General features: G+C 37.6%; 49 protein-coding genes, 1 long non-coding RNA gene and 2 pseudogenes across 87 annotated transcripts; 24 read left to right on the top strand and 28 right to left on the bottom strand.

Moving 5' to 3' along the window:
• Window positions 1-2,365: 2,365 nt before the first annotated feature.
• On the top strand, window positions 2,366-3,561 carry fgfbp1a (fibroblast growth factor binding protein 1a). Its single transcript, XM_079391167.1, has one exon. The coding sequence runs from the start codon at window positions 2,472-2,474 to the stop codon at window positions 3,072-3,074; it is 603 nt and encodes a 200-aa protein (XP_079247293.1). The 5' UTR covers window positions 2,366-2,471; the 3' UTR covers window positions 3,075-3,561.
• Window positions 3,562-6,818: 3,257 nt separating this feature from the next.
• Window positions 6,819-14,500, bottom strand: LOC306853471 (annexin A5-like). Of its 2 annotated transcripts, XM_079390912.1 has the most exons (13): window positions 14,436-14,500; window positions 14,182-14,216; window positions 11,309-11,393; window positions 10,994-11,088; window positions 10,494-10,607; window positions 10,245-10,335; window positions 9,347-9,426; window positions 8,684-8,734; window positions 7,975-8,068; window positions 7,794-7,889; window positions 7,569-7,627; window positions 7,238-7,360; window positions 6,819-7,166 (listed from the first exon to the last, which is right to left on the bottom strand). In XM_079390912.1, exons 2-13 carry the CDS (start codon window positions 14,182-14,184, stop codon window positions 7,107-7,109), a joined length of 951 nt encoding a protein of 316 aa, XP_079247038.1. In that variant the 5' UTR covers window positions 14,185-14,216; window positions 14,436-14,500; the 3' UTR covers window positions 6,819-7,106. The 2 variants fall into 2 exon arrangements, with proteins under 2 accessions (XP_079247038.1, XP_079247037.1); XM_079390911.1 differs by having other exon boundaries at window positions 6,832-7,360.
• Window positions 14,501-19,536: 5,036 nt separating this feature from the next.
• On the top strand, window positions 19,537-27,623 carry bbs7 (Bardet-Biedl syndrome 7). Of its 2 annotated transcripts, none has more exons than XM_079390053.1 (19): window positions 19,537-20,232; window positions 20,433-20,498; window positions 20,998-21,060; window positions 21,401-21,576; window positions 21,714-21,900; window positions 22,065-22,137; window positions 22,231-22,347; window positions 22,425-22,555; window positions 22,668-22,752; window positions 22,837-22,939; window positions 23,058-23,250; window positions 24,037-24,111; window positions 24,206-24,271; window positions 24,374-24,513; window positions 24,595-24,759; window positions 24,864-24,973; window positions 25,240-25,343; window positions 25,427-25,550; window positions 27,258-27,623. In XM_079390053.1, exons 1-19 carry the CDS (start codon window positions 20,197-20,199, stop codon window positions 27,389-27,391), a joined length of 2,148 nt encoding a protein of 715 aa, XP_079246179.1. In that variant the 5' UTR covers window positions 19,537-20,196; the 3' UTR covers window positions 27,392-27,623. The 2 variants fall into 2 exon arrangements, with proteins under 2 accessions (XP_079246179.1, XP_079246180.1); XM_079390054.1 differs by having other exon boundaries at window positions 19,710-20,232; window positions 21,423-21,576.
• Window positions 27,624-28,133: 510 nt separating this feature from the next.
• Window positions 28,134-32,025, top strand: ccna2 (cyclin A2). The gene is made up of 9 exons (XM_079390205.1): window positions 28,134-28,410; window positions 28,528-28,767; window positions 29,900-30,131; window positions 30,227-30,333; window positions 30,547-30,770; window positions 30,864-31,068; window positions 31,171-31,284; window positions 31,431-31,564; window positions 31,637-32,025. Exons 2-9 carry the CDS (start codon window positions 28,558-28,560, stop codon window positions 31,686-31,688), a joined length of 1,278 nt encoding a protein of 425 aa, XP_079246331.1. The 5' UTR covers window positions 28,134-28,410; window positions 28,528-28,557; the 3' UTR covers window positions 31,689-32,025.
• Window positions 32,026-32,727: 702 nt separating this feature from the next.
• tmem33 (transmembrane protein 33) lies at window positions 32,728-41,350 on the bottom strand. Its single transcript, XM_079390061.1, has 8 exons — window positions 40,435-41,350; window positions 39,657-39,730; window positions 39,454-39,548; window positions 38,730-38,917; window positions 38,566-38,633; window positions 38,342-38,475; window positions 34,569-34,652; window positions 32,728-33,973 (listed from the first exon to the last, which is right to left on the bottom strand). The coding sequence occupies exons 2-8, from the start codon at window positions 39,702-39,704 to the stop codon at window positions 33,844-33,846; spliced, it is 747 nt and encodes a 248-aa protein (XP_079246187.1). The 5' UTR covers window positions 39,705-39,730; window positions 40,435-41,350; the 3' UTR covers window positions 32,728-33,843.
• LOC306852942 (uncharacterized protein) lies at window positions 40,989-46,550 on the top strand. Of its 2 annotated transcripts, XM_079390059.1 has the most exons (5): window positions 40,989-41,162; window positions 41,481-41,568; window positions 41,656-42,794; window positions 43,738-45,145; window positions 45,816-46,550. In XM_079390059.1, exons 2-5 carry the CDS (start codon window positions 41,481-41,483, stop codon window positions 46,193-46,195), a joined length of 3,015 nt encoding a protein of 1,004 aa, XP_079246185.1. In that variant the 5' UTR covers window positions 40,989-41,162; the 3' UTR covers window positions 46,196-46,550. The 2 variants fall into 2 exon arrangements, with proteins under 2 accessions (XP_079246185.1, XP_079246186.1); XM_079390060.1 differs by lacking the exon at window positions 41,481-41,568 and having other exon boundaries at window positions 41,015-41,162; window positions 41,635-42,794.
• Window positions 46,551-47,830: 1,280 nt separating this feature from the next.
• On the bottom strand, window positions 47,831-49,937 carry LOC306852945 (beta-crystallin A1-like; the record flags this gene model as incomplete). The annotated part of the gene is made up of 5 exons (XM_079390063.1): window positions 47,831-48,331; window positions 48,418-48,560; window positions 49,315-49,456; window positions 49,571-49,689; window positions 49,863-49,937. The coding sequence occupies 5 exons, from the start codon at window positions 49,935-49,937 to the stop codon at window positions 48,184-48,186; spliced, it is 627 nt and encodes a 208-aa protein (XP_079246189.1). The 3' UTR covers window positions 47,831-48,183.
• A 2,091-nt stretch (window positions 49,938-52,028) lies between these two features.
• LOC306852847 (beta-crystallin B1-like) lies at window positions 52,029-53,811 on the top strand (the record flags this gene model as incomplete). The annotated part of the gene is made up of 5 exons (XM_079389958.1): window positions 52,029-52,121; window positions 52,207-52,325; window positions 52,410-52,542; window positions 52,620-52,762; window positions 53,640-53,811. 5 exons carry the CDS (start codon window positions 52,029-52,031, stop codon window positions 53,809-53,811), a joined length of 660 nt encoding a protein of 219 aa, XP_079246084.1.
• Window positions 53,812-69,284: 15,473 nt separating this feature from the next.
• mgst2 (microsomal glutathione S-transferase 2) lies at window positions 69,285-75,739 on the bottom strand. Its single transcript, XM_079390819.1, has 5 exons — window positions 75,029-75,739; window positions 72,837-72,936; window positions 72,576-72,646; window positions 72,353-72,434; window positions 69,285-70,976 (listed from the first exon to the last, which is right to left on the bottom strand). The coding sequence occupies exons 1-5, from the start codon at window positions 75,087-75,089 to the stop codon at window positions 70,865-70,867; spliced, it is 426 nt and encodes a 141-aa protein (XP_079246945.1). The 5' UTR covers window positions 75,090-75,739; the 3' UTR covers window positions 69,285-70,864.
• On the top strand, window positions 75,507-80,070 carry setd7 (SET domain containing 7, histone lysine methyltransferase). Of its 2 annotated transcripts, XM_079390816.1 has the most exons (9): window positions 75,507-75,836; window positions 76,538-76,667; window positions 77,322-77,523; window positions 77,868-78,057; window positions 78,185-78,266; window positions 78,471-78,588; window positions 78,706-78,863; window positions 79,021-79,202; window positions 79,322-80,070. In XM_079390816.1, the coding sequence occupies exons 1-9, from the start codon at window positions 75,797-75,799 to the stop codon at window positions 79,336-79,338; spliced, it is 1,119 nt and encodes a 372-aa protein (XP_079246942.1). In that variant the 5' UTR covers window positions 75,507-75,796; the 3' UTR covers window positions 79,339-80,070. The 2 variants fall into 2 exon arrangements, with proteins under 2 accessions (XP_079246942.1, XP_079246941.1); XM_079390815.1 differs by having other exon boundaries at window positions 75,681-75,836; window positions 79,021-79,334.
• A 100-nt stretch (window positions 80,071-80,170) lies between these two features.
• On the top strand, window positions 80,171-82,446 carry LOC306853423 (uncharacterized protein). Its single transcript, XM_079390817.1, has 7 exons — window positions 80,171-80,328; window positions 80,591-80,762; window positions 81,198-81,257; window positions 81,350-81,481; window positions 81,571-81,717; window positions 81,818-81,878; window positions 82,036-82,446. Exons 1-7 carry the CDS (start codon window positions 80,258-80,260, stop codon window positions 82,140-82,142), a joined length of 750 nt encoding a protein of 249 aa, XP_079246943.1. The 5' UTR covers window positions 80,171-80,257; the 3' UTR covers window positions 82,143-82,446.
• A 184-nt stretch (window positions 82,447-82,630) lies between these two features.
• Window positions 82,631-87,258, bottom strand: rab33ba (RAB33B, member RAS oncogene family a). Its single transcript, XM_079390818.1, has 2 exons — window positions 86,780-87,258; window positions 82,631-85,558 (listed from the first exon to the last, which is right to left on the bottom strand). Exons 1-2 carry the CDS (start codon window positions 87,005-87,007, stop codon window positions 85,067-85,069), a joined length of 720 nt encoding a protein of 239 aa, XP_079246944.1. The 5' UTR covers window positions 87,008-87,258; the 3' UTR covers window positions 82,631-85,066.
• A 601-nt stretch (window positions 87,259-87,859) lies between these two features.
• On the top strand, window positions 87,860-95,231 carry LOC306853323 (annotated as a pseudogene). Its single transcript has 14 exons — window positions 87,860-87,898; window positions 88,051-88,269; window positions 88,455-88,542; window positions 88,676-88,752; window positions 89,354-89,450; window positions 89,544-89,603; window positions 89,693-89,822; window positions 89,896-90,094; window positions 92,476-92,541; window positions 92,644-92,736; window positions 92,826-92,841; window positions 92,963-93,030; window positions 93,101-93,231; window positions 95,054-95,231. The product of its transcript is annotated as an uncharacterized misc_RNA (transcript).
• naa15a (N-alpha-acetyltransferase 15, NatA auxiliary subunit a) lies at window positions 94,883-107,666 on the bottom strand. Its single transcript, XM_079390802.1, has 20 exons — window positions 107,389-107,666; window positions 105,219-105,303; window positions 105,017-105,121; window positions 104,322-104,479; window positions 104,017-104,151; window positions 103,735-103,888; window positions 102,634-102,753; window positions 102,457-102,552; window positions 102,267-102,373; window positions 102,094-102,166; window positions 101,841-102,010; window positions 101,570-101,722; window positions 99,932-100,060; window positions 99,488-99,701; window positions 99,204-99,397; window positions 98,221-98,329; window positions 98,047-98,145; window positions 97,826-97,969; window positions 97,139-97,236; window positions 94,883-97,044 (listed from the first exon to the last, which is right to left on the bottom strand). Exons 1-20 carry the CDS (start codon window positions 107,440-107,442, stop codon window positions 96,838-96,840), a joined length of 2,604 nt encoding a protein of 867 aa, XP_079246928.1. The 5' UTR covers window positions 107,443-107,666; the 3' UTR covers window positions 94,883-96,837.
• Window positions 107,667-108,029: 363 nt separating this feature from the next.
• Window positions 108,030-109,147, top strand: ndufc1 (NADH:ubiquinone oxidoreductase subunit C1). Of its 2 annotated transcripts, XM_079390803.1 has the most exons (4): window positions 108,030-108,147; window positions 108,683-108,786; window positions 108,871-108,943; window positions 109,049-109,147. In XM_079390803.1, the coding sequence occupies exons 1-3, from the start codon at window positions 108,102-108,104 to the stop codon at window positions 108,928-108,930; spliced, it is 210 nt and encodes a 69-aa protein (XP_079246929.1). In that variant the 5' UTR covers window positions 108,030-108,101; the 3' UTR covers window positions 108,931-108,943; window positions 109,049-109,147. The 2 variants fall into 2 exon arrangements, with proteins under 2 accessions (XP_079246929.1, XP_079246930.1); XM_079390804.1 differs by lacking the exon at window positions 109,049-109,147 and having other exon boundaries at window positions 108,044-108,147; window positions 108,871-109,011.
• A 1,428-nt stretch (window positions 109,148-110,575) lies between these two features.
• Window positions 110,576-123,068, top strand: LOC306852985 (protein MGARP-like). Of its 7 annotated transcripts, none has more exons than XM_079390123.1 (8): window positions 110,604-110,747; window positions 113,923-114,023; window positions 114,113-114,218; window positions 115,018-115,035; window positions 117,596-117,931; window positions 119,812-120,843; window positions 121,084-121,134; window positions 121,481-123,068. In XM_079390123.1, exons 1-7 carry the CDS (start codon window positions 110,666-110,668, stop codon window positions 121,101-121,103), a joined length of 1,695 nt encoding a protein of 564 aa, XP_079246249.1. In that variant the 5' UTR covers window positions 110,604-110,665; the 3' UTR covers window positions 121,104-121,134; window positions 121,481-123,068. The 7 variants fall into 7 exon arrangements, 5 of the variants coding, with proteins under 5 accessions (XP_079246251.1, XP_079246249.1, XP_079246248.1 ...); XM_079390122.1 differs by having other exon boundaries at window positions 119,812-120,836; window positions 121,481-123,066; XR_013782693.1 differs by lacking the exon at window positions 115,018-115,035 and having other exon boundaries at window positions 110,603-110,747; window positions 114,113-114,234; window positions 121,481-123,067.
• Window positions 123,069-123,455: 387 nt separating this feature from the next.
• Window positions 123,456-130,597, top strand: LOC306853518 (ETS-related transcription factor Elf-2-like). 4 transcript variants are annotated; one of them, XM_079390997.1, is made up of 9 exons: window positions 123,456-123,757; window positions 124,596-124,742; window positions 124,854-125,049; window positions 126,918-127,010; window positions 127,140-127,250; window positions 127,461-127,544; window positions 127,622-127,814; window positions 127,914-128,201; window positions 128,712-130,597. In XM_079390997.1, exons 2-9 carry the CDS (start codon window positions 124,668-124,670, stop codon window positions 129,253-129,255), a joined length of 1,584 nt encoding a protein of 527 aa, XP_079247123.1. In that variant the 5' UTR covers window positions 123,456-123,757; window positions 124,596-124,667; the 3' UTR covers window positions 129,256-130,597. The 4 variants fall into 4 exon arrangements, with proteins under 4 accessions (XP_079247123.1, XP_079247124.1, XP_079247125.1 ...); XM_079390998.1 differs by having other exon boundaries at window positions 127,464-127,544; XM_079390999.1 differs by lacking the exons at window positions 123,456-123,757; window positions 124,596-124,742; window positions 124,854-125,049 and adding an exon at window positions 125,835-125,902.
• A 544-nt stretch (window positions 130,598-131,141) lies between these two features.
• nocta (nocturnin a) lies at window positions 131,142-139,461 on the bottom strand. Of its 3 annotated transcripts, XM_079391293.1 has the most exons (4): window positions 138,838-139,182; window positions 135,979-136,323; window positions 133,529-133,786; window positions 131,142-132,442 (listed from the first exon to the last, which is right to left on the bottom strand). In XM_079391293.1, exons 2-4 carry the CDS (start codon window positions 136,016-136,018, stop codon window positions 131,556-131,558), a joined length of 1,185 nt encoding a protein of 394 aa, XP_079247419.1. In that variant the 5' UTR covers window positions 136,019-136,323; window positions 138,838-139,182; the 3' UTR covers window positions 131,142-131,555. The 3 variants fall into 3 exon arrangements, with proteins under 3 accessions (XP_079247419.1, XP_079247418.1, XP_079247420.1); XM_079391292.1 differs by lacking the exon at window positions 135,979-136,323 and having other exon boundaries at window positions 138,838-139,461; XM_079391294.1 differs by lacking the exon at window positions 138,838-139,182 and having other exon boundaries at window positions 135,864-136,167.
• A 1,173-nt stretch (window positions 139,462-140,634) lies between these two features.
• On the bottom strand, window positions 140,635-142,260 carry LOC306853696 (uncharacterized protein). The gene is made up of 3 exons (XM_079391295.1): window positions 142,130-142,260; window positions 141,619-141,878; window positions 140,635-141,307 (listed from the first exon to the last, which is right to left on the bottom strand). Exons 2-3 carry the CDS (start codon window positions 141,863-141,865, stop codon window positions 140,673-140,675), a joined length of 882 nt encoding a protein of 293 aa, XP_079247421.1. The 5' UTR covers window positions 141,866-141,878; window positions 142,130-142,260; the 3' UTR covers window positions 140,635-140,672.
• A 280-nt stretch (window positions 142,261-142,540) lies between these two features.
• Window positions 142,541-149,956, bottom strand: LOC306853694 (pre-mRNA-splicing factor SLU7). Of its 4 annotated transcripts, none has more exons than XM_079391291.1 (16): window positions 149,870-149,956; window positions 149,316-149,488; window positions 149,003-149,156; window positions 148,831-148,911; window positions 147,796-147,960; window positions 147,531-147,599; window positions 147,387-147,422; window positions 147,121-147,246; window positions 146,805-146,902; window positions 144,801-144,868; window positions 144,551-144,690; window positions 144,293-144,454; window positions 144,098-144,202; window positions 143,848-143,922; window positions 143,638-143,751; window positions 142,541-143,152 (listed from the first exon to the last, which is right to left on the bottom strand). In XM_079391291.1, the coding sequence occupies exons 2-16, from the start codon at window positions 149,471-149,473 to the stop codon at window positions 142,973-142,975; spliced, it is 1,731 nt and encodes a 576-aa protein (XP_079247417.1). In that variant the 5' UTR covers window positions 149,474-149,488; window positions 149,870-149,956; the 3' UTR covers window positions 142,541-142,972. The 4 variants fall into 4 exon arrangements, with proteins under 4 accessions (XP_079247417.1, XP_079247415.1, XP_079247416.1 ...); XM_079391289.1 differs by having other exon boundaries at window positions 149,776-149,906; XM_079391290.1 differs by having other exon boundaries at window positions 149,684-149,898.
• A 506-nt stretch (window positions 149,957-150,462) lies between these two features.
• LOC306853527 (fermitin family homolog 3-like) lies at window positions 150,463-718,844 on the bottom strand. The gene is made up of 16 exons (XM_079391016.1): window positions 718,258-718,844; window positions 156,516-156,780; window positions 155,621-155,854; window positions 155,408-155,524; window positions 154,912-155,080; window positions 154,725-154,827; window positions 154,537-154,644; window positions 154,266-154,394; window positions 154,070-154,116; window positions 153,808-153,932; window positions 153,331-153,437; window positions 152,812-153,027; window positions 152,573-152,697; window positions 152,286-152,427; window positions 150,752-152,118; window positions 150,463-150,593 (listed from the first exon to the last, which is right to left on the bottom strand). Exons 2-15 carry the CDS (start codon window positions 156,637-156,639, stop codon window positions 151,939-151,941), a joined length of 1,926 nt encoding a protein of 641 aa, XP_079247142.1. The 5' UTR covers window positions 156,640-156,780; window positions 718,258-718,844; the 3' UTR covers window positions 150,463-150,593; window positions 150,752-151,938.
• On the top strand, window positions 158,553-211,950 carry LOC306853531 (ADP-ribose glycohydrolase MACROD1-like). 3 transcript variants are annotated; one of them, XR_013782746.1, is made up of 11 exons: window positions 158,553-159,204; window positions 160,300-160,392; window positions 160,602-160,712; window positions 188,394-188,423; window positions 194,461-194,577; window positions 204,559-204,680; window positions 205,783-205,829; window positions 206,308-206,338; window positions 208,367-208,440; window positions 210,473-210,554; window positions 211,300-211,819. XR_013782746.1 is itself a non-coding variant. In XM_079391020.1 (10 exons), exons 1-10 carry the CDS (start codon window positions 158,817-158,819, stop codon window positions 211,323-211,325), a joined length of 1,074 nt encoding a protein of 357 aa, XP_079247146.1. In that variant the 5' UTR covers window positions 158,553-158,816; the 3' UTR covers window positions 211,326-211,950. The 3 variants fall into 3 exon arrangements, 2 of the variants coding, with proteins under 2 accessions (XP_079247146.1, XP_079247147.1); XM_079391020.1 differs by lacking the exon at window positions 205,783-205,829 and having other exon boundaries at window positions 211,300-211,950; XM_079391021.1 differs by lacking the exons at window positions 188,394-188,423; window positions 205,783-205,829 and having other exon boundaries at window positions 158,636-159,204; window positions 211,300-211,950.
• On the bottom strand, window positions 166,855-183,933 carry LOC306853219 (leucine-rich repeat transmembrane protein FLRT1-like). 2 transcript variants are annotated; one of them, XM_079390471.1, is made up of 4 exons: window positions 183,790-183,918; window positions 182,717-182,785; window positions 173,924-174,355; window positions 166,868-171,347 (listed from the first exon to the last, which is right to left on the bottom strand). In XM_079390471.1, the coding sequence occupies exon 4, from the start codon at window positions 171,215-171,217 to the stop codon at window positions 169,070-169,072; it is 2,148 nt and encodes a 715-aa protein (XP_079246597.1). In that variant the 5' UTR covers window positions 171,218-171,347; window positions 173,924-174,355; window positions 182,717-182,785; window positions 183,790-183,918; the 3' UTR covers window positions 166,868-169,069. The 2 variants fall into 2 exon arrangements, with proteins under 2 accessions (XP_079246596.1, XP_079246597.1); XM_079390470.1 differs by lacking the exon at window positions 182,717-182,785 and having other exon boundaries at window positions 166,855-171,347; window positions 183,790-183,933.
• Window positions 219,499-243,923, bottom strand: LOC306853375 (uncharacterized protein). Of its 2 annotated transcripts, none has more exons than XM_079390729.1 (29): window positions 243,612-243,923; window positions 242,870-243,018; window positions 242,608-242,716; window positions 236,032-236,101; window positions 235,841-235,899; window positions 235,613-235,696; window positions 235,380-235,520; window positions 235,108-235,250; window positions 234,008-234,089; window positions 233,745-233,903; window positions 232,612-232,758; window positions 232,223-232,403; window positions 231,348-231,463; window positions 231,159-231,248; window positions 230,429-231,043; window positions 229,852-230,031; window positions 228,566-228,906; window positions 227,861-227,987; window positions 227,093-227,491; window positions 226,756-226,917; window positions 226,208-226,485; window positions 225,347-225,490; window positions 224,558-224,744; window positions 223,707-223,852; window positions 223,454-223,567; window positions 223,131-223,276; window positions 221,479-221,775; window positions 221,292-221,357; window positions 219,499-220,792 (listed from the first exon to the last, which is right to left on the bottom strand). In XM_079390729.1, exons 1-29 carry the CDS (start codon window positions 243,675-243,677, stop codon window positions 220,740-220,742), a joined length of 4,851 nt encoding a protein of 1,616 aa, XP_079246855.1. In that variant the 5' UTR covers window positions 243,678-243,923; the 3' UTR covers window positions 219,499-220,739. The 2 variants fall into 2 exon arrangements, with proteins under 2 accessions (XP_079246855.1, XP_079246856.1); XM_079390730.1 differs by having other exon boundaries at window positions 243,605-243,905.
• Window positions 244,997-250,693, bottom strand: LOC306853557 (RDS/peripherin-like protein xRDS35). The gene is made up of 6 exons (XM_079391058.1): window positions 250,572-250,693; window positions 250,118-250,289; window positions 248,821-249,096; window positions 248,017-248,171; window positions 247,438-247,684; window positions 244,997-245,643 (listed from the first exon to the last, which is right to left on the bottom strand). The coding sequence occupies exons 2-6, from the start codon at window positions 250,265-250,267 to the stop codon at window positions 245,413-245,415; spliced, it is 1,059 nt and encodes a 352-aa protein (XP_079247184.1). The 5' UTR covers window positions 250,268-250,289; window positions 250,572-250,693; the 3' UTR covers window positions 244,997-245,412.
• On the top strand, window positions 263,542-266,869 carry LOC306853533. Of its 2 annotated transcripts, none has more exons than XR_013782747.1 (3): window positions 263,542-263,595; window positions 264,298-264,346; window positions 264,605-266,869. It is a non-coding gene; the product is annotated as an uncharacterized lncRNA (long non-coding RNA). The 2 variants fall into 2 exon arrangements; XR_013782748.1 differs by having other exon boundaries at window positions 263,557-263,601; window positions 264,605-266,868.
• Window positions 268,783-271,393, top strand: LOC306853530 (uncharacterized protein). Its single transcript, XM_079391019.1, has 2 exons — window positions 268,783-270,299; window positions 270,534-271,393. Exons 1-2 carry the CDS (start codon window positions 269,952-269,954, stop codon window positions 271,275-271,277), a joined length of 1,092 nt encoding a protein of 363 aa, XP_079247145.1. The 5' UTR covers window positions 268,783-269,951; the 3' UTR covers window positions 271,278-271,393.
• LOC306853529 (uncharacterized protein) lies at window positions 271,387-275,047 on the bottom strand. The gene is made up of 4 exons (XM_079391018.1): window positions 274,882-275,047; window positions 273,092-273,286; window positions 272,843-272,928; window positions 271,387-272,610 (listed from the first exon to the last, which is right to left on the bottom strand). The coding sequence occupies exons 1-4, from the start codon at window positions 274,957-274,959 to the stop codon at window positions 271,755-271,757; spliced, it is 1,215 nt and encodes a 404-aa protein (XP_079247144.1). The 5' UTR covers window positions 274,960-275,047; the 3' UTR covers window positions 271,387-271,754.
• On the top strand, window positions 282,005-296,677 carry LOC306852976 (N-terminal kinase-like protein). Its single transcript, XM_079390112.1, has 18 exons — window positions 282,005-282,172; window positions 282,988-283,128; window positions 283,412-283,534; window positions 283,619-283,839; window positions 283,990-284,080; window positions 284,187-284,342; window positions 288,070-288,228; window positions 288,347-288,454; window positions 288,552-288,665; window positions 288,789-288,944; window positions 289,036-289,224; window positions 289,340-289,415; window positions 289,541-289,735; window positions 291,907-292,025; window positions 292,157-292,237; window positions 294,332-294,677; window positions 294,802-294,873; window positions 295,758-296,677. The coding sequence occupies exons 1-18, from the start codon at window positions 282,065-282,067 to the stop codon at window positions 295,880-295,882; spliced, it is 2,580 nt and encodes an 859-aa protein (XP_079246238.1). The 5' UTR covers window positions 282,005-282,064; the 3' UTR covers window positions 295,883-296,677.
• LOC306853230 (phospholipase A and acyltransferase 3-like) lies at window positions 297,739-299,826 on the bottom strand. Of its 3 annotated transcripts, none has more exons than XM_079390486.1 (5): window positions 299,727-299,826; window positions 299,356-299,403; window positions 298,835-298,943; window positions 298,453-298,721; window positions 297,739-298,262 (listed from the first exon to the last, which is right to left on the bottom strand). In XM_079390486.1, exons 2-5 carry the CDS (start codon window positions 299,368-299,370, stop codon window positions 298,143-298,145), a joined length of 513 nt encoding a protein of 170 aa, XP_079246612.1. In that variant the 5' UTR covers window positions 299,371-299,403; window positions 299,727-299,826; the 3' UTR covers window positions 297,739-298,142. The 3 variants fall into 3 exon arrangements, with proteins under 3 accessions (XP_079246612.1, XP_079246613.1, XP_079246611.1); XM_079390487.1 differs by lacking the exon at window positions 299,727-299,826 and adding an exon at window positions 299,484-299,720; XM_079390485.1 differs by lacking the exon at window positions 299,727-299,826 and adding an exon at window positions 299,488-299,528.
• Window positions 303,483-307,363, bottom strand: LOC306853432 (uncharacterized protein). Its single transcript, XM_079390832.1, has 2 exons — window positions 307,248-307,363; window positions 303,483-306,340 (listed from the first exon to the last, which is right to left on the bottom strand). The coding sequence occupies exon 2, from the start codon at window positions 305,320-305,322 to the stop codon at window positions 304,402-304,404; it is 921 nt and encodes a 306-aa protein (XP_079246958.1). The 5' UTR covers window positions 305,323-306,340; window positions 307,248-307,363; the 3' UTR covers window positions 303,483-304,401.
• On the bottom strand, window positions 311,044-313,074 carry LOC306853276 (phospholipase A and acyltransferase 3-like). The gene is made up of 5 exons (XM_079390561.1): window positions 313,009-313,074; window positions 312,675-312,706; window positions 312,209-312,317; window positions 311,827-312,095; window positions 311,044-311,623 (listed from the first exon to the last, which is right to left on the bottom strand). Exons 2-5 carry the CDS (start codon window positions 312,681-312,683, stop codon window positions 311,504-311,506), a joined length of 507 nt encoding a protein of 168 aa, XP_079246687.1. The 5' UTR covers window positions 312,684-312,706; window positions 313,009-313,074; the 3' UTR covers window positions 311,044-311,503.
• On the top strand, window positions 313,493-327,911 carry LOC306853534 (neutral alpha-glucosidase AB-like). 4 transcript variants are annotated; one of them, XM_079391026.1, is made up of 25 exons: window positions 313,504-313,746; window positions 318,307-318,396; window positions 319,377-319,478; window positions 319,693-319,801; window positions 320,016-320,143; window positions 320,313-320,492; window positions 321,089-321,161; window positions 321,423-321,504; window positions 322,043-322,139; window positions 322,224-322,404; window positions 322,498-322,651; window positions 322,739-322,974; window positions 323,071-323,197; window positions 323,531-323,610; window positions 324,154-324,294; window positions 324,457-324,553; window positions 324,665-324,766; window positions 325,046-325,289; window positions 325,420-325,484; window positions 325,586-325,662; window positions 325,932-326,006; window positions 326,086-326,199; window positions 326,292-326,404; window positions 326,512-326,612; window positions 326,730-327,911. In XM_079391026.1, the coding sequence occupies exons 2-25, from the start codon at window positions 318,374-318,376 to the stop codon at window positions 326,834-326,836; spliced, it is 2,808 nt and encodes a 935-aa protein (XP_079247152.1). In that variant the 5' UTR covers window positions 313,504-313,746; window positions 318,307-318,373; the 3' UTR covers window positions 326,837-327,911. The 4 variants fall into 4 exon arrangements, with proteins under 4 accessions (XP_079247150.1, XP_079247152.1, XP_079247151.1 ...); XM_079391025.1 differs by lacking the exon at window positions 318,307-318,396; XM_079391027.1 differs by lacking the exon at window positions 313,504-313,746 and having other exon boundaries at window positions 318,247-318,396.
• LOC306853153 (pre-mRNA-processing factor 39-like) lies at window positions 328,568-335,341 on the top strand. The gene is made up of 14 exons (XM_079390355.1): window positions 328,568-328,648; window positions 329,092-329,330; window positions 329,421-329,546; window positions 329,717-329,835; window positions 331,732-331,899; window positions 332,255-332,438; window positions 332,533-332,637; window positions 333,059-333,286; window positions 333,367-333,493; window positions 333,633-333,904; window positions 334,091-334,275; window positions 334,411-334,482; window positions 334,566-334,734; window positions 334,864-335,341. The coding sequence occupies exons 1-14, from the start codon at window positions 328,591-328,593 to the stop codon at window positions 334,936-334,938; spliced, it is 2,127 nt and encodes a 708-aa protein (XP_079246481.1). The 5' UTR covers window positions 328,568-328,590; the 3' UTR covers window positions 334,939-335,341.
• Window positions 337,077-340,265, bottom strand: LOC306853245 (UBX domain-containing protein 1-like). Its single transcript, XM_079390506.1, has 10 exons — window positions 340,194-340,265; window positions 339,628-339,690; window positions 339,493-339,546; window positions 339,239-339,351; window positions 339,054-339,129; window positions 338,772-338,963; window positions 338,163-338,214; window positions 337,942-338,064; window positions 337,607-337,784; window positions 337,077-337,455 (listed from the first exon to the last, which is right to left on the bottom strand). The coding sequence occupies exons 2-10, from the start codon at window positions 339,684-339,686 to the stop codon at window positions 337,415-337,417; spliced, it is 888 nt and encodes a 295-aa protein (XP_079246632.1). The 5' UTR covers window positions 339,687-339,690; window positions 340,194-340,265; the 3' UTR covers window positions 337,077-337,414.
• Window positions 343,413-353,417, top strand: LOC306853347 (EH domain-containing protein 1-like). Its single transcript, XM_079390657.1, has 5 exons — window positions 343,413-344,260; window positions 347,313-347,410; window positions 349,948-350,360; window positions 352,014-352,178; window positions 352,271-353,417. The coding sequence occupies exons 1-5, from the start codon at window positions 343,863-343,865 to the stop codon at window positions 352,796-352,798; spliced, it is 1,602 nt and encodes a 533-aa protein (XP_079246783.1). The 5' UTR covers window positions 343,413-343,862; the 3' UTR covers window positions 352,799-353,417.
• LOC306853167 (microtubule-associated protein 1 light chain 3 gamma-like) lies at window positions 354,829-356,680 on the bottom strand. The gene is made up of 4 exons (XM_079390374.1): window positions 356,538-356,680; window positions 356,053-356,108; window positions 355,857-355,963; window positions 354,829-355,593 (listed from the first exon to the last, which is right to left on the bottom strand). Exons 1-4 carry the CDS (start codon window positions 356,593-356,595, stop codon window positions 355,434-355,436), a joined length of 381 nt encoding a protein of 126 aa, XP_079246500.1. The 5' UTR covers window positions 356,596-356,680; the 3' UTR covers window positions 354,829-355,433.
• Window positions 358,950-369,278, top strand: LOC306852958 (uncharacterized protein). Its single transcript, XM_079390080.1, has 4 exons — window positions 358,950-359,590; window positions 364,598-364,766; window positions 365,861-366,064; window positions 366,619-369,278. Exons 1-4 carry the CDS (start codon window positions 359,345-359,347, stop codon window positions 368,964-368,966), a joined length of 2,967 nt encoding a protein of 988 aa, XP_079246206.1. The 5' UTR covers window positions 358,950-359,344; the 3' UTR covers window positions 368,967-369,278.
• Window positions 369,519-375,018, bottom strand: LOC306853009 (tetratricopeptide repeat protein 9C-like). Of its 2 annotated transcripts, none has more exons than XM_079390162.1 (4): window positions 374,881-375,018; window positions 372,102-372,426; window positions 371,040-371,222; window positions 369,519-370,024 (listed from the first exon to the last, which is right to left on the bottom strand). In XM_079390162.1, the coding sequence occupies exons 1-4, from the start codon at window positions 374,890-374,892 to the stop codon at window positions 369,876-369,878; spliced, it is 669 nt and encodes a 222-aa protein (XP_079246288.1). In that variant the 5' UTR covers window positions 374,893-375,018; the 3' UTR covers window positions 369,519-369,875. The 2 variants fall into 2 exon arrangements, with proteins under 2 accessions (XP_079246288.1, XP_079246287.1); XM_079390161.1 differs by lacking the exon at window positions 374,881-375,018 and adding an exon at window positions 372,967-373,112.
• LOC306853008 (transmembrane protein 179-like) lies at window positions 373,774-376,530 on the top strand. The gene is made up of 4 exons (XM_079390160.1): window positions 373,774-374,285; window positions 374,904-375,041; window positions 375,292-375,370; window positions 375,461-376,530. Exons 1-4 carry the CDS (start codon window positions 373,963-373,965, stop codon window positions 375,665-375,667), a joined length of 747 nt encoding a protein of 248 aa, XP_079246286.1. The 5' UTR covers window positions 373,774-373,962; the 3' UTR covers window positions 375,668-376,530.
• Window positions 376,686-386,039, bottom strand: LOC306852938 (sideroflexin-5-like). Of its 2 annotated transcripts, none has more exons than XM_079390052.1 (14): window positions 385,846-386,039; window positions 383,547-383,615; window positions 383,256-383,333; window positions 383,149-383,175; window positions 383,017-383,071; window positions 382,109-382,134; window positions 381,794-381,847; window positions 381,519-381,575; window positions 381,196-381,261; window positions 380,867-380,957; window positions 379,248-379,363; window positions 378,971-379,056; window positions 377,474-377,591; window positions 376,686-377,309 (listed from the first exon to the last, which is right to left on the bottom strand). In XM_079390052.1, the coding sequence occupies exons 1-14, from the start codon at window positions 385,900-385,902 to the stop codon at window positions 377,232-377,234; spliced, it is 978 nt and encodes a 325-aa protein (XP_079246178.1). In that variant the 5' UTR covers window positions 385,903-386,039; the 3' UTR covers window positions 376,686-377,231. The 2 variants fall into 2 exon arrangements, with proteins under 2 accessions (XP_079246178.1, XP_079246177.1); XM_079390051.1 differs by having other exon boundaries at window positions 376,727-377,309; window positions 381,794-381,880.
• LOC306853725 (uncharacterized protein) lies at window positions 387,473-401,008 on the bottom strand. The gene is made up of 6 exons (XM_079391354.1): window positions 400,349-401,008; window positions 396,312-396,817; window positions 395,369-395,921; window positions 391,448-393,646; window positions 390,276-390,420; window positions 387,473-389,249 (listed from the first exon to the last, which is right to left on the bottom strand). Exons 1-6 carry the CDS (start codon window positions 400,708-400,710, stop codon window positions 388,989-388,991), a joined length of 4,026 nt encoding a protein of 1,341 aa, XP_079247480.1. The 5' UTR covers window positions 400,711-401,008; the 3' UTR covers window positions 387,473-388,988.
• On the bottom strand, window positions 405,062-413,062 carry LOC306852987 (BEN domain-containing protein 4-like). The gene is made up of 5 exons (XM_079390128.1): window positions 412,345-413,062; window positions 409,460-410,020; window positions 408,716-408,807; window positions 408,106-408,346; window positions 405,062-407,963 (listed from the first exon to the last, which is right to left on the bottom strand). The coding sequence occupies exons 1-5, from the start codon at window positions 412,790-412,792 to the stop codon at window positions 407,722-407,724; spliced, it is 1,584 nt and encodes a 527-aa protein (XP_079246254.1). The 5' UTR covers window positions 412,793-413,062; the 3' UTR covers window positions 405,062-407,721.
• On the top strand, window positions 415,050-418,835 carry LOC306853513 (protein shisa-3 homolog). The gene is made up of 2 exons (XM_079390991.1): window positions 415,050-415,789; window positions 417,392-418,835. Exons 1-2 carry the CDS (start codon window positions 415,516-415,518, stop codon window positions 417,976-417,978), a joined length of 861 nt encoding a protein of 286 aa, XP_079247117.1. The 5' UTR covers window positions 415,050-415,515; the 3' UTR covers window positions 417,979-418,835.
• On the bottom strand, window positions 419,532-575,035 carry LOC306853511 (phospholipid-transporting ATPase IA). 4 transcript variants are annotated; one of them, XM_079390986.1, is made up of 37 exons: window positions 574,717-575,035; window positions 534,340-534,454; window positions 525,303-525,402; window positions 522,328-522,426; window positions 514,300-514,345; window positions 513,873-513,913; window positions 511,805-511,878; window positions 507,013-507,082; window positions 506,783-506,910; window positions 506,253-506,364; window positions 506,007-506,172; window positions 501,602-501,729; window positions 501,159-501,236; window positions 500,411-500,499; window positions 493,754-493,798; window positions 487,380-487,452; window positions 486,196-486,301; window positions 484,974-485,056; window positions 481,057-481,106; window positions 480,739-480,808; window positions 479,740-479,824; window positions 479,102-479,241; window positions 474,322-474,460; window positions 468,283-468,347; window positions 461,359-461,531; window positions 458,395-458,578; window positions 454,536-454,646; window positions 447,548-447,622; window positions 445,162-445,284; window positions 440,313-440,391; window positions 438,312-438,373; window positions 437,929-437,985; window positions 436,793-436,900; window positions 428,905-428,993; window positions 426,016-426,108; window positions 425,651-425,742; window positions 419,532-422,778 (listed from the first exon to the last, which is right to left on the bottom strand). In XM_079390986.1, the coding sequence occupies exons 1-37, from the start codon at window positions 574,763-574,765 to the stop codon at window positions 422,681-422,683; spliced, it is 3,495 nt and encodes a 1,164-aa protein (XP_079247112.1). In that variant the 5' UTR covers window positions 574,766-575,035; the 3' UTR covers window positions 419,532-422,680. The 4 variants fall into 4 exon arrangements, with proteins under 4 accessions (XP_079247112.1, XP_079247113.1, XP_079247114.1 ...); XM_079390987.1 differs by lacking the exon at window positions 511,805-511,878 and adding an exon at window positions 512,669-512,742; XM_079390988.1 differs by lacking the exon at window positions 493,754-493,798.
• LOC306852998 (glutaredoxin domain-containing cysteine-rich protein 1-like) lies at window positions 580,444-585,112 on the top strand (the record flags this gene model as incomplete). Its single annotated transcript, XM_079390140.1, has 4 exons — window positions 580,444-580,845; window positions 583,613-583,852; window positions 583,966-584,031; window positions 584,933-585,112. 4 exons carry the CDS (start codon window positions 580,444-580,446, stop codon window positions 585,110-585,112), a joined length of 888 nt encoding a protein of 295 aa, XP_079246266.1.
• LOC306852844 (proton-coupled zinc antiporter SLC30A9, mitochondrial) lies at window positions 587,506-598,160 on the bottom strand. Of its 2 annotated transcripts, XM_079389954.1 has the most exons (20): window positions 598,063-598,144; window positions 597,790-597,902; window positions 597,219-597,374; window positions 596,867-597,058; window positions 596,577-596,624; window positions 596,367-596,466; window positions 596,178-596,270; window positions 595,813-595,895; window positions 595,653-595,711; window positions 595,342-595,409; window positions 594,603-594,705; window positions 594,402-594,457; window positions 594,187-594,322; window positions 593,517-593,556; window positions 593,347-593,418; window positions 593,124-593,231; window positions 591,726-591,891; window positions 591,319-591,448; window positions 590,980-591,093; window positions 587,506-589,873 (listed from the first exon to the last, which is right to left on the bottom strand). In XM_079389954.1, exons 2-20 carry the CDS (start codon window positions 597,806-597,808, stop codon window positions 589,829-589,831), a joined length of 1,788 nt encoding a protein of 595 aa, XP_079246080.1. In that variant the 5' UTR covers window positions 597,809-597,902; window positions 598,063-598,144; the 3' UTR covers window positions 587,506-589,828. The 2 variants fall into 2 exon arrangements, with proteins under 2 accessions (XP_079246080.1, XP_079246081.1); XM_079389955.1 differs by lacking the exon at window positions 597,790-597,902 and having other exon boundaries at window positions 598,063-598,160.
• Window positions 599,212-601,554, bottom strand: LOC306853324 (annotated as a pseudogene). Its single transcript has 7 exons — window positions 601,455-601,554; window positions 601,075-601,250; window positions 600,869-600,990; window positions 600,179-600,289; window positions 599,941-600,042; window positions 599,801-599,852; window positions 599,212-599,240 (listed from the first exon to the last, which is right to left on the bottom strand). The product of its transcript is annotated as an uncharacterized misc_RNA (transcript).
• On the top strand, window positions 603,650-607,025 carry LOC306852936 (glyoxylate reductase/hydroxypyruvate reductase-like). The gene is made up of 9 exons (XM_079390049.1): window positions 603,650-603,872; window positions 604,241-604,371; window positions 604,461-604,533; window positions 604,660-604,776; window positions 605,205-605,293; window positions 605,890-605,991; window positions 606,077-606,212; window positions 606,347-606,477; window positions 606,598-607,025. Exons 1-9 carry the CDS (start codon window positions 603,790-603,792, stop codon window positions 606,717-606,719), a joined length of 984 nt encoding a protein of 327 aa, XP_079246175.1. The 5' UTR covers window positions 603,650-603,789; the 3' UTR covers window positions 606,720-607,025.
• Window positions 606,990-608,126, bottom strand: LOC306853363 (mitochondrial import receptor subunit TOM5 homolog). The gene is made up of 2 exons (XM_079390701.1): window positions 607,911-608,126; window positions 606,990-607,592 (listed from the first exon to the last, which is right to left on the bottom strand). The coding sequence occupies exons 1-2, from the start codon at window positions 608,029-608,031 to the stop codon at window positions 607,558-607,560; spliced, it is 156 nt and encodes a 51-aa protein (XP_079246827.1). The 5' UTR covers window positions 608,032-608,126; the 3' UTR covers window positions 606,990-607,557.
• On the top strand, window positions 608,321-610,597 carry LOC306852857 (uncharacterized protein). Its single transcript, XM_079389977.1, has 4 exons — window positions 608,321-608,741; window positions 609,294-609,485; window positions 609,628-609,710; window positions 609,814-610,597. Exons 1-4 carry the CDS (start codon window positions 608,573-608,575, stop codon window positions 609,850-609,852), a joined length of 483 nt encoding a protein of 160 aa, XP_079246103.1. The 5' UTR covers window positions 608,321-608,572; the 3' UTR covers window positions 609,853-610,597.
• On the bottom strand, window positions 707,497-720,938 carry LOC306853528 (leucine-rich repeat and immunoglobulin-like domain-containing nogo receptor-interacting protein 2; the record flags this gene model as incomplete). Its single annotated transcript, XM_079391017.1, has 2 exons — window positions 720,934-720,938; window positions 707,497-709,356 (listed from the first exon to the last, which is right to left on the bottom strand). The coding sequence occupies exon 2, from the start codon at window positions 709,342-709,344 to the stop codon at window positions 707,497-707,499; it is 1,848 nt and encodes a 615-aa protein (XP_079247143.1). The 5' UTR covers window positions 709,345-709,356; window positions 720,934-720,938.
• Between the last annotated feature and the right edge of the window lie 423,216 nt (window positions 720,939-1,144,154).

Raw genomic sequence — 1,144,154 nt, forward strand, 5'->3', positions numbered from 1 at the left:
TGTCTGTGGTCTTGCTGGCATCTCAGTCTTTAGGTTTTCTTATCATCTTATGAATTTAACTTAATCATTCATTTTTGGGAATATTTAAACTTTCGTAGTCTCTGTTAGGTTCATTAAAATGTCTCCATCAATTTCATTCTCTGTTAAAACAACAGGAGTAATGAAATTATAGTTATAAAGGCAGTTATAAAGCATATACAAACAGTATTATTTTTTGTAAAGACTGGCCTAGGGACTGCAGATAAAAAGTAGGTATTGTTTCTAATTCTGGCATATTCACATGGTGTATTTTTATACAACAATGTTCATGAATATGCATGGTCCCTATTAAATAAACTAATAAATACATTTTAATTCAACATACTACCTTGATAGGGACAATGGCGTCTCTTTTGAGAATTGATGCTCCCTGCTTGTCGTCCAGGTTCAGTTGCGGCACGTGACCAAGCAATCAGTGTAGCTCACAGCGCCCTCTGTTGGTGGAAATAATCAATACACGAGTGCTCTGGTAACTAGCAGGCTAAAATCTTAAAAGAAATATCTTGAAATAAAACATCTGAGAAAAGGTTTTCAGGTGTAGTAACCATGGTATACGTGGACCGGTAAATATTAATATTGTCGCCACATTAACATCGTGTGTGCTTAATTTTTCTGCAATTCTGTGGCCCGTCGTCATTTATTTATTATGAAACACAAGTATGACATTACGTAGGTGTTATTTTCATAGCGTTTCAAAAAGATCATAGTTTATTTGAAAAGTGTTGTTGTCTTACCTTGACATCACCTTGCCTTGACATCACAATTAGTAACTGAATAAGAATCAATTCATTAATGCTGAGTATGTGAATTAGTAATTTACCAATTTAACAAGCAAATGGTGTTCTAACTGTACTCAGTCTAGCCTTTACAGTGCATCTTAGAAAAGGTTCATGAAAGAACTTTAACTATGCTAGGTTCTAATATGAACCTTTTACAACAACAAAGATTCTAAAAATAACTGCCAACTAACCAGTGGATCATTATAGAACCTTTAAGTTCAACTTTGAAACTTTTTGATAGCTAGAAGTTCATATTTGCACTTTAAAGTTATTTTTTTGAACTTTGGTTCAGTCTCTACTAAGAGTGTGGGTCAGCCTTTCTGAAAGCTGTAGAGCCACAGGTCACTTCAGACTGTAATATATCAATTGTAATATATGAGTTACATTTTATAGTGGAGTAGGGAACATTTTGTTTTGTTTTGTGTTTGTTCTGAATAATTTTTTGTTTTTTTCACCTTTTCTTTTTGTGTGGGAGCGATTTGCATGAGTGTGACAGTAGAGGGCGCTATTGTGTTAGCAAAGTCTTCGTACCTGAGAAAGGTCTTTCAAGTGCAGGGCGTTTACCATACAAAATTTTATGGTAACCATAGTCCAACAAAATACTGTATTCAGTTGCTGAATATGTTAATCTGTGTATTTTATTGCTGTTTAAAAATTTTAATTCATAAAAACATTGTTACAGTACAGTACAGTAGTAAGTGTAGGGCAGGCAATATGTTGGCTAAAATTACATTAGTTAGGCCTATACAAAATTTAGACTATTAACATACAGATAATTTTATCATGTGAGAGTTAATAAAAATACATATAGGCCTATAGTTTCTGTTACAAGATGCTGTCTGCTGCAATTGTAAATAGTGTTTGATTCGATTATCGTTCTTTTGAGTCGGATCTTTTCGATCGGTTGAAAGAGTTCATCGGTCTGAACAATTCTCGAGTCAACAACTCATGACTCGAATCGAGAACCTGTCGCCGTGGCGGAGAAGAGAACCGTTTCTTTAGTGCATGGTTATTTATTTTCATTTTTTAAAAATACAGCTGCATTTCTAGCTGTTGTATGCCGTTCTGTCTGGTATATTTGGTCATTGTTGCATTTTTGTATGCAGGGGCGCAGATGGGATTTTTTAACTGGGGGTGACCAAGCTGTCAGCAGTGCCATCTGCGCGCCTGATTGTATGTCTTTACATCGAAAAAGTAGCATTTACCCATCGTCTATTGTCCTATTTCCTGTTCTCTGAGTCCGAATGTTCAAAAGAACCGATTCGCTGAAATGAATTTTGGGTCGGGACTTTAGGCTACATGTATTATAGTTATTATAGTCCTCAAGTTGTAACAGTTTGGCAGAACATTCACATGAAAGCTATGGAGTTTATTTTGTACTATGCTGATGAGTTATGATCTATAAATAAACCAAGACATGCCATCAAAAGTCATCGCTTGCCAAATTAATATCCCAGAACAAGACACGTGCAAGAATGTGAATTGTGAGGGAGGTGCGTGCGCGAGATGCTCTATAAATGGCAGTCACGAACTTCAGGTGCAAAACCAAAGATTTCGCAGCTCTCTTGTGTTGTTTTCGGAAAAACCATTTGTGACCACAAATGTCACGTCCAGTTCTTCCTGCAGTTGTTTGACAGTAATTCTGGTGAGGACATGAAACGCGTGACAGACATTGCTCTCGTTCTGATCTTCGCCTGTATCGTGCAGCATTTCGCACAGGTGAACAGCCTGAGAGATAGAGGAAGGAGAGCGCAGACAGATGGGAAGGGGAAGAGAACAGGTCAGCGGAATGAAAGTGGCCTGAAAGGGAGATTCTCGCTGAAGGACGGAACTCGGTGTTCGTGGCGCGCGGTGCGCGGCGATGATGCGTTTGTATTGGGAGTCACGTGTAAAAACGGGGCAAAGACTTTCGGCTGCGAATATGTAGCGAAGCCCACAGCATGTCAACAATACGCATCCAATACCAAAGCCTACTGGAAACAGATCTCCCGTTCTCTGAAAAAGCAGAGGAGACTGTGTGGCGACTCTACGGCGATGGTCAAAGCCGGTATGTGCCGGAGCGCGCCCGCGGAAGCGCACTTCAGACTGAAGGACACGCGGCCCTCCTCCAGAGCCCCGTTACCGACAACCGCGGGGAATAATCACTGTCCTGAGAGGATCGAGAGGCTGAGAGTGGCCGAAGAAAAATGCAGCAGCGCCTGGTCTTCACTGTGTACATTCGTCTTCTTGATGCTTGAGAATGATGAATGCTCGTGATTGACTTTGAAAATACTTTTTCAAGGCAATTTTTATATTATATTAATTTCTGAATTAAATTAATATCTTGCACAGTTATTTTTTCCTTTTTTGTGATTCATTATTAGCACTTTAAATGAACTTTACATAAATATGGCCATCATCCCAAAAAAAAAACAACAAGTTCATACCAAGATACGCATAGCCACCATACATAGCCTACCATGACACAGTGTAGGCTATTTACATTTTTGTTTGCGTAATATGAAAGCAATATGTTAACAGATATTGGAGAGAGAAAAAAATCAGTGGTTCTTCTGAAACTGTCCGCACAAGAAAATAAAACCTGAGATCACCTGTGGGGAGATGGGCTCCACAAGATAAAATGTCTAAAGAAACATACTAAATAATGTCTTGTTAAACAATGTCTAAATAATAAACAAAAATGTGTAAATGTTTTTTTTTTTTTTTTTTTTTTAAATATCAAAATTCAATAAAGTCCCCACCATGACAGAAAAAAACTAAATGTGTATTTGTATGTTTGTGTCGAGACACATGGTTGAAATGGAAATGAAATGGATATTGGTGTTTGTAATTGTACTGAGTTATCTCTGGAACAAAATGGCTTTTTTTTTTAGTTTTTTTTATTATCATTATTTTATTTTCTCTATTTGCCTATCTCTTATCTTTACTTGAATAGGAATGTTCATCACAGTTTGGAAAGGTTGTTCCAAGCATGGAAACTGGCAAGTGTAGAACTTGATGCTTTGCTCTTACCTAATCCTATTGATGGAGGTATTTAAATCAGTGTGTGTGTGTGTGTGTGTGTGTGTGGGAGAGAGAGAGAGAGAGAGAGAGAGAGAGAGAGAGAGTAAAATTCTATGTGCAAAGTAGGGTTATTATTGTTTACCATAATCATAAAAAATATATTTAAAAACGAAATAAAATTGAAGTAAAATAAATGATAACTGGAAATAAAAAATAAACTAAAATAATTAAAATTTTATAATCTAAAACTAATAAATGAACATTTAATTTACAGTATATAAATTTAAAATACATATAAAAAATTAATTTAGCTGCATCTTGTAGCTTTATCTCAGGTGAAGAGTGGTTGTTTGTTCTTGCGTGTATTTTCAAGTATAGAAACACTGAATGACTTTAGTGGTTTAAACCCAGATTAATTACTCCAACAGGGATCATTTCATTCCAGTTGAAACCATGTGCTTCTTTCCTACGAGTCATTACAAGAATTCTTGGAAATGGTTATTCTGCAAATTCCAATGGGTGATCAAATGCATAGAGCCCATGTTAACTGAAAGTTTAGAGCTGTACAGATGTCAAGACAACATGAACATTAAAAGCCTAAATTAGGCTTAATATTATCGCTAGCTATGATTTTTATGATTGTTTGGCATAATTACTGTTATTGCACCTGGAAATGCTTCATTTTGTTATATTACAGTTTGCTTTTACAGTTTTACTGTTTCTTACGAACGAACCCATCTGAATATGTTCTATGAAAGCAATAAATTACTGTTTTGAAGCTTCACATATAAACATATTTCAGGATGTGGCTCTCTCTACAACACAAGTGGTCAGTCATGAACCAAACCATTCAATCACTCAAAACTGATTTTAGCATCTTGTGGGTTTTTGGTCATACCAGAAATTAAATACACTCACACATGTTGTGGCCTCTCCTTTCCAAAAACAACATTCCCATCAAAATTATGAACACATTCAGAATCCATTATTGCAGTTTGTTGATGTTTTCAATCTGTCATTTAGAGAAAATCAACAGAAACATTTCTGGACTTCTAACTTGCAAGAACGATAACTCAAGAAATAAGACAGTTTTAATATAGATAGAGGTAAAAATTGTAAAGTTTGCGCACATAAAAGAGCAGAGGGAAAATCTAGTGGAGTACAAATGCACCCAAAGCTGCATGGTTTTGCCCAGGGATAAGCCTACAACGGGTATTCACATGAAGAATTAATTTGCCTGTATATAGTTCCCATATAAATACTTGTTGCGTGACATTTAAGAATGAAAGAATAACAATTACTTAGATTTCAGTTCTTTGCTCTTTTCATCTATTAATGAAGGTGTGGTGCTTACTTAAGTGTAGGATGCCATGCCAAGCGCTTTCTTCTCCCACTGAGATTAATTCAAACAATGCTCTCATGTAACCTCTCAAGGGGATCCTTTACTTCCTGGTGGGACCTGTAGAGTGTGGTTTCATGAAGGGTTAACATATGGCCTGATTGCACACCCAGACATTCTGAATACTGATTGGCTAAAATAATGACCTTAATAAATTCCATCCTGGAAATAATGGAGTCCTCAGTATAGAAATTAGGGGCTTTGTGCTGAAAATGCCAGCTTTGGGATTTAGTAAAGAGATTTAGAGCTTGTATCCACACACGCACATTCCACATAGCACACATAATAAAAGAATGCGATCTTATAAGAGTCTCAACATCATTGTAGCTCATACTGAGTTGAGACTGTACACTGCACAAGTAAAACAAAACATATAACAGTCACCTCAACTAATATAAATAAAATAATAAATCTTATTTTAATACCTCAGGAATGCATTTATTATCAGGTTGTGTATGAAAGGTTTCAGTCTTGCTGAAGTAAAATATCTGAGGCAAACCAATTGACCCCACATAATATCATCAAGCCTAATGAAAGACTTAAAAGACTAGATTTCCCAGTGGGCAATTGATGTAGAAAAGACATTAAACTGACGTCAAAAAACAGGTCAAATATGCAAATCACACTGACGTCAAAACCTTGACATGATGTTGATTTGATGTAAATTGAATGTCCACCACACTGGCCTATCATTAAACCAGTTTCAGTGTGAAAAGGATTTCAGGATTAACTTCCTATTGTCACTGGAAGAAATTGCCATCCAAACTGAATTTAAAATGATTTTACAGTATCTTGATAAAATCTTGACTAATATTTGATGTCAAATTGATATCAAGGTGTCCCCTGGATTAAGTGAAAATTACTTATTACATTTCCAAAACACGCGCTACAAAATAAGAAGTATGGAACATTTTTGTAAAAAAGCTGTCATACTTTGTGTTCAGATTATGAAATCAAATAAAAAGTTACATGTTTGTTTTGTTGTGTGTGCGTGTGTGTGTGTGTGCGCACATTTTTGTGACAAATGAGGACATAAATTTGTATAATGACACATGTATGACCGGTATTACAAGGTGAAGGTGACTTTTCAGGACATTGACCCATGTCCCCACTTTTCAAAACGCTTATAAATCATAGAGAGTGAGGTTTTTTGGGGGAAAGTTGAAATGCAGAAAGTCTCCTGTGAGGGCTAAGTTTAGGTGTAGGGTAGGTATAGGGCAATAGCACATACAGTTTGTACAGTATAAAAACCATTACGCCTATGGGATGTCCCCACTTTTCACAAAAACAAACGTGTTTTTGTGTGTGTGTGTGAGCCTGTTCCCATGGAAGGGTCATTTATCTTGTTAACTCTCTTGCTTATCCATTCACTAATTTCCATTTGTCTGAATGAAGCTGTTGTAAGTTTAACTTTAGCAGAAAAATATTTTAGAATGATAATATTAATTCAGGAGGAAATCATCTCAAGAAAAACTGCACTAAATGGGTCAAAATATGCTGAGGGAGAATATAAGATTTGTTAGAGCAATACTGCCATCTAGTGTAAAAAATTATTATTTTGGTCAACAGAAACAAAACGAGGAACTGCATATGACTTTACAAAACATCAATATGGTCCATAACATTTTATTTTCAAAGACTTCACATGATTTTGAAACAATACATCAACCAAAACAATTCATTAACCAGTCTGAAACCATTCTGTTAAAGAATAAGTCCACAAACATCACACCAAAACCATTACAGAATACCCTCATATTCGCCAACACTAAAACTACTTAGTCAAACCATAAAACATAAAAGACATAAAAATAAACACAAGTGCACAAGAAAGCTGAAGATAATATAAGGACTTAAACTGATGTAAATAATTAGCACTTTTATTTCTAATCATTACCACCACACAAGTAGAGGAGGGCCTTCTGGTAATCTCCTTCAGTGTCCCCCTAAAATAAGGGCAAAAACAATGCTTAGATTTATTGGTGTTTGTGACAAAGTGTGTGTTTGCATAACTTGCCTGTATGGTGCTGTAGAGTGAGTCTCCATACTTCTTCTTGTAATTCGCTCTGACATCCAACATATCCCGTTCACTTCTGGACACCATGATCCTTATGAGAGTCTCATCATCAGTGCCAGCATGCTGTAAATCAACAAAACAATAATGTGTGAAATCAGTTTTTTCATTATCATTCAGACCAACACATTCATTTAATAAACAGGCCACGAGTTGTTTTTATTTTTCCACTTGGACTGTCAGCATTTGATAATCCAAAATGAGCAGCAAATTATCCAATTCATGATCAAGAGGAAAAAACAGATGAGAATCTTAATGAAATAAGCCTTCATACCCGCATAGACTCTCGAACGGATTCGGCAAAATAAGCAGGCACACTTTTTGCGCACTTAACTAAAGGGGGGAGAGAGAGAAACATCAGTTTTACACTTCAGTTAAAGGGATAGTGTCATTATTTACAAACTTATTTAGTATGCTGTTAATCTATTATATCAGTTAATCATCATAGAGTGATGGTTCAGTCCGTCCAGATAGCAAATTACAACAGGGATTTCCGTACCCACAGCCAGCAGCAGTGCTTCCAGGTTCCCAGTGCACTCATCTTTTATGCTCTCTTCAATGTCACAGCCGGCAATCTTTTTGTAGGCATCAAACACTGAAATAGGGACACCGAAGCCATTAGATGGCCCTTCAAGGCAGTTCTGAACACATCAAAAGGCTTTGAACACACAAGCGTGCACCTTTTCTCAGGTGTTCGGCGCTCCTGTTGCCGAGTATGTTGATGAACTTGTCCTCGTCCGTGCCGAATTTCTCCTCTCCAGCAGCAAACAGCTCCTGAAACACGATCAATGAACAAGGTTCGCAACTTAAACCTGAGGATCCAGTTACGTCTTTTCCATGTTTACATCAACATACAGCTAGTTGTGAATCACAAAAGGAGATATTAAGCACAATGTCCAAGCATCTGTGTTAAGTGGATAGCGATTTACACTACCAAGGTCCCGAAAGGAAAAGATAGCACCATAAAAGCTCAAACAAAACATATTGTTTTAGAAGACTTGTAATAAAGTGAATAAGTCATAGACTACTTTTATGATACTTTTATGGAGCTTTTTGTCTTTTTTGGAGCATAACTCAACATCCACTTTACATGGAAAATAGATGCTTTGATATTCTACCTAGCGTCTCCTTTAGTGTTTCACAGGGGAAAAAAGACTATATTAAATTAATAAATAAATGCAAAATGAAAATTACACTTTTTTTTGAGGAACACAGTGCTTTAACATTGTTTTAACTGTTCCTAGACATTTTTCTTTATTCAACAGAATAAGTCATACAATTTTGGAATGGTGTGAAGAGTAAATGTTTTATATTAAGGGTAAACTGTCTCTTTAAGAAATTCATAGTACTTTATCAAGGTGCTTAATCACTCATGACTATGAACTTTACCTTTGCATCTTTCTCCACTCTGCTCTCATCCACTCCCTCCTCCCTGTTTCCCTGAGTGTAGGAACAGAAACATAACCAAGGTCAGAGAACGTCACAGAAACATCAGCCCTTCTCCATCACCGCAAATATGCTGAGAGAGGGCGTAGAATTTTCCCTAACCTGGTAAACTCCAATATTGAATTACCCACACTTTACCCCTGAGAACCATTTAATCTTCTCAACAACATTAACTCAAGAGCTGTTTTAATTACTTAAGGATGACTTCACTGGTGCTCGTGTTATCATTCCAAGAGGAAGCTGCTCTGTTTCATCTCTCAACCTTTTTTAGTATCCTCTCCCATCTCTTGCCCTAATCATCACATTGACTGAAGTTGTACTGGTAATATAGTAATGACAGATATATCATGACAATAGTTATTTTTCCTATAACATATATTAGAACATGTACATTTCTGATAATCCAGTGAATTAAATATTAAAAAAATTAAAAGTACTAAATAATTTATTTGACTTTTTACCTCATTTGATTACTTCGTTTATTTTAAATGCTGCACAAAATCAAAGATGATTATAATTATTCATTCATACTTCATTCTACTTTTTTATGCACTCTTACTTGTGCTCCTTTATTTTTGATTTCCTTTTAAACTGCCATTTCTTTACCTGTGCAAGGATCACCAGCAGCCTCTGGTAATGTCCTGAAGTATCACCCATGATGTCTTTTTCCAGCTTGCTTCCATATTCTAGGTCAAGACACATGAGACGGGATCTATTGACAGTTCACACTTATCTTGACAATTGCTGCTTATTGGGCCAATTGGATTAGTTTAATGGGAAGGGATCAGTTTTAACAGTGATGCCTTGCAGAGATTTGTACTCCATATGGCCTGTTTGTTTGCAATATGGCGACTTTGAAGAAGGGAAACCCACAGTTTTACAAAAAACTGACCCTTACCAATTGAAATTAATTGTTTGGAGTGTTCAAAGTAAATATAAATAGACACGGGGCCTCATTTATAAAATGTTGTGCAGAAACCATCTTAAAATTGATCCTTCAATCATGTCTCAAATAAGCATACAGGTGATTCATAAAATGAACGTACGTACAGAAAACGCACGTACGCATCTCTTTCAGATGTGAAATCTCTGAATCGTAAATGATCTTGAACTTGCACGCAAATAAATGGTTTCAGCTCTCTGCTTGTAAACGACTCCTAATGTCATTAACATGTAAAAGATCGCCAGTCATCATCCAAATTCTTTCATTTAGAACAGTGAGCTGCAAGAACAGCGTACATTTCCAAAAACCTGCAGTACTCGAACAAGAAAAAGAGCGTACATCTGCTCAGACCCTGACGTGGCGCTAAGCGTTTTTCCACGTCAAAGACAGTTTTTACAAATATGAGCGCTGGCGTGGATTTAAACGTACGCACACTCTTAAGATCAAATCTGAGCGTACGCACACTTTATAAATGAGGCCCATGATCATGTATCAACCTTGCTTGCAATAGTGGGATATTTTCATGTCAGCTGTACCCTGTGCCTGCATGATAAATGTTACCTTTCTTATAAGCTTTGGCGATATTTTTCATTTCATCACATGTCCTGGATGCCAGGATCTCAATTAAAACTCCATCCTCTGTACCCACTCCCTGTAAGAAAATAAACAATTAAAAAGATAACCATCCTGAGATGAGATAGGCTCAAGTTTATCATAATGGAAAAGCATTTTCATAACAATGTGTTTTTTATTCTTTCTTTTTCTAGTTTTTAATTATATCCCATAGACGATGGAAATGTTTGATGTCACCTTGATGGCCTTATGGAGTTCATGTGCATCATATAATATGGATGGATACATGAGGGCCACGATGAGATCCTCTAACTTCCCACCAAGCTCTGACCGTAGGTCTTTCACTAGATCCTGAGAACATGAGTCAAGAGACAGAAGAAAATATATTGCCCATTAAACTGAAGATGTGAAACTCATTAGCATTTTAACATTGTTTTAGACGTTCATCATGACGGCACTGAATTATATCAACATCAATAAGAGGTTGTGTGCAAAACAACAGCTCAAAATGAATATATTGATGTATTGCTATTGATGCACAGCAGTGCTTCTAAGTAATTGAATGGAAAAACAATCATGTTTAAATACCTTTTGTCTTCATTTTGAACAGCATTTTTATTGTGTTATCAATTTCAGAAGAAGATGTACTTAAAGTTAAAAGACATTTTTTACATAATTTAGATTCAACAAACTATTTATTCCTGGTCTGACACTAGATAATAATGTAATTTGCTCACCTTGCTAAAAGCCTTTTTATAGGCTGCTTTTATTTCCTGTCTCTGGGCATTACTGCGAGCTGCCAGTAACATGAGGATGACATCTTCATCAGTGCCTGAAAATAAAGGATTATAGAAGAGGGTGAAAGTAAGATATAGTGTAAGAGTGAGCTGAAGATGTTTTTCTTTAGTCCACTGATCAGTATAATTTGCTAACAGCAATTACTATAGTTACCACTATGTTCTGGCTAATTATGATTGCTAATTATGGAAGAAAAAACATCTAGATCTTAACAAAGAGAGGTGAACTCTCTTAAAGGTCTGACTGAAACTTACCGATCCCTTTCATGGCCTTGCGCAAAACTTCTGCATCATGCTTTGCATTAAAGTTCACAAAGGGTTTCACACTTCCTCGGGTTGCCTGAAGAAAATACAAAACCAAAATGAACCAAAATCATAATATAATATAAAGTAGGCCCTTACTGGTTGCCAGATATATTCTCACATAAGAAAAGTCGGCAGCATTATAAAGTATGCAGGGCAAAATATTTGTTTTATATTGAACCAAAAGCACAAAACCAGGTTTTGGTATTTGCAGACTGAATAGGAAAATGTCAAACAAAAATAATTAACATGCATAATCATTCAAAGCACTAAAAAACATGTGGAGCAGGTGAATTCTGAATGGATTATTCAGCGCAGGTGTTTGAGAATATGAGAAACATCAACCTCATTTATTAAACTCATTACCATGTGTAAATATTGAATATATATTTAGCAGACAGATATGAACCAATGACAGTGGAAACTGTTTGCAATAATTGTGCTCTCAGTCTAGATGACCTTTCAAAGGCTGAAAGCATCCATTTCCACATTTCTTGTTTACATTGCGATTGTATCTTTCTGGTAACCCTTTAAAACCTCTGTAAACACTATATACACACAGAGTAACTGTAATCAATACATGACTGATTAAAGATAGACCAAGATTGCGGTTCAGGTTAATGGCAGTGCTGCGGTGAAGAATGAGATAAGGTATAGGGTTTGGGTTTAGGGTTCAAGTTCAGGTTGAAAGTTAGGGATCAGTTAACCCCGAGAGCTTTGGTCAAATTTGATACCAAAAGCAGTAGCATTAATCTTTCCTTGCTCTTATGATTTCTATAATAAAGTGCTATGACAACACACATACAGGTGCATCTCAATAAATAAGAATGTTGTGAAAAAGTTCACTTTTTCTTGTAAGTTATTTCAAAAAGTGAAACTTTCATATATTTTACATTCATTGCATGTAAAGTAAAACATTTCAAAAGTTTTTTGTTTTAATTTTGATGATTAGAGCTTACAGCTGAAGAAAGTCAAAAATCAGTATCTCAAAATATTAGAATATTTACATTTGAGTTTCAATTAATGACCATCCATACAGTATAAATTCCGGGTATCTCTTGTTCTTTGAAACCACAATAATGGAGAAGACTGCTGACTCGGCAATGGTCCAGAAGATGAACATTGACGCCCTCCACAAAGAGGGTAAGTCACAGAGGGTCATTCCTGAAAGGTGTGGCTGTTTACAGAGTGCTGTATCAAAGCATATTAAATGCAAAGTTGACTGGAAGGAATAATTTGGGTAGGAAAGGGTACACAAGCAACAGGGATGACTGCAAGCTTGAGAATATTGTCAAGCAAAGCTGATTCAAACACTGAGGAGTGGACTGAAGCTGGAGTCAGTGCATCAAGAGTCACCACGCTCAGACATCTTCAGGACATGGGCTATCAAGCCACTTCTGAACCAGGAACAACGTCAGAAGCATCTTACCTGGGCTGTGGAGAAAATGAACTGGACTGTTGCTCAGTGGTCCAAAGTGGTCCTCTTTTGAGATGAAAGTAAATTTAAAAAAAGATCCCAGAGTCTGGAGAAAGAGTGGAGAGGCACAGAATCCATGTTGCTTGAAGTCCAGTGTGAAGTTTCCACAGTCAGTGATGATTTGGGCTGCCATGTCATCTGCTGGTGTTGGTCCACTGTTTTTTCTGAAGTCCACAGTCAATGCAGCCATCTACCAGGACATTTTAGAGCACTTCATGCTTTCTTCTGCTGACAAGCTTTATGGAGATGCTGATTTCATTTTCCAGCAGGACTTGGCACCTGCCAACACTGCCAAAGGTACCAAAAGCTGGTTCAATGACCATGGTGTTACTGTGCTTGATTGGCCAGCAAATTTGCCTGACCTGAACCCCATAGAGAATCTAGAGACACCAGACCCAACAATGCAGATGACCTGAAGGCCGCTATCAAAGCAACCTGGGCTTCCATTACACCTCAGCAGTGCCACAAACTGATCACCTCCATGCCACGCCGAATTGAGGCAGTAATTAAAGCAAACGTGCATATACAGTAAATGAACATACTTTCCAGTAGGCCAACAATTTTTTTATTGGTCTTATGAAGTATTCTAATTTGTTGAGATAGTGAATTGGTGGGCTTTTGTTAAATGTCAGCCTAAATCATCACAATTAAAAGAACCAAAGACTTAAACTACTTCAGTCTGTGTGCATTTAATTTATTTAAAATATGAGTTTCACAATTTGAGTTGAATTACTGAAATAAATTAACTTTTCTACGACATTCTAATTTATTGAGATGCACCTGTATATCTTAAAATTATGTCACCTTGAAAAAGAGCCTGTGTCATAGCATTAAACTTTTAAGAAACAACACACGATATGCCAGCCCAAGCATGGCTAATCCTTGTAGATGTACTACAGTATAAACTATGGGTGTTTGCTTGGTCCAGTTCGGTGGGTTTCCTCAGTCTGATCTGATATCATCTGCTGTAATCCAATCATCCATCACCTTCACCATCATGGTGACTTAACGGTCACCATGCCAACATAGATCTATAACTTAACCCTTGAATTCTAATTTATGGGAATTCATTTATGTGGAAACTGCCCCTGTTATTTATTTATTTTTTGTTTATTTATTTATTTATTATACTAATGATTTTTGCCGTTACAATAATACTTGTATTTGTATACTTCTAGTTAAACCATTAGTTAAACTGATTTAAAACAAACGTTTTAAGCTTAGAGTTAAGCCAGCAAAACATGACACAAGTCAAAGACCCAAATTTGCCCAATAAAACTCATCATAAACTAAAATATTAATATTAATATTAATACAAATAATTATACAAATGCAGCTCAACTCTTACCATTTGTACAGGTACAGGCAGCACTGTGTGCAGATCTGGAAAAGAAAAAAAAAAGAGTACATAAAGTTATCATTATCAGACCAGTTCAGCAGTAACTGAAACTCATTACGTTGTGATGCGAAATTGCACGTTCTAGAATCCACAGTAGCTAAATGACTTTAAGACTGTACATAAATTATTCCTGTCATTTACTCACTTAAGCTACCCCGTTACAATACGTTATCTATTCAGGACAGCAAACATACGTAGCCTACCTGTTGCTGTATGCAGTCACCTGTGCGCGAGAGGTCAGACTTCTGGCGCGTGTCAACAGTCGGAGAAGTTGTAGTAGCTGGATGAAGGACACGCCCTCAAAACCAGCTGTCAATCATATTGACTGACGTGGAGAACAGAGTAAAACGAAGACGATGGATGTAGCTGTAGGCTTTATATTCGGTGTCCTTGTGTTGGTGAATTTATATTTCTAATCGTTTAGTAGTCAAAATGGTTTAAATTATTGTTATTCAAAATAAGTAAATAGTTATAGAGAATACCATGAGATGCGTAGATCTGTTTGAAACTCTTTTACAGCAAAACTCCAAATGTCCACATGTTGCCAAATTTGGGCACTTTTATCTATGTTTTATATAGCCCTACAGTGCCCTCCATAAGTATTGGAACGGTAAAGACAAAATTGCTCTGTTGGCTGTGGAGTCAAGACATTTACAAATATGATTAAAAGATGAATACGAGACCAAACTACAGAATGTCACATTTTATTATTAGCCGTTTCAACACATACATGTTTGACCAAATAAAAAGAACAGCACTTTTAGAGTTCATACCACTCATTGATGTGAGCATAAGTATTGGGACAGTTGAACATAAGGCAGATATAAAAGATTAAAAGCTATTATTTAGTTGCAGATCCCTTGCACACAATCACAGCAGTGAGTCTGTGACCCATAGACATCACCAGACTCTTGGTCTCATCCTTTGAAATACTTTCCTCAGCCTTTAATGCAGCCAGTTCCAAATTGTTGTTTGTTTTGGGGAGTTTCTGCCTTTACTCTCCTCTTCAGCTGGTGAAATTCATGTTCAATTTGACTTGGGCAATCTAAGACTTTCCATTTCTTTGCCCTTATACATTCCTTGACTGAACTGGCAGGGTGTTTTGGGTCATTGTCCTGATGCAATATGAAGCACTTCCTAATGAATCTGGTGGCATTTTCTTGACTATTGGTAGGCAAGATGGTTTTGTACCCTTCCAAATTCATTCTGCTACTGTCATCATACATTAAGTCATCAGTAAAGTTGAGGGGGCCTGTTCCAGAGGCAGCCATGCATGCCCATGCCATGACACCACCTCCGCCATGCTTTACAGATGAGGCTGTATGCTTGGGATCATTTGCAGTTCCCTTTTTTTCTCTACATTTTTGCTTTCCTGTCACTTAGATAAAGGTTCATCTTTGTCTCATCGGTCCATAAACACAGTTCCAAAACTCTTCTGGCTCACCTTTGTGCTTTTTTGCAGACTCTAATCTTGCCTTTCTATTTTTGGTGCTGGTCACAGGTTTGCATCTTGCTGTGTAGCATCTGTAATTCTGTGTCAAAGTCTCCTGAGGACAGTAGATTGTCAGAGCATCACCCCAGCTTTCTGGAAGTTGTTGGTGATTTTACAGACATGTCTTTTAGGGTTCATTTTCACAGCTTTTATGATTTGTCTGTCATCAACTGCTGTTGTTTTCTCAGCCGATCAGGTCGTTGTTGGTTGCTAGTGTCGCTGGTGGTTTCCAAACTCTTGATTTCTCTATGCCCTTTGTTTTTGCTATAGCTCTGATTGACTTCCTCTTTTCTTTTAGCATCCAAATTGCTTGCTTTTCTCTCAAAGTCAGCTCCCTCATCTTCATCCTGGTTTGTGTGTGTCATCATCGAATGCAAGATTCAGAAGTAATGAATATAACTGATACGACACATTCCCTGCTTTTAATATCTGAAGAATTAATGCAACAGGACACAGCTGATCACTTAGAAAGACCTGTGAGGCAACTGTTCCAATACTTATGCTCACATCAGATGAGATGAAACTCTAAAAGTGCTGAACATCTTGCTGGTAAAACATCTGTGTGTTGAATCACCCAATAATAAAATGTGACATCTTGTATGTGTTCCAATGTGTTTGGAGGGCATGACTCCTATGTTTTGGATAATTTCATAGCTATCAAAATAGTTAAGGCTATGTAATAAAATAGCAATAAACAAATATGTAATTTTTGCATACTTTGACAAAATTATAGCTAGTGTACTTTAATGCAACTGTATAAGTTGTTTGTGTGCAAAAATAAATATATTATAAATGTTTTCTTTAGATGAAGTTCAGGTGATGTTTGCTCAGCTTTGAACATAATCAATAGTTTGAATATTATTAATTATAGAAGCATCAGGCTTTGACAGAAGTAATAACCAGAACACGGAGAACCTCTCTCCGAATACTGATTGATGGGCAATAAAGTGTATTGCTTTGGCCTTCCTTAAAGAATTATGTTTTGTTTAGAGCCTTGATATGCTTATTTTATTTATGTGATTTATACACCACTTCAACACAGCAAAATAAAACTTATTTTTCTGTTTTAAGGTAATGCGTAAATAAACCATGCTCATTGCTTGCCAGGCAAGAGAGAGCCAAGAATATTAAGATTAATAATAATTATCAATCAAGTACTAATGTGTCAGTGGCTGAAGTGCACTAAAGTTCACTAAACTACATGTAAGGACCCCTCATCAAATAGAAGAACCCTGCTGTTTGTTTTGCTAAATTGCTCGAGTATGTAGTGTGGTGTGAATTAAATTTTCTCACTTGCCTCAGGCACATAAACACACACAACGTGAATGGTTTAATAAAAGCAACAGAGTTGACTTCATTGTTATTCAAGGCTGATGATGTTTTACTAGCCCAGTGACATAATGCTGGAGAGAAGAGTGAATGCCGAGTTCTTGTTATTGTTGGCATTTAAGAACAGACTCTCACGTGTTCTTTATACAGAATAACATATTAATTCTCCACTGAATCATGTGATCTGACGAGTGTTTATGAGTCAGAGCTCGTTGTCAATCATGTAATCGTATCTCTTGCCCTTCCATATATATAAAAAGGAGAGAAATATTTTTCTACACATGAAATATGAAAGCAAATAGACATAATTATGACGATATATTTTCTGTATGTGTATTGTATGCAGCTCATGGTATTTTTTTATAGCAATAAAGAATGTTTATGACTAATATTAGCAGTGTAGCGTTATTAAACATACAAACAGTGCATGTGTCTGCTTATTATAGAATCAAAATCAACTATAAATCACAATCAGAAGTCATTACAAGCATTCGATGATGGTTTAAAGTGGGTAAGCAAATACATTAATAAATTAAGTACATTTTCAAGTGTAGCTTGATGCTAATTGTACTTCTAATTATATTTTAGGATGTAGCCTATTCTTGTAAGCATTATATATATCTTGTGTTTCTGGTGTAGAACCAAACTTTGTTTATCATAATTTAGATGTTAAATCCGTATACACGGATACATATCTGAGGAAAAATGTATTGTTGGCCTTTTAGTGTGCCAAAGAAAAGACAATAAAGGACTACTAAAAGAAAGGCAAGAAAGCAGAGTAAAAAAAAGGCACACTTTTTTTGTTATCAGCGTACTTTACACCACAAACATTATGTCTGAACATTAAACATTGACTGTGACAGGTCTCCATTGTTAGTTAGCAATTCCTAAAGGAATTCAAGGTTGCATTATCTTTTTTCCATTAAGACATTTTCTCAATATGCAACATGATTGATTGCACTCTTTTATTCATAAATATCCCTCTTCATGCCAAAAACAAACAGTAGAAAAAAATCTATTCCTGCCCTGAAACTAATTAGCAGACATATCTGACTGACTTTTTAATTAATCTGTCTGTCTCTGTGTGTGTGTGTGTGTGTGTGTGTGTGTGTGTGTGTGTGTGTGTGATTTTGTGTGAGTGAATAGTATTGGCTTTACAAACTAATATATGTTGAAGTAATGTTATTGAAAAAAGTCAATAATCTATTTTTTACAAAGAACTGATGTCAGAATAACATTTTTTATCAGTAAAAGAAAACACGGGTTTCCTAAACAGAATGTGTCTGCTGAAACATGTAAAGCATCTGCCATACCATAGATGAGTCAGTAAATACATCTCACATTTCCGTTGCAAAGCTTTAAAAGTCCTCAATACAGTTTTTCATTCTTTCATCCATCCCAGGCACAGTATTTGCTGTCACGTCTTTCATTATCCAGCAGCTTCAGAAATCAGAGCTGTATGCAAATCCTCCAAAAGTCTCTTTTTTCATCTTTATCCATGATGTTTCTCTCTCAGGACACACGATGTCTGCGGGAGCCCAGATGTGCCTGAAGGGTACTATTGCCTACAGAGTTCCTGAGCTGTTTCAGCAGCATCCACAGAAGAAGTCCCATCAGAACCAGCAATGCTGTGAAGAGCCCCACATACACACTTATGTTCCAGCCCCATCCCGCTGTAAGAGGCAAGGAGGTGGATGTCACCAGGAACCTCCTCGGGGAGGGCATCAGTTGCAATAAAATTGCATAAATCTACTGCAGCTCTTTACAGATTCCTGAGATCAAGCAGTGTGACGGTTCATTCACTTGCTGTGTAAGATTTATCCATGACAGGTGCTCTTCATGTCCTTCTGTCATTAAATCTTTATAATCCAAAAGGAAGCATGCTGTGTTTCTTTGGTGTTGTGCAAAATGAGAACGATGCTTGAAGTCCTCTCTGCAACTGCGCCCCCTCCTACTGTTGTTGAGTCACATCCACACCCCTTCATCAACTCCTGTGTGTGTGACCAAAATGTCCCCACAAAATAAAACCTAAAATGGCCATTAAATATGTAATCTAATAATGAAAATCAATGTTTATATGTTTGAAAAACATCAACAAAGGATCAATATGGTTTCTTAAGCCATGCCTTTGGTCTGTTTGCAGGTTTTCAATGGGTTTTGGACACTTTCAGCTGAACACCAACCTGGCTTGACCAGTCTGGGATACCAGCTACACCTAAAACCAGACAAAAATGTATTATTTTTTTTAATAAATAAAAGGTATTATTAAGAAAAGGAATGTCTTTTCAGCAGAGCTCTTACTCAAAGTTGTTGTTGGCATATGCTTCAATAAAAAGATGGACAAAATAAAAATTAGAACTAAATACCTGAGCTGGAATAGCCTAATTAATTAATTAAATAACTATTACCTAAATAACCTAAACCTAAATAACTCAGGTTTTCATTATGTAATACAATTTAAATATTCAATGGGGATGCAGTTCAGATGCTTTATAGATAGATAGATAGATAGATAGATAGATAGATAGATAGATAGATAGATAGATAGATAGATAGATAGATAGATAGATAGATAGATAGATAGATAGATTTTTTAAATACAGTATTTTCAGTCTTTTGAACGAATCTTATTACGTTAGCTGTTGCCATGGTAACCAGAGATGGTTTGGGTGGCTGACAAACATGGCGCTGTTGAGGAAACGTGTTAGCTGCAAACAAAAAGGCGTTTGCTGCTGCTGTACTTAGCCGGCGTATTATTTTTGTCCGCGAAGGGAAGCATATCGTTTGGATAAATGTCTATGAAAAGGCGGTATAGTTTTTATTAACCTACATGTTAACATGACGTGAATCGTCTTGTAAAGCGGACCAACTGACAGAGCTAACGTTAGCCACTTCATCTGCAGCAGAATCAGCCACTAACCAACTAATCCGCAGGATAATCCATTCGGCTGTGAGGACTAGCCAGGACCGCTGTGTTATATGTCCATCAGAAAAGCTCGAAAAATATATTTATTTTTCAAAGTACTGTCTTGGGGAATGAATAACAGAGAACTGTAACTGGAGCATCTTAAAATATCAACGCTAAATAGAAAACGGTTCAAGTTAACTTAACCTGTGACAATTCAAAAGGACAAACAAACGAGATGGAATTGAATTTAAACCACGTTGATTATCTCCAGGTAAGCTCTCAACATCTCTGTATGTATTTGTACAATTGCTGTGATTTACAGTGGCAAATGGGCTCTTGGTTATTTAAAATGCAGATAGATAGATAAATAGCACACTTGTAAGGCCTGTGGCTGAGACATTTAGGAATCTTAAATATTATTAATTATCAGAAAGAAATTTACTAATGGCCATGTCATCTTTGTTTTCTCAGGTTGGAGTGACATCTCAAAAAACCATGAAACTTCTCCCAACTGTGGGGCGAAAAACAACTCAAAAGGTATATCTTTAACCATTTTAAAAGAATATTCCAGGTTTAGCGTGAATCAAGATTATCAAGACCATCTGTTTACAGAAAACAATTACTACCATACATCATATAACACGAATAACATTACTCATTCCTCACAGTGCTGACAGTTATGCAAAAAACTACATTAAATGAAAAGTAATTCCACTGAACATGGAATATTCTTTTAACAGGAAAGTCAATCTTAAAACTTACTATGAAGTCTATGAAATCAGGTATTAATGTCTGTAACAGAAATGTATAGTCTTATAAACTTTCCATAGTTTCAAGGGCTTAATGGCGTTTCTGCTGTAGACTATTTTAGGGGCTTACTTTGTAAAACAAGGGTGCTTAGAGATTAGATCCCACTCACGAAAGAGCATGTGACATGTCCTATTTATTTGAGCATGTGCTTGACATTTCTCCCACTAAATTAAACAGGGAAGAAGCATTTGTCTATAAGCAACCTGATGGCATTTTCTCATTTCAGGTGGCTGTTGCAGATCATGATGGTGTTGTGACTTGTTTTGGAATGAAAAAAGGGGAGGCTGTGGTATGTATCAGCTAGCATTCAAAAGTTTGGGTCAGTAAGATGTTGAAAGAAATTAACACTTTAATTGAGCAAGGATGCATCAAATTGATTAAAAGTGACAATAAAGACATTTACGATGTTATAAAATATTTCTGTTTCAAATAATAAATGCTGTTCTTTTGAACCCTCTATAAATCAAAAAAATCTTGAGGAAAAAAAAAATCTCATTATCCACGAAAATTTTAAGCAGCACAACTGTTTTCAACATTGATAATTATAAGAAATATTTCTTGAGTACCAAAAAAACCAACAAAAAAAAATTGTTCTCATTGGGAGAATAAATGTATGTCTTTTTTGTCAGCCTGTGTTCAAATCGCTCCCAGGACAGAAGATCTCCAGACTTGAGCTTGGAGGGGCTTTGGGAACCCCACAGGAAAAGTTCTTTGTGAGCTTGGGCTCTGAAGTGAGGGGATATACTAAAAAGGGCAAACAGTTTCTTACATTTGAAGCCAACCTAACAGAGAGCATAAATGCCATGTGAGATCTGCTTCTTGTTATTCAGACTCTTTCAACTTTGTGTATTTCCATATTAATGACTAGCACATTTGATAATGCATGTAATAGATTGTAATTTTTGGATGCTTCACTTCTGTTTGTGCCTTGTTTTCCCACAGGCATGTTTCAGGGGCGGATCTGTTTGTGTGTGCCAGTTACATTTATAACCATTACTGTGACTGCAAGGATCAGGACTACTACCTGTCAGGAGACAAGATCAATGACGTCCTGTGTTTACCTGTGGAGACTGTGGGCCGCATTGTGCCCATCCTGGCTTGCCAGGACAGAGTACTTCGAGTATTGCAGGTAGTCTAACACAACCTTCAGTCATGTTGGCCTCCCTTTATCTGTCCCTTGTTACATAATTATACTTTAGCAATCACTGGTACTCATTATATCTATTACTTGGTGGCCATATCCAATACTTGATGCTCAAGTCCACAGTCATCCTATACTTTATGCTCCATCAGGGCTCCGACCTTCAGTTTGATGTAGAAGTTCCTGGACCTCCAACTGTTCTGGAACTTCTCAACAGAGATGGTGGTATGTGCTAAAAATCTGTTAATTCATTTTAGTGTGAAAACACGTAATGGTTGAGTCTGATCATTTGATAATGCATGAAATCTTGCTTTTCAGGAAAGGGTGGTGAGGAAATTCTTTATGGAACAGCTGATGGGAAAATAGGTCTTGTGCAGATTGCTAAATCTGGACCTATTACTAGTTGGGAACTGGATAATGAGAAGAAAAAAGGAGGTAGGAATTAGATTGTGAGAAGCTATTACATATAAAAAATACAAGCCATGCTAATTGCTTGTATTGGTCTTTTCAAGGTGTGCTTTGTATTGATACCTTTGACATTGTTGGTGATGGTGTGAAGGACATCCTGGTGGGAAGGGATGATGGGACTGTGGAGGTCTACGGGTTGGACAGTTCAAATGAGCCAACACTGCGTTTTGAGAATGTGAGTGTCACATATAAATGATAAGTGATACATGTAACATGTATCCATTAAGTAAAACCTTGACTCAAATTACATTCTGCTACACTACGCTTGTGATAATTGTCTTTACAAGGTTTTGTCTGAGAGTGTCACATCGATCCAGGGTGGCTGCATTGGAAAGGAAATGTATGATGAAGTTCTTACAACAACTTACACAGGTTAGCTGTGACTGTTAGATAAAAGAATTTTACTGTGTGGTTGATGTCAGTGTACAGTTTATCATTCACCTGTCTGGTTTCCAGGATGGGTGTCAGGTCTCACCACAGAGCCTCAGCAGATGGTAGCAGGCCCAGGGGATGAGATCAAGATGAGCCGGGAGACCCAGGGGAAGGTGGCTGCACTCAGGTACTACACATCCGGCTGAACAATGAATCTAAAACAGCAAAGATCTGTTTACGAAACTGGCCTAGATTTAGAAACACCTTCTGACATGCCTAGTTTGGTCGTGCATGTGTTTGTACAGGGCAGAGCTAGAGCAGTTGCAGGTGAAAGTGTTGCAGGGGAGAGAAAAATACCAGCAGAGCTCTCAGTCCAGCACGGCTGTGTCCGCTGTGCCAGTCTTTAGCATCAATGACAAATTCACATTGTGCCAGGATGATGCCAGCTACAGCCTCACACTAGAAGTGCAGACTGCCATTGACAACTTGCTCCTACAGGTGGGTGAAATACAAAAATTCACCTTGCTTTTATTTATATAAACTACTGTTCAAAAGTTGGGGGTTGGTAAGATTTTTTTAGCATTTTCTCTTTGGCTCACCAAGCCTGCATTTGTTTGATAAAAAATACAGTAAAGGCAAAAGTATTGTGAAATATTACTACAATTTTAAAATCACTGTTTTCTGTTGGCAAAGGTGAATTTTCAGCAGCCATTATTTCAGGCTTCAGTGTCACGTGATCCTTCAGAAATCATTCTAATATGCTGATTTTGTGCTCAATAAGTATTAATATACCAACCTTGAAAACAGCTGTTCTCCTTAATATTTTTATGGAAACTGACACAATTTTTTGAGGATTCTTTAATTATTCAAAAGAACTGCATTTTTCCCCCAAATTTGTAACAATGTAAAAACAGTTTTGACTTGCTTTTGATTAGATTAATGCATCCATCCTGAATAAAAGTATTGATTTCTTTCAACAAAATCTTTCGAGTGTTAGTTTATGTTACAATTTACTTAAAGGTGTGCTTGATTAGTTTACTAGAAGAAATACTTGATTGCATGGTAACAGTAACAACATTATTTAATGGGTCCTTTTAATATGTCTGGAATGTTGTATTGACCAATCAGCATTCAGAACTGAAACTATCAATTTGAATTAAAGATGTTTTGTAATCAAAGTTCTTCTGATCTTCGCTAATTCAGAATCATTTTTACATGTAATTTCAGCATTGTAAGACTGAAATTTCCTTACATTTGCTTACATATTGATTTTGTCTCTGACAGAGTGATGTTCCCATTGACCTGCTGGATGTCGATAAGAACTCAGCAGTGGTCAGCTTCAGTGAATGTGATTCAGAGGTAATGCACCTGTGTGCCACATCATTAAGCTTACTTAATGACCACATCACATGTGTTTGCAAAACTGTCTTTGTTTGTTCATCTAACCCCACAGTCAAATGGGAACTTCCTCCTCGCCACCTACAGGTGCCAAGCAAATACCACTAGGCTTGAACTGAAGGTTTGTGTCTGGATTTTTTTTCAGTGTAATAACATACATTTGAATTTTCTTTAAATTGCAAGGTAGGCAATATTTGAGCAGTTGTCCTGAATTTGCTCTAAGGTCAGGTCTATAGAGGGTCAGTATGGCACCCTTCAGGCTTACGTGACTCCAAGGCTTCAGCCCAAAACCTGCCAGGTTCGACAATACCAGATCAAACCACTTTCCCTCCACCAAAGGACACACGCAATCGATCAGGAGCGGTGAGCTTAGAGACATGCAGTGCTTATGAATTCTTACCATGCATTTGTTCTGCCAGCTAAACATTCTCTCTTCATGACTAGGCCCATGAACACGTTGAGACTGACAGGACAGTTCAGTTTTGCAGAGATCCATTCCTGGGTTGTGTTCTGTCTGCCTGAGGTCCCAGAGAAAACCCCGGCAGGAGACAGCATCACATTCTACTTTCAGAACACTTTCTTGGGCACACAGCTAGAAGCCACCTATTGGTGAGGCCTAACTGTTCAGTATCCAAATAAACCACTTCTAGTTGATTGCATTATTAGAGGAAGCGTTGTAATCAATCTTTATCATTTTTTTTAATGTGTTCTAGTAAAGGTGAGGCAAACTTCAAATCAGACAACATTTCTACCATATCCATACTAAAGGATGTTTTGTCCAAAGAGGCCACTAAGCGAAAAATCAATCTGAATATATCCTATGGTAAGTTCGCAAAGTGATCTTTTAACTGATGTATGTGGTCTAGTAAATGAGATTATTCGCTTGGTTAATCCAATCACAAGTGGTCAATGGAGATGCATTTGGGTTGCATAAGGATACTAGCTGTAACTGGCAATCTGTCTTGGCTGACCACTTGTGATTGGATCACCTGAGATGGATGTTAATACCAGATTACAGTGATCTCAATTCTTCAGGCATCAAGTATGATTAATATGTGTTTGTTGTGTTGATTGTTATGTTGGTTTCAGAGGTGAATGAGGACTCTGTGAGCCATACTCTTCGAATGATTCATCCCAAGCTAGAGTATCAGTTGATTTTGGCCCGAAAAGTTCAGCTTATTGATGCTTTAAAGGTAAAACATAAAAAATTTTTTTTTAAAAACCCTACTAAAAAAAACAGGCCTGCTGAGTGTGTGTATTTATGTATTGCATACAGGAGCTGCAGGTGCATGAGGGGAATGCAGATTTTCTGATTCCAGAGTATCGCAGTATACTGGATGAATCTACCCTGCTCTTAGAAGAATATAAGAAACAACCAGCTCACTTAGAAAGATTGTATGGTGAGTGAATCCAGAGGAGCAAAGGAGATGGTGTTTTACAATATATTTTTCATATTTTGTTAAATTATTTACATGTATTGCAGATTTCTATATTATATATGTACAGTGGGGGAAATAAGTATTCAACACTTGAACAGATTTTTTATTAAACACATTTCCAGTGCAGCAATTCGACAGATGTTGGTATTAACTCAAGAAATCTACACAGAGAAAAAATATTGAATATTACAATCCATAAAAAAGTTATATTTAATGAAGTGAACTAAGAGAAGAAAAAAGTATTGAACACAGAAAGAAAAAGCAGTACACCAAGGCAAGACAAAGCAGCTGATTTTACTAATTAGTTCAACCTCCTATTTGTGCAAATTAGAATCAGCCAGGTTATTGCAGGTTAATCAGTTAGAAAAAGCCTTACCCACCTCTGAATGCAAGTATACAAACATCTCATGATGGGTAGAGGCAAAGAGCTGTCCCAAGACCTTCGCAACAAGATTGTTGTGCTGCATAAAAATGTTAGTGGTTACAGACGGATTTCACAACTCCTAAATGTTCCTGTAAGCACCATTGGGTCTATTATACGCAAATGTAAAGAAAAAAACTCCACCATCAACCTGCCACGCAAAGGAGCTACTCGAAAGATTTCTGATCAGGGAGTCAGAAGGTTAATCAGAAGAGTAATCCAAGAGTCAAGGACCACTCGGAAAGAGCTACAGAGAGACTTGGAAGCAGCAGGTACAGTTGTCACAGAGAAAACTATAGGCAATGCACTCCACCACCACGGCCTCCATGCACGCTCACCTCAGAAGGCTCCATTTTTGAAGAAAAGGCATGTTGAAGCTCGTTTGATGTTTGCTACAAAACATTTGGACAACCCTGTGAATTACTGGGAGAATGTAGTCTGGTCAGACAAGACGAAAATTGAACTTTTTGGCAATGATACCACACGCCATGTTTGGAGGAGAAATGCCTCTGCGTATGACCCTAAAAATACCATACCAAAAGTGAAGTTTGGAGGTGGAAGCATCATGGTATGGGGCTGTTTTTCTTCTCATGGTACTGGCAGAATCCATGTTATTGAAGGAAAGATGACTGGAGCCATGTACCGGGAAATTCTTGAGGTGAATCTGTTACCATCCGCCAGGATGATGAGGATGAGACATGGATGGACATTCCAGCAGGACAATGATCCAAAACGTACTGCAAAGGAGACTCGGAATTGGTTCCAGAAGAAGAAAATAAAGTTGTTGGAATGGCCCAGTCAATCACCAGACTTAAACCCAATAGACAATCTATGGAAGATCAAGATTCACAAGAGGGCCCTGCGGAACATTGAAGATTTGAAGAATGGACCAAAATCCCACCTGCGCACTGTGAACGATTAGTTTGTTCATACAAGAAGCATGAAGCTGTTATTGCAAACAAAGGCTTTTTCCACCAAGTATTAAGTATAATCTCAGTTAGTGTGTTCAATATGTTTTTCCTGTGTCATTTCACTTTATTACACACAACTTTTTTTATGGATTGTAATATTCAACATATTTCTTGAGTTAATACCAACATCTGGTCAAAATTTTATGTGAATTGCTGCACTGGAAATGTTTAATAAAAAATGTGTTCCAGTGTTGAATGCTTATTTCCCCACTGTGTATCCATATGAAGTCTTTACAAAAGAATTATGAGTAAACAAACCATTTTGTTTTCTTGCAGGTATGATCACTGATCTGTTCATCGACAAGTTCAAATTTAAAGGACAAAATGTCAAAACTAAAGTTTCACAGCTACTTGCAATTTTGAACAACTATGAACTTGATTCATTGATGGAATTTTTCAGTGAAGCTTAATGGAATGTAAAATTAAAGCTCTTTTTAGGAATGTATTTTGTGATTTTTTTTTTTGGGCAATAAACATTTGGTATTCTATAGGAGCTGTTTGTACCATTAAAGATTCAAATTAAAATGTTCAGTGTAATAAACAAAAAGCATTTGTGACTGCAGTTGTTTTATATATTTTTTAGATCTCTCATCCATTGTCTAGTTGCATTTCTACAGAAATAAACATTTTCATGAAAAAGTCTGTCTGTTTTGTTTGTCTTTCAGTCAGGACATATATTCAATTAAACATATTTTGAGACTTTTTTATTTTTATTTAATTAAAAAAAACTCAAATGGTGTGGTTTTTATGTCAGTAGTATGAGAAATTATTTGCTATGATAGTTATTACTTGCTCAAATAGTAGAAATAGTGCACATAAATACGTAGAAATTATTAATATTCAAAATTATTTTTGTTGGTTTATTTTCAGTATTTTTCTTTAATACTGCCTGGGCAGAACAGTTCACCAAATGTAAGATTTACCCCTGTATATTTATATACTTGTAACTATTGAGTTTGCATATAATGTATAAACGTGCCAGCATGAACTTAAATTGTACATTGTGCTCAAACTGTTTGAAAATTCCTTTGAGCCAATGAAAGTAACTCTCAACGGCTCGGTTAATAAAAGCAGAATCGCATTTGTACTTCTCAAGCTTCCGTATAGTCAATGACGTTTGGGTCTGTTTTATTCTGATTGGCCCGTTTCAATAGTCGCGGGCTACTTGAACTGAGACAGCCACAATATCAAACCAAGCAGCTGCACACAAAAAAAAGGCAACAAGGCGCCGTCTGACTTCATACAAGCATCTTTTGTGAGCTCTCCGTGGCGTGTTGAGGGGTTTTGCGCACCGGCATGGCGCGGTTTCTGTAGAATAGGACTGTTGCATGATTTATTTTCGAATCTGGGTTTTGTAAAACGCCGCTGGCAACTGTTTATAGTGTGTTTTTGTCCGGATTTCAACAGCTCACTTCTTCCAGTTTCCCTGGTTAGTCTGCTTATCCATGCTTTATTCGTTATTCACGTGTGTGTTGTTTGATCAAACGTCTTAAACGACTCCAAAAGCTGGTGTTTAAATGCTTTCAACCATCGATCCGTCTTGCAGGGCGACTTGAGTTGATCTGCTGCTGTAAGGATGTCGTCTGTCGGTCAAACACAAGGAAGTGCGGCTCAAGAGTCGGGAGCAGATATTCACAATCAAGAAAACATGCTTTCACGACTACGCGCCGCAAAGAACAGAGCTGAAAATCGGGAAAATGTCAACCCTAAACCAGGCAACCGGACTGTGCTGGGCGCCCTGGAGAACAATCAGCGCCGACAGCCCGTCCTGCGCGGCGCTAAACAGGTCAGAGCACGCATGGCACATGACCCTGAAGTGTGCTTTTGTTATAGACCGATTTCATCAGCTTATGTGTAGCATGTATAAGTATTTAGTTCAATAATCAGTGTGTTTTGCTTTTAACAAGTGCTGATTTCATAATATTGATTCAATGAACTGGACGTTGCTAAGTTGACCCAGTTAAAGTGCTCGCATCCATTGTTTTTAAATCTCGTTCCCTTTTGACTCAAACTGCATTTATGGCGCCACAGGTTAAAATAAAATGCAACGTTAAATGCCCGCTGCTCATTCCCTCGCAATGTACAGACCGCCATTTTACAAACCCATTCACTGCTACCATGGTAAACCGGGTTGCCTGGTTTGTTAAAGGGGTAGGTCACCAAAATTAGATTCACTGTTGTGGTCCCTACTTCTCCAGATGTGTTTGATTTACACGCATTCTGTGTACCACAACAGATGTTTGTGACTGAGGCTGTCGTTCTTGTTTCCACATGTGAATTCATATTTGGCTTTATTACATTTCAGGCATGAATATGCAACAGGCTTTTTTTCTTTTTTTTTGTAAAATGTTGACACCAGTTTGATTCAACACGTTTAATTCGCCATGCCATTTAAAAAAAAAAGGATTTGGGCTTTAATATGCTACTAGCACCAAAAATAAATTAACATTTTGAATTTTAAACTTTCAACTCTTTAAAACATTCAGACAAACATGTTAAAGAATACTTGTGTGCTTTCCTCGAGTTTAAACAGTTCTCGTGACACAACGGTGAAATTAACCTGCATGAACTGAACTTGGTCTTTTAATGCAGTAAGTTTCTTAAGATCTAGGCATTTGATGAAAGCGTAAATGTAACTACCCTTAGAGTATAGTTGAGAAACTAATAAAACCGTGTCAAACTGACACTCAAACATCCTAATTATATTCCACATTTGTGTGCACATTCGGTGTTGATACTTTGCCTATGACTTCATGAGCTGAAAATGTCACAATTTCAGGAAAAACATAACCAATATTTCTGACCTATTGAAATTGATCTGCTGCCAAATGAAGCGACTGCAAAAAAGGGCCTATAATCACCCATATAGTGTATAGGACTGTTTTTACCAGCACTCTAATCCAGTTTTCTGTTTTCAGGTCTCTGGGCCCCAAATAATTGCATGCAAATCTGAAGAACATGGCAAAAGCTTTGGAGAGAAGCCCTCCACAAGGCCACCTGCTTTTCAGATCCATGTGGATGAGCCTGATGGTGCATGCTCTAAGAAACTGTCTGCAACCATGGATTGCTCCCCTCTCACACTAAATCCCACTGTGACCCGCCTAAGGCAGCCCCTCGCCACTATCGATCTGCCAATGGAGGCCAGTTTTGGTAAGAAACAACTTTAAATGAAATGCAATGCCCATCCTGTCTTGTTGCTCTTTACAGAAACCTGAAACATAACATGTACAATTCTCAATACATAGATTCTCCTATGGAAATGTCAATAGTTGATGGTGAGGAAAGGCCCACAAGTGTCAATGAAGTCTCAGACTATGCAACAGAAATACACACACACTTGCGGGAAATGGAGGTGAGAATATGGAAGTTCAATGTGTTGCGTATCAATTTTAAAGAGTTACTCCACCTCAAAATGAAACTTGTCATTAATCACTGAACCCCCCAAAATTCTAAATTTGGGGTGGAGTAACCCTTTAAGCTCCCCTTTTAATGACGCATGTTCTCTACTGCTTGGCTCAGTGTTTACCTTGTTTCCTTTATTTATTTTTTTTCTCTCTCCGTGCAGGTAAAGTCAAAACCAAAAGCAGGTTACATGAAGAAACAGCCTGACATCACAAACAGCATGCGTGCCATTCTGGTGGACTGGTTAGTGGAGGTGGGAGAAGAGTACAAGCTCCAGAATGAGACCCTATACCTGGCTGTGAACTACATCGATCGCTTTTTGTCTTCCATGTCTGTCCTGAGAGGAAAACTACAGCTGGTTGGCACAGCTGCTATGCTTTTGGCTTCGTAAGTATCTTTTGCTTTTAAAGCCTCAGACTGCACAACAACCCAACCACCCCCCTTGCCGTACTCCATGCTCACGTCTCTGTTTGACTGTAGGAAGTTTGAGGAGATCTACCCCCCAGAGGTGGCAGAATTTGTTTACATCACTGATGACACCTACACAAAAAAACAAGTGTTGAGGATGGAGCATCTGGTGCTAACAGTTCTCTCGTTTGATCTTGCTGCTCCAACAATCAATCAGTTCCTCACCCAGTATTTCTTGCACCAACCTGTGAGCAGCAAAGTGGAAAGCTTATCAATGGTGAGACTGTTTCCTGCAGTTCAGTAGTTGCATTGTGTGGTGTTTCCCTGTTATCGCATGAAACTGTTGACTTTTTTTTTTTTTTTTTTTCTCCCCATTTAGTTTCTTGGTGAGCTGAGCTTGATGGATTGTGACCCCTTCCTGAAGTACCTCCCATCTCAAACTGCTGCTGCAGCTTTCATTTTAGCCAATCACACAATTGCAGGTGGATCATGGGTAAGTCTGCACAATCACCTTGGGAAAAAACTAGGATGTTGGCCATTGTGTAAACATTATGCTAGGTAGAAAAGCCCTTGGCTACCTGCTGATTGGTTAATGTGCATGTGGGTCATGGTTTTTCCTCATAACTTGGTCTCTTGCAGTCGAAGGCACTCGTTGAGGTGACTGGCTACACTTTGGAGGATCTTATGCCGTGCGTTCAGGATCTACATCAGACCTACCTCGGTGCTGCTCAGCACGCACAGCAGGCTGTTAGGGAGAAATACAAGGGTTCAAAGTAAGTTTGCTTGCTCTACACATTCAATGGCTGTGTTGGCAATGGCTAATGCTTTCCTCTCGCGCCCTCCAGGTACCATGAAGTCTCTCTCGTTGAGCCTCCAGTGAAGCTGATGCTGAACTAACCAGCTTATCAACATTGTGTTCATTGGTTCCATACCTCTGTGGGAATTGTGCGCACTATTTTTGATGCTTTATTTCCAATAACTGAAGCCATAGCCTCAATTTCAGGGGAATGGCGAGATCTTGGTGATATGTGTAAATTTTTTTTTTTTTTTTTTTTTTTGAGGCTTGATACAACCAGATATTTGTACATTAGGTAATCAAGCATTGTTTTAATGTTTTTTTTATTTTTTATGAAAGACTCCCAGCATTGCACTTTATCTTTTTTTTTTTTTTTTTTTTTTTGAAGTGACCCTCCCTTTCACATCTTAATAAAAGTGCTGCTGGCCTTTAATGTACTTTTTGTTTTTTTGTCTTGTTTCTATTAATCATGTTTGGTTGAGGTGGGAGGGCAAGGGATAAACTAATTCTTAACATCTGCGTAATGTTCTGTGATAGACACTTCAAATTTATTTGCTCTTGCTTCATTTACTGAAACAAGGTGCTTGATGATTGCTTCTTGGGTCTACTGCTTTTAGCGTGAAACAGGCAAGTTATCCTCCAGTCATTTAAATGCTTACTGGATTTTAAACGTGTTAAATTGGGTATTAGATGAGTACTATACAAATTTTGTAAAAGGCTGTCTTGTCATGGTTAAAGGGCGTTCTTGGGTGCAATAGCAAAAAAAAAAAACTTGATTTGTTTAAACGGTACATTATAAAATGGTTACTTATCCTGGCAATTATTGAAGTTAAGCACTGCTTGGGGCATAACTAAATTTGAAATTTTACACGTTTCCATCTATTTCTTTTGTAAAGTTACTAATGCAAAAAATCTTGTGCTATTGGCACAAATGGGAATGCAAAAATGTTATGATTTGAATACACCATGACCATAAGTCCTTAAGTGTTGTTGCTTTTAGATACTACATAATTACAATGGTTCATTAACTTGAGGAAATTCAGGAGGTGGTAATCTTTTGCTAAATATACAGCCGGTTGCAGCACATTTATGCAATATTATGAACAGGATAACAGCTTCACTCACAACCACAACTGTCTTCAAATTTCAAGAGGTTCTGTGGATCTGTTTAATGGGTGGTTGATCCTTTATCCCAGTGGAAACTCACACCAACACCTTTCATGCATTTTGATCCCTGCTTATTAACTGTGAAAATTGCAAAAAAAAATATACAATAGTAGCGCAATTATATAGCTCAAATGAACTGAAAACATTACTGTTCTGGCAAAATAGTTTAAGGTACGGCAGAAAAATCCTTGTAGAACCTTTTACATTTGCAGAGGTCTTTTAAATTAGTGCTACATACCAGCTTTATTACTCTGATTAAATCACTCAGCAAACACTTTAAAATCTGAAATTAAACCACATTTAGTAGTTACAACCTAATATATTTCATTTTATTCATCTACATGGACCATAGTTATAAACGGAGGCAATAAATATAGTGACAACATGCCTTGAACAAGCAAATAATTGACAAATTCTCAAATGCAGTTACAACTTGCCCAGCCAATAAACAGCACTGAAGGCAAAAAACAGTTAAGTATAGGGCTCTATGCAACAGATGAATCACAGAATAGTTGACAACACCTCGATCATCTGTTGACATGAAAAAGGCATCCTCAAGTAACACCTGAAACTTCCTGAACCCAAATGGCATTCAGATCATTGTCAACTATTGGGAAAGGCTCAGGGCAAGATACATTAAGATTATCAATTTAATCCAGTACAATACAAAAATTAGCATGAACATAAAAATGGAATCAAACAAAAAAAAAAAGACAAGCCTAATGACCGCTGAAATGTGATTTCATTAGAAAGACAAGCTATTAAGAGATATATCTATTTACCCTACCAGTTAAGATTAAACAACTCAAGGGCTCCCCTCTACCCCCTGAAAATCAATATGAATATAAAAGCTGTAATGAACTGAAAACAGTTGTACCCCTTATCAGACAACTGTGCACAGAGATACATCTTGCGGTTTTGTTTTTTGGATGTAGTCTGTCAGATTGATAGTCTCTCCAAACATAGCAAACGCCTCAGTGCAGAGGAGGACATCCATCTCTGATTGATCAGACTTGGCCATCTGGTTTGTAAGTCAATCTCGAAACTGTCCCAATCTGTGAACTGTATGTAGTAGTATGTGTAGGCTAGTTAGACAGCGGTGGGAGCAAGGCGGCTAATGAAGGCAATGCTGTTGAGGCACATCCGCCTGAAGAAGGCTGGACAGCTGGGCTTCATCACAAAATGCTCCAGTAAAATCCTCAGCTCCGTGAACAGAGTCCTGACAGGACAAAAATCACAATAACACTGTGAACACTGCTACTGAGCTCAGGACACTTTTATACTATATTTATTATATAAATATAATAGTTATTATATTTATATATTATATAAATGTGGGGAAGTCGTGGCCTAATGGTTAGCGAGTTGGACTCGTAATCCAAAGGTTGCGGGTTCGAGTCTCGGGCCGGCAGGGATTGTAGGTGGGGAGAGTGAATGTCCAGCGCTCTCTCCACCCTCAATACCACGCCTGAGGTGCCCTTGAGCAAGGCACCGAACCCCCAACTGCTCCCCGGGCGCCACAGCATAAATGGCTGCCCACTGCTCCGGGTGTGTGTTCACGGTGTGTGTGTTCACTGCTGTGTGTGTTCACTATGGCTGGGTTAAATGCAGAGCACGAATTCCGAGTATGGGTCACCATACTTGCCCGTATGTCACTTCACTTATACATTTTAAAACTACTGAGCTTCTAACTGGCTCTAATTATTAATTTTTCATGGAATTGACAACAGCATGCATTGCCCCATATTTTGGGTAAAGTGTGCATGTGTACATCTAACACTAGTCAGTGTGTACACAAGATACAAGATTCTTACCGGCAGTATGGGTTGCGTCTTGAGGCGTAGCGTAGAGTGAGAAACCTGTAGTAGATGAATGGCTGAAGCAAGCTGCCCTGGCCACTGTGAATGACAAACCAGACATCATTCAATCTTATTACAAGAAACACGGCATGGCTTTAATCATGCTTTTTACCAGCAACAAACCACTATGTTTTTAACCCAATAAAGCCTACTGTATCATATTTGATACATAAATTTCTAGGACTAAATTATTAAAACTTTGCCGGAAAACCCTGCGCAATCTGATTATGCTTTTTAGCAATTAAAAATGATCAAACTACCTAAATATGTCTCCTTTCAGGTTGTGGTACTCATGCTGTTTTCCTGTGAAATCTTTGATAATTTTTATAAAGGAAACGTAAGAATAACTTTTGTTTTGTATAACTTATGTTCTTACTATTATTTCAAGAACACTTAGCGGACTGAAACATTTTAGGTTTATCTGACTATCAATACATAATTTTATCCCTCTTATATTTTTGGAAAAATCGTGTTAAAATGTGAGCATCTAATTCTAATATGACAAATAAGGCTTCTGAGGAAAGTTTATTTGTACATCTTGCAATCACCATTGTGTTGAATTGCATTATATGTTTTGACCCAACAATAAAAACTACAGAGATTTGATCAGAAAACTAAGCATTTAAATATCATGTCATTAAAGGGTTAGTTCAACCAAAAATTAAAATTAGCCTGTTATTTACTCACCCTTAAGCCATCCTGGGTGTATATGACTTTCTTCTTTCAGACGAATCCAATGCGTGTGCTTTATTTAACGTGTTTTGGACTGTTAAAGAGAAACACCCACCCACTGCAATAGTAATGCTTGGAATAGCCAGGACAATTTTTAATATAACTCCAATTGGAGTCATCTGAAAGAAGAAAGTCAAATACACCCAGGATGGCTCGAGGGCGAGTAAAACACAGGCTAATTTTCATTTTTGGGTGAACTAATGCCTTAAGACATTATTATTTAGAATGACAACTGATATTTATATGCATTTAGGTTAGAAGTCTTGTACACCATTACAAAGATTTCATTGATTTTCATCACAAGCTATCAGAATGTCATTTTTTTGCTCGGTTTGGGTCTCTGAATATTCCCTCCTTGTGTACGAGCTCTACATTCTTCTTTATCATACTATATGAGCCATAAAAGCTACAACACATATACAGTAGGGCTGCACGACAAATCGAAATGAAATTGCAATCGCGATTAGACTTGTCATGCGTATCTTTCAGTGAAGCACAGATCTGTGATCAGGAGTAAATCTCTATCCGAAGGCCAGAGGGCGCTATCGCGCAGAAACTCCTAATACGCCCCACTGAGGAAACCCAGGAAATGTTGTCTTCATTGATTCAACGTGACTAATAAACACACGACTACGACAATATGGTATAGATGGTTTATTTGAGTTCGTAGTACAATTTTCATTATAATAAAGTATATTTATAATGCAATGCCTTTATCACTGCTTAGCATACTATGAAATATGTTGTGTGCCTTATTCTGTGTAAGAAGCCACATCTCACAGAAGGATTTATTTCAAACACTCGACTGACGTTATGAAGTGAGTTTGGAGTAAAAACATGTTATTAAATGTGGTATTTTCACCTGCTTTCAGATAACTTAGATACTACACAGAGCCGTGGTTCACGAAGCAGCTAACGTACGCAAACAGCTGTTTTTATCGCGAACGATTTCACAATCTCGCAATAATATCATCTGCGATTTCTTTTTGCATAGCCTGAACTACGGCTCTGTGTAGTAAATGCTGCTCCATCTGAAAGCACGTGATGGAGATTTACTTCTGATTACAGAACCGGCTTTACTGACAAGATGTGCATGGAAATCACATTCGGTTTAATCATGCAGCCCTAAAATTATACAGGCCTGCTATTATTTTCTTGACTTTTCTATAAACCATTTCTATATATATATATATATATATATATATATATATATATATATATGTGTGTATGTGTGTGTGTGTGTGTGTGTGTGTGTGTATATACAGTGCCCTCCAAAAGTATTGGAACAGTAAAGACAAAATTGCTCTGTTGGCTGTGGAATCAATATATTTACGACATTTACAAATATGATTAAAAGATGAATATGAGACAAAATTACAGAATGTCACATTTTATTATTGGGTGATTCAACACATACATGTTTGACCAAATAAAAAGAACAGCACTTTTAGAGTTCATCCCTCATTGATGTGAGCATAAGTATTGGGACAGTTGAGCATAAGGCAGATATAAAAGATTAAAAGCTATTATTTAGTTTCAGATCCCTTGCACACAATCACAGCAGTGAGTCTGTGACCCGTAGACATCACCAGACTCTTGGTCTCATCCTTTGAAATACTTTTCTCAGCCTTTAATGCAGCCAATTCCAATTGTTGCTTGTTTTGGGGAGTTTCTGCCTTTACTTTCCTCTCCAGCTGGTGAAATTCATGTTCAATCAGATTTAAATCTGGAGATTGACTTGGACAATCTAAGACTTTCCATTTCTTTGCCCTAATCAATTCCTTGACTGAACTGGCAGGGTGTTTTGGGTCATTGTCCTGATGCAATATGAAGCACTTCCTAATGAATCTGGAATTTTCTTGAATATTGGTAGGCAAGATGGTTTTGTACCCTTCCAAATTCATTCTGCTACTGTCATCATACATTAAGTCATCAGTAAAGTTGAGAAGGCCTGTTCCAGAAACAGCCATGCATGCCCATGCCATGACACCACCTCCGCCATGCTTTACAGATGAGGCTGTATGCTTGGAATCATTTGCAGTTCCCTTTTTTCTCCACATTTTTGCTTTCCCATCACTTAGATAAAGGTTCATCTTTGTCTCATCGGTCCATAAGCACAGTTCCAAAACTCTTCTGGCTCACCTTTGTGCTTTTTTGCAGACTCTAATCTTGCCTTTCTATTTTTGGTGCTGGTCAGAGGTTTGCATCTTGCTGTGTAGCATCTGTAATTCTGTGTCAAAGTCTCCTGAGGACAGTAGATTGTCAGAGCATCACCCCAGCTTTCTGGAAGTTGTTGGTGATTTTACAGACATGTCTTTTAGGATTCATTTTCACAGCTTTTATGATTTGTCTGTCATCAACTGCTGTTGTTTTCTCAGCTGATCAGGTCGTTGTTGGTTGCTAGTGTCGCTGGTGGTTTCCAAACTCTTGATTTCTCTATGCCCTTTGTTTTTGCTATAGCTCTGATTGACTTCCTCTTTTCTTTTAGCATCCAAATTGCTTGCTTTTCTCTCAAAGTTAGCTCCCTCATCTTCATCTTGGTTTGTGTGTGTCATCATCGAATGCAAGATTCAGAAGTAATGAATATAACTGATACGACACATTCCCTGCTTTTAATATCTGAAGAATTAATGCAACAGGACACAGCTGATCACTTAGAAAGACCTGTGAGGCAACTGTTCCAATACTTTTGTTCACATCAGATGAGATGAAACTCTAAAAGTGCTTCTTAGAAACTTCTTAGCTGGTAAAACATCTATGTGCTGAATCACCCAATAATAAAATGTGACATCCTGTAGTTTTGTCTCATATTCATCTTTTAGTCATATTTGTACATGTCTTGACTCCACAGCCAACAGAGCAATTTTGTCTTCACTGTTCCAATACTTTTGGAGGGCACTGTATATATATATTCTGACAGTTATTTCATATGTCAGGATTTAAAGGGCTGAAAACTAATGCAACACCAGACAAAACAGCTGATCATCAGGCCTTACCTGAAGAGCATAAAGACTGTGGCTGGCATCAAGAAGATCTCATTGCATGCGATAAACTTTAAGATGTTCTGCTGATTGGCTGTGAGCTTGTTCAAAAAGTTCCTCACAAACATAAGGCTGTTTGGGCCCATGGCCTGAGAATAGATGAAACAGACACAAAACTCAGGATGGAATTATGACAAATACACATCTCAGCAATATAAATAAAAAGGGCAGAGACTTACATCAAGGACTTTTTTAGTATAAGTGGTGGCATGGAGAAGTGAGAAGAGGAACACTGGAAAAATGCTCACTAAGATCAAAAGTCAAGGATACATAAAGACAAAATTATGCCGTAACACAAGAAAAACAGATATTTCCAAAAAAAAAAGGGGTCTTTTGAGGATACTTGTGATTGGGTAGGAGTTGACTAGGATGAGGGAGTAGAGGAGATAGTGGCAGCTGTCCTCCTGTAAGGCCTGGGCCAGGAAGGCTCTGCTCAGCTGAAAGTGAGGAAGTCTCTGGTGCAAACGCAGAGCGCTGGTCAAGGCGTTTGCCAACAATGCCCTCTGATAGAAGTTATTAGCTGACTGAGGCCTGGACACAGAAAAAGCATGTATTCATCTTCCAATCATTGACTTAAAAAGACATCTGTGAGTGTGGATGTGTCCTTAATCCATTAAATAGTCCTTATCTTACTAAAGTGATGCCTCAAAGTACAATATTGTTAATGCCCACTCAATTTTTTATTTGCTTGAAATACTGTTATTTCTTCTTTAAATTTTGCGACTTTTTATCATTTAGGGTCAAGAATGTGCAAACAAAGGCTCAATACAGAGGTGTGTTTTGGAAAAGCTGTACAAATTTTGTGTCCAAATATGAAATACACAAGAACTTATGAAATATTCAAAATTGAGAGTTGTCCTCTGAATCATCCAAGGAAAATTCACTTTAAAAATTCACTTTTTAATCTAGCTGGGTTACACAAAGACTTTTTTTAGTGCCGATTTTTGGCAAATGGAAATCAATGTGGGTCAATTTGATCTTCACCCCAAAAGTTGCACCCAATTTTTGAACAAAACAGGATGGTAAAAAAAGCTTGTGAAAGTGCCTTGTAAAAGAACACGACTCACCCAAGCAGTGGCAGAATGAACATGATGGAGCAGTAGACAGTGAATAGCCGTGACAGCCACATAGCTGTTTCCAGCTTATTACTCAAGAGGAATTGCTGCAATACATTAATATGATCATGAGTCAAGGCTATGATGAATATAAGAACATTCAGGAATAAAAAGCAATTACAATATGTATGTCAGGTCATTGTATAGTAACTTACCACAGGACCTGGCTGAGGAGGTGGACTCCTTTGCTCTGTGTCTGCCATCTTTCAAATATTACAAGGCTCTATTTCTTGAGAGAAATAAACATAAGCTTGCACGCAGAACTTCAGAAAATAAACATCAAACATTCATGTACACAGGTTGCTTATTAACTCTAGGGACGAATAAAAGGACAAAGTGACTTGAGTTAATCTTTCTAAACCCTGAAACAGTTCTTAAGCAGTTAGTCTTTGTGTAGTTTGCCAGGCGTGGGGGTGGGCAAAATACAAGCACATTAGCTCTAACAAGCTCTATGCTTTTAGTTTATGCTTATTTATTAAAACATGAAGCTTTCTTACAGTTTGTTGTCAAAAAATTGTATTATTTATCACTAAGGAACTATTATAAATCGGTAGGAGATACATTGATGATGTCCATCCAAAGCAGAACTACACTTGTCAATGTAAAAGCTGACTGACTGAAAAATCAACCTGCAAAAATTATAGATTTGTAAATATTATTGAACACGTCAATCGTTGCCAGGTTTTTTTCTTTTAAATACTTAAATAAATGCAGACGAATGGTCCATCATGTAGTTATAAAGTAGCCTATTAATTTCAATTGAAATATGTCGGAGAAATCTAGAACACTTCATTACCCAGAGGAGCTAACAATGTAGCTGACAAGCTAACTCTTCACACAGCCACTGACTACAACAACTGACAGCCCTGAAATACCTGCAATTTATGCGCATATTCACATTACCAAAAAATCTCATATGAAATTTATCAATACCTGCGAAATGTTGTTGATTATCAGGTTTTGTTAGAAGGTAAATTCGGCTTTATTTTCACCGCCGGGGCGCACACGCTTCTCTCCGGAATCACGCAAGAGAGGTTGGTCAGCTGAGTCAACCTCGCGACCTCTGTGGATACCGAAATCTCGCGATGTTTCAGGCCCACGTGATTTGCTAAATTATTTTGCGATATTGGTCGTCTATCAGCTGTTAGTTGTGTGTGTGTTTTTCAGTTTCTTCATTTTAAATATCTGCTTTAACACTATTTCAAATAAACTCCATAATACAATAGATAAATATTAAATAATAATGATGATCAGAGTTCTCTATGTTACCACAAACACTACAAACATCCACACAGCAGCAGCCACCCAAACAACCACTCAGCACTAACATTTTCTTTAAGAAATTTAAAAATGCAGTTTTGCCATTCTCCCACTATCACGCAAACGCAAAAATAAATAAATAAAAATAAAAATAAATCACTTGTGCAGGCAGCTATAATAAAAAAGTTCAAATAAAATTAAATAAATAAAGTGCGAGAAAGAAAGTCAGAGCCACTCTGGAGATGTTAGAGTCAGTTCAGCGCAAACCTGCAGAGCTCCACGAGTTTGCAGCGATGCACGTGCGAATCTTCTTTAAATCCAGCGATCTCGACACGAACAGGAGAGACAAAATTGGATAAGCCACAGTCGTTGTTGCATTTTCTCATGTCATAACGACAAAGGTCAGAAGTTAGGTTTTGTTCGCTAAGACTGTTTTGACTATTGGCAGCTGGGCTGCTTTAAATATGAAGAATTGAACGTTTGTAGTCGCTTAAACACAATTAGATATTTATCTGTTTATAATTTCCATGCGAGTGCGTGAAAAGTAAATCATATTAACAACTGTTTGCACATCTCGCGACTCCTATGTGAACAGCGTGCACGGTCCCGACCGTAAACAAGTGTAGTCCTGCACAGCTGCACGGAGACACGACATCATTCAATATTTACAACTTGCATATTTTACAATGCTTTGTATTTGTGTCTGTGTATGTCTTCAGATGTTGACGTTCGAGACTCTTCTCGTGAAAGAGCTGCAAAAACAGCAGAGCAGGGCAGAGTTCTGTGACATTGTGCTGCAGACACGAGGTCTGACATAAAGTACATCTTCTCATTAATCTTTTTTTTTTCTTCCATCTTTCATTACGTTTACAGTACTTTCTCCACCCTGTCCAGGTGTGTCTGTGCCGGTGCACAGCTGTGTGTTGTCTGCCTTCAGTCCTTGGCTCTGTGGGGCTCTGTCAGCCATGCCATCACCCCGGAACGGACAGAGGAGACTGATTGAAGTCCAAGCCGTGGAGGCCTGTACATTGCTCAGTCTGGTCAGTCTGCTGTACTCCGGTCAGTTGAACGAGGATAAAGAGGAAGTCCTATCAGCAGCCTGCAAACTCGGCATCGACATACCTCAGCAAGTATCAAAGAGGCCAGTGACTGAGCGAAACACACAGACGGAGTGCATGAAGGAGGTGGTGGAGAGAGAGTGTCAAACCGAAGCTGTTCCTCAAAACCCCAAAGAGACCATTGAAAGTGTTAATCTGATCGGGACGTCGTCATGGAGGACCAATCAGGGGCTCTGCACATACACCGATGGCTCTGACATCACCCTGGCCACACTTCAAAACATCCAGGGTAATCCAGAGAATATGCCTTCCTTTCAAGTCATGGATATGGTCCCTGAAAGTGCAATGTATCCCACAGCGAGTGGACCGGCCTGCTTGCCCCAGGTCTATGTATGTCCTCCTTCAGCTTCATACCAACAGCCTCCAACCCCTCTGCCACCTCACCCTTACACTTCTCACAGTACAAATGTTGAGCCATTGGCCAGAGACGGCCAGCCAGCATTGGGGGGCGTTTCAGAGGGTGAGGAGTGTGTTTTAGAAGCATTTGCACGGTTTGATAACAACATCCCAGGTTTTATCAGTTACTTTCTTGACACCAATATCGCACAGGGTGCAGGGCAAAGGGAGCAGAGTCAGAGAGGGATGAGAGGGGACGTCAAAACTGAGGGGAGGGTGCGGAGGGCGGGGGCACGCGGAGGATTTGCTTTGAAGGGAGAAGGATTGAGAATTTGTAAAAGAGAGCAAAATATGAATAGGTGCGGAAGAGTGGCGAGGTCGGCCTGGATGGGGCAAGTTGGGGGTAGGGTGGGCAGGATGCTAGACACCAGACAAATGTTCAAGAATCAAGAGAAGCTTAAACGGAGACAACAAGGCAGAGGAGCGATGAAAGAGGAAGGAGAGGGAGGCAGATCAAGGGGGAGGCCCAGGCAGAGGCAGACAGGAAGCAGAGGCAGATTGGTAGAACCAGTGTGTCAGGTAGGTGTCTCACGGCATCTTCAGATGAGGAGGTATGACTTAAAAATAACAAAAATCTTCTATTTTTATTCATTTCTGTTTGAATGAATGCTTTAAATGGGTCATATCATAATCTAATTTTCCTTGATCTTTTGAGGAAGAAATGTTGCTTTGGATAAAAGCATCTGCTTAATGAATACATGAAAACATACTGTAACTTGGAATACTCAAAACATCCTCTCAGAACCAAAAAAGTCTGTTCAAGGAGACTAAAATGTCTCGTTCTGAACTTCTGCAATGTATCAGATCGATGAATGCAATGATGCATGACACTTATATGTCAAATAAAGATTTAAAATATCAAAAATATACTACCATTCATACGTTTGGTGTCAGCAAGCCAACTGAGAATGCATTACATTGAACAAAAATTACATTTATAATGTTACAAAATATCTGTTTTAATAAATGCTCTTTTGAACTTTGGATTCATCAAAGATTCATGAAAAACAGTGTTTACGCTTTCCCCCAAAATATTAAGCTGCACAACTGTTTTCAGCATTGATAATAAGAAGAAATGTTAAATAAGCACCAAATAAGCATATCATATTATTTTTGAAGGATCCTGTGACACTGAAGACTAGAGTAATAGCTGTTGAAAATTCAGCTTTGACATCACAGCAATAAGATACACATTAAAAACAGAAAACGGTTATTTTAAATTGTAATAATATTTCACAATATTACTAATTTTCCTATAGTTTTTTTTTAACAAATGCTGCTTTGATGAGCATAAGAGACTTCTTTAGAAACATAAAAAATCTTACTGACCCCAAGACTTTTAAATTAAAAGTATATTAAATACAAAAATATGAATGTATGATATGACCCCTTCAGATTATAAATGCAACTAAGCAGTTACGCTAATGTTCTCTGAATTAAACACTTGTCTCTTTTTCTGTAGGATACAGCTCCACCTCAAAGAGGGCGAAGAGGTCGCCCACGCAAACGTCCCTTGCCCAAACCAGATGTTTCCCAAAATGTTAGTGGAATTTCACCACCTGATCAGAAAACCTTGAACCCTCCAGCTCCATCCATGTTGCATACCGCAGCTCTTCCAGCAGCCAATCAGACCAGCCTCACTCAGCCAATGGACCGGCTTATTGATGACGTCATTGCACAGCTACCATTTATGCCCAGCAATCAAAATGGAATAACTGTAGATTCCAACATGGATCATACAAGAACAGAGTCCTCAGTTAAGCTCACAGATCTGGGTATAATCCAACCGCAGTCTGAAGGTGAGCTGACTGACATACTTGATAGTTTTCTGAGAACGTTTGAGCAACACGTTGAGATGGTGCCCAACATAACAGATGGAACCCAGACATGTGGACAGAGTTACACAGTCCACACAAATGCACATGTCACTTCCTTGAACACAAAAACACAGGGATCAAAAGCCTCATTATACAAGAACAGACCATGGTTATCGTCTGCTCGTAGACCCCAGAAACCATCATGTTTTTGGCAGGTGTCAGGTGTGAAAATGGAGAAATCAACTGGACAGCAAAGTGAACAGAAGCCTAAATCTGGCAGTATGACCAGGAGCCAGAGTAGGAAGAGAAAGCTGGATGTTTTTGAAGAACTGCCTAGGAGAGGTGAGCTCCCAGCCAAACGGAAGAGAAAAAGAAAAAAAGACCAAATAGAGAAGACGAAGGTAGACACTGCTCTACCAAAGGAGAAAAAGAGAAAGAAAAAAACTAGCAGGCTGCATAGTGAAGAAAAGTGCACCGGCAGCACAGCTGACTCCAGCTGCAGCGTTGCAAGTGCATTAAGCAAAGTCATAACTGCTAGTGGCCAAAACGTGAAGTGTGTCACACAAACAACAGAGACTTCGGATCGGTCAAAATCCTCAGAGCTGCATGCTCACAAAGTGTTCAGTCTTGTAAAAGAGAAACAGGTGGGACATGCTAAAAAAGACACAACCGAGACTCTTCTAGAAGGAAGTACATTAAAGGTGCAGTGCAGAACAGGGAGTTCACAACCCAAGCTATCAGCCACAAAGAATAAATCCACTGGGTCCCGTCCAGCTCTTTCTGCTTTTGAGTTAATGAAAAAGATCTTGGAAAATCACCAGAAGAGAGAGGAAGAGCACAAGAGAAACAACAACAGATTGTGGACTGTGAAAAAACAGAAAGGAAAGGAGAGGCTGACAAAAATGCATGTGCATGCAGCTGAGGTGAAAATGACTGAGAATAAAGAGAAGGATGCTAGAATCAGGGTTGAAGGGCAGAATAAAAGCAGAATAAACCAAAACGATAAGGAAAGAAGTGGGAGACTTCTTCAGCAGAATCTGCCATCAGCTAATGGTAAGAGCTCAAAATAATTCAGTCCTCTGCCAATGTTAGAGTTTTTGATATTTAATTGTTAATGGTCATTTCCTCTAGTTTACCTTTACCTTTGCTGTCATCTAGTGTTCACATAAAATTCATTTTCAAAAACAAATAATCTTTGGCAAAATCACAAAATGAATCTAGATTTTTGTTATTGTATATTATAATGCTAGTCATGCCTAAATGAACTTGTAGCAGTGTTATTTATTTATTTGTTTATGTACAGTTATAGTATATAATTTGGAATAAAAATGTTTCATATTTTCATATGTTATTAATTTTGCTATGTGCCTTTGTCATTTTTTTGTGTCTCTTTAATTTTATTTCAGTTTTAATTTTATTAATTTTAGTACTTAAACTTATATTATTTCACATGGTGCCAAAACAACATTTTGTTTGTGCTTAAGTTCTTCATCTAGTATTTATATTGTATTCTATTTTAGCTATATTTTGATTAACAGAAATATTTTTTTATGTTTTAATTTTTTTTAACTGTAACAACCCTGGCAATTTAAATGGCTGATTTTTTATTTATTTAGAAAAGATAGTATAAATTTAACAAATTTATAATAAATTTATAATAATATTAATAATAATAATCAGCTTTTATTAATACTTCCCTCTTGTAATAATAATTTATTCGCAGGTTGCAGCATGTCAAATGGAGAGAGACTGATGGAGGACAGCTACAGCAAGCCAAGTTTTGAGACTGCTGACTCTGACTCTCTCAGTGATTCTTCTTTGCAAAGATGCAGCACAGATGGCACCGTGCTTAAAAACCCGACAGACAAGTCTTTTGTCTCACATGCACAAGACCCCACCACACCTCTTGAGAAACTCGGAAACCCTCAAGGGTCAATAGCCATTTCAGGAGAGGATGAGGATGAGGATGTCGATGTTGTGGAGGTCTCTAGTTCTTTGTCTGATTCCTTCTCTATGCTGCCAATCACTGCAGACATTGTGCTTAGCACAGAGGACAGTGATGAAGATGATGAGATTGATGTGGTAAGTTTAGGGTCTAATTAAGCTTGTAGCAATTTCTGTTACTGTTTAGCTTCAGAGTTCTGAATAAATGTGTGTTGGTGCATATTTGAAACACTATTTCAAATGATCAGAGTCTTAGAACTTGTTACCTTTTCCCTGTGTATAATTCAATACATAGTTCACACAATGTGACACTTGGCAGTATTTACTCTTTCGACTTTGGTGGCTTCAGTTTCAGGCATCAGAAATTTTTATAGATTTGAGTTCTGAATGTTAAAGTTTAGTTTGTGTCACAACCGTGCCTTATAATGATTGAGACTGCTATTAATGCATGCAGAGTTTTCTTGTCATTTGCTGTATTTTGTAGCCATGTTCAGAAAATAAAAGACATGGATCCAACCTTGGTTGTTCTTGTGTTCAAATACGGGTTTCTGCATGTTCAAAGGGGGTCAGAAAAACTCAATAATACAAAATATCCATTGGTTACATTTTACAATAAGGTCTCATTTGCTAAAATAAGTTAATGCATAAAAGCTAACATTATTAATCTTTATTAATCTTTTTAGTGTTACTTCACAGAGGATTAAGTGATGTTAACATACATCTTTTGATTTAAAAAAAATATTAGAAAATAAACAAAAACAAAAATACTTAAATCTTAATATTAACAAACTAAGCCTTATGATTAAACCTAGTCATGTATAGCGAAAGAACTGTTGGTGTAAAAATAATTATTTGTTAGTGGTAAACTATATTATTATAGCCCAGTTATATATTAAAAGTTGGATATATAAATACATCCTATACACTCACATAAAAGAATATATACTATATAGCACATTGCAGCTGCATGGTTTATATTGTCGTTAAATGTGAATATACCATATACGTATAGTATATATAGCAAATCTGAACTGCTTGATGAAATTGATGGAAAATATAAACTGAATAGTAACGCTCAACTCTAATCTGTTAAATGCATAAGGATTTAAAATGAATAACAATGATTTTCTGTAAAGCTGAAGCAACAGATTTACAGCTTATCCATTATTACCGACTGTCCTTTCTCAACCACACAAAAAGTGCAAAAATGTAAACATGAATGTAAAAGACTAATGAAACAGAAATATACTAAAATGTATTTGAAATACATTTATTTCATTCTAAGTATACTACAAATCCATTTACATATGTATGCACTTAATAAAAGTACCCTGCAATTGTACTTTTAATACTAAACTGGTATAAGTATAACAACTCATTTCTGAAATCAAAACACATTTTGGGCTTAATATAAAGAAATATGCATATGTGCAAGCAGTACTCCAAGTAAAGTTTAATTATATTTTTTATATAAGTAAGTCTCAACTTCAAGCGATGTGTCAGTAAATATGTTAATAGATTTGAGCGGAGTATGAAATAAATGCATTTTAAACATATTACTTTTTTACTAGGGCAAACTCATCAGATTTGCTTTAATTAGAAGCAAAATAATTTAAGAAAAATGTGTAATAAATTTCTTAAACTATAGATCTACTTTTTGTGGTCAAAAACTAGTAACCTGTCCATTTTCAAGATGTAATATGTTAATTAACTGGATTATGGATTGGTTATAATGAAATGAATGTACTTTGTGTAACATCCTCACACACAATAATTGCACAGAACTGAGTCACTGAAGTGAACAAAGTTTATTTATTAAGTATATTTGTCTTTGATGTTTTTGTCCTCCTCTAACACATTACACCTGAGCTGCTCTCAGCCAATCCCCCTCCAGGGATATACTTAGCTTTGGTTTGCATTGGTTGTGTTGAGCACCTCCGGAGGGTGTTGTTTAGCACCAGACATAGTTAGAAATGTGATTGGCACCCTTGTGTAAAACATGGTGGTATGTGTGCCGTGTAGATGTGCGTGTTCCTAGCAATAAAAAGAAACTCGTTAAGAAAAACAGTGTGAGCGTGTGTATGTGTAAAGTGTGTTTGTCGGGCGGCAGGGTAATCGGTGTAGTGTCCCCCGGTAAGCCTGAGCTCTTAGTGCTGGATTCTGCGGATGGACTGGATCTGAGGGGTCTGGCTGTGGGAACCCCAGTTTCTCCAGTGCTGATAGTCTCCGCTGTGCCTCTCACACTCCATGATGTACTGCCTGCCCCTGTATCCTGGGAACTCGTAACACACAAAACTACACACAGAGATGGAGAAATGAGGGTCAGGTATTTCTGTGTTGAAACAAAAGAAATAATGGGAAAATACAAAGAAGAGACTCACGCGCCGCATTGCACATGCATGGAGCCCACTTCAGGACCACACCATCCCATAGCCTGCAGAGAGGGGTAGTCATCACACAGCTCCACACAGCGGCCCATGAAGTTCTCCCTCTCGAAAATGGTCATGCGACTGCTCTGGTGAGACTGAGGGGAGACCGAGAGAGATTGACCCCACATATCCACAAGTGATTATATCCGTGCTGTTGTCGTTAACTAAAACTATTACACAGCAATTGTGTGTGCTCAAAAAATAAATTGTCAGGTGTTGTGCATAGTCAACCAAGTACCTAAAGTTGTCCGAAGACCTTAAACCTTTTTTGGTCGGATTACATTTTTTCAGTGTGCGGACAACTTCAGCTACTTGGTTGATTAACTAAAACTATTTAAAAACAATTATGTTAAATTAAAGCTGAAATAAAAGAAAATATCAAATAAAAAAAAACTTTGCCTTGTTAAATGACTAAAACTACTAAAACTAGAATTGAAATTAAAAAAAGCTAAAAAGACAAAAACTAAATATTTAATGGTACAGTTATTATTTTTAACTCATTAGAAAAGGTTAAGAGATTAATAAATAGTACTAAAATAAATAGTGAATACATAAAAAATTTTTTTGAAGCAATATGTTAAAATTATGTATAATCACATGAGAGAAAGACTCAAGTCATATCAATATATCCAATAAGTATGTCCAACTTGCATAAAGCAATACTACATAGCCAAACTAGCTGACCTACTGGGGCTGCCTGCCATGTTGAGATCACATGGTCCAATGCAACTTGCTTTATTTCAATAAATCCTGTTATGGACACTTTCCCTTGTTAAATAAATATTAGCCAGCACAAAATACTATATGCCTTTAAGATTTCTAGTACAGGACAGGGAGTGAATAACTCACAGCGCAGTAGACCGGTCTAAAAGACATGAGTCTCTCCACGTGGTATGCCAGGTTTCCACTGTAAGCATCCCAGTGAGGATACTCTCCTCTCTCCAGGATGAACTGCTGTCCCTGGAAGTCATGGTGCTCATAACCCACCCAGCTATTGAAAGAGAGAACATCCAGTCAAACATGGGCATACATAGTTAGATAAAAAAAACTCCCTAGTGCATACTGTATGTAGGCACACATTCAGTTAACAAGCGCTGTAACTCACGCGCCACTCTCAACGCGAATAGAACGGATGTTGTCGAAGCCACACTCCTGGATGTTACAGCATTCTGAAGTGAACTCCTGACATTTTCCCTGGAAGTGTTCCTGCTCAAACACAGTCACCTAGCAGAAAAAAGCACAAAGGTTAAGCTTGCAGTGTGATTGTTTTCCTGCATACAATTCCTCATACCATAGTCTATTGATCTATTAGATGCATTAGTATAATAGCAGTTTTTTATTATTAAAGTCCTGGGTATTTCAAAAGGGACTAGAAGCGTGTGTTAATGACAGTTTACCTTGAAGAAAGGAGCCATTCCCATGCCATAGTTAATCATGGGCTGCATCATGGCGGATCGAGTGAACCTATACATCTTTATATCTAAAAAAATATATTTTTTAACAAAGAACATAATAAATGCCAATGATATTAGATGCAAACTGTAAAATGAAGTCAAATAAATAACACTCATATGTTAGTAATGAACAAAACAACGTAGGCTATTATAAGTAAACTGTGTTCTTTGTCATTATTACAGATTTAAAAAGTTACTTGAAATATACAATAATAAATGTATTAGATGAATTAGTTTATTTATTAATATTTTAGTAATAAAAAAAATGTTAGATTTAAATGAATCAAAACCATTCGCATAATGTGGCCATACTGAGAAGATGTTTGTAAAGTATACCATAATAAATGTATAATTGTGCCATGAGCTCGGTGAGATGTAATTTGGGATCTTACCGTTTTAGTCACTGAGCTCGAGTGTGGCACGCGCCTTAACGCCGGTTTCGCGTGGAGCTTTGAGAGAACCTGGCGCTTCGGTTTTATACCGGCCGCCGCGTGCCGTGCGCGTCAAGTGCGTTCTGATGGGCGCGAGGGACAGACCACGGGGTCGCCAGCTCAGCACATACTATAGAAGTGCCACATGGCTGTTGTGATCCCATTCACTGGCAAGTGCAGTGCTGTGTTTTGGGTGAAAGCAGGGCACACAAAGGGTTTGGTCCCAGTATGTTCGCGCAGGTCAGCACTCCTGCTCACAATGAGCGTAAAACACTAGGATTAGCCTAGGATTGAATTTGCTCCAGCTGAGTGTGGGTTTGAGCTGCTGTGGGTGCAGTGAGGAAAGTTCAGTTTTCAAGCAAGTTACCATTTTAGCTGCAAGGATGTAACATTTAAGACTGTGGAGACCAAAGATTGTTACCATGTGTCATTAAATAAACCTATGTTGACTAGCCTGAATATACTCTGTTTTCAATAGTTGGATCAATATGTACAAATATAAATATATGTATCTGCTGAACCCAAATCACCTCAACATTTAGTTTCTTCTAGATAATTTTAAAAAACATCCTCCTTTGCCTTGAATGTAAAATAGCAGAAGGAAAATCTAACTTTACTTTATAAATACATGCCCAAAACATGCCTGAACCCATAATTAACCCTAAGGGGAACATGTTCACCCAACATTCATGTTAAATCAACAGATGATTGTTCACTGTTGCTTAATGTTTTTATACATGTATAGTGTTTTTATTTTAGATTGTTTAATTATCATTTACTTGATTTGTAGAACAACCATATTTTGTGTATTTATACAGGATAAGCCTTTTATTTTATTTTATTATTTTGTTTTACTTGTGGTCCCTCCAGTATGTGATACATCCTTAGCCCAAAATGTACTGAAAATATAAAGATCGTGTAAACCACTGTTATATCATTGGTAAAGTGATACAAATGGTGACCTTCAGTTATTAGTTCAGTTTCAGTCTCTAAAAACAGTCTGTTGTACCCCATTTTGTTTATGTTTTAGGCTCAAATGTCCAAGTTTGTGTGGTGAAGTTTGAAGTTGGAACTCAGTTACGGAATTATTTTCCTCTCTGGCTCTCTCACATACTCTCTTTCTCACTCTGTGCTGATGATGAGGGGCTTCTTTTCTGTGAGTATGCTGAACACGGCATGTTTCATTGTTTCAGTGTAATCCTCACAGACTCAGCGCCAGGGTATAAGAGCTGAGAGCAAAGTCAGACACAAACACTCTCAGAGTGAACCCTGGGTACGGACACACACTCACTGAACACACAGGTAAGACATCAAAATATCCACTCACACATACACATTAAACTTTAACCTAACAGCTTGGAGAGTACAAGAGGCAAGTTTTGATTTGCAACACCATTATCAACACCAACACCCCACACTTCCCTTTGTCCCTACCACTTTAAAATAGTTTCCCCCCAAAGACCCCTTACATCCTTTCCAAACATATGCATTTTGTATTTTTCATCTCTTAAAACACTTCATCCCTCTCTTCCAGCATCAAATGCTGTATATTATAGTGGTTGGCCCTGCCATTTCTTTATTCATTTCTCTCAGTTTTATCTCTCATTTCTGAGGTATATTACAATTATATGAATATTCTTTCTTTTAATTTTCTATTATTAATTTGACCTCAGGCGCCATGTCTTCCAGTGGAGAAAAAAAGACTGCCTCCCAGACCGACGGCAAGGCAGCCCAGAGCAAGAAGTTTGAGATGGGCATGATGTCCTACAGGGTAAAGCTCTCAAATAAACATACACATGTGCACTTCTGCTTGGTCATTGATTTAATATGATAACAGGTTTCTCTCTTTCTATTAGATGTATGTGTTCGACCAGGAAAACTTCCAGGGACGCATGATCGAGATTAACGCTGAGTGCATGAATGTTTGTGAAATGGGCATGGACAGAGTTCGCTCACTACGTGTGGAGTGTGGCCCGTAAGCATCTCTGCATCTATATTAAATACTCTTGATTTAGAAAGAATAACATATCTCACTCACCTCTTTATGTGCCCTCTGCAGTTTTGTGGGCTTTGAGCAGATGAACTTCTGCGGTGAGATGTACATCCTGGAGAAGGGTGAGTATCCTCGTTGGGATTCTTGGAGCAACTGCCAGAAGAACGACTACCTGCTTTCCTTCAGACCCGTCAGAATGGTGTGTAAATGCTCTCACAACTGTAGGCCCATTGTTTGAATGCTTTCCCAATGCATTCATTGCGTTTTCTCCTGCAGGACCCTGAGAAGCACAAGATCTGCCTGTTTGAGGTGGGCGAGTACAAGGGCCGCAAGATGGAGATCATGGATGATGACGTTCCTAGCCTGTTCTCCTACGGATTCACCGACAGAGTTGGCAGCATCATGGTCAGCTGTGGAACGTAAGTGCAAAGTATCTTTAGCCAGTGAGGTTTCACTTGGTCAAACCTCTGTGCACTTATGGCAATCACAAAAGCTTGACAGCATTGCCAAACGTGGCTGTCAAGAACTTATTAAACTGTAAATTAGAAGTAATACTTTATAGCAATAATATTGTTAGATATAACAAACATATCTTGCACAACAAGATGCTTAAGATAGTAGATGCATAATTTATTTAACATGCATTTAATTTTAGCTTAAGTTTTTACATTTTAATGTTTTTTTGTTATATTCATTAGATTTTTTTTTATTCATTTTTATTTCAGCTTTAGTTATTTTACATCAAGTTAAGCTAACTGAAAAATAGTAATGTTGCCTTGCAACTAGCTGAAATAATTATATTGTAAAAAATATTTTATTTACTTATGAAAATCTTTTTTTAATGATTTTTGTGTACTATAATAGCCCTGTATATATATATATAAATTAGTTTATGCATAGTATAATCAAGGGTGCATTAACTAAAAAAAGTCAAATGTAAAAAAAAGTACTTATTTTATTATTTTTGTTACAAAAATGTGTTTATGCGTTTAGTTTCCATTTTCATTTGTTATTAGCTAATAAGTTATTAGTTTGTTATTTTTAAAACGTCTATATAGTTTTTTGTCATTTTTATTTGTTTTACTTTTAGTTATTTTAGTACATCAAGTACAACTAAATGAGAAGGAGAAGTTTTGCCTTGGAAATTAGCTGAAATAAAATAATTAAAAATAGAAAAAAATATATTGTATTTTTTTTTTTATCATTTACAAAAAGTTTTTTTTTAAATGGTTTTAGTTTAAATACAACACCTAGTACAGTATCAAGGGTATACAAACTAACCTCTGTTTTCTTTAGCTGGGTGGGCTATCAGTACCCCGGATACCGTGGCAGCCAGTACCTGCTGGAGAAGGGAGAATACAGACACTTTAACGAGTACGGCGCCCGTTGCCCCCAGTTTCAGTCCGTGAGGCGTATCCGTGACATGCAGTGGCACCCACACGGCTGCTACACCATGGCCAGCAAGTGAGGGCCAGACCAGGAGAGGAAGAGGAGAGGTGGAGTAGAGGGAGAGGAGTGCAAGAGGAAGGAGAGGAGGAGAGACGTCTGAGAGGCTGCATCTTCCCCATGTTGCTGCTATGAAGGGGCAGATGTTTTTGGGATGACAGACTCCCTGGCTCACATTGCAGTCTGTGTCTGTCGAGCTGTTAAAGCCCAGCGGGGCTGTGATTCTCCCAGGCCTCTGAGTGTCTCTATTTGGGACGGAGGCACCAATAAAAACACTGCCCTCTTCCTCCCCATTTCCTCTCCTCTCTTTCTCTCCTGCATGGTTTATTTTTTTTCCTTCCATAATTTATTTACATTTTTTGTCATCTGTTCTTTCCCCGGCTCACATCCCCCTTTCCCCAGGAGGATGGAAAGAGAGAAGGAGAGATGAAGGTATGAGGAGAGGAAAGCTCCTGTGCCCTAGAAATCTCCCTTTGCCTGCTGTACAGAATCCTGGTCACCTTTTCAATAAAATGCTAATAGCTTGATACCAGACTTTTGTCTTTGAGAATCCGTCATCGTGGCTGTCAATAAAAATCTTGACAAACATGCAGTAATAGGAAGGCGAAACAGTAGTGCATTTTAATAGGATTGTGAAACAATGTTTAAATGTGGTAGGCTTACATCCTCATTTTTAGCATTTGAAGTTAGATGATTTTAATATAACTCATGTGAAATAAGTTTACATGAATCAGCAGTCATCTTGGATTTTTATTGGACTCCCTTAATCACTGCATCTATACTGATATAATAGGCTATATACTGAATACTGAATTAGATTTACAAAAAAGTTTTCGAAATGTTGTTTTCATGTACAGCATGTGAGCTGCTGTCTATTTTTAAAAGACCCAGCGAGCAGATGGCGGTATTTCCATCCATCCATGTGCACTACAGGGAACGCATGTGTTGAGTTCACGACACTGGTCTAATATAACAAATATATAAAAAGTTCTCTATTAGGATATAGATCATTCGTTTACATAAATATAGGCGAATAAAACAGCAGTAATACTTTTGATGTAGAATGGTCAAAAAACAATAATAATAATTGTGTTAGGCTATTTTAAATCATCACTGACTTGATAAGCTATATTCGGTTTAGACAAGTGTATATTAAAGTTTATCACTGTCACCTGACCCCTGCTGGAGATAGACGGAGGCTACTACATACCTGTCATCGCTGGTTTGATGGCACAATCACAGTCATTTGTGAGGGCTAAGGGAAGTAGGCTATATAGGCATTTAATAGGCTTTTATCTAATAAGACAAAAACATTTGTCCCCGTCAAGAATGTGAATGTTGTGAGCTTAAAATGGTACATCCCCATACACTCATTCTTACTTATGAGCCCTTAACCATAATGCACACCCCCAATTATAGGCTATATATTATCGTTAAGTGCACCGTTAATAGGCCTAACTGAAGCGGAGGTCTAGACGGTGCAAAATGACGTGTCTGATTTTAATTTCTTCCTCCAGTCTACCATTCTGTATGTGTTCAGAGTCAGATGATACAAGTAACACTAGCAGGACACTTCACATTACCACCTGTGTTTCTACAATAGAGAAAGACCATCATTTACGTTTATTCATTTTCATTTTAGCTGACGCTTTTATCCAAAGCGACTTACAATTGCTATATATGTCAGAGGTCGCACGCCTCTGGAGCAACTAGGGGTTAAGTGTCTTGCTCAGGGACACATTGGTGTCTCACAGTGGATTCGAACCCGGGTCTCTCACACCAAAGGCATGTGTCTTATCCACTGCGCCATCACCACCCCATCAAACGTCCAAGGGGCCAGTTTTGTGCCCAAACAAAAGAAAGTCTGTCACCGCAATTCAACAAACCTTCATCAGATGATACCAATGACATAAACTAGACGTTACATTACCATTTCTGTTTCTACAAGAAAAAGCACACTATACAAATTTAATTTACTCGTAATCAGACAAATATATCTTTGAAAATATCATGTTGATTTTGTGTGTAATAATGTCGTGACATGGGTAGTCACTAGATTACACAGTAAAAGTTGCCTGGCAACAGCTAAAAGATAAGACGATTTGGGGGGATTTAACTTGAGGAGGACCCAGAGAAAGACGCAACACATTGTCCAGAGAGCGGATGAGGCTAAACGGAGTGCCATATGAGAAAATCCCACAGATGATTCTCTTTTCCATTTACAGCTTTGTATAATACCCAATACCATATAGTACACACACATTGGCATAAACCCAGTGCTAAATCCTTTAGTTAACCGAGTATCCTCACATGACTGTTTAACAAAAAGCATTGTAAAAATGTGTCATTCATCTCAACAAGAGACATATATATGTTCCAAATAACTTTTGTGAAAAATATGTGTGAAATAATATTCATTTAGATTTAAGGACCAGAAGCAACTGTTATATATAAATGCATGTGTATCAGTACACACACACACATACACGCACACATAAACAATCCTGGAAAAAAAAGTATCAATAATGTATGAAAACCGTTTTCAACATTGATAATAAATGTTTCTTGAACAATAAGTTAGTATATTAAGATCATGTGAAAGATCATGTGACACTTAAGACTGGAGTAATTCCTGGTGAAAATTTCACAGCTTTACAATTTAACTGTAGGCCTATAATTTACTGTATTTTCAGTCAAATAAATGTGGCCTTGGTGAGCATAAGAGACTTCTTTCAAAACATTAAAAAATCAGAAAGTTCTCCAATTACTGAGTGGTAGCATAGTTTTTATGGCTGCCAAACAAATATGTTTTAACCTCACAAACATCTTTTTTTTTACCACTTTAAAGTTGCATAAATAATTACATTTCTTTCAACTGTACACATGATCTTTTACAACAAACTAATGGAGGGAGTGAAATGTAGATGATTCACAATGATGAAGAGAAAACTGCTGAAATGGCTGAGATGATGTGACCTTTTGGCTTAATGCAAGGGGAGGATGTAGAAGCTGAGACACTGTGATTTTAGTTTCTCATAGTACATACGAGCTGTGACTTTGCGAAGCCCTGTCTTAGGAAGATGCATGCTGGTCCAACAATGTTATGTAGCATGGTACAGCTTTGGACTAGTGCATTCAGAGGTCCCTTAAACTCAGAAGTTACTTGATTTTCTCCGTCTGCTTCTCTGGGTGGGCGGGGCCCTGGTGCCTCTGGCCCAGCCCCTTTACCCTCAGCCACACCCTTAGGGTGGGGCCACATTTTACTTGAGACATAATCTAATTAAACACAGTTTAGTAAATTTGTTTGACATGTCCTTAAACTACTGAAGTATTATAATATCATTGAAATAATGATTACTTTCTTTACAATATATCTATGCGTTATTAAGTCTTAAAGTATGATTCCTGTCACACTCATTTCAATATTACAAATAACACCAACACACAGTCCACCAATACATAGGCCCTGATGTTTAAATATGTTTCTCTTACCTTCTTAATTTTGTTTTTCATGGATGGCTTGGTGCAGTTTCCCATGCTTTAGTCCTCAGTGAAGTCGTTTCCCACCTCTCCTCTTCTGCCCTTTTTATATCATTTATTTATCTAGTGGACTGGCAATACAACACTCACCTGCTTCCATATTAAGCTACTTAAAGTCCACGTTGTTTATTTACTAAAACCAACCTAACAAATGTATCTATAACCCTTTGCATTCTTTCTCATCTTGGACCCTCTCATAAAGCAAAACACAAATAACACTAATGTTTCATTAAACAAACATACTTTTAACTATTCTTGCCATCTTTACATCTCATATAATCAATCTCCACCTCTCTTCCCCATCCACTCACTTTCCTCACAGATTGCAGTCCCATGCAAATGATTTCGTTTGCAGGCTGAAAGAGAGAGATGCAGTGCAGGAGGGGGAGGTAAGGGGAGGGTGAGAATTAGACGAGAAAACAAGAAGTTTTTTTAATCCCCCTAGTTCAGATTAATGACGGAGAGTCATGGGATAATGTACAGAAAGAGAGAAATAAAGAGCACCAGGGGATTCGATGAGAAATAATAAGTGCAGGAAAGAGCAGTGGTTAATTAATCAGGCGATATTCTGCCATTTTCCTGCAGTTTTTCAATGACTAATGTTTTTCTTTTTCAGAGAGTTTGGAGTACATATATATATATATATATATATATATATATATATATACACATATACATACATATACATACATACACATATACACATATACATATATACACATATATATATATATATATATATATATATATATATATATATATATATATATATATATATATATATATATATATATATATATATATATATATATATATATATATATATATATACACACACATACACACACACACACACACACACACACACACACATATATATATATATATATATATATATATATATATATATATATACACACATTGATTTGAATAAATGAAAAAGTAAAAAACAAAGTTTCAAGACAAAGAAACATACAAAATGGAGAAAAAACAGGAATGGAAATAAAGTAAAAGTAAGTGAAAATGGAATGGAAGTGAAGTAAACAATTGTGTACTATACTTGATCACTCATCAATTCAATTTGTGACTGTTCATGCAAAGACATTAGGTTCTTCTTAAATGATTATCCCAAAATCATGCTGGAGGACATGATCATTAGGCTTTAGCCAAACCTGTGGAGTCCACGATAAAAAAAAAACAAAGACCAACCAAATAGCAAGATATTCTGAAATTCATACTAATTTTTCTGCTGAACTATTTACTCAAATTGTTGTGGTCAGACTATAATTTGCCATAAAAATTTCAGCATTTTTATTAGTGGTTTCAGATTTTATTGCCATTATGTAGGTAGACCACTAAGAAAGAGCGCTTAGCTTGTAATATTAGAAGATGACAGAGAAAGAAAAATTAAGAATATAAGAGGTTAGTAAAAGAGACTGTTTATGTGTTTTCAACACTGTGGTTAAATTTGTGTGTGTGTGTGTGTGTGATAATCCAGTCTAATCAGAACGCACCTTTGTGCAGATGAACAGAGAACTGTTCTTTAATCCGCACTAATTTTTTTAGTAAAACCCAGTGACCCGGCCCTGTGTTACCAGCCTGTCAGAACTATAATCTACTCTAATCCACATACACGTTTGAGTATTATAACGTGTTTCTGTACCAGGTGTTTTAAAAAAGATGGGCAAACAGATGAATGCTACTGTTTATTGTATAATATAGTGTACAATAATAACCATCATGACGCAAGTGAAGTGACATACTGCCAAGTATGGTGACCCATACTCGGAATTCGTGCTCTGCATTTAACCCATCCAACGTGCACACACAGCAGTGAACACACACACACCGTGAACACACACCCGGAGCAGTGGGCAGCCATTTATGCTGCGGCGCCCGGGGAGCAGTTGGGGGTTCGGTGCCTGAGGTATTGAGGGTGGAGAGAGCGCTGGACATTCACTCCCCCCACCTTTGGGTTACGAGTCCGACTCTCTAACCATTAGGCCACAACTTCCACGAAGTGTGGTGTGTATGAGGAGGAATTAGTTTGAGTCTGCATGTTTGGGCCAACAGATTAGAGTCAAATCAGATGAGGTCACTATGAGCAGCAGAGCATTGTGGGACTGGAGTCCCAGATGTGTTTGTGTTCACCAGCTGCTGCACATGCAGACTGAATGAGTAATAGCAATCATACAGTGTTCTGTGTGTGTAGTGACAGAAAGACATGACAGGACAGAAGAAAAATAATCCTTTCAGGTTATGCTGATATAATCAGTGGGGTTTTACTCTGACATTAGAGAAACTATAATTCATGGTTATAAAAAAAAAAAAAACATTTTTACCATGGTTCAATTGGCCCGAGAAACAAAACCTTGCTATCAAAGATTACTTAAAGATATTACTTAAAGATAATCAAACTAGTCAACCTAAACTGTGTTAACTCTATCTAACAATACCATTCTCAGGTGACTTAAACTAATGGATAGAGTTTCAGTGAATGCTCTAATGATAATTACTGAGCAAACTAAAAATACCAATAGCCTATCACAGATCAAATTTTTTTTTAGAACATTTGACTGCATGTAAAGCAAGAAAATATGTTACTTCACAGCATAGACAATGAGTGAATGCATCATCCTAAATTAGTGTTTAGCTATCTATGTTTCCAAGCCAATTAAATAATTATGACAATAACAAGTAATGACCCCTCTTCCAGAAAGGTGAGTGGGCAAGATTGGGTTTCTAGTGTGCTCACCGCTGGTTATTCAAGCTCAATATCAAGTGATTAGCACTGGATGCAAGGTTATCCTAGTGTGGGAATGCAACACCACAAGGCTAAGACAGGTCATGAGCGAGTGAACCACGAGGGGACAGATGTGCTTGTTAGGTCAGCTCCTTAACCTGTCATCTCATGCCTCACAGTCACCTAACCACCTATCTGCTAATGAGGTAAGTTACTCTGGAACGCAAGTACCTTCCCAGAACATTAACGCCATATATGCAAAGAGTATATACTGTAGAAAAGTGTTTTGCCAGGCAAAAAAATAAAAAAAGTATTTCATATGGTAACATGAACCAGTTTTAGTCAAAAACATGACTGAATAGGGTTATCATCATTAACTAAAATTAAACAAGCAGTAAACAAGGATTAGAAAGGCTGTAACTAACTGAAAAAAAGTTTAACTAGATATAAAAAAAAAATAAAACTGTACTTTAAGTAGCTAAAAATTAAAGTAAAATTAAAATGAAAACTAAAAAGAAAAAAAATATTCAATATATTAATAAAACTATAACTGTACATTAATAACAGTAAATAACACTGGGACTTAATCAACCTGAGTGCTTTTGCTCCAGTGAACCTGAACCCGGAGTAAACTTTCAAGCAAAAGTCAGTTTTAAAGGTCAGGTCAAGTAGAAATTGCTGCTTAAAATAAACAACTGCACAGTTTTATTTACAATGTGACTAGAATAGTTTTGGTTAGTGATTTCTATGCATACTTAAGTTTTCCAAGAGACTGCATTTATTTAAAAAAATATTTTTTAAATAGCATTTATTTTTATTCATTTATAAATAAATATTTTGACTTAAATAAAATCAACTAAACTACTCCTAGATAACATGATACTATGTTTTTGAAAGCATTTTTAACATTGCATAAACAGATTCAACCAAGGGTACAGTACAGGTGAAATGTACTGCTAACCGAATATCATGATGGTTATGTTACCATTTAATCAAAATAAATGTTGGGTCTGACTCTGAGCTTCAAGGTTTTCAAGTTTGCATTCAACAGTTACTGTTACGGTGAATGTCAATTAGAATAGAAAATAAATTAGTTGGCGGCACCTCAACAAGGCACTATCTGTATCATGTATCAACAATGTTACTGTCACGAATCTGGTCCATGCTCTCCTGTTTTACCACCACCAGAGGTCACCCGTTCACCACTATGACTTTTTCACTCACAACACATTGGACTCAATTTCCCATAATCCTTTGCACTGACGACATTCACAGCTGTTTACTATTTCGCCCACATCTGATCACCATTTTCCAATCACCACCACACACCATATAAGCCTGGGACTTGCTCTTGCTCGGGGCCGAGTATTGTTAGCATTTATCACTCCCCAAGCGATAGCAGCTTTACAGAGCCATTGCCTTAGCCATAGTCTTGCCTTGTTTTCCTGCCGTGTTTGACCCTGCCCGTGTTTTCTGGATTTACCCCTTTGCCTTGCCGTTTGGACTGTGTTCGCTCCCCGTTTGGATTATTGCTTTCGTTTCTGGATTATCTCTCTGCCTTGCCCCTTTGGATACTGTTCGCCGATCGTTGACCCATGCTTGCTCCACGGATTGCTGTGTCTTGCCCTTGCCATACCTGTTTGCCACTGTCTGACCCTGCCTGTTTCTGACCATGTTTAATAATAAAGCTTTGCATATGGATCCGCATGTCTCACGTCTCGTCAGCCCCGTAACAGTTACCTAACAGAGCACGAACAAGGAATACCCAACAGACTTAAGACCTGCTAGGGCCTTCAAAGTTGTAATAGTTTGATGTACAGGTGCTGGTCATAAAATTAGAATATCATGAAAAAGTTGATTTATTTCAGTAATACCATTCAAAAAGTGAAGCTTGTATATTAGGTTCATTCATTACACACAGACTGATATATTTCAAATGTTTATTTCCTTTAATTTTGACGATTATAACTGACAACTAATGAAAGTCCCAAATTCAGTATCTCAGAAAATTAGAATATTGTGAAAATGTTCAATATTGAAGACACCTGGTGCCACACTCTAATCAGCTAATTAACTCAAAACACCTGCAAAAGCCTTTTAAATGGTCTCTCAGTCTAGTTCTGTAGGCTACACAATCATGGGGAAGACTGCTGACTTGACAGTTGTCCAAAAGACGGCCATTGACACCTTGCACAAAGAGGGCAACACACAAGGTCATTGCTAAAGAGGCTGGCTGTTCACAGAGCTCTGTGTCCAAGCATATTAATAGAGGGGCGAAGGGAAGGACAAGATGTGGTAGAAAAACGTGTACAAGCAATAAGGATAACCACACCCTGGAGAGGATTGTGAAAAAAAAAACATTCAAAAATGTGGGGGAGATTCACAAAGAGTGGACTGCAGCTGGAGTCAGTGCTTCAAGAAGCACCACGCACAGACGTATGCAAGACATGGGTTTCAGCTGTCGCATTCCTTGTGTCAAGCCACTCTTGAACAAGAGACAGCGTCAGAAGCGTCTTGACTGGACTGCTGCGGAGTGGTCCAAAGTTATGTTCTCTGATGAAAGTAAATTTTGCATTTCCTTTGGAAATCAAGGTCCCAGAGTCTGGAGGAAGAGAGGAGAGGCACATAATCCACGTTGCTTGAGGTCCAGTGTAAAGTTTCCACAGTCATTGATGGTTTGGGGTGCCATGTCATCTGCTGGTGTTGGTCCATTGTGTTTTCTGAGGTCCAAGGTCAACGCAGCCGTCTACCAGGACGTTTTAGAGCACTTCATGCTTCCTGCTGCTGACCAACTTTATGGAGATGCAGATTTCATTTTCCAACAGGACTTGGCACCTGCACACACTGCCAAAGCTACCAGTACCTGGTTTAAGGACCATGGTCTCCCTGTTCTTGATTGGCCAGCAAACTCGCCTGACCTTAACCCCATAGAAAACCTATGGGGTATTGTGAAGAGGAAGATGCAATACGCCAGACCCAACAATTCAGAAGAGCTGAAGGCCACTATCAGAGCAACATGGGCTCTCATAACACCTGAGCAGTGCCACAGACTGATCGACTCCATGCCACGCCGCATTGCTGCAGTAATCCAGGCCAAAGGAGCCCCAACTAAATATTGAGTGCTGTACATGCTCATACTTTTCATGTTCATACTTTTCAGTTGGCCAACATTTCTAAAAATCTTTTTTTTTGCATTGGTCTTAATTGAGATACTGAATTTGGGACTTTCATTAGTTGTCAGTTATAATCATCAAAATTAAAGGAAATAAACATTTGAAATATATCAGTCTGTGTGTAATGAATGAATCTAATATACAAGTTTCACTTTTTGAATGGTATTACTGAAATAAATCAACTTTTTCATGATATTCTAATTTTATGACCAGCACCTGTATATAGCCACTCCAGTCAAAACATAAGCAGTTCTGCTTCTAGCAACACAACAAAGAATGTGAAATCTGCAGGTAGTAGTGGACCACAGATAGACTGCTGTTACTAAAAGAGCATGGTATGGCAATATGTGTGTGGGATATGAATGATGGCCAGCAGGGTGTGATCTTGTGTAGTCTTACTTGGCCAAAATCAGAATCCACGATAGGAATCCACTATCAAGTTCTTCCTTCTCCTTTGGTTCCTCAGCCTCAAGAGGCTCCTCCTCTTCTTCCTCCTCACCATCTCCACGTCTGCTGGGTGGATGGATGGACTGATTATTTTTCTGTCCCATTTTAGGTCTTGTATTACTGTTAAACACCTCCACCACACCCGTTTCAACTTGCTTCCTCTGTTTCTCCACCTTCTTCTTGATTGCGGCCTGGACCTGTCAGAAGACAGGAGGTTAGACATCCTAAACCAAGCTGATGATTAATCAGTAACCGGGGACATTTACATAGTGTGACGAGTCGGCTGCCTCCCCCCTTTTTATCATCACCACCCCGTCCCAGGCTCCCGGCGGGAGTGGGCGTGTGAGAGAGGAGGGGCGCTGAAACAGCCAGGGCTGGCGGCGTGTGATGAGGCGCACCTGATGTATATATAGCCTCATCACCGCTGCTGTTTAAATGTCGAGCGCGCCTCTCCTCGGGAGACTGGTCTCTTCCCCGTGCATACACGCTGGTGTCCTCGTGGGTCCAGGAAGAGAGCGTTGAGAGCGGATGGACCACCGCGCACGTGAGACGGCTGACGGGCCAGGATGCCTGGCCGTCGAATCCCCCGGAAGTGCCGCGGACAAAGGATGGACGAAGCTGCCGCCACACGCGCCCCGGCCCCGAGAGGGGAGCGCGTGCGGACACCGGACTCCGCCCCTTACCTGGACCCTTCCTTTCCGAACACTGCCCTCCTGCACGAACCCCGCAGCACGACGAGGACACTGCCCTCCTGCACCCCCCCCCCCCCCCCCCTGTTTATTTTGGACACCCCTACCCCCTTTGGACACTTTATTTTATTATTTTGTTTAATAATACTGAGTGTCTATTTACACTAAGTGCAAATAGCCCATCTTGTTGGCAAAGACTATTTACACTTACTCCGCCCACTAACGTGTGATTGGGTTAGTCAACATTCAGGAGGTGACACTGTCCATCCATACCTCTCTCCTTATCTTTCGTTTGCCCTTTTCCTGTCTGAGTTGCAGGCTGTATTCTAAAGTGCATTGGATTGGTAAAATAAGGGGTTTCTGTGTTAGCAGTAAAAACAATAAAAAAAAACAACTAAGGATTTATATGAAATGTAAAGGAAAATGAAGGTTTTAACTGACTTGGAATCTGTAAATTAATTAATTTTAAATAAAGTGCAGAATTTAAACTGAAATTGGCAAAGAGGCGTTAATTCTGAGTAATTACTGTTTATCTCTGCTTTGACACAATCTGTGAATTGACTAAATCATTTTCATTTATTTTGCATGATTGAATCTTATTATTGTAGAACAAACATCAACAATAATCCACAGGTGTTTGTGATCTCTGTTAAAATCATCCTGTAATCTAAACCTGGATCTGTTCTTATCTGATGCCACAACAATCAACCTCTATTTCTTGTGATTCTGTTGTTGGAGTGATGTGGAAGTGATGTAACATGTTTAAGCAAAAAAGTTTCATAAGTGAAAATTACATTGAAATATATGTACACTAGAACCTTTAAATACATTTGACTTGATTCCTGAAATGCGGCTGCCAAGTTATGTGCTGTGGCGGTAATAGCATTTATATTCAAAAAAAGTTCAATAACTTCAGGTGTAATCTTACTTTTTACTTATACTTTACTTTTAGTCATTTAGCAGACGCTTTTATCCAAAGCGACTTACAAATAAGAAAAAGTAACTAAAACTAAAGTCCTGGCTTAAGATAAACCCCGTCTGTGAAACCGGCCTGAAACGTAAATCGCAAATCTAGTCTATTCCCACCATATTTAATATACATTTTCCCTCTTCACAATATTTCAACAGACAAACAGCTATTCAAACAAGTCAAAATCGAACATTTGGATGGCATTAAATAACAAAAGCACCAGAGAAAGTGCTATTCATTGGAATGAACGCTGCTAAACAGATTAAACACTGACAACATGTTGAGCAAGATATGAAATATAGGTTATGAATATTTATACCTCTGGGTGAGAGGGTTTAGTTGTGTCTGAGAGATTAGTTTTTATAGGGGTGACATAAACAGTTTCAGAAGGGGCAAGGATCTAAAAAATCTTCATTGAGGATTCATCATTTATATCAGTAAGTAAAAAAAAACAGACAGGTGCTCTTTGTTGATTCATTAGTCAGTTATTCTCTGCTAAATACTGCAATTTATATTTACATTTTATTGACATATTGTATCCAATGGATGTGGAATGTGGAATAAATGTGAAATGTAAACTAAACTTAACCTATTTAATCCCAAATTTTTCCCCGACATGAAAATATCAAAATGATGTGTCATAATCTTGAAATAATCTTGAAAAAACCCTTATACAACACTGAATAGGTATACTGAGATATATATAAAAAAGTTATTATGAATGAATGAATGAATGAATGAATGATGCATTTATATAGCGCTTTATTGTGTATTGCTGTACACCCAAAGCGCTTTATTATCCCACCAGTCACTATTGTTGCCATCAACATGTTTACTCATTCTATGTCCACATTCACTCAACAAATCATTATGAATTTATATATTAATACTAGACACCTTAAAGATAATAACATACTTTACTAGCCTTTTTATTTGGAGCTTTGATGCAGCCAGCATCATCTCATGGTGCAAACAGGAAATAAACTGCTCTGGTCATGTGACAATCTGCACTAACTAACTTCTTTACAATGATTTTGTGTGATTTGTCATTCATATGAATATAGGGATGAATTGAAAGTGACATATCATGATGGATGGAGATGGCTCAGGAATCAATCACATCAAAGTTTTTGCCAGTAGCCTCAAGACAACACAAGGTTTGCATCCTGTCATCACTATCCTCTTTTTTGAAAACTAAAATATGATCGCCCTTATTTAAAGCACTTGATGTCAGTATTAAGTCAGTGATTTGATGTATTGCATGGTACATGAAAATGTTGTTGCTTGCACTTTTGATTATTTTTTCTGCATTTATGTGGTTGCTATACGTTACTGTATCATTAGAGAATAAAAAAGTAGCCGTATGTATTTCTGTTTATTCTAAGTTTTATTCGACTTCATAGACTGCTAAAAAAATGCTTTTATGTTATTCAGATTATGGGGTTTAGTTGCCACAAACCATTAATTTGTTTATGTCTAGAGCCACCAAGTGGCCAAACCCATCTAGTTTTTCTTTCTTTTTTTTCATTATTATTATTTGTTTATTGATTTTAATATACATGAGATAGTCATAAAACAAAAGTAACAATAGAAACATTCAGTAACAAAGGTCAAATACAGTAGCAGTATTTAAACATAATAAACTGAGAGGCATCCATATACTTCGAAAAGCATTGCCCTTTACTGTTCTAACGTAATGTTTCATTCAAAAGTTGTTTAAACAGTTGAAATGTTGGAGGCCTTGGTTGATTCCATTTGAGCAAAATGCATTTTTTTGCTAAGTATGATATTATGCCAAGCCTCTTTACAGATATAGAGTCAAGTGTCCTGTCCAATCCATCTAGTTTTTCTATGCATCCTCAGAATGATGGATTAAAGAGTTTCACATAAATGAATGACATCCATGAGATTTGTGTTTTTACAGTTTTACAGTGGAACGAAATGTCGTGCCTCGCAGGACCACGGTGCTACATAAATACAGACATACAACAATGAAGTAAAAAACACTGTATAAACCTATACACAATTAAGTAATTAATTCATTTTAATGTAATTTTCATACACAGGTATTTATGAATAAAAGGAGTGAGAAGTGTGTGAAGTATAAAAAGCACAAATTAAACAGTTTGGCTTAAAAGATCTTACTGGGCACAGAGTCGTTTTAAACTCAGGTGGTCCAGCTAAATTGGGATTATAGTTTTATACTTCATCCTCAAACACCCTACACGTCTTGTCTGAAATACTAAAAAAATTAAACCATAGTTATCCACATATGTTGGCATTGTTAAAAGTCAAATAATAAATGACAGTATCTATGATTTAAATATCTTGATAAACATTTTAAGAAACAAATTTAAAGAACCAGCCTTATAAATTAAGTATAATCTTAATAAATCTTAATATAATCTTAAAAAAAAAAAAAACGAGTTTTGAAATAGCGAGAATCAAATATATTTTCATTCAGCGGTAACCTTGCCTGATCAACATGATCCTAATAAACTGTTAATTATTTATACTTTTCTCTGGTCCTGGCATGATCTTATATTGATTTATGTGATAAGCATGTGATACAATGTGTTTGTCCTATGTGAATTTATTTAGCTAACAAAAAAGCTTTTTCTATCTAATATAATGTCAAGGTTTAGTGACCTAACCTAAACACCAAAACTAAACTTTAGTTGACATCACTGAACCTACCGAAGGTCCTACTGTATTTAGTTTGTTTCAGTGATGTTAAATAATATTTATTTACTGTTTATTTCTTATAGACATACTTAGCATTATCCATTCTAATAATACTATACAGCCTGGAAAACATTAAATAACAAAAGCACCAGAGAAAGTGCTATTCATTGGCATGAACATGTAGTCCTGTTAAACATTGATAACAAATTCAATTTTATTTTGAAAGTTCAGTGTGCAAGTTATATTCCACGGACCAAATGTAACACAGTAAATTTGTGTGAGTGTGTCAGAGACGGGACCGAAACATCTCAACAAAATAATTCAGATAGAAAAAAGACTAGCAGCCTGAGAAATTCACTACTTTCCACTGAAGGTTTCATCACAACAGTATAATCAACAATTATTTTTACTAAAGTACTCCAATACAACTTGATGACTTGTACCTATTAATTAACATAATGCCTTTTGATTTTGCTACTATATAGTGTGAAACTCTATTTTTATATAGCCTAAAGGCCTGTATTTTATTTGATAACTTCACTTAAGGTCTGAAATCACAAATTGAATAGAAAATCACTTTTAGAAACATATATTAAGACAAAGATGTCTTCTGAACTGTAATTTATCACTGTAAAAATATCTGAGCTAAATTAATTTGAATGTAAAAAAAAGAGCATCAAGACTTATGTTTTCAGAAAATATACTGAATTATGTTTTTTATTGTTTTAAACCTAAATCTACTCTTAATCAAAGATATATTCTTTGAAAACAAAGCTTAATCTTAAAATCGTAATCTTTTGTCATAGTTATCTTATAAAGATCCTAAAATATTTACAACATAAATGTGGAATGTTTTAATAGAAATTAAAGGGATAGTTCACCCAAAAATGAAAATTCTGTCATCATTTACTCACCCTCAAGTAGTTCCAAACCTGTATGAATGTCTTTGTTCTGCCGAACACAAAGGAAGATATTATGAAGAAAGTTTGTAACCAGGCTGCTTTGGGCACCATCGACTTCCATAGGGACAAAAAATACTATGGAAGTCAATGGTGCCCCAGAACTGCTCTGTTTCCCACATTCTTCTGAATATCTTCCTTTGTGTTCAGCAGAACAAAGACATTCATACAGGTTTGGAACTACTTGAGGGTGAGTAAATGATGACAGAATTTTCATTTTTGGGTGAACTATCCCTTTAATACCCCTATTAAAAATGCATAAACTTTAATTATACTTTTTTTTTTTTTTAACTCTTCACAGTTGATCGAAATGGTTCAGATTGCAAAGACAATAGTCTTTCTCTGCATGCTGATTGGATGGTCACAGGCTTTTCCACACCGTGATGATGTTGTCAGTGAGAATGAAGCAATGAAAGATGCTGACATAAAGAGAGAAAGACAAGATGTTATACTGAATTTAAGTACAACATCTGTGTGTTGTAGGTGTACTGTAAACAGTTTAAATATGAGCAATTCAACTTTTCCTAGTCCAGTTACCTGTTAAAAGTCTCTACATTGTTTCTTTTAGGATTTTACTGTGTGGTAAATGAGAGTTCAGACTGTCTTTTGTCATGTGGAAATACAATATTGGAAATGACTTATATTATGTCAGATGGCAACGGTTCAGGAATTGATCACACCCAAGTTGAGTCTTTTGGTGGGGGTTTTAGCAACATAACTCAATATGATGGTCTAGATGAAAATGGCTACAATGCAACCCTTTTGCATTATTCTGGCATCTGCTGCCTTGAAGATTTGGAAGTTGCTGCAGTGGACAGGCAGGAAACAAGGGGAAGTGTCCTGTAGTTGTCAAACATGTTACGACCACAGCCAATCATTTCAAGACAATGCATTTTTAGTACAGCTAAAGTACTCGATGTTAATGACTTGATGTATTGAATGGTACATGAAAACATGATTGCAAGGTTCATTTAAAGCAAGTGCATGGTAACTACATTACACAGAGATCTTTTATTGACTTATATCCTTGTGAAAAGGATGTGACATGTAAAGGTGATGTTAATTAAGGGACAAAGCACTCATTAAAAGTGGGGAAGTCGTGGCCTAATGGTTAGAGAGTCGGACTTGTAATCCAAAGGTTCGAGTCTCTGGCCGGCAGGGATTGTAGGTGGGGGGAGTGAATGTACACCCTCTCCACCCTCAATACCACGACTGAGGTGCCCTTGAGCAAGGCACCGAACCCCCAACTGCTCCCCGGGCGCCGCAGCATAAATGGCTGCCCACTGCTCCGGGTGTGTGTTCACGGTGTGTGTGTGTTCACTGCTGTGTGTGTGCACGTTGGATGGGTTAAATGCAGAGCACGAATTCCAAGTATGGGTCATCGTACTTGGCAGTATGTCACTTCACTAAAAGATTTAAGAGTTTTTTTGGTTAAATTCAATTTATAAGTTCTAACATGTTCAAAAATAATCTAAATGTGAATGCAACTGTCTGGGTGACAAACAATAAACCTTCAATGTTGCTCAAGATAATTTGCATTTATAAGAAGACCCATTTCTCCCTGGTGACCTGAATTAGCAAAACTCGTTGTGAAGAGCAAACTCAATTTTGCTAAGTATTTACAAAATATATCAGCATTCCAATTCAGTCCACATGACGTCCACAAAAGATAATGCTTTCAACAAGTGAATAATAGTAATTTAAAGTTTATGACTGAATTAATAATGTAATTCTTAGAATGAGAATAAACTGACACATAAAACAAACACATCAAGTTTATCTGAAACATGCATTATACAAGTATACATGTTACATGCCTTTTGTTTAATAAACTGGTGTGAACTGTTTTGAAAATTTGAATTAAATTATTCAGAGAAGTCTGATGTTGAGATATTTGTCCAAAAATGATTGAATAATTCCAATGGTAGCCACCACAGTTAGGAACAACAGGGCACACAACACCAAGTAAAACCCCGGCAACCTAGAAACAAAGGCAAAAATAGGCTGTAATGTGTTACGACTTGACTTTACAGAATAGGCCTATTACAGTTTCAATTGCTAACATCCCTTTGACCAATCTGTAGTCACATTTTCAAAACTCTAAACACAATTAGCACAACATGCATCTGTTGTGACTTTAACCAGTAACACAATTCATGTTGTTTTCACACAATATGCAGTCAATTACCATGTTTCTAAAATGCTTACATTTTCTTTTCATACAAGCTTACCCAAAACAAAAATCATGGATCTTTTTAGTCTTATTTACAAACACAGCATGTCAGAAATGAAGACCTAATATTCCAAACCTTAAATATAGTATAAAGCTTATACTTTTGCGACAATAGCAGCAGCTTAAAAGTATTGGTAAATAAATCTCTATATATAAAATATTGTAGCAACTGATAAGTATTTTTAAGTAACAGATCACTGAAATATTTAGAAATGTCTGATTCCAGTCTCTAGTCAGGTGTTGAAGCTCTTTCCATTACATCAACAGAGAGTAAAAAAGACCTCTTTGAATTGGTTTTGTGGATGCAGAACAACACAAAGAATCAGAGATAACTCACAATTCCAAGAACAGAAGTCCGAATTGTGAGGTAAAAAGGTCACAATTACCTTTTTACTTTTTTATTCTGTGATGGAAACAAGCTTGCATAGTAACCAAAGGCCATGTATGTGGGATTTTTTGTTGATCAATGGCGTCAGCTCCCATGGGGGTACCATCCACATCCAACACTCACCCACGGGAAAGCAATCTCAATCAAGGTTCCAATTGAATTTCTGCATAGGGGACCCTATTTTGTTTCTTTTGTACATTCTAAAAAGTAATGACCCATTCAGTTTTAGATGGTATGTTGCCAAAATGAACACATTCAACACTTAAAAATGTAAAATGAGTTTCAGTTGAAGGAAAACTGAAGGCTAAATTACAAAAAACTATGGATTTTTATATTGTCCATTAACGAATGCAGGTAGAACTGAAACATGACAAGTAATGCAGTTTTTGTAAAGCAATCAACTGTATTTTGACAGTCACTGTTCTATGATTGACTATATGTTTCTGTTGGATAGAAACTAGAGCTAATGTTTTGACCGAATAACTCAATTTTGAATCAGGATTGATGTGTTTTGATAGAGTTAGTATATGTAGAAAAGGGTATTCAGCATTTTGAAATGTAGAGTTTGTATTTATTTAACAAAATGTGGTTTTGGTCAGAAAATGAGCTGTTTAGCTAATTGTGTGATGTTGCTGTGTTAAGAGTTTAGAAAAAGTACTTTAAGTATTGGTAAACGCTCGTTAGCAAAACTGTAATTAACTACAATTAACTGTAAATAAACTGTATTGATTATCACCTTTTCTTGCTTTCGTGAATATATCCAGTAAAGTACATCTCTCTGCCCACAATATATAGAAGTCCTCCAAGAGCAGCAAGCACTGTGAAAAGAGAAAAATGGGAAAAAAAGATTAAGATTTTTTATAAGCTATAAAACAATTCCTCGTTTGATTTTTTTTGTCCACCATAAATATTGCATTACTATATAATTGTTATAGAAAAAAATATACTATTTAACATACCTTCATTGCAAAAGATGCCAGAGATCCACAATACCACCAAGAACATGGAATACGACTCTACACTGTTTTGGCTAAAGAAATAGTGGAAGGAAATATTTTTAGTATTTTATGATTTGTTTGTAGAGGTTTATTCAAGTTAGGATTAACTGTGAAAGCTTGCCAATCAAACTAGATTTTGACATTACATCATGAATGAAAAGAGAGAGATGTGTGTGAAGTATGAGAGGCATCAATCATGCAGTTTGGCTTCAAAGATCTTACTGTGCACGAAATGTCCTTTCAAACTCAGGTGGACCAGTAACAGTGGGTGGCATAATTTTATGTTTCATCCTTGACCACCCAACACGTCTTGCCTGAAATCCTAAAGAAATTCAACCACTATCATTATTTGTTTTACCAGACTTAAATAAAAAGATGCATAAATATGTATCTGGTGTATGATTTTAAGTGTATTATTACCTTAATAATCATATAAACATTTATAGAACCTTTCTGGTTTATGATTTACTGAGCTATCTTGAAATAGCTCACTATGGCCCTAGAATCAAACCTTGACCTGATCTGATTTACACAGGGTTTATGAAAAACAAGAGGTCATTATGTTCTACAAAAATATGTCATTGACTTTGTGTTAAGATAACAGGTCTTTTCAATATTTAAAATTGATCAAATTTATAAATTTATGTAATACGTTAGTTTAATCCAAACCCATAAGAACCCACGGTGACGCGGATGTCACAAACACTGGTGGTTATCTGGAAAGGTCTTTTTAAAGCATTATCCCACACTTTCAACTCAGGAAGTCCCTATGTGACACATAATGAACACCCAGGTTCAGTCATGTGACAATGTGTGCATTTTGTGTTACAATGGCAACATTTCCAAAATGGTGTTCGGTCTGGTTAGCACATGTTGCAGTGTCAGCAATTTGTTTTTGTTACTAAAGGTATGTTTCAACCCATGCAACAATTCTAATATTTTAATAACGTATCATAGATGACTCTTAACCTGATTTTAATACATTTCTTGAACAAATTGATATAAAACAAGTTACAAAGATATTGTGGTGATGACATATGTGTCACATCGGGCTATTAACCTTATAAAAGTAGGTGGAATTTTGATGTGACATATTTGTCACATTAAAGGGATAGTTCACCCAAAAATTAAATTTTGATGTTTATCTGCTTACCGCAAAGGCATCCAAGATGTAGGTGACTTTGTTTCTAAACATCAAATTTTCATTTTTGAGTAAACTATCCCTTTAAGAAAAATGGTAATGAGCTGTTCAATTAATTTAGCTGATTCAATTATTTTAGTGTTATATATTTTCTGCTGCTCATTTCAAAGCATATTTGAACAAATCTACGTGCACGTTTAACATGTTGACCTCCAGTGTGAGGTAGTTGTTTATTTTTATTCAGTTCGCACATTTTCGATTTGTGAAAAAAAAAAATCTAAAAATCAATTTCTGGTTAAACCATATACCTGAAAAGGTAGAATTCTGATATGTTATAAATAGTTGTTGTAAAACTTAATGGTCACAGTTATGTGGTTTTGAAATATGTTGTGGCAAAAAAAAAAAAAAATACGAAAACTTTTTTGTTTTATCTTCCCAGAAACGTTTTTGTTTTATCTTCCCAGAAAAGTAATCATTTTGATATAAGTTGTGGAAAAGCAAATAAACAGAAAAAAATGGCTATTTAGCAAAAAAAATATATATAAAAGTAAAAAGTAAAGAGTGTAAAGACCATCGACTCCACCGGGCTAGGACACCGGCAAAGGATATAAGTATCGCTTTTTATTTTTGGTTTCATTTATATGTTTACAATTGAAATATTGTTGTATGCATTTGTCAATTTTATTTAATTTCTGTATTTTCTTAAATGGGTGTGTAGAGTATTTACAGAGTGTTAACTTTTAGTTTTAGTTACTTTTTCTTATTTGTAAGTCGCTTTGGATATAAGTGTCTGCTAAATGACTAAAATTAAAGTAAAGTAAAGTAAAAATCTATTTTTTTTTTCAATTGAGAAATAAACGCCCAATGTGTCATATATGTAACATTACAGATCTTTCACAAGGAGGGGTTGTATTTCAAAAACAACTGCAGAAACATGTTAAAAAAGCTTTTACAGCCTGATGCCTTAATATAAGATTTTTAAATTCAACAAACAGTTAATTCTATAAATACATCAAAGAGTTATTTTAAAAAAAGGATCAGTGTAGCCTATTTAAGAAACCTATAAACTGATCAGAATAATCGATTTAACATCAAGAATTGATCATCTTCAAAGAACCAAACAGCTACTGTAGCAAATGCAAACACTTTGCTGAATCCGTAAGAACAACCTTTAAGATTGTTTTAATAGCCTATACAGTATCCTGATCGAACAGTGCAGTGACTAACGTTAGAGGTTTGTATGTTGTGATGTGGGCGAGTAGAAGATGCTTACCCAGATGGAGAGCAGACAGTACCGAGACTGCTGCGAGGAGAACTGGGACATCCGAAGTCATATTTGCGGGGATATAGTCAGATACAACTACTTTTTAGATAACGTTTCGCAAACAAAAACTGTGAAAATAGGTCCGCCTGTATTGCAGATCTGGAGATCAGGAAGAACCGGTCTAAAGTTTAACAGGGTGTAACATGTCACTCCGCATCGGATCGGATCTCCAGCTTCAACAGTAGTACGAGTTGGGATTGACAGTTGCTTTATGTATCGTGTGTTTTAGAACTTGGACCCCAAAATAATACTTAGATTCAACTAAATTTACAAATTTTACAATCTAACTTTTCAAGCAGTAGTTCTTTTTAGGGCGCTTATACCATACGATTCGTTAGAATCAATGCGTCCTGTCAGATTCAACTCAGGAATTTGTTTGGGAGTTTTTTCACTACAAAAAGCAGCTAGAGAGCATCGTGATGACATTGTAAGAGTAGGGTTTCGTTGGCATCGGCGAAAAAAAATGTACGTTTGGGGTGGATTAACGATCCCCGATCGAGGTTTTGATGAAGACTCGAGCAAATCAGTGAATCATTTTTAACTAGTTGATAGAAGCGAGTTGTCCGAGTGAACCGATTCGCTAAAGTGATTCAGCTCCGGAGCACTCGTGCAACTGAAATCTGTGCTGATGATGTTAGCTCGCGCTGCCGAAGCTTCCGCTACAGGCGAACAGAAGCGGATATTATACCTCTGATAAACCACAGAGGAAGCGCAATCATGGACAGCGATGACGACAACATGGAAGAAGTGGTGGAAGGTACGACATGCGTATACACAAACGTTGCATGAATTTGTTTTTGTCGTCTTCTCGGCTGTCAGGCTAAACTTCATTCCGCCGAGGATTAGCCTATCTTTCCTCCGTAACGTTACACAAGCTGTCAAGCAGCCGAGGCCCGTAAACTCGGGACTTTTTAAATCCTCCAGGTGACAGCGATTGTTATTTAGGCTTTTAGACTTAGCTACAGTTCTGTCCGAAATCCCATGAACTGAGATAACATAAACGGAAAGAATAAACTAGTCGATTTCTTTTAAAATATCTTTAATTTTATTAAATTCTCTGACACTTTGTATTTTATATATATAATCTTTTTAGAAGTCTGTAAATACCCTATATATAAGCTAGATTCGTATTTGGATGAACCTAATAGTTTTGTTGAAGCCACGTGGTTAAAAAAGTGGGGTGTTGACACAAAAGTTGCAAGTTCAGCTTTAAAGCTTGATCCAAAACTGCAGATGCACGTAGTTCTCAGCTCTGGACTATCACCATTAAACCCAGCACTTAGTGCCCCTTAATTAGTCAACTGCTTTGTATTAAATATTTTTGCTAAATGTCAAGTATCTAACTGAACTGATTTTATCAGCCATTTAAATTAGTGTCATTGTTGGGCATGCAATGCATTAGTTATTTATCAATCTATTACTTAGCTTATCTCTGATTACAATTTCATGACTTTTTAGGACCACTGGATGAGGATGACCAACCTCATGGCTTTTGCACTGTGACTTACTCCTCCAGCGACAGATTTGAGGGACACTTTGTTCACGGGGAGAAAAATGGAAAAGGAAAGTTCTTCTTTTTTGATGGGAGGTATGAAAATTTATGTTTGCACCATTGATCTATTATTGATTTCTAGCATATGATTTCATAATAGAATATTAATCACTGTTGATCAGATACTCAGATTTCATTATTTAAATCATGACAACTCTCAAAATAGTTTTATTGTTTCATTCATAGGATGTATTGAAAGTAGGATTGGTCTTGGCGGACTAGATCTGCTATGCTCCTGCTTACATTAGGGAAAGATTACTGTTGAAACATGCTATGAATTATAGGGATTATGATACATGCTGTTGCCAGGTAAACTAGGGAAAACCCCTGAAGCACATCTAGACCTGTGGTGCTGGGGAGGAGGAAGGTTAATGAAAATTCCAATGGCCCACAGATCTGTACCAGATTGAGATGGAAATAAATAAGGTGTAGATGGGAAAGTGGTAGTTGATTGGTACAATGGCTGCGCTGCCATTCTACTAATCAACTTCTCAGAAGAATTTCATGATTGATCTTTTTGAGTCTTAGATCTAATTAAATTTCATATTTGCCTTCAAAGTTTGTTTGCTTCTTTTCGGGGTCTAATTTTATAATCTTACATACTAAAAAGCCTTATTTGGATTATTTTGATAATAGTGGACAAAGGTAATTATATTTCACCCAAAAATCACCTGTTTTTTCCTTTTATAGTACGCTGGAGGGTTTCTATGTGGATGATGCTTTGCAGGGCCAGGGTATTTATACTTACGAGGATGGGGGAGCATTACATGGGACTTATGTAGAAGGCGAGCTCAATGGACCTGCTCAAGAGTTCAATCCAGAAGGTCAACTGGTCTTCAGGGGCCAGTACAAGGACAACATTCGTCATGGCATGTGCTGGGTCTACTACCCGGTATGTTGTGCCCAGCATCAAGCACTTTAAATCACAAATTAAACTCTTATCGACAGCATTATAATGTTAATGGGGTGGTGGTGGCGCAGTGGATAAGACATATGCCTTTGGTGTGAGAGACCCGGGTTCGAATCCACTGTGAGACACCAATGTGTCCCTGAGCAAGACACTTAACCCCCTAGTTGCTCCAGAGGTGTGCGACCTCTGACATATGTAGCAATTGTATGTCGCTTTGGATAAAAGCGTCAGCTAAATGAATAAATGTAAATGTATTGAGCTGGGATCAGTCTATTGAAAAGTTCCAGGTTTATGTGTAAGTTTTCTTTTTTCTCTGCCATCTAAAGGATGGCGCCTGTGTGGTTGGGGAAATGAATGAAGATGGAGAGATGACAGGAAAGTCAGTGGCTTATGTTTATCCTAATGGGCGTACGGCTCTGTATGGATCCTTCGTTGATGGAGAACTGATTGAGGCCCGACTTGCCACTCTTACCACCCAAGAGAACGGCAGACCACACTTCACTGTTGATCCAGATAGTTAGTTTATTTATTTTTTTCTCTTTTATTTACAAGACCTCATTTAAAGCTATTTAAAATGCCAAATTTGATCAGTAAAAGTCTTGGTATAAAATTAGTTGTAGGTTAATCTTGAACTCTTTTGTAGGTCCTGTTTACTGCTACGATAAATCCACCTCGTCATGTATCGCTGGTCATAAACTGCTGCCCGACCCCTACGAAAGTCAACGGTTGGTGCAAGCTGTGATCAACCATGTAAACCTCAATCTATCAAATCTCGTTTTGAACAGAAAACATATTTGTTTGTTCCAGTGATGTACTGTCTTGTCATTTCATTGGGGAGATTCTGCTGGTTATCTAGGCATAATCCAGTATTTATCATGTCAACATCTTGTTGATTTAAGATGAAAGATGGTCTTTTTTTGGTTTAACAGTGTGTATGTTGGACAGTCACTTATTTCTGGAGCTGGAGAAGGGCTATTTGCAAAAACTGAGGCTGAGGCTAACACAGTGATGGCTTTTTATAATGGTGTCCGCATTACACATACAGAGGTTTGTCTGTTTGCATTTTACATTATTCAGGGCTAGAATGTAATGCCTTTTAAAATATTAAAAGATGCATAGTGTGTTTAAGTTTTTTTTTTTATCTTTTTATATTAAATTTAACAGGTGGATAGTCGTGACTGGTCCCTGAATGGGAACACTATTTCATTGGATGAGGACACTGTGATTGATGTTCCAGAACCTTTCAGTCTGACGGAGAATTATTGTGCATCTCTAGGCCACAAAGCCAATCACTCCTTCACTCCCAATTGCAAATATGATCCGTGAGTGTTAATGTTCATTTTAGTAATATACAGAGATGTAGTGCTTTTGTTTCCTATTTTAAAGTGAGTAGCATTTTGTTAGATATTTACATATAAATAAATCTTATTGTTGGACAATAATGGGTTAGTCATGTAACAGCTGTTTTCACCTGTCAAGGTACATCCATCCTCGTTTTGGGCAAATAAAATGCATCCGAACAATCCATGCTGTGGAAAAAGATGAAGAACTCACTGTTGCTTATGGTTATGACCATGAGCCATCAGGGACGTCTGGTCCAGAGGCACCAGAATGGTACACAAAGCAATTGCTGGAGTTTCAGCAGATGGAATCTGGAAAAGGTGCTGATGAGACCTTCTAAGACCCTCACCAACACTGTCTGAATAAAAAAACATGATCTCCCATCCCAGCCTATAACTACCACCAGAAACTCTAACTTTGTTCTTTGACCTTCTTGCAGCTAACACTAATAAGTAATCACTCTTCTGAACTGATTTCTGGCATCTTCATCAGTTTACAAGGATTGTAACTGTGAAATCCTCGCTCAGATCACTGAGCAAGCTGCAAAATTCTATGGTTCTACAATGTGGAAGGACTAGTATGTGTGTCAGTTGGCGACTGATTTGGTTGCACTACAAGAATACAGAGACTGAAAAAGAGTAAGTGATTTAAAGGCATCTTGACTGAAATCAATGGAGTGGAGTTTGAAAGTTTTAAAGACCGATTTCACAATTACTGGAGGTATATGACCTCTTTACCACAACTTGTGATAACTATGCAGTATTAAACCAGTATAATGTCTTTTGCTGCTCTGCTCATGTTTCCCCTGAGAACGGAAAATATAGATATTTTTTATGTTGCTATTACCAATAATTATTCTTGTAAAGCAATTTGTTCTGTCTCCTTTTGCATGTGCGAACAGTTACATTTACATAGGCTCTAGCAGTCTTGAAGAACAGTATTACACAGACAAAGCTGTTATTTATTTGTGATATTTTTTTCAAGAAAAACTGAATGAAAAATGGACTCCATTAAAAGAAAGTTAAGTAAGGTGAACTGTATGTGTGGGGAAAAGACTGAACAGAATGTACAGAATTTGAGAATAAGACACAAGGTTAAGAGAAATCTTTCTACTGAACTGAACTTCAGCCTTTGATATGCAAAAGCTATCAACAAAGATTTATCAATAAAAACTCCAGCATAGAGCACAATTGGACTCATCTTTTCAGTGTTCTCAGCTATAATGTTATTAATAAAATGTTGAAAATACGAATCAGGTTTTCTTTAAGCCACAATGGAGGAATATTCAATGCCCAAGTAATTAGGTCAACATTGTAAATATCCACTCTGTGGGGGCGTGGTCATCGTGCTGCACCTGCGCGCGCGCGCCAGGTAAATGAGTGACTGGGTTTCACCGCTTGCTTCCAAACAAAAGCGGTCCGGAAGTGATAAGGAAAAACGGCACAGGTAAATACTACATTTATTCTAATTTATAGGATTTATACACCACTTTATACATATTAAATCGGGCGTAGCGTACATTAAGCATAGCGTTTAGTACAATTAAGTTAGTAAAGTGGTTTTGTAGTTTCATAATCAACGCACAAATGTGGAAAGCGATCGTGAGTCATTAGACGATTGATAAAGGATCCAGCTCCTTTCGGAGACATAATCTTTTAAATAATACATATGAACGTGAAACACGTTACCTCTTCTCTCCCCGTTGAAGGCCTGAGATGGACCGTTACAGGTATTTCATCTTCAATCAGAAGAGTGTGGTGGTCCTCGGCATCCTTCAGGTGGCGTGCGCGGGGCTTTGCGTGGTTTGCGGGTTTATGGATGCAGTCTTCCGCAAGAGCACTACTCTGAGTGAAACTAGAGCTCCACTCTGGGCTGGACTGGTGAGAAACCTTAAAGCTGACCATTTATTTACTTTAATATGACTTAACGTAGTTCCCACGTTAATCTATAATGTACCTTCCCAGTTTTCCAGCATAGTGTAGCAAACTGGGACAGAGTCAAAGTCACATAAAAAAAGTTATGTTGGGAAAAATAGAATTAGCATTTGTATCCCATATTAAAACACATTTCGCTATTTTATCATGTTAACATGACTTTCATTCGTAGCCAGTTTAGTGTAAGTGCAAAAGCTATGAAATAAAGTTTTTTTTTCTCATATTTCCATCACAAACCTTAAGTTTCTTAGGGGAATGCAAACGTTTTATGAGAAAATACAAAAGCATTTAAATGTATATTTTTTTCCCTTCCATCTCATTTTATTGACTATCACCCTTGAGATGCTCTATAAAGCTCATTTCACTTTTTCCTCCTCTTAGATTATGGCTGCCCCTGGTGTACTTGCCCTCTTTGCCTCCCAGAAGAAAAACCCAATTTTGGTAATTTCTTATGCGTCTAATCAACAGTATTTCTCCTGATGGTTGTCTATTTCTACCTGTTGATATTAACATATTCTCATTTATACATTTAGGTAAACGTCATGATCGCATCTTCTGTGATGTCACTTTTTGCTGTTGCGATTGTCTTCATTTATGCTTGCGTCACTCTCAGTTATGGAGAAGAGGATGATGAGATCTTCCATTCCCATCCTATCCCTGAAGTGGTACAGGCACACCAGACCATGTTTACTCGCCCATATGTTAAACACTCCGCTTAAAACATACAAATGGTTGATAAATCTGTCTTGTTTAGAGGTTTGTGCTCAGCCGGATGGTGAAAGGAGCAAACGGCACCCTTCTGGTGGCCTGCGTGGGGTCTTTGCTCTTTTCTTCTCTCATTGCTTATGTTGGCTGCCGCAGTCTGCCGCTTTGCGGCTGCTACAACTCCGCAAATGGCATGGTGGGTGAAATTTTATGTAAGACAAAGTGCAGTATTTTGAAGTTAGTATACGGTATGCAAGATTGAGCTGGTAATTACTGCATGGTTGTGTATTTTACAGGAGTTTCTAGTTCCTCAGAATGACCCTGTTACTCCAAATGAACTTGTATGCACTTGGCAAGGTACGTGAGAGATGTGGTGTTTGAGTGGATTTGCACACTGAGACAACAAAATCATATTTCATAAGTCATCTGCTATATGAGCCACAATGTATGCCATTATGACGATGTTAGTGAGGATGTGGCTGACTGTAATGAGGTTTTATTTTGCCTCTTACAGACGGAGATGAGCGAATCTTTAACTCCCCCATGTCATTCATGGATCGCTGTCCTGAGCAGGAACAGCAAGACCTCTCCACGCTTCCACCGTATAGCAGACTAGCTTAGTAACTTATATTTGTTTTTTTATGTGTGTGCCTAGGGAAAATTAAATATTGGATAGTATAGTTAATTTTCCCCATAAAGTGAAAAAGGTCCAGATTTCATCAAGCCTGCTTGTTTTAGATCAACTTAAATTTGTTTCTTGACGTTTGTTATTATCAGTGCCATATTTTATATCATCTTTTAGTGTGCGTTTATTTATTTTTTTTGTAAAAGCATGTGCCTTAGCTTTATACTTTTTACATGATAGAATATTTTTGCAAACATAAACCTGTATGTACATATTTTACAATAAACAATATTACAAATTAAGTATTTTATTTGCCTCTTTATGAATTTCCAAACCATTGCATTTCAATGGATGTTCAGACTATAACAACATACCAAGGGACAGTATCATTTTTGGAATGTTATTACTTTAAAATAAGTCTCTAGTCTAAACATTATTAAATCCCCATATTCAGTCTTTAATTAAAAAGCACAACGCTAGTCAGCTGAAATTCAAAGATGTGGTACTTTTTTTTAATAAAACAATGAAACATTTCAAACCAAAACTGCAACAAGCATCGATCTCTTTTGCACTCATTTGATTATACTGGATTGATGGTTTGTTTATTTTCCCAAAACTATATCACTCAAACTCACTGACCAACATTAAAGGCATGAGTTGTATCAGACAAATGACTAGTAAAGATATGTTGTGCATGCTTCAGTTCTGGCATTGCAAGGTGCTATTTTATCAACTGCTGACCCCTGATATCATGAATTGGCTCATACACTTTGGTTGCAAAGATGCATAATTATCCCAAGAATAATAAAAATGTAACACTTAAACATGTTAATTTTCCATATATTTTCTGCAATTAGAAATTTCAAGCTGTTTTGTGATCTGCTCATATTTTACATGTTATTAATGCGTTGAGTACAGAAAAAAAAAATCTGAATTTTGACACTTAAAATGGTACATTGGGTGAAGCAAAAAAATCAGTACAGACGATAGTGGAGAGAATCCAGTCCAAGAGTATGTCAAGACCAGTTCAACATGAACCTACAAAAATCATCAAAGCTCATGTTGTTTCTGGCAGATAGATTAGATATGAACCTTCTGTAAGCACCCAGTCAAAACGTTAAGCACAAATAGACAAGTCTTGGTGTGCATTCAACATGTTGCACTTAAATATTTAAGAGCCATCATTAACCGTGCACAACTAATTCCTCAACTAATCGCATGCTCCCCTATTATTGTACCCGAATCAAACAACGCAATGCATCAGCTAATCAGGCCCTTAACCTACTTCAAAAAATTAACCAGAAATCATATGCAAAACCTTTTTTTGGCAATTCCCCATAAAACAAATAAAGCATGTCATGTCTGAGCTTCTTTCATGCACTCCACAGGACCAGCTGTGGTTACATAAAGACATGAGTGAATATCCCCTGTAATGGATTGAACTCTGTTTTGTGTATCAGTGTGAGAAAGAAGATGGCCGAAGGGAAAAACTATTTAGTCATTAGCATATCTGTATATTTGAGCTGATAGATTACACACTGAAATATAGACTGATATCAGACCCTTTGTTCAGATTTATGCCATGCACAGAGCAGATTCAGATCCATGAATAATATGAGGTACTAATCTGCGATTATACAGTACAGATCATTTTCAATTTGCCTAACAAAGCAATACTACATACAAATCCTGACTGTAGACACTAAAGTAAATATTGTCAGTGAATTCTTGTTCCTTTTTACCTAACGTACCTACATATTGACATGAATCACAGGAAGGACTGGTTGTCATGCATAACCCAGATGTCTTTACAGAAGATTTTATTCAGATGAATGGCTGCTAGAAGAAAATAAATTGGCAATAAATAAAACACTGGCAGTGGACTAGGACTGGCTTTTTTGGGGGGGGAAAGGATATCAGCTTTATTTTACTTTTAAATTCATCTCACATTGTCTAAGATCTATTAGCAGCACTAATAAATAACCTGCATTTAGTGTTTGTTCGTCGGTTTCTCTTGAGAGAACTGACAACTTTCACAGGAAGTGTCTGTGTGTGTGTGGGTGACATAGAATGAGAGAACAAACAACAAACACACAGACTAAACCAGATTCACCTTGGAGGCTGAAGAGATTTAACTGAGCAGTTTATCTAGTTTTGACAAAAATTTGTTTAAAAAACATGGTCACACTTTATATTAGGTGGCCTTAACTACTAAGTACTTACATCAAAAAATAAGTATTCATATTGCATTGCAAAACACTTCTGCTGCTATTGAGGTGGGATATGGGTAAGGTTAGGGACAGGTTTGGTGTTATGGGTAGGTTTAAGGGTGGGTTAAAGTGTAAGGGATGGGTCAACAGTGTAATTATAAATGTAATTAGAGAAATTAATTACAGATGTTATTACATTTAGGTATTTTTAAAAATATCAGTACAATGAAAAAACATGTATTTACACAATAAGTGCATTGTATCAAATTAATCATTTAAATGTAAGTATATAGTAGTTAAGGCCACCTAATATAAAGTGAGACCAAAAATATGATGAAAAAGGCAAGGTTATGCATGAGGATTTCATTGTTCAATTCACCAGCAGAACTGGCTAAATCTAGTAGTCAAATATAGTGCATGTTTGGCAGTGGCATATGATATAACTAGACAGGCTGACACATAATAGATGAAGCTTGTATATGTTAGGCAGATGGACCTACATGCAACTTCTCAAAGCCTCTGGTTTGAATGATGGAAGAATGTTTTTTCCCTTTAAAATAATGGCCAGATCAGATACAAAAAGAAATCTTGAGAATAGATGTTCCTGTATCCTCAACCCTTCACGGATAACACAAAAGCACCTCAGAATCTGCTTCTTTAAAAGGTGCTTCACCTTTGTCATCTCCATCCTGTAAGTGGTGACTCCTTCATTAGCTCCTCCAACATCCACAGCCCCAAGTTCCCCTGTCCTCCTCGTCCTGCCTCCTGAGAGTGACAGTATCTCCTGATCCACACGGTGGTTGGCTTAACATCAGTGGCTTCTGAGATTTCAGCTTGTGCGCCACCGTCAAAAAAATGGCCTCCACGTGGTCACTATTATTCCGACCGCCGTCATCGTTTCCATAGGGGTTCTTGGCAGAGGTCTCGAACAGAGGCATTGAATGTGCATCGGCGAACTGCTGCGCTACATCGGTACTTACCTGAGCGGCATGGCGCAGGTCGCATTTGTTGCCGACCAAGATTCTAGGCACCTCTTGACCCAAGGCATGCTGACGGCACTCCTCGATCCACGTCGGAAGACTTCGGAAACTAGCGGCATTGGTGACATCGTAGACAAACACCACAGCGTGGACATTACGGTAGTAGTGCTGCACCATACTCTTTCGGAAGCGCTCCTGGCCTGCGGTGTCCCACAACTGGACCTGATAGAGGGGAAAAAGTGAAAGCTATTAGCTGTCAACTTGTATCATATCATGCATATTTGTCCTTTTAAAGGGATAGTTCACCCAAAAACAAAAATTCTGTCACTAATTACTCACTCTCATGTCATTCCGAATCCGTAAAACCTTCATTCATCTTCGGAACACAAACTAAGATATTTTTGATGAAATCTGAGAGCTTTCTGACCCTGCATAGACAGCAATGAAACTGAAATGTTCCCAGGTCCAGAAACGTATACTCTCCACAATGGCGGCGTGCCACAGCAGAAGGATTAAGGAGGAGAAGAATTGTTGAATAAAGTCATTATTTTTTGTTTTCTTTGCAAACAAAAAGTATTCTCATAGCTTCGTAAAATTACGGTTGAACCCCTGATGTCACATGGACTATTTTACCGATGTCCTTGCTACGGTTCTGGACCTGGGAACATTTCAGTTGTATTGCGGTCTATGCTGGGCCAGAGAGCTCTCGGATTTCATTAAAAATATTTTAAGTCGTGTTCCCAAGATGAACGAAGGTCTTACGGGTTTGGAACGACATGAGGGTGAGTAATTAATGACAGATTTTTCATTTTTGGGTGAACTAACCCTTTAACATAATCCCTTTATACACAGGTAGGTATTATATACGTGATAAAGTGTGGGTCATGTGCATGAGAGTTTTTGGAAATTTACATTTAGATACTAATTTACATACTAAGGCTATTATGACCAGTGCAATGGTGTACCTCCAATGCATAGACAGTCTCAATAAATCTAACCCTGCATTACATCGGCCATCTCTTCAACCTAATAAAGCCTACTGTAAACGTAGGCTTTATTAGGTACAATGTAAAACAATGTAGTACATCCATTCTGTCCTCTGACTGATACTTTATATTGACAACTGATATTTATATACAAGTATTCTGCTATATTGTTATAAAAGCATTACTGATTTAATTATCTATATTATGCTATCAGGTTTTCATCTTACATTTTAGCCATATAAATAACTACATTTACCATTTTTTTATATAAAATCATACTCTATGGGCCATAAAAGTATCAAACATGGTACAAAACATAAAACACACAAACTTCTTTTATTTACAATAAATAAAGGTTCAATAAACTAATCTATTTTAAAAGACTCTTGACTAAGAATTCATGTGTCAGGCTTTACAGGATGACATTAACACATACTGAAATCAGAAGCATCCTCACCTTTATTTTCTCGCCATCTATTTCAATAACCTTCTCCCGAAAATCCACCCCGATAGTGGCCTCAGTCTTGTCTGGAAACTTGCCTGCACAGAATCTATAGGTGAGGCAAGTCTTGCCAACTCCAGAGTCTCCTATCACGATGATCTTAAAGATTCGAGTCCGAGGGGGAGGCAGGGAAGAGCTGGTCAAAGATGAGCTAAACTCGAAGGAGGACTCGATATCTGCCATGCTGTCTTGATATGCCTCACAGAACGGCACAGTGCAAATGTACTGATGCTAACGGGTCAAATAAATAATTCAAACGCAGGCTTAGTTTAACCTTCAGCCCTTCACCTCAAGCTTCATGTGCAAAACTTAGAGATTCAAACGTCGAGGACTGTATTTGCCGTATTGACCGGTATACTCCTCATTTTGCTGATGCATTCCTGGCGGAGTCTTCTTACACTGTTTGGGTCTGCAGCCACGTACGACGTTGACATAACTGTAATCTCGCGAGAAGTCACATAATACCGAGAGCGTTTTGTGTGGTACTGCTTCCACACGATACACACAAGAGAGCATAACAAAACTGAAACTTACCACTGTAAACACACACACAAACTAAATAAATATGGAAGTTATTCTATTATATTCTACTGTAGTATATGTATGTGTGCATTAAAAAAAAAGTTTTTACTTCTTTGTAGTGACTTGATATTTCTTCTTTTAACATTGCAGGAGACTTTAGTCGAGTTTGTTTACTGATTCGTTCCCTTAAAAGCTGTCAAAAAATCCAACTCTAGATTTATTGGACGACTGCAGAAAATGTTGGTAAGTTCTCATGATGTGTGAGTGTTTTAAAACTAATAACACCCTAATTACAATGTATATTTTCAGTACAGTAGGCTATTTGTATGTATTTATATATGTAATTGTGTCTCTATGCATCTGTCAGTGAACTGTAATGTGCAGAACCAAATGATGATTTGTTGTCAGTGTCAGGAAATCATGCAGGTTTAATGTGCTGATAAACAGGTACAACAAGGTGTTGAGCTGGAAACACCTCCCTCAGGACGTGAGAGGGACTTTCACACTGTTTAACTCTGCAATTTCTGTCTGAACTCATCTCAACTTGAACAGGTACCTCTTCAACTTATAGTTTCTAATAGAATTGAACCCCATAATGCATATTAAAGAAACCCCAATTACTTATTTATGCTACTCTTAACAATGTTTGCTTGTTTATTTTTTGGATGAACCTTCATCAAAAGATGTCTTTACTCTTTTGCAAGGTTTTGAATTTGCGAGTCCTCCGGAAAGTTCAGTTGGCTCTGACTGGAGAGTTGCCAGGCTTTCTAAAGGACACAGCTCATATCCGAAATGATCCCAGCTGGAGAGTGAGCCCAGTTCCAGACCAATTGCACTGCAGACATGTGGACGTTGGTGACCTTTCACCCTGTGATACACAACGTCTTATAATGGGACTCAAATCTACTGCCTAAGGTTTACAGGTAGGGCTTAGTAATGCAAATAAGATGACACTGAAGTTAGATTAGATACTAAACTGCACTGAATACAGAAAAGATTGTATTTTTGGGTATACATTTGCATCAATATTCGTTTTGGCATCAACAAATTTGAAACTGAAAAAGCTGATTCCTGAAAATAATTGCATTATTGTTCTGTTCTGTTGTAGATTGATTTTGATGGCAACTGCCCAACATACTGCAATCAAATAAAGGGTATTTATAATGTTTATCAGGCTGTGCACAACCAGTTTCAGGGTGAGTCTTGAGTCTAACTCCTGCTACTTGTTTTGTCAGAAATGTAGTGAATTAAATATTCTTTAACAAAAGAATCCCATCAGAGATGTATGGAAAGCATGTGTTAACAATCTGTCATATTCCTCTTAAACAGATGTACCACCCATTTCTCAGGCTCCAGTGCTGATGCTACGTCCTCGAGCGTGGAACATGGTGGAGCACAACATGATGGTATGGATTTTTTAATAGCTTGTTTAATGGCACAGATGAGAACATTGGTGTCTTTTTTGTTTGTCCAAACCATGTGTTGGTCTGTTTGAAATTTATTTAGTTTCACATTTCACCTTCTAATGATTTAATGATCTTTTGTAGGGTTTTAAAATTTTATTCACTTATAACCACTCATTTAGAAAAGAAAATTTGATTTTTTTTAACATATCCGCTGTTTCTCCTAGACAGCATTAAGTGTATGTAGAGAAAATGGATACTTTTGCTTGTATTGTTCTTCTATGAAAAAGTCAGAGTAACCGCATGTGTGTCTCAGATAAAATTTCATAAACGGCTGAAACTCGGATCTAAATTCAAGAGATTTCAGTGAAAGCCATTCATCATAAAAGTCTTCACATTCATGTTATAGCTCTGTACTCTTTATGTCAGTAAATGTCTCATTTGTGTCTGTTTATATTGCTCCAGATGGGTTTTTGGAGAAACATCTGATTCAGATGAAACAAAAGATAACTCAGAAATCTCATTAGCTGTAAATGTGCTAATCCTGCATAGTAAAATATCCTTCTTGGTAGTGTGAACTATATGTGCATCTGTTTCTCTGTAGGTGAATGGTCGAGAGGTTCCAGGTCCATTGTTTGATTTTGGTTTGCTGATGTTTCATAATGCAAAACCAGAGTGGCCCTTTTTTCTACTTGTCCAAGGTCAGTGTCAGTTCACATCACTCTGTTTACCAGGGCAGAACTTCAATGTAGAATCAAACATATTCTAGAAAATCTTCATGATATGTTGTGTAGGTTGAGAGCTACATGGAGGCCAGACTCTGGAGTCTGATTTTTTTCTGGACTGAGAAGAAGGTGCGAGTGTTGACAGATTACATATGACCACACTGCAGTTTTAACTACCATTCTAATATATTCTGAATTATTTTGTAGCTTGGATACAGTGCATAAAGGCCACTGTGTTGATCGAGTGTGTGCTGGCATCGTTCGAGATTTTTTACGAGCTCAAGAAGCACTCTGCTGGTCTAAACTGTGGCATTTGGGATTACTCAGCTTCCTTTATCAACAAATTCGGTGAGCGCATTCTGCAAGTTCGACTAGTAGACTCAATCACATTCCTCAATAGTGATAATGGTTTGCTTTATAGGTCATCGGGCTGATTTCCTCCTCCCTGATCACAGTAAATATGTGGATATGGAGAAGCGTTTCCTGCACAGCTACATGGATCTTCTAGTGCAGACGTGTCACCGCAGGGGTGCCCTAGCAACAAGTGGCATGGCAGCATTGCCGTTGCATAGAGACAAAGAGAGTGACCTCTACAAGACTGTAATCAGAACTGTCACCAGGTAAGATGCAAGAAGATCAAATAAAAGCTGTGTGGTGATTTGAATCCAACCCATAACTGCATTCAAAATATAGTGGCGCATAATTTTAAATCCCAATATTACGGTGGCCCAGTAGTGGACAACATAATAGAAACAAGCTGCAACACAACAGAAACAAGCCATAACACGGTGAAATTAGCACAACACAACGGAAACAAGCCGCAACACAACAAAATTAGCACAACACAACAGAAACAAGCCGCAACACAACGAAATTAGCACAACACAACGGCAACAAGCCAGAAAACAACGAAATTAGCACAACACAACGGAAACAAGCCAGAAAACAACGAAATTAGCACAACACAACGGAAACAAGTCGCAACACAATGAAATTAGCACAACACAACGGAAACAAGCTGCAACACAACGAAATTAGCACAACACAATGAAATTAGCACAACACAAAGGAAACAAGTCGCAACACAACGAAATTAGCACAACACAACGGAAACAAGCCAGAAAACAACGAAATTAGCACAACACAACGGAAACAAGCCAGAAAACAACGAAATTAGCACAACACAACGGAAACAAGTCGCAACACAACAGAAACAAGCCACAACACAACGAAATTAGCACAACACAATGAAATTAGCACAACACAACGGAAACAAGCTGCAACACAACAGAAACAAGCCACAACACAACGAAATTAGCACAACACAATGAAATTAGCACAACACAAAGGAAACAAGTCGCAACACAACGCAAATTAGCACAACACAACGGAAACAAGCCACAAAATAACGAAATTAGCACAACACAACGGAAACAAGTCGCAACACAACGAAATTAGCACAACACAACGGAAACAAGCCACAAAACAACGAAATTAGCACAACACAACGGAAACAAGTCGCAACACAACGAAATTAGCACAACACAACGGAAACAAGCCACAACACAACGAAATTAGCACAACACAACGGAAACAAGCCACAAAACAACAAAATTAGCACAACACAACGGAAACAAGCTGCAGCACAACGGAAACAAGCCACAAAACAACGAAATTAGCACAACACAACGGAAACAAGTCGCAACACAATGAAATTAGCACAACACAACGGAAACAAGTCGCAACACAATGAAATTAGCACAACACAACGGAAACATGCCACAACACAACGAAATTAGCACAACACAACGGAAACAAGCCACAACACAACGAAATTAGCACAACACAACGGAAACAAGCCACAAAACAACGAAATTAGCACAACACAACGGAAACAAGTCGCAACACAACGAAATTAGCACAACACAACGGAAACAAGCCACAACACTACGAAATTAGCACAACACAACGGAAACAAGTCGCAACATAATGAAATTAGCACAACACAACGAAATTAGCACAACACAACGGAAACAAGTCGCAACATAATGAAATTAGCACAACACAACGAAATTAGCACAACACAACGGAAACAAGTCGCAACACAACGAAATTAGCACAACACAACAGAAACAAGCCACAACACTACGAAATTAGCACAACACAACGGAAACAAGTCGCAACACAACGAAATTAGCACAACACAACGGAAACAAGTCGCAACACAACGAAATTAGCACAACACAACAGAAACAAGCTGCTACACAACGGAAACAAGTCGCAATACAATGGAAACAAGCCACAACACAACGAAATTAGCACAACACAACGGAAACAAGCTGCTACACAACAGAAACAAGTCGCAATACAATGGAAACAAGCCACAACACAACGAAATTAGCACAACACAACGGAAACAAGTCGCAATACAATGGAAACAAGCCACAACACTATGGAATTAGTCCTATGCATTGTGTTGTAGCGATTTCGTTGTGTTGCGGAGATTTTGCTGTGTAGTGCACTACTTGGCCACTGCACAATATGGCATAACATGAAATTAACTTAATTGTTTTTGCATTTAATCCAAACATCATGTATTTTCATTAATGCTATAATAGGGTGGCGGCATCAGTATTACTATTGATCAGACTTAGGGTTGGGGATTCAAACAACTACATAACCCTAAGTATTAAAATTTGACATGTAATTTTGCACCAATATGTATTATGGACATGAAATATACCTTAAATCATGGACCAGTTATCGTACTGACAAATGTTGCCTAAAAACAACATTAACCACAGATTGTACTAGTTATGTAGACTGCTGTGATCCATATTGTATTTGCCTGATAGGTTTTTCTTAGCTCACAGTCATCTTAGGATGCATAACATTATTGTATATTGTATCAGTCTATTGTGCTGATCAAATCAATACAGCTCAACCATTTATGGTTCTGTATTTGTTTTCTATATAAATTATCATTCTTATGTTATTTTAGACTTAAATTACTGGAGATCAAAGCAGGAGTTGATGGGTTCATGGTCTGATTGAGCCCATGCAAAAAGTAAGCATCACACATAAGTCGTTCATTTCTGTTTGGTCATTGATAGACTTCATAACAGCACTTGCATATATGCATATAAAAACATATTTCTCTCTCACACAGCTGTTTCAGCTTCACTCTCATGGTCAGAATCAACTCCTGCAGCTTCGTGAAGACATCACAGTGACCCCTGAAGACTTGCTTATTATGCCTGCGGTCAGTTGAATTCTATCACTGCAGATCATGTTAAGTTTAATAAATGTGTGATGAGTATAATGCTGTTGCCTTTGTATTGTGTGCTTTAGATCTCTATAGGGAGAAGTAACACTGTACGGGCTGAGGTATAACATTGCTGTAGGTGTCCTCTTCATTGACTTTTTAAACAACACTTTTATGTGATGTGATGAATGGAGGTTTTATTGACATTGACTTTGTAAAACAGGCAGAGGTAATTTCTTCTATCTGGGGAAGGTTGAGGATTCAGCAACAGCAGAGATATCCAGATCTCAGGTTGGTTCACTCAAAGCTCACATGCTACAATATAATATTATCTCTTATTCTAAAAGGCTGCATTTGTCAGGTTTGGCAGTGGATTCGGCACCAAGTGAGACTGGAGGACGATGGGACGGTAGTGACCCGAGCTCTTGTCAGTAGTTTGGCTGAAGGGCTGACGGAAGATCTGAAAACAGCCATACATTGCCAAACAAGCAGGTAGAAAATGCTGTACAGGTGCTTCAACATTTGTTGGAATGTGCACTTGAACAAGACATAGTGATCAGAAAATGAAGTGGGATTCACACAACAAAAGACCATGCATTACAGTGATGTTACCACGGTTACAGGATGTTCTTGTAGACGGTATGAAGAAATCATTGTTCAGTAGTTCAGGGAATTATAAAATTCCTCAATTACTAATATACACTCACCTAAAGGATTATTAGGAACACCATACTAATACTGTGTTTGACCCCCTTTCGCCTTCAGAACTGCCTTAATTCTACGTGGCATTGATTCAACAAGGTGCTGAAAGCATTCTTTAGAAATGTTGGCCCATATTGATAGGATAGCATCTTGCAGTTGATGGAGATTTGTGGGATGCACATCCAGGGCACGAAGCTCCCGTTCCACCACATCCCAAAGATGCTCTATTGGGTTGAGATCTGGTGACTGTGGGGGCCATTTTAGTACAGTGAACTCATTGTCATGTTCAAGAAACCAATTTGAAATGATTCGAGCTTTGTGACATGGTGCATTATCCTGCTGGAAGTAGCCATCAGAGGATGGGTACATGGTGGTCATAAAGGGATGCACATGGTCAGAAACAATCCTCAGGTAGGCCGTGGCATTTAAACGATGCCCAATTGGCACTAAGGGGCCTAAAGTGTGCCAAGAAAACATCCCCCACACCATTACACCACCACCACCAGCCTGCACAGTGGTAACAAGGCATGATGGATCCATGTTCTCATTCTGTTTACGCCAAATTCTGACTCAACCATCTGAATGTCTCAACAGAAATCGAGACTCATCAGACCAGGCAACATTTTTCCAGTCTTTAACCGTCCAATTTTGGTGAGCTCGTGCAAATTGTAGCCTCTTTTTCCTATTTGTAGTGGAGATGAGTGGTACCCGGTGGGGTCTTCTGCTGTTGTAGCCCATCCGCCTCAAGGTTGGGCGTGTTGTGGCTTCACAAATGCTTTGCTGCATACCTCGGTTGTAACGAGTGGTTATTTCAGTCAAAGTTGCTCTTCTATCAGCTTGAATCAGTCGGCCCATTCTCCTCTGACCTCTAGCATCAACAAGGCATTTTCGCCCACAGGACTGCCGCATACTGGATGTTTTTCCCTTTTCACACCATTCTTTGTAAACCCTAGAAATGGTTGTGCGTGAAAATCCCAGTAACTGAGCAGATTGTGAAATACTCAGACCGGCCCGTCTGGCACCAACAACCATGCCACGCTCAAAATTGCTTAAATCACCTTTCTGACATTCAGTTTGGAGTTCAGGAGATTGTCTTGACCAGGACCACACCCCTAAATGCATTGAAGCAACTGCCATGTAATTGGTTGATTAGATAATTGCATTAATGAGAAATTGAACAGGTGTTCCTAATAATCCTTTAGGTGAGTGTATATATATATATATATATATATATATATATATATATATATATATATATATACGTACATTTAGATGAAAAACTTTATAAGATTTTGAAGAAAATAAAATGTTGCCTTGGCAACTAACTGAAATGCATTAAAGTTCTAACTTACAAAAATAACATTTTAACTGAAATAAAATGACTAAATATTAAAATGTATAAACTAGAATTAAAAAAGAAATATTACAGCAAATATGATTAATAAATACAGGTTTAATGGATTTCATGCAATCTAATCTCCTTTTATAATAGCCTATAAAAATGTAAAAATACAGGACTGTTTACATTGAAAAGAGCTATGGCAGCTCTGTGATTGCCCAAGAGTGCACATTGAGGAAAAACTGTCCTTTTCTCTATTTCCACTGTTTTTAGGGACAAACAGAGGTTGATGACTGCTATGTCCATGTTTCTAGAAATAGTGCAGAAGAATGATTTCCCAGAGTTCCTTACCACATACCTTAACCTGGACCATACTTTCCTCAGCTCTCAGAGCCAACATGAGGACCGACAGACACGGCGCCCAAAGCCAGACTCTAACAAGTCTAAATAACTTCATCACAAACAAAACAATACATCCACAAATGCTTGTTGTCTTAACATGTGAATACATGAAAGATAGTTTATAGTGTCTAAAAAAGGATAGGAAATTTACTTAAATTTACCTGTAGCACAGTGGTTCTCAGCCAGGAGACCTAATGATGACTTTAACAACAATGAAACAACTTTAAATCAATCAATACAGGGTACAAATTCTGAGTAAAAAATTCTTATCCTTAATTTTTATCCAGGGAATCACAAACAACTGGAAAAATCTGGGCATTATAAAATATTGGGCATTGTTTAAAATGTTGAACTACTACTACTGAACAGGAATCAAGGCTATAATACATCTGAATATATTTTAAAGTGATCTTATTTGCAAATAACCAATAAAGGTGAAGCCCAAATGAGTTGATTAAAAATAAATATTTATATTAGGTACCAATTCTAGCTCTTTTCACCAGCAAATGTTTGGTTTAACTTTAGCAAATCCCCTGCAAATTCTTGTGTTCTGTATTTTCTAAAAGATTAAACCGTTACATCATACAGTGTAACCAAAACCAAATGTGGAAATTAAAAAACAAAAAGAGAAATACATCATAGTCATGTTATTTTGTTTTATTTTTAACTGCGTGAGTGTCAAATGACAAGACATGTTCTCAGAATTCAGACAGTGGTATGTTTGATGGAGTCTTGTTTTATGGGGGAAAAAATCATAAACAGAAAGCAGAAAGTTTGAAACCAACATGAGAATCCAAACAATGAGTTAAAAAAAAAAAAAAAAGATGCCAAACGAACCCAACAGAGACAGTCACAGTAAAAGTCCTACAGGTCCAACAGATGCCACTGCTGCCTCTAAGACATTCACTGGAAAACCAAAAGGCAGCAGAGGATGAAAGAGAAAAGAAATAAAAGAAAGGTGCACGTCTGCCTCTCCTCTGCACTCCAGGTGACCTTTCAATCGACTGTTATCAGCTTACTGGCTGAACATCAGTATCTCCTCCCAGCAGACCTGGTGGGTTTTCACTGCTGGTTCCCCCTGGTGGCTGATCTTGGTTTCAGTTTCTGCCCAGCCACATTAATTCACTGCCACACACTCCCCACACCCCAACCCCCCTTCCCAGGTACCCTCACAACAAGTGCCGTCATCTGCATCTAAAGGTCCGCCCCACAGGTTTGGCACACGACCACGCAAGTCAAACCAGGACCAAAGGTATTGCTCCTCCTGATATTATTCGGTTCTCTTTAATATTATCTAATATAAATTACTCTTAAAAACATGTGAAGCAAGATGCACGTGTCTGATAAACAGGAATTAGGCCCAATGAGTTCACTGTGACCTTCTTGATCAATCATTCTTAACACCGTTTATTCTGTTCTAGCATAAGAGACGCCATTGGCCATTTAAAAAAAAAGAAGCAAAACAAGATAGAAAGGAGAAAACAAAATAGTAAAACAGGTTTTTCCCCTATTGCTCGCTCGCTTCCGTGAGTGGAAAAGGCGGCGGAAGATAACCATGGTCTCATTAGTGCAGTAGAGTCTCAACCTCAGTGGGGCATCTGGTCTCAAAATGCTGACGGCCATAAAACAGCCACCCTGCTTCATTCTTGAAATGCTCACATCTCATTAGGCATGTCCTCGTGGTCGCAGGGGGACAGGTCTCCATTGGTGGTCACAGCAGAGTTGTCCTGATAACCGGGGGGCATGAAGGCTAAAGCATAGGGATAGATACCGTGGCAAGACGCACGATACGATTCGAGAATTTTCTCCTGCTGTGAGCCCAGACTGCTGTCCTTCAACGCCTGGAGAACCTCGGTACATGTCTAATATTCATACATACAAATATGAGAGATGTAGCATCATGTTTTTCATGAGAAATATCACAAAACTATACGGTTCTGTTTATGGTTATTGTACCTGAATGGTTCTGCCTGTTAGGGACTCGTTCAAGGAAGTAGCCAACTCGGCAGCCATCCCCTCAGAGGAGGGGTCCAGAAAGACCATCATCTTAGCAGCTGCATACAACAAAAAGGCAGATGCTAAATGAACAACTAAAAGAATTTAGTGGTACACTCGTGGTAAAGGGTTTCACAGCAACAAAGCAATCAAAAGTCATTAATATCTGGTCACTTGAGTGAAAGTGGACATTGGTGTAGTTCAAACTTATGAGCAGCAATATGATTGAAAAATCACCAAAGAGACTGCAGACAGTGATCCGTTGCCTGAAATGGTCTGATACAGGAACCCAGTAAAAACACCAAAGAGCAACCAACAGTACAGTGAGACTGTGAACTTGAGTGATTTAACTGTTTCAAGTACAAACAAACATTTAATGGTGGAATCATTTAATCTCTTGATTAAATGACTGAGTAATATTTTATGCAAAAATAGCTATAATGAAAACAAGGGCATGAAATGGAACGTTTAATCAACGAGAACGGTTTGGCCCGACGGTGGGAAAGCGGCTTTAGAACTGAATCACAAATATGACTCGGTCTTCACAGGATATTATATTAGGGTCTTATTGACTGTTGTCAATCTCCTCCGCTCTATGAAGAGTCTATACTGGTTTTCAAAAGTTCTTTAACATCATAAAGTGGGTACCTGCAACTCTGTGTGGTATCGAGTTTGCATGTTTGCTCAGGAAGTTCTTGTTGAAAGTCTTGGGGTCACTCTCGCCAAACAGTTTTGTGATCTCCTGCTTCAGAACCGTCTGCACTGCCTCCGGCATGTCCTTACTGTCCAACACTGAAAACAGACACAGATCTTATTGTTCCTATATGTTTTCTGTCCCATGTGAGGAAACGATATGTGCCTTTATGTACCTCCTTTGAAGAATCGCACCAAACACTGGTGGAGCCAGGGGTGATCGGGGTCCAATGAGTAAGCTCTCTTCACCGACTGCAGCATCAAAAGATACTTCTCTACAAACACACATTATGAGTTTTAAATCCTGAAACATTATGAATCACTATGTTCAAGTTCATCAGTATGCTCACCTTTCCTGAGGTAGATCTCAAAGGCCAGCAGATGCGTGTCTATTTTATTCTTTACTAAGTTCTTGAGAGGAGTCAGGAACTTAACCGCTTCTTCTAGAGGATTCTCAACCTACAGACAGAAACAGCACATTCTGATGAACATAATCAAAATAGTTTATCCTGTAATTTATAATACTACGGGGCCTTGAATCTGATTGGCTGTTGAGATGTGCAATTATTTTCAGGGAAACACACTGCGAATGTAGTTCCAGGCACCGCATTACATGTCCGTATCACTTCGCCAAATGATTTGCATGATTTCAAAAGGTCCTTACAGCCTAAAACGGCAAAAGAACCAAAACCCACAACGACACTGGCCAAACAAATAAATATAGTAAACAGAAGGATAAAAGCGACAGATCATATCCATGTTTTTTTGCCACAAAATTTTGTTTTATTTTGTACGGAAAGCACATATCCCATCTCTCCCGCTCTCTCTCCCTCACAGACAGTTTGCACACGTTAACATACGCGCCAATGTTGTTAGCACTACTCTGACTTCTCACAAGCGAGGTTACAACAACAGCGCTGTTCGTGAAGAAAATGAACTTTTAAGTTTCACTAAAACTAGAGACATTGCTGCCGAACACTTTTGAGAGACGCACAGACTCACAGAGGTAATCTCTCTCTCCTCTCATAACTTAATTATTAACTGCATTAGTCTACTATCAACAGCTCAAGCCTCCGTTATGGTTTAAAATTATGTTTTGGAATTAGCAAGGGAGGCGTTGGATGAGATGCGGAAGAAATAATCCTACTCATAATAGAGATTTAAGTAGAAAAACCAGACAAATGCCTTGAAATATATAATCTGATCAATGTCTTGAGGTGTGGCAACTGTAGTAGAAGCAGAATAATTGACTTCGGTCCGTTAATGCAAATATAAAAAATAATACACACCCGAGGTTCCTTGCACGTACAAATGGCTTTGCCAACATACACACCTTTGCCAGTTTTTCTGGTATGAGCTCCTCTTTAGGTCCTCCAATCTCCTCCTCATCCTCTTCCTTTTTCTTCTTTTGGTTCTTTAGCTGTTTTTCTTTTTCAGCATTCTTCTTTTCCTCCTCTAACTGGGCTTTCTTTTGGGCACGTCTCTGTTTGTTGCGCAATTTCTTCAGCTCCTTGTCCGTTAAATTGGCTAAAAATAAACAATTGTTAAGAAAACAGAACAAATTTTTTTTCCCAAAAAGCAAGGATGGTTCTCTAATGTTTGAGTGCATGACTGTACCATTGTCGGCCTGCGATTCCTTGTTGTCATCGGAGAGCGGGTTATCATGAAGGCTGAGGTAGATCTCGATGGCTGTACGTGCTGCCTTGAAGTAAAAAGGGTGCATACGCAACACGTCCTCTAAATTGAGCAAATCGACGTAAGAACGCAACGTCATCTTCCGCATACAGTATGTGTGGAAGTCGAACTGGTCATCCGTTATCTCCACAAAATGCTGTTAACAACAAATGATGAAAGTGTCAGGATATTTCAGACCATTTGATTTAAAGCCATGTCAGCAGCAATGGCTATATTCATAGCAAAAACAATTCAAATGTGTCAATCAATTCAATCAAAATCAAAAAAATTCAATCAATCTACAGACTTAGCAAAGAGCTATTCACCATGTCAGTTTGCTAACTACAGCTGAAATAGGAATATAGTATCTAATTCTGCAAGATTTACCCTCTCAATTTCATGGCACTTCTTCAGTGCCTCTCCATATTTGTTCAAGGACTTGTAGGCCAGAGCACACTCTGTCTGGAACCACATGCACTGCATCTCATTCAGATTCTCTACAGCAGAGGTTCCTTCCTGCAGGTGAAAGAGATTGGATACATGTGTTTTTGATAAGGAAACACTCTTGGAAAAATGAATGTAAGAGATTAAAAGGTCATTATTGAAATTTGTAGGGTATGTAAATGCCAACTTTCATTTACAAAAGGACAAGTGAATTATTGGTTAAATTGTTATCTGTCAGTTTTTGCGCTAAAATGCACTGGAAAAAAACAAAAAAGGTTTTTGGTCAAAGGAGGATTTTTTTTTTTACTGCTTTCAATGATTCTAAAATGTAAAATTAACCAACATTTTACCATTTCAGTCTTTCTGGAACTGAACTTGCAAGCCAAGAAAATGGCTGCCAGAGGCAATGCTTCCAAATGAACAGATTTATCTTTTAAAAGGACTTTATTTAGTAACTAAAATAACACGCTACCATTCAAAGGTTTGGGGGGCAGTAAGATTAAAAAATGTTTTTTAAAGAAGTCCCTTATGCTCATTAAAGTTGCATTTATTTGATCAATAATGCAACAAAAACCGCAACATTGTGAAACATTACTACTGTTTTCTATTTTATTATATTTTAAAACTGTGATGGCAAAGCTGAATTTTTAGCAGCCGTTACTCCAGTCTTCAGTAATATGATATTTGGAAATCATTCTAATATGATGATTTAGTGCTTAAAAACATTTCTTTATTTATTTAAAACTGAAACCTAGTGTAACATTATAAGAGCCTTTACTGTAAATTTTGATAATTTCAATGCACTCTTACAGAATAAAATTATTACATTCTTCTGACTATTTAAACTGTATTATACATGTAACACCTGGTGTTATTTTAAGTCTGTTCTCAGGGTGCTTTCACACTAGCACTTTTGGTGCGCACCCAAGTTCGATTGACGTCAGAGTTCGGTTCGTTTGGATGATGTGAACGCTGTCTCCCGACCTCGGGTGCGCACCTGTGAAGCGTACCCGAATCCGCTTAAAAAGGGTGGTCTGGGGTTCGGTTCAAGTTAACTCTGGTACGGTTCGCTGCTGATGTGAATGCAAGCGTACCAAATAACGGAAGTAAACTGCTATTAATGACGCATTATTTGATCAAAATGTGTGTTTGTGTGTGTTTCACTCACTTTCCTGATGAGCGAGACTGACGCGCTGCAAGCAGAAAGCTGTATGTCTCATTTCTGTTCGCCTTCAGCGTTCTTTAGAGCATTTACAGTAGATTCGTAAGACAGACGTAAATGCTTTATGCACTGAAGCTTTGTAAACAAAACGAACGGTTCAAAAACGTAAATATATAAAAGTGCAGAGAGCAATCTTATGCATTTTGCTGCCTTCTCCCACGCCATCGTTACTAAGCAACGGGGTAAACAGCTGCTGGCTTGATGACTCAAAAGAACCGCGGTCCGGACCCAAATAAAATAATATGAACGCAGTCCAGCGGGGGGAGGGGGAGGGGGAGCAATCGAACTCTGGTTCGGACCAGGCAATCGAACCAAGTAAGAAAGCACCCTCACAAGCATGTGACCTTCACCATACTAACCCGTGTGAACTTGGAACACATCTCTTCAGCCTCTTTGATAAGTCCAGCCTTGAGCAAATACTTGGCACACTTGGAGTTGATGAAGCGGTCAGCGGTGTCCAGAGCCTGGGCCTCATCCATCCAGCGAGCAGCTTCACGGATGTTACCCGAATGCTTTCAAGAGAACAAGACATGGAAAATAAGGTCACTCTCTCATGGTCTATTTAATGGTTTCTGTCTTGAGAACATTTTAAAAATGTCAGACTGTTTCAACAACCTAAGTGTACTTTACCTTGTATATCTTCGCCTTGATGAGGAAGAGCTCTATGAGGGTGGGGGTGCTTTCAATGGCTGTGTTGATGTATTCGAGGGCAAGCGTCTGTTTGCCGATATGGTTGAAATGCTGGGCCAAGAAGTACTGAACCCACAGTAAAGTAGTGGGTGGCTCCATTTTCCCATCATCTACAATTTCAGTAACACATGTCCACAGTGAGAGCTCTGGCACCATTGTCATCCGTTATTAAAATCTGTTTACATGTACCCACCATTTTGGTTGAACATTTTACAAGTTCTCAAACTTATATCATAGCCCACAACTAATTCCTCAATTATTGCTACCTGCAGAAGACAAGAACACGTTATAAAAATGGTGTCTGTTCTTATATGTTAAAGTCCAGAAGAAACTAATACACATTTTCTTGGTTAGATTCCATCTCACCTTGTCTTTTTGATGGTAGAGTGATTTCAGTGTGGTAAAGACAGGAGGGCATCCTTTGCTGAAGTTCATCCTCAGATAGCGATCCAAACACTCTCTAAACTTCTCACCTGCGAGAGCCAAATGTGGTCATTTACACAGACAGATTATGAGAGCATAACAGTTCTACTGATTTGACAAGATTGGCGCTGACCTGTGAGGAAGTTGAGAGGAAGTCTTCTTGGCACCAGGCCTTTAGGATCCTTAACCCAGGCATCTTCATAGATTTTCTGCTTCTCCTCGACACTCTCTGAAAGCAGACATCGAGTAAGGGACTAACAGAAATTAAAATCAGCCAAGATTTGCTGTGTTCAGAAGAATGTGCATTTACTTGGTTTGAGTGCTTTCTCTAGCCCTTGATAGTAGCTCCAGTTCTCAGGGTTTCTCTCCAGCAGTCGGTGGTAGACCTCCGTAGCTTCGCCAGCCCGATCTAACTTGAGAAGCAGCTCTCCTACACACATAGCAACATACGTAGCTTTTAAAAAACTGTGACACCAGATGATAAACAAATTCATGACTCACACAAGGATGCCAAAATCAGAGATAATTAATATTAAAATTAATTTGTTTAATGTAAAAATGCATTACCATTCAAGTCTTTTTTTTTTTAAAGAAATGAATACTTACATTTTAATACAAGGACACATTAAATCAATTAAAATTGGCACTACATGTAAAATGTTACAAAATATTTATATTGCAAATAAATGCTGTGCTTGTAAACTTTCTATTCATCCATTAATTTCATCCTAAAAATATATCAGTTTCCACATTTCATAGCAGTTTTCAACATTAATAATAAGAAATGTTTTTTGAGCACCAAATCAATAAACGGAGCCTTGGAAAGCATTAGAGCCTGCTTCCAAAATCTAAATTTTAACTGTAGTTAAATAACTATTATAAAATAAACTAATTTAAAAATCATTTAAATGCTATAAGTGAATTTCAGCATCATAACATTAAATTGTTCATTAAAATATGAGTATTCATTCTGAGATTTGCTAAAGATTTAACATTGTTATTATATTAATGTTTGTTTTAAATATAAACTAAGTGAGCATTAGATAACAGAAAACGAAACTAAATGCAAAAACTGGAAAAATGAGAATGCACAGATAATCATCAAATCAGCCAGAAAAAAAAGTGAAAGTGACGTGACCAAGTATGGTGACCCATTGGGCAACCATTTATGCTGCGGCACCCAGGGAGCAGTTGGGTGTTCGGTGCCTTGCTCAAAGGTCTCACCTCAGTTGTGGTATTGAGGGTGGAGAGAGTGCTGTACATTCACTCCCCCCACCAACAATCCCTGCCAGACCCGAGACTCGAACTCACAAACTTCAGGTTATGAGTCCGACTCTCTAACCATTAGGCCACGCCTTCCCCTAATATCAGGCGATAACCAATATATATGCATACAAAAAAAAAAAAACACCTCGTGTCTCCTCTACAGCCAGTTTGTCACATATCTGTTTTTCATAGTTGGTCAGGTGATCGAGGGCTTCTTTGATAAGCCCAGCCTCCCTCAACAGCTGATTCTGATAAAGCAACAGCTCACTGTACTCGTAATCCACTTTATCTGGAGATGTCTGAAACACAATCAACAACAAACCTCAGTGGCATCCAAAAACAAACACTTTGTGGTATCCCCAACTAAACTGTCTGCAACAAACTTAAGTGTAGATGACAACTGACAGGAAGCAGCGAAAAAAAATACCTGTTGCGTTTTGCGGAACTCCTCCACGATCTTAGCTGCCATCTCATAATCTTCCAGAAGGTGGTACGCGATGGCATAACCGATCCAGGAGGCTCTTTGAGCCGGTCGCAACTGCAGTAACTGGTACCTGGTCTCCTGTGAGAGAGAAAACGATACAAATTATATTATGACCACAACAATTTGAGTGAAAGAATGACTTTGGAAAAGGAAAAAGAAGAAAAAAAAAAACAACAACAGTATTTCTACTTGCTTAGAACATAGTAGTTTCTTGACACATGGAAGCACTTACATTCAAAATAACTTACCCTGTAACCTTCGAGGTCTCTCATTTGGATCTGCAGCAGTGAGAGATCTCTGAGGATTTGCAGATTGTCTTTGTCCCATTTAAGAGCATTCCTGTAGCACTTGATGGCCTCGTCATACTTCTTATCCGAGCGCTGAAGCAAACCATAAACGTGCCAACCTGAAGAAGAGTTAAGGACAGGAAACAGCACTGCAACTAGGGCTGTACGATTTGGTGGGAAAATAATCGAATGACTACTTTAATGACAAAAATTGTGACTGTGATTTAAAATGCAAAGTTTGAAAAGGAAAAGATTGTGCATGTTTGTAGGGCTGCACAATTTGGGCCAAAATTTTGTGATTATATAATATAATTGATATAATTTTTTGGTGATTGCACAATAAACAAAATGTTATAAATAATCATTTTAAAAAGCACATATATGTATTTAATTAAATCACAGCCCTCGCAATTTGACTAGGCCATATCAGTTTTCTTTTGATTAATGGTTTTGTACTAACTGCACCTATTCATTAAATTACGCTGTGAGGCTATCTGTTCTGTACAGCTGCCAGACATCTGAGAATAAGAGTCAAAAAATACCTTAAACTGGAAGTCAATCACTAACAGCTGGGTATTAATATTTGCACAGAAATGACTTCTTTTGACAGTGCTTTTTAATGAATCCACTGACAGTGGGAAAAGTGTTAAGGATACAGACATGACTCTTCAGATCGTTTCGTAAGCCACGTCGTACTAGGTCATACGCCTCCTCCTTTCGGCCCAAACAGTTCAGAGTCAGTCCTTTCATTGCAAGGGTCTCTGCAAGATGGAAAAAAGAAATCATTGTGTGCTCGACAAATTTAATTAGTCAAAATGATAAGAAACTGAAGTACTGAATGTCCGAGAATGGTCTTACCGCCATGTTCGGCAAACTTGGAGTTGGACAGGATCTGCTTGCAAAACTTGAGCCCATGTCTGTACTGCTTGTGTTCGTAGCATCTCTGCAAGACATAAAATCGAAAATGCACGCTAAGGAGACTCTGTGTATTATACAAGTGTGAATCACCTTGGGACTCTGTAGAAGATACCCAAAGGCTAAAGGAGTTCACAAACTCCTGCAAAGACATGAGCTGGATAATCAAGATAGCCATGCCAGAAAAGAAAGCCGCACCTCCTGTCACAACGTTCCCCTTAAAGATCTGCTGCTCATGGCTGAAATACACTACACGACTTTTAAAATCTGAACAGATTTTAAAACACTAGGCATTTAAAACACTTTACTAATGTCACTCTTATTAAAGTAGTTCAAAATACTGTTAAAACGCCTGTAGCAGGCTCAGAAAAAAGGCTATGATGGTGAGATGTTGATTACAAACAGATTCCGATCTACTTTGGTCACCACAACAGTTTAGACATCCCAGGAAAGCTGTCTGCCAAATATCAACATAACAGTAACGTGAAGGAATGCCCTCTGGCATAATCATGTTTAAGGGACAGACATCTTTAGGCACTGCTGTTGGCATTGTTATCATGACTGAAAAGTAATGTGCGAGTCTAAGAAATTAAATCACATTAAGGACTTCTAGCAATTCAAGCTCCCTCCCTGTGACAGAACAGAAACAGATGTTAGAAAACACAAATAAACCAACGTCAGATGACTTTGAATTTCAAACTCTGTATTCTGGAAAAAACAAAAATCAGGACTGTATAACAATCAGTAAGAACAACCATTTGGGGCTGTTTCATGACTGGTCATTAATACATATTACAAATTAAGAGCAGTGACTGGGCAAGTTGCTGTTGAGGCAATATGACCTAAAAACTACTTCTTAAAGGACAAAGATTTCCATTACAAAAGCTCATCAATGTTTAAAATGATTTCTAATTGTACTATCAGAGTAGGTATTTTACCAGCTCTTGCTTTTCCCTTTCCCAGGGAAAGCAAGAGCTGATAAAATGTAAAAAACATGATCATAGGCCTAAATGTTGTCTAGACAGACAGCTAACCAGGTTTTGAGCCACAGCCAATCTGTCAAGCTAGTCAGTCTCCCACGTTCTCTTTCGGTTTTCTTAGAAGTAAATTTGATACTTGATCAATTAAACCTGTATTTTGTGGTATAATCTTATTAAAGTCTATGAAATCACAAAGTTTTGCAGCTTTTAGTAAAGCCAGCTTTGCTACATGCTAGTGTCAGCATATATCACACATTGTGTGCTAGTGTGCTACTATATGTTGACAAATTTAAAGTTGAACTGTTATTAAAGCTAAGTAACAGTGTATTTATTCAACCCAATATATCCAGTATATTAAATTATCAATATTAATTGACCAATCTTGCATTACACCCACTTCTGTCTTATCAAAAGCTTTCCAGAATGATAATGTCCCACCCTTGACATGACTAACAAATCATGATTCATGAACTAAAGCTTCTATTTTCAATAAAATATATAATTTAACGATAGTTAATGTTAATGCATTATTTGTCCAGTTAGCATCTGACAGCAGATTTCAGGCATAGTGTTCAAGTACTAATTAAAATGTCAATAATGATGTATATAAATCATAACATGTGCAAACGTAACTATTACAACACTGCTTTCGTATGTATCATACTCTGCTATTATTTTGAGGTTAGTTTTGATTTAAATGGATTAACTTTCATTCTGTTCACTTGTACTGTGACTAATCGATTCAACCCCGTGTTTTGACATGACTTGGAGCACGAAGCCCTCAAACAACACGTTGTTACTGGTGCAACTTTATAAAGCGACTTTGTAGCATCGTTTAATATTTATTCCGTCCACACAGATATCAAATCACTGATCTTTGCGCTTAACTTGCTAAGGCAGTTAGCTGCTCTGTGTGGGCAAGTTCATCTGCTCTCTAAGTGCGTGAACGTGCATGAGCTAATATTCATGTTACGAGTATTAATGCTCTCTGTTAGCGTGCAAGACTCCTAGGAGGTTTCTCTTGAGGCCAGCGGAGAGGGATCCTGGCTAAAATAGGAAGGGGGTTGACACACGCCTGCTTTCTATTATTAACAATCCTGCGTTCGTTAGCAGATATATTTATCCCAACTTACCAATATTCTCTTAAAGAGAGCGTTCTCCTTCGGCGGCAGAGTTACCGAGGGCATGCTTCTTCTTCTTCGTGAGTACTGATCAACGTGACTTTGCTCTGATCATGAATCGGAAACCTCGATCCTCTGGCCGATTTGTCTGCTGTATCGTAAAAGCCCCCCTAACTTCGCTGTCTGGGGCTTCTCGCCTTCACGTGGTGACAGCAGGCCCCCCTTCAGAACCAAAATGGCGACGCTGCTTCTCTCCGGGTCAAGCGGTGAACTGCGCATGCGTTGAGTGTGCAGCATTTCCGAGGCGGGGATGAAAGTGGAAATTATAAAATTTTTAAATATACTATAAATTAAATATATAATTATACTAAAAATATATACATAACGTTAAAGAAAATTATAGTGCTGTCCTGACGATTTTCTTATAATTACAATAAAAGTACGATCATGGCCGCCACTTGATGGCAATATTGGGAGTGTGCTGTTGTTGTGTTTGACGCTTCAGCAAAAATACATTTGTAAAGGCTTGTGGGAGCCGTGCTTCTGAAAGAGCATGTTTATAGGAGATAATTGTACTAAAAAACATATATTTATTATGATGAAACAGCTAGAGAAACAATGTGATCGATTACTCTATTTGCCACTAGGTCAGCCATTATTTACAGGAGCCAGGAAAAGTAATCGAGCAAGGATCGCATTTTGTCTGGGAGAGATACGCTGTCAAAATGCCTCTTGGTCGGTTATTTTTGAGGACTTCAACTGTCAATAAGAGTGAGTACGATAATGCAAATTATACTGGGCGTACATTATAGTCTATGTACATTTCCGCTTTACATTTTTGTTCGCCTTATGTAAGTTAGCCAAAGTAGTGTGGCCTGACCTTTAGCATAGCAAGACTAGCAACACAGCAGCCAATGCATTAGTTTCATCGCATGATGAGTCATTTATATAGCCTGAGGATTCAGTTGCACAGTTTTAGAATGCATTTATAATGTCCATGTATTAGGTTTAATTGCTATTTTCAGTTGTTTGTGAATTGTAACAAAGAACAATGCAAATTTATATTTTTTTGCTGTCTTATTGTTACATTAATGCGTATTAAGTCTAGCAAAATGAAAATATTGTACATAACATTTTAAATATTTGGAAAACTGCCACCAGTGGGTTGTGTATTTGTGCTGCTGGTTAATAAATCAATTCATATACAAACTAGCAAGTTACAAGTTAGGTACCAAAACTGTTCAATAAACCAGACATTGTGCTAAATATAAAAGGTTTTGAGGATTGCTTTTCTCTCTCCTTTTAGTGGTTAGCAGAAATGCCTTTATAGCTTCCAAACCGGATCCCTCCAAGCCAAACATGCTGAGAGTAGGACTGGCATTTGGAAGCACAGCTGTCTTGTGGGCATTGGTAACTCATTTTGAATGATCTCTCAAAAATACGCACAAACATACGTATTTGATTTTTCTAAACACACTTTCTGTTCCCCACCAGCTGTTTAAACAGCACAGCACTGATGTGCATGAGTACAAAACAAGGAATGGGCTAGAGTAATTCATGAGGCCATGTAAGTAAATCCATTAATATCTTTTTATTCCGTGTTAGTGTAATTTTTACATTTTGTTAAGTGATGCCATGCTAATGATGTAATGGTGTCTTTTCCCCTTTGTAGGGCAGCAATTGCTCTGTGCTTTGTGGATCTTCTGTTTTTCCTTTTTCCGTGTTCATCTGCTTGTACAATAATGTTTATTAAAGATGTGTATATAACCTGTCTCTAGTCACTCTCTCTTGACTCCAGCAAACATGAGTTGCAGTGATATAAAAGTGACCCTGGACTACAAAACCAGTCATACAGATCAATTTTACGAAATTGAGATTTATACATCATCTGAAAACTGACTACATAATCTCTCCATTGATGTATGGTTTGTTAGGATAGGACAATATTTGGCCAAGATACAACTACCTGGAATCTGAGGGTGCAAAAAAATCTAAATATTGAGAAAATCTTTTTGATATATTTACGGTAGGAAATTTACAAAATATCTTAATGGAACATGATCTTTACTCAATATCCTAATGATTTTTGGCATAAAAGAAAAATTAATAATTTTGACCCGTACAATGTGTTGTTAGCTATTGTTACAAATACTGTATACCCATGCTACTTACGACTGGTTTTGTGGTCCAGGGTCACAAGTGTTATATTAAATATATGGTTTAAATTTGCTCCTTTCAATTAAGTCTAATGATGTGGTTTATAAGCAAAACGATTACAGAATAATTCTCGAACACTGTCTACCCTAATTAAGTAAATACCTGTGGTTAATTATTTCTTCAGGATCAGACTTTTGAAAGCAACATTCAGTGACAACAAGCAAGTGCTATTCCAAGATTCAGTTTTTAATATTAAATGAGTCAGGTTAATGTGGTTAGTAAAAACAAGTTGAAGATTTCAGTAAAAGATACAGTGGAGAACATCCACGGACACAAAACTACAAGCATGTTAGGTGTAATGGTAAATCTCTTTGCCAAGATCTCATAATAGTATACTAATTAATTGGCCACAGAGCTCTGGAGAATGTCCTGTCTTATTAATCACTGCAGCTTTTCAACACACAGCAAAGCGTACTGTATGTTTAGGCATACTATTAAATAGAATAGTACAGTAAACATTCAACTAGAGCTAACAGTAGTTAGACAGGTTGTTATACAAAAAACATTCTGCAAAATTCTGGTAACGTTAGTGTCCAGTTATGAAACCTAGAAAGCAACTACTACAAAATGTTCTATATAGGTTCTTATTAGGTTGTCACACCGCTGTGAATGTTCCTGGAACATAAGGATTAGGATAAAAATAAACTGAACCATACAGGGGTGTAGCACTCAACCAAGGGGGTGGGCCCCTCACAACACAACACCTCCTCAATCATATTAATAATAATAATCAGTATATCATTGTGCATACACCAACTTTAGGGAAATGTCCTGTTATTGCTGGTGCCATGATAAATCTTTGTAAACTGGGATCATCGTGTGGAACTTTAGCATAAATTAAACACAGCGTGGCTAAAAACACTATTTTAGTAAATATAGATATTTTGCAATTTAAGGAGCTTAAATTGAACTGTGGTTGGTAGCTTGCAGTGGGAGGATTTAGACAAGCGCTTTCTCCTCCCCCCTCATGTTCACTCCTCCCCTCCAGCTGTCTCCGCACTTTCACAGTCATTCATTGCGCCTCCATTGGACTCGTCTCGCACCCTGCTTTCCTCCTGTGGAAGTTCAGACGATGTTTGCGTGCAGAGCAGCCTGGCAGAGGTGTGGGCCCCTGGCGAGACAGTCCCTGTACCGCGCTCAGCTCAATAGAGATGGTGAGCACCAGCGTATCTCTCATAAAGTTTAATTTTTCTTGTAAATCATGTCATTTCCAGGCCGTTTTGGGCTTTGATTGTGTTATTTCACACATTTCGATTATTGCTTACAATGCAAATATGCTGTATCATAATATTTTACAAAAACTAAATTTTTGGGGGGCAGATGGTATGTGGTTTAGGGTTAAGGGGACATGAAGGTCAGTCTCAACATCGGATCTCATTGTTGCTCCACATTTTTAAATGGCTTTTGATATAAATGTCTCGTTTTTAGTGCCAGCCAGAAGTTGCACTCCTACTATATAACACATGCTCGCATTGTCATTTGAAGGGAACACAATGTACACAGCTCAAACCGCAGCCTGGCACCAAGCACACAAAAATGTAGCCATCTTGGGCACTGCAGAGTTGCACTAATAATCATTTTGCAGAGATGTATTATTGAAAAAAACATTGACCATTCCTGTGCATTTTGAACATTGCGAAAACTTAGTTGTGGACTCTTGAACGTGACTCGATTAATGTTTGTTCTGTCAAATGCATTCCGCTGTCACTAAATGGATTATGAAACACGAAATTGCGTAATAGGGAATCCGTTGAAATTTGACGTTTAGCATCATGGTGTAAGTATTCATACTGCTTGATTTGTGACCTTCAGTGCTCTGAGGGGGCCATATATGTTTCCGTGTACAGCTCACGTGGTTGTGTTCGTGGTCGAGGCGCGCGGACCTATGGAGCTCAGCGGCTGCTGTATGGCAAGCCGTTTTACATTTAATCCTTAAAATCACTTTATTTTCATGCTACTAGTACATATTTTTATTATTATTATTATTACTTTTATTATTATTTATTATTTTTTGAGTACTTGTACCTTTAAAAGATATCAGTATTGTTTCATTAGGTATGCTACTAATATATTTTTTTTAAATGTTGTACATAAAACGAAAATATTATTAGAGTATGATTGAAAAGACTACCTAAAAATTCTACCTTATGTTTAATTCAATGTTGCTGTTTCTTTTTAAATATTTGTGAAATTTACTAGCAATTCAGAGTGAAAAGTTTTTTCCAGTGTGGATAGCCTACTACTATTGCTTATGTATTAGATACTTGTACTTATTTCAATAAGGACTAGTAAGTTTTCTATTGTTGCTAGTATCACATTTCACAGCTGCCATTCAGATAACAACTATTCGGTTCTGACTAGTATGTATTCCAATTGTGACTAGTATTTATTTATTAGATTCAAGTAGTTATACATTAGGGTGAATTTTTGTGTGCTGGCTCATGCTTTTTCAAACTCCGTACAGTGTTTTGTTCACTTATGGCTTTGTGCATGGAGTTCTAAACATTTGTTTTTATTATTATATTTCATTTAGCACCGGCATTTCAAAACCCCCGCAATTCCTTTATGTACCCTAGGGTGGTTAGTAGACCCTTGTTTGGAAACCCTGGTTGTTTAAATAAACATGCAGACATTCCTGAAGTGAAACATCTGTCTGCCCTTACAGGGCTGTGCTTGATTGTATTGGTTAAATGTGAAAATCTAAGTTTGGATGCTTGTAGTGCCGTTAATAAAAAGATTACATGAAACTGTTGAAATAAGCATAGATATAATCACACTGTCTGTCCTGTCCACTAAATATCTCCTCAAATAGCCATGAGCGGATGGATGTAGGCCTACACTTGTCAGATACCACTTGCTTAAAGCCTTTCATTGTAATTCTTGTTGGCTCAGCCGTTCAAACTGTGATAAATCTCTTTTCAGAGGGAGATTTGCTGGTTAGATGGGTTAAAAAGTTCATGGGTTTTTTCAACAGACATGAGGTTGAGTAAATTGTTGTATATAGTGAACTTTTTAATTGTTAAAGTAGCCTAAAATATTATTGGACACTTTAACTTGTGGAATAAAGAAATATGACTGACTGCAAACAGGGTATTTTTGGTAACAAAAAAGCATTGTTTCATTAATTTATTCTTTTTTTTCTCGATGGTGCATCCACACCACTAGGTGTCAATATAAGACCAAGATGGCTGCCATATTGGGATTTTTTTGTTTTTGTTTGTAAATATGAGTATGAGTTTACTTTAATGATTTATCTCTCATTTGCTGTTGTTAAATGGTATTATGTAATTATAGCAATTATATCGGCCATTACAAACCTAAACTAGATACTGTCATCATCATCCGAACACTGAAAAGGTTACATTGGTTCCCAGTAGTCTAACTGAGCATGTATCGCTTTCTGTTTGCTTCACCCTTTGACTCCTGGGCAAGATTAACAGATTAGCTGGTATAAATAACACAGAGGTGTCTAGAACCTATTTACTCTAGCTGGGCACAAGTGACTGGATTATCTTAATGAGAGTATTGAAGATACTCGTTAAAAAGTCTGTAAAGTTTGTGACAGAATGATCTTTGCCCTCTAATTCTGATTAGACTGCACTGATGGCTTTCTAAATTTGTTGCTCACTGCCCTCTAGGACAAGGAGCTGTCAGCACCAAGGAGACTTTTTTGATAATCATTGAAGCATAGAATATAAAACCAAATATGTAGTGATATAAGCTATTATCTAGGTAAGAGAACAGACAAGATAATGCATAATTCTTTTTATGAATTGAGAAATCATTTACTGATATGTAAATGCAGTAAAACTTCCACACCACTAGGTGTCAATATAAGACCAAGATGACTGCCATATTGGGATTTTTTTTGTTTTTGTTTCTCAATTCCAGTTCTCATTCCAGTCCTTGGGGCCCCCTGCTCTGCACATTTTGCATGTCTCCTTTACTTAACACACCTGATTCAGATCATCAGCTCATTAGGAAAGAGCACCATGAACTCAAATGAGTGTGCCAGATAAGGGAGACATGCAAAATGTGCAGAGCAGTGGGTCCCGAGGAACAGGATTGAAAATCACTGATCTAGATGAATGCTGACAGGCATATTTATAGGTACTTAAATCCATTGCCCAGAATCCAATCAGTCAGTGACCTACTGGGCAGAGAGCAGCTCTGGTTTGACTGCCATGAAGGTCAATCTCTGTGTCAGACTCTTTGACTAAAACATTATTATAAAACATATTTTAATGTTCTATTAAACTATTAACTTGATTATACTAATAATGTGCACACACCCCAAAATTTTGTCTTACTCCTCTGTTCTCTATGCAGTAGTTCCACGGAGGCTCATGTCGTCAGTTCCTGGCGGCTCCGGTGAGAATCTCTTTTATGTCGTCCTCTGCGGAGGAACCTTCGCAGCTGCTGTGGCATATGTAAGTCTGATTAAAACTCAAACCATTGATGAAATAGTTTAATGTCAGATCACCTGTTGAATTAATGTCTTTATTGACTTCTGTGATAGGCTTACAGAACAGTTGCAACAGACCATGCACGTTTTGTTGATCGTGTTTCTGAAATCGGTGCTCGCCCCAAGTCTGACTGGAAACCCAAACCGTGGCCACCCAAGAGTAAGTCTCACCTATGGTCTGGTTAAACATCAAATTTTATTCTTGTTATTTAGTCAGTGACACTTTTGGGATTCAGATTTTCCTATGGCTTATTAAAATGGGTGCAAGCGCAGAAACAATTTACCTGGCTACAGAAAGCTGATAGTAGTAGCATAGCTTTCTCAAGATGAAAAATACAGGCATAAGGTCATATACACAAACTTCAGCATCTTGTTGGACATATTTAATGAAAACAATGCTATACACACAGCACTGGTAGCAACCCTGAAGATTTCATTCTCAGTGGCATCATGAATGCTGATCTAAATTGTCAGCTTAGAATATGTCTGTATCCAAAAATATGACATCTAATAAATAATCAGTTGAAGCCCTTCCAAAACATTATAATTACAACCACAACAAAAGACATGTCGGGGTATGTGGAAGACATTTGGCACACTCTCACATTTATCTTGTGGTGGTCAGTACAGTAATGTTAGACAGCTGAAATTTGCCCTCTTAGTTCACAGTCACAGTCCTGCCAAATCCACTTCCACCACATTAAATGACTGTATCAAATCCAAGCGTGTCTAACACTCCTGCATCTGAGCCAAACATTGTTAAACTGCCTTATATAAATGACAGCAACATTAAAAAGCTCTCTCATTCAAGTATTATAAATAAGGGGATATTATGTTTTGAAATGTGGTCTGAAATGAGTGTGTGACTGCTGACAGAAAGTTTTATACAGCAGCTTCAGGGTTCATTGACATTTCAGATTAAATTATGTGCCATTTAATTTTTGTTTTTATTTTTTTAGGTGGGGAGAATGGCAATGGTGAGTTCATGTGTGATCTTATGATGTACCTTAAATAATTTTATGATATTTAAATGGACCAATTACAGTTCTGTCTTTTAAATGTCTGTGTAACACATGTTTGCCTTAAAACCAATGGGATCCATTTAATTAATTTTGTTAAATTAACTTGTGCTTTAACTTGCATGGTCTGAACTGCTGCATAACAAGTTTTTTGGGGAGTTTTTACTGGAACTGTATTATAGCTGTATTAACTGTAACTGTATTATTATTAATGAAATGATGACACCCCCTACTTTTCAGTCTCCTCCCATTTAGTCAGTCCTGATACCTTATTGGCTGCAAAACACCGGACAAAAATTACATTCTTGGTACATGAGTTATAACCTGTTCTGATTAATATTTGCTATATGCCAAGTAGGATCAACTTAAGATTTGGAAATATCCTGTAATGACACTACAATGGGCAGATATTGGTAGAATATGGCTAAACTGCAATGCCAAAGAGATTAGATCTTCCACAGACTGAAGCCAAAAAGTGAGCTAAACAAGACTGACTTTGATTTTTTGTCTTGGTGTTGTTTGAGCTACAGCATTCCTGTAGAGTGTGGTATTTACATTTTAGTTATTTAGCAGACACTTTTATCCAGATTATTTACAATGCCAAGGTCATTGTTTCAATTTCTGGGGAAAGTTTGATCTGATAAAATGGATACCTTGATTGCAATCACTTTGGCTAAAGGCATCTGCTAAATGCATAAATGTATGATTGGATTAAAGAGTTGTTCTCATGTTACCCTTCTAACCCACCTGATCCCCTGATCCTATTTGTCAGAAAGCCTGTTAATCAGAACTGGGTGGCTTTCTCTTTGACACAGTGTCACTTTCCTCTTGGATAAACTGTGTATATGATCTGTCTGCACCCCTATGCACTCCCATTCTCTCTCACAACCATTTTCCCCAACTTACTTACCTGTGATCCTCTTTTAATGACTGCAGTCCAGTCCAGAAAGACTTGCCAGCCAATATAAACACAGTTTTATACTGTGGTCTTCCAAATGCCAAAACAGAATATTAAACAATTAACTCAAAGCTTCACCTAATCTCTTTCCTAACTGTCTCTCTGTTCTGACTCTTTCCAGAGTAAACTAATTCGGGCAGTCTGGGCTGGTCACCTATAGTCTTCAGTCAGAACTTTTTGGATGATTCTCTTCTGAGCTAATGTCGTTATGAGTCCTGCTTTTTCCATCGAACTGATATTTTTAATTCCATTGATTTTTAAACCCTTATTTAAAATGTTAATTGTGGTGTAATACAGTGTAAATTGAAAGCTTTCCTCTGTGAGTTAACTAATTAAACACGCACAACAAAGCCCCTTTGGTGTTATCTGTGTTGCTGGAATTCACAGAGTTGCTGGTACTGCTAACTTTGAACAGATGGTAAGGCTCAACCATCTTTGTATTCCCTCTCTCCACCTGTCCTCCCAGCCCCTTTCTTCCTGTTGTTTCTATTCAGTTTCTCTTTTCACCCTCCCTCCTCATTCTTGGGTTTTGCATGCTGCCTGTAGTGATTAGGTTGTGTGTGATTTTGACAAAGCTAGATTTATATTCCCTGTTTAGCCATTTACTGGGGGTTCCAGGAGATTTGATAAGATGGATGCTGTGTGAGACATTTTGAAGGACATGGCGGCAAATGTAAAGATTTTACTGTATATATGGATGTTCTTAGGTAACTAGCATAAATTACTTACCTGTGATAGCATAAGCAGTGACCGAGTGGCACACTCTGCTAAGGCGCTGGCCTGGAACATATCAGATTGTTACCTACATTTCACTGCTGGTTATACCCTGTATAATTGTGTATGTGACAAATAAAAAATCTTGAGTTAAAGTGCCCCTATTTATATGATGGATTTTTGAAAATGATCTTTCATGCAGTGTGTGACAGCTCTAAGTGAATGAAAACATCATGCAAAGTTTTAAATCTGAAAGTGCACCTTGTATAAAGTTATTGTCTCTCAAAAGAAAGAATAGACTCTGAATCATTGAAACGAGTCTTATTTCAAACTAATCCCAAACCGTTTCACGTTGACATCAACATGAAACATTAGCATATTGCCCGCCCAGCGCCCATTTGTTGCCACTAGGTGCAGTTAAAAATAGTTGTACACAACTATCAGCACTGCTCCCAATCACAAACACTGCTTTAAATGAAATCGACCAATCACCGCAGATTAGAGTCACACAAAGGAGGGGTTTGGAAAATGAATCGTTGAGCAAATAAGGTAAAAATAAATGCATATTATAAGAAAATGAAAGTGTTTTTTGACTTGGCTTGCATGTCAGCCTGCTGTTGGGGACTCCCAAAACCAAAAAAGGACCTTTCATAACCCATAATTGGGGCACTTTAAATTCAGTTAATTACCATAATATATTATACTTCAACTAAATAATTATCATTACTATTTATATAATAAAAATTGAGTAATAATTCTTTAAATTTAATAAATCTTATCTCATAAAATAATCTTAAAGTCTTAAAATAGGTTTCATTCATTTTTCTTTCTTCTCTGTTTGTTTAGAAGAAGCTAGTGCAGAGGAAGGAGAGGTGGCAGAAACTGTAGAGAGCGCAGCTGAGGAGGATGTTCCTGCTGAGGCACCTGAGGTCTTGCTGGAAACAGCCGAGGCCACCAGAGGGAAGGCAGGAACTCTAGAGACTGTTGTGGAAAAGGTTGCCGAGACGGTGGCAGAGACTGCAGACGTTGTTGCTGAGGTGGCAGGGGTTGTTCATGAAACCGCAGAGGAGGTGGCAGCGGTGGCAGAAGAAGTGCAGAAGGTAGCAGAGGAAGTAGAAGCAGCAGCAGAGGCTGTCGTAACTCCTGTTATCCAAGCTGAAGAGCCGGCGTCAGAGAGCAACGGTATGCCACCAGCCCCCCAAGAGGAGGCTGTAGCAGAGGCTACTAGTACAGAGTCCTAAATGGCTCACTCATGGGTACTCAAACACTCACCCACACACACACACAAGATGCGGAAGACTCAAATGTCTTATACAACAAAATGGTCAACTGTTTCACTTTATCCAAAAAAGAACAAAACATGGTACTTGAACAAAATTAAGAGAGATTTTATTCCTCAAATCCTGCAGGTCTTCCTCATAAGTTATACAACAGGATTTGATGCTCGAGTTGCAATGTCATCCCAGTATATAGCACACAGCTTATTGTGTATATTTTTATTCTATTCCTGGATTTTGCTGGAAATATTTGAAAATTATATAAATTATAACTTGAAAAAAATTATAAATGTATAATTTTGTTCAAGTATTGATGTAGAAAGCACTGTGAGAATCCAAAATTGCTGCTTTTTGTTACATGTGACCAAACATTCCAATGGACACACTTAAGACCATCTACTCCTGTTCTCCTTATTTCTTACTCTTAGGTTTACTCTCAATCTCCTCACAAATCTGAGCCAGCCTTCTGTCATTTTTAACCTCTTTTTTGCTTTATCTTCTATTTGCGGCACCAAAAGACAAATGTACTGCTGTATGTAGTTATTTGTTGTTTTGTAATAACAGTAACCGTTCAGTCAAAAACATGCTTCTCTGCCAGATATCACTTAGTTGGTACACGCAAATTAAAATTGTGAAAACTGTGAGTGTTTTGCTCCCTAGCAACTAGGCCAGATGTGTTTCTGTATTAGTTTTCCCTTTATATTCCTCTGTATGACTGAACTGGCAAGGAACTCAGTAACTTACCAAGAAGGTCATGTGTGTGTGTGTGATTAATGAAACTGCTCATTTATTTGGAAAATGCAATTGTGTAATAAAAATGGATAAGAGATTCTAAGCCAATTAATAAAATTAAATTGATAAATATCCAAAAAATATTGTGTTTAGTTTTTTTCTGAAAACATTCTGCTTTTACAGACTGAAATATAACATCTTAAACACTGACAAGTTCATTCTCTGTTTTAAAAGTAATTTTAAAATGCTGAATTTAGTGTAAAGGTCATTGGTGTTGTACATTATAACCTATAATGTCATCTCTACATAGGAAGTTGTTTTATCGCTTACCTTTTGTGGTAGTTATACTTGTGGTGTGTCCCTTTCTAAGTGATATTTGGCAGTAAAGCCTTTTAGGCCTGCTTTCACAGACAGGGCTTAGGCCGTAGTTCAATTAGGACATTAAATTAAACGTGCTTAGAAAAAAAAACATTACTGGTATGCATCTTGAGACAAAACAAAGGCACTGATATATTTTAAGATCAGTCAGTACAAGTTTCTTTCAGTTAAAACAGCTCAGACTTACATTTTAGTCTAGGACTAGGCTTAAGCCTTGTCTGTGAAACCAGGGGTTAATGTATGTTCTGAATGATGGGAAACCCCTAAATGGAGCTGCATGCTGTGATCATGCATGATGATACTCTCTGAAAGTCCCTTACATTCTGTGAAATGCAAAGATACACACCATACATCATACCTGAATGCACTAAACTTTACTTAAGCTCTTTTCTTTGTTGTTATAACTGTCACTAATGTAGTGGGGATGAACCTCTGCACTCTACTTTTAGTAGTCTCATTTCTATCTTTCCCATTTTGTCTGTCTAGATTAATCTTCTGTTTTAAACTACAGTCACACACACACACACACACACACAGAGAAATAACAATTTATAAACAATTTGAACTTTAAATTATTTGAAAGTGATAAAACCTTTAAGTCATTTAATACCTCAAACATCTAATATCTTTTTGTGTGTGTGTGTGATTATTGGGTGGCTTGATTATGTCTTGTAGGGTCGGTTAACACAGCAGCAGCAGAAACAGTAGAGATGGCTGCTGCCTCTGTGATTGAAGTTGCTCCTGTGGAGTCTGTATCCGTGGAAGATGTGCCAGTTGAAGCTTTACCAGAGAAGCCCACTGAGGTTCCTACAACAGATCATTTGGAAAATATACCAGTAACAGAGGTGGCACTTGTTGCTCCAGTGTTGGAAGAGGAACCAGCTTCTCTAGTAACAGAGGCCACTGTAATAGAAGAGCCTCCTGAAGCAGAGCAATTGTCCATTCCTCCAGTGACAGAAGAGATACCAGTTTCTCCTGTTGCAGAGGAGACACCAGCTGATTCACCAGCACCAGAAGTATTTTTTGCCCCAGTGCTTGAAGCAGCACCAGTTTCCCTAGCTGTAGAAGAACCAGCTGTTGCAGCAGCGGTAGAATTGACTCCAGTTGTAGAGGACACACCAGTTGATTCTCCAGTACCCTCTGAAGAACCATCTGATATCCCTGTAATAGAAGAGGAAGTATTAGTTGCCTCAGTGACAGAAGAGACACCTGTTGCCCCGGAAGCAGAGTTGGTATCAGTTGCCCCAGTGATTGAAGAGATGCCTGTTGTCCCTGTGCCAGAAGAGGCAGCCGTTTCCTTTGTAACTGAAGACGCACCTGTTGTAGCAACTGAAGAACTTGAGGTAACACCTGCAGAAGAGGTTATTCCAGTGGTTGAGGAAGTGAAGGCAGAAGAGGTGATTGCAGAAAGTGCAGTTGTGGAGGCTCCAGTAAGTTTAGTCGAGGAACAAGCAGCAAGTCCAGTTGTGGAAGTTACAGAAAGTGTTGTTGAACCAGATGTTGCAAGCACAGTGGTCACTGAGGAAGTTGCTTCACCTGAAACGTCAAGTGCACCTTCAGAAGAGCCCAAACGAGACTACATAGTGGTTGTCTTGGAGGGAGCTCCCAAAACAGAAAAGAAGCCAATGGTGCTCGGCGTGTCACCCGTGACTGGCAAGATCATCCCAGCCCCTAATGATGGTGAAGAGCCATCGGGACAGGTAACAGGTAATCTGGTTTAACAATGCACTGCTGGGTTAACTAGTAAAGTAAATAATGATGGGAGCAAAAAATGTGGATTAACAGAATCATAACTTGACAAATACTTGAAATTAGTTGAATAGTGAATTAGCGAGAAGATGGTAAGATGCATTAAGACAAAGACGTGTGTATTCTGATGTACGTTCTTGATATACTTTGTGACATCATTTTTATTATCTAAATGTTACTTTTTAATATTGTTCCTAGGGCAAGCGCCGTATGCTTAAAGTGCAGATGTATTAGGACCAACTAAGAAAGGTAACATTATATTATGAAAATCATGTTTTCTATGTTTGTTTGTGTTTTAAATATAATACATAATATACTTTCTAATAAAAAATAATGGAAATTTGATATTTTTATCAAATGTAATGTTTCTAAATGTAAACATCTCTATTATAGTCTATTATATAATACTTGAAATATATAAAATATATTAAAATAGAAACTAGTAGTTTTAAATTATAATAATATTTCACAATATTAATATTGTGAGCAATATTTTGAGCACAAGAGACTCCTTTAAGAAACCTTAACAAATCTTACCAGTCCAAACCTTTTAGAGGTAATGATAATTTTTTATTCTTGTTTTGTATTTTCTCAGTTGGAAGCAGTCAGATGTCCTGGGATAGTAAGCCGGTTCTCTGATAAACAATTAGTGATGTGCCTTCCCCATTTCCTTGACCCCCTGGATTTCAGTAATCCTTATACTGGGCCCAGAATGCCATTTCCTTCCGACTCAGCTCAAAATAATACTCTGTTTCCACTGACATGTAACCACTCTCCAGTGGAGAGCGTCATGTGAACATTCACTTCACTCTGATGGCAGACAAAAGTTTCTTGACAATTATAATATGCATGAAAAGCTGTGACCTATATTTATAGCCTTTTTTAAATGGAACTCCACTCTTTTTGACTCAACTGCACATTGGAGCTTATATTATAGTGAACCCTACCTCAAACATCACATTATAGGACATGTCTTGGAATTGGCATGTCAATAGTTACAACCAGCAGGACTACAAATATGCCACAAACACTGTCATACCTGCATGCTGGCCATCAATTTTCTGCTTCTCCTCTGTCTTCAATCTATTTTTCATTTGCATTATTTATGAATTAACACTATTATTTTTTTGTACCTCTCTACCTCAGCTTGAAAAGACAGTGTTCTCCTTTTTCCAGTAACCAGTATTATAGTAACCTGGGGCCTGTTTCAATAAGGAGGTTCAACCAACTCTGAGTTTAAACTTGAACTCAGAGTTGACTTACTCTGAGATGGGAAACTCTGGGTTTACCGAAGAAAACCTGCTCCCGACCAAGTTAGGTTCAAGGAGTAAGTTACTACGGTAACTGACTCGGAGTATAAGTTACCTCTCTTTCAGAAACGGGCTTGACTTACCCTGCTTTCTCGGGTTTGACAAACCTCCCATTTTGAAACGGAAAACCCAGAGTTTCCCTCATTTCAGGGTTAACATACTCGGAGTTTTCACTTAACCTCCTTTCTGAAACGGGCCCCAGCTGACATTACCAATGTGACATGACTTGGTCAAAAAACAACTGACAAACAGATCACCTTTACCAATATAATCAATACAGCAATAAGCCATGTTACAAGTCACATTCCAGTATTCATTTCTAAAGCGAGTCATTACAATATCCAAAATTCAAACCCCAACTGCTGCATCTGTTGCCTTTGTTTTCCTGTTCTCTCTTCTCCTGTGATCATAAAACATGTTGTTTGGCAAATACATAAATAAATTCCTTTGCTTGATGTGGTTCCCAAACCTGTTACGCCAGAGTTACACTATCATTGATACTACAGTTCTGATGCTCTTATGATTTAAGATTATAGACTGGTATACAGACATACTATGTGGGTCCACAAGGGAAATTAAGGTCAGATAAATAAGTACCTACGACAGACCTAACAATTGTGTCTCTTATTTCCTTCATATTTTAAAAGGGACCTTATAAGTGTTATAAGACTGCAACTTCATAATGTGAATGTGAGGGAATAATGTGAAGTATGGTTTAGTATAAATGGTGTTCTTTTCTGTTTTTGTTTTAAGGGTTAGGGATGTAACACACGCTCATTTGCTCTTATGAGGCTTCTCTTTCACTGTAGGCCCTAACTAGGGTTTTTTTAACTGTGAATGTATGTCAAAGAAAAATAAAGAGTTAAGACACATTTTTGTGTGATTGTTTCATTATTATGCGCTTCAGTGCACATCTAGATTAGATTTGGGAATGACCTTATTTTAGTCATTTCAGGACAGTAATAGAAATTTGTCTAAGGTTATGACTGCAAATCGCTGTTTCAATTACATTATTGTATTTTTGAAATAGGTGACGTGCTACATTGTCTAACCTATATTATTTTATATCTGCCTGCTAACTCCCCCAGAAACATTTGCTAATTTAAATATATTATTATTTATAATATTATTTATTGTGATAGTATTATGAATAGTTCATGTCATGATCTCTATCCCATTATTTTTTTGTTTATTGTGTTTTTAAATTGAGCTCGTTGAAATTTTAGCGCGCGCGCACCTGACAAGGGTGTATGTGACGTCAGTTACGGTCGCTGCGCAGTTCATCAGTCAGATCCTGCAACTGGAGGCCCGAGACCAGCGACGCAAAACGTTACCTACTACACCAACGCAGCCTGTCTAAACTCATATCTTTTTAAATTTTACAGTGACTAAATAGATATATGTCTATCGCCTGCATGCGTGCTCTTTATTAGCGAGCAGTTCGCGCAAGTTGACCAGCTTTAACATCAGTCTGTCATTAGCATGGTTAGCATGCTAACCTTATGACAGAGTGCACTCGACTGTCTTGAGGTGCACCAAACGACAAGAAATCACCACAAACGGTGAGAAATATCATATTTTTCTATGTATACATACGTAAGAGGTTAAAGTTAATTCATTTAGCCATCATTAGAAAGTAGGCGGTATGTTTTTAGCGCGGCTGTTTAAGTTAACGTTACACCCCAAGCGTTTGTTTACCGATCTAATGATTCGTGGGGGTTTTTCTGTAAATTTTCATCATTTGTTTCTTATTTGTTTTCTTTTCACTGTTATTATTTCAAATTTGGCCACTCCTTGTTTAAAAAAATCAGTTGAAACGGTATGTTATTGCAGGAGAATGGAGGCGCTATTTGTATGTCAGTAATAATATAACGTTAACAGATCCCTAGTCTGTCAGTCGAGTGTAGTATCAGTGTTTACATTTTATGTATGATGGAAAACCGTGATGAAGGGCAACACAGTAGAGGAAATTAAAAGCAAAGATGGAGCATGCATTGGGTACAACCCTTAGGGGCTTTTCGTTAAAAAAAAGCACTGAAACCGTGTAAGTTATATGATTGGGCTGAGATCACTTTTGCCAACAGGATACAGGCCTCTTCCGTTTTCTTGTTTTGTTTGCGTGTGTGCGCATTTGTTTGCCTGAAGGCATGCTTGTGATCTTTATTCATATTAGATTATTTCCATGCCGACTGAAAAGACATCAGATGGTATCAGTACCCACTTGGCCTAAGTAGTCACAAGATTTAGTACAAATGCCTTCGGGAGGTTTTAATTCTAAATAAAATATTATAATTTACAATGATTTGTCTGAACAGTTTGTTGAGGGGTATGGTTTTAATATATTAATGTTTTACACAGTGTACCACACTGCATTTACCAATGGCTGTTTTTATTTCTCAGGCTGTGACGTCACTCAAGGTTATCAGCAGGGGTGCAGTGGATAAGTGTGGTTCTGACACAGAGGAATGAGTCATGACCTCTGTGGTGATTGTAGATGGAGGAGGGAATATATTGGAGTATGTCACTGGAGATGAGGAAGCTCAGCAGGTGAAGTCCGCACTTGTACAAAATACACCCTCTCATATTAGAATTGCAGCTTAATTAAAATCTACATTAAAAACATTTTAAGGAAACTCGAAGTGTTTGTTTTTTTCCCAGGAGTTTTGTCCTGATGGGGTGGAGGCTGATGGAGAGAATGACTGCCCTGCAGTGATAGTGGAGCAGGTGAATAGCGCTGATGTGGAGCAGTGTTATGCTGCTCAGGTGCTAGTCTATGATGATCAGAATACCTACCTGGTGCAGGATGTGGCTGAGGAACAAGTTGTGGAGACTGAGTTGCAGGAGATGGCCGCAGGTAAGCAGTAATTGTCACAATTGTTAGAGGGCTGTGTTTCTATGCAAGGAAAATGTTGTATTATGCGTTTGCTTGAAAGAGCAATCAGTGAGGTAGTCAAATTGTTGCTCTTGTTTTTTGTGTGTGTAACTAAACAATAAACCTAATTCTGAAAACCCAGAAAAACACGACTGCATTGACTTGTTGGAATTTCCATGTTTACCACTAAACATGATGGTGATCTTAGATTCTTTTCCAAATATGCCCTGTATTTTTTAGAGGGCTTAATTATCTTTTAACAGCAGGAAAGGCTAAAGAGGGACCTCTTGTGGCGTTTTTGTGGAAGTTATAAAAGATACACATTAGAAAAACAAAGCTTTTGCTTGATATAGCATCATTTGTGTAGGATTAGTACTCTTTAAACACTTGGAAAAGGATAAATGGGTTATGCAAACCTGAATCTGGATGTAAATGAAGGTTTTGTATTATTTTTGTTTGTTCTCTGAGCTCAAACATGCAAAATACAACATTGACTGCTCAGAATTGCATTTACCTTTTAAAAACACAGAAAGGGAGCATATATAGTTGCATTATCATCATTGTAACCTAAGACTGAGAGATATTGGTAATTTTGCATAATATTAGAGATTATTGAGCGTTTTTATACAGCAAGCAGCTGGTATGACTACTCAGTTTCACAATGCATCTAAACACCAGATTTACTCAGCAAAGACTGTAAACAATAAAAAATACATCACTCATCTCACAAGTGTCACGTGATTTGAGGTAATGAGCGCTGGGCTTCTGTTGAAGTGAAGGATGCTAAAACCAGGAAGTGAAGAGCAGCTGTCACTTACCCGTGCGCCAAGTTTAAGTAATACCAAGTCATTTCTTGCTCTTTTGTTTTAGTGACACTCTTATTCTGTGTTCGTGTAGTAATGTGTGCCATTGGTGTTGTGTATATTTAAACTTGTTCGTTTACAGTCAGTCGGAGTTATGATTTATTCTTAGTGGATTGATGCTGATTGTCGGAACCAGGAAGTGTGTTTGTTTTCTTTTTTGCTTCTTAGCCACGTTGTCTTTTAAAGTCTTTATAACAGGGTTTAACGGGGTTTTGCGGTTGAGCTTGAGGGCTAAATGTTTTGTTGCAGCCGTTTAATTTTTGTTGGCTTTGTTTAAATCAGCTAACGGTTCTGCTCTTTACTAAATTCACGAAGACGTTAATTAACACATGTGTCGTGGTATATTTTGAAGGGTAATGGGTGCGGGTTTGCTTTTTTTATGTTAAAAGAGACCGGCAAGAAATTAGACTTGGTTAACGTAGCTTTTGATTTTATGTGACTAGGTCGAGATTGATGCAGAAAACGTTGGAAACGTTTGGTTTTATAAACAAGTTAGGTTTCGATTTATTTTCTTTGATGCAGATAATTATTCAAACAATTTCACTGGGTGCATTATAAGAAGTGATTAAAAATATTTTTCGTTTTCGAAGTTTAGGGCGGAAGTGTACTTATAGGCGTTATAGGTCGTTGAGTGACAGGACGCTTAGCCAATGAGCGCTTAGTATTGTTTTGTAAGCTGCCGTGTAGCCAATGAACATCGAAATAGAAATATATTTTTCCTTTACCGCCAATTTATTACTTTATGTACTGGAAACTATTTATGAACACAGAATGCTCTTTTAATCAAAAGCAAGCTCACTTTTGATCTTCTTGAATCATTATTTGGTCCTGTAACATCTGTTTTCACATTAGTCTTAATACACAGAGAGCACAAGGATTTTTTATTTTCGAACAGAGTATTTAAATGATTGTATGTATGCAATTTGTTTGCTTGTTTTTATTGTGCAATAAAGAAAAACTTTTTTTTCCTCTCTCTTTCTCTCTTAGTGGAGGTCTCTGTGCATGATAAAACTATTGAAGCAGCTGAAGCTCTGCTGCACATGGATTCACCGGCCAGCATGCAGGGTGATCGCAGCACAGGTGAGATTTACATCTTCATATGCTCTGCATGCTGTAAAACAGGCTAACCTTACCTAACAAATTACTACTAACTCAGTATATCACATTTATGTGAGGAGTAAAAATAACAGTAGATCTCAATCACTGCAGAGGAGCTTTTATCTGAGGTGGAGGTTGAGGTGAGAACAGAGGATATGGGACCTGTTGCCAAGGATATTGTTATCCTGCAGGAGACCGATTTACTGAAGAAGAAAAAGAGAGGTGAACCACGCTTTAGCCAATACCATGAACTACAGATATGTTTGGAAATTAATGCATAATTATTGCTTCATATTATAGTACCTTGCATTTACTTAAGTGTGCTTTCAGCTCAATTCCTTAATTACATTACAAGTGCAAAAGTCAACTTAGTATTGTTCAAAACTGTAATTTTTTGGAAGAGATTAATTTGTTTGCTGTGATCTTCCCCAGCAGGACGAAAACCCAGAACTCCACGGGGTTTCTGTGATGGTTCTCTTGATATGGTCTATAAGAGGAAATCAAAAGACAGCAAGGGTGAGCGTTTCTGTTTGTTTATTTGTGCAAGAGATTTTTTTTTCTGGTTACACAACTTCTAAGTCTGACTCTTACAGGCTCAACTACTTACCTGTGGGAGTTCTTATTGGACCTTCTGCAGGACAAGGAAACCTGTCCAAAGTACATTAAGTGGACTCAGAAAGAGAAGGGTATATTCAAGCTTGTGGACTCCAAAGCGGTGTCTAAATTATGGGGCAGACATAAGAATAAACCTGACATGAACTATGAGACAATGGGGAGAGCACTCAGGTAGTGTTTGCTTGTTTGTTTGTTTTTTGTGGACACTAGGAAAATGTCCTAGTAGTTTTCATTGATCTTTTTTTTTTTTTTCCTCCGTTTTTTTTGTAGGTATTACTATCAGCGGGGCATTTTATCAAAAGTGGAAGGCCAAAGACTTGTGTATCAGTTTAAGGAGATGCCCAAAGACATTGTTTTCATAGATGATGACAATATGGACGACAGCATTGACGAAGGAAAAAGAGAAAGCCCAGCTGCATCCAATCGCAGCAGTTTAAAAGGCAAAGGGACTCCAGTCTCTCCATCTACCGCTGTAACTAAACTCATCAATCTTACCTCAGGACAAGATGCCTTCATGACTGTGCAACAGTCGCCAGACAACATAGTGACAGCCCCTGGGTATGTATTCTATGATGTGGAAAATGGAAATAAAAACAGCTTGTTAACAAATGAAATGGAATCCAAAATAAATCCCTAAATACATTTTAAAAAATGGGGGGGGGAAATAAATATATATATTATATATATATATATATATATATATATATATATATATATATATATATATATATATATACACACACACACACACACACACACACACACACACACACATATATATATATATATATATACACACACACACACATACATATTCATATATATATATATAAATATACATAAAAAAATTTTTTCATAAAAACATTAAATAAGAAAAAAAAAATTATTATTCATATATATTATATGAATAATATATATATCATATAAAAAAATTATATATATATATATATATAAAACCACAGAATTTGGAAAGAAATAAAGCAGAATATGGGGGAATATGGCCCTGTTGTTAAAATTTTAACTCTTAAAATAGCACCTATCACAATGCTTTTTTTTTGTTGTTTCCAGGACAGTGAGGCTAGCCATGCAGGTTCCTGTGCTCATGACAACACAGGGTCAGAAAATCTCCACAGTAACTGTCAACTCTCCCGCCGTCCGCTCGCCAATCCTTCCTGCACCCAACTCTATCGCTGGGAGTAACAGCGCAGGCAAAGTGATTCTCCAGGCTGTGCCAACGCTAGTGCCTGCTCAGGGCCAAAGCGGTGAGAGAATCACCTTGCAGCTCATCACCCTTCCCACCATGCCTGGCAAACCTGGCACTCCCATCACTCTGAGCACGTTCTCCCCCGTCACAGTGCCTACCAGCAGTGCCCAAGTCCTGAAGCTCGCCGTCCCCTCTAACATCTCCACGACCGCCTCCACAGCTCCTGTAACTGTGGTGACCTCGCAGCCAGGAGTGACTGTGGTGCCAAACGCACCACCAGCGATGTCTTTACAGGATGTGACTATTATTAAGGTTGAAACTCCTGAGGTTTCCTTGGATCAGACAGCTAACATGGCTGTGGAGAACACACCGAGCACACAAACGAACCCCACTACTACACAGAGCTGAGCAAATATCAAATATCACTGCACTCACTCACAGGAACCAACATCATTGCTTGTGACACAACTGCAAATAAAACAAGTGATGTGAAGAGTGGCTGTCTCTTATGTGAAACGGATGAAACCAGCACTACAGCTCAGACGCTTGTTCACATCCAACACTATAACCACCATGTGTAGTCTGAGCCTGTGTTAGACTTTTCTTTCTTAAATTTATCTATTCAAATCACGCTTTATAGCATATCATCTGTGCTGTGATGCTGCAGCAACGAACCTCACTTGGTGCTAAAGAATCAGAGGAAGTCACATGGGTGAAGAGAAACAGCCAAGATTTTGATCACCTGGTAATTTGGAGCATAAAATAATCTGTGCGTATACATACAATTGCAGTAGTTAATGTTAATAAAACAAACAGCCTTAGGTCAGCTTTTTCCTCCTTAATCATTACTAAAAGTAACTGATTGTGCTTTTTGTGTAAATGAGTTTTTATTTTTATTTTATTTTGTAACAAGTGTTTTTTTTTTTTCTACAGTTCAAAGGAAACTGTTTTCTGAAGGTCATTCAGATCTGTTGTTTTTTTCCCTGTCATTTTAAATAATTTTCTTTCTGTGCATTTATCACTGTATCATGCATTCACTGCTTTGTATTTTGCAGATCTTTTTTTTCACACGTACTAAAAAGGGAAAGAATGTCTGAAACAGTATATTGAATATTCAATATATGAAGCATATATTTTGTTGTATTCTTACCCTAAAATTGTATCCAAGTAGATTTAAATATAGACAATTATGCAAACAACTGGTTCTTTTTTTATTTTTTTGTGGATAGAAATTACTTTTTTTTTTTTTTTTTTTTTAATGTGAACCTAAAGGTCTTTATCCATTTATTACAAAATGACACAGAAAAATTTGTGGAGTGTAGGAAACACTGTCCTCGTGGTGTGGATTTCAGTTCAATTTCTGTCCATTATGAAAACATATTACACAGCCCAAACTATCTCTACATTTCTGCACACAAACCTTCTCTAGATGGTGTTTGATATTAGATGTTATACTGTGGAGACTGTATTAGTCTCTGTGGAATGTACTAGGATTACTGGAAAGCTTTACTGTGTTGGTGACTTTAAACAAAGCCATCCGTATTCTTGCTAACTGGCTTCTGACCAGAATAGATCGACTAAAGCATGACAACCTTTGCATCCGGATCATAAAAGATTTCGCCATTAAAGGATAGATTTAGAAAGCTGCAAGAAGAATATGTTAACAAAAATGTTGATTAAGTTGATATAGAAACTATTGCAATGTTTGAAATGGAGCTTTGTAGGTAATAATAAAAACATTACACTATGTAACTTTTGACCCTCTAGCGGATGAAGCCTCAAACTACAAGTTACATGCGGAAGAACAATGTTCTGGTAATTAGGCGAGTTGTGCTTCGGCTCCGGCAGCCTATGCTCCTTACAGATGATCAGAATGTCGTCGAGTAACAACACAAACACCAAAACTCCCCCAATAATGAAAGAAAATTGATAATAATAAATGTATTATGAGTCAGATAAGTAGCTTATATGGCTCTATTGTTTAGACTTGTGAAAATATTTTTTTAAATATAACATTACAAAAGTTTGGCGTGGCTGACATAGGTATCAGAGAAGGTAAAATGATGGATATTAGTAACTATGATGTTTATAGGCAAATAAATGCCAGTGCAGAACAAATAGGAAGCTATGCAAAGTATGTTAAGTTTAGATATTAATTCTAATGTCTAAACTTAAGTTTGATGTCATCTTTAATGCACGCTTAGTGCGAGTCAAGCTTATGTTAAATTTGCTGTGAATGTGTGAGATTTCTGATTCATTACAGTTTGTCATTAAAGAAAGAGACCACACAATTTAAATACACTGTGATGCATTTAGAGATTACTGGTCAGTGGCAAACATATCAATGATTACAGTGTTACTAAAATAAAATAAAAAGTACAGTCAGTATAAATATAAACATCTTTCCACTTGTGGAACCTTTTAATCGAGAATGTGCAACTTCCTGAGATCATCCTTTAGAAACTAAATAAATTACAATATATTGCACAACCTCTGTTTAACAAACAACGAGAGCATAATAATAATTAATCTCCATCGAGGAAAATAAGCATAGAGGTGCATAAAGACCTACATCAGCAGGTAAAAATAAGGTTTATGAGAATAAATATGTTAATGCAAATGCATTCTCACAATCGGATGTGTGCACATACTCTAGGAATGTCCTAAACTGCTCTGGATCCCTATTGGAGAGCTCTAGTGATTGACAGCTACATGAGACTATGAGGCTGCTGACTAAAGCTTAGGTCACACACCAGTGACAGATGATCAGAGGGATAATGATACGACGGAAGCCGGTCTGGCCCGATCTGCTCTTCGCTCGGTATCTTTAGCACAGCATCCACCTGAAACGCTCTGTCCGAGTACCAAATGTAGTCCAAGGTTGAGCGGCTCTCTCCGCTGGGCCGGATCTTCCAGCTGGTGTAGGGCGGCTCTGTGTTCCCATCCACACTCAGACACTTGTAAGCACTATCTAGCCCCAGAGGAGAAGTCATAAAGCGCCTGTACACTTCCTCACTTGGTTCTGCGTTAAAATCCCCACATACCACCAACGGAATACCTTCTTCGCTTTCCCCAACCCTAGTCCGGTTTTCATCATCCATCTCCGGGTGCGACTGTGTGGTTAGTTCACAGAGCTGCTGGAGGAGGTGAGCTCCCTGTGCGCTTCGAAATGCCTCCCAGCCGCTCCGCGCTTTCAGGTGCGTTACTGCCACGCAGAAGACTCGACCTGTGAACCTGCAGCGAAGCGTAGCCACGATAGCAACCTGGTTGGTTTTGAACAACATGGCAGAGAGTCTGAGGTGAGCGGTGTGGAGCAGCTGGAAGCGACGGCGGTTGAAGAACAGAGCGCAGCCATCGGGGCCGTTGTTATTGTGAACGTCCAGGCAGGGGGAGCATGGCTTGGGACAGAAGCTGCTCTGGTAGCCTAAGCTGGCGAGCACCGGCTGGAAGGTGTCGAAGTAGTGGTCCACCTCCTGTAGACACAGCACATCTGGCCTGTAGGTAAGGATCTCTTCCAGTATGAGATACTTCCTCTCTGACCAGTTCAACGCCTCCATTGGGCAGCGCACAAAACCGTCCTTGCCTTCACCCAGAGCTGCAGATACACAAGAAAAATGAAGAACATTTACGTCACGTTTTGAGCACCATATGGCAGCACTGCAGTGCAAGGTGAAGTGTCTTCAGTTTTATAAACATTAATCAAGGAGTTTTTAAACTGGGGGCCGGAAGTGTGTGCTGCAACTGCCTCATAAATTCTGAAAAAATAAAAAGGATTTTACAAAATGTAAAGACCAACACAACTGGTTAGCTTCAAATATATTAGATATGTTTAAAGCATTCATTTGAAAATAATTACAGAATTTGACTTTACATCGTTTATAAACACTGGCCAGTACTATTTTATTGTTAATTTATGTAAATTATTTGATATATTTATGTATACCTCCGTTCAAATATATGTCATGAGTATGATTTTCGTTTTAATCGTAAAATTAATTTGAAAAAAATTTAATCAATACTTTTATTCAGCAAGGGCACATTAAATTGATCAAAAATGAACTTTCTATTCACCAAACAATCCTGATATATATCCACAAAAATATTAAGCAGCATAACTTTCTTTCAACATTGACAATAATAAGAAGTGTTTATTGAGCAGCAAATCAGCATATTAGAATGATTTCTGATTGATGACTGGAGTAATGATGCTTAAAATTCAGCTTTGCATCAAAGGAATAAATTACATTTTAAAATGTATTAAAATAAGAACAGCTATATACAGCAAATATTTAATAATATTACTATTTTTACTGTCTCTTTGATTAAAACAAAATGCAACTTGGTCTAAGAGAATTTCAAAAACATTAAAAAAAAAAAAAAAATCTTAAAAGACTCCAAACTTTTGAATGATGGTATATATTCATGTATTTAATGTTTTTTGGGAGATTTTTTTTTTTTTACATTTTCAGATAATATTTTAATAATTTGCTTTGGCTTTAGTATAGTGCCAATATAAAAATATATTATTTACTTCAGAGAAAACATAACATCATGCTTATTTTTCTCACAAATGCAATTATATAGCTGCCTTAATATTTTAGGCATTAAAAAGCGTAAAAGCCCTGGTTTAAGTGAATAAACTATGAATCAAACACATGACATAAGCAGACAGACTCTGTACCTTGTGCTAAGATGTTCCACTGCATGACACGGATGGGTGTGTTCTGCAGTGAGCAAGCTCTGGTCATCATAAAGTCTCGGTGCAGACGAGGAGGCCGGTTCCTCAAAATCTCCTCGCATTCACGCAACAGTGCATCCGGGTCAGCCTGCTCATACTCGTAGTCGTCAGTATCCACGTGCGCGTCTGCCAGCGCAGCACTGCTCAGAGTCTGAGCCAGAGTACTGAAGAGTCTACTGCTGCTGCTGCCCATCTGACACACTGCACAGACAATCATCACAAAACATGTTATACACACTCTAGTATAGCTGTACAAGTTTTTAGAAAATTTTACAGATTCATAATAATTGCTGAATGTTTATTAACATAAAATCTTTGTATAATACAGTAGCATAGGGTATATAAATCAAAATAAAAAAAGTTGTTTTCCAAATTTTTAAAACATTTTTTTCAAATATTCCTGCAGTCTAAAATGAAATTTACAAATATTGCACATAAAATCAAAACATAGGCCTATAGCATGTTGTGATGCAGAAACTGCTGTCACTCACTTGTACATAGCACATAGTATGAAAGACGACACAACATACTTTGTACAAAACAAACAGCGGCCAATGATATATATAGCAGCGGTGCAGTACACTGTGTATGAAAATATAAACAGTAGTATGACAGTACATGATAGCTATTGAACGTGCAGATGAATTAGGTCTGTCTGTTGTTCATAATGTGTATTACTAAAGTATAATTAAAAAGTAAAACTAGAAACATTATTTGGTTATTATACGATCCCTCACAGTGTATTGATCAAATGCTGAAAAGTACTACTCCTTTTAAAAGCACTGATAAGTTGCCTCAGCATCTGTCTGGGCTTGTTTCGAGTCTTTAGAAGAAATTTAACTAGATATGAATCACCTATTAACATTCTTGCATGAGTGTGTGCATGTTTCTAGGCTTGCATACCTTATAGACAATATTTTATTAATCCCATTACACTCTTCAATATTGATGGGCACAAAGACTTTTGTATGCTAGTTTACAGCGATGTAAATTATTCAGACGATGGGCTAACTGTAGTCATGGAATCTGCTGTGTACTGTCTGTCATGACAACTCAACCACACTCGCGAACACAATATCTAGAACAAACAGTACTGCAGGAAACACTAATCTCCTTGTGGACAGGAAACAGGAACCTTTATTAGTCCTGTTTGCACTAGAATCACCCTTATAGCTTATACATGGTGTATATAAACCTTATACTAACTTGTATTCGACAGGAATAATAACTCAAATCATATAGCTTGTTGTGGAGAAGTTTTCTATTACTTTCCCAAGCAAGCCAATTTGACTTAGATTAGTAAACCACCACTTAAAACACCCAGAATACTCTAGCAACTGCACAACCATGTACTAAAATATACTAGCAATAATCAAAAACAGTACCATCATGGCAGCAACTTTTGCATGCCTGTCATCTTAATATTACATTTACATTAATGTTCAAACAATCATTTTTTCATTCGTTTAAAAAAGTAAGGAAGGAGAAGGCAATACATATGTATCAAATAAAGATATTTATGTTACAAAATTTATGGTTTCAACAAAAAATATTAAGCAGCACACCTGTTACAACATTGAAAATGAAAATAAAATAAACATGTCTTGAGGAGCAAATCATCATATTAGAATGAGAATGACAGTTGCTATCAGATTTTTTTTAAATATATTAAAATAGAAAACAGTTAAATTGTAATACTATTTCACAACATTTCTGTTTTTACTGTATTATAATCAAATAAATACAGACTTGGTAGAGCATGAGATGTCTTCCATAAACATTATAACACATTATTGACCAGAAACATTTGACTGTTTGTGTAAATCAAATGTACACGCAATCAAACATTGTAGGAGTAATTCTGATCATTTAAATATTGACTTAAATCTTTATGGCAGACACACAGCTTTGATTCATTAATCTTACGCATATCATCTGATTCCATCTTGTTCCACCTCCGTCGTCTCCTTTACCTCCTCAAGAATAGTACATCCAAGAACTCTACATCCAGTCTCTCTCTCTCTTTATATTTATGGGTTTGGTTATGTCTTTGTCAAGTTGAAAAAGCAGAAGTGACAAGTAAAGATTTTATTAATGTAATAGTCAAGTGCTGAATACTCAGGGCTGTTCATGGGTAAGGCTAGTCATTGCTTAGTAATCGTTTAAACCACACAGCATCCAAACTATTTAAACCAGACGGTTCAGTTTTATAAGTCACGTGCAACTCTTGTATCAACATTAAATAATCATATTTGTCATCTTGTCTAAGTAAACTCACCATCTCTAGACATCCGCTGTAACTAAATCAATGCCTAGTCAGAGTATATGGCCCTTAACGTTTAGGTCTTATTCATCTAAAGAACTTAGTTTCACATGTTTCTTTTAAAAAATACCTCTAATTATATCCTTTTCCACTGACTGTCTCCGATGCATGTGATCTAAAGGCACAATCCTCTTCTCTTTGACTTTGAGGGAGTCCAGGACTAATCCAGTGCTGATCCAGTGTCCAGTCAGTGGGTTAGTGTACGATAGACAGAGAGAGCACTAGCATCCACCCACTGAGCTCGCACGCTTTCGTATGTGAAGATTCTGGGGGCTGCGGATGTGACAGTGTGTGTATCTGTGTGTGTGTTCCTACACAAAGGGGTTCCTGAATGAACTAGTGTGTCTGTGCTTCCCCTGCCATTCATTCTGAACAATGACTCATTTGAACATCACGAGAGGGACCCGATACATGCCTGCACACACACACACACACACACACACACACACGGTTATGCATGGTGAAGAGAACACTTCAGCTCTAATTTAATATATGGTTTGAGGACGACAGGGTGACTAATTAGTCTGGAATGTAACAAGCTCACAATTTTAAAATTGTTAACATTAGTTCATTCATTACATATATCATGACACTGAAGACTGGAGTAATGGCTGCTGAAAATTCATCTTTGCCATCACAGGATTAAATGACATAAAATATATTAAAATAGAAAAGTTATTTTAACTGCACTGGTGAACATGAGAGACTTATTTCTTAACTATAAAGTATATTAACTACAACAGTATATTTATAAATTAACATTTACTAAGATTAATAAATGCTGTAACAAAATTGTTGTTCATACCTTATATATCTACTGCATTCATAACTAAAGAACTATTGTAAAACGTCATATTTGCCTGTTTTGCATATAGGGACTTGTATGCATACTTTAATCTGATGATGTAAAATTAGGCACAACTATCACCTGTGAGAATTAGTGACCAAACAAGCTATTCTCTGATTAAGAGAAATGCTGTCTACCCCATTAGGTGTGAAGATGATGCACACCAACTATAAGATGAAAACTTTGTCTTAATGATATTTCATGAGAATCTACACCTTGGATTAAGGATGTAATCAACATAGACATTAAGGGGGACATGTCCACACTAGTAGTTAATTATTATGGATTTTTAAGTGTCGGATTGTAAAAATTCTACCTTTGGACTACGTCAGTATTAAATACTTGGTTAAATCCTTTGCTGTGGATATATATTTGCAGACATTTACTGTCTTGAGGAGGTTAATACTATTATAAATCCGAATTTTACAATTTACAATCAGCAAAATGCTAGTTCTTCACTGTTAATACCCCAGCAATTACTGGAGCTGCTTTTATTTGCTTATTCAGTCTAACTTACATAACATCACTGTTCCCAGACCTTGTCCTGTTTCAGGTCAAATTCCTTACAGAAGAGCAGTCCTGCAGGGGGCATTTTTCACACAGAGCTGGAATCACTTCCACTGCAGAGTTTTATCTGTTTGCTGGTTAAACCTTGTTGGTTTAAAGTAGCATGTGTTTGTCACTTTCCATCTTTTCATTAGCTGATCGCAGGCACATATGCTGTCCTTTCTGATTAATAATACAAGGCAATTGCACAGATAATGCAGAGGACGAGTTTGATAAATCTAAAAAGAGAGCATATCTCACTCAGATAACCTAGAAAAACTCTGTTCAGTCGTCGTCGTCGTGACGTATTGTCAAGTATGGTGACCCATACTCGAAATTGGTGCTCTGCCTTTAACCCATCCAAGTGCACACACACAGCAGTGAGTAGTGAACAAATCCACACACACACACACACACACACACACACACACACACACACACCGTGAACACACACCCGGAGCAGTGGGCAGCCATGCTGCGGCGCCCGGGGAGCAATTGGGGGTTCGGTGCCTTGCTCAAGGGCACCTCAGTCGTGGTATTGAGGTTGGAGAGAGCGCTGGACATTCCCTCCCCCCACCTACAATTCCTGCCGGCCGGGGGCTCGAACTCGCAACCTTTCGGTTACGAGTCCGACTCTCTAACCATTAGGCCACGACTTCCCCACAGGTTCAGTTTGGGGATTGAACTGTTAGGGGATACCATTCACTGACCTTTAGCAGGACTATCAAGTTACCTTGAAAGCACACTAGAATAGATCCAAGTAGAGAACACTAAACTAACCCAAGCAAACAATATTAACAAAATATAATAATAATGTAACAAAATTATACATCAAATTAAGACTTCCTTCAGAATTGTAATATTTTCTTAAGACAAAAGAGTATGAAAATCTAAAAACTTAACTAAAACTTTTAAACTATTAAAAATCATTTTTGGTAACTAAAATAAAATATAAATATTAGATGAAATGCATAAACTTAAATTAGAAATGATACCTTGGCAACTACATGAATACAGTTTTAGTTGAAGTACTAAAATTACTAAAGCTGAAATAAAAACAATTAAAGCTGAATAGAAATATTTAAAAAAACTAATGACGAATGCACATAAAAATTAAATAAAAATATGAAAATAAAGCTAATTCAAAATGAATACTGTAATACTATAAATAATACTGCTTTTGGTCACAGATTTGTTCGAGAATTTATTTTTATTTTTTTAATGAACAAATGCATCTGAATAAGGATCATAAAATCAAATTGTCAAATCCTAACTGTTTCCACTCCCCAGAGGGTGTATGACAAGTCATCACGCTCCCGCTTACTGTACATGAGTCATCTGTGTCATCTGAGCACGAGGGACACCCTAAGTGATATGATCTCAAATCATATTCTTTACATTTAGACATAAGATTCTCCTCGACCCTCTCACGCTGCACCACATAAGTCTGTCTCAAATCGACGTTGATCGTCAAAGGCGCATTCCAAGTCACCTGCTGTCTAGGAACGGAAAGCGTATGCGACGAAATTAAATTACCTTGTAAAGAACCGAGCAGAACGGGTGAGGAGTTGGACCTTGTTGGAGGAGGATTAACTCGTGAACTCGGAAGGCTGCTTTTCTTCAGCGGATGTGTGCCCAGTGATGAGAGACAGACTGCGGCCAGGTCTCGGTGAAGCAGCGATGAACAGCGCCGGGCCGGATACATTCTTCTTCGATAGACAGTCCTTCGAACTGCAGTTTAAACTGAGAAAGCCAAACTATGGCTTTAAGTATGTCTAAGCAAGAAATAAGTTTACACACCTATATAACACTTGTAAAAGCCATTTTGGACACTACTTAGACATGTTTCGTTGTCTTTTCATTGTATGTCAAAACGCCGGTAGAAGTTTCATCATATTCCCGGGTGACACGTCTTGATAGGGGAGTTCAGAAGATTAGGTTTTCATACGCTAATAAAATTGCATAATGTTTTAAGTTATTCTCTATATGAAATATTACGACCATACTTAGCATTTCAACTGTTCAAACTAATCCAAAACATATGTACAAAAGTACAAAAAAGCTAAAATGTTTTAACGCCATGTTCACCTACACTATAATAAATGGTTTAGTCCTACTGCCCAAGGACACGCAGTGCTTTTTCTGAAGTAAAATCCGTACAATGGGAGGGGCTTGGAGTTACTCCCGCCAATCACAATCGAACGTTCTAAGAAGTATGGAAATTGGAATATTTCGTCGTCATTGACGTACATTGTACGATTTTCAGAGCTCACACGCACATTCCATATTTAGTGACATGCTTTTCTAGTAATCCTCTTGGTATAAGAAGAAATACTCGTCCAGTGGCTGAAAAGGCAGAATTAAATCTTAAATAAAAAGAAAGGCTATCGTTCTACTGAAAATATGAACGTTTAAAAAGATATTGCAGTGGAATATGAGGGACACATTGCAGTATGATACAAATATCGCATAAGCATGGTATCATTACTTAACCTTCACTGATCACATGAGTGATCACAGGCTCAAAAACCGCTCTACTGTTTGTGTACATATATTGATTAGGTGATTGCAGCAGCAATCAAAAGGAGGGTTTCACAAATCTCCAGTGACAGCGTGGACAAGGTCTACTAAACCTTTGAACTGTAGTAGAATACAAGATCAGATTATGTGAATAGTAAATAAACAATAGAAATGAAAAAATATATATAACAGAACAGTCTTGTAGAAGATCAAAGGTCATGTGTATCTAACATCATAGAGTACAACGTGGCTTAAAGTCCCTTGGGGTAAAATATTTTTCTGATTTTTAGAGGCCTAAGGTCAAAGTTGAAAAAAAAAATTATAAGAAAGTTGTTTTTCATAATTTATAAGAAATAAATTGGGACTTGACAACAATGTTTTTTGATATTTAATCAATAATGATTTATTTCTTATAAGTCTGATAATCCTTCCACATGTCCCATGTTTTGTTTTGCTCTAATACTGATGTGGTGGATCTGTAAACACAGGGTTATTGGGGTCTATTTGATCAAATATGAAACAAATAGAAAGTTCAATCAGAATGATCCAGAACTGGTCATCATATTCACTTCATTTGGAGCAACCTGATCAGCAAAAATTAAATATCGAAAAGATTATCTTTATTACTATTTCCGATCTTTATTCAGATGAATTTGTTCAATTATAGTGTGCTTTTTTCAGTTTTGTTTTATTTTTCATTCAATGTTATTTTAGTATTTATATGTTATTACAGTATTTATTAAAATTCTGAATTAGTTTCTATATCTATATATATATATATATATATATATATGTAAACACATTATTGGGGCCATAGGATAAAATTAATATTTAACAAATGTAAAGTTCAATCAGGATGATCCAGAATTAGTCATATTTGCCTCATTTGGAGCAGCCTGATCAGCAAAAATGAGAAATCCTGTGAAAAGGCTGTCAGTCCAGAATGGATCAAAAAACAGTCCATTTTGTTCTGAATAAAAGATCTGAAGCCAGACCTGATCTCCTTTTTTCAATCTAAGTATTGTTGATCCTGAGGCCACGTCATAGTTTCCTGTGTTGGCGTCAAATGTTCTGATCTTGTACTGGCCATTGTGGACAAGTCCGATTGCCAGATGTTTGTTAGCCAGCGTGATGTCATATGTGAAGTAATACACACCAGGAATCGCACAGTTAAACTTGCCACTGGTGGCATTGTAATGACCACCCTCGTTCATTAAAATACGGTTAAAGCGAATGGGCGTGCGTTCCTTGGGATAGCTCTTGGTTACTGCTACTGAGAAAGCAGATCGTGCCTCTGCTCCACAGTCACAGCCTCCAGGGGCGCCGGTTTCTCCCATATCTCCCATCTCTCCTTTTATCCCTGAGACTCCAGACACACCAGGTGCCCCTCGCACCCCCTTAAGGCCCCTTGGCCCTGCCTTCCCAACAAGCCCTGGACGTCCTTGTGGTCCATGGTTTCCAGGGTTCCCAGGACGGCCCTGCTCCCCTAACATTTGAGAATGAAATTCACAAATGTCTTTAGTGTCTTTATTTATCATGTATTATGAAATAACTCACCTATTTTATTTTCATTGTTTGTCCAAATGTGATTTCATATTTATACTTTTATATATTTTTAATGTGACCTTCAGCTATGAAAAAAAAGAAAAGAACCAAAGTTAAAAATATATCAGATAAAAAATATAAAAAAATATATATAATTTAATATTTTATAGAAATTAAATGTATGTTAATGCATTGAATGTTATTTTTTATTAATGGCATTATAACTGCAACAGACATGATCATATGCTTTACCTTTCTCTCCCTTCTGTCCCTTGTCACTATCCTTCCCATCCTGGCCATCAACACCTGGCATCCCTATCTTGCCTACGTTACCACTTGGACCTGCTGCACCTGGAACCCCTGGAGGACCCTGAGGGCCTGGCAAACTGCAGCTAAGCTGTGATGAATGTATGGTGAAGTTGCGTCCCTTCTTGGATGAGTCTACAGTCAACACAGAGAACAGAGACAGCAGGCAAACAGCCAGCGGTAACTGATGCATGATGCAGCTGTGCCTGCAAACAGAACAGATGGGGCCAGATTTTTGTTGTGGGGAATTTCCATGGATTTCCTGTATATACATATACAGAGTCATGCACAGAAACAAGCACCATAAATCATATTATATACATGCAGGTTGTGAATAATGAAGGTTGTAACTTGATTTATTAGTGAAAAGTTTTATTTAGGTAGTAAATGTAAGTAATAGAGCACAGAGCACAATTATACAACAAATTCAAAGCATGCATTAGAAAAAAATCCTCACCAGAGGAATGAGATTGCAGTTGTAATGCAAAGGTCCGGCAGCTCTTTTGGCAAAAGTGCAGTCAAATGCGGATAATATAAACAAGATTGTGAATCGATTTGTATCTTACATGTCCTCCACACAACTTTGCAAGCATCCACCCAGTTTTAGCACGGACGTGTTCTACCAGATAGTTCATACATGATGTAATTGAACAAACTGGGGGAGGAGATTCATTTGTTCTAGTATATTTCTGCAGCCCAAAAATAAATAAAATAGCTTTAGATTATCATAATATACAAAACCACAAAAAAGCAGCCATGCATGTAAAATGCGCTTGTTTACATCAAACACTCTCAACACTTCTGAGGATTTGCAATGATTTGGATTACATGTTGCTTAGAAAGCATAACAAAACAAAACATAGCCAGGTTCAGGTTTAAATGTTTAATGTCAACCACTGGTCAAGTTATTTTTATTATGAATCCATTTAAATACTTTGGAAAGGGAGAATGGAACATTTGTTAAATCAAAACAGATGATTCACCAAACATAACCCACATGTAATTTATTGGGCAATTTATAATTATAAGACTAATAAAACAATGTTTACGTATGGTCAAAATAAAAACAACACATTATGAAAATCTGATTTATTTTCTACTATAATAAACGCAGATTTATACAAAACAAAAAGATGTGAAAACTTCTAACAGACTTTTATATGCTAATAATATGGGATGTTTCCTATTATTAACTCAACAACAGTGATCTTTTTGTAACACAGTCACCAATAACAGATTTTACAATAACCTGGACTATGAGATCTCTGTGGTCAGTGACAAAAGACATTTATGTTTTCATTCACTGCCCCAGGAAAGAGGCCATGGGGTCATCGGGTCGGCAGCGTTTCATGCGGAAGGCTTCCATCTCCTCCTCAGTGGGTTCACGCACTTCCTTTAGGCTGTGGTATGGTCGTTTCCTCTCTTCGAGCTGCATCATTTCAGCCACCTGCTTCAGCCTCTGCTCCTCCGCACTCAATGCCTGCACAGAAAGACACAGTATTTTCTTTTACAATAGGCTTTGTAGAGCACAGAAACATCTGAATATGAATGCTGCGTTCCAGGCAGGTTTTTGAGCCCGTAAGTCACAACTTCAAACCACGACTCACGACTTTGTAGCGTTCCAGGCAAGTCACGCCAAACTGCCTGAGCGCAAGGAATTGAGTGTGTGTATTATTTATTATTATTAATTTGATTGCAACGTTATATTGTCCTAAAGTCTATTTCTCACGTCTGCCACTTGCATAAAAAACACTGCATCTGTAGGCTGGAATTGTTGTTTCGCGGGCTATGTGACGTAAAAGCGCGGAACTGGAAGTACATCGATCTAGTACGAGTTCACGGGTGGGAAGTCACGGGTTTGACTGCTGTTCCAGTGCACTTTCACAGGTAGAAGGTTGGAAAAACACGGGTTGCCTGGAACGCAGCAGAATATACGAGTTTGTGTGGTAGGAACAGCCCACCCACCTTCTTCAGCTTTTCTTTCTTTTTTGCTTCATCTTCCTCATCACTGCTCTCAGAATCTCTATGTTTCTTGCTCTTTTTCTTCTTTTTCTTGTCTTTCATTTTTTCCTGGTGCATCTGTGAATAAAAAGCATATTAGTATAAAACAATCATCTTCCTGCCATGTTCTTCCACTGGAATTGCATCACGAAAAGGCGGCGGCTGTTAATGTACCTGTAAAAGAGTCTTTGGTTCTTTACTCATTTCGGCCTCCTCTACATCGTCTTCAAATGGAATACAAGAATTGTTCTGAAAAAACAGGAAGAAAACTTGTTTTTAGAGAAGATTTGTGTTGGATAAAAATAGATAAAAATATTATGCATTTAATAATTAATAATAAAAATAAAACAAATAATAAGATGAAATAATTAAAAATAAATGCTTTGAAACATAATTACATGTAATGGATACATCTGATACTCACCACAACTTTCTTGCCAGCTTCTCCTGTACAATAACTTTGCTTCACCATCGAGAGGCAGCATTTGTAACCCCAATGACCATCTTTCCAATATGATCCCCAGATACACTGCAAAAGTCAAAGGAAAAAATGTTTAGCATCCATAAAACAAAATCTATCATTTTTATGTAACATTTCCAGTAGTGCCAGCTAACTTACCGTATGGTTATTAATGAGCACGTCCTCCTCGTATTTGGAACAGGCCACAGCCTTCTCCTGTCCTTTCAACACAGCCCCGTGACGAGAATACTCCACATACTCCTCTGTCTGAGCCAGCAGAAGCTCTCGCGGAGGGGCGTCCAAGTGTTCCTGCCCACCATACTGCAAAGAGGTGCGACATGAAGCCATCAGCACGCAGAGTAGGGTAAAGATGCAATTTTGCTGTGTATTAAAAAAAAAGAAGACTTGAAACTGTACCCTTTCCAAAATACTCTCTTTCTGTTTCTCTTTGAAATCATCTTTTTTGACTTTGTAGGACTGATGGAGAAGCTCCAGCTTGGTTGGATCTGCCTGGAGGTGAACTTCAGATCCCTTCTCATAGGCTTCCCAAGCAAAGACTGCAGAGGAAACACACATAATGTCGGGCCAACAGGAACTGAGAGTCTGGAGCCCACATTTAACATCAGGTAGAGAGGAATTTATGTAGGAGTTGACAAAGAATACTCACGTTGTGTCTGGGCCATGGAAATGGTGTCTCCAGAGTAGCGCACAAAGTTGTCTCCAGCGTAGCCCACTCTGCCAAACCAAACACATGATTTTGAGGACAGGCAGAGACAACTACAGAAATAAACACTCAAATACGATGTGACTCAAAAACTTACATTTACATCACTTATAGTGATGTATCTTCTCAGATTAGTAAACTAAACAACTAATCAGCATTTTTGGCATTTAGCAGACTCTTTTCATCCAAAGCAATTTACAATCCAATACACTAAGGCAGAACTATCCAGACTTCTCCTCTCCAGAAAATCCTACAACATGCTCACTAGATCCTGTTCCCTCACACCTTCTCCAAGCAATCTCCCCTACACACATTAAACCCTTCACTTATAGATGGTTACAGACCTGTCTCTCCCCTTCCATTCATAGCAAAAACACTCGAGCGAGTTGTTTTTAACCAGGTATCATTATTTCTCTCAAAGAACAACCATCTGGATGCTAACCAGTCAGGTTTCAGGAGTGGCCATTCAACTGAGACTGCGCTACTGTCAGTCACTGAAGCCTTGGGGATTGCAAAAGCTGATTCCAAATCTTATTTAGCTGGATCTATCGCCACTTTTGACACTGTGAATCATCAGATCCTCCTGTCCACCCTTTCATCACTGGGCATCACAGTGATTCCACTTCGCTGGTTTGAATCCTATCTCACTGGTAGGTCCTTCAGGGTGGCCAGGGGAGGGGAGGTATCCAAAGCACACCAACTGTTCACTGGGGCTCCACAGGGATCAGTTCTTGGACCCCTCCTCTTCTCCGTATACACCACATCACTGGGACCCATCATACAGGCACATGGATTCTCCTACCATTGCGATGTTGATGAGACACAGCTCTCTCTCTCATTTCACGGATATCAGGTTGCCTGGTGGGCATCTCGGCATGGAAGAAAGAACATCACGTACAGCTCAACCTGGCAAAGACTGAGCTTCTTGTCTTCCCTGCCACTCTGACTCTACAGCATGACTTCACCATCCAGCTAGGTTCATCAACAACTGCATCAATTTCAGTCAGAAATCTGGGTGTAATCTTTGATAACCAGCTGACTTTCAAAGACATTGCAAAAACTGCTCGATCTTGCAGGTTTGCATTGCACAACATCAGAAAGATCAGGCCCTTCCTGTACAACTTCTTGCAGGCCCTTGTCATTTCTAGGCTGGGCTACTGCAATGCTCTCCTAGCTGGACTTCCATCATGCACAATCAAACCTTTACAAATGATTCAGAATGCAGAGGCAGGACTGGTCTTCAACGAGCCCAAAAGAGCCCATGTCACACCTCACTTCATCTGCCTGCACTGGCTGCCGGTTATGGCTGGCATCAAGTTCAAGACATTGATTCTTGCATATAGAACAGCCAGTCTCAACACCCTCCTACTTCCACTCAATTTTACGAGTCTACATTCCCACCAGAAGCCTGAGATCCATTAGTGAGCAACGCCTTGTGGTGCCATCACAGAGAGGCACAAACTCACTTTCCAGAACATTCTCGTTTACCATTCCTGGCTGGTGGAATGATTTTCCAACCTCTATCCGGAATGCTGATTCTCAGACAATTTTCAAGCGACAGCTGAAAACTCACCTCTTTCATCAATATCTGACTTCATCTTTAAAAAAAATATCATCTTATCTTTTCTTTAAACTTTCCCTGTTTAGCTTGTACTTATTTGAACAATGCGTGAAACTTGGTATTACGAGCACTTTCTGTGTCTATTTGCCTCTTTAAGATGAATCACTTGATGTATTCCCCAATTGTAAGTCGCTTTGGATAACAGCATCTGCTAAATTAATAAATGTAAATGTACTTAATTAGATCATCTTGTGCCTTGCTTAATGGTGAACAATGTGTTGTGAACTCACAACTTAATACACAATCTGCAAGCTTTCTATAGGAAGCCTATAACCTCCCTAACATTTCCCTTGATTTCATGCACAGAAGTAGAGAAATGCTCTTACTCCTCTGGATTCTTTCCAGCGTTGGCATATGGGTTCTCCCTCATGGCTCGAGTCTTGGGATCATAGTAGGCTGAATTTGGATCCAAATTTCTGAGGTACTGTAAAATAAGACAGTTGGGAAAATTATGATTCAGCGCACTGTGGTAAAAATATTAATGTTTAATCATATGCTACTACTAATCCTGATATTACTCCTCGTATTGATCATATTAATGGGACTTTTATCGAATAAATAAGATATCATGTATTTCTAAAAAAAACCAAAAAAAACAAGTAGTGTCATGCCTTTAATTAACATTCATTGGTTATTTTTTACCTTAGCGATGTCCTCCCGGATTCTCAGGTTTCTAACTGTGATTCGTCTCTTGGAATCAAAATTTTGTCCGGGCATATCGAAATCATCAACATATTTGTCGTCATCTTCATCTTCACTGCTGTGGTCCTGGACAGGGTGAGGAAAAAAAAAAAAAAAAAAAAAAAAAGTTTAAATGAGTGAGTGAAGTGAAGTGGCTTTATGATTTGAGTTTTATTTTATAGTCCACAATGTACATTAAAAAATAATAATCTGAATGTGACAAATACCTGATCATCATCATCACCAAGATGCTTCCTTGAATTCTGGATATAAAACAAAATATTTGGTTGAACTAAAGTAGTAAATAAAATCTTATGCCAAAAGGAATGTGGAAAACACCCAGAACAAAATATTTAATTTTGAATACTTACAGCATGATCCATTAGTTTACCAGAAGCTAATTCTTCCTGGAGTTTCTGAGCTTTAAGAGTGCGCTTAGCCTGTTACGGAAAAAAATTAATAAATTAGATATGCTTTACCTATACAGTAAAAGATCCTTCCAACAAAAGGTATGACAATGGTCCAACACAAAAATTCTCTTTGCTGAGAATAAAACTTAATTGGGTGTGCATCAATAGCCGATCTGTATAATAAAATAAACATAAATACACAAAAATATCCAACAACATGACTTACCAGATCAACTTTTGCATATTCCTCTACAATGCGCATGTGCTCATCAGGATCGAACCCATTCCAGCGATCTCTCTTTCCATCATAGTCCATTGAGAGCTGAATCTGTTGGTGCTCATCTGGTGCCATGCCTGTACCAGAATACTTCGCTCCAACTTTTCTGGGTCTCTGCGAAAGACATTTTTGCACAAACTTTAATCAAAAATGCAACATGACGTTTTTGTTCCGAACACCAATACTGATCAAGTTTGGGATAAAAATTTTCAATTTCGCTGAAAGAAGTCTCTTACGCTATAATCATAGCTGCATTTCTTTGATAAAAAACAACAACAACAACAGGAAATAGTAATATTGTAAATTATTTACAATTTAAATGAAGTTTGTTAAAATTATAATTTATTCCTGTGATGTAAAAACTGAATCAGCAGCCATTACTTGAGTGAAATCTTCAGTGTCAAATGATCCTTATTATGCTGATTCTGATCTTAATATTATCAATGCTAAAAAAACAGCTGTACAGCTTAATTTTTTTTGCTGAAACAGTGATTCATTTTTTCTGGATTCTTTGATGAATAAAAAGTTGACAAGAACAGAAATTATTTAAAACAGAATGCCCATGTGCTGTGTCTTTTTTACAAGCAGAGGAAAGCAATGCACATGCGTCGATAATGGCAGAGGACTGTTCCCGGAGAGAATTGTTGAATAAAGTCATTATTTTTGTTTTCTTTGCTATTCTTGTAGCTTTGTAAAATTACAGTTGAACCACTGATGTCACATGGACCATTTTAACAATGTCCTTACTACATTTCTGGACCTTGATCGTAGTAGGACCCTTGCGGTTTATGCAGGGTCAGAAAGCTCTTGGATTTCATCAAAAATATCATGATTTGTGTTAAAAAGATGAACGGTCTTACGGAATTGAAACGACATGAGGGTGAATAATTAATGACAAAATTTCATTTTTGGGTGAATTATACATTTAAGACAGATTTTTACCAACATATAATAACATCATCGCAACACATATTAACCATTTACCTCCATACAGTCTTTCTTCTTATGTGTCATGGCACCACAGTTTTCACATGCTCCTTTTCTGAATTTTGTGCTGACTGATTTCTAGTTGACAGGGAGGAAATAAGAGAGTATTAGACACTAAATTACTTTTATATTAATAATTCATGGCTATTTGGGTAAAGGGAGTGCTTACTTCTTGTACACCTCTTTTATACCAATCTCCGATGGGCGCAAATTGTTTCTGACTCTCTTCCTGGGGTCTCTGGTGCTTAAGGGTGGGTCTCTTTGATGGGTCGATGTACCAAGGGACTGATGAGATGTACTGGGGAATATGAGGGTTGATATCCCTGGTAACAAAATATTACAGTCAGAGGAAACGTTACAGCATATACGACAAAAACATAATCACTTTAATACTGTAATTATTTTGTTAAATTACAGTCATATCTATGAATGAACAGTTCAATGCACCCTACTCATGTGTTGTGTTCATCTGCTCAACCTACTTCCCCTCCTCGTCAACTTCAGCTGGGGCATTTCCTAATTTTCTCTGTTCTTCCAGCTCTTTCTTCTTCCTCCAGTCTTCTCGGGTCATTTTCTTCGGCTCTTCGAGATCTACGATCCCCTCCGACACTTTAACGATACCCTCCTCCTCCTTCGACATGATCTTCAGCTACACCTAACGGTACATACAAAGAGATCAATGCAGAATAAATCAGCTCTGAAAACAGTGAATGTGAATCTGGGAAAAAACTTCCGATAACACACAAAAACAGAAGTCTAAAAAATAAAAGGTCAAAATCTGCCGTGACAGAGACTAGAGATGAATAATCAACACAGACACCAGACGGTTACGATATCCTATGTATTTTACCGCGACTTTTGCGTTTAACGTTGATTAAACTTGGAAGGTGATCAGCAGTATTGATCATACGTCGGTTTTTAGTCAATAAGGTATTAATATACCTGCTGTTTAGGGAAGTTCAAAAAAACGATAATATTTATACGCCTTTATCAGTCGAACGCTCGCGAGTTGTTTACAAGAGTGTTACATGCGCACTTCCGGTTGACGTCTTCCGGGTGAAGTCTTCTTCGCTGCGACGTGCTGCATGTATTTTCCTGTCTACGTGACGCCCTCAGATGGACTGAAGTATAACTGTGGTCAAGACTGGAAACTTACAGCCGGACCCTCACCTATAATGAACTGAGCAGTGGGTGTTGTTTCAGAAACCTGTTTGAAGAAGTTTAACATTTTCACATGGTACTGTTTATTCTTCATAATTACAAATGCTGTATAAGGGTATAAAAAGACTTTGCTTTTCTCCTCCATGGATGGTAAAACAGCCTATTATTACATTTTCCTTTAGAGTTTTCTTTAGCTTGAAAGGATTTAGCAGATTAGTGATTTGGCACATACTTTTATCCAAAGCTAAATACAAATGAGGAAATCACAGTAAGTATGGGTACTGATGTAATAAACACACTGAAATGCACTGAAACTCAATGTACAAATAATTTAGAAATGTAGAACCTGGACGAGCCCCCAATTTATTACATACCTTCCCCAGTCTAGGGACGGGAAGGAGTAATAAAGAAAATGGTGGAGGAATGGAGGGAGTTTTTGCCTTCTACTGACTCACACACAACACCATAATCGATACAAAACAATATAAGATTTATTGAACACAAGGAAGCAAACATTTCGTCTGATGGACCAATCAGGAGAGTGCAGTCATCAACAAAGTCATCTACTAATTGAACTCCACCTGTTAATCCTCATCAACCTGAGAGAGAGAGAGAGAGAGAGAGAGAGAGAGCGAGAGACAGAGAGAGAGATAGAGAGAGAGATATAGAGATAGAGAGAGATAGAGAGAGAGAAATAGAGATAGAGAGATAGATATATATATATATATATATAGAGAGAGAGAGAGAGAGAGAGAGCGAGAGAGAGAGAGAGAGCGAGAGAGAGAGAGAGAGAGAGCGAGAGACAGAGAGAGAGAGAGAGAGAGAGATAGAGATAGAGAGAGAGAGAGAGAGAGAAAGAGAGATAGAGAGAGATAGAGAGAGAGAAATAGAGATAGAGAGATATATAGATATAGAGAGATAGAGATAGAGATATATATATAGAGAGAGAGAGAGCTAGAGATAGAGAGAGAGATATAGAGAGATAGAGATAGATATATATATATATATATAGAGAGAGAGAGAGAGAGATAGAGAGATAGATATATATATATATATATATATAGAGAGAGAGAGAGAGAGAGCGATAGAGATATATAGAGATAGAGAGAGATATCGATAGAGAGAGCAAGAGAGAGAGAGGGAAAAAAAGAGCAAAACAAACAGAGCACATACAAGTCCTGGGATGTAACACTCACTTTAAATGTTGGCACATTTTTAGATGAGAGTGAGTTAAAAATTACTACTAGAAGCTCAAAAATATGTTTGTTACATACACATACTCAAATAGTACATTTTTCATTGTTTGAAGTAATATAATGGTGTACCATAATGCTTAACATTATTTACAATATTTCATTCTCATACTTGTGAATAACGGCGATTCAGCAAGGCTGTGAACTCATTAGGACAATGCAGAGATGGCATTTTGTTAACTCAATACTAAACTCTCCCAGCATGACTCTGAGGACTATCTAAAAATAACCCTGGTACGATGAACTGAAACTCTGTTGGACTGAGATAGGAAATTGTGAGCTGTAGACTAGCGGCTAATATCATTGTCTGGTCAGACAATGACAGACAGTGGTTTCCTGAGCTGTTAGTCGTATGAGATGGCAGAAATTCAGACATCCTGCTAAATGATAACAAGTGTTTTATGACAAAATTCATTACAGTAAGATATATTTTAAATATAGGAAATCATTCATTTTGTCATATTAGGCACTGTGATGATTTATACAGACTCAGATGTGTGTAACATGTTGTGGAAAACATTCATGTTTCAATTCAAATGCTTGTATATTGATCACTAAATGATGTCTTGTTGGAAACAATGAAAAGTAGTTGCAGTTGCTTGCTGTGCAGTGCTAACATTGAATTCCTATCAGCTTCCTCCATTTGTAGCTTCAGTAATGTTTTTTTTTTTTGTAAGTTGCTGTTTTGTGCTCAGAGAGCCTCGTGGCCACCGGTGAGTTTGTGGAAGAGCTCCTCGTTCAGTGTGTCGCTTTGCTGTCGTGCGCGAGTGGACATGAAGATGTATCCTCCGATGTACTCGTGCACAACCTTACAGTCTGCATTCACACAGCCGAATGCTATGTTAATGTTTCCGTCGAATTCAATCGCCACCTAGAATAGAGACAGGTGTTGATGATATGAATGACTGAATGAAGCTAGTGTATGATATAAGATAAATAGTAAGTCAGGGACATATTTCAAAAGGCAAAAATACTCTTTTATTTATATTAAATGTATCACAGTTATTACAATTTTATCATACTTTTATTGAAACCTACCTGTCGGATGTCCCAATTAACATTCCACTGTCTCATATTATTATAACGCCAAGTCTTCACCACATCTCCGACTCCCAGGTCTATACGGATCAGACGGTTGTTAGCGATACCCAGAACTTCATCCTTACGACTGCCCTTAAACCTGAGAAACGATTGAATTGTGAAGATGACTATTATAAAATAAAGCTTTTGTGTTTCCACATACCACAACATACTCATACAAGCTTGTTTAAAAAGTACATCATGAGCTGACCATGTTTTTGTGCTTCTAAAGTTAGTCTTTTCACCTGACCATGAAGTAGGAAATTCCAAAATCAGGCAGAGCTTGCCAGATCTGCAGGAACTTCAAGATGGCAGACGTCAAAGAGAGCTGGGCGATGTTCTGATAGGCCTCCAGGATACGAGGGGTTAACTGAAAAGAACAAGAAAAGCTGAAGGCTACACAAACACTGAAGAGATGAAGTGAAACAGACATTGCAATACATTGTATAACGTGAAATAACTGCAAGTTTCATGGTCATTCTACCTGTTTGGGCTTGTATTTCTTATGGTATCTCGGTGAGACGAGGCTGTGTGTGTTGATGCTGTCATCAGTTTGTGCAGTGGAAGCTGCAGAGTTGGAACGCTGCATTGAAAGGAACGTCTGGATGTTCTTTACTTCACTTTGAAACGAGCTGTCCAATAACGTCAGGCCTTTGGATGCCAGCTTACAGGCGGCCATCCACTGAGAGTACTGCTTCTCCTGATTCAGTGGGGTAAGTTAGTACCAATTAATTAATTAATAAAAATAAATAAAAACAATATGGTTTAATCTTTGCAAGTACACAACCATTCAAAAGTTTTGGGTCAGAAAGTTGTCTATATCAAATAAATGCTGCTCTTTTGGACTGTTTATGAAGGAATGCAAAAAATGTATAATTGTTTCCACAAAAATAAAATAAAATTATGCATCGCAACTGTTTTCAGCACTGATACTAATAAAAGATTGAGCAGCAAATCAACATATTAGAAAGATTACAAATGAATGTTATAGACAGTTACTTACATTTTCACATCGCAAATAGATTTCATTCATGCCTTCTGGTGCAGGAATGAGGAGTTTGATACAGAATTTCTGGCCTGCTAAATTGACATCAGGGGCGACCTCACAGCCTAAACAGAAGCAGATGTGTTTCAGATAACATGGCCTCATTACACTGATGAGTGTGTCTACTTTGGTTTCAGCCTTGACTGAGGTGTGAAAACATATTCACATGTTGTACAAGCATATGTGGGAGGCTGCATGCAAAAATGACTCATGCATGCATGCATAATGCAATGACCTTAATTTATTAAAGGCCCAAAGCTAAATCTTCTTTCTTTTCATAAGACTTAACAAGGCCAGGGGATTTATCTACTGTATCAGTTAGGTTTTATTATTCAAATTTTACTTATTCAACTTAAGCATGTTCAGCTGACTGTTGATCTGTTTCTCTCATGTATCAAAATTGCAATATTGGGTATAGGTAAAATAAAAAAAGACCTTTCAGGTTCAGTTGTTGAATGGGCTCTCCATAGCGGTCCTCTTTACTTTTATAATAGGAGATCGATGTGTCCTGAAATTTGCACCAGTATTGCTTGTAACCCTTGAGAGTTAGTCTCTTAGGCCTGCAGGGTGGAAAATTATTAAATATCAAATGATTATGCAATAATTATGCACGTTTAATCCAATGTGTCACTTGTTTCTTTGTAATTGTTTGTGAAAGTAGGATTCAGTGGGATTTGGCCAAAGAAAAATACTTTACCGAAATATTTTCAAATGGTCATTCAGCTCTGGGGCAGTCATGTTATCCTGTGAAAATAAATCTGATTTTATTGATAGTACTTCTGATAGCAGATTTAGTACCTCTGAATTTGTCTCTGCATCTCTGCAGCTCAATCTCCATGTCTTATTTTCTGCTGTTCTATTAGGACAGAAGATTTATTGTAAGTGTCTCTCACCAGCATGTCTGTGCTGTTGCCATCTCCCACCATCTTGACCTCCAGGGATTTCAGGGCAGACTCCAAGTCATCCATCCCTTGACAGGAAGAGACCATGTCCTCAGACAAGGACAGTTTTCCGATGTGGTACTGAATAAGAGAGTGAGAAAAAGAGGAAGATGTAAGAATGCTACTGCTTTTTGTGTTTATTCCTTTTATGCTAACATCAGTTTAACTAATCAGTTTTATAGTTGCGTTGGCAGTATTATTTGTTAGGTTTTCTCTGTTGTACCTGCAGGGCTCCAAACAGCATCATTTCCTCTTCTGTGCAGTCTATGTCCTCCAAGAGAATTGCCCAGCGAGCTTGTTCATACAACTGCGTCAAACGCACTGAATCATACTACAACAATGAGAGAATTGATTTTAATTTTTTGACTCTTGGAAAAAATGTATACACACATCTAAACCAAACAGCGCTACCTTGGGATCCATATCATGGAAAGTGTAGTATTTGAAACGAAGCCATATTTTGTCATTCTCTTGTATTCCCTGCTGCATTAGTGAACGAGATGAATCCAGCCACCTCCAGGGAACAGAAGAACATTTATATTAAGGATGAAATGTGAATTATTATTTTTTGAAGTCTTAGTTTGTTTCTCTGCTGTACCTGGTGTGAATATGTGTTTTGTCCACCACACTGGCTGGCCGGTAGAGTTTAGCGATGGCTTCAGGAGCAGGTGAGGGCAAGCTGACAGACAGCATCTTATACACAGCCTCAGTCTTCGGAGAGTCAGCAAAATGAGCCGGCATGCCATTGTACAGAGCTTGAACAGAGCCTGCATCCAGATAAAACAATTGTTTCCAACATTGATAATGATAAATGTTTCTTGAGCACCAATTCAGCGTATTATAATGAATTCTGAAGGATTGAAGACTGGAGTAATGACTGCTGAGCATTCAGCCTTGCCATCACAGGAATAAACTACGTTTTAAAATGTATTAAAACTATTATTTTAAATTGCAATAATATTTCACAATATTATTGTATTTTCAATCAAAATAAAAAGCATTGAGGATACAAAAGCATTTAAAAAAATCATTCTGACTCCAAACTTTTGAACAATAGTGTATTAAAACCTTCTTTAATGTGTTATTTTGTGCACCTGCAGTTAGAGGAACATCTGTAAGATCATACAGCTCTTCTGAGGAATCTTTGTCTTTCTTTTTCTTTTTCTCTTCAACAGGACGGAGCAAGGAGAGCTCTTCTGGGTGACGTAAATCTGAAAGCAAGATTCGTTTTGGAAATGGTAACCTGAAACTTAGTAATAGATTACTTATAGAGGGGGTGTTGGATCCAAGCTTGATCCTTCACTTACTGAGAACCCTGCAGATGCCCATGACTGTGCGAAATACAGGACTGGAGAAAGAGGCTCGCATTTTCAGTGTAGCCCCATTCGGCAAGTCCAGTCGCAGGGGCTTGTGCTGTGGGGTGAAGATGAGACGAGCGTCTGCGTGGACCCCGCATTTGTCCAGTGTCCAGCCGGTCCGCAGCAGCCACTGCTGCTTCTGCTCCCACCACAGGGCATGATCAGACCAGTCCTTCTTCAGATCTAGAGGTAAGACACAAGAACATCTCACAGCGTAAATAAAGGTTTAGGAGCCATACTTACTTCTAAACACAGTTTTTATAAATATGGGATAACTTGTTGTGATGTTGTTAATATGCTTTCCTATGAAAGTCATGCTCAACAAGGCTGCATTTATTAGATCAGATTTATTAAAATGCAGAAAAAATATGATATTGTAAAAATTTCTTACAATTCAAAATGGGTTTCTAAAAAAAATTTTAATACAATTTTCAACAGCCATTACTACGGTCTTCGGTGTCACATGATCCTCCAAAAAATCCATCTGGTATGCTTATTTGGAGTTTAAAAACATTTCTTATTATTGTTAATGTTGAAAACAGTTCATATTTTTGTTGAAATCATGATATATATTGTGTTCATGATTCTTTAATGAATATAAAGTTTTCAAGAACAGCATTTATTTGAAATATAAATCTATTCTAAGAATGTAAAAGTCACTTTACTGTCACTTTCAACCAATTTAATGCCTCCTTGTTCAATGAAAATATTAATTTCTTTAAAAAAATCATACTGATCATAAACTTTTTAATGGTAGTACATATAAATCTAATGTGTGTCATGTCATAGTATGTGCACTAAAAGCAAATATAATAGCCTATATTTAAAGTAAAGCATAACTCACTGGTCTGCTCAACTAATTTGAGAATAACTCCGCCAATGTGCAGCTCAGAGGTCACGCTGATCTGAAGAGGTGGGGCATCAGGACCAAGATCCTCAACTGTGACTGTAAGGTCCCACGCTGCCATGCTGCTGCCAAGAGATACCAAAAATATGGAAACAATGAGGTTTGATCAGACATAAACTGTTCTGTACACTGGTCCATTATTCTATTTAAAAGTATTAATGCATGATGAGCAGCTGTATATCACATGCTTAGCATGATCATACTGATGGTAATGGTGGTGTCACATCACCAGATCATGCTTCATCTACCCTGTGAGTGTTATCATGCCGTTTGCTCCTAGTTAAGTTTACTGAGGCTGATACTTCCCGTTTATACACAAATCACATGGAACCACATTTCCTCTTTTGGTCAAGTGTCTAATTCACCAATGCATGTAACAGGGTGTGTTGGTTTATATATATTGGTCATGTGGGTGGGTGTGTGTGTGATAATTCTGAAAATAGTTAACTGAAACTGAAATAGACCACAAAATATTAACAACTCAGCTTCATGTCTTTTTAATCTGTAACATAAATGTCATTTAAACTCCACAATAAAATATAGACACGTCACTGCAAAATAGGGCACTGTGTAGTAAACACCTTTAGCTAATATACCGTTTATATAAGTAAAATGCATTTGTAATGATGTAATTTAACCACCTTAATATTGTATTATATTGTAAATTTCTATTCTAAATGATTAACTGTTTGATAGTGATCTCGAAGTGACTACAGAACTATCTCACTGTCATTGTTTTAAATTACTCACTGTTAATAGCTCAAAATATAATTAAAATTATGATTTTGTTACCTTGTCTGTTTGGCTCTGGATCTGCCGATGATAGTGTATCTCTCTTGTGCATTCAATTAAATGCTGGTAGGTCTCTTTTATGAGATACTCACACAAACTCACACTCGTATAGACAAGACCCCTGTGCTGTGTAAAATCAGTTGTGGTTTTTCAGGGTATGTCAGAGCTGACAGAAAAGGGTGTTCCTCTTTCCTTGGCTTCCGTGTAACGGAACTGTGTATGACTGTGTTGTTTTCACACTAAATGTGCTCTTACACAATACAATAAAAACTCAAGCATTTAGACTCATGTCATATGGGCATGAAAGCACCGCCTAGACAGCTGAGTGTATTATGTTGAGTGTATTATAGTTGTTGTTTTTCACAGTGTAAGATGGTGTTATAATCAAATTATTGATTTTATCATTTGAAACAATATAAAAGAGGCTTCTGTAGTCTTATTTAGCCAACACTGAGAAAAACAAGATATTAAAATGGGTATATGGAATACGCAAAAATCATATTTCAAATTAATCTTCATCTAAATCTCTTTTATATTAGGCTAATTGAGAGTAAATGCAATAAAAAAAACCTACCTGCCCAAGACAGCAGAGCTCACAATTGTTATGCAAATTTGATTTAGTTGTATTTGATTTAGAAATGAATAAATAAATGGATAAACATTATACACTGCCAGACAAAAGTTTGAAAGTATGAAAAAACAGTAATATTGTGAAATATTATTACAGTTTAAAGGTATGGCTTTCTATAGCCTATAGTAATATATTTTAAAATGTAATTTATTCCTGTGATGGCATAGCTGAATTTTTAGCAGCCATAACTCCAATCTTAAGTGTCACATGATATCAGAATCAGAAAGAGCTTTATTACCAAGTATGTTTACACATACAAGGATTTTGACTTGATGACAGGAGCTTCCAGTGCAGAAGAAAGTATGGGCATAGTGCAAACATATATAGGAATAACACAGAAGGATTGGAATGATATTGCTACATTACCAATACAAATAGTTAAAAAATAAAAATAGTCAATTACAGCGCCTAAATTCATATCAAGTGTAATCCAAAATCAGGACGTTGACAAAACTTCATGTCAATTGTACTAGTCAAATCAAAATGAGGCTATTAGTAACAGGACAGCTTGACTGAAAGGTTGCGCTTTCAGCATCCTGCCGCTAGATGTCAGTAAAGGATGATTGGATGTTGATCCGGGACAGTCCAAATAACGAGAAGCGCTGGCGAGTCAATTCGCGGACCCCTACATGTTGGTATAGTCCCTTTTGCTTTCATTGTCTGACAGTTGAGTTTCAATTTCACTATTTTAATTTCAAATAAATTGCGAACTGCTTGTTACAACAGATTACAAATCGAAACGAGGATAAAATCAAGGCGCAGACGGAAGACATTCAGGCTTTAAACTTTAAATCTGCCAGCTGTCAAGACAGACCATGGCGTTTCAGATGTCAAAACTTGCTGCTCGTGTTTGGCTCTCCAGAGGCGTTGGGTTCACATGCAGCGCTGGGGACAGATGTCCGACTCATCTCGATTTGATCAGCAGACTTGCACATCGCTCCTTTCATGCGCTCAAAGCGCTGCCCTCCCAGGGGCTCTTACGTAAAGCAGACAGGTGGGAGAAGGTTTCCACGGCCTCAAAGTCACTTCACAGGAGGAGTGGAGGGGCTATTAGAGCGCACCGCATCACCGGGGTTGTAGTGGGCGCCGTGGGGGTCTCTGCCGTGGCGCTGGCCTCTCTGAGCACGAGCACGCTGCACGCCATGAGCGCGCGGCCCGAGCTGAACCTGGATTCAGAGAGCAGCGACTGGACAGAGGCGAAGAGTGAGTCCCTCCCTCCTCAGAGATCAGAGCCACTGTCCGGCACACACTCCACTGACAGAGAACCAGAAACGCATTTCATTTCATTACAATTATTAAGATATATTACCGCCATCAGGGTGATCTAGCTCTTGCGTCACATTGAAGGACATTAATTAGCAAATGACTGCACATTATCCCGATTATACGTATCTATCTATCTATCTATCTATCTATCTATCTATCTATCTATCTATCTATCTATCTATCTATCTATCTACACTGTAAAAATAAAATCCGTAAAATTTACGGTAAAAAAAACTGGCAGCTGTGGTTGCCAGAATTTTACTGTAAAAATTATGCTAGCAACATTTTAGGTTTTACAGATTTAACATATAAAAGCCATATTTCATTAGCTGATATTCATATACCAACCTACTCAAAATACTGAAATCTGTTTAGTCCCTTTGTAACACACTGATAACCATCAAAAGCAGGTGGTGATGAGAAAATTACATGATGACCCAAAGCTCATCATAAACAACTTCTCCGCAAACTGAGAAAAAACACTTACATATATTGAAGGTGTGCTGTCATTCACACAGATACTAAACAGCATCATAGTAACACACATGAAACTGAAATAAGGCAATAAACATTTAACAACATTAGATGTAAGATCAATGCGTAATGTACACAACTAATGAGACAAGTCTAAGAAGAAACATCAAATGTGAAATGTAATGGAATTCTTGAAATATCTATTTAAGTTTTTTTCACTGCAATTTATAAATTCTTTTTCACTTCCAAAAACTGTATTTTACTGTAAAATTACATGAAATGTCCATTACAGTTTTTGACTGTATGTTTTGAGGGAAATTACTGTTAAGTTAACCAATGAATTTTACACTCTTTTACCATTAAAACCACGACCATTTTTACAGTGGTCTGTCTATCTATTGGAACTGTTTGAACTTTAAGACTAGACTCAAGCCAACATAAGAATCACTGTATTTAACAATATCGATAAACTGAGTCCTAAATTTTCTAAATGAAAATCAAATAGTTGTTATTTTTGTTTATTTTGTATGACTTGGTTTGCATATTTGTCTTTGGTAGAAAAGCTTTGCTCCATGGATAAGGAGAAGAGGAGGGAAATGTACAGGGTTGATTTCATTCCTCTGGAGAAGATTCCTGTCTGGAGTCCATCAGGTGAACAAAACACACTAAAACACTCATCATGTATTATAATAATAATATAAAAAGAGAATCTTTTTGTTTTAATCCAGAACCAATTTAACCTGTTTGGAGTCCAGAAATTCTTAGAATAATGAAGATATGAATAGATTGTATGTAGACCAACTTATTTGGGGGTTGTTTTTTGTAAATACATGTTAACATTACTGTGTGCTTTTTTTTAGGTGACTCCTCTTGTAAGCCTCGGTACAAAGTCAATGAAGAGCTGAATAAGAAAATATCCCTTTTTAGTGGTGACATCACAAAACTGGAAATCGACGCAGTCGCCAACGCAGGTGAGAAACGAAGTACAGGAAAATTCATAGTCTACATTACCTGGTCTGCCAAACAGTTTTATTGTTTCCCAAGTACGCTTGTGCCTGGCCGTATGTCATAATCTTAAAACACAGATTCAGCAGTTTATTGTTAAGATATTGTTTGCACAAAGAGTCTTGGTCATTTTTTTGTAATGAATTGTTTTTCCATAATTGCAAGAGTCATTTTTGTTGAGAATATGCAATGCACAGGAGGATTTGGCATACTTGAGCTTTAGTGCTCTATGCCTTGCTTTCTCTGAGTGAACACTGCCCTATATATTAAGGCAGTGAACCTTTCATCTTCTTGGTTTGCAGCACTAAATGTCTATTTGAGTTCAGAAAGCACTTCAATAGAGCAAAAAAAAAAAAACCTTCTCAGCCATATTGCTCTTTTTCCAGTACCAATAAAAGTTGCCTTTTAGAAAGAGCAGAAATCATCAGCAATCCTCATCGGTAGATGTCGCGTCACTGGGTGGAGATAGAGCTTACTGTCTGTGTGTGGTATCCAGTCAGTCCCTTTGTAGACACACCTGAAGGTTTCGTAACATTCATCTGCATTTGTGAGTTTGTTCTTGGCAGTTGCAGAACAAAATGACTTTCAGTGACTTTCAAGCTTTTTCACATTTGCATCCTTTAAATAGCTAAAGAGACAAGTCGAGCACTAAGATGACAGACTAAAAACTCTCTCAGTTGCATCTTAGTAAAGATGCACCTGCAAACTTTAGTCAGAATAGCTATATTTAATTTTGCCAGAGGGACAGATTTATAGCATATTCAGTGGGTTGTACTGTTGTGTACATTGGTGTCAGTTGTTCAATACTGAAGTACATCATTCCAAAAGATTAATTGTAAAAATTAGCTGTGAACTAAGACTTAAGGTCTGTACATCTATCCCTCACAGTCTTGTTTCAGTCATGTTAAAATAAATATGTCATCTACCTGAACTGAGGTCCATTTTAGGTCAGGAAATGAATCAATTTGATAATTAATATGCTGCTGTTAAAGTCAGCATTTCAAGATATGTAGCATATTGACATTAGCATATTCATACAGCATTAGTAGAGTGCCCAGGTTTATTATTTCTCCATCATCAGCTCTAAGCTGCCATAAAGCAAAGCAATGGCTGGTTAATGTTTTAGCAATTGTATTACCACAAGACTTTTGGAACATGAGCAAAAAGAGAAGAAGTGGGCGAGGAGAAAAAGAAGCTGAAAAGGCAAAGGACTAAGAGTGGGCATGGAGAGAAAGAGAGGAGTTTGTCTGACAGGGCATTGATTCATCTCTCCCAGCTGACGCATTGATCGGCTGGCCGTAGGTCTCGGTGTAAAAGCATGAGGATTAACAGACTGTCCAGTGGTCATTAATTTAGAGGTTGGAATGAACTTCCCAGTACTGCTAGGTGTGCATTTCACTCACCAAAGTACCAAATTGAGCACAAGCATGCACTCTGTACCTGTCTGTTTGTTTGTTTGTATGTATAAAGATTATTAAGGCAAACATTTTTGTTTCTTGAATAACATGCATGTGCTGTTCACAAGAAGGATGTTGTATATTAAAAGAGCAGTGAGTTAACTTTTAGTATATTTTAGATTTTTTTTAATTTAAGATATATTTAAAGCTGCATTCCCTAAGTTTTGCTTCTTTGTCGCCATCTCTGTCTGAAAACGTGGAATTGCAGCTGTTTGCGGAATTATCTTCCTTGTGTGGGATGTGCTCCAGCACAGCTGCAGCGCGGATGAATCTAATGTTTTGAGGTGAATGTGTAGCTGTCAGTCACTGCACCGGTGTGGATGTTTACTGTACTTCGCAATCACAGATTCTAGACTATGTCTTGGAATATATGATTAGCGTCAATTAGTTAAAAAGTATGAGACTGAGATGAATTGGTTTTATTAATAAGTACTATTTAAACAGTCTGTTTATTAGTACTGTTACTGAAATCTTACATTTTTTATGTAGGAATGACAAATTACATTTATTAGTTTATGGTAAATCTCTGTAATCCAAAAAGATGGAAATCAAGTCAAATCTAGGCCTACATATTTTTCGAGTGCAGCACATTAATGTGAATAAAATTTAGCATATACTGTTCAAAGAAACATACCCTTATCTGTATTATTATAGTGTATATAATTCAGTTATCATGCATTTGACCAGTCACCTTACAAATGTTACAGTCCACTGATTATTTCTATTGCATTTATCGTGATCTTTTCATTTGTGGGAGCTGCAGGGGTGAGCAGGATTTTTGGCAAACGGGCCACATTGGGTTTTAAATGGAGAGTGGGAGGGCATAATAACATCACCTTGGGAGATGCAATGTTCTTCATGATTGGATCTTGTATTCTAAAAGCTGAGAGAAGTCTATGTACTTATTCTAATAAATGGCGCATCATTTTCTGAAGTATGTCTAATGGGGCCACTCAGTTAATTTTTTGAACTACCTTCAGTATTGCTCTACAAAGGTAGACAGTTTTCACCAGGCATCATACAAGGTTTATTTTACTTCCCCCTAGCTCCCTGGAGAGTTTTTCATTCATACACAATGGTAAGCTAAGAGCCTTAGCCTCTTAGAAACATTATAGGAAAAGTTAATATTCCCAGGTTATTGTGCGTTTTATTAAAACTTTTTTTTTTTTTTTTTTTTTTTTTTATAGCAGTTGTAGTACACAGAGGAATCACTATCAAGGGAAATGTGTCATGCTCATGTGTGCATATTATAGAAAACTGTCAAGAAACATCTAATATTAAGATGCTATTGAGTGGTTGCCTGGATCTAACAAGTGTCATGTAGTTTAATGTTTCCTGGTCCTGAAGCCCCCACATCTTGCTTATCTGACATACCCATTTTAGGTCTTTGAGTCTCTACAAAATGTGCAGTGTTGGATATACACTGCAACCAGGGTTGGGTAACAGGTCTGAGTTTGATTAAAATGTATCACTGAGATGTAATTAGCACCAAGCAATGACTTTCCTGTGAACAGAATATAGCACTGGAGATTGATAATCTCCAACATTAGATGTTTGGTGGCACATTTCACAGCAGAGAGAGAGAACATGCTCATGCTTGCCATATTGGGTGAACTGTGTAAAATACTGGGCAGGTTTAAAGCACTGATTGAGTATTTTGGGTATTTTCTACGTCGTTAAATTTAGCTGGAGACACGTTAGATGCTACTGAGTGATAACAGAGCTATCGAAAGACAAACAATTTCAGGACAGTTGACCTGTGGGCTGGATTAGACCACATTGAGAACCATAGGTTGCCCATGCGTGTGCTAGACTCTTATGAAGGTCAGAATTAAACAACCGTTGAACTGTGCAAAAACGTACTAACACATATTCTTTGAAACTTTGAGAGCTCGATCAGTCAATAGGGAGAGTGATGGAGAGGTGGGCTGGAGTGGGGAGGACTGTTTGTCTGTTGTTCTCAATAAAGATTGGATTTACAATAACATTGCCTCCACCCTCTGTTCTCTCTCTCCTCCCTCTCACAACATTTTACAGCTCTTGGCTCCTGGATCTGCCCTATAAAACACCGTAAACATAAAATCCACAAGCACTTAGGAACTGTCCTTCCGAGAGCAGGAGTGGAGGGAGGGATAAACATCCTTTTTACGCCACTAGCCATCCATCGCTCTGTCAATCCACCCATCCATCTAGTTAGTGGGAGAGGATATACTGTCCTGTATTGGTTTATTAAGATGCATTACATTGTAAATAGTGTATTGTGATTGGGTTTGTGAGGGAACACCCCCCCCCCCCCCCACACACACACACACACACATGCCCTTGTCGGTTTTACAACTGAAAGGTACATAAAAAGAAAAAAAAAAATATTATTAGGGGAAGGTTATGATGTAGGATCATAACCTCGAAACTGAATAAACAATGTTGTTTAATGAAGATTATTTGGAGTGTTGCCTCACAATGTTTGCTCATGGGAGAAATTGCATTCGCCCTCCATGTTTAGTCTGTTGGGAATTAAAAATAAGTGTCCGATAAGTGTCAGAGTTACAGATAAGCGATATCCAGACAGATAAAGAAACAATCCCAAATAAGAGTGACGCCATGTAGTATAGATTAAGATGGAATTAAAATGGAAGAGTTTTTATTAAATTTCTTGAAAATAACAAAATTGGATGGATTTGATTGAATTTCTGTATTTTAAAAGGCAGCAAAAGAAAGTGGATGGCACTGTGAATGGGCTGATGGTTACTAGTTATTTTTTTTTTTTTTTTTCTTTTGACTGACAGCAGAATAATCTAGAAAGCCCCAAGTTGTGTTGTGCAGAACTCTATCTTTACCCTCAGCCAGAAAAATAGGCCCACTGATAGAGGAGAGGGGCATGACAGAGGATGAGAATGAAGAGAGTAATGCTGCATTTCTGCTTGCGCAGTTATAGTCTTCACTGCCGGATAAGACGGTATGCATAATTCACACTGATATGTCTTCCTTTCACAGAAAGCTTGTGATATTCACACAGCTTTAGCAGGGAGTGTGGATAGCGCCACACAGGCGTATGTAAAATGTGTAGACATCTCTAAATAGGTCTGAAAATGCAGCTTATTTGTCAAAGAGCATAAGCCATTAAATCTGTTATCTGTTGCAAATGAAGCTCAGCATCCTTCGCTGGTGGTTCAGACCCCTCTCACCAGCGTAGGCGAATTTAAAATGAGTTCACACTGAGAAATCTCACATCTCTCAGCATATGCCACATTGTTGCTAATTGGAAACCAAGCTTGTTGGAGGGAAATGGTTGTCACACACGCAACCCTAATAAATTCATTCTGTCTGCGTTGCTTAGAAAATTTTATTGCAGTGAAATGGCTTTTCTTTTATATAGCGTTTTAGCCAATTTAGTTTTTGTTGATACTGCGGCAATTCGAAAGAAGAAAAAAGGTTTAAACATGTATTTGAACAATGAATATAAATTGAATGAGAATATGAGCTGTTCATATATTTTGTAACATCCAGAAATTCCCAAATGTATACTGCCGTGATTGAATTCTGTTTGATGTCCAAGGCTTTGGAATCAGCTTTCGGTTACTGAACCTTTAATGAGGTGAATGATTTGGGATTTTAAAAAAGAAAGATCTGTGCATGTTTGCACAATGGCAGCCTCATAGCAATTATTTCTGCCCTCGTTAAAAGCCTCCCACCTATACCATTCTCTCACAATCAATCGCCACTTTAGCTCCAATGAAGGAATGTGTTGCTCGTCTCTCAGTCTAATTGACCCAATGTGGTAAATGCAGGGATAAGAGGTATGCGGTTCATCAGGGACGACTTCTGAGAGTTGCTGCTGCTGTTTGGATAGGTGCAATTGCTTTTGGTTTAATTGTGATTCTGTTTGGTTTCGTTAGGTACAATGTTAGAGGTGCTGTAAAGCCCCGGTGTAGCTTCTCGGGATTTGATTTACCAGTAAGTGGGACTTGTCAAACTCTCAAGTTAATTGTTGGGTATTGTGAAGTTGGCCTTTTTTAACTGGTAATTTTAGTGGAAAAAGCTGCTTTCAGGTACTCTGTTTTTCAGGATCGTTATCGATGCTGTTACTGTGCCTTTCTCCATATGTCAGTGTCTGCAACTGTCTTCATGCTTAATAAGACTCAATAATTTGATGTTGCTGTGAAGTGTAAATCGTGTAAATTATCTAGAATTACATTAATTTGAGAAATGGGTTGGGGAACAGGTGTGAATAACTATTTGAACTGTATGTTGTCTGAGAAACCACGCTAAGGACATCATGTGCTTTTACGCACACATTAAGCTATTGAAGAGATGTGTTTAAAGGCCATTCTTTCTTTGATACTGTATTCTGTACTTCCCTCCTCTCATTATATTGATCTCTAGATTGCATACACAGGCATTACCACACTATGTTTGCTCTTAAATATACACTATCAAATTGGCTACTTTTCCTTATTCACTCTTCCAGTGGATGAATGTATGTCTATCAATGCCACCATGGAGATTTAGCTTCATAAGGGCCTTAAGAACTGACGAGGATTTTGTCTCATACATGATGTGTGAATTTGTTACTATTTTGAAGTACAGGGAAAATGTTTCCTTGAATTATAGGTGATATATTTCTATATATGTATATATACACATCAACAATGCGTTTCATCACAACTTTTAATGATACATATATCAATGAAAAAGATAACAAGCTTTATTTCCTATTCATCATGATGTATATCCATATCTATAATGAGAGAAAGAAGTGATTTACATGGACTACTTTTTGAATAGTTCACTTTGAAAAAGGCTAGAAAATTGCAGATACGGTACGGATATCCTTTTAGTGTTACTACCTTTCTACTCTCCCGGCTAATGCTGCGTTTAAGTCACACAAAGTCAGACTGTGAAAAAAGTGGATTGTCTTTAATCAGTTAAAGACCTTTGTTCTCTCTCTTCCTTGTTAGCCCACACACAAGATGCAGAGGTTCACAGTGTTACATATTTGATTAATCCCTGATTTCTGTTTTTCCTGCACCTCAGGGGTATAGATACATACCGTTTCACACACAAAGACTGTAAAGTCATCTGAACATTTGTCATTTTTTCTAGTCATCTACTAGATTTCATGTCCATGATATTTTCTGGTATGTTCTGTATCAACAAGCCCTGCCCTTCAGTTGCTTTTTTACATGCTAAATTGACTGCATTATCTATGTCAGCCTGTCAGTTTGGGTTCATTCATCAATTAGGGTTGCCCCCTTTCATGATTGTCTTAAAATGCCTCTTTCTGTTTAGTTTATATGACCTCAGATTTCTTAAAGTCATTTCTTTCGTCATAATTGAAATACATTTGTCTTTTTATTGAGCAGGTAAAATTACTGAGCTTCGTATATTTTGTTGGACTGTTCTTGAAACCTCCATGTGGTGAATGGAAATATTTTTTTTTTCTTTTTTATAAGATATCCATTTTTTCAGTGTCTTTATTTTTTTAGACAAATTTTCTTTGTGAACATGAAACCTTTTTCTGTGCCTTCATCACTTTCCTTTTGTCTCCTCCTACCCCACTTTTCTCACTTTCATTAAAAGAAAAGAAACCCAGTAGCAATTTGAGGTCTTTCATTGTCAAAACCATTATCACCACTGTCAGCTCTCTGGGTTGGGAACAAAGCCCTGGTGCTGCATGCAAAAGAAATAGAGAGAATAAAGGAAAAGACCATAAAAGGAGGGAGAGAGAACTGAGAATTGTAATTTGAATAACAGCCCCCCCCCCCCACCAAACGATTTATTTTTTTGTTGTTGTCGTCAGTATCCCCCAGAATGGAAAGGCATCAGTTTTCCCCAGTGCATATATATATATACACAGTAATGTCCAGGGTAGTAAAATTATATCTATATGAACCTGGTCCTCATCATCATCATCAACATGCTAACCCTTAAAATGAGCTAGTTTTAGGACACTGATAATCATTGGTACTAAGATGCAAAAACAGCTTTAATTATCATCTGAATATTGGATAACATCAACACCAAGAGTGGTATCCCTGGCACTTTCTGACTATTATAGGTATTTTAAGCATGTTCCAGAGGTTTTTTTCCCCATTTAAGAACAATGATTTAAAAACAGACTAAAGGAGGCACAAAGGGTACTTTGGAATAGGGGTGTGCCGAATGAAATCCAACTTCATCCACATACAGTACACTCTTAAAAATAAAGGTTCCAAAAGGGGGTTTTCGCAGCGATGCCATAGAAGAACCAGTTTTGGTTCCACAAAGAACCTTTCAGTGAACAGTTCTTAAAAGAACCATTTTTTTTCTTAGTGTGAAGAACATTTTAATAATCTAAAGAACCTTTTTCCACTATAAAGGACCTTTTGTGGAATGAAAAGGTTACATGGATGGTAAAGGTTCTTTGTGGAACCATTGATGCCAGTAAAGAACCTTTATTTTTAGGAGAGTATCACAAGGTGTTCTTTCTGAACATTTTTATGTAAGCATTTTATTGTTTTGCATCATTTATGTAGTGTCCACAGAACAGTCCAAATAGCTTTTTTAACACCTGGTTTTTAAAAGTAAGTCATTTTCATTCTTGTAACATCATTAAATTTATGCAATCCTGATTTTGGTTTTAAACATCTCCATGTTACACCAATGCTCCAAAAACTATTCTATTTTAAGTATAAATATTTTGATTAAAAAAAAAATCTACTTGAAATCTTCTATCCAGTAATAAGATTTTGTGTACAATAGATGGGGGAAAATGGTCCCCTTAGAATCGGCACACCCCTACTTTAGAACCTTGGGAAAAGAACCCTTACCCAACTGCTTTACCTGATAACAGGAACAGAACAGGAAGGGGGTTATAAAAAAGGCTATCACGTGTATGAATAATCTATGTCTGGTATTCCCCCTTCTCTGTACCCTCGATTAGTTCCATAGCCTGGATTTCCTGTGTGGTTCAGGGTGCTCCTATATAGAGTTGCATTATTAGAGGGAAAGATAGTATGAATGTATGTCATATCCTCAACTTTTGCCTTGGGCTGCAAAGGCTGTTGGGCAGACATTGGTGTCATTTGAAAGCCATGAGCTCTGATTTCTAAGATGGACGTGTCTTTTATGGTTCCAGACTCAACATAGTCATCGTAATGTTTGCTGGCACCTCGTGAGCCAACAACATCTCTGCCGTATATAGAATGGTCACCTGGCGCAAGGTACCCCGCACGGTGTCCGTACCAGCAGAAGATGCCAAAAATTAAGAACAAAGACACCAATGCTGTTGCACCTCCAATAATTCCAGCAAGTGGTAGGGCAGACAGTTGGTCAGTTCCTTGATCACTGTCCTGGTCTGAAATAGGCTGCTCGAGAGGATCCGTCTCTGTTTTGGCACAAGCAGGGTGCTCATGCTCTGAGTTTGTGTTTATGTTTAAACCCCCACTTGCTGTAAAAGATGTTCTTTTACCATCGTTTCCAGAGAGAGGCACCAAGCAGATGATGTAACTTGACTGGGGCTGTAGTTGCGTAACTAAATACTCACGGCGATCCCCTGGCACAAGTGTTTCTGTGATTGACCCCATTGCAGGACTGTTGCCTAGTCGTAACCAGGAAAGTCTGAAGGAGGGGACTGGCTGTGCTGCCTGCCAGGTAATGTGAACTGTCTCTGGTGTGAGGGGTTTTACACTGATTAGTATTGATTTACCTGTAACCCCATTTCCACCACCAAGACTGTCCTGGCTAATGTCTGAATACTTGTGGCCTGGTCGTCTGGATCTGAGGGTAAAGAGAGAACCCTGCGGAAGTGGAGGTGTTGTTGTAGCTGGTGCTTGTGTTGGAAAATAACTTTTCTCCTTCTTTACTCCATCGTTTCCAATCATTCCTCCTGCAGAATCAATGCTGACCTCACAGTCTTCCAACTGACTTGTAAGGTCCCTTAGTGCCATGCCTCTTAGTCTCTCTGGTCCATGGCAAGTTAAGCCTCTCACAGTCACTGATGAACCTCGCTCATGCAACCAGTCATGAAGCCAGCGGAGGTTACAGCCACAGTACCAAGGATTTCCTCGGACAAGTAATTGTGAAAGGCTGTCCAGGTCCTTGAATAAACCTCTCGGGAGAGTCGTCAAGTTGTTACCTGATAGGTCCAGTTTCTGTAGCCTTCGCATGCCATCCAGGGAGCCTCGTGGTATGTGGGCTATGGCATTGTCCTGTAGATAGAGGCGAAGGAGATGCATACTTGGAAGGTTTAATGGTGGTGCCTGGAGCGAGTTACGAACCAGAGAGAGTTCTGTGAGATTAGACAGCCGTGAGAATGTATCATCTGCGATACGCTGATTTGCCAGCAGATTCCCATCAAGGAAGAGACGTCTTAGAGAGGAGAGACCTCGAAATGCATGTGTTGGAATAGTTGAAATCCGATTGTCGTCTAGGCGGAGTTCCTCAAGTGATGCAGGCAGTCCTGATGGTATACTTGAGAGGTGGTTGCGTGACAAGAAAAGAAGACGCAGCCTCGGATTGTTGGCGAATGCTTTGTCTTCTATACTTACGGTTGAAACTGAATTGTCATCCATGTGAAGCTTCTCCAGTAGGGGGAGCCGTGCAAGGGCGGAACGGGGTAAAGTTCGTATATTGTTGTCCTGTAGGTGAAGTTCTCGTAGCGATGGAGGCAGATGTGTTGGAAAATCGTCAAGTTCATTATCATAAAGGTAAACTACTCGCACAGTCAGTCGTCGCTCTAAAGATGTTGGTAGCCCAGCATTGTCTATGCGGTTGTTTTGCAGATAGAGCACAGCTGCTGTTAATGGTAATGGTGGGATGATACTCAAGCCACGGTCATTGCAGTAAATGAAGCCATCATCGCACCTGCAAGCTGAGGGGCATGGCACGTCTCCCTGAAGCTCCGCCTCTCCGAGAGCTGCCTCCGCGGCAGCAGCTGTTGCTGCAGCAAACTCGAGGACTTCAACCAATAATGTCAGGCATAGGAGAAGTAGGAACAACCAATCGCGGAGTTCAACTAGGCTCTCTGTGGCCATAATTCCAGGCAATGTACCCCACTCTCTCTGCAGAGGTAATTTAACCCAGTGTCTCAAGTCAATATTCTTGGTCAGTGTAGTTGGGAAAACGCAGGTCTTTCTTGCCCTTCTTTACTTCCAATCACAAGCCCTGTGGGAAATATAGAAAATATTCATTCATTTTTTTTTTTGCTAAGATTTTTTCAAAATACAGGGGTTACATTTGGTGTAGAGTTCAGTGCAATTATAAGTCCACATATCTGTTATATAGTATGCTGTCTGACTTTTACATGACTTCTGCTTAAATGTGAAAAACATTGAAAGGTGGTAAGAGGTTAGTAAGCAACAGCAGAGAAAATCGGCTTTCTAGATAACCTTAACAGAGCAACTGACAGATAGGGAGCATTAGACATAACATTAAAATAAAAAAAGGACTGAAAGAGAACAGCAAATTGATTGCGCTTGAGCAATGTAAAAGAATAGTGTGGAAAGAGTTGAATGTAACGATTACATTGCTACATTATACACTGATAATTGTTGGTGTGAGGTGGTCGTTCTGAACTTATATTAAAATGTGATTGACATTTGAGTTCCTGAAAAAACAATTACAGGTTTATTCCTGGACTGACCTTAAGTCATATTACAATTCAACTGTAACAGGGAACTGTGTTTGAATAAATCACTAGTTTAATTTTAGATCAAGTTTTTGAAAGTTCACGGAAGGGTCCGATAGAGTTCTCGTTTTCGGCCTGATTTGCAATTGAGATTTAGATGAAAACCACAGACGTTTACAACAAATTGACATGCATAATGGATGCTGTTTCTTGGTTGTTATTGTTTTCAAAATAGCATGAATTATTCAGAGAGAATACCCAACAGAGATTTTACTCTGAGCTTAACCAGTCATTGACTAGATGGCCAGGGATCGTGAATTTCCTGTGTATGTATTCTCTGTAAGCCTTGTCTGTGACTCTTATCAATGTTAAATAGAGGAAGGAAGGGAAAGAATATTTGCAGTTTAGCTGGAAATTCTTTTTTTCTTTCTTTTTTTATAACAATTCAATATCTCGACTGTCCCCTTAGGTCTAAAATGTTTGTTTAAAAAAAGGGGAAAAGGTATACATTCAGTATTATTTTGAAAAAATAAATAAAAATATTGACTACACTGTCTAAAATTGCCCAAAAGTAAATTAGTCCTGGTTGCATCATTAAAAGTATTGCTTAGCATTGTTTAAAACTGTCAACCAATACTAATCTAATGTTTTGTATGCCCTTCATTGTAGAAAAAAAAAAGTTTTATTTATGGTATTTTTTATTTAATTATGGCATTACAATGTTGTATAATTTCCAGCTTGTCACAAATTTTCTTTTTGTAAAGGATTTTTTTTTTTTCTCATTAAAATGTACATTTGCACTCAATTTTGAGACATTAACATACTCCTATGTGACTAATCCAAAACGTACTTGTTTTTGTGAGTATTTGTGTGTGAAGGGTTGGTGTACAAAGCTCTCTGCTGGGGCCTCATTCTTTTTGCTGCCTGCCATCCTATGGGATTGGACTCAGGGTTGTTTTGTTGCAGGCCAGGTCAGATGGGAGTTGGTTACAAACATTGTTACCTTAGGCAGCAACTACATGCAAAACAAACCCTTAAACAGTGCTAGCACCTATGCAAAATTGATCGTTGGGGCTTAGAGATGGAGAAATAGTGAGGAAATTAGAAAGAGAATAGCTTGCTTGTCTAGGAAATGATTCCATTTTATTGGAAACACTTTCATATTGTTTGCTTTGACTATAGACCACATTCATAACATTCTAAGGAAACAATTAGCGAAAATACTGCTTTAAAAAAAAAATCAGATATCATTGTCACTTTGACTCTCTCCTTTTTAAGTCTGTCTCTCTTTTTAAATGAGGTGCGTTGCATGAAAATGGAAGCAATTTAAATGTCATATTTAATGGCTCTCCCAGTGTGTATACATTTGGGTATTTATAGGGAAAAAAATCAGCTGTCTCTCAGGCCTGACAGTGTATTTTCACAAAGAGGGGTGGGCGCCTGAGGACAGAGAGAAAAGAAAATAGCAAAAAGATCTGTTGAATACCTAATAAAACATGCCTTTATGCTAAAATATTTTTCATAGCAAAAGCTAGTAAAATATAGTAGCATTTTGCATGTGTTTGGGGCTGTCAGAGCACTGTGGAGTTGATGCACAAAACAACTGGCAAGTTTGCCTTTAGATGGCAGAGTGACCGTGAGAGGCTCCATCTGTAACTTGCTATACGGTTTGAAACATTTGTGTGTAGGCAGGTTAACTTTACCTTCTCTCTGTTCTGCATCTCTTATCTGTTTCTCTATCCTTCACTCAAATGTTTCTGTGCACTGAAGAAGGTTTTCATCCCGGCCATCTCCGTAACCACCTACTGTGCATCTATAATCTCTTTTTATACTCTTCTTTAATCATACTTTTTTTTTTTCTTTTCCTGTATACTGCTGATCCTCCTGTGTCAATCCTGCATTTTCATTCTGCCTAAATCTGCTTTTTGATCCTTCTCTTGAAGGATCTTTATTTCTTTGTTTTCTTTTTAGTGTCTACTAAATTCTGTTGACAATATAAAAGGATATTTTCCTGCTGCACAATCTTTTTTTATTCAGCCACCCAACTCTTTACACATTTTCATATTGTATTTATATTGTATTATTTACAACAGAATTAGACAACCATTCTTACCATCTAGCGAGTGTCCCACATTGTCCTTTGGCTGGTAGGTCTGAGCAGTCAGAGTTTTAACAGTGACAGTCGTCCTCTTAATTCTAGATAGAAAATTGATAAAGGGCTCAAGGTCTTTTTTTCTTGATTCTCTATGTCCTTTGACTTATGTCACCAAAAATTGCAGCCCTTTATTTGTAGGATTCCTTTGAATTGCAGGCACTGAAATAAGGATAATGTCAACCAGAAAAACCCTGGGAATTTTTTCCGGTGTCAATCAATAGAATAAAAATTTTCATCACTTCCGTACAGCAAAAGTATATCCGAGCCGATGATGTGTATTCAGGTTGCAGTGTGTCCTTCAAAGTTGACATCATGTTGATTGTGTATTCTTGAATGAAGATCGACGGAACACAGGGATGCTGTAACCCCTCATCTTTGGGACCGTGTTACCTGTGAAGAAAACATTTTCAGTGAATTAGAGTGCCAGGACAGGACAGAAGACTTTTATATTCATAGTGTGTCATTTTCTCTTTAAACTTGGCTTGACCTAAAAAGAACTGTATTTCAAAGAATATCAACTCTGAAAATGGTGAAGTCAAGTTCAGTGTGCAGAATTAAGTGGAAAATCTCTTTTACAAACTGCTCTAAGCCATAGGCAGGACCAAAAATGCAAAATCAAGGCACACACATTGTTGCAAACTGGGTCACATTGTTGACAAGACTGAGGTATGGCAAGAAATGATGGGCGTCTGTTCTGACTCAATTCTCTATATTAGGTAAAGACAGAGCAAGATTTTTTTCCTGCTAGATTTCTGAGACCAATTAAGTTTTTTAGGTGAGTCTAAAATTATGCATAGTGTATTTTCATATATTTAGATTTTCACTTTGAGTGTTTGTAGTTTATGTTTTCTAGAACTACTGCTTTGGGACTGAGCCTCTGAACCAGCAACTGTTAACTCTCTTTGTATCATAGTGTGCTGAATCTGTTTAAATTCCCAAGCCTGACGTGGTTGATTTGTGTTTGTGATGTTGAAAGTCTCCTCTGGGTCCCACTGGCTCCCAGTCTAATTGCTTTTTCACGGTCCAGTCATAGATTGGGAGTGATCAAAAACATTATTGCAGAAATTTAATGCACCATGTGGACGTAGCAGCCTGGTGAAGATGGATCAGCGGAGGCCCATATTGTACCACGTGTGTGAGGAGACAGGGAGCATTTCCAAGACACACAGCTAATGTAAAGGGAATTGAGCAGAGGAGGAGTAATAAGGACAAAGAAGGCTAATTAAAATCAATGAACGTATTGGGGAATTTCGCCAATCAATGCTCTTAGATGGTGGGAAAAAAAACATAACGGCTACTGAGGCAGATGCCTTAAAATGTCTAGCGGGTGTAAAACCAGACAAATACACAGACCGTTGCCCTTCTTTGTTCACCTTTCTCTCTCTGACTCTCTCTCTCTCTCGTACGATATAATGGGGCAGTCACATTAGGGAAGAGATTATAATGAGAGACGATAAGAGGTTATATCAGTGCTGCTGTCATGCTCGCACTGACCTCCATCCCCAGACGTGCTTGAGTAAATGCTGAAAATGGACAGTAATAATGTTCACCTGGAGTAGGGTGGTGCAGTTCCACTACTCCAGGTTTGTTAATATTGCTGATGGTACAGATGTCCTCCGTTCTTAAAGTTATTAGAATGGTGACAGATCTGTGCTTTTATTTGTATGCCCTTGCATGTTTGAGGGTGAGTGTGTCTGTGTATATGTGTTCGTGTGCATGCAAAAGTGTATGAGCCCATGTCAGACATTTTTACCATCCTGTGCACGTAACCTACCCATCTCTGCCTTTCAATTTCTCATTTGCTGAGCGAGGGAGAGAGAATGGAAAATAGAGAGAGGGGCAGATGGAGGAGTAAAGGAAAGAAGGAAGATTGATGAACCTATTGGAATCAAATTTGGTGGCAGAAATGACTGTCAGTCCCAGTATCCACGACAACACATATTCACAGCACTGACACAAAGACAGGCTCGCTGGGCTTTGTCTGAGGATCATGAAGTAGCATGAAATCTTAATGGTCTGTCTTGTTCCTCACACAGCTTTGTCATAAAATATTACTAAAGTACATCATGAAATAATTATTCCCCAGCAAATCCAGTTCATTATTAATTCACAACAAGCACTGATAAATAACTCTGTTGTATTGGCTGGCTAACAATGTAAACAACTGGAGAGCTTCACGTTACTGTCTGGTCCCTTGGACGTAAGAGTGGTAGACTTGGTTAATATGACATGATTGGTATAGGGCCCTCAGGAATTGTGGTATTTTACTGAACAGTGAGTGACTGTATGTGTGCATGTGACTTACATTGGGGCTACAAAGATAGACGTAATAGCAGAGCATTGGCCAGAGGGCATACTTGTGTGTCAGGATATTTTTCAGTTCCCATATCAGCACATGCCTGTGAAACTAATGCTCTAGGCCTCCAGGCTATAGCATTGTAGAGAGAGTCCACAGCGCAGTTCTGGTTTAAAAAGGTTTTGTCAATGGGACTCTGTGTTCTAGAATTGTAAGTGCTCCAGAATATTCTACAGTTGTCACATTCAAGAAACGACAGATCTGTCTTTTGCTAATGACGCTTCAAAGCTTCTTTTTAGGCAGCGGTCTAATTCATTGCTCAGTCTACTCGTAATTACCTACTATTCAGTGAAGAAAGGAAAAAAATATATAATTGCTACACAGAGATGTTTTGACAGTGGAGTACAAACACCTTGATGAGGTGCCTAGGTACCGTTCGCTCTCTCTCTCTTTTTTTTTGCAGTCCGGTGATGTCTCAGATCTTTAACTGCCAGTGGCTCTGCAGCGCTGAATAGTAATATGTGTGTGCGTGCGTATGTGTGTATTTCACTCTCTAAGATCTGATGATAATTAGCTAAAGGTAATCAGGGGTAATTCAGCAACGGGAGTGAAAATGGCAGGAGACGCAGGGATGTGACCAGCCTCTCAACATACACCCACACACTGCAGCCTTTTAGTATGAACAGCCAGGAGCAAAGAGAGGGAGAAGCAGCGATGAGGGGTAAGTGTGACAGGGATGCGTGGATGAGCAGAGAAGGGAACGCACCTTGTTTTTTCCCATATCCCCATTTTCCCTTCTTATTACTGTGGGCTTTCTCTCTCTCTTGGCTCCAGTTCTCTTGGATGTTCACCAGTGCATTTACTGTAATCTGTGAACCATTAATGCATAAATGCCTATACTGATTTATGTCCTTATTATATTCAGTGTTTGTGCACTGAACAGAGCCAGTGGCTTGTGAATGTGATAAAGATGCACTAAAGTGGCACAGGGTGAGAGAGCGAAGAGAGAGAGGCCTAAAGGATTTATATAGCACAGAACCTTTGAATGTATATGCAACACAAAATCATCAAGGCTTACCAAGCATACTTAAAGCTGGTTGCTTTATAGTCATTTAGGGTTGCAGAGACAAGGACAGATACAGTGGAACTTGAACTAAGGCATTCATGTTTATATTTCTGTTATGGGTTTTTCTGTGAAGTGAAAATATTCTATGACTTTGATTTGTATTTCAGTTCATGCTGGTGTGTTTTGAGTGACACGCCACTGTTGTTAATATTCTTTGCTTTTCTTTATGCCTGATGCCAAGATGTCAGCATGACTGTACTCCCAATTCATAAGGTGCAAAGAAGATACATGAATGGACTTGAATGCCTACAGAAAGTGGAGAATAAATGAGCTTTATTTACCTTTCTTAATCATGACAGATGGAGTCAAATGCGGCAGCATGATGGTTGTGCAGTTGGATTTGTACATCTGCACCTGCAACATGCGAATGAACCCCAACCCCTCATGTAAACTCACATGTTAGCTGCACATCTCATCGGTCTATAAAATGTGCACTAAGCAGTCATCTCATAAAACATCATTTGAATGAACAAGACCCTGAAGTTTAACAGAGCATTTTAAGACCCTTGGTTTGATGAGAAATATGCTCTTGTATAGAGTTTGTTGTTCATTGTTGTCTGAATACAGAAAATAAGATGTTATAAATCACCTCATAAATTAAATGCATTTAGACATTTCTAGGGAGAACATTCCTAAGTTCAAATTCTCTCTCTTTCATTTTGAGATAACTGACTTTACATAAACACAAAACATTACATTTTATGCAGTATTTTATTACTGAAATCATTTATGCTTTTTTTTGCCGCCTTTCTACATTTCACCTCTCATTTTTTCTCTCTGTCATGGTCCCTAATGAACAGGTAAATGCTAAATCACATTTTTACTCCACCAGTCTTTTAGCCTATTATTCCTCTTTCAGATTCCTCTTTCTTTTATTCTTTAGAGGAAATGTTATTATTGCCATCACATTTCTAAGATTGCCATGTATAATGTTTACTTTTCTTGAGGTGGGTATATCATCAATATTGTATTATGACATACATTTGTCATTGTCACTACTTCCAGCCGTTTTCCTTTCTTCTCTTGTCTTCTCATTTGTTTACATTTATTCATTTATTTTGTTTTCCAATCTCCCTTCCCATTTGTGATACCAATATTTTTATGCCAATATACAATCCACCCTTCCGGCTGGATGAGATGGGCTTTTATTAGAATTATACTTGAACACTGACATGCATACGTAAATCACTTTCTGGTGAAGTTACACAGATGCTTTTCAACTAGCTTGTCTTTCTCTTTCAAATAGCATTCCTCCCTTGCATGACCATGTCACTCATATTTCTTCTTTGCTCTATTATTCTCTTTTTCTTATGCTCCCAGTTTCTTTGTAAATGATGCAGTCACTGGAAATAAGCAGACAATTTAAGTGCTGGATACTTCACTGCTCTATTTCTCTCTGTCTTCAAGCGCGCGCACACACACACACACACACACACACACGTTTACTTAGCTATCTAAATGGGGACATCCCATAGGCGTAATGGTTTTTATACTGTACAAACTGTATGTGCTATTGCCCTACACCTAAACCTAGCCCTCACAGGAGACTTTCTGCATTTTTACAATTTCAAAAAACTTTGTTTAGTTTATTTTTAAACCCGTTTTACAAATGAGGACGTCCCCAAAGGGAGGTTTTTTGGAGATTTTGTCAGGTTTACCTCACTTTTGGGTACAAAAATATGGTTAAGTAGGTACACACACACACACACAATCACATACAAACAACCAATCATACCTCTTGCTGTCCCTCAGCCAGTGCTTATGAACATCAAACACAAACACTCAAAAGCAGAGCATGCACACGGGAAGGAAAATAATTAGGTTTGTCTGAATTTTGACTTAATGTGGGTAAATTTCTCTTATCAGCATTTCACATAGCAAGAAAGAGCAAAATGTCATAATAAACAGCCCCCACTGTGCGGTGAATAAAAAGTGGCACTTTTTATATAAAGACAATTCATGCATTTAGGTCACTGAACAAAGTTGCCCACATGTTCGACAAACCCCACTCACCGAGCAGAGAGTGAAACGAACCATGTTCAGAAGCGATCTCTACTAAGCTGAGCAGTGTTTGGCTTCCTATGGGAGGCCTGTGCATTTGTTATTTTTATAGCTCATTTAGAGCCAAACTCAAGGCACCATGCTGTGTGCAAACACGTACATGCATTTATGTGTTCTTCCCTGTATCACTTTAAGTAACTGAGCACAAATATAAAATGTTGTAGCGCTGGTTGAATGGGTCTCTCTGTATGTAAATTATAAATGAGCTGAAATGATTTAACAAGCATGTGTTTGATAAGCTATGTAATTTCAATGAAGGCTGCAGGGTTTAAATGGACGAGCTTTCAATCAAAGCACAGTCTATAGGCATGCTTCATATGTCAGTTGTGGCATTGAACGCAAGTGATTTTGTATGTCCGGACTCACTCTGTTAACCTGCCACATGCTAAAATTAGCAGCACTTCAAAAATAGTTGCATTATCAAAGCCTATTTCAGAGCTTGCAGCTGGTTTTTGCGTGGAATAATAAAATCCATCTATTCAGACTGTTCCGGGCCCCTTTCAGACCTTGTCCAATTATCTAGAGCCACATTCACTTAATTCATATCGCCTCCATTTCATTGATTCTAGAGCTATACAAGCAACTCTTTGAGACCCATTTTACCTATAAACTCTGCCTGCCCCAGACACAATCTCCTCTATCATACTCCCTTTCAGACAACGCTGTCTTTTCTTGACTTGTTCACAGCAGGCGAGGCACATCTAGAGATCTATGTCTAACAGAAGAGCGTTTGATTTGAGGCGAAATAAAAAATTACTTTGTGTCAATGACCAAAACGACCACATTGATTAATAAACGTCACTGACGTAGGTCCTGTGTCTATGACAACCCTGGTCTGGCAGAGGATAAGACAAAACACTCATTGTTGTGTGAGTGCTGTTCCCTCTCCAGAGAGCAAGACGAGTCTGACTGCATTTCCGCCCTTAAAAAGGACATTACTAAGAGCTCAGAGCTCTCTCGAGCTGTGCATCAATCTCCTTACTGTAATATACAATGAATCAATAACTTACAAATTATGATTCAGTTGGAGTCTTTTATAAGATTAGAGTGAGTGGATTAAAAGAAGAGTATTGGTGTCATAACCTTGTTCAGATTTTTCAGAAGTAGTTTGATTGTGATCATTGATGTTGTGTAAACATTCAATTTCTGCCATTATGAGAAGAAAGCACTTAATAAAAAGGGGAAAAATGAAAACACTTGATGAAGTGCAATATGTTTGCCATGTTATGTTCATGTTGCCCATGGTTAAAAGGGAATGATTTAAAATATGAATCACCAATTGTACCAGTTTATTTCATTTCTGATTTGTTCTGTTGTATTTAGGTCATATTGTTTGTAATTGTTTTTATTTGATCCCTGACTGTTTACTTTTTCAATAATTGTTTGAATTTTTTTTTTTTTTTTTTTTTTTTACTTTCATTCGTTGAGAGAATGTAGAGGTGTAGAGAATTATGACACTGGTACTGTATGTTAATAATGATGAAAACCATTATTTTCAGCAAAAATATATATAATATCATGGTGATTTGTTAATGTGTAAAAAACTACTCGTATTGATATATCATGATGATGATCACATTACCCACCCCTAACTCCAGGTAAGTTACAGGGTTATTGAACAACCATTCTCAACAAAACTGGACAGAGATCCTTTTAACCTGAGACAGATCACCACCATGCATGTATTTATGTAAGCAGCAATAATTTTCAAAAACTGCAAAGCACAATTTGTAACTGTGTTGTTGAGGACACGGAGTAAAAACTCCAGATTACAAGTGTTTGGTAATGCTAGACTGGGAAATCAAGTGTGAGATTATTACAGCTGCCAGGCTGGAAAACATGAGCGAACACTGTATTATTGCAGTTTTAGAAGTACTTCCATATTGAATGGATACTCTAACGCTGTACCAAAAGCCTGGTGATTGCTCCTGCTCTGAATGTAGTGCAGGGTGAAAGGAACATGACTAAGTGTTATTTGTGTGTGTTGTTTGCCATTTTGTTCTACAAACAACAAAAAAACTAAAATATCTGACGGAATAGAAATTGCTCTAGCAACAGTTGTGATAGTTAGATCATGAATTGCTCAGTCTGCCAGTCAGCCTCAAAACACCAGTAACAGGCACATCTCACTTTTTCCTCTATTCTCTACTGCCATGCAGTTTTTGTGTGCAAAGATGTTTTGATGCAAACCCTAGTGGCTTTGACAAAACAATTCATTAGAAAGGCTATGGTCAATAATTTATAGTGAACTAGCTGCAATAAAAATGACCATGTAGAAAGCTCATAGCTTGTGTCTGTTTATGTGTTTTTACATTTTCCACTATTGCTAACAATCATTTTGGTGTACTCTTAAGTGACTTACGCCTGTGCACACCTGTGCATCTATTATTTTTTTTCTCAAATATTTGGAAACGTATATAGAAAAGTAGTCAGTTGTGAAGCTGCTTTATCCTTATTGTAATTTGTAGTGCTGTGTTTTTATCATGCAACCCACTGCAGAGTGACCCCACTGACACACACGCCACTCTCACAGGCCCAACTGTGAATTATAAAACAACTAGCTGCTGCCTAGAGATCGGCCAATGCTCCTTACAGATATTTTAAGGTGCAATGAAAACAAAAACAAATTATTATACCCAAAAATATAGAGAATTTGTTCATATCTAAACTTTGTGTTTGGTTTCTTAAATGTAAATGATGTTACTATCACATTTTCTCATAAGTTTTTTTCTTTCCGGTCATTTTCAGATAGTTGCAACAGAAAGGGGAAAAAAATAGAACAACCAGATTTAATCTCTTGTGAATTTTCTCTTACTGAGCTGTGTTGCTCTCTGCCTCTTGCTCTCTTTCTTTCATTGCTCATCTGCATTTGACCACCATGTTAATCTGCGTTAGAGTTGATGTACTCTAAATCTGTGTAATCTGCTGTGTGAGTGGAGTTGGGTCTGAAGTACTGTGCTAATCCCAAATGTCTCACTCTTGATGTAGTTTATGTGGTTTTTTGTGACCACAAGTTGGATTTTGGTGGATCACTTGAGCTGCTTTTTTTTTATGTATAGATTATTTTATGCAATAAAAATATTATTGCATACCTCAAATGTGCTTATGTAAAAGAAAATAAGTGTAAGTGTAGTTGTGGTGGTACTCTTGTAATTAAAAAGGTTTTGGGGTTGCTGGACCTGCAAAGGGGTGTGTGTGTGTGTGTGTGCGCATGATGCACGCCTTGCTGTACTTCTCTCATGCAGTGTAAAGCGTGTTTGTTACATACTGGCTCCACTGTTTTGGCATGGCTGTGGACTCATGCTGGCGACTCTACAAAACCCCCACTGTTTCCTGGCTGTCACCAACAGGGCAGGGAAAAAAAGATAAGAAATAAGGAAATATGATAAAATATAGAAGTGTTGCCACCATGTAACACTCACACACACACGCGCGCACACGCTCTCCCTCACTCTGCACTTACTGCACCTTCAGAAATCAAGATGATTTCCCTGAAGATTTACAGAGGAGTGCCTTTGGCTTTCATAAATAAGATGCAACCCAAAACTGCAATTCCCTATTTCTTTCTTTCTTTCATTGCACAGATGCCTGTTATTGAAAAACTAGATAGAGGTAAAAGGAGAACTTTAGTGTGAACATTAATTTAAATAACAGGAGATAGAAAAACATATAAAAGTGAGTCATAACTCAAGCATCATGTTCTAATTTACAACCGCTATAAAATTCTCTGATCTCAGTCGAAATCACATTGCAGTATAGGGCAATGTCTGTAATCTGTGCCATAAAAAATGTCTTTTAATATCCAATGATATTATTAGATATTACATGGTCTTTATACCGATTATGAAAGAAAGTACAGTGCAAAAAACACGCGCAAAGACGGATGCACTAACTCCTGTGCAAACTCTGCACCAGGTTTGAAAGTACAAAAACAAATGCAAATCTTCACAAGATTGTATAGCTACCAGTATTTAAATAGCCATCAAGAGCAAACAAGCGCATTTAGGCACTATACACAGTCGCACGGTTTAATAACAGGTTATTAAAATAAATGAGTGAGTCCCAATCCAGGATCTTAATTCAAAGCGCCTGCATTTAAATCCTCAGATTAAATAGGCGCTTAAGAGCAAACAAATGAAAGACAAATTAGAGACTACGCATTCAGCCAGAATATATCAGTATTCTCTGAACAGCGTTTATAATGTGTATAAATAACATATTTCTTCCTCATTTCATTTGGAGTCAGAGTTGAGCAGAACAGAAAATAAATGTACATAAACGGTCTCAGACTGACCGATGGTAACAAGTATTTTATATGAAGAAGTGTTTAGAGCAACATACCTCAGTCTGGGTGAACGGCATCTTTCCTTTGAGAAATGTTTATTTTCTTCTTTTCTAGACCGTGTTTTTGTCAATGGTTTTGACTCCCGTTCCCTGTGTTTCGTCTCAATCTTCAGTCAGACTCGCTGTGACCGTCGCGCGCGCTCAGACTCTCTCTCTCTCTCTCCTGTCACTCGCTCTCTCTCTCTTTCCCGCCACTCCACCTCTTCATCTCCTCAGCGGATTTTAACATAGATCACTTACGAACAAAACAACATTCTGCTTTCAATAGGATATAATCATATATATTACTTAAAGCTATATAATAAATTATAAAAAATGTCAAAATATATATATATCATGCGTATGCGTTTGTAAACAGTATATATACGCGTGTTTGTGTTATTTATATATTTAGGCCTATATGTATATATATGTATATATATGTGTGTGTGTGTGTGTGTGTGTGTGTTTGTGTATGTAAATTAATTTAGCCTATTTATATGTAAATTAAAATATGACTATATTCTATGAACATTAATTTTTATTAAATAAATAATTATAATAAAAACCCTACCAGCGAAGTCCAAACTTTAATTTTCACCACATCTGACGCAGATATAATTAAAATAATTTTCACCAGGTATTACACTCCAAGCATTTTCTTTAGCAGGCGTCTTGATGTTTGATCACTCACATACATAGCCTAAACCATGTAACCTTGCATTTCTAAATAAAATTACCAGCCTGGTTTCTCAAAGAATTTTATTCACTCACTTTACAGCCAGTTTTTACTCCCATTTGCCGCTTGCAGAGTATTGACAATGTTTAATTTATGGAATGTTTACTTCATTGAGACTTGTGCAGCATCATCAGTGTTGTTTTTTTGTGGTTTTGTCATATTAGATTTTAATGCATGGCATGCAGTTTGCTGTTAGGGCCTCCCTCTACTGCATGTGACTGTGAGGCAGTGCATGTCCTGAGCTATCTGTGCACTGAACTGTGAGTAGGATTGACTTTGACTTGCATGTAATTGTAGCCCTGCATAGAGTAAATAAAATGTTTATGAAGCTGTCCTCCTGAGAGGAGGTTTGTGTAATGTACAGTATGTGTGTTTGTGTGTTTATGAATGCAATAGTTCGCACAAGCCAAGGTGTCTGCAGGGTTCTGGAGTGTCAGACATTAAGGACATCTGTTCAGACATACACACGACGTCTCTCTCTCTCACTGGTTTCACCCCTTCTCCCTGGTGGTAGGCTAATTCAGAAACACAGACTTCCATTCCACACACTTGACCGTCACCTTTTCTGTATACCAATGCTTGGTGTTGTATTTGTATGACTAATAAATGGGTACAGTACATACTAATTCCTTGTAAATACTCACAATTTTTATAGGGCTGTTGATTTGACATGTTAATTTGGTGAGATTAATTATGAAAAAAAAATGCATTAAAATTATTTAATGCATTGAAGACACCCCACCCCGACCCAGACCGGTTTGTCATTATTGTACATTGCAGACAGCTTCTAAAGAACATGATGCAGGACAAACGACTGACTACATGAGGTAGCCTATTAGAATGCAGTTATATGCCCATGAAATTAAGATGTGAGGGCAAAAAATGCACCTGTATTGTTTTTTTATTTATATTCATATCATATGATGTAGTTTAGCAATATGTGACCCTGGACCACAAAACCAGTCATAAGTCACACGAGTATATTTTGCCAAAAATCCATTGTATGAGTCAAAATTATTGATTTTTCTTTTATGCCAAGAATTATTAGGACATTAAGTAAAGATCATGTTCCATGAAGATATTTTGTAAATTTCCTACTGTAAATATATTAAAACTTAATTTTTTATTAGTAATATGCATTGCTAAGAACTTAATTTGAACAAATTGAAAGGTGATTTTGTCAATATTTAGATTTTTATGCACCCTCAGATTCCAGATTTTCAAATAGTTGTATCTCAGCCAGATATTGTCCTATCCTAACAAACCATACATTAATGGAAAGCTTATTTATTCAGCTTGGAAAATTGACACTTATGACTGGTTTTGTGGTCCAAGGTCACATATCACACAAGCAAGTGTGCTGTTTATTTTTTTTCTCCAATGTATATTTCAAAAGTGATATTATACAATATTTCAACAAACAAGAAGTTAATATTGCTCAATTTCACCAACGAAAACCCATGTTTATTACATATGGAATGCTGAATCAAGTATTTCTTTCTAAACCTTCTTTTTTTGCAATGTCTTTCCACTGCTTTTCTTAACTAACACAATAATGTTTTTAATTATCTTTTGGGGGGTAATTTCTCAGCCAAAAATTCATGTGTGATTCATTTTTAAATAATTTAATTGGCATATCATTAATTGGATGAAAAATTATAATCTTTTGACAGTCGTTATAAGCTTTTAGTACTTTAACTTTTTTATACATTTTACTTATTTTAAGCCATTAATCAAAAATGAATAAAAACCATACAAATGTTGTTTAGTCTTGCATAACCTTTTTTTCAGAAAAAAGAAAAATGAGAGCTAGAACTTTGCTGTCAGCTCTTCTAATTAATGCATTTATTATAAAAAGCAAAAAAACCCACTCTCAATTGCTCTCTGTCTTGTGAATTATGATGCAAACTCATGCTGTGCTGTAGAAAAGGATACTTTTGTTCTTTTCATCTTTTCATTTAGTGTTTCCATACCTGTGTTGTTGCACATTCTGATCCCTCTGTACCTCCCAGCTTTTATCTCTCGCTTTTCTCTGCCTCTCCTCCACGTCTACCCCCCCCAACCTTCTGTTGAACTTTTTTTGATTCTCAGCTATTCAGTCTTTTGTTTTTCTTTTTTCTAATCCCTCTCTGTGATCCTAATCCGCCCGTTAACTCTCATCATTGGTGTATATTGCCTCTTGCTGTGTGCTTTGCTGTGTGGAGTCGAATTGACACTAAGAATCAGCACAGCATTTTTGTTTACAATCCCAACCTCGGTATTGATGTTCATGGACATTGTTTTCATCACAGATCCATTTCATCCTGCCTGAAAGGAATTGATACAGTTCTGAATAAGAAGATTGCATTTTGTGAACACATTCCCGCATACAATCTCATCATGTCAATATGCCTCACAGAGTGGTGTGTGTGTGTGTGTGTGTGTGTGAACCTCATCATCTCTATGGTACTACTGTCACCCTTCCCCTGGGTAAGACACTGCACACAGGGTTTAAGCAGATGGCAAATCTCTCTCCCTGGGGTATCATCAACGTACAGCCTTCGCTCATTCTCTCTCCCACTGTTTTGCTCTCTGTCCTTCCTCGTGCATATCTGATCCCTTTTTTCTTCTCACTAGTAGTTTTTTTTCCTCTGGCAGACAGGAGAGAAAGGGACCGCTAAATGACAGCTTTCCTGCTCCATCTCTCCTGTCTCTCTCATCTCGTCTGTCTCCATCTCTCCTCCTTTGCCCTCCCTGTGTAATTAACTAGGTTTCAGTAACAAACCTTTGGGCTTTGGGGTTGCTATGGTTACCTGTCTCTCCATACTGTTTTCTGTTTGTCAGTCTATCTCTGTTGCTAAATTGTGTGCGTGTGTTAGTCCTTTTTTCAGTGGCTGTGTGTCTGTTTGTGTGAAAAAATGTGTTTGTCTTACATTAACTCCATCTGGTAAATTATTTGTTGGCTCATAAGCTCGTCACTTATCATGCGTTTTAATGTCGTGTGCAGAGGTGTAATTAATTTTAAATGGGAAAAAATAATCTGCAATCTTATTGCTCATTTGTGTTTTAACTTCACTGTCTGATCATGAAACAATGTTGTTTCAGTGCTGCTTTGTTGTGCAACCAGCCTCGTACTTGAACTCAAATGCTCAATTTCATGTGAACATATGCAATTTTTCCTTTTTATTGAAATTAATATTGATAGACAAAAATATTTTGCAGTATATTGTCTATCATTCAGGTCTTGTAATGAAAAAGCTGCTCTGTATCTACAAGTTTAATTTGTACAGTTGGCTTTTGTTTCACCTATGACAGGTTCAAGGCCCTGCTTTTTACTGAATTGATGGAAATGTCAATTAGCACTTTAGATAACCACGCTCACGACTGCATTTTGTTTAGTTTACCAAGCAAGCAGAAAACTAAGGGAAATAAGCTTATTCACTATCTGAATGAATTACAGCACATTTGAAAAATATTTATTTATTTATTTGTTCATTCATTCGTTAATTCAATATTATATCATATTATATTGAAAAGTGTATACACAACCATTCTGTTTGGGGTCAGTAAGATTTGTTTTTAACTAATTGATATTTTTTGTTAGCATGGACACACAAGTCACAAAGATGTTTATAATTATTAGCTAGCACAACAAAATTGATGATAGTAAGAAATATTAGGCTACTTGAGCAGCAAATCAGCTCTGACAAGTATTCATAACAGGATTTTTTTTTTTTTTTGATTAAATGTAGAATAAAGCTTCTTTCAAAAACAAAAAAAAAATCTTACTGACCCCACACTTGAACGGTAGTGTATTAATATTGAGTTTAAGTCCTTTAACTAATTCTCATCCTTGACCTTCTCTCCTTGGATTAAACTTGTATTGTCAATTTTGTCGTTTCAGCTAACAAGACACTTCTGGGTGGAGGAGGAGGTGAGTCTATTCTTTCCCCTCTCTCTTTTTCAAAAGCTGAATGAGACAAATCTAGACACAGCTCAAGAGGGAAAAGACATTAGAGGAGAGAAGCATCGGAGAGGTGAGAGGAATTAGAAGGTGAAAGAGAGCAAGTGAGAATCAGCAGGTGGAAACAAAGGTGAGAGAGCGAGAACGTATTTGTGTGATGGGAGCTGTTGTCAGCCTGAGGCTTTGCACTTTTCTGAATTTGAACAGACGATCTCTTAGTGAGAACAGAGGCGCTATTTGAGGAGCAAAAGAGCGATTAGAGACCCAGTGAGATGAAATGAGCGCTAAACTCTTAAACCATCTCTGATAGAGCGGCCCTTCCCTCCCAACGCACGCATGCGCGCACACACACACACACACACACATGCCCAAAACACTGACAAGAGAAAAACTATTTATCAGCAGATTCTGAATAAAACGGTGGAATTAAAGAGAGACTGTGCTTTTTTGAATCCGTTTGCTCGCTGTGATGTATTAAAAAGTACTTTGATCTGACAAGACGGTAGATCTTCTCAGAAATACAGTAAAGCCTTCATATTTCACCCATCTATCTGTACATACACATATTCATCAAACAGTGAGCGTTTTTGGCATTGCAGCTGCATGAACAGTTAAGTCTTAACTAATATTTAAAGGACAAAAAATGTAGCAAGCTGCCATGGGGTTTTGGATATGCTATCATGGTAATTCTATCTATTTTTGAACATGTTTCATGATAGTATTGTAGTATTGTTTGTAAGAACAAACGGGGCAATACTGACATTGTTAGACATTCAACATATAAACTAAGTCAAATAAGTAGTTTTCTCCTGAGGAGCCGTAACTACGTCTGCAATTATCTCAGATTGCACTTTTAGTCATTAGTTACGGGCCTGTAATGTTCCTGCTCTCAAGAGATTCTAAATAACGAGTGTGTTACATATAACAACTGTTTTTCCAATAGACTGTGCACAGTGTGAAATCACCTCTAACCTGAAATAGCAACAGTAGCTATCTCATATCAGCACACCCGTTTCCACCAGACTAGCTGCTAAACCGTCTTGACAGTATTAAGGAGATAGTTCACCTAAAAAAAATTCTCTCATCTCTTACTCACCCTCATATCCTTCCAAACTTATATTCATTTCTTTCTTGTGTAGAACAAAAGAAGATATTTTGTAAAAAAACAAAACAAAAAAACATTTGTTCAATCCAATGCAATGAAAATCATACCTTGTTTGGACCCCAGTTCTCTAAACATCTTCCTTAGTGTTCCACAGAATAAAGTCATACATGTTTGGAAGGAAATGAGAGTAAGTAAATGATGACAGAATTTTCATCTTTTGGTGAATTATCAACATTCAACAGCATTCGACAGCATTCAAAAATAAAAAAAACACGCTTCTCTGGTATGCTTGTTCCTAATTGGCAAATTACGGCATTCTGTGCGGCCTCTTTCTTGTCACATAAATAAAATATTGTAATATGCGATAAATAAATGAACATAAGATATTACTTTGAGTTTAAATTATTGTATTTTTTTTTTTTTGTATCAAGATAATGTACAGTCATTATCACAAAGTACAAATTCTTGTAAATGACATCAATTATGATCCATTTAAATGTAAACTGCAATATTTCACACAGCAAACAGACTAGCTGTCATGTGTGACACTATAAATAAGAATTTCTTTAGAAATGCCAACAGTATCAGTAGCTGTGGTAATTGTATTATTTTGTGCTCTCGAATTTTAAAACGAACTACAAACTTGAAATGTGTTATGTTAAATCTAATATACACTACCATTCAAAGGTTTGAGGTCAGTTAGATGTTTTTTTAAAGGTGTCATCGGATGCCCATTTTGCAAGTTAATATGATTCTTTAGAGACTTAATTTAAAAGTCTATAACATACTTCGGTTAAAATTTCGCAACGGTAGTGTTTTTTACCCTGTCAAAATCAGCTCTGTTTTCAGCAAGCTGTTTTTTAGCCCAAGTTGCTTTAAATGCTAATGACCTCTGCTGACCCCGGCCCTCTCTTCTGTGGGGTGACGAGCAGTACTGTTTACTTTAGCCGCAAAACTGGCTAACTAGTACATTATTAGGAAATAATGATTTGCAAAGATTCATAAAAAAACCCTTAACTCACTTCTTCTGTAGGTGAGGCTGGATCACAAATGATTTGTGCGAACATGGATGCATTTAGGCAGATCGGGGATCTACGCATTCACTTCAAAACGAAAGTAACGTTAATCCTCTGTGTCTTCAGCGGTTCAGATGTCGGGAGTAAATGACGACTGCTATATTCCTTATTACATCCAACAACAAAGCACCTCAATTGTTTAATCTGAGACATCTTGTCTTCCCCCGCACCGGGGTTAAAACAATGGCGGTCGGCCTGTTTACAAAAAAAAATATTAAGCAGCACAACTGTTTTCAACATTAATAAGAAGAAATGTTTCTTAAGCAATGAATCAGCATATTAGACTGATTTCTAAAGGATCATTTGACAGTGAAGATGCTGAAAATTCAGCTTTACCATCACAGGAATAAATTACATTAAAAATATATTGTATATATTTAATAACACTGTTTTTATAGTATTTTGATCACACAATGCAGCCTTTGTGAGCACAAGGCACTTCTTTTAAAAACATTTCAACTTTTGAATAGAAATGGCAGTGTACATACCCTGTCTATGTGAAAGGTGTGTGTGCATTTTTAAAGTGCATTGCAAAATCTAACAAATGTCATTTACTATAGTAGTGCTATGCAAATGAACAGAAATGTCCAACAGTTGACTCAGTATTTGCTTGTATGCATGTGTGTGTTGATTGTAAGTGTGCGCCGCTCTTGCTCTCTGCCCGTGTTAAGTGCCTGCCCGTTAGCTAATCAATACCAGTGATAAATCTGCACTTGAGAATCCGACTCATCAGAACCACGTCGCTCACACACAAACACAAATTCAGAAGTGCGCACTGCTGTGTATTGACCTGGGGTTTTTTTATGCAGTTCCTCAAACACAAATGGCTAATGCGATTGATTTAGGCCTGACCTTCACGTCCCTCGTTTTAAACCTCACTGTCAGTTCGTGCCTCTGCATGTCTTCCATCTCCCTTTCGTTCTCTCTGTTTTACTCCGCACCCATCCTTCTGTCTCTTTGCCCTACCCTATCACCTCTTCTCCTCACTCCCTAACACTCCAACACCTCTTTTCTCTCTATTTCTGTCGCCAATACGCAAACACATCGGGTTCCTCGCACTCGCATTCCCTCCCTCTCTTTTTGTTGGCTCCACTCCTGAGGTTTGTTAAGGCAAACCTGGGTGATAATTAGGCAGGGACGAACTATACATCAGGGAGGACACAGCCTCAGAGCATTGCATGCAGAGAGAGAGATGAGGGGTTAGTCTCTGCCTGTTGGTGTTTAAAGCAGGAAAAGCACTAAAGCTGAGAGGGCAAAAACAAGAGGATGGGTTTAAAACAACAGAGGAGAGAACAAAGAAAAGAATGGAAGAGTTAGGATGTGTTGTATAGTTGTATAAAGTTTGTTTCGGATGCAGTTTTTCAAACTCTAGCACCATCTATTCTCAGTCAGCATTTTTGATGCACTGCAAAAATCAATTTATTAAATTTAGTCTTTTCTTTTTACAAAAATGACATCCTTAAAACAAAATGTATTTGGAACTATTTAACAAGACTTGTTTTCCGAGAATATATCTTAAATTAGATTTAGTTTTATTACCTCACTGGCAAATTGTTTAAAGCGTAAACCTCACTACATTTCATTAGATTTATGCTTTAAAAAAGAACAAAACAATTTGCCAGTGACATTAGAAACCTAAGCCTCATTCAAGATGTAGTCTTTCAATAATATGATATAATATAATATGATAATGAGTTGTTTCTGAGATGTCTGTTATTTTTCTTATGGTATTGTCTTTTAGCATAAACGTCACAGTTTAGGGGGGTTTATGCTTTAAAGCAATAAAACATATGCATTTTAAATGCATTTTCTCAGGCTCCTATGTTTATGTTCAGTTATTTCACTTTAATGGCAATGAAAAGAATCTATTCATTGCCATTAAAGTGAAATTACTGAACCTATAGGAGCCTGATAAATTTTTCAGATGGTACTTAGAGGCTTTTGCATCTGAACTCTTCATATATAATACTTTCTATAAATCTTGTTCTGATATTTTTACTGGAAAACGAGACAAAAATACTGAATAATAAAACTACTTTGCTGTGTACGAGACACGAACTGAAAGGTAAAAATACATGGAAAAAGAAAGTGAATAAGGAAGGAAGAAAGAGAGGCTGTGAGTTAGTGAGTGATGAAAATAATTCATGCTGGATTTTGTACGTTCACGGTCAAATGGATCATACTTGGAAATGGCATACATAACTATAGGCGATCAAAATTTTCTGTTTATTACAGTGGGAGACATCAGTCCTGATGCTCAGAGCTGAGAGAGCTCCAGATTGTACGAAAGGACACAGTGACATTAGAGTCTCTTTGGGGGTATTGTTGCGTTTGTGGTGTAATGTTGCATTTTGGCATATGGCTCCTTTTTAAATCTTCTTCGAGTCTGTTTGTGAGATTTCTTTGCCCTGTTTTTAGCAACCTGGAAAGCCACACATGGATAAGTATTGATTGATTGTTTAATTTTGTGAGTGAGAATGTGTGTGTTGTCTTCCACTTGGCACTGAGTGGAATGTTGGTATTCTGGTTGAAAACCCAGAGCGCCGGGCGAGTGTTTAGAGAGAGATAGTGCTTTGGCGTCTAGGGATTTGTGACACGGGCAAGCAGATGTGCCAGATCCAATCAAATGCTCTTACTAATGGCTGCCATGGTGACCAGCTCAGCCAATAAAAGGGTGTGTTTCAAAAACACTTGTTAGTGCCGCTCAGTCCAGGCCAAACTGATTTGATGGGAAATTGAGAACAACTGTTAACGAATGCTTTTGTATGCAGAAATTGTGTGTGTGCATGTGCGCACATGTGGTTAGATGTTGCGTGGGGTTGCATGTAAGGCGCATGTGTAAATAACTACTGAAAAAAGCTGTGCATGCAATATAGGAAAATATTATATGTTTTTTCCGTGTCACAAACCCCTTGTCAAGTAAGCAAGAAGTCAATTAGCACCTGCTAACTAGATGTCTGTGTAATATAAAAAGTGTGTGTGCATGCATGTTGCAATTACACAGGAAGGCAAACTAATCCCAACAGGCGTACCTCGTCACCACATTCGCATCTTTTCCCGTATTCCTGCCTCTCATCCTCCTTTCCTCTGCTCCAAAGCCCTGAGTACAACTTCCTCCATCTGTCCCTCCATCTCTCTCTGTTTTTTTCCTCCACTTCACTCTCTCTATGGTGTTTCTCGGTATATATTCCCTATCTTTCTATCTTTTTATCACTCTATCTCTTGCTCCTGCAGATTCTGAGCACATATCAGCAAAAATGCAGGGTGCTGAAAACCCTTGAGTAAAACTGTTATGGCCCTCAAATTGCTGCCCTCAGTGCTATGAGAAATCAGATTTTTTTTGTGTCCTCAAATGATAAATGGGGGTTGGGTTTGTAAACAATGTGTCACTGAACAAAAAAAAAAAACACAGCTGTGGATCATTCAGGTAACAACACAGTATTAAGAATCAAATGTATGTAAACTGTTGAACGGGGTAATTTTTATAAATTCAACTATTATTTTCTGTTGTGGACTATATGTAAACATCTTTTATGTGAAATATCTTATTCAGGTCAGTACTAAATAAACAATAACATGCATTTTGTATGATCTCTCTTATTTTTATAAAATAATGAACATTTAGCAGATTCTGAAAGGTGTATGTAAACTTTTTACTTCAACTGTATATGTATATATATATGTAGGAAATTTACATAGGCAGAAATCTTTTTGCATTTTTACAATTGAAGAAAAAATATTTTTTATGGATGTCTTCAACAACCATTTTATATATATATATATATATATATATATTACATGTAATAAAATATTTTCAAATTTTCAGTGGATGGTGCCATTCATCGTGGGGCTGGTCCTCTGTTGAGGAAGGAATGTGCCACTTTGAACGGCTGTGAAGCGGGGGAGGCCAAGATCACCGGAGCCTACGGTCTGCCTGCAAAATGTGAGTCTCTCATGAAACACATCGATCATCATACAAATGCCATATAAACATTAGTTTGAAATGTTTTGAACTCCGTAACGTTGGATGATGAATTCAGAATCATTTGGTAGAATTAAACCTGAGCATCTTTTGCAGTACGCTGGATGGATAAGCCAGAGAGCACACCTTGCCTGTGTTTATGCTTGATCGCTTCAAAGTCAGCACCATACTTCTGTAGAAACTAAATTACACTTGATAAATGTCATAAAGTACATTTTTTGCACGGTTTTTAATTTCCCGTCTTACGATTGGGAGCAGGTGTTGTGCAACCTCTCTAGCGAAATGTCAAACGGTTGCGCACATGTTGCATGCTGCCATATGAATAAATGAATAAACCATCAACACAAACCTTTTTGCCTATCACTCTCCCTCCCTCCCCCATCCATCTCCCTCCCTCTCTTTCACTCTTCCAGAGAGTGCTCAGTAATTATGTAGTCAGACAGTGTTTACAGAAGCAAGCGAACTTTAATTTATTCGCACACTTAGCAGTAATTTCCTTGTCTAATTTATGATCCCCCCCACCGTACCTAGCTGTTCAGAGACAGAGATGCACACGCTGCTGATTCTCCAGCCACCAACCCCCCACAACACACACACATATACATTCACACACACACACAGATGCACATCGATGATTTGCCTCACACTCTAGGCTATGTTCTTTGTTAGGATTTACTTAGTCTTTAGTTGATTTTTCTCTCCAGCTTTGTGTTTTTCTTTCTCATCTTCTCTCTTTGTACTGTACTAAACTGTGGGAAGTAGAACAGTAAATATCAGCAGTAATTGCAGGACTAAAATTAGTGTTTGTGTCTGACTGCATCCACCGCACACTGTTTTTATAATGACTGATCTGATTATAAGTTATGTACGAACAGGTGTTTGGGCTATTTGTGGTTTGTGAGCTTTAAAATGTAACATTTCAAAATTAACATTTTCTGCTGGTGTGGGTTCGAGTTCATTACCCCCCTTTTTCTCACTAGATTTTTTACATTTTCTGAAATTTGTATATGCAAAATTGGCTGCCACAAATGCTTGGGTGTTCAGCCAGTCTCCAAGTGTTAAATCTGGGCTTTAAATATGACTCCGGTCACTCCTTCGGTGTAAATCTATGGTGTTTTTTCACCCATTATGTCATCAACTGGATTATAAATGCACCGGTCATTTGGAAACGTAAGAGCAAACCTCTGCTGAACATGCTGAAAGATTTGAAATGTCAATCACATCCATTGCAAGAACAAGTTAAAAAGGATAGTTCACCTCCAAAATTAAAATTGTCAGCATTTACTCGCCCTGATGATGTTTCAGACCCATAAATGACAAAAAAAAAAAAAATGTATCTGTTAATTATAAAAAGTGTCTGCATCTCTTCACAAGACTTCAACAATAATACTGTGAGATTCATATTAAAAAAATAATGTAATTTGTCAGTCACGCTTTATTTTAGGGTCTGAATCTCACTGTTTTGTTTCACTTTTGCCTCAATAAACTCCTAATTTGCTGCTTATTAATAGTAAGGTAATTGTTAAATTTAGGTATTGGGTAGGATTAGGGATGTAGATTATGGTCATGCAGAATATGTGCTACGAAGCAGCCAATAGGCATGCTAATAAGCAACTAGTTAAATAGTGAGAATTTGTTTGTATACTAAAGTGTTACCAATGTGTCTTATGGGTTAAATTTTTTTTGTTATTTTTTTAAACCATCAAAGCTGAATTATATAACTTTTTCAGCATTTAAATACTTTCTTCTATCTCAACTTAATATCCAGAGACAACTGTGAGTAGTTTATGCCATTCACGGTTATTTTTCTTGAAGACAGTAAATATTATGTCTCTGTGGCGCTATGAAAATTCCCCTATTGTTGTCCTACACGACAACACTCGTTCAACCAATGGCAAAAGTTGGGGGCGGGGCTATCAGTTTGTTGAATCAAAGGTTGACGTGGGCATATTTGGAAACCTTTTTTGAAAAAGATGTTTGTTTTTGCAGTTCTGTTCGGTGGCACAGAAATTATATACTTCAGCTTGAACCCAAAGTATGCGTAATACTACTGAAAAGCATTTCTAATTATAGGCAAAAGCCCCTAAATGAAATCTGAGATTTGAGTGTTTGTATAGAGTATTGTCATGTTTTGACTGCCTGAGCTGCAGTTTGCACTTGTGCTCGCACATCTGTTGCTTGTTGGATGAGGATAGGGGAGTGTATGTTTGTGTTTTAAAGTAATACAGAAGTAGAGTAATAATACATCCTCTGCCCGGTTTGAGGGGGTGAAGTAGAAACCCAGTGGATCTCATTGGTGCATGAAAGGCAGAATGTGCAGCTCCTGTCAGTCCCTAAGTCCACCTGTGTACCAATACAGCCTTGACTAGGGACACAACCATACAAAACAACCATTGCTAGGGGGGAGAATGAGAAGAGTGGAGCATAGTTATCAATACACACATACACACACTCTCCCTGAGCCTTCATTTCCCTCTGTGGCCAATTAACACTAATTAAAATCCACACAGGCCAATCGAACACCCACCCTTCTCTCCTGTTATTTAACTAATCCCCTTTTCTCTCACTCTCTCCCTCCGTCTGTCTTTTGCTCATAGACTGGATGGATAACAAGGTTCAAATATAGCTGCGAGCAGCGATGACGGGCCCAAGCCGTCAGCATACGCCACCCCGGTGGCATCGATAAAACGGTGCCCAGCGAGCACAAGCATCACAGTAACCCTCTGGCAGTTTGGTTTTAAGGGATACGGCAATTAAAGGGTTAATCCAAACCATCAACTCTGTGAAACACACACACACAGAACAACATATAAAACTTTAAATTCTATGAAAATATATTTTTCATTGGTAGTTGATGTTAGTTAATGCATTTACTAATGCTAACAAATGAGAAATTATTATAGTTACCAAAGGTTTTAATGATTTATAAGCATTTTTTAATGATTTATTTTTCCATTAACTAAAATGAATAATTTTTTCTAACACAAATGAATAAAGTAAAAAATATATTGTTAATATTTAATGTTATTTGTGAATTAACCAATGTTAAAAAACAACATTATTTAACTGTTGTTAATTTACATCATTAATAAATATATACCATTTAATGTTGAAATCAATGTTTTAATGTTTAAAATCAATTCCAAAATGTGTTAATATATTAAATTTTAAAGTTTTATCTTTTGAACATGACTATTTTTCTAATATTAAAAATATTATGTTCATTGTTAGCTCATTGTAAGTTCATACTATCAATGAAGAATTAACATGCTTTAAAAAATATATTTTTCATTGTTAGTTCATGTTAATTAATGCATTCCCTACTGTTAACAAATGAGACTCAATTATAAAGTGTTATCAAAACCTTTAATGCTTTAAGCATTTTTTAAGGATTTTATTGAGAAGTTTAAACAGACTCTCTCTCTCTCTCTCTCTCTCTCTCTCTCTCTCTCTCTCTCTCTCTCTCTCTCCCCCTCCACACTCACTGAACTCACACAGTCAGTCACTCACCCAGTCACCTACCGCACACATTAGAAGCACAGTGACAGGATATCTCTGATAAGTTTTAAAATTTTCTTCTCGCCATAGTGTACTGTAAATTCATGGAATTAATCACATATCCTCAGACTGTCTTGTTCTGTGTTTGGTGTGAATTTGTGGTTTCTGCTTGGAGGTGTATGAATTTGTTTACAGCCCGTTTTGAAAAAAAAAAACACATAAAAAAAAAAAAGCCGACTTCCTGTTGGTCGTAGCTAATGTCTGTAAATTAGAAAGTTGTCCGGCTTAATGTGAACAATTTATGTACCAAGTTTGGTGTCTGTAGCTATCATTATATATATATAATCATTAATAATTATATTCCATTTAATGTTGATCAATATTAATTCCAAAATGTGTTAATATATTATTAAATTTTAAAGTTTCTCTTTTGAACATGACTATTTTTCTAACATTAAAAATATTTTGTTCATTGTTAGTTCATTGTAAGTTCATACTATCAATGAAGAATTAACATGCTGTAAAAAATTATATTTTTCATTGTTAGTTCATGTTAATTAATGCATTCCCTACTGTTAACAATTGAGACTTAATTATAAAGTGTTATGAAAACCTTTAATGCTTTATAAGCATTTTTTAAAGATTTAAAAAAAACAGACCCTCTCTCTCTTTCTCTCTCTCACCCAGCTCCTCAATCCACACAGTCACTCACACAGTCACTCACACCCCACCCCCACCCCCTCACTCAGCTGCAGGCTGACAGGGAACTCTCACTCATAGAAGCATTGTAACAACTGTCTGATAGTTTTTAAATTTTCTCCTCTGCATAGTGTATTGTAAATTCATGAAATTAATCACATATCCTCAGACTGTATTGTTCTGTGTATGTAATTTTTTATGAAGTGTTTGGAAGCTGCTCTTAAAAGATAAAAAAAAAAAAAAAATCTCTTTTTTACTGTAACTTTAATAAATTGCCATTAAATCATCGTTCAAGATATCCTAAATCCGTCCGCAATTTAGCATCTTCAGTATTTTGGCATCATGAGAAAAAATGTTTGGTGTGATTTACGTGTTTCTGCTTTGAGGAGTATGAATTTGTTTACAGCCCGTTTTAAAAAAAAACCCACATTAAAATAAATATAGCCGACGTCCTGTTGGTCGTAGCTAATGACTGTAAATTAGAAAGTTGTCCGGATTAATAAGAACAATTTATGTACCGAGTTTGGTGTCTGTAGCTAAAACTAACCCCCCCATTTTTGACAAAAGGTGGCGCTATAGAGTGCCTCTTCCACGCCCGTTTATGAGCTTTTTCCAGTGTCTAACTATCATTAATACTCATATGTGTGTTGAGTTTCATGACATTCTAAACATGTTATCTGCCTCAAAATCACCAGAAACGAATTTTCAACTTTGACACGTTGCCATGGCAACATAATTTTAGATATCAATATTCCCTTCACAGTTTTACATCGGCCGTGTTTTGACATTATTCTGGTGAAGTTTGAAGCAAATCGAGTAAAAATAAGATGCTGAATTCAAATAATTTTGAAAACGACACACTTCCTGCAGCCAGTTGGTGGCGCTATAACTTTCAGTCATAATAGTCACATCTATCCGATCGGCATCATACAACGAACAAACCACTGGAGTTTGATCAACATCATACAATGTATGTGGACGTTATTAGGCATTTCCTGGGTCTCATTTTTCGCCATAACTTCATCGCCTCGCCACGGGCAAACCGTTCGACATATCAAAAATATCTTCGCAATTTAGCGTCCCCAATGTCTTGAGATCATGTTCACCGAGTTTGGTGGCAATCGTATGGAAATCCTCAGAGGAGTATATCAAATTCCAGAGCATGCGCTTTTTAAACAGCCCTGAATAGCCGACTTCCTGTTGGGCGGAGCCTATGACATGCTGCGCGGAAGTTGTTCGGCTCAATGAGTTCTATATGTGTACCGAGTTTCATATGAATACGTGCAAGTATGTGTGAGCTATACATCAAGCTTTCTGACAATTTTCCAGGGGGCGCCGTAGAGCCCCTGTGCCACGCCCGGGTCCCAGCCTCAGCGGCGTCCTAATGGCCGCAGGTTCCAACGTGCGTGCCAATTTTCGAGAGTTTTCGGGCACGTTAAGGCCCCCAAAAGTGCCCGGATGATTGAAATAAAAAAAAAAAAAAAAAAAAAAAAAAAAAAAAAAAAAAAAATAATAATCCTTAGAAGAACAATAGGGCCCTGCGCCTTACTGGCTTGGGCCCTAATTACTTAATTATATTTATTAAACAATCCAATGAAATACAGTGTACATTTATAATGACCTCAGATTCCAGGCTGTTATTTTGAATGAATTTTGGACTGCAGCTTTCTGAAAATCGCAGCCTTTTCTTGTCAAAACCGATCGTTGAAAGCCAAGGTGAAAGGAGAGCGATCTATTGTGCTGGCCGTCGTGCTTGATCGGCCAGTAACTGCTGGTATATTGTAACTCGGCTGTCAAGCAGATTTGAATTTGAGAAAAAGGAGAGAAACACAAAAAGTGAGTCAAACACCTTCGGACCTTTCAGATGATAAGCAGTTCGTCTTAGCTGGCTGCCTTTTTTAAATCGACGCACCTGCTCCCCTGCTGCAGAATGGGGATATAGTTGTGCACAGTGACTTTTTCTCCAGGGGGTTTGGTGGGAGAGTCCAGGGGCCTCCCTTTGTGCACGAGACAGGAGACTTGGGTTTGGTCTGGATGAGTGAACAGTGAGACTTGGTAGCGGAAAGACAGACAACCTTTCACTGAGAGGGAGGGAGAGGAGGAAAGAGAAAGGCGAGCAGGCAGGAGGAAGGAGGGGAACAAACAGAGGAGTGATTTAGAGCTTGATAATAGCAAGTTTGGAGTAGATTCATCGATACCTTATGGGTGTTGTCAGGTTTTGGTGTGTAGTATTGGAGCTGTGTGGGGAGAAAGAACAGTGTGTTTTCTCAGGATCAGGAAGCTATTGGGAAATAAAATGGGTTAGAAGACAGGCTGTACGACCACATGCACACTAATGCTGTGACCCAGCATATATTAAAGTAAAAATCCACAAAACGTATTGAAATATAATACATAAATAATATTGAAATAAAATAAGTGGTGTATTTAAATAAGTTAATAATAAATAAATGCATCTAAAATGAATAAGGGGCAATAAAATACTAATACTATAATCTCTAAGAATTTTGTGCATATATATATATATATATTTATTTATTTATTGAAATATTAGCATTTTATTGCCCCTTAATTAATTTTAGATACAGCTATGTATTATTATTATTAACAAATTTTAATACACCATATAGTGGCTACAGGACATTATAGTTCATTTATGTAAATGAGGATAGCAAAATAAAGTCAACTGTAACATATGAAAAATTCTTCATACAGTGCACTACCAGTAAAGGAGATAAATTTGATTTGACACTTTGACCTGACCATGTTTTGTTACATACCTTTCTATCAAAGCTATCTAACATTATCAAGATGTATTTGTTCTGACACGGTATAACTCTTTTGAGTTCTTGTCATATTTTATTACTATTTTCTAAAAATAAACTGTGATGTGAGATGTTGAAGGTGTCTCAATAAATTTTGGTTTGACTGTGTATATAAACCACTTGTTGCTAAATTGATTATATATATTGTTATAATTTATTTACAAAATACAAGCGTCTCTTCATAGATATGTCAGGTTCAATGCAAATGTTAAATAACAAATATAAATATACATGTATGAATATGAATATGTAATTCCTTTATTTTTAATTTTGTGTTGAAACCCTAACATGCATTACTAGTACTTTAGATAGACTTTACAACACGTATGAAAGTTAACATGCAATTAACAGCTTAAATTATTGTTTACTTACAAGGTTTTTAATCTACATTAGGCTACATTGTAACCTTGAACTCTGTAGAAAATGTTCATTTCTTCCCCACACACGCTGTGTTGTAAGTGTGCTTGTGTGTGTTTGTTTTAGAGAGCAAACAGGAGCGACAGCGGGAGAGTTGAGCAGTGCGATATCTGAACCTCCCGGCAGTTTTTTGTAGTTTGCTTCAACCTCCAGCTGCACCTGTGTCTGCGGTGATTATGTCATCCTGTCTCTCTTCCTCTCTTCCTTCTACACCCGCTTTAGCAGATCACGCTGTGCCACAAACATGACAGTGCCTTGTGACACTGTACTTCCAGTCAAACATATGCCCACTGTACTCTGTTGTTTTTTCTTTCCTGTCCATTGTTTCCTTTTGCACTTCATATGCGAGTGTCTGCAAGCTTGGGTGTGTTTGTGTGTGTGTGTGTGTGTGTGAGTAATGTCTCTGCCCGACTTGATGTATGATAGTGCTGCTGGACTAAACAAACAGAGGTGGATCGATGCTGTAAACACTGCAGAGTGCAGCGGTAAATAAACGCAGCCGGACAGCACGCAGCGCAGAGAGGTGTCGGGGAGGGAAGCGGGGGGTGGATGGATGAGGGAAAGAGGAGTGGGAGTGTAACTGACAGTGGGCTGCTGGACATCCAAAGGACAAGCGGGGCAAAAGGGAGAGATTGAGGACATGCCACAGATGTGACACGCAAGGACACGAGACGTTGAAAGGACAGATGGATGGATGTTTTAGACAGAAGGTAGATGGAAAAGGAGGACAAGGGAAACGGACACAACGCCTGCGGTTGAGCTTAGTGTCAATGGGTGGAGGAAACAGGAAATTGAGATGAGAGGGTGCAGGACTGAGACAAGTGGGGCTTTAGTAATTGAGAAACAGACAGATGGCAGAGATGGGAACAACAAACAGAAAGTGCAGTTATTGTAAGTGCATAAGAGGAGAGCTAATCAAAAGTCTAGACACAATGCATAAGTTTGTGTGACACATTAACTTTCTTTTACTGAAGGCCTTTCAAAAGCTTTTTACTCTAGTATTTTTTCATTTGGTAGTTTTTATGTGTAAAACAATTGCAGTACAGACATTTGTTATAATGATTTAAATAATCATATTCTTTGACAGATTTGGAAAACTGATTTTCAATTAAACACTCTTACATTTTAGACTTAAAAACAAAACATCTTGCATAAAATTGATAAATTCTTTTTTGAACTAGAATAGGAAATTTGATGCTCTTGAGCTGTTTCCTGTTACTCTTATTAACTTGTACCATGGAAACCATAGAATCTGCCAACAGTTCTTAGAACCTGCCATTAGTACAGTTATTACAGTGAAATCAATTACGCAGTTCGAAGCTGTTTCCATAAGAATGTACTGTTTTATAAATATTATTTATTTTAAATAATTGCAGTCACTGTGGTGTTGTGCCAGAAACTGTTGCTTAGTATGATAAAGATTGAACGTCACCTCGGGTGTTGAGAGCATTTATCAGTACAGCAGTTACTGCGATGAGATATTTTGATGTTGTGGAGTAATATATCATCATATATTATCATACTTCATCAGACGAAACAAGCCAAAAGACCCTTCCAGTAGCAATCTGTTATTTCTGTAAGTAGGTCGCACTGTAATATAAAGGCCAAGATCTGTCAAGGCCAATATTACTGATATTGATATACTGATACCATTATTAAATGGAACAATTTTGCTATTGAGGTTAAAATAGGTCATTTATAGTGCTTTAACATATTTGTAAAACACTTTTTTTTAACATTTAATGTAGACCTAAATTCTAAATCATCCATTCTTGTTTATTATAATTCCAGAATATGCGTAGATTGAAACTTTTTAATTTAGATCAACTGTAAAAAAAAAAAAAAATCACTTGTTAATAAGTGTATTTACCTTTTTAACATATGATTTACAATTCATGTAAATTAAAAGATGGAAATCTGACCATAAATTTAACTGAGTCAATATAACAATCAAACTGCACAGAAGTGTAGACTAAACAAGTGCATCTGCTGTCAATTTCAGTTACTGTAAGGAAGTAATTGCATTTTTAAAATATATTTTAAAATGTACACTACCATTCAATTGTTTGGGATTGAAAAGTATTTTTTGTTTGTTTAAGAAGTCTTGTATGCGCCCCAGGGCTTTATTTGATCAAAAATACAGTAAAACAATAACATGTTAAATATTATTACAATTTAAAATAACTTTTTCCCATTTTAATATTTTTATATTGATTTTCTCCTGTGATGGTGTTATAAATGTCTTTACTGTCACTTCTGATCAATTTAATGTATCATTGCTAAATAAAGTATTGATTTCTTTACAAAAAACTTTAATAAAATCTTACAGACCCCAAACTTTGAACCATAGTGAATCATAAACAAATTCATGTTTTAGAAACATGTATAGATAAAATGGAGGGAAACAGACAGGAAGTTAGAGTTATATAACACAATCACATATTTTTCTGATATTTTTTGTATGACTTGTTTCTGTTTTTGGCTTTATGTCTGTGTTTCACAGATATTATTCACACCGTGGGGCCGATAGTCCATGATTCAGTGGGGGACAGAGAGGAACAAGCACTGAGAAACTGTTATTATAACTGTCTGCACACAGCAACTAAGAACTACCTGCGGACTGTGGTGAGGGTCTCACACACTCATAACAGATTCAGACTTCATGTCTTGGCTGGGATATAGCTACTTGTATGCAATTTTAACGGCCCACCGCAATCTCGAACCTTATACATACTGGTTGCACATAAACTCAGGTACACACAGTTAACATGTTAAACTCTCACCCTGTATCACTCACATGTCACAGCTGCGTCAGGGTATGAGAATCAAAATGCCAGCAATCCAGTCATAACACAGCGCATAACTCGCACTCCACTGGTGCCCTAACAATTTTTATATGAATCTACTAAAACAGTTGAGAGCCGTTTCAGCTTTATTTCTTTCAGAGATTGATTTATTGAAGACAGGTTACTGCATGTATAAAAGATTTTAACACAGTGCACAAGCAAGGATAAAAATACACACAGGCACAGCTAAGATCTATCATTAAGGTTCTCAGGAAGGAGTGCTGCATCATCATAATATCTTGGGGACTTCCTGTTTATCTTTATGTAACTGGCGTTCACTGTGGAAAAAAAGACCTTTAATCAAGTGTTATTATTAGGAATAGTTCATCTAAAAAAATGGCCATAATTTACTCACTCATTTCCAGTGATATTTTAGTAGTATTTATATACTTTTATAGTATTTATTCGGTTTTTTTTACTTTAGTTTGTTATAATAATTTTATGTGCTTTTATTATTTTTATTAGTTTTTGCTATATATTTAATTACATTTTATTCCAGTTATAGTTTAATTCATTTTAGTACTTATTTCTGATTTCTGATTTTTGTTGAATTTTTCTAATACTTGTATTTAATTTCATATTTATTTCATCTTAATTTTAAATTACCGAAGTTGTAATTATCAAAAACAAATCTGGCCATTTCAACCCTGCATAATTTTTTCCATCAAACACAAAAGTTGTCGTGGTAAATGTTCTGGCTGCTCGTCCATATGTTATAAGTGCAAGGAGGCATGTGATAATTGATCTAAAAATGAACTTAAAAGTATCATTACAAGTCCTATGATAGCTTTGGAACAAAATGAAGTGAACACAACAGTCTTATTTAGTTATTTTTGTGCTCAAAATCCCCCATCCTCATTCACTTTCATTGTATGGAAAAGTGGCAGCCAGGACTTTCAGCAAAGCAGCTCATGCTCCATGGAGGAAAGTAAGTCATTCAAGCTTTGGAAGAACATGAAGGAGAGTAAATGACAGAAATTTCATTCCCTTAATTGATTTCAAAGTGCTATCCATACACGCTGGGGTTTGCAAGACACAAAGTGGTACCTTAGCAGCAATGCTTTTAAAAAACCAACAATTGTCTGTGACTCGGTCCATTTGTTTTAAAGTAAAGCTTTTGTTTTTAAGGACCTTAATTCTAGGGCGCAAGTGGCTCTTTGTCATTAGTAATGGATTGTATCTTTAATGGGTTGTAATTAATCAATTTTCATTCACCCTCCCTTGTAAAAGCTGTTGCTTTGTTGTGGTTTGTACTAATAGGTCCAACAATAAGTGCTTTGTAAACCTTAATTTCTTTTATTATAATACAACACATTTATTTAAAGATGCATTTAGTGGTTCATACGCCGATGATAAAACAATTAAGTCTATATTTCTTTTTACGTCTCTTTGATGTTGCTGTCTAGGCTTTTCCCTGCATCTCTACTGGAGTGTACGGTAGGTGCAAATTACAGCGATATTTTCTCAATCAATGTTTACTTTTCATCTTTAATTGCTTTGTCTTACATCAATTATTTATTTTTATATGTCCTTTGTATTCATAGTCTATAAATGACTCTGTGTAATTGATTACAGGTTGGTTGATTTAGAGTTTTCAATGGGCTCATTTATTATTAAAACCTATGATCATCCATTAGCTGCATTTATGAGCTAACATCAATGGTATTCATTCCCAGTGATTATGGCGCTCTATCTTACCTAATCAGTGGTACGTGTTTGAACCTCAGCTATGATGTGACCTCCGTGCTCATGCATGTGTTCTTATTTGTGGTTATTTAGCAGGAGCCTCATTTTAGGAATTCTGGGAGTGGATATCACTTGCAGTAGTATGAGGGATTTTCAGATTAAGGGTGGGATTAGACGGTCAGATTAGCTGAGATTAGGTGCGAGAGCATGTCACTGTGATTATAATCCCCCTTCTTAGCTATACGTGTCGAGATTAAACTCAGAAATGAACCCGGCAAACAGCTTCAGTTCGAAAAACAACTACCATCGAGTCCTCAAGCAGAAAATATGGTGCTGTGTATTGGCAGAATTGTGAGTGTTGACAAGGTGTGAACATGTTGATGCCTGATGCCTCTTGGTTAATCATACAAATTAGATCGATAACAATCAAAGTAATGTGTTTATTTATAAAAAATATCAAGACTGTTTTCATTTATTTTGTGTTGGGGATGGCAGTTTAGTGCATCAAGGATTCATTTTTTGATTAATTATAAAAATAAATTTGTTTTCTGATCTGCCTCAGTAATGTCTTATTTATCTTTATTTGGGTGCAAATGATTTTGGTTATTTATTTAATCAATCAGCGCATTATAATTTAAAGAGAGAGTTTACCCAAACATGAAAATTCTGTCATTAATCACTCGCCCTCATGTTGTTCCAAACCCGTAAGACCTTCGTTCATCTTTGGAAGACAAATTAAAATATTTTTGATGAAATCCAAGAGCTGTCTGACCCTCCATAGACAGCAACACAACTGACAATTTCAAGGCCCAGAAAGGTAGTAAGGATATTGTTAAAATAGTCCATGTGACATCAGTGGTTCAACCGTAATTACCAGGACAGCCAGGCACAAGAACAGTTTCTTCCCCTAGGCAATCCAATTTATGAACAGTTAAATGCCCCCCCCCCCCCCCTCCCATAATACAATAAAAATGTGCAATAACCTTATATTTATTTGCTACCACCTCCATCCTAGTACATCCCTGCATCTCCTTCTATTCCATTCTATCATCTGTAGCACAACTGTACATACAATTTGTTTCAAATTATTTTTCTTTTAAATTTTTGGGTTTATTTATATTTACATGTATTTTTTATTCTCATCTTATTTTTATTGTCTGTGTGTCGCTGTTGTCTCTGTGAACTGGAAGCTTATGACACTACAACAAATTCCTTGTATGCGCATGCAATAAAAAGCTCTTTCTGATTCTGATTCTGTAATGTTATGAAGCTACGAAAATACTTTTTGTGCACAAACAAAAATAATGACTTTATTCAACAATTTCTTCTCTTCCGTGTCAGTCTCCACTGCACGTTTACGAGAGTACCATGCCACTTGCGTGTGGAAGAAAATAAATTGTTGAATAAATTCATTATTTTTGTTTTCTTTGCATACAAAAAGTCTCGTAGTGCCATAAAATTAAGGTTGAACCACAGATGTCACATGGACTATTTTAACTATGTCCTTACCACCTTTCTGGGGCTTGAATGTGTCAGTTGCATTGCTGTCTATGCAGGGTCAGAAAGCCCTCGGAAATATTTTAATTTGTGTCCTGAAGATAAACAAGGTCTTATGGGTTTGGAAGGACATGAGGGTGAGTAATTAATGAGAGAATTTTCATTTTTGGATGAACTATCCCTTTAAGCCTTTTTTAATAATCATGTTAATCAATTAAAAGTCCTAGTATAAATCTGATGTGTATTGTGTTCATGGGTTGGATGTTGTGTGGTGTGGTGCAGGATATCCACCTGATCAAGCAGTCGACGTTGCCCTGAGAACAGTGAGAGAATACCTGGAGCAAAATCACGAGAAGGTGTGTGCCATTTCCCTACTGGTGTTCTTTTCTTGCCATTGTTGTTATTGTTTGACGAGGAACACGCTGTGGCAAACAGATGGTGGCTGCATAGGGACTTTCTTTTCTAAGTCAGCATGCACACACACACACAAATATAACCTCGCAGTTTTAATTGGTTTCTAACGGAGCTTGTATAGGCTTCGCAGAACAGCAGAACTACAAAAAAATCTCTGGCCCCTGTGACTTAATGTGAGTCTAGAGTAAATTTAACAGGAAATGAGCCATCAGGATGTCTTTGACAAAACTTCTGCACATCCCATACTGCACCCGCTCTCTCTCTCTACCTATTTTATTAGCTTTATATTATTATTATATTTTAAATTCATTCCATTTATTCTACTTTTACTATTTATAAAATTGAGTAATGTGTACTATCAGCAAAAAATAATCAACATTACTTTAAATAAAGATACAAAATATGTCTAAATACATCTAAGGCCATGTTTTTTAAGAGCACATTTTGAGGGGTAACGAAAAAATAACAGCAAAAGGTCACATAAAAGTAGGCAGTGCCTCCACGTCAATGTGATTGACCAATTACCCTGTCAATTTAATAACGCCCACCTATCACAATTGCATTCGCAACCAGTCTGCAAATCGACCTGAACGCGTCAGGCTGGTGAAAATGGACTGACTAATTAATTACAGCGTGAACAACTCACCCACTTCGACAAAGCCACTCATGTCTGGATCAAAATGAACTTGAAATGATGATGATGATACGTGAGTGAGACATTTTTTAGTAAACACTTAGCTTAAATTAAATGTACACCTCTGTGTAACCTTCATGCCACCTGCAGTGTTTCGTGAGGATTTGATGGCTAATGATTCGAAAAGAAAGCAACCATTAACAATAACATTTCGTATTATCAAATGTAACTGCATAAAATAGCTTTTATGCTCCTGAAACATTTTTAAAAACTTATAAAATTGAATTTGCTATTGTTCGGGGTTACATTCTGTAAATAGTATGTTAATACACACAAAAATATTATGGTATTATTTTCTTATCGACAGTGTGTGGCAAATAGATTGCCATATGCTTTTAACCCAGAAACCATGTAAACATCAAATGGAAAATTTCTGTCGTCCGTTACATATGTGCACGTTTATAATGTTACAAATGCTTTGGCAATGTAAAGCATTATTTTGAATCTGAATCAGACAGACAAAGCAACACAGGATGGGTGAGCCAGAGAGGGAGAGACATTTGGCAAAAGGCACTGAAAAAAGACAATGCTAGAGACCAAAGAGAAAAATGAGAATGAGAGAGATTTCAGTGGCAGAGTAGGAGTGCTAGCTGGATGCAATGATGTGTTACAGGAGCATGATTAGAAGCAGCCCACCTGCCCTCACCACTGTTGTCATGGAGATGGAGGTTCTAGGATGCTGGCACGGATCTCGATGTATTCTTTTTATGTTGTTGCTTGCCATGAAGCATTTGGGACTGGTGCTGGTGTTCTGTCAAGGACAGTTAGGTCACTGGCACTGCGCCTCTCCGGCAAGAAGACTCAGACATTAGAATATGCTAAGCGATTGCACCCAAGTGGTCCTTTTCAGCAGACCCTCTCTTCACACAAGACTGAGAGGCTACAAGTCAAAAATCAGTGAATTGGACAAATGAACCTTTTTCTTCAGTTACATGGATTATTTGAAGTTCAATTCATGCCACTGAAAATAATATCTCAAGCAAAAGAAACACTTTGACAGAAATTAACTTATAATGTAGGTCTAGAAACATTATTTTCTATCCTTTAACTTTAATCACAAGATATGAAGCACATTTCTATCATGACTTTAGAGAGTGTTGTAAGGATGAAGGAGCATATTCGTTTCATTTGGATGAAGTTTGTGATATATTATTACAGGTATGCTCTCAGTTGTGTTGGTTTCTGCTGTGCAGCAGCAAAATCATAACTTGAAAGTGAGATTCTCTATGGTCATTTATTTTTTATTTCTTGTCTCTTTTTCGGTTTTAATCTGCTCTCAGCTGGACCGGGTCATCTTCTGTGTGTTTCTGAAGTCTGACAAAGAGCTCTATGAAACAATGTTGCCTGCATACTTCCCACGAGGTCTGTCATCACACACTCTTGTTGGGTTTTCATGTTTTAATGGGACTTATATAGTGAGTTTTATACTATACACACTGTATACTGAATCCCCTAAAATGAACCCTCACAGACAACTTTCTACATTTTTACACTTAAAAGAAAAGGTATGAGCGGTTTTCCTTGTGGGGACCAAAAATGTCAGGTTTTACTATCCTTTTACCATCTCACACACACCCTTACACTTATAGTGAGATTCTTCCAAACATTATTCTTGCATTTTTAACATTGATTTAATTTCATTAAGAGAGTCTTCCATCTTATTCCTCCTGCAGTGAGAGGACAAGTAATAGTCCTGACTGATGTCAATGTATTTGTTTTTGCTGTGTTGTGACACAGAGTACAAACTAGTGCAATTTAAAGTTATTCTTATGTGATAGCTGTACGCTTGTATTTAGCGCTGATAACAAACCAACACTGACTACATTAGCGTTTTTAATGGAGGCGGTGTTTACCTTGCTAAAATGAATATAATTAGAAAGCAGCACATTTAGCATTTCATATTACTAAATATTAATAGTAAATATAAATATTAAACACTCCCAAACATATTGACTGGTGCTAATATTTGAACAATCCTTGCTCTAATATGTCAGTTATGACATGAAGTTATTGAGATCTCACAGTGTCTGAACTCCAAACATTAGTGTTCATGTAAATGTCCGTTACTGTATGTGTGCGCTCCATTAGACCTGTTTTTCACCTCCAGGTTCACCGCCAAAGAGCAAATTATGAGAGGATGGCATAGTTGCTGTGGAAACGCCACATAAACCGCTTTTACCTGATGCAGCCCCTACAAACAACAACAACAGCAGCTGCCTGACACCACCTGATTTATTCATATCACCAAACCAGTGCTGCATGGAATTCGATGATTTCTATCAGATTTCTATCATATTGCTATTGGATTTGTGTTAATATTAATAACAATGTGGGTTTACAAGTGGTAGTTCACCCAACAATGAAACATTTACTCACCCGCATCGAGTCATACACAAAAATACTGCTTTATCATTTTTTGTTGATTTCAGAAATAATATCATACTCGTGTTTGACCAGTTCTATCTCAAATTCTGTCTTTCAAATCTGTTTATTGCTTGCTCTTGTTTTTTCTCCTTCCAAAAACAATTTCCTGCAATTATATGATTTGCGCTGCATTAGCATTGAAATTATAGAAGATATCCTACGTGAATATTGTTTATAGAGTTGAATAAAAATTGAATTAAGGCAATCAAAGAGTACGTCCATGGTTGTAACACTTAACCTATAATGAAAGTGCACTATTTGTACTTCTTCAATGTACTTTCTGTCTTCCAGTATGATAAAAGACCGTCATTAAAGTCAACTCCCCTCTCTAAACTAATGGCTGGGGCCGCTCTTAATGCAACTTTCATTAATTACACCGTAAGCCTTCAAGTTAATAGTATAATGTCAGCAAATGGATTTAGAGCAGATGAAATATTTTGAAATATTGATGCCGATTGATTTTGTCTCGTAATTGTTTCGCAATTTTTCCTATTTTTTCCCCACTCGTATCGTACGATTCGAGCATCTCTCATAGCGCTTTCCAAAAAAAGATGAGTCTTCTTTCATCTCAACATGCTGCTATATCTGTGAAGGAGAAAGGAGAGTGTGAGGGAGGCAGATGAAAAAGAGAGAGAGAGGGAGAGATGAGTTTAATAAACTCATCTGAAGCCATTTTCATTTTTTAATAAGCGACAGGCAGCTCAGATACTCTCATCAGGCGAGCTTCTCCAAATAATGAGAGCGGAGGAGAAAAAAAGAGAGCGCGAGAGAGAGAGGGAGGAAGAGCTCAGCAGAGTAATTATCCTAAATCCAGACTTCATCACTGTCCCATCAGCACTTCTCTCTTCCTTTCCTCCCTCTTGCAATCCAGCTCTGTGTCTCTCTCTCTCTAGCCCTCTTAGTAAAGTGTTATTTAATTTGCTGTACTGGCACAGAGAAAGCAGCCAGTGTGCGGCTGCTGCTGAAATAGTAACCCTTCAGTGATGATTACACTGGAGTGCATCCTATACGCCAGCAGCAGAAGCACGGCGAGATGAGAGCTCCTCTTCTCTTTTTTGCTGCTTTCTCGCCTTATCTCTCTCTCCCATGCCCTTGTGCGCTCGTTTTCCATGATCCTATCGTGTCTCTCTCTCTGGTTCCCTCCAGCTGCATTCCCTGTGTATCGTCAGACTCATAACCCCAGATTCTGCCAGTCAAACGGAGCTCGCTATCACTCGCGGCCCTGCCATTTCATCCTGGTGCTCTGTCGCAGTTTATAGTCACTTCAGTCTGGTTTAATCTTGTGGGTGCAGCCAGAAGTGTCATGGGGCGTTTTGAACCAAGTGGATTTGAATGTGACTTCCCAAATAATTATTTTTATCTTTGATTATTAAGTTCCAAGGTAAAAAAGCGCATGTCTCTACACTTTAGTCTAACCAAGTTGCAGTTGCTTAGCATTTTATCCACCCTCATGTTGCTCCAAATGCACAGAATTTTTTAATTGCTAATTGCTAATGCAGAATTTTTTAATTCTAATGCTTTCCATACAAGGAGAAGTTGCACTTTTGTTCAGTTTATTTAAAATAGTCCTGCATAAATGTATGTGTGAACAAGCGGCATGCTCTATACTTGCTGGGTTTGTCCCCCACTGGCCTGCGCTGGCTGTGTAGTTCATCATTATCATTTACTTTGTTTTTAACATTAAATGTCCTTGTTTGGCTGCTTTTTTGGGCTTTGAGATACTGCAGAAGTTTTATACTTAGTTCAGCACCTTTGGTCTATAACGGTAAGGCTGCTGTAAGTTGCTAGATAAGGCTTAGAAAATGGCTGTTTTCCTTCCAGTATTTAGGACTACAAACTGAAATTCTACCACAAAAAAATGTACATACTGTTTTGGGACACAAGCTAACAATCAAAGTAAGAAAAAATTAAGAGCATTTTTAGGAGAGTGATTTCCTGTTATCAAGAAGTGTCTTTGTGTCTGGAAAATTTGTTTGTTTTTTTGTTTTTTACATTTTTAGACTGCAAATTGGTGGTAATTTTTAGTTTATTAACCCACATTTAGTTTTTTTTTTCTTAAAAAAATATAAGGTGGGTGTTTTTATTTATGCATTTTCATGAGCCTTTAAGGTTATTGTTCAATCATATGTTTACTATGTCTCGCTTCTCTATTAGTGGCACTGTATGTGTTCTATACCAGTAGTACATCAGCTGCCCCACCAAAAGCAAAAGGGGCAGATGAAATGCTCTAGAACCGCTCTTGAACATTTTGCGCATATTACAATAGGACCTATAATTTGACAGGTTCTTAAATGCCTGTTGCAGTTGTTACCACATAAATAGTTTAGTGCTAGTGTACAACGAAATGTGATTGTGTCACTACAGCCCCCACAAGCCCCAGGGCCTCTATATGAAGAGAACAAACTACAAGGTTGTTTTTAAAGAAAGTGTTGTTTGCTCTTTGATCATGTTTATCTCACCTATAGGAAACCAAAGTGAGTCAGGAGGACTGTGAGAACAGATACCTCATCTCATTGCGAAAGCAGGTGAGCGGGTAAATGAGTGTGAGCGAGAGTGTTGAAAGAGTCGGATGGGGTCAGCAGGAGTTGGGTGCTGATGTTTATGGATGCTGGAGGAGGCGCTGGTGTGGGGGGGCTGCTTGTGAAATGAAAATGGATCTTTAGTAGAACCCAGGACACTCTGCTGCCCCTCAAGATCAATTCACTGATTTACTAGCTGAAAGCCTGTCAGAGCTAGAAACACCAGCGTTGAGGGGAGAAGAGGATAAACCCAGGTGGGGGTGATGGAGGGTTGAAGGAGGCATCAGGACTTTCGGTAGTCACATATTAGGAGGATGTTCATGAAAGAATGGGTTAATGTTTTGTCACAATGTAGCCTAGTTTGAAGTTTTAAATGTACCAGAATTTGTTCGCATCTTCTCGGAGGAGCAGAGTGAAGATGGGTTTAGGAGACAGCTCTTTTGTGCATATTTGATTCCTTTAATTAAATACGCCGTTAACTTTTGTTCTTCTCCAGTAAACACGGCGGCTGCATAACACATTGTGAGGGAATTATTTTTAGTGAAGCGTCAGGGAAGTTAAGCTTCATCTCCTGCAGAGTGTCTACCTAGTGTGTGTGTGCGTCTCTTTTGTTGGTGTCTACTAAAATTTTAATGATGTTTACTGTATTGTATGAGAGAGGTGATAGCATCTCTTTCCGTCAAATGTGGTGACAAATGTGTAGCATATATTTAATTTAATATTCCTAATATAATATTTAACAATTGCAAAAGTCCCAGAGCACACGGCGGCAGTTAAAATAACATTATAGTTTGTTTACCACATAACTCTGCAGCAATATGGTGCTAAGGATTATTATCTCCATAATATTTACCAAAAGAAATGTTCTTAATAATTGCTTTTCACACAGAATGCATTGTTCCGTTTAAAAAATGAGAGAAGCTGCGCAGCTGAACAGAAAAACAGTAGCCTTCCTCCAGATGCGTTTTTAAAATTAAATTTTCTTTCACACCAAAATTAACTAGGCCTATAAGCTATAAGGATAACTTTTTAATAATAAAGGTAACTATATTAGTGTCCATACCAACATTCGATAACTGTTCATATACACTTGTTCCAGTTATGTCGTTTCCACTGTTCGAATTGTGTCTTGGCGGGGGGGGGGGGGATGGGGGTGGGGTTATGTCTCCCTAACCAGACACTCCCCCCCCCCCACGCCCATTAAAAAAAAAAAAAAAAAACCTTATGTAAATATGGTTTATTCATATTTTTTTTTGTCCTCATCATCGTTGAGAAAACCTTGATAACGATAATCAGACGATATTTTGCTGAGTGTGTTGCGCTGCAGGCCTGCCATGTACAGCTGACTCCTAAAGTTTCTGAAATTCTTCATATTCTGTGTGGTGGTCAGTTCACAGCAGTGACAGAAATGAATCTTTTTCAATAAGTTTAAAATGATTTTTACCCTTAATGGGCATTTTTACCTTTATAAAGCCATTTTTCTAGTAGTGTGTCAAATTCTTACATTTAATCAAAGTCAATTACAATTATAAAACCTATAAATAAGGTTTTAATATTTTAATTTTAAAATGTTGAATACTTATATTTGAAATTATCAAATATGAATTATCAAATTGTCATAAAGGGTTAGTTCACCCAAAAATGAAAATTGTCATTATTACTCACCCTCATGTCGTTCCAAACCCATAAGACCTTCGTTCATCTTCAGAACACAAATTAAGATATTTTTGACAAACTCTGAGAGCTGTCGACCCTCCATAGACAGAAAGGATACTACCACGATCAAGGCACAGAAACGTAGCAAGGAGATCGGCAAAATAGTCCATGTGACATCAAGCATTCAATCGTAATTTTACAAAGCAGCAAGAATACTTTTTATGCACAAAGAAAACAAAAATAACATAATTTATTCAGCAATTCTTCTCCCTGAGTTATTCTCTTCCACCATTTTGGAGAGTACCCCAGAACGTAATCAATGCAATCAGCGTTGTTTAGGTTCAAGATAAACAACGCTGATTATGTTATCAACAGGAGAAAAAAATAGTTGTAAAATTTATTCCCACAATATCGTTTGTATGTGTCGTTATCGTTGCAGCTGTGGTGGACTTGCCCATTCTCATAGAATTGATTCTTTATGGGGTCATCGGATGCCCATTTTCCACAAGTTGATATGATTCTTGAGGGTCTTAATGAAAAGTCTATAACATACTTTAGTTAAAAATTTCTCAGTGGTAGTGTAAAAAACACCTTTTTTACCCTGTCAAAATCAGCTCTGTTTTTAGCAAGCTATTCTAGTCCATGTTACTTTAAATGCTAATGACCTCTGCTGACCCCGGCCCTCTCTTCTGTGGGGTGACGAGCAGTACTGTTTACTTTAGCCGTGAAACTGGCTAACTAGTACATTATTAGGAAAGGCGATTTGCAAAGATTCATAAAAACCCTTAACTCACTACTTCTGTAGATGAAGCTGGATCATGAATGATTCGAGCGAAGGCGCAACTTAGGCAGATCGGGGATTGGTGCATTCCCTTCAAAACGAAAGTAACGTTAATCCTCTGCATCTTCAGCGGCTCAGATGTCAGGAGTTAATGATGACTGCTATATTCATTATTACATCCAACAATAAAACACCTCAATCGCTTAATCGGAGACATTCTTGTTTTTCCCTGCATCGGAGTCGACACAATGGCAGACAGCTCTCAGCTCACTAAGGGCGGGTCTAAGGTAAGACGGCCTTGTCAATCAACTATCGTGGGAGGGGCCTGTACAGAACTACGTCATTCTGACAGGAACCTCAGAACAGCCTGATTTGAGAAAGGGGATTTTAAAATAGGGATTTAAAAAAAAAAAAAAAAACTGGGTGGATTTTTATCATTAAAAGGATGGATGTGTTCACACACTTCCAACACACATATATGTTCAAACAACTTATAAAGTGAATTTTGCATCCGATTACCCCTTTAAAACTTTTAATTTGGCTAGTGCGTGATGCTGAAAAACAAAAGTACGTCTTTTTTTACATATTTACGTAAAATGTCCGTCCAGCACAATTTAAGTAAAAACAATTGAAAGCAGCAACAATGAAATGTGTAACAGCGTTCTGTGTGAACCAGACCTTAGTGTCACTGCTATAGTTAGCCAAAGAGCTAAGTGAGCATAGATAGCTACTGTTTTGATTTACATCAATAAGGCATTGTCACTTGCTGTGTACAAGCCATAAATGCAGCATTTGCAATTTAAAAAATATTACATGGTGGATGGAGGATGAGTGCTTAGCTTGATAATGGAACAGTGGGTCATTTGTGGGCATTGCATTTGTGGGCAATGTATGATTGCCTATTCGCTCCATTATAAAATGATCCATTGTATCTCTATCCTGTTTGGTTCTATTTTTGTCATAGATCTTGCATTTGTACAATGCTCTGCCGACACTGAATGCACTACCACCAGTGATGAATCTTTTCATGCATTCGCAATTATTTTGGCTCTCTTGCATTGTTTCCGTGACATTCTCCTCTGGTTTTGACGCCTTGCTTGTTTTGTGTAAATTAAATACCATCTCAGTTTTCTTGATATGCACTTTATATAGCCTACATTAAGGAAGTTTCTGCTAAGAAAACTTTTTTTGTTTAATTATCTTAAACTGTAATGTTTGCTTGCCCATATAATACTCATTACCATTATGTTGAATTTGACCTAAAAGAGTAGTTACTAATTTAAATTTATATTTATATATATATATATATATATATATATATATATATATATATATATATATATATATATATTATTATTATTATTTATTTATTTTATTTATTTATTTTTTTTCGACAGGGTTGAGTATGTGTTAAAATTGAATGTAATCATTGATTTGGTTTTTAGTTTATTCATTTGTACATTTATGTGTTTTCCTTTTGTATTTTTTTATAGTTCGGAATAAATAAATGTATAAATAAGTATATAAATATATATGTATGTATCTGTGTGTGTGTGTGTGTATGAGTACAATGTTTAATGTTAAAGCATATAATGATATTCTAGGGAATCGCAAGCTTCTAATTTTATAGCAACAGTTTGGGCAGGACCCTTTTCTATTCTAACATGACAATGCCTCTGTGTATAAGACACGGTTCAAAAAGACATGATTGATTCAGTCAGTGTGGAAGAACTTGACTGGTCTGCAGAAAGCCAAGTCCTGATCCCAGCTGAACACCTCTGGTGTGACTTTATATGCAGACCTTGAGCCAAAAACTCGTCACCAAACACCAATGACTTGTACATAAGGGTGCTGTCATTTTAGACACGTCCAAAACGGTTACAACAGAGATGGAAATACAATTTTTAAATACATGAACTGTTTCCATCTTTGTTGCCACAGTTTTGTTAGTAACTTTTTCTGTTCTAAAGAAGGGGGTGTCCTAATACTTTTGTCCTTATAGTGTCTATACAAGTCATTGGTGTTTGGTGACGAGTTTTTGGCTCAAGGTCTGCATATAAAGTCACACCAGAGGTGTTCAGCTGGGATCAGGACTTGGCTTTCTGCAGACCAGTCAAGTTCTTCCACACTGACTGAATCAATCATGTCTTTTTGAACCGTGTCTTATACACAGAGGCACTGTCATGTTAGAATAGAAAAGGGTCCTGTCCAAACTGTTGCTATAAAATTAGAAGCACACAATTAAATCACAATTCAATTCAAAGAATATCATTATATGCTTTAACATTAAGATTTGTACCCATAGAAATTACTAAAGTAGTCAAACCTGTTCATTAGAAGGGGGTGACCCAATACTTTTAGCAATATAGTGTGTGTATGTGTGTATATATATATATGTATATATATATATACATACATATATACATATATATATATATATATATATATATATACACACATATATATATATATATATATATATATATATATATATATATATACATATATATATATATATACACACATACACATACACACACTATATTGCTAAAAGTATTGGGTCACCCCCTTCTAATGAACAGGTTTGACTACTTTAGTAATTTCTATGGGTACAAATCTTAATGTATAATTTTAATATAATATAGATTTAACTAATTAAAATGTTTTAATAAAATTATATATGAAAGATAACCCTTCTGAAAGTGGTGGCTGAATTTTAAGATTTAAGTGTTTATCCAAATGTAATTGAAATGGAGAGTGTGTGTGTTTGTGTGAGTGGACAGTGTCTGAGTGCTCTCCTCTCACCTACCTCGATTTTATTTTATTTTTATTTTGAATGTTTAATGTATTAAAAGGGCCGGGGTAATGAATTATAATCTTTAATGCAGAGAGCGATCGATACCTCCACAAAATAAATCAGCTTTTTACTGAGAGCGTCAAAGCCTTTAATACACTGGAGGAGAAACAAGTGAGGGAGGGAGAGGAGAGCGCGCCAGGGAAGGGAGCATGACAGGACCGTTGATGGAAGGAGAAAGCAGGAACGAATGGGGTTAGATGAGAGTACTTCGGAAAGATACTATCACCGCTGACCATATTTCAGATGATCCCCACAAAGTATTAGTATCTTCAACAAACTCCAGGGAGTCAGGAGGTCACATCTCATCTCGCAATAGCTGCATATACGATCTGTTCAGTGTAAAAATGTGGTGGCTTTGTTTTAAGGACTCTGTTGGCGAGGCAATCAAGCCATGAGATCTCATAATAATCATTCTCCTCTCAACTTAATGAAGGCTACTCTCAAGGGGTCCTCTAATTTTAGATGAAATTCTGACAACTTCACAGTTGCTTTTCTTTGTTCGGCTGAAAAATAGTGTTTTTGGCATCTTCGTGACAATAAATTGATTTAATGCATGGTCTAAACATTCTGAATTCAGCATCTTTAAGACATTGCTTAAAATGTGGTCTACTGGATGACAATCTCTAAACTGTGCATCGTCGTGCTCAGTATATCATCAATTCATCGACAAAAAGGTCTGCAGACTGACGCATTTTGATTAATGTTGCCATGACAACTGCATAATTCATGAATTGTATTAGCGTTCCATTTGTCGTTTTTGAGTTATGATTCACCCCAGCCAAGGATTGTCAAAAAAAAAATCTTTGCCCGCACCCACGTTGTTTTAAGACCCCCATCATCTTCTGCCTCCTTCTTAAATGTCAAAGTCTCCAAAGTGTCAGCTTTTTTTCGCCAACGAGACCGCATGAATTAATCTGCTCTCATAAATATCTTGTTAGCATCAGTTTGTATAAGACACTCTCATAATTATACAGATACAAAGGCACCAGCACACCAACCACTGGGCATTATAGTGCCACATAGCGGTGAGAATAGGAGCTACAACCTCAACCACTACATATTTTAGTATAGTAATTTTTTACTATAATATTTCAGGAAAGTCGCATGTCTATAAATATATGGAGTGTATTAATGATGGATGCATTTTACATGTGTTTTTTTTTGTTCATTTATTTGTTTTCCCACAGTAAATTTATTGGACCATTATATATCGTAAGTGTAAATCATATGCTTTATAAATGCTTTGTATGTAAAATTGTTTAAAAACCAAGGGATAATAGTAGTTAAATGAGTGTTAAATTGTGATTGCTTTATGCTTGTTTGTTTTCTGTGTCCTGTGGCTTGTCAAAACTGGAGTGAAAATCTAAAGGAAAGAGACAAAAGATGTTGTTAATGTTTTGGGGCATTCTTAAAATAAATCAAGGCATATTCAATAATTAAAGGGATATGAACTGGTCTTGCTGATTATTAAGTGGCTAATTACTGCACATAATTTAAAGCAAGCTAAACTTTCTTAAAATGCAGATTTATTTCCATTGAAAATATGAATTAGCCCCATAATATATTCAGATGTATTAATATGACAGGCCGAATGGAAAAGGATAGAATGCTTGTTTTTATATTGACAATATAGTTTTGAAAGACAAGTGGACCCATATGTCATTTCTGGATTTTACTTTTTTACCCTATGTATTTTGATCAGGTATGATTGTAGGAGCACGTCAATATTTTGGCATAAACCTAATGTGTCTAGCTTCTACCAGTTGACAGATGAATTTGTGGCAAAAAATTGTAATGTGGCACTTTATAAGACGTCACAAACACAAAATCCACCAGTTAAAAAAACACTTCTGCAGACTGACCTTCAGTTCCAGATGATACACGGCTGACATCAGAGTGTGCGGGTGAGATGTTCTCCTCACTATCAACTAAAACACACATACAGATATTATACTCAACACAAAACAAATACAATGCATGTTATTTTACAACCTTATCAAACTTCATTTTCTTCTACCCTATCTAGTTTATATCTTTACCCTTTCTTACCTCTGCCCTCCTCGCTAGGGCTGTCCTGGCTGGGTGTAGGGCTGCCGTCATGTTCCCAGAGGGCCATGGCGCCTGTTTGGGAAGAGCGCAGACGAATACGAGGTTGCACACGCTGGTCTCCTGGACTGAAGGACTGGGAAATTCCTCCTCTGCCCCTGCCGAGAGCCCAGCCATGCCGGGAGCCCAGCTTGCGCCGACTAGTCCGCAGATTAGTTTTGGGTTGATCTTCTTCAGCCTGAGATGAGATTCTCCTTAGCGAACTCGGGGACACTGGAGCACTAATGGGATGCTCATGAACTGAAACAGTGAAGAGCATACTTTGTAAAAGATACAATTTTTATTCTCTTTCTGGTGAGGTAAAGGTCTTTATGGATGAATCTCACAAACATGACAATTAAGGGTTTTTTGCATTGTGACATTATTTTCAAAAATTAAGCACATTATTCCCCCAAATTCTCCTTATTCTAACTTGAAAATATAAAATTATATAAATATGTAATATATAATCAGGGGTGCACATAAGTTTTTCAGCCTGGTTCTTATATGAGTACCTGGAGATTTGGTTTGGTCCTCACGCGGGCCACGGCATGGAGTGTGACCCATAAAATATAACTATATTAAAAAATAATGATGATAATATTATTGTACTTTTAGTTTTTTTTTTTTTTTTTAAATAAACTAAATAATCAAGTGTAATAATACTATTTTATTAGTATTACAATTATTTTATAGTAAACAAAAATAAAATGCTAATATTTTTATTATAATTATTTGAATCTTCATTTTCAAACGTAAAATCAGCGAGCTTTTATTTTGGCGGGTTGCCGGTAAGTAAGTATATGCAAAGACTATAAGAGACTTTGGTATATGCGCTTCTGTTTTATGGGCGAGTTTAGCGCTGCTGATGGAAGAGCGTCAGTGAATGAAATGTCACAGTTTTGCTTTGAAAACTGCAGCGGCTAGCCTAGATTGTGCTTTCAGTTTGGATAGAAATCTTATACAGTACAGTTCGCGCATCTAAAATTGTACGTTAACTGTGCAGCTGTCATCCATGTCGGTACGCAAATTAATTTTGGTCGCGCATGCTGACCACTTACGTGCACCCCTGTATATAATGCTATTTATGATGCTGTTTACAAAAAAGAGATCAAAAACAGAATCACCACTAAAAATAAAACATATACATACATTGCGTTACAGCATTGAGAATTTGAGGTGAAATGTAGGCCTACTTGGTTGTCAATTTTTTTTTTTTTAAATCACAAATCCCCTTATGCCATGTTAAGTCAATACCATGTTAAATGTATAACCATATACACAGAAAATACAATACATATAAGTACTGATACACTGTTACTGTTAGTATTTATATTACCATAAATCTCAATGCTGTGCAATATTCATTTGATCTGCAAATTCCATTCCATTGCTCCGTCACATAAACACAGAATTACTGTCTGGTTGTGATCCAAGGTAATGGCATAATGTGGTAGGGTAACAGCATCATTCATTGTTATGGGCTTTTGGGGACCTTTTTTGTGTTTTACAGAGTCCAGGGAACCCTGCAGTCTTAACTTACTGGCACTCTCTTACGCTCTGTGGTACAATACATCTAATGTTATTACACCAGCCATACACCTCTGCAGTCTCACCAGGCGCTGAAGTGATGGGAGCACCGTCTACAGTATCCGCGAGGTTCTCTATACTTCCAGCAGCAATAAACTGAGCGCGGCCTTCTTTGCTTCCACCTTTAGGTTTTATCAGCTTCTTCATGCGGTCCGCTATCCAGTTTGACTTCCTGAAGCCACAAGAGAGTTTATAGGTGATTGAAAGGCAGCCAGCAAGATTCAGATAAATCAAAAAAGGTAAAAGAGAAAAACGGCAGGATGTCAAGATGAAAGAGAGCATACAGTGAGTAAGCAATGAGTCCGTGGTGAAAAGGTCTGCTAGAGACAGATGTTAAAGCCTGACTAACTTTGGTTGTTTGGGTGGACACATGCCAGGCAGACCCGGCTCCAAAACACGATATTGATCCATTATCTTCTCCACCAGCTTCTGCTTCTCCCTGCGCAGCTCATTGAGCTTGTCACTGAGGTGGAGAGAGATGGACAGATGGCAGAGAAAAACATGAGTTATTTACTGATGCAGGTGGTCCAGTGCGAATGTTCTACGTGGTGCATGTGAAAAAAGTGGATAAAAGTGAGCTGCAAATGTGTGTGTGTTCGTACAGGTACTCTCTCTGCTGGTTGTGGTGCTGGTCTCGTCTCTCCAGGCTGCTCTCCAGTAGGGCCTTGTTATCTTTGGCCAGATTCTGGTTCTGCTCTACTAGATGCCGGTTCTCCTCCTCCAAGTTTGCCTTCAGCTGGGTTAGGAGCTAGAGAAAGCATATACTGTAAATACTAGGCCAATACTATAAAATAAAATAATTATTTTTAAACTTTTTTGTAATTACTATGATTAATCTCAGACTTTCAATATAATGAAATGCATACTAAGACCACAAAATTTAAACCTGTAAATAATTCTAAAATAAAGTTAAAAAATTTTTTTTAAAAGATGACAAATGAAGAATTCAATCTAAAAATTTACATTTAAAGACATAGTCTATACATACACACACACAAATATATATATATAGAGAGAGAGAGAGAGTAAAATATTACTACAATTTAACTGAATTTATTGTAATCTACAAAATATTCATTTTTTTTTCTTCTTTTTTTTTAAATGTAATGAATTCCTGTCATTACTCCCATCTTCAGTGTCACATCCTTCAGAAATCATTCTAATATGTTGATTTGCTGCTCAAGAAACATTATTATTATCAGTGCTGAAAATAGTTGTGCTCTTTAACATTTTTGTGGAAACTGTCACCTTCAGCAATGGAAAGTTAAAAATAACAGCACTTATTTGAATTAGAAACTTGTTGTAACATAGACATCACTGATACATTTAATGAAATATAATTGTTTAATTGAAATTGTCCTTGCTGTTTAAAAGTAATGATTTAAAAAAAGAAAGAAATGAAATATACCATATTATACACACAGAACTGTCATAATGTGCATTGTGCTCAGACCTGGTATTGGCTGCTGAGACGTACGCTGTTGAGATCCAGCTGTTGGTTCTGCTCTTTAAGAGTGCTGAGTTTTCCCTCCAGTCTGGTCCGTTCAAGCTGAGCCGAACTCAACTCTGCCCGCAGAACTGAACTCTGAGCCAGCAGCTCGGACTGCACCTGAACCCACTCCCTCTGCAGGTTCTGATATCTACACATTAAACAGGTGAATTACACTAAATGACACATCTCATGAAAACTCCCAAAACAAATAAGGTTTAAAGAAGGCTTAATTTTTTTTTGTGGCATTTGTGATTGTTTCTATACAAGTCCAAATAATTAAAAGTACATCTAATTTAGGCTTCATTTTCATTTTTCTTCATGCAAAATATTTATTTTGATACTCAAGTTAAGCCCAGACATGTTTCTGTGAGTCTGTCTATACAACCATCAGTCCATTCATCTAGACAAGTGATTAAAGCACCAATCTACACTAACACAGTTATCTAACTAACTGAACATATTGAATACAAGTAAACTGCCTCCTGCCGGGTTATGAAATTTTTTTTCTTTTATCCTGTTCACCAAAGCAACCAGCTTCACAAATATTTTGATGGGCTATCATGCCATGGCAACAACTGTTGAAAACTGGCTATGAAATGACTCATGTTGTAGGGAGCTTACCATCACCACAGTGGAGGAAGAACAGTTTGAGGTGGGTGGTGTCATCACTTCCGCTCTCTTTCCTATGAATCTACCCAACTGTAATTTCAACCCAATGTTGTGGTCACTGCAATTATGACTTTGTCTCACCTTTCATTGTCCATTTTCAGTCTCTCCAGCTCCTTCTCGCTTTCCACCTGCCCTTGTGTCACTTTCTCCATTTTCTGTCTTTCCACACGTATCGATTCCTCTGCTTCCTCCAACTGTGTTTTTCGCTCCAACAGCTCCTTATATCTAGACAAGTACAGTATTTAGAACGTTTGACAAGATTAAAATCAAAGATATTTCTTTAAATTCTAAATCAAGAGATCATTTAGTTTATTTCAGCTAAATACTGTAATAGTTATTTTTATATTAACATACTATTTTTTAGAACCAAGCTACATCAAAGTCTTAAGATTTTTTTATGTGTAAAAGTATTACATGTAAGAATTTTGTGTGTAACAAAAAATCTGTGGATAAGTGTCTGTGGTGTGTTATTATAGGTTTTATTTTAGTAATATAGTAATGCTTTTTAATACTTTTTTGAAACCGCACTTATTTTACTTTTTTTTTTTTTTACTAAAGTACAAGTCATGTTAACAACCTTGCGTATTCATATTTTGATTTATCACAGATTTACTTAGGACAAGACATGAAATAACTTACAAAATCATATATTATCTAAAAGTATTGTTGTTATATTATTCTTAATTTATTAAATTATATAAATAACCTTGCCTTTTTCTGCTTAGACCACTTAAGTATGCTAAAAATATTATTATTAAATAATTACAAATGAAATAATTTATTAAATAATCTCAAATTATTTCCTCTTTGACCTTTTATGTGAATAACCTAAATTTTTTATTTATTGATTATAAATTAATTTACTTTCAAATAAATAAAAGTTCATTAATTTATTGTTAAATTAATAAATTCAATAAATGCAACTTGTCTAAGGCAGTGTACCTGGCCTCAGTGTCTTTATATTGAGCTTCTAGACTGCGACTGCTGCTTTTCAGTTGACTGTGTTTGACCAACAACTCTTCTAACTCTGCCTCCTGTCTCTGTTGCAGAGCTGTCAATCTCTCATGATCCCTCCTCACAGCGTCCAGGCGCATCTCTGACGACTCCTTCTCCTTGAGCCACACCCTTGATTCTGCCTCCAGAGCCGCACAGCGCAGTTCGCTCTCATTGCAACGTGCCAACCCCGCCGCATGTTCGGAGCTAAGAGACACCTGTTCCACCTAAGTGAGAGGAAAGAGGGTACAATAAAGCAGATATAATGAGAGTGTGGTCATTGGGGTGGAAATAACCTGTTTATGAAAAGCCTGTATAATTTAAAGTGGTTTAGTTTTATGCTCCATCAGCGGTATGATTGAAACCTGTTAGTGTCCGCCCACTGTAAAGACTAATATAGATTTAAACAAATGTCAGTTTCTAAAATACCCCAGCCTTTATTTCAGCGTCAAGGGTCCATTTAGAGACCAGCAACCCAGATTCGATCAAGCACTCACCTGTAGTTTGGTGTTGAGGGCCTGTAATTTAGCACAGTTCTCTTGCAGCGAGATGGAGTGGCGCTGCAGGGCGTCCAACTGCTCTCTGAGCTGAGCACAGGCTGACTGAGACTGAGTCAGCTGAGACAGCAACACCTCCCGCTCTCGCTGCAGCACTGCATTCTGGGATACAACCAGAGGCATGGAGTTCAGCATACAAGTTGATATACATTCATTTAGAATGTAATCAGAATCCCTGGACGGCGTTAATGATGTTTAAATAAAGACATACGTGAAGTGGCCTTGCGGGGCCCGAAACGTAATGACTTTTTAGTGTGTGTTTTGCATTTTATCTCACCTCCCTTTCCGTATTTATCAGTCTTTGACTCAATGCCTCCTGGCTGCCAGTGCCAGTCCCTGCCGTTGTGTGTGGTTGTTTGTTCCTTGTGTTTTCAGAGTCTTCTGCTGCATAGATAGAGTCTGTAGGCCCCAAGCTCTGGTTGCGGTTAGCCTTATCTACAATACTGACAGTGGCCTCCTGGGGGTTTCCTGACAGCTGTGGAGACTGTCTGTTTGATTCACAACCCTCAATTCTCTGTGTGTGTGAGTCAGGAGATGAAAAAGCAACCTCTGGAGATGATCGTTGCTGTTGTGTAGCTGCCATTTCAAGCTTGGTCTGCATCTCTTCGAGTGATCTGTTCAGCTGCGCGATTTGATTGGATAACTCTCGGGAATGGGCATTCTCGTTAGCCAGATCCTGGTTGTGAGTGGGATATTAAAGTTAGACAATTGCTGTACCTTACCAGATTTATCCAGAACCAACCACGTGCCTCTTTAGGAAAACCTGAGCAATAACAGCTTTCATTAATCTCACAAAGATGCATTTTCAGCACAGTTGTCCAAGGAGGGGAAATCTAATTGCGCTGAGGATATTCAGATAAAAAAAGCAGCTAGAAAACAATTATCTAGTTGAAAGGAAATATTCAAAGGAGCCCATTTTGCAAGATCTCAGCTCAGTTGGTCCTCCAGGCGAACATAATTGCAGAAATATGGTGTACTGAAGCACTATAGTAATTGCTTTTATCATTCAGATCTCACAAACAAACGCTTTGAATACTGCACAGACCTTTGTTAGGGAGTCAATCTGGACCTTGCTCTCAGCGTTGAGTGTACCGAGCTGCAGATTCTCCTTCTGCAGCTCCTCGAACTGGGCACATGTCTCTTTGAGCTGAGAAATCTCCTGACACATGCGTCTGTGGGCAGATGACAGATGTAGTGAGTGATATACATAATATTCTTATGCTATGCTATTTATTTCATAAGATCAGAAATAAGGAATTTGGGTTCTGTGTGAAATAAATTAAATGGTTCACATATTAAAGTGAAAGTATAATTCATTATTTACTTGTCCTGTTGTTCCATTTTTGTGACTTTAAAACACCAAAAAGGCATCATAAAAGTATCATTAAGGTGGTACAGACAACTCATGCACTATATTCCAAGTTTTGTGAGCAGATGCAGATGAGAACCAATGCTTTTAGAGATATGAAAGCTGCAGTGGAAGATTATCTGTAGTGAATAACTACTTGAACTTGGGTCAAAAGAAATATAACGTATAAGTCTACATTCATGGTGTTTGGTCATTTTTGGAGCTTGTTAGAACAAGGTCACTATAATATGCCAAGACATGACTTTTCATTTTTCAAGTTAATTTATGTATAAAGATTCATCATATTAATTTTGAACGACATGAAAGTGAGTAAATAATGAAACTATTGTTGTTTGATGACATAGTTCAATAAGTGCGAAGGTCCCTTTACATGTATTTTACCTGTTTTGTGCCTCTAGGTTGCAGGCTCGTTGGTTGCCATGCTCTAGGGCAGATGTTGTGCTTTCCAGTTGCTGTCTAAGTCTGGCAATTTCTCGTTCTCGTTGTCGTATTTCACGCCGTTGACTGTCCAGCTCTGCCTGACATGCCTCCTTCTCCTGCTCCAGTCGCATGACATCAAGCAGCGCTTCTTCCCGCCCTCGAGTCAGAGACTCCACCTCCACGCCAGAGTCTCGCAGTTCAGCTTGTAGCTCTTCTTCATGCCGCCTGGCAGACTCTAAGGTCCGTCCCAGTCTATCAAAGTCTGCCTTGAGGTTTTGGTTGGTCAGCTCTAACTGATCACCCTATGAAAAAATAGTTTGCTTAGTTCAGTCCACAAATAGAAAAACACTCACTTTACTTCAGATTTGAAGGAGCAGTTGACCTAAAAATGAAAATTCAGTCATAATTTACTTATGTTTGAATCTCTTTATGCTATTAATGCCCTTTGTAATATACAAGGAGATTTTTTTACATAGCTCTTTTCTATACAACAGAAGTAAATGCAGAATGGAGTGTCAAAGTCAAACCGTCACTTCAGATCAATTTAATGCCTTCTTTCTGAATAAAAGGATTAATTTCTGTCAAAGCAAAAATCTTACTGACGAAAAAGTGATCTATATGACTGGTATGCATATTTGAAAGGCTTTTGAAGCTATATTATAGCTTTGTATATGGCTTTAATTTGAAATGTATATGATTTTGCACTGAAATTCTTTCCGCACGACTCTCAAATCTACATATTTAAAGTTGGCATATCATGTTCAGTCATGAGACATGCAAGAACCAATGTCATTACTGACATTAAACATGACGTGAGGCATCTTGATTCTCTAAGTCTGAATATGCAAATGAGAATTAAGAGATGAAAATTTGTAAGATTTTGGTCTGTTCCTCACACAAATCCATACAATATGATGCATATTATGGACTAATATATTCATATAATGTTTTTAATTCTTTTGGGGGCTTGACAACCTTAATTGTCATTCAGTTTAAAAGTATGTATTTTCCTTTGCTTTCCACAAAAGAAAGCATGTGAGTTTGAACAAGTAAACGATAACAGAACTTTCATTTTTCGGTGAACTACCACTTTAAAGACCAATTATCATCATGCCCATTGTGTTTTTGATATCCACTCATTGTTACAGCATAATTTTCATGTAGGCACCATTAATCTCAATGTTTCCCCGGTCATGTAATCCATATCTTGTAGTACAGCAAAAGGCTGAACAAATAACGCGCCTCACCTTGCGCACCGCAGCCCTGAGCGAGTCTATGGTGCCTCTGAGAGTCTCTCTCTCCCTCTCCAAGGCTGCCCTGTCTCCCTCTAATTGAGCAATCACTGCAGCCTGCATCTTCTGAAACTCCACCTGACTGCGCAGATGCATCAGCTCCTCCTCCTGCTGCATAGATTCACCCTGCAGCACCTGACAGATAAACATATTAAGTGGTTATTAGCAGATGCTTTTATCCAAAGTAAATCAAAGTGGAGTGCCGTGCTTAAAGGCACAATAGTGATGATAGTGAGAAAATCAAGGCCGACATCTCTTCAATTGCAATCCCAGATCGTTATGCCTTATGATACAATGAGTAAAAGTGGAAAAAGTTATCATTGTGAGGAATAGTCCTTGTTTTACACAGGTCTAGTAACCACATTGAATGTCTCTCTTAATTGCTAGTGGCAGGGAGTTGCGTTTTTACCTTGTGAGTCATTGCCGTTATCGACTGGACCGTAATCTGGCTTTGAGTGGATGTTGAAGTGAGTGGACTGTGCAATGATGTAGTAATTAGGTTTTTCTGTGTCATAACTTGATGGTCCATTACCTCTATCTGTTTCCTAGCCTCAATGAGGCTCTCTGCTGCCTTCTTCAGTCGCTGGTTCTCAGCCTCCAGGAAAACCAGTTTATGTTCGGCCTCCAAGACCTTCTTGCTCTGCGCTGCCAGTTTGGAGCGCAAAGCCTGGGCTAAAGTGGTCTGTCTGTCAGCCTCTTCCTGGGCCTGTTGAAGCTGGTTATGCAGGGCGAGGGTGTCCTGGGAGAATTTATCTTCTTCTGTCTTCTGGGCTTCTGTGCTGTACGTCTGAGATGTCTCTTCTGTGATGTCTTTCTTCCTTTCAATTTCTTTCTCACCCTCTGCCTCTCCTCTCTCTTTGGTGTTCATTTCATCTATAACCTTCTTTTTTCTCTCGCTGAGGATTATGTCGCCCCCCTCTCCCCCCTCTCCATCTTCTCTCTGGGCTTTTATTACGCCTTCTTTTCCATCGTGTTTCTCTCTTCTCGTGTCATTTCCCTCGCATTCCCCTCTTGGGATTATTGGCTTTTTCCCTTCTTTTCCCTCTGAGGCTGTTCTCTCTTCCTCTAGGTCTTTCCGTCTCTGTTTTGTCCTCAGCTCTTCGAGATTTATCTTCAAGCTGCTATTTTCATTCTTCAGACACTCCATCTAACAGTTGAAAGAGAAATGACAGGGTTGGATTCAAAGAGTTGAGACGAGGACAAATTGACAGTAGGCAAAACGCTTAGAATAAATGTCTTTAAATCCATCTAAAGTGCCTCACCTCCTTGAGGGTGCTTTGAAGCTTTTGTGAGAGTTGGTCCATGTGTCTCTGGAGCTCTTCAGTCATCTCAGGGGGGTTGGCCTGCTGAGCCTAGAAGAGAGACAGGAACATGGGAAACTTGAGAATTTACATTAATTAGTCCGAATCAATTTGTAGCCAGAGGATAAAAATGTCAAAAAATCCACTGACCTCTCGTTCAGCCTTCAAGAGCTCTAGTCGTCTCCTCAGTTCAGCGTTCTCGTTTTCAGCTCCCAGAAGCCTCAGCGAGGAAGCCTCGTTTACCTCCTCACTGAGAGGCTTCAGATCTGAACAACAGTAAGGGAGACACATGTGCACTTAACTCCATGTTATTCCTTGTTGTTCCTTTACAACAAAGCAAAAAGTCAATCTCCAAAACCTTCACCCTCCCTGTTCCTCTCTTGTGAAGAATTATAATATTCTAAGTTTTGGTTACTTGTACTTTCAGCTTTCATTAAAAATAACTTTAACCAAAGGTTAATGGGTTTGGAATGACATGAAGGTGAGTAAATGATCACAGAGTTTTTATTTTTGCGTGAACTATCCCTTTAAGGATTAGTTTACTCAAAAATGAAATTCCTGTTGTAAACGCATGAGAAGCCAGGCAGGATGTTTCTGTTTCTCTTTTCCACATGATGAAAGTATGGATGAACACTGTCAAGCTATAAAAAAGATTTAAAAGAAAAAGCAGCATGAAAGTGTTATTTGTAAAAGCTCAGCATTGTCTATTCCCCTTCATTTTCATTGTATGGGAAAGAGCATCCAGAATGCTAATGCTAATCTTTTCCTTTTGTGCTTTCCAACATACAGGTTTGGAAAGACATGAGGGTTAGTGAACGTTGACAGAATTTAAATTTCTGGGTAAATTATCCTTTGATTGAGTGTTAGTGATAGGGTGAAATGTAAATGTATGCATAAATGTCTATTCCTAAACACGACAGCTTGATTTGCATATACATGATTGATATACATATACATGAAGTCATGAAATCAATCATCTACCGATGGCAGTTGAGTCATAATATCAAATCACACATAAAACCTACCAATCTCAGGCATGTTTATTTCCTGAACGTCCTCGTCTGACTCTAGCTCTGATTGGAGGAAATGCTGATGAGTCACATTGTGACTGACATGCACAGAATGAACCTGACGCTTGAGATCCACCTGCAGACTCATATTCATTTCCAACAGCTCGTCTACCCTCTGTCTCTCAATGTCTCGCTCCTACACAAATGCAATTATATACCCATAAAGCATTATGAATATACATCACACATTTTAGAAGAACGCAATTCTTTCTTATAACTTTTATACATTTTAAAGTAGATTTTAGAAGTTTTCTTCAAACCTAACATAATTAATCAAAATTGAGCTCCACAGTCACAAATGGAAGCTTAAAAATAAAACACTAAGTTCATAAAGTCATTCATACACCCTCCATATCCACAAGCTTCTGCCTGAAAAGAAGATTTTCCTTCTCCAGTTCCCGCAGAGCAGTGCACCGTGCACGAGCGTCAGCCAGCTGCTCATCCAGAAGTGCCTTGTTCTCTTGCAGCGAGGCACAGTACTGCTGCTGCTCCTGTAGGGCCAGAGAAATGAGCGTTACAGAAATCATTCACTAACTTTCATGCTGTTCCAAACCTGCATGAAACCTGACTTACTTTCTTCTGTGATATTTTTGCTGAACGTTCATGCTGCTGACCAGGGACTCTTTATGCATCATGTTTTATTACTGATCACAACTTTTTTTAAGCTTTTATTCTACAAAGTTGATCATGTCATTACTATCCAGTAATTAGCTAATCTAATATTATTTCCAGATGAAAGCACTCCACTATGTTAATCCAAATGCAAATAATACACTACCATTCAATAATTTTAGGTATGTATTTTTTTTTTTAAATATATATTTTTAAATGCTGTTTTTTGGACTTTCTATACATCAAAGAATCTTGAAAAGATCAGTTTCCACAAATATTAAGTAGCACAATAGTTTTTTGATGATAATCAGAATATTAGAATGATTTCAGATTTCAGAAATATCATGTGAGTGAGGACTGGAGTATTGGTTGCTGATAATTCAGCTTTGCAATGACAGAAATAAAATTACGTTTTAATATGTATACAATAGAAAAGTTATTTTAAATTGTAATATTCACAAAGTTACTATTTTTCCTGTATTTAATAAATGCATTAGAAATGGTAGTTTAAGTTGCTCTATTTAATGTATTTATAAATACCATCTTCAAATTTGCATGGTGCAGCTTCATGCAGGGTTCCTTTTGTGTTAAACTGAAGAAAGTAAGTCGTACTGATTTGGAACAAGATGAGAGTGAGTAAAAGACAGATTTTTTTTTTATTCAATGACCTATTCCTTTAAAAGTAACCCTACAATTTAATACACGTTAAGTTTTAATTTTTGCAACTTGCGTTTCTCACAACTGATTATTTGCCAGAATATAAGTAGCACAAAATATTACTCCATTTCCAAATTATAGCACTCCACTTTGTCATTCCTAATTGCAAAGCATGATGATTCAGCCTGATGTATATTTCCTCCTCTACCTTCAGCTGTGTGCGGTACAGCTCCATGCTGCGGAGCCGATGTGTGCAGTTTTTCAGCTCCGCCTGCAGTTGCTCTACTCTGGCTGCACGCTCACGCAGACAGTCCAGCTCATCCTTCAGACCCCGACTCACACGCGCTTCCACCTGCAACGCTCGGTTCTGAGCCAACCAAACATAAGACAGTATGTCAGTGAAATCTATCCAGTGTCCATACACATTTATTAATGATGATACAGTGTCTATTATCAGTATAGTGTGCTCACTTCCTTCTGTAGTTTCTTTATTTCTTCCTCCATAGTTTGCATTTCTTGCTTGTAATCCAGTAGTTGATCACCTTTATCTTCCCTTTGAAACATTTTAATGTGTAAATACTTTTTAAAGGCACTAGTGTAACAAAACGAAATTATAAAAAATAATTACTGTTAAGCCAATGTTATTTCATAAGTCCAAACTAAAAAAAAGTAATGTATTGATATTTTAACATTGCTGAAATCACACCCATTAAATTGAATAATTATAATGATAATGGGGACTTGAATAAAATTAAGGGTTTGGGGTCAGGTTGATTGTTTTTAAAACACTGGAAAGTCTCTTGTGCTCAACAAATCTGCATTTATTCGATCAAAAATATAGTAAACATAAATTGAAGTATTGTGAAATGCAATATTACAAGTGTTTTCTATTTTAATATATTTTAGAATGTAATGTTTTCCTGTGTTGGAAATGCTGAATTTTCAGCAGCAATTGTTTCAGTCTTCAATGTAAAAATTCAAGATTCAAGATTTTTTATTTGTCACATACACAATTATACAGGGTATAACCAGCAGTGAAATGCAGGTCAGGTCCGCTCCAAGGACAGTGCAATTATAAAGTATACAAATATTAAGAAAAAGAAAAGTAGAAAAAATAAGAGAATAAAATAAAATAAAAGATAAAAAATATAAATATAAATGTGCAGGTCAGTACAGGTCAGTATGTTGTTGACTTAAATAGTAATAAGAGGAATGTGCAAAAAGTTGTCCAGGGTATTGAAATAGCAATATTTAGCAATATGTCACATCATCCTTCAGAAATCATTCTAATATGCTGATTTGTCACTCAAAACAGCTGTGCTGCAAAATATTTTTGTTGAAACAGATTCTTCGATTAATAGCAAGTTTAAATGTTAAACAAGTTTCATTTGAAATACAAATCTTTTGAAACATTATAAAAGTCTTTACTGTCACTTTGGATTGATTTTCTGCATCTTCGCTGAATTAAAAAAAATATTACTTAATATTAATATTAATATAATATTAATATGACCCCAAACACTGAACGATAGTGTATACTGTCCTTAAATATGCTTTGCAAATAAACTCACAGTTCCTGTTTGAGTCGGCGCAGTTTAGCTTTGCCGTCAGCCAGCTGCACAGCCAGTCCTTCAGGAGGTCCATCTCCAAACCCACTTGACGTGGTTATATGTGCTGTAGATGATTCCTGTTCCTGACAAAGCTCTGCTATCCTCTGAAGATCAAACAGAGACATCCAAAGCTGAAGAGCACCCTTTCTGAACACAACTGTGAATTAATCATATCTAGCCTCACCTACTTGCACCTGAAATTGTCAGACTGCCAAAACAAATTCTTCTCTCACCTCCAAGTGTGTGTCTCGTTGGCCGAGCAGGTTCTGGATCTGTTTGGCCATGGAGCAGAAGAGAGTCTGCAGCTCGGCTCCATTCAGCCCACACATGTCTCCAAACTCCAAAGGAAGCACTGTGCTTGGGTCTTGGGTCACCTGGAGCAGGATAGATCACAGACTTATTAGCACATTACACAAATGTGTTTTAGTTTGAAATTATGTTCAGGATATGTTCAAAATGCACTGACCTCCTGTATGCAAAGTGCAAGCTCTGCTTGTGTATCAATGTCCAAGCACTGAATCTGTTCAATGAACGTTTCTTTCCTTTCACACTGGTGACAATGAGTCATAGAAACAGAGAAATGAATCACACACTGTAAGCATCAATATGTTTACATTAGTAACTTACATTCTAATCCATTTACAGCACTGAAACTGTCCATTAAAGATATTAAGTGTTTACAGTGTTTAGTTACCTGTACTGCACAGCCTAGCAATAACAGTAGCAGTCGTCTGAGCTCTGCAACAGCGCCCTCTATTGACAAGGAAACCAACATAACACAAACACAGCTTAATTACTAAAAAATCTGCACTTTTTGATCATTTCTGTTTATGTAATAATAATTAGAGAGAACATTTTTCCTTTTTTGAAATGACAGGACCGCACCAGTCAAAGGATCTCGGCCTAAAACGGCAACATTTGGTAGTGGCATCAGCACCAGCTGCTGTAGATTCTCCTGAAAGAGCACGTGAAAGAAATGACAAACATTAAAATCTCACTGGTGCTCTGCTGTCATCCCAGACAATGCGCAAGTAAGAGGTTTAAGTATGACATGCATTAGAGTGAGCAGAAAGTTATTCATATGCAGTCATGGTCAAAAGAAAACAAGCTTGATTGTGGAAAATAGGCTTATTAATCTGCAGCAACTGACATCTCATTCAGTTTGACTAATGATCTTGTTATTACACTGATAATTTTCTAATGCTTTTAAAAATGACTTACTCTTACAAAAAGTACTGTGGTAGTACCATGGTACAATGATATAATGTAGTATTTAATGATTACCAAATTCATATACAATGGTATTTACATGTTTTCAATAAAATTCCAACAATTTACATAAATCCAAAAAGTAACAACTGTGGTATTTTGTGTAAGTGTATGTAGGAGAAGTTTGCTAATGCTGTAAAATGTTACATTTTTGTAAAAAAATAAATAATAATAATATATATATATATATATATATATATATATATACATACAGTGCCCTCCAAAAGCATTGGAACAGTAAAGACAAAATTGCTCTGTTGGCTGTGGAGTCAAGACATTTGTAAATATGATTAAAAGATCAATAGTTAAGAGGTGTGAAAACATGAAAACCAGAGAGCTGTCTATGGGTGAAAAACAAGCAATTGTGAAGCTGGGAGAAGAAGGAAAATCAATCAGAGCCATTGCACACACATTGGCCATAGCCATTTCAACCATTTAGAATGTCCTGAAGAAGAAAGAAGCCACTGGTGTACTAAGTGACAGACATCGAACAGGTAGACCAAGGAAAACAACTGCAGATGATGACAGAAACATTGTGAGAGCTGTCAGGAAAGACCCTAAAACACCTGTAAGTGAGATCAGCAAAACCTCCAGAGGGCAGGAGTGAAGGTATCACAATCTACTGTTCGCAGAAGACTTCATGATCACAAGTACAGAGGCTACACCAGAAGATGCAAACCACTCATTAGCAAGAAGAATAGGAAGGCCAGGCTGGAATTTGCCAAAAAGTAAAGAGATGAGCCTCAAAAATTCTGGGACAAAGTTTTATGGACTGATGAGACAAAGATTAACCTTTACCAAAGTGACAGAAAGGCTAAAGTTTGGAGAAAGAAAGGATCTGCTCATGATCCCAAACATACAAGCTCATCTGTTAAACACAGTGGAGGTAATGTCATGGCTTGGGCTTGCATGGCTTCTTCTGGGACAGGCTCATTAATCTTCATTGATGATGTAACACATGATGGCAGCAGCAAAATGAACTCTGAATCATTTTGTCTGCCAATTTAAAGAAAGATGCAACCAAACTTATTGGGAGATCCTTCATTATGCACCAAGATAATGACCCAAAACACACTGCCAAAACAACAAAGGAGTTCATCCGGGGCAAGAAGTGGAAGGTTTTAGACTAGCCAAGTCAATCTCCAGACTTACACCCTATAGAGCATGCCTTTTACCTGCTAAAGAGGAGACTGAAGGGGGTAACCCCCCAAAACAAACAACAACTGAAAGAGGCTGGAAAAGCATCACAAAAGAAGATTGCAAAAGTTTGGTGATGTCAATGGGTCACAGGCTTGATGCAGTTATTGAAAGCAAAGGATTTGCAACTAAATATTAAATGGGTTCAAACAAAAGGTGATATCTTCCAAATTGTGTGTCAGAGCCAGATGTAAATACCTGGAAATAAAAGCCGGCATGTAAATCTCTTGTCTGATATTCATCTTTTGATGTCAAACCCAAATGTTTTCAGTCTACAGCAAACATAAAGGAATTGGCTTCACTGTCCCAATACTTTTGGAGGGGAGTGTATGTGTGTGGTGATTTTTTTTTTTTTATACCCTGTAGTGATTTTTATTGTTTTAATTTTTAATAATTCTATAAATTGTTTTCACAAATTTTATTAACTAGTGAAGGCATGGTAAAATTGTTTAAAGAAATGGTCACAAGTTATATGCAGTTATTTTTTTAGTATAAATAGTATTATTTCTAATATTTACTAATATTTTGGATTAGCTTTTATTTTTATCGTTTCGATTTTAATTTTAATTCTAGTTTTACGTTTTAGGGTTTGTTTGTTTTTTGTTTTTTACTATATTTCTATTTAGCCTTCATTTACTTTTATTTCAGTTTTAGTAATTTTAGTATTTCAACTTATTTTACTTGTCAGCTGCCAAGGCAAAATTTCTGATGTTTGTTTTAACTTTTTATCTACACTCTCAGAAAAAAAAGTTACAAAAGCTGGGGTGGTACCCTTTCAAAAGGTACAAATATGTACTATTTTGTACATTTTAGGTATTAATACTGTATGAACCTTTAAGGTACATGCACCTTTTTGGGATAAATAAGATACGAAGGTGTACCTTTTGAAAGGGTACTGCCCCAGTCACATCTTGTGTATCTTTTTTTCTATTAGTATAATATTTACATTTTATTTCAGATTTATTTAAATTAATGAAAATGATTTTTAATAGTTTTAATGAAATGTGTGGATCAATTGTCTATATTTAGTGTAATATTTAATCAGATATGTTTCCTCAAAGATAAACCAACTACTGTGCAGTCAGCAAGCACACTTTGTTTTTATTTTAAAAGAACGTAAAAATTCCAGATAATGCAGGTGAATTCAAACTCAAGCAAAACCATGATTTAGTTCAAGTTCAAGTTGAGCTTTATTGTCATTCCGCTACATTCATTCGCAGGACCACGGTGCTACATAAATACAGACATACAACAATGAAGTAAAAAAACACTATAAACCTACAGTGGTGTGAAAAAGTGTTGGCCCCCTTCCTGATTTTTTTGCATGTTTGTCACAATTTAATGTTTCAGATCATCAAACTAATTTAAATATTAATCAAAGATAACACAAGTAAACACATCATGCAATTTTTTAATGAAGTTTTTTATTATGAAGGGAAAACAAAATCCAAACCCACATGGCCCTGTGTGAAAAAGTGCTTGCCCCCTAAACCTAATAACTGGTTGGGCCACCCTTAGCAGCAACAACTGCAATCAAGCGTTTGCGATAACTTGCAATGAGTCTGTTACAGCGCTGTGGAGGAATTTTGGCCCACTCATCTTGGCAGAATTGTTGTAATTCAGCCACATTGGAGGGTTTTCGAGCACGAACCGCCTTTTTAAGGTCATGCCACAGCATCTCAATAGGATTCAGGTCAGGACTTTGACTAGGCCACTCCAAAGTCTTCATTTTGTTTTTCTTCAGCCATTCAGAGGTGGATTTGCTGATGTGTTTTGGATCATTGTCCTGCTGCAGAACCCAAGTTCACTTCAGCTTGAGGTCACGAACAGATGGCTGGACATTTTCCTTCAGGATTTTTTGGTAGACAGCTGAATTCATGGTTCCATTCATCACAGCAAGTCTTCCAGGTCCTGAAGCAGCAAAACAGCCCCAGACCATCACACTACCACCACCATATTTTACTGTTGGTATGATGTTCTTTTTCTGAAATGCTGTGTTACTTTTACACCAGATGAAATGGGACACACACCTTCCAAAAAGTTAAACTTTTGTCTCGTCAGTCCACAGAGCATTTTCTCAAAAGTCTTGGCGATCATCAAGATGTTTTCTGGCAAAACTGAGACGAGCCTTTATGTTCTTTTTGCTCAGCAGTTTTCGTCTTGGAACTCTGCCATGCAGGCCATTTTTGCCCAGTATATTTCTTATGGTGGAGTCATGAACACTGTCCTTAACTGAGGCAAGTGAGGCCTGCAGTTTTTTAGATGTTGTTGTGGGGTCTTTTGTGACCTCTTGGATTAGTTGTCGCTGCGCTCTTGGGGTAATGTTGGTTGGCTGGACACTCCTGGGAAGGTTTACCACTGTTCCATGTTTTCGCCATTTATGGATAATGGCTCTCACTGTGGTTCGCTGGAGTCCCAAAGCTTTAGAAATGGCTTTATAACCTTTTCCAGACTGATAGATCTCAATTACTTTCTTTCTCATTTGTTCCTGAATTTCTTTGGATCTCAACATGATATGTAGCTTTTGAGGATCTTTTGGTCTACTTCACTTTGTCAGGCAGGTCCTATTTAAGTGATTTCTTGATTGCAAACAGGTGTGGCAGTAATCAGGCCTGGGTGTGGCTAGAGAAACTGAACTTACGGGTGATAAACAACAATTATGTTTTAACGGGGGTGGGGGGTGGGGGGTAAACACTTTTTCACACAGGGCAATGTGGGTTTGGATTCCCTTCATAATAAAAAACTTCATTCAAAAACTGCATGTTGTGTTTTCTTTGATTAATATTTAAATTAGTTTGATGATCTGAAACATTAAAGTGTGACAAACATGCAAAAAAATCAGGAAGGGGGCCAACACTTTTTCACACCACTGTATACACAACTAACCTACTGACAGATTTTAACTATAAGTATACTATATATAAATATTTACCCTATACAAACTAGAAAAATAAAAGATAAAAAATACAAAATATACAAATGCTTCACATACTGTACATGTGCAATGAGAAACATTTTGAGTCAAGCAGCTGGTTGGGGAACAGTGCAGGATGATTTGTAGTGCATGAGCATGTAAACATACATATATGAGTCTTTTGTGGGATTGTGTACACGCAGCAGTGTGTGTAAAGTGTCTAGTGCACATAGAGGAGAGTGTGTTACTACAGGTGGTTTGTACAGGTCCACTCACCTGTATGTAGCACACTTCGAATTGCACAAAAAAGTTCCATACAGTTTTTTCTTTGGTATGGGGGGTGGTCCATGTTTCAGGAGGTAGGGGTTTGCATGGGGTTTCAGAGGGGGCCGGGGTGGTTTGAGTTCAGGTCTCTCACAGCCTGGGGGAAAAAGCTGTTGAGCAGTCTGGCGGAGCGGGCTCTGATGCTCCGGTACCGTCTTCCTGATGGTAGGAGCTGGAAGAGACTGTGGGAGGGATGGGTGGAGTCCTTCACGATGCTGTTGGTTTTGCTGGAGCATCGTGTAAGGAAAATGTCCAGGATGGAGCGGAGAGGGGCACCGATGATCTTTGCAGCTGTGTTCACTGTCCGCTGGAGGGTCTTGTGGTCAGCAGCACTGCAGTAACCGAACCAGACAGTGATGCAGCTGGTCAGCACACTCTCAATGGTGCCTCTGTAGAATGTGGTGAGGATGGGTGAAGGGAGACTTGCTCTTTTCAGCCGGCGGAGAAAGTGTAGGTGCTGTTGTGCCTTTTTGGAGAGTGACATGGTGTTGGTGGTCCAGGTGAGATCCTCTGTGATGTGCACCCCCAGGAATTTAGTGCTGCTGACTCTCTCCACAGTCGAGCTGTCGATGGTCAGTGGGGGGTGGTCAACGGAGTTTCTCCTGAAGTCCATCACAACCTCCTTTGTCGTCTCCACATTGAGGGACAGATTGTTAGTGCCACACCATTCAGCCAGCTGTGCCACTTCCTCTCTGTAGTGCGTTTCATCGTTGTTGCTGATGAGACCTACCACTGTTGTGTCATCAGAAAACTTGATGATGTGGTTGGAGCTGAACTTGGCAGTGCAGTCATGGGTCAGCAGTGTGAAGAGCAGCGGGCTGAGCACACAGCCTTGTGGGGCACCTGTGCTCAGTGTGGTAGTGCTCGAGGTGTTGTTGCCGACACGGACTGGCTGAGGTCTTCCGGTTAGAAAGTCCAGGATCCAATTACAAAAGGAATTGTTAAGGCCCAGCAGGTTTAGTTTATTTATGAGCTGTTGTGGGATTATTGTGTTGAATGCCGAGCTGAAGTCACTGAACAGCATTCTAACATAGGAGTCTTTATTTTCTAGGTGGGTAAGAGCCAGGTGGAGGGTGGAGGAAATTGCATCGTCCGTAGAGCGGTTTGGATGGTATGCAAACTGGAGCGGGTCGAGTGTGTTGGGGAGGCTGGTTTTGATGTTGTGCATGACTAACCTCTCAAAGCACTTCATCATGATTGGAGTCAGTGCTATGGGACGGTAGTCATTTAGACAGGACACAGGTGATTTCTTTGGTACCGGTATGATTGTTGTGGATTTGAGACATGTGGGGACGACTGCCTGGCTCAGCGAGGTGTTGAAGATATCTGTAAGCACATCTGTCAGCTGTGTAGCACAGTCTCTCAGCAGACGGCCAAGTTTTCTAATGACTATAAGCTTTTTGCTCTCATTTTAATTTTTAAATGTCCGGAACATGAAATACTTTGTCATTTCCACATGCTTTGTGTGAAAATAACACTGCAAAAAACATGTCCACAGCTAGGACATTTAAAACAAGAAGTGAAACCACAGAAAATTAAAAAAACAAACATGGCTAACTTGTTCCACAGCTACAGGGGCAGTACATACTGTTCAGTGAGTTACTGAGTTGTTCATTCATACACTGTTTTCCTGATATTTACCATCAGGTGCTGGCAGCATTTTTATTTTAGTCAAGGAATCAAGCACTATTATTCATTTGTGGAATGTACTTGCAAAGATATTTCTTGTCACTATGATTGGTGCTTTAATTCAATACCTGATAGTATGATCTCAAGTGTCGATTGAGGATGGAAAAGTTCTGCACCCTGAGAATCTTGTCGTCACCCACATTGTGGTAGATTTGTTCTACCTTTGGATTGGGATCACTGATTAAAGAAACCAAACAAACAACAAAAATGTCATCGTTAGCGGAGTCAATGTTGAACTATCATCAATGAATCGTAATTCAGCTTTTAAGCAAGCTAAATTATTCAAAACAAAGTATATATTTTAATTTTTTAGACTTTCACTTGTCTTACATGATCCTCATGACCTCATTGAGGTAGACTCCATTGGTAAGCTTCAGGTACCGCCTCACAGCATTCTGGGAGTTGGAGTTTACCTCCATGTATTCCTGAGAGTGTGGTCCATTTTCCTCCTCATTGACAATACCCTCAAATAGATGAACCTTACAGATAATAAAAAATCAATGCCCTGCTCACATCAAGGTTGTCTATGAAGAAAAACTGAGATCTGAATATAACAGATCTTTGTTTTCTCTTGTGAATGCTTTATCATTCCTGTCCTATCTACATGAAGTTTGCAAAAAGTTATTTTGTGGTTGTCCAGATCAAATAGAAAGTTTAATTTTGACTCTCATTCTAAAGAAGTCATTGATATATTTTAAGATATCCCTCGCTGTTTAGAATAACTCTGTTATAAAGCATGATAGCTGTGTTTAGCTGGTCCAAGTTAGCTACAAAAACCAGACTAATAAATGTTTGACCAGCATAGCTAGTTGTTCCAAGATGGTCCATCAAATTGAACCAAACCAGAGCTAAGCGTGTGAAGTTTTCAGCAGGGAAGAGCATAAATATGGACCATTTTTTATTTGTTTGTTCAGATTTAACAGTAAGCAACATGAATTTATCAAAAAATAATTTCTGAACATTATTTACAGTTGCAGAATAGTTCTGAACTGGTTTGTAAAGTTTACAAAACTTTTAATCGAACAAAAAGAAGATTATCAAAGAACTTTAATTGTTTTTGCTTACCACCTACCCATGTAACAAGTGCACTTCCCATAAATTCTTCTAACATTTCCGTAACGTCTACGTCCATCTTCATGTACTGTACCTGATCAGCTTTACTCTTCAAAACACAACGGATTGTTTAAATAATGGACTCTGAAGAGTACACTCATGGTTACCGCAATTCCCTTGACAATAGACTGTCAAGATAAAACTGTTTAACTGTTAGCATGTTTGCTTTCTGTGCCTTTCCCTTCCTTCGTTAGTCACACTTAGAAACCACACCGGAATCTAGAGTTGCATTGCATTAGATCTGTTCCCCTCTGCGCGTCCTCGTGTCAGCATGACGCTTGTGTTTCCACATTCAACAGAGCGAGACCGCAACAGAAGGGCTGTGACTCAAAATCTCATAGGCTGCCTATCTAGACGGCATTTTGAGCATCGATTCATAGCCACACTCCACAAACGCGTCTGTGATGTCCAAACATGCATTACGCGCCTTATTACACCAAACTGTTGTCTAGGTAGGCAGAGCAATAGGATTTGAGACACAGCCTAGATGTGTGGGCAGCACAGGAAAATGAAATCTGTTCATGTCATTCAAAGTCATCGACAGTGCACTTAAAATAAGTGATGTAGGTTACATGCAAATACATCTATGCATGATTTGCAAGGTGGCTTGGGTGCGATACTTCTCGAATTTGATGGTGACAGAAGAGGAAAAATGAGTTTTTGCCGCTCTCTAATGGTGAAACGGTGCAGTGCGCTGCCAGGTAATGGGATCTTTTGTAAATTGATAAATGTCTTAACTAACTGTCACTTTTAGATCAATGACATGTCTCCTAGCTAAATACAACTATGAGTAGATTTAATTTTTTTCAATATTAATATAGGCCTATTTGTGTAGGCTACACCCTGAGAATGTGTGTAACCATGTGTGTGTGTGTGTGTGTGTGTGTGTGTGTGTGTGTAAAAATTCCTAGAATGACCAATCCATTGAAACAAGTTGAAATTATGATCACTAGTGCAAAACTAACTGCTTTTAATAAATAACTAGAGGCATGACACAGTTGTATTTCATGTGTTGGCCTAATGTTTTGTGTGTGAGTGCTTTGGCAGCAGTCATAGTATTAACCATCATCAAAGGGATAAAGAGATTGCAGGTGTCAGAACAGGACACCCAACATGGCCTGCCGCATTCGGTCAGCGTAATCCTATTAATTTCTATCTCACTCTCTCTCACTGCATAGATAAGAAGAGGAAATAGATTTACCACTACACCATTTAACAAGCGAAGTTAAGCTCAGGCTAGTGTGAGGTAAGAAGTGTCCAAATGAAAAACACATTTCAACACAAAAGAGAAAAACAAAAATAAGCACTTGATGAATGTTCACAATGACCACATGACTTCATAGATCAGTTAAAAACTCAAATCTTTATTTTTCGCATGCATCTTTTGCAATTTCACCTCTTTATTTTTGTCTATTTAAGCAAAGCATGAAGCAGCAAAACATCTACAGACCATATGTACTATTTCATTGCCTTCATTTTCTTGGAATTTTCTGCTTTAACTCTTCTTTATACATCTTCACTTTATATATAATTGTCAAAGGAGTATTTTGGTATTGTCAGGTTTTGCATTAACAGTTTCCAGTGTTTTGAGAGGTTACTTGTTTTTACCTCAAATTTTTGACTTAATTTAACAATATAATGAAGTAACAATATTACATTGCAATTATGATTATGCAATCCCTTTGGATGATGATGATCAAGGGCAGTTAGCACTTTTGTGCATATTACCACTCATTATAAAAAATTACACACTTGGTCTTTTAGGCTGTGGCTGGCTTTTCTCCCTCTGGCTGTGTGTCCGGGGTCGCAGCAGATGCGTCCCCCACCTGAGCGAACTGGAGGAGCTTCTTCATCTTTTCTTTAGTCTCCAGCAATGTCTCTTTCACTCCCTTCTCCAGGATGTATCCCTCTGTCTCGATCTCCACATTCTCCTGTCCAATCACACCCTCCATTGCAGTCTGCAGATAGCGCAGGCTCACCAGAATGGTCATCTGAAGGCACAAGAGATATAGAGGTCAGAGTTCAAGCTCCTTTAATATATTTTCCTCAGGTTTTCCAAAATGGCTCTTCTTACAGAGTCTTCCTGAAGTAATAGTTCAGCCCAAAATTTAAATTCTGTCATTTATACACCTTCATTGTCAATGCAAACCTGTCTGAATTTCTTTCATCTGTGCAACACTAAAGATGATATTCTGAAGAACATTGGAGTCCAAAACAACATCGGATTTGGACCCTATTAACTTTCATTGTATGGGCAACAAAACAGTTTTTTTTTTTTTTTTTTTTATCTGTTCCACAGAAGAAAGAGAGCCATAGAGGTTTATAATGACGTAAATAGTAACCACATTTTCATTTTTGGTAAGAATATATAGTTTCCTCCTTTACAAAACATTTTTGTTCTCCTGCATTATGACCACACTGTATTATAACTTATGGGCCTAGACAACAACAAACTACACTTGAATATATGAAGTAACAACTGATTGTATGCCACATTAAATATCACACTTTGTAGATGCAAAGCAAACCTTCTTTTCCTGGTTCTCGCAACAAACGTTGATTTGTTGTCTATTGGATTAATGTATGAGAAGCAATGAATTATGCGGTTAGTGTTACAAAATCTGTGACTTATAAAAGCTGAGAGCGTGATGTGGTTTTGGGTTAAAGTTATTTTATTGACACCTTTGAGTTCACAACCATACCGCCAGCCGTTCTGGAAACGTGTCAATATTCAGTGATGAGTGTGTGAACAGTTCAATGTGTTGAGCCCATTAGATTACACAATGTGTTATTCAAGCTTAATGCTTAAAATCATGTGGTTATTTGGGGGAGTCCACACAAACATTCATAATGATCCTCTGACATCATTTCGTAAGTTAATTTGCTGAGTTCCCATTTACCATGAGTTGACATGAATAAAATAAGTTCTGTAGTTACCATGATTTGAAGATCATGTCATGCTTTGTTCTTCATTAATTACAACATTCATTTTGAATATTCAATTTTATTGTTGTATTTCTTCAGACCTACCATACAAAGTTTGGGGTCAGTAAGATTTTTTGAAATGTTTTTGAAAGAACATACAGTAAAAACAGAAATGTTATTACAAATTACAGTGCAATTTAAAACAACTATTTTCTATTGTAATATACTTTAAAATATCATTTATTCCTATGATGGCAAAGCTGTCAATGCTCCAGTCTTTAGTGTCACATGATCAGATCATTCTAATATTCTGGTTTGGTGCTCAAGAAACATTTCTTATTATTGCCAATGTTGAAAGAAGTTGTGCTACTTAATATTTTTGTGGAAACATGATACTTATTTCAGGATTGTCTGATGAATAGAAAATTCAAACAAACAACATTTATTTGAAATATAAATGTTTTGTAACATTATAAATATCTATACTGTCATTTTTGATTAATTTAATGCATGCTTACTGAATAAAACTATTCATTAAAAAGAAAAATCTTACTGACCCAAACCTTTTGAATGGTAGTGTTTTGCTGACAACCACTGTAGTCCTTATATAGCACCTTAGCAACTTATGTTATCAAATTAGTATGTTCAGAATTCACATGAATAATTTATGTTGAAGAACAAAACGCAAAAGTCTAATACAAATCTTATTTTACTCGTAAATCACAAACTTCAATTATAAATGCCCATAGGAGATTCCTGAGAGAAGCCATGACTCGGAAAAGCAAATCATTTTTCTATTTGGACTATGAGGATCAGTGGCCTGTAATTACTACTCATTCAAGCCATTCATCAGCTCATACCTGGAGAAGGAAATCAAACAGTACACAAGGGCCGATGGTGTTCATTAAACCCATGTAGTAGTTGACAAGGGCCTGGCGGCAACCTCGGCTGTGCAGGTTCAGCTCTTCACTCTGGTACTCGTAGTTGTAATGGGCAGAGTTGTCCAGGAGACTGTACTGGATACAGGGTCGGGGGGAGGCAGGGTTACAGCAGCTGAATGGGACCCCATCCAGCAGATATCGGCCGTCTACGTTACTCCTCACACGACTGTGTCGGGCAAAATGGAATAGACAGAAACATAAGACTATGTATAATGCAGTTACAAGTATAATTTTTGTAGGTTTGTTACGCTATTGATTCTGCAGCTCTCTTTATTGACTTTCTGATCAATGCATCAGGCTCATTTGGTGATGACATCCTGAATCAGAACATGACGTTCTAAACTCTGATTCACCTTAGGAGCTAAAAGAAAGCATTTTGGGATGTTTTGCTTATTTAAATAACTTGCAGTGTGTTGCCTAACCACTGATACCTTTGATTCGCCCTTCATTCAGGAGAGAGTGCATGAACGTGAGTTTATCTATGATTTTTGGACTCACTCTTTCACTTCTTTGGATGTGAAGTCCAGGTAGCGGTTGCTGATCCACTGCACCTCAAACCAGTCCCTGTAGTTACTATTACCACAGCACTGGAACTCAATCTGCAAACGATCAATAGTCTCCTTCTGGAAACAACGGCCTGGTGTGTCTGTATCCTGTAGAGATATGGAACATCAGATACCTACTTGAAAGTACATTAAAAATATATATGTATGGCTTGAAACCCTGCAATTCAATTCAATACCAAATTCTTTCTATTCTTTGGATTTTAGACTTTAGTACATTATGTTGTCCTGCCTTTGGAAATATTTGTTTAAATTAAGTGTTGTCTAGAATACAAAAGGCCTCTGAAATGCCAGATTCATTCATTCATTCATTTCAATAAATATCTACAGTATTCTGAAATGCCAAATTAATTCAAATAAATAAATAGCTGGCATTTTAAAGTCATATTGTATTTCATAGCTGTGATTTGCACTTGAAATTCAGAAATTTGTATTTTATTTCACACAAGGAGGAAATGTGTAAAATATGTCCTCCTGTGTGTAAAATAAATAACAAAAATAAAATAACAAACAAGAAATATCTGAATTTCAAATGTGAATTGCAGATAAATTTTTTAATTAAAAAGATTTATGTACAAAAACAAGATTATACGAGACCAGATAATGCTGTGTAACACGTGTGTGTGTGTGTGTGTGTGTGTGTGTGTGTGTGTATGTATATGTAAATTCAACTGATACCTGATTGATGTTAAATAACTTTTAGGCCCCACTTTATTCTTTTTGTCTTTCTCTCACAAACCTTGTAGAAACGGATGCCGTTCTTCAGCCCGATCTTCAGAGACTCCTCCAGGTTGGGCTGCAGGGCAAAGCTCAGAATCATGGCCACCAGCAGCAGGGAGGTGATGAAGACAGAGAAGCAGAAGAAAGGAGGAAGAAACGTCTTCCAGCGTGGGAACCGCGAGGGGTCCAGTGAGTCCTGACAGACTTTACCAGCACAGATGTTGATGCCCACTGATGCTAACCCCACTGCCATCAGCAGATTTGGCACAATGTGGATGTCCATACTGTGCATCACCTGTATATAGTGAGAAGGGTTGAATATTTGTTATTTCTCCAGTTTTTTTTGGGGGGGGGCAGACCCAGACCCAGACCCAGACCCAGACCCAGACCCAGACCAAGACCCAGACCCATGTTTACTTTCTTTACTCAAGGCTGATGCTTCAGCTGAAAACTTGAACCATAAATTTAATCATTAAGAGAAAAAGGTTCACCTGTATATTAACATTTCATTAATGCATTTGACATATTTTTATCCAAAGCAACTTACATTGCTTTTATGGTACATATTTACATTTTAACAGCTCTCCCTTTCCATATGAATCGAACATATAATGTTGCTAGCACCATACTCTACTTTTTGAGCTCCAGGTAACCATTAAGCAACTTCATTTCTTCCTGCATCTGCATATAGATTACAGACATCACCAAACGTTTTAGGTTTCCTATTGTTATGTTGTAGACCTTATAATTATTCCACACCTGTTGATTAGAAGCATTGTGTGATTTTTCTTCCCACAATGCTCTTTTTACTCATTATCAGGTTTCATTGTGAGGTTTATTGACTTCATTATAGATACAGGCTCGGGTAGTGGTGCACACTACAGGACATTATCTGAGTGCCAATCCTCAGATTATGTGAGATTATTCCTCTCAACAAGACAAAGCTTAGGCCTGTTACACTGGTGTTGACAGTATAAAGGGTAAATGAAAGGACTCTTTGTTGTAATATTGTAAATATAGTTGTAATTTATGCATTATGTCAAATAAATAATATCTGCAAACATTAAGTAAATATTCGTAGTAAAACATTTGTTTACTGTACAAAACACAGAGCGTTTCTAAAAACCGTTAAGCAATGCATTTCTGATTATCCTCTCACACACTTTATAGATCCTAATGGACTATAATGGCAGACACACTGCGCACTTGCATTTATGTTTTTGGCAGACAAGCATGTATCTAGGGATGCATTTGTACATCACATTCTTCATTTTCAGGTTCAATTACTGTTTTTTAAACAAGAAAAGTTTGATTACCTCTGATCTGCGATGTAGCTCAGTTTTGAGGAAGACTCCCATAGCAAAGGTGATGGCTCCAGAGAACATGGCCACCCATGAAAGCAGCCATAGACCCTGGGCCAAACGCACCCTCTTTTGGAAGGGGAATTTTATTTTTAACAACACCATGCTGCATAGGAAGAAGTGTAGGCTAGAGGAGAGAGAAGTTTAGATTGCAGAAGAGGAATTTAATAGAGGTCATACAGTATCAGTATCCAGCACAATAAATCATTCTCAGGTAAATTTCATCAGGTTCTGTTAGTTCTAATAATAAAAAATAATCCGGTATCACTCGGAAATCACCTCCATAATACTTTCAACAATTGATACGAGGACGTGGGACAAAAACGTTGTTTTAATGTTGAATTAAAATGATATTTTAGGTTGTCCCCAAGATCATCTGATTTTAGCAGAAGAAAAAAATATTCTTTACCTTCAAGAATGTTTGAGTGCCCTTTCTTTCAGACCCTGAGCCTTCAATATGCCTCCTACAGTTTGGCAGCCATTTTGATTAGGTCTTAAAAATATGATATAGAGTATTATGTCTTGAGTGTCATAATCTCCTGTCTTGTATGATCCTATTAGACCAATTCCACCAATGAGAATCCAGGCCAGTGTCCTCTAAGCAAACCTGCCCTTGGTCAACAAGTCCAGACGAGTGCCAGAGGGAGGGGTTTGACGCAAAGTGTGCCATTTAATGGACTGAGAAACTGAAAAGAATGGAGAAGAAAACAGGCATGACAGAACGTGATGCACTACGTGGGTTAGAGAGTCGGACTCGTAATCCAAAGGTTGCGGGTTCGAGTCTCGGGCCGGCAGGGATTGTAGGTGGAGGGAGTGAATGTCCAGCGCTCTCTCCACCCTCAATACCTCGACTGAGGGGCCCTTGAGCAAGGCACTGAACCCCCAACTGCTCCCCGGGCGCCGCAGCATAAATGGCTGCCCACTGCTCCGGGTGTGTGTTCACTGCTGTGTGTGTGTTCACTGCTGTGTGTGTGCATGTTGGATGAATTAAATGCAGAGCACGAATTCCGAGTATGGGTCACCATACTTGGCAGTACGTCACTTCACTAATGTGTGCCTCAGTGTATACAGCAGGGTCAGAAATAAATGAAGACTCATAAATGAGGACACGGTTTAGGGCAAAAACACACTAAGAGAGATAAAAAATGCCCCAGATATGAAAAGTGTAGTAGCAAATTTGCCAAATTCTAACATTTTATTTCAACATTTTAGGATATGATATGATATGATATGATATAAAATATATGATTCATATTCCATTGCAAGCCAGTCTAGGGATGGATTAGAGCCTTTAAAGACATCATAGTGATGAGTCACTGTCGGCTGTCTGTATTTGCTGGCTCAAATATGAGTGTGTTAATGTGTGTCTAATAGGAATTGTGTGTGTGTTTTTAATGCTGTCTATGCAGAATATAGATGCTGTATAAAAGCTAATTGTGTTAAGATGAGCATGTGATGTTGATTTAATTTTAATTTGAAATCAGTGGAAGTAATAGATTGACAGTTAGATGTCACACTGTGTTTTATATGGATAAAAAGACACCCTTAAAGTGACTAAGACAGATATAAACCACTCCCAAATGTAGAACAAATAAAACACAAGACTTTATTAATACATTTAAAATAAAAATACAAGGATATTCTACAATAAATGTACATGGTTATGCAGCTTATTTTTTTCTAGCAGAAACTATAACTAATATTCTATCAGTTATACATTTAGATTTCACAAAAACAACAATTCAAACTTTGCTAAATGTCACCGTATACAATAAATACACTCTACAAAATACACTCAAGTTTAATTTTAATTTTATATAGGCAAACATTAAGCACTCCAAGATAAAAGACTGAGAGTGCCATACTTTCCCAAACAGCTCATTGACAGTAAATTTGGTTAGTTGTAAAATAAAATGAATATCTAGCTATATCATTTTATTGCTAACCAATCTTTAAATATTTCACCATATCCAGGGCAAAAAGTGCAAACAGATATAAAAACACTTAATATTGAGGATACCTTTTGAATATGTATTGAACTACAAGGAAACTAAATGTGACCCTGGACCACAAAACCACTGGGGTATATTTGTAGCAATAGCCAAAAATACACTTTGGGTCAAAATTATTTATTTTTCTTTTATGCCAAAAATCATTAGGATATTAAGTAAAGATCATGCTCCATGAAGATATTTTGTAAATTTCCTACTGTAAATATATTAAAACTTAATTTTTTATTAGTAATATGCATTGCTAAGAACATCATTCGGACAACTTTAAAGACTATTTTCTCAATATTTTGATTTTTTTGCACCCTCAGATTCCACATTTTCAAATAGTTGTGTCTCGGCCAAATATTGTCCTATCCTAACAAACCATACATTAATGGAAAGCTTATTTATTCAGCTTTCAGATGATTGATATTGATTTTTGACTGGTTTTGTGGTCCAGGGTCAAATGTTTTAGTAGATATAGCACAAAACCAGATGGTATGTATGTACAGCAATTATACTTGTAAAGCTAGAAATTAAGTGTATTTCACAAATACCAACAAAGAGCCATCAGAGCCACAGTTATTTGCATCCTTGCTGCAATATTGGTAATGGGAGACATTAAAGATTTTTGTACATTTAAATGTTACCACTTCCCTTCTGTTAGTTCTGCTGCATCTTTCCCTTCACCATCATGCGCTGAAGGAGGAATCTGGTTCAAAAACTCATTCAGCATCCTTTGAGCTGTAAGATAGCTGACATCAGTGGGCTCTTTCCCCACAGAGACAGTTCCCTCTCCACCTGTCTGTCTGCTGAGCCTCATCTCATCTAGATTATATGGGTTTGGGGGAATTAAGTGGATCATGGCTAACTGGTGCACTTGATGACTTGGGGCCTTTGTATCTGCCATCGTTTTGTGGATTGGCACATCATTAGTAAAAGAAAAAGGAAGTTGTGAGTCACTTCCTTTAGTCACGAGTTGCCCTGGCCCTGCCCATGGACTGTGATCATGTTTCCATGGCAGAAAGGCTGTGGCAGGCTGTTGTCTGGCACCTGAGTATGTGTGTCCAGTCTGTGACCAATCAAAAACATCCCCTTTTCCACCAAAAGGCTGGTTGTTTCTGAGCTCCTGCACCCTCTCTGATTGGTCACCATCAGTTTGGTGAAGAGATGTCCGAGGACATAAGTGTTCCAGTGCTTCCTGAGAGTCAAAGTGATTTTTCAACAACTCTCTAATCAATGAGGGAACCTAAAGAGAGAAGGATGTTAACCTTTAACCTTTAGTTTTTTTCAACAGGTGAATTGTGTTTTCATTATGTTGAAATGCTTGATTGTGCAGACACAACTATAAATTTGGCTATAGCATGAGCAATGTTGAATTTCAATTTATATATTTCCCCCTCTTTGTTCAGGCGAGAAATTATGTCACAGCAATGCTGATTTGTTGGTGACTATCCTGTGCTGTGATGTTTTACAGAGCCCAGCGCACAGGAAAGCAAGAACTTTAATCAGTAAGCCATAAGGGCTGGAAGTAGATGTGCACTTTATGTATTAGAAAAAAACTTAAACAATTCACGATACAGAGCTTCTTTGAAGAATGATTGAACTGTATGTGTACTGTTCTTGTTGTTCATATTCTTTGTTTTTATATTTAATATAACCTTTTATGTCAGGCACAAATCTCACATTTATCCCCCAAAATCATGATTTAGTCCCACCTCAGAAGTCTTGCTATATCCAACAAAAATTGTAATAGTTCTATTGAACTGATTTACATTTCAGTTTAATAAACAATGTTTAGTCAGCTAATTTTAACAATTTAGGTTAAACTTGAACCTATTTAAAACTGTAAAAAATATGTAAATATATTTTTTGTAGTCATTTTGTGAAAAATGCCTTCTACAACTTGTGTTAAACGTACTGCAGTTTTGAGTTTCTGCTCCAAGACGCTGTTTGCCTGCTGAGAAACAGAATAGCTTTCCTGTAGCCTACAAATGATACAAAGCAGAAAATAAAAGATGAGTGCTATCATTTTATGAACTAAAAACATTTTTTCCCCACAGTAATATGTATGGAGTTTAAATACTGACCTTCTGTATTTCTCTTTGAAGCTGAGTAACTCTGTCTTGGTACATTGCAGTTCTGCCTCCATGTTCTCAATGCATGCCACCGTCTGCAACAGGTTCTCATGTAGCACTTTGTTGTACTCCTCCAGCATCCTGCAATATATTACAGATCAGTGTGTTTATCTGTCTATGTCAGGAGGTAAACTGCTGTGTTTCTGCAGAAACTCAATATCATAAATCATTCATAAAGAAAAATACCATGACTTTGCTCTGACTGTTTACTGGACAGATGAGCAGAGACAGATGAAAAGTTTAGGAAACGGAACAGAGTAAAATGGGGGAAAGATATGGAATAAGAGCAAAATCAATAGTCTGAAATAACCAATCAGAAAAGGGGGGGAAACCACTTACTGAACTCTGTCCATGGAACCGGATGAATCCTTGGGGCAAGAGAGAAGAGAGAGGGGGTGAAACAGTGAATAGAGGACAGAACAGAACAGAAAATAGAAAATTGATTTTTGAAGTGACATGTTCCAGAGAAGACCATTGATTGATGACTCATCTGGTTCAATTGTGTTAATCAACAGATATGGACACAATGAAGGGTATCCCTCATGCTTCCAGCATAGAGGTTAATCCAAGGCTATCAATCATTCGATCTTTGTTTTAATTATCCCTTCATTTTGAACTTTCTGATCTATGCTATAGAATAACACATGTACCAGTTACAAGCATTCACTTCTGTTACCCAAGTGTTTGTGAGGGGAAAAAATGGTCAAATAAAAACGTTTCTATAATTTATGGAATATATACAATACTGTTCAAATGGTATTCAGAAATCATTCTAATATGCTGATTTGGTGCTCAAGAAACATTTCTTATTATTATGACATCTAAAAAAAAGATTTTTTGATGAAGAAAATGTTAAAATCATCCTTGCTGAATAAAAGCATGAATTACTTTAACAAAAGTCTTACTGACTGCTACATTTTTAATGGCTGTTTAAATGTATCGATAATTACAAAACAACCTTTGCTCATGCTGATTAGATTTATTTTTTTCATTTTTATATTGATTTTTAATTGTATAATAATAAAATGTTTATATATATGTATGTGTGTGTGTGTGTATTAATCGTATAGATTTTGATTCTTTAATTTGATGTTTATCAAATATTTATTACTAAATTTAAAAAAATCTATCTATTTCACGATCGATACAAATCGCACATCTCAAATTTACATAACAGGGTTGCAGTAGGTCTAATACAAAACAGTAGCCTACATTTTATGTATTTATTTATTTTAATGTTTTCTAGAAACATTTTTAAGAGGTTCTGGCCCTATTTTACTCCAAACATTGCATTAAACATAAAAACTTTTTAAAAACTTTTGATGAACTCACCCTGTGTGGTTTGGACTGCCTCCTGTGTCCCGTGTGTTTGGGTTTGTCACTTTTCTCTGAACTAGCACTGGTGGATGATTTACTCGACTGAGACTCTGACTCCAGCCCTGCGGCTCGCAGAGGCGGTAGTGATCCCTTCACCTGTTTAGTATGGAAGTTCCTGGATGGGCCACGACTACTTTGATGTCGCCCTTTGTGTTTAGAGAGGTTGGTATGGATAGTTTCTGGGCTGGTGCTGGTACCATCAGTGAGCATCTGAGAATATTGCCTGTGGTGCTGTTTACCTGAAGCAGCCCCTTGTCCTTCAGCTTTTGACGGGTGGTGGGGTGGTGGTGTAGGACTGGCCAGGTTTCGTTTGTGGTATTTGCTCCTATGGGATTGAGTGAGTGAGCTTGAATCTGTTTTTCCTGAATCGGGTCTCTCAGTTCTGATGGGCTGCTGTTTTGGTGGCAGCACGAAGCTCTCCTGCTTGCCACTGCATTTCTTGCGCTCTTCATTGGGAGATTTTGGTGGCGTTGGTGTATCTATGCCCAAAGAGCTAAGAGCACAGGGACTGATAACCTGCCTGGTGATCTCGTCCAGAAATGCAGAGAACTGTAGCTTCCCTTTCACAAAGTTATCCCTGGAAGCTTCCATAGAGGTCTGCTTGGATGTTCCTGTGACGTGCACCCTGGTGGAGAGCACCTCCATAGATTTAGCTTTCCTGAAGTTTCCATCTTTCTGTCCCTCATCTTTGTTTTTCAGAATACCTTTGCTGGGCAGCTGAATAGATGAAACTGCCTTTTTGGGAGCCACCCTGCCACCTAGAGTGTTGTTATTATTGCCACCAAAGGCAAGGTTTTGTCCCAGACTTGCAGTCTTGTAAAGTGGCCCATGATCCATGGAGTGAGATCCTGCTGAGTAACCATCGTTGTCCTTGCTTTGTTGAAGGCCCTCTTCGCTTTTGCTATGGGCCCGGGAGAGTTTTGGCATCTGATGTCCATGCTGAGAACCAGGCAGCAGTTCGACTGTGTTTTCTAGGCTTTGGCGACGCTTCTGATCTCTACGATCAAAATCAAAGTCCTCAGATTCTCTGTCATGGCTTTTCCTCCAAACCACAGGGATGTTGGAGCAGGACAGGGAGTGCTGGGGCTTGTCCATGAGATACGTTTCATCATCCAGGCTGGGCTCTGAGGTCCAAGATGCAGATGAAGAAGAGGAAGAGGACAGGCTGGAGGAAGACCTTTTAGAGAAGCTGTGATGGTCTCCAGACATTTTAGGGTTTTCAGGATGATAAAAGTGATGCTGGTTGTCATGGTGATGGTGAGTATATTTATCAGTGTGTTTTCCATGACTGCTTGAAGAGCTGTGACTGATTTAAAAGGGGGTTACATAAAGAAAGGAAATGAATAATAATGGAAATAATGTCAATATGTAATCTGTTTTTGTCATATATTGACTCATTTTAGAACATTAGGGAGTAATGGGGTAGGGAGTAGGGAGATTCACAGTATTGAATATAACAATTTTTCAGTATTATCTCAGAAAAAATGCAACATGCAAAACATATAGCCATAAATTGGGTGGGAATGCATTATACATTTATATACATATAAACTGTATTTTTTTCTGTTACAGGCCACATTGTATAATTTTCCCTCTAACATTTAATTCCAATTAATCATACTTGCAGAAAGTAGAAAATCAGGAGGAAAGAATATTGAAGCTTGTTATCTTTTTGTAATTAAACAAATGCACTAATTGGTTTGTTGTGTTGGTTTGTAAATGCCATCTTCATTTTTTTATCAGGTCCCTATATTTATGATTAGTTATTTCATTTGAATTGCATAGAAAAGGACCTACATATTGCCATTAGAATAAATTTACTGAACCTAAACATCAGCCAGATGCTCATTTTAGATGAAAATTTCAGATGGCTCTTAGAAGCTTTTGCATCTGAACTCTTCACACACACACACACACACACACGGAGATAACGTAAAATCAAGGTTTACTGATAAAATGGGTAAGAGTTCATTTCACCTGAATATATTGCACTCTTATTTTATTTAAATACCATTATATTATTTAGCTTTTTTTTGTCAAAAAACGCTAATTAAAAAAAAAAAAAAAAAAACATTTCTAGTTTTCATTTAAGTTTTTCAAGATTAAGTTTTTATATTTACATTTTAGCTTCAGTGAAAAACTGTAATTAATTTTACATATCCTCCAGACAAAGTTTAAGCACATACCTGTGTGATCCATGTTGGGGATAATGGTTGTGGTGGTAACGATGGTTGTGAGGATGCTGTTGAGGTATGGGATGGGAATGTTTGTACATTTTCACCTCATCCTCTGAGGAGCCACGCACAGGTGTGAAGTATCTTTCCATCTCTTATACTTGCTACACTCTCAGTATTTAGATTTAGTTACTATGTTGATGCCTCCCTTGTAATTCCTGAAAATGATTTTTTTCAGCTCTAATTTTATCTTGTGATCCTTACAGCGTTTTGGGGTCTGTTCTGTAAAATTTGTTTTTAAAGTTCCAGGAATCTGAAGAATAAATGATCTTCTAAAGAAATATATTCAAAAGTATATCCTTTCACAAGCAGATGTTTCTCCACCAGGCTAGAGCAGCAGGAGTAAAACAAGTTTAATGCTGCCAGGGCTTTCTGTCACCCAATATCCATCTGATTCTGATGTAATGATTGAAGTCAATGAAAACACGCCCTCATGGGGAGAACACAGCTGGAACACAATCGATTGTGTTTGGTGAAAGGACATTGCATGACATGGTATCTAGGTTACGTACACAAAATGGTGTGAATGAAATTCATAAGGCTACTCAGTTACATCACAATGGGTTTGTTGTAAGACATTTATTTATATTCAAAGCCATAGATCAAATTGTTCCTTTTAATATGACATTCATGGCACATCCTATCCCCTGTTTACAAACAACATATTTTTCTTTATAATGCCTAAGCGTAATTGATTTTGTTAATTACTTTATTATTGTGCTTTTTTTTTATGACTTCAGAAATCCAATCATCACTGAAAAGGTGATAAACCGGTAAAAACTGAGATGACAAAAATTACTTAATGCAGATGTGCGCAGCCGCACATGCACCAACTACTCATTAAACATTAGGCCTATATGGGCCATAGAATTGTTCCAAAGACAGAGTTGGAAACGTCTTGAAATTGTTTTTGTCTTTTTCGAAAAAATGTGTATGTATGCAAATTGTGGTCCCACTTTATATTAAGTGGCCCATAACTACTATGTACTTACATAAAAAAATAAGTACAATGTACTTATTGTGTTCATATTATTGCAAAACAATTTTGCTGCTATTGAGGTGGGATACGGGTAAGGTTAGGGACAGGTTAATCTCGCGTAGCCAGACCTTCAGACTGACGGCTGAAGGTCCGGAATCCATGGCAGCTTTCTTTGGCCAAGGCCCACCCATGAGGACAACCAATCATAGTTTGTTTCGTTCAGCGTCATGTTTCAGGGCATTGAAATGTCGCCACAATAACAGACCGGTGTGTAAAACTCTCGGACGTATTTTTAAAGATTCTATGCTGTGAACTTTGAATATTTCACATACTTTTGAAAATCCAGCGTTTAATTGATCCTGATAAGTGCTCGTCATCACAGTTGTAAACACAACGGCTTTCTTCTTTCATGAGGGGGGTTTGGCGTCACGGCATGTTTGTGTCCAGGAGGAACAACTGTGCTAACTGTGGTCAAGCCAGCAGCCAAGTCGAAAAGCACGGTCAATCTAGCCGCCACGTTATTTCGAGGGTCTCTCATAAACTGCCTATTACGGTAAGACCGTCAGAGAACTGATCTGATATTTGGTATTTTTTTTACCTATTTACTGCACAATTACTCAACTACACCATAAATTGGCTTACGAAAAAAAAATGTTTTATGAAAAAATCACTTAAATGATGACCTAAATTACATATAAAAGGTTTCTAGATATTGGCGCATGTGTTAGGGACAGAATATTGCCATCTGCAGGTTAGAGGAAAAACTTTAGGAATTACAGTTAAAGAAAGAAAGTGCAATGAACACATATATCCAGCAGAGGTCCATAGGGACTCATTCATTTTCAGTTCAGTTTAAATTTTTCTTCATGATTCAACCTCTCCTCGCAACTATATGATATACATTTTATGAATATATATTTAAACAAAAAAATCTATATTTTTGTCAAAGGTTAGAATTTGTTGTTGTTGTCTGATGTCTTTTGAATTGTCTGCTTTTGCAAATTGTTACATAAATTTGCAGAAATCTTTACCTCTCTCTCTCTCTCTCTCTCTTTGTGTGTGTGTGTGTGTTATGTCTACCCCTTCACATTTGTCCTGGCCAAATTCCCTCTACTGGCCCTTGTCTATCATGGCCTCCTAATAATCCCCATCCACTTGATTGGCTCTATCTCTCTCTCCTCTCCACCTGTAACTGGTGTGTGGTGAGCGCACTGGTGCCGTTGTACTGTGGCTGTTGTTGCATCATCTAAGTGGATGCTGCACACTGGTGGTGGTTGAAGAGAGACCCCCCACATGATTGTAATCGGAGTCAGTAATCTCCATTTAGCCTTTTTAGCAGTGCAAAACAGTTTATTGTGCTGCTGGATGTTGTAAATTAGTATTTGTATTTAAATTATTTTAGGTTTATTAAAGTTCTAATAATCACACTAATTTGTAACGCAATTGTTTTACCTTTTACTGCACTTTAAGCACTCAAAATCAACAAAAGAGCAACGATATGCAAGTGCTATAACAAGTCTCAATTAGCCTAACACAGTACACGTAGCAAGGGATTTTTTTTTTTATTATATAGTAAGTAAAAAGAAAACAGATAGAATACCAAAAGATTAGAAAAGCTAGTGTAGTGGTTTTTTTTTGTTTGTTTGTTTTTTAGTGAATGAATAGAGTGCAAGTCTAAAAGGGACCAGTTTTTTTTTTTAAGAATAAAATTAGAAAATAGAGTGCTAGAGTTAGAGGGTCAAATAACGATGGAAGGGATGTGTTTTTAGTCTTTTAGTTTAGTGGGTTTTAGATTTTTCTTATATCTATATTGTGTGTATGTGTATATATATATATATATATATATATATATATATATATAGCCATTTCATTTTTAAAAAATCTACTTTTTTATTCAATCAATACATTTTTTACTATTTCAAATGTAATTTATGAGATTTGTAGAATTTTAAATTCAATTTTTCTTTATAAAAGGCAAAAAGTTGATCATACTGATTTCAGAGTTAAGGATTCATTAGTTTGAATATACATTGCACCAAAAACTGTCATAACATCTTAGTTGATAATTCAGTATACTTCATTTTTTTGACAAAACATCCTATGTTTTGGTAGTGACTGCACATTTTCGGTAGTGACAGTAATGTTTTTGAAGCAACCACATCATATTATAGAATTTTAACTCACATACTAAAACATTACTAAAACATACTAAAATACAAAAAAAGCAAAACTGTACTAAAATGTAGTTTATTTCCCCCAAATATGAGGATTATTTTTTCCCTTTTGTCACTACTGAGACAAAGACGACATGTTTCGGTAAGTGACAATTCTATGGGATAACACCCATAAAAAAAAGATATCACTACCGAAACTCCACCAAATGTTTCGGTAGTGACAATTTTAGATACTTTTGAACCTAGCTCAAAAATGCTAATCAGCACATGGTTAGCTAGTACAGTTCTGAACAGTGGTATACATATAAAAACTAAATGTCATGGAATATCTCCCCAAAAAGTGTGCTTAATTGCAGAAAAATGGTGTTCGGTAGGGTCGTTCCTTAAAGTTGCACACAGATTTTTCAGATTTTGAACACATTTACCTCAAAATGATGAGACCTATCTACTCACGCCTTGTAGCTATGAGAGAGGGGAACACAGGAATATTTCCTGATCATAAATTTATGGGTTTAGTTCAAATCAGTCTCGGCCAATGGACTAAAACATACGCTGTTTAGGTAGTGATGTGAAAAATGCGCAACACTTTTTTTTTCACAATAAAGTTTCATAATTTAAAAAGAAAATATAAAATAAATATTTCTTTTTGAACTGCACTTTTTAAAAGAATCAAAAACATACCTACAAATAAACCCAGAAATAAACAACAATGGAGAAAAATACAAAAATGATTTCAATATTATTTTCATAACTTGAAATGTAGGGGTTATTTAGCCTATATATAGCAAGCTTATTAATATTTTAAATACTATTGTGGGTTTCAATAGATTTAATTACTTAAATGGTTTTTAAATGTGTTTTTTTTTTTTTGGTTGTGGGACAGCAGTTTGCACCAATTCTGTAGAGTGGCCAATAATATACATCAGTCAGCTTTCATTTGTCATAATTCAAAATAGAATCTGATAAATAAAGACTAAAATTAGACAAAAAAAAAAAGATTTCACTGGCTGAAGGATTTACTGTAAGACTGTTATGTGATTATTAGTGTGAGACCGGTGCCATCTAGTGGCAACTTTTAAATCAAACCCCAGGCCCAAAATATATCTATGCAAAATATGCTGATATTTCCACACGTTTCCACATTCGTCACATCAATTTTATTTTAATACATTTTTAACACATCATGTTATGAGACAAAACGGCACGATGAGGTACAATAATAAGATAATATTATATTAGCAATTAATGGGTCGGAAGTTACTGTTCGATTATGACGAATCTGCGAAATCAGTTTAAAAGCTGTGGCACAAATGCTGCCAAAAATAATAAATCATTGCATTCTGTAGAATGAAAAACAAATTGTATCATTTACATAATTTTTTTAGATTAAATAGGGTGATTTATATTTGATGATCGCTTAAAGTTGTTTATTTAGCGCGGTGTGATATAAATATTATTGGAGAAGCGCACTGAAAGCATTAAACAGGTTTAAACAGGTTTCTACCGGCCCATTACATGATGAATGTTTAGACATAAACAGGCTATCTACTGGTATTTCGTGCATTTGTGTGGCCCACCCCCTCCCTTCACACTGTCCCGTCAGCACAAATACCAGAGGAGACGTGCTGGGGGTCGCGTTTGCCCCGCACCCCTCCACAGACCATCTCAGTTTCTGAATTCACTTGTAAACCGCTTCTGATAAAAAATAAAATAAAGGTTACCTTGAATAAAAATAACGTTACAGCACACTTTTACTCACACATCTTGAGTATCAAAACAAAAACATTGGACAGAATCTTTTAACCTTTTTAGCCATTTATTTAACCTTCTAAAGTATATGTCTTGACCTCCCAAAAAAGCTGGATTGTTTTCGCATAACTTCTCATCTGGATTAAACTAGAACATTCTGGCATTTAGTTGATCTATCATCTTTTTAAGCCAAAAATGTTATACGCATGCGCATAGGGCCACTGCAGTAAAAAGAAAAGAAGATCCGTGCAGTAAAACCCGGTTTGAGCCGGATTGAAAGAGGGGCTTGTGTTAACCATGTTGTATTCCTCCGCACTGCGCTTCTGACGTAACTGTTGTTGTTTGAAAAGTGCATTTGTGATGATTCACCCTGAGTTTCTGGGCAGCTGTGACCGCTGATTTTATGGAAATGGAAAGCGTATATGTTTGGGGGGATTCCGTTTATAAAAGTTCCCATGTCATCTGCTTTTAAATTGGGTGAACCTTTGCTTTCTATTTCGACTTTCTGTCTTATATGAGGTGTTTTGAATCATAAAACCATATTTCGTTTTTGATTACATACACAGTTTCACCCAATATTCATAAATGTTCATAGCAACAAATATTAGCTGGTCTGTATATCCCTGAAACATCTCTAGAAAAATCCTTCTAGAATGTTTTGAGAGGAACTATTTTTTATCACACGGCGGAAGGAGCTGAAACTGACCGCTTCACAGCGGTCTATATAAACCGTGGCCACAGCAAAGCGTTTCACGACTGGGCGAGGCGAAGGCAGGCAGACAGACAGGGAGGTTTCGGTGATCTGGTTTCGTATTATTCTGTTTTACTTTTTTGACGATTATTTAGAGGCACTGTTCTTTGTCAGCTTTTTTTCGCTTTTTTGCTTATACTTTGTTATAGTTTACTATATTTGGGCTTTATAATAATTGTAACGTCAGCGTCAAGAAGATTTGATGAAAGCTCTTTAAAGTGCCTTTTTAGAATAAATAATTGACTTTAGGTTGTTTCTAATAGGAAAAAAACTATGAAATGAGCAATTCGTAAAATACAATATGTAATGCCTATTTTACTAACGTTACCAAGTTTGCTAAAGTTCAACCAGCTGACTAATAGCTTAAGCAAAGTGCAGCTATGACCATGTTATCTTATTTTATTAAACTAGTTGTAAATATATTCGGCTTTCAACGAGGCTTTTATGAAGTGACTTGACTTGAAAGCCTTTTTATATAGATATTTAACGTAACGTTATATTTGCTTTCTCATTCTCGACGTTAGCAACACTTTTACAAAATGGCGGTCGCGACGACACGCAGATAACATGAGAGTGAGGGCGAAATCCAGGACAAGACCAATTTTCTTTAAAAAAAAAAAAAAAAAAAAACTCGTTTCTTTTTGTCTGCATCTGCAAACCGTGACAGAACAATCAGTAACTTCGCTGCTTACCTTTAAGATAAACACCAGACAAACCTTTTTTTTTTTTGAATCCTTTAAAGCTGGAGAAGCCCGTCTTGTTGCCTTTAGGAAGAAATTATTGCACATCAAGTGAGTTCATAGTTTGAAGATACGGACGATGATCATAGTCGCAGCCCATTTATTTTTGAAGGTTTATATATTTACATGAGACCAGTATTTCGACCATCTATTCATAAGCGTAGAAGAATTGTAAACCGCTACCCTGACGCACTTTTGAATGCTTGAACACCCACCTAAGTGATCGCTTTTATGGACTGAGTCGCATGTTGCGTAACAGCTGTAAAATGGGAGCATAGCTTGTTTTTCATTATCCAAAAATATCAACAGAAGACTGAAGTACGGAGGAAAGGAGCAATGGACTGAGTTTAATTTATCCAGTAACGACCTAGCGCTTAGATGACAACGGATGGAAGAAAAGATCTACAGCAGAGGCCAGGACCAGGGAGAATCAGGACAAGATGGCGGGCCAGGCAGGACCAGAGGGGAACCGGGGGAGGACAAGATGGCGGGCCAGGCAGGACCAGAGGGGAACCGGGGGAGGATCAGAGAGCACAGAGCAGGGAGAAGAGCAGCAGCAGCAGTATCCAGATGGGGGAGCCAGATCTACAAGGCAGATTAGCGTCAGAACAACTTTCGCCACCAGAGGGAGCTGATCTAGATCAGAGCAAGCCACAGATGAATGTCCCAACAGCAGCAGTGAAAGAAAGAGGGCTCACAAGCAGAGAGTTTCAGGGGTCTTCGCCATAGCAAAGTCGTGAAGAGGGCATTTGGTTTGTATGGGTAGAGGTATCCTGTGTAATTTTAAAGTCATTTCAGTAGTTTGCATTTTAGAACACTTTTGCTCGCGAAGTTCTGTTCTTTCCTTTTCAGGGGTGGTGAGTGGCAATGTTTGAAATTCCGATGTGTCATCTATCCTGTTGTTGGCCAAGTCTGATGAATGGCGTTAGTGTGCTGTGGAGATGACCATCCTTAATCGACCACCCCTCCACTACATTTTGGCTATAGGCCCGTGGAAAAGTCGTCCCCATATCCGCTTAAATCCATTAGGTCTGTCCTGAGAAGCAATCCACATGCAAAGGGTTTTTCGGAGTCGAAGTTCGCCTACACAACGTGACACCACTACCTCTACTGGCACCCCCGCTGTGTCAGTCCGACATATGATGCCAGGGCAGCTGCGTATTGCCTGCCGGTAAAAATTTTCACGAGTTCATGCATGAATTTTAATGATAAATTGAAGCAACAGTTACTTTATTTGGAGGAAAGAGAAAAAAGTAAAAAAAAAAAGAACTTAATGTGTTTTAAAAGTATTAATATGCAGATTTTGCAAATGCATTTTCTGAATAGTGGTGTAATGTTATTGCACAGTGTTTTGGGGGTTTGGGAGGGGCAATGCGTTTCTCGAGTTCTCTTTCCCACAGGCCCTGGTCACATTAGAGGCGATAGACCCAAAAGGGATTCCAGGATGTTGTGTGGACCCTTTTAGAGTCAAATTGTTGACTTCTCTGTAAAGATTCTTACAAGGCTACAAGGAAAGCCTCTACTTTGATGGGATTTAGGAAGGTACCTCATTGAATTTGTGTTTCGTCGTGTTTGGAATTGTGAACCATATACTTGCATACATATATTCCAGTATTGAATGTCAGGGATTGTCATGGGCAACTGGGTGGGAGGGGTGTGGGCCGTTAACCCAAATCTTTTCCTAGACTTTGCAGCTTGTGAAAGCGGCTTTATTTAAGGGTGGCAGTGGCTTGAATGGCGCTGTATGGGGGAAGGAACCACCAGTGTGTCTGCCAGTGGATGAGTGGCCCTGTTACAAGCCTTCCATGGCAGCTAGACCAGCGTTTACATCTTTGGTAACGCAGCATGGGATCAAACGCTTCCATTTGCTTAACACATCATTGTGGCACTCTTTTGTTTCATTGAATGGTATATTGATATTGGTTGTATGTAATGATTGTCTACGGGGTTTGTGGATCTGGGGGATTGCTTAATTTTGACTCTTACAGATTGAAACAAACCCTCAAAGAACAAAGCTGGTGGTCCAACCAATATCTCCTCCCCTCCCCCCACTTAAGGAGCAAAGCTACTTCAATAGAGGCCAAGATGCTTTTAACGTTTATAATGGCAAGTAATTGGGTATTCATGTAAATGGCATTCATTTGCTTTCGTCTTCCATTGTATTGTTGTTGAATACAATTTGATGGCTAAGTGTCTAAGCAGTAATTGTATTAGTTGCTTATTGTTTGGTTACATTTTTGTATTTTAAAGAGCGGGGATGTGTGTAGGCTTTCTTTTCCTCCCCCTTTGCATTTTTCAGTGTGCAGTGTCCCTGAATGCTTTCAACTGAAGATGTCATCCTAACATTGTATGTAAAGATTTGCTTTCGCATCAATCAACTTCAGCCTCTTTTGGTCACGTAAGGTCACTAAGCAAGCCCATTTGTTCCTAACCTTTTTCCATTTATAGTCTGTTATAATTGTAAGATGCGTGATTGAGCACTTACTACAAATTAGCTTTGTAATTTGTATGCAAGTGTACATTCTGTAACTGTTCCCATTTTCAGTTAATAAATGCATAGCTTGCTGTGATGGAAATATTTTGGTATGCATTTTGTTTCTTGGGTTATGTGTGGGGCTTTCTTGGGTATTTCTTTATGCTTTTTCAGGTGTGAGTGTAAAGCTTGGCGCTTTTTGTAGAGCTTGGATGCCAGGGCTTGATGTCAACTCTGTTCAAGTTGGAGAGGCAGATCAGTCCAGTCCAACAACTGTGCTCAGGTCAAAGGAAGAAAGGCAAAATATATAAATTTAACCTGACCATATGCTTTATGCATTAAATTGTAGTCTCTTTGGCTATAAGCCTACCCTTTTATTATCTGATTTTCATAGATTTTATCTTATTTGACTATTGGGCTGTTTTGTAAGGGTGGGCATAGGGGTCTTTTGTTTTTGCCATTTTTGGTCTTGCAGAATTTTACAAAGCTTCGTGAAGAATGCCACCTCTGAAGTTATGACCCGAAATCATCCAGTTCCACCTAACGCTTCGGCAGGCAGGACGATTCGTTGTGCTACAGTAGAATTTAAACTGTACTATTCTTTTAAAATATTAATTACCTAGTCACTACTCTGTGCAACTGTGCAGGGTGGCAAAAAGTTGCTTTACAAATGTATAGCAATAGTCTGTTCAGCTGTCGCACAAATGTGCTCCAGACTCCAAATTCAGAGTGGCTGGGAAAAGCTGCGCAACTGTGCAGCTTTATTTGGAATTGGCTTTACAACCAAACGTTATCTGGAAAAGATGTGTTTGGGATGGGGAGGGCTCTGCACTTTTCTCTCTCTTCTGCAGAAATTTCATCAGCCAGCTGTGTGGTGAAAGTTACATGATGTCGTCCTGTGGAGTCTATAGTAACCAGGTGTCTGAATCTTAAAACTTGATTATGGAGTTCTCATGCAACATTTTGTAAACTTCAGTAACCTCAATCACCAATGCTTCAGAAGCTACACTACTCCCTTTTTTTTTTTTTTTTTATGCTTCATGCACTTTAAATTTTTCACATCTTTTAACTCCTTAGTTGAGTCATGCAGTTAGTATTGCAGTCAGTGTGGTGGAAGTGTTTGTGTGTAGAAGCTCTTTGTTTCAGATTACCCGTCTGTCCCCCTGCCTTCTCAACTGCATCTGAATGCAAAGCTGTCTGTGAGAGCAGTTGCCCTGGTGAATGTCTTCACTTGAATGAATGGCGATTGAATCCCTGTACCATGCGCTTGAGAGCTTTGTCCAAACCTCGGAAGCCCTTCGCCGGAGTCTTTCTGTGTGTCTGCGCGTCTTTTTTTTTTTTTTTTTTTTGTTCTTCCAATTCTTCATTTTCTTAGGTCAATTTCACTTAGGGAGCAAAATTGTCTTGTCGTCTGGGAGAGCCCTAACTCTGGGAGAGCCCTAACTGCCTGATGAAACATCCAGTCGCTCTGATCAACCTCATATTCTTCATTTTGCTGCTAATTGAGCATCGCTCTGCTGCTATCTGCTGAGTTAAGTACATGTAGTTGACTTTAATCTCATGTATGGGTAGAGCAAGCATTCACCTTTTCACAAATATGCATGCACATAACACTTGCACTAAAATTTCAATCAAATCCAATGTCAGTGTTTGGAATTTGGTAGCTTTGGGGAGGGTGGGGCAACACTTTCTCTCTTTTCAGGTATGCTGTTGTGATTCTTCTAAAATTGAGACCGAACCGTAACATGGGAGTGGATGGATGTGCTTGCGTCGAAGCAATTGCGTAACTAGTATTTGCAATTGTTTGTAAATTTGGTTTAAATTGCATTGGGATGGGGAGGGAGGGGGGATGTGGGCTTGTAAACTCTTGCTCTTTTTTTTCATTGCAGCTGTAGACTTGCTAATTCTTTTACGCAGAAGAATTGGGTGTAAAGCGTCACTGGCTGGAGATAAGTTTTACGTGCACTTTTGCCTTTTAAAGATTATGAAAAGCTAAAATAGTTCAGGGATCTGTGGGGGGGCGGGAAAAACTCTGCGAGCATCTGTCTAGTTACAGGAACGGTGACTTGCAAAAGGCAGGATTTTGTTCTGGCCATGTTGGCGGGATTTCGAGACCTGGACCATTATTTGGTGGTAAATGTCATTTGTATTACATTGGTTATTACAATTTTGGGGGGGTGGGGGGGTGCTCTAACTCTTCTCTTTGTGTTTCAGCTTTTAAATGGGAACAAGTCACACCTGACTGCAAGTGCAGCCTTGTTCAAGACCTCGCTGGTCAGAGATTTGATTTTCCAAGTTGAAGCATATGAAAAATTGACCGTTACTTTAGTAGCAATGGCATTTTGAATGTTTTGAAGAGTATTTGGGGATGGGGGGGGAAACCTGCAGTCTTTGTGTAGTTTCAGGCGAAAGAAGAAGAGCCGTAGAAGACCAGAGTATTGTAGAGCAGCAGGTTTTGGGTTTTTCTTTTCCTGACGGAACAATCTTGGGATTGTTCCTTCAGGTTTTGCTTTTAACCTCATAAGAAAAAAAGCAAAAGACTCCGGTGGAGGCACTCCTGATTCTCAGGACGGGGTTCAATTCCCTGCGGCGTCTTTGCTTTCTAACCTCTGCTCAAATTATGCTCTCGGTGTACCCCAAGTCTAGTTGGTTTCTGTTACTTATCTCTCGGTCGATTGTACTTGATTACACGAGTCTAAAATTTAGTTTGTACTTGTGAAAATAAATAGTGTTTTGCTAATATCCTATAGGCTCTGTGCACAATATGGCGACCGTTGACGTTCGAACTTGAGTGTGTGGGCCAGTACTTCCGGTGAAGACTTCCGGTGACAACTAGAGTGGGAGACAACAGCGACCGAGTTCCATTACCACAAACAATCTTTTTTCAGAATGAGTGTTTTCAGCATTCAAAAGAGGCGACTTGCCTTTCAGAGGGTGACAGGCTCAACACTTCAGTGTTGTGTACCGTTTCGTCGAGTTACAACAAAGTCGTCAGCTTTCATGCGTTCCCAGTTGACGTTGCGGTACGAGCTGAGTGGATGCAGAAGATCCGGAGGGATGACTTCAACCCGACCAATAACAACCGGGTCTGTAGTCGGCACTTTAAGCAGACAGATCTTAATGTGACTGCCGGGGGATTAAGGAGGCTGAAGAAGGGAGCCGTACCAGTTTACTTTTCATGGAATGGGTACAAACTACCTGTGGCCAGACCGAGCGTCTGGGAACGACTACTGTGTACTCCCTCAAACAGGAGCGAGGGCGAGTAATTTGGCTGATGAGAACGAAGCTCTACGTCGCCATATTAGGGAGCTACAACAGCAGTTGGAAGTCGTCAAACTTCGCCAGCGTTTTGGGATAGATCGCCTGTCTGCATCAGATGAGGACGTGCGCTTTTATACCAGGTTTGCGTCCTACAGGAGTTTCAAGGCTTTTTGGAGTTTAATTGAACCTGCTGTGATCAACAAGATGGTGCGCATAACCAGCGCCAAGACAGCCTCTGCCAGCATCAGCACAGTCCATCACCCAACAACAGTAGGTAACAAATGTGGTAACATGACGTGCATAGAGTTGTAGGCCTAATGTAACTGAAATTGGATACAAACTGTTTTATTCCGTAATTGCCACTGTTGGTTTGTGGAGTTAATTACATCTAATTAAAAAGTAAAAGCTAAAAAGCTGACGTTGGTATTATTTTCTGATTTATATTTGTAATAACATTAATGTCAAGGTAACTAAACAGAGGCTTTTGTTTATATATCTCAACAGAAACTGAGACCCACTGACGAGTTTCTGATGTACCTGTCAGTGGGTTTTCCTCTCAGGGACCTTGCAGAGAGGTTCAGCATTCACCGCACTACTGCAAGTCGGATCATCTCCACATGGACTCATTTCCTGTACTGCCTATTGGGAAGCCAGCGCCTTTGGGTTCCTCCAGAGATAGTGAGAGCTCACCTGCCACCTGAGTTTGCAGCTTTTTCTGATACACAGGTGATCCTTGATTGTACAGAGATATTCTGTCAGACGCCATCCTCTCTGCTCCTTCAGAGTGAGGTTTTCTCAACCTACAAATCTCACATTACATTCAAGGCCATGATTGGCATGGCACCCCATGGTGCTGTCACCTTTGTGTCTGGACTGTATGCAGGCTCTATGAGTGATTGCAGGATCTTCAAGCAGTCCGGGATTGTAAAGCTTCTGAAGCCGGGTATGGCGATCATGGTGGACAAAGGGTTTGTTGTGGACAACCTTGCTCCTTGTAAGGTGTACCGGCCTGCCTTTCTCAGCAACAAACGTCAAATGAGTCGAGAGGATGTCAGACAGACACAGTCAATTGCACGTCTGAGAGTGCATGTGGAGAGGTGCATTAGGAGAGTGAAAGAGAACAAACTGTTCGACAAGGACATACCACTGTCTAAATGTGGGAACATTGATGAATTGTTCAGCGTGGCCTGCTTCCTGGTCAATTATCAGAATGGGCCATTAGTGAAGGCATGGGCAACTCAGCAATGAATTAAAGATCCATCTTGCTTCTTAAAAACATTATTTGTGTCATTGTCTTCATTACATTAGCTTTGTGTTTTTACTGCCTTGAAATGAAAATAAAAACGCACCAGAAATTACATTAGAACATGTAGAATTTAATAAGAAAATATTAAACAACACTTATTCAACAATCCAATATCAACAATCCACATAGCTTTTTACACTCGGGCTCTCATTTCAATCAGTACAAAAGGTATGGTCTCAGGTCAACTGTAGACCTGCATTAGTGACATTCGCTCTAGTTTTATAGAGATTTGTTAAACTGAACAATCTTAACACCGATTGAACCATTATCACTGTATAGATTTGTATACAAAATAAAACCTTATATTTAGTTCAGGCTTTGTATAGATTTGTAAAAGATGAACAAATGAAACCAGAACAAGAACATTTATCAACTGATTGAAACAGAACTGATTGAACGAACCATTGGTTTTTAAAAGATCAGATCAAGTAATGATAGAAAAAGAAATAATCACCCTTCTCCCTTATAACCTTAGCGACCTCCGCGTCCTTGTAAATTCTTTGCACAAGAAGGTCCTCCTCTGCAAAAACCACAAAATCGCACCACTGCATTCCAGTGATAAGCAGCTGGCCTTGCACCTGCCCGCAGTCCACATAGCTCTTCACGTTGGGGCACTTCACCTCCACCAGCCCGAATGGGGGTGCCTCCATCGGATCAAAAACGACACCATCTGGAGAGGTTCCGAGCCAGGGAGCATCTGGATGGATGACAAATCCTGATGGCCAGTAGTTGACATTTTTAATGTGGGCATATTCCTGAATAGCTACTGGCTCCAGAGGCTTCATCAAGGCTGTCTGAACCCCACCTTTGCGGATGCGTTCTGCAAGGTTCTCTGCAGAGCTGTGACCTCGGACATGGCACACCTCACGGAACCTGGAGGAGGTGAGCCTCATCTTCCTCAGGCTGTGCCACTCTGCGCTGCCACTCTGTTCCCTCGTGGACATCTCAATGGATCTTGCCATGTCGAAAGTGATGTTAAGCGACATTACATTTAGGTGTTGTTGGTGAGTGCACACAAAGGAACATGTGGTTAGGTCCAGCCTGTGATCTGGGTGGTGTATGATTACCCTACTCACTGGCACTGGGTGCTGGTATGAAATAGGGCTGCCTTCTTGAACGGTCCCAAAGCCTGAACCGACGAGGGGGACATCACTACTTATGGAGAGTGTGGTAATTAGCGGAGCAAGGTCTGCCGTGAAGTCCTGGTATGCCTCGTCGACCTTCAGGACATCTGGGTCTGGCAAGTCCCCCCGCACTGCTTTGTAGCACTTGCTCCTTTGAAAACAGTTAAGTCATAATTAAAAAAAAAAAAGAAACAATAACTCTCAAAACAAAAAGAATCTGACAGTGACTGCAGAATACATTATTACTTGACAGTAGTACATTAATATTGACGATTATCGTCTGGAAACAGACTGTTATAATCGACATTGCGATACTGGTGAGACAACGTCTATATTCGATAATATCGTCACATCGCCCAGCCCTACTTGACAGTGTATATTACCTTACACCATCAGCAGCTGTGTACTGTCTTGACTTGGGTTTTGTTGAGATAAATACCATTTTACCCACTCTGCCTGGTTTCACACCCTATCAAGTAAACAAATAAATAAACAAACAAACAAATTATGTAATGATGCGCTTGTTTTGTCTTCATTGTGCTTTTTAAACAAGGTGGGTAGAGTTTATACCCAATTTCAAAAATAAATGAAACATCAACAATTTATGATTAGCCTAAGTTCTTAATACTTACCAGTCTTCGTGGTTTATGCCATCGCTGCTCAGTTTCTGTGCAGCTGAGGACAGGCGGTACTGCTTTCAGTTGCAACGTAGAGTATTTCGTAGTCTGATACAGCAGTGCAACACTATGGTTGCAGAGAGCAGTTCCAGCCACACAGGAGCACTCAGCCAAAGCAATTTGAATTGGTGAGCTGTCCTCAAAAGTAATCTATGAATAAAACATAATTTTAGTATTACAATTAGACTATGTCGTTAGATAACAACTATAAAAATAAAATAAAAAAACCCAGAACAAATAAGCTAGCCTCACTAATCTTTTAAAATATTTTCTTGGTATTATAATACAGTTTGAACAACAGTGTTAGTAAAGCGTTGAACAGGTTAGTATAGCCTAAATTGAGGGTACCAAATCAGCTCTTACCTCACACTGAATAATGTACCCATAATGAACAGGCCTACTTAAACTTATGCTCCAAAGAACGGGAGCAGTAACAATCAGTTTCTGGGGTGTCCTTGAAAGTATAGTTCAGGTTTAAATCAAATAAAGAGACTTAAGTTTTATTATTGTTATCCTACATCCACATCACCAACTATAGCCACAAAAATACCCCAGAATCTGACTTAAACTGGTTTAACACATTTTTTCCCCCCTACTCTGAGGTCGTGAGGCTTCTCATGCTTCCTCATGGACCTATAACAAACAGCCCTGACGGTCACCCTCCCTGCAGGGTCTTTGTTTGACACTGTGGGAATTCAACATCATTCATGTAATGTTAGACAAAACACACTGGACTTCTTTTCAACATTGTTACGATTTTTTTTGGTAATTGTTATACACATTGTCAAATAAATAACCTGAAAATACTGTCGTTTATTAAGGTTACATATTGCTAACCTGTCTTCCTAAAAAAGAAATGGGGTAAACACACTTACATTCTCATTTTAAGAGGTGTTCTGAGTAAATGAGATTTGATTTGTTTACATTAGTTAATGTATTAGGCTAACTAACATGAACCATGAGCAATACATTTGTTACTGTGTTTATTAATCTTTGTTAATCTTAGTTCGGGGGGGAAGTCGTTAATCTTAGTTTGGGGGACGTCGTGGCCTAATGGTTAGAGAGTCGGACTCGTAATCGAAAGGTTGCGGGTTCGAGTCCCCGGCCGGCAGGAATTGTAGGTGGGGAGAGTGAATGTCCAGCGCTCTCTCCACCCTCAATACCACGACTGAGGTGCCCTTGAGCAAGGCACCGAACCCCCAACTGCTCCCCGGGCGCTGCAGCATGGCTGCCCACTGCTCCGGGTGTGTGTGTGTGTGTGTGTGTGTGTGCGCGCATTTGTTCACTACTCACTGCTGTGTGTGTGCACTTGGATGGGTTAAACGCAGAGCACCAATTTCGAGTATGGGTCACCATACTTGACAATACATCACGACTAGTTCATAAAAATACAGGTGTTCATTGTTCATGTTACTTCACAGTGCATTAGGTGCAACACAGAATCGTGTAAATTCTCAATTGATGTTGGTTAAATATGCGCGAGCAAGACCGTTTGAAGACGATGAGAGAGAGAGTGCACGCGGCCGGGGCTCTCTCTGCTCGTTCTTTCAGTAACATGCGCGCTTTTTCAGGGTGCTTATTTTTGGTCGTAACTTATGCACCTCAACTAAAAAACTTTAAAAAAACAATTGATAATTCTACAAAATCTAAAATCTCTACAGGTCAATTGACCTAAATGTTAGCTTCTGCTAGCTAATTAGTGAAACCACAATGTGAATGTGTTTTGCTGTCAACTTTAAACTTACCTTCATAGTTGTCAATAAAACTTGAAAGGTACATCTTGTACCCCTTTTCCCGTTTACTCCGGGGGGCAGAGCATTCATTTCGGACGAGTCTGTGTACGTCTGATATGGTTAGGTTGGGCAGGTCTTGGAGACATCTGGTGTAAAACATCGCCATCTTGCCGGAAGTATTGACCCACACACTCGAGGGAGCGGAAGTAAAACGGAAGTACAGTCTTGCACCGAGCGAATTCTTGTCAACTTTAATTTTGTGGATGTTCATAAATGTCCCACTTCCCCCATAAGTCTCCCATGTCCCAATTCATTGCTTCCTAAAGTTTAAATTGGATTAAAGAGAAGTTATCAAATGCTGCTTAACAATGATATTTCTGGAATCCTGCAATAATTCAATTGTGAGTTCACCGCTACTAGAATTCCATGTACCTCATTACAATCATGGGATGTAACTGGAAAGGGCTTTTCTCTGCCAGCAGGGTCAGTGTATTGCAGGCTCATTGGGTAACCGCACAAATAATTTTATGACTTGATGAATTTTCAAATGTTCCACTGCATTGGCATCACATTACGTTACTAGTCTCAAAACTGATCCTTCATCTGTGTAAGGCTTCATTTAAGATTAACAAATGCTTTGGGTGAAATTTTTTTTTTTTTTACATAAAACAATGTGGTGCGTTCTTGGCTCAAATAACCTTGGTATACTAAGATATAAGGCTTGACAACTACCCCATATCTCCCCCATGTAGGGTGACCAGATGAGATTGGTTGAAATTTGAGGGGGGGGGGGGGGGGGGGGGGGGGATGAATTTCAAACGAAAGTGACTGAACCAATCATGTTTTTATTAATATAAGTAGCCTACATATACATATAATTTTATATAATATAGAAGTAACGTTAGGCTATTTTTATACTTCAAACTGAAGTTAATGAACCAAAAAAAAAAACAAGATGCTGCAGCCAATGAGCAGCCGGCGGGGGCTGGTTGCCAGGCTGCAGGATGACTCAACCTCGCTCCACGGACAGTTTTTTATGTTTTATCAGACAATAACTATTTAATTTTGCTTCAGTATAATTTTCGGGACACTTAGAGCGGGATTCGGGATTCGGGACAGCAGCTTAGATTTCGGGACTGTCCCGAATTTTTCGGGACGTCTGGTCACCCTACCCCCATGTGGAGAGCAAACTTCACTGAAATTCCTGTAATATTCCTTGTCTTATAAGAATTGTTGGTACGGTTTTGCTTTTTTGTTGTGTTGCTGGATTTTAAAGCAGGTTTGATTTTTTTTCCCTTCCGTATCACTCTGTATTTACAGCAATTTCACTGTCCACTCTGTTCAAATGTGGATGAATGGCTACACATATATAGATGTGTACACACACTGTCAGAGCTGTGTGAGATCACTACCATACTGCTTTTGTGGCGGTGGGTAGGGGTGTTAAATATTTTTTAGTTTTGTTTAGTTTTTTCCCCATAGGTTTTTAACATTCCAAAAGCTCTTTATTCCAAAGATACTACAAGTTAGTCAGTGTTGCTGACAGGGAGGCAGTGTCTGCTCAAAAAATTGGATGAGAAAATAATCGATATTACAAACATAAATCACAAATATTACTAAATATGGCGTTAGTTTTGAGTGAGCATTCAGTTTGATGAAATGAAAGATATATCTGCGCGTCTGTGGCAGTGTTTACATTGCTTTTATGACGATGATGACCCGAAAATAAGTTGACTATTAAAAAGAACAGCTGAACATCAGTTCACAAATAAAAAAATATTGGTAACATTTTACAATAAGGTGTCATTTTATATAACATGAACAAACAATGAACATTTATTACAGTATTTAGCCTATTAATATTTGTATACTTAGTTAATACAAGTACAGTTCATTGTTAGTTCATGTTAGTTCACAGTGCATAAACTAATGTTAACAAACACAACTTTTGCTTTTAATAATGCATTAGTAAATGTTGAAATTCATATTAACTAAGATTAATAAATGCTGTAGAAGTAGGCTATTGTTTATTCTTAGTTCATTTTCAACTAAAGTAGTTAACTAATGTTACAGCCTTTAGTTATTATTTTGGAATAAATATAAAAATGCATAAAAACACTGTGTATAATTAGTATTAAAATGATTAAAATACAAAATAATATTAATACAATACAAAATATTCAAATCTTTCATTTATGTCTAAAATTTGTGTTGTCTGCTCAATTGTGTTCCTACTTGCAAAAAAATGATCTCTGAAGAATTTCAGTCAGGTTTCAGGCCTCACCATAGCACAGAAACTGCACTTGTTAAAATTACAAATGGCTTCTTGCTTCAGACCAAGGCTGCATCTCATTGCTAGTATTACTTGATCTTAGTGCTGCGTTTGACACTATAGACCATGACATACTCATAGATCGATTACAAAACTATAATGATATTCAAGGGTAGGCTTTAAGATGGTTTAGATCATACCTGTCCGATCGCTACCACTTTGTTCATTTAAATGCGGAGTCATCTCAATTATCACCAGTAAAGTATGGAGTACAACAAGGATCTGTCCTAGGTCCTCTGCTATTTTCAATATACATGTTGCCCCTTTGTAATATTATTAGAAAATACGGGAATAGTTTTCATTGTTATGCTGATGATACTCAACTATATATCTCAACAAGACCAGATGAAACTTCTCAACTATCTAAGCTAATAGATTGTGTAAAAAATTTAAAAGATTGGATGACCAATAATTTCCTCCTATTAAATTCAGATAAGACAAAGATATTACTTATTGGACCAAAAAACAGTACACAGAATCTCTTGGATTACAATTAGATGGACGCACTGTTACGTCCTCTAAAGTAAAAAATCTGGGTGTTATATTAGACAGCAACTTGTCCTTTGAAAATCATATTTCCCATGTTACAAAAACAGCATTCTTCCATCTTAGAAACATTGCCAAGCTTCGAAACATGCTACCTGTTCCTGATGCAGAAAAGCTAGTTCATGCATTCATGACCTCTAGACTGGACTATAGTAATGCACTACTAAGTGGTTGTCCTGCATCTTCAATAAACAAGCTACAGATAGTCCAAAATGCCGCGGCTAGAGTTCTTACCAGGTCAAGAAAATATGATCATATTACCCCAATTTTACAGTCTCTGCACTGGCTACCTATTAAGTTCTGTATCATTTACAAAATACAAACCCGATTCCAAAAAAGTTGGGACACTGTACAAATTGTGAATAAAAACAGAATGCAATGATATGGAAGTTTCAAATTTCAATATTTTATTCAGAATACAACATAGATGACATATCAAATGTTTAAACTGAGAAAATGTATTATTTTAAGGGAAAAATAAGTTTATTTTAAATATCATGGCATCAACACATCTCAAAAAAGTTGGGACAAGGCCATGTTTTATAACAGTCTGCAAATGTCTGGGGACTGAGGAGACAAGTTGCTCAAGTTTAGGAATAGGAATGTTGTCCCATTCTTGTCTAATACAGGCTTCTAGTTGCTCAACTGTCTTAGGTCTTCTTTGTCGCATCTTCCTCTTTATGATGCGCCAAATGTTTTCTATGGGTGAAAGATCTGGACTGCAGGCTGGCCATTTCAGTACCCGCATCCTCCTTCTACGCAGCCATGATGTTGTAATTGATGCAGTATGTGGTCTGGCATTGTCATGTTGGAAAATACAAGGTCTTCCCTGAAAGAGACAACGTCTGGATGGGAGCATATGTTGTTCTAGAACTTGGATATATCTTTCAGCATTGATGGTGCCTTTCCAGATGTGTAAGCTGCCCATGCCACACGCACTCATGCAACCCCATACCATCAGAGATGCAGGCTTCTGAACTGAGCGCTGATAACAACTTGGGTTGTCCTTGTCCTCTTTAGTCGGGATGACATGGCGTCCCAATTTTCCAAAAAGAACTTCAAATTTTGATTAGTCTGACCACAGAACAGTTTTCCACTTTGTCACAGTCCATTTTAAATAAGCCTTGGCCCAGAGAAGACGCCTTCTGGATCATGTTTAGATATGGATTCTTTTTTGACCTATAGAGTTTTAGCCGGCAACGGCGAATGGCACGGTGGATTGTGTTCACCGACAATGTTTTCTGGAAGTATTTCTGAGCCCATGTTGTGATTTCCATTACAGTAGCATTCCTGTATGTGATGCAGTGCCGTCTAAGGGCCCGAAGATCACGGGCATCCAGTATGGTTTTCCGGCCTTGACCCTTACGCATAGAGATTGTTCCAGATTCTCTGAATCTTTGGATGATATTATGCACTGTAGATGATGATAACTTCAAACTCTTTGCAATTTTTCTCTGAGAAACTCCTTTCTGATATTGCTCCACTATTTTTCGCCGCAGCATTGGGGGAATTGGTGATCCTCTTGCCATCTTGACTTCTGAGAGACACTGCCACTCTGAGAGGCTCTTTTTATACCCAATCATGTTGCCAATTGACCTAATAAGTTGCAAATTGGTCCTCCAGCTGTTCCTTATATGTGCATTTAACTTTTCCGGCCTCTTATTACTACCTGTCCCAACTTTTTTGGAATGTGTAGCTCTCATGAAATCCAAAATGAGCCAATATTTGGCATGACATTTCAAAATGTCTCACTTTCAACATGTGATATGTTATCTATATTCTATTTTGAGTAAAATATATGTTTATGAGATTTGTAAATTATTGCATTCCTTTTTTATTCGTAATTTGTACAGTGTCCCAACTTTTTTGGAATCGGGTTTGTATTATTACTTGCCTATAAGGCCTTAAATGGTTTAGCTCCTGCGTACCTAACTTGTCTTCTACCACGCTATAATCCAACCCGCTCTCTAAGGTCGCAAAACTCTGGACTTTTGGTGGTACCTAGGATAGCAAAGTCCACTAAAGGAGGTAGAGCTTTTTCACATTTGGCTCCCAAACTCTGGAATAGCCTTCCTGATAATGTTCAGGGTTCAGACACACTCTATCTGTTTAAATCTAGATTAAAGACACATCTCTTTAGCCAAGCATTCACATAATGCATCTTATAATCTTGTACTGCAGTTATATCTGATCAAATGTATATTATTATTATTCTTAAATAATTTTTGCTAAGATGGAACAGCAGCTACGCTAATTATGTCTCTATTTGTTTCTCTGTTTCTGTGACGGGATTAACATCCCGTGGTAACTAGGAATTACAGAAGATTCAGGAATTACAGAGGATGCCAATGCTCAGACAACATACAGAATTACCAAATAAGTTAAATATATGAAGGTTCTGCAATATATAAATATATTTTGGAAACCTAGTTTCCTGTAGAGCTGCTTTGCAACGATTTGTATCTTAAAAGGGGCTATACAAATAAACTTGAATTTGAAAATATAATTATATTTGTTATATTATTTTTATTTACCCTGGAAAATGTGATAACATTAAGTGTAACAGGGACACACACACACACACACATATATATATATATATAAAACTGCCTCCTCATTTTAAAACACCACAGCACGCCACAGCTTCAGAGGTATTGCAAGTATTGCATACAACAATATGTGCATTGACATAAAAAAAAATACTTTTGGTACTTAAGTACTTTTAAAAGCAAGTACTTCTGTACTTTTACTTAAGTAAATATCTGTCTTTACAACTTTCACTTGTAATGGAGTAATATTTGACCAGCAGTATCTGTACTTTCACTCAAGTAATGAAGTTGTGTACTTTGTCCGCTTCTGGTTTGGTGAACACAGGAGTAAAAAAGTACCCCATGTGTACAATGAAATATACTTCTGTATCTTTAATGTTGTAGGTCTTTATTTCTGCCAGAGGAACATCTTGTTCAGATACATGGCATCATGGTTTCAATTAAATACCAACAAAGAAAAAAATAAAAACAGGCTGTTAATGCTAGAAATCTTATAATTGGCCAAGGTTGGATCAATGATCCAAAAACAAACATAAATATTAATAATTATATTAATCATAATTAATAACAGTCTCCTGACCTGAACCCATATAGAAAATGAGTAGGGTGAAGAAGAGAAGAAGCTAGGAATAGAGCTAGGAATCTAAAGGGTCTGATCTGGAGAGATTCTGGATGAATTAATGGTCTCTGATTTCTTGTCGGGTGTTCTCCAAACGTATCAAGCATTACGCCCGTTTCACACATACTCCGTGTGCAGTGCGTTTGCAGTGCGTATTTTTTTCCGTACCCATGTTAACAGGTTAGAGCTTTCACACTGCACGCGGTTGCAGTCCGTCGATCCGTTCCAGTTGCGGTGCGTATACAGCTGTGCAGCGATCGTTTCCGCACCGAGTCTATTTTTGCTGTGCTGCACCGCAGTGAATTAAAATGGCAGCGCATTGTTCACATTAAAATAAACACAGATTGACAAGAAACTATAATAATTTCATCATATAAGCATTTATAATTGCAGTTAATGCGTTCTACAGTTAATAAATTACAGGGTCAAGAAGTAAAAAAAAAGTAAAATCAGTATAGTCCCAAGAGTTGCGAAATGCGATCAGATATTACTATTTTTTCCCCTCAAGAAATACATAATATATATGTTGGGGAGGGGTTTGGGGGCAACACTCGCTGGCAATCACGTGACAGGCTGTCGGACAGAAAAGTACTCAAAAAGAAGGTGATATGGATCGAACTACATATAAAACAAAGAATCACAATGATTAAAATAACTTTTCATAGTGTTTCAATGTCTTTAACAATGTCAGAGTTAACGTTTTGGATTTAAAATCAAAATTAATTACCCATTTTTGAATTTGTTGCACACAGAAACTGCGGATCAGTAGCGCACTGCAAACGTGTGATGTGTGAAAGCATAATGGCTCGTCATGCTTCCGCACCGCATACGTACTGCACACGAAGTATGTGTGAAACGGGCGTTATAGGTGAAGACTCAGGTGAAGACTGTTCCCTTGGCAAAAGGATGATGCAGAAAGCATTGAATAAAAAGTTACCATTAATTGTGGCCAATGTGTATAAGAGAAAAACATTTATTTCATAATGAGATTCCCCTCCCCCCATTTTAAATTGAAGAATGAATAAACTAACCTACAAACAGGATCAAGTGGACTCTATCACATGGCCTGGTGGCTCGCGGAGCAGGGGCGCCCTCTGTCGGTTCGCTCTCCGTCCTACAGCAACATCGAGGCTGGATTGACGGGGAAGAATGTGGTCCTTTTTCGCACGGGATCCTATCAAAGACTTCAACTATGAGATTTTACCCGAAAACCAAGAAAAGTCAGGCATATGGACCCTTAGTCGGGGCAAGCGCAAGGTAAAATGACTTGACATATAATATAAAGCATATAGTGTCGCAGCAGGCCGCTGAAGCCTCGGTCTAAAGTTTAGCTACATCCCGCTTAGTATTGCGCATCTTTGCGCAGTAAAGCTAATGTAAAAAGCTCAAAACACCCTGAAATTCTTTGTAGGATTATATGTTTTAATAGGCAGCACTAAATATCTTTAGAAGCGCATTTGTTTCAATATAAGGACCGTTTATAACACAAATAGGGTTCTTTTGTCATCCTTTCACCACATTATGTATCGTACCTGTGGCCACGTCAACAGAAAACTGCAGACACATTAAACGGTTTGATTGTATGACTTAGTACAATTGTTAGTATTAATTTATTTCCTTTTATTTTTTATTTGGAGTGTTACACTGTCATCGCTCATTGTGTTATGGATGATCATATAAACTGCTGAGAAAGGTGCAGTGTTTGTATTTACTGTACACGTGTCCTGACAGGCCATATTAATTACTGTATCACATCTTCATTCTCCCAAATTACTTATGTCATATCAGTAATTGTATCAGATCGTCATTTACTACGTTTACTGGCAGGCATCAGTTACTAACTGATCATCTCTATCTGATAATCATTATAATGGCAGCGCAAACATCAGGAAGGCTTCTTACTGTAATGTAATGTAATTGACTAAAGGTTATATATCAGTAGTTTCGTTCATTGGAAGACTAGTCAGTATAATCAGGACATTCTGGTTTTCCAAATCTAATTGCACTCGTCGTCTTGACCAAATATAGATGAATTGTAACTTAAGTTAACTAGTACCCCCTCTTTATTCCAGACGACTGGTGAGCCAGTGTCAGTCTTCATGTATGAGGTTTCCCAGGGAACAGAGGAGCAGACACAGCTGGCTAAAGCAGCTTTCAAACGCACAAAAACACTCAGACATCCCAACATCTTGTCTTACGTAGATGGGTTGGAGGTAAGGTTCTCATGAAATTATGTTGTTTATCAATGTGGTGATGAATCACAATGGGGTTGTTCTCTTGAAGCAATGCTTCATCTTTTCTTCATCTTTATTATTCAGGTTGAGGTGAGTTTTGTGAATGTAACCCCTCGTCAGTTATATGCTTTTCACTTTTATGCTAATAAATATACTTCAATCCCTTTTTGTTAGTGGGGGATTTTACACAAACTTTTGATGTTCAAGAATTATTAAAAAGCCATTTTTATGAAAACTCCTGTCTTTTCCTGTTTGACATCAGACAGAAAAAAGCTTGTACATAGTCACAGAGCCAGTGACGACTCTGGCTGCTCACCTGAAGCTCCAGGCGGAGAAGGGTGGTGCGAGTGATTTAGAGGTGTCATGGGGCCTTCATCAGATCGTCGTAAGTTTTCGTAAGGACTAAAATGAAATTATTGTTCAATCATTAGTTAAATTTCTCAGTTTGCTGTCATTCCTTTCCCATCAGAAAGCACTAAGCTTCTTGGTGAACGACTGCCATCTCAACCATAATAACTTGGGCATGTGGGCCGTCTTTGTGGACCGTGCTGGTGAATGGAAACTTGGAGGGTTGGATCATGTGACCTCAGACCAGGGAGACTCCACTTCCTTACCGCCACCTAAAGTGATCAACCCCGACTTAGAGAGATATGACCCTCCAGAGAGCCCTGGCAGTGGTGGGGATAAATGGTACAGGCAGAAATCTCTTATTCTCTAGTTCTCTTTATGCTTGTAGATGTCCTATAGTTTATTACATTTTAAATTGACTTGACTTGTAAATGTGTAGTAAAATACACATTTAATAAACTATAGCTTATTGTTGTGACTGTACAATCTCAGGACAGGGGACGTGTGGCGCCTCGGTTGTCTCATTTGGGAAGTATTTAATGGAACATTACCACGTGCCTCCTCGTTACGATCTCTCGGCAAGGTACCAGATCATAACTATCTTTTTTCACTAGTTTTGATTATTACATACAGAATAAAAGCTATTTATACTCAAAAGTCTTTCAAATCACTTTCTTTACTTCTTACAGATTCCAAAGCTGTTAGTGCCGCATTACTGTGAGTTAGTGGGAGCAAACCCAAAGATTCGTCCCAACCCTGCACGTTTCTTACTGAACTGCAGATCTCCTGGAGGCTTTATGAACAACAACTTTGTAGAGAGCTGTCTGTTTCTGGAAGAGATACAGGTATTTAAACAGTTGTGTGTTTGTTTTTTTGTGTGAGCCTGTGTTGTGTTGCATTATACTAGCATTCAAAATTTTAGTGTTGGTAATTCTAACATGCTGATTTGGGGCTCAAGACATTTCTTATTACCAATATTGAAAACAACTGTGCTGCATAATATTTTTTGGAAACTATTCAGGATTCTTTGATGAATAGAAAGAAGAAAGAACAGCATTTATTGAATAGAAGTCTTGGTAGCAATTTATACCCCATAAACAAGGTCAACTTTCAAGTTCAGGAGATGCATATAATAATTTCAGCCTGCTGTGCAAAAGAACATCATCGAAAAAATGTCTATGTTTCTTTCAAAGAGTTAAATGCAGTGTCTGGAAAGGTTTTATCATACTCCGCAAATTTAGAAAAATCCAGCAGGCTAAGAAAAGCCAGTTTCTCCAGTAAGGAAAGTCTCTTCTCCATATGCAAATCAGTGGTGTCTAAAATGTTGAAAAAAATGTTGATTTTGATATTGTTCCTTTTTGTCAACGCCCCTCTTTCTCTTTGAAGAATCGTGTTCCTCTACAAGTGCATAAATGCAATCGAACTCTCCTCGTTGTCTTCACAAGTGCTCAACTGTTTTCTTAATTTCCCTTACACAAAACCCAATGTCAGAGCCCTTGGTTTGAAAGATGTTGAAAAGCACATCTGTATGAGCGAAAACATCAGAAAAAAGCTCCAACAGAAAATTTAATTTGGTATCTTCAAAATAATGCAGAAATCCCCCAGCTGACAGTATTGATTTTTCATCCCAATCCAATGGGTTGTCCGTCCACAAACTCGTCAAAGAGCTAAATCAAGGATTCGCGTTTCTCTTTGGCAGTGTTGACTATACGAGATGTGTAGTTCCATCACGTAGGTGCAGCTTTGGGAAATCGCCTCTTTACGATGTTATCCAAGGCCTGAGTACGCTTTGCTGAAGTTGTGAAGAATGAGGCTAAGCAGTCTTTCAGAGTGCTGCAAGCTTGTGAACGCACTAAATTGAAGACATGAGCACAAAACTTGCACAGGGCTATTGTTCCCGAACTTTTGCCTGCAAACCGTTTAGTTCACTTGACAGAACCGACGCGCCATCGTACGTTTGGCCGACAAACTTGGATCTGCATTCCATCCCTGCTATGGTGGAAAAACATGATGTGCTAATGGAGTGGCAGATCGGTCAGCACTAACATCAGAAAATCCTACAGATCTTTCTTCCGCATCTCCCTCCTTGGTAACATACCTCCAAACTGGACAGCTGGGCAACGTTTGAAGCATCGGTCATCTTCTCCACAAGTATTGCAACAAAGGTGGCATATTTGATTTTGGCTTTTATTTCATTTATCAAAACATTTCCCACTGCTTCGATGCGTGCACTGCCTAATGTTTTAAGTTTAACTAAACTCTGGATATGTGTAGGTGCACGTTCATGCTTTATCATGGCAATATGCAAATTGTTTAGATTGTCATACCCGGTTGTCATCCAGGGGGTTTTCTTGTCATGTCCAAAGAGCAAACAAGGCCAGGAGAAAAGTTTTTCATCCAGCTATCCATTCGCGGTTTTCATATGTATTAAGAGTGAAGTGGCAAACAATTTTTTTGCCAGGCTGCGTAATTCGTCGTGTCGGCATGGGTCTTCCTCCTGAAACAATTCTTTTGTTTTTCAATAAATTCTCTCCTGCTAAAATGATTCGAACATAGTGACTGTATTGTTTCAGGTTCATTCATTGTGAATTGAATGCTAGAAAAATATAGCTGTTTTTCCTAGTAAAAATGTAAAAGTAAAGATGGGGGGATTCTTTATAACTTTTTATTCCCAGTGATTTAAAAATTCTCATCTGGGTGATGCTACTCCTACAACAGACCATGTAAAATACAATATATAACATGCTGCAATGTGATATAGTGCAAACACCAATCAAAACAGAAAAGGACACACACATAAGTAAAACAAAGGGAACAAGATTTTTTTTTTTTTTTAATTGTACATACATTTTATAAAAAAAACGTATTATTATTATCACTTTCTTTACTCTAGAGCACATGCTTGTATAGCCAATTTTTCATGTTCAAAAATGTTCATAGCTATATCTGGCAACACTGCAGTGATCATAAACTGACAGTAATCAAAAAAGCCCACGGACATGTGATTGCAGACAGGATAATACCACATTTGTTTAGGCAAAGGCAAAAAACAAGACAAACAAACAAAAAAAACCATCTGTCAGAAACGTTATCAACTCTGTCAGAAAAGTAGCCTATAGTCTACTACAGTGTGCAGAGATCTGTAGAACAAGTAGAATTTAAAAAAAAATTGCACATTAAAGAAGTCTATGCTATTTCATTGAGTATTGTAGTTAAATTTAAGGTGTGCTGCTAACAACATTCATAACACTAGACAAAGTTATCATCTATATATATTAATGAAAACTCTAACAGTAGTATTGTTGCATGAATAAACAACTGATAAAATGATACACCCCTAACCTATAGTAATGGTCCAATATCATATAATTTAACAATGTTCATTCATTCATTCAAAAATGAGAACATCTTTCACAAACATCTACATGTCTGTCTCTTTTAAAGTGTTTAGTATATATAATGAGTTGTATTTATAGGGGTTATTGTAGCACAACTCTTAACCCCACCCCAGACCTCACTAATTTTCAAACCCTGGCTATGGCCATGCTGCATGATACCAAATAATGTATTTCAACATACACTTTAGTTTCTATGCTAAAAAATATGAGAAGATGCATTTTCAGTGGACTTTAATTTGCTTTGCCTGAGAAAGCCCTGTCAATTTGATTCGTATCAAACACAATGTGATTTTCGGCAATCAAGATCTGGCAGCAAGAGTGCATTTTCCCGCTTAGGCGAGCACTTCGTGGACAGCTTGCCTTGTGCATTAAATCAGCCGTATTCCAGCAAACCACTAAATGCCCTACAATCCTGACAAGTCATAGCAAAAGAGCAAAGGCAAGAAAGCTGCGGAGAATCCACTTACCTGGAAGCTTCAGTAACTGACATAGATTTAAAGAAATTCACTGCCGTTTGGAAAATAAATAATTTTACATGCTTATTCCCAACATTTCATTATGTGAGTTTTGACATTAAAATGACAAGGATTTAATTTATAAACAAATTATTTAGCCAGTCTGCGAATTTATTCTAGCAAATGGCCTGGGTATGCGGAGCATTCGCAGCAAATATAGATGGAACACCACTGATGTACGTACTATGTACTTATTATTTTAATTACAATAACTAGGTACTAACCCTGAACCTACCCCTAAACCTAACCCTACCCCATGTATTTACCTTATGTTACCAGTACTTTCTTAGGTAAGTACATGTAAGAGCATGCACTGTAAAATAAAGTGCAACCAAAATCTTATCATGTGATGTGAACATCTTTGTCATCTTTCATCGATTTAATGCATCAATTCCTTGCTGAACAAACCTCAAATATTTGAACAGTAATGTATATTGATAAATATGCTTTGATAAAATATCTATAACATCTGAATTATTCATTTATGTAAAATGATAAAACAGTATGCAGAATGATCAGGCTATGTGTTTGTGTGTGTGTGTGTATGGGTTTGTGTTTGTGTTGTTTTTATGTTTTCATTAATACTGTAATGTTACTATGTTACTAAAGTTAGGTCAGATAAGTCATCTGAATGCTTGTTTGTTTGTGTGTTCATGTAGATTAAAGAACCTGCTGAGAAGCAGCAGTTTTTCCAGGACCTAAGTGAGGATCTCGACTCTTTTCCTGAAGATTTCTGTAAACATAAAGTGCTGCCTCAGCTCCTTACAGCCTTTGAGTTTGGCAATGCTGGCGCTGTCGTCCTCACACCATTATTTAAGGTGATAGACATTTTTGGTATTACATTTACACTTAACCATGTTGTACATTATCTTTAAAGCGTATTAACAAAAAGGTTTAAGTTTCTTTAATGCAGTCCTGATATGTTGTTTGTGTTAGGTAGGGAAGTATTTGTCAGCTGAGGAGTACCAGCAGAAAATCATCCCAGTCATAGTGAAGATGTTCTCCTCTACCGACCGTGCCATGAGGATACGACTGCTACAGCAGGTATGCATCCATACGTACCAAAGTCTCTATCATACACACTTCTACACTCTCAGTTCTAAATGTATACTTTTTTTCTATTTGTCCCTCTTTTTACCAGATGGAGCAGTTTATTCAGTATTTGAATGAAGCAGCAGTTAACTCACAGATTTTTCCACACGTGGTTCATGGCTTCACAGACACAAACCCTGCCATCCGAGAGCAGACTGTAAAGGTATTTGTATGCTCCATCTTCTCTCCTTTCAGCATTTTGACACTCGGTCAATATAACTGATGTTGGCATATTTATACATTTACTTTTAAATGATGTTTCTTTTCATTTCTTTTTCTCCTGTAGTCCATGCTACTGTTGGCCCCTAAATTAAATGAAACCAATTTAAATCAAGAGTTGATGCGTCACTTTGCACGACTCCAGGCTCGGGACGATCAGGGCCCCATCCGTTGCAACACCACTGTTTGCCTGGGCAAAATTGCCCCCTACCTCAATGCTGGGGTAACTGCAGCTAAATCCAATAATTCTTCACTTGTTCGGGCATATTGTTTTCTCTCAATGACCATCTTTTTTTCCAATGCTTTTTTCTCAGATACGCCAGCGTGTATTAATCTCTGCATTCTCACGGGCAACTAAAGACCCGTTTTCTGCCTCACGTGCAGCAGGCGTGCTGGGGTTTGCTGCCACACATCAGTACTATAGTGTGGCAGAAAGCGCCAGTCGTATTCTGCCCACACTGTGCACACTGACTATGGACCCAGACAAAAACGTCAGAGATCAGGTAAAGAAAATGCACAGCAGAACTGATACAGTATCTATTTATATGTTCTGTGGTTTGGGTGTGTAATCCATCATTTTTGAAAGAGACAATTTCTTAAGTATTTATGTTCCTGTAGGCATTCAAAGCCATAAAAAGTTTCCTCAGTAAGCTGGAAACAGTTTCTGAAGACCCCTCTAAACTAGCTGAAATGGGTATGATGTTTTTAAAAGTATATTTTGACCCTTAAAGGGATAGTTTACTTGAATTTAGTTTTTTTTATTCAGTCTTCTCAAATGAAGGTAATTGAATAAAAATTATGCTAACGGTTCAATCGCAGAGAAGGATGTGAGTGCATCAGCGCAGACAGGAGGCTCAGCTGCTACATGGGCAGGATGGGCGGTAACAGGTGTCTCCTCTCTCACCTCCAAACTCATCCGAAATGCTCCGACTGGTTCTGAGGCACCACCTGCTGAAAACAGCCCTGTCCCTCAACCTGCTGCTGGAACAGTCCCCACAAATACTGCAAGCAAAGGTGTGCAACAAAACAAAAGCTATGTTTCATTTTAAAGGCTGCGCCCTCTGGAGGTCACATTTGTCTTATGCATATATCAAGGATGTCTCATTTAAAAAAAAAAAAAACATTGTAAAATTGCCTGTTATTTCTAGTGACGCGTAAATGACTGTACTTTCTTTCTTACTTTGGAATGTAATGGTTATTTTTCATAAATGAGGCATCCTCAATGACATATGGATATAGCTTTCCAATTTAGACAACTAAAGTATGATAAATAAAGGAAGTATAATGAACATCATCAAGGAAGTAAATCTTGAATAGTAAGAAGCTAAATGATAGAACTACAACCCGAATTCTGGAAATGTTGGGACGTTTTTTAAATTTTAATAAAATGAAAACTAAAAGACTTTCAAATCACATGAGCCAATATTTTATTAAAAATAGACCATAGAGAACATAACAAATGTTTAAACTGAGAAATTTTACACTTTTATCCACTAAATGAGCTCATTTCAAATTTGATGCCTGCTACGGGTCTCAAAATAGTTGGCACAGGGGCAACAAAGGGCTGAAAAGGCAAGACATTTTGAAAAGATTCAGCTGGGAGAACATCTAGCACCTAATTAAGTTAATTCACTTCATGTCGGTAACATGATTAGCTATAAAAGTGATGTCTTAGAGAGGCAGAGTCTCTCAAAAGTAAAGATGGGCAGGGGCTCTCCAATCTGTGAGTGCGTAAAAAGATTGTGGAATACTTTAGAAACAACGTTCTTCAACGTCAAATTGCAAAGGCTTTGCAAATCTCATCATCTACAGTGGATAACATCATCAAAAGATTCAGAGAAACTGGAGAAATCTGTGTGTAAGGGACAAGGCCGAAGACCTTTTTTGGATGCCTGTGGTCTTCGGGCCCTCAGATGACACTGCATCACTCATCGGCATTATTCTGTCATTGACATTGCTAAATGGGCCCAGGAATACTTCCAGAAACCACTGTCGGTAAACACAATCTGCCGTGCCATCTGCAGATGCCAACTAAAGCTCTATCATGCAAAAAGGAAGCCATATGTGAACATGGTCCAGAAGTGTCGTCGTGTCCTGTGGACCAAGGCTCATTTAAAATGGACTGTTTCAGTGTAAAAGTGTTCTATGGTCAGACGAGTCCAAATTTGACATTCTTGTTGGAAATCACGGATGCCGTGTTCTGTGGGCTAAAGAGGAGGGAGACCTTCCAGCGTGTTATCAGCGTTCAGTTCAAAAGCCAGCATCTCTGATCGTATGGGGGTGCATAAGTGCATATGGTATGGGCAGCTTGCATGTTTTGGAAGGCACTATGAATGTTGAAAGGTGTATATAAAGCTTTTAGAGCAACATATGCTCCCCTCCAGATGAAGTGTATTTCAGCAGGACAAGGCAAAACCACATACTGCAGCTATTACAACAGCATGACTTCGTAGTAGAAGAGTCCGGGTGCTGAATTGGCCTGCCTGCAGTCCAGATCTTTCACCTATAGAGAACATTTGGCGCATCATTAAACGAAAAATGTCAAAGATGACCATGAATTCTTCAGCAGCTGGAAACCTATATCAGGCAAGAATGGGACCAAATTCCAACACCAAAACTCCAGAAACTCATAACCTCAATGCCCAGACATCTTCAACCTGTTTTGAAAAGAAGAGGAGATGCTACACCATGGTAAACATGCCCCTGTAGCAGGCATCAAATTTGAAATGAGCTCATTTTGTGCATAAAATTGTAAAATTTCTCAGTATAAATATTTGTTATCTATGTTCTATTGTGAATAAAATATCGGCTCATGTAATTTGAAATTCTTTTAGTTTATTTTATTCAAATTTAAAAAAACACCCCAACATTTCCGGAATTCGAGTTGTAGTTGCCACAAAATGTTTTTACAAATTTACATTGAAAAACCCTTTCATTCAATGAGTTGTGTATTTACATGTACAAAAATAACTTTTCATTTAGAGATTTTAAAGTATGATTTTAGATTTACAAGTGATTGATTATTGTTGTTTAATAACCTAGTTTTCAACCTACCAAACAGTTTTAATCTTATTTTATTACTTTTTTTTTTTTTCTTTTTTCCAAAAAAGATTATTAGCAGAAATAAACATTAAAATGACTGTCACCAAGTTTATTATCTCATCAACTTCCTCTTTTCCTGTTAGGGCCAGAAATGAGAGCACAGACGTCAGGTGCATGTGGGATCAAATCAGAGACATCAAATGAGGAAGCAGTGAAGCCAGATGGGGATCGTTGGGATGATGAAGATTGGGGAAGCCTTGAGGTGAAAGATGGTTATTCAAATTATGTAAAGTCTCTGGTGTTTTTTCAGTGCTTGACATTTTATAGTGTTAAAAGTTATCTTACACATGAATACTGAGAAATTTGAATAATTCCTTATATCTGCACCCACAGGACGCTGAAAAAGTCCAAACAGATCCAGATGATTGGCATTCTGATTGGTCTGCAATGTCATCAACACAGAAGAAAAGCAGTGTAAGTGATTTGCATTTGTGTAGCTTATTGAATAAAAGATCACTATTATCCTACTTGATTTGTTCAGTGTTTGCTTTGTGCAAATGGTGAGGACACACATATATATATATATATATATATATATATATATATATATATATATATATATATATATATATATATACACACACACACAGTGAGGTCAATAAGTATTTGATCACCCTGTGATTTTGCAAGTTCTCTTACTTAGAAATCATAGAGGGGTCTACAATTTTCAGCATAGGTGCATTTCCACTGTGAGAGACAGAATCTAAAAATAAAAATCCGGAAATCACATTGTATGATTTTTTTTTTTTAACAATTTATTTGTGAATTACTGTGTCAAATAAGTATTTGATCACTTGAGTCAGAAATTTTTAATATTTGGTACAGAAGCCTTTGTCAAACGGTTCCTGTAGTTCTTCACCAGGTTTGCACACACTGCAGGAGGGATTTTGGCCCACTCCTCCATACAGATCTTCTCTAGATCTGTCAAGTTTTGGGGCTGTTGCTGAGCAACACGGAGTTTCAGCTCCCTCCAAAGATTTTCTATTGGATTTAGGTGTGGAGACTGGCTAGGCCACTCCAGAACCTTGATATGCTTCTTATGGAGCCACTCCTTGGGTTTCCTGGCTGTGTGCTTTGGGTCATTGTCATGTTGGAAGACCCAGCCATGACCCATCTTTAATGCTCTGACTGAGGGAAGGAGGTTTTTGCCCAATATGTCACAATACATGGCCCCGTTCATCCTCTCCTTAATACAGTGCAGTCGTCCTGTCCCCTGTGCAGAAAAACACCCCCAGAGCATGATGCTTCCAGCCCCATGCTTCACTGTAGGTATGGTATTATTGGGATGATACTCATCATTCTTCTTCCTCCAAACACGGCGAATGGAGTTAAGACCAAAAAGTTGTACTTTGGTCTCATCTGACCACAGGACTTTCTCCCATGACTCCTCTGGATCATCCAGATGGTCCCTGGCAAACTTCAGACGGGCCTGGACATGGGCTGACTTAAGCAGGGGAACCTTCCGTGCGATGCAAGATTTTAAACTATGACGTCTTAGTGTATTACTGATAGTAGCCTTGGAAACGATGGTCCCAGCTCTCTTCACGGCATTGACCAGCTCCTCCCGTGTAGTTCTGGGCTGATTCTTCACCATTCTTAGCATCATTGATACCCCACGAGGAGAGATCTTCCGTGGGGCCCCAGTCCGAGGGACATTGACAGTCATCATTAGCCTCTTCCATTTTCTGACAATTGCTCCAACAGTTGTTCTTTTTTCACCAAGCTGCTTGGCAATTGCCCCGTAGCCCTTTCCAGCTTTGTGAAGGTCTACAATTTTGTCTCTTGTGTCTTTTGACGGCTCTTTGGTTTTGCCCATGTTGCTACTTAGACTTTGGCTGATTGTGGGGTGCACAGGTGTCTTTATGACAACTAGCGACCTCAAACAGTTGCTACTAATTTAGAATCATGAGCAGAGTGTAGCTGGACTATTTAAAAGCAAAATAACAGGTCTTTGAGGGTCAGAAATCTGGCGGATAAGCAAGTGATCAAATACTTATTTGACACAGTAATTCACAAATAAATTGTTAAAAAATCATACAATGTGATTTCCGGATTTTTATTTTTAGATTCTGTCTCTCACTGTGGAAATGCACCTATGCTGAAAATTGTAGACCCCTCCATGATTTCTAAGTAAGAGAGCAAAATTACAGGGTGATCAAATACTTATTGACCTCACTATATATATATATATATATATATATATATATATATATATATATATATATATATATATATATATATATACATACACACACACATGCATACAATATCCATACTTATAGTTACTAAATGGAAAAACTTAACAGGTTTTTAACCATATTCATTCTACATTATTGGTTGTCTGAGATGGGATTTTCAATATTTTATAAAAATATAAAGAGCATATTGTACATGCATTGCAATATAAAGATCAAATGAGATAATTCTATTCATTCAAATGTTACTTCACAAATAAATGATGTATTATCCATTAATAAGGCTAATCTACAGCTTGTCATGTTTCCATAGGTGGGTCGGAAGTCCTCCGAGGCAGTCAAGAAGCAGAGTTCTGATTGGAGCTCTGGCTGGGATGCCGACGACAGCTGGTCTAATGAGAAAGACGCAGATGGTCAGGGTCAAAGTTCACCTGCTGATGAGGCCTGGGGTAATGACTGGGATGAGGATGGAGGTCTGGCTGAGAGTTTCAACCCAACACCTCAAAGTAAACCCTCAACTGGAGCTCCAAAGAGTGGCAGATTAAGCTCTGCGCAGGAAGGGGTACGATTGGCCAGCGATTATAACTGGGATGGAGTGGAAGGAAAATCAACAACATCCGATCTGCTGTCCAGTGTATCACAGCGAAGTACTATGGTAAGTCTCTGGTGGAGGTATTTCCTTTCATTGTGAATTGCTAAAGGTGGCGAAAATCCATTTTAGATTATAGTTTCCTCCCAATATATGATGTTTATGTGTGATGCTTGTTTTTTTTTTGTCCACAGATGGCTGGGATGCAGATAGTGCAGGAGACTGGGGAACAGAAGAAAACTGGGAGTCACTGGATGGAGATCAGGGTCAGAGGCTTTTTTTTCTCCTTTTTTCACTTTATGCACTTAAAGGGATAGTTCACCCAAAAAATACAATTCTGTCATTAATTACTCACTCATGTCGTTCCAAACCCGTAAGACCTTCATCTTTCGGAACACAAATTATGATATTTTTGATGCGTTCCGAGAGCTCTCTGAGCCTCCCATAGACAGCAAGGGTCCTAACACAATCAAGGCTCAGAAACGTAGCAAGGAGATTGTTAAAATAATCCATGTGACATCATTGGTTCAGCTGTTTTGTATTGCATTTTCTTTACTCTTTACTTCAAAAACTATGTTTAAAAGGGTAATATTTTATGTATTTGAGGTCTGAGATGTGGGAACAGTTAAGAGAGAGGGGGCAAATATTTTAAGTCAGCATTGCCGTCTGATCAGCCAATATTGTCTTAAATGGCCTGCATTGCACATATTTATAACATGGGATTTTGACCAAATATGTTGTCTTGATTTTTGTAAAATGTTGCAACAAAATATTTTTTTTTGTTGTTAAAAATACATTTATGTTTTTTACATACATGGTAATAAAAAATATTTTAAAAAATACTTTAAAGTAACTAAAAATGAGCATGTAAAGCAAATATCTTTAAAAGAAATTCCATGTGGAGCATGCCCCCGATCCGCTCAATGTTCTCACCTTTTTTCCGCCTTACCTGTTTGCATCTGTGTGTTCCGAAGATGAACGAAGGTCTCACAGGTTTGGAACGACATGAGGGTGAGTAATTAATGACAGAATTTTCATTTTTGGGTGAACTATCCCTTTAAACCAGCATATTAAAATGCAGATGCATTCTTGTGTTTTCAGTCAGAGAAAATAGAAAGCATCTCAAATAACCATGCTTTCACTCTCTCAGGTTTAAGTAAAGCAGAATTAGCAAAGAAGAAACGAGAAGAGCGGCGGAAGGAGCTGGAGGCCAAACGGGCAGAGCGCAAGGCGGCAAAGGGTCCTCTGAAACTGGGCGCACGCAAACTGGACTGAGCACTGGAGGTACAACAGATCATTGACTCTTTGAAGATGAAGGGACTGCGAGATTTTTAAGAAACATTCCGTGATGGAGCTCACAGCTGTCTGTACGCTGGGAAACTTGGAAGAACTTAAATTTAGCTGTGTCTGCTGACTGAGGAACCGCTAACACACCTTAAACTATGATATTCCTTTACTCTCCTTACAATACCATGATTTTTATATTACACAATATCATAGTTTACTGAGTGTGCATGAACTCACTGGTTTGATTATTAGGAGTCGAGGGAAATTTGAACAATATAATCCTAGATATCTTTGTATGGATGTACACTGATTATACATTAACTAAGGACCGCTTTGCCCTGAATGTGGTCTTTGAGGACATATGAAAATGGATGATGCAGAGAAACTCAAACATGTTAGCTGTTACTTAATCATGATCATAGATGGGACAATGCCATTACTATTGCATGTATAAACACAGATGAATATTTTCAAAACAAAGGATTCACTTGACCAAAAAACATTGTAATTCATGGAAGGTGTTTTTTCTTTCTTTGTTTGCCATATGACAGGATGAGGGTGGATGTGCTTGTTATTTCTGGTTTGTGCCTTCTTTTGCGTTCCTACTAGTAGGCAGTACTGCTTATGTTGTAAAATAAACTAATCAACAGTTGATTTTAGTTAATGAGACAGTTTGTGAAATCTGGTGCAATATTTTCAGAAGGGGTCATTCATGTACTGTACACACAGATGTAAAATCCAACTTCATATGTATTATAATAAAGAGGAGCAGTCTGTCTTTGGAAATGTGCCGTACAGAATAGTGTTGCTCAATTGCCGTTTCACAGAACTTAGTCCAGCAAATGGTAACAAAGGTCTCATTGAACTGCCAGAAACAAAGTGTTGCCTTCTAAAATGCATAACAGAAGAAGTGGTGAGATTGATTTCCTACAGTCATCAAAAATCTGGAAATATCAAGGAATTTTAATACAATTCTCAGGCCTAAAAAACACTGGTAGTTTTCAGCTCCAAAATATTTAATTAGCTGAACTGTCTATACAATATTTTCTAAATAGAATCTAAAAAATATTTCTAAAAATCCTTATGTGGGAATGGCAAGGGTTGGGCAAAGTCATGGAAAGTTATTGGTCAAAAGGTTTATTATAATCCTGTGATTAAAATTGATTGAAATCCATTACTGGTTTATGAACCTAACTCAGGAAGAAAGATTTCTTAAATTCAAAGTACTGGACAGTAAGATTAATGTATTTATTTCAATCTTATTTCCTTATCTTTGGCTAGTGCTATATTTGTAAATGTTTATTTAAGGAGTGGTGGCAAATCCAACAACCAAAGATGATGTCACAGATTATAATTGCACAGTATGGTAACTGTTATCTTTCGTTAATGTTTGTCTTCATTATGTAGTTGGCCCTTGTCTTAATGGATGTAATTGCGGTGTCAATTTAGTTGGACTACATTCACATTCAAGTGCCTCACTATTACCTTGATTCTTACTTTTTTTCCTAAAGAGAATAATCAAAATGATATTTTGTGGTGATCAACATGTTTAACCTTAACCATTAATGAGCAATTAATTTGATCCATTAGATTTAGAGTGTCTCGGATGTCGTTGTCCAATTGCTATGCTTCCCATTGCTTTGCTGTCACAAGAATTTAGTCCAACAAATGGTAACAAAGGTCCCATTGAGCTGATGTAAGGCAGGCAAGCTATGCAGAAACCTTCCGATTTTCTTGTGTAAACGGTGATCTTGCACCATGGCACAACAGAATTAATTTAAGTAACATCTTAGATATGCTGGTGTAGTATATTCACATTAAGAAATACACAAACACCTAGTATATGATGTCAAATATTTAATGGCACAAAAATAGCAACATGGCAGTTTATTTTAGGATTCGTTTGGTCAAATATTCAGCTTGCTCTTTTTGAATATATGGGATTAAAGTGCTTTAAGTGTTAATAGGAAACCAGTAGAGAGAGAAATGTGAGATATCAAAATGATTAAATAAAATCTTCCGTTCAGAGATTTGTCAGTAGCAAAATGCACCACTTTTATCAAACAACAGGACAGATGGGATTTTGTTTGGTTGCCGACAATCTCTTATGTTTTGTTTAGGAATATTTCAATTTGTGCCTGCTTAATACATTAAATGTTTTAATTATTTCCATTAAATGCAATAACCATTTTACAGACTTTACCAAAAGTCTCCACAACTGTGCTTTCACTTCTTCATATCCCAGTCTTCACCGGTTCTGTTTCTGTTTGTCTTTTGAGCCAAATATGGCTGCAGCAGCAGCAAGAACTCCAAAGGTAGCTGCTGCAACAAGACCAACTCCAACACCGATCTCCACCGCTTTCCGCACCTGACAATGGACAGAAATTAATATATTCACTGTATGATAAGCTACGCAACCATCACTGTTGCCTACATCAATATTAAATAGTTTACCATAAAACAGTGCTGTAATACTGTGATTTTCACATTTTTGGAGAAATTACCGAAAGCACTATTCACTACTTCACACTATTATTTCTGTGATGGTCAAACTGTACCTGGCGGGACTGTGGTTTTCCATATTTCAGCTCTGTAACAAAGTGCTCACAGTTCCCTCTAAAGACACAATATGGAAATTCTTGACCCAAAACACTATGTGCATCCCGTAGAATCTCTTGAACAGGACGTGGCTCATATTTCTCATCTAGAAGGTTGTTGATACGATAATCATCATTGCCAACTACTTCATAAAGTTCTTCTTTCTTCACCTTGGCTTTATCACACAATACTGACATCATACTGTAGGCTCCAGCTTGAGCATGTTCAGCTGTAGAGAAAGAAATGGAAAAGTAAAAGCAATCATGAGACTTGAATGGAATGTTTTGGATTAAATGCAAGTTCAGATCAATAGACATAATTTGCGGCATGTCAAATACTCACTGGGAGGGGCCAGGTGAATCACATAACCTTCTCCAACATAAATAACCCAGTGCTGGTACGAGCCTCGGAAGATTTCAATCAGGTCTCCAGGCTCCGGCTTTTGATCATACTAGGACACAATATCAGATGTCATATTTTGTTAAAGAGTCATTTAGATCATACTGTTTGACTCCAATAACAGATACTATTGCACTTATAAATAGAAAAGAAAAAGAAAGCGAAAGTGTGCTTGCTAGAGGTTTTGTTAGTTTGGATTAACGTAACGTTAAATGCGCAAAGATATCTAGCTCTTTCTGTTGGCTATGAAAACAAAGTCCTGTCTTATACACTTTAAACACTCTCTGTAGCTTATAATAATAAAATTCCTCCATAACAGGCCTTGAGCAATAAGCATTCATAATTACCTAACTGTGCAACAGTATCAAACACAGCGATTTCATCAATAACAACAGCACTAAACTGATCTATTCGCCATTTACTGTTACATTTCAGTTCGTTTCAGATTATTAAAATGCATTTACCTTTGTCGCTGCCATGGCAACCTCAAAACAGCGTTCTTGACTCTTATCCTATGAGAGACACATAAACAACATTTGTGATCCGGACACAAATTAATTTTTACCGTTACATTATGCATGTCGTTTATTACCTACACAACAAATATGCGACATATTCTGAAAATTACATGAATCACATGTCTATGTAAGTGAATATAATAGGTTGGCGCATTGGGAAAAAACCCATCATGTTATAGGAGCAGGGTCGACAAGTAGACGTCATGCAAAACAAACAAACAAACAAACAAACTATATCCAGGCTTCCGCGGTCTTCGTTCCGTAATCGAGATAAGTAAGTAACCCTGTGGTATAACGAAGGAATCATAGCTACTTACAAATAATGATGTATGTCCCGTTGAGCTATAATCCGCGTCTGAAGCAAAAATAACATCATAGACCAAACCAGCTGATGTGACTGTTGATGTCGACCAATCAGCGTGCAGAGTCATTCGGCGCTGATAGATCATTGGTGGACGCCCTTGCCATCAGGAAAAATTCCTTTGTACGTTTCAGTAGTCTTAAAAGAGCCGGAGTATGGCAAGCCGTTTGGACTTTTATTCATTCTCAGGATATGAGAATTTTTCAACAATTCAATTTTTACTAGTTAAAATGTTAATTCTTGATATCAGGAATTAGATTTCTACTAGTAACAATGGCTATTCTTAATATCAACAATTTAGTTCTTGATATCAACAATGTAATTGTCACTAGTGACAATGTTCATTTCTGATATCTGAACATGTATTTCTGATATCAACAGTTTAATTCTTGATATCAGAAATTAACATTGTCACTAGTGACAATTACATTGTTGATATCAAGAATAGACATTTTTACTAGTAAGAATTGTATTTCTGTGAAATTGGAATTTCAACTAGTAAGAAATTAATTATTGATATCAACAATTGACTTTGAATGGCAGCCTATGGTGACATTTAACTAGTGAAAATACAATTACAGATATCAACAATTTAATTCTTGATATCTTGATATCAACAATAAAATTGTTGATATCAATAATTAGCATTTTTACTATTGGAAATCCAATTGCTGATATCAAGAATAGCCATTGTTACTAGTAGAAATCTAATTCCTGATTAGCATTTTAACTAGTAAAAACTGAATTGTTGATATCAATAATTCATATCCTGAGAATGAATAAAAGTCAAAATGGCTTGCCATACCGGAGTACATTTAGGTGATGTGGCCACTTTTCCATTGTTGGACAAACAGTTACAGCAGGCCAGTGTCCATGGCCAAATTTCTGACTTAATAAACTTTAACCTGGGATTTAGAAATATGCAGTGGGTAATTTTGGGACTCACTCCATTTTATGCAGTTTGGTCAAGGATGATGTTAACCACCGGATATTTTGATAATTCTACACTACAGAGGACGGTATTGTAATGTTCCCAGTCTCGAAAGAATGTAGGTGTCTGGTCCAAATCAAAACTCTCCCTTCACATTTCTACATTTGCATGATTTATTCTGTATGTAAATAAAATATTATGCATGGAATACACACACAAACGATGTGGTGAACAATCACACCAGCTAATTAAACATCGCTTCACTTTATGGACGGAAGTCCTGTTTGTTATCTGTCTTGTTAAACTATGTTATCTGTATAAAGGAACAACTTGTGGTGCTCTTTTTATTATTATGGTGGTTTATTCTTTCTGATTCTCGCTTTAATAAACCATTTATCGTTGTATAAGACAAAATTGCGTTTTCAAAGAGAGAGCTAGATAACTCTTTACAACGAGAGCATGTCTTAGTGCTATTACGTTTAGGCAAAATGAACAAAACCACAAGCAAGCACACTTTCACTTTCTTTTTCTTTTCATCCATTCATAGGGGAAGAGTGGGGCACAGCCTAACACGGGACTAGCTATAAAACACGTGGTTTATAAGTATCCACACAGGCTAGCATAATGGGGGGGGGATCTTCCTAAGCTTATATCAACACTGGGCTATTTATTTTGGTGAAGGTTATGTGATACACCTGGCACCTTTACACTACCCTAGTGTTGTTCAAATGTCATATGCTCTTCTTTCTTTTCAGACTACATCCATTGTATTGAATACACTGGATGTGGTTTTTAAGTCTCATGACTGTTTTTACGTTTCCATTTCTTTCAGATGGCAGAACATGCTCAAGCTGGGGTCAACAGTAGGATGTCAGTAATACACGAAGAAGCCACAGTGAAGAAAAAAGAACTTTATGAAGTAGTTGGCAATAATGATTGATTACCATGGCATCCACCTTAGTTATGGATGAAAAATATAAACGTACAAATGAACTGCGAGCACTTTGTTATTGCTGAGGTACAGAAAACCACAGTCCCACTAGCTACAGCTGTTTGGCATGACCTGGCATATTCAGACAATTCACACAAGTACTGTAACTGAATGTTAATAAATTATAATGTACTCATGAGTGGCAGGTGCATTTGGCGGTGGCAGGTCGAGTGGCAGCTGCCCCTTGCCACGCAAAGAGTTTACTCCCTCTCCAGAAATGTCTTACATTTTAAAATCACAGCATTACAGGGCTGTATTATACGGAAGCGTATTGCATTCACTTGAGGAAAAAAAATCTACTCTGTTTTTCTGAATTAACGACTTAATTATCTCAGATAATTTTTCATGGAAAAAAGTTTTTGCTCTGTTTTTCTGAATTAACGACTTAATTATCTCAGAATTACGAGATAATTTTTCATGAAAAAAAAAAAATTGTTCTGTTTTTCTGAATTAATGAGATCCCTCAAAATCCTGCCAGGAGCTCTATTTTAGCTGGATTGAATGGAAGTAAACATGTCCCGCCTTTCAAGTTTAATCCGGTTTTACTTTGGGTTTGAGACATTGGGAGATACTGCTGTCTTTAAGTAATATAAATGGTATTGTTATTAGTGCGTCAACTTTGCGCAGACTCCTCAAGACTTTGCGCCTGTTCAGACGAAAAGAACATTCTGATCTGCTTGACATTGCTGTGTTTCTCCAGGATCAGTTGAACCGATATGGTATGCTTCACGGATATAAGATGATGCATCTGAAATGCATTCAGGCTGGCTACGTGGTGACACAAGAGACAATCAGGCAATTGTTGAAGATACTGGATCCCCATGGAGTGCAACTGAGGCGCCGGAAGCGTCTTCGGCGACGTTTGTATCATAATCCAGGCCCGAACTTTTTATGGCATGTTGATTCATACGATAAACTCAAACCATATGGGATCTGCATCAATGGTGCAATCGACGGGTTTTCACGAATGATGATATGGCTACATGCATACTCTACAAGTAGTGATTCCAAGGTCATCGCTGGATACTTTATTGATGCGGTGTTATCAAGGAATGGGACAGCCACCCGAATTCGCTCAGACTTAGGGACAGAGAACTGTTACATGGAACAGATGCAGATGTTCTTGAGACATGATCATACGGACGACTTTTCGAGAAAGTGCTATTTGTATGGCTCAAGCAATCATAACCAAAGGACAGAGCATTGGTGGGGATTTTTGAGGAAGCAGCATGCACAGTTCTGGATCAACCTATTTCAAGCACGGCTTTCGTGACTCGATTAGTCAAGACTGTTTTCCAAGATGGATCCTGTCTGTATAACCGAAGTGTACTGTCTTTATAAAGTATCTTCTTATTAAACTGTCTTTACACTTACAAAGTTCTCAATGCTTCGGTTTACATGTAGGAACCCTCATTATGCTACCGTGTTAGTGCGAGGCTATTTTGAGCCTTGTTAGTGGTATTAACTAGCGATTTACTTTTACTTAAAATATGCCCCATATACTAGCGTTATAAGCTAATCTGTTTTTAGAGATAAAACTCTTTATATTCGATTATCATGAAAACGCATCCCAGAGAACGATTGGCTCGGTAACCATGTGTTAATTACCCCTAGGTTCATTTTTCACCGGAATTGTCCTTTAAATATGTTGTCTAAAGAGTGCTGGTGAATGCAGGAACTGCAGTGCAGTTGTCAAAACTCAGTAATTCTACTGTGTGAGACAAGATCCATGTGTGTTATCTGCAGTAAAGACCCGATTTGTTTGAAAACATCTGTACAAAACAACAGAGAAACCTGTGAAACCTTTTTATTTGTAAAAAGCAGAACACCTTCTAATGTACAGTGCTGTATGTTAGAACAGATTTCCAAACACTGCCAATATTAAGATTTAACATGAGCTGGCATTACCTTAGGGTCCAAGTTAATTATAATTTCTCAATGAAAATGCAATTTTACAAGAACATTTCTTTTAAATTGTCCCAAAAAGTATGCTCCTAAACTGCTAACAGAAATTATGGCTTACATAAAAGTACATTTAAAATATTGGTACATGTATCTAAATCACTTAAAAATGAAAATGTATCCACATGCATTTATAACATACATTGTGTAAAAGGCTTATAATTGTTTTTTGGTTAAGTGGACCTTAAAGTATATTAACAAAATGTTCAGCCACTCAATATGTTTCTACAGACAGTTTAAGTCTGGTAATAACAGCAACTGCATATGAAATGTTGCAAAACATGTTGCCATTGTCAAAATGGCAAATTTGTCCTCATGGTGGAACTATTCAGCATGACCAAATGTGATTTGACACACTTTGGGCCCACTGCAAACAGGGCAACCTAAATGGCATTTGAATGGTCCTGTATCATTATCAATAAATCAAACTGATTATTGTATCTTGTTATCATGTGTAAATGTTTCTATGGGCTGGATATATTCGGAGTCCATCAACAAAATGTTCATCAGCCAGTAAGCATGTTTCCACAGTAAGTTTGGTAATGACATTCTGGATAAAACTGAAACTGAAAAACATAAAATAAAAAATAAATCACCCTGCGCTCATAATGCACCACCTGAGTTAATTACTTCCCCTATGTGCTCTGTCTCACATTCACACACTATCTAAAGGTAAACAGATGGCACTGATAAGGCTATAACTGGGCAAGATGGAAGAGTGTGTACATGTGAGTGAGTGAGACACTTCTATGCAATGTCCATTGCATAGAAGTTGCTGGACAGTATAGCCTCCATTTCAGCTCGGAGGTCAGGATAGCTGTTGTAAGTTGATGGCAGCTCTAAAGTTGGGCCACAAGTATGTGCAATAGGCCGCCTTGATAACCCTTCCAAAGGGGTGAATATGACTTGAATGTCTTTAACGCAGATAACATCAGACCCTGTCACGAATCTCAACATCTTCCGGAGGCCTATCTCATCCAATCCCCTGATGTACTGATGTAAAAATCGCAAACTTTGGTTCTCTGCTGGAGTAGCTGGAGAGGCCGTGATCAACTTTAATACTTTTCGGGTTGATGGTTTAAGATCCTCATACATCTTCTGCATATCCAGCACACTGGGGAAGAACTCCCTGAGAGTTGGTCCTGCGACTGCTGCAATGTTATCCAGTGCATATTTTGGTTGCTGGATTATTTGCTTGTGGGCCACTTGGAGAAGCACAGCTTTCAAGTTCTCTTGTGTTGGTACTGTTCTTACTCCCATGCGATCCATAAGATCAAGAAGCTCATCTTCATCATCACCATCAAGGGCGTCTTGCAAAGCAGTGGACAAGAGATTGCGCTCAGACTGACTAAGATACAACATTAGTGAGTCAAACAATAAATCAGGTGAGAGAGTGTGTTCACCAAATGTGATTGCTGCTGTAAAGGCTTGAGCCAGCCGAGAAGGAAAATATCCATGGTCCTTTAATCCCTTGACCATTATCCTACCAACAGATTTCCATTCTTCCTCTTGCCATTTTGGGGATAGTGATGGCACCCTCACATCTGCACCCTCTGCTGCACAGTCTAAAAACTCTGTCCAGAAGGCAGCATATACATCCCTGGACACGCCATCAGCATCTGCCCCCATTTCATGAATGAAGCTGTATTTCACAGGGTAGGACATCATCGCTTCATCCTTGAATTGGGAAATCAGTTCCTCCAAGAGATTGACTCTGTGGAGTTTCACTGTCACATGCAAAAGTTCATAAGTAGGACTTAATGGGCCAGCAGGCACTGTGTCAGAATGGACAGGAGTTGAGCTGTAGGCGTTGATGTTTATCTGTGCCTCTTCTATAGGCTCATGTACGATTGTGTCATCAAGATCTTCTAAAAATGGTCCACCTTGCAAAGGGCCAAAAATGACCTCCGATGTATCACACAAAGATGTAAGATCAACAATCTCTTCAGCAGTAGAGACAAAAGCTTCCACAGTGTGTGTCTGCTGTTCACTGTCATGTTTTTTTTTGTGTCAGCTGCTCATTATCTTCTGTTGTGTTTTTCTGTCGCTCATTTAGCCTCACTGCATCTGTCTGTTCATCAGTTCCTTCTGTCATCTCTGTGAACACTTCATCTCCATTTGTCAGGTGCTCTGTGAACAAGTAAAATCTTAAAATCCCCAATTTATGTGTCTCATAGAGCTCTCCCACATTAACACCCTCATCAAGGTATGCTTCCTGAAAGTCAACAATGTTGTGACTGAACTCTTCCCACTTTCCCTTTCTCGATTTCTCATTGGGGAAAAATAGCTTTTTAGCTTGTGATAGAATCTCTGTTTTTGTGGCTTTCTTGGAAATATCAAGAACTCTGGTTCCTCCACCATTGCGTTTTCTCACTTGTTTCTTGTCGTGTATCCATCCTAGTTCTATTTTCCTTGTCATCTTCACGGCCCTTTTGTTATTTCTCAGATGTATCTTTGTTGGCTGCATAGAATGCTCCTCCTCAAAATCTTGATCTGTGTCTTTATTGCTTGTCGATGTGCCCATCTTTCTTCTAAGTTTTTCAAATAAGGACAGTCTTTTTAGATCATCACCACCTTTTCTCAGTTTTTCCATACAGAAACGCCTTGTAGCAATCCTATCACCATATGCTGGAATGTAAGCAGTCATAGTGGCATCATCTATTTCTCCAACTACCGAGCTGTCAATCTGTAATGAAAACAAAACAATACAGTAAGACATATTGGTTATCTTAAATCTAAGAGATGGCTATATTTCCATATGAGTGAAAATTTATTTCTTAGCAGTAGCTACAAATCAGCAATTTATTTCTATTTTTCTTCACTTGTTTGTTTCTTTTTTCGCATGGGAATAAAAAGGAGCTAAAATATTAAGTAATTTAAAACAAAAACTGCTGTCTAAAAAAATGGTTGTAACCATAACAATGAAGTTTGAGTGACATAATGATGCTGAAAATACAGTGTATTAACAGTGAAAATCCTTGACATCAAAGTTAGGCAGGGAACTGATATGTATTCCTCTTTAATTATATAACCATTTACCTAAATTACAAGAAAAGCACTTCTCCCATATATTACTGCTATTATGTACTCCATAATATTGCTATTCCATAATGATTCCATACTTCAGCTCCCAACCAAGGCCTGTGCTGGCATCTAAACATTACTCCATCATTTTAAAACAATATCAAATCACAACAAAATGGAAAGCAGTAATTGTAAGGGCAAAATATTTTATTTTGTGTATTTATTTATTATTTCAAACATATAAGTCAGCACTTTGCCTGAATGTATAATGGTGATGCTACTGCACGTTACAGTCTAACTACTGTTACTTGTTTATGTAGGGTAGAGACCAAAATATAGAGTGAATTGACTCCTAAAGATACCTATTTTACAGGGCTAGAATAGGGAAGACATGAATGCATTGTTGGGAGAGGCAGGTGTGCTTGGCATAAAAAAGAAATCGGAAGCACTGGCACTAAATGTGATAGGGTTACAATTTATGATGATTACTTGTATAATCTGCTGAGATTCAGTAAAATGTAAAACAATTAAAATTAATATATTGCAGGAATGAATGTGCTGTCACCTACATGATCTTGCTGCATTTTCTGAATATATTCCTCAGGAATCCCTCGGCTCTGAAGAAACATCCACAGACCATCATCTTGTGGGAGGGGGGTATTTGAAGATGTAGCCATAGCTGGCCCTGAACAAATGTCGGAAAAAGGCAGCATTTATGTAAATATGTGTTGCACCACAAATATAAACAGATTTAGGACTGTACCCTCAAATGTGTAATTGCTTTAAATATCTCAAAAATGTATTTCTGAATTTTTTACGAGAACATTAATAAAGGCCAAGAGTGTGATAACGCTGCTAAAAAGGATGTTTCATGTATCAACTGTATAGGTAGGCAACTATAGGCCTTTCTTATCACTTGGAAGTCAAACTGTCTTAAGCATTTGAATGTGCTCACCTTTAACAGTAACATTACTCAAATCGTAGAGAAGGCTAGACTCAAGAACAAGGTCAATAGTGTTGAGACACAGGCTATATGTACTCATTTATCTGTGATTCACTGCACAACCGGAATAGTTTCTGAAAAATATATAACTTGCTTTGGAAAGCTTCAAAAAGCTAGCTTTGTTTCCAAATTATTAAATGCATCAAGTACACAGTTTAGAAAAATATCAACAAATAAAACAATTACAGGACACATATGCATAGTGACAAACCAAAAGAGAGGGCACAACTAAAGAAACCGAAGCAATGTCAGAATATATTCAACACTATTATTGGTGTAGCAGGCTGAACACTATACTAAACGTCCGTGCAAAACTTAATCGAAATAGTATCCCTGCTGGCTCTGAAACTGACAAAGTTCTGAATGTTACTGTTATGTAATGTCGCGATGTCCAACGTGCTGCATGCACTGGGGATTTCTGACGTCACTTTTTCCCTCCCCCTGAAAGCAACCTCTCTGTGTTCGAGGACCTCTTGATTTACAAATTAAGCACTAAAGTTACAGCAAATAGCGTGGTTTACTTATCCTAGCTAGCAAACTGAAAGGAAGGTGGTTAACGTAATATTCCTCCTAAAAATCACACGTAATTATCCCCTCGACCTTAAAAGTTAAGGTTCCTTTTGCTGACGGTACAAATATTAGCTTAACATTACATAAGTTAGCCTACCAACTGCAGTTGATGGTGTAACTTAAGTTAACGTAGTTAGTAAAAAATATGCCCATAACATTAACGTTACATGTTTATAAACAGCTATTCTAACCTCGTTTTACATGTCCTCAAGCGAACAGTTAGCAGACATCATTTGGCATTAACATGTAACTATAATAACTTAGCTATCTTAGCTGCACTGAACCCATGCAGGCCTGGCACTGTTGTTGTTGTTGGAGCATCAGCAACTGTGGCCTGACGTTACTTCGTGCAGTGAGAGCTTCTCGCAGGATTTTGAGGGATCTCGTTATTTCAGAAAAACAGAGCAAAATTTTTTTTTCATGATAAATTATCTCGTAATTCTGAGATAATTAAGTCGTTAATTCAGAAAAACAGCAAAAACTTTTTTTTTCATGAAAAATTATCTCGTAATTCTGAGATAATTAAGTCGTTAATTCAGAAAAACTGAGCAAAACCTTTTTTTCATGAAAAATTATCTCGTAATTCTGAGATAATTAAGTCGTTAATTCAGAAAAACAGAGTAGATTTTTTTTTCCTCAAGTGAATGCAATACGCTTCCGTAGTATTATGGTGAAATATTTAACATGAATTTATTATCAGGATTAAGGTCACAAAATCAACACTTTTTCACAAAGTTTTTCACACACAATTTAATATATAGATACGTTATGTTTATTCTCATTGATGCGAAATGTGGAAACAGCAGTGTGTCTTACTATAGCAGTTCTTGGTGCTGCTGTTGCCATTTTTGGTTCAAAGACAAAGAGAAGCAGACAGTGAACAGTGGAAAATAAAGAACTAGAAGTATTGTGGAGGCATTTGATTAAGTCAGTAATTTTTGGTGCATTTTACTAAATTTAAATAAGTAGTTTAAATGAACAATTAAAATGTAATACCATAAGAAAATCAATTACGTTATTTGGTAACTCAACAATAGAGCAATGAATTGTCGACAGATTTTTTCTTTTTTTTTTAGATAATAGCTACATTTCTAGTGACCTTTCAATAATTTTTATAACTGTCTAATTATACAATCAAAACTAGTGCACAAACAAAATTATGTTTAAACCTTTATTAATTTGGACTGAACTTGTCACTGCCTACATCTGCAGACTGTATTATGCCTATAAATACTTTAAATCGCTGCACTTAAAACGAGGAGCGTCTCGCTGCATCCCACAAGATCCAGGGGATGTGGTTGGCTCCAGATCCAACTCCTCCCACCTTACATATACCTAAACCTACCCATCTCCATCCCCTGATCCCTATCTCCACCCCTAAACCTATCCATCTCCATCCCCTGATCCCTATCTCCACCCCTAAACCTACCCATCTCCACCCCCTTATCCATATCTCCACCCCTAAACCTACCCATCTCCTAGATGTGGATTCAACTACGCCCCCTGGATCTTGTGGGCTGCAGCGAGCCCTACTTGCTTAAAACAGCAAAGTAGAAAGCTTATTGTGTTAATTTGGTTGTATGGTGCTGTTTAGTGAAATTTTGCTCATGCATCAGCATAAAACAGCACAGACTAAAAGAGCGATCCTGAAATGCAAGAATTCATATCGGTAATGATTAACACAGCTGACATGTTTATGGGTTAAATAAACAGTGAATAGGAAATAATTATTTCTAATACAGTTTAAAAACAAAGTTGATTATATAGAACATAGGCTAAATTTCCAAGAGTTACAGAGAGATAAACACTACAAGATTCATGGTTTTTACAAGGGAAATAAAACATATTAAAATATGATTACTGTGTAGATTACTTAGATGAATTGTAGTTTTTTACTGATTCCAAATTACATGACAAAAATTTACTTAATTTAAGTCCATGTTTGATAATATGTGTAGACCTTGAGTTAAAGTATCATGTTAAGCAAGAACGGTCAACATGGGCTTGGTCAATAGGGGGCCAGTGGGGTGGGCAGAGATTTTTTTTCAAGTCCACTATGGACACCTGGACTGAAGCAACATAAAATTCCTTATATTTTAACTAGTTATCTTTAGCCATATGCCCTGTTCAAAATACCCATACTTGTGGTCTTTGCACTTGACCACTTCACTACTTATATGACATATTTCCTGTACTTTGCCCAAGGGTTCAAGAGTGCTTGAAGACCACAAATGTGTGTAGAACTTTTTATTACCTGATGGGACACTTATAGTGTTGTAAAATGTAAGTGTTTATAGAGCTTTATTTTATTTTCAATACTTTCCATTGTAAAATAAACTTCTAAATGTCTGTTCAGTAGTCCCTAAAACAGATGTCATAATTTAATTTGTGATAGTTCTAATTGAGTGATAAAAAGTAATTGCAAACATTGTACAAAATAAATATACTAATATATATATATATATATATATATATACCAATAAAATGTGCATTACTTTGTTTTACTACCAAATTATATATCTCATTATTGTTAATAATTAACTTACATTGGAAAGGTTTCCGTGACCTCTCGCAAGATCTTGGCAAAAAGATTTATTTACAGAACATGATGCATGATGGGATACACTAAGCCTTGAATACCCCTCTGGATTTATTGTGCGGTAAGGGCACTGCACTTTGGTGTTTTTTAGACCTGGGACAGTCTTGCACACTTACTTCCGGCCACGTTCATGTGCTCTCAAGTGGCCAAGAGTGGCAGTAGTCATTTTCAGCTTTTTTTTTTTTTTTTTTTGCCAAACTGTAATGTGTGAAAAGGATTTGGGGGATTGAAAGACGTGAAGGACACAACCGATGCAGAACAGACTACTATAGATCATTCAGATTAAGATGCTTGATGACAAGGTACAGCCGTACACAGTGGTGGTTCATGATGACACTATATTCAGCTTTCTATATTTTGCTTATAATACACAGTTCTAAAAGTGTTTGAAAGGTCATTAGAAATCTAGCAGAAAAATAAATGTGTGATATTAAAAAAAAAAAAGAGAGCGATTTATCAGTGGACTATCTCATTGCTTTATTGCTGAGTTACCTTACACCGCCACCATACATTTTACATTCTTTCCATTTATATACTAATTATTTACATTTAAATTGAGTGGTTTGTTTTAATGATTTAAAGTTAATAAAAAGCACCAAACTATTTACTGGCTTTAAATAATCTAGTACGTTTAGTTCTTCATTTCTCACTGTTCATTGTGTCTGCTTCTCTTTGTCTTTTGAACCAAAAAATGCTGAAACAGCATAAGCAACGATTCCAAAGGCAATCCCTGCACCAGCAGTCGCAGCAAAAGCCTTCACTGCATCTCGTACCTGTTAGAACAACCAGAAATTATCTATATTAATTCACTGTGAGAAAAGTTGTTGCTTTTGTGACATTAGCCTATAATAAATTAATTTCAAATATTTTACCATACCAATCCAGTGATTTGCAAATTTGAGACATTTATGAGTAATTCAGTTACGCTACTTGTGTGAATAATATCAATATTCCAGGTCATGCCAAACAGCTGTACCTGGCGGGACTCTGGTTTTCCGTATCTCAGCTCTGTAACAAAGTGCTCACAGTTCCCTGTAAGCACACTATACGGAAGTTCTTTTCCCAAAAAACTATGTGCATCCCATAGAATCTCTTGAACAAGATGTGGCTCATATTTCTCATCTAGAAGGTTGTTGATACGATAATCATCATTGCCAACTACTTCATAAAGTTCTTCTTTCTTCACCTTGGCTTTATCACTTAATACTGACATCATACTGTAGGCTCCAGCTTGAGCATGTTCAGCTGTAGAGAAAGAAATGGAAAAGTAAAAGCAATCATGAGACTTGAATGGAATGTTTTGGATTGAATGCAAGTTCAGATCAATAGACATAATTTGAGGCATGTCAAATACTCACAGGGAGGGGCCAGGTGAATCACATAACCTTCTCCAACATAAATAACCCAGTGCTGGTACGAGCCTCGGAAGATTTCAATCAGGTCTCCAGGCTCCGGCTTTTGATCATACTAGGACACAATATCAGGCCTAATATTATAAATAAATACAGAATCATAATCTGTCAGAAATGTAGGCTAATGTTATATTGTTTAACTGATAGCCTATAACGCTATACCATTGCACTTATGAACAGGCTATAAAAATCCCAAAAGTAAAACTGTACGCAAATAGTTTAGATCTCTGTTACTGTAATAAAATTGCTTCACGACAGACCTCGAGCAATAAGCGTACAGTGTTAACCATGGTTTTATTGCAGTAAAAGTTAAGTAATCAAGGTTTGTTTTTTTTTTTGTAGTAAAACCATGGTTAATTTTCGTAAGGGAATTCATTCTTCCCATTTTTTTGAGGTAATTAAAAATATTTACCTTAGACATGGCGACCAACTTTCACTTTAATCCTGTTAGAAACACATAACAAAGCATTTTTGTGGGAGAATTTAAATCTCTACGTCAAGGAACACATTCTCTAAATTACATATAGGCTAAATCATATTTTATGTAGCCTACATTAATGTAAAGGCTATCGTAAATATTCATTTGAAACATCGGAAATAGAGATGGTAGGCAAATCGAAACTTGTCTTCCGAAAATAAACTAACAAACTAAATTTGCGCTCTACGATCCATGCTTTTGAACAAAGTATTCATAATGAGTAGGAAAATTACACCGTAGTCTTAACTAATTAAGGTATTATACTTACAAGTACGTTTCCTATGTAGAAGTGATACGTTTCTGAAGGGAAATCATAAATAGCTCTACTCGACCAATCAGATACATTCAGCGCGGATAGAGACGCCCCTTAAATGTGGTGTTGGTGTTCTTTTGGAACGATTTAAAATATACGTGCACTTTTTTTGACGTTCTATTTATATTATTTTAATCCAGAAGTCTGCTTTTTGTACGTTTAAGACAACCAGAGTGGACTTATGTAGCAACTTTTCCAATGTTGGACAAGCAGTTCTTATAAAATTTATCAGTGGGCGCATCAATATGATTGTGCTCATAAATAAGCAACTACTTTAACTTTTGAATTTAGATATTACAGTGTGTGATCTAAAATTAACCAAGCATCATAACATCATCAAACACAGCCCATTTGCACGACTTTTTCCAAGGAATGTTTTGGTTGAGAGTGATTTGACAATAATAACTCCTAACTACAGAGGGCGATAAGCGTAACTTTCCCTCGGACGAAAGAATACACGAGAGCTTCCGCTGTCTGGTGCACCGTGCGTTGAAACGGTGTTGGAATTGGCAAAAGTATCAAATACTGCTCCTTTCCCGCTCACATTTCGTCATTGTAGTAGTTGTTTTTATGTAGATGAAATATTGTGCATGGAGTATTTGGCATAAGCACACAAACGATGTCTGCGATGTTCGAGGGGAATGCCTTGTCAGCCATGCAGACGACTCATTGCCACACTCTAAACAATTACAGGTGAGCAGTAATAATCATATATGTTAACAATAACTTATAAAACATTGTATCAGTTTATGGAAGGAATTCCAGTCTGCATTAAACTGCGTTATCTGTATGAATGAACAAAATATTGTTCGCTTTTTACTGCCATGAACGAAGGTGGTTGATTTAGTTTGAGTTATAGGAATGATACAGATTTGTCAAGTTCAGTCCAGTATGTTAGTAAAGGTTAAAACTACTGGGAGCATAAATCCCCATTGTAACTATGTCCATTTTGCATACGATATCATGTGTTGCCTTCTCTGTCAGTGCATTTCTGTGTTATTTCAGGTTCAGTACAATTTCCTGGCATAACGGCTTTACATTGCCAAGGCATTAATAAGTATGCAGGATTTTCATTTTTGTATATTTATAAATAAATATTTTTACAGTTATTGCCCAGAATACAGTGTAAAATGTGGCATGGTGTTGCACTGTATATGGGTTAGTTGGAATGGAAACTAATATTAAATAGCCTATTAAAGATTTTTCAGCAAAACTTAAAACCTAAAATTAATACTTTATTAAATCAGCACAGTTGTAAAAGATATCAAGCCATTGTTTTGGCTACAATATATTAAAACATTTCTTTCATAAATTATATGCACTTATAGCATATACAATTTGTGACAGCTTATTATAAATGTTCCATGTTGTTTCTCAGTTAATACACAGTCATAAAACTGCATATTTTTAAAGTATGATTAGATGAAGGATAGCATGTTATACTGCTGTGACTGCTAGACCTGTTATTTCTAAATATACTCAATATAGAAACAAAATCTTATTTTATTGCAAAATGTATGCTACAGTTAATTTCAATGTATTCCAACTGTCCTTTTTCTTTTTCATCAGTCCTCAAGAGCTGGCTTTAGAAATCAAGGCTTTCATCAGTGGCGTTGACCAGACGCAGGGACGTAAACTCAGTGTTCGGGATCATGCCCGCTGCGCAGTGCGCCTCCTTCGAACTGTCCCAGCCTGCCGTGGAGCCGTCTTGGAACACTTAAGAGGAGTGTATGATGAATATGTTGCAGCCTTTCTGCAAGACCTGGAGGAAGAGGGTGAAAACGGTGGTAAAAGTACAAGAGGAGGAGGCAGCACCAGTGTATCTAATTTGGAGGATGTTATTAAAGAAGTCCATGCAGTCCTCTCTGAATTTATCAAGCTTAGTCCTAAAGCTTGGGCTCCTCTTGTATCGACATGGGCCGTTGACCTTCTTGGTCAGCTTAGCAGCAAGCATGCAGGTCGAAGGGCGGCTCCTCACTCATCCAGCCTAAATGAGCTGCTGCAGCTTTGGATGTCGTGTGCAGCCACTCGCTCACTTATGGAGTGCTACTCCCAGTGTCTAGCGGCCATGTTGGCCTGGTGCCCTGATGCCTGTGTGGATGCCTTGTTGGACACCTCTGTCCAGCACTCCCCTCATTTTGATTGGGTCGTCGCCCACATTGGTTCAGCTTTTCCTGGCACCATCATCAGCAGGGTGCTGGCTTGTGGCCTCAAAGACTTTTATGCGCATGGATATTCCTCTGCTGAGAAGATCAGCCAACAGCAGCCAATAGACAAGAGCAGCAGAGTCCCCAAAATAGGCTCAGTGGTTGGTATCCTTGGACATTTGGCCTCCAGACATTCTGACAGCATCAAGAAAGAGCTTCTCAGGATGTTTCAGGATAGTCTGTCTCCTCCCCCTCAAAATGTACCTCCACATTCATCCGGGGCAGGTGGGTGGGAGAACTCCCCTCATCTCCGTAGGGCCACTGTACCTTTTTTGCTTCAACTGGCTGCTCTTTCCCCCACGCTCCTGAGTGCCGTTTCTGTAGAACTGGTGGAGTCCCTTAGACCGCCCGTGCTAATTCAACTCCAAGCTCAGTTCCAGGCCTTGCCCCGGGAGGAGCTCGAGAATATGTTGGGTCTAGCGGTGCATCTCATAAGCCAAAGCCCTTCAGGTGGAGCAAGGGTGCTGAAGTTCCTTGCAGACACTGCCACACCATCTTCAGTGATCATATCAGGCCCTACACCCTCTCCCCATGATAGTATTCGAGAAGCCTGTGACCGCTTACTGCAAATGCTTCTGCTACATCTTCACAAGCTGGTGCACAACAGACCAGAGGGTGATGAACCCTTCCCACAGTCCTCTGCTGCCCCAGCAATGCCGCAAGTGATCCCATTTCTAGAGGAGCTCCAGGGACACATAGGTGATCTGTGTGCTGAAACCCTCCGGCTTGAGCGGAAGAGGCACCTCTGGTTGCATCAACTCCTGTGTCTGCTATCCGTGTATGGCGGCCCAAGTGTGGCCACTGAAGCTTTGTGCCAGCTCTTCACCCAAGCCCGAAACCCAGAGGAGCTTGCTCTGGCCTCGCAACTGTACACCCCACTTTCCACTTCACTTTCCAGGTTGCTGCCGTCAACAATAGCCCGCTGTGTTGCCCAGATCCACACTCAAACCCTTGACACCAAACAGTTGGCTCAGCTCCTGAACAACCTGGCTACTGCGGTACAGAGTCAAGATGAGGATCGGAAAAATGGAGGGGCTGCAACGGGGAGTTCAGCTCAGTCATCGATGGCCGCGCAAATTAGAGCTGCCATCTCCAACCACCTTCAGGATTTCTGCCCATTGCTTCTTCATGGTGACACCATGGTATCCAAGGCGGCTGTCCGTCTGCTTTCGTGTAGTCAGCTTCCCAGAGCTTGCTCTCCAGCTCATCTGTTGCTGATATGTAAAGCGGCGGTGTCACACTTCTTTGTGTGTTTACGACAGCAAGGGGAGAGTCTTAGTGTAGGGGAAGAGGAAGTGGGCTATTCCATGCGATTGTTGTTACGTCTTGCAGCCTACTCTCCCTTGACGCTTAAAGCTGTGCTGCAACAACTGGTGGAGGGAGCCCTGCACAGAGGCAACCGAGATTTGTTTGGAGGTCTGCAGGAGAACCCAGGTGATGACACCACACAGTCGTCCAGCCTAGTTCCAGACTTAGGCATCTCCCTCTTGGACATAAACTGCAAATTTGGCACCTCTGTTAACTTCTCAGGTAACGTATGGTCTGTGTTTCATGCTGGAGTGATCGGAAAGGGTTTGAAACCTCCATACACCCCTTCACAACCTGACCCAGATATAGTCAATCAGAATTTGCAGACCTTGTTTGCGGTCATGGTTCAGTGCTGTAGTTCAGGTGGAGGAAGCCCTACTGGCAATGTTAGGAATGGTTCTGCTGGAGGTACCGCTAATGGTCGATTCCCTGCCAATGAACCTCTCGTTTCTGATGAACTTCCCCCAATTAATGCTGAGGCTGCAAAGGTAATTGCTGTGACTATGGTGGAGAACATTTGTCCAGATGTAGCAAATGGAGAACTGTCCTGGCCTCCAGAAGAACATGCGAAAACCACAGTTGAGCGAGATATACATATTCGTCGTTGCTTCGAAGGAAATCCTGTGCTGTTCCATCTTCTCCGTGTAGTTGCAGCTGGACGTCCAGCTCTGTGCTACTGCTCCGTCATTTTAAGAGGTCTGCTTTCCACCTTACTGGCTCACTGGGATGCATCAAGGGAACCGTCAGTGTTGGACTCGCCCTGGCACCTTCAGACCTCCTGTTTGCTTGTATCATGTATGGGTGAAGGTCAGCTACTACCACCAGTGTTGAGTAACATCCATGAGGTTTTCCCTCACCTCTCACCCTTTGAAGTTAGGCTGCTGCTGTTGGGTGTATGGGAGTACATGCGGGGGAACAGCCCAATGCCACAGAAGTTCACCTTCTGTGCTGACCAAGGACTTTTCTTTCGGGACTTTTCACGGGACGGTGATGTTGCACGCTATATTGCACCCATCCATAGTGTTCTGCATAAGAACATTGACCGCCTGGGACACCTTTGTTGGAGGTTTCAAATTTGACAAATGTGGCGTTTAGACTTCTTGCATTCAGATATTTTTCTACATATTGTTAACTTAGGTGTGAAGTTAATATTATTACATTAAGTTGTCAATGTCAAACATAGTAACAGAAAACCAATTTAAAGCCCAATTGGGACCGTGTTAAGAACTGCTTTTCTGTTAACCATCACATCTGTTTTTTGTATCTAACATTTGTTGTCAAGCTTTCTGTAGATTTTTGTAAGCACTGAAAACCAGGCAGTTTAATGCCTACAGCAGAATGCAAGATATTTAAAAAAAAAATCTGTTTTTGCAATCCTGCACATTGTCTCTGTTGTTGTTGGGTGGGAAAGTGTAAAAATAAATGTGCATTAAAATGCCTCTTATTCTGTTGTTTATTTTGCAGCAATAGCACAATAGTTCAAAAATTAAAAAGTAAAAGTTACATAACACTGCATGGGATTAACCAATGACACAGATTTTATGCTGTTAGTGTTGGTCATGTCTAATTTTTATCATCAAATCAACATGAAACGAGCCACAGCTACTGAATTATCCCTGCCTATCTGTAATGTAGATAGTTTCATCACACAATTATCTCGAGTACACAAGCATACATGTCAGATGGGTTGATTTCCATGATAAGTGCGGTCTATAGGGATATGGTTGTTACCCAATAGTGTTCCTGCAAACACACTAACCATCCAACAACCTCCGGGAGGCTGGGCTTAAAGCTGTGTGTCCAAGATGGCGGTCGTCTCCATTGAAAGGTAAAACAAAGACTAAGCTATCATGCAAGTTCGTCGTTATGGCTTTTTAAAAATGTCCTCGGTCTTTATTTGAAGCTAACCGATGGGCATCTTGTGTGAGATTTGGGCTGTAAATCTGCTGCAGGTGTTGAACGAGGAAGTAAATAACGTTAGTAGATGCGCGTGGCTGAGCCATCGCTGGCCTTAGGACGAGTCATCCTTTAATATATCGCATTGATTATTTGCGCATGCATTGCAGCCATTTTCCATGTCATCCTGCCTTTGAGATATTTTTGAAAAATGCAATCCGGTTGTCGAGGTTGTAACTTAGTTGTTTGATCGGTGTGCAATGCTAGATAAAATCTGAAGAGTTTACAGATGACTTTATCAAGCACACAGTTGAGACCAAAATTAACCGCTATTTTTAATTAAGGGAAAGTTAAGCTTTATGGAGCGAATGAGTATATGCAACAATGCATTCATTGAGAAAACGCAGCTTTCTGAATAATGCCGTTGTTTTTACATATATCTAGTTGCCCTTTTGAATGAAGGACACCAGATTGTGTCACGTGCAAGGTGTTAACTTTTTTTTTTTTCAAATATAAAAGTAGCTCACTATGTAAATATAAAAATCGGTTAAATCATGGAAGCTCTTATTTCCCTTTTCCTTCACATTTAAGTTCTCTTAAATGTGAAGGAAAAGAACTGATAAAAAATGAACATGGTAAGAACCCAGTTCACTTTGCATACACATTCTGCCATCAGGTCCTGTGAATGGACTTTGATCTCCTTTGGATTGTGGGTAATAGCTTTATTGTCCTATATGTGTTTTTATTTTTTTATTTTTTTTGGCTGTGGGTGTTAATTCCCTCCTGATCCCACATCTAATTACAGAGAGGAAGAAAATGATCCTCAAATAAGGAAGTGAACATAGCACTGACTATTGTTACTCCACCCTGTAGCACTCCGCCAAGCTTAATTCAAACCTTTTCCTCTTTTAGGATGGGGCTGCTGTCTGTGGTCTGTGTGTCTCTGTTTTTCAGCAGCGCCTTTGCTGTGGATCGGGGAAACTTTAAAACCTGCGATCAGAGTGCTTTCTGCAAGTATGTCAGAGTTATGCTGTTAATTTTTAACTTTTAAAAGGATTGCATGTTAAGAATCCTGTGAAAGAGAAATGTTACTATTATTTTATTATTCTGACATATGTCAAATTGAAGTTATCCACCATATACTCAGTTTTGGTAGTTGAGAGAGTTCTTAACTTGCATCTGCAAATGTGTCAGAGAGGCAATGATTTTTGTCTCTATTTGTCCGTAGGCGTCAACGGGCGCTCAAGCCGAGTCAGTCCCCATACCGAGCTCTTCTGGAAACGTTGGAGCTCAGTGACTCCAGGCTGACCCTACAGCTCATCAATGACAACAACAAGGTCTGTTTCATGCTCTCCTTTAAGTGATACCTCTGAAAACAGTATTTTTTTTTAATCTCCTTGTTAAAAGATCTGAAGAATTTCTTGATATTCAGTGGTTTATCTGGTCCCATTTATGGCCAAATCAAAGAGGAAGTGAATCTGCCCTTGTCCTGGGATTATATCCCTGCTCGAAGGCTAGGATTTTGGATGATCGCTCTACTGCTGTTTGCAGGTGCACTTGCTGCTGGAGCTGTACAGACTGCAGGGGAATATGACGCGGGTGAAAATAAATGAGTTGAAACCTCTGAAGCCACGCTTTGAGGTGCCAGACGTGCTCATAGCAGAGCCTCCAACTGAGCCGTGAGTGTGTTTCTGATCTGAGAGTGCACAATGACATTCAGAGAACAGTCAAACACATGCATGATTTATTGTGTTCCTCAGAGTAACTTCGGCTCAATTCTGCTGCTTTTTTTTGCGTCTGATTCCCCTGTCTCCCTTTGTTGCTCTCTCTGTGTCTCTCTCTTTCCAGTCTCACAGTGTTGTCCAAGGATGATAATGGCGTTGTGTTGTCTCTGGGAGCAGAGAGCCAGAGGTTGATTGTTAGTGCCCGTCCATTTAGGCTGGACATCATGGAGGGGCCAGAGGTGTTGCTATCCCTCAACTCTCGTGGCCTGCTGGCCTTTGAGCACCTGTGTCTTCGCAAGGACACGTGAGTATTGAGTTTTTCTCTTCTACAATGGGCTTTATTTGGAAGCTGAGAAGAATACCTATACACAACTGTTCAAAAGTTTGGGTCTGTAAGGTTTTTAATGGTTTTGCTCTTTTGTTCTTATGCTTACCAAGGCAGCATTTATTTAATTAAAAAATAAAGAAAAAATCAATAATATTGTGAAATATTATTCCAATTTTAAATAACCGTTTTCTATTTTAATATAATTTAAAATGCAATTTAATCCTCTGGTTTCAGCAGCCATTCTTCCAGTCTTCAGTGTCACATGATCCTCAGAAACCAGTATTAAAAGTATTAATTTCTTATTGGCCCAAAACATTTGAAGGGTAGTGTAGTTGATAAAAATGCTATTACTACAAGGATTTAAAAGGATAGTTCACCCCAAAAGTGGTCTTCAACGTGCTTAGGTTAAAATAATTCCCTGCACTCTCCCATAAGCAGGACAAAGTACAGGATAGTTTGCTGCCGAGTAGAGGAGATTTTGTAAATGTCAGTGATGAATGCATGCCATTTACTACTTAAGCCTTACTATTGTTATTCTCTCTTTTGTGTACATGTTGGGTGTGTTATCAAAGGCAAGCACAACCAGATGGTTCTGAGGTTAAAGAGAGTGTAGATGGAGATCAACAGCAAGATGAAGGCGAGAAGGTCAGTAGCTGTTTACGTGCATTTGTTGGTGTGCTCAGGTAAATAATACTACAACTTGATTCAGTGTCATCTTGCCACGTCTTCAGTTAAAACCAACATGTCCGATTGCTGTACCTGATCTGGTTTAGCAGCTTTATGTAGCGGTTATGCAACACTGATATGTGTGAAAAGTACTATAGTAACTAAAGAAGTGTGACCTCATAATCATCACACTGAGGACTGAAACCAAGAATAAAACTTTATTTTCCCCCCACACAATAGAATGAGGATGGAGAGAGTGATAAAGAGGAAGATGGACTGTGGGAAGAGACGTTTAAAGCTCACACAGATACCAAAGCGAATGGTATGTTTCTATGTCAGTTACATTTCCATGAAATCACTTGACGAGTGCAGTTTTTAAACTGGTCTTCGTGTTTTCTATTGAAAACATCTTGAAGGGTTTATTCCTTTTTTTAGTAGCCAATAAGTTTTAGTTTGATTGCATCAGTCATAAATGATTTCATTGTTATAGACAGCGTTTGATTGGACAAAAAACCTGTGTAGCGCTATGAGTTTTAGAGAAAAGACTGCAAATTTAAAATGTGTACACTACTTTTTTTTTTCTTTGAAAGAAGTATCTACACTATTTGATAAAAAATACTGTAATATTGTGAACACAATTTAAAATAATTGTAATATTTTTAAATGTAATTTCTTCCTTCGATGGCAAAGTGTCACATGATCCTTCAGAAATCATTTTGATATACTTATTATTGTCAATGAAAAATTGAAAGCAGTTGTGCTATAATATTTTTGTGGAAACTGGGATGGGACTCTTTGATGAATAAATAATAATTAACAATAATGAAATGTTAATATTAATATATCAGTATTTTCTTTAGGCCCCACATCGATAAGTTTAGACTTCTCCTTGCCTGGTGTAGAACATGTGTACGGTATTCCAGAGCATGCTGACGACTTAAAACTCAAAACTACAGAGTGAGTATACATGTTAATACACAGAATTCAAAATATACCTCCTATGAAACTGGTAAGCAAGGTTTTTTTTCTTCCTTTTTCTAGTGGTGGTGATCCATACAGGCTGTATAACCTAGATGTGTTTCAGTATGAGCTCTATAACCCTATGGCTTTATATGGATCCATACCTGTCATGCTAGCTCATAACACACATAGGACCATGGGTATTTTCTGGCTTAATGCAGCTGAGACCTGGGTAGACATCAGTTCTAATACAGCGGGAAAGGTAAGAGGTCACTAGGCTTCTCTATATTATAATCTCTTGTGTATTTTAAAACTATAACTCCTAACTTCATTGTTACTATTGTGTTTCTTTCAGACTGTCTTTGGTAAGATGCTAGACTTTGTTCAAGGCTCAAGTGAGAAGCCACAGACGGACGTCCGTTGGATCTCTGAGAGCGGTATCATTGATGTCTTCATCATGCTTGGGCCCAAACCATCAGATGTCTTCTCACAATACGCCTCTCTCACAGGTAGATGCCACCTATGAACTCTAAACTACACCAAACCATCTTCAGGCTTCAGTCAGAAATATTGAGGGGCTTTTTTTCACTTTCTAGGCACCCAGTCTTTCCCTCCCCTCGCCAGTCTGGGCTATCACCAGTGCCGCTGGAATTATAATGACCAGGATGATGTAAAGTCAGTGGACCAAGGCTTTGACCAACATGACATCCCTTATGATTTCATATGGCTTGATATTGAGCATGCAGATGGCAAGCGCTACTTCACCTGGGATCCCCACAAGTTCCCTCAGCCTAAAGAGATGCTTCAGGGCATAATGGACAAGAGACGCAAGGTTAGCCACAGTTGTTGTAAAACTACAGTATAGTTTGATTTTCATCTAAATATTCCATAAAGATTCTTTTGTGATGGATTATCTTGTTTTGAATAGATGGTGGCTATAGTAGACCCCCACATCAAGGTTGATAGTGGCTACAAGATCCACAACGAGATTACTTCTAAAGACTTCTATGTTAAGAACAAAGATGGCAGGAATTATGAAGGCTGGTGCTGGCCAGGTGGGAAGTTTGTTTTGAAATGTAGTTGTGCTGCTTAATATTTTAGTGAATAGAAAGTATAAAAGAACAGCGTTTATTTGAAATAGAAATCTTTTGTAACAATGTAAAAGTCTTTTTTTTTAATCAATTTAATGCATTCTAAAATTCTCACTTTTGATCAATTGAATGCATCCTTGTGGAGTAAAAGTATTAATTTCTTTAAAAAAGCTGATCAAAACTTTTGAACCGTAGATTAAATAATTTCACTTAATTAAAAAACAAATGTGGTGTTTGTGTTAAAATGCTTAATGTTACATGTATTGTAGTTTAAATGCATCTCTGGTCTTCTCACAGGAAACTCTGGTTATCCAGATTTTACAAAACCAGAAATGCGGGCCTGGTGGGCCAGCATGTTCGCCTATGACCAGTATGAGGTAAGAACTTTGTTTCAATTGTGTCATGGGGAAAGCCTAAACTAGGAGAAGGATCTGAAACTGTTATATCATAATGCTCTTGACCAAAAAGAGTGTTAACTTGACCGATTTCCTCCTTGTTCTGTTATTCTAGTAATTGCAAATAAGTTATTGAAGCAGATGTTGTAGCTGTACCTCTGTTTTTCCCCACTTCTAGCCCAAGCAGGATGTGGTGATGCTTTTATGTATTTTGCTGCATTTCCCTTCTACGTATGACTGTTTGTAAAGTGCTTACGCTCACAAAATTAGATTTCAAGAATAGGTTCAAAGTAAAATATGCACAAATGAATTTACTCATCTGTACACCGGACTGTAGAAGGACATTGTGTCAATCATTGGTTTACATTCCACTCTGAAATCTTAATGGTCCAGTGTCCTGCTCCGAATTTGCTGTGCAGCAGTTTTGCGTTCAGTGTGAACAGAATTTCTTTGTATTTGGAAACTTTGACACATCACGTGAAAATGGCCAAACAAATCCTGTTGTCATAACTCGTTGATTTTCAGGGTTCGATGGAGAATCTCTTTACTTGGAATGACATGAACGAGCCATCTGTGTTCAATGGGCCTGAGGTCACTATGCACAAAGATGCACTACATGGACAGTGGGAGCACAGAGACATCCACAATATCTATGGACTTTATGTGGTGAGGAACTGATGTATGGTTAAACGTGGAATATTTTATAACCAACAAAAGAGAAGGGACAAATATAAAAAAATATTTTAAACTTCCACCTGCATTAAATATTTTTCTGAATTAAATATTATTCTCTTACTTTCCTTGATTTCTCTTTGTATTATTTTGCAGCAAATGGCCACTGCCGAAGGTCAGACTCAGCGATCTGGTGGAGTTGAAAGGCCTTTTGTGCTGACCAGAGCCTTTTTTGCCGGTTCTCAAAGATATGGTGAATTCATGTTGTTGTTTTTGCACACGGAAATTAAAGTTTAAGACTTCATGATCATTTTATTATACATGCTGTGTGAAAGAAACATTTGGGGTTGTATATTTTCATCAGGTGCTGTTTGGACTGGTGATAATGCTGCTGAGTGGGACCATCTCAAGATTTCTATTCCCATGTGTCTCAGTCTTGGGCTTGTGGGCGTCTCCTTTTGTGGAGGTCAGTAATTATCTGTAAACTCGGGGTAAAAACTTTGCACAAACAAACTTTTATTTCTTTGCTTATTTTGGGGGGAAATGTATTTTAACATTTTAAAATAAGTATTGTGGTTTTATTTGTAGCTGAATGCGCGATCTAATTAGAAAAATATTTAATAATAAAACGCACAATGGACAGAGGATGTGTATAGTTTGAAAGGTCTACTATATTAATGACAATGTAGTGCATTATCTATGTTTTGTAATCATTCTAATTATTTCTGTCTCTTCTTGCATACAGCTGATGTTGGTGGCTTTTTTAAGAATCCTAGCACTGAGCTTCTGGTTCGCTGGTATCAGACGGGTGCGTATCATCCATTCTTCCGTGCTCATGCTCATCTAGACACCACTCGCAGGGAACCCTGGCTCTTTGGCCCGGAGAACACTGCGCTCATTCGGGAGGTAATCCGCCAGCGTTATGCTCTTCTGCCATACTGGTACCAGCTGTTCTACCAAGCACATAAGACTGGAATGCCTGTCATGAGGTGAGCGAGGTCCCTGTGAATGCTTGCTTATGATATTGTTCATTATTTCACGCAGACTAGATTGTTTGTATAGTCATAAGTACTGCTTATTTTTACATGAGTGCACTTTTTCTTTTCTGTCGTATCTCAGGCCTCTTTGGGTTGATTATCCCAAGGACACAGCAACTTTCACCATTGATGATGAATTCCTAATTGGTGAGGAATTAAAAAAAAAAAAAGTTTGGTTTTTTTGGGTTTTTTTTTTTTCTAATATCAGTCAGTCTGTAATTTATAATGTATACTTTTTTTTTGTTTAGGCAGCGATTTGTTGGTTCACCCAGTCACAGAGGAAGGGTCTCGTGGAGTCACAGCCTATCTGCCTGGAGCCGGAGAGGTGATACTATAACTTGAATACTTTATGAAATCAAAATCTCTCTCTTTCAGGAAACGCTAGCTAGAATGAGCATATTTATAAATTATCCCAGTAATATTTCTACCACCAGCTTCGTTGTACTATGACATAAACTAAAGCTTAAAAATGTTTTTTTTTGGTCCATGTCAAAAATGTACTTAATGTGAAAATGAACGCAAATGTATATAAGATGTTGAATGTTTTATTAGATTAACTCATGCTTCATACTGTTTTCCTTTTTCCATATCCAGGTTTGGTATGATGTCCACACCTTTCAAAAACACAATGGCGCACAGAATCTCTACATCCCAGTCACTCTGAGCTCTGTAAGAGTCTCTCCCTGTTCAAGAAAATGGTTTTATATTTGAGTTTTATTTCTTTTAATTGTTTTTTTTTTTTTTTAAGGTCCCGGTGTTTCAGCGTGGTGGCTCTATCATCCCTCGGAAGGACAGAGTTCGAAGGTCTTCTGCCTGCATGGAAAATGACCCATACACCTTGTATGTGGCCCTTAGCCCTAAGGTAAAGAGCTAGTTCTTTCTGGTGACTAATAAAACAAATGATATCATTTAATTTAATTGAAAAAAAAAAAAAAAATCTTTCACACGTTTTAGAAATTTGCTGAAGGCGAGCTCTACATTGATGATGGCCATAGTTTTAACTATGATACAAAGAAAGAATTTATTCATCGGCGCCTCACTTTTGCCAACAATGCTCTCACCTCCAGGTATTTACATTAATCTGTCCTTTACTTATCTGCTTCATTGTCCAAACATTTTTAATTCAATTCTGTACAAGTAGTTTTGACTCACTTCATACTTTCCTTCATCTCAGCAACCTGTGCCCAGACTGTAATTTCGTAACCTCGTCATGGATTGAAAAAGTTCTCATTTTAGGCGCCAGCAAGCCAAGCAAGGTTCTTCTTAAAATGGATGGTAAGAAATTTATTCAGTTCTGCTGAACATTGTAATATTGGAAAATAATGTCTTGTATTACAGCGGAAATGACCTCAATGTCTGAGATTGTATGGCTTCTCATGATCTCTCGAACAGGCAAAGAAACCCCTGTGGACTTTGAGTTTGACACTTCCATGTCAGTGCTAACCCTCCGTAAACCTGGGATGAATGCTGGGGCCGACTGGATCCTGCTGCTGCAGTAGCTCCCTGCATCTCTATAGCGGCTGGGGCCAGATGACACGAGATCTAAAAAATCACTTGAAATTCATCAGTTGAAAATTTCACTCTTAATTCATAAACGCATTGAGCACTTACAAATTCAACAGTTCAAAAGTAAACAAGTGGTGCAGTGGGTCAGAGATATTTCTCAGTGCTAAAAAGAACTGGATCCAACTGGCAGGGTCAGACAGTAAATGCTTTCCATTTTAAATGTAGTAATGTCATTCAAAAGTCAAAAGCTTTGTTTTTAATTTTGTGTAGTGAAAAGTAGTATTAAAGTCAGATTAACTGAATGATGCAGTGGATTTAAATCATTTCAGGGCCGCAGCGCAGATAAGAGTGTTAAATGTATTTAAACCCTAAGAGCACAGTGACAACCCAATTATTACTGAAGTCAATTGGTCTTTAACAAATAGATTGGTTCCTTTTCCAAAATAAGACAACACCATAATTTCACAAATCAATTCTGTTTGTCTTCTAAGTTTAAAAATGTTAAAACTCTTAAAGAAAAAAAGAAAGGTTTAACTATGGGAACATCAGGGGTTTTAGAGTTCAGTTTTGAAAGTTCTTCACAGGAGACTACTAAAAAGCTCTATTTGCTTATGGCCTAGTTAGTTCATTCAATGTGGGATCTTGGGTTTGGATTCTTTTACAGGGGAATAAGCCACTAAATCTGAGTTTATTTTGTCTTATTTCTTACATTCTTGTTTTCTAGATCACTTGAATATGCTGTTTATGGGGTGGGTAGGGGGATTTATGTTTTGAGCCAGCAAAGCAGAATGAAACAGTCAGGCACTTATAATAATTCCAGTCTAATCTACTGTGATGGGGAAGATGATTTGTGAAGTTAATTCTGTCATCCGCTATAAAATTGTTGATATCTTGTCAAAGTGACTGAAGTAAATGTCTCATGAAGGAGAGCTTTGTGTAGATCTTACACCACTGCTCTGATTTTCCACTTTGTTTCATTCCATTTTTGAGGGTGACCCTGAAAGAGGCAAAACGTAACGTCTACACTTTTGATTGAGATAATAAAATTACTGTACATTCCCAACTGCATTTGTTTGTTTTGCCTCATTTCTATGGCAGCACATTCATGGAAAGTATTAAAAGAAATTTTAAGTCATAACTACACACTTATTCCATTTAAAAGTACCAGCTTGAGATTAAAGGGTATTAAGCGACATAGTTTTTTAAATGTTTTACGTTAAAAGTGGCTCCAGACTGTTTTTTATTTATTTAAAACATATTTACAATGTGTCACTTATTCCACTCGGTTGTAACACTATTTAATTTTCTCTTCGAGATTGTATGGATTTTTTTTTTATTATTAATGAAAATCTAAAAATTTACAAACAAAGCAGGCTTTAAATGAACAAAATTAAGACATATATAAAAAAAACAGTTGCAGATACAAGGCAGACATAACTAAATTATATACATTGTACATCATTAACATCAATAATTAAATATGATTTAGTAATTAAAATAAAAATATTACACAAATCAAGATAAATAAATACAAAAGGGGTTACAAGATATTATGAGTCACTAAATTGGTTGAAGAAATTAGCTAATGTAATAGCTTTATTGCTTGAAAGTGTATGTAGGGAAGAAGCAATAATTCTAAGTACATTTATGTAGATTGTATGGATCATACAGCAGCGGTGTGTTACATATGACAATCTACTGCGACAGCGGTCGCATTTTATATGCGTCATTTGTTGTGTGGTCAATAATGGCGGCGGAAGGCACTGAGGACCTGGGCAACAACGGGGCACTCATAAACCCTTCAGGTTTCCCTTTAAAAGTTACCTAATAAAATACCGATTTTTAAAGCATGTGTGAATAGTTTGTCGCATTCAATTCCTAAACGCGTTATGCGTAAGTTGTTAAACCAGCGCGTCTTCATAGCTAACATAGCGATCTAAATAACCATTGATTCAAACTTGAGCATTTTTATCCTGTAAGAGTTGTTTGACACATTTATGTCTAATTTAATACGAACATTAAGTTGCAGACTAACCTTTATAAATGGTTAATTAATAAATCACCTTTCGTCAACAGAATATGTAACATTTTGTGTCCAGTAAGATTATAGCGAGATTCAGTTTTACTAACTTTAATATCAGAAGTTGACTATTCTATAAAACTATTCTTACCCCTATAATGTACATCATAACATAATTCAATACAGTGAATTAAACTGCAGTCTGTTTAATCAATACATTGCTTTCAGTGACAGAGCTTTATAACCCTGAGGTTGCAGACCTTCCCAAGCCAGATGTTGAGGAGTCAGCAGAGAGTGGTGCAGATGGAGGAGACACTGGCGCCCCAACAGCATCCTACACCGCGGAGGGAGAAGAGGAGGAAGAGGGAGAGATGCCTGCAGACTTCCAGAGACTTTGGAAACTTACCAGCTATAATCCTCAAGATTTCAACAGCTGGACTGACCTCCTGCAGTATTGTGAACAAGAGGTGAATGTGTTGTAAACAGATTGCAGTGTTTCATTATTGGGGAGGCACCAAAATGTTAGTTGGTTTTAATTTTTTCATTATTTATTGCAGGGCCACATGAGGGCTTGCCGTCAAGCCCTAAATGCGTTTCTGCTGAGGTATCCTCTGTGTTACGGTTACTGGAAAAAGTTTACGGATCTTGAGAGACGGGCCGGTCACATCGTTAAGGCTGAAGAGGTGAGAACATGCATAGATGGACATTTCAGTCAAATACAAAAAAAACAGGAACGATCCCAAAACATAAAATTACTTGGCATACTATATTTCTGTAATTTTGTAATATTAAAAAATGATTTGTACATAATATGACAGCAGAGATGTAAAGCTGTATTTGGTTCCTTTGACAGGTGTGTGTACGAGGTTTGAAGGCAATCCCTCTCAGTGTTGATCTCTGGATGCACTACATCAACCTGCTGCTGGGAACGCTCAACATGAACCTGCCTGAGTCAACACAGCGCATCCGCAGGTGCCACTGACAAACTTGCAGCCTTTTTTTTCCAGGATGCAGTTTCAGCTTCCATTTTTGCTCTATGATATTGTTAGACCCAGTTTGTTACTAGTTTTCTTTCTCCTTCTGGAAATAGCAGATTTTGTCTGAAAGTCAGTCTGCACTGATGCCAAGTTAACTTTGTTAATGTGGTGATAGTATATGGGCAGAGTTTATTGAGGAACATTAGTTGCATCTTTGTCAAAGCTCTGTCTGACCAGAAACAAATTCAAGTGTTTTTACAAGCAAAAATTAAATGGACGTTAAATGCTATTTAGTATCTTAAAGGGATAGTTCACCCAAAAATTTAAATTCTGTCATTAATTACTCAACCTGGGGCACGTTCAGGCTCACACCGGTTTTGCTACGGTTTCCGGGTTGAACGACATGTTTCTTGTAAACGGTGTGCAACGGGGTTTGAGATACGTTTTCTCTTGTTTGGTAGGTGTGTCAAAAATATCACCGTTTCCATTTAATAAACGTTTTGCACCATTTTTTCGGGGCTGAACGCAGCCCTGATGTCTTTCCAAACTTCTCAATGTAAACAAGGTGCAACACGTGTTCCGCGTCAGCAGCAAGGAAAAGGATGCGCATGCGTCGTGCTGCTCTCCAAAATAGCGCCCTAGGTGACACAGAGGAGAAGAATTGTTGAATAAAGTTGTAATTTTTGTTTTCTAGACACAAAAAGTATTCTCGTAGCTTCATAAAATTACAGATGAACCACTGATGTCACATGGACTATTTTAACGATGTTCTTACTTCCTTTCTGGGCCTTGATTGTGGTAGGACCCTTGCTGTCTATGGGAGGGTCAGAGAGCTCTTAGATTTCAGCAAAAATATCTTAATTTGCGTTCCGAAGATGAACGAAGGTCTTGCGGGTTTGGAACAACATTAGGGTGAGCAATTAATTACAGAACTTTCATTTTTGGGTGCACTATCCCTTTAATACCTTTAACAATACAGTTATTCTCGTTAACAGTTCAAGCTAATAGGCCTATGCACAATTAAGTATGCAATACACTGCACAAATGTTATTTAGATTATTGCCCTGATTAACAGACTGTTCAAGTTAATACTAGTTGCGACTAGTTAGTAGTGATTTTTATTTTTATTTTTTGCTCCAGGCTATGAATTCGTCCTGTCACACTTTGTTTTTCATTAGTCATGCATCTCCTGGCAATGAGGTGCATGTTTCTGCATTAGTTTGTTGTGTTCAGAACAACCTGGAAGTGTGGTAGTCTGTTATCCTCTGTCATTTAGTGCAGGATGTCCAGTTTTTCTCAGTAATCATTTACAAGTTGGCAAGTATATGATGCCTAGAGCTTTAAAACCTGTTCAGATTTGAAAAGTTGTGAGTGTATTCCAGACTTTAGTTAAAACTTATCTAAAGGAAACTGATCTTTTTTTTTTTATCCTTGTTGTGATGTATATCCAAGTGAAACGGCTTCTCAAACTAGAAAAAAGGTAGGGTGGGGCTTTTGTCCACCTGGAATTGATTGGACAGTTGTTATTTGCTAATTGCTACGTTTTCATGCGACTGACGGGTAACATTCCGTAAAAAATAAGAGTGGTCAATTTTGATTTCATGGTAACTTTAAACAGTATTCTTTACAGCAGTGGTTCTCAAACCTGTCCTGGGGACCCCCAACCACAGCATATTTTGTAAGTCTCCCTCATTTAACACACCTGATTCAACTCATCAGCTCATTAGTAGAATCTGCACGTCTTGAACTGGGTGTGGCCTATGAGAGAGACATACAAAATATGTGGTGGCTGGGGGTCCCCAGGACAGGTTTGAGAACCACTGCCTTACAGTAATAAGACATTTCAAGAAACAATGTAACTTGAAAAGTAAATGTCCTGTCTTCTCCTCAGTGTGTTTGAGGAGGCAGTTGCAGCCGCTGGCTGGGACTTCCATTCAGACAGGCTGTGGGATCTGTACGCCGAGTGGGAGAAGGAGCAGGGAAACCTGAATTTCATGACCGGCGTCTACGACCGAGTACTGAGGGTCCCCACACAGCTCTACAGCACGCATTATGAAAAGTACGCTATGCTCATAGATCATATATGTGTTAACATTGTTTTTCCTCACACAACTCCTCAGATTTGAGGCACATATTCCACATACCACACACACACGCATGGATTTGTGAGCATTTGTTACCATTTCTTCTCACGCTCATATTCTGTGATCTCTTTCCTCCTTTATATTTAGATGCAGCTGAATGCATCAACAAAAGCCTAATTGGTAAACTGTCAAACACCTTCAGTTAAACACTTCAAATCCAGATCATCAAAATATCTCAAAAATTATTTTGCTTTCAGAGTCCATAAAAATCATGATGACCCTTACATTGAACAAGGCTGATGTTATCAGAATTTCTGTCTCTTCTCTCAGGCTGAAAACTCACCTAACCTCCCACCCGCCTCAGGATGTCCTGTCTCATGAGGAGTACAGTAAGGTGAGGAATGAGTACAAACAGAGCCAGATTCAAGCCAAAAAAGAAAGATTTGATATCAGTGCGGAAGATGAAGAGAGACCGCCTGGGGAGGAAGAGCCTGCAGACAATGGCAAGGACTCGGTAACTCACTTTTTCTTCTGTAATAGTAGGTTTTCTTCAACTGATGTGATAGTCTAGAGATTATCATTTTAAGCTTTAACATGTTTTTATGCAGGAAGAAGCAGTGCAGAAGATGCAGGAGCTCCTAATGGTCAGCAGAGAAGAATTGTACCAACAAAATGAAGCAGAAGTCAGGAAGAGATGGAACTTTGAGGATGCTGTAGGTTTCTCAGAAAGATGCTTCATAGAGGTTGAGGAAACACTGATGTTATCTGTAAAAATAAATCGTTTTTGGGGAATGAAATTAATACTTTTATTCAGCAAGGATGTGTTAAATTGATCAAAAATGACAGTAAAGGCATTTACATTGTTACAAAAATTATATTTCAAATAAATGTGGTTCTTTTGAACTTTCTATCAAATAGAAATGAATAGAATCCTGTAAAAAAAAAAAAACATTCTCCACTAAAATATTATCTACTCGAATTAAAAACTGTTATTTAAAATTGTAATATTTTTCATCGAATAAAGAGACTTTCAAATATATCTAAAAATCTTTCTGACCCAAACTTGAAATGTTTATGGGTTGTGTATGATGTTTTTCTGTCAATTTAGCTTCCTCTCTCTCCTTTTTTTCCCAGATTAAAAGGCCTTATTTCCATGTGAGGCCTCTGGATAGAGCCCAACTGAAAGCCTGGCAGAGCTATCTGGACTGGGAGATTTCGGAAGCTGAAACAGCAGCTGAAGGGGCGGCTGTGGAAGGCCATGAAGGCTCAAAACATGAGTGTGTAGCTGGGCACAAGAGAGTACTAATTTTGTTTGAGCGCTGTCTCATTGCTTGTGCACTCTATGAGGAATTCTGGAATAAAGTAAGTAGAAAGGAGATCCAACAAGATCCTGATGACTGACTTTTTTGTTGCATTTTGTAAGCTATTTATGTATGTTACAGTATGTGCATTACCTGGCACCGCACGGGCTGGAGGAGGTGCGTAAAGTGTACCGCAGAGCTTGTGAAATCCATCTTCCGTACAAACACAGCATCCACCTTCAGTGGGCTTTGTTTGAGGAAAAACATGGTGAGATAGTAAGTTTAGCGTAGAAAAAATAGACTAGCCTAAAATCTTAAACATATTTAATTGAAATGTGGATTTGTTTCAGCTACTGCAGAATGTGTACATTACATTACATTCACTTAATTTCTTTTCACTCCCATAGGTAATATTACAGAGGCACAGCGTATTCTAGAATCACTTGAGATGACAGTGCCCGGTTTGGCTGCGGTGCGTCTGAGAAGAGTGGGTCTGGAGCGGAGAGCAGGACGTTTGAATGTGGCGGAGGCACTGCTGAAGGAGACTGTGGAGAAGAGTAAAGACAACCCCCAACTCCATGCCTTCTACTCCATCAAACTGGCTCGCTTTCTTCACAAGCTGTGCAAGAACCCTTCCAGGGCCCGCACTGTTCTACAGGAAGCCATAGAGCTGAGTCCGGTAAATGATGCATGTTTTAGGTTACACATTTTAGGTATTTTTGATCAAATAAATGCAGTCTTGGTGTGCATAAAATTAAAAGAAAAAAATCATAACTCTAAACTTTTGAGTGGTATTACAGAAAATTATCACAATTTGATGCACCACAATACCAATATTTGATGACTCTTGGATTCGGATCCTCAGGATAACGGTAGATTGTATCAGAACCTTCTGGAGCTGGAGATGTCAGGCGACCTGCGGGCTAATGGAGGTGTTGTTCTGCAGTGTGTGGCCAAAGCCCTTGCTGCTCCTCTCTCCCCAAAGACCAAAATCCTTTTCTCCCAACGTGGCCTGCAATTTGCTGAGGACTTTGGGACCACAGTACAGAGGTCAGAATTAATTAAAACCATTCTTCGTAGCTTCAGCACTAGTGATAAAACATGTATATTATGTTAATTTACAAATGGATTATTACTTCTAAGTTTACTTAAACATTTCCTAACATTTTTCTTGTATATTATCAGTGTGTTGAGCATGTATGAAGAGCACCAGAAGCTGCTGAAGGAACATGATGCAAAGAGACAAGCAGAAAATGAGTGAGCTCAAAAAAACAAACCCAGAGATCTCCTTTTGACATTTCTTTTTGTGAAAGCCTTTTAAATGTTTGTTTTTCCTAAAGCGATAATGATGATCCAGAAAAGATGAGCAAAATGGATTATCCATCTGCCTTGACGGTGCCACAGACAGCTCCACCCACAATGCCTCATGTTCCCATGACAACACCACCTCCCTCTATGATGGGCGGAGACATGAGTGGATCATATGGGAGTTATGGCAGCTGGTACCAGGTAAAGGATTGAATGTTGTTAAAGCACTGCATTTACCCAGCAGGAGGCAATTAAAGCTTTAAAAGATTAAACACGATGCATCTTGATTTAAAATGTGTATTGTATACAAATATTATCCTGGTGTCTCAGCAGCAACAGTATGGAGGGTATGGCAGCTACCAGAACCCGTGGAACCAGTATAATCAATACTACCCTCCCAGCTAAGTCCCTTCAAAGACTGAGGTCTGGGGTGCTGCTTCATGTGATCCACTCACACATCCTCAATCCTCCAAAAGTTGCAGCAGTGCATAACTTGAGCCAGTGTCAGAAGTGAGGGATAAAATGTACAAACCTATTATTATGTTTTTAAAGGATGGTACTAAGTGCCACCTTACATCTAAAATGCATTTGTAGATATATATATATATATATACCTTTTCATGCTTTCTATGTAATTTATCTGTGAATTAAGTCAACTTTATTGATTCCCTGAATTGTATTGTGAACATTTTTCTGTTGACCATTTTGTACAAAGTTATTTTAAAATGTTTAAAATTCAGTTTATTGTGCAGTCACAATCTTATAATTTTAATAAAATATAATACACACAAAACATTTCTTAAAATTCAGATATGTTGTATGAAGTTTTTACTTAAAACCTGTTAACTGTCACGGGCCCACCGGTGGGCCCACTTGCCATTACATGTTTTAAACAGTAATATCTTAGTCTGAACCTAAAGCAATCTTGACAAACTATATATCGTTTGAAAGCTTAAAGACTCTAGTTTTCATATTTGGTGACTGATTTTTAAAATATTTTACACAGCAACCGTAATTTATTCATTTGTAAGAAGAGTACTCATCAGACTCAGAGAGCGAGAACTAACCTTTACTTTGAAATAGTGATACATATATAAAATCATGAAAAATCAGCCATTCATGTTCATGTCAAGTGTTCAAAAGATAACATTCTATTTTTTGAGGAAAAAAAAGATCTAAAAGTGTTTCGAATATGAAGAAAAAACAATAGGTTCTCAATTTTTGATGCAGCGTGAACTATATCGTACGTCCAGGGTTCTTGTTGCATGTGTTTTATGCGTTTTTTTAGAGGATGAATTGAAATCAAATACTGCCATACCACCCCTAATACTTCTGAATGTGATGTCTACATCATAAATATTGAGAAAAGAATGGAAAAAACTTGTTTCAGATCACTCAAACCATATATGGAAATAGAGACGCCCTTATATGGTTACTAATGGGGTTTGATGGTCATCTGCTGGAAAAGCTTGGTACTACGCCCAAACAAAATTTCACTGAAAGCTCATTTTTTGAGATATCAATCTCAAATTCGGAACAAAACTTCTTCAGATTTTTGGTTTTGATTTTCTAGCATTTTTAGAGTAAAACCTGTTTTGTAAAATATATATTTTACATAAAATATAAATATTAAAATTTTTACATGTTATATTTTCATAAACTTAAACTTCCATAACTTTTTTGTAATATAATTTTTATAACTTTTTCCACCTCTACAATAATCTGCTAAGTGTCTTCTTTAAAAAGAGACCAACCTTAAGTATCTGCTCCAAACCATTCAAAATTTATAACAATTTAAGTTGGAAATGTCATTTTCAGGCCTATACTCAAAAAGTGGAACCGACAGTTAACAGGTTAATTGACTTTGCACAGATGTTGAAGAGATTTTCGTTTCATCTTTACATTTTTTCAATGCTTTACATCTAGGGTTCTCAGCCAGGGGCCTTTTTTTATTATTAAACTATTATTATACTATATTCTCTATCCATTAGGCGGTCGTGACCTAATGGATAGAGAGTTGGATTTGTAACCAGAAGGTTGTGGGTTCGAGTCTCTGGTCCGGCAGGGGTTGCAGGTGGGGGGAGTGAATAACCAACACTCTCTCCACCCTCAATACCACGACTGAGGTGAGACCCTTGAGCAAGGCACCGAACCCCCAACTGCTCCCTGGGCGCCGCAGCAATGGCTGCCCACTGCTCCGGGTGTATGTTCACTACTGTGTGTGCACTTGGATGGGTTAAATGCAGAATACAAATTCCGAGTATGGGTCACCATACTTGGCCACACACCACTTCCCTTTCCCTTTATTAATATTAAATGTACTATTAATGTATACAATCTGTGTGCATTTATCAGAAGGTGAGTAACCGCTGCATCACATAGTAAAAGGTAATTTGCTATGTGCAATTCTGATACAAGATACTATAATCACTGATATGTTAAACCCTTTTTCAAACAATTTGGTATAGCACAATTCTCAATACTGAATATTTAAAGAGCTAATAGTCACTGTATATGCAATGTTCAGAAGCTTCTGCTTGTTTACAGATTTTGCCTTTACTTCCAACGCAAAAATAACATTCAAATCATAAAACTAAGATGAGTAAGATTTTATTGGTCAAAATGCCTTTTTTCCATGTGACAAAACAAAAAGCTAACACTACTTTCCCAAAGTTCATCATTGTGAAAACTCACTTGATCCTTTATTAAGCAGTATCAACAGATTTACGTTTAATGAAATTATTGATCAATTCATTGCATGTTCGGTGCTTTAAATGAAATCATTGCAGTAGCAGTCCACTGATTCATAGTCTCCATAGAGAATCTGTTTGATCTTGCACTGACGTGTGGAAGAACAGTTTGTTTCTATAATTGTTTTGCTTCATTTCTTGGTAACCACAAGGACGGCAGAAGGCACCAAACCTGTCAAGTAAAACAAAAGATCCGTCAATGCCAGATGTTAAGCACAAATTCTGAAGATAAAAAAAGCTAAGGTTAATTCCTCTGAGAGAAAGAACTGTGGTCACTTTAGTACTTTATCACTAGTCAACATCAACTTTATATAAATTCTTACCCAGCTCACAAAGGGGTTTTTCCATGTCTAGATCTGTGTACACACGTCTGGGATATGGGGTGATGAGGTTGAAATCTTGTCCGTTTTCCACATTCATCTGAATATAGACTCTAACAGCAGCCAGAGGTTCCTGAGCCTTGAAGACAGTGCTCAAGGTGGATCCATCTAGAAGACGCACCTTATGACCAAAGGAAGGAAAGAGAGGACTTTTACTTTGAATGATTTGTGGAATCATTCATCATTAAAGTACCTAAAAATTCAACATCATCCTGGACACTCAGGACTACTTGGACACTGACTAACGAGTTAAAGGTGGCTTCATTTTGTGGCAGTACCTGTATCCGACAGTCATCGTAGTCTTTCTTAGCAGGAGGAGCCCCTTGGTTTTCAGGTGGAGACTGAAGAGGGGCTTCAGAGGGGGGAGATGACAAACCTGTGCTTGATGAACCACCTCCGAACTGCAGAGGTTTTTGTTATTTATTATTTATATACTTGATATTCTAGTAGGCACACAAGATAATAGTAATGTGAAGTGGGCAAAGTAATGAATTAATACCTTTCGTGCCCTCTCCTCTCGGTCTCGTGCAATCTTTTCTTTAACTCGCTGCCTGAGAAAGGATCACAGGTTATTACAAGTGGTTCTCAACTAGGGCGCCCCAAAATGAAATAAAATGAGCATTTGAATAAGAAAAAAATTCGAGATTTTTCTTTTCCAATTATTTTCAAATTTGTAACTTTTAATTTTAAAAAGTATAATTTCTAGACCTGTAAAAGTAATGTAAATTAATAAAAATCTGTGAATATACATTTTTATAGTTATGCCAAGCTCTAAATTACTTCATCGGGTAGAGAATGGGAGAATCTTCTCTGCATTCCTCCTCTTCTCTAGCTTGCTTCCTAATCTAGTTGCCTAATAAACCAGGTTTTACGAACAACTATTGTTTGCTCTCTGACAAATTGCATGGTTCCTCTTTGAATAAAAGCACTGGCTAAATGCTGTAATCTAATCCTTATTCAGTAAATCACAACATACTGGAAAGGTAATGGGGTCTGTTGTGGACAATGGGAAGCCTTGAAATAAAAAAAGAATGAGAACCACTTAATTCAAGTGAAAATTAAGTGCCTGATCAAAGTGAAACAGGCATTGCATCCCTGTTCGTCTTACTTGGCAAGCTTGTCCTCCATCTTCTCTCTCATGCGATGGTCCGCTAGCTTCTTCATTTCATCATCTTGAAGCTTCTGTTTAACCTGCAGCAGCTCTTGGCCCTGTTTCCTCCTCTGCTTTTCTCTTTCTATTTCCTCCTTTCGCTCTCTCTCTCTCCTCTCCTCCTGTCTCGCCTTCATCAACTCCTCCAGTCTGTGGGGGGAAAGTGATGCTTTTCATCAGTTTTTAAATGTGTGCTTTTTGCAGTAATGCATTTGAAGGTCAGCTGTACAAAGCACAAACCGTTTTACTTGTTCCATCCTTTCCTCTTCTGTCATAGTTTGTTTGGCATCTCCCATTTCTTCAGCAACTTCAGTGGCTGTTTTTTGTTTTGGTTACAGAAAAAAATGAACGAGAAAGTAACATTTTGTGTTGGGTGACGAAATAATGACAACGTTTCCATGAAATTGAAAGTGAGGAGTACATACATTCAGAAGTTTCTGTAGGAGACTGGCTCTGATCTTCTGTGGTGCCGAGAGTATTTCCAGCAGGCGGAACATAAGGCTCATCTATATCTGGATCATTCTCATGCTCCATTAACCTGTAGTTATAGAATTGTAAATGCAATCTTATGGCACAATTATTGCTCTTTTTCATACCATGAAAATGCATAATGGTCACTGGTTATCAGATTGAGTTGCAATTTACTAAAAACAAAGCATTAAAGACAAATTTGACTCGCCAGTCCATTGCTGTCTCAATGCCCTGGTTTCCAGTATGTGCTACTGCCTTCTCCCTACAAAACAATCACTGGGTGAGTGAAAGTACTGGATCAGTGTATAAACATCAGTGTCACTGTAGAAAAATCATCACTTACGCTCTGTTTCTGTCAAAGCCCATTTCCAGCAGACTGTCTAACGTAGCATACTCAGCCATTGTGCTGAAAATCCGTTTATTAAAGCATTATAACAGCAGTTACATGAAGATGACAGAAAACAAATATAGAACTGAAAGCTTCCTTGGAGCTAAAAGAGGTTGTCATTTTCAGAAAAGCTTATTTTTTATATGAATGTTTTCTCATTTATACAAAAAAGTCATATAGTTGGGTAGATACTAAAATCATTGCAGCTCGAAACAGTAAGATTAATTGACTACTCTTCGTATCATCACTACATAATCAAATCTGAATGATAAAATAATTAAAATAAGTGTGGCAGCAGCCAATATTTATATTGATTGATACATGATCAAATTCAGTTAGCTGGCAGGCTAACACTGAACAGCCTCCAGCAACAGCTAATTATTCTTTTGCATAACCAATATCTTCTAGAGAGCGCTTAACAGTTTTTTTTATAAAGCAATAGCGCTTTTGTATATCAGGAACGATATTTGTACTTAATTTAATCGTTAATTAGCCCTGCCCGTCGTTCTACAGCTACTTACATTTGTTCAGCACTGGGTTGTTTCCACACACATCTACGGAAAGCCGCAACGACCAATTCGCTTTCTCTGCTCCCGACTGAGCGAGTCAGAGCGACTAGACCTGCTGTGCGGTCTACCACATGATTAGCTACTATAGACAATAACACCAGCAACTATTATATATAACTACTGTATCGTAGTTATATATATACAACCGTATCATAAGGGTAAATTCAAAACTGGGACACTTTCTTTCATTGAAATGGCTGGGGAAAATGTCCTAATCAACATGAATCTATTTGACTTAAAAGAAAAGACGTATATATTTGCAATTTACCATATCTTTTGAAATGGCATGTCATGAAATTGCATAACTTTATGCAAAAGTAAGGATTCATTTTAAGGACAATGCATGACAAATAAAAAACATCAAAAGTGTCAGTGTCCATTTTAACTCTGCAAAGTTTTTAAGGTGGATGTACAAACAGTGCAGTATGGGATGGGCTTTATAGCTTGTTACTTATTGGATGAATGTATAATAATTAATCTGGAAACACTCTTACTCTGGGGCATTCTTCTTCTCTCTCTTTTCTCTTTCACTCCTTTTCCTGTCATTGTGTGTGCTTTAATAGATTATAATGTTGCTTCAACCTGAGTTTCTGTGTTTTGATACAGGAGAACACGGGTGAGTTATTTTTTTAACAGTTATCATTAGTACTTTATTTAGTATTTATGCAACTTTGCAAAGTTTACATAGTATATACTTTGTGTAGTTTCGTTTTTGGGAAGAATTTGTAACCAAATGGCTCTGAGTGAACATCTCTAAATACTTCAGAATAGTATAAAGTTAGTCAACCAAGAATATGCTTTAATGTTACTAAGTAAGAATGGACACCGGGAAGATTTGATTCAAATAAATTTGCTTAATTTGTATTTGACTATAACTTTCACTAGACAAGGTGTAAAGTTTAATATGTCAAAGTCCTTGACTTTTTATAAGAAAGAGGTCAGCAAATGAAGGGGTAAACAGTTTACAGTTAATTCCAGTTAATAAATAGCAATACTAACATATTCAAAACCTGCATATTTTCTCTGTCCTTCAAATCATATGACTAGGCCTATTTGTAGACGAGCAGGGTGTTTTATTGGTAATATTTTGTTCTTCTTCTTCTAACCATGGATCTCTTATCTTTAACAGAATAAAAATTGTTGGACATTGGACAAGCATAGGAAGTGTTAAGAGCTGCTCCTGGTGCTCACTGGGTGTAACAGCCACTCCATGTGGAAATTTATTGCAGTGCCAGTGGAGGAGCTGTTACCTGCAGAGAGTCACATGTGGCTGAAGCAGTGCTGTATCTATGGGATGCTTATCCTACAAGTAGAGCTGTATATTATAATGTATAATGCATCTGTATACATTTACAAATATGTAACTTTTACGTCATCATCACTGGTCATACAAAAACATGGTTTGTAAAAATGAAAGATTTGTGCATTTAGAAATAATTAGATATATGTGCGATTTACCATTAAATAAATAAATAAATACAATTTTCAATGTGAGTGCTGTCGCGGCAAATCGTTCTTTTAGTTGAGGTAAAGCAACGATTCCATTACATCAGTTTGTGTTCAGTACCCTTTGGGTTCAGTTCTCAGTTTGTGTTCAGTACACAGTTTGTGTTCAGTACCCTTTGGGTTCAGTACACAGTTTGTGTTCAGTACCCAGTTTGTGTTCAGTACACAGTTTGTGTTCAGTACCCAGTTTGTGTTCAGTACTCAGTTTGTGTTCAGTACACAGTTTGTGTTCAGTACCCAGTTTGTGTTCAGTACACAGTTTGTGTTCAGTGCTCAGTTTGTATTCAGTACACAGTTTGTGTTCAGTACCCTTTGGGTTCAGTACCCAGTTTTTGTGTTCAGTACCCAGTTTGTGTTCAGTACCCAGTTTTTGTGTTCAGTACACAGTTTGTGTTCAGTACACAGTTTGTGTTCAGTACACAGTTTGTGTTCAGTACCCAGTTTGTGTTCAGTACCCAGTTTGTGTTCAGTACCCAGTTTGTGTTCAGTACTCAGTTTGTGTTCAGTACCCAGTTTGTGTTCAGTACCCAGTTTGTGTTCAGTACACAGTTTGTGTTCAGTACCCAGTTTGTGTTCAGTACCCAGTTTGTGTTCAGTACCCAGTTTGTGTTCAGTACTCAGTTTGTGTTCAGTACCCAGTTTGTGTTCAGTACACAGTTTGTGTTCAGTACCCAGTTTGTGTTCAGTACCCAGTTTGTGTTCAGTACCCAGTTTGTGTTCAGTACCCAGTTTGTGTTCAGTACACAGTTTGTGTTCAGTACCCAGTTTGTGCTCAGTACCCAGTTTGTGTTCAGTACCCAGTTTGTGTTCAGTACACAGTTTGTGTTCAGTACCCAGTTTGTGTTCAGTACCCAGTTTGTGTTCAGTACACAGTTTGTGTTCAGTACTCAGTTTGTGTTCAGTACCCAGTTTGTGTTCAGTACCCAGTTTGTGTTCAGTACACAGTTTGTGTTCAGTACTCAGTTTGTGTTCAGTACACAGTTTGTGTTCAGTACCCAGTTTGTGTTCAGTACACAGTTTGTGTTCAGTACCCAGTTTGTGTTCAGTACCCAGTTTGTGTTCAGTACACAGTTTGTGTTCAGTACCCAGTTTGTATTCAGTACACAGTTTGTGTTCAGTACCCTTTGGGTTCAGTACTCAGTTTTTGTGTTCAGTACCCAGTTTGTGTTCAGTACCCAGTCTGTGTTCAGTACACAGTTTGGGTTCAGTACTCAGTAATGTCTGTTTACCATGTAATTACCACTAGTGTCCACAAGGGTACACTGTTGTCTAATCAGTGTTCTAAAATAGAATGTGCCCTACAGATTTAGCTTTTCATTTTTTTCTATTACAATCGTTTTAAATTTCTGATTAATTTTTTTTTACAGTATTTTAAAGATTGTTTTTCCTTTTTATATTAAAATGTGTTAATGTCTTAGATGCTGAAATGGAACATGCACATTTTATTCAAGTTTAATGGTGTAACCCTAAGAAAGACATCTTGATATTCCTGAAAGTTTTTACCTTGAAAATATATTTTCGGGAAAAAATGATTTGGTTGTAGGCTGTTACGTTTATTTAAAATGTAGTTGGTTTGTAATGGTTTACAAAATAGCAATGAAAAAAATACTGACCAATAGAAAAATAGAAACATGCGTATTAACTACATTCAGAAATACTGATGTCATTCATAAGAGCCATGTAGTGTTTTACACCTGGCGATTTCACTTCAAACATTTATTTATTATGCATGCTTCAATGCTACCTCCCTCATATTAGTAGCCTACTTTTGGTAATCCAACATGAATAAATTACTATGTTTGTAAAACCGAGGCTTTTATTATGACGTATTTAAATTTCCGCATGCAAACCGCAGTCGGGTTAGATACTAGTAGAAAGTTGAGACCCGATTAAATAAGAATTATTGCAGCTTTAAACGACGTACATTCATAGAGGAGTGTTGCAGCAATCTCAGATGTTCCCGTTGCATTACAGTTCAGGGGTTTGCCACGTCGAGGTGACTGTACAGGGGTGGGACAGTCAAAACTTTCGACGGGACGTAGCTTGGGTTTGTGGCCATCATTTGAAAGCAGAAGTCTTTACCTTTCGAATTAGAATCATCGTATAACGACCATCATGTTCAGCTGGTCTAAGCGAGAAGGAAAGAAAGACCCAGAACTTTTCCAAAACGTGTCGGAGGGACTGAAGCGCCTCTACCGCACCAAACTCTTCCCTTTGGAGGACACCTATCATTTCCATGACTTCCATTCACCGGCTTTAGAAGATGCTGACTTTGACAACAAGCCCATGGTGCTGCTGGTGGGACAGTACTCGACCGGGAAGACCACCTTCATTAGGCATTTGATGGAGCAGGATTTCCCCGGGATGAGAATAGGCCCCGAGCCGACGACGGATTCCTTCATAGCGGTTATGCACGGCGAACAGGAAGGCGTGATCCCTGGCAATGCGCTGGTTGTGGATCCAAAAAAGCCTTTCCGAAAACTCAACGCCTTTGGAAACGCTTTCCTCAATAGGTAATACACCCATTTATCATGTAACATAAAGGGTCTATTGATAAAAAGCTCAGTTGTGACTGAATATGGAGCGCCAGGTGTGGTATGGATTAATCTATGTTTGTGAATCAGGAAACTGCGCTCAAGTACATGTTACTTCAGTGACTTTTAGAAAAACTGCAGTTGCTGACTCGAGCATCTCAGTTATTTTTTACCTCTGGCAAATGTTTGACACGTGAACCAATGATAAATTGAGATGATCTCGTTCAAAACAACTTCTTGTCATTTTTGTATTTGTTGAATACAATAAAATAAAAAGTATATAGATTTTCTACAAATATCTTGAATCTAAAAAGTCAAATAGTGTAACCATTAAGAAGCAAGCATATTTATTTATTACAAATATAATTAATTTCTTAGAGTTGCTCTATTTGAGCTGAACGAAACAAGCCTTTTAAATTACTTGCTTTTTAAATTTTCTGAAACATATAATTAATTTTATAACATAATGCTGTATAATAATAATATACTTTTATTTTTATTTTACTAAACCTTGAAACAGTCATGAGGGTCTAAATGGGTCCTCTGTTTTATGGTTTTCCTGTCATTGTTTTTTTTTTGCATGTTGGTTATGTCAAACAGACTTTTGTAAACCCAATAGTTGTGAATAAAGTAACAATAATAATCTAGATTATTCTGAAACTTAATTGCTTCCCTTTTTTATTTAAGAAAAAATAAATATATAATAATGTGCATCATAGGTGTAAATCCCTTTGATATTAATTGTATTTTAATGTATTTTTTTAGTAATTTAGAGAAAAGGAGCTTTACAGTATCCATTTGTTTTTAATTATGACCTCATAATAATTCAGCCATTATTCAGTTTCTAGAAAGTTGTGTGTCATAGTTTCCATGTCTGTTGGATTGAGTCATGGCATATGCTGAGAACAGGTGTCACACAGGCCATGTTCTTCAGTTTGAGTTTGTTTTGAGCTGTTAGCCTATTTGTCTTAAGTAATTTACCTACTATCACACAGTTACAGTAGATGAGGAAACACCTAACCAGGACATTTAGCCCACGTGCAGTACATATGTGATGTTATGTGATGCCAGTCTGAATAACTTCCACATTCCCTGTAAAATAACTGTAGCAGATTTCTGGGTGGTGTCAGATGTTGAGTCTACTCAAGCGGATTGAAGCAGGCTGGGATTACCAGTGCTCTGCCATATGCTTGTTTAAAAAAAGTTCAAGGCTGATGCAGCAGAATTAAATATTTGGTCCCAAACAGAGAACCATAAAACCCACAACATTATAATAGTGCTGTTTCATTTTGAAGATATTTCCCTTTTTTTCCCCACTCTTAGTGTTGGTCACGTGATTATTTGTGGTCATTGTGAAATTATGGATTATAAAAGCAGTGTAAACTGGTTCCATTTTCAGACCTCTGAATATTTCCAAATGTGTAACTTGCGTACATATTCACATTTGAGAAATTCCTCTGTTTTGCATAACAGGGAATTTGTCTGAATCGTGCAGAGTGTCGAGCACGTCATGTCTTTCTGAAAGGAATACTTAGTTATTTTTCAGTAACTAAGTATTCAATACTTTATGAAACCTTACACTGCAGTGGCATTGTGTCTTCCAGTAACTCTTTTGGCCTGGTGGAAAAGGGTGGGTGATCTGTTTTAGTGTTGCATGTTCTGTTCTCATCCAAAATTCTTAAAGTTTGTTAGATGGCACATAATAGCATTGTCTAACAGTATGTATAATGAAATGTAATCATAAAGCGTCCTTGGGTTTTTGTCAGTTTTCTTTAACATCCAGTTATGCAGTCTCTTATGGTCTATGTCAAAGTTTTGCCCTTAATCAAGCTTCAGAAATGACAAAACCATTAAAGAGAAATTGCTATTGGCATATTTTGAGTAAATGGTGCTTTTCTTTTCTTTTTTTTAGAGAGAAACCTATTTTTCTTGTTTTTGATGTCTGTGGGAAACAGCTTCACTCTAGTGGTTTGTTTCTATGCTTCATTAAAGGAACACTCCACTTTTTTTGGAAAATAGGCGCGTTTTACAACTCCCCTAGAGTTAAACAGTTGAGTTTTACCATTTTTGAATCCATTCAGCCGATCTCTGGGTCTGGCGGTAGCACTTTTAGTTTAGCTTAGCATAGATCATTGAATCGGATTAGACCATTAGCATCTGAAAGTAGTCCCCAGCTAGGTAACTAGTTATGATATAGCTGGGGACTACTGCGTAATATCATTGCACCTGCTGCACCCATGGTACGGCAGCAAAGTTCCTTGATTATTACACCGGAACGAGAGTATAGTTCCTAGCCATATCAGCCTAGAAAATCTCAACTTTTCATTTTACGTTGGTCTTAGTGCACGATGTAACTACAGAAGAGTCAAGTTTTAAATAGGAAAATTATCGAAACTCTTTAGTCATTTTTGAGCAAGACGCTAATGGTCTAATCCGATTCAATGATCTATGCTGAATCAGCTGAATGGATTCAAAAACGGTAAAACTCAACTGTTTATCTCTAAGGGAGTTGTAAAATGAGCCTATTTTCAAAAAAGTGGAGTGTGCCTTTAAGAAAGTTCTAGCTGTAAGCTTCAGTCTTGTGACAGATTCACATATGTGTATTAGCAGGCGGTTGGACAGTGCTGTACGCTGACAGGGAGAAAGACTGTTAATCACAGTAAACAAATCCATATATTTGTATAAGCAAAGGTCATTTCATGTTGTTTCAGATTGAGACTGATGTTCTTGAGATTTCAACTTCAGTCCGGATCTCATGCTGACTGAAACATTTATGTAGTTACACAAGGAAGTGAAATTTTCCTGTGGTTTTAATAAAATTGAGCAATTGTTCTACAAATGTGATTAAATAATATATTAATAAAATCTGTTTGTCAAACATTTTTACTTGTGCTCTCCATAGTATTTTTAGACAATGAGAAAAAGAGGGGAAAGAGAGTGGTGTAATATTTTGGCCTCAAATCTAACCAAACCCATTACTGTCTCTTCTACTTTCCTTGTACGACATGACATTCTGTCTTTCTCCACGCAGGTTTATGTGTGCTCAGTTAAACAACCCTGTCTTGGAGAGCATCAGTATCATCGATACTCCAGGCATCCTGTCAGGGGAAAAACAAAGGATCAGCAGAGGTCAGCAGCCTTGGGTGCTTTCTGGCTTATCTTGTTTTTACATAATAAATTAACAACAACTAAAATCAACAATAAAAATATTTTTTATAAAAATTGCATTACTTTAAAATGTTAATTAATATAATTAATTAGAATATCTAAAATATATAACATTTTATAATAATTGAATTAATAAATAATATGTTGATAACATTTATATCTTCTGTTATTTTTTTGGTTTTGTTTTATAAACCCAAATATCTATAATTTAGAAATTTACTTTGTTTATAGCTTGACATTTTTTTGATTGATCATTTCTTTCTTCAAGGAATACTTTGCCTTTTGTCAATTAATATATTTTAGTACTCTTCTTTGTCACTTCTCTTTCCTTTCACATATATATAGTACATTATACGCACTCTCCTTTAGTTTATTTTGTGTCGTGTTTGTAGAAAACTCCTAGCCGATGTGTTTTAGCATAATGCATAAGTTCATTCCATGCAAATCTTTGGAGTCACACTTTTTATTGTGAACTTACTTTTTATTGTAAAACAAGTCTGACTTCCTTTCTTGCTCACTCTTTTGTTTAAAATCTTAAGTGGATTTTCTGTAATACAGGAAATATTTATGTATTTTTCTCCACTAATAATAGTCATTTATGCTGCACTTCATTAAATGAAGATGTAACAAAAACAGGATGTCAGTGCTGCTCAGGCAAGTTTGTTCACTGTGCATAAATCCCCAATCTAAAAGCAACCTCTGGCCTATTGTTAATGTTGGTTGGGATAAAACTATTGTGCCAAAATAATCCTGACCACATTGTTCCCAGTTCCCTCTTTTAATACCACTGAAAATATTTTGTGGGTGGGGATGCGTCATCATATGACTGGAAGCTTTTACTTGTGTCCAATATTTCACACAGTCACTATCTGATAGTATGCTTGAACTCCATTCTCATTCATCTGTGAACAGGAAGAATCAGAAGGAAATGCTGAGTTGGCCTGTATGTCAACTCTCTGCGGTCTACAACTGTAGATACAGCTAGCAACATCACAAAGAGACAGCTGTTAAGTAACAGAAATGTGGCATTGTTACAGGATATGTCTCAAGAAGTCATGTGACCCTTTTGTCCCTTCTGGGGCCCGTTGAGCCAGTAACCAGATACTTAGATCAAGGTGCCTTGCATACCATGGACACATAGCAGTCATGCTACAGACCCTGAGGCTTCCTCACCACTAGTCCCAGCAGAGACACAGCAGACTGTGCCGCGGTTGTGTCTGTGTGGGATTAAGCATGTAAACCCATTTGAGCATTTCTGTCTGACTGCAGCTCAAACGGCCTTTGTGCCCCATGTGTTGCTGTGGGTTGCTATTATGATGTCATTGGGCCGTTAGCTTCTACTATTGCAACTGGAGTTTATCCGTGTGGGAAGGTGTGTTTACGGCAAATGGCTGGAAATAGGGTCATGAGCTGGCGTCAAGTTTAAAATGTGGAACTAAAAGTTCCTGTGTGGTAGAGGGTCATGTGAGATTTTGCGCGGGGGGGGTTGTTTGTAGATTTTCAATGCAACATTCAAAAACAATTTATTTTGTGATAATTAAATAAGTGTGTTTATTAATTTAAAATGTTAGAACTAAAATGAAATGTAATAATTTAAAGTAAACAAAAATTGTTAATTAAACCTTTTTGTACTGGATTATTATTAATTTTTTATAAGCCTCATATCCATACCATGTTTTCTTTCTTTATAGTTCTTATAGTCTTGTAACAGGTTACACTTTACTGTAACCATGGGTTTTCTTTCTGCCTGTATAGTTTTCCACAAATGTAAATTTTTTTTTTAAATGCAGCTTTCAAAAACAACATGTTACAATCATTGTAGGTTAAAACAGTGTTTGTATTTTTCTTTGGTGCATTTTTATTAATTTTAAGTGTTTTAATTTTCATTTTAATGTAATTTAATTCTTTTTCATTTTCTTCATTTAAAATTTTAAAGTATGATATTTTATATTAACCTCATATTCATACTATGTGTATTTTTTATAGTTCTGACTTATAGTCTTATTGCTGATTTTGGTTAATAGTTCCTTTGATGCAAATCTTTGGCATTCACACTTCACTTTAAACAACAGTTGTTGTTTGTTGTCATTTTTCCCTTCTGCTTGAAGTTTTTCATAAATGTCTAAAAACTACAATTTATATCATGATTTTTGTGGGTTAAAGAATAACTTTTTTTTTCTATGGTTATTACCTAGCCAGTACCGCCACAGGTTCCCTAATAATAGAAATAATTAGGTGCACAATGATGATGGATGCCTTTCAATTCCTCTACACAGGCAGCAGATCTCTTTCTCTCTGAATACATGGCTTTATAGTTGCTGTTTACAGTTTTCTGAATTCACTGAGATCAGATGACGCTGTCTCTAATCAAATCCATTATCCCTGACCTATTTTCTAAAATAAAGCATGTTGCATGCAGCCCTGCTGACTTCCTCTTTCCAGAGTGTTGATTTAGGGCCCAATCTAATGCACGTCTCTCTAACTTCTCTCAATTGCAGGCTATGACTTTGCTGCAGTTCTTGAGTGGTTTGCTGAACGAGTGGACAGAATCATCTTGCTCTTCGACGCCCACAAGCTGGACATTTCTGATGAGTTCTCAGAGGTGATCAAGGCCCTGAAAAACCATGAGGACAAGATGCGTGTGGTTCTGAACAAAGCTGACCAGATCAGCACCCAGCAGCTGATGAGGGTGTATGGTGCCCTCATGTGGTCACTGGGGAAGATCATCAACACCCCTGAGGTGGTCCGAGTGTATATCGGCTCATTTTGGGCTCAGCCACTTCTGATCGCAGATAACAGGAAGCTGTTTGAAGCAGAGGAGCAGGACCTCTTCCACGATATTCAAAGTCTTCCCCGGAATGCGACTCTGCGGAAACTGAACGATCTGATCAAAAGAGCACGTCTCGCTAAGGTGAAAATATGACATTTTTGCACATTTACACTAGCATTCAAAATCTTAGGATTAGTAACATTAAAAAAAAAACAATTATGCTTTTATTCAGCAAAGATACATTTAATTGATCAAAAAGGATAGAAAATGCATTTATAATTTATAAACCACCAAAAGAGCATACTAGAATGATTTCTGAAGGATCATGTGACTGAAGACTGGATTAAATTATATTAAATAACTTGCACTTTAAAATATAATTCAAATCAAGGTTATTTCCGTAAACGAAAACTGAAAATAAGACTAAAACTAGTGGTCAAAAAACATTTTCGTAAACTGAAATAAAATGTAAATTTCTAAATAAATGGAAAAACGAAACGAAACTAACAACAGTAACTGAAAAACTAACTAAAATAAAATAATAATTAGCAAAAATAAATAATCGTGTTCGTGATTTAATAAGCTCTCATTCTGTGCCAGAAAATCGGTTCTGTGGTTGTTTAGGGAAATAGAGCGATTCATGCACGTGAGCTGCGTCCTAAGCGGCTATTCACAGAGAATGCGTTTTTGCATTTAAAAAACAAGACGCGGGCTCTGAAATGGGAACTATAAAATATGACATGGGAAATAATAATAATGCACACCTTACAGCGCACGAACGCTGTGAGAGAGTGAGTTTCCAACCATTTCCAACAAATTAATGCATTGAAAACAGATGGACAAAAATAAAGTTTATAGAGTTTCAATGACGATTGCAAAGAACATGCCAGCGTCCCAATGTGCACACTGGTGCATGCTAAATTCTATGTGATATTAGTCATTTTTAATAGGCCTACAATTTAGGGCAGATAGGGTGGATAGTATGCACATTGGGACGCAAGGCATGCTTCCTCAAATCCAGCACTGGAGGGCCATTGTCCTGCAGAATTTAGCTCCAACCCTGATTAAAAACTCAACTGCCTGATACTGTCTAGTAACTCTGGAAACCTTGATTAGCTTGTTGTTTGTAAACTATTGGCATATTAAACAAGATTACATCTTTAATATGAATGAACATGAATATGAATTAATAAATTGTATACATATAAGTTGCATATTTTTGCTTTTTGTTGAATTGTAAAGAATTATTTTATTTTCAATATTAAGAGGTTTGCACAAGAGTTAACTGTAAACTGCAAACATTCAACTTTGCTCAAATTAAATATCTTGGTTTGGTCTACACTGGAAGTGTTCCATTAACTCTGTTAAACTATAATTACTAAAACTAAAACTGAAACTAAAATATATAAAAACTAAATAGAAATGTGTTCACAAAATAAAAACTAAACTGAAATTATAGGAAATTTGAAAACAATATTAAATTGAAAACTAATTTAAAAATTCAAAACTATAATATCCTTGATTCAAATATAAATAGGAAATTTATAATAATTCTTAATTATGAGGGTTGAAGTTCAATATGTTGGTCAATGAAAATGCCTTTTATCTGGATATTGTTATGAACTTTAAACCCCAATATGTGTGTACCAGATTTTGGTTTCACAGAGTTTCACTTCTTATTTTCATTTTATGAAATAACTTAATACTTGTGAGAAATGTAGTTCTGACACGCTAAACTGCACAAATGCTATTTGTATTTAATCCACTGAGTCCAATTTAATACTTTCCTTTTAGGTACATGCTTACATTATCAGTGCTCTGAAGAAAGAGATGCCAAGTGTATTTGGCAAAGACTCAAAGAAGAAAGAGCTTATTAACAGCTTGGGTGCTATATATGAAAAGATTCAGAAAGAGCACAACATTTCACCAGGAGACTTTCCTAATTTAAAGAAAATGCAGGTATGGCACTATGAATTTTTATCTAATAAATTAAAGTTTTATAAAGATCGTTTCTTTAAAAATAAAAATACAATACAATATTTTTTTTGCAGGAGCTGCTAGCTGTTCAGGACTTCACCAAATTTCCCGCCATTAAACCAAAACTGCTGGAGTCAGTGGAAGACATGCTAGGTACCGACATCGCTAAGCTCATGACGTTGGTCCGTAAAGAGGAGGCTGCCATGCCCAGCCAGTCAGTGAAGGGTGGTGCGTTTGAGGGAACCATGAACGGGCCATTTGGTCACGGATATGGAGAAGGTGCAGGTGAAGGCATTGATGAGCTGGAATGGATCGTGGGCCGTGATAAGCCATCCTATGACGAAATATTCTACACGCTCTCGCCAATTAATGGGAAGATATCTGGTGCCACGGCTAAGAAGGAGATGGTGAAGTCCAAGCTGCCAAACACAGTGCTTGGAAAGGTTTGGACTCTGGCAGATGTTGACAAAGACGGCTATCTGGATGATGAAGAGTTTGCACTTGCGAATCACCTGATCAAGGTAAAGCTTGAGGGGCACGAGCTTCCGGCCAAACTGCCCACTCACCTTGTGCCACCTTCCAAACGACAGGAGCAGAATTGAAGAGTTGGTTGGATCTCAATGGCTCTCAGCTACATTCCAAAGTGTATTCCATCTTCTAGCTTGTGTTGACCATTCAGTTGACTAACCAGTCTTCAGGAACTCTATTTCTGTCTTAATCAAAAATGCTTGGAATGATAGGACTGAGAAGGCAAGCTAAGAACCTATGTGCCAGTGAGAGACTTTTTCTTTCTTCTTAATGTTTAATATGACTTTGAAATGGAGAAACCACTATGAGCACAGAAAGAATTGAATTTGATCGCAAAGTTCTATGGTACTGTTTAATGGGCATTTGACTGAGATTGTGAAGCAGCAGGCAAAAATTGAGTTGAATTGAAACAAAAATGTGAAAATATTCAATATACGGTATGTAACTCCAAAATGTTGAGTGCTGTTTTTCTTCTGTAACTTATTCTTTTCCTTTACAGCTATTTTATCTGTTTTTTGAATACTGTTTTCTTTTGATTTAATATTTCTAAACTATATCAATATCAATACATGTATTCTATTATTTTGAGGGTGTGTCTTTACTTTCCTTTGGGATGTTGTCACCTGAAATGCTCACCTTCATTTGAATGCAGCAATTGCATAGAGCAATAAAAGAGTTTATTTGTAAACTGTGCTTCAAAGACTGCTTTTATTCTACATTCAGAAACATTTTTCAAATTGCAGTGTGTCGTGAAACAAACACCACCATTGACGGTTGTGAAAGATGCGTACATTTATCTGTCATCTGTTTTCATGAGCGCTGATAGAAAACGATGTACTTGCATCGACAGAGATGTTGAATTTGAGTGGAGAATGTGAGGTATTCTTTGGGATGGTCGTAAATGCATTGACCGCATCATATTTCTTTCTGCTTATCAAGTTATGTTGAGGCATGCTGAGGTACTTTGCTGTATAGAGTCTTGTTTCCTTTGGCAGTTATTGGGAGGTGATCACTGTTGTTTTTTTTTACTTATGCAGCTGGCTTAGTTTGGTGTAATGTGAACCCTCTTGCAACACTTTTTTTGTCTGAATAGAAAAAGACCACCTTTTGGTTCCACATTGGCATTATTTAAGATTGGGGTAATTTTTTGAGGAAATTATTTTGAGCAAGGAAGCATCAAATTGATCAAAAGTGACATACAATGTCAATAATGATCAAAGTAAATACATACAATGTCACTAAAAATGCACTGGAGTAATAGCTGCTGAAAATTCAGCTTTGACATTACTGGAATCAATTAAATTTGAACAGTACTAAACAACTTTTATATATATATATATATATATATATATATATATATATATATATATATATATATATACTACTATGTTTTGGCAGTATTATGTGCATTTCATTATCCCCTTATACTATCAGAATACATTATATCCGATTAAAAACCTCATTTTACCTCCATTTGAACTTTCTCATTGCCATTTCTCAGTTAATGCATTCTGCTTTCACAACACACTTTGCAGGAAGGTGCTAAAGTTCCCAGTAATGTCCTAAGTAACAGTAAGAATGCAGATGTGAAGGGTTTAAAATTACCATCATCAACCCACCCTATGTTTGTGCTTAATCTTAAATTAAAACAGCCTTGCTAGGTACAGATGAAGTATGAAGGTCTAGTTACATTGTGAGGGACACTAACATGCAATTCTCAGCCATTTAAATAGTTTATATCCATATAATTTGTTAGACCTGACCCGTTTAGCACCTCCTGCTTACTGACACAGTAACCTAATCCCTTTTATTAGAGATGCTGGTTAATAACAGCCATGTGTAAAAGGGTGATGCATCTTTAGAAGAGGTGTGAGACAACAAAGCAATGACTCAGATTTCTAGCAGAGAATTGCTTCACTTCTCTGAGTGTTTATGAGTATTTAAACCATATTGTTTATTTTAAGCTGCCCATAACCAAATGAAAAATAAGCAAATTATGTCCCTACCCCATGGTGTATGTCACCATGTTAATCTTAGTTCTCTGTTGAACAGAATAAACCACATTAACAGAATAGATGGAATCAAATAAAACCAGACATTCAGTAAAAGGAACTAAACTGATTTATTGAGGATTTTCCAGTATTTTGAGTACATAATGACTGTGTTGTTTGCAACACAACACAGTCATTATGTTGACTGTGTCAACATTTCATTTCATTCCAGTAGGTGCTTCAATTGTTTTTTTTTTGTCTGTTTCCTCTGTGTTTGTTTTAGAAACACAAATGCACAGTCACAGAAAGAACAAGGAAAGGAAACCAGCATCAAACAAACCCTGTCTCATTGTGACAGGACATCCTAGGTCCTTTGAGGGACAGGGCGTCTGTTTTTGTGTTGGAGCCACGTGACTGAGCAGCTTGAGAATTAATGCCAGTGGCATCACTTTTCTGTTCTTCATATTAGACGGCTCAGTTGTGACCTCTTTCAAAACTACTTATGCTTCAACATTAGCCTCAAAGAAATCTCAACTACTAAGAAATGAGGTCAGAAGAGTCCTCTCGGCCAAGTGTAGTTGGTGGTCTGTGTGGTTTTAGGTTTGATGTACAGTGAGAGTCTTCATTTAGCAGCAACACAGAGTTATGATCTCAGAGAGGCATCAGTCTGGAGGTATGTGAGGTGATCTGCGTGTCATGCTCATTTCTGGGAGTCTTTTCAGCCGAACATGTCCTGGGATGCATAGGTTATGTAGAGGAAGCCATCGGGATCTCTGAACTGTGAGTAAACTTCTCCCATGCTGGCTGACAAACAGGACATGTTCTTTCCTGAGATCAGTAGGAACAGAGCTTGAGATGCCTCGAGCGCTATCTTACTTCTGAAAGAGAAAACGCGAGACAGGAAATTGGCATTGCTGAAAATAATTGCTTGAAAATGCCTGAAACTTCAGGTGGTGCCTCATACAGCGATCCAGTGATTGAAGCAATGTGGCACAGCAGCACTGGCCTGATTCACTGTTCATACAACACACATTCACACTGACTTAAGAAAACAAGCCATGACTCATCTTCTTTTGAGCTGCAAACTCTGACACATGCAGCTAAAACTGCATCATATAATTGAGAGAGAGAGTCTACACACCTGAGCAGACTGAGGAACTGCCCTAATGTCAGCTCATGTGGGACAAGAAATTTGGTTTTGTCCAGTAGGGGAAGCTTTTTCTCCCGGAGGTATCGCTCCACAATTACCTTAAATACAAAACAAAATTTCTTAAATATTAAAAAAAAGCTGTTATATAATTTTTCTTTAAACACTTCATATTAAAAAGGTATCTTACTGGTAATTTGTTGGGGAACTTAGACCGAATAGTGCAGACTTCATCTTTTCTTGTTGCTGCATTAGAGGAACAAATAATATTCAATTTTCTGCGAATGTAACATTGTTTTACATAAAATAGTGTCACATAATTTCTGCTTGTTGCATTGCTTTTTTTCTGAGAATTGAATTAATGTAGACGATGAGCTAAAAAGTACATAAGAGGCTAAATAGTAACTTTACTAACCACATTTGAGATTTTTTTCTTTAACTAAAGGTTACATAAAACCTGAAAAAGATGAGCATGTATTTTTAAAACATAATTCATCTTTATTTAGCCTCTATTTAAAAATAAATATAGGCCTATGAAATGTTTACATAAAATAATAAAGCATTTATTTTATTTCAAAGTAGGCTACAACATATTTTAAAATGTTTCCCCAACAATCCAAAACAAGTGACGTAGAGGAGCTTGTAAAATGCAAGAGTTGAATGTCGATGACCTACCGAGGCACTTCCTTTGCTTGAAAGGCGCAATCTCCATGGATTTCTCGTAGGGAGGCATTGTGTCTGGAGTTTGGCGAGGCTGGCTGGAGACCTGTACGGTGGTGAGGTAGGAGGAGGCTGTGCCCGAGCTGTCTCAAATGCCTGCTCTCAGCTCGCGGGGCTCTGCCTTTATACGAGTGTGTGTGTTTAGGGGGAGGACAGTCTGAGGTGTGAAAAGATGAGAAGTGCTTGCGCGTAATTAAAGGCCTTGCAGTGATATTGGGATATGAACCCGTTACATAAGCTCTTCAAAACCTCTTCAGAGCCTCTCTCGTCCTCGCGCTCGATCAATAATGAACCGTCGCTGTAATTAAATGAGCAAAACATTCACAGACGCCGGCTATTTGAACTTCAGCTCCGTTTTTTTCTAAAGTGAGTGCCATGACAGCTTAATTGCGAATCACGGCATCCGTTTGGGTAACACCTCAGCGAACAACAGACGTGAGAAACTAACGGGACAAACACAAGCAGGCCTATACTCAAGCAGACCGTTTATGCTGCAGGGTTTGAATACATTCTTTGTATTGAAAAATAGATGAAATCACAAAATTTCAGTCAAAAATTCATGAATCATTGAATGTACCGCATCCAACGTACATATTATATATGCAGCTTATATAATTGAAGAGTTCAAATGCAAAAGCCCTGAGTGCCTTATGAAATTTTCTTCTAAAAATTTTTTTTTTCTCAGGCTCCTATGTTTATGTTCAGTTATTTCACTTTAATGGCAATGAAAACAACCTATTCTTTTGTAGAAAGAAGATAGAACCCATTTTTTTTTCGAATTTTCTAAAAATATTTTATTTTCCAAAGAAAAAAGTAAGTCACGTGGTTAGTTTTGGGTGGATAAATGATGACAGAATTTAAATTTTTGAGTGAACTGTCCTTTGTGTTTTTGTGATGGATGACTGAGCCCCAAACACAATGAGGTTAGTATGTTAAGGACTGCATAGCCATAGTGAAACAGAGCCCAAGCGCCTCAGTGTTTGGAACAAAAGCCAGTTTTTCCACTTACCCCAAGGCCCATCCTCACCATGCTCCCATTCTCAATGAGGTCAAACAGATACGAAATAAACAGTGTATATGCCTGATGGGCATTAGGGTATATGAATCAATAACAAGGCCAAGATAGCAATAGGGTTTGGCATATTAACAAAACTTTTTAAACATACATTTAGACCTCACTGGCTCAACAATATATTTACTAAACTGTGTTTAAAGCATTTAAACTTAACTACACCATGAAATTGAAAAGTTATGAATTTTGATAGATCTGACTTGAAGGTGCTCACATCAGTGTAATGTATGCAAAATAGATTATAAATTATTAGGGATTTTACAAACAGAAATTATTTTTGTGGGAAAAGAGGATAAAAAACCCCCTGAAGTTTGCCAGAGTTTGAGGTTTCACATTTAGTTTGATGGTGTAGCCTATGAATAGTCAAGTTAGTTTTATTTTAGAGAGTGATAAAAGTAAGAAAGAGCTAATATGCAAAAAAAATTGTGCTATAGGCGTGCTTCATATATTTAATTTACACTTAAGATAAGAATACTCTTTCAGAGGCAAATGGATTATAAATTAACAAATTAAATTTGCATACATATGCATCATTCTGAAACAAGTCTTATATTAGCCTATCTATTTATTTTCATCTGATGTTTTCATTTGTGATTTGTTTTCAGTATAATCTAAACTCATATCCAACACGGATAGACCTGTATGGAACATCCAACCTATATTTGTCTAATCTTCCTACTCTTGTGTCAGAGTGATGTGATTAAACGATTACTGATGGAAATCTTGTTTGGTGTGTGTTATTCATGCAGATACTGTCACCTGCTGGTTAGAAACAGTCTTGGTCGTTTGTGTCTACAGTGGATGTACAGTGGTCGCCTGCTATTTGAAACCAACAAAACCAAGCGGATATTTGATCGTTTGGAAAAGTACACAAAGTAGGGTAATGCACGTCATAAAAGCAACAGCATACTCTTTTCAATCACAATGTGGGTCATCATTTTGTTTTTAGTTTATTCGTGATCCAATATTTCTCTAGTAGTGGTTCGTGAATGATTTAAGTGAACGAATCCTTCCATGAACCGACTCATTAAAGTGCGCTAAAGAATCTTTCTAGTGAACGAATTCAAAGACTCATATAGATTTGAGTCACTAGGGTGAATCAAAAAATCTGTTCCGCTCATTTTTAGTCTTTAAATTTGATAAATGAGCACAATTCAAGTTTGTATTAAATATTAGGCAACGCTACAGTCTCAACACAGCAGATTCACATTCCTCGTCTTAAAAAAAGCTGGTCAATTCTGTTCGAAAACTTCCCCGGCCAATCAGCAGCGAGCTTTCGCGTCTCACTCCTCCCCATTCATACTCTTTTCTTCACAGCGGTGAGCTGTGTGCAAGACTGTCGCATATGATTCAATCCACATCATCTTCATCATTATCATCATGAACCCAATGATAGCTGTGGCGTCTCAAAATGGTTTGGTGGGAAAGGATTTTCCGGGGGTGTAAATTAAGACCTTAAAAGTATGCCTTTGTTACATGTGCCTCAGTGCGAAAGTTGAGTTGCGACCGTACTGCATATTCGTGATACATTGTTACGGACTCTGAATTTTAAGCGTCGGCTCCGGTGTTGCTCATGTCGCGCAGCGCTCATGCTGCATTGACAGTCGGTGCTCAGGCTAGAGGCGAGCAGTGAGCCCTCCCGTTCACCGGCGACCACCGCGTCTGCCTCCAACCCGATTTTGCGCGCACAATGGCCGGTCGCCGCGGTTGTGTGAATTCGCTATGGTCAGGGAGCGATCGGGTTCGTATCGGAGAGCGGCTGAAAGCCACTCTGGCAGGCATATTGGAGCTGGACCTTCTCAGAGGACGACAGCTGGAGATGGTGGATGCGGTGCTGGACATGAATGGAGCGCCCGCTCACCAGGGGGAAGGACTGGAGAGCGCCGCCGAGGATTGCGGCGCCGAGGATTGCGCCGCAACCTCCCGCAGGCAACAGGTCAGTGGGGACGTGGGAAATTCCGAAGGAACATAATGTTCCTCGTAATTTTAACTTTGATCTCCTGTTCGAGGTGGAACCCTGCTGGTGGCACCTGCTAAGCGTTTCGGTGACAGTGGCATCCAGTGGAGCTCAGGTTGCATGATCTATACAGGACGTAGCTGTGTTTACATTCCAGAATTGAACACACCTTTTTCTTAAACGTTACGTGTCAAGGTTGAGTTGGAGTGCACAGCTATTTTAGGCCCCTGCATACAATGCATGTTGATTGCACCAATACAAAATACCTTCTAGTGGAAATTATATGGGGGGAGTGGGGTAAGCTGTGTAAGTTTGCCTCTGGGAAAGGAAAAATGGTCTAATATGTCCAATTATATATCAGGAAGCTTGTTTTCAAGTGAAATGAGAAAACATCTAATAAAAATTTGAAATATGACTTCTCCGAAAAAGATAGTGGTTTCATGTTGGGGGTAAGTTGAATCATTGCAAAGTGAACAGTTTACATTAAAAATATACTCAACCAGTTTAATAATATGTTAGTCTCATTCCAATGTCTTAGTTTTGTAAATACCAGCCTGAACATTTTTAATATTTCAAATATTTGATTGTACATGAAATGTAACATTTTGCAGTTGTAGTTTTAGTAACAGTTCCATATTTTTGACTAATTCAACATTACGGGGAAAATGCTTTATTTAATAATGAAATAATTTGCACAAATTTTACATGGTTTTGTACTCAGGCAATTCACCGGCTGAATAAATTTGCTTTGATACGAAATTAATTTCACCTGCTATTTAGAAAAAAATACTTTGGCATGCAAAAGAGAAAACAAAGTAAAAAGATTGCTCAAAAGTTGGCAACTGTAAATAAAGTCTCTTTCTAAACGTGATAAGTGTTTTGTGAGTGGCACAGTTTACCCACTGGCACATCTTACCCCACTATCAATCCCTTTTTAATCTACACATACTGTGTCTGTATGTTGTACAGACTGTTCAGTAACAAAATGTCGATTTTTGTCATGGTGATGTGGCAGGGCTCTTGACCAGGTATGGAGGACTAATAACAGGTGCAGTTCAGGTGTGTGCTTGTGTAATGAGAGAAGGAGGGACAATAGGAGCACCATTGTGTGTTTTAATATAATGGACAATGTGCAAGTGAACTCAAGTGAAGCCACAAATGTGAAATGCATTTAATAGTGGCAAGTAGCTCATAAATTATTTCTCATGTCCTTCATTTATTATAGGGCATTTATATAATTATCCGGGATCTCCTAGATCAAAGTGATGTGATTAAGAGCGTTTCTTTCATGGCATTTAAAATTGTTTTCGCAATTTCAAAAGGCTTTTGAAGGACACTTACAAGTAGCCATTCAGTCCAGCAAAATGTGCGCATGAGAAACAGCAATATGTATCATGAGACAAAAGTATTAGTCATCATCGGGGGCAATGTTGTTGCCTCTCCACCTACGTGACTTCCATTTGCATAAACACCACATGGAGAAATGTTTCTCTTGTCGGCGTCACAGATATCACCTCTCCTCTGCTACCCGCTGAGGGAGAGAGAGGATGGAGGGAAATGGAGAACGGGGGTGTGCCATGCAGTGCAACTGATATGTTAAACCCTTGCTAGGATGGACTTCTGTGCAATGGCTGAATGCAGCATCAGATTTCATAGCTAATATGCATATTTAATTTTACTGATGTTTATTTATTAGACGGTTCCAACATATAATATGTTTTTCAGACAAAGAGTGGATTGCTCTGATTCAGTGGCTGAAAAGCTGTCTTCCTGCTGCCTCCCACAAGACTCACCTTGTTATTAAAATATGACGTTAAGCCATTTCCTGTGTCAGTGAGGTAATTGAATGAGTAATTCCTCTGTCAATGGAACTGATGGCCAGACTGGGTATTCATCTCATTATTTCCATTATTTTATGTCCATTTGCATCTTTAGCCTCATATAATGTAGTTTCCATGTGCCAGAGCACTCCTTCATGAATTGATCGGTAGCTGGAAAATGGCCAGTGCACCCTGCGTGAGACCCGTATCAGGTTTCCCCCATTGAGCAAATGCTTCTTCCAATTCCCCTCCAGATGAAATGAAATAAATTGCAACTGTATACCGGGATAATGCAGTATAGATTCTGTCTAGATGTGCACATGTGTATATAAACAAATTTGTACTTTGGAGGCAAATTATATGTCTTTACGCATTTAATTCAGTGTTGGCAAGGAAAAATGAAACTGAAGTGAGGGTGACTATATGTCGTCTTATTCCTCGACATATCCTGGCTGGAATTGTCTAAAATGTCCAAGTGTTGATTTTATTTTCCTGATCTTTTTATATTTGCTGAAGGTAATGACTGAAAAGTAGTTTGACCAGTAGCATGCAGGCATTGCACATAATTGATCCAGTTGCGGTGTGCGAGAAGGTGGGATCTACAGAGAACGGTCAAACCGATGCAAATGTACATATAATGTATGAGGACTGTAGAGAGAAATGTAAAGAGGAAAACAAAGTCAAAACCCAGGTATTTTAAGCAATTTAGAAATCCTGAGCCAGATATGTCTGGTAAATAGAGGTTGTATGGTCACCCTAGATGTGTTTTTTTGTCAAATGCATGTGAAAATGTCAATGCACGTGTTGGTTCATATTCAACCAGCAAAGAGAGAGTCAAAGTATTGCTGCTAAATCGGATGTGTGGGCGAGGAGAGGAGAAGGAGAGTGAGAAAGAGAAGGAGAGAGAGGGCAGGAAGAGAGGAGAGGCCTGACAGTTCTCTGAAGTGAAGTGGGGGAGGCAGTTATATCCAGGAGTGGTGGTGGTGGTTGGGAGGGGGTCTCACATAAGAGATGCCTCCTTCATGCTGTTCCTCTCACTAGGCAACCCATCCCCCGTGCTCTCTACTTTTCTTCAAAACTAATTTTTTTGCTATCTAGTTTCTTTATGCCCCCCCTCCATGAGTTTTCCACCTTCATCTTTTTCATCCCTGAATGTCCTGCTCACTCTTTACTCTGTGTGTTTTTCCTTCCATATATATTTTTAGAGTCCAAGACAGGAATTGTGGGTAAACTGCTGGAGCAGAGATAAGCCTGGTCAAAGTCTGTCTTTCAATACCCATTATCCCCCGTCTTTTCTCCCTCTCTCCTTTGTTTCATCATCTGTCTTTCTCCGTTCTCTGCTTATTAACAGCCCTCCCCCGACTTTATTTCATTTTGCCAATGCATCACCTTCATTGTCTGTGTAAAAGTCTGACAGAAGGTTTATCAGACTTAACAGGATATGCACAATAGTCACTTGGTTTGATGGGATTCCTCAGAAGTGCTGCAAATGAGATTCCTTGCAACGGGGGGAGGTTGGGGATCACAAACAACTAACCCCATAAACACTTCTTGTAGATTAGTGATTCAAAACTTCTGAACTTTAACCAAAGCTTTCCCTTGATGGACCTCAGTTTACCAGTCCTTTAAAATCCTCTCAGGAAGCAGGCTTATACATGATAAAGTCACCGGCTAATGATGTGGTTTCTCCTTACAGGTGTACTGTTTTGTAAATAAATACATCACAGATACATGATTGTATCCTGGTATTAACATCTGTGTCTGGTGATCCGATCACAAGTGGTCAGCTGAGACAAATTGCTGTTTACATTAATGCGTCTCAAATGCACCTCCAGTGAACTACTGTGATCGTATTTCGAGATGAGGATCTCTGATTTCAGGACTACGTACATCACTCATTTTATAAATGTGTTATTGCATGTTGATGAAGCACAAAAAAAGTTCACAGCACAAAGCACAATATAAAATCTAATTTTAATTGTGGACATTATGTCTTGATGGGAATTCTGTAATTTTACTTGAGCATATTAAAGGGATAGTTCACTCAAAAATGAAAATTCTGTCATTAATTACGCATCTTAATGTTGTTCCATACCCTTAAGACCTTCGATCATCTTCAGGAACACAAAATGAGATATTTTTGATGAAATGTGAGCGCTCTCTCACCCTGTATAGACAGCAACACAACTGAAATGTTTAAGCCCTAGAAAGGTAGTAAGGACATAGAAATAGTTAATGTGACATCAGTGGTTCAAGCTTAATTTTGTGAAGCTACAAGAACACTTTTTGTGTGCAAAGAAAACAAAAATAATGACTTCATTCAACAATTTCTTCTCTTCCATGTCAGTCTCCGCTGCGTATTCAGTGGTGTTACGTTGCTGGAGGGTCAGTTAATTATTAAAATATTTATTTTTGTTCTGAAGATGCACCTCCTTGCATCTTACATGCAAGGAGGTGCATGTAAGGAGGTCTTACAGGTTTGGAACGACATGAGGGTGAGTAATTAATGACGGAATTTTCATTTTTGGTTGAACTAACACTTTAAATGAAATGGAATCCCAAAAATAAAAATTCTCTAATTTACTCACCTGTCATACCACCCCAAAAGTATATGACACTCTTTTTTTCAGATTAGCAGAAACAAAGATTTTCATAAATAATAATCCATCTATGTGGGTTCATAATGCAAGTGGATGTTTCCCTGAAAGTTAACACTTCAAAAAACACACAGTGTGTGGATTCCTTGATTCATAAGTGTGAACCCAATCGATAAACCAGTGTGTTCTGAAGTGAAGCGATTGGTGTGTGTGAGAAAAATACTAATATTTTAAATGTTTTAAACTATAAACCATCTGATGTAGCACTTCACAACACTCTGCGTAATCCAGATTTTTTAATCAGATGGTTATTTTCTTCTAAAAGCATTTTTAAAAAAGTTAAATCCTTTTGTTTTGGTGAAATAATTGATTTGACAGGTGGGTCCTTCGCTGCTGTCATGATTGACATTCACCTACATTTCACTGCTGGTTATACTCTGTATAATTGTGTATGTGACAAATAAAAAAAAATCTTGATGCATCATGATCGTATGTTAATACCAGGTGTAAACGGGGTCTTTGTGTCTTCACCTTATCTTGTAGTAGCATGACTCCTCCATCTGTTTCAGAGTCTGTCGACTGCAAACCCTGATCTGTCTTGCCTCGGCATGACAGGAGAGGGGATAAGCTCACGCTGGTCCACGCTGTCCTGGGACATCCCGTCTGATCTGCTGTCCTCTTCCACTCCAGACTTCCCTGGCACAACACCGCTTGACTGCGACTCTAGACCCAGCTCAGGTGCTTGTACTCCAAATTCCACAATAATAAACCTTTGGTGTTTTTTAAAGAACAGTTCAGAATGTCTTTGTGTGGATACTTAAACCTGTAGCAAAGACCGCTTGAAATATCTCATGTCAAGATGCTTCTCTAAATCTTTTTTTTTCACCAAGAGGAATTGTGTGATTAATCATTGTTCCACAGTATTGTTTCCCTTTTTAGTATTTGGCATTTGAAGCGTTATATAATTATTTAGTCACAGTGGGTTATTCTTGGTATAGTATTTTATTCAGCAGTGTTAGTCAAAACCTGGTATGAAAAGATGACTAATATGAAACCTATATTAAATATCATAAAATGTAAATACTAAGATTTATAGTCAGAAAATCCATGAACACTGACTGGTAACTAGGGGAATTGAAGACACCCAAAGAACAAAATTTAATATGAGGTATTTACATACAGTCAGATTTGTTGTCTCTCTGCATCCAATACAAAGTCAAGACATGATACAGCTTAAAATATGTAATATTGTTTTGTTTTTGTATGTAAGATACAATGGAATATCCAGATATTCAGAGAAACAATAAATCTTATATTCCGAAATAATATATCTCAGACCAAAATAACAATGTTTTGATAGTGCCACAAAACCACAGATGGCTCTCTTAGCTTGGATAGGAGAACATCGAAAAGATGATACACTTCAGCGCTTTGTGATAAGATTAACCGTACACAACAAAATGGAACCATTTTGGATAAACTATGTAGAGATTCTTCAATCGGTCGAACTATGTGAAATACCTAAATCAAAAGCAGTTATCCTTTAAGCCCTCCCTGAGAAATGAGTCCTGCGTGAAATAGTAATACATTTCACACAAGTGCATGACTCATAGCTTGGATAGCTTGGGGCTCTGTTTGAAACAAATGATTCAGTGTTGACCTTTCAACTTCAACATGACACATAGTTTCTGTGTTTTTGGCAGTTCTCTTTTTACTTTGGCAAACATTAACCCTGGCTTTTTATGGCAAACCATCATTTATGTCATGCGTCACCCCTGAAGCACTGCTCCCCCTAACGCTCTTAACTTCATCTGTCATTCTCTTGTCCGCAGGTTTTTACTCTGTCAGTGGGAGTTCTCTGTCAGACTCTTGTTACTCCGTATCCAGCGAGACGGCTCCTGGAGGGTCAGTGAAAGTCAGCTGTAGGCCTCGCTCATTGGATCAAAGTGCCACTCATTGGAGGGAGGCTGAGTCTCATAGTACAGGGTGTCCTGAGGGCACAGTGGAGAAACAAGAAAGAAGGCCCTTTTCTACTGGTATGACTTGTGATCTTAAAAAAAAAAACCATGTCTGAGTCATATTTCAGTCAAAACCCAAAAGAAAGAACTTAAAAACCCATTTGCCCATTTATATATGCAAAAATAGTTAGAAATACTTATACATGATGGTAGGATTTGTTGTACATTTGCTTTTTTTTCAAGATCATTTAAATACTTATAAAAATCATAAATCATACTATAATAAGCTTGTAAAATAGTAATGAGCATTTAATGCGAAACAATATTTGCTAGTAATAGGAATTAAAAACTAAAAGTACAACAAAAATGTAAAATGTCCATATGCATAATTATTATTTACAGTAATAAATTTGTTGGGAATGCAAAAAAAAGAAAAAAAGTTAATGGAAAAAAAATAGTACCCTAATTTTTATGCAATATATTTGTAAAATATATTGTTTAATAAAATATATTTTTAATAATTTGGTGTTTTTGATTTGATGCTGTTTTTTAAATTAAAATCTTTACATAATTTATTGTATACTAAATAAGAAGAATGTAAATAACAAACTTTTTTTGTTCTTTATGAACAGGGGATCTCGAGCTCAATAGCCTCATGTTCCTGACAGACCTTTGTTCCACTTTGGGAGGCATTCATGCCGGCTCTCTTTTACCCTCTTCCAACTCCAGTCCACAGCTTCAGCTGGACCCTAAATTTTGCTCTGACCTAGTTTCTCGGAAGACAAAAGAGGTGTACCCTTACCCTAGTCCACTTCATGCTGTGGCCCTTCAGAGCCCCCTGTTCACCACCTGTCAGGAACCTTCCCCCACCCGCCTCTCCCCCAGTCCAGAGAGCGAGCAGCCTGTGGAGCCAGGGCTTGAGCAACCTCCTGAGAAGGGCCAACCCCCAGCCTCTCCTTCCTTTACTCAGCTGGAGCAATATATCAACAGATTAGTCCATCAGTATCACTGCAGGGTGGCCACTGAAACTTCCAGTCGTGGACCCCAAATAAACATCGCAGGTGCTGGTTATGAGGGGATTCACCCAAGAAGTGCTTCCTCCTCCAGCCTGTCCGGAGGGAGTGTTACTCCTTGCAAGTCTATCCTTGGCAATTCAGCGAGGGTCAGCCTCAGCAGTATTGGTAAACGCACAAGTCGCAATTCCGTCAACCTAGGAAACTTGCCCTCCGTGACAGGGGAGGATTTCAACATCAGCTTCCACTTAAATCTGAATTTGAACCTGAATCCAAACCTTAACAAGAATTTGAGTATTGATGCTAAAAATGTGAAAGAAGAGGTCTCAGGATCATGTGGGCATCTCTCCGCAAGTATAGTCACTCCAACTGCCTCCCCTTCCTCTTCGACGTCCACCATCACCAGCACTCCAAACTGGAGCAGGAGACCAAGGATCTCCACCTGCCCTTCCTCTGTGAACAATAGAGGGTCTCTGGAGATAACTGGAAAGAGCTTTGGGCAAATGGGATTCTCTAAGTCCCTAGACTGGAGTGGAGCCTCAAGGGAAGAGGCAGAGGGTTGTCCTCCAACCAAAGCTTCAGACAGCCCTCCCAAACTTAATGAGGACTCTGCAGTTGTATGTGAAATCTCTCGTGTATCTGGCCTGCCGAGATCTGTAGTTCTTGGCTTGATGGAGGAGGGGGTGGAGTTGGATGCAGAATGTTTTAGGAGTGAACGAGAAAGAGGTGTAGGGTCTGCATCTCCAAGTAACGTTCCTACACTGCACTCCTCCCGCTCATCATTTCAGCACCCATTTGGATTAGATCTAACTAATCTGACACCAGCATCAAACGCCTGGGCAGGTGCAGGCACTGGTCAGGATTATATATCTCAACAGCATCGCCTACAAGTTTCATACTCCGATTGCCATTCGGCACTGACATCACAGTCAGGTAGCCCTCGTTCGGACAATTCTGGTCCCACTCCTACACGTTCTTCTCCCATTCTGCCTGTCCCACATAATCAATCAGACTCTGCCTCCTCTCCAGGCTCCTCCCACACCAGAGTCCACTCCCCTCCTCGGCTACTTTCAAATTCACCCTTCACTCCGGCCCAGCTTTCAGTATTTCGTCGTGACTCCCCATCTCAATGCTCTCTTCCACGCTTTCACCCATGTAGTTCCCCAATGGAGGGTCCCATTCGGCCTCATGGAGGTTCCCTCAGGCAGAGCGCAGGGGCTAGGTGGAGGCCTCAAGATAGAGGGTGGAGGAGGAGTGGGGATGGAGAGCGGCTCTATCAGGGCAAACATGCCTCAAGAGAACTTGTTCGAGCATCCACAGTTAGTAGCTATTCGGGCAGGGACTATGGCACCGGATGGGAGGATGAAAGAAACACTGAAACACCTAAAAAGGGTGGAAAGTTTTGGAAGGGATTCGAAACAAGATTTTGGGGACGAGAGGAGGAGGAGGAGCGAGATGAGAGAGCTGGAGGATTTGGTTGGAGGCACACCTCGTTGAAAGAAACATCGTCCAGTAGGCAAGATCAAAGGGGGAACAACTCGAAAAAGAAAGGTACGAGTTGGGATAGTCGCAGTTCCAGCCTCCGGTTGTCCAGGCGAACATTATTTCGAAGCGAGTCTCAGGGAATTCTCGAGCCACATTCTCAGAAACGGGAAAGCAATCAGTGGCGTTCCTCGTTTGAGATCAGCCGTGCAGGACGGGGCTCTGAACGTGCTTGCAATCTTGTGAGGAAGGAGGGGAAACATCATTCTTCGACTGCCAGTCTTTTCCATCTCTCTCGCTCCCAGAGCCTGGAGGGAAGCAGTCACTCACTTTCTCCTCTTTCATCCCCGTCGTTCTCGCCCTCGCCACCCCCATCAGCTCCTCTCACCCGTTCCAGATCATTCCGTGACCTTGGAAGGAAAGTGTTTGGCTCTATGAGGTCCCTCAGTTTCAATAAAAACCACAAGTCAAAAAAGAAAGATTAGTATGAACATTTCAAAATGGTAGAAGCCAAGCTGCCAACTTAGAAAAATTAGCTTACGATTTTCTCTCATTCTGCTTGTTTAAATGCTTCTGCATGCTGTGCTAAATAAATGTCTATGTTCACTCTTATGGTCATAGTGCTGGTGTTGTTTTTACAATGAACATGATACAAAATACAAAATACTGACCAAATACAAAAAGAAGTTGTTTGAACTTATGCTCAGGACTTTGAAAAAAAATATAGAATTTGAAATGATTGTTCAAGTGCTGAAACTAATGAAATGATGAAAAATCAATAAAAGTATTTCCAATTTAAAACGATCCTTACTGATTTGCTTGGCAACGAATGCATGTTGCTACTGCTGAGTGAAATGTTTTATGGTACAATAGGATTACATGAGATCTCGCATACAAAAATCTGCTGTCATAGACCTGCATTAAATGTCTTATCACAGCATTTCCATAATCATATTAGCATAAATCCATTAACAATCGAACAACAGCTTTTGAGCATTCTGTTTCAAATGGCAAATAAATTATGCATAGAGTTCTTTCAAAAATATTTATTAGGATGACTAAACAAAAGATGAGAACTTTCATCTGAAAAAAAAAAAACAGATACATAACGGGAAGAAACAATGCAAAACAGAAGCAGCTAGACAGTGTATTAGCCATACAAGACCAGAGTACAATGCATTTAAAGTGCATTAAAATTCTTGATCAAGCTGCCATGTTGCACCAGATTTCAGCCACACATCCAGTCCTGCTACTGGACCTTCAACACCAGTAAATGCCATATGTAGCAAATTATCCATGCCCTGAAGCAAAACATCCCAGTTTCTTCCTGGTGACATCAGCTCAAGCTTCATTTAACTTGATGTATGTTCCTGCTGAGTCATCTATTTGTCTGTTTAGACCAATTTCTGGGTCTTCTCCTCTGCTAACTGCTCTTCACCCTGTTTCTGCTTGCTGAACATGCCTTTGTACAGTGCCTTCTCTTTCTGATAGTCTTGGCTGAGTCTCTCCTCCACTCGCTGCAGCTGTCTCTTTACATCAGGATCTGAGAAATGGAGAACAGGACGATATGAATGCCTCATTATTTCCAATCTAAGCACTGACATCAACTTTGAATGCAGATGTGAAACAGCAGTTCAATCAAAGGCTACAGAGCAGAGATGTTTGAACTTACTACCTCTTAAGAAAATGGATGCATCCACAAAATGTAATAACACAACACTGCATTACGTAACAGGCTCCCACACTGTATTCCCTTGTGAAAACTAGCTGAAAATCCCTGGCAGCATATTAATTAGACCAGTATTTTCCAACCTTTAACTCAGGGAATTTTTTTCATGTCATGTATTCTGACATGCACATTTAAACGTATGCACACATACATTTTTATTTATTTAATAGGACAAGCAAACTTGTGAAGATAGGCAACAGATAAAGCAAAATAAATGAGCGTGGAATACTGTGGAAAATTTGTTTATTAACTTATCAAATGACCAGCCCAGTTATATTTAATGGGAATCATGTGTCTGGCTTTGTTTTCAGCAAGCAGTGTTATATCAAATCATATGATTATCATTGTACACCTTCAATATGTATAGCATGCTGAGAATTGTCACTTATTCTGTGTGGCATTTAACCATAATTAGATGCCTGTTCACACAGGACACATTCTTGCATTTAAATATAGCTGAAGGAAAGGAAGAGAATGCAGGGATCTTGTGACATGTTTTTGAACTATTTTTAACTTGACTTTGCTCATGGCACGAGACACTGACAAAATAGCTAGACAAAAGCAAATATCTGAGACCCACATAGACAGAGATAATTTAAATATTACGTAGACAGAATGCAGTAAGTGAACGAGCCACTGCTATTTTTATTTTTTCTCAGCTAGACATCGGTGTTTCTATCATAACGATAATTTGACCAACTTAATCCAGCAAAATCAATTAGCTCCACTAACTCAATTTGGTAACCCCTAGGAGAGCTCTGGCGACCCCTGGTGCAGGTTGGCGAATGATCAAACAGACAAGAAAGGTGGGATGTGGTTGGTTTTTTACCGTTTGGTTTCCCTCTGCTGGCCTGTGTGAGGTAATGTCGAGCAGTCTGAGCATCACCCAGCTCTAATGAGGCCACTCCAGCTCTGTAGAGGGCCTTAATGTCACCTGACCTCCAATGGAGCACTTTCAGACTGTACTCTAACACACGGCCATAGTCCACCAGCTCTCGCTGCAGCAAACATGCTGTGAAACACACAAACAGGTAAAGAGGAGAATGCTTCCCCAGACAAGATTTACAAACACTACCACTCAAAACTTTGTTGTCAGTAAGATTTTTGAAAGAAGTCTCTTATGAGACTTAAAGGCTGAATTTATTTGGTTAAAAACACAGTAAAAACATTAATATTGTGAAATACAATTAAAATATCAAATACATTTTAAAATGTGATATATTCCTGTGAAGGCAAGCTACACGTGTGGTACATTTTTCTGATGAGCGCAAAGTTAAAAAGAACAGTAATAACTAGAAATCTTTGTAAAATCATAAATCCCTTTACTGTCACTTCTGAGTTTAGTGTGTCCTTATTGAACACAAGTATACATTTCTTAAATTTTTTTTAAAAACTTTGACCACAAACTTTTGAATGGTAGTGTTTAATAAAGCAAGATCTCTTCTGCTATGGGTGATCATGAGATCAAGGACAAAGTTAACAGGATTTTGTTTCCCGTTTCTCGTATGATTAACTGCTATGGTTAGAGGTTTTAATGTGGTCAATATGATGAGATGCCAGCAAACAGTGAGAGCAAACAGGATCCTAGTAATGGGGGTAAAATAGATGGAAACTATTATGCTGAGATAGACAGAAATGGAGATATTTGGTTCGGTTTCAAATCAATAGGAAATGGTTAAACCAAATAGTATGACAGATAATAATAATAATATGATAATGCATGACCAATGATGATACCTAGCCTAGCCTGCCCGGTAAGAAACTGTTCCTATATACGTGCTTAAAAATGCAAAATGCCTGCAAAATTATTACACTTTAGTGTGGTTTAATTCAGTACCAAAGCATTACCACCTCACACCGCCACAGTATCTCTTTTGGAAGAAATACAAACCTCCTAAATTGTTATAGCAGTCTACTTGAGTGCTCCTCAGCAGGTCCTCCTGCTCCTGGCTCAGTTTAGGCACCTGAGCCCCAAACCCTTGCAGGGCAGAGGTCACCTCAGAGTCCAGGCCACGGAGAAAGAGCAAAGCACGATGATAACGACCAATGGCAGTGCGCACATTTTTCTCCCGGTAGAATGCATTCCCCTCTGTCTTTAACCGAACTGCGTCCTGGAGTTGCGACTCCAAACGGGAACCAGATGATCCTCCAGTGGCCCCCAAACATGACGATGCACCGGCCTCTGCCCCTTCATCCCCTGCAGTAGGCTCTAAAACCTGGCACACATAACCAAAATAAGAGTTGACAACACAAAACTACTGCATTATTAACCCTAAATGTAGCCACAGCCTCTGCATCAGGAGACCAGTCTGTCCATTCATTATATGCTGGTTTTAGAAAATTAAGAAAGGTCTCCCATCCTGGCCAAGCCAAACCAGTGTATATCTGGTCTTCCAGTATGACCAGGTGAAAAGTAAAACCATCTTAACCAGGCTGGGAGACAAATGAGCACAAGCAAACCACCTTAGGCTGTTCCCAACAGAACACTCATCATTTTCATGTTCATTCATTAGCTGTGTAGTTGACAGTTTTAAACGCTCACTAATAAATATATCAAATCAAACACGCTCATGAAATCTAAGTACATATACCAGAATTCACATCATTGAAAAAGTCGTAACTTTTTGAAACTGAAACACACTATTTCAATGAATTTTAACTGCTCCCCGCACAGCATGCAGCTTTTGCAGCACTCGCCTAGCTTTTATCACATAGAAAAGCAAACAACACATCAAGTATCTTTTTATTTTTTTTACCTTTTCGTCCATAGCGTTTAAAGCTTTAAAAGGGTTGCAGTCTGCTTAGAAGCCAGCTTAATAAAGAAAATATTGTTGGGACGCGAAAGAAACAAATCTTTGACACTCTTCTTCGTGGTTGTTATGGTTGCAGCATTGCATTTGTCAATACTACCCCCTACCGGTAGAATATTAATAGCGCAAACTCATATGAGCGATTTACATAATTACACTACATCATATACATTTTAGATCTACAATCATCTACAGCTCTAAAACTTAATGAACTAATGATTAAAAAATACTTCACATGTAACACACAAGGAAACAAAAACACAAGAAAAAAACCCACATAAATTAAAATGATATAACTATCTAAAATTATATATGTACATCATTTAAAATGTATTTATATAATATAAACATCAATAATGAATGATTAAAAGAAAAGCACTGACAGGTAGAAAAAAGTAGATCTTCGCGAATAGGATCTTGTTTTATTGTGTTTTGGGAATGTGTCACATTTTTATTATTATTTAAATATAGAAGCGAGTCTGTTTGAACGAGAAAAAAAAGTTAGAGAGTAGAATTTTAAAACTTCGATATACGTTTCTATCTGGATCTCACATTTGAGGCATCAAAACGGTGGGTATAAAATATCTAGCACTTTTTTTAAATTATAAAGCGAGTCTGATTATGGATCCAGACCACTTATCAGTTTCCATTGGTAACACATTTTTAATTAAATGTCAATTAAATATTTAGATAAAATGAAATCATATTTGAAAGATGCAGTTTATGGTGCAGCACGTGAGGCGCGTGCGAGAGTGCGTCACAGTCGGAGTTCAGAGCAGCGCTGGACCGTTGGAGGGAGGAGTCACAAACACACTCTGCTGCTGGAAAATTCCACTGATTGTTTGAGGTCTACATTTGCAGGTAAACAAACAAACGTCGAGATTCCAGCAGGTAAGGTAGGCTACACTCGTCTAGCGCCGCCTGAGACTCATTTTCGGGAACATGGAGCTGGATCGGCGGCTGCTGCTGGCTCATTGCGCCGCGCACGCCCTGTCCGTTATAGCGGGACTCCTGGTGATCGTGCCGCTCGCTCTAAACGGATCCGCTTTCAAGGGGAGGTGCGCGCTGTTTAGTCAGGGCTTCTGGAGGACGGAGAACCTGACGCTGGCCGAGGGAGAGTCCACAGAGGTCACTCATCTGGTGCTGAAACAATGGGGTCCGTTAGCGGCGTGCCAGTTCGCCACATTTGTAGGTGTTTTCACCGTGCTGTACGGCGCTGTTCAGGGCTGGAGGAGCCTGTTCTACCTCCATCAACGGCACGACGAGTGAGTCTGAACAATGTGACATAAAACTTAAATAAATACTATTAAAACATTAGAATGCTACATTCGTTTATGGTACTAATACATACCTATGTTACTAGTACAGGCATATTTTATTAACATTTAATATAGAAGTAAAAAAATGAATAAAATGATACAATAATTTGATTATTATATATATTGTCAGCTTAATGTTTTTTAAATGTTTGTGCATATTAAAAAATATGTAGTTTTATATTAGTTAAATATTTGATGCAATTACAATATATAAATATATATTTTAAGTATATTATACAGTTATTTGATAAAGTTTTAGAATATATAATTCAGTTTAATGCTATTTAATATTCTGCATATTAAAAATTAAATGTTTTATGTAAATGCAATATATAATTATACATATATTTAATTACTTTCAATTGATAAATATTAAAGGAATCTCTCACACACACACATATGCTTTTGTTTATATTAAGTAAAATTTAATTCACATTTTGCATAAAAATATATAAAATATATTTTGTATACAAATTTTATATATATATAAATAAACAACACTTTAAATAGAGATTATTATATGGTTATTGGAGAGACCAACCATGGTAATCATTTTCCCTCCAGCACGCTGTTCTCTGCCTTCCTCACGCTGCTGCTGAGTCTGTGTGTGCTCTTCCTCTCCGGAGGGGCCAGTGTTACTCTCACCCTGGGCCTGGTGTCCTGGTGCAACACCGTTACGGACCACAACACCAGACCCTACAGGTACACAAACCTTTAAATCTATAAGCTGATGGGAAGATTGTTTGTTTGTGTAGCAATTCACACAATATATATAGTTTCAAAGCAGCTTTAGAGACTTGATTATGGTCCAAAATCATAAAAAGCATGCTGAAATCATATTTAATAAAAAAATGCAATGTTTACTGTTTAATACACGTTTCATGGATGAATGAAATGCCTGCATAATGTTGTCCCATAGTGATGTATTTAATGATTCTCTCTGTCTCTGCAGTTGTGCTGAGTCACAGTCAGTTCCTCTATATCTGGACGTTGAGACATCCTCGTTCTACTCTGAGCTCAATTGTGCGCAGGTAAAGGAGCAATTGAAGTAACTCAGTTTAAAAAAAAACAGGCATATTTTACATGGAAACACATTATTGTAAGCGTGTCTCTCTTTGCAGATCTCTTTGTGGTGCGTAACGGCTCTGTGGTTGGCTCACTCTATTTTGTCCTTCCTGAGGCTCTACCATTCCCACAGTCAGCAGATCAGCCGACCGTGTTTATCCAGGGAGAAGGAACTCCTCCTGGGCCAAACTCAAGTGGAGTGTCCCATTAATCATCCACAGCCACACTCGCACCCTTCACACACTCCCAGTGTTTTTATGTAATAATACAGTGTTCATAGAAGTTGCACTTTGAGGTTGATCTAATGCCAGTTTTATTGATTGAAAAGACTGGCCCAAGATTAGCATAAAAGGGAATTAACTTCTAATCTAAACAGACAATCCCACAATTCTCATGCATGTTACACCTCAGTAACTGGAATTAGCCTTGGTTCCATCTATTTGTTACTTTTTATGCATTTTATGCACTTAGTGCTTACATTGAGGTAAAATGTTTTGTGCGCACCCATATATAACTTTGCCATAAATGTCAAAGGATTCTCAAATATATATGATGTATTGCACTATTAATACATTGCTCTTGCATATGCAAGATATCGTCTAACTTTATATGTTCAGCCATATAATGTGAACTTTAAGTGAATGGGAAGGAAAGACTAGCCTGTTGCATGTGCTCAAGTCTGACCCATGCTTGTTTTGTACTGTGAATGCATACAGCGTGACTTTTTGCATAGCCAATGGTACTGTCACTTAAACCAGACGTTCTCCTAATAAGGTGAAGGTTTCTTATATGAAGCTGTTTGCGTTGATGCATGCTCCTGGTTCAAAATCCACTTTTGCTGGATATGGCATTGTGTAATTTATGTGATGGAAATTCAAAGTCAAGGAGAAGCTGGAAAACATTTGATGGAATGTCAAGAATGTTGCTCCTCCTTTTTGAATCCTGAACCTTTGACCTGGAGGATTGTTGTGAAACACAAACAGCGGAGTAAGAAACAGGAGGGAGATGAGAGAGAACTGTTCATTTATGGTTTGGAAATGTGATGATGCTTGTGTTCTTTACTGCTGTTTGTATCCATTATGTCCTATTTATAAGCTCTTTTTACTTGAGTAAAGGTAATAGAACATGGCGTCTTGATCTTTAAGCTGGTCCACTTTGTTGTATTTTTTTTTTTTTAAATAATTACTAAAAATATTTAAATTAATATGGCAAAAGCATGGTAAGCACACAGAGCAAAAAAAAAATTATTAAACAAATTAATTAAATAATTAAAACCAGACTATAACAAATATTTGTTTAAATAAACCAGTCTCAAAAATAGTACAATTTTCAAACATATATTGTGTGTCAATATTGCAATATAAATAGTTTAAAATGTTAATACTTAAGGACTCAAATTCTGTAAAAGTACACATAAAAACAAGAAAAACTTGGAAAATATTAAGTCTGACATGCAAATAAAGAATTAATTGCAATTACATTTTCATTAAAGTGCATTCACTGACCATATAATACAACAATTTAAAATGTAAAGCTGCTCCTAACTACTCATTATTTATAATTTGTTTGATCAACATTAATATTTATTAATATATAAAATCACGTAATATAAGGCCTTGTTTCCTCCCTGTAATAGTTGTCAGTAAAATGGTAAATACTGTAATTATTACTTTATCAACAGTTTCTATAAAACTGATAAATGGTTCAGCAGTTAATGAAAGGGTTAGCTGGTTACTATTGCTCAGAATGCATTTTCCTCAATACTGTTTGCACCTGTTATGCTACACATCCTTGGTAATCTTAGACAGCTGATTAAACTTTCTTTCATCACAGCCCCTTGTTGTAAGTCAGCACCTTGCAATCTGTTGCCATGGCAATTTCCGGCTCAAGGTGAGATGACTCGATCTGTGAGGAGCAAAGAATGATTAGCAAGCAATTCCCCGCTAAAATATTTATTATTCAGAACACACATGAAAAGATTAATGGAAAGAGATCGACAGACAAAATTAAACCTGCTGCAGCAATTGTTTGCTGTAGTGGAATAGGTGGTGCAGGTGTTGCTGCAGTACCTCTGACATCTGTGGGAAGAGACTGATAGCCAGCGGCAAGGACAGACCAAAGACTGCCAGACATACTAAACTGTGCACAGGCAGCATCATCCTGCGATGGGCCTGCATCAGAGGAATCCTGGCAGAGGACAGTAACAACAGACTCTCATGACTGTTTTTGTAGCTATTCAATAATTTAATTATCATTTAGAGAATTAATTGCAAGTAAAATTATAATTAATAATATATTATTAATGTTATATATTGATATAGTGTTTATATATATATATACACACACACACACACACACACACACTCACACAGTGGTGTGAAAAAGTGTTGGCCCCCTTCCTGATTTTTTAAAAAATCAGGAAAATTTAAATATTAATCAAAGATAACACAAATAAACACAACATGCAGTTTTTAAATGAAGGGTTTTAAATGAAGGGAAAACAAAATCCAAACCCACATGGCCCTGTGTGAAAAAGTGTTTGCAGGCCTCACTTAAGGTCAGTGTTCATGACTCCACCATAAGAAAGAGACTGGGCAAAAATGGCCTGCATGGCAGAGTTCCAAGAACTTTGCTGCTGAGCAAAAAGAACATAAAGGCTCGTCTCAGTTTTGCCAGAAAACATCTTGATGATCGCCAAGACTTTTGAGAAAATGCTCTGTGGACTGACGACAAAAGTTGAACTTTTTGGAAGGTGTGTGTCCCATTACATCTGGCGTAAAAGTAACACAGCATTTCAGAAAAAGAACATCATACCAACAGTAAAATATGGTGGTGGTAGTGTGATGGTCTGGGGCTGTTTTGCTGTGATGAATGGAACCATGAATTCAGCTGTCTACCAAAAAATCCTGAAGGACAATGTCCGGCCATCTGTTCGTGACCTCAAGCTGAAGCGAACTTGGGTTCTGCAGCAGGACAATGATCCAAAACACACCAGCAAATCCACCTCTGAATGGCTGAAGAAAAACAAAATGAAGACTTTGGAGTGGCCTAGTCAAAGTCCTGACCTGAATCCTATTGAGATGCTGTGGCATGACCTTAAAAAGGCGGTTCATGCTCGAAAACCCTCCAATGTGGCTGAATTACAACAATTCTGCCAAGATGAGTGGGTCAAAATTCCTCCACAGCGCTGTAACAGACTCATTGCAAGTTATCACAAACACTTGATTGCAGTTGTTGCTGCTAAGGGTGGCCCAACCAGTTATTAGGTTTAGGGGGCAAGCACTTTTTCACACAGGGCCATGTGGGTTTGGATTTTGTTTTCCCTTCATAATAAAAAACTTCATTCAAAAACTGCATGTTGTGTTTACTTGTGTTATCTTTGATTAATATTTCAATTTGTTTGATGATCTGAAACATTAAATTGTGACAAACATGCAAAAAAAAAATAAAAAAATCAGGAAGGGGGCCAACACTTTTTCACACCACCGTATATATATATATATATATATATATATATATATATATATGTATATAAAAATGCAAGTGAAGAAAAAGTAACTCCATACTTTTCCAAGAAGGCCATTATAATTGGTGGAAGGACAAAGATTGGCAGTGGTAGGGCTACTCGCGTTAGCGCTGTTTCAATCAGTGCCTAAAAGAAAAATAAAATAAAAAAATTACTTTTGAAAATTCATATAATAGTGCAACACCATGGTAAGTAAGAATACAATTTTGTATACATTGATTTAAAAATAAAACACTATTAACAAAAAACATTTTAGGCAAAAAAAGCTATCAACAAATTGAAGTGGGGAGTCCCAACTGTATAACTAACATACGCACATGTTTGGCAGCTATCCGTGAGGATCCCACTACATTCCCGTTGCTGTCTAACACATCTATTCCCTCAGACAGCTCATTGTGTCTCATCAGAGCCACGTTACAGATGTTCGCACTGGCTGAGAAGTAAAACAAACTTATCTTAATGATGACCATCCATGCTAAACAAAACATGACATCCAGTTTCTGTGAAAGGTCATTTGTTCATCAATATAAATTCCACCACATGGATAGCTGAAAAAAATTGCCTGATACAAAAATCATTTAATTTAATAGTCCCCCAACCCTTTGATAGCTTTATTTGGGGTTCTTCCAGAAAATGTTAAACTGACAGCTTTAGAAATGGATAATATTGCACTTTGCACATCTCCTCCAACATACAGTATGTGACCCTGGACCACAAAACCAGTCATAAGTGTACATTTTTTTAAAATTGAGAATTATACATCAACTGAACGATGAATAAATAAACTTTCTATTGATGTATGGTTTGTTAGGATAGGACAGTATTTGGCCAAGATACAACTATTTGAACTATATCTGGAATCTTAGGGTGCAAAAAAATCTAAATAAGAAAACTGCTTTGAGAAAACTGCCTTTAAAGTTGTCCAAATGAAGTTCTTAGCAATGCATATTACTAATCAAAAATTAAGTTTTGGTATATTTATAGTAGAAAATTGACAAAATATCTTCATGGAACATGATCTCTACTTCCTATTATTATGCTAATGATTTTTGGCATAAAAGAAAAATGGATAATTTTGACCCATACAATGTATTTTTGGCTATTGCTACAAATATACCCCAGCGACTTAAGACTGGTTTTGTGGTCCAGGGTCACATATCGTCAATGGATTTTTGCCCTTTGGGTTTTCAAGTCCTTGCCCTTGAAAAGATTCAATTTGAAATCAGAATGAAACCCGATCTTTTTATAAAATCTTGGAGCCTCTTTTTAAATTACTTTAAGGAGGGTCTGGATAATTTTTTCCCTCCCTTTGTTTATTTAGATGTTTAAATATATGTATACGCAAATACATTTTGCCGTGATTATATATTTATATGTACATGGAAATTTACTACGCTTGCACATTTTTTATTATTTTTTTTTTTTCACTTTCCAAATTTTGTAACAATTCAATGCTTGTATTGTACCTTGAGATGTTTATTTGTTCTTTAATAATAAAAAAATTATACTTTTTAATACTGTTACTGTAATACAGTTTAATACTGTTCTAATAATCCTGGATAAATGCATCACAGCTTTTACTAAAATATCAAGCAGCACAACTATATTTAACACCGTCTATAATAAGAAATCAGCATATTAGAATGATATCTGAAGGACCATGTGACAGTAAAACAATGGCTGCTGAAAATAACTACATTTTAAAATAAATTTAAAAAGAAAACTGTTCATTAAATTGTAATAATATTTCACAATATTACTATTTTGATGACTGATCAAATAAATCAATTGTGATTCAAACAAAATCTTACTGACCCCAAACTTTTGAACAGCATGTTATGTGTTATGCTTTCATTCTGACAGCAGGCGGAGCTTCATGCAATGCAGTGTAGGACTGCTGAGTCAAGCAAAATGCTGTGTGTGTGCAAGGACGTACCTACAGCAGGGAAAGGGATAAACCTCTGTATGAACAGTCTGGTGGCAGGGTTAAATTTGCTGGATTTCTCGAGAAGTACATTCAGTCCCACCTACAGTACAACAGAATATTACAGGAGAATTTAAATGACATTTACAAGTGAAATATTACTTAATGGTAGTATGTTAAGTAATGGATGTTACGGTAGTATATAAGAACAATTAGAGGTATTACATTTTTTAAACATTCTTTTCATATCAAACATGAAAGAACTGGGCAAACATTTATATTTACATTATAAATCACACAAAAAATGAATCTCAAACAAAACTTGCTCATGACTGACTTACTGCAATAGAAACAGCGCTGGTGACGGCTCCCACATATCCCTGAATAAACTTTGAAGTTGGTGTTGGCTAAAGATAACATTAGGGGAAAAACAATCATCAACATCCAGCAAATGTAGCACAGACTGCTGTGCAACGAAAATACACTCTGAGGTTGTGAACCATAGTCAGATGCCATAGAACAGACGTCTGGCCCTAGGGACACAACGATTAATCAAATGGAATCGAGAAGAGGAAACGCTTCACTGAATGAGCATCTGCAGCCGCACTGCAATAGTTAAACCTCACAAACTTGACCTGAATTAAAAGAGCATGTCAGACCGTACCTTTGTGGCATTGCGGTTGGCGTAGTTCACACAAGCGTTGTGACTCTGGTTGAGCCACTGTAGAAGAGAAATTCTCAATCAGCCTGACAGTCACTTCAATTATTGGTTGATTACTGTTGAATCCCTCTGTCAAATTATGATTTTCTATGAAGTCAGCTTCTTGTAAAAGTCATATATATATATAGGAAATTTAATTCATTCATGAATTACCGGCGAAGCAGCGTTTAGGCTTCCTAGCACCGAGGCATTCACATGAAGGGAACAAGCCACTTTACCTGCCAGAACACAGTAGAGGCCAAAGTCTGGTTTGGAAGGAGAAGCCCAACAACCTGCAAGAAAATCAGCTTCTGATAACAATTGATCTAGTAAACCAGGCATACAGCAACACGTTGGTTAATAATTTACACCAGTCTACAGAAACAAAGGTTTATTACAATGCAGATTTCAACAGCTCTCATGCTTAGAAGATTTGGATGTGTCAACACTGGATGCATAATGATTGGCAAGGCTTCCTTCTCTCATATTTGCTCTGTCTGTGTGGTCTTTGTTTCGCACTTTGATCTTTTTTTATAAGCAAACAGAAGACTTACGATTGGCGTTCCAAACGGCACATAGCCTGTGAAATGCATCCAGATAAAAGAAAGAGCAACAACAAATTAAAACTAAGAAATCAGAACAGAGTAAAAAATAACCTCCACGGCTCTCCTCACCTCACCTCATTTGCATTTGTTTGAATATTTATTACTTTAATTTTAAACAGTGTTAGTATGGTGCAACTCTATTATTAATTTCATGGCGTGACAAAACCGCTGCACACATGCATAACTAATCACTGTTTAGGGGTGTACACATCCAGAATAACATCTATAATATTCATTTTGCTGAAGTCTTAATTCCAGTTAAACTAACAAATGACAACAGAAAAGAAAATAGAGTTTCTTTATAATTAGAATGTTTTTAAAAGAAGCCTCTTATGCTGACCAAGGCTGGGTTTATTTGATTAAAAAAATGGTAAAAACATTAAACTTATGAAATATTATTTTAAATGTAAAAAAAATTTCTGTTTGAATTTATTTAAAATATATTGTAAGATTTTTAAATGTTTTAAAATATTTAAAAATGTGATTTATTCTTATGATGGCAAAGCTGAATTTTCAGCATCATTACTCCAGTCTTCAGTGTCACGTGATCCTTCAGAAATCACTCTAATATGCTCATTCGTTGCTAACAACGGGAAAGAGACATTTGAGCTGCTTAATATTTTGTGGAAACTGTGATAACATTTACAGGATTCTTTGATAAATCAAAACAGTTCAAAAGAACTGCATTCATTTACAATATAATATTTTGTAACAATGTAAGTCTTTACTGACACTTGATCAGTTTAATGTATCCTTATATATAAAAGAATCCTGAATAATATGTATGCATTTCTGTGTGTGTATACAGTGATCATTTTATATTATTTAAATGCTTCTAACCCTCTCTATGCTCTTACCTGACATGCGGAAAGGCATGAAGATTTTTTCACCGGTATCGGGGTGAATGATGGCCTGAAAGGAGATGAGTCAGTGGCTGTAATTCCAACCATCATTTAAAAGTGACAGTGAACAATGACCAGAAGACTGACCTGCTTCACCTTCTGAGCCTCCCAGAGCTGAACACAGAACACAAGTCGTTATAAAGCACTGCACCACATATACTACATATGTATCCATCGAAATCTCTGACATTCACCTGGTGATCTGTAATTCCTGGAAGAAGATTCCCTTGCTTAAAATCATCCAGGAGTTTGATACATTCTTTTAAACGACTCTACAAAAATAAAACAGAAATCCGAAAGTATAATATAAAATTACAGGATACAACTCTTAATTCAATACAATTAATACAATTTTTAATTAGTTGATAAGAATCAGCATTCATTTTTTTATAGATGTGACATAATTACAATAAATAGACGAAAGGAAAGACCAGAAGCAATGAAACTCACTGATTAATTTACCATAACAGACAAGATTTACATACCTCCGTCACAAACAAAGTGGAAGGATCGATGATATCAATGAAATGTCTTAACCTGCCAAGAAATGTGCTCTGAGGAAAAAAAAAAATTCCTTCAGTTCCACAAACTTACATTCTTAGCCAGAACCTAAGAAAAAGAAAAGATGCAAACAGGACAACCTACTCACAGCACAAACCAAAGCATGATTAAAACTTGCTGTCTTAAATTGTCAGGAGCTGTTCTAATTTTAGTTTGGAGTTAGATTGAAATATTTTAGGGCTGCAATGATAACGCACTGACAGGTTGTGCAGAATGTGCTCAAAAGAGCGACGACTCATCAACATTCCCACTGTCTCTGAACCCCAGGCAGCAATGCAAGCGGTTTTCTGAGAGCCAACTGTTTCAGAGGCCCAATGGTCGAGCATGCCAAGGGTTTATTTGGCAACGAACACAGTGTAAAAAAGCAGCTCCAATCAACTGCATCTAAATGATTTATCAAGGGGCAAGGCATACAAAAGCTGAAATCCATTTTACCTTACAATATATGGTGAAGAGAGCAAGAAAATCTGACTTTGCTCGGCTAATAATCCTATTTCTAGGCTACAGACACTTGCTTCAAAGCTGTTGCAGAGCCATGTGAGCACGTGTGCTGGAGAAGACTTGTTAATTATGCATGTGTTTCTGCTCCCCAGAGAATATGCAACACAGTTAGCAGAGATGGAGCAGGAAGAAAACATACACCCATACCCTTCAGATGTATTGATTTCACCTAAAAACAGCAGCAATAAAAAAAGAGAACTGTCTGCATTTGTCAAGTGTACTTGTGCTGGATTTTGCCATAAAAACAGTTTGATTTTGATTCAGTCTTAACAGAGAATGATGATAAAGACAGGGACAGGCACAAGACTGTATATTAGCATATATATTTTGAGATATATCTTGGACCAGCTTGTCAGCAGGGCAGTGATCTTTTGTTTGGTTGTATTCCCTGTGGACCCAAAGCAGACTCATTTGGGCAGCATATGGCATAATAATCAGACGAAACTCATGACTGCATCGAAAAGAACACTGAGCAAATTATTTCATTTGAATGCATTCAGAGACAATATACAGTATATATGAGCAGACTAACAAAGGGAAGGCAGATTATACCAATGGTATAGACAATGGTAATGTAAGGTTCTTTTCAAATGAAGTATTGCACTTATAATATCATGCTGTACATTTTTTTTTGACAGTATGACTGAATATAAGCAAAAGAGGTGTACTTAATACAATTGCAAAACTGACACATCATTTTAGTAACAATCAACTACAAATTCGCACCGTTTAATGTGTTTACAACATTTCACAACATAAAAAATATATTTTTAGAACATTTAGGTTTTCAGAAATATTTTTATTACTGAATTCAAGTTATCATTAATGCACATATAAAAAAACCTGAATCTACTATAATTCTGTATTCACATTTATTTTTATTTTAAGTGTTCTTGACATTTTAAATCAGATCAAGCATGATTATCCAGTGTTGTTCAGATCCAATATGGGCATCAGAACTATTTTTTGACTGATTATGATTTATGACTGAATTCACGGTATAAATAAACTGGTCATATTTTTGACTCCATGGAACATAATTCGGGTCTGAACGGGTTAATTAGGATGACCGCGGTGTTTCCATGGAGGCAACAGGACTTAAATAGATGGTCATTCATTTGACCGACACGAGCGCGAGAGATCTCACAGATAACACAATTAATGAGACAATTATTTGCATTGGTTCAGCAAAAGCGGCTGTATTTCAAAATGCAAAACTTGAATACCTTAGTTCATCCGGTGTATAAAACCATTTATTTGAGAAAAAATGATAAAACGGGTAGGACAGACAGTTTTTCAGAAAAAAAATGATGAACTTTGATAATGTCCCGCAAAATCACGCCGACGTAATGCAAAAATAAAAGTGACCAGTAAAATCGTGTTCAACAGCTTTAAAAAAGCAAAAAACAAAAACAATCCTGCTCTACTCATTTCCTGTTATTTGCATATAAAAAGAAGAGCTGTTGTGCATGCATTAGGGATTTCTAATATAACGGTGCTACCAAAACCTCTCTGCTCATCACGAACAATTGCATCGGCCAGTTATATTGCAATGAAGCAACGAGCAAAAGACACAACGCAAAAAAAAAAGCATGAGAAATGGGTGACTTTCGCAGTACAGTGCTGGAGCAAAGCAAAGGTATCTACACATATGTCGTTTATCAACGCCCATCAAAGATGCCCAGACAAAGATGCACTTTAACATCGCGGCAAACTCTTTACCTGCTCGTAACGCGGTTTCCCCAGCTGAAACACCGGACAAGACGCAGATTCCGCCATCTCAGCAGCGCTGGAGTGATGTTAAATAATAAAAACGTCCATGAGACGGAATTTGTAAGAATAGTCAACTCGGGTACGAAACTAGTGAAGCAATAGCTCGCAGGGGTTCATGGGAAGTGTAGTTTCCTGTTGAACTCAAGACAAAACAGATTCCACTCCCATTGCAATTACAGAAGTCTGAAAGATTTACATCATCATGTTTTTTCAAATTATTATTGTTTTTTTAATCTGTTAACTTCTGACAACTTTGAAGTTGAGCAAAATAATTTTCATTTAAAGGATTACCATGGTTTGCACCAAATAGACCTTTTAACCATAAAAATACACATCCATAAAAAAATAGCTAAATGAGTGATTCTGAAATGTCCCTTTGTTAAACCATTATACAAATCTTGAATGGTTCAAATTAATCATAAATTAACTCTAAGAGCAATATCTCATAATTTTAATCATTCACGAGACAGCATTTAAGATAAAAGTGTGGCTGGTTGGCACGCTGCATGTAATACAAAAATAATCTTTCATTCAGATCTGATGAATTAACTCCAAATATCATCCAAGTGCATATATATATATATATATATATATATATATATATATATATATATATATATATAAGAGCCATAACCACATAGATATTGTGGGGGGGATTCAGATCCATTTGATTTGATCCAGATGATTCTTAAAATATTAAATGTGTTCCACCCTCAGTAATAAATATGAGGATTATGTAATAAAAAAGGAGCAGAAAACATCTTCCCGGCAGTTAAAAATAATATCTCTTGAATCATTTAAAAATAGTCCATCTTAAATAATCACATTTAGGGGATGTGATTGCTTCTATGATTCACAATCAACTGTATCATATATAATTCATAAAAATAACCATATCAGACAAATACATGTTGTTGAGTGATGTAAATTTTCCCTTTGTTGCTCTGAAAATAGTATAGGCCTTTAACACTGTGCTAATCAAGCCTATAGTCAGGACATAACTACATTTAGGGACAATATGTTTGTTCCACCAGAGATAATTAACTAAGAATGAAAATGAGTTTCCTCTATCCCCATAGGAATTGTTAAAGATCAAATTTGCATTACTGTGGCATATTCATGTTAAAACAGGCAAAATGTCATTGCCATTCGACACTGAGCCCAAACAATGCAAGCAGAGACACTGTCAGTTTGAGCTTTGATTCCCACGACATTAATATTTCATGGAACCCATCTGCACAATTTGCTGCTGTTATGAATCAGCTGACTGTAACATTTTATATATGTACAATTCATTATGTACTTTTTACCAATAGACTGTTTTTATGCAATATACACATTTTTTTTACAATTTAGTCTAATGTTCACAAAGTGGGCCAAGCACAATTGAAGTACAATAAATAATCTTATTAGTTCTTGTTAGTGTGGTAGTGCCACCCAGTGGTAATTCAATATATCACTACTGTGATTGTTGATGATGTGTGAGAACCACCATAGGGCTCAGCACAAATCTCATAAACCCATACAGGCCTTTCTACAAGTCATTTATGTAAAGAACTCAAACCAAAAAACTACAAATGATTTTAAAACTTTATTTTCAAATAACTTTGAAAATGAAGCTGTTTGAAATAATTAGCAATAAATAAAACAAAATAAAAAATACAAAATGTGAATGTTGTAAATAAATCCACAGAGGCACGTTGCAAAATGGAGATTAAAAGGCAAAATGAATCAGCAAAAATCTAGAATCACAGTGATACATGTTTTATATATATATTTTTTTTTCAGGATGTATTGTTGGTGATACAAAATAAATTTGATGCCTTGAGTCAACAAAATTAACAGGAACCCTGTACTTTCTTTACATCCAATACTGAGACATAGAACTGATGTTCTTGTGTGACAGAATGTCATTTTCATCAGCCTAATAAATCAGGAACCATCAACCAAGAAAACACTGAATACTGTATAATGAACAAAAGTCACACTTAACTTTCTTTGAAAACAGAACAAAAACAACGGTATAAAACACAATCAGAATGAATATCAGAGAAACCCATAAAGCCACTCTAACACGATGAAGTTACAATGCAGTAAAACAAACCACAGATCATAGAAAGCAGGCATTTGCATATCACTAAATTTGCTACTTTAGCAGTGATCTAAGTATGCTGCAGTGCTAAGGCTTCATGGATATATTTTGTGTAGCATATATGAATTCAAGCTACAGCTTAGCAGGTTGTATTGCATAGCTTACATGTTTGCAGAGACACTCTCTGCTTTTGTGCGAGTGCTTGATGGAAGTGAGCATGCACTAATATCAGTGGTTTCCATGAGGCAAAGCTGACTGGCTCAAGCACAACGGTTTTGCATAATGCGCATTAAGGTGCTTTTAAAGCTATCAAGAATTTATTTTTATTATTTACATTATATTATTTAAAGCAGTATTTTACATCAACTTTGACACAAGATGTATTAGACTAAATATTATGTATTAAATATTACTGTTTTTAAATCTCTGGATTCATACTGAACAGTGAAACATATTAGTTTTAATACCATGTCAATAAATCTGAAACAATATTTTCTTGAAATATGGGTAAGGAAGTTTGACGCATTAGTTAATACATTTCTGGGGTTTTGTTTTTAGCGTTATTTAATAATTTTGTTCCAAATACGTCAATTAATAAAGGCAGTGTTTTTTTACTTGGATTTTTATAACTTTAGAGACAGTTTGTTTGGCATTCTGAATGCATCGAGATTCCAGAACTTATTTCCTATTATGGAAATTAGCATATTTATAAAGAAGACATATTTGTGTAGATTCTATGAATATTTACATCTACATGTGATCAAAAAAATCTGATTATACATATTTTTTTTTAACTTTTAGCCACTGCCTTGTGCTCATAGCATGACTAGGAGTATGCTAAACCTCAATGATTGTGGATTTGGAAATCCAGTAAGAAGCATGCAAAGCTAAGTTTATCGTGTCTACGTGAATCTGGCAGTTTTGAAACTTAATAGAGCATCACAAATGGCTTTAGATCGATATGAGGTGTTCTCGGGACGGAGCAGGTCACTCACTGTAGTCATTTTGGTCTGGCGCGTACCTGCAGCAAGGTCGGCGTCTGTTCCATGATACGCACCAGCAGCTTGTCAATGTAGTCCTCCAGGTCTCTGACCTGAACCTTCATCTTCTTCAGTTCGGCCTCATGTTTCTCCAATAACGCCACCTGCACCTCAGTTTCAGCCCGCTGCTTCTTCATGTCCATTTCCTGCTGAAGCAGCAGGGCTATCAGCTCCATGTTCGTCATGTTCTGGTACTGAGCCCGAGCCTCCATCAGAGCCAGCTGCACAGGAAATAGGTACAGTCATGAGAAGAACAGTAATGAGGTACTGTGTCATGTAGAGAATGATGAACCAAAACTACATCATTAAACGCTTCAGCTGATCTTTGATCACTTGTGCGTTCTTTCAGTATTTTTATTAGTGCAATCAGCACAAGTCCATTTTCATTTTAATGAGACCCTAAATAACCTATCAGATCAATATGCTTGCTTCAGTGTCTGTTTGTAATCTGTTTGCTGATTCCACTTTTCCAGAACCTGGGTTAAAGCGTGTCTTCCAGCTCCTTATAGGTGCTGTGAAATGTTAGACCTTTGTTTAAAGGGATAGTGCACCCAAAAATGAAAATTCTGTCATTAATTACTCACTTTCATGTCGTTCCAAACCCATAAGACCTTCGTTCATCTTCGGAACACAAATTAAGAAATTTTTGATGCATTCAGAGAGCTCTCTGACCCTCCCATAGACAGCAAGGATCCTTACACGATCAAGGCTCAGAAACGTAGCAAGGAGATTGTTGAATAAAGTCGTTATTTTAGTTTTCTTTGCGCACAAAAAGTATTCTCGTAGCTTCGTAAAATTATGGTTGAACCACTGATGTCACATGGATTATTTTAACAATCTCTTTGCTACGTTTCTGAGCCTTGATCGTGTTAGGACCCTTGCTGTCTATGGGAGGGTCAGAGAGCTCTCGGAATGCATCAAAAATATCTTAATTTGTATTCCGAAGATGACATTAGGGTGAGTAATTAATGACAGAATTTTCATTTTTGTGAACTCTCTCTTTAAAATGACTGACAAGCAGAAAATTCTGGATTCCATGGACCACTACATTGTTGAATGGCTATCATTTACTTTTATGAATAAAGACCAATTTTACTGTGGAGAAAAAAAAAACAACGTTTCTTAATATTTCAATATTTTAATGTAACATTAAAATGCTATATTGAAGGGAATTATTAATATGATATTTTAGTAGGGAGTGTTATTAGATAAAAACATCGCTTACAGCACCTTTAAACTTCCAGTACCTGGTTTTTCTCATCCTCAGCAGTGGTTGGTGGTGCAGATCGTCCTGGGTTGATGGTGGACTTGAGTTTCTCCAGCACTGAGCAGCTTTCAGGTTTCTTCTCTCCCTGTAGAATCATGTTGGTCAAGGGCTTCACTGGGTGAGGGCTGTACAGCGGTGCAAGAAGAAGATAAATTAAGGATTTACGTTGACCTAGGCCTTTCATCATGGTTTAATTGGTACGGTGTAAGCATCTTTTACTTGTTCTTTAAGCCATTTTTTAGATCTCATGTTTATTAACTTTCCTGATGAGTTAGTATAGCAAAAGCAATAGTGCACAGTTGAGGAAGCAATGGTTAAAAGTAATGAAAAAAACGACAACAATTTTATCACTCAGAGTTGCTTCTTCATATCTCAGGAGACTCGGTCCTTAGTTATCTTTCATTTAAGCAAAAGCTTGTTTGGAGATCTTCTCTTAGCAGTGTTTTTAACATTAGCTAAAAGTTAAACTTATATCATTAAAAAAATATTTTTATTAATTGATATAAGGTGAAATAACTGTAAATATTTGATGGAAAATATAACAAAAAAGAAGAAAAAGCACTGAAATCACTAAAACAAATATGAAATATATTAAACTGAAGTCCTTCAGATAAATAGAAATTTAATTGTTTTTTCTCAAGTCTCAAGCAATTTAATATCAATACTGTCTAGAAGCACTTTGAGAAGCATCTTCTTTATGATTTTTGTCTCTTTAGGTATTAACAAACAGGTCAGTCAGCCCTCATGATGATACAGTCAACATCTCACATCAAACCTCTCATGAACACTAGATGCATACAATACAACCGTCATCTAACATTACTTCCCTCTACAAAGGAATGTGTTGCTAAAACAGAATGAAGGCTGAAAGAAGCAACAGAAAAGCAAAGATGAAAAATGAAAGAACTAAAAGTAATGCAGCATGAGCAAACCAGGAGGAAACATAAAAAGAGATGGTGCCGGAAAAATGCATTTACACATTTGTCAAAGTCCGAATTATAGCAAGCTGTGGGTGCAAAAACAAAGTTTGTTCTAGGCCAACATATGTAAGAGCATTTATGAGCCTATCTTAGTGCACCTGTGAGAGAGATTGAGGTCATTTCTCAGGTGAGAGCAGAGGTGAGTGCGCTTTTAAAGGCAGTGAAGTCTCACCTGCTCTCCTCATGGGGCAGGAGGACGTTAGCTGGCTGTGTCTCCTCAGGTGAGAGGGAGAGCGGTGCGTCAACGTGGGGCTGGGCGGTGGAGGAGCATGTGGAACCCATGCTGGGCAACTTGATTGGGGGGTTCACAGGAAGGGAAGGGTCAGGGTGGAGACAGGAATTAGTAGCAGCTAATAGAGTGGGTGAAGGATCATGCAAAATGAGATCTGACGTAGGATGAGGAGAGCCTGGGAGCGAATTGGCACCCGAGACGGTTTTGGGTGAGCCTGTGGTTGAGCGCGGTCTGATGCGGGCTGATCTGACTTCCGTTTTATAAGGGCTTCTGGAGTTTCTTGGAGCTACTCTAGCATGCAAGTCCTCGAAGCTTATTTGTTCCTCCAGCGTGGAACAAGATTCCTCGACCTCGTTGTTCTTTGAGAAGCAGACTTCAGAGTTCAGGTTGCCTTCTGTTAAATTATTATGCTCCTTATCATGCGTAACGAGCAAGTCATTGTCTTTTGCTATCTCTTGTTTGATTTGCAATGTCACAGTGCTGTCTTTGCTTGAGCATGTTTGAGTGATCACAGTGATTTCTTTGTTGAGGAGAACGTCAGCCACGTCGTGAGACTCACAGTTAAGGTTTGAAGCAGTGTTTTGGTGTTCACAAGCATAGACTTGTCCGCCCAGTTCTTCACAAGATCTCTCAAATGGTGATGAACAATGGTTATGGTTTTGTGAATCATACAAATGTGATGTGATATTATTATGAGTGCTTTTTGGTGAAAACATCTCCAACTCTGATGACATTCTGCACAATATATCCTCTGGTAATCCTGGGGAGCATCTGGGAAGCGATGAACCATTCGAGTGCAAATTTGAGCAATCTTTGGATGATTTATCACCATCTTTATTAATTTCAAAAGGTGGTTGCAACTCAGATGGTGAACTTCCAGAATCAATAAAAGCAAACTCTGAAGTACTTTCTGTATTATTGTTTGAATCTCTAGGTGAGAGGTTCAACAAACCCACACCTTCGGTTTTAGTCTTGCATTTTTGTTCATTGGAGATCTTTATTTCACAGGACAATTCTGAATCGTGTTTCAGTTGGGTCTGAGGTGAACTGCAAAGTGATTCGGTCACTGTGGTTTCCCAGTCTGATGGGAAACACAGAGTTTCAGGAACCATGTACTCACATTCAGAACTTTCGAGTGCATCTTCACCGAAACCATTCGGTGAGCCGTTAGTATTGTTGTTTGTGGCGAAATCATGACCCCTTGCTTCCCCAACCATGAATTCGTTCAGTCTGATACCGCTGTGCAACTCTGCATCCATCTGGTTACACCCTACTGAAGAAATATGGTGCAACTCTTTCTCTGAACATAAAATCTGAGAGTTCCTCTTCACGTCTCCATCTCTCACATGCTGAAGGGAGGCGAAGTCAGTTTGGGAAAGGAAGCAGGCCTCTTTCTGCACAGCCAGCTCCTGGGCTCTATCCAACCAGCTGTCCATAGTGATCCCTTGCGTCCTCATGGGTCTACGTGGTGGTAGAGGAGGCAGATCCCATGGCCTTGAAACACCCATGTCAACTTCATCGACCCTTAAACCAATGTTCGCTTTGTTGTGTACACACTGGTTTGTATTTGGTACCTGTGAGAGAAACGGTGCCGATGGAGGTCTGGTTGGAGTCCCACTTGGCGATCTGAGCCGACTGGTGGCAAATGCTTCAAAATCATCCCATTCCCCAGCCCTCTCAGACAGAGAATGATTTGGATTAGTGTGTGAGTTTCGATCTGGTGTCTCAGGCATAATAGCTGGAAGAGATCTCTGTCTGGACATACTTCTGGGTCTTTCCCGTTTCATTGCATACATTTTGTTCTGTGCTCCATTATGGAGGGGACTGCATCCGACTGGATAATGATAAAGACTGGAATTAAGAGAACAGTAGCCAGCAGTTGGAGACTTTAGTGCTACCTCGGCTATAAGATCCTCAAAAAAGGGGTTTTGCTGTAGTCGTGTGAGGAAAGGGTTGGAGGGAGAGATGGAAGGAGGTGTAGGGGAAGAATGGGTGAATGGGTTGGTGTGATTGCCACTAGGGGGGGACACAGAGCCATTAGTGCAACTGAGGGGAAGAGAGCACGGGGGCTGACTGTGGGAGCAAGGGATCTGACAGGGGGTGTCTGAGCTGCTCTCTACCTTAGGAGAGACTCCCAGCCTGTGGAGGGAAGGCACAAGTAGTCCTCTTAGTCATAGTGTGCAATGGGCCATAAACTCTAACTATGAGTGGGGAGGGGAGAGAGACAGTTCTTTGCTATTACAGAGACACCTCTTAATAGAAGAAAAACTGTCTTTGGATTCAAATTTGTTCATGTTTTGATCAGAAGTGTCTGGCATGTTTTGACCAGCTTGCACACTGTTCCTACATAAATAGCTTAGCAGGAACAAAAGAGGAGAAAAGACATTTCCTGTCAGCCTATAAACTCTAACTAGGGGTGGGCGATATACCTGTAAACGTGATAAACAGGTACAAATTTCAGAAATGGTATAAATCTCAATCAGCATCTCTAGTGTGATTAAGCTAAAGTGACGTTTCAATGTTGTGTTGCTTTTAAAAAGTTTAGTATTTGCATACATTTTAAGCCTCGCCAGTTTAAACTTTCAAGCAATTTTAAAACATTCAAGCACAATAAGACATAAGACATGAAAGAATTCAGTTTTGTTTCCCCATTTCACAAAGCATGAGTACTGAATTACATTCTCTTTCATGGTTTATTTTGCTTAAATTGTCAAATATTCTAAAAGTTATGAGACAATGGCAATACCGGTGTATTCACATCAACGGAGTTGGTGATGTTTTTATTGAATATAGACAGTTGGGAGAAAATGGGATGTGTATCAATATATTGTATGATGCATCTGTTTTAGGTCCTAAAGTGACAGCATAATATACCTGCTCTCTGTCATTTAATGTCTTTTAATCAAACAATGGGAAAAAAACAAAACAAGAGAAAGCACTCACTGATCTTAAATTAACTACTTTTCTAGCATTAATAATAATCCCTGTATATTTAATTGATACAGTGAAGATTGTGCAGTGTTTTATTATACATTTGACTGCTTTATTCAACTTCTGTAGTATTTCTTGCCCGTGTATGAAAGACATACTTAAAAAGGCGCTATTTCATTTTTTTTCTTCGTTTTATTGTTGTTATTCGTTTACTTGTTTCCACTTAGCTTGAGAACAATGTGTAATTGTAAAATTTCAATGTCATCTAACATTTTATTATAGCAACCTAATTTCAAGCAAAAAAATAACTACATCAATTTGTGACATATTATCATCATGACATAAAACTACTAATAAAGATTTGTCATATCGCCCACTCCTAACTCTAATAAAAATAAAACAGGTGTAAACTATAATTAATGGCTGAATGTGTCAAAAAAAATCATGCTGATGAATGAAAAAAAAAGTGAAAAAATGACTGAAATGTAAAATAATAATAAAAAAGTACATAAATCAATCAATTTATTGTAAGTGGACATTTCTTATAAAAATAGCTGATGTTTTTGAATGCTTCAACAAATTCGTGGAACTTAAACAATTTTTTTATGAAAACGCACACATTACCAAAAATCTCTTGACCTATGTTCTGCATACCAAGAGCAATATACAGGACTGAGATGTAAAAAGCTGCTGCAGCAACTATTGCATCAGCAAATTCAAACACTCCTTTTTCTAAGAATATTCTCTGAGGACCAAAATGCAGGCTGACATTCAAAGCCATTCACAAAAAAAACAAAGCATCTCTTTAGAAGAACATCTGACAATAAATATACAAATCATGGGGAACTGCTATTGATGATACATAAGCAAAGTCAGACGTCTTTTGTACTGTAACATAAAACCTAGTAGCCTTGCTTGGCCTTCACTCACCTTGGCTTGTTCTGGGAGTCACCGGAGCCAAACCATCCTCTGCGTCTGCCCTCAAGAGGAGCCGAAACCTGGCTCTGCTCTGGCTTGGCTGGGAGAGAGTCACTCCGCCCGCTAGAAAACAGAGTTTTCCTCAGCTTTTTTCCTTTATCCACCACTTCCACAGGTACAGCGGCCTGCACTGGCTTGCCCTCTGAGGTGGCGGCTTCTTGGGTCTGACTCTGAGCTCCATCTGCCTCACTGTCCTCCTTCTTGCTCTTTTCAATGGACCAACGCCTCCCATCACTCTTCTGCGAGTCTTCACCACGTCGGGTCAGATTCTGGAGAGAGCGAGAAAGGGGTGCACATTTCTCCAGCAGGGAGCGCTTGGCCGGGATGGTACTTGGACTCTTGGGGCTGACAGGCTCAGATGAGTAGATATGGCTACCGTTGATGCAGAGGGTTGATTTTGAGAGCGGCATACTTTGGCATTTTAGGTTTTCCACAGCAGGGCTGGGATGAGGAACACCTGTGATCTTACTGGCTTCATCACTGTGTGCACGCTTGTGAGTCATCACTTTAAAGACAGATGTCACCGAGAGAAGAGAGAGAAAGAGTACAAAGATCAGTATGGCCCAAACCATTCAATTGAGGAGAGGTTTTAAAGACTGTCTTTATCCACTCACTCACCCTCATATCATTCCAAACATGTTTGACATTCTTTCATCTGTGAAACTCAACAGAAGATATTTTGAAAAATGTCTCAGGGTTTTTTTGTCCACACAATGTCAAAAGTCATTGGGGTCCAATGTTGTTTTGGACCCCAATGACTTTAATTGTATGCACAAAAACTGCTGAAACATTTTTAAAAATATCTTTGAATATGATTCACAAAATAAAGAAACTCATACCAGTTTAGAACAACACGGAGGTTGTCATAAATGATCACATGGAGCCCACAACTGACCTTTTATCCCACCTTCAGTGTCCATTCGGAAGGGCTCCATCACTCTGCTGCTGTAGATGGGTGTTCTGGCGAGCTCTACCGAGATGAATGGATCCCCGGCGGAGGATGCCATGCTACCGTCTGAAGCCAGTGATGAACACGACCGAGTGTCTGAATTCTTGCGCAGTTTCCCCTTAAGGAAGAAGTCTTTCACCTTGCTCCGGTGTGCGTCGATCCCCTCTTCCTCGCCCGGCTCATCTGGTCCACCGTCTCCTGCAAAGGGAGGACCTACAGACCCTGATAGGGCGGCGTAGCGGCCAGGTAAAATGGCAGAGGAGGACTCCACGTCTCCTCTCTTTCTTCCGGTGACGCGGTCCTTCAGCTTTCCAAATGCAGAACGGGGCTTGTCCTTTATGGTCAGATCGTACATGCTAGCGGTCATGTTGTTGCGGGTGAACTGGACGGTGACCTGCAGCTCGCCCCGCTCCTTCTCTTTCCGACCAGCCTTGGAGTGCAGCTTGAGCCACCTTAAACATAGAAAGAAAAAAGTCAGCTGAAAGCAAATTTATATGAATCACTCAAAGTTATTTTTTAAAAACTTAAAGTAATCTTTAGCAAATATCTAATGACAATTTTTCACTGTACAACATAATGCTGTAATACATAAATTCACTTGCAGTATTTTAAATGACTGATTTCAGTCTTTAGTGTTTTAATTTAGACAAAATATTATAGAATTGTAATAATTAAACATAAGGCCAGAATGGTGCATCCTTACTTTCAGAACATCAATATATTTTAATAGTTATCATAACATAAATTATGAATTATCTTAATGATCCTAGTTTTCTTTAAACAGAGTATACAGTAGCAGTACCCTTCAAAAGCTTTGATTTTTATTTTTGAAAGAAATTTCTACCTTTATTCAGGATGCATTAAATCGATCAAAAATTACTTTAAAAGATTTACATTACAAAAGATTTTCTTTTGAACTCTCTATTCATCAAAGTATCCTGAAAAGAAATGATCACTGTTTCCACAAAAATCTTAAACAGCAAAACTGTTTTGAACATTGATAATAATAAGAAATGTTTCTTGAGCACCATGGCATAGCATTATGGCATAAATGACATTTTTGTAATATTACAATAGAAACAGTTATTTAAATTGTAATAATAATTTACAATGTTTACTGCATCAAATAAATGCAGCCTTGATGAGCATGAGAGACTTCCTTCAATTGTAATTTTTCTTTTGATTTTAGGATGAAATTTTCACACTTATAAAATTATGCTCTCACTGTCAGCCTCATTTTTTATAACGCTGGCTTACAATTTCCTGCTCCACACTGAAGCAAGCGGCTATGACCTATGCTGCAGCAGGGGCCTCTTGGACAAATGTTACTGCCTTAGCATGGTGCTGTCCCTTTGTCTCACACAGAACCAGTGGTGAAACTATTTCCTCCATTTCCGGTGGAGCAGAGAGCACCTCCTGTGCGCACACACACAGAGAGCCAAGACAAACGCCTTACACTGGGAGACGCAGAAGAGAGAGAAAGAGAAGGCAAGAGAGGTGCAACTCTAAGCTCAATTAAAACCAGATGTGCAGCGCAGCCTCACGCCTACAACAACATGTGATGACTCAGAACAGTGTGTGCAGAGACGGGCATTTCTCCATACGTCTCTCCACATGACCTGAAGCGCTGAGAGGCATGGCTGTGCAAACTTTAACTAGAATATGAAACTTTGTCAAGATAAACACCGAATATTGACTTGACAAAGTCATTTCTTATGCAGCTACTAGACCAATTCTCCCACCAAACTCTTGCATTATGGTGTTCAAGATGGTTGCTAGGCCGTTGCTAAGGTGCATTGTAGTTTAGTGGTTCTCAACCTTTTAACTCTAAGATTCCTCATTGGCCGAGACAATATTTGAAGGACCCCTTAAGATATTTTCAGTATTTCTACCATAATTATGACAAAGCTGCTTGTTTTAAATCTTAAATTAACAAATTGATTAATATATTGATATTAATAATTGATACATTAACAATGATTAATTTTGTAATTCCAGACATTTCAAGAATCGTATGTTCTTCCAAAAAAATAAATAAAAATAAAAAATCATTAGGCAGAGGAAAATATAATTGCAGTTTACATCTTATATTTGAGTGTTTTTTGGCATTTGTATTTAGATTACAATTAGATTGTTTTTATATATCAATAATAACAATTAGTATTAATTTAAATAAAAATAGTGATCCTGGGGCCCCCTTGGAAGTTGAAAAATCTAATTATTATTTAGATTTTCTTGAAACACTTTGGCAGATTTGGGATTTTTAAAACCAGTAACATGCTTACACCAATAAGAAACAAATATACAAATTAATATATATAAATGAAGTTTTTATCATAAACTTTCACAATAGGCATTTGGTACCTATTAACATCTTAAAAGTCTTTAATTAAATCAATTTTGTTAGTTGAACATTATGTGAATTTAGGAGTTGAATTGTGGACATGAGAATAAAGGAAGGCATATGAAATATGAAAATAACAATGTTATTGTTGCTCAGCATGGCTCACTGACTTCCTCCCTCACTTGTTTATAGAGGTTTCAGCCAAGAGGCCCCCACCTACCTCATCTCTTCCTCCCCTCCCATGACAAATGATTTACTCCTCCTAATGACAGCACCACTAGATGTGTAGTTGAATTTCATCTATTAGATGTGCAAGCATTTGAACAAGAGTGATATACAAATAAAAAAAACAAAAAAAAAAACCCAGACAAGATTCCAGGAAGGTTACGTCTGTTGGAGTGCAGTGAATGGTGTTTGTTGAGTTCAGTGCAGACTCTGTGACCATTCTGACACATGCTGGTACTGCTCTGTGTGGAGGCATGACTCTGCGCCAGCGCTACGCAAGCACACTGATGAGGACTAGATGCAGCATGCCCTCCAAGTATTTTGCTGTTGTTGTGTCTGCAAAAACATATCCCATTACTCTGGTATTCAAAACAGAGTTGGTTTTGCACTTCCCATTTTGCTTGTGTGGCTTCGTCCACCATGCATTTGTTTAATATTGCATGTGACATCAGTAATTTAAGTTAAGTTTGGCTGGCCAAAGGTCTGTTATGTTGCGAATGGGAATGTCTGTCCAACTGTGAAATGGGTGCACAGAAATTCTTCCACCCTAAATCACAGGCTCAAGGTTTTGGCATGCCTGTGTCAAATATCCTAGGACTATATCAACTGAAAAACAAGGAAAGCTGTTCTTTAAAAATACATTCAGCTTTATGAACATAAGGCTATAAAAAACAAAGATAGATCCTGTATCTTAAGGCTATACTTTTTTTCACTCACTCTTGGGGATAAAGTGAAGTGGTGAAACAACACTAAAAATGCCATGGATTTTTTTTATCTTTTACATGTACCCTATAATCAGTATTTTTACTATCACTGAGATACTACGATAGTTTTAATATTTATTTACATTTTTTAAATGCGTTTCTTATTCTTTTTTTTTGTCTATACAGTTTCCATTTATTTTTATTTCAGTTTTATGTTTAGTTATTTCAGTACATCAAATTTAAATATTTTATTTCTTATTTCAAGTGAAAACATGGTATTTCTACTTATACCTCGTTTTACATATACCTGCTGGACAGCTTCCCTTACAAAAATTAACCATGGTAACCACAAATTAACCATGTTTTTGCTACACTAACCATAGTTTAACCATGGTATTTGTAGTAAAACTGTGGTTATACATATGATAATCAATACACCCCCCCCCCCCCCAAAAAAAAAAAAAAAAACATGGTTAGGCATACTGCAATAAAACCATGGTTCATTTTCGTAAGGGTTGTCTTCTAGCTACTAGTCTGATGGTTTAAGAAGGGTTTTAAGCACTTTTTTATGTACACATCAATATGGTAATCATTCAGTTCCATGGTAGCCTATCTAATGCCATCACTGTGCCATTGCCACAGTACAAAATCTCAAGGAGGTTCGAGCAAGAGGCCTATTAATTGATCCTATTATTAGCTTCAATACTTACTCATTTCTGGGACACATTCCATCCTGAAAAACTTTGTCGAGGGGAATAACAGCTTGACCGAGAAACACGTCGAGCCCTATCAGCACGCGATGCATGACTGTGAGCACCAGGTTGCTATTCATCCCACCCGCCTCCAGCAGCCCAGGCAGCAGCTCAAATGAGCACTCCTCGCTCCACTGCGGCTCCTCAGCCTTCTCCACCAGGCCGGTGGTGTACTTCTCCTTGCCGACCTGGATGATGGTGTAAACGTAGCGGCTGCCTTGCTTGCCCTTCATCCGCAGACCCCTCGCGCCAAGGACGGTCACGTTGACGTGCGTCGGGACCCATCTTTGCTCGTCGTCGTCCAGGCTGATCAAAGGCATCCCGCTGCGGTTGGAGACGCAGTTGTTTGGGATAATCTAGCAGAATGACACTTGCGCACTGGATAACTATGCAATGCCCGCGCCCTTGCGCCTGTCCGCCGCCCGAAGTTGCAGTGAGACAAAGCGCTGCATTATCGTCCAGCTCAATCACAATCGTAACGTTTATAACAAGCCAAACTTCACATCAATTTACCGTAGTGGGCGTTCTGGACCCTCGGCGTCACCACCACAACAGATTTTTGACAATTCACTGCACTGCTGCTGCTGCGCGGCCCGCCCTCCAACATTTTGTGTGGGCTCCGCAATAAAGTATCCAGCTGAATTAAAGAGAAAGGCAACTCAAATCCGTGCTGCGATAGTTGACCTCAGAGCATAGCGAACAACCCAGCAGAGATCACTAGTTAGAGCTCTACTTCGACAGGGAATCAGGGAGCACGCTGTGAGGAGTGAGGGTAAACTTATCCACGCTGAAGAAGTTTATTGCAGTAAGCGGCGTTTGTGAACGAGTTTTGAATGAATCCTTTAAGTGAACGAATCGGTTGGTTTGAACAAATCTTTTAACTGAACTAATCGTTCTTGTTCTTTTTATGCACTGAAGCCTTCAAATATCATTCGAGTTGTGGCCGTTTTGAGGAGTATGCTCAGGTGTCTCTTTAAAACCACAATGTTTCGCAAATCAGTGGCAGTTTAAAACGTTTTTCAATAGCTTTAACCAATTTACTAAAAACAAACAAACATGTAGGCTCATCCAAAACCCCACTTCTAACCCACAGTGGGCTAGAGCAAATCGGGTAAAGCCCTTGAAAAGTTATTGGCCTGCGTCCCAATGTGCATACTATCCATCCTAAATTCTATATTACTGATTTTCATTACTATTTATGGCAGATAGGCAAGGCATACCCAGTGGTAATTCAAAGTGCTTTAGATAAAAAGTCATTAATAATAATAATAATCACAACAATAAAAACAAGGAATTAAAAAATTATAATAATCACAACAATAAAAGAAAATGATATAAAAATTTATTTAAAAATAATTTAAAACGATTAAAAAAATAAGAAATAGAAAATGATTATACATGGTGCAATCAGTTCGGATGTAGCACAGTGCTCATTCAACAAATGCACAGCCAAACAGATGAGTTTTGAGTCTTGATTTAAATGTGGCTAATGTTTTAGCACATCTGATCTCTTCTGGAAGCTGGTTCCAACTGCGGGCGGCATAATAGCTAAAAGCGGACTCCCCTTGTTTTGTGTGAACCCTTGGTATTTCTAACTGACTCGATCCTAATGATCTGAGTGGTCTGTTCGGTTTATATTCAGTGAGCATATCTGCAATGTATTTAGGTCCTAGGCCATTGAGTGATTTATAAACGAGTAGAAGTACTTTAAAATCAATCCTAAATGTAACTGTAAGCCAGTTTAAGGACCTGAGGACTGGTGTGATATGCTCAGATTTTCTGGTTCTAGTCAGGATCCTGGCAGCAGTGTTCTGGATGAGCTGCAGCTGTCTAATGGTTTTCTTGGGAAGGCCGGTGAGGAGACCATTACAGTAATCCACCCTGCTGGTGATAAAGGCATGAACAAGTTTCTCCAAGTCTTGACTGGAAACAAAACATCTAATTCTTGCAATGTTTTTGAGATGATAGTATGCTGATTTAGTTACTGCTTTGACATGACTACTAAAACTAAGGTCTGTCTCCAGAATCTCCAGATTTTTGACTTGATTTTTAGTTGTTTGACCCCTAGAGTTAAGGTATGCATTCACCTTGAGAACTTAATTTTTTTCCCCAAATGCAATGACTTCAGTTTTCTCCTTGTTTAACTGAAGAAACTTCTGGCACATCCAACTGTTCATTTCATCAATGCATTGGCAGAGGGAGTCAATGGGGCTGTAGTCATTTGGAGATAAGGCTAGGTAAATCTGGGTATCATCAGCATAGCTGTGATAGGCAATTTGGTTCTTTCTCATTATTTGACTTAGTGGGAGCATATACATGCAAAACAGGAGCGGTGCAAGAATTGAGCCTTGTGGGACTCCGCATGGCATGGACGTCCACTTAGACTTATACTCTCCTATACTCGCATAATAACCTCTCCCTTCTAAGTATGACCTGAAACATTTGAGTACCATCCCAGAAAGCCCGACCCAGTTTTCCAGTCTCTCTAGAACAGTGGTCTCAAACTTGATTCCTGGAAGGCCGCAGCTCTGCAGAGTTTAGCTCCAACCAGCTCCAAAACACACCTGCTTGAAAGTTTCTAGTGATCCTGAAGACCTAGATTAGCTGGATCAGGTGTGTTTGATTAGGGTTGAAGCCAAACCGTGCAGAGCTGTGGCCCTCCAGGAACTGAGTTTGAGACCAATGCTCTAGAAGTATGTTATGATCGACAGTGTCAAACGCAGCACTTATATCTAGTAGTACCAGCACTGATATTTTGCCAGAATCAGAATATAAGCAAATATCATTTATTATCTTAATAAGTGCTGTCTCTGTGCTGTGATGCGCTCGGAAACCAGATTGAAAATAGTCCAGGTATCCATTTGAGTTTAAGTAGTTGTTAAGCTGATTAAAAACTACCTTTTCAATAATCTTACCTATGAAAGGAAGATTTGATATTGGTCTATAGTTGCTCAACATTGTGTTATCAAGATTGCGCTTTTTCAGAAGGGGCTTAGCAACTGCAGTTTTCAGGGAGTTTGGAAAAGTCCCAGAAAGAAGTGATGCGTTCACCACTTCTAGGAGATCTGCTTCTAAACAGTTAAGCACACTTTTGAAAAAAGATGTGGGAAGTGTGTCAAGATAGCAGGTTGACGATTTAAGGTGCTGTACTATTTCTTTCAAAATAGTTCCATCAATTGCTTCAAAAACAGACAATCACTACTTTTTGAAATTGCGGTCGAATCTGTGTGACCTCTGCATAACTTGAGGATGTGCCAATCTACTTTCTGATATTATTGATCTTCTCTGAAAAGGAGTACGCAAACTCATTTGATGTCAGAGAGTATTTCACTGGGAATCTGACTGGGGGAGGGGGGGGGGGGTTGCCAGTCTCTCCACAGTAGCAAAAAGAGCGTGAGTGTTGTTTAAGTTACTGTTTATGAGGTTTGGGAAGAAGGTCTGTTTAGCTGTGGCTAGTTCCACATTGAAAGCATGAAGGCTGTCTTTATAGATGCTATAGTGAATTTCAAGTTTCGTCTTCCGCCACATCCGCTCAGCTTTTCTGCATTGTCTTTTCATACTCTGAACTGCTGTTGATTTTCTCCAAGATGATTTTTGTCTGCCAGTCTTCTTGCTGACCCTTGCCGGAGCAATATCATCAATAACATTCTTAACTTTTGAGTTAAATGAATCCAGGAGAAGATCAACAGAGTCTGCAGAAATGCTTGGTGTTAAAGATATAGCTTTCATAAATAGCGCACTAGTGTTCTTGTTAATGCATCTCTTTCTGACAAGGACAGCTCTAGATTCAGTGGTAACAGAGATCAATATATCAAAGAAATTACAGAAGTGATCAGATGGTGCTACATCCTTAATAACAATGGATGAAATGTTTAGACCTCTACTGATGAGTAAATCTAGAGTGCGTCCACGATATTGTGTGGGTCCATGCACATGCTGAATCATGTCAAAAGTGTTTAAAACAGTTATAATTTATTTTGCAGTTTTGATTTCTGCATTATCTATGTAAATATTGAAATCCCCTGCAATAGTAAAACAGTCAAACTCTGAGGAAATCATTGATAACAGTTCTGTGAGCTCTTCAACAAAGGCTGGAGAGTATTTTGGAGACCTGTAAATAATGAAAAACAAAATGCGTGGAGCACCTTTCAGCACAATACCTCGGTATTCAAAAGACAAATACTGACCAAATGACATGAGACAGCTGACACAAACGAGATAGGGTGGATAGTACTGGGACGCAGGGTGAGATTGTTCAAGAACAGAGGTTCTCAACTCTGGCCTTCAAGATCCATTCTCCTGCAGAGTTTAGATCCAACCTTGATCAAACTCACCTGCGTGTAGCGTTCTTGCAGTTCTGAAGAACTTAGCTTGTTCAGGTGTGTTTAATGAGGGTTGGGGAGCTTATGGCTTTGTCCAAATACACACACTTGCGGTCTTGGCCACTTGAGTGCGCAAGACTGTCCCAGGTCTTAAAAACGGCAAAGCGCAGTGCCCTTAACGCACCCTAAACCCACACTATCTCTAATACCGCTAATGTTATAGATCTCTAATGCATCATGTTCTGGAAATAAACCGTGAGACTTTTTGTCGAAATCTCGCAAAAGGTCACGGAAACCTTTCCAATGTAAGGGAAATATTAATAATAATTAGATATTACAAATAATTTCAAACAGAAAAAGTGTTTTTACGTTTTATTGGTGCAAAGATGAGTAGTGGTGATATTTTGTACAACATTTGCAACTGCTTTTTATCATTTAATTAGAAGCACCACAAATTAAAATGGTCATGTTGTAGGGACTACTGAACAGACATTTAGAAGTTGATTTTAAAATGCCAAGTATTTCAAATTAAAATAAAGCTGTGTAAACGCTTGCATTTTTACAACACCATAAGTGTGTCCCATCAGGTAATGAATAGTTCGACACACACTTGTGGTCTTCATCCTCACTTGAACACTTGGGCCAAACACAGGAAATATGTCATTTAAGTAGTCAAGTGGTCAAGTGCAAAGATTGTCAAGTGCCAAACTCTCAGAAAAATGAAAGCCAGAGTCTGAACGAACTGAACCGGAATACTGACCGCCAAAACCTGAAGAGCAATAAAGGCGCATTTAACCAACCGGTTGTGTGAATGATTTAATGACCCGCTGTTACCTACAAAAAGATTCAGTAAATGAATCAGAAGCGTACTTATTCTGTCAGTAAACCTATTCAAAAGATTCAAATCAATGAATCAAAATCCCCATTGCTTCTGCAGTACAGTGAAGATAGTTCTTCTGAGTACATGGGGGTGGAGTACTGATGCTATCACTGCTTAACTGTCCCATGATCAAGATGATTGTTTCAAGGCTGAACTAAATCTCTGTTTGAGTCACATGTATTGCGCAATGCCTGCGCGTTACATAACATACTAAGTTAAAGATATCTGAACTTATTTACAATGGATGGTAATTAAACTGTTGAAGAACAACAAGAGTTTAAACTAAAACTGTTTGCTGGCCTTGGTCTGGTCTGCTGGCTGATTTTAAAAGCACTTTTCACTTTGAGCCCAATTTTGCACTCTTGTTTATCATAAATAGGAATATGCTGCATCCGAATGACTTCATAAAGTGTACTCACATTCACTCCACAGACAATGGATTGAATTTGACAGCCTTTGAATTGGTTTCACAAAGAAACATTGCAGTGGCTTTGTTCTCTACTGCCATCTATTGTTCAACGTCTGGAATTAATATAGTAGCTACTATTGAAACAACACAGATGGCATTGTCTGGATCACTTATTTTGCTTCATTGTCATTTTTGTCCACATTACATAAATGCATCTTCTGTTTGAAGAGACAATATCATTAATAAGAGGAAAAACAGTCTCATCACTTTTGGCAGGGTTCACAGTGTTGACACGTTCTTTGACTAGAGGACTAACAATTTCCAATTACCATGGATTTGTACAATCACAACAGGCTACATATATATCACAACAACAGAGGCTTTTGTATGTCTGGTAGTCAAAGGCAACAGCAACTTGCTAACTTATTTTGAAGTCTTTATACCACTCTGACAACTTCATCAGCTGTTTAATGTTTGGGAATTGCAGACATTTAGCCCTGAAGATGAACTTGGGTGATACAGAAGCCATTAGTAGCTGAGTAATGATTCCACAGATCTTCAGATATGAAACGGCCTTAACGATCACAAGGTTTTATGCTTTGTGAGGAGGTTTAAATATTAGGGATTCCCCACCATCAGACATCTGATGAAGCGCAGTGGAGAATGAATTCAAAATAAGTAGTTAAATGACATTTGACTGAATTCTACCAGACATTACACAATGCCCTGCATGTATAAACATTTCACAGACAGAGACTTTGTCTAAGGCATTAAAGAAAGATGGTCCGTTTTCAAACACATTTTTCTTTTGTTTGAAAACCCAAACAGCCAGAGGCCACTAATGTAACAGGAACACCAAGACATAAACAACAGTCTGAAATTGGCAGTATTTGTAGTTCTTAGTGGTAGATGGTATCTCTTTTTAAGGCATTTGATTTAGTCTCTTATGCAGTCACACAGATTATTATAATGTGGTAGAATAAATGAAGTCGGGTTGATCCTTTGAACATGATCTTTGTGGTCCTCGACGAACTAGAATCAAGAAGCAGCAACACAAATTATGAACAACATCGCTTCCTTATTGGATCAGAGGAAAGATTAGGAAGCCACCCAACACACTATATTACAGACTTACTGTATCTCCACAGTCACGGACACGGACAAATTGTAGAGTTCAGTAATTTCATCCTGCAGCCACTTTGAAAATGATTTTGTAACATCAGTTTTTTTTTTAATAAACATCACAGATTATTCAACATCATATGATAAAATAGAGGGGAGCACTTTAAATTGAACCATATCAGAGAGAATAACAGAAAATCATATTAGCACCTCATTTGCAGACTGTCTGTATGAACATCTGACCAATCTGACAAGAAAGGAAGCTCTCCTTATTATTTACAATGGAGTAAAATGGATACATTCATGTTGCTATAGTAGATCACATTCGATGGAACAAATTAGGAAATGGAGCGCATAATAAACCTGATATTGAATTCAACCAACTCTGCTGCCTAGTGACTACTAACCATTTAAACAATATAGCATGGAAGAATCCCACATAATTTAGTGGGTAGGTGTGAGCGCCCTGGAATGTTTTGACAGGAAGGAATAAGGATTATTTTCATACACAAACCACAATAAGATCATGTAAGTGCTGCAACTTCTGTATGAGCCGATCCGGAGGGCTTGATCCATGATTTGGACGTATTTTTATTCTTTAGTCCCCCAAACCATTCTGTGAGCCCTTCAGATAGAGCTCATCCTGAGAGAACTGCCCGTCATAGCTCTCCATGTATAAACTACCACTGCTGCTGCTACCGCTGCCTCCGTTCCCCAGGAAAGTGCCTACAGCCCGGCCCTGCCGCGCATGCCCTACTGCATCGCTGAAGACTTTGTTTATCTGCTCCTCAGAGGGCATCCACCAGTCAGGATTAGAAGCACAGTGCATCCGGATAAACTCTGTGAGAGGGAACACCACAGGACAGAGATGGATGAGGGAGATAGATGCTAAATTAAGTTTGCATAATTAATCGCACTGATAATCTGATTAAAATTTGATGCTAAAATCAAAAAAAAGTGTAAGAACGTTTTAGCTCCCTACCTCTGAGACAAGTGACCTTGACTGGGTTGAGAGGTCTTCTCTCTGGCCCCGGATCCCCTGTGTGTACCGAACGTTTCCTCTTCCCCAGACCACATGAGTATTTCAGCTCATCTGTGGTGAACACGAACCGGATAAGGTAACGCAGGAGCCGCCGGCCATCTTTTTTTGAGGAGTTGACTGCCTCGTCCCACTGCTTATTGGTGATGAAGAGAGGATAGTTCCCCAGAAGCTGTTTACTGCCCTATTTAGAAAAGACAGAGATTATGAGATTATAGTTTGTAGAGGAGAAGAAATCTTTAATGCTGTCTTTAATCTTTAATGCGCTTTAATGTATCAACATTTAAACAGACGCTGCACTAAACACTGTACCAGAAAACAGGCAAATTCAATATAAAGAACTGAAACTTTACTGGGATGCTAAGAGACTCTGTTGCTTTTAGTTTTACGTAACAGTTCTTTAAAGTGATATTTTCATAACCTCAGATTAGACTTTCATTTGACTGACAGTTTCAGTTCTTTTCCCACTGGTAATAGTTTCTTGCATAAACCTGTGTCTCTGTGGATTTCATGACTATTTTAACAGCACTGAAAGGTCTTTTGGCAGGCTCACCTCGGTAAGCTGCTCTTCAGGCTGGGGCTGCACAAACTGGTTGTAGTGCTGAAGAACAGTCTTAAAAAAGTCCAGAACATTCTGGCAAGGAGCTGTTAAAGGCAAAACCAGCAAACATGTTGGCTGATGAAGCTTTTGTTTTATTTAAACCAAACAAGCTGAATTGTTGTACATAAGCAAAATACAATGTACTGTTAAGAGTGCACAGTGAACTGAAACCTAATCATTTCAATAATTTCCACTGCAAAATCAGACATGTTCAGCAGTTTTCCCCCTTTCTATATGACTATACAATAATATTAAGATATAAATGAACACATTTAAAACAATAAATATTACTATTGCAACAATATTGTTATACTGAATAATTAAAAAATGGTATTTAATAATTATAATTTTATTTTACAGAACAACATTAAAATTACAATACTAATATTTGTCTGAATTTCTCTGATTTTAAACATTACACTAAACTTTATTTTGGTGGCAAACAGCTGGGAGATGTTAGAACTTCTCTTTTGTTGACAACTGATTTTGAAATGATTCTCTTTACAGATTTGTGTAAATTCTCCATCATTTGTCTCCAGAAAGTTTGATAAACATTTAGTGAACAGCTTGAACCCCTTTTAAGTACACTACACTGTGCACCTTTAAAAGCTAATGATTTTGTGGATACAATGATTACAGTGGATTATGTGTGTCTAATATCAAGACAAATGAAACCAAATCATCAAAGTTTAATACCTGGGATGTTGTCCAGTTTGTGTCTCAGTTCCTCGTTTTCCTGCTGTAGACTAAGAACTTCCTGTTCCAGCTCCATACAGCGTGGACAACAACCTTCCTCCTCATCTTCCTCAGGCAGTGTGGACGAGGGGTGTCCATATGACTCAGACAGTGCTGGAGAAGCCCAGCCGCCTAAGTTCTGCCTCGGGGACCCTGAAGCTGTCGGCTCAGCCTCCACCGGGTGACACCGTTCACTGTCTGATGACTGGGGTCCGGAGAGCAGGTAGTTCTGAAGCGACTCTGTGAAAATCCGGAGGAAAGAGGAAGTCTGCTGCTGGTTCCAGTGGTTGCCCCGTTGGGTCTCCTCACCTGTGTTCTCCAGGGATGAGTCCTCTGACCTTGTCTTAGAACTGCGCCTCTCTCCTGGAGATAGGCAGCTGTCCTCCTGTTTTATGAGAGTGGAGATGGAAGAGGATGGAAGGACGAGGGAAGGCTGGGGCTCAAGGAGCCGTCCGTTGCTGTTGAGGAGACTGAGCACTCGACTGCACTGCTGGGCAAAAGCATCCAACATGAGACGGTTTTCTGAGGGGAGCGCAAAATCACACATAAGTACACAAGTATTGCAGCAACAGATTTCTTCATTCTTCATCTTTTTTGTATACAAAGAAACAGTTCAACCATAAATTAAATTTGAAATAAAACTCATTTTACTCACTGTCATTATTTTAAAACCTGCATTGACATCTGTTGTCAAAAGGGTTATTTACAGTAGAATTTTTCTATACTACAAGTATCAAGAAATTTTCAAGGCAAAATTGTCCATTTTAATTTTTACAATACTTTTTTCAGTGCTATTTTGTACTTGGATATTCTGCTAAATGTCTCCTTTGGTGCTCTAGAGAAGAAAGAAAACAACATATTCTGTTTACATAAAAATCTATTAATTTACAACACATTTCATTTATTTTAGTTTAGCCTCATTTCACAATACCATTGCTTTCAATCTTTATGAGCTCCATTTTTGCATTTTTCTTATGTCCTTCATGTCCACTGTTTGCACTTTCCATCATTTTTATCTTTAAATCTGCAACTTGGTCCTGCATGCCTACAGATTTGGGAGATAAGGATGCTGTGAATCTGTCCGCACACACATATACACACAACTCATTTACACGGTGTCACTGTTCTAATAAACACTATTCATATCTTCCAAATCCTCTTTAAATGATGAGAAGCAACAGAGAGATTAATAAAAGGAAAATGTTGACCAACCAACCACATACAATTACTCTGTCTCCCCACAGCCTTCTGGCTGCGCCTAGATGCAGAATCTTAAGAGGATGATTATGAATTTGCCACCCTCACACAAAGACACAGGGCAGACAATTATCAGCTCAGGCAGTTGCTGTGGCACCCTTATGAGTGACGGGAGCGAGCCTCCGCCATCGCCTGGATGTGTCTATCAGGCTTAAGCAGATGTGGACATTTATTAACATGCGCAGCATCTCTGTTTACCCCCAGCAAGATGGATTTGATATCATTCTCCTCTATCTTACCCTCTCCCTCCTCCTTTGCTGCTGTCGTTCCCTCTGTTTCCTTTCACTTCCCCTCTCTCCCTCTCTCCCTCCCTCAGTTATGCCACGCAGAGTGAGCCTCATGAAATTTCATTAAACACAACATGTACCGCAGAGCCAAATTTATGAGCCACATTTGTTTTAATCACAATCCCTTTGGAGGAGCTTTTAAATGCAATTTGGATTATTGCACTGATCTCAGAGCTGTGTCCTTGGGTGTCTACGGCTCCTTTCCCCAGGGCTAGAATGATGAAACCATTACCATTGTCTGATTGGCCAAAAAATCCCCCATGTATTCTTTTGCAGTGGATATTCCATAACAATAAACCAAAAGGGCTCGGTATGAAATTAGAACGCACTGTTTACAAGCAGGTGCTGTGAACTCTGATCTTCATTGGAAACATCTACTGCGTCTCCAACAAGTGCAATTAATATTTAATGAACAGCCTGAATCCCTTTTAATGATGCCCAGGTGAATTTCAAAATGGAATCTGCATGTTAAACACTACATCAAAAAAAAAAATAAAAGGGTTGCAAGGTTGATCTTAAAACTTCCATATCCAATCCAATAACTCATGTGGAGAAAAATAGATCAGCTGAATGTTTGTACAGACACTGAGGCACCCTGTTGATGACAATGACACAACTTGATGAAAACAAACTCTTGCAACAAGCACATGAAAAACAATTACTGAAGTTGACAAGTTTAGGTGAATCAGAGAGAGAGCCGGTGAGAAAAACAGGATGCTTTCCACAAATTCATGCTGGGAGGATCTTAATGCAGCGTGTAAAGAAATCTGACAGTACTTGATGAGACTTTCATTTTACTCTCTATGATCATGGACCAGTGTAAAACTCTACACTACCTTCATACTGATACTCGTTAGGCTATATATTTCTCTTTTTAGGCAATATGAGGGATTTGAGAGCATTTTAGAAATTCCCTAAGCATGTATGTCGACCACAGTGTTAGTAGACTAATAGAAAGATGTAAAAAGATTTTGGTAAATATACCACAAATAGCCTTACAGTGTCATCCTAATATCACAGATACACAATTTTATTGCAGGAGTGTTATTAATTTATTAAGTCACTGTTGTTGTTGTTTTTTTTTCTGCCTGTCATTACTTTCAGGTAAAAACTGATGTGAAATTGAACATGTCGACAATGCTTGAACAAGTCGTATCATTTGGGCGTGGGTCCCAAATTGTGGATGTATTCGAGTCTAAATATAATTGCAATGTTCGTAAGAAAACACACCCCAAAGTTAGACACTTCAAGTCCTCAGCTTAGTGATGGATAAAAGTTTCTGAGGCAAACTCGTTCACTTACCTGAGCTTATTCCATAGGTGCAGTCTGGAGACTGGTGGCGACCCGCCGGGTATCTGCCGGGTCTCTCCTGGCCGTCGACCCTCCTCTGGCTGCCAAACGATGCTGCTGCCGCCGCGGCGCTCCCCGCTGATGCCGCGCTGGGTGTCGCGACTCTGCTGCTGGGCCTGATTTCGCAGGGGAGACGGTGCTGCTGACTGCTGCTGATGGAGAGGGACGCTTGCGGAAGCGGTACGCGCTGTGAATACTGCTGCTGCTGATGACTGAGAGGATGAGGATGGTCTCCGAGCTGCGGGATGTCCACCATTGTGGGTCTGTCATATCTCGCCTTGCCCGCCGCGCGTTTGCTCGGGAAGGTCTTGAGGGAGCTGTACGGACTCCGCTGTTGCTGCTGCCTGCAGATTTTGGGCGCAGAGAGACCTTCGTCTGCCGGTAGCATCTCCTCCTCCATCTCCCTCGCACTTGAGTGTCGTTCTGTCCCGGTCTGGTTAAATCAGTTATGCCAGTGTCTCGCCGCCTCGCTCTGTGTCTCAAACACTTCTAACTCTGTCTGAGATACTCAGAGGGTGGGTGACTTTACTGACAAGTCATTGCTCCAATCCCCTGGCGGTGAGAGCACTCGCTGGCTTTTATTCTACCAACAAGGGAATACCGGCGGCATCCGCACGCGCCTCCAGCCGCTCGGGGTGTATATGTGGCTCGTGCTCCCATCAGTGGGAGTGTCAGATGAGAGAGGTGCAAGATGATATAAAGAGGTGTGCGCGATGCCTCCATGTTTTCTCGCATAGCCATGTTGTCAGTGATGGGGGTCATTTATTTGTTTGTTAGTTGTTTTTAGTTTGAACTAACTGAAAAAACAACTTTAGGAGTTGTCAGAGCAGACTGGAAATACAAATGTAGCTTACATACATGCAAATATAGGCTAGATACTTAAAGGGATATTACACCCAAATCAAAATTATGTCATGATTTACTCACCACCATGTCGTCCCAAACCTGTATAACTCTCTTCTGCAGAACACAAAATAGTATATTTCAAAGAATATAAGTAAGAAAAAAAAAACTGTATGGACAAAAACAAACAAATACACTGAGACATTTCTCAGAATGCTATTGTTTTGCAGAAGAAAGTCAAACAGTTTTGGAACGACATGTACATGACAGCATTTTATTTTTCGATGGACTATCCATTTAATATTTAATATCACATTCAATTTGGAAAAAAAGACAACAACAGCAAATGTTAAATTAGGTTGTGTAAATAAATAAAGTTTCTGTGTCTATCACTGCAGCACTGGATGGAAGCAAAGCAGGAAAACTCAGTGTTTTCTTACGCGAATGAAGTGAAGTTGTGGGATACAACAGTTACTTCTGGTCCTCAGATCTGATTGATGAGAGTCTTTCCAGCCGTGTGATATTGTACCGAAATCAGCATGTGAACAGTTTCACTTTTTGTAGCCTACTCAGAAAGCAGCATTTTCTTACAGCAAGTTTCAATGGCAATGTAGTTTTAAGGTGAGAATGTAGTTGCTTACACTTTAAATATGTGGTTTATTTAAAAATAAAGCGCCTATTTCTAAATTTGCTTCAACGTTTTCGGAGATGTGAGCTCCAGGGTGTCAGCGGGTGTTCAGTGATCACGAACCTGCCGAGAACAACCTTACCTCGGCCAGCTTTCATTCAATCTTTTTTTTTTTTTTTTCTCCGGTTAACAATAAAGACATACAGCAGGTGTTAAATTAGGGTGAGGTCACTTTAAGACACAATGCACACGTCTGATATAATTATATAGCCTACATCTAACTCCTTTCTAACAGAATGTTTTTGAGGATACTTGCCAAAATGGTAATTTTGTAGCTATTTCGCACTCCTAACTTCTGTGATATTGCTCATATATTCAAAATTGCTCTTTTTTGTCTAAAACATAAGTCACTCTATATTAAATACTTTCACTTTTTTCATATAGAGCTTTGGTGCTGAATATTACATCCTGTGAATCACAGCAGTGTTGAAAAGGGGAAGTAATAAATACACTGTCAAAAGATGGTCTTTAAACCTAAATATGTGATGGTGTCACATACATAGATATCTAAGGACATATCACACATGCAAAACTATTTGTAAAAATGATAATGTCCATTTAAGCCCACAGAGGGGGGGAAAGCATCTGCTGTGGAAGAACACTGGCTATTTATTAAAAAAAAAAAAGAAAAAAAATTGCTGAGTCGTTCCAGATGTATTCATTAGTAATACAAATGAGCCTGTACCAGTAAGCAGCATTCACGCCAGGGTTGTACCAGTTTTACATAAAGCAATAATAGCCAGAAGAGGGCGACAACATGACACTAATTTTAAGGCAAAGCCTCCTCACCCCTTTCCAAACGACTGAATGAATACTCCAAGGACAATGCTGCGAATATAAATTAATTAACTGACCAAATGCAAAGATATCTACCACTTTAATTTTAAAGACTCCATGCTATCAAAAAAAAAAAGTTTGGTTTTAAGTAAACAAAAAGCAATAAGGAAAAATAAAGAAAGAAGATCTTTTGGACACAGAATCCATTCTGCTGTCCATCTTGCTTTCCCAGGGCAACAGGACGCAGACACCAGCTACATGAATGCGCACGTCAGGCCAGCCAACTGCGTGCGCGTCAGTGAAACGGAGCGGGTGAGAGTCTAAAACAAACTCACTGGAGCTGAGCAGCAGATTTGAGCACATTTGGCTTCAGTGCAAACGCGCGGGTCTCTGTGCGCTCACAATTTATTGGGGAAGAACTACAGGATAGAAAAGTGCTTTTGCCAGTCTTTGATAAAAACGCATAGGTGACAGTTTATTTTACACCCACGTGGATATCAAAAGCATTCGATGAGTAGTTTACAACGAGACTAAAATGTCAGTGAACAGCGGGAGCGGATGAAATGCGGATAAAATCATGGGATTTCTGGAAGTGATGTTTTAAAACAACCCAAGACCGGTGCTGGATGACTCTTAATTTTGGATTTGGACAACTATTCCTGGATTTAACTCCAGTGACTTTTAAATCTTAAGAGCTGATGGAGTATTTTCATAAATCAGTTCAAGTTTGTTGACCGCTCGCTTAACCCAAAAACGGGCAGTTTATCAGGCGCGCTCTGTTTGAGAGGAACTGAATTAAAGCGCATCTCGCCGGTATGGTGCGCCTGCTGAATTGCCTGGTCTTGGGGTATTTGACATGGAATCTGCGGATATCTGATGCCCGAGGAGAGTACTGTCACGGCTGGCTAGACAGCAGTGGAAATTACCACGAGGGCTTTCAGTGTCCGGAGGACTTTGATACGGCGGACGCGACGGTGTGCTGCGGGACCTGCTCGCTGCGCTACTGCTGCGCGGCCCCCGACGCGCGGCTCGACCAGGGGACCTGCACAAACGACAGAGAGGTGGAGAACAACACGCAATATGCTGCCCGTAAGACACAGATTAACTCATTATTAAAAATATCTCAGACAAAAGAAGCATTTGCGTTATGTAAAAAACTAAATAAATATGCAAAACAAATATGCTATAAAGTTTCTGTTCTAGAAAATAATTTTACTTGCAAAGTTAAGTAGGATAGTGAAAGTAGTTTTATCCTCTTATAATTATTTTAAAGCGTTTGTAAAAGCGAGTACTAACACTATTTTATGATAAGCACTAGTTTAGAACAGGGATAAATTAGTAAGCCATAGTGACATCTGGTTGAATTATTTATAATAGTTTACTGTTGCCAGCAAAATGATCACATTACAGAATATCATAACAGGATTATGTGATATTTTAGGTCTTAGTCATGAAGTGGATTACACAAAGTTTTACTCAGATAAAATACAAACAGCAACAAAGGGATTTCAGTGTACGCCAGCACCTGTTAAAGTATCTGACCGAGCAGAGCAGAGGTTAACCTGACACACCTGCCGTCACTGGAGAAAATATTCTCATCATTAGAACTTACAACAATTTGTCATTTATACAAATTGCCAGATTTTCTTGTTTCCTTCATCAGAAGTTAAGTGTAGTCAGTCTCATTTCATTTAATCTTAATAAAGTCAATCTCAAGTGTCATTTAATCTTAAAAGAGTAGCCTGTATGTTTACAAACATAAAGTTTAATACCATAACAGCAGGTGAAGTTTTACTATGAAATCCTGTCGATGCCAACAAGGAAATGTACAGTAGGTCACCACTGTAAGTCTAATTACCTTCAAGCACAAACTAAATATTCTTAAATCAGAATATTTTATACAGGATTCATTAATGCTTTTGATAACCTGTCAAACTCTAATCTGTTTGACCTAATATACTGATCTCAGCTATATAAAAGTATATAGGATAAGTTAAGTGGTAGCGTTTAATGTGAAATCATTTATGTTGGTTGCTGACCATCAAAACAGTTTCCTTGTCTTAATATAATTAAGCATTCAGTTTACACAGGACTCGAAACACATTTGAGTGTTTTACAACCATAGCCTCAAGCGGGGCGGGGGTGGGGGGTTGAACATGTAAAACTAAGCTTCAAATATATAGTAATTATTGTGATGTTCTTCGTGCTTTTTAAATTAATATTTCCTATTAAATAAGCTTTTAATGAACAATTCAATTAAATAAATTGCACATTATCAGTAAATAAAGGAAAATTTAAGAAACAATTTACAAGACTCCAATAAGATTATCTAAATATTAAGAACAGTTATTGTTATGAAATATTTTAAACCTACTAGTACACGCTTAAAAATAAAGGTTCTTCATTGGCGGCTATGCTTCCAGGAAGAACCATGGAAGATGGTTGATGTTAAACATCCATGGAAACCTTTCCATTACACAAAAGGTTCTTCAGTGAATAAAGGTTCTTCGGATTATTACAAATGTTCTTCACACACACAAAATATTCTTTTAAGAACTGTTCACTTAAAGATTCTTTGGAGGACCAACATTTGTTCTTCCATGGCATCGCTTTTGGACCCTTTATTTTTAAGAAAGTAAACATAGGAAGATTAGTTTCTCTAACCACCCGTGCCGTTTCTCTCTTTCACAGAACCCATCTATGTGCCCTTCCTGATGGTGGGCTCTATCTTTGTGGCATTTGTGGTGGTGGGTTCTCTGGTGGCCGTGTACTGCTGCACCTGCCTGCGACCCAAGCAGCCCACACAGCAGCCCATCCGCTTCTCACTGCGCAGTCAGGGTGAAACCATCCCCATGATCCTCACCACAGCCCCTCCCAGCCTGCGCACGCCGTCACGCCAGTCCAGCACGGCCACCACCAGCTCCAGCTCGGCGGGAGGAGGCAGCTCCATCCGGCGCTTCTCCCTGGGCCGGGGTGACGGGCTGGGACAGTGTTCGCAGCAGCAGCTCCTGATGGTCTCATCTTCCACGGCCTCCAATCCTGTGTCCGTGGCTCCGGTGCAGCCACTATTGCCTCCACCTCCTCCACCGCCCTACACCTCCCAGCAGGGCCTGCAGGGCAGTAACGCTCTCCAACACACGCATGCTCACAGCCAGTTACAGCTGCACCACCAGACCCTGCAAAGCTCTGGCTTCCTCCTGCCACAACAGTACTTCTTTCCCCTGCCGCAGGAACCGTTCTCCACAAACAAGGGCTTTGCTGACTTCAGCCAGAGCTGACCTGGGGCTCCCTGCTCAAAAGGAAATGGACACCAAAGAATCGGCCACTCACAATGTCGTTGTTGTAGACTCATATTACAGGGGCTCCTGTTCAAGGAAACAGGCACTAATGTCTTTCAGCAAGCTCAATTGGCACTTGTGAGACCGCATCTGGAATTAAAGCGCCATGTGGGCCGCTAAAGCTGGTGAGATAGTGAACTATCAATCTGACAGACACTCAAGTGCTGGATACAACATGGAAGCCTAAATCTACAACTGATCAAATCTCATATGCGCTTTCAATCTGCTTATTTGATGAAAGACGTCAAATTATTATTTTTTTTAAAGTCCAGCTGGTCGATGACACTCCACTGAACATTTAGCCTCTGTATTCAAGATAATTTGATACATATATATGGACAGAATATTACACGACAATCTCAATCTCATTTTAGGGGTCCTGCGCACAAATGGGTCAGAGATTGAAGGTTTAGTTGCAAGATTGAGACAAAAATTGTTAATGTTTAAAACAGACATTCATCATGCATTATTCTTGCTCATAGAGTATCAGTCACATGAGGAACAGGTTAACATCATATAAATGTACAACAACCTTTGGGAAAACCCGTTTTTAATGTTTGGAGAGCATTCATTCTTCAATTTTGTATAATTTGTAGCAATCTGAAAGCCATTATTGTCTTAGTTTCAGATTACATTGACAACACAGTTTGTTGTATTTAATTTGAAACGATTTGTGAATGATCTAAATGTACAGAAGAGCTGGAAGCACATCATGTTATGAGACGGCCTTCAATTAAGTATTACAGTCTCTAACCAACAGTGTTTTTGAGCTAAATTAAACTTTTATCTTCCACTTATCTTAGTTGGTCTCATCTTGAACGACAGTAACGCATCAGATATAAGAATGAAAGAACATTCAAGAAACTGTATGACATCAGGTTCCATTTTAGAACAGGCTGACTGAGAATAAGTGATATTCCAGTGTCCTGTTACCCAAGAAGGGAAAGCTTGTTTTAACCTATGGACTAATTCTTTTTAGGGACAGAGTCGTGGATACATTTACATCAAGTGTGGCCAACATAAATAAATGACTGTTATTAAAATATGGAACAGATAACAACTCTATTAATGTCACTGACCAACAGAACAGTCAGAACAGGGGATGTCATCTATATGACGCATCTCCACCTTTTCCTGTTTAGATTGATATCGCATCCTGTTTAATGCCACACACGATGACCAGCTACAACATCATTTGTCTTTCCACAATGAAAGCAAAATTCTATACAATGCAACAATCACAAAAAAAACTTGATGCTTAATATACATACACTACTGTTCAGTTTGGGATAAAAATATTTTCTGAAAGAAATTAACATTTTGATTCAGTAAGAATGCTTTAAATTGATCAGTCAAGACATTTATAATGCTATAATTTGTATTATTTTATAATTTTAAACTTTCTATTATTTAAAGAAGCCTGAAAAATATATCATGGTATCACAAAAATATTAAGATGACAAATTATCAACATCAATAACAGAAACGGTTTCACAAGAATGATCTTTATGGCGGACTATATTTTGCATGAAATATATTTCACAGTGGACACTGAAGATTTCACAATCTCCACAGAAACAAAGAGATAAAAAAAATTTTTTTCGAAAGTTTATGGAATACATTGGGTGCTGAGCCAGAGTTTGCTCATGATTAAACCGTATAAACAGATTTTGGTGGCTGTAAACAAGACATCAATATACATTTTAACACCCTAACTGCCCTTTAAAGAGGATCAGCAGTACACACATTCTGAAGAAGGGCATATTAGCAAGTGCTGTGTAGGCGATGAAACACTAAAAGGTGTTTTAAAAGAAGACATGAAATCCAATAATTGTGTTAACTGTCATAAACATTATAACTGCCAGAAACAGAGATTTATACATGCAGGGAAGTTTTTGCTAAAGTATAATTTAATGCTTGTGTAAAAAAAAGCTAGAAATGCATTAGTCTAGACAAGAAATAAACTCTTGTAAGTTTATGGTATGGAAACAAAACCGATTATTGCCAAATCATGACTCTGCGTTCACTGTATCCCCAATGGAGAGTCTCCACACAATACAAACGATCAGTGATTCTCTTGATGCTTGCTACAATACTGTTCTAACACTAATAGTGTATATCTTGGACAACCTTGAGGCTTCATCAGGATATAATTAACAGAATGCAAAAAAAAAGAAAAAGAAAAAGAGAAATCACCAAAGGAGATCTTCAGTTGGAAAGTTTATTTCAGTAATCCTTCATGGCAGTTAAGACAAAACACTTAAAAGTTTGCAGTTCCAACATGCTAAACAATCATTTAACAAAGACAATCGAAAGAAAAAAAGAAAAACACCCAATAGAGAATTTGAAACCATGTAAAAGTGCATTTTCATTCTTTAAAGTGACCAACACTAGAGGGAGATTCAGCGTACAATTAACATTCAGGCTAAACCAAGAACGACTTTTCCATTCATGCAATCAGTCACTTTGACAGACGGGGTTTAAAGCAACAGTCCAAGCCTTTAACCAACATCACTTCATATTTCCAGTGTTCGAGTCGAATGACGACTCACAATTTCAACGATCGGTCAGAAGCACAGCTTAAGGAATGAAATGCACAGAAGCTATAAACGTATTCTTTCCACGTTAAATAAAAGACGTTTCAGCTGGAAGAAGAGTTACAGTGAGATCTGAAACTAAATGAAGAACATGTACGGTACATCCATCCAGATAAATAATACTGCAACTGATATGAACTAGATAAGAGAATATTCATCACATAAAAGTTAAAAGAGTGCATTGTGCAACATCTCTGGTCAAGCTTTAGCAGAGCTTCATACAAACCGAGACACACAGACACATTTGACACTCACACACTTACACCTGCACACACCTGCTGACATACAGGGCCATGCATCGGCATATAGCTCACCGTTAGTATACCTGGAGTCGTGCAGACGAACGAAACAAGCAGCGGCACACAACCGGACAACACAGAGGACGTCACACACATCCTCATTCGAGTCTCTCAGGCTGCTTTAATATAGTTAAACAGACATGCATACCGACGGGATCACGGACACTCGCGCAGTCACGCAACGCATCCAAAACGTAGCTCACATGCACATGCAGACGACACACACTGCGCAGACGCACTATACAAAACGTGCTCTCCCACAGGGAGAAGAAAACCAACACACAAACTCCACCATCAAATAAAGAAGCGTTAATAAGACAGTTGTAGTCACTTAAGCTCATGAACCACGACCAGTTTCTGAAGGGGAACCACAAAAAAGAGGAACGACGTTTTCATTACAAAGCAGATCAGTCCAAAAAGTCACACTTAGTCCAATATAAAAATACAAATTCACTAAATAACTATAGAGACAAAGTTGTATCGATACTGTGTGGGTCTGGCAAAATCCTCAGCTCCTCCCCTATGCTAATGGCACTTATGTTTGAGGGATTAACACTCGGTTCCAAGTCAAATAAACGTTATGGTGAACATCTGATCGTCTAAAAGAGTTTCGCACGAGCCCCATACGATGAGCCGAATGCATAAACGGGGCCGAGGTTCAATGTGTGGCTTAAAAAGCTCTCATTATGTCCGTGTAGCAGCCTGATACACCATTATTTTGGTCTAACGTGTAAGCGTGCGGTAACGCTGCCTAGCTAGAGACTCAAATATTATCTCACTGGGGAAAAAAAATTCCTGTTAGGCACCTTTGTGATCATTGCAGCCGTGTAAGACGTGGAATGCAGAAACGTGTTCAAGAAAGCCGTTGAAATGTTGCCAATTTGTTTAGAAAAAGGTATACATGCAAGCTAAGATCTGAAGAACCAGGCACGATAAACTGAAAACAAAACTTAAAACTAAATGGAAAAAATAAAACTAAACAAAAGTTAAAATACAACAAACTAAATAGAAAACAAAATTCAAAACACAACAAAACACATACCCCGTAATGGCTGAAGGCAACAATAAGGCTTTGATAGCTTAAAATTTAACATGAACAATAATAAAATAAAAATAAAAGGTAAAGTTGTCAAACAGATGCAGAAAGCATCTGAGGAGTGTAAAAACACCTAATTATAATTTCCGAATATTGTTTTTAAAATAGGGACTGCATTTCTAATATTCTTTGGAACTTAATTTCTGGTTATCTGGCATACGTCCTGTTTTCTGACGCAAATAAAATACATGTGATATAAAAACAAAAAGGAGTGTTTCATGTGCCATTAATGATTAGGAAATCACAGTCAAAGACCATTACCACAAATGTTTCTCAACACCTTTATCACCACCCTCATCAACACCACATTTTTGGCTGTAACACTCATAGTTGAAGGAATGGCGGAGGAGAGAGGAGAGTCAATTCTTTTTGCTGTTCTCCTGTTTGACAGATCAGAAACCATACTGACCGCAGGCTGGGCAAAAACATGCTAGCACAGTGCTCATGTCTGCTGTTGAACATACAACTACAGCACAGCAGAACTTGATTTTTTTTCCCCCTCTCTCTCTCATACTGCTTAATTTTTCATATCCATTGTTGCCCAGGGTGCCCTAGGCTGGCCAAAGTTAAACTGACAGGCTTCAGCTCTCTGTCAGCCTTTAAAAAGTTGAGTGACCGCTGAGAGAGGGTGGGGCCCAGCGAGCCGGATCTCACCACTCACTGGTCCGTTGCTTGGTGGTGTCATAGACTCTGATGACCTCAGACTGGGAGAGCACTCCGTTCTCATCCTGTGAGAATGCGTAGCCATCTGTAAACAGGACCCAGAAAACATGCATCAGATAAATACACTCAACTAAACAATCTGCTGGCACACTTACAAGACAAGTGATACAAATTAAATCATAGAAAAACATGAAGAAAATAAAATAAACAACATGCAATGAGATGGGGAAAAATGCTAATTTTGTGTTTCTCTAGAACAAGCCTTTTCTTAAATCTTAAATCACTTTGAAAAATAAAAGATCTTAAATCTGAAGGAAAATAATGTTTGCAAATAGTACCGCAAGGTTCTCGTATTTTTGAGAAAAAAAGCACAAGACAAATAAATAACGATAATGTAAATCCTTTACATTTCTAAATAATATTAATTATATAAAATTACATAATGCATGCATTATGTAAATTATATATAACATTAATAGTATAATAATAAAAAATGATAGACAATTCTATTTTATTATAAATAAATATATATTTGCTCACCAAGAACAAAAATTGGGAATATTATCAGTAAACTCAAAAGAGGATTCAAAGACTGTCTGGATTATTCTATTGTTGGGAGTCTAATTGGGGGTTTAATAAGCCCTTACAATGTCCTACATGCACTAATGGAACCAAAATGTCTGAAAATATTTGTAGCGGTCCAAATTATAGGAGGTCATTTGTCTGCAGAAAGACGCAGCAAAAGACATCAGCATGCACAACATCCTGACTGCCTGCTTCCAGAAATAAACCAAAAAATTCAAATCGGTCTCAGAGGGGACCTTGAGAAACCGGCTATGGCAGTGTGGGTGGGCCGGCTGGGACGATCGGGGTAGTCAATAGTAATTATCTTGGCAGACTCTAAATTGAAGCTGGCAGGAAATAAGACACTGTGAGTGTTGTCATGTCAGATTATTGATTCTACCTGGAAAAATCAACTATTCTTTCTAAAACAGAAAAGAGGAAATGTGGCTCATTCCAGCCAATATAGCAATTGAATTCTTCTAGAAAAGAATTCCTTTGATTTAGATTCTAAAGGTCATTGCACACCAAGTTCGAAATTTTCACACGTTATAAAATAAATACGACCTCACGTTGTTAATCACGTTTACACAATGCCTCTGAAACTTTCATCCATCATAAAAAAATTTGTATCAGGTTGGATTTTCTGCGTTTTCGCATCCGTAGCAAGCATTTTGATAGTAAAGGATTCACCGACAAGCTACGCAATTCACGCTCAGAATCGCAGATGAATCGCCTGCGATATCGAATGTGATATTGCGTTGCTTAGTAGTGAACTACAGCTCTGTGTATTAAATACCGCTCTATTTGAAAACAGGTGATGGAGATTTATTAATAATCACAGAACCGGCTTTACTGACGAGATGCACATGACAATCGCATGCGATGTATCGTGCAGCCCTAACGAATACGAAAAAACTCAGACTCAGTGTGCAAGGACATTAAGTCTATTAAAATCCTAGTTATTTTAATATTAAAGATCTCGCTCATACTGGCGCTATGGTTTCTACAGCACTGCACACTGGGATTGGCCCTTTGATCTTTGACTCACCTTATGTCTCAACCGACTCGACCTCTACCTGCTGGCCTGAGGGGGCACATGCAAGAGGCCGAGGAGGGCAATACATGGTGGGAATGATAGCAGGACATTGAAATGATTAAATAAGACTCTGCCTGTCAATCAAAACACAGCAGCACAAGCACAGGTGGGGAATGGGAAGGACGTGATGGACAATGCAGGTTTAATTATGGTGTTAAAATGTATTGTGTTTGTAAGGCAACTGCATTCATATTTAGAGGTATGAGCTAAGGGGTAAGAATGCATATAACATCAGACTATCACTGAACGTCCCCCATCCTCACCTAAAAGCAAACAAAAAATAGAGCAAATAAAGAGAGGTAACAAACAGAAAATAAGAAGAAATGTAAACGTTAAACTATAAAGAAATGAAAAGACAATGGTTCTCAACTGGTAATGCTTCAGGAGACAGATTTTACAGTGTTTTTTTTTACACAAAAGTAAATTGTTCAAAATGATATCCAAAATATAATTATAAATAAAATATTTTTTTTCAACAAAAACACAATGATTATTTAATAAAATGCATTTAATAATCATTATATATTTTTTATAAAATGAATGGGATTTTTAAATAATTTTATAATTTTTATAACTATAATTAATATTTATAAATATTGTATAAATAATATATATATTTTTTTAAAAAATTCACCAGTTGAAGACCACTGTAAGGAAGCACATGAAAACTGGAAGTGTAGTAAAACAGCATATCCAGGAAGGAAATGTTAGTAATTTGATAAGACTGTGTGTGTGTGTGTGTGTGTGTGTGTGTGTGTGTGTGTGTGTGAAATCTGTGACTACATATTATGACCTCATGAATGAGCTTTAATGAGTCAATTTTGGATTGTGATATCCTCAACAAAATTCTCCAGATTTAACACGGAAGGCCAAATTAATCCCTGATAAACATGAGATTTGAGTCCCCGTGCCCAAAAAACAGCTGCCTGAGAAGGAACCCTACGACCGGTACCATTTCAGTCTAACTTGAGCTTTGTTAATGCAGCTGTTGCTTTCGAGTGATATTATGACTAGATTGGTTACTATCCGTAGCTGTCAAGAACAACCATCCTCACCTAATTTTCCTTGGTTTTGGTTCAGATTTGTACATCTGTGAGTGTCTGCAGTTGCACATCCATAAGCCCTTGCGTTTGAGAGTGAACCTGCATTTTGATGCTGCAGATGGGGATGGTAGTGTGTGTGTGCATCAGTGATTCTGCATGAGTCTGTCTGCGATATCTGCGCTGTGGAGAACATGTAGGTGTGTCTGTGTCCGTGTGCCTGCGGGTGGCGAAGCACATGTATGTCGCTGACGTACGGAGTAGATTCTGCTGCATGGAGTCAGACCGGTACAGACTGACGGTGCTCTTCTTAAAGACGTTCTTCAGAAGCTGGGCTCTCTCGGTCAAACTACAGGGAAGGACACAAAGAGGAACAGTACTGAGACACAGACATCATTATGCCCATAACGGACGTCTCTTTTCTCTTCCCACAGAAGAGCGATAGAATTAAAGACAAACTTCCTGCTGGACAGATGTGCCTCCAGTGAGAGGTTGAGGAGACAGAATGAGACCGGAGCCGGGAGAGCAGCCAGTAGGATCGTTTACACTTGGAGTGATCCCTGCTGATCTGCTGTTTTTGCTTGTTCTGTTTTATTATGAATTCACAAGGAACAGCCCTCACCTCTTCCCATGCACCACAGCTCCTGGATCTTTCGACAGGGCCTCCAACTCCTGCACCTCATCAACCAGGGTCTTAAAGCACACCTTTTTCATACTGAAACACAGGGGGTAAAAAACAAACAAACAAACAAACAAATAAACAAGCAAAAGTCAAAACTATGACAAAGATGGAAGAAAAACCCCTCAAGGTGGTAAAAGTGCATATAAGAATGCATGTAACGTCAGACTATCACTGAACATCCCATATTTATGCCCTAAAAGCGAAAAAAAAAATATTTTAATAAACAAATATTTAATAAAATAAGTTACAGCTTACAGTAATAAGTGCTTGTTACACAAACGTTAACAAAAAGACTGTTACAAATGTTAAATATAATAATAATTATGCATTTTTTTAAATACAAAGTATTTTTTACATTTTTGTATGCATGATTATTTATTCTTATCTGCATTACAGTATTTTTTATGTTATTCCTTTTATTTAAACAATTCATTTAGATTTTTTTTGGTTTCAGGTTTCTTGTTCAAACACAACTGTATCCTGTCAAACTGACTTGAAAAGCTTATTCTTTGGCGTTTTTGAAAGAACATCAATCAAGTAGCAGGATAGGGAAAGATTTTTTTTTTTAAATAAAATTATGTTGTATGCAGATTTTATGATTTTAGCAAGATAAGAATATAAGGAGATTTGTCAGTCCCTCCAGGATTTCACGATTTTTTTGTGTGATTTTTTGATCAAAATGACTGATTTTGTGGTGGTAATTTCCATAAATTTGTGACAAATTTGCAATTTTTTTTCTTTTAAATTATAATCACATTTACCAAATTAACTCAAGTGAAGTCATCTTTATTTATATAGTGCTTTTAACAATACATATTGTGTCAAAGCAGCTTTACAGTATCAAATAGGAAAATAGTGTGTCGGTAATGCAGAAGGACAATAGCAAACACTCAATTTTGAACCAGCTGCAGTTTATTAAACGTGCAGATTATGTATTATGTTAGATGCACAATATTCACAAATAAACAAAATGCATAAAGCTGGTTTATTTTGGTCTCTTAGTCAATTCTGAAACATTTTAAATTTTAAAACAACCGTAGGACCCTTTTTCCACCTTACCTATGTAAACATTAACAAAGAAGTACTGTGGCTGTACATACTGCTTCTAAATCCAATTCATACATTTGGTATTTTGATCTCTTATTAAATTCTGATATATTGATATACATATATATTGATACAAAAAAAATAGAAGGGGAAAAAACTCAGTAATTAAACAACACTGCGTCGTCATCAGACTTTACTGATCAGTGCGCACTTAATGCACTTAACATTATATGAAATTCAAGTTCAAATGGAGTTAATGTTTTTGACCGAATTCCAGAGATGGAGTGTTTTGTCTGTCATCAGAACAGCTGTAACTGTTATCTAAGGCAGCAAGTGCATCGCATTATGCTTTCATCAACTTTAACAGGTTATATAACGTTTATTGTAGCTATATGGGTGCTTAGTTTTTCTTGTTGTTTAATAGACTTGGTCAAAATCTCAAATTAAGCGCTTATGCACAGGAGATTTAAAACGTACAAAAGTATATTGGCTAGACGGCAAATAACCTACATCTCCGCTCTTCAAGCACACAAAAACATTAGCCTTTACAGACATAGTGTTTGAGTAAAGAAAACGCTGTACTATTCAAACATCAATTATTTATTTACCCTTTCATTGCGAAAAAGCGGAGATCTGTCTCCTCCAGGCTGTGAGCAGTGCGTCAATCTGAACAGAGGCGGGGTGAAGTTACGAGGTTTCACTAAGAGATGATCCAATGGCGTTATGACGTTTTACTGACAAGCTCTTTTAAATGCTTATCATTGGTTAAACATTTTTAAAACCCTCTGATTTAAAATAATAATAACGAATTATAATAGAGATATGAAGTTTGGATAATTTTCCACGGCACACCTGACTGGGCTCGGGTATGGCAACTGCCATAACTCTGCCATACGGAGACCACGCCCCTGCTCGTGCAGTATATTGCTTAGCCCGGTCCTCCTTGGCACTGATGTGAGGAGGCAGGTGAGACAAATTTGCCGCAATTGTTTCTTGACAGACCGCGCACATACACAGACGTCATCACGTGAACAACATTTGAATCCACGTAATGTAAAATAATTCAGATTATAATTTTATGTTATGTGAGGTCTTTTATTTATTTATTTTTTTAATTTTGTGGTTAAATAACGAATTATGCAGAATCACAAAAAAATGTGACATTTTATTTTGCATTGTATTCAATGATCGGGGAATCACGAAAAACTGGAGGGGCTGATTTGTTAATGTTTAATGTTATGTTATGTTGCTATTTAAGTATCTGTCACTTTGGTATCAAGTGTGTGCTTGGGTAATAAATGACCTACTAAAAATAATTTATGCTGATTTAATTAAAAAAGCAACTATAATGTATGGATGTAATCAGTACCATCTTCAAACTGCCAAAATCTAACATCATATGTGTAAAGAAAAGTTAGATTTAACTTGCTATGTTATTGTAACACTTTGGCTGAACTTCATTTAATCATGGACAGTGGTTCCACATGATGGAAACATGTTATTTAAGACTTAATGCACAATGAACTAATTTGAACTGAGTAAATTCAACTAAAATTAGACATGTCCAACTAACTTGATTCGTTTGTATCCAAATAATTTGATTCAACTGTGTGAAACCACTGTCCATGACTGAATCACGTCCAGCCAAAAAGTTATTTTTTGAGTGTAGCAAGCAATTTAAATTATACGTCAATACTTTTAATACATGACACAAACCTCTGGTGACCACAGAGAAAGAGAAGTTCAAGGTTTAATGGCTGGTACTGAAGAATCTCAACTTACACTTTGTAGGCCACATCAAACACCAGAGAGGTGATGGGAATGAAGATCAGACCCATCCAGAAGACTCCTGAACTGAACATCATGTCCGCCTGGAAAACAGACACAGACAGACAGACACACACACACACACACAGAGATGAGACAGAGTAGCAAAAGAGAATCTGCGACTGATTTCCAAACTTAACCAAACCATTTAGCTGGACTCTCACAACATCAGTACTACAAAGGGTTTAGGTTTCAATCACCAATCTGACCAAAACTTAAAAGGTGTAATCTAGTTAAGGGGGGCTGGAATGCCTCTCATCCTGGTACATTTTAAATGTGTGTGTGACAGATGGGAAGCCAGACAGACAAGAAGAGGTGAAATGAGAGACAGATGAGAGAGGCAGTCGGCTAGAGTACAGATCCCAACTGCTAATGGTACTTCCCAGATCACCTCTCTAAAACCCTGATCTCAAATGATGACCCTGACCTATCAGAATGCCTGCTTCATGTGATAGATGGGAGACAGTGGGGTAAGATGTCACCATATTTTTTTTTTAAAAGGGTCTATCATTACACAGCTGTCTGTCTGTCAGAAACAAACACACAGAAAAGGAGATTAGATAGATAGATAGATAGATAGATAGATAGATAGATAGATAGATAGATAGATAGATAGATAGATAGATAGATAGATAGATAGATAGATAGATAGATAGATAGATGGAGAGACAGAAGGAGAGCATCAGTCATTTTAGTCTTAAAAAAAAAAAAAAGGCACACTCTCCTCCATGTGTTTGAAAATATGAAATGTATATGGAAAGTAAAGGAATACTAGCCACTGCAATCACTCCATAGACACCAACCTTAAAAGTGCCTTAATAGTAAAAAAGTAATTTTTCTGCCAAACTACTTCAACCTGGGCTGAGATTAAGAAAAAGCTGCGATGGCCATTGTGTGTCATTTTTTAAAATGGATGAAGTCAGGTTTGCATAAACAGCACTATCTGTTATCACAGTCAAGATTACTGGATGTTACCACAAAAACTCTTAGAAAGCACTGCATGGTACCAAGTGAAAAACTCAGACGCATAAGTCTTCATTACTTTAATGAATCAGTTCATAACTATAGTAGTTCATAAATTTCCTGCAATTCCAAATTGGAACAGAATAAACTCGTTATCTCAAAATTTCCACAAACAAAACAGACGATTCCCAAATGAGAGGCAAAGCAAGGCCAGTATCAGAACATCCATCTGCCAAAATACACTCATTAATTAAATAAACAAGCAGCGAACAGATTCATCTGTCTTGAACTGGGTGATACTCAGACAATCAGAGACCTCATCTCTCAGATAATTATAACAGTTGGTCCTTTCAATGTAAAATATCTTAATCGTAACATTCACATCAAGAGTGAAGAGTGCAAAAGCCCGTGAGGAAGCGAGGAATTTGGAGAAAGACAGAAAGAGAAAAGGAGAGCGAAAAAGAGTAAATGAAATGGTGCTCTGTGGTTCCACAGGGTCTGATTCACAAGACAGAATAATCTAGCTTGGGGTAGTGGGGTGTGAGATGCGGTCATCTGCATTTATCCTGTTTGCTTTGGCCCAGCTGCGTTGAAAATACCTGTCATTAAATGTCAAAGAGCACCGATCCACCCCCTTGCAATGGCATTCAACATACATGCTTACGCCACTTGTCTAAACTCGGCACTCCGAGACAAATAAACTTCCTGTAATTGAAACCAGTAAAGGCTCCAGCACAAAGCCGAGAGGCACACCTTCCTGCAGCAATCTACCAAAGGTTTCAGGTGTTCCCAAATTAGCTAATCTATTCACCATTAAAGGAAAATAGACTTTGATGTCTAACAAAACATAAGGGAGGCAGGAAATTCCAAATGACTGGAAATCAAAAAGGCTTCCTCCACCCTACTAATGTCATCTTTGACCCTGAATGAAACAAGTGTTCTGTATTGCCAAGTGGAATTACAGAAAATTGTACATTGGTGAAAAGATATTCATGATGTGCTGGAATTCGACAGTCCCAGAGGTAACTTGTAATTTTCTCTTTGATAATGGCAGTTTAATCATTTTCATTGAGGGATAATGTATTGAACAATCAGACAGTACCAGAGGGCCTCAAAGACATTAAGTATGAATAAAACTAGTGGTGGAAATGTTAAATTGGAGTCAATAACTAAAAAAGTACAACGTCAAACTTCATTAATATTTTCCTGCTAAGTTGTATGCTAAATACTCTTAAAAATCAATAAATGGGTTACTTTGCTATGAACTGTACAATTTAAAATTATATAGTGAACGTACAAACAGTTTCAAACAGTATGTTTTTTCTAACATTTCTATGGACAGTTCTGGTAAAAACACAAATCTAGTTGGCTTTTGAAATCATGCAGGGCATAGGTGTATTTGCGGCAGAATAATAAACCACTATGGCCTCGTCTCGGTTGGGAATCAAGGGTGTCCGCATCCACTGTTTAGACAGGACATTGACTTCCCCCTGTCTCTGCTGGACACATTCTCCAACAAATATACACACACATTATGCAACTTTCCTGCTGGAAAAACCCCAGGTAAGCTAGTAGCCAGCCACCATGTTCCATAAACCAGCTTAAACTGGTAGGACTTTGGATTTGTTTAAGGTCCTGGATGGTATATCAATGGTCTACAAACACAATTAACAGCTAAAGCTGATTTTTCCAGTTGGACACCTCTCTCAGCCTTAAAAACATAATGCATGCAAAATATTAAGTATGCAAATACTTAGAAAGGTAATTGTGGAAAGATATGCACACATACTGTACACAAAGCATCCCATGCTTTGTCATAAGCAATCAAAGCACTGAATGTACTCTCCAGAGCTGGCATGTGTGTGGTTTGAAGGGCTCTTCACTAAAGCTAAACTAAAGTTACCACTGAATAGGGGGTTAGACGATCACATTACCCTATTGCTTTTAGCCAGATTGTACGTGCAACTTGGACAAAAGCTGATGCTAAATGGAAATCTGACAAAAACAAACTATATAAACTTATAACTATATAAGCACACACTGCAAGCCACAATAAGTTGACTTATACACAAACCTTCATAGACAAACCGTAATTCATCAAAATTACTATGTTGCTCTGTCAGAATCACACACTAACGGACCATTTAAAATCTTCAATCAGGTCTTTCAAAACCTGAAAGCAAACGTTGACAGATTCTATTAGCGCTTAAACCAGGCAAACTGAGTCTGAGTGTTTATCATTCAATCTCATGTGGTAACTTCCTCTGGTGATTGACAGGATGGATTAACTATGCCTGGGTGCACTAATCAGCGGTGCTGTGAGACTGCAGAGTTTGGCTGCTCATGCCTGCCAGTGATAGTGTTGGCCCAAGAATGTTAATACCATCCATTGTGATGGTAAATATGAGATGAGAACAATTCAGACATGGTCATTCACCCTCGGCCTGGCCCTTTGGCTTTAGGGACTACATACTAACGCCTGAGCCAAGCCGACTTTATCCACGTTCACACACACAAAGTCATGTGCAAGAAGAATAAATAATGTTTTTGCCTTTTCTCCCAAAAACTAAATATTCCACTTGCAATTAATTCAAATATGCTTTTATTATAAGCCAAGCCAGTCACTCAAAAAGTCTAATGTCAACTTGTGTATATAAACAACTTAATTGTAAACGCTCTATCAAAGTTCCTCTAGTCAGTTTGTGGTTTGAATGTGTAGAGCACAGAGATTCAAAGTCCCAGTGGGCCAGATACAGCTGGAGTCCCATCTAATGCCTGTTGTTTTGAAAGAGAGAGAAAAATAGGAGGAGGAAAAAAGCAAGAGAGAAATCTAATTCCAAAAGGGCCTTCAAAAACAGCAATTCTCAGTTTGTCTCAAGGCATGAGGAAGGGAGGTATTCACAAGGTCTTCGAGTGTCCAGTATGGAAAACACACACTCTAATATCCCATCATCCACGTGTTCCACTCTCAGCATGGAACATCTCCATGGACTGAGGGAAATTTAGGAAAGACTATCTGAAAACACAAGGAACTCAAATAAACGAACGTTGGCATGCATTCTGAGAGTGTAGAAAATTAGTCACTCAGTTGGAGGAATAACAATTTATTCAAAGCACATCACACACTAATGTACTGGAAAATATTACTTTACAACATTCCAAACTTCATCTTAATCTCTCATACCGTGAGACACATACCTTTAGTATTCAAAGTGCCACAAATAGAACAACTTTCAAAAAAACATCCCACACATTCTTTATAGAGTGGGGTCCAAAAGCCTGAGACAACATTGAAAATCTGGAATTCAAAATCAGATAATAAATAGTAACTTCCAGGACGTATTAGGAATCATATTTTAGATTGTGCTCTATTTCTAGGTCACTAATCAAATAAGCAAGTCTGTGGCATTGATCATGTGAACTCCTACGATCAGATGGTCAGATGTTCTTGCTTCCATTGAGCACAAAGTGCTGTTTGGATCATCCCAATTTATGCTACCGAACATGATCATCAGGTTTAACACAAACTTGTGGAAATCAAGCAGCTCAAGTGCAGCTGGCAATAAAGCAAAAGAGGTATAAACCAAATACTGACATTATGAAGTGCATGTTAATTTTTTCACTTTAAATTTTTACTAAAATTGTTAGCTGATAATATAATTTGAAATGAAAATGTAAATGTAATTGTAATTTGATAATTACTTTTAGAATAAAAATAATTGAATTCGAAAAAAAATCTGTTATATTCAAATATATTTAGAAAATATGATAAAAAACGGTAGCTTTTCAACAGACTCTAAGCAGCACTGTACACATTACAATATAATAAACTAAGATATTTGACTAAGATGCTGGACAGGAATTGCCTGACAGGTTCGGTTTAAATTTTTTTTTGAAATAGAGCAGATCTCACACACAGTTTCCAGTATGCAGTGTTACAAGAGCAGCAGGCTGTAGTTTTATCTGCTGATAGAGAGAGTGAGGTTCTAAAGGTGAAATCTTGTACATCAAAGAGAGTGGAACAAGATGAATGGTCTGTCTCACACAGATACCAGGTGCACTTGAATAAAACAGACCTGTCTGCTGCATTCAATGGAAGAATGGAGAGGAATGCACCACAGAACACTTTCAATGCGGCTACAGCTAACCGTTACATCACGCCTCTGACATCTAAAGATCTTTTTTGCATCGAGGTAGCGCTTGTTTTATCCGCTGTGACTTTCTTTAGAGTGTTATCTAAATTCTACATGCCTTTGGATGCAATATGTGATGTGTGTCTGTTCAAATGAGCATTAATGACATGACTGGCTGAATGTGTGTATGTGAACGTGCATGTCTTTAAGCAGGTGTGTGAGATGAGGAGGGCTTTGTAATGGCAGGTGAGGTGATCGGCAGGCTCTTGATGTCAACATGTGCCTTGAGTGTGACATGTTGTGGTAAGACTGTCTGAACTAGTGCAGTAGATCAAAAGTATATTGTTAACATTCATTATTTGACAGTGCATAGCAACTCAACATTACTAATAGAGTTGTTTTAAAAAAGTAGCTGACTAGTCAACGAGTCAATGTTTAGCTTATGTAAATTACTACAGAGTGAATCCCGCACATGTGAGAATTTACAGTTTAAGTTCCTTTACTCAACTTTATAAAGAACTTAACACTTTCAATCAGCAGGGGTGCATTTAGTTTATTAAAACTGACATTTATAGACATTTAAGGTAACAAAATAATTAGATTTAAAATAAATACTGTTGTTTTTTTACTTTCTATTCATCAAATAATCCTGAACAAATTTAAAAATAGAAACAAATTCTGAAAAAAAACCCTGTTGAGCAGCACAACCACTAATAAGAAATGTTTCTTTAACACCAAATAAGCATATTAGAATGATTTGTGAAGGATCATGTGACACTAAAGACTAGAGAGTAAGGCCTGGTGAAAATTCAGCTTTGCCATCACAGGAATAAATTACAATGACATGTTTTTGATCAATGTTTTTGAGCCCTGGTGAGCATAAACACTTCTTTCAAGAACATTACAAAATCTGACCAATGATTAACATATTCATTCATTTGACTATTTTCATAGTACTCTAAGGCACTTCAAATGAATACCTACCATATTATTCTTCTGAAGTGTCTTGGAGTACCATGAAAATGGCAAAATAATGATGCATTGTGTGATATGTTAAGAGTGACAATTCAGCTAAATAGATTTAATGGTGTGGCATGCCTTTTAACTCTTTCCATCATAATCGTTTTTCCCCTTTCTAGGCCCTTCAGGCAGCTGTGGCAGAAGCCAGAGATCGGTGTGAGGTGGCCCAGAGTTCAGGTGCGCTCTCTCTCATGCATCCCCCTTGCTCTGATGTAGTGCCGTTGCTATGGCTCCCCTTGGCATTGGGTTACCCTGAGCCTCTGGGGTCTGATCTACTCTACTACCCTACATGTAGAGGGAAAGAGCTGATAAAAGAGCCCACTTGACTGGCCATTCAGGACGGGTGTGCAGGACACACATGAGAGGAAGAGGCTACTGTTACACAACGCCAGATGCTGGGATAAAAACCTTGGATGCTTTTGAGAGTATTTAGACAACGCCAACAATGTGTGTGAACAGAGCGTTCTCATACTGGTGTCCAGACGTTATATAAATAAATAGCAAAACAGCAAAAACACATGAACTTTTATTATTATCTTTGATTAAAACCACACCAAACTATTATAAACAAGTATTCTGTCTGGCCTCCAGGACTTTTGAACTCTCTGCTCAAACAAGCAGTTGTAGGTGTTTTTAAATCGCTCTTCTTCACAGGCGACACAAATAGGGCCTATTAGGCCCCATTAGGAGATTATGAGGTGAGAAAAGAGCAGAGACCTGTGGTGCCCGAGGCCTCATGGAGGTGTAGAGTTTCCAGCCCACTGCTCACCCTAATGAACACACACAAACTCTTAATGCTCAGATTATGGCAAAGATAGTGTAGAGCTCCCCAGGCGAGAAAAAGGGTGGTCTGTGCGTATTTTATATCACCCGACACATCAAGAGTCCCAGGGATAAAGACGGGAAGTGTGTGTTTTTAGCTTAGTATAGTTTGAGGACAAATTTATTCATAAAGCTAGTTTTTTAAATTTGTGGATTATAAGTAAATAATGAATTTTGTCAATTAATTCCAAAATTAAGATTTTAGTTTTTTGCTTCTTAAATGTCTTGTACTCCGCAAGGCTGAATTTATTCAATCAAAAACACTGAAAAACAGTAATTTGTAAAATATTATTACAATTTATAAGAGCCACTTTCTATTTAAATGCATTTTAAAATGTAATTAATTCCTGTGATGCAAAGCTGAATTTTCAGCAGCCATTATTCAGCAGAATATGGCATAGATGAGAGTCACTACGTGCTGCACATAGGTGTGTCTAGCAAGTGTTGTGGTTTGTGCATGACAAATTCTCCATTCTCACTTGTGTCAAATGTGATAATACTCTTCAGTTTTATGAATGTATTTACTTTAGTCACTGTTGCTAGTATTTGAGCCGCTATTGTAAGCTGCTATGTGAATAAGACATTTTGAGGCCTGTCAAATTCTCAAACACAGAGCGTGTGAACATAGATCAACACACAGATTTAGCGCTCAAAAAACAAAAAGTGTCAAAGACTGTTGTGCAGCTTATTATTTTGGTGTAAACAGTGAAGCATTTTTTTCAGGATTCTTTGATAGAAAGAAAGTTGAGACAAAAAGAACATTTTTTGTAACAGAAATGTCTCTGCTGTCACTTCGGATCAATTTAATAAACTCTTAAAAAACCCCAAAAAACAGCAGTGTAAATAAGCAAAACTTTGTTGTTAACAGGAAAAAAGCCAAAACTTGTTTGTACTGTATGTCTTACCTCTCCTGACATATCTGGGGCCAGAGGAATCAGAGGCCATACTGAGGAGTAGATGCCAAAGAAGACTACCCACAATCCAATGCTGCCCCAGATGGCAATGTGGCTGAACTATAAGCCAGAAAAGATTAGAGAAAACACACAGTGAGTAGAGAAGAGACGTCATTCTGCTGATAATACTGGCAGCCTGTCACTTAAACAGCACAAAACCTCATCTGAAAGACTCATCTGAAAGATAATTTTAGACTAGTGACATTCATAACAACAACCCTAAACCGACCACATGAATTTTACATGAACACATGCTGAATCACAAGTGTGCACATATGGGAGCATGTTACACCCATGTGTTTTTGTTTAAATCACATGATCATCAAGCATTTGAGACTTGAAATTTGCACATGTGAAACATTGGATCCACATGTGAATGTTCCAAAACCACATGGAAATCATGTGATTTTGTGAAAATTATACTTGCAAAATACAGCGCAATGAAAAAGACTGAATTTTTAATATGCATGTGGTCAAATTTTATTATGGAATAAGTAAATACAGTAGCATACACACCAAGACAGAATTTGGAATAATTAAGATTCGAATGTTTTTGAAAGAGGTTACTTATGCTCACCAAGGCTGCACTTATTTGGTTAAAAACACAGTAATAGTGTGAAATATTATTACAGTTTAAAATAACTGTTTCCTGTTGTAAACTTCAAAGAGAAAACAGTTCTTTTGAAATCAATTTTTTTTTCACAATATTACTATTTTTACTGCATTTTGATCAAACTACACTAACATAACTGTTGATTACATTTTAAATGCTGAGCATTTGCCTTGCAATCACCATAATAGTAATACAATTTCTAATAGTAATGAAATGTAAGCAACAGTGCACTATAATTGCATATATGAATAAGTGCTTTGATTAGTGATGCAACCATGACATCATCTTTGAATGCTTTGAACTTTTCCATGACATCAGGCGCAGAAGAAAAGGGTAAGTGAGAGGGGGTTGAGGAGCGTGATTCTACTGATAGAGGGACAATAAAGTCAAAGGAAAAGGGAGGACACAGTGAAATGGGAGAGAAAAGAGATGGAAAGAATCATCAAGGGATGGAAAGAATCATCCAAACGCTCACCATGGTCCAGGACGACGTCTCCAGCCCAGCCTTCAGACACACCGTGATCACCACAAACTGTGAGAGAGACAGGTTCTTATCAGAGATCGCATGTACACATAAACAGATTAGATTGTACAGACGTAAGATCTAATGGGAGACAGTCGGCTGACAGGAACTTCCAAACAGTTTCTGTTTGAAGTACACTTTGAAATAGAGCAGGTCAGCTTCATTTTCATTTCAGTGCCTAAAAAGTTGGCAGCAAAAAGGGAGCAAAAATCCTCAGTGAGGCCAGACTCGGCACAGAAGGAACATTTCACAGCAGGACAACCGGGACAAAGTGTCAGGCGACAGGGAGGACACAGAGACGCTTTGTGAGGATCTGAGGGCCCAAATGCACTTACTGTATAAACCATGTTGCCTAAGAGGAGATAGTCTGGTGTTTTTCCGTTTCCAAAGACGGTATCTGTGAGGAGAATCAACAAGAAGGCTTTTAGAGTGAAGGATCACATGCTAACGCACACATTTCCATGCAAACACAAGTCAGAGGAATGGTTGTAGATACTCCATTAAGATGTTGAACTCAAGAGAGATCTAATGCTCACATTAAACAGACTACTGCTCACATGATCGTAAAATGCAGTCTCACTGCAAAAATTACTATTTAGACAACTTAATATGCTTTTGCTTTGGATATTTAAATTCAGAATATTTAACATCTGCAACATGACTTTGTTTTTATTAGAGGAACAAAATTAGGTATTAAATAAATTATTCCACAAATGCTGTTAACAGGGCTGTTTTCAGTGTTTAAAATGTGTGTGGTGCTCATATGGGTTATGCAAGTTCGAATATGACCTCTTTATGGATTTCTACCTTTTCACCCTATTTCCCATCCTCAAAGTGGAGAAAGGCCAAAAAAGCTTTTATGCCCGTTTAATCTGAACCAACAAACTTGTAACGAACTTATTCTCCTCTCATGACACACCTGTGAATCAATGGTCATGTGATTAAAAGTTAACAGCGGGCGTAAAAGGAGCTGTTGACAGCTGTACAGAGAGGTTTGGCAAAGAGATCTCCCCAAATCGTTGAGGATTAATTGACCACTGAGACAATCTGGGTTTTCTTTCAGTTTTCAGGATGATAGATATTGGCTTGTGCTAATTGCTTCTGTAAACATCTTCGATTAAATAGTAAAAGGTCTGGCTTAAAATCTGGGAAAGCCACACACAAAAGTGCACACATGGCAGTGTGGTTTAGTGGAGGAGTATTAGTCATTCTCCAATTGTAAGTGAGAGCGGATGATCCAAAACCATCAGCGCTCTGGCACGGCGAAACACAACGGACACCACATGTAGCTCAGGAAGGTATGTGTGTTTCAGTGTGTGTGTGTGTGTGGTGCTGACAGGCTGTCAGTCAGAGAAAGTCTCCAGTGCTTTGTTTAAAAAGCAAGCCTGATTCTGACTGTGTGGTCCTGCAGTCAGACAGATATTTGTGCTGACACACACACACATGAAATCTGTTCACATACTTGACACACTCCTTTGTACATGCTTACAGCTACGAATGCATGTAAAGAGAAACTTATAAACCACAGAGCAATTTATTAAATTACACTAAAATGTTAACCTTAGAATGAAAATTGTGTAATTTAGTGTCAAGCTACAAAAAATACCATGGAAGTGTAGATCTGCTGATAGATTTGAGTGAGGAAAAGCCTAAAATTTAAGTCGTTATTGACTAAAATTAGTTATAAAATTTATTGACTAAGAAAAAGTGTTTTGTGAATCATTTAGAGCTCAATCTTTATGAATCAGTGGATCATGTTCACAAAACCTATATGAAAGATTCGTTCATAAAGTTTAACTCACTAAATCCAAATAATCCATTACCAGTGACGGATGATCAGTGAACCATTAAATTAAATATTAAATGACAATTAGGCCCATTTTGTCACACAAAGAAATCATATGACTTGAACCTTGGTACATAAGTTGCATAGATTTTTTTATGCTTTTATGGTGCAAGAGTATATCTTTTGCAGCTTGACAGCCACAGTAATCATTCGCTTTTATTACAATGTGTTAACAAAAGTAAAAAGCATATTTTTCTGAACTACTGCTTTGGTGTTTAATTGAAGAAAGTCATATAGGATTGGAACGACGTGATAAATGACAATTTTCACTTTTGCATGAACTATAGATTCAAATGAGTATGTGGAAATGGAGAAAAGGAGAGAATGTGTGTGCACGTGTATGTATATGAGAGAGTGATCTTCACATATTCATGGTGGCCAATAAGAAGCAATTAAGCTGAAGCGAGAGCAGACCCGTCTTTCAATATGACACCCACTGACCTAAAAAAAAAACTAAACGTAGTGTGAGAGAGCGTGTTTGTGTGCTTACCGTGCTGGAAGGCCTTGAGGGGAAACCAGAAGAGGATGACTGAGTGAAACAGGCCGTTGAGACAATGAGCCCAGAAGACCTGCAGAAGAGTGGAGGAGGGGTGGAGGAAAAAAGAGAGAGAGAAGAGAGGCATGAGAAAGACTGTGGCCACCCTAACCCTGCCGGTGACCCCTGACGCCGGGCTTTTGTGCGTTCTCAGCGCTAGGCTAAGTGGAAGGTTTGTCAGGCCTCCCTGCTCAATGGCCACCCCGCTGACAGACACTTTGTATATCCTGTGAGTGAGGCGAGTGCAAGAAAGATGGAGAGGGGAGGCGCGCCACCTATATGAGATATGTCAGTAAGGGGTGTTTTTCCGCCATCCCTTCTCTTTTCCCTGCAGTTAGTTGCCTCATCGAATTTCCCCAATCGTTCCTTTGTGAGTTGTGAAAAAAAACCAAATCCTTCATGGATACTTTTAGTACAAACACAGACAAGTTTAAGAAATTAAGATGTATGAGTCTGTCGCTACAGTGCATGGTTATTTGGGGAGCATGGAAAAACTATCGCTTACACAGGTACGGCATAAAGTCTTTGAGTGTCTGCGACTGTATACATGGGCATGTGGACTTTGGATGTGCCAATTAAACAAATATCCTCCTCCAAAACCGCCTTGTTTTGAATTTACATTATGCACGGACGTGGCCAATCAAAACACTAATGGGCGATGTAGCATGAAACAGCCGTGAAATGAAATCAGGTCCGTCACAGGTCCAGTTTCCAAACCCCGTTTTTTTTTTTTTGGTGTTGCTCTTTTCACCTCTGCAAAGACTGTTCACTGCCCAGACACAAAAGATTATTTCCATATTCATAAATAAAACAGCATAATATTTGTGCTGAGAGGCAGTCAAAAGTATTAAAATGGCATTTTTTTTTTTTTATTAATTGACTAAAATAAATAAATACAAATTTCTCCATATGAACGAAAATGTTATTGAAATGAACCATTTTGGGAGCGTTTGCTAGAGGTCAATTTTGTGAATGAATCATTCTTTTGTAATGGTTATTTTTAACGAGTCATTCAATTCAAAAGGATTCACAAAGGAATAGATCACCCCAGAAATGTAATTGTCAGCTTCTATGTTAATTTCCCTTGAAAACTGTTTTATTTCTATCAATAAGGATTTAATTGCAATTAATTCATATAACATGTGACATAAGTTTCATGTGAGGAAAAAGACTTAAAACTCTTTATTCAATTATCGACAAAAATTTAATTTTCTTTTTAAAATTACTGTAAGTTAGAAGCACTATATAATATGTATTTTACAAATGTTAAATGAAAAGTGGAACATATGGGAATGCTTACAAGTCATGCAATGAATAAATTATCACGCACTTCGGTTCAAAAGTTTGGGGTCAGTAATATTTTGAATTATTACTACAATTCAAAACGGTTTTAACATTTTCATTTTAATACATTTTTAAATGCAATTTATTCTTGTTATGGCAAAACTGGAGCTGCAACACTCCAGTTTTCAGTTCACTTTTGATCAATTTAATGCATTCTACCTGGATAAATGCATTTTAAATAAATAAATAAATAAAAATCTTACTGACCCAAAAATGAATAACTTTCCAATGCTAGAAAGGACTAAAATCTTTCCACCTTTTTCCTACACCCCATGATGCCTTTTGCAAATTATGGGAGTAACTTCTGTTTACACTGTAAACAATCAGCAAAAGGTTAGCTCTATGAACGCAATAAGCATTTTAAAAAACTGGGTCTATATTTTGTAACAATTCGATTTTCAGCATCCGTGTGAAAACAAACCTGGAAAGAGACATGAGGATTTGGGAAGAAAAACTAAAGTTTCTTAGTGCATTCCAGGGAATTATTCATGGTTTATATCGTAAATAAAAAATCGGGAAAGCAGACCACAAATGCACAGTATATGTTGTCTTTTTCATTTACTTACAGTGGAATACAAACATATAAAAAAAAAAAAATCAGGAAGAAAATAATGCAGCGAGCCGAAAAGAGCTATTTTCTATAGATACTGTTCACATCACATTAATATACCAAGTGTAACGTTATTCTCCTGACATCTGAAAATAAAAAAAATTATGAAAATTTACAACCCATTCAGTCAAAATGACGGATAAGTATTAGGAGCACAATCTTACGATTTGACATTTTGAGAGAAACGTCCCCAAACCGGAAGTGCCTACCAATAATTTTAAATGCAGTGGGCTCGTTAGGAAAAAGGTGGATACATGATCCTGAATCTGTAAATGTTGTTTTCACCAATACAACTGGCACAAGTTTTTCCAAATCCAACCAAGTGGCAGCCATGAAATCTCTTGAGGGGGATGGGATGCAGAGAAATGAGAAGAGAATGAGAGTGAGAGAAAAGAGGAATACCCTGAGATTGTCTTGTTCTGTGTTGTTTCACAGAGGCCCTGTACGACCTCTCGACCTCTCTGCCCTGACCCTCTCACCTCTGCTATCGGCAAAGCAAAATAAAGCTCAGGGCTCTGGCCCTCAGACAGCCGGCTCATCCTATACCCACAAAACACACCTCAGAAGGGCACTATACCTCACCCCTCCTAATCTTTGGAATTAAATTCATACTTAAGGTTCGGGGGTTTATTCAAATTTATAAGCCTATGTATTAAAAAAAAATAGTGTATAAGTATTACATTATTAAAGTATTCAACATTTTTATAACACATACCCGCATTAAGCTATGGACATGAATCCATTCTACAGTGGCTGGACTTGAGATATTCACATAGGCAATAAAACACCAACCACCAAAAACAAAACATGATCCAAGTGCCATTTGAAACAACCTGCTCTCATCCTCGTCTGGTGCTTTACACGCACAGTCCTGCAATGAATGCTAATGAAATCAATAAACGTTCATAATCATTTGTCAGAGGGAGGCCCCAAACTCCTCTGTTTCTAAGCAGGTTGCTAAGAATGTAGGTGTGAATGGCCGTCTGTCCTGCCTGAAGCAAAGCACTGCATTCTGTGTGACGGCTTAATTGCTTAAGCTAGCATGAAAGGATAAACTTTATTTTGTGCCAACTATTGCCAGACGCTCTAATAAGCCTTCTCCAACTATGTTGGGCTACAAATAAAGCCAGAAAGGGAGAGAACGAAAGAGAGAAAGAGGCAGAAGGAGGGAGGGATGGAGGCTGCAGTGTGTTGAATAAGTGCAATAACCGCTATCCTGGGGTCTACGAGGGGCTTTGTCGTTATTAGGGAGACTTTAGTGTCAAAGCTACGTAATTAAATGTGAAAAGGGACATGGTGGGTAAAGACCTAAATATTTCACACTCTTTGCTTCTCCCCAATCCAATGCATGATCTTCCACAGGCTTTATTTACAAATAAAGAGTCCGTTCTGTACACAGATGACGTGTAGTAGTCTGAAACAGGAATGAGGGTTGCACACAAATATTTTAGACTATTTTTGTAAACGAGTTTTAACCAAGTCATTAAGAAAAAAAAAACAAAAAAAGCTCTGACAAAGGAAACTTGGGTTCACAAATTGGACAATCCTACAGTATTCAACAGATGCTCTCATTATCTTCCTCTACATATCCATTAGTCTTTGTTTCTTAGTTCCAAGCAAATATAGCACTCTCATTATTTCATTATAGAGAAATAACAGAAAGCAGCATATTATGATTTCTAATAATACAATTCACCCTTTTCCAATAAAATACTGTTCATACTGATTATTCTACTATATTTCCCTACTTCCACGCTTAATTTTACTGTATATTGTAGTCTTCCTCTTTCCCATTAAAGCTTTTTTTTTTTTTTGCACTGAACAATTAAAGTAAGAATTATGGCGTTTGTGTTACATGGCCAGTAAATCTGTCTCTCCCTCCTGACCCCAGGGGTTGTGTTGTCTGTAAACCGTGTCAGAGTGGTGGTAAATGGGTCACCACGACTGTGGAGCAGGGCTGTGAGGTGACACCAGCGCAGACACGCCGGAGCTGGAGACAGCTTTATTAACCAAGAGATGCAAAGCCAGCAGTCACAGACACTTAGAGAGGATGGAAATATGCTTGTCCTATATAGACACTATTAAGGTATCTGAAAGTGAAGAAGGATCATAATTTTACTAGGACATATCTAGCATCAAAAACTGGGTATATGTCCTTAAGATTAAAGACAAACTTGATTAATAACATCAACAGAGATTATTTTTTAAATAATGCTTTAAAACCAAGTAAATGTACATACAAAAAGTAGGAAAGTCAAAAAACGTATATAAAAGTTCATATATATTAGACTCTTGAGTGCACAATTTTGAAAGCCTAAATTAGGAGTGGTTTATATGTATACATATTAGATATTGTGAACAAAGCTTCACATTCGTACTGGCTTAAGAGTTTATGACCTTCTAAAAAGGGAGATGAACACTCAAAGACATCTCAGATAAGCAGAAAGGCTGACAGCGAGGGACAGTTTAATGGATGACTAAACCAACAAGGTCTTGCTGTTGACTTGCTTTTTTACTGTGTAGGGAGTCGTAACAGAATCTGTTTGTTCAGTGGGGTTTTTAGCCTGGGTGCCAAACTGTTCACCAAACACAGGTCAGTAAAGCGTACACAGCATGACCCGTCTACAGGGTCATCATCATCATCATCGACAGAAATGAACTAAATCACTAGTTTATTTATACATTTATTTACAGGAGATTCATTCCCTTATGATATAGGTTTTAAGAAATTAATACATTTTTTACTATTTACATCATTCCTCAGTCAGTGGGCTGTTCATCTCTGCAGCGCAAACACTTTTGGAGATTCAGCTAAACTTAGATTTATACTGCAAATTTGAGTCTATTTACCTTGGTGTTGAAGCCCATTGCATTCTGGGAGGTTTTGTAGAGTTCAGGGTATTTGAGCATGTTCTCTTTCCTGCAGGAGCGTTCGAAGATGCCCAGAGTCAGAGGAGGCAAAGCAGTGAAGAGCTAATAAAAGAAAAAGGAAAAACAAAAATCACAGAAAATTAAACTAAAAGTCAAACTGTTATGCAGATGGTATAATTTATATTGAAAAATCATACTAAATTACAAAAAAGCAAAACATAAGCTCTAGTACTAGTACGTCACTAGTCGTTTCAGATATTTGGGTCCTATAGCAATGTTTTTTTTTTTTTTAAGATATTACCCTAGCTCTCATTACATAAACTACTTTGTGATGAACTGAAATTATAACCTATTATGTAAACCAAATAAACACTAGGGTTGCCCCCTAATAGTTCGAGAAGAGGCTTGGTCAACCCAAATTTTATTAGTCGCTTTGTCACAGAAAAACAAAAAACGCAGTCCGTGAACGTTAAAGGGTTACTCCGCTCCAAAATGAAAATTGTCATTAATCCCTTACCCTCATGTCGTTCCAAACCTGTAAAAGCTTCGTTCGCCTTCGGAACACAATTTAAGAATACAAAAATAATGACTTTATTCAACAATTCGTCGTCTCTGCATCAGCGTAGCACCATTTTGGAGAATATCCGCTGGACGCAAACGGCGTATGCTGTTCTGCGTCAGCCGCGCCACACAGATATGCTGTTTTCGTTCAAATCAAAGTGTAAATAAATGTAGAAGACGTATCCGTATCCGATATTCTCCAAAATGGTGCTTGAGCATACAACTCTGTGTATACTTGCCTTATAGACATAAAATATATCTATTGAAAGTGAAATGCTCACTTTCAAATGAACCAATTCAAATGTTGTCAGATTATGTAATCTGTATGAAACAAACAGGCGCATCCACTACAGTGGAGAAGACGAGTCAATGTCGCCGACTTCATCTCTTAAGCTGAAAACAAAAAGCACTAGTATATCAGCCTCCTCACTGTTTTTCCCTGGCTGACACATTCATAATTATTACTTCTGCCAGTGTGCTGTGGCAAGCTTTATGCATGTGCTTGAGTGCTTATTAGGGTATGTAGGCAATTAAAGGCTCATTATTATGATTTAAATGGTTTATTAATAAATGTGTGACTAGTCGACTAATGCTTAAAATAAATGACTACTAGTCAACCAGAAAAATATTCAGTCGAGGGCAGCCCTAATAAACATTGAAAAGAAAAATAAATAAAAATAGATACCTAAAAATACATAGTCTAAACAACTACTTTATATCCTGAGCACCAGACGTGCTCCTCTCGTCTGCCGTTTTCATTTGCTTGCTTGGTGCAGCTCAATGAGGATGTAATTTTCTGGCATTTATCATATTTGCACTCTCTCCCTCCATGTGCAAAAATTATTCCAAATGAACATCTGCCACTGTGCCTGCAGCTTGTTAGCAGTTCTCCGGGATGCTTTCATTTTTCCGCGGAGCTCTAACGTTTCTCCGTGCAGCAGCTGTTGAAAGCGAGAAGGGTGGTATTATGGTCCAGAGAGGGTTGCGGGGTCAGTCGTAAGTGTCTCTCACTGGCCCAGCTGGAGCGGCTGACATGGTCGGCTGGCCTTTTCCATTCAGGGGTGGTTTCGGCCCGTTGCATCCAACAAACCCCCTCTGACGCGATGGAATTCCTCCTCTCTCAGATAAAGAGAGAATGCGCCGGGCCGAGTTGTTACTGGCCTCACAACGCCAATGATCCATTACACAGGGCTGATGGGAAGTCGTGTTCAAATCGTGTTCTTTGTTCAGGCGTAAAGAAATAATTTCTCGGGACAATCAGCGAGTCGGGTGGCTTAGTCATTTTTCCTTCGTATCTTCGTTTGTTTATGCAAAATGGAAAAACGTACTCCACCTGGAGCATTTTTTTTCCTGAATAACTTTCTTTCCTGTTGAGAACATGTCAATTAACAGCATCAATTCCTATCATCAAGCCCTCAGACAGCCCAGTTCACAGGACTCCACCCAAACGGCTGTGTGTGTGTGAATTTAAATGTCTGGATTCAACCTGTTCCTTTATCATCCACCGCTGACCTGTTTAACGCAGCTCTTTGGGGCATGAGGGTCTGTTGTTGCAGCACATTCAGGACATAGTTCTGGGCACGGAGGGAATACGGACTTGACAAGCGGTCATAAATAAGAGGGAGATTTTTCAGGATGGTGCTGACACGGGCCGCAGTAAAGGAGCCGTCTGGGGTGCCGCGGCTAATGAGTTTCTTGCCTGAGCGCGACAGGGGAGGCGTTTTAACACATTCCCTCTCACAGTAATGAAGAGGGGAGAGTAAATCACACACCCAGACAGATGTGTGAATGCAAACACTCTTACCACGTTGTACAGGCCGATGCACCAGCGCTCGAACAGAATCTGACCGGAGAAGCCGTTCACAAATGCAAACCAGATCTGAAAGACAAAGACAATGCAATGGTAAACAACTCATACATGTGAATATTTTACCCTATTATGTAAAGCACATTGTTAAAATAAACACAATTTAAATACAATAATAACAGTTTAATTAAAATTTATGAATACATAAATAAAAAATACAATTCAATTATTAAATTACATTTAATCATAATTTTTATTAAAAAACAAAACCCAAACCAGTCTTTTAAATAGTAAAGACAAAAGAAAAATGTAACTACATTCTTTCCAAGTCGTCCTAAAGGAAATGGTAACATATTAAAAGGGCAATGACAGGCCATATGATAATCATTACTACATAAATGTGTGACTAAAAGGTAAATATATACCATCATTAATCATATATTCCCCACTTTGTGTGCGCTTAACTCTGCTCCTAGCGGATTTTAATTTAGGTTGATCGATGGCGTTGTTTTCTGTGGGGCCTCTCAGTGCTTGAAATTACTCGAGAGACAGCGATCTCTCATGAAAGCAGCAGTGAACTGACCCCATCAGTCCTTTCTACAGTCTCGTACACTGGATCACTGCAAATGGTTTGTTCCAAGATCAGTCTTGGAGAATAAATAAGCTTTGGTTCACTTTTTCATAAACATAGCGGGGTCCAAAAGTCAGCACTATTGAAAATTCTACTATTGTGTATTTTTATTATGTAACACTATTCTTAAATAAAATGTATAACAATTTTAATTAAATGTTTTTAAATAAATAATTTTCACGATAAAACAAAAATGTTGACATTTTATTGATTTTATAAAAATAAAACCAAACAATAAATACACATGTCAATTATAACCAAGCAAATAAAAATTATATTAAAAATTGTATTCAATATTTTAAATTTTAAGATATTGGAAACATTTTCTGTTTCATCTAGACCTGCCCACCATTTTAGATTATAGTAGATTTTGATAAAAAGATGAATAGCCTTCTATCAATAAGAACAGCTGTGAGATGAGTGCATGTAAAAACAGTTAAACCCCTGCTTTAGCAAACATACTGTCAAGGTTTTCAAAACATCTGAACATAGAGAAGCCCCAATATCTTGTCATGCGAAGCACAACTGGGCTTAACACATCATTACTTAGAGGACAACCCCAGGCAGGAATGAGAGAGGAAGGGCCTTAGTGCTGGAGGTAAGAGAGAGAGAGACTTCAACAGTTCCCATGACTTCAGCCAGAACGGCTCGTAAATCAGACGCTGCTTCCCACCTTGATCAACCCCCATGATCAACCCCTCATACCAGAAACAACTGATCACAGATCAGACTTTCTATTACACAAAATGAGTTTAAGACTGTACAAAAAAAAAAACAGATCAGTGCAAAAGGACTAGATTTAACTATTTAAAGAACTGAAAGATGCAAATTATTGGGCTTAAGGGTGGAGACCAGAGAAAAGACCACAAATGAAAAGGAGAAGAGAGAAGAATGTGTCTCTAAACCATACGCCATGGAAATGGAGTTCATCACTTAACATCTCTATTGGTTTGACTAGTCTGGCACACAACTCTGTCATAGTGATCTAGAAATCTGAGAATGTGATAATATCTCACAGCAGCTGTTTTAAATAGGGAAAAATGGGATGAGAGAGTGAAAAAAGACGACAATTTAAATATGGCAAAACACAGGAGCATGTGACACCAAAATTTAAACATATCGGTCTTTCAAAATTCTGTCATTTAAATACCAATTTGCAATCTACACTGTTCAAAAAATTTGAGATTTGTTTTTGAAGGAAGTCTCTTCAAAAGCTGTATTTACTTAGTAAAAACTGTAATATTGTGAAATATTAATACAAAAAGTTTTCGATTTGAATAAATTTTAAAATGTAATTTATCCATGTGATGCAAATCTGAATTTTCAGCAGTCATTACTCTAGTCTTCAGTGTCACATGATCTTTCAGAAATCATTCTAATATGCTGATTTAGTCCTCAAAAAACATTTTTCATCATTTACATTTATGCTGAAATTAGTGCTGCTTAATATTTTTGTCGAAACCATAATACAGTTTTTCAGATGTCATTTTTGATGAGATTAAGAAGATTTTTACAGAACAATGACTATTTTTCCTCCCTCACAAATTTAGCACACAGCTTCAGAAGGATTGGAATACAGTGCACAATATGGAATAATATTTATAATACTTTTAGAGTGCTTTTTACGCAACTTGTGAGCCCCTGGTCACTGTTCACTTACACTGTATAGAAAAGAGAAGTGTGAACAAACAACCAAACATCTATTTTGTAGTCTATGGACAAAACAAACAACAACAAAAAAAAAATCCAGGTTTGGACTCAAAAGCTGTGAGCTTCTGTACCATATTTAGACCACAATTATAGTGAAAATGTCTGAGAAGCTCAAGCAGTCTTGGTTATGTGTGTGAGAGGCTCGACTGTTAAGCAGACCCCAGGTTATTGTGCAGTGCCACGGCCAGGCGAACATTTCCTCGCTTCATTTAACTCCATTATGAAAGCGTGAATTGCTACAAATTTTTGGGGTTTTGACAGAACCCCCCCGCCAGTCCTCACACACACACACAGCGCACATCCACCAGCCCCTCTCATTCAATAGAGTGAACCAATGTTCCCAAAACAAATGTCTGTCACCCCTCCCCTCCGGCCTCGCCACAGAGAAAGAAAGAGAGGAGGATTGGCCGCACTCCCCCGATGGGCCCCCCCCCAGTCACACCCACCCGTTTCAACTCCCATTTTCCTTTCCATCAGGTGCATTCTACCGTGATATTGTTTTTAAAAGAGATCTGCTGCTTCTGAAACCCATTCGCACACAAACAAGAATAAATGACCAATATCGTATCATGTTATGTTGTTTTCCTTCTCGTAAACAAATTCCAGACTCAGAGAATTCCCTTATGACCACATTTTGATCAAAAGCCCCATAAAAAAAACGTATAGTCGTGGCCAGCGGCATGCTGGTAGTCAAACAGGTGGGTCAGAGAGTTGAATTAATGCGAGTCTGCCTCATTGAGGGGCTACGGGCTGCAGGATATTGTTGTGCTAAGTCAAAATAAAGCCTCTATTCATGAGCAGCAGTACATGCATATGAGAGAGCGTTTTGGCCTGGTCCTCTGGGTCCTGTGAGTGCCCCTCTCTCCCTCTTCCTTCAATGAGACAGATTCATTGATTTGCTCATTAGGGCTGAGGACATAGTGTGGAGGGCTCTCTCTTTCTTCTCCTCTTCTGGCTCATTCAGATCCGCTTGGCGTGGAGGTGTGACTGCCCTCTACCCTCCGCTGCACAATCTGAAAAAGCAAGGGGTGTGTGTGTGTGTGTGTGAGAGAGAGTGAGTCCCCATGAGACTCGTCCTGGGGGGCTCTCAGTGTATTTTTCAGAGAATTTCGAAATCTCTGATTCCACCCCCCTCCTCTGTCTCCATGTTGGGTGGGAAGGACCCAATGGGAAAGAGAAAAACAGAAAGACGGCACCTCTTTGCTCTATGTCTCTGCTTGAGAAGTTTAAACTAGCTTAGCTGTGTACTAGAACATGGCAGCTGGTCCAAGCTGCTTTAGGTGACCAACTGGTGTGGATCTGTCTGACCTTGGAACAGCAATAAACTAGCTACTAAACTAGTCGTAAAAAAAAAAATAAAAAATAGCTTGACCACCTTAAACTGGTATCATCTAATTTTTCCAGTAGGGTTGGTCTGGTAGCTCACCCAAATCCACACTAGCTGTTAGTCCAACAGGCTAGAAACTCCAATAATTCAAATCAAAGCTTTGTGAAATATAAAAGGCAGCTACATATTTCCAAATAGAAACATTTCATACAGTGCAAGGAAAATGTATTATTTGTATTACTTTAAAAAAAAAAAAAGTATATTTGTATACAATATGTATATTATAAAAGAACTAAATTAAATAACTGCTTCCACCAAAGTAAAAAAAAAAAAGGCTATACAATATATTGCAACTGATGTAAAGCAAACTGTTATTTGGAAAACATAGTAAATTTGTGGGGAAAAAGGAGAAAAACACCCTAAAACATTTAGAAATAAAACAAACTCAAAAACACACATATCTCTTTTAAAAGTTAAATAAAAAAATGGCAATACTTTTAATAATACTTTCATTTGAGCAAAGATGTCTTAAATTGACCAAAAGTGACAGTGAAGGTATAATGTTACAAAAAATTATATTTTAATTAAATGCTGTTCTTCTGAAGTTTCTATTCAACAAAGAGCCGAGAAAAAAATGTATCACGATTTCTATAAAAATGTTAAGCTGCACAACTGTTTTTTACATCGATAATAATAAGAAATGTTTCTTTATTTCTGAAGGATCATGTGACACTGAAGACTGGTGTAGTGGCTGCTGAAATTCAGCTTTGCCATCACAGGAATAAATTAGATTTTAAAGTATATTAAAATAGAAAAAGTTATTTTAAAATGCAATAATATTTCACAACATTACTGTTATTTTAGATTAATGCAGGCTCGGTGAGCACTAGTGGCTACTTTCCAAAAAATGGCAAGACAATAAGGTAGGGCCTTTGAATCGCAAGTGTGAGTAGGAGAAGAACCAAAAGAACTAGTTGGGTGTTTTACAATGATGGCACCAGTGAGACTGCAGGGCCCAGGGCCTCCACTCAGGCCTGCAGTCTTTCTCTAAGCCTGCTGCTCTGTCTGAATGAGGCCCTTGTAATTACCTCAGAAATACTACTCGTCCGTCAGCCCTTCTGGTGCCTGCTGAAGAGCTGTCAATCAAGCTCTCAAGAGCCCAGCAGGATAATGACAGCAAGCACAGCAATTTGGTTGTAAGAGGGGCTTTCTGCATGTCTTAAAGCAGCTAATCCAACTAAGTTTCTGAAAAGTTCTTTTTCCCTGGTTAATTTTTGCTCATGTCGAAAGAATGCAAGACCACAAACCAAAGTCTAAATAAACCAGCATGACAAACGTTTAGGTTAACCCAAACTTATTTTTCTGACAATGTATGGAAGATCATGTGCTATTGTGTGGTTACAACTGGAAAAAAGTCTGAAACAATAGAAACCAACAATAGATACAACAACTGGATAGTAAAAAAAATAAAATAAAAAAATATGTGTGAGACGTGCACATATCCATTGCTAACCACATGTTGAGAAGGCTAAAACGGCCACTAACATCCTTATTCCACTTCCTTGAGGTTAATGTCTGGAAAAATGAGATGAAGAAAAGCCTTCACGGATTCAAAGGTAAACCTATTAAGGCGACAAATGTATCCCTTTAACCGACCCTTGGGAAGCAAGTGTCTTGAATGTCAAGCTCTTACAAAACAGAGGTGTTTTTGGTGTGGGGCAAGGAAACAGTAAAGCTTTGCCCTATTATATTCGAATGGCCCCTAACGGAGAGGGGGAATACATTTTCTGCTCATAACAAAAGATGGGCAGGAGGAGGAGATACATTCACCTCTAGGAGCTGGGCTGTGCTGGGTGCTTTCAGTTCTCTTGGAGATTCAAAAGCTGAGCTTAAAGAGAAAAGGACAAAAAGGAAAAGTGGCTAGAAATATTCAGAGGGCGTGTTCGGGTAAGGCCATTTACTGGACGTAGTTGTTCCAGTGCCACCTCTTATGCAAAACAAGAAGAAAAAAAAGGAAAGAGATGCTTGTGTCTTGATTGATGAGAAAGTGTGAAATGTGATCACGGTCAGAAATGTTTGTGTTGAAGGGGAACTTTCATTGTGGAACAAAATACGACAACCCCACGGCAAAACCCAAAAGAAAAAATACATGAAAGCCACCCAGCATGACTAGTACCGAAAATGTTTAAAATATCAAATTCATTGAGCGATAATTGCTCACAGCTACAGGGCTCTGAGATTCCCACGGATTTAATCTACTGAATTTTAAAATCGAGGGAAAAAGTCATCATGACTTCACTACATTTATGAACACGACCACAGCACCTTCCCACATCTAAACAGCACAGAAGCATGTAAACAGGAAATGGCCATGAAATGGGCCAAACTAACTCACAAACCATGCCATGCTGTACATTTAGTGAGGGCAGAAGAAAACAACGGTCATTTGAAGTCCTGATTCATCTCCTTATCCTTGCTCTCACAATCTACAGCAGCACTGGATGCCAACAGAGAGAAATCTAAAGGGCCTTTCAGAGATTTACCACAGCACATAAAACAAAATCAAGATGAAGGGAAAAAGTTCACGGGTCAAGTGGCACACAAGAGCAAGAGGGCTGAGGGGAAAAAAGATGGATTTTTGAAGTGCTCATGTTTCTGCAGGGGTTATACAGCTCATGAATACTGGTGTTGGTTTTTTTCAAATCGTAGTGAGCTGCATACAGAGGGAACACAGAAATACGCAACATGTGTTTAAATTTGGACACATACTTTAAATTTTGCACTATACTGTAGCCTTAGCATACTAGCACAAGGCTAGTGTGACCAAAGGTCAAAGACCTTATATATTAAATAAAGAGACTTATAATGGCTTAATGTTGCTTTCAGACCATTAGGCTGCTACTAACTCATCTTTCAATCATTGAGGAAACCTAAAGCTTGTCCCCGAGGTGTAACGTCTCCTAAACCAAGCGTGCTGCAGATCAAAACGGCCAAACGCCCCTCATGATAAAGCTGGTGCTGATAGCAGCCCTTTAACTTGTCAGGTCAGGTCTCTGAACCGACTATCAGCACCAGGCCTGGAAACTGTCAAATACCATCACAGATGGATGACTTGTGGGCTTCACATCGACAGCCCTGCATTCCTACAACTGGATGGAACCATGCATGCAATGCCAGTTAATTTCATTAAAGAGTGATCATTCAATCTCCATGAAAAGGACATTAATGGTTAATGCAATAAAAGGCTTGGTGCTCTGTCATTCATTTTGTACGTCCCATGAGTTTGATAAGACATGACAGTGAGTAGACTTTCTTACCTCAATAATGTAAAGCACAATGTTCTTGTAGAAGCAATACAGGATGCACTTGGCAACACGGTTGTAATTCCAAGCACCGTGAACCAACAGAAGATTCTTCAAGTACTTGAACTGTGAGAGAGAAGGGAGGACAGAGATAAGTTCATTAAGGCCTATCGTTTACACAAGCTCTACAGTTCCCCAGCCAACAAAGAAAGCGGTTTTGGATTTGAAAATAAAGAGACAATCTTATCCATGCTGGGCAACAGGAAACCTGGAGTTGCAGGGACAAGACAAACACCGTCTCACCCATATTCCTGAGAATTCCAGCTACAATCTGTCTTATTTTGTTGAAAAGCAGAGGAAGGGAGAAATGTTTTTGCAGCTGTGCAAAAACAAAGTAATTTTTTGGTTAACACATTAAGTTTGGCTTTTAACAACTGCCTTATATTATGAAAAGTTTATCAGTTGGCCACTAAGAATTAGTTTAAACCTGATTGTCATAAAATACGATTTAGATCCAAATGGTACTACCCAAACTGTAGATATAAACTGCTTAAATCATCTGGATTCTGTCAGATTTACTGAATACAAAGTGCTGTTTGTGTTGCTGTCACTCCGTGTTTAACCTTCATCAAGTCGGACAGATGTCTTTTTTCAAACAGTCGATGAGTCGTTCACTCCAATTTATTATGTTGCTTCATACACATGTATATTGCCAAAGATTGAGTAGATAAATCTATTTACTAAACATTTTCACCGTATTTTCTGCTGAGTTCAGCACACTACACATCAAAAACAGGCTCAGCACCAAAACTCTTCTTCTGATTTACAACACTTAGGTGGACAGAGTGAACACTGAGTGATTTCACATGCACAACAATTCGCTGATAATTCATAAAATTGTGTTTTCGTCTGGCTTGGACATCAACATGTAAACAGATATGTGCTTTGCTCACTAAATAAGCCCCAAAATGCTGATGAAGGTGTTTACGTGCAGATCAAAATCAGGATACCAGAGATAAATCTATATGGATTGTTTTCTTTAAACAGTTTATGAAATTAAACTAACGAAAAAACAACCGACATGACCTTACATGTTATTGGTTACAAAGCATAACAGATACAAGATGTTTGTTTCACTGTAACCCATTTATATGGCCGCTGAAATAAATATAATATGCAAACAGCTGAACTTGTACAGGTGCTCAAGTTTAATGGCTTACAGTGAACCTCCATGACAGTGTAAACAAGTAACATGCGTTATATGTAAACATGATCAAAGGATGATTTAGGGATGCCATGTTTTATTTCCTACAGAGCATCCTCATTGTGACAGTGTTATAAACATCATTCCTCTAAAACAAACAGCCAGTCACTTCTATGAAGGAAGAAACAGCAGGGTGGGATGTAATGGGTACGGAGGGCCTTTGAGGGTCTCGGGGGCTGTTTGACCTCTGGATGTGAGTAGAGCGTGTTGATGACAGACAGACTACAGTGGAGTCTGGATATGGAGCCCCCCTCTTAAAATCTGCTGATCTGTGGAGGACCTAGTGTGAGGCTGAAGCACAGCAGCATTCCAGCTCACACTGATTTATCCCTTCACGTAAACAATTTAAATCACATCTTCAAAACAGGCCCCAAACAAAACTAAAGACCCTGGGTTTAACACAAATTAACAGCATTCTGTGAGAGCCCTGTTGTGAGATTATCTTTAAATGAATTTCACACTTGGGCAGCACATGGGTCAGATATATATAGACCCACACAATACGCTATACCATAAGTTCTGCTACCAACAGTAACGCATACTAATTTAGAATTAAATATATAATTAACAAATATAAAATTATAAATAATATACTGTCCCATCATTTAATATGATATATTATATGGGTGTGCTTTAACCCTGTAAAGCAGGGGTCGGCAACCTATGGCACGCGGAGGGATAAATCGCTGGCACGCGAGCAATTGGGAAAACTGCATACTGACGTACATTGAGGTAATAACTTCTCATAGTCACACAGCCTGTTAGGAGCTATAAATACTATTAAAGTGTGAGAATTAACTTGCGCTAGTCTACCGATGTGCGTGAGAAAGCTGCGCAGCACATACTTGGCTCTTCAGATCAAATCCTCAGTGATCTAACAGGGCTCGTCAATGTCAAAATAACTAAGATGGCCAATCAAATCAAAGTAGGCAGGGCTTACCATTCACAGATGCTGAGCGCGAAGCATCAGTTTAACATTGAAAGAGCGTGAGGTAAGATGAAGCTGCAAATCATTTAATATTAGCCAACTGTTTTACGATAGAAATGTTAAATGACCGACAGTTCAAACTACTCAAACTTTTTTTTTGTCTCTCAAATATGGCAATTTTGAGAGAGAGATGTGTGTGAATTGTCTGCGTCTGGCTCTATCTAGCCTACAAACAATGAAGCTGAGTTTAGTTAAAAAACAGCGATTTTTCCTCCCCCCCTCGTTGCTGAGAAATATAATGTAGCGATTCAGTATCGATTAATAAAAATCGCGTGCAGCGCTGACAACAAGTTTATGAGCTTCTGAATGTTAGCAGCGCATTAATATAGAACAGTGATTAAACTGAACGGTTTTAATGCATTGGCCTTGTCTCACACACACACACACACACACACTACAGTAACACTATCTGTTATTCAAGAAGTTTAAACAATTTATGAAAAATCTTCAGATTTGCATGAAAATCAAATGTTTATTTTAATCGTATCATTTCAAAATGTTTATGTACTGTATAAATACAAAATGCATTAAAAAGGGGAGGGGGGTATTGGCACAGTGGGTAACCAGAAAAATTAAAAATAGCACGTCATGCCGAAAAAATTGCCCACCCCTGGTGTAAAGGCTGATGGAATGGAAGTTTACTAAACCTTTAGACAAAACATAAGAAAATCTAATACTAATATATGAAACCATACAGTATGTATAACATTTTCATCTAGTTTAACAGTTGATGAGAAGTAGCATTGTGAAAAGCCTTATAGTGTGAATCAAGATGACACTGGTTCAGGATGATGAATGCATACTAGCTGCCGGGACTGCACATTGAAGTTTGCCGTCTGATCCAGGACATATTATACGAGCCATTTTGCTGGAAGGCAGGTTCGGGTAACTTTCTATGAACCTGCCCGCATTCCCTACCACCTCCACCTACAATATGATGAGGGCACTTAAGAAAAGACAAGATGCTTTCTTGGGTAATCTGATGCATGAGGCCAGTGAACAGACGGCTCGGGGCAGTATAGAAAAACAAGTGTGAAGAGGGATGTTTCCACGAACTGCATGAAAGGTGAAAAGAAACTTGGGACAGAAATGGAGAGCAATGTTGACAGCGATCGGCGATACTTGAGCTCTTCTTTTGTTAAAACACACAATGAAGATTATGCTATATCAAAATCTGTGAATTACAAAACATCTTAATTAAGTTTACATAAGAGGGACAGGTCCTGTTTCACCATCAGCAGGGGTTTGAGTAAGTGAACACTCAAGGTATGTAAACGGACCTGACCGACCCGTTTTGCTATCGCAGACTGCAGAATCTATGAGCCACAGGTTTTAACCCTTCACCCTAGATACATAATCTAGAACCAGATTTATTTTCTGGGAGTCACACTGTAGTGACAAGACAAAAGTGTTAGTTTACACTGGGAACTGATATGTGCTTCAGGTTTAGAAGCAGAGATTACATTTTATTTTTTGTAATTTTATTTTTATAATAATGCATAATTCTTCAATAATTAAAATTTCACTATGTCATTAAAATAGATCAATTAAATTAATTTACTCACAATTTAGCCAACTTATTCTTTCTTCCTGCAGGCATGTGCAATTTGATATTTTCTCACCTGTGCAATAGAGTAGTCTGATGAGTTGGCAGCCTGCAGTCCTTCATTGCCAGAGATGCCAACACCCACATGGGCGGTCTGGATCATGCCCACATCGTTGGCTCCATCGCCAATGGCCAGTGTGATCACTTTCACCTGTTTTTTCACCATCTCAACCACCTCAGACTTCTGCAGAGGTGAAACCCTGGAAAATAAATAAATAAATATTACAATTTGACAACATGTAATATCTGCTCAGATGTGGAACATTGTTGAAACTCCACGATTGAAACTGACATTTTATTTATTTTCACAAGGAAAGAGATTAGAGATTTACAACATAATTGCAGATTTGCAATGGCACCTTTATAGAGGAATCTGAGGCTATTTTTCTTGTTGCCAATTATTAGTGTTGACAACCATTTGATTTCTTGGCTGTCTGTTGTGACCTCAACAGCTGCGGTCACATTTCAACTTCACATGATGAATGTGTCTCTTCAAAAAGAGAGGGTAAAAGAGGACTTCAAACTCTCACACAGAAATTCACTGCTCAAATAGAAAAAAATTAAATTACTGGCACCTTTAACTTTTTCTAATTACCATTTAGAAACTTATCCATCATTGTGTCTTCAACACCAAATTCATCACCAAATAACATCTAACTCCCCCAGTTCTGGGGACAGTCATTTGTCTTAATGTTTTTGAAATAAGTAAATGTTATTATATGTCCTATTAGTTCATTATGAGTAATGAGTATAGATGTTTAAAAATATCACTCTGACTGAGACCGATTCAACAATTTATTTCTGATCATTTTGTGAACTTGTTTGATTGATTAATAAAATTATTTTTTTTTTTTATTATTTAAAAATAACTGGCTCACAAAACGCTGAAGCATCACTGCAGCTGGTAAGTTCTGAGAAAACAAAAAACAAAACCTGATAAATATATATTTACTACAGAAGGTTCAATGGTTTTTCACAAATGTTGGAAACCCATAACATTTAGAAGCAGCCGAACCTACACCTTATAAATGCCCAAACTGGGCAAATTTGTGTTCCTGATGAAGCCCAACCTGAGCCCAGGATCCCTGACCTTTAAAAAAAACATACAAAAGCTTGCAGCACATTACAGTGCTGCATCATCTGTGTCAGCAAATAAAATTAAGGTCTCGCTTTCGGCTAGAAAAGCTCCTCCGGGGTTTAACGTTCACAGGTCATCCTGTAAGCAATGAACGTAGAGTGATGTAAGGCTCTCCAGTGAACCGGAGATTGCTGCCGATATAGCAGGAGACCTCTAGAGTCAGTTTACTCATCTGCAGGCACAAATCTGCTCTCCTCAGGACACCGTGTGGCTGTTCGTATGTGTGTGTGTAGTGAGCGAAAGCAGATCGGATAGATTACATCAAGCATTGCATAATGGACGTGGCACCTGTGGTGTGCGTTGTTTCTGGAAATTGACACTGATTTTTGGCAGTTCCTTGTCACGCTCAATTGGTTCCTCATATGTTTCTTTCGCTGTGTAGCATTTTTTGGAACGGTTCATACTAGTCTGCTAACACACAGTTTAACTGTGTATAACTGACAGACATTCTGACTGCAATCTACTATTATAAAAAATAACACTCATTAGTAAATTACTGCTTTGAGAGCTAGAATAATTATGTTTATTGGGAAGGTTGCGACCTAAAGGGAAGGTAATTTGTTCTTTAAACTGCACAGCGGCATTTCCCTGTAATTGTCTGCCAGGAACTTGATGTTTTTGTAAGTGCAGAAAAATGTCCAATGATGGCGTCAGTTCCCTGGAGGGCGAAAAGGGTTATTAACCTGCAGAGACATATTTACATCCACCTGTGAAACAGTAAACATTTAAGCAGAGCTTGACAGTACAACTTCCTGTGTACTTTGGTTTAACAACGGAAATCAATTTAAAACTGCACCTGATTACAATGACAATTTGCAACAATTGGACTCTTATTCTCATTGAAAAAACAAACATTCCAAGCCTGGACACTGAAGAAAAAAAAAAAAGAAAGAAAAACTTTTAGTAGGGGTGTGCGATATATTGGTAGCCAAGATTAACCAGTAGAAATGTGTCAACCAGTAGAGATTTTTGACTATTGTTTCTATCATGGTTACAAGGTCATGTGATGTTGCTGTGCTACGTGGTCAAGAAAACTTGTTTGCACACATTTTTAAGTACTGCAGTTTAAAACAAGTGATTTTAAGCTGCTGAAACGCAAACCGAAAGAACTCATTTCGCTATATGTGCGCAGTGTTTCTGAGCACTGTCAGAGAGGCGTGCGCATGAGAAGACATATTGAACAGAGTTATTTTTGCCGCTTTATTGGCCTTGAACGGTTAAAGAAAATATTTTTTAAAAACGTGTAACAGTATATTGAATCTGGGCATTGAAAGTGACAGCAATCTAATTGTAATTAGTTTCTTATTCTTATTTAATTGCTGACTGCTTACTTGTCTCCGGTGAGCCTGACTTTTTTAAAAATTTATTTAGGCTAGTATTAGTTTTTTTGTGAGACTGACTGACTTTTGAAGAATTATTAAATTTCTATAGAATCAAAAATGTCAAAATCATAACTATAAATAATAATATTGTGATATATATCGTACCGTGAAATAAAATAGCTTATTGTGATATAAAACTTTGGTCATCTCACCCACCCCTAATTCGTAGCAATAGTTAAATTGGAAAATTTTAAACTATTGTGGTTTTTTAAACTTTCTGAAGGCAAAGACCACCAAATATGATGATTCCCTTGTGATGGTCTCTCTTCATAAAGTTTTAGTTTGAAATGTTCATTCTGACAGACCAATTTGGATTGTGTGTGAAAATTAACCATTAAAAAAAATATTAAAAACCCCTGATACTGTTAATCTTTGTTGTAATACTTTGTAAAGGTTTATGTTACTGTTGTTAAGTTATTCTCGCTGATTTTCAGCAAGTTCCCCAGGTATAGTTACATACCTGCAGCATATCACAGCCTTGCAGGAAAGAGCTAAGTCCAGGAAATACTGGCGTGCCCCGAAAGTGAGGGCATACTTCAGTGTCTTTCCATCTATGATGAGAGCAAAGTCGTTTTCCTTGTGCAGAGCATCTCCCAGCATGCTGCAGTGATGGCTGAGGGTCTCCCTGGTACCCTGCATACAAACATGTATAGAATAACGTAAGATATTGATAAACATTTCATACAAAATGACATCATTACAGTTGTGTAACTGACTAAACCAGCTGGTATGTAAATATTTCTTTGAGAAACGTGCAACTCAAAAGACTGAATTCATTATGATAGGGATTTGTAATGTAATAAATCATAAAACTGTTCACAGACGTCTGATGAGCCACCACACATGAACACCGGGATAATTTCCCCCTTTTCCTTCAATGCCAATGCAATCAGTCCCATGAATAACACAGGATTTCACATGCAGAGCACCAGACACTTTTGCACATGGGGTTATGTCTGTTTATTGTCAATGCACAGGGCATCAAAGTGAGAACATACATATGGCACGCTTCATTACGGAGAGCGCAAAGCCGAAGCTGGGTGTGATGGTTCGTTTGTTAGAACAAGGCCTTTCAATGGCCCTGACCAGGAAACACAACGGCATGGGAATTTACCCCGAGCACTAGCAAAGCTGCAGACCTCAGTCTTCTCCCTCTCTCGTTGTGTTCACGCAATCGGAGTGAGCATACGTCTGGGTTTATGGGTTATTTCGGAGGAATGTCCTGTCCCAGCTGTATGGGCTCAAACCAGGAGCCAGGAATATTTCTGTGTGTTGATTAAACCTGCAAGATCTTAATCAACACTGACTGGGCCAGAGAAAAATTGGGATCTTTGACTTAACCTGACTGTTGTTTTAAACTGAGTTTAATGGTGAAAACTGTACTCTCAGCAGAAAATACACCTCATAGTAAGTGGCTGTTATTGTAAGAATTTGGGATGTGTGGGAGGATGCTTCTATGTTTGGATTAGGAATGCTGCTGTACTCCATAAAAATTTCCTATAAAATCAGACAGCTCCTGCTCATAAAATGATCCAAATGCTGGTAGTAGAGGAAACACCACACACCAGCTCACGGTTCTGCAAACAACTACTAAAAAAAAAAAAAAAATCACAAGACAGTCAGTGGTCTCCACTACATAACCTCTCAACAGGTCTGAGAGTCAACGTGAATCATCACAGAAATTCCTCTTTCCTCAAAGAAGTTGGTCTACATAGCTTTAAATCCCTGAGCATTGTGGGTAAACAAACCAGTGCATGTCTCTATCTGCAGCTCATGTTCTGCAGCTGTCCAGCATGTTTTTGGCTTCACATTCCAACATGGTGAAGACCATGACACAAACAAGCCCTTCTGTATCCGAGGGGTGAAATAATGACTAATAAAAGAAAGTTTATGCAGAGCAGACAGGATCGAACGTCGAAAAATTCCAAAGTATTCAAAATGTCTCAAAAACAGAGCAGAATTGTCAGAGTTAGGGCCTTTTACAGTTAGATTTCTCTTTTAGGTCAACTCCTCTCATAGTGGAGAAAAAAGACTAAAGAGAATCTTTCTAAACAAGTGTGCTAACATTAAACTGTTGACATTTTTTAAACCTAGCTATATAAATAACATCACATCTTGCTTAATGACAGACATTTAAAAATGTTTGCCAAAAATCTGAAAATATAATATAACAACCAATCCTATGCAATAAGAATAGTAAAAAGTTATATGATATTGTTTTAATTATTAATTCATCATTATCGCTGTTTTTAATGTTTTAATAATTATAGTAAACTACGTTATTGGTATTATTATTGAAACAGAACACAGCAATATTATTGAAACATGTAGACACTGATGCTTTTAAATAAATACTAAATAAATACAACTTGCTTTAAACAATTACATTTTTGTCAAAAACAAATTGCTACCTTTTTTAAGTGGTCTAGTGCCAATGATCTAAACCTTATATCAGCCGATACGTGACAACGGACAAAATGAAAGACAAAAGACAATAAGAAGTGTCAAAAACAATAACAAACAACCTAACCTAAAAAAGAAAGAGAAAAAAGTTACATGGCACATCATTGCTACTATCTTACATCAAAAAGCTTCAATGGAGATCTATGCAGATGATCACCACTAAATCTGATACTGAATATGTGTGTGTGTGTGTGTGTGTGCGCTGAGGAAGGCAGATGCCTAAGGGTAGTGAGATTACACCTCGGGGACCAACCAACATTCTCCTGGCACAACAGACTCTGAAACCCAAGCTCAAAGGAAATATTTAGAAAGAGAAGCCATGGGTTTAGAGAGAAAAGCCTCGGGTTTCAGAGAAAGAGAGAGAAGTGCAGCTGTAAGAGCTTCTCTAATATGCAGCATCCATTCTGTAGGCGTCCTCACTTGTAACGGGTGTTACAAGTGAGGACACAAGTCTGCCACAGACAATATAAGATCAGATGATAAGACCGCCTATGAAGACTAATGAGAGGACAATGTCTCCATTTCCTCACAAGTCAGCCATTTCCCAGTCTCCACTTAGGAAGCTCGGCTCAAACTCTCAGTCGTCCAAACAGTGTTGTGTGTTATGGCTGCGCGAGCAAACCGGACCGTGATGACTCAAGTGTGTTTGCTTTGCAAGTGGGCAGAAGGCATCAGTGGGATATACAGTACATCAGCGCTTCCACACACGGCCAAGATCCAGCAGATAACGGCTGCTTTAGGCGCTTTGGAAATCCTTTTACTGAGATCCCTGGACCAAAGCATGTGATATTGGACATTATAAACAAGGAGCGGAAGGACATAAAGGCCGGGTTACATGTGTCATGCAATGAAGTAATGACAGACAGAAGACTGCAAGTGCATACATACGCTCACACATGTATATAAATATGCCTAGACGGACACCCACTTGCACACTACTACCTGACAGAATCAACTGGCTATGAAAGAAAGAGAGAATATGGTTGTTATTTCAAACAAACAAGAAGCCCAACTGTTGGTCAACCCTTTTCACGCAACATATAAAAAAACTGTAACAGATCAAAGGAATACAAACAGCAGAAACTGGAAATCGAGGAATCAGTTGGGAATGGCTTTGCTTATTAGATGGGTTTTGACAAATTTCATGATTCGATTTGATTCTGACTCACAAGTTTTCGATTCAATATCGATTATTTTGGATAGATATCAGGTACAGTCCATGCCAAATTTTCTGAAGGAAAAAAAAATCTCAACTAATGCTGTAAAATATAGATGAGAGTCAGTTGGTACTACATTACTATAATGTTGAAGGTTAAAATGAACTGATTTGAATACAAATGCTTCAATTACACTCAGTTAAGTTTTTATAATAATAAAGTTACAATTACACAGCCTAATTATATTTCTACTCCAATCCGTGTTTTGAAATATAAACATTTAAATGTTGGCTGTCATAAAAACTTGATGGATTTAAGCATAAATTAAATATTGAAGAACAGTTAAAAAAAAAAAAAATAATAATAATAATAATTATAAGCAATGTGTTACATGGTGCTACATACATAGAGTAAAATGCTCCTCTCTAGTGTTCATTTCTCCAGCTGACTAACAAGTTTATGGTCACCAAATATGTTTTTTTCTGCAGTAAATGTGACGTTATGTGACATGGTTAATAATCTGTTACACTAACATCTTAGCACAGTTGAAACACTGATTGAGCTATTACAACGAGAAAGGATACGGATTTTGGCAAGTTGTAATTTTTCTTTTAACATACCTTACCTTCACGTTTATTTCATGCTGAAACTGGTATTAAAGCAGAGGAAATGATCAGTTCACTTGCGTTGGCGCTTCTCTTGAACTGAGGCGCTACAGCAATCTGTATCCCTACATGAAACAGTGCCAAACGGCATTTATTGTTTGAATACTGTCATAAAACGATAAGACTTTGAAATCTGAGACTTCAAAAGTAACAAAGCACAAAGTTAATTATGATTTATTGGATGGGATGTGTGCTAAAATGTTGCGTTCATTAACTGAAAACAGGCTAGACTAATTGATTCTTGGGATTTAAGAATCAATATTGTTTCGTAAAAATTAGAATCAATTAAAATCAAGAAACTGATATTTATCCATTACTCATTTCTTAAGAGGCTGCCATGCATTTTTTTTGTATTGCTTTCAAATGATCACAACAAATGACTCCGAAATAAGTATAAGATTCATTAACAACAAACAAAAGCCTATCATTGGCTTTAAAAAAAAAAACAAAAAAAAAAACAACAACTTTGAAATCTTAAGAAACAATTCCTTGTCAAGATCACAAGAAAATTTACAAGATTTTGAGAAATCAACTTATGTTCGGATAACAAGACAAAAAAGTGGAAATCAAAGCTACATAGTCAAGAAAACACAGAAAATTCAATTAAAAGAGTACGCTCTGTGCTTTGCAGAATCTCTATTTTTGGCCCCATTTCTTTCCTCCTTTGTACTCTTCCACAATCCCCCCATTCTCTCAGCTTATCTGCACACTATAGCTCTTTTTCATCTGCGAGCAGCAGAAGGCACTGTGGTCTGCCGCATATTTAATGTGATTATTGAGTTACTGTTCTTTGACCCGTCCCACAGAGCCTTGCATTTTCCTCCACTGAGATAAAGAAACCCCCTCAGACGTCCGGTGAAGACCTCAACCCCTCTCTCCGGGCCGGATGAGTGGGCTCCTTCATCCATCTTGTTTTCCTTAATACGCTGAATGTGTTAAACGCAAAAAACAAGAGAAGGACCGAGGGGAAGGGAGGCGCACTGTTCCTGTGTTTTCTCCTGCAATGTGAGAGCACGGAAAATCCCACCACTGCCGGACCTCCGAGCGCTCCGAGAATTCCTCCTTGTTTTCTTTTCTCGTGTTGTATAAGCACGTGCATATGCATGGGAGACCAGGCGCTGACATTTCAAATGGCGGCCATCTGCTTTATGGAACGCTCCTCTTATTTCTCTCCTCTTTTTCTTTGGCTCCATCTATCACGCTAAACGGTTGTTTGACAGACTGAGAGGCGTCCATCATCGCCTAAACCCCACCCCCTTCGGAACGGGATGGGCCCCACCCGATCACGGGTTCCGTTGCATGCGCACAAACTGCGCAAAATGGTTTCTAGAGCCCTTAACTTCTATAGACAACAGACAAGACCCCCCCTGCAGGGGCCAGCTGACCTGTAGGCTGTGTGTGCGTGTTTCAAATGGTTTCCTTCTTTGAAAGTGGATGGCTTTCGGTTTCATCGTCAACAGAATATATTCTCCCATCAGGGAGTTATTGGCCTGTACCTTGTGCATGTGTGTATATATGAAAGAGGGTCCTAAACCCCTGTTCTAAGTCCACGACCCCTTCCTGTCTTTTAAACGGCTCCATGAGGTGCAACCACATCCTCTCTTTCCTATAAGCTCCATCTGACCAACAATACAGTGGGATCCCAAAGTCTGAGACCACATTTCAAAATACATGATTTAAACCTGGAAATAAGCAATGTTTCATAAAGTTGAACATTTCAAAACAAAGAAATGGTACTGTATGATGTAAAATCAATTTAAAAGATTCTGCACTACTTCTAGGCCACTTATAAAAACAACAACAAAAAAACAAAAAACATGTGACTCCTTTGTACAGATGATCAGATGTTCCTGCTTCCACTGAAGATCAAGATACACTTTGGATCATCTCAATTCATGCTGGAACATTAAAGCAAAAGGGGGACAAATCCAATACTAAAACATATAAATGATGTTAATATTTTAATTCATATTTTACTTTCTTTTGTTGTTGTTTTATTTATGTATATTTATGTAAATACACTCACTACCTGTTCAAAGGTTTGTGGTTGGTAGAATTTTTAATATTATGTTTACTAAGGCTGCATTTATTTAATTGAAAATATTATGAAATATTACATTTTAAAATAACCTTTTAAAATTATATATATATATATATATATATATATATATATATATATATATATATATATATATATATATATATATATATATATATATATATATATATATATATATATATATATATATATACACACACATATACATACACACACACACACACATACATATATATATATATATACATATATATATATACACACATTTTTTTTTAATATATATTCTTCTAAATAGCACAGCAACTTGATGGAATTTTCAGCAACTTTTTTTCCCCGTTGTGGACACAATGTTTATTAACAGCGTTTTTGCCTGATGTGGTATCGTTCCCATTAATTTGTTTCAGATGCTGAAGTGGAGTCTGAGGATTGATTATGATCACGTGATGTTTGTCATTTTCTATATAATCATTGAGAAACCAATTTTGTGATTTATTAGCAATGTTGAAAACAGTTGTGTTGCTTAATATTGTTGTGGAAACAGTGGGAATTTTTTTACAGCATTCTTTACTGTCATATTTGATCAATTTAATCCGTTCTTTCTTACCAAAGAAAATGATAAATTTCTTTAAAAAAAAGTTACTGACCCTAACTTTTGAACAGTAGTGTAACATTAAACAATATTTAATAATAATAATAATAACAACGATAATAATCATGAAATAGTTTAATTATAAAAAATACAAAATATAAACTTTTTAATAGTGACTTTTGGGCCCCACTGGATCACTTTATTGCTTTTGTTCAGAGAAATATGAGACAGAAACCAGAGGTGAATGGTTTGGATGAAAACCCAAAACAAAATCTATAACTGTTCTGGAAGAGAGTCACATTGGGAATTATGTCACATGCTTTCATGTACCGGGGGGCTGAAGCGATCCATCAGCTGTTGTGTCTTTTCATCTCTTCTCTGAGCTTGCATTACAAATGGTGACATGTAACTGGTTTTTCAAATAAACATACACCTCCATCTCAATACTCACATCCAGGCTGTCCTCGTTTATCACCAGTAGACCCATGTTCTTCGTGAGCAGTTTGCAGGAATGTCCTTCAGGAAAAAAAAGAAAACTCATTACTTAAACCTCTCACTAAACCTGAAAACATATGGTATGTTTGTGTGGAAAAAAACGCCTTGCTTGGCATTTAAACAAATGATTAATGGTTTGCCGCAACTTAGTATTTTAGCAATAGATCAACATTACAAAGATATGGGATGTGTAACCACAGAAACGGATGAAAGAAATGACTAATTTAGGAGTGAAAAGCACATTTTGTGATTATAGTTTACAGCAGACCTGAGTTTAAAACCCCCACACCGCATTGGTTTTAATGTGCCTTTCCACTGTTCGTATGAGATCACAACTGGAAGCTTGACAGCGGGCTCTCTCAACCCGATAAAAAAAAGCATGACATCCCATCATCCATCAGGATGTGTCTAAACAACATAAAGGGTGGAGCAAGTCCATTTGCTGTTTAATAGGTTACAGTGTTTGAGGAGTGATGACCTTGGGGAACAGTTTGTGTGTGTGTGTGTTGGAAAGAATCAGTGGGACACTAGTTTTAAATAAAAGTTACTGTAAAGGACAAGAATTGCCCAAAAGGAGTAGTTGTATTAAATGACAGTAATTATGTATCAGATAGACCTGTTATATTTATCCTAGCAATAATATTTCAAACATCTATAATTGTTGGTGCTTTTATGGACTTGCATTATACCTGTTAAACATACATTATACCCGTTATATATAAATGTAAATATAAATTATATATAATAGACATTCCATGTTATACAGTAAATTCAATTTTTATGACTGGATTCCGCATCACACTTCGTGGAAATCATAGGTCCCTATATATATATACAGTTGTGGTCAGAATTATTGGAACCCTTGGTAAATATGATCAAAGAAAACTGTGAAAATTAACCTGCTTTGTTAATCCTTTTGATCTTTTATTTAAAAAAAAAAAAAAAAAAAAAAAAAAAAAAAATCACAAAAAGCTAACCTTTCATTGGATAATAAGAAGTTAAAATGGGGGGAAATATCATTATGAAATAAATGTTTTTCTCTGATACACATTGGTCACAATTAACGGCACCTTTTTATTCAATACGTTTTGAAACCTCCATTTGTCAGTTTAACAGCTCTAAATCTTCTCCTATAATGCCTGATGAGGTTAGAGAACACCTGACAAGAGATCAGGGACCATTCCTTCATCCAGAATCACTCCAGATCCTTTAGATTCACAGCTCCATGACGGTGCTTCTTCTCTTCAGTTCACCTCACTCATTTTCTACAGGGTTCAGGTCAGAGGACTGGAATGGCCAGCAGAAGCTTGGTTTTGTGCTCAGTGACCCATTTTTGTGTTGTTTTTGAGGTTTGTGTTTGGATTATTGTACGGTTGGAAGATCCAAACATGACCCATTATAAGATTTCTAATAGAATCAATCACTTATTGATTTTTTATCTGTTGGTATTTGATAGAATCCATGATGCCATGTGTCTGAACAAGATGTCCAGGACCTCCAGCAGAAATATAGGCCCACAACATCACAAATACAGCAGTATATTTCATTGTACACATGGGGTACTTTTTAACCCTGTGTTCACCAAACCCATCTTGAGTGTTTGCTGCTAAAAAGCTCATTTTTAGTTTCATCTGACCATAGAAGCCAGTTCTATTTGAAGTGCCAGTCCTGTCTGATAACTGAATATGCTGGAGTTTGTTTTTGGATGAGCTAGGAGAATTTTTCTTGAAATCCTCCCAAACAACATGTGGGGATGTAGGGGCTGTTTGACAAATTTTTTTTAAGGTTTTCTGACCCCGAGACTCAACTATTTTCTGCAATTCTCCAGCTGTGATCCTTGAAGAGTCTTTAGCCACTCAAACTCTCCTTCTCACCGTGCATTAGGACGATATAGACACACGTCCTCTTCCAGGCAGTTTCATTACATTTTCTGTTGATTGGAAATTCTTAATTATTGCCCTGATGGTGGAAATGGGGATTTTCACTGCTCTAGCTCTTTTCTTAAAGCCACTTCACTAATTTGTGAAGCTCAATTATCTTTTGCTGCACATCAGAAATATATTCTTTGTTTTTTCTCATTGTGATGGATGATTAAGGGAATTTGGGCTTTGTTTTCCCTCCTATTTATATTTCTGTGAAACAGGAAGCCATGGCTGGATAATTTCATGTTCATAATCACCCTGGAGTGCTCAAAATTGTGAATATGAATGGGAATATACTTCAGAGATATTTTACTCTTAAGAATTTCTAGGGGTGCCAATAATTGTGTCCAACGTGTGTTTGAGAAAAACATTTATTTCATAATGATATTTCCCCCCATTTTAAATTCTTATTATCCAATGAAAGGTTAGCTTTTTGTGAATTTTTTAAATAAAAGATCAAAAGGATTAACAAAGCAGGTTAATTTTCACAGTCTTCTTTGATCATATTTACCAAGGGTTCCAATAATTCTGACCACAACTGTGTGTGTATATGTATATATATATGTATATATTAGGGGTGGGACAATAAATCAATATGGCGATATATCGCGATCCTTCTCCATGCGATACGAGAATCGATATCTGGCACCAAATATCGACATAATAAAGGCGCTCTAAATAGATTTCCCTGCTTCCAGCGTCTAAAAATATGTGGAAATCGCGGCCGCGGCCGTACTCTATGAGGATGAAGCACAAGGAACCGAAGGATAAACAGATTTCCAGCCACTGTATTAGCTCTACTGCTATATTATATATGTTTATGGAGATATATATACATACATGCATGCATGCATGCATACATACATACATACATACATACATATATACGCGCGCACGCACGCACACCTACACACACCTACACACACCTTGAGCCAAAAACTCGTCACCAAGCACCAATGACTTGTATAGACACTATAAGGACAAAAGTGTTGAGACACCCCCTTCTTTAGAACAGAAAAAGGCACTAACAAAACTGTGGCAACAAAGATGGAAACATAATTCATGTATTTAAAAATTGTATTTCCATCTCTGTTGTAACAGTTGTGGACGGGTCTAAAATGACAGTACCCTTATGTACAAGTCATTGGTGTTTGGTGACGAGTTTTTGGCTCAAGGTCTGCATATAAAGTCACACCAGAGGTGTTCAGCTGGGATCAGGACTTGGCTTTCTGCAGACCAGTCAAGTTCTTCCACACTGACTGAATCAATCATGTCTTTTTGAACCGTGTCTTATACACAGAGGCATTGTCATGTTAGAATAGAAAAGGGTCCTGCCCAAACTGTTGCTATAAAATTAGAAGCACACAATATCATTATATGCTTAAACATTAAGATTTGTACTCACAGAAATTACTGAAGTAGTCAAACATGTTCATTAGAAGGGGGTGACCCAATACTTTTGGCAATATAGTGTATATATATATATACATACACGTATATACATGTATATACATGTACATGCATAAGCTGTACTATTTAATGTACAGCTTATGGTTGTATGTCAATAGACATATTGACTGTACAATATTGCAAAAATAATCATTTCCAAAACAGGTTTGCTAAACCCTAAGGTCCCAAATTCAATCACTTGACTGAGCTAGTAGAAGGAGCAATCGGGAAGTTATGAAAAGTAGCTTTGTAGCTAACTTTACACATTTTAACAGGAAAAAAACCCAAGATGACACACTTCACCCTTAAGGAAATGTGACTCTGCCATTACAAAACTGTGACCAAATTCAACAAGAGCATGAAGGAGTATGTATTTGGGTGCTGGTGTTCTGTCCTGTCATTCCTGTTTAGAGTGTTTCTGTTGATTTCAAACTTGAATATTCATCTAAATTTCCTGTCTGTGTGGAAAACAGATTTGGTTTCCTGACAGCAACTCAAACCTTGACATATTTCCAAGCTTCACCCTGACCACTGGCAGTAATGTCACCTCATCCCTCTTCAACATGGTTAAACTAAAACACCCTGGGTAGAAACGACAGATTTACATTGAGACACCTGCATTACGCAGCATAATTCTGTATGAATCTGGAAAGGAGGCACTGAGGTTACACTCAGCGGTTGCATTGGCTCTGTGCTACTACAGGGTGGGTTTTCATTTGGACTGTTGGCAGTGGCTGTGGGTTAGAAGAGGGCATGTTGAGTTGTTTGCGTTGGCCACATGCTGTTTGTTTGGGCTTTAATCTCTGAGGCTTTACAGTGGCACCCAGTGGCCAGGAGCAACAGCTCAGCGGTAGCAGCACAGTGTGGACGGCTCGCCTGTCCTCGCTCCAACTCTCTGCTTAATGGTCTGATACATTAATAAGGCCGTCAGAGGGCTAGTGTGGATAGAAGAACTGGAGCGGTTTCATGTACTATGTGCAAGAGGCGGCCAAATACCTCTAAGTGCCCGCTAACCCAAGATTAAACTGCGCTTGACTTCACAGTCCTGGGGTTCACTTCACTTCTGAGAGTTTTTCATGTTTTTGTAGGGTGCAAGTGTGGGAAGAATCTTGAATTTTTAAGCATGCTGTGGTTTAAATGTATGCATTCAATTGCATTCATGTTTTCAAGTGGTAAAAAATAACCTTTAAATAAAAAATAAAAAATGGTATAATGAAAGCGAAATGGTATACTGAAGAACTGTCTAGCACAGGGGTTTTCAAAAACAATAAGTTGTTTCACAAATGTAAAACTTTACTTTATTTCAACTTAAGAAATGCATAGTGATGCTGTCTAGTCCAGGGGTCCTTAAAATATATAGTATAATAATAATAAATATATTAAATAGTTTTTTTTAAGGCTGGTAAAGTGCATACATTAAATGCAACTACATTTAATTTTTTTTTTTTAAATTGTGTTCATCATTTTTTTTTCTACTTTTGTTAAATCTATGATACACATTACCTTAATAAAAGGTTAATGGTTCCCAGATATTTAAACAATTTGTCATTAAGTACAATGATAATGTTTAAGTGAATTAAGTTCAGAATCAATTATTCAATTTTGTTGTCTTCATACTATATTGTATATATCAGATTTAAATTTTTAAATATTTCTCTCATTAAATACTTATTTTTTCCTTATACTGTCTTTATAATTTAGATAGAAAATTAATTTGAAAACAGCTGGTAATATCACCTCAAACACCTTTTAACCATACTGGCAAAGGATTCTGGGAACCTATACTAGCTGGAAGACTCTTGTCATTCTCCAACTCTCCAAATGATGAATTACAAAAAGCAAAAAAATACAAAGTAAACACAGACATGGGTGTCTTTAATTTAGAGTGCATGCCAGCCAAGTGGAGGTCCAGTAAAAATCCCTTCCTCTCTGAGCGTGTACGTTTTCAAGCTGCGGCACAGCTGGACGGTTGGCACAATGGGCTGATTCAGGATCAGTGTTGGTAGGTGGCCACAGACTGTGCTCTGTTAGGATCTTTTTTTTCTGACCGTAGCGTTTAACACTAGGCCTGTTTGAAAGCCACATTGGTAGTCGTGCAGCTGTCAGACTAATACGAGATGCCACATCACAGGGAAATAGGAGGGGGCCCGCAGTCTGTTTTGAGAGCTGGTGATGGTTGCAGGGACAGATTAGAGTCGAGCAGGTCGAGGACACGTGCGTTACATCAGCTTTCTGATGAGGAAAGAAACCAAACACCTTTTACCTGTGCGACAGCCGGCCAGGAAGAGCTATGTTTGTTTGAGTGAAAGAGCAAGAGAGGTCTTGGGAAGGACTGTGTATATTTCCGATAATTTAAATTAGCCAGAGAAATTCTAACTGGTTAATGTCAATATATAAGGAAAAAACCTGATGCATCTCATCTATAAGAACTAAATATAACTAAAGTTAGAAAAATGAAGGTAAAAAAAAAATTGCAATAACATGCCCACGTTCTTATACGTTGCTCATGTGGATGTCCACAATCTGTCCACTTACCCTTCATCTCCACATCATTTCCTGTCCAGTATCGACTGTCAATAAAAGTGTGCGTTCATACAAACAATCTGCATAGGTTTAACTCTCACCTATGTTGATGGCGGTCTCCTGTTTGTCTCCAGTCAGGATCCAGACCTTAATGTCAGCTTTCATGAGGGTCTCGATGGTTTCGGGGACTTTGTCTTGAAGTTTGTCTTCAATCGCTGTGGCCCCCAGCAACTGCAAGTTCTGCAAAGAAACAGACAAAAAATATATTATTAATAATAAAAATAAGTAAATTAGCACTGATAAATGAGGACAGTCTTTTCCGAAGTGATTCCTGTTTGTATGCAGATTAAAGAAATATATAAAGTATAATCAGCTAGGTATTATTAATAAATAAACCCAGACGTGGTGATCAGGAACTTGTATCTCCCTGTTGGGGTTTATTTTGGGATAATGACCAGCTGATTTTACAGTATTCCTTTCTTTACAGCTACTTTTCACAAATAAACGCATACGAGCATGAAATTTATTTATATATTTCAAACAGTGAGTTGAGAAAGGCTGAGAGGTGATTACAAGGGACTAGTACAGCTCTAGTCAATCCCTTATATTCTATTATACATGAAACTAAACAAAAACGGAAAATAAGTGTGCTGAGCTGCATTAGTAATTCTTGCTGGTGTTTTTCTTAGGGCTTGGTATCGAGTTCGATACTTTTTAGGCACCGACCGAATTGCCTCGATACCACAGATCATCGAAAAACGTCTTGTCGTTCGGTACCAAATTTCGATACCTAAGGGGTTAATCTCATCACCGTTAGGTCCATGTCAGTTCAGTGATACAATAAGCCTGCAACAGAGGACTGTTTTCTTAAACCCGCACACGCGGAATTTCTGACCAGGACCGCCCGCGCCCGCAACCTGCGTGTTCCATTCCCGCCCGCGGACTTTCTCTCAGAGCTTGTGAAAATGTCGGCTACACAAATACTCAAATATTCGTTCAACTTAACATCCAGAATAGCAGGCTTTAAACATGATTGCGTTTAAATAAGATTAACTAATGCTAAACCAAAGCACCACATGTGACAAAAACGTTGGGTATTTTTTATTAGCGTTATAAAACATTAACCGTTAAAACAAAAGCACAAATAGCAGCACCCCAGTTTTTAAAAGCAGCCTAACGTTACTGCTTGATACACAAGCACCAAACGATTTACTAAACAAACAGTTTAAAGGTCATTGCACACCCAGTTCGAAATTTTCGCACGTTAAAAAATAAATACCTCACATTATATCAATCACGTTTACACACTGCCTCCGAAACTTTCGTCCGTCACAAAACAATTAGCATCAGGTTCGATTTCTGTGTTTTCGCATCCGTAGCATGCATTTTGATAGAATGAGGTATACGAAAAAAACAGATGCAGAACACAGAATTTCTGGAGGAAAAAGAAAACATTTCATAAGGATATTTTAAGAATAAATCTGAATAAACTAAGTAGTTTTTATGTATTCAAATAATTAGACATACTACAACACAGAATTTAATAACAATAAAACATGGTGAAAGAAAATAAAACACCCACTTATGAAAGTGGATAAAGATTTTCAATTTCTTGAAGTCTTTAACAACCAAGAATAAATGAATAGAAATGATGATTCTGTCTGAGCTATGCGTTTTAAAACGAGCACACACTAGTGTAAACTGAAAACTATTTGAGCTTTATTAAAATTATTTGCACTGATTTATTGTGTTGGCTATATTTTGTTCCTTTGTGCAGTGGCTCAGAAGATGAGTCTTTGAGTCTGTATACATGTCAACCACCTGGGAAAAAAAAAGAGAATTTTTTGAGATAATGTAATCTTGTTAAAACTGATTTCATAAAATTGGTATCGAAAAAAGTATTGTTAAGGAACTGGTATCGAGCTCAAGGCATCGGTATCGATATCAAAAATATTTGAACGCTACCCAGCGCTAGTTTTCCTACAGTCAGTTGACTATCCTTACAGTTATATTCTAATGCAGGACCAGAGGGGCATTTGAGAAAAATCATCTCATTCTTGGATTACAAAGACTCAGTTATGCGTGTATGAGAGAGCGAGCGCGTGGACTGTTAATGTGTTTTTCTCAGGAAGCCCCTGGCCCTTTGACCAGCCATGATCCTATTTGGAGCGGACAGGATTTTGACAGGACCCCGTAGAGGAAAGTCAGCTGCACCAAAAAGAGAAAGAAAAAGAGAGCGAGTGAGAGCGAATGGCCTCCTGTAAGCTGATCAGTAATGTGGTGAGCAGGGGCTCGGATATGATACAACCTTTACTTAAAATCATGTGCAATTTCGTTTTCTTTTAAAGGCACAAATCTGCAAAATCGGACAGAATTTAATGTAAAATGAGAACTGACACTTTTTTTGTAATTGAAAACATCACATGAATCAGAATAATTAATTAATGATTTAAGGGGCAAGACAAGTGCAGAATTATGGGAATAATGACCAATAAACTACTATAAACTACTAACTACTATTTTTCTACAGGGTTCTGTGTGCTTAGTTATACTCAAAAACAAAATTATTGATAGTTCAAGACCCTCCAACATCTTTAAAATAATTTTATTACAGATGTGAATTCAAGATACATACACTAGAGATCAAAAGTTTGGGGTCTGTAAGATTTTTAATTTTTGAAATGACAAATTTCAAAACTTTTTGAAATTTTATTCAGCAAGGATGGATTAAATTGATCAAAAGTGAAAGTTAAGACCTTTACATTGCAAAATGCAGAATATTTCTGCTTTGAATTAATGCTGTTCGTTTAAATCATCTTTTCAAAGAATCCTGAAAAAAAATGCATCATGGTTTCCACAAAAATATTAATAAGTGAGCAAAACTGTTTTCAACAATGACAATAATAAGACATGTTTCTTGAGCAGCAAATCAGCATATTAGAATGATTTCTGAAAACTGGAATAATGACTGATGAAAATTCAGCTTTACCATAACATTAAATAAAATACATATTAAACAACCGTTTTCTTTTTTAATATATATTTAAAGTTACTAAAATTGTAATAATATTTTATCATTTATCTTTTTACTGTATTTGTGATCAAATAAATGCAGACTTAAGGTCTCTATACTCTGTCCCAGATTTCCGCATACGTTTTTTCGCATTCGCAATCTTAACAATTCGTCACGCACAGAGACCTTGCACACCGAGTCCGATGCGTTTTAATTAATCCGTTGCGAAAAAATTTGCAAAACTATACAAAATGTCTTCAAGCAGTGAGGATGATTTTGTTGTCCTCTCTCTTTTTAAAAAAAGAAAAAGGAAATATTGGGTCCATCCAATCCTTAGATTGCGCAGAAAGGAAGGAGAGTTCCACCTCCTTATCAAAGAGCTGCGGGATTATCCCGAGAGATTCAAAGTTTTTCAGGATGTCAGTGCCTCAGTTTGATACTTTGCTAGAGATACTGAATCCACATATTAAAAAGACCACCACCAATTTCCGTGAACCAATTTATCCTGAACAGAGACTGTCTGAGGTATGGATACGCCCACAGACAGACAGACACACACACACACACACACACACACACACACACACAACAAACTGCTGCATCGGAAAGGTGCGCGCCAGGCATAAAAAATAGGCTACAGCAGTTCTTTATATTCTGTATCTTTGTATTCCGCAATTTGTTTGTCATAAAGTGCTCTGTGCTGCAAGACGAAGTTTATTAATTTGTCTGACACTATTTTGGATTTTGGCTTTCGCTTGTACGGTGGCTCTGAATTGTCAAAACACCTTCTCAAAGCATCTCAAAATGCTTTATACGGATGCGAAAAACGCAAAAAATCGAACCCGATCCGAATTTTTTTTTGACGGACGAAAATTTCGGAGGCAGTGTGCAAACGTGATTGACAAAACGTAAGGTCGTATTTATTTTTCAACGTGCGAAAATTTCGGACGAAAAATTCGGACTCAGTGTGCAATGGCCTTTAGTGAGCATAAGAAACTTACTTATAACCATTAAACCAAATCTTACCAAATCTAATGAAATAAAAAAATATTTGGAGTTTGCAGTGAATATGTAATCCAATCGCCTTTTAATAAGGAGTTTTCCTTTTGACATTTGATGTGCCCTACAAGGCAATGTTTTTTTTTTTTTTACCTAATGTTTTACCTATTACCTTATCAAACAAAAATTCAATAGTATTACTTCATTCATGTAAATAATTTCTGATTATGCTCAGACCAGAAATGAGATATTTCAGAAGTTAAACTACTATTCCTACTTCGATACACTGGCTTGCTGGAACATCAGGTGCCACCGTTGCCCTCTGCTGATGGAGTGTTGTACTTGCATCCGTCAAACCAGCAGCTTTTATGTGAGATGATTGATTAGATCCATTTCCTTAGAAAAGTTGGCAGGGCTGCTTCAGCCTGTGATTAACGATGGTGGTCGGCCATGTTTGACGAACACACTTCCAGAGCCCAGCTTTCCACAGGTCCAGCACTGTGCTTTCCTCACGGTTTGAGCCTAATCGTTTATACTTTTTCATTTATGCCATGTGAACAGAGAAAACCCAGCCCTCATTGATCAAACCGAAGCCATGGAACTGTTCTGGGACTCGCCAAGCTAAACTTCCTACAGGAGAAGAGAGACTGCAGTATAACCTGCAGACTGTCCTCAAAATCCCGAGTGCTCTCAGAAGCACATCTCTGTACAGCAAATAATAAACAAGAAGATGAGACATTGGCTTCCCTTGCAGTTACTCTGGAGCTTAGTTTTGGTGCAGCAAGGAGAACATTTCTGGTAGGTTCTGTGATCTTTGGATGTAGACCACTTCATCTGTGCACACTGGAAAAGCTATTTGGATGCCTCACCTTTTCAATCAGTTCATAGCTTTCTTCCATCTTGAGTGCCCTGTTTTGGAGAGACGTCGAAGCACGATGGTGAACCTCCAGCCACTGCTGATAGGATGACTCCGAGATGTCCACCACAGCAAAACATAATGTGCGGAGACCTGCAAAATTGCACAAAGATGAATACACAAGCTTCTCTTAGATATGCTAATTCTCAACATGTTCCCTTCCTCAAAAAATCCCTTTCTTCTAATCTTCTTCAAGAAGAAAGCCATCATCTGTTTTTAGACTGATGCTAATACAGCTGAGTGGATGATCTCTGCTCAACATGAATTATTCATGCAGGATGTTTAAGAGACAAAGCAATTGATTGCTTGAGGGTCCTGTTAGGCTGACATATCTCAGTTCTTCCACCAGGGGCCGCTATCCTCATAAGAGAGTGAAGTACTGCAGTATGCCAGTCCATTCAAGCACACACATTTCACAACAGTCTCTCCTAATTCTCAGTTCTCATTCTCGCTAGGAGAAGATCTGGCAACCATCATCATCACCTACCGTGATTTGATTGGATTGTGGGTGCAGAACAGACTAACATTTGATTATGGATGAACTGAAGAGGGAGAGCAGATACTTAGCAGGTGTGTGTGTGTGTCTCTCACCCTCTGTGGCAAACTGTTCCAGGTGTTTCAGGGTGATGTCCTTGTATCTGGAGCTGTCTGCTAATCGCTCATAGATCACTGTGTCCTGGGAGACAAAAAACATGGGGCGTAGTTTTGCTACTCTGCATTTTGTGTGATCCATGAAGTCAGCACGAAGGATAAGACTCACAACATATGTCTAATTCTACATTCATTCTTTCCTTCATGAACACATTTATAGTAACATGTTAATATTTCATCACATTGTAATGCATTACACAACAGCTAGGATGTGATGTGGGAGGAAAAACATCTCTTTCCCCTCATTCTCTGTCTGAGCACTAAAGAGCACTGCAAGCTTATATTACCTACAATAACATTTATTACATTTATAAAAGCACACGCACACTCAGATTACTCAAGTTTACTGTACAACATGACTAAAATGTAATTGATACAGAAATTGATGTAAAAATTATTTAATTATTGATTAATCATGATTTTGTATTAAATTTAAAATTATTGTTGGTGTGTGTGTGTGTGTATACCTGTTTTTATATCCCGGTGGGGACTTAAACCTGAATACACACAGACTCATGGGGACTTTGGTGTCACGGTGGGGACCTAAATTGAGGTCCCCACGGGTAAACAAGCTTATAAATCACACAGAATGAAGTTTTTTGAAAATCTAAAAATGCAAAGTCTCCTGTGAGGGCTAAATTTAGGTGTAGGGCAATAGAATATACGGTCTGTACAGTAGAAAAACCATTACGCCTCTGGAAATCCCCACAAGGATAGCAAAACAAGTGCGTGTGTATCCCTTTTTATATAATATATAACAGCCATTTACATTTGTATAAGATTACTCAATTACCAAAATAATAATCTGCACAAAGGCAGTGTGCTTTGTGTATTTGTCTGGCTTTTCACTTGTTCACAAAAGAGAACACTCCAGAGTGGTGAGGCTTTAGTTGCAAGCTTCTGATGGCTCAGTTTCCATAGCAACAGACAGATACTCACAGCTCCTTTGCAATAAAGGCGGATCTTTCCTGATGGAGTGCGTATGATGACTGACATCCTCTTCCTGGTGCTGTTGGGTGGGGGAAGGGGGAACACAGAACAACACCATCATCCATCATCATTACTACCATAATCACTGACATCATCATCATTTTCATCTTCACCACTATGAGTAAATATGGTGCTGTAATACAGCAAAACCATCAAGGTGTTTTTGTTTTCTCTCCAGCAAAAAGAATGGGCAGAGCTGAACAAATGACAATGAGAATAAAAAAAGAAAACATGAAATAAAAGTCTTCTTGTGCTGCAAATATTTACCTTGTGAATTCCAAAACGTGGAGCAATTCATATTTATCCTCCTCTCCATGCTGTAAGAAAAAATGTTTATTATATTATGTTTGTGCTGTATAACCTACATGAAACATATACAAAAATCTTGCACGCATGCACACACGCGCGCACTGGGCGATATGAGCAAAAATGAATATGTTGGTATTTTCTGGCTGATTTGCGGTATACAGTATATATCTCTATTTATACACTTTTGTATTTGGATTAAACAAATAAACAAAGTGAATGTAACCATAGGCATATATTATGTTAAAAAGGGGTTAAAAATCACATTACATTCTAACATATCATTGCAAAGCAGAAGCAGAAGGCTCATGCACTTCTGACAGCAAAATGGAAATATTTTCATGGCTTTCTAACATTTACAGATGGAGAATATACCTGTGAAATGTGAGTTATGCATTTAGGAAAACAGCACATCTCAAACACATTAAACAGCGTGAGTCTCTGTCAGCGGCACATGCAGCCTTTCTGTCAGAACCATTTTAAACAAACTAAACTATAGGCTTCTATACCTTACGCAGTTTTTTTAAAGCACTTCATATAAAGTTTGTCACATGTTTAGAACAAATTGTACTATGCACTTTGTCCGCAGCAGCTCAGTCTGTGTCCTCCGCTATATTTTCAGATGCGCTCATTTCTACTGTATATCGATATAAACGGTATTGCCTTAAATCGTATCGCTTATAAAGAATATATCGATATATCGTACAAACTCGACATATATACATACATACCATACATACATAGCATACATGCATCTCCAGATTTAAATCTGATTGAACATGAATCTCACCATCTGAAGAGGAGAGTAAAGGCAGATACTCCCCAAAACAAACAACAACTGGAATTGGCTGCATTAAAGGCTGGGAAAAGTATTTCAAAGGATGAGACCAAGAGTCTGGTGATGTCTATGGGTCACAGACTCACTGCTGTGATTGTGCGCAAGGGATCTGCAACTAAATAATAGCTTTTAATCTTTTATATCTGCCTTATGCTCAACTGTCCCAATACTTATGCTCACATCAATGAGTGGTATGAACTCTAAAAGTGCTGTTCTTTTTATTTGGTCAAACATGTATGTGTTGAAACGGCTAATAATAAAATGTGACATTCTGTAGTTTTGTTTCATATTCATCTTTTAATAATATTTGCCAATGTCTCGACTCCACAGCCAACAGAGCAATTTTGTCTTTACTGTTCCAATACTTATGGAGGGCACTGTATATATACACATACATATATATATACACATATATACACACACACACACACACACACACACATAATATAATTTATTAATGTATATTAACGCCATGATGGATTAAGAGAAACAACTATGGAACCTGAAAATAATTGGATAAGATAACAAATGTGTCAAATTTCACCAGGAAACACACTGATTGGCAGTGATTGTTGCTTCACACATTATTACAATAAAATGACTGAAAAGTCACTGAAATCACGTTACGTCTCGCTTGGTTAGGACACCGTTTTAACCCAGAGTTTGAGATCTCTACTGTTCTCCTAGCTTATTTTGAAAGACTGAACTCATCTTGACACCAGGGAGCAGGAAAGTAAAACTTTTAATTGCTTTTTTTGTGGCCCCCGTGACTTTTAGAAGCGAGCGAGTATGATGATGGGTAAATGGTGGGAGATGTCTTGCACTGAAGGGCCAAAATTAGAGTGTTACAGGCCGGGGAGCACAAGACTCGCTCTCTTCCCCTGGCGCTGTCATCAGATTAACCAATTAAAGCTGCAAAGTGTGACTCCTGGCTCCTAGGTCTAAGAAAACAGCAGCGCCTTCTGTCTCACTAATTAAATTCTCTCTAATCTTCACTCAGCAAGTTTCTATTAAGAGCTCTGCGCAGATATCTGCAGCACATCAGCCGGATCTCTCACTATCCCCTCCAGTGCTGCAAAATCTCACTTTTTTCCTTTGCAACTAAAGAAAGAGTAAGAAACAGAGGGGTGGGGGAGGCGCTACATGAAACTGCATCAAACCATCACGTTCCCCAGCTCTTCTCATTGAGACATTACGTAGGGTGAGAAAATCACATTCGATACTGTGAAACCCAGCCTGAAATCTCTATACAGCATCTCTCCTAAGTGAACTCTTCCTTATTTTAAAATCAACAGAAGCACTGATTTTTAATAAAAAAAAGAATCTGAAGACAAGCTAAGCTTTAATGATATAGTACAGCAGCTTCCCACATAATTCTAATTTTGCATATATATATATATATACATATATATACATATATACATATACATATACATATATATATATATATATATATATATATATATATATATATATATATATATATACATACATATATACATACATATATATATACATATATATATATGTGTGTGTAATATATAAGTGCAAAATAAGTGCGATTAAAATGCGTTAAAAAAATTTAACGCGTTATTTTAGTGTAATTAATTAATCTAAATTAACGCGTTAAAGTCCCGGCCCTAATATATATATATATATATATATATATATATATATATATATATATATATATATATATAACCTTTTATTACTTTAAAACTCTTTTGTGATAATTACAAGTTACATAAATATCCATTTAGTAGGTCAGATGGTAATTCAGTAACCGCTGAGATGGGATCAGTAAACAATTTGTTAGCCTGATATTAAGTGATATTATGAGCAATTTGGGGCATTTCAGTAAAAGAACCAACTCATAATAATATTATACTTTCTTTGTTAATCAGATACAATTCAGTCTGCAAACTTACAACTTGGTTAAAATATTATTTAAAATTAGTTAATTTTTAATCTAATTTATTAATTTTGGTTCATGTTAATTTCTACAATTTACTAATAGACTGCTGTTTAAAATTTTTTATTTATTCCTGTAATGGTAAAGCTATTTTCAGCAGCCATTAGAGAAGTGAAGTGAAGTGACATACTGCCAAGTATGGTGACCCATACTCGGAATTCGTGCTCTGCATTTAACCCATCCAACGTGCACACACACACACAGCAGTGAACACACACACACCCCGTGAACACACACCCGGAGCAGTGGGCAGCCATTTATGCTGCGGCACCCGGGGAGCAGTTGGGGGTTCGGTGCCTTGCTCAAGGGCACCTCAGTCGTGGTATTGAGGGTGGAGAGAGCGCTGGACATTCACTCCCCCCACCTACAATCCCTGCCGGCCCGAGACTCCAACCCGCAACCTTTGGATTACGAGTCCGACTCTCTAACCATTAGGCCTTATAATAAACTTTTTTTTTTTTTTCAGGAATCTTTGATGAATAGAAAGTTAAAAAGGACAGAATTTATTTGAAGTATTTTTTGTAGCACTGTAAATGTCTTTAGTGTCTCTTTTGTTCAATTTAATGCATCCATGCTTAATAAAAGTATTAAAGTATTAACTTAAGTGGTTGTGTGTATAAGTTGAATAAATTAGCAAAAACTGTATAAATGATTGTTCATGACACCTAATGCAATAACTAAATTGAACTAATTTAATTTTATTGTAACTCGTTACTAATTCATTCATGAATTTTTGCTGTGAAGATTCAATAGCGTCACTGCTGAATAGCAGAGCAGAAAACAAAGTATTACCGATCGTACAGAGGGTTATTTGCTTCAGAAAGAAAGCATGTTCACTATTCATTGACTCAGTATATGAAATGAAGTTGCCACAGGTCCATGATGGCCTCCTCTCTATCATACATTATAATAAGGAAATAATGGATCTGTTGAAGTGGGACTGCGCCGCACAAATTGCCTGTAATAGTTCTCCAGAGTGTAAAGTGTGAGTGAGCTATGCAGCATGACAGAGGGTGAGTCATGTTCCCAGTGCAACTCATCATCTATTCCCAGGACGTCTCTACTTACCGACTCCACAATAACACAGTCTGGAGTTCTCCCAGAGAACACGAAGCCCAGGTTTTGTGCCGCCCGAACCAGAGCGCCTTCATCTGTGGAACAAGACAGCATTTGGTCAGGGCAGGTGGCGGTTAAGTTGCATTGGATAAAAGCGTCTGGTATATGACTACTTGTTTTCACGACACTAAGTAGACAAACTGTTGCTACCTTTTGTCCTCCGATCTGTCTCTACAATCATCACTTATATTACACCGCCCTAGCCTTCCAATTTTCTCAACCACAGGTCTTGCTAATATTTAATGCACCGCTACACTGATGTGAAATTAAAATGGGTCACATAAACCTCGCTAAGCCTCAAAGCCAGGGATAACTTCTGACAAATGCTAAAAAGATAAATTATGAATAGCCATGAAGTGTCAAATGCAAAGTAGCGGAGAGAGTGAACCAGCATTAATTAACTCATCTGTTTCTTCGTCTGCATTATTTTACTTGTCTTACACAAACAACTAATTTCTGTTATGAGGCAAATTGATTAAATGCATTCAAACAGATCCACTGCTCTGTCTCAGCTCAACAATAGAATAGAACCAATAGAAAGAGGAACAGGAAATTCAGAGCATGCTGTGACTTCCCTCTTCACTTCCTGTGCCCCCTTTTCAAACTCAACCAGCTGCCTATCTTGTCAGAGCTTGTTTACCTGATGTGTGGAATACTAAAAGTAGTTCAATGATCTATTTGTGCACCTGTTTGTAGAACTATAGATTTAACTGATGTATTTATATCTTTATCTATTGAATACATACACTACTGTTCAAAATTTTAGGGTATGTAGGATTTTTTTAATGTTGCTGAAAGAAGTCTCTTATGCTTATAAAAGCTGCATTATTTGGTACAAAAGCACTAAAACAGTAATGTTGCAAACAAGCTAATGTAAAAGAACTGTTTTGTATTCTAATATATTTTAAAATGTAATTTATTCCTGTTATGGTCGTTTTGATGAACAGAAAGTGATTTTTCTCTTCAAGACATTAATTTACTAGCATTTTTGATTCATTTAATGCATCCCGGCTGAATAAAGTAGTAATTTCTTTAGTAAAAGTAAAAAAAAAAGAAAAAAAAAAAGGTACAATTCTACTGATTCTGTGTCTGAACTTTTGAAGGGTTGTTTATTGATAATGGCTCTCAATGTGAACATTTGTCGCTTCAGTGTATTTGCAGAAGTTTGACTGACCTGGGGATGCAGCCTGGTAGGTGATCTGGTTGTCCGTGCTCTCAGGAACGGCCGTGTGACAGATAGCCATCATGGTCATGAATTCCTGGATGACCGAAGCAGTGGGCTGTGTGGAAAAAAAACAAACGTAAGACAAAGGGAAAAAAAGACATGAATGACACTTCAAATCATTCATCTGGTTGAGGAGATGTCTGTGGTTAGTTTTCTAGCCAATCAAACTTGTAATTTTCACCCTGGCAGCCTTAAAGAACCAATCTCAGACTTACAATGAGGAAGGAATCCAAGCTATATCTAGTAAAAAGAATGCTATATCATAAAAACAGCAACTGCATGTTAAAAACCATCTAAGAACCGTTTTGCTTTCACACAGCAACCAGCCACAACATCCATGCATCATGTTGAGTTGTATTTCCTTCAAATTAGTCCCGTCAAATGATCAACTGCGATTAATTGCATCCAAAAAAGTTTGTTTACATGTGTATATATTTATATCCTTATTATTATATTATATATACATATATTCAATATATAAACAATATATAAAGCTACAATTTTTTGTACTGTGAATCTGCTCAGAAAAGCCTCGTAATTAATTATTTGAGTGAGCAAAGATCGAATAAGATTAGATTTTTCATTGATGAACTCATGCGAGAGAACAAACGCCTCATGAAGTGTGGAATCAAAGCCTGTTTGGTTGGAAAGGCAAAAGAAGCTCAGGTGGCCATGAGGAGCTGTACAATGCCGTCACGAAGGCAACCCCTGAGTTCATGTCTGATTCAAACTGACAGAGAAACGAAAGCATTCAGCTGAGGTTCTCTGACTAACCCCCATCAACGCTTGTGACTGACGGACACAAATTCTTGAGTCACCAGGCTGAAAGAATCAATACAGCGCATGCATACAAACCAACAATATTCAAATAAATATCTTACTCTTGAGTACCTGCATACAGGGTCTTATTTTTATATAAAAAAAACAGGTAAATGTCTCATGTCATTAGAGAATACGTTTTGTGACTGTAGACTATTCATAAACAGCCGGGTGGGCAGAACAGAGCTAATATGAGACAGAAAAGAGCCGTGAGGGAAGACAGGAGGTGTGAGTGCATGGATATCAGGGCCTGTGTGTAAATTTCTGGCTGGCTGGGCATGACTGAGCAGCTGTGATGCCATTACAGTACTTACATGATTACTTTGGAGGTTTTCCAGTAAGCTGGGGTCATTAAATCCAGGTTCCTCTGTGGACTGAGAGCTGTGACTGCATACACAGAGAGAGATATGAAGGAAGACAGAGATAAATACACAAACAGGTGCTCTCATTAATAAACAAAAGGGACAAAAAACAACAATTCTCCATCTGTAATGAAACTTGTTTGAAAAATAGTGGAAAATAGTCTCTTGAATCGCTAAGCATCAGTCTGTTTGTTTGTTTGTTTATAAAGTGCCAATGACACATTTGAGCCCTAGGGGGTCTCCAGTGGCAATGTAGGGGGTCTGTCATTGTTTGATTTCAATCCACCTTTCAGGAAAAAAAAGAAATCAATCATATTAAACCAAATTACATTAAGTTAATACTAACAAAAGCCACAATTAAGAAGTTAAAGTTGCATGCAAATAACTTATGGCAAATGATTATTTATTATTTACGAACATTTATTTATTTATAATGGAATAGCAATTTAAGAATCAAACTAGATTTTTTTTTAAATAAATTATAATCAATTTGAAAAAAATAAAATGGCAAGGGCAGTTCTTTTCATAATAGAGAGAATAATGTTTTGCTATTAATCAAACTTAACGCAAAGTAACCACAAGAGGTGACTAAAAAGGTCTCAGCAATATTAACATTATGCAAAGGGAAACCTCATCATTGCAAAACATTAATATTAATTCCTTCTCATGTCATGCTCCTTACCTTTGACCCAAAGCATTATCAGACACTCTTGCATTATACTTAAAAAAAAAAAAAAAATCATCTACTTTTAATATTCATGAAGCATCGCTTTATAGTAGATTCTAGCATCGTGTGACCCCCCAATGACACTTTCTCGAGTAGAGAGGTACACTGAATTTACACCTTGCAGACTACAGCACGTTTAGGAAGGATATTGATTAGCAGCTCTGTGATATATGGGCCATTCAACGGCTCAGTAGTGGACATCTCTATGGTCGTATGCTGAACATGACATTTTTAAAGAACCAATTTAAATACTATATACAAGCACTTCGCCAAGGCTGTGTGGAAAACTTGATCAGAGCATCTCACTGCAGCAGCGATCTCAAAAATCAGCACCATATAAATCTGACAATGAAAAGGTTAGTGCAGTTTTTCGGCTTCTGGCAAGGAAGTCCGGGGGGGAAATTTCAGGGTTTCGTCACAGCATTGTTCACCTCACCGTTGCATTGTAACACGTCGCAGATTATTCAAATGGTGGCTGATGAGATTCGTCTCTTAGACTGAGGATGTCATGTTGAGGTAAGGACAAACATCACATATTGGGGGAGGAGGATGAAAATCAAATTATCACACTAAGAGGAGCGCATTATGAAAATGTGCTGGCACCAGCAAAATCCAATTTCCTGTCTCTCAGCACCTCAATGCAGGGATACGTGCAGACATGCTCCTCTCATTCACACAAACATACAGGTTTCTAAACTCGTTAAAATGCACTGGTCGAACATTAGTTTCAATGTGCAACAAGCAGAAAAGGAGCGTATCATGCAACATGAACACTGCTGCCGTGCTGACAGAGCACTTCAAGCAAATCCTAGGTTGCATTTACACAAAGAAATATAATGATACACCACATTTACCAATTATCATCAATAAATAAATGCACATCTTTACAGCTTTTCATATTAGAACGGTTCAAGAGAACTCTTCTTTTATTCAACAAGGATGCATTGAACTGATCAAAAGTAATGTTACAATGATTTCTGAAGGATCATGTGACACTGAGGACTGAAGTATTGACTGCTGAAAATTCAGATTTACCATCACAGTAATAAACTGCATTTTAAAATATATTTTAAAATACACTAAAAAAATAAAAGTTTTTTTTTTTTGCAGCCTTGATGAGCATAAGAGATCATTTAAAAACATAAAAAAAAAAAAAAATCTTACCGACCTCACACTTTTAAACGGTAGTGAACTTGAATGAACCGCAATAATAACAATAATAATAACAACAACTAAATGCATTTTTTAACATCTTTAAAAAACAAAAAGCAAAATGCACAAATTTATTTCTGAGAGACCTCTGGCTAAGTTAAATGTGTAAGCAATAAGGTCATGTAGCAATGAGGTTGTTAACGCTGCATAATGCATATTGCTTCACATGCTATTTATAGAAACAGTAAGCAGTATTCAGTGTATACTGCGCAGTAAGCAGCACGCTAGTATTCCATTCTAAACACAGCCTGTTATTGGTGATCGAAAGCCCAGGGGCAATCGTCTCCATGGAAACAGAATGCGGCACTGTAGTTATCAGACCTTGATGGCCTGATTTTGCTCATTCATTCATATCCCTCCCACAATCTACTGCAGTATTAAACTATAAAGGTCTATATCGGATAAACACGTTATTTCTCTCTCTATCACGCACACCACACTGGCCATTACAGCATATCCTATTACAGCTCCACTGAGAGGTAAGCAGTTTGCCATTGTTTAAATGTGTGCGTGTTTATGAGAGGGATTAAACAGAGTAAACAGCAGAGGTGGAGGGGCAGGAGGCATATGTCAGTGTGTTGCTTGCTTACACAACTCCCACAAGAGACGCGCACACGTTTCCATTGTTCCCCTGCACATGAAGCTCCACTGCTCAAATTAAGTTACAATCCTGTCCTGAGGACTCAATGCTCACACAGCTCAGACAAAGACACCAACTGCATATTTTTTTCAGTGCATTAGGCTAGTTAATGACAATATTTTCAGAAAGCTTTTATCTGGAAATAACAGACAACAGTTCTCATATTTTGTCTTAATGATTGCCAGAAGGACCGGGTTGCTTGTTATGTATGCTTTTACTCTTGCTTAACACAAGCAACTTCTGCTTGCACTCAAAAAAAATGATGTTTTAAAACTGCACAGCATGCAATTCATATAAATTAGCAAAACCTAAGTTTACTTGAACGATCTGCATGAAGACTACATTTTTTAACATGGCATGTTAACATGGCATTCATGTACTGCTCACTACTATTCACAGGGATAATTTACACCAAAATTAAAAAAATCACCTTCAGTTTGTGTATGACTTCTGCAAACACAAAAGATATTTTGCAAAAATGTGTTAAGTGTTTTTTTTGTTGTGTCCATACAATATAATTCATACATACCACTATCCTGAATTAGGTTATATTTTGAGTTTAACAAAATCCCCGATTGGCCTTATTAAATAAGCCTGACAGACTTATTAAAGATAGATTTTACTATCAATATCAGATGGGCTTATTAAATGTATTAGAGGTATGAAGATATTCAATCTAATTGACACCACTGAGACTCTCCACAGGAATCTTGCTCCTCTAGAGACACCAGAGATCTCTAGAGAGCCCCTCTTCACAAAGCGCAAATTGAGACCACGCCTGTACTCATGGGGTCCACGTGAAAGATTGATTTCATTAATAATGGGGTTCCTTTAGAAATAATGTAATTTTAAAAGCAGAATTTTTAGAACATTTCTGAGCATAAAGTACTAGGGCTGCCACTAACGGCTATTTTTATTTTTATTAATCTATCAACTAATTTTTCGATTAATCTAAACGATTAATTTCCCGCAAAAACAAAAAAGAGATTTTAAAAAACAATTTTCCTTAAAAATATTTTATTAAACCAAATGAAATCCAAATTTCTATGAAATCCTTTTTTAAAGCAAAAGTGAAGTGCAACAGAGTGCAAGAAGCAAGTGTCCATCTCAGAGTCCAATTCACTGAAATCAAAGTTCAGTATTATAGTGTGAGAATGACAACATATCCACATGTTCTAGTCAACTAATAATAAAATTATAATCAAAATTATTATTATTTTTTTTTTAATATAAAATCAATTAATTGGAGATGCTTTTTATTGTTAAAATTTAAATAGAACAATTAAAATGGAATCCAGAAAATAATGGAAAACAGAATTTAGTACAGATAAAACTGAAAAACTCAATTAGACAGGCTTTTTGATTAATAAAATAAAAAAAACTGAATTTGATCAAATGGATTTCATAGGGCCCTGTAATTGTAATAAATCCATTTTTATTACCACAAAAAATATATAAGTCAACAATAGATTTTAAAATGACTTAAAGTACATATATAATAGCAATGATACAATAATAATTAGTTCAAATAAAGTATCAAAAGCAAGAAATCATATGGTTTTATTGAACAAAACTTAAAATACATAATGTATTATAAACGATAGAGCTAATGTAGATTACGCATTACAACAAAGACCTGCAGGGGGCGCCGATGGCCTGACGATTATTTTTACACATTACTGTTTAATATTGACCAAGCACCATTTAATTCAAACGTACACTTAATCTTTAATATTTGGCCATTTCTTTAGGACAGAAATGCTACATCAAACAGTGCAAACTCAGAATGAAGGTTTGAGCTTTTATTTTGAAATCGCGATGTATTCTCCTGTGTTTGTGTAGATTTATAAATGATTTACCTTACAAATCTGATGAATCTTACGTTTTTAAATGGGTTTAATATATCATGCAGCCTTGGAAAATAGTCTAAAAATGTGTTTTATGGATTCTCGTCCTTGAAATGCGCCACTTCTGGTATTTTGCCGGTTAGTTGACGCGAGCAAAATGAAGTCGACGATTTTTAAAAATCGACTAGTCGACTAAAATCGACGAATCGCGACAGCCCAGCAAACCGTTGCTAGAAAAACAACAGCAACAATACTGTAATGAAAAAGTTAATAATTCACATATTTTACATATATATTCAACAGATCTCACAAGGACAGGACAAATTTAAAGGTGCACCAAGTAATATTTGAAAAACACTTTTGACCACAGTGTCGGACAGAGTCCCAAAATACACTTGTAGCCAATCAGCAGTAAGGGGGCGTGTTTGTAATGATAGAGAGAGAAGAGAGCGCTCAATTTGCGTGCACACCACAGATATTAGCAGATCGACTATAGATAGAGAGAGATGGGAGAACAAAAAAGAGAGGAAATTATCAGAGGAACAAAACATAAAAAAGAAGGGTTACGATCAGGCAAGAGGTAGGACCCACGTAAATATTGAATATTGAGAGAAACTCAAGGAGCGGGAAGGCCTGGAAGCGGACGTCAAGTTTGCGCTGTTTTTTCTTGATAGGTGAGTAACCTATTTAGTCATTTCTATGAGTACAAATCTTAATGTTAAAGCATATAATTATATTCTACGGAATTGTTTATAGCAACAGTTTGGACAGGACCCTTTTCTATTCTTATAATATCATTATATGCTTAAACATTAAGATTTGTACTCATAGAAATTACTAAAGTAGTCAAACATGTTCATTAGAAGGGGGTGACCCAATACTTTTGGCAATATAGTGTATGTGTGGGGTGGAGATTTCAAAATAGGGGCGAGGTCCTGTTGGGGTATGGGCATGGGCATGTTTTGGTTTGGTGCTTTCATATATCAACATCTTTTGGCAAAAAAAAAAAAAAATGAATTGCTTAGTGCATCTTTAACCCTTTAACAATGAATTTTAATTAGCATTTATTAGCTTCTAATTTATATCAATTAGCTTCTTATTTGGAGCGAAATCTGATCCAAACAGATTCACCCAGATATCAGTAAGAGTTTCTACTTCTCATATACTCTGGGGATAACATCTCCACTGCTCTCAGAAATATTTCAGTAACATCCAAGTGGGAAGTTAAACTTTCAAGTTGGTGCCCCATTCATAATTTATTAGTGTTGTCTAAAATTAATGCGTCTTGAGTTTGGCTGTTCTAGTTACAAACTGTAAAGTGTGTCATGACATGGCATAGATTGTGTTGTAACCTAATGGTTTAGGATCTCGGCTGCTCAAAGTCTGTAAATTCAATCCCATGCAACACCGACATGAGTTGGAGACTGATCACAAATCTACTCGAATCACCACAGTGTCCTTTAATCAAACTTTTAACTTAAAGTTACACAGAGGGACTTGCCCTGCAACTAGTAGTAGACTGAAATCAAAGTCTGCTAAATTGTGCTAAATTATATGAAAATAACTTTAATATACAGTAAACAAGTTGGTCCTGAGAAATCAAAGGGAAACTGCATCTGGCCTCTCTCTACAACAGAAAATAACACCTGATGCGGTTCCATACAGCACAGCCCAAAACAACAGACGGAAAGAGATTAATCATACTGAATCAAACAAGCACAGCACGGAAGACAACGGCTCATCATTGATTCACATTCAACATTCATCTGCCTTCACACCAGTTAAGGGTTTCCACTAAACACAACCACATCACAGGAAAAGGGCTCAAACCACATTTCTCACAAGGCGTCACGGCAAGAACACACCACAGAAGCATAAGACAAATGGTGTTGGTCCTTACCAGTCCTCCTCCGCAAAACTACCATCCTCAACTTCAGCTGCATGACTGTTGGGTGGAGTGAAGAGAGTTACAGAACAAAACAGAAATGACCATCTTTACCCTGCATGTCTGCCACTGCAAGACAATCGGATATATAGAATCTGGTTTAAGCCAATATATTTATATACTTTGAATAGAAAGTGGTGATATCTATATAGGCCTAATATTTATTAGTTAATTCCTAAATCAACATGAACAGATGGAACTCAAAAAATTATATTTATATTTTCCAAAAATTCTGCAGAGGCAAACATGTTAAGCAAAGCAGAAAATAAGAAAAGGGATTTTTGAGTGATGTAAGTGTACAGATCAAAAATAAGTAATTAAAAATACATCCACTATAAGAAAAAACTCTTATGTGAATTTTTATCCATATAGTAATCATCCAACAATGTAGCAGATATAATATGCCAAATCTAACACATGAGTAAGTAGTATGACTAGCCAATAAACAGCTAATTAAATAGGACAAATCCAAGATACTGTAAGACAAATAATCAGGCAAATAGCTACATTATCTACTAGCCAATATAAAGACTATTGAGACAAGCCAGTGCTAGTAAAGGGGCAGAGGATGAACTGCTGGCTGCTAAACTCTGTCTGCTGGGATATGGAGACACAGCCACTGCTGCCGGCTTGACAGCAGCAAATTATTCTCGCGTCTTTGCTCCGGTCAACAGATTCAGGCGTTGAGGGCTTTATTAATTGTAATACGAGTGGACACTGGCCTGACCGAGTGTTTAAAGGACCAGACACTGGTGAGAGAAGGAGTTATACAGAATAAGCATTGTGTATATTATGACACAAAGGGAGAACAAAAGAGCACTAAATGAAGTTGAGTGTACTGTAGAAAGCATTTTGAATAAGAATTGCGCACATGACACCATGAGTGCCACGTATCATGGTATTATTTGTGCCAACCATTCTTTGAATTCCCCTTTACATGAAAATACCATGCTACATCAATGTGGAAATCATTCACTGTCGTGGTTTACACCACAATATACAGTATAACATCACTATCCCGGCACAGCCATAGTACTTTTTGAATAGGGTTTGGCATGCGAGTAGAAAATATTTGGAAGAAAGGAAGGAGGCAAGGAAAATAAAAAAGTAAACAAAAAAAGGAATAGGAAAAATACAGGAAAAAAAGAGAAAAATCAATAATAAAAAAAAAAATCTCCAACGTGATATGGTCTTCCATTGTTGAAAACATTGCTTTTGCTTCGAAACATTGCTATTGCTTCACATGGAGTATTTCAAATCCAAATTATGACTTGAGAGAAACTATAAAAACAAAAGGCAGGTTGACTGGCCATGCACATATCTGACACTGTACTATCAGCCTCAGGGGGAAGAGAACTGTTTAGTACGCCGAAACAAAAGAACTGCATTTCAGCAGGGGGGAACAGCACATTTACGCTAATATAGGCCAACACAAGTCCTGCAGGTATTAGACTCAACGACTTCTTCACCATCCAAACAAGAGAGATTTCTGCAGACGGGTGGTACTTGGTCTTTTAAAACAAACATGCTTTAAAAACGACAAATGCTAGCCGTGTCAGGCCCTGTGGGTTGTTACCGAGAAAAAGAGCTTTAAGCAACAAGGTAGAGAGAGAAAAGAAGAGAATCGCAGTACGGCTCCTGAGACACTTGCATGAAAGGATCCCTGCAGAACTGCACTACCTCAGCTCACTTCAAAGAGACTCAAAAGTACTTGTTAAAATGGTGGTGCAGCCTAGTTGGTAAAGATCATGGCTGTTCATGCTGAAGATTTAAGTTGCAGAGTTGGAGTCAAGCCCAGACCCAAAATAGATATCCTGAAGCCTATATCTAGCTCCGTAAGTTTCCATAACTTCTATATCTTTGTCTTTTCAACCCTCGTTTTACATTGCATATGTTTTGACCCCCACAAACTAATCAGAATTTTATCTTACGGTACAGTCAAATAAATATCATAAATATTTATACCAAATTGCATATATTTGCATGTTTCATAGGTCTTCATAAAACTGGGGTGTTTTTATGACTATGACCTCCATACTCTTATATCATACTGCATAAAGCCATAAAATATGACACTCAAAAAAAAAAAAAAAAAACTGCAGCATTTCAAAATAATACTTTATTTAAAAAGTATTGAGACAGACCAAGGGCATTAACTCTTGTTTAAATCACAATTTGCTTCATTAAAACTTGTGTACTTTATTTTAGTGCAAGTCATTTTGGGGAAAAGTGTTTGCCAAATGACTACCTGGCAATTCAGTAGTGCAATCTTATGAAATAGTCTTACATGCAAATAGGAATTCTGACAATATGGAATCAGACCCCCACCAACCACCTGACCTAAATAGGTAATGTTTATCACATTCATTAGCAACTGTACCATGTGCACAGATGAGACCACATCTAACCCATGAGACATTTGGGGGGTGGCGTGAGTACAGCTGGACATTTACACACAATAACTGACAAACAAGCTCAAAAAAGCTGCTTAAACAGCACTCTTGCTGCACCACATAATCTATTTATCAATCACCCAAAGTTTCTGCCTGAGACTATACGCTATGTTGAGTAATATGCCAAGCTAGATGCAGGCTACACACGTTAATGTGTTTTTAACAATTTGTAAAGGAGATGGGGCCAGTGGAGACCCTGATGTAGGCCTATAAATAAGCAGAGCAAAAGATGAGGATTTGGCAAAGAAAAGGAAGCGCAAATTACCATCCATTAAAAAAAAAAAAAAAACTGCACAGCTTCACAAGCCAAGCACAGTCATTACGGTCAAAAACTTGTAATACTAAAAGCAAAAGAAATAAGGAAAAAATATGATTAGACACAATTTCTCAAGTGCTGATGGCTAAAGAGCACTTTGGCCATCGTGTCTCCATGAAAGCTCATCAAATTAATTAACATCTTCACCCAAAGGGATTATTTCATTAACTACTGTTCTATTTAATTAGCTGTGCAATGTAACACAAGTGGAGGGGACAAAAGACATGGCAGAGCAGGTCAAGGAAAATCAAAACACATCACACCCTTTTTTGAGAATTTCAGATCTTTGTTTTACATGAGACATATGTCTGAAATTAGTGAAGTGAAGTGACATACTTCCAAGTATGGTGACCCATACTCAGAATTTGTGCTCTGCATTTAACCCATCCAACGTGCACACACACAGCAGTGAACACACACACCCCGTGAACACACACCCGGAGCAGTGGGCAGCCATTTATGCTGCGGCGCCCGGGGAGCAGTTGGGGGTTCGGTGCCTTGCTCAAGGGCACCTCAGTCGTGGTATTGAGGGTGGAGAGAGTGCTGGACATTCACTCCCCCCACCTACAATCCCTGCCGGCCCGAGACTCGAACCCGCAACCTTTGGATTACGAGTCCGACTCTCTACCCATTAGGCCACGACTTCCCAATTAAGACTATGAGAACAGAAAACAGTCCATTGCACAGCATTCAAGTCCATTGTTAGTTAATTTAATTTAAACTAAAACTATTAAAATCTTTTTGTTTACTGAAACAAAAGTGAAAAAATAAAACATTTTAGAAGACAACAAACTTAAATGTAGTTTGAAGTACTAAATAGTTTGAAGTACTAAAAATTACTAAATAAAAATAAAAGCTAAATAAAAAAAAAAAAAAAGTAAAAAAAAAAATTTAACTAAAAAATTACTAAAATAAAAATTAAAGCCAATTCAAAATATAAATAATTACTATAATAACAAATGATACTAAAATAACCTCGCTCCTTTGTAGACAAGATTTGAAGGTTTGAAAAGTATAAATGAACAATAAAGACAACAACAACAAAAGATGTGCTGGAGTCTTCAGTAGTTGCTGTGGATTAAGGAGATGCCTTGAGTTTTATTTGGGTCAGTGGAGAGAACTTAAAATTAAGACATGTGGAAATAAACTCAAAGAACTTCAAGAAATTCAACTCAGACATAACACAAAAAGACGTAAAAGACAAGGTCTAGTGGAAAGACGTCAGCTCGTCTCAGCATTAACACCAGGACTCCAGCATGCTACACTAGCAGCATGTTGGTTTTTCCAGTCCAACAAACATGACAAAATCTAGGCTATATTTCACATCAAACTTTGCATCAAGTTTCCCCACTCACTGTAAGAAAAGATGTCACGCTTCAAAACATCAATGACTTGGTGCGGTGGCTGTACTCGCTCCGACTCCCAGAAAGGGGAGAGGAGGAGGGATGCATCATCAAACAGGGTCAAGTTTATTTGAAGCTGATAAAAGATGGCATCCATATTCACGAGGTGGAGGACAAGGACTTGCTTCTGAAATACAGGCCAGTTTGCAAGCGTCAAAAGAGCCATGGACATACCTGTGAGAGATTAAACAGGTACTGCTGACTTGACCAAATGATAAGCAGAGGGATTCCTCCTCTACATAGACAGAAAGAAAAGTCTTGAGGAACTGAATTGAGATGCCATAATGCTGGCCCAGAAGCAGGCTGCCAGGTTTGCGAAACAAAACCAGCCCAACTGCTATTCAAAACTCTCTCAATCACATTTTTTTGCAGTTTTTCTCTCTTTTAGGGGTCCGCTCCATTGAAATCATGTTCCTTATTGCTTTAACCCGTGGACTAAAATACAACCTGCAGCAACAGTGTAAAAGTAGCCCAATTCCACTGTAAAACCAAGGACTTGGCAACCCTACTCCGAAGGCATCAGCTTTGTAATTTAGCTGGTGTAAAGGTCAAGGCTGTAGGATTAGAGAAGTGCTTCATATGATCTTGCTTTGATTTGCTGGTTATATTCTCTGTGGTGGAACACAGAGGGTCTTGGGGGGAAAAAAAACCTCTGACCTTCAAACCTATCCTTATTTTCTTCATTCAGTTTAAACTCCTTAATGTAGAGATTCTATTCATACTTAATTTGTACGCTACAATTTATTTATTTTTTCCTTTTTTATTCAGCAAGGACACATCAAATTGATCAGCAATATTAGAAAAATGTGTGAAGGATCATACTGAAAATTCAGCTTTATCATCACAGGAATACATTACATTTTTTATCATTAAAATAGAAAACAGTCATTTTAAACTGTAATATTTCATAATACTACAGTTTTTATTGTATTTTTTTTATTAAAAAAAATGCAGGCTTGGTGAGCATAAGACTTTTTAAAACAATTTTTAAAATATCTTACGGCCCCAAAATGTTGAATAGTCGTGATATGTGATGAATGGCAGTGTATAATGCACATTGATTCTCATACACAGCTCACAAGTTCGTCTTGTGTTTTACTCAGTACCAAAGGTGAAGTGCAACCTGTGAATTCACACAGCAAATGACATATTACTAAAGGAGGAAAAAACATCAAAGACTGATCTCTTGGCTCAATAAAGAATATCAACTCAATTCAGCTGGATCCTTTAGTGCAAGCTCAAACTCTAATGTGCCACCCCTTCCAAAAAAACTAAACAAACAAATTACTAACCAAACTTTAACACTATTATTTTGCTGCCTTAGAAGCACTAGCAATGGGAATGCAAATCTTGTTCAACAAAGACTTTAACATTTCCAGTCAGTGTCTTCCTTTAAGTGTCACAGAGGAAGTGCCTCTTGAATCTCCTCATCTCAGAAGAGTTTTAATTGAGCTAACAGGATTAATGTTTCTCCTAATGCTGGAGAAGAGATCATTTAGATCCAGCTCTGATATTGCTGCCATGTGCTTTATTCTCCAAATGCAGAACATAAAAGAGACACCAATAAACTTGAACATAAGGCTGTATTTTATGATGGTTGGCAAGTCTGTGATAAAATCTGAAGTCGTTGTGCATGTAAACATCCAATAAACTCAGAGCCATGGCCTCGACGTGACCTCATCCAATACACCTCATCTTTTGTAGACTGCTTACCATAAACAGTGGTGCTGGCGCAGTGGATAAGACACATGCCTTTGGTGTGAGAGACCCGGGTTCGAATCCACTGTGAGACACCAATGTGTTCCTGAGCAAGACACTTAACCCCTAGTTGCTCCAGAGGCGTGCGACCTCTAACATAATTAGCAATTGTAAGTCGCTTTGGATAAAAGCGTCAGCTAAATGAATAAATGTAAATGTAAACATCAGTGGTCATAAAATCTATCCGGTGAGAAAGGAAAACAGAGATTTGGAAGAGAGTTATGCCATTTTATATTGTCTCATCTGCCACATGCTGAGCACGCTGATGAACATTTCTTCAAAAACACTCACATGGTATCAGCTGCAACACAGTGGAAATTTCACCTTTCACAACACTTTAAGCTTATAAATACAACTGTGTCTAACAAAATGTTCTATATCTAGTTTTAGAACACACATATATACATACATATATATATATATATTTGCATGCCCCATAAAAATGTCCAAAGTTAGACAAATAGGCAACCAGAAACACAGTGTTCCTATCTAAGCATATTAAACATTTTTTTTTTAAAACACGGAAGAAAATCTGCGAGTCCCCTTCTCTGATATTTATAGAATCACTCTGGCTGTGCAGGGAAGCATCGAGGCAGCTGCTAACAAGGGTGCTGAGGACAAGACAGCTAGAGCCAGATGTACACTCTACTGATTATGAAAGCAATGTGAAACAGAGCCTTACCCGTAGGCCACGCCTGCAATTGTGCACTTCTTAAACTGCATGACGTTGCAGGTCAGGGTGCCCGTCTTGTCCGTAAAGATGTACTTCACCTGGTTTCAAGAGAGCGATAAACTAGAGTTAATGAAGTAGTTACACATAGTAAATATTTTCAACCCATTTTACTTCCGTAATGCAACTTATTCTGCATGAAACAGATTATTCTAAACAAAAACGCAAGGAGGGATTTGATTTAATGCATCAGGAATAAACTAGATTGTGAAAAGTGGGCCTTTATTATATTAACTGTCATTAGGCTGTATTCCCTAATAAAATTCTAAACATTACAGCTAAACTAATAAATTGTATTATGGCTGATATTAAAAATCTATATAATTTTGCCTAAATAAAACAAAAAAACATTTTGTGATCTGCTACAGATTACATTTAACAGTGTTATTTAATAATCAGTGTTTCAAAGATGAATTTTAAATGAGCATTACATGATAGCAAAGGTGATCTACAAGACAAAAACAGGGGAAATGAAAATAGAAAAAGTAACTATCCAATACTGACAAACAATATTGATAAATAGAATTTTACATAACGGTCCATAATCAATATGGAATCAATACACTACAGTACGGTTCAAACGTTTGTGGTCAATTACATTTTCCAAAATTAGTGTTTACAAATATAAATCAAGTGTGTTTTTTACATTTTTGATCATTATTTTGTTAATTTCTGAATGTTAATTTTAGGCAAGCAGTACCTGTCCCAACTCCTCATTCAGGTTTGATGTCCGGGCCATAGCTGGTGTGTTGGTGACTTCATACAGCATGTCAGTGTCCTAAAATCACCAGGCAGAAATAATAAATCGCAACCATTTTTTATTAGTACCTTGCCATCTGGCCTCCAAAACATATACCGCTCTTTTCATACTCTGTCAATCAAAATATAAGGGCTCAAAAGTCTTGACACTCGATGGGAATTCACAAAACTCCACTGCATCTAAAAGCGGTGTCTTGTTTGCTGTAAGTGCCTTGTCCTAAATCCAATTTTGGCATCTTCAAATGGGTTATTTTGATAAAGCTCCACTTTCGTTTGGGCTGTGAAGTTTTCTGGGATTGGCCCTGGAGGTTTAGACAGTCTACATTTCAAAGACAGCAGATTCATCACACAGACAGAGCTCTCGCAGCTCAGCCTCACACTCACCCAGTTGATGAAGAAAGCCTGGACGAACTTGATGACCTCTAAAGTCACCAGAAGACTGATGGGAATCAGGTTGTTGAAGAGGATGATGAAGGTGAGGAAGTTCAGGCCGAAGTTGGCTGCTCCACCATCTGGAAAAAGAAGAGCGAGGGGAGGAAGAGGAGAGAGGTAGTAAGCCGACAAAGTTTTCTGAGCTATGAAAGGCATGATGGGATGGGGTGGACTGAGGAGAAATGATGGAAGGACAATGCCACAAGCTCATCTGATCTAATTTGCAACGTTTCCACAATGCTCCACTAGCGCTGTGTAAGCGTTGTGCAAACACTATACAACTCTTCCACCCAATCTCTCCAGTAAGCCTCTAACCTACAAATTCACATTCAATTCTCCAATTAGGTCTCAATTAATTATTAGCTAAACTCGATCATTTGAATCTTGCCCATATTGCCAAGGCTGCCGCTATGATGTCAAGATGTCAAAGCAGCACATTATCCCACAATGCACTGGGGGTGGGTAATCATGATTTCCAATCTCAATCAAACACCAAATTCAACAAAGAGAGCCGCACAAAGAGAAACAAAAATGTAATCAATAAAAATAAGACCACAGACACAAGACAGCGCACACATAGTGTTAAAATCAACATGAAACAATATTCATAACCCATTTTACTTTGACAGATGACCATGTTTAAAAGGATATTTAAAGAGAGAAATACATTGAATTACTGCATTAAAGGAACACTCCTCTTTTTTTGGAAATAGGCTCATTTTACAACTCCCCTAGAGTTAAACAGTTGAGTTTTACCGTTTTTGAATCCATTCAGACGATCTCCGGGTCTGGCGGTAGCACTTTTAGCTTAGCTTAGCATAGATCATAAAAAAATCAAGGAAATTTGCTGCCTTACCATGGGTGCAGCAGGCGCAGTGATATTACGCAGCGCCTGAAAGTAGTCATGATGTAGTATCATAACTAGTTACCTAGCTGGGGACTAATTTCAGGCGCTGCGTAATATCATTGCGAGAGTATAGTTCCTAGCCATATCAGCCTAGAAAATCGCAACTTTTCATTTTCTGTCGGTCTTAGTACACGATGTAACTACAGAAGAGTCAAGTTTTAAATAGGAAAATTATCTAAACTCTTTAGTAATTTTTGATGACCAAATGCTAATGGTCTAATCCGACTTAATGATCTATGCTAAGCTAAGCTAAAAGTGCTACCACCAGACCCGGAGATCGGCTGAATGGATTCAAAAACGGTAAAACTCAACTGTTTAACTCTAGGGGAGTTGTAAAATGAGCCTATTTCCAAAAAAGTGGAGTGTTCCTTTAACTATTAGCAAGATCTAAAAAATCAACATTACATTAGCCTTAAAAAAATTTTAAATTCTAATTCGGGTTAATATATAATTTTATATATAAAAATATAAAAGAGTCATACAATTGTATTTTATCCAAGTCTGAACATTAAACACTGATGAACTGTTCATAGCAAGACCAAGAACGTTTTTTAAGAAAGTAAATGGGTTCTTTTTTACTTCATGTTGACTTTAAGCATGAATAAAAAGCTTTACCTGGGGATCCGCAGAATGCAATAATTCTTTTTCTGAACAGTTAGGAGAGGGAGCGCTTTTCTCATACAGAGTCATAGAACTAGAGAGGCTGGGCAATCATACAACTGCTATTGGAACTGACTCACGGAGAGAGGAAGAGGATTTGGCTAGTGGTGGGAAGGAAGACAATCAGTTTGGATGTTTCAGTGTAAAGGAGGGAGACCAGTCTAAAGTACCTTCCCATCACATGGAGCCGAACAGAGAGATGTGACATTTAGAGATATTTCAATCATTTATAAGATCCGAAACATGGTAGAAGTAATACTGAACAAAGTATGACTGTCTCTTGCATGTCGGCTGAAGACCTTTCCTGATGGAAGATTTTTGGCTGCATCGACAACTAAACTACACCCAACAAACACCAAGTTGGCAATAAAGACGACAAAAACTCTGCATTCAAAAGGCTACCGTAAACAAATGTATTTCTAATCGCTAACCTTCACCGCTGCACATGCTCACATGACATTCTGAAGCATGCAGGATGCAGCAGCACCATCTCTCTCAGCTACTGCAAGGAGTCGCGCTGCAGGGTCAGCACTTCTCAAGCCGCCCGTCAGCATATGTGCGGCACAAAACCTGCTACCTGTTATTTCAGGTGGCGTGAATGCATAACAAATGACTGCTGCTCAAGTGCTCTGAAGGCCCATCGGTATAGAGACACACGCGTTGGTTTGGATATATACTGGGACAGAAGCAGAGTAAAATATCACAGGGGTTCAAAGTCAAATGAATTATTTATGATGAATAATTACTCATCTGCCTGAAGTGTGCAACGCTCAGACTAATGAGTGAAAGGTGTGTAACCATCGCCCTCAGCGTATGCCTGCTAACCCAATCTGGAAACCTTCGAGCACATCTATTGCATTGTTTTTATCTCTGGGGATGAATCATAATCTGACATCCAGCAGCACAAAACCAAATAGATCCAATCATGCCCAAGAGGTCAAGAGTTGGCTGGTTAGCGTTACCCAGTTAGCTTGCAGATGTCATAACTACACCATCTGGTTGCCTTTTATATAATACAATTATTTTTTTATTAATAGAAAGTGTTTATTTGAAATGGAAATCTTTTGTAAAGATTTGTAGGTCTCTTTACTTTCAATGCATCCTTGCTAAATGCAAGTATTAATTTATTTTAAAAAGAAATAAAAGTCTGAATGGTAATGTAGCTCCCTCCAAGTATTATTAACCCTAATCGTTTTATCATGAATCCTTGATTACATGATTATACCACTGACTGAAAAAGCAGGAAGTTTCCTTGGTTTATAAAGTAAGTATAATCTGCAAAAGCATGTAAACGCCAAATCAATGCCACGTCTCTCTTTTACAGCTCCACTAGGAGGACAAACAACAAAGATGAGACAGAGTCTCCCTCCTTTAGAGGAATAATCAATTTCATGATGGATACCTGCTTTATAACCTCACTGTTCCCTCACATGGCACCCAACATCATTGTTATTTCCTTTCCAAATGACTGTGCTGGATGTGAATGATTACAGATGGAACCCAGCATTCATGGTGGTGCATCTCAGTGTTTGACGACATTTTCGATGATCTCTCAAAGCATACCAAGAAGGGAACGGTGTAGGCCATAAAACAAGCTGAGATCGATTTGGACACAAACAGCCCCTCCTATTTAAATCAAGAGTAATGATGGTTGTGACACGTTAATCAATTTGCAAGCGTCTCCTGCCACCAATTTAACACATTTTCGCCTCGTTGGTGCATAAAATTGTTTATTTTTCTCTTTTTCAATTACCTGCAATGCTCAAGGCATACAACAAGGCAATGCGCAAGGGATGTACTCCCTTCACTGCTCATTAAAAATTAAAGACAGTGTTTGTATTTTTAATATCGTACTTTTACAACCCAAGCATTAAGCCTATTAGCATGGACTTGCTCATCTTCTCCTGAGCTGGGCCTTTTCTGCCTCGTCTGTCAGCACCAGTATAACAAACACAGCTGAATGAGGAGGTGGGTAAGAGGAAAAGGGGGGCATTTAGAAAATGCCACGGTTTGACCTCCAGGGTCTTCTGCTTCTGCACAGGAACACGTTTCTAACTCTTGCTCTGACAGCGCCCGTGGGTAACTTGCTCCTCTCCACGTGTGTTTCTTTGGGTCCGAGGCTTACTGTCGTGGCTCATTTGTTAGGCACGAGCGAAAGGACGCTGACACGGCCAAAGCCAGAGCTTGCGAAGTGTTTAACGTGTCACCAAAATAAAGAAAGGGAAGGCACGTTTTTGACATCAGGCATTAAGAGGGTCTACACAGTGTAGAGCTGGAAGGGAAAAACCTATCATTGGATTCCTGGTGTGTGCGCGGTCTTCTGCAATTACCCTCTCAAAGTAGGGCAACCATATAAGTGGCTTCGGTAGCTTAGCAAAAGCTGAGCTTCAGTTAGGGGTTAGTAAGGAGGGGTCATTCACAGATGGCCAAGGGTTTTAAATGGTTGTTACCTGGAGCTGTTAAGAAAATGACAACAACAAACAAACAAAAAACACAAACCAAATAGAATGTTAGAAAGGAAGCTGATAACAAAACGAACGAAAAAAGAAGTACAGCAGCGTTCGTGATATTCAACCATTTATACATTCATGTGTCTATGCATATTACAACTAAAAGGGAAAAGTTCTCCTTTCCCTTTTTATTGACAAATATTCACATATGCAATGCATATTTGTTTACATACAGGGAAGACGAAAATTACTGACAATAAAAAAAAAAAAAAAAAATGAAAGCACACATAGACACGCAAGCGGTCTAGCATGACAGAAGGAAAGGGTGTCTGGTTCTTACAGTTGAGGTCCATGTACCAGGCATCATTGCCGTACTGGTACTTCCAGATGGTCTGGCCTATGGAGCAGACCAATGAAATGGCCAAAAGACAGCCAAAAAGCACGAGGATCTGAAAGTTGGTGATGCGCTCCACGTTGGAAAGCTTCAGAGGTGGGGACGTAGAGTTCTGGAGACACAAAACTCAGATTTCTCAGATTGAAGCTGGATTTGGGATACAACTGAAATGGACTTAAGCAGATAAACTACCTGCATGAGTTTGGTGTCGTGTCCTGTGTAGACCACGATAGCGTGGACCCACTGCGTGTTCCTGAGTTGTGCACCTCTCAGCAAGATCTGATCAGGACCGAGTGGTACAGTGCTAAATATGGAGCAAACCCAACAACTGATGAACATTTTAAAAAATAAATCCCTACCAAAAAAATAAAGCATAACAGCAGGAGAATGTGATGTTAGATTAAAATAAAAAAAGGCACAGAAGGAAGTTAAGTGAAAACACAACAAATTTGGTATTTTAGAAAGTATAGATTTGTTCCTTCCTAAATAGCAATACACAATTAAACCTGCCTTAGAGTATCAGTGAGACATTTTCATTCTTCAACTTCGATCGAACCCTTCCTGCTGAAATTAACTTGTCTCACGCTCAGTATCTCAGACTAATGAAATACAAGGCTGAAGTCAGCCTGACCATTTCTGTCATTGCTTCTGTTTTTCTTTCATTCACCTCAAGCCAAATTTTACCTTTAACACTCACATTCTGTCTTTTGATTTTCTCATACCTGTGCCCATCCAGGCGAATATTGCCCACAAACTCATAAAGGTGTCTGTTGGGACTCTCACATTCCATCCGTCCAGAGATACGCATTAGACTGTCAATGTCCTTGATGTCCGCAGTGATTTGCAGACCCTGAGTATAACAGAAAACACTAAGTAATACAATTCACACCAGTAAACAATTAGCTGAATTGTAGAGTATTAATTAATAACAGTATGTATGATATCGGATCACCTGTCTGATCTTGAGATTAGTTTCTCCATCTAAATTTGAGGTCTCAATGTAGCACATTCCTTGAGGTTCACTACAATAAACAGCACCATTATGAAAAAAAACAAACAAAAATTTTTTTTTAATACATCATGAATATATATGGCACCACCAGTAGAATACTTTGCAGTTTACTGAAATTTACAATAAATACAATAATATTAAATTATACTGTTCAAAAGTTTGGGGTCTGTAATTGTTTTTTAAATTCTTTAGCAAGGACTTATTAAATTGATCAAAAGGCATTAATAACATTACAAAAGTTTTCTATTTCAAATGAGCTTTCTAGTCAAAGAATTCTAATTGTATAAAATTATAATAAAAATAATTGTGTTCTAATTGTAAATATAATATATAATCAACTGTGATAATACATGTTTACTGAGCAGCAATTAGAATGATTTCTGAAAGATCATGTGACACTGAAGACTGGAGTAATGCCTGCTGCAAATTCAGCTTTGCCATGATGGGAATAAATTAGGGCTGGGCGATTTGGCCTAAAATCAAAATCTCGATTAATTGAACATTTTAACTCTATTACGATTAATGAACGATTATTTTATTTATTTATTTATTTTTTGCCCTCATAGTTCACTGACAAGTTTTGTACAGTAAATATGCTCACATATTACAAGTGAGAGATTTTTGAATGAAGGGTGCATTACTTAATTTTAAAATAATTGAAGGAAACACACACTATCTACTATCTATGATTATTTATTGAACATCAATGTTAAACAGCTGAAATTAAAGCACACATTGCCTAAAACGAACAGTCACTTTGTTCTTATAAAAAAGTAAAAATAAATAACTTGCACTTTTGGAAACAAAAATTATTTTCAATGTTTTTCTTATTAAAAGTAGAAAATAAGCAGTATCTCTTCTAAATAAAATAACTCTTGTTCATATTCAGTAACGTGATTGTGCTCCAAGTGTTGAAACAAATTGGTGGTGTTACCTTTGGACGTCGAAACAGTTTTTCTACAGTGTCTACATCTGACTTCATTTTGTTCGATGTCATCCTTACTGAAGCCAAAATGTGTCCAAATGACAGAGACTGCGTTTTTCTTTGGTACAAGCTGCTCTTGTTGCTCAGTTGTCTCAGTGATGTCGGCGGAATAACGTAATGTAAGGGAGCGGGGTCACGTGACTCCACACGCGGTAGTGTTTTAAAGGGAAAGTAATCGAAATAATCGGCCTGGAAAAATTTGATCGATTATAGGTTCTGAATGTCTATTTCGATTACTTTTCGATTAATCGCCCAGCCCTAGAATAAATTACATTTTTAAATATATATTAAATATATATAAAAAGTTATTTGAGTTGTAATATCAATATTACTATTTGGACTATATTTTTGATTAAATAAATGCAGACATGCATCGTGGGAACAAGAGACTTTCAAAAACATAAAAAAATGGTACTAAGCCCAAACTTTTGAACAATAGTGTATCTTAAAAGAAACTGGCACAGCCTAGCTTTAATAAAATATCAAAACATCACATAAAACAGCTAAATGGCATTGGCTAAAATATGTAACTCTTTCATATATAAAATTAATAACTAAAGAAGTTTTCACATCAATCAAAACCACACAGCTAAATGAAGCCTCAATCAAAGATGCCTTGTTTTCCAGAACTAGTACAGTTTTCTGTTAAAATTATATTGATATTTTTTATTTCAGTAAGGAAAGTGCACTGGGCAGCATATTTTCCCCAAACTGCACAAGGCATTTTAGTACTTGGACTGAAAATGAAAACACATCGCTCGAATGGGACTCCCTTAGATCCAGATCCGTCATTTTGCACTCAGCCATTAGGAAACTTTCACTCAATGCATCTTTGTTTATGGCTATGCATTCTGCTGTTTTTATTTTTAGTTACATCCTCCACATGCAACAAAGGAAAGATGCAGCACACCAGACGAATGAACATTCAGTGTTAATACTGAGAAGAGCAAAAGCAGGATAGTGAGTACACAGGGCCAAAGCTGTTACACATCTCTCCTTTAATAAATGATAGCAGGTGTGAACAGAAAAGATGGTCCTCATACTTAAAATGAAAAGTTATCAGAAAAGTTTGCTCTGCTTTGTGTCCGTATAAAACAAAAATCGATGTTGATACATTTCTTCTGTAGTTGTCAAAAATGTAACAAGCCCCCACCCAAACATCATGTTTATCTTAGAGTGAAAAAGAAAACAACAACAATTCATAGATTACCAGGATACGTATAATGTGGTTTACTATAAAGGCTCATGACAATACTGTACATTGTGGTGATGTGACCGCATGCAGAGTCACATCAGAGTCTGAGCTCCTGCTGAAGCCATGCATTGTGCCAACAGCTGTGATATTTACAGTCACTCAATGGGTCTTTTCTCCAGCTGTGTTAGAGAAGCGCTTTGTTTTTCCTGTGTGCACATGCTTAAGCATCTTCAGCACAAAGCAGAGGTCTGTAATCCACGTTCATCAGTATTTTCTGCTGGGAGTTGAACAGTCTTCCTCTGAGAAATATGTGCCTAGTCGGCCCATATTTGGTGCTTAAATTTAAGAATCTAACGACAAAAGGTCCAACAATGATGCATGGGAGGCTGTGAGTCGTGATACTAATTCGTGACAGTCTCAATAGACCCTTTAATTGCACAAATGACCTATCGGTAAGCCCCGCCCCCCTTAGTTACTGTTGCTCCCTCGGACAAACAAACAGTGAGTTGCTCACTGTCTTATGTTATGATATGTGCGAATGATAGCTGCAGTGTGAAAACCTTGTCCCACAATGTTTTTGCACAATTTTGGACGGAAGGCCACCAAATGGGAATTAAATATTCCATGGAGGGATTTATAAAATATTTTAAAATAAATACTGTGAAAGCGAGGGTTTACAGATCTCAATGCAAGCGGGAGAAGTCTCATATTACGGTCGGTCATCACGATCGCGGATGACAACATGCAGGATCAACACTGTTCATGTATCGCAGGATACGATTAATTTAATGTACATTTAACCAGTTTAATATGGAGAGGCACTGAAATGTAGACCTTCGTTTATACGTTTTTGACATACACTGTACAAGACGCGAGAACAGTATGCTATTTACGTTTGTACGTTATAGCATAGACTCACTAACTTTAACGTTAGCTAGTTTTAGCCAGAGATACCTTGCTATAGCACAAGACAACATTAACGTTCTGCTTGAGCAGACGAAAATTGTAATTTAATGAGTGTATGACAACCAGAAAATGAACGTTGTTGTCTTCATTTTATTGGGGTTGAATACTTAGGGACATTTTGCTCTGTTTTGTTTGGATTCAGGAAATGTAATAAAATAAAATAAATTATATTCCCCATCCTCCCAGGATACCTGGAATCAGTGTTACCAGTACCCCAGGCACATCGTTTTTCCACTTTTGAAGCATAAACCCAATAAAACCAATGCGAGCTTCGGATCTTCCAATGTTTCTCTATGGCCCTGAAACCTAAAGATGCCCGAGTTCCGCTCCCCATGCAACTGATACTCGACTGCCACTGGCTAGTCTGCGTTTGAGAGGAGGGGCTTACCGATAAGTAGTAATATAGCTGGTGACGAAATAAACACCACTGTGAATAAAATTAATGCACTTTATTTAGACATTACGTTTCTGTAAAATTAGTTCTGTGATCTATGTCTCACTATTTTTAAGTATGGGCCTTTAGTTTTGACTGCATCACTGATTTAAACTTCAATAGCAAAACGATATTAGAAATGAGGAAATTCAAATCATTTCTATTACTCAATTTAAAATTTGTTTCACTGAATCAGTTTCAAAAGACAAATTTTTTGTGCATTAAAATGTTTTAGTAAAAGCATATGTAGTTAAATGTAGGTTTTATTTACATACTGTACTAGTATATTCCAAAAATAAAATCTGTTAAACGTACACTGCCCTCCAAAAGTTTGGAAACACCGCAACCTTCCTAAACCTTCCAACAAGACAATGACCCCAAGCACACTTCCAAGCTGTGCAAATCCTATTTGGAGAGGAAACAGTCAGCTGGCATCATGCCTGTCATGGAATGGCCTCCCAATCACCCGACCTCAACCCAATTGAGCTACTATGGGAGGAACTGGACCGTGATGTCCGTAAGAAGTGTCCAACCAGTGTGAATAATCTTTGGGCAATCCTTCAGGAGGCTTGGAGTAATATACAGTATCAAGTCAATGTTTGAATAAACTGACAGCTTGGATGCCCAGATTATGCAGAGCTGTAATAGCTGCTAATGGTGGATATTTTGATGAATTGAAAATTTAAGTTTTTTTCTATGTATAAACTGTTTTGTAATAAAATATGTTTCCGTAGTTTGTGTTGTCCCTTATCAGTGTAAAATGATCACAAATTAAAAAGGATTCATGCCAATGTTGTTCAAAATCCCACTTTTCTAGGGCACTTCCAAACTTTTGGAGGGCAGTATATATCTGACGGTCTTTACATCCATTATAACCTTATTGTTTAATGTTATAATAATGTAATTTTTGAATGCATACAGAAAAAATGTATATCACCCAGCGGTGCCCAGCAATATCAATCAGATCATTGCTAAAAAAAAATAAAATGGCATAACCAAGAATAGCATTAAAAGCTGACAAAACACCATCAGGCCAAAACAAGAAAAAAAAAAAATGGAAAGAGAGAAATATTAAGGTAACAGATTCTCTCCACCTGTGCACCCCCTGCTCCCTTCCCACCCAGCCCACATGCAAATCGGAGCTGTTCCTGACCTGGACGACAGAATGATGAGGTCGGCCGGGAGGTGATCTCCATTGGCTGCTCGGACTACCTCCCCTACCGACACCTTAATTTACCCAGCAGCCCCGGCACAAGGTGAATGACGCGAGTGAAGTCGCGAGAAGGTTGTTCATCACATGAGGTTGGGAGGGGAGGGTGAAAGGTGGCGATGAGAGGAGGGAAAGGACATAAGATGGGCAGAGGAGGAAGAGCACACATAAGACAGGGAGAGAGACACAAACACACACGTTTAATCTTCACAGAGGAAAAAACACAATGTCCACTGCTCAAAACCCACCCAGGCCAGGCTAAACCACCAGTAAAGTGGGAGAAAAACTTTTTTACTGTTATCTGTGGCTGATATAAATGTTTGTAACACCCCAAAACTTTGGGACAACTTAAGGCCTGGCTGACAAATGGATTTTGACAGTGAAGAGGACACAACTTCATCAGGTCAGTATTAATCAATAAGCAAACATCCACTAAAGGAAGTGTTGATTTTGAGTTTTCACTCATTTTATTAAAGAATAACTCAGCTAAAAATAAAACTCTGCCATTTGTGCCCCTCGTTTCTTAATAAACCCCTATAACTTTTAGGTTTGGCATAAAAAAAGGCAAGTAAACAATAGCAGAATTTTCAATTTTGGGTGAACTAGTCATTTATCCCTTCATTCTTTGTGGATAATATATGATATTTATATTATTAAAACTATCAACTGATACCATTTGTAATGACCAATGCTTTGTCTAGGGTTATTTGTTATTAGCCTGTTAATCATCACTTCCTTTGGGTGTTGAGTGTGAGACAGGGGCATAAGGATGGACAAGTTCCTTTCTGATGACGTAGACTCGTCTACCCGGACGACAGCAGTATAACATCTGCTGGTACGAAATCTTTGCCATTAACTTTAACTATGTCTCCAACCACAACCTGTAAAACACAAACTAGTTATCAATTCAAAAACTTTATAGCAAACTAGCAGCCTCTGCCAGGAGTAAAGAAATAAGAAATATTAATTTCACTTGTTTCATTCAGGAGATACTCAGATCCAAACATAAGCCTTTACTTGAGATTAGCATTTAAAATGGGGTCATTTAAATCAAAAGTAGTCTCTGTAAAATCCACAAATAAACAATTTATTTTTTTCAGATTTGCATAATCATCATCTTATTAGCCAAAATCCAGTAGAAGTGGGGGGACGTTGCTTCATAGCTGCTGCTGTATTTTGAATCAAAGTGGAGAGCTACTTAAATATGCATGATTTGATATACGATTTATAAGTAGGCGTATACTAAAAATACATTATTCATACTGTGCACTGTAATTCAAAGTGTGTCACTGCGTGGCTTAATAAAAGGATGGCCGACAAGCCTGGCACCACAAAACTGAATATTGATGAGATGACAATAAAAATAAAACTAGATTTAATGAGCTGAAGCAGAATCATATTGTACATCACTGTCCATTCTAGCAGCACTTAGCAGAATTGAAGCTTCAGAAAATAATATACTAAAAGGAAACAACTGTAAGCAGTCATAGTTGACATCACATCCTATTCTGTGCCACAGTGAGGTCACCAGGGCACGAGTTAATGCACTCTCGCAGATGTGCACTAATATAGCAAACAGCAATGAATGGCCAGTCCTCGGGTAATTATATCTCCAGCCATTTCCTTTTGCTTTCACCTTATAATTATGGACTGTGTGTTTCTGTCAGGGTAATTAGCTCGACTCTATTAACACATTGAAAAGCTGCTCTGTTTCTGGCTGCATTAGGATCTCTATGGAGACCGCAGGTACGCTGCGGCCTGGTTAGAGTCTACTCCTGGATTCTCGGCTCTTTAGGTCAAGATGAACTAAAGACAAAGAGCAGAGAGGGAAGAACCTTCTTCAGAAAACATCAAAGTATCTGTTTTCAAACCAAACCTGCTCTAGTTTACACCATCGGGTAGCTTTATGCATACTCATTTCTCACTTTGTTTCTAAGAGTACGTCAACTAATTTTCAAGCTGGAACTCTGAGTGAGGTAACTGGTATGAGAAACACCATCTGCTGCAGTACCTTCTCCCAATGTACAATCTCCCAAGCGCCGTTCCTCAATACTACAAAAGAGAGAGAAAGATCACCATGAAAGAAAAGTACGTAAAAAAACAGATCCCTAACACAGACCAAGACCCCATGATATAAAAATGCATTTATACACACACACACACACACATTTAAAGTTGACTGTCGTCTTCTTTCTTGCAAGAAAAAGAGATGAAAATTTCTAATTACTAAAAGCTGACTCATTCTGTATGGCTGTGTCTAACTTTTTGGCCAATCTAATTTCTCATTAGAAGGATGTCTACTGCCTATTAAAAGAGTCTTTTACGTCCCTAAACTTTGGTTCAATAGAAAATACTCCAAAACAGGGAGGAAAACTGCTCTACTCAGGGCAAATGTACGGGGTTTTTAAAGACAAACGTTGAGCAAACAAATGTCTTACCTTGTGTCTCTTTCTTGTTAACAACACTATCAGCATTGTGGCGTTTCTGAGAAAAAATAAAAAGTTATTAATCAAATGAGCCAAATCAAAGCTTCAAATACTTTTAGATGGACAGACTTTATTTTATGGATTTTATTACTTTCTTCTGCACTATAAAAGAATATTGGCACACATATCCACACAATTATTACAGACATATAAATACAGCATGCATTCAACACAAAGTCCTCAGAAAAAACTAAAACCTCTTAGAAAATAAAATACACATTCTTTATCGAGAAAGAAAGAGTGATGTTTTACATGTTTAGCGATCAATAAAACTGCTAATCGAGAAGTGGAGTGATGTGTGTCCACTGAAGCGCTCTTTTCTGGCCCAGATTACAAGAGCCGTTTGATCTGCTCCAATCGAGAACCACTTTGAGCTTTTCTATCTTAGAGAGCAAATGCAAATGAGCGACAGTGATCTGAAAACACTGATTAGCCTCTAAAAGCTCTACATATATATTTGTGCTCTTGCCTCCAGTGCTCTCTAATTGCCTAATTATCCTCCGGGTTAACACTGGTAAAATACGTCCAGTGTCACCACGGTTTGTCCAGGACGACAGGTTTGTGCTGTTAGGAAGACAACATGAGAAACCTGAATAAGTTAAAATGATAGTACTATATGCATAAAGTTCCACGAGCGCCAGTTACATAAATGCAGATTATTTCTATAAAATTAAGTCAGTCCATTGTTTCCAAACCTTCTCTGACAAAGTTCAGCATAATGTTGCTACTGACTACAAAGAAAATGTCCAAATTAAACTTGTTTATTTATTTATTTAGTCATTTAGCAGACGCTTTTATCCAAAGCGACTTACAAATGAGGACATAAGAAGCAATCAAAACCAACAAAAGAGCAACAACATGCAAGCGCTATTACAAGTCTTGGTTAGCCTAACGCAGTACAGAGAATTATTATTATTATTAATTTTTATTATTTTTTTTAAATGAAAAGACATATAGATAAAATAAAATTAGAATAGAGAGTGCTAGAGTTAGAGGGTCAAGTAAAGATGGAACAGATGAGTTTTTAGCCGTTTCTTGAAGATGGGTAAGGATTCGGCTACTCGGATTGAGTTGGGCAGGTAATTCCACCAGATGGGAACAGTTAATGAAAAAGTCCATGAAACTGTTTTTGTGTGTCTTTGGGATGGTACAATAATGCGTTGTTCACTTGAAGAACGCAAGCTTCTAGAGGGCATATAAGTCTGAAGTAATGAATTTAGGTAAAGGGGTGCAGAGCCAGTGGTGGTTCTGTAGGCAAACATTAATGCCTTGAATTTAATGCGAGCAGCTATTGGTAGCCAGTGCAAACTGATGAACAGATGTGTGACGTGCGTTCTTTTCGGCTCATTAAAGATTAATCTTGCAGCGGCATTTTGGATGAATTGTAGAGGTTTAAGAGAATTGGCTGGAAGACCTACCAAGAGAGCATTGCAATAGTCAAGTCTGGACAGAACAAGAGCCTGAACATGGAGTTGTGTTGCATTTTCCGAGACAAAGGGCCTGATCTTCTTAATATTGTATAATGCAAATCTGCAGGACCGGGCAGTTTTAGCAATGTGGTCTGAGAAATTCAGCTTATCATCAAATCACAACTCCAAGGTTTCTGGCTGTTTTTGAAGGAGTTATGGTAGATGAGCCTAACTGGAAGGTGAGATTGTGATGAAGTGATGGGTTAGCTGAAACTACAAGCAGTTCTGTCTTAGCTAGGTTGAGTTGAAGGTGATGGTCCATCATCCAGCAAGAAATGTCTGTTAGACACGCTGAGATGCGAGCAGCTATCGTCGGATCATCAGGATGGAATGAGAGGTAGAGTTGAGTGTCATCAGCATAGCAGTGATATGAAAAGCCATGTTTCTGAATGACAGAACCTAGTGATGCCATGTAGACAGAAAAGAGAATTGGTCCAAGAACGGAGCCCTGAGGCACCCCAGTAGCTAGATGTTGCGACTTGGATACCTCACCTCTCCAAGATACTTTGAAGGACCTATCAGAGAGGCAAGACTCAAACCACTGGAGTGCGGTTCCTGAGATGCCCTTTCTCAATAGGGTTGACAAGAGGATCTGATGGTTGACTGTATCAAAAGCAGCAGACAGATCCAGGAAGATAAGTAATGAAGATTTGGAAGCCGCTCTTGCAAGTCTTAGGGCTTCAACAACAGAAAGCAAGGCAGTTTCGGTCGAATGTCCACTTCTGAAGCCAGAGTGGTTACTGTCCAGGAGGTTGTTCTGTGTGAGAAAGACAGAGACTTGGTTGAACACAGCTCGTTCAAGTGTTTTTGCAATGAAAGGAAGGAGGGAAACCGGTCTATAGTTCCCTAAAAGAGTTGGGTTAAGAGTGGGTTTTTTTAGGAAGTGGAGTTATACGAGCCTGTTTAAATGCTGAGGGAAAAATTCCAGTGTGAAGGGATGCATTAACGATGTGAGTGAGTGCAGGTACAACTGCAGGGAGAAATGGCTTGAAGGAGATGAGATGGAAGAGGATCAAGCAGACAGGTAGTAGGATGACTGGAAAGGATGAGTTTAGAGACCTCTGCCTCAGAGAGTGGAGAGAAGGATGTGAACGAGTGTATGTTTGCTGGTAAGATATGTTTGATAGATTGTGGTGTGGAAAATTGTGCAGTGAGGTTTGTAATTTTATTAATGAAGAATGTGGCAAAGTCGTCAGCTGTTAGAGATGATGGAGGAGGAGGAGGAAGAGGACAAAGGAGGGAGGAAAATGTTTTAAAGAGTATGCGAGAGTTAGGCGAATTGTTAATTTTGTCATGATAGTATATCCTTTTAGCAGTGGAAACATTAGCAGAGAAGTCAGAGAGGAGTGATCAATATAAATTAAGGTCAGAAGGATTACATGATTTGCGCCATATCCTTTCCGCAGCCTTGAGTTTAGAACAATGTTTTTGGAGGACATCAGATAGCCAAGGGGCAGAAGAGGTGGCTTGGAAAATAAGGGGCAGAAAGTATTTAAACAAGACGTCAGAGTGGAACAGAAAGTATCAGTAGCACTGTTAGCATCAAGAGAGGATAACTGTTTAGGGGGAGGAAGTGAAGATGAAACCATAGCAGATAGCCGGGAGGGTGAGAGTGAACGCAAGTTACGTTGAAAAGTGACATGTGGAGGGGTATGTGATGTGTCAGGAATCATGTTGAGGTTAAGAGTGAGGAGGAAGTGATCCGAGGTGTGTAGTGGAGTAACCAGCACATGATCAGTGGAGCAGTGTCGTGTGTAAATAAGGTCCAGTTGGTTGCCTGATTTGTTAGCACTCGAGATCAAAAGACGCAAGCAGAGTGTGGAAGTCTGCAGCCCGAGGTTTATCTAGGTGGATGTTGAAGTCTCTAAGTAAGAGAAAGGGAGTACCATCCTCAGGAAAGGTTGAGAGCAATACATCTAATTCTTCCACAAAGTTACCTAGTAAACCTGGAGGACGATAAACAACTACAAAATTGATTTTTAGAGGGTAGGTAATAGTAACCGAATGTGATTCAAAAGAGCTGTTGATACTCAGAGATGGAAAAGGAGTAAATTTCCAATTATTAGAGATGAGCAGACCAGTACCTCCACCTCTTCCAGTCAAACGGGGGGTGTGGGAAAAGGAGAAATTATTGGAGAGTGCTGCAGGTGTTTATATAGACAATTCATCAAAATAAAATAAAAATAGTAAAAAAAAATAAAAATCTGTTGTTTTCTGTATATACTCTGCATCAAAAAAATAAATGCATACATAAATAATTGCAGGCAGCCTTTCTATATTTTCCTTCAACTCCTCCCCATCTCTCTCAAATTGATATTATATTAAAATAACTGTGGCAAACAGCAACGTTCATATTACTAGAGAGATTAGCCCATGTCACATGACCTCTGCAGGAGAAGGAAAAAATTAAACTGGTCTCAGATCCTGTTTATCATCCAAATCAGCTCTGGTGCAGTGTTGGATAACTCATTCTCTTTCTCTCTTTCTCCTCTCTCTCCTATCGCCTCGGTTTCCATTTCCTTCACATTTTCCTTCAGCTCAACATGGAGCAGAGATCAGGCTCTGCGGAGGGAAGTAATGATTTGATTACATATCTAATCTAACTGATGGCTTGTCTGCAGTGAACATGGGAGCAAGAGAATATTTAACAATACAAGGCCCCAAAGGGAAGAGGAGACAGTGGTTTGGGTTTGTGGTAAGATGCAGCACCAAATCCCAGAAGGATTAGTGGAGTACAGTGGGGTGCAGCTGATAAGCAGGCCACTGTGTGGAAAGCACTGGCGCGTCAACTCTTTGTTAGACTCGGTCTTTGTTAGAGATGCCGGATTATGACGAGTTATGGATTATACGGAGCCTGCTGGCTTCTTTTGAAACCCGTATATGAAGACACAGTAAGAACGCAACAAACAAAAAGTATTCTAAAGTACATAACTGTTCAAAAGTTTTGGGTCTGTATTTTTTATTTTTTTCTTAAATATGAACACTTTTATTCAAGTAAGGATGCATTAAAGGTGCCATAGAATGAAAAACTGTCTTTACCCTGGCATATTTAAATAATAACAGTTCTGTACATGGAAATGACATACAGTGAGCCTCAAACACCATAGTTTCCTCCTTCATTTTTTGCATAAACCCGCCCTTGTTCTAAGCCGGCCGAACCATCAGAAGCTCTGCAGGTATTGTAAATAAACAAGCGCGGACAACAGCGAAAATAACAAAATAAATGTTATGTTCCAGGCCGTGCAGGGGGTGTGAAGTGCAGGGATGGGTTGGTGTCTGTATTCAGAAAGGCACAGAAAGCAAATAACGCGAGCCACTAAAGGGACATGGTTAGCTCCTTGCTAGCGGTAGCCTGTTACAGTACATACGATTTCACTCTCAGTAAGGAGAGATGAGGATGATGGCGAATGACTTACAGATCCTGAGCACCACTGACAAGCATCTGATCTTGTGAAATGTGTGGTAAGTACTGTTGCTCCATAATGTAAACATAGTTTGTGTGATCGCGTCTCTTGAAAGTGAAACTATAACGCGATCGATGGATCGTTCAAAAGCAGTTTCAATGCCTCGCATATTAATAACGTCTCCCTGATGCCCGCGTTTTATATACAGTATAATTACCCGACGATATAACTGCGAGAGAAAGTATTTAAATATATATTTTCCTCCCTGTGCTTCCTTCTTGCTGATGAGCCGTACTGTGAAACAGCCAATCAGAGCAGAGCTCAACATTGAGCAGCACTGTGAAACAGCCAATCAGAGCAGAGCTCATTATTATTCATGACCCTGCCAAATAAGCCAATAACAGACCGTTTCATTCTAGGGAGAAATCCTAGGGTTGTAAATGGACATGTAAAATCGTTTCTGGAGATTTTTTGCCCTTACCTAAGCCACATACCTTCTGTGTAGATATCAGAGAACAATTAAAAATACTGTATCAATGCATTCTATGGCACCTTTAAAATGATCAAAAGTGACAGTAAAGACTTTCATAATATTATAAAAGATTTCTAATAATTCAATTTTTTTAACTTTCTATTTATCAAAGAATCCTGAAAAACAGCATATCAGAATGATATTAGAATGAATAGCTGCTGGAATTCAGCTGTATTTACAAAAATAAATTGCATTTTAAAACAATGAAATAGAAGTTATTTTAAATTGTGACAATTTTACAATATTATATTTTTACTGTATTTTTGATCAAATAAATGCAGCCTTGATAAGTAAATGACACTTCTTTCAAAAACATTAACAAAAAATAAATTAATTAAAATTACTAAGAGATGTTTAGCAGCACGATCAAGCTTTTTTCCTAAAATAAAGGCAGAAAAAAAAGCACCAATCAAAAGAACTTTGGCACCATAAAGTCGTTGACAGCTCATGAAAAACAGCTCCTTAAGCTTGACGGCTCAAGAAAAACACCATTCACACGTCTTGAGATTGTGATGTCCTATTAGAAAGCTACAGTTCAAAGCCCTTGGTCACAGCAAAATATCTTCTTTTGTGTTCAAGAGCCAGTCATTCAGGTTTGGAACAACACGAGTTTGAGAAAATGAATTAAAAGGAGTTATTTTTCTGGTGAACTATTTCTTTAAATACAAAAACAAGCCATCCAAGTTTAACAAACAAAAGCTAGCACTCAAAGTAACAAGAGAAGCCTTTCTCTCGCCTTATGGGATGCCTCTAAAATTAGAGTTTGTTTTTACTTGAAGGGAAAAGAAAGCAAAGGTCATGTGACCTCCACTCACAGCAGAGCATGACAGCGGGTAGATGAATTTATCATATGACCTTCACAACCAGAGCTAGTTTTGACCTCTCAGAGCTGAATAACACAAAGTGCTGAGCCGGTCATTCTGACCACAGCATCCAGCACGATGTGATCGGATGGCTGTCCAGAGGGATCCGGGAGCGCAGGCTCAGATTTCAGGGTCACAGCACTATGGTGGATCCACTTGGGCTGCTGGTTTCATCTCAGTGTTCACTCCTCTATGTAAGTTTCTATGTAAAAAGTTCTTGAAATTAATTTACATGGCAAATAAGATGATAGTTCAGGTCAGGAAAAAAAGTGTTGGCTAATGGGAGTGAGATGCATTCTGCCGTGTACGTGATCACCAGAGAGTGAGATTGAATTATCAGGAAGAATAAAAGAGGTAAACGTGAACGCAGTTTAAAAACTGACTCCGATAATAGAACAGCTGTGAAGGGCAAGAGAGAATAAAACTCACAGCAAGCACGACTGCACTCAGACACTAGAAGAGCACAGTTCTCCATTAACCACTCATTAAAAATCATTCCAACGATAAAGTGAATAAGATGCACTGAAAAAGTGAGCTACCTGCATAAAGTTCACATGTAGTTACTCTAGTGTTGTCCCGATACCAAAATTTTGACTTGATTTGATACCTGGCTAAAATCTCGATACTACTACTGAACTGATACTACGGCAAAAACAGAAAACAACAGGGAAGGTAATTGAATAGTAGATGATTCACAAGGACCTTATAATTATTTTATCTATTAATTTAAAAATATGAATATTTCACTTGACCAGTGTGTGCCTGCCCTGCTTTTCAAGCATTTCATCCCTCTTTAAAATAAATAAGTAATAAAAATCACATGCTAGTGTCACTGTCACTACACAGGACTAAGGTAAGCAACTACCGAGCCTACAGGTATTTATATCTTTGCAACATTGGTAAGTTAGCTAAAAGGATAAAGCCAAATTAGACTGTTATTACTGACCTCAAACTCAAGATGGTGAAAAAGTTCACTTGTCACAAAATAAATCGCACTCTTTTGACTTATATTTGAGGGCATAAGCTAGGGGTGGGAAATATGACCAAAATCTTATTTCACGATTACAATTTATATCATGATTTAGTCATTTTTGTTATTTTATCTTTGTTATTATTAATACTAATATAGATGCTGGTACCAAACAAAAGGACAAATAAAGATAAACACAAATTAAAACACTAATTAAATAAACAGTGTTTCAGGTAAAGTAGGTCTATTTGACAGCAGCATCGAAGCAAGAGTTAATACAGGAATTGAGTAAAGTAACCAACATGTAAAAATATAGTACTGCAGCAGGAATGTTAGGCTGTTATCACTTTAAGAGCTGCAGATCCAATTTATTGATACACGTTTATGGTCTCATCTTTTTATATTCACTTAAATCATAAGACGAAATGACCATTCTAATGTAATTGTGTGCGTATTTGACTGTTGAAGCACAATAACATGTGAAAGAGATCTGAATTCATGATCACGCGGCTTCTCGATGTGCTGCACACAGACTTGTCCTGCTGTCGCCTGTGGACGCAACTCAGGAAATATGGCTCTTAATAAAACAAATTCTTAAAGTACCAGTACTAGTATAATGAGGAATCGTATCATTTTTAAAAGCAGGGTATTGTGATACCTTTTTAGTACTGGTATATTGTGCAACACTAGTTTATTCAGTAAGCTACTTTAACAAATCACAAATATAATTGAATGCTCTCACCAGGTCTTCTATAACCTCCTTCACTGCTGCCACTAACAGGATGAAGAGTAACGGCACCAGCGTTGTCCACCTCCCTGTTGGTGACACATCAGGGATTTGCTGTTGAGAAGAAAAAAATAAATAAAATGGCCACATGAATGCCAGTCATTAATCACACCCTCCAGAAGAGCAAAATCAAAACATGAACATCCAAATCGCACACTAACCTCTACACCTACAGGGCATGCATACAAACACTAATTAAAGTCCAGCAAGCAATTTAAATGTACGACCTCGTGAAAAACACTCGGGGAGGGGGGAATGATAAACTGCTCCATTTAGTTTCCCAGCAATCATAATGCAGCCTGAGGGTCTACGTCCCTGGTGGTGTTAGTATTTACCACCAGGAGGTCAAGAAAGGAACCTAAGGGTATGGCAATAACCATCAGAACGTCAGCAGCAGTGACTGATGGATGTTTAGAAGTCGCCATGTGACATATCTGTCTACCCTGCTGAAGAGATCAGCTTAGACTAGCATAAATTTCCAGACTGGTCTATGCTGGTTAGGCAGTTGGGAAAGTGCCCTCATGCTATAATTCACACCATTAGAACTTGATTAAACTTCTACAGTTTCTCTACTGATTCTGGCAAAACTCATTTATATCAAGAATTGGATCGTCTATGGAACTTGTCCCTATCAGATAAAGTGTCAGAGATGTGACCAGTTCAGACAGAGGCCAACAATGCAAAGACATACAATAGGAAACCTGAAACAGATTCCTTTTAACCTGATGCCAACACTTTCCCTTCTGCATTACGTTTCACTTAAAAAGGAGATTTACGCTCACAACCAGACCACAGTGGCGTAGAAAACCAGAGCAGTCGATCATTGTGGAACCTGGGTGTCAGGATCAAAATATTTTGTTGATTATGATGGAATATCCAGAAGCAGTTTGAGCGGTTTTGATGAAACGGCATCTATAAAAATCAGATGGTCACCTTGGCCCCCTTGTTGCCTCAGCAAACCCATCCCTCTTGTTTTTCTCATTCACAACATGCCTGTGCATTTCAAGGTCACTGCATTGACAGCGGCGTAATGAAGATACACAGAACCTGTGCTTCGAAGCCACCTGACTCCCTCCGTTTACTCTTGTAACTCTGTTTCTCTTCTTTCTTCATCTCTCTTCCCCCGGTCATCGATTGAGCTACATTAAAACAGAGGCTCTAATTTAACGTGGGTCATTCACAGGGTCACACCGGGTTGCTCGATGGTGGATTCATCATACCTCCTGTCTCTAAAAGAACAGCATGTTTATAGCACTCTAGAGCTCTCAGTGACTGCAGCGTCTGGTAATTAAACAGTTGCTGAAGCACTGCAGCCAAAATCTGTTTAGGTTTCAAAAGCAATATACACATTATACAACTGCTCAAAAGTTTGGAGTCGGTAAGATTTTTTTAATATTTCTGATAGAAGCCTCTTAAGCTCACAAAGGCTGCATTTATTTGATCAAAAACAGAAATTCTGTGGAATATTATTGTAATTTAAAATGACTACTTCTATTTTAACATTATCGAATATAATTTGTTCCTGTGATGGCAAGGCTGAATTTTCAACTGCCATTCCTTCAGTGTCACATGATCCTTCAGAAATCATTCGAATTTGCTGATTTGCTGCTCAAGAAACAGGTCTTATTATTAATATTGTTGAAAACAGTTGTGCTGTTTTTGTGGAAACCATGATACATTTTCCAGGATATTTTGATGAGTAAAGTTCAAAAGAACAGCATTTATTGGAAATAGAAATCTTTTGCAACATTATTAAATGTCTTCACTGCCCATTTCGAACAATTTAATGTATCCTCTTTCAAAAGACTCCAAACCTTTGAAACTTCAGTACTCAAGGAGCAATATAATTACCTTTAAATGGAGGTGCCATCTAAACAGACGTGTTGTTATTCAGGTAACTAGCAAATAAAGGCATAGTTCACCGAAAAATTTAATTTCTGTCATTAATAACTCACCCTCATGTCATTCATGCCTAGTTTACGAGCAGAGGAATTCACACGTCGTGGTACTTTTGTGAATGGCGGAGGGCACTGACGCAGAAGAGAAGAATTGTTGAATAAAGTCATTATTTTTACAACGTCCTTGTTACCTTTCTGGGCCTGAGAACATTTTAGATGCATTGCTGTCTATGCAAAGTCAGAAAGCTTTCGAATTTAATCAAAATATCTTAATATGCGTTTTGAAGATGAAACGAAAAAGTCGAATGGTTTTGGAATGACGCGAGTATGAGTAATTAATGACATCATTTTCATTTTTGGATGAACCATCCCTTTAATTTTTCAACAGTCAGTAAGATTATCTTTAAGAAGATACTCAGCCGTGACAGGAGCGCCCTTTGTGGCAGGCAGGGCATTATGAACTGAAATCTGAAACAACGCCCAACGCAACTGACCTTGTGTAACAAAGTAACGTTTGTGTTCACATGCTTGTGGAGAGTATGTTTTGGGGACGTTGTAATGTAATGCACTATCACTGAGGTTTTCACACTTTGTTTGATTGATTGGTCTGAATCAGAGTTCGATTCCACCCTGCTGTTCACTTAAACACGGTATCTGATCACAGAGGGTCAGGGAATCCGCAGACAGATGTTAATCTGCGACCGTGAGCGCTGACAGCCCTAATCTCTCCAGCTTGTCATCGGTATTCCTGCCCTGGCGGAGGAAGGTTGAAGACTAAAGGTCTCTGCACACTGAGTCTGAAATTTTCGTACGTTAAAAAATAAATACCACCTCACGTTGTGTCAATCACGTTCGCACACTGCCTCCGAAACTTTCGTCCATCAAAAAAAAATTCGGATCAGGTTAGATTTTTTGCGTTTTCGCATCTGTAGCATGCATTTTGATAGGAAAAGATGGGGAATAAGAAAGAAACGGAAAAACATGCAAAAATTTCGGACCTAGTGTGCAATGGCCTTAACACTGAAGTCTTACCTGCAGAAGTGCAATGAACAGGAAAAAGGAGTTTGCTGCTCTTCTGAACTGAGAGTACAGGAACCGAGGCAGGAATGTGAGGACATTGTACTTTGCAGTGCTGGAGAGAAAAGAAGAGAGGATATTAGAAATGTGGTTACATCCTAACAATGACCACAGTATGAAACCACCTGACAGCATCTGCAGACTGGGCTGAGCGTTCGTTTATTAATTTCTCACAGGTTGAAATTTTTAGTTGGTCACTATTATACCGAAAAAGTGAAACAGGGCTCATAACTATGACCCCCATCACGAATCAAACTCTCTCCCCCTTGCCACACCCAGTGTCAGTTCCAGTTTCAGTGCCAGCCTGAGACACGAGCACAAACACACAGTGAGTGATTGAGAGAGGCAATTAATGACCATAAAGAACAGCTAAGTTTGAGGAGGAGAGAGAGACTGGGCTGTAAAGATTTCTGAATTTGAGTAAACTACGGCAGGAGCTTGCCAGAGCCTCCATCTCTCAGACTGCCGACTGATTTACGTTCACATTAGGCCCAAGACAGCGAGGCCACTTTAGACTGAGATAAACATCCCACTCTGAACCCTGACACCTGCCTCTTTACCCACCCACTTACCAAAAGAACAGCCAACCATAAAACACTTGTTTCAATAAGAATGCTGATATTTAGGCCCTATGTATTTTTTATTCACTAATGATTCATACAATAAAATATCAAACAATATGAAACACAAAAAGATAAAATACAAAAAAATATACAATAAAATACAGTTTCTAGTAATCAACACCGAATATTCAAAGCTTCGGAGGGAGGGGCTGAACATATTCTTCTCTCTAATAAAGGCAGGAATCTCTGTGTGTCTGTTTGCATTTCTATTATGTCGAGAACCGTTCATCCAATCGACTTCATGCGTGGCGGGTGTGTTGCTGTGGACCCAAGTGTCGCATTTTGGTGCAATATGGACATGCAACATGTTCAGAATAAATAAACTACAGAACAGCGCGAGCCGGAAGCGGCGCGCCTCACGCAAACAAATCACTCCCAAATCAGAAATTAGCAGCACAGTATTTACTGACACCGTAAAGGGTAGGCTATTTAAATAAAAGAACGAAAAATAAATTAACGAAGTTCAATGAACTGTAATAAAGAACACAGTAGCATACTTTCAATAACAGCATCACACATTTTAATTAACGAACAGTTTAAATAAAATTACAAGAATTCCCTTATATAGAATAAAACAAACTGTAATAGGCTAAATAGAACAAGGTAACATTAGGCTAGCTAGACAGCTCACATTTCTAAATTAATGGGTCTCATATAGTGAAGAACTACACTATGACATCTGTTATGCATTTTCCAAGCAAATTAAGCGCACATTCTTATGTGTAAAATTACTGATTAACATGGTGGATAAAAGCAGCTCGTTTTTTACATCAATAAAATAGGCTACTATAATAGGCGTACAGAACTCGGGTGATTTTTCAAACTTGATGCGCTGTTGTGGTAACTTAGGCCAGTTTCAAATCGCATATTTGGCACACTGCCTTTGTCTTGTCCTCACTCAATTTAAAGTGCTCCCACACAGCTGAGGTCTTCGCAATTTTTGTCTTCTCTTTCAGACAAACTGAATCATGACATTCATGACGTTCACACATGCGCGATTCATATTCAAGGATAATCGAATATTCTGGTCCAGCCCTACCTAAAAGCATTTCAAACAGAATAATAAATATTTAAAAAAACTTTTTTTTCTTAAATAATAATTTTTAAAAAAGTATCAGCCCACCAAGACATACTTTTCAATCAGAATATTAGCATTTAGCCATTTATTAATGACTGCAATTTAAAATACAATACATTACAATGCAGCCATGTTGGAGAGACTGAGACAGTGAATGTTTCTAACATGGAAAGCGATAGGAGTCCTCTCACTGTCTGTACGTTTCACTGATCCAGTCTTCACAGAGATCCTTATCAGACCACGGCACATGACACACCGTAGCACAGCAATTAGCAGCACCGTACGAGACAGAAAGCTCTGTCAGGGGCCTGTCGTTCTCGCTTTTCTCCACTTTCTTTTGGCTAGTTTTCAGCTTTTGCTCAGTGTAGCTACGTCAGGCGGCTAACAGCAGCTAGCAGCTGCTCTTACTGATCTTCAGAAAAAGAAACATTTCCATGTGGCTGGGAAACTCAAATTCATGGAGGAGAGCAAGAGGGAAAAAATTACATCTCCATCTGTCCTCATACTCATCATTTAGCACAAATTAGACCTTTTTTCTAAAATTCAAAAAAATGGGTGCAAAAAATCTCTTTACAAAAAATATTGCCTATTGTTACTATTGTAAAATCAAATGAATCACCGCCAAACAATATATGAAGCTCTTCAGAACCTTTTAAACATTTTATTGAAAGTGGTTGCTAATGCAAAGTTCATTTAACAATAATAATGATGCACACTGTCAACTCATAGTTCTATATGTTGATAGTTCATAGTGCTCAACATTCTAGCAGACAGCTTTCTCACGGCTGTGCAGAGAGAGCTGACCTCTGTCTCTCCTCCCATTTCCTCTACGCGACCCCAGAAACCAGATCTAGGTCTGCTTCTAGACCTCAGCCGGCTGCTTAACCCACACACTCTGCTTGTTTAGCACTACTTGGCGTCGTCATGCTTTTAAACAAACATGTATCGCACACGAGGGTTTCAGGACGCTGGCTCATCAGGCAGTCATTGGGGTGACTAGTGTAACCGCTCCTCAAGATGCACCTCAGGGTTTAACCACGTGCCGTTAATCATTTTAATGGAGAGAAGGTCGTGGCATTGTTGGCGGTGGTGTATTTACAAATGCATCAACAGCCGTTTTGTCTATAGTGTGAGGAGCAAACATACTTTTTTGGTATTAGTGTTAGGAGATATGCTAATAATGTTTGTTTGAGGCGCCAAATTGTGTAATTTAAATACAGCTTAGCATGCACTCTATTCCCAACTCCAGAATGCTGTGTTTGTTTAGGTAAAGCTTATGTTAGTATTTTGTTCAACAGAAATGCAATGTGATCCCTCTTCCTTGTAGACTGGTTTGCTAGTCTTGCTTGTACAGTACAACACGAAAGCGGGGTAGCAGTTTGGCCGATCAGCTCTGATAGTAAAGATCTACTGATGGTAACTTGAACTTCACCTACAGTTCACATCAGCCGTGCAATGCACTATGTACATAAAGGCTTAATCTAGCAAACACGGCTCTCAATGTGGTCAATGACAAACTACTCTTTTGTAATAAACAAGTTAAATAGACAATGTCCACATTATCATTCATAACACAAATACAGGCAACTTATGAAAACTACAGTCGATGCTGGTGACCTGTTTTGGCTGCTTAAATGTCACAAGCATAAGCACATGAACCTCCAGTACAACTGATGTTTACATATCAATACCACAACAGTTAAACGTGTTCATAACAGTGGTGACTTTTACCACTGCAATACGTTTTTGAAAGAAATTTTTAAAGCTGCATTTATTTGACATAAAACAGTTATTGTTAGTTGCAACATTTCATAATATTACTGTTTTAATATATTTTAAAGACATTTATTCCTGAGAAGGCAAAGCTGAATTGTCACATGATCCATAGTTAATAAGCACATTCATGCCATCATTGAGTGCTTTTACATGGACCCTCTTAATGCGATAATGAGATTTTGACAATATTGCGATTAAACTTTACCTCATGTAAACGCAATACTTCAACCTAAATAATGCGATTAAGCTCATAATCGCAGCCAGCATAATCGTATTAGCATAGGTGGCGTACGCTGATTTTAATCTAAATATTCAGGCATTTAAACACACTAATGGCAGCATTGCCACTCTGACCAAAGTGCGCATGTGTTTCTGACTTAAATGACTTGACACGCACCTGTAATAATAGGCCTACGCAGATACGATGGCAGGGAAGAAAGCATCGCATTGAGGAAAACAAAACTCTCTCTGTTCCTTACACTCATCCAGAAACGGAGAGTGGAATACGATGGCAGCGTAGGCAAACGAATTGCCATCACATTTATTTATTTATATAAAACAGCAGATAGTAAAGCGCTCTTTCTGAGTCCATAATTTGTGCTGTGCAGTGGGGTATGTGAATATGGCAGTAAATAATATGGAAATTGCATGTAAACGGGAGTGAAGAGCTTTGCTCTTGACATGTAAACATCATAATACGATTAAGTCCTTACTCTGATTATTGGAAATAATCGCATTATTCACACGCATCAGTAAAAGCAGTCATTGTTGTGTCATATTTGCTTCTCTCCTACTCTGTGCTTACATAATATATTTTAATACAATCAAGTTCCCCCCAAAAAAACTGTTCTCTGAACTCGCTGATAGAAAGTTCAAAAGAATAAAATAAAAAAAAATTTAATTAAAATAAATAATAAATTGCTGAATAAAAGAAAAAAAACAACAACTTACTAACCCAAACGTTTGAATAGTAGTGTGAGACTAGTGAGTCTACAGAATGCTTTTCAATTTAATTTTTTTTTCTTTCTTTGAGTCAAATGTTGTAAGGTAGTGATTCATTCTGAAGCTGTGTGCTTTGGTTCAAGGCTTTTTATTATTATTTTTAACCCTCTGGGGCCCGCCGTATCGCCGGCGATACGAACTCGGTTTTTTTACGATAAGTGCAAAAGACATTAAAAGTACTCTGTTGATTTTGGTCACACAAATAAGTGTTATACATCAATTGAAACTGTTAAGTGTCTACTTTTATTTGAGTACACTCACGATTACAACAAAACTTTGTGGTTTTGGAAAAAAAAAGAAAACCAACAGGATGCGCTCTCTGTCTTCTCCGTCTCCGCGATATGTTTATAGTAACGCGTCACTAAAATGAAGTGTAACTCAGCGAATACTCAACACAGAAACATGAGAGTTATATCTATAGAAAGCCTAAAGTGTCTGCTTTCAAACAAAGTAAGTGTTATCGAAAACAAATGTTCTGTGATAAAGTAATCAGTATGAAACCGACACGATGTTCAGTCTGTCCAGTCTAACTCATTATTTCTAATGTGATCCCGCCCCCTCGTGTTCACATGTAAATAACCACGTGACGCGCGCGCGCGCTTGGAGACGCCCAACAACAAACAATCACGAGACTCTGTTGCTGCTCGTTTCTGGAAGGAGACGCGCTGAGTAAAGGCTGGATTCACCTCAGAATAAGTGCAAGAGTTCATACAGAAGATCGATCTGAGTAAGTAATGCTTTTTTGCATTAGTTAGCGTGTTATTGTGACAAACTTGAACGCGTTTAGTTGGGGTTTTCCCAACCGACAACATGATGAATGCTACGCATCTAAGAATGTTTAGAAGAATATTTAATGTTCACAAATAGATTTAATAGCGTGCTAAACAATAACAATTAGTTTCTCAGATATAAAATATCCTTTTTTATGGTACAAAGTACATCCTTTTGTGGTTCACAGCATACATGAGTCTATGGCTGCAGAATCATAACAGCTTCTATAAAACCATACATACTAGGCTGTATGACTACAAAATCATAGTTGTTTTGTCCCAAACTGTAATTCCAGACTACAGTGTTTGAATATGATGGGCACTTCATTGTATTTAAATTTCTTATGGCACGATGATGTAAAACAATAAAAGTAATATGAGAGTACATTGTAACATGATGAATGCTACGAGTCTAAGTATGTTTACAACATGTTTATTATTAATAGTCTTCTCTGTTCAAAAATATATTATAATAGCGTGCTAAACAATAATAAATAGTTTCTCAGATATAAAATATAATTTTTTATAGTACAAAGTACATCCTTTTGTAGTCCACAGCATACTTGAGTCTAGTGCTGCAGAATCATAACAGCTTCTATAAAATCATGCATACTAGGCTATATGACTACACAATCATAGTTGTTTTTTTCCCCAAACTGTTGTTTTCATGCTCTGTATAAAACAATACAAGTAATATGAGAGTACATTGTAACATGATGAATACTACGAGTCTGTTTAGAACATGTTTATTATTAATAGCCTACTCTGTTCAAAAATAGATTTTAATAACGTACTAAACAATAATAATTAGTTTCTCAGATATAAAATGATTTTTTTTGTGTATGATAGTACAAAGCATGCATGAGTCTATGCTCACAAATGTTTTTTTTTTTTGGTTGTTTGTATTTTTTTGGATCAGGTACCTGAACCACAGATGAATCCTGATGACTTTCTTCAAGATGTTTTCCTCTGAGAGCGCTGTACCAACATCAGATGGTCAACTACACTGATATTATATGGTAAAACAAGATCCTTGGCTACTGATTGTGTTTTTTTCTTCTTGAATCCATGGAAATAAGTAAATATCAGGTATTTGTTTCACTTGTTGAACAGAATCTGTTGCTGGAATAACTCAAAGTCTGTTCACATCTCTGTGGTTAGATCAGTGTGCACAATAATGTGTCTTTGACTTTCATTATGTATGTTTTGATTATACTGTGTTGTAAATAAAATACAAATCATTTAAAAAACCCAATTTTTTCAGTCTCCTCACACTCTCTTACCTGCCTCAGTCACAGTCACACTGATGGCCCATTAGCAGCTTTAGGGGAGGGCCCTTTGTCTCTCAGGTGAGAATCACTTAATATTCAAGGCTATTACCACTCCCTCGCATATACGCTTTAGATCACAAAACATGTCTTTAAAAATTTAAATCAATATATTGTTTTCTGTGAATGAGTAAGCTGAATGATTTTCACATAATTGTGAAGTAAATATTCTATCTTAGAAGACTGATTACTCAAAAGTCTTATTCAGGACGATTTAGTGTGGCTTTTATGGCCTTATTTCAGCTACATTATTTTCCCCAAAACTTACTAACCACGCATAATATTTTTTTTCTAAGAAATGCAGACATGTACATCCATCTTGGTCACATATTATTGTAGCACAGTTTGTGCTGAATACAAAAAAAATTACATGTTGGTCAATAGTATGATTTAAGAAGCTGAAATAAGCACAAATATCAGGGCATGTCAACACATCTCAAGGGCCCCAAAATGACCTCAGACCCCAGAGGGTTAAAAGCCTTCGAAAAAAAAAAAAAATTTAAATGGAAAAACTTCCAGATGCAAGGCTACAGAGAAATATGGTATTAACCATATTGGCCCGATGAATGACAAATGTCAAATAATGCAGTATGTGGAGGTTATCCAGTCACAAAGGAGGTCACTTACATACAGATGTCTAGCAAAAGGAGTCAGAGAGAGGGTGGGAAATTCTCATACAAAACTAAATAAATAGATTTTGAATGCAAGAAACTTTAACTATAGATTCGGGATGGAGATTCATTAAAAAAAATAAATAAATAAAAATCTCAGAAAATACAAAATTCAGTTTATGAATTTCTGACTTCTTATTTTACTTAAGGAACACAACAAACATTTGTATGCTATATTAAGTGTTACTGTTTCTAGGAGAACAAATGCATAAGGAAATGAAAATGATATCCTGACCCTTTGCGTGTGATCTTTCTAAATGTGACAGTAACCCATTACAACTAAAGCCTGTTTTCTTCTCATGGCAGTTTATATAAAACACACAGACATAAGAAAGCAAGACTCCCTAGTCTCTCAAACTGTAGGAATGCATTGCAAATATTAACCTGGTCTGACAGAGGAGATGACCGTTTAAAACTACTGATTTATCTGTTGCACGAGAGTCAGCTCTCTATATATCTAAAAGCACAGACAAACAGTCCAAACATGAGACAGCATGTTGTTCTTCACAGCATTAATCAAAGTATGGCATTATTAGTGAGCAATTATGCTCTTGTCAGACTTGCAGGTCTGCAGTCTGAGTGACATGACGTCTGGATGAATGCTCTCTCACCGCAGGGTGGAAGAAAAACCACCAAGCATCTTACACTTCACAAATGCTGAAATATTTGTCATTTCAAATCAGTTCATTTCACTGTCTCAGGCTGATCTTTTGAGGGCGAATAAATAATTACACAATTTTAATTTTTTGATGAACTGCTCCTTAAAGGTAATTCAGAGTGTGATTGAGCAGATATCAGATGTTAACTGCAGCGCCTGCTCCCACCTCCTCTCTGCCTGCCATACATCACTATGAGTCTATATGTAACTTGGACACTGTGAGTCATTGTGGCGGCTTGAACACAGGAACACTTTCTCTTGTCTGTCAAATATCAGCTCACTAGTTTTAATGTGGCACTTTATTCGTACAGTTCCTTTGCACTCAAATATTTTTCAAAACCAACTGCATCCATCCATCAATCCATTCATAGCAGTACAGTCTGTTCAACACTTTTGTTTTTGTTTTAGTGACATTAGATATGAGTTCTGTTCTGAACCCAACTGAGTTGCCTTGCTGCCTACACAACTATTCAAAAAGTTTGGGGACAGCAAGATTCTTTTTTTAAAATGTTTTTATGAAAGAAGTCTCTGTTCACCAAAGCTGCAATTATTTGATAAAAACAGCAAAATAAGATTACAATTTAAAATAACAGGGTTTTAAAAAATATATATTTTAAGACGTAATGTACTGATGTGAAGGCAAAGCTGAATCAGCAGCCATTACTCCAGTCTTCAGTGTCACATAATCCTTCAGAAACCATTCTAATATGCTGATTTGCTGCTCAAGAAACCTGTTAAAAATAGTTGTGCAGCTTAATATTTTTGTGGATACCATGATGTATTATTTTTCAGAACTCTTTGAATAATAGACGCTCAGTACTTAAATGCATAATTACACTGTAACAAGGACAGCGTAAAATAAAGTGTAACCCATTTTTGCTAAATAAAAGTATTAATCATGAAATTAAACTACACAGAGAAATACTAGGTAAAAGATTACATATAATTACACTAACAATATTTTAATCAATAGATTTCAGTGTTGAACAAGTTATGAACATTTCACTCGCTTCATCCACCATCTTGAAGTTCATCATCCCCGTGGTCACCATGAAGTTTGCACAATACACATGGAAGCACACATACCTGACACGATTATTGCAGAACTTGGTAAACTGGGGCTGATTGATAAAAATTAGTCTGGAATCTTCCTGGTCTGCTAAAGAAGTCTTTTCTGAAGTGTCTTCTGTCTTTTCATAACCTGAGGCAAGAAAAAGAGAGAGAGACAGAGAGGAATAAAGCAAAATGTAATAAAGCATTTAGCTACTAGGAAATATCAGCCTTTGTTTTTTAAAAGTAATGGCTATTTATACCATAACAGATCAGATCTCCCAGTCACTGAAAACAAATCACCTTTAACAAGATTACATCTTTAACAAGTGTCAGACCCCGAGGAGCTAAAGACTTGACCTATAACCGCTAGAAGCTTTTCTGCAGAGTGTGACTTCTATAGAGTAGCTTAGCTGATGACATTAAGGAGGTCCTAAATCACTCAAAATAAAGATAAACAATTACATACATTTATAAATAAACAAAGTATAACTAAATAAAAATGACTGCATTTTATTATATAAATAAAACACATAAATCTTGTGAATATAAATTATTATATGTCCTGGTATATGCCCTCGAGTTCAGATCTCGAAGTAGATTAAGTCATTATTAGGGCTGGTGTGGTGACAGCCAGTGGAAAAAGAAATGTGTGATATTACAGGCACACTGAGCCCAAAGGAACAGATGAGTGAAAGAAGGGCAGCTCAAACAGATTTGCCTGCAGGCATCCATACGCACACACATGCACACACCCAACACATACACAGACTGAGCTAGTACTAACACTGCTCTGTCTATTACAGGCCACACTTTAACTGGCTTAAGTTAATACAGTTTGCAACTAATTTATAGCATGGAAGAAAAAAGAAAACTTTCATGGTATCCATACAACTTACAAACGTTCACCAAATTCTTATTCACATCAAATGAATCAAAGTTAAAAGGTTAGCTCCCACAAAAAAAAAAAAACTAAGATTAGCCCATGGTTTACTCACCCTCAAGGCATCCTCTGTGTATATGACTTTCTTCTTTCAGACAAATCCAATCGGGGTTATATTAAAAATTGTCCTTGCTCTTCCAAGCTTTATAAATGGCATGGACGGGTGTTTTTGTTCAACAGTCCAAAAGTGGTCAAATAAAGCTCATACATCCATAATAAAACATGCCTCACACGGCTGCGGGGGTGAACAAAGGCCTCCTACAGTGAATCGATGAGTTTTTGTAAAAAAAAAATCCATATTTAAAATGATATTTAAAAGATATTAACAGTTTTGTGTAACTGTCGTACACACGTTCACGAGGGACTGCCTCTCTGGCGGATGCCGCCGGACGTATAGGTGTCATTTTAAATATGGATATTTTTATTTAAAAAACACATCAATTTGCTACATGAGGCCTTTATTCACCCCCGGAGCCGTGTGAGGCATGTTTTATTATGGATGGATGTGCTTTATTTGACTACTTTTGGACTGTTGAACAAAAACACCCACCCAAGCCATTATAAAGCTTGGAAGAGCAAGAAAAAAAATTTCAGTATAACTCAAGACTGGATTTGTCTGAAAGAATAAAGTCATATACACCTGGGATGATTTGAGGGTGAGTAAAACGTGGAGTAATTTTCATTTTGGGGTGAACTAACCCTATAATAACTAGGGCTGGGTATCGAGTTCGACTTTTTAGGCACCGACCGAATTGCCTCGATACCACCGAGTATCGAAAAACGTCTTGTCGTTCGGTACCAAATTTCGATACCTAAGGGGTTAATCTCATTAACGTCAGTGAGCCAATAATCCTGCAGCACTAGGTGTGTTTGACTAGAAGTGACGCGGTGCTGATTGATCAGTGTTTGACATCCGCGAGAGCAATTCGAAAGCGTACGGAGCAGTCTGCTCTCTATATCTATACTGAAGCTCGCGTGACATTTCAGCGTCTGCCGTCTCACTAAATGACGACATAAACACATGAACAACAGCTCCAGAACTGCTCTGAGAGTCACTTCATGAGCATTTTACCATTTGATTTGAGTAAAACTAGCGTCATATCATATACACACAGAACTGTAAAGGTATTCCCGGAAACCCGTCAAAATAAAAGTTTGGATTAACTTGGAAGACACTCCGGCAGAAATAAATTAATATTGTTAATACTGCCAAATCCTCACATTTCCACAACAAGATCACCAGCGCTCCAGACATGCGTAATCTCTTCAGAACATTTAATTCTCTCCTCTGTCCCCCTCCTCCACAAACTAAGTAGTTTTTATGCATTCAAATAATTAGACATACTACAACATAGAATTTAATAACAATAAAACATATTGTGAAAGAAAATAAAACATCCACTTATGAAAGTGGATAAAGATTTTAAATTTCTTGAAGTCTTTAACAACCTAGAATAAATGAATAGAAATGATGATTCTGTCTGAGCTATGCGTTTTAAAACGAACACACACTAGTGTAAACTGAAAACTATTTGAGCTTTATTAAAATTATTTGCACTGATTTATTGTGTTGGCTATATTTTGTTCCTTTGTGCAGTGGCTCAGGAGAGGAGTCTTTGAGTCTGTATACATGTCAACAAGCTGAAAAAAATAAAACCAAAGTTTTTTGAGATAATGTAATCTTGTTTTCATAAAATTGGTATCGAAAAAAGTATCGTTCAGGAACCGGTATCGAACTCAAGGTATCGGTATCGAACATTTTTGAACAATACCCAGCCCTAATAATAACCATGACTGGAAAAAGTCGACAGTACAACAATTTGGACAATTTTAATAAAAAAAAATAATAAAAATTGTGGATCCATTTTACCAGCAGTCAATCAAATGAAACCAAAAGTTAATGGTTCAAATGAATTCAAGACAGTATTTTCATTTAGGGGTGAAATCTTCCTGTAGAACAGAGACAAGAAAAACCAACACAACAGAAACGCCCTTATACCTGCTTGTTTTATCAGAACAATCTGAGCAAGGTGAGCATACACAGTGTGAAATCATCATCAATGAAGGGTGTGTAAAGTTGAAACATGGCTTGACAACAGACAGAATTCACCTAAAAGGACTAATTGCTTAAGAAGATTAACAACATACTAGGGCTGGGCGATAAATCTATTTTATTGATCAACTCAAATGTGTAGTTTATGTAGACTTGTTTGAATGAAAATCGTTTTTTTCGAAAAAAAAAAAAAAAAAAAGACGTACAGAACGTACAGAACTCCAATAAATACGAGATAGGAGATAAATATCAATACTTTCTCTCGCAGTTATATCATTAGGTAATCATACTGTATATAAAATTGCGGGCATCATGGAGCTGCTATTATGCATGGCATTGAAACTGCTTTTGAATGCACGATGGCTTTTTAGTTTCACTTTCGAGATTGGCGATCGCACGTACTCTATTTTTACTATGGAGCGGCAGTAGCCTACTTACCACACATTTTACAAGATCAGATGTTTGTCATGGTGCTCAGGATCTGCAAATCATTCATCATCGTCCTCGGTCATCTATCCTTACTCTATGTGGTAGGCTAAGTGAAATTTGTTGTTCTGTAATGCAGTGTTTCCCATACATTGATTTATTTGTGGCGGCCTGCCACAATATCAAAACTGACCGCCACAAATAGATTAATAGAAAAAGCTTTGACTTCGTTGAATAAGCAAGCGCTGCACGTTTCAGAATCGAATCATGGTGCGGGTGTCTTTATATCACTGCATTTCTGAAGGAAACAGACTGTCTTCAGAAAATTTTGGATGTCATTTTCTTTTCATCTTACATAATGTCTGATAAAGCAGCGTTTGTGAGCAGAGCGCGAATTTGTGTACAGCGTTACCGTTATTTCTCCGTGCTCTACAATAGGGGTCGACCGATATGTGTTTTTCAGGGCCGATGCCGATACCGATTATTATAGACCAAGTAGACCGAAAACCGATATATTGAACCGATATATATGTCTGGTGTAAAAATTAAAATGAATGTCAAAATTAAGAATAACAAGGGCTCTGACAAAAACGGCCTTCCCTAGTGTTGGTTGCACTTCTTACTCTTGTCTTCCCCCATGCATCCATCTACAATAAGGGTAATATATAAAGAGAGAGTTAAAAGTGGGGCCACTGTATGCTTCATGATTAAGCCTATGAATACTAAATACTAAAGCTAAACAGCTTGGGGAAATGTAAGTATTTGGCTTCAATAATTTACATGTTAGAAATGTATGTGTAATAGCATAACCTCTCATAATTCTTCATTAATTATTTTCGGTTGACTAAATCATAACCTACAAGAGGTGACTATTCAATTCATCATCTAATGCACATCAGTTGATTAATTTAAAAAGCGCAATGTATATAATACGTGTAAATAATTTAATTGTCTTCATAGCTCCATTGTAGAAGTTGTGAAGAAGACCGCAACTATTTTAATGAAACTATAACACTAATAGCCTGTTATAGGCTCACTTGGTTCAATAGCCTATTGAAATGTCCCAATTTCCGTCATCCTAATCTTGGCCTATGTGACAGTAACTTAATCTTGGCCTATGTGACAGTATCTTAATCTTGGCCTATGTGACAGTATCTTAATCTTGGCCTATGTGACAGTAATTTCCATTAGTTTTCATTTACAGAGCAGTGCAAATGAAGGCATAAAACATTAATTTAATTTATCTTTTAATCAAATGAGATTTGAACTCTATTTTTTGGCAAACAAATGGGTTTACTATTAAAATTAAAACATGTAAGAAATAGCGTATTGTGTGATTGTTCTTTTAAACAAAAGTTGTAATAATTGTAGTAGCATTAGTAAATAAACCGAACTTTTATTTTGACGGGTTGCCATGAGGACCTCTTAAGTTTCTGTAGCCTATTTATGATATGACGATCGATTTACTCAAACGAAACAGTCAAATGCTCATGAAGTAACTCTCAGAGCAGTTCTGGGGATGATGTTCATGTATTTATGTCCTCATTTAGTGGCATGGCAGATGCGGAAAACACAGCGAGCGTCGCGCACTTCAGAGTGTGTGTGTGTGTGTGTGTGTGTGTGTGTGTGTGTGTGTGTGTCAAAACCGCGCGTCTGTGCCTTTCACATATACAGAGACACGCCGAACATGCAGAATTCATATTTAAATAGACTTTTTGCAGCTTAATGTTTACAGATAGTGTACTGACCTACTTTTGATTAATTCATCCAAACTTTGACTAATTCCGTGACTCCGCATTATACAGTAAATTCCATATGACTGGATTCCGCGATTCCCCCTGCGTTTCCCCCATCTCGGAAATCATAAATAGATAATATTGAGGTTTTTACAACTTCAGTGTAGTGGATTGTAATTTATTGCAACTTGAGCAATGTCTGCTGCTGCCTTTGAGAGAGAACTGATGCATAATGAAGCAGCACCAGTTAGCAAGCGCTTTCGGTGTGAGAGTGCCTTTAGTCTTCCACGTTGATTGGTCGGACTCCTGACTCTCAACAAATCAGATGCGCGGTGGGCGGAGACTGCTCTAGGCCACAGAGTGGTGAGTTCCGACAGGCTGCATCAGAGCCAAATAGCGTGTTTCATAATTAAATAATTTTATCGGCACATCGGTTTTGAAAATGACGGATGCCGATTATCATAAAAATGCTTAATATCGGTGCCAATAATCGGCCAGGTCGATAATCGGTCGACCCCTACTCTACAAGCGCCTCCTGCTGGCAGAGAATTCATTTGCATATATGCAGACACAAATAAAGTCCAAGTCTGTGGGAAACACTGGTAATGTTACAGGCAACCGTTAGCCATCGTTATTTGTTTTCTGTGCCTTTCTGAATACTGATTGACGATTCTGGCCAAAGGGCGTCACATCATTTTATGTCTTCTGTTAGGCCTACGTTACATTTTATGTTATGTAACGTTATTTTGTGTTACATTTTCACTGTCTTTTTGGCTTGTTGTTTCTGATTGCACTTTAACCCCAAGGGGGGAAATCCAGATCAAATCCCAGAAGGGAAAATCAAAACAAAATTAGGGCAGCGGCTATCAGTGAGCACTGAGTGTAAATAGCAATTAGATTCTATTTATTCTAATAAGTGCAAATAGCTATTTATAGCTATTTTATACTATTTATACTATAAGTGCAAATAGCATATTTTCTTAGCAATAGATACTATTTACACTAAGTGCAAATAGCAATGGATTCTATTTACACTGTTAAAATAGCAAGATTTTCTGCTATTTATGCTAGGCTATTTATTGCAAACAGTGGCAATTATCTGCACCTCAGTATTGTAGTACATTATAAAACCGTACGCAATAACGTATTGAGTGTAAATTACAGACATTATAATATTATATGCACATTCTCCTGGTCGGTCTTTAAGGTCTTCTGACCTGGACCTTCTAACTATTCCTAGAACACGTCTTAAGACAAAAGTTGATTGTGCTTTTTGTGCTGTGGCTCCAAGGCTCTGGAACTCTCTCCCTCTAACACTTAGAACAATGGGCTCTGCAGACTCTTTTAAGAAGACACCTAAAGACGCACCTCTTTGGACAAGCTTTTAATTAACAGTACAGTTTGGCTGTTATTAAATTTCTGAGATATTCAGTCTCTGATTTGTTTTGTGTTTTTATTATTGATTGAATGTATGTTTGATTTGTTTTACTGATAGTGTTGTAAAGCACTTTGTGACTCGTTGTCTGTGAAAGGTGCTATATAAATAAATTTTACTTAATTCAAATTATTAAATGGATGCCACCTTATTGGGACAATAAAGCCCTCCCTACACCTACCCTAACCGATACTTTTTGATTATTTCCTTAATTTTTATTGAAAATAAATGCCTTTCTGATGCGATATGAGATTTGAAAAGGGCTTCGAAAAAAAGTCGATCGCATCAAAAAGCATGCCCCTTACCATCTACACCACTGAAATTGATGCTATATGGGCGTCTTTTTGTTGACTAACTCAAATTGCACGTTAGCGGGCAGAGTTGGTGTAAATAGCCTTTGCCAACAAGGCGGGCTATTTGCACTTAGTGTAAATAGACACTCCTTAAAGTTAGAAGATTCAAGATTCAAGAGTTTTATTTGTCACATACACAATTATACAGAGTATAACCAGCAGTGAAATGTAGGTCAGGTCCGCTCCAAGGACAGTGCAATTATAAAGAATACAAATATTAAGAAGAAGTACAAACATAAAATAAAATAAAAGATAAGATAAAATAAGATAAGATAAGATAAAAAAAATATAAATATAAATGTGCCGGTCAGTATGTTGTTGACAAATAGTAATGAGAGGAATGTGCAAAAAATAATGTGCAAAAAGTTGTACAGGGTATTTGAATAGCAGCAATATGAGGTAGAGAAAAATTATGAATAGCTTATTGATATATGATATTTACATGGAGAAAAATTATGAATAACTTATTGATATGGTGATATTACATGGAGTCAAGTGATATTATGACACCGAGTTAGAGTTTAGGAGCCTGATGGCCTGGGGGAAGAAGCTCCTCCTAAGTCTCTCGTTGTTTTGAACAATTTCTTTGTCATCTGCAGATTGATTTTAAGTAGGGGGGATACAAATCTATTTAAATCGTAAATCTGATTTTTTGTGAAACAAATCAGGTTTTTTTTTCTAGGCCATATGGCCCAGCCCTACAACATACTGTACTTTCTTAAAGGAGTTTCCCTTTACAGAGAGTTTACCGGTTCTATGTGTTTGACATCAGCACTAACACAACATGGCTGAAGCTGTGAGCCTGAATGCTTCACATAATGAACATTACTGTGGCATACAAAGAGGTCAAGGCTAAATGCTTGAACATTTTTGAAGGTGTTTGTTTGTGATGGAGCAAAAAGGTCAAAGAGGAAGATGTAGACACTAGACAGTTTAAACATAAAACGTCTAAGCTAAGTCATGAAGACACACTGAGGAAGTGAGACCTGCAAGTGTAGCTGTATGTGTTTACAGAACTGTGAAACTATTTTTGATATGAAAAAGTTCCAGCTTTCAAATTCTGCCAATTTCTTCACTAAATCAAACAATATTATTATATAAATTGTTATAAATATATTAAAACATTATATAATCACATATATATAAAAAAGTCAAATAAGCATTCTCCCTTGTGCATGCAAGCTTAGGAATAAGATCCAGCTTGACTACATCTAGAACCACACAATGCCCTTCTCAGTGAAACGACTCTCCGTGTGTAAACACAACAGCCCCATTCATGACAGTGCTCAATAAATAATTAATAGTTGCGCTGATAAATAATGCAGATGGCACACAGTAAATTGGCTATGCTCATCTGAGGATCACTGTTATTAAAACAACAGTGGGAAGCAATATGAGAATGAGAGCAACATAAGATTAAACGCGTTCAAACTGGAGCACCAAACAGAAAATGGTGTGCCGTCATACCACCCTTTACTTCTGACCTCTTGACCTCAATTAAAATCAAACACAACCAGAAAACTCTGTTGTTCAACCTAAATCTAATTTACAAGCCCGTGGATGCAGAACCCAAAATCACGAATGTTTGTTTTTAACAGCCGGAGGTGTTGACATGAGCACATGTTCATCATCAGTGTGCAATTTAATGAATTTGGGGAGTTAACCCCCACTCCCTTTATAGGCAAAATATTGCTCTGTTTGTTTGAGCGTCCTGGCTCAATCAATGGTGTGAGTGTGTGGGTGGGAGTCACGGGACTCTGTTTGACCAACCAATGCAATACAAGGGGAGTGGTTAGAAGAAAAATTTTGCAATTTCATGTTGCTGATGCTATTGGCACAGAAAATACTTCTCCTTTAACTTTAAGAAACTACCAGTCTCTGAGCCGATATCTTTTGCTTTCACAGATTTTCCAAGATGTCTTTTGTAAACAAGTTTGTGTTGTTGTGTGCAACCATGTGCAGTGATGCAGTGCAGCTAATGAGACGTTACAGGAAGTAAGCATACACAAAAAAAGAGACACATGACAAGACAAAGCAAAACAAGCTTTTCAGGAACAAGTACACCCACAAAACAGTCATGGTGGTTTGAATTCTCGACTAATTAAGATCAGTTCTCCTTTACATGGGTGTACTTTGTATTATGACCAAAAATTCACAGTATTTTTAAGATTATGATTTCACAGTATATTTTTTCTTTGCATAACTAGACCTGCAATATAGGTTTATTTTACTGTCAGGGAGTACACAGACTGTAAAAAGAAAAAACAGGCCATACACATGTATTAGCAAAAATGATGGCAATCAAATCAATTTATAAATCTTTAACAATTTAATTAATCTTTTAAAATGTACAATTTAATAATTTATTGCAATAATTTCAAAGTGGTGCCAAAACACGGACGAAAATTTTGTATATTCTTAAAAATATATAAATGTTGTAATAAATTGTATTGTACTTTGATAATGACATTCTACTGTAAAATGGTAAGTGAACCGTCAGAGCAGATGTGAAGTCCATGTGTTCATGTCCTCATTCACAAAAGACACACAATTTGACTCACTGTGCAACCCAACTTTGCATTTGTTCATCCAAAATTTGGTAAATTCTGTGACTTTCTCACTTTATTTGTTAATTATTTTTTTTTTTTACTTTTTAAATGAATCCATTGTAGTTTTGGAAAGCTACAGCTGTCCCAGTCCTAACATCACATCAATCTCATCGAGCTGTAAATTTGGGTCAATTTGGCTGAGCTCCAGCCTGAAAACATCAGCAATCAATCGGCTCACCGGTGCCACCCTCATGGCTGCACAGACAATAAGGCGCCACAGAAATAAACAACCACAAAAAATGCAACCTTGTCACTCCTAGAGACATGCTTTTGGGGGGTTACTGCACACGTTTACCCTGTTTATTAGAGACATGCAAGACTCAAATCATACGAAAACATTCATCCACATGCTTTTGCACATCCCTTGTTGTTCTGCGATGTGAGTCAACCGTTACATCCACGATCACATTCACGCCTTTCTGTCATCTATCCAGCTGTGGCGATGAATAAAAATAATACATAGTAAGAGAGCGCGAGAAAAAAAAAAACAGACATGAATCATTAATCTAAGAGCTATGATTCACAATATGTGTAATGACATGTGCTGAGGGCAGCAGCTGAGGGGGGAGGCTATAGTGATCAAGGCCGAGGGTTTTCAATTAAGCCTGAGTACTTAAGGGATTATAAATGCGAGTAAAAAAAAAATAAAACAATAAAAAAAAAACCTGTTTGCTCTTTAGGGCTGAAAGAGTCTGGTTCAAACAGGAGGGATTTCCCTGCTGAGACGAAGGGTGCTCTCTGTAGGCGTAGTACAGTGGGCAGTGGGGCGGAAAGGACGGAGAGCTGAGGAGATACATGACATACAGCGGCAGAGAGGAAAACGTGAAAAGAGGAATTCCGGATGGCACGGACACACGTGGGCTATGAGTCAGGAGGCTAACGGGTGACCAGAGGCTCTGATCTCAAAGGCCTCTCGCATTTAGAGGTTGATGTTACAGAGTTAAGTGAGGAAGGAGGCCCAAGTCTAAGAGAATGTGAGAGGATTTTGGTCAAACTGACAATTACAGGATAAGGGCAAGAATTCACACTTATGTCTGGATTTTTTTGAGAGTTCAATTTAAAAAAAAAAAAATACTGGACGCACTAATGAATCGCACTGCAAAATAATGGCAAAAGAAAGTTCTTCGAAGCCATACTTGCATGCCACTATTAAAGACGCATCAAATGACTAAATGACTCTTAAGGTGCAGGCACATTAACAGAAAGTCAGTCAAAATTTCAGTCCAAATAAAGGTCCTTAATGAATTCTGTGAGCTTCATACATCGGCTACAATATTAACATTCAAGCTAAACAGCTTTCTGTTGGTCAATGTGGCAAATTCATGTGACCAACCGAAATCGGTGTTTGGAATTTTTCACCTCACAGGAAATTTACAATGCAAAGACAAATTCATGCACACTGGTTTGAATCAGTCTTAAGAATCCTGCCCTGATCAAATTGACTAAACCCTTCCATCTGTCAGAATGGTTACTGATTTAACATCCGATTGAAATCAATCAACCCACAAGATATGCCATCAATTAATCCCAAAATAAAAAACTAAAAAAAAGTGTTTTCATAATCAATATTCTTCTAAAGCTGAAATACTACTGATATATTGCTGCCAGAGTACTTCGACACTCATACTCTAGTGGAAACTTTAATTCTCATATTACACAAACAACTGCTAGATATTGCAGTGGTACACTTCAGTTAGGAAACAACTGCCCTGCATCTTGAATGCAGAATCTAAAGACGGAAATTGAATTAGAAGCTTTCAAAGGCTTTTTGACGATAAGTTTGTGCGCTCCAAGAATTGAGTGACAACACACTGGAAAAGGGATTAAAAAGGAAACACATCTGCTTACATCGATATCCAAAAGTTCCAGCACAACTCAGTCAATCTTTGGCTCTGAATTACCTTTGACACACAGAACATTTAAATCCCAGCTGAGTGTTCGTGTTATTTTTAAGTAAAGCTAAAACTACAACTAAAACTATTAAAAAATATTTTTTCCAAATTTAAAGTGAAGCTGAAATAAAATATGAATATTAGACGTAAACCTAGAACTAATGAGAAATGTTACCTTGACAAATAATTTATATAAAATAAGTTTAAATTGAAGTACTACAATGACTAAAACTGAATCAAAAATTAAGCAAAATAGAAAGATTTTAAACAAAAAACCACAAAAGCAAAATAATAAAATTACCAAAACTTAAACTAATCTTAAATTGAAAACTGAAAATATAAAACAGCCAATTCAAAATGTCTAAACACTGTAACAGCATATGAATTCCACTAAAATAACAAATGTAATCAGACAAAACATTACCAAGAGGAAGCTCCATGCTAAAACAGGAAAGCACTGGCAGGGCGCCCGTGTAATTAAAACCACAAGAAAACACTGTCACAAGAAGCTTTAAGAGGAACCCAGCATAGAAATAGCCCAGCTGTTATGTTGTGGGACCCCTTCATCCACCCCCTCACCAATTTTTCCTTGACCAGAATATATCTTTTCTGAAGGTAAAAGTAATTATATGCCAATACCCCCAAATTTCCCTATCAAAATGCATGTAATCATCCTATTTCACGGCTCAAATTCCTCACTTCCTGTCACACTATCCTTTTGCTAGTTCTGAGCTAAAGATGAAGGGTACTAAAATTAGTTCTCCTAACCTCCCCCTTAATGTTTTGATCAACAAGCCACCACGTTAAATGTCCAGCCATCCCAGGCAAGTTACCCAAAGGGCCACCCGAATGACGGCATAAGACGAGAGGCTTATTGGATTCCCTGAGGCTCAGGAGGAACTTTCCAATAGCACAGACTTATATAGGTAACCCAGCTGGAGCCTGAACTTCATCTGGCGTGATACCGGTGCTAATTCTGCTAGTGCTCTAGAGGTGCTGGTTATACGAGGCATGACTGGCCAGTAAACAGCAGCAGATGCTAGCTCCAACAGTGCTAATATAATCCAACCGTGGGAATAAAACAGGACCAAATGAAACACGCTGTTGCTATTAAGGCTACAGTTAATGGACACCATGACAACAATAGCAGCAAACATTGAAACGGCTCATACTAATTTTACAGGCATCTTCAACAGGTGTCCTCTGAATCTGCGTGCCCTGAAGTCTTAAAGGCTTCCCCTGTTTTACCATCTATTCCAGGTAAGGTGAGTTGTAAATAAGCTATGAGGTGCTGCAGGGGTGTAAATTAGGTCCAATCATTAAAGTAAAAACTTCAATCGCCAACCTTGTTTGCGTAGGCAGAAAACTGAAAGCTAATGCAGTGCAGAGGAAATGTATAAGTTGGAAATGTTTGGCATCTCTTGGCAGGGGCAGAGCGGCTGGGGTCAAGACCCAGCCTGAACTCAAGCAGAGACAGCTGGCCGGGGAAATACGACAGCAGGAACCGAAGGTCAGACGAAGGGCACGACAACGGCATGCTGGGGGGCAATCACATCATGGGACATAATTGTAAAAAATAAATTAATACTAAAAGAAGCAATAAATTAATACTAAAAGAAGCACTTATATAAGTTATAAGTTTATTCTTATACACATACGTTTCTACAGCACTAATAAGAAAAGGAAGCTTTGCATTTTACTACAAAAATGAACGGGTAAGCATGTTTGTGAACATTAAGTAACGAATACTTTTTTTAACCACTGACAGTACGTTCAAATCGGACGCGACTTGCGCGAATAAATCGCACTATTCGCGCGTAGTTGGATGCGTGAACATTTTGGGTTTACTCGCTTCATTCGCGCGTGAAATTCACTGCACAACAGACACGAATTCGCGTCATGGGCGGGGCTTCTGCCAGGCGGCACAGGTATGACTGCCACAGAGAGCATATGTATAGAATTTGGCAAATAAAATCAGCCCTTTATGTGCTATGGAAACACTGGACGCGTGTATTTCAGCCGAGAATGTAGTTGTTTAAAACTCAAATCTGCAGTTTATTTATAAAAACAGCGCCTAGCCGATTTCGGAGCCGTGAGCTCCAGGCGATCACCGGTCGCTCGTGCTCATGTATCCCGAAGAGAGGAGCATAACCTCGGCCAGTCCTTATGACATTTGGCGCTGGCCCGGATGTCTCTGTAGTGGATAAACATAAGATATCATTTGTTTTGGGTAAATCTAACAGGTAATCTTTGGTCTATGGTACAGCTCCGGGTATCCACATACAGCGTCTATGATTTTGTCCTCTATTGTCGTTTTGATTTCTGCCTCCGCTCGTAATCACGTCACTGACGCGGTGCCAAAGTTCCGCCAAAGTTCAGATTTTTCAACTTGCGCGATTTGCCGGGACATCCTGCAGTTTTTTTTTTAAATCGATGTAGAATTTCTATACTTCTGTGTGTCTGTGTGTTAATCTTTTGTGTGTTAAACAATCTACTACATATAGATAACAATTTTAATGAAAAATAACAAATGAAAAAATATATAATCATAATCTATGACAAAAATACTATTATAAACTTGGTTTAATACAGCAAAAGATACTCTAGAAAAATCATGGGTGCACAATAATTTTATAAAACCTAGTGAAACATTTTTATTTACAATTAAAAGTGAATAAGTGTAGGACTAAATCTGGTGAAATTATACACCAGAAGGGAAGAGATATTGATGCGTAGTGTATTAAATAGTGCGTAAGTTTATTAAGCCTTTTCTTTTAACAGTTTTAAAGCTCAGTAACTGTGCGCTCTTGAAGAGAGTTTGACTGTAGTAACCGAACGCGACACGCAGTTTGATTGCTGAATGGAGGATGACAGATAGCCATGGCGGAGAGAAGAGTTTACCTGAACTTGAATTTAAAGACTTAAATATTTATCTGTACCTCAGATTAAACTATGGAACAGCTTCAGAACACTTTAAATATAGTGCATGAAAACTTTATGGTGCTTTATAATGTTTTTGTGCCTTTCGTGGGGCTCAACAATAACAATAGTATACGCACAATATCGGATCGCAGAAAATGACCGTATCGGAGCAGATACCGATCCTAGTATCAGATCGATGCATCCCTAGTTTGAATCGGCTTTGCTTGACAGTATTCTCAAGCTTGCGGTCATCCCTGTTGCTTGTGCACATTTTCCTACCCAATTTCTTCCTTCCAGTTAATTTTGCATTTAATATGCTTTGATACAGCACTCTGTGAACAGCCACCCCTTTCAGTAATGACTTACCCTCTTTGTGGAGGGTGTCAATGATTGTCTTCTGAACCATTGCCAAGTCAGCAGCGTTCCTCATTATTGTGGTTTCAAAGAACAAGAGGTACCCAGAATTTATACTGTAGGGATGGTCATTTATTGAAACTCAAATGTAAATATTCTAATATTTTGAGATACTGGATTTTTTATTTTCTTGAGCTGTAAGCTCTAATCATCAAAATTAAAACAAAACTTTAAATGTTTTACTTTACATGTAATGAATCTAAAATAAATGAAAGTTTCACTTTTTGAAATGTTACAAGAAAAAAAAAAAAAAAAAAAAAACTTTCACGATATTCTAATTTTTTCAGATGCACCTGTACATGTAAATGGAAATGATCTTAATTATCCAATTATCTTAGAAAAAAACTGACCCTTTTAATTCAGGTTTGTGCAAAAATCTTTTGGCAACACCAAACAAATGAATAAAAAAAAATGGATGTTTGCAAAAACAGAGAAACATTGCTATAATTAGTCTACGTGCCAGTCCAAACATCACACAGCTGGAGGGTCATGTCAACCACACTGCATTGTGGGTTCCAGGGTGTCATTTGGCCATTCCACGCAAACAGAAAATATGAATTTTGTGCCCAGTATTCTGAGTTACTTACACTTCTAAAGAGTTGGATTCTCATGTTAAACATGGCCAAAGTTTCAAAAAACAATTTGGACATATGATGGAGTATTTCTTTGCCAAATACACTCCTTCAGGGTTCATTCAAGTTTCGAAAAGTTTTTTTTCAGGCATGGCCGTTGATGATGACATGAAGGGTGGAATTCCTTGTATGGACACTTTTCCTGTAAGAGTGCACATGCACACATCAACCAGAGCAAGCTTCTCTGCCGCTCACTGCACTGAAGAGATGCGACACTGCACAGGGAGAGTCAGGCCTCTCGCTCGCGAGGCAGTACTGGCGACATCTTCCAACTGAACCATAGCTATGGTTTATCCAAAAAAATGTCGCTAGGTTTGTCATTATGAATATTCTATGGAAAAAAGCCACTAAAAGCACCTGAAAGTTGCTAAACATAGTGCTAAAGTCGCGCTCGTGTGTGAGATGCAGGAACTCATGGCAGCGGGTGGTAGATATTTGTGGCTGAGTTCACGTTCTACAGCTTCAGTTTCAGAACTTTCACACTCGGTAACACATGCAGCCGTTCCCTCAACCCAGTGCAACAGTGAAAAGAGACCCCTCTCAAACAGCGTCGCGTTCCAAACGTTGTTTAAATGACACCGGTATTGCGGTATTTAAAAAATTCTTATCAGCAATGAAAATAAACAGGTATTCGGTATGAACCGTTATACCGCCCAGCACTAGTTGTAAGGGAAAGATTTCCTTGTTCAGGTTCCCAAAGAACCCAGAATTACGTATGCGGATGCAGTTTTTCCAGGAAGTACATTTTTTTCCCCCATCATTTCGGTGATGAATGTTTTATAAACAAGGCCCAGTTTGATTTTGGATTTGCACTTCGTTTGATACTGAAAGATGAAGCGGTCCCAGCGATAAAAGATCCTGGTCATGATTCGGAACCACAAGTAAAACTGCATCAAATTTGTTGTTTGTTTTGTTGGCAATCGGCGCTCAAGGGCTTGTGACTCTTTAGCCCCGCCCACAGCATGCCTCCAGGAGCTCAGTTGTTTTCGGAGAGAATCGTAAAGCTGTATCTTTCTTGTATAAATGTGATCAAACTAAAAACTCTTCGAAGATTTCAAGGATGCAATAAAAGGTACTCAAGATTAACATGAGATTGGGTGAAACCGTTATGTCCCCTTTAATTTGATTGGCAACCAGTTTCTTGTCCAGGGCAATTACGGACCTGATTTTTTTTAAACAGAGGATCAGAACAAATTTACAGAGGATTTTCAACATCTTTGCCAGGAAAACCAACACCAAAATAACTCTGCAGATTAAGAGGGCTTCCCATCTGATTCAATGCTCTACCACATTAAGGACAAGAACTTGTATAATTAATGACTGCAGTAGGAGCTGGGAGAAAGGAGGGTCGTAGGCTCAGAGTGAGGAGACAGTGACTGATGCAGTTACTCTGCTTTTCACACCCCTACTGAGAAACAAACTGGAGAATGAATAAAAAGGATGATGTCATGGATGCACCACTAAAATGAACCTAAATGAGACCAAGCACCCCAGTACAGCAGTTATTTTCTCATAAACCCGAAATCCTTCCTCTTGAACATAAATTGAAAAAGAGGATGTTGTAAATTCAATGGTATAAGAAGTCGATGCAAACATTTTCTACACATTTGAAGTAGGAATGCACAGAAATTAAAATTCCTGGCTGAAGTCGAACAAAATGAAACGCTGGGCCAAAGGACGAAGGCCGAATACCGAAGATGTTTTTTTGCATTCCCCCCCACATCATTGTTCGGTACAATTTATTCTGTCTTTTCGCTTATTCGGCCGAACACCGAAAGAGTTCTTTTGCTATTTTCAGCTGAACAATTTCGGTTGCCGAACATTTGGTGCATCCCTAATTTCAAGAGTGTTAAGAAACTCAAATTCAACAATTTGTTTGTCATCACTCAAAAATGTTGATTGAGGTCTTGCGTGCAATTTATTAACATGTTTTAGCTTCTTACAGTGTACTGTGGTATGGGATACATTATTCTACCGTGTTCATTAAGTCTAGAACAAAGTGGAAAATAGTGATCATTTCCTCTGAACACTTTCAATCCTATATCTAAATATAAGAGGACACTATAGGAAAGCATGTTTTTGGCATCAGCTTATTTGGCTGTAAAGCTGCTGCTTGAGTAATACAAAAAAAATACAAAAAAACACTGGCAATTTTCTGTATCTGTGTATTATTAATACTGCACAGTAATCACAACTGAGCAGAATCAAAATCTTTTTGTTGAAACCCTTACTCCGTTCCAGGAGTTTCCCATTATATCTAAAGCAATCTTGAATTTCACATTGCAGAGTGGCTTTCATTGTATTGTGCTCCTTCCATTTCTCATCTCTTTCCCTTCAGAGACAGTGACGTTCAGGCTCAGTCTGACACACATTTCTGTACGTGTTCTTCTCTTAGTATTCCCTCGTCGACGCACTGCCTCCCTCTGCACTAATTTCATTAACCGCAGGCTGGTCACGCCTCAGCTACACAGATGCCAACAAACAGTCAGCCAGACACAGGAACAAGCTCCAGATCAGTCTCCTGATACCGCTTACTCTTCCTGTTTTAGCCATTTCTTCTTGTTTTACTGAAATTCCTTGCTTTCCATCTCACCGGATTTGCTCTTTGACTTTCATATTCTTTCTTCATATTTTTGTCTTTCATTAATACTGCCAAAAACTTTATTTCAGCATTTTTCAGCCTTTGACAATATTAAATTTTTGTACTTAATGTTACTATCATATTTTCAATTTCCACACTAATTTCAGTAAATGAAACAAGATTTATCATCACTTAAATGTACAAAGTTAAAATAGTAAATGCTTACTACCACAAGGGAACTTCTAAGAATGAGTGAAAATGTGATTTAAAAAACAAAACAAAAAACCCCCCCAAAAAAACACTGTTCTCAATCATTGAATAATTTTTTAGAAATTGAGATTTATACAGTACCGGAAAGTATTCAGACCCCCTTAAATTTTTCACTCTTTGCTATATTGCAGCCATTTGCTAAAATCATTCAAGTCAATTTTTTTTCCTCAATGCACACACAGCACCCCATATTAACAGAAAAACACAGAATTGTTGACATTTTTGCAGATTTATTAAAAAAGAAAAACTGAAATATCACATGGTCCTAAGTATTCAGACCCTTTGCTGTCAGATCTGGCCAAGGTTACAAAAAAAATTCTGCTGCACTTAAGGTTCCTAAGAGCACAGTGGCCTCCATAATCCTTAAATGAAAGACGTTTGGGACGACCAGAACCCTTCTTAGAGCTAGCCGTTCGGCCAAACTGAGCTGTCGGGGGAGAAGAGCCTTGGTGAGAGAGGTAAAGAAGAACCCAAAGATCACTGTGGCTGAGCTCCAGAGATGCAGTCGGGAGATGGGAGAAAGTTGTAGAAAGTCAACCATCACTGCAGCCCTCCACCAGTCGGGGCTTTATGGCAGAGTGGCCCGACGGAAGCCTCTCCTCAGTGCAAGACACAAAAAAAACACCCGAAGGACCACAAGATGGTGAGAAATCAGATTCTCTGGTTTGATGAGACCAAGATAGAACTTTTTGGCCATAATTCTAAGCGGTATATGTGGAGAAAACCAGGCACTGCTCATCACCTGTCCAATACAGTCCCAACAGTGAAGCATGGTGGTGGCAGCATCATGCTGTGGGGGTGTTTTTCAGCTGCAGGGACAGGACGACTGGTTGCAATCGAAGGAAAGATGAATGCGGCCAAGTACAGGGATATCCTGGACGAAAACCTTCTCCAGAGTGCTCAGGAACTCAGACTGGGCCGAAGGTTTACCTTCCAACAAGACAATGACCCTAAGTACACAGCTAAAATAACGAAGGAGTGTCTTCACAACAACTCCGTGACTGTCCTTGAATGGCCCAGCCAGAGCCCTGACTTAAACCCAATTGAGCATCTCCGGAGAGACCTAAAAATGGCTGTCCACCAACGTTTACCATCCAACCTGACAGAACTGGAGAGGATCTGCAAGGAGAAATGGCAGAGGATCCCCAAATCCAGGTGTGAAAAACTTGTTGCATCTTTCCCAAAAAGACTCATGGCTGTATTAGATCAAAAGGGTGCTAATACTAAATACTGAGCAAAGGGTCTGAATACTTAGGACCATGTGATATTTCAGTTTTTCTTTAATAAATTTGCAAAAATGTCAACAATTCTGTGTTTTTCTGTCAATATGGGGTGCTGTGTGTACATTGAGGAAAAAAATGAACTTAAATGATTTTAGCAAATGGCTGCAATATAACAAAGAGTGAAAAATTGGAAGGGGGTCTGAATACATTCCGTACCCACTGTACATCATCTGAAAGCTGAATAAATACCCTTTCCATTGATGTATGTATTTGTTAGGATAGGGTAATATTTGGCCAGATACACCTATTTGACAACCTGGAATCTGAGGGTGAAAATAAACAAAAATACTGAGAAAATCACCATTAAAGTTGTCCAAATGAAGTCCTTAGCAATGCATATTACTAATCAAAAATTAAGTTTTGACATATTTGCGGTGGGAAAATTACAAAATATCTTCACGGAAAATGATATTTACTTAATATCCTAATTAATTTTTCCTAATGGATTGTTGGCTATTACTACAAATATACCCGTGCTACTTAAGACTGGTTTTGTGGTCCAGAGTCACATATTAGGGCTGCACGATATATCACATGCGATTGTTATGCGCATCTTGTCAGTAAAGCCGGTTCTGTGATTATTAATAAATCTCAGACAAGCTACGCAATTTGCGTTCAGAATCGCAGATGAATCGCCTGCGATATTGAACGTGATATTGCGTAGCTTGTCGGTGAACTACAGCTCTGTGTATTAAATGCTACATTTGAAAACAGGTGACAGAGATTTATTAATCACAGAACTGGCTTTACTGACGATATGCGCATGACAATCACGTGCAATATATCGTGCAGCCCTCTATCACATACTATCAAAACACTCTCAAACTTGAGTTGCAATGTAAGGATTATGAAACTAATCTTTAGGAAAATTAATGTCCAAAAAAAAAAAAATAATGAACCACCACAATACTTGCACAATGTTGTGCAACATCACCAATGAAATCAATATGGGTATTATTATGAGTATTCATTATATCATCTACCCCTACATCAGCCTACTTGCAAACAGGTCTGCTTTGAAGGTCACAGATTTTGGACCCCATGAACATATCCAAAGGGAAGAGGGAATGAGAACAAGTGTGCTGACTGAGAGTCACCGTTCTCTGACAGAAAAGGGAAGGAGAAACAACAGGAGAAAGAGAGAGATGACAAAAAACTGTGAAAGACACTGGGAGTAATAGCAAGTGAAAAAGGAAGCTGATGGGGAGGAATAGAGAGAGAGAGAAGGAAGGAAAGAGAGTGAGTTAAAAGAGAGAGCGAGAGGGAAGTGTCACCAGAGGGGAAGCCTCTGGGGGCAGGATCAATGGTGGCAGGAGCTGTAATGAGGTTGGAGGGAGGCCAGATTTCAGGATTATTGCTTGTGTCAGCCAACAGACAGGCAGCCAGAACAATGGCACAGGGGTCACACCATCCAGAGGGGTGCCCGCTGGAGGAAGAGGGGCACAGAGGCCCTATTCTTGACTTGGCAGTCTCTGATACGGCCTGAAAGACTGTTTGTGCGTGTAAGAGACTGGCCAAATGCAGTGGGAACGAAAGATGGCAAAAGGGAGACAAAATGTGTGTCATTCTTCCTTTGGCACACAGAGACATTTCTCTCCAAAAGGGAGACATTATGTTGATAGCATCACTTCCTGACAGCAATGCCTTATTTTGACATTCTGTCACAAATGATTTCAAAACTCTTATAAAGTACTGTATTTAGAAATTGGCACGTTTGCCATGACAACATTACTGAAAACAGTCATTTGCATCGACTCACAGATGAATATACAAAAAGGGAATATCATGTTCTGAAAGGCACCCAAAAGATTTCTTCCCCCCCACATACTTTGTACTATCCTGATCAATAAAACAGGCTAAAACTTTCAGCATTATAAGCCGGGTTTCCATCCTAAATTGCGAATTAAACCTTTTTTTTTTTTGACCATAACATTTCAGATACTAAAATCGGTCCGCTGGTTAGTCAGGTTATGTCGTTTCATAGCACAAAGTCACATGACTTTTGAACGCTCATGCAGGATTTATTCGCAAAATGCATTTCCAACTCCCATTATTTGCATTAACATTTTTCCGCACAAGTCAAAAACCACTTCAAGAGAGCGCAAAAACTTTTGTGCTAGTTAAGGGATTTATTTTTTAAATTTGGCATTGTCATCAGTCGTTTCTGATGCAATACTTCAAAATGCACATAAAAAGGGTGATGGAGACATAGCTATGAATTAGTATTTCTGCATTTGACGAGTAACTTCTTACTGCTAAATTCTGAAAAAACAGAGGCGTTAATTATCGGACCTAAAAACCCCACATGTAATAAACATTAGAGAACACCTAGAACACCATCTAACACTTGACGGCTGCTCTGTCAATTCTTCTTCATCAGTTAGGAACCTAGGTGTGCTGTTTAATAGCAATCTTTCATTTGAAAGCCATGTTTCTAGCATCTGTAAAACTGCGTTTTTCAATCTCAAAAACAATCTAAATTGCGACCAATGCTCTCAATGTCAAATGCAGAAATACTAATTCATGCGTTTATGACCTCAAGGTTAGACTATTGCACGCTTTATCAACAATTTACAGTTGGTCCAAAATGCAGCAGCTAGAGTCCTTACTAGAACCAGGAAGTACGACCATATTAGCCCGGTTCTGTCAACACTGCATTGGCTCCCCATCAAACATTGTATAGATTTTAAAATCTTGTTTAGGGCTGCAACTAACGATTATTTTGATAATCGATTAGTTGGCCGATTATTCTTTCGATTAATCGATTAATCGGATTAAAAAAATATTGCCCAAAAAAAACACCATTCCACATTCTGCCCAATGTCCTTCAAACAAACGTGACAACTGAATGCTATGAAAACATACAGTGCTTAATTTATTAGACCACTTAGCATAATAAAGAGAAAACATATTTTAGAAATTTGTCAAAAATTTGTTTAAATTTAAAAATGTTATTGTCATTTATTAGACATAATAATAAAAAATGGCCTCATAACAGCTTGCATTCTTGCTGGTATTGTTTATGTACTTTTTGACTGCAATTGGGTATCGCGAAAAAAAAATACTCAAATAAAAAATACAAGAAAAAATAAGTGCTCTGGTTTTCTTTCATAAATAACAGCAATAATGATATTATAGCATTAAAAATAGCCTACTACTGTTACTAAAGAGCTTACACATATTGGAGTACTAACCAGTACAGAAAGCCGAAAAATGATTTTGGTTATCACCAATACTGTTACTTTAGAGCAGCAGTGGCACAAACCTTACATAAACACATTGTTAAAAAAACTTACATAAATTTGTTAAGCATTGTAAAAATTGAATATAGTTTAAACCTCTATTAAAAATTCAAATAATAAAGATAATAATAAAGACGAATAAAAACACAAACTCAGTGTTAACCAACAGGTAAGAGTAATGTTCTGCAGGAACTACTTTGATCACAGTCACCTCGTCATTTCTTTATCCTGTAAAAGGCCGTTATGGAGCGTCTCATGTTTATATTCAGACAGACAATTACACGCTGTTATCCCTTTAAAGTTCCTACTCTCATAAAATATTTTAATTTATTTTAAACCTTAAATTAACTTTCAACAACAGATAATTCAGCACAATGGATATGTTTGCGCTGAAAAGCCTATTAATTGTCTCCCTCTCTACTGTGTTCTGTCCGTCTGACGCGCGTGCGCGCGCCCGCCGCGCCGGCGCTCATTCGGTATTTTAAACTTAACACAGACTGTCAGGACGGACCTTTATGCAAAAATGGATATGCTCGCGTGAATTTGTGGCATTTATAGATAAGGATATGACCGTAAACTGAACGTTTTTGCGCTGAGGACGCACACGCATCTGTCAAAGCGCCTGACAGGGCAAGCCATTACTCTTATGCATTAACTTAAAGCTTAAAATAAAGAATTATGTTTTGGGCAGCTTGGATCACGTGCTTCTCCGGCAGAATCTCATTCTGTTTCCTCCACTATTTTTAGATGCATTTTGTCCATAGAAATGCATTATTCAGTGCCGTAATTTGACTAACCAGCTGAAGTTGGACGTGCACTGTGGGCAGACCCGATTAATCGATAATGAGAATCGTTGTCGATGATTTTCATAATCGATAATAATCGATTTTATCGATTAGTTGTTGCAGCCCTAATCTTGTTAATTACATATAAAGCCCTGAATGGCTTAGCTCCTCAGTACTTGAGCGAGCTCTTATCACATTATAGTCCTCCAAGTCTGCTGCATTCTCAAAACTCTGGCCATTTGATAATACCTAGAATATCAAAATCGACTGCGGGCGGCAGATTCTTTTCCTATTTAGCACCCAAACTCTGGAACAATCTACCAAATACTGTTCGGGAGGCAGACACACTGTCAGTTTAAATCTAGATTAAAGACACATTTCTTTAACCTGGCTTACACATAACACACTAATACACTTCTATTATTCAAATCCGTTAAAGGATTGTTAGGCTGCATTAATTAGATCAACCGGAACTGGGAACACTCCCCATAACACATGATGTACTCGTTACATCATAAGAATGGCATCTACGCTAATATTTGTCTGTTTCTATTCAGATGGTGGATCAGCGCTGGGAGATGATGTATGTGGCCCTGATCGTCGGCGGAGGCCGGACACCTGGATGAGCCCCGGGGACATATCCCCAGGCACCGAGACAGATCCCCAGTGAGCCAGAGACAGATCCCCAGTGAGCACCCCGCCACTTAAGCCGGGCTCACACTGTGCGATTTTTAATAGTCTTTTGCGATTGTTGCTTGTCACACTGTACGAACATGATCCCCATGTCAGACTGTAGGATCTCAGTTGTCTTAATGTCAGACTGTACGACAGTCAAGACGCGATAAAAACGGACATACTCAAGAAGACTTGTCCGGAGTTTTACAGTATTTCGCTATAATGGTAGCTAGCAAACAACAGCAACGTGTAGCGTTAGTTTTATTAATTACATGCCTTGATGTTAAAAAAAAAAACGAAAAAGACGACGTGTGTGGAGCAAGTCATGGCCGGGCAAAAGAGGACTTTATGGACTTCCAGTTCTACAGAGCGAACTTGAGGTAATTTTGTTATTCGAGTTTAAACATCCTGCCCCTTAAAAAATAAACTTTAAGTAAACGTTACTTTGTACATATATTGTTTTTACAAATAATAAATGGTTTGAAGTTGTCGCGCTAATTGCGTCATCAAGTTCAGTGCTCCTATTGGTTCTTGGTTTGACGGTCGTCGTAGGAGATGTCACACTGCAGGAAACTTGAGGAAAGTGTCTGAAATCTTCTGACACTGCCAGAATTTAATCGGAGGAAAAAATTGATCGCAACGGCCATTAATCGGCTGTCGGTGAACATGTCAAACCAGCGATCTAGACAACCGATTTTAGCCTAGGATTATAGGAACCTTTTAGGATTTTCAAAATTTGTCTCAGACAACCAAATCGTGGCCAAAATCGCACAGTGTGAGCCCGGCTTTAGACAGCCATCGGGAAAGACCACTGGAACCAGTTGAGCCCTTACAATCTGACTTTGTTGCAGTTGAACTGTTGACTTTGAACTGCTGGTTCGTTTGGCCAAAGGACAACTGGCTTCCCGACTGAGCCTGGTTTCTTCCAAGGTTTTTTTTCTCCATTCTGTCACCGATGGAGTTTTGATTCCTTGCCGCTGTCGCCTCTGGCTTGCTTCGTTGGGGACACTTCATTTCCAGCAATATCGTCGACCTGATTGCAAAGACACTATTTAAACTGAACTGAGCTAGATGACATCACTGAATTCAATAATGAAATGCCTTTAACTGAAAATCTTTTTTAAAATCTTTTAATTTTATATTATTGACACTATTTTCCTTTTTTGATATTGTGCAGTTGCTTTGACACAATTTACATTGTTAAAAGCGCTATATAAATAAAGGTGACTTGACTATAGACTAGCAATGGAAGCTGATTTTCAAGGAGTCCAGGCATGATTAACTCAAGCATAGAGCAATTAGAAAGCAAAGGTTTCTATTACATGTGTGATGACCACCATCAACCTCAATTGCAGTTTAGGCAAAGCGGTCTCTAAAAATGATTCACAATAAGTCACTATTTCAATGTATCTTCCATACTGCTTCAGGCCTCTCTTCTGATTTACGACTGAGTATCACAGCTTTGACTCTTGTTTGCGTGTGTCTGTGGAGGGGGTGGGGGGGGGGGGGTTGACTTTTGAAGGATTACAGAGGTGTTGCTGTCAACACTAGTGATATTAAATGGACGCAGTGGCATTATGACAGAAGCAACAGAGAATGCCATTACCATACATGACCTGTTTGGCTTTCTAATCACTCAATGCATAAAAAGACATATCCTGGCAGGCCGGGGAGCTGACGGGGGGTAAGGCAGCATGTGTTGAAATGAATGACACAAGGTCACGTCTTATCCTGCACATAAACACACCGACATGAGAGTGAAAGTGAGACAGAGGGGAAAATGACAAATCCATGGCTTGATGTCAGTGGTTCAATGTAAGGCAGCACGTATTGATTGAGTTCTCAAGGGTGATGGGCTGAAATCACTGCTTTGAGTCTCAGGGGCTTTTGTAACCAGCACTGAAATTGGGCTACTAGATCACAAATACACCCAGAACACCTGCACTGAAGGATTTTTCACCCGGTGAAGAACTACAATGCCTATGATTACAGTCATCTGACATGCCAAACCTTCAAAATGACAGGCTTATTTTTACCAAGTCTGATTCTGTGTAAAATTCTATCATATAATCAATTCACAAATGATTCTGCTTTTTTCCATTCACACAATTTCATATAAAGCAGCAAGTCATCTAAATAAGTGTAAGAATTAGCTCTTATTTTATTAGGGATTCGATATTGATTTGATTAATTGATATTAAATCAAAACGTCTAATTTATACTTCATCAACGATCCCCCAGCAAGTGTTAAAATCAGTATATCTTAACAATTCTGTTTATTCCGTGGCCACGATAATACAGAATTGGTTGGGTAAATTTATGAGCACAGGTAGCGGCTCTGGCCAAAGTTTTGGCATGAATATTACACAACAGAAGACAAGTTTTCTTTATAAATGAATCAAAGTTTATTTGCTAACTGTTACTCTACAAAACAACTAGGCAAAATAAAACAAAAAATCACATACACACACATATACACGTTGCAGGCAATGAATTGTTGCATTTGAAAGACATTTAAAGCATAGCACTCTTTGCTATTTCACCAAGATCTACCCGTGCAGATCATGAACAGAGAACTTATCTTTACTTTTAAAGATGAATGCAACCAGCTCAGTAAGATATGAAGATAGTTGTTTGATTACTTGCTCTGAGTTGGGTTGACAGCTGATCTGCATGTTCCAAGGAAACCTCCGGGGCGTCGTGCGTGAGGTCACTGGGGATGCCTTTCGGTGGTAGGTTGGCTTCTCTGTGACGTGATGACACTCTTAGGAAGTTTGTTTGGAGTTCTTACGGCTTCAGGTGTTTAAAGTTTCTTTGGTCGGAACTTGGAGGCATGTGTGGATTCTTGCCAGATAGTATATGGCTGAGAGCGCTTAGCAGCATGATCAAACGATAAAGCCAAAGTTTTAAGCAAGTCAGCGAGCGAGGAAGCAAAGCTTTTGTGTCCATTTTAAACGGCCCGATTTGGGTCCACCCACGGGCAACTGACCCAATCAGATTTTTCCTGTGGGGCAGAGCCCCGCCCGTGCATACATTATCTGCTTAGTTGTTCTGTCACATGAAGAAAATATCGAAAGCAGATTTCTATTCGTGTTGTAATCATACATTGCTAAAGGTTAACTTTCATCAATACCATCTTCTTGCCAATGAAATCAGCTTTCGTTCAACATCAAATATCAGGTATTGGGCATACATGAAGTACATACCTTAATTTTATATACTACATGGCTAAGGCATAGATTAAACTATCCTAAATTCTGAATAATAACACCAAGCATATGAAACTAAACACTATGATCTGTTTGCAGGGAACAATTATACGTTCAAAAGATTACAAAATACAATCTGTTCCAATAACGCAGCAAGCTTAAATGACAGAAAATACAACCTGAATATATATAGTCTCTTAAGTATATTGCTTTAATAGCAGCAGCGATTATTAATTGTCCTTTTGAAAAGAAAAGCATCTCCTTTTGGAATGCGAGTCGAAACGGGAGGTGTTCGGAGGTCATGAGAATGTCACTTTGGGTGTGTGTCTGTAAAACTTCAAGCTCAGAGTCTCATAGTAAAACAGTCTTCCCTTGTTGATAAAATCATTGAATTACGCGTTAAGCGCTCGGGAGATTCAGGGAGAGTCTGTGCTGGAGCATTTCCAGATACAACGTGCTTTGTACTGTTGTTTATCCGACTTTATTTATGGTAAACCGGTCAGGAACAACATTGAAGGTTCTGTTCTTTAAAGGCAGCCAGATGTTCTCCTCAAATCTATCATTGTTTTATGGGTCTCAAGAGAGAAGACGATTGTCCTCTAGACAGGGAGGCGTTTGTACGCTTGGTCAATTTCTGACTCGCACATGTTCAAGAAGGGAATCTTCTCGGTTTTGCTTTCGGTATGTGAGATTCTATAATTGTTTGGTCTTGTTCAATGAGGTTCTACATAAGCAAATAATAAACTATCAAACAGGCATTTCACAACTTCTATGAGGCATCATACTGGACAAAAATTCAACAACAAGTTCCAGTTTATTGATTCTAATTCAAGTTTTTAATTTCACCATTTCTATTTAAAACATTCTCTAAATAATTTGCAATTCATTTGAATAAATTAAAATATTGACCTGGTCTCCGAACTCTTAACTTTCATCACCGCACTTGGGTATTTCAGAGAAGTTTTGCAGAAAACAAAGAAATTTAGGGCACTACAAAATTATGGGTGTGAATTTAATTTATATGCAAAATACAGTCACTCTCAAAATTACAATGATCCTTAAACTGAACACTGTTGCTAATGGACACTTAACCAAAACAGTTAGAAAGAGACTAAGGGCACCACAGCTCGATTAGCCACTTGGTTTGCAGCAGGGGGTTGAAGTGCAGATACGTGGCTAATGCCTGGTAATACCGGGGTGCCCCTGGCTTAAAGTTAATCAGAGTAGAGGACACTGAGACACTGAGGGCTGCTTACTTAGTTAATAAGACTCCGATGTGTTTTCCCAAGAAACAGGGATGCTGTAACGAGTCCCGATGAGTGACATTTGTGCATTCGTTCCAAATCTGTCTTGACGTATTCTGCTCAATATGTGTGGATGAATAGGTTAAAATGTCATAGAGTGGGTGCATGTGTGTGCATCCTTTAAGCATTAATAACATTACATTTAAATCCATGACGGATTCAAATAAGGCATCTCCCTCCATATGCATCATTCATAGGGTGGATTAATATTTCAGTACACGCTATATAATATGTATTCATGAAGCCACAACCTCGTCTTGAGAGGTTATACTCTTCCATGAACAGAGTGCGGATATGACGACTACATCAGATAGTAACCGCTGATTATGAGCATCCACAGCTGAATTAACTAGAGTCAAAACAGAAATGAAGATGCAGCTTCTACTGTACATACATCCTAGACCAGCGAGAGCAAGGTGACGAAATAATGATTAAGACCCAGAATCCCTCTCCTCGTTCTCACTGTTCCCTTGAGGCTGAGCTGAAACTAACTAGGACTGTCTGAGGGATGGGAGGAGGGGCGGAAAAATGAAGGATTAACAGGGTGATCAGTAAAGAGAGAGGGAAAGACACTAGGACGGATTTATGAATGATGAAGCAGATTTCATGCACCATGTGTATGATTTGTTCATTAAAAAAAAAACAAAAAAACAAACGCAATAGACTGGATTCTGTGCGCACACAGACAAACACAATCCCAACTGACTCTTCCACCTTAGCCATTATTATGATTACTATTATCGTAATTTGAACACCCCAAATTTAAGTAAATTATCACTACTTATAATACATTTCCTGGATTTGTCTTGCATAGAGAATTATGAGCCGGCCGCCAAATTTTGTGCAGCCTCTGGTTGTCGACAAAACACAGGCAGGCAGTCACGTGCAAGCATAGCTGAATAATGTCCATTAGAGCTTTTAGTTCATAAATGGAAAAATACTGATATTTTTAAACAAGTTTACTTGATTTTTCTTTACACAGAATCATCATTTCTATTCATTTTCCACTGATTTACATGATCTGATGAGCATTAATTCAAATTACACGATCATCTCTGTATGAATGTAATGTATGTTATGCATCTTATGCATGAATGAATGGCGGAGACGCACGGTTTTACTACACACATCGTCGCTTTTGGGCGGAATCCTCGCATCTCCAAAACCATTATTTTTCAGGAAACAAAAAAAAAAACGGCATATTTTTCGAGTTATTAAACATTGTATCGTTAAAGTTGGTAATATACCTTATATTGCCATCAAATACGGTTGTGTATCAACATTAACACAACATTTCCCCAAAAATCATGTTTAATCGGAGATACAAGATTTATGACTTGGGAGCAGGGAGATACGAGATTACGCTGTCATTGATAAGAATGGTACGGACACAGACGTTGCTGCTGCCAGCAGTGTTCAAAGTCTGCGGTCACGTTGAACCTTTAGACAAGAGACAAGGCTTTAAGAGCTAATCAAAGCTAATGATTGTGGTTACATACATCTTCTTAAACTCTATTTTAAACATTAGAGCTATGAGTGATGCAATACCAAAATAAAACGATAAGCTGACTAGATGGTCTAATAGGCGGAAATTAATCTGCACGCAAACAAAGTCGGCAGTCGCGTTGAGCCTTTTGACAATTCATATAACTGAATCATGAATAACCGTTGTTTTGAGGACATTTACCTCAGAGGACGTGTTGCTCTGAAGATTCGTGGCGAGGAGACATAATGCCGCGAGGCTCCCGCGGAGTGAAGAAGAGGTGGAGTTACGAGACTTCTCAGACAGTTGAAATGTCCAATGGAGTTAAGAGATTTGCTCTCAAGCGATTTTCAACACTTTAGATTGGTTAATAATTTGTAAAAATAACAGACCCACGTGGGGACTGACCAATAGCATCGATTTGTGAAAAAATATGAAATTGACAAAATTTGGACATAGGAGGTTTCTGCCCGACAGCGACGACATACTGAAGCCATAGACTGTAAATAAAAATGGACGTAGTGTCCGTGACGTCACTCGTAGGTTTCTGAAGAGCGTTTTTGAAGCCTAAAGTGGGCGGAGCCGACCTCCGCCATCTTGGCAACGCGTCACCGCGCATCACTCCCGGATGATCCAAAATGGGCAATGAGGCGGGACGTGGGCGGAACTGAGGCCTAACGTTACAGCCAATCACAGTCTGTCGGATTCTGGAGTGTAGTTAAGTTTTAAATAAAATTATAAAGAATAAATAAATTAATAAATAAAATTACATTACAATATCACTCACCGGAAAAAAATGGAGCCTAGACTTGGACGGTCTGTTAGCACAATTAACCGCACAACAAGCCATTTTATTAGATAATTTTAAGAAATAATAATGAAAAAAGCCATAGACTGTATAAAACAAAAGCAGAAACACGGCAGAGATGCCAAGTTCAGCGGCTGAGGTAACGTGACGGCTAACAGACAGCAGATAGAGACAGCAACGTCAATCAACCTGTCACTCAAGTGGCCACGCCCTTAATTATGCAGAAGTTTAAGGCTTAATATAATTTAAATGGATGAGTTATAAAAAAAATTCACCCCCCTCACAGTTGTCACGAAGGGCAAAATTAGCTATAGACCAAAATACATTTTTGTACCAGGCTGTAAACATGTTTTTTTCTACTGTAAAGTTGGGCATTTTAACATGGAGAGTCAATGTGATTGACTCCCTTTTGGAGCCAGCCTCCAGCGGCTAGTCGATGAATTGCAGTTTTAATCACTTCCGTGTTGGTTTCACTAGAGGGAGCGGGAGGTTGCCGCTTGACTGAAGCACACGTGACCCTCGCGGTGATTTCAGCATCTGTCGTCTCTCTAAATTTAAATCCTGAAAAAATGTGTCACAGTTTCAAGAAAAATATTAAGGAGAAGTATTAAGCAAAATCACTGTTTTGAACATTGATAACAAGACATGTTACTTGAGCATTAAATCAGCACATTAGAATGATTTCTGAAGGATCATGAGACACTGAAAACTGGAATAATGGCTGCTGAAAATTCAGCTTTGCCATCACAGGAATAAATTACATTTTAAAATATATTAAAATGTTTCATAATATTACAGTTTTTACTGTATTTCTCACAAAACACAGTAAATCCAGATGCACTAACATTTTGCAATATCTGTGTTCAGCAGAAGACACGCAGTCATTTGCTACAATCAAATTGCTTTGGGAGAAGGACATACTGAACTGAAGTGATACAGGTTTGAAACAACATCAGACAATTGAGACAATTTTAGTTCAAGTTTGTCCTAGTTATTCAATGTCGACGTTATTTAGAAAGCTAACTAAATATCCTGATCACTTCAAAGTTGCAAACATTTTAACTGCTAAAAAAGGAAAGCAAGATTTTCCATTTATAGATATAAGAAAGCACAGTAGGTGGTAATGGTTAACACCTCACGATTGCCAATGTACACATGCTAAATTGTGACTTCAACTTCTCCATTACGTCACAGTTCATCACAGCACCAACCCAACTGTGGCTAACAAAAACTTAACACTGCATCTTCCACAATGATTGTAAATGGCCCATTAAGCAATCACATTTGAGACGACAAACCAATAAAGTCAGTGATCACAGTGTGTGCCCATTTCAAATACGGTGACATAGACGGCTTTCATTACTCAGAGTGTAAATTGTTAATACGCTGTGGCTATTTCAGGCCTCGCGAACGAAGAATCACTAGAGGTACTGACAGATCTGACACATCAATCTTCAAAATTGTCAGGGTAATATTAGCAAACCAGCGGCATCGTGAAACACACTCTGTCTACAGTGCACGGATGATGAGACTGTCTGACACCAACTCTACAGCCATCATCACAAACGATGAGCACAAAGCCTAAAGAGGCTGTTTTTCAACAAGCTTCATGTTTGCATCATTATAAAAAGCAAAGGGTGTAATTTCTGCAGCTTGTCATTGCATCAGTCTGGGATAGAATAACATTTTTAAAAATAGTCATGAAAAACCTGGTCATTGAATTTAGAAAAAAAGAGCAGTTAATACATTTGAATGAGCGATGCTTATTGGTATAAAATGAAATGTGCTGGTTACTGTAGCTAAAAAGGCTACTGGATCCTAAAATGTACTTCACTGTTTCATAAGAGTGGGATGTGTGACTGCTGCTCCATATAAAGTGAGGTCAATCATCATCTGAACAATCCCAGGTGCTTTAATAATCTAAACAGGTTGAGTGTGTGTGTGTGTGTGTGAGAATGAGTATGTCAATGTAGTTGTTCAATAACAATACTGTGAACACTAATAGCTCCACTGAGAGACAGGGAAATATACATTCAGGGAGGTTAGACATGACACTCTCTGTACAATAGCAGATTTAACACTACTCAGCACTACTATTGCAATAAAACACAGAGAAAACAGTGCATCTCTGTTCACACACAAGCAGAAACAGACTCATAATAGAGGTCTACAACAGTAAACACAGGGTAATGGCAGGTATTTTCATTTTGTCAAAACTTCTCAGATTTGTTTCACACTGATGATCTTGCTTTAAAGGAACATTCCACTTTTTTTAAAAAATAGGCTCATTTTACAACTCCTCTAGAGATAAACAGTTGAGTTTTACGCAGCGCCTGAAAGTAGTCCCAGCTAGGTAACTAGTTATGATATAGCTACTTTCAGGCGCTGCGTAATATCATTGCGCCTGGTGCACCCATGGTACGGCAGCAAATTTCCTTGATTATTACGCCGGAACGAGAGTATAGTTCCTACTGGGGTCGACAATATAATTGGCCCGGTGGCCCGGACGTACTTTTAAAACCGTCAGGGCCACCAGATCGCTCCAACCACTAGCCCGGTGGGGCCAGTAAAAATAATGCCTCGATTAAAAAAAGTCTAATTTCACATTAATTACCTGTGGTTCTGTGTTTTGATTTCTGTTAAATCGTCTCGGTAACCACCGCTAACACGTTACGTGATCCCGACAGCCTTACAGAGCGGGTTTATGCGCTCCGTCTGCACCGCCTTGCTCGTTGCCGCGGTTACGCGCGCAAACTGCACACTGCTGCTCAGCACCTACCTATAGCTACTATTAAGCTAGGCTACATGTTTCTGAACCCCCCATCACCCGGCCAAACGCCGGGTAAAAAAGAGAAGGCAAGGAAGAGAAAATCACCAGAGGAATTGAGGGAAAGCGAAAGGGAATACGAAAAGAAATGGCAGAGAAAGTTTCAGCCCCAGTGGCGAGACCGCTGGAATTGGCTGGGCTTAGGGGTGTGCGATATGACGATTTTTGATCGTGGACGATAAAAATGTCTCCACGATCTGCTTTTGAAGAAATATGGTAGTATCGTGCTACAGCATACATTATGTCAAATACAGTTCTGGCGCCGCGGTCTCTATATACTGTACAACACGACATACAGCAGTAGAGTTACTCTGACAGGACACTGCACGTATTCGTGGTCGCAAAAGTACATTATTTGCATACAAGCCTTGCTGGTTAATAGTTTAATTCGCGCGCTGGTCTGACGTGCGCTCATACACCTGAAGCACGCGCGCTAAAAAGTCTGTCTAACAGCGCCGTATTACTCAACTAACTTATTTTTTGCGCTAATACTGTCAAAACACACAAGGTTTACATACAGACTCAGTTGGTTATCTCTAAAATGAAAGTAAATAGTTAAGAGAGAAACGGATGCGTGCCTGTACTGTATATTAGATGCATGCAGGTCTTAAAGGGACAGGACACTAAACATGCTGTCGACTGTCATTAAAGGGATAGTTCACCCTAAAATTTAATTTCTGTCATTATTTACTCACTCACATGTTGTCCCAAACCACTATTAATTTCTTGTGCTGAACCCAAAATAAGATATTTTGAAGAATGAGGGTAACCAAACAGTTGCTGGTCCACATTGACTTTGATAGCAGGAAAGAAAAATCCTGTGGAAGTCACTGAGGACCAGCAACTGATTGCTTTTCCACCTTCTTCAAAATAGCATTTATGTTCAGCAGAAGAAAGAAACTCATTCAGGTTTAAAACAACTTTTGAGTAAATGATGGTATAAAAATAAAACATTATGACAGAATTGACATACAGATGACAATATTTATTTTTGGGGGAACTATTCATTTAACGTTAACAAAACAACAAAACGCAAAGAGAAAAATCACTCACTATTCTTGACTGAAAAACTTTAATACAGTTGCTTTAGGAATCAGTCTATGTAGTTTTATTTTTATATTTGTTCATTCAATCTCATTGAATGCTCCTGCTAAATACACCTATTGTACCTGAAAATAAAGCACTGTTTGTTTTATTTGTATATTATGTGTATTTGTAATGTGTATCTTTGTTCTTATTTTTTAATAAGAAAGATAGAATGATGACAAAGATTTTTATCTTCGCCCACTTTGGCCTAAATATCTGCCATGTCTTTTTTTTGTTTTTTGTTACCTTGAAAGGCTTTGTCTTTCTAGTTTGGCTGTAATGCTCAGACAGCTTGTAAAACCAACATGACAAAGAATCGTGATAAAATCGTGAATCGTGATATTTCTAAAAAAAAAATCGTGATATGATATTTTTCCCATATCGCCCACCCCTAGCTGGGCTACGATCAAGAAAAAAAAATAGGTTTACTGTGAGCTCTGCAGATCAATGCCCACATATGCAGACAAGTAAGTTAGAGAAAAGTTAACGTGTATGAAACCTATGGTATGAACATAATATAATGAATTGCTGTGTGACTACGGAGAATGAATGCAATAGGTTTATTTGCACTTGTTTCATGTTTTTGCACAGTTTGCTGCACTTTGCACTAAACCTACCTTAAAAAAAATAAATGTTATTCATGTTGTTCAAGCAAACTGTTCTTTTTCGTGATTATTGGGATCAATACCCGACGCGTTGACCTGGGCCAGTGAACTTCAAAAGACACTGGCCCGGAGGGCCAGTGGCAAATTTCCCTTATTGTCTACCCCTGTCCTAGCCATATCGGTCTAGAAAAATACAACTTTTCATTTTCCGTCGGTCTTAGTACACAATGTAACTACAGAAGAGACAAGCTATAAACCGCCAGACACAGAGATCAGCTGAATGTATTCAAACATGGTAAAACTCAACTGTTTAACTCTTGGGGAGTTGTAAAATGAAAAAAAGTGGAGTGTTCCTTTAAGTACAAATACTCCCCAGTAACCCAAATACTCCTCATGTTTGTCCCAAAAAAGCAAATCCAATTGTAGAATCTCAAAACAATACACCATAGTCAGGCAAGTCCCAAAAAATTAAAACAAGACTGTAACTGATATAAATAAAACACATTTAATGGACTGTAATTTGGTTTGAAAACATGGTAACTGCTAAGTGGTAATCATAATAATAATTAAAAAAAAAAAACTTTCAGTCCTCACAGCCTCATTTTCATCTGTGTTAGCCAATTCAATACAGCATCTATCCTGACTAAGGTCTATGCCCAATATTTAAAGGCAAAGTGTGTAATTTATTCCATGCTAAAATTAGGCATGTACAATTTACCATATAGGTTATCATTAAATATTCATAATATTCAAGATTTTTTTAATTTATCGGTCAGGATTAGATATTCAAAAGTTAATCCTTAAAAACTCTAAAATACAAAAGTAGGCCTAATTGTAGCAAATCTCAAAATTAATATCTGTTTCACATATTAACGTTGTGGTGTGTCTAAGTCCACTTGTAGCATTTTAAATGATTAGCCTAATTTTTTTAAAGGTGCCATAGAATGAAAAACTGTCTTTACCCTGGCATATTTAAATAATAACAGTTCTGTACATGGAAATGACATACAGCGAGCCTCAAACACCATAGTTTTCTCCTTCATATGTAAATCTCGTGATTAAAAAAAGAGCACTGAAAAACAGGCGAATCAGAACATAACACCGACTGTGACGCAACAGTCAGGATCACTACGCCCCCAACATTTGCATAAACCCGCCCTTGTTCTAAGCCGGCCGAACCATCAGAAGCTCTGCAGGTATTGTAAATAAACAAGCGCGGACAACAGTGAAAATAACACAATAAATGTTATGTTCCAGGCCGTGCAGGGGGTGTGAAGTGCAGGGATGGGTTGGTGTCTGTATTCAGAAAGGCACAGAAAGCAAATAACGCGAGCCACTAAAGGGACATGGTTAGCTCCTTGCTAGCGGTAGCCTGTTACAGTACATACGATTTCACTCTCAGTAAGGAGAGATGAGGATGATGGCGAATGACTTACAGATCCTGAGCACCACTGACAAGCATCTGATCTTGTGAAATGTGTGGTAAGTACTGTTGCTCCATAATGTAAACATAGTTTGTGTGATCGCGTCTCTTGAAAGTGAACTATAACGCGATCGATGGATCGTTCAAAAGCAGTTTCAATGCCTCGCATATTAATAACGGCTCCCTGATGCCCGCGTTTTATATACAGTATAATTACCCGACGATATAACTGCGAGAGAAAGTATTTAAATATATATTTTCCTCCCTGTGCTTCCTTCTTGCTGATGAGCCGTACTGTGAAACAGCCAATCAGAGCAGAGCTCATTATTATTCATGACCCTGCCAAATAAGCCAATAACAGACCGTTTCATTCTAGGGGGAAATCCTAGGGTTGTAAATGGACATGTAAAATCGTTTCTGGAGACTTTTTGCCCTTACCTAAGCCACATACCTTCTGTGTAGATATCAGAGAACAATTTAAAATACTGTATCAAATGCATTCTATGGCACCTTTAACATAACATTAGCTGGGGGGGGGGGGGGGGGGGGTGTAAACTGCTCCATGAAAGAGGTCATCATTTTGCCAAAATCATCTGGTGTTAATAGAGACAAAGAAATTAGCTACATACTTCACCTTTAAAAAACCTGTCTTGCCTAGCTAGAAGAAAAAAAGGAAAAAAAAAGTCACAGCTGCATTGCAGATACTGGCTGAGTTGTGAGTTGGACCATAAAAAAAGTTTTCTGGAAAGGTCCAATCAAAATCCAGCAGGCCTGCCCACTCCCATCGGTGTGGGCTTCACTCTGTGATCTTTGCCTCCAAATTGAGAACCATGCCACCTCCGCTTACCAACCGCCACGCAGATATGGCTGCTTTGGCAACCACCCCAGCCTGGCCTGGCGAGCGCTCTAACGTACCCAAAGCAAAGAGACACATGGGGACTGCGGAGAAGCTGAAGCTGGAGTAGGTGGTAGGTTGAAGCTGGGAGTTGTTAGACAGGGTATGAGTGGATTAGGCTGACACTCTGCCAAGGTCCAATCCTGCCCTGCCACGATGCATTGCAGTGATTACAAAAAGACAACACATTGTGCCACACACCAAGGTCTGTGGAGAAAGTAAAACTGGCGCACGCAGCAATAAATAATGCATTTCAAAACAGGTCTCTTGCTTTCATTCAAACTGGTACAGTGTAGGTCATGGGCCTGATCGGACATGCAGGATTATTGATCGCTGAGTTCTGGGAAGTGCTTGCACTGACGAACAGGATACTTTTCAAACACGGTAAATGTGGCGGCAGGAGGCATGGCGTGCTCCGAAACCAAGGTTAAAACCAGCCAGGCGCTTTTTCAACGGAAAAACAGCAAGATGAGAGAAGGACTCGGGGCCGACAGAGCTGGTTATTGTCTTACTGACTGTATTTTCACAAGCGCTTGTGAAAAGAGTGCAATCGGTCCTTGCTAGAGCCTCTTAAATTATTGAAGTCTAATATATGGCCTCTATTTCATCTCCTTCAAACTATAGTGACTATGACGCATCGCAGGCTGCATTGGAGTAATGTATACTCTTTCCCAACCTAATTTTCCTCCAGTATCAACAAGTCAATGGCACGAGGAAGTAAAATTGTTCAAAATATGCTGATATTTCAGTCAACACTATTTCTGGTCAGCCTTTTGACTAAAAATGAAACTCAAATACATGCACGCAGTCTGATTCTTAACAAGGAAGGTCACTGGAAGCATGACATTTTATCCAGAATGCAGACAGACAAACATGAGAGGCAGAGAGCAAGTCTGATCAATATCCATCAGACTCAGAGAAGCCGCCCTTACACATCAAAAAACAAATTAAACAAATACATGAGAAAAAGACCCGCCATACCCAAATACTGCAGGTGAAGCACATCGGAGCAAGCAACTTGCTGATGCCGATTCATATTCCGTGCACTTCAGTCTTTGCCTTTCGAAGTGTGAGACCGTTGTCCTGCCTCGAAAGACGGATTAAAACACGAACCAATAGCATTCAAGTGCAAGCTGTGAATGTGCATTTCATTGGTAGGGCGATGGTCCTCACTGCAGAACACAAGATCCAGGGGGTGTGGTTTGATCTAGGTCCAACTCCTCCCACCTTACATATACCTAAACCTACCCGTCTTCACCCCCTGATCCCTAAACCCACCCATCCCCATCCCTAAACCTACCATCTCCACCCCCTGGATGTGGATCCAACCCCGCCACCTGGATCTTTGTTCTGCAGTGAGGGGCTACTCTTGGTAGGAGCTACTGAACGAACACGCCACCTCAATGAACGGTGTTTTGTATCTGAACGAGACTCAGCTACATAAAACGCGTATTTTATAATCAATGTATTTCATATATAGCTAGATAAAAATATAAATAGCATTTATCAAAATGGAAGGAAAATATAGATGTGTTTTATTGTCATTTGTAGAGATGCATAAACACCATTTCTGATGTCAGATTTACATGCATGACATTTTACGCAAATGACAATAAGAGTTGTTTGTGTCAGTGTTTTATAACGAATCGGTTGAGTGAATGATTCAGTGATTCAATTACAATACACAAAAGCATAACTTTAACTCCATCTACTGGCGTGACGTAACCCCATTGAACTATATAAGGGTTATTATACAGATCATTATACAAAACAGTTCGTAACCTGCAGAAAGAGTCACAAGAGATTCAAAAGCATCGAATCACCGGAATTAATCTTTTTAGTTAAGCACTCAAAAGACTCGAAACATTGAGAAGAATCAAAATTCAACCCACCACCTGTTATTTAAAGGCATATGCTATTGACATTTATTTGTGAATTATGTTTATATGACTAGGAGAGCAAGAAAATTTCATGACAGCAATAGAAAAAAAAAAACTACTTTGACATGGAAACACAGCAGTGTTTAGTTACAAACGAGTCCTGGCCTACTTCGTGTGACCAAATAAAACACAAATAATAAAACGTTACATAATATAATAACTTTATAATTACACACACATTCAGCTTTCACTTTTCTTTTTTGCAATAAGTTAACGTTACCTCCTTTTCGACATTAAGGAGGGGAAGATGTCACTAAAAACGCAACACGCGAATAAATAACGAAGCTGATGACGGTCCCATTATGAAATTAACTATATGAGTAAATGTCCTATGAGATCATTATGCATCTCACCTTTACAAAAACCCACATATAAACATCAAATCCTGCCCAAAGTCTTTGAAAGCAATTGTTGAAACAACATATTTGCAAGCTGGAATCACGCAATGAAGCTCAATACAATCTGCTTTAAGTGCTCTCGCAACAGTTGTCGAGCACGAGAAAGATTGTGCACATGTCACGAAACTCAAGATGAGAGGTAACCTACAGACTGACACAGATCCGCGCTAAAAGCGTGTCTTACCTTCAGCTCGGGACCGGAGATCCGACACAGTTCTCTGAACGGGCGCCATCGGTCCAACTGTCAACTGAACGCATAAAACTCCGCGTCGCGTTTCACTCTTCACCCGTCTAGAGATTTTAAGCGCCGGTGACCGTCACCAAAGTAGCTTCCCCTGACTCCCGTGACCGGTAACCATTTATTTAGTGTTTGGATTCATGTTGTTGATGATGATGAACACCGACAGTTCCGCCCTGGATCTCCCGTGAATCTCTCCAGCACGCGCAAGAATCGATAAGCGGTTGAATGTGAGCGAGCTCTGCCGCTTCACAAATTGGACCGTACCAACTAAGAGGCAGAGGGGTCTAGTCACAAAACATCGCATAACGATTGATCATCCACACTCTGAAAAACATCAGTTTCTTATAGAAACAGTATATAAAAGCAGGTCTTAAGATATACAAAGTATGATTTGTTCTATGCTAAATAAAAACTAATCCAAAATATTTTCCCCTAATATGATCTCAGTTTTAAAAGGGTCTGCTGGAGATTCCCTCGCTGCAGTTATTCTCATTGTTTCGAAGGGGGTTGCAGAGACAATGACATCCCACTATTCCTTTATTTTAGGCCCTGAAGCAATCCCGACTCTGTAAGTGCCTCTCATATTACCGTACCCTTCAGCCGGAAAACATTATGGCTTTGTTGATATGAGGGTTTGCTCTCAACGAGCCACATGTTGATGGACGGAATTCTCCATTTCTGTTTCACGTTCTTCCTCTTCTTCAGGCCAACCGCTATTAGTATTATTGTTATTATAATTAGACAAATGGATACAAATTAATTAACAAACAAAGAACAGCACTCATATGATTACAATTATTTTTTTTCATAAACATATTGGCATATTTTCCGCCTTTATTATGTAACTGCCTAAAAGCCTGAATAAGGCACACACATCCATTTTGTGTATATTTCATTGTATTGAAATTGCAAGCCACAAATAATAACACGTCTTATTTCCAAAGCCTTATTTTTCTTTTTTTCTCAATCTAGTCGGCATCCAGCCGCCTGCACAGGGTCTATTGCTCCTGAGGTTGCTTAGCAACAGTGACAAGATGCCTGCCTCTTTGATTATGTGCGCGGCGGTTTCATCTTTGAGCACATATCAGTCTAAATAATGACTCATCCTCTCAATACACACACAGACACGCGCTCTCTCATTCACAGACAGATAAAAATAGATCAAGCTTTTTATATGAATTATATATCGTCCAACCTTGTTCCCACCCTCCATCTGTGCTGATCAGAAGAACATTTGGTATAAACGCTGCATATAATATATAGCCTATCTAAAATGTGTATTAATACTGTGCATTTATATAAATTGTATAAAGTAAAACAAATGCAACTTCCCATGTCAAAATTTCTCTTTTTATATTAATGTTAGGCCTACACCTGAAAATTAATAGGCTGTCATTATGTACTTCCTCACATACATTTATTGTGTAGCTTCAAAAGTCTTGGAATATGGCATGAGTCAGATGGATGACTCATTACTTATTACGTAGGCTACTTTTGTAATGCGTTTACATCTTTTTTGAATAAACGATGACAGAATATTCATTTTGGAGAGACATTTCTTCAGGCTAAACAGTAGGACAGAAGTGGGATCCTGTTTAGTTCAACTGCACATTTATATATTAGGATAAATATAAATCATAATTTTTTAGTATTTTATAGTAAATAATATATATATATTTAAATCTTAAAAATTAATAATGTGTTTTTTTAATGTATTTACTTATTTTTGTAAAAAAAAAACAACAACTATATATGTATTGTTCATGTACTTGTAATTCTTTCTTTTTTTTAAGTAACAAAAAAAAACAGAAAATTATAAAAATTAAAACAGCATGACTCATTCATATCTCTTGCATGCACACAATTTCAATGCTTCTTGCCGTAAATCCACAGAGTGACGTCTCACTCTCCACTAAAGAAGGCCTAGAATCTTCTGCGCTCAAAGCAGTGGTCAGAGGGCATCTCTGTGATAAATGAGCCGGCTGCTCCATCAGAACACTCAGGCCACACAAGATCTGCACTCTCTGCAGGCTATGAGTGTGATCTACACTTATTGACAGATTAGACTCACTGCATGTGGTTGGGACCATGAAATATTCAACAGTGCCCATGCATGTATAAATAGCACGTTGATTATTTTGTGCTGAGAACAAGATTATAGGTCTGAACACTGACATCAATATGAGTTCAAAATTGACTGGAGTAGAATAAAATAAGACTCAGCCAGAGAGGGTCATGAAGAGTATCAACAGCAACACCTGTCAGTCAAAAGTCGGATTGCACCATCTGTCCTGGACAGCGCTGGCAAGCTATCAGCCAATACGATCAGAAAGGCCCTTAGAATTGATGGATCTGCTAACAAAAGCGCATTCTGGAATACTAACGCATGGGTAAAAAAAGACAGTGGGCTTAACAGATATCGACTGAGGAATCTAATTAAAGCGTAGACATGCATGTTTATTTTGCTCATAAACTGTGTTTGTCTGAACACAGATATATTGCACAGGGAATTTTTTGGGCCCTAAAGAGATTGTCTGGATAAAATAAAGCAAATACATTTATTTTATATAATAAATGTACAGTCATCAAATTACTTATGTCCTAGGCAATATTACTGACTTAAACCAAATACATGTAAAAAAACAAAAACAAAAAAAGTGGTAACCTGCAATTACTAGATTTATTTCTACCTAAAAGGATTTAACATAATTTTGTGCATTTAAGTTGATTCATAATAATTTTGACTTCATTTAGAATGCTATGTATTGAATCAACCAAGCATCATATTAACTAAATCAGTTTATTAGACTATATAAATGGATGTTTCATTTTATGTGAGTTTACATGATTATAAATAAATGTTTAAAAATAAGGCTATTATGGATTTATTTATGTGCAAAAACATTTTATGAGAAACAAGTGCACTTTAAATGAGGAAACAACCTAATCTGTAGATTGGTGCAATTCATTGATCAGTAAAATCAGACTCTGCCCCCTGCTGGAGTAGAACTATAAGTGAAGCCTGAGAACACCTTTTCAATTACACAAGTAATATTAAACCATATTTACCACTTCTTTATCAGTCATACAATTCTCCATAATCCTCTTATAAAGTGCCGAGCCACAGGTAATGAATTTCACTGTTAAGCGCTGAAGTTCATTTATTTAATTTCATTGAACCATATGTATAAATCACCCGAAATACTCCATTTAATCATGGGATTTAAGCCAAATTAATTCCTTAAGTCACTGTAAACAACATGGAACTATATTAATCTGCATTGTTCTTTATATGATGGGATGGTTGGGTCAATCATCTCCATGACTCATGGTGATCCTTGACTTAATATTTATAAATCATGCTTAAATATGCTTTCTTGGAGATTATTATTCTCTAAAACGCTTGGTTTGATGGTGATGAAAACAGAGATCATTGTAAAACCTGAATTTAAGAAATCGTACACATAATTGCCAAATTAGCAGACATATTTTACATTTTTAGAAAATGTGAAAAAGTGAAATTTCCTTGATTTGAACACTTAGATATTGTAGAGGAGAGTTTAAAAAAGGTAAAAGAATGAACTCAAAAGGAACTCTTCCACATTCTCAAACAATTAAAGAGAAACACACACAAAATAAAAAAATATATATGAAATTAAAGCAGTTTTTCTTTCAAATCATTCTAGAAAAAAAGTTCCCCTAATTGAAGAATCTTCCATAAACAAGACACCTTACTAGAAACTAAATGATTTTGTCAAGTATTTGTTCTTATGTCAGTCTATCAAGTAATCTTATGCCAAACCTGAATGCTAGCCATAACCAGACTAGTTCATTAGCATTGTTGTTTCATGCTAACAAGGATGTTGATCCAGAAACATTAAGAATAGACACGATCTGCATTGAGCACTGATCACTGACAATCACAAGCTCTGACGTGCTATCATTTAGTGAAAGACCTGCATGACAGCCGGAGCACACAAAACTGGCACTGACTTTATAGAGAAGCAGGGGTGTGATTTAAAAACCCTGAAATGAAACCGATAGAGAGGCATTATAGCATTTATGAGGGTGGATTTAAATGATCACTGGCAGAGCTGCTTTAGATGAGCTCCCCAGGTCATGGTTCACCATAGTCTTGTGATCTTGAGGAAATTGAAAAAGCCCCAGAATTAAATAGACGGATATATTGGCATGTGGCTGGAAACGGATGATTTGTTGAACTTCAAAGTGAAATGTAGTCCAATATTCATCAGGCTCCAGAAAATCACTGGATGCATATAGAGTCAGTAACTCACAGGATGATTTGCAGCCTCTAAATTATGCTGAGTCTTTGTGTTAAACCGTTGGGTTCTTCTCGTGCTACTGTTTGATATGCAAAGAGCATCTGTTGTGACTGTGTGTGTAACTCAGATAACTCCTTTAGGGGAGTGGCTGAGAGAAGCACCAACAGATCAGCATGATAAATTAGAGGGCAAAAGAGGCTATCGCCAGAGGTTTGTTTGCCTGTTATTTGCCATAATTTTGAAACAAAACTTTGCCATTTTGTGCTAGTGATGCTTCAGAAAGAATATGGCATTAAAAAACTGTAATCAGCATTTAGGATGCATGAAAACAACATAAAAAAAATCTTTGTAAAGGGGAAATATGTCATTTTTGTTTTCTGTATTTAAAATCCCTCTTCTAGTACAGACTGTGCAGACAGAAAGTGACAATATGCCTATAAATGGCTTTGTTCCAGTTAATGTATAATGTAATCAATTTCCATCAACTGTGATGCAAGATGTGAGTATTGGACTATTGAGCTCGCCAGCACGCAATATGGCTCGGTCCACTTCTGCAGTGTCATTGTGTAGTAACAGAGCAGCTGCAGTGCTACCTGCAGCCCCACTGGAGGGCAGAAGGGTGCAAATACCAGCCAATGACAGAAGAGCTCCATTTCTCCTCATGCTCAAGCACAGCAGGTGAATGCATGCAGACCTAGCGCAATCTTCTAAGTGGCATGAAACGGCAGTGCATTAAGAAGTTCTAAGATGCATTGAGAACCACAGTAGCTAAAGATTTACCAGAACTTCTAGCTGCTCTACAGGGCAAAGCAATGTCCATCTCAAATCAAATGTATATGTAAAATGCTCTCTCAGCTAACTAACATAGCAAAACAAATGTTGAAGGGGCAGTTCACAAAAAAAAGGGTTATTTACTAACCCTGTGGAACTCTGTGTACTATTTGTCCACACAATGAAAGCCAATAATGTTTTATTCATACAGTTTTGGAAAATGAGTATAAATCAGTTAATCAACGATCACAGAAATGTCTTTTTTTAAACTTTTTTAAACATATGAACTTTCATTTACAAAATTTCTGTCATGAGTCAAGGCTATTCACAGAAAAAAAAAAAATCTATGGCATGATTAATTATTAAAAAGACTATCAGTTTCTTCATGGTTGGTTTTCTCAGTAACCATGGCAAGGCCACATGCATTATTAACATGTACAGGAACACTGGTGGTGAGACTGATGGTAACTCACAGATCAACCTCTTTCCGAGTCTGTTCACTGTGTCTGGACTCCAGGGGAATCATGGAGCAAAACAGGGGATAATTATTTCCATCCACCAATGAAACTGAGGGATTAAAATCTCCTTTTCTTTGTGGACCATGTAAGCCGACGCAATGGAGGAGGCTTTGTTGACACCGGAGGATGGAAAGAGGCAGAAGAGGGTGAGATTCCGGGTGGCCTCAGGGAACAGCGGGCGGGTTTTGAAAGAGATGTTTAAGGATGAAGGGCCGTCGGATTCCCTGGATTCAGACTGCACCAGCAGCTCCGAGGTGGACCGGGCCAGCACTCCGTCCACCAGCGGGGAGGCGAACGGCCACCTGTGTGGATTCTTGGTGTCGGAGTTGGATGACAGTGGAAGTGAGCCTGATGACTTGCTGATGTTTGCAGGAGGAAGAGACAAAGTGTTGAGTACCAAACGAGTGAATATCCTCAGTAAAAACGGGACGGTTCGGGGAGTCAAGCACAAAGTCAGTGCTGGCCAAATACTCTTTGATAACTTGGCTAAAAACAATGGGGTAAGTCACTGAGGGTCAGTTTTTCCATCTAAAATCTTGACAGTGGATGTCAATGCACATTAGCTCTGATGAAAAACTGACATTAATATTATCAGACTTTCTTTAATATTGACAGCTGCTCGGAAGCTTTGTGTCCTTAACAGGGTCAGAGCCTCTTTCCTGAGTCACTATTGGTTACAGTACATGTTCTCTTCTCTCAGGCTTTGCCGAGACAAACGAGCTGTCCCGCTGAGCAAGATCACTGTACGATTAAAGATTAATGATGCATTTCTTTAAGTGTTTTGGCTAAGCTAATCATCTTAATGTATTCTCAGGACCTCCGCTTTGTAGTTGAGCACTGAAAAAGTTGCTGACAGCTTTTGTCTGATATCAGATGTAATTCTATATCTTTTTTTAACAGAGGGTAAATAGGGGATTAGACGGACCAACTACATGTAAGGTCATTATTTAAATAATGTAATACATGACGTCTATCAAACAACTACGGAGCCCTTAAGGGGCAAGGAGATTAAGATAGGAAGAATAATTACATTTTGAAGTTTCTTCCCAGCAAACAAACAAACGTTTTGTTAATGTACCCATTAAGTTGTGAAGATATTATTTCTGATGTTCTCTGAACATTTAAAAATCAATTAAAATAAGTTTTAAAGTTAGTTTACCAAAAATTATTTACTCACCCTTATGTCGTTCCAAACCCGCAAGACCTTCATTCATCTTTGGAACACAAATTAAGATATTTTTGATGAAATCCGAGAGCTTTCTGATCCTGCATAGCGAGCAATGCAACTGAAATTTTCCCAGGCCCAGAAATATAGTTAAAATAGTTCATGCGATATCAGTGGTTCAACTGTAATTTTAGAAAGTAAAGTAAAAAAAAAAAAAAGTAAAGTCGTGACGTATTGTCAAGTATGGTTACCCATACTCGAAATTGGTGCTCTGCGTTTAACCCATCCAAGTGCACACACACACAGCAGTGAGTAGTGAACAAATGCACACACACACACCGTGAACACACACCCGGAGCAGTGGGCAGCCATGCTGCAGCGCCCGGGGAGCAGTTGGGGGTTCGGTGCCTTGCTCAAGGGCACCTCAGTCGTGGTATTGAGGGTGGAGAGAGCGCTGGACATTCCCTCCCCCCACCTACAATTCCTGCCAGCCGGGGGCTCGAACTCGCAACCTTTCGATTACGAGTCCGACTCTCTAACCATTAGGCCACGACTTCCCCACTAAAGCTACGAAAGACTGAAGAAAGACTTTATTCATCAATTCTTCTCCTCCTCATCCGGTCCTCTGCCATTATGGAGAGTTGCATGATGTAGCATGTGCGTGCTGCTGCTGATGGAGGACACGCATGCGCTGCGCCTTGTTTACGAGCAGAGGAAAGCACGCACATGTGTTGTGGTAAGTTATTCTCAGGAAGGTCAGAGGACAGGATGAGGACGAAAAGAATTGTTGAATAAAGTTATTTTAGTTTTCTTTACATACAAAAAGTATTCTTGTAGCTTGGTAAAATTACCATTGAACCACTGATGTCACATGGACAATTTTAATGATGTCCTTAATATCTTTGTGGGTCTGGGAACATTTCAGTTGCATTGCTGTCTATGGGAGGGTAGGAGAGCTCTTGGATTTCATCAAACATATCTTAATTTGTTTTCTGAAGATGAACGAAGGTCTTACGGGTTTGAAACGACACAAGGGTGAGTAATTAATGACAGAATTTTCATTTTTGGGTGAACTAACCCTTTAAGTTTTTCTTGATTATACAAATGTTAAAGGAATATACCATTTTATAATTTTGCAAACATTATGGGAATGTTACTGATGAATGTTTTCTGAATGTTCTGAAACAAGTAGTAACATTGACAAATCATTAGACAAACATCCAAATGAAATATTTTAGAAAAAACAAAAACGTTCAATGAATAATTATATTTTTTTGTGCTAACATTTTGAGAACATTATTAAAGACCAGGTAACTTTGAACAAAAATTCTATTAATTCTATTTCTATTCTATTACTGAAAGAATGTTAGTTCATAACTTTGAGAGGACTTTGCCAGAATGTTAGTCAAAATTCTATTTGATGTCAGATAAGGACGGTGAGAATCATTAGTCAGACAATAAGTGCACAATAATTGCATTACTGCAGGTTTATTGGCACTTCATACTTTAATCTTAATGTCTGGCTTAAGTTACAATGCTACAGTATTTGTACTAGGCTTGCAGCTGTGTTCTCATTGGAATTTGAAGATTATTACAATTTTCCTCAGCTAGAAACATTCATAAATTGCTTGTAATACCACATCAACCAAACCATAATGTAGTAACTAAATGCTACAGTTGCATTAGAAAGTTCCAAGTCTATCCTCTAGTTTCACTTCAAAATGTGTGAAGGTTGAGTTTATTTTTGTTCTCACTTCGTGAGAGCTGTTCTTCTAAGAAAGGATGTTGAAGGTCAAGAACAGTCACTCACAAAATCAATAGATTCTACCTATTGCCTTATATTACCTGCAAAAGCTGCTGCAAAACTTGTACACACTTAGAAAGCATAAAACATGTTTATTATGCTTTTCAATTACAGTTAAAACCATACGTTTAAAATGCAGTATATTAAACTGCTTTGTTCTTATTTCTGAAGGTTTTGTTGCAAATTCATTTGCTTACTCTTGAAAGCAAGTGAGAAGTGTCATGATTAGATTGAATTCTGTGAAAGAGAGCCTCTCTCATCTGACGCCAGACTTCTATGTTTTCTATGGCTCTCTCAGCCAGAACTGACTCTAGAGTTCGGGCGAATTGTAATCTACACCACCAGTTTTCGAGTGGTCAGGACTACATTTGAGCGATGCGAACTGGTCCGAAAGATCTTTCAGAACCACAGTGCGAAGTTCATAGAGAAGAACATCGCTTTGGACATTGAATACGGGAAGGAACTGGAGACACGCTGTAAGCGAGTGGGTGAACCTCCCTCACTGCCTGTGGTCTTCATTGATGGACACTACCTAGGGGTCAGTGTTCACACTCATGCTCCACACCCGTTTCAAGATTCACGCCATATTTAATGGCATTATGATAATGTTTGAACTCTTAATAATGATTTGCATATGTTTTGCACATGCAGGGTGCAGAGAAAATACTCGCAATGAATGAATTAGGGGAGCTTCAGGATCTCCTCACCAAAATAGAGGTAAATATTAATATTTTACACTAAAATAAAGGTTTCATAACGGGCTTTTTGCAGTAATGCCATAGAAGAACCTTTTTGAGTGAACAGTTCTTAAAAGAAACTTTTTTTTTTCTTAGTGAGAATATTTTAATGAGAGGAACCCTTTTTTTCAACAAAGAACATTATTTTTTAAGTGTAGTATACACCAAAAGTCATGAAAGTATATATTTTTTACCTTTTGGTCCCAATTGCTCAAGTCAAAGTCAAATCTGATTTATTGTCAGTTTATTCTGTAAAAAAAAAAAAAACATTTGTGACAAGAAAGGTTTATTATTACAGTTCATTTTAGCTTTTTACACATAGACGGCATTATATATCAGTGATTAATATTATTTACATTAAATTCATGCATTTGGCAGGCACAATTTACTATACAGTGGTTTCTCAAACATAGTTCATGTCAACAATTTCAACATAATCTTGAGGCAAATTTATAACTATTCTACATTTTTACAAACTCATATGAATTTATGCCATCTCATACCATTTCGGAGTGGACCTTCATGCTTACCTTTTTCTAAAAATTGTTAATTTTTGCATGATTCACATTGTATACATTCATATGAAATCACCACCATGTAAAACAGTTACATCTTCCTGTGAGATTGGGTTGACAATTTACAGATTGGGTCCCATCAATAATTGCAAATGCTTTCAGAACAAAACAAAACATTATTGTGCATTTACGTAAACAGTGTGCAGAACAGCCCAAAATAATATCTGAAGTCAAGCTTGCATTTGTCTTATTTTATTAAATAAATAAAGCATCACTAAGATGGCATCTCAAAGAGAATGTGCACACAGGTCAGGTATTTCATTCAAATCCACTCACATTTTTCTCTGTTTCTCTGTCTGATGGTAGAGGGTTCAGCACCCCGACACATGCCAGACGTGTGGGGGATTTGCCTTTGTCCCGTGCCCTATGTGCCATGGCAGCAAAATGTCTGTGTTTCGCAACTGCTTCACCGACTCCTTCAAAGCCCTGAAGTGCACAGCGTGCAACGAGAACGGTCTCCAGCCCTGCTCCAGCTGTTCTCACTAAGGTCCTCTTCAAGTGCCTGCAAAACCCTTCCCAGCACCACCTCCACCCCCATAAGCCATGTATAAAACAAGAGACGCAGAAAGAACTGCTATTTGTGAATAAACCGTTTTTTTTTTTAGAAAACTCAATTACATGTTTACAGATGTAGTTTTTTACCATATTTGCTATTTGATGATTAATTATTACAGCATGAGGCTTTTTTTGTTACATGCCAACAGATGTCTGATCTGACAGCATGGATGCTATCTGTCCCTGTAAATAAATATATAGTAATTAAGTAAATTAACTAGTAGTTCAGAGAGACATATCATCTTTCTGAACCCTATGATCCCAGCATGAGACAAAATTCAAAGCATTATCTGGTGAACATCAAAACAGGTGACCTACCGAGTGAGAGAGAGAAGAAAACAAGAACTAACAAAGGACAAAACCCCAAACATTTTAATAATAATAATACTAAATATTATTGTTGTCATTTTTAATATATAATAATAAAATAAAAAATAATGAAATCTTATTTTTAAATAAATAAAAGTTTAATTATTTTCCAGCCAGTCAGGGATGTAGTTACGTACGTTATATTTAATTATTCAAACTTTTGCATGAATCAAATTGCTTGACATTGAAAGAAGATGACCTAATGTCTGTATACGAATGATATCGCTTTTCAGTTCAGTTACAGTGTTGATTAAACAAAGCGTCAAATCTATTAATAATTAAAAGAGGTGTAAATCAAGTGCATCACAATGATACAAATTAATCACATAAATATACTTGAGGTTGACAGAAATCCTTCACAAACAGCCGGGCTGATATAGAAGTGCGTCTCTGTGCTTTCATAGCCCTGTACAATGCTGCTTGATTTTGGGTCTACAAGGCAGCATTGTAAAGAGGCTCAAAGCTCAGAGTAAATCATCTGTGCATGATGGCTACTGAGGGTACATAATAACACCACTGGCTGTCTCGCAAAATCTAGCAAGCAGCAGCAGCATTTTTGGGCATCATTGTAAGATGCCTCACAATGCTGTCTAGGTAGGCAGCTCGTTAGGTTTTCCAGACGCAGCCAGGGTCACATTAAGGTTAGATAAATGACAATACTGAAAGGTAAATTAACAGATAATTATGGTGTAATGCTTCCATTATTGCTGAATTAATAGAGCTGGAGGACGTGGCCATCAATACAAGGCAGATAGCGCCCCCTATTGGTGTGTTTGCTATGACAAATATCAATAACAATAGGAAAATTCACACGAATATTAAATATCGACAGTCGATAAACAATACAAACGGGCTAGCATGCAGACTCGGGGTATATATTACGGTTAAACTCCAGCAATACTAATACAATATTTAGTTATTTTAGATAACATTAGATATTAAATATCTGATATATTGCGAACAAAACACAAATTTATCGTGTGTTTGACTTTTTGCAAACAAAAAGCGAATTTAAAAAAGCGCATCGACCGATTTGAAATGAATCTTCGCAGAATCAGTGATTTATTTTGATATATAAGCATCTCAACGGCAACATCCATTTCTTTACAATCTGGCGAGTAAATATTAGTCATCAGATCAAAAGAAAAAACACATTTTACCTTCACAGACAGATCAATCGTGGGAAGAAACCCGATGTTCAGCCTCGGCGTCTCTCTTTCTTCATGATCACCATCACAGATGCGCCACACGTTTCTCATGTCCCTCCGCGGCGGGTCTCAAACCCTAGTGTGCTTCCTACCTGGGGAAGTGGAGGGCGCAACCGAGTCAAATGCTCACAACACGCTCACAAATGTCGTCTAGGTAGGCTGCTCACTAGAATTTGAGACACAGCCTATGTACAATGTCCCTGCTGCTGTAGATGCATCCTGTACACCGCAAACTGAAATCACGGCTACCATTGACCATAGAGAATCCTATAATGCTGCATATTAGTCGAAATCTACGGTTCTATTATTTCGAGAAACCCTTTTATATTTGTAGGCTGCAGCTCAAGTGTCCAGAAATACATCTGAGCCATCAACATGAAAGGCTAAGATTACTGATAAGTGTACCAGCCAATGACATTGACATTTTTGAAGAGCATGTTAAATAAGAGCCGTCATAAGGAATATATGAATATAAAAGGTTTTTATTTTAAAAACGTGTTTGAAAAAGTATCTTATGCTCTTAATACTGTAAAACACTATTTTTAAATATAACAATTAAAAATAACAAAATAATAATTTTATGTCAAAAGTTAAATTTAAACTGTTTTGTAACATTCTAAATGTATTTTATGTAACTTTTGATTAATGCATCATTTGTGCAATAAAAGCATTAATTGCTTTAAAAATAGAAAAAATCTTTTAGATTTTTTCTTCATAAAACAAAACGGTAAAAAAGACATATTCAGTGGTTTAATAAATTAATTGCAATTTATTCATCCTCTTTCTTCAGTAGCTCCAAACAGCTCAAAGATCTAACCAAATAGCAATCTGTCAAATAAACATATTTTAAATATATATAGTCTTAAAGCCTTTTCCATAACAAATTTTTTAACTTCATCCTTGCTAACCTTGAATGTGTTCATCCAACCTGCATTAGATGTCTGACTGTTCCTAAGGGGAAATTTTACAATGTTTAAAAACAATACATAGACTTCAACACAAGAGAGCAGGGGCCTGTACCATGAAGCCGGATTAGGTGGCTAGCCAGCTATGTTTCAGCTTAGTTTCCGCCAACCCTGGGTTTTAGGTACTATGAAAGTAGCTCGGCTTTAATCGGTGTTCGTTGCCATGGTATCTTACGCTGCACGGCTAACCTGCTCCGGGGCAGGTTATGTTCTGGTTTAGAGATCTCAATCTGAAATTTGACCAATCAGCTTCAAGCAAAGTGACACATCTCTGACGCAATAAAGCCACTCCTCCAGTTTCTCTTACTCCAAATTAAAGGATAATACTACATAAAACATTTTTAAAGATAAAATCATGTGATTTTTAGACATGATTATTTTTTATTATTTATATAATTAGTATACCCTTAATCCATTACACAAGACAGCTTATTTTAATAGTAATTATTAAGCTTTTATTTTAAATTAATATAAACATAGATAATATGCAATATAAATACGTTTTAGAATCAATAGCTGTAAACATGACTACATATGAGTTTCAATTTTTAAGTGTTGTTATATCTATAAATATTATAAACTTTACAAATTTTACTTGCACTTATATGGTAAGTTTTCCTCTTTAATGGATCGATTGTTTCATTTTGCTGTGTAAATGTGTTTAAATTCTTCATATTGTTCAATCTTTTAATCTTTGGTAGTGAATTCTCACTGACTCTCTCACGAGAAGTGAATCCCAGTTTCAAGGCATGTGATTGGCTGCTCATTACTGATGTCACACTTTCATGTGCACGAGCTCCATTAACTCAGGATCAAGCCTGAGTTGACAGAGAAAGTTGATGATCAGCTTCATGGTACCAACAAAGCCGGATTGAACTGGTTTGGTTTTGTCAACTCAAAACTAATCCTGTAACCCTGAGTTTGTTTAGCCACCATCATGGTACAGGCCCCTGGTAACTACCACAAAATATACTGTTTGTTTGTATGTGTACTGAGGGTATTTAAATGAACTGAATGCTTCTTTTTCAGATATCACAAAAAGAGTGTTGCATTTTCACAGTCAGGAATTATTTACAATGGAAAAACACATGCACTAGTGTTCACAAACTAGGTTGGCAACACAACAATGCCACCAATTACTTTAGAAACAGAGCTGTTTTTGGACATCTACAATTGCTTTCTTCATTCAGTCACACTAAATTACAGCGTAAACAGATGAACAGTCCCAAAAGCAGCATAATGACATTAGTACTTTTAGTATAGGAAGGATGTGAAGATCTGTGTAGTCTTCATCACTTGAGGGGTCTGAGGTGGGCCATGGATACCTGTTGTATTAAATTTGGTTCTAGAGTTCTCTCATTACTGATAAATGTGGATATAATATGGTTTAGAACACACTTTCTTTATCTGTCATTAGTACTATTTTAAATAAGTAATTTATGAAGGAATCTGATTTGTTTTTTTACTGATTTAAACATCAATTTAAACTGGATAAAAAAGTAGGTTACAATTACTCTTTTTTGTAACTCATGAATATTCAGTAAATCAGATTACTTCATTCAATGACAATGGCATCGACTAAACATACCATCATCTCTGTGCATCTGAAAAGCAATGGAATAACATGGCAAACTTTTCTACATATAATTTAAACCAGTGCTTTCATATAGCAGAATGGACGCTTTACCCTTCAAGCTAGGTTATATCCTGTTTACTAATACTTGGTGTTATGAGAGAGCTGTAAAATATGAATGTTTATGCTGCTTTGCATGCAAATTGTGAAATTAAGTAAGACTGGTCCTTTTACAATCCATGGGCATGCTTTCAAAGCTCTGATGGTACAAACTACCACAGCTCTGTAAAATAATCATTTATTAGCCTTGTCTCTATCCAGCTGGAGTCCTCTCTGTATTGGCTATGGTTTTGCTATATTATCAGCCACTGAAACCACGTACAGGTTAGTGCTTGGTGGATGTGGGACAGATGTAGCATAAGACCTCAGCTGATTGGCTGGTTGGAGAGAATGGGGCGCTCATGGTCACTCAAGGTTTGATTAGTTTTCCTTCCGCTCCATCCTGATCTCCATTCTGCAATGTGTCATGACATTATAAAATCTCCAGATCCACGTGCCGCACCTCAGGATTACGTTGCTGTCGGAGATACAGAGCAAGAGTGAATCAAGGAAAAATGAGGACTAGTAAGTACCAACTTGTTCTAAAAACATTCGATTCAACACATTACCATCCCCCAATTTTTTTTTTTAAGACAAATGGACACTTTTATTGAACAATCCTGAAAAAAATGTATCACGGTTTTCACAAAATATTAAGCAGCAGCAACTGTTTTAAAAGTTGAAAATAATAAATGCTAAAATGTATAAAACATTTTTTATGCTAAAATCTTTAAATGTTCATATCTGATTTTGAAATAAATCTCCTTTTTGTAAATTCGGAAATATCTAAACATAAAAACGTAAATAATAAATTGAAAAGCAAAAAGCAAATTACAAATTTCACACAAAAATTTGCATTTAACTTTCTCACCATCTGCCAATACATCATATACAGCAGGGGTCTCCAACCCGGCTCCTGGAGAGCTACCGTCCTACAAATTTCAGCTCCAACCCCAATCAAACTCACCTGAACCAGCTAATCAAGGTCTTCAAGGCTACTTGTTAATTTCAGACAGGTGTGTTGAAGCAGGGTTGGAAGGAAATCTGCAGGACGGTAGCTTTCCAGGAGCAGGGTTGGAGATCCCTGATATACAGTGTGAAAAGGCAGTTACAGTGTTGTTCTCTGTGAAACATCAAATCTGATTTTCCTTTCTCAAAATGAAACACTGGAGAGTGAAACTGGAAGGTTTCACTTTGATTTATTTGAATAGTGGTGGCCAAATAGCTGAACTGATTTCCCTTATGTGCAATAATGAGCATGGTGTCTGCTGAATGTAGTGCTGACTTATTCTGACAGCTAACTATACATCATGTAAGTCAATTTTCCTGAAAGATTGTCAGGATGGAGACCCAGAGAGATCGGAATCATATATTCTTAAAAATAAAGGCTCCAAAAAGCACTGCCAAAGAAGAACCATTTATTGTTTGCTAAAGAACCTATCAGTGAACAGTTCTTAAGAAAACATTGTTTTCTTAGTGTGGAAAATATTTAAAAGAAAGTTTTTCCACTATAAAAAACCTTTTGTAAAATAGGTTCTTCATAGAACCATAGATTAAGAACTTGAGTGTGGTCTTCTCAGATACCTTAAGTTCTTTCTCTAGACGGTCCACCTCTGCTCCTAAGGTGTCAATAATGTTTTCCCCGTGCTTCAACATAAAGTTCTCCAGCTCCTCTGGCGTCTTCACCTGCTGAATGTCCTGCAGGCCAAACGCACACAATTTGTAAGCACACAGTTATTACACACATTATTAATATGCAGATCTCACAAAAAGATGATTCTTTAGCAAAAACTACCATGAATTTGTTTGAGTGCTAATAGTTTAGTCACTTCTATGAAACAACGGATAGACTTAAAAAAACAAATCCTAAAGTCACGTCAGATGATCTACATCACAGCAGAAGCCTTGTCTCTAAGCACGTACATTGAGGATCTGTTCAATGTCTTGTTTCTCCAGGTATGATCGTGTCACCACCCGCCCATCAAAGTCCACCTCCGCCTTGAAGCGCACTTTGCTCAGGCCCATATCTGTGGCTTTGACATCATGAATCGCCCTGGAGACAAAATGACCTGAAGTGAGGCCATCAAATCTAATTTCATCAAAGCATGAACGTACACTGATGTAACTGTCTGACCAAGCTTACATTTGGAACATACGATGCTTGCCTGAATTTGAAAAGCATTTGAAGCAGGTTGCTTCTGCCTTCTTGTTAAAGCACTGTCATGAACTGTAAGATGGCAGCTTGTCTGCTGATGAAGCTCTTATTATGCAGACTGTGGGTACATGTAGAGGACACATACAATGGAGAGAGGCAGGAACGGAGTACTGACCTGACAGCAGGGTCACTTTCCAGAAACTCTGTGAGCTTCTGCACATGCTCGGCCTGGATGGAGCGACCCAGCAAAGCCTCTGTGTTAGTGTAGATGAGGAATGCAGATACCATTCCTAACAGGGTGCCCACACCCAGAGAACCCAGACTGTCATAGTACGGGTTACCTATGAAGGGGGAGAAAGAAAGAGGCATTAAATGCATTAATACGAGTGCAAACCACATCAATGGTGCAGGAAGACATTCTAAAAGATGAATATATAGCATCTACCATGGATAAGGTTACCGACAATCCACTGAGTTATAAAAAAAAAAAAGTGCAATGAGTTGTGTGTGTAATATTAGCAATATCTAAATGGCAACTTTTTTACATTTATGCATATAAAGGTTAAGTAACAATGAATTCTGTAATCCATTTAGCCATATGCTAAAATTGATACACAAATTTTGGTCTGCCAACGCTCTCACAATACTTCAATATTTGTGTACCTTGTCTTGTCTTTTTTTGTCTGATTTCTTTGTCCTTTTCTTTTCAATATTTTTATTTTTTTTTGCTTGAACTACAAGTAATGTTTGGCTTGATTCATGGCTTATAATGCTTTAACAAAAACTTTTTAAAAATCCCTATGGAAAAATACTGAAAAAGTTGGCAGGTACTCAATGCACTCTACAATACAAATTGTTTCTTGAGTATCAAATCAGCATATTAGAATGATTTCTGAAGGATCATGTCACACTGAATACTAGAGTAATGACTGCTGAAAATTCAGCTTTGCCATCACAGCAATAAACTACATTTTATAATGTATTATAATAGAAAACATTCTTTTAAACTGTAATAATATTTCACAATTGTACAGTTTTTACTTAGTATTCTATAGTTTTTGAATATACTGTACATGAATTGGTATGCAGCAGTCTTTAATGCCACAATAGAGACCTCTAGTGGTACAAACAAAAGTGCTATTTTTTTTCTTTTAAAGCCCTGCTATATAAAATAACATTGCTGTTAGTTTCATGGTTGATTACACTTCAATAACATACAACTGTGGTAAGTGCCAGATAATAAACTGAGCTGAAACTGCCATCAGGGCTGTTCTCAAGCATGAAAGCAGGTTTACTGAATAGAGCATTATCCAGATCTCTACACAAATTTTCCACAAAGCCATGAAAACCACAGGGCAAGAGGAACAAGCTTCAGGGCAGCCGTAGGTGTTGACTTTGTTTGTGCACAGAAGTGCGTTTAGAGCTGGATTTACAAAGCTTAAAAGAACATCAACTGCTCTTTACAAAGGGGATAAAGCTCAGGCCCATGTGATTAACCCTGACCCTGTGGTAGAGACCACAGTTAGCATGAAACAGAAGGGTCAGGTACTATTCTGGTGTTTATTTGAAATACCTGTGAGAGACGTTAGTCCCATACATCCAGCTGCCAGCATCACCCCGAGCACAGCAGCAGCATCCTCCAACAGGACCACGTTAGTGCTGGGGTCTCGACTTTGCATCACTGTCATACACAAACAAACAAGAATTATCAAACTGCTCATCTCCAAACTGTCAAACTTACAACTACAATCAAATAACATACAAGGCTAATAGAAGAGTTAACCAAAGGTACATACCGTACTCATAAAAGGACAAGCCTTGTTTATGTGCACTCCTCTTGATCTCGTTAATGGCCACCAATAGTGTAGCTTTATGGGGAATCACCAGACAGACGATAATAATAAAGTGACGCTGTCAGGCCTTACTGAATGTTAATGAAAATATGGAAGAGGAAACCACATCTCACCTCCCTCAGATACCAGAGATCCTGCTAAAATACAATAAGCCTGCAAAAGACAATAAAAAAAAAACATTCACTATTATTGAATTACCACTGTGTATGAAATGTGCTATATAAATAAACTTGCCTTGCCTTGCCTTGCCTTGTTCAAATTTTGAGGTCAGTAAGATTTTTTAAAATCCATTTTTATTCAGCAAGGACAGACTGAACTGATTAAGTGACATTAAAGGCATTTATAATACTACAAAGATTTCTATTCTATCAAATAAATGCTGCTATTTTTAAGTTCCTATTCATCAAAGAATCCTAAAATAAATGTAGCACATTTTCCACAAAAATATCAACCAGAACAGCTGTTTTCAACAATGATAATAAGGTGTTTATTAAGCAACAAAATAGCATCTTAAAATGATTTCTGAAGGATCATGTGTCTCTGAAGACTGGAGTAATGGTTGCTGAAAATTCAACTTTGCCTTCACAGGATTAAATTACATTTTAAAATACATTCAAATAGAAACAGTATAAAATTGTAATGTTTCAGAATATTAAGATTTTCTGTATCTTTCATTAAATAATTTCAGCCTTAATAATCTTATAAATGCTTTTGAAAGGTAATGTGACATCACAGACTCATATCATTTTGTACATCTACAAGTTCTAACCCAATGCTACTAACCCAGAGCAGTGATTCTATTGGCTGAGGGTGCAAGAGTCCCATAATGCCATGATACCAGGACAAGCCAGCACCCATCATGAAGATGCCGACTCCGCTGATGAGAGAGGCGATGTAACGCATGTTGGAGAAGCCATACCTGTAATAACAGAGAACAGTTGGCTTAGACATGACCACATGACCAAAGGACAACACTAGTCTGTATGAGCTGTACGTACGGATGGACGGCATCTGGGTTCCGGACAGACTGGCTGATGCCTAGTGCAAGAAGAGCCTGTCAAAGAGTGAGTATAAGAGATTAATTGAAAGAATGAACAAGTATATATGTCTATGTAATTTCATTTTTAAATCACACATCAACTTTTGTAGGTATAACCTGGAGGTCAAAGGTGGTAATATGGACATGAATGCCAACTTACCTGATTGCAGGTATCAGCCAGTGAGTGGATGGCTTCTGAAAACATACTGGCAGATCCTGTATAAACCCATGCCAACAGCTTGAAGAAAAAATTCAGTCCATTTCTGCAAATTGCAAAAGTGAAATTAAACACCTGATAAACAAATACACTGATGTTCAAAACAGTAATACTTTTATTTAGCAATGTTGCTTGAAATTGATCAAAAGTGACAGTAAAAAATCTTGTAGTTCAAATAAATGCTGGGGTTTTTTTTAACACTTTTTATTCATAAAAAAAAAAAAACTGAAAAAAGTGTATGATAGTAAATACTAAGAAAATGTTAAGCAGCACAACTGTTTTCAATATTGATAAGAAATATTGCTTAAGCAGAAAACCAGCATATCAGTATGATTTCTGAAGGAACATGTGACACAGATGCTGAAAATTCTGTTTTGCCATCACAGCAATAAATTGCATTTGAAAATATATTACAATAGAAAACAGTTATTTTAAGTTGCAAGAGTATTACACAATATTATTCACAATGATTTAAGTTTTTTATCAAATGAATGCAGCCTTTTTAAGCATAAGAGGCAACACATAATTACATAATTTGGCTTTCTGTATAATGTACTAGACACAGATCTGGTTGTTTTACGGCTAACAGTCAATGTGGGTCATACCTCATGTGGAAGCACATGTCTTTTAACTCAATATCCTTAATCTAATAGCTAGATAGCATGGGGTTGTTAAAACTTACATGCATATAGCCACCATCACCACTTTTCCCGGTCCTTCTAGAAATGTTGCTCTCGTCCTAGACCGAGGCTATAGGAGTCAAAAATGATCAAAAACAGTTAGCTAAAAACGCACTGTACTCATTGATATGCTCTGCTTTGAGTTTAAATTAGGAGCAGCATGAAAATACGAGTATGAAAAAATGTCAATAAAGAGACAATGGAAGAAAGAGACAGAAGCTGAGGAATATCATGAATCATGGAATGGCTACACCCAGGTATTAGTAGTACCAAAACATAAAAATCACAGTGACAGGCTTGAACTTGTTTTTACCTTTGTGTTCCCCCAGAAGTCTTTGTACTCCTTCAACAGCTTCTGATTTCTAAATATGTCTTATGGGTGAGAAAGCAAAGACTAATGGTTATTTAGACCGTAGATGACATGAAAACATTAGAATGCAGATCATGCAGTAAATGAGGAGAGAATGACATACTTTCTTGGTACTCCCTTTCCACCTCTTTCCTGAGATTCCTCTCTCTGGCAAGAGCCTCTTGACTTCCCCATACATCCAGTGCTCTAAACAAAGACACCGAAACATGATAATTGATCCTTGTACCTGATGCCTAAATTAAGTATATACAGTACACTACAGTTTAAAAGGTTGAGGTCAGTAAGATTTGATACTGTTTATGCTTATTAAGGCTGCGATTATTTGATCAAAAATACAGCAAAATATTTCTTGCTTAATATTTTTGCGGAAAAGGTCAGCAATTTTTGTCCTTTAATAAGTGTAAATTAAACTTTATCTTACTGACCCAAACTTTTGAATTGTAGTATATATGTAACAGTTTTACATACTTTGCCTCCACATCTGATCGCAGGAAGACAGTGAAGGCTTCTGTGTCGTCATGGGGACTACGTTGACGGATTTTCCTAAGCTGCTCAAGGTCACTTTGAACACACAAAAGTGCATAGATTCACATGTGAACATGGGAGCTAACTGGATTACAACAAAGTAAACTACAACACTCCACTTCCTAAAGGTACCTGGGTTTGAGGCAGAACTCGTTCATAGCTCTAACTGCGGTAATGAAATTATTCTGCGTGTATTTGGTGCCATATTCCCTTTTTTTCAGAACAGCCCGTACTAAAAACACAAAAAAACATGCAAGATATTTAAAATGCATAGAATTGCGATATCAATTCTGATTGGACCAAAAGGTACAAGTGTCTGTGTCTAAAACAAGGCTGTAATACCTTTCACTTGAATGCTCTCTGCTTTCATCAGACCTTGAGGTTTGGAACCTCAAATACATAAAAAGAAAATAATACAAATTGAATAAAAATAAACAACAGTTAGAATAAATCATAGTAACTGCACATACATTTTATAATACATAAATATGTACAAAATATATATATAAAAAAATTCTATATATACTCACAAAAACCTAAGAAACAAATGGTTTATAGAAATGAGCATGAAGTAGTACACTTAAACGTAATTCAAAGGCCTGTGAACAAATAAAATAATGCAGAATCATTACCAGCTGTTTTTGCAGAGGACTGTGCAGCTTGTTCTTTCTCAGTGGGCTTTGGCTCTACAGGACCTGCTGGAGATCCGTCTTTATCACTGCATGATGTGGAACAGTACTGGACCTGTGTCCACGTTAAGGATGTGACTCTGCAATAAGGAAAGCTAAACCACTGTTTGTGCACCCCTCCTCCACTTTTCCAACCTACAGAGAATCACAAGTTGATTAATAATATCTGGATCTAGTCTAAAATTATTAGAACTGCCAATGCTGAATGACAAGATAAGACACAAATGTAAATAAACATCCTCTCTCAGTCCTTATACTGACAAAACATGCAAATGACACTGCATGATGCTCTTACCGAAACATGGCTTTGCTATTTTAGAGGGTCTCTGAGATAAAGGGGCTCGTTGTTGCAGGTAGACCCGGCAGAGGACTTGCCATGGTCTGTGTGCCAGGCAGGGGAACATCCTCTCTGTGGCAAGTCCAGGAGACACACACTGAATCCTGCTGAACACTGGCATTACAATATGTTAGTAAATACAAATCCCCGGATGCATGTGATAATCTGACAACATTGAAGCATATACAGTAAAAAAGGGGAGTGTGGACTGGTCTACAAAACATCAGATTAAGCCTATTACAGTAACGAGATTGATCATGTGACCATCCACATGATATATCTATGCACAAACCTCAACACATCACACAGGCTTTGAATAGAATCATAATGACAGTTCTATTTAGCTCACATTTTGAACACTACGTCAGGTAATTAGCTAAATGTGATTAGATGAGATGAGTTCCAAGAGAACTTTTCCATATAGTTACATAAAACCTTTTCAATTCAGCAAAAGCCAAAACTCGGAAACATTTAAAGCTAGTATAAACACTTGCATGCTTTTCTAGATCAGCATTAAGCTTAGAATTACCACTCAATGATATCAGCATCGGTCTAGATGTCCCTTCAACGTGTCCCTGGGCCAAGCAGCAGATGTCTGAACGTGCGACTGCTTTAATTTCAGATTAAGTGAAGACTACCGCTCTGACAACAACAATACACTGCTAACTGCAACCGGTGCCTTTCAGTTAGCTTAGCATGACAGATAACTTTACATCTTAGCAAGTGCTACAGTTGATGAGGTAATTATAGCCATATTACACACAGAAGCTAAATAATAGACACCCCGTTAGGTATTATTTACCTTTATATAGCTCAGTCCATTATTTACTTGTGGTGGGCGGCTAACTCAACAGTCCATAACAAATGGTACCAACACCGAGAGCAGTGAAGACGGAGAGCTCGCGAGATCTTGAGTCATTGAACGAGAGAGCGTTAGTTTTGAAACTGCGCCTGCAGTCTCGCAGAGAGGTCTAACAGTGGAGGAGCCTGTCACTGGAGCAGCGCTGTTAAAAAATCTATAAAACTATATATCCTTAAAGATTCATAACTGTGACCCTGGACCACAAAACATAAGGGTCATTTAAAAAAAAATTTTTAGTTACATTTTAATTTTTCATGTTTTTAATTACATAATCTACAAGCTGAATAAATAAGCTTTCAATTGATGTATGGTTTGTTAGGATAGTACAATATTTGGCTGAGATGCAACTATTTGAAATCTGAGGGTGCAAAAAAAAAAAAAATCTAAATATTGAGAAATTGCCTTTAAAGTTGTCCAAGTGAAGTTCTTAGCAATGCATATTACTAATCAAAAATTAAGTTTTGATATATTTAAGATAGGAAATTTACAAAATATATTCATGGAACATGATCTTTACTTAATATCCTAATGATTTTTGGTATTGTTGGCTATTGCTATAAATATACCTGTGCTACTTATGACTGGTTTTGTGGTCCAGGGTCTCAATTGATCACTTTCTTAGTTTGTTAAGTTTTAAACTAACATAATTATACAACCTCTGCTGGTTGGCCTAAATCATTCTTTAAAAATAGCAAATTAAAAAATTGTTTTTGGAAACTCATGTCAGCCCAACTTATATTTAATAATAATAATAATTCTAAACCTTTTAAACACTTAAGTACAGGAACAAAACGGTTTTAAGATGAGAGACATATATAATAGTGCGTATGTCCAGAATATATATTTAACACAAAAATTAGGATACATTCCTTGTAAATTTTAACGTAGCCTACAAAATAAATAAACATACATAAAATACATACTATTAAATTACAATAAAGACTGTATCGTGGAAACTTACAAAGTAGTATTTAAATATACAAAGACATATAAAGGAAAAATATTTTTCAACATGTCTTGAAGCAAAATAACTATTATTTATTTATTATTTATTATTTATATTTTCCTCAGTCCCATTCAGAAAGATTTTCAAGCTCTTGAAGCCACTGCTTCTCCACCTTCACAAAGAGAGATAACAAAACAGTTAGGATATGCACTGTACTGTATAGACATCTCTTTGTGACTACATATCGGTTTGAAGTGGCATACAGTATTCCCAATAATTTTAGAATTATCCACCTGTTCATTTTGCAGTTTAGTCAGGCTCGGCACTGAGGGTTTGTCTGCGATCATTCTGGTTTGCTGACTTTGAGGAAGCTGTATTGGGGACAGGGAATTTCTTTGGATGTTTGCTGCCTCAAAGACATTTTTCATGATGGTGTCTGATTCTCAGAGATCATCTCTGAACATTGTCTCTTCTTAGGCATAAAGTTTGAGTATTGAAGTTCAGAGTGAATCCTCTTAGAAGAGTTCTGGTGGATTTTCAATCTCTAAAAAACGGACATTTCAAAATATAACAGTCTCAGCCAACTCTATTAATGATTTTTGTGGTGCTTCAAAGTCATTAACCCCCAAAAGACATGAAATGGGAACAATTATAACGACAAAATTCCCAGTATCAGATAAGTTCTAGGAAGTATTTTTGTATGAAGACTATTAACCTCACTCAAAAACGTACCTTCCTCCCAGCCATCAAGTTTACTCTGTTCAGTGTTAACAGCCTCCACCACCTTGTGAGAACATTAAAGTCACAAACGTTCAAAGGCAAAATCATGCAAGCAGAAATGAAATAATCTAAAAGAAGCTTTGCAAAAGCACCTTTTCCTTATTACACTTGCGCCTTGGAGTAAAGCATCCATCCACGATGCTTTGAAGAGACTGCTTTAGTGAGGCATGTAACTCGCTGCTGGTGCTCTTGACCTAAAACAAACCCAGTTTTAAAACATTTATATAACTTTCACAAGTTAGCAAGCACTGCTCTTAAGAATATGAAGTGAAATGACACATAAAATAGGGTGTTTTGGGAACCAGTATAAATTATAACCATATATTATACCCTCATGCTATCAAAACACGCTCTTCGAAACTCTCCACTGCTGCTGCTGGCAATTATACTGTTCATTGAGCTCAACACAATGGGTAAGGCAGAATCCAACCTCTGCCTGGCCTGAAGTACACACAGAAAAGATGTATGGTTCAGTGGTCAATAAACAATGACTAATGGCTATACTGTCACTATTGTTTCATGTATATGAGTGTTCAAAAGTTTGGGGTCGGTAAAATTTTTAAAAATGTTTTTGAAAGACGTCTCTTATGTTCACCACGGCTGCCTTTATTTGATAAAACAACAGTAAGTTTGATACCTTTTATTATAATGTAAAAGAACTCTTTTCTATTTTTAAACTCATTTTTAAAATGCAATTTATACCTGTGGTGGCAAAACAGAATTTCAGGAGCCATTACTCTTCAGTGTCACATGATCCTTCAGTAATCATTCTAATATGCTAATTTGGTGCTCAAGACACATTTTTATTATTACCAATGCTGAAACAATATATATTTGTACTTTTTCAGATTTCTTTGATGAATGGAAGAATCAAAAGATCACCATTTATTTGAAATAGAAATCTTTTGTAACACTGTTAAAGTCTTCACTTTAATCTTACTGACTCCTAAACTTTTGAATGCTAATTTAAGTAGCCAATATTTGTGACATTTAAAAATAAAGTTAACAGAAGAATCTTACAGCACGTTTTTGCTGAAATCGTTTCAGTGTGTTTTTCATGGTAGTCTGCAGTGTCACCCTCACTTGATCTCTGTTGTACCAAAGAACTGCATCCAAGTGTCTCTCAAAAACCTCTTCACTGCCTGCCACATTTAAAAGCAGAATTTCAAAATATTATGACCCATCTCAAGATGTCTATATGATGGGGAAAAGCAAACGCGACTCACTTATGAAGTCGGAGATCTGGGAGTGGAAGGGGTTAGTGTACTGAGTGAAAATGAAGACAGTCAAGAGTCTGTTCTACAGCATGGCTCCATTTTGACTCAATGTCCTGCTGTACAACATCTTGTTTCCTGGCTGTAGTCAGTCTCAACAGAGAATTCTACATAAGAACACAGAGATCCTATAAAGAGAAGAAACTGAATTAAATAATATATAGACATGATGGAAAACTGTCTGAACAACTCTAGTCTCAAAGCCAACAGTGATTTGTAGCACAGTGCTTTTTATGTTTTGCAGCGAGGCTTCCATCCATAAAATTATTAACACGGTGAGGGACTTTGCTCTCAGTATCCCTAATTTCTCCCCATTTAGGCCTGTAATTTACCCTGGATGTTTTGTGTTTCCATACAACAGACTCTAGAAAGGCCGAAATCTGCCCAGGAAAGTGAAGTAGCCAAACTCATCTGTGTGTGCATTAAAGGCATGCCGCATGGACTGTACACTAACATGTGCAATAAATGTCAAGGAAAACATTATTTAAAAAATATATATATATTTTTTGTTCATAAATATGAATAAGAATAAGCATTTTTTAACCATAAAAATGATAGGCAGAATAAATCATATGCACGCTCTTAAATTTTAATAAAAATATTTATGTGCACATTACAGAGGATATCCGTATGCATGAGAGACGAGTGGGCCAATTGGAATATAGATCCATACAGGGAGCAAGTGTTGCCATGGTAGCCATCCTCATTTCCCCACACAGTCCAGCCTCTATCATGTCAGTGGGAAGCACACAGCTCAGTATGTTTCCTAATACTGGGTGCATTTGTGGACAGGACGGGAGACACCGTACAGAGAATGGACTCCTTCAAAATAAAATCATAGAAATAAAATGTGCAAGTACAAACAAAATGCAAGTAGAGATTTTTAGGATGTAAACACTCAAGGACCAGTCTGGGGTGTTCATTCTGCTTGCTAGTAAGTTGTTCCATTTAATATAAAATTGCAGAAACTGACTGTCCGTATGCAGCAGTGTCCATAGTAATGCTACGATCCGTCGCTGAAACTTTACTTCCTTTCTCTCTTCCACTATAAAAGAGTAAATAAGGACAATTACACCCAAAACATTTTTAAAAATAAAAAAAAGTGGGTTTAATTAGTAGACATGTAACACATCATTACTTACAGAGAAGAATAAGAGCAACAAAAGCATAAAAACAAGCGTTGACTTTTGTATTATTATCATCTAAACTACCGTTCAAGCATTTTGAGTCAGTAAGATTTTTAATGCTTTTGAATGAAGTCTCTTATGCTCACAAAGTCTGCATTTATTTGATAAAAATAGATTAAAAACAGTAATATTATTATAATATTTTGGACAATATATTTTCAAAAGAGTAATTACTTCAGCGTCACATGATCCTGCAGAAATCATTCTAATGTGCTGATTTGGTGCTCAAGAACCATTTCTTACTGTTATCAATGTTACAAACAGTTGTGCTGCTTAATACTTTTGTGGAAAGCATGATACATATTTTTTCAGGATTCTTTGACGAACAGAAGGTCTAAAGTAACAGTATTCATTTGAAATAGCAATCTTTTACAGCTTTATATATACCCTTACAATTTAAGGTATTCTTTCTAAATAGAAGTATTAATTTCCCAAAACTTTTGAATACATTTATTTAGACAACCTGAACATTTGCTTGTGTGTCGCTGAATCTGTCCTAATCTCAGATATGATTTTCACCTGTAATAGATAAAAAGGCAGAACCAGACCTTCACTTGAGGAGAGAGAATACCTTCACTCACAGTTGATTAAAAATTCTAAATATGCAACAGTTTTATTACAAATATATACATTTACATAAATCACCTTAAAGGTAAATGTTTTGGTTTATTTCAGTGTAGCCGAGTTGTTACAATAGCTTGAATGTGCACTGGTCTCACCTGTGCATGAACCAGACTGAGTCTGTGCAGAAATGTTTGGATCTTTGACAGTTCAGCATCCACTGGCTGACTAGTAGCCTTTTCAGCCTTTTAGAAATTAATAATTCATATGTGAAAACATACAAAATATATAATCACAATATCAGAATTAAACACATATGACCTTTAAGGAACGAAGATGGTACAAAATAAGTGAAAACATACTAAATATATAAGCACAATATCAGAATAAAACAAAATTTTGTCAAACACAAATTTCCTGGTATATTATTCAGTCAGGAGGCACTCACATGGAAAGAATAGGTAAAAAACAAAGACCCAAAATAGTCAACCCCTTAAGTTCTTCCTGATGAATACACTCACAAGGTGGGACCTCTAAAGAAAGACTGTCTATAGCCTCTGAAAACAAAAGAAACAACGTGAATCTGAACATATTTACAGTTACAATCAATAGTGTTTAGGCTAGAACACACTCACCTTTCAAAGCAGATTTAGATATTTTCCTACACCAATCAATTCAGTAGCTGACAAATCCAAATACAGCTAAATAAAACGCTAAGGAAAAGTTGGCGACTGCAGCTGCGCTGTCCATCCGCTCCACTAGGCGGCGCGAAAGCCTGCAGAAAGAGGCACTTTAGCCAGTGCACTGTCACGTATTTTTTTTAATGCTGCCCAGCACATGTAAATAGGGAAGCGTCTGTGAATTTCTGTTGTTATCATTTTCGTAGTGAACATATCCGTTTAGCCTTTAACTGTGCAGAATGAGCGCGCAGCAGATGTTGAAAGTGTTCGTCACGAGACGCATTCCGCAGGAGGGCATGAAAATACTCCAAAAAGCCGGGATGTACGAAACTTTATTCGATCTTGTATGCGTGCATTATTTAGCGTATATAAAATGTCTGAGATGCTTTCCTGGAGTGTTGATGAGATGAAGTAGCTCGTGTCAAAACTACCGTGGCCACGGTGTTCATTAACAGCATGTGTGAGCCTCAAGGAAGTTTGGAGGAAGATACTCCTGCATTTAAAGTTTCACCAGTGGCCTTGTAGCATGCTTCCATTCTAATTGTGAAGGTCACACTGTTAGGACACGAGCCTTATTGCATGCTTTGTTATTTTACAACAAATGCAGCAGAATAAAAAAATTACTAAATGATTGGAAACAACTTGAGCAAATGATATGAGCATTTTATTGTTGTTATGCATTATGTGCAGGTGTAATTTGTCAGTGTGGGACTCTGATGAGCCTGTGCCCCGGGCAGAGCTCCTGAAGGGGGTGGCAGGTGCTCATGGGCTTCTCTGTTTACTATCAGACAAAATTGATGCTGAAGTCTTGGATGCGGCTGGTAAGGCAAACCTCTAGTTACACTTTATAACAGCTGCAGGTGAAGATTCAGATTTAGTAATACTGATAACACACATTAAATATTCTCAGGACCCAACTTGAAAGTGATCAGCACTCTCTCTGTGGGATTTGACCATCTTGCCATAGATGAGATAAAGAAACGGTAAGTTCGTGTTTCTGAAAGCTATTAGATTTGACCACAGAAAGTGAGACAGTGGATCGATGATGATGGATCACAGTATGTATGTTTATACAATTTAAACGCATGCACTATCTTTCTTCGCCCCAGAGGGATACGAGTAGGCTACACTCCTGATGTTTTGACGGATGCTACTGCTGAGCTGACGGTGGCTCTGCTCTTGGCCACTGCCCGACGTCTTCCCGAGGGTGTAGAGGAAGTGAAAAAGTCAGTCCAACACTTTTCTAATACATTGTCATATATCACAGCTTTGTAGTGAACAGTTCCAAATGTTCAGCAGTCTTAAAGGGATAGTCCATCCAAAAATGGAACATTCTGTGATCATTTATACACTTTCTACTGAGGTGTTGGTAATTAAATAAACAGTTTTGGCTGCCCTTGACTTACATAGTTTGGGCAAAACATAATATAAGTCAATGGAAACTAAAACTGGATGGTTACCAAATTTTACTTGAAACATCTTTGGTGATAATCAGAAGAAAAAAAAGAAAGACATGAGGGTGAGTAAATGACGACAGAATTTTCATTTTTGGGTGGAGTATCCCTTTAATGTTTAATAAGCATGATCTTTAAAAACAAAGAGTCAGTACCCCTGTAATATCCCAGTTTGTTGGCATATTTCCCATCTCTCTCAGTGGCGGCTGGAGTACATGGAAGCCTCTGTGGCTGTGTGGTTACGGTCTTTCGGGCAGTACTGTTGGGGTGATTGGTTTGGGCCGCATAGGTACAGTATGAATTATTAATTTTCTCTCGCTCTACCATAAAATAAGCTACCTATGCATCTGCTCTATTATGTACACCATCTGTTCTTTTAATACAGTGACAAATTCAATGACAATTATAGTGAAAACAAGTCACTTTACACCTAAGCAGCTTGTTAACATATGTAGTGATCTCTCTGGATAATTGAAGATGTCGCCCAATTTACGTTGTTAAAACAATGAAGGTGAATAATTTAGACTTATTCATTATAGGGAGAATTACATTGACTCTAATGCCACGTTTACACTGCAGGTCTTGATGCCCAATTTTGATTTGTTGCCTATATCCTTTTTTTGTTTTTTGACCGTCCGTTTACATGTTCTTTCGTAAAAAGGTCTGCCTGTTTACATGAGTCGCATTGGTACACATCTGATTTATTTCCACAAATGAATGAGGCCTGAAACTGATCTTGAAATATCCGAATGCATGCATTTTGTTTCTGTTTACACAGTCATAGAACACATCCGATCTGTGTCACATATGAGCAAAAAAAATCGGAATTGGGTCACATTTAACTGACAGTGTAAACGAGGCCTAAATAGATTTGTTTAATTGTAGGTTTGGCTATTGCAAGGCGACTAAAGCCTTTTGGAGTGAAGAGACTGCTGTACACAGGCAGACAACCCAAACCTCAGGCCCAAGAGGTTGATGGGGAATATGGTAAGACAAGAAATTGCTTATTGTTTGAATACAGATGGAATAAAATTAAGATTGTATGATGGCCTCTTTTTTAATCTTCACTCAGTGCCTTTAGACACTCTGGTGAGTGAGAGTGATTTTGTGGTGGTATCCTGTTCTTTGACTCCTGACACTCAGGGTCTTTGTAACAAAAACTTCTTCAGCAAGATGAAGACAACATCAATCTTTATCAACACCAGCAGGTAAAACGCACTAGTAAAAGCAGAGTGGTGTATTTGCAGTTCTTCTGTAGACTGGCTCTTCTCTTTTAAACTACTTTGCAATTTCTCCTCAAATCAATACTAAACTGAAAAATACTGTTTTCTCTTTTCTCTAGAGGGGCGGTTGTGAATCAAGAGGACTTGTTTGAAGCACTCAGCAGTGGTCAGATTGCAGCAGCTGGGCTTGATGTTACAACTCCTGAACCTCTGCCCACCACCCACCCACTGCTGACCCTTAAAAACTGTGGTGAGTGAAAAGCAGCTTTTAAATCTCAATAGTGCTCTTGTAAATCCACTTCAATCGTTATTTTTTGCCATGTATTAGTAGAAAAACCTTGTCTAACTCAGTCTTGCTTTTGTCTTACAGTGGTTCTCCCTCATATTGGCAGTGCCACCTACTCCACACGTGGTGTCATGAGTGAACTGACAGCAAACAACTTGCTGGCAGGCCTGACAGGCTCTGAAATGCCCAGTGAGCTGAAACCGTAATGCTCTGAAATGTAGATGCCATATTATATGAATGGAAAAGTCAGTGGCGTAAATCTAACCATTAATGTATTGCATTAACTACATGAGATTAGAAGGGATAAAACATGTATTAGAATCATCTCACATGGATAATCTTAATCATGAATGGAACAAGATGACATGATTTAATATGCTAAACATGCACATTTGTTCTATTGTGATATTGCACATTCAAAGTCACTCAAATGTCCTTATACACTCCAAGCTAAAGTAGAACTAATGTTATAGGTATTTAATTTGCAACAATAAAGGATTTATTGAAACTCTTGTATTTGACATCTCTTGGAGAAACACAGCTTTTGTTAGGGAAATAGCTGAACCAGATTTTCTAAACATTAGGATTTGAATGTAATGTGAAATGATATAGCTATTACATTGATTTTCTTAATGTCCATAGCATGTTTAGTTTTTACCCTCATAAATTTATAATGAATCCAAATGTATAAATGGGAACTACTGGGATTTTAAAGTTTACATTACAGCAAAGTAAGTGTAATAAATCCAATCCAAGTTGAAGTCTTAACAACGCAATGGGAGTAACTGATGAAAGATTTATTGCTTAGACCATCATGATAACATTCTGGTAGATATCTCTTGTTTGCCATAGTTTTCGATTAAGATTGGATGAGAACAAATCAAGTACATCCAACTGCATCCAGTAAAAAAAATATTAAATAAAATAAAATGACACAAAGTTGCAGCATCTCTTCATTAACTGCTGTGTTAAGTGACTCTGTGCAGCATCGTCCAGGTCCTGCATGCTCATCTCTCAGGGAATGTTTCTGAATCCGGTGATGTTTCATATGCTGTCAAGCTTCTTCAAAACATAAGGTGCTGAAAAACAAATAGCCACTTTTTTCAACCATCATAAACTGTCTGACTGACATTAAGAAGCATTGCTCTGTTTGACACAGTTGAATAAGCGCTAACTATACGTTGTTTGACTATAATGTACTTTAAAGGTGACCTCTATCATTTACAGCCATAGAAACTCCACTGAAATGACAAGAAGCTGAATAAATGATCAATTAACACACCTCACACTGTGCCTCGAGAAACGAATAAAAAAACGGAGATAGATTAAATTTTAAAACGATCACACGTGCACATATGATCTAACCTACTACATGTATGAAGCGCCTGGATACTCACTGACTCGCAAAAGCGCAATATAAATCATAAAGTTGCGAACAGACGTGATGACATCCTCACGCATTTTTTTCTTCATCTCCTCCGGGTCCATCTTCGGCCCAAGTCCCTCGATTTTAAACATTTTAAAGATGAAATCAAGGATTATATGTGCCTCAAACGATCGCTCCAAGCCACATTCAATCCAAAAGACATGCGAGAAGGGAAATACGTCACGTTGGACCTGCTTCTAGGACCCACGCTATTAGCCCACTACATGCCGCCTGATATTAAGTCGGGTATTGTCACGATCAATACCTGGTTAAGAATAATGCGTTCCTAATAACATGTTATGATATTTCATGGTGCATATATACTACGAGTTTTTAATATACATTAAAAAAAACATTTAAAATGTGTCATTTTAGTCAGGCAATCCGAAAAACAACACTTCACAGCTCATTGTTTTGATTTTTGGTGCGCGCTTGTTGTGAATCGCCTCTACCTGTGTATAGGCTACAAAACTAATAACTTTATTGATTTTAATTATTTTATACACGCATTATCACAGATATCCTGGCGTTTATTTAGTATCCCGTGGCATTGAATCCTATTCAAAATGCACAAAGTTTGTAGCTGCATGTAATTTACCAACAAAAAGTCCACATTAGTGTATTTAGTGAATCATGGAGCACAGTAACGCTTGTCAGACGCATCTGACGTGGGTTAATGGATTCACGGAGACGTCGCCCATCTGTTTACCCAGTAAACGTAAACGAAATGATGTGAATACTGTAAATGGCCACGAAGAGGATGGTCCGAAAGGGTTTCCCTCCGAAGAGAGCTTGAGGAAACGTAAGTATGGCTCATGGTTCAAGACATAGGCGTAGAATATGTTGCAGGATTTAATACAAATCAAATTTTGGACTCAGGTCTCAAAGTTCTTGAAAATAATTAAATCATATTAAATGTAAATGTACTAATAAAAATAATAATAATACAAAATGACAGCAATTCAATATATCCTGTCCTGTTCTTATACACAGTCCGTGCTGTACTGTATCCGTATACATACATTTTGTCAATAATTGTGATTTTCTTTTTGTATTATTTAAATTTTTTCCTGTGTACAAGAAGCTACACAGAAGCTAAAACAAATTCTTGTGTTTAACGTATAGTTTGTATATACCTTGCAATGAATCTCATTTTGATCCTCTACAATTGCTAATACAATATGCATGAAGTATTTTCAATTATTAACCTAAATCAACATCATTCTGTTGTTTAGCAGTTCTAGTTGCCTTGCTTATTGCTACAGTGTTACACATTAAGATGCTAGGATTTGAGTATTTACTATATTGCTAATATTTGGACAAAATTAATTTGACTCCTGTGAATTACTTCTAGGTGGTTTTGTCTTGATTGACGGTCAGAGAGGTGTGTTCTACTCTGAGAGCTGGGAGCCTAATGGCAGCACTTTATACCTGCCTGTAAATGGCTCTTTGTTAGCCAACATTGAAAAATATGATCAGATCAGCTTTGAGCAGGGCTGCTTCTGCATTGGCAATGCAGCAGGTGGATTTCAACAGAAAGTCCAAGGTAGGCCTTATTAATTTGTTTAAACAATATAATGGTTTGAATTAGTAGTAGCCTGGTTATTTCAAGTGTGCATTGCCTGCGGACATCTTTTCTAGTAATCGGGTAATTAAAACTACTAAGGAATCTCTTTTTGATTATGCAGGTCATGCGATCCATTGCTGGCGATATAGTGAATGTGAGCGAAAGCTTTTCATTGCACTTTCTTACTTGTTCACAAACTTACAAGTGAGTTTACTGTTTAATATATAAATAAAATTGTCTATGCATTAAGGTATGGCAGTTTGTGTCTTCTCGTCATAAATGTGTATTTTCCTTCTTTATTCTGTAGGTGTTCCAGGAAGTTGTCAGCACTCTTGATTGTCTCTGAGGATACGGAGTACACACAGTGTCATCTAAACTAAATAGCATAGACCGATCCCATTTTATTTAGTGTTGCCAAGACATTTCTCTTCCTTGTTACAATGTCTTTGTAACAAGCATTATTTAGCATATTGTGATATCAGTTGAAATATGTGCCTTTGACACATCAGTGTATTTCTGTTCTGTGCTGTTACAGCGAGTCAGCGATGAAAGATAGCAGCCATGTTTCATATCTAAAAAGTGTATAATTAAGCAGTGTCATTATGTTCCATAAATGTGGATACTGATTGGTTTTGCATGATCCCGGTCCCGCAGCCTTGGTTATTGCTGTGAACCAAAACATGACATGAAAGTACTGTATTTTAGACTGATTTTGTGGACTATATTTTTACTCTAATAATGTTTGTACTGCTACATTGCTGTTGTATGTGTTTAAGCTTTGCTTTTAGTGCCTTTTTATTTGTATTTATTTTTTACAATAAAATGGAAGTCTAATAAATGTAAATCCGTTCAATCTGTAGCTGTTTCTTTAAAAATGAATTTTGTTGACATTTTGTGAAGCATGTAAATGTGTTTGTTTCTTCATCATTCCATCACTTGCTGACCAATGGCTGATCTGCAGTGAATGGGTGCCGTTAGAATGAGTTCAAACATTTGATAAAAATGTAACAATCCACATAACTCCAGTTCATCATTTAATTAAAGCTGTGTTTTTGTAAGAAACTAATTCATCATAAAGACATTTTTAACTTACTCATCTTGAATGGTCTGAGGGTGAATACATTTTAAACGAATTTCCATTTTTGGTGAACTATTCCTTTAAGTCCATTGCGAATCATTTTCTGGTTTTAATTTTCCTCTGTATCCTTCCCCTTCTCATCTCCCACATACATCTAAAAATGGTGAAATGTTACAAAATTTAATTTGAAGTTGGAAAGGGCAAGAGGCTAATATCATTGTTCCGTTACTCAAAATTGCTCGCCCTTGGTAAAGTTTGCTCAAGTATAGACTTCAGTTCAGTCTAAAGGCTGTTCACACTCCCCCTCCTCCATCAGTCTCAGTGGGTAGCTCTCCACAGATCATTCATTACGTAGATCCTGTGTGAGTCAGAGACCTGCTGTCAGACTGGAGAAATAAGATTGAGTGGAGAAAATGGTTGCAGTTTATTTGTTCTTCATGTCTTTTCATGAGGTGAATGAGTGAATGTAATATCTTACGCAAGACAGATTATAAGCCATTTTTCCTTTTTCAAAAGAAGTAAATTAAGGCTTCATTACTCAAAATGGCATTCAAAATTGCATTATAACAAATTATACAGTGCATACAATGGCTATTAATGTTTTAAATGAGTCTTAACAGAACAGCTCAGCTTTAATGTTAATTTTGAGGGTACAGTAACTCTATTCGTGTCAAAAGCAGCTGGCTGATGGTGAATGTTTCAGTTATTATGGCTCACAGAGGGGTTATAAACACAGCTGGCAGCCAAGATTCACTTGCAATTTGGTGCAAAGAGACCTTATTGGCACCAGTCTAACTGATTTGTTACTTTTAGAGCTAAGAACATAGTGAAAACAGCACCATTAATGCTAAAAATTAAGATTGTAATCAATTTTAATTTGATATAGAACTGACAATGACTTTCAATCACCCATTCAGTCTAAGATGTCTGTTAATGCATGTTCTACATGTTAATTTAACGTAATAATTATTATAGGTAATATTAAGAAAAATAATTTATAAATAATGTAAATAATATATTTTTTTCTAGTACATTAACAATATTTTTACATTTTCTAAAGAAAATGAGAGTAGTGTTTACACATGCACACTTAAAAGCTTTCAGGATACTTGAATTTTGGTGGTGATGGCGCAGTGGACAAGACACATGCCTTTGGTGTGAGAGACCCAGGTTCGAATCCACTGTGAGACACCAATGTGTCCCTGAGCAAGACACTTAATCCCTAGTTGCTCCAGAGGCATGCGACCTCTGACATATATAGCAATTGTAAGTCGCTTTAAGCGTCAGCTAAATGAATAAATGTAAATGTAATTTACATTAGGTTCTACACAGGTGTAGTTCATCTCTTTCAACACTAGACTGCAGCATAATACAAGCCATCTCCCATGATGCTTTAACACAGCGGTTAACCTAAACATGAAATTCAAAGTCTGGATATCAAACCACATGTATGGAACCTTGCACCCTGTAGTACACACTGCACTATATAAATAACAGACAAAAAAACCCCCCTACATTCACCTGTTTGTTCTTATTACTGTCTCTGAGAGGAAACTCTCCACACAATCTGTTATCAAGCTTGACCTATTTTTTTTTTTACTTCACTTTTACATATCTACCAAAAAGGCGGGGATATTTACTCACTTACTGAAACCCAGCACAAAAAGGGTATTTTCTTCCAGCCCCTAACTCCTCTCAGGTGGGACTAAAGCAGTACGCACGCTTCATTAACTACAGCAGACACCTGTGTGCCTCCTGTGAGGATAGAGTATTTAGCTTTCTGTCATAGACAGCTAGAGCTCTCTCATCCTCTGTTTCAGCTGGCGAGGGGCATTGGACAGCCCAAACCCTGAGTTTCTTCCTTTCTAACTGAGAATCTGATTAAATGAGGCCTGGTCGGCTCTGACAGATACAGAGTGCTGGTGTGGTGATGAGAAAATGAGCTCTTTATCACCGCCTGAGAGAGTGAGTCAGCATGTTTAGTGGGGATGAGATTTGCTCATTTCAAAAGCTTCTACGTGGTCACCAACCAAACTACGATTTTGCACTTAAACATTCGATGTGGGTATATGTTTAGTTGAATTGAGATGCAAATCATTTTGAATTGAACTCTGCCTATTTATCCAGCTAATACGCCATTAAAGAGGATATTGCTATTGCGATAATGGCAGTTATTATGATAATGGCTTATACATCTATGGCAACATGCGTTTATTGTTTCTCAGACTGCGGGTTTCTTATTTTGGTTGGTTGCACATAAGGGAATACTAACAATTTCTGTTTTTCTTTGTCCTTAACCTGAACTCAGTGATAAAAAGGAGTGTATGAACTAAAACTTATGGTAGTCACATGAACGTGTTACTTCAGTCCATAAGTAGCCTATGAGCTGGGTTAGAAATTGTAGTCTGTTACTGATTCCAAATTACATGACAAAAATTGTAGTTAGTAATGGAATCCATTGCATTACACATTTTAGGTAATGTAATCAGACTACTTTCTGATTAATTTCAGATTGCTTTTGAAATAAGTAATTTGTCACATTGATTTAAATAGGATAATCATGTATTGATATAAAAATACAATGACTGAATATACTAAATATATTCCATTCTTTGTACTTACCATGAAGTGCATTTAACATTACGTTACGTCAAGGTTTCCCAAACTGGGGTTCGCGAGAAACTAAAAAACTGATTATTAATTAAATCATAAAAATGTAAAATTAAAATAAGTATTTAACAACAACTTCAATCAAAATAAAAGGTAACACTTTATTTTGATAGCTGCTGACATTTACACGCACGTACATATTAATAGAGAGAATATGTGAATAAATTTACTTTTTTATTATTATTTTTTTTAGCGCGTCTTCAACACCCATGGTGTAGTCTACGTGATACGCACGGCGTATAACCACTAGCCAAGGTCAAGGATTTCCGTATGTATACTCACTTAAAAAGCGCGAGGTTACGTAAGAACATCTTTGTGACAGAGCTTTAACACGTTCATTCATAATCGAAGCACCGACTTTTTGAAAACCACGCTGTGTTTTTGTTGATGTCCAGTGCTATTGGGCAATTCTTTCATTTCATCTGACTGGCTGAGGCCATCCTAAAAATGCGCCACTGCTATGCGTCACCATGAAAGCTTATCATTTGCACGCATTTTTGTGCCTTGCCCATTTAAACATTCAAAAGAGTTTATAAGCATTCAAACACAGGACGCCGAAAACTCAAATGAGTAGCCTACTCCTGCGCCGTGTTTGGTGCGCAACTGTTCCATTCACACAGCGCGTGTGTTCCAAGAATGCGGTTGTGAGTCCTGAAAATTTACGGGTGTGAATTCGGTTACAGAATGCGGTTGTCACACCCGTAAATAACCGAATTGTGTGTGAACGTAACTGTATTAAGGACTCAAATACAGGACTGACAACCATATTCTGCTGCTGTGTGAACGTGGCATGGTGAAAGATGTTAAGATAACAAAACATTTTGGGAATGCCTGCATTACATGTAACATGAATTTGTGCATTTTAATGTTTGAATGACAAAAGCCTCCCAAAGCTATAATAATGGTCAATAGGCCTAATACATGGTTAAATAACCAACTGAGTGATAATTCAAATACATGTCATGTTTTCATTAGTAGTTGAAGCTTAATATTTGGAATCTCATTATGTAATCCAGATTACATAATTAAATTTATACCCAGCCAGGGCTCGACATTAACGCTTGACCGCTTGTCCGGGACAAGTGAATGTTTTGGACGGGCAAGCACTTGCCCAATCAGACAAGTAACTTGAAAAAGTCAATACCAAAAACAATAATAACTGCCTTTATTTACGATATAGCCTTTGTTATAGGGGTGTGCGATGTATATCGTTTGAGATAATTTCGTAATTGTTGTTTTATCGGGTGCACTGCAAGAATCAAAACACACAGAAAAAAATACACATTGTTTCAAAGATACTTTGCAGAAAATTTATAATGTTAATGTTTATACTTTTTTTAGCAGAGGGGTGAAAATACAGTTTACATTTACAACAATAAAAGCAAGCAATCAGTTGGGCTTTGCTAAACAGGATTTATTGTTTTACATGGGTATACTATATGCATATAAAGCTGGTTATATTTATATATCCAAATTTATATATCCAACTTTATAGAGCTGTGTGATAAAGTAGTTAAAATATATAGATTGTTACATGATTTGCTATTTATACTGTATATGTAAGTATACTGTAAATACTTACGTAAAGTTGGATATTCAACTTTAAATATATTTCTCTGAATGACATTATAATCTAAAAGATCTGTCTGTACTCCCGTTACATTTTCGCCATACAATTCCTGAATACTCCCTCCCTCTACCATTGGTTAGACAAATAGATAGCCCCACCCCAAACTCACTCCATTGGCTGAGGCAGTGTTGCTATGTCAGGCTGGTCGGGATTATCAAACAAACAAAGCAATGTTTTCCACAAAGCCACAGTGTTAACACTTTGCAGGGAAATCAACATACAGATGGCATAATTGTCTCTGCATATCAAGAAGGTCTTTTAACTTAGCAAGCTGGTTTTATTTGGCATATCACACAGGAGTTGGAGACAACATACAACTTGTTTAGAGATACATTACCCTAAAGTCTATGCTGTCTATGATGGAGGTGTTATGCAGTCGAATTAATGCCCGAAATGAGCTCCACATCGATGCAGAGGCCAGCTGTAAGAGATCAGATCAGTGCTTACAGGCATCTGTGCTTGTCTAGTCAGAGCCAGCTGTCCTGTGCTATGATTGAGATCACACCGGCACCTCGTCTGTGCCAGACTAGCGGTGTTTGGCACTCGCCAGCAGCCATTATCCAAGACCCTGCAGCTCCTCCATGCACTGCTGCACAAATGCAGTGTAACTGCCATCTGCTGAAAATCCTGTCACAGTCAGAATCTTTTAACCAGTGTTTGACCAGATTTTAACCAATGGATTACTACACGGTAAAAGCTGGATGTAGTGGATGATGATTATGGTTGGGAATGAAAGGGCAAAGGTGTGGGGCTAATCTAGACATATAATTACTGTACAGCAAGTCTTTACTTTGAAACAGCACGTCTTTACTTTGAAACAGCACTAGCTTTTTTCAAACTCTAAGCTGTTGAAGATTAAACTTTTATACAATTGCTCTTTTGAAAAATTTGTTAGTTACACTAAAAACAACTAATATAACGCAGCTAACTACATTAACTGTATGTAAAAATTACTGATCAAATTGAAAGAAATCTCATATGCTCACCAAGGCTGCATTTAATGAATCAAAAAAGTTTGTAAAAACAATTACTTTTGTGAAATATTACCACAATTTAAAGCAGTGTCACATGATCCTTCAGAAATTATTCTTATATGTTGATTTGGTGAAAACAGTTGCTGTTTAATATTTTTGCAGAAACTGTGATATGTTTTTCATAAATAGAAAGTTTAAAAGAACATTTATTTGTTTGTAACATTATAAATGTATTTACTGTCACTTTTGATCAATTTAATACATGAATAACAACATAAACACATACTGTCCCCAAACATTTGAAGGATAGTGTATACAGTGAGGAAAAAATGATTTGATTCCCTGCTGATTTTGTATGTTTGCCCACTGACAAAGAAATGATCAGTCTATAATTTTAATGGTAGGTTTATTTGAAAAGTGAGAGACAGAATAACACCAAAAAAATAAAAATAAATTCCTGAAAAACACATTTAAAAAAGTTATAGATTGATTTGCATTTTAATGAGTCAAATAAGTATTTAATCCCCTATCAATCAGCAAGATTTCTGGCTCCTAGGTGTTTTTTATACAGGTGCTCCTAATCTCACCTTGTTACCTGTATAAAAGACAACCTGTCCACAGAAGCAATCAATCAATCAGATTCCAAACTCTCCACCATGGCCAAGACCAAAGAGCTGTCCAAGGATGTCAGGGACAAGAGTGCAGACCTATAAGATTGGAATGGGCTACAAGATCATCGCCAAGCAGCATGGTGAGAAGGTGACAACAGACAACCACTTCGTGGGGTTTCAATGATCATGAGAACGGTGAGGAATCAACCCAGAGCTACACGGGAGGATTTTGTCAATGAACTCAAGTCAGTTGGGACCATAGTCAACAAGAAAACAATTGGTAACACACTACGCCGTGAAGGACTGAAATCCTTGGCATCCTTAGCTCTTTGGCATCAACTCAACTCACCGTGTTTGGAGGAGGAGGAATGCTGCCTATGACCCCAAGAACACCATCCCCATCGTCAAACATGGAGGTGGAAACATTATGCTTTGGGGGTGTTTTTCTGCTAAGGGGACAGGACAACTGCACCGCATCAAAGGGACGATGGACGGGGCCATGTACCGGCAGGGCCAGGGCATTGAAAATGAGTCGTGGATGGGAATTCCAGCATGACAATGACCCAAAACACACGGCCAAGGCAACAAAGGAGTGGCTCAAGAAGAAGCACATTAAGGTCCTGGAGTGGCTTAGCCAGTCTCCAGACCTTAATCCCATAAAAAATCTGTGGAGGGAACTGAAGTTTCGAGTTGCCAAACGTCAGCCTCGAAACCTTAATGACTTTGAGAGGATCTGCAAAGAGGAGTGGGACAAAATCCCTCCGGAGATGTGTGCAAACCTGGTGGCCAACCACAAGAAACGTCTGACCTCTGTGATTGCCAACAAGGGATTTAGCACCAAGTACTAAGTCATGTTTTGTGAAGGGGTCAAGTACTTTTTTGAAATGCGTTTTTCTGGATTTTTTTGTTGTTATTCTGTCTCTCACTGTTCAAATAAACCTACCATTAAAATTATAGACTGATCATTTCTTTGCAGTGGGCAAACATGCAAAATCAGCAGGGGATTAGGGGATATTATTTTTAATATTAATCTTAAAGTGAAAACCTAAACAGATAAATTAGTCCACATGAACCATCTCATTCACTAGAATGAATCAGACTTATTAGTGGAACACATAAGAGAGAAGAATGCCAGTTTATTGCCTTTGTTTACTGAATGTGCATGTGAATTACAATGTGTATTGAAAAATAACACAACTATTGTCACATTACAGAAAAAAAAAAGTTTTTAAGCGACTAACGTTGCTATAAGTTTTTGATACTCCCCAGAACTGGTTTGTACAGATTCACTTGTATTCCTAGCACATTTGAAGCAGCTTGTCGCATATGATAACGGTTATCACACATATCCAAAGGCTTCCCAAAGGTGCATGTGACACAAAAAGAGATACTTTATGCATGATTGTGTGAGTATCTTGTGAGACTTTGTGGAAATTTTCCCCAGGGAAGGCATTTTCACCCTCAATAAGTCATAATTCAGATATTAAGTCCCTTCAGTGATGATGAGACTATATGAGCCATGTCAACAGGGTTTTCAAAGAGCCCTTGGTCACACGCTCACCTGGCTCCATATAAATGCCCATGCCTGGACAGGAGGGAGATAGAGGTTGTGATAACCGGTTGTATGAATCAACACGGGGTTCTGAAAGAGCCAGCAGCCTGCGGAAATGTTTATGCAAAAATATCACGAGAGGAAACAACATGGTGTGACTAGTGTGCATTTACTTCTCTGTAGGTTAGGGTAAGGTTTTGCTGTGCCCTGTGGCTAACTGTCATATTCAAACGCCTCCCAAAAGATTTGGGGAAAAAAATTCCTGCTTGCACAATGCTTTCTCCTGACAGCTGTCTCTAAGTTTTGCTGTCATTGTGCCACAGAATATTCCACTTGACACTTAAAAGCGACACACTAACACAAAAAAGACAGTATTAGCCCTCTCTTTCATAGGAATATTCTGAGTTTAGTACAAGTTAAATTAAATTTACAGCATTTATGCTGAGCATAATGTTGATCAACACAAAAATTAACTTCAAATTGCCCTTCCTTCTCCTTAAAAGAAGCAAAGATCTGGGAACAGCGAGGCACTTACAATGGCAATGAATGGGGAATATTTCTAAACGTTAAAATCACTGTTTCAATAGTATAGCCACAAGATGCAAACAATATCCACGTTAATATGATTTTAGTTTGGAAAAAATAACTTACCTTATAGGTGTGAAGTTATTTAATTTGAAAACTTTGTCACAACAGTGGAAGGCTATAAATTCTAAAATAACTGTAAAAATGATTCTTTAAACAGCTTCAAATAATACACAAATTTTATCGGAAGAATTAAAGCGCTTTTATAAAATTACATATTCACATTTCTGCTTTTAAATCTCTAATTTGCCCCATTTTCTTCCAATTGTAAGAGCGTCACATTTTAGCTTTTTTTAAGAAAAAGCAGAACGAGTCAAATTTTTTTTGTGGTAATCAACATTATGCCACAAATGCTGTCGATTGAGCTTAATTTAACCAAACCGGGAACATTCCTTTAATCTAAGATCTATAATCAACAAAGCCAAGCATGTACAAGAGGAAAATTGGAGAAAAAGAAAGAATAATGACATGACACATTAAGCCGTCTGTCTTCTGATTACGCCCTTTTCTCTGTGATAAGCCAATTGTGACTCACTGTCAGTTTGTGGATGATTAGCAAAACTGTACTCATATTTCCGATAAACTCTCTCTTTTTCCCTTTCCTTGCCCCCTCTTTTTCATCTCTCCTCTTGTCATTAATTATGCCAGGGCTCTTTTGAGTGGTAACAGCCAGTGGAGATATAATAAAGAACTCTTATCTCTTTTTCATTACATTCCAAATCAGGCCTCCCGGCCAGCGGCTGCGAGATAACAGATTGGGCCGTGTAATATTAGGCCATGGCTGTGGACAGATAGCGGCCTGGGGTTGGATCTGATACACTACAGGTTATCAGAGTGATAAGGTTAGAGCTGCGAGATTGGTCACTCAATGGCACAGATGCTGGTTCACTAAAGGTATCATGTCAACAGCAATTATAGTCAGAGGAGTACTGCGCATTGTTTGTCTTTAGCAGGACAGGTCATATACAGTAGACATGTGACGTCTTCTGTCCATTGAAATCCATCAATCCATTCATCTGCTTTTTCAAGCCAACATTAAAAGTTACTCTTTTCCTCAAGCAAGCAAGTCCTATATCCTGTGAAAATTTCAAATGGAAAAGAATGGCTAGAAAAGAGCAAAAATTAGTTTAGATTTTTGATGTTTGAAAAACATTCTTCAGTTTTTACTTCAGTAATACCACTTAAAATAATCATTAAGACTATAATACCAATGCTTATTGCAAAGCAAAAACATCAAGGCCAATGACAGTCTTGATGACAAATATTAATACTAAGCTAAATAAAATGGTGATTAGGAAGCTGTTTGATGTCACCTTCTACTTCCTTTAAAGTATGTCCTCAGACATCTTTTAAATCTTTTGATGACTCATTGTCATAATAATACTGTCATATGTAGCTTTTTTGCTCAGTGGGCTTCTTGAAAGATCTAAAGATGCATATGCATGTCTTTTATATTGCCATGGTAATGTGAGTATTCAGAAAGCATTCCTGTGTGCTCAAACTCATTCATATCATAGACATTTTCAAACGTCCTTGTTATACAGAACCCCGGGAAGATTGTTACTTTACAGATTGCCAAGACACTAATCGTAAGGATGAAAGACTCAAAGAAGCATTACCGTCTGTATCAGCATGGTGACAGAGTCTACTTCACTGAACGACAGACAAATTAAACCACAGCATCTAGCTTTCTCTTATTTGACTCGCTAGCAACACAAAATACGTGCTTGTAAATAACAGATGCTGCATTAGTCAGTGTGCTTGAGCATATGGATGATGTGGAAAATGGAGTACCTGTCAGTTATTGTAGATAAGTGCATATGCTGTTAACGACGTCTCTTTTATGCTATGTCTGCAGCTGTCTTTGTCCATTTACAGGAAATCAAAAAAGAATCTCCTTATCTTTAAATCTTTAAAGAATCTTCTTTAAATTAGCATGCTCAAAACTTTAGCAAGGAAATCAGCTACATAATGTCAGGCATTTTACACAGGGAAAAAATACTTTTTACTTAAGGAAAGAAAAACAGGAAGAAGACTAAAAAATAGCAAATCCTTAAATTGCCCATTATGCTTCAGCTGAGAGTGGTGCTGAGATGCCAGCTTGTTTCAAGCTATCGATCTAGAATATCAAAGTTCTATTGTAGCTCTGCTTTTCTCCTGGAAAAACTCTATATGTTTTTCCCTCTCACCTAGCTCTTCATTTTCACTTCATTTCAACCAACACGGAAATGTTCTGCAATTTTGCCTTTGAGAAAGATTTGTGTTTGTGTGAATGTAGAGATGCAATTTGGTTAACAGTTGATTTTTATTAAAAAACAAGTGCCTTTTTTACATCCACATACACCACGGTTCAAACGTTTCACTGGATAAGTCTCTTATGCTCACCAAGGCTGCACTGATTTGATCAAAACTACAGTAAAATGTCAAAAAAGTATTACAATTAAAAATGACTTTTTCTGTTTTCATATTAAACTGTCTTTGGCAAAGCTGATTAGTGATTCTCACATAGTCTTCAGTGTCATATCGTTCTTCAGAAATTATTCTAATACGCTCAAGAAACATTTCTTCTTGTTAGTGTTGAAAACAGTTGTCCTGCTTAATATTTGTGTGGAAACTGTGACACTTTTTTCAGGGTTCTTTGATGAATAGAAGTTCAAAAGAACAACATAAATGTATTATAACAATATAAATGTCTTTACTAACACTTTTGATCAATTTATTGCCTCCTTGATGAAAACAGTATACATTTATTTAAAAAAATAAATAAAATCAGTTACCCCAAACTTTTGATTGGTAGTGTAATGATGCTATGATGAAGACTGAACCTGTTTGGCTAAATCCTCTTTTGTGTCCAGCTTGGTTGAATATCACACTGAAAACAATGTAGGCAAGTGTGGAAGATTACCACATTGTACATTTGACTGTGAGTTGCTCTGCAGAGTCTTAGATATAGTTTAATGGTGTTTTCATGTGGAGCATGAATAAAAACACAGCAAATGTTTCCCCATTGTTAGGGCATATGGACTTACATCCAATGTCTGTTTTCGAGTTCAATTTCTTCTCTATTGTGAAATAGCTTGTCAAATACAAAAGAGAATGTCAGCTTCAAAAGGTTAAGCTAGAGGTGCAGTAGAGGTGTTTTCCATCAATGAAAACTTTGTGAACGAAGCTGTTCTATACATATTGTTCCTTAAAAAACATCTACAAGAAAACTCTGAATTTAAGTTCAACTACTGTAGATCTCAAGAACTAGAAAAGCATGAACATGAACACTACCAACAGTTTTCTAAAACCTTTATCTTACACCTCAGATGACAAGGGAATTTATAGTAATGTAACTATTAATTAGTAAGTTCTGTTAGTTATTAATTAAAGTTCTGATGCACAAAAAACGTTAGTAAACACGTTTACGTCATGGTACCGCCAAAAAGTTTGCACAAATGCTACCTAAACAGCCTCATATTTCAACTAGTGTACAAAATGGAATTACAACAACATTTTTTTGTCTTAAACAATGCAATATAACCACCTTGTTCAACAATAGATAGAACAATACAATAGACAAATCAACAGACGATAGATAGAAACAAACAATGGAAAATGAAGTAATCCAAATAAAATAGTCTAATTCTAAATCGACCAGTTTATTCAATATATAACTGTACTATGTGTTTTTCTTCCTATTTAGACATCATTACTTTAGCACCATCGACAGCAGTGCCATACATCATGCAAATAGCGCTCCTCACACAAATCAGGCTACGTAGAGCAATGCTTGAATCAGTCATTAATGAGATATTTCAGTTAGGATGCTGCCTTAAGGTTTTGGAGACAGCATATCTTGATGTGTAACATTAGTCATTAGTAACTGTCATGTTGTTGATTACCTGAAAAATGAAATCTCATTTAGCCTTTCTACAGCCATACAAGTTGAAACAGATGGAGGCTGTCTAAATTGTAGAGAGGTATTTTGCCCTGTAAAAATGATTATCCATTCTACATGTCAGGTATTTCTTCTAGCCATTAAATTTGCGGGACTTCAAATGAATTTGCGAGTACAGAAAATGAAAAGCACATCCATTTTAAGAGCGAGCGTGACTGTAGATTAACATTGCGGTGGGCTATTACTCTGACCAGTAGGAATTCTCCAAAGGAATAAGCTCCACAGAGGCTCAGCAGAGTTTCCCCCTTCATCTCCAGCACTTGTGGCGCTTGGCAGCATGCAACAATAATGAAGGCAGCACCTGCTATGAATTAATTCATAGATCATCTGCTTCCTTTATTAATGCGTAAAGACGTACTAGGCGGGTTGCGCACCTCCACATCCAACCTCTTTGATTAATGTTTCTTCTGAAAACCGCATCAGTTAGAGAAGGTGCTATCTGGTATTTGTCTTTACAAGATCGTATCGACTTTGGTGAGCCCATGCAGAAAATGAACTGTCATGTACGCAACCGGTCACAAAATGACGCCATTAATACCTCTGGACTAGCATGAACAGACTCACCATCCTCTGCCTCGAGTGTTGGGAAAATAAGCACGTCTGTCTGGCTGCTGTGATGAGGGAGTGCTGACATCCATTCAGTCACATCAGAAGAATGGCTGTAATAAGACAGACTATCAGCACTTTTCTTAGAAAAACATATTAGAATGGGCATGAAGTGGGGAGATGATACAACAAGCTATGCCAGCGTGTGTTAGAGAAGCTAATGACATTATTATCAGCACAAGCACAAGCAACACTGAGACTTCCACTCAACGCTATGGCCGCCATTGATGTCTGGCTTTTGCAGGCATGTAAACTGAAGCTCAAAGCCAGATCAACATGCAAACAAAGGCTGCTAAGAAGAGCAGACATATTGCAAAACAACATTTTACTAATGATAAAGAATTTTCCGAGCTGAGTTATTAAAGTGAATTGGTTCGTTTATTATATGCAATTTTGATCCAAAGTATTCTAGACCATAAAAATCTCCTTAAATGTGGCTACAGATAGTACCCAATCCAGGATCAAATGATTTACTCTGATGATTCACACTGGCCTCCCTGTCACCATTCGATTTGTGTTATAAGCACTCGATTAGATTCTAATTAGATTCTGGGTTATTTAGATATTTCAATAATGTCCATATTATTACAAAAATAAATTCTCCTTGTAATAATGTGGTAAATAATATGAGTCTGACTGTTTAAACTATGTGTTAAGAGAATATCTGACTAATAAAAGTAATACGTTCATGAATCATTGGCCAGGTATAAGCCTAAGCGTACTGTAGAGATCATTTCTACCTTTACCATATTTATAATGTGGAAAATGCAGCCCTATATGTGTCACGGTGCACACAGCAGGGAGGAACGAGGAACACACAGACGAGGATGTAACTCAAAATAACAGTCTTTACTGAAGACATCAAGGCAGGGCAAGACAAGGCAAGGCTGACACAGACAGGAACACCGGGGAGTAACGAGTAGACCAGACGAAATCAAACTGAACAGACAGGACTATAAATACACAGGTTAATCATACATAATTAGACCAACACGGCTGGACAAGAATTAACTAATGATTACATTTAACAAGGACAGGAAACAAACCAAATATGGACACAAGAGGCAGGAACACGATACACACGACAGAGGACTGACATAATGTTTGTTTTAGCATGGAGAAAACTAATGGAAAGATGTGCATCTTTTTCAGGTATATTAATAGGCTTTGTAGTAATTAATGGTGTATTTTGGTTGAGATCACAGTTGAATGTGAAACTATATTAGATAGATGTATGGCCTTGAAAAAAGTGAACTCTGCATTAATCTTGGTGCTGCTCTAACCTTGCATCCCATTTAGATTATGGCTTAGAAATTATAACAACTAAACATTATGCACACAATTTCCCTGTAAATTGACAAACTTTATGGTAATTTCAAGGCCCAGCAGATTATATGGCTCTGTTGGTGCAATGCATGATTCAGTTTCTTCATGAAGATGTTGCTGGTCGTGAAAAATCACTGCATATTTGACATTAACTGAAACATTAATTTAACCTCCAGGGGCTAACAACAAACCTGATGCACTTCCAGTGAATCGTGTTCGATTAGTTCTGGCCTGGATCTCCTTTTGAGCCCTTCAGTCAGCATCTGATTTATTATTTAGCACCTTGATAATGTTAAAGAAGTGCTAAAGAACAGAGAGAGGAATAGAGATAGATATCCTACAAGATCTTTGGTAGAAAAGCCAGTACACAATACACTGGAAAAGTATTAAAATATTAAATAATACATAACGTGTGATTTGTCATTGGGTTTTGTTGGGTTTTGGATGCCGGTGTCTGTACCAGGCTTCTTATCTAGGTGATCTAGCAGGCTACCCTTGGACAGCTAACTTCCAAAGGAAGACAATATTAGTTGATCATCTTTATTTTTATTGGTTTTTCTTGCTTGTTTATCAGCTAGTCCATCACCAGCTTGGACTTACCTGGACCAGCATGGGAAAAAAAGCTGCCTATATGGGGAAGACATAGCCGACAGACAGCTGAATATTTGTTGGTGTAGCAAACATCTAGAAATCAGAATGTGAATATGTCCCAAAAGGCCCAGTGTTTGGACAATTCTCTGGTTTTAAGTATTACTAGAAGACTTGATTTCATTCCATAACTCTGTTTTGGCAGCAAAATTAACCAATGTGATTGAGCTAAACAGACCGCAAACAGGCCTGTTCAATTGTAAATGTCTAAAAAAACAATAACTTTACATGCAAGAGAGACTTCTGTTCAGAGAGCAAAATCCAGCTGACATCTGCCTGAATCCCCCCTATTGAATTTGACACCTTTGGTGCACGATCAATGCCAAGGATCAATGTTTGGCCCATTGAAACATTTTCAGACCACCCTGATAAATAATTTATTTCACTCATGAATTATAGACTATGGATGAGAGAGACAAAAACAAAATGGACTCCAATATAAAATTCCTCCCTTAAAAACCATGCCAGCCTCCGTTTCATTATTTGTAGTTAGTACTAAGAGAAGCATACACTGTAAAAAATGAATCACGGGTCTTGGAATTCTCATTAAAAAAATTAAGGTGACTCTTAAAAATAGTGCGTATATTTCATTAAAGAAATTGTGATTCAGTGTTGTGTAGAAAATATTGAGGACTTTCTACTAATAAAACCAAGAGGTGTGTTTTCCTAATTTTTTTAAAAGGAAACTTCAGCAGTTTTGAGGCTTGAATTGAGGAACTGATTAAACTAAAAAAGAGAAGGCTAACTATTTATTTTAAGATTATTAGCTAAATTTTGCAGTTTTATTTTAGAGATGATTGTTAGTTCCCAACATGTTTTGCATATAACTGGATGGAGAGTCAATTTTGAAATTAAAGTTCCAGTATTTCTCAAATATTTTCCTACTTGAGCTGTTTGGCTGTATGTAGTCTTTTAAATGTACAAAATAACTCAAAGTCAAATACTAACGGGCTTCACTAAAAATCACATAATTTTGAGAATCAACTTAAAATAAATGAGCACATTTCACTAATTATATTAAATTCATTGTGTCATAGAGTAATTAATTTAGGAGATTTTACATGATTTTTTCAGGTGGATCCCTTTAAAAAATCAAGTCGTAAAAACTATTCAAAAATATTAAGTGTAATATTGTTACCATCATTTTTTAAAGTAAATAGCCCGTTTCATTTTTTACAGGGTAGTGTGTAATAAAATGCCCAACGCCTCAAAGATTCAGACAGAATCTGATTTTTACTTTTAACTACTGAAAGCCATTGTCTCAGCTGTAATTGGATTCCTGCTTAGTGCTCATACCTCAAAGCCAACAGCAAATGCACATATTTCCCACCGTCATTGTATGTGCAAACTCGCTTCTTTCGTCTTCACATTGTTGTGGAACGATTTGCATAGCCCTGCAGATGCACCTGCTGTGCTTTGTCTCCAAAACGTGTGTCTGACGTCTCCCGCATGCACTTATAACCACAGCGGAAGATAAGAAGCATTTCAATGGCGAGCGCCAGGAAAAGAACATCAGAAGTATACGCGTTTTTAAAATGAGGTTTTTCCACTGTGATACCTTAGGGGCTCTGGGTCCACTTAACTGCAATGTCATTAGTTAGGATTTAAATGAGGACTTTGTTGTTCCACAGTGCCATCCATTTAGACTTTAATTACAAACAGAATGTTTGGTGGCATCAGGGAACAGAATGCTACATTACACGCTGGATACTTATTCTGTTGTGCTAGTTGTGTGAATTTCAGTTAAAAATGAAGCTAAACAGCATAATATTGATGTGGATGTATAGAAGTTGAGCCTCCAGCGAGCATATCGCAGTCACACAACCCAATTATGCAAACGAATGTAAGGGATGGAGTATCAAGTAAAACTGCATAGGTTGACATTGTTTATTTATTAGTTTAGACATTCATGAAGCATTTTCTGTGTCTGGAATTAAATGGATAATGCAAGCATGCTCCTTTGAGAGCAACCCAGGGCCATTTGCAATCTTTGAGAATAGTTTCGCAACCGGTGGGTTGTGACCCAAAATGGGTCAGAGGTATTTTTTAATAGGATCTAGGACAGCAGGGAAAAGCAATGCTAAATGGAAACATATTATTGTGTTGTTAGGGTAGAAAAAAATATAATTTTAAAAGGCAGAATAAAATGCTTTACCTTTCTGATGCTTAATTTAGATCATTAAAGGTTGTGAATCAAGCACCCCCAACATTTTGGGGTAAATAAAGTTTTTAACATATTGGGGTAAATAATTTTTTTTTTAAAGAAATTAATACTTTTATTCAGCACTGAAGCAAATGCATCACAGTAAAGACATATAATATTAGAAAAGATTTCAAATAAATGCTGTTCTTTTGAACTTTATATTCATTTAAGCATCCTTAAAGAGGAAAAAAATATTAAAAAATATGAAATATTATATTAAGCAGCACAACCAGTGTTAATAATGAGATTCTTAAGCATCAAATCAGCACATTAAAATGATTTCTGAAGAACCATGTTACACTGAAGACAATGGCTGTTGAAAATCAGCTTTACCATCACAGGAATAAATAAAAAAAATCTTACTTTTGCACATTAAACTATTTTAATATTGGATTGCCACTTTAATATTGGGTGTCTGTCAACCACTACTTTAGAACTTCAAGACCCATTTTGCCACTCCCTTCCATCACCGGTCACTTCTAAAAACTTTACACATTCAATCAGACTTCCTATTACTTATCTGATCTTTCACTCAAACGCTTGGGCATCGACTCCTGGAGCTTAACCACAGGCATGCAGAGTAATCCATCATGCAGATAGATATCAGTTTGCTCTTGTACACCTCTTTGAGCATGGAGAAACCTAACCGAAACAAACGTACCTCAATTTCATGCAAATAGTCATAAGCTGGCTACTGTGCCTCTGGGTATACAAGTACAAAATTTCCACAACTCACCAAATGCAATTACCTGAGATATTGTTTGTTTGCTCATGATTACAGATGCCACCAAAACACTGGCTATACATCATCATACCAGACGAAATGGCAAGGAGTACTGAGTGGTGTTGGAATTCAATAGCGGTTTGCAGAGTGCTGAACAGTGTTAGCCTCAGATAACGTCAGTCAAAGGCTGCTTCTGCTTTATGCAGGCAAGCTTGTCTGACGCCCCTGAAATTGCAAAGAAGTATATTCAATAGGATGTGGAGCACACCACATGCTGCATGTAATGAGTGCACCAGGCCCAGTGTCCCGATGTCACCAGTAGAGCAAGCCAAATGTACCCTGGCCTGTGGAGAGAATGCATTGTGCCCCTCTACTTTTCTCCAAAAAACGCATTATTCAATAAATGGGCACATTTTCCATGTTTTTAAAGTACATTTCTCTGTGAATTTAAACATGAAAATCATAAAAGCACATGCAAACATAAAAAGGAATGTCTTCGAGTGCTGTTCAATTGCATTTTAACATCTCAAAAGGAATTCATAAAAATTATTGTTCAGATATGCTGAAATTTTAATGAAGTGAAATATTTAAAAATAGCTGCTGCTCTGTTATGATTAGCATTTAAGAGTCAACATATTGACTGTTCTATAAATGGTAAAAAATAAATAAATGTTAAACTGCTTTTTTCCTCTATCAACTTTAGTGACAGGATAGATATGTTAAGATATGTTAAGAATGTGAAAAATCAACAAATAGTTCATTAGAGCAGTACTAAATTTGTCAAATTTTGAACTTTTGCTTCTCTGAAAACACAAATGATGCCACTTCCTCTTCTTCCATTTCAGGAAACAAGTTTGAGTCAAGTAAGTGTTGTGATGGGGCAACTCAAAATTCAGTGACACAAATCATTCTGATTTATTTAAATTGTATTTTTTTTTTTAAATGTTATTGATCTGATACACATTTTTTCATGACTTTTTAAAATGCAAAATCTTCATCAAAAATGTAATTACTTTTGAATTTATATATTTCAGCTAAATAAATAAATATATATTTTTTTCAGCCCAATCTAATGAACACAAATGATATTCTCAGGGAGTGACTGTCAAAAGCTCACTAAACATAACAAGTGAATATAGCAGCAGTTATTGACTCTAAAATGAGCATTCATTATTTCTGCATAATTAGCTAATGACCGGTGTTTCAAATTAACACTGAAGGAAAGCACAACAATAGTGCCTAGCAACCTCCTGTTAACTGTGACAATCAATTTAATAATGAATGAATGCGCTGAAATGGACACAGCAACTACGAGTCATTAATGTAGCTGATTTCAATTTTCCTCTAGCATGGTTTGTCTGCCAGTTCACAGACTGACCAGTATTAGCTAGAGATTAGCCACAGATTCTCTGATTCGTGGTTTAATCAACCTCAATGTTTTGGTTGTTTTCACAGCACATGCATTTAGCATTTTCTGCTCCCATAATGTTAGCTGAATAGCTTCCGTACAAAACAATCTTATTTTGAAATTCTTAATCATTTCTTGCTCTTTTTTTTTTAAAGCGTAGCAATTTTTTTTATGTTTAGCCAAATTGCTATTTCTCTTCATTGTCCTCATATGATTAAATGGGTGACTGATTACTAGGATTTGTTTTTTCCCTACGGTTAACCACAACACATTTCACAGAGGCTGAGTTTTGGTCTAAGAAGCTGAAAAATGTATTATTTGTATTCTGTTTCACTTCTCTTGACATAACACTTTGAAGCGGCACTAATATGAGTAAAAATGTGAAATTACCAGGGCAAACCTTTAAATTGGAACAAAATGTTGTGCTAGTCAACTAATTAATGTCTATTATCATCCAATGACTACTAAATTGTTAGATTTCACTCACCAGTATTTGATTTAGAGTCAATAATGTCTCAAGTACCACCTGTCCATAAGTCCTGTTAAATATGACAAATATGCATTCACACATGGGTGCCAGGTTTTAGCTCTAATTACTAAAGTTCTATCATTAAAACAACTCAGTTGACTGAATTAAATTTTTGTTAAAAAGATGCTTTGTATACATATGAAACCTGTGCCATTTTACAAACTGAATTGAGTTTCAACATATATAGTCTGGAAAGTAAACTGAAAAAGCCAATGTCAAATGCATTTTCAAGGTCTTTGAATAGAGGGGCTGAAGGGTAAAAAAACTGAATTCTGCCGTCGTTTACTCACCCTCATGCTTCCACAAACCCATATGACTTTCTTTTTTCAGTGGATGTTTTGATTCACACTGCTCTCTTCCACGCACTAAAGGTTGATGGTGACCAGGAGTTCCCATTTCTGCATGTACAGAGGACATCCACTATTAGTATGTACATCGGTAATGACTGCGAAGGCACTTGTCATTAGCACTTCAAGCAGTTCAGAACTCGCTTTTACCTTGTAGGACGCCCTCTGTACTCCACCGCAACTGCAGTCGGACTTCACTACTGTGTTAATTGGCAGACAGCGATCAGGCTGGTCGAACAGATGCCAGGTACATGCTATAAATAGATAAATAGGGCTCCTCTCTTATGATGCACTCCCAACCACACCACCTTGCTTGCATAATGGATTTATGCTAATGCAGCTCACCATGAGGGATGTGCAGGTAGGCCGGCACGCATTCCGCCTACTGAAGTAAAAAAAAAAAAATTAAATAAATCAAGACACAAGAAGGCATTAAAGGATGCAGGTGTAATTTATCACACTAGAGTTGCAGATGTCTTCACAGGACTGTGTGAGGTATAGGGAACATACGTTTCTCCCACTTAACTTAGACTAAGATGAACTGAAGCAAATCTGTCGAGCCAGCTGCGGTCGGGTCCTCCTTCAAACCTCCTCTGCAGTAATGTTGTAAGAAAGTGTTTTGAAAATTAGTGATGCAGTCAGCCATTTTTGTGTCTTAAAGAGTCAACATCGTTGTTTGGTACTTGAGCTGAAGTGTGTAATTTTTTATGTTTCAATACTTTTGCTCATTCGATCTTAATATGCAGTGACAACTTTAACTTACCCCATTAACTTCTACTGACACAGTGAGTCTTTCTTTCTACAACTCTGAGGGATCTATCCACTTGGATAGATAATTTGAAGAAAGTACTATATATATATATATATATATATATATATATATATATATATATATGTGTGTGTGTGTGTGTGTCAGTATGGTATGTACATGTATGGAACAGTGAATAATTAATAAAAGAATACATTTTTGGGTAGAGTCTCTCTTTAAAATTGATTTAAGATTATTCAAACCTAAAGAAATTTGAAACGAATATTAGAAATGTTGACAGAAATAAATAAGTTGATGCACTAAAATTTCTAAAACTAAAATAAAAATAAAGCTAAAAAGATATACTGTATAAAAGATATATAAAAAAATCAACATAGAATATAATAACAAAAATTTAAATGAAAACGGAAAATTATATGAATAATATAAAAGCTAATTAAAAATATTGATAAATACTACAATAATATAGAATTAATACTAAATCAATAGGGCCTTTTGTTTAACCATTGGCAGAGAGAGAGAGCAGTCAATATTTTTAGCAGAAATATACATATTTCTTTGATAATGGCTTTCATTTAAAATTAAGTGTTTAATATACTATATAAACATAAAATGGATTATTCAGAAATCAATCATAATCATGAGCACATTACCATATTGACATGTATTGACAGCTTGGACAATTCTATAAACTATGTTTACAGATATCTTTATGGTACAGTAGAAAAAACGCTCTCTTTAAATCTTTTTAAATGACAGAAAGAGAGATTGTGTACAATGTAAATTATGAAACTCAATTACTGCTTTTTCCGATGCAAGAAGACCTCAGGGACAGAATTTAATTCAATATAAAAATGTAAATATTTTAGTTGAGTATGAAAACTGACAGTTTTTACACGCTTTACTAAATAATGTGCTAATTCAGGATTCACTGATTCACATCAATACATGTTTTACAGCATTTATTTTTCTTTCACCTAATGTGTATTATATATATATATATATATATTATTTTTTTTTTTTTGCCAGAGTACGAATCATACCATTTGAGGACAGAAAACAGGACAGGGCTGCTTCTTTCAGTCATCACTGGTGCTCACTTGACCGTCTGTCTGTCAGATTTGACCTCTGTCTTCTAAGACCAACCTGTCTGACATCTCTCTCAGCAGATGCCTGAACAGAACAGGAGTGGCATGTCAGATTAAGCTATGACAGTTGTCTTGTAGAGCAACTGCTTGTGTTACATTCGGCTCCTGCTGCATAGTATGTGGTCTTGTGTGAGATTCATGCTATGTGTGACTGTAGGTGAAGTTCACAGTGTGAAAGACACAGCAGGCCTAGTTTGTCAACCCCCTATAGTGATAGTTGTATGAATGACCACATGGATATTGTGTCAAATAAAAAAAGCAAGTTACACACAAACAAACAGTGAACAAACCTGTGCTGTTGTCACAGAAACTAGAAAACAGAATAATATGAATGCATTTTAAGAGAGGTTTTTAACAGTCAGTAATATCACTTTTCTAGTTTGTGTCAAAAGGAAGCCTGCACCTTACTGATAAAGTACAAAAATGCAGATCAAAACAGGAAGATTTAAATATGACATCACCTATTAAAGGTTTGACATTTAGTGGATTTTAAAGGCCATTAATTCTCTCTATCAAAACCATTTCAGGTTAAATTTGGAGAGTCTTGATTCCTGACAGTTTTGAGAACTTTAAGGATGACTCCACAGTTTAATTACAATCTTTAACATAACATTATTAGGCTGAAGGAGCCTCTGGGGTTTGATAAGCATTGTCAAGACTAAGCAGTGTTACATTAAGCCTAAAACAGATTTTCCACTTTCATTAATATAATTCGAATACAGGTAAACATTATCACACTAGGACAAAAATACAATTTGAGAGACTAATATTTTGCAGGCAGACAGATGCTGTGTTTATCATTATTTCATTCCAGCACAACAATTACTGTTTAATCAGTGCTGTTATTTTAAAAATGTATTCTCATCTATTTATTTACTGGATATTTTTTAAAGCCATATACTATAATTAAAATATGCATGTATTTTTGCACAGAAAATAAATACACTGAACAGCGTTTAAAGAATGAACATATAGAGTACATACAACATATACAGTTTTTATTTTTTTGTGAGATTAATGCCGCCCAAACACTACACACATTTTTGAAAGCTGTCGGATTGCTGTTTTGGGTATCAAGAAGATGCTGGGTTTGCACCCATATATGACGGATCGGTGCCTGGGGGGTCACATATTACACAATATTTCACTAGGAAGAATCCCTGACTTATGGAAGAATATTCCGGATAATTTTCAAAAGGAATTGCAAATTGTATTTTCAATTGCAGTTTCCATATTTGGATGCATAAATTGTGACATAGTACAAATGCAATTGCAAATCTTGCATAAACTGTTTGCGTTTTTCGCTTTCGCAAAAAATAAAAAAGCAAAGTCCATTTTCAACTGTATTTTCCATGTCTTACGAGTTATAAGCCTGTCATATTTAAGAAAAAATATGAATTACCACGTCTGATTTTTCACTCTGCGTCGCGCATGTACCCTGCCAGAACTCAAACAAATCGAAATTCCTTTTGCATCTGAATTTCCAACGTCTACACGGAAAGTCTCTGTCAATCAGTGTCAGGGGCGTGATTATACTATGAGGTGTGTTTGCATTGGGAGGTGATGTCACTCACAGACTAACTTGCCGAATGTTTGAACACTGGAGGTAATTGGTAAACTTTGTGCACGAACTGATTGGCAGCTGCCTTTAGTGGAGCCTTTACCGATTACCTTCATTGTTCAAATGGTAATGCAAGATGTGCAATTGCATTTTGATTATGTCACAATTTATGTGTCCACATATGTATAACGGAATTGAAAATACAATTTGCAATTCCTTTTGAAAATTGTCTGGAATATTCTTCCATACCTGACCCTGACAACTCTGTCTTGTTTACAAAAACACATGCTCAAAATGTGATACAGGAAATGATGCAAGATCATGCATGAGTGAAATTTTCCCTGTATCCTGCTCTCTCATTGGCTGTAGGTCAGTGTGTCATTTCCAGTCAATTCACATTTCACACTGCAAGACTCTGAGTCACAGACAAGTCCTCGTAAATATAGATATTTAAATATTTCTTAGCATCAGCGATACACCAGCACTTCTCTCAAATTGCTTCTTTGGTAATTCACAAGCATTAATGAGCAACGATTTGCCTCAGATTTCTGACTTTTGTCTGCAAACTCCAGAAAACAATCGCGTTATGTATACCTGGCATATGTTGAAAGCTTGGCATATCAATTAGCCAGAATGACATTTATAGACTACAGTTAAATCTATCTGAAAATGTGTAAAAAAGTGGAGTGTAAATATATAAACTTCAGGGTTAAAGATGAAGAAGAAGAAATGGAAAGTGACAATAAGGCCTTACCCTGAGCATGTTAGAGTTTCATCTATCTGAAAATGTAAACTGAATCAAGTAAAGGGTAAATAAAGAAACTGCCTGCTTAAAGTCACAGTAAAAGAAATGGAGAGCGACAACAGGGCCTCACCCTGAGCATGTTAATGTTCAATGCTGGTGGCCAGGAAGTAGAGTGAGGACATTAGCACTGTGGTAATGACAGCTCCCCCAGAGCCTTGAATAATGCCTAATGCTGCAGGAAGGGCCAGCCAGGATTACTTGCTGCCGCTGACACACTGCCCTTGTAGCCGCCGAGTTGCAATTGGGCTGGAAAATGGCTCATCTCACACCCTGCCAATTCCTCTCGCAATGATAGAGAGGTGTACTCGCCTTATCCACTGCCCTTCAGATGCTCTTCTGCATGTGCAAGCTGACTAGCACATTTGAACACACTCTAGTACACGCTAGTCCTGTCGGATGTGGAGAATCACGTTTGCAATGTCTGTGAATGTTGACATAAATCCGTTGCGAGTTGGTCTGCTCTTCTGATAGACTGCAAACACACAGTGTATCCTTGAGAATCTCCTGATTTGACCTCAGAGCTGATACAATTTCCAATGGCATCAGTTCGATGAAAATATCCAGTGATCCACAGTCTGACTGTCATGGTGGATGCTATCAAGGCTTGTAGAAAATCATTGAAATTTACAGCATGTATCATCTCAGCTGCTCTGGGCATTGCTCAGTGATTGATCTTGAGTGCAAAGAACTGGTTTATGCAGCTTCGAACCTGGAAAGCAGCCTGTTCCTCTCTGATGTCCTCGCTGATTGCTGATGATACTCGTAGCGTGATTATTATTCAGAATATGTTTATGGAGGGATAGTACAGTTGATGCAGCAGAAAGAGTAACTTCTTCTTTAGGGTTAAATTAAAATTCTCATACAGATTAGCGGAAGAACAATGTGAATAACTGTCAAATGATTTTAAATAACTTTAAAAAGCCTTCAGAATCGGTGTCTTTCCTGATTTTTTGGTTTGTACACATTTACAGGCTCTTCTGTGGTTGGAGGCTCTGAGATAATGAGCATTTCAGAAGGATTTTTTTCTGTCTGCTGGTAAAATACGAGGATGAGCATCTTTTCAAGCATGTCCTCGAGAGTGTTCTGGATCACAGTGCTATCAGAGGCTGTTTTGTTTGTCTTCTTGTTTGTCTCGTAGCCTTTATGTCTTGTTTCGTGTGTCAGGACACCTTTGGCTTTGCAGTCTGATGACAGAAGTAATGATTGCACACTTATCATCTCCTCTTCAAGCTGTCATCTCACGATGAGCATTGCTACAAACTGTCAATCAAGGAACTGATTTGGTTTATTTTCAGTCTCCTAAAAAATATCAAGGGGAAAAAGCAGCTAAATTAATATTAAATATGATATCAGTAAACATTTTAGTCTGTTACTTTCTGAGAAATTGAGACTTCTCAGCCTCCATTCTGACAAATTTTGACTCTGAATGTGAATGCGGATTTAATTTTCAGTGTCTTGTGAAAGTGTCAAAGAAATAATCTGTTCAAGAATTAAATTTCTCTCATCATTTACTCACCCTCATGCCATCCCAGATGTATGACTTTTTTATAGTGAAACACAATATAGGAATTATTTTTCATTTTAAATCTCTGTGAGTCCATATAATGCAAATAGATGGGTCCCTCATAGTTGAAGCTTAAAAACCAGACAAAATGAATATGATAGTAAATCATGCAATCCTAGTTAATGAATCAATGTCTTTTGAAGGGAAACTAGGTGTGTGTGAGAAAAACATGTTTGAAACTATAAACCAGAGAGAAAGTAAATCATATACATCTGGGATAATATAAGAATTTAACTTTTTTTTTATTGACCACTATATGCACCAAACTACACTTTTTATGGTGCGTCAAGAGCTTTGTGTTCCTCGGATAAAAAGACAACAACATAAAAGTTTGGAATGACATGAAGGTGAGTAAATTATGGCAGCATTTTCATTTCTGGGTCAACTATCCCTTTAATGACTGAGCAACACATTGCATGCCAAGATCTCATTGTAATTCATGTGTGACAGTCTACATTGCCAAAGAAGATACTATTTAATGCTTTGATTCTACTGCAAATTCACATCACATTGATTCATTTTAAAGTCTTTTCACGTTCATGACTCAGGAATCATGACAAAAGATTTATAGTGCTGGTCATTCAGTAACTCCTGGTGCAAAATCACCATCCATTCCTTAGCTGTTGCTTGATGAAATCAGTACAATTAGTCTGTCTCACTGATTAGCCAACCAAAAAAAAAAAATGTTATGACCAATCTCCATTTTGATCTCTATATACAGATCTACAAGCAGTATAGAAATTTAAAGACTTGGATTCGGTCAACTTGCAGTTTGGCATCGTCTCTACTTCATGTCTTCTACCGTCCTTGTTTCTCCCTTTCTCTCTTCCTGTTTCTGTCTCTCACAGCAGTCTGTCTCATTCTTCCGGGGAAACAGGCATGTGAGACCATGTGGTGCTGCAGCATCAAAGACAAAGCTGTCAAGATTGGGAAAGGAAAGCAGAAAGTAAAGGAAGATAGAGAGTGTGGCTGGGGGCTAATTTTGGCAATGAGACTGGAGTAAAAAACTAGATGTTAAAAAAGACCTTCATAAATTGACAGTAAGACAAAATAAAAGTACCAGACTAGTAATTTTGCAAACACATGCAGACAAAATCATACCAATAGAAATGCTGTGATTTACAGGATTAGATGAACAAGCTCCTCCCAAACTTTCATTTAGATCTCTATATGATGAAAGACCTCAGGTAATCCAGCCTGTTTGCTTAGACATTTGGTTGAGCATCTGCCAAGAATGTGATTTAATATCCAAAAGGGTCCTGCCCACAGGTTACTTTGAAGCTACTTGGTTGATATAGTGTATATTCAGGCTGAGTGTCCTTTAATGGGAGTCAGAGGAATACTCTCTAACTATTCTATCTCGCATTCGAGCCAAACAGCTGATCCGGGGGACATTCTAGTGTCTGTCTTCTGGTCGTTAACCTCCCCTACGGAAATAAAAAATATTTAAAATCGTAATATCATTCAGTTAACTGCTATTATATAGTTCAGCAGACCAAAAGTAAGAGCTGCAAGCCCCAACGGTGTTCAACTGCAGTTTGTGTGAAATTATATTACAAGCACCTTTGCTTTGTATTCTCAGCATTCCCTCCCTAGTTTATCACAGTTCCATCACTCTCTTTACACACTCCTGTGACATATTGCTGTACCGACGCTGAGCTAATACACTCCTCATCCTTTTATCCTACCATTTACAGATTGTACGCCTTCATAGCATAGAGCTGATAATCTACTGCCTGCAGCAAAACAGAATCTTTTCTATTGAAAGATTGTGGGATTACTCACAGGCGCATTGCGTTCAGACTCCTGGTGGTGGCAGTGTTGCCTTGTGCAGTTTGTCACTTCCACGTGTGGAGGTTTTGACAGGTCACTGCTCTCTCTAGATGCCCTTTATTTAAAATGCAGCAAAGGGGTAGGGAATGCGTGGGCTTGTTGTATGACAGAGGCTGAGTGCAGCCGTAGTTCAACGCACACATTCTCAGACAAACAGACACGCGCACAGACTGTCAGCGGCACGGGGGGGTCAAAGAGCTATTCACTTGTGCACTTATTATACATCTCTCTCTGTACTCAAGGCGTACCGGTGAAAGGGAGAGTGGAGGGGGGTGAAACAGAGTTCAGGCTTGGTGTTTGTCATATCTTTTGTTCAAGAAGCATTTTCAGGACTAGATATGGTTGGAGACTTTGAGGAAGCTCAAAGATCGAGCAACTCTAGATGTCCAGGGAGGTGAAAAGGAAACACTGACTGTGGCAGTGGGAAGCCAACAACAATGGGCCTGAAATGCGTACTGAAGCATTTCCTTTCAGATCTATTGCTTTATCATCAGATTTACCCCTTTTTATGTTGGTATGAGAAGGTAATATCATGGTACTATGATAAATACCATAGCAGTACACACCATATTCACATAGAATATTAATGTGCTTGGACACAGAGCTCTGTGAACAGCCAGCCTCTTTAGCAATGACCTTTTGGGTCTTGCCCTCCTTGTGCAAGGTGTCAATGGCCATCTTTTGGACAACTGTCAAGTCAGCAGTCTTCCCCATGATTGTGTAGCCTACAGAACTAGACTGAGAGAACATATAAAGGCTTTTGCAGGTGTTTTGAGTTAATTAGCTGATTAGAGTGTGGCACCAGGTGTCTTCAATATTGAACATTTTCACAATATTCTAATTTTCTGGAATACTGAATTTGGGACTTTCATTAGTTGTCAGTTATAATCATCAAAATTAAAGGAAATAAACATTTGAAATATATCAGTCTGTGTGTATTGAATGAATCTAATATACAAGTTTCACTTTTTGAATGGTATTACTGAAATAAATCAACTTTTTCATGATATTCTAATTTTATGACCAGCACCTGTGTATATATATATATATATATATATATATATATATATATATATATATATATATATATATATATATACTGCCCTACAAAGGAAAAAGACCTTAACTCGCTAGAGTGTGAAACTGAGAAAAAATACTATAAAGTTTTTTACTTGTCCAGCCAAATTAATTATAGGTAGGACAGTGGAAATTTGGCAATTAGATGTTTTAGTAATGAAAATGATCTACATTAAAAAATTGTGAGCTCAATTTATTATTTGCTTCAGACGGCGTCAAGCGTGTGTGGCGGCAACCAGGTGAGGAGTACAAAGACAAGTGTGTCTTGCCTACAGTCAAGCATGGTGGTGGGAGTATCATGGTCTGGGTCTGCATAAGTGCTGCCGGCACTGGGAAGCTACAGTTCATCGAGGGAACCATGAATGCCAACATGTACTGTAACGTACTGAAGCAGAGCATGATCCCCTTCCTTCAGAGACTGGGTCGCAGGGCAGTATTCCAACATGATAACGACCCCAAACACACCTCCAAGACTGGTGATGGACTGGCCAAGCATGTCACCAGACCTAAACCCTATTGAGCATCTGTGGGGCATCCTCAAACGGAAAGTGGAGGAGCGCAAGGTCTCTAACATCCACCAGCTCCGTGATGTCGTCATGGAGGAGTGGAAGAGGACTCCAATGGCAACCTGTGAAGCTCTGGTGAACTCCATGCCCAAGAGGGTTAAGGCAGTGCTGGAAAATAATGATGGCCAGACAAACTATTGACACTTTGGTCCCAATTTGGACATTTTCACTTAGGGGTGTACTCACTTTTGTGGCCAGCAGTTTAGACATTAATGGGTGTGTGTTGAGTTATTTTGAGGGGACAGTAAATTTACACTGTTATACAAGCTGTACACTCACTATTTTACATTGTAGCAAAGTGTAATTTCTTCAGTGTTGTCACATGAAAAGATATAATAAAATATTTACAAAAATGTGAGGGGTGTACTCACTTCTGTGAGATACTGTATATATATCTATGGAGCATATTAAACTTCAGCCGCGAAACTGGCTAACTAGCACATTATTAGGAAAGTAACAAGTCTGTCACGTTTGTTCTGACCAACTGAGGGAAAAGCATGACCATAAATTGCGCTATCAATGGTGATTTAATCTAAAGATTGGTTAGCTCATATCACATCAAACCGTGCACATTATTATTACTGTTATACTTTATTCTCAAATTATTAATGTTAACAACATCAGCATTGCGTAACTATGAGTATAGTGTGTATTAGTGTGTAGATTTCAATTTCTGTACGGTCTAACCTCTAATTGTCATGCCATTCAAATTTTATATTAAGAAATTCTTTTAACCCAAAAAGCAAATTATGCTTCCTTCGAACTGGTTTTCTTTAAAATACAAATCTTGTATAATGCCAGGCTATCTGTAATCAGAAGCACATTTAAAATAATATGGAATATAATTCAATTTCATTCACATGTGCTTCATAAACACATAATCCTTTCTGAATCACAATCCACCATCAAAATGATACATTTAATTATCCTAGCTGCTGTGAGAAAAGGCTAAACCATCTGCCACCTGCAGGATCCTCACATGCAATATAATCTATTAGCCAGGACAACTTCTTTATGTTTACAGACGTGATGTAATGACGCAGTGCCATGTTCGAATTTCCTGCGAAAACCTACCCGTATCGCTCAAATTAGAAAACCTTAATATAAGATTACCGTTGTGAATCGGGCTAAAGTAAGACGGTAGTTTTGAACACTGGCTGGTTATATACTTGCTCAAATATTGATTTCGGATCATTTTTAACCAAAAAAAGTTACGGACTGCAGCTTTAAATTCAAGGACTGAATCTAACTGCTGTATAAAATACATATTAAAAAAGTTTACAAAAAGTTGATAAAAAACGTTACTAGACTGTAAATTTGACAGAAACCAAATGAGCTTTTAGGCTACCTTGCAAAACAAAGAATAGGCCTAAGCTAAACTCTAATAAACAAGTAAATAAATAGTAACTATGTTTTGAATTTGCCTTGATTTATTCAAAAAACCCATTGGATTTTTGATTCATGTCTAAATCTATAAAGAGATTAATTGTTAAATCATGTGTTAAATTAGGCTGGATGCATAGAGAAATTATGCAAGGTCAAGTGCAATGCTTCTGAACACAGGATTGAAATAAATAAGTCAAGACTGACATCACTTTGTGAAACCAGAAACACAGTGTGAATGTTCTGCTCACCCATGTCTTTATTATAGAGGCAAGTGAAGTACATGAAATGTAGAAATTGCTTGTGAAACTATCACCTGCCTGTGTGATTTACTGCCTGCCAGGGCTTCTAAGAAAACCTCAATTCAACTGGGCAATAAATCGAGTTCGAAGCCAACTCAGGTCCCATCACATTACCATTAAGGAGTTAAATGAATCCCAGTCTCCGTCTATGCAGATCGTCACATAGATCGATGTCCTTAACAGGTGTAGAATATTATTCCGGCATCCATAGAGAATCATCTACCCACAATTCCAGCTATGATCCTCTGCCTCTTCCCTGTTATGTTACATTTCTGCAAGTGATTATATTGAGCGGGCCCCCTTTAGTTTCCACATCTTGCATTTAAGCATCTGTGACTACTGTTCCATATCAACCTCTGCAGCCCAAATCAGCCTCTCTAAACACAGGCAGCCTCTCTCTCCTCTCCTGGTGGTCGGATCAGCATGCTCCCTAAAACCTAATCCCTGTTGTGCTTGACAGAAATGCAGCCTCAAATAGAGTTTTGCCTCCGAAAGCGCCCCTGAAAAAGCCCAAACATGACTTTTATTTAGCCTTACAATTCCGACCAATCGTCCCCGTCTGAGCTGAATGGAGAGGGACAGGCTGACAGAAAGACTGAATGCAGGGCTCATAGAAACATGGAGATTAGGGCTTGTTCTCTTTAAACAGAAAGTTGTAATGTGCTACGCTTAGTTTGAATAGTCACACTGGCTGAACACAGTCCTGAGAGCCAATCAATCAAGCGTTTTTTTCTTATTCCCACTGTGTCGGTAATCAGAAGAGAACGTGAAAAATAAGTGAGGGATAAATTATAAATAGACACTAAAAGAAACACAGGGTAGTGGGAAAGCTCATTTTAGTCTGATTCCAGCTGTGCTTATGCTGGTGGTAGGTGGAGTGCTGGGAACTATCATCAAATGCCAAATTGCTCAATCTCATTCAAAGTGAGGTACATCAACACACGAGACGAACCCTCATACTGGTGTTGAGATCAAATAATGAGTAAAATCCTACTACTACTGCCAATAATTATACTTTATTTTTTTATATAGTTCCTAAATAAAAGTGAATAAAATACACTCATACAAATAAACAGTGTAGTATATAAGCTCGCAATTCTGAGTAACAAATTCTGCATTCAGAAGTTGCAATTACCTTTTTAATGAATTTATTTATTTATTTATTTTTTTTCTGTCTGAAATAGGGTTCCATATTTGCATTACATCTGCTACAGAGGACACATCTTTAAAAGCCATCTTAAACCATTCAGGGTATGATGATCTTTGACCCTTACCCATATTATCTTTTATTGTGAATGATTATAAACCAGTAGGTGGCGACCAGTTACCGTCTTCATGTAAGATTTGATTGCTCATTCATCCAAGTCATTTCTTCAGAAACACTGATTCTTTTCAGAAATGAGTCAATCATTGAATTCATTCATTCATTTTACTGAATAGTCCAAAAATGCTAGTTCATTTAGAATGAAACACATGACTGGCTTTATGAGTGAATAACTGAATCATTCGCTCAACTGAATTGTGTTGATGAGTGAATCATTGAATCAAACATGAATGAATGAATAAATGAGGCATTTATATAGTGCTTTATTGTGTATTGCTGTACACCCAAAGTGCTAATATGTGGCTAAAGAAAAAGAAGAACCATTTGCTCAACGGATTCATTCATAAACATTCACCCAGGAATTAAGTGCCACCTTCTGTGCTGCTCAGAGTCAGAAATGATGTGGAAAAAAGTGGGAATATTGTGTCTAACATGTAGATTCTTTTAAATTCTTTTTTATTTAACTGATTTTCTGCAACTTTGTGCCCACATCTGTGATGAACATTGGCACTCAATTCAAGTAGGCAATAAATCGTGCTTGAACCCATCAAAGGTCCAATCAGATAACCAACCATTAAGGAGTTAAACAAAACCCAGTCTCCGTCTACACAAATTGTCACATTGGTCTATGTCATTAAAAGGTGTAGAAAATAATTATAACTTGTAACATTATAACAGGTGTAGAATATTATTATAACAATGGCACTCTTGATTCAATATCCACATCATATCCAAACATATAAAAATGATGTAGTGCACCTTTTTAGGATCTATTTAGTCCATGTGTTTATATTTATTTATTTTATTTATTTAGTCATTTAGCAGACGCTTTTATCCAAAGCGACTTACAAATGAGGACATAAGAAGCAATCAAAACCAACAAAAGAGTAACAACGTGCAAGTGCTATTACAAGTCTTGGTTATTACGCAGTACAGATAATAATAATAATAATAATAATAATTATTATTATTATTATTTTTTTTTTTTTTAAATAAAAAGACAAAGATAAAATAAAATTAGAATAGAGAGTGCTAGAGTTAGAGGGTCAAGTAAAGATGGAACAGATGAGTTTTTAGCCGTTTCTTGAAGATGGGTAAGGATTCGGCGACTCGGATTGAGTTGGGCAGGTCATTCCACCAGATGGGAACAGTTAATGAAAAAGTCAGTGAAAGTGTTTTTGTGTGTCTTTGGGATGGTACAATAATGCGTCGTTCACTTGAAGAACGCAGGCTTCTAGAGGGCATATAAGTCTGAAGTAATGAATTTAGGTAAAGGGGTGCAGAGCCAGTGGTGGTTCTGTAGGCAAACCTTAATGCCTTGAATTTAATGCGAGCAGCTATTGGTAGCCAGTGCAAATTGATGAACAGAGGCGTGATGTGCGTTCTTTTCGGCTCATTAAAGATTAATCTTGCAGCGGCATTTTGGATTAATTGTAGAGGTTTAAGAGAATTGGCTGGAAGACCTGCCAAGAGAGCATTGCAATAGTCAAGTCTGGATAGAACAAGAGCCTGAACATGGAGTTGTGTTGCATGTTCCGAGAGAAAGGGTCTGATCTTCTTAATATTGTATAATGCAAATCTGCAGGACCGGGCAGTTTTAGCAATGTGGTCTGAGAAATTCAGCTTATCATCAAATCACAACTCCAAGGTTTCTGGCTGTTTTTGAAGGAGTTATGGTAGATGAGCCTAACTGGAAGGTGAGATTGTGATGAAGTGATGGGTTAGCTGTAACTACAAGCAGTTCTGTCTTAGCTAGGCTGAGTTGAAGGTGATGGTCCATCATCCAGCAAGAAATGTCTGTTAGACACGCTGAGATGCGAGCAGCTATCGTCGGATCATCAGGATGGAATGAGAGGTAGAGTTGAGTGTCATCAGCATAGCAGTGATATGAAAAGCCATATTTCTGAATGACAGAACCTAGTGATGCCATGTAGACAGAAAAGAGAATTGGTCCAAGAACTGAGCCCTGAGGCACCCCAGTAGCTAGATGTTGCGACTTGGATACCTCACCTCTCCAAGATACTTTGAAGGACCTATCAGAAAGGTAAGACTCAAACCACTGGAGTGCGGTTCCTGAGATGCCCTTTCTCAATAGGGTTGACAAGAGGATCTGATGGTTGACTGTATCAAAAGCAGCAGACAGATCAAGCAAGATAAGTAATGAAGATTTGGAAGCCGCTCTTGCAAGTCTTAGGGCTTCAACAACAGAAAGCAAGGCAGTTTCGGTCGAATGTCCACTTCTGAAGCCAGAGTGGTTACTGTCCAGGAGGTTGTTCTGTGTGAGAAAGACAGAGACTTGGTTGAACACAACTCATTCAAGTGTTTTTGCAATGAAAGGAAGGAGGGAAACCGGTCTGTAGTTCCCTAAAAGAGTTGGGTTAAGAGTGGGTTTTTTAAGAAGTGGAGTTATACGAGCCTGTTTAAATGCTGAGGGAAAAATTCCAGTGTGAAGGGATGTATTAACGATGTGAGTGAGTGCAGGTACAACTGCAGGAGAAATGGCTTGAAGGAGATGAGATGGAATAGGATCAAGCGGACAGGTAGTAGGATGACTGGAAAGGATGAGTTTAGAGACCTCTGCCTCAGAGAGTGGAGAGAAGGATGTGAACGAGTGTATGTTTGCTGGTAAGATATGTTTGATTCTTATTCATAAGACAACTTGTCTGATTAGCTGTTTGTTTGTCAATATTTACAATTGTACTTGGAGTGCCAAGCTTAAAATAGTGAAATTGACTTGGCATATCAAAATGTTCAGACTACTGAAAATAAAAACCATTTTAATTGTTGTGGGAGGCATCAATTATCAAATCAGTATTTAAAACAAAAACAAACAGCTGGGACTCTTTGATGTTTATGGTCTCGGTTTATAATCACCTCCAGGGTGACAATGAATCAAACAGACAAAAGTACATCAAACTGAAAATGAATTAATGTATCCACTCTAGTTTTATTGCTACTCAGAGGACTATTGGAATTAGAGCTCTTCTGGCATAATGGTAATCATTTTTGTGTAATAATAACGCGATTTCAAGAAATAATGTGTTAACATATTTAAAGATGCATACTGATACCAAAACACAAAAATAAATCTGAGTGCGCTACATTAAGTCCTGACAGGATTTTCACAACTCCATCTGTGCTTCTAAGGCTGTTGCATCTGTAAGGAGCTGTAACTCATTTCTAATTGCAGAGATTTGAGACGCTGTCGTGAACGCTGTTCTCACCTTCAGCCATGCATCTGTCTCGTCACCTCCCAGCATCCTCAGATTCATTTATTGCACTATATTAACACAGAGCTTGCTTAATTATTTAGTGACTTGGATCTCCAGAGAGGTGCTTGAAACTGTTCTTGAATTTTTATTATGCATAGCCTGCTCTTCTTAAAGCAGCCTTCACGAGTCTTTATAGCCACCATTTCAGAGGGACACCTGCAGACAAGGTGTCTGAAATACAAAACCAGCATCTACTGAAGGATAGCGGTTTATAGTGCAGTCACGTAGCCCACATTTAGGTGAAGTGTGATTATATGATAATTTGATGTTTGCTTCTTACCTTTCCTGTCCATCACTCTTACAATGTCTCCATCCGACTCAGCTAGATCCCTTTGAACAGACATAACCTTCCGACAACACACACATTCAATAAATTATCTCGGGAAACAGGCAATATACTTTTGATTGTATGTTTCGTTCAGTCACAAACTTACTTTACAAAGGACCAATAAAGAGAGAAAGCAAGGAAATGAAATACACTTAGGAACAGTTGTTGTCACATTGGATATATTATTGTTTTTGCGAGGTCGTTATTGAGACTTGCTCAGCAGGAGTGAGTCCCGGGGGATTTAGCTTCCGGCAGCACTGCCATCCATTCTCAAATAGCCCGACCAATCACATGACTATCATAAACGCCAGCTACACAAAATCCACGGTGGTACGGAATTTCCTTGTGAGACAGTTATGATTACCTGCATGGACACAGTCAAAATGATAACGTAATAAGATCTTTAAAGGCATTTTTAACCTAAAAAATTAAATCATCATTATTTAAAATCTACATTAATTGGTCTTATTGAAGTTAAAATTATTATTTCATTTGACTCAATCATCCCAACTACGTTGTTATGCCAAAAAATACTCAATAAGGTAACAACTGCATTTTGAACCTGACTTTGAAACTTTGCAATATGACCTGAATCTATAAGGAAAAAGCATACGGATGATCAAACTTTAGTGTCATACATTCTAAATAAGGTTGGTCCTGGAAATATTTAATTGCATACAGCAATAAAATCTTTTAATGCGTTTTTCACCTAAAAATGAAATTGTCATAATTTAGAAGTGCTGTTCCAATATGACTCATGCATTATATTCTACCTGGAGGTCAAATGGGAGTCTTTATTCAACTTGATTTTTATCAAAACTAACTTTTGTTTTGGAAAATATGAAGGCTACATTACAACTGTCTTGGAAACATGTTGACATTTTTTGATACTTTTTAAAAGTCTTTTATGTATAGATTTTTTGTTTTGTTTTATCCCAGACCCAGACATTGGGTTTTAAAATCTGAAAATCTATCATAAATATATGAATTATTTAAATAATCTACAAAGAAAGACTGAAATCACACACACACACACGCATAGACACACGCACACACACAGACACACACACACACGCACGCACACACACACACTTACTTCCATATATTGTGTGAATGATTTTTAGTAGAGTTACATCAAAAAATGTCACGTTGAAAGTGTATATAGTATATAGTACACTGCATATAGTGTATTTATGCATACTCTTCTATGCATGCTCTTCTCTTCTCAGGCTATCCATATGTGTATATATGTATGTATGTACATATATACTTGCATAAGATATGTAAAATGTAACTCCTGTGAGAAAATGGACATTTTACTCAGAAAGCATAATAAACATAATAAATATAATTTTCATCAAAATGTAAGTAAATACATAATTTGAGATGTGGTGGAATTGACAATGTGGGGAGAACTGAACATTTCCAGAAAAGCATACAGGTTTGGAATGACATGAGGGTTAGAAAATAACAACATAATTTTATTTATTTATTCCTTTACCATATCCCTTCACTCATACAATCCTTTGTACATTGAGCGGACAATAATGTATTCAGTGGCTTATGAAACCTTTCTTAGAATAGCAAACACGGCTATACCATAAACGCAATTATCTGGCAGAGGATTGTTTCAGAAGCTGTCACTGCAGGATTGTAAATGGGGGTGAGGTTTATTCAAAGTTGCGGAAAGCCCATCAAATCTACCTGTAATATTCTTATCCCGTAATGATAAAGCTCAATCACTGACCCCTAGTGCTCACATTACAACTGAAATGAGAACACTGGAGGAACAATGCCGGTGGGGCGTTCCTTCATGCGGCGCAGTGATGGTGGGTAATGCTGGGGTGAAGAAGAACAGACAGGTGTCTCAATGGGAGCTAGGCATGGGCATTCAGGCCTGTAGGAATGCAGGATAATAGCAGATGATTGGAGAGGTGAAATTCCCCCCCATTCGCAGAGCAGTCATGTAATTACAGCGGCGACCCCTCAGCCTCTCCTCCCTGACTCCCCTCAGACACCGTGTCTGGGCTGAAGTGAATGAGTCTCTATTATGTCCTTTATTTATCTCTCTGTCTCTTTTTGCTTTCTTTTCTCACTTTCCCACTGACAAACAAAACATTTATGCATAAAAAGATAGACTTCCTAATGGTGTGCTACGAGAACGTTTGTTCTTCTCTGTTGCTTTTGCAGACCACTTTAGTCCTCAAATATAGTCCCTGAAAGCTTCAAAGTATCCAATTATCCTATTTAAATTCATTAATATGAAATGTTTAAACATGAGGAATTAGGAATAATTTATATCCAATGCTTTGATAGTCTGTAAAAACATTTGATCCACCACTAATGTGATGAAATCTAAATTAATTGGACTTATTGAAGTTAAAAATTATTTCATATAACTCAATCAGCCCGACTACATTGTTATACCAAAAATAACTCATTAAGGTAACACTTGCATTTTGAAACCTTGCAATATGACCAGAATCTATACAGAAAATGCAGACGGATGATCAAACTTTAGTTCCCCATACATTCTAAATAAGGTTGGCCCTGGAAATATTAAATTGTTTTGATGACTCAAACTTTGCAAGTCAGTTTATTGTCATTTCTCTCTAGAACAGCAGAAAAAGAAACCAAATAAAAGTCTCTTAAAACCACAGTGAGTTTTTAAGATGTAAATATGGCCAGTGTTGGGGAGTAACTAGTTACATATGACAGAATTATGTAATTTACTTACACAATAAATATAACTGTAACCTATTACAGTTACTGAGAGAAAATATATATTTAAATCCCAGTTACTTATGAGAATGTTAATGATTACAAAGGGGGTTGCATCTGAATATTTTTATACAGTCACACACACACACACACACACACACACACACACACACACACACACACACACACACACACACACACACACACACACACACGCACACACACACACACACGCACATAATGGTTTTTATACTGCACAAACTGTATGTGCTATTACCCTACACCTAAACTTAGCCCTCACAGGAGACTGTGCATTTAAACTCCCCCCCCCCAAAAAACCTCACTCTGTATGATTTATAAGCATTTTGAAAAGTGGGGACATGGGCCAATGTCCTGAAAAGTCACCTTCACCTTGTAATACCTGTGTCATACCGGTGTCATTATACAAATTTATGTCCTCATTTGTCACAAAAATGCGCACACACACGCACACGCATACTTATACACTTATACGCAGATTTAATTGATTTCTTTCCCAAATTGCATTGACTGCTTTAAAATATGAGACACCAATGTTTCAGGAGTTTAGGATACAGAATTGGACACATGGTTATTCAATAACTGTTGTATTTTCCATTTGGGTTTATGTACATGCTTTATTTATTTATTTATTTAAAGATTAACTGTTTTTCCAAGGCATTGTTAGATGCCAGTGTTTCCTGTCATAGTTATGCAAATATTTGATTTAAAAAACAGTATCATAGCTATTACAGTTTTTTCAACTGCTTACACACAAAATCTTTACTTGTCACACAAGTTCTGAAACCTGTCACTCAAACACCAGAACCACACACCAAATCTGCAAAACCATACACTAATTCTCGGCCTTTGACTCAGTTTTCAATTTCATAAAACAATTTTGGCAAAACTCAACACACAATTCTCTAACACTCAAGAATCTGACAGGAATTAATATTATGGCAAAGGTGTTTGCAAATGTTTGCTGTTGAGATGTGTTTGTGATTTTTTTGAATGCAGTGCTTCAATTTACAAGAGATGTGAGGCATTTTGCGTGTGCAATTTTTGGATTTGTGTGTAAAGTTTTGAAAAAAAGAGGCAAAGTTTTGAACGTGTCTAAGCAGTTGAAAAAAACTGCAAACTATACCATGTTATGACTTGAAATGAGTATTAACCTCAATTTCAAATTAAAATAGGTTTATAGGTGCTAAAGTCTGATATTGTGGTGGCTGTGCTTTAAAATGAAATGATTATTCTCTTAATTCAAGTGATGAAGGATTTTTAAAAGTCTGACAGAAATCAGTCTAGAGTACTACTGTAAGGTTAACCCTGCCTGGTCTAAATGTTTAAAAATTAATAACAGTTGAAAACATTCATTAGAAAAGCAATTAAAAAGTAATCAGTTCCAGTCATTGAAATAGTTACACTGCTTATTACATTTTTAATAGAGTAACTTGTAATCTGTAAATTATTACATTTCCAAAGTAACCGTCCCAATACCGAACATGGCTAAAGGTGTGGTCACATTCACTGTTGATAGTCGAATTTTTGTCAAAAAATTCCAGTCATTTCAACAGGAATCCTCATGATCAAAAACATGATGTTAAAAGAATGCAATATTCACAACAGCTTCAATTGATTTTGGCACACTGACCAACATAAAGCTGCTTTGTTTGAAAGTGACTGCTTTGCGAGCTGTTCTTCATACGTCTCCACTATAAATATATACAACTGACCACATCTTCTTGCTGAATAGTAGCCTATGTCCAAGCAATAGCACACACTCACTGATGCTTATGCAGATGACTCAGAAGTCATTGCTCAGGATAGTAAATGTGCCAAACCATCTCAGATCAGTTTAACACTTCAACTGGAGGTTAGAACATCTGACCTTGAAATACCAGCTTAACACAAGCCCTAGGTTACCCTCTCAGCTTGTAAGTCATGCAATTACAAGGAGTATGACATAAAATGCATGACTAACATCAGTCTCACTTATTTGTTGTATGGGGCTCTCTATGGCAGTCATAAGAATCTTCCTCTCTGATGATAGGACATGTTTCATACCATGGTTACCACGACTCACCCAACCGCTAAATGATGTGTCTAGACCATGAAATATCCTCCTGGTCTCTGCCTCACCACAGACTTCTTATCTATACCTGCCCACTGTTGGAGTGATAAGTTTGTACCTGACTAGACTGAATAGGAAAACCCCTAACATGCTGTAAATCTGTCTCTTTAAGTACTTTTTTTGAGATACAGCTAAGCACTGAGAATTTCAGTGATGCCTTTCAGTCTTTAATTCCAGTCTTTATTTATACCTCCTTGCATCTTTCTTGCTTTCTTTTCTTACTTTCCCACTGACAAACATTTGCGCATTAAAATTAAGCGCTATGTGCGATGCTTGTTTGTTCTTCTCTGTCGCATTTGTAGCCTACTTTAGTACTCAAATATATGCTCTGAAACCTTCAAAGTATTCCGTTATCTTCTTTAAATTCATTAATATGAAATGTTTGAACATGAAAAATTTGAATTTATTTATGTCCTAAGCTTTGATAGTACTGGAAAATAGGACTGCAAAAACCTTTGATACACTGCTAAAAATGTACTAAAATTTTAATTTAAAAGTGAGTTTTTAATTCAGTTAATAATAAGCCATTAAATAATAAACACTTGAACATTTTATTATTTTAAGGCTATTTATATTTATATTGTTTTTAAATGAGAAAAATAAAGAAAGAACATTTAAAATATTTAATATGACTAAAACTTGAACTCGGACACAAATGTAGCCAGAGTGTAGTACAGATACAAACATTGTCAGAATAATCTTTGATGATTTGACTCTCAGGATATATGATATCTATATGCTTACACGCAAGTTCAGTGGAGGAGTATACAAATAACTGATGGACCAGATTTTGTTACAGATCAGCCAGGCTCTGTCACCAGCCAATCACACGCACCTGCCCATCGTTTGGACACTAATCATCTCAGCCATAAAAGCACACACCTCACAGCAACTCACTGTCCGGTCGCGTTTCTACGAAGTGGACTGCTGTTGATATCGCAGTGACTTATCTGCTACTTTCCTCCTTGTATACTTACCTCTATCTCCAGTGTTGTGTCTCCTGTGTTCCACAGTCTGTCTGCTCCAGTGATCTGTCCCAGAAGTCTGCTACTCAGCCTGTGTGAGGTGTGTGTTCTCATCCTAGTTCCAAGTCATCCTGTCAAGACAAAGATCTCGTATTATATTCTCATCAAGGTCTACTGGTCAACTGGATCTCATACTCACCTTTTTCAGTCGCCGTTGCTCTGCTGCTCCTAAAATAAATACCTGTTGTTAATATGATTCTCTGTCTGAGTCTGCTTCTGTAACCGATTTGGCCCGCAGGCCTCCATTTGAAGAGCCTTGTTTTAAATAATTTGATTAACTAATTTTAGAACTCCCTTATCAACCGTTTTAATATTAATACCCGGCATGTGTTTTTCTGTGATGCTGTGTTTTTATTTTTTATTTATTTTTTGCTCTAATGAGTAGCTAGATGTGGAGTGTCTGAGCGGCTGGCTTCCTCTTCCTTTGCTTTGATCATTCAGCTGTATTATACTGCATTATCATGCACCTGTAACTGTCGCTCAGCCTTCAAAAGGCATTATATTCAGGGCACTACTGCAGGTGACTCAATATTTAAATAATACTACAGTACTTTGGGTTGTCAGTTTGTGCACTCCCAACGCAGATGCACCTAGCGGGGATTTGCCATCACTCTGCCTTACCTCGCATGCACTATCATGGTTTTGTTTTCCTTCTGGACTACTTATCCAGTCTGATTTTTCCACGTCAGATGAGATAAATGCTATAAGTATGGCCTAACAGTCATTATTGCAACACATTATTATCCCACTTATTTGAGAGCTTACTAAATAAATACATAATGAAATGCTGTATAGAATTGAGATGGAATGTGAGACCTTGACATGACGGCAGATATGAAACTAGAAGATTTGTGGTAAATCAATCGTTAGTTAAATGGTTTAGTGGTTGACTGCAGAATGCAGTGATTAACCAATCAGAATCAAGATAATGCTGCTAGTTAATTTCTAAACTCAAGTCCTACACAGTAACATGAACACTAATATGACTGGAAAAAAAAGTAAAATAAAGGGTGATCATGCGCAAAATGGAAAATGCAAGCATTTGACTAAACTGCCAATGCCATATTTCAGAGCACAAGAATATGTCTAATGTTAAACTTTGACATTTAGATATTCATCCCCCATATTTGAATATGTCTTCATTGTTTATGCAATATAGTATATACTAAGCATTTTCTAGTTATTTGACATTTCACATAAGAATATAAGATTAGCATTATCTTACAAATATATAGAATTAAGAAAGTAAACGTTAAAGGTGACCTTTGGTAAATGCATTGGTAATTGGTAGTCTCACAGCCTTGGATATTCAGAATTTTTTTCATGTCACTGAGAATTTCTCCTCCTGTGTGTAGTTCTTTAGCATAGCTCTTGGTTTATATGTAATATTGATGGGATTTTTATTCTTTATTTATTTTAAAGAAAGAAAACCTCAGGTTTGGGTCTTACATTTTTTCTGCATTGACTGAAGTGTGTTTTTACTCTGTGCTGTAAACCGGCCCACATAATGCTATCTTTTAAAAGACAAAAATAACAATGAAACAGTGGGTTTTCTTGCCTTATTTTTTTTTTAACACAATACTAGTAGATCTAAGGCTGCTTTAAACTTTGAAATTACAACCCGAGTGCTGGAGAGTTTGTTTTTTTTGAATGAATTACATAAAAACAATAACACAGTTTCCTCTCTTCCTGCCACTGACAACTAATGTATGTGAGCAGTGCCCTAACCTAAAAATAAATTAAAGTACACTCTAAAAAAAAAAGGTTCTTCAGCGTTTCTTTGGTGAGGTTGAGGTGCTATATAGCACCACTGCTGTACATAAAGAAGCCATTAAGCCTGCCATTAAGTTTTAGCAGATGTTTGCAGATGGATGGGATTAATGCAGAACACAAATTCCAAGTATGGGTTACCATACTTGCCCACACCTCACTTCACTACTGGGGGCCTAAAGTCATGGCCTAATGGATAGTGAGTCGGACTTGTAACCTGAAGGTCACAGGAATTGTAGGTGGGGGGAGTGAATGTCCAGCGCTCTCTCCACCTTCAATACCACAACTGAGGTGAGACCTTTGAGCAAGGCACCTAATCCCCAACTGCTCCCTGGGCACCACAGCATAAATAGCTGCCCACTGCTCCGGGTATGTGTTCATGGTGTGTGTGTGCACTTGGATGGGTTAAATGCAGAGCACAAATTCCGAGTATGGGTTACCATACTTGGCCACACAAGCGTTTTGAAAAGTGGGGACATGGGTCAATGTCCTGAAAAGTCACCTTCACCTTGTAATACCTGTCATACATGTGTCAATATACAAATTTATGTCTTCATTTGTCACAAAAATGCACACACACACACACACACACACACACACACACACACACACACACAATCTTTTTAATTTAATGAACTATTTAATGAACACACACAAAATAAAATGTCTCTGTAACTCATTTACACATACCAAAAGTAAAATCAGTAAAGAGTTAAAGCTCTGGTGTCGAATTATCCACAGGTTTATTTTTTTTTTTCCCTCACATTTCAGATCCATCTCCTATGTAAGTTTAATTTGACTTCCAGTACAATAGGCCCTTTTCACAATGACGTCAGCTAACTTCCGCTTTGCCGCAAAGCAGTTGAGCCGAACTTCCGTTATACCTTTACACCGAAAACTTCTCGGGAAAATGCAGGAACAACTTGAAATCTAAAGACGTACGCTAAGAGTTTAGACTAATAATGTTAATGTACTTACAGTCGTTACCTCGCATGCACTATCCTGGTTTTGTTTTCCTTCTGGACTACTTATCCAATCTGGTTTTTCCATGTCAGATGAGATAAATGCTTTAAGTATGGCCTAACAGTCATTATTGCAACACATTATTATCCCACTTATTAGAGAGCTTACTAAATAAATGCATAATGAAATACTGTATAGAATTGAGTTGGAATGTGAGACCTTGACATGACGTCAGATATGAAACTAGAAGATTTGTGGTAAATCAATCGTCAGAGCACAAGAATATGTCTCATTTAGATGGTTGGGAGGCTACCCTGCAGCAATGTTATAGATTTGCGTTCAGATTTGTATGATAACGTTTACATCTCCACACAAAATATATAGCCTACTTAAAACCTTTTCACTTGTTATTTCGGGTTTATTCCCTGGATAATTTATTTGATTTATTTCAGTTGCTGTTAATATTGTAATAGTGAGTACACTGTAAATTTTCATGCAAGTGCTGTTATTCTGCATTAAAAAAGACAAACTTACTACGGGAAAAATTACATGGACATAAGTCATATTTTTTATAATAAATATTCTCATATTACAAGTTTCACATCCATAAATGCAAGTGGTCTGAAAAGAAACCCAGTATTATCCAGTTCAAGAATAAGAAACAGTGGACATAACATGGGCCTTTTTTTGTAGATGTTTCGAAAATAGGAAGGAGGAAGTCAAGTGATGTCATCAGTGTGATTTTTACTTCAAAATAAATGATTTTTGTTAAAGGGTATAACACCAGTGACACAACTCCATGGGACCACCATTTTCATTATATATTTTATCATATTTATTCAGCATTTTGTTTTATTATGCCACTTATATAATATATTTGATAGTTATGAATACATTATTGAATTTTAAATGGTACAAAAACCTGTTTTTGACCTCAAAATAAGGGGGGACAAGCAGTTTTGTGGTGCTTGGAATTCTTTATAATTAATTAAAAAACAAATATTGCCACATTGATGGCTCAAGAAGGTGTAATTGTTCAAATAACACATTGTTTCATTTTAAAATATAAAGACAATTTAACCCTAAAGTGTTTTTCAAGTGTAATATTTCTGTAAAGGCTAGGGACAGAAAAATGGAATGACCCATTTATTTATTTATGAATTAAATTGTATCATGTTTATCAAAATAAAGTGGAAAAATATAGACCCCATTTTATTGATATTTAAATAGTACAGGCTTATGTTGAATATTCTTGTACATACAGAAGCTGTATTAAAGAGTACATAAATTATTGAATGAAAAGTCTTTGTTACCACATTCAAATATCAAACTTATTTGACAAATATATCTAACAGCAATAAAGACAACAAACACTGCACAAGAGTCGCGGAAATAAACTCAACTGTTTATCTCTAGGGGAGTTGTAAAATGAGCCTATTTCCAAAAAAAGTGGAGTGTTCCTTTAACAGAAAGTACTTCTCCGTTCACAACTCCTCCGATAACCTGAGCAATAATCCAAACGAGGTAAACACAGTGTCCCAAACGGTGAGACAAGGGTACATCCACGATACAAGGGCCGGAAACAGGAAACGAGACTATAAACAAAAACAAACTAAACTTAGACTTAGAAAACACAGAATGGCTCGGTAAGGCAGCTAACACTCGGAGAGTGTTATACGCAGAACAATACTCGGCAGGGAGGAAGAGGAAGTCCATGGTTTAAGTAGGGTGTGTGATTGTGTGCTAAGCTAAGCTAAAAGTGCTACCGCCAGACACGGAGATTGGCTGAATGGATTCAAAAACGGTAAAACTCAACTGTTTATCTCTAGGGGAGTTGTAAAATGAGCCTATTTCCAAAAAAAGTGGAGTGTTCCTTTAACAGAAAGCTGCTTGGCGAAAAAAACAACAACAACATCTGTTTACAACTGTGTTCCCACTAGGTCACAATTCATTTTCATTGAGAGAAATGGGCGTACAAGTGCATTGCTGCACATTGCTGCACTTGTAGATGCTGCCCCAGAGAACGTTGCTACCCAAGGCAATTGCCTTTTATATCGCAACAGCCACAGTTAACACAAAGACATGACCTTTAAAACATAGCATAAGGGATTCTATAGTTCATCAGACACTCTCACAGTCACAAAGTGTATTGCAGATGGTCACAAAACTCTGATCACATAGGTCAAAGACAAAACTAATGGCGCCAGATTAAGTATTTACGTTACTGATTCACCTCTCCAACTCTCGCCACAATATTGCTGAAACTCACCAGCTGAAAGAGATCATGAAACTCTTCCCTCCTCATCTGCATTGTTCTCCTAAAACGATTGCCACATTACATGATGTGATTCATTAGTTAGAGAACATTGGCATTGCGAAATTCACGAAGTCTGATGAGCGTGCAATCCGCCCTTGAAGATGATCATTACTTTTCTCTATAGGTGTACTTTTCCCTGCCTGTTTGTCCTTGCCATCTGTACATTGATTCTGCAGACAGTGTGATAATAACAACAACAACAACAACAACAACAGGAAAGCCAATTAATTAAAAATCATTTATGCCGAGCTTCACTTGAGTAACATGCTGCATCTCAACGCTGATAGACTGGATACGCAGTGGAAGTGAACAGGTATTGTGCTAAGCTTTAATAAGTCTCATCAGGAGAAGTCAGTTATTATTGTGTACTCAACAAACCATTGAAGCATTGGATGTGAAATTAAAATGGGTGAGCTACAATGTTGCAAAGTGGAGTAGGAGAGAAAGGGGTGAGAGAGTGAATTCAGTTCATTTCTGTTCGCATTTTGTTCCACAGCAGCTTTACAAAGAATATTATATAATGTAATATAATTTATATATTATATTATATTACATAAATTTGAACATATGTAATTCAGCCACAGCATTCATGACTAATTTGACTAATTATTTGTTTAATTAAATATGTGCTTGCAGGTGGTGTTGATGATGGCCAGAAGTTTGGGATAGGTGTCCCAAGGTGTGTGTGTAGAGAAAAGGAATTGAATGTTTGTGCCTCCAACAAGGAAAAAATAAAAGTGGTAAAAACAGAAATGAATACTATACAGCATCCCAGCATACAGAGCTAGTGCAGCAGAATTAAAAACATGGACTAATTTAACTACATGCCTGACTAAACAGACAAGTCTCAATTTAGGAGCCAGTCTTATGTCAAATAACAAAATGCTCTTCCTGCTCTGGTGGACTGGATTACTCTCGACACTATCCAAAGACTTGGGAGAAGGTATCTGTTCTTTTTGAACAAGACTTATGCCAGAACTTCAAACTGTGATAATTCCTCTCTAATTCATTTTTGCAAAAACACACACAGATTGAATTAGTATTTCTGGATTGAGCTACACTGTATTTTGAAAGTTACATATTTTATATAAATAATAGTATTTAATAATAGTGTTTAGTATTGAAAAACGGTGAGTGCTCATGATGGTGATTTTAGTTACATTGTTCCGCCATTGGATGACAAGTGACTATTTTTATGAGTGAGTCAAAAACGCTATAAACAGAAGTTATTTTTAGTTTCAACAGCTTGATCAGGGTTTCTGCAGGATTTTAAATCTCAAATTTAAGACTTTTAAGACCTGCACATATAAAATTAATACCACATGACATGAGTGGGGTAGGGCAATGTCTATAGTACCATATTAAACTGTAAAATGGCTGTAAAAAGCATAATTTACAATTCAGATAGAAGTTTTCACAAAAACTAAAAGTATTTTTTAAAATGATAACTTTTACATTTCAGCCTTTAAACCATTTTTAAGAAATTGGATAAGTCAAAAGTATTGATAATATTGACAATTATTATTAATAAATAAAACAACATGAATTAGGGGTGTGCACAAGGGCGTAGTTTTGGTTTGAACACTGGGGTTGGGGGGGATTGAAGTGGACCCCGGGTCATGCTCCCTCTTAAGGTTTATTTGTTTGTTTGCTTAAATGTTTATTTTTGTAAAATGGTCTTTTGTGTTATCCACCTCACATGCAAATTTGGTTGATTGCGTAACTGCAATAAAGTAAAAGGCTAGTTAACAATTACTTGTTTACATAGGACACAATGCATTTTATATTATTTAGACACTTAGGCTATAGTTTGACAGAATGTTATAATTAAATACGGGACTTCAATATGGGAAGTAAATTTTCTTATATTGTTCATATAACAGTTCATTACTCCATCATTGGAATATCTGAAGGTTTCTCCATCACTCATCATTAGAACCCACTGGCTTTCCATTCTGACTTGTACTTGCTCTTATGAAAAAGCACCATAGTTCTTAACTGTAGCATTTGATATAATAGGCTAGCCTATTACTCATTACCAGGCCAATAATCACTTTTTTTATTAATCTATAATGCATTTGTTATGAGAAACAACAGCCTTTAGAAACAATAGCTACAACATGCCACAGTTGTAATATAAATCTATAGGGAAAAATCTATTCCCTTAACAGATTATCTATTATAAATTCTACAAGTTAGACAAAAAAAATATAGAATATTGTGAAAAAGTAAATTTTTTCTATGTATAAGTATAATATGAGTATAATATATATTAATATATAGTATTTATATAATTTATTTATAAAAAAAAACAAATAAAAATGTATTTTTACACATTTTTTTAAATTCAAAAATATTAATTCATCATAAATTCATCATTATACCAGCAAAATGTTCACCTTCCACTATTAGGTCATTTGCTTGCCTTCCCACTTGCTTTCTGACCTCTCACAAAGCCTTTTATCTTCGGATTTTAACTGGGCTCAAGCATCCTTATGAAACTATGGAAATGTAATTTGTCGAGTGTTCCTTGTGGAAACCATAATCCAATTATGAAGCCATATCAAAGCAAAAGTTCTAACTGCAGAGAAAGGGAGAGAGAGAGACTGAGCAAGAGGGGGAAATTGCTCATAAAACCGGAAAAAAACTAATCAAAAGAAGTCTTTTATTCCACGAAAGAAAAATCACATTTGGTCCACAGGCTTGTTGGGTGGTATTGAGAATTTGGGCTGAAAAGGACATCTGTGTCTCAGACATCAATTTGAGTACTTACGAGCCAGTGACTCATTTGTTAGAAGACTTCAAAAGGTTCAGAGACTTCTCTACTAAGCTGCATTTTCAATGAATGTTCCAACTGAGGTTGAAGAGGCCGTGGATCATTTTTTTGTACTGTATTGTTTGTTTTTGTGCCATTGCAATGTTAGCCTTGTGACTGAAGCTGTATCCAGTGCAAGTTTTCCAGAGCCACAAACTAAGAGCCCTTCATTGTCAGCACCCATATGTTGGATGCTCAAGGCGTGCTTTGTGTCTGACTGCTGTCACAGTCTTGGCATCAAGGCAAACATACCAGCAAAACCTCATTAGCAGAATTGTACCAGCTGATGTTTGCTGAGTTTGTGGGGAATGGGATGCTGTGAAAGAAATGAGTTGATTGTGGCATCATAATAGCTTTAGAGTGTAAATTACAGTGACGCATGATTTCTGTCGATGTGACACATGAGAAATAGGGAGAAATGCTTTGTGACAGGGTTGCCGTTCGCATTTTTTGACATGACAGCCATTTTCTGCATCATTTCATCTGGGTAGCACCAGTTTTCACAAACCTCATAAACAGAAGAATACATAAAAACGATAAGACATGCGACGCGGCATGCACAACGCTTTGATGATAAGTTTCAATTTTAGAGAATTATGCTTTGTCCCTGAGTGATTTCCCTGACTTGTTTTTAGTTTTATGTCCATCAAATTGATACTAAGCGATCAGTATGTTGGAGTTACTTTTAGTCAATTAGTTACAGATTTAAATTGGCCCTGTCAGCTCCCATCACTGCAGGCCTTTGGGTGATTAACATTGTTTAAAATTGAAGTGAAGCGCTTTCACACAGGGAGTGAAGTCAGGCAAAATGGGATTATCCCTAACAAAAGGATAAATAAACAGGAAGCGTCTGTGTCATGCATGGAGGAGAGGTTGAGTCAGGTCGTCATCAGATGAGCAATGATGACAGGGCCATGTACAGTAAATAATTGTCCACCCAATCCCATATCCCAGGTGAAAAACAAGTGCACTTTCATAATGTACTTAAAGTGCTCTATTTTCGCCACAAATTTTGTACTTAATATAGCCTACTAAAAATTATCCTTTAGTACTTCTTAAAATAAACTTAAGATTATCTAAGTGTACTCAACTGTGCTATTTTGAGACACCATGAATATGAACTAAAATGCGCTTTGAACATACTATCTTTGTATTTAAAAATGTATTAGTTACCACTTGTAGTACACTTGAACCCATCTTTCATTCACTAGTACACTCAAGTGTACTACAAGCTAAATACATTTTTTAAATGTATTTTTTATAAATACAACAGCACAGTTGAGTACACTTAGATGATCTTATGTTTATTTTAAGAAGTACTAAAGGACCATTTTTAGTATATTAAGTACAAAATTAGTGTGCAAAAATAGAGCACTTTAAGTGCATTATGGAAGTGTACTGGAACTGTACTCGTTTTTCACCTGGGATGGTGAAAAAACTTTATTTTCAAAATATATTTCAAATACCGGTCACAATTTTGGGGGTCTGTAATTTTTTTGGTTTTGTTTCTCTTCGAATATAAAAGATTGTACCAACCTCAAAGATTTGAATGGCAGTTTATATGCTAAACATGTTGTAAAACATGAAGCTTGGTGAAATATAATTTTCAAATTGAAAAAAAAAAAATTAATAAATTCAAGAGGCAAGAAAAATAGTTTATATTAAAAAGCCATTGTGAAATGTAACAAAGTTTTTACTATTTATAGGATAAAAGCTGTTGGAATATACAGATTGGAAATAAAAAGAGACTGCATTTTGAAACTATGCAAAATACACACGTGCATATTAATATTTTTCTTTGTATATATATAGTCTGAAAAATATTTTTACTAAAAATGTAAAACCTTTGATTTCAAAACAGGTCACTCGTGTTTTGTCAGCTATCCACAGACATGACCTTCAGTGGTTATTTCTGTTTCTAAGGTGCTGCAAAGATAACTGTTCCTTGCAGTGCAGTTTGTCTCACTTTTGAACAAATATTTCTGTAAGACAATAACATAATATACGAGAAACAGTTTTCGCAGTGTGTGTCTGTGCTGAGGGGCCATCTTATCTGCTGCCTTATGAGCAATAATAATTAGTACTTCAGTGTCCTTCATCTTGGAGCGTGTTCTTGAATGGGGGGTGGGAGGGTGTCCCTAATCAGTCCTGCTGACCCATCTTGGCAGTTCCCTCTTACCCCAGTGACCCTTGTTGGAAAATGACTTATGGGGGATGAATTTAAGACTCGGTATGCCAGTCACAGCCTGACGGGACATTTAGGGCAGACAGGTCTCGCATGAATGTTCGGATGTCTGTTTTCACCTCGAAATGACAAACTGTACATATATCACAGCTGTCAGATAGGAGGACAGTCATGAAATACAGTGAAAGATAACACCTACATATTCACACACACTGCAAGATCTTTAAAACCACCTAACAATAAAGTCAATCAAGATATTTTATGAATACTAAGAGCTGTTTTTGAGGAGGTTTTGTCAGTAATCTAAGTTATCAACCTGGAAACAACCAATTAACAATCAAGAATGCTCTCTATAGCGAGGAAGTTGTCTGCACAAGATTTGACCTTTTTAAGGTGTTCATTCATCTCTTGGCACTTTTGGCCATCTAGATTTTTAAATTAAATGCCCTTAAAACTTTTTATGCTACCTTTATTGAGAGTATCTTGAGCTTTTCTTTTTTATGCTGGTATTCATCACTCTCTCTTAGGAACAAGAATCGTTTGCAGACCTTAGTTAGGACTTGCTCAAAAATTATTGGTGTACCTCTGCGGAGTCTAGCAGAATTCTACGAGCAACAAATGTTCAGGAAAACTCGTAGTATCACGGGAGATGATTCTCATCCCTTGAAGGTTTACTTTGAAGTACTGCCCTCTGGAAGAAGATTTAGAAGCATTAAATGTTTATCTAATAGATATAAATTTACCTTTGTTCCAGAGGCTATTCGTTTTTGTAATTTAAAGTCTTAAGGTGTTTTTTGTTTTTATTTGTATTATTATTTTTTTTTTTCAAGAAGAATTGAATTATGAAGCATGTCGGTTTTTTTTTTTTTTTTTTTTTTTTTCTTTCTATTTATTTTTTTGTATCTTCTATGTGATGTCTTGTGTTTGCTGTGTGATTCTGCTACCCTACTTGAATTGCCCCTTGTGGGATTAATAAAGTTGTTAACTTAACTTAACTTAAAATACCTTCAAACTAGGGCTGCATGATATTGGGAAAATATGCAATATGCGATATTGTTGTTGAATATTGCGATAACGATATTTCTTGCAATAAAACATTTCCCTAGAGAAATGCTATTTTTATTAGCTATTTTAAAAAAATCATTTATATATGTAATGATCATACTAAAATAAAAAGGTAATAGATATTCTTCTGATCTAATTAAATCTAATTCAGGCTAAAAAAAACTGTCAATGAGGGTGCAAACGTTTAGACTTTAAAACACTATGAATGACTGAAAACCTCAGCAGATATTCTGATTTCTGATTTGCTGTTACCATAGACCTGCAAACACAAAATGCATTACTCTCAAACATTACTTTTTATTCACATGTAACCATACAATCATCAAGAGCATCTTTTAAAATAAATATTTCCTTGCCTTGCCTGTTTTTTTTGAAGATAAAAATAAATATTATTAAACAAAAATTACATTTACATTTACGCATTTAGCAGACGCTTTTATCCAAAGCGACTTACATTGCATTCAAGTTACAGTTTTAACATTTTATCAGCTCTTGCTTTCCCTGGGAATCGAACCTATGACCTTGGCGTTGCTAGTGCCATGCTCTACTATTTGAGCTACAGGAAATTAAATAAAAAGTACTATTAAATAAAGTGTACAGGCTTTAAATAAATTGGTATGTAGTGGAAATACTAACATCCACATAAATAAAATAATTAAGTATTAACATGTAAATGTGACACCCTGAAAGTTTGATCACATATATTTATAATTCTGGAAAAACTTGTCAATAAACAACTAATCAGTCATCTTAATGTGAACGGTATCATCTCTGGGGCACAGTCTGGCTTCCGATCAGGGTATGGTTGTGTTACAGCTACCACTAAAGTGCTTCATGAGTTCGCCCTTGCATATAATGAACAGAGTCAAGGTTTATGCGTATTTGACGTGCTGTCTGGGGAGAGGGCTCCGAGCTCTGTAAATTACTCCCGAACCCGGGGCACTCCCAATGTCCGGGGAGAGGGGTCCGAGCTCGGCATTTAGCCCGGACCCAGAGCGCTCCCCCCGAGCTCCTCCCCACGCTGGGGTAGGAGCGGGCTGATGGTGAGGAGTTGGGGTGGAGGTGGGATGCTAGAAACTGTAGAGAGAATGAAGGTAAGATGGCTTGGTCTATTTATAGAAGTTCTCTCTCGGCTGATAGGATAGACTGAGTGATTGCTGATGGTGAATTGGCCGTGTTAATTATCTGTGCGTGCTCCTCCGGAAATTTGTTAATAAAACATCACTTAATGACATTACATCCGCGTTAGATACCAAACAACACTGCGCTGCTATATTTATTGATCTCGCAAAGGCTTTTGACTCCGTGGACCATAACACTCATCCACAGACTTAGCAGCATTGGTGTCACTGATCACTCACTGGTTTGGTTTTCAAATTATCTCTCTCACCAGGTTCAACGTGTAAAATTTGAAAACCTTTTCTTCCACTCCCTCCCGGTTACCAGGGGTGTCCCCCAAGGTTCCATCCTTGGCCCTACACTTTTCTCAATTTATATTAATAACATTCCCCAGGGAGTTGGTAATTCCCACATTCACTTATATGCTGATGATACAATCCTTTATGCAACAGGTTCCTCCCCAGATGTTGTTCAAGCTACCTTGCAAGATAGCTTTTTCCAACTACAGCAGTCGTTTAAACAACTCAAACTCACTCTCAATACCTCCAAAACAAAAGTCATGTGGTTTTACCGTAAGGGTACTACGCCACCTCCTACCCTTAACATCACCACCTGCAATGGGACTATTCTAGAACAAGTCACTGCATATAAGTACTTGGGCATCTGGTTGGAAACTTCACTTTCTTTCTCCATCCACATATTAAAGCTGCAATCTAAGGTCAAGGCCAAGCTTGGTTTCCTTTACAGAAACTGCTCTTCTTTCACTACTTCTGCCAAACTTACTCTTATTCAAATGACCATTCTACCCATGTTAGACTATGGAGACACTATATATAGGGTTGCTTGCAAGTCCACTTTATCAAAACTTGACACTCTTTACCATTCCGCTATCAGGTTTGCTACAAATGCTCCTTTCAATACACACCACTGCGCACTACAGGTCCTTCTCAAAAAATTAGCATATTGTGATAAAGTTCATTATTTTCTGTAATGTACTGATAAACATTAGACTTTCATATATTTTAGATTCATTACACACAACTGAAGTAGTTCAAGCCTTTTATTGTTTTAATATTGATGATTTTGGCATACAGCTCATGAAAACCCAAAATTCCTATCTCAAAAAATTAGCATATTTCATCCGACCAATAAAAGAAAAGTGTTTTTAATACAAAAAAAAGTCAACCTTCAAATAATTATGTTCAGTTATGCACTCAATACTTGGTCGGGAATCCTTTTGCAGAAATGACTGCTTCAATGCGGCATGGCATGGAGGCAATCAGCCTGTGGCACTGCTGAGGTGTTATGGAGGCCCAGGATGCTTCGATAGCAGCCTTAAGCTCATCCAGAGTGTTGGGTCTTGCGTCTCTCAACTTTCTCTTCACAATATCCCACAGATTCTCTATGGGGTTCAGGTCAGGAGAGTTGGTAGGCCAATTGAGCACAGTAATACCATGGTCAGTAAACAATTTACCAGTGGTTTTGGCACTGTGAGCAGGTGCCAGGTCGTGCTGAAAAATGAAATCTTCATCTCCATAAAGCTTTTCAGCAGATGGAAGCATGAAGTGCTCCAAAATCTCCTGATAGCTAGCTGCACTGACCCTGCCCTTGATAAAACACAGTGGACCAACACCAGCAGCTGACATGGCACCCCAGACCATCACTGACTGTGGGTACTTGACACTGGACTTCAGGCATTTTGGCATTTCCCTCTCCCCAGTCTTCCTCCAGACTCTGGCACCTTGATTTCCGAATGACATGCAAAATTTGCTTTCATCCGAAAAAAGTACTTTGGACCACTGAGCAACAGTCCAGTGCTGCTTCTCTGTAGCCCAGGTCAGGCGCTTCTGCCGCTGTTTCTGGTTCAAAAGTGGCTTGACCTGGGGAATGCGGCACCTGTAGCCCATTTCCTGCACACGCCTGTACACGGTGGCTCTGGATGTTTCTACTCCAGACTCAGTCCACTGCTTCCGCAGGTCCCCCAAGGTCTGGAATCGGTCCTTCTCCACAATCTTCCTCAGGGTCCGGTCACCTCTTCTCGTTGTGCTGCGTTTTCTGCCACACTTTTTCCTTCCCACAGACTTCCCACTGAGGTGCCTTGATACAGCACTCTGGGAACAGCCTATTCGTTCAGAAATTTCTTTCTGTGTCTTACCTTCTTGCTTGAGGGTGTCAATGATGGCCTTCTGGACAGCAGTCAGGTCGGCAGTCTTACCCATGATTGCGGTTTTGAGTAATGAACCAGGCTGGGAGTTTTTAAAAGCCTCAGGAATCTTTTGCAGGTGTTTAGAGTTAATTAGTTGATTCAGATGATTAGGTTAATAGCTCGTTTAGAGAACCTTTTCATGATATGCTAATTTTTTGAGATAGGAATTTAGGGTTTTCATGAGCTGTATGCCAAAATCATCAATATTAAAACAATAAAAGGCTTAAACTACTTCAGCTGTGTGTAATGAATCTAAAATATATGAAAGTCTAATGTTTATCAGTACATTACAGAAAATAATGAACTTTATCACAATATGCAAATTTTTTGAGAAGGACCTGTATATTCTTCTGTTAACTGGCCCTCCCTTCACAATCGTCGAAAAATTCATTGGTTCACCTTCATTTACAAGATTCTTCTCGGCCGTTCACCTCCTTACTTAGGTCACCTGCTGCAGCCAAAGCCTGTTACATATAATACTCGGTCCTCACTTCATCTTCAATTAAGCTTTCCCAAAACCAACTCTGCCTTTGATCTTGCATCTTTTCAATCTGCTGCCGCTCGCGATTGGAACGCTTTGCAAAATATTCTCAAACTGGAGACATTTATTTCAATTGCATCCTTCAAAACTATTATATCATCCTTGTTCACAGATATATGCAGTTGCTTCTCTACAGTTATTATTTTTTATCACCCACTATCACTTCTATGTACCTGTACACTTAGCTGGTTATAAGTGTCTGTTGTCTACGGTGTTGTGTTTTAAACTGTATCTTGTATGTATTTATTTTAGCCCTCTTTCCCTTTCCCTAAGTGGTTATTCCACTTGTCAGGCCGCCATTGTAAATAAGAACAAATTAAATTTGATTAAATTTAGACTAAAAATGTTACATCGTATTTTATTTTTTAAGTGTTTTGCTCATTATAACCAATCACACACGATTCTGTTGAGCTTAGGAATGCAGTGGCCAATCAGAGGTGTTCAGATTAGTCATCGCTGAATTTTGTTTAAACTGAAACTTGCGAATTCCCTCATTATAAGCAACAAAAGTGCAGAAGTATGTATGATAAAAGTAAAGAGATTAATTTATCATACAGATTATAAGAGGAGTTATGAGTGCTTAAACACTAACTAGACTGACTATGCTCATTTAGAGTGCGTTTTTTTCACTGCATGATTCAGTCTAATAAAATGCATTTAGAATGCTGCCAAAATTCAAGATATGGGGGCAGAAAATGTATATATTTATATCATTTCATATAGTTAAACAATATCACACGAAGAGTGACATTCGTTTTGCAAAAATCACAAATGTGATATTGATTTTAGCCTATACAACTGTCAGGGTTCTGTCACTTCGGTCTAGTTTATTCGTGGTTTTGTGACAGAGCCCTGACACTCCCTTCTTGTCTTGTTTTCTGGTGAGCGCATGACTCCGAGTGTACTCGGGCCACACGCTCTCTTGTCTGCGTGCTTTGTTTCATGTTGGAGCATAGGGTTCGGATCCTGGCACTCTTGTCTTGTTCAGGCTCAGTTCTGGTTTCGTGTCGGGGTTCGGACACTCACACTCCAGGTTAGTTTTTGCTGTGGATTGTGCGATTTCGAATTCGCTCGGGCCGTGCGCTCCTCTGTCCGTGTGCGTTTTGTTTGGCACGCGGTTCGGGTTCGACCGCATGCTTTTTCGTTGTTTTGTTGCACGCAGCTCCTTCTTTGGCTGCGTGGTTTCTCTCGTTTTGTCTTGTTCTGTGTTGCACGCAGCTTGTGTTTTTTTTTTTCACCGGCTGCGTGCTTTCATGTTTGTCATATTTTGTGAATGTTACCGGCCTCAGACCTAGGGGGATATCTGGGCCAGTAGCAAAGGATACACAGGCGTTATACAGTGGATCGGTGAATAAACTGTGAAAAACACAAGGGGACAGACGTTACGTCTTTCCACAGCGGCAGTCAGTTTATTACTGAAATAATTTCTCTTTAAATTCCGAAAAAAATTCAACACTCTCAAAGTGCATTTTGTGAAATACAATTTAAACACCAAATCCATTAGTACACTTGATAAGTATGCAAAATATACCTTTGATCATAATATAGTATATACTTGTGTAAGAAAATATATATATACATATAAGTTGATATAAAGATACATAGATATATACTGAGAATTTGAGATACATTTCTAATAATAATCATAGTTTACACTGACAGTGCAAAAAGAGTATCAAAATGCAAACACCAATTATCAAGATACCAGAAAGTCTTAAAGACCAGATTTCACAAGAAAAACACTTTAGATTTCATTGCACTTGAAATATTAATTCGGTATAATTATTTTCTTGGATTACATTTTACTCATACACGCCGACACTGAACAGTCAAAATGGCAACTGAACCGAGAATACAACATACACAGAGAAACATAATTCTTAAAACACTCTTAACCAATATAACATGGCATAGACTCAATATTTCAGTCTGATAAAACATTTTTCTAATCTCAATCAACATAAATCAGGCCTGAAACACGATTTAACTCACTCTTCAGCCCTTTTTTATAATCCTCAGTGAATTAAAACACTTTTTTTTAGATTAGATACACTTCAAAACTCACTCAAACTCTTTGTATTACACATTTCGATTTGCACAAATACAATGAAATGAACATTTTAATGGAATATATTCATACCTGTGAAAAACACAAGAGGACAGAAGTTACGTCTTTCCACAGCGGCAGTCAATTTATTACTGAGCCCGCCGACCAGGGGGGAAATAAACCTCTCACGTCTTCCACGAGCGCCTGATGCGCCATCTATTGGCATGGCGGTATAATGCCACAAAGATACACTGCTCTACCTCAACTAGAAAAGCGGTCACCTTGCAAAAAAAAAAAAAAACAGGTATACACAAATACACATATGGGGGGGTCACTGTTAAACTCATAAATGGCATTTTCTCAACCCATTACACTAGCAACGCCAAGGTTATGGGTTCGATTCCCAGGGAAAGCAAGAGCTGATAAAAATGTAAAAACTGTTATTTGAATGCAATGTAAGTCGCTTGTCTGCTAAATGCATAAATGTAAATGAATGAATCAACTGTTTAAATGATTCAGTTCAATCGTAATGACTCACTAACAGTGACTCCAATTTTAATTTCACGTTTAAAGTAACTTTTTATTTTTAAAAATAATTTCAAATATTACTATTCAATGTTTTAGGATTAAAATATCAAAACATTATTTATGCATTTGTAACCGCAAGTTAAATGCATTCATGTCCTGCATTAAACAGTGTGTAAATTAATACATCTAAATCCCTCTTCAGATGCAGCTTCTGTTTCCTCTGCATTTCAAAGATTAATTTTGTTGATAATGATTTTATTTGTTTGGTAACAAACCCCAAATGTCTTATTATTCTAATTGACTTTATGGATTAAATATAAGAATCTGACTGACCACACAGAATATGAAGAATAGGCAATCAAAAAACCCCCAAGAGCTTTGACACAATTCGAACACTGAGTGAGAGGGTCCATCTCACTATCTATGGTGGGAGACATCATGTAGTTTTTCAATTCAACTTCCACAGTGTGCAATGGTTCCATAGATGACGGAGCTGGGGATGTCTTGAAGAAACTGCCCAGGGATTTTTTTGGCCGCCTTTAGGGTGACATCTGATGGACCCATGCCCTGGTGATTTTGATTACTTAGGCTTTGCTCCTAAAATAGAGGAATAAATTAATATTGCAAACAAATCTAGTTGTAGTGCATTATTTTGTCACTTACTGTTAACATTTACCTGTGGCACAGTTGCTTCAGTTTCAGACATCACCCTGGCTCTGATGTCTGACACCTTGTCAGAGCTGATGTAGTCGGCTTTGAATCTGGGGTCCATAAAGCAGGTCATGTCCAGAAGTTGCAGGGTTGTCATACTTGGTGTTCATGTACTCTAGAATCTTCATCATTATGGACTTTGTTAAATCACTGTCCACTTCCTTTGTAGCAAGAATTGTGTGTTCATCAAGTGAAGTACAGGTTTCATGTATGTAACTTTCACCTGATAGAACATCTGTAAAATCTTGTAGAGGCTGCAATGCCTGCTTTATGGACTCAAGTACATCTAGGTCCTGCCAAGAAGTAACTAAATGTCTTGACTTTCTGCCCGCTGCTGCTCTAGAACTCTCTGAATCATTCTCTGCCTCGAACCCCACCTTATAGGGCATTCTGTGATGAGGGAGTGCTTCAGGAGGTTGTGCTCTTTTTGTGCTTTTTCAGTGCCATCTTCCCCTTTCAGGTGTGGGAGAAATGTCACACTAACTTTTTGCAGAGACCAAGAGCTCGAGTAACCTTTAACAGCATTTTCTGAAGAGTTAAGAAAAAACAAAACAAGGACATACAGGGTGAAAGAAGTCCACTTGGCGCAGCTCGGAGCTCACTGTCTTCACACAAGTGTCGTACATCTGTGGAATTGCGACATGAGAAAATTAATTTCTCAATGGCAGCTGATATCTTCAGTCCAATTAGTTAATTAGACCCTCAAAGCCTTCTTTGCTCACAGTGTTAATAGGCATAATGTCTTTAGCTAAAAAGCGTGTGATAGCATCTGTTATTTCCATGTAGCGTTTTGACGTTTTTTCATAAGGTGTTGCATTTGTAAAACTTTGATCGATGGTTGTCTGTACGACTCCCTTATTGTTACTTGGCTTTTCGTTAGCAGTTTTGGTAGATTTGGTCTTGCATGTTCGGAAGACCAAATCTACCAAATTCACAAGGTGAACAGATCTTAAAAATGTTTCTTTTTTTCCACCACAGTAGAGAACACCTTTCTCTTAAATGAGAAGTTGTTTCTTATCTGTGTCCTAACAGACGTGCAGCAGACTCAACTTGCCAGCACATTTATTTCACCCCACTGCATTTGAACTGTCACAACGCCATACATTTTCCAAATCATTCAAATGAATACTAATATACATGTTCATTCAATGCACAAGGCTGCATTGATCTCTATGAACTGTTCAGTGATAAGGCAACTTGCCGTCTTTGCTCTTTAATTTTTAACAGCAGCTTTAGATAAGGTCGTAATGCTATATGGTTTAATCTCTCAGTGACAAGGGGAAGTAATACCTAAGGGTTCAGGACTGTCGTCTTGATTATCTCCTTTCTTTTTGTATTTTCTCTGCAGCAGTAGAGTTATTGTACTAGCTCAGAGTTGATCTACAAAAATCAAATCTTACGGCACACTTTATAGGGCAACTATAAAGCTAATCAAGGGCAACTGTCATTTCTAATAAGCTGTTAAAGGTGAACCACGCAACTGAAAAAAATTAACTTTAAGATGGTTACTGTGTTTTAGAATGTGGTAGCTGTTTTTTAGGTGGTCTAAAATGGTCATTAGCTAGTGCAAGCTGGTAGCTTTAAGTTGAAAAAGTTTCTTACCGTAGAACATGATGGCTGGTTGACTAATTAATGACCAAAAAAAAAAAAACTGCTGCCATGTTCCAAAACAAAGCTGGATTTTCCAAAAGGATGACAAGCATGCTTGTCTTTGATCTCACGCCTCTATAAAGTTTTGGTTCTCAAATTTGCTTAAAGTAGCATTCCAAGAGCAATGATATACAGTCCAAAAGCACTGGGACTTTTTGTATCACTTTGTTTGTTTATGCTTCTTTCAGAAGGTTTTGCAATTGCTCCTTCTGCAGCTTACATAGTTTCTTTAAGAGTGACTTGTTTAAACAATTTGTTCAAAAACACTGATTCATTCAGGAACAAAAGTGGAGTGAGTCATTTGAATCATAGATTCAACTGATGTGTTCAAAAACTGATAAATTTCAGAACAAAACAAGTGATTTTATGAATGAGTCATTAAATAATTAATTCAATCAATTAGTAGGTTATGTTCAATTCATTCAATGACTCATACATTTTTTTTTAGGAATTCAAAATGTATACAGGAATGAAATAAGTGACTGTCACTGAATCATTCCTTTGACAGATTTCTTAAAAGACAATGATTAATTCAGGAGTGAAACAAGCTGACTGGAGTGAGTTATTTAAATCAGACTCAACTAATTTGTTCAAAATATAAATTTAATGCACGATCTAGAAAAAATCTGATCATGAAAAAAAAGCTAAATAAATGAACAAAAACAAGTTTTAAAGCTTGGGCTCCTAAATATTAGATCACTCGCACCCAAAGCAGTTATTGTAAATGAAATGATCACAGATAATAATTTTGATGTACTCTGCCTGACTGAAACCTGGCTTAAATCAAATGAATATTTTGGTCTAAATGAGTATACCACCAAGCTACTGTTATAAACATGAGCCCTGTCAGACTGGTCGTGGCGGCTGTGTGGCAACAATATATAGTGATATTCTCAATGTTACTCAGAAAACAGGATACAGGAGGTTTAACTCATTCGAAATACTTCTGCTTAATGTTACACTGTTAGATATGCAAAATAAATCTCTCCTATCTCTTGCTCTGGCTACTGTGTATAGACCGTGCATGCTGCGTATTACTGATATTAATTATATGGCTCAGCGTTATCGTCCGGGCAGAACTATTGTTCCAGCCACCAAAGACAGATTCACAAATAACCTGCCCGATTTATCTCAACTGCTCTGTGTAGCCATAAATACACATGAACTAGACGAAATGACTAGCAACATGGGCACTATCTTCTCTAATACATTAGAAGCTGTTGTCCCCCTCAAATTGAAAAAGGTTAGAGAAAAACGTACTGCAGTTATACCCATTCTCTGAAGAAAGAAACTCGTAATCTTGAGCGCAAATGGAGAAAAACTAACTTGGAAGTTTTTAGAATTGTGTGGAAAAACAGTATGTCCAGCTATAGACAGGCTCTAAAAGCTGCCAGGGCAGAGCATATCCGCAAACTCATAGATAATAACCAAAACAATCCAAGGTTTTTATTTAGCACAGTGGCTAGATTAACAAATAAACACACGCCACCCGATCTAAATATTCCCTCACAGTTTAATAGTAATAACTTTATGAATTTCTTTACTGATAAAATAGATAACATCAGAAATACAATATCAAATGTATATTCTACTGCGTCTAGTATTTCAGCTTCATTCATCGCACCCAAAGAAAAACTGCAGTGCTTTACAACTATAGGACAGGAAGAGCTAAATAAACTTATCAGTGCATCTAAACCAACAACGTGTTTATTAGATCCTGTACCCACTAAACTACTGAAAGAGTTGTTACCTGTAGCAGAAGAACCGCTTCTCAATATTATTAACTCATCGTTATCTTTAGGTCACGTCCCAAAACCATTCAAACCGGCGGTTATTAAGCCTCTTATTAAGAAACCACAACTAGATTCTAATAAACTGGCAAATTACAGACCCATTTCAAATCTTCCGTTTATGTCTAAAATTTTAGAAAAAGTTGTGTCTGCTCAATTGTGTTCCTACTTGCAAAAAAATTATCTCTATGAAGAATTTCAGTCAGGTTTCAGGCCTCACCATAGTACAGAAACTGCACTTGTTAAAATTACAAATGACTTGCTACTTGCTTCAGACCAAGGCTGCATCTCATTGCTATTATTACTTGATCTTAGTGATCTGTTCGACACTATAGACCATGACACACTCATAGATAGATTACAAAACTATACTTTTATTCAAGGGCAGGCTTTAAGATGGTTTAGATCCTACCTGTCCGAACGCTACCACATTGCTCATTTAAATGGGGAGTCATCTCAATTATCACCAGTAAAGTATGGAGTACCACAAGGATCTGTCCTAGGTCCTCTGCTATTTTCAATATACATGTATACCTCTTGGTAATATTATTAGAAAATACGGGATTAGTTTTCATTGTTATGCTGATGATACTCAACTGTATATCTCAACAAGACCAGATGAAACTTCTAAACTAAGTTAATAGATTGTGTAAAAAATTTAAAAGATTGGATGACCAATATTTTCCTCCTATTAAATTCAGATAAGACAGAGATATTACTTATTGGACCAAAAAACAGTACACAGAATCTCTTGGATTACAATTAGATGGACGCACTGTTACGTCCTCTAAAGTTAAAAATCTGGGTGTTATATTAGACAGCAACTTGTCCTTTGAAAATCATATTTCCCATGTTACAAAAACAGCATTCTTCCATCTTAGAAACATTGCCAAGCTTCGAAACATGCTTCCTGTTTCTGATGCAGAAAAGCTAGTTCATGCATTCATGACCTCTAGACTGGACTATAGTAATGCACTACTAAGTGGTTGTCCTGCATCTTCAATAAACAAGCTACAGATAGTCCAAAATACAGCGGCTAGAGTTCTTACCAGGTCAAGAAAATATGATCATATTACCACAATTTTACAGTCTCTGCACTGGCTACCTATTAAGTTCCGTATCATTTACAAAATATTATTACTTGCCTATAAGGCCCTAAATGGTTTAGCTCCTGCGTACCTAACTCGTCTTCTACCACGCTACAATCCAACCCGATCCCTAAGGTCGCAAAACTCTGGACTTTTGGTAGTACCTAGGACAGCAAAGTCCACTAAAGGAGGTAGAGCTTTTTCACATTTGGCTCCCAAACTCTGGAATAGCCTTCCTGATAACGTTCAGGGTTCAGACACACTCTATCTGTTTAAATCTAGATTAAAGACATCTCTTTAGCCAAGCATTCACATAATGCGTTTTATACTCTTGTACTGCAGTTATATCTGATCAAATGTACATTATTATTATTTTTTAGCTTGCGTTGAACAAATCATTTTTGCTTAGATGGAACAGCAGCTACGCTAATTATGTCTCTATTTGTTTTTCTGTTTCTGTCACGGGATTAACATCCCGTGGTAACTAGGAATTACAGAAGCTTCAGTCTGGATCCAACCCTTAAATGATCTGAGATGACCGAACACCTGAGAAAAGATAATGCCAACCCCTCAGAGGATGCCAACGCTCAGACAACATACAGAATTACCAAATTTGGCCATAAATTAAAAATATTAAGGTTCTGCAATATATAAATATACTGTGGAAACTTAATTTCCTGTAGAGCTGCTTTGCAACGATTTGTATCGTAAAAAGCGCTAAACAAATAAACTTGAACTTGAACATGTTACATATGTACAGAACTATACAGATAAGGCAGTACTATTGACATAATTTACAAAATTTTAAATATTATCAGTATGATATACAGATGGGTGATATGAACATACTATACAGATGGATTATGCAGTAAATGTATGTACACTATGAGCAAAAACTATGAACATAATTACAAATGGATATGAATAAGCGATACATTAAGATATATAAACACCAATGCAATGGACATTGAAAGTGCATAGAAAATAAAAATTTCCAGTAAATAGTCAGTAAATAGTACTCAGTGTGTAGATGGAATTTTTAATTTTTTTTTAAAACCGATTTAGTGATGAGGAGGGGTGAACAGTTTGTAGTGGTGTGTGAGGGGGGATCATCGGGCAGAGTTCAGTAGGGAGACAGCTGTAGGGAAAAAGCTGTTCCTGAGTCTGCTGGTCTTTGTTCGGAGGCTCCTGAAGTGCCTCCCAGAGGGCAGTAAGTTAAACAGTCTATGGTCAGGGTTCTTCAGTGTCCTCAGGAAGAAGAGGCATTGGTGAGCCTTCTTGACTAGGCTGGAGGTGTTGGTGGTCCAGGTCAGGTCCTCTGAGATGTGGGTTCCCAGCAACTTGAAGCTGGAGACACGTTCAACAATCATCCCGTTAATGTGGATGGGGTCATGCATGCCACCTTTCTTCTTCCTGAAGTCTACAATAAGCTCTTTTGTCTTGCTGGTGTTGAGGAGCAGGCTATGTCAGCGCACCATGCAGCCAGGTGCTGTACCTCCTCCCTGTAGGCAGTCTCATCATTGTCACTGATGAGGCCAATCACTGTGGTGACATCAGCAAACTTAATGATGGAGTTGGATCCATGCACAGGCCTGCAGTCATGGATGTAGAGGGAGTAGAGAAATGGGCTCAGCACACAGCGCTGTTGTACGCCGGTGTTGAGTGTGATAGTGGTGGAGCAGGTGTGGCCTGACCTAACATGCTGAGGTCTGTTGGTCAGAAAGTCCATAATCCAGCTGCAGAGGGAGGTGTTAACACCCAAGTCTCCAAGTTTAGTGGTCAGCTTGGAAGGAATGACGGTGTTGAATGATGAGCTGAACTCAACAAACAACATCCGTACATACACGTATATGTTGTTGTTATCCATTGAATCATTCAATCAATTTGTTCTGGAACAAAATAGGTTAAACTGATTCAAATAGGAACAAAACAAGTTGCCTTTCTTTAAGAATGGGTAATTTCATTATTTATTCAAGCCACACTGATTCACTGAACAAGGTCACCACTGTATGATACTCGCAGATGGTCAGTATTTTTCTTTTAGCTTTGACTTTGTTGGAAATACTTACATTGGTGAAGCAAAAATGGAGTTACACAATAAGAACTTTAAAACTGTTGTGTAAAAGCATTTTCTCAATATTCAAATTTGTAAGTATGCTACAGAGATGTTAAAATAGTCGAGCACTGATTGTTTTATTTTACAAACAATTATTGCATTTAAAAGTGGTTCACAGAACTGCACGAGGACATTTTAAAGCTCATACATGTAGCATTTATAACTTAAGCAGATCAAATCTTGCAACAGAACAGAACTCTACGCATGTCCTCAGTCCTGCTGCAGTTCACATCAGCATTCGCTGGAGATCTGGGGGGTGGGTGCGGAAGCGTGGCACAAGATAGAGCTCACAGCATTTGTCCGATGAAAGAAGGGCAGCCTGTCAAACGTTTTGTAGATTAATCAGAAATGACACATCCAAGGGTTCAGCGGGAGAAGAAGGCCTCCCTCGGGCTCCTCAGCTCTCCTAATCAAGCGCTCTGTCGGCTTTCAGAGCTTTTGGTTTCTGACTTTGAGGATGAGGCAGTAATCCAGCCTGAATTCTCTTTAGAGAGCTGTGCTACCTGGAATTCAAAACAATTATAATCGACATCCTGCTGCGATCGGATCAGGTTTCGAGCATGCGGTCAGGAATCTAATCGGATTCCCTCCCCACTGGTCTCAGGCAATCAGCTAAGACATCTGAGGACTTAACACCATTTTATAGGAAGGGTTAAAGAAAAACTGAACAGCATGTTGCTTGAACTACCTATGATTTGCAGGGTAATGCACGTGAAAGCATGGAAGCGTGAAGCCCTAGAATTACAACAGAGAACAAGACTTGAACTTTAGATTGGATTTGAAAGCAGGTCTCACAGTGTAACAGCTGCTCTGGGAGTTAATTCCACAAGTACAAGACACTTCATGTTGACCTTCACAATCTAGCATATCTAATGATGGGAAAATAAACTAATTGCGTGACTGGTGAGGTTGTGGTTAGCTTTTGTTCTCACGGGGAGCTGGGATTGAATCCTACTTCCTCTGTCTCCTTTCACTTTCCAGTTGGATTAAAGCAAAAAGCCAATAAATAAAATTGAGAAAAAAGCCATTTGACTACTAGATAAATTGAATATTTGTCAAACAAGGACATCTAATAATTTCCTTAATTAAGACCACAGACTAATCCATGCCGTTTATCACAAATGTGTGTAATGAGTCATATTGCAGCATTCAAAGTGGCTGCAAGAGACAGACGAGAATTTCAACAAAGATAACAAAAAGAACTAATTGTCAGTGCTAGAGAGGAACAGAGAAATACGCAACAGCAATTAACTCAATCTCTGTGAGGACTACAAAGAGTAGAACAGGATGAAAAAGTGTCACTGAGTGTTGGAGTAAAACAGCGAGTCAGTTGTCGCCCCAAGCTGTAAAGAGAGGAATGTCCTTACATTGCTAATTATGTCAGTGTTCATTTTTTCCCTTTTTCCCCTCTTCTTGGCACTTGACAGTACAGAAAGGGCACACACAAAGCAAAATGAGAATTCTGGAATATCTTTATATTGCTTTTGTGTTCCAGGACTCCTTATATGGAATAAAATAGACTATCATGAATAAATGAAAGACTATCCATATTGTATATACACACACAGTTTGGGGTTGGTAAGATATTTTGGCTAGTTTTCTTTTTTTCTCGTGTTTGCTCATCAAGGCTGCATTTTACGTGGACATCTTATTTTTTATACTTCCCATCTTAAAAGAGCCAGAGTAGACAGTAATAGGAAAAATCTTAAAAAGGAAGTCATCAGGCTAGAACAAATACATAAGCAATCCCCCACAGTTTCAAATCTAAAACTATTGGTGAATGCAAGGACCAAATTGAGTTTGGACCACACTTGCCATATTCAGAAGATTTTGCTCTTTACTAAACAAAAATATTTTCAGCCGTTTACTTGCTCACCAACTAAGGAATCAAAATAATGATCAAGGCTGCATTTGATTGGTTAGAAACACAGAAAGAACAGTAATATTGTGAAATATTTTTTTACAATCCTTTTAAAATTTCTATTTTAATATATTTTAAAATGTAATTAATTCCTGTGACAGAAAAGCTGAATTTTCAGCAGCCATTACTTCAGTGTCACATGTTTCTAATATGCACATTCGGTGCTTTTGGAACATTTCTCACAGCTAAAACAGATGTGCTGCTTAATATTATTCATTTTAATTTAGGTTAATTAATAGAAATTTAAGCAGCATTTTTTAAATAGAAATCATAAATGTCTTTACTGTTATTTTTGATCAATTTAATGCATCCTTGCTGAATAAAATTATTAAAAATCTTACTGACGCCGACTGGTATTCTGCACCAGTAGTGTAAAGGTCTATTGTATGGATTTGAGCAAAGTTGCTAAACATGGCCTAAAACTGTATTTTGTATACTTTTAGGTTCTTCTTGGACTAGCCAGCCGTAAAAAAGTCTCTGTTTTCACTGGGAGGAGATATGCTGTGGACCCAAACCCAAATTCCAATGAATTGTCCTTCCACTGAGTCAGCCAACCTCACTTCCCATCAGCCTAAAGCTGGCATGTCATCAGAACTCCAATCAACAGTAGTGATAAAATCTGAACAGCTGCGAGTCAATTTGGATTAGCTTCCTGAGTCTCTCTCCTTGTGAATTGGAGAACCATACTTCCATGATGCTCTAATCCAGTACAGTCCAGGAAGATCACCATGCTGGGGGAGATGCTGGCTGGGACATTGGAGGATTCATTAACTAGAGCTTGCAAATAGTTTGTCTTTAAATTTAACCCTTATATTGCTGGAAAGTTTTAATGAATTTTAATCTATGGTTCTGCATTTCAGATTCCAGATTAAATGAAAATAAATAAATAAATAAATAAATAAATATATATATATATATATATATATATATATATATATATATATATATATATATATATATATATTAGTGCTGTCAATCGATAAAAAAAAATGAACTAATTAATCGCACATTTTACTGAAATTAATCGCGTAATTAATCCCACCTAACATTAAAGTTTTTAAATATACTTTTATATTGCAATAACTTCACATTCAATCTTCAAATTAATGTACAAACAATATAAAGACAGTATATTTTTAATATTTGTTTAATGGCATCTTTATTTTTATAACTGAAGGCCAGTATCACTGATACCAATTAATACTGATTTCCCTATAAAAATGTTTCCCCCTAATTGACTACAATTAATCATTTTCTATTTTTAACTGTTTTAAATCCATTTTAAATCAATTTCTATATCATTTTAAAATTCCTTGTTTTTATTATTATTTTTAATTCCCTGTTAGGACGATTCTAAGGGCCCGGCGATGGGGGGGCCCCCGGGGGGAAAAGTGATTTCTACCGAGGGGAATGCTAGAGCCCTGCATTTCAGCCCGGCCCGACTTTTTTTACGCCTCTAAGGCCGGGCTTCGGGCCAATTTTCACGTCATAGTTCAGAAGCGGGGTGGGCCTCAGGCCTGTTTTAGGCTTCTCCTTATTTTTATATTTTAGACATCCATCAATTAGTGATGAAAAAAATTTCCACGCTGGTGGAAACAACACGAGACCGTGCCGTGACTGTCAAGAGCGGCTTGATGGTGTTTAGAGTCCTGCAGCAGCAGCGAGTGCCGTCAGCGCAGATGAAGAGCTCTGCGTTCAAATACACGCAATAGGCTGAAGCTTGCTGCAAAGCCCCAGCAAACGTCATTACCATGAATGTGTCCGGGGGAAATAGTAAGGAGATATTTTAATTATTTACTAATAAACTAGTGTCTGTGTCAGTGTAGCAAAGATGAAGATGATGATCCTGACACCATCTCCTCATTAGATGCGCCTTTAGAGAGAAGTGCATCTTCACGGATTATAATGAAAGAGTTTTTGTTTTCGATTTGATTTATTTCGTTAAGAAGTAATTTAAAGCTTTCTATAGATATATTTATCATTATTTATCATATATATATATACTCTAAAAAATATAATAGGCCTATATAATTTTTTTTTTAACCCAAATGCTGGGTAAGGCTATTGGGTCATTATATTGGGTTGTTTTTCAAATATTTTTACCCAGGTGCTGGGTAATTTTTCTGCATGCTGTTTTTTTTTTTTTAACCGAAATGCTGGGTTCAGCTTGTTGGGTCATTTTATTGGGTTATTTTTTATATTTTTACCCAGGGTGTTGGGTAGTTTTTCTGTTACTAAGCAGCTGGGTCATTTAAAAAAATATATAACTTTTTTAACCGTAATGCTGGATTCAGATTGTTGGGTTATTTTTTATATTTTTTTACCCAGGGTAGTTTTTCTGTTACTAAGCAGCTGCGTAATTTTTTTTTCTTCAGCAAAATTTCTTCAGCAAAATAATAAAGGTATTCAATACATTTTATTTCATTTATAAAGTCTTTACTATGCTGTAAATTATTTTATTTTACATAGCACAACATACAAGGACGAGATGTTGGTCAGCTGCATGTTGGTGAAAAGGGATTAGAAAGAATGGTTGAATGCACTTAAATTGTAATGTTTCTTTTAAATGTTGAATTTCTTATTTTTGTGCAAATAATTGAATGTGATTATCATGCTCATAACCCAACCCATTCTGTGTACATATATATTCACACACACACACACACACACACTACATGTCCAGTTGCTGGCAGTGTGTACACTTAATACCTCCAAACCACAGTAACCGTTACTCTTCTAATGAGGGCTAAACATTACAGACATGCCGTCTGAAAGAGATGTTCTCTTCAATGAACAATGGAGCCCTATCACCACTTTGGACAGGTTTCGGTCACACATGCCACTCCTGAGACATGCCACACCATGTTTGCTTTCAAAGGGGTTTCAGAGCATCTTGTGACACCTTCCCACCTCCTATTGTGTCAGCAGCCTGGTCAGACAGAACTTCTATTGATCCACTCCAGAGCTACGATAATTGGACCATTAAGACGTCAGAAAGACAGCCAGCAAGTTGCTTAACTGAAGCTCTAGGCTAGTCATACTATACTCATCACAATCTCATTTAATTTTATAGCTCTTTGAGGCACATGCGCATGCTAAACCATATGTTCTCATGTCATCGGACAGTTTAAATTGTCATGCTGAATGGTGATGTCATTGATTTTTTAATGATAGTTATGGCAGAATGACCCTAACAAACACAAAGGGAGTTTGATGGGGCGTTACAGCATTTTGCTTGGTCTACCCTATTATTACTCCACTTGAAAATGCTTCCGTCTTTCAGTTTTAGTTTAATATAATTCTTCATAAATGATCAACATAACTTGAGGTAGAAAACTGAAATTAATGTGCAGAATGTCTGTACAAAGGAGATCACATGCTCAATGTCACAAATGTGCTTTTTTCATTAGTTTCCTAAAAATAATGCAGAATCAGATTTTTCAATGTTTTATTTTTTCTTATTTTGTTATCTTTTCTTTGTTTTCAAAATCTCTAAAACCTTTTTTTGTTTTTAGATCTACATTAGATTTTGCATTCTTGGTATGAAAGACTTTTACAATTATCATATGTTTGAAAAAAAAATGCAATGCCTATCAATTTTTTATTTCTACATGATATTTCACTCTTACATCCAACTAGCAGCTCAAGAATGCTTGAATATCTCACTCTCATTTTATGAAAGAAGTGATGAACCCCTGTACTAGCATTAAACAAAATGTGTCCTGACTGAACCTAACTGTTAACAGTCTCTGAGGCCGTCTTTACCTCTTCACTCTCTGTTCAGCTGGATTTCAAAGATAAGTGTGTGTCCTTGGAGACAAGCATTTCTAGCTTTCAGTTTGCCGAGATCCTATTAGTTAGACATTTTTGGATTGGGTGAATTTGAACAGTTTCACTTGTCCACATAGATTGGTTCACCTCGTCCCTTAGGCATCAATTTTCAACTAGTTCTGTACTTCCCTCTTTTACTATTTTTGGGGTGCCGTTTAATGTCAAAGCCAATCTTATTTGACACTTCGCTTGCAACAATGAGTGTCTCTATTGCTGGCAATCAATGGTTCCTTCTATAAAGGCATTTCGTCTTGTCTTTGCTTCATTTTGCCTGTCAATAAAGAAAGTGATGGTAGACTACAACAGAATGTTCTTTCTGAATGCCCCTATGGTAAGATCTACCATATGAGTCTCAAAATTGCAGAACATACACTCAGGATTGAAGATCGCAAATTACATTGGCTCTCTGAAAGGTCATCTCTTTATTGCTGTTCTTGGTTTTTCCTTCTCTTTTACAGGACTTTTATCTACTGCTCTCGTTTAACAAAATGACTGGTATTAGAGAAATGGGGCATTAACAACATTTTTTAAGAAGTAGGCCCCTGCTGAGTGTATTATTATCACTTAAATTTTTCTGTTAGTATCAAAATATTATCTCTACTCAATTATTAAAACCATTTTAGCAAATGCAAAGTGAGTTAGATTCCCACAAAGAAATAATAAAGCGCTGATATTTCCAAGGAAATTACGGAACTGGCTTCTAAAATTATCAAAGTTTATGTTAATGAAGGAATTATGTGTTTAATTACAGTATTATTGAATGAAAATACACAGTATGAATGCAAAAATAGTTTTTGGGAAGTGGTAAGAATAAGGATTATACACTGCACTAAAACATTGTCATCCAAAAATGTAACATGGTTAATTTGGAAGTATTATCCAACACAATGTCGAATGTGTTTTGGCACAAAATATTAAATAAGAGTGGTTGGTATTGATGTGATTCTGAGGATCAACTTGCACCATGAACTGTAAAGGGACCAACGCGTCATGGAGAATTCCACATCTCTTTTCTTTCCTGACTGCCAAAAGGTCATTTTTCTCCCTGATGCATGACGACCCTCAGCAGTCTCATGTGGGTGTGATAGAATCGATACAGAAGTTGAAATAAGGCCATAACCCTCTCGGTCTAGCTTCACTGTTGTGGACGAAATATGTGACACATTGAGGGGCTTTGGGATGTTGCATAGCCATCGCTTTCCTTTCGAATCCAAAGTTTAGTTCCCATATGGTTTAGTGGTCAGGATTCCTGGTTTTCACCCAGGCGGCCCGGGTTCGACTCCCTGTATGGGAAGGCAGGAAGGCTCCTCTTCCTACATTTCACTGCTGGTTATACTCTGTATAATTGTGTATGTGACAAATAATAAATCTTGAATCTTGAATCAAAAAAGAGAAAACGGTGCTCATTAAGTTTCCATTCAGGGCTTATTTTTCCTGTCGCTAGCACAGAACAAGCTCTCTCGTCTCGCCCCTGACCCTTTTCTTTTTTACTCTAAGTTCTCCTATACTCACAAGGCCTGTTATATTGTGCTACCCTTGGTGAATCACACAGAGAGCTGGATGTGAGTGCCATTCACTTCACATGAAGAGTGATCATCTCTTGGCCAGGGAGGAAAGGGCCGAGTACATGCCTGGAGGAAACCTGCCAGGGCTTTTGATATTCATCAGAAATCAAAAGCTGATCACGGCTCTTCGACGGCTTATTAGTAAGAGCTGACGTTTGATTGCGCCTGAACCCAGCACTATTGTCATGAACACCTCACGCCTACGAATGAGGAGTTTAGATGAAAAGAGTCATTTCAGGCCACATCTCTGTTGTAGGACTCATAAAGCACTAACAAGATCACTTATGTCAGTATGACCTCGTAGCCTATGAAATTGCTTTTACGGCAGCAACAAAAGAGGGAAACTTCCAAATGGAAGTGAGCATCCCAGACAGCAACATAGTTTTGGCCCAGATCCGGCCCACATCTGGCCCGTGTGAAATCCATGCGGGCCAGATGTGGGCCGGATCTGGGCTGACACTGCTTGCTGTCTGGGATTCCTGTGAACTACTCACTCTGAAGGGCAGATTCCTTGAAGTGGGGACTTTGGAGGGAGCAGGGTACTTGCATGTCATGATGAAGCCATTTGGAAGGGAGTAATGAAAGACAGTGCAATTTCCTCATTATTTCACCTGGATAGTTACATGGTGATGTAAGGTGGCAAAACAGGAATATCCTATTATCCTGCTAATATGTTGCAAATAATGATGATTGTTTTTAAAATATACTTTAAATGTGTGTTTGTGTGTATCCACTGTCTGCTTTTAAATGTATAAAACTTGCCATCTCTTATTTGAACCCTGCAGATATAGTCACATTTATTTAACGTACTGTATATACTATTAAACACATTTCTAACATGTAGAACATTTAAACCTTATATGAAATGCATGATTTAAATGTGTGTAACATGACCATAAATGATAAAATTACTTCCTTGAAGTGACCATGGCATGTACCCTTTGCTAATGGACTTGTGGATAAAGGGATTCAGGTGTTCACTTTCGTTTGGAACGGCCATAAAAATGGTCTCCCCTTCCTGAAGTGTCCTTCAAGGGTGCAAAAGTGCAATTTTCCCAGATTCAGCTATCCATTTTAACCAGAGATGCTCTTATTATTGGGAGATGCATGGGTTTATAGCTCTGCCATGGAAGCAAGCATAACGGTCAACTTGGATCGCTTGCCCCTTGATAACCAATCATAGGTTTGACATCAATGAATTTCAGTCAAGAGTTGTGCGACAGTCAATCGCTATTTACAGATTCTATGGGAATAAATGTGAAGTGCCATAAACTGAATCCTACATGATGTCCGTGGCGTCTCTAATAAAACAATATTTTTTTCAGTGTAAACTCTAAAAATAGTTCAATCCAAAATGACTGTTTAATAGCAAACATGGTGAATATCAGCTGATTGGCTATCGATTCAATAAATAAGTTATTCTACAAAAGCAGTTTATTCAGCATAGTAAAGCCTCTCTTCCACTGACAAAATAAGATCAGACTCAACATGATATAGTCTATTCTATTCTATTCTATTCTATTCTATTCTATTCTATTCTATTCTATTCTATTCTATTCCCATACAATTTCTAGAATTAAAATGCAGGTTAAATTAATGTCATCATGCCATTAATAAACAATATGGCATGAACTAACAACTAAAGTTTTCTAGCACACATAACTTTATATTAAAGAGAGAGAGTGAAGGGGATAAAAAAAAAATCATACTTGGGGAGATGAAAAAAATATGGAAAATATAAACAAAATGAAGAAAACTATTTAACATCCTCCTAAATGCCGGAGGAGAAGGTAGATAATGAACACAGAGCGCAATAAACACAGAAAGCAATACCTGGATTATACGTGGCCTTGCAGGCTGCTGTCCAGTGGTGTTTATTATTTAGCAGGCAGGTTAGTAGGCCTGCAGCAGCAGATTAGATTGCATTGCGTGCCGTGCAATAACATAGTGAAGACAGCCATGCGCCTGTGTGGTTTTGCACGATTCCCTCCATGCAGAGAGGAAGCACAGACAGGAAACCATTAGTCAATTTACTGCTTTGTGATTCGCATGTCGATACTTTGCCCAATTATAGCCTAATGCAGGGCTACGTGCATAGACGATCATGTGGGAACTGTCACTGGAAGATTCTGCAAAGTACACTTTGCATCTTAAGAAGGCAATAAAAATCTTTACTTTGTAACCTTATACTGTATTAATTCTGTTGTATCATGATCAGTGGTTTCTCATAAATATGCATCGGCTAGGCACAGAGTCGGTTTCTAACTGCAGACGGCTAAACCTGCCCAGAGGCTCAGCAAAATGTAAATCTTGCAGAGAAATTTCGAAATTCATCTTAATCGCATGGTTATTATTTCGGACAATTTTCTGTTCATCATGAGTGAAGAAAATAATGCATAACCATATTTTCTTGAAATTCAATATTGCTGTATTTCTAATACTGCACTTACATTTTTTTACATTTATTTTTTGAAGGTTTTCTTTGCCATATTTTATTCTAGCAGTACAGAGGTCTCCCTTTACAGCTCTATATGTTGAGTATGTAGGCCATTAGATATAGGCCATTTCAGAGATTTCAAAATAAAGGCTGTATATATATTTGAAAATGGTCAAGCCTTTCTTGCCTTTGTACAATGTCATTCTATCCTCTATTTGAGCTGTACTGGACAGCAAAAAGATTATTGATGCTCCTTGATGGAGAGAGAGAGAGAGAGAGAGAGAGAGTTTCACATTTGAGGGCATCGATTTTATATGAGTGCTTTTTTTTTGCTGTTGGTGAAATTAAATAAAATTACATAAAACAGCATGAGAAACAACAATTTTGCTCCAAATACCTTAACTGATTAACTTCTGTTTTGTGCTGAATGCAATAACTCTTTCATTTGTTTTGCGATTTATTTGCAGGCTTGACTAGCACAATGCATGATTCAGTCATCTCCAAAGAATAATTAGAAACCAAATATCACTGAAGAATCATTTTAGACAACAACAGCCACTACAGTTAAAATAAAACTTAATACTCAGAAAACACAACACAGTTCTGAACATCCGAGTCTTCTTGTGTTTGTATAGACATAGATGCATTTCATTAAATTACATTCACTCAAGTCGAATCTCAACTCAAGTCATTATTGTCTTTATTAATTTTTATACTTTATTCTAGTAGTCATTATTCAGTTGAAATCAGTTCATTGTTGATTCAGTTCACTTCAGTAACTGTGAAAAGTCCATCAATTATGGAATAAATTTAATTAATCTATAAAGCAGCTCTGGAGAAAACCGTGAAGTCATAATCTGGCTCAGGTTAGTTCTCATCCAATAGTGTCCATGCAGTCAAGTCAAAAATATTGCTAAATATCAAGTTTCCTCAACTATGCAAGCCAGAGGTGACAGTAGTGGCAAGGAACCCAAACTCCATCAGTGACAGAAATGGAGAAAAAACCTTGTGAGAACCCAGCCTCAGTCAGGGGGCCAGTTCTCCTCTGGCCAGGTGAACCAACCCATGTTGTGGCTTTATTCCAGACTGCAGTCAGAGTTGTGGACGGATAACTTTCTTAATGTTTCATCCAGTTCCTTCTGCTATTTTGTTATAGATATAATTTTCATCCATATATAGTACATGTTTCATTTTTAAAAATCTATCCATCCATCCATCCATCCATCCACACTGCAAAAAATGGCTCATCTTGCTTAGTATTTTTGTCCTGTTTCTAGATATCTAAATATCTTAAGGAAATTTGCTTATAAAAGATTTTTTGATATTTTGACTAGAAACAAGACAAAAATACTAAGATAAGCCATTTTTTTTACAGTGCATCCATCCATCCATCCATCTATCTATCTATCTGTATATTGACCTAGTAATGTTCAAAATACTATAACTTGATCTATCTGTGAAAAAGGCCAGACTTATCCCGTCACTTAGTTTTAAACCACATTCCATCTTCCTCAATGTTTTTAGTACAATGTCCACATTTCAAAATCTGATCAACAGCTTATGGATAAAAACAATTCCCCTGTCCTTTTTTGATCAACTTTTTCACTTGTATCTTATGCTCCCTTCACGTGCTATTGGAATTATCGTAAATACGAGTTTCCTAATCGGAAATTGGATGTGAACGGCCTCTCAAGTCGTGTTTACTACTGGGAAATTTGGAAATAATTTTTATACCCGTGTTTCTGAGTTTGGCGGGTCATAAACTTTAAACATGGTAGAGGGGACAACTATTGCTGCTGTCAGTGCTGTTCTCACAGCAACCACATCCCTTTGTCTTGTCGCTAAAGTAGTGTAGTTATAGGCTAGATATGAACGATCATGCAAAGCATATTGTATGTTTTATAAGCAGTGAAATAAGCATGTACTTTCAAAATTCAAGAATAGTCAGCTAACTGCATGTATAGCGCGGTGAATGTTTATATGATTGTCAACCAATGGGATGCTACTTTTTATTCTTTCCGACATTAAAGCACTTGAATACGACAAGCTCGCAATAACGACTTCATAAGTGGGAAATAGGAAATTGGGGTGGGGTGGTCTTAGCCACCCCATATTACATTGCTCCATCAACTGCCTGCAGATCCTGTCCTGTTGCTGTGCTTCCGCTATTTGTTGTAGCTTTGACTTTGACGCTGACAAGTCGTTATGTACTGCATCTACAAACACTCGTGTTTCTCTTTCCAGCTCCTTTTCCTCACTTGAGAGTTCTCTGACTATTGGGGCTCTTGACAATGCATCTGCTGTAACTAAGATCTTGCCTGGAACATGCACTATGTTATATGTGTATCGCAGAAGTCTCAGATGGAATCTTTGAATCCTGGGGAGTAAGTAATCCAGTGCCTTTGTTCCCAGAAGGGCCAACAGTGGCTTGTGATCTGTCTCTATTGTAAATTGGAGGCCAATCATGTACGAGCTGATTCTTTCACAGGCCCACGTTACTGCCAACGCCTCTTTCTCCACCTGGGCATATCTCTGTTCTGTCTCAGACAGAGTTCGTGAAATAAAAGCCACAGGACGCCATTCCTTGTCCCTCTGCATCTAGTAAGGACTGCTCCTAATCCAAAAGAGGATGCATCAGCAGACACTTTTGTTTTTACGTCTGGCTTGTATTGGGCCAATACTTGGGTTGATGACAAGTCAGATTTGATCTTTTCAAAAGCTGCTTGCTGCACACTGCCCCAAATCCAATTGTTCTGCTTAATAGATCACGAAGTGGTTTTGTATCGTCGGTGAAATGGAGTATGAACTTGCTCATGTATGTGGCCATGCCCAGGAAACGTCTAACATCTGCCACATTTTGAGGTGTAGTCATCTCCACAATTGCCCTCACCTTTTCTGGATCTGGTGCAATTCCCTCAGAACTCACTTTGTGGCCTACAAACAAAACTTCAGACTGTGCAAAGGAACACTTCTCATTTAAAGTTAGGTTTGCTTTCTGAATTCTGGAGAGGACCTCAGTCAGTCCCTCCTCATGTTGGGCTTTATCTTTACCACATACTAACACGTCGTCAGCATGGCATATTACTCCTGTTATTCCCTCTAAGAGCTTGAGACATATGTCTCTGGAAATGTTCTGGACCCGAGTTGATGCCGAAAGGTAGGACATTAAAGCAGAATCGACCAAATGGTGTGATGAATGAGTTCTTTGCACTCTTGTGCCAGTGGTATTTGCCAAAAGCCAGATCGTGCGTCCAGCTTGGTAAAAATTGTTGCACCATTCAGTTGGGCCAGTGACTGTTCAACGGAAGGTAATATATGCTGCTCTCTGGATACTGCCTCGTTTAGCTTAGTTAAATCGACACATATCCTGATTTTTCCATTTGGCTTTACCACAGGCACCATGTCGGCACACCATTCTGTCGGTCGTTCTATCACCCCCATTTGTTCCATGCGCTCTAACTCCTCCTTTATTTTGTTTTCCAAAGGAATCGGCAGTCTGCGTGGGGTTGTGAGTGCATAGGACATAGCGTCAGCTTTTAAATGAATGCAGTAATCTCCCTCTAGCCTTCCCAATCCAGTGAACACTTTTGGAAATTTCTTTTTGAACCTTTATTCTGGTAATTCTACTGCATCAATCCATTCAATAAGCTGTAATGCCTCAATATCTGGCAGGCCCAGTAGGGCTCTGGAAAGGGAATCGATCACAAAAACAGGCTGAGAGGTTGTGCTGTCTTTGTTTTCTAACTTGCACATTACCTGTCCTGCCACCTGTTTATTATTGGGCCCGTACAATTTTTTGTTTTGTTTCCATCAACGGTCCGTCTCTTCTGTAATCATATACTTTTGAGGGGATGGCTGTGACTTAAAAAGTTAGTTATCAAGCTCATGAGCGCAGGTAACGCGATCTTTTGGCAAGTAATTTCAGACTTGGAAAATCACATAGCAACAGACATGAGATTTCTTAATGGAATCAAAGTTTATTTCACTACTCTAACACAATACTAAGCTAAACAACACGAAACAAAAGACGTAAACAAACACACACATTCATTGCAATGAATTGTTTTGATCTGAAGAGAGTTTTAGGTTCTAATGCTCGTTTTCAACCTGAGTGAAATCACACATGCATGGAATCTTTACTCTTAAAAGATAAATACAACCAGTTCAGCAGATTCAGGAGATTTTGTCTTACTGTCTTTGCTTTCGGTAGAGTTCAGTCTTTTCCCGGTTCAAGGAGGCAACTTTCGTTGCTTTCAGTTGAGTTTCTTCCTTCCCGGCTCAGAAAAGATCGCGCGCTGATGGGCGGCTTGGTAGGTTGTTGTCACGGGAATACTCTTCAGTGGTTGTTTGGCCTCGTTCTGACTTGATGACTCTCCCAGGAAGTTGGTTCAGTTTCTGAGGCTTTTAGATGTTAAAGTTCTGTGGAAGCTTGAGTCTTGATCTCAGTTTACTGCTCAATCATGATGTTAAATGACTGAGAGCATCCAGCAAGGAGCGAGCTGAGCTTAAGCTTTTCTTTTCAATTTCCAACAACAACCCCCAGAGACACAGTTGGGTATCTGTTTTTAACGGGCCGATTTGGGATCTGCCCCCCGGGCGACTGACCCAATCGGATTCTTCCTGTGGGGCGGATCCCCGCCCTGCACAGCTTCTTTCCGTGCGCATACCTTATCTGTTCAGTTATTTATCACATGAAAAACATATTGACAGCAGATTTCTATTTGTATTGTAATCATGCATTGATGAGAACAAACAAATTTCATCCACACCAGCTTACTATTAATGAAATCAGCTTTCATCTGAAACCAAACACCACGTATTTGACATGCACAAAAATACATATATCCTTTGTATTCATTACACGGTTAATGCATTGATTAAACGATCCTAAATTCTAAATAAACACATCGAGCATGTGAACTGAACACTAGTCATCAGGTAAAGTTATGCATCACAAGATTACAACAATATCATACGTTCCACAAGCCTTTTAAATGACACGAAAACAACCTTAATATATGTTGTAAATATATTGTATATAGTGTTTTTCTGAGTGTATTGCTTCAATAGCAGAAACTAGTATAATTTTGTCCTTTTTTAGATACTTGAGCAAAGCGTGGCGTCTCTTTGTCTGTTAGGGAGCAACAAGGCGCGTTCCTGGGATGTGCTGATAACGCGAGGTCATAATGTCATTTTTTTGGGGGAAGATCTGGAGATTTTCTTAGTTGGACGTTGATCGTAAAAACGTCATCTTCAACGATACCATCCTTGAATTTACTGCGTTAATGGAAAGAGATTAGGGGGGGCTTGTGTGGAGTTTCTCCAAATGACAAGGTCTTTTCCCTTGTTCGACTTTATTTATGATAAATCCAGCCAAGCACTTAAAGTTGCTCTTCTCTAAAGACATCCAGATGTTCTTCTCCAATATATCCTGGTTTTTATGGTCCCAGGAGATAAGAAGTTTCGGGCCGAGCGATGGATTGGAGTGGGAGCTTTGATTCCTGCTTCAGGAATGTGTTGAAATTAGGTGCAATGTGTTTGTTCTGGTTTCGACCAGGTCTTACAGCTGCCTGTTTTCTTTTTACTGGTCTTGAAAGTGCATCCACTTTGCTTTTCTCATCCGTCTGTGGAGAGCTGCCCTGCATAATAGCTTGCTGCCGTTTAACCATCTCATTCTGTTTCACTTGACTGATAGCTCTGCTCAACGTCAAATCAGAGTCCAGCTGAAGTTTTTCTGAAAGTGCCATGTCTTGTATCCCCACAACAATGCGATCGCATATTAATTCGCCTTTCAAAACTCCAAAATTACAGTGTTCTGCCAGGATATGGACCGCCGTTATAAAGCTATCAGCTGGCTCGCCTGGTTCTTGTTTACGCATATTAAACTTGTCTCTCTTGAAAATAACGTTACACTTCCCCACAAAATGATCATTGAAACATTTTTCATCTACATTTAAAGTGGAAGCATTAAACATATCCTCTGCTTCATCACCCATGAAGTAAATTAGAGTATTGACCTGGAATTCGTCGTCTCTCTTGTTCAATCCCGATGCGACACGGTATCTTTGAAAGCCTCTGATCCATTTTGGCCACTCTTTGCCATCAGCACAGTCGAATTTGTCAGGAGCGCTGACAGGAAAACTCTCAGAATGCGTGCGAGTTGGTGCTTCATTTTCAGACATCATATAAACAGTACAAAGTTCGTACCCATTCAGTAAACCGTCTTCGGGCATCAGGAGAGTATCAGATGTGTTTGTCCAGTGTCCTTATGTTGTTTCTTTACCAAGACTTCTGACACCATGTAGTAGTGCATATAATTGTTGTGCCATCCTCTTTGTGCTTTTTCCAGACTGAAAAAACATTTGCTTTTGCTAGCATAGATGAATATTTTTGCAGAACTATCATACATTGTGCTATTATGACAAGTAAGCATCACACTGTCCGCAGTAGCTAAATCTGGAAGATGTAAAAGAGTGTTTCCTTACCCTCTTTACCCAGGTTTTGCTGTCTTCTGTATCATCTGAGGTTTAGGTTTGGATTATGGGATGCCTTAACCGTTTTCCACGAACATTACTTTGATTCAAAGGACCTTGGTTTCCATGGTAACTCACAGATATCCTTTACTAACTCGTGTGTCAGGCATGTCAGCTTTGCTACCAAGTTAGACTTTCAGTAATACGTTAGCAGATTGACTTAGTTAAACTTAACACTTAATGATAAGGTGATTTGTCCTTCTTAATGAGTTGATTGTGTCCTTATATGAGCAATTAGAAACTAATTAGCAAATATCACAATATATAGTGTGAAGAAGCATTTTATAATGGAAAACAGAATTCAATCATATCAGACAAAATTTATGTTACTGTGGGTTGCAAATAAATGCTAAACCTAAATATTTCCAATATGCCCTCAAAATACTGTTGAACATGCAGACCTTCAAAAACACAGCAGGGAATCAAACTAATAGCCATTTATGAGGGTTAGACAAAAGGGAACATTTTGTCAGATCTATCAAGAGCGCCATTTCAGTGACCTTGGTAGAATGAGAGTCTTTAAAGATCCATTTAATTGATGTCTTCAGTCTGAAGTTCACTTCAACTCATAAAACCTGTGACCTTAGCTTTAATTACAGACCTGAAGTTTTACTCCCCTCTGTAATAAAACCACTTCATGTAACTCAAATGGTCACATAAAGCACCATCCATCTCATCCCATTCATTTAACACACATCACATGGAAGAAAATAATTTCAGATCAGATATTCTTTGTGTTGTACTTGTCTGCCTAATGCAGAATTAAATAAAATTAAACATTAGGTTTAAAGCCTTTCTAAAAAGCCATTTTAAATAAACTTCTTTTCACAAGTTCACACTTACATATAATCAACTGAGTAAAGGTTATATGTATTTGGCGTGCTGTCCGGGGAGAGGGCTTCGAGCTCGGTAATTACTCCCGAGCCCAGGGTACTCCCCCTGTCTGGGGAGAGGGGTCCGAACTCTGCATTTAGCCCAGACCCAGAGCGTTCCCCCCTGTGTGCTCCTCCCCGTGCTGGGGTAGGAATGGGCTGAAGGTGAGGAGTCGGGGTGGTGGAGGGATGCTGAATGACTAGAGATGATGAAGGTAAGACTGCTTTGATTATTTATAGAGGTTCTCTCTCATGCTGGTTGGATAGATGGTGTGATTACTGATGATTAATTGACAGTGTTAATTATCTATGTGTGCTCCTACTGAAATTTGTTAATAAAACATCACTTAAATTGCTTCAAACTAATATCACTTCATTGATGTAGAATATCAGAGACCGAATCAGACAAATTTAAGATTCGATCAGAACATAGAAACATGAGGAGCTGAAAGGAAACAGGATGTCATAAATCAGATTCCTAGCTCCAAGGAAGCAAGCGAATTAACCAACTCTTTTACCAAAAAGCTTGCAATATTGAGACAAAATAACATTTATTGATAATTCCAATTCAGGAAGGAGATCGTCAAATTTGGGGGCAAGTAATCAAGACTGATGGTCAAGGAGATGGCCATCACATGTGTTCCACGCTGGAAATCACGAACTTCCTTAGACTGACTTGTCTTCCCCACCCAAGACAAAGAACCAGACTGAAATTCCTTCCAAACCCCTTTTGACCTTTTTGTTCTCCATAGAACTACATAGAGACTTTCTTTTTCATATGCACCTAAAATCATCCTAAAAGGACATTTCTATGCACAACCCCATATTATGTATGTAACCCACACATTAGACTATCATGTTTTAAGCACATATTATGTATGTCCATTTAATAATGATTGAATGACTTTAAGGGTTATTCGTGTTTGGTATGTATGAGTTTGACAATTCTAGCTTGAAACGTTTCTTCCAATTGATTATTTGTCACATGTATCATATTCTGGTTATAGAAATCACATCCAAAAGTATACTTTGCAAGAGTGTGTAAAATTCTGACCATGTGACTGATAACATGCTGATGTATTATGGAAGGAACACCCCTAACTAAAATAATAGCCTATCTAATTGGTCAAGACACCAGATAGGATGTGTCCAGAAGCCGAGTTTAAAAACTCAAGACACCATCAAATCCTCTCTTGCGTTTTTCTATTTTTCTTCCTCTTCTTCTTTTTTTGCTTCAACTTTTGCCACTGCGTTTTTGACGCTACTCTTTGAGCATGCTCTGGCCTACGTGCCAGCTGCTACCACAATGAGAAGAAAACCCACCTAGTCTCTTTACATCCCTTTATTCTTTTACTTTAATTTCTTTTCTTTTCCTTTGCGAGTTTCGTGTACTCAGTTTAAGTTTTGCCGCCACGCCAACTCGAGTCTGTGACCGCCTCAAAACTTCTACCAGCCACAACTCCGCATCCTCAGCCAACGCCCAACCATTGGCTTCGCGAGACATCACTTCAACGACTACTGAACTCTCAGCCAATCAGCAACCTCGGGAGACCCCCTTTCTGCAAAGATGAGGACAAAAGGGAATCCCTTTGCAACGCAAGCAAGTAACCTCCAGATTCTAACTGAATTGGTGCATTTAATAAAAATTTTAGCCTCATTGAGAAACTCAAAGTGAGGGTTAAATAAGTGATTGATGGTTGTTCAGGTCTATGCAATTGCACATAGTGCTGTAAACTTGGGATATCACATTTCATTCTCTAAACTCATCCTTTCCTTACTTTCTCTCCTTCTGCAACGTGTGAATGTGTGAATGCTTGTGTTCATGTGTTAGATTAGTTTACATGTCTTAGATTTATCAAATAAAGCCTTATTTATATTGAAAAGAGAAGTATCTTGTGTTTGGTGCACACAAGTTAATGCCTTAAATCTGCCGATCTTGTTACTGTGCTATTAAATAGTGTTTTCACTATATTATGGATTTTAATATCCAGTGCAGAGTTGCTGTTATACGGCTCGTTCAATCAATCGCTGCCGCCTCAGTGATCAGCCGTGAAATAGTGATTCTGTTCAAATTCCCTATAAAATCATAAATTATTCCCTTTGAGCTTAATAAAACTGTTTCCCTTTAAATGAGGGGGAGTGTCTCCTCGTCCACCACCAGTGTGCAGCATTCACCTGGATGATGCGACGGCAGCCATAGTGAGCCAGAACGCCCACAACACACCAGGGGCACGTTCAGGTTCACACCGGTGCCCAACGTTTGAGATACGTTTTCTCTTGTTTGGTAGGTGTGTCAAAAATGTCAGCCCAATCAGCAGCAACGTGTGTATATAAACCACGCGGTACTAAAGAGACAGCTCGCACAATGGGTCCAAGTGAAGTCATTTAATATGTGTCCGCTGCAGCTCGGTATGCGCAACAACTGAAGATATTAGAAGACATGTTTGTCGTAAGAGTTTTATAGTAACATAGCATATCAACATGATGATAATGAATTTGTAAATAAATGTAATTAACATCTAAATAAATTCACAAAAACAAGTATATTGTTTGCACGTTTATTTACATTAAAGGCAAAATAACTGAAATAATAAGAGCACAAGTATAGATCTGGAACTTCTTTAAGTCTGTCTAAATATGTAATAATTGCAATTATTCTGGCCCATATCCTTTCCTCAGGAAGGTGTGCTAGACACTGATTAATGTAACATAAAAATACTATACATATTTGTATATTTTGCTATTGTATTGTGGAGTGACACTTTCATAAACTTGTCTATGCTCCTCTGATTATATAATGGTAAATATTACAATATCATTGCACAACAACAGTGATCAGCAATAATGATAAGCCTAATACTCACAATAAAAATAATAAGGTCAGATAGATCATAACACAGTCTCGGAGGTAAGAAGTGGATTATCCTTCACCTGAAATTTATTTTCATCCTGAAATGCGAGGCAAATGTTGGATCCCAATAATTAGGAACCACAGTTTCCACAAATCCCTTCACTCCATTGGGATGTTCTCTTTTATTTTTTTACTCTGTAACATCGAGCGTATTTTTCAGTATTAAAAATGTATTTATACCGATTTTATCAGGCTCTGAAAATTCTTCAAAAAGAACACAGAGTGGCCTTCTCAGCTGCCATAGTTGCAACATTTGCGTCATCAGAACAGGGTGTTCAACGCATCACCATTTCCATTTAATAAACGTTTTGCACCATTTCTTCGGGGCTGAACGCAGCCCAGCTTGATGAGTGATGAAGCCAATCACTGTAAGGGGATGATTAGGAGACCATGATGGTCAGAGTCCAATTGAAATGAAACAAAAGGAACTGAAGAGGAACATCAGTGATTTGCCAAATTAAAAGGAAACCACCAACTACTCAATCACCAACATTCATGTGACATTCCCGTTCCTTGAATGTTTAAGAAGCTTTTTAAACCCTTTTCTGAACACCAATTCATCTGGCAGTAATTGGAGTAATTTGGCACTCTGATTGATGAATGAGTTTGGGGTGCACAGAAAACCCACAGGTCCATACAAGGGAAAATCTTTCCACCAGATTGGTATAGTTACAAAATCTTCCAGCAGGGATGTAACTTAAATACGACTCCTGGAAGGAAGAATAAAAAGAAAAAATGCATTTTTGAAAGCTAATAAATAAAAACCTTTTCTTTCTCCAGTAACTGTCTGTTTATGTCAACAGTAAGAAAATATTTCCACAAACTGAATCACATACTCTCCAGTGTGTACATGTTTATATGGTTACTCAGTAGACATCTCTGTATGAGATCTTCCTGCCTGTTTATTATTTCTTGAGCTAGACCAGCCAGAGGTCCCCTACAGGGCTGCCTGAATCTCCACATTAACTGACCGCTTTGGCTTTCTCATTACTTATGCATAGGCCAATACTTTCCTCCTCATTTCTTCTTACCTCTGGGGCACTTGACCCTTTGGGCTGAGTCTTCATAAGTGATGCAAGGCCCCACAATTTGAACTGCATGGTGCTTAACTGCTCCCATTGCTGACCTGCAAGTGGAACACCAAGGTCGTTTTTGAGCCAGACCCTCCATGACAGATGCTTTTCTTCCTGCCTTCATTTCTTCAAGAACACATCAGAACTACTTGACATAGGGGCATGCTACATATATGCAGCTTTAAATTGTCTTATAACATCTTGGTTGATAAAAAAAAAATCTGGGCTTGCATGCATTATATTTTGACTTGTTCACTGATGTTTTGACCAATATTGTTGCCAAGCACATAATCAAAATACATAGACACTGAATTAACAAATGTAAAACATCATGATAGCTGAATGTCTCATTATTATGTGTATTCAAAAGCAATTGCATTTAATTTCATGGAAGCTTACCCAGATACAGTGTCACTGAAAAAACTGAATGTCAAAACAACGTGCAACTATGCATGGATTTAATTGATCTATTTCAAAACCAAATATTAGTTTATACCTGCCTTATATTAATCACTAAAATATTTTTGCATGTGTTAAATGCACTTGCTCTTAGTTTCTTGATATACACATATACTGTTTTCTCTGTAAATTGGAGCGTTTTACAATTTATGTTTAGTGACATGCTAAAACAGATTTTTCTGATCCATATTACTGAATCTTTACGTTCTGGTAATCCTCATAACCCTAGTAATCTCATTTGTGCCTTTGTTTAAATCAAAAGGATTTCATCTGTAAATTGATTTTGAATGTATGTTTCCATTCATTTTCAAAGACAGATTTCTGACTTTCTCTGTCATTAGCGTTGAATTAGCATCACCAAAATGTAATTTCACATGACTTTGTAAAACTAATAGTTTGTGTTAATGGTACCTGTGGGATCTGCTGAGATTTGCACACATACATATTTTAGAGCTGTCAGCGTTACTTTCCATCACCTGCAGGCCTTGTTTACACCTGATGTTAACATCTGTCTTGCGTGATCACGACAGGTCAGGCGAGACAGACTGTTTACATGGATACATCACAAATGCGTCTTCTGTGACCACTTGTGCGTCTTGTCAAGTGGAAGGTCTTTGATTTTGTGACTACTGCACAACAATAGTTTGTTGCTGCAAGCTGGAAAAGCGTATTTAAAAAATGGTCCATCCTTTCTCCCACATATACAGTACTTCAATCTAATCTCAAAATTATGCTTATAGAATTATGTCTGTCCATCAGTGGTAAAGATTTTTCAGTGACTCTTTCTGCAGTTACACAATTCAGCTGATTTGTTCAAAAACACTAATTCATTTCATGAACGAACCAAGTGACTGTTCTTATAAGTGAATCATTGACTTGTTTAGATTAATAAAGGGTGTTGCACACCCAGCCCGATCTCATGGGAATTTGTACATATTTTACGAGGTGGCTAATTCGTACGAATTTGTACGACCTCACTTGTACAAATTCATACGATTTTTGCTAAATTGTGCGTATTTTACGAGTTGCCAATTAGTATGAATTTGTACGAATAACATACACCTCGCTCCTAAACCTACCCATCACTGGGGTTTAGACAAATTGTACAAAATTGTACGAGTGAGGTCGTATGAATTCGTACGAATTATCCACCTCGTAAAATATGTACGAATTGGTCGTGAGATAGCGTTGGCACACCGCATGTGTCTGGCGGATGACACAGATAATTCTAAAATGAGAACACAGTACATTTTATGTAGTACATTTTGTCCTGAAATTATACTAATGTATAATTTTAATAACGTTAATATTTACATTTACATTTAAATTTATTCATTTAGCTGACGCTTTTATCCAAAGCGACTTACAATTGCTATATATGTCAGAGGTCGCACGCCTCTGGAGAAACTAGTGGTTAAGTGTCTTGCTCAGGGACACATTGGTGTCTCACAGTGGATTCGAACCCAAGTCTCTCACACCAAAGGCATGCGCCTTATCGACTGTGCCATCACCACCCCCACAATGTATATAATATATAATTTATTGTTATTCATAAGCAAAAATTTAATTTTAATAATGATCAAATTGGTGTTAAAATATATATATATTCAAGGGGGTAGACATCCAAAGTTGTCCCTGTATCCCTGGCCAACCAGTTCCACATGCTGGGTCTCATTTAACCCAGTTACATAAGCAGCCCCTGTCCTCCTTTTACTAGAACACGGAGTGTCAAATTTAGTTCCTGCAGGCTTTCTTCTTCATCTATAGACAGCATTGAACATGAAATAGAAGTAAGAGATGGAAATAAACAGGAGAACATAGAGCCGCTGATTCACCAAACATTATTGATGCCATTTTTTTTTTTTTTTTTTTTTTTTGGCTGGATGTTTCCTACCATACTGTGGTCCTGTTTGTCAATAGATGTTGTATTTACAGAATTTGGCAGTGCAACCGCTCTGAATGACTTTGAATGATGAAGTGGCATTCATTTTTTCTCAGGGTTAAGTCTTTAAGTCAATAGACGTGCTAGATTGCCATGCTAGTGAGTTGTGTGTTCATTCTCTTGAAAATCTCTTGATTTCACATCACATATTTGGACTCTATGAACTCAGTGCTTTTCTTTCCTGTTTATTAAACTGACTGAATGCACCTGGACACCGTTTTAAAAAGCTTTTCCCATTTCAGGGCTGTCTCAATATGCATAAATATAATTGCTTACTGACACTTCTACAAACACATTTGGCAGATTGGCTTTATTTGGCAGGTTTCTAAAGGTTATATTTTCTCTTTAATTTTTTATTATCTGAGTAAAAACATACAACTGGATTCTTTGTCTCTTAGGTGTCTAAACTTATCTTTAATCATGTCTAAGATGTTCAGTTTTACCCTTCTAACCCAGACTACTAAGACATTGAGCTACATTTCTCATATATTCTTTTTGATGTTGTCAGTATTGTGTTCTCAGTGGTGTTGCCCTCCTCCTCAGCTATGATTCTTCACACACTGAATTCTCAGCATTCCTGTCACAGATGCTGCCTTTGAAATGGATTTTCTTTATGTAAAGAGCAGTAAGCAGTCTTCTCGCTGTGGGTCATTGAACAGGTGTGAGAATTAAAGCATTCAAATTTTCAATGTCGTAAATGATTTCAGAATAATAATTTTGGGCTGAACTGAAATTTCTCAGCACAAGGTTCAGCATAATAAATTAGATTTATGCTGAAAAGCTGAGTCATTTCAGCTGATTTGATTTTGTATTAAAGTAGCAGTTTTGCTTCAGGGTTCAGATTTTTTATGGCACAAATATTAACAAAAACAGCATGTGGTATTGAAATTATTAATAATATTCAAATTCAAATTTATTTGCACTTTAAAATCTGTATTGTATACTCGTTAGTGTGCAAAAGTAAATGAAATCAGATTTAAACTTGTACACAAGTTATTATTAGAAATAAATATTATTGGAAATATTAATAAATTAATTCAGCATGAACTGCATGAACTTGCATGTAGAGTATATGCAAAAATTATTAATGTGACGTAGGCTGAATAGGAAAGAGGATATGACAATCTTTTTATTCTACCATATAAAAGTTAAGCCAATTTATTTAGATGTTCTAATTGCACATCATACAAATTTAGTTTGTTTATAGTTAACTTAGTTAAATTTTTCTTTGACCATATTTTAGTTTGCAACTCAGCAGTTGTTCACTTGTTTGATCAAAAAAAGAAAAAAAAGAAAATTGGTTCTAAAAAATTGAAAAAGTTCAACAAATAACAAAGCAGTTTTTAGTAGCATGACCATTCTTTGCTGTACAGCACAGCACGTAAGAAATTACCTTAACTCTCACCTTCCACACTTATTTATTTTAGCACAAGTATTTGTCTTCTTTAAAAAAACATATGCTTCTCTATACAATACATCACTGTCCAGTAGCGCACAATATTACGTTATGCATTTGCTGTTCATTATTTGAATGAGGATTTATGTGAAGCTAAAGACAATTACGCACTGATAGCCTAACTCCTAACAAAATCAGTGCAGTAAACCTGTGAGCCAGAGAGGTACATCCCTGGCTCTCTGCCTTGTATTAGATTAGAGCCTATTGGTTGCCGAATGTGTTGCTACAAGTGATCAAGGCACATCAGATTTTCCAGGCCCTCAAGTCTGCACTTAACCATTGTGACAGAGTGGAAAAAGTGGAAAAATGCTTTTACTATAGAACCGGAAAGAGGTTGTTGTTTGAATATTAATGTGACTAAAGCACACTTCTCAGTGTGACAAGGGGAAAAAAAATCAAGAGAATACCAGAAACTGGGAGTGTGGAAATACATGCAGCTGTAAAGCACATTCTCGGTTTCGCTTTTATTTAAATAACAGCAAATTTGCATGTCTGGTTGAATTGAATTGTCTTTGGAGACCTTGAAGGCTGACAGGCAAGCGCGTGTAACAAGTTGTAGAGCAATTTGTGTTGCTTGGTTTGAGTTCTCAGTAGTGCGATTACTCCTTCTGACAGGTCCAAATAAAGACAAATTGAATAAACATGTTGGAACTACATCACATGACCTGAGCAATCCAATCAGATATCAGCATCGTGAATGTGCCTGTAAAACATATATATGTGCATGCATTCAGAACTTCACTCCTTTGGAAAGTTGTGTTGGCTTTAATAAAACTAATAAGTAGTATCTTTTCAGAATGGCCGCTTTAGCGTGAAGTGCTGTAAAATTGCTTTTCAGATCTGACATTTGAGTGGCACAATAGGCAAATTGCCATTTTATATTACAGCTGGACGAAAGTGTTTCACACAGATTGAAATGCAGAATTGTGGCCCTGACCAAATTGGTGTGGAGTTTGATGTGTGACCGTCCTCCTTTTCTTGTCACAAACATCAGCCCCCGCCGCCCTTCCTCTTATGCCTCAGTACATCTGTTGACATCTTTTTGACATCTTGCTTCTTGTTGTTTTTCCATCCACAGCCATGAATCTCCTCAGTCAATATCATTCATTTTAATCCCGCTCTCGCAATATCTGAGCATCTAAATCAATTGTCAGGTCATTTGATAAGAATGTAATCAGATCTCTCAGAATTGGGTTTAAAAAAGACAATGCCCTTGAAGAGAACGTAATTGGAGAGGAATGTCTGGCAGTAGTATGATTGATGTGGGTATTGTGCTTTGTTGATAACTAGCAGATTGAAGACTGGATAACAGTCACTGTTGACACTTCTCTTTCACTAAAGAGACAGTGTCCCACTTTCCTCACAACAAAATTCAGCAGGTTCAAACTTTTGCTGTAACTTTTATAAAGTTAAACATTGCACAACTTTAATTTTTTTATTATCCTAGGTTTTGTTTAGTAGAAAAACTGATGGCAGTGTTGAGAGTCTCCTAAGTAGGTCTTCACAAAAATGGATTTTTAGGAAACGAGGTAAACAGACTTCTGCCCAATTACAGGGAAGTGACAAGACTTAATAAAACTCTCATATGGAACATTGATCTTTCCGGGCAGAGGCGAAGGCCTTTCAGTCTGACTAAAAGCTCAGGATAGACATTTTCTCAAATATATATCTGAGAAAGGTGATAAGGGATGGAAATTGTGAAGAATTGAACAATTTATGTTCCTTATGGCTAAATTCATGTAACAAGCAACATACTAAACAAATAAATTGATTTAATTTTATATTTTTACACTACACATGGCCATATAAATAACTAGTCAATATCAATACAGTTTATTTAGATGTGTTTGATTCATTAAAAAGAGTATAATTTAATTAGGAATCAGACTATATGATTGCGCTCTCTGTCTTTGAAAAGAATTACTAAACAGAACTGGCTCTTAGGGGTCTAACTCTTCTACTCAAAATAATCACTCACAGCCACAACATTTGTTTCCTGAACTGTACAATATGTACCTGAAACACATTCTCTTTCAGCAGCTTCATGCTGTATTCCATGAAAGTATGCCAGTAATAACATGATATCTTTATCTGACATTTACCTGATCCACGTAGAATCTGTATATGGTACTACACTGTAGACTAAACATTATGCATAAACAGATCATAATTCACATGGCGCAGTTCTAGTTACATCAGCAGCCAATGAGCTTGCTGCTCAATATACAAATACTTGTCCAGTGCTTGCTATAACAGTTGCAGCATGCTTCAGAAACCCTCTACCTCCCCCAGCTCCACCTGTATAGCTCTGCTAAAGGGTAATTTCATGTATGCTATATGTGGTGTTATTTCATGTATCTCTTACATGCTCACAGCAGCATGTTTGTGGATGTATTGGCAGTTGCAAATCACGGTATACTTGCTCTGTTGCAGATCTATTCTGCCAAGACCAAACTAATTAACATTTCTATGTATACTTCCATGCTAAACTTTCTGAGTTGTCATGACAGAACTTGTAATTAAAAATCTGATGTGATGGTACTTAAAATAATTTAAATGCCATGTAATCATCCTATATATATATAGCACAAGGTGGACTTTCAAGCCATGTGTCAAACAGCCATGTAAATGGCTGAAAGTATGTTTTCTAACCAAAAAAAAAAACAAACAAACAAAAAACAATAACAGTAACAATCAACAACAATTTTGGAGCCCAAGCAGATAATTTTGAGTAGAGAATGAATTCCAGACTACATTAAAACAGTGTAAATAAAACTGGCAAACAATGAAACCATGCAAACGTATGAATTATTCATACCCTGGTCCTGGGATTCCCGGAGAATACAGTACTCCATGTGATGCCAGACATCATAACTAATTTACCACAACAGTGTCCACTGCTGCTTGTAAACAGCTTCATGGATTAAAAAAAAAGAGAGAATTTACTTCCTGTTTGGTTGATGTGTAACTTGTGAACAGTTTAGTACATCAAAAAGCTTTCAAAATCTTTTGACAAGTCTAACCTTAAAATGGTCTGTACAAAGTTTAGTGAAGACCTGATGAAAGCAGTGGTTAAAACATCTGCAGTCTCAAGATTCAGAATGTCGGAAAATCTAGTCTGGAAATCAACAGATGGTTTAAGAGAGTTTGAGGGAACAACCTGTAAACTGGCATCAGGAATGTTGAGACAATAAGTATGCTGAGACTATTACAAAAGATCACAAAGAATAAAGCAGGTGGGACACTTTTTAGGGGATTTGCCATGTTGAACATAAGATTATAATATTTAACACATCAAATTAAAGTTTGAGTTAGACATGTAGTTTGAGAAACGACTTTGTAGGGACTTATTAGGTCACAGATGATTAATTTAGGGACGTCTATGTGTGCTGTTGTGAGCGTGTTTTTGTGAAGTAGTTTTTCTAATCCCCTTGCCTTGAAAATGGCAGCATCTGACCCATTAACCGTAGTCAACCTAATTTTAGTTTTTCTCATGCAATAGCGTGAGTGTCCTTCTTTCTGTCCAGAGGGACCGCAATAACACAGACCAAAAGGAGTGAAAAGGGCCAATGAAACAGTTTTTGCATATGGCCCTTTGGGTTTGACTGGGATTAGAGAAATTAGAATATTCCTAATGTTGGCCAATAACCACATAGTGTCTTTAGGGAAATCAATACAGTTACAAAACAGAGCAGGGTCTCAAATTAGGTCTCCCTTGGCAGTAGTGGGATTTGACGGGTGGCTTTATGGTTAGTGCTCAGCCTTATAGACCTGGTTTCAAGACATCAAGACATCTCGTGCAGGTAACTTCATATGTTTGTGTTCTAACTTTTTTTTAGAGAAAGGCTATAGACAAAAAGTTCTAAACAACAATTAAGCAGCAATAAACATCTCTCCCTTGTCAATTTGTATAATTAGTGCTATCATCCACTGTGATTTTCATGCCTAGCGTGTTTCTGAACACATTGTTCATCGGCATGATGGATGTAGCATGATGGATGCATCTTGCCTACTCATTTCCCTCATGTCACAGGGTTAACAGCATTTCTAGAGATGTTTCTCTAGATAACACGTGCTTCCTGCTGTGGAGATAATACATGCAAAGTATCTTAGTTCAACAGCATTCAGTTTCATTTTATCCTCATGTATATTTTCTCTGATTCATCCAGTTTCTTTAGTTCAACCTCAGATTGCCTAACAATGTTTGGACAACAGAGTTATATGCAAATCACCTAAATTATATGTAAATAAATAGTCTTTCAAAGTATATAAAACATACCATATCCAAAGAAATACTGTCCTTAGCAGTGTGAAATAATATAAATTTAAATGTAATATATATGCAATTAGATCATTCTAAATACAACATAAGAATACAAATCAATATTCTTTATTCCACATACATGTATTTTTTCTTTTACTTTGAACTGTTTACAATCTAAATGATTCAACAACAAAATGACAAACTACCACAACAAAGTCAGAATTGTTTACTAGGGAAGGAAATAAAAATAAAAATAATAATTAAAAAATGAATAATGGTAGCTTGACTGGAAATGGAGACATTTTGTATTTTGTACCAAATGAGGGGTTAAAATCACAGAAATGGACAAGAGCACAACTAAAAATGGTGTGTGTTAATGTGTATACTTGTAGCAAAATCATATGAAAAAAAAATCATGAATTTAAACCATTTGAAAATCTTCACCTTGTATTATTGAGTTTTAACGTAATGGCCTTTGTTAATAAATAATCTCTCTTCTTTTTTTTTCCAGATTATAAACAAATATAATATTCTTCATATCAGGAGAATAACTTGGGGTAGACAAACGGCACACATGTTCCCCGGAGTAACATTTCACACCCGCTAAAGCCCTTTGTCCTCCATTCTCAAACAGTTTGAGTAGCGAGACGATGGCTTGGTCACACAGTATTTCCTTCGAATCAAGGGAAATGTAAATTTTGGCGGTCATTGCATTTTGTGAACAATGCAACAAAAGAAAGTGTTTATACATGTTAACATACACATACATAACTGAGCATTACGTACATATATGCAGGATAATGAGGGAGAGAACAGATTCCCGATCATCTGTTGGTCGCAGTGAGAAAGCATGTGCGAGCCTCTGCAAATAAGTGTAATACTTGAATTTTACAAATCGGTTCTGTACACAATTTGTGTTGGAGTGTTGGTGAACATCCCTACCAAGAGGGTTTCATACAAATTGAAAGTGGTTCATTATTGACACATATTATTCCCCTTGTGCATCCAGTGAAGTCCAAGCTTAACCAAAACCTGGACTGAATCTTAGGGACTGTTGAGTATCCTGGTATTGGTCAGAAGGAGTCCTGTTCCAGGTACTATTTGTGAAACAAAGATCAGTGTAAGTTCCCACTGGTATTACTTTCAACATGTTAAATCATTTTCATGTTAAAGCGACGTGGCCCAGCACCCTGGTCTGCCTCCTCAGCGGAGGTCCCATTGGACTTTGAGCGTGGCACGTACTCAATATCAATGTTGTTTTTATGTTTGCCTTTTCCCCGACTCCATACAAACAGGAGCAGGAAGCAGAAGAGAACCACTCCTAGGAATGTGAAACAGCCCATTGCTGTAGAAACTAAGATAGTCTTTAGGTCCAGGCCAAAGGTCACATTGGGGAGGTTGGTACCATTGGCAGTGGCATTGCTTGTATCCATGTAATGCTGGGTCCTGTTGGCATACAGCGAGCCCAGACTTTTCACTGCCAGTGATACCATAAGAGTGTCATTGCCTGCTGTGTTAGAGGCCACACACATATACACACCATCATCCTGAACCTCCGCTGCCTTGATATCCAAGGAGCCGTTGTTGTGGACTGTCATCCTGCCATGGTTCCTGTTGGTCAGGTGTCTCCGGCGTGGGGTGACCCAGGAAATAGTGGGCCGTGGGGTCCCCTCTGCACTGCAGTGTAAACGGGCAGACTGTCCCTCTTCCACGGACACCATCTGAGTCCGATTTTCTCGTATCTTCGGCTTGGTGCAGGTCACGTAGTAGGATAGCAGGGTTTCTTTGAACTCCTTGAAGGGGCGTCCATGGATTCCTTCCGGAGTGCTGCACTCGGGCTGGGTGTCACCAAAAGAAATGGAATGGCGCCTTTGCAGCAACCACATGAGTCGGCAGTCACACACCAGAGGATTGTTGTTGATCAACAGCACCTCTAGGGCCTCAGGAGCATGGAATACACCCCTCTCCAGGGTATCAAGGCGGTTGTGGGAGACATTTAGCGAACGGAGCCAGCGGATGCCCTGGAAAGCGTAGGGTTCGATGGACACCAGTTGAGACCCAGCCAGCCTCAGCTCACGCAATCGCACCAGGTCCTGAAGCAGGCCACCCTCCACCGTCCGGATACGATTGTAGGAGAGGTTAAGGTGCGTGAGGTAAGGCAGGTGGCGAAGAGCCTGGTAAGGGAAAGTGGACAGGTTGGTGTTGGTAATAGAGAGCGTGGTGAGGTTGAGGCCATGCAGAGAATTAGCAGGGACCAAATCTAACGATGGCCAATTGTCGATCTCTAGGTGACGAAGGTTGAACAGCTTCTTGAAGGAGTAGGATTGTAGAGAGCTAATACTGAGGTAGCGCATATGTAGGCTCACCAGGTTGTGCAGGTGGGACAGGGAATCTGTGGGCACCACCGTCAAGTTACAGCGCTCCAATGTCAGACTCTCCAGTGACAATAGTCCACTGAAAGCCCGATGCGAGATGTAAACCAGCTCATTGTCTCCAACTTCTAATGACCTGAGGTTGCGCAGGTCCTGGAACATATAGTCCACCAGAATGACAACTTTGTTGTCACTGATATCCAGGTTCGTCAGGTTGGAGAGGCCGGAGAAGACGCCTAGAGAAAGGAGCTTGATACGGTTGCTCTTTAAGCTCAGTGTGTGGAGGCTGTAGAGCGAGTTGAAGGCTCCGGGCTCAACGTAGGCAACAATGTTCCCACTCAGGTCCAGTTCTTCTATGTGTGGATAGACAGCAAAGTCATCAGGATTGATGGCCGGAATGCGATTCTTGCTGAGATCAAGGATTCGTGTCTCAGTTGGGACTCCATCAGGGATGGCGTTGTAACGCTTGCGGTGGCAGATAACAGAGCGGCTCTGGGCGGAGCACTCGCAGCGGGCGGGGCAGGCCAGAGTAGAGCCCACGAACACGGCCACCAGGGCCAGCCCCAGCAAAGGCTGCCAGCAAGACACAGCTGTGTGCAGCATGACTCGACTCAAACAGTCCACCATACTGTCATGGCTCTGAAAGAAACAGAAAAACAAAAAAGTTAGTATGTGAAATGTTTTGGCATTGCATAAAAGCTGCAAGTAATATCCAGTTAGCAAATTTAGCAAAAAAATTAAAAATAAATTGTCTGAACTAGGTTAATCCCATTTACCAATACTGGTTAGTGTCTTGTAACATTATATGCACAACATGGATTAATCTAAAACGGCAGGAGACACTACTCCATAATATATCCACTGATAGGAATTTGTTTGTATTTCACATAAAAAACTAGCTGATCGGGGTAGCCATGCACATACAAACGAACACTGCCTCAGTTCTTGCTTGTGGATTTGTATGTGCATGGATTGATTGTTTATTGTTTGCTCATGAATTCACAGCCCTACGGGTGTCCTGCTGTTTTTCTTTCTCAGTCGGTTCAGTGCTTTTGAAGATTTGGACTTTCTCACCATTACATTTGTGTGGTTTTGCAATTTTCTTAAAGCTCCCTTTAAAGCGAAATCTTAAAAAAAAAAAAAATCTATGCTCATTAATAGTAGTATGCAGTATTATACCTATTTGAAAGTGTTGTTTCAAAGTAATTGTTAAATACATATTCATTAAATGCTAATTTAATTATAAACATTCATAGAGTATTACTTAGAGAACAAAGACCATAAATTACACAATTAACTTAATATGGTCTTAGTTTCAAAGTGGACAGCAGCATAAATTATTTTGGTTTTTGAAAGATTTTGTTCATTATGTCTACAGAAAAAACATTTGCTTATCGGATTCAGCCTCTAACATATAAAAAGTTTGGCTTTATTTTTTTTTACTTTCAAAGAATATACATCTACATTTATAATTTGTACAGCACAAACACATTTACAGACACAAGATAAACCAGAATTATAGTGATTTCCAAACTGCACTCTGGTGCAACATAAATATAAATAGTTGGAGGGCACAATCCACTGGTGCAGACATTACAGATGCAATTATGTAGATTATTACATAGGCAGAAAAGATGAGTAAATGAGGCCTCAGAGGTTAATAAAACACATTTACTGATTTTTTTAGACATTCACCTTAATACAACCTCTGCACAAGACTCAAAACAAATCATAGTTGTCATATAATTTTTGTCCTGACACCAATAATCAAATTCAGAATCTGTCTATGTACGTGAGCCCACCCTTAAAAGAGAAGCTGACTGCATTTGAGGATAAACACAACAGTCTGATGACAATAAAACATGTGCAACTTCTTGTTTGTAAAAGACCTGTACCATTTCTTTTAAACTTGTGGCCTTGATGTTGGACTCTTTCTGTTGTCACTCTTACCCATTGCTAAAGTTTGTCAGATATTATTCTCAGACCTTCATAAAGGCCTTGATTTTAAAGTCAACATGAATATCAAAATCAACCTTTTTACTTTCTGTGGAACTTGGTGGTCTTCATACTCTTCAAAATATAATAACTTGTGTTATGACTCATGAAACAACTTCCTAGAATTCTTTGAAATAACTTTACTTCTTGACTGACATCTGGTACATTTAACCCCTCCTCTTAATCAACCTGGCTCTATTGTGGGGACAATCACCTGATGGACAAAATCAAGCACCGCCATCAAATATTTCTCATTGAATATCCTATTTAAACTGTAAATGTATGTCAAAATTAGTTAAATGGGATGCAAACAACATGCCAACAAGCCCTGGCAGTGTGATTACTCTTCTCTCTTGTTTGGTCTTGTTTTTTTTTTTTGGCTCAGCATACTCAGCATCATGTGAAAAATCTCACTGCAGTCAAGTCACAGTGGTGTCTGCCTGTGTGCATCAGCGAAAACAAGCACTCACACATGATGCATGTGGAGACACTTTCATAAACGTCCTGCAGTGTGACTAAGTGTGCATGTCTTTGTTTGATTGGTTATGTAAATATGCAGTTTCACAGTCACATTTGAAATTGAGATGGCTGTTTGTAAATTGATGCATTATAGTGTTGAAGTCATAGCAACTTTTGCATTGCATCTGGTCGGAACTTAACTAAAATTGTAGGATGTGCATGTCAAACCTGACCTCTAGAGGGCAGGTTTGCATAATAGGGTGATTCAGAAAACCAAACAGGACATAAGTAATAACAGATTCAATCAAAGGAGTGCAATTTATTATGTGTGTTCATTTGTAAATTTAGACAATAATTCAATAAACAATAATGTAATTTGAACATTTTATGAGTGCTAGATTAAAAATGAGCATTTTTTCCTGGTTATTTGTAACCTGTGCACTGTAAATTCTACATGCAATACAATAAATGAAGACAATATATCATCTAAATTAACATTACAAAGAAAAAACTGCAGCCTTCAGTGAACAGAGCAAATGAATGAGTGTCAGGAATGCATACTGGGCTAGAGTTTAATGACGTAAACATAATTTTTTGATTGTTTGATTGTACGCATTTGGCAAAGATCAAACAATGTGATGTTCAAGTAGAAAATGCAAAAATGAGTATCTGCAAAGCTCAACGATGAGTAGTGTGTAAGAGTGTGGGTGTGTATTCGTGAAGCAGACAGATTGTGAAACAGGTTGTGAAAAGTGCACAGACACAGCAGCTCATCTGGTGTGTCATGGGCCGCACTAAATTTAAAGAGAGAAAAAGAGGTGCAGAAACCCCGCAGGCACAAAACACAGCGCGGTCGAGTTTTTAAACATGTATATGCACTCTCATTATACGACGTGAAATGCCACGCATACGCAGAGAGCAAATCGCAATTTTAGCAAATGTATACGTAACATAAACAGATTAATTGGGTGCGGATGGTGACGGTGACAGAAGACGTATACATAGGTCTCAATATTGACAGTATTTTCCCTCTACCCAGACAATGACCAGTGAAACAAGAGCAAAAACAGAAAAAAAGAGAGGGAAAAAAAAATTACACAACTCTTCCTTGTTTAGACAGAGTGTCTGTTTTGCCTGACCAAAATATATGCTAATCATCACAAAAATGTTATTCGGTGTCCTGTTTATTTCTGGCTTTATTAGCTTGCCATTTATGTCCTGAAACTAAACAGAATAAAAATAAATGAGACTTAGTATAAGACGAGAACACATTCTCCCTCATAGCAGGCCTATTCTCACAATGAGCAATTTGAAGTGTTAACCTTGTGTTGACGTGTCTCCAAGAGAGCAGGTGCTCACGGTGAAGAAACGCAAACATGACATCAACGAGTCTTATTAGATGGCAAAATTAGTCTTTCTTTCACTAACATGCATATACACACATATACTGACAGACCAGAGTATACAAACACATATTTACGCATCCAAAGACACTTCACTACTTCATATTTAATGAACAATTTGTACCTAGGTTAACCTTTCACTGATCTTATTGGTTATTTCCCCCAAGCTGAATAGCTATTCAATACTGTATTGATCGTCACTATCTGGGAGAGTTATATATGGAACCAATTGCTCTTTTGTCTAATCCATATATTCAGTACATTTGTTCATGACTCATGCCTCATGATATTAACTCATTTTCAAATCTCAGGTGGTTTGGATAGGCTAATTACAGTATTCCACACAATGGTTTGGATCTTATTTTGTAACGCTATCCATCTTTTTCTTGCTGTAAAAATGGGCCATTTGTAAATTCTATGCGTCTGACTTCCGGTCTCATCCGCGTCCAGCTATTTTTAGCTGTACAAAACAGTTCCTTTTGCTGCTTGATAATGAAAATTGGTGTGTCTTACCATTTTATTTTAATGTATTATCTTAATTGTGAACAAACTGGTTTGTAGTGCAAACAGTTTAACCGTTTACTGCACCTTGTTATTCTTCTCGTTATTTACCTATAGCGGCTAATGAACCGGAAGTCCCATAGGCTTACTTCCGCATTGAAGAAAAAGGTGGATAAATATAATGTTATATTTAAATAAATAAGTAGGATCGGGTGTGAATTAATCCATTGGGTTTAGATTGGACTGTGAAAAGTTCTCAGTATCTCTGCTGAAAAAACCAAAACTAAACAAAACTAATCTGGTCTTAGCTAGGTTACAATGAGCTCCCATCCTGTTGAATCTGGTCTTCCTTTTCTCACAGCTGGAAAAGTGCTCAACACCCCTCTAAAACAAGCCAACAGAACATCCTAACCAAGCTAGTTGGCTAGCAAACCAATCTGTACAAACTAGTTTAAGGTGTTTGTTTCAACAAGTATATAACTGGCGTTTATAGAGGAGAGGTTGAACTGAAACTCATAATGATGAAATTTTATGAAGACAAACATTTTTGTCATTGGAGAAAATGACAGCAATTAATCTCTTAGATTAAGATTTAACTCGCAATTGCTTCATAACATGTATAAATAAATTAAATAAGACCAATTTTGATATCATGACTTTAAAGCTTGACGTAATCAGCTCATAGTAAACTAAATGTGGTCTATGAAATATCTAACTTGACCGTTTCATAAATGACACGTTATCTTCAACATGTCATGATGTATTTTGCTTGCCATTCAATCTGCAAATTCATTTAATTTACTCTTCTATATGTTGACAGAGATAGGGAGAGAAAGATAGCATTTAAACACCTGGGACATGTATTTTTTCCCGACCAGGCTGTGATCGGTTTAAAGTGTGTGAATGGTCCTCCCTGGCTCTGTCAACCAGACTAGAACCGAGTCTAATACCCTTACATGTATTTTCCGGTCTTTTGCCCTGGCAGTTTTTGGCTTTAGATAACAAACTGGACTTCTGTGCAATCAAGCAACAAATGTCATTTTAAGCCAGGATGTGCTCTATCTCCACTCACAGACTGTCTTGGTCCTTCTGATGTGGACCACCTAATATGATGGCCACACCCTGCAAGAGCCCTGTGGATATATTTTGTTCACGTCACCATTAGGAAAAGGCTTGATAGTTACACTATTGCTACAAATGGTAATTGAGTGAACAAGGTAAAGATATTATGTAATGGAAAATAGTGTAAGCTCTGGAATAATTACACAAAATTAAATATAATCATGCGGAAAGAATGAGGTACAGCATGGTTGCATGCATGATCACTCTGATATTAGCATTTGAATGGAGACAGCTCTCAGTTGGGCACTTGTCCCTCCTTTTCTTAGCTACAACAGAAGTTAAAATAGAGTTAATATGATAAAAAAAAAATATATCAATAATTCACTCACTAACTTTCTGTGTAATACATTCAATTCAATATCCATATATACGTTAAATTCAATATATACGTTCTATAACACCATAAACCCTAAATATTCTATGTACATATAGTTCATATTACTTACATATAGTTCATATTACTATATACATATAGTTCATATTACTTTTTACACAGTTTGCTAAGACTTCACTTAAGGAAGCTGTAAGTTCCTGTAAGGAAACTGTTGTTTTTTTCCACTCACGTTAACGCATATACACAACACACCTGCCTCAGCTGGACATAAAGCTTTAGAGAAACAACCACCTCACACAAACAGATGTGTTAGAAGTACAACCTAAAATAGCAAGTGTTTTTTCCTTTTCACACTTTGTGTTTTTCAGAAGACACCATTTTACAACAAAGGCAGTGAAATTTCCATCCTGGTGAGCGTAGCTTGTGTGCTACATGCTTACTCTAATACTACAAACACATATGAATTTCACAAACAATGTCTTTTTTGGCCTAGAGTGGGTTAAAATATTCCAGTAAATATAATCAGCATTGGCATGGACGTGTTCGCTTTCCCAGCAGTAAGCTCAGTGTTCACATCAATATAATTGTTAACGTTATTAAATCATTGCTTTATTGTAATGAGTCTCATATCTTCTAACGATGCTACCCTGAAGGAAAGATGTAATTAACTCAGAGGTTAAAACAGAGAAAGGGTGAACATCTAGCCCTTAATGTTTTAGTGGGCTTGTGTGATATCATCACAGCCATTGGTAATGAGGAGTCAAAGAAGAATATCTCAAAACTTTCTTGCAGCTCATCTGTAAGGAGAACTCCGGAGATCTTTATCAAAATGTCATCATCTAGGCTGAGAACGGCTACAGCCGGTTTGCAGCATAAGGATATTGTGATGTCACATCTATTAGCCACTTGTTGGAGGTTAAATAATGTTAGCATTTGAGAAACTGTCCAGCAGGCTGTTAAACACCACATGCAGTGGTTCAAGGAAGTGGACAGGAAACCCCAGTGGCCCCTTGACCAAAATAAATCTATTTCTCCTACTATTGATTCAGATTTACAAAGTGAGTTTCCACACATAATCCAATCACAAGCACCTCTGCACAAAAAGCTGGGTAACAAAAACCCCTGAAGAGCAATTTACAGTTTTTCACCACCCCACGTGAGGGGCTCCAATTGCTGCGGCAGCACAATCGGCCGCCCCTGCTGAGGAAGTGAGGTGGGATCAGCATCTCTGACTGTGAGAATCAAAGACAAAATCTGAAAACCCCACTAATTATGCAGCGACCAACCATACACTTCACACAGAGCTCATCAGGAGGAACGAGCCTGCGTTAATTAGTGATAAAGCAATAGAGGAAGAGAGATGCTTCTCTTGTTCCTCTCACCGATAACCCTCTGTTAAGAGTGCAGCCAAGAAGTAGAGTGAAACTCATCTGCTATTTCCTTACACTCATTCTCTCCTTACTAGGGATGGGTATCGTTAAGGTTTTAACGGTATTACTACTCTTACCGATACTGCTTATCGATCCGGTACTTTAACGGTATTCTTATCGGTACTTTTTGTTTTACTTTGTTTCTTTGTTCATATTCTTACAGTATCTTATCTTATGTATATAAAACACTAAACACTTCATCAATTTGTAAATGCACTAGTGTGCAGGTATTTTTAGTGTTTTATATACATAAGATAAGATACAGTAACAACATGAACAAAGAAACAAAGTAAAACAAACTGACAAATACAATAAAACAAACACACAAACGAAATGAAATGAAATAAACAGTGCTTTCATTTTTCCATGAAGGTCTACTAATATTAATGTTCAGGTAAGTAATAGTTACAAAAGTAATCAAATGTAAATGAGCACTGCATAGTTTTCACTGTATGTACTGATAGATTTATGTTTATTAAAGCTATAACGTTGTTCAGATTAAGAGCTGTGGGTGATTTTCTCTTTGCATTTTGTTCTTTGATTAACATTGATGGCTCAAGCTCCAGTCTGACACTTTAAGACAATATACTGACACGCATCGGATTTTCTCCCAACTGTTCTCGTCCAATTAAAACATAAAAGTGAAGACTCTCATAACCGGCCATTTTGACACATTGTGTGTGTATTTTTTGGCATATTTTTGTGTGTTATTTCGACGCGCCCGAAGCTCAAAGTGTTGCTTTGCTTGTCCGTTTTGGAGCACGCCAGCCTGGGGAACAGATCACTTGTGCAGATTGTACTTTCAACATTTTACTATCAAATATGTCCTGCAATGTAGCAACAGTAAAGACGGCATTTTATAACAATCACTGATTGAGCTGATTCAGATGTTAAGTTTTGGTTCGGAGGAACGAATCCGCGCCGCTATGAAGGGAGGGAGTTGTGCTAGAAGAAATGCGGCTATAATCCTTGGAAGCCAAAATCGAAAAAAAAAAAAGTACTTAGCTTAATATAACAGCCACAGGCCTAACGTGTGAGCAGATGTTTGAATAGTTGGTTCTCTCTTCTATCATAATTAAACAGGACTTTCATGTTGCGTGTGCTGAAGCTCCTCCGCGTGAGCGCGATCTGGCTTCTGAATTGCGCATAGCAAAAATGCATCATAGACAAATGTTTGAATATTATTGCACATAAAAACAGCTGGCGACATTATATATATATATATATATATATATATATATATATATATATATATATATATATATATATATATATATATAGAGAGAGAGAGAGAGAGAGAGAGAGAGCAACAATAAATGTATGTGTGTTTTCTTAATTTCTCCAATACCGACAGAAGTACCGATAACGTCAGATCTTATCGATACTCCGGTCTTTCATAATTTAGCCCCGAGACCGATTTAATACCGAGTTTCGGTACCCATCCCTACTCCTTACTATCCGGTTCAGTGAAGCCTGCAAAAAGTGATTTTTTAAAATAAAATTAGTTAAATATGTTCATTGTGTCAAGCATAATGGTTTGTTTCTTAATGAATTGTTTTAAATAAATAGTTCCCATGAAAAATTAATCGATGAAATAAAAAAAGAACTGATCGAGTCTAGCATGCGTTCACATCCAGAAAAACCGTGCATCACATTTGGCTACAATACCTTTTTGGCATCACTCACGTCAATGCACCAATTTAGTTTTATTTATTAAATATTGTAATTACGTCCTTATAAGATTTAGGGATAGGGCTGCAAAATCTAATCAATCAACAAATTAATCAAATTGATAACAATCGATAATGAAAATAAGTGATTTGGTTATCAATTAATTATGTTTGTGTGCAAATGCTAGTCACATCACTTAACAGTAGTACATTTCTGACCGAGCTGCTGTGGAAAAGTTGCACAAACCAAGCTATCCCATAGACATAAGAATCCTTTATATTATGTCTATAAGCAAGTTTCTATTAAGCTAAGACTTAATTCTGTAAATTATGTGTGCAATAATTCTGACTAAAATAAACAAAAAATAAAATAAGCTACAAATGTAATTTAATTTTTATACACTGAAACAACTTTCACTCTTTCAAATTGCTAGTAATTTACACAGACAATTACAAAGAATCAGCAACTAACATTTTAATTAAATGTGAACTTTTTAAGTAGAAATGCTGAAATATTTTCTGTATTTACAATGTATTTAAACTGAACAGATTCAGCGAAAAACAACTGAAACCAATTTAAAACAGAAGATATCACAGCCACAGCACACTCCACAGACTCCACAGACTCCACAGCCATATCACCCTGCAGCCCAAGACAGGTTGCCCACTGAAGCTAAGCAGGGTTGAGCCTGGTCAGTACCTGGATGGGAGACCTCTTGGGAAAACTAGGTTGCTGTTGGAAGAGGTGTTAGTGAGGCCAGCAGGGGGTGCTCACCCTGTGGTCTGTGTGGGTGCTAACACCCCAGTATAGTGACGGGGACACTATACTATAAAAAGCACCGCCTTTCGGATGAGACGTTGAACTGAGGTCCTGACTCTCTGTGGTCACTAAAAAAATACCATGGCACTTCTCGTAAAGAGTAGGGGTGTAACCCCGGTGTCCTGGCCAAATTCCGTCCACTGGCCCTTATCAATCATGGCCTCCTAGTAATCCCCATCCACTTGATTGACTCTATCACACTCTCCTCTCCACCTGTAACTGGTGTGTGGTGAGCGCACTGGTGCCGTTGTACTGTGGCTGCCGTCGCATCATCCAAGTGGATGCTGCACACTGGTGGTGGTTGAGGAGAGACCCCCACATGATTGTAAAGCGCTTTGGGTGTACGGCAATACACAATAAATGCGCTATATAAATGCATCATTCATTCATTCAAGATGCTATACATTTAAATAAAGTTCTGGCTCAGTATGTGGAGCTAGAAATTCTCAACCAACTAACTAATTCAGCCTTTAAGTGGGTTTTAACATAGTATCTCTTGTCATGTGGTGAGATTATTGAACTTACTTACATTTATGCTAACGGCAGAGTTTTCTTTCTTTCGGGAACTATACTTAAGCGTATAGTTCCCCTACAGTATAACTCCTTTTTGTATAAAGAGCCCTGCTGTGAGACTCGGAGGCAAAGTTAGGCTGGAACACATTTGTAGGTTTGTCTCTCTAGGAAGTCCTAAACAATGAGAATTAATGGCTTCTGGGTGCCTTTCGACCACCATTCAAAATGATAAAGTCATAAGCATATTTTCCTCACGTTTGCTCAAGTTAATATAATTCATCAAGTTAATGTGCTACATAAAATGCTGTTAAAAGAGGATAAACACACAGAAGCAGCTAGACTGGGGGAGGGAGCGAGACAGAGAAATGCAGAGTGCATGCAATACACTTCTGACTTGAATTACCTTTTAAAGGTAATAGTCAACACTAGAATGCTTGGCACAGCTGGTCCAGCAACACAGGCGCCGCACAAGTCACCTTGCACTCTGTTCTTAAATGCATTGTGATTGCAATTTGGAGTGGAGGGCCTCTTATGAACATCATGGCTTTCTCAGTGGTCCTTTAGAGATATATCTTTGAGATATAGAAAGTACAGGAAGGCACTTTCCACACACTCTGGTGTCCCTATGACTTCTACTAAAATAGTAGAGGAACAAATTCCATGTTTTCTTGTGAGAACTATTATATGTGACCCTGGACCACAAAACCAGTCATAAGGGTCAATATTTCAAAGTTGAGATTTATACATCACACAAAAGCAGAATAAAGAATCTTTACATTGATGTATGGTTTGTTAGGATAGGACAATATTTGGCTGAGATACAACTATTTGAAAATATGGAATCTGAGGGTGCGAAAAAATCTAAATATTGAGAAAATCGCCTTTAAAGCTGTCCAAATTAAGTTCTTAGCAATGCATATTACTAATCAAAAATAAAGTTTTGATATATTTACAGTAGGAAATTTACAAAATATCTTCATGGAACATGATCTTTACATAACGTCCTAAAGATTTTTGGAATAAAAGAAAAATCAATAATTTTGACCCATACAATGGATTTTTGGCTATTGCTACAAATATACCCCAGCAACTTAAGACTGGTTTTGTGGTCCAGGGTCACATGTATTTCATACATAAACCTAACTATACCTAAACATGAAAGATGCTTTAAAACCTGCCAGTTTTAAAGACATCTAGCGTAAAAGCTGTTTGTAATTATAGACAGTAACAAAGCCAACCGGCATATCCAATACTTCAGAAAATCTAAAAACGGAGAGGAAACAGATGCCTCCTGTTCTCAGCGTGAATACATTTGGAGAGTCAGCAGGAAGCAACAGCAAGCGTGTGTATAGCCCGCGTGGTCTCAGAGAGGCTGGGGCCATGTGGGAAGCTGAAGTGTGTGTTATGAGGTCAATGTGCGCACACTCACTCGCTCAAGAGCTTTAGTCATGAATGTGGGCTTGACTATATTAGGAATACATCAGGGGTGTATGATCACAAGCACTTGACTTTGCCCAACAAGAGTGACAGCACAGCAAACTGACAACCTCCCCACGTCCCAGAACAAAATAGTACAGACCTGCTTTGAATGCAGAAAGTTAAATTATGACAATGAAGCCTGTCGTATAAAACTCTCCTTCTCCTAGGATGTATGCACACACGTGAGAAGAATATCTTTCAAATCACATCTTGTAAAGTATGAAATTACATTTCCGAAGGAATGCACTGCAAAAATAATGAAACTAGAGGCACCAAGCATTAATGATGCTTCAAAACAACAGCTCTCAAGGTTGTCTCCTCAAAACAAAGCACCCGCTCCATCTCTCTCCCTCTCCCACTTCCTTTACTCAAGACTAAAATGAGAAACAGCCAGTTAAGAGATATCCAATCCCATCCAGAGCCATTATCACTGCTATAAGAAGTGCAAATATTCAGAGAAGCTCATAATCAAATGAAAGGAGCAGCGTACCAGCTTTTTCCGTCTCTTCATCCTGCCTGAGCAGTGCCTTTGACAAGCTCTCACTAATCCCAGCTGGAATCCAGCTCAAACACAGAATGGTCTTCCATCTCCATCTGCTAAGACTTCTCCTCTTTTCTCTCCTCCAAGCTCCCTCCCTCTTTCCCTGTCTCCCTCCCTCACACAACCCAAACAGAATACTCAACATAAACACAACCTTTAACCTTTAGTCTATGCAATTGCAGGATAAATGAAAACACCCATGCACACACACCTGTGTTTGTGTGTATATATATAGATACGTATATAAAGAATTATAATATAAAGAACATATATAATAATAATAAATAAATAAATTACATTTAGATAAATAAACATTATTTATCTGAAAGATTTTTTTTAATTTTACAGGTATTCATGGTAAGCCTCTTTAATGCGAGATGGGGATTTCATTTCTGATAAATGCCTGAAGAACATGTACCTGACATAGCAATGTTGACAATGTAAAACTCGGGCATGTCACGGTCGGTGGTTGTGGAAATAGGAGCGCTCAACGAAGAATAACAATATATATATTTATTTAGCATCAACTCACAGAAACCATTATAAACTTAATATCCGACAAACATAAAGGCAAAACTGAGGACTTATAAAGAAACAGGAAACAAAGGAGCAAACTAGATAATTAATCAAACACAGGTGATGCATATAACTAATTAACAGAACTGGGTCATGAACTAAAACAGGAAGAACCAAATAAGGTCAAAACAGAACTGAAAGGAAACTAAACCGAAACTGACATGTTACATATCGCCCCCCTCCCGGAAGGTGCGTCCCGCACCGTAATATACACATCACGGGCGGGGGGGCGGGCGCTCTGGAGGCTGGAGCAGGGCCCGGACAGGGAGGAGACCAGGGAAGCCTCCAGGGCGGATCAGGGGCCTTGGGAGGCCATGGCAGGATAGGAGACTCGGGAGGCCATGGCGGATCTGGAGCCTTGGGAGGCCATGGCAGGACTGGAGATTCGGGAGGCCATGGCGGATCTGGAGCCTTGGGAGGCCATGGCAGGACTGGAGATTCGGGAGGCCATGGCGGATCTGGAGCCTTGGGAGGCCATGGCAGGACTGGAGATTCGGGAGGCCATGGCGGATCTGGAGCCTTGGGAGGCCATGGCAGGACTGGAGATTCGGGAGGCCATGGCGGATCTGGAGCCTTGGGAGGCCATGGCAGGACTGGAGATTCGGGAGGCCATGGCGGATCTGGAGACTCAGGAGTCCATGGTGGATCAGAGTCCTTGGGCGGCCTTGGCGGATCGGGGTCCTTTGTGGCCTTGGCCTTTGGCCTGGCCACACAGACTGGGACTATATGGCCCCCCCCCAAAATTTCTTTGGGAAAGTTCCCCTCTGGGGGCCACATTGGAGGAGAGGGCTCTTGGGGGCGCTCTGGAGGAGCGGGCACTTGGGGGCGCTCTGGAGGAGCGGGCACTGGGGGGCGCACGGGAGGCGCGGAGCTGGTCGGAACCAGCGGAGACGAAGGAGAGCTGGACGGGACCAGCGTAGATGCAGGAGGGCGCTCTTGCAGCGCGGACTCCTGAGGGCACTCTTGCAGCTCAGACACTTGAGGGCGCACGGGAGGCGCGGGGCTGGACGGGACCAGCGGGAACTCAGGACGGCTGGACGGGACCAGCGGGAACTCAGGACGGCTGGACGGGACCAGCGGGAACTCAGGACGGCTGGACGGGACCAGCGGGAACTCAGGACGGCTGGACGGGACCAGCGGGAACTCAGGACGGCTGGACGGGACCAGCGGGAACTCAGGACGGCTGGACGGGACCAGCGGGAACTCAGGACGGCTGGACGGGACCAGCGGGAACTCAGGACGGCTGGACGGGACCAGCGGGAACTCAGGTGGGCTGGACGGGACCCTCTTGCGAGGTGCGGGGATAGGCGGACACAAACGAGGAGCAGGCACAGGATGGCACTGGCGAGGAGCAGGCACTGGATGGTACTGGTGAGGAGTAGTTTCTGGCGTGAGCATGGGAGCCGAGAATTCCGGGGGAAGAGCCTCATCCAATAGCCCCCTGACCTTTACCTGAGGCGTAGGCGGCGGAACCCTCTTCACCGCAGCTGGCGCAACGTTCATCGCCCTTTTCGGCGGCTTCCTCCTCGCCGCGGGCGGAACATTCATCGCCGTGTACGGCGGGATCCTCTTCGCCGCGGACGGCGCAACGTTCATCGCTCCTTGCGGCGGAATCCTCCTCGCCGCGGGCGGAACATTCATCGCCGTCTCAGGCGGAGTGACTTTCTCTCGGGCGGTGGGTAGGGGCGAGCGGCGAATGGCAACCCGTTCTCCCCAAAACGGATGGCCTCGGTAAGCCGCGATAGGCAGCCCGACATCCCACGCAGCACGAGCAGGGGCGAGCCGCGAACGGCGGCGTGAACCCCCGCAAACTACGGGAACCAGCTCCAACATTCCGAGCGTTAATCTCGTCTTCGTTTGGGGTCGGATATTCTGTCACGGTCGGTGGTTGTGGAAATAGGAGCGCTCAACGAAGAATAACAATATATATATTTATTTAGCATCAACTCACAGAAACCATTATAAACTTAATATCCGACAAACATAAAGGCAAAACTGAGGACTTATAAAGAAACAGGAAACAAAGGAGCAAACTAGATAATTAATCAAACACAGGTGATGCATATAACTAATTAACAGAACTGGGTCATGAACTAAAACAGGAAGAACCAAATAAGGTCAAAACAGAACTGAAAGGAAACTAAACCGAAACTGACATGTTACAGGGCATAAGCAGCAGATAATATTTTTCAGTTATTTTCATCTGAAATGGGTTGTGGTGGCTGACTGGAAAATACTAGCCCGTAGTTATCAAAAAGATTTGAGGCATTATTACCGAGGCTTTTCAAATACTTAAATATACACTTAAAGTTCATGAGCTGCAGTTGCTGTTGACGTCATGAGAATATTTGAATAGAATGTTTCTGAACGGAATGTTTCTTTTATGGAATCATATTGAATGATTTGTTCTATAAGATGCTTTTACCAATGTAAATAGACACTCATGAACAGAAAATCGTTCACCTGAGAAGGTAACCATAGCAACAGTGTGCTGCTTGAGTACATTTTGTTCATTTCGGATCATTATTAAACACAACATTTGGCAAAAAAAATGTTTTCATGTAGAATCTTTAGTAAAGATTTTACTAGTTTATTCCAAAAACCTTTACTGATTTATATAAAACTTTTAAAAATTAATTTGATCATAAAGCTAGGTTAATAACATTAGGAGTCAATGGCCTTCTTCGATTCAGGATGTCAGGCTGAAGTGTATGAGTGTCTTGTTCATCTTTTTTATGCATGTTACTGGCATTAGAGACACTCTCTCTGCATATCAATCACTTAAACAGAGATGAGCATTTCATTTGAGAGCAATTACTGTAAAAAAAGTTAAGTTAAACATATTCAATTATAGTCCATCACATCCATGAGACAGCTGCTTTTTAATGATCCATGAATAATAGATATTAATTGTATCAGTAAGCCTGGATACCTGTGCAGAGTAAATAATAAGGTTTTATGCATTAACATCAGGACACATGTCTGCGGCTTAAGATCAGGCCCAGCATCTAATATTTTGATCTGTTATGGTTTTTAGATAGTGTGCTTTTTTTCAAAGGAAAGTGAATGAGGCACAGGGATTTTGGTGCTGAGATGACAATGACAGACGAATTGTCCTGTTCTCTAATGACGTCTCATTTCATTCTTCTGCATACATTTGTGGCTGATACGTTACAGCACTTAAATTGCTGTACTTTTTCTAATGAGGGTTAGTGAGATGATCAACTTGAATGAACTCTATTGCCATATCATGCAGTATAATAAGGGCTGTCACAGCAGTTTGTTGTCATTCGTCATGTCTGTCATCAGTTGGGATGAGGTCACAAAATACTTTGCTATGAGTCGATATAATACAGCCAGTAGCTTTAATACAGTATGTGAAGGAAAACAGCTGCACCTGTCGCAAAAAATCCAGTGCTGGTGTGGTAAGTACACAGGCTTGCTTTTTATCTGCCATCTGTTGGCACTTTATTGACAGGGAACTTTCCCAGTGCTCAACATCACCACAGTAGAGCTCAGATTCACCATGCTGAGTGTTCAGCATGACTGTGATAAGATGCAATATTAATGCTGTTTTCATTATTGGGATTATTAATATGGCCCTATGGCACATATACAATTTTACTGAGCTACTGCAAAATTCAGAAATTAATATAAAATCTATCTGGCATATAAATCTTAAATGCTCTTTCCAACTTTCAAATAGGGTTCTATGCACATTAATTAATTTGAATTTCAATTAATTTCAATTTCACTTCCTTACATTCAAAATAAAATTGCACTTCTGAATCCTTACTACCTCCCTTTACATTCATTGCGAATGCAGGCATTCTCAAATCAATTCTGTATTGTGCACAACCCAGTTCATTACTGCAGCATGCAGTAGGATCGTGTGCTCCTGTGCCATGAATCTGTTAAAAACTGAAGCGTTTATACAATATGGCCATCGTTCCCTTGTGTATCTTAGTAAGTAGATTAAAAACAACTACTCTTTTTGAAAAGCGACTCAGTGATAAGACTGAAATAAGGTCTTCCACACTGACCCCCTGGTCCCTTAAGACCTGTAAGAGGGACCACACATGGCTAATTCTCTCTGCTATTTTATAAGCAACGAGTTAATGAACCCATCAGAGGCTGAATGCATGAGTTCCTCCAACCCCTCTCAATATTTTATGCCTCTACCTTATTAGGTGGCAAGGAAGAGCCTCTATTTGCTGTCCAGGAGATTGATTAGTTATTGATTATACTACAGTTTGGAGACTGAAATGAAAACATATGTGAAAGAAAGATTATGGACTGAATTTCCAGATTGCTGATCCTTGTCTTTGTAACTGTTCGATCAATATGGCAATAGTCCCAAGTTAATGCACCGTGACAACCAGTGTGCCTGTGATTATGACTGGAAATCTAAAGCAATACACATTCAGATCCAATGGACTACGAATAACAAAGCTGTATTATTTTGTGCCATGCTTTAAAAAGAATAGTCCACCTGAAAACATCTACATACCCTCGTGTCCCAAACCTGCATGACTTTCTATCTTCTAAAGAACCATGAAGATATTTTGAAGAATGTTGATAACCATTCCCATTGACATTTATTGTATGGACCAAAAAAGAAAAGAAAAGCAAAGAAAAAAACCTGCAAAATTTCAAAAAATATACAGTATATAAATATTTAATAGAAAATAAATTTATGTTTGGTTTCAGAAAGCCCATATACATGTTTGGAATGACATGAGAGTGACAAAATAATAATAATAATAATAATAACTAACTAAATAAAATTAAAAATATTAATACGGCGTAGTAAGGATGACTGTGATATTCAAAGGGACTGAAGATTAGTAATGAAAGGTCACTTGGATAAAGAGAAAATCTGTTAGTAATATGGAAGAAAATTTAAACCCAAACAGGGCAGTACTCATCTCGCAAGAGAGCATTTGGTGCTTGCAGAAGTTATTAAAGGAATTTTCTTTTTTTGGGTGGAGGTGGGGATGAACTACCATGTTATTTATTGTAATGTTGTTTTAGTCATTTAGTTAGCTTTCATCTATCTCAAATATAACAGGCAAGCTCAAACATACAAAAAATGCAACAGAATTTTCAGTTCAATTAAACTCGCTTTGAACTTGCCTATTCGATAAAATGTTAACACAGTGACTCTATATGTGCGTAACATGATTTTGTGCCATTATAAACAGTGACATTTTCCCATCTGAAGATGTGTTATCTCTCCATTGTGATAATCTGTAACCTATTGCTCTTTATTATGTCTCTGCTCTGTTCTTGCTCCGAAATGATCTTCAAATATGTATATTTTCCTTTTTTGGCCTAATGCTTATGCTTGCCTCTGGGTTCTTAAGCACTTTCACATCTCTGTTTATGCTATGTGAGTGTGTGAGTGAGTGACTGAAGGAGCAAAAATCCAATATGAGGCAAAACATCAAAAAGTATGCAAAGCAGGAAAGTGAATGTGAGCATTTAGAGACACATACAGTCAAAAAAAAAGTGTACTTATCTTTTGTACATCGCAAATCATAAATCTGTTTATACCCTAGTGAGCGTCCTTGAATATTGCACATTCTTTGCTAGGCGCCATGGAAATCGTAATTCTCCAGCCCTCTCGAGAATGTTTCAAAAACTCACAGTGGATAAACAGCGAACAACGTTTCAGCAGCCTTGAGCACTGGAGCAGCCACTCTGCGTCTATCTATATATCTGAAAGAAACATGTTTAACCCTCAGCTGGTGGTTAGCTTTGTTAAAATGGTCACATGCTGATATTCAGACTCTCAAACAGTCAAACATATCAGTTCACATGTGAAGAGCCGAGGCAGGTGTTGGGTCTGTGGGTGAAAGATAAGGTGGAAAAATGGGCTTCCCTGCAAACAAGCCCATTAACAAGACTTCTATCTCAGTCATTACCCATGGCACATTAGCGATTTCTCTTTCCTTTTCTGGCCATGCCTACTTTACTTATTGACTCCTGCACTGGCTTCATTAGATGGACCTGATAGGGTAGTGTTTTCTCAGGAGTGAACTAAATGACAACTTCCAGCTTGTAACAAGGGAAGCCATGGATTTTTAAATGAAATGGATCACATTGACGGACAAGATGGATCAAGACAAAGCAGGAGAAACACAATGAGATAAGTGGGGGAGAGATTTGTACCGCTCTTCACCATCTACCTTCATCCGTAGCGTCCGCCACATATCTCTCGTCACAGAGCCCCTCCCTTCCTGGCATATGCAAAAATCCAGCAACGCAACAAGCTAATCAGCATGCTTGTAATGACAGCCGCTCGTGTCACAGTCCATCAAAAATAACCTCAAATGACACAGTGGAATAATGTCTGCAGGTCTTCTTCCAAAAAATATAAGTCTCTGCCATTGGCAGAAAGTACTCCTGTCTGTATGAAACTCATAATTGCCCGGTTTGGGACCCTCACTGCTACAGGATATGCAGCCATAAAGACCAATTCACAGAGGACAACGGTTGCCTTGGGGGCCCTTGTTTGTGGAAACTATGTAGCTTTACCCTTGTTTTAACTCTAAGTAACATGTTTTGCTCATTTCTTAGCCACTTAGGAGTCTTCCTCTCACTCACGTTTGCCATTCAGGATCTAGCAAGCTCAAACCAACAATTCATTAACCATGCTACCTTAAGTGTTAAGCTTGAAATTGAAGGACTCTTTTCAGGTGTGATCAGGATTGGTCACTTCCCAACCGAGACTCTCAAATTGCTTTATTAAAGGACCTTAGGGTTCAGTGGCCTAATTACTGTCCAGATGGCTGGTATGCACAGAGTTAGTGATATCCCACAGCCCATCCTGTACTTATGTTTAATTAGCATTCTGCTTTTAAGGCCAACAGAGGGGTCATGCTGTGCTGATGATGCTCTGTAAAAGAATCAAATGGATATAAAAAAGGAAATCACACAAAATATTTAAAAGGTAATTGTCAACCGTATATTCAAACTTCAAAATTCAACAAAAATCACAAACAGAAAATGAAAACAATTTCCATAAAATAAAATAAATAAATAAATAACATTTATTTATTACGCTTTTGCCACACCACGGACTTGGTCCTCATTTTAAGGCATTTCCGACTAATACTAATACTAATAAAGCATATAATATAATTAATATAATTAATGTCATATTATTTTTGTACCATGGCTCTAACTTAAAGAAATAGTTCACCCAACAATGAAAATTTTGTCATCATTGACTCACCCTCATGTCGTTCCAAACCTGTATAAGTTTCTGTCCTATGAAAACTTTTTTGAAGAATCAAACAGTTGCTTCCATAGTTGGGAAAGAAATAATGGAAGTCAATGGGGACCATCAACTGTTTGATTACCAACATTCTTCAAAATCTTCTTTTGTGTTCAATACAAGAAATAAATTATACAGGTTTGGAATGACATGAGGGTGAGAAAATTATGACAAAAGTTTTGGGTGAACTATCCCTTTACGTATTTTTTAGAGAACAATAATTTCAGTAAATATACAGTATATGTCTGTGAAATATGCCTAGACTCTACATTCAATATATTTCCATGTCTAAAGTCATTAAAAGAAAACAAAAAAAAACATTTGGCCAGTATTAAGCATTTTCTTCTTCACTTTACATTGAGGAATAAAGGAGTAATGTTTTATATATAGGTAGGTCAACATCTCCTTGCTAAGTTATGACTTCATACACCAGAATATTAATAATAAATCACCTAGTGTAGTGACTCAAGTTTACACAGTGCTGCTTAATAAAAAAATAATAAATAAACAAGACCGCATGCTGAGCACAACGAGGCGGTCAACTCCACTTAGAGTTAAGCCATCGGTGCCTACAAAAAAAAAAAACTCTATAGATTAATAAATGCAGTTTAGAGTAAGCACATAAAAGTGCCTTTCCTAAATGGGTTTCGGTCTCTTAAGACTCCAAACCTGGTTCACATTTATTGCTTATCAGGATGGAATAGGGCTCTTCTCCACACAGAGCTATCTGCAGACCCATCTCACTTTCATCTGAATTGAAAAGAGCTCAGCGAGCAGCAGCAAGAGAGAGCGCTTCTCGACAATCTGTTCTGTGTGCTCACCGGCACTATGGCACATCCAAGCAGGTGATGGGAACTGAACCATTTCAAAGTGCAGAAATGAAGTTGGCACTGGAAGGGAATTTAATAAGTTGCTTGAAGTTCAGAAGAGGACCACATCATGGACCCCTGCCAGGGAGCGACCCCACACTAGAGTGTGTGCAGAAAACACCTGGGAAAAGCTGGAGCTGTGAATTTCTCATCAACAAAACTACAGCCAAGATTGAGGATGTGTGAGAAAGAGGACCAACTGACCTTTATCCGCACAACGAAGCTAAAATAGAGCTTCACTGTAAAGGAAGACTACTATCTCTTTCTCACAGTGCTAAATTGGACATACTGTATATCACAAGAGTCCCAAGAGCCCCATTAACATATCCAAGACATCTTATTGTAGAAGTGAGGGGCTTCAGACGTCACCTCACTTGACAGACGCTGTGTGCATTTTGCTTGCATAATAGGATGAGGACCTCTCCAAAATTCAGCCCCATTTTCCTCTCCATTTTCCTTTATGCGGCTATCAAATATGATCTCATTAGTATTCGTAGATACTTGTATATAAATGGCAACATACAGTGTACTGAAAGCATCTAAAATATATGATATTTGTTTTGACTGTATTTATAATAAATGAGCTCAAACATGTTTAAGCCATAATATGCATTTAATGCATTTAACATTTTTACTTAATTTGAAATTATAATGGTTTCTAATGAGAAGTTGGAATCAGCGTGACCGGTGATTTGTCAAAGTTGTAAATAAAACAAAGATTATTGGCGTAAAAATACTATTTTAGTCTTTCTTCTTCAAAATTTTATTCATTGTGTTGTTTGTCATTTCTCTATAATCATTTGTGAAATTTACTAGCAATTTCTAAGTAAAAATCGTTTCTACACCATCTTTTTCCCCCTGTGTAAATGAAATGTGTTGATGTTACACTGCAACACTGATGCGGTTTCACTAATATTTAATTCTTGGAACTCATCTTTATTAGTCCAATTTGGATTTCATTTATAAATAAATTATCCCTTAAAAGGTCTTAATGTAACAAAATTTCTCATCATCTAGTGAAAAATGACCCACTGGGACATGGTCTGATTATTAGACGTTCACTTTTATATGGATATCCCTAACACTGAAACATAATGAATGAGACATTATGAAGTGCCCATGCTATTCTTCTAGCACTATAATTTTACTAGCATAATATCCCACCACTTACTTGCATGTCCAGGTCACACTGAAAAAATCAACATTTCATGTATGGTTTAAAATGCAAGTTTCATTATCTTTTGCCACATGATAGCAGTTGCAAATAAATACTCTGTCATTTTTGAAGGAATATAATATGAAAATTGAGCAAAGAAACATTTATCTTTAGCAACATTATGCTGATACAATGCTGATACAACCAGATATATGGGTACAATATGCATCACAAGACTAAACATGCATCATTGTTTTCAAATACCTACACTTTCATAGTCCACACCACAATGCAAAAATGGCATTTTGAAATTGTTCCACTCGGGAGAGTGTATTCAAAATGCTTTTTTTTTTGCTAGACAAAAAGCCGTCTCAGTGTGGACAAAAGGCCAAAATGTAGTAAAAAAAGATGTGTTTTCAAATTTATCTGGATTTTTGTGGACGTAACCTTAATCATCTGTACCACTATCTGTACCACTACCACTAAGTTTGTGTTTTCAATGTCTATCTGAATGTACAAAAGCAAATGTGCACACTTACTTTATACAAATGTCTATGAAATATTGAGATTATCCTGAACTATCAGCCTCATTCTACAGTAAAAAGACCAAGGCTTTTCTTGTTGCAGAAAGGATTATGGAAATGGACTGGGCAAAGAGAGAACAAGAGAGAGTGAAAGGAAAAGAGAAAAAGATGTGGAATCACATGATTATATTGTGAGGCGTGCGAAGTATGCAGCACATCCTCAGTCTTAACAAAGCATGTGTGTAAGGGGATTCCACGGTTCTGTGGAGAGCATTACTTTGAAGCCTTCCATTTCACAAAGATGGAGTGTGTGCGGAAACTTATGGTAATAGCTTGTCAAGAATGAGAAGCATGGCTGAAGTGCTGTCCCCTTTTGTTAACAGGGAGAAATTGAGGTACATTTTGGGACGGGGAAGGTTCCGGAAATTATTCCAACCACCAGAGACAAACAGCAGGAGTTTCTATTACACCCAAAGCTGTAATGCACTCTAATAGCCATGTAATGACTCCAGCATCCCTTTAACATTGTCTGTGGAGCCACAATTTCCCCTCTCAATGTCACTCTCTTGTTAAGCCTTTTGGACCTTTCAAAGCCTGCAAATTCATTAGGGGAGTGTCCTAGGTCCAAATCTTCTTATTCTTCTAATTTTGTTGAACGTTGTTTTTGTTGAATGGGTCGATTAGAGTGTCACATTAAACCAGAGCACTTGGAAGCCACACAAATACAGTGGAAAAGCTGGTAATTGAGAAACAGCCCACATTTGCAAATGCTCAGCTAAAAAAGGGAGTAAAAGAAAAGATAATGTGCCCTTTCTTTCTACCAAGCAAGTTTGTTACATCATAGGGAGCTGCAATCATAACTGTAGGAAAATGATTACAAGTACTCGCTGTTATACTGCCTCTAGTGTTCATTTCTGTTGGAAACTACAGTGATGTGTACTTATTGGCACGTATTTCGCGTCTTGCGAAATTCCTACAGGTAGGCTTTCATCATGAGATCGCATAGTTCTTGTCATACAATAAAATAATTAGGACTTGCCATACTGTATAGTACTATAATGCGTCACGGTGCCCTGGATGTAAAAATGAGACCTTTTGTGATGTATATATTATGACAACGTCCACACTTCATCCCTTCAGATGTAGTTTAAACCAAGCAATAGAAAGACTATATTTCTAAAGCAGCCTGGACACCATGTGCAGTCACTCCAACAAAGTCTCGTCTCAACTCATCAAATTCTCAAGGTGTAGCCGAAAGCAATTACAGGGAGGCTGGATGGGAAAGCCTAGTGAAGCCTTCCCCACCCAAAAGCCCCCATCCACACTCTCACTGGTCCTAATAAGGCCTTGCCTTCCAAACAAGATGAATCATGTTCCACTTTTCTCTGCGCCTCAGCACTTTGTGGTGGTCTTAGCCCCTACAATCTAATAGACGAGCCAATAACACTTGGGTTTTCTAAACTCCACCTAGAGCAATTGTGAAATAAAGGAATGGGATAGACATGGAGCCCTGCAGGGTTTATCACAGTGTTTGCTAATGCAAACGTATGCTTCTTCAAACTGGATCCAAAACTACTGGATGTAATAGCTATATTGCCAACACAACAGGAACTCAATGAACAAGAGTAAAGATCAATTTGCAGGTGAAATTGTAAATATTTTGCACCAACCTGCTGAAAACAACATCTTAAACCAGCCTGTGCTTGTTTGTTGGTCTTAGCTTGTCCATAAATAGAATAAAATAAGATAAAAATAGTTTTAAATAAACATTTAAAGTAAAGTTTAACAATAATGGCAATAACAGGGCCTTATGAAAGGTGTTTTTCTCTTTTCACAGAAATTCTGTGTTTGATTTATTAATTTGTTTTTAATCAATTAAAAGCAGTGCAATCAAATCAATTAGTGCTGTCAAACGATTAATCCTGATTAATCACATGCAAAATAAAAGTTTTTGTTTATATGTGTGTGTATTGTGTATTTTTATTATGTATATGTAAATACACACACACTCATGCATATATTTAAGAAACATTTTATGTTTATATATTAAACATATATAATTCATATGAATATAAATGTATATACGTAAATACATGTAATTTTTTTCTAAATATATACTGTATGTGTGTGTATTTATATATACACAATAAGTATAAACATCGCACAAACATATTTCGTAAACAAAAACTTTATTTTGGATGCGAGTAATCGTGATTAATCGTTTGACAGCACTACAATGAATGCATAAAGCTTTAACAATTAAATTAATCAATTTTAATTAAAATGTAACAAAATTGCCAGTTTCAGTGTTTGTTTGTTTGTTGTAAACCTATTGTTATGTTTATATTAAAAAATCCAGTAATCAAGTTATCCAATAAAGTAAATTACGCAATAAAATGACAGTTTTCATGTAAATGCTCTATATGCAGTGGTATGGTTTTTTCCCCTAAATGTAATGGTATATTAGTTCTAATAATTGAGAAATAAAAATCTACCACCCTTTGAACTCACTACATAAATCAAATCCCAAACAGAACATCTCAAAACGTCATTCACAAAGGATCAATTCCTTTCAAGGACATGTATGTGTGAATTAAGATTTCACGCTTCCACTGTAACGACACTATCCTATTGATGCCTGATATCTCTGAGCTCTAATGAAAGTGGCTAAAAATATCAGCGCCTCGTCAATATCTCACACTTCCTGCGAGCGCATCCTTGCCTGTCAGGAGGTGAGAGCTCTGTGACATTGTGACATGCTCATACACACAGTCCACAATGTTAATGCCAACAGACAACTGACACTTAGTCCTCAGGGTCAGATTTGACTATGCATACTTGCTTTGAGAAGCACCTTCAACAAACCACTGTTCTTATCCTTCCACGTCACATTGCATTACAGAAGAGAAAAATGCTTCGGAACGTCTGCTAACAACTTCGAAATCTCTTTCCCCTGCACTGCTATGAGAGAACGAAACTTTTAATTAGTTCTTAAAGATTTAGTGCAATGGGCTATGTGAAACTGGGCTTCAAATTAGAACTTAAGGAGAATGGAAAAAAGCGAATTTCATTAAAACAAACAGAAAACTTTATTCCATCTCTTTGATCTTTTAAAAAGCACAATAAAACCAATTGACACAGAGACAAAAACACATCAAAAGTGAATGCAATTGTACCTTACCAATTCGGGTGACATTTCAGTTGCTCCTACAGAGTAGTTAGCCTCCTATACTCAATCTTTACAACGGTCGGCCCCCATGAGCTAGAAATTTGTCACACCCTGTCCATATCACAATGACCGCCCATGGCTAATCCAGATACTCGCATTTCCTCGACATAGATGACCTTGTTTCCACCTCCAAGGACACAGAAAGTCTGTCTGTGACTGCATGTAGCTAACATGTTCTATGGGCTGACTGATTGCCATTGCAGCAGGTTTTGTTAGTTAAAGCTGGAGTTTGTACCTGTAATGTGTAATGAAGCCCGCGGGGCTGGGCCTGGCTCTGGTCCTGATTACAGGCCCTAATAGGTCCACAGGGTTCAATCAAGCCAGACCCACTGAACACTGTATACTGCAGGAAAGTGGTGAAGTAAACACTATTGTGCACCACCCCAGGGACAGGCGTCTCAAAGCACACAACGCTAATGATGGTAACACATAATGAAAGAGAGCATGGATGAGAGAAATATATAATTGCATGCATATATACGCACATTTGCATAAATGAATACATGCAAACACATTTAACCTCATGCTAAAGCTTTGCAAATGTAGCATGAAGAAAATCCTCACAAAAATTAATGCACAATCCCACGCGCATTACGGAAAAGGGGATGAGAGATTTCAAGCCCTAACTGTGACGATAGTACCTCTGATTCCACCCAGATCTTTATTTGACTGCTGTGCATGGGAGGAGGTTGTTATGGCTTTGAATAGCAACATCCCCATCTGAACGGCTGGTGCTTTTGATTGCTGGTATGCTGTTTTGGCTGATTTAACTCAATTGTTTTGTTCTGTAAAGCATATAATATTTGTTAATAGAACATTAAATACTGTTCCATGATCTCACCATCTCTGTTTACCAACAAGCGCTATGCTTTTGTAACACACTGATGCAGATGCAACAATGTAAGAATACATTTACTGCAACTTCAGAGTCAGCCGAGGCCAACTATGACGTGAGCATGAATTATTGCCCCTTGAAAACAGCAGCGGCGGTCTGGGGGTGGTGAGGGCCTGGGGTGTGATTGACAGCTGTGATGCATGCAGATTTAACCTTGCAGAGGTGGGTGAAGGGGAGGACAAGCAAGGACCCAAATATGCCGGCATGCTTCTTATCGATTTTACAGGTGTGAGGGTCGACAGCAGGTCAAGAGCAAAAGGTCAATGTAGAACACAAATGGTCTCTTATGTTGTTCCTGCACAAATGACAAATTGTGCTGAATACACAGAAATGCAATGCTGAAATGTAACATTACAATCCTGTTAATTGTTTTCCTAACATACAGTGAAAAATTATGTTAGATTTGACAGGACAATACATATAATTTTACTGTAATACTAAACAAACAAGAGTTTTAAGGATGTAAAAAGTTTAGTTTTTTGAATAGATACTACTATACTAGTATACAATTTACAGTGAAATTCCTCAATATATTTAATAAGACAAACAGTATTATTTATTTATAGTTGGCACAAAGTATCACCCAATTAATCACTAACAAATGATTAAAAACATTTTCATGACTCAAATGGAAAATAGAAACCTGTAATTTCACTGTAAATACTATTTTATATTATTTAAGAAAATGAATGGTGCTCATTAATATATAGTTCAAAATATACTTCAGTAAATAAAGTTGGTTGTCTGTATATTGTATATTATTAATTATAAATACAGTTATGGATTGTAAAATACGCAGACACCAAAATCTAATCCTGTAATACCTATAACATATACTATTGTCACCATATTTTACAGTGATATTTGGCAACCACAAACATCTGTTTGTTTCTCTAAATTTAATAGGACCCCCCCCCCCCCTATAATTTATCTGCAAATATTATGAAAACGTTTTGCTATATAAACATACAAAGTAATATATAACTTAAACAAAAATAATATATTTTTAGGTTCAAAGTAGACTTTAGTAAATAAAATTTGTTGGTTGCTTTATTACTGTTATATCATACAGTTATGAGCTGTAAAATATTCCAACATCTAATCCTTTAATACTTAAAACATATACTATTGTCACCATATTTTACAGTGATATCTGGCAACCACAAACACTTGCATTGTTTTTACTGTAAATTTTCCAGTGTATATGTGTGTACAGACACACAAGCCGTTTGCTTGAGTTTTGTTGACTTTTAGCGCACGCCTACTCAGAGAGACAAATTTATGCATAATTACAGTCTTGACTTGAACATACCGACACACTCAAACACTCATACTCTGTCTCCCAGTGCATATATTCACACACGCACACACATATTCAATGCCATATACACATACACACACAACCGTCTGTGTTGCAATAGTATGAATAATCACTACCTAAATGGCACGTATTTAAGGCTACACTTAATCTAATTCAGATAGCACATAATGTTCCACGTCATGCAGCCTCTATTGTTAAAACTGCAACTCTGTAAAAATAATCACGTTTTCCATATGCAAGGATCTACGCAAACAAACCACTCTCTGCCCATCTGAAAGACGAGACTGTGTTTGTACATTGAGTGCATGCGGTAAATACTCTAACTCACGCTGTCTTTAAAATGAGCCTGATTTTGTTGCAGAAAAATACATTAACATATGCACAAAGATGCTTCTTGTTTGCTTAAGGCTTCAATTTTCCCTTTTATTCGTTCCCCAGCTTCTTCCTCTTTTTCCCAGTGTGGTGTTGTCAGCTTGAATTCTGAATGAAATGGATGCATTTGAAACACGTTTGAGTTTCTATATGAACTATGAAGGAGAAGATAAACGGGCCAGATATGTTTGTGCTTGTAGCAGCATTTTGCTTTGCTGATACATTTATCAGAGCTGTGAGTGTGTGCGTGTGCGTGGATGCTTAGATTAGAGAGTGGGCTGATAACATTAGGCTTATTAGAAGCTCTTAAGCAGAAACTCTGTAATGAATGCAGCTTTTTACTGTGGTCACCATGCCAAACTGCCAAACTGTATATACTGAACTTGAGATAAAGTGGATAATGTGTCTGACAGGCTTTCCCTTCTCTCTTTTTCAGAAGTAATGCAGATCTAAGCCAAGCTGATTATTACTGTCAAATATGGGCTGTTAAATGATTATTATTTTTTTTAAAATCAAATGAATTCATTAATCAAATTATTCACATATAATTTTGTATCTCAAAAATGTACAAATGAAAATGATTAAAAACTCATTACAGTGCCAGATATACAGTACATATTGAAGATATTACAAAAAGAGTTTTATTATATTGGTATTTATTATAGTAGCATTATAATTTTATTTACTATATATATATATATATCTATATATATATATATATATAAACATATACACAAATATATTGCATATACATACGGTACATCATGATGCAGATTTTGACGATTCTGCATCGATGCAGTAATAGACCATAGACCATTATAGCCTCCTGACGTCATTCGCATACACGCTTGTCAGGCGAGTATTAAAACATGCATTATGTAGAACCACATTATTGCCTAAATGCAAACCCCTTTGGAATTTGTGATATACTCAGATTGAATGGAAAGAGGTCGGGAATTTACCCAGTAAATGCTGTGTTACCAATAAATTTAAACAAGCTACATACAAAGTCATTTGATTTGCCCAATGAGACAATGGAGACTACATGCATCTTTTGTAGCTTAGAGGAAGAATTCATAAAATACTTATTTTATGATTGTGTATTCACCCAAATATTTTAGATTGAAATTGAATATCTAATATTTAAATGTATACAATTAGAGATTCAATTCTGTGGTAAAGATATATTTTTGCTGCATAAAAATAAGAGTTTAGAGCAAAATTTGGTGATTAATTTAATAATTATGTAGGGACATACCACATACACAAACAAAAATGGTCTTATAATAAAACTAACAAATCCTTTTTTAAAACCCATTTCTTATTTTTCGTAAGCTATCCCCTGTAGTTTTTTCCCCCTTTTTTTCTGTGATCTTATACATACTGTATACAGACTTGCAAAAAAACATTTAGGTTTTACTTCAAACTCAGACTCCCTCGATAATGCAAAAATTATGGGTCACGGGGTATGATTAATTGCATTAATTGTTTTATTTTCTTTATAATTAAATGCACTAAATTAACACATTAAATTGACAGCCCTATTAATAATTACTTATTTTAATTCCAACCTTGTTAAAAAAATGAACTCGTACACTTACTTGAGGCCAGAATTAATAATGGAGTCAACTTCTTAACTGACTCAGACAGCAAAAGACGTCTGAAGCCCTCGGCAACAGTCTGACCCGGGCTTTAGACATGAAGTCTCTGTTTACTGAGCTTAGAGAACAGGGACTGACCACACGGCTACTGCTGTGTACAGTAACAGCACGCTGGGGCTGATAGCAGCAATCTTCTCCAGACCTTTCTATCTCTCTCGCACCCAAACAACCGAGCCTTTAATCCAGTGAGGTATGGACAGAGCCGTGGGGATTACTGTAAACAAGCGGGGAGCCGAAGATTCACTAAAAATGAGCATCGGTTATGCGCTCTCTCTGGCTAGAAAGATCCAGGGCTTTTGGATTGATCTTCAATGCTCTGGTTGCTTCTGCCAGCCCGTCCTGCACCGCCCTATCACCCTGTGCAATTGGTCAAGCGGACTTGACTGGCGTATCTATAGGGGAAGCGAGGATCGTCTGCAGGGTTCGTTAAATCCCGGCTAATTGCAGCAGGCAGGCTTCCTTGGGCTGGTGTGTATGTGTGTGTGTTCTGTCAAATGTAAAAGCAGCCGTGATACAGCACTGGCAGGCCCTGCTTGGAGTGCTAGCAGCAACACAGCGTTAAATTGAACAGAGGTGATGTGAGCGGAGAGGAAATGTACTAGAGCGGGACCACAGTGTGGAGGCGCACTAATGGAATGAATCTAGAGTTAGGCAGACATGCTGTCTATGTCTCTTCCGCAGCCTCACCATTAATCTGGTGATTTCCAGCTCCGTGTCCAGATCATTTGGTGGCGCAGTATTGTTTGAATGTGAATAAGAGGCAATACGATCTGACAACACGTTTCGGATATGATAAATGTAGCTCGGCTGTTGGGCTGTGAGTCTGCTTGGGGTCGTGGAGAGCAGAGAGAAGACAGTGATGATAATGCAACTAACCATAAAATCATGCAAATGCAAGAAGATAACACAATAAACAAGCTTATCAACTTTTAACCCCAAAATGCAAATGTGAATGAAATTTTCCCCCAATGATTTTAATACATTTATGTAGTATTGACTAAGGCTAAGATTACTTATGGTTTTTGGTAAATATTAGATGAAAAACTTTATGTTTAAGTTTAAGAAACAAGTCAAAAGCACATAACAAAGTTACTAAAACTTAAACAAAAATTCAAAAGAACAGAAAATATTCAATATAAACTGAAAAAAAGCCAATAATAAAAATAAAGTTATATATACATTTTAGACAAAAAAAGTTAGACAAAAAAAGACCTAAAAAAGTCTTTCTTCTAAAATTAAAATAAAGATTAAAAACAAAATCACATAACAAAGTTTCTAAAACTTAAACTAAAATTAAAAGGTAAAAGTAAAATTTTTAAACTGAAAACAAAATAAAACCTAATATAAACAAAAATATATAAATAAATTATTTATTTATATATTATATATAAATATTAAATGAAAAGTCCTAAAATTGTTAAAACTAAAACTAATTTACAAATAAAGATTAAATGACAAAAGCACATAAAAAATACTAAATTACAAATATAAAAATAAAAGTAATAAATGCTGTAATAGCATATAGATAATACTGAAACAACACCGGTATTCTGATATTCCAGAAAGATTAATCAATCAATCAATCAATCAATCAATCAATACATCTTATTAACAAGACAACTAGTTTTATCAATAGTATGCATTAATTGTTACTCTATTTTTGGACGAGACATGCACTCAAATGGGTTAAAATTACAGTATTTATGATAAATAGGGTTAATAGGACTAGAAGATTGACTTATTTTATTTGTGGTAATATTAATACTTTTTAATCCTAGATTTTGAACACATTTTTGTTTACTTTGATACAAAAAACAGTTCAAGTACTGTGATATCATGGTTCCCGAAACTAAACTAACCACTAAAACAACTACTACTTTAAAGCAGAGCAGAGAGTTTTGCTCTCTGTTTACACTGCCTGACACACTGACAAAGTTACAGATTTACATATTAATCCATAAAGTGCATTAAATACAGCTGCCGCCTTTTTCACAACTCTTCACCTACATCGCTCCTTCAATCTGTCTCTATTCTTTACTCACATTTCCTTGCCTTTTAGCCAGCACTCGCCCCCCCCCTCGGTCAGCTTAACATCAAGAGTTGCACAAATATGTAGCTCCAATTTTTAGTAATGCCACACTTTACAGTCTTTTATCCTTATAAATCAATGATTTCTCATTCAGCGCTGAAGAGACAGCCTCCCTTGACTCAATCAATGTTTCTGTAACTCCTTTGCCTACGGTACCCCAGCTAGTACATTTAGTGTAAACACACAAATTAGCCAAGGCAATTTACATTTGAACTACAACAATAAGGCAAAGATTTACGAAGAGTTACACTTTGCATCCAATCATATAACATTCAGCCATGAAAGACAGCTTGCAAGAAACATGCCACTAAAGTTTCACAGCTATATCTAATAGTTTTAGACTTTATCCAACAGCACTCTGAATGGATAAACTGCAGCCTGCATTAAAGTGCAACTGTGTAATACTTAGTTTACAAAGGACAACCCTGAGATGGAACAGCAGACTGTAGCCTATGAGTATAATGGAGCTTAAAATTAATACTGCATCTCATCTCATCTGATAAATAAACCAAAGTATTAACATACAAGCCAAATGGAACAATTCTGTAGGGCATGAGGGTCAAACCTAATTATTCTGTTAACAAAAATCTACTAAACATGCCCATCTATTGATAAATTTAGATATTTTTAAACTTTTGTTACTGTTAATAACCAAAAAAATGCTTTGTCCATAACAGAGAGAGTATAAATCAGACTGATGCCAAGTACATACAGTACAACCACTATATGGGTATAGTCTCCTTGCAAGCACACTGGTTGAGCAATAGTTGCATTCAGAATAAACAAGCACTTGTCAGTCCATTCTAGCTGGAACAGATGGTTTCCGATGTCTATTTTACTTTTATTATGGCTTGGAGAATGACATGATGACACTGCAAAAGCTAGCACATGTTTTAAAACTGAATGACTGACAACTGAGATGCACATTCTCCGTAGGGCAGGGCGGATGTTAGTGTCTTACAGCAAACAGTACATATACCAAGAAAGAAGGGAAGAAAAAAATATTCATCGTAAGGAAAGCAGTCTAGGAAAAATGTGGAAAAATAACTGCCAACCTTGTGTGGGTGACTGAAAATTCTAATTTTTCAATGTATAAAATTCTAAAAAATATTTTAAATTATTATAAACTGACAATTTAAAATGATATCAAAAAGCCATAAATCTGGGCATAAATCTGGTATTCTCAACTGTTTGAAAAACAATCATGATACATTAAAAAAAAAAAAAAAAAAAAACCATAAAAGCCTCACAGGAAGAAGAAATCTTAATATAGCTACCAGCCATATACTGGCCTTTCAGCAAATCAGTTACGACCACTGGGCTCACATTATGTGCCCTAATTAATATTCATGAGTCAGGCAGATAAGGTTCATAAAGTGTCCCATATCATTCCTATTCCTGCTTTCAGAGACAGGATGATTTCTATGAAAATAGGCGATTATCTTCAGGTAAGCTTGAGAACAACTGCCTCACAGATACATACATACATAAACAAACACCCAGCATCCCCTGTTTATGCCTAATGGGCTAGTTGGTGGCACCAGTTTGGCCCATTTTTTTTAATAGCTGCTTGCATTTCCGAGCAGTAAGAAACAGGTCTGCAAAACACCTGAGGCTTTCTGGAGGCTAAAGACTGCTGACCTGTCATTCTACCGCCATCCTTGCCTCATACACACATACACACACCCACACAGCTCGATATTAGTTGTAAAAGTTTTGGAACGGCTTTTTCTTTTTCACCCTGACAAAGCCTCTACACACTGTTCTACTTTTAGAAGTAGTCTTGTGAAAACCCTGAAACACTGTACTGTAACAATCCTAAAGCCTGAGGCATTTTGCTGCACTTTGAAAATGCCTGTTTGGCATGAAACCGAAGATGATGAAAATAGATTTGTATATATATTTATATTGCGCCAAGTGGATAAAGCGAAAGAAATAAAAATGTTCTGATGTGTATCTATGCATATTACTGTAATAAGTCTCCCTTTAAAGAACCACATGAACACTTTGCATAGACACATGCATTATCATGAGTGCATGAACAACAAATTGTCTAATTTACATAGTTATCTATTATTTAAATGATGAGCAAATGCTCATTGCAAACCTAATTAGTAATTTTCTGGTACAGCTCAGTTTTTTCCTCCAGTTTAGATTTAAGTATCTCACTCAATGTCAGTTAAATTTATTATCTCGCCATCCTTCCTCTGAGTTTCCTCACTTCTGCTCTGTTTAAATTTGATACTATTTAGGAGTTCAATATAGTATGCTTGCTAGAAAATCTTTTAGATATGACTATATAATCTTTTAGATCATGCTAATGCTTCCACTATGAAATAAATAATATACAAAAAAGAATATTACAAAATATTACAAAAAAAAAGAAAAAAAAGAAAAGCCTACAAAAATAACGACCACTGCAACAATATTACAGTAACATTAATACTGAAGTCCTCTAACATAATTTTCACACAAATATTATAAAGAATACTTTTAGTGACACTACTGAAACTTTTAGTGCCCATCACTTTTCATATAAACAGGTTTTTTATAACGAGACAAATTAGAATATTTTGGTTGTAAACAATGACACACTAAAAACAGATGAAGTGCATCTTAGACCAAGGACCTAATTTTACCTTTTCACTTAAAAATAAAAACATTTGACATGTCATACAATTAGGTACAGTAAATTAACCTCAAAACTGCTTTGCTGACTAAATCTCACAAATATTGATATTCAGATGAAAAGACAAAATTAAGAAAGGCAAAGCCATTCGCTAATTGTGTTTAGCTTTTGTGGCATCTATGGTCAAGCGAAAACAATAAGGTGGAGTCATCTTAAACCATCTTACCCTACATATCATACTTATTTTTTCATCTCTCTGCCCTCCTCTCATCATGTATTTTCCCTATTGCTTCCTGTTGAGTTTTTCACAGTCACACAGAATGCTACAACTGTTTGGTGAGACAGGTTTTACCCATTGTCATGGCTATTATATTCCAGAGCTGTGCAGAGGGAGACCAACAAATGAAATACTCTTGGCCTTCTGGAGGCTGCCAACCTCTCTTTCATACACATTATCTCACCTATAAATTCTAATATTAATTCATACCATACATACTTTACTGCAGAACCAATTGCTCTCAAGCCAATAGTCTGAAAACCATTAAATGCTCATGCACTAAACTGCAGAATCTATAGGGCAGTTGTGTTTGATGATTACAGAGGTACGTATAGAATGTTCTGGTACATTTGTGAGTGTGACTTCTGGGAAATTAAGTCTGGTAATGGGTGGAGATTCTGGTTCTGCGCACTGAGTAAGACTGCGTTGCCAAGACCTGAGACATCAGCTTTAAAGCTCCATTCACTTCCAAAACAACAACAGAGCATGAAGTATTCTGCTTGGTTGAAATGTCAGGAATACTGAATATGCATACGCATGAATATTAAATAGACCTTCAGTAGAGGCGTGATGCACTGTAACATACTATCTTAGCATCTGTCTAGACATTTCTCCTAATTTTCAAAACATTCTCATATACATTATTCTTATATTAATATAACTACTAAAATCAGCCAGAGAATGTGTCCCATTTTTTACTGTGCTGACAAGGTGAACAGGTGCTTGCAGGCTGTTTCCATTTGCAGAGAGGGGAATTTGTGACACATCACTGTTTCCAGTTTTCCTGGAAACCCTGCGGTAATGTGGCTACTTTAAGGGTGGAAGCAGAAGATTGCACACCTTCAGTGTAGAAACACCGTTGCAGTGCTCAGATTATTTTTGACATTTCTTCTATGTGATGTACTTTTTTAGATTTTACTGCAGTCTAATTAAAAAGAACATCAGCTGTTATCTTTGTTAAAGCGGCTCCTACCTGTGAAAGCTCTTAGCTTTACTTTTCCTGCTGTGAATATTAATATTTCAGTCAGCACAAAAATAAGAACCTTTAGAAAAATTGTAACTTGTAGAAAAAGTTGTCCAGTGCCCTATTTTCTTATGTGAAAATGTTTTATGGTAAGCCTATTTCTCTGTATAGGCACATACTTTAAAGTCTCACAAAAAAAATTAAAATAAATAAAAAAATAAATGAAAAAACAAACAAAAAGACATTTCCACTGTCCTTACCATAAAATAGAAACTAAACTGACTGATGCATGTTTTCACAGTGGTAAGTTGTCACTATAGAACCTACCATTAATCAGCCTATTTTAAGCCATTCAGATGAAATGTGATGGTAAGGTAATACTAAAACACTATTATTTATATAAAAACAATTTATATAAAAAAATACATTTGTGTATTTGCTTTCTGTTTAGGGAACTAAAACTTTGAGATATAACTGAAATATAGTCCTTGTGACTTTCTCATGTGAAAACTAGCTTCAATCTCCCTATGAATATGTAATTTTAATGTTTTTCGTTTCTGTGAAATCAACTTTTTCAGCTTATGTTAGTTGAAAAAATTTATTGGATAGAATAAAGTGATCTTTAGGGCTCTTTAGGACTATGCGAGACTTTTCAGTCTCTAGTTGAAGTTCATCATGTCAAAAAGCTTTGGACTGTACTAAATATTGCAGTTCAAGGGGGTGTTAAATACCTTCCTAATATTACTGTAGTTGCTGTGTGAACACCTGCAAATATAATTTTTCATAGCATAGTGTTTCCCTTGTGTATTGATGGAATGCAGTGTGTGTGGGTGGAGGTTGTGACTCATTGGCATAAAAAGTTTGATGGCAAAATACCCCCTCCTACTTCATATGTCATAGGATTTCATCTCTCCAACAATATCGTGCCATTTGTGAAAGGCATGACCAGTTATCTTTTCATATGCCATCAGTTTCAATTTCCTCTTGTGCCTGACTTTCAGAAATTCACCCGCGGGGGTCCAGACCCCCTCCCAACCCCTGCACATTTTTTGACTGCGAGAGTGAAAATGAAATACAAAAGACGACCAGAGGATCAGGTGGAAGTCGTTTTCACACCTCTGTGGGTATACACACCTGCTCAGTAGCAATTATTTACACCTACCAACCCTGCCTCTTGAGGGTTTAGTAACCTTTGGAGAAAATTCTGAAAATATAGAAGAAACCGGAATGAGAACTTTGATCTCAAACCAGCAAAGACAAATAAATAGTTCACTCCAAAATGCTAAGTTTTTTTTAATTTTTTTTGGGTGAAATTCTGAATAATATTCTAGTTTTTCATTCCTTTCCAATTGCATATGAGCACCAAATCAGCATATTAGAGTGATTTCTTAAGGATCATGTGACATTGGAGACTGGAGTAATGGCTGCTGAAAATGTATCTTTGCCATCATAGGACTAAATTACATTTTAATACATATTCAATACATATTTAATACATATATATATATATATATATGTTTTTTTTATTTTTTTTTTATCAAATAAATCCAGCCTTAGCGATTCAATGAAATCAAGTGGCAGAAATTGTATTTTTTTGGAAAAAAAATCATACAGTTTTGGAATTATACAACACAAGCTGAGTAAATAATGACATAATTTTCCTTTTTGGGTGAACTATCCTTTTTATTTTTCAATTGACTTTTTTTTTTGTGACTGGGCTTTATTTCTATCCAACCAGAGCCACCCTGTGGCATAACGTTTGTCTCAAATCTATTGGTTGTACATTATCTCAGGGAACACATTGAAAAACAACGATGTGTGCTGAAATTTATGGAGCGAGAAACATTCTCTCCCCTCACCTTCTCTTCTTCTCCCTCTATTGTCTGGTTTCTTGCCAGTAATCACGTCTTCCCCTACTCCCACACACATCTTTTCTTTTACTTACTCTGCTCTTCTCTCTCACATGTAATTTCTCCTCCCTCTTCTTCGCCTCTCACTTTCTGCACCCTTTTCTCACCTTCTCATTCTCTAGAGGTCCTTTTATTCTTTCTTTGCATCCTTGAAGTCTCCACTAGCTTTTTGCATTCTCTCTTTCACTCCTTTTCTCTCTCCCATTGCCCAAACAAGCGCGCACACACACACACACAAGTCTGCGTTAATGAAACATTAATGGGGCACAGACTGTGCCTCCTCTGCAGTCAGAGTTTGATCCTTACCCTTCAAAGCAAAGCACACATACGCACACACAAGTAAAGCACAATCCTCTGCATTACCAGAACATTGTGTAAAGATAAAACACCCAGTGCATCAGATACTTCAATGTTTTTAGGACTTTTCTCTCTGAAGAGGTGATTAGATATCCCCTTTCAAGTTATATTAGCGTTATCTGCAGCCTTTTAACCAGCAACATCAAACATGCTTAAAAAAATTATAAATAAAAAATGGATATATATAAATGGTGTTCACTCATTTCATTAGAGCAGTTGTTCTCAACTAGTAGGTCACAATGAAAAATGCAAGTTTTTGCAGAGCTATTGAGATAGGTTTACGGGGGTTTGAGATAGGTTCAGTTTAAACCTATCACAAACCTATGACAACCTATCTATCACATAAACCTATCTTTTTTATGGGAAGTCTTGGCCTGATGGTTAGAGAGTTGGACTCGTAATCCAAAGAATTGTAATTGTAATTGTATGTGGGGGGGAGTGAATGTACAGCACTCTCTCCACCCTCAATACCACGACTTAGGTGCCCTTGAGCAAGGCACCGAACCCCCAACTGCTCCCCGGGCGCCGCAACATAAATGGCTGCCCACTGCTCCGCGTGTGTGTGTGTGTTCACTGCAGTGTGTGTGCACTTTGGAGGGGTTAAATGCAGAGCACAAATTCCGAGTATGGGTCACCATACTTGGCAGTATGTCACTTCACTCACTTATGTTTTTATCAGCTGTTTGGACTCTCATTCTGACGACACCCATTCACTGCAGAGCATCCATTGCTGAGACACTGATGCAGAGACATTTTATTTTGGCACTTAGCAAACTTTCACTTCACTTTCACTTTGAAAAGTTTGCTAAGTGCCAAAATAAAATAAATAAAAATTACTAAATAAATACAATTTAAAAATCATATAATCATGCATAGTTAGTACATACGTAACGTGTTCCAGTTTAGCAGTAAATGCTTACTGTTTTTAAGCAGGTAATCTTCCCCATACCTTTAAGTTGCTTGTAAAATAAAAATATAACACACTGTAAATGCATGAATGAAAAATAAAAGCACATGACATATATGATAAATACGTTGAAAATACTCATTGAAAATACATGACTCTGGGTACATTTCTGCAACAATATTTTGCTCTGGTTACATATCGCAAGAGTTTTCAGGTGACATGTCCACAAGAGGTGCTATCAGTGATTTTTTATATTGCAGATGTGGGTTTATTAAACAGCCCAGTGTCACGAAAAAAAAAAAGTGCCTGTGGGTAAATTTTTGCAAAATGATATTTAGTCGCTTGCTTTTCATGGTGTGAAATTTCCAGTGACTGGCACTAAATAGCATGCTCACTTTTTTCCAAAACAGGCAAATGTGGCTGTTGCAACATTTTATGCATGCATCACAGCAGTTTGGAAATTAAATTTATGGTGCTAAGAGGTTAATGCTCAATCGTGTTTGAAACTACTACTCCACTCTAAACCTAACCAATAGTGTAAGCAAAAGCAAATAAGATAAAATGCAATTGCTGAAGCAACCATGCCATTTTAGCTTGCTTTTATGGATGAGTGTCGTGAGTAATGTTTCAAATAATGAACAAGTGCAATTCTGTACCAGGTGAGCTACTGAGGAAGTTTACTACATCAGACAAAGATGTAGTAGAGTGTTTATTTACACTTAGGGTAAATAGACTGCCTTGTTGGCAATGGCTATTTACAGTAGCTCCATCCACAAATGTGTGACTAGCTAGACAACATTACAAAAGATGCCTGTTCAACAATAGTAGCTGTAGTGAAAGGAGTAAGGCGCACGGCACTAATTTTTGACGTGATCGAGTTTGTATGTGCTTTATGCAAAACTTGTTCTTCTACCTTCTCACATCACATATCCAATCAGAAAGGCTTTTGCTTTCAATGAAAATGAAAGACATATTTGAAAATTGGAAATAAAGTACCTCAATTGTATTTATCATGTAGGGTTAGGAGTATGGAGAGGGCCTTATTGTCCCAATAAGGCAGCACACATTTAATAATTGTAATTTAATAATAATAGCATTTTGACATCATAGCATTGTGCAAGGAACTACAGAAAAATAAATATTTTTATCTGATAATCTGCACCTTATTCATAATTTGTGAGAGAACAAAAGTTGTTGGACTTTTACTGTCATTTCAGCTGAAAACTGAAGTGAAATGTATGTATGGGTACATTTTTGTGGTTTTGCAGAGATTAGCCAAAGTTGCACATTTCGATTGAAGGGTTGGATAAACTGGTACACTTTATCCAAATAAAAAAAGGTTCTTTATTGCATGGCACGATGAAGAATTTTTAACATCCATGGAAACTTTCCATTGTACAAGTTTTTTTTACAGAGGGAGAAAAGTTCTTTAGATTATTAAAATGTTCTTCACAAATGGTTCTGTAAAAAACTGTTTACTGAAAGGAATGAAAAAAATGGTTCTTCAGTTTTATCACTGCAAAACCTTTTATTGTAACCTACATTTTTAAGAGTGTAAGTGTGTTGGGTCACCAAATATCTGGGGCTTGAAGCAAAACCAGTTGAGAAGCAATGTATTAGACGTTCCATCCAGTCTTTATGATACTGTAGTAAAGTGAAACCACTGGTGTGTTTGGTGTCACTGTGTAAGAGAGGTGACTGGTGAAAGCGATGAGGTCTTAGAGCTTTGGTTTCCTACTAGATTCTCCCGACTTTAAACCTGTAATTGTGACAGTGTGCTAGTGTATCTAAGGAGAGGGTGGTGGGAGGAGAAGGGGGGGGGGGGGAGAGCTTATAATAAAACAGGTCATGAAAAATCAAATGTGGGAGAGAGAGGGTTCCCTTTCCTATTTCTTGACTTCCTCTTTCTCCTCCCTTCCTTACTTTCTCTGTTCTCGCACTGCTGTGCAGCACACAGTTTATGCAAGTATGTGCTTTTGACAGTCAAAAGCCACACTACTGGGCCTTGATGGGGCGCCTGAGCCTTTCACTGACACTCACTCTCAAATGCTCACTCTTTAAATCCCTCCACTACTTCTGGTTCTCTGCTCTTTGTAAAAAAAGTTTTGAGAAGCTCAAGTCGAGGAGCAAGTAAGGCCAGTGATGGGACATTGTGATACACTAAACCCCATGACACGGAGAGATGAAGCCTTTGCCTTGCACTGGCTTACTTCATTTTGCACAGACTTGCCTTAGAGTGTGGTTAAGTAAACACACACACACACACACACATACACACACACACACATGTTGGTTTTTGTGGTTTATGGGGACTCTCCATAGGCGTAATGGTTTTTATACTGAACAAACTGTGTGTGCTATTGCCCTACACCAACCCTACACCTAAACTTAGCCCTCACAGAAGACTTTGTGCATTTTTAGATTAAAAAAAAAAACACCATTTACTATGTTTTTTAAGCCTTTTGAATTACGGGGACATAGGCAGTGTCCTCATAAACCACCTTCATATTGTAATACCTCTGTCATACCCATGTCATTATACAAATTATACAAAACCACATAAACATGCACACACACACACACACACACACGCACGCAAGTACACATATGGATGAAGACTCATTCAAAAAGCAAACCCCAGGAAAGAACTGAACAGAAATCCCATATATTTTTCTTTACACTACTGTGAAGTTTGGGGTCAGTAAGAAAAAAAAAAAAAAAAAAAAAAAAAAAAACAGCTGAAAATTCTGATTTGCCATGACAGGAATAAAATACACTTTAAAATATGTTAAAATAGAAAATTAAAAATATAACTGGTTTTACTGTATTTTTGATAACAAATGCAGCTTTGGTGAGCAAACTTTAAATTAACAACCTTTCTTTGGAAGACAAAGTTTTATTTATTATTATTTTTTATTTTTTTTTTATACCACATTAATAGTAACTACAAAGAAAAGAGTGGCCAATACATTATTTAAAATGTCTTGTTCTGTGTTTCACAGGAGAAAGTAAGGATTTCCGGATTTGGAATGACAAGAGAATAAGTAAGTGACGACAATATTGTAATTTCTGGTCAACAATGCCTTTAGAGGTTTAGTGTAGCATCCCTGTAGATCAATAAACCCTTGTTGTATTCCCTATATTTTTATATTTTATGGATTTTTTTAAATGTTACACTGTTATTGAAGAAGTCTCCATAGTGTAAATAAATTTGTCAAATAAATTACAATTTCTTTCCTTACACTCAAAAAATCATAAAAATCACATCATATTTAGTTCATGGTCTCAAAGGCTCTGATATGTTCATTCTGGACTCCTTAGAACCTCAAAACATAAATTAAGCTGAACATTTCTGTGTGGCTCCACTGCATTCTGGCTTATCTAAAATGATGTAAGATTTTGGGCCTTATCAAAATTCCACAGCATTGACAAGTAAGTGGGCTTACTTGTAATGGATTCTAACCTCATATAGATTTTGCCTGGTCATTTGGAAGTCGATGAATGGAAAGCAGCGGTGCATATTACATGATCAGGCTTTCTGCCAGCAGTGGTACTGTTGTGCTGGTGTTGATCTTTGCTTGCAACCAGACAGATAATTCACATTTTTGACAACATGTCTCTTTTAGGAAGACCTCTAGTTTAATGCATTTGTTTTTGTAAGTATCAGCTGTCTGTGTGGGTGAACTACTGCCTGCTCAAAATCAGGCAAGATGTAAATAAGATACTTTGTCAAAAAGAGCAGCCCAACAGCTAATGAACTGCTGAAGGTCTCTCCAGAGAACAAATAGATGTGATATGTACAAAATACACCCTAAAAATGTAAATTCTGTGATTACTTTTGAGCCGACATGACGTTACCTTTTTTTTGTTTTTTTTTTTCTAATCACGCTATACCTTTGAATAAGGAAAAGTGAAAACAATGAAAATTTGTTCTTTTTTTCTTTAATTGGATCTTTTTAATGAACGATTCATTTCTCAAGTAACACCAGTCTCAATGATTTGTTCATGAATCAGACTGAACTGATTCTTGACTCTCAATGACTCACTGATGATCCAGTTAACTATTCACAGCTCTTTGGGGGTAAAGATTATCAGTGAATAACAAATAAAAAGCTATGACTTCAGAGGACTTATAAAGTGCACAAATCTGGACTGCTTTTATGATACTCTTGTGTTGGTTTTGCAACATTTTTGAAGCTTTAAAGCTGCATCCCCCATTCATTATAATTGCTCCATTTATATTCCACAGCAGAAATGAAAGTCATATGGGTTTGGAATGATTTAAGGAGGAGTAAATGATTGCATGTTTGAGCAAACTATCGTTTTCATTTTTGTGCAAGCTATCATTTTAAGCATTCTTGAAGCATTTAAACACCACAGTTTCTGCTAGTTTATATAACACTATAGTTTTGGTTTATAATGTGGTTAATATTTGACTCCCGCTGGAGTAGACTTCGACTTATACTAACTCAATCACTGCATTCATACAAACACACACACACACGCACCACCACCACTCTCTCTCAGTCAGTTTATTTATTAATCTTTATATGCAGTGAGCATCAGAGTTGCCAGAGATGCGGTCCACAAGTATGGTTGCAGTCAGACGAGAGGGCAGTTTCCATGGCAACTGAAAGACCAGACCCAACTCTACGTACCAGAGCTGTCAATCAGACCGCAAAAAGAGAAAAGAGAGAGAGTGCAGAGAGAAAAAAGACGAAGGACGAATATCTTTTCATGAAGGTTGAGGAGATTGAAATGCCATCATCCTTTCAGTCCAACACAGCACACGAACACACACACACGCACGCACACGCACGCACACACACAGACACATTCACTTTCACCACCCCATTCAGAGTCAAGCCTGCAGAGTCATTTACATAAGCTGAAATCTAAGCATTGCCAAGTCTTAGACAGATATGCGCACACCCTGGACAGAAAATGTCAAAATATTAATTGGAACTGTTGGAATGATTTTTCTTATCACAATGTTATCTTAAAACATCTGTGTGCATCTTATGAGATATATGGAAGTCGTATTGTACACATATGCGGATTAAAAATCATTTCTGCATAAACAAAAGAAAAAAAATTATGACAATTACTCACCTTTTGTGACCAACATCATTGTCGCCCAAGCAGAAGAGCGCGAGAGAGAAAAGAGGAGAGAACAGAAAGAAGATTAATTAAATTGGGAGTCAATAATTAAATACATCATGTTAGAATACAAATTGCTGGTATCAAACAGGAAATATATTTATGTTTTCTATATTGAAGCACTTAAAATTCCCAAGCTGGCACGACACTTGAACAGAACAATTGTTCTGCATGCAAATGCGTTTCAATTATGCCATATGGGAGAATACCTGGGCCATTTACTGGCAGAAATGTGTTTTGAGTTACAGGTGTATAATAATGCTTTCTACTCATTTTGAGCAATCATTTCAGAGCGGCCATTTTCACCGATCTTTCCAGAGTGTGAAAACAAAAAGACATTGCAGTCGTTTTACAGTGGAAAGCGACATGTTTCAGGGGTCTGTGTTATTTTCTTTTGAACGGGTGACTTTATTTTGAAGAATTAAATGATTGTCCACCCCAAACTGACAATGATATCATTTCCCAACCCTCATGTAAAACAATTTTCTTTCATGGAACACAAAAGCAGACGCTCATCAGAATCAAGTTGCTCCTTTCCATACAATGAAAGTCAATGGCGACCAGGAGGTCTCAAGCTCCAAACCTATCCATCATAAAAACAGTTCATTTAAAGGTGATATATCGTGAAAATCGTCCATGTATAATATAATCAGGTCCCCAGTGCATCTACCAACCCAGAAAATAAAAAAGAACAACCCAATAATTTATTTCTGGTAAGCCTTTCTCTGTAAGTTCATGAAAAAAACAAGCCACTCGTGCAGGAAGATTTAGCTTCCCCTGTGATACAGAAAGTGGATCTTATTATAATATTACCTTCCTATAATCTGCAAGTTTATAAATTGGCACTGCGCCACCATTCTGTTTTTGCAAGCGACAATGGGTGTTCCAGTTCTAACATTGTGGCAAACATTTAAATCAAAGCATGCTAACTGTTCTATCGTTGGCTGCACTGACAGAACACTATTTAGAGTCCCAGTCTCAGAGAAGATAAGAGAGCAGTGGATTTATTGATTCCCAGCTGTTTACCTTCACAGACATAACCAAGTGTATTTTTGTAACTTGTGTGTTTTTAACATTAACTTGTGTGTATTTGACAGTTTAATCGCAATAAGACATGAAAGAGAACTTAGTTTAGTACTCACATGCTGTGTGACAGCCGCTTTCTGTGTGCGTGCTCAGAAAACCGTATATATCAAAAGTTTAAACTAATTTGGTTTAAAATGCATGATTTTGGCGCAATATTTTTGATATTTTTTTTGACGGAGTATCTGAGGTAAGAGCTGTAAAGGCACAGTGCTATTCTGGAAAACTGAGCAGGGAGCAGCAGTTCATTTGCATTTAAAAAACATGCACAAAAACAGCGTGCTTCTGCTTAAGCTATTTTCAAACTAATATAATAAATGATCTGTGAGGTATTTTGAGTTTAAACTTCACAGACACATTCTGGGGTCACCTGAGACTTATATTACATATTGTAAACTTTTATTGGAAAAATTTAACAGAAGAAAGAAAATCATGCAGGTTTTTGAACAACATAAGGGTGAGTAAATGCTGTCTGTTTTCATTCTAAGGAACACTATGTGAACTTTTAGTCTAAACTGTGCTCGGTTAGAAGTTTTCGCTCTTTGGCTGGCCGTTACGACTGGAGGACTTTCCCCTCTCTCCTCTGATACTGTGCACACTCCTTTGAGCTAGTAGTTATGGGACCAAATGCAGTACGCCGTCTCCCACTCCCTCGCCCTTTCTGTCTGGATGGGTTGACAGTGGGGGAATGGATTTGTTCCCCTGCCCCTGAGGCAGATTGGAAATCTCCGGCCTGTCAGGTAGTGCAGTGGAATTATGGGAGTGAGTGGCTCCTTATTTGTGGCTCGCCTGCTGCTACCAGGTGATGGATGGAGGAGTGGAATAACCAGTCACTATGGCAACTGTATGGATATTGCTTAGGTACCACCCCGGCCCCCATTTTTCTCTCTATGACTCTTCGTGGGATTACAGCCTTAACCTTTGTCACTTAGTCCAGAACCTGACAATGTAATACACAGGATTGTAATGCTGTGAGCAGCCGGACTTGGCTTTCCCAAAATTGGAAATACTGGCTATTTATATACAAAGTCTGGAATGATTAAGGTTTTTTAAAATGTTTTTAAAAGAAGTCTCTTATGCTCACCAAGGATATTTTATTTAATTAAAACAGTAATTCATGTCATGACCTTTCAGATATCATTCTAATTTGCTGATTTGGTTCTCAATTTTTATCAAATATTATTGGTGTTGAATGATTTATTAAGAAGTATGAAAACAGTTTTTGCTTTGGCATCACAGAATTAAATTACATTTAAAATATATCAAAATATAAAAAATTGTAACAATATTTTCCAACATTATTGTTTTTGCTGTATTTTTGATCGAATAAACACAGCATTGGTGAGACTTCTTTAAAAACATAAAAAAAAAAATATGAATGGTAGTATATGTAAATAAACTTATTTTTAAGACCAAATGATCTAAGAAGCATCAAAACGGAAATTATAGAACCAATCATAATAGCTTTACAGGGACATGGTATCTGTACATTATGACAGGCTTTAGATTTGTATACCAGTGATTTGTCGCAAACAGCCCAGCTGTGAGTGCCAGTATGGTGTTAGAAAAGCTCTAACTGCGGGTTTTACAGCTGGTTTAAGTGGTTTAGAGTGGAATAGAAAGCGTTTTTTGCACAAATTATTTACTCAACACATGCTTGAGTTTTCATGTGGGAGAAACACATTTACCTCCTCATCTATTATACGTTCCCCAAAGCAACTCCACTTAGCGTATATGCATACGTTCACTTTCTCTCAATAGAGAGCGAGTTTCCAGATACAGTAAGTGACAGGCTTCCCCCCGCCTGCCAACCTGCTTGTGGCCAGTGGGACTCCATAAATCACATGTGGATTTACTCACAATCATTAAAAATATAGGTGGTTCAGATCACATTTTACAACAGGATGCCTCTTCAAGTCCACTGTGCCTTTCCTAAATGGCTGATGGGGGACAGTGAAAAATGACAGCATCATGCTGCTTTCCCACCATAAATCATTCAGTAGCCATACTCGCATGCACAACTACAGCTAGAGGTAAGAAACTCACTCTATAAACAACACTCTGGGCTTTAGGGTTCATGGAATTAGGAAATGGAAAACTTTTTTTTTTATGTTTTGGAATCTATGCTCAAAGAAGCTGCAACAGAAATGTTTTGAAAAGTTATTACAATTGAAAACAATATATATTTTTTTCAAATTTGATATAGGATGTAATTTATTCATGTGATGAAGAAGGTAAATTTTCAACAGCCAAACTCAAGAAACATTTCTTATTAGCATCAATGATGAAAACAGTTGTGCTAATTAATATATTTGTGGAAACCGTGATTACTTTTTCCAAGATTCTTTGATGAACAGAAACTTCAGCATTTATTAGAAGACAAAATCTTAAAATGTTTTTTTTTTGAAAATTTACTGTCACTTTTGTTCTTTGTTCAATTTAATGAATCCTTGCTATATACTTATATACTGTATATATATATATATATATATGTATGAAATATGACCCATTTTAATTTAATTTCCTTAAAGGTGCAATGTGTCATTAGCATCGGAATAGCAAAAATAATGAAAGTTTTTTCTAACAGTTTTTAGTTGTTGTTGTTATTGACCAAACAAGGCAAGAAGAAGAAGAAAAAAACCTTAAAATGCCTGCTTAATGATACATTTCTGCTAAAATGCCGTTTTGCCTGATGTGAATGAATGCTTAGAGTGCTTGGGGTAACTCAAACAATAAACAAATAACAGAAATTAAGAAGTGATCAAATAAACGTCCCAGGGAGCTCCCATTTCACATCAGTTGTGACTAACTCTGCACAAATAGCCCCAAGACAGGCCTGTTTTTATACGGGTTAGATTAAAATGATTAATTTGTCTTTTTTATTTTCCTCCTGTGAATCTGCATATCTTTAACGCTGTCTCTGTCACTGAGTAAACAAAGAAAATGGACAACAAATTTGCAATTCCTTCTGTTTCTCATGAAATATCCAATTGTAATGAGATTTTCCTAAATGCTTGAGGGAAATGAGCATACGACTAAAAAAATTATTCAGAAAGTAGGGGAAAAATGTTCATGTCTAATCTTCTTACTGTATTACACATGATAAAGTAGTCCTCTATATTTTGTGCAGCTAAAAGTGAGCACTGTGAAGACCTAACTGGGGTAAAAAAGGGTCTGGGGACAGTAATTCCAGTTTCCAGGAATTCTTATTTTGGTTTAGGGTCTACAGTATGTCAATATGTAAAAAAGTACAAATCACACTGAGTCAACATTCACAATGTTCCTTGACCTGAGTAAATATTGAAAATGTACTGTTACTGCAGAGCCAGTTTTGAGATTATTTTGTTCTGCATAACTATGATGCACTTTGTGAATGTCTCCTAGAGAGCATATTCAGTGAACAAACATGCCTCTGGAAAATGAATTGTGAAGTTTAACATGCTTAATGCAACTGTGAAAAGCCACTTTCTAAAATGAATTCTCGCCAAGGGATTTAAAAAAGCCAATGCATTTGTAATGTTCATAGACTATAAAATGCCCATCCATGACATAGCTAGCAAATATTTATCACTGAGACGTGAGCTCAAAAAGTCCAGTATCCTGGATAACGTGATTTCATACATTGTGAAAGTCTCCTATTTCAGTTTTTCTAATCAATTCGTGATTTGAAGCAGGACTATCTGTATGACTGACCAGTGGCAGATGACGCAAAAAAAAAAAAAAAAAAATTGGCACTAGGTAACATCCAGCTACAGTATACTTACATTTACATTTCTACATTTTATGCATTTGGCAGAAGCTTTCATCTAAAGTGAGAGTGCAAATGATACACATATTGCTGCGGAATTCATAAAGACTGGGTAGTGTGAGTAATATTCAGCTGAGAAAGGCTCAGCGGGATGGATCAGGTCTTAATCACAGCTGAAACATCTGGGAGCAAGCTAGCAGCACGCTAATGAAACGGTTAATAAGCATCTCCTTCCTTCCCTCTTTCTTCGCACACACGGCGCAGACATCTCAAGGACGCTGGTCCTTCTGTGGCACACGAGCAGGTTGCTGTTAATTACCGATTTTTACTTGAAGAGGCACGTTTCTCGCATCACTGACAGAACGGAAACAACCATACGTCGCTCTCACATGGAGACCAGGCAGCTTTTAAAGATGCATGTGGGTGGAAGTGTCTGCATCTGCAACTTGATGGGCATAAGGGATAAAAATTGCATGCTTTTTAGACTGCCAGTTATTTATTTGGGCATCTAATCTATTCAGAGACTGTTTAGATCGGACTAATGGTGGGTTGGGGTAGTAGGTCAATAGCTGGTTTTACTCCAATTTGAATCTAATGATCATCCACTAATAAAGTTTAATTGCTATATTCTTGTGACTTCAAGACTGAATCTGAAGCCAAGTCTTCCAAATAATCTTTTGGTGGCATTTCACAATGAACTGCACACTGATGAAACACTCCTTGCTGTGCACTTAAACCAGGCCTAAAAAGCAAAAAACAAAACAAAAAAACAATGAAAAGTAGACAGGTATTTTAAAGGCTGTGTGCGATATGGCAATTCCCTACGATCTTGGATCTTTTTTTTTCCTCTTAGCAACTCCGTTGTGGTTCCATCTGTACAGTTCTTTAGATGTTCACTCAGCCAATCAGTTTCCAAGGTGAGAGGAAAAACCTTCTCACTGGGAGTGTGTCCCACTATAATCACGAAGAACACTTTGAAATGGCTTGGCACACTCATATCATATCTGACATTCTTTTTCTCGGTGTGAGGTGACACTGACCGAATAATCCACATTGCTCTTTCCAAAAATGAACTTTAACACGATCCCCAGGTTTGCTGTCAGGCTACGACCACAAAGCCCAGAAGGAATCTGCAAACTTTTCTGAATTTTTTTTTTTTTTTTTTCAAAAGGCTCAGTATACTGTAGGTTCATTGTTGAATTTGTCCTAAATTTCCCCCATTGTCTTTTCTATTTAAGTTGCCAGAAAATCTTAATTTCTCACATAACACTTTTTTTTTTTTGGTGAAAGAAAGTTTTTTTTTTTTTTTCAGCAAGGACACACAACATTAATCAAAAGTGACAGTAAATACTGATATTGTTTTTTAAAAAAAATCTATCAGAATGATTTGTGAAGGATCATATGACACTGAAGACTGAAAAAATCTATTGAAAATACAGCATTGCCATCACAGGAACAAATATATATTTTAAAATATTTTAAATTATAATATTTCACAACATTACTGTTTTACTCTTTTTTTTTTTTATTAGTAAATACATGTAGCCTTGGTGATACTCCTTTCAAAAGATGAAAAAATCTTATTAACCTTAATGTGGAAAATAATAATAAAAAGAAAAGAAAGAAAGAAAGAAAGAAAGAAAGAAAGAAAGAAAGAAGTGAACATTTGTGTATAATCAAATTCTTAAATGATTTTATTATAAATGCTGATTTTATTACAATTATAATTTATTACACAAAAAAGAAAAACAAACAATCCATAGGGTCATTTTGACTCCCTTTATGTATTCATGCATTTTGAGTCATAAATTCTATGTGGAACTTTGCTGATGACAGGTGTTTGAAAAGAACAACAAACAATCTACTGGCATCATATTCCACGTGGGCCTGACTATGACTGGGCCTATGGGTTTAAAATCTGTGACCTCTTTCTCCCTTTTTCATACACCCATGCACAAGCATACACTATTACTTTTGATGAGTGCATCACTCACCAAACACGTTTCACAAATGCTGTCAGTGAGAGTGTGAAGTGAAATGCTTTTCTGGACGTGTGAACACACCCTTGAGAGGCCAGATTTCCAGAAATGTACCAGATCCAAGTTTAACATGACTTTGATGCATGCTGCCAAGACGCAGATCTGCACTGACTTCTAATGATATGCCAGATTTTTAATTGTTTACAAAGGCTCACCACATCCCAATCATGAAAGGTAAGCAATTAAATCAAACATTTGAACATATTTTGTAGAAACACTCATTAAAACTTCATTAAACCCCAATTTCAGGAACTCCACTAACTCAACTGCTCTTCATTAAGGTTACAGACAGTGAAGAGAAGCAACAGATGCATATTTTGTCCCTATCAAGAGGATTAACTCAGCAGATTACGCATATACACGCTCAGGCATGCAGGACGCTGTTCCGCTTTCATAATCAGGAGCCGATTTGAATCTTGAGTTCAGAGATCATTTGTTAAGATTGGCATGGTCCCCTAACGCTCAAATCAGCCAGTGTCGAGCTGCCGAAGTGTTCCTGTAAACAAATCTGTAATGATAAGCCTCTGATACACGTCTAATCCCCTCTCTAGGAAACAATGACTGATTTATTAGTGATAGGCAGGATGCATTCACCACTCGGTGAAGTGCGGAATATAAATAAGCAGAATATGCCGTAATAAAGCAAGACTGCTTTAAAACACTGCACGAATCTGAATTAAACAGGATCTCCTTTGTTCATGTAATGTTTTCTCAAAGTTAAGTTGACAGTCAAATGCTTGTATATGCCTCTGAGAAATATTTCTCATACTTTTCCCTCCATCACCTCACCCACACGTGCACTTGATAGTATTTAGTGCATATACTGCAGATGATTATGATCACCGGCCAATATTTTAAGAATCTTTTGGCATAAATACTGATTGCTGGTTTTCTCCTGGACAGCTGCCACTGTTGCATTTGTGCCACCCACACTCTCGTGAAAGCTAATAATGAGAGTTTTCTTTTACTTCTTAATAGACTACTGCATTTATAGAGGAGGCAAAGAGTCAAAATCAATTTAATACGTTCAACAAACAGAGTTTAAACAGTTAGAGCTCTCAGTTAGTTGTGCAGTGAATCGTTGCTGAATAAAGAACTTGTGATAAATAACATTAATTAGAGTCAGTTCTGCTTCTTTAATTTGACCGGACAAGCGGCGTTCTGATAGAGTGGATGTTTTTTTATTACAGCACTAGAATGCTTCACTGTGTTCACATTCCTGTCAGTCTGGGTGTTGCACATCATAGCAGCAGTTGATTGTGTTTTAGCTGCTTTGGGAATGATCCCTGGAGCAAAAACGGACAAAATATTAGGCAGTATTGTAAAATGTTATATTCTAAAATATAAGTTAAAATATAACACATCGAGAGCACAGGTGTGCTGATGTTCAGAAAAATAATTGCTTTTATGTATCAGTTCAATTAAACAAGAAGTTTGTATTGAGTTCCAAACAAAACCAAAAGCAAATTCTTGACTTTGAGCCAGACATGGCAGTGGTGTTTTGGTTAATTTTTTAATAAAAGGTTCCGTGACTAACTAAATTTATTAACACATCAGCGTTTTCAAACAAATTGGTTTGTTGAGTGATTCATCCACTTGTTGAGAAATAAAATGACTTGATTCAATCTTGATTCAATCAGTATTGTTGAACTAATTGGTTTGGTGAAAGATTCAATGACTTGTTCATTAATACAATGCATTTTTTAAACAAATTGGTTGAATAAATGGTGAATAAATGGTAACAATGTAACCTGCGGAAAGAGTCTGAACTGTAAATACAATATTAAATTCACAATCATGTGATATTGCTTTTTTGCCTAAATAAAATGCCACCAGTCTTACAAGTCATTGAATCATTTACAGAAATATTTTCAGAATTGTAGGAGAGGAGAAACATGTAAATTGATTAAATTACAAGATGTAATTGTCATGATGTAATTAAAAAGTTGATGTAAAACTCTTCATCAAGCATATGACTCATGCAGTCATTTCTCTCCAATTAGCCTTTCATCATTTTCTCTGTCAGTAAGTTCATTGTAAAAGTTCAGATAAACATTACTGTCCTGTTTTTAGTGTATAAGATAGTTTCGTCCTCAACAAAAGACCTGCTTGGAACTATTACATTTTCTCACAGTGAAGCAAAACTATAAAATCATGGCTGTGTAGTACGTACAGCATGGAGCTCAACATTTCCTTCACCTCAATTCTCTACAGGTTCACTTGAAAATATCATGGTGAATTCACAGAATTCAGTCCGAACCACCATGAACTACCAGCAATCCACTTTAACCATGTGCTGTCTGGGCTGGAATATGCTGTTAGAATTTAAATGTAAGAAGCTGTCATTTTCATGCTCCACATGATATCTTTATATGCAAATTAGGTTTATTATACATATTTGGTGTCTGTTTGTGCTGTTAAATGATTTGCATAAATCCTTGAGTGATTCAGGTGCTGAAGCAACACAGTTAGCACATGCACCTGAAAAAAAGATCTATCAGTAGGCGCAGTACATTCTTAATGAATTTCCCCCTGAGCGTTTTAGCATCTCTGGGATTGCAACTAAACAAGCAGCAGAGTGACATTACTCCCTTTCATTTTCCTCCTCCTAACTGCCTGTCTGTCACCCTATTTGTCTGTCCTCCCACTCTGTCTGTGTTTGCCTCTTTATCCCTCTTGTTTTTGTTCTTTTTCTGTTACCCTTTTTTGACTGCTATCTCAAGTAGCGATGACCTGACCAGGGCTGTGTTATTTTTGAAAGAGCATTTACTGGTTCAATTATTTTGCTCCGGCTCACGCACACACTCACACGCAAAATCACACAAAATCCAGCTCAAGTGGCTTTTATGCTGAAGCATGAAGAGTCGTTCTGCAGTAGGATGTTGATTTTTACCACCCTCTCTTCCAACTTCTCGCTGGTTTGAGAGTGTTTTTCTCTTTGCCTTTTGGTTTAACCATTGCTATGCAAATATTTCCTTCGCTGCTTGAAACACAGCCAGGCTAGATGTTTTTTTTTCTTTCTGGACACAGGGAGGAATGTAACTTAAGGTTAGGTTAGCTACTTCTTACAAACATTACTTTGCAGTGCCATGGTAGAGCATAAGGTTTTACTGTTTAGCATGATCTTGTCAACCCCTGCAGGTGGACCCTCTTACCCCTTGGGTCCCAAAGCGATTCTATTAGCAGTGCTGTTATTGTTATCAAAACTCAATCTAAAACAGTTTTTTTTTGTTATAACAAAGCCGAAAATAAATAAATAAATAAAAATATAAATATTACATGGAAAACTTTAATGAAAATGAGAAATATTGCCTCGACAGCTAACTGAAAGATAAGTTTAGGCTAAAGTACTAAAATTACTGAAATTAAAACTGAAATGAAATGAAAAAGAAAAGTAAAGTAAAAGACTTTCAAATCACACAAGGCAATATTTTATTCACAATAGAACATAGAGAACATAAATGTTTAAACTGAGAAATTTTACACATTTATCAACTAAATGAGCTCATTTCAAATTTGATACAGGTCTCAAAAAAAGTTGGCACGGGGGTAACAAAAGGCTGAAAAAGCAAGACATTTATAAAAGATTCAGCTGGGGGAACATCTAGTAACTAATTAAGTTATTTGACATCAGGTCTGTAAAGTGATGTCTTAGCGAGGCAGAGTCTCTCAGAAGTAAAGATGGGCTCTCCAGTCTATGAAAGAGTGTGTAAAAAGACTGTGGAATATTTTAAAAACAATGTTCCTCAACGTCAAATCCCAAAGTCTTTGCAAATCTAATCATCTACATTGCATAGCATCATCAAAAGATTCAGAGAAACTGGAGAAATCTTTGTGCGTAAGGGACAAGGCCGAAGAACTTTGATGGATGCCTGTGGTCTTCGGGCCCCCAGACGACACTGCATCACTCATCGGCATGATTCTGTCATTGACATTACTAAATGGGCCCAGGAATACTTCAAGAAACCACTGTCAGTAAACACAATCCGCTGTGCCATCTGCAGATGCCAACTAAAGCTCTATCATGCAAAAAGTAAGCCATATGTGAACATGGTCCAGAAGCGTCGTCGTGTCCTGTGGTCCAAGGCTCATTTAAAATGGACAGTTTCACAGTGGAAAAGTGTTCTATGGTCAGACGAGTCCAAATTTGACATTCTTGTTGGAAATCACGGACGTCGTGTCCTCCGGGCTACAGAGGATGGAGACCTTCCAGCATGTTATCAGCATTCAGTTCAAAAGCCAGCATCTCTGATTGTATGGGGGTGAATAAGTGCATACGGTACACTCTCAGAAAGTAAGGTACAAAAGCTGTCAGTGCTGCAGTACCTTTTCAAAAGGTACACTTTTGTACCTATTAAGTTCAAATATGTACACTTTAAGTACTAATATGTATCTTTAAGGTACCAAAATGGACCTTTTAGGTACAAACATGTACCTTTTGAAAAGGTACCGCCCCAATGACAGCTTTTGTACCTTTATTTCTGAGAGTGTATGGGCAGCTTGCATGTTTTGGAAGGTACTATGAATGCTGAAAGGTATATAAAGGTTTTAAACATTTGTTATGTTCTCTATGTTCTACTGTGAATAAAATATTAGCTCATGTGATTTGAAAATCTTTTAGTTTTAATTTTATTCAAAAAAATAAAAAATAAAACGTCCCAACATTTCCGGAATTCGGGTTGTAAAACCGTCTGGTTGAGAAAAGCTCTTTTAATTAGCTACAACAAAATATCATAGTATTATACTTTCAGCTATGAGCATTGTCACTGAGATGAATGAGAATGCTAATAGATACAGTGCATCCAAAGAAGTATTCACAGTGCCTCACTTTTTCCACATGTAGCATCTGCTTATGATCCTTGATGGTCATTGGGACTTCATGTCTTCATGTCTTTTAGCCTTTTGACATTTGCATATAATTCACAGCCTGGCCCCAAATTCTACATTTATATGGGTGCTAAATTGCCAGTGGTTGTTCCCCCACTGTCAAAAAGATGCTAGACAGAATTGACTATCCGTTCTCTCCATCGGACTTCAAACACATTCCAGAGAACTAAATGACCCTTGATACCAGACACCAATGGCCTGGCTGACCAGTGGACTACCTCCATGAGTACAACACACATAACACGCAGGCATAGAGACATTTCCTTTATTTAGACCATGATTAATCAGTTACAAAGGTATCTGGTATAGGCATGTGTTGTTTGTATGTTTCCTTATTATATTAGCCTACTGACCACTCGTTATTTGTATTAGTAAGCTCTAAACACTCATATTCAGGTGTATGAATGTATCTCTGGTTTAATATCTTTTAGATGTCTCTTTCTTGATATCAAAATGATCTGCTCTTTATTTCTCAAACAATGATGTACACTGTGACCTCGTGAAATGCATCATACTATTCTTACGGTACTGTGGGAAGAATTACACCGATTGAGCAGAACAGTCATAAAACATGCAAATGAGGTGTCAAGTGAGACAAAGAAACACTTTCCCGCTGAAACTATGTGCCTTGTTATTGGTCAAACTGACCAAAAATGGGTGTTACAGGATCCAGATTAAACTTCTCCCACACCCAAAAGGAGCGTTCTTATCTTTACCTTCGGTGCCCTAGAGACACACATCACCGAGGAAACCTCACGACTCCTCTTTCGGGGGGAGTCCGAGCTTCTGGCAGTTTTGAGTTCAGTAACTTTGGCAGTTTAACTTCGGACTAATCAACCAGTGGCTGGAATGACGAAGCTTTCACTCCTAAAGGAATTTGTCAAGAATCTACGCATTATACATGCAGCAGGACACTTTACTCAGCATCAACAAACCAGTGCAAGTAACCGCTTGTTAACTATTTAGATGCACTTCAAGGTTTCGACCCCTTTTGACTGAGGTGATGTAATTCTTTGATGGTTCTAACAGGTTGTGTTTAGCTCATGTGCAAATCCTGCCATTATGCTCTCTCTCTCTCTCTCTCTCTCTCTCTCTCCATGCCTTCCTTCCGTTGGCATCTATGTTGAATGTGTGTATGTTTGTGTTTAGTTCAGTGTTACATGTTCCCCTGTAGTGTAGTTTAATAAACATCCATATGTATTCACACTTGGTTGTCTGTATCTGCAGATCACAGAAATGAGGTCACTTTAACGTTCCAGTTATGTTACATGCTAATGAGCCATGTATTAGTAAGGAAGTAATCAATAGACGATTAAAACTGTCCATACTGCGGACGAACAAATCATTTTATTGTACTATTAATGCTAGAGTTAATTCCTGAAGATGAATATATGATTGATAACAACCCGTTATGATTATGTTCATCTCACTTTGAGCTAATTTACTACACACAACCTTATTCCAAAATGGATTAAATTCATTATTTTCAATTTTTGCTGATTATAATTCTTTTGCTTTATGCCTGTGGTAATTATGAGTGAAACCTCACATCACCATTGTGTTTTAAACAGTGCCACCTCGAGGAATAAAGGTGCATTGCACGTATTGACTGATCAGATATGTTAATATAGTTTAATAAAATAAAATAAAATACTTAGCCTACACATTTACATACCTCTAACAACTCTAACAACCCTATACACTTTTCTCAAAAAATTATCAGAAAACAGGCACTCTTTTATATATATATATTTTTTTTCTTGTTATATTGTTTATAATGAATAGATTGAGGAATACTAAGGAAGTTAATGTCTAACTTTAAAAATGAAGGAAGGAGAGGGTATAGAATGATCTCCTGGGTCATTAAAGACCCGATGTATGCATTTAAGGGTTAACATAACAAAATGTGGAAAAAGTGAGGCACTGTGAATACTTTCCGGATGCACTTTATATTTCTTTAGGTATATCAGGCCTCTTTGTTAATATCATACTAGGCTACTTTTAAAAGATACTTCAAACTACCTTGAAGTACACTTTAAAATTTTATAGCTACTTTTTGTTTAAGGGAGAGTGAGTTAAAGAAAGAGAGAGAGAGAAAAAGAAACCAGAAGGAGAGAAGATATGATTTGGACTTGTGAGATGATAAAAGTGGTATTTAAAGACAGTAGGGGAACAAAACGAACAGGGAAGAAGTGATTGGAGTGTGACTTACGTGCTTTTGTACTTTATATTAGGTTTGAGAAAGTGCTCGCTGACTTTAAATCACCACTCCTAAAACTGGTCCTAGATCATCACAGATTTCTGATACATATATTGAACCATGTACTTCCTGAGGCAAGAAATACATCATGGCTTGAGAAAAACAGCGATTTTTGATCCCCTACAGTCTGTGATACTGATACACAGTCATTCAAGCACATCATACATTTCCACAGCAGTTTCACAATTGTTGAACATTTCAGACAAGACAAGCACTTTATACTCATCAGTCTCCATCTGTTCTTTTGAACTGGGTTTATTCAACATATCTTGAAAGACAAAGCAAAAAGCCAGTCAAACAAATAAGAAATGAATCCAAAAAGAAGGCGAAGTACCAATGTGGCTACAGTCTTCTAGATTTTAATTGCATATTTTAGTAGCAGTTATATGCATGCATGTGTCTGACAGTATATTGAGTCATTAGCTTCCATATAAAATCAGGATTGTCCAGCAAACTGATTATGCTTGACTGTGATGCAACCATAGAGCAACATCTGCATGATGAGATGAGTAATCACAGAGGAAACGAACCCTCTAGACAGCTCAGCCCATCCCTGTTCCTGCTAATGGCTAGCTGCTAATGCTAGCAGCACTAGTTCCATTTCACAACTCTCATTTATACTTACAAATTTAGTGCTTTCAATAAAAAAAAGAAAGAAAAAAAATGGTATCAAAGCCTGTGGGATTACATTTCACACCTGAAGGGTGTTCATTTTATTGTTCATTGGTACACACTTCAGCTGTAAAAAAAATTAGATACACACAGGTTTCCATATAATGATTTTACCAAAAGTCATAGCTGATTTTTATCCGAAGCGATTTTCAACTACCACAGAGACAGCCAGAGTGTAAAGTGCTTGATTAATTGTACTTAATTAAGGATTATTTTATTATTTGTTCTGGAAATGTATACTTTAATTGAGCACTGCCGACACCAAATACTGTTCAATAACATTTCCTTGGCAAAAAATATTTTTAATATTTTAATTCTATAATATAATGGATATTCTGTCTTATTTATGTAGTTATTCATTCATTTGTTTACTCTTCCTCATGATTTTTTTTATTTATTATTTTTTTTTAGATATTTTAACCATGAACAGTTCCCAAAGAATGCATGAACTGAAGAACGGATATCTTGAATTCCATGTTAGTTGCTTTGGATAAAAAAAAAGAATCTGGCAAATGCAAAATATTAAAGTAATGTAATGGAACCAAACCAATTCACTTTGCCAAGAATTTCTTCAGTTTTATCTTAGAATTCACCAATAAACCAGTCCGCAACAATTACGACTGCACAGAACTGGTCCGGCAGACACCCTGGAAACAAAGTGTGAACAAGGTAATCGAATGCAAACACTGGAAATTGAGTCAATATCTACACACCATGCATTCTTCATGAGCTCCAAGTTTCTTTCAAACAAAAACAAAAAGGTTATCTTCAGCTAAATATTAAATATGGATGTTTTCTGTCTGGGGAGTGCAAATTATGTAAAGAGTAATCACATTCTTCTGCATAATTAAAATCAACTTGGTTCTCCAAGTCTTGGAACCTTTGGAACATTTGAATAATGTATTAGCAGATGCAAAGCCTTGTTTGGAGTGTGACAGTGTGACACTGAATGCACAGAATTTTTTTTTTTTTTTCAATTAATTTAGTGATCCTAAAATAACAATAATATAAATTTAAGCTGTCCTTTCCTAAGATAAAAGGTGCTACTCTTGCCATAACATTCTCTGCCAGATGAACTCAACCTTGAAAGATGGTCAATTGGGACCTTAAGTTCAACTGCACCATACATAACTCACAAAACTTTTCTCATCTCTTCCTCCCTGCTGTCCACCTGTCTGGTCCACTAAGGGAGCAGTCAGTCTCAAGAGAGTATGGCCTTTTCATTTCATTCCCAGGAAGAGCTATCAGATTCATACTTGGCTCACTGAAATCATATTCTTGTGCAGTATTACAAGTAGCTGCAGAGAATTCACCACATCTATCATCGCTATGGATGCATCACACAAGCTAAATGTAGGTTGGCTTTGACAGTCCATTGCCAAAGACAAAGAGATCTTAACCTCAATCGTTTGTACAACTGTGAAAAGCAAATCACATTCAGCCATGATTGCCGTCACTGAAGCAAACTGGCCTGTGTTGTTTTGGCCCTGGATCAAGTAAATAATTTGTGTAGGCTGAGTAAGAAACAGCTCAGCCGTTTTCCTCTTCACTCCTCATCTATCGTCACTTCTGCTCTTGATTTTTCTCTCTACCATTGGCACATTTCATTGAAGCAGCATTTATAAAATTAGACATTTTGTCTTCGTTTAGACTGAGATATCCTTGATAGTGTTAGTGCGTGTGGACAGACAATACATCACCGTGAAGTCCATTTTCCCCACACATAATTTTGGTCTCATACACCTCAAAGCTAGAATACCTTGATGCCTAAATGGATATAGCGAGTAGCAAATAATGAGCTCTGCCCCAATTTTTTGCATTTGCTGAGATTTCTTAAAGGCGAATCAAAAGAAACCTGATCTAATAAATGTTGCACAGTAGATCAATCATAATCTCTAGAGATGCAGAGAGTATTTCTTAGAAAACAATTTTAGTTCTTTGTTGTTCCAGGTGTGTGAAAAGTTGGCTGTCACTTTCTAAACACCTGCAACAACAAAGAACATTAATAAATCTATTGTACAGACAGCTAAAAGAAAGTTAGCCAATTGAAAAATTACAATTAGGTTTTTTTTTTTTTTTTAATAATCAGTTTAATGAAGAATTAAAATTCCTGTCAGAGAATTCACAAGTCGAGAAGGTGATGTTGAACTAATGAAGGTTAATTTGAAGGGTTAACATTGGACAAGGTTTATGAACTTAAGTGAAATACAAATTAAATCAATAACTCATAAGCTCCTCATTATATACATATAAATAAACAAACACAAATGTAACATACTCCTCAAATGACAGAACTGAATCTGCAACCATTAAAATATCTCATGATCCTTCAGAAATCTAAGTTTTTTGACCCCAAACTTAGTAACTGTAGTGGAAATGCAATTAAAATGGGGGGTTGATGTTCCAAAAAACAACCTAGGCTGCTATATAATGACAAAGGAATTTTACTGAAGTGATCAGAAAGCGAAAGAGAAAGTAAACAACTGAGGACAACAAAAGCAGAGCATGGACAGACAGTGAGAGAGACCAGGTCTCTAATTGCCTGGAGCATTTTGAAGCAGCTAATGCTATTTCTCACAGGGTGCTCAGCAAGAGAGTGATAAGCTCCCATGGACCAGTGTTGCAGAGTGTCCCTCTCTAGCCTGAGGAGTACTGAGAGGTAAATTGGCTGTAGGTAATGAGCTCATGGTGCTCGTATTAAGCGGAATGAAGCGTTTGGAACCAGGGAACTCCACTCTGTGCTCAAAAGGAATGCTCTTGATAAGGATTTATGCGAAGGGAATGTGATGCTGGCGAGCTCTTGTCATTAACACCATCTGCAGTTTAGTCAGTCTCAAAGCCATCAGGCTCAGCCGCCACGGAGCATGATTAATTACTGCTCCAGCGTGTCTCCGTCCAAGCTGCAGCTAGTCACAGACAACTGCTAACAAATATTGTAAAGGTATCGTTAGAGTAAATAAAATAAAGGAAGGAATGCATTTGCTCTGATCAAAACAAAGGAAAGTCTTATGTTTCTTATGAAAAGTCTAATGTCTAATGTTTACAAACCCAAACAACATCAAAATATGTCTATTTTTTGCAGTCTGAGCAACAACAACAACAAAAAAATTAAATCAAATGTTTACAAACCCAAACCACACCCACATTTGTTATTTTTTATAGTCAGAACATCAAACAACACATGCAATATAATGTTTACAAACCCAAAGCACACCCAAATTTAATTTGTTTTATTTATTTTGTGTAGTCCCAACATAAAAAGGTATGTGATGTTACCCAAACCTTTTTTGTATGTTACAAAAAAGAACTACAAAGAACTAAATCTCAAACCAAATCCAAATAACATTTGTGACATATTTTGAATGTGTCTAAGTCTGAACAAATTTCAAATCTTTTTTTTATTTTTATTTGGGACGTATATGTAATATTACAAAGTGCACAAAATTGTATGGAACTGTGTCTGAATGTACATTTTCACTCACACTTATTTCATACAGCCAATGTGACATTCTGTATATGACAAAGTATATAATATATGCATGTGTAAAATCACTGATGTTCTCATTTGGATGAGATGCATAAGTGGAGGTAAAATTTATATTTTTCCCACCTAATTTATTTCACTTTCTGTATGAGAAAATCTTTGGCATTGTGCTGATGTTTACAATATTACTAAAGGAACCAATGTAGATACACCAGATTTTGACTTCTCATTTAGAAAACGATACTATGGACATTAAAATAGGATTTGAAAACCAAAAGGCATTTATATGCAACCCACCTCTATGACAAATGTGATACAACCACGACAACTATGTCTTTATTCCTTTTAGAGAAGGCAAAATAAGTTTTTAGGAATTTGTGGCATTCAGTCGTGAAAGGCATGAATGCTGCCAGGATGACAGGATCTCCAATTTGGAGAATATAATTATATAACTATATTCAAGCTTCCATTCAAAGTCACTGTAAAGTCAAAAACAATAGTGTTGAGCACAAAGGTGCTACAGATGACAGTTTCTACATTTTTGCACCGTTTTCACTGGCTTTGATTCTGTTCACATCTGATTCCTAACCCCCCACCCCCAATGTAAAATCCTGAGTAATTTGACAGAGAAATGTAACTCAATTCTATATTAAAGGAGTCAGTCATAAAAGAGAGTTCGTAAAATGCTACTAAAACGTTCACAAACATAACACAAGTCAACCTAAAATGCATCACTGAAATTTTCTGAAATGCAAATCATCAGTTGATAGAAATTCTGCTTGGGACCCAGCTGATAAAACTGTTGAATTTTCAAAATGTTCATTAACGTGCTGTCTTGAAACCAACAGGGACTTTGCATTCTGTACCCTTCCTCCTTTTTTCACATAGACACATCTAGGTCTTTCAGTCTATCCCAGCTATTATTAAACACATCTTGAAAGTCAGTGATCACTTCAAAATGTTCAACTCCTCTTGCTTTCTCTGTCTCTCCATCTCCTCTGTGTTTGTAACCATCTAAAACATTGTTGCAGATTAATTTAAGGAACTTTGTGCATATAACAAAGAAGAGCCATTGCTGTTGTTTAGACTGAAGTGAAGTGAAGTGACATACGGCCAAGTATGGTGACCCATACTCGGAATTTGTGCTCTGCATTTAACCCATCCAACGTGCACACACACAGCAGTGAACACACACACACCGTGAACACACACCCGGAGCAGTGGGCAGCCATTTATGTTGCGGCGCCCGGGGAGCAGTTGGGGGTTCGGTGCCTTGCTCAAGGGCACCTCAGTCGTGGTATTGAGGGTGGAGAGAGCGCTGGACATTCACTCCCCCCACCTACAATCCCTGCCGGCCCAAGACTCGAACCCGCAACCTTTGGATTACGAGTCCGACTCTCTAACCATTAGGCCACAACTTCCCGCACGACTTCCCACTGCTTGACTGTACTGACAAGCAGTGCCACTAACGTCAGGTAATATTCAAAAGAAAGAAACAGATGTAATATATCAATTACAAAAAAAGGGTCTAGTCAATTCTTTGTTATTTTGGAGTCTGAAATATTTGGACCCCACAATGCGGGTTAAACCTTTACACACATATAGATTCCCTCAGACAAGGAACATTTCTTTCCAAGTGCAAATAGAAACCAAATTCGTTTTTAATTTTTATCCACTGAGTGTCTTCCGGGCACATTCAGTCAGACGTGGGTCACTTAACCTCCCAGGCTATGGATTCAAACGGCCTAATCGATAGCAATTTTAAAGACAACATAGCTGTCCCCTCTCACTTCATCTAACTCCAGTGTGAAGGGATGGCAGCAGACAATTTACTGAGTTTCTCACCTGAGCAGGGCAACAGGAGGAGGAAAGTCAGGACTAATGGGGTATTCCATAAACTGATGGAACCTAGAGGGACAGCACTGTTGATAAACGAGTCCGTTTGATTCAGCCTTCTTAAAGGAAAAGAGAGCCATGGCATATACTGCATCACCTTGATGTTTCAACTTTCAAGGTTCAAGACGTTTATGGCCTGTTGATAATGAGTCCACAGGGAAGCATGTGTGCTAAAAACTCCTAGTGGTAAGAAATGTGGTAAAGATGGGAGGGCTGCAATCTTGCAAAGTTGCATTAGAACAAAGTGTCTTGACAAGTGGACATTAACTCTCAGGTTCTGCTGAGACTGACTTAAAATTATTTAATCACGATTAAAAAAAGTTAAATATATTAAAACATATATTAAAAAAGTTACTTATATTTGCACTCTTAAAAGGTTAGTTCACCCAAAAATGAAAATTAGCTCACTCTCAAGCCATCCTAGGTGTACTTTTTTTTTTTTTCAGATGAATCCAATCTGAGTTATATTAAAAACTGTCCTGGCACTTCTACGAACGAAAACTCTTTTTGAATGACAAAAATTATTAGGGAGGGACGATTTGGGAGGAGATTAATTCGGAACGAATCTGCTGCATAGAACATTAGATGCGCACATATGAACCGGTGGAACATAAGATAAAATACACTTGCTGCACGGCGCATAAAACGTTAAAAAATGTCAATATGTGGGAGTAAGAGGAGAGCAGACATATGCAAAATCTGACGACGCAAGAGAGAACTCAATTCTGAGTTCAATTTTCTGAGCTCAGACACTGAAGCATACGCACACAGAAAGCGCGTCTCACAGCACGTCAGTACTCTTTCACGTCGCATGAACAGAGAAATAACAGAGAACACACAAAATGATGTCGAAATGTCTGTTTTGACGAGTATTCACGTAAACAGAGCTGTGAACGTAAACAGTAGGGAGAACGTGTATACATTGCATCCATTGCATCCGTCACCGTGCATTCGGTTTTAAAGGGATAGCAGTCTAGTATAGTATAGTAGATAGTAGTCTAATTTAGTTGCTATTGTCCAAGTTAATCAAGCAACAAAAGACATACAATCACTCACTGCTCTTGACTAAAAACCTAATCTAAATTAGTTAATCAAAATATTAATCTAAATTTATTTATAGAAATAAATATGTCTGCTTGAAAGAATGAAGAATATGGTAAACAAGTTGTTATAACGAATGCATAATAAGCCTATATGACCATTGGTTTTTCATTAAAAAGAAGACCATGTTCTTGTTCTTTATGAGAAGTGGTTTTATTTAATTTTAACAAAGGCATGTTGTGTGTCACTGCAGTTAAACAGCAGTCTATCATGATAAAAAAAACAATATCAAACCTATATAATGAGTTTGGAAATTTTAGAGAAATGCTTAATAAATGCACTGTAACTAAACCCATTAGACTTTAGTCGACTAAATCTACAGTAATTTTAGTCGGCTAAAGTCTAATGGGTATTTAGCTCACTAAAACTGGACTAAAACGAAAAACAATTCAGATGACTAAAATATGACTAAAACTAAATGGCATTTTAGTAAAAAGACTACGACTAAAACTAAATCAAAATTTGTTGTCAAAATTAACATTGAACTGTGGTACAAGGAAGCCATTCCAGAGGGTGATGAAGGACATCGACGTAGCGTGATTATTAGTAACGAACGCTGAGTGAGTGCCGGATTTGTAAAGAAAAATGTCAGAGGATTTCGATATGAGCCAATAAGAGACTGGTTTTCTTTGCTAAAGTAAGGAAACTTTGCTTCCTTTGCTCCTGTAAACAAACTCGCGAGACTAGCATATCTCAGAGGCAAGCGTGCGACACATACGTCCTACGTCATCCGCTGGAACGGTTTGCATGTATTACAGTCAGTGGAAGTGAGAGAAAAGTGTTTATTACGTTTGAAATATGGATATTTTTATCACAAAAAACAAATGGATTCGCTACAGGAGACCTTTATTCATGCCCCGGAGCCGTGTGAAGTGCGTATTATTATGGATGTGCGCACTTTATTTAATGTGTTTTGGACTGTTAAACAGAAATACCCACCCACTGCAATGATAACGCTTGGAATAGCCATGACAGTTTTTAATATTACTATGATTGGATTTGTCTGAAAGAAGAAAAGTCATATACCTCTTGGATGCCTCGAGGGTGAGTAAAATACAAGCTAATTTTCATTTTTGGGTGAACTAACCCTTTAAGCCACAGATAAAAATGTATGAATATCTATAAATTATCTAAAATATATATATAAAAGTGCCATTTGTTTAAAAAAATTACTTAAAAAAATTAAGATAAATCACCTTGAAACCAAAAAATTTAATAAAATAAAAGACAAAATAAACTATAAAAATAAAATTAAATTAAAAATAGTAGAAAGTGGTTAAAAAAACACTGCAGATGTCAAATAGTTTGATATTTTCTTAATGATGCAATGAAATTCAGAAAAGTGTATTGCACTTATTATTTAAGTTTCCAGAAATACTTTTGAGGCCACTATATATATATACTGTAGAGTACATACATTCAGTATATATATACAATATATGCACGCACAGACACCCATGCAATTTAGGCAAGTTCCTGTACATCACTCTCAGACGCCAGATCAGATTGCTGTCTGGACTGAAATTACAGTCATTTGAGGCAAAGCAGAACAGATGTTATCTTCTTAGAATCATAGTATGCTGAATCCACCTCCTTTTCTTTTAGCACTAGCATGCAATTTGCCAATGTCTATGATGTACTCAGGAAGACAAACGGCGACAAAGAACAATACTGTTTTACTTTTCTTTTAATTCAAAAGAGAGAACACAAGATGAATTGATTTGCTCAAAAGCATACATACCACTAACAGTTTGTCGGTTGTTGTCTAGTGGCTTTCAGCAGTGGCGTGCGGCACTCTATAGAGAAGGGGGTCCTGACCGTACACAGCCTCACTGCATAATGGGCCAGTAATATGTTGGTTAAATCTGCCTGCAGTCGTTTTTACAAAGCAAAGGCGAGACAGAAGCCACTTCAAAATAGCATATATATGGTGGCGGCATAAATATATTTACACAGGAATCATAATGTGTACTGAATGTCATGTCAGGCCATGTAAGAACAGACCTTCTTTCTTTATTTTTGTGTGACATAGTCTAGCTGAAGCCCACTATATTGGTATTCACCAAACACAAGTCAAGATTCAGCAAGATTCTCCAGTTAAAACGCTTGTGTACAGTGTGATGTCATTACTTGTGGGTGAGGCCTCAGCTTTTAGCTCGTACATTTAACAACACAATTGTTTCAAGCAGAATTTTGCACTGACAACGAAGTAAATCAAGTAATTAATCTAACTTTCAAGAGAAAGCCCATTATATTTAACGACATGTCATTTCTAAAATATGCTGGTTTATTTGCACAACATACAAATATAATTAAGCATCTACCCAACATCTTTGATGCCTGTTTACACACAACTGGCCATACTTGGTGATTTGTGCCACATTTTATAGCACTACAGGATGCTAAGCAGCTTGTGTAAAAGAGCTTATTGCTTTTGTTTGTTTTTCTTTATTAACTCTGAGGTTTAATACATGTTTTATATAAATTCTCTCAGTAGAGAGTGAATATCACCAGCTGAGAGTGAATCGGAGCACCTACAGTATTAGTGATAGTATTTTAGGGTGGTCTGCGGGTGGGCTTCGGCTATAAGATATGTGCAGATGGGACTCATTGGGAAATGATTATAGCACTAACTGGACCAATTGAAAGCATTCTTGCTTTTAATAAGCTCACAGCAGGCATGTGGCGTGCGGATGCAGTTGGCTGACAGAATGTTATGATATGTTTAACATATATATGCATGAAAAGGTCAGACACCGTGACCCCCTGCCTTCAGCCTAAATCCTGGTACACATAAAGCGTCCCACAACCTACTGCGTCAAGATTACATAAAACAAGGACATCATAAAGTGGTACAGACCACAGACCCAGAGGACATCTTCCTTTAAAAATAGCCATATGACTCCCTGTGATGTTCAGTGTTCAGCTAGAGGCTGTTTGCATCCCACAGCATGCATTTGCATATAAACAAATGAGAATGATTACCACACGCCAGTCTGTGGTAAGAGAGTACAGCAGCTGGACATGTTCTCTATACAAATGTACAACTCTGAAGGTGGATACCACTCAAAATAATCTTACTTTGTGTTTTACATTTCAGCAAATCTTGAATGGGGAAAATTAATAAATAAAACTAAAACAAGCAAATTTGTGCTCAGGTACCTTTGTTATTTTATAGGAACTATCTCTATGGAGTAGCCTGGTGTTAAGAGCTGTGCTCAGTTTTGCAATGGGATTCTGCATTAGCAGGTTGTAGGATTTTAATGTTATGGGGTCCCAACCTGTGCATGAGCTGATGAAACTAAGATGGACAGTTCTTGTTTTAAGTGCAGGAAGTCTAGAGTTCTAGGTTCTTGCTTCAATTTTATTTTTTTAACAAACAAATTAATTTTTTTTTATATATATACTGTATATTTGTATAAAGGCCAGAACACCATATTAGGTAAAGGACTATGAGTACATCACAAGGGATATATATGATTACCATATGCCATATAAATATATATATATATATATATATATTCATAAGTTGCAGACAGAAATTCATTTAAGCTTTTTTATAACCACCATTACATGCATCTCTGTTTAAATAAGGTAATAATACACAAATATGAATATATAAATTAATTGCATGTACAAATGTGTTTTGAATGTAAATGAATGTTAAGTACCAGGTTCAGTGCAGTTAAATGATATTTGTTGCATAATGTGAATAACCAAAGGAAATATTTGTGACATTTAATAAGATTATTAATAATAATGAATATATTTTTAACTAGTAAGATATTTATGATGGATGGATGGATGGATGGATGGATGGATGGATGGATGGATGGATGGATGGATGGATGGATGGATGGATGGATGGATGGATGGATAGATAGATAGATAGATAGATAAAAAAATATTTGTTAATGGACATAAGGGAAAAATAAATTTACTGATTGAGCTTAAACTGTATTGATCCTGGAGCATTCATTAAATGCACATTGTGCCCCTTCACTTGCAAGTCTTTTTTTTTTTACCTCTAGCTCAAGCATTCAAGCACTTGCATTTTGTAGCTACTCGTATGGAAAGTGACAGTTCAGAGAATCATGTTAAGAGCATACAAGTTCTTTGGTTTGAATTTCAAAAGGTGAAAGGAATTGCACATTTGAAACTAGGCTGTTAGTCTAAATTATCACATGGTGGGCAATATTTAGTGAAACAGCGATTCAAAGAAACAGGTCTCAAACAAAATGGCAGTGAGTTATTGTACTCTGGCTGCACAGTGTTCTCTCACTTGTACGTCTATAACGCCATCTGCACACCTCCAACATCTCTTCCAGGAACAAAGGGTAGACAGACCAAAAAACATGATTAACAAAGGGCAAGAAACCAAGAAAAGGAGAGAAAATGGAAAAAAAAGAGGGACTGTTAAAATATTGAAGGCTCTCTGAGGCGTTGACACACAATGACCTGCCTTAACCTCTGTAGCTCAAGCTGTGACACTAAGTAAAATCCTCTGCCACTTCTTAAATTTTAACCACGTCAAGCATGCGGAAAGGGGTGTCTCTGATGGCACTGTAAGACACTAAGATATCCCTAAGACCACCTAAGCACATGGTGGATACACCGTCCTCACAGCCCTGGGACCAAAAAAAAAAAAAAGCCAGATTTTGAAGTTTGTTAATTGGACTGAGTAATGGTGGAAGAAATGGTCCAACATCTTGCAATCAACTCTTTATTGATCATGGCAGCAGTAATTAATCAAATCATGATAAAATGAGCATAATGAAAAGAGCATAATTACCAGCCACACACTGTATACAGAAAGTTGAGCGCATTTTCTGCATTTTGAAAAGTTTAATCTGGCATGTGAAAATACAAGGCTGTGAGGGATAGAATTACAGTCTTTACAATGGCACCCACAGATTAAAGGTCCCAGATTATGTCATTTTCACAATTTACAACGTTATTATCAAGTTTTTGTCAACTGAAACTTTTCAGAAAGATAATTTGTCAGCTAAACATTGCTGGGTGATTCTTAGACTATGGGCACTTTTATGTTCTTATTTTTAAAAATACATATAATTTTGGATGAATTCCTCTTTCTTTGTCAAACTAATGATAAAACCACCTTAAAAACTTTTTAATTCCTTTCTAATATGATTTTTTCATACTTTTCAACCGCCTTATAGGTGTCAAAATCACTGTTTTCTCCTTGTCGCACACCCAGACTTTTAAACTTCAACAATGAAAAGGCAGTTTCAAAATATGACATATCTGGTAACTATTAATGTACCTGAATTAAGCACTAGTAAAATAATTAAAATACATTATAGTATTTAATGTGAGACCACTATCAATATTACTTTTTATACAAAATATAGCTGTCACACAGTATTGGTGTCATTTCCACCACAACACCGCAATGCCCCTTTAAAAAGTTTGTGTGAGAGATTGTTTAGGTGGTTTCTCTGGAAATGTTCAGTGACATCAGAGCACATGTTGGACATGGAGGGAATTAAAATTTTCATCAACAACATATGAAGAAAAATCAAGGTAAATATTGCTTCATCAGTTAATATATTTATTCTACGTCATTTCCAAACATGCTGTACCTTCAAGGTTTTTTTTTTTTAAAAAGCTAAAAATTTTAAGTTAAATAAGAGTATTTTGCATACATGAAATGCTAAGCATTAATTCAAAGCTAATCAGTGAAGCTATCTTCCATTTTTTTCACAAAAAACGACAGAAATGTCATTTCCACCACAGTCATTTCCACCACACTGCCTTTGTGATGGAAATGACATTTATGGTTTCAAAGTACAATTGATATGTTTAATGACTTTGTGAATTGAGTTTAATGAGTGTGATGAGTTTAAGACTTTTTTCTAATAAATGTCTCTGCTGTTTCTCTACATTCACATTAATTCATTGTCATTTCCACAACACCCTGTCATTTCCACCACCACCCTGTCATTTCCATCACCACGCATTTTTTAAAAATATTTAAAAAGTTCTCATCACACATTAAAAATGTATCCGCAATTTATGAGATCATGCTCTACTTAATCTAAAAAGTTATTTATTTTCTAATAAGCTCTTACCCAAACCAATATTAAATTTCAGAGTGTGACAGGTGTACAGTTCAGCATTTGGTCTTTAGGGCAGTTAATTTATCTCATTGACAAATGTATAATTATTGTACATTGTGGAAAAACTGGTAAAACTAGTTACAAAAATGATCTTAGACAATTCTTGAGTGGTATAAGTTATTCTATATTTAAATAACAGCTGTATATTGAGATGTGGTGGAAATGACATTTGTTCATTGCAGGTTGGAAAAATATAAAATATTAACAATTTCTCTTGTAATCTAAGTTTGTCCTCTTACAGACCTTAAAACTAGACAAATTAATTAAACTTATGAGACTGTGTTACGTGACTTTTGAACAAGTTTTTTTTATTCAACTTCACAAGGCTAAAAGTGCCCCTAGTTGAAGAAACACCCTTCTATGTTGTTTAACAACAGTGCAATCTATTGAATACACTGTACTTCTATCCCCCACAGCCCATTTTCATTCCTGTCCACACTCTTGAAAATAAAGATTTCATTAAAACCCTTGTACAAAAGGTTTATTATAGTGGGAAAAGGTTCTTTAGATTTTCTAAACATTCTTCCAACTAAGTTTAAAAACTGATCACTGAAAAGTTCTTTGAGGAACCAAAAAAAATGTTCTTCTAATGCATTGCTACAGAAAAAGGTTTGAAAAAATTTCAAAAATAGATTTGAATGACTATACAGTAACTCCAAAGTACCAAAAAACATTCTATCATCATTTAGTCAACTTTATTTTATTCTCAACTTTCTTTCTTGTGTAGAATACAAAAGAATATATTTTGAAGAGCGCAGGGCTACAGAATATAATTTCACTGGAAATTTTTTAAAACATCTTTTTCATTTGTTTCACAAAATAAAGAAACAATACAGGTTTGGAATGGCGTGTGTGAGTAAATGATAACAGAATTTTAGTTTTTTGTGTCAACTATCCCTTTAATGTGTAAACACAGAAAGCAGCAACACTTCTCATGACCCTAATTCTAGTCAAGATAATGTTCATCTTTTATTCTTTTACTTTAATGTAACAATATCCAGTGAAACAATGCACCCGGCACTTAATACATGCCGCGTTGAGGTTTTAATTTAACTAAACCAGAATTGTGGCAACACGACTAATATGGCCTCATCCATCTTTATCACACAACACTGCAGCCTTGGACTTAACAGCTGTGAACGTAATGACTCTGTTGATAATATTGCTGGTCTCCATGATTGTGAAATTCACAAAAAGCTCTTCAGAAAATGAATTGCTTCAACAGAACCACCTCCCATCAAGTATAATAATGGTGTTAAAGATTTATATTGAATAATGCATTGTAAAAGATTTACGTGGAGTAAGAAACACACATACAGACAGAAAGAACCACTCACACCCCTCTAGGCCCTTTCATCAGACAGCCATTGCTCTATCTGTCTTTCTCTTCATGAAATAATTGTCTCTCACTTTCTCCCTCTGGGCAGAACACCGTGACTATGTCTGACAGAAGAGAAAGATGAGGTATGACAGTCTGAAATTACGTCCTTTTGCCTTTGACCTGTAAAACTGGGGCCACTTTTGCTCTGCAGTCACTGTAAATTGTAATTCAGTCCTTTACGCATCAAATGTTGCTGTCATCTAAGGTTTTGTGTAATAACACATTTATACATTTTTAATTACACATTTATAAAAAATTTTAGTTCAACAACAACAAAAAATGTAACTCTAGAAAAGAGGTTTTTACATTGGACCCCCCTAGTGGATCACAAAAGGGTGTCAGAGGGTCCACAGATGAAAAATTAAAGTAAAAATATACAGATTAATACTACTACTAAAACTACTACTACTAAACATAATCAAATCATATAAAAACAATAATAGTGAGATTATTCAGTTATACATTTAACAATACTCTGAAAAGTTGGTAGAAAACTAGATTATAAAAGTAGCAAACTAGTAGTAGCAAACTAGATTACAAAAATTTAAACAGATCACAAAATATATAGCTACCTTTATATTTTAGGAAGAAGGTCTCTAATCCCAGAAAGGAATCATCATATCTGGGGATCAATGAAATCAAACGCTACTTTCACTTCACTTTTGCAAACGCCTGCATTAAAAAAACAACAACTGATAATCGGAAACATGAAACTCAAAGAAGCATTTTCCAACTCAAGAACCCCATACAGTGAAAAATGGTTCTTGAAAAGAAGAGCTTTCTTTACTTAATGTGCTGCTAAGAAATAGATAAAGATAGCTTTGACAAATGTATCTCACAAAGCCATGGGCAAAGTGATTCTGCTTTAATTTAAATAAAAATTCAGAGAGATGTATGGATTGTTAAATGTGTGATAGTACTTTTCCCCTTTCTTCTGTCATTTCCTGAAATTGTGATTAGACCAAAAGACTGAAATATATGGTAAAGCAGAAGCGCTGTAGAGAGTTCAAATGAGTCAGGGAGGAAAATGTCAAGATAAAAAATGGAATATCCTGAGGTGCAATGGTCTCTCTCTCTCTGTCGTATACACACTCATTGTCTCTTGAATTTCTCAGCCACTTTTCCAATCACATGCACACACACACACACACACACACACACACACACACACACAAGCACACAAAAAAGCAGCGGTTGAAATAATCTAAGATAGACACACTCTGTACACCCCTGAGTAGAGCTGACGAGATCAAACTGGACTTCAGTGGGTTTCATTTCTCTTGTACTCACTCTATCCCCTCGTTTCTCCACTCTCTCTGTCTGACTCATTCAACCCTGCCCTCATAACAAGTCTCTGCAGCACTGCTTTTAGAAGAAAGCAAAGCAATTGCACCCTGACAAACACTCCGCCATCTTGTCTCCACCGCAACAGGAAAAGAGAGAGAATGTGTTTATGGTGAAATACATCAGTCACAGAGCGACACAGACATGAGAGCTACTTATGACAGGGAACAAACATCCTGCTTTGTCATGCTAAGGGTAATAGAGGTTAAGTGTGGTAAATCACATCACTGTAAAGGATGTTCTTTGCATTTTAATGTTGATATGTCATGCTGCTTTGAAGAGACACTTGCATCAACAGAACCTAATGGTCGTATGTTGTTCTGAAATAAAGCCTAGACTTCATCTAGTCTCATGTAGCCAGACCTCTTACTAACCAGCATAAGGTCTGGTCCACTGTGCGGCTTATTCTGGCCAAGAAACACCCACTTAAGAAGAGTGAATGAATTTACAAAATGCTACAAAATGTAGTCTATGCAAACAGCGAACAAAAAAAAAAAAAAAGAAGTATATTAAGAATATTAAATTAGAATATTAAATTCTAAAAGTGAGAAATGCTGATTACTTAACAGACATCATTTGGAATACAATAAAAATAATATACAGTTCTGTTTGTTGATATCTAACTCAACTAATTTCTCAAATAAAACTTTTAAATAAACAAATAAACTAATGAATGAATTAATAAATAAATATAATCTAATCTAAGTTTTGGGTTTAGTACAGTTTTTTGTTGTTGAAGTTTTTGAAAGAAGTTTCTTATGATTAAGAGGGATACATTTATTTGATTAAATATACAATAAAAACATTAATATTGTGAAATACTAAATTTTCCATTTTCATTTATTAAATGTAATTTATTTCTGTAATGGAAGTTTCAGCAGCAATTACTTCAGTCTTCATTGTCACATGATCCTTCAGAAAATATTAATTGTTGCTTAATATACTTTTTGGAAACTGTGATACATTTTTTCTCTGGATACTTTCATAAAGAATTTCATTTTTGATCAATTTAATGAATCATTTCTGAATAAAAGTATTAATTTCTTTAAAAAAATGCCTGTGATAAAATGACAATTATGCAGTAATCAGTGCTTAAAACGATTAGTGGTTGTTTTTTATTTTATTTATTTTTTACAATTGAAGTTTGGTGCAGTTTTCTGCGTATTTCCCTTCATCTACAGTCACATAATCATGGATGTTCTCTGAGGCTTCATTGCTGGAATCCACTCATTAAAGGATACACACAGCTGACAATTCAATAAAATGATTTCAAGCACTGCTGCTCATTGACCATGTTGCTCGCGGAGCCCACAGATGGCCTGTCGTTTTAAATGCGTCAATTATGATGTGATTTCCCATAACATTGGCTAATCCTGTTCCAAAAGTACCTTTAAATAAGTCACGCAGATATTGAAAATGCAAATGGAAGCAGGTGTTTACTTGCTTTTCGTTCAGTATCTCTGCTGTTGAAAAGCAGATGGTTACTTTTAGTAAAGTTAAGATACGGAGAAAGCCGTTTTAAGTTCACCAATGGTTTCTCTCCATTCAAACGGCACAACTTCATTTCTAAGACTGTAACGAATAACCACCGGGGGCAGCGTGAGAGGTAAGATAAATAAAATCCAAAATTGCTTTGTCACTGCTTTCTATCACTCCGTGCTGTCCGCTGTTCCTACCTCTGCGATCTGCCGGTACCTCAGGGGAGAAAATTCAGGTACGTTATCCAGACATGAATCATAAACTTCCACATTAATATACTTTTGGATTCCATTCAGTGCCCGTAAGGACTCTTTGCTTTGGGTTTTTTCTGTAGCCTGTGAGCGATTGTGGTGGCTTTTAATGAAGCCATTCACACTGCTGGAATAATGGTGTGATTTAGCCCCTATGTTCAAAAAAATCCTGGCCTCTTTAGTGCAAATTTAAGCTTCCCACAGCCTTAGAAGCTTTAGAATGACCACGAAAGAACAGATTGAATTAAAGAATAGGATTCAGAGAAAGACTGGTGCACAAAAGCTTCATGCTGAAGGTTAAAAAGCATTAAAAACATTATGGAAGAACATACAGTAGCATCATTGTTCTTTCTTTAAATAATAGATTTTCTAAACGCTGAAACGACAGCAAATGTTTGTTTATGAGGCCATTTAGTTAGGTCATTACTTGATTGCTGCCTAAGGTCCAAAGGCAAAACCAGGAGAGCATGAAATTTGAGAGTTTTATCTTACTGAAGCGTACAACACAAAAGCCTCAGGTTTAACGGATCACAAGCGTTGTTATAAGACCTATATTTGATTCCTGAGGTGATGCATAACACAAATCTAAATCGTTAATACTGTGAGTATTAGAGATTAGAAGTAGTCTAGTGTGCTTCAGCATTCAAAACCATTAGAAAAAAGGATAATTTCTAGACTCTGCAACCATGTCAGTACAACACTGGAGATGAAAAGCCAAGCTTTAAATTGACTATCTATTCAGGCAAAGTCATACTTGCAGCAAAAGGCTGTGAATTATTATAATTTGAAATTACAATTGAGCCATGCATTGAAAATCAATGAAAATGTTAAATTACCACATTCACAGAGAGATGTATGGGTGCATTTCAACAAGAGATCTGGCCTTGAATATTTTTTTTCTAAAAGGACAGCTCACTTTCTAACGTAACAGCGCCAGAGAGAGAGAGGAATGACAGTAAATTGTGCTGGTGCTTTTCCCGTAACTGGACTGAAAATTAAATCATGTAATTACTATTCGTCTATGTACTGGGTATTGCAAGTCATACTGTACAACTAAAAATATATATTTTTTCTTGATTTACTTGCAAGCGACTCATTTCTTTCCTAGGCCAACCTCTTTCACATCTTTAGTACTTCCAAACAACCTTTGGCACAAAAAACTAATAATTTTACTTTCTGAGGACTTTTGTAACTGTATTAAAATTGGATGAATTCAAAATGTACAGAGAAGTAGTAGCTTAGCTTATTCATGTTTTTTCACTTAATTTTGTTAGATATATATTTATATGTTTATAACAAAATTTTTCTGTCATATATTCTTTGCTAAATCCTCACTTACTATATCTCAGGTGGGGGAGTTGTTTTTGGTGTTGGGATTGTGTGTCTCGCCAGACGGCTGTGATGTTAACAACACACTAAATAGCTGATACCCAGATGCACACAATTCTGCTTTAAAAAAACAAAAAAGCCAATGAAATTCAGAGTGCTAATAAAATCACTCTGCTCTCTGCGTGAGTATGGTCTGTTTTTTTCTCCACCCATTATGTTCCTCAGACGTTTCAGATACTGACTGCATGGGTACACGCACACGCACACACGCATACGCACACACACCCTTGAGGTATCAAAAGTGGCTGCATCTTCATCTTTCCATCTGGTTGAGCTCCAAGTGGAGACTCGATGATCTGTGGTAGATCTGTAGTGACAGATGCTTCTCACTGCGCTCACACATATGCAAACAGACCTTTTTCATTCTGAAAACATACATATATAAAGAAAGAGACAGTATCCACATTGCTCTCCTCAAGGGTACATGCTGCAGTGCTTTAATTGGAGAAATAGATGCCACTGAAAGCAAGTGTTTAAACAAACAATAGAGCAATGCTAGTGCTGCAGGCAAAACCCCGACTGCCATCTGAGAGAGCGCCAATTCACACACAAAACCACTTTAACATGGGGAGACTTTGGTTACAAGCTTTTATGAGGTTTTATTTTGGGATTTTATTTTTCTTGAATCTAGTATTAAATCTTATTAAATTCAGACTTACTCTCTCTAAGGTGAGGAATAGTTCACCCAAAACGGGAAACTCTTTTTCTCAACCTGTGTGACTTTCTTAAGAACACTTTTGAAGTCAAAATGTTCATTTTTGAGTTTTTAAGTGGTTGTATTGTTTCAGATCTGCAGTTGACCATCAGGGGAAGTTTTCTTCTCGCTCTGCCTCAATGGGCAGAAGAAGCATTGGCTTTTGATCATCACAATGCGATTGTGGTGCTGGAGCACGTAGCTACCGCCAACTCCACTGCTGTCCCCCAGGGTCCAGGAACTTTTTAATCTAATTAAAACAAGCTGAGAGACGAGTTGAAAGATAAGGTCGCCATGGGGAAATGGAGGAAGCGTTTTGCCAAAGTGGGCTTTTCCTCAGCCTCCATGACAGTAACAAGTTATCAGGCTTTGAGCACGTGGTGATAGCATAGGGACCGAGCCACCAACCGACTGACAACTTAGGAGTGCGGGTGGGACTCACTGTCAGTGGTTGAGACAGTGTGACTGACAGGGTAATTAATCACACAGTTTGGACACGGCGAAGCAAAAGAAGGCAACTCTCCATCTTTCGGCAGTAAATAATTTGTTTTTCAAAGTAAAGCAAAGGACAGTCAACATATACATACATTTATATGTATATATACATTTATATGTATATATATATATATATATATATATATATATATATATATATATATATATATATATATATATATATATATATATATATATATATATATATATATATATATACATATAATTTGCCACGATGCAGCCATGCTTGATTTATGAGTCAACTCTTGCATTTATTATCAGATTTCATTGTACATCTGGTCCAAGTTTAGTCACTTTGTCACTGTTCAGGAACTGTAACAAGTTTTTTTTGATTGCTCAAAACTGTTGTACAAGCAAATAATGGCAAAACTATAAAAACAAACAAACAAACAAAACATTAGAATGTAATCAGCATGCAACAATAGTAGAACCATTAATATGTGGAAACAACAACAACACTACTACTACTACTACTACTAATAATAATTTAAGAAAGATTCTTTATAGCAGAATGTATAATATGTATTAAATAATACATTCTGTTCTTGTGAGAATTCAGGTTACACACTGCTTCAAAACTGACATGTGCTTTCTTGACTTCCTACTAAGAAAAACTGCAATCCGCATTGACATTTTCCCTCTTTGAAGTATTTTAATGAGGCTTTGTCACTGTTCAGGAACTGTAGAGAGCCATTAGTTTATGGCTGCCACTAGTTTTCCTATTAGCTCATTTCATTTCCATTTACCTAGCACTGCTGGAGAACACAGGACCCACATATCTCATCCATTTCCTCTCCAACTGGGACAGCTTGAGTCCACTGGTTCTCAGTGAGGTCATGTCCTCTACTTAAAATGATAGAAAGAAACCATTTCCCTCTAAGCAGTACAGAACGACAGATCTAATGAACTAGAGGAACCCTTGGTGTTACTATGGATCCAGGCAAGGTTTATCCATTAACTGTGCTCTACCGTATACAGGTAAAAGCATAGTTTCATTATGGGATGACAGTCAAAATATGCATTGTAAAGGCTTTAAATAAACAAACAAATATATATTCTGCATACTGTGTATGGCTTTATTCAAATTTACATAAAGCAAAAACACTGAAGTGAAGTGACATTCAGCCAAGTATGGTGACCCATACTCGGAATTCGTGCTCTGCATTTAACCCATCCAACGTGCACACACACACACCGTGAACACACCCCCGGAGCAGTGGGCAGCCATTTATGCTGCGGCGCCCGGGGAGCAGTTGTGGGTTCGGTGCCTTGCTCAAGGGCACCTCAGTCGTGGTATTGAGGGTGGAGAGAGCGCTGGACATTCACTCCCCCTACCTACAATTCCTGCCAGCCGGAGACTCGAACCCGCAACCTTCAGATTACAAGTCCGACTCTCTAACCATTAGGCCACGACTTCCCCTAATCCTTCCTGCTAATCCATCCAAGATGTAGATGAGTTTCTTCTCTGGATTTGGAGAAATTTAGCATTACATTACTTACTCACTAATGGATCCTCTGCAGTGAATGGGTGCCATCAGAATGAGTGTCCAAACAGCTGATCAAAAACATCACAATAACCCGCAAGTAATCCATGCGACAGTCCATCAATTACATTTACATTTAGGCATTTAGAAGACGCTTTTATCCAAAGAGACTTACAAATGAGTACAATAGAAGAAATCAAAACAAACCGAAGAGCAATAATATGCAAGTGCTGTCTCAGTTAGCCTAACACAGTATACATAGCAAGGTTTTTTTTTAAATAATAAACAAAAAGAAAACAAGTAGACAGAAAAATAATAAAGAACATTAATGTTAGAGGTATTTTTTTTTTACAAAGAAAGAAAAGTCGAAAGAATAGAGAAAGAAATAGAGTGCGCTAGTGTTAGAGGGTCAAGTATAGAATTAATGTCAAAAAATGTCTTGTGAAGCAAAAAGCTGCATGTTTGAAATAAACAAATTCATCATTAAGATGTTTTTTAATAGTTCCTTTCAGATAAAAAAAACAAATTCTCATATTGAATTTGAGAATTCTGAGAAATATGCACAGATCAAGCACCGTTTACAAGCGAAAAAAATCCAAATGAGTTTTAGAAAAATACGTTGTTGGATTTTGATGAGATAGGACAACAGGGGATGGATTTTTTTCAATGGAAGAAGTTTTATAATGGATTGTGGACACATATTTCAGCTTAATGATGGATTTGTTTCTTTTTCTCTTCACAAGACATTCTCTTTACTGATGGACTGGATTATTATGATGCTTTTATCAGCTGTTTGGACTCGTTCTGACGGCACCCATACACTGCAGAGGCTCCATTGGTGAGTAAGTGATGTAAAGCTACATTTCTCTAACTCATCTACATCATGGATGGATGGATGGATGCAGATTGTTTTTTTTTTTTTTTTTTGAGTTATTCCTTCAAGATTTTGAACATCCAACAAATGAGATCTCATAAATATCTGAACAGTTTATTCTGCATAGCAATGATATTATATAAAGACCACATTGAGATGTAAAGTAATTTCTTCCACGTCTTGAATTCTTCAAAGACTAAATTAGCTGAACTACAGAATATCATCTACATTTAGTTTATAGCTCTATATTTTTACTGGATGTCAGCAATTGTTTTGGTTGTGTCTATTTATATTTCTCCTAATAAATTTTATCACAAACATGTGGGACAAAGTTAACTGTGAAGTCCATTAATTCTAAACAAGCAACCTCTGAGCAATAAACAAATCCTTTGGGAAACCATGCTTTATCAGAGTTCTGGATTTTTTTTTTATGTGGATCAGAGCAGTTGCTGTTCTCGTTGTTTTTCAAACACATGTGTTGACACTCTGATACGGTTCGCACTCTTCATTTCCATACGCTCATGGCTGGATGGAAATTACATCTAGTCACAAATATCTCTGAGGCATGAGACTTCACAGACAATTCCATGACAATGAGAACACTATGAAATGAGGCAACAGTATGTTGCGAGAAGAAGAGCTTTATGACCCTGTGCTGTGTTGTTTCGAAAAGAGGACGTCAGGAGGCACATCGGTCTATAAAGCTGCCGCCACAGGCCCTCATTAAAGTTTCCTGTGTGGTGGATGCACCCAGTGGGCTTTCATATTTCCTGTATAGTGGTATAGCTGCTGACAAAGATGAACTCATCTTACTGAAGTCTTATTATATTATGCATATATAGCCACCTAAGGTACAGTATCAATATATAATATTTGTAAGCTTTTATATGGCAATCTGGCTGCTCAATTTTTAATATAATGGCTTGAAATGAACACTTTGTGGAAATCTTTTAGCATGCAGTGAAGACACTTTAGAAGAGGGAAAAAAATGATTTCAATAGATACAACAATTTTTTATTCTTAAGATTTTGGAGGCATCAGAGCACTCATGTACAAAAACTAACTCAGCATAGTAGCTGCTAATAACTTGTGGAGGAGCAAGTTTTATATGTTAAATCTAAAGATGATAACTAGGTTATCAAGGGTCAAGGATTAAGTGATATTCAATGGCTTATTCAAGATATTCAAGTCAGTATTTGGGATTTACAACCATATTGTTATTATTGGGACTGTGTCATGTCTGTTTGTTGCTCATATAATTATTATTTTTTATGTTTTTTCAGAATAGTGGCATATGATTATTTTTTTAAATTTGTGAATTTATGTGCATTGATTATGTACATTTATTTATTATAAATACACAATCAAACATATTTCTAATAAACAAAAAGAGGACATCTCTCTGTTGTTGTGGCTTTAAATGTTACAAAATTGACTTTATTAACTTAACTTTAATTAACTTATTTTCCTGGGCCAGTTATAATTTCAGATGAAAAATTTGTAAAGTTTTATTTTATTTAATTTTATTATATATTTTTTCTTTTTAATTTTATTTCAACCATAATGAAGACAAGGTGGGAAAAATAATTTGATAAAAAATTGACAAGGAAAAAAAAACATTAAAATTTTGTCAATTTTGTCAATTTAGATGCCATTTTAGTAAAGTAGAACTGAATAAAATGAATACTATTATTATTATTATACGATTATTATTATATGAATTTGCCCCGATATTACACCGATTTACAGTCTGGAGAAGTTGATGCTAGTTGCCGAAAGTTAAAGCCAGTCTGCAGATTTGAGTTGACAGATTCCATAGAAAATTGCATAGTGCATGGTAGTCACAGATTCTGATTTTTTAACTTCAGGCTCTAAATCCATCCAGTCAGAGGATTTCAAACATGTTTGATATTTTCAGCTGATTTTAGAACACATAATTCATTTGTCACTCGTCTCCTAGCAACAAGGCGCACACGAGTTTGTTGTGATCGGAACGACTTCAAAGTCTGCTAGTATATCATCCTCAGTCGTGTAGTGTATGACGGACAGTTTTCCTGTCATTATTTACAAAATCAGTAAGTGTATGATGCCTACAGTGTTTAAAAAACAAGTCATGTAGTTTATTCCAGCTTTTACTTGACATAACTCTGTGAACACCTGTAACCATAGCAACAGATAACAATACTAAACATCAACCCTTTGTATTGCTTATTTACAGATGTCATTTTTTATTCCAAACTATTTCAGGCATCTCCCGCTGCTTTCGTCCTTTCAGATATGCACCCCTCCGTCTCACCGTCTGCTTCACCCGAACACTTAACAGAAGTTATATCTCAATCTCTAACGGCATAACGGACCTTTTTTTCATAACCTTAGAGAGTCTGACAGCTCTAACATTAGAGTCTGACTGCAAAACGTGCAAACCTCATGCTATATGTATGCAACGGCCAACTAGCTGACTGTGGTTCCCTTCATAGCTGGCCGCAAAACTTCAGCTAAAGACTCACTTGAGTTATAGACTTTTGCTGTCAATATAAAATAACTAAAATATGTACGCACAGAACCACATTTAGCTGTCTAAATGGCAGCAATTTTCTGCTGCTTTGTGGCCAACCAGAAAGGGAAACCAAAAGGCAGTACAATAATCTGCCCAACAAAATAATGAATTAATTAAGCTTATTAATTAAGGCACAATTTAATTGTGAGGTAACATGTTTGAAGTAAATGCCAGTACACTTCTGTCCAATGTCACTTTATGTCCCTGCAAAAATACGTCTATACAATTAAAAAGAGCATATGATTATTTTTGCGCATCTGTCACTGTTGAATGGTGCTCAGTCATAACAGAGGAGTCATAACCAATTCTCCTCCACTTGCCTGTCGGGCAGAGAAATTGCTGATGCTCTAGATTTCCAAGGTAAAGAGAAGATTAAGTGTGGACTGCTGGTGTGTCCTGCTTCATACAAATCTAAGCTGAAGATAAAGTAGTGCTTTGTTCATGTCAGATTTAGTTCCTTATGTGAGGGAAAGCCATTTATGGTATATCAGCGCCATGAAGGTTTCAACCTTTGGGATGTTTTTACTTGTCAGAGTGATGGGAGTTATACGCAGTCTGTCTCAAGGTTACACATTTGTCTGAAGGCTTCACATCACAATAAATTAAAGCTACAGGCAGCTTTATGGTAGACACCGTAATTATAGCTTAGGCCATCATGGGCAAAAGTCCACCGAAAAAGTAAAAAGTTTGAAATTCAGAAAAAAAGTTGTGTGTCATGTTTGGCTATTCATAAATGCCTAAATCTATTTCAAAACAGTCAAAAAGGCCAAATTTGTTGGAATAAAGAGACAGAGTGAAAGGAAAAACAACCAGAAGTAAAGCACATACATTTATAGAAATAAACAGTTGATCTATAATCTCAAATATTTGGGAGAACAAATGTTGACCCTGCAGGCACTTTCAAGCAGTGAAGTATTGATTTAGTAAGTTTTCAGTGCATAAGAGCCAGACGAATGCAAAATGCAGCATGTACTTTTGGCAATGACTATAAATCTGCTTGGATAGAGAGAGCCGGAGGTCTAATATCAGTGTGCATTAAAACACTAAATGCTCCACAAAGCAAGAGGCAAATGGCCATTTAAAAGGACATCTTTTTGTTGTTGTGTGTTTAAATGTAAAAATTGAACTTTGAACTTTTCCTGGTTTAAAAGGCCTATGGAGGAACATTTACCGATGAAATGTTTAGTAATCAATGCTTTATTTAATTTTTTTTTTCAACCATAATGAAGGTAAACTGAAGAAAATACGGTTGATAGAATTCTGACAAGACATTCACATCAACTAAAATGTTAATTTCGTCAACTAAATTTAGATTTCATAAAACTGACTAAAACTTATGACTATAAAATGTCCAAATACTGACTCAATTCCAAGCATTATTGTCAAAAAGACAAAATTTGACTAAAGAAATTGAAAAACTGCATCAAAGACATAAAATCCTTCCCTACTAATTGTAAAAAAACATGATAAACAAGTGAAAAGTATGTATTCAGAAAACAAAATTAAATTGTAAATTATTGGAGTACAAAAATTACTGTATGTTTTACAAGAATACATTTTCTACTTAATTTCATTCAATTCAATGTTACTTGCTTTTTCTTTTCAATTGTTTGTGAAATTGAAGAACTTTGTGAGTGAAAATTGTTTCTCCACCATTTTTTTTCAGTGTGGATGAGTATGCATGGATAGAGACTCTTCCTCTTCTTCCAGCTTCTTCCAGACACTGTGTTGACTACTTAATTAGCCAAAATGCTGTCAGACACAGTGTGCAATGGTTTCATGCCACACAAAGCAGCAGCAAAATGCATTCATGTGAGATCCAATGGCATCAAGGCGTAAAGACAAAACCACAGCCATTTAGGCAATAAATAACAAAACATAAATAAGTCTGACAAAGATCCAACAATGCCCTTTAAACTCATTACTATGTCACAGCCATTCTTTTTCAGGGTACTCTGCATACTGCTGCTAGCAGTCCGGATGTACTTCGGTGATGAGTTTGTTAGCGCTGCGGATGACTTCTGCCACACTTTTTAGCTGCAGCTGGCGGGGCATCCGCCCCTGCTGCATTCAGTTATTGTAGCTGGGCGATATAAACACTGACCTTATCTAAACTGACAAATGGGCAATTCTATCCCTCCTCAATCACACATACCCAGCGTGCTCTAGTTTCTTATTTACAGCCTATTTTCCAAATGCCACATTTGTTTCTGTTTACACCAAGGACTGAGGGCCATCAGCTGTGAAGCATTGTTCAGATGGGCTTCACCCCCGAGTGAGTTGCGGCAGGCGGATACCGCACTATATTCCTGATTATCTTTGTGGGTCAGATCTGGCGTTCACTAGTTTGGCTTTTATCATGCTGGCTTAGCGCTACAGAGATGAGGGGGAAAAATAACACACCCTTACAAACAAGAAGAATTGCACGGTCATATTCTCTCTTTATCTACAGGGTTTCCCAATAATGTTTTGTTATGAGCAGTGAACAGAAAATGAATGAATGAATGAATAAATAGTCTGTCCTGTTCTGTATTTTTTTTCCTGAATGTTTCCAAATATATATTTTTTTAACTATTTATTTTTATTGAATATAAATATAAAACAACTATAAACCGTACAATATATATGAACATACCTAAATAAATAAATAAATGAAAAAATAATGCATTTATTTAACAGAGAAATCTATTCACTGCTCACACACACACACACACACACACACATATATATATATATATATATATGCACACAATTTTTATAACTACTGTATTATTTGGCAGTTTTATTTAAACTTTATCAGTTATGTATTTAATTTATTATAACTGTATAATAAAAAATACTTAAAAATTATAAAACTTAAATAAATAAATAATACATTCATACATACATTCTGTACTGTTTATGTACTGCATGTTTCAAATTAAAACACTCACAAAATCACTCAGAATACTCATGTGTTTAGACCTTCTGTAAGTCTACCATCCTTGTGTTAAAAGACAAAAACATCTTTAGATTCAAATATGAAACTCATGACCTCATGAAAGACCTCTGCACTCTTCCTCCACCTCCTATCCAGTGCCACAGGGAGTTCAGTTCACCGCAAGCCTCTCCCGACTTCATGAGGTCAAACCCAAACCTCCCATAGTGCTGAGTATGTGTGATTTTCTGACCTTAGCATGTGTGCACGCTTAGCATTAGCATAGTCTCCCTTGAATTCAGGGCTGGTTCTAGGGTCAGTGAATATTCTGGGTTTATCCCAGACATCTGTGAATGCATATAGGTACATATTTTCATAAAAGTTTGAAAAATCATACTTTGATGTGCACTGTGCACTGATAACTGTTTGATCCAATTAACTTTAAAAGTCAGCATTCTATGTTTTTATGTCTGTGAAACATTTTGTGCTTCATCTAGATGGTGGAATACTTTGGTCACAAAGTCAGCAAAAAAGTTGTATTTCTTCACTGTTGTAAGCAGAACAAAACAGTGTTACATCATTTTAATCAATCAGTCAATCAATCAATCAATCAATCAATCAATCAATCTGCTCACTTCACATTATTCACTAGTCTGTTCACTTGTCATATATATTTTTTCTAAATATTGCAACACACACACACGCACACACACACACACACGCACCATTTGTTTGTGATGTTATATTTTTTATTATTTTATTTATAACTTAATTTAGTAAAGTCATTTAGTTAACGATCATGCATGAAAACATATTGGCATGTTGTTTGAAAACAAATTCGGAAATTTTATAAAAATATTTGGGATTTGAAAGCCCACCCCAACTGCCTCCTATGACTTATTCTCTGGATCAGTGAGTAAAATATGACCTCAAAGTTTCCCTCTCTCTCCTACAATCTCCAACATTGCATCACACACTGTAAAATTCAATGAAATATGTATTTATCTGCCTTTTCGTTCCCCTTCTGTTCAGTCAGTCAGCATCTCAGAGTCACACTTAGTGATCCTGCCTGTTTTGCAGGGACTTAAAGCTGGTCTCATGGTGGGCCACGCACGCTACAGAGTATCCCGTCATGTTTGAAGTGGCTGACTGTGCACTAAAAGGGTGAGACTGAAAGAAACTGAGATATTCTCTCCCGCTGTGACTCAAGCTGCCACCAGAGAGCTTTGGATCTGCATTTTCCCATGAGAAAAGGTATAAGCCACCTGTGCTACTACTTTGCTTCCTATTGTCTGCACAACTGGAGGAAGAGAGAGATTTTGTGGATCTAAGTGTGCATTACCCTCCAGACCAGGATAACTTTGTAAGCCCTCATGCACATGCATGCGGTCAGCTCACAATTACATGCCATTTCCATGCAGGTCACGTGTGTCTCTGTGTGTGATGATTTACACATTCAGTGCTTCTTATTCACCTTTGTTCGCCATTGTGCTAACGTGCTATGCATTCATGTATACCGTTTGGCAAGCAAGATACTTAATTGTAGCCTTTTCTGCCCATGAACAGCCCATGAACAACTTAGACAGAAAGGGGGTAAGTCCAATTACACCTCACTTTAATGTGACATATAGGGGTGGGTAAATATGGAATCAGTATTACAGCAAAACTACACCTCTATGCACATTTATAATTTCTTAAAATAATGCTAAAGTTCATACAAATCATTTCATTTCATTCATTCATTCAAAATATTGCAGCCATATCAGTAAGGGGTGATGGGCATTTAAAAATATGTTTTATGCATAAAAAGAATTTAGCCCGTGCTGTTCATTAAAGAAACAGTTTATACATTAATGGCCTTATTAATAACAATTAATATAATATAATATAATATAATATAATATAATATAATATATATTTTTTGTAATTGTAAATAAAAGAATATTGGAGTATAATTAACAAGGAAATACATTTAAGTCTTTGTAATTATTTGTGAAATTTACAAGCAATTTTTTTTTCAGTGTATATAATAATGCAATATATTACAATACAATATAATATAATATATTTTTGTATGGAATTTTAAATAAAGAATATTTTACAAGGAAATACTATTTCCGTCTTTCTATTTTGTATTGTGAAATCATATGGATTTAGAACATAAGTAATATTTTCTAGTGTTTGTGTGTGTTTGTACGTGTGTATGTTTGTATTGATGTATTCATAGAAACGCAACAGAACAAACACTGCAGAAATAAAACATCATCCAAGTCTTATGTCCTGTAAATAGTTTTGGACACAAACTTTAAGAGCATGTTTGCCTGCGCTGATAATGCATTACACAAGCACAGTATAAAAATGACCTAGTTAAATCCAACACAATGCTGTCTCTTCTTCCTACACACACAGCGCAGACACTCACACGCACACATGCACCACTGCATCAATAAATCATAAACAAGAAATACATTAAACATTAATTCCAAGCTTGTGGAGAGCCACAGTTGGCCAACAAGAGCCTCTCTTGCTCTAGCTCCTATCTGGCACAGCTTAATTAGGATCCTCGTATTTCCAGAGAACAAACAAAAGAAGGGGAAAAGAAGCATAAGAAAAGCAGCAGGAGAACATGACACTCTAAATAGGTTAGAGCTCCCCTCTTGGGTCAAACTACCACAGCTTACAGTCCTAATAGCAAAGCAGGAAGGAGGAAAATTAAAGGACAGAAATATTTTTAACAGCCCCTGCTAATTCCTCTGAAAACTAAAATCTGTAACCCTAAAGGCAGAAATACTTCAAAATCAGTATCTTCTTATCTGTACAATATATATATATATATATATATATATTGAACACTGTAGGGTGTATTCACTGAATGTGAAATAGTGTTGCACTAAAAATTCAGGGTCATTCCTTTCACTGCAAACACTCCACATTTATGTTTAAATTAGCAACCTCGTAGATGCTAAAATAACTGCCAATATGGATTGAAAAATAATGAGCACATCAATTGTATTTTTCAAAAAGTGTATTTTTTTTCTTCTTTTAATAGAGATGTTTGTGTATTTTTAGTGATCAGATATAAATTAATGATCAAATGCCAAAGAAGTGCATTTGTGGCATTGTGGGCACTTAAAAAAGAAAGCGCTCTGCAGATAAATGGTGTAATCTTTAGTAAATTCCAATATCTGATCTGGCTGGAGTAGGTTGTTCTTTAAGTCAAGTCAAGTCAAGTCACCTTTAAATAGTCTGTCAAAATAGTGTGCTGTTCTCCTCTGACCAGAAGAAACCAGCAGTTTAATTCTAGGTCGCAACAAAGTCAGATTGTGCAGAGGACTCATCTGGTTCCCCGTGGTCTTGTTCCGATTTTAATGTCTTTAAATGTCATCTCCAGCCTAATTGTTGAAAAAATCATATTCAAAAACCATGAAAATAAAACTACAAAGATTTAAAAAAATAATGTGGCACCCAGCAAAGTTTAAGATTTTTGCAACGTTTCATTAAACTAATCTGCATCAGATACTAGTTCTCACTCACTGAATGCAGTAGCAGCGATTCTCTCCTATTTTAAATGGCTCTGGATATTGATCAATGAGAGAAATCCACTGTTACTAAGTGCAAATTTGCTTTTTCTTTCAAAGCGCACATGAGAGACACTGGATTCAAGATCAGCAAATCAATTAAAAACAACTACTTATTGAATAAACATTTTATTTTCAATATTTAATGATTTATTATCAATCTAGATAAGCTTTTTACTATCCCCCCAAAAAACTGATTAATTTAAAAAGCATTTGGCTGCTGGTTAACACCGTTGTTGAGTTGTAACAACAGTGGCTGTGGTTGTAGAAACATAATCAAAATGCAATTAGCAAATTAATTTCCATGGCTCAGTATAAACTGATGTCTCACATCACAAACAAATGGAGCAAAATGCCAAATCCAATGTCAAGTGTTTCAGACTGGACAAAGAATTAGAGCAATCCTCGTCTGTTTAGTCATATGTCCTCCTTTAATAGCAATTAACTGTGGACAACAACATGGTAAACTAAACAAGTCGCCGTCGCACACCAATACAGCTCACATTTCTTTTAATTAAAAGTGTAGCTGACATTTTGGCTGTCCCCTGTGAGTGAGTCTTTGGCTGAAGAAGACTCATCTGGTCTAATTAAATTGCAACAGAAGCCTCACACTGACTTGGTTGTTGACTGGTGCTGAGACATGTGGTTGATACGCTGCGGTTTTACAATAGCAGCGCTAGATAGTATAGTCCTCCTTACATGCACAGAGATCTTCAAACTATTCCAAAAATTCTCACTCAATTTTAACCCTCACATATGCATAACAACTTAATAATAGCCTTTGCATGTTCATTAAAACAAAATATGACTCATTTTACCTTTATACTGGCTTAGTACTTACATTTATGGATTTGCTTGAGCAACAGATCTTGCCTGTGAGCTGTGTTTGACACAATTATACCTCCTCATTTTCAATAATTATGGCTTACATGCTTGTGGACTGCCAGAGAATTATTAAGGAAGATTTAGTATGGCATATCGAGGACTTCTTCTGCTACCATGCAAATTTGACTCAGTTGATGTCATCAGGAATCACTTTTGTCTTTCTCCCGTTACAAATGAGATCACAAGAGGGGTCTGTCTTTAACTAGATGAGTTAAAAAGCTTACAGACGCATTTTGAGGATTTCATCATCTCACTCCAAACCACATCAATGTTTTGACAGGCATTTCAAAAATTGCCCAGACTGGAAGAATGATGAGCAGACTGTCAAGTTAACCAATTATTTGGGAATTTGCAAAAACATAATCTGTCTTTTTCCACTTTCAATCTGACAAAAAAATGTTTTCAGAACTGAATATGCCTGAAGTCACTTTTTAAATAAACCATGCTGTCTGTCTAAATGTTAGCCTAATTGTTTAGCTGTGCAGGCGCAACATTAGTCAAAGTAAAACATTTCTTCCTCTTGGCATGCATGCTCTGCTTAAAAAACTATATTAGGAACTATGTTTTACTGTTGAATAGCAAGGAAAGTCATTATGCCCTCGCTGTGAAACAAAAGCAGATCTCTGATCTCTTCCTATACAAGAGCAGCTGAATATTTCAGTAATTTTGTATGCAGAGGTGAAGAGGGTGTTTTTGCATTGCATTGAGGTCATGTGACATTTAGCATGAGCTCTTCTTTGATCTTCAAGAAAAAGACAAGCGTGCAAGATGTAAAACTAAGTGCGATATACTCCAAGGAAAATATTGATTTGAAATCTAAGTCGCACCACTGCCAAAGGGAACAATGCATATCTGAGGCTCATTATTTCCTATTCAAAGCACGAAACTTTGCTACAATCAGACACTCATTGTTTTACCTCAGTGTATTTAATTGTCATTTGTAACTGGCTCCGTCTAAGTAACTAAGGCTGAAATGTGTTAACTGTGACAAATAGCTGTGGTATTTAGAGTTGCATCTCTGCTGTTTGCTTATCCTAATGATATGAAGGTGGACACAAATATACCCACTCAGACATATCTATATTTCCTCTCTGAATTAGTAGCTTTTTGACCTAGCGTATAAACATATCCTGTAGTAAACAAGACTTATACAGTAGCACAAAGCCACTTGTAATTCATTCATTCTGCAACAATTGGCTATGACACAGCTGAATCCTAACACTGATGGTCCTGTACTGGATTTTTTTTCTAATTAAAAACGGTTTCCACAAAATATTAAGCAGCACAACTGTTTTCGACATTAATAATAATGTCGTTAGCAATAGCCAACAATACATTGTATGGGTCAAAATTACTGAGTTTTCAAAATTACTGAGGATATTAAGTAAAGATCATGTTCCATTAAGATATTAAAAATTAAATATCTAATTTAAATTTCCTACCATAAATATATCAAAACGTAATTTTTGATTAGTAATATGCATTAAGAAGAACTTCATTTGGACAACTTTAATGGCAATTTTCTCAATATTTATATTTTTTTTGCACCCTCAGATTCCAGATGTTTAAATAGCTGTATATTAGCCAAATATTGTCCTATCCTAACAAACCATAATCAATGGAAAGTCTATTTATTCAGCTTTCAGATGATATATAAATCTCAGTTTCAAACAAATGACGCTTATTACTAGTTTTGTGGTCCAGGGTCACATAACATGATTTATGAAGGATCATCATAAATTCAAATATTAAAAAAAATAGAAAGCAGTTACAAAATTGTAATAATATTTCACAATGTTGATGTTTTCATTATTATTTTGAATCCTATCTCTGTTTTTATATTTCTATCAAATAAATGCAGCTTTCAAAACATTAAAACATGTACCAATGTAAATTTGAAGAAGAAAGGAGAATAAAAGAAAGAAAGAAACAAAGAAAGAAAGAAAGATAAAGGCATTTGGTCAACGTTCTTTCAGAAGTGCCTGCCTATGATGCAACCTACTGTAACTCCAGCAGCAAGCTGAGACTGTAGATTGTGAATAGGATAGTGCTGCTTTTATCAGCGCAGTGAATATGACACACAGTAACAAACATTCCATACAGAACTCAATATGTCCTTAAACAGACACATTAAATATTGCATCAGAAAAAGCAGGTAGAAGTGCACACCATTGTAAGAAACAGGGCCACAAATCTGCAGGATGTGCAGGCAAGAAGAAGAGGTTATCTGAAAGGTGAAGAATAGGGGAACTGAGAGAGTGAGAGACATACATTTTTTAATAGATTTTACGGGCGTATGTTCGCATGGGTATATACTGCACAGTACATGTGTGAGTTTAAATTTTTATTTTTTTTACCCCAGACAAATAGACAACCACTACACACTGATTTGTATAAGCTCTGCTGTCTGACCTCTACTGTACTGCCGCTGATAAATTCATGCCTGACCACTGCACTTGTCCTTTCGTGACCTCACCTATTACAGAAGACAACACACACACACACACACACACACACACACACACACACACACACATGAAAGCAACACAAATGAGAAACTTATTATGAATATAACTCATCAAAACACATAGCAAGGTCACATGGGTGTCGAACCAAACAATGTGAATCACAGCAATGCACTTTTACCCTGTAGGCTGTAGTGCTGAAGAGTTTTGAGCAATAAGTGAGAGTGAACACTAACTAGAAAACCCTCAAAACACAGGAGATTCACGGTGACACACAGACAAAGAAAAGTGGTGCATAGCAGCATGCTGTCTAGATATGACCACAATTTCAACCCTTGTTTTCTTAAATCCAAAGAGATTAACAATACACTTTGGAAGTTCATACAACGTTCAGGAATCTTATGAGACTACTGCTGATTTTCATGGAAGGATCAACACCAAGGACACAGGAGCCACAAGAGACTTGGGAGACCACTTAAGAAATAATAAAAAGTTCTCCTGTATGCTGCTCATCCTGATTTCAAACTAAATGCATACCAAAAACATCCAGGAAATGGCCAACTGCTAATAACAAACTTGTCATGTAGCATCGTTTTCACGACAACCATTTAACTCACTCTCAAGCCTACTTACAAAAAGTCACCATTATCAAGACCCTCTTCTGACCCTCCACTCATCTTTATTGTTACATCAGTCGCTGAGAGTTATCATGTGAATATCTACATGGCGTTTTGCCACAGGCATTTAATATTATTCTCACTTTTGTGACCAAACTAACAAGACAGACATCTATAGTTAAAAAAAGTATGCAAACTTTTTCACAAACATGCTCTTAAAATCCAATAATGAGATGCAACAGCTAATCATCGTTGATTGTTAATTATGCTAAACTCTTCACACAACATCACCTATCTGTTTAGAAACAAAAGGATGTATTTTCTAACTTTTGTTAGAGCTGTGTACTGTTGATGAGTCTCAGCATCTGCATGTTTTGTGACATATGGCTGTGTTGATGTGTTTATACACCATCAGCCTTGATAGTTTTTATAATTTCTAGATTAAAAAACTTCAGTGATGCCTGGCATAACAATTCAACCACTGTCTCACTATTATTTGTGTATGAAGAAAAATTGCTGTGAATTTCAGGCATTCAGAACTGAAATGAGAATGCCTTTTAAATTCCACTTCCGTTTTTTTATTTTATTTTTTGAATCAAACATGAGTTGATGCAGCAAACAGGCTGCAGAATCGCAATGCTAATTTGAATATATATAAAGGATCTACAATTAAAGGGTTTCTCAGAATGCATTACCTCGGTTGAATTTCTTTGAAATGCAATTCAAGAAATTCCTTTTCATTTGAGCTTCTTGTGAGGTGTGGTCAATTCAATTCAGAGTCACAGTTACGAACTGAAAGGTAGCTGATTCTTCAGTTTTGAATTTTGCACAGCCATGGCTGTACGACAGTCAATAAATTTGTTCCTAGAATCCGTCCATTATTGCTGCACCTTGCCGAACCCATTACTGAGACCTAATGCATCTTGAGGGACTCGAGCCCTCCTACAGATGGCAAGCACTTTGATGCATGATTCCTTACTTCCACTGTACCAGGATTATTACGCTGCTGCTCAATCAACCCCCTGCTTTCCATGACTTTTGGAGGTATTTGGGAAAATACATCTATATCAACTCTGTGTCATACAGTAATGAGTGTGCATACGTCGGAATATTTATGTATGTGTGTGAAGGGGTTAGACGGTGAATATACATCTTTGAACAGCCGTCTGCGGAGACTTTAAAAGCTTACTGAAATGGAAATGTGGTTAAATATAGATTGATTAGTTTATTTGTTGTTGCAGATTGATGCTTTCAGAATACATTTTGCATATTTATCCCATTTATCTGAACTAAACAATATGGCATGCCAGTATAAAATATCTGGAAATAACAAGCAGGTGCTCACCACATGGAGAAGAGATCTTCCCCTTGGCCATGTTTTTGTTCTACTAAAGAGTCGTCGCGTTAGGGTTTGTTTGTTGAATCTGTAAGAAAGCACAGAATAAATTAATTAAATAAAGATGAAATGGAGGGAGAAAAAAAGCAAGGTATAATTAGTAAGCAGACAAAACAAACATACAATCAATAGTCCAGAGAAGCTCCGAATACAACAGAACACCCTTACGGATGTGAAAACTAACACAGTATGTTATTACTGCGAATGCTGTTTGCAACCTCCGTGTTTCACGGCTTTACCCGTAATCTCTAGGGCTCGGGTTTCATATGCGCTTCCAGCTAAGTCTGGGCCAAGCCACAATGAAACTTTTGCACAATCAATATCATGTAATATGTACAAAGCCCGACATGAAAAAAGAGGCTTTACCTTTTTTCGCTTCCTCTATCCTCTTATGCACTACACAGGATGCTGTTCTATGACACAGGACATTGCTCTTGTTATTTAACACCCAGAAATCTCGCAGCAAGGACTCTGAATATCTATATCCCAGTCCAATCGTGCTTCTCCTTTCCACCTAGTAGAAATCATTTCTTTCTGACAGTATTTTTCTCTTTCTTTTACTGTCTGAAAAGACACTAATGAATCTCTCCATACAGGCCTGGCAGTAGACAGTGGCAAGGTGATTATGCAAACACCAGATCCTGAATTGCTAATGAAAGTTGGGGAATATATAGAAGACAACTGTGTCGTAAAAGAAAAGGGGAAGAAAAGCAGCAGAAAGTTTGTGTCTGGACTCTCTTGTAAAATCAGTCCTGACACTCAATGCTATTAGTAGCCCATTAAGCAGTTCAAGGACAATAGCTGTCCTCCTGTTTGATCATTTATCCTCTGGATCTCGTTGTTATGCTCGGTGCCTAAGATCAAGACGACTGTAGAATATCAATGGCCTTGCTGAAAGTGGGCAAACTAGGTAAAATAATTCTTCTTGGCTCTATTTACACTCTGCGAAATATTGTTTCATACGGTGGCGTTGTTCATCTTCCACATAAAGTATTGGAGCAATAACCTTGTTTTGTTCAAACATAATGAAGCAAGTTTTGGTGCCATATGAAAGCACAACATTTCAAAAGCACTAGCTGAAAAGACCCTTGATATTGATTCATGCCTGTGGGTGTGACAATCCACACTGAAAAAGTTGGACAACTCAACCTGTGCAAGGTGAAATGACAGAGCGTGCCTTCCGTCTCTTATTCCCCTAAACATACTGGCTGTATCTGTTCAGTGAAAGGACCACAGGAGGAGGACAGCAAATAAAATTCATCTCAACCCCTTCCTTAATCATCAGCCGTAGTTTCCCCAAAGCCACTGTCATGGATAACACATATGGGCAATCAGCCGGTCATTGTTTTCTCAGACAGCGTGGTATAAAATGGCTTTCTCTTTAAAGAAGAGAATGACGTGCTTTACATATAAGATGCCTGCTCAGAGTGTCCAAATTGTATTCATTACTTATCAGAAAAGTAGACTCGGGCATTTATCTAGGTTATGATTCTCTTCTCAAACTGCTTAACTAATCATTAATGCCTTTATCCTTGATGTTTCCAGTTTTTCTTTTCTGAACAGGCTTTCATTTAGTCAAAATGGTGTTGAAATACATTCAAAAAAGTAAATTTGCTGAGTGAAATTACTGTAAAAGACCAATTTTTCAGCATTTTAAACTGTAACAATATTTCATAATATTAGAGTTTCTCTGCATTTTTGAGGCAACCTTGATGAACATGAGAGACTTACGAAACCCCAAACTTTTAAACATTTACAGTAGAGCACTCAACAAAGAAAAGAACAAATGCTGGTATTTATTAAACACTGGTCTGTCCTCATGATGACCAGCGGCCACAGTGATATCTATCTCATTCAATTATTCTGCCCACATGGACATCTTGCTAAATCCCTTTCAATCTCATGTGCTTGATTAGTCTTCAGTTCATGCTTGATTTGCCCTTTGCAGTGCATCAACCTGGGGCCTGTTGTAATGGATAACAACACACCAATTAATCCCATCATTGTGGCAATTAAGTAGATTGAGTGCCCCGATACCAGCGGGGATTCCAGTGGGTGCCGTGGGGATGGCAGGGGATGGGAGGAGTGGATTGATGGGCCTAAGAGCCTCCAGGACACTAACACAGATGAACGCATCTGCAGCACGTTCAAACGAAACTTTGAAGTTAAGCGAAACTGAACATTAGTTTAATACTACATAAACTGTGCTCTAATATAATGTGACATTTTAAGAAGGGAGCTTCTCCCCTCCTGAGTTAAACCAGACTCCATTAGTGTGGCTTGTTAGCATGGGTCAAGTTTGATCCTTGTGTGGATAGAGTGTGTCGGTAGACTGTTTTGAAGTAGCTTGTGTTTAGGCAGTGGGGATATTGCGCAGCTGGATTGAAGATTTAGTGTCACAGTGCTCCTAAGGGGTCTGGATTACAGAGATTTCAACTAAATTCCCTAGCGTAGTTAAGCTCTAGCATGACAGTGAAAATGTTCTTGGTTTTTGCATCTGCCTTCATTTCTCTATTAATAATTGCTTACTTTCAATCTCCAGTGTCCTATTTAAATGGCACTGTGCAAACACTTTTTTGAAAATGTAAAATAAATGAATACATATCATTTAATTAATACAAACACAAGCACATTTTGCAGTTAAAAACAAGATAAGAGTACATGTGTCAAAAAATAAATAAAAAAATCACAAAACAAATTAGCCTAATTCTATTATAAAAAAGTGTTGTGCTCACCCTGTTTCTAAATAGTTCAAATAAAGGCTTCCTAATTCTGTATCAATGACCTTTCTGCGCGTTCTGCTTCATTTGGTGTTTCCCTTTCATTGCCCTCTCTCTGTTTTTTTTTCCAGTGTTTTTTCTCTCCCTGATTCTCTTCTTTGTCTCTGCTCTTTTGCCATGCTCATGTTGGTTAAATGAGAAGTGTCAACACACACAGACACATGTACAGCATCTGTTCTCATTATCTCAAAGAGAACTGCCTCCTTCCTCGGCCCCAGTGGCACTCTGCAGTGCCTCAATCCATGGAAAAAAGAGAAGAATGCAATTAGAGCACTCATCAAATTACGGCAAGTGCAAATATACAAAGAATGCAATGTTTTACCAATGACAGAGTAGGAGATTAAAAAGGAGAGACAGATTTACTGAGAAATAATTGAAGCTACAGTTTTTCCACATTTTTTTTCATTGATATATATCAAAGATTTGAGTATGAAGTTTGGGATTTTATATAAATAAATGTTTATTTTTTAAATGAATGTTTTAATTAAGCAAATATGCATTAAACTGATCAAAAATTATATGTGACAACGACACTTTTTACTCATCAAATTATCTTATCTTTTTTTTTCTACACATACAAAAATAAATGTTTCTTGATCACCAAATCAGCATATTACAATGATTTTTGAAGGATCATGTGAGATCATGGCAGGAAAAAACTACTATTTAAAATAAATGTCATGTAGTGTGTATACACACACACACACACACACACACACACACAGCCATGATGCATGTATTGGATCAAACATACATCAAAAACTTTAATTTTGTAAAGTATTATTGCAATTTAAAATTACCATTTACTTCTTTTTTATTTTAATATTTTATAATTTATTTTAAATTGTAGTTTATAAAGTTCATATATATAAATATAACACACACACACACACACACACACACACACGCACAGTATATATATCTATATTAGTGCTGACAAACGATTAATCATGATTAATCGCATCCAAAATAAAAGTTTTTATTTACATAACATATCTGTGTGTACTGTGCCTATTTATTATGTATATATAAATACACACACAAACACAGTATATGTTTTGAACATATTTACAAGAATTTACATGTATGTATATTCATATAATTTATATTATATATAAATAAATATATTTAATATATAAACGTAACATTTTTCTTAAATACATACATGCATATATATATATATATATATATATATATATATATGAGCTTTCCTGTAGCTCAAATAGTAGAGCATGGCGCTAGCAACGCCAAGGTCATGGGTTCGATTCCCAGGGAAAGCAAGAGCTGATAAAAATGTAAAAACTTGAATGCAATGTAAGTCGCTTTGGATAAAAGCGTCTGCTAAATGCATAAATGTAAATATATATATATATATATATATATACATGTATATTTATTAGAACTTTAAAATAATACATCTTTTTTTATTTTTCATATTGCTTATCATCCATGCTATTCTTTGAGGCGTGTAGGCTGTTTCCGTAGTGTGGACTGCATGTTAGAGCATGTTAGACATATCATTACATGAACATAACGAGCTTGTTAAGGAAGAGTTTAACCCATGGGCAGAGGAACAGAGCATTAATCTCTTTGCTTTGGGCTAATTAGGGTAAAATCCCCATACAGAGGCATATCAGCATTGTGACCTCTGTCTCCATCCTCTCATTTAACATTCATAAATGAGCATGAAGACAATTTGCAAATTGTCTGCACAGGCTTACTGCTCTGTTTGCAGACCTGTAGACTAAGCTGAAACAACTAAAATGTAGAAACGCACACAACACCACTTAGTGGCTGTGCTGTTTCAATAGATTCAATAAGATGGCATAATGGAAGTACATCAGTGGCCTCTATGCTTATGTCCAGTAATGACAGTTTGATTTATTGATATAATAGAGCAGTAGGAAGCAACTGAACAAAAATGCTGACAAATTACACTTGCCCTTAATTGAGATTGATTTTAAGAACATTTAGTGATGTTATTAATGTGAAAATCTTAGATATGCTCTGTTATTGACCGTGTTGTTATTGATTAAGTTATCCTAATTTGGTTTTTAAGGTCTTTTTTCACATCGACACTAGAGTTCCTTTAACTTTTTTTTGTTATATCCAAAATTGATTTAAAAAATCTTAATGTTGAAAACACAGTAAATACACAGTATGATCTATGCAGCCTTTTCGATATTTAAAATGTAGGATATGTGTAAAGATTAATTTATTACAACCGGGTCCACTTCTCTTTCAACCCTAAAATAAATAAGCAAGCAAGTAAATAAATAAATTAATTAATAACATCCCTACATAAAAAAAATAAAAAAAAATAATAAAAAAAATAATTTGCTTAAAACTGAATAAAGTAAAATAAAATAAAATCAATTTTTAAATAAAATAAAATTAAATTAGTATTCTTTGTCTTCAGACACATTGGACAAGCAGTCCCAAGAATGCTAAACAAATAAAACAATACAAAAAACAATAAATTAAATCAAAAATAAATTAAATCAACAATAAAATAAAATGAAATTTTAAATTAAATTAAATGAAGATTCGTTGCCTTCAGACACATAGGTCCAAGCAGTCTCAAGAATGTTAAACAAAACAAAACAAAACAAAACAAAAAACAATAAATTTAATTAAAATTAAATAAATTAAATAAACAATAAAATAAAATGAAATTTTAAATTAAATTAAATGAGGATTTTTTGCCTTCAGACACATAGGACAAGCAGTCTCGAGAATGTGACAAAACAAAACAAAACAAAAACAATAAATTAAATTAAAATAAAATATAATAAAAAATAAAATAAGCATAAACCTTATCGTATCTACAGAGTTTTATGGTTAAAACAATAAGACATATGCAGTGTTCAGGTAATGTTATGATGTTTTAAGAATGTTTGGATATTTTTAGTGGAAATAAAAGACAAAAATGCCCTTGTACAGAATATGGTTTGTGATAGGAGGTGATTACATAATTTCTTACTAGTCAGTAAACTAAACCCAATTGATAAAATTCACTCTAGTGTACCGATCTACTCCTGTGGCACCATTTAATTCTCAGTCACCTTCATTTGAATGTGTGTCATATTCTGACTGGGATCACCACACCTCTACAGAACGGCAGCTTGGCAAGTATTGCTTTCCTCTTCACTTTTCTCTCTCCCTCACTCGTGAGACCGAGGCAGCCGTGAAATATGGTCAACAGCAAATTGAGATTCATCAGGCAGCCTGTCTTGCTCACTTGAATCTATATTCAATTCTGGAGCATCTGTTATGGCTGTGGCAGTTCAGGACACACTGGTATTGTGAGGGTGAAATTGTACTTGGATAAATAAACTTACAGGCATAATAAAACCCAATGAAAATATTTATCACAGCCTTAATATCAGAGGGAATCTTGAAATCAGTTTTTTGAAGAAAAAAGAAAAAAACTATAACTGCAAGCCGGTGGAAGGCTGCAAGTAAGCCACGCAGTAGTTTATTCATGAATACGAGAAAACAAAATAAATATTTTTAGACAAGTTGCATGTTATGTAGTATATTATTCTAAGAGTCATATCAGCAATATTCAACATTCATGATAGTGTTTCTGTTCGAATGTGAGAACATAAAGAATGTTTCTCTTTAATGGCTTTTAGGATGTTGTCCTAGTTTATGAAAAAAACGTATAGGCAAAGTTTAACTGCCCATCCTCTTGAGAGCTCATCAAAGATTGAGATGCACCTCTACCGTAGGGGCGATGAACAAAATGAGCGCACATACCGCTTAGATAAGCACAAAAAGGCCCGGTTGAAAATATCGGGTGGTAGCAATGCCACTGTTAAGAGAATAGCTGCAGCTTTCTCAACCCTAGAGGCTTATTCAGCACAACGCAGGCTATTAAACAAAGTCTCCCTCTGTGAAACTGGATTCCATGTCTAGTCTTAGACACCCACAATGTGTCTTTGCATGCAATGAGAAATGAAACAAACATCTGTAATTGTATGGTTGTAGCTGTGTTTTTTCCCCCTCACTTAGTCAGAGTTTCACTAATTATTAGCATGCTGTGATGTGAAAGGTGAGATAGGTTGTGACATGAAGCCAAGCAAAAGACAAACAAAGGCATGATGCCAAGCCTTGACAAGAATTAACAGAAAGAGCGAACGATGATATCATATTCAGAAGGCATTTGAAAGCTTTCTTCTATCGCAGACGCGACCTTGTTTATAGAGTGCCCTTGCTCTTTGCATGCATATTTCACCTCTCTCTGCACACCTCCTCCTCAAACTTCACCTGATACGAAAATGTCAAATATATTCAACACCAACAATCATCCATAAAAGCGCTCCATGTTCACACTGGAAAGTTAATACTTCCTGTGCCCTTCAAAGGCGTGCTAAAGGATGCTCACATTTGCACTTAACTACGCTCACATTTATGCAAGGTTTGCTCTCTGTCTCCTTGTGTGCATATGTTATTTACTTTGCTTGTTTAACCTGTACTAACATGCAGAGGCATAGATCGAAAAGGTCCCCCATAATATCAATACAGTGGTGTGAAAAAGTGTTGGCCCCCTTCCTGATTTTTTTTATTTTTTTTGCATGTTTGTCACACTTTAATGTTTCAGACCATCAAACAAATTTAAATGTTATTCAAAGATAACAAGTAAAGACAACATGCAGTTTTTGAATGAAGTTTTTTATTATGAAGGGAAAACAAAATCCAAACCCACATGGCCCTGTGTGAAAAAGTGCTTGCCCCCTAAACCTAATAACTGGTTGGGCCACTCTTAGCAGCAACAACTGCAATCAAGCGTTTGCGATAACTTGCAATGACTTTGTTACAGCGCTGTGGAGGAATTTTGGCCCACTCATCTTGGCAGAATTGTTGTAATTCAGCCACATTGGAGGGTTTTCGAGCATGAACTGCCTTTTTAAGGTCATGCCACAGCATCTCAATAGGATTCAGGTCAGGACTTTGACTAGGCCTCTCCAAAGTCTTTATTTTGTTTTTCTTCAGCCATTCAGAGGTGGATTTGCTGGTGTGTTTTGGATCATTGTCCTGCTGCGGAACCCAAGTTCACTTCAGCTTGAGGTCACGAACAGATGGCCGGACATTGTCCTTCAGGATTTTTTGATAGAAAGCTGAATTCATGGTACCATTTATCACAGCAAGTCTTCCAGGTCCTGAAGCAGCAAAACAGCCCCAGACCATCACACTACCACCACCATATTTTACTGCTGGTATGATGTTCTTTTTCTGAAATGCCGTGCTACTTTTATGCCAGATGTAATGGGACACACACCTTTCAAAAAGTTCAACTTTTGTCGTCAGTCCACAGAGTATTTCCCAAAAGTCTTGAGGATCATCAAGATGTTTTCTGACAAAACTGAGACGAGCCTTTATGTTCTGTTTGCTCAGCAGCGGTTTTAGTCTTGGAACTCTGCCATGCAGGCCATTTTTGCCAAGTCTCTTTCTTATGGTGGAGTCATGAACACTGACCTTAACTGAGGCAAGTGAGGCCTGCAGTTCTTTAGATGTAGTTGTGGGGTCTTTTGTGACCTCTTGGATGAGTCGTCGCTGTGCTCTTGGGGTAATTTTAGTCGGCCAGCCACTCCTGGGAAGGTTCACCACTGTTCCATGTTTTCACCATTTGTGGATAATGGCTTTATAACCTTTTCCAGACTGATAGATCTCAATTACTTTCTTTCTCATTTGTTCCTGAATTTCTTTGGATCTCAACATGATGTGTAGCTTTTGAGGATCTTTTGGTCTACTTCACTTTGCCAGGCAGGTCCTATTTAGGTCCTATTTCTTGATTGCAAACAGGTGTGGCAGTAATCAGGCCTGGGTGTGGCTAGAGAAACTGAACTCAGGTGTAATAAACCACAGTTATGTTTTAACAGTCAAACACTTTTTCACACAGGGCCATGTGGGTTTGGATTTTGTTTTCCCTTCATAAAAAAAACACCTTCATTTAAAAACTGCATGTTGTGTTTACTTGTGTTATCTTTGATTAATATTTAAATTTGTTTGATGATCTGAAACATTAAAGTGCCAAACATGCAAAAAAATAAAAAATCAGGAAGGGGGCCAACACTTTTTCACACCACTGTATATAAGGTTAGCTAATGAATATTAATTAGGTGGCATAACATTCACCCCTTAGTTTTGAAAGGCAGGTAAATTGGCATTTTTAACCACAGTAACTGGTGGTAGAATAAAACTGGAAAAAAGAAAAGAAAACTACAACCATGCTTAAAAATAAACTGCATGACTAGTTTTAGTTTAATAAGTATTACTAATAAGCTTCATAGCCTAATAATTATTCAGTGTTGACTTAAATACAATTAGTACACACAGTAGTGGGTCCTAAAAGTGATAAAGGCACAAGCTGAAACGTAGGGAGACACAATAAGTCATTACAGTGTATCATTATATCGACTTGGCTCATGAATATTTATTAGGTGGAATAGCAAAAGGCAAGTGAAGGAGCATTAGTACAGGGATGTCAAATGAAAGCCAGAATCAATTATCCAGCTTTAATCACCAATACTGGGGATAAAATGAAAAGCAACATGTAATATTTACTAAATTCACACACCAGAGGGCTTTATATTGCATAAACATAATAATCAAGGAATATTAAGCAAATAATATTATCAAGAAAAAGAGAAAACCGCTCATTGCTTTGGGCTGGATAACTTTAGCTAATAAACCATCCGAAACTGAAAAATGAAAACAAAAATATGCTTAAAATATAAACAGTATTTAATCTAATAAATGCTTATTTAGTAATTACATTGCTACACCCCATCTAACATGTGACTTTTCCATATTCCTCTCATTCCTTATGGGTCTCGCAGCCTAATTCTTAAAGCACAACGAGCTGTTGAAGCTGATAATGGAATACAAATATCAGTGTGAACAATGGTCAGTAAACTGCCAATCAATACCCACACTTCATTAGTTCATGTTAATCTTCACTCTGAAAAACAGATTTAATAAGAGGCCCTCACATGAGATTTGTTTATTTAGCATGGTCAGCCTCACAGTCATTTACACACATTAGCATCACACCTGACTGGATACCCAGAATAGGACACAAAACTGCTTCAGGAATGGATTTTTGGAACAAAATGGAGATGGTGGAGGGTAGGAGAACTGACATGACGGATTTTTTTGGAGATGAAGATCTCAGCATTTGCCATGAGCTTTGGTTGAGTCACTTTGACAAGATGTCACATCAGATGTCCAAGAAGAATGGGATGTCTTTCTATGTTTAGAAGCAAATTGGTGAGTCTATTCTTTTTGTTTTTGATGAAAGGGTATTTTGTATTGAGAAATGGATGTGAGGCTTTCAGGAACTTTCAGAGTTAACATACAATTTAGAATACACAACAACATATTAAAAACAGATCTTTTTTAAGAACATCTAGAAAAAAAGTGTGTAGTTGTACTCATTATGATCGATATAAATAAATATTATCTGATACACGGAGAACGAAGGAATTATTGGACCTCTAAAACACCAAATCTTAAATAAAACCACAATCCCTATTATTATTAGAGAGAGCGAGGCTTTCGAACAAGGTGACCTGTTTGCTGTGCAGTAGTCAGAGAACTGAAGCTGATTGGCATTTCATTTGCATAATCAGGGCATACACTGGGTGTTGGTTGGAAATCCAGCACTGATTTCCGCCACTCCGCTCGCTGTGTTGACGCATGGTGCAATCAAGCCTGAGATTAAAGGTCCTCCAAAGATCAATCTCACACCACTGCACCTCTGCTTACACCGATGAATGCCGATATTCTGATGCTCAATATTTTTATATATAAAAATAGACTGAAAAACTACACCGTCAGCAGAGAACAAAATTAGATCAGTCATTTTCTTTCACGTTCACCCTCGAAATCTCCACCCATCACACTGCGACTGTAACATTGCTTGTACATGACTATACTGCCATTTGTGTTTAATTTCCTGCTCATTACAAACATCCAGCTCTGTGTAAGATAGATATAGTCAGAATGTATTTGTGATTCTTTTTCTAAATCTCACTATGGCAGCACATTTGATTATATATTAGTCTATAATAACTGCAGCTATAGATTTGAGAGCAGGAACTGAAAACTCTATAATTCTGTCAGAGCTCACTGTTTTTATTACAGTTATACCACCAGTGTAATTGCGCTCACATTTATAGGTATTTGCAGTACAGTATGGTTCTTGAAGGTGTAGGTTTCATAGAAGTGACCTTTCTGATTTAAAATATTTTCGGGGTCACATCATGTCAGAGGTAGCACAACATTGATTATTAAATCTCACTGAGCTCTAGTAATAAATGTCAATATTGCATTCAAGCTGAAATCACACTTATCAGACAGCAATTTCAACTGAGCCTTGTTTGCCACAAAAGTGTGCAAGTTATGGTTATTATTATTATTATTGAATTTCATTCATTCATTTCAGCAATTTCTATTTTGGCCAGTTTTCACAATATTCCTAAAGACATCTCTAAATTGTTGGTGTGCAAGTAAAACAAACAAACAAAACAAAACAAATAAATAAATGATTAATGAATGAATTAATTAATGAATTCTACTAATTTCAGTTCTGGAGTGCTGTTAGATTATTCCTAAAAATTTGTACATCTCTAAATTGTAAGAGGCTTTATTTTTTAAATGTCATCAAAACACTGATATTTTATGTATGGTTGAATACAAATGTTCACCCTATTACCATAGTTCATACAATAACATAGTGCAATCGTTCATACAAGATGTGTGTAAGGGGAAAAATGTGTCATCTTAAGCTTGAAGCCACAGGTGGCCTTTTTCGCTCCACATATATCTGTGTACATTAACAGTGCATAAAACTGAATAAGAGCAGGAGTTAATTCACTAGTACATTAAAAGCAAAACATGAGCTACACTTCCATAAGCCTGGGAAACCGTGTAGAAAAGTGCAGAAAGTGCATTAAAAAGCATACATTAAAAATCATCCATAGTGGAAAACCTCATTGTGGCAAACAAATGGCTGAAATCTGATACAAATCAGGAGATGAGTGTGATTTTAGCTTGAATACACTGTTGACATTTAGTACTAAGCTCTGGCTGACACAGTATAATCAGCTTCCAAGGATGTGGGAGATGACATGACCCCAAAGTGATTGTGATTCAGAAAGGTCACTACCAAAAGATGGGACATGAACATCAGAGACCAACTTACACCCCTACGCCTCCCATTCAGTGGCTCGCTGTGTGGGTCCCATTCAGAGCTCCAGAGGTGTGGGGTTACACGGACATATTAAGTTTCCAATCTTAAGCGTATCAGATCTCTCTCAGAGGTCAATGCCAGTGATAATGCACAACATGCTCTGGTGCACAAAAACAAGAGGCCATGATTCAGCATGATCAATGATGAATACACCATAGCAACAAATATCTCAACGACTCTGTTCAAACTGAGATCAAATTTACCAATGATATGGCTCTTTTTCAAATGTACAATCTGCACATTTAGTGTAACACTGACTCAGCTTAGAACAGCCTAAAGTGGCTTACTGGTCTCCCAGCATGCCCAAACTATTAAGGGTGGTTGTTTTAAATGTTTTAGATGAGTTCTGGGCACAGGTTTAAGCTGTGTGTGTGTGTGTGTTTCTTTTGGGAAAAGAATGACATATGATCAAATATATGTTCAAATATACTCTACTACTATCCAAAAACCCCTCGTTTTACATCAATGGGTAGGTTCTGACTTTGTATTCCCCCTCACAAGGGTAAAATGACACATCTTTCAGAATATGTTTATTTTGGACAGCTGAAAAGCACTGAATAACACTTAATAAATTAGATCTTTCTGTGCCTGATGTTTGCTGAGGCTTGCAGTCTGTCATTGAAAAATAATGTCTCTTTTCTTCCTTTTGTTCCAGTCAAGTTTAAAGTTTGATGAGCATGGCATCCTGTTCACCATTTTAAAGCTTATTCATAACTCTCGGTACGTCAGGTGTATCATGCTACTGTACCTAGCATCCCTCACATAGATGGCACAACAAAAAAAGAGAGGATTTGGGTTGGGTTTGTATCAGTTCCCGAAAGACTGTAGTTCTACTGTTGAAAGTAAATAAAGAGAGACATAGTTTATTCTTGTACATACAGTTTTAGCATTCATTAGCCTGGAAAGTTGACAGATGTTGGCTTGTTGATAAACTGATTTAAAGCATGTTGTTGATGGGGAAGCTTAGCTCAGATTAATGGATTAAAATGGCTGTTCCCACTGATTAGATTCTCATTACTGCCCTGACCTGTTGGTCAATTAACATCATCAGTGACACACACACGCACGCATGCACGCACTTTCATCAATTAGACTAGCTACAAGTGAAAACAGTAAGGCATCTAACCCTGTATATATGCCTACTTACCAACTATGCAGCACGGCAAAACCAGTTAGTTAAATAGTCGTTTTTTTTTAATAAACATTTATTATGTAATAAATAATAACAATAAAAACATTATATATATATATATATATATATATATATATATATATATATTATTTTTTGTTTGTTTCTTTAAAATTCATTTTGAAATTAGTTGTATGGTCAGAGTGAAAATTGTTTCAGTAATATATAACAATAATAATAAAAATACTAATATTACTACTACTACTACTACTACTACTACTACTAATAATTATTATTATTTAGTTCATTATTTACTCAAGTACAATTTAACCACAACATTTTCCACAATGGATTCATGGATGCATGTCATGGCTTTATATGTACTTTCGGAGGATTACTAAGAGGAGAGAAAAATGTAATTTCTTTAGCTTCAGTATAGCCATTCAGGTTTGGCAGCAAATGGTGTCAAAAGGTTAATGCTGATTTAGTAAGCAATTAATTTTGAGCTGGTACCTTTGAAATTGGCAAGAGTGAGGATGATAAAAGATTAGAATCAGCTGTGGTGCCTGAAAAGTGAAGCACTGAGTCCTGGGTAAATTGCCTTTTCACTGTACAAAGCTGGGCTTGTTTGTTCACAGCTCAGAGAGGAGTCTGCTGGCGGTTAATTGGTGCAGTTCTCCTGGGCACAGGTTGATGATGTAATAGCACATATACGTGAAGCTCCTGATGAGGTCTGATTGTTTTTTCGATGAGTGCGAGTGCAGATCGATAGGCTCAGTCTCTCTTGGCCAGAAAACCGAAAGTGTCCCTCTCTTATTAAATAAAAGCCAGATGGCCAGTGGATTAGTCAGGTAGAACCACTGAGTGGCACCAGGTGAGTGCAGCACTTCAGAACTATTATTTCCAACATTTGACACATTAGGTTTAAACATGTGTGAATACATAAAAAGAGAGAAAACTTTGTACTATAACTTTCCAAAGAACATCAAAACAACAAGTATGGTGACTTAAAGAGACTGAATTCTGTCATCATTTACTCACTTATAAATCTGTAGGACTGACTTTCTTCTGTTGAACACAAACAAAAGATATTCAGAAGAAAGTTTTATTTGTTTCTGTCCATACAGTGCAAGCCAGTTCAGCCTAAAACAATATTAGACCCTACTCACGTTCATTGTATGAACAAAAAACAAAACAAAAGAAACAAAAAAAAACATTAACCCTTCACCTGATTATGGCTACTTCTATGGGTAGGTAGTTGACAAACTGTATCCCAGAGTAGAATATCCGAATTCATATTATTCATAAAACAGTAGTCGAACAATTCCCAATTTATTTATTACATATGGCGAGATTCTGCAGTGAGCATCTGATGGAGGCTTTACTGTCTTATGAGGCCATGGAAGAGGAACTGTATGGCAGTAAAAAGACACAACTGACACTGGTAGGTCATATGACAGTGAAAACATACCCTAAATATTCTTTTTAATGGTTGAAAAGCAATTTTAAAACCAAATTTAGTACCTACTATGCAGTATGTAATTTCGACCACAGCATAAGACATGCAAGTAACTCAAAATGTAGGCCCTGTTCAAATGATACACACTAAGGTCTCGTGGACTTCTTAAGTACACATCAAGAGCACCAACTGTTCTAAGAACATACCCTTAATTTGCTCCAAACATTTCCTAGTTTTCCATCTGACTTATAAAAGGGTTGTGTTAAACAATCACAAAAGTTCAAATGCATACTGAGCGCACTAGACCTTGTTCTCGCTCTTTGTTCATATGGTCATTAGAGAACCTGCCAGCACAGAAAATGAAATTCCACACACTTAATTCTGTAAAAAATACTTCCCATAATACAATGACATGAACATGCTGCAATTATATACACCGACTATTCTTCATTCATCACCATCAGCTGTGCCTTAAAGGCACTGACTGAACCCACTTAGCGGATCCATTCATCTCAGCAATTATTAATTCATCACCACTATTAATTTAAAATAATACAATGGACTAAAGTTAGGCACCAAACTCCCCAGACATCACTGATCTGTGCCTCTCTTTAAACATACGTTTTCTACAAGAACAGCGTAATTACACAATTGGTAGACAGACAAACCACAAACTAATCAGCTATATGTTCACCGCACTATAGTCTCCATCACTTCCTCCTTTCTAAACGCAGTGACCCAGACAGACCTATCTGTATCAGATGACCCACCTCTGTCGTATCCATGCGGTTTATCCTGTTCCTCACCTTTTAACAGGTCAATCATGGCTGGTCACTCACGGGCAAGCACAAGTATTGTAATCCGCTAGATACGGCGAGGTTCTCTCATCTTTTTGCAAAAGTTTCTCTGTGGTGCAACAAAAGTTAGAAAAGAACTAAGTAAGGGAATTAAAAACAGTTCTGATCCAGCTTGTTAGTTTCCGTTAGCGGGATCTGGACTCCGTCTCCTTACTCGACTGATCACCACATTCAGTTTTCCCTTTTTCTATTCTTAATGCATTCGCAGCAGGAGCACATTAAGAAAGAATCAATTTGTCAGCCGGCAGAGGAAGGGGAGGGCGGGGGGGTCAAGAGGGAGAGTATATGCGTGTGTGTACGTCGGGGTATAGTGTATATCATGGCTCTCTCTCGTCATATCGGATGTCCCTGCTTTCGGCGGACTTAAAAGAGTTGGTGATGCGAGCTGGTGGCTCGTGTGCAAATTAAATGGAGAGACAGAAAAATGCATTATTGATGCCAGCGGAGGCTGAAGTGTCTCGCTTACAGTGCCTGCTCTGGTTCCCACACGGGGTAATTAATCCACAATCCTGAGCCAGCCATGAATGGCCCGACCATAGAAGAACCATCTCTCTCCACTAGAGCACTCCCTCCACCGGCTGCTGAAAATAGGTCGCCTGCCTAGGGCCAACCGGTGAGTGTGCACACGTACGTGTCTGCATGACGCACCGATGGGACTGCTTAAAAACAGAGCACATTTTTCTGCCAAATTTGCAGTGCAGGTTAGTGTTGGCGGTTGTTGTATGCTTTTCTGGTACCAAATGTTGCCGTGTAACATTTTAACCCAAGGGCAGATAAAATTCAGGACAGACATAGGGCATGTATTTGGTTCAAATTCTGAATTGGTTCTTGTGTTACTTGGCATCTCCCTTGCTGTTCATCATTTATTTTTTGAAAGTGCTTTTGAAGTCAATTGCAAAAAGGCAAACAATAATTCTCTTGAACACGTTGAGCAGTCTTTTTTTCCTCCACAAAGGACCACAAAACATAGGTCCAATGGCCTGTAAAATAGCAGCCAGTTGCCACATAGTGTAGAGTAGATTAAGCAATATTTTACAGACTTTGAAGGAATTAGAAAGAGGAGCTGAACTGGCCTGAGCTTCTACAGTAATTTTCTTGGCAAATACTTCTGAGTACAGCAGCTTACAAGAAAGTGCATGCACTTTAACAATTACTTCAGTAACTAAAGATTTAAGATGCAACAAACGAAACAGCACATTTATGTTCAGTGGGCCCATTTCCAAAGCCCTTTCGCCTCCCTCTCTGTGAAGATCTGAACAAGGTCACAGGCATCAAGAGAGGAACAAAGGCAAAGAGATGAGAAAGAAAATTAGATTTTAAAATGGGAGAGTGAGCTGACCTTAGAAGAGATTTGTCTGGAATAGGGCTATATACAAATAATACAAATATAATAGAAACCATAATATGGCTTAATGCAATTTCCAAAACCCAAAAGAGTGAAATAATGCTCTCCCACCCTCAGCCTCAGTTGAGAGTAACAAATAAATTAAATGTGAACCAACACATAAAGGAGAGAAAATGAGAGCTGAGGGCTGAAATGCACATGCATGCTTAATCAGCAGCCGGTGAGTGGGAGGTAGATTTTACACTTCCTTACAACATCTGCAATTCTAACATGAGTGTTTATGAACAGCAAAAACGTTCATTTCTGCCTTTAGACACTGGAGATAGATATGTTCTACAACAGTAATTTTTTTCCACACCAATGCTGTAGGAAAATCTGTGGAATTCTGCAAAATTAATGAAAGATTAAATAGCAACAGACTGTATAACACTTTTACTCAAATATAATCAAATTTGCCTAAATATGTAATAAACATGCCATCAGCAAATGTACAATTTTGCTCATAAGTTTACATACCTCTTCCAAAATATTTAAGATGTTAATAATTTTAAAAAATATGAAAAAATTAAAATAAAATAAATCTGGGGAGTGTAAAGTTGTACTTATTTTATCTTGAACTTCGAGGATTTTTCTGAAGAACAGTGGGCACTTTAACTGCTCAGGACAAACAAGTGACTCATGAAGAACATATCACAAAACATTCAAACAGTTGTTGATCATACAGGTAACAACAAACAGTATTAGGGGATGGTTTAACAAAAACAAAACTTTTATCATTACCTTTCACACTCGTTATTCTGATTCAGTAAGACCTTTGTTCATCTGGATCACAAATTAATATATTTTTGATGAAATATGAGAGCTTTCTGACCCTGCATAGACAGCAACGGAACTACCATAGTCAAGGCCCAGAAAGGTAAAAATATCTTATAAATATTGTAATTTGTGTTTTGAAGATGAACAAATGCCTTAAAGGTTTGGAATGACATGAGGGTGAGTGGTTAATGACAGAATTCTCATTTTTGGGTGAACTATCCCTGTCAGATTCAAGGGTATGTAAACTTTTGAATTGGTATTTATGTAAATTCAGTTATTATTTAGTCTTGTGAATTATATGTAAACGTGTTATGTGAAACAGAACAGTACTAAATAACATGTAATTTGGTTATGCGGTCCATCTTATTTTGTTGAAATAATAAAGATCTTTCATATCCTGTAACTAATGCTGCCTTCACGTGCTATCGAAAATTTCCTATTTCCCACTTATGAAATCGTGATTATGAGCTTGTCCTAGTGCTTAAGAATAAAATGCAGCATCCCATTGGTTGACAATCATATAAACATTCACCGCACTATACAGTTTGCTGACAATTCTGGAATTTCGTTCAAATACATGTTTATTTCACTGCTTATAAAACATACAATCCACTTTGAATGATTGTTCATATCTAGCCTATAAATACACTACTTTAGTGACAAGACAAAGGGATGTGGTTGCTGTGAGAACAGCATTGACAGCAGCAATAGTTGTCCCCTCTACCATGTTTAAAGTTTATGACCCGCCCAACTCGGAAACTCTGGTATTAAAATTATTTCCGAATTTCCCAGTAGTAAATACGACTTGAGAGGCCGTTCACATCCAATTTCCGATTAGGAAATTCGTATTTACGATAATTCCGATAGCATGTGAAGGCAGCATTAGAAGTATGAAAATTTATGAGCAGAACTGTCATTTTTACAGACCGTCTATAACATACAAAGGAAGTGAAACTAGGACTGCAGACTGCAATTAACAACTCTGCTAAGACACCCTTAACCAAACACCTCCCTCTTCCTATATTAAGAGATCCTATAGAAAGAGCGGCTTCAGCACCCAATGAGAGATGGATTTTGGGTCTCAGTACAGGGCAAACCACACGCATAGCTGTGACAGTCTCCTGTGTTTTATATCTCCCACCCAGCATTTCAACACTCCCAGCACTGTTTTTTTTTTCTCCTTCTCGATCATCCATCTTTTGACCTGTCACCCAATTAGGCCCGTGCCTGTGATGAACTGAGCCAATTAAGTTGTGCATGTTAGCTCGGACAGGAATGCATCTTATAATGGCGCAGTGCAGTTTTCCTGAGCTAAACATGCTTCGTTTCTCATGCATTCATTACTGCTTGGCGATTAGCCATCATTCACTTGAGACATTCTGCTTACAGCTATACTGCAACATCAGAGCGGTCCTCGTGGGCCGTCATAATGAGAGCAAATTCCCTAAATCATTGTTTCGTGATGGTACATTTTACTGTCACCTGGTTTTACTGTATGCCCTAAATTAAACTGTGAATTAGTATGTCACACAGAGGCTCAGTTTTTGTAAAAGCTTTAATCTAAATATGATGGAAATTTGGCTTAAGAACTAGAATTAGCTACGATATCTATTTATAGTTATATCTACTTATAGACTTCATAATTTATAATATGCAGCTTTTTTTGCACCAGTGTATTAAACAATTATCAAAATTGATGTCAGGAGCAAACAGAATCCACAAGAGACACAAGAGAAGAAGAAAGGAGGCCTAGTTTAGTCAATGCCACATCACACTGTCACAGCGAGTTCAAAAGTTTGAGTTCATATTTAATTTATACCGAATTTTAGAACAGAAACAGAAAGTTTTAGTATGAATGAATGAATGAATCTAAATATAACCTATATAATCAAGGCTTTAAATGCATTTGAGCAAACCCAGGTGCACAAACAAAAGGGAGAAGTCATGGCCTAATGGTTAGAGAGTCGGACTCGTAATCGAAAGGTTGCGAGTTCGAGCCCCCGGCCGGCAGGAATTGTAGGTGGGGGGAGGGAATGTCCAGCGCTCTCTCCACCCTCAATACCACGACTGAGGTGCCCTTGAGCAAGGCACCGAACCCCCAATTGCTCCCCGGGCGCTGCAGCATGGCTGCCCACTGCTCCGGGTGTGTGTTCACGGTGTGTGTGTGTGTGTGTGTGCATTTGTTCACTACTCACTGCTGTGTGTGTGCACTTGGATGGGTTAAACGCAGAGCACCAATTTCGAGTATGGGTCACCATACTTGACAATACGTCACTACTTTAACAAACATATTACTGACATGACAAAATAGCAAATAGTAATAGCATGGGAAGCACACTGAACATGGCAGAATTATTAAACTAGATTTTGAATGCTGTGCAGGCCCCCTTTTCTACATTCGTAAAGAAATTGAGAAATGCAAACTTGATGTAATTGACCAATTACAAGGCTTGTTTTTCAAACCTTAGATTGCATTAACACTCACTCATGTAAATTTATCCTGATGCAGGAAATCAGATCTGAGAGCCAGGCTGATTTTGATTAGACTTTAAGAGGTTTGATCTTAGTAAAACTCAGGTGCAGCATCCTGTCCTGTTTCTGTGACTCAAATAAGACAAGAGAAAGAAATCATGTGTATTGTATTGTATTGAGTAGGATTGCATCATAAAAATACTTCATCTAAGTTTCAATGAGTCAGTTATTTTAGCACCCAGCATCAAACAACTGCAATAAAGTCACACAAAAGAGTAGGCCTAACATATTTCACATGCAATACATGCACACCATTGTCACTTCACAGAACAACCCATTGTGGTCTTTTCATGAAAAGGCCCAAAACGAAACAAAAAAAAAAACAAAGTAAATCCTATACTGAAAATACACAAGCACATACACAATAGGCATATTAAGCTTTAGACTATACATATTTCTTTAAACAACACCACAGAGATCGAAGCTTCCAACAAAAGAGTTATTACTACTACTACTACTACTACTACTACTGTTATATAACACAGATGCATGCTTGTTGCAGAAACATCCATGTTTTCTCCTCACTGACCCACTGGGTTGTCAACTAGTCATATACTTTTTTAGAGAATTAGCTGACAAGTAAAAAGGAGTAGCTGAGCAAGCCCTAGCATAAAGAGCATAAAATAATAAAAGTACATTTGATGTCTCCCTTTATACTACAGCATGTCGTTTGTCACCACTTCACATAAGCAGAAATAAGTCCATACACTCGAAAACATGTTTACCATATTTTCCCTGAATATTAATGAGATTTGCATAAAACTCCCAAGTGCACGGTTTACACTTGTGTATAAACAGAGCCCATCAAAGATCTGCGCTAATATGCACAATGCCTCATATAATTTTAATATCACAGTTAAATAATTCAGATATGAACTTTTAATTATGTTTGTAAATATTCAGAGACCAACACAGTAGTTCAGTCTGACCAAAAGTGGATTTTCCACAATTTCAAATAATAGCACTGTAAAAATCTACAGCAGCAGGGAAACACCTCACAAACCTGAGGCTCCCTGTTTTGCTCTCCACTAAGGGCTGCACTGATTGTTGGTCTGAGATGAAAGTGTTTAATCTGTGCTCAGGTTTTGAAGATCATCCACCCCTCTCAGCTTCTCAATTCTCCCCTTTCAACGCTCTCCTGGGGTCCTGGCTAGCATCAGCCCTCAAAAACTGTAGAGCTGCTGAGTCATCCGCCCTCTCTCATGGCATGATGCCTCACACTCAGGTTGCATCCTCTGCCTCCATCATAAAATTTGTTACTGGGGCTGAAACTTCTCAATAGAAAGTTGAGTGGTATGGCATAGCACTATAAATAAAGGCAAATTAGTATTTGTTCTGTTGTTGTTGCTTCAGTTGGCGCTTTAGTGCTTCCCCCACCAGATGGCAGGTTGTTGACAGATTCTTTAACATACATGTTTGGCTGCTCATCAATCCAGACTGATTGCTTCCATGTTAATGGGCTGAGCGTAGCTTAATTTCTCTCTAATGAGAGTGTCCTTGAGAGGTCTACTATTAGTGAGCGTTGCTAAGATTGCTTGTTTAGTTGCTAGGATGTTATCCCCGCTACACTTCCTTGAATTCATCACACTTTTCATTCTGCAACGTAGTTAAGAAAAAAAAAAAAAAAAAAAAAGCATGAACCTCGCGGTTTGAGATAAGCTCTCGTTTTACACACTTGATGAGTGTTCGCTTTATCGAAGCTTGACAGGACTGGATGTTTGACTGATTTGTGCTGTGGTCTGGGGATCTGTGATTTTTCTCACAGATCGAGAAAAAAAAGTAGCACAGTCACTACATGTATTTTTCTTATAAAGCCAATGGCCTGAATGAGCAGGAAAACCATAGTTAGCAACAGGTTTGGGAATTAAAGTGCCCCATAAAATGATGGGTAATGAAAGGTTCATATTTTGGTTTTGGGAGTCCCCAACAACAGGTTGACATGCAAGCAAGGTCAAAAAACTCTTTCATTGTCTTATAATATGCAATTATTTTTGACCTAACTTGCTCCCAAACGATTCATTTTTCCAAACCCCTCCTTTGTGTGACGCTAAGCTGCGGTGATTGGTCTAATTTTCATTTCATCATGCCTGTAATATCTGATAAAGCAGCATTTCTGAGCCAGTGCTGCTTTGTGTACAGCCTTACCAGGGAAACCACTATTTTTAGCTCCAAAAGCAGCACCTAGTGGCAAAGAATGAATTTTCATTCAGACCAAAGAAAAAAGACCATCAAGTGGGCGGACAATATGCTAATGTTTCATGTTGATGTCAACATGAAACATTTCAATGATTCAGAGCGGACTCTTTCTTTTGAGAGACTTTCAGATTTAAAACTTTGCAGGATATTTTCATTCACTTAGAGCTGTGTTAAGGTGATTTTCAAAAATCCATAATAGGGGCACTTTAAGAACCCGTTCCATAAAAATAAAGAATTATAATAATATTAAGCCAAAAATGGCAAAATATTTAGTGTTTTAAGAGTTTTAAGTGGTCTCAACCATTTTACTTGTCAGGAAAATCACAAAAAAAGTTAAGATTAAAATAGATAAAGTAGAAATAAAGTATCTTAGATAAAGTAACTTAACATGAAATAGCCTTCCCCTTTGTTTTCTTCAAACTTTCAAGCTGTGTTGTTCCACGCAACGGCTTCAAACTACTCATGAGTAGTTGAAAAATGTCTCCTAGTTCATTTAATGTTTAATGTGAGACCAAATATTCACTATAGGGTTCAAAGCTGAACTCTGGCCAAGCCAAAATTTGATCCAGATAGACTTGTTCTCAACAACAACAACAACATTATATATATATATATATATATGCGCATGTATGTACACACACACAAAAATATCTGTCTTTGATGTTTTCATGAGAAGACAATGGCTTTTTTACGGAGTGTAGTTGCTTAAATGTAGTAAATTTCCGGACCAATAATTTGTGGTTAAGATGATTAAAAGCTTAGTGCTTTAGCCAATTTGGCTTGGCCAAACTGAATCAGTTTAAAAAGAATAGTTAATATACCAGAATTAAGTCGCATCAAACCTATCAAATCAACTATGTCACATTAAATTGATCACAAGTGACAGTAAAGACTTTTAATGTTACTAAATATTTCTCTTTCAAATAAATGCTGTTCTTTTGAACTTTTGATTCATAAAAGAATCCTGATAAAAGATTTCCAAAAAATATTATTTTATTTTAAGTTATTCATATAAATATTACATGTTTCTGAAGGATGACACTTCCAGTGACACTGAAGATTGGAGTTAAGGGATGATGAAAGTTCTGCTTTACAATTACAGGATTACTTTGTTAAAATCTATTAAAACATATTGTTTTAAAGGGTAATATATATCTCAATATTCTTTTTACTGTATTTTTGATCAAATCAATTCAGACTTCTTTTAAAAACTTTCAATACATAGTTTTATTCACTTTTATATTTACATTGAGACCCTGGACCACAAAACCAATCATAAGTAGCACAGGTATATTTGTAGCAATAGCCAACAATACATTGTATGGGTCAAAATTATTGATGTTTCTTTTATGCCAAAAATCATTAGGATATTAAATAAATATATTTTGTAAATATAAATATAAATATATCAAAACTTAATTTTTGATTAATGCTATGAATTGCTAAGAACTTCTTTCGGACAACTTTAAAGGCGTTTTTCTCAGTATTTTGATTTTTTTTGGCACATTTAGATTCCAGATTTTCAAATAATTGTGTCTCAGCCAAATATTGCCCTATCCTAACAAACCATACATCAATGGAAAGCTTATTTATTTATCAAGACCCTTGTGACTGGTTTTGTGTTACAGGTTCACAATTTGACAGACAGTGCTATCCAAAGAAACTTACAAATAAGGGAACATCACAGGTAGTTTGTCATAAAATTTTACAATATTCTTACCAATGCCACATTCAACCATATCCAAATAACACTGAGACCTATTCCAGCAGTATTACAAAAGCTTGGTGTGATGTGATGTTTGTTCAGGGCATTGCACCTGCTTGAATCTCTCTCTTTCTCTCCTTTTTTCATGACAGACTTTGAACAAAAGGTTTCTGCCCATTGTACTATAATAGCATTAAAGCATTAACCATAAAAATCTTTTATCTTAAAACCTTTATTGGTATACAGACTGTAGCGAACAAAGAAAACCATTTCTATCTCTTGCTTTAGATAAATAAAACATATATGCACATATGGATGGCATATATAAATTGCTGGTCAATTAGATAGCTTAGCATATTAGTTTGAACAGCTGTAAGAGTGACAAATCCACTCACATAACACGCAAAGGTCTGTCAGGCAAAACCCCATGTGGCTGAGTTAATGTTGGCACATCTGTGATTTAACATCTGGAAAACTTCCATTTAAATTTGATAAACATGGCAAATGTTTTAATTTCATTCAGCAGACCCAGGCCATCTAGGAACCCTTCTCTTAAAAGACATGATCACATGTAACCTGGTTAGCAAAGAATTGCCAAGACTAATATAAATAAGTGTGTCACTACACATAAGGTGTTATTATATTTGATTGTATGTTCCGTATAATTACATATGGAAATTATGACTCACTGCCCTTTGGACCATCACCTATTATACTAAACTTCGACTAGTTTTGTAACTATGCATGTCATTGATATTGTTGAAGGGAAATTGCTTCTATTTCCTCCCAATAATTTGTAATGGTTGAAAGGCCTGTTTGCAACTTCATCAATTGCAGCATTAAAAGACAGCTTCACCTTTTGAAATTTCCCCTCATTAGTTATGCAAATACATGCAATTACCACAAATAGTTGGTGACCTGTAACCTTCTATTCTAATTGAAGCTGCTTTGAAGAGAGTTGAGGAAATGTGCGTGTGTGTTAAGAGTATCCATCTGCCTTGTCCGTCTTTTCTCTTAACACAGAGAAACAGTGAAAGGAGCAGGCTGTTCCTTTCTGAGATCCAAACAGAGTGATGGGCCTTAGAGTTAAGCTTGTTTAACACGGGTTAACAAAGCACCGCTAAGCACTGATCCTCCGCATTTTCTTTAAGGAGCTGTTACTCAGGCTTGCCTCAAGCTACTTAATGAATCAATAAGCTTAGCAACAGCCTTGGTCAGTGTCTGACAATCCAGAGATATTTAACCATAAGGCTGCTAACACTACCATAGAGGCACAGAGACAGACTGCTTCAAATGATGGTGAGCTGCCCATTGGCAGCGGTTAAAGGCATCTTAGTCTTTAGCGATACACGAGATGTTTTGTTTTATACATTCCTGCATTCTTGATTATAGGGATACATACTATACAATTTACTGTGTAATCTAATGTGGTTTAACATTGTTTGTACAAATTAGATTTTTTAAGTATTACTTTTATTCAGCAAGGATGCATGAAATCGATTAAGGCATTTATAATATAAAAAATAAGATTTCTATTTAAAAAATGCTGTTTTTTAAACTTCTTATTCTTTTCAAAACAATTTCAACATTGATGATAAAAATAAATGTTTCCTGAGCACGCGGTCAGCATATTAGAATGATTTCTGAAGTTATCATGTGACACTGAAGACTAAAAGTAATGGCTTTGCCATCAAAAAATAAATAAATTACATTTTAAAATATATTAACATAGAAAACAGTTGTTTCAAATTGTAATAATATCTCACAATATTATAGTTTGTACTGTGCGCAGCCCTTATGAGCATGAGGCTTCTTAAAAAAAAAATACTGACCCCAAACTTTTGAACAGAAGTGTAAAAGTTCCCAGTTCTCAATGTTTTTTTTTTTTTTTTTTGCAGCATTTTGGGGGAATCAGAGCATTTTCTTCCCTTTCTGCCAGAATATCAAGCTCTTGGTCTCACCCTCATCAAAAATTTCCTCCACCTCCATGGGCACTTGTTCATCTGATCCATCCCTGCCTTGGAATTGGATTAATCCGCCTCTTAGATGTCAGATTGGGAGTTGCATTCCTCCATTTTGCAATTTGCCTTGTGAAAAGCTCTATATTTTCCTTTTACCCTGAAGTCCAAAGTTATATTACTGGCTCACTGTAACATAGTCATCGTTTTTGAACAGATGACTCTAGTTCTGTTCCAAAACTTAGTGAGCTGCCTCACTGCCGGCTGCTTACAGGCAGCATCCTAACCATCCTGGAACCTCATAGATGACTGATCTGGAATGCTCTACATAGACAAGAACTCAGCTGAAAGAACATAGAAAAATAAATAAAATGCACAGATTGACAAATTCATCTCACAAGTGCCTAAATCGCAAACAAATAGTGGATTTTATCTCATTTGCTCTATTTGCTGTGGCACCATGTCACGCATACAGTGAGTCACTAAAAACATTTTTCCTCAAAGCAGTGAATGACATTTCTAGATCTCCCAAAGAGCAGCTGCTGAAATTACTTTTACATTACCTAAATAATCACACACAAATTAATGACATAGACATCCCTCTCCCAGACACGCATTCAAATACATTCATCCTATTTTGTGCTTTCATAATATACTACCATCACACAGCTGTTTATACTTTGTCTTATTTTCAAAATTAAAGCCCATTGCATATGACCCCAATTTGTCCAGGGCTGCTTCATTATTCTGTTTGATGAGTGGCCTTTTTCTCTCAGGCATGCACAAATCTATGCTGGTGGCTTGGATTCAGATACAAAAAGTGGAGTTTTTGTCAACAGCTTACTCTCATCTTAAATGCAAATCTTGAATAAATTCAAACTAGAGGAGTGTAACGTACAAAATACAAGAATGAGCTGAAGGAACTGTGAAATATGAGCTAAAGAATATATAAAGTATATATACAGTACACACATACATCCATATCTTTGTAATTCTTTAAAATGAGTAATAATACTCCACTTTCCATTTTCATTCCTTTCTCTTTTTCAATCAGTCACATTAAAGAAAAATTCCGCCTGCTGAGATGATCAGTCAAACCACTGTCTGCATTGCCATGATAACACTCAGAAAGTTTGACCATGAAAGTGTTCCAATAGGAGGCATAACAAAGAGACACAACTCAAGGACTTCCAGTAAAGCTGCATTTGCCCAATGGAGTGTGGCTGATGTGTGTTACATGACAAACTTTATCACTTAGTGGCTGAATAGACAACTGCATCAAGGGCAGACACATTTAAATGAAAATGTTTCGAAGAAAAAACATTTCTAGGGCAATGTCAAGGATTAATATAATAGTTGGGGTAATGCTAGTCCAAAAAGCCTGTTGGCAATCTTTTTTCTTTTTTTTTTTTACACTGTTATAATGGTGCCAATGTGAAGCGCTGTAAAAAAAAAAAAAAGTGTGTAAATCTTCATCTTGTTTTAGTGTTTGTCCCTGTTAATCTCATAGGAGTTCTAATTCACTTTCTGCTGGAGTGCACACAGGTTAAACAGGTCCAGTCCAGCAAATAATGAATAAATGGAGGGACAGTAATTAAGTACACAGATCAGATGAGGCCTATAGAACCCTGGACGATGACCTCATTCTTCTGACATTTAAATAAAACATAAAACTACTTTGCTTTCTACTAGTTTGCCTCCTTCTCTATCTATCTATCTATCTATCTATCTATCTATCTATCTATCTATCTATCTATCTATCTATCTATCTATCTATCTATCTATCTATCTATCTATCTATCTATCTATCTATCTATCTATCTATCTATCTATCTATCTATCTATCTATCTCTTCACTCTAACCATGGCAATAGTGAAGCAAACATGATCTACAGTCAGAGTGGGAAAATCATAAATAATAATTAAGGTGATTGATATGGAATGGTTTGTTCTATCAGGTCTGTGGACAGATCTGAGGAGCTAATTGATCCCAGAGCTTCACCTTGATGCTAACAGAGCGCTCGCCCTGAGATTCAGCCTTCAGTAGCATTCACTTCCACAGTGTTCAATATAATGCTTTCTTGAAAACACAATATTTACTGATGCTTTCACTCTGTGTGTTGTCCTCAGAAATAAAGAAGGGAGTGTGAGGAGAAGCTACAGTGCAGCTGAGGAGACCGAATGCTAGGCTAGATATTCTCAAGCGGGTACAAAGCATATTAAGTAGTGCCTATTGATTTGAGCAGCCTCTGGAAAACATAAAAACTGCACAAACTGTACAGTATATCTGGATACCATGTAGTAAAACTGAAGAATTGGACAACTAAAAGAAAATAGGGTTGAATTAATCGTTATAAGTGATGTCTTTGCTGTTAAACATAGTACACAAACATTTACTGGAAATACAGCTGTTAAAGAGCAGAGACAGTAAAGAGATGGAGACAGACCACTTGAAGAAAAATTGATGGGAAAAATCTAATTGCTCAATATGGCAACTGTAAGAAAGTCCTGCCTTTCAATCAAATACTTTTTACTCTAGAATGTTAATGCATATAAACTAGACTATACTTTTATACTATATTCAGAATAGTATAATATTCTTACAATGTCTGTGTTATTTTCAATAAAATGTATGCTATCTTAAAATGTATCTAAAATAAGATACATTTGAACAACATTTTAAAATGTTTCTTTCCCTTCTCATTACTATTCACATCTGAAATCGCAGGACCGTTGTCTTTACGGTAATTCACTACATAATGCTACAACATTAACACCTGCCATACCGGTTCGTTTTATAGAAGTTGGGACATGGCACTTAGCAATGACACTACATTAGCATTAACTTGATGGACAGAGGTGTTTTCTGGCATTTTCCCTGCACATTAGGCACAAAAATCTGCACTTGAATTTTTCTGCCAGCGCAGTAAACACTCCTCTCATTTTGTGGGCAGATTGTATCACATTAGCGCACTGAAAATCCAGGCAAATTGCTCAGTAAATTTGGCAGAGAGTATTCAGAAGTTAAATGCGGTGCACTGATACTGTTCAATGTCAAAACTCATCTCTCACTCTCTCTCTCTCTCGTCTCAATCACTCTAGCGCACCGATGGATTGTTTCTGCACGGCAGCTTTTGTCGCTGATGCCGTTTATAATTGCGTAAACAGCAGCGTTAGAGGTGCTTAATTGCTTTTGGTGCCATTAATCTTAAACCTAAACTGATTAAATTTGTCAGCACACTTGCAGTCTGTGATGGTGCAATATTTATATTATTCAGTGTCACAATTCAGTTTAATTTCATTTTATGCATGTTATTTGAAAAACATGAAGGGACAATGCAGAGCAATTGTTAAACGTAATACTATAACAAATAATATTTTACATTGTATTAATTTACATTTGAACTAAAGCACTCTGTCATTTTCTAAACACGATTATATTTATGTTTAGTGGCACATTGCTGCCACATACACATTATTTTTTTCAGCTCAGTAATGTCGTAATAATTATCTCATTTAAACAATATACTTTCTCATAATAATGAATAATGAGATGTTTTCTTTTTTAAATATCATATTTCTATAATATTAAACATAATATCAAGCGCATATAAGCCACAGCATTCTCAATAACCATGACTGAATAATTTTTTTAACGATTCTTTAACATTTTTTATTTATTTATCTTCATTTGTCTAATTCATTAGCATAATCTCAAATAACCTGTAGTGTTAATTGAAATGTAACTTGCTATTCATTGAATCTGTCCATTTTGTCCATTATAGACATACTGTAATATCTGACCCGAGACAGTGATTCTGGTGGCTGTGGAAAGAGTAATTGGTGTGTTTGGAGACATTTTCACCTCTAACACAAACTCAGGGGACCTTCGGATTACGCTTTCCCAGGAAGAGACTCTCGGCATGCAGTCCAGAAACTCAGATCTACTCATGCCTGCCAGACAGTCTCTTGGCAGTCCCAATGCCTTTGTCACAGTCATCTTATTTGAGCCTGTCCATTTTTATAATAAGCCAGACAGTAGGTGCTGCCAGATTGTGCTCTCAATCTATTTTTTTAAATATTTCCCACCTCAGGAAAAGGGTAAGTGAAGGTCACCCAAAAGTCATGCAGTATATTTGTGGGCAACAGACAGACTCATGTCTTGTGGGCTGTGTTTTTCAACCCCATGCAGTGTAGACTGGCACATTTACATGTTAGAACAACATTTGAATAATCTGCAACCTTGACCGTCACACATCATTGAATAAAGTTTTTAAATGTTAAAATAAATTGAATAAAATCTAAACTTTGCGAGTAAACCAACTTCATGTTGGACTTGCCATAAAGAACCAGCAGACAGCTCCATCTTGGAAACAAAGACAGCATCCAGCCTTGCAGGTCTTGCTGGGAGGATGAAAGTCCTGCCAGGTTGCATTCTGTTGGGGCTTGTAAAACTGGCTATTTCTGTGGAGCATTAGCACAGCAGGACCAAGCAGTGAAGGGAAGCAGGAATACTAGAAAGTAGAGAGCTGTGGAGAGACAGGTTTATGCGTGGGAGATGAATGGAGCTGCACATGAATCCTTTCTGCAGTCGTTAACAAAAAGCCTAAGAGTAGCTAAATTAAAACTGAAATACAGTCTACTCAAAATCTTTTGGGATAAATTCCCTGTATCAGATTGAGTGGGAATTCTAAAGCACGTGATCATTTTTCTGACACACACACACACACACACACACGCACGCACGTTGGTTTTTATGGTTTACTCCCCATAGGGGTAATGGTTTTTATACTGTACAAACCAGATTTTCTATCGCCCTACTCCAAACCTTGCAAACCTACCCCTCACAGGAAACATGCATTTAAAAAATAAATAAATAAATAAACTTCTGTATGATTTAAGCCTTTTGAATTACCAAGCATCCTCATAAATTACCTTCACATTGTAATAACTGTCATACTCATGTTACTTTACCAATTTGTGACCTCATAAACCACATAAACATGCAAACACAATTCACCATTATTCAGAAGTTTCAGGTGGTACGAATTCTTAAATGTTTTTGAAAGACGCCTCTGTGAAATATTATGTTTTAAAACAACTTTTCTATTTTTACTGTATTTTAACATGCAATTAATCCTGCAATGACAAAGTAGAATTTTCAGCAGCCATTACTCCATTACTTTTGAATAATTCAAATATGCTCATTTGATGCTCAATAAACATATCAGATCTTTATCAGAGTTGAAAACAGTTGTGCTGCTTAATATTTTTGTGGAGCTGATCATTTTTATCCAAGATTCTTAACAGAAAGTTCAAAACTACTATTTACTGGAAATAATAGTGTGTGTGTGTGTAATATATATATATATATATATATATATATATATATAACTTGTGGAAAAAACATTCTTATATATATATATATATATATATATATATATATATATATATATATATATATATATATATATATATATATATATATATATATATATATATATATATATACATATGTTCAGGTCCAGAGAAATGTTTGTAGCACTTGTGGAAAAAACATTCTCATATATATATAAGAATGTTTTTTCCACAAGTGCTACAAACATTTCTCTGGACCTGAATATACACAACTATACAACCTTCTAAAACATAAACCTGAAATATGGTCTACTTAAAAATGCCTGTGATTAATTCACTAAATCGGTGGCATTGTACTAATATTGTATGAGTGCTGACTGGAACGATTTTAAACAAATATTACATTGAAAGGAATTGATTTTCTTGCCTGGCTCCTTCCATTTACTGTGTTACTAGCTGGAGAGGGAATCATAGCAGCAAGGAACGGCTATCACACTAAGATGTAAGGTGCCCCGGATACCCTCCCCGGCATGTGTGCCATGTGGATAATGAGAGGTGTCAAGCAGCTTACCGAAGCGCTTTAGTTTCTCCATGCAGCTTCTCACGGTTCAGCCTATCTGTATCAGAACCCTGCATACATCCCAGTCTATAAAGCATTGCAAACAGATTTAGCCAGCACATAAATTTGACTTGGTTCCATTTCATATTCATTAGAATTTGTGTGTGTTGCGTCATGTGGATCTGTTGCCTATTTTTTGTTCCCCTCATCTCATTTACTGCCCTTCTGTCACACTCTCCATTTATTTTTGCTTCTTTGTCATGCGGTTTGACTGTGATGATCAGAATCCTCAGTTGCTATGCTTGCGTAGGCATAGTCATTTTACATAAAGTGCCATGAGGACGGGAATGCGAAACTGGCTTTTGTTGCTGGAAGCAAGGCACACATTAAGAGAAATGTCACTAATTTGGAGAGTGAATCACTGCAATCAGAAGGCATTGTGAGGGGCGCTTGCAGCGGTGCACGTTGGATGTTGCATCGGCTCCAACGTGATAATAAATGCCTGTGTAACCAGTGCATACAAAAGCACAGCTTAACTGGGAGTGTTGGGGTTTAGGGGCTCATTACAGCAGGATCGCAGCCATTGCTTCATGCCCTGGAGAGGAATTCCAGAGAAGTCCCGTCAGAACTGATGAATTGTTTTTATGACTTTATAAGTGTTATGTAACAGATGCACTATATAAAATCCCACAGTTATTAATTCTGTTGTTGTCGTCGAAGGCTGTGGAGACAATTGAACCTTCCTCCTTTTGATACTGGAGTGTTCAATCAATGACAAAAGTAAAGTAAGTATCTCAAAAGTGTTCTCAAGTTTTCTGAGAGAGACAAGCCAGGTCTGGATGACAAGCCAGGTCAGTCACATTGGTTGACTTTGATAAATCTGTTGCTGTTCTTTTTCCTGACACGAAAACTGAAATGTCCTTTTACTTTACTGCTTATTTGGATCGATAATTTATTCAACTCAAAATGTCTTGCACATCCCATATTTTTAAGGGGGTGGCCAGATGGGGACTGTAATCTTAAGAAGGCAGCTGTGTATTGCTGAACTGTAGTTTATGTAAAAAAAAAAAAATATATAAAAATATATGTAGCTGTAGATTTAGCCTATCAGTGAATCATTTTCTAGACACATTGCCTACTTTTGTGAGACAAAATGAAAAAAAAAGAAAAAAAAAAGAAGAAAATCACACTTCATCTCACTGTATTTAATGCCAACATCTGCATGATATTTTCAGAGTTCTACTCTTGTGCTTGGATTTACCTGTGGAGACCAGATCTAAATGCATGCCTTTCACAAAGGAAATAAAACATATGGCTACACATATTGCATAAATGCCTACATAAGTGATGCCATTTTTTAAGTTCAAAATGCTCTTCCCATGAACACTGCAGCAGTTTCCAGGAAATTCCATTAGACGACATGGGACTGAATGATAGAATGACAGTTCAACAGAATGACAGACAGACAGACAAAATTAAGAAAAAAAAAGTTCCTTACACTGATTAAATGCAACTATGAGCCTCTTTCTCCGGGAAAATTGTCTGTAAATTGTTTGCTTGTAAAGATTCTTTACAAGTTGACTGACGTGATGATGGATGTGTGCTTTTAAATATCCTTACCTGAATTTACAACAGGTCATTCATCATAAGTGGCAAGTGATTAATAGAAACATCACAACATGTATCCCTGTTGTGTTGTAGAGTCCAGCTGATACACAAATTCCTTTACTGCTGATAAATAATGCATTATGTAAAGATGAAAAATGGCTTTTTTCGGAACTACTGTTCATTTGAAAATGTGGCAGTTTAGAGAATGTTTAAAATAATGAAATCTATCTGATCATCTGTTTAAAAGCTGAAAAACATAGAGGCCTTGACCTATATGAATATAACATTTTAGCTTGTTGTACAAATGATGCATTAAATCTCTAAGGGAACTGTTCTTGGGATGCCCTGCACATCCATTGTACTCTATACGTGTACTTAAATTCCAAAATAATCATAATAATATGACTGAAGCTGGCATGAATATATTTCCTGTGTGGTTGATTATCCTTGAGAAGGTGAGCTTATACAGTATGATTACACTAATCTTTTCTTAACTTGCCAGTTGCCCTTGATTTAGGCAGGTGATCGTTAATCTTTCTCTCTCTTTTTTCTTTCTGTCTCTCAACAGCCCCCTTCATTCCTTCACTGACACTCTTAAAACTCTCAGCCTACGGTAGAAACAAGATAACTTGCACGGTCCATTCAGAGCTATGTTGCTCTGGGCTACAGCGCAAGTGTGTGCTTGAGCTTATTCATCTGCTGTATAAACTTTGTGTCAGATACAACTACAGCATATAACATCTGTTTGAAGGTCCATAGCACTGAAAAAAATAGGAACTTGTACAATTTACTTTAAAAAAATCTTCGTAACAATTTGCATTTTAAGACACATTTTAAGACATTTTAATAAAATTTTACTGCTACTACTTTGTACAATCTACTTACTATTGAACTTAACATTCATAAAGAAATTAAGTAAATATTACATAATTATATATTATATAATATATAATATATAATTATGTAATATAATATAATATAATATATAATAAGGTATATATATATATATATATATATATATATATATATATATATATATATACCTTATTATTAATTATTCATGGCCCAGTGCATCAGTATCAGAAAATTTGAGTAGGTTTTAATTAATTTTATAACATTTATATTTACACTTTAACTTCTATAAGCTTGAACTTAGTACCAATATAGAATTTTATTTTTATTATTATTATTGCCTGAAGTAATTTTCTTTATGCAGAAATTACTTTTTTTTTTTTTCTGTAATAAGTACTTTACCACAGAATCATTTCACACAGGCCATCTTCAATTATGGACATACCAGACTGTATATGAGTGAATTTTCCTAAACATATAAATGGGAACATAAAATCTTTGAATATGATCAAATTATTGACAGAAAACATAGCTCTGCTCCATCTTACTTTTATATTTTTGGACTTTGGAACTATGCCATATGTGTAACACAAACTCAATATATTTCAATTCAATTTGCCTAGAATTTCAGTGCTATGGTAAATAAATTGGATAAATATTATTAGAGTTTTATTAAAATGTTTAATAGATGGTTTAATGGATTAATTAGTGAGTATATATAATAAAATATCTAAAATGTTTACTTTTAAATGTATAAAATATTAATATATATTTATATTCCAGTTTATTTATATTAAGTGTTTTATACTTATTTTCAGTATTGTAATACACTTTGCCTTTTTTATCTTGCTCTGAAAGGTGGTCTTTTCCCCTAATAATATGAAGTTTACAAATGTAACTAAAATACTGGTAACACTTTACAATAAGGTTCATTAGTTAACTAAATTAGATGAACTACATTACAGTGGTTAACTACTTTACATGAACTAAGAATGAACAATACTTCTACAGCATTTATTAATCTTAGTTAATGTTAATGGCAGCATTTACTAATGCATTATTAAAGGGGTTATCGGATGCTACATGCACTTTTACAAGTTGTTTGAACTGAAATGTTTATTGGCAGTGTGTGTACACAAGCACCCTATAATGATAAAAATTCACCCAGTGTTTTTATTTAATTTTTTTATCTGGTTAAATCTTTCCCATTTCTCAGATGATTTGGGTGTACCGCCCAAAACGCTCAACAGTTGATGCCATCACAACCCTTCATCTAGCTCTCACTTACCTGGATAAAAAAAGACACATATGTCAGAATGCTGTTCATAGAGTTCAGCTCAGCATTCAACACAATCATTCCTCAGACCCTGATTGAAAACCTGAGCCTGCTGGGACTGAACCACTCCCTCTGTAACTGGATCCTGGACAGTTCGGATCGGAAACAGCTTCTCCAGCACCACCACAATGAGCACTGGAGCTCCCCAAGGCTGCGTGCTTAGTCCATTGCTGTTCACTTTGCTGACCCACGACTGTGCAGCAATGTACAGCTCAAACCACATCATCAAGTTCGCTGATGACACAACCGCGGTGGGTCTTATAAGCAAAAGTGACGAATAAGCATACAGAGAGGAGGTGCATTGGCTAACAGACGGGTGTAAAGTTAACAACCTGTCCCTGAACGTGGACAAAACAAAAGAGATGGTTGTTGACTTTAGGAGATCACATACCAACCACTCTCCGCTGAACATCGACAGCTCCTTTGTGGTAATTGTAAAGAGCACCAAATTCCTTGGTGTTCATCTGACAGAGAACCTCACCTGGTCTCTCAACACCAGCTCCATAGCAAAGAAAGCTCAGCAGCGTCTCTACTTTTTACACAGACTGAAGAAAGCACATCTCCCACCCCCAATCCTCACTACATTTTACAGTGGGACTGTAGAGAGAATTCTGAGCATCTGCATCATTACCTGGTTTGGGATTTGCACCATCACAGATCGCAAGACACTGCAGTGGATAGAGAGGACAGCTGAAATATTATTGGAGTCTCTCTCCCCTTTATCACAGACATTTACACCACTTGCTGCATTTGGAAAGCCACCACGATTGCAAGCGACTCCACACAACCCTCACACCAGCTCTTCACCCTCCTGCCATCCAGCAGAACGTACAGAAGCATTCGGGACAGATTGTGAGACAGTTTGAAGACACGCATGCTCGTAGTTTCATTCACACTTTAATATAAAATAAAACAGTGCACACTGGTGTATTGTGCAGTGTAACGGCTGACAGGACAGAATTTTTTTTTTTTTTTTTTACTGATACATGGCCTGACAACATCTCATCAGACCGCAGTTCGCTGTTCTACTGAAGCTCTCTCGTCACCTGTAGCTTTTCTGAACTCTTTAGCTAGTGCCTGCTGCTGAAGCGAAGTGGAGCGCACGTCTGAAAAGTATCATGTTTTAATGTGGTTGTAAAGATGTTCTGCATCTAAATAAATGTAATTCTTGTCAAGAAAAAAAGAGATAGAAACAGCAATTGCAAGTGGGGTGGCCAACTCTAGCTCTGCCCCTGCATTAACTGCATTAAATACTTTTAATGCCAGTGAACTTGAAAAATATAAATCACTTGCGTTAACGCGATAATTTTGACAGCACTAATTACTATACATTAAAATGTATCTTTCCCCCCACTCTCCTCTATGAGAAGCAGTTCAGAAACTGACGTTGAATCAGTTCTCTCTAAAATATACTAGTGCGGCTCACGCATATAAAGATACCGCAGTGCAGGTGCATTATGGATAGTTCCACAACTGTTTGTATGTCATTTCTGTTGACAATTACCTGATGCGTTCTTCTGACATCTCAATTTCATTGAAATATGTGTCATCAAGGAATTTAGCTGTCATAATACAAAGCAATCTTGAGGTGATCTTAGAAGGTACCATTCTTAGTCTTAATGTAAACATACACAGATGTCTGCCTCACCATCTGTTATTCTAACAGCTGTATGCAACCTGTCAATCAAAAACTAACAAAAGTTACATAAAAAAACAACAACAAAAAAAATCAATAAAATTAACCAAAAAAAAAAAAGCTGTCTTGTAGTGGCTGGCATCAGACAAATACAAAACAAAAAAAAACAAGACATATTTATCCTTCTTTCTTCCCTGTCTCTGCCAGAGCCACCCTGATAACAAGCTGTCAACAAGCAAATACATACATCCTTTTGATTGACATTTCATAGATAAAAATGTTCTTGCAAACGCGCAAGCCGTGGCAGCACTAAAATATGAGAAATGGTCAACGACTTTCTGTGACCTCTACCGTTTCTCAACGTGATGGATGGACATCACTTACCCTCTTCTCCACCCCTCGACCACCCCCCCAAAAGGGCAGGACGGAGCACTGGATTATAAGATTGTAATAGTGGTTGTGGTTACAATACCCAGTTTCTGTGACTTTGAGCAAACAAAGACCAGTGTGGAAAGGTCTTACAGCCCCTGCGCAAACAATTTATGAGAGAAGAAACGAGAAAAGAGAATGTGACAGGAGAAGAAAGACAGGAAGGCTCCTGAGGGCCCTGCAGTGGTGTTTACATGGAAATCCTTGACATTTATACCTCTGTGCATCTGGCTGGACCTGCCTGAAAACTAAGGGTCTTATGTAAAATAGACAATGAAGTCTATGATGAAGTCTCTCTTTCTCTTTATTTTAGCTCACAGTAGTTTAATGCAGAAACTATTTAACATTTAAAAATAAATTACATTATCTGTTTAAAACCATGGTTTAAGGTCTGGATTTGTCAAGCTGTGGAAAGCTGACCTTTCACAATCCAGTGGGGTGCTAAAAAGGGGGTGGAGGGAGAGATAAAGAGAGCACGAGAGAGAGAAAAAAATATTTTTGTCAGCACAGCATAGGCTATCTAACCACAATACGGCACAGTGAGAAGTCTAACCGACCACAAAGAGGCAAATATCAGAGATCGAATGCGAGGTCTGTACTGCAAAATGAAAAAAACAAAACACAACAGATGTCATTTAACAGCCACGTCTCAGACTGTGCAACTGGGCTTGAGCCGCACCTCTCAGTATTCCACTGCAAGCAGGAAATAGCCAGCAAATCCAGCCAAAAATTAATACAGGCAGCAGAGCACACCACTGTCCAAGCAAGCCTGTGGACTAACACGCAAACAAATAAAAGTGAGTCGGTTGTAAATAGCATATGACAACAAATAAATAGACAAATCTATGAGGAAAATCTGGTGCTTCAACAAAAAAAAGGTAATGACTTCAAACACAAACAGGCTGTGGAAAGAAAAGTATCTTTCCATTATTTGATTTGTGGGAGATTTTTTTTTTTTTTTTTACTACAGTAGTCTTATATATTATATGACAAGGAATGTGTAATCAAAATTCAAAAGAAAGAAACTTATGGTAAGAACTCTGAAAACTCTGAATGTGGTCTTTGAATATACTAGATAATAGTATGTACACAAACATGAAGCTTTACATGTGCAAACAAACCTATCTGACTTTCTTTTCTGGAGCATGCGCACACACACGCGCACACGCGCGCGCACACACACACACACACACACATACAGTTCTGGACCACATTCACTTCCACTGCACTGTAAGGGAAAAAACAGGACATTTCACAAAATATCTTTTAGGTCTAAACGATGACAATTTTCATTTTCATTTTTGTTAATGGGGTCATGAACTGAGAAAATTCCCTTGATCTTTTGACATATAAAAGGTCACTGTACTTTAAAAAACATCCTATAAGTTTCAGAACTCAAAAACTTTCTCGTTAGTCTAAAACAGCTTATATTGAAGCCAGGCTGGCAAAACGACAGCTTGTGGAATGTATGACTCTATTATGTAATAGTGTCAGTAAACCCTGCCTTCACAGAAGATCAATGCCTGCTTCTACATCGCTGCCTGTTTAGCCACGCCCACTAATTTGCGCATGTAGTGTTTGCGAGAGAGGCGAATGCGCCTGTCTATGCAGAAACTAAATGATAAAGATGGCTCCGAACATAACAAGACGCTGTGCAGTGCCAAGTTGTGATAAAAAAACAGTCTTTACATTGCTTTCCTTCTGATACCAACATTAGGAAAGAGTGGATAAACTTTATTTTTAATGAAGTTCCAGACCACGTCAATAAGAACTTCGTCCTTTATTCACTTAATTTTACCATGGATTTGTTTACAAACAAGGCACAATTCAATGCAGGATTTTCAGAAAGATTGAAACTAAAAGACGATGCTGTGACGATTATATTGGATCCGACAGTTATGTTGCAACACACAAGTGTGAGTAATTGTTTTTATTATGTGATAGCTATTGCTTTGTCTGTTAAACAGATCGTTTGATATTAGTATTTATGCGTCTTTAACCTAAATCACCGCAGCGTCCATCTGTGAAGGCTGTAGGCTGTAAATAAAATGATTTTGTCTAGTAAATAAAATGATTTTCCTCTGGTCTAGCCTAGTTTTTTACACCCAAGAAAGTACAGACACAAAGAGTTGGTCTTGACAGCATGTGTTTTCTCTCAATGTCTTTTTGCCATGACGAATAGACTGCCTCCGATTACTTCAGTATTTGGGCCGTTTGGTCATTTTGGGTGAGATTGCTGAAGCTGAAGTAGTGCACTCCTACACTCCTAAATTTGAACAGAGCGGTCAAAACAAAGTCTGTGTTATGGAACTGGTGATTTTACTGTATGTGAATGAAGAAAAAAAAAAATCAGTTTTAGTGTAAATATATATATATTTTTTTAAAAGTGTATCACCAGACAGATTCTTTGTGAGCAAACTTCCTTCCCACAGTAAATTCTAGGGAAGTTTGCAGCCCTGCTGGCTGTTATTTGGATGTATCGCTCTGATTTTTTCTGACTCCATATGTGCATTCATCAAGCTAGAATACTTACGGGAGGACCCGAGTGTTCCCTGGCTAGCCATTAATAAAAAATGCATGAATATGTAAGGAATAAATCCAGACAGCTGTTTAGTAGACAAAACGCCTGTTCCCGAAAGCAATCTGGGCTCAAAGCACCTGCCCTCAATCTTACTTAACAGGCAGTAGCTCTTGCTAAGCTATGGCACCCATGCTCTTATCAGAGCAGAGAGGCCTACTAAATGGATGTTTCCGCATCCATCCCTCAGTTTAGCGAAGGCCAAACTGTGGAAATGCTGTCAGCTAAATCACATTTCTTAAGAACTGTTTTGGATTAATGGGGAGGATACTTCTGAATCAAGACATTTTCAAACAACAGTAAATCATGCTATTTCCTAATTGGATGCACCCTTTTCACTTCATATCACAAAAATATCAATTAAAGCCAATTAAAATCAGTTCAAATTATACTAATTTTATTAAATGTAACGATACAAATCATCAATATAACCCAATGAGTATTCTACTTCATTAGTACACATTGAAGATTTATATCATTACATTTACAAGTTTTGGCCTTTTTCTGAAAGGAATTATACTTTTTATTCAGCAAGGACATATTTCATTGATCACATTAAAATGTAAAGACATTTATAATTTTACAAAAGGCTGCTATTTTAAATAAATGCTGTTCTTGACTTTTTATCCATTGATAGTAATTAACAAAATGTATTACGGTTTCCAAAAAACAGTAGTCTTTTTAAAATTGAGAATAATCCATTGCCATCAGAGGAATAAAGTACATTTTAAAATAGTTATTTTAAAATTGTACTCTAATATAGCTCTTTTTTTTTTTCTTTTTTTTACTGTATTTTTGATCAAATAAATGCAGTTTTGGAGACTTTCGAAAACATTTAAAAATTTTACAAATCCCAAACTTTTGAACTCGGTAAAGTATCTCCTTAAATTAAAATTCTATTCTGTCTTTTTGCTACCCTTAACTTAAATTCAGAAATTTTAACTGCAATTTAGACAAATTTTTAATTTGTGTCTGAATGGTGAACAACTCATTTTTTTCTTTTAGGATCCTCCCCTGAGTACATCTATCAATAACACCTTTTTTATATTCAGGCATCAGAAATAATTCAAAATGTCCATATCTGCTGTGATCTAACCTTTGCTTCTATATATTTTCTTGGCCAGAGGCAGTGAGTGTGTGTGTATGTTTTAACCACACAGCTAAAAAAACATCCCCCACCTCTGTGCTAAATCTTAGCTCACACTGATAGATAAGAGCGGAGGATTGAGTTATGAAGTAGGAGGGTTTTAGATATAAGTCCTTACTGAACATAAAAAAACGGAGGGTGAAGAGAGGAACAGAGGGTGAATAGTGTTTCATTACTAAAGCAGACTCCCTTTGCTCTCACAGTTTTTCACTAGCAGACACAGAGCCATTAAAACCACTGGTCACAGCAACACAAGTTCAATCGAGCAGCTTAAGAAACTACTTCAGCTTTTAACCAATTACTGCTGATTCAAGTCTGATAACTCTTAGTGAGAGTAATAATTAGGCCAATTTACAAATGCATTTAATGATTTATTTTTTACAAGGAAATAAGGAATGTTATTTTATCCACTTTTTTTAGCGTGTTAAGAGGGCTAAGCTCTAAAAAAAAGAAAAATATGTGATCAGCATCAAACGTTTTTGACAGGAATGCTAATTGTCAATTATTTGTCACGTCCCGCCGTGTGTTTTCAGGTATACACATTTGCACTTCTAAATATGAAGACAAATGTGTGCCTTTTCAAACAACATGTTTGACAATGTGTTAAAATGCATCACCGCAAAATGTTTCAACAATGGAAACACGATTAGCTTCGCAGACTACTTTTAACCATACTCAAATACTACATACTTTCAGGCTAGTGAATGTTTATGCATGAGATTAAAAGCAAACTGTATTTTATGGAATGCAAATAATTTTTAGCTGCTAGACATAGATGGCAAAATAGAAATACCTGTTCAAATCACACTTGTCCAAAAAAACAAAAAACAAAACAAAAAAACAACCAACCAAAAAAAAAAAAAAAACACACACACACAAAACAATGTAATTCCATTGTGAATGTAAAGGAAACATACATTTACAGTGAAAATAATAATAATAAATAAACATAAATAAATAAACGGTGATTCATTATTTAGTGCCTATGTTTTAATAAAATAAAATAATGTGGAGCAGGATTTTGGACCAGTGAGATTCACTCGTAGGCAATATACCTACAGTTACATTGTGTATAGCATTCCATGAAATTGTATGAAATCCATGAAACTGCTGCATTTTAGGCCCCAAATTGAAGTAGAATAAATAAAAACCCATAAACCCTTTTAGCAAATGGCCAAGTGAGGGGAAAGCGAAACTGATGAATCTATCAAATTATAACATTTACAAATCCCTACTCCTGGCTAGCCTGGTCAAATGAACTGAGCAAAGTTAAACAATGGAAATCTGAACACTGAGTTAATGTTTTCAGATGTTCATGAACAAAACAGCCCTGCGGTGCAGTCACTCAGTCACAGCTATAGCAACACAAAACAACATTACTGTTTTAATTCTTAGAAATATATTCATCGTAATTACAGGGCCAAAAATGAATGGTGCGTAAAATGTGTAATTTTTGAGATTCTTTGTCTCTTTTTATTAGCGAACAGAATTTCCCCTTTAGCAAATGGAAGTATTAAATATGCATGCCACCGATTAACTGAGCCAATTGTGGTTTAATGTCATGATGTAAAGTCATGTCGCCTCTGGTAAACGATGTGACATGACCCCATCAGTCAGAAAGATGGACGGCATCATGAACTTCAGCTCTTGGTGACTCAACACTTTATGACACAAGTGCTCTATGACACTCCTTGTCTCTTCATACCAGCAAAGGAACTACCCTTAGAGGCCTCATTGACTGCCTAGGCCTTTTTTTGTAAGCCAATCAGACATCAGTCAGTTTTTCTTTTATTTGTTTGTTTGTTTGCTTTTTTCTTATTCCATATCTGCAGTCATTATGCCGTTTTCATCAGCGGAATGGGGCACTTGGTAGCACAGTGTGCTAGATTCTATAAATGAAAAGTGAAATAATAATTTACTCAGGATGAAGGGTCTCTAGTACTGAGTGGGGACTCATGTGGACATTAACCAGCTCAGTGGGCACAATGTTCCTGCCTTGCAAATGACCCATTCTAATAAATGCACTATCATAAATAGTAAGTAACTCGTCCAACCATGGAAATAGCTAACCTCGGTTTAGGTCACAAAATAATCGCCCTGTTGGATGATTGTTTCATAGTGGGCTTGTGCATTTATAGTCAAGAATGAATTCTTATCCCTAGATTATCTCATCCTGCAGGTCTGTTACATAACTACTGCCGCAGAAAACATACATAGGGTTTTATTAAAAGGTGTCTCTTTATTTGGTGCCTTTTTAAATAAAATAGAATAAAAATCAAAAATAAAATAAAATCTAAATTCCTTATTGATAATGCATATTGATTTAGAAATGCATTGTAATATCAGAAAAAAATATGCATTTCAGCTTTAAATTGATTATTATTATTATTATTATGCAATACATTTATACAAATGAACACTTTTAAAATGATTATAATGACTTTTATAATGATTGTACAATAACTTATATTATTTGGTTTATCCAAATATTATGCAGTCACACAAAATATATTGAAAGCGACAGATTTCAGCTGTAAAGCCTAATGTAACTTAAGTGGAAAGCAGTGGGCATCACGCAAACAGGTCAACTTTTAGTTGGATAACAACTGCCAGCAGCACTAAAAAACAAACAAACAAACAAACAAAACACAGTTAAGCCCTCATACTGTTTATTAGGTGTAGAGTTCAGGCTATTTTCATGCCCCCCTCTGTAAGGTGCATATGGGTCAGCAAACCTAAGCACAGACAAGTCTAAGAGCCTTACTCCTCCAAACAACAGGAGCTGTCCAGAGTGCTGAAAGCTGAAACCACTTAGCTGGTGACCAACTGTGGAGACAGCAATATCTTTTCAATTCACAGGTTTTTAGTTTTACACTAAACAAGTGTATGTACTTAACACTGATTTAGGACAAACATGCCTGCTTTCCTTCATGTAAACATACTTTGTGATACATTACTGTATTTAAACTTTGCCCGTCTGCATCACACAGTACAACACTGGCAGTTTGCAGTGTTTGTCAAGGCTTTTAATTTACATATACTTATAAAAATGAACTTGCTTTCATTTTAGCTTATTTACTTTGATATTTGAAAAAAAAAAAAAAAAAACTTCAATGTTTTAGGTCTGTTATCTGGCATATTCTATAATATATACTTAAAACTAAAATAAAACAAAATAAAATAAAACCTAAACACTCCCTGTGCTACTATAAATCAGCCAATCACACAGTCTCACACTGAAGCAACTGCTTGAGTCAATGTTGTAATGATGGGCTGGTTGGGAACCGTCAACAATAATTTACCCTTCTTATGAGTACACCTATAATTAACTTTTTTTTTACATGTACTTATAAAAATGCACTTGCTTCCTTCATTTTAGCCTGTATACTTTGATATTTTGTTGACATTGTTGACATTAGCTCCATTATCCACTTCTATTTGGCAAAGTCAGAAGATCATAGAACATGAAACCAACACGAAAAGAACCGCCACTGAGAATCGATTCAAAGAATATTAAAGAAAACCAGTGGTGTGATAACTTATCAGAACACACACTGTCACACTTCTATTCAGCATTCAGCCAGCACTAATCATTCTTTCATATAACCTTCACATCAGGTAGCTAATAGCGAGGCCACACGTGCCAGCGCTGCTGAGCTGTTCTTTGTGACAGAGATTTTTTCATTGTGCTGTGAAGTTGAGATGGTTTTCAAAGAGTTCCTGACTCTGAATGAGATTTCAGCTTTCTTTCTTCGCACTGTTTTGCCCTACAGAAACATCTCTTCAGATCTGAAGGACGAAGTTCTTCAATCTAGCCATCAGCTGCTGGTTTCGTAAAGCTGTGACTGCCTGCCAGCCAACCAGACAGAGCCTTGATTTCAAAAGGTATTTGACTGGAGATTCATCTCTGATATTCCCCTTTATCACTTTTCATGCCCACTACAGTTATCGTGCTTTGACGCACATAAATGTCTGTGAACCTGCTCTTTAAAAATGTCATCTTTATGATGATGTGACGATTTCTTCTAAAAGCATTCAAAAACCATGCACCTTGTGAAACTTAAAAATCAGCACAAATATGAGCCATCACGCCACACACGGTGAATAATCACGGCAAAAACGCTCTGCTATCCCTGACACAAGTACTCTGATTGCGGTATCAGTGTTGAATGGATTTACAGGCATGCTGGACTTTGTCTCGAGTGTAATAGTAGCTTTTAGATGCACAGGAAAGTGGAGGCATTCAATGTGAAAGTTCACACAGCGACTCTACGTTTTCTAGGGCACACGCAGTACCAGTCGGGCCTTCCCGCTCTCATTCTGTAATCACTCTTACGGACATGACTTAATTAAACCATCAGATCAGCTAGCACAGAATGCAGCCGAGTTTTCTGCAAATTAAAAAGAAATTAGGATGGCAGATGTGTCTTTAATGGCTTAATCATGCCTTTATATTGGATGTATTAAAACATACAGGGTGTAATATTTCCCAAATATTCCTTAGCTACTGCTGTGAATGCATGGGTGAAAAAGTGATGTGATAATGTGAATTTTTGTTTTTTACAAAATACAAAAATATGATAAACAGACAATGTGTCATGCAAATACAGCATAAGAGCAGTTCCTTTTGGCTTTAACATCTGTTAAAAGTTTAAAAAGTGAAAAACTGAGAGAGGAACTGGCAGGGAGTGATGATGTTGTCTGCTAAATGTGAAAGTGAGCAGTATCTGTTTCTAACCCTGGTTCTAAACGTCAACTCAGCATTACTGATGAGATCATATGACTTTCAGAATTGTGCATCATTGAAAATTAATTAAGAATGGCTTTTAAATTTCAACACAATTCCTGAGGTCGCAAACAGGATGCATGCATTTACTCTATGGTTAGGGTTAGAATTAGGGTTTGGCACAGTGTTACCTGCATGTAATTATGCATAATTTATTGTTGTTATAATAGTAAGTACATGTAACGTGTAACAAGGACACTAAAATTAAGTGCTACCAAATATATTTTATTTCAATAAGTTTAACAATGTACATGCTCTACAGAGCGTTTTAGCATTCTGATAGCAACACTGGCACTGTAGAAAAGGATACACGCGTCCACACTTATGCTGAGACTTTCATTGCAGTCATGGTCTTTCCAACTGTTTCGCCTTTGAGACCTGTGTGTAATTGCAGCATGGCTGAATTAGTAGGAAACTTTAGAGTGCTGGCACTCTGATGAGCCTGTGAGAGAGGAGTGAGAGCTCTCAGCATCTACTACATTAGGAAACAAATGGAATGATGAAACAGAAGAGAGCGCACAGGCTCAGGAAGGGATCAGATGTTAAAAATACAAGAAAAGAGCGATCAAATGCTTAATTTTAGTACGCCTTGAAGTAATGAGTTTTCCACTCTTTAAATTCGTTTTCACAAAACAAAACAAGCACAAAAAAAGGAACCACATGAAAAACAACTACTGTCTCTTACCTAGATTTTCTCAATCATTTCAAAGAGTATGTCTTCTTCATGTTCCTCACTGAAGCACAAACCAGAAACGTGACATGAACCGCAAGTGGCCAGAACATTCACTGCGCCATGCACCATAGCGGACACTGGCATTTGAAACTGGGCATTTAAACATGTGGAGATGACGTATTTGACACCTCAGAGTAATTTCATCTCACATGTGCCCTTTGGGGAGAAAATGTCATACTGACACAGCGGATCAGGAGGAAGGAGAACAGAGGAGAAACAAGACTTCATATGAGGAAGAAGGTTAGGCAAAGGCATTTGGTCCGAGTCCCTTTGTCACATTTTCAAAAGCATTTGCAGGTTTATTAGCAGGAAACAATCATGTGCAACAAAGTAAGCCTATACTTGTCTAAAAATTGTTAGTTTTATATTACTGTAGTCCTTTCAGGACCTAACAATAAATATATATATACACAACATATATACAATACACACACACACATTTTTTTTATATATAATTTTTTGTTGTTGTTGTTGTTGCTCCTACCAGCCCCAGTCACAGCAACTGCTGCCAAGTTCTTTTTTTATTATTACTGATATAATTAAACTTTTACTTTATTTATTTTTGTGATTTGCAGAAATAATAAAATTATTTTTTGTTTATTTCTCTCCTTCTCTCTCTCTCTCTCTCTCTACAAAACCATTTACTTTTAATGTACAATAAAGACATTATCTATTAGCCTATAGAGAGAAAGTGAGACTAATAAATTATATAGAAATGCTATATTACAATAAATGTTTTTTAAAAACATTTTTCTTCACTAATGTATGTAGAAATAATGAACTTATTTACTTATTTATTTTATTTCTAAATACATACAGCTTGTTATCATTATAATGGTAAGAAGAACACATCACAGAAAATTACATATTTCAGCTTGCAAGGCATAAAAATGAACAAGATCAAGACCAATTGCCCAACAAGGGCAAGTTAGAGTTCTGTCAACTGGTCCGAAATGCTCCTTGCCACCAGGCCATCTTTATTGTTGTGCCCTGAGTTTCACTTATCCACAGAACCTCAGTACAAATGTATCTTACCTGTCAGGCCTTCTGAATACAGATGCCAAAGAGTGGGATGAATTTTTGCTTGCAGAAGACCGCTGCAACAGCAGAATTCACCGCAGGATCTGCAAACGAGATAAACGACAGAAGTTATTTATCCTACTGTGCTTGAACATAACAAGCAGATAAATGTGCTTCATCTAAAATCCATCTGATGCCCAGTTACACTGACATGGATGAACATAAGTGGTATACGATGACTTGAGAAGCTCCTGGACAATCGGGAGACATTTGACCATATGTACCGCCTCAAACCCACACAGACTCTGCTGCCTAATGGTTTTCCTGGGCAAACTACAGTCTTTTCCTGCTGTTTCATTAAACCGTTGTATCTTCCGGCTCAGCAACTGAACTGTACTGTTATGCCATCTGTAAGAGATTCTGCTTTGGCCTTAGGCTGGGATGGGTTAATAAGCGATCTAAACCACAACAGACACTTTTGTTCAGCATGTATCTGGTCTACGTAAAAGAAACAGTGGCACCTGGCCCAAGAGCATATTTTGACTTTGCAGCCTACACATGCTTCCTAGAATAAGGGGTTTAATTTAATTGGCCCTGTAATGAGCTGTTTTAACAGTTTAAAAGATGATGGAGCTGATTATCTGGGTATTCAGGCATGTTTTATGGTGGGTCATATAGTGCAGAGATGTTTTTCAGTATATCTATTTGGAAGCCCCTGAGGTAAGTCCTGTTTACCACAAATTAGCCTTTTAAAGACAGCAGGTGAAATTCTCCTGAGAAATACAGATAAGGTGTAATGTTTTCCATAAGGTTATCTCCCATGTCAAGAGCTAACTAGCTAGCATTCCCTTCGCAACCGTCAATCTTGCGCGATTATGCTGGGTGGGCTCTGTGCACAGCTTGCCTTATACATCAGGGGGTGAGGAACTGTTTGAGGCAAGAATATGAAATGATATCAGCAGCTAGATGCGGAGGTTATCGATCAAAACCTTGATCATGCGTACCGCTTACTTCCAATTGAGTGCCATTTTCCAACGGAGGGCTGAAAATTAATATATGTGGTAACGCTTTCTTATGGATTAGAGTATTCCTCAAACCTCAGGATTATGAAGATTAAAGTACATTGTAATGAGAGAGACATTCAATTGCATGCAGCATTCCCACTCAATATGGAGGATTGATGGTCTCCTCTAGTGCCGGGATTTACATATTCTACTGTTAAGAGTGATTGACTTCCATTGCAACCAGTCACATTATTATAAGACTGGAGATGAAAGATCGAGATGAAGCCACAAAGTCAGCTTCCGTTTAACGCCCACCCACCCAACTTATTTGGATGAACAAAGAATTAAAAAATTTAAGGACGCATTTATTTTTTCCGGTGGGGTCTTTGGGATGACGAGAGGAGGAAATGTCTGAAGGTTTGTTTAATCAGAAAGCAGAGAGTATTGTGGGTATTCAGCCTGATCTTATGTGCATTTGTATGTAATATTTACAAGTACACTACCATATAGTCTGGGTAAGCTGGTAAATGGGCATATTACAATACTTTGTGTGAAGAACCATGTATATTAATGATTTTACTGTACTGATCAAATAAATGCAGCGTTGGTGAGCACAACAGACTTCTTTCATAAACATTACAAAATCCTTACGGACCCCAAACTAACTCTTTTAACTTAAAACACACTTTAAATGTTTGTACATTTGAATCCATGCTGAAACACAATATAAACGTACTAATACAGTTTAATAACAATTTATAATCCCAATTGTGTAGAAATATTCAGTTAAAAAGGTATATTTGATTCCCAACCTCAACCATACCTAAACCTAACAACAATATAAAAAGCAAATACATTTACAAGTGACTTTAACTCTAGTTTCAATATACTATTATAGACCTATTTTTAAAATACATTTTATTCATTTTAACATTTTTAAGTTCAGACTCTGTATTCAATATTCTACAAACCTAAAAGGATTCATAAAGCATCTGTACATCTCTAAAGATAAAATAGATTTAGAGATGTACAGATGCTTTAAGAATGATGATTACTTTTCAGAAACAGTCAATGCATTCAATTATTTACCCGTCAGTGTCTATAAGATATTTCATATTTATGTGATTTATGTGTATTGCAACCACACCACACCACAAATATCTATGTATTCCTATGAGATCATGTTGGGATAGCCTGTAGAAAGAGATAGGGCCACAGGAAGTGAGAGTCTCTTTCTGTAGCTGTGGAGTTGATGGTCGACTCTGGAAGATGTGAGCAGGTCATCAGTGCAGGCTCTCAGTGGCTTTAAGGCCTTTAGAGGGCTTTGGAGGCAGACAGGGAATGCCTGAGATTGCTTCGGTACAGAAAGGCTGCCCACCACTAGAGAATAAGTCATAGAAGAGACCCATAAGCCTACTATGCTCAGGAGAGTATAGCCTACCCACCCCCGTCCACTCATATCCACCCAGCCTAAATATACTTGTTTCTTCTCTGGATCATCCAAATGATAGTCACAGAGGTCATAGCTGCGTGTTTCTCTTGCTGTTTTTGTTATATGAGCACAGATAATGAAAAAGTCTTTCCTTCGTTACAATTCCTGAGGTGGGCGTTAGAACAGAAATGTGCTTCTTGTAAATTACTTGTGAACCTTTTTTTTTTTTTCACCCACGAGCAAGAGTAATCCACCATGTGAGGATTTGCAGGGCTGGTAGAGAGAGTGCAAAAGAGCAAGCCACATGGAAATCAAGGAGGATTAATTAGAACACAGACCTAATGAGGATCCTCACAGGAGCGGACATTATCGAAGGAGCAAATGTGTTTAGCTACCTTACAAAAGAATAGAAGGAAGGAAGGAAAGAAAGGGGGATAAAAAATAGAAGTGGAAGACAAGAATAGGAGGAAAAAGGTCTCCTCAGTTCAGAAAAAGGCTTCTAAATTTCAAAGGTATGAGTTGGAGGCTGGTAGAAAAACAGTTTGTGATCTAAGTTCCTGTGTGGTCTCACCTAATAATAATAATAATAATAATAATAATGCTAGTATTATATATTAAATTATTCTAAATTACATGAGCATAAGTGCTGTTCCATGAATCATCCACAGATCTTGTCGCATCCATGTAAGCACAGCCCAGCTCATTCAGAACAAGAGCATAACTGCTTTTATACAACACACATTTATGAAACAATAAATGATATCGATATCGCTGGGTACTTTGTCTATTTTTGTTCCGCCATTAGTCGATGCGCATCTCAGAGCAACATTCTGCACTGGCATTACTGAATGAATCAACATTTTTGATCAGATCCGTTGACTCAAATGACTCGTTCATAAAGACTTACTCGCAGAAAGAAATGTCATTGAAAAATCCACAAAAATGATTTAAAGAAGAGTAACAATAAGTAAGTACCTAAGTAGGCTAAGTAAGTAAATAAATAAATGTGCCTGTGAGTTTGTTTTGTGTCTCTAGGTATTTGCTCAGATTCTGTTTTCTGTCAACATGACTCAGGCTCCTCTTGTGGACTAGAGTACCCGCTTACACATGTCATTTGATATTTGTGTAACTATCATTCACCAATTAGGAATGTCTGTGTTTTTGTGGGTCTGATTTTTTTTTCTTTCAGCTTCTCTGTCACTTTCATCTTTTGCCATCTTTTGTTCCTAGCACTAATGCAAATTCCCGCTCTTTATCCCATCAAAGCTCAGCCACCTTTGTGTTTCCATTACCGATCAATAGATGAGTAAGCACACACTCCCCCCTCGTCTGCGTGGAAAAATAATACAAACTAAACGATTAAACACATTTTGCCTGATTTTTGGCAAGATTCACTCCTCTATTTTATTAGTTTCAAACTGAAAACACTTAGCAGTTATTATTGCTTGTGTTTTGCTACACTATTTCTGAACACTGTTGTGTTATAGTGTTGCTAGTGAAAGCCTACACCTGCAGTTAGCTGAGAGTTTGCAGAGTGTTAATGGAATTGTTTGCAGAACCTTTTTTGTCTTTAATCTGCATTAGTAACTTGAGAGTAGCACTGTGGTTGCCTTTAAGTAGAGTCTAACTCCATTTACAGTGCATTGCAAGGTACCTGTTTAGTTGAAGCAAGCAGAATATTACACCTCTATTGTGTATTTATTTACAGTGTAGCAGTCCCTGTTTGATGTAAATAGTAATGATGTTGTTTTAGCTCAGCTGAAAACATTGCTTTTCACTATGTGGCGCATTGAGAGACAAACTAATTGGACTAAAATCAGTAAAAGGTCCCTTAATAAAAACGCAAGCATTTGTGTTAGAAAGCTTGCTGAGGTCAATTAAGTGAAATATGTTCATCTGAAGCACACAAGTGTGTGCGAGTGCATGTTAAGAAAAAAGGAAGCTAACGACCCATTTCCTGGTGGTTAAGCATTGAATGAGATAATAGGCTTGCGGTAGATTCTTTATTAAATGTTAATTAACTCATGTTGTTGATTTTTTCTTCCAAAATGAATGTTTTTGTTTAAATTACAAGTAAACAAGAGAGATAAGCAAAAAGGTTTGTTTGCCTGTAGGCATGCCCATTAGAGTGAGCTAAAAGAAAACAGCAGACGACACACTTAATGGACAGTGAAAGAAGTGAGATTTCATTGAAAAATTAAGGAATATCTGAAAGTGCAGATGGGTATGGCGTATTCATAAAACTGTATTTATGAGATCCTATACAGCAAAAAAAAAATAAAAATAATAATTCTATAATAAATAATCTAAATAAATCTGTCTATAGGGTAGGGTACTATTTTCCACCACAACAGAGCCTTTGCAATGAATGTGTTATGATTATAATGTTAACGGTTTATGTTTATGCTTTGCTGGCTCTTTGTCTCAGTAGTCTTGGACTTTACTAACACCTATTAGCATGGATGCATGAAGTTTGCTCATTAACCACTGCTTCTTCACACTGGAGCTGATTATTTATGCTTTGTTTCTTTTTGTTGATTTTCCTTTTCTTTCAAATCACACAACAATAAAATGGACATTCTTGGATTCATCCCACTGAATCTGCATGTTGTTGGCGGTTCATGCTGATGTGATGCTGGCTGCTTCATTGTGTTGAACTATCTCTCCCTGACTGCAGTGTTGTGGCTTTTTGTAATGTGGTTCAAGCAGGCACTGCTTGTTTGGACATTGTTTTTCCCCACTAGTACTTGTTCTGTTTGCACTGGTGGATCACACACACATGCACACTATGGTTATGCTGTGTTTTTAACAGCTTTTTCAAGCACACAGTCACCATTCACACATTTGCATATGCATACAAACAAATGCACAGATGTACACATTCAAAACCACAAAAGCAGCAGCAACAAGTAATATCAAGTGTAAATAAATACATGTAAATTATTTGGGGGGTGAACTACAAGTGCAATCAAAAGTAAATACTTTTCATCCACCATTGTCTACTCACACCACAAAACAACAGCAAATGCAAACGGAACAATGAATATCACAAAGTACAAGTTCTGCTCAAATGCCGTGCCTGGTTGTTCTTGGTAAGGAAATGTACACTCAGTAAGCCATTTTTCCTGTAGAAAATGCCAGAGCCTTCATAAGCAGCAAAGGCATTTCAAATCTACAGAGGAAATATCTCAATACTTGGCGTCTGAGCCGCAGCGGCTTATAATGCTCAGAATAATCACTGTGCCAAGTCATTTTATTTTAATTATTTAGCATCCATCAGTGTTTGAATGTTATGCATGTTGACACATGCTATTACTCTATTTACTGGCAACAGTTCAACAGTTGTCTTTCCCAGCATCCTTTGAATTCAAATGCCAAGGATTAAAAATGTTATATTTGAATAAATTACACAATATGCCGATTAATCGCTCTAATTTATTACAACCATAATAATAAACATTAACCAAGTTTAATAAATGTTGTGAAATTATTATTCATTAATTAATTGTTTTACTTGTATTTTGAATTATGCATTGCATTGTTGCATTTTAGGGTTAAGGAAACATCTGTAAAATTGTCCTAGCAGAAAATTACCATTATCTTTTCCATTTTTCTGCTTACAGTGTAACCATTTACAAGCCTATTTTAAAGTGTTATGCTGTAAACTGGTACGTTTATAATATTTCATCAACCAAATATCTGACATAAGGAAGTCCTGGTAGTAATTAGGCAGCACAGGTAATGACAAAGTTCACACATTCCCAGAAGAGTCAGTCCTGTCACTGTCAGTCAGAGCCGGATCAGACAGGCATTCTGCTAGAAACTCAGACGTTTGTATTCCAAATGTCACAAGCCTCTGAGGGGAGTTTGAATTCTCAAATCGTGTCTATGCAGAGGGTCAGTCGAGGGCCTTCAAAACGCCTGTCCACTTCTGCTTGATTTGATGCTGAATAGCCACATACAGACACGTATTCACACATACACAGTCAGTGCAGATGAAGGTGAGGGGGAAAAAAAAAAACAGTGTTCACATTTATCCATATTTAATTGATGATTATTTTCTAATAAATCCAGATGGACAAAAGCACAATCCAAATATTAGAGCTTAACTGTGAATCTGCAAATACAATTAACTCACAGGAGGTGTAAATAAAGAGGGGCTTCTTGATTCTTTAATCCTGTTTCTGTCTCTTTGGGTTGTAGCCTTTTTCTGCTTAGCAGCTGGCCCAATTAGTTTGAGTATCAGATTTGCACATCATTATGTGTGACATATGATAAATGCTTCCGGATTAATACAACACCATGGCTGCCAAGTTAGAAATGCAATTGAAATGTAAACAACATAAATAACAGAGTACAATAGGTCCACTTTGAAACCACCTGCACTCATTTTTACAAGGTTTGCACAGAACGCCACTTATAACGCTATGAATATAAATTGAGATTCAAGACTATAGATGGCTTTTTTTTTTTTTAAATATATAAGTAGGTTATACAATCAGTATGTCAAGCAACAGAATTCAGCACAAACTTCTATTTAAATTCACTGCACTCTTGCAGATCTTACTAGAAGAAAATCTTACTAAATATTGTCCCCTCAAAGAGGCAGAGACATAAATAATTTATGGACTGACATAATCATTTTATTTATTCAGTGTTCTATCTTTCTTTTCTTTACATCCTCTCGTCTGGTCATAATATGGAAAGTTGCCTGCAGCACTTCATCTCAAATAGCTTTCAAACTCTGCATGCAAACTCTTTATGATTTTTATATCTGAAACTAGGTGGAAAAATGCTGTTCTTTCGGTTTCTCCCAATTTCTGTATTTCTGAAGCTGTAACAGATGACCTTTCTGTCAAATCCGTCTCCCTCTCCCATGTGAAGTCACAATATTGTCCCATGCTGAAGAACAAACACTTGACCCGAGGGAACCTTCTGAATTCAACAGATTTTTTGATCACAGTTTAAGCTCTGAATTGACCCACAGTGGTCCCAGTGCGCCTCAACTAAACTAAATGCCAAAGACTGTAAAATGTCTCATTTTCATTCAGAATCTTAAATGCATATTTTAAAATAATCAAGATTCCTTCATGATTTACTCAACTTCATGTCATTCCAAAACTTTGTCTTTTTTTTTCTTCAACTAAACACAAATGGTGACATTTTGAAGGTTTTCACTTTATAGTTCCTAACCATTTTTCTGGTCAGAGAAGGACACACTCATAAAAGCTGAGCTCTGAGGTGTGTTTTAGGAATACTAACAGCTTGTATCAGTTGTTTGTGAAGACGGTCACATCAGAACCCCAGAGTCCAACCATTTATCCAGTGGATAGCCATCTCTCTCAAGTTGACAATGGAAATGCTGCTTTCAGCTTTCGTCTTATTTGAGATTCCTCACTCGGACTCCAATCTGAAACATAATCTTCAACATGTTTCCATTCTCTACCACAATGTGCCTTGCCATGCCAATGATAAAACTGACAAAGATAAAAACATTGTTTAAAATAATAACAGATGAGAAGATATGCGAAGGAGACGTGTACATACGTGTTTAACATAAGTTAACAACTGTAATGGTTTATAGAAGGAAGTTACTAGAAAATGAACTTCTGTGGTTACACATTTTGGCTGCAAGGGCATATGTTTTTTTTTCTTGTAAAAATATATTCTTGTTTTGCCTGTTTATTTGTATATGCTGAAAGACATTGAAATGTAAAATGGCGAAGTATTTACAGCATCTAAAACGTCTGAGACATAACTTTGAGAAATTGTCAGAACTCAAATTCACCGAATAGTTATCAGTAACTTTGCCCAAGAAAGACCTTTTTAAAAAGCAAATGTATTTTTTAATGAAATCCAGGACTAATAAAAGTGAGGTAATTATCATAAAAGTATGCAATATAAGTGAAACAGTGCTGTGAATAAATGTTGCAGTGTAAAATTATAACACATCTCACTCATTTACTGATTTGTGTGCATATGTGCTGTGAACATCTTGTTAGAAATCACAGAACAAAATAAAACCTTAATAATGCTAAATTCGATAAAAGTGTTAACTGCATTAAATACAGTACATGTGATGGTGTTGAACATATCATCTATTACAAATTAAATCAATCTATGAATTCCATGAATTCAATATTATATGAACTTCAAACAATTTGCAGATATTTGTCATATATTTTTCTAAAGTTGTTCATATTAAAAGTGATTTGGGTTTTATTTAGATGCTGTCAAGGTTGCACTATATTGTAATATTAATGACATCTTTCAGTTGTGCATGCAGATTTTAATTTTGTTTTACTTCGCTTATAATCTAATTGATGTGGCCGAAGAACGTTGACGAAGAACATCTGACTGCAGTGTTGACACTATGACTGACAGACAGGCACTCTGTGGCTAAACAGCTGATTGAATGAGCTTCACCTCTCAACAATGTGTACGGTCAGATCAATGACTGTTGACCTGACCGAATCATTGATTTCTTCCGGAGATCCATCTTGAAGTCTCTAAATCAGTATAAATCTATGAATCTTTCTAAACAAATTGCCTGGTATGAGGATGTAGGTTGACTGAGAATGAATCTGTCTGTCTGTCTGTCTGTCTGTCTGTCTGTCTGTCTGTCTGTCTGTCTGTCTATCTATCTATCTATCTATCTATCTATCTATCTATCTATCTATGTTTTATTGACTTCCTGGAGGGAGGGGTGGATAGATAGAATTCCAAATTTTTTTAAAGACTTTGTTTCCACTTAAACCACTCAAAGCAGGCAGACAGTGGACAGGACAAGAGACTCTCTGAGCCAACAGTCATGCACTAACACTTTGGCCTCACTCTCCCTCTGTTTTGTCTCCCATAATTCTACCTTCTCTCTCATGCTACGTTGTCCATCTGACAGTTATGCAAATGGTGGGCATTTTCAGACGCAGAGAACTGAGAAATCCATAATCAGAGTGATTTTATCTGACTGTGTGCAGAAATGACCAGGCAGGTGGTAATAATGATTAAGGCTGTACTTCACTCAGTCCGCAGAACCCGTGGTGGAACTTAATGGGGTGAAAAGCTTACTTTGGGCCCGAAACAAATTATTGGCCCGGCAATCAATAGGGTTAGTGAATGAAACCTAAATGGCCTCTGCCTCATTTCTTATAATAAAAGTGAAGAAATGCATCGATTTGCCCCCTCACAGGTGTTTTTTTCCCCCTCCTCTTATTGATTTCAATTAACAGAGCATTTACTGAAACTTGAAAGGGCAAAGCATGTTGTGTACATTCCGATATTGTGCCACTCGAGAGAAACTTTTAGGATGGCGGTACTACATTGTTTAGCGCAAGTTCTGCCTTCAGCCCGCTGTCACACAAAGTGTGAAGAGTGCAGTGCACATCTGTGTGTATTTGATTCCTTCACCAGGGTTTTTGTAGTCCAGGTTTATTGTATGCATGTGTCATGTCGTTTTTCATTAAACTATTCAGCCTGAGGGGGAAAAAAAACAGATCTCATGTGACAACCGCAGACATTTTGATGTTGACATAATCACCGCAAAATGAAGCCAAATAAACAGACAGGGTACAAAACAAGAAGCGACTGTGGCTCTCTCAAATTCAGTCCATGATCAGAAGTCCCTGAGTGCCATATAGACGTGCACTAAAAAAGTGTAACTAGTGCTACTGAGTGACACATTATAGAGTGTTTGGAATCTATTTAAAAATACATTAGAGCAGGATTCATATTTCTATATGACAGGCCGAGAGAAACAGAGAGGGAAACAAATTTGCACCAAAGCCAGAGCTGTTAGCACATGCTAAATGTAATTTTCCTTATTTGCGAATGCAATGGCTCATGCCATACTTTCAGCACACATTACTGCCTCCTCTTCCCATTGTCTTAATAATGGTTTCTGGACAATTTATGTGAGCATCCCCAGATAGTTTTTCAATTTTTCTCTCCAGAAAATTTTGCTGCCCCTATTGTACGACTCCTTTTTAAAATTCTGCTTTTCCCATCTGCAATATAATTTCAAGGATTTAGACAGAATGGTTTACTTGGCAATGGCAACAGCCATAACAATAACCTCCTCCTGTGCCAGGCTCTGGGAGACTACAGATAATAGCACCCGATTTCCAAAAACAATGTCTGAGCAGACAATCTGGCATGATAGACCACAACAGCCGACAAATGGTCCAAACTCAACTGAAAACTCTTAATCGGAGGGAGGTAATTAAACTCTACAAACCACGAGGAGGAACAGCAGGAAAACAGTAAGCACAAAATCCACTGAATCTCCTGAGGTCACCCTGTTCAGGCCCTGTAAATAACATAAGCATCAAAGGCTTCCCTGCTGTGACCTCAGAAGTACGGACGCCATCTCACTGGCCTACTAAACCACAAAAGGCTCAGAGAGAGAGAGACTTCACACTTTTCACATTCAGGCAAGGTAAACCACTGCAGTACGCTTGGAAAATCAAGCATCACATATCTGCAATTAATTAGTGTATCATTACCAATAAACTAATGTATGTGCATATTTGACCTTTTAAATTCCTTCTCCTGCTTTTTACCTGCCAATAACAAATGTGAAAAAAAGATTTCACTCTGTACACCAGGGATCATTAGCAAGACATGGTGCAAAACACATAGAGGAAACATTGGGTTGCTTATTTAATTTGCAGCTCTGACAAATGGAAAACATATCTGTCAAGCACAAGATCACACAAACACACATTTATATATATTTGGTGGCCTAATTTGCACTGGGAGGCTTCATCATTAAAAAATCCAGGCTGCTATGTTTTAGTAGAAGTATAAAAAAAGAGAATAAGATACTATTTTAGTTAACTTTAGAGCCAAAGTTGAAGAAAACTAATGGATGTTAGTGTATATTTTTATTAGCAGTAAATAAATGTTGATTTAGTAATGCTCATCCTTATTTCAGTATATGGATTTCTTTCTCCTTAAAGGGCTTTGCATCATTTACTCGCTCTCATGTTGCTGCAAACCTGTATGACTTACTTTCTTCTGTGGAACACAAAATAAATTCTGAAATTATGTGAAATGAATGATTAGTCACATGCGAGTCCAAAAATAAGTGTTCATGAGTAAACGTGGCAGCTGTGTACTTCCAGCTATGCAACTGCCACTAAATTGAAAGGGAATGCTATCAGATATTCCCCTCAAGTAAAAGTAAATACAACAAGCTATTCTCTCCAAATGTCTGCATTTACATACTGTAAGCTAGTCTGATCTAATATAGTAAATGTGAAATGGTCATGATTGCATTGTAGTGTAACTTGGCCTAACAATAAGATGGCTAGCAGCTGTATTCTTGCTTCACCGTTTCAAGCATAGGGTGATCAGAACAGCGTCTGATGCCTCCAAGGCCAGTTTGTGTGCTTGCAGTGGTATACAACTGCTTTGACATTCGGAATTGTGGCTTGTCAGAAAACCACCCCCTCTTAGATCTCTACGTTAATGTTTAATATAAGGGTTCCCACTGGGCCTGTATGTGTCAGGACATAATTTAGACCTAAAGTTGTTGTTTTAACCTCCACAACAGCCATTACTGTAGTGTGGCCTTGTTACTGGTTAAGGAAAGCAGTTATTCACTAAAAATGCAGAGTCTGCAGAGTTCACGTGCCTGACTTGTGAATTAATCATTAGAGTCAGAAGGAGTCAAATCTTTTCAATGACTCGCTGCTACAGTTCACAAAACCAGTCTGAAAGATTTGTCAAATTGATCTGATTCTTTCTTGTCTTCTCTGAATTAAATTTCTGGGAAGATCAGATAATTTTACTTGATCTTTGAATCTCATTCAGCAAAATTAACAAGTAGTCATTTTTTTATTATTATTTGAGTGCAGTTATGTTGTTAAATTTTCAACATCCAAATTGCCCAAACAAGTTCAAATGTGTAATCTTTGAACATATTCCCAAGTAGGAAATCATTATAATGAAGCCAAAGATAAATTATGGGAAATAAGGGATTAGTTCAAATTATCAAAAATAGTTAAAATTGTTTTGTTAATTTTGTTAACAAAAATATAATGGCTAACACTTATTATTCCTCTAAATGTGAGGATTTTTGCAAATAATGATTTCAATTTAGGTTACTTCATTGTATGGACTACTTTTATAATGTGACACATACAGTTGAAGTAAAAAAAAAGAAAAAAAAAGGGATCATAAAAAATGCATGTTATTTATTTAGTACTGAACTGTAATGCCTGATCAGGATACCACACATCTAGGTTCAACACATTCCTGATGCAAGGATGGATCAAAGCTCGCATTCCAGCGGAACCTATCGCTCCGAACTCCCCTTTTCTTCCTGGGATCATAAACCAGGGTCCAGCTCAGGAAATTCACGTTTTGTCATTTTGAAAGAAAACAGAACTCCCCTTCCCGGAGCCTAAACTTTACTGGTGCCATATTCCCTAAATCTCTATCCATTAAGTCGCAGTAAAGGATGACGTTTTTACGAGCGACTCGAACTAAAGACAATTCCCAGACTTTTCGAACCAAAGACCTTATGACCCGGCTATCACGCGCATTCCTGAAAACGCGCGCCTTTTCTCTGTTGCGCTCCCTAAAACAGACAAAGGAATTCAACTGGTCCATGTTGCTATTGAATCAAAGAAAGAGAACCACACCTTGGAATTAGAAATGAGTCTTAAAAGGGGAACAAAAGTTATACTTGTTTCTGCTACTGAAACAAATTATACTCGAATACAAAAGCAATATAGACAATATAGTTACAACCTGTGTGAAGAATGTTTTTCTATGTTTATAAGCTTGTTGCGTTATTTTAAACCTATGGGTGTCGTAATCTTCCAGAATGTATAAGTTTACCCGATCACTAATTGTTCATTTTCACATGATCAATATGTGTATTTAGAATTTAGGATCTGTTTATCAATGTATTTAACCCAGTAATACCATCTGTGGTCACGTGTATTTTTGTGCATATCAAAATATAAGTGTTTGGTTTCTTTAGAAAGCTAAGTTTATGAATTGTATTATGGTGAATGGAAATGATTTGTTTACATATATTATGATTACAATAACGGATAGAAACTTGCTTTCAATAAGTTGTTATGTGATGAATAACTGGACCAGATAATGTATGCAAAACACGCAGCTACGCAGGGCGGGGCCCCGCCCACAGCTACACTTGCGATTGGACCACGCGCCCAAAAGGCGGACCCCAAATCGGCCCGTTAAAACGGATGCACAACCATGAAAGTTCGGTTGGAGTTTGAAAACAACAGGAGGCCACGCACGCCTGCGAGTCTCTCGTTCTGCTCACGCTGCAAAAGGGCTTCTGGCCGCGAACATCACGGCGGAGCCAAGCAACTAACACCAAGACTTTGAAAGAACTTTAGCATTGGAAGCTAAGACCTGAATCGGCTTCCTGAGCGCCATTACGTCAGAACGAGACGACCAACCACTGAAGAGCAACCGCGTCACACGACCTCCCGAGCAGCCAATCCGCACGCGATCCGTCTCAAGCTGAGCAAAGAACGGACATCACTTGAAGGAAAGACTCTTTGAACCGAAAAAAGCCTGACTTTGAACCCAAGGAAAGACTGAGTTCGATCGAAACAACTGAAAGACCAAGTAAGGCAAATCTCTTTATTGACTGAAACCGGGATATCTCTCCGTTGAGAGTAAAGATAGAATAATTCTCTGTCTATGAGTTTCCTCAGGCTAAAACGAGCATTAAGTTAGAACCTAAGACTCTCTTAAGATCCGAACAATTCATTGCAACGAATGTGTGTTTATGTCTGTTTTATGTTGTCTAGTTAATGTTGTGTTAGAATAGTGAATAAAACTTTGACTTTATTAGAAATCTTTTGTCTGTGTTATGTGATTTAACATGTCGTAACTATTTGCCAAAAAGATCGCGTTTTACCTACGCTCAGCTAGGAGCTAACTAAGTTAACTCAATTTAACTATTTGATTTATTTTAATCGTTGGCCACGAATGAAATAAACAACGTGTTAAAAGATAACTTGCTGTTATTAATGCTTGCTGGACAAGTCGTTAACAAGGCATAAGTTGTACATTCTGATTAATAACAATTAATCATATGAAGATCAACTCTTAAGAGTGATTCCCTAAAAGCTAAATAATAAAATAATAAATTTGTAGGATTCATTCCCTACAGAACTGAAAAATATATTTCACATAAAAGATGCTTACATATAGTCCACAACAGAAAATAACAGATTTACTTTTTGAATTTGAAGATCAGGGTAAATGTAACTTATTTTGCCTTCTGGGAAACATGTAAGTATCTTCTGTAGCTTCTGAAGGGCAGTACTAAATGAAAAACAAAAACAAAAAAACAACATGATATTTAGGCAAAATAAGAAAAATTTACACATCTTCATTCTGTTCAAAGTTTTCAACCCCCAGCTCTTAATGCATGGTTTTTCCTTCTGGAGCAATAGTGAGTGTTTGAACCTTCTGTAATAGTTGCACATGAGTCCCTCAGTTGTCTTCAGTCTGAAAATATGGATCTCAAAATCATAATTCAGAGTCATTGTTGGAAAGGGTTCAAATAGACACAAAATGGTGGCAAACCAAAGAATTTGTGGGACCTGAATAATTTTTTGCTGAAGAACAGCAGGCAGTTTAACTGTTCGGGACAAACAAGGGGCTCATGAACAACTATTACTACAAAAATAAAACAAACAAACAAACAAAAAAGCAGGTAAAACCACATTATGAAGAATCAAGTGTATATAAACTTTTGAAATGGTTCATTTTTATAAATCATTTTTTTTGTGTGAAATATCTTATTCAGGTCAGTACTAAATAAACAATAACATGCATTTTGTATGACCCCTCTTATTTTGGTAAAAAAAAATTATGATTCTTTTGCATTGTTGAAGCTTAGTAATGAGCCAGTTCTGTTTTGGTTAATTTGGAGCATTTTATTTTTATTTTTATGAAACAACACATAGTGTCTACAAAAAAAGTGAAGTGTTTGACATGTTTATACATGAATAGCAATTGCGGAAAACAAAATATCACATAGCAGGATGTTGATTCTCATGCACAGATGGCAGAAACGAATACATGCTGACAAAATTTGTAAACAGCCAAATTAAAACTTTTCAAATGACAAAAATACAAGATGAATACGCATTTGTGACTCGTTATTACAATGAATCTGGTATGTACCGCTTTTTTAGGCCACAAGTTTTTTTTTTAATGGTTAGAGATTCGGACTCGTAATCCAAAGGTTGCGGGTTCGAGTCTCAGGCCGGCAGGGATTGTAGGTGGGGGGAGTGAATGTCCAGCACTCTCTCCACCCTCAATACCTCGACTGAGGTGCCCTTGAGCAAGGCACCGAACCCCAACTGCTCCCCGGGTGCCGCAGCATAAATGGCTGCCCACTGCTCCGGGTGTGTGTTCACGGTGTGTGTGTGTGTTCACTGCTGTGTGTGTGTGCACTTTGGATGGGTTAAATGCAGAGCACGAATTCCGAGTATGGGTCACCATACTTGGCCGTATATCACGTTACTTTTTTATTATGCTTGTTTTGATGTGTACTGCTTAACAGGTTAAACATCTCAGTGGAGAGCTAAAAAGTAAAATAGCACAGTTCACCAAAGTCATTTAAATTGTGCATCCATTAAATGAATAGCCATTACAATCCAGTAACAGGTAAATGCCTGTGCTAAAACTAGCTGACCTGCACCCCCTAGACCTTTCTTGGCCATAAAAAAACACATCCTTGCCCTTGTAAGTGCAGCAAGCACCTTGTCTTGTTGGGCACAAATTGGGCTCTGATGCAACCTGTTTTTAGGTTGTAGGTATTCTCTGCTGCCCCAACCTTTTGACCTGCCCTTTCTCAGCGATGATGGCTGCCGATGATTCGCGCTGAATCCAAATCAGCTTGGGCTGACAAGGTCTTCAGGGGCCCAATATAGAGTTTAAAAGAAGAGCAGCCCAGTTTATAGTATTAGTCCCTTTAAAAGCAATTAGTGTGATTGATCTGGGGAGAGTGCATTTGAAGAGGAGGAGAACTGCAGACACAGTGCACCGAGAGGAGCTAATTATTTCTAAATTATGGACATAGTCAACATGGATGAATTGAATGGCACTCTGGTGGAAAAAGGGAAATGTACACCTAGGCTGACCCTGCTGTGACCCTGATGTGTTTACCTTTATTGAAAAGAAGTTAAGAGAGTCTGAGAGAGTCAGGGAGAGACGTCGAGCCTGGCAGGTAATTGCTGGTGGTAATCAGGAATGCGTAAAGAAGGGAGGTGACCTTTGGCATTTCAACTGCGCCAGACGAGTTCAACAGTCAGACACTCAGTGACCATGAGGACTGAGTCAAACTAATTACTTCAGCATGCTTGTGCTTGCAGATAAATGAAAGTGCGCACACTGAACACACACATACACGTCTTCAATTATGAGAATTCGGGGAGCCAGAGTTATACAAGCATTGGGTGAAAAGTATATTATACAAACTAAAAATAAAAGTGATTTACTTTTTTTTTCTCAGTAGGCCTTATATACAGTATATATATATATATACACAGTGTATATATATATATTTGCTGTCAATATCTACAATATCTCAAAATAAATCAATACTTACTAATATATATATATATATATATATATAGAGCACTGTAGTCATATAATGCAGGTCATAATGAAAAGCAACAAACTTTTTTTATTTTTCTTTCACTAAACCAAAGACCAAAGTGCTGTTTCATGCAGTTATCTAATTACCTTATCAAACCATTGTATGTGTTAAATGTGATGTTTTTCAGTCTAGCTTCGGCAATACAATGCCTGAAGGCCTAGGGAATTATGCAGTGCTGAGACAATTTCATTACTGCAGTTCTCTCATCCATAACAGTGCTGGAATAAATGGATCAAACAGATGAACACTGTGATCTTCACTGTCAACTACAGCTTGGCTTCCTTGACAAATTATATGTGTTCCTGATGCATGTTTCACACTTTAAATGTTTCAATAATCCACATGACCGGAACACTGGAACATCATGATGTTTTGAACAACTCAACCAGGAAGAAAACAAATAATCTACCAAAAACATGATTCTTTAAACAAATTGTTCTCATCTTTTTATGTGTTATTCTGAAAGACATGGCTTTATGGTTATGAAACATGCATGACAGGTGATGCATCCATATTTTGACACCCTTAACACAAGAATTTAACAACTGAACAGTCTAGAACATCAATCTCTAAATTGAAAAATCCAAAGACAAGCATCTGACAAGAAATGTTTCTCAAAGCATTCAAAAACACTGAAAACATTCCTTATAAGGTATAAAATCTATTTATATACTGATATCACTGTCATATTCTGCTATACAACACGTGTGTCTGTGTTCGGACAGGTCACTGGGAGGTGTCTAGATGTCCCTTGGAGGAATCTTTCCCGCGTCACACCACCTTCCCCTCCCTTCCAGGTTTTCTCTGCTATACGCATCAATACCGAAGCCAATGAGACATGGAGGAATGGCTGTCTGTTCAGGCAGCCACACAGCTGACTGAGATGACCATATGTCTTGTTTTAAACACTGTGCTCAGTGCCTTCTGAGTTAATCGAAGGTGCTGCCCCTCACTTCCTCTCCTGTCAACAAGTATGTGTGTGTTTGGCCTACTTGATAGGTACAGATAAATCAGTCTGAAACATTTACAAGTTCAGTCATTTCCATGAGTAGCACACTGCTTGTTACAGAAAAGCAGCAGTCACTGATACCAGGTGTTGGTTAATCTGTTTCAAATAAGGCTGCCACAATTAACACATTAATGTGTGTGATTGATATGTTTAATGCTGGTAATGAATTGATTAAATTTGACATAATAATAGTTTAATTCTGTTAAATTCACACCTCAAAACAATCAGAAAATAGCAAACCAATTAGCTCTTAAAGGTGGGGTATGTAATTTTTCAAAAACACTTTAGAAAACTGAGTCGGGGCCGATTACCAAAACAAACTTGTAGCCAATAAGCAGTAAGGGGCGTGTCTACTCATGATATGGAGGAGAGAGCGTTCAGTGAACAGCTGAGCCGATCAACAGACAGATAGAGATGGTGGATAAAAAAAAAAAAACAAAAGAGGAAAACGTCTGCGGAACGATAAGGCAAGAAGTAGGATCTTTAATTAAGATGAAAATGTAACCGGACACTTTAATGCATAAAACAGCATGTCCATAATTAAGACAATGAACAACATTTGTTGTTATAATGCTTGCTTTGATGTTTTGTTATCTAATGTAATTACAGCAACACATTTTGAAGTCTGTCCTAAAACATTTTAGGGTCATTTCAGTCTATGTTTGCCATTCATACAAATTGAAAAACTCTATTATTATTATTACACATATTATTATTATTATTTTTATTTTTTATTTTTACAATGATCGATTGATTGATTCATTCATTGCACAATCAGTCAATCAATCATTATCTATCTGTCTATCTGTCTGTCTGTGTCTTTTTTTGTTGTTGTTTTTTTGGAGATACCACCTCAGATATGTTCTATGTAGGCAATGGTAATAAATTTGTCTTATAGGCTAAATACATACATACATGCATACATACATAATGTTCAGGAAATGCACATTAATGTTACAGAAAAGGTGGACTGATTTCTCATTAAACATCAATCAGTAGATACTTCAACGTGAATGATTTTCAGTATTTTCCTTCATGTTTATACAAGGTGAGTGAAGCACTCCTCAATTAATGTCATGGCTAAAGAGGATGTTTTAAGAGGGCTGATTTCAGTCATTTGAAAATTCTGAGTAAATATATATTAACCTTTTCTGAATTAGTGAAAGACAGAGAACCCCCCTTAATGGAGTATTCCACGTTGCCTGCAACTAACACTTACTCAAATACAATTAGTTTTTTCAGTTTTTTTTCTACTCTTATCAGTAATCCAAGACTGTCCCCGTGTAGCTATGAAGAGATGAATTAGTGCTTATGTTGAATATTCAGATCAATTCCCTGCACTTCCCCTGGAACATTGCCCTGTCAATCAAACACTGAGTGCACAACCTCCACTGTCACATCTCTTTATTGCCTTCCCAACAAACTGATATACAGAAGCTCAAGGGGAGTTGAGATTGGAGAGGAAGGAGAGAGCGAGAGCGAGACAAAAATACAGTTTGGGGGTGGGGAATGTCAAAACGAGAGACAAGTTGAACTGTTATGCTACTAGGGGATGCATACATTTTGATTCATGTTTTACCCAGAAATAAATAAATAAACTTTGGTGAAGAGGTGGATTAGTCTAAATGTGTATGGGGAGCGCTACACAAGAGAGTGGGATAAATAAACAGCGAGAGGCAGCGATCAGTCACAGATAAAAGTCTCTCATCTTCTTGTATGCGGCAGGTCACAATCTAGACGATTACAATCTATCTACTGAACATCAGGAGAATCTGAATCACTTTATTCGCCCATGGAAGCATATGTCAGAATCTGAGTTGGTCATCAGTACGATGAGAGTGCACATTTTACTGGGGAAACACTTCAAATACATAACAAGGACAATCACAAAGCACTATCATCAAACAGCAACAACAAAAGCATGTCTCCTTTTTTTGTGTTAAAAATAAATAAAAATTTAATTGTGTATTATATATATAGTTTGTTAAGCAATTAAAATTTGATCTGAATTAATAACAAATTCATCACACATCAATTTTGGTGTAACGTTAGTAGTACGCAAATTACTCCCCCCAAAAAATCACTTTTGTGTTAGGTGAGACAAGCATTGAGTAGACATTTCAAAAAGGAGGTTTCAAAATAAATATTTTGAATAAACATTGCATAAATAACAGTAATAAAAGGGCATTCATGGGAAAGTTTTCTGAATACTGAAATATGAAGTTATTTAAATTATTAAAAACACATTATTAAACTAAAAATCCAGTAGGTGGTAGGAAAGTCAGTGACGCACTTAATACAGTAAGTCATGCATTAATTTCAATTTGTTCAAAAATGTGGATTAATTCGATAAAGAAATACCACTGTGTGTTGATCTGAAAGGCACAACAGTTCTGCTGTGCCTTTGTTTGGAACTAGTTTAGTTTGTGAAATTGAACAAAAAAGACAAAAGCCTACTGACAATATTGTGTCACACAATGTAACACAATATAAACTTATTTATTTGAACTATACCAGTGTCACATTTGCAATCGTGTTTTTGTATTTTATTTATGTGGGGAAGTCGTTAATCTTAGTTTGGGGGAAGTCGTGGCCTAATGGTTAGAGAGTCGGACTTGTAATCCGAAGGTTGCGGGTTCGAGTCTCGGGCTGGCAGGGATTGTAGGTGGGGGGAGTGAATGTCCAGCGCTCTCTCCACCCTCAATACCACGACTGAGGTGCCCTTGAGCAAGACACCGAACCCCCAACTGCTCCCCGGGCGCTGCAGCATAAAATGGCTGCCCACTGCTCCGGGTGTGTGTTCACGGTGTGTGTGTGTTCACTGCTGTGTGTGTGCACGTTGGATGGGTTAAATGCAGAGCACGAATTCCGAGTATGGGTCACCATACTTGGCTGAATGTCACTTCACTTTTATTTTATTTATTTATTTTTTTTTTTTATGAGCACATACAAAAGAACGAATGGGCAACATTTTTCAGTTCATTCCTATGGTATGTTCTGTAAAGCTCGTCTCACCAACATTAACAAAGGGAGACAGAGCTTTGCAAAGGGCAAATTAAAGAAGCATTCTGTTAATACTCACCAATGATCAATGAGAAGAACACAAAGGCTATATATAATAAATGGCTTTATAAAATAAATCAATACAACACAATCACTAAACCACCAAGTTTTTTTTTTATTTTTTATGATTTACATCTCCACCATTCTATCAGCTGATATATTTGATAACACACTCTCTTTTGATGGATTATACCATCAGGAAGTGCCATCGCTGGTGTCAGTCCTCTGTCGTGTGTTCCTGCCTCTTGTTTCCTTATTTGGTTTGTTTCCTGCCCTTGTTATATGTAATTATTAGTTTATTCTTGTCCAGCCATGTTTGTCTAATTATATATGATTATCCTGTGTATTTATAGGACCTCATCTTCCGAGCTCACCCACAGAGGGCTTCCTGCTCCTGTGGAGTGTCTTGTTCCTGTGTGGACTGTCCTGTCCTGTCCTGTCCTGTCCTGTATGTCTAGCCCTGGAGGGCTCCTGATACCCCTGAGCTGCCCCATGGAAATTAGGGGGGTTGGGGTGTAGAAGGGTTCTGGCTGGAGTGGCCGGGCCAAGTGACGAGGCCACGGCCACGAAAACCACCTGCCATGGCCTCCAGAGCGCCCAGCCTTGGCCTCCGTCTGTCTGTTCCACTCTGGAGGTCCCCGTCCTGTCCGTGTATGGGGGGTTATGTCAGTCCTCTGTCGTGTGTTCCTGCCTCTTGTTTCCTTATTTGGTTTGTTTCCTGTCCTTGTTATGTGTGATTTATTAGTTTATTCATGTCCAGCCGTGTTGGTCTAATTATGTATGATTATCCTGTGTATTTATAGTCCTGTCTGTTCAGTTGGATTTCGTCTGGTCTACTCGTTACTCCCCGGTGTTCCTGTCTGTGTCAGCCTTGCCTTGTCTTGCCCTGCCTTGATTTCTTCATTAAAGACTGTTATTTTGAGTTTATCCTCGTCTCCTTGTTCCTTGTTCCTCCCTGCTGTGTGCACCGTGACAGCTGGACTCTACCTTCATCTTTTAATTCTCTGGAGAAATGCATGCACCGCTCCCGTGATCCCGCTCTCCAACCCTAGGCAAACTCCGTCTTTATGAGAGTGATGTACAGAGAAATAATATTGGAAGGGGATCAGTATGACCCTTAATGATATTTTTCATTCTCCTGAATTACTTGTTCAAGGTACCAGCTCTGTGTAGGCTCCAGGGGAGAGGAGAGAAACAGGTTTAAGCCCCAATTTGGATGTTGCGCTCCTCTTAATAAATAATGCAGTTAAAGACAGCATCTAAGACTGGGGGAGCCGAGAGGAGTCATTAAACATGAACCTCTCTCTTACTCTTTGTCTTTTTGTGCAAGAAGTATTCTCTGTGTTATTTATTGATTTTGAGCATTACCATTGCGTCTTATCTCTGAAGCTCAAGAGGATCACTAACAAAATCCCGGCTTCTTACGCCCTTTATGTAAACTTACACAAGGCCAATCAAACTCTTTTCCGCCCTGTTTGACATGATATCCTTAGAGATTATATGGACTCTGGACAATATATTGAAACCAAAGCATTCTTTGTTATGCAGAATGTGCTAGTTTCTTTATCATCATCTTTTTACAAATTTCCAAGCACTTGCATCTGTAAAACTTTATATATTTAAGTAGGTTTGATGTAATATTTCATATGTATAATTATACTGTCAGGGAACTGTCGTGTGTGTCATGTGTTCCTGCCCCTTATGTCCATATTTGGTTTGTTTCCTGTCATGTCATTAGTAGTTCATTCTGTTCAGCTGTGTTTGTCTCGTTAGCTATGATTTACCTGTGTATATTAGTCCTGTCTGTTCAGGTATACTTTGTCTGGTCTACTCGTTAACCCCGGTGTGTGATGTCCTTGTCTGCCTTGTCCTGCCATGTCCTGTCCTGATGTCAGTAAAGTGTTATTTGAGTTTATATCCTCGTCTGCGTGTTCCTGGTTCCTCCCTCGTGTGTGCACCGTGACAGAAGACCAGACCTAAACAGTAAGCGGCGCCCCTTCACCTCATTTTGTTTTCCGTTTTTTAAAAGTCTTTTGTTTGTTCCTGTTTGTCTGTCCCTCGCGGTATGGAAGTCGCCGCTCGTCATCCTGCCTTAGCCCGCGTCAAGTGGGCGTAGGAGTTAGGTGGGATCACCGCGAGTCCGCTGGCCGCGAGCCCTGAAGTCAAGCCCGCGGGATCGCCGCTGAGTCAAGCCCGCCGATCGCGGGAGATATCCGCCGCTGCCCGCGGCTATCCCAACCTCGCCGCTCACACCGAGCCCGCCGTTCGCGGGAGTTCACGCCGCCGTCCGCGGCACACCGAGCCCGCCGGTCGCGGGAGTTCACGCCGCCGTCCGCGGCACACCGAGTCCGCCGGTCGCGGGAGTTCACGCCGCCGTCCGCGGCACACCGAGCCCGCCGGTCGCGGGAGTTCACGCCGCCGTCCGCGGCACACCGAGCCCGCCGGTCGCGGGAGTTCACGCCGCCGTCCGCGGCACACCGAGCCCGCCGGTCGCGGGAGTTCACGCCGCCGTCCGCGGCACACCGAGCCCGCCGTTCGCGGGAGTTCACGCCGCCACCTGCGGTTCACCCAAGTCCGCCGTCCGTGGGGAAAGCCAACCCGCCGTCGGCGGCTCCCCCTGTTCACGCCGCCGTCGGCGGCTCCCCCTGTGCACGCCGCCGGTCCGCCTCTGACTCAATGCCCGCCGGTCCGCCTCTGACTCAATGCCCGCCGGTCCGCCTCTGACTCAATGCCCGCCGGTCCGCCTCTGACTCAATGCCCGCCGGTCCGCCGCTGACTCAAGCCTGCCGGATTGCCGCTGACTCAAGCCTGCCGGTCGCCGATACCCTCTCCGTGGATCAAGTCCACATGTCACGGCCAGGAGAGCCGTGTTTGTTTGTTTGTTGTGCCCACAGGAACATTTTTAAAAAAATCATGTCTTGTCCATGGAGACTCGTCTGGGGCAGGCGGCTTCTTGGGTTGTGGCCATGGAGGCCAGTCGCAGCCGCTTGCCCCCCCCTGTCGCAGAAGTGGAGGAGGTTGCTGAGGGACCCTGTGAGGGCCCCTGACTCCTCGTCATGCCCAGAGGAAGCCTCAGCTTCCTAGCCAGCCCAGGAGGGCTTCTGGTTCCTGTGGGATGTCTTATTGTGTTTGTCTGACCCTGGAGGGTTTCTGTCGTGTCTTTGTACTGTTTTGTCTGTCTAGCCCTGGAGGGCTCCTGATACCCCCTGGATTCCCCATGGAAATTTTGGGGGGGGGTAGTAGAGCTCTGGGTGGAGTGGGTGGGCCGAAGCAGGATGCCATGGCCACAGTTACCACCTGCCATGGCCTCCTGAGCTCCCTGCTCTGCCATGGGTCCTGTCTGTCTGTTCCGCTCTGGAGGTCCCCGTCCTGTGGTCCGTGTCTGTCCTGAGAGGCCTCCAGAGCGCCCACCCCCCCTTCCCCAATGGAACTGTTAAGGCTCGGGACGAGCCTTTCGGGAGGGGGGAGTTATGTCAGGGAACTGTCGTGTGTGTCATGTGTTCCTGCCCCTTATGTCCATATTTGGTTTGTTTCATGTCATTAGTAGTTCATTCTGTTCAGCTGTGTTTGTCTCGTTAGCTATGATTTACCTGTGTATATTAGTCCTGTCTGTTCAGGTATACTTTGTCTGGTCTACTCGTTAACCCCGGTGTGTGATGTCCTTGTCTGCCTTGCCTTGTCCTGCCTTGTCCTGTCCTGATGTCAGTAAAGTGTTATTTGAGTTTATATCCTCGTCTGCGTGTTCCTGGTTCCTCCCTCGTGTGTGCACCGTGACATATACATTCACTGCCAATTAACTAAATAAAATAAAATAAAAACATTATAAGAAAAACAAACAAACTTGGCAATTGCTGAAATAAATACATTCAAGTTGAAGCACTAAAATGACTAAAACAAATAAATAAATACAATAATTTATATATTTAAAACATGCACATGCCCTAACACAAAATATTAATACATAATCCATAAATAATAAAATAATGCCAGTGTGTCACAAAATAATGATAAGCAAGCAACTACTGAAAGAAACAGTAAAACTAGTGTAGTCTGATTCACATGCAAATGAATCTTGTGAGTTAATTCTTTTAACAAATCACCAGAGAAACAGTTCCAAACAGTCTTTGAATTCTTCACTGACTGAACTCGCTGCCCTTCAACATGAGACTTCATGAGAGCATTTGCACTTTCCACTGATGTGATCACATTGCTGTGGGAACCCTCCATTATCCAGCTCAGGAATCACTCTGGCCTGCATTCACTGCCATCATGTTCTATCCATCTATTTAATCATTGTCTTCTCCTCCCTTCTTTCCACCTTGCCTTCTCTAACAGCTAAGTGGTAGAGTTCAGCATGCATGGTCACCATTTTTTTTGAGAGACACTTAATGCATGTCTTTCTGCTCTAGTGCTGCTATCATTCTCTCACTGTCAGTTTTCTGGCTGACGTGTGAATGCCCTGGTCCCCCATGGGTAAATGCTGAGAGGGCTGACAGGAAGATGTTCACACACAAAGATGGAAAACACACCCAAACACAGACACTCACTATGGGGCTTCTGTCAATAACAACTCAGGGCTCATGAAAAATGCTGTTTTCCATATCTATAATGTACAAACCATTCAAATTGTACTTTGTTTTGTAACAAGGGGCCATTGATTTACTTTCTGATGTCAAATTTCCCAAATATTGAAAGTTATTTAATTGAATTCAATGAAGCCAGAAGAAAAATATGCAGATACTCTGCACATGAATCGATTGTGCTTGGTTGAGTGGTTGCAGTAATTGACATGCTTCAATAATTTGTCAAATCACAGAATTAGTGTGTTCTAAATTGGATTGTGAATTCATCTCTGAAGAACCCGGCCATTATCTACAGTCTTCTCAGACTTTGTCAAAGCAGTTGAGAGTGAGAAACACTGTACTAGGTGATCGTTGCATTGTTTTCCAGCTGAAGCTTCCAATAAACATTAACAGCATCGGTAAGATTGTAAAGTGCAGTCAATCTGCACCAACTCAGTGTATGTGGGAGCTGCACGTAAAATTTAACAAATAATCAATTAACCAATAATGGGAAATCTATAAACTAAAAAATATGAAATGTGAACTGACCAGTTTCAAAAACAAGAATAGCATAATATGTTGTCAATAGGCTGGATGTCAATAGGCTATTGTTGTCAATAAGCTCATAATATTCCTGTCAATTTAAGTCATTTTACTGTACCTGGAATTTTAAGAAAATAAATGTAAAACAAGAAACCATAAAAAGAAGAAAAATCTGTTACAGTTTTTCATTATAATTTCTGTTCCAATTGAAAATGATTAATCAAAAATTAAAAGTGGCTTCCCACTACTTTACAGTTCACTTAAAAATGTGCAGCAGCAATTAAACTAAAGTTTTCAATATTAACGGTCTGAGACTTTGAGGTGATTTTGAGACTGTACACCTGCATACAGTATGTTTAATTATCCACATTCATTTATTATTTGAATTCACACTCAGACTCAAATTAATCACTGCTTACTGTGTGAAGCAGGATCGTATGCAATTCTGAAATCTACTTCTAAAAGTTCTATAGTAATACAATATTTTGTAACATTAATTAATCAAAAATTAGACATCAGTAAGATTTGTTTAGTGGTTTTTGCAGGAAAAAAAGAGTTGTAATTTTAAAATCAAAAAGAGTTGTACTTATAAATAATTTTGTGAAAACCATGATATAATTTATGGATTTTTCGATAAACAGAAAGACAATTTAAGATATTTCAGAAAGAGAACTGAATTATTAACGTCATTACTTTCACTTTTGATCAACTTAATGCATCTTTTCGGAATAAAATTATTAATATAAAAAAAGATATATAAATAAATAAATAAAATAAATCTTACCAACAGCAAAATGTTGTACAGTACTGTATTTCACCCACCTGTACTTTAGCAATTGGAATGACAAGTTTCTTATTCCATTGTGGCAGGTTTCAGATTTTCCCATTGAGCTCAGGAAGCACTGTAAATCCACTTTGATGAAAAGCTGTTTTTCTTGCCTCAGATTACAAGTGGAGCCCAGCCTGTCTAAATCTTATTGCTAGCACTTTACCCTGGCCTGGGGCGGCATTAAACCTGTCTCGCACTTAAAATGGAGAGCCTCACTCTTTCTGCAAAAAAAGAAAAAAATGAAAGGCCAACTGCACAAGGAGCGCTCTTCGCAGAGAAAGAGAATTGAAACTTTTATCTTGGAATAGGTTGGGGCCCAACAGCACGCCGTATTTATCCTGACAGATCACAGGGGTGCGAGAGGCAGAAAGAAAAAGAGAAAAATAAATCTATCCAGGGTAGAGTGGCTGAATGAGTCCCCAGAAGAGTCCTGTGCTCAATGCTGCAGTCTTCATCAAAGGCCATCTTCAAACAGCACAGCTCAGCTGGAGCATGCCAATTTGATCACTTTAGGACATGCGGCCCACTCACCGCTCCAGTTTTGAAATGCCTTGTCAACATTGATTAGCACACTGTGAATGTGAGAGCTCTGCTCCTGCGAGAAACACAGCTGCCTGCTCCAAGAACAAATGACATTTCTCTGATGCCACTGGTGCTGGAAAAGTTGTTACACAATGTTCGCTGCCCTTTTCTTCCTCTCGCTCTTTTTTCTTGGTTTTCACTGATTATCAGCCACCTCTGCATTCCACAATGTTGTAGATATGGATACAGTGGAGAAGCACCTTAACCTCTAAGGCCTTGCATTTCAGCTAGTGGAAGCAGCCCATACCCAATTAATGCTGGTAGACACATAACATGTGACTGTCGGCAGATGGTGTATGATTCCATCTGCCTGGTCAGTCTAGCCTGATCCAGGCAGGGAAGGAAGAGGACCATATGGATGATAGCCTTTCATAGCCATGCAGCTGGAGTCGTGCAACGGCAGATCAACACCATCCCACATCTGGAAAAGGCCAGGAGCCAATAATTATCTACTGCCGTTCTGTCATGCAGGCATCATGTAGGTTGAGAACAGATGATCCTGCATGTCCAGGACAGAGATAATGAGAGCCAATCATTTTATTTTTTTTTCAATTTAGAGTGGCCTTGTGTTGAAGCTTAAAGCCAAAATCTGCACAATCTGGTTTTCTCCACAGTCATATCGATCATGGGCCTATAGTTTAACGGATAACTTTATTTTGATTGTCCAATTTAGACATTTTGCTGACTATAAGTAACTGCATCTGCATGTCAAGCAGTGCTAATTACATACAATTTGGTTTATGTAATCAGATTCCAAAAATGTAGTACTTGTACTTAGATTATATTAACGGCAGTGAATTATTCATAATTTATTGATTCTCCCTAATTCTTCTTTTTTTTCTCATTTCTATTTTTTTTCTTTCTAAAAATTCTACTGTGTGGCATATCGTTTAGCAATGAATATTCACAATATATGATCCTATAAATGTGATGTGAAATAATCTGTGATCCATGCTTCTGAATTTGAGGACAAAAGCACCTCTCAGTCAATTAACTAAACACTGTCGATGTGTAACTGACAAAAATATTTTAAAATCTGGAAAACTTTTTCTGTGTCAAAGTTGCAAAGTTACTAGTTAGCAGAATATCTAAAGTGGACTACTGAAATAAAGTGTAACAACATTATTATGGGTGTGCTGTATAGACACAAAGAAAATCGAGAAAAATGCAGGGTCAAGTTTGGAGTAGCTGCTGCTGTGACACTTTGTTCATCATATCAGTGGAAAGAAAAAGCCAGCAAGATTTACTGTTCAATTAGTCATAAAACTTTCAGCCTGTCTTGCCCTCTACCTCACGAGAGAAACCAAAATAATACCTTTGGGGAAGAGATATCCTCACAGCCTTTGACTATAAAAAAGGGAAGGGGGTGGAAGGTTATTAAGAATCCAAGTCTTTTACAAATGGAGAAAGGGGGAAACATATCTCTGGAGAATACGGAGAGAGCAACTAGCATCTTTTTATCTCTGCACAGCTGAATTTCAATAACTCAAAGAGGATGTGGGCAGAGGAAACTGTGGGCAGTTTTCCTGTCACAAACACGTAATAGAGTGGTCAGAGTGCTGTTAGAATGATGCATTCTGGGACAGTAACAACACAGCAGAGCTGTGTGCTTTGAGATTACTGAGAAATGCAGAGAAACTTTGTACAGTGTCTATACATACATATATATATATATATATATATATATATATATATATATATATATATATATATATATAAACAAAAAAACAAACACATAAATGTATACAAACCCTAAACCAACTTCTTGTATATTTGTATTTGCACAAATAAAACTTGCTGAATTACTGAACTGCAATAAGAATTTCAACAGCTACATTTCATTAGTCCAAATGGACAAAAACAGTACTTAAACAGTGTTTAAACAGCAGTTTCTACAATGCTGTGCATTGCCCCTTATACTTTATAATATAATTTACAAAAATGTTTGTTTATTTTTTGTTAAAATCATTTTGTTAACTCTTTTCAAAGTAAATTCAAAAGGCTGTTGCAATTCACTTTTTACAAGAGTACCAGTCTGATGTATAGAGATATTCAGGTTAAACTGCCTAAATATAGATATGTTTATTCAGCTTATGCCAGAGCACAAAGATTGCTAAAGCGGTTTCTGGGCAGTGATTTGTCTGATCTTTTTTTCTTGGTGTCTATACTTGTGTCTTGATTGATTGTAGCTCAAAATGGAAATGTGAGGGAGTTGCCATGACTTATATGAATGTTTTGATTAATTGTGTTGTTTGCTATGTAAAAACACTGAGCATCAGATCAAAGGGAAGGTGATAACAATACAAACATATTTACAACAATATATGCCACAACTACAGAAGAAAATGCATGTGGGAAACTGTTATCTAAAGTTTAAAAGAAGATCATTACTTTGAAAACACTGCGTTCTACAAATATACTATTCTTCATACCCTCTCATTCACAGAAGAGAGTGAAAAAGTGTTGTCCATGGTCCTGAAATAAGTTCCCAACTGCTGTATTATGTGACATAATGCACTTTGGACAATGTTGTGTTAGGGTAGGGTGTCAGCTACTTCTGCCTGTTTCTAAAATATATGGTATGGAGATTAGCTCTGGGAAAATGAACACCGGGAAAAAGGCTCATGTGTCCCTTGCTGCTCTCTTTTCCAAAGCTTCAGTGGTAAAGCAGGCATGCATACAGAATCACACACACAAACACACAGGTCCATTATCCAACCCAAACTCCTCAGAGGCCCTCCCTGCTTCCTCAAACATGCATGCAGAAAGCACTGGAGGTAATGCACTCTAATTGTCTGAAGTGAAATGGCTCAAATGCATTGGCGGAGTGAGGGACAACCTGAGAGCGAGTTAATAGGTGCCAGAGTGCTGACAGACAGCAAGAGAGAGAGAGATTGGAAAGAAAAGAATGCAGTGCAGAGAGTAAGTGGTTACACTTTATTCCGATAGTCCACTTTAGACATTCTACTAACTATAAGTAACTTATACAACTACATGTCAACTAATTCTCATTAATTTGCAATTACATGTCTACTAACTCTCAGTAGGGTAGGTTTAGGGTTAGTAGAATAAGTTGACATATACTTGCAAAGTCATCAAAATAAAGTGTTAGAAGTTATTAAGCAGACAGTCTACTAATATTCGAATGACTGCTAGTTGACATGTACTTGCAAAGTTACTTACTGTTAGTAGAATGTCTAAAGTGGACTATCGAAATAAAGTGTTACAGAGTAAGCTAGCTAGAAATATAGATAAATTAAATTACTGAACTTACTGAAATTCCTACAATGCCATGCATTCCGATGCCCCTATACATTATACATTTATATAATATAATATAATATAATATACAATGTTATACATTAGTGTTCACAAGTTTGGGGTCAGTAAAGTTGTTTATTCGTTTATTTCTTTTAAATAAAATTTGATTTTTGCTAAGCAAAGGCATATTAAATTGACCATAAGTAAAAGCAGTGATAATTTCTCAGATTTCCACACATTTTAATTACTTAAATAACGTTAAGGAAGTAAAAATGTTAGCTTTAAGATAGGTGATCAAGAATATTCACTTTATTCTAAGATGGTCACATGTCAGTTTGTTCTCACACATATGCATAAACACATGCGTGCAGATTTGGAATGTGGATTCAAGTTTTCCACTCCAACTACTACCAAATTTAAAACATATTTTCATTATGCTTCCAAACATTCACTGAAAAGCAATGGAAAAAGACTGTGACAGGAAAACCCCCCTCAAGTGTGATTCAAATCATTCAGAGACCACCTGCATGTTCCTCACGCACTTCACATCTCCAACCCCTCCAGTCAATTGTGCCGAAATCATGACACATTCTTTCACAGACTGCTGGCTTGCCCAGGGATGGAACGTGTTTACACGTATCTGGGCATCTAGCTCATTATTTCTAGAGAAGAGTGTCCCCACACATCAGTCGCCTGCTCCCAAAAAAAACAAAATCATTCAAGTGAGGGCGTATCGTCATCCTCTAGCTACAGGCAGACATAATCCTTATCTTCAGTGTCACTGCTCAACAGTTTCTGATAGCCTGTTTCAATCTGGTTTTCTATAAGAAACCTGAGGAACAAAGCGATTTCTTGGAAACAGTGATTGGGCTCTTCTCTCTCTCTCTCTCTATATATATAGACATACATAGACATTAGTAGTTGTGACCCAAAATTTAGATGCCAACATACAAATATATGAGATGCCCTCATTCTCAAACCATAAAACTACATATGGTACAAAAAGAAAAATAAATAAAAACAAATAAAATATGCATGTTTTGTCTTGGGTACAAAGCAAACGAAACAAAACAAAACAAAAAGCAAAGCAAAGCAAAACTGTAACATGAAAAAAGCATAAAGTATTGATCAAGTAAAACCATTTGAGAACCACTGCTATAATATACCATATGTATTATCTGCCTCTCTCTATTTACAATTTGTGTAACATAAGCTTATCCATTTAAGCAACTTAATGCCTTCTCACTACGTTAAATGTGTTATGAAGCCTTATACTTGCTCACAGTCATTTAAATGCTTTCTGGAGGCGATGTGTTATGCTCTGTTAAAGGAGCAGGACAGTCCTGTCATAACAAGACAGCCCATAGACTCGGGCCTTGACATGCTTGATAACAAAGTGCAAGACAAATGTAATCATTTATTTTATTTGATCAATGCAGACACAACTGTAGTGTATTTATTTTGATAGCAACTGTTCAAACAGTCATTTTGAGTTAGTCGATATCCTGTGTATCTACTTTAGTTTCTATAGTAATGATGAAAGCATTAGCACAATGGCTTTTCCAACAACAATTGAGCATCACTGCCAATGTGGAAAGAATTAAAACAACACATTTCTTCTGTTTATGCCGAGCAATGAGATCTTGCCATGGTGCTGATGTGCCTGAGAGCACATAAAGTGGGGGAACTACTGACCTGAGGAAAGACTGAACAAAACTGACTGTTCCTTCCTGTCTAAACAAATTTTAAGTGTTTAAATCTCATCAGTATTCTAATTCTAATTGCATTTGAAAAGTGTGAACTCCAAACACTGACAGACATCAGTTTACAGCAACTTAAAAATGGGTTCCATGTGGCACTGACGGCTGATTAGATAAAAATAACATTTGGTGGTACAGATGGCTTTGCTGGGGAGAGTTCCAGCAAATTTGTTTGAAAAGATTTTCCATCATCAACGTATACATTGGTAAAGCATGAGAAGTACCACTGAAACAAACTTAATTCCTGTTAACGCCAAGTGTGTTTGCAATATGGATGAGTTAGAACTATAAAAAGATGCAAACTATGTTCACAGCAGGACAAAAACAAGAATTAAATTAGACACAGTATCCAGTCTTCACACAGTGCTGGCTTATGAGTGTCGGCAGAATAAATGCTATATATTTCATGCGATCTGCCTGTAGAAATATGGTAAACATATACAGTGTGGAAAAATGTGTAAAAACCATCAAACAGAACATTAACCCTTCTGCTGCCTTCATTTTTTAAAAATATTTTTATTGCATTTGCTTTTATTTTGTCATTCTTAACAACATCTAAATAATAGTGCTCTCAAACGATTAATTGCGATTAATCACATCCAAAATAAAAGTTTTTGGTTACATAATATGTGTGTGTGTAATGTGCATATTTATTAATATAAACACACACACATGCATGCATATATTTAAGAAAAATATGTTGTTTATATATTAAAAATATTTATAATATAAATTATATGAATATACATATACACATGCAAATACTTTCAACATATATACTGAATGTGTGTGTATTTATATATACATAATAAATATACACAGAACACACACATATATTATGTAAACATTTTTTATTTTTATTTTGGATATGATTAATCGCAATTCATCTTTTGACAGCACTAGTAAATAAGTGTAACATTCAATATTTAACAATATAATAAATAAACAAATAAAATAAATCTGTGAATGATTTGACAAACATAGCACTTTTTTAACGATTAATCACATACTTAAGCAAACATACTTTTATACCATAATCAAAGGCCACAGACAGTTTAAGGACAATAGAAGTATTATTACTCAAAAACTATATTTTATTTAATAGTTTATTTCTAAACATACCTGTACTACATTTGACATCGTTTCATGACAACCAGAATAGTTTACACATGGCTTTTTTATTTTTATTTCTTAATGTGAGCTGTCTACGTATCCTGGACAAAGCCAGCAATTTCCCACCATGAAAAAAAATGTCATGAAGAGTTGAGTATAGACAGATAGTAGAGTGAAATAATAAATAAGTGGCAGGACCCTTTTGTCACTTCTCTCCAAAAAGACACATTATCTGTCTGGGTTTATGTGGATCTGTGAAAATCTAAGAGGCTTTCCTGCAGCTCTCCCGCCCTGTCAGCACAAAGGAAAGGCTTGCAGAGAATTACAGCAAACATCGGGGGGTTATTTTCACTGTGACATGCCACTGACCTTGTGGCATCTGATCAGAGCCTGATCCTTCCCCTTTAAGATGCCTCAGAGCATTGTGGGGAACCTGACGGGCCAGAGTTTGCTGTGGCAGCGGCGCAGTAGGGCTCGCAGGGAACATAAAATAGTAGGTAAATCCATGTATTCCCCTGTGAAATGGATGCTGGTACAAGGAGCGAAAAATAAAACCCTATTTGATTAGGGAGACTGAACTACCTGATTAGTGTCTCATTGTAAGAGGGATTATCTCAGCATGAATTTATTATCTATGATGAAATTTACAATAATAACAGTCAATTTGAGAACAAACCAGCATATGGGATTAAGAGCTTTTAACACAAACGCAGTAACACTTGAGTGTTAGTAATGGTCTGCGTCCCTTGGTTAATAAGGGGATAAGAGAGAATGCTCCTGTTTAACACAGTGTTCCAGCCCTGAATACATTTACATAGAGCAGACCAAAATACAGGTGCTGCCACTGACATTAAAATATGTCAATATATAAGGCGAAGGGTTTGAAACAATTTTTATAACAATTACCATAAAATGAATCCACATTGTATATTCTGCACAAACAAATGCAATACTAAAAACAAACAGTTGGATTTGTGGCACTTAAATATTTCGAATCAGAACAAACATTTAGTTTGTTTTTTTTTCTCTTGACATTTATTATTTAATGCTTATAGTAAGTAATATTCATATGATGTCTTTAGTGCACATTCAAAAGCATTGTTTGATGAACTGATTCAAGAACATGAGGTTTTTATGGAAGATTACCACAAGTATGTATGTATGTATGTACTATATACATACATACATACATACATACATACACACACACACACATATATATATATATATATATATATATATATATATATATATATATATATATATATATATACATACATACATAAATATACATATATATATACATACATACATATACATACATATACATATATATATATATACACACACACATACATACATATATATATATATACACACATATACACACACACACACACACACACACACAAACACACGTTGGTTTTTGTGGTTTGGCGTAATGGTTTTTATACTGAACAAACTGTGTGTGCCATTGCCCAACCCCACACCTAAACTTAGCCCTCACAGGAAACTTTGTGCATTTTTAGATTTTCAAAAAAACACCATTTAGTATGTTTTTTAAGCCCTTTCAATTACGGGGACATAGGCAGTGTCCTCATAAACCACCTTCATATTGTAATACCTCTGTCATACCCATGTCATTATACAAATTTGTGTCCTCATAAACCACATAAACATGCACACACACACACACACACACACACACACACAGAGAAAAAGTATAAATAAAATATATGCACACTTTATTTTATAATTGTATTAAATAATACATGTTTTTTAATTATATTAATATATTACAAAAATATACGCATAAATATATTAAAAGAAGTATCAGAAGCATTTTATAATTAGGTAATATTAGTGTTAGAGGAATTTTTTGCTTTTGTTAATTCGATAATAAATAAAAAGAAAACAGATACAGTAGAATACAAAAAGATTAGAAAAGCTAGTGTTCGATTTTTTAAAAGAAAAAAAGCAGTAAATGAATAGAGTGCAAGTCTAAAAGGGACAATTTTTTATTATTTATATATATTTTTAAGAATAGAATTTTAAAACATAAAAAAAAATGCTGGCACACAAAATTATTGTTTTAATACAGAAATAATCACATACAATTATATGATTTGTATGTGATTATTAAATATTAAAAAATTCAATACATATGTTTACTTAATACATGTTACTCATATGAATTTCTAGGGGTGCCAATAATTGTGTCCAACATTTATTTGAGAAAAAAAACTATTTCATAATGATACCCCCCCCCACCCACCCCATTTTAAATTCTCATTATACAATGAAAGGTTAGATTTTTGTCAATTTTTTAAATAAAAGATCAAAAGGATTAACAATGCAGATTAATTTTCAAAGCCTTCTTTCATCATATTTACCAAGTGTGCCGATAGTTTTGGCCATGACTATGTGATTATAAATTATTTCAATATAAATCAATATGTATGATTTGATCATTTTTGTGCATAATATTTATAATTACGTAATTTTATATATATATATAAACAAAATATTTAGAATATGTAATATGTATAATATGGTTTCACTTTATTTTGACATTCCCTTTAACACATTCTGTTGACTGCAAGCAACTTTGCACCAACATATCTACGAACTGTTAGAGGAGTATTAATAAACTGGTAGGGTTAGGATTTGAATAAATTGACATGCACAGTTACTAATTGAATGACACCCCCAAAATAAAGTGTTACCCTATATATATATATAATTTCATACTGACACTTAATATTTCCATGCCCCACCTCACAAGAAGCATCTTAAACGCCTCCAGTTGCTCTGTTGGAGAGGATGAGGGGATATCAGATGCTATAAACAGTGATATCCCCTCATCCTCTCCAACAGAGCAACTGGAGGCGTTTAAGATGTTTCTTGTGAGGTGGGGCATGGAAATATTAAGTGTCAGTATGAAATGATAACATAGATTCTGTGGATAATCATCGCCTCGGCGTAATGTATTACAAACGTGTGTGTTCTTGTCTCACTGTATCATTTTATGACCCCTTGTGTTTGCGAACATGAGAGAGCCCAAGGCCGATGAAAACAGAGAATGTGATTTGGAGTTGCTGTGAATCCGCATTTGCTTTATTGCGCTTAAATAAATAACCTTTGGCCCAGTGGCATAATTCATCTTCATTTTCTGACGTAAATAAGCAGCGAGATGGTGGTGGGGGAGAAATTCATTTGTGTTTTGCCTTTGAGCAAGCGTCTGTGCATTTTTCATCTGATCTCTTATTGAAGTCTAATTGTGTGCGTCTGTGCGAAGGTGTGTATGTGTCCCCATGAAGTCACATCTGTCTTTTTCCACAAAAACAACATGTCACACTAGGAAACAACACACTGTTTAAAGCCTGACACAAGGCAAAAAAGAATGTTTGAAGAATTTCTTACTCTGTCGTGAAGTCCAATATAGTTTGAGTCTTGAGCTAACACGGAGAATAAATGACATATCTAAACAGACCTGCACGCTCTTTTTGTCAGCTTGTCACAGACTTAACACAGAAGAAGCACGTTTCAGATCTCTGTAATATAAAATAGTGTTGCATTGCTCACTGCAAAGAAATGCACAAACTAATTATATAACCCACTCTCCTCTGTTTATAATGGCACATGGGGAATATCTTCAGATCACTGCAAAACACGAGTAAATGCATTTATTTAGCTTATAATAGACTGAGTCTTAGGAGATGAGGACGACAACAAGCAATGTAAATTCAGGAAGCTTTGAAGTTAAATTTCAAGATATTCAAGAAAAAAAAAAAAGTTTTTATCAATCATAAATTATTTAGATACTTAAAAACGATCGTTACATACCAGAATGGAGCCAGACTGAATGCGCGTTTGTAAATTAAATTAAAACAATATACAAGTCTGCACAGCCAAAGAGGCTCACTGAATAATAAAAAAATAAGAATGTGCATTAAGACAATCTATTTAAGTTGTTTTAAATGCTGACTTTGGCCTAATTTAATATTCCTCTCCAACCATGATACATATTTATTTGTGCTCAATCTCCTCCTTCCTACCAAATATAGCTATTTTGTATCTTTTTATTCACGCTGGATAGAAGCAGCTATAAACAGTTCTAAAAAAAAGTAATAAGACTGTCCAGCTTATGTATTCTACCTCAAATGCCCACAGGCCATATCAGCCTTAGTTCCCACAGACATAATGGGGTAACTTACCACATAAAAACAGAACAGTTTGTCATGGTCAGCCTAGAGGCAGGAGGAGAGGCAATGTCCATGGCCTACAAGGGAAACAACAACAAAAAAAGGATTAAGAACAACACCCTGGGTTGACCTATATACTAAATACATTGTTAGTAAGTTGTCATTTCGCTGAGGTGAAGCCAAAGATTGTGTGTAAAGCTTGGGAAGCTGAGCTTCATTAATTAGATGAGATGGGAAATGTTTTCAGTATAGACAAAAAGTTCCATGCATGTGTTTACTTGGAATCGATAAAACAATGGAATTTCATCTCACAGCCACTACACTCCAAACAGTTAGCCAAAGTTAAACTAGCTTTACGATAAAATAAATTTTTAAAAGTTTTAAATAAATCCGTAAAGGTTTTTGGAATAAACTAGTAAAATCTTTAATAAAGACATGAAAACATTATTATTATTATTTTTTTGCCAAATGTTCTGTTTAATAATGATCCGAAATGAACAAAATGTACTCAAGCAGCACACTGTTGCTATGGTTACCTTCTCAGGTGAACGATTTTCTGTTCATGAGTGTCTATTTACATTGGTAAAAACATCTTATAGAACAAATCATTCAATATGATTCCATAAAAGAAACATTCTGTTCAGAAACATTCTATTCAAATATTCTCATGACGTCAACAGCAACTGCAGCTCATGAACTTTAAGTGTATATTTAAGTATTTGAAAAGCCTCGGTAATAATGCCTCAAATCTTTTTGATAACTACGGGCTAGTATATTCCAGTCAGCCACCACAACCCATTTCAGATGAAAATAACTGAAAAATATTATCTGCTGCTTATGCCCGAGTTTTACATTGTCAACATTGCTATGTCAGGTACATGTTCTTCAGGCATTTATCAGAAATGAAATCCCCATCTCGCATTAAAGGTAAACAGTTTTAAGCATCTGACAGATGCAGCCTTTTGAGCTACTTTCCAACGATAGCACATGCAGTCTTGTTCTTTATATGCATTTCTTAGACATAAGCATGTCTCTTTGATCTCATTGTTATATTTGAAATATACCAATAAAGTAAGCTGAAGGTAAGACTGAAAAAAGAAGAGAGACTATTCTCTCTATAAAAAGCATGTATTATGATGGCAGAGCTACTTAAATAGATGGAAGTGATGTCTTGTGATGCCTCACATTTCATTCAGGAGGAATCTATTTGACACTAAGAACAGTTTTTAACTTTGTGTCTTTCGAAGTATGAGGCTGGCAGTGAGTGACTGCAATATAGGAAAGATTTAGAACATATGGAATTGGTGAGTAGGTTCCTCCGTGTATTAAAAAAAGGAAAAGGGCAAAGAAAGTTGAAGGACATCGAGAGACAGAAAGACAGATGTTTGTGAGCGCATGATGAGCATAGGTTGGAGACAGGGTTGCGCAATATTCTGGCACAAAAAAGGTACTGGAACACTACAGATTTGAACCAGCTGTGCAACTGATAAAAGAAACTGTGCTTTATATAATGAATGTTCAAGTATAACTGTGTTTCGACTGTTTTTACACCAATAAGTGGTGATAAGTGTCTTGATAAGTGAGTGATTTATTTGTTTAAAACACTGATTCATTAACTGAATGATTCAATGACTTACTTTCACAAGACATGATTTTTAATGGTCTCTATGAGTCATTGAATCATTCACTGAAGCAATGTGCTCAAACAAATTGATTTGATTCTCTGGTTTCTTTCCTAAATCTAAATCTGTATTTAAAAGTATTTAATGTTAATTTTTAATTTATCATTTACATGAAAATAAATATAGAACTTGTTTCTTTTTAGGTTAGGATAATATTTATGACATATGGTATTCTGGTAACTCTAGTGAATATATTTGGAAACACAACTTGACAATATGCTTCATGATGGTATTTTGTTCAGTTTCATTCACCATTAAATAACTAAAAAAGTTAGTAATTCTATGACACTGCATCCCACACACATTCAGTAGTTTATTTACAGTACCATCTGTTCAGTATCACAATATCAATAGCAAAAATATTACAGTGGTTACTGTATCAAAGCCGAAAACTCTGTTATTGAGCCAACCCTAAATTAATCTAATGAACTGTATGTGTATATACATTTTCTGTTTTCATTTAACAGGAGCAAAACGTTTGTCATTATGTAACATTAGTTGCCATGTTCTTCTCTTGTTTCCACAACCTGTACAGAGTTGCAAGTCATTAATGGCTTCATTCCATCTCGATTTCTCTTGTTCACCTCCTCATCTGTCCTTTCCTCCCCCACACACATAAAGAGTCCACAAGAAACCACTGTATCTTAGTTAGTTAAGTACCACCAAAATAGGTTAGTTGTGCTTAAGGAAATAACATCCAACTCACCCCGTCTCTACACTTTGATGCAATCTTGTTAGAAACTCAAATGATCACTAGCATACCTGAACTGTGTTTATGTGCTAGGGGACTTTGACTATTCATCACATTGTTGGACTTGCTATAAACAGCAAAATTAGTTGCTGTGCAAGTCCTAATATTTATTTACAGGTATTCATCCATATTTGTCTGCTAGGTATATATTGCATGTGGACATATGATCATGCCCTTAAACCAGGCTTTTTCAAAACGCACATAGATGAACTGGGGATTTTCTCCAGTGTGCTGGAAGTACATAGATTGCACATTGCATCTGAAACTTCAACTGCTCTCCACAAGTCCCTCACTTGACCCTCGACCAGGACATACACCATGTAGCCTAACTGAACGTGACCAGACTGGACTGGACTGGACTGAACTCTTTTGCTTTCCTTTGCTCTTCAATTACACTCTCTCAGCTCCTTGTTGCTTACATCTATATAGAAAGATATACTTGCATATATATTCAGCCTTTTAAATAGTTTTTAAATATACTTGTTTCAAATACATGCTGTTCTTTGAACTTTCTATTGATCAAATAATTAAATCATGTGATCCTGAAGACTAAAGTAGTGGCTGCTGAAAATTTAATTTTATCATGACAGGAATGAATTACATTTTAAAATGATCTGTTCATTTTTTTTAGTGTGCAAAAATAAAGTAGGTTAATATCTGTGTGTGATTTGGAAATTTCTCTTTACTAAGATCTACAAAGCCTAGAGGAAACTTACAGCTAGAATTTCCTCTTATTGCCAGAGATAGTCATGTTTCACAGTCTCCCTCTGAAGTCAGACTTCATGTCTCCAAAACAGAATTATGTATCCCCATGGTCCAAAAATAAACCTGATGCTCTGTTTGGCTTTTGTCACCCTGCTCACATCCCTTTCGTTGCTAATCAGAAAAAGTCAATACTCTATCAAGCTTTGCCTGAGAAATCTGAGATGGACACAGTGGCAGAGCTCCTGCACGCTCCTCACCTCTGGTCTCACGAGCTATAAAACAGAACGATTTATGATATTTATTCTCATAACAGTCCTGCAAGCTGTCTAGAAGCCTCGGATCAGCTCGCTAGAGAATGCCGCTGACGGTGAAGCAGCAGTAAGTAAACACGAGGCACCATGAGGTGACAGCTAGCATTAGCATTAAGCTCTACCAACCGCCATCGATCAGTTCCGGAGACGCAAATCAGGATGCAAATTTTCAGTTAAACCTCAGGAGCAGTCGACATCAAAGCAGCACTCAAATGCACCATGCGTGCCAGACTGCTGATGAAGATAACGTGTGATTGAACGTCATTGGCTTAGGCTGGAAAACAACAGGAGCCATCAACTCAGCATTAATACAGATCCACTTCTACTTGCATTAATTTCCCACTTGTGGTTCGGTGAGCACCTGAACCTGCTGTGGTTTCAAATACAGATCCCTGCCAGTCAAAATAGCAGCTTTTGCAGAACAACATTTTAATACATCACACTCATCTCCAATGACATTTGTGCAAGTCTCAGACGTTATGTAGATGACTGTACTGTTCGCAGTTAAAGACTCCTATAAGTGATAATGGAGAGGACACTTGCTTACAGATGCATTAGCACTCTGCAAACGATTCTCAAATCAGCAAATGCATCCACAAAAGCTAACAATTGAAAACAGAAAAGGTTTCTTGTCTGCTGAGACCTGGAAAACATCCATTTTAAATACACAGTGGTGAAAGCACTAAACAGTTATTATAGTGCAAAACTCTGCATTTAATTCAGTTCTCAACATTTTCTAAGGCTTCTGAAACTAGGAGTATTAAGAGTCAAATGATTCAATGCAATACATTTTGTGTGTATGTGTCCCGCTTTTTTCATGTCACTACCGAAACAGTGTATGATTTAGTCCATTGGCTGAGACTGATTTTAACTACACTCCTAAATTTATGATCAGGAAATATTCCTCTTGCCCCCTCTCTCATAGCTACAAGGTGTGAGTAGAAAGATCATATCATTTTAAGGTAACTTGTTTTCAAAAGTCTGAAAATCTGTGTGTAACTTTAAAGAACGTCACTACCGAACACCTTTTTTTTCTGCAATTAAGCTCACTTTTTTGGGATGACATTTAGTTTTTATTTGTGTAACTGTTCAGAACTGTGCTAGCTAACCATATGCTGGTTAACATCTTTGAGCTAGGTTCAAAAGTATCTAAAATTTCACTACCGAAACATTTGGCTGGGTTTCAGTAGTGACATTTTATTTTTATTTTATTTGGTGGGGGGGTATCTCTTGTCACTTCTGAAACCGTCACGACCGAAACATGTCATCATTGTCTCAGTAGTGACAAAAGGGAACACATAATCCTTATATTTGGGGGAAATAAACTCAATTTTATTTTAGTTATGCCTTTTTTGTTGTATTTGACATGAAATTCTGTAATGTGATGTGGTCGCTACCAAAACATTACTGTCACTACCGAAAATGTGCAGCTATTACCAAAACATAGGATGTTTTGTCAAAAATAAAGTTTACTGAATTATCAGCTTAGATGTTATGATTTTTGAGTATGATAGGTGGTATGAATTTTTGGTTCAATGTATATTCAAACTAATGAATCCTTAATTTTGAAATCAGTATGGTCATCTTTTTGCCTTTTACAAAGAAAAACTGGATTCAAAATACAATAAATCTCATAAATTACATTTGAAATATTGCTAAAAAATTATTATTTTTTTATTTACCTCTGAATAAAATGGCAAGAAATATATTTATAGTGTAGATGTAAGCCAAATCTTAATAGGTCAATATAACCCTTGTAATTAAATTATTATGACTGTTTCAGTAGTGACAAATTTGGGAAGAGGCAGAAGACAAATATTTCAAAACTTTCTGAAAATACAATATGAGAATTACCTGCACAATTACTAGAAATGTGTGCCTTGGATATGATATAATTTGCATACATACTATTTATTTTTTTGGGAAAAAGACACTTTTCCCCCCCAAGACGTTTCCAACTCTGACTTTGGACCAATTCTGTAGAATGGCCCATACATAGAAACACATCTTAGTGACCCTTATTTAAATAAAGTCTATATACATTATTTTTGGTCATCTTGCAGCCCTCTTAGATGTTTGCTGAGGTCCCCTTGTTGATTTGCATAATTATTTTAGTGACTCAGGTGCTAAAGCAACAGTGTGTGCAAATAAACAATGCAATCAGTGGACGTAATTCATTCTCGGTGAATTCCCTCCTCAATGTTTGCTGGAATAATTTCAGAATAAGCCCTTAAACCAGAGGCCTTAATTCACATGGTGAGAGGGGAACTTTAATTGAGTTGTCTGCTAGTTCCTAATAAACCATCTTGTGTGCTTTAGTAAACAGTGTCATGTTTTCCCAGCAGATGTAGTGACACATATTAGCTCATGTGAAATATAGGCCACTGAATGCAAATCACCACCGACTATCCCACCACTTAAAAATACCTAATCTACTTTTTGTCACCCCCACTCCCCTCCCTTTGTGTAGATGAGAACACTGCATAAAGTGCAAGCAGTAAGAGACATGTTGTTTAAAGCAATACACAATACTTTTACAGGCTGACTTTGTGCAATGTAAGAGATGATAAGATATTACTGAGCTTGGCACTAACAAAGGCACTTTAGAAAGAGACATGTTTTATAGCGTATTTGAGGAAATACAGTTCACCCCAAAATTAAATGACTGTCATCATTCACTCCAAAACTGTGTGACTTTTTTTTTTTTTCCATGAAACTAATAACACCACAAAAAGTATAATAAAATAGGTCTAAGGCTTCTGAAACCATAGTTTTGCAGAGACTGAAATATGATTTTAAATTTTAATAACAAGTCATTCTTTTGAATCAGATAATTTCAACTGTCTAACTGAACAGTCACAATGTATACAAGTCCAACTGTAAACCTAAATTTGTCTCTCTTCGGCACACAAACTATCATAAGTCTTATATATGGTATATGAGTTGCATGGTATATTTTAGTTACGTTAATTGTGTATTCATGCAATGTGCATTCATTGTAACTGCACAGAAGAAGACAGACCAGTACGTTATTCACAGAGAAAGTCATATAGGTTTGGAACAAACTGTGCAAGATTAGGCTGATTACAAAAGATAGTTAACAAATTTGGAAAGCTGCTAATCAGCTGAACAGAGAATCTGCAAGCTTGTATTATGAGTTGTGTCTTTGTTTCATGAAAAAAATGCCTGAAGATTTGACTGTAACCAAAGAAGGCTAAGTAGCTCTGGTGGATTCAGTGATGCTCCATAATTCATATCAGCAAACATCATTAGTAATTTATGGTGAGGCAACGTCTTGGATGTAGCTGTTAGCAAGAAGAATGCACAAATTCATTGGTCACATTTGCACATATTTCACAGTTTGGCAGCGGAAAAGCAACAGAATTGAATACTTTCAAACCTATGAATGTCTTAACTGTGAAGAGAGTATTTGTAAAAATGCTTTTTTACTAAGATTTACTAAAAATTATTTGAAAACAAATACAGTAGCATCAAACTAACAGATTAATTTGAATGGAAAATATGTTTTGAATTTTTCTCTACATAATATTTGTGTAAGCATCATATTCATGCTCTTTTGCACACTTTTTATTTTTTTGTGCAGACTACAGTGCCAATTACATAAAATCGTTAGCATAAACATAAAATGGTTAAGTGTGCTGTTATTCAAAGCACACTCCATGCCAGAGTAACAATGTCATTCAAATGAATCTTAATCAGTTCTGTGTCAGCATCAGAGTCGCTGTGTGCACGACTTTGGTGTTAAACATCTAATTTAATGTGAAATTATTACGCTAAACCTGATTCAGAATCTGCGTTACAACCCATTCTGCTATCCTCTTGAGAGGAGGAAACGAGAAACCGTGATCACTGTCACACAAATTATAACGCTGATAATAATAGCATTGACGCAATTAAAGTGGGTATGATTGAGACAGGTTGGGGAGGAGACTCCAATTCAGATGGGACTCATCGGCTTTTCACTTTACATGCTAATGCAGCATGCATTAGACCGGCAACAGAAACCATTTGTATTTTTTGCAATTAAAATGATTCTTCCAATTCTCTTTCAATTCTGCCTGCTTTTATTCTCTTCTCTCTCTCCTCTTTGGTTGAGAGTCTGAGGTGGCACTCAAAGAGAGAGAAATCTCCAGACAAATGAACAGAAACATCGTCATCAAGTAAAAAGAGAACAGAAATTAATGTATGCCAGATGCATTCATCCAAATCCAATCAGCACTTTTCTAAAACAGAAGTTTGTAAAGGTACATGACAGTTTGCTTTGTAGAATAAAGTAGAGGCGTTCTAATTAAGTACATCCTCACTTATGAAGGAATATGACAACATAAAACCAATGTATAATTCTCTTCATCTAGCTATGTCTTTCTTACTTTATATTCTCTTCAAACACTGTCTTTCCCAGCGGAGTGGAATATATGAGTGCTGCAATGTGGAAGCAGATTTCAGATCCCTCTCATACCCCTTTCTCACAAGTATAACACATCAGCTCATAATGCAATGCACTTCAGCGAGAATTCACCACATGTTAAATACAGTGTTAATCGACTATTAGCACTCCAAATGAAACAAAGTTGGAATTTAATGAAATATTACCAGAAAGTCCAAAGGTTAGATACATTTATAATAATAGAAAAAAAAAAACAGATCAAAAGCAAAGCACACATTAGCAATACATTAGAAGCTGTTGCCCCCATCAAATTGAAAAAAAGGTTAGAGAAAAACATACTGCGCCATGGTACAACAGTTATTACCCATTCTCTCAAGAAAGAAACTTGTAATCTTGAGCGCAAATGGAGAAAAACTAACTTGGAAGTTTTTAGAATTGCGTGGAAAGAAAAACTGCAGTGCTTTACAACTATAGGACAGGAAGAGCTAAATAAACGTATCAGTGCATCTAAACCAACAACATGTTTATTAGATCCTGTACCCACTAAACAACTGAAAGAACTGTTACCTGTAGCAGAAGAACCACTTCTCAATATTATTAACTCATCGTTATCTTTAGGTCACATCCCTAAACCATTCAAACTGGCGGTTATTAAGCCTCTTATTAAGAAACCACAACTAGATTCTAATGAACTGGCAAATTACAGACCCATTTCAAATCTTCAGTTTATGTCTAAAATTTTAGAAAAAGTTGTGTCTGCTCAATTGTGCTCCTTCTTGCAAAAAAAAGATCTCTATGAAGAAGTTCAGTCAGGTTTCAGGCCTCACCATAGTACAGAAACTGCACTTGTTAAAATTACAAATGACTTACTTCTTGCTTCAGACCAAGGCTGCATCTCATTGCTAGTATTACTTGATCTTAGTGCTGCGTTCGACACTATAGACCATGATATACTCATAGATCGATTAAAACTATAAACTATACGAGTCATCACAATTATCACCAGTAAAGTATGGAGTACCACAAGGATCTGTCCTAGGTCCTCTGCTATTTTCAATATACATGTTGCCTCTTGGTAATATTATTAGAAAATACGGATTAGTTTCCATTGTTACACTGATGATACTCAACTGTATATCTCAACAAGACCAGATGAAACTTCTAAACTAAGCTAATAGATTGTGTAAAAAAATATAAAAGATTGGATGACCAATAATTTCCTCCTATTAAATTCAGATAAGACAGAGATATTACTTATTGGACCAAAAAACAGTACACAGAATCTCTTGGATTACAATTTACAACAAGATGGATGCACTGTCACGTCCTCTAAAGTCAAAATTCTGGGTGTTATATTAGACAGCAACTTATAATAATAAAATTATATTTCCCATGTTACAAAAACAGCATTCTTCCATCTTAGAAACATTGCCAAGCTTCGAAACATGCTACCTGTTTCTGATGCAGAAAAGCTAGTTCATGCATTCATGACCTCTAGACTGGACTATAGTAATGCACTGCTAGGTGGTTGTCCTACATCTTCAATAAACAAGCTACAGATAGTCCAAAATGCAGCGGCTAGAGTTCTTACCAGGTCAAGAAAATATGATCATATTACCCCAATTTTACAGTCTCTGCACTCTAAGGTCCCTAAGGTCTCAAAATTCTGGACTTTTGGTAGTACCTAGGATAGCAAAGTCCACTAAAGGAGGTAGAGCTTTTTCACATTTGGCTCCCAAACTCTGGAATAGCCTTCCTGATAACGTTCGAGGTTCAGACACACTCTGTTTAAAAGACACATCTCTTTAGCCAAGCATTCACATAATGCATTTTATAATCTTTTACTGCAGTTATATCTGATCAAATGTACATTATTATTATTTTTTAGCTTGGGTTGAACAAATCAATTTTGCTTAGATGGAACAGCTACGCTAATTATGTCTCTATTTGTTTCTCTGTTAACTAGGAATTACAGAAACGTCAGTCTGGATCCAACCCTTAAATGTTCTGAGATGACCGAACACCTGAGGAAAGATAATGCCAACCTCTCAGAGGACCTCAGAGGATGCCAATGCTCAGACAACATACAGAATTACCAAATTTTGCCATTGCCATAAGTTAAATATATTAAGGTTCTGCAATATATAAATATATTGTGGAAACTTAAATTCCTGTAGAGCTGCTTTGCAACAATTTGTATCGTAAAAGGCGCTATACAAATAAACTTGAAACTTGAAACAAAGCAGAATTTTCAGCATTGATTAGTGTTACATTTTTCAGAAATCATTCTAATATGCTGAGTTGGTGTTCAAGAGACATTACTTCTTATTATCGTCACGATCACCAGCTAGAGTGCCCATGAGCTTCTCTAGAGGGCACTCCATCCTGTACCTTGCCATTCACTCAGGACTCTCTTTCCCATAATCCTTTGCCCGGACTCATCAGCACTCATTACCAGTTCACAATTGCCTCATATTAGTAGGATTATAAGAATAGCACACACACTCTCTATGTGCTGGTGATTGAATGTTGATTAGCTCTTATGTGTTACCTAGTTTCCGTGTTTCTAGTTTTCCTTACCTTCCTGTTTTGATCTCTGGACTGTTTCCGTGTTTATGATTGTTTACTGCCTGCCCTGACCATTGTCTGATTTGTGGATTACTCTTTTGCCTTTGCCCGGATGTGTTTGTTTGCTGGTGTTTGACCATGCCTGTTCTGACTACGCTCTATGGAATAAAGCCTGCACATGGATCCCCACTTTGTTGTCACGCCTCCCTTTGTTACAATTATCAATTTTGAAAACATGCTTAATATTTCTGTACAAACAGTGATACTTTTTTTTTCAGGAAAGACGCTACCAAATAACACCATAAAAAGTATCAGAGAACTGGTCCTCTGTCTTCTGAAGCCATAGTTTTGTGACTGAATCATTCTTTTGAGTCAGATAATTTTAATGAAACGTTCACTCATGAATAGAAAGGTCAAAAGGAAAAGCATTTTTGAAAATAAAGATATTTTTGTAACATTAAAAATGTCACTTTTGAATTTTCAATATAATGCATTCCTGTTGAGTTAAACTATGAATATATGGTTACACTTTATTTTGATAGTCGACTTTAGACATTCTACTAACTATAAGTAACTTTGTAACTACGTCAACTACATGTCAACCAATTCTCATTAATTTGCAACTACATGTCTACTAACTCTCAGTAGGGTAGGTTTAGGGTTAGTAGAATAAGTTGACATACTTGCAAAGTTTCTCATAGTCAGTATATTGAATGTTGTGGACCCATCAAAATAAAGTGTTAGAAGATATTAAGCAGACAGTCTACTAATACTCTAATGAGTTGACATATAGTTGCAAAGTTACTTACTGTTAGTAGAATGTCTAAAGTGGACTATAAATAAAGTGTTACCGAAAATATAAAATTTTAAACTCAGCTTGAAAAATGTATTCATTATATTTAAAAAACAAATAAATAAAATAAATAAAGCAAGAGCGCAGTGATTAAAGTGGAAGTGGAAATCATTATCGCTTCATTTCACTTTATTTCATAACACTGTTCAAGCTTAAGTGCGTCATTGACTTAAATAATGGACAATGAGCACTTCATAAGTGAAACTGAAAAGTAACAGTAGCATTTTCCCAAGACCTTGAAAAATACTACAGCTAGTTTTTCAGATTTACAATCTCTGATTTTATGGTATCCATAAAAGTATGGGGAAAGAGATTAGTATGCATAATAATGTATGCAAATGAGCCTTTGAACCACTTGTGTGTTCCACAGTAATGTCTCTAAAATTTAGATTAACATATTACCTAATCATATCAATCACATTGTATTACATTAGAACAAAGACATCCTCAGGGATCCTGTACTTTGCCACTAAATTTCTATCATTTGTCCATTACTTTTTTATTCATGTGCAAGACTAGATTGTTTCATGGAAATCACAGTTATAAAAAGCAATTTCTAGATGACAAAACATTTTAGAAGTGAGTATGACTATGAAAAACAAAAACATTCCAAAACTTCTATTATTTTTCCAAACCACAAAATCACATTTTGAAATTCCCTGGTATATCCAGGTTTTTCTAGAACTTTGATATCTCTGGAACTTGGCATGTTACTTCTAAAATAAAGTTTAAGCATACGTGGTTTTATAGTATTAGCCATTTTAAACTCATCTAGCTGGTCTCCTTGTTTTATCTGGTCAGCCAGCTGACTGATACCCAAAACCTCTCTAAAACCAGAAAATCAGACCAGCCTGATAAGACTAGGAGACCAGAAAACCAGGTTTAAGCCATGTGTTTAACATTCTAATCTACATGATCTACAGAAAAACAACTAGAGTCAACCCAACTATTCAATTAGCACAGACTAATAATTAGCCATAAGTATTTGTAAAGGCAAGAGATTAGCCGCTAAACAATGAACAAAAGTCCACTACAGACACATATTAAAGCTCAGTATTTTCGCTGATGATTCGCCTGCAGTAGCACGATAAGCATTTCATTTCTGCGCTTCCAAAGGCCCAACACGCCGTCATGTGTGTCTGCGAACGCGGTCGTCACAGACATAATCTGTCAACCAGAGGACGAAGCTGTGTCTCGATATGGCATCACAAGATATGGGGTTTTAAACAGGCAATAAATCACTGCTACAGCAACAAAACACAAGAAACAAACTCATGAATCATCCTGAAGACCCTGCGCACAGACACCATGTGTTAGCATATCGCTAGATATGAATATACACGATATGCATTCTTCTGCCGTGCTGCAAGTATTCAGAGATCTGAAAATATTTCATCCACAAGCCTATTTCCTAAATTTTCTTTTGTCATATAATACGTGTTTGATGTTGTCAAGTTAATGATTAATTTATCTAGCTATAGAATATCCAATCCAATGTCTTTGCTCGGGTTTGTGTGAGTTTGATGAGGATTTTTTACCGGATAAACAATAATGAATTATTAAAGAAGCTGAGGCCTTTTTTTCTGTGGAGGAAGTGGAGCCAGAAAGGAAGCTTATGGGCTGTTTCCTGTAATGAAATGCACCCACAGCAACCAGACAATCTGCCTGCATAAGCACATTAATGTATAGTCACTGTCAACACCATTGGATATGCACTGCTTTTGTTTTTTGATTTGTGCAATAAAATCGACTTTGCTAACAGATACACACAAATGTATACCCTCCCACATTCCGTGAACGCTAAGTGCTTTTACTGTAGTTTCAGATAGCTAATTTGGACAAATTATAGCTTCAAGTTTCACATTTTCTGTTCATCACCTTTTTTTCGCATGGTTTCAATTACTTTGGTTAACTGCTTCTGCTCCCGTACTTCAGTTTGTCCTCTGGAAACCACAGGCCGAAATGCGATACGTGAAAATTATGTTAGTATTAACATAGAGTGTTGAGAGCAACGATCCTCTCTATTCAGTGTGACAGGTAAACATTTACAGTTTTTCCTCAGACAATTTTTTTTCACAATTCTCCAATTCAAGGTCAGCAAACTTCTCCAATCCAAGATTCTTTCAAAGCAGTAACAGCTCAGCCAAAAATGAAAGTTAATGAAAATTCTGTCATCATTTACTCAACTGTAAGACGTTCTTTCTTCTGCGACAGAAGATATTTAGAAGATTTTTTTTTTTCCATGTAACCAAAATCAGTGGGGTCCAAAACAACTATAGAACCCATTGAGACTGTTTTTCCCTGCTTCTCTTAAAATGTCAAATACGCTGCTATTCAAAAGTTTGGGGTCAAGAAGTTTATTTACTGTATTTATTGATCTATTTGAAAGAAATGAATATTTTCATTAAGAAAGGATACATTACATTTATCACAAGTGACAGTAAAGACAAAGTAAATACAAAAAAAAATTATATATAATTTGAAATTTATTTTCATCAAATAATACTAAATTATTATAAAGTTTCATTGTTTCTACAAAAATATTAACCATTTTCCACATTGGTTAATACAAAGACATGTTTCTAGAGCAGCAAATCAGCATATTAGAATTATTTCTGAAGGATCATGTGACACTGAAGATGGGAGAGAATGGCTGCTGAAATTCACCTTTGCCATCGCAGGAAAAACTTTAATTTTAAAATATGTTAAAAGAGAAAGTAGCTATTTTAATTTGTAATTGTCACAAATCCAGTTTATGAACTTCCGTTCATTCACCACAAGAGGTCGCTCTTCCAACATATTGACTCTCACACTGGACAGACTGTTACAGCTACCCTGGACTTCAGTTCCCACAATCCATTGCACTCTTTATACACACTCAGCTGCAGCCAATCACACACCTTACATAAGCCATGGACGTCCTCATTCAGATCGGAGATCCTAGCCTGTTATCTCGTTTCGGACTCTGTTCGTGCCTTGCCTGGGCTATTGCTCACGTTATCAGATCTTCCCTCTCGTCAAGCCCTCTGGACACTGTTCGTCGATCAAAGACCGACACCTGTTTAATGGACTGCTTTTGTGAATTGCCCTCTATATAACTGTTTGCCAGTTTTCGACCACGTCTTAATAAAAGCTCAGCATTGGATCCACACGCCTCTTGTCTCGTCAGCTTTGTTACAGTAATAATATGTCACAATGCTGTTTTTTTCTGTATTTTTTAAATAAAAATGCAGCTATGGTGAGAATAAGTACCCCCCCCCCCCCAAGAAACAAACAAACAAAAAAAAACTTACCCCAAACTTCTTAAAAATTGCCTTTGAATGGGATCGGCATGTGGGTGCGTAAATATTGACAGAATTATCATTTCCAGGACTTTCCCTTTAACATTGACAAGAAAAATAAAGTCAAATTTTAAATGAATGTTGCATGTTGTCAAATGTCATCAAATTTACATCTGCAGTGTTAGAATGACTCACAGAAAAGAAAGTGGAATGTACCCAAAAACGTTCACTCAACTGTCATGAATTTGCCATGTATAAAATCTGAGAAAACTTAAAGCAGAGAAATAATGAGGACCCTGGAGAAAGAGTGAGGAGAAAAGGAATAGGTGTAGGACTGAGAAGAGGTGGAGTGGGTAGAGAGAGAGAGAGAGAGAGAAGAGGAGGAAGAGAAAAAGGGAGTGGGGAAGGGTGGAAGATGTGGAAAGAGATGATGGGAGAGAAATAAAGGATATAAGAAGAGGAGGAGAAGGCATTTAAAGAGTTGATGAAAGAGCAAGAGGAGATGGTTTACAAGAATGAGCTGTAGAAAGAAGAGAAGAACCTCGAAAAGATGAGAGTCACTCTAACTGACTACTGTATGTAATGAGTTATGGTTTCTAAATGAGAGCGGCTAAACATGGTCAACAAGGATCCAGCATCACCATCTGTGCTGTCATGGAGACATAATATAGCAAGACTAATTTATTTACATTCCTCATCCTATTTCCACAGGAACAATCCGAAGAAAAGGGTTTCTTGTGGTTCAGGACAATGTCCAATTCCACCATGCAGTCGTGGTGTGTGAGTGGTTTATTGTGTAATCACTTTCCACCACACTCTCCATTTTTGAATCCATTTCTTCTCCTCTTGGAGATGGAAAGTGTTCAACCGCTACCTCTATGACAAAGTAACTCTACTCCAAACAATCTCATCTCAGAGATATATAGGCATGTGTGTGCAAAATCTAAAGAATGCGATTGTTTTAAATAATCCAATCAAGTAGAGTATTGACCAACTTGAGCTAAAACTGAACAGTAAATGAACAGTGGTAAATGCAAGCGCTAGCGGGTTAAATAATTCATTCAAATGCGTTTAAGATTTGATGAATTATATATTAAATTAATCAGATACTGTACATGCACAATATAAACAAGGGTTTATGTTCACTATACACAATTTTCACATTGGTTCTGTTACATGTTGGAAAAGTTATATAAAATTAACTGAATTAAAAAAAAAAGTAAAAAAAATATATATTTGGTTTTATATTCAACCCAATTGAATACAAAATATGAAGATACAATTTACTTAAATATTTGGTTTCATTTTGCCCTTCTTGTCAACTATATTAACTAAAATTGCATGCCATTTTATTTAAAGTGTAAAATTGAAAGTAATGAATATGTGAGGAATTATTGTCTAAGTTTAAAAATATTTTGTATTCTTTAAATACTACTACTACTAATAATAATAATAATAATAATAAATTGTAGATTGTCATTGTGGAACTTAGTCTATACATATCCTGAATTCAATTAATTAACATTATTATTATCATTATTATTTTATTAAATATATAAAAAATAGATTATGCAAATAATTTTGGACGCCACTGATTTTTCTGAAATATGCTAAATCAGTTGAGAAAACCTGTATCAGTAATCACAACATGGCACAATCTCATGATGACATATTCATTTACTCTGGGCCCATTCTGTTTCAAAGGATAAGATATTTGCGTGTTAATTCTTTGAGAAATTAGGAATGAAGCATAGCCTGATAGTCTTGGCTCTCAGCTATTAATCTGTTCTACCCAGAGGCATTCACGTTTCAGGATTACACATTCCCAGACCCAATCTAGGCAGAGGAAGACAGGCAACATGAATGCCAATCACGTCCGAGAAAGTGGAAAGATGTGATTTGCCTCACAACGAGATCTGCATGAAATGCAGGAAGCTGTAAAAAGGGTGATGATAAGACACAGGTGAGCTGATAAGCCATCGGCTCCCTCTCCTCCTCGCCTTTTCTGCTTCCCATCATCTTTATTTCCGATCTTCATTCAACGTCAAAAGGGCCGATTGGAAATCACAGAAGCACTAAGGCGCTCAACCCGAGGTGCTACCTTGACTCATACCTACATTTCTGCATTATACAAAAAACATTATTGCCTGTCCCATAGGGAAAATAACAGGGTCGGCAATTGCATGCTATAATGACACACTCCTGCCCCCGCTATCATGTTTGGACTTGTTCTAGTCAGTGACCCAAAAATAAACAGAGAATATGCAACAAAATACATATGTGCACTTAAGCCCTCCTGTGTACCCTTATAGGGGTTCTTGAATTAAACATGAGTCCAGTGTTGCAATGCAGCGGCTGTACAGCTGCTTACCTGCTGTTCCTCATAAGCTTGCACACACCACTCCATGTGTACATTCATACTCCTCTGATTCTGCAACGTGCTACTGCAATTCCTCTCCAGATAAAAGCCACTTCCTCTGCAGGGACATGATGGTGTCTAATTAAGCTTTCTGAAGGACCGGGGACAAAGTGCAGGAAGCTTTCTGCCATTTTGACTAAGGTTCAGGCCACTAGGATGTATGTATTTGTGCTATAGTGATTGTAAGGGCTTAAAAATGATGACTATGTGCAGATAATGAGAAAAAAAAGAGAAGAAGTGACATACAGCCCAGTATGGTGACCCATACTCGGAATTTGTGCTCTGCACTTAACCCATCCAACGTGCACACACACAGCAGTGAACACACACACACACCGTGAACACACACCCAGAGCAGTGGGCAGCCATTTATGCTGCGGCGCCTGGGGAGCAGTTGGGGGTTCAGTGCATAGGCGGAGTTTGGGGGGGGCCGGGGGGGGCACTGCCCCCCCAGATCAGAGCCAATCGATTTTGTCAGATCTATGATTACAAAAATATTTTCAGATTGTCTCATTTTATTTGCATTATCTTATTTTAATGAGTATGTTAAGGCTAAATTATTTGTAATTAATGTAAAAAAAACCCCCCAAAAAACCTACTCTCACAACTCGCGAATCTCAAAGTATCGCGTGAGTGGACTCTCTTCTCGTTCTCTCCCCGCTTTCTGCAAAGATACGCTAAATGAACAAAATGTATATTCGTCGTTTTTTTAATAAACCCACAATAAAAAGCGTGGAGGTCTCTAACTTTGACACTTCTCAAAAGAGGCAGATTCTTCTACATTAGGTAAGTAAGACATAAGTTTTTATTCCACTCTTTGTATAGCCAACCAGTCGTTGTTGTAAATGTATTTTAAAGGGGCTATGTGTAGGTTTTTACTTAATCTTTAAGATAGAGTTTTAATTTGTCCATTTATGAGCCAACCATAATGTAATAGGAAGAATGACACCTTGACTGTCCGCCACGGTTGCCTCTATCAGCCTGTAGGCTCAGTTGTGTCTGGAGGAGTCGGGTCCAAATTGGCGCGAAAATTCACAAAATGTGACGTCATGCGCGTTCTCGTCTACAGCGGCAATCGCTAGCGGTAGTGTTTGAAATGGACTCTGTGGACGGAAAGAAGAGACCAGCCTCCAGCACAACCCAGACACCCACAAAAGCTCATCGTAAGCTTAAAACAAACAAACAAACAAAAAAGCCTCATTTAGTGAGCACCGAGAACGAGCATGAGACTGGCTGCAGTTCCTCTAACGGCCACTGATGTCAGTAACTGTTAGAAATTTCAGAACTTACGCAGTGCTCCTTTAAATGAAGAAGAAAATATATAGGCTATAAATAATTGAAAATGTAGAAAATATGGTATATGCAGTGTGCAAAAAATAAATAAAAAAAAGGTATATACGGTGTGTAAAAAATAAAAAATTAGAGCTCATGGTCTACCGGTAGGTGCCCCCCCCAGGCAAAAATGTGAAACTCCGCCTATGGTTCAGTGCCTTGCTCAGGCGCACCTCGGTCGTGGTATTGAGGGTGGAGAGAGTGCTGAACATTCACTCCCCCCACCTACAATCCCTGCCGGCCTGAAACTCAAACCCGCAACCTTTGGATTATGAGTCCGACTCTCTAACCATTAGGCCACGACTTCCTAATGCATGCCATTTTATAAATTTCCTTTCAAAGGGATAGCTCACCCAAAAATCTGTCGTTCCAAATCAGTATACGTTTCTTTCTTATGCAGAACATGAAGATATTTTGAAGTAACATTGGCTAGAGTTAATGAGCAAGTGAGGTCTAAAATGCTGTCTAAATATAAAGAATATTAATGTTAAAAGTGAAAAACTATGACTAAAACAAAACTAAAACTGCATATAGAAAAACAAATAAGAAATTGCGTGGAACTTCATAGTGGAACTATATGTGTTTGTCTAAAACTGAAATGTCCTGATTAGCATTACTCTTCACACAATGTTGGAGTTCAAACATTGACTTTCATTATATTGAAAAACACTTTTTTTTTCCACTTCTTTGTTGTTAAACATAAGAAAATATATATCAATGTTAACAGCTTCTTGTCAACAAGGAGTTTAAAAAAAGATAAAAGAAAGATGAAATGCTTATGCTCCTGTAGACAAATCATCTCAGCGAAAATATGCTTTAATGGATGTTTGCAGTGGACTTTTGTTCATTGTTACTGGCCAATATCTTGCATTTACAAATACTATAATTATTTGCCTTGTGCTAATTGAAAAGTCTAGTTGGCTGTAGTTGGTTTTGTGTAGATTGTACTGATAAACACCAAAGTACAGTATATAAATGCTAACAGCTTTCTGTCAACAACGAGTTTAGCAGGATGATTATGTAGAGTTGATTAATCTGTATTAGTTACAGTAAGGGCAGAGATGTATAATTAAGTGAGCCCCCAACAGAAACCAGACAAATCAGCATAAAGTATCAGAGACTAGTCCTTGAATTCGACCACCAATCTTGCCAAAAACTTTTTGCTTGAAGTCCCAAAATTTTTGGCTCCCTAGTCAATGGTACCAGCCCAACGTCAAGGACAAAATCCTTGTCAGTGGCACACTTAGGCTCCTTTAAAGAGATATTTCATTCCAAAATGAAATTTTTTTACATTTCAAAATATCTTCTTTTGAGTTCTGGAGAGTAAACAAAGTCCTACAGGTTTGGAACAACATGAGTGTAAGTAAACGATCACAGAATTTTCATGTTTGGGTGAACTCTCTTTTTAATATATCTATCATGCAAAACAAATGAATAACCAACATCTTTTGATCCTTTGAAGATCTTTCAAGGTTGTTTCGCGTGTAGATTCTTGTAAATACATCAAACAAAATACAAGTTTGTTCATCTGTTCTGAGCCAGCAAGCTTTCCCTAGTTTCTTGAAATGATTGTGCTTAACGTTCTTATTTATAATCAATGTTTATTCATTCGCAGTCAAAGGTCTATTTCAATTACTGCTTGCTTGAGCATTCCCATGAATCATTGGGGTGTAGCTTATGCGCAAATTATGTGGCTGAGTCAGTTAGAAAGGAAAGATTCGCAACAGACTCATTTCAAAGCATACTGGCTCCCCAAGAACGTGTCTCAACTGCTGTCTAACACACCTGGTTGGATCTTTTGAATTATCCAGAGACCTCTTGTGAGCTGAATCACAGGTCTTTGTGTAAGGGCAAGACGAAACATACTAATTCAATTTCTCCCCACAGGGAGGACAAGCCACCCTTGCACTATTCCTCTTCGTTCAGGTTATCAGAATAACAACTGTCTGGGTTGTGGACTTTTGGTTGAGCAATGTTTTAGTGCTGAGCTTGCTCATTTCATTGTGATTCAATGCTCATCAGCGGCTGCTCATTTACAAATAGCTCAGTCGAAGTTTCACATAAATAGCATGGGGGTAATAAGGAACACATTTCCCTAAGCTACTTTCCCTTAGAGGGAAAAAGTATCTAATTTAAAAAAATATATTTTCTTTCACACCTTTTCCACAGTTGCGGCTTATCTCCTTTCTGCAGTATTTGCCTTTTTTGTTCTCCCAATGTCATGCTACAATTCTTCCACAATCCCCCCTCTGTTCTCTAACAACAAATGGCCGCTCGCCTCTTTTTGTCTTAGCGGCAGCAAAACTGTCTGTTTCTTATTGAAGCTCTCAGCCTCTTCCCCAACCCATTGTCTCCAGTTTCCTATTGTCCGATGGCCGCCTGCTGCTTGTTATTTACGGTTCTGCAGAACAGCAGGGGCAGAACCCAATAACCCGCTGCTAAAACACATGGGCCATTCGCACCACTCTTGCCAAGAAAACATTATGTTCTAAACTTTCTGTCAGCAATTGCACCCATACATCCAATGCATACAGCACATATGATAAGATAGTATTTCTCTACAGGAATGCTCCACAATTAAAAATCGCCAAGTGCTAAATTTGGTGCTGGGAAGTAAATAAATTGGAATTAAGCACAACAATCTTGTGACTTGATAAGGAATGCTCAAGGTTCAGTAAAATTCAATCTTAATCAACAGTATTTGTGGCATAATGTTGATTATTCAAACAAATTATTACAGTGAGGTGCTTACTAAGGGAATGAGGTCAAGCCATACACTTTAATAGCCAAAAAGACGCACAAAAAGCAACAAAATACATACATTTAAAGCAGATTTTATATCTAAATGAAATGCATACATATTTAATAGATATATTAAAAATTGTATTAAACATAAACAGTAGTGATAAAAAATAAGGGATGATGGGAATTTAACATGTGTAGCATCTATTGGCAGAACACAAGCGTACTTGTTACAGTGCTTTAGTGCAGTTTGATTGTTATTCTGGATCTACCTTAGTGATTAAATAACCATTAAGGAATTAAGGTAAAAGATTAGCCTCTACAAAAGGGTTCTGGTTCTCATTATTTTCAAATTCCCCAGACAATTCCAACACGATTCAAGAACACTAGGTTGAACACTAGACCACAGTGTCTCACGTTGGCTGCTACTGTTATTTTTTCAGGCTGCTTATGGCAACTTTGTACTTTCAGATTATTATAAGCAAGACTGAAGAAAAAGCCGATTTGGAGTCCAGACAGTTGAATACAAACATCCGTCAAACTGTCACTCTCTTAGTATGTATCCCGCATATATATCCGCGGTATAGCTGGAGAGAGCTGATGTTAGAGTTTACCTTTGCTAGCTGCTGACTATTGATTCCCTCCAGGTGTAGAATGACCAGGCCGTGAAAGTGAAGAGTACTCTGCTACCTCTCCATCCTCTCAAGGTCAGGGGCCTGAAGAGGATACCAGAGCCCTATGAAAGAATATCTCAGCTATTCTCATCTGCTATCCCTTCCACAGGGACCTCTAGCTCATAATATTTAACAAAGAGAGAGCAGTATGGCTTGTTAATACCAGTTTCTATAAATAAACGAGAAGAGTGATAAGGAAACAGAAAGCTATAAAATATATTTTACACATATAAAGCGTATAAAATATTCTTTCGAAATTACGTTTGGCCTAATTGAAACACTTTGGTCAACAAAATTGAGGTGTACAGTCTTTCTCAATCGATTCTAAAGCATTTGGCTTTAAACAATACTACTGCAAGTTACAGACATACTGTACTGTGTATACTATTAAAAATGTAAATGAAGACATTTTCAATTATATTTTTCTTGAAATTACTGTATGTTTGTCTATATGGCACATATTGCAACTTCAAAAGGAACACAAACATTCATCAAGCCTTTCGTTTTTTGTCTGCATGGAGAATTTTCTTCACATCACACAATATGTTTCAGAGTGAACAGACAGTGTGAATGCTGAATCCACACTTGGCACAGATATAGTACAGCCCCAAGACAAAACAGCAGAGTACAGCAATAACATTGACTGTGGCTTTTTTGCTTTTTTTTAAAGGATGAAGCCACTGTAGATCAGCTCACATTAGGCCAAACTCTCTGTCAAGCCTCTCTCAAGTATAGACCATGATTCATAACACTGCCAGTTAGTGTTCTCACCTCTTATTATATCATCTCCTCTGGCTTTTTCCTAAACTCTTTCACTGCCTTATACTTTGGCTCCCTCCCTCTCTTCTTCCGACATCTCATATCTCTTCCTTCATCTTTCTACTTCCTCCACTCACCTCTTCACCTCTCCCTCTATCCACACCACCTCTTCTCAGTCCTACACCTCAAAAAAGTAATGATCATTATGTGAATTGTGGCATTTTTAGCACTGTGTATTACTAGCCGATGTCAATATGGTCTCTGTGCATTTACATTTAACAGTTATTAATTTAGCAGTTATTTTTATCCAAAGAAATAATAAACATCATAAGCACTTATAATCCCAAATTGAGTATAAACTACGTTAGCACAAATGAGAATGCCTTTATTTGTGTGCTTAAAAAGAAGTACGCTTAATTCTATCAAATGTAGCCTACTTCAAACATTTTTTTTCCCCTAGACAATATAATATTAATGTGCACTTAAGAGAGTACACTCACTTTCATGTTTGCTTATTAACACACTTAAGTACTAAAAAAAATCCACTTTGTAGTAACTGTGTGCGTTTGTATCCACTTTGTATGTTGACTAACACACTAAAGCATGTAAAGTACAGGACTATAATTAAAACTATACTTTTGTAGTTTTTGAAGCATCAGCTTTGAGGGATCAATCAACTTCCATTATATGGATTATTTTTTATTAAGGGAAAATTGGTTTTAACAGTTTTTTTTTTTTTTTTTGTTGCTCACAATAGATCCAGTGTGAGTTTTCCCTGACTAGAATACATATTACCAGATGGGATAAGAAGGAAATCAGTATTAGCTAACTGCCTGGGCTGCCAACATTGGCTCCCTCCTGCAACTCTGGGCCCTGTTCCCGAATCACCTCTAAAGAGCCACAGATGTTGATTGGCTAGGGCATTACCAACCACTCTCTCATTTCTTCCTGGCCTCTATGGCCGCCCTTATTCTCTCTCAGCCCCTCATTGCATTTACTCTCGGAGAGCCCTGGAGTGTCTGTGAGTCAGCTTTAGGATGCATTACACCTGCAAATCTGGTGCTGTGTTCCATCTCCTTACATTGTCCTGAGAGAGATTAGCTAGGCATACCTGGTGATATAAATAAACTCTCTGTCCAGAGAAGCTATAGAGCCCAAGCAGAAGGAGCTGCAAACATGTTGGAAACCTCAGGGCAGTTTAATATTCATTCCGGGAGGGGCTGAGAGGATGGAGGAATGGATGGTCTCTCTCTAATCTATAAAAAGGGCTCTGTAGGGCTCCACCTGCCAAAGATGAGGCATCAAGTGATCAGTCATTCTCAATGACCCATTAGGGTGACTCTGTGTTACAGCCCTGCAATCCTACACAAAGCTCCTTATTGAGCTGCTGCCCTGATTTCTAGCTAATTGGATCGCTGCTGTTGTTCCTGGTGGTTTATAAGATTGAGCACATTTCATATTCTTCCTTTTACAAGGCTGATGTCTTTGCACCCACTCTCAGCCCCAGGATCTGTCAGTAACTTTGATAAAATTGGCCTGGAGATTGCCTGATTAGGTATCACTGTAAACTGATAACTGGGTCATTTTGTATCCTACTGTATGTTAATTTATTTAAAAATACATACAAAAAATACAATACAAAATGAACAAAGGCATGTTTGGCATAAGCAAAGGCATACAATAAATAAAGGCATAACCAAACCCAAAATAAAAAAGTGGAGTTTATGGGTTTACGTGAATATTGTTTTAATTCCACTTAAATTAGAAGTTAAATTTTGTAAAAGTCTAATAAAAGTTAAAATTGGTATCTCTCAATTATACTGTAATGTTGAATGACTATAGGCGATGGCTAAATATTAGGAAAAAAATAATTTCCTAGAGACATCAGTAGTATTGGTATCAGTGATACTCACCTTCAGTCATAAAAAAAAAATAATTAAACAAATATACAAATATTAAAAATTCTGTCTTTATGTTGTTTCTATACTAATTTGAAGATTAAATGCAAAATTACTGCAATATAAAAGTATATTTAAAAACTTTAATGTTAGGTGGGATTAACTGCGATTAATTATGATTAATTTCAGAAAAAAGGGTGATTAATTCGTTATTTTTTAAATCGATTCACAGCCATAATATAGACATAAAAATAATAAAACTTTAAAAATCAAATGTAAAGGAAATACAAAAATGAAAACTGATTCAAATTATTAATAAACCTATAATAGTATTCACAGCTAAAACAACACTGGTCTGGCATCATCTTCAAAATTATATTTTGGAAGCCTTAGGAATATATTTTATTTTAGAATATATATTACCAAAAATATTTAGCTAACTTACTTTTGTCAACAGACAAAAGTAACAGACACAAAATTACAGACATGTGGTCCAACCAACAAACATGCATACAAAAGTAAACTAATCCTGCAAAAGGCACCATTAAATCTTTCATTGTTGGGCCCAGGTGTTGTAGCCAACCACAGGAACCAAAATGTCCCTGTAGTCTCTGTAATGCAAGTTCTGGCTCTTGGGGCTCTGACACACTGCAGCAGTGTTCAGAGCACATATGTCAGTGACACTCTACATGCCACAGTATAGAGGAGGTATTAAGAAGACCTTTGTTGGCATGAAATCTCAGGGACGGACATCTGATGTGGTACAGCACAAAGGATGTCCTTGTCGGAGATCACCAGGGAAACTGCAAGCCCGAGAGATGGGAGCGTTGTGCAGGGCGGCAAATAACCTCTAAATCAGGTGTTAAAAGGGGGACCGGTCCACATATGCACATGTGCTGGATTTCCATATGTCATTGGGCTCATGAATGCAGCATTAGGACAAGGTATGATGAATTATTGTCATCAGAGGATGGTTGGGTGCATCATAAACCTTTCAATGGGCATGTGACATGACACTGAGATTAGATATCTGAGGCAGCAAGGGGGTAATCTTGCACGAGCGATTGCATTATTTGAGCGGCTGAGTGAAACTAATCAGGTTTGAGGGCTCCACTCATCTCCAAGCCAGACGCTCATTAGAAAGGCCGAATACTGCTGCGGAGACGCATGCTAACTGAAAACGGCATCATCGAAAGCGCTATTCCTTGCCTTTTGCTATTTGGACCATGCTGGTGATTTTTAATAACATTTCCGGAAGCACTCACACCAAGATCACTGAGCTGAAGCACTGAATCATCAAAAATGTGCATCTATAAGGTTTAAAAGAACATGCATCTATCCATAATTAGGCCTTTACAGGACTCCTAAGAGCAAAATTCCCTTTCTTCTTCAACTTGCTCACTACATTTCTAACCAGGTGTGGTTGGACAGCCATATGGTGAGGTTTTTTTTTTCTGGCTTTGTAAAGTCATTTTCACTGAAAGCATGTGCGTAAATTTGCGTAGTCTGAGTAGAGGGGAGAGAACTTGAAAACCAGACCATCTGCTACATGCATCGAGTTCATTCTCAATATTAAAATGAGAGGGGTTTATCATGGGAAAATCACCACCATCATACTTGTAATTAGAGCGGTAGTAGCAGCAGAATGTCTATATAGACATGATGGATTTGAACTGTACTTGTTGCTGTAGTGTAAGTTTATAAAAGTTCTCTCACCTAATTATTTAAGACTTAAAAAAGATGCAATAGTTAATATTGCTAAACCTGTCATTATTTACTCACCCACGTTTTTTCAAACCCACATTAGTTTCATAAAATATTTTTTGAAAAACATAGGTGCATTTAAATGCAATTAAAATAGATCAAGACTGAGATCTATTCAAAAAGTTTGCAACATTATTATAAAAGTAGACTTATTATTCATAGTCTTCTAACTCACAGCCGTGGCTTTCCTTAACATGTTCATGAGAGTCAGATCTAGCTGAAAAAAAAAGAAAAGTTAGTTTTTGATCCAACATGGCTTCAGAATATATGCAATATACTTTACTGGTGCTTTTGGATGCTTTATTTGGGCTTGAAAGCTTAATTTCGCTATTACCCAACTTGACTGGAAAAGAACAAGCAATCCACATTTCTTTTGTTTTCTATATGGACAAGTTAAAATGACATGAGGGTGAACAACTTAACTGATGTTTTTTTTCTTTTTTTCTGGTGAACTAACTATTCTATCAAAACTTAAACACTGCAATGGTATCTTGGCTTCGTGGAAATTCATTAGCACCCATCAAGCATATTAGCACCCAACAAAAAGACAAGACCTGCAGAAAACTATAATATTATTATATATTATGTAGCGTACATACGCAGATTGGATGAGATATGGGAGGAACATTTCCATCTGAAAAATAATGAGGAATTGTTATACATGACTGCTGGGTCAATTTTGTCTTTTAAATTCATGAGATTTAGAGGACTTCTTAATGCAACATTTGAGAGGCAAGACGAAAAAAGAAAAGGAAATTAAAGAAGTGTAAATCACAGTGTTTTAGTGCACCCATATTTTATGAGAGAGGTCAGGCGTATTTTTATACAGAAATATTATCTGAAACATATCCTGCTGTGATTGATTTTGTTGGCCTATTTAAAGTTGAATTTGAATATAAATTCAGGCTTCAGGAACAGAAGAGACAAGTCAGGTCCACAAAAAATAATAATTGCAAAAAGGCTGATAGAAAAAGAAAAACTAACTCTCGAAGATATTCACTATAGGGCACAATAAAAGCTATCCACTCTTTGAAATGATCTGGAATACAAAAAAAGGCCTCATTTATCTTTTCTGGCCCTTGGTACTTAAAGCCCTCATTATGATAGGCTAATTATTTAGCACTCTCCATAACAGGTTCCATGCTTGGATTGGGCCACTCATCAAAATACATGGTTGGCCCATTTTTCCAAACCTAGGACAGAAATAATGTCTTAAAGGGATTTTTTTTCTCTCTCTCTATTTCTGTGTGTGGATGCTGTCAGCATCCAGGAGTTGAAAAATAACCCAATTTTACATTCTTTAAACATGTTGGCCTGTGGCACGGCCACAAATGAGGAAGCTATGTTGAGCTCAGTCATATCCTGATGAGATTATATTCACACACCATTTAAAAACACATTTTCCCCCTCATGAAAGACAAAATAAGCCAGAAAGAGGGAAGCAAGAGCAGCCGTCCTCCACCTCCTCCCCTCATAGCCATTTTAATATTTTATGAGGTTTCTGCTTCAATTTTAAGGTGCCCCATTTAGTTTGCAAACCAAAATGCTTTTATTACATAGTCAGCCTTACAAACTTACTTAATCTTGGCTGGTTAAGTGTCAACATAAATGGCAGGTATCTCACTGCCCGATCGTGTTGCGACTGCTTTAGTTCCGCTTTGCACATTAAATCTGAGAAACCGTTGGCTTATGCCAAGGCACTCTTGAAAAGGAGCTATCATGCCACTTATGCTTCTGCTGAAGTCATTTCATAACAGAACTTACTCACCTTAAAATACAGTACGAGTAAACAGACGGAAACAGCAGCAGATTAAAAATCTTGTAGGAGAATCTGATGCAACATTCCATTATGTCTGTCTGACAAAAAGTGTCAAGCAAACTGTTGTGGAGTTTCCTATATATAGAACAGAAGCCGTTCCTCAGATGTGATTATGTTATTCTTGTCAAGCATCTAGCACAGCACCTGGTATGTCTTATTAGCTCAGGTGGAGAGTAACCTGCTCAGGTGAAAAGGATGATGGGATATTGCATAACATACAAAGATATATATATATAGATATATATATATATATATATATATATATAGATATATATATATATATATATATATATATATATATATATATATATATATATATATATATATATATATTAAGAAAAAATGTGTTATGTTTATGTTTATATATTAAATACATTAATATATAATATAAAATAATATAAATATACAAATGCATACACGTAAATATTTTCAAAATATATACTGTATGTGTGTGTACATCACGTGTGTGTTCCCGTTGAGTTCCGTTTTGCCCTTATTTGGTCTATTTCCTGTCATTAGTTAATCATCGTTTATTCTATTCATCTGTTCTGTATTATATTGTTTGCTCCATTCTCCCCTAGTCTTTGTCTCAGTTTAATGTTTATAATGGTTTAAGTGTGTTGATGTTGATACTGAGACCTACTATAAGGATGCTTACAGTGGAGGACAAGTTGTGGGGTTTGCAGAAGGCTGGTCGGAAGCTGGAGTGGTATGTGAAGGATTTCATTGAGCTTGTTCCCCAGCTGAGCTGGCCAGACGCCGCCTTGGGTGCCTGCTTTCAGCTGGGGCTGGACAGCGAGACGATCCGATGTGAACTTCCTGTTTATGATTTTACCCTAATTGAATTAATTTAATCTTATATTTAAACTGATCGAACTTCGAAGTAGAAGAAATTAGGGAAGAATTTCAATCTCGCTGCCCAGTCCCCTCTGAAGCACGCCGCGTCTCGCCAGCTCACCCCACGCCAGGAACCCCCACATGCCGCGCCAACGGTCCGAGCCGCCTGCCTAGCCCCAATCATCCCCAAACCCTTCTCAGCTCCACTATCGTCCTCAGCCCAGAACCTCCTACCGCAGCTCCGAAGTCATGTAAGCCGCCGTCTGTTCACGGCCAACGCAAGTCCGCCATCCACAGGAATATTAACGCCGCCATTCGCAGCCAACGCAAGCCTGCCGTCTGCGGGGAAATTCACGCCGCCGTATGCGGCCAACGTAGGCCCACCGGCGGCCATCCATGTGCCCCTGGGATTACTGGTGGTTTATGAAGGTATGTGTTGGAGCCCTGCCCCAGAACCCGCTCCTCGCAAGCACCCTCCTTCATCTCCTACATCTCCGCTGGTCCCATCCAGCCCTTCATCGTCTCCTACGTCTCCACTGGTCCCATCCAGCCCTTCATCGTCTCCTACGTCTCCGCTGGTACCATCCAGCCATCCTTTGTCTCCGCTGGTCCCATCCAGCCCTCCAACGTCTCCGCTGGTCCCGTCCAGCTCCGCGTTTCCAGAGTGCCCCCTGATTTTGATCTCCTCAAGAAAAATTTTTTTTGGGGGGGGGCTATATAGCCATGGGCCAAGGCCACAGAATCCCCTGATCCGCCATGGCCACCTGAATCCCTTCACCCGCCATGGCCGCCTGAGACTTCTGACCCGCCATGGCCACCTGAGACTCCTGATCCGCCCTGGAGGCCTCCCTTGTCTCCACCTTTTTCTAGCCCTGCTCCAGCCTCCAGGGCGTGACCGTGACAGGGTATTTATATACACATAATAAAGAATCACAGTACACATACATATATTATGTAAACAAAAACTTTTATTTTGGATGCGATTAATCACGATTAATCATTTGACAGCACAAATATAAATATATACCTTGAAATAAACCTGAAAAGAAAATGGAAAAAATATTTAATTAGGACAAGTTAAAAATGACAAATGCTGCCTTGTCAACTAAATAAGTTTAAGTTGAAGCAGTATTGCTGAAACTAAACAATACATTAAAGCTAAAATATAAAAGAAAAAAACAATTAATAAAAGTAACAAATCAAATGCACAACAACAACTAAAATAAAATAGGAAACTAACAATTAAAAATGAAAGATAATGTACAATATTAATATATTACAAAACAACAACAAAACATTTGATGCACATTGCAGAAAGAACTGTACATGTAATAAAGTCTGCCAATAAAATACACTGGCCAGTACTAAACAAGTGTGATTTTCCTGACAGGAAACACAATGCTAAGCGTTATAAATAGACCACAAGATTTATATGAACATACTGTAGAAAACTGGAGATTACAGTATCATTTGCCCTAGTGAGTCATACAATTTACACGTACTCGCCTACACAATCCTGCTCCTGTGTTCTGACTGCAAGTGCTTTGTACTGATGTAAAAATACTGGATGTGTGTGTGAGTGTGTGTATTTGCATTCATTTATATACACATCACTTTAACCTTTGCTGTGCTGTTATGTGCGGGAGGCCTCCTGTCTGGCTGAGACAATAATTCTTGCTGTAATAAGCCCATGTGGTTAACAGATTTGCTAAATGTCCACCGGTCTGGGCAAAAACCTGTTCCAAACAGTTGGCATGGATGCTGCAAGAGGCAGCTGCCCGCTCTTTCTGTTCACTTAGTGACCTAGCACTGTCAGATGACTCTGTGATGGCTGATAGGTTGTTCCTGTACTGAGAGTCTATTTGTCTTCATGTGACAGGCGAGGTGCCAGAGTTCTCCTCAAACATGGGGAAGAGGTGCTGGAACAGTTATTTTTCAACAGTGAATGAGGCCATTAGCATTTAATGTGGACTTGCCACTTTTTTTCCCAATCCATCTACAGAATGTGAATTTTTAAAATGCTAGATACCACAGTACATTTATTGCTAGTGTGTGTGGCAGCCTTTTGCAACTGCGATTCTAGTTTTTAAAGTACATCGTCTATCAGAAATAACAGGCTAACTGTTTGCGACTGAATTGACAATCCCTTTGGAGTTCAAATGTATTTTATTTCTAAATTTGAATTCAGGTTTCACACAGGATGTAGAATTGCAAATTACATTTTAATTCAGTACATCTGAATTGAAAATAATTGGATTCATAAATAATTTTCACTTAAAATTTGAAAATATTCAACAATTTGACAGCAACATACAGACAGACAGAGCGAAACATACAGATAGAGCGACATGTAGACAGACGGAGCGACTGATAGAAAGACAGAGTGACATGCAAACATACAGAATAGAGCGACTGATAGGCAGAGCATCAAGTAGACAATAGAGAGACAGATAGAGAGATATATCAGACAGACAGCAACAGACAGACTGAAAGATATAGCGGCAGACTGAAAGAAAGACATGACAAACAGACACACAATCTCCTGTGGGTATTTTCAAACTCAAACAAATCATTTTTTTCTATTCTGAATTTTGCACAACCCTATGATCCAGTTTTAATCATGTTTTCCAGTTGCAACATTCTGCCCTTGAGCAAGGCACTTAACCCCAAATCCTCCCAGAGAAGCTGAAGTGACTTACTGTATGATGCTACAGTGCCAATTTTCTTTGTAAATATGTGCAGTTTCACTAACATTTGCTCAGTAAAAAGGCTATTACGGTATTTTGTACTGGCTCAGCTATTGCTACACAGCACCTACTACACATTTAAAACACAACTGTGCCCTGAAAACATGGTAAAAACAATGTTGTTGCTGTTGACATCGCTTGTGTGTGACTTTGCACACAACAAGAGGGTCACCCATCCAACGGCACACTCCAGTAAGCTTGTTATTATGTGCACGAAAGTGGAGATGCAAAACAAAAGGGTACCAGCAGGCCAAAGATAGCCTGAAAAAATGTGATTTAGGTTCCTCTTTTGTAACGAATGTCTTTGTTCAATAAAAGCTTCATCTGAAGAATAAATACCTGTGAGAGAGCCAAGTTAACCGTAAGTCTTATCAGCACAGGGAGAGATAAGGAGTGGGATTCTGTGGACAGCATGGACAGCATTAGGTGTGTGCTTCAGTTACCGATAAAGCTAAGCATCGAACATCCACTCCTGACGGCTTCCACTATATCTGTGAGTCAAGGTTACTCTCCAAATTAAGCTGCAGAGTTTGCAGATCAAGTATATCACAAAAGGTTTGGTGATTATGGATCACCTCTCCCATATCCCTTACACAAATAAGAATGACGAATTCCTTCTGTTTATAACCACAAACTGTTTGAAGACTGTTTATAGCACCAAAAGTAACTAAAGTATGCATTACAGTGCATTTCCAAATATAATGGCTGCTTTGAAGGAAGTGCAATATAATTTAGAAGTGATTTAGACAAAATAAAAATAAATAATTTTAATTACTTAAAATAATAAATAAATATATTAACTAAAATGTATTATTTTATTAATAGTAATAATAAATGAATAAATACAAACAGTTTATTACCTGATGAAACATTATGCTTAATGCAACCTAATCAGATTCCCAGCCACGTATGCAAAAAAAAGTTCGGACATTTAAAAAAAATAAATAAATAACTGAATATAATCTATCAACTAATATGTGAATTTTACAGTATTCAGTGAAATTTGAGTAACAGAAGATTTTAGAATTAAGTCAAGCATTTCTAAGATGTTCTAGAAACAAATCGGTTGAGTTGCTGAGTAGTCAAAAGAGAGATGTTTAACAATCTGATCATTATGTGGTTTAAAATGCATTTACTGCAAAATCATATTTTTGTAATGGCAAAGTCTGAAAGGTCAAATTAGTCTGCAGGTAGTTGGTTTTCACTACGAAGTGCAAATTGTCTAAATTGATTTGTTTTTGCTTACTCTTAGGTTATAGTTAACTATGACATTTACTGTGAAGTAAAGACTAAAGAGTAAATGAGTGAATGTGTCATTGGTTTTGGATACAGTATATGCATGCATATACTCTCATAATCTTTCTCATGTGCCTGGTAAGATCAGAACAGCATCGAGATGATAGACACAACATTTCTATATTGACAGCTCTCAGTTTTTGTATGAAAATGTCTCTGACTGAGACTTACATCATTATAATAGCAACAGATGTAGATGCACCAGATATTGACTACATACACTGTCTGAACAAACAGATTTGATTTCATCACTTGCAAAATAACAGTGCAGGCAGTCAGTAAGTACAGATCTGATTTGAAAACCAAATTGGATTTGTGTGCAGTGTGAACAAAAACTTCAAGCTCAGGCGTATTTATCCATCACTCTATTTGATTTCAGCCATTTTGTTTCAAGATTAATTTGCTTTGAAAGATTTGCTCGAGCTGCTTTTTTAGTTTAATCAATAATTTAAGAAAGTACCCATCATACATCTTTATTAAATAGTTTACCCATAGATGAAATTTCGTTCATTTACTCACCCTCATGTCGACTACTTTTGTGTTCCACAGAAAAAAGTAAGATTAAAAATACAAAGGTCATAATGATGCTGTTTTTGCACTGAGAGAATTTCCTGTCTTCTTCCAACCATATCTTCCCCTCCATCTCTGCTCGGCTCTCAATGTGACCTAGTTAACAGCTAATAAAAGCATTTTTCCCCTTTCCTCCTCCATCACATGGGCACGTGCAAGGTTACCTGACCTTAGCATATGTTGGTGGTGCTTGGGCCTCTGCCAACCAAGGAGAACACATTTCAAACAAGAAACAAAAAAACCTGGGGCCAGGGCCATTTAAATTTAGGTTGGCCTAAAACATAGACATTCGTTCACAGTACTGCAGGGAAAATTGAAGCTTCTGTCATGAATCTTTCCTGTCATGAAAGAGGAGGTGATTCCTCTTGGCCTGTCTGAAGTCAGGCTAAAAGTCTGCCAGAATCTCTCAATGAAAGCTCATTCAATAAAAATATGGGGATTTTTTATCCTCATCCTGCAGAATGACAGACGGGGGAAGACACGTGCCAAGAGCTTGATGCTTCAATTAACCATGGCGAACACCCCATCCCTTCCCCTCCTAATGGGGCAGCACATTTTTGGCCTCCTAATTCTCCTCCTTGGGTGAGTGCTCACTTGGTCTCCCCAATACTAATCTGAAAGATCCAACCTCAATCAGCTCTGCATTCCCAGAGATTGTGCATAAATAATTCTTAAAACTATTGCATAAATACCTCTTATAATTAGGAGAGAGAAAAGCAAAAATAATAAAAAATGAAAAGAAACATAAAAATGGGCAGTTGGCACTTGTCATAAGACCATAAGCCCCAACCCAGGCCATTGAGGCTTTGTTGAAAAATCTTCATAAGTATCATTTTTAAACATCTCATTTGAATATTTTGTTAACAACAGCAACATATACTATCTTGATGCTGTTTTTAATTGGCATTTGCAAACAACCTTAAATTGTGATGCCTTAAAACCTTGCAGTGTATATGCAAATCTGAAGGCATTAAAGTAAATAATGACACATTCACCTCCCCTGTGAGGATACTGCCAGATCCATTGTCTAATTCTGCAGAACGACACCAAGCTGACTCGTCTCTCTTTGCTGCATGTGGTGACAGAGGATCTTTTGATCTAAATTTAGCTGCACCATCTTGCCCTTCAACCACACCCATCAATTCCAGTCGCGGTTGGACTTGGCCGTGCCAATCAGCAGCACCTCCTCACTTTGCCAAATGAGAGAAGGTCTGCTTGGCACTTTCTAAAAAAGCAGCAGAGTTAGAGGAGGATGAGTCTTCTTTTCCTGGGTGAATGTTGGGCGTCTGCCCTGGCCATCTGGGGCTGCGAAGAATGAGGAGGAAGCAGTCCAGGACTGCGTGCGAGAACAGAAATCTGCACTTTTCTCTGCGAAGAATGGCCCTGCTGTTAGCTTGAGTTTACCATGGCCAAATTCTCCATGTTTTCCCAAATGACATTTGAAACATATATTTCCCCATTTTTCACTCGTACGGGAACAGTGTGGGGTGGCACGGTTCTTATTTCACAGTCAATCTCAATAGCTGCAGCTGAATACAAAACACGATCTTTTGGGCTTTCAGAGAATGCTGACTAACTGACTTTTAAGAAGTTAAAAGCATAAATTATGCCTGGAGAAAGAGTATCAAAGTTCACACTTGGGTGAATCTCACGAAACATGTCAAGATTATCTCCGGGTAATATTTTACCACAAATCAAAAGAAAAATACAAAATGACGTTTCATTTTAAAGAAATGAATATTATTTTTAGGACCATTATATTTGTTTGCATTGTGACCTTACTTTAATGACAATTAAACACATCAAGAAAAAGAACAGATAAAATAAATAACAACAACAATAATAATAAAAAACTACTACTGTTACTAATCACATTCTATTGTAGTGGACAAAATGCAATAAATTATTTAAATACATTCAAAATATATGTAATAGTATCTGTTGTGCGGGCAGATTTAATTTATGCAAAATTCAGAACATTGCATTGAACTACTTTATTTTTCTCTACAAGGAGCCAATCACAAAGGACACATTCTTGCATTCAATAAGCAAAATGAAACCGAACGGCGGCATCTCCGGAGAGTTTTTTTTAAATTGAACTGGTAATGAGGATTTAGGGGAAAATATGTGCTTAATTGTCAACAAAATAATGTCACGATGCAAAAAAAAAACATCTAAATGGTGTTAAAAATAGGCTTCAGTTTTCTTTATGCATATTGACATTTCTTTTGATTTTAGGGGGTGGGTGTGACCTGGACATTTTTTTGTGAGATTTACCCAGTTCTTCCTAGCCTGCTTGGGTAAGTCATAACAGATGTGATGCCTCCAGTCAATGTGCCAAATGCAGCAGTGGAAAAGCAAAAGCTTGATCACTTCACTGCATCTTTAAAGCCCCATCTAATATGATCAGGGTGCAGGCTGCTCGTATTGTCATGCATGACTTTCTGGCAAGCTCCCACAGAGAAGACGAATACTTAATCTCTCTCTCTGTTTCCATTTCCCTCTAACACTCCCCTGTCCTACTAACAAGCTTGTACCAACATCTATCTAGATTCATGTCTCAAAGATTTTTCCACCCTTTCCAAATGCCTCACTCTTGTTCTTTCAACAATAGCATACAAACAGTTGGAGATAATGAAGTCTCCTTGGGCTGGGACAAAAAAAAAAAAAAAAAAAAAAAAAAAACAGAGTGAGAGAGTGCGGCTAGGAAGTGATCAAATATGGCCTAAAGCCAAATGCCTTTGTAGATGTTTTTTGAGTTCCCATTGATCTGAGGGTGGGCACATTGAAGAAATTAATAATTTATGGTCTCTTTTTGGTGGGCAGGGGTTTTCAGAATCGAGAAAGGCCGACAAGCGGAGTCTCAGTGGGAATATGGCTGCCAGAACTTGGGTACGCCTCATATTCTAGAGAAACACTGATGCTAATTCCTGTTGAGCAATGCATGTTATTCAAAGACAATATTTTTATATCAAATATGCAGCATGCAGGACGCTCTCAGGGAGTAATGGATGGGGCCTCACTTTGTTTAGTCATATTTCACTGTGCACTGATAGCACCATATTGTCACATAAATCAGTGACAGGTGCCTTCGGGAAATGTATAGGAGCATTCCAGCATCCGCCAAACACAGCTTGATGCATTTTGCGATTCCAGGTGGGAGATTGGGATATTTTCAGCTCTGTTCTTACAGTTACAGTAAGGAACGTGTTCTGCACAGCGTCTGCAGTACTGGAGCACAGCCAGTAAGTATGTGCAACTTACGGTATGAGTCAGGGTGACTCAGAATTTGGCTGCAGTTGGCGAGATAAATATTCAAGGGCAAGTTAAACTCTGCACTTGAAATATTCAAACTAATTGGTTTACAGAATAACAAATATCCTTTTAAAAGTGCATGAGGTTAAATGGTGTTGAAATCAAAAACAGTTCTGTTGGAAAGGTAGTAAAATGTTGGTGGGTAAAAAGCAGTGGGAAAAAGAAGAAAACACAGACAACACAAAATATTATAATTACAGAAAACAGCTAATATGTAAAAGGTAAAAAAAACAAACAAACAAAAAAAAACAATAATTGCTAAATGCCAAAGAGAGAATGTAAGTTCATTTGTGCAAGCATGACTATGGCTCATTTTTTGTCTAAGTCTGAAGCTGTACATAAAATGACTCCCTGTAGATATGGGCAAAATGTATGATCACATTAGCAAAACTTGTTCACAAACCAAGCAACTTTCTCTTGGTCAGTGTGGCAAATTCACCTCACCAGCTGCGAAACCAATATCTGAACGGGGAACTTGTTCATGTTCACATGAATTTAAATCCCATTTAAATGACTGCTTTTTGTCAGCAGGATTTAATTTTTTATTACCAATCAACAGTAAATGTGATTACATCTCAAGTCTTTCTAAATACAGTATATCTGAATGTATAACATCTGTCCGGAGTTCATTTGACAAAAAGTGGCAAAAAGTAGATAAATCTGGCTACCAACAATGTTCTCATTTGTGACCCTGGATCACAAAACCAGTCATAAGTAGCACAGTTATATTTGTAGCAATAGTGAACAATGGGTCAACATTATACATTTTTTCTATTATGCCAAAAATCATTAGGATATTAAGTCAATTTTTGTGGTCCAGAGTGATATTTGATTTTCCTTAAGTTTATACTTTCAGCACCTTTGATTGAACACCACATGCATTAAAGTCCAGCAGTTTAAATTACCCAAACACCTGGTATGTTCACCTGTTCATTCATGGCTGAATGTTTAATAAGTGTTTATACACTTTTTATTAGTTAATGATAATGTTACTTATTATTAGTAACATTTAACCCTTTGGGGTCGGCTGTATCGCCGGCGATACGAACTCGGTTTTTTTACGATAAGTGCAAAAGACACTAAAATGCTCTGTTGATTTTGGTCACACAAATAAGTGTTATACATCAATCGAAACTGTTAAGTGTCTACTTTTTTTGAGTACACTCACGATTACAACAAAACTTTGTGGTTTTGGGGGAAAAAAGAAAACAAACAGGGTGCGCTCTCTGTGTTCTCCTTCTCTGCGATATGTTTATAGTAACGCGTCACTAAAATGAAGTGTAACTCAGCAAATACTCAACACAGAAACATGAGAGTTATATCTATAGAAAGCCTAGAGTGTCTGCTTTCAACTGAAGTAAGTGTTGTCGAAAACAAATGTTCTGTGATAAAGTAATCCGTATGAAACCGACACGATGTTCAGTCTGTCCAGTCTAACTCATTATTTCTAGTGAGATCCCGCCCACTCGTGTTCACATGTAAATAACCACGTGACGCGCACGCACTTGGAGACGCCCAACAACAAACAAATAGTCACGAGACTCCGTTCGTCTCTGCTGCTGTTTGTTTCTGGAAGAAGCTGCGCTGAGTAAACGCTGGATTTACCTCAGAATAAGAGCCAAGAGTTCTTCCAGAATACATCGATCGATCTGATAAGTAAGTAAAGCTTGTTTTTTGCATTAGTTAGCGTGTTATTGTGACAAACCTGAACGCGTTTTGTTGGGTTTTCCCCAAATGACAACATGATGAATGCTACGCATCTAAGAATGTTTAATGTTCACAAATATATTTAATATCGTGCTAAACAATAACAATTAGTTTCTCAGATATAAAATATCCTTTTTTTAATGGTACAAAGTACATCCTTTTGTAGTTCACAGCATACATGAGTCTATGGCTGCAGAAACATAACAGCTAACTTACTATAAAATCATGCATACTAGACTATATGACTGCAAAATCATAGTTGTTTTTTCCCAAACTGTAATTCCAGACTACAGTGTTTGAATATGATGGACAATTCATTGTATTTCAATTTCTTACGGCAGATGATGTTTTCATGCTCTATATAAAACAATAATATGACAGTAAGTTATATTCTAACATGATGAATGCTACGAGTCTAACGTTAAGTATGTTTACAACATGTTTATTATTAATAGTCTTCTCTGTTCAAAAATAGATTTAAATAGCGTGCTAAACAATAATAAATAGTTTCTCAGATATAAAATATTTTTTATACAAATTACATCCTTTTGTGGTTCACAGCATACATGAGTCTATGGCTGCAGAATCATAACAGCTTCTATAAAATCATGCATACTAGGCTATATGACTACAAAATCATAGTTGTTTTTTTTTTTTTTTTTTTTTTTCCCAAACTGTTGTTTTCATGCTCTATATAAAACAATAAAAGTAATATGAGAGTACATTGTAACATGATGAATGCTACGAGTCTAAGTATGTTTACAACATGTTTATTATTAATAGCCTACTCTGTTCAAAAATAGATTTTAATAACGTACTAAACAATAATAATTAGTTTCTCAGATATGAAATGTATTTTTTTGTGTACGATAGTACAAAGCATGCATGAGTCTATGCTCACAAATGTTTTTTTTTTTTTTGGTTGTTTGTATTTTATTGAATCAGGTACCTGAACCACAGATGAATCCTGATGACTTTCTTCAAGATGTTTTCCTCTGAGAGCGCTGTACCAACATCAGATGGTCAACTACACTGATATTCTCTAAAACAAGATCCTTGACTACTGATTATGTTTTTTTTCTTCTTGAATCCATGGAAATAAGTAAATGTTGTTGAACAGAATCTGTTGCAGGAATAACTCAAAGTCTGTTCACATCTCTGTGGTTAGATCAGTGTGCACAATAATGTGTCTTTGACCTTCATTATGTATGTTTTGATTATACTGTGTTGTAAATAAAATACAAATAATTTAAAAACCCCATTTTTTCAGTCTCCTCACACTCTCTGTCTTACCTGCCTCAGTCACAGTCACACTGATGGCCCATTAGCAGCTTTAGGAGAGGGCCCTTTGTCTCTCAGATGAGAACACTTAATATTCAAGGCTATTACCACTCCCTCGCATATACGCTTTCTATCACAAAACATGTCTTTAAAAATTTAAATCAATGTATTGTTTTCTGTGAATGAGTAAGCTGAATGATTTTCACATAATTGTGAAGTAAATATTCTGGCCTAGAAGACTGATTACACAAAAGTCTTATTCAGGACGATTTAGTGTGGCTTTTATGCCTTATTTCAGCTACATTTTTTTCCCCAAAACTTACTAACCACGCATAATATTTTTTTTCTAACAAATGCAAACATGTACATCCACCTTGGTCACATTATTGTAGCATAGTTTGTGCTGAATACAAAAAAAAATACATGTTGGTCAATAGTATATTATAAGTAGCTGAAATAAGCACAAATATCAGGGCATGTCAACACATCTCAAGGGCCCCAAAATTACCTCAGACCCCAGATTAGGGTTCTCAGGGTTCTTACGGTGCTCAGGGTTTCTGAACCAATCACCTGAGCTGTGATATGAAAGGCAGTAAACAGCAGAAAAAAATTAATCTATTTCAAGCTCTAAAGAGCCCTCCAAAAAAAATTGTCACTGGTAAAATATCTATAATAAAATACAGTTCTAGCAATTTATTAGTTGCAAAAAAAAAAAAAAGATTATCAGAACACACAGCTACGGCTGACTGGACAATTAGTTTGAAGGACTAGAAGCTGATATTTTATTAAAATATAGCAGATTGCAAATGCACACATACACTTATGCCCATACACACGTGTTCTCTTTCTGTAGGAGTTCGATAAGAGCTTCTTTCTTCCTCAGATCCCTTCTGGACGACCACAGCTTTGTGAGCTGGACAGAACAGCGGCATCCCCAGGAAGTCTCTCCCTGCCATACTCCCCCACATCCTCTTCCGTCCGACCCCCACTGCCTAGTATTATATCCTCAGCTAGACCCAGGGGCCCGGGGATACTCAGTAATGCAGCCTCATTGATTTATAATTCCGTGTTGTGCTGGCATCCAAGGGTAGAAATTACACATGTTGACAATGGGAGCACTGCTTGTTCGAGCCGAGGTAAAGGTCATCATTTAGATGCTGTGGCTTTGCTCCCAAGCCTCTCGAACGGCGTATTAACATCCAGAGCAAATCCAAGCCAGCAAGTTAAAACACAGCAAGGACACTCCATGAAAAAGACAGTGCACTTTGATAATGCAGTACACCGTTGCATCCCACCGATGTCTGCTGTGTGTATGTTCCGTATGGACTGATGTGGGTATGCCAGCCATCAATTTTGCTCCATTCATCCGAAACACACTTTTTTTTTTATATCTGATACACCTCTTGGTATGAATGACTACAAATATGCACTCAAATCCAAGGTTGGCAAACATTAACATAAGTGTTTCTAAAAGAAGTGCTTGAGCTGGAATGGAGTGACATCTTCACGACCTCCCTCAGGAAAGCTTTCTCTCAACAAGCAGCCATTTTTCAAATTTAACACACCCTCTCTTGTCCCTAGTTAAACATCTCTCAGAAGAGCATGCCATCTGAAGTGCCTACGTGAACTGTTTGCTGTGCATAACTGAATAGATAAGGGAGTGACCCGTTGATTGAAAGGATTCAATTGAATTTAAGTTTAAAAAGCTAGACACTATTATTACGAGGTAGCAAACAAATAAAACACAAATATGGCAATTTTCATGTTCGGTATATACACTCTACTTCTTTATAGTATTAGCACCAATAAACTGTATTACTAACCCCACCTTAATCCTCTCAGCATGACATGCTAAGACTTAATATCCCCAGACTAGTCAATTAGTCTATGCAATGTCTCAGCTTAAATTTTTAACTGTATGGATGAGCCTTGTGCCCTAATAGAACACATGCAGCAGTTTTCTAGCCTCCGAAGAACAAGCCAGTCAATAACCTAAATAAAACACTCACCGACAGCAGTGAAGGCGGAGGTGAAGAGAGAGAGAGAGAGAGAGAACGGTCATCAAACTACTCTAGAACAGCTGATACAAACAAAACCACTGACCAAGCCCATGCCGGATCTGCACACACAGCACCACAAAAAGCATGTTTGATTTCTGCAGAATTGAAACGCCCACCATTCAGAAAGTGGTATGTATCTTTGACCCTTGTTTGTTTGTTTGTTTATGAAATGTTCTTCCAAATTTAATTACATTGGTAGTTGCTAATACAAATTGTAATACTCCCAGCTCATTCAACACAGTATTTCCATGTTCAGATACAGATTATCCACAAAACGTAAATGCAGAAAATATCACTGGAAGTGTCACTGTTTATATATATATATATATATATATATATATATATATATATATATATATATATATATATATATATATATATATATATATATATATATATATATATATAGTGGCAGGAGGAGCAAACGACAGACACAGTGGGCGTGGCGTCAGGCCTCGGAGAGGTTTTTATTAAACCATAATAAACAAAATAGTGTCCAAGAGGAAAAGTGTCCAAAATAAACAGGGGATCTGGTGTCCTCGTCGTGCTGCGGGGTTAGTGAAGGAGGGCAGTGTTCGCGAAGGAAGGGTCCAGGGAAGGGGCGGAGTCCGATGGCCGCATGCGCTCCCCTCACGGGTCCGGGAGCGAGTGGCGGCGGCTTCTCTCGAGCGGCTTCATCCTACTCCTTGGCCCCCGGAGCTTCTGGGGGATTAAACGGCCCGGCATCCTGGCCCGTCAGCCGTAACGGGTGCGGCAGTCTCCCATCTCGACGCTCCCACACCACACCAGCGTGCATGCACGGGGAAGAGACCGGTCTCCCGAGGAGAGGCGCACTCGGCATTTAAACGGCGGCGGTGATGAGGCTCTATTCACATGAGGTGCGCCTCATCACACGCCCTGGCTGTTTTAGCGCTCCTCCTCTCTCAAGCACCCACTCCCGTCGGGAGCCTGGTGAAGGGCGGCAAATACGGGACGGGGTGGTGATGATGATAAGGGGGGAGGCAGCCGACTCGTCACAATATATTTATTTTTTTATTTGAGTTGTGCAGAGAAGCAATTGTCTTTTTATATATCAGTACTGTATTAGTTGCAAAATTACTAGTAAACGGAAGTGAATGTGAGCTTGATTTAATCAAAGTATGTCAAATCTAAGATGTAACCGTTGCATTTTAATTTTTAGATGTTTATCTAATTTGTTTAAAAATTACATAGAGCAAATACGTATTGTATAATGCATTAAATTATTATTTTTACTTCAACCTTTTTGTAAAATAAAGCTACAAAAGCCAAAAAGAGTATTCATAATATTGATTTTAAAAATAATATATATTATAATATATTATTGAATTTATTTTGAGAGATACTGGATAATCAGTCCACAAGCTATTTTTACAATTATTCGGTAGAATTTGTATCTCATTCATGCTTGTGCAAAAAAAGATATTCGGCTTGGCAATTTCACAAGCCTATGGTACTATGCTTTCAGCCCAACAGGAGAATGACCGTGTCAAGGTCCCAATTGCCATCATTTGTTTCAAATGATTAGTGTCAATAATTACTTCCCTAATAATCAAATGCATCTGCTATTGCAACAACATCATTATGGATTGGTTAATTGGATGAGTTTAGGCATATTAGCCAATATTACATCTAAGCATGGAGGGGTGCTGCTTTATGGTCCATTTTCAGCTAATTGCATTTTGGGCCCTTGTTACAAGCATCATGAATGTGCATCTGCCATGAGAATCTCTCTCTCTCTCGATCAATGTATGCTAGAAATTTAATTATCAAGTCAGTGAAGGTGTAGACAGCCGTGTCTGTTTGCATCCTCACCTACCATCCAACATAGCATTAACAAAACATGTTCTGATTATCTGCTTGGAGAAAACATGTTTAGATATTTAGAGCATGAAATTATCTGTGTGTTAAATCACACAACGTATGTTTGTGGGAACAGTCCAGGTTCAATACACTGGAATATCTTTTTTGGACAAAGAAAACAAAAACAAATGTGGTTTATAGTTATCCATTCCACTCCCAATGGAAGTGATTGGGATCTGTCTGTAAACATTAAAGTAGTCACTATTTCAATAGTACTGTATAAACACACAATTGTATAAACCTATCCAAATTTACAACTTTGCTGCCAAGACAAAGCCTTAACCCCAAAATAATCATAAAAAATATGGAGAACAACTTCAATGTTTTAATAGAAGAGTCAAATTAGTGCTTTTAAATAAGCTTTAACATTTACAGTATGCTTTTAAATTCTCCAAAAATTTTACCCGTTGACATATTTCAAACATGATTTTTTAAAAGTGGGTGTGTGGGGGTCAGTCAATCAATATTACTCCACAATTGCAGTTGACTGATCTTAACTGAACCTGGAATATTCCTTTAACAAGAGATGTAGAGCTCCAAGATGGTGGAGGAAGAACTGTATTATGCCGGCATTTCCTCTTCTTCCCTTCCTAATAACCCTAGTGTCACCTAACAAAGTACAGAAACTCTGAAACATTGCTTCAGAATGATACCGAGGGCAAAGGACCTTTGGTGAAGGTCAGACGAGAAGCCTCTCTTCACAGCAGAACCTGAGGCAGACTGATGTCCTTCTTAGATTCTCTCCCCTTCTCTCCTGACTTACAGCTAAAACACACTATTTTCTTCCGTTCTTCTCCATCACATCACCCATATGACCCTGGCTAATGCTTGATGTCAACCAAGACTCAAAAACTCAGAACCACTTTAGCTTGAGGTGGCCCGTGTCCACCAGCTCCATGGAAGGTTGACTGCAAAGGCGACATGGGTGTCAGGGTCATTATCAGCCAGTATCGGTCCTAATCCATCCCTCCAGAGCCAGGGGCGTCCGTTCGTTCCCCTGAGCACCTGCTGACATTGCCCTCTACCCTTCACTACACTCTTCTCAGGCTGTGTAACAACCATCAAGCCCTGTCATACCACACCATCCGTTCCCCCAAGCACCCCGCACATCACATGGCTGGGGCTGAAACAGGATGGAAGACGTCCTCTTAAGTTAGCATTGCTACAGGCTACATGTTTCAGTTTGGAACAGACCCTGGAAGACTTGGCAGACTCTGTCTGTGTCATTTAATTGAGACTCTTTGACTTCTTAAGGTCTTCATTATGCAGCATGAGGCAATACAGGTCTAACACTGAGAAATGTGGAAAAGAAAAAGTGACGTGCACAATTTATCCATGAGAGGTTTCTCATTAGGAAACAGATACATCACAGTACATCTGTGTGATTTAAAATGGCAGTTCTTAATGTTTTGCTTCAGGCCAAATTTTAGCTTAGACATCAAGAGGAGACCCAACACCATAGCACAATTGTTTAATGTAGAGGAGTAACATCCTTAAATCAAAATATTACAATGTATTAAACAGGTCATGAAATGGAAAAACCAAAACATATACGGAACGTTTCAAAAGGTTACTCCCCAAAACTACAAGTTTTTGTTTTCCATCCTTCTGAAACGCCAGGATGTGAAATCGACCAATTATAAATCGATGTAGACAAACTGCACCTACAAAAACTATGCATATCCATTCAAAAGAGAAAGTTATTAAAATGCATTGGGTGAATACATTTAATTCATGCATGCGTTTAAATATATTTTAAATGCAAGTCTAATTAATACATTTAAATTAAGATTTATATATTTTTTCATTTACAATATTTTCTGTAGCCATTACAGTGGCAATCATATATTGAATTATCTACGACCTGCAACCCACTAGTTCAGAACCTGTAATGATAAAGGAACTGAAATGAACAGATTTAATTACGCTCCACCACTGTTTAACCAGTATGTCTTGAAAATCCTGATTAAGAGGATCATCTAATGTTATTTTTAAATGCTTTGTTTGCAAAATCTGGCAGAACTTTACTAACGTCCTGTGCGTAGTGTCAGCTTGTTTTCCACCAGACTTCAGGGACCATTGAGGATTAGTGCTACCATCTGTCTGTATATACCATCCAGATGTGTTATATGAATACATTGATAAATATGTTGACAGAAAGCAGAGGACTGCACGTGTAACAATCAAAAAAGGAGCAGCAGTGCCAGATCTATGGAAGCAGAATAATGACAATAGTTTTTGAAACAAAGCATGCTGAATTCCACAAATCGAAAAAAAAAGATGCATTGCAATTAACAGTGCTTGCATTTTAATGCCTTGTATTTCCAGGGCTTGCATTTTTAAGTCCCGAAATTTAACAGTAGTTTATTTAAGCTGTGAATATTTAAATTCTAAATATTTCACACACAGTTTCATATTAAAAATGCAATAATTCATATTCACCTTACAGAATTCACTTCCAAAATATTCAATCGGTTTAAAAATAAGATGTATAATATTCGACAGGCAAATTTCGGTCATTTTATTTCACTTTCCGAATTCGCTGCCACAAATTCAGTGGTTAAAATTCGGCATTGCACATCCAGGACCCGCAGGAATAGCAGTAGAGCACCGATGCATGATCTCCAGCTGATGTCAGCCGCTCACCAGCAGGTGGCGCAAGTGGCTGTTGATGAAGGCCATATGTGGATCAAGTCATTCATTTACAAAAACTGATTTGCAGAAATGGAGCAAGCGCTAAGTAGAAGTTTTGATTATTTTTTAATCTTTATTTCGGTTGCTTAGTTTCTGTAACTTTGTATCATGGCTTGTGTGACTGTGCTGTAATACTGGGGTTCCCCGTCACACTCCAGGATTCCCCGATGACGCGTAACGCGCCTCAGTGATATAACTAATACAGTGATACAAGACCTCAGATCTCAGAACACACTTTAGAACTCAGAACACACTTTTATTGATGATTATGCGAACTATATCCACAGTAAAGCAGATGTGGAATATGAACTAACGCGCAAGGTTTCACGCTGTTTCCCTCAGAAATCGGTTAAAGAAAACACTTAGCAATGACAGCTATTATTAGGCTTGTTTGAGATCAAAGGCGGATATCGCGTTATTCTCACTCATGTGCTGTGCTGCTGATAAACGTGATATAATTTCAGTTCTGTTGTTTTTATATGTATATAATAGATATGATGAACAAGACACTCAAAGTGCTTGCCATTTAATCCCATACAAAAGAAAGGCGTATTTATCATCCATTTCTACTTTAATACAAATTTTTATAGAAATATGACAACAATAACATCTCAGAGATCGCACTGTCGTAGTGTTTGGGAATATTCAAGAATAATTTAAAATACACAATCACAAGAAATCAGATAAAAAAATAAAATAAATAAAACATTTTAGCAGAGAAGGCAGCATCACAGTTGTGTGAACAAATGAGCTGTGTCATCAGTCAGTCGTTTCCCATCATGCTTTAGAGCACAGTCGGTGGAGAGCAATCCGACAGCCGCCTCGTCGTCCCGAGAGTTTTTTGGCACACTTCAGCATGACATCAGAACAAGGCGGAGTAACTCGGACACTTTTTATTTATTTATTTTAAAATGTGTTTATGGTAACTATTATTTATTTGTTTTTTCTTTATATTTGTTTTTTGTTATTACTATTATTTAGGTATTTACTGTTTTGTGTTCTGGCTGTGTATGTATTTTATTGCTTTGACTATTTCCCCTGTGAATGTTATATGTTTAATAATAAAAAATAAAAGGAAAAAAAAAACTCGGACACTTTTCTAACTGGCATGCATCTCGCGGTGATCAATGGTGATGCAGATTTTGCTCATCTCAAACAAGCCTATTAAAAGACCAAACTCAGATCTTACTGATCATGCAAACAGATGAGGATATGAATGCAAGCTACTGAACGCGCAAAACCGCGGGTTAATTTCCCATAAAGAAAACACTTAATGTGGTTTGTTGCCTCAGTGATGATTAAATTGAGCATCTAATTAAACAAATATGTTACTGTATATTATGTACATTTAAGCAGATGAGCCTAGAATATAAGCCCCACAACCTACAAGTTTCACCAAACTTTTTTTCTCCCACAGAAAACCAAGCGCGGTAGTTTTAGGTTTGATATTCGCCTAGGCTGCTTTAGGGACCGTCTGAACATTTATCTCACAGTACAAAACGAAGTAATAATTTATTTAATTTAAATGTAATTATTCAATTTCAATAATTTATTAAAATTATTGTTTATTGAAACATGTTTACAGTAATTGAATAATTTACTCAAACTGACTAAATAAATATTGCAAGTATCTCACCTTAGACAATACTTTCCCTAAGTATGTACACTACACAAATATTTAAGAAAAAATTACAGTAATTCACCAAAATGTAATTTTCCTGCTCCAAATGTTGTATGTTACTATTGACCGACTTACTACAGTTTAAATTTTGCCAACATCTTCCTCACTGTACATGCAGTATATAATTTTTAAGAAATTACTGTAATTCACAAATCTTTTTTTTTTTTCTCCAAAGTTTGTAGTACATTCCTAGTGACTAGACTGACTTACTATAGGTGAAATTTTGCTAATACCTCCCTTAATGTACGTAAAGTCGATATTTTATACTACAACCTTTGGAACAGGAACAATTCCTTTTTTGGGTTCTTACTGATTTTTTTTTGTTTTTGTTTCAAATAATTGTAAATTGTACAATCTCATCTGTAGTAAATCACTATGAGCAATACAAGCTTTACAGTTTGAAAGCGTGTTATTTTAAATGTTAAGTCATTTTAATTTAAATACATTGGACGTTTTAACCCAGTCGGTGGAATTGTCAGATGGCCCCTTATGTGCGAAAGCGCGTCAATGCTTTCTCCGGTTTACATTTGCAGCAACATACACCTAGGCGGTTTTGAACTCCTTTTTTATGTCGATATAAAGTACTTGCTTACTGTTAAAACTAATCGTGGTATTGATATATTTGTAGGACTGTCGACTCTATAGATCAGTGGTAAGGGGAATCAACGAAAATGCAGCGCGTTGCGTTCTTCTGACCTCATTTGCTTGTTTTTATATAGTTCACATAATCATCAGTAAAGTGTGTTCTGAGATCTGAGGTCTTGTATCACTGTATTAGTTATATCACTGAGGCGAGTTATGCGTCATCTGGGAATCCTGGAGTGTGACGGGGAACCCCAGTATTACAGCACAGTCACACAAGCCATGATACAAAGTTACAGAAACTAAGCAACCAAAATAAAGAATAAAAAAATAATCAAAACTTCTACTTAGCGCTTGCTCCATTTCTGCAAATCAATTTTTGTGAATGAATGGCCTTCATCAACAGCCACTTGCGCCACCTGCTGGTGAGCGGCTGACATCAGCTGGAGATCATGCATCGGTGCTCTACTGCTATTCCTGCGGGTCCCAGATGTGCAACGCCGAATTTTCTGACGAATTTTAACCACATAATTTGTGGCAGCGAATTCGGAAAGTGAAACGAGCAAAATTTGCCTGTCGAATATTATACATCGCATTTTTAAACAGACTGAATATTTTAGAAGTGAATTCCGTAAGGTGAATATGAATTATTGATTTGATATAAATGAATTGATATAAATGAATTTTTAATTATGAAAATGTGTGTGAAATATTTAGAATTGAAATATTCACAGTTTAAGGCGAAGACACGGCAGGCAAAAACATCGTTTTTTTTTATTGGTCAATTTTGAGATTTTTGGATATTTGTCTTCAATAACATGTCTTCTTTTAGATTTGTGGTGAAAAAAAGTCCGAAATACACATTTAGGTCTTTATTTTACTGCACTTTGTCTGTTTGCGTCTGTAGATTTCTCATAAATTCAACAAAAGTTGGCGTTCTAAATCAACATGCTGCTCCGCGATCTCTGCCTGTACCCAGTCATCACGTACACTGCTGGAAAGCTCTCTCTCTTCTTTACAATGCTGTCGGATCCAAATATGGTCATTTCCTTTTTATCAGCAACCAATCGTGAAAGTAAAAGAGGGGATTTAACTCTAAATGTGCAATCTCATTGGCTGAAGACAATTTCTGACAACGTGATTCGTTCAGAATCGTCACATGGTATGCTTTGACGCTTCCTTGTTTGGGTTAGCTTTCCGCGGGATCTTTTGAGTGAATGAATGAAAATGACTTCGCGTCAATCATCGAAAAGAGTACAGCAGTTGTCACTTGCAAGGGGGAAAAGGAAAATTAGTGATGGATTACCCAGTGAAATGCCCTCGGGAAGCACATCTGAACGTAAGCTGTCAATGGGAGGTTTAGATATAAGCCAATCTATAAATAAAGTGCACTCTACACAACAGTGGCTGCTTGTTCATTTTGCGCGACTGAATGAGCTGATTGGTGATTTAACTTGTCCGAATTGTGGTATGTCAGGGCTAAAAATTAATATAGATCCACAGAATCAAGGGTTCTGTAGCAGTTTATTGCTCGAGTGCTGTCTGTGTAAAGATGACAAGTACCGCAGGAGCGTGTACACGTCTACGCGACTTCGCGATGAGTCCAGAAGCAATGTCGCATTTGATGTGAATGTGCCAATAGTCCTCTTGGCACACGAGTTAGGATTGGGATATGCAGCTCTCAGAAAAATCAGCAAGGTGTTGGGGCTCCCTGGCCTTCACCTTAAAACGTATCAGAGGCACGGCAAGAGAGTGACAGGTGAGCTATGGAAACAGGGTTGTAGCCTATCCCAAAAATTGAAGCAGTCTGTAGAATTTCTAATGTCAGAAATAGCCCAATACGTGTGGCTGTTACTACCTTGTAACATATAACATTACTGTAACAATATTTTTGTATGGATGAAATATTTATTTATAAGATTTATAAGAATAGAATAAAGTGCCATCTCATTCATTATGTTGTGCTGCGGTGGTCAGTTTTACTTTTACAGTACAGATTTATGTGTGCTGTATCTATAAAAACAAAACAAATGAACAGCTATTGATACAATACACATTTAATTTTAGCGGCAGAAATTGAGAGAGGTCTTGAGTCACTTCACAGGACCAGGGAGCAGGTCAGGCAGGCCTATGCAGATATTGATGCAGATGTGGCAGAGTTGCTGAGAGAGGATGCAGATGCGGTGATAAATATCAGTGTGTCTTTTGATGGCACTTGGCAGAAAAGAGGGTTCACATCACACTATGGGATCAGGGTGTGCATCGATATTTTTACGGGACTGGTGATCGACTTTGAGGTGCTATCCTCCTATTGCCATGCTTGTGCCCTTAAAAAAGCTGCCAGGCATGAGGGAAAGATTACAGATGAGGAAATTGACAGCTGGAGAGAAACGCATGACTGTGCACAAAATTTTAGGGGCTCAAGCAAGGCTATGGAGCAGGAGGCAGCGAAGAGGATGTGGGCCAGGTCTGTGAGTCGCCACCAGCTGAGATACATTCAGATGCTGTCATATGGGGACAGTGCTGCATTCAGGGAGGTGGTATCCCTCAACCCATACCCTGGGCATGAGGTAGTAAAATTAGAATGCATCAACCATGCCCATAAGCGTATGGGCACAGCACTATGAAAATTAAGTGCTGAACGCAAATTGGGGGAGAAGGGTTTGGGAAAATTAACGGCCAAAAAATGTAAAACATTACAAAATTATTACAGGGGGGCAATTTTAAATAACCAGGGTTCCATAGAGAAAATGAAAAATGAGATCTGGGCTGATCTCCTCCATAGCATGTCCTGTGACGAAGTCCCCTTGCACACCAGGTGCAACCTGTCCTGGTGTTGGTATAGGAGAGCGGAGGAAAATGGAGAAACTCCAGAGAGCCACAGGCTCCATGCAGGAAACTTTTTGTCTCGGGAGGTGGGCCAGAAGCTGATACCTGTATACCACCGCATGCCAAGTGACAGCCTGCTGCAGCGCATGCAGCATGGTGGCACTCAAAATGCGAATGAGTGCCTCAACTCCGTCATTTGGGCCCGCTGTCCAAAAACAGTGTTTGTAGGTAAGAGTAGAGTTGAGGCAGCTGCAAGTATGGCCATTTCAACTTTTAATGAGGGGGCCTCTGCCATGCTTGCCATTATGGATAAGCTTTGGCTGGAAAGCACTGTCGTTACCGTCACCACCATCAGGGAAACCGACATGCTGAGGATCACAAAAGCCGAATCCATCCAGTCTGAGAGTGTAAAACGTTGCAGAAAGACTCTGAGCACAGCTAAAAAGCTGAAAAGGCATCAGCAAGAAAGGGGTGAGGGGCCTACATATGGTGCAGGCATGGAGAGCTAGGCTTTCAACCCTCATGGGTGAACTTTGTGTTCCGATGGACATAGATGACTAGAGTTGCAGTTCTGATGATAAGTTTGTGTCTGTATTTGTGGTTCTCTGTGGTTAGTTGAAGGTCTTATTTGGCAATGTTGTTTTATTCAGTTGTCATTGTTCATGGTCTACATTGTTATAAACAATTACTGGGCCAGTTGTTTTGCTTGTTAGCAATGTTTTCATATAAAAATGTGTGGATTTTTACAATATAAATCTTTAAAGCCTGTTTTCTCAAAATGACTTTTCTCTCATACTCCAAGTACGAAATCTCCACTTCATAAGCACCTATATACACCAAACTTTCCAGTCTTGTACCTAGTTATATTATGAAGACAATTACAGAGGGATTTGTAAATATATTATTCCTAGCCTGATTTATATAACATTTTATTCCAAAAAACATGGCGAAAGTTTTTAAGGCTATTGACAGTATATTCTGATTTACAGGATAACAAAAGTAGATATCCATAAATCCCTCTGTAATTTTTTTCCCATCTAATATGTGAACACAATGAAAAAATAATTTTGAACCTGACTTTATCCAATTCTGAGATTTAGTTTTTTTAAATATATGCAAATTAGCGCATATTTAATTAGATAATGCATAATTTGCATATTTAAACATAAAATTACAGAAACTTTGTAATACATTTTTTTTTTTCTCATCTTAATGTAGGTAATCAACTGGGAAAGTTTCATGGTGATATCTGCTGGTTAAAAATTTTACCCTATTCACCTGTAGTGTCTCGCCTTAAATAAACAACTATGTTCAATTTCAGGACCTAAAAATGCAAGCCCCGGAAATACAAGGCATTAAAATGCAAGCACTGTTAACCACTGATGGCAGATAGACTATTTTGACAATGTCTTTCATACGTTTCTGGGCCTTGACTGTGTTATTTACTTGGCAGTCAATGGGACAGTCACAAGCCTCCCGATTTTCATCCAAAATATCTTAAATTGTGTTCAGAAGACGAACGAAGCTTTTACGGGTTTAGAATGACATGGGGGGTAAGTGATTTATGACAATTTTAATTTTGGGGTGGAGTAAACCTTTAATGATTGTTTGAATGACAACTTGGAAAATTCGCTATATATGGAAAAGCTGATTTTATACATTCCAATCAAGACACTACATGTCAAAGATTGAGTGTACAAGAAATGCAACTGCAAATCAAGCAGCAGTCTCAAATTTAGAGCTCCCTCTTCAAACACAAACCAGCAGACCCAATGACTGTGTGACTCTGCCCAGTTAACGCTCAATAAAACATCAAAGATATAAAACACACAGAAATCATCATCACACTCTCGCTTTCTTTCTACATTTGCCTGCTTTTCTTTTTCTCTCTCAATCCGATTGAATTCAGCCATGTATTACTGACAAGACAGCTCATTCATCACATTTCCAAAGCATTCGGAAGTCTTTCTCTCCTCCAATATTCACACGGACACATAATGAGAATCATTCTGTTACATTGAGATACTTCCTGAGTAAACTCCTCACATTAACAGACCGCCTAATCGGTTTTTATCTTCAGGCTAAGTCACGGGCGAACCGGTAACACGAGTGGAGAGAATCATCACTATGGACAGGATAACAGAGGGGCCAGTTTCAACAGCCAGGGTTATTTATTATTAATTTTTTTTTTTTATATTTCAGGGCAGACAGGATGTGCATGCAATCATGAATATTTCAGTCCCTCCTACAAAGGAGGGGGCCACTTGTCCAGTACCGTCAGGGGAGCACTAACATGCTCCTCGACGGAGCTGTGGGACATTCACGCCCAAACCTGAATGTCTGTCCTTCGGTTTGGAAATAAATAAAGAATAAAAAAAAAAAAATTAATATTCTGTCCCCTCTCCATCTGGCCTCAGTTGTGTGAAGCAACAGCACAGATATGAGGCTGTCAAACCCCCTCCATCACGCCTTCAATCTCTGTTTGCATTTTCGCACCCCTCCTTTCTCAAATGTGATCACAAGACGGCCACTAAATTGCTTCATGCGAAGGTGCTGCGGCTGAACTCGTGGGAGAAGTGACAGAAAAAGTAATTATGTGGGGCGCAAGGAAAAGAAAAAAACTGACAACAATCGGTCGACCACCAACTCTAAAACTTGCGAGAGCATCTTAAGGTGTAGATTTAAATATTCCTCATCGAAATTACATATAGCTGGTGTTAACCCCCTGCAAACCCCCTCCTCCCACCTTTATTTCAAACAAATGGGGGATCCTGTCAAAATGAGTACCATCTCGCACTGTAATTATCCCCTTTGTCCCCCAACATCCCAGTAATATCCGCCATGGTGCAAAGGAATAAATCACAGTTTTAACACCAGACCTAAGCACTGATTAAAATGCAATCCATTCACGGAGCCTTCAACATGAATTAAACAGAACAATTTAAGTAAATAGTTCACAAACACAACTCTGACTTACATTCCCCCCTTTTTCTTTTCAGCAGTCTTTGCGGTAGACTAATCTCAACTCTGTTAAACCTGAATTGCACTTGGTCGCACATTCAAGACATCAAACTTGACTAACATCTTACCTTTAAATGCTATTTGTGATCCTATACTCCACAGGCTGGCTGAAGCAAAGCAATGCACGACCCAAATCTCTTCAGTTTAGCCCCGCAAAACAACAAACAAGAGGCTGAGATGCAAATCTATTTTCAACTCTTTTTGTCCTTGCTTCAGATTTCCCTTGATTACTCCTTGCTTTTATAATCCCGTCCTTTTCTTCTCTATTATTCTTTTTTTCCCTCTTTCAACGTCTTCGATTTTCAATGCCGGAGCTGAGGGATCCTGCCTGTCTCTGTGAGACTGAGAAAGGAAAAAGAGAGAGAGAGAGAAAAACGGAGGCAGCTCTCTTCCTTGTGCGCAAGGTCCTCCCGTCAGTGGCTGAAGGCAGCAGCTGCGCACCAACCTCGAAGAATCCCACCGTGCACCGCTCCGCTTAGCTCATCCTCCACAAGAGCTCGCATCCCGGAGAACTTTCAGACTTGCATGCACAATCCGCTCTCCACATCCAGGCTGAAAATGAGCACAAACCTTTAGTGTTTAATCCGTGTGTCAGTTATTTTTTTCTGGATTGTGGATTTAATTGTCTCTTCTCCCACCCGGTACAGTGTCTAGATGCTCGGAATATTGAACATTGTGCTCCCTCTCTTTCTCTCTCTCTCTCTCTCTCTCTCTCTCACACGCTCGCACATATGCACACATGCTTGCCCTCCCTCTCACAGTTCTTTCCACCACCTCCATCCATCCATCTCTCCCTCCCTCTTTCTCACTCTCTTGCTGCATAAGAGTCTGACAATTACTGCATTTATGTTCAGAGTTATGTCAAAGATAAAGGATCGCTCCCTACTTTCCTTAAGCAGGAATAACACGCAGCTCCATATGCGATGGAGAACGTGCAAATAACATAAAAAATGAATGATTGATAATGAAGGGAAACCATGCTCTTCACAGCTGTTCCTGTCTCCTGAGCAAGCACACATCTACCCCTCCAAGGAGAAAACTGTACCGGTTCCGTCGGAAGGGTCACCATTCAGTGTTGGCCAACTGTCAAGATTGATTGAGGAGGTAGATGAAAATAGAAGCAGATGAAGTAAGCGGATCAGAGCACTACCAGGAAGCAAGGACAATACGCATCGAACAGCAACCGTGGAATCATATAATTAGTGGGATAAACAAAATTGCCAATTCTCTTATCGCCTCGACACACATATGCAGGGAGAAAAGCCTCAGGGGGCTAGTGAATGAGAGGCAGTGGCAGAACTAATAAAAACCAAAAAGAGGATTGGCCTGAACAATGGTATGAAGCGGAAGAGTTTTGCTGTATCTGGGCCTAACCGGGACACACACAAACAAACAAAATAAACGGAGGTGAAATATTTGGCCTACTAAGTTGTTTGTAACTACTTTTAATGAAGGATTCTGCCGACATTGACATTTTGAGGTGTGGGTATCTTATATTTCTGATTAGCTGCATGGTTGTACTAGTGTTTGCATTAAAGATGTAATTTGTTGATGCTAAATGGAGTCAGGTTAATATGTAGGTTGTATGTACACTGATTCTCATTATCAAAACATTGCTGTTTATTTCAGCATTCCAAACAACTTCAAGCCAAATATATGCTTTTTTTGTGTGTGTGTGTGGGGGGGGGGGGGGGGGGGGGGTTATTTCATCAACCAATAGCAGGGGGAAATTTCATCACTGGTTATTTCATCAACCAATAGCAGGGGGAAGTGATCAGGAAACCTGTCTCAAAACAGTCATTATTTTGACAGAAATTACACACTTAAGATTGAATTATATATGTATAACAAAAAAAGTTAAATTTAACATTAGACATAATTAGAATTTGTTAAAACTATTCTGCGAGGGTGCATTAAAATGGTAAAGTGACAGTGAAGACATTTAGAATGTAACAAAATATATTCATTTCAAATAAATGCTGTTGTTTTGAGCTTTCCTTTCAAAGAATCTTGACTAATAAGAAATGTTTTATGAAAACCAAATCAAGATATTTCTGAAGGATCATATGACACTGAAGACAAGAATATGGCTGCTGAACCTTTGCTGAACCTACACTCTTAAAAATAAAGGTGCTTCACGATGCCATAGAAGAACCTTTTTTTCTAAATGGTTTCATAAAGAACCTTTAACATCTGAAGAACCTTTCTGTTTCACAAAAGGTTCTTTGTGGTGAAAGCAGGTTCTTCAGATTATAAAAAGGTAAGCAAGAGATGGTTCTTTAAAGAACCTTTGACTGAATGGTTCTTTGTGGAACCAAAAATGGTTCTTCTATAGCATTGTTGAAGAACCTTTTGAAGCTTTGTCCTTATAGAAACAAATTACAGTACATTGAAATATATTTAAATTGTAATAATATTAATCAACAGTTTACATTTTAATATTATATTATATTAACAAATAATAATAATAAAATACCAAATGCATACAAATAGTATTGTAAAGCATCACCAACAAAATGTTTGTTATAAAAGAGGAATGCCATAATATGAATATTATTTAAAATCACAAATCCTTGAATCAGTGACCAAAATATGCAGCAACTCTGCTGAGAAACTAGCACTAACATTTTAAAGAAAAATGTTACTATAAATTTAGGTTATCATGCAAATTTAATCAATCAACCAGCACCTTTCAGAACTAGAAAACTAGAGCAGTTTGCATAAGAGACAACCACATGAACAGTACTATGGTGTAGAAACTAATTCATATATTCATATACATTAAATATTGTGTGACAATCAATTTTACCAATGCCACTTTGCTCATTTTATTGCATAAAAGCACATAAAAAAAATTGTGACTCCATCTGTTGTGCTTTTGCAGAAACTCACATATTTGCAGATGAAAAAACAATATGAATATTCCTATATATGAAGGCATATTTTTAAATGCCAATTTAGAAGTGATGTTTGTGTACTTCTGTCTACTTATCTGAACATAATTAAAAGCAAATTAGAGCGAGTAAGAGCAACACTTAATGTGACTACTAGCATGTTATTTCTAAAATGAACAAGTGTCAACAACTGTAAAGATTTCAACAGTGTTTTTGATTTGTATCGAAACTCTTCATGCCCTATGAGAAAATGCACATAATTACCAAAAGCCTCCAAGTTCACGGTTTTAATTATTGGCCATCTGGCACCAGGCATTAATAAGTCATCAGAAATCTATCTATCTATCCCCACAATGACACAGAACTAAGATTTAACAAATGCCATTGCCAGATAAATGATTATGGTTTAGACGTTTTAGTCATATTTTGTGTTGGTTAGTCATGTTATACATCAAGGCCATAACAACAAATACAACTGATTGTAACCATTCTAATTTATTCTAAATAAATCAAAGCAATGCTGACATTATTCAGTCTAGCACACGGTGTTTGAGAATGAGGCACAATATGTTCTTAGGCTCAATCATCTGTCACTGTGGGCATTCTCTGTTCTGAGTCAAAATGAGAATATATTTAATGTGGTGTAACACGGTTACATTACAGTTACAGCATGAACTGCTAAACTCTTCAGTATTAACGGTCTTCACAATAAAATCAACAGGACTTCAGTTAATCTCTAACAGAAGAATCGTAAACTCCTGATTTTCCCCCTCCTGTGGTGTTGATAATGGAGGAGAAGACAAATTTGGCCTGATCTATATCTTAGGTGTTGTTTTAGCCTTCCATTCAAATGTTTTAGACGGAGAAATACATTCCAACAAGGGCAATCATCTAGTGTTTAATACTTCTAATCAATGCTGAATAGAAGAGAAAACCTCAAAAAGGAACTGTGCCAAGCCATCAAGCATCCATCGACAAATGACTTTGATTGAGAGGATCTGGTGGCCAGCAGCAAGATGCAGAACAGCTAATAAATTATAAAAGATAAAACGTTATATCAAAGCAGTCTGCCAAAAAGCGGCAACTTCTCCTTTTGAATAGTTATTTACTGAACACTAAAGGAATAGTTCACACAAAAACGTTTTTTCACCATTTACTCCTAACCATTTTCTTTTGTTAGCTTTTTTTTAAAAAGCACATACGCTACCTTTCAAAGGATAAGATTTTTTTTTATGTTTGACAAACAATCTTGTGCTCAATAATGCTCATAGCATTTATTTGATTTAATGTAAAATGCAAAATAAGTCCATTTATTCCTGTTATGGCAGAGCAGAATTTCCAAAGTTTATTCCTCTAATAATCAAAACCTGAAACATGCTTGCACTTTCCACAACACTAAATGTGCTCTTCCTAACTTAGATCTTCATATATAAACCACACATTTTTTTTAATCAAAATAAACTTGCTTTCATTTAGCTGGTACCCTAACCTTGTAAGAGGAGCAAGTGATGTGAGGAGAGTAGAATGTGTCACTCATACGGTGTGTTCTGTGTATTCAGTGCAACCTGCAGATAAGCAAGGCTAAGCCTTCTGGCAGATACCATGGCACAACCAGTACAGAATCCCATTTTCCAGGAGTCGCAATTCACCAAGGATCTAGTCACGCTCTTCATTGTAGTATGCAGAGCTACCTGTGGGTCCCTAAACCATCGATCGCCACATTGTGATGCCTGAGCGGACAGGTGTGTCACTGAACATAAGGTCAAATAAATGAGTGTAAAAAGTCAAGTTGGTTGCTTAGTCTACTGAAAAATGACATGGTCATGGAACAGTGGGTAATGTGCATGTTGCTGTGATCCTTCTCCAGTCACTTTACTATCTCTCAACTGTCTCAGACAGGATTTTTCCCTGCAAATATCTTCAGATTTTGTTTAGGTTGTATTTGCAACTGGTATTACCATCCATCTCAAGTGATAAAATCACAAGTGGTCAGCTGAGAAATACTGCTGTTTAGACATGGTAGTACCATGCATCTAGAATGTGTACCCTCTGATCAAATGGGATCAGACTGCAAGGGGAGGGTCTCCTAATTTGTTCCTGCATGCCTCACTAGGTCAGTATAATAATAAGTCGCTTTGGATAAAAGTGTCTGCTAAATGACTAAAAGTAAAAGTAACTAAAAGTAATATAAATTATTATTATTGATTATAATAATTAATCATAATAACACATCTATGTTGTATGTGAGCACATTTGAATTGGAGAGAGCAGGAGAAAGAAAGCATGGATTCTTGTTGATAAAATGTATAATGCAGGGGCGTAGCCATCATTTCAAAAGTGGGGGGGGGGGATGTCTAGTGTTATACCTGTTTAATTGACAGGTTTATTTTTAATCATACCTTTTTGCTTAATATGCTTTATGATTATATTATTATATATGATTATAAAACAGAAGGAAAGAAAGAGAGAAAAAAAAAAAGAAAGAATGAAATACAACAGCTTGTCACTGGGACAGTACCCTTAAAAGGACATCTTTGTACCTTATTTACACCAAAAAGTTTAATAGTTGTACATTACGGTACATATTGGTACTCTATATGTGCACCTTTTTGAGTATAAGTTACAAATATGTCCTTATAAGGGTACTATTGTTTACATATTTCAGATTGTATTTTGTGTGTGTTACATGGCACACAGTAATGGATACTTGCACATTCACATACTCCGTTATTCTGTTCTGTTCTATTATACATTAGTCTGATTAGTCTATGTTAAAATAAATATCTTATCATAGACAATGCTGTAAATAATCTTTACCTCTGAAGCCTCACTGAAACTTTCTGCCTCATTCACTCTCATCTGTGAATTCACTTCTGCCTCTGTCTACAGCAAATAAAGTAGTGTTTGAAACATGTACATACAGGGAATAGTGGCATACAGAAGAAAATAACATATTAAGTACACTGCTGGACAATAACCAATCATTTGTATGCTAAATTATTTTTTTAACACTTTAGAATGATAAACACATTCACTATTAACTATGACTTTTGCCTCAATAAACTCTTCATTTACTGCTTATTAATAGCTTGTAAGGTAGTCGGTGTAGTTGTTAAGTTTAGGATTATGGGATGCAGAATATGATCATGAAGAATACAGAATTAATATGTGCTTAAGTACTAATGAACAACCAATATGCAAGCTAATAATGACCTGCTGTAGTTAAAAATGATAGCTGAAAAGTTGTTCATCATAATAATGTTATTTTTCAATATTTGACTAATGTGTTTTCTATGATTGGTCCATATATAATCCTACAAACGCTTGTGTATTAATAGATTTTATACAATGTAAAAATAGCCAGGTGTTAAAAGCCACTCTTATCAGTTGTTCTCACCTGTGAAGTTTGACAAACCTAGGCTGACTGTTTCTTGTTCATTCTTTACAACACATAAAAACGTCAAATTAGTGCAATAATGATAGAGCAGCCCTAAATGAAGATCGTCAGTGCTTGATTGAAATACATCATGTAGAGTTGAACATTAGAGTTAAACATGTCACAATGCTGCAAACGCTGTAAAATCTCAGTTCAACATTATCTTTATTCTTATTTGAAGGGTTCTGATAACATACATAGGCTACGTGTTAAAATAAAAGACGTTACAAAAGAGTTACGGAAAAATGCACTGAAAATAAATAAGTGCATGTTTGTCCAGGCAGCTTTTTATTTCTCCGTATAATGAACACCAAAACTTGCTAATTATTCAGCAAGAGCAATAGGCACATTGCTCCCACATGCCAACTTACGCTGCTTGACTTTTTCGTAGAAAAGGAGTGAAGAGTTTCTTGCCGCTTTGAACTCATCTCGACCTCTAATTAATGATGGACCGCGGGCGCGAGCCTGGGCATGTCGTGACGTCACAAACTGTGACTGATTGCCATGGAAACGTAAACGTCATGTATATCTTGTCTCTTTTAATTTTAAATCATTCTGCATTTATATACATTGCTCCATTAAAACCTCAACATGTCGAGAAAACAACTGTCCAATGAAAAAGTGAGGGGGACGAATTTACTTTTTATAAAAAGTGGGGGGGACACGTCCCCCGCGTGCCCCGCATAATCTACGCCCCTGGTATAATGTAATAAAAATGTAATTTTTAATTTTTATCTTATTTTTGTTATATATGTTGGCTTTGGTCAGTGTCTCCGTGGGTTTTGGTTATTGTGCTGTTGTAGGCTGTAAGGACCTTTGAAATAACTGAAATCATATGGCAAAGTGATATTGAACTCCCTGAAAAATAATTGCACACCTAAGAGCATTCATCAGATTCAAGCATTCAACACCCTCCAAAGCACAAAATTATTTTCTAGCAGCATACATTAGCATTTATACAAATGCAAATCACATGCATTTTGACTAATAATAAGACTAATGTTAAATTTACGATAATTAATAAATTATTAGTAGTAATAGTAAAAGCAGGAGGAGCAGCACTGATTAGCACTTCTACACATGCAAATTATGTTCAAATGCATTTCCAATTACCTTCAAATATGATTTGATTTAATATTTGGCATCCTATTGGCACCTGAATATCAACATGTGATCGGATTACCTGAGATCGATGTTAATACCAGGTGTAAACATGATCTTTTACCAAAAAAAAAAAAAAAACACTTCTGATTCATAATGATGAAAATAAATTACAGCAATGCTGAAATAGACATTTCCTGCCAGCTCAAAGCTATTTCTAGAACTATGATGTGCTTCATGTCGAGTCTCATGTGTGAGCTTCTGATTCGGTGTGGAATATGCTGGGCTCTATATGTTAGCTTAGGCTTTTACTTGTTCTGAAGAGACAAAAGATCATTTAAAAATGACACAAAACACTTAAGTCTGTGGTTTTAAAGGAGACGTGTATATGCAAAAAAAGATAGCACTGTACTATTTGTCCTTAATACCGAGGACCTATATATAGGCTATATGTTCTGGGCACCAAATTAATCGTTCTACATAGCATTTCCATTTCTGTCAGCAATAATCAAATGTAATTCAATTAAACAAATGATTACAACCTTACAGGTCCCTTCAACTTTCAATCACAATTTTAACCTTAACTGAAAGGTTAAATATACATTCACCAATCACATTAGCAAAGTCCATTTCTCCAAACCACTTGCTGTTAAATCTCAATAAAAATGAGTTGTCGTTTTGATGACCAGGAGGAGTAATTTCTTTGAAAATATAATGCTACAATTGAGGTCAACCAGAGAGAGGTGAAGTGAACCTGTGCTTTCTTTTACAAAAAAAAGAAAACGTTTATTTTCATAATGTTTGAATCATAATGTTTGAAAACACCATAGTATTGTACTGAACACATAATAATGATAAGATGATTATGAAAATAATACTAACCATAACATGCACAAATCTTGTTTTTAATAATAATAAATTGAAAATAATACTTAATAATAATACTTGTTTTTAATAAAAAAAAAAAAAAAAAAGTACTGAGAGAGACGCTTCAAACACTATGAGGTGTTAAACAAATCACAAAACTTTGGCAAGAAGTTAAGAACTCAGAAGCTGCTAGAAAGTACACTATTAGTTGGTCACTGTTAGTTAGCACTGTAAGCAATGTACTGTTTTGATTTGTTGGACAGATTTTATCCCACTTTCATCATGGATTTAGAACTACTGATTAGTCCCTTAAGTATCCTTTTCAAAAAAAAAAAAAAAAAAACAGACATGTGCGCCTCAAGGTTCTTATAATGACTTCACTCGCCAATTGATCAACAAAGGAACTCATATAGCATGTCTAAGCATATTTAACTAGTATAAGGCGGCTCATTAGTCCTAATTAACACGAGTGATGACAGGCTGTCTAAACGAACTCCCATACTATAAGTTCAGTGTTAATTACTAGGTATATTGACTGGAATAGTGTCATATAAATTATGTTTTGAACAGTAAAATTAAGCAATTCAGATGCAATTTGATGCATGTTTAAATTCAGCATACATTTACAAATGACAAGTTTCTATAAAAATGTTCAGTTTGTTAAACACTAGCTTTTTAAAAAGAGAAGGCTGTTCTTAAAGTACACGAAGATGATTAAGATTGCTGTTTTGAAGGGAAGTGACATACTGCCAAGTATGGTGACCCATACCCTGAATTCGTGCTCTGCATTTAATCCATCTAACATGCACACACACAGCAGTGAACACACACACACCGTGAACACACACCCGGAGCAGTGGGCAGCCATTCTCATATCATATATAACTGTGATGTTCTAAAAAAAAAAAAAAAAAAAAAAAAAAAAAAAAAAAAAAAAACTTTCAAACACTTTTTTCTTCTTACTGCTGAAAATTAGATCATTTACTGTGAAATCTGTTTTCTCTCCGATACATCACCAGTGTAAACTTCATGGTGAAAACTCTTGTCAATGTAGTCCATAGTTACAATAAAAATTGACCTTGACTTTATCTTGGGGTTATTTTGGGAAAAACAATTGGGGGCGTTTTACCCCATGGGGGTGTTTCTCCCACTCTACCCTACATTGCAAGACTATTCGCTAGGATTTGGAAAAAAGCCATAGAAATTGATGAAGGACAATTTTTATTCTGTGTACAAAGTGCTAATGAACTGAATAGAACAGAGCAGTCTGTTCCACATCACAGCAAAATATTCATTCAATAATGAATAAATGAAAATATCCTTCAGTTCAGCTATGCCTGTTATGACTAATTAAGACACTTGTATTGGAAGATGCATATAAGAGCTTTTGAATACTCCGGCCAGAGCCAGAAAAAGAAACCTGTATGTGTGGGTATGACAGCCTGCTGACCATATGCTACCGCTGAGCCCACCCATGGAGCAACCGCAGAGGGTCCAGCAACCAGCCTCAGTAACCAGAACTGCCAGCAGGGCATCAGTGACACATAACAACTTCAGAACAAAATTTTGAATTAAATGGCATGCAAAAATTCATCAGTTTGCTATAGCACACATCCTTACAGATCTTATTGTCAGTCATTGTTCAGGGCACAGCAGACAGCATGGACCGCATTAGATGTACAATATCTGCCAATGAGATGTGCAACGAATCCTCAAATGCCTAAACAAGAACAAATGAGGTTTTGCAATAAAAGGATGGGCAATCTTTGCACAGACGTAATACATTTGGAATTTATAGCACAAGCTGTGTGTCATCCTCACATCCAGGAGAGTAATTTCAAAATATTTTTCAAAATGATCTCTGCTTTTACGACAAGACGAACTTGCCAGCATGCATACTCGCTTATCATCTCTGAAGCCAAATGTCTGTTGAGGTTTGAGGGGAATCCCAAACCAAAGTCAGGTGAGTAGATTGTTTTGGTCAAAGATCATCTATATGCAGTCGTCTGTAAGGTTTAGTTGCAAAGCATAGTTGCAGTCTCTGTGGGTCTTTGAACCATAGTGACGAGAGTTAAAAGACCAGATTTGAAGGACATCTGAGCAGTGGGTGTCATCTAGCACCCATATTGTTCTGTCTGTAATCACACACTGAGTATTTTACATCACTTTTGATTTAATAAATTCTTATGTTCAGATTTGAATTCATTCTACAGTAGATCAGAGGATATGCACCATTGATGTAAAAATGTTTGGCACAGATACTGTATATTGAAAAAGTTTATTTCATAACTTCATAAACAGACAATAAGGCAGACATTTCAAGGTGAAATTGCAACATGCTCTCATTTTGTATATAAATCCTCCAAAAAGTAGGACACGTTATATCACAATGTGATTTTAAACCAAACATATTTGGTTCTGTTATTTTCATAAGACAGTTTCAGCTTTCAAATTGTCAAATTTATCATAAAACTCAAGCAATAAATGTTGCTCTTTAATACCCTCTGGTGCTCTTTGGTTACCTTTGACCGAAACATTTTCTGTTTTGAATTTTTAAAAATCACAGCTCCATCTGAACGATACGAAACTTGGTGACTTTTATGGCATTTGGAATGGGAACACAAAAAAATCGAGGGCTTGATTTCAAGCAGGCTAAGTGGTCATAAAAAAAAAAAAAAGACACTCGTGGTCGTCGGTCAAAAATGGCTGACCATAGGAAATGAATGGGAAATTGACAAAAACACAAAAATTCAGCAAATTTTTGTATGTACAATGTACAAATCTGCCACAATGCAGAAAAAAAGCACACAGTAATGGCAGGGTGAGACTAAAACATCAAGAGTGCAAAACCAACACATCCATTCACACACACGCATGCACGCACCTATGAACTGGTGTGACTAACAGCAAATATGTAAGATAATAGCAATAATTCAATGCAGTAAAAAAATGGACAGCAAGGAAGAAGCTACTCTAAAACATCAAGAGTGCAAAACGGACACATCCACACACACACACACACAATTATACACACTCAAATGAATTGGTATGGCTATAACCATATAGCCAAAACGAGTCAGAAAACTGAAATAAGAGGTTAAAATCAGATCAGACCCAGAAGGATTAAGCTGTGATAAAACATTCCTGTTCATTTGTTACATTTTTATAGAATTGCAATGTTTTGTGTAACAAAATGCTTTCTCTGTGTTCAGGTTTGACTGTAGTAATAATAATAATTCAAAAGCTGACGCTTTAAGTCAAAAAAATAAATAAATAAAAAAATAAAAATCTACACCTTTACAAAAAGTTGTCTTTGAAAATGTCTAAATATATATCCAAACCCACAATTTATTTTTATTAAGTATTTATGTCTAAAAACAATTGAAGGATTTATAGGCATTTTATATAGAGCTATATGGGAATCTAAGGGCTAAATCATGAATTGCAGATGTTTTTCTTTTTACTCCCAACAGATAGCACTAATCTGTCTTAAATTTTAAAGGCACTGTCTCTATTTTAACAAGAAATACTACCATAATTGAAAAGTAATAGCAAATATTTGAATTTTAATATTATCTAAATATTAAATTTTAAAATATTATCTTGAATGGGAAAAAAAATATTGCATGAATAGTAATTAGTACCATGAAATTCTCTCAAAATACAAAATAAAAAAATATTAAACAAAAAAGTGTTACATTGATTTTACTGGCGGGTGGGGGGGGGGAGAGTAAAATTTTAGGTTTTCGGCACTTTTAACCATGAAGACCACAAGTGTGACTCCCAAATAAGGAGCACCAGAGGGTTAAAGTGCTGACAAATCACTGTAGCTGTTTAATTAGATGTTGTTGCATCAGGAAGGCTTCAGTGATGTAAACATCTCGTCAACTAACATTATCCTGTATTTATTTCAGGAAAGACCAATGACCAATTTGTTCAAAATTATTTAGCAAATTTGGCATCATTAGCTTTATGATGGGAAACACAGGACATGACTGTTGAAATATAAGGTAAAATGATTCCAAGGTAAGCATATGGTCATCTGTACCATCAAAAAAAAAAAAAAAAAAGATTAATTCACAAGCAAACAAGTCTGTTGATTCATTCATTCCAATTCACTCACACATGTGCTGTCATTGTATGACATTGCTTAATTAACCTCATATCCATTACTATCTTAATTGTTTCAAATGTTTGAATATATGTAATCGTCACATAATGCTGACATTTGTTTGCAGTCCTTTGAGCTCATTTTTCCAATATCAACCTTTAAATAGAGTAGAAACAAAACTTGTCATTAGTTCTTTACTGCAAACTGTCTGCAAAACCATTTCATGTCCATTTAAGTGAACCTATGTCTTTTTATATACAACAAGCAAACAGAATTTCCATATGTTTGAAGAGAGGAAGGCATTATGAATAGATAGATTTAACTAAGCTAATGACATCTCACGTGTTCGTGATATGTGCACATGACATGTTGCTTTGACAACTGTAATGGACACAAATCTGCATTTATCAAGCACAAAGGGTATCTCTGATCTTAGAGTGCCACAGCAGAATGGGCTTAGGTAAAATAACTTGTGCACATCACCCATAATGTTATAATAACCGAACCGATTAGCCCCTCAGCGTATCAGCCATAAGATCCTGGATGTTTACGGGTTAGACCTCTACACCATTCATTCCCTCATGTACACATACTGAGTGACAACTCACTACGCAATAGTCATGACTCTTTCCACCCACCTTCAGGAGACAAAAGGTCAGGATGACACACGAGGGACAAATACATGAGTGTATGTGACAGGAAATCAAAGAAAAGAGACTTGATTTATGCAGGCAAATGTCAGACAACTTGATCATAGAGTGTGAAAGTGCCGCTTTACACTCCGAAGTGTCAGAGGCGGATCTTGTTGGATCTGACAGCGCCTGACAGTCGATTCATTTTCTATTGAAAACACAAACCATTATGATATTGCTCAAGTCAATTTCACACTTTATTTCGTCAGTGTGTTTTCAAATGGATCTTTGTAATGTTTCTACAGTCAAACAGCTTTAGACGGTCCTACATTGCCGAATCTCTATATATCAGTCCTGAATATTAATTTCATTTCCAGCAGAGGTTAGTTTCTAGTGTAGACGTTATAGTTTATCATGTAGGAGTTCTTTCTTTTTTCCCCACTGAAGGAAAAAAGAGGGTTGGGAATACAATTTCAGTGGTTTAGCAACCTGTGACCTACATTAATTCATCAATTTATTTTAGTTTTTAAACTTTAGGAGTAATGATCTGGCCATTTCTTTCTTGGTGTGTTGGTGCTAATGGACCAGTGATATTACTCCAATAAATCTCCTGTCACATTCACAGAGCTCTTGGCATTCATGGAGTACTATAGCATGCTCTCTCTCTCCATACACACACACCTGACCAAATCTGACCATTTTCAAAAGGTCAACAAAATTAAGTCATCATCTGTATCATGTTGACCTTTTATTGAACCTAAATGACAACCATTAACTGGAGAAAATATCTTAAAGGTTACCTGTAGTGAAAGAACACGTTCCACTGACACTCACAATAAACCTACTACAGTGAAATGACCAGACCGAGGTACTTACACACTACGGATACATAAAGACTTAATCTTTAAATCAATATAATGTGAATTCCAGCCACCCACCCACTCCCCGTTCCTCCTCCTAACACCTCACAGGCCTGACTACGACTAGCGCTGTAATATTTATCACATTCCATGCACGTGTCCCTTTCAGGGCCTAAAGTAATTTGTGCTGGCACATTCAACTGGACTAATGTATCAAGGCAATGACACAAAAGACTTAAAATGGGACAGAGGCCCAAATCGTAATGAATCACAATTCTGATAAAGGCCTCAAGGGTCACTGGGACGAATTCATGAAACAGTTGCACTACTTTACGTGTGAGTTTTGTGGTACAAAAACACACATTTTATTTGACAGGTGCTAAAAGCCCACATGGACCCTTTTCACATGTCTGGGGTTCTCAAAAGCAGAAGTCACCATAGTTGGGCAGACTTCCATAGTGGTGAATGGAAACTACAACAAATGTAATTGCAAAAGTAATAGAAAAAGAAAGAAAAAAAAGGGAAGGGAAAAAAAGAGCTATTACAGTGGTAAGAGGAGTGAAAGATGTCAAATTTGTTATTACTATAAACACATGCAGCATTAAAAGGGATAGTTCACCCAAAAATGTGATCATTTACTCACCCTTACGTTGACCCAAACCTGTATAAGTTTCTTTCTTCTGCTGAATACAAAATATGATATTTTGAAGAATGGTGGCACACCAAACAGTTGTTGAAAACCTTTTTTTCTGTTTGGTTACCATTTCCAGTTTGGTTACCATTACAATCCTTTTAACTAGTTCATATATTAAAAGATAAATAAATAATTAAAAAGGAATGCATATATTTTTTTCTTGACATTTTTCTATACTAGATTTACAATATTAATATCCATCACTGCCACTGTCATTACTTTTGGCACAAACGCACCTCCACATGTAAATTAAGCTCATTATAGATCGCATTTTAAGCACAAAACTTGGCTCAATTAACTTTAGGATTTAATTTAAATAAGATCTCCACTATACGTTACAACACACTTAAATGCTGCGGACAAAGACACAAGCTGTGTTACAGATGCCAACGAACACTGTGTAACTGATAATTATGATGTGATGGCTAAAGAGTGAAAAATCAGTCACGCTGTGAACAAGTAGGAGGGACCAAGAGTCCACTGTTCAACTCAGGCTGTGGACCTTATTTTATCATAATTAACCAGCGAGATGACTATCAGAAGCAGAGTGCTTCAATCCGCCACGTGCCTTGCCCGTGTATTTGGTCATTTGCATACAGTAATGAATCTCTAAAAAGCAAGCAGCGAGGGTTTTAAGTGTCATTATCTTCATCTTTTAATTTGGTCGCAAGGTAGTTCCAAGGCATTTTTCAAAGCAAAACTACTAATGGCAAATAATATCCCTGGGGGGAATGGGTGTGAGATACGATCTCAGTCTAAATGAAAATTGCTTGCTAAATTAGGTATTTTTTTATACAGCGAGTTACTAGAAATCTGGATTTCACTCAAAGGCATTACAAATACACTATATATATTTTATTTATCAATAATTAATTTCTAAATAAATGAATACATTAATAAGCGTTTACATTAAAAAAGTTCAAATAAATAATCAGTCACCAAATTCTGGTCGTCTAAACTTGTTACAATACTACTACTGTTTCTAACTGTATATTTCTGTCCTACAAAACCAGCTTCATGATATGGTGCAAAATCTTTGAAGAACTCCTTGAGACATGGTTGAATTGTGAGAGTACTTGAGCACTGAGTCTCAGCTAAGTTTAAAGTAACAGCACTGAGAATGATACACGTTGTGCCAGAGAGGTTAATTGGACAGGCAATGTATTTCTCTGGAAGGCAAATGCACATGAGTACCTGTCATTGCTGCATCTGCCAGGCAGCTCACCGCTTGATTGATGTCGGCTGTGGTAATGGAATGACTTTAATGTATGTGATTCCAGCTTCACAATTAAAGCTAATGCAAAACATAAATCAACACAGAGTCGATTTGTTTTGAAATGTCCAAATTGAGCAAGATTTTCATCTCCGATTGTATCTTTTGATCAAGTGTTGCGCATCTGCTTATGACATTAATGGAAAATGTAATTCAGACATTTTCATTTAAAAAACACCTATTTACTTTTTGGAAATTTAATGTTTTACTGACTTATTCTCCTCAAATTACTGATAAGACAGGCCTTACATCCGCATATATGTATATATGTATGTGTGTGCATGTGTAACCCTAAAGCAACTACTCCATCAGTTAAAACAATGATCTTTATTATATGGCTCTCTGAATTCTTAATTGTAATTGGTCAAATCAAAGCATTCTGAGGTCAAGTGATTTTTAATTACTTTAATTTCAATGATTCAATCACTTTTTTGGGTTTTAACTTCATGTTTATTAATTTATTTAGGAAGCAGCCATGTATTATAGTCAAATAAATGTACAGTCAGCTAATCATTAATTAAACCCTCAAGATAATAAGGACCATAGATTAGATTAGTATCTGTTGAGTGAAAGGTTTTCATGACAGGCCAAAGAACTTTTTGCAATATGAACTTGTCACTTTGTAAAAATTCTTGTATACATGAAAACAGCAACTGATTCAGTTATTTGGGAGAAAATAGTCCATTTACCTACTGGCTGTAATGCACTGAAACAAAACACAAATTGAAACGTCAAATCCAGCATCCAGGTGTTAACTGACTGCCTTGTTCAACATCTCTGGAGACCTCTTCACCATACCCCAAGAAATGATTCGAACAGTATCTGCATTGAGGAGTTGGGCTAAATCCTCATGTGATGGGAGGGTACCCGACAGCTATGCAAATCCCCCCCTTTTTATGCAAGTGGGGGTAATTAGGCATAGCAAATTGTTTCTGATGTAAGAGAGAACAAACTGGAGAAGAGGCCTCATTTGTAAGATGCAGTGTTTGAGGTCTCCTCTCTCATTTTCTCTCACTCACCCTCATTCTGCAATCAAAATACACACCTGCCTAGTCACTGCTGCAAAAGACTGGCATAACCTCTGCATGTTTAATAAGTTTGAAAAAGAATGTTGATTACATCTGGCTTATGATTGCAAATATACAAAAGGATTATCGCTGAAGTCAATATAAACCACAATGGTTGTTTGTAGGAACAACACCTCATTTGATTCATAGTTAGAAAATAAGTGTACTAAAGCACACCTGCACATTATGTGTGTCATGATAACATTACAAGTAGCGCAGCTATATTTGAAAAATTAAAAATAGACACTAATGCTATTCATGTCTAGGTTTAGGCATCATTTGAATTTTATTAATTCTAATTCTTATCGATTCCCAGTTTCGATTCCAATGTTAGAATTTATTCTGTCTCTTTTTGCAAAACATTTATTTGCTGCTGAATACCATGAACAAAAATCAGCCGGCTAAATAAAAACGGGACTCTATTAAAAGCTGTTTGTGTGCAAAATAGAGCTGCACTTTTATAGCTCTCTCACAGTTCTGAAGAAAAAAATATTAGACAACTAAACAAAATCTCATGGAATTTATGAATGAATGGTTCAATGATTTACTCAAGATTTACTTGTTTCATTACTGGATGTTTTTGAATGAATCTCTTGAATGAATGATTCAAAGACAAACACATTTTTAACAGCCCCTTTTCGCCATCTAAAAATAAAAGCTGCACAGAATTGATTGGTGGACAACAACAAGTATCCAATTCCTGACCTTAAGTATGCAATTCTGGAATTGGAATTGATTTTTGATTCCCAACCCTACTTGTGTCTCAAAAAATTACATTTTTTAAGAAAACACATAAATTAGAGGTTTAGGGTTAGTTTAGGGTTATTATTTATTATTTTATATTTTATTTGAATAAATCAATACTTTTTTTTATTATTCAGCAAAGCATTTTATTTCTCAAAAGATAAGTTAGAAAAGAGCTTCATATTCATAGAATCCTGAATAATAAACAAACAAAATATTACAAAAAAATACTACAAAATAATATTGGCACAATATTGACAATAAAGAATTCATGAGCACCAAATCAGCAAATTAGATTGGTTTGATTTTTAGAACGATCATGTGGCACTGAAGACTGGAGTAATGGCTTTGCCGTCACAGGAACAAATTATATTTTAAAATACATTAAAATAGAAAACAGTTCAAATGACTTTAATGTGTGTTGCGCTACATGGCCATCACAATATATTGTATGATTATAGGATGGAATACACGCCTCATATGCTCAGGAAATCGAAGCAATGAACTCTCCAACCGACAGCGATCGTTTCATTACTCTTATCTACAGCATGTCAGCAGATTCACCTGCAACAGACTCGCTCTTCTGTCAAGACTGCTGGCTCTGTAAAGCTTACCTCATCTCCATATCACATACTGCCTTTGCTGAATATTTCTTATATAATTAACCATGCCCATGTTGACTCAGCAAAAACATTCACATTTAGTATAATGATGCATATGCTAGTGGGCTTTGTATTTAATGTTCTCTGACTAGAGAATGATTTATGGAAACTACTTAAATGAAATACGGTAAAAGCAACAGCACTGGTGTCCCCTTAATTGGCTTAATCCTTAATCCTTAGTTATTACGGGGATTATCAAAACTTGGGGAGATCTTTCGTGACATGACATCTGTCACAGGCCGACATCAGAGATGTGAGAATTGCTAGAGGGGCGATGACATATCCACCCTCCATTTTCCACAGAGTTGTATCATCATAACAATGTCAAAGGAGCAACATTTCAATTTATGTCTAGCCTATAGCAACTTCTTGTCAAAATGCCTAGAGCACAGCAGGACAGATTAATTAAAGAGAATGCACAGAGAGACACAGTTAAAAGAGAGAAAATTAAAGGGAAAGTTCACCCCAAAATTAATTTGTGCCAGTATTTACCTTTATGTAGTTTCCTTCTTCCACAACTTCTTCACAAAACCTCAATTCTCAGTTATTACACACATCTGACAGATGATGATCGTTTCTTTCACAATGTGTTTCTCACAAATTCAGACTTGCAAGACGTAAACAAACAACTGCAAGATATAAACTCGTAATTATGAGAAAAGAATTCAGAGCTAAAATTTAACTTTTTACATCATGTATACACTGAAAAAACAATTAATTGAATTTACTCTTTTTTTTATTAAGTGGTTGCAATCAATTTATATTAGCTACATTTAAATAAAAAAAATTTAGTTGACTAACTTTCAAAAAAAAAAAAAAAAATATTAAATGTAGCTAAAATAAATTGTTTGTGAACACTTACCTTACATTTTTTTTTTCAGTGTAATAATGGTAGCTGTAACTTGATCTCACAATTTTGACTTTTTTACATGCAACTGCCAAGTTCATATTTCACAGTTCAGACCTTTTTGTCAGAATTGCAAGAAAAAAAAAAAAAAAGAGGAAGGAAAAAAGAATTGTAAGAAAATACTCAGAATTATAAGAATTATAAGATAATGATAAAGATCATGATAATGATTCTTCTGGAATGAAATGATAAAACATGCTACATCGATAACATTTCTAATCAATTTAATACTGAAATCAATGTCAACCCTGCATCATTTTGGATATCAATACAGAGTTTTATCTCTGACAGGAGAATTCAAAAGATTGCTTCCTTTTTTTCCCTTTCTATATTGGAAATAATGGAAAATAAGATTTGCCTGATCTAAGGTTGTTTTGGCCCTAACTGTAAAATAATTTATAAAAGCATATCAACAATGACAAGCAGAGAGCGTTTAGTATTTCTAATCAATGCTCAAATGGACAGAAAAGCTCTGATGGAAAGTCTGGTAAGCCATCGCACTTTCAAGCATCCATCCTCAAATGACTTTGTATCTTGCTGCTGGCCACCAGATCCTCTCAGAGAGGCCAATAAATTACTTCAGATAACAGTGATGTCAAAGCAGTCTGCCAAAAACAAACTCCTCCCCCTTCTATCAAAATCTATTAGTAGTTAATATGAATTTATGATAAATATACAGCCTTGGTTCTAACATCCTTCAGTGACTCTTTTTGTCAGGAAGATGTAAGATGGCTGAATAAATGCACAATGTTCTGTAACATACTTTTGAATGACATGTTCATGGATGGCTTGAACTGAATGGCATTTCTGTATATTAAAACGAAGAACTAAAATAGAGTAGACCATTAAAAAAAAAAAAAAAAATCATGATTGTTTGACAGCACTAATTTTAACACTGTATTTTGCAAAAAAACTAAATAAAATAATCAATATTTAACAAACAAGACTGCAACACTTTTGCATAAAGTATGCTTTTAAATATTGTCTGCTCATGCCAAAATATGGTGTTTGGTAATAAGTGCACTGGTTTCAGCCGTTTTCAGTAAAATGCATTTTCATTCTGATTTTGGCTCATATGCAATTTGGTTTCTAAAATAATTGTCTTTTCACACTGAGTGCCCCAAAATGTGAACCCTCATTTTTTATTTGGGTTACTCTAAAACCATTTTAAAAGCCTGATAGCATTCACAAGTTGAACGCTCCAACTGTCCTCTATGAAAAATTGTATACCGTATTTCTTGTTTGGCACCTTAAAGCCAACTATAAAACTCAAATAAAATGCAATGAAGCTTAGAATGCCACACTCCAGTCAGTTGCTTTTTTTATTATTTTGTTTTATTGTATTTTTCTACAATGTAAAGGTTTAAAACAGCAGAAAGCACTGTAAAATCTAAGAACACAGACTAAGAATAAAATGAACTGAAGTAAATTACAAAATTATACTATAGACCTTATCTAGGTAGTAATGAAAATGAGGCTGTGAGTGATAAAAATACAGTGCATTCAATTGATTTCACTGTTGTTTAAAAACATGCCAACTGTTCAGCTGATGCCAAGTAATTCTGAAAATCTTTCAGTAGACAAAATTTCAATGAAACAGCATGATCTGATCTAGGACCTTCATACAGTGCGTGCCATTATAAAGACTATACATCTCACAGCCTCTGTAAAGTATGTCACTGAGGTTTCTGGAAACCAAAACATAAAAATGGTCAATCTTTTTTTTGGTCAAAATGTTTTGCCATGTAAGACACAAAGTAGTGCTCAAACAACAACAAAAAATCTTCCGCGGATCCATTTACACCCTATTCACTGTCAAAGTAAAGATCTATAAACCTGTTCTTCATAGGCTTGTTTTTGCAAGCAAACTCTGCAGTCAAGATGTGCATTAAAAATAGCACTAGTTGGAGATTATAGGAAAATATCACAGAAGGTTCTGGGAAAAGAAAAAAAAAAAGCTCGTTTCCAATGGTTGCCCAGCAACAAAAGCACACCCTCCATTTCATGTGCTGCTGCAAAGCAGCTGATCTTAACATCATGTTTTGCTGGGAACAGCCCCTAATCCATGACTCTCTAGCGATTCCTTGATGTAGAGACTGGAATGAAGGTAAGCGACCCCTGAGGAATTCATTTCACCTATATTCGAAGTCCTAACTATAGATAAAGCACAACGGAGGGAAGAGAATAAATAAGCAGAGCCTTCAGAAACAGACACAAAGTAAAAGTGTTTTTGAAGTAGAGGTTCGTATTGTGTGGTAATTGGAGATATAAAATAAGCTCAAGCTATTTCTGCACAATATATGATAGGTGTAAAGCTAATAGGTTTAGCCTTAATAAAGAGCCTCTCCTAATCCTTGCATTAAGGACGGCTAGTGGTATTAGCTTGCGATCACAGAAATAGTCCTATTTGCAGTTTAGTCCAGTATGTGCTAATGTAACAAGAACATTTGCTGGGATTAAATTGCCATATTCCATTACTTCATGAGCAATGGCTACGCAAGCTAATGATGATCATGTCCTTAATGCTCTTTGATCAAAATACAAGACGTGTTGTCAACCGTTTCAGAAACCATTTTGAAAAATCAGCAAAAATTACCATCCCAGCACTATTATTAATCAAACATGCGACAGCCTGTGATATTCACAATAAGTTCCCGGTTCTGTACAGACAGGGTGGAAAATTAACATCTGCCACCAGGTAATTGTTTTTTTTTTTTTGTAATTGTTTCAAAACCAGTTAATTTTTCACCCAATGTACAGTGTTTATTTCCTGTGAAACGTGTCAGAACTCACACTTCCTACTCTTATTCTCACTGCTACAACAAACACCTTATGTTTCCACACTTAAAAGGAATACAGCGTCCATGTGCCCCAAAATATAAAAACTAATTAATACAAGAAAGAGAAGTGTAGAAAGCTCTTTACATTAATATTCAAGACTATTTCAATGAGAAATAATGGCGAGAGGAAACGGTCCATACCGCTAATGGGGTGAATAGCTGCCATAATAACCTGAAAATGGACAGCCTCTGTTCAGGCCAATGTGCTTTTGTTAGATTTGATAATAGCAAGGCTTGACGAATCCCTTTGTCTGTGTGTCAAGCTGAACAGTCAAATCCAATAATGAGTGTCATCCCCTTTATTATTGAAACAGAGGCACAATGGCTGAGTGACTGAATGATTGTAGATAATAAACAGTTATTATTCGAGATGAATGCAGTATCGCGTGAGATGTTTGTTAATTGACCTATAGTGTTACTAATCTCTCGGAGAACCAAGCAGAACACATTTTTTTTTTTAACCAGTAACATGCATGTTTTTTTTTTTTAACTGTAATGATCTGATGAATTTAGCATTCAAACGATGGAAATTTTGAACAGCATCGTTATACCGACATGCCAAGCAGCCTAGAGATCATTCAGCTAGTGTCAGATTTGGATTAAGCTTGCACAACGACGTCTTGAATAAGGAGTGAGGTGACAGTGCGCAGGCTGAAAGAGTCTGCATTAACTTCCTTTTTATTCGGTCTGACTTAAGCGTCAGGAGAGTTCTAATTGGCTGAGGCGTAGGTGAGGATGTCTCCTGCCTTTGGTGTTGTGACATTAGTTGGTGATCTACATGAGACTATTGACATTCTAATGTAGATAGGCTGTGAAAAATTCAAAACTGAAGAACTGGCTGAATTTGAATTGGTTACACTGCGCAGGAACTGGAACTGGAAGGACGGGAAGAGTGGATTCTGGAGTTAATAAATCAATAGACACTCCCTAAATACATAGCAAGCTTTCTATTACTCAAAGAATCTATCATGGTTTCTACAAAAAAAATAAAAATAAAAAAGTAGAACAACATTATGTTTTCAACATAATAATAATTTCAAAAATAAATGTATTTACTTTTATTTAACCAGAAAGTCTCACTGAGATTTAAAACTCTTTTACAAGAGAGACCTGGCCAAGGTTGCAGCCATACAGTAAGACAATTTTAAGTACACATACAACATTTAAGCATAACCTCTCAACAAAAACAATCACAAGCTTCCAATACCACTCGCTTTATGACGCCTTTAAATTCACTAATAGACACAAATTTATCTATTGTTTTAGATATTTTTTTGAAAATTATTCCATGCCCAGGGTGTGTAATACGAAAATGCAGTTTTCCCCAGTTCTGTACAAACTCGAGGTACATTAAAAAGCAAACACTTGGAAGAGCGTAGCTGGCAATTGCCAGAACAAAGACGATTTAATTTATTCCTGTCTTGAGCACCAAAACATAATATTAGAATGATTTCTGAAGGATCGTGTGACACTGAGGAGTGGATTAATGGCTGCTGAAAATTCAGCTTTGCCATGACATGAATAAATTATTTTAAAAAATAAATAAAATAGAAAACAGGAATTTAAAATCAGAATTTTTTTACTATATATGTTGATCAAATACACGCAGACACCAACCTATCAAATAATAGTGTGTACAGTATGTGAATTAGAATTCTACTATATTACATTCAAATTGCAAATGTGCATATTGTTTGCAACATTAAATTCAAATCCAGTAGCAATGTCAATACACCTATTTGCTTTGGGAAAAAAAAAAAACATTACGTTTAACCATATGTCAAGGAATGTTTATCTGCAAGCTCTGCTTCATCAAATGGAAGTGCATTGATTTATTTATTTCTTGAATTGGCTCTCATCAACCAGAAAGTCTAATACAGTAGGAAATGTTGCTTTTCCCAGTTATATTGATCAAATGCACAAACATAAATGCTACAGTGCTAAATGATGCGATATAGATAATTTACAGTGATCCTCCTCTGATATTTGCCTTCAAATATACACAATATTACAAGAAAGTACATGACAAAAGATGTAGAGTGAAACGGTAGCTGTCTAGGTTGTTAATATGGAATATCTAAAGCTTCCCTGAAGAGGAGCAGAATTCTGATGAGCCAGCTGAGAGAATGCAGAATCGCAGGTTATTATAAGCCTCCGCTGAGATGCCGAGTGGGTGTTTTTCAGCGAAGCATGCTTTTTAACTACAAATGCATCACACGCTCAGACATTCACGCATACACGCACATGCAAACACTCGGTCACATACTGCTCCTTTGAGGAAATTCAAGCTAATCCAAGACATGACTTCACAGATTATTCTCTCTCAATTATGTAAGACGTAACTAAAACTGTCACTTCTATTTGAGGATCGCTGAGGCACAGTACTTGTTCGTCAATCTGATGTTAAATGACGTGAATTAGATCTTGCTTTTCACAAAGGCATCACAAGTATCGCCACTGACAGCGTTCTTACAATACAGCTATTTCTATTCGTGTAGATGACATTTACACATACAGTGTGTAATACACCCACACATGGATACTATTAATTAGAGATGATATTTCATGTGTTGGTCTCTCTTCATATTAGCAAGACCACTAATCAACATATTGCCATTACAAACCTCAGAGTTCATTTATATAGCATCTCCTTTCTCTCTCTTTCGGTCCAAACACTATCCTCTGATGTTTTCACGTGGTTCTATTTCTATGTAGTTTGGTACGTTTGATGTTATTTGTGATTGTCAGTGGAAGGTAATGAAGCCCGCCTAAAATCAAAATGTTTTTGACAATTTTTTAGAACAGCGTTCGCTGTAACGTCTGGAGCCCATAATGACTTTCAATTACCAACGGCTCCTCTCATGTTCCCTCTCTAAGTTAGTCGTGCAGAGTAGAAAAGAGCGAGATATACCCTTTGAAGCAGTGCCACTGACAAGGAACATCCCATTGAAGATAAAGGTGGCTTCCATGTTGCGTGAATCGCCTACCACTGGAGGACAACACTCACCGTGGGCTGCAAACTAGCATTTACTGGGGACGTCTCATTAATTTCTCGTTGGTGTCAGTGATGGACTCAGCAGGTGGGAGAAGCATCATGATATTAAGTGGGATGTGATGATAGAGTGAAAATGAAATGCTAAATATGCATGTTTTGAATTCTGACGGACCCCTGACACAAACTGAATGCAAATTTGAGGCAGCGCCCACTCGGCGGTCTTGGCTGGAATGAAGTATTCATGTCTTGTCCATATGAGAGTCTTGTCATACTGGATGAAAGACACGGAACATTATCAGAGATAGCATGTGTGGTTACTACCATCCCATTAGCATTTTTTTTTCACCTTACTAACCTATTACACTATATTACTTAAATTTATATTTTGTAACTTATTTAGAACTCAACTGACATCCACAAATAGGCAATGTAGAGATTAAACGTGCTTGTTTATGGATGGAGCATTTATCTTATCAGCTCAAAGTTCAAATGGCAGCACATAGTGATCTTATAGCACAGATACGTTTACTACTTGTTGATAAGTCTCGCTCACACAAGCACCAAACAGCGCTGTGACATCCAGTGTGAAGAGCTTCAATTTAAACGACGCAATGATTTAAAATAATTTAAAGCAAGATGAAACAGCGCTGTCAGACAGGAGAAACATTGTGTGAAATGATACAGTTAGAAGGCTTTTCAATCTACAAAATTACCATAATTTACCATGGATTTACTGTGGTAACACTAACTGCACCATGGTATTGTGGCAGAAATGTGGGATATTCATGTTGAATTTTGTTCAAGGAGTAAATTAGTATAATTACAGCATTTTTTGTTGTTGTTGCTGTTAAGTTCTAGCTTAAGTTCTCTATTTGTGCTTTTCACACAAATACCTAGAAACAAAATAGTTACATTTTTACCATTGTATTGAGGTGCTGTGTGCGTGGTTATCAAGATCTAAATGTATGCCACTCTGGGGGACCAATGGTTAATTTGAATGAAACTCAAACAGTCAGAATGATTCAATTTCACCATATAACAATGTGGTTACAGTTTTTACAGATGTTACTGTTTTTGATATTGAACAAGTTTACATCTGCATCCTAACTCAAAGCTACTTCTGTCAACTCAAGCTACTGTCAAATGTGCCTAAGAGAGAGTAAAAAAGTAAAATTAATTATTGCAGCCTGCACTGCAAACTGAGCTAATGTCAAAGTCAGGCAACACAACCCGTTTCATGATTTGAAACAGTCATTAGAACATGCAGAAACTAAGGAATATTTTTTTTCATGATGATATTTATTTTGATAAGGAAAAAAGACTGGAAAAGTGTAGAGAATTCAAAACATTAATACAACTCTCACTAATGAGCAAATAACTGCCTTTATAGTTTATACTTCAAATAAATAAAGATTTAAAATTCATCATTATAATGATCATTATTGACTTTAAATAAAGGCATGATACTTTTTTTTTGGCTGTATTATCCAGCCCTAGACTAAATCTCACTTTATTTTATTATTATTATCATCATCATCATTGGTTTTTCTTCCCTAGATCATTAGAATTGACCTTGTGGCACCAAAACTAAAACTAGCCTCTGGCTTTTTTTCCCAAAAGTGACTTATAAACGAGGAACATCACAATCAATGTGTCAGTAAAATCAAATTATTCTTAGTCCCCATTACCCAGTTATAAGTTTAAAAGCTAGATTTAGTACACATACGAGAAAGAAAATGCCAAAAAATAAGAGAAAGAAGCTTTTTATATACAGATGTACATTAGTGTTTTGATTACAACGCTTACTTCTCTGAGTGGTACATTGAAAAAACTAAAAGATATATGCCTTTACTACTTTCAGCTCCTTCAAAACAGCATTTTTATTCTCTCCAACAAACCACTGAACCGAACACACAAGATTGTGGGCTATCATGGGCAGTGAAGGATACAATGCTGCCTTCAAAAACCAACCAAAGAAAGAAAGACATCTCAGAAGACAGGATGTTACGCAAACATTGAATTCGGACGGGTCTTGATTCTTTCCATTTTTTCAAATACTGCCTGTGAAGGATGCACCTCTCAGATACAGTTGTCTTGCAACACCCAAATGGTCCAATACCGAGTTAACTCAACTCTAGCTACAATACATTAGATCATCAATGCACAACTTTTTCCATATCATCAAGGGCACATCAAATTAGTGGCATAACTCAGCGAATGAATTTTTCCTCTATTTCTACTGCAGTATAAAACAGCAAACAAAACTGTGGACTCTGGAAATGAATCCCATCCAATTATATTTCTCCATTTGTTCTCTAATCACACTTACAAAATCATTGATCTGGATGTTTTATTAGGTTCTCTTTACAGGGGTCCACAGAGACTTTCTAGGAAGGAAGGAAAGGATCTTGTTTGTGGTACCAAGGCTGTTTTTTATTACACATAACTGGAAATGTGTTTGTGTGACTAACATTCTAAATCTGTAAATAAAACCATAGCTGCAGTACAGACACTCTATGTCAGTGCAGAGAACGCCTGGCTGCTGTTCACACACTGACTGGTGTGCGGGTGGAGAGGAGGCCTGCCTTCCTCACATCCCCTGCCAGGTTTGTGTCTGCAAGCCTGCTGCCTCTCGTCTCAGCGTGCCTGCCCACAAACTTCTCCATTTCATTTTACCCCTCACCATCTCACTTGCTCCCTCCCACACAGCAGGCTCGGTTTATTCGTGCCACCATTAGGGGGCACTCTGGAGGCTCAGCCTTGAACTTTAACACTGGAATCTGCTTGCGTCCCAAAAGTCTCTGGCATGGTCTTTCGGAGACACTCACCTCTGACAAACTATCAAAGCAAAGCCTTTTATCACCCTTCGAAGATTAATTTTGGCTGGGGCTGCTGGATACCTTCAGGCGGCCATATTGTCTTTTTTATTATGGTGCAACAGACACGTCTAGGTGCTCAGGGCTTGACTTTATGAGCTAAGCGGTGCGCTTGTAACTCCCCGGACGTGTCCCTAAACAAATTATAATTACAGAGTGGCAGCGATGGACTTCATAAGATGCCATGGCGAATCAGCGGTCACTGAACGAACCAATAGCATTGTGCCAGCTGAACTGAAGGGGGATGGACCTCTGGAACACAGATTTAAAGCTTTGGACCCAATTGAAGTAATAACGCTCACATCAAAGGCCAAAGAAAACAAGTGTCTCTCTGGTCCCCCAAGCTGGTATACCAACAATGTATCATTTGTGACAGCCAATCAGAAGTGGTCGTTCTTCCCTTGGTGCGCTTTTTCCGAAGTTATGTCACTGTTGTCTCTGGCTGCGGGATGATTAATTGGTTGAGGACTTGTTGCTCACTGTGTTTGTATAATAAGCCATCTTCCCTTCGGTCTGTCAGGACAGAGAGGTAAACATACTTTTTTTGCAAGAGAAATTAAATTGGTTCAGGAGAAATGAAAGATCGTTTACTGATTTCTTAAATTCTGTTCATCCGATTTTTTAATACGTACACAATATTTCTCTCTCCCACACTCAATACTTGCAGTCAGATGATAAAAGATGAAAAAGCACAATGCAGTCTGACAAGGTTATGGGCCACAGCAAGTAATGAGAGAAAGAGAGGAGCCGAGCAATTCATCATTTATCACTACAGAGAGTACACACTCCCTCCCTCTCTATCACACTCCAGATTTTACTTTCTCTCTCTCCTGTATCTTTTTCCTCACTCTAATAAAATATATTTTTTTTTATACAAATGGCAATGAAATGTTTCCACAGAAGACCTACATATTACAACCTTGATGGCATCTTTTTAATCACTTTATTTAATTGTTAATGTCAACAAAGCCCTCTATAGGTTCTAAGATTAGAGTCGATCTAAGATCTCTGTAGATTGTGTTATCTTGAAATTTCTAATGTTTCAGACTGCTTAAAGAAAATTAAGAAATTTTAGCTGATATGCACAATGATACAAAAACAGTACACTGCAATCAATCAATCCTTTATTTCCAAAAAAACAATTTATAAATAAAATATGAATTATCAAAAAATAAAAGTAGGGTGAAGACTGTATTGACTGAGTTTGGAGAGGTTGTTGCACAAAAAAAAAAAAAAAAAAAAAAAGAGCATACATACTCCCTTACTCAGATACCTTATCTTTGATTTGACTATAATTCTGCATAAAAGCAGAAATAGTAGTGCTCAAAATCTGTGAAAATGCAGGAATAAATAAATAGTGTGACAAACATTTTTACTTTAAAATTAAAAGACAATGCAGTCTTTCAAACTTCTCTGTTTACATATGAAAAACAATGGGACAGGTTTTTCAAATTTCCAAGAATTGTGCATGTGTATAATATTTTCCTATACTCAAATACAGTTAACAACAATATTAATTTGTATTGATCCAAAACAAGTTTATGATGCTCATAAATAAAATTTTACTTTGTACTGACATGTAACGTCCGATAGAGACGTTACGTGTCAGTCTCTTTGAATAAGCCTCTAAACCTCACACTGCTGGTACGACCCAGCATACAGCAGAGGGCACTTGGGAAGAGCTCATAATAAAAGCAGACAAGACAGGTTCCTGACTCTGTTTAACCTCGAACACGCGATAAGTCCAACCAGTAAGAATGTCTGAGCCCCACTGGCTTCAATAACCCCATGAGTCAAGCTCCTGCCTGTCACCCAGAACAACTACCTAATGGTGGCTGCCAAGTGGACTTCAATAAGCAGAGATAAAGCCCAATTAATTTCCCCCACACCATCCTTAAAAGCATAGTCACAGAGAGCCTGTCTGGTTTTACATCAGTTGTTTTTTTTCCCATTCATTCAAGCTCAGTAAGACAAACATATGCTACGCTTACTGTGATGCATGTATGGTTTTTGATGTTGTTGGCAGCTCCTACTTATCAGCAAATGTTTGTTTGAAGTGCAAGACCATTAGACTGAAAATCCATACTCTATTTGCTTGATTGTGATCACGGCAGCTCTCATCCATTCATGCATATGTCCTTTGTGAGGCCCAAGCAGTGCAGCAAAATGTGTTTATCTTTACCCAGTGGTGCAGCAAAATCAGAGAAGACTTTTCTCATTCCAGCGGAGGCCCCCAGTCGCTCAGTCTAGGACCACTGTCAGATCTGTCTCTGTGATGTCCTTTAGAGCCAGAAAAACATGACCTTTGTGTGGGAGCATCTTTATTTGTTAGCTGTCTTTCAATATCAACAAGAAAGGTCAGAGCAGAGAGGTTTAAAGGCACGTCTACAGTTATGGGCAGCACAGTCGGAAACCTTCAACTTAATCCTTGACCCTTATCAGAGTATTTGCTATAAATCACAATTGACTCTTTAGGAATTTGGTGAGCCATCAATTCTAAAAAGTGATAATTCTTTCTAATTAATTGAAGGATTTCAAGTGGGAATGTGTATACTGTAATTCTTGTCATTTTCTGTAAACTTGAAAAGAATGCTGACAAACAAGACAAAAACGTGCCGCATCCCTCCAAATACATTCTTCATGAATGTCAACAATTTCTAAAATAGTAGCTAATTTCAGAATTGCACAGTGTATGGTTTTCTTAAAAACAAATTAGGGATTAAAGAGCAATACCAACAGTTGTACTCATGCAGGAACAATTAGATACAACATGACTAGTACAGTCCAGTGCACAAATCAAATGTCTTTTTTTTCAGTGATTCAAAACATATAGCATCATTGCAGTTAGGGCAACTGGCAACTAAATTTTGAAAATATACACCACAACCAATGCAATTTAATTGATTAAAATGACTTCTATAAAAAATATATCAATCAGAAATATACTGTGCAAGCAGCAGAGTCTGATTTTATGACCAAATAAATCAAAACATGTAGTGCAGTCAGTGTAGTCCAATTCACTCTTATGAGCTGGATATCTTAATGAATCATTCAAAACAGTAGATATAAGAGTAGTAATTATCAATAAGAATAGATATACTGAAGGGCATGCAAAAACAAAAGGGTTGCAATTCACAGCCTGTTTGGTTAGTCAAAACAAAGCACAATCAGTGTAGTCCAATTCACTTTTATGAGTCAGATCTCTTTACGAATCATTCAGAAAGACTCATGAGGCACCAGTATCCTTCACTGAATGAACTCCTTTGGAGTGTTTATTGAATCAACCTAGCTGAGCCTAATAAACGGCAAGTTTTGTGACCCTCCTGCTGGAAAACAGGTTCCTGTCAAACCAGGAACATTGCAATGGCATGCAGTTTCACATAATTCTTCCAAATATGCCTTTATAAATATGTATTCTATAAGTAATCTCATTACGCTTGTGCTCCTCAAAAGAACGAAACCAAAAATAGGGTTGGAACAACATGATAATCTTCGTCTTTAGGTGAACTATCCTTTAACAGATTGGCAAGTCTCAGGGGACCAACTGTATAATCACATAGATTTCATGTCGCAATGAACTTGCTTCCTGCATGTTAAATGTACCTTTAACTGTTACTGACATTCATTTCAAGGTTATATCCATGACTGGAATCAAAGGAGATCATTCACTCCACCTGGGAACAGTGACTGACAGGAAATCTGACTTCAGAGAACACAGCCAAGAAATGATGGCCCAATGAACCCGTCCTTTCAGCGTGTACAGGGCCCGGAAGAAAACCATTGTTCACATAGGGGGAAGATAACAGCGATACTGGCCATTTCTCAAACGGAAGGTTGCATCCTTCGGAGGTCGCATTTGTAGGCTGCATACGTCAAAGATCATCTTATTTTAGAATATTAACAGTTATACATTTGACCATCGTTCTTAGTCAAACGTAAATTGTTGTAGTATGCTTATGAATCCCGAATATAATGCTCAGTTAACTGAAATAAACCAGGCTTGATGACGTATGCAGCCTGCAAATGCGACCTCCGGAGAATGCAGCCTTCCGTTTGAGAAACTGCCACTGATTGTGTGAATGGGCATTAAAATGGATTTAAGATAACAGGATTGGTGCACACAAGTGCACCGGGTGAAATCTTTTTTTTTTGTTGAAAAAAAGTTTATTAATACTGCCAAAGTCAAGATCAAGATGAGCTTGTTTTGATCAGCTATAACATTCCGTTTAGACTCAGGGGAATAAATAATATTTGCCAGTATTTTGTATGGTTTTAAATTCCTCAAAATGAAAACATCGTATCAGATTAATATTACTTCAAATGCACAGTATTATATGAATGATGCAAAAATACAGGTAAACATACACACTCCTTTACATTTGGTATGGGCATATGCCATATACTTCTATTATCTAAATAACGAAAAGATTTACACCAACTTTAACTTCAGAATTAAATATACAGTACACATGGTACTGTGCAAAGCCATACACTTGAAGAAACCTTCCTACGAAGCTACCTGAAGTGCATCTAAAAGCTATTTTAAACGCAAAGGGTGATCACACGAAATGCTAATTAGATTTAATAGAAGTTAATTGACAAAATCAATTCATGACAATTTTATAAAGCATCCTCACCTTTCCCACAAGTGCTTAAAACTTTTCACAGTAGCTTTGTAGGTAGGATTCTTGAAGCGTCTTGGAGATGTTGCCACAGTTCTGGATTTAGTTCATATTTTTTTGTCTTTGTTACTTCACAATCATTCAGTCCATATGGATTGACATGAAGTCAGATGTGTGTGGATTACACTGGAAGATTATTTAATTCTTTGGTCTAATGGCCTTAAGACTTTTGCAAAGTATTGTGTGTGTATATTATATATATATCTCTAAACTTGCATAACTTGATTCCTCGTTTGGCTCTCAGCGAAGGCGGTCACATTTTCTTCCCTCCCTACCCTTACCTCCCCTGCTTGCTCTCTCGTCTTGTCCTTGTCTAACACTGAAGAGACTCTCTCTGCACTATTCGACAAAACCGAAATTATGTATCCGATCAACTGGTCTCTTAACGCAATTGACACCATCTTCTCGACTAGAAGTTTGGGATCGGGAGAGCCCGGGTGTCCTGCTGGAACTTTCGCAGCTGGCTACACAATGGACGCATGGGAGAGGTGGCGGGTCGTGTGTCTGGAGGCTCTTTCCGTGGAGGACATCTACCTATTCGGAACCATGATAACTGGGTTTCTGCTGATTGGATTAGGCGTTGCCCTGAATTATCGGAGAATTAAGGAGACGGGAACAGCTGTCCAAAACCTCACAAGGCTGCCCGTCATGATTGAAGCAGTCGGCAGAGCGGTCGCCTCTGAGACAGAGACTATTAACCGCAATATGGATTCGATCACGGATAAGCTCTCGGCTTTGGAAAGGAAAATTGATGGACAAGGAGATCAGAATGGACAATGAGAATAGCTGTGAAATTAGGCAGCTGTTCGCCCAAAGACCAAACAATCTTATCTCTTTTCGGCTTCCCAAAACAACAGAACAGCTTGGCAAGGTTGCTCTGGAATCTAACTCCCCGGACGAATGCTGCAGGGAGAAGCTCTTTCTTCCCTCCCCCCATCAACAGACACCTTGTGATTGTTGAGCGTTTGGGTTCCGGCCAAGGTCGTTTCCATGGCAATTGCTGTGTCGCACCACAACCTGCGGACTGAGACAACTTGTTTTGAGTGCCAGCGCGGCGGATCTCTAGGCACACAAACTTACACATACACACTCTCATACGCTCATAGATACAGATATTCATTCACCTCCCTTTACCCACATCCAACGCCTTTGCCGCTTCTTCCCGTCAGTCTGATAACGGGTCTGTGTTAACGCTGTAATGGCTGCAGACCGGATGGCTGGTCGTCTGAACTGGATTACTCTCTGCAAGTTCCTGTATTGACTGTGCTCTATGCTGAGGTTTTTTGTCTGTTCTCACACTGTACTCCCGTTCAGGAGCATAGTGTGAGGATTATCTTTTTCTCCTTCCTTTCCTCATGTTGTGCTGTATTTTTCTTCTCTATTGCATTTCGTTGCCTTGTATCTACATGTGCAATGACAATAAATTGAATCCAATATATATATGAAACTTAAATTATTAAAATGCAATTATATTAAAATCTTGTTAACTAAAATAAACAAATAATTTATAAGGAGAAAGTTTACAGATAACCTAATAGAAAGTTATCATATTTAGCTCTCTTCCAAAGTATAGCCAAGTGCGTAGACAGACACACATAAGTGTGTTTCCCAAAATCTATTTAATCAGACCAGTTTGACAGATGCTACTCCTGTGGTTTCTTCCCGTGCCCCCATCTCATCAAAAAGTCACCTTTAAAGTTGTCCAAATGAAGCTCTTAGCAATGCATATTACTAAATTAAAAGAGAAGTTGATATTTATGATAAGAAATTAACAAAACGTTCATGGTGTTACGGAAGTAGACTTAGAGGATTAGTTCAATAACAGATGTTTCTTTACAAGTTGAATGGATACGGTGAGTATGAGCTTCACTTGACAAATTGGAGTGCACGGAGTGAGTAATGATAAGTCCATGCCTTGACAGGAACTCGTGGAACTTGGAGTAGAACACACACCTCACACTGGCAGATTCTCCGACTCCTGGAGCAGAACACTGGAGCAGACAGACAGAGGAACACTGGAGTACACACACATTGGAGAGACCACTGGAGGTGAGTATACAAGGAGGTGCGTAGCAGGCAATTCGCTGTGGTATCAGAAGCAGTCCTCTTCATCAAAACGAGACCAAACAATAAGGTGTTGTGAGGTGTGTGTTTTTATAGTGGATGGTGATGAGGATCCAATGACGTGCAGGTGTGTTCAATCAATGATTAGGTGAAGCCAGGTGAGGGTGTGCGTTGTGATTGGAGAGAGAGAAGGACAGACAGACTCGTAACACATGGAACATGATCTTTACTTTATCCTAATGATTTTTGGCATAATAAATAATTTTGACCCATACAATGTATTTTTGGCTATTACTACAAATATACCTCAGCGACTTGAGACTGGTTTTGTGGTCCAGGGTCACAAATGTCTTTTAGCATTCAGACATATTAAGCTGGAGAAGTGATTTAACAAATAAAAAAAATAAAACACTTCGGGCTCTTCTGTAGCTGACAGGTAGACACCTCCACATTTTAAGAGCCTCTCCTCATTAATTTACTTCAAGCCGCCGGTCATTTAAACAAATAGAGAGGTCTAGTTTCCCACTGGGTCCACTAGCAGTAGTCTTGTCATTAAGAAATTATTATGATTCTAATAACTCTTATGTCTTTTAAGCTGTTATAGAGGCAGAGGATAACTAAAATTACCTCCTACCTCTTGTTAACTTTTCAATCTGAGGATCTCTGCACATGTAGAAAAGGAAGATTACTATACTGTGTTCTTATCTATCTTTTTATAAGCCATCTTGACATAATCTTCATTAAAAGTCATGCAGTGTCGGATACTTCCCAGAGGGATGCGACATGATTTATCCGAGTCTGTCTGAGACTAAAGCTAAGAGACATGTCCAATCTGGACATAATGTCATGCACAGAAGCTGGAACAAACACTAAATTTACTTTTTAAGTTTCATCTTGTTTTGGGGGAGCTACAGGGAAGGTTTTTTATTCCCCATTGTTTCCTCAGCTGCTGGTGGGAAAGGAAGTTAACAGCCAAGCTGTCAGTTGCACAGGTGTAGGCATTCAGTACATCTGCTAGTGGATAAAAAAGGTCTTAAAACAATGCAGAAGTTCTGTAATCAATAGTTCTGTGGCTGTGTTCAAACTTGTGGGATACAGGGGGTTTGGGCAAGACGTACATTAGAGCCTTCTGAGCCTGCTTACCATTCAAAAGTTTGGTATCAGCAATTTATTATTATTTTGTTTTTGCATGCATGCATGTATTTAAGAAAAATATTTTCTGGATTAATATATATATATATATATATATATATATATATATATATATATATATATATATATATATATATATATATATATAAATAACATATAAGAATATAAATATATAAATGTATATATATGTTTTTTTTTCAAAATATATACAGTATATGTGTGTATTTATATATTAATAATAATTATACACAGTACACATACATATATAATGCAAACAAAAACTTTTATTCGGGATGCAATTAATCATGATTAATCATTTGAAAGCACTATTTTATTTATCTATGCTTTGGATTTTTTGTTTTTTTAAATAGCAGGTTGTGCTGAGTTTCACATATGGCATGTGTGTTGTTATTTAAGAATCTGCATAATAATAATAAAATAAATACATACAAATAAACGCAGCCTTTGTGAGCATAAGAAATTCATTTCAAAAACATTTAAAAATCTTACCAGCTTCAAACTTTTGAATGATAGTGTTTATGTGTGTTTATGTCATTTAAATATTAAATACATTTACATAATTTATCATATACCCCTCAAGCTACCCTCAATTCTAAATTCTGCACACAACCCAGTCAGGGAGACCAAAATGAAATTTACTGTCCATAAGATCTTTTCCAATTCCCAATTCCCAACTACTTGCTTGGCTTAGTCTCAACCTGGCCTTGGCATTTAGTGTTCATATCAAGGGAGATTATTACAGCCAATTTTAAAACTCTGAAATGTTTTAAGCCCCCAGTCAAGGTCATAGTAGTCTTATTGAGTGTGTTTTGACTGCAGCATAAAGCTTGAAAAAGTTCAGATCATATTTTGCAGTTATGCCCCTTTCAGTTTTAGAAGAGATACTGTATTATTGTATTCCATGCAGTCTATCACAGGCCACTGGCAACTGACTGTCACAGGTGGGTGGCAAACAAGCAATTTCTATTTTATTTTTCACTGTGTGTGAATGCAATCTGACAATGAATGAAGAGAAAAAGATGGAATGTTTTCAAATGACAGAATAAAAACAACTCTTTGGACGTGATATTAAATTATATAAGTAATATTAAGACATATAAATATTAAATTAACGCAGATACAGCATACTAATTGTGTATATAAATATTAGAACCTAAGAAATGTATGTTAGTTAAAATTACTTCTGTTTTCGTTTTTTTTTTATATGCCCATCAACATAGTGCTTTTATGACAATATACCCAGAAATTGGCCATATACATATCTATATTCTGCTTTTCCCCCAACCAATCCCAGGTATGAATCAGGGCAGAGTCCTAACTGGAAAGGTGAAGAAACAATCAAAAAAAGGAGAAAATCAAAAAGTTGCAAATATCAATAAGGAAAGGAAAGGAAATGGAAGTGGTGTGTGGCCAAGTATGGTGACCCATACTCAGAATTTGTGCTCTGCATTTAACCCATCCAAGTGTACACGCAGTAGTGAACATACACCAGGAGCAGTGGGCAGCCAATGATGCGGCGCCCAGGGAGCAGTTGGGGGTTCGGTGCCTTGCTCAAGGATCTCACCTCAGTCGTGGTATTGAGGGTGGAGAGAGTGTTGGTTATTCACTCCCCCCACCTACAATCCCTGCTGGTCCATTAGGCCAAGACTGCCCCCTATATATATATATATATATATATATATATATATATAACTGAATGTTTTTACATCCAATCTCACTGTGGAATAGATGACTTCTAGGCAAAAAGAGGAAGATAAGTGTGTCTCTCTCACAAATGGAATCATCTATTATGTGACCTATTTTACAAAAGAAGTTTACTTGGCTGCAGATGGGCTCATAAATTTCCAAAACCGACAAGCCAAAGATAGATACACTCTTACATATGCTCTCGAGGCGATAGCTGTGAATTGTTATTAAATCCAGATCAGCTCTTAAACGAGTCTAGTTCCTCTCTACCGTATGTTGCCAATAAGCTGCAGCTCATTGACTTAATTTCATCTCTCAAGTGCATGTTCCCAATCGTACTCCAACAGCATTGGGTAAGTTACTCTAAAAAAAGTAATTAATTACTAGTTACTAATTACATCTTCAATTACATTACTGTACAAATGATTCTCTCCAAAAAGTATTTAATTACTTATAGGATTTAGAAATTAATTAGTAATATCTACTTCGACAAGTTAATGATACAAGGATAGACATGAAATGGTTATTTTAATTCTTTCAAGTAACTACATAAATTATTCTGGTCACACTTTAGATTAGGGTCCAAATCTCACTAACTAACTATTAACTATGACTTTTGCCTCAATATACTCCTAATTACTGCTTATCAATACTTAGTAAAGTAGTTTTTAAGTTTAAGAATTGCATAGGATTAAGTATTTAGAATAGGATCTTTAAGAATGAGACATTAATATGTAATATTTACAGCTAATATGCCAGTAATATTCATGCTAACAAAAAACAAGTTAACAGTGAGAATTGGACATTAACGTTTTACCAATGTTCTTATTAACTCACCAAAGCATTTAAAGTGAGAAGAGTACATAAAAAGCATGCATTTTAAGATTAGACTTTAAATGTTGATGTTAAATCCACTATTGCATTGTTTATAAATTTCTACACTCTATACACAGTATTACAGGGGCGTGTTCACAAAGGTGTAATTAAAACAGCTTCAGAGAGACGTTGTACAGACGTGCGGGACTAATTCACATGCAATCACACTCTCACAAATGCATTCAAATAAATGTAATCTTATTGTGCTTCTCTATCTGTATCTGACTAAATAGTTGATCAAATAACTGATTAAAATATAATTAAGACTTCCAAACAAAATTTGAGTTTCAAAATGCTACAATGACAGATTTAACATCTTAATGCTAACAGCTTGGAATCATTTAATGCACCTAAAAGAAAAGAAATAACCTAACACAAATAGCCCTTTTTGTCTTATCAGATCTGCTCAAAGGCTCTTACGTTTAAGTAACTTTTACTTTATCCAAAGCAAACCGCAATGCAATTAGCATAAACAAAGATGAAATAAGTTTTTCTTTTCTTTTTTCTAAAAAGAAATGTTATCATCAAGTGAGCATCAATAGCTTATTTGACATTATTACACTGAATTATCCTAAATAAAAAGAATAGAGGAGGGAAATGTTCTGGGGTGCAGAACAGAAAAAAAACAAAGCTAACAATGCATTAAAATTATTACAGCTCAACTAGTCCCTTTTCGTAAACAAATTTGTTTTAATTCAAAATAGGTCATTTCTGGTGATCACAAGTTTTTGAAAACTCTTCATACTATTTATCCTATAGTACAAAACAGTGCTAAACTTTGACAAAAAGTGTTTTTTATGTTATAATAGTGATTTTTTGTAATGTCTAAATCTAAATAATAAAGCAAACAGTGAAAATAACTGTATTAGAAAGGCAGATGTACCAATGAGGCAGATGTACCAATGAGGTATCCTCTGCAGCCATAGTGGTAATATCAAGTAATTTTCATTTTGCTAAGTGAATTTCAACCAGGTGGCAGAAATCTTCCCCTTGCATGGCACATTTTCCATGAAATATCTACATTAATTAAAACAAACAAACAAACAAAAAATTATAATGCTTCCTTTTGAGTAAATATATAGGCATAATTTAGAGACAAAAAAAAAAAAAAGTTTAAAATGGGAGCAATATGGCAATGTTTTTTGTGGTAAGGAATCATGGGAGAGGAGAGTGTCACTTTGTCACTTTTTTCACCCCTGATTAACAAAGTTTTCTGTGAGGGTTTATGCTAGGGAATTAATTGTGACCCGTGCTGGCAAAATGAGTCTGAATGTTTAATCAAGAGCAGCGAGTGATTCCGTCTTTTCTTTTAATGTTTGATTAACATTGAGACCTCTATATTAGGACCTACAATAATACATGGATATATAATATAATGTTACACATCAGATTTTTCCCCAACCATTAACTAAACGTTCATGTCAGACAAAACAGATTTTGTTTGTGTGAATCTCGCCAAAACATATTTTGCAATAATGTAGGGAGATTGCACGCTTGCGGAAAGGTGCGTCTTATGCACGCACTTTGCAAATGTCAGTCAGGGCGATCTGTTTTCATCAGCATGGGTTTTAAAATCATATTTCACTGGTTTTGGACTCATATAATCGAGAATTCAATTGTTCAAAAAGCTGGAATGCTGCGCTTTGCAGCGATAGATCTACAACTTGTGTTGAGAAGCAGCAGCAGTCGTCCAGAAGTGAGCAGAGAAAAGGTACTCCTCTCAGAAAACGTACAAATGAAGATCATTTTATGTTTAATTACTATTTGCAGCATTGGAATTGCTAGAAGAAGGCTTAATGAACTCATTTTTTTTGTGAAAACCTCAAATTTGACAACACTGATCTTGCATACCCCTCAGCAAATTTGTGCCCCTGGTGACAAGCTTTGCCACCCCTCATTCTGGTCTTGCCCCCCTTTGCCACCCCAAGTATAAAATCCTGGACACGCCCCTGCAGTATTAAGTTCAATTACATAAGAAGTAACTTAACTTAATGTCAAGTTACGTGTTATATCTCAAGACCTCAGAGCTTGCACTTGAAGACATTAATGAAACTCTACCTGCAGGTTGTGGCAGACCAGATGGCAGGCATCAGCAATGTCATTGAAGTAATAATCAGTCAGCTGTTGCCAAATGAAGCAATCACCTTTAATGATAAAGCAACTTTAATGAGGCGCTGAGGTAAAACATTAAGGTCTACACACATAAAATGATGTCATACTTTCCATGAGGAAAAAAAAAATAGTAGTAAGATTGCTCAAAATGTTGCTCTCTTCGCAGAATTCAAAGTATACCATTAATGCATAGACATTAAAATAACAACTAAGTAGTTCAGTTTTGCATTTTTGGGTCAACTTGTTTTTTGTTATATACTTGTTTCTTTATATTTGACTGGCTATATTCCTGCTGTTTTTCTTTATCATTTGTGCAGTCAGTCTGCCTGTGAGAGATTTTGTGCTGTGCACTCTAAAGTACTGTTAAACTCCATGGGGAGACCTCATTTATACATTCACTGAGAGTGACTAGCGCATTTCATTTCCGATACCAAAAACATCCACTTTTTTCACTTTCAAAGAGAACAAGACAGGCACAAGTGCTGCAGCTGACAGGCCTGTAAAGCATTCATTTTAGTCTGCCAAACATGAGCTGCTAGATCAATTCAAACTAGAAAACACTTTGATCAAAGAACACTAAAAAAGCATGTCTTAGCCTCTTACTTAAGCATACCACTTTATCAGTAAACAATTCCAATAAATAAAATAAATAATATAAATAAGGTTAACCTGACTGGTGGCACATTGCAATATGCATCTCAAAAAATACCTTGCAGTTTAATATCATCACAAGAAGATGAAAAAACTGAAAGGGAATTGGCTGGTTTACCAAGTGATTTTGTATCCAGCTTCTGCAAGCTGTTTGAAAAACGAAGTAAATTTGCACTTAGCAACAGTGAAATTTGCTTGCAGATCAATAGTCACAGTCATTTAAAAGTGAGAAAAGAATATCTTCTGGTGCATCGCTACTGAATGCAATGAGTATAGACTTCTTTACACTGGCGAGTTTGGCTCTGAAACAATGCGGCATATCAAATTCTGTTCAAACTTACAATGTTATATACACTAAAAGCTGTACTTCACGGGAAAGCTTAAAAAATGATAATTTTGTAATCATCGACTCACCCTCATAGTCATTTTAAACCTTCATGACTTTTGTTTTTCTGTGGAGCACAAAAGATCAATTCGAAGAGTGATTTGACTTTCATGTTTTTTTTGACACCCAACACCAAATTTTGAGTCAACTACCCTTTTCACTCTTCTGAAACTAATTACCTCCAACCAGTTAATATAGCTACAAGGAATCATGGGTCTTGAAAGTGGAGTCAGGTTTATAATTCTTTATCAGGTGAGGAGCATAGGCTGACCTTTCCTGAGAGGAAGTTAAAATCTGTGAGTTAAAAGATGTGCAGTGGAATTATTCAAACCGTTGATTGAGGTTTGCCATTTATGCTGACAGTGGCAAAGTGGATTGCTTTAATTTTCAGACATGCTTCGTCAGAACTTTCCTGATCAGCAGCAGCGTTAGCACAGCTACGCAGGCGATTCCTTTGAAATTCCACAGAGTGGATGTCACTAAAAGGTGCACAACTTCCATTTCCTCAGCCTCCTCTTCCCTTGGAGGAGCAGTTCTCTGTAGAAATACATAACGGTTTCTTCAAGCAAAGCCTGAATGTGTCCTACATTTCACAACTGTTCTGACAAACAGCTATTAAGTAGCAGAAGGTATATGAGGTGAGCATAGACACTCTGGGGAAATGGGGTTTGTCTTTTATCCACCACCCCCACACACAACATGTGACAGGATACAGCAATGTGGAACGGAAAGAAAATCTTTATCACTGTGCATTTTACATAACAAAATAAATAAAAATAAAAATCATTATTGTATCCAATAAATTTTTTCCAAGTGACCATGGGAACATTTATTGTAAATGTATCTATAAAGGTTTTAATCATTTGGTTTCTTCTTTAATTATTTGGAAATTCCTCTTTGTGAATTTCCCCTTAAGGTACATCAGCTAGTGCTTAAAATGCAATGGGTAAAACTGAACAAAAAAACAGAAGATTTTTTTATTTCAAATATGAGCTAAATTACATATTTGAATGCATTCTGAGTGCCTTGAGTCATTTTAAATTAGTTCTAAAGCAATCAATGTGTTTGTTACACGTCTGGAAAAACACATTTAAAAAAAAAAAAAAAAAAAACACAGCTCGTGTGCAGCATGCCTGCATCATTATAAGACTCCAAAGGCTCATCTGAAATTAAAGCATATATTTTAATTGAGAAAATAAATAAAGGAAGCAAAAAGAAAATGAGGATACTTAATAAAGCCCGTGAGCTACCAGCATTTTTGTTTAATTGTCTGTCCAGATTACATACATTGATTTTGAGCATGATCACTTTGTTTTGCAGAGGGTGTGTTAGAACCTTCCTGTCTAAGACATAATTAAATATCAATTATTCTTCTTGGAAGGAGTAATTAAATAATACCACTGCATTGGTGATCACTCTCTGCATCTCTGCGTAAGCCAATTCAGTCAATATCGCAAACTTGAATCAACCTCAGTCTATATTGTTTTCAGTTCCCTTTCGATTTTAACACTCAGTACTAGGTATCCAAAAACAAGGTTCAACTTGGGTAACAAATTACGTTTCAGTTAGAAGCATTCGCTCAAGAAACACATACTCAACAAAACTGTTTTCACACTCTCTCAAATGCTTTGTGACAGTGAGTACAAGTATTAACTTAAGGCTTTTAGACATCAATTTGCGAAGCGTGCTGTTTTGAAAACCAAGCATTACATTGATGCCGGCTGCTTCGATCAGTGTAGGCAGAGTTATTTTGTGAACCGCTATGACGTGGCGCAGAAGAAAGCATCTCGTAAGCTCCTTTTCTCCCTTCTGACTCACATATCATGATGAAATTGACTGCAAACACTTGGTTTCTTTGAATAGACAACTACTGTAATTTTACCAAAGGTGCACCAGCATGGCTAACACACAGAATTAAAGCACTGGCTCGTTTGCAGCTGTGCTACAGGTTCAAGCAGAGTGAATAAAGGCTCTTGCGTACAGGATTGGTCCCCATTTTGCCTTCCTGCTGGGCCCCATTGATTTGCATGGCACAAGATGAAATGCATGTTTCCTGTGAGCTCATTCCACTGCTCTGAGCATTATTTTCTCCTGTTCAATCAGGACTTATCTTAGCAGACTGATGTTTTTTATAATGGCACTCATAAATTTCACAAAACAAAGGCCTTGCTGAGATCCATTTTAACTTTCCCTTTGTGGTGGGGTAATATATTTTGGCATTGCGGACATGTGTATTCATATAGCAGGTTAATATCCATGCACCTGGGTTAATGGAAAGGGACTGGCGGTGTGATTTAATATGAGGAAGAAGATGTGTGGTCCTCATTTGCTGTATTGCAGCATTCAGGGTCTCTAACATGCTTTTCTTCTGGAAGTGATAGATGTTTATGCACACAGAGGATTCCATACTCTAATGCCAAAAAAAAAATTAAATAAGCATTCTAAGGCTTAGCAATGCCTATATTTGATAGAGAGAGAAAACGTATTACAACATATTATTGGTCAGTAGTCTAACACAATATTCGAAAGGCCCTGAATTCAAAGATATTTCTGTATTTCTACCATAATTAAAAAAAAAACAACAAATTTAATTAGAAAGCTTGTTTCTATACATGCGATCCCAGCTTACATCTTTATTTTATGCACTTTCCAGCATTTTTTTTTTATTAGAATTTGATTATTTCGATAAATTAAAAATTATTTAATTTATTTAAATAATTTTCAGTTATTGTCTAGCCCCCTTAGAAGTTTGCGGAGGCCCCTGTCCTGTTTGTGAACCAATGATATAGGTGCAATTCGAATAGATTACTAGAAGATCTTCTAGATAAACTATCATACCAGATATGTACTTTGATATGGACCATGGCACTTATTGACTCATTGACTAAAACAAGACTGACAGTAAGTTCAGACATATTACTAGCAAGTGGACAGATAGATGGTTCGACATTAGACTTGACTGAATCTGGATTGACAGAAGGTGCATTAACTGAGACCAGATAAGCAGAAGATTCAAAACAGGGTGTGTTGGCAGAGATAGAGAGAGAAGACTGTCCAAAACCAAAAGTATTGACTGGAACTGAACTGACAAACAATTCATGGAGTGATACTGGGCAGGACGATAATACTAAATCAGAGCTGTTGATGAATTCAGAACAGACAGGTGATTCAACATCAGGTCCCTTAAAGAGAACAGATATCTGGGTAAATTCTGGATAGACTGACAGTTCACAATCAGCCTCAAAGGCTGGTTCAGAACAGGACGAGAGATCATAATCAGCCACCTTGACCAATTCAGGGCAGGGCAACAGTTCATAGGCCGTGACATGAGCAAAGGAAGGTTCCTTATTGCCTCCATGGCCATGACAGGATTGGCTGAGAGCTGATACGTGGATACCACTGACACCTCTGGAGGCTCTGCAGCAGATGCCGCCACCTCTAAAGGTTCTACAGCAATACCATGAGAAGTTTCAACAAATGCAGAGAGTTTAGCAATGGTACCTTTAACCATGACATGACATGACATGACAGGCTGAGAGTGCATTACTGGGTGCCACCACCATGCAAGGAACTGTACCGCCGCTTCAGGAGGTTCTGCAGCATCAGCCACCACCTCTGAAGATACGATAGTGGACGCCGCCGCCTCTGGAGATTCAGGTAGTGTATGCAGGTGTATGCAGTGTATGCAGGTAGTGTATGCAGCCCAAACACACCAAAAGGCGATCCCCATCAGGGGAAGTGCATCATACGGGGGAATCGGTTCAGAAACATAAGGACTCGAGGGAATAGGGACTTTGTTTAGGGATACCAGCTGCTCGTACTGACACCAGCGGTGGATCCTCCACACTGGATGCCAGCCTGGGGTACTGAAGAACTGGCCTCGAAGATCTAGGTGCAACAGACAGGGAGTGACAGGACTCTGGATGAACAGCTGTGACGTAGCGAGACTCTGGATGAACAGCTGTGACGTAGCGAGACTCTGGATGATCAGCTGTGAAGTGACGTGACTCTGGGTGATCAGCGAGGACGTGACGTGACTCTGGGTGATCAGCGAGGACGTGACGTGACTCTGGGTGATCAGCGAGGACGTGACGTGACTCTGGGTAGTCAGCGAGGACGTGACTCTGGGTGATCAGCGAGGACGTGACGTGACTCTGGGTGATCAGCTGGGACGGAATATGACTCTGGAAAGTCGGCAGAGGCGTGAAGAGACTCTGGAAAGTCGGCGGAGACGTGAAGAGACTCTGGAGGGTCGGCAGAGACGTGAAGAGACTCTGGAGGGGCGGCAGGGACGTGACTTGCCTTGTGACGATCAGTTGAGACGTGACTTGCCTCGTGAAGATTAACCGTGACTGGGCTTGAGTCTGGAAGATTAGTTGTGACGTGGTGTGACTCTGGATGACCAGAAGAACTGCGGAAACGTGACTTGACTCGTGACGATCAACGGTGACTTGAATGGATTCACGATGATAAACTATAACTTGACTTGGCTCTTTAACATCAGCTGTGACTTGACTTGGCTCTTTAACATCAGCTGTGACTTGAATTGACTCATGACTAGCAGCTGCAGTAATTTTGAACTATTATTTTAATTTTAGCTTTTAGGGAATCTATTCTTAAGATTCGATATTGATATGATATTAATCAAAACATACAATTTCTAAGGTTTTAACAACTCGTCCAGCGAATCGTTAAATTCAGTATATCTTTAACAATTTTGTTTATCTTATTCGTGGACAACGATAAAACAAACCAAATGGTACTTTATCAAAATTCACGAGCATAGGTAACACAATCTTTGGCAAATAGTTTAAGACTTGAAAATCACATAGCACCAGACAAAAGATTTCTTAATAAATTAAAGTTTATTTGCTACTCTACAACACTACTAAGCTAAAATAACACAAAACAGAATACATACACACACAAACACACATTGCAGGCAATGAACTTGATAAAATCTTAAACTAGCACTCTTTTGCTAGTTACTGAAACCTCGCCCTGAGGGAGTTTCAAGCAGGGAACTTGTCTATCTTTACTCTTAAAATTACTTCAACCAGTTTCCAGCAGAATTATGAAGAATTGTTTGATTACTTGCTTTTAGTTGAATTTGACAGCTGGGTGTTTCCACGCGGTCTCCACGGGATCGGAGGGAACCTCTGACTGATTGGCTGCTGATGTGTCATCGTCTGATGCGTTTCAAGGAATGCCCTTCGGTGATTGGTTGGCTTCTTTGTGACGTGATGACGCTCGAAGTTCTTCCTTGAGTTCCTTTCGCGTAGCTTCAGACTTTCAAGGGTTTCTTCAGAAGTTTGACTAAGTATTGATAGTTGTTTAATGCTCGGCCAGATGTTAATGGCTGAGAGCGCTTTGGCGCGACTCAATGAGACGAAGCCAAGGTTTTCAAAACAGCGCGCGAGCAAGCAGCAAGCAACAAAGCTGGGCGTCTGTCTTTAACGGGCTGATTTGGGATCCACCCACGGGCGACTGACCCAATCGGATTCTTCCTGTGGGGCAGAGCCCTGCCCCACACGGCTTCTTTCCGTGCATACATTATCTGCTCAGTTATTTTGTCACATGAAGAAACTATTGAAAGCAGATTTCTATATGTGTTGTAATCATACATTATGATGATAAAAGACAATTTTCATCCACACCAAATTATTGCTGACGCAACTAGCTTTCATTCAAAATCAAACACCAAGTATTTTGCATACCCAAAGTACATATAAATTTTATCGATTAAACGATCCTAAATTCTAAATAATCACACCAAGCATGTGAAACTAAACAATACTGATCTGGAAAAATTAGACATCAAGAGATTACAACAACACCATAGATTCCAATAACACAGCAAGCTTAATTTAATTTCATAAAATACAACCTGAATATATATTGTATATATTGCTTTTGAGTATATTGCTTTAATAGCAGCAGTGATTATTATTTGTCCTTTTGGGGACACTTAAGCAAAGATTTGAGTCTCTTTGTCTGTTAGAGAGGAGAAAATAAAACGTTTCTTTTGGAATGTGAGGAGGAGAGAGGAGAGTTGTCCGAAACATGAGACTATCACGTTTGGGGATATCTGGAGATTTTCTTAGCTCGGACTTCTGTCGTAAAACCATCATCTTTGTTGATACCATCATTGAATTATTGCGTTAAACGATCAGGAGATATCAGGGAGGGTCTGTGCTGGAGCCTTTCCAGATGCCACATGCTTTGTACTGTTGATTATACAACTTTTATTTATGGTAAACCGGTCAGGAACAACACTGAAGTTTCTGTTCTAAATATATTGCAGATGCTCCCTCAAATTTATCCTGGGTTTTTTTATCCTGAGATAAGGAGATTTAAGGCAGGAAATCGGCCAGCCAGTCAAATGCAGATGCTGGGTGTGGAAGTCTTAACTCCTGCTAAGGAATGTGCTGTCTTGAAATCATTTTGTGTGTGTGTCCTGCTCTACAAGTCATTACATAGCAATGACATGACGGGGTGTTGTTGTGGCCGTCATTTTGTTAACAGGCTCCGCTGTCGCCGCCATTTTGTGAGTGTACTCCAGTGCGGCTGTTATCGTAATAGTGAGTGTGGCATTGCATTCCTCCGCGACACCCACAGTGAATGTTGGTTCAGCATTCACTGTTGGTTCAGCATTCAATGTTGGTTCAGCATTCACCCACAGTGAATGCTGAACAAACAGTCCACAGGACATAATCCAGACAATTACTCAGTGACGAACGAGGACCCTTATGAATCACTTTTGATTTTAAAGGCTGGTTAAGGCCATCACAGAAAAAGTCGATTAACATACAGTCTGGTAATTCTGAGCCATTAGCCAGAGCCACATATTCAGCAATGTAACGCTCGAGTGATCATGTACCTTGCTTGAGGGCTAGCAACAAGATTGCTGCGTCCATACCTGACCAATGTTCGTTGGAAAAACCGCTGGATCCTTGTGTGGCCAAGTATTCTGTTACGGGGCGAACAAGACATGAGACGTGCGGATCCATTTGCAAGCTTTATTCAAAGGCAAGGTCACAAAACAAGCAAGGTTCATGAAATGGCAAACAGCAACAACACAGGCAAGACAAAGAGTAATCCTAGGGCAAGCGTGGGTTGACGATTGGCAAACAATATCCAACAGGGCAAGGCAGAGATAATCCAGATACACGAGCAAAAATCCAAATGAGGTGCAAACAAAATCCGAACGGCAAGGCAAAGGGTTAATCCAGGAAACACGGGCAGGTATCAAACATGAGAAAACTAGCAAGGCAAGACTATAACAATTGAGTGGGCTCCGTAGAGTAGCTATTGCTAGGATATACTCTATACAATACTCGGCAATGACAGAGAGGAAGTCCAAGGCTTTTAAAGCGTGTGTGATTGTGTGATCAGCTGTGTAATCAGAGCAATGTGAGAATGGTGACAGCTGTGTGTCGTCAGTGCAATGGATGATGGGAATTGTAGTCCAATGGTGAAGTACAACAGTAGTGTAGTGCAAGAGTCCATGCGGTGAGCAGGTGACCTCTGGTGGTGAATGAACATAAGTTCATGGACTGGATTCGTGACAGCACTGCTACCACATATGCCTGACAAAAATATGCTGATGTAACAGTACTTTTTGTAAATGTATTTACTGGCATAGTAACAACTATATGAATATGAGAAAAAAAATATCAGAGTGAGAAGGTTCCAGAACGTTTAAAGTTTGAAATGTGATGCTCAAATTCTATTGAAGATTTTTTTATTAATTCTTACGTTAACAATTATTTTAGTTGTAAGCTCTCAGAATTGTGTATTTTAATATTGATACCCCGATCTTGTTTACTTTCAAGTGCCCCCCCCCCAAAAAAAAAAAAAAAAAACACAAAAAGACATGTCTGACGTGTTTTTGTGGTAATTGACATTATGCCACAAATGTTGTCAAGTGAGATGAAATAGTATTGAACCCAGATCATTTCTTTAATCTATACAAACTGGTACATTGATCCAAAACATTGTGCAAAAATATCTATTTGAGCCATAATTCTATTGTCAGAGTATTAGTTCAGCAAGGAGATTAGTTTCTAAAATAAATAGCTATGAAAGGTTCTTCAACACTGAAAATCCTCTGCTCGTCTTTCCCACGCCCCCTTTGCAAATGTGCTATTTGACACAGCAAACACATTTATTAAAACCAGCAAATTATCCTGTTATGAAGACATTTTTGTAAACATGTTGGCAGCATGTGCGATATTCTCTAACATGACAGAACAAGCCAGTAACTCACATCCTGTGGGGATCTGGATATTTTTGGAAGTATTAATTTGACATGACAACAACTTTCCCAAGCTTAACTATGCTTTCTAAAATATGCATTGATGCACTGTAAAGAAAAGTGTATGAGCTGTTCAAACTGGTAAAAACTTTTCTCAGGATCATTAAATCTACAGCTAACTGGTAGCCTGCATAGTTTTGTTTATCTCCTCAGAACTTTTCATAAATTTACATTTCACTGTATTAACAAACTGCTTCCCATTGCTACCTGCTGATTGGCTCCATCTGTGCTTGGTCCGAACTTGAACAGTTCCTGCAGGCTCTGTAGCAAGACCTTCTGGGTTATACCAGTCCTTCTTCTATAACAAAAAAGGTGAGATAAAAAATATGAAATCATGGCCTATAGCTATATACAGCACACAAGTGAGCTTCAGGACTCTAGCTGGACATGATGGAATACCATCTCCTGTCCAACCCTTTCAGATGTCACAAAGAGCACTTCAGTACATAAATACATCAAGCCATAAGAACAGAAATGCCTGCAATACGAAAACACCAACACATTTTATACTGTCTCCTGTACAACCCACTTCAAAAGGTTTAAGCGCACATAAGAAGCTCAACATAAAGCCCCTGAAAACCACTAGAAAAAAAAGAAAAAAAAGATAGTTTCCTGAAAACATTTAGCTAAACTGCAGTCAGCGAACCTTCCTCCAATCACTAACAGCACAAAAAAACACAATTAGAGAACATACTGTATGTACACTACCGATTTATATGAAGAGTTTATTTGCAAAAACATAAAACTCTGTTTTTATTAATTTTCTTAAATCATTTTTTTTATTATTATTGTGTTTTATTGTGCTAGTTAGCCAGTTTTTTTTTTTTTTTTTTTAATCAAAACAACCCAGTTGCAGTTTGACTGATATTAATTGGAATGCAGGACAAAAAAAATAAAAATAAAAATAAATGAATAAAAACATTTTTTGAGTTTTGAACATTTATAAAAACAGAGTTATCTGTTACATATTATTATCATATATAATGACTTTTATCTTTTATTTACTTCACACTTTTACATAGCTGCCAAAACTTTTGCAAATAAATTATTCTTATGAACATTGTATTCAAAGAAACCTGAGAAAAAAGAGTTAAAAGTATTAAGTAGGACTATTAAGCTGTTTTCAAACTTTTCCAAACTTTTGAATGGTAGTGTATAACTGTCACGAATCTGGTCCATGCTCTCCCGGTCAACCACCACTAGAGGTCACCCATTCACCACATTGACTTTTTCACTCACAACACACTGGACTCCATATCCCACAATCCATTGCACTGACGACACGCACAGCTGTTCACCATTATCTCACCCACACCTGATTATCATTTCACAATCACTCACTCACTATTTAAGTCTGGGACTTACTATTGCTCACGGCCGAGTATTGTTAGCCCGTCTACCTTACAAAGCATTTCCCTGTTTTCATAGTTAGGCTTCCTGTGTCTTGATTCCTGCCCGTGTTCCTGGATTATTCTCTCTGCCTTGCCCTGTCTGGATACTGTACGCTGATCGTCGACCCACGCTGCCCTTCGGATTTTTCTGTGTCTTGCCTCTGCCATACCAGTCTGCTGTTATTTGACCCTGCCTGTCTTGACCATGTTTACTAATAAAGCCTTGCGAATGGATCCGCACATCTCACGTCTCGTCAACCCCGTAACAGAATACTCGGCCCCAAAAGGATCCTGCGGCTTTTCGGGTGGATGCTGGCCAAGTATGGACCTGGCAGGTATGTTGCTAACCCTCAAGCAGGGAACGCGACCCCTTGAAGATTATATTAAGGACTATCTAATTTTGGCAAATGGCTCTGACCTGCCGGACTGTCTACTAATAGATTTTTTTTTTGTGAAGGCATTAACCAGCCAATTAAATCACAGTTAATCCGAGAGGGTCCCCGTTCGTCTTTCGTTCAGTTTCTGGACTTTGCTCTATTGATGGCTGGCTCAATGTTCACTGTGGGGTCGCGGAGGAACGAGACACCGCACCCAATTGTTTGATCAGAGTCCCAGCCAAGTCAAGCCCCAGCCTACGTCAAAGAGCCAAGTCAAGCCCCAGCCTACGTCAAAGAGCCAAATCAAGTCCCAGCCTACGTCAAAGAGTCAAGTCTCAGCCCACGTCAAAAAGTCAAGTCAAGCTCTAGTTGATCGTCACGAGTCAAGCCAAGTCACAGCAGTGCTCCAGCCAGAGTCACACCACGTCTCAGTGCTCCAGCCAGAGTCACCCCGCGTCTCAGAGCTCCTCAGCCAGAGTCACTTCGCGCCTCAGCTCCTCAGCCAGAGTCACTTCGCGTCTCAGCTCCTCAGCCAGGGTCACTTCGCGTCTCAGCTCCTCAGCCAGGGTCACTTCGCGTCTCAGCTCCTCAGCCAGGGTCACTTCGCGTCTCAGCTCCTCAGCCAGGGTCACTTCGCGTCTCAGCTCCTCAGCCAGGGTCACTTCGCACCTCCGCCGAACTGACAAGGGCTGTTACCACAGATTCTAGTTCAGTCCTTCGAGTTCTGATATCCAGTGTGATGGACCCACCACTGATGTCGGTGCGAGAAGCAGGCATTCCCAAGGTCTCAACTCTGGCTGTTACCGAGACTGTTCCCCTGACCTCAGTGCTTCCCGTTATGGCGGTCGCCATTTTGAGTGTGTGGGCTGCACACTGTGCTCCTGAGGCCTCTCCGGTCCACGAGCCTGTTCCAGTGCCACCAGAGGTGGCGGCTTCGGCTGCAGAACCTCCTGAAGTGGTGGTACCTACACCTGTATCCCGAGAATCCAGTCCTCAAGTCACGGCCAGGAGTGCCAATCCCGAATCCCGAGAACCCAGTTCTCATGTCACGGCCAGGAGTGCCGATCCCGATCCCCGAGAATCCAGTTCTCCAGTCACGGCCAGGAGTGCCGATCCAGATCCCCGAGAATCCTGTTCTCCAGTCACGGCCAGGAGTGCCGTTCCTGATCCTCAAGCGTCCGCGCTGCAAGAGCGCCCTCAAGCGTCCGCTCCTCCTAAGCGCTCCATAGAGCCTGCTCCTCCAGAGCGCCCTCAAGTGCCCGCTCCTCCAGAGCGCCCCAAAGAGGCCGCTTGTGAACTCACGCCCTGTCCTGTCATGGCCAAGGAGGCCGTCTGTGAACTCACGCCCTGTCCTGTCACGGCCAAGGAGGCCGTCTGCGAACTCACGCCCTGTCCTGTCACGGCCAAGGAGGCCGTCTGCGAATCCTCGTCATGCCCAGTCACGGCAATGGAGGCCGTCTGCATATCCTCCTCCTGTCCTGCCACGGCCATGGAGACCGTTTACGAGCTCTCGACCTGCCCGGTCCCAGCTCCTGAGACCATGAAGACTCTCTCTGTGTTGTCTGTCTCTGTTCTCCCTGTGGTGTCTGTCTCTGCTCTCCCTAGACCCCTGATCCTGCCCTGGCTTCCTGACCAGTCCACTCTACCGTGGAGATTCTCTACCCAGTCTACGCCACACTGGTCGGCTCCGGCTTTGTCTGATCAGCGGTGGTGGTCAGTTGTCTGGTTCTGGGGGTCTCCTGCTTCGCCCAGGTGCACTCTGGTCCCCTCCTGCCCTGCAACAAGGACTATCTCAGTGTTGTCTGTCCCTGCTCTCTCTGTGTTGTCTGTCCTTGTTCTCCCCAGATCCCAGTCTCCGTCATGGGTTCCTGCCCTGTCTGCCTCCCTGTGGTGGTCCTCTGCCCTGCCATGGTGGTCTTCTGCTCGGGTCTGGTGGTCATCTGCTCTGCCGTGACGGTCCTCTGCTCCGGTCTGGTCATCTGCCCCGCCCTGGTGGGCTCTGGTCTCGCCTGCTCCGCCCTGGTGGGCTCTGGTCTCGCCTGCTCCGCCCTGGTGGGCTCTGGTCTCGCCTGCTCGGGGGGGGGGGCTATGTCACGAATCTGGTCCATGCTCTCCCGGTCAACCACCACTAGAGGTCATCCATTCACCACATTGACTTTTTCACTCACAACACACTGGACTCCATTTCCCACAATCCATTGCACTGACGACACACACAGCTGTTCACCATTATCTCACCCACACCTGATTATCATTTCACAATCACTCACTCACTATTTAAGTCTGGGACTTGCTATTGCTCACGGCCGAGTATTGTTAGCCCGTCTACCTTACAAAGCGTTTCCCTGTTTTCATAGTTAGTCTTCCTGTGTCTTGATTCCTGCCAGTGTTCCTGGATTATTCTCTCTGCCTTGCCCTGTCTGGATACTGTACGCTGATCGTCGACCCACGCTGCCCTTCGGATTTTTCTGTGTCTTGCCTCTGCCATACCAGTCTGCTGTTATTTGACCCTGCCTGTCTTGACCATGTTTACTAATAAAGCCTTGAGAATGGATCCGCACGTCTCACGTTTCGTCAACCCCGTAACAATAACTCAAAGGCCCATGGTATTTATTAACTTATTAACAATTCTAATTTATAATAATTAGCATTTTTTAATTATTATTTATCATGATTTATTAATTAACCCAAGAAAGCACCATAAAGTTTTCCCAGATGGTAAACCGTTGTAGTCATTTCAAACCAGACTGAAGTTTTATAGAACACTGTAGAATTCCCGCACGCATCATTTCCAATTCAGCCGTGCCACACAAGTCAGATTAACTGCATTGGGATCGATCGTCTTACTGTTAGCTCTCTTTAAATAAGACAAGCCAGTCAATGAGCTTCATTAAAATTAAAGGTGATGGACAGGGATCTACCTTGAGTTTCAATGATTGATAATCCTGCTATATCACTATAAAGAGTTTGTCCTCTGTTTTGCGCATCAACTTTTACTTACAGTGGGCGTTTAAGTTGCTAGTATTTTTTAATCATTCAACATAGACTTAAGATTATAGCAGTCTTAGCAGAGAGAACTTTGAGCAAAGGGAGTGATGTGAGCAGTAAATAAATAAGATGCTGCCGGAATGATATGAGTGAGTTTGAGGTGGTTGTCAGCACACCACAGAGGTCTTTGTTTTGCCTTTGTGGTGCTCTAACTGTGGGAAGGAGAGTCGTCTCAGCCTCAGATGGCAAACCCACAAACCTCCCACAGTCCGTTCATTTACTACACACTAAAATGGAACACACACACACACACACGTGCACACACACAAGACAGAAACTCAGGTGCCTGTAAAACTGAATACATTTTCAGGGCACAGATTTTTACCAGTCTGCCTTTAAACAAAGTCATGTGAAAAAGGTTTTGACAAAGAAATAACAGGATTTACAAAACTAAAAACTAATTAGAATAAACATTTTAGATTAAAAAGCAAATAATTACTTCCAAAGTATGGCCATATATATATATATATATATATATATATATATATATATATATATATATATAGAAAGCACATTGTTTATTTAGTTATTCATTAATTTAAACACCTACGTAATTAATAATAATTGTACAAAATCTGTAGAAAAACCATCATGAATGTAGCTTGACAAAGGGGTATTTAGAGGTGCAGTTGTTTGTATAAATGGGGAAGAGTAATGTATCGCACACATTCCTGTATGGATGCTAGTGCTGACAGTACAGGTGCTAGATGTGAGTTTTCCCAGTCTTACTAGCTGCTGTCTGTCAGGAAGTTGGTGATCCATTGACAGATAGGGTGGACACAGAGAGCTAGGTCAGATTCAGGGATGATGGTCTTGAACACCAACCTGAAGTTCACAATTAAGATCCTTACAAAAATCCATTAAGGTGTTGCAGGATGTAAGACATTTTCATCCTAGAGAGCATTTTATTGGAGTGCAAGCCATGAATATTTTTGGCTATAAGAAAAGAGCTGTTATAATATCATGCTAAAACATAATTAACTCAACTTTGAGAAGTACACTAGCATGCAGATGACCTCAAAGCTAACAAATATGCACTATAAGCCACAAAAAAAAATTAAAAAAAATTGAATCACAGCTCTCCTGAATAAACATTTTAGATTACAGTAGCTAATGCTGGCAGATAATTTAATGCTTCACCTTCAGAAATTAAGAGCATGTTTTTCAACCAGCAGAGATGGCTCAATTCTAAGCTAATTTCAAAAATTGGACTCTGTTCAGTAACATACAGTACTGCCAAAGCCGAGTGACACGCACGCAAGCACAAAACCTTGAGATGACATGTCTACTTTTTAATAAGTTCAATGCTATCTGCCCTAATGGAAAAGGCTCTGAGCCAAGGCTCATAAACCATTCTGTATCATTCTCTTTGAACTATAATAGACCTTCACTCTGCGTAGGTTACCTCACAGCCAGTGCTTTTGTACCCTATGTATTAGCAAGCTTTCAATGTGTGTTTGTCATCAAAATCATTGACAGACTAACGAAACAAGACTTCTCTTTTAGCTGTGTACAGATATTTCTGGACCCGAGGCTGTAACGTTTACAAACAAAATATGTACTGACTGAAGCCATGTGCTTAATTTAATAAAAATTTGAGACATGCTATAAAAAAAAATATATATATATAAATACTGATACTACGAACCAGGCAGAGAGCTATACCAAAACGTCTCTCGATTAGCCTGAGCTACCTCTTATTCACACCATAAACATATGTGGTAGTGACCGTCTCGACTGTAATTAACCCAACTGTGTGCCAGGTCTTCAGGAAGAGCAAAAGAAGGAAAGCACCTGGTCCAGATGGTGTGTCACCAGCCTGCCTAAAAATCTGTGCTGATCAGCTGGCCCCCATCTTCACACAGATCTTCAATAGATCACTGGAGCTGTGTGAAGTCCCCTAATGCTTCAAACGCTCCACCATCATCCCCGTCCCAAAGAAACCCCAAATTACTGGACTTAATGACTACAGACCTGTGGCCCTAACGTCTGTAGCCATGAAATCATTTGAAAGACTCGTTTTGGCTTATCTGAAGGACATCACTGGACCCTTACTGGACCCCCTGCAGTTTGCCTACAGAGCAAACAGGTCTGTGGATGATGCAGTCAACATGGGACTGCACTTCATCCTGCAGCATCTGGACAGACCAGGGACTTATGTGAGGATCCTGTTTGTAGACTTCAGCTCTGCTTTTAACACCATTATCACTGAATCCCTTCAAAATAAACTAACTCAGCTCTCCGTCCCCACCTCCGTCTGTCAGTGGATCAACAGCTTCCTGACAGACAGACAGCAGTTAGTAAAGCTTGGTAAATTCACATCCAGCACTCGAACCATCAGCACTGGAGCTCCTCAGGGCTGCGTTCTCTCCCCACTGCTCTTCTCCCTCTACACCAACGACTGCACATCTAAATACCCCTCTGTCAAGCTCCTGAAGTTTGCAGACGACACCACACTGATTGGCCTCATCCAGGACGGTGACGAGTCTGCTTACAGACAGGAGGTTAAGGAGCTGGCTGTCTGGTGTAGTCTCAACAACCTGGAGCTTAACACACTCAAAACTGTGGAGATGATCGTGGACTTCAGGAGAAACCCCCCTGCTCTCCCCCCACTCACCATCATGAACAGCACTGTGACTGCAGTGGAGTCATTCAGATTCCTGGGCACCACCATCTCTCAGGACCTGAAGTGGGACATTCACATTGACTCCATTGTCAGGAAGGCCCAGCAGAGGTTGTACTTTCTTCGCCAGCTGAGGAAGTTCAACCTGCCACAGGACTTACTGAAACAGTTCTACTCCGCCATCATTGAATCCATCCTCTGCACCTCAATAACTGTCTGGTTCAGCTCAGCTACCAAATCTGACCTCAGAAGACTACGGAGGGTAGTCCGGACTGCTGAGCGAATCATTGGTACAACCCTCCCCACTCTCCAAGAACTGTACTCATCCAGAGTGAGCAAAAGGGTTGGCAAAATCACTCTGGACCCCTCACATCCAGCACACTCCCTCTTTGAACTGTTACCGTCTGGTCGACGCTACAGACCTATGTGCACCAGAACGACCAGACACAGGAACAGTTTCTTCCCTCAGTCAATACATCTCATGAACACTCAATAAATAAACGTGGAACACACAACTAATTCATTATCCATTCACCACACTCACTTATTTTATTTTTATTTTCTCATTTCTAATTTGCACATACTTGACCTGTACATACATAGTCGCCTATATTATATATTGTTTTTTTTTTTTTTTTCTTGCTGCTTTGTACATTGGTTATTGGCTATTTCTTCTTATTTTGTTTTTATTACCTGTGTCCTGTCCTGTTACTGTCTTTCTGTTGCACTGTGGAGCTTCTGTCACTACAACAAATTCCTTGTATGTGTAAACATACTTGGCCAATAAAGCTCATTCTGATTCTGATTCTGATTCTAAAATACAGACTACGCCACCTTGGGAGTTTCACCCAAGGAATTAATCCCCAAGGCGACACACAGGTTCCCCACCCAAGGCAGTTACCAAAAATGGGTGACACAGGCTTCCGTACAAAATTACCAAAGATTTTATTTGAGAAAAAAAACAATTAAATAAAATGCAGTGCTTGCCCTCAAGCTGGAGCACACACACACAGACAACCCACAGGGCTGCAGTCTTACTTTGGGACAGACTAGGCCAAAGATCAATTCTTACTCGTACACACACATAACCCCGTGCACACAGCAAAGCACTGCAATCCGTGAGAAACACCACCACCGCAAATGAGGCTAGCCACATGCTCTCGTCCCGAGTAAAGCTGCAGCTCCTGAGGGAAACAGACACACAAAAGTAAAAATAAAAACACAAATACAAAAAAATTAGTATCAATAATAATGTTGGATGTTGCAACAAGACAATTAAATGTATCAAAACAATTCCAATTAAACTAAATAAACAATTATCAAAATCACATCAACAAATTAAATCAACAACCCAAAATAAATTTAAATAAAGTTACAAAACCAGCTGAAGAATCAGCCACAGTAAACAATATTACAAACACAATAGACAGAAAACAAATTTCCAAAAGAAAGAAATTAACCGCTTAAACAAAACACAAAATAAATCAAATATCGATATATAAACCAAACTAAACAAACAAATGCCCTGTAAGAAGGCTCATTCACACCGCCAAACACAATATGTCCCACACGCTTCAATGGACAATGTAACACTCAAAGCTCAAGATGGTCAGATGGGAACAAACACTCAACGAAGAATTCCACGTAGGAACAAAGCAGCGGCACAGTCGCGGCAGAAAAGCCGCACTCCTGAAATATATCCAAACATCCAATTAAAAACAATTATTAATTAATTATAAGCGCCATGATAATGTAACAGAAGGACCAGGCTCCTCCCAGAGCCAGTTACCCCGATCCACCTCACCTGAATTTTAATCACCGGCACCTGCACCTCATTATCACCAACCACATATAACCACAGTCACCAAAGTCACCAGTTGTCCGATCTCCGGATTACCACATGGACCATCTCTGCTACCTTACGAAGCTGAGTATTACTACCTGCGATTACTTACCTGTCCCTACTTACCTTCTGTCTTCTCCATCCCAGTCCTCTTCCTCGTCTGTTCCGTTGGCTCGATCGGATCCCCGCATCTCTCAGCCGCTCAGCCGCGGCGAACCCCCAGGATCTGTAAGATCAGAAAGACTGATTACTATTGACATTCCGCTCACCTGAAACCTCACGAAGAGACACTCACCACATCCGAAGACTCCTCACGTTTGCTATTCACAATTGCACGCTGTAAATAAACACCTTGTTACTCCACTTACCATCTGTGTCAGACCCGTTCCTTTACAGAAGATCGGACCAAGACGGCTACACCATGAGTGTAAACGACCCATTCCAGGAACTGGTCGACACCTTGAAACGGGTATTAGCCCGTCCGGCTTCACCAACACCACCGGCCTCTGTTACCACACCCGTCACTTCCGCCTCAACCATTTCTTCGGCGATAATGTACGCCAGTCCCATGGCCCGACCAGCGCCCTACTCAGGTGATCCAGAGGAGTGCAATGGCTTTCTTCTCCAATGTACCCTAACTATTGAGTTACATCCTCAGATGTTCCTGACCGATCAGGCGAAGATCGCCTTTGTGATCACGTCACTCACAGGACCCGCATTAAGATGGGCGGAGACAATTTTAAATCAAGCTGGACCTGCCACGCATTCGTTTGCCCAATTTCTCGCTCACTTTAAGGAGGTATTTAGCAGCTCTCCAGGTGATTCTTCAGTGGGGGAACAGTTATATAAACTTCGTCAGGGGAATCAGACCATTCATCAATATGCCCTGAAGTTTCGCACCCTCGCGGCCGCGAGTGGATGGAACGAACCATCATTGATAACTGCTTTCCGGCAAGGCTTGAATACCCGCCTGAAAATTCAGCTGGCAGCCTACGATGACACCTTTGGGCTAGAGAAGTTCATTCAACTTGCCATTCGTTGCTCCAACCGGATGCGGGCCTGTACATCAGAAACCACAACCGTTACCGCCATTGACACTCCTCCAAGCCACCAGCCAGAGGTTAGACCCATCTCCGAACCGATGCAAACTGACACCTTCCATCTATCACCAACAGAACGACAGAGGCGAATTAACAATGGTTTATGCCTGTATTGTGGGAGTTCTGACCACCGAATTCAATCCTGCACCCTTCGTCCGTCCAGGCTTTGGGTGAGTGGTATGCACCCTCACATCCCTAAAATGAACCCCTTAACCACTTGTGCTAGTATTGTTCTTGTAAACCACCTGATGCCAGTCACAGTCCTCTTGGACTCCGGATCAGCGGGGAACTTCATCTCGGGGAAACTCAGCCGGCAACTCCACCTCACACCCATTACCACCGAAACCACTTACCAGATCCAAGCCATAACAGGTACTCCACTCACTCGTCGGTTAGTCAAGTATTGTGTCGGTCCCCTAGTGCTGAGAATGGGGCAGCTCCATCAAGAAAGTATTCATTTACTAATTTTAGAAGAATCTACAGTAGACATTGTTTTGGGTCGACCCTGGCTGGTTCAGCACAATCCAGTTTTGTCCTGGGCCTCTGGAGAAGTGCTGAAGTGGGGTACTAACTGTTTCCCGCACTGTTTCCCACATATGCCTAAACCATCTCCACGTCCAGTGGTTAATTTGTCTGTGCAGGCCACGTCCGTGGAGAGCCCTGTGGAGAAACAATCAGTGGAGGTTCCACCGGACTACGAGGCTTTCAGGGACGTGTTCTGCCCCAAGAGGGCATCGCGGTTACCACCTCATCGGCCATGGGACTGCGCGATCGACCTCGTTCCGGGTGAACCAGTACCACGGGGAAAGATTTATCCCCTCTCTCTTCCCGAGCAGAAGGCGATGGAGGAGTATGTTGAGGAGGCACTCAAACAGGGTTACATCGTCCCTTCCATCTCCCCTGCTGCTTCAAGTTTCTTCTTCGTGGCCAAGAAGGACGGAGGACTCCGTCCATGTATAGACTATCGTAAATTAAACCTCATCACGGTTAAATATCGCTATCCACTTCCTCTTGTCCCTGCAGCGTTGGAACAGCTTCGCGGTGCCACCATATTCACCAAACTGGACCTCCGCAGCGCGTACAACCTCATCCGCATCAGAGAGGGGGACGAGTGGAAGACCGCCTTTGTAACCCCTACAGGGCACTATGAGTACCGGGTCATGCCCTATGGGCTTGTCAACGCCCCCTCTGTCTTCCAAAGCTTCATGCATGAGGTGCTCCGGGAGTTTCTTCATCGCTCTGTAATAGTCTACATTGATGACATTTTGATCTACTCCCGGAGCCTGGCCGAACATCGCCACCACGTTGCGGAGGTCCTTCAACAGTTACGGAAACACCAGCTCTACCTCAAGGCAGAAAAATGTCTATTCCACCAACCATCCGTCCACTTCCTTGGATACATCATTAGTCACGGTGGCATCCGCATGGACAAGGGGAAGGTGGAAGCAATTACATCCTGGCCTCGACCCACCACGATCAAGGAATTGCAGCGCTTCCTGGGTTTCTCAAACTTTTACAGAAGATTCGTTGCCAACTATAGTTCTATCACAAGCCCCCTCACTGACCTCCTACGAGGAGGTAAGAAGTCCCTTGCCTGGGATGTGAATGCCACCAATGCCTTCAACCGTCTCAAGGAAGCCTTCACTACCGCACCACTCCTCGTCCACCCCGATCCAGAACTGCCCTTCGTCGTAGAGGTGGACGCATCAACAACTGGAGTAGGTGCGGTATTATCGCAGCAGCAGGGGAAGCCTCCCAAGCTCCATCCATGTGCCTTCTTCTCCAAGAAGCTCAGCCCGGCGGAGAAGAACTACGACATCGGCAACAGGGAGCTTCTGGCCATCAAGCTTGCCCTGGAGGAGTGGAGACACTGGTTGGAGGGGGCAGCTCAACCATTTCTCGTGCTTACCGATCACAAGAACCTCGAATATCTACGAGACGCCAAAAGATTAAATCCACGCCAAGCAAGATGGGCATTGTTTTTCACCCGTTTCAATTTCCAAATCTCCTATCGTCCAGGTTCCCGTAACGCCAAGGCGGACGCTTTATCTCGTCTTCACACCAAGGAGGATTCTCTCGAGGAGCCCGAAGGTATCTTGCCCTCCAACATTATCGTAAGTCCCATTGCTTGGTCCTCTCCGCCAGTGGCCTCCGATACTCCTCCTGCCAATCCGCCGGGCTGCCCACCTGATCGTCAGTATGTTCCCAGGACACAACGCACTTCCCTCATCCACTCCTCTCACACTTCACTTGGTACTGGTCACCCAGGGGCCAACGCTACTCTCTCGCTGCTAAGCGATCGCTTCTGGTGGCCGAACATGGCCAGGGATGTGAGAAGGTTCGTTCAGGGCTGCCCAGACTGCGCCATATCCAAGAGTTCCCGTCATCTCCCTTCCGGCAAGCTGGTGCCATTACCCATTCCCAACCGCCCGTGGTCACACCTAGGAGTGGACTTCATCACGGATCTTCCACCCTCCGACCATAATACCTGCATTCTCGTCATCATCGACAGATTTTCTAAATTCACCCGTCTCGTTCCTCTACCTGGACTCCCCACTGCCATGCAAACAGCTGAACTATTATTTAATCATGTATTCCGTTACTACGGCCTCCCTGAAGATATAGTCTCGGACAGAGGTCCACAATTCATCTCCCGTGTTTGGAAGGCCTTCTTCGCTCTCCTAGGTGTGACCATCAGTTTGACTTCCGGTTATCACCCTCAATCTAATGGGCAGACTGAACGCAAAATCCAGGAAATTGGGCGCTTCCTGAGAACCTTCTGCCATCGCCGCCAGAATTCTTGGAACCAGTTCCTAGGCTGGGCCGAGTACGCCCAGAACTCACTCCGTCAATCTTCTACTGGACTCTCTCCCTTCCAGTGCGTACTCGGTTTCCAGCCTCCATTATTTCCCTGGTCCGGAGAACCTTCCGATGTGCCTGCGGTCGACCACTGGTTCCGAGAAAGCGAGGGAGTCTGGGACTCAGCACATCACCACCTGCAACGGGCAGTACGCAGGCAGAAGATCGCCGCCGATGCTCGTCGTTCAGCAACACCCACCTATCTGCCTGGACAGAAGGTATGGCTCTCCACACGAGACATTCGGCTACGCCTGCCCAGCCGTAAGCTGAGTCCCAGGTTCGTTGGCCCCTTTACCATTCTGGAACAGGTCAACCCGGTCACTTTCAAGCTTCAGCTCCCTGCACAATACAAGATTCACCCCACTTTTCACGTATCATTACTCAAACCATATTACCCTTCTGTTTCCCCAGAGCCTGGTCCAACCGAGGAACCCCCTCTCCCACTCATCATTGAAGATGGAGCCATCTACAAGGTCCGAGACATCCTAAACTCCCGGCGTCGTGGTGGGAGACTAGAATACCTCGTGGACTGGGAGGGGTACGGGCCGGAGGAGCGCTCCTGGATCCCCAGAGATGATGTTCTCGATCCCAGCCTTCTGGATGATTTCCACGCCTCCCATCCGGATCGTCCTGCACCTCGAGGCCGAGGCAGACCACCACGACGCCGAGGTCGGCCCCCAGGAGTAGGCCGTGGAGGGGGGGGTACTGTAACAGAAGGACCAGGCTCCTCCCAGAGCCAGTTACCCCGATCCACCTCACCTGAATTTTAATCACTGGCACCTGCACCTCATTATCACCAACCACATATAACCACAGTCACCAAAGTCACCAGTTGTCCGATCTCCGGATTACCACATGGACCATCTCTGCTACCTTACGAAGCTGAGTATTACTACCTGCGATTACTTACCTGTCCCTACTTACCTTCTGTCTTCTCCATCCCAGTCCTCTTCCTCGTCTGTTCCGTTGGCTCGATCGGATCCCCGCATCTCTCAGCCGCTCAGCCGCGGCGAACCCCCAGGATCTGTAAGATCAGAAAGACTGATTACTATTGACATTCCGCTCACCTGAAACCTCACGAAGAGACACTCACCACATCCGAAGACTCCTCACGTTTGCTATTCACAATTGCACGCTGTAAATAAACACCTTGTTACTCCACTTACCATCTGTGTCAGACCCGTTCCTTTACAGATAAACTGTTCACCCAGACATAAAACAGTCAAACATTCTCCACTTACCAGCAAGTCGTTGCGGGACTCGGAACGTAGTCAAAGCATTCAAACGCTCCGTTTAAAAGGAATCCTCATCAGCCCGCGTACACTAAAACCAGGCTAAACGTCATTCACTTTGCCCAATACTGAAACACTACAACATAACCAAAAATCGAAGCCAACATACGTACCAAGCAGAGAGAGAGAGAACAATACATGCCAAGGAAAGCGAAAGGCAAAAAAACAAAGCAGACATGCGCTGGTATGAAACTCGCTTGTAGGCCAACAAAGCCACACAGGAGGGGAAGGCAGATGGAAAGTGGAGCCGAAACACGCCGCCACAGACAAACAACCCAGCCAGGAGGAACAGCAGCATCCCAGAGGGGAATCGCATTCCTGAGCAATCAGTGTGTGACGCTTATGTACGTAGCACGGCGCTAATTACTGACGTCACAACTATAACGCATGCCACACATATATAAAATAAATACAATAAATAATAAATTGCTCTTCACTTCATGCCAATTTAAATTCCAATTCCTTCCTGGTCAGTGCATTTCCAGATCCAATTCCTACATTCTGAATTTTTCACAACCCCCATACACACACTATACTGACTTAAAGTCTTATCAAAGAACTGATCAAATATTCAATCATATCAAACTTTGCATCAAATAATAAATTATGTTTCACCCAAACATCATTAGACAATGCTAAAATGAAGACGGTCATGCTAGACAAAACTACTCCAGATACCACAACATTCTGAAAACCGGATATGAAGTCTCGCTCTAGAACATCTTATTTTGGTTACCCTTTATTTTGATGGTCCCTTTAACACATTCTGTTGACTGTAAGTAACATTGCACGTGCATATCTACTAACTCTTATTTGAGTGTTAGTAGAGTATTAGTAGATTGGTAGGATTAGGGTTAGAATAAGTTGACATGTACTTGCAAAGTAACTTATAGTCAGTAGAATGTCTATTGGGAGACTATCACAATAAAGAGTTAGCAGATATTAAGCAGACAGTTAACTACACTGTAAAAAAAAAAATCCTCAAAATAAAGTGTTACCTCTTTTTTTCATAAACATTAATACATTTAAAATTATGAAATATACTAGCTTATCATCTACTCAGCATTTCCACAAGTCTTGAAGTTTATATTTTTTGATGTCAGTCTTTAACATTTAGTCTGGAAAACATGGAAAACATATCCACATGTGTGATTGATTACCATATTAAAACCGCTTTGAAGATGGTATTGGCTCACACAAGTTTGTTCTGACTTGTAATACATCCAGAATTCTGTCATTCAGACAATGCAGATATTGTCTCAACAGTTGCATTGTTAGCAAAGTCTGCAAAAAATGCTCTCCTCTTCTGTCTCTCTGCACTTCCATCATTGTTTTCTCACATCAACCATCTGCTGTCTGTCCTGGGGATACTGCACAAGCGGGTTTGCACCCCACACATAGCGTGATGTGCTTATCTTTGCAAAACTTATCCGTGCATGACAGCTGGCAAGGAGCAAAGTTTAGATGCCAACACAAAACCCCACAATATAAAACAATGGGATTGGGGAAATAACACTGTCATCTGTCTAAACAATCCAGATGGCAAAAGGTTGGAGGAAATGCGACTCGAAATAAAAACCTAACACCATCTTACCTGTGTCTGTATACAGATCTAAAAAGCCTGCTGCAGTGATTTATCCAAAGCCCCTATTCCCCTGCCTCTGGCTACACAAACCCTTTCCATTAGCACGTTTTTGTAGTCACTGTGCCATTTCAGCGGTTTGCACCCCTCAGCTGAACTCCAGCCTATGCCGGAAGCACAGAGGTTGCCCTTCATGGCCACATTCTCCATCTTTATTTCACAGAAAACTTGAGCCCCGTTGCTCAATCACTTTTCTCCCTCGTGCTTCATCCCAATCCTATCCCCCTACATCCTGGGGCCATTCTGAAGAGTAATCCCAGAATGAACCTGCCAGAATCCACAATGAAATCCAGAGGAAACAATAAACAGCTTTACTACTGGGACCTATGTGCCTTCTCCTTGTTCTGAGGCAAGTCAATTAAGCAGCCAATGACCTACAGAACATCTTGTAATAGTTCCAGCACCACAAGAATTGCTTTTAATGCATAGCGGTTATAACAGTAATTGGACCTGATGGTTGATTGCATATTTAGGCAACCTCATGCTGCACTCCTTCTCTTTTGTACTTCTGAAGTGTTTCTAACCCGTTTGCAATCGCTCAGCTTGTTGGGTTTGCAGATTTTACAGGTACTTTGTAGTGTAAAACAATGGGTATGTTGAAGGGTCAAACTCTTAGGACTTGTTTTGTGAAACTGTGAATGGATTATGAAAGCCAGGAGAGCATGAGTCATTACATATAACCTCACTATGAATTATTTTTAAGCTAAAGCTGAATGCTGCCATAGCAACGGCCTCATGCATGAGGTTTTGCGCAGCACATATGCAAAGCACATGACCACATCACAACCTATGCATTGGTAATCACATAGAAAATCACACTTAGAAAAAAACCCATTGTAATTTTAAACTACCCACAAAGTGAAAATGAAAAACACGAATACCATGCAGTCATCACTATTTTTTTTTTCTTTCAAAGATCACTGGCAGGAGTTTTATTGGCAATGCAAGGGTATTCACCTCTGTTCTACAGCTATTAAGAATTCATGACTTCATTATGAAAATATGATATGATCTGCTCTCCATCTCCAAACTACAGAAAATGGCTTCCACAAGAACGATATTTTGGAGTTGTCATTCCAATCTCCCCTCATTTATTTTCTCTCAGCGCATTGATGGCCAGCAAATACATTAAATTTGTATGATAGAATTATCAGTTAGCAAACAACCATGCCTCAATTTGACCTAGTTAACCCTTTTTGCGAGTCAACTACATAATTATATTGGATATTTGACGTTTTTAAGCTCAGTTTCCTTTTAAATATGTTTTGTTGAATATGGTGTTAAATATTACACATTTCTGTTCCATTCATTAACATTTCTGAATGTGTTTATGCATCACTGGATGCATATGGCATTGATTCTACGGTATATCATAAAAACATGTCAGTTTTAATGATTTTATGGAAATGCATTTGCCTTTTCATTCCTGACTCTGCAGCTGACACCTGTTTTGCCTAAATATCAACTGGGTTGAGAACAGAACAGAGATAGTTTGAGTTCAGTGAGTCTACATATAAAAACATTCAGGAGTTGATTGTTGTCTGTGTATGGTTTGTATTACAAGAAATACAATTCCATGAAACGTGCAAAAAATATACTTCAAAGCCCCCTGCAAATCAAGCCTCTTATTATATTTTAGGAATTTGTGATAGGGTCTTTTTGATGTGCTTTTCAAAGCCACTTTGAGCTTCTCTACCCTTCTCCCCTGTGTTTTTCTTCATGTGTGCGGGAGGATAAATTGGATCTGACTAAAGTGCTAAAATCAGTCTTACACTTTTAACATCTGGTTTCATACCCAGATTGAGGTCAATAGCATGTGTGCTGGGATTTTAGCCAGGTCTATGTCCTGCCTAAACAGGTTTGATCGTGATTTTGTTTTGATGATCATTTTTTCATAAACAAATATTTATGAATGAGGAACTGAGATAATAAGAGTACATTCAATAATTCCTGAGGTTTATGAATCCATAGCGTACTGCAAACAAATCTTGAAAGTCTTGGGTAGCAAATAATCCACTGACATAGACTCAGTACTGGAAAGATCTGTCTATTGCACATCGAGTAGACAGTTCTTTCAAGAAATTAATTACTAGGTCTACTTCCTGACTTCTTTTTTACTGACATACTGTAAATTATTGTGACTATTGTGATTTTATAGTCTACTGTGAGTCATCTGCCAGTCAAAGTTTGCATTTACTTCTACATGCACAGTAGCCTACATAGCCTTGCAGAGCACTAGGAACAAGTTAAAAGGGAATAAAAAAGGTTCACAAATATATATTTACACAAATTACATCTACACAAATTTATTCTTACCCCAATCTTCTGGATTATAGATCCTTTTAACAAATTCAGGTTTAAAATGCAAAATTGAAAACTAACAGGGTGAACTACTTTACACTGGAAATCATAACATGCTTTTGCATTCCCAATTGCTCCAACAACCAAAGACGTCTACTACTGTGTTTCAACGACTATCCAGTTTTATGTAATTAAATGTTGGGGTAATATAACAAGTTTAGTGTCAAAAATTCACATCAAGTTTAAAAAAATTAAAACATAGAAAACATCTCAGGTTACGCATGTAACCATGGTTCCCCGAAGGGAACGAGATGCTGCGTCCAAAAACGCTATCGGAACGCCTTCCAGCGTGACCACGCTCTGAATCACATGTGTATTCTGTCCAAAGGATGGGCGAGATGCCATGGGTGGGTGACGTAATCAACCTGGAAGCTTAAAAGCACGTGCGGTGGAACCGGCATCAGCTTCTAGGAGTGAAGCAACCGCTCGCAGGGATGCCGGAAGTATGGCCCCAAGACGCAGCGCCTTGTTCCGTTCGGGGAACCATGATTACATGCGTAACCTGATATGTTCCCCTTCAGGAACTCAAGCTGCATCTGAAAACGCTATGGGAACGAGATGCCCATGCCGCCAGACTTTCAAATCTCTGCCTAGAAGAGCACAACTAAGGTGAGAGAAAAAGGGCCACGACCTGCGTCCCGAAGGCCAACTCCTGAGAAGTGAGTCTTGATCCCCAGAAGGGGGGAGAGCAGAGGTCTCGAGGCTATGGAATAGCATCCTGATCCATCACATAGCACAAGCTCTCTGGCCGGAGGCCTCAGCCTCTGGAGGAAACATGTTCTAGGGGGTGCCTACCCACTGATTGGCCACCAAGAGGGGCGCGGTAGGCCGGTAGACCTTCAGGGTGGAGTGGGTTAACCCTGCAGAGGAACAGGCCTGCACAAACTCCAGAACTGTACCAATAGGGCAGTTGACTGGGTCGAGCTGGCAACCTCCGGATTAAACCTCCATACCCCGGGCCTCGGCCCCTGTCTCGACAGGATGTCTGCTCCCATATTGAGATGCCCAGGAATATGAACTGCTCTCAGCGAGAGGAGTTTGTCCAGGGACCACGCAAGGATTCAGTGCACCAGCTTGCCTTTCTACAAGGGGCGCGAATGCAGACCTCCCTGGTGGTTGATATAAAAGACCGCCGATGTGCTGTCGATGCTTGCACCCACACATGGTGATCTTTTAAGTCTGGGAGGAAGTGCTTTAGTACTCGAAACACAGCCAGAATCTCCGGCCAATTGATGTGCCACATCAGATGGCGGCCGCTCCACAGACCACGGGCAGGGTGCCCATCCATGACCGCTCCCCAACCAGTGAGGGATGCGTCCGTCGCTAGTGTTACACAGCAACAAGGAGCTCCCAGCACCGGGCCCTGAGACAAGAACCAAGGTTTCCTCCACATCTAAAGCATGTATGCATCGCCTCGTGACCTTGATAGTGTGGAGCGGGTTTCCCCTCGGGGAGAACCCCTTGGTTTTGAGCCACCACTGTGTGTACATCAGGCCAAAAGGTATCACGTTGCACGCAGCTGCCATCAGTCCCAGCAGTCTCTGAAACTGCTTGACAGTGAGTGACTGGCCTTCTTTCACTCTCTTGACTGCCGTGAGGATCGACTCGATATGAGCAGGGGACAGACATGCCTGCATCGCGGTCAAATCCCACAGCACACCTATAAGTGGTTCTCTGTAATGGAGAAAGCACACTTTTCTTGGCTTTTAGTTTTAACTCCAGCTCTTTCATGTGGGAGCGAGAACAACATCTCGATGTCGAGCCGCCATCTGCTCTGATTGAGCTAAAATCAACCAATCGTCGATGTAACTCAGTATGCGGATGCCCTGGAGCCGCAGCGGAACCAGCGCAGCATCCACACACTTTGTGAAAGTGCAGGGTAAGAGTGCTAGGCCGAAGGGAAGAACCCGATATTGGTATGCTTTGCCCCCGAAAGCAAACCTCAGGAACTTTCTATGAGTGGGAAGGAGGGAGATGTAGAAATAAGCATCTTTTAGATCTATCGTGACAAATCAGTCCTCGGACCTGATCTGAGACACAACCTATTTTATTGAGCATCTTGAACTTCAGTCGCGTGACTGAGCGTTTCCACTGCACATGCTTTTAAGCTTCCTGGTCGATTACGTCACCTGCCCGTGACGTCTCGCCCATCCTTTGGACAGATTACACATGTGATTCAGAGTTGTCATGCTGGAAGACGTTCCCATAGCGTTTTCGGACGCAGCTTGAGTTCCTGAAGGGGAACTTTGCTTTATTTACGATATATTTATATTTAAAGTGTAGGAGATCGGAAATTAGGAAAATGCTAACTTTAGCCTGATAGCACTGAACGTGAGCGTCCCACCTTTGCTGCAAATCACAGTTCAAAGCCACTCCCCCTGAACGTATATGCACGCAGATTAGACGATCAGAGACAACATTAGAGCAATACATCATGTGTCATTCACCAGTGAGAAACTTTATAGCACAGTCAGTAAAAGTACAACAATACCAGGAAGAAAGATCAGGTTGTTGATGTTTGCCTGTCATTTCAGTCAACCAGAAGAGGCTTGACCGACAAACGTCGCTTAGTCACAGAAAAAAAAAGATATACAGTGTATATATATATATATATATATATAACATACAGCAGTGGCGTTCCTAATAAATCTATGTTTTAGAATGAACATACAGCAGTGGTGTTCCTAATGAATCTACGTTTTAGAATGAATCATCTAAGTGAACAATTCAATGAGTCATTTGAAAACAGCAGAGAGCTTCTCTGAAAAATATGAATATACACAAACTTTTCAGCTTCAATATGACCAAAAAAATTAAAATAATGCATACTAGATTTATTCATGCATTTGCATGTTACAGATCCAATATTTCTCAAAACACCTTTCCAGAGAAATGGATTCTTCTCAGAGAAGCAGTTTCAATTTTAATTATTTCTAACCAGAATTAATCCTTCTTATATAATGAATTATGTACAGAAAACAGTCAATGGCATAATTTAGAGGTTTAGAGAGTGTTCCAGATTCATCTCTCTGTAGAAATGTGTAAATAGAATTGTTATCCCTGAGCTGAGATAAGTGTCAGCACAGCTCTTGCCTTGCCACAGCAGCATTTCAGCCCCACAACAATTCAATTGCTGCACTGTGGAAACACAACATGACAAAGTAGCCACTGAGACAAGATTATAGCTTCAAATACTGGCGGCCCCTGGCTATTTTCATGGCCAAGAGCACATAAGCTCATGTTTCCAAAGAGTCATTTTCATAAAATCTTATGACGGTGGCTTCTACTTGGCACTGACACCCACTAGTCCTTTATTGAGCAATATTTACAGTCACAGCTGCAAACTCACACTTTCATACCTCCATTACAGGCACCATAGCAAAAGGCAGACCTCACAACACTTGCCAGCTACACGGTTGCTGATGAGATTTTGGAAATAGTTATCAATAGAAACCCATGATTCTGCTCTTTTCTATGAATATTTGGGAGGAGTTCTATGAATATATTTAGTTAGGATGTATGAATAGCCCATTTAGAATTCTTGAGCTGGCATACCCGAAGGCATAGCAATTTTGAATATTTAGTAAAATTTCTGAACACTTCAGTCATGTGAGAAATAAATGAAGAGTTTGTGAAAGGAACATCTGCCTTTGCACCTGCCTAGAATGTCAGAGTGTTTAAATGTGTAAAGGTCACACTTTAAGGTACATGGTTTCCAAGGATCTGACTTTCTTTGTAAATGTTAAACTAACAGCAGGGCTTGGTTTATATTGCAGTAATAAGAACATGCTGACTTTTTACCTTGTGCTTTGCTTTGAGCGCAGCTCTTTCTCTTTATATAATGAATTAATTTGCTTATTTTCCTTTCAAACAATAAGGCAAGAAATGACAGACAGCTGTCTGGTAACTAGGCAACCCCAAGAGTGTCTTTGATGGAAACCTTGGACAGAGCCTGCACTTTCAATTATCTTGTCTACGTGTTGCAACCTTGCAGATGAGGTAAACGATATATTCCAGTCTTCAGTGTCACAAGACCGTCCTGAAATCATTCTAACATGCTGATTTAGTGCTCAAGAGAAAAAAACAAAAACAAACAAAAAAACGTTTTATAACAGTTTTCCCCCTCTCCAGAAAACTTTTTTAGAACAGCAATAAAAACAGACTAGTGCTGTCAATTGATTACATTTTTTTAACTAATTACTTTAAGTAATTATTTTTTTTTCTGAAACAAATCGCAATTAATCTTCCCTAACAAAAGTTTATTATTTTTTAAATATACTTTTATATTGCAATAACTTCAAAGTAATCTTCGAATTAATGTACAATCAACAAAGACTGTATTGTTGAATATAAGTTGTTAAAATACCCAAAGTTCGTTAAAAATTGTAGAAATTTTATGGCGTGTCTGATTAAAACACTGGAAGAAACACCAGTCCTTTGCTCTCTTTTATTCCACTGAATTGAAGAGTCATAAATCTTTAGCAGTTGACATGACATGCAGTTCACAAATTCATATGGAGCAGGACTACCATGATGGACATGACGAACAGGATGCACAGGATGGTTTTAGATCACTATAAACAATATATAAAAAAATAACTCTTACAAACAACTCCCCAATAAAAATGAATATTGTACTCAATCCAAATAACGATTAAATATATAAACAACTCAAACTAGTTCAAACTATACAATTGGCAAACAAACTTACTTAACGTATCCTAAAGAAAAGACTCAAAGTACATGGTTGGGTGCCCTTTCAAACACCCACACCTCACCAATGCAAAAAGAACAAAGGAAGGAAGTGAGGTCTATTTATAGACCTTAACCAGGGGAATATGGGTAATGTAGTGCACCATATATGGAGTTCACACTAAATGTAGTTTACTAGGAATTGTGGGAGATGTAGTACAAAAATAAATAAATAAGAACAATTTGAAAAAGGAAACAAATTAGTAAAATTCACAACATGTATATTTTTAAATATTTGTTTAGTGGCATCTATTTTTTTTTTGACTGAAGGTGAGCATCACTGATACCAATATTGATGTCTCTATGAAACTGAACATTGATTATAGCATTCAACATTGCAATATAAATGAGAGCTACTTTATTATTAAACTTTAAAAATAACAAATTTTAATTTAACTTAAAACAATCTTCACATAAACCCATTATAATAAATGTAATATTTAGCTACCTGTGGCCTTCAGCAAGTAGGCAATATACAGAAATTTAATTAATTTATCAAACACTAAATTATAAATGAAATATAATGAATAATATAAAGAATTGATTTCCTCTTTTTTTTTCTTTTGATCTTTGATTTTAAATTGTTTCTTTTTTAGTCTGCTTCTAAAAACCTGTACAATTAACATAATTTTACTGTAAAATTACATGAAATGTCTGGTTAGATCTTTTATAGTTTTTCCTTGTTTGTATTACGGGAACTTACTGTTAACCTATTAACAGTTTTTTTTTCAGTGAAGTTTTTACAATACTTTACAGTTTTCATTTTTACAGTGTAGCATAAACACCTACAATTGTACTTAATCAACGACTGTTAAAAACAAACTCATCAGCTCAACTTCTTCAGATAGCTGAAAGAAAAAAAAAAGTTTTGAAATGATGTTGACAAGTTACAAGTTAACAAGTTGATGTAAAAATGGTCATGATATATTTATATTGACATTAGAAGGCTATGAAAGTTTAGAATGAACCTTTTTGCTGCTTAGTTTCAATAAATACGTTTTTAGACTGAAAAGGAAGTTTCTGAAAATTACAGTATGTTTGCTTAATACACAGAGATCTTTTTTATCTCAAAGATCAAAGGAAATTTGATTGCTCACAATATGACCCCTTTAACTACTATGTCTAAGGTTATTCCAAAAGAGTAACTATCATGTATCCAAAATTCATGGAGCTTCCTCAAAAGCTTCTCGCAGTTTTCCATGTTTCAAGCTGAGCAAATACGCAAAATCTCAACTCTCAAGCAGAGATTTTTTTCTTTATTGTCTCTTGATTCTGCATGAACATAAAAGCAAGTTATCACCGAAAGAACACAGCGTGAACCATTTCACAGGTAATAAAGTCTGCTGATGATGGATTACTTTTATACGGCACCTTTTATCTGGGAGCCTGAAGCCGTTTTAGTGTGAAGGAGGAGACATCGCGGCTCATCACACACTAATCATGCACTTACAGCACTGAACCATTTGAATCATCGGCCACACAGCCTCAAAAACCACATCGCACTGATCTCAGCAGACACTGCGCTACATTCAGCAGGTGAAACATCACAGATGCTCCTCTGAGGGGACTACACTATCGTTTGCTGTTTTCTTTCAATTTCTCATTACAAAAATCTGTATCTATGCATTATGTAGCAAACTGAACAGTAAGTATACTCTACATGGAGACAGTCGACCGGCTTTACACAGCTGAACAAATGTGAGGTCATCAATCTCACATTGTGCCCCACTTAAACAGCCAAAGCAGTGAGATGCTTTCTTTTTGCATGATTCAGCCTCCCCAAATCTGGATAAACAATCCTCCGATCATTCACTCTGACTATCTATTATTCAGAAAAAAGAAAAAACATTCTGGAACTAAAAAAAGCAACTAAAAATTGACACTGGGAGAAACAGGTCATAAAACAATAATTAAAAGACCTCCTGCATCAGGAGGAACGTCTTTGTAGGATTTGCTGGAACAAATTATTGATTTCAAAAGAGCGTGTGAAAGCACTGAGATGTGCTTATGTTCAGGGTTCATGCTTGGTGCTGATGTACCTCTGCATTCACTTTGCCCTTTTTGTCAGTCTGTATGAAAAAACAAACAAAAAACAACTTATTTTTTTAAGTCAAGTGAAATGTAAGCTAAATATAAGATGGAAAATTAAGTAAATAAACATATGCATAAATACATTTATAAATAAATAAATGAACACATTTATTTATTTACTTACTTATTTTTGAAGGTTTGGTCCTCCATATTCAATGGTATAGACCGTATGCTTGTGAATGAATGAATGAATGAATGAATGAATGCATTTCTTTCAAAATTTTAGAACCTTCTTTCAAATTCTATTAATGTCCCTCTGACCAAAACCCAGCTCTTAGATACTGTAAGAATCTTTCACCTTCTATCACAAAGTACAGAATAATTGTTGTGGAAGAAATTACTATTATCCAATATAGCAATATTGTCTGTTTGGGGACAATTTGACCCCAGCAAAAACACATCATGCAAAAACTAATCCAAATAGTCAATTTGCAGGATTATGCAGCTATAGTGCCAACTAACTAGAGAATTGTAACATGTGAAAATTAACTAGCATTTAATCATGTTTTTGTATCTAGGGTCACTGAGACCCCAAACAGAACAAACAGCTTTTCCTCAGAGGACATTTGAAGCATGCTTAATAATTTGACCTGGTTTAAAAGTCAGGACATAAGGTACAACCCTGATACTTTGTTGTTAATTAATTTAATTTGAGATTTTAAAATAACATTTGGATCTCTCTGACTCCAAACATAACATGAAAGTCAAATTAGTTCTAGTAATTATTCGAATTGCTTAATTTGCAGCCGTTACACAATAATGTTTCTTTAATAACAAAAGAACATCTCGTAAACAGTGCAACACCTGAATGAATGAATTTAAATAAATAAATAACAACATACTGTCCTTCATTTTTGGCAACCACTAGGCAACCACACACACAAACAAATATATTTTTGTTTCCACTGTGCAAAAACTAATTTTTTCATTGACACTGGTCAGCAATCTATTACTGTGCTGTGATATACAAAATACCTGAGGTACATGAAATGCTAATGCTACTTAATACACTGAACAGCAGCTTGCGGTCTCTTCGAAACAGAGAAGAGTTTTCTAGGCCCCTGATGGAGTTGAGAGTAAACAGCAAGGGATGCCAGAATCCAGATCAATTTCCTAACTGGCTAAAATCAATTGACTCTCAGTGTCATTGTTATTAGACCTGCCACAGTACTGAGTGTGTTGACCAAGCAGCTGCATAAGTCAGTATCTCACCACATCCGTTTGGGCTCAGACTGTGGTGGCTTGGAAGTCTTTGGAGGTGTGTGGCAGATATTTGCAGACAAGTTCACGGTTACTGAAAGCGAAAGTGACGTGACATACGCTCTGCATTTAACCCATCCAAAGTGCACACACACACAGCAGTGAACACACACCCAGAGCAGTGGGGTTCGGTGCTCAAGGGCACCTCAGTCATGGTATCGATGGTGGAGAGAGTGCTGTACATTCACTCTCCCCACCTACAATTCCTGCCGGACCTGAGAATCGAACTCGCAACCTTTGGATTACGAGTTCAACTCTCTAGGCCACTGTGGTCATGTTCAAAGTTAGAGGATCATCATTCACTAGGACTGAGAAAAAAAGCATCTTGCTGAGTCCACCTACACACTAGTACACTGAAACAAAAAAGAGCGAAAGAGAAAGAGAGAGGGAGACTGTGACGGACAGGAGCAGAATGAAAAATTAAACAGTAGGAAATGAAATATTTTCATTAGAGAGAAAGAAAGAGCCATGCCTTGTCCGGGTCATTGCAGAGGTCCAGTAATCCCATTTTTAATGAACGTGGACCATCAACCATCCAGCATCCTGGTCCAAAAGTTTCAGTCTCATAGGGATCTTTGAACACAGCTCATGTAAACTGCTTCTGGCTGCTTTGAAATTTCTCTCTTTTGTGCAATCGATCCTTTAATCACAATTTAATGCTTTACTTTCACTGTTATGAAGTGCAATGGACCTCAGAGCATTAAAATTTCATAAAGGCAGGGCAGTGCTAATCACCAAAGCAATATTGATAATGAAGAGTGGAAATGATTTCACTATTATGGGTTATACCTTGCCACTTTGGTTTAGGCAAAGGTAAAATTTGAGACTGAATCATGCAATAGAATATGCAATGTTGACTCCAAAGGTGAGAAAGGGCCATTATATCCTCTTAATTTATTCCTTAAATAAAAAAAAATCAGTAACACTTTAGTATAGGGACCAATTCTCACCATTTAATAGTTGTGTATTATACATTATAAAGCACATATTCTGCATGACTATATTCTACATCCCTACCCAGCACCTAAACTTAACAACTAACTATTAATAAGCAGCAAATTAAGAGTTTGTTGAAGCAAAAGTTATAGGTAATGGCGAAAATTGGACCTTAAAATAAGGTGTAACCAACTTATCACTATATATCTTTAATGATATAATTGGCAATTTATAGAACAATATTTAAGCAGCAGTCCCAACCTTAAAAACAGCACATTAGCCTACTGACAGATGCAATTAGGCCTATGTTAAATAAAATCTTTAATCAAGGGCTGTGCAATTAATCGTAAAACAGTTTCAATTTCAATTTCGGCATCCAACGATTATGAAAATACAATAATCGAGATAAAAAGATTATTGCGCCCCATTTCGCCCCCTTGCAGCGATGAGCTGTCGTCCCTTCATAAAAGCCCAATTTCACATGCAAATAGGTAAAATCATGTAAAGTGGCTTTTGCAAAATGGGATTTGCTTGATTTATTAAAGTGTTTTAAATGTATTCATGTTTTTAAAAGAACATGCGCTGTTCCTCAGGAGGGTTTCTGTGATGCGCTCAGAGATGGAACAGAACACAGATATGTAAAGCCATCTTTTAGCTCAAGGTGCACGCCTATGGTCAGATACATGCAAAAATGTGGTGCTTAGTGATTATTCATGTAAACCTTCGTCGGTCATGTAATAAATGAATGTAAAGTGTTCAGAATGAAAATACATGTGTAACGGTAAATCGGATCTGTGCAGCTCTTAAAGCGACAGCGGGCTATATTCCTGCTGTATATTCATGTGTGCTTACTATTAATCAAACCACAAAAGACAAATTCAACATCACACACTGCACTTGAGTGAAGCACTTTTGTAGCTTTCATAAGAAACAAAGAAAGTCCAGTTCTTACAGTAAAGATGCTGTTTTTCTTTTCTGTAACAGAGGCATAAAAAGCACAGTTTGTTTCATTTGTATATTTTTCTTCTATTGTGTTTGTTCTTTTTTATTACTGACAGATCATTTTTTGTTTGCTTGTTTGTTACTAATAGTTACCTAGTACTCTGCTGTGGTATTGAGAATTGTGATTTTGCTTCTGGTCTCTACAATGTAGATGTCATAGCAACCTTATTTGCAGGAAATATACAGTATATCTGAAATTAATCACTATCTTTAAATAAATCACTCATGTAAAGTTTTGGTCATGTGCCTCACTCATAATCGTGTTAAATAATCGTGATTACAATATTGACCAAAATAATCATTATGATTTTTGCCATAATCGACCTGCCAATTTAATCCATAAATAAAACAATGAGAACAACAACAATAATAATAGTAAAAAATAATAACATTTATGGTCTTATTACCTTATTTTAAGGTCCAATTCACACAATTAACAAACAATTAAGTACAACTTTTTGCTCAATTAACTCCTGATTTGCTGCGTATTAATAGTTAGTAAGGTAATTAAGGTAAGGTCGTTGTGAAGTTTAGGTATTGGTAGGATTAGGGATGTATGTGTATGAAATAAAACACACAAAACGTGTTTTATAAGTACTAATAAACAGCTGATAATAATAGGCATGCTAATAGGCAACTAGTTAACAGTGAAAATTGGTCCCTATACTACAGTGTTACACATTTCTAATTAACTTTATTTTAATTATAATACCTGGACATCTTGCAGACATTGTTATTTTATGCATGATAATCTAAACTCACTCCAATGACTTTCCTTGAAAGTTTTAAAAAATCTAAGCCAAGTTACAGTATTTGATATCTAGAATTGTCAGGCTGTAAAAAAAAAGTGTACTGCTGAGAAGAAGCCTGAATATTGCTTACGGTAGCATAACTTTAGTTCACAAAGTATGGCTACAACAAGAGGTAGGAAGAGTCAGAGAAAGAAACATCTGAAAAGATTCAAGATTAAGTTTGCACTTAAGATAGTCCTTTGCAATCCAAACACAAGTGTACAGTATAACACATGTGTTTTGTACGTAACATGCTGGTGTCAGTTTGACTGTTGTAGGGAATAACTATGACATGGTCTCGCAGCAAATGATCATTCTCTAGTTGTTCTCCATCTCGTCAGACCAGACCGCTCCACTTACCATGCTTTAAGTGTGGCTCATTCACACACTCTCTGAATGTAAACCTGAGGGCATAGCTAACATTTTTGAAATAAGTCAGGCACACAGGAGTGCACCACAATCACAGCAATGCAGGCGTCAGTCAACATATCATGAATGTGCCTATATAAGCACAAAATCATAATGTATTTACTGTAAACAAACTGTGTTTTATATATACACACACACACAGACACATACACACACACTTACATATAGTCAATAGTACATGCAGAAATATGATTATCAGTTAATTTCTCACTAAAATGTTTTTAACCACACAAGGACAGTTATTTACTCACATGCCCCAAGGCAAATTTAATCAAAATAGGCAAATAGACAAAGCATTTACAGCAAATAAAAATAAAACTGTAACTTTAACTTACAGCTTTTTTTGACAATAATAAAAGCATTTTAAAATGCTTTTTTTGCCCAACAAACCAAACATTTTTTTTTTACATTTAATATTTGCAGTACGCAGTTCGCAGTGAATGAGGTCATTATTATTTTGCCTTTTACGAGCCTCAGTAAATTAAATTGATAGGCAGTGCTTTGCACAGTGCTTTATAGAAACACATCTTTTTAGTTGTTTTCAATTTATATTAAGGGAAAACCAAGCAAACGGACAAGCGTCAGCGAAAGAACAGCAGGAGTGCAAAAAGCCAAGGTTCAGCTGTATAGCTAGCGTCTAATTAAAGCCTCAGCTGTCATAAAACTGAAAGTTTACTTTTTTGATCAAAAACTTTAGCACGTGAATATGCATTTCTGACAAATATGAATCAGATGTGACTGCTGCTGGTGCTTTCTCAGTGCTGAGAAACTGTCTGTGTGTTGGCTGCCTTTGTAGAGTGAGCTGAATGGTTCTTTGTGATGTGAGGGCAATTGCAGCCAGTCAGGCTGAAACTGCACCAGTGATTAGGAAAATTGAGTTTTTCAGAGCCACTGGGCCTTTTGAATCAAACTCTGCGAGATGCCGCTCTCAGGAGCCTTCCCTGCAAAAAGACACGTCTGTACCGGCACTCACACTCTGCAGATATTTCTGGATCCAGGTGGTACTTTCAGTCAGATTAATATTTTAATCTGTTATGTCAATTCTCTGAATGAATGGGAGCTCATTTCCCGAAAAAAGAGGAAACTGTTCCGTAAGTGATTGCAAGTTTGGAAAGAAGAGTTATTATTGTGAAAATCTATTGCTGCCATTCAAGCGGAATTTTTCCCAAAGGCCTTGGCATTAAAATATGTACAATTCAACAGTGAACAGTAAGTACGACCACCTGTAAAAGCAAATAGATTGTGCAGGGAGTTCACTTAGAATGAATTGCACCCACTAATGGATGCATTTATCTGCATGCGCTATCTGTTTTGTTTTATTCCAATCTAACATCCTCCAATTTACTAAAGGAGTTATGCAAATTACTAATGTAGTGACACACATACAAAATCTCAAAATCTGTGTGGTATACAAATTTCACAGCACAACTCCTGATGAAAACAATATAAAGATATGGCGGATCAGAAGTTTGTGGTCAGTTTTTGAAATAAATATTTTTATTCATCAAGTGACATTAAAAACTTTTATGATATTATATTATATAATATTATATATATATATATATATATATATATATATATATATATACATATATGTTATTTTGTTTATCTATTTACACACTTGTGCCGTCAAACTGTTGTATAAATGCAATATCACATTCGTAGATGTGAGATATGGCTGTATATCGGCACGGCTGTGATTCGGCTGTAGGTAATCACAGCATGCCGATATACAGCCATATCTCAGTTTGTCGGCACAAGTGTGTAAATACATAAACAAAATAACATTGGAGTGTCTTTAAAAGCCCTCTTTTGTGTAGAACTACTTCTTTCCGCCACAGATTCAAATCAAAATTTGACGGTTGAACAGTTGAGCCCAAACCTCCGTTACTAATTCCAAAACATCACTTTAGAACTAGTAACGAAGAAATGCTAGTTTAGGGTGAACTCAGAAAACCGGAAATGCTGTAGGTGACGTCAGACGCTGGAGACTTGGCAGAAAAACTGAATGAACAGCGAGGACAACGAGGAAAATTTGGAAACTCTTCAGGAATACATCGACTGGTGCTTCGACGTTATAGTCATGAAGAAAAACCAAAATGCATGTTCCCCAGCCAAAAGCGAGACGCCGTCTTCCAAAAGAAGTCGCCCGACAGACTCGCCTGAAACAACATCGCCGACAGGTAAAAGCTTTACCGACATCCTGGATTCAATCGACAAGCGGTTATCCAGCTTCGACGCGAGGTTGTCCCTGGTCGAGATCCTGCACCGTGAATTCAAATCCCTGAGGGAATCACTGGAATTCAGCCAGCAGCAGGTGGAAACACTTGCTGCTGAAAACGCATCACTACGGGACTCGGTCAAGTCTCTAACTGAGAATGTGACCCGTATAAGTGAAGAAAATAAAAAAATAAAAGAGACTATTATCGATCTCCAGGCCCGTAGCATGAGAGATAACCTGGTGTTTTCGGGCATCTCGGAATCTGCCGAAGAGGACGTAGAAACTACGGTTAAAACCTTTATCAAGACATACCTGAAGCTTCCGGAAGACACCGTGGAAAACATCTGCTTCGAAAGAGTCCATCGGATGGGAGCGAAGAAACCTGGAGCCCCGAGGCCGCGTCCTATTGTGGCCAAATTTGGATACTTCAAGCAGAAAGAGCAGGTGAAGAGTCGCGGCAGGGAGCTGAAAGGAACCGACTTCAGCGTAAACGACCAGTTCCCCAAAGAAATCCTGGAGCGACGCAAAATTCTGTTCCCAATCCGACGCAGTCTTATCCAAAAGGGCTCCCGAGCTGTCATCGCCGTGGACCGGCTCTACGTGGACGGGCAGCTCTACCGTAACCTCAGTACCACTCCGTGGTTATATTAACACCACTCCAGATAAGAATCCGTTATATTTTTCTTTTTTTTTTCTTTCCTCTTTCCTCGCTTGTTCTTCCATTTACCTCTAACTATTTATGTCAATTCGCTAATTTAATATGATATCATAACAAACACGATACCGTCAGTCTCCGCAGCGTTTAAATGTTGTTGCAATGTTTTTGTTTCTTTCAAGTTTTTACTTGCATCCCTCTCTGCTTGCTTCTTTGTATATCTTTCTTACTTCTAACTCCTTTCACTGCACCGATCACCTGCTTTACTACACATACACACACAACACCCTATATCACACATCTGCACGGCACGACCATGTACATATACATTCAGCGTCAACGCAACCACTCCGACCTTACAGCGCACACAGACATGAAGGACATACTCGCATACAAGCGCGTACGCCCGCTCATATCTTATTCATCTGAGCATCACACGCAGCGAACAGCATTAGCTACACACACACATCTATGGGCGCACTGAGGTTTGTCACATGGAATGTGAATGGAGCTGGCTCCAGAGAAAAGAGGTTAAAAATATTTAGCCAGCTTAAAAAACTACAGGCAGACGTTGTTTTATTACAAGAGACTCGTAGATCTGCCACAGCTACAGATCAACTTAAAACAACTGAGTTTCCTAATGTGTTCTCAGCCTGCTATAACTCTAGGCAAAGGGGGGTAGCAATTTTAATACATAAAAATGTTAATTTCACAGTACTCAACACAGTTATAGATCCAGAAGGTAGATTTCTAATCATTAAATTATCTATATTTGACAAAAAGTTATGTATTGTTAGTATATATGGTCCAAATGTTGATGACCCCTCTTTTTTTCATGGTTTTTTTACCGCACTCTCTGAACACCTAGATTGTGCATTTGTTCTTGGGGGAGACCTCAACTTTGGACTAAATAAAGAAATGGACAGGCTGAGTACAGCTGGAACTCAGCGCAATTGGGAATCCACAAATATAGTTAAACAGTACATGAGCGACTATGGACTTTGCGATGCATGGCGTTCTTTTCACCCCAACCGTAGGGAATATACTTTCTTCTCACATGTCCATCACTCTTACTCTCGTCTGGATTATTTCCTAGTCAGCAGCTCTCTGCTGAGTGACATTTCAGACACAGAGATAAACCCTATAGCTGTCAGCGATCATGCTGCTGTTTCTTTAACTCTAGTAAATAAGAAGGCCACTCCACCAAGTAATAACTGGAGATTCAATACATCATTGCTTAAAGACGATGATTTTATTAAATATTTTAAAGAAGAGTGGGCTTTATATTTAGACTATAATGACCTGCCTGGAACATCAGCATCTGTTCTCTGGGAAGCAGGCAAAGCTGTGATGAGAGGTAGAATAATCTCATTCTCATCGCATAAAAAGAAAAGAGAAAATAAATATATTCAGGAATTAGAAGAAACTATAAAAACTTTAGAAGAAGCCTACGTATCCTCCCAGGAACAGGAAATGCTGAAAAAAATACGTAAAGCAAAACTAGAATTAAATGAAATTATTAATAAAAAAACCCAATTCTTAGCACAAAGACTTCGCTGGCAAGAATTTGAATATGGTAACAAATCAGGTCAATTCCTAGCGAACCAGTTAAAAATAAATAAAGAAAAAACAACTATATGTGCTGTTAAAGATTTAACTGGGGATACAGTATATGACCCTGAAAGAATAAACAACACTTTCAGGGACTTTTACAAATCTTTATATTCTCCACAGATAAACCCATCTAAAGACGAAATTGACCAATTTCTTGACAATATAACTCTTCCGAAATTATCAGAAAATCAAGCGATGACATTGGATTCTCCACTGACATCAGATGAACTTCAGGAAGCCTTGAACAGTATGCCCAATAAAAAGGCTCCAGGTCCAGATGGCTTTCCAGCAGAATTCTATAAAGAATTCTGGGTAATTCTGTCACCAACATTCTACAGAATGTTGCAGGAAACCAAGGAAAATGGTAGACTTCCACCAAATATGAATTCTGCCAACATTAGTCTCTTGCTAAAACCAGGCAAAGACCCTGTATTGCCTACCAGCTATCGTCCAATATCCCTTATTAATGTGGACACTAAAATAATCTGCAAAGCTATCTCAAAAAGAATAGAGAAGATAACCCCTCTCATAATTCATTCCGACCAAACTGGTTTCATAAAAGGGAGGCACTCCTCAACAAATACACATAGGTTACTTAACTTGATAGACTATTCATGCAATAGAAACCTTCAAATTACAATATTGTCTCTAGATGCAGAAAAAGCTTTTGATAGGGTTAACTGGAATTTTCTATTTGCAACTTTACACAAATTTGGTTTTGGAAACTCTTTCATAAACTGGTTAAAAATATTATATAACTCTCCAACAGCATGTGTCAGGACAAATGGCCAAACATCCTCTAGCTTCTATCTTAAGAGGGGCACCAGGCAGGGATGCCCCCTCTCCCCCTCACTGTTTGCAGTTTTTATTGAACCACTAGCAGCAGCAATTAGACAGGCTACAGTGATTAAAGGCATTAAATGCAAGAATGTAGAACATAAAGTTAGTCTTTACGCAGATGATGTGTTACTTTTTCTTCAGCATTCACAAACCACTCTCTCTGAGGTAATTACATTAATAAACTCTTTCTCAAGAGTCTCAGATTATTCAATAAACTGGTTAAAATCAACAGTTCTTCCAATTAATTGCTCCTTCCAGAATTCCTCCACTCCACTGCAATCTGGAAATATTAAATATTTAGGTATTAATGTTTCTCCTAGGCTGACAGATTTGATTAAATTAAACCACATCCCACTTTTAAAGACGGTAGAAGATGATCTAACCAGATGGAAGTCTCTACCCATATCACTCATGGGAAGAGTCGCCTCAATAAAAATGATGGTTTTGCCAAGAATTAATTATTTATTTGCAATGATCCCGAGCAAACCATCACCTGACTGGTTTAGATCTCTGGACTCCTCCATCTCTAAATTCCTTTGGAAAGGTAAACCCCCGCGTATTAGCTTAAAAACGCTACAAAAGACCAAGGATAAAGGAGGACTAGATCTACCTAACTTTCACCACTATTTCTTAGCCAACAGGCTTCAACACATTTCAGGGTGGTTAAAACACACCCTCTTAGATGAGCCTTGGCTAGATGTAGAACAGGCATTATGCAATAATATAGCGATTTCGGATCTGCCATTCATTAGCTTGATCATCAAACGACACGTATGCTTCAAAAGCATCAGTATCAGCTCTTCTCTGACAGCATGGTGGGAGTTTCTAAAAATGACTGAGTCTTCACTAATCCCATGCAAACGTACCCCCATCTGGAACAATCCTGACATATTACTAAACAATAATATGATGAACCTCACAGATTGGAGTTGTAAAGGTATTAAATACCTGGAACATATATTAGAAGGGACAGACTTTATTCCCTTTGACAAATTAGTTAAACAATATGGGATTAACAAAAACAGATTTTTAGAATATCAACAAATTAAATCTATTGTAAAAGGGAAATTTAAATCTAATCATATCAAATTACAAATACCACCAAGTGTGGCAGATTTTCTTAATCTCAAAACCCCCAAATTAATGTCTAAAATATACAGGACACTTTCCAAAATAGATGAATCAGTATCACTTCCTATTGCAAAATGGGAGGCAGATCTAGCAGTAAACTGGGACCATAATTTCTGGTCTCAGATATGTTTAAAAACCTTTGAACTGATTAGAAATCCTGGTTTACAATTAATACAATACAAAATTCTGCATAGAGTGCACTACACAGGTCATCGGATGTTCAGGATGGGTCTTACAGCTTCTAACAACTGCTCACACTGTCAAGGCAATACACCTGACAATTACATCCACGCTCTATGGTTCTGTCCACCTGTTCAGAGGTACTGGTACAGGATTTGTGAAGATTTATCAAAGTGTCTTAAATGCTCTATTCCAGCCTCTCCTTCAGTCTGCTTGTTGGGCGACCTAGATGGTGTCACTACAGAAGGTAACACAATCCACATGGCTTTCACTGCCCTATGCATTGCTAAGAAGACTGTCCTCATGAACTGGAAAAATAAAAATAATCTTAATATCAACCAATATAGAAATTATTTGTGGGATTATATTAGTCTTGACACAGCTTCTGCTGCCACATTAGATCAATCTCTCTGGACTCCTTTGATCAGCTCCATCACCTAGTGTGAGTGGGGGTCCTGATTCTGTCCGGCTGTGGTTTTTGCTGTTGGGGTGGCCATATGGGCTTGGGGCATCTGGGAGTTCCCTGGGGGTGGGTTTCTTGGGGGGTTCGGCGCTGGGGCTGCGATCTTGGCCTGGATGGGGTATTGGTGACTCTTGGGTGCTGTTTTTCTGGCGGCTGCATGCGGCGCTACTGGGGATGCCTGTGCCGGCGGACGTAGGTTGCCGGCCTGGCGGCTGCACTATTCCAGGGTTGGTCCGGGGGGGGCTTGGGGTTCTGGGGGCGCTCTGCCTCCCGGTTGGGGTTACGGCTGGGCCTGGGGGGCTTGGGTCCTGGTTGGTGTGCCGCCGGGAGCATGGGTTGGTGCATGCGCTTGGGCCCGGCCCTGGTGTGGGGGTCTTCGATGCATCGGTGCCTCCGCGGGGGGGATCCAATAGAGGCAGGGAAAACGGGCCTAACCTGGGTGTCTTATTGTCTTATGTAGTCTGGGAGTTGAATGAGTGATGGGGTGGGGTAGTTTTTCCTCTGCTGTGGGGTCTGGTGGGCCGCCCCGGGCTGCCATGGGCCCTGGTCTGGATGGGCCTGGGCCCCCCCGCCCTGGGCAGATTTGGGGTAACGGGGGTGCCTATGGGGGTCAGCGGGGGAGCTGGCTCCGAAGGGGGGGGTATTTTGCCCCCTCTGATGCTTTCCTCCCCATCCCTAAGGCTTCACTTCTCCCGCTCCATCACACCAACACATAGGTAGGGTTTTGAGGTGCGGGTGTGTCGCTGGGATGCGGGGGAGGTGGTACTCCTCTGTCTCCTCGTGGCCACCTGCATCTCAATCACACATTACAGCTTAGACATTCTCATTACTTACTGTCACATGACACATACATATAGGGCCTTGGGGGTGGGCACACTGAATGGCATCCGGAGGGCGGTCTGTTCATTCAGCCTTCCCTCTGGTGCCAGTGCCCACTTCTCAATTTTAAGTTGCACATAGACATTGAGGGCTCTAGGGAGGGGACGAGCTGACACAAGCTTGTGGAGGGTGCCCCTCCCCTGTTTTAAAGCACCCCTGTTTTAAAGCACCTTAGAACAACACACACCAACACTACATTTGAGCGGGTGAGGTGAAGCATGGGGTCTCTTTTTTTTTTTTTTTTTTTTTTTTTTTATCTCACACCCCTGTTCTCTGTTCTCTGTCCGGGGCCGGGGGCTGCGAGGATGAGCTGGCCGCCCGGTCGGGGTCTGGGCTGGTGGTCTTCTCTGCTGCTGCGGGGACCGGGGTGGTCTTCCTGTCCCCACGCCAGAGCGAAGGGGGTTCAGCTCCGGGATCGGGCGCTGATTACCCCTCTGGGGGTGGTGGTGCCTGGATCTAGGAGTATAGAGTGCATATAGGGAGTGTGAGTGTGGGTACCATGTCCATTTTTGTGTGTCTACATGTGGGGCGAGGGTGAGAATATTCGTTGCGTGCATGAGGGTGGGAACGTATGCTTGTGTATATGTGTGCTTGTTCGTCTACGTCTATGTGTCAGGTCGGGCCTTAGACTCCACCTCACTCATCATCTCAGTCGACCCCCACCCCACCACCATGCCCTGCCGGTGGAGGATGCCGCCGGTGCATTGGTGGTTTCTCGCGCCGGGGCAGGATGCTCGGGTGAGCGCTGGCCCACTCTCGGCGGTCGCTTGGCGGGGCCTGGCCCTACTGGCCTTGCTGGGCCCCGGTTGGGGGGTGGGGGGCCCTTGGATCTCCGGGCCCAGGGCTCGGTCTGCCCTGGTGTGGTCGGCTGCCGGCGGAGCCTGCGGGTTTGCCGCCACGGCACCCTGGGGTGTCTACACTGTGGCTGTCGGATGTCCCACCTTCGGGCTCTCCTCTGCCCTTTTCTGGGTGGGGGCCGCAGTTGTCCCTGCGGTGGTTCCCCTGGGGGTCCCGTGCCCTGAGGGGCCTCCGGATGTTTGGGGCCTGGGTCTCTTCCATGCCTGCTTCATGCCTTGCGGGATGGGGCTGTTGTTCCCCACACACACACTATTAAACATTTACATGGAGGAACCTTATGAACACAAGCGCGCTCACACACACAGGTGTACACTCAAGCATTCACATTGGTGTAAAAACGGGTGCTCACAGACACACATTGTTCTGATCTGCTGTTGCTTCAAAACTTATTTTGTAATATTAGTTATGCGTGTTGCTCAATAACATTTAACATTTAGAATTTATTGTGATTCATACAGATGTTGGTTGTTGCTGCAGTTTCTCTGATGTTGTGTCTTCTGTTGTGTCTTCTGTTGTTTTCTCTTTTTGTCAGCAGGTATCGAAGCAAATTGTCTGTTTTTTTTTTGTTTTGTTTTTTCCTCTCTCTCTCTATCCCCCATTCTCTTTTTTTTCCTCTCTCTCTCTCCCCCTTCTCTGTTGACTTTATCCACAATTTTTTTTTTTTTTTTTTTTTTTTCTAATTCCTTTTTTTTTTTTTTTTTTTTTTTTTTTTTTATTATTATTATTTTTATTATTATCATTATAATTATAATTATTATTTTTTTATTATTATTATTATTTTTTTTTTTTTTCTCTCTTGTTTTCTCTGTCCCCTGGTCTTGTCGGTCATAGTATGGTTAAATAAAAGGGTATATAAAATTTAATTAATTAATTAATAAAAAAAAAATAATATAAAAAAAAAAAAAAAAAAGGCTGTGAATGATGATAGCATAACTACACATACGTACTGTCATGTGTTATCTGTGTTACTGACAGGCCAAAGAAAAAAAAAAAAAAAAAAAAAAAAAAAAGGGAAAAAAAAAAAAAAAAAAAAAGGAAAAAAAAAAGAAAGGGAAAAAAAAAAAAAAAAAAAAAAAAAAAAAAAAAAGAACTAGTAACGAAGGAACATTGAGCTGCTTCATTGAAAGCTTATTGTATTACTGGAATAAAAGCAGTGTATTACTGTATAGTAGATATTGTGAGAGAGAGAGAGATGGACTGAGTGAGTGTGATTACCTGCATCTGATACAGCATTCATTCTTCAGATCAATTTCATATCACAATAAACATTAGTTTTACTATCAGCAGAGGAAAGTGTTATCTTTGTCGTATCCTTTCATCTATTAAGGGTGATTTTGCTGCTCAGTGCATTTGTTCGCTGCAACAAGCTGTTGTTGAAACTAAAAATAACTTATGTTTATAGCGTTTATTTTTCAAAGTAAAAGCCTGTACTGCTGACTCACTCATAAAAACAGTATATCTTCATCTAATGGTGGAACAATGTAACTAAACTCACCATCAAAAGACTGCCCATTAGATTTACCCAAAATAAATTACATCTCTTGTTTATCCACTACAGAGACATCAGAGCCAGCGGTAAATTCCAGAAGATCTGGCCGAGGTGAGGCGCTCTTGGGTGGCTTCATGAGCGCAGAATATATATATAATATTATATGTATATGTATAAAAAACAGTTCTTTCTGGTCCTCGACTATGATTGGCTGATAAGAGTGCGATATTAGAGTGATATCAGAACTCCAACAGCCAATAGATTTAAAGAGGTTTCCAGGCGAGAATGTACTTGTTTATATTTCAAATATGCAGTTTGTTAATTAAACATTTCTGTTTAACTGTATTTTGACCAAACAAATGTAGCCTTCCTGAGCATAAGAACATCCTATCAAAAATATAAAAAATGAAGCCAAAATATTTGAATTGCAATCTAAGATAAAATAATAATAAATAATAGAAAGAAAAAAAAAACATAAAATAAATACTACATAGTAAAACTCTTTAACCAAACATTCAACTGTTGGGCTGCTAGTTAGTATAGCTGACCGTTATGACCAGTCTGTATTATTTACACTAGAGCCAACAGTACAACAGAATGCATAGATTTCTATTGGTCTGCTGTTGTACTGTGGCCGTACTAGGTCGTATTTTCTGACTGATAGATCTGTTCTGTCTCCTGACACCTTATGGACTTGTAATGTGTATGACACAATCTTTTATTGGCCCAAAAGATTTATTAGCGTTCTACACCTGGGTTGAAAAGGGAAGGTGATATTGTACTAATGTTCCAGTGTGTGTTGACACATGGGCCTTGTCCTTGTATTTGCTGCAGTGTGTTCTGTTTCACAGCTGTTAACATTTGTGCACTGTGAGTTGTGTCTGTGTATATTTGTGTGCTCGAGAAATTAAACCTGCGTGACACTGGCAGCGTTTCTCTCTGTTTCTTCTACTACCTTGGGATTTGCCCTTTCGTTTGCCAACTAAAAATGTAGCCAGTAGTTTCAGTTATGAATGAGTCCAAACTGCTGACTTGAATTACTGTCATACATGCTGAACTGTGTAAATACACTGTGTTGTATGACCAAAAATCTAATGTATTAAAATAAAATATATTTTCTCACTCGTCCCCTCCTCTCGGTTTATCCTCTCCTTTTCCAAGGTCACAGTAAAGAGTGTTGTGAACACTTGTTTTATCACACAACTGCTGACAGCTGCAATTTAATTGTGACCGAGAGTAACATATACCCTATTTTCAGGAGCAGGACAGAAAGAGACCTTGAAAATATCCCCTCAACTCGCTTAAACTCATCTTCTCTATCACCCCCCACTGGTTTATTTCCAGCTAAGCCACGATAACGATAAATGAGCAAAACATCATAAAATCTCACATCTTACATGGTGTTGCATGCCCTTAAGTCTTTGGGTGCTTGCGAAGTAAAGAATGTAAGTTGAATATGAAAGTCAGAGCCTTGGCAGATCTTTTTTCTCCCTATATTTTCTGACTTTTGTTTACATGTCTTTGTCTTTATAGAAATAATTCCACCACAAATTAAATATTTCCCCAGCCTCAAGTCATTTCAAACCTGTATGACTTTAAGTACAAATGGTTAAGTTTTGAATCATTTTCTCTGTTTGGATAAAGATATCATAAATGTCGTTGATACACTATATACCCCTTAACTGTCACCGTCCCGTATACGGGACACCTAACTTTACTTCAATATATTACCATTAAATCCTAATCTAATCATGACAAACTATATATCATTGGAAAGGTCCAAGACTCCTAAATAGATATTTCACCACTGTTTGTTATAAAAAATTATGTAGGAGCAGTAATAGATTAATTTATGACAAGAGCGCACCTCAAAACATATACACCATAATAGGAGCTCTGACCTTTGACACAAAAATTCTATTCGTTTCCTTTTTTTCCTATCACATGTTTTAGTAATCATCATGTATTATATATCATTTGAAAGCTTAAAATCTGAAAATTCATCCTGTGAAAACCGTTTTGAAATCGGATATTGCGTCACCATAGAAATGGTACTTTAAAATCTTTTAGCGGGCTCCTCCCCCTTAGTGGGAGGTGTCATATTCTAAATGTATTACGGTCTTACAGAATCAAACGTTTTTATAATCTTGACAAAATACATATCATCGGAAAGGTCTGAGTCTCAGGATTCCATATTTGGTGGTTATTTTGTGATAGGAGTAAGAGTGAGAGAGAAATTGATCCATTTGTTACAGAAAAGTGCATAAAAAAACTTCAATGGGGTTTGAATGGCACCCGGTGGCTATTTGTGGTATAACGCCTAAACAAAATTGCATAGTAACCTCAATTTTTTTTATATCAACTTCAAATTTGGAACACAACATATTTAGACATATGACTTTACTTTTATGCCAAATTTGGATTAAAATATATTTTGTAAAATATTTATTTTATATAATATATAATAATAATAGTATCGTACATGTTATTTACAGTAAATTTAAACTTTTATCACTTTTTTTTACTTTCGTTTTTTGAAATTATTTCACTTCTGCAATAATCTGCTGATTGTCTTCTTTAAAAGGAGACCAATCTTTGGTCTGTATTCAAAAGCATTCATGAATTATTACAATTTAACTTTAAATAGTGCACTTTCAAAAAGTTTTCAAAAGGGGGGGGGGGGGGTGACAGTTAAGGGGTTAAAGTCTTTTGAGCCAAGTGTGAGAAACAACTTCTGTTCGTTATTCACTGAACATTTTGATGTCTTTTTTTGAAGCTTGAAACCTCCAGTCTCCATTCATTATAACTGCATGAAAATAACTAAAATACAATTTTAAAGGATTTTGCTTTGCTTACCAGGTATTTAGATTCTTGCTGTACAATACCAGTTTTTTTTTTCAACCTCATTTAACTTTATCATCCAAAGGATTGTCTGTAGAGTCCTGCAGAAGACAGACAACATGTAATAAAAATGTATATTAGCCTCAGAGGGGATTCTTTGATGAGGTCAGGATCACGCTGTGGACACAATCCAAAAAAAAAACCCTGGACCAAATTTAAAATGATGCGTCACATTAGTTACATGCCCTAAAACGTCCACTAAGCCTACTGAGCTCATGTGAGTAGAAGCAAATTATTTTTTATGCGAGGCAAAAGACATACATTAGGTGTTTATTTTTGTCATATGAGCAGGAATAAATGCAATCCTTGGTTCAATTTCCATGAGTCCCTCTCTTCTGCTGGAAGTGACTAAGGAAAATTGTATTCTAAGATTGCATTTTGCATCAACAGGTGCTCGACACATATCACGGGCTCTCTTTCTGATTGAACCCGGGTTCTGTTATGTTTCCTCGCAATGCAGGAACAATCTCAAGTGCCTTTTTCTGTGGACACACACGAAAACAAGAATATCAATCTCATTTAAGCTGTGGGGAATATATGCATGCAAATGTAAAAGTCATAAGAAGAAAATGTTATGTCTGGATTTTTTGTGCATGTCTTTGAATTTTCTAGCACTTTTCACCCAGCCATCAGCAACCTTTTCCTTGTTTGTTTTTTTAAATCTACCCAAGAAATATTTGATTTACATAGATTAAAACTGACAACTAATTATAATTAAAAGCCTATTAATCAATTAAACGGTTTGACACACACGGCAGCTAGAGGAGGGTTTGTTTGCACGCATAATTAATCACATATGCCATACTTGTTTATTCAGTTCACTTTGCTTTGGATAAGTTAAGTTGATAAGTCAAGTTGAAAAGCATCCTATTTTGCGATTCAGCATGATCCACAAACTTTACAAAAATTTTTAAGAAAAAAAAAATGTGTATTTGCTCCTAAGCTTTTTCCTTTATCTTACTTTCATATGCTATCGTTTGTTTAATTAACAGTACCACTCAAATCATATTCAGAATACCCAGAAAAATGAGTGCAGCTATGCGTAATCGTTCACTGTTAGTTATGACAACATGAAACCAGATAGAACTTCAGTTTTAGGCCAATCATTTCTGTTACTAGAAAAGTTTACTAGAAATTACGGACACTGGAGTGAATTAATTTAGGAGTAATCTGAGATTTGATGTGGGGACACTCCTGACAACTTTTAAATTTATCCAAAGAAGGTATTTGTACAGTAAATAACTAGGAGTTCCTCTTCAGGAACTTGAGCTGTGTCAGGAGACGCTTTGGTGAACGCCTTCAGCGTGACCGGCTCTGAATACCAATGAAATCTGTCCAATGGATTTGAGGGACGTCACGGGCGAGGTGACGTAATGACCAGCTGGTATAAAAGCACGTGCGGTGAAACCGGCGTCAGCTTTCTGTCATTCAGCTAGCGCTCTGTGTTTCTGTCAGTCTTATTTACTGTTGTCTGTCTTTAGCTATGTCTAAGAAGAGCCAGTTTAAGGCTAGGAATGTGGGAGAAGCGCAATACGAGCTGTGTGTTCCTCTCTGCAAACGTTTTTTGTGTGCGGAGGATACACACAGCTTGTGTGTGTTTGGCCTTCCCCGCGGCGCTGGCAGCGGCATCAGCGTTTCTCGTGTCTTCCTCCGAGGAGGTTGACATGGGAAGCGTCGAGCATGTTGCACCCACTCTGTCACAATATGAGGAGCTTGTAGGCTTGAAGGGTACTTCCCTTCGGCCTAGCACTCTCACCCCGCACTTTTAGGAGTGTGTGGGCGCCGCGTTAGCTCCGCTGCGGCTATGGGGCATCCGCATACTCAATTACATTGACTATTGGTTGATTCTCGCTCAATCATAGCGGAGGGCGGCTCAACATTGAGATGTTGTTCTCGCTCACTTAAAAGTGTTGGGGTTAAGACTGAACCCCAAGGAAAGTGTGCTTTCTCCATTACAGAGAACCACTTATCTGGGGGTGGTGGGGATTCGACCACAGTGCAGGCACGTATGTCGCCTGCTCGGTTCGATTCAATCCTCACGAAAGTCAGGAGGGTGAAAGAAGGCCAGTCACTCATTGTCAAGCAGTTTCAGATACTGCTGGGTCTGGTGGAAGCTGTGTCCAACGTGATACCTATTGGCCTGCTGTACATGAGACCCCTACAGTGGTGGCTCAAGACCAAGGGGTTCTCCCCGAGGGGAAACCCGCTTCGCATGATCAAGGTCACGTGGTGATGCCTACGTGCCTTAGACATGTGGAGACAACCTTGGCTCTTGTCCCAGGGCCCGGTGCTGGGAGCTCCGTGTCGCCTCGTACGCTAGCGACGGACGCATCCTTCACCGGTTGGGGAGCGGTCATGAGTGGCCACCCTGCCCACGGTCTGTGGAGGGGTCATCATCTCGCTTGGCACGTGCTCAGGCTCGAGATGCTGGCCGTGTTTGAGGCTCTGAAATATTTTCTCCCAGACCTAAGAGGTTGCCATGTGTTAATTCGCACCGACAACACATCGGTGGTCTCTTATATCAACCACCAAGGAGGTCTGCGGTTCGCGCCCCCTGTACAGGCTGGCGCACCAGATCCTTGTGTGGGCTATGAGGCCGAGCTCTCCTGGTTGGTCGAGCTGGCATTGCTCCCCTCACTATAGAGGGTCACCTATGATCATGCTGCTCCCTCCCAGCTCTCCTGTTGGTCGAGCTGGCATTGCTCCCCTCAACTTAGAGGGTCACCTTGAGCATGCCACTCCCTTCTGAGCGTCTGAGTTAGCATCTCAATGTGGGAACAGACACCCTGTCGAGGCAGGGGCTGTTATCCGGAGAATGGATGCTTCACACCGAGGTGGTGAAGCAGATCTGGAAAGTGTTTGGCCAGGCTCAGGTGGACCTCTTCGCTACTCAGACAGCGCAATGTCCCCTCTGGTACTCTCTTCGTCATCCAGCTCTGCTGGGGCTGCATGCCATGGTACAGATGTGGTCGAGGCTTCGTCTGTACGCCTTTCCCCCGATTGCACTGCTCCCCGGAGCTCTGGAGAGAGTGCGCCGGGACGGACTCCGGCTGCTATTAGTAGCCCCATTCTGGCCGGGCCGAGTATGGTTCTTGGACTTGATTTCCCTCCTCGACGGCTCTCCATGGGAGATTCCAGTCAGGAGGGATCTCCTCTCACAGGCAGGAGGCACCTTGTGCATCCCCGCCCGGAGTTGTGGAAGCTGTGGGTGTGGACCCTGAGGGGGCACGGCTCGTAGCTTCCGGTCCCTCAACCGAGGTTGTTGAGACCATTCGAGCCTATTGAGGAGATCTCAGATCGCCCTGAAGACCGTGTTTCTTCTGGCGATTTCATCTCTGAAGAGAGTTGGGGATTTGCAGCTCTGTCAGTGGCCTCTTCTCACTTGGACTTTGCGAAGTTCCTTCGGTCACGCCACAGCCTGTCGTACTGCAGGTCTTTAGTCCTCCTCCCTTTCGGGAGCCTGACCAGCAAAAGCTAAATCGTATGTGTCCAGTGCAAGGACTATTGATGTCCACAGAGCTGCCATGTGGAGAAGGGCGGACCAGTTGCTTGTCTGCTACGGTCCCCCTAAGAGAGGTCTTCCTACTTCCAAGCAGACCCTCAGTCGGTGGATTGTGGATGCCATTCAGATGGCCTATGAGTCTTCTGACCTCCCCTCGCTGATGGGAGTCGAGCTCATTCCACGAGGAGTGTGGCGGCCTCCAAGGCCTTTCTCGCAGGTGTCCCTATCCAGGACATCTGCAACGCTGCGGGATGGTCTAAGCCCCTGACCTTTGTCAGGTTTTATGGCCTGGACATGCGAGCCACTCCAGGCTCTCGCGAAACCACACTTCCGGCATCCCTGCCAGCGCTTGCTTCATTCTAGAAGCTGATGCCGGTTTCACCGCACGTGCTTTCATACCAGCTGGTCATTACGTCACCTCGCCCGTGACGTCCCTCCCATCCATTGGACAGATTTCATTGGTATTCAGAGTCGGTCACGCTGAAGGCATTCCCCAAAGCGTCTCCTGACGCAGCGTCTCGTTCCTTCGAGGAACAGGGGTTACATACGTAACCTAAGACGTTTTTATACACTGGAGAAAGACGGTATCATCTAAGGCAAGTATAGACAACCGAGAATATGTTCCTTTTCAGAATATGTTCCATTTATTAAAAAAATAGAAAATAAAATAAAATAATAATAATAAATAAGGCAGTTTAAACTTTGAATATCATGCATTTAACTGAACTAAAACTGAACATGAAAAGAAAAAAAAAGACTGCAGTCAGATTAAATTGCGTGTTGTTCACCTCAACCAATACGCCGAACAGATTTCACTCTTTTGGGGGAAAATCAGGTGATCAGTTCCCGACTTTATGACTCTTGTAAAACATATCTTTCCGGTGACTTAAAAACACACTGCGCAACCAGTGTAGTCCGATTCTTGAACAGGTGCCCCTATGAAGCAGTTTTAGTTTAGTGACTCTAACATAAACAGTTTAAAATATTTAAGACTATTTAAATATAGATTTTTCGCCATTAAATAATATTCAACAACACCAGCAACAGCAACAATAACAATTAGTACTATTTCTGAATTTGTCAATTTCAATATAGTCAGCAGTAATTCAATGCACTTCTAATGCACATTCCTTATTTACAGAAATAAGGGAGTTAACGGTAATGAAAAAGACAAAATAAGCAAAGCATGAGAGATTTTGCACGTTGATTTAGTGCTACAGTAGATATTAGAGATGTCATCCTTGAATTCCAATTAGTCTAACATTCCCTTGATGTCTCTTCTCCTTTTAACTTCTCATTCTGTTCACAGCTGGTGACGAAGACAAAACCATATCAAATGGTTAGCCTCGCTTTCAATTACAAAAGCATTGTTGAGGGACTGTATTGGAGCTATGTGAACATGAACAAAACAAGTGGATGTTTTTATTAGTATTTGCCTGCTTGCAGAGATATCATTGCACTTCAGTGAAGTTTAAGATGTTTCACATTAGTTATTTGCATGTTTAGATCCACTACTATGAGCAAGTCTGTGATATAATCATGTTTAGATTCTGTATCACCTGTAACACAGTGCATGAAAAGAATTGCAAATTGCTTTCCTCAACTAAATGATAATCATCACATTGAGATTTATCACTACTACACGGAGAACAAAATAAAGAAGATTTGAGAACAAATAGATATCAAACAAACAACTAAGGAATAAATTACATCTACAATGTGTAATTTTCTGAAATATTCAAAGCAGAGCCATCTATTTCTCTGTGTGACAAAGTGCTCACGGCCAAATTCTTACAATTGGGATATTACAATTCTATTGTGACTGTTTTAGAAAATTGCCAGATTTTTCCTTCACCTTGTTCCATGCATGTCTATATTGTTGGTCTGCCGAATAACATCCTTCGGGGGGGGGGGGCATTATACACCTGTGGTGCTCCAAATCGCTTCCTTTAATATGCTAATGTGTCTGCGGAGAAATTGTATAAAAGTTTGCCAGGTGTTTGTAAAAGCTGGAAAGGACATGGCTTCACACTGGTGGATTTGGCCACTGAACGTGGAAGGAATCAATGGAACTGTATCATACATGCTCACTTTATAAATCAAACACAGCTGTTTGGTATACAGGGGAAATATGCATAGTGATGTTATACATAATGTATGACAAGTTCTCAGTTCACCATATAAACAAACAACTGCCAAATATAAATATTAATGCCAGCAAATCTCAAGTTAGGAGACAATTTCACACTATTTTGCTCAGTCAAGTGTTTTACTCGTATCAATATCTATATGCTGCATTAAAAACTGTATACTGTGAAGGCTTTAATGCACTGTGTGAGTGTGAGGGCTTTAAAGCACATTTAAAGCACTATTTCTCAAGCACATGCAGAACAATGCATCACCCATATAGTTGTAAAAGCAATTGTAAAGAAATCAAATTGATATTCTGATAAAGCAAAATATGCCAGAACCACGCCATAAAATGAACCATTAAACAAACAGCATATTGTTTATACAGTGGATTATATGACCTATATTAACTGCTCAGACTATATTTTATAAACCGTAAACCTGGAATGTTTATGTATCTGCAGCAGCAGAATGTGGCACTACATTGCACACACGTTTGGCCGCCTATGTGATAAAACTAAAAGAGTTTCCCCTGAGCTGATTAAACAGAAATTACTGAGAAACAGATAAAAGAGTATATTCAAGCTCCCTGTGGTCATATTCTTTTTACTGTACTTTCAACCCGCACTGGTTGTCTGTGTCCTTGAGAATTTTATGAGCTCAACAGAAGAAAGCAACGCTTCTATGAATAATGTTTTTAAATGACCCATTTTTTAAGCATCAATCTATTATATGTACAAGGTTAGGTAAGATTAAGTGAGCATTAGGTGATTTAGAACAAGAGACTTATAAATATTTCAACTGTGTCAATACTTGGCTTATTTATTTAATATACACTCTTAGAAAAAAAGGTTATTTGGGGTTCTATATAGAACCCTAGGGTTCTATACTCAACTCCAAAGAACCCTTTATGCCAAAAAGGTTCTATATAAGGACAAAGAACCTGGGCTAAACTATGCTTTATGTATATTTACACATTAGGCTATTTAAAATTATTATACTACATTATATTTGTGCTTTTATTTCAATTTTACTTTGACACACCTTTATTTCAAAGAAAATAAACTTAAAATTTGCATCTGCACTGAATCAACCTATTATTATACCAACAAACTGATCTGGTAGAAATATATGCGGTAGCATCAGCAAAAGCTAACGTTACATTTTCCAAAGAAAGCATTCTGAAACTCGAGCTCAAATCAGAAATATAACTGCTACGATCGCTAATCCTGGATCAGTAAAAGTGACGCCACCGCCACTAAAGCTCGTAACACCATTGGCTCCTCAAACTGTCAGTCAAACCTCATTATTCCTCCCGCCTCTCTCGTCAATGAAGTGTGGCGCGCATTTTAGAGCATCTCAGCTTGTTAGATGTAATAAATGTAGCCTATCTGTAGGCCTATACATCTATATGGTAACACTATACAATACGATTTCATTAATGTTAGCTTATGTATTATCTAACATGAGCATACAATGTATAAAATACATTCATTCAGTTGCAGCATACAAAAAAATAAATAAAAATCAGACTACTTGGTTTATAGGTTTATAGGAGAATGTGGAGTAAATACTTGACATTTATTTAAGGTAAAGGGTAATGACCTAGTGGTGAGATGCAAAATAAGAGTGTCATTAATATACCGGTACTTTTTGATGACAAACTTTTCACATTCTAACTTTACTTATGTATTTTAAAAAAAGAATAATAATAATAATTTTTTGCAAGTTAACTTTAAGTTTATTTATTTGTGGAAGTTAACATTCCATTCAGTTGTTGTTGTTGTTTTTTTGTGGTTTATTAGCAATCAACATATATTTGTGACTGACATGTTAGATGGGTGAGTAAGGTGGAGGGGGTTGAAAAAACAATATTTCTAAAATTGAGAGTGCTATTTTAGACGGGTAAAATGATTTTAAACATTATGAATAAATAAAGAAACATGGATTTATGTTAATCTCTGTAACTGTTGCACTATGAATTGCTGTGTTATATATTGCTTGTCACAGTAAATGCTAATAAAAATGTCTTAAATGATCACACAAAACCTTGATGTGTTATGCTTATGGATATTTCAGTTTGTCTCGTGATAAATTAGTTATATGACCTGTTTAAGCCTTAAAATTCAATTAAAACAAAACTAAAATTACTAACTAAAATGAAATCCAAATAATGATCCCATGATGGGAACCCCTAAAGGGTTCTGTATAGAACATTGTTCCTGGTTACAAAGAACCCTAAAGGGTTCTTTTGATTGAACCCTTGAAAGGGTTCTATATAGAACCTTTTAGGGGTTCCAAATATGTAGCGCCTGATAGAACATTTTAAGTGAAACCTATAGAACCTTTTCTTCTAAGAGTGTAGTGCCTATAAAAACTGTTTCCAGGCACAGCTGCATCTAATGCTGAATGTCCTTAAGAGCTGAAAATGATACTTATACTAGAAATCACAACTAAAGTATGTGTAGCCAAGCAAGTATATTGTGCTAAGTATAATTAATGAGTAATTTATGGCTTGATATGGAGTGAATTACAAATGAATGTATATTGTATATGTGTACAAGTTTTTACTTGCTTCTACTTGTCTTCTTTTTAGCGAAATAATGATTGCTTAAAAAATACAGGCTTATTTCAGAAGTTATAGAACTATTTAAAGTTCACAAGAGTTCTTTGTAGAAACTGTCTTCAACTTGAGAATGAGATGGAGCTTTTTTGCACAACTAGTCACATCAGCATGCTTGTCAGTTTATTTATATTACTCCATTTTTCTATATAACAGACACTGAAAGATATGAAACAGAAAAATGTTGTTTTTAAAATTGCTTGTCATCTTCACAGAGCACATTTATTCTTGTTTATCAGGTGGAGAGAATATATATGTATACTGTTTCACAGTGTCTACCCACACCAAATATGAGGCACTGGAAATTTGCTTAGATTGCAACCATTTGTTATTACTGCCACTGCCATAAAAATACCATAACAATAAGTACAAATCTGAGTCGAAATTCATTAGAACCGAGGGATTTTTGACTAGGTTTATGAATTCAGGCAATACATCACAATTATGTTGCTGACTTGTCAGATTCCAAAACTAAGTATTTCCATAACACCACATGAATTTGATGAAAATTATGCTGCATTTTTGTGGATAACGAATCACTCCATTTTGCATGATTTTTCATATGCTTTATCTAAAAAAAAAAAAAAAAAAAAAAAAGTATTAAACAAATGATTACCGTAAAAATGATTTATTTAAGTAATTTGCTTACAAGGCAATACAGTAAAAGGTATATAGAATTAATTGAATAAAAATATTGGATGCCTAATGAATGCCAAGTAAGGATAAATAATTACAGAAAGGAAATGAGTAATACTGAAGATACTTGGAGACTTCATGATGCCCTTATTGATCAAGCTGCCCTGTTTCGTATTAACTTTACACTGCAATTCCGAATACCAACATAAACTGACCAAGCCAAGAAGTTTAATAACCAAGCTGCACATCAGCACAGTACTACAAAAAATGTAGTGGTTTCCCCTCTCTCTCTCATTTCTCTGCTGCATGTTAATTGAGATTTTGCATTTCAAACACCACGAAAGGTCTGTTTTTTTTTTTGGAAACATGCATCTCGCCTGCTGGCAGTTTCAAATGAACGCAGGAAGTACTCACTTATTGGGTAATTAAAATTTAAACAAGGTGAGAGACGTACTTTAATTAAACCTCCTTGTGTACTTTAATCAAAGCCTCCCCAAATTCAACCTCACAATATATTCACTTCATTCCATTCATTAGCCAAGCACAAGAAATGTTACATTGGCAGTGTACCCATTATTCACTTCTTGTGTGGGTAAATCACACATGGATGCCTTCGGTGCCTCTGCCCTCTGAGATTAGACAACAGCCTCCCTTAAATCTGTCAGTTGGATTCTGCCAACCAGACACACAATCTTTACATTTCATTAAAAATCCAAGCCGAGCTGGTCCCCATCCTATTAGTACCAATAGGGCCTGGGGTATGAAATGTTCATGTTACAATGTAGCCAGGGGGAGGAATAAAAAAAAAAACAGGAAGGCCTGGAGATGCCCAGAGCCCTGCAGAATGAAGTGTACCACTGCAATCCGGCCATGTCAGTCATGTTCTCCTGCTCTGTTCCCTTCCCACTGACGGAGAGATAGATTGCCAAAAAAGATCCGTAGTCTCCTTCAACTGACCAGCTGTCTGTTCCCTCTCTGCGTGGCTCTCAGAGGTGGTTTTAATGAATCACTCTTGATTGTTTGATGGGATCTTAACCCAAAATGACACTTGATACAGAAGAAGAAGGGTGATAGGTAACCTCTGGGGTAAGCTCCTCGAGAAAATTGAGAAAGGATGAACTTTTCCAGGGGTTTAAAAAAGGGATAGAAAGTTGAATGGAAAATGATAATGAAAACATCAAAAATAATTGTTGGCTTAATTTCCAGTCTTCAGTGTCACGTGATCCTTAAGAAATAATTCTAATAAAACAATATGCTGCTCAAGAAACATCAAAATTATTACAAAATTATTAAATAGCAAATGTTTTCAATATTGATGAATAATATTTTAGTAATGTCAAATGATTAATCGGATCCAAAATAAAAGTTGTTTACATAATATAGATACTGTGTATATGTATATATAAATACAAACACATGCACGTGTATATATAAGAAAAATGTATTATATATTTATATAATAAAATATAATATATATATATATATATATATATATAAATGTATGTACATGTAAAAAAATTTAAAATATAGACAGTATGTGTGTGTGTGTGTATACATAATGAATAAATGGTACCCATACATATATCATGCAAACAAAAACTATTTATTTTGGATGTGATATATTTCATATATTGGGCACATCATACCATTCAATCAGTTATCCAGACTGGTTGTATTATTAAGTAACATTTACAAGAAAAAAAGAACATACTTTTTGGTTACATTGGATAGATGCTGAAAGAAAGGTACACTATGGGCGTGCTGACAACTTATGAAACGTAAATATTATTAATATGTAAAAACATATTCATGAATGTTATATATACATATGTTACACACACATATATCGGGCAAATTCCAAACGGCTTTTTTGCGCCCTTGAAGGGCACTTCGGGAAGGGGACACCATTTGTAGGGACATTCCAAACGAAAGTGAACAACTGATTCTCTTCACGAAGGGCCCTTCCAGAAGTCCGTAAGCGAAGGGAACATGCGATGGTCACATCACGGAAGTGATTTCTGATTGTGATCATGTGATCTTCACTTAGGAGATCTTGCAATGCATTTTAAAGCAAAGTTGGGGTTTATTTTGACTTTACATGCAAAGTAGAATAAGCTATTTAAATTTTTCTTTATTTATTTTCATGTAATACAAAATATTTTCATCAGTGATAGATTGATTGAAGATGATTTAAGACTGTATTGTAAGCAAGTTTAAGCAAGTTTAGTTTGAAAAAGTTTAATAGTAAATAAGACACAATTAGACCGTATTTGAATAAAATAATAACGATAAGAAATATTTATTTGCAACAACTGTTGGAGCGCTGAAAGCTGCATGTATGCACAGCGTTGTCAAGGTAACATTTTGTCCATCATTCCCTTCACCAAGGGAGTTCCAAATGCATATACGAGACAGTAATGCCCTACACCCTTCAAAGAACACACTTCAAGGGCTGTGCCCTTCGAAGGGAGTAGGGCATAGGGATGCTCACTTCCATTTGGAATTTGCCAATACATACATATATATTTATATTTATATCTATAGTATTGAGACTGTGACGATGAAGAGCTTAAATATACCTGATTTAATTTTGGACACTATCCCCTTTGAAGTAGTCTCCTTGTCCAGTGATACACAGCTCCCAGTGCTTCTGCATCAGTTGAAACGCTCTCTGGAACATGTGTTATTTAAGAGGATCTAGGCATATCCAGCGTGCTCCAATGTGACAACGCAAACGCTTTCAAAAGTTTTCAAAAATTAAAACTGGGTCACCGTTTTGAGACAGTAGAGGAGATCCAAAACACATCTCAGATGGTCCTGGATAGGCTTAAATAGCAAGGCTTTCAGGGAGCGTTCCAACCAAGCCAGGAGCACTGAGAACTGTGTATCATTGCACAAGGAGACTATGTTGAAGGGGATAGCAGCCAAATTTATATTGGGGAATTTTTTATTTATTTTATAGGCGCACTGAACTTTATTTTTTATTGCACCCTGAACATATTTCAGGAACAGAAAGTTACCTTGTTTTAAGCCCTGTTAATAGTTGTTACATGGATATATGTGCCAAAGAAGAAAGGAAAGACTTAATTCAGTATAAGCCTATTGCATCCATAAAAAGCCTAGTCTAAATTACCAAAAACCATACCATAACTTCTCACAGCCAATATACCATAAGTCTCCCAGCCGATAAAATTGGTACTTTCGCCCATCATGCCAACACCACCACTCATGCATGTGTGTGTGTTTTTATGTAGTGCAGCTTTCTAGTGCTCATTTAGTTATCATATTGTGTTAATACATTTAAGGAGAGACATTAAGCACAGACAAGTGGATGATGTCCATGGAAGGAACAATTGTGATGGGGCCCCACAACACACAACAATCTTTTGAATGGAGTGGCAGCGACCTTCGCTGCTTATGTGTTCAACTTGCAGTATCCTAAAGAAGCCTCAAGCACTCTTGAATGTGTCCAAAGGTATGTTTAAACTGTTTACACACTAATAAAGAAAGTAGATCCATCATTCTCATATGGTACGTCCCATGAATCACTTTCTTTTTGTTCAGTATTGTTAGGCTCTATGATATACTCTATGCATTGATGTCAAAAACAGGCTTCCATCCAATTCATTTGCATCTTTTAAGCACATTCATAAAAATTTGGCAAAAAAAAAACTATAATTGGAGAGTGTTTCCATCAGCTCTGTTAAGCGAATTAGAAATGGACAGGAGAGGAGTTGTGAACAGCTGTGGGATCAAAACGTAAGGGGCAACTTAAAACACCTGATGAATCTATGCGAATACATCTGTTCAACAAAGTATCTAGTCAATCGACATAAAAGTTTTTATTCGCATTAGAATATTTTGTGTGAATTTAACCATTTCCAGTCAGGATTTTTTTTTTTTTTAAATGGTTAATATGTGCATTTAAAAGCTGTTAAGTGTCTGTTCTACCTAGAGTTGGTATTCCCCTGCAGGACATTTATGTAAGCACAGATGAGTCTGACAGACAGCAGTTTAGCATTACGACTTTCATTAATTAATTAATGATGTCATTTTGTTTTTTTAAGTATGGTTAAGGTATTTTGCAGACGCTTTTGTCCAAAGTGACATAGAATATAGTACATACATAGAATGATATTATATTTTTAAGAAAAACAATGTAAAAGCCAATGTAATTCTAAATTGGGGTGGCGATGGCGCAGTGGATAAGACACATGCCTTTGGTGTGAGAGACCCGGGTTCGAATCCACTGTGAGACACCAATGTGTCCCTGAGCAAGACACTTAACCCCTAGTTGCTCCAGAGGCGTGTGACCTCTGAAATATATAGCAATTGTAAGTCGCTTTGGATAAAAGCGTCAGCTAAATGAATAAATGTAAATGTAAATGTTGTTAATGTTAAATAAATACATGTACATCAAGGTAATTTATTTATATATGAAAACTTTTTTTCACTCTCTCTGTTTTCAGAGCTTTTTGTGGAATCAACTCCCAGATGGGCAGCAAAGCAGAGAAGAGAAAAGGGTTCAACGCACCTGTCTGCACCCTCTTAAGAAAACTGCTGGACTTTGAGTTGATGGGCTAGTATTGATGCCCACATGGATTTCACATGGGCCAGATGTGGGCCGGATCTGGGCCAACACTATGTTGCTGTCTGGGTAGTTGAGTCTCTGGGTCAGAAAACCTTAAAAAAAATAGTCAAACAGCACCTACATCACCGCATGTTGTTTGGGAGGGTTTCAAGAAAAATTCTCCTAGCTCATCCAAAAACAAACTCCAGCATATTCAGTTATCAGACACGACTGGAACTTCAAATGGGACTGGCTTCTATGGTCAGATGAAACTAAAAAATTAGCTTTTTAGCAGCAAACACTCAATATGGGTTTGGTGCACACAGGGATAAAAAAGTACTCCATGTGTACAATGAAATATACTGCTGTATTTTTGATTTTGTGGGCCTATATTTCTGCTGGAGGTCCTGGACATCTTGTTTAGAAACATGCATTCTATCAAATACCAACAGGTAAAAAATCAATAAGTGACTGACTCTGTTAGAAATCTTATAATGGGTCATGTTTGGATCTTCCAACCGTACAATAATCCAAACACAAACCTCAAAAACAACACAAAAAGGGGTCACTGAGCACAAAACCAAGCTTTTGCTATGGCCATTGTAGTCCTCTGACCTGAACCCTGTAGAAAATGAGTGGGGTGAACTGAAGAGAAGAAGCACCGTCATGGAGCTGGGAATCTGAAGGATCTGTAGTGATTCTGGATGAAGGAATGGTCCCTGATCTCTTGTCAGGTGTTCTCTAACCTCATCAGGCATTATAGGAGAAAATTTAGAGCTGTTAAACTGACAAAAACAAAACGTATTGAATAAAAGCGTGCAGTTAATTGTGGCCAACGTGTATTAGAGAAAAACTGTTATTTCATAATGATATTTCCCCCCATTTTAAATTCTTATTATCCAATGAAAGGTTAGATTTTTGTGATTTTTTTAAATAAAAGATCAAAAGGATTAACAATGCAGATTAATTTTCACAGCCTCCTTTGATCATATTTACCAAGGGTGCCGATATATTATATATATATATATATATATATATATATATATATATCTATATACACAATTTTACTGCATGTTAAATGTTCTTGGAAGAAAGACAATCATACAGACAAAATAATGGGCGAGTAAACCTCCTTTAGGTTTCATATTTTGTGTTGCTAACCACAACTAACTAATAGCTAACCATTCTCACTCAGACAAGGGCCGATGTTGTTTATCTATACCAAGTTGAACAAACATCATCTCGGCTACATGTTTAGACATCGAGGGAAATATGTTTGCTGTTCCCAAGATCCAGAGGCAATTTTGCTTCTCTGTCTCCCCCGCAATGAAGTTAGTTACGGATTTTGTGAGGAAGATTAAAGCTGAGGTGCATATGGACTGAGAAACAAGCAATGAATTAAAGTCTTCTTCTTGCTCAGTACATTGTTACTGAGGTCCTTGAATAATCTCTGACAAAGAAACAGTGAAAATAGAGCAAATCCAAAATTTCTGAAATTTAAAAGACAAGTGCCCAAAAGAAAGGCGGTTCTCGGTGCTGTCAGGGTCTTAAAATGAATCTTTAAAGTAAACATACCTATTTTTTCCATCTATTTTGTAAAAGGGGTAATCAGGCCTGACTCACTAGGCTGACTGGACTACCTTCATCTCATAAAAGACTTTTCCCTTGTTCACATCTATCTATCTATCTATCTATCTATCTATCTATCTATCTATCTATCTATCTATCCATCCATCCATCCATCCATCCATCCATCCATCCATCCATCCATCCATCCATCCATCCATCCATCCATCCATCCATCTATCTATCTATCTATCTATCTATCTATCTATCTATCTATCTATCTATCTCTATCTATCTATCTATCTATCTATCTATCTATCTATCTATCTATCTAAATAAATAAATAAATATATTACTAATTATGCAGTGTTCTCCATTAAATTATACATTTAAATGATTTTTTAGATATTTCTACTGAAAATTAGGTTACATTTATTTACTTATTTATTTTTTAGTGTATACACAAAAACAATACTGAACACTGGCAATATGCAAGCTTTCTCAGGTGTAACAATCATTCACTTCACCTTTAAATTCACTATTTTCAGTCAAAGATGATTACATCTTATGAAACATAATAAGAATGTGCTTACTACAATGCAAGGAAAAGTAAAAATAGACCTGACAATACAACAGAGTGATCTCTACATATCTAATATCTAATAGCTACTTACTGCAAAATCCTTGATGGAACTAATGTCTAGTGTGCATATAGTGTCCAAATAAGAGTAATTAAAAGTCTGATTCATGACTCTGTGGGACCTACAACCATGTAATTTTGCTCCACTCAGCCCACATTTCAAGTGTATTAATATTATAAAAGACACAATTATTAATAGCATGCATAAGTTTATATCATATGGCACAATGCTTGTAAATTTAAATGTACCTTGTAATATGGTATCCTTTCAGATCCTCAAATGGACTTGACGCATTTCACCTTTTCCGTGTGAAGGAGAGCTCTTTCTTGAATAGGAGTTCCCTGTGAAGATATGGCTCTCTTTTAAGAAGCATAGAGAATTCTTGGAACATTTTGTGAGCGTTGTAGCTCTCTGTACAGCCGGAAGTAAGTCTTTCATGCAGCATTTACCTTGGTTCTATAAATAAACATGTAGACAGCATATGCCTGTCATTTACATTATGTTATATACATTGACATGAGTGAATCTGAAGCTCTATGTATGCCATGCAAAGACATTGCATTTTCTTTCAGCCCTTAAAACAATTCTACATACAAAACATTGAATTTTCCAAATCCAAAAAAACTGACAGGTAATATTAGCACATTTGCATTGGGGCTTCATGTAGATCTGTTCTCTAAAGCTGCAAAATGAATTGATGCCTTGTCATTTATCACAAATAAAACCACTTTTTTTTGATTGAGAGATGGATAAAAGATTCTCAACTTTTCTGACAACTTTTATAACAGCTCACAACTTTTTCATAACAGATTCAATCATATTCATCTACGGGGTAGTCTGTAGTCTGAAACAGCATGTTGCCACCCAAATACCTGGAACAGTTAACAAATTAACATCCTTTAAGCCTGACTGGGTTTATAAAGAAATAATTTCTTTCCTCTTCATCAGCTTCAGATCAACCCCTGTAAACATTCTCTTATTTCACAGCGCTATTCCTTCATGGACAGGACTCCTAATGGTTGTTCTTTTGATAAAGTCCATTAATGAAAATTGTGCCTATGGTAGCATGTGGTGAAAAATCATTTTCTGCCTCCTTTGGTGGTGGATTTTAATCTACAGCACTCGGTATGAATCAAATGCTGTTAGTATTTAAAGTACTGTGAAAAGAAGTGTACTTGGTCTTCCATGTCCAGAAAATGACCCATTCTGTATCTGGAGGTATTAACAACATAATATTCTGTATATTTTTTCCATATAATCTTCTTTCTTTATTTACTCACTTATAAAAAAAAAAAAACAGCCTCATTCAGTTTGTCTTCACACTTGCACGTGTGAATAATGGATGCTCAAATTTAATAATGTGTTCCGCCTCTGAAATTACTTTTTTTTTTTGCAAGTGACGTTACCAAGCCCTCTTATATTTAAACCCCACCTCTCTAACTATCTATGACATACAGTAGATGTCATTTTCCACAAGCCAATAAATTTGTGATCGATAAAATGAAGTCTTGCACTACATCTTTTGCAGTTTTGCACTTGCAATTACATCACATTACATAACCACATTTCCATGCTCTTTCATGTGGACTAGAAATTGTATAAATGCGTCTTTGGAATATTTTCCAGACATACAGTATGATGATTATAGGTTCTAAACAGCATCAATAAAGTCTACCTGCTTTCTGAAGTGCGACAGCAGGAACATATTCAAATTATACGGCTCCCTGAGATGACTGTGAAAAAAAACTAGTTTTCATGTGGTAAATATTACCTTTACCTGAAAATATTAGCACCGTACTTGAATATAAATAATATTTAAAAATACACTTTTCTGACAACTCTCAAACAGTAAATGTGTAAATGAAGATGTGTGGATGATGCTCAGACCAAAATCTGCTGTTCAAACCATAGCGTGTGCAGAAACCAGAAGTATGGCATCCCAAAACTTAATCATTCACGAGTATTTGAAAGCTGTATTTGACACTGCCATAAACAGATTAATAAATAAAAGCTGCTGGTGACAAATTTAGCCTACGAATCTGGGTCTTTCTCTGTCTCCTGTAAAGTTAACCCTTGGCTCATGAGCACTCTTGAGTTCAGGCCATTTTCACAGAAGATCCACTACCTACTTTTCCCTGAAAAATTCAAGTTTTATAGATGTACTTTGTGATTTAAAAGTTTTTTTTTTTTTTTTTTTTTTTTTACTGTTTAAACACCTATACTGTACATTTGTTTACTGTTTGGGATCATCTGATATAATTCCAGCCAAATAGGAATGCTTGCACGTTATTTTTATCACAGTTCTCATTTATATTTATCTTTGCCAAAAAGAGTAGCAAAAGCTATATTTGTTGTTGTGATTTCTGAAGTGTTGGCCTTTCATAACACCCACATCCAGATGCAAGTAAATTAAGTCACATGTTAATAATAGCAACTCAAAGTAATTCAGATACCACAATGAAAAGAAAAACTCAAAAGATCTACATTTACAATGTCACATCACAATGTTCAATGGAAGATACAACACGGCCTATAACTGGGCCAGTATCAGCTGAAAACATCAAGACAGGTGAGTTACGGGAAGCCACGAGGAATCCTTCCTGGCGCCTGTCATTCGTGGCCCAGGGCATTAAATTGTCTGCTTAACAAGGTGGGAATGTGATGGGAAGCTGTAATGGGGATCAGGTTGCGGAACTGAGACAGGCGATTTGTGGGAATGCATGTAGAGAGCGACCGGTGAGGGTGGAAGTTTGAGCAGATAGAAAGAGCATATTAGATCAGAGTTTAGACTGAGCATACTGCATGCTGAACTCATTTCTTTCAATGCCACATGACCTTTTCCTCCTCTCATGTTCTCGCCTTCCTCCTTTCATATGTGTGTGGACAGAATGAAGATGTTTGGCACTTCAAAAAACCAGACAGGTGGGTTAGTCCTCAGGTCAGTGCGTCATTATCATTGTCTGAGTGAAATGAAGACAGACTCCTAGCTTAAGTCCAGCACATTTTCCTTTGCAATCATTCTGAGATGGCTTCTACTGAGCTTGATAACTCAAACAATGTATGTCAGGTAATAAGATCCCCCCTAGGTTATTCTATTTTCTGGTAGAGATATACAAATAAACTCGATTAGAATTGAATAACTGTAGGGTGGGATCTGGTATCTGTGTCATTCCTTACTATGCAGTGCTTTGTTATGTCTTTCAGCATGTTGTAATGTAAAAATATTAAACATTAACGTCAACATTTTTGATAGCAAACTATAAGCAACTATATTTTAGGTGCTTCTCAACCGCCTCCCCCATTCTCAAATCAGACAAAAAAAAAAAACCTTTGTGGTGAATATTTTAACTGGTGAATAAACTTTGAGGCAACATTCTTGAACATTAGTTAATGCACTAGCTTATGATAAACTACATTTGTTACAGCAAATTAGTATTACTTTATTAGTCTAGGTTAACTTAAAGTTACCTTGTTTATTCATGTTTGCTCATAATAAATAATGATACTTAACTTGCAAATGATATGATAATTTTATTACAATATTCTCAACACAAGAAATATAATTTTAGCTAAAAAAAAAAAGAAGAAGTTTATTATTGTTATTATTATTATTAATTACTATTATTATCATCAAAAATGCTTAAATAAATGTTAAATTAACTGTAAAATAACATTAAATTCCCCATTGACCAGTAGCAATATTTAGCTCCTTATTTCTCCTGTTGTTTCTATCTGGCATTATATTTATTTACACGATGGCAAGAAAAACATGAAGTTATTTGCTGCAGTGCGTGTCCATTTTAGCTTTATTGGAACAGGGATTGACAGACTGCTCACTACCCTCATTTGTCAGAACTAAACCTGAGATGATCCAGCCATTCATTTCTAACTGACATTTTCCAATTTCAGTTTAATATAACTGAAAAGTCATTTCTTTTTCATTTGCAAAATGATGAATTCAAACATAATCAAATATATATAGCACAAATGGTTTGAACGTGTAATGAGCAGAGCTGAAGAATCTCATGCAAAGGCAAAAGAGTGAAAATTAAATCTTTTTTTACTGTCAGACTGATCCAGTTACCATCAAAAACAAATGTAACTTGCAATCTACAACACTTATTCTCTACAGTAGCATGTTCTTATGAGAATATTCTTCAAAACAAACATCTAAAACACAGTGTGACAGTAGCATACTTCAGGCATTTGCTAATGGTAAGGCCTTGTATTAATACTGCATTTAAATGACGATTAAATACTTGCGTTAAGTTCTGTCAAGTTCAACCAAGGTATAACTCTGTCTAGATAAAAGTACTGCCTTAGTTTCCTTTCAATATTATTTTAGTACTTTTCTTTGACCTCTTTACATGTTCCTTTTCTCTGAGGCTTTCAAAGTGCTGGTTTAATTTTCTTTAAAAAATTTAGAAAGTATTTCTCAGCAATTTGATTTGAGCATTGTGCTTCTCCAGCAATTTAAATGCATTCAAAATCCTGCAAAGCAGCGGGTCTCTCCTCTTCCTTCCTCTCCCTCTCCTGGATGGGCATATAGTGTGCCAGGTCACACTTTGAACGAGACCATCAGAATCGCTGTGGGAGATCTGGCAACTCTCATTCAGCAGACAAAACAAAGCCTGGTCTGCAGAGTGTTTCAAAAAACCTTCGATTATATTTCAACACTCAGAATTGATGTTTTTGGGAATCCGAATGAACAAGCATCAGCACGATTGTCGTCCAACAAATATGGTTTTGTATTTTGCTTTTTATAGACAAAAGCTGGTTGTGGCTAATGAAGGCCGCTGGGAAGAGGCTGATAACAATCCAATGAGAGTGTAGAAAGAAAGATGGCTGTCTGCCAAACGTGGACAATTTATTGGTGAACTGAGACGCAGGTGACAGGCCAAAAAAACAGATGTCTGGTAGTTCTGGCACTGGTGGATGTTAATAGGTGTTTTGTGTGAGTCAAAGGCATCCCACTACTTCAGCCTTCACATTATGGTCCTGTAATGTGTGCATGGTGTTTTGGGGATGGTAATGAAAAGGATGAAACTTTATGATGATGATACTCTATAACATGGCATAACCAACATGGGGATTGTTCATGTAGTAAGACGCTTTGTACAAAGAGCATCTGCTAAATATCAAGTAACCAAACCAACAGAGACAGAAGTTATTTTATCTCTTTCGAACCTTTGTGATGTTAAGGATGTTTGATCATACATCTGCTAGCTGTGATTATAACATTTTATTTCAAGTGCACAACACTATAACACAGACTATTCAGTGAGATCTTTAGCATTTGCACCATTCTAGCAAACAATAGTTTCATTACACTATAGCAATGTTTGGGTAGTTGTCACTGATATCTCTAATAAGTATGTGGTTCTGATAAATGAAGGAAACAATTAGAGCTTAACTTGGAGCCAACAAAAGTGTGAGATGAATTGTTCCTAATTGCGCTCAGTCATGATCACAAATGTGTTGATTGGCCTCATTGATGGCTCTAAAAGGGACAACTCCACTCATTACATAAAACCTGGAATAATGACACTGGGATGGATTAACCGCTCTCGCTTAAGGGCTGCAGAGAATCAAAGCACTAATCCTTTGCTCCCTGCATGGCCTTCCTCCCCCTCCCTTCCCTGCATTCCCATACTAGCCATGGACCGCAGTGCTAGGAGTTGAGTGACACAAATATTTGTTCTGGGCATAGATACATGGAGTCCAGTAGTCTGGGGAGAGCACAGAAATCACCTCTCATCCAAATCGCATCCAAATGTGGTTCTGATAAATGACCATCACTTGGAGACTGCTCAACTGGAAATGCACGGCCCTCGATGATTAACCAACAGATGCTAATCCAATGCAAATCATCACCCCTGTCCACAAGGGTAGAGGAGGAAAACATGAATCATTTGGGGACCAAGCCAAATAAAAACAGCCACGTGCAACACCAAGTCCTTGTGACTTAAAATAGCTAAAGTAGCCTCCCACACTGAATAAAATCGTAAGATTTACTTTGAAACAATTTTCATTAAGATATTTCTAGTAAATTTTGCAAATAATTACAAAGAAAAAAAATACATTGGACTAATTATTTTTTTCTTTTTGGACTAAAACTTTTTAAAATATATAATAAAAAATATAAAAAAGTTTTACAATGCTGATATTCAGTAGAATGAAATTCAGGTGGATTTCAGCAGTGGCATGTAACACGGTCATAACCACTAGCCACTTTGGTGTGTTGAATCTTTTTTTAACAGAGCTCAACATTAATGACTGTCCGGGATAAAAAACATTTTTGAAGGGGCAAGTGAAAGAGAAATCAAAACAAATGAACACAGCTGCACACAGTAGAAACATACTGTGGTAAAAAGGTATATTTATAACATAAAATATAGCTTAGTTACGCAACATGACATGACTAAGAGAATGCCATTTCCCTAAAAACTGGCGCAAATTTGACATTTGTTTTATGCAAAGTTCAAAGAGAGTAGTTAATATTAAGTGACTTGCATTTTAGACACAATGTTGACTGATTTAGTTTGATTTGATTAACAAAAACTTACTAAATGATTTGATATTTTTGAACGAATTGGGTGAGCCAATGATTCAAATTACAGGTACTTGCTTCGTTCTTAAAGGAATCAGCCTTCTGAATGAATCATTTAAATGAATGACTCAATGACTCACTCATTATGGCAATCACTTACTGCCACCTAATGGTAGTTTACTTTCAAATGTAAAAGAGCCTTTTTTATTTTATTTTAATATTTGTATCTTAAACTGATTTAAAACATTAGGCTCATAACATTCATGCAGTTGTAGATTTGCATTGTTAATGCATTTCTGCATCATTAAATTTTCTGTGTAAATGCATCTAAATGCCATTAACCTCAGCTGCTTCCATAACTTCTGCCGCTGAAAGAAGGATTTTGTTGATACTGGTATAATTTGCTTGGCAACAGCCCTATAATATCTTATTATAATAACAGAAATGATTAATAAAATGTAAGAATTTAATATGAAAAATGACATTTAATAAGGTTAAAGGGGAAAAACTTTCATTTATGTAGGAAAAAAACAACAACCTGCAAATCAATTTAAGTAAATTTTAATTTAATATGCAGTTAATCATATAAAACAAAATTTCCCAGCAACAAAATTTTGACCAGTGAAATTGCTGAATGGCTAGTAATTTTGTAAAACCAACCACAGTGGCTGGTGAGCAAAACAGTTCATGTCAAGCCCCGAATATAATAATTATAAATTATAATAGTTTTTGTGATTTTATAAAAAAAAAAAAGAAGAAAAATCTAATTTTCCTATTCAGCTCTGTGCACAAATAGACTGAATCAGTTCTTTGTTATTTGCATTTCACGACCAGTTTCTTTTTCTGATTTCTTTTCTTTCTTTTTCTTTTCTAATTTGAAAGTGATGTGTACCACAAGAATGCCAAAGCAACTTATACAGATCCTCTCATTATTATGCATTGGAAATGTCTTTCAAAGGGGCAACATATGAATTCAAAGTATTTTATCAAAGGCAGAATCTTGTTATTGCTGTATTGTACATGCATCATCTTGCCCCGTATGGTAATGCTGTCTTCAAGAAGATCCTGTTTTCTCTGTGAAAATACACTGAATGCGTTTTAACTCTCCAGTTATGGAAAGCAGTAAGACAGTGTGACATTTTCTGTAGTCATCTTACATCACTTTTGCTCGAAAGACAATCCCAGTCTCTGACATTTAAACCTGTTCCCTCAGCAGCATTAATGTGGCATTCACTGAAGGCAATTTTGGGGATGAGTGATGCCAAATTGTGGTATTATTTTTTAAAGGATAATTTTTAGCATATGTCGGAGATGAAACTAGACGTGTGATGTGTCAAATTATGTACCTTAAAATACCATATTTTTATTTATTTATTTGGACAGGACTGAACCAAAACCAACCGAATCCTTACTTGTTTGGCATCAACAGCGTCTAGAAACATCACTAAAGAGGTTTTCAACCAAGCTGGGATGAATTTCCCTGTGAATTACAATAAGGACACTGAAAAAACCTAACTGCAGATTTATGTCATATTTCCCCTGGCATAACCATGCAAGCTTACATCAGTTTTGTGTCATTTTGCAGACTACAGTCCAGCTGGAGCAACCTGGGGTTAAATGTCTTGTTCACTTTCATGTCATTTAAAAAAGAAGGAATGAAATTGAAGGATTTTTGTATGGTCATTAAATATGGAAAAGTTTCCACTATAGTTAGACATCTTAATATTTCATATGAGACAGGGCTGTGTTCCATTTAGAATTGAATAGAGAATTACTTTCCTGAATTTGACTCAAAGTGGTAAACTGGGTGCAAATTAGTGATTAAAGTTGGAATTTAAGAAAGAATTAAAATAATAAAATGTAAAGAAATTCACAGTGCTGTATATTACTAGTTTAAAATAAATAATACTATAAAATGTAATAATAGTTTGACTGCATACAAATATATAAAATACAAATAAAAAAATATAAAAAATAAAATAAATACTATAGGAGTAATTTTGAGTGAAGTGACATACGGCCAAGTATGGTGACCCATACTCGGAATTCGTGCTCTGCATTTAACCCATCCAACGTGCACACACACAGTAGTGAACACACACACCCGGAGCAGTGGGCAGCCATTTATGCTGCGGCGCCCAGGGAGCAGTTGGGGGTTCAGTGCTCAAGGGCACCTCAGTCGTGGTATTGAGGGTGGAGAGAGCGCTGGACATTCACTCCCCCCACCTACAATCCCTGCCAGCCCGAGACTCGAACCCGCAACTTTTGGATTATCAGTCCGACTCTCTAACCATTAGGCCACAACTTCCCCAAGAAAATACAATTTCAGGGTTATTTTTACTTTAAAATTTCACATTTTATTCAATGTGTTGCTTGCTGTTTCTTTGTAAATAATTGTGAAATGTGCCAGCAATTTCTGAGAGAAAACTGTTTCCACATTTTATTAGAATAGATTTTTAAAAAATGATGTACTCTACATATAAATAGCCAAAAACTTTTAGTTTCAGAATGATCATATCCTGGTGTTTCTTTGCATTTCAATTCAATACATTTTTCACTTATCATCCTGTATTGTATGCATAAAAACGAATTCAAATCCACACTCACGAACCGAAAGCAATCCAATTCTTAATTGTCCAAATCTGATATGACAAATACAAAATAGATATAATAATTATCCTTTTACACTATATCTGACACGCTGCCATTCTAGACAGTCTTTTTCTGATGAAGATTAATGAAACAATCATCTTGATCCTTGAAGATATTAGCCACCTCATCACATTACACAAGAATGAGCACCTGTATCTCAGGTCAAACCATGCAGTTAGATCTATCTGTAGTGGGAAATTAAGTATTCTTAGTAAGCGAGGGGAAGGAAGTCAGCCTTGCAATGAAATTATTCAAAAGCTTTTTAAAATCTCAAGCCTATATTAGAATAAGGAGCAGGTTGAAATTGTCAACGAGGCACATAACCTCAACATTTGACATGGCAGCCAACCCACCTCATGTCACATCTCTCACAATGGAAGTGAAGAATTGCAGTACACAAGAAGAAATTACAGATAACATAATTAAGAGAATAAATGCGTATGTGAAAAGAGGACACATGGGGGGACTCTTTTGTATACCTACAGGACGACTTTCATTAGTGTCTCTGTTTTGATGGATATAGCAGTTTGGATGGCAGGTGCATCTCCACCCCTCCCGTCTGAGGTGATTTATCTGGCAATTTTGCACATCTGGAACAGTAACTCACAAGAGATATGAAAGTGCTAAATAAAGGGATAATAATGTAAGCACGCCTCAAAACACTGAGTTTTTAGGTAGATCAGCAAAATAAAAATCTGAATAACCATACATTAAAAGAATGAAGGCTGCAGGCTTGTCATTAAATAACATAAAAGAGTCCCTAACGAACTACTCGATGAGCAATGAGCCTTGTCAAATCTACCAAGCTTATGCGTATTCTATGCACAGTTTTATTTTTGTTTGTTAAATAAAATGTATTCCTCATTACAACAAATAGAACACATAAAAAAAAAAAGTTATTTTTATAAAACGATGATAAAGTGTGTTAAATTATGTTAAATAAGGTACAATAAATAATTACAATTATGAAATGCATTAATAAAATTCAAAAATCTAAAATAAAACTCAGTTATGAAATATTATAAATATAATTATGAAATACACACAGTAAATACAAATAGATTTTTTTTTTATAAATAAAATGCTAAAATGTTATTTTATAAATTAAAATATGAAATGCTATTAACAACAATAAACAAAATAATGAATAGATAAACAAACTTGTTTTTTTTTTGCAATAAAAAATAAATAAAAGTACATGGGGGGGGGGGGGGGGGGGGGTCTTCCATAGGGTTCTAACTGTATCATTCTACTGTAGCCAAACCATGACCCTGGATGTCAAAATGTTGAAGATTCAAGTGCCTCATGACCGACTGACCCATGAACCACCTTCACTCTGTCCTTAAGAGAAACACTTAACCCCAGGGCTATGGAATTAAGTGTATTGCTTCAAGTACTTTAAGTCACTTTGAATGCATCAGCTAAAATGCCTAATAAGTAATTAATTAGCCATCATTAAACATTCAGCCAGTGCTCCAAGTGGGCTGGTACTCACTGGTACAAACACTGCAAAATGTTACCAAATCCAAAAATAGTTTGGAAATTTTCCAACAAGCATTTTGTGCAAGAAAGTATGACCTGTACAAAGGCATTCACATGGTCAATATGACAAAATTACCTTATTTAATTAGGGCTCTGTAAATGGTAATGATAATTTTCTTGATAATTTCATTCACTTCTTCTGTATACAAGTGCATTCACTTCTTCTGTAAATAGGATATGTTCAGTCCACTGTGGCATCTTCTCTTTCTTTTAAAGCAGATTTATTTCAGATTTAGAGCGTGCCAGTGTGTATTCAACTGTACAACCTTAAACAGTATATATATATATATATGCATTTTAGATTTTTTTTCTTTTCTCCCTGGTACTGCTAAGCTGTGTTGGAAAGTGTAAATTAGTGTAAATAATTTCTTTGGCGCTCTACAAAGACAGTGAGTGTGTGTCAGCATAAATTAGCACACAGGGCTGTAGTTAGAATTCTTGGCAGTGCCAAGCCAACATGCATATTCTCAAGGTAACATTGAATTGAGCTAGAGCGAATCTTTTCATTTGAATTCTTCTGTTCTCCTTTGTCTTTTAAAACATTTAGATATTTAACAGTTTCAAAGTGACGTGTCCTACAGCATTCCACCATCTTGATATTTGTGCTAACATCGTAGAAATACCGGTAATGTCCCCTCCATTTAATATTTTCGCTCAATGTTCTGTCACTATAGGAATAAGACTAATAAATCTCTGACATATTGCTATTTGGAGGGATATGACCTCAATCCCCGGCCCATATGAAATGAAAAGCAGGTGAAATTATTGATTTCTTTTTCACAAGACAGGCTATGCTTTTTTAAATGTGAGCAAGCAGAATTGGTCTGTCACTTCTGGTCATAAACACAGAGAATTGGCTGTAGGTTTATGAGGTTATATACAGAAAATGGATCTTACTCACTCACTTCTTAACTTCAAATGAGGTCACAAGCTGTGCTGAGGTGCAAACCGGGGCAGGTGCCACCAGAGCTGCTGGGTTCGTAGTGTTATGCGACCCAATTCATGTAACACATATATATAATAAACCATTACACTAATTTCTAAATAATGCCACACCATAATCATTACAAAATATGGCTACTTAATCAAATCTAATAGGTCTAGAGAACCCAACAAAAAATTAATGCAGTCGAACAATCCTAATGTATGCCGTGCTAAAATTACACTTAATAACAGCATGCATGCAAGTCTGTCAAGACTCCAGAGCCCATATGCTGTCTGCAGCGTCTGTACTGTGCTGCTGGGTGTGCATTAGGATGCAGGGTTGTCATTTTGGATTCTGAAGCATGAGCGAGCCACAGATGTTCCTTGTATGACATATGCGAAAAGGAGAGACAGACATGACTGGGCAGGACAGACGACATATCAACAGCATGTCAGCCATTACACACTTCCTTAGCTGTGCTGTTCTGCACTCACAGCCAGCAAGGATTCATTAAAATTATAAAATTAAGGAAATTTGGGTAACACTTTATTTTAAGGTCCAATTATCCCTATTAACAAGCCATTAACTACGACTTTTGCCACAAACTTATTAATAGTTAGTAAGGTAGGGTAAACGCACCTATTAAGCTCACCAAAATCTACATTGAGACATTTTTAGTGCACAAGATATTGGTTATAGTACAAAAAGTTATGTTAAAATAAAATATTAATCTCTCACACAAAAATATTTAATTTTATTTTAAATGACAAAAGCATTTCAATTAAGATATACATCATTAAATTCAAAACGCCTGGCTGTGCTTAATGGGTACATTTTTGTACCCTTTAAGCACACCCCTGTTCCCATTAAGGTCCCATCATATTTTATTAAAAAATCTGGTAAATATTTACAGAATAATTGTAAAAAATATTGTTTTTGAAGGTACAAAGTCAATCACACAAAAACACAGAACACTAAAATCAAGAATCAAGGCACTCAAGTCGATCGGTTATAATTCATAATGAAGTGTCATCTAAGCACATTGCAACATGTAGACTAGTCCGCATTCAGCTAAGTAACACATTAAAAAATCAAATAAAACAAACTAATAAAACATTTTCTTCATGGGGATGAACACAGAAACTAGTCTCATTATGAAGCCTCTTATTAAATGGATGTCAACTTATCTATAGTCTCTTATGGATGGAATTGCCCCGATTGTCCACAGATTTATAGTCTGGAGAAGTTGATGCTAGTTGCCAAAGATCAGAGCCAGTCTGCAGATTTGAGTTGACAGAATCCATAGAAAATCTATTAACTTAACTTAAAGAGACAACCATCAGTTAATATTTAAAGTATTTAAGTATTTGCATAGACGTGCAATGTGGAAGAGCTTAAAGAGAGCACACTGAGCTTAATTGGAGCAGCAACATTTTTAATACATTTCTTGTAATATTTAATAAAAAATAATTTTGATAAATAAATAGTCTAGATAATGTATTAAGTTCATACATATTTTAATATGAACAACTATTATTAACAATATCTATGAAATTATACTTTTTCTTATTGCTGTCACACTCAAGCTGTGTGATTTTCATAGCAGTGTACCCTTTAAGCCCACCTTACAATAATATGAAATCTTTCAAAATTACAGCACTGTAAAATGACAGACCAGCAATAAACTGTCAATGTGTAATATTATGGATGTAAAAGTACAAGCCAGTAATGTCTGTGAAGTAATATATTAGCGTAGCACACAATCTTATACTAGTCAGCTAACGGTGTTCTGTAGCATCTGCGCTGTGTTGCTAAAAATATCTTTTGGCTCTGATGTAATTATTTCCCACATCCAAGTTCCAGGTTATAATATGCAAAAGTCTGAACATTAATCTCTTAATTTTTTCAATAAGTAGAGAAACTTACCCAAAATAAAGCCTTAAACATCTAAAAAAAAACACATTTAAGGGGCTCCTCTTTTGGTGGAAGTTTTTAGATAGCTTTCAAAATGGCCACAAGACAGTGTTAACACATGGAGAGCCATATCTCAGTGTGCAATGATCTGATTGACTTGACATTATAGGAGGTATATAGTAACAAACATACCAATTGGTTAAGACATCCACAAGGATAATAAATATATTTTTTAATTTTTATTATCTGATCTCATAAATGGAAGTGTGCTTAATAGGTACGTTTACCCTAGTTGTTAAGTTCAGGTGTTGGGCAGGATTAGGGTTGTAGAATATGGTCATGCAAAATATGTGCTTTAGTAAACAGCCAATATGTTAATAATATGCATTATAATAAGCAACCTAATAGTGAGAGCTGGTCCCTATACTGAAGTGTTACCAAAATTTGATTATAGACATATATAATGTTACCAAAAAAAAAAAAAAAAAGGATTATTTTGGACTTTCTATTCAAAGAATCCTGAAAAAAAAAAACCAATCAGAAAAATAATAACAATAATAATAATAATAATTATGGTTAACACAAAAATATTAAGAAGCACAACTGTTTTTAACATGGATAAAAATAAGAAATGTTGATCAACAAATCAGCATATTAGAGTGATTTATGAAGGATCAAGTAACACTGAAGGACTGTGGCTGCTGAAAATTCAGCTTTACCATCACTTGAATAAATTACATTTTAAAATATATTAAAACAGAAAAATGTTATGTTAAATTGAAATAATATTTCACAGTATTACTGTTTTACTGTTTACAGTTTTGCTGCTATTTTCTGATTAAATAAGATGTGATTAGCACACAAGACCTCTTTCCAAAAAAATAATAAAATATACAATAATTATTTGTACCAAATTAATACATTAAATTAAGTTAACAGTGCTAATAAGATGTCAATTATTTCCCCAAATTACTGTGAATCTAAACAGTATGCATATGTTTACCATAAATAAACAAAAAGCCTGTAGGATCTGCTGTATGTATAACAAAATGTTGAATAAACCAAAACAACCTGGGGCCTAAGAGTACACAATAAGTAGCAAATCTATTGCTTTGCTCAAAACTCTTTAAAATGACTTCCTGCTTTATTATCATTTAAAGAGAGAGGAATGCCATCCAAGGATCTGTGTTCTATTAACATAAAGGGGACCCATTAGTCTGTAATTAGGACCTAAATGAAGAATAGGCAGGCCAGGCAATGCTTAATTTCCTTTGGACTGGAACAAGCCCCGGCTGAGCCTGTGCCCCTAAATGATTAATTGGTAACTATCCATCAAGCTTTTTTGTGGGCTTTAGATAACCTACAATACGGTTTTCCTTGACCACCCCTGTGATTGAACAAGTGGGCAGAGGTAAGGGAAAGCTCAACAACCCTATCAATACAGCATGAGAGCACATCACTTCCTTAATCATGTGGACCAGCAGGCCGAAGTAGTTGATGTCAGAGGAAGCAGGAGGATTGAGTGCCGATTGATTATTCAGTCAATGCAATTTTCAATCAAAGTGTGAACCACGGGAGCAATTAGAGCAGGAACACGGGACGTCCGTAAGTGAAGTGGCATGACTGGGAGAGCACTAGAGAACAAGTTGTTATGAATGTAAGGAGAGTATAGTGCTGATATTTACATCTCCAGAACAACTCTAGGGAGACTTTTTTCCCCACTCTAAGTTTTTTTTTTTTCACCCCAAATATTAAGCAACATTTACATGCACACTGATGTCTTAAGTTGGCATATTCAATATTCCTTTCCCAAAATGAATTTGAAATATAATAACCTATTGTGAATGAGGTGGCTGCTACTGAAAGGTCAGTGCATGTAAATGAATTATTCAGAACCCTCTGCTTTAGATTTCACAGTGCTTTAGATTTCATGGTGTCCTTAATGTTAATACAGTTGATAAAATTACAATTATTGTTGTTAAAATTACAAATCATATGCAAAAGTTCAGTCTTCACTCAGCATCAGTATTTTGAGTCACAACACGGCCACCTGACTCGACAAAGTCACTGGCTTAAATTTCTAAAGATGTTTGCTGTGACTTCACATTTGTTGGAAAGCTTGACAACACCATACATTCTAAAATCTACTGCCATGCTTCCCTGTGCGTATCAAAATTAATAATAAGTAGTGGATGTTTGAGATTGCAGACAGCAGTACAGATCTGTATTTTTAAATAGCTAAGGATATTTAAAAATAAATACATAATATATTGTGATGGAGAGACTTTAGTTGCCTTCCATCACTGCTTTACTGCGTTCGACTTGGTTTTATTTGAATGTATTTCTGATCCAGCCGAGTAGGCGTGGCAGTAAATGTACTCTTGTAAAAGTGCTAATTTTATGCTAATTCTATGTATGAGTGCATTTAAAATGTTATGATTTATTCATTTTTGATTTGCATTATATTATAGAAATGGTATGTCCCAATTTGGGAGAGCGGGAAACTGGGTATTTAAGATGGCCGTCACTACTGCAAAGGAGGACGGATAATGAGCTTGTGAATGGGATTGCGCTGTGAAGCATGTAAAACTCTAGCCTCAGTGAATTGGAGGGGAGTTAGTATTGTTCTTAGTACTTAGCAGTTTATACTTTTTTTATATCAATCTGTGTTGTAAGCTCTCAGTTCTATTTATTTGCACATTTTTGCACATCTGCTCTAAATAAACATCTTTGTGGACGCCAACTTCGCTCCGGCATTTGTGAACCTCCTTGTGGCTGCTCGGGTCATTATCACATATATCTAAAATATTAAAATAGCCTTTTCAATTTTAATATATTTTAAAATGCAATTTATTAACAGTGAAACTGATTCAGTGTCACATGACTGATTGAAAATGACAAACTGATTTATGTCAGTGTCATCATTCTATTATGCTGAAGATTTAAAAAAAAATTTACTGCTTAATATTTTTGTGGAAAGCATGAAACATTTTACTTGACTTTAATTTTATTCAACTTTATTGAAATAAAGAACAGCATTTATAAAAAAAACCAAAAAAAAAAAACCTTTGTAATATGATTGTCACACACTGGATGGAGAGGCATACAAGGATGAGTAAGGGAAGAACTTCTTTATTGAACAAACTGAAGGCAACCTCAACAGGTAAGTGCAATAACTCAGATTTCAATGAAGCGCAATAAACTGAGGAATCAATCGTCCTTATCTGTCCCTTTAGTAGAATCAACTGGAGAAATACATCCACAGAGCCACAGGGTTCCAGCAGGTAAGTGATAAGACAGGCGAAGAGCTTGTAACCTCGAGACCAGACAATGATGGTATAGATTGAGTGGAGTATTATAGGGAGCTTGATTAGAGACAACAGGTGATGAGGATTCCCTGATGGAGGTCAGGTGTGAGTTATTGTAGATGGAGTGCAGGTGAGTGGCATGAGGGATGCTGGGAATTGTAGTGCAGTTCGACTGGTGACTGTGACAGTTACCCCCCCTCGAAGGAGCGGCTTCCAGACGTTCCAACAGAGGCGGCGCACACAAGAAAACAGGAGGGATGGAGTGCCCGGTCCATGCAATGGATATCCATGGAGGGAGATAGAGCAGGAATCCAGCCAGGGCAAAGCAGACGAAGCTCAAGCCCACCAGGGTGGAGCAGACAAAGCCGAAGCCCACCAGGGCGGAGCAGGCGCAGCGGAAACATAGGCCACAGACAGATTGCCAATGTCTACTATGGCTGTGACAGGGTAGGCCATAGGTTCACCGACGACCTCCCTGGTCATGGCGGGACATTCCAAGGGTTCCTGAATAGCCTCTTTGGCCTTCAGGATTGAAGTTAGCATTAGTACGAACTGGAGCACTATAACTGGTTCTGGAGCAGAGATCTTGGACTTTGAGACCCTCCCTGAGCCAGTCTTGTGAACAGGATGGCGCTCTAGAAGAGCGGGCGCTTGAGGGCGCTCTTGAGGAGCGGAGCTGGCTGAGACCAGTGAAGATGAGGGAGGATTGGAATGAGGATCAGGTGTCCTTGCTGGGCTCAACGGGGAACTGGATTCCCTGGAACTGGGAACGGAACTCCTGGCCGTGACTAGAGAACTGTATTCTCGGGGACTGGGAACGGCACTCCTGGCCGTGATTTAAGAACTGGATTATCTGGGACTGGGAACAGCACTCCTGGCCGTGACAAGATAACTGGATTCTTTGGGACTGGGAACGGCACTCCTGGCCGTGGCAAGAGAACTGGATTCTCTGGGATTGGGAATGGCACTCCTGGCCGTGACTTGAGAACTAGATTCTCTGGGATCGGGATCTGCCACTCTCTCAGGGGTAAATTTAAAAACTGGAATCTCCTCTGGGTTAAACTGTGGAACTGGAACCCTCTGTTGGCTGGACTCGAGGAGGGTGCTGTCGAGGAGCGGGCACCGGAGGGCGCTGTCGAAGAGCGGGCACTAGAGGACGCTCTGGAGGCACAGGCACGGCAAAGTGCCTTCGAGGGGCCGGCACTGGAGGGCGCTCTGGAGGCACAGGCACGGCTAAGAGCTTACAAGGGGCCAGCACTGGAGGGCGCTCTAGGCTGGAGTCAGCGGCAGCCGGCTTGAGTGGACCGCAGCTGGCGAGAGAGACAGTAGAGTGACCGGCAGGTGTGGCGGAGGAGTCATCTGTGGGCTTTGTTCTGAAATGGGTGCAGGGACTCGCCAGAGAACTGGAGGTTGGAGACTGAAGCAGATTTGGTAGCTAGAATGGATTCACTGCGTTGATTGCGTGTGGATTTTGAACATGAATGTCGCAGACTGGATTTCATCTTCATAGTCTTCCTGATGGAAATGATAGGTGGATCCGCCAGCTTAGCCACCAAGTCTGCGCTGTTAGAAATAACCTTCCTTGTCCTTTAAATACTGTATATAATAATATACAGTATTTAAAAAAGAAAACTAAAAGGATAATTTTTTACATGCAATAAATAAATAAAAATCATTTTGAGGACTTTTTGAATAAAATCATTCCACTTTGTGCATTAGGAAGTGTGTATGGTTTTGTATTTGATTTATTTCCAATTTATTTATTGATACAACTGAGTACTTACTGTAGTCACACTGCCTCAAACGTATAAAAAAAAGGATACTGAATGAGGCTGTAACATTTAGACTCTCTTTACCTTCCTAAGGTTTCTCTCAAAGTCCTCAAGCATGTTTTCTTATGTTTTCATGGTAGGCTAAGTTTTCAGGCATTGTCGAGCTGGTTTAAAAAATTCATAAAGGAAACAAGTGAGTGGGGTTGAGACAGGATGCTTCCTACCCAGTCTAAGTTTAAAGTATATTTCTGTGGAAATGAAGCAGAAATGAAGCAGAAATGAAGCCTGTCTTTTAGAGTCACTCCCCTGATACGAGAGTTAACACCGGCGGTGGAGCTACGCGTGTCCTGGTGTAACTGCACCCAGGTGGATTGGAACTAAGTGCGTTCACTTCTGCCACTGTAAATTCTCTTTTGTATTGCCCTGCATTGCTGCAATATACATGGCCGACTAGTTAATGTGTGTGTGGCTGTCTCTGTGCATTGCTGCCCCTTTCAGCAAGTTTTTCTCAAGGGATTTTTTTGAACTGGACCATAAAACATACATTACGTCAAGTAATGTCTAAGTTGTCAGGCCAGAAGCGTAAATTCACATATCTTATACATGCTAACCTGTACATACATAGTCGCCTATATTATATATTATATATTGTGTATTTTTTTTAATTTTTTTGCTGCTTTGTACATTGGTTATTGGCTATTTCTTGTTATTTTGTTTTATTACCTGTGTCCTGTTCTGTTACTGTCTTTCTGTTGCACTGTGGTCACTACAACAAATTGTTTGTATGTGTAAACATACTTGGCCAATAAAGCTCATTCTGATTCTGATTCTAAATAAAAACATCCACATACAAAGTTCTGAAAATTACACACACAGGGCAGTGTGTGATGTGAGCAATTTACATATTTTGACCGATCAGTTGCCCATGTCTTTAAAATATAACCTAAAATATATATAGGGCCCTATGAAATGTTTTATTTTTTCAGATATTTTGTGTTGTCCAATTGAATTTTTCCTGGGTTGATAATTAAATAAAATTGGACAATCAAAAATTGTGATAATTAACAAAAGACATTAAACATGAACAATTTAATTAATATTTTTAGTAAGATTTCTTTTTTTTTTTTTGGCAAACAATGTGTTGGACAACAGAGGTCTATTTAAAAATTATGTAATACTCCTTAGTTTCAATATTTTTGTAGTGTTATTATTACTACTACTAATATATTACTACTACTTTGAGAAGTACATCCTAAAGCAGTGGCAGCTGGTGGAAATGTTTGTTTTAGGTAGGGTGTCACGTCCACTAATTTTAGCATACATCCCAGTATGTGTTACATGTTCTATGTGCCCTATCTGGACTTTTATGTTGAAGTATTTCCTGTGCCTTGTTTGTAGTCTGTTCTGTAGTCCGTTTGTGTATTGGTTCTCCATGATTAGGTTCACCAGGTGTTTCCCATTTACCACACCCCCTTATTATCTTGTTCTCGTGTATAAATAGTGCTTGTGTTCCACTCATGGTTTGTCAGGCAATGTTCGTGCTCATCCAGCTTTTGTGTTCCCTGGCTCCTACTATCCTGTATGTTTTACCGTCTTTTTATTAAACACTCCCTGCATTTAGATCCTCACCTCTGCCTGCTTTTTGGCCACGTAACAGTATGATTTATCCCAGTGTAACAAAAGTAAAAAATATTAAGACTTGAAACATTTTAAATATATATATATATATATATATATATATATATATATATATATATATATATTAACCAAGTTCAAGATTAAGTTTGAGGATTTTCTGCAATAACTTTTCAAGATAAATTAAAACTAAAATTAAAATTAATTTTGTCTTACATTTTGTTTTTTACATTTTCATAACTCACCATGACTGTATACAGTACAACAGCAAAAACAGTAAGGACAAATAAATGTCAAATTTGTTTTAGAGCATGTTATATAACTACAAGTCAAGCTGCAATACCAAACAGGACCACACGGAGATACCAACAGACCACTATACCAGTCGCCTTAACCTGATTGTACATAAATTTATACGGATCCATTCAGAATTATTAAACAGAGCAAAACACATTTTAAAAAAAGAAAATAAATACATTCCGAATTTGTTCAATGTGGTGGCTCACCATAACCAGTGAACAGTTCCTCAGTCAGAGTATGGATTCACACCACTGACCATTGCAAACTCCTATAAAAACCCACTTCTTCAGCAATTGTCCATTATAGAACACTTGCCAGACATGCGACCATACTGAAATGTGATCGGAGCACACATACACGGTTAGTTTATTTGCACACTAATAATAACGGATTAGTGGATTAGGACTCAAACAATAATGTACTCAAATAGGACTCTAATAATGTACGACTCCTGTATGTCACTGTAATCGTCTTTACTTCCATTACAATCATCATCCATCAAAACTTATGATAGAAAAAAATCCCTCTCTTTCATACTGTGGTGGTGTGTCGCCCTAATGAAGAAACTGCCATTTCTACAGTACAACAGTAATAAATTTGCCACAATTTCATCAAGTTAAACTGTGCTGCTCATTCATGCAGAATATACAGACTGCACATCCCTACTTTTGATTTATTTTATCCAAATTGATCAAATTACATGAGATTCACCATTATACTGAAAATTCAATTTTTTTTCTGCAATTTAGTCCACTTTATCTGCATTATGGAAATCATAAATAAGCTTCTGACATCAGCCATGTTTCTCCACTTGACCAGTGCTAAACAAACTGCAGTTCTCCTGCCTGTATTTTTTTTATCAGGAGGTTTGGTCAACTACATTTTCATGCCATCTTCAGAAAGGTGATCAAAGGACTGATTTTGGCTCAACCATGAAGTATTACCTCAGTCCCTTTTGGCAAATGAAAAATACAAAAGTCTGCATATGAGGGGAAAAAATTTGAAAATAAAAATAAAGAAGAGCCATGGAAATCGTTGGCATTATGCCTGTGAGCCTGTCACAATCCAACTATTGTGACAGGCTCAAATCCCAACTCTCTCAGCTGCAGTTCATCTACACCGGCTAATCTAAGATCATGTTTTGTTTGTATATTTCCAATGTGACTTTCATTTAATTGGAACACACAGCTAAAAATTCAGTGGTGGACCTAGTTACCGTGCTGCTGATGAGCTTTGCTGCAAAGTAAAATGGAGCTCTTAGCTGGCATTACCGAATAATCAATATGCATGAAATTACATTTAAGCTATCTACAACATGGACGCACAGGGTGACAGAAGGTTATCGCAAATGACATTGACATGGGCAGTGTTCACATTTGCAATCATAATCAGTATCATGTAACTCCTGTCAATACCTCCTGTCTGTTGGATGCATGTAACTTTATCCATCACAGAGCCAATAGGTTTCTGCCATATCAAAGCCTATGTTTAAGGGTGAAAGGTCAAGATCATATGGGTTGAAAATAGATCCACACCTTAGTTTTATGAGAGTCGGATAAGAGAGACTGATGCCTGTGCATTGATTGTGTAGCTTACAGTATTTTCAAGGTCATATTGTTCTAATGGTTACAAGCGCTCATATTTAATATAAAGTAGTTTGAATTTGCCATGCAAATATGTTTCATTCTAAATACTCCACAGAAAATGAAAAGCCATGTAAGATTCAGAAACTGTTTTGCATTATACATCAAGCTAGCTGGCTGCCTGGTAAAAGACTTCCAGACATTTCCCCCTCTTTCTCTTTCTCTGCCTTTTTACTTTGCTTGGAAATCACTTGAACCCTTTTAGCTATCAATGGCAACCCATGTCAGGCAGCAAGTTTGCGCCCTTGGGGCCCAGAAAGATTGGCTTCTCTGGAGCCGAGCGATATGGACTACTGTCCAATTTTGTTGGCTAATTATCTTTGCTGTGATTTCGCTGCCCCTACCTTATCGGCTCAGGAGCCACATCTGTACTTCAGCGTGTGCAGTGTAACTGTGTGTAACTTATGTAGTGTAACTGACTGGCAGCAGAATCAGAGGTTATTTTGGGTTTATTCAGTGCACACACACACATAAAAATGCTACATAAATCCAAATTCCTTAAATTGGAGACTCACAATGGTTGTCTGTCTTAATCTCAATCTCTGTTTATTTAAAACACACACACACACACAACAATAGTTGACCATGATTGTGCTGAACAATATTAACTAAAACAAGCTAGAATGCATACAATTGTACAGGGGGCTGTTTCATAAAACAAGTTGACCAAATAAGCCAGGTTTATTTCAATTAGTCTGACTTATTTTGAACCAAATCAAGTGACAATAAGTCAGACTAACTGAAATAAACCTGGCTTATTTGGTAAACTTGTTTAATGAAACAGCCCCCTGTACTATTGTATGTATTCTAGTTTGCTTTCTTACTCTAGCCTTCTTTCTTTGCATGAACATTTGGGCAGCATTACGCAAATATTTCCACATCGTTGATGTAGACGTGGGGGCGTGTTTGAATGAGCCGTTTTAGGGGGGCGTGGCAGTTAACTTTTATAAAGAATATCTCATTGGTTTTTAAACTTTAGTCTTTGCAACTTCAGGGATCTTATCTATGCACAATCAGCTTGTAACACTCCAAAGAGAAAGGAAAACTTGAAGTCACATTATATGACCCCTTTAAATGTATTTTTTATGTCAGTATATCATTGGTATTTTTACTGATATGTAGGTTAATATAATTGAATTGTGGATTCATTCTGCTGTGTTGTTTGCTCATTTTTCTGTGCTGTCAGCTTTTGTTTACTTTGTTGTGCTCTATTCTCCTGCACCATTAGGTTAGTGCAGCTGGTTGGTGTTTATAATTATTTTGCAAAAAAAAAAAAAAAAAAGGAAAAAATCTTGAAACAAGCATTTAACATTTACTTTAGGAGCAGAGAATCTAGCAGGACAAGACTGTTGGTTTTGTTGTGTTACTGTCTCATCTTCAGCAAAGATTTGAAAAGTGTAACTGTCCTAAATATCTAAGATAGATATTTTTGGAACTTAAGAGTGCTTAAGGGTGTAATTTTCCTTTTGTCCTTTCCTCTCACCAAATCAGTCAAGGCACACGATAGTTTTTCCATGCTTTCTGAGATTACAAAATGTACTATTTAATTTACAGGAGATTCTGGCAGGATTTTGAACTGTCTTTTGAAATGTGCTCTTGTTTATGTGCCTGTTGCAGCCAATTATTATTCTCAGAACCAATCATTTCACACCTAGTTATCATTTTATTATGAAATAAATATTTATATGGATATAACAGACTCGTTTGGGAAGTTTCTAGAGAGTTTCAATCAATATATCTGTCCAGCACCCATTCAGGCAAAATCCATTACTTTCTGTCATGTGACTGGTAAAATAGAGAGATGGTTTTCAGAAGAAAATTACAGACTGAAATGAGCACAAGAAATGTTTTTTTTTTTTTTTTTTTTGCTTTCTTTTGGTCAAAGAGCCTCTCCATTCAATTCCACACAGAGATTTGCTTCACGCATGAATTATTCGCCACACTTACGTGTCTGTATAGATGGCTCAAATGAACTATAATGGCTTAAAACATTATAATTCATATTTGACAAAATAAACAGCAAACCCTTGCCAGTGCGTTTTATGTTTCTAAATCTCTCGCATTTAAAGATATTTATTCGAAGCTGCGGCCCAACACATCCTACCCACCCATAAGAAATGCACTGTCTTCTGTGTATAATGATCCATGCAAACTCTCACCATCGAGGAGGCCACTGAGGATGAAAGAAAGTGAATGATGAGTGCTGTCAGACCGGAGCTCCCTAATGGCCATCTAATGTGTTTCTAGCCAACATTTAGCTCCAGGGGTTCTTCACTGGGCATATTGTATATATGTAAGGCCACCCCTCACAGCAGTGGAGGCCAATGTAATTGTTCTCATGCCATTAAAATTTGATTTGTTGGATAAGTAATGTGGTTATATCCTCTTCAGATCTTGATCTCTTTCTGCTTCGGAACATCAGCAACCCTGATTTCATTTCTAATGCAAATTGATTTTAACATATTTCTCCACTGCTTGTGTCTACTTTTATTTCCCATAGCTGTGAGAGGAATCAACTTGATGTGACCGGAGGTGTTAAAGTTTGGAACAAGTGATGGATCTTTGTTTATGCTGAATTATTTACTCACCCTCATGTTATTTCAAACCTGCACTGGAGAAAAAGTGGAGGATTTATTTTGAATGAGTTTTAAATCTTACAAATAATTATAAAGAAACAGCAAGTAACAAATTGACTGAACTGAAATTGTGTTTTCTTTTAAAATGTATTTCAGTGATCTTTGTTTACTGCTAGCTTTCTTCCAAGTTTTCTGAAGCCAAACTTTAATGTATTAATTGATTTATTGATAATTAAATCAATAAGGCAAATATGCAAAATATTTGGCATGTTTTATTTATTTGCCACTTGTTTGCAGCATTGCATGTGATTGCAACACCAAAAATACCTAGATTGTCCCATTCTACTGAAATAATGTGAACGTTATGTACATTCCATCACATACATGTGTAACTACAGGATGCGTTTGCATCAGTGCATGCTCATTATTAATTATATTATCATTTTCACTCCATCCTTCATCTCAATAATATGCCAGGTTCTCTTTGCTGAGCTCCATAAATGCAAACAGACAAGCTTGTCCTCTTTTTTTGTTACTTTTTTTTGAAAAAAATCTGAATGATTTGCTGCTGGACTCAGGCATTCTGCATGAATGCTTTTCCTGTCTCAAGGAGAGACATGAGAACAAGGTGTCGGCTGATATGTGTCCATTTTATCAGCGGAAAAGGAAAAGGTGCTGTTATTCTATGTGAAACCCCTGTCTGCCTATTGAGGTCTCCAACTATTAACCCAGCAGAACTAAAAGCTGGACATCACACAGACAGCATTCGCTGAGGTGGATGACAGAGTGCCCCCTGGTTGCCAGGGTACTGATTGTGCTTTTACCTATGTGCTTTGAACTGGAGTGAGTGAGGGAGAGAGAGTAAGCAGACAGAATTCACACAGGTTCACGACTCAATGGGCAGCAAAAGTTGCAGTGGATGAAAGTAACTCTGTGTAGACACCTTGAAACATGGAGACCAGTGTTAGGTAATGGTACTATTAAAAGGAAAACATTATTGCACAAATTGCAGTGTTAATTCTTACATAGTTTTAGTTTTCAAAAATATTTCATAAATGTATATTTTACATCAGTCTGTGCATTAATATTATTAGCACTGGTCTACATCTACAGGTAGTAGGTGGTGACAAGTGACTATTTTTATGAGGGAGTCATTTGAATAATTCAATCAAATTAATCGTTCAAAAATGTTGAGCCATTTAGGAACCAAACGAGGGCTGTGTTCCACTTAGCTTTTACACATACACTTGCAAACTTCCCTGAGCACTTCCCCTTGGGGAACCCTGTTTTGAAGTGTGTTCTACTTTGTGAAGTGAATGAGGAAAGTTTACATGCATAGACCCTCGACCCCTCGGAGTGAATCTATTTCATATGTACACTTCAGACCACTTCATATACCACAGTGCAACATGATTATTATGTGACCACAGATCATGTTTAATTCATCCCCACCCCAAACAACTCTGATGTATACATTTTTAAATATTTAAAAAAGCCCAAGCATATCATATACATGTAGAATGCTATATAAAATAAAATTATAAATGAAAAAAATTCAATAATAAAACCAACTCCATAGTGGATTCCAAGTGATCAAGGGCTTAGGACATTCCAATTCAACCCATTGCCAGGGTTCTATCAGTAGTGGCCACTTGTGCAATGCAATCAATGATGTACATTGGAGCCCGGCCAGGCCCGTGAAGGGGAACAGGACCTGGAGCGTGGAGCAAAGGCGGGCCTGGAGCATGGGGCAATGGCAGAACAGACAGACCAGGGAGCCATGGCCATGTGGTCAGGAAGGATTAAATACTCATGGACTTGAATTGAGACTGCCATATGATATTGTAAAATTGGATGACTTTTTTTTTGGTGAATCAATTCCATTGAAGAAGATACAGAAATATCCTGAAAAAGACCATCAATACCTCTAACTACAGTAGATGGAACATTTTCCAATGTATACTGCATTTCATACACAGTATAGTCGATAAAAAAGCCTCTTCTGCTTGGTTGAACATATAAACAGTGAGAGATCAATAGCTATCTGTTAGCTTCCAGGTCGTCTCAGTTTATGGAGATATCTGACTGGATTTGGGTATCAAATATACATAAAGACATAAGGACACCTCTTAGTGTGACTATTAGATATAATAGTAGTATATGTTTGTACTCTGTAGTCTAATAATATTGTGTGTTTACATTTTATATTTCTAATTAAATAATGAATACGTTTAAATAAAGTACTATATATCAACTATTTCTTAACTTTGAATGGTAACAGTGGACAAAGTGTGAACGTAACATTTCATTTTGTGAGCCATGTACCTGTCAAGACAATTTTCCAACAGTTTTTGTTGTTGTTTGTTGTTGAGAGCTAGCACAAAGATGGAAGTAATGCATCTGTCAGCGGGAAGACAGAAATATGCTTTCCAGGTCACAGTGAGATATTTGAAGGTATAAGCGAACCCTTTTTAACCTCTCACTGCTGTATAATGTTAATCTTAATGAGAAGCCTTTACAGTGATGGTTGCTGCATCAACTTGAGTTTGATGCAACTTGCATGAAGTTGAGAAGTCCATCTGCAACCAATGCAGTAGATGGCAACAATCTTTCTGGAATCGATTTAACAGCCTTTTTTTATGCATCTGGTGAAACTTTGAAAATGATATGTTATCTTTAAATTAAAGTGCATTGCAGCTCAGTATTTTTGAGACACCACTGAAATACCAGCAATTTGTAATTTAGTTTCATTGTATTTGCATAGCTGGAATAACTGAATAATATTCCATAATGTGGATCTTTTTTTTTTGGTAAATGTATTTGTGTGTAGTTGCACATTTTGATTTAAAATATACATTTACATTTCCAAGTCATTCCATCTTAAGTACACCAAAAATGACTGTATGACTTATTCTAGTATATATATATATATATATATATATATATATATATATATATATATATATATAATATAGCTGGTTCATAATGGCATCATGGGATATTGTTCAGCATCCTCTAAAATGTATCTCTATTCTATAAAGCACTATAAAAATAAAGGTGGTTTGACTTGAAGTATCATGAAATATGACGTATGATCTCTTTGGCTGACATGTATTATTAATATTATTTTCATTTTAGTTTATGTGATGTGAATTCATTACAGAATAACTGAGTATTTCACCACTCGCTGCTGTCTCACCTTAATTAGAGGTCAGAGCACAAGCTCAGATCTTAAGGAACAGAATATGCCGTTATGCTGCATTGTTATACTAGAAATAGATTTATTTATTCATGTTTATGCTGTTTTAATGACAAAATATCAGCTTTCATGTCTGCATGACAAGCAAGTGTGGCATTATTTCATGATGACAGTCTTACTTCTAAAATAAGCTCAAGAGGGAATTCATGATGTTGAGTACAGAATTAATGTGCATCACTTGAGACTAGAGATTTGGAAATCAAATTCTGAATCATGGCCCAGTAACTGACCATTAATTTGAAATCACTTTTATAGAGGGATGCCTCACCACTGGGAACGAATGATCAGACTCATCTACCTTTTTCAGCCAATCTTATGACAAAAAGAGATGTTTATAATACCACCAGAGAACTTGATCAGCCGGAGGTAAGACGTTCTTGTCGAAGGAGTTCGGTATGACAGAAACCTACATCTTTTAATGCCAGAATGGTGTAATTGTGAGTTAGAAAGCCTCTGTTGATGCATTTGGATCTCTTGCCCAGGCTGTCCAAATAAAACTTTCAACAACACATCAGAGGATTGCTCCGTGCTTGCATCAACACGCTCGCAGCCTCCAAAGTTCTGTTAGCTATGCGGGGTGTTGGTGGCATGGTGCTTTCGGGCTGATTCACTCTCATTACAAATATATGAGGTGAATTGAATCAACACAAACCTAATTTGTTCCATATGGCTGCGATGAGCACTTCTCTCTTGACTTGGTAAATGATAAAACATTGCTGGCTAACACACTGAAGCCTGAGGAGCACTAAGGAGCCTGAAAGTTAGTGAGCCTTTTAAATGCAAACACTCTATTATGCTGTTCTGGGTGATGCTTGTGGACACCTATCTCATGAAATACTAGTGTTTTTGTTTTTGTTTTATTACTAGAAATATCTCACCCAAAAATTTACTCACCCTCAGGCCATCCAAGATGTAAATGAGTTTCTTCATCTGAACATATTTCGAGAGATTTATGACAAAGGATAGATGAAAGGGGAAGCTTTATTATAAGTTATTGCCAGAAGTAATGGGTTAAATTTAAAATGTATTGATGATGGATTTGTTTCTTACTAACGTGCTGATTTTCATTTCACAAGACATTACTTGATGGCCTGAATGCATGTGGATTATTGTAATACTTTTATCAGCTGTTTGGATTTTCATTCTGATGGCACCCATTCACTGCAGAGGATTCATTGGTGAGCAAGAAATGTAATGCTACATTTCTTAAAATCTAACTCATCTGCATCTTGGATGGCCTGGAGGTGAGTACATTTTAAACAGTTTTTCATTTTTGGGTAAACTATTACTTTAAAGGTGACATATCATGAAAATCTGACTTTCCCCTTCAGTAACTCGAGCTGCGTCAGAAATGCTTTGGGAACGCCTTCAGCGTGACCGTGCTCTGAATTATCTGTACAATCAGTCCAATGGAAGGGCGAGGCGTCACGGGCGGGTGACGTCACGACCAGGAAGCTTTAAAAGCACGTGAGGTGGAGCCAGTTTCAGCTTTCTGTCATTCAGCAAGCGCTCTGTGTGTCTGTCAGTCCGATATTTGTTTTGTGAGTCTTATTTGGTGTTGTTTGTCAAAATAAAGCACTATGTCCAAGGTCACTGCTGAGGTATGGCGGCGAGTGAGATCACGGGGATGGGTTGGAGACGGGTTCGCCCTATTTCCACCTGCATTCCCCAGATCTAGCACTCTCACTTGGGGCTGGAAGCCCGCGGTGCGGTTCTTCCCCCTTTGAGTGAGAGCTCGCTGTTGCAGTGCGCGTTGCCGAGGCGACCGCGTGCATTACGTCATTCTTATTACGAATCCTTTTCATATCAGACCGTGTTTACTGGTCTGGTTGTCTTTCTGCATTTAATTTTTGAGGAATTAAATGCTGTATTTCATCTAACTAGGAGAAGTTAGATGTGTATGTATACACATACATATGTGTATATAGGAGCCTCTTGGGACTTTTCTCGAGTGAGAGCACAATGCTTTACCTTTCTTCCTCTGAGGAGGTTGAGGTGGCCCCAACCGTGTTCCAGCTCCTCATTTAGGGAGCATCACCTCTCGTACTCCCGATAATATTGGAGTCAGAGTCGCGCTCCCAGGCCAAAGGCTTCTAGCAGAAGGCGGATCTGCAGATCATCATTTCTCGCTGGATAGTCTTTGGCTAAAACGTCCTGCTGCCTATGACCCAGGACTTCTGAGGGCCGGCCCCTCTGGGGAAGAGCGGAGTACATCGCATTACACGGTGCCCGTCTCTCTTCAGTGCCTTCGGGAGATCGGTCTGCCAACCCTGCCAGTGTTCCAGGGCGCAGCGGTCTCCAGCGAGCACTTCTCTCAGTTACTTCCGCCCGGAAACATAGCGGAACTGAGTGGCTCTGGGTACACCAGAAGCCAGTCTCGAGAGACTGGTTCCCTTAGTAGACTATTTGGCTACTGCCAAATGTGTCTCCATGGGTCCTGCATACTGTAGAGAGAGGCTACAGAATCCAGTTTGGTTCTCCTCCGCCTCAATTCAACGGGGTGAATCCCACTCAGGTTGATCCTGAGCAGGCTTTGGTAATGGAACGAGAAGTAGAGTACTCTCTTGAGGAAGGAGGCCATCGAGGTGATCCCTCCTCACGAAGAGAGTCCGGGTTCTACAGCCAGTACCTCATAGTTCCCAAGAAGGATGGAGGGTTGCGTCCCATTTTAGATCTGCGTCAGCTGAACCGCTCAGTCATGCGACTGAAGTTCAAGATGTTCACAATCAAACATGTGTCTCAAATCAGGTCCTCGAATCAGGTTTGTCACGATAGATATAAAGGACATGTACTTCCATGTCTCCATCCTTCCCAGTCACAGGAAGTTCCTGAGGTTTGCTTCCAGGGGTGAAGCTTACCAATATCGAGTTCTTCCCTTTGGCCTAGCACTCTCACCCCATACTTTCACGAAGTGTGTGGATGCGGCACTGGCCCCGCTGTGGCTTCAGGGCATCCGCATACTGAATTATATCGACGATTGGTTGATCCTAGCTCAATCAGAGCAAACGGCGGCTCAACATCAAGGACGTCAGGACATTTTTTCTCTACCCCTGAGCGGGGTATGTACCTAAAGTTCCCTCTGTGATGCAACAGCCCGTCATACTTCAGGCCTTCTCTCCTCCTCCCTTCAGGGAGCCCGACCAGCAGAAGCTTGGATAGTGGATGCTGGATAGCAGAGGTGTTTTTTTTTTGTTTTGTTTTGTTTTTGGCAGAGTATCTGAGGTATGAGCTGTAAAGACACAGGCCTACTCTGGATAAGGGGGTGGGGAGTAGCAGCTCATTTGCATTTAAAGAGACGTGCAAGAAAACAGTTTGTTTGCTTCCACTAAAAATAAATAGGCATTTTCAAAATGATAACAAATTATATGTGAGGTATTTTGAGCTGAAACTTCACTGACACATTCTGGGGACACTTGAGACTTATTGAAAAAAGTAGCATAATAGGTCCCCTTTTAAGTCAGCCAGATAGTGTACTTTTTTCCCCTCTTTCCTCTACAGTTTTGTTTTGTGAATATAGAAACATTGTACAATGGTTATTTTTTTGTGTAAATGTATAAATGCCCCCAATAAAAATAAAGCCTTTTAAAATTACCATTAATAAACAAACAAATAAAGAAAATAAATAAATCAATCACTGAATGATATCCCATGCCATTGTGAACCAGATGTCAGCTGGAATATAAAAATCTTTGGTCTACTTGAAATGAAAGACATCTCATATTTTTTGAACATGGTCTGTGACTCTTCTTACACACATGTGATATGACAGCATGGGCAGCCATATATAGCTCATAAATGCCATGCTAAAATTAAATATTAATTGTGTTTAATTAAAATCTGAGCAGCAGCCCCTGTAAAAGTGAACTAATAGCACCGACTGCCTCTGCTATTCAGCGTACTCTTATAATTATTTATATCACTCTTTATGATATGATTATTCTATACCCTCTTTTTTCCTGGTTTATTTCCATTGAGTAATTTTCGCTGAATGATTTATGGCCAAGTTGAACATTAGTGACAAGGCTCCCAGTAGTAAGACAGCGGATGCAATCCACATTCCTCTCATGCCTGCTCATTTCCTGTATCTGCCTTCTCCACTGCAGGGTCTTGTGTAACTGGTTAGTTGGCCGCAAGTTCAGTTAGCAGAAAGTGTTATTTAATAAGCTTAAGCATTGTATAATTGCAATCAAGCTATAATACAGTATAGAAAATAATTTCTACTATATGAATATGAATGTTGTGTAGTGTTGCAAATTTTCTATATAGAAACAGTGTGGGATGTACGTTTGGGTCATGAGCCAATAATATAATAGTCTGTGGTCTGTAATCTTATGATGAAATCATTGACGTAACATGGGAAGCAAAGGATGACAGGAAGAAACATCTATCTGCAGGAAGTTTATTAAGAAAAGCAAATAGAACCAGGAACAGGAAATGCATGGAGCTGGAACATGAACATCTAACAATTGACCATGAAACACAGGAAAACCAGGGCTTAAATATGCAAGGGATAAAAAAGAAACAAGGTACACCTTGGGAACACACTGAAGGCCAACTAATCACGAAATAAACTACAAAATGACTAAAAACTGGAACAGGAATCTCAGGAGACAATAATACAACAAAAGAGTTCAAATATATGGCAAAATTAGAGCGTGACAGTTGAAAAGATAAGTTGAAAGTGTTTTAAATTAAAACATACTAATAAAATAAGATCTATTTGTCTATTTACACTAAATGGAAATAGCTTGTCTTGTTGGCAGAGGCTATTTACACACTCCACCCACCAACTTGTGGTTGGGATAGACAACATTACAAAAGATGTCTGCTAAAAAAAAAACAGCTACAGTGGCGTAGGTAGTAAAGCGCATGGTGGTGATTTTTTGACACGATCGACTTAAGTTCAAAGCTGCCTTTTGCTGAACTTGTTCTTCTGCCTTTTCAGATCATTTCAGAAAGACATTTATTTTTAATAAAAATGAAGCAAATCAAAAAGTGGAAAATAAAGTGTCATCCTTTGGGCCCAGTGCTTTGAGGGGGGCCGTTGAATGGTGCTATAACTCTAATGATTCATAACGTTTTAAAATAACGTACCATCTGCACTACACCTAAACCTGCCCAATAGTATGAACAAAAGCAAATGTGGCGTAAAAACGCAATCGCAAAAATGGCACTTTAGCTCGTTTTTCGATCTCTCATCTTTCAGCTCTTTCATCATGAGTCATGTGTTTCACAGGATTCATACCCAGGGATTCCGCATCCTAAGTCCAATTCCATTCCAGCTGAGCTGCCGAGCGATCTTGTTACGGCCAAAGAGAAACATATGGAGCTGCAATCATAACTGTGTACGAAAAAGATTGCAAGTGATTGCTGCTTTACTGCCTCTAGTGTTCATTTCTGTTGGAAACTGCAGTGATATGTACTTATAGGTACATATTTCACGTCTTCCCACAGGTACTTTTTATCATGAGATCAGGCAGGCTTTATTGTCCCAAGGCGGTATCCGTTTATTAATTTAATAAAAATAATTTACACTTAATACATTATTATTGCATACTGTTTTATAATGTATTACATACTGAGGTGCAGTTACCTGTCACTATTTGCACTAAATAGTATAGATAGCATCTAAATACTTTTACAATTATTGCAAAGAAAATACTGCTATTTTCACTTTGTGTAAACCGCATCTATCACTTAGTGCAGCTAGCTGCTTGCAAAAATAAAACTGCAAGATATTAACAATGTTTTGTATGTTTGTATCAACAAAGAAGAAAAATGTTGAGAGACTCGATTCAGTCATAATTATTGAGAATTTCCATGCTTGGGTTGTTTGAAACTGGTAAACATCTTTGCTCGTCACTTAATTAGCTCACTTATGAGTTTATTCAGCTATATCTACAATATAAACAATATTGCATTTTCAATCTGCACCAAAAATAAAGTGAATGAACAGTGAATCTGTAGTAGGTTATTTGTAAATGATGTTGTGAATTCGCTGAGTAGATCTCGCTAGTATTTTATGTTGCTTTATAAAAGTTTAGATTTGAAAAAGATTGTTGATAAATACATTTAGAGAACACATTTTTTGCTGTGTTCAAGCACAACATGAACTCTCCTAGTGTGAATAATTTAGCCTATTAATATGGAATATGCTCTGCTTACACGTCAAATGTTTTGTCATTTAAACAGCCTTGCAAAAACTGGAGATTTTAAAATTAGTAGCTAATTTCAACCCAAACAGAGGGTGGCCAACAGGGCACAGAATCGTGACCACCCCAAGAGCCCACCATTCTTGTCAAACCGCTCCTGACGATTAAAGAACACAAGTAAATAATTTGATAACAGAAAGTGTTACCATCCATAGATCTGCAGGATTTAGAATGACGATTTGCCGTATATTTGTATGCAAGGTCCAGCCTCACTTAGCCAAACAGAAGTGCAGATAAAGCCTAATGCAAGCATCTAATTCTGCAGGTTTGAATTCATCCCAGACATCAGTCCTTTCTCCACACTGGGATGGCGGTAAGCCCAGATGCTTTGTGCACTTCAAAGACGCTAAGACCTCGCTTTCTGTCAGTGCGTAAAACAAAGGAGCTTTACTACCTCTGCCTTTAAGCTTTTGAGGGCCACGAAAAAAAAAAAACTCTATCACCTCTCAGAAAAGATTCAGGAATAACACATTAAACGACAAAGACGAAAAACACTCCCAAAAGTGTTTCAAACTTCCTTCACCGCTCTCTTAAAGTTCTTGAAAAGACTGTTGAATAGCTAAAGGAACAAGCGTAAAGTTGAGCGAGAGAGTTGGGGTGGGAAATGGATGAGGCCTGTCTTATCGTCTGCCAGAGCGGCTTAGATTAGTGGGGAGCAGGACATAGAATGAAGTGTGAGAGAAGAAGAAAAAAAAAAAATACAAAAACTGCTGGGCGGTATTAAAACAGACAGTTGCATTAGCCTACTAATAAGATGAGACAGTGCAATACTGCAGTGGGGAAAAAAAGGTAGAAATCCCTTTCGTGCTTTCTTGGATTCTATCTTTTCTTATTTGCAGAAATAAGAAGTGCAGACTTTTTGTCTGAATTCTCTCGCCAGTATCCAATAGCAGGCAACTGATAACAGGGAGTTGGAGGAGAGCAGACTTGTCATAGGTTTAACTAGCAGGATATTAATTATAACTTTTTTTTTTTTTTTTTTTGCATCAGGCCCAGCCAGGGCAAATAATCTGGCCCTGAACTTTTGACTATTCCCACCAGACTTCAACGTTATCAGCGCTGTGTTGAATCGCCCACAGCAGTCCTGTCGGCAAACGACCGCTGAATGTGTTCTGTCCGAGTGGGGTTTATGATTTATGAGGCTTGTGCGGGCTAATCACCGCAGGAGATGTAGAGGAGCATCAGTGTGAGAAACTCCTACACACTTGCGTTCAGCTCCACTGACTGGAGGATGTTGTGGTTCATAGGAAGCATGTCAAATTCCTTTCATCACGCCTGTCCTTTTCTCTCTCTATTTCGTTCTAACTTTTACTCCCTAGGAAGAACCCACCCTACTGATGGGCACTAAGACTTGTTTATAATTTTTTCACAGCTGGTTTTATGTGAACACATTGGTTTTTTTTTGTTTGTCTTTTTGTGAATTGTGGCCTTGGTGGGCCAAAGGGCCCTTTTTGTAAGCAACATATTTCATTGTAATAGTACTGTACGTGATTTTATAGTGCATTGTTGTATTGTTGTTTTTTGTGAAGGACTCTTATGAGGATAATCCAAAAATGAAAAGTCTATTGTATTTACTCCCCCTCATGGCATTCCATTCCTGTATGACTGAATTTCTTCTGAAGAAAAAGGCCATTTTAAAGGACTTTGTATTGTATGGACAAAAAAAGTCTAAACATTTTTCAATCAAACGGGTTTAGAATGACTGAGGGTGAGTAAATGATGGAATAATGTTCATTTATGGCTGAACTTTCCTTTCAAAAGACTGAAAAGATAGTAGTTTGACTATCAATAGTTGTTTACTCTGCATATACTTGTGTCAGTGACTATACGTTTACATGGACATCAATACTCCGATTTTAATATGATTAAGACAATACTCTGATTAAGAGTCTACCATGTAAAAAGAGATTTTTGATTACCTTAATCGATTACCTTTGATTACACAAATTGAATTAAGATATGTGGAGTATTCCTATTTTAGTCGCATTATTGAAGTGCATTTCAGACATGTACACACCTTAATCAAACTATTACCGTTGCGTAGGACTTTTCGCCGCATTTTGCAACAGGATACACACATGGCAGCGGTCAACCGTTTGATGGCCGTTAAAAATTAAACACCCAAAACTACATGGCATCATTATGAAGACGAACTATAGGTTTATACGTGAAATTCTGGAGGGGACGTCAGATGGCGTCGCGTGGTGACGCATGCCATTAATCAATCAATGTACTATAACATGTAAAACGGGAACATGAAATGATTATTCTAAAAGCAACTCGTGTAAACACCTTAATCATAATATTGTTTTATTCAGAATAAGGTAAATAATTACATTACTGATGTCCATGTAAATATACACTGTAAAAAAAAAAAAAAAAGTTGACAGCCAAGCGACTGCAACTGAAATTAATGTTTTTCTGGGTATATAAGTGAAGTGACATACTGCCAAGTATGGTGACCCATACTCGGAATTCATGCTCTGCATTTAACCCATCCAACGTGCACACACACAGCAGTGAACACACACACACTGTGAACACACACCCGGAGCAGTGGGCAGCCATTTATGCTGCAGCGCCCGGGGAGCAGTTGGGGGTTCAGTGCCTTGCTCAAGGGCCCCTCAGTCGTGGTATTGAGGGTGGAGAGAGCGCTGGACATTCACTCCCCCTACCTACAATCCCTGCCGGCCCGAGACTCGAACCTGCAACCTTTGGATTACGAGTCCAACTCTCTAACCATTAGGCCACGACTTCCCATATATTAAAGTAACCATAACAGATGCAAGGAATCTGTGTTTGTACTCTATAACAACTACAGTTACATATCTCCAAAGGAATCAGTTTAAAATAATCATATTATTTTATTTAATGTGAGCTCATAAGGACTCAGGCAGTTGAAAAGCAGGGACAACATTCAAGGAAACAGCAAAATTATATTTTTAACAATTACAAAATTGTCCATATTACCAGATCTAAACACCAATGACCTATTCTTTGAATTTCTAGAACACTGAGTGCAAGGCAGATAACTGCTTATTTCCTTTCTCTCTGAAAAATGGGACCTTTTTTATTTTTGAGAGCAGCCAGAAATGACTGGCCGTGCTCCTTTTCAAATGTAATGAATGTACATTCACATTTATTTGTATCTATATCTGCGGAGACTGGTGCTTTTCAAAAGTGGAAAACCACAGGTGTCAATTATCAATGGCAAAATGTACTTATATTTATTTAGTGATTTTATGATTCTTCTCAGTCTACTACTAGCAAAATAAATAGACTCGTATTGACAACAGTCAAATGAGTATGAATGCTAAAGTAAATGTTACGCCAGATAACTAAATGTACCTCTGTCTTTGAGTGCTTTTAAATGGAAATGCTGTCAGTCAAGTAAGTTCAATTACTGGCCATGAAATTACTCCCATTTGAGAGCCTGACCAATCATCGCATAGAAAAGCTGGGCTTCCAGACGGTAAATAGATATATGAATGGAGACCCTTCTATAATCTATCAGTTGCATTTTTTTTTCAATGAAAATAGCACTCCTGACTCTATCATAGAATCCCAGTAGAGCACACCTTTCTCTAAAATATAAAAATGTAAAATATCGAAATGTGAATTACTTAAAAACATATATATTAAACAGTTTTAATTTTGAACACTAATATATTGCTTTATATTCCGAAACCTAAAAAACATCCATCCATCCGACAATACATTCCAGGGCCCAGTTTATGGTGGGGCCCCTGTCTGACCACTATAGTGAACAAAGATTTGCTATTGGATCTTGGTGGACTAACATAAGCAAACTGTCCAACACCATCAGATAAAGATGCCAGGACAATAGCCAGACACCTCTTAGAGGGCAAGAAGACCTTTGGTAAAAAGTCCAGGAAGGACAGGACTTCCTATTGGTCAAAATACAATTTCTTCCCTTCACCCACCAACAGACTGGTTCCTCAAGTTTTAGCCTGTGACCGCCATAAAAATTCCCTAGGACCTCTGGACACAGCAGCAGTGGGTGAAACAAAGAGAGAGATCACAGAGTTCCATCCAAATCCATTCATAACTATGTTCTCAAACCTTAAACTGATGCAAACTACAACACACACATCTCATACTTATTCAGAGAAACAAGTATTCTCAGGGACAGTGATATGTGGTGCAACATCTTACACAAACTCAGCTGTTAATGGACAAATGAATGCATGCATGACAATTCAATCTTCCATCATGTTTGGACATAATGTGTTCGTAACATTTCTAAAGGTATTCTGGATGTGGTTGGGTAAGTGAATAATGCATTGGTGACACTTTTCTAAATGTGTGTTTGGACTATGCAAATAAGTTCTACGGTGGGAAAGAAGGATGGGCCACACCATGCACCCCTACTCAGATGGAAACAGCAAGTCACAGCCTGGAAATGGAGAAGCGCCAGATTACAATCTCATCCTCATCGGAAAGAGAGAAAGGTACCTTCCAAAAAGAAAAAACTTCATTCTGAGTCTCCGGCATGTCAAGTCAAACAATAACAGAGCATCCGATACCTTGTTCTGAGTCTCCGGTTTGTGAAGGTGAGACAGCAACATAAACCAAAGTTCTGAGTCCCCAGCCTGTGAAGGTGAGACTGCAACAGATCAACCTCCATTCTGAGTCTCTGGCACGTCCAGGGGACACTAACAGATCAACACGTTCTGAAGCTCTGGCTCGTGAGGGAAGAGGCAATAACAGGTACCAAGTCCTGAGACTCCAGCTTTGAGACGGCAATAGATATGACCATGTTCTGAGCCTCCAGCCTGCGAGGAAAGAGATAATCTACATTCAGACTTCAGAGTCTTCGTCCAGCATGTCTGCATCTGTTGTTGAGTCTCCATCCTAGAGAGACAAAGAGGATCGACCAAGTTCTGAGTCTCTAGCCCAGAGGGGCAGAAGACACACATACATCTGCAACAAGGTTAAAGGGTTACTCCACCCCAAAATGAAAATTTTGTCAATCACTGTATGCAAAGAAAATAAAAATAACAACTTTATTCAACAATTAGTCTCATCTGCGTGAAATAGCAAAATAGCGTATACTGTTCCGTGTCATCTGCACCACACGGAGACGCTGTTTTCATTCAAATCAAAGCGTAAAGAACGTAGAAGACGTATCCGTGTGGTGCGGCTGACACAGAACAGCATACAGCGAACAGAGACGGATATTCTCCAAAATGGCGGTACAGTGATGCAGATGAGATGAATTGTTGAATAAAGTCTTTTTTTTTTCTCTCTTTGTATACAAAAAGTATTCTCAAGTATTTCAGATTTAACTACTGATGGCAGATGGACTATTTTGAAGATATCTTTCATACTTTTCTGGGCCTTGACAGTGGTATTTACTTGGCAGTCAATGGGACAGTCAGAAGCCTCCCGGTTTTCATCCAAAATATCTTAAATTGCGTTCCAAAGATGATTTTACGAGTTTGGAACGACATGGGGGTAAGTGATTAATGCCAATTTTCATTTTGGTGTGGACTAACCATTTAAGCTCCAGCAAGCAAACCTTCATCCAGGGTAAGGACCTTCTGAACCAACTCCAGGGCCACGTCTGCGTGTTCCAGAATTTAGGACCCTTTGGTGCTCCAGGAGATCAGCATCCTCCAGCGCTTCGTGTTCAAGGCTGTCGAAATGGATTCCTGCTCCTCTGCCCACTGCATTGTTACCAGCACAAGCAGTGGATGAAGTCACCACCACCGGACTGCTCACTCAACCACAGAGAAAGGCTCGTTCAGGATCCTCCGGTGCAGAGAGTAGTGACGTGCTGGTCCTCCCACTCAGAGGCTATGCTGCAGGCGGCTCTTGATGACGTCGACTGGGACATGTTCCGGGCGAGTTCATCAGACGTCAGCGAGTTCACGGATGTAGCATTAAGCTTTGTAAACACGCTAACCGAGCAAGCTACAGAAGCAATAACGATAAGGACATTCTCCAACCAGAAACCGTGGTTGGACAGAACAATCCGTGCTGCGGTCAACACACGCACTGCCGCTTACAATGAGGCTCTTCTGACCGGGAATATGAGCGAGTACAAAGCATCGTGCTATGCTCTCTGACGCGCAGTAAGAGCCGCTAAACACAGATACAGAGAGAGAATTGAGTCTCATTTCCAGCTCAATGACTCTCGACGGATGTGGCAGGGACTGAGGTCCATCTGTGTCTTTGGAAACAAATCCTCCGCGGAGGTGAGAGCAGATCCGTTTTTGGCCGACGAGTTAAACACCTTCTTCGGCCGCTTCGATTGCAACGGCGGTGGAGCGTCTCTGCCGGCCAGCGCGTCAGGAAGCAGCAGGCAGAGCAGCGATGATCCTGTAATCACCGTGTCGCAGGATGAGGTTCGGAGGGCGCTAAAGAAAGTGAACATCAGGAAAGCAGCCGGACCTGATGGGATAACCGGCCGTATTCTGAGGTCCTGCGCCGATCAGCTCGCTGGTTTGTTCACGTCTATCTTTAATGAGTCCCTTGCTACCTCCGTGGTTCCCACCGCATTTAAAAAATCTGTCATTATCCCTGTGCCAAAGAACAATAAACCCTTTTGCCTGAATGACTATCGCCCAGTTGCCCTCACATCTATAGTCATGAAGGTTTTTGAGAGACTTGTAAAGAGCCACATCTACTTCTCCATACCTGATACTTTGGACCTCTTCAGTTTGCCTATCGCCCAAATAGATCCACTGACGATGCCATCTCTCACGTCCTCCACTCTTCCCTCACACACTTGGACAGCAACAATGGGAATTATGTAAGGCTGCTATTCACTGACTATAGATCAGCTTTCAACACTATAGTCCCCATCAAGCTGGCTTCTAAACTCACAGACCTCGGCCTAAACTCCTCACTCTGTGACTAGATTCAAGACTTCCTCACCGGCAGACCTCAAGTGGTGAAAGTTGGCCAATTCACCTCAAACTCCATCACCCTCAACGTAGGAGCCCCACAGGGCTATGTCCTGAGTTCCCTGCTCTACTCTCTCTACACGCATGACTGCGTATCCTCTCACAGCTCCACATCTATTATCAAATTCGCTGATGATACAGTGGTTCTGGGCCTCATCTCCAACAACGATGAGACCGCATACTTGGATGAGGTAGAGAGACTCACATCATGGTGCCAGGACAACTGTCTCTCTCGGAATGTGAGCAAAACTAAAGAGCTGATCATGGACTTTAGGAAGAGACAGCAGCAGCCCTACACTCCTCTTATGATCAGTGGGACCCCTGTGGAGAGGGTGAGTAACTTCAAGTACCTCGGTGTAAACATCTCAGAGAACCTGACTTGGACTACACACATCCAAACACAGGTTAAGAAAGCCAGGCAAAGACTGTACCATCTGCGACAGCTGAGGAAATTCAGGGTCTCACCAGCAATCCTGAAAACTTTCTATTCAGGGACCATAGAAAGTGCATCTCAGTGTGGTATGGAAACAGCTCCAATCAGGACTCCAAAGCACTACAGAGAGTTGTGCGCTTAGCTGAGCGCATCTCAGGGTCTGCTCTCCCCTCTCTGCAGGACATCTACCTCAAACGCTGCAAAAGTAGAGCTGTTAAAATCATCAAGGACTCTAATCACCCTGCTTCCATCTGGTAAGCGCTTCCGTAGCTTGATGGCAAAAACTGAGAGACTTAGAAGGAGCTTCTTCCCTCAGGCCATCAGGCTCCTAAACTCTAACGCTGTGTCATAACATCACATGACTCCATGTAAATATCACTATATCCAGTGTTGGGGGTAACGCATTACAAGTAACGCAAGTTACGTAATAATATTACTTTTTTCAAGTAACTAGTAAAGTAACGCATTACTTTTTCATTTACAAGAAAATATCTGAGTTACTTTTTCAAAAAAGTAACGCCAGTTACTTTTTTTTCCCATTTATTTACTGACAGTGCGCTGTGTGAACATGCTTTTAATGTAGCACTATACTAAGTGTGAATGTGCATTAATTTATCCCACTCGCAAAAAAACAGATTTAGTATTTATCAAAATGAATTAAAACAGTGAAATGCAAACTCAGAATATGACGCAAACCTGCAATAATTAAATGTTAAATAACACAAATGTATCTAATCCCATTTTATTAATCAATGTCTTTGCTGATGAACTCTGATGATCCAGTTCAACCATACTAATAAGCAAACAATAATTGTTCTTCATTGTTTTTTTATTGCTGAAGAGAGTTGAACCTTCTTCTCCTGCGTTCTAATTTACAGACGTGAAATAACTTTTCCTTCAGCCTGAGGTTTATTCATTATACTTTTTGGTGTGAAGGGGCTTTTACATTTTCTATAAATAGAACTTCTTATATTAAAAACAATCAAACCTGCTCATATTTAAAAAGTAACGCAAAAGTAATGTAACACATTACTTTCCATAAAAAGTAGCTAAGTAACGTAATTAGTTACTTTTTTGGGGGAGTAACACAATATTGTAATGCATTACTTTTAAAAGTAACTTTCCCCAACACTGACTATATCAATAAGCTTCAGAATTGTTTCTACCTCATATTGCTGCTATTTACATACCCTGTACAACTTTTTGCACATTCCTCTTATTATTATCTAAGTCAACAACATACTGACCTGCACATTTATATTTATATTTTTTATCTTTATTTTAATTTATTTTTTTCTACATTTCTTTTTCTTAATATTTGGGTAACACTTTATAATAACGTCCAGTTATAAGTAATTTATAAGTGATTAGGTAATGATTAACTAATCGTTTACAAAACATTCATAAGCAATTAATAAGTGATATGCTAACAATTTGTGTATGTTTTGTTCATTTAAACATTTAAAAGTCATTTACAAGTAATTAGCTAATGATGAACTAATCATTTACAAAACATGACTATGCATTCATAGATGATTAATAATTGATATGTTAATATTTTTATCTATGTTTTGTAGAATAAGTTTTGAATCATTTACAAGTGATTAGATGATGATGAACCTGTCCATTGACTGGGTTATGAGACGCACGACAGAAGATGGGGCAAGAGGCATCCGATGGACACTCTTCTCTTCTCTAGAAGACCTTGATTTTGCAGATGACCTGGCTCTATTATCTCACACCCATCAACACATGCAGGAGAAAACAAACCGTCTGAACACCTTCGCGAGACAAGTTGGGTTGAAGATCAGCCAAAGAAAAACAGAGGTAATGACACTGAACATCGACTCACCAGCTTCTGTTAAGGTGGATGGTAAAGAGCTGCCAACCACAGAAAGCTTCACATACCTGGGCAGCATCGTGAGACAGGATGGTGGCGCTGGAAATGACATTCAGAGCAGACTCAACAAGGCCAGGACAGTGTTCATGACCCTTAACAACGTTTGGAGATCATCACAATACAGTGTCCACACCAAGTTGAGAATCTACCAGAGCTGTGTCCTGTCAGCTCTGCTGTACGGGTCGGAATGCTGGCGGATGACTGAAGGGGACCTCAACAAACTGTCCACCTTCCACACCACCAGTCTTAGGAAGATCCTTCGCATCTTCTGGCCAAGGAAAATCTCCAACCATGACCTTCTCCAACGATGCAAGCAAGAAGATATGGATACCATCATCACAAGAAGACGATGGAGATGGATTGGCCATGTTATGCGAAGGGACTGCACCTCCATCTCCAAGATAGCCCTGCACTGGACTCCTGAGGGGAAAAGAAAGAGGGGAAGACCAAAGAACACATGGCGGCGAACAGTAGAGGCAGAGCTGAAAACCCTGAACCACACCTGGGGCACCATTGAAAAGCTGGCCAAAGACAGGCAGAAGTGGATGATCTTTGTTGCTGCCCTACACGCCAGTAGGCGTAACAGGCAGTAGTAGTAGTAGATGATGATGAACTAATCATTTACAAAACATAACTATACATTCACAAATGATTAAGTATATGCTAACAATTTATAAATCTGTCATAAGTTATCTTTAAATATAGCATCATGAAATAATCAAACAGATCCTTAATGGTTAATAGTTAATAGTTAATATATTATTAATCACTTATAGATCATTGAAATGTCAACATTGTACTATTATCTCAATAAACATTATAAATCATTTACAAAGCTTTCTGCATCCCCTAATCTAAAGTGTAAACTACTCATCAGTTGTAAATGTTTTACAAACTTTATGGTTTCCAGTCGTGTGTGCGTAAATATATATATATATATATATATATATATATATTCACAAACAACCTGTAACCTGGAAGGTTTGTAAAACATTTACAACTGATGAGTAGTTTACACTTTAGATTAGGGGATGCAGAAAGCTTTGTAAATGATTTATAATGTTTATTGAGATAATAGTACAATGTTGACATTTCAATGATTTATAAGTGATTAATAATATATTAACTATTAACTATTAAGGATGTGTTTGATTATTTCATAATGCTATTTATAAAGATAACTTATGACAGATTTATAAATCGTTAGCATATTACTTAATCATTTGTGAATGTATAGTTATGTTTTGTAAATGATTAGTTCATCATTAGCTAATTACTTGTAAATGACTTTTAAATGAATTAACAAAACATACACAAATTGTTAGCATATCACTTATTAATCGCTTATGAATGTTTTGTAAATGATTAGTTAATCATTAACTAATCACTTATAAATGACTTATAACTGGACGTTATTATAAAGTGTTACCCACATCACCGTCCTTTAACATGAACTAACAATGAACAAGGCACCTGTTCAGCATTCCTTAATCTTTTTCATGTTAACTTATTCATATAAATAATATGTTAGTTAATGCACTGTTCAGGATTACTTAATGTTTTGCTAATGTTAATTTACACATTTACGAATGCATCTCTTTACATTAACAGATTAATTAGTTAACGTGGTTAATGCATTAGTTAACATTAACTAAAAATGAATAACGCATCTGTTCAGCATTACTTAATCTTTGCTCATGTTAACTTATTCATATACTAATGCGTTAGATCATACTTTAACATGAACTAACAATGAACTATGCCTGTAAATAGCTTTATTTTAATTTAATTTAGACTTTAATTATACTACATTATATACACAAGTTTATGTTGCTAACACATACAATGGATAAACAATACTAACTCCCCATATGGGCACTGATCTGTGCTATTGGTAAACTTATTAACATGACTTACCATTAACAAAGTATTTACTAAGGGAATTTGTGAACCTTATTGTAAAGTGTACACTAGTTCAACATTAACTAACATTTAACTAACATTTGTGGACTGTTTATTATCATGACTTACCATTAACCAGGGGCAGAGGCACGGCCCACCCAGATTGACAGCTTGCCCACCCAGTCAGATCGATGGAAATAAATTTTTTTAGAATACAATTTTAACGTTTATATTTTTTTATTAATTACTTTAAATGTGATTTCTGTTTGTTGTTTCATTATGACTACCCTAAATAATAATAATAATATTGCTAATTAGTTAATCTTCTGTTACTTTGCGCTAGTAGGCTACTATGTTACGTTCTTCGCACCCATAGTGCTGTCCGGATTCTAACTAGCAGCTCTACTGAATGTTTATAATAAAACAACCATCTATACTAACAGAACATTTGAATGTGAGTACCCACTACGCTATTTCACCTCCCTAGGTTAGCGAAAGCAAAATTCACTACACATGCATGCATATATACATAGATATACACGTATGTTAAATGTATACACGTATGTTAAATCACTTGTGCATTTTAATATTTTAGAGTGATATGTGCTCTTCTTGGAGTCCAAGAAAGCAACATGAGTGCTATTTGCATTGGAAAATAGAAAATGTAACTGTGCTTGTGCTACTATATTTGTGCCACTTGTTTTGACATAGATAATTCATAGAACATTTTTTTTACATACAGATCAAGTCACATCACTGCCACATTTTGATTCGATTTTTGGGGAAGCTATGCTTCTCATGTATTGTGTTACAAAAATCATCACTAAATATATATGTGCATACTGCATGTTATTTTTTATTTAGTTATGTTTCCACTCAGATGAAGCACCATAACATTCACGGGTTGTAGAAAGAAATGAGCCAGATTTCATGAATCACATGGGGCGAACACACATTGTAGTAGAAGTATTCGTAAGCTTTCGGCAAGTAGAGAAAGCCGGAACCGAAGAGATCTGAACCTTCAATTACTTCCCTCCTCAGGGGCTGAATGGGGATGGGGAAACAGGGGGATGAGAAGAGAGAAAAAAGAACGACACAGAAGCAGTTGTATAATGATAAAGGGGAAAGGAAGTAACTCTCCACAGACAGATTGCACAGGCTGCATTCATACCCCTGCCGCGTATGCTACTCTGGCTGTGTGAGAGGAATCTTAACATGGGGAAATCACAGTATTGAGGGACACTTTTTTCCCCCTCTCGATTCTCCATTTTACCTGTTTAAGTGCAACCCTGATGCTAGGAACGCTCTGACTGTCTGCATCCGACATCATATCCTCCATTTTCTCAAAGTCTGTCACTGGCTGAAGGCTTTTGGACAGACAGGGAAAATGGATAGTGGCTAAAGCTGTCTCACACTAATAGTAATAAGCATGTTTCAGTCATGTCACTTCTAAGCATCTGAGCCCCTTTTACCACCCAAGTGTGTGTGTGTGTGTGTGTGTATGTATATTATATATACTAAAAGACAGACTCCTATGGAGTGGTTTGTTTGGCAGGTTGGCTGGTTGTTACTGAAAGTACAAAATGGAATTGTTCCATTATTACAATTGCAAAGTGCTTTAAGCAATGCTGATTGTTCATCAACAGAGCAGCTGAAATTACCCTCTCAACCACGTAAGTACTTCTGAGGAACCTTCTTTAATGAAACCTCCACTTTACATAACCAAATAATTGGCCTATGCAAGTGGACGTGTTTCAAAAGCACTCAGGGCTCCAGTGCATACAGTACACAAGACCAGAGGCTAGTAAGTATATCAATCATCTTAGGGATTTAATCTAGCCAAATGACACTGACAACAATAGAAACACTTGGAAATTCAGTAATCAATTCACGATTCTATGACTAAAGCAGCTGGGGTCCAGACAAAGACGTCACTGGGAACAGTGGGTGATGCACAAACTGCATCAGAATACCTCAAGCTCTTAGAAAGATGTAGAAAGGGTAGTTTGTTACTGGTTTTATGGTGGTTATGACGCAAAAAAAAAAAAGGTTTATACATATAGGAGTGTATAATGAATCTACTTGAGAAATGCTCAAATAAATCATATAGGTTCGAAAAACATAACTCAGAGCATTATTAGCACAGATTTATAAGTAAAAAAAATATAATATTGTCAAGGTATACATCTCTGGAATGGAAATCGCAAAACCTTTGGATGTTCATAATATATTCGGTGGTGTGAGAAAGTATTTGAATGAGTGATTTCTTCTTCCTTTGCATGTTTCTCCTTCAGAATGGTTTTCTATAATTAAATATAATTTGCTCGCGTAAGCCTTGCCCACTCCTGACAGCAAAATGGATATATTTGCATGACTTTCTAACATTTACAGATGAAAAATATACATGTGACGAGTCAGTTATGCACTGAGGAAAACACAATGTCTCAAATGCATTAAACAGCACAAATATTCCCTGTTTGCCATGGTGGATCGATTTGATCCATGATCGACATTAAGGGCTGCTTACGAATAAGCATGCACATCAAATTGCCCTGACACGTTGAACCTGAATTGAATTAGTGAGATTACGTGAACTTCAATTGTCGTTTATGAAACCACTTTAGTCCCGATTGATTTGTTAGATTATTTCAAGTCAGGTTTTAGACTTTAATGCCCGCTTTTCTCAGCGTCTTTTATGAAACAGCCCCTAGATTGATTGGGAGACCTAAATTCGGTTAGTCAACTTCATGCGGTGTAGATTCAGACTTGGACTGTGTTCTATTATTATATCTTTTTACGGTATTTTTGAATGTAATTCAAGCTTAGACTGTGGTTAATGTCAGCGCAGTTGGTCTGTCTATTAATAGTCGATTCTGATTGGCTGGTGTTCCTTCAAACAGTTATAGTTAAAACCTATAGTTCCAGTCAGATTAATCACCTGTAAATTAATGCGCTGCCTTCACTGAAGCACGAACAGGCGCACAGAAACGGAATGATTAATTGTGTACTACTACTAACAGTACTAATATTTCTTTGGATTTTGTAGAATTTGTAATTATCATGTCCCATGCACTCGCATGCTTGTATTTGTTTTTCTCTGCAGATAAGTTACTTGAGCAGTTGACATCAGAGGCGAGCTAAAAAGGTTAAAATTGTATAATTTAAAAGATGTATATTATATTATATTATATTGTATTCGTCGTGGTTTTTCTGTGAAAAACTCATGCATCAAGGCTAGAAATGAGGCACATTTCCTGAAATAACTTTTCACATCCCACCAGTCTAGAAAACGTCCAGTAGATGTGATAAAGCCAGTAGATGTGAGGAGAGCGCTTTCACGAATCAAAACTACAAGTATGTTTTAATTTGTACATTTATTATTTACATTTCATTTGTGCAACTTGCATATTAGAAAAGTAACTGTCTTTCCTTTCATGCATATAATAAGGTGGATGGGATAACGAGAACAAAACAGACCCAACAAATTTAGTGAGATGGAGGTGGTTACACTTGAACCAGTACCAACAGAATGCCATCAAAATGCCATTTGTTTTCAACAAAAGAAATGTTAAGTATAACTTTAAGCAATGTGTCTTAATAGGTACATTGGTAATTCTAATGATTCAAGCTGAATTTACTGCATGTTGGTTTTGTCATTCCCTCTTTTCCAGAACTCCTCAGACCAGACTCCGATAAAAACACGACAGAAATCCTCCAAGAATAAAACACATGTAAGTCCGGTATGTGAACTTGTTTGTAATTTGTTCACCTTTTCTTTGCTAATATTCTTTCAAAGTATTATGGTACTTTTTAAGTCATAAAAACAAATTAAATGTTGTTTATTTTTATTTTTATGGATAACTGTTGTAATTGTATCTTTCAGGTACCCTACCAATGCAGAATATGTGCAGGTTTCCTTCTTGGGAATATTACTTTCCATATGACTCTAGAAGGAAATGGCTATGTAAGTTACTTTACAGACTTTACCTTGTGTGAAAGGTGTAAGATAACTAAGAAGTTATAATGATCAGAAGTTTGTCATTTCTGTTTATATACATTTTTATAATTGGAGGTTTTCCTTTTAATCTGATCTGTTTCTACCCTCTTTGTTTGCAGTTATGGTACCAGTTCCTCAAACACAAATTCAGAGCAAGGAGAATAATGCTGTCTGAAGAAACTCCAGGATCCTATCCAAGATCTATGTTAGGAATAAGTGTATACATTAACACACAGCTTCTATAACCTGTCCTGAAACCCCACTCTTTCACTCAAAGACCAATAAGTTATGATAACTATATTATAGGGATGTAGCGATGATAAAAATCTCATGATACGATAAGATCTAGATGAAGTCCCTGATAAGATATTTATTGTGATTAATAAAAAAGAACAAATGAAGACTTGGAATTTTTTTACATTTTAAAGTTAAATTCTAATGCACTCCAACCCATGTTCTTAACTAAGAAAAAAAAAAAGTCCGAAAAAAATTAAGCCATATTGTGCTTTTGGTTTTAGTTTGTTTGACAGAGACTGTGCCAAAACATAATGGCCCAAAACACAACTTTAAAAAAAACTTTCATGTTAGAATAAGAAGTTTAAATATATTTTAAAAATCTATACTTTTTGCCCAGAAGACATATCGTTTCATATTGTCATGTGACCACAATAATATTGAGTTTTGCTATCGTGATACCACGATATTGATCATTTCATTACATCCCCTACTATATTAGCATCCACAAAAGGGATAATAAAGTTCAGTTTATTCTCAGTGTCTACATATAACACACTAACAAATTGCTATTATTCAAATCTGTTAAAGGATTGCAATGCTAAACAGATGGAAATTTCCCATAACACCCGATGTACTTGTTATATTGTAAGAAAAATGGCATCTACACTAATATTAGTCTCTTTCATTCTTGTTCCAAGGTCACCAGAGCCACCCAGATTCAGTCCGTATCCAGATCAGATGGTGGATCAGCACCTAGAGATGACCTTTACAGCCCTGAACGTCAGCGGAGACCAGGACAACTCGATGAGCCCCAGAGAATAATGCCCAGTTAAGACCATGTCACTTAGACGGCCATCGGGACAAGACGACAAGAACCAGATGAGTCCTCTGCACAATCTGACTTTGTTGCAGCCTATAATTAAACTGCTGGTTTTGTCTGGCCAGGGAAGAACGATGGGGTTTTGGTTCCTTCAACACACTGTTTTCCTGTTTAATACTGTAAAGCTGCTTTGACACAATCTGTATTGTAAAAGGTACTATATAAATAATAGTTACTTGACTTGCTGCAGTTTAATTGCTTGGGCTCTTTATTTCTGATCTCTTTATTTCTGATTTCTGATTCTGATTAAATTAATTTCCTTGATGTGAATGTGCCTTTACTGTATATCTTTCAAAATGGTCATCAACAAATTAAGCTCAAATCCGATTTTTTTTTTTTTTTTTTGTGCATTTGACTTTGAACTCATTTTTTTTTTTTTGGCTGCAGTAGAAATTGCTGTTGCTATTGAAGATACAACCTCTTGTAAATATTTAGCCTTGGATATTTAGTGTAATTTGTATTCAGTGATGTGATCAAAATACCTTGATTGTCAAAGCTATATGATGTCTGTGTGGTGAGATTTTAAATTCAGTGTCTTATGCATTTCCCTGCATTCAAGTTGAACCGAATAGTATAATTAAACCAGGAAATGGACTTTTAGGCCCTTGACACATAATCTGTTGTTGAAAAATTGTACATTTAAAAATAAAACATAGTATTTTTTTTTTTAGAAAATGTGAAATTGTCTAATCTATGTGATAATGTTAATGTATGAAAGTACAGTAAATGTTTATACTGTTTTTGGAAATGTGAAATTACTCAATATGCATCCTGCTATATTGATGACGTGATACAATATTTAATGCTCATTCTGTAAAAACAAAGTGCACAGAAATGTGAGAATAATAAATGTGATGGAACAGCATTGTAGTCTTTTTGATGTTTTGATATAAAAATTACAGGAACAAACCTATTTTAATTGTTATTTTATTTTGAATTTTTTCTGGTGCCCCAGCTGCCGGAATAATTCAGTTTTTTTTTTTTAACAGGATTTTTTTTTACAGTGTAATTTTCACTGTGTTTACAGTGTTCAATAGCACAGTTTGACCGGTCCTATTGAGTGTAAATTGCGCATATTGAAATTTTCCATCAGAAAGATGTAATCAGCACAAAGAGTCTATAGGCACATACTGCCACAATCAAGGGCAGGCCAATCCTACTCCTCGAGGACCAATGTTTTGGAGAATTTCTAGTAATCGTGAAGACTTTGATCAGCGAGGTCAGATGTGTTTAATTGGAATTGAAGCTAAACTCTGTGGGATAGTGGCTCTCCAGGAGCAGGATTGGAAACCCTTGCCATAACCAAAACTGAAATGGCAGAGAAAAAATTCTTTCTGGAAAGGGTTACAAGGCCATTTCTATGGTTATTGGACTCCATTGAACCCCAGTACAGGCCAATACCTCCAAATGCACCAGGAAATTCATCCAAAAACAAATTCAGATTCAAATCAGAAAGACTAAAAAGAATCCAAATATTTAAGAAGGCTTTTACGTATCAAACATATAGGTAATTTTAAGTCTCTTAACTATTTTCATTTTAATTGTTTCTGGTCATATTAAAATAATGTGTACAGTGTTTTTCAATTCATGTTATCTGAAAGTAGCATTATAGAAAATAACAAAATGAAAATTGCATATGTGGAAATCATGTTTGTTCTCTGAATATCCAATTATAATAATGGGGAAATATAGAAATAGGGAGCAAATACTTATTTTCATGCCACTGTATATATCCTATAGTTGATGCTTCCAAAAATAATAAAATAAATATTCAAGCCATTACCTCAGCTGAGGATGATTTTATTTTATTCTTTGCTTTATTATTGTTATTATTATCATCATTTGCCCAAACCAGACAATTTAAATGTGAACTGCCTCATGAACAAGTGAGTGCCTCTAATGCATAATTTCTTCAATGTACCGATGAAGGGAAATCACATGACCATGTCTAAAATGTTCTAGAGAGGCGAATTAACGGCCCTTTCTAAATGCAATTGTTTATCTGGCTGTTTATTGCAATGATAAGAGCTGAAATAAGACTGCTGCATGGAGAGTAGACCCATTAACTGTTACTCACTCTCACTCTTGCATTATCTCTTCTAAGTGCTTGTTCCAGCTCTACTGAGGGGCTTTGAAGCAGATAGAGATCATAATGTTTATTACAGATTCGGCGGACAAAAGACTGAACAGAAATGGAGTGGCAAAAAGCACCGCGAGATCAACAATTTGAGACCGCTTCCTTTGTCACAGATCTATCGTGAGTTGTATCTGCAACATATATACAAATAAAAAATAAAAAAATCATAAGTGGTTTAAACTACTATATTGAACAGTGGATATCAACGTGTTTACTGCTGCATTATGGCAAACTGCAGCATACTGAGCATTCATATTTGACAGGACATGCAGCTCCATGAGACAATGAAAGTAAAAATATGTCGATAATGTGGTGTCAAAAGTTGAAAATGGGCACACTTAGAAGCCTGGAAAAAAAACCCTTAGGCCAGAAACACAATTATTCAGACTTATAGTGTTCTAATCCAGACTGGAGTCGAACTTGCTTCACTCATCAGCCACCGTGTCTCAAAATTTACTTAGATTTCATGGAACCACTTCTCACGCTTTGGATCTAACACCATTAGGAGCTTCACGGGTATTTTGTCTCCTAATTTCTGATCCCCAAAATGCTGTGAGAAATTCTGAATTTTACCTTGAGATAAGAGGAAGCTTAAAATTTGTCCCCGAAGGGAAAATAATTTATGAGAATCTTTTCCTCTATTTTTCTTCTGTAAAAAACTTAAAATGCAGCCAATTACTTACATTAGTGTGCAAGCCACACCCCCAGTAAAGCGCATAGAGATGAATACTGATTTCAGTCTTGCCATCAACATTACTATTTACTATTCACCTCAATGCGCTACTTGTATTTAATGATGTTAGGGAGACTTCAAGAATAGAGTTGTTGTTTTGTTTTTTTTTTCAGAAAAGATGCATAACTAATTTATAAAACAGAGAATGGGATAATGTGCACACTTGTTCGTAATACATTAAATGTTTGAGAACCGCAATTGGAACCACTGGGACGCAAGGTTGTGCACCAATCAGAATTGAACTGAGAATGGCTGTTAAAGCAACTGTATGTAGTTTTGTGTATGTTTGCAACTTTAGAGCCCCCTGCGGTTATGTGAGTGGATGATTACTGCTGTACGACAGCAAAGATGGACATAAAGAAGACTCATCCAGAGTGTTCCATCATCAGTCTGTGACATGTTTGGTGACGGTGAGCCACATTCACATGTAGACCTGACATGCTGGTTAACTAGCGTTAATTTTGATAATGACTTGTCTTGACGTTGTGCTAATTGTGTCATCAGGTTCTGTGTGCCTAATGGTCCTTGATTTGACTGTTGTAGAATTCCTCCAATTTGTAATATACATAACTAACATACAGTTACTTTAAATTGTACATTTCCAGATTTTGAATTGAGGTAACAAACATTATGCAGAATTGCAATTTTTGATTTAATTACCTAAAGAATAATAATAAAATAATAATAAAAAAAATATATATATGTGTATATATATATATATATATATATATATATATATATATATATATATATATATATATATATATAAATAACTGTCATATTTTTAACTTGGGGGGAAACAAAACAACAAAGCCTTGTAAGTTCCGTAAAAGTCTTTAAAGCCTTGAAGTTTGAAAGATGTATGGATAGAAGCCTTGAAGTTTAAAAGATGAATGGATAGATTGATGGATTGTCTGACTGAAAGGGAGTTAATTCTTCAGTTCTGAAATTTGCACAACCCTGCTGGCAAACATTGACATATCACTCAGTATAAGAAATCAGTAATACATTCTTGTTTGAGACATTTAACAAACTGCTAACATGTGTTGGCTACTTTTTGTTTGCTGAGCTGTGAAAGAGTTTAGAAGCTAAAAATTGCATTGTTAATACTTCAAGGTCGAGCATGACTTGAAAAGGTCTCTGCGTGCGTTCAAACAAATAGACTGTTCTTTGTTGATCGTGCTGCGTGTGATCCTGCTGAATGCCGTTGTTAGCAAACTGTGCCTTGGACGAAAGTTTAGGTAATTTATTGTCATGTCAATGTCCCAGAATTTCTAAGTTTAGACTGAACTAAACGGACCTCAGGGCTTCCTGCTGAGTCATGTCTTATATTGTTGTCTGAGCAGAGTCAAGACAAGGTTGACATTTTAAAACCTACCAGTACTTCTTTTCTGAAAGGCTGCACTGAAGCCCACAAAGTTTTTAGAAACGTTCTCTACAGACAAATCTAGCTGTGCGAGAACAATCAAAGATGCCCGAGCCTGTCACAATTCCACTGACCGAAGGCCAGTGAGTTGTTTTGAAAATCCGACATTGTGAGGAACCCACAGGGTAGGTTGCAGTGGCACTGTGTGATGTGTTGTCACAGAAACCTTGTTCTAGCTGCCGCAGAGGAGTGTATGTGTGGCTATCGGCAGTAGAAGAAATTATCAGATGAAGTAGGAAATGTGGAGTCATGGAAAGACTTGAATATGGTACACAGACAGAGGGCAGGGAAACATGCCCAATTGCCCATGTCCAAAAACGTGCAACTGCCAGGCTGATAATGTGTATAAATAATCATATGTGAGCCATGCCAAAACTAACTGAGGGAATGAAAGGTTTGTGACTACGGTCCCATATGGCATATACACACATATACAATATATACATAAACTGGCCTTTTTAAAATCTATTTTGAAATACATATTTAAAAATGTATCCAACAAAATACTTTTTATGTGGTATGAAACTGTTGTCTGAGTGGCATAGAAGAATCATCTTAGCAATTGTGGGCATACTTAGTTTTGAACCTCTATTAAATGATTTTTGAATTTCTGTGATATTCTAGAGAGAGATTGGATTATCCTTAAAGAGTTGTTTTGAAACAGACCAAAACGGTTTAACGAACCAAAGGCACCCCTTAAGAAAAATGTTTTTTTGTTGTTGTTCCTGAAGCGTATGACAATCGCAAAATATATTTCTTCTTTTTCTGTTCTTTTTTGAAAATTGCTGGGGCAACACAACTGGGAGAACATAAAATCAAAAGAGTCTTTTACCGCATGGGGGCCATCAGGTCTATCACCACTATTATATATATGATAATGAAATTAATAGGACTGAGGGGACAAACAATAACCTTGGTTTATACATGGAAGTCTTTAGAAAACAGTAGACAAAGAAGATAAATGTAGAAACAGACAATAAGAGACAGAGAGTGAAAGAAAAAGACAAATGGTAAGTGTACTTGGGGAGCCCATAGTAAGAAAGGTTAAACCAGATTCTCTGCAGTTCATCACTCGAGGGATGATGTCAAGATTCCTCTGTCGACCAGTTCTCTCTCTTTCTTGGGTTTTGCAGTCATTTCACCTCAGACATCTACACAATGTAAGATATTGAGGGCTGGATAGCTGTTCCCGAGCATACCCAGAGAGAACTGACCAGAGTAAACACAACACACACAGAGAGCAAATGACTGAGACATTACAAGCACAACAACAACTCTGGGGGTTTTGGTAGAAACAACACTGCTTCAAACAAGACCTGTAGTTAAGCAACGGGGGTCTACAAAGTCCTTCTCAAAACAGCAGGCAGATTATTATACATTAAAGGTCCCATGACATGCTGTTTTTTGGATGCTTTTATATAGGCCTAAGTGGTCCCTAGTACTGTATCTTAAGTCTTTTTCCCGAAATTCAGCCTTGGTGCAGAATTTCAGCCACTATGAGCCAGTCCCACAATGAGCTTTCCTTAGGACGTGCCATTTCTGTGTCTGTAGCTTTAAATGCTAATGATGAGGAGAGAGGCGGCACCAGCTTGCGCCACGGTACCATGCGCTAATGTTGACAGTGGCTGTATCGCAATGGCTCGTAGCCACGCGCTTATTCGCTTATTTCAGTATGACCCAGAATCTGATCACCGGATGAAGAAGTTGCAACTCAGCGGCTACAGCAGGACGTCTCGGAATGGTATTGTGTCTGGATACGGTCAGTGTTTCCCACACATAGACTTTACCTGGGCGGGCCGCAACAATATCCACTCACATACACGAGCGCGACTTTAGCACAATATTTAGTAACTTTCAGACCCTTTAGGCGGCTTTTTTCCCATAACGGGTACATACTAACAAATCTAGCGACTTTTCATTAAAAAAAAAAAAAAAAAACTTAGCTATATGATTCAGTTGGAAGATGTCTCCAGTACTGCCCCACGAGTGCGAGGTCTGACTCTCCCGGTGTTAGTGTAAGTTAGATGTATATTGATTTTATCAGACGATGTTGCGATTTATAAATCAGGATTTAAGGAGTATAGTGAGAGTGATTCAGGGTTAACGTATTATTAATTGGTCGTGTTTACTAATTATACTTGTTTTATGTATGACAACAGAAAATATATAAATGTGAACAGCTTTATTGGGCATCCAGTTGTATTACAGTATGTGACAGTTCATAGAGTAGAACAGATTGATTTGAAAGCCATGATGTCTCTCACTCGTCTCGCACGGTCGTAGCTCATTTTCTCATGGGCGGGCATAGCAGAGAAAGGGGAGGTAACCTTTCCCCGTTTGACGACATAAAGGGAAGATTCCAGATTGGGCCATCTGAGCTTTCATTTTCTCAAAGGCGAAGCAGGATACCCAGGGCTCGGTTTACACCTATCGCCATTTCTAGCCACTGGGGGACCATAGTCAGGCTAAGGGAACTCATATTAATGTTAAAAAATCTCATAAAGTGAAATTTTCATGCCATGGGACCTTTAAGCTTAAACTGTGACCCTTGACTTTGCACAGTTTTAATTTTGGCATTATTAATTATAGGTGGCTGAACAGTGTGTACAAATAAATACATTATATATATATAGTTTTGCATAGTTCAGTACACTTATTATATTGACACTTATTATATGGAAACTAAATTCTGTGTTATTTAGAGGCTGACATGTTTGACTTGACAAATGTTATTTTAAGGAGTGGTTTGGATGAACACATTTTTAATTTCTTAGTTTGTAATTTCTCTCATGACAAAAATATTGTATTAAAACCAATGCAGATCCTGTTGTAAACATTTGAAAATTCCACTATTTACAACAAAATCCACATATATGATTATATTTGATAAAATCTTGCCAGTGTAATGCAGCAGTTTTATCCTTGTTAAATGTTATCATGAGAGCTCCTGTCAGAAAAAAAAGCAAGCTCATAATTTGCCCTAGGGCTGCCCCATGGCACTGCTCTAATCATGCACCGCTTCTGATGTGCAGTAAGTGGCTCCTGACACACACACACACGGAGTGAGGAAGAGAGTAGTAAGCCCATGGCTCATGTGATAAGACAACCAGAATGCTGAACACCCTGCATGAGTAATAGAATCAGCCGTAAAGAAATGCAATGCAAGTGCAGTCGCAGTTATAAAGTCTTAAGGAACATTTCTGAGGGATCTGCAGCTTCAGGCTCTTTAATGCAGCAGATTAAGTATATTTTCTTTGATCCAAACGTAGGGGTGAGCTGTCAGCTCTGACCGATTTTATATGTGATGTCATTTAATGGAATAGTCTCCACCCTGCATCATCACAGTCTTATGAAGTGCTCCAAACGGAATGCAAATGCACATCCTGAAGAACTGTTCCTCCATCTAACACAAAGAAACTCTTTTGAACATGTTTGACATTTCTAAAGAAATTTAGCGTCATACTTATAAAATGCAAATATAATATGTATGCATTGAGGAGATCTTTTCTGCTATCAAGTATATAGTGCTAGATTTACTTTTCCTTCTGTCAGTGTGAATGTGAGATTTGTATGTGATGGGAGTGAAGTGAAAGGGCTCATTCATGTTATGCAGCACATTTTTTTTTGTCTCCATCTTTCATCGCTTAATATACTGGATGAAATATCAAACTGCCAATTTTTAAAGATGAAAATCACATTATTGTTTTTCCCCCTAATACCCTCAATTTCAATCCGATTAGTCTTTTTGTAATAAATCTAACAAATGCAGTCCTTAATAGCATCATTCTTTTGTAAGTGCCAGCTTTTGTTATGAAAACAACAGCATAAATGGTAAATATTTTGCAAAGGATGATAATCTGAATTAAAAAAAAATGTAAAAATTAAATTCAAGCTCAATGCTCAGTCTCCCATGCCTGTATTTTTTGTTTAGTATCCTGATTGTTTTCTTGTAATTGTGAATAATCAAGTTATAATTAATATGTTTTAAGTGCCTATGCTTGACCACAGTGTATGTAAACCTTAGAGAGAGAAAGAGAGATGTATTTGGTGGCACTTTAGAAGAGATTATTGATGAATGTGTACCCCAGGCTTCCTCTTTAAGAATCATTCTCTTCTGAAAATGTCATGGAATAGAACTGAGAGCTTATAAAGCTAAAAATCAATAGTGAATTATTACAAAGGGCCAACAAGAACTGGCTAGAGTAGATCTCTTCTATGATACAAACCTGAAATATTTTCAGTGACTCCTGAGAGAGAGAAAAGTGGAGTTTATTTTTTTTTTTTTAACAAAGGCCACAAGGTTCATATACACATGTCAACCCTGTGTGACATAGATTTGTCCTTTGTTGTGTGTATACTTTAAATCTTAAAGGGTGAGTTCCCCGCAAAATGAACCTTATTTTATGTTCCACAGAACATGGAAAGCCATAGAGGTTTAGAACAACATGAGGGTGAGTAAATGGCCACCAAATTTTCCATCCATCTCTTTAATTAAAGTAACATTGGCTTAGTAATTGTAAACTCATCAGATGTCCTTAGCAAACTGGTTTAAATGGAGCGTGACTAAATTATATCTCCCTTTGATTTGCTCATTATCTTTCTGAAGCTTTGTTTTGGTTTGTTGTTATTTGAAAGTGTTTCCACTGCCTGTAGTCATGCACTCAAAATCAGTTCAGTAGCTTTCAATTGGACTGTTTTAGGAGGCTTGCCATTGTTGCTGTGAGAAAATAAAAACGCAGGGCAAGAGTTATTGAAAAAAAAAAATCTGATAACAATATCTATAAACACATGCTGATCAGAAGGAATCACATACCACTTTACTCAAGGGGCTGGGAATAATTTAATTTCAGTTATCAGCAATTGTGGATAAAATTCACAAATTAATGATTAAATTTGTATAATGATAATGCTGTTTAATTAATATGTAAATTAGTTTGTGGTCAGGGTATTAATGTGCATGTAACAGCAGTTTTAGGGGTGGCACATATAACATGGCTTTCAAAAAGGTTGTATGAAAAGCTATTTACAGTAAAACAAATGTCCTTATAGAGTGTTTTCAAGAATAAACTAAAATGCTTCAATTTTAGGAGACTCCAAACTATAAATCCTGTGGCAAAGTCGGGAGTTCAGTTGATATTGTGGTGGTATTAGACTAGATTTGCTGGAAATCACAAATGGAAGACTGGGGCTCTAAAATGTACTTAATGGAAGATTTAGAGGATTAGACTCAGTCACTGTATATCCTGGGCCCTATTGATACTCTGACCATATATGGCCAGTCAGGGAAACTGGAAGACTGGATATAGCTGTCACGGTGCACACACGAGGGAGGAACCAGGAACACGCAGACGAGGATATAAACTCAAATAACACTTTACTGAACATCAAGACATGGCAGGGCAGGACAAGGCAAGACAGACAAGGACATCACACACCGGGATTAACGAGTAGACCAGACAGCACGAAACTCAACAGGCAGGAACTTAAATACACACGCTAATGAGACGAACAGGGCTGGACAAGAATTAACTGATGATTACATATGACAAGGACAGGAAACAAACCAAATATGGGCACAAGGGGCAGGAACACATGACACACACACGACAGTTCCCTGACAATAGCAATTACAGAAAACCAGAAATTATTTGCAAGTCTAAATGGCCCATGTTGTACACCATTGTTGTTGTCATTAAATAAACCTAAAACAAAATTGATTAAGAATGCTTTTAGTTAGCTGAAAGAGTTAAAACAAAATAAATTATAACTATTAGATGAATAACAAACTTATGAAAATTAGAAATCCTTGGTAACTAACCAAACTATATTTAAGTTGAAGTATTACTTTTACCAGCCCGATATCACGGTAATTCGTACATATTTGACGAGGTGGCTAATTCGTACAAATTCGTATGACCTCACTCGTACAAATTCATATGAGTTTTGCTAAACCGTATGTATTTTACGATGATTCAACCCTGTCCCTAAATTCATGCAAATTCGTATGAATTAGCCACCTTGTAAAAAACGTACGAATTGGTCGTGAGATAGCATTGACTATCACTAATACTACAAATTAAATAATTAAAAATAAATCAAAATATTTTAAAACTAATAAAGCACAATGAAAAAAAAAAAACTACAAACACATAACAAAATCGCTAAAACTTCAACTAAAATTAAAATGAAATCTAAAATATATATATATTCATAATACTACTAATACTAGACAGTTCATCAAAAATGAAAATGATAATTTTATTCATCAAATAATTTGCTCACCCTCATGCTAAATTGCAACGTCGACAGGACAGTTTGAGCAGAATGCTCATTTTAGCTGAGCACTTGTATTAAATTTGTATTAATATTGAGAATGCAGTTCAGTTGTGTGCACTTGACATGGCTTACATTTATTCATATTTCAGTATTTATTCATTTAGCAGATGATTTTATCCAAAGTGAATTATCTGTGTCTATATGGCATACTGAAGAAGTCTGTATATGTTTGGGCTTCTCTGAATTTTTCATTTGAGTTGTTTTGAACCACTTAACCGGCAGTTTGAACTTTGTTTCAGTGCATTTGTGAGCGGTTCTTCGCAGTTGTCAAGAATGCATCAGGGTAGATTAGCATGTACACTACAAAAGCACTGTAGACATGCATTTATGACTACATCTGAATTTGTCTTGAAATGGTTGTTGGGTATAAATGGGGACAATGTCACATTTAAAATGCATTCCCATTTCAGCAGGCCTGACAGCATCAATCCTTCAGTTTTTAAAGATGTCTCTGCTGCTGAGATGTACTGCTGCAAAGAACTCTGCTGAATCAAACCTATTGAGTTAACAGTGACATTCAGCCCATCAGTTCAGCACAGAACTTCAATCTTCCCTTGTTAACTGTTGGAATTCATGCCCTTTATTCTGAAGAAAGAGAGAGTTTCAAGCTCCTTCGTTCTGTATACGGAAATGAAACACAAATGCTAGAGTGCTCAGGCATTCATTTTCAGCATAGCTTACATCAGCAATCACAAGTGACAGATGTAACGCTCAGCCTGAAGAACACCCACCGACAATGACACATGGACTCAATAACAAACCTAATAAACTGTCACAAAGACTGCAGCTTGAGAATAATGCAGTTACATCAGAGGGGTGATGTTTATTCACATAATACATCAAAATCTCATGCAATCACTCACTGGATACCCTTAGCCTTACTCAATTTAAAGAGCAAGGTGTTGGTGGGATACAACTGGAAATTAGGCTTGTGTTACTGTAGCTGGGTTTGGCTAGTTACTGTAGCTCAATAGTGTACTGGTTTTGTATAACTAGTCTCTAGTATAACTACCTTTAAGGTAAATGGCAATAATAACAAATTGCTTTTTCCATGTATTGTAATGGAGCGAGCGAGATGTGAGACGGGCGGATCCATCTGCAAGGCTTTTATTCTGGGATGAGGTCACAAAACAAGCAAGGTTCATGCAATGGCAAACAAAAGCGTGTGTGATTGTGTGATCAGCAGTGTAATCAGTGCAGTCAGCTGTGTGTGTGTGTGTGTGTGTGTGTGTGTGTCGTCAGTGCAATGGATGATGGGAACTGTAGTCCAATAGTGAAGTGCAACAGTAGTGTAGTGCAAGAGTCCATGCGGTGAGCGGGTGACATCTGGTGGTGAGTGAACGGAATTCGTGACAATTATAACTCTTCTTGATGCCAGTTTCTGTACAGCTAACTTTTTTTTTTGCTAAAGCTCCTGTTAAATTATGATAGCGTTATTTCTGAATGTTTAAAATGTCCAGTTTTTTTAAATGTTTTAGAAACATTTTTCTTTATGTCCTGAGAAAACAAGAGAACCCTCCATTGTATAATTTTGCAAACATTACGGGGCTTCAAAATGTTCTCTAAACCATCAGAACTTATTGCAAATAGTAATGTTTAAAATGTCTGATGAACATCCAACTGAAATGTTTTAGAGAAAGTTTCCATGAACATAAATGTTTTTTTTTTCTGTTGCTGTTTCTATAACGTTATTAAAGACCAGACTGATCGAATGTTACCGGAAGAACGATATTTCATAAAATTGACTAATGTTCTGATAAGGTTCTCTCAAAGTTCTGAGAACATTACCTGTTAGCTGGGTATGGAAAAGTGTTGTCTATTAGGTCTGTATTTACTAAATAAATGTGAATTAGTTTTGACAGACAGATAGTCAATGTAATTTAAAGACATCATATAGTACATGGTAATTGACATCTGATTGGAATGTGAAACTTTAACGGTAATTTCCTTTCAAGCAATTTATGTGATTCAATGGCAATTCAAAGACTTCAGAAGCTGTCAACATGTATATTTTATGGCATAAATCCTGCATTTGTAAGTTATGGCATGAGGTTATTGCAGAAACACTTTTGTACTTTGATGATGGTTGAAAACAACAATAATAATAATAATAATAATTCATTACATTTATATAGCGCTTTTCTGCTTTTCTAAGCACTCAAAGCGCTCTACATTGTGAGGAGTGGTGTCTCCTCATCCACCACCAGTACAATACACTCAGCAGCTCAGAGGAATATTGCTTCATTGTTTCATTCCACGTGTGAATGCACATCAAAGTTTCTGACTATCTCAAAGAGAAAAAAAAGAACAAGGGAATGGAAACATTTCCAATTATTACTTGCAGAAATTAATCTATCAGTCCATGGTGAGCTGCCCTTGGTCTGAAGACTGCAGTAGAGCAAAATGACTATTATTCCTAGCAGTTCCCCTGGAGATGCACTCCTCCTACCACCCTCCTGTTTTAATTCTGTGGCTGATGAGCACTGGTATCGCTGAGATGTGTTTAGTGCCAGCCCCAGCGTGGCCAAGGGGAAGCTGGTGAAAGACACAGTCTGAGATAAAGGTGAAGAACAGAGGCTTTTGGCTCTGGAGACAGAAGATCAAGACAGAAAGGTGGTGTGGAGGCTGAAACAGAGAATGACTTCCTCCCTCCCTAGTTTAAATTGTGTTGATTATGATTAAGTAGTTTTGACTCACCTGGTGCTCTAGGCAAAAAGACATCAAAGTCCTACATTTTTTAAGTGTAGGATGTGTTGGGTCTATTAGTATAGTATACCATTCAAAAGTTTAGGGTCAGTATGTAATATAAATAAATGAATACTTTTATTCAGCAAGGACACAGTAAGTTTGACATTTATATTGTTACAAAATATTTACATTTTACATAATTGCTGTTCTTTTGAACTCGATATTCTTCTAAAAACCCTGAAAAAACATTATTTGTTTTTTGTTTTGTTTTTTTCATGCAAAACAATGTATTTAATATCAGTAATAGTAATGAGCACCACACAAGTATATTAACATGATTTCTGAAAGATCATGAGACACTGAAGAAAATTCAGCTCTGCCTTTACAGGAACAAATTAGATTTTAAATTGTAATAATATTTCAGATTATTACTGCATTTTTCATCAAATAAACGCAGCCTTTAAATGAGCATAAGAGACTTATTTCTATAACATTTCAAAAAACCTCCCAACCCCACTAGTAAATTTATTCTAAATTTAGAACAGTAAAAAAGAAAGAAAAATCGGTCCCACTTTATATTAGGTGGCCTTAACTACTATGTACTTACATATAAATTAATCATTTGATACAATGCACTTATTGAGTACGTATATGTTCTTACATTGTACTTATATTAAAAAAAATACCTATATGTATTTACATCTGTAATTAACTTCTGTAATTACATTTATAATTACACTGTTGATCCATCCCTTACAACTTAACCCACCCTTAAACCTACCCATACCACCAAGCCTGTCCCTAACCTTACCCATATCTCACCTCAATGGCAGCAAAAGTGTGTTGCAATACAATATGACCACAGTAAGTACATTGTACATATTTTTTCATTTAAGTACATAGTAGTTAAGGCCACCTAATATAAAGTGTGACTGAAAAATCTTACTGTTAGACGTGAATGTGTGATTTCTGCGACTGTGAGCTGTGAGAGTTTCACGGGACTGTATGCAGTTGTGTAGAATAGGTGTATAAAAACAATACAGTGGCAGATCAATCAAAGTACAAATCAAAATACTGTAAGGAAAAAAACAAACATTAATATTTGAAACTGCAATTCTGGGTAAACACCAGCAAAATAGGTAGTACAGAATGATAGAAAATGGAATATTACAAAAATAGAACAGAACATTGATATAATCAAATCAGCTGCATAATCAACAAACATCAAAAGACCTTCAAATATTTGTTATTAAACTGCAGCAGAGATGAATTTAAGAGGAGCAACTTTGTAAGGGATTGTGGGTGTTTTGCTGAGTCAGGGTTGTAATGAGAGGCAAAGTGTTATCTCTTAATTTGTTTACTGTCTACTTTCACAATGAGATTGTGGAGAGTTTGTGCTGCATGGAAATACACTGGTCCCTGCATAAACATGTATGCCCTGTCAACATTTGTTTATGTGGTAATTGATTAGTCTATTTGCAGTACTTTGGCTGGCATCAGTAGAACACATTCAAGAGCACTGGATTAAATATATAATCCATAATAGCTTTAGAGGACACATTAATACCATTTTAAAATTAAAAAAGCAAGAATCTTCAATTCTCACTCTAGTTGTTGCTGGTCTAATTCAATTTTTTAAAACGAGCTGAAGAGTATATGGCAATTTTGGCACATTATAACAAAGCTGAATTCAGAGATATCAGGACTGTAAACCACTAGAGGAAACAATCCAATCACAGGTTTAAATTATAATACAGTAAGAAGTATTTTAATGTGACTTTCAGACATTGCATCCATAAATTAGGTTGTGGTTTCAGAAATTGTTTTAGAAAGGCAACAGTGTTTGTGCATGATTATAATGTAAATTGAAGCATTTTTTTTTTCTCATAAAAAAGTCTTGTTTTCTATATTTAACAGTGACACTGCATTTAATCACTCGCTTGCTGTTACGAGAAGCTGTTTCACAAAGTTGAAATAGTAGATTCAAGATTTTTATTTGCCACATACACAATTATACAGGGTATAACCAGCAGTGAAATGTAGGTGTAGTACAACCACTGATTAAAAAACCTGGTCTCGATCTTACGGATCTGGCAAACTTTAGACCTATTTCCAAGCTACTTTTCTTTCAAAAATCCTTGAAAAGATAGTTTGTAGTCAATTAATGGCCTATCTGAAATGTCACAATATTCTTGAAGTTTTCCAGTCCGGTTTTAAAACTCTACACAGCACAGAATCTGCACTTCTAAAAGTTTTTAATGATATTCTTTTATCTACGGATGCTGGTGATTGTGTTATTCTGGTGCTTCTTGATTTAACTGCTGCGTTTGACACTGTGGACCATGACATCTTAATTTCGCGTCTGGGGCAGTGGGTGGGCATCAAGGGCATAGCGCTCCAATGTTTCAGGTCCTATTTAAAAGGCCGGACCTTCTGTGTTAGCTGTGGTGACTCTGTGTCCTCTTCGGCTCCTCTTTCTTGTGGGGTACCGCAGGGCTCAGTTTTAGGCCCTCTCCTTTTCTCTCTTTATTTGCTCCCCCTTGGTTCAATAATCAGGAAGCATGGCTTCTCATTCAATTGTTATGCGGATGATAGCCAGATTTATGTTCCACTTAAAAAGAATGACACAATTAGACCATTGCTTGATTGTCTTGATGATATAAAGGCATGGATGGCTCTTAATTTTTTAAGTCTCAATGAAAACAAGACAGAAGTGATGGTTTTTGGTGGGACCACTGGGACCCCTGTGGCTGATTTAGGTGCCTTGGCTCAGTACATCAAGCCAACCATCACTAACTTAGGGGTGAAAATTGACTCAGATCTTAAGTTCGACAGTCAGATCAGGGCAGTAGTTAAATCAAGTTTTCTCCAACTGAGGCAGCTGGCCAAGATAAAGCCGTATCTTCCAAGGCAACTTTTTGAGACAGTGATCCATGCCTTCGTAACCACTTGGCTGGATTACTGTAATGCATTGTATATGGGGTTAGTGGGTTCTCTGTTGCTCGTTTGCAGATGGTCCAAAATGCTGCAGCGCGTCTTTTAACTGGAACACGTAAATATGAGCATATTTCCCCCATTTTAGCTTCACTTCACTGGCTGCCCGTACATTTTAGGATTCAATTTAAAATTCTTCTATTTGTTTTTAAATCCCTAAATGGGCTTGCGCCACCTTACATTTCTGAGCTGCTACACCCTTACATGCCTACCCGTTCTCTCGGGTCAGCAGATCAGCTGTTCCTGAATGTGCCAAAAACAAAGCGTAAGCTTAGAGGGGGCCGTGCCTTTGCTCCTAAATTATGGAATGATTTACCTCTGCCCATTAGTCAGGCCTCTTCATTGTCTTTATTTAAAACGTCTCTTAAAACATATATTTTTTCCTTGGGCTTTGACACCTGATGTTGATTTATTTATTTTTTTGTTGTATTTTATGTTGTATGAGTTTTATTTTCAGCACTGTTCAGCACTTTGGTCCACTTAGGTGATTTTAAAGTGCTTTATAAATAAAGTTTGATTGATTGATTGATTGAAACACTTTACTTTGAAACAATTTGAGATGGAAATGTAAGGTATAACACCTCTCAAGTGCTCCATTAAAGCCCTTGAAACAGGAACATGGCATTAAAGTAATGGAGAGAGAGCCAATGGAGTGTTTTTAATGCTATTAATCTTAAAGGGGTGGTTGACTTTTTTTTTCCTAGGCTTGATTGTGTTTATGGGTTGCAGTCTAACATGTGTTCATGCTTTGTTTAAAAAAAAAAAAACATTATTTTTCACAATTTACCTTTATTCCACACCGCTCTGTCCCTTCACTCACAAGTGCCTGATTATTTCCTGTTTTTATGAAGCCCCTCCCTCAGAAATACGCAATGGGCTGAGATTGGTTAGCTGGCTCAGTGTGTTGTGATTCGCTAAACCGCCTCAAGTGTGCGTCTGAACATCCCGCACCTCAGCTCAGTGGCATATGCTGCGATTTTATTGTAAACAATGGCGTCGTCTATGTTGCTTATCAATGTGAGCCCGACTGAGACGCAGAGGATATTAGTGATGAGGATCGCACAGAACCTTTGCAAGCATGACTCTTAATGGTATGTTTGTTTGTTGTTGTCTCATACTTTTACATACGCTGTTGTTTGTAAATGCTACTGCTTCTGTTAGCTTTTAATATATAGTTGTATTCTGATTAAAGCTTTAATACAGCACAGCAACCACACAAACATTCATGTATAACGCATCTCATTGCTATGTGAAAATAAGTGTATAATTGGAACTGTTTATTGGACCTGATCTGGGGTCCATTTCCCAAAAGCACCGTTAGTTAACTATGGTGGTTAGTTCCATTGAACTCTATTGGTAACGATGGAACTTGCGAGCATAGTTGCTTTTGGGAAACACACCCCTGACAATCTGACAGAGAGAGAGAGAGAGAGATGCTGAGCGACGCAATGAACAGTAATAAGAACCGCTGCTTTAGAACATTGATTTTGAAACTTGTGAATCCATTAGAATCATTAGAAGACAGAATCATGATTCATATATGAATAGATTTTTATGTGCACAACTAGTTTTTGCTTCCTCTTCTCTAAAGCAGCCCAGCATGGCCTCACCCCCTTCGTTACATTTTTCCAAGGGTGGGGTTTATCTGGATCCATGACATAACGGACCCGGGAAGTAACTCGTTGTAGTCCATAGCCTTTTTTGTAGGCATTAAACTGACTGCATTTTAAAAGATGATATCTCTGTTTGCCTTGAACGTTCAGCACTGCAACTTTGCAGATATTGTTTATGCTCAAACAGCAACATTAGACACTAATTAACATTTAAAAAGTGAAATCGCAATCAACGGCCCCTTTAACCCTTTAAAACCTAAGGGTAAAATAGGTCATTTTTACATATTTTGTTTATTTGACTGTAAAATTCTAACAGAATGTGCTATTTTCAAGTGCAAGGTGTCATTTTTTTCAGAAAACAGACTGCTTTCAAAAAAGTACAGTTTTTGACCATTAATGTCGTGTGTTGAGTTTGTAAACAGAATTTAAATAGATAAAAATAAAAAACAACAGTAAAACATTTTCTGTTTTTTATTTATAAAAAAGAGAAAAATCGTGATCGAAATAATCCAACACTTCTTACTTCAAAATTCAACTATATTACATATATACAAGTAGTTTTGGGACACTGGGTTGCACAGTTTTCATTCAGGAGGCTTTTTTGTTCATACACGCATACATTTATACATGCATGTAAATGCGTGCACATGCATACACCCATACATTTACACGCACGGACTCATTATAGCGATGCACACACTACATGTGAAAAAGTCTCACTCAGACTGCTCCCAAAGTCTCATCAAAAATCATCCCAATCGACTCCTGTGCTGTTTACTCCTCCTTCACCATGTTTTTGTTTGTTTCGTTCATTATTTTATGCAATCCAAAACTCCGCGCTCCCTATCTCTCCATTCAAATTCTCCCTCCCCGCTCTCCCGGAAATCAGCCGTCATTTGTCGACGGAGCGCAAGAAATTACCGTAATAAGCAATATATTGCCGAAAAGCGCATGTAGTTTACTGTCAGGAGCAATTTGAATTATTGTGATGGTGCAAACGGTTGAAGAGTTACGGTAACATGAATACAGCTTGGTTTAGTGTGTCGGCGACGACACAGCCGGTCTTAAAGGGTTAAAGAATTGTGTAAACAATCTGATGCCATTTCTTGTATTGTCTATCAGGTAAAGGTTAATATGTTTTTTTATAAATAGGTTCTTAAAGCTGCAGTGCACAAGTTTTGGCGCTCTAGCGGTTAATAAACAGAACTGCATGCGTCTTGCGGAACAACATTGTATCACGAATCACACAGGCTACTCTGCAGCAGTGCCAAATATAAACACTTTAGATGTATTAGTGATTCAGGACAAGCCAAACACATGGAAAATGGATTCATGTTGCATTTGCTTATAATCTACATTTTGTAAATTTTGAACAGAAAAAAGTTACAGACTGCAGCTTTAAGTAAAGGAGAGAAAAATGTGATTAGTATTTGTAAAGAATCATTAAGTTTAGTTAACATGAATCTGATCCTACCAATTTGTGCCTAGAGCAACAATAAATATTTGTGTTTTATGAAACCTGTTTAGTGAATTGTGGGGTGTGGTTCATGTTTTTTATTTTTTACCTGCAATTGCAACTATTTGTGTAATTATCTTCCTTGCGTGGGTTGTGCACCGGCACGGCTCCAGCACGGATTAATCTAATGTTTTGAGGAGTATTTGTGGCTGTCAGTCACCAGTTGGATACTGTAATTCGGAATGACAGATTATATCCTACATCTTGGAATATATGCCCCAAATAATAATTTTCACTGGACATTGTCATCTGAACAAGTAAACAAGTCTGCCACTTTTGTTTTGACCAACTGAGAAAAAAAAAAACATTACAATAAATTGCGCTACTAATGGTGATTAAATCCAATGATCACTTAGCTCATATCACATCAAACTGTGCAAATGATTATTATTGTTATAGTTTTTTCTCAAATTGTTAATGTTAACAACATCAGCATTGTAGTCTGTATTAGCATTACATGTAGATTTCAATTTCTCTACAGTCTAATCTGTAATTGTCATACCACTCAAATTTAATAAAAATTAAATGTTTTTCATAAACGCATGTTCCTTTCGGGATTACAATCTGCCATCAAAATGATAAATTAATTATTCCAGCTGCTGTGAGAAAAGGATATAAACAATGCACCACCTGCTGGATCCTCACGTGATATAGCATACTAGCTGGGACTCCTTCTTTGTTTACAGACGTGACATAATAACGCGGCAACATACTTGAATTTCCCACAAATTCCTACCAGTACCACTCAAATTAGAAAACATTATTATAATGAACCAGGCCAAAGTAAGGCGATAGTTTTGAACACTGGCTGGTTATGGAATTTTTAACCAAAAAAAGTTAAAAGTTTAATAGTGAGAATTGGTCCTTATAAGTGTTAAAATAATGTTAACAAATTGAACCTTATTGTAAATTTTTTACCAAAATTTTAGTCACTCGCTAATAGATCATCATTACAGGAGAAGCTGTTGAAAGTTTAAAAATTCAACATATGCAAACAAAAGCTGCCCTGTAACAAAGAGAGAAAAACCAATATGTCTCTCATTAGTCCTGCAGTTGTCAGGCAACTGTATGTTCTCTAATAATTCAGACAAATCGATGAGACAGACAGAGTCTTTATATTCTGACTAGAGCATTTGGCTTCTTTCATGTGTTCTTTCTCGACATATGAGGCATTCAGCTATTCTTTGAAGATAAGTAAGGCAGCAATGAATGACATTTGGTTGTTTAACTTAGACATTATTTTGACATGCATTGCTGCCTGTCAAAATAGATGAGTGCATAACTTGTAATGGAACTATTTATTTATTTATTTATTTTCTGTGTGGGAAGACAGACATCTTTATGTTAGCGTTTGCAAGGAATTATGACGTTAAATTTATTTTATGACCTTATGAAACATTTTAATGAACCAATGCAAGACTTTAATATGTTTCCAAATATTGTAAAAGAGCTTCAGTGGAGCAGCCCTTGCATTTGATTCAATGACATCTTTAAAAGTGTTTGGAATTCACCCCTCTGCTTTCTACTAACACTGGGTGTAATATTCGTGAAACAAATTTTATGAAGAGCTTACGTCTTATTGAACCAGTAACTCTGACAGCATAAATGAGAGGTCATTGAACTAAAAGTCTTTTACTCAGAGTAACTGAGCAGAGGATAAAGTAAAGTAGACAGATAAGATATGAATGCCAGTGATGGATGTGGAAAATTGCTTTTGTTATCTTTTCGAGTGTGATTTCTTTAGGTCAAAATAAAATGAAAAGAGCGTAGTGTTGTTTCATGTGGAAGAAATCAAGGTTTTCTGTTCTTACCTTTTGTTCATTTATTCATTCTCTCATTTATTCTTATCATGGATTGACCGTTAGAAGCTAATTGTTTCTTTACATAGGTCATTGATTTGGTCATTATGGAAGACTGTTTCCACCACACACACACATAAATAAAAAATAATAATAATTAATAATTGTGACTTTTAATCTCGAGTTTATGGAATTTCTAGATATATACTCAGAATTGCGAGATATATACTCTATGTAAGTGACTAAATCAATAGTTAATCAAATGAAAGATGTAAGCCATCTAAGAAAACATTTGTTGTTGCTTGTACTTCATCTGACTAAAGTGTTTTCCCTCACCAGGATAACGTGGTGAAACCAAGACAATCGCATGGCAATTTGTACATATTTTACAAGCTGGCTTATTGAGGTGAGGAGTGAGGTCATACGAATTTGTAAAATTTTTACTCAATCAAATGGATTTTATGAGTTCCCCAATTCATATGAATTTGTACGAATTACATACCCCTGACCCCGCCCCTAAAACTACCCATCACTGGGGTCTAGACAAATCGTACAAAATCGCATGAGTGGGGTCATACAAATTTTTACAAATTGGTCGTGAGAAAAATTCCTGCACCATTTGTCACAAATTTCCAAAGAACAAAAAAAAAAAAAGAAATGCTGATTTTGCATTTATTAGTGGTAGACTCTTTCTGAATGATACATAGTTACACCAGTAGTTGGCCCCAAGTTACTTTTTTGTTAAATTGACTTATATGAGTGTCAATGAATCAAAAGTTCAACCAAATCATTCAAAACACTGATTCATTTATGGGTGAAACCAAACAAATGTCTGTTTATCTATCTAGATGGTTTTGTCAGTATTCACAATTATGCTGATTTTCTGAAGCACAGCTGTGATTACTGTCCTTTAAAAAGATGAGCCCTTCAATATGTCCTCCCAAACTTTCTGTTACTATAGAAAAAATGTCAACACAGGTTTTAGTAAAACAGTGACATCCCCTACCAAAATCGAGTTGTTACAAGGCAGCTGGTGGGATAGCACCTTAATACAGCGGAATGATTCCCCAAAAACATCTGATGCCTACTGTTCCCTGCTGACATCCAGCATGATCTATCCATCTAGATGAGGATGTGATCCCTTTTTTCTCTTCCCATCTAGCGCCCAAAAGGATTTAGTTTATGACAATGCATCTGGAGCCTCTGTCTTCAGAACTGTGGCCCGAGGGGAGGAAGGCCGCCTGCTGCCGTGTAATTTTGATTCCTTCCTGTTCCCAAATTTGATGCTATGTTCCTTTGCTCTTTTGTAGGATTCATATGTGGGTGTTGTTCTGATGTTTTTAATTGTGTTTAATCTACCATTTCAGCCTGTAATCCTGTTTTAATGGAAGCTTGTTTCCACCATGGGATAAAAAAAAAAGGAATCACAATTCACAAAAACTTTTCTCCCGCAATTCTGAGTTTATATCCCACAAACTCATGACTTTGACAGAAATAAAAGTCAGAATTGTGAGAAATTTTAAAGCTGAGACCTTACCAGAAGTAACCTGCTCTGTCTTGTCTTTCGATGTGTTGTCAGTTTCCTTTTTGCTCCACAATGTAATTTTTACTGCGTGAGAACATGGTGTATAATGTGTGAGAGAGGCATGGTTTGTCAGACATAGCAACAGTACTTAAGGGGGGTGTTTTTTTTTTAAGGGTCAGTTGTGAGGGAAAAAGTCAGAATTCTGAGTTTACATCTTACAATTATGCTTCCAGTCAAAAGATTTTGTGCAGTAAGTTTTTTTAATTTTTTTATTTTATTTTAAGAATTCTCTTCTGCTCACCAAGCCTGCATTTATTTGATCTAAATACAGCAAAAACAGTAACATTTTAAAAATATTTTTACTATTTAAAAAAAATGTTTTCTATTTGAATATATTTTAAAATAAAATGCATTCCTGTAATTTCAAAGCTGAATTTCTAGCATTGTTACTCCAGTCACATGATCCTTCAGAAATCATTCTAATATAAACTGAAGCCGACAGTAATGTTGCTGAAAATTTAGCTTTGATCACCGAAATAAATTAAATAAATTATGTTTTAAAAGAAACAGAACAGTAGAAACAGAAAGCGGTTATTTTAAATAGTACAAATAATTCACTATATTACTGCTTTTGCTGTATTTAGATCAAATAAATGCAGGCTTGGTAGGCAGAAGAGAATTCTTTAAAAAACATTACAAATCTTACTGATCAGAAAACTTTTGTGGTGTATGTTTATATTTTGCAGTTTATTTATTTATTTGTTTATTTATTTGAATCCCCCATAGCTATGCCCAAGAGCATTGATAATCTCCTTGGGTTCCACACAACACTTCATTCACTTCACACAATTCATACATTATACATATTAAAGAATTGAATACATTTTTCACAATCCAGGACACTTTAAGCATTTCTTCCACCTTTTTAGTATGAAACATGAAACACCTGCTTCAAATCCTATTGCTCATTCAATAAATTCATATACCTCAACATTCTATAAATACATTAATCCAAGGTGTGCCATTACCTGCCGTTTAGAGTCTGTTTTCCGAGTTATCCTAATTAATGACAGTGGTAAGAAATTCCATGGTTTCATTGCCTATATACTACTACGTTTTAGAAAATTAGTTTTAGGATTGGGGAGTAAAAATCCACCCACTGTTGCTCATCTAGTAGCATATTCATGTGACTGAACATTGGATTATATTGATAATGCTGATCCAATGGAATTTTATTAGTAAAACCATCCATGTTGATAACAGCATTGCAGCAACCATCCTATCTTCCACTCTTAGCCACTTAAGATTAAAATGCATACTGGTTATATTTCTACCATACGGACACTGGAGAATTAGTGTTGCTTTATAATTTGTAATTAAAAAGGTGCTATGTATGCAGTTTAGTTAGTTAGTTAGTTGTGGAAAAAGGCTTCCATATGTATTGTAAAAGGTATTTTTGAGCTCAACTTTAAAAAACAAATAAATAAGTGAAGAAAAAACAAAAAAACCTGGCTATGTTCTAATATCCAATATATAGCAAAAGAGAAATCCAAACAGTCTAATGGATTAAAACAGCTTTTCAAAAACTAAGGTGCTGCTCAGTGGGCTGAACGATTCCCATGTTTCCCACTTAAGGGATGTGCTTCAAATGTCATGTTCCCTCTTGTACCTGTATGAAGAACAAAAATGTTCAATTCAGGTATGATGAGCACCATAAATAATACAAGGGAACTGGGAGCCATTATTAGATGGGGCACTGTAATTTTGCCTGGGGTGAAAAGCGTAAAGGTTACTGCATAGTGAGGTAAAACAGAGCAGGCGATACCCTTCAGGATTGATCCACGTTCTGGCAGAACTTGCGTATTGTCATGTAGCAGATTAACGTTGCAGTGATAACGGCGTCGTAACATTGCTGTTAGTAATACAATTATGGACTCATAAAATGAAGCTCAATAAACAAGAGAATCCTAGGAGGTCTTTAGTTAGAATGTTGTCAGATTCAAATGATTAATTAAAGCCAGCTTGTTATGTTTAAAGCTCACTGATCATTCTTAATCATATGAAGTTTTGCCGCGCACACAAATACCAGTTGATTAGCTCTTGTAATGATGCATTGTATTTCTGCATTGTCTTCTGTGTCCTCTTTCTTCAGCAGTAAATTTGCCTGCAGTCTGCGAGGGAAATGTTTCTCTTCAGTTGCCTCAGCTGTACATCTGCCTGCTGACGTTTGATCTTACTATACGTCACCCGCATTGGAAACGGCTGATTTTGAACAAAGAGCTTTTTCTTTTTAATTCCCCCACACTGACAATAATTCTAAAGCAGTAGTCAAGGCAACATGGAGTAATAGGAGAGGCAGATGGAGACACAGCTGCTTGTAGGCATGAGGATTCAAACTCCACCACAGTTCTGATGCCTCAATCCCTGCTCGTTATCCACAACTAAGGCTCATGTAGGAGGATGAGGACTTCTGGGACAGAGAGAGAAAAGGGAGAGAGTGAAGGAAAGGGAGATATTTTGGCCTGACAAGTTTGAAGTACTGTTTGTAATTGTTTTCACAGCCTAGAGGAGGACTGTGTCAATGTCAAGCAAGAATGATGACAATGCAAAAGATACAGTGGATGTTTATGCGATAAGTGGACCAGGCTATAGAGAGACTGAAAGAAACATGCAGGATCGTTTTAGCAACATCAGCAAAGCTTACATAATTCTGGAGTGCACACTTATTTTTGAGGGAGATACTCCAGATTCTATCTTTTTATTTATTTATTTTTTCCACCAGAATATGTATTTAATTTTTAAAATAGTATCTTGTGATGCCTAATGAAATTGTGATCTGCCTGTTGGGTGAAACAGATTAGTTCAGATACTCATTAGTGTTGTGGCAGGGTTTCTGCTGGTCTTAAAATGGCTTTAAAAAGTTTTAATTTGCCCTTCCACAAATTATGGCCTTGAAAAGGTCTTAAATCATAGCAGAAAGTCTTAAATTCATGTCATGGCATTAGATATTTCATGCACTGCAAAAAAAATGAAGATCTTCTGCTGTTATTTTTCTATTTTTGTCTCATTTCTAGTACAAGTATCTAAACATTTAAATCAAGATACATTTACTTGCAAAATGCAAAATGAATATATGCCTTGTTTTCTGAGATATTTCACAAAATGAAATGCCAGTAAAGAACCTTTATTTTATGAGTGTAGAAGTTTTCTAAATCTGTCTTTCTACTAATTATATTTTTTGTTTCTTTGTATTTAATTTGTATAAGTGAGAAAATGTACTATATACTCTTGTTATATTAATCAAAACCGTTAACTGTCTGATAGCTTTATAGAGATGTCTGCGGTAAAAAGCAAACTTCTGTTGTTCCTGGTCCACAGTTTGTTTCTGCCTCCACAGAAGATCAACGCCTGCTTCTACATCACTGCCTGTTTAGCCCCACCCACTTATTTGTGCACACAGTAGGTAAATGACAAGAGCGGCAAACACAGGTCTACCTCGAAACCAAATGATAAACTTAATTTGATGAACTTTATTTTTAATTAAGTGCCAGACCGCGTCAGTGCGAACTTGGTTCTTTGTTCACTTCATTTTACCGTGGCTTCATTTCACAATTCCACACAGGATTTACAGAAAAACTGAAACTAAAAGACGATGCTGTACCGACTATATTGGATCAAATGTCGCACCACACAAGTGTGAGTAACTGTTTTTATTACGTTATCACTATTGCTTTGTCTGTTATTACAGATCTTTTGATATGTACTGATAATTTATGCATTTTTAACCACTTAATGCATTTTAAATCACATCAGCGTCCATCTGTGAAGGCTGTAGGCTGTCAAACATACACAACTGTTAGCCGAGCAGTGGACGTTTTCAATCTACAATACAGTCTACAATCCGCCAAACAGAGCGTTCCGATGACGGTGGTTAAAACAGGACAGAAAATAGCCTGTTACTTCTAAATTATGTTATGTGATGTAAAATTTTTTATAACATTATAAATGGACCTCAGAGAACAGTAAAATAAATAAATCAAAAAAGCAGCTCACCTTTATGAAGCTCAAGTTTTGATTGATCAAAAATGTTGTTTCAGAAAGAAACAAAGATGTGGATCCAAGAATGTCTCACAATGTGCCAAGTGTACTTGCATTGTTGGATCAACAGCAGAAATTAAAGGTCAAAGGATGTTCAAGGTGGCCATGAGCTTATTTTTTTCTTCAACAGAATCTAATGCATGAACACTATATGTGAAGAGAAACCCATCTGTCATTTCTACTTATACTAATGACTCTTTGTTTATTTACAAACCTCAGTGCCTCTTCTCTCCTGCGTCAAGAAAACAAAACGGGTCAATACATTCCAGTTTTATTATTTCTATCTGCCAGGTGGTGAAATTAATTACCCTGAAAAATGAACAGCGTTGTAACATCATTCAGTTTAGAGAACTGCAGGGGGGCTATGTAAATATTGTCAGCAGCAAGATGGCTCCTCCAAAGCAGTAAAAGCTCTCTCTTTGACACTCAACATTACCTCTGCTACAGCTGATGTCATGCCAGGAGAACTCTCTCTCTCTCGAAATAAAAAAATGAAAAGCTTTTTGATGGTGTTAAAACGCAAAACAATTTAAATCTTTTATTCTTCTCAGGTAGCCATTATATTCCAGGAGACTCTACCTAAGAAATGCCGTCCTGTGATGCCAAGCGATTTCTAGCCCATTTACTGTCCTTTTATGTTCTCTCTCCCCATTTAGATATCCCGATTTCTCACCCACTGTTTTCTACATGCTGCTGTTTTCTACATCAGCTCTGAAGATGCTGTCAGGAGTAAGCCTACCAACTAGAGGATCCTATTTCTGGCCAAATCCTATCGCATTATATTGTTGAGATGGTTTTGAGTTCCTGGGGGATCTTGAATCTTGGTTGTTTTCTGTCAGATCTTATTAGTCTCTTTTGAATGTGGATTGTCTGCAGCCTCTAATCGAAAAGAGTTTATCTTCAAAACATGATGAGTGTTGTAGGATTACAAATGTAAGAATCTGTTTAAGATCTGCAGATCCTACATCCTGAACATGACCTAACATCATACAAAAAAACTAAGATGATCTACATTGTATTGGGCATTTAATGTGAACATAATGGCATCCGTTTACTAATTAGATTCGATATAGTTTCTAGTGGGGGGTTCTGCTGGTGTCTGATCTTCTACCGAAAGTTAACTACATGGGCATTTTTGCACACATTTGCTTTTCATGGCCAGGTGCAGCTTAAACAATTTGGGTACTGTTATCTTTGGGGAGAAGTTTTTCTGAAAATCATAGTCGTGGGTTGATTTCTTGTACCGTCTTTAGATGTTTTGTTTAAGTGGTCATTCAAGGTAAACATTTTTAAGGACTGCCTACTGAATCTCTATAAAATACAATGCATCTCTACCTTAAGCCAGTTCATACTACACATTTTTTTGTCTGTTTTGACAGTCAGTGTGCCAGATTACACGATTTTGACTCCTTAAATCTTGTCGTGTCGTGAACAATGTCAGACTACAAGTTTCTTTCTGAACATTCTTCGCTTGTCGTCTTTAATGACGTTCGTGCTGTCATCGATAGTGCGGGACTAGACAGGTGGTGACATGAGTGGAAACAAAAAATGGCTAGCAAACAGCGTGTTCTGTCCAGACTTGTCGTCAGAGAAGCCCATAAAGAAAGAAAACCTGACAGTGGACACAAATCTGGATTCCATGAAGAGGACTATAAAAGAGAACTGAGGTAAAATAGTTTTTAAATGACCTTTTTCACTCTGTCGCGGTAATCCCTCAAGAAAACATCATAAATGTAAGAGTATTATTTCCATAGCTCCACAAACATTTTCTCCATTGTAAAATTACACCTAGCACGACCGATACTGTTGTCTCTTTTTCGTTTTGGCATGTTTGAAAGCATGTATGAAGGTGCTTCTGTGCTCCTATTGGCCTGTGACGGAACTTGTCATGGACGACGGAAAAAAATAAAATAAAAACATAAACATGATAGACTTTCTGTGTTGAGGTTGTGAAGCATCGAAGACATGGCATCAGTTGTCATGCACGACACACTATACAAGATGAATCGATTGAATCTTGCATCCTTTACGAATCCCCACGACACCCTACGTCAAGCAAATCGTGCCAAAATTGGGCAAATACTCTAATGACAGCTAGTTGGCATAGTTGCAGAGTTACTTACTACTGTCTAAAGAGTAACATCAAAATAATCAAAATGATATTACAAAAAAAATAGTTCAAAGCAAATGTGTCATATTACAAATTAATCTGATCTGATAGCTGATCTTATGGCTGTTTGAGAAAAAAAAAATATTATTGTTATTACTTATAAGTGGTCTTTGTCTGCTTTAATTAAAGTAGCATAAGAAAGATGGCAAATATGAGGCTTATAATGCATAATCCATTGAAACTTAAATGGATGCAAAGTGTTCATTGTGTGTTATAAATCATCACACTCTTAATAGCTATAACCTCAAATAAGTAAATATTATAATGCATTAAAACTGTTCTTATGAATATTCATTAGATCATACAACATATTATATTCATTATAATGCCATAAGAATACCCTTATAATGTGATACAAATATGGGCTTCATAGAAAGTGTTACCACTATCACTATTATAGCCTTCCTTTACTAGTTACGAAAAAAATAAGACTTTGTTTTCCGCTGTTTACACTTTTTTTCATTTCTGTTTAAAATAAAAAAACATTAGATCTATAGATTTATAAATACATTTTACATTAAACATGTATAGATAACGTTACTAAACACTTTCTCTGTGAACAATTTCCTCTTCAAATTTGAAAGCAATAGTAGATTTGGTGAGATGTCCAGTCAGTGCCCACACTTGAAATAACATTTGAAAGCAGGTTTATGTAAGGATGGTTCTTTCTTTTACTGTTAAGGTGGCTCTCCAAGCTGCCAAGCAGTTCACCCAAGGGGTGTAGTGTCATGTATAACAACAACTAGCCTACCTCTGTCTGAGGCTGAAGGATTTAATAGAGGCCAACCAGTGGATCATGGAGAGACACTTCACACACTCCTGTGGTGGAGAAGAGCAGTAAGGTGACAGTGAACTCTTTCTACGATGCAATCAGGCCTGCATTTGCCCTCGAGGGGCCTGTGATCTTGATGATTTTGTCTGTTTTTTTCCCTGTGATGTATTCACCATGAGGTGCGCCGCCCCACGGGACTGTGTTCCAGGATCTGGTGTAATGTTAGATTGTAAAGCTGGAAGGCAAGAGGGAAGCCATTTCATGGCTCTCAAGCTCAGATGTGAAAGTAATACTCAGTTGGTGTTACAGCAGGCCTCTCTGGATTGAACCTATCATATTAAGTTATTTCACTGACATTGAGGATGTGTGTATAAAAAAAAAAAAAACACGATTAAACATTGCAACCACGTAGATGGTTGATGCATACTAATAAGCTAAATGATTTTATATGGATGGACGATGCGTGAACTCGAAATGACATAAAAGAATGAGTGGGTGATATGTCTGGACATGATCCAAACCTCAGAGACAAGAGGGAGCAAAAGGCCCTTTTGAAAGTTTTTCCAGCAGAGTGACATTGAAATATCATTCTGGCCATTTTCCCCATCCACACGGCTGAATACGCCATTACAGTGGCTTTGTTCTTGACGAGCACTTTCACTACAAAGGTAGGAACTGGACGCGGGAAGAGTTTTGATGAAGTGGATGCCATCGGAGGGGCATCCTTGGTCTTCTAGTCCACCATAGCTGATGGGATTACAATTTGGGAGTGGAAAACTCCTGTCTTGCCTGCACAAGCCACATGTCGATTCTTCAAGTAGACAAAGTGGAGCAAGAAAGGAGGCGGGGGTGTGGATGATTAAATGAAATGTTGTTTGAGTTAGTATGCTCAATGGGATTGAGAGTTCATTGTGTTGGACAGATAGAGAAAAGGCCAGAGGGAAGTTCTGCGGTGAGATTAACTTTAAACCTTCCATTCTTTCTGACTACGTATACTTTCAATTGGAGTTCTGTAATCACTCTCCTTCATCTCCAATCCAGGTTTTCCATTTTATGCTCATTTGTGTGAAAACTGCACTAATTTGCACCCAGTTACTGCCCTACCATAAAGCTATTACATTGGTGTAGCATTAGTATGATGATATGATTGCTTGGGATTTAAAAACAAAAAAAAGACTACACAATCATCACAATTCAGATTACAAGCACATTTATTTAACTTATTTCTGTTTTATGTATTATATTAAAACAATAATGAAATATATTTCATTGTTATATGTGACCCTGGACCACAAAATCAGTCATAAGTAGCAAGGTTATATTTGTAGCAATAACCAAAAATACATTGTATGGGTCAAACATATTGATTTTTCTTCTATGCTAAAAATCATTAGGATATTAAGTAAAGATCATGTTTCATGAAGTTATATTGTAAGATTCCTACTGTAAATATATCAAAACTTAATTGTTGATTAGTAATATGCATTTCTAAGAACATCATTTGGACAACTTTAAAGGCAGTTTTCTCAATATTTAGATTGTTTGCACCCTCAGATTCCATATTTTCAAATAAATGTTTCTCAGCCAAATATTGTCAAACCATATATCAATGGAAACCTTATTTAAATTAAAAACGAGACCCTTATTACTGGTTTTGTAGTCACGTATTTATATTTAAATTATGTTCAATTGCAGTGTTATGCAGATCTACTGCACATATTAAATAATAGTTCACCTAAAAATGAAAATTACCCCATGATTTACTCACCCTCAAGCTTATTCTACGCCTACATTCTACGTTCCCAGAGCCGCGTGGAGCACTTTTTATGATGGATGGGTGCATTTTTTAGGCTTCAAAATCTCGACCACCATTTACTGCCATTATTAAGCTTGGAAGAGCCAGGACATTTTTTTATTGAACTCCGATTGCATTCAATCTTTATGAAAAAAGTTATACACCTAGGATGGCTTGAGGGTGAGTAAATCATGGTGTAATTTTCATTTTTGGGTGATCTCCCCCCTTAAATGGTTTTCTTATGGCATGTGTTATTTTGGCAATATTCTATTAACCTTTATTCATATTAGATCAATAATAAATACATTATTTTTGTTTTTATTTTTAAGTTACACGGTTACAAATGCATCTCTGCATTGACTCTAGTGCAAACTGTCTCATCAGCTACATTTGTCTTCAGCATATTCTTGAAAATAATTATTAATAATCTGAAAATAATTTAATAGAATCATGACCCAATTTCAAAATGCATCAAACTGCTATCAGAGCAAATATTTACACCCTTATACATCTGAGATAGATGAGAGTTACAAATTACTACTACACATTTTTTTTTTTTAATTTGTGAAATTAACATTTTATTCATATTTTTCTCACCACTTTTTAAATTCATGCATCATTCATTTTCACAAAATGTATTTTAAATAATTTCACGAATTCCTTTCATTATGAGTGTTAATAGTTTGCTGGTAAGAATTCTTATTGACATTCAATAGCATAATGGGCTGATGTGTTATACTCGTGAGTCGTGATGAGACTCAGAGAACACAGACGCTCCAGCTTTACACTGCTCACTCCAGGCACATATTCTGCTTTCAATCCTCGTATATGAACAGGCATTAAGAGATCTTTCCATATAAATACGCAGACTGACAATAAGATTAATTTAGGCTTGTTTACCAGAGATCAAAAGGGATCAGCTGGAGGATGAGTTGTTTGCTGAAGGAAGAAGCACGAGTACTGTGAGTGTTGATGTGTCACATTGACCTAGCCGGAACAGCTCTGCATCACGCCACTCGTCTAATGAAGTTTTTGACAACGGCCAGCTGTTCCTGGAGAGGTGAAGAGGGTATCATCTCCAGAACTGTCACACTTGCCCTCTTTGTGCCAGCTTACTGCAGTCTAATTGACATCTGCCTGACTCTCTCTTCACAAAAGCTGGATGGGAAGAAGCGAAAACCAATTAAAATCCGATCAATGAGCGCTTTCTTCACGTACACAAAGACATTCCTGTGGTTCGGTGCAAGTTTTTCTGTTTAAGTACCCGTGTGGTTTGTTTTCTAGCTTTGTTTTGTACCAGTAAGCTCAGGCTGGGAGAAGTTATTACAGGCTCTTTACGAAGGCTGTGTGTGACCCCTGTCTGAAGGTGAACCCCACTGGCTGCTCCAGCATAGTCCATCACAACACTGCTTACCACTTTCCATTACACTCCAGGTGCTCTTCAGTACTGCTGATACACACAAAACACACGCTCGCACACAATGTAGCTCCATCTCACCTGAATTGTACCTTGTAACCCTTCAGCCCACACGTGTACACGTCCACGGGGCTGTTTAAAATACAGTCATCGCTCAAATCCACATACCTGCTAATACACCCGCCACTTATAAACACACTCACACGGGTCGCCGCAATGACGAACTGAAGTGAGGCCTCGCCACCTCGGGTCCGTGCTCCTTAGAGAGGCAGCCGAGGGCCGTTTCCCTTGCAGAGGACTGTAATAAGTGTCAGCAGTGGCTGCAGATGGGGTCAAGTCTTTATTCAGAGATGAAAAAGGGAAATGAAAGGTCACAGTTCACTTCGTAAGTCATATGGCACACTGGAAAATAGGCAGTTTCTAATAATGCACTGGTTTTGAAGTAAGGGGAGTTTACTAAGATGAAATGTGGCTGCTGACTGTGTGCAATGGCTGTATGTGCATTGTTCAAGCGCATTATATATGAATATGCATTTATTGTCTTTGAAAAAGGAGTCATTAATGTAAAGTGCTGTATTAAATATTCTATTTAAATGTATGCTTTTTGACAGTTTGGTGTTTAGTTTAAATAATTGAATAATGGCAGACAAATGAAACAGTATCAAGGAGATGCATCTATAGATATACTATAAAATGAATTATATAGGCCTTTATTTTCACTTTAAGATATCAAGAGCTAGTTTAAAACTATTACAGATTATTCCATTTAAATGACATATACACTACCCAAGAGGCGGTAAAAGGATTTATATTGTTACAAAACATGTCTTTTTCAAATAAATGCTGTTCATTTGAACTTTATATTCATCAAAGAAAAATGCATCATGGTTTTCACAAAAATATTAAGTAGCACAACCATTTTGAATACTGACTAATATACAATTCTTGAGCAGCAAACCAGTAGTCTATATTACAATGATTCTTGAGGATCATACAACACTGAAGACTGGAGTAATGGCTGCTGAAAAATACTTTTGAATATCTATTAAAATGCAATTGCAATAAAGTGTAATAATATTTCACAAAATTACAGTTTTACTCTTTCTTTATTAAATGCTGCTTTTGGTGAGCATACAACACTTCTTTCAAAAACATTGAAGAGGTGCCAACCCTAAACATTTGAATGGTAGTGTAGTTAACGTTGATTGATTTGAAATGTTATTTACTGAATTAAGAAATAATAAATTAATAATAATTATTAAAAACACCAGCATGCTGCTGAGGGTTTTTTTTTTTCTCAGTTCTGAGAGGGCGTCTTTAATCAAGGATCATTTTCCACTTCAAAATGCAAACAATATGCCACTTTGCCATCTGTGATGTCTGAGTGTTTGATTAGTCTTCGCCCAGGTATGTTCTTTTATAAGGTATGTCAATGTGTTAGTTTAGTACACCTCCATAACTTCACTGGTTTATTTCCAATTAATGCAAATTTTTCCTCAAACCAAGCTTGCATTAAAAGATGCATTATACTTTTCAAATTACATTTCAACTGCCAATGTGTTTCCTCTCTCTTCCTTTTCTCATCCCACACATTAGTGATCGCCCTAATGTGGTCATGAATCTTATATGCCCGGGTATTCATAGATTTGCTGAGTCTGTGTTTAGAATGTAGATTTAAGAAGCTGTCAGTAAGAGAGATGAACAAAAAAACTCATATATATATATATATATATATATATATATATATATATGATCACCTAGATCATTAGGTGCATTATAATGTTAATTTGTCAGTGACATGTATGGGAAGACCATTTGTCAAAAGCAGGAAAAAAAGCTTGGATGCATTGAATTAGGAGTCATATAATGTTCTGCCTACTGCATTTTTCAAAAAAATTACCTTTGAATATTCTTCAACATGTTCACAGAAAAGTGAGTCCATCACTTTTCCAAGAATCAGCAGAGTTAACCTTTAAATATTCTTCAAGATGTTTGCACCTGGTTATGACCCACAGGCTAATTAGCATATATGAAAAGATATGCACAAAAATTACATCTATACTCACACCCACACATCCAGAGTCTGTATTTCTGCCTTTATTTCTCTCCCTCTTTCTGCTGACCAAATCAATTATAACATCAATGCTAATAATGATCACATCATAGATCAAACGATCAAACAATTTTATCCACACTGTCCCAGCACACCCCCACATGCACACGTGAAATGGCAGTCTCGTGTTCATTTCAAACCTTTCATCTCTCAGCCACTGCCCCTTCTTTTACAAACATGTGCTATATAGCACTGGTGCTAACACGATAGAAACCAACCGCTCCCCTTTCCAAAAGCTCAAATTATCCACGCTTCATGCTCGCAGGCAGTTCAAACTCTCTCCTAACTCATTAAAGCTGATTTGGGATTATTTACATGCCTCTGGGAAGCACAGTAAACACGATTAGGTTGGACAAATACCGGGGTCAAAATTTTGCAGACGTTCCAATTAATAAAACATACCATATGAAGCTACCGCTATCTGCAGTAAAAAGGAAGGCAGCTAAGCAGGGCATAATTGGCAAGACAAAGAAACAAGGACCCCTACTGTTACGCACTGACATGCCTGTCACTGCAAAGACAACCCGCTACACCAGTACATGCTAGCTCGAATAAGCATCGATGAACTGAAATATTCTTCGAAACCAAATGGGAAATTGAAATGTAAAGATAAATTGAGGTAAAAAGGGGAAAAATAATGAAAAAAGTGAGGCAGAGATCAAAGCAAACCACATAAAAGCGGTTCACTGAAGTGATAGAATGTTGAGAGGAAAACAGTGCTTAGACAAACATACACATATCCGCATGTACTTGAAGTCTGAGGAGAAAAAGACACTTCGCAGCTTTTCACTTTATCACAAAGCCTCCTCTTGTCCCTTGCTAAAATTAGCCGGTGTTGACGAGAGCCCCTTGCATGGCGATACAGCAGATGAATTATGCAAAGGGACTGCACAGAGGAGAAATATGAGGCAGGGTGAATGAAGGGGGTGATGTCGAAGTGCACTGTGGATGTGTGTGCTTATACATGTATGTTCTAAGTATACTTACAATATTCATAGCACTAAGCAGCCATCTTGGAAACAGGCTGAGTAGCGATTTTCTATGTAGGAGACAGGCATATAAGCTCCAGTATATAATTGAAAGAAGAAAGACCAAAATCAACAAAAGTGGTTGTAGATATACAGTAGTATGGCTCAAAACAGTTCTAAACAAATATGTTTGTGGATTTCTGTTTGAGAGGGCAACAGGGGATGGATTTTTTCACTGAGGAAGCGTTATGGAATATGAACTTTTGTCTTTTGGACAACTTTTGTCATGCTTGTCTTTTGGACAAAAATGATGGTATAAAATGAAAACACCTTAATGATAGATTTGTTTCACACAGCTTTTCACTTCACAAAACTTGGAATTGTATGGATTACTTGTGGATTACTGTTATTATTTTTTTATCAGCAGAACACTCATTCTGACGGCACCCATTCACTGCAGAGAGAAAATATTCAGCAAATTTTCAAGTAATCCTTTGAAGGTTCATTGGAGTATTGTATTTGAACCATGGAACAAAACAACGATTATGTTTAATAGGCTACACTCTTAAAATAAAGGTTTTACAAGGTTTTCACAGTGATGCCACTAAAAAAATAATAAAATTTGGTTTCCCATAGAACCCAGTGAATAGTTATTAAAAGAACAATTTTTGTCTTGTAGAGAACATTTTAAAACTCTAAAGAAACTTTTTATGCAATTAAAATATATATTATAATATATTTTCCACTTTTGTCGAATGGAAAGTTTGCATGGATGCTGAAGGTTCTTTGTGGAACCATAGATGCCAATAAAAACCTTTATTTGTGTATGTCAAATATAAATATGCTTGAATGTCATTTTTAACTCTAGAATATGCTGATGCATTAGCTAGAACAGGCAGAACAATATTGCAAAGATTTGATCAAAAAGCCAACTCACTTTTCAAAGTACAATTCTATGGAATTTATTTTACACATATAATAGTAATTTACATTTTACATTTATATTTAGCGACTTACATATGAGGACAATAGAAGCAATCAAAACCAACAAAAGAGCAACGATATGCAAGCGCTATGACAAGTAATGCATTGATAGTATGCATATACTGGGAATACTTGACTGTATGCAAAGAACTCTGTTGTCTATGCAAGGCCCATCTCTTTCTTTTCTCTGAAAACTGTATCTGATAAAACCATGTGTTTGTACTGTGTGGGTTTTATTTATCTTTTTATTTCAAAAAACAAAAATAAAGCCCAAGTAACACAAATGCCCATATCAAAGGATGAATTCTCGTCCACTTTTCGAAAAAAAACATGAGGTACAGAGGCAGAGTTCAAGAGGACACTTTAGAAGAACTGCAATAACAATTGTGGACACAACGGGCAGAATTCAGAGATGGAGAGAGATTGGGGAGAGGGGAAGGATGGATGATGGTGTTTAACATAGAACTGCAGATGAGGAGCTGCTGCAGTTTCTGTGTGGGTGGAAGTGTCAGTGCTTAAATGACTCCCATCTTCTCCCTCTCTGTTCACCCCCACCTTCTCTCTCTCTGAGACAAATTTACCTAGGCCAGCAATACTAAGGAGTTCTGTAATACCTGCAGAAAGCTATGCACTTACATTCCCATTCATCTCAATTGATTTGAAATCTGCCATCTTTGGTGATAGGTGCTCAGCTCTGCAGCCAGGATTTTTTGAGGTCTGGTCTGGGGAGCTTCTTTTGTTTCTCAGCATCATGGTCTGTCATATCCAGTCAATGTGTGAGAGAGCATTGTGCATGCTTCAGACAAAAGTGAAAATTCTGTCATTACTTACCTCTGTGTTGATCCAAACCTATATGCTGTTATTTTTTCTGTGAAACACTTTTCAGACACTTTTTCAACAGTTCAGTGAATACAGCTGTCAAGCTTAAAAAAGAACAGAAAAACACTATAACCATAAAGTTCCATATGATGTATACTTTACAGTATATGCTGAACCTGTTCGAGCTTTGTGTGAGGAACAAACTGAAATTTTGTTTTGTAGTCTCTAAAAATCCTTCCCCTTTGCTGCAGATCTCAGAAACTCTTCTCCAAATTTCTCCTTTGTTCAACAGCAGTGAAAAACATTTTTGGGTAAACCATTCCTATAACAATGGGGTGGTGTTGGAGGGTAGAAGTGACACAATACATGCACATTTTAATATAATTGCGTGCCATTTAGTTATACAATGTAAAAAAAAAAAAAAAAAGATTTGAGCCAACTTAAAATTTAAGGCAACAAACTTCAGCAGATTTTTGAGTTTTCTCAACTTGTTGTTTTAAGTTTATACAACAAAAAGTTAAGAATCTCCTACAAAAATAAGTTGAGAATATCCTACAAAAATAAGTGGAGAGAACTCAAAAATCTGCAAAAAGCTGGTTGCCTTAATTTTAAGTTGGCTCAACTTTTTTTTTGGAATACTACTATCCACTACTATCCAATTCATTTCCAATTCATGTGAGTAGCATGGGAAGTTAATATGTTTCAACAAATTACTTAATTTAACAAAAATGCTAAATAAATTAATGATGCATTTGAATAAAATTCATTAAACATTATAAAAAAAAACTAAAAAAAAACTAAATATAGAATAAATTGAACTACACAAAGGCCCCACAGTTTATGTTTCATTTTATCCCTACATCTGTCATGCTGAATGAAGACTTTGTCTTGTAAAAATGATAGCAATTGTTTATTGTGTCATTGGTGGCATGACTTTGAAATACTGAGCTTGGATTCTTTGTTGACAACCAGAAAACTCTCAATGGTAAAGAAACAACACCCCATCAGCAGTTATAAGGACATATAAAGTCTTGCTGTGTCTGCTGGGCTCTGCTCTTGTCACTGCATGAATCAGCACTGCTATGGTCGGCAGAATATTTTGGATAAAGCAGATATTAAATATAAATGGAACCATATTGGGCACAAACACAGTGGCTATTGAAACATTGATGTGACATATAATGGAAAAATGAGGAGGATATGTGGTGGGACAAAAAATATATTTTCCCCCAAAATGGTGTGGAAGGAGCAGCCACAATACACAATTTAAGAAGAATGATTCAAGAAATAAATATTTAAAAACAAAAAGTTTTTTTTGTTTATTGGGCATGGGTACTTGCCATACATTCTGTATAATATGTATGACTAAATTTTGTCATGACTGACATTATTTCCAACTTCAATCAAAAACTGAATCAGCAAATCAAGGTCTTAGGGTTCATCACACGCAGGTTTTTTGAAGCAAAGTTGGAATTAACCTCTGTAGGAAGGTGGACCTCCAGAAGAATGTGTGTTCAGATGAGATTAAAGAAACAAACCTCATACTTAACTCTCTCTCTAGATGTTAGTGATCTTTTCAGTGCAAACATATATCTAATCATGACACCCAGTTCCTTGACATTTAGCAGATGCTTCTTTCTCAAGTGGCTTACACTACACTAATTACACTAATTACTAATTAGTAAAGTGCCTTGCTTGAGGCCTTAACCGTGGTGGAGCTATACTACTGTATGAACTCAGTGGCTCTCAACATTATGGTTCACCTGTATACAGTGCCCTCCATAAGTACTGGAACAGTAAAGACAAAATTGCTCTGTTGGTTTTGGAGTCAAGTATGATTAAAAGATGAATATGAGACAAAACTACAGAATGTCACATTTTATTATTAGCCATTTCAACACATAAATGTTTTACCAAATAAAAAGAACAGCACTTTTAGAGTTCATCCCACTCATTGACGTGAGCATAAGTATTGGGACAGTTGAACATAAGGCAGATATAAAAGATTAAAAGCTATTATTTACTTGAAGATCCCTTGCGCACAATCACAGCAGTGAGTCTGTGACCCATAGACATCACCAGACTCTTGGTCTCATCCTTTGAAATACTTTTCTCAGCCTTTAATGCAGCCAGTTCCAATTGTTGTTTGTTTTGGGGAGTTTACTCTCCTCTCGAGCTGGTGAAATTCATATTCAATCGGATTTAAATC

This window comes from Barbus barbus (genome assembly GCF_936440315.1).
Source record: "Barbus barbus genome assembly, chromosome: 33".
NCBI lineage: Eukaryota > Metazoa > Chordata > Actinopteri > Cypriniformes > Cyprinidae > Barbus > Barbus barbus.

Coding starts and splice junctions, on each gene's coding strand:
- fgfbp1a (XM_079391167.1), top strand. CDS start 2,472: ATGAAACGCGTGACAGACATTGCTCTCGTTCTGATCTTCGCCTGTATC.
- LOC306853471 (XM_079390911.1), bottom strand. Junction 7,890..7,974: donor CGCCGAACACCTGAGAAAAG/GTGCACGCTTGT, acceptor TCCCTATTTCAG/TGTTTGATGCCTACAAAAAG. Junction 7,628..7,793: donor AGCACTGCTGCTGGCTGTGG/GTACGGAAATCC, acceptor TCCCCCCTTTAG/TTAAGTGCGCAAAAAGTGTG.
- bbs7 (XM_079390053.1), top strand. CDS start 20,197: ATGGAATTGAATTTAAACCACGTTGATTATCTCCAG. Junction 23,251..24,036: donor TTGACAACTTGCTCCTACAG/GTGGGTGAAATA, acceptor TGTCTCTGACAG/AGTGATGTTCCCATTGACCT. Junction 25,344..25,426: donor AGCTTATTGATGCTTTAAAG/GTAAAACATAAA, acceptor TATTGCATACAG/GAGCTGCAGGTGCATGAGGG.
- ccna2 (XM_079390205.1), top strand. CDS start 28,558: ATGTCGTCTGTCGGTCAAACACAAGGAAGTGCGGCTCAAGAGTCGGGA. Junction 30,334..30,546: donor CACACTTGCGGGAAATGGAG/GTGAGAATATGG, acceptor CTCTCCGTGCAG/GTAAAGTCAAAACCAAAAGC. Junction 31,069..31,170: donor AAGTGGAAAGCTTATCAATG/GTGAGACTGTTT, acceptor CTCCCCATTTAG/TTTCTTGGTGAGCTGAGCTT.
- tmem33 (XM_079390061.1), bottom strand. CDS start 39,704: ATGGCAGACACAGAGCAAAGGAGTCCACCTCCTCAGCCAGGTCCTGTG. Junction 38,476..38,565: donor ATACTAAAAAAGTCCTTGAT/GTAAGTCTCTGC, acceptor ATCTATTCTCAG/GCCATGGGCCCAAACAGCCT. Junction 34,653..38,341: donor ACAGTCTTTATGCTCTTCAG/GTAAGGCCTGAT, acceptor TGTCATTCACAG/TGGCCAGGGCAGCTTGCTTC.
- LOC306852942 (XM_079390059.1), top strand. CDS start 41,481: ATGTTGACGTTCGAGACTCTTCTCGTGAAAGAGCTGCAAAAACAGCAG. Junction 41,569..41,655: donor CATTGTGCTGCAGACACGAG/GTCTGACATAAA, acceptor CACCCTGTCCAG/GTGTGTCTGTGCCGGTGCAC. Junction 45,146..45,815: donor GAATCTGCCATCAGCTAATG/GTAAGAGCTCAA, acceptor ATTTATTCGCAG/GTTGCAGCATGTCAAATGGA.
- mgst2 (XM_079390819.1), bottom strand. CDS start 75,089: ATGACTTCGGATGTCCCAGTTCTCCTCGCAGCAGTCTCGGTACTGTCT. Junction 72,647..72,836: donor GAAAGGACATTTCGTGCACA/GTAAGATCTTTG, acceptor CTATTTCTTTAG/CCAAAACAGTGTAGAGTCGT. Junction 70,977..72,352: donor ATTCACGAAAGCAAGAAAAG/GTGATAATCAAT, acceptor CTTTGTTTCTAG/GTTGCCGGGGTTTTACTTGG.
- setd7 (XM_079390815.1), top strand. CDS start 75,797: ATGGACAGCGATGACGACAACATGGAAGAAGTGGTGGAAG. Junction 77,524..77,867: donor TGTGCTGGGTCTACTACCCG/GTATGTTGTGCC, acceptor TGCCATCTAAAG/GATGGCGCCTGTGTGGTTGG. Junction 78,058..78,184: donor CTTCACTGTTGATCCAGATA/GTTAGTTTATTT, acceptor ACTCTTTTGTAG/GTCCTGTTTACTGCTACGAT.
- LOC306853423 (XM_079390817.1), top strand. CDS start 80,258: ATGAGTGACTGGGTTTCACCGCTTGCTTCCAAACAAAAGCGGTCCGGA. Junction 81,482..81,570: donor CCCATCCTATCCCTGAAGTG/GTACAGGCACAC, acceptor TGTCTTGTTTAG/AGGTTTGTGCTCAGCCGGAT. Junction 81,718..81,817: donor ACAACTCCGCAAATGGCATG/GTGGGTGAAATT, acceptor TGTATTTTACAG/GAGTTTCTAGTTCCTCAGAA.
- rab33ba (XM_079390818.1), bottom strand. CDS start 87,007: ATGGCAGATATCGAGTCCTCCTTCGAGTTTAGCTCATCTTTGACCAGC. Junction 85,559..86,779: donor TAGATGGCGAGAAAATAAAG/GTGAGGATGCTT, acceptor CCCCTCTATCAG/GTCCAGTTGTGGGACACCGC.
- naa15a (XM_079390802.1), bottom strand. CDS start 107,442: ATGCCCTCGGTAACTCTGCCGCCGAAGGAGAACGCTCTCTTTAAGAGA. Junction 104,152..104,321: donor GAGACCTCGAAGGTTACAGG/GTAAGTTATTTT, acceptor TCTCTCTCACAG/GAGACCAGGTACCAGTTACT. Junction 98,330..99,203: donor TACCAGAAAAACTGGCAAAG/GTGTGTATGTTG, acceptor TTCTGTCTGTAG/GTTGAGAATCCTCTAGAAGA.
- ndufc1 (XM_079390803.1), top strand. CDS start 108,102: ATGCCTCTTGGTCGGTTATTTTTGAGGACTTCAACTGTCAATAAGA. Junction 108,148..108,682: donor GACTTCAACTGTCAATAAGA/GTGAGTACGATA, acceptor CTCTCCTTTTAG/TGGTTAGCAGAAATGCCTTT. Junction 108,787..108,870: donor CAGCTGTCTTGTGGGCATTG/GTAACTCATTTT, acceptor GTTCCCCACCAG/CTGTTTAAACAGCACAGCAC.
- LOC306852985 (XM_079390122.1), top strand. CDS start 110,666: ATGTTTGCGTGCAGAGCAGCCTGGCAGAGGTGTGGGCCCCTGGCGAGA. Junction 114,024..114,112: donor TCGCAGCTGCTGTGGCATAT/GTAAGTCTGATT, acceptor CTTCTGTGATAG/GCTTACAGAACAGTTGCAAC. Junction 117,932..119,811: donor GCCGGCGTCAGAGAGCAACG/GTATGCCACCAG, acceptor TATGTCTTGTAG/GGTCGGTTAACACAGCAGCA.
- LOC306853518 (XM_079390997.1), top strand. CDS start 124,668: ATGACCTCTGTGGTGATTGTAGATGGAGGAGGGAATATATTGGAGTAT. Junction 127,545..127,621: donor GAAATCAAAAGACAGCAAGG/GTGAGCGTTTCT, acceptor TGACTCTTACAG/GCTCAACTACTTACCTGTGG. Junction 128,202..128,711: donor AACATAGTGACAGCCCCTGG/GTATGTATTCTA, acceptor TGTTGTTTCCAG/GACAGTGAGGCTAGCCATGC.
- nocta (XM_079391292.1), bottom strand. CDS start 139,006: ATGTATCCGGCCCGGCGCTGTTCATCGCTGCTTCACCGAGACCTGGCC. Junction 133,787..138,837: donor TCTGCTCGGTTCTTTACAAG/GTAATTTAATTT, acceptor TTGTCTGTGCAG/TGTGTCAGATGGGCAGCAGC. Junction 132,443..133,528: donor GTGGAACATCTTAGCACAAG/GTACAGAGTCTG, acceptor GTGTATCTGCAG/CTCTGGGTGAAGGCAAGGAC.
- LOC306853696 (XM_079391295.1), bottom strand. CDS start 141,865: ATGCATCAGTTACCGCTGGCTGTTTGCCTGCTGTCTCTGTTCTCTGTG. Junction 141,308..141,618: donor GGGACAGAAGGGAGAGAAAG/GTAAAGCATATG, acceptor CTCAAATGTTAG/GGGAGCAGGGCCGTCCTGGG.
- LOC306853694 (XM_079391291.1), bottom strand. CDS start 149,473: ATGTCGAAGGAGGAGGAGGGTATCGTTAAAGTGTCGGAGGGGATCGTA. Junction 149,157..149,315: donor GAAGTTGACGAGGAGGGGAA/GTAGGTTGAGCA, acceptor TTTTGTTACCAG/GGATATCAACCCTCATATTC. Junction 143,153..143,637: donor AGAAAGAAAAGCTGAAGAAG/GTGGGTGGGCTG, acceptor CTTTCTGTGCAG/GCATTGAGTGCGGAGGAGCA.
- LOC306853527 (XM_079391016.1), bottom strand. CDS start 156,639: ATGGCAGCGTGGGACCTTACAGTCACAGTTGAGGATCTTGGTCCTGAT. Junction 155,525..155,620: donor GGGCATCTGCAGGGTTCTCA/GTAAGTGAAGGA, acceptor TCTTGCTTTCAG/ATTTACGTCACCCAGAAGAG. Junction 154,828..154,911: donor AAAACACATATTCACACCAG/GTACAGCAGAGA, acceptor TGTTCCCTGGAG/GTGGCTGGATTCATCTCGTT.
- LOC306853531 (XM_079391020.1), top strand. CDS start 158,817: ATGGCGTTTCAGATGTCAAAACTTGCTGCTCGTGTTTGGCTCTCCAGA. Junction 204,681..206,307: donor AGAACTACCTGCGGACTGTG/GTGAGGGTCTCA, acceptor GTTGCTGTCTAG/GCTTTTCCCTGCATCTCTAC. Junction 208,441..210,472: donor TGGAGCAAAATCACGAGAAG/GTGTGTGCCATT, acceptor ATCTGCTCTCAG/CTGGACCGGGTCATCTTCTG.
- LOC306853219 (XM_079390470.1), bottom strand. CDS start 171,217: ATGGCCACAGAGAGCCTAGTTGAACTCCGCGATTGGTTGTTCCTACTT.
- LOC306853375 (XM_079390729.1), bottom strand. CDS start 243,677: ATGAAGATGGACGTAGACGTTACGGAAATGTTAGAAGAATTTATGGGA. Junction 234,090..235,107: donor CGCCGACTCAAACAGGAACT/GTGAGTTTATTT, acceptor AATGTTTCAAAG/GGAAGATAAAGGTGATCAAC. Junction 221,358..221,478: donor CCCTAGCGAGGAGGGCAGAG/GTAAGAAAGGGT, acceptor TGTGTGTTTTAG/TTGATAGTGAGGAGAACATC.
- LOC306853557 (XM_079391058.1), bottom strand. CDS start 250,267: ATGGTGTTGTTAAAAATAAAATTCCCCTTCCAAAAGAGGGTGCGTTTG. Junction 247,685..248,016: donor ACATCCAAAGAAGTGAAAGA/GTGAGTCCAAAA, acceptor TGCCCGACACAG/TCGTGTGAGGAGTAACGTAG. Junction 245,644..247,437: donor TGTTTGATTTCCTTCTCCAG/GTATGAGCTGAT, acceptor TTGTGCCTTCAG/ATGACCATTCTGGTGAGCCT.
- LOC306853530 (XM_079391019.1), top strand. CDS start 269,952: ATGGGTACAAACTACCTGTGGCCAGACCGAGCGTCTGGGAACGACTAC. Junction 270,300..270,533: donor CAGTCCATCACCCAACAACA/GTAGGTAACAAA, acceptor ATATCTCAACAG/AAACTGAGACCCACTGACGA.
- LOC306853529 (XM_079391018.1), bottom strand. CDS start 274,959: ATGAATGCTCTGCCCCCCGGAGTAAACGGGAAAAGGGGTACAAGATGT. Junction 272,929..273,091: donor GGCATAAACCACGAAGACTG/GTAAGTATTAAG, acceptor TTTACTTGATAG/GGTGTGAAACCAGGCAGAGT. Junction 272,611..272,842: donor ACAGCTGCTGATGGTGTAAG/GTAATATACACT, acceptor CTGTTTTCAAAG/GAGCAAGTGCTACAAAGCAG.
- LOC306852976 (XM_079390112.1), top strand. CDS start 282,065: ATGTGGTCCTTTTTCGCACGGGATCCTATCAAAGACTTCAACTATGAG. Junction 283,129..283,411: donor CTTACGTAGATGGGTTGGAG/GTAAGGTTCTCA, acceptor GTTTGACATCAG/ACAGAAAAAAGCTTGTACAT. Junction 294,874..295,757: donor GTCACTGGATGGAGATCAGG/GTCAGAGGCTTT, acceptor TCACTCTCTCAG/GTTTAAGTAAAGCAGAATTA.
- LOC306853230 (XM_079390485.1), bottom strand. Junction 298,944..299,355: donor TTGCCATGGCAGCGACAAAG/GTAAATGCATTT, acceptor ATTGTGTCCTAG/TATGATCAAAAGCCGGAGCC. Junction 298,722..298,834: donor GATTCACCTGGCCCCTCCCA/GTGAGTATTTGA, acceptor CTTTCTCTACAG/CTGAACATGCTCAAGCTGGA.
- LOC306853432 (XM_079390832.1), bottom strand. CDS start 305,322: ATGATGTCCTACCCTGTGAAATACAGCTTCATTCATGAAATGGGGGCA.
- LOC306853276 (XM_079390561.1), bottom strand. Junction 312,096..312,208: donor GATTCACCTGGCCCCTCCCT/GTGAGTATTTGA, acceptor CTTTCTCTACAG/CTGAACATGCTCAAGCTGGA. Junction 311,624..311,826: donor GAAAACCAGAGTCCCGCCAG/GTACAGCTGTTT, acceptor TTGTTCTAACAG/GTACGAGATGCAGTGAAGGC.
- LOC306853534 (XM_079391024.1), top strand. CDS start 313,673: ATGTCTGCGATGTTCGAGGGGAATGCCTTGTCAGCCATGCAGACGACT. Junction 313,747..314,622: donor CACACTCTAAACAATTACAG/GTGAGCAGTAAT, acceptor CTTTTTCATCAG/TCCTCAAGAGCTGGCTTTAG.
- LOC306853153 (XM_079390355.1), top strand. CDS start 328,591: ATGGCGGCGGAAGGCACTGAGGACCTGGGCAACAACGGGGCACTCATA. Junction 329,331..329,420: donor TGCAGTATTGTGAACAAGAG/GTGAATGTGTTG, acceptor TATTTATTGCAG/GGCCACATGAGGGCTTGCCG. Junction 331,900..332,254: donor TACAGCACGCATTATGAAAA/GTACGCTATGCT, acceptor CTCTTCTCTCAG/GCTGAAAACTCACCTAACCT.
- LOC306853245 (XM_079390506.1), bottom strand. CDS start 339,686: ATGGCTGAGTATGCTACGTTAGACAGTCTGCTGGAAATGGGCTTTGAC. Junction 338,065..338,162: donor GAGAGGAGAGGGCACGAAAG/GTATTAATTCAT, acceptor AAACCTCTGCAG/TTCGGAGGTGGTTCATCAAG. Junction 337,456..337,606: donor AAAACCCCTTTGTGAGCTGG/GTAAGAATTTAT, acceptor TTTACTTGACAG/GTTTGGTGCCTTCTGCCGTC.
- LOC306853347 (XM_079390657.1), top strand. CDS start 343,863: ATGTTCAGCTGGTCTAAGCGAGAAGGAAAGAAAGACCCAGAACTTTTC. Junction 347,411..349,947: donor AAAACAAAGGATCAGCAGAG/GTCAGCAGCCTT, acceptor TCTCAATTGCAG/GCTATGACTTTGCTGCAGTT. Junction 352,179..352,270: donor CTAATTTAAAGAAAATGCAG/GTATGGCACTAT, acceptor TTTTTTTTGCAG/GAGCTGCTAGCTGTTCAGGA.
- LOC306853167 (XM_079390374.1), bottom strand. CDS start 356,595: ATGCCTCCCTACGAGAAATCCATGGAGATTGCGCCTTTCAAGCAAAGG. Junction 356,109..356,537: donor CAAGCAAAGGAAGTGCCTCG/GTAGGTCATCGA, acceptor CCTCTAATGCAG/CAACAAGAAAAGATGAAGTC. Junction 355,964..356,052: donor AGTTCCCCAACAAATTACCA/GTAAGATACCTT, acceptor TTTGTATTTAAG/GTAATTGTGGAGCGATACCT.
- LOC306852958 (XM_079390080.1), top strand. CDS start 359,345: ATGGCCGGTCGCCGCGGTTGTGTGAATTCGCTATGGTCAGGGAGCGAT. Junction 359,591..364,597: donor CAACCTCCCGCAGGCAACAG/GTCAGTGGGGAC, acceptor CATCTGTTTCAG/AGTCTGTCGACTGCAAACCC. Junction 364,767..365,860: donor CGACTCTAGACCCAGCTCAG/GTGCTTGTACTC, acceptor TCTTGTCCGCAG/GTTTTTACTCTGTCAGTGGG.
- LOC306853008 (XM_079390160.1), top strand. CDS start 373,963: ATGGAGCTGGATCGGCGGCTGCTGCTGGCTCATTGCGCCGCGCACGCC. Junction 375,042..375,291: donor CACAACACCAGACCCTACAG/GTACACAAACCT, acceptor CTGTCTCTGCAG/TTGTGCTGAGTCACAGTCAG. Junction 375,371..375,460: donor CTGAGCTCAATTGTGCGCAG/GTAAAGGAGCAA, acceptor CTCTCTTTGCAG/ATCTCTTTGTGGTGCGTAAC.
- LOC306853009 (XM_079390162.1), bottom strand. Junction 371,223..372,101: donor CTGCTATAACAATTTAGGAG/GTTTGTATTTCT, acceptor TGTGTTTCACAG/CATGTTTGCTGCAGCGAGAG. Junction 370,025..371,039: donor CAGCAGAGGGAAACCAAACG/GTAAAAAACCAA, acceptor TCCATTTCTCAG/ATCCTGATGTAAAGAGACAG.
- LOC306852938 (XM_079390051.1), bottom strand. CDS start 385,902: ATGGCGGAATCTGCGTCTTGTCCGGTGTTTCAGCTGGGGAAACCGCGT. Junction 383,616..385,845: donor GGAAACCGCGTTACGAGCAG/GTAAAGAGTTTG, acceptor TTTTTTCCTCAG/AGCACATTTCTTGGCAGGTT. Junction 379,057..379,247: donor CACGGATAGCTGCCAAACAT/GTGCGTATGTTA, acceptor TTTTTCTTTTAG/GCACTGATTGAAACAGCGCT.
- LOC306853725 (XM_079391354.1), bottom strand. CDS start 400,710: ATGCCTTTGATCAGCCTGGACGACGACGAGCAAAGATGGGTCCCGACG. Junction 395,922..396,311: donor CACTGAAGGTGGGATAAAAG/GTCAGTTGTGGG, acceptor CTGTCTTTAAAG/TGATGACTCACAAGCGTGCA. Junction 390,421..391,447: donor CTGCCCCATGAGGAGAGCAG/GTGAGACTTCAC, acceptor ACCGCTGTACAG/CCCTCACCCAGTGAAGCCCT.
- LOC306852987 (XM_079390128.1), bottom strand. CDS start 412,792: ATGGAGGAGGAGATGCTACCGGCAGACGAAGGTCTCTCTGCGCCCAAA. Junction 408,347..408,715: donor CTGAAGAGCAGCTTACCGAG/GTGAGCCTGCCA, acceptor TTTTCTAAATAG/GGCAGTAAACAGCTTCTGGG. Junction 407,964..408,105: donor CAAGGTCACTTGTCTCAGAG/GTAGGGAGCTAA, acceptor TCCCTCTCACAG/AGTTTATCCGGATGCACTGT.
- LOC306853513 (XM_079390991.1), top strand. CDS start 415,516: ATGGTGCGCCTGCTGAATTGCCTGGTCTTGGGGTATTTGACATGGAAT. Junction 415,790..417,391: donor CAACACGCAATATGCTGCCC/GTAAGACACAGA, acceptor TCTCTTTCACAG/AACCCATCTATGTGCCCTTC.
- LOC306853511 (XM_079390986.1), bottom strand. CDS start 574,765: ATGGCGCCCGTTCAGAGAACTGTGTCGGATCTCCGGTCCCGAGCTGAA. Junction 513,914..514,299: donor TAACAAGAAAGAGACACAAG/GTAAGACATTTG, acceptor TCTCTTTTGTAG/TATTGAGGAACGGCGCTTGG. Junction 440,392..445,161: donor CAATGGGCTTCAACACCAAG/GTAAATAGACTC, acceptor ACTCTTCTGCAG/GTCTTCTGGGCTCATTGTCT.
- LOC306852844 (XM_079389954.1), bottom strand. Junction 595,410..595,652: donor ACTTCTGGGGGAACACAAAG/GTAAAAACAAGT, acceptor TGACTCCTATAG/CCTCGGTCTAGGACGAGAGC. Junction 591,892..593,123: donor GGGACTAACGTCTCTCACAG/GTATTTCAAATA, acceptor CCCCCTTCATAG/GTAACCCGTACTATGACAGT.
- LOC306852936 (XM_079390049.1), top strand. CDS start 603,790: ATGAGCGCGCAGCAGATGTTGAAAGTGTTCGTCACGAGACGCATTCCG. Junction 603,873..604,240: donor ATACTCCAAAAAGCCGGGAT/GTACGAAACTTT, acceptor CATTATGTGCAG/GTGTAATTTGTCAGTGTGGG. Junction 605,294..605,889: donor GATTGGTTTGGGCCGCATAG/GTACAGTATGAA, acceptor GTTTAATTGTAG/GTTTGGCTATTGCAAGGCGA.
- LOC306853363 (XM_079390701.1), bottom strand. CDS start 608,031: ATGTTTAAAATCGAGGGACTTGGGCCGAAGATGGACCCGGAGGAGATG. Junction 607,593..607,910: donor TATTGCGCTTTTGCGAGTCA/GTGAGTATCCAG, acceptor TTTGTTTTTCAG/CACCTTATGTTTTGAAGAAG.
- LOC306852857 (XM_079389977.1), top strand. CDS start 608,573: ATGGAGCACAGTAACGCTTGTCAGACGCATCTGACGTGGGTTAATGGA. Junction 608,742..609,293: donor CGAAGAGAGCTTGAGGAAAC/GTAAGTATGGCT, acceptor AATTACTTCTAG/GTGGTTTTGTCTTGATTGAC. Junction 609,486..609,627: donor ATTTCAACAGAAAGTCCAAG/GTAGGCCTTATT, acceptor TTGATTATGCAG/GTCATGCGATCCATTGCTGG.